This window comes from Homo sapiens, chromosome 11 (genome assembly GCF_000001405.40).
Source record: "Homo sapiens chromosome 11, GRCh38.p14 Primary Assembly".
NCBI lineage: Eukaryota > Metazoa > Chordata > Mammalia > Primates > Hominidae > Homo > Homo sapiens.
This window is the reverse complement of record NC_000011.10, coordinates 117,116,649-118,226,996: the sequence shown is the minus strand read 5'-3', so window position 1 is coordinate 118,226,996 and position 1,110,348 is coordinate 117,116,649. Positions and strand designations below refer to the sequence as shown.

The 1,110,348-nt window shown below is 48.6% G+C and overlaps 19 protein-coding genes, 4 long non-coding RNA genes, 2 other non-coding genes and 5 pseudogenes across 181 annotated transcripts in view, besides 127 other annotated features; 17 read left to right on the top strand and 13 right to left on the bottom strand.

Moving 5' to 3' along the window:
* Positions 1-307, top strand: part of MPZL3 (myelin protein zero like 3) — a 25,676-nt gene extending 25,369 nt beyond the window's left edge. For all 5 annotated transcript variants that reach the window (NR_104404.2, NR_104405.2, NM_001286152.2 and 2 more), the window contains one exon: positions 1-307. This exon is cut by the window's left edge and continues 2,924 nt beyond it. The gene's annotated coding sequence lies outside the window, so the exon portion shown is untranslated.
* A 1,678-nt stretch (positions 308-1,985) lies between these two features.
* On the top strand, positions 1,986-33,272 carry JAML (junction adhesion molecule like). Of its 5 annotated transcripts, NM_001098526.2 has the most exons (10): positions 1,986-2,056; positions 12,111-12,173; positions 14,436-14,590; positions 16,285-16,510; positions 21,006-21,115; positions 23,332-23,569; positions 26,385-26,523; positions 28,906-28,999; positions 30,176-30,262; positions 32,580-33,272. In NM_001098526.2, exons 2-10 carry the CDS (start codon positions 12,131-12,133, stop codon positions 32,670-32,672), a joined length of 1,185 nt encoding a protein of 394 aa, NP_001091996.1. In that variant the 5' UTR covers positions 1,986-2,056; positions 12,111-12,130; the 3' UTR covers positions 32,673-33,272. The 5 variants fall into 5 exon arrangements, 4 of the variants coding, with proteins under 4 accessions (NP_001091996.1, NP_001273499.1, NP_001273500.1 ...); NM_001286570.2 differs by lacking the exon at positions 12,111-12,173; NR_104479.2 differs by lacking the exons at positions 1,986-2,056; positions 12,111-12,173 and adding an exon at positions 14,051-14,082 and having other exon boundaries at positions 28,906-29,029.
* Positions 14,429-14,723: a silencer, noted in NCBI's record as "tiled region #10108; K562 Repressive non-DNase unmatched - State 20:ReprD". NCBI's record gives its function as "represses a minimal TATA promoter and a strong SV40 promoter by Sharpr-MPRA in K562 cells {active_cell/tissue: K562}" and the evidence as "EXISTENCE:reporter gene assay evidence [ECO:0000049][PMID:27701403]".
* On the top strand, positions 17,770-18,261 carry HSPE1P18 (heat shock protein family E (Hsp10) member 1 pseudogene 18; annotated as a pseudogene).
* Positions 32,544-32,733: an enhancer, noted in NCBI's record as "active region_5584". NCBI's record gives its function as "activates an Ori minimal core promoter by ATAC-STARR-seq in GM12878 lymphoblastoid cells {active_cell/tissue: GM12878}" and the evidence as "EXISTENCE:reporter gene assay evidence [ECO:0000049][PMID:35858748]".
* SCN2B (sodium voltage-gated channel beta subunit 2) lies at positions 50,358-64,191 on the top strand. Its single transcript, NM_004588.5, has 4 exons — positions 50,358-50,635; positions 58,246-58,412; positions 58,702-58,912; positions 59,911-64,191. Exons 1-4 carry the CDS (start codon positions 50,566-50,568, stop codon positions 60,108-60,110), a joined length of 648 nt encoding a protein of 215 aa, NP_004579.1. The 5' UTR covers positions 50,358-50,565; the 3' UTR covers positions 60,111-64,191.
* Positions 73,056-73,556: an enhancer, noted in NCBI's record as "H3K4me1 hESC enhancer chr11:118024156-118024656 (GRCh37/hg19 assembly coordinates)". NCBI's record gives its function as "activates a minimal SCP1, AML or CMV promoter by ChIP-STARR-seq in naive H9 embryonic stem cells {active_cell/tissue: H9 hESC(naive)}" and the evidence as "EXISTENCE:reporter gene assay evidence [ECO:0000049][PMID:30033119]".
* Positions 74,174-93,620, top strand: SCN4B (sodium voltage-gated channel beta subunit 4). 4 transcript variants are annotated; one of them, NM_174934.4, is made up of 5 exons: positions 74,174-74,384; positions 81,768-81,940; positions 82,936-83,164; positions 85,661-85,790; positions 89,877-93,620. In NM_174934.4, exons 1-5 carry the CDS (start codon positions 74,324-74,326, stop codon positions 89,968-89,970), a joined length of 687 nt encoding a protein of 228 aa, NP_777594.1. In that variant the 5' UTR covers positions 74,174-74,323; the 3' UTR covers positions 89,971-93,620. The 4 variants fall into 4 exon arrangements, 3 of the variants coding, with proteins under 3 accessions (NP_777594.1, NP_001135820.1, NP_001135821.1); NR_024527.2 differs by lacking the exon at positions 74,174-74,384 and having other exon boundaries at positions 81,564-81,940; positions 82,936-83,010; NM_001142349.2 differs by lacking the exon at positions 74,174-74,384 and having other exon boundaries at positions 81,564-81,940.
* Positions 81,088-81,157: a silencer, noted in NCBI's record as "silent region_3943". NCBI's record gives its function as "represses an Ori minimal core promoter by ATAC-STARR-seq in GM12878 lymphoblastoid cells {active_cell/tissue: GM12878}" and the evidence as "EXISTENCE:reporter gene assay evidence [ECO:0000049][PMID:35858748]".
* Positions 81,578-81,777: an enhancer, noted in NCBI's record as "active region_5583". NCBI's record gives its function as "activates an Ori minimal core promoter by ATAC-STARR-seq in GM12878 lymphoblastoid cells {active_cell/tissue: GM12878}" and the evidence as "EXISTENCE:reporter gene assay evidence [ECO:0000049][PMID:35858748]".
* Positions 81,994-83,193: an enhancer, noted in NCBI's record as "BRD4-independent group 4 enhancer chr11:118014519-118015718 (GRCh37/hg19 assembly coordinates)". NCBI's record gives its function as "activates an origin of replication core promoter dependent on BRD2, P300/CBP, MED14 and CDK7 cofactors, and independent of BRD4, by STARR-seq in HCT116 cells {active_cell/tissue: HCT116}" and the evidence as "EXISTENCE:reporter gene assay evidence [ECO:0000049][PMID:35650434]".
* Positions 96,114-96,613: an enhancer, noted in NCBI's record as "H3K4me1 hESC enhancer chr11:118001099-118001598 (GRCh37/hg19 assembly coordinates)". NCBI's record gives its function as "activates a minimal SCP1, AML or CMV promoter by ChIP-STARR-seq in primed H9 embryonic stem cells {active_cell/tissue: H9 hESC(primed)}" and the evidence as "EXISTENCE:reporter gene assay evidence [ECO:0000049][PMID:30033119]".
* Positions 96,614-97,115: an enhancer, noted in NCBI's record as "H3K4me1 hESC enhancer chr11:118000597-118001098 (GRCh37/hg19 assembly coordinates)". NCBI's record gives its function as "activates a minimal SCP1, AML or CMV promoter by ChIP-STARR-seq in primed H9 embryonic stem cells {active_cell/tissue: H9 hESC(primed)}" and the evidence as "EXISTENCE:reporter gene assay evidence [ECO:0000049][PMID:30033119]".
* Positions 100,254-100,423: an enhancer, noted in NCBI's record as "experimental_19222 CRE fragment used in MPRA reporter constructs". NCBI's record gives its function as "activates a minimal promoter by MPRAs in K562 erythroleukemia cells, with activity observed for both the introgressed and non-introgressed 11:117997374 variant alleles {active_cell/tissue: K562}" and the evidence as "EXISTENCE:reporter gene assay evidence [ECO:0000049][PMID:34662402]".
* TMPRSS4 (transmembrane serine protease 4) lies at positions 101,492-149,919 on the bottom strand. Of its 16 annotated transcripts, none has more exons than XM_005271613.5 (13): positions 149,692-149,919; positions 132,142-132,181; positions 127,899-128,012; positions 123,744-123,896; positions 122,177-122,306; positions 119,122-119,223; positions 118,101-118,141; positions 115,097-115,256; positions 113,562-113,728; positions 112,070-112,168; positions 111,717-111,859; positions 109,543-109,692; positions 101,492-101,702 (listed from the first exon to the last, which is right to left on the bottom strand). In XM_005271613.5, the coding sequence occupies exons 1-13, from the start codon at positions 149,692-149,694 to the stop codon at positions 101,520-101,522; spliced, it is 1,485 nt and encodes a 494-aa protein (XP_005271670.1). In that variant the 5' UTR covers positions 149,695-149,919; the 3' UTR covers positions 101,492-101,519. The 16 variants fall into 16 exon arrangements, 15 of the variants coding, with proteins under 15 accessions (XP_005271670.1, XP_011541203.1, XP_005271671.1 ...); XM_011542901.3 differs by having other exon boundaries at positions 119,122-119,208; XM_005271614.4 differs by having other exon boundaries at positions 132,142-132,175.
* LOC105369517 (uncharacterized) lies at positions 128,019-134,710 on the top strand. Of its 5 annotated transcripts, none has more exons than XR_007062904.1 (4): positions 128,019-128,110; positions 128,551-128,638; positions 131,726-131,848; positions 134,463-134,710. It is a non-coding gene; the product is annotated as an uncharacterized LOC105369517 (long non-coding RNA). The 5 variants fall into 5 exon arrangements; XR_007062901.1 differs by having other exon boundaries at positions 134,439-134,710; XR_007062903.1 differs by having other exon boundaries at positions 128,520-128,638; positions 134,439-134,710.
* On the top strand, positions 140,034-223,363 carry SMIM35 (small integral membrane protein 35). Of its 5 annotated transcripts, XM_024448283.2 has the most exons (7): positions 140,034-140,246; positions 167,729-167,880; positions 195,028-195,176; positions 211,188-211,304; positions 212,256-212,289; positions 213,117-213,249; positions 220,621-223,363. In XM_024448283.2, the coding sequence occupies exons 2-6, from the start codon at positions 167,759-167,761 to the stop codon at positions 213,214-213,216; spliced, it is 522 nt and encodes a 173-aa protein (XP_024304051.1). In that variant the 5' UTR covers positions 140,034-140,246; positions 167,729-167,758; the 3' UTR covers positions 213,217-213,249; positions 220,621-223,363. The 5 variants fall into 5 exon arrangements, with proteins under 5 accessions (XP_024304051.1, NP_001381093.1, NP_001341363.1 ...); NM_001394164.1 differs by lacking the exon at positions 167,729-167,880; NM_001354434.2 differs by lacking the exon at positions 220,621-223,363.
* Positions 143,509-143,803: a silencer, noted in NCBI's record as "tiled region #13014; HepG2 Repressive non-DNase unmatched - State 4:PromP, and K562 Repressive DNase matched - State 8:EnhW". NCBI's record gives its function as "represses a minimal TATA promoter and a strong SV40 promoter by Sharpr-MPRA in HepG2 and K562 cells {active_cell/tissue: HepG2 | K562}" and the evidence as "EXISTENCE:reporter gene assay evidence [ECO:0000049][PMID:27701403]".
* Positions 149,469-150,064: an enhancer, noted in NCBI's record as "H3K4me1 hESC enhancer chr11:117947648-117948243 (GRCh37/hg19 assembly coordinates)". NCBI's record gives its function as "activates a minimal SCP1, AML or CMV promoter by ChIP-STARR-seq in naive H9 embryonic stem cells {active_cell/tissue: H9 hESC(naive)}" and the evidence as "EXISTENCE:reporter gene assay evidence [ECO:0000049][PMID:30033119]".
* On the bottom strand, positions 159,458-159,759 carry RN7SL828P (RNA, 7SL, cytoplasmic 828, pseudogene; annotated as a pseudogene).
* Positions 161,904-162,405: an enhancer, noted in NCBI's record as "H3K4me1 hESC enhancer chr11:117935307-117935808 (GRCh37/hg19 assembly coordinates)". NCBI's record gives its function as "activates a minimal SCP1, AML or CMV promoter by ChIP-STARR-seq in naive H9 embryonic stem cells {active_cell/tissue: H9 hESC(naive)}" and the evidence as "EXISTENCE:reporter gene assay evidence [ECO:0000049][PMID:30033119]".
* Positions 193,412-193,491: an enhancer, noted in NCBI's record as "active region_5582". NCBI's record gives its function as "activates an Ori minimal core promoter by ATAC-STARR-seq in GM12878 lymphoblastoid cells {active_cell/tissue: GM12878}" and the evidence as "EXISTENCE:reporter gene assay evidence [ECO:0000049][PMID:35858748]".
* Positions 208,943-209,112: an enhancer, noted in NCBI's record as "experimental_19207 CRE fragment used in MPRA reporter constructs". NCBI's record gives its function as "activates a minimal promoter by MPRAs in K562 erythroleukemia cells, with activity observed for both the introgressed and non-introgressed 11:117888685 variant alleles {active_cell/tissue: K562}" and the evidence as "EXISTENCE:reporter gene assay evidence [ECO:0000049][PMID:34662402]".
* Positions 215,762-216,262: an enhancer, noted in NCBI's record as "H3K4me1 hESC enhancer chr11:117881450-117881950 (GRCh37/hg19 assembly coordinates)". NCBI's record gives its function as "activates a minimal SCP1, AML or CMV promoter by ChIP-STARR-seq in primed H9 embryonic stem cells {active_cell/tissue: H9 hESC(primed)}" and the evidence as "EXISTENCE:reporter gene assay evidence [ECO:0000049][PMID:30033119]".
* Positions 216,408-216,507: an enhancer, noted in NCBI's record as "active region_5581". NCBI's record gives its function as "activates an Ori minimal core promoter by ATAC-STARR-seq in GM12878 lymphoblastoid cells {active_cell/tissue: GM12878}" and the evidence as "EXISTENCE:reporter gene assay evidence [ECO:0000049][PMID:35858748]".
* Positions 217,032-217,081: a silencer, noted in NCBI's record as "silent region_3942". NCBI's record gives its function as "represses an Ori minimal core promoter by ATAC-STARR-seq in GM12878 lymphoblastoid cells {active_cell/tissue: GM12878}" and the evidence as "EXISTENCE:reporter gene assay evidence [ECO:0000049][PMID:35858748]".
* On the bottom strand, positions 223,960-240,603 carry IL10RA (interleukin 10 receptor subunit alpha). 5 transcript variants are annotated; one of them, NR_026691.2, is made up of 8 exons: positions 240,463-240,603; positions 240,184-240,313; positions 238,495-238,615; positions 237,377-237,555; positions 233,587-233,756; positions 232,848-232,998; positions 231,287-231,408; positions 223,960-228,282 (listed from the first exon to the last, which is right to left on the bottom strand). NR_026691.2 is itself a non-coding variant. In XM_047426882.1 (7 exons), exons 1-7 carry the CDS (start codon positions 240,188-240,190, stop codon positions 227,356-227,358), a joined length of 1,677 nt encoding a protein of 558 aa, XP_047282838.1. In that variant the 5' UTR covers positions 240,191-240,603; the 3' UTR covers positions 223,960-227,355. The 5 variants fall into 5 exon arrangements, 4 of the variants coding, with proteins under 4 accessions (XP_047282838.1, XP_047282840.1, NP_001549.2 ...); XM_047426882.1 differs by having other exon boundaries at positions 240,184-240,603; NM_001558.4 differs by lacking the exon at positions 240,184-240,313 and having other exon boundaries at positions 225,514-228,282.
* Positions 227,614-228,115: an enhancer, noted in NCBI's record as "H3K4me1 hESC enhancer chr11:117869597-117870098 (GRCh37/hg19 assembly coordinates)". NCBI's record gives its function as "activates a minimal SCP1, AML or CMV promoter by ChIP-STARR-seq in naive H9 embryonic stem cells {active_cell/tissue: H9 hESC(naive)}" and the evidence as "EXISTENCE:reporter gene assay evidence [ECO:0000049][PMID:30033119]".
* Positions 232,247-232,416: an enhancer, noted in NCBI's record as "experimental_19171 CRE fragment used in MPRA reporter constructs". NCBI's record gives its function as "activates a minimal promoter by MPRAs in K562 erythroleukemia cells, with activity observed for both the introgressed and non-introgressed 11:117865381 variant alleles {active_cell/tissue: K562}" and the evidence as "EXISTENCE:reporter gene assay evidence [ECO:0000049][PMID:34662402]".
* Positions 239,426-239,725: an enhancer, noted in NCBI's record as "active region_5580". NCBI's record gives its function as "activates an Ori minimal core promoter by ATAC-STARR-seq in GM12878 lymphoblastoid cells {active_cell/tissue: GM12878}" and the evidence as "EXISTENCE:reporter gene assay evidence [ECO:0000049][PMID:35858748]".
* Positions 240,526-240,805: a silencer, noted in NCBI's record as "silent region_3941". NCBI's record gives its function as "represses an Ori minimal core promoter by ATAC-STARR-seq in GM12878 lymphoblastoid cells {active_cell/tissue: GM12878}" and the evidence as "EXISTENCE:reporter gene assay evidence [ECO:0000049][PMID:35858748]".
* Positions 240,826-240,925: a silencer, noted in NCBI's record as "silent region_3940". NCBI's record gives its function as "represses an Ori minimal core promoter by ATAC-STARR-seq in GM12878 lymphoblastoid cells {active_cell/tissue: GM12878}" and the evidence as "EXISTENCE:reporter gene assay evidence [ECO:0000049][PMID:35858748]".
* Positions 241,116-241,175: an enhancer, noted in NCBI's record as "active region_5579". NCBI's record gives its function as "activates an Ori minimal core promoter by ATAC-STARR-seq in GM12878 lymphoblastoid cells {active_cell/tissue: GM12878}" and the evidence as "EXISTENCE:reporter gene assay evidence [ECO:0000049][PMID:35858748]".
* Positions 249,499-249,668: an enhancer, noted in NCBI's record as "experimental_19132 CRE fragment used in MPRA reporter constructs". NCBI's record gives its function as "activates a minimal promoter by MPRAs in K562 erythroleukemia cells, with activity observed for the non-introgressed 11:117848129 variant allele {active_cell/tissue: K562}" and the evidence as "EXISTENCE:reporter gene assay evidence [ECO:0000049][PMID:34662402]".
* Positions 253,765-254,179: a silencer, noted in NCBI's record as "fragment chr11:117843533-117843947 (GRCh37/hg19 assembly coordinates)". NCBI's record gives its function as "represses an EF-1alpha promoter that drives an FKBP-Casp9 reporter gene in an ReSE screen in HepG2 liver carcinoma cells {active_cell/tissue: HepG2}" and the evidence as "EXISTENCE:reporter gene assay evidence [ECO:0000049][PMID:32094911]".
* Positions 291,345-291,514: an enhancer, noted in NCBI's record as "experimental_19102 CRE fragment used in MPRA reporter constructs". NCBI's record gives its function as "activates a minimal promoter by MPRAs in K562 erythroleukemia cells, with activity observed for the introgressed 11:117806283 variant allele {active_cell/tissue: K562}" and the evidence as "EXISTENCE:reporter gene assay evidence [ECO:0000049][PMID:34662402]".
* Positions 293,834-294,372: an enhancer, noted in NCBI's record as "H3K4me1 hESC enhancer chr11:117803340-117803878 (GRCh37/hg19 assembly coordinates)". NCBI's record gives its function as "activates a minimal SCP1, AML or CMV promoter by ChIP-STARR-seq in naive H9 embryonic stem cells {active_cell/tissue: H9 hESC(naive)}" and the evidence as "EXISTENCE:reporter gene assay evidence [ECO:0000049][PMID:30033119]".
* Positions 294,373-294,912: an enhancer, noted in NCBI's record as "H3K27ac-H3K4me1 hESC enhancer chr11:117802800-117803339 (GRCh37/hg19 assembly coordinates)". NCBI's record gives its function as "activates a minimal SCP1, AML or CMV promoter by ChIP-STARR-seq in naive H9 embryonic stem cells {active_cell/tissue: H9 hESC(naive)}" and the evidence as "EXISTENCE:reporter gene assay evidence [ECO:0000049][PMID:30033119]".
* Positions 294,605-294,734: an enhancer, noted in NCBI's record as "active region_5578". NCBI's record gives its function as "activates an Ori minimal core promoter by ATAC-STARR-seq in GM12878 lymphoblastoid cells {active_cell/tissue: GM12878}" and the evidence as "EXISTENCE:reporter gene assay evidence [ECO:0000049][PMID:35858748]".
* On the top strand, positions 297,595-326,356 carry TMPRSS13 (transmembrane serine protease 13). Of its 4 annotated transcripts, none has more exons than NM_001077263.3 (13): positions 297,595-297,710; positions 308,159-308,588; positions 309,723-309,827; positions 312,483-312,605; positions 313,091-313,220; positions 315,137-315,229; positions 316,247-316,290; positions 317,029-317,191; positions 318,213-318,385; positions 321,261-321,359; positions 322,896-323,038; positions 323,190-323,342; positions 324,732-326,356. In NM_001077263.3, the coding sequence occupies exons 1-13, from the start codon at positions 297,690-297,692 to the stop codon at positions 324,756-324,758; spliced, it is 1,704 nt and encodes a 567-aa protein (NP_001070731.1). In that variant the 5' UTR covers positions 297,595-297,689; the 3' UTR covers positions 324,759-326,356. The 4 variants fall into 4 exon arrangements, with proteins under 4 accessions (NP_001070731.1, NP_001231924.1, NP_001193718.1 ...); NM_001244995.2 differs by lacking the exon at positions 324,732-326,356 and adding an exon at positions 323,546-323,955; NM_001206789.2 differs by lacking the exon at positions 309,723-309,827.
* Positions 307,073-307,152: an enhancer, noted in NCBI's record as "active region_5577". NCBI's record gives its function as "activates an Ori minimal core promoter by ATAC-STARR-seq in GM12878 lymphoblastoid cells {active_cell/tissue: GM12878}" and the evidence as "EXISTENCE:reporter gene assay evidence [ECO:0000049][PMID:35858748]".
* Positions 307,353-307,452: a silencer, noted in NCBI's record as "silent region_3939". NCBI's record gives its function as "represses an Ori minimal core promoter by ATAC-STARR-seq in GM12878 lymphoblastoid cells {active_cell/tissue: GM12878}" and the evidence as "EXISTENCE:reporter gene assay evidence [ECO:0000049][PMID:35858748]".
* Positions 312,065-313,057: an enhancer, noted in NCBI's record as "H3K4me1 hESC enhancer chr11:117784655-117785647 (GRCh37/hg19 assembly coordinates)". NCBI's record gives its function as "activates a minimal SCP1, AML or CMV promoter by ChIP-STARR-seq in naive and primed H9 embryonic stem cells {active_cell/tissue: H9 hESC(naive and primed)}" and the evidence as "EXISTENCE:reporter gene assay evidence [ECO:0000049][PMID:30033119]".
* Positions 319,183-319,683: an enhancer, noted in NCBI's record as "H3K4me1 hESC enhancer chr11:117778029-117778529 (GRCh37/hg19 assembly coordinates)". NCBI's record gives its function as "activates a minimal SCP1, AML or CMV promoter by ChIP-STARR-seq in primed H9 embryonic stem cells {active_cell/tissue: H9 hESC(primed)}" and the evidence as "EXISTENCE:reporter gene assay evidence [ECO:0000049][PMID:30033119]".
* On the top strand, positions 349,567-390,016 carry FXYD6 (FXYD domain containing ion transport regulator 6). Of its 5 annotated transcripts, NM_001164836.3 has the most exons (10): positions 350,339-350,405; positions 368,711-368,786; positions 382,791-382,887; positions 384,216-384,278; positions 384,969-385,007; positions 385,132-385,206; positions 385,813-385,849; positions 386,629-386,678; positions 387,167-387,216; positions 388,720-390,016. In NM_001164836.3, the coding sequence occupies exons 4-9, from the start codon at positions 384,221-384,223 to the stop codon at positions 387,193-387,195; spliced, it is 288 nt and encodes a 95-aa protein (NP_001158308.1). In that variant the 5' UTR covers positions 350,339-350,405; positions 368,711-368,786; positions 382,791-382,887; positions 384,216-384,220; the 3' UTR covers positions 387,196-387,216; positions 388,720-390,016. The 5 variants fall into 5 exon arrangements, with proteins under 5 accessions (NP_001158303.1, NP_001158308.1, NP_001158304.1 ...); NM_001164832.3 differs by lacking the exon at positions 368,711-368,786; NM_001164837.3 differs by lacking the exon at positions 382,791-382,887.
* FXYD6-FXYD2 (FXYD6-FXYD2 readthrough) lies at positions 350,339-406,940 on the top strand. Of its 2 annotated transcripts, NM_001204268.3 has the most exons (11): positions 350,339-350,405; positions 384,216-384,278; positions 384,969-385,007; positions 385,132-385,206; positions 385,813-385,849; positions 387,167-387,216; positions 404,280-404,318; positions 404,517-404,591; positions 406,102-406,138; positions 406,301-406,331; positions 406,625-406,940. In NM_001204268.3, the coding sequence occupies exons 2-10, from the start codon at positions 384,221-384,223 to the stop codon at positions 406,323-406,325; spliced, it is 435 nt and encodes a 144-aa protein (NP_001191197.1). In that variant the 5' UTR covers positions 350,339-350,405; positions 384,216-384,220; the 3' UTR covers positions 406,326-406,331; positions 406,625-406,940. The 2 variants fall into 2 exon arrangements, with proteins under 2 accessions (NP_001191197.1, NP_001230527.1); NM_001243598.4 differs by lacking the exons at positions 385,813-385,849; positions 404,517-404,591 and adding an exon at positions 386,629-386,678.
* Positions 356,449-356,743: a silencer, noted in NCBI's record as "tiled region #1172; K562 Repressive non-DNase unmatched - State 20:ReprD". NCBI's record gives its function as "represses a minimal TATA promoter and a strong SV40 promoter by Sharpr-MPRA in K562 cells {active_cell/tissue: K562}" and the evidence as "EXISTENCE:reporter gene assay evidence [ECO:0000049][PMID:27701403]".
* Positions 356,449-357,185: a biological region, named in NCBI's record as "Sharpr-MPRA regulatory region 1172".
* Positions 356,666-357,185: an enhancer, noted in NCBI's record as "H3K4me1 hESC enhancer chr11:117740527-117741046 (GRCh37/hg19 assembly coordinates)". NCBI's record gives its function as "activates a minimal SCP1, AML or CMV promoter by ChIP-STARR-seq in naive H9 embryonic stem cells {active_cell/tissue: H9 hESC(naive)}" and the evidence as "EXISTENCE:reporter gene assay evidence [ECO:0000049][PMID:30033119]".
* Positions 356,708-356,757: an enhancer, noted in NCBI's record as "active region_5576". NCBI's record gives its function as "activates an Ori minimal core promoter by ATAC-STARR-seq in GM12878 lymphoblastoid cells {active_cell/tissue: GM12878}" and the evidence as "EXISTENCE:reporter gene assay evidence [ECO:0000049][PMID:35858748]".
* Positions 357,186-357,705: an enhancer, noted in NCBI's record as "NANOG-H3K4me1 hESC enhancer chr11:117740007-117740526 (GRCh37/hg19 assembly coordinates)". NCBI's record gives its function as "activates a minimal SCP1, AML or CMV promoter by ChIP-STARR-seq in primed H9 embryonic stem cells {active_cell/tissue: H9 hESC(primed)}" and the evidence as "EXISTENCE:reporter gene assay evidence [ECO:0000049][PMID:30033119]".
* Positions 357,706-358,226: an enhancer, noted in NCBI's record as "NANOG-H3K4me1 hESC enhancer chr11:117739486-117740006 (GRCh37/hg19 assembly coordinates)". NCBI's record gives its function as "activates a minimal SCP1, AML or CMV promoter by ChIP-STARR-seq in naive H9 embryonic stem cells {active_cell/tissue: H9 hESC(naive)}" and the evidence as "EXISTENCE:reporter gene assay evidence [ECO:0000049][PMID:30033119]".
* Positions 357,706-359,214: a biological region, named in NCBI's record as "BRD4-independent group 4 enhancer GRCh37_chr11:117738498-117739697".
* Positions 358,015-359,214: an enhancer, noted in NCBI's record as "BRD4-independent group 4 enhancer chr11:117738498-117739697 (GRCh37/hg19 assembly coordinates)". NCBI's record gives its function as "activates an origin of replication core promoter dependent on BRD2, P300/CBP, MED14 and CDK7 cofactors, and independent of BRD4, by STARR-seq in HCT116 cells {active_cell/tissue: HCT116}" and the evidence as "EXISTENCE:reporter gene assay evidence [ECO:0000049][PMID:35650434]".
* Positions 370,755-371,255: an enhancer, noted in NCBI's record as "H3K4me1 hESC enhancer chr11:117726457-117726957 (GRCh37/hg19 assembly coordinates)". NCBI's record gives its function as "activates a minimal SCP1, AML or CMV promoter by ChIP-STARR-seq in primed H9 embryonic stem cells {active_cell/tissue: H9 hESC(primed)}" and the evidence as "EXISTENCE:reporter gene assay evidence [ECO:0000049][PMID:30033119]".
* Positions 384,086-385,285: an enhancer, noted in NCBI's record as "MED14-independent group 3 enhancer chr11:117712427-117713626 (GRCh37/hg19 assembly coordinates)". NCBI's record gives its function as "activates an origin of replication core promoter dependent on BRD2, BRD4, P300/CBP and CDK7 cofactors, and independent of MED14, by STARR-seq in HCT116 cells {active_cell/tissue: HCT116}" and the evidence as "EXISTENCE:reporter gene assay evidence [ECO:0000049][PMID:35650434]".
* Positions 388,678-393,279, bottom strand: FXYD6-AS1 (FXYD6 antisense RNA 1). The gene is made up of 3 exons (NR_186291.1): positions 392,936-393,279; positions 390,495-390,728; positions 388,678-389,829 (listed from the first exon to the last, which is right to left on the bottom strand). It is a non-coding gene; the product is annotated as an FXYD6 antisense RNA 1 (long non-coding RNA).
* Positions 398,908-406,940, top strand: FXYD2 (FXYD domain containing ion transport regulator 2). 2 transcript variants are annotated; one of them, NM_021603.4, is made up of 6 exons: positions 398,908-399,002; positions 404,280-404,318; positions 404,517-404,591; positions 406,102-406,138; positions 406,301-406,331; positions 406,625-406,940. In NM_021603.4, exons 1-5 carry the CDS (start codon positions 398,984-398,986, stop codon positions 406,323-406,325), a joined length of 195 nt encoding a protein of 64 aa, NP_067614.1. In that variant the 5' UTR covers positions 398,908-398,983; the 3' UTR covers positions 406,326-406,331; positions 406,625-406,940. The 2 variants fall into 2 exon arrangements, with proteins under 2 accessions (NP_067614.1, NP_001671.2); NM_001680.5 differs by lacking the exon at positions 398,908-399,002 and adding an exon at positions 402,253-402,343.
* Positions 401,407-401,959: an enhancer, noted in NCBI's record as "H3K4me1 hESC enhancer chr11:117695753-117696305 (GRCh37/hg19 assembly coordinates)". NCBI's record gives its function as "activates a minimal SCP1, AML or CMV promoter by ChIP-STARR-seq in primed H9 embryonic stem cells {active_cell/tissue: H9 hESC(primed)}" and the evidence as "EXISTENCE:reporter gene assay evidence [ECO:0000049][PMID:30033119]".
* Positions 401,960-402,513: an enhancer, noted in NCBI's record as "H3K4me1 hESC enhancer chr11:117695199-117695752 (GRCh37/hg19 assembly coordinates)". NCBI's record gives its function as "activates a minimal SCP1, AML or CMV promoter by ChIP-STARR-seq in primed H9 embryonic stem cells {active_cell/tissue: H9 hESC(primed)}" and the evidence as "EXISTENCE:reporter gene assay evidence [ECO:0000049][PMID:30033119]".
* Positions 404,176-404,729: an enhancer, noted in NCBI's record as "H3K4me1 hESC enhancer chr11:117692983-117693536 (GRCh37/hg19 assembly coordinates)". NCBI's record gives its function as "activates a minimal SCP1, AML or CMV promoter by ChIP-STARR-seq in primed H9 embryonic stem cells {active_cell/tissue: H9 hESC(primed)}" and the evidence as "EXISTENCE:reporter gene assay evidence [ECO:0000049][PMID:30033119]".
* Positions 406,411-407,145: an enhancer, noted in NCBI's record as "H3K4me1 hESC enhancer chr11:117690567-117691301 (GRCh37/hg19 assembly coordinates)". NCBI's record gives its function as "activates a minimal SCP1, AML or CMV promoter by ChIP-STARR-seq in naive H9 embryonic stem cells {active_cell/tissue: H9 hESC(naive)}" and the evidence as "EXISTENCE:reporter gene assay evidence [ECO:0000049][PMID:30033119]".
* Positions 407,146-407,880: an enhancer, noted in NCBI's record as "H3K4me1 hESC enhancer chr11:117689832-117690566 (GRCh37/hg19 assembly coordinates)". NCBI's record gives its function as "activates a minimal SCP1, AML or CMV promoter by ChIP-STARR-seq in naive and primed H9 embryonic stem cells {active_cell/tissue: H9 hESC(naive and primed)}" and the evidence as "EXISTENCE:reporter gene assay evidence [ECO:0000049][PMID:30033119]".
* DSCAML1 (DS cell adhesion molecule like 1) lies at positions 409,483-799,225 on the top strand. Of its 9 annotated transcripts, XM_011542918.2 has the most exons (34): positions 429,781-429,963; positions 446,187-446,242; positions 446,422-446,504; positions 450,060-450,206; positions 694,475-694,621; positions 701,878-702,192; positions 705,592-705,867; positions 708,235-708,531; positions 710,258-710,530; positions 721,265-721,543; positions 721,954-722,073; positions 722,976-723,152; positions 744,835-745,034; positions 745,727-745,823; positions 746,426-746,554; positions 754,961-755,128; positions 757,017-757,087; positions 761,815-762,055; positions 765,401-765,547; positions 768,088-768,243; positions 776,309-776,448; positions 782,958-783,111; positions 787,061-787,178; positions 787,568-787,731; positions 788,014-788,112; positions 788,914-789,102; positions 789,588-789,875; positions 791,198-791,353; positions 793,526-793,556; positions 793,741-793,859; positions 794,493-794,645; positions 795,269-795,463; positions 795,964-796,275; positions 798,194-799,225. In XM_011542918.2, the coding sequence occupies exons 2-34, from the start codon at positions 446,226-446,228 to the stop codon at positions 798,667-798,669; spliced, it is 5,934 nt and encodes a 1,977-aa protein (XP_011541220.1). In that variant the 5' UTR covers positions 429,781-429,963; positions 446,187-446,225; the 3' UTR covers positions 798,670-799,225. The 9 variants fall into 9 exon arrangements, with proteins under 9 accessions (NP_001354834.1, XP_011541220.1, NP_065744.3 ...); NM_020693.4 differs by having other exon boundaries at positions 446,187-446,504; positions 701,914-702,192; XM_011542917.3 differs by having other exon boundaries at positions 446,187-446,504.
* Positions 411,741-411,820: an enhancer, noted in NCBI's record as "active region_5575". NCBI's record gives its function as "activates an Ori minimal core promoter by ATAC-STARR-seq in GM12878 lymphoblastoid cells {active_cell/tissue: GM12878}" and the evidence as "EXISTENCE:reporter gene assay evidence [ECO:0000049][PMID:35858748]".
* Positions 412,610-413,187: an enhancer, noted in NCBI's record as "H3K27ac-H3K4me1 hESC enhancer chr11:117684525-117685102 (GRCh37/hg19 assembly coordinates)". NCBI's record gives its function as "activates a minimal SCP1, AML or CMV promoter by ChIP-STARR-seq in naive H9 embryonic stem cells {active_cell/tissue: H9 hESC(naive)}" and the evidence as "EXISTENCE:reporter gene assay evidence [ECO:0000049][PMID:30033119]".
* Positions 417,422-417,471: an enhancer, noted in NCBI's record as "active region_5574". NCBI's record gives its function as "activates an Ori minimal core promoter by ATAC-STARR-seq in GM12878 lymphoblastoid cells {active_cell/tissue: GM12878}" and the evidence as "EXISTENCE:reporter gene assay evidence [ECO:0000049][PMID:35858748]".
* Positions 417,522-417,591: an enhancer, noted in NCBI's record as "active region_5573". NCBI's record gives its function as "activates an Ori minimal core promoter by ATAC-STARR-seq in GM12878 lymphoblastoid cells {active_cell/tissue: GM12878}" and the evidence as "EXISTENCE:reporter gene assay evidence [ECO:0000049][PMID:35858748]".
* Positions 445,810-446,309: an enhancer, noted in NCBI's record as "H3K4me1 hESC enhancer chr11:117651403-117651902 (GRCh37/hg19 assembly coordinates)". NCBI's record gives its function as "activates a minimal SCP1, AML or CMV promoter by ChIP-STARR-seq in primed H9 embryonic stem cells {active_cell/tissue: H9 hESC(primed)}" and the evidence as "EXISTENCE:reporter gene assay evidence [ECO:0000049][PMID:30033119]".
* Positions 466,862-467,361: an enhancer, noted in NCBI's record as "H3K4me1 hESC enhancer chr11:117630351-117630850 (GRCh37/hg19 assembly coordinates)". NCBI's record gives its function as "activates a minimal SCP1, AML or CMV promoter by ChIP-STARR-seq in naive H9 embryonic stem cells {active_cell/tissue: H9 hESC(naive)}" and the evidence as "EXISTENCE:reporter gene assay evidence [ECO:0000049][PMID:30033119]".
* Positions 467,362-467,863: an enhancer, noted in NCBI's record as "H3K4me1 hESC enhancer chr11:117629849-117630350 (GRCh37/hg19 assembly coordinates)". NCBI's record gives its function as "activates a minimal SCP1, AML or CMV promoter by ChIP-STARR-seq in naive H9 embryonic stem cells {active_cell/tissue: H9 hESC(naive)}" and the evidence as "EXISTENCE:reporter gene assay evidence [ECO:0000049][PMID:30033119]".
* Positions 502,673-503,201: an enhancer, noted in NCBI's record as "NANOG hESC enhancer chr11:117594511-117595039 (GRCh37/hg19 assembly coordinates)". NCBI's record gives its function as "activates a minimal SCP1, AML or CMV promoter by ChIP-STARR-seq in primed H9 embryonic stem cells {active_cell/tissue: H9 hESC(primed)}" and the evidence as "EXISTENCE:reporter gene assay evidence [ECO:0000049][PMID:30033119]".
* Positions 546,316-547,023: an enhancer, noted in NCBI's record as "NANOG-H3K27ac-H3K4me1 hESC enhancer chr11:117550689-117551396 (GRCh37/hg19 assembly coordinates)". NCBI's record gives its function as "activates a minimal SCP1, AML or CMV promoter by ChIP-STARR-seq in naive H9 embryonic stem cells {active_cell/tissue: H9 hESC(naive)}" and the evidence as "EXISTENCE:reporter gene assay evidence [ECO:0000049][PMID:30033119]".
* Positions 547,024-547,730: an enhancer, noted in NCBI's record as "NANOG-H3K27ac-H3K4me1 hESC enhancer chr11:117549982-117550688 (GRCh37/hg19 assembly coordinates)". NCBI's record gives its function as "activates a minimal SCP1, AML or CMV promoter by ChIP-STARR-seq in naive H9 embryonic stem cells {active_cell/tissue: H9 hESC(naive)}" and the evidence as "EXISTENCE:reporter gene assay evidence [ECO:0000049][PMID:30033119]".
* Positions 557,185-558,021: an enhancer, noted in NCBI's record as "H3K4me1 hESC enhancer chr11:117539691-117540527 (GRCh37/hg19 assembly coordinates)". NCBI's record gives its function as "activates a minimal SCP1, AML or CMV promoter by ChIP-STARR-seq in primed H9 embryonic stem cells {active_cell/tissue: H9 hESC(primed)}" and the evidence as "EXISTENCE:reporter gene assay evidence [ECO:0000049][PMID:30033119]".
* On the bottom strand, positions 558,143-567,941 carry LOC105369515 (uncharacterized). Its single transcript, XR_948060.3, has 3 exons — positions 567,871-567,941; positions 560,091-560,172; positions 558,143-558,677 (listed from the first exon to the last, which is right to left on the bottom strand). It is a non-coding gene; the product is annotated as an uncharacterized LOC105369515 (long non-coding RNA).
* Positions 563,530-564,215: an enhancer, noted in NCBI's record as "H3K4me1 hESC enhancer chr11:117533497-117534182 (GRCh37/hg19 assembly coordinates)". NCBI's record gives its function as "activates a minimal SCP1, AML or CMV promoter by ChIP-STARR-seq in naive H9 embryonic stem cells {active_cell/tissue: H9 hESC(naive)}" and the evidence as "EXISTENCE:reporter gene assay evidence [ECO:0000049][PMID:30033119]".
* Positions 609,184-609,683: an enhancer, noted in NCBI's record as "H3K4me1 hESC enhancer chr11:117488029-117488528 (GRCh37/hg19 assembly coordinates)". NCBI's record gives its function as "activates a minimal SCP1, AML or CMV promoter by ChIP-STARR-seq in naive and primed H9 embryonic stem cells {active_cell/tissue: H9 hESC(naive and primed)}" and the evidence as "EXISTENCE:reporter gene assay evidence [ECO:0000049][PMID:30033119]".
* Positions 614,284-614,817: an enhancer, noted in NCBI's record as "H3K4me1 hESC enhancer chr11:117482895-117483428 (GRCh37/hg19 assembly coordinates)". NCBI's record gives its function as "activates a minimal SCP1, AML or CMV promoter by ChIP-STARR-seq in primed H9 embryonic stem cells {active_cell/tissue: H9 hESC(primed)}" and the evidence as "EXISTENCE:reporter gene assay evidence [ECO:0000049][PMID:30033119]".
* Positions 616,598-616,697: an enhancer, noted in NCBI's record as "active region_5572". NCBI's record gives its function as "activates an Ori minimal core promoter by ATAC-STARR-seq in GM12878 lymphoblastoid cells {active_cell/tissue: GM12878}" and the evidence as "EXISTENCE:reporter gene assay evidence [ECO:0000049][PMID:35858748]".
* Positions 625,601-626,349: an enhancer, noted in NCBI's record as "H3K4me1 hESC enhancer chr11:117471363-117472111 (GRCh37/hg19 assembly coordinates)". NCBI's record gives its function as "activates a minimal SCP1, AML or CMV promoter by ChIP-STARR-seq in naive H9 embryonic stem cells {active_cell/tissue: H9 hESC(naive)}" and the evidence as "EXISTENCE:reporter gene assay evidence [ECO:0000049][PMID:30033119]".
* Positions 629,676-629,876: a silencer, noted in NCBI's record as "peak1488 fragment used in MPRA reporter construct". NCBI's record gives its function as "represses an SCP1 promoter by STARR-seq MPRAs in K562 erythroleukemia cells {active_cell/tissue: K562}" and the evidence as "EXISTENCE:reporter gene assay evidence [ECO:0000049][PMID:32103011]".
* Positions 633,052-633,843: an enhancer, noted in NCBI's record as "H3K4me1 hESC enhancer chr11:117463869-117464660 (GRCh37/hg19 assembly coordinates)". NCBI's record gives its function as "activates a minimal SCP1, AML or CMV promoter by ChIP-STARR-seq in naive H9 embryonic stem cells {active_cell/tissue: H9 hESC(naive)}" and the evidence as "EXISTENCE:reporter gene assay evidence [ECO:0000049][PMID:30033119]".
* Positions 666,639-667,139: an enhancer, noted in NCBI's record as "H3K4me1 hESC enhancer chr11:117430573-117431073 (GRCh37/hg19 assembly coordinates)". NCBI's record gives its function as "activates a minimal SCP1, AML or CMV promoter by ChIP-STARR-seq in naive H9 embryonic stem cells {active_cell/tissue: H9 hESC(naive)}" and the evidence as "EXISTENCE:reporter gene assay evidence [ECO:0000049][PMID:30033119]".
* Positions 667,140-667,640: an enhancer, noted in NCBI's record as "H3K4me1 hESC enhancer chr11:117430072-117430572 (GRCh37/hg19 assembly coordinates)". NCBI's record gives its function as "activates a minimal SCP1, AML or CMV promoter by ChIP-STARR-seq in naive H9 embryonic stem cells {active_cell/tissue: H9 hESC(naive)}" and the evidence as "EXISTENCE:reporter gene assay evidence [ECO:0000049][PMID:30033119]".
* Positions 668,265-669,136: an enhancer, noted in NCBI's record as "H3K4me1 hESC enhancer chr11:117428576-117429447 (GRCh37/hg19 assembly coordinates)". NCBI's record gives its function as "activates a minimal SCP1, AML or CMV promoter by ChIP-STARR-seq in primed H9 embryonic stem cells {active_cell/tissue: H9 hESC(primed)}" and the evidence as "EXISTENCE:reporter gene assay evidence [ECO:0000049][PMID:30033119]".
* Positions 669,137-670,009: an enhancer, noted in NCBI's record as "H3K4me1 hESC enhancer chr11:117427703-117428575 (GRCh37/hg19 assembly coordinates)". NCBI's record gives its function as "activates a minimal SCP1, AML or CMV promoter by ChIP-STARR-seq in naive H9 embryonic stem cells {active_cell/tissue: H9 hESC(naive)}" and the evidence as "EXISTENCE:reporter gene assay evidence [ECO:0000049][PMID:30033119]".
* Positions 679,061-679,581: an enhancer, noted in NCBI's record as "H3K4me1 hESC enhancer chr11:117418131-117418651 (GRCh37/hg19 assembly coordinates)". NCBI's record gives its function as "activates a minimal SCP1, AML or CMV promoter by ChIP-STARR-seq in naive and primed H9 embryonic stem cells {active_cell/tissue: H9 hESC(naive and primed)}" and the evidence as "EXISTENCE:reporter gene assay evidence [ECO:0000049][PMID:30033119]".
* Positions 679,582-680,102: an enhancer, noted in NCBI's record as "H3K4me1 hESC enhancer chr11:117417610-117418130 (GRCh37/hg19 assembly coordinates)". NCBI's record gives its function as "activates a minimal SCP1, AML or CMV promoter by ChIP-STARR-seq in naive H9 embryonic stem cells {active_cell/tissue: H9 hESC(naive)}" and the evidence as "EXISTENCE:reporter gene assay evidence [ECO:0000049][PMID:30033119]".
* Positions 704,658-705,479: an enhancer, noted in NCBI's record as "H3K4me1 hESC enhancer chr11:117392233-117393054 (GRCh37/hg19 assembly coordinates)". NCBI's record gives its function as "activates a minimal SCP1, AML or CMV promoter by ChIP-STARR-seq in primed H9 embryonic stem cells {active_cell/tissue: H9 hESC(primed)}" and the evidence as "EXISTENCE:reporter gene assay evidence [ECO:0000049][PMID:30033119]".
* Positions 711,242-711,841: an enhancer, noted in NCBI's record as "H3K4me1 hESC enhancer chr11:117385871-117386470 (GRCh37/hg19 assembly coordinates)". NCBI's record gives its function as "activates a minimal SCP1, AML or CMV promoter by ChIP-STARR-seq in naive H9 embryonic stem cells {active_cell/tissue: H9 hESC(naive)}" and the evidence as "EXISTENCE:reporter gene assay evidence [ECO:0000049][PMID:30033119]".
* Positions 714,594-715,577: an enhancer, noted in NCBI's record as "H3K4me1 hESC enhancer chr11:117382135-117383118 (GRCh37/hg19 assembly coordinates)". NCBI's record gives its function as "activates a minimal SCP1, AML or CMV promoter by ChIP-STARR-seq in naive H9 embryonic stem cells {active_cell/tissue: H9 hESC(naive)}" and the evidence as "EXISTENCE:reporter gene assay evidence [ECO:0000049][PMID:30033119]".
* Positions 731,542-732,043: an enhancer, noted in NCBI's record as "H3K4me1 hESC enhancer chr11:117365669-117366170 (GRCh37/hg19 assembly coordinates)". NCBI's record gives its function as "activates a minimal SCP1, AML or CMV promoter by ChIP-STARR-seq in naive H9 embryonic stem cells {active_cell/tissue: H9 hESC(naive)}" and the evidence as "EXISTENCE:reporter gene assay evidence [ECO:0000049][PMID:30033119]".
* Positions 736,551-737,051: an enhancer, noted in NCBI's record as "H3K4me1 hESC enhancer chr11:117360661-117361161 (GRCh37/hg19 assembly coordinates)". NCBI's record gives its function as "activates a minimal SCP1, AML or CMV promoter by ChIP-STARR-seq in naive H9 embryonic stem cells {active_cell/tissue: H9 hESC(naive)}" and the evidence as "EXISTENCE:reporter gene assay evidence [ECO:0000049][PMID:30033119]".
* Positions 743,369-743,871: an enhancer, noted in NCBI's record as "H3K4me1 hESC enhancer chr11:117353841-117354343 (GRCh37/hg19 assembly coordinates)". NCBI's record gives its function as "activates a minimal SCP1, AML or CMV promoter by ChIP-STARR-seq in naive and primed H9 embryonic stem cells {active_cell/tissue: H9 hESC(naive and primed)}" and the evidence as "EXISTENCE:reporter gene assay evidence [ECO:0000049][PMID:30033119]".
* Positions 743,872-744,375: an enhancer, noted in NCBI's record as "H3K4me1 hESC enhancer chr11:117353337-117353840 (GRCh37/hg19 assembly coordinates)". NCBI's record gives its function as "activates a minimal SCP1, AML or CMV promoter by ChIP-STARR-seq in primed H9 embryonic stem cells {active_cell/tissue: H9 hESC(primed)}" and the evidence as "EXISTENCE:reporter gene assay evidence [ECO:0000049][PMID:30033119]".
* Positions 762,017-762,518: an enhancer, noted in NCBI's record as "H3K4me1 hESC enhancer chr11:117335195-117335696 (GRCh37/hg19 assembly coordinates)". NCBI's record gives its function as "activates a minimal SCP1, AML or CMV promoter by ChIP-STARR-seq in primed H9 embryonic stem cells {active_cell/tissue: H9 hESC(primed)}" and the evidence as "EXISTENCE:reporter gene assay evidence [ECO:0000049][PMID:30033119]".
* Positions 783,461-784,441: an enhancer, noted in NCBI's record as "H3K27ac-H3K4me1 hESC enhancer chr11:117313272-117314252 (GRCh37/hg19 assembly coordinates)". NCBI's record gives its function as "activates a minimal SCP1, AML or CMV promoter by ChIP-STARR-seq in naive and primed H9 embryonic stem cells {active_cell/tissue: H9 hESC(naive and primed)}" and the evidence as "EXISTENCE:reporter gene assay evidence [ECO:0000049][PMID:30033119]".
* Positions 788,314-789,288: an enhancer, noted in NCBI's record as "H3K4me1 hESC enhancer chr11:117308425-117309399 (GRCh37/hg19 assembly coordinates)". NCBI's record gives its function as "activates a minimal SCP1, AML or CMV promoter by ChIP-STARR-seq in primed H9 embryonic stem cells {active_cell/tissue: H9 hESC(primed)}" and the evidence as "EXISTENCE:reporter gene assay evidence [ECO:0000049][PMID:30033119]".
* Positions 791,573-791,622: an enhancer, noted in NCBI's record as "active region_5571". NCBI's record gives its function as "activates an Ori minimal core promoter by ATAC-STARR-seq in GM12878 lymphoblastoid cells {active_cell/tissue: GM12878}" and the evidence as "EXISTENCE:reporter gene assay evidence [ECO:0000049][PMID:35858748]".
* Positions 795,555-796,232: an enhancer, noted in NCBI's record as "H3K4me1 hESC enhancer chr11:117301481-117302158 (GRCh37/hg19 assembly coordinates)". NCBI's record gives its function as "activates a minimal SCP1, AML or CMV promoter by ChIP-STARR-seq in naive H9 embryonic stem cells {active_cell/tissue: H9 hESC(naive)}" and the evidence as "EXISTENCE:reporter gene assay evidence [ECO:0000049][PMID:30033119]".
* Positions 796,233-796,910: an enhancer, noted in NCBI's record as "H3K4me1 hESC enhancer chr11:117300803-117301480 (GRCh37/hg19 assembly coordinates)". NCBI's record gives its function as "activates a minimal SCP1, AML or CMV promoter by ChIP-STARR-seq in naive H9 embryonic stem cells {active_cell/tissue: H9 hESC(naive)}" and the evidence as "EXISTENCE:reporter gene assay evidence [ECO:0000049][PMID:30033119]".
* Positions 796,911-797,589: an enhancer, noted in NCBI's record as "H3K4me1 hESC enhancer chr11:117300124-117300802 (GRCh37/hg19 assembly coordinates)". NCBI's record gives its function as "activates a minimal SCP1, AML or CMV promoter by ChIP-STARR-seq in naive H9 embryonic stem cells {active_cell/tissue: H9 hESC(naive)}" and the evidence as "EXISTENCE:reporter gene assay evidence [ECO:0000049][PMID:30033119]".
* Positions 806,236-806,736: an enhancer, noted in NCBI's record as "H3K4me1 hESC enhancer chr11:117290977-117291477 (GRCh37/hg19 assembly coordinates)". NCBI's record gives its function as "activates a minimal SCP1, AML or CMV promoter by ChIP-STARR-seq in naive H9 embryonic stem cells {active_cell/tissue: H9 hESC(naive)}" and the evidence as "EXISTENCE:reporter gene assay evidence [ECO:0000049][PMID:30033119]".
* CEP164 (centrosomal protein 164) lies at positions 813,731-905,219 on the bottom strand. 73 transcript variants are annotated; one of them, XM_006718788.2, is made up of 34 exons: positions 898,789-899,143; positions 891,317-891,392; positions 888,329-888,431; positions 882,720-882,831; positions 875,009-875,207; positions 870,380-872,065; positions 865,004-865,162; positions 864,459-864,593; positions 863,491-863,568; positions 855,531-855,917; positions 853,166-853,246; positions 851,206-851,289; positions 846,283-846,383; positions 845,129-845,296; positions 844,055-844,201; positions 839,585-839,794; positions 836,089-836,220; positions 835,782-835,998; positions 834,694-834,771; positions 834,370-834,501; positions 833,871-833,993; positions 832,504-832,647; positions 831,994-832,077; positions 831,806-831,874; positions 831,275-831,450; positions 830,817-830,943; positions 830,386-830,447; positions 829,684-829,906; positions 818,965-819,072; positions 817,969-818,107; positions 817,032-817,379; positions 816,103-816,169; positions 815,080-815,202; positions 813,731-814,925 (listed from the first exon to the last, which is right to left on the bottom strand). In XM_006718788.2, exons 3-34 carry the CDS (start codon positions 888,408-888,410, stop codon positions 814,829-814,831), a joined length of 6,078 nt encoding a protein of 2,025 aa, XP_006718851.1. In that variant the 5' UTR covers positions 888,411-888,431; positions 891,317-891,392; positions 898,789-899,143; the 3' UTR covers positions 813,731-814,828. The 73 variants fall into 73 exon arrangements, with proteins under 73 accessions (XP_006718851.1, XP_047282526.1, XP_011540976.1 ...); XM_047426570.1 differs by having other exon boundaries at positions 817,993-818,107; XM_011542674.2 differs by having other exon boundaries at positions 845,129-845,356; positions 846,292-846,383.
* Positions 814,500-815,012: an enhancer, noted in NCBI's record as "H3K4me1 hESC enhancer chr11:117282701-117283213 (GRCh37/hg19 assembly coordinates)". NCBI's record gives its function as "activates a minimal SCP1, AML or CMV promoter by ChIP-STARR-seq in naive H9 embryonic stem cells {active_cell/tissue: H9 hESC(naive)}" and the evidence as "EXISTENCE:reporter gene assay evidence [ECO:0000049][PMID:30033119]".
* Positions 844,089-844,590: an enhancer, noted in NCBI's record as "H3K4me1 hESC enhancer chr11:117253123-117253624 (GRCh37/hg19 assembly coordinates)". NCBI's record gives its function as "activates a minimal SCP1, AML or CMV promoter by ChIP-STARR-seq in primed H9 embryonic stem cells {active_cell/tissue: H9 hESC(primed)}" and the evidence as "EXISTENCE:reporter gene assay evidence [ECO:0000049][PMID:30033119]".
* Positions 844,758-845,283: an enhancer, noted in NCBI's record as "H3K4me1 hESC enhancer chr11:117252430-117252955 (GRCh37/hg19 assembly coordinates)". NCBI's record gives its function as "activates a minimal SCP1, AML or CMV promoter by ChIP-STARR-seq in naive H9 embryonic stem cells {active_cell/tissue: H9 hESC(naive)}" and the evidence as "EXISTENCE:reporter gene assay evidence [ECO:0000049][PMID:30033119]".
* Positions 845,284-845,810: an enhancer, noted in NCBI's record as "H3K4me1 hESC enhancer chr11:117251903-117252429 (GRCh37/hg19 assembly coordinates)". NCBI's record gives its function as "activates a minimal SCP1, AML or CMV promoter by ChIP-STARR-seq in naive H9 embryonic stem cells {active_cell/tissue: H9 hESC(naive)}" and the evidence as "EXISTENCE:reporter gene assay evidence [ECO:0000049][PMID:30033119]".
* PRR13P3 (proline rich 13 pseudogene 3) lies at positions 890,314-891,397 on the top strand (annotated as a pseudogene).
* Positions 898,826-899,075: a silencer, noted in NCBI's record as "silent region_3938". NCBI's record gives its function as "represses an Ori minimal core promoter by ATAC-STARR-seq in GM12878 lymphoblastoid cells {active_cell/tissue: GM12878}" and the evidence as "EXISTENCE:reporter gene assay evidence [ECO:0000049][PMID:35858748]".
* BACE1 (beta-secretase 1) lies at positions 910,741-941,299 on the top strand. Of its 7 annotated transcripts, none has more exons than NM_138973.4 (9): positions 910,741-911,462; positions 930,036-930,124; positions 931,650-931,734; positions 933,064-933,126; positions 933,809-933,943; positions 935,184-935,285; positions 935,948-936,097; positions 936,338-936,509; positions 937,190-941,299. In NM_138973.4, exons 1-9 carry the CDS (start codon positions 911,202-911,204, stop codon positions 937,429-937,431), a joined length of 1,299 nt encoding a protein of 432 aa, NP_620429.1. In that variant the 5' UTR covers positions 910,741-911,201; the 3' UTR covers positions 937,432-941,299. The 7 variants fall into 7 exon arrangements, with proteins under 7 accessions (NP_620429.1, NP_620427.1, NP_620428.1 ...); NM_138971.4 differs by having other exon boundaries at positions 932,989-933,126; NM_138972.4 differs by having other exon boundaries at positions 931,650-931,866.
* Positions 911,013-911,102: a silencer, noted in NCBI's record as "silent region_3937". NCBI's record gives its function as "represses an Ori minimal core promoter by ATAC-STARR-seq in GM12878 lymphoblastoid cells {active_cell/tissue: GM12878}" and the evidence as "EXISTENCE:reporter gene assay evidence [ECO:0000049][PMID:35858748]".
* Positions 911,193-911,302: a silencer, noted in NCBI's record as "silent region_3936". NCBI's record gives its function as "represses an Ori minimal core promoter by ATAC-STARR-seq in GM12878 lymphoblastoid cells {active_cell/tissue: GM12878}" and the evidence as "EXISTENCE:reporter gene assay evidence [ECO:0000049][PMID:35858748]".
* Positions 911,831-912,352: an enhancer, noted in NCBI's record as "H3K4me1 hESC enhancer chr11:117185361-117185882 (GRCh37/hg19 assembly coordinates)". NCBI's record gives its function as "activates a minimal SCP1, AML or CMV promoter by ChIP-STARR-seq in naive H9 embryonic stem cells {active_cell/tissue: H9 hESC(naive)}" and the evidence as "EXISTENCE:reporter gene assay evidence [ECO:0000049][PMID:30033119]".
* Positions 912,353-912,875: an enhancer, noted in NCBI's record as "H3K4me1 hESC enhancer chr11:117184838-117185360 (GRCh37/hg19 assembly coordinates)". NCBI's record gives its function as "activates a minimal SCP1, AML or CMV promoter by ChIP-STARR-seq in naive H9 embryonic stem cells {active_cell/tissue: H9 hESC(naive)}" and the evidence as "EXISTENCE:reporter gene assay evidence [ECO:0000049][PMID:30033119]".
* Positions 926,245-926,806: an enhancer, noted in NCBI's record as "H3K27ac-H3K4me1 hESC enhancer chr11:117170907-117171468 (GRCh37/hg19 assembly coordinates)". NCBI's record gives its function as "activates a minimal SCP1, AML or CMV promoter by ChIP-STARR-seq in naive H9 embryonic stem cells {active_cell/tissue: H9 hESC(naive)}" and the evidence as "EXISTENCE:reporter gene assay evidence [ECO:0000049][PMID:30033119]".
* Positions 926,807-927,368: an enhancer, noted in NCBI's record as "H3K27ac-H3K4me1 hESC enhancer chr11:117170345-117170906 (GRCh37/hg19 assembly coordinates)". NCBI's record gives its function as "activates a minimal SCP1, AML or CMV promoter by ChIP-STARR-seq in naive H9 embryonic stem cells {active_cell/tissue: H9 hESC(naive)}" and the evidence as "EXISTENCE:reporter gene assay evidence [ECO:0000049][PMID:30033119]".
* On the bottom strand, positions 934,827-935,651 carry BACE1-AS (BACE1 antisense RNA). The gene has a single exon (NR_037803.3).
* Positions 936,654-937,853: an enhancer, noted in NCBI's record as "BRD4-independent group 4 enhancer chr11:117159860-117161059 (GRCh37/hg19 assembly coordinates)". NCBI's record gives its function as "activates an origin of replication core promoter dependent on BRD2, P300/CBP, MED14 and CDK7 cofactors, and independent of BRD4, by STARR-seq in HCT116 cells {active_cell/tissue: HCT116}" and the evidence as "EXISTENCE:reporter gene assay evidence [ECO:0000049][PMID:35650434]".
* Positions 940,543-994,326, bottom strand: RNF214 (ring finger protein 214). 3 transcript variants are annotated; one of them, NM_207343.4, is made up of 15 exons: positions 994,271-994,326; positions 992,618-992,730; positions 987,886-988,396; positions 987,137-987,196; positions 982,412-982,552; positions 980,049-980,188; positions 946,993-947,089; positions 946,738-946,826; positions 945,593-945,683; positions 945,299-945,397; positions 944,727-945,103; positions 944,461-944,593; positions 944,147-944,251; positions 943,787-943,882; positions 940,543-941,911 (listed from the first exon to the last, which is right to left on the bottom strand). In NM_207343.4, the coding sequence occupies exons 2-15, from the start codon at positions 992,722-992,724 to the stop codon at positions 941,846-941,848; spliced, it is 2,112 nt and encodes a 703-aa protein (NP_997226.2). In that variant the 5' UTR covers positions 992,725-992,730; positions 994,271-994,326; the 3' UTR covers positions 940,543-941,845. The 3 variants fall into 3 exon arrangements, with proteins under 3 accessions (NP_997226.2, NP_001070707.1, NP_001265178.1); NM_001077239.2 differs by lacking the exon at positions 994,271-994,326 and adding an exon at positions 994,222-994,261; NM_001278249.2 differs by lacking the exon at positions 994,271-994,326 and adding an exon at positions 994,222-994,261 and having other exon boundaries at positions 988,351-988,396.
* Positions 957,474-958,020: an enhancer, noted in NCBI's record as "H3K27ac-H3K4me1 hESC enhancer chr11:117139693-117140239 (GRCh37/hg19 assembly coordinates)". NCBI's record gives its function as "activates a minimal SCP1, AML or CMV promoter by ChIP-STARR-seq in primed H9 embryonic stem cells {active_cell/tissue: H9 hESC(primed)}" and the evidence as "EXISTENCE:reporter gene assay evidence [ECO:0000049][PMID:30033119]".
* Positions 963,045-963,198, bottom strand: LOC124900313 (small Cajal body-specific RNA 11). Its single transcript, XR_007063007.1, has one exon.
* Positions 988,090-988,384: a silencer, noted in NCBI's record as "tiled region #1788; HepG2 Repressive non-DNase unmatched - State 15:Elon, and K562 Repressive non-DNase unmatched - State 15:Elon". NCBI's record gives its function as "represses a minimal TATA promoter and a strong SV40 promoter by Sharpr-MPRA in HepG2 and K562 cells {active_cell/tissue: HepG2 | K562}" and the evidence as "EXISTENCE:reporter gene assay evidence [ECO:0000049][PMID:27701403]".
* Positions 990,701-991,202: an enhancer, noted in NCBI's record as "H3K4me1 hESC enhancer chr11:117106511-117107012 (GRCh37/hg19 assembly coordinates)". NCBI's record gives its function as "activates a minimal SCP1, AML or CMV promoter by ChIP-STARR-seq in primed H9 embryonic stem cells {active_cell/tissue: H9 hESC(primed)}" and the evidence as "EXISTENCE:reporter gene assay evidence [ECO:0000049][PMID:30033119]".
* Positions 994,187-994,526: a silencer, noted in NCBI's record as "silent region_3935". NCBI's record gives its function as "represses an Ori minimal core promoter by ATAC-STARR-seq in GM12878 lymphoblastoid cells {active_cell/tissue: GM12878}" and the evidence as "EXISTENCE:reporter gene assay evidence [ECO:0000049][PMID:35858748]".
* Positions 994,737-994,886: a silencer, noted in NCBI's record as "silent region_3934". NCBI's record gives its function as "represses an Ori minimal core promoter by ATAC-STARR-seq in GM12878 lymphoblastoid cells {active_cell/tissue: GM12878}" and the evidence as "EXISTENCE:reporter gene assay evidence [ECO:0000049][PMID:35858748]".
* On the top strand, positions 994,924-1,022,660 carry PCSK7 (proprotein convertase subtilisin/kexin type 7). 9 transcript variants are annotated; one of them, NM_004716.4, is made up of 17 exons: positions 994,924-994,970; positions 996,529-996,648; positions 997,141-997,620; positions 998,647-998,781; positions 999,675-999,840; positions 1,000,976-1,001,066; positions 1,002,242-1,002,296; positions 1,002,781-1,002,919; positions 1,003,689-1,003,789; positions 1,007,239-1,007,406; positions 1,007,833-1,007,940; positions 1,008,429-1,008,531; positions 1,017,944-1,018,100; positions 1,018,933-1,019,027; positions 1,019,837-1,019,930; positions 1,020,199-1,020,316; positions 1,020,641-1,022,660. In NM_004716.4, the coding sequence occupies exons 3-17, from the start codon at positions 997,153-997,155 to the stop codon at positions 1,020,998-1,021,000; spliced, it is 2,358 nt and encodes a 785-aa protein (NP_004707.2). In that variant the 5' UTR covers positions 994,924-994,970; positions 996,529-996,648; positions 997,141-997,152; the 3' UTR covers positions 1,021,001-1,022,660. The 9 variants fall into 9 exon arrangements, 8 of the variants coding, with proteins under 8 accessions (NP_004707.2, XP_047283817.1, XP_047283821.1 ...); XM_047427861.1 differs by lacking the exon at positions 1,019,837-1,019,930 and having other exon boundaries at positions 1,020,199-1,021,925; XM_047427865.1 differs by lacking the exons at positions 1,017,944-1,018,100; positions 1,020,641-1,022,660 and having other exon boundaries at positions 1,020,199-1,020,301.
* Positions 995,077-995,126: an enhancer, noted in NCBI's record as "active region_5570". NCBI's record gives its function as "activates an Ori minimal core promoter by ATAC-STARR-seq in GM12878 lymphoblastoid cells {active_cell/tissue: GM12878}" and the evidence as "EXISTENCE:reporter gene assay evidence [ECO:0000049][PMID:35858748]".
* Positions 995,996-996,235: an enhancer, noted in NCBI's record as "active region_5569". NCBI's record gives its function as "activates an Ori minimal core promoter by ATAC-STARR-seq in GM12878 lymphoblastoid cells {active_cell/tissue: GM12878}" and the evidence as "EXISTENCE:reporter gene assay evidence [ECO:0000049][PMID:35858748]".
* Positions 1,007,335-1,007,835: an enhancer, noted in NCBI's record as "H3K4me1 hESC enhancer chr11:117089878-117090378 (GRCh37/hg19 assembly coordinates)". NCBI's record gives its function as "activates a minimal SCP1, AML or CMV promoter by ChIP-STARR-seq in primed H9 embryonic stem cells {active_cell/tissue: H9 hESC(primed)}" and the evidence as "EXISTENCE:reporter gene assay evidence [ECO:0000049][PMID:30033119]".
* Positions 1,008,290-1,009,489: an enhancer, noted in NCBI's record as "BRD4-independent group 4 enhancer chr11:117088224-117089423 (GRCh37/hg19 assembly coordinates)". NCBI's record gives its function as "activates an origin of replication core promoter dependent on BRD2, P300/CBP, MED14 and CDK7 cofactors, and independent of BRD4, by STARR-seq in HCT116 cells {active_cell/tissue: HCT116}" and the evidence as "EXISTENCE:reporter gene assay evidence [ECO:0000049][PMID:35650434]".
* Positions 1,017,506-1,018,006: an enhancer, noted in NCBI's record as "H3K4me1 hESC enhancer chr11:117079707-117080207 (GRCh37/hg19 assembly coordinates)". NCBI's record gives its function as "activates a minimal SCP1, AML or CMV promoter by ChIP-STARR-seq in primed H9 embryonic stem cells {active_cell/tissue: H9 hESC(primed)}" and the evidence as "EXISTENCE:reporter gene assay evidence [ECO:0000049][PMID:30033119]".
* Positions 1,018,007-1,018,507: an enhancer, noted in NCBI's record as "H3K4me1 hESC enhancer chr11:117079206-117079706 (GRCh37/hg19 assembly coordinates)". NCBI's record gives its function as "activates a minimal SCP1, AML or CMV promoter by ChIP-STARR-seq in primed H9 embryonic stem cells {active_cell/tissue: H9 hESC(primed)}" and the evidence as "EXISTENCE:reporter gene assay evidence [ECO:0000049][PMID:30033119]".
* Positions 1,019,348-1,019,978: an enhancer, noted in NCBI's record as "H3K27ac-H3K4me1 hESC enhancer chr11:117077735-117078365 (GRCh37/hg19 assembly coordinates)". NCBI's record gives its function as "activates a minimal SCP1, AML or CMV promoter by ChIP-STARR-seq in primed H9 embryonic stem cells {active_cell/tissue: H9 hESC(primed)}" and the evidence as "EXISTENCE:reporter gene assay evidence [ECO:0000049][PMID:30033119]".
* Positions 1,019,532-1,027,703, bottom strand: TAGLN (transgelin). 2 transcript variants are annotated; one of them, NM_001001522.2, is made up of 5 exons: positions 1,027,168-1,027,703; positions 1,023,804-1,023,995; positions 1,023,513-1,023,690; positions 1,023,113-1,023,215; positions 1,019,532-1,022,782 (listed from the first exon to the last, which is right to left on the bottom strand). In NM_001001522.2, the coding sequence occupies exons 2-5, from the start codon at positions 1,023,981-1,023,983 to the stop codon at positions 1,022,638-1,022,640; spliced, it is 606 nt and encodes a 201-aa protein (NP_001001522.1). In that variant the 5' UTR covers positions 1,023,984-1,023,995; positions 1,027,168-1,027,703; the 3' UTR covers positions 1,019,532-1,022,637. The 2 variants fall into 2 exon arrangements, with proteins under 2 accessions (NP_001001522.1, NP_003177.2); NM_003186.5 differs by having other exon boundaries at positions 1,019,533-1,022,782; positions 1,027,565-1,027,627.
* Positions 1,019,979-1,020,609: an enhancer, noted in NCBI's record as "H3K27ac-H3K4me1 hESC enhancer chr11:117077104-117077734 (GRCh37/hg19 assembly coordinates)". NCBI's record gives its function as "activates a minimal SCP1, AML or CMV promoter by ChIP-STARR-seq in primed H9 embryonic stem cells {active_cell/tissue: H9 hESC(primed)}" and the evidence as "EXISTENCE:reporter gene assay evidence [ECO:0000049][PMID:30033119]".
* Positions 1,020,610-1,021,240: an enhancer, noted in NCBI's record as "H3K27ac-H3K4me1 hESC enhancer chr11:117076473-117077103 (GRCh37/hg19 assembly coordinates)". NCBI's record gives its function as "activates a minimal SCP1, AML or CMV promoter by ChIP-STARR-seq in primed H9 embryonic stem cells {active_cell/tissue: H9 hESC(primed)}" and the evidence as "EXISTENCE:reporter gene assay evidence [ECO:0000049][PMID:30033119]".
* Positions 1,024,419-1,025,082: an enhancer, noted in NCBI's record as "H3K4me1 hESC enhancer chr11:117072631-117073294 (GRCh37/hg19 assembly coordinates)". NCBI's record gives its function as "activates a minimal SCP1, AML or CMV promoter by ChIP-STARR-seq in primed H9 embryonic stem cells {active_cell/tissue: H9 hESC(primed)}" and the evidence as "EXISTENCE:reporter gene assay evidence [ECO:0000049][PMID:30033119]".
* On the top strand, positions 1,025,083-1,031,384 carry LOC100652768 (uncharacterized). Its single transcript, NR_045215.1, has 8 exons — positions 1,025,083-1,025,236; positions 1,027,085-1,027,146; positions 1,028,209-1,028,260; positions 1,028,561-1,028,678; positions 1,029,090-1,029,211; positions 1,029,593-1,029,767; positions 1,029,851-1,029,989; positions 1,030,963-1,031,384. It is a non-coding gene; the product is annotated as an uncharacterized LOC100652768 (long non-coding RNA).
* Positions 1,028,407-1,029,070: an enhancer, noted in NCBI's record as "H3K27ac-H3K4me1 hESC enhancer chr11:117068643-117069306 (GRCh37/hg19 assembly coordinates)". NCBI's record gives its function as "activates a minimal SCP1, AML or CMV promoter by ChIP-STARR-seq in primed H9 embryonic stem cells {active_cell/tissue: H9 hESC(primed)}" and the evidence as "EXISTENCE:reporter gene assay evidence [ECO:0000049][PMID:30033119]".
* Positions 1,028,710-1,029,004: a silencer, noted in NCBI's record as "tiled region #8526; K562 Repressive non-DNase unmatched - State 12:CtcfO". NCBI's record gives its function as "represses a minimal TATA promoter and a strong SV40 promoter by Sharpr-MPRA in K562 cells {active_cell/tissue: K562}" and the evidence as "EXISTENCE:reporter gene assay evidence [ECO:0000049][PMID:27701403]".
* SIDT2 (SID1 transmembrane family member 2) lies at positions 1,029,555-1,048,254 on the bottom strand. Its single transcript, NM_001040455.2, has 26 exons — positions 1,047,551-1,048,254; positions 1,045,460-1,045,581; positions 1,045,026-1,045,190; positions 1,044,892-1,044,937; positions 1,044,377-1,044,478; positions 1,044,191-1,044,274; positions 1,043,119-1,043,218; positions 1,042,858-1,042,923; positions 1,040,774-1,040,867; positions 1,040,361-1,040,413; positions 1,039,548-1,039,619; positions 1,039,298-1,039,369; positions 1,038,171-1,038,289; positions 1,037,755-1,037,828; positions 1,037,596-1,037,662; positions 1,036,972-1,037,045; positions 1,036,708-1,036,831; positions 1,036,257-1,036,374; positions 1,034,983-1,035,119; positions 1,034,635-1,034,743; positions 1,034,347-1,034,423; positions 1,034,131-1,034,177; positions 1,033,739-1,033,844; positions 1,033,034-1,033,144; positions 1,031,082-1,031,195; positions 1,029,555-1,030,993 (listed from the first exon to the last, which is right to left on the bottom strand). Exons 1-26 carry the CDS (start codon positions 1,047,731-1,047,733, stop codon positions 1,030,931-1,030,933), a joined length of 2,499 nt encoding a protein of 832 aa, NP_001035545.1. The 5' UTR covers positions 1,047,734-1,048,254; the 3' UTR covers positions 1,029,555-1,030,930.
* Positions 1,030,403-1,030,902: an enhancer, noted in NCBI's record as "H3K4me1 hESC enhancer chr11:117066811-117067310 (GRCh37/hg19 assembly coordinates)". NCBI's record gives its function as "activates a minimal SCP1, AML or CMV promoter by ChIP-STARR-seq in naive H9 embryonic stem cells {active_cell/tissue: H9 hESC(naive)}" and the evidence as "EXISTENCE:reporter gene assay evidence [ECO:0000049][PMID:30033119]".
* Positions 1,037,740-1,037,789: an enhancer, noted in NCBI's record as "active region_5568". NCBI's record gives its function as "activates an Ori minimal core promoter by ATAC-STARR-seq in GM12878 lymphoblastoid cells {active_cell/tissue: GM12878}" and the evidence as "EXISTENCE:reporter gene assay evidence [ECO:0000049][PMID:35858748]".
* Positions 1,038,776-1,039,276: an enhancer, noted in NCBI's record as "H3K4me1 hESC enhancer chr11:117058437-117058937 (GRCh37/hg19 assembly coordinates)". NCBI's record gives its function as "activates a minimal SCP1, AML or CMV promoter by ChIP-STARR-seq in primed H9 embryonic stem cells {active_cell/tissue: H9 hESC(primed)}" and the evidence as "EXISTENCE:reporter gene assay evidence [ECO:0000049][PMID:30033119]".
* Positions 1,044,777-1,045,572: an enhancer, noted in NCBI's record as "H3K27ac-H3K4me1 hESC enhancer chr11:117052141-117052936 (GRCh37/hg19 assembly coordinates)". NCBI's record gives its function as "activates a minimal SCP1, AML or CMV promoter by ChIP-STARR-seq in naive H9 embryonic stem cells {active_cell/tissue: H9 hESC(naive)}" and the evidence as "EXISTENCE:reporter gene assay evidence [ECO:0000049][PMID:30033119]".
* Positions 1,045,279-1,045,338: a silencer, noted in NCBI's record as "silent region_3933". NCBI's record gives its function as "represses an Ori minimal core promoter by ATAC-STARR-seq in GM12878 lymphoblastoid cells {active_cell/tissue: GM12878}" and the evidence as "EXISTENCE:reporter gene assay evidence [ECO:0000049][PMID:35858748]".
* Positions 1,045,809-1,045,868: an enhancer, noted in NCBI's record as "active region_5567". NCBI's record gives its function as "activates an Ori minimal core promoter by ATAC-STARR-seq in GM12878 lymphoblastoid cells {active_cell/tissue: GM12878}" and the evidence as "EXISTENCE:reporter gene assay evidence [ECO:0000049][PMID:35858748]".
* Positions 1,046,896-1,046,965: an enhancer, noted in NCBI's record as "active region_5566". NCBI's record gives its function as "activates an Ori minimal core promoter by ATAC-STARR-seq in GM12878 lymphoblastoid cells {active_cell/tissue: GM12878}" and the evidence as "EXISTENCE:reporter gene assay evidence [ECO:0000049][PMID:35858748]".
* Positions 1,047,946-1,048,155: a silencer, noted in NCBI's record as "silent region_3932". NCBI's record gives its function as "represses an Ori minimal core promoter by ATAC-STARR-seq in GM12878 lymphoblastoid cells {active_cell/tissue: GM12878}" and the evidence as "EXISTENCE:reporter gene assay evidence [ECO:0000049][PMID:35858748]".
* Positions 1,048,824-1,082,710, bottom strand: PAFAH1B2 (platelet activating factor acetylhydrolase 1b catalytic subunit 2). Of its 13 annotated transcripts, none has more exons than NR_110269.2 (8): positions 1,082,579-1,082,710; positions 1,074,469-1,074,556; positions 1,066,974-1,067,063; positions 1,065,736-1,065,852; positions 1,063,105-1,063,227; positions 1,055,251-1,055,375; positions 1,050,878-1,051,091; positions 1,048,824-1,048,948 (listed from the first exon to the last, which is right to left on the bottom strand). NR_110269.2 is itself a non-coding variant. In XM_047427042.1 (8 exons), exons 2-6 carry the CDS (start codon positions 1,074,547-1,074,549, stop codon positions 1,059,298-1,059,300), a joined length of 690 nt encoding a protein of 229 aa, XP_047282998.1. In that variant the 5' UTR covers positions 1,074,550-1,074,556; positions 1,082,579-1,082,710; the 3' UTR covers positions 1,048,824-1,048,948; positions 1,050,878-1,051,091; positions 1,055,251-1,059,297. The 13 variants fall into 13 exon arrangements, 10 of the variants coding, with proteins under 10 accessions (XP_047282998.1, XP_016873329.1, XP_047283001.1 ...); XM_047427042.1 differs by having other exon boundaries at positions 1,055,251-1,059,576; XM_017017840.2 differs by lacking the exon at positions 1,082,579-1,082,710 and adding an exon at positions 1,081,859-1,082,417 and having other exon boundaries at positions 1,055,251-1,059,576.
* Positions 1,081,451-1,081,630: an enhancer, noted in NCBI's record as "active region_5565". NCBI's record gives its function as "activates an Ori minimal core promoter by ATAC-STARR-seq in GM12878 lymphoblastoid cells {active_cell/tissue: GM12878}" and the evidence as "EXISTENCE:reporter gene assay evidence [ECO:0000049][PMID:35858748]".
* Positions 1,082,181-1,082,500: a silencer, noted in NCBI's record as "silent region_3931". NCBI's record gives its function as "represses an Ori minimal core promoter by ATAC-STARR-seq in GM12878 lymphoblastoid cells {active_cell/tissue: GM12878}" and the evidence as "EXISTENCE:reporter gene assay evidence [ECO:0000049][PMID:35858748]".
* On the bottom strand, positions 1,088,130-1,091,468 carry LOC653303 (proprotein convertase subtilisin/kexin type 7 pseudogene; annotated as a pseudogene).
* Positions 1,088,383-1,089,268: an enhancer, noted in NCBI's record as "H3K27ac-H3K4me1 hESC enhancer chr11:117008445-117009330 (GRCh37/hg19 assembly coordinates)". NCBI's record gives its function as "activates a minimal SCP1, AML or CMV promoter by ChIP-STARR-seq in primed H9 embryonic stem cells {active_cell/tissue: H9 hESC(primed)}" and the evidence as "EXISTENCE:reporter gene assay evidence [ECO:0000049][PMID:30033119]".
* On the top strand, positions 1,100,613-1,109,266 carry LOC101060089 (cleavage and polyadenylation specificity factor subunit 5-like; annotated as a pseudogene).
* The last annotated feature ends 1,082 nt before the right edge of the window (positions 1,109,267-1,110,348 follow it).

Here is a 1,110,348-nt window from a genome sequence, read left to right as displayed (position 1 = left end):
ATCCTGAATATGAATGTTCTACTAAGTCACTCAGTTATGGTTCTAAAGGGAAACTGTAAGAAGACCCACAAGGAGTGGACCAAGACTATTATTTAATTGCACAACTTGAAACTTTGCTGCCAGAAGAGGCAGCTCCATTCCTTTGACTCCAGTGTTGGGCTGTTAACTGCTGCACCTCATTGCCTTTTTTTGTTTTTGTTTTTGTTTTGTAGGAGGGTAGGCACTGTTGGGCCATATGCACAAATATTGTAACTCTTGGTATCTTTACTGCATCATAGTCAATAAACTTCTTTGTACCCTTTGGCTACCTTTTGGTGTGTGCATATCTACATAAAAGGTGGGAATTGTCATGTGAAAAAGATGGGGGTTTGTGGTATTAAAAGCTGAATTAAATTTAAAAGAGTTTAATTGAGCACAGAATGATTCATGAATCAGGCAGTCTCCTGAGCCAGAGTGGACTCAGAGACTCCAGCGCAGCCACGTGGTGGAAGATTTATGGACAGCAAAAGGAAAGTCATGTACAGGAAACAGAAGTGAGGTACAGAAATAGCCGGATTGGTTACAGCTCGGTGTTTGCCTTATTTGAATAGTTTGAATCATTGGCCATCTTCGATTGGCCAAACTCAGTGACTGGCACAAGAGTAGACTAGAGTCCGTATACTATTCCATTTACGTTATAGTTCATGATGTACAGAGAAACCTTTAGGCCAAACTTAAAATATGTAAGGAGGCAGCTTTAGGCTAAACTTGATTTAACAGTGGTTTTCAGCATCGTGCAACCAGTCATGTCGGAGCTGTACCCCCGCAAGAACCTGCAGAGGTTCCGTGGTGTGCTGGAACCAGCTTACATAGCAAGAGCTGATTACAGGCTGAGTACCCCTAATCTGAAAATACAAAAGAGTGGTTGCTATTTCAACTCCAAAATCTGTAACTTTGAGTGCCAACATGATGCTCCAAAGAAATGCTTATTGGAGCATTTTGGATTTTCAGACTAGGGACGTTCAACTTGTATGTATTCGGCAAATATTCTAAAATCTGAAAAAAATATGAAATCTGAAACATTTCTGGTCCCAAGCATATTGGATAAGGGATACTCAACCTGTATTAAGTTTTTTAGGAATTTTGCAAGCCAGTTGTTAAACTGTTGGTAGCTTGAAATAGGTTATGATGGGAATATTTATGCTGTGGAGATTGCTGGCTCTCTAGCACATCACTTCTCAAGGACCATGCAGCGTAGTGCTTGGGAGCAAACGTTCAACAGCTTTTCAGATGATACAGGACAAGTTCCATGAGTCTGCCCATGCCTAGGTCAAGCCAATCTAGCCGAGGTTGAAGGTGCGTACATTGAGAACACCTATTTTGAAGTGGTGACTAAGACTGAGAGGTATCTTGAAGTGAAGAAACCTTGAGTTCTAATCTAGGATGTCCAAGTCACCCAAGAGGTTCTCTATGGGAATCAATGGCTGCCTGTATTCTGGAAATGCTGATATCACATGGCCAGAGGAAACTTTCATGTCTACATGGTGAGTTGGAGGACTGGGCAGGCGTATCTTTGGAAGCAGGGATTGGGTGATTGCCTGGCGAGGTTGCACCTCTGTTTTGAGAGGAAAAATAAAAGAGGTTGCTGTATCTTTAACACAGAAGGTTTTGTGTTAATATTACGTTTATTGTATTTTGTTTGCATGAAATGGATTTCTTTCTCAGCACCTATTTGCCTGGTGCCATTCAAGCTCCTACCCTCAGAGGGCTTGTCATCTAAAAGGGGAGATGGCACCTGAAGAGGTCTGAGTGTGAGGTTCACCTCAGTAGGTTGAATTTGTCACCTCTTTTTAGAATGAAAGTATACATAACAATTGGGTAATGGGCCAGATGACTGAAATGAGAACCTTGATTTAGAGGTTCCTGTTTGCATCTCTGCAACCACTTCAGAAGGCACGTGTTTGGTTTGCTCTGAGCCTAACCTAGAGTGCTCGCAGCAGTCTTTCAGTTGAGCTTGGGGACTGCAGCTGTGGGGAGATTTCAGTGCATTGCCTCCCCTGGGTGCTCTTCATCTTGGGTAAGCAGTTGCTTTGAATTTCTTAAGCCATTTTTTGAACTTTTCTCACACAGAAGTGTGCCAGTCCTGAAGGCTGGTTGAATTGGTAGTCTCTCAGGATTGTGAAGCTGCGATTGCAGAACTCTTGATCTCTGCAGGGGGATGTCATAAAGTAGTCTAATGGGTGCTGTTTCAGTTACTGTCGTGTAGAGTAACTTAGGTGAATCTCCTCAGCAAAAAGAGGAGCAAAGTTTCATCATAATAAGAGTACGTGACAATGATTATGACAAGGCTTCAGCTTTTAAGTCACCCGTGGGTTTAGGTGGAGCTGTGACTGGCTGTTCTTGAGCTCACAGCAGAGCTCTTTCTTCACTGTTTTTCTTTTTAGAAGACAGTTTTTAATTTTATTTTTAAACAAATTTTATTGTGTGTATTTAAGGTATACAACATGATGTTGTGGGATGCATGTAGATAGTAAAAAGTTTACTATGGTGAAGCAGATTAATATATCCATCATTTTACATAGTTATACCACTGTTTTTCTTCTCCCCATTATAGACAAACCAATATTTAACCTTTAGAAGCCCGAGACTTAAATCTCCCAAGAAAGCTAGGCTACTGTCCATGCTTGTTACACCCTCAGCACAGCCCTGACCTTGGGAAAGGCTGATGCAGGATGGTTTAGGTATAACCTACTCTGGAGAAGAGAGCAGGAGTAAGGACCTCCAGGGTCCCATTCGCGTAGAGCATTAACCGATGTGACCTAGACTGTGTTACAGAAGCCACGTGACCTACCAGTCTGTATTCAATGGCTTAACAATGGAAAATGAGGGCATATTTTAAGACGCATGGCTTAGAGTGGTTATATGGACTTGTAGACCTAAAAACATCTGAGAGCCTAGAAGTGCACAGCAGTGTGCAGATAGATTGAGAGGACTTGGCTCTGCAGGTGGACAACACTCTGTGAGTAAAAGAAGGCTGTGCAGTTGTCCGTTTGCTCAGTGGTTAGTTGTCCTTACTAGGGACAAACACTGAGAGACAGCAGCTCTCCCTTATTTTGTCTCATGATATTGTAATTTGGGGGGTAACTTTCACATCTTGTATGGTAGTCTCATTGTAGCATGTCTCTTTTCTGAAGATTTCTTTTCTGTAATATAAAGGGGTATGGATTTTTTGGAGGGAGGGGGTGCCACTTGTTCTCATTACCCAACAGGATATGGAGGAGAGTTGCTCAGAGAAGATTAGTATAGAGTCACTACAAGTCATTTAGGTAGCCAAAATGATAACTCCAAAATTTCTAAAAGGCAAAAATCTTTACTTGCTGATAGAGGGGAGAGTCAACTTTCCAAGCAGGTCGCAATAAAGACAGCATGATGCCAACCGAATCTATTTCCTCTCTCCTCCTTTTTCTGTTGTTTATTAAAAGGTAAACAAAAATCTCATTATTTTAAAATATTATGCAAAAATCTTGTTTATGAGAGAAAGCAAAATTTCACCTTTGCATTAGTATATTATTAATGTTAGATCCAATTCTTAATAAAACCTTATAAACAAATCTATACAATCATAGTTTGACCATAAGGTAAAACGTCCACAAACCTCTCATAATTCTTTACAATTTTCTGTTAAACAAATAAATTCTCTAGAAAACCATTATTCAGACACATGGGCCCGGATTCTGGCCCTACATCAGTGTGCTTTTATTTCAGTGTTCGACCTATGGAAAAACTAAGTAATCCCCTTTAAATCTTAGCCAACCTGCTTATACCCACAGAACTTTTCATGAGATTAACCCTTCACAAACCCTTTTCAACTTGCTTAAACCATCAGTTTTGTCACATTACTCTTTTTTTTTTTTTTTTTTTTTGAGACAGAGTCTCACTCTGTCACCTAGGCTGGCATGCAGTGGCACAATCTCGACTCTCTGCAACCTCCGCCTCCCGAGTTCAAGTGATTCTCCTGCCTCAGCCTCCCAAGTAGCTGGGATTACAGGCGCTCACCACCACACCTGATTAATTTTTGTATTTTTAGTAGAGACGGGGTTTTGCCATGTTGGCCAGGCTGGTCTGGAACTCCTAACCTCAAGTGATCTCCCCACCTCAGCCTCCCAAAGTTCTGGGATGACAGGCGTGAGCCACCATGCCCAGCTGTCCCATTACTCTTTTAGGTGAGGCCAATAGTTAAAACCCTCTGAGCTAGACAAAATTACGTTCTCTTTAACAGAAACCATATTCACACGCCTTCTTATAACCTCCCACCAAAACACATTCTTTACTTACACTGTCTTTATTTTTTATGTTATTTACACTGTCTTTATGTTTAAAAATCATTAGAGTCACGTGACCTAAAAGAGATTAAAGTTTCAATTTTTTCTGATAAAATGTTTGATTTTAGTTTCTTTAAGCCAATTAATTAGAGCTCTTTTATATAAATACTATACATACAACACATATAAATACACAGACAGACAGAAATGGAAAATCAAGACAAAATTCCATTGACTGAGAAGTTCTTAGAGGGAAAGCAGGGGCTTTTTGTTTGTTTAGATGGAGTCTCGCTCTGTCGCCAGGTTGGAATGCAGTGGTGCGATCACAACTCGCTGCAGCCTCAGCCTCCTGGGCTCAAGTGATCCTCCCACTTCAGCCTCCTGAGTAGCTAGGACTACAGGTGCCTGCCACTACATCCAGCTAATTTTTGTATTTTTTTTTTGTTCAGATGGTGTTTCACCAAGTTGCTCAGGCTGGTCTCAAACTCCTGGGCTCAAGCGATCTGTCCACCTTGGCCTCTCAAAGTGCTAGGATTATAGGCATAAGCCACTGTGCCTGGCCAGCAGGGGCTTTTAAAACAATATCTGTATACATACAGCCCAAATATCGTCTTTAATTAAGTTGATTTCTGACTATGGAGTTCTCAAAATAAAAATCCTATAAAAATCTTTTATTACCAGATTTTAGCCAGGACAAATGGCCAATATTTCTGGCTTTTGAATCTTTACCTAAAGGTAACCTCCTATGTGAAATTAATAAACCTTAAGTAAGGGGATAACTTAAACAGGGACACACAAGGTGTCTCCAAAGAGATGGTAAGCAATTTACAAGATCTAGAATTGCCCCAAAGGTAACTCAGAGAAAAGAAAATTTCAAGACAGGAAATTAGGAGCTCTCCATGGAGGGGAAAAGAATCAATAAATGATTAAACCACAAAAGACTCACTTTTGGAGCCAGGAATTGAACCCAGGGCACCACTGTGAGAGGGCAAAGCTTTAGCAGTTGAGCTACAGCAGGGGTCCCCAACCCCTGGGCAGTAGACTGGCACTGGTCCATGGCCTGTTGGGAACCGAACCGCTCAGCAGGAGGTAAGTCGGGGGCAGACAAGCAAGCATTACTGCCTGAGCTCTGCCTCCTTTCAGATCAGCGAGGGTATTAGATTCTCACGGGAGCATGAACCCTATGGTGAACTGCACATGCAAGGGATCTAGGTTTCATGCTTCTTAGGAGAATCTAATTCCTGGTGATCTGAGGTGGAACAGTTTCATCCCCAAATCATCACCCACCCTCCCTGGTCTGTGGAAAAATTGTCTTCCATGAAAAAATTGTTTTCCATGGGGAAAAATTGTCCCCGGTGCCAAAAAGATTGGGGACCAGTGAACTATAGTGCAAGATAACTGCTGTTGTTTTTTTCCGGGAGGAGTTTAGAGCATTTCAAGCTTGCAAAGGATTTTAACTGCTCAAGAGAACTTTCTAGGACTAGCCATGTAATTATTACGCATGCTTCTTTTAATTTTGCCTTTTCCTTTTAATGGTGTACTCAGTTCCAATGGTGACTGAATCTAAAAGCCTGTTAAACTCCAGATAGTGATTTTCCAGATTTTTACCATATAAGCAAAAGGTATTTCCAGAAAGGGGTAGAGGAGGCATCTCTATGACAGGGAGCTCTTGAACTCAAGGGGAAATTGATAATTTTACTTGCCACCTCCAGAGTCACCCTTGGCTTTGTTTTGCTGTGATTTGGAATTCAGCGGGGGCAGAGAGCCCACTTCATTTTAAGGCCATCAGGGGCTAGAATTCTGTCCTCAGGGTCTTTCAGCCCTCAGGACAGTCCCATTTTCAGCAGCTGAGCTTGTGGCAGAGGGTACAAGCTGTGCGGGGCTTTTTCCCATGTATCCCATTGGGGCAGTTTGCCTTCCAGTGGCCTGGCCATCTGCACTGAGGGCACTTACCTGGAGGAGTGTCCTTAGGGCAACCTGGAGGGAGCTGAGGGCTTCTAAATCAGCCAACAATTGAGCCTGCCTTTCTTCCCTGCATTTTTCTTTCTCCTTAGCCCTGGCCTCCTTATTCTGCTCTTGGTTATAAAAGATCGAGGAGGCCAAGTTGAGGATTCTTTGCATAGGGACCACGCTGTATTACACAAGAAAAGTAGATGTTTCTTTTTGAGAGTCTGAGGGTTAAATTTGTCTCAATGTTTTAGGATGCAATGCAGAGGTGAGTCTGAAGGAACAGATGGGATTTGTCCCATGGTGGGACTGGAAAATGATGAGCCAACCTCTGGGGGCTAATGTCCGCTGGGGACACAAACTGCTTTCTCTTGAGGCTTCTCGCTGAGGAAAAGCGTTCCACTCTCATCCACTGATGGACTTGGGTGCACTTTCTAAAGGGCATCCCAGCTATCAGAAAGACTTCTCTGCACTGGGGCCTTGCACCGGATAATCGGTTCAGGTATGAGGAGAGGGGAGGTGAATGGGGAGACTCACTGCTCTGAGGTTGCTTGAGCTCACCTAGTTTGGGAACATCCAGAGCAGGAGGTTTGCCTGTCTTCATGGGGAGAATTTAGAGTGAGAAAGAGGTGGGTCTGAGTTCCCCAAACCATGTGTGCCAATTGTGACACATAGAGGGACTTTTGACCAGAAAAGGTAGGAGAGGGTTTTCCTCTCTCCCGGGCAAGGCAGACAAAACTCTTCAGCCCCTGGCCTTCAGGCCACACCAGGAAGTGGCCCTGGTCAGTTGTCATAAGTCACCAGAGGGATACTAGAGTTTGTTTCAGTTGAAAACTGAAAAGGAAAGCAAACTCTGATTGGGTGGTGACTTCTCACCAGGACCTTCTGGTCCACAGGGAGCAGCCCTGGCCAGGACCTTCAGCTGTCTCCAAACTTGGATGCTGTTCACTGAGATAGTGGAGTTGGAGAGGCAAGGGACAGAGTAGGGGAGAGGTCCCCAAGCAATCCCCTTTTGGATCACCAAAATGTTGCGGGTAGTGACTAGCTAGGGCCGATGTCACCGGCAGCAAATGTATTTACCAAGACAGTCATAGGAAAGAAAGGCAGATTTATTAGAGAAGGTATGAAAACATGTTGCAAGGTTGTAATGGGCAGCACAGCAGAGAAGGCACTGTCTGCAAAGAGGCAGGGGCTGAAGGGAAGTTTTATAGGGTGGTGCTGGAGGGGGCTACCTGTGAAAGAAGTCATTGTGCCCATAGAAGTCATTGTGCCCTCAGGTTGTTTGATTAGCTATGTCTCAGAACAGTTGTTCATTGTTCTTCCTCACCTGGGTCCTCCCCAGCTGGGACCCCTCCTCATTGTTGCTTACTTAACAGGACTACACACATACTGTTCTCCATAGTGGCTGTACTAGTTTGCATTCCTACCAATAATGTATAAGAGTCCCCTTTTCTCTGCATCCTCACCAGCATTTGTTGTTTTTTTGTCTTTTTGATAATAACCACCCTAACTGGTATGAGATGATAACTCATTGTGGGTTTGATTTGCATTTCCATGATTACTGATATTGAACATTTTTTTCCATATATGTGTTGGCCATTTGTATGTCTTCTCTTGAGAAATGTCTGTTCAGACCATTTGCCCATTTTTAACCCCCCATACACTATTAGTAATAGAAAAGAAGATCCTGATAGTTATAACCCCCTAGAAGGACAGAAGGTATTTGCCAGAATTTATACTGTGAAAGAACCATGAGCTCAGGTCAAAATATTTGGCCAACAGATGAGATAACTTACTATGGAGAATTATCTCCAAACATCTGCTGAGGAGATAAATCAGTATCTGGAAAGAGAAGGAAGCAGTGTAGAAGTTGTGAATGTCAATGGTGTCTATTATCAAGGTGCTTAAGGTGCTTCTGAATGCTTTTGCTGGATTTTTTTTAAAACTGAAATTCATTTTATTCATCTACATATGCAACCAGAATTTTGTTATTCAGCTAAATATGTATATATAAAATTCAGAATTTGTGGGTGTTGGTGAATATATAGATAGGAATTTGCAAATATCTGTCAACTCACTAGGAAATTCAAACTTGAATAGTGTTCTTGGTAAATGTCCAAGGTGTTATGAACTCATTTGACAAGTAGTTACTGAGGATGTCCCCGTACCTCACACCATGCTGGCACTGGAAGTGTGGTGGCTCATGGGCATGGCTCTTGGCTTCATGGAGCTTATAGTCTTGGGGGTGGAGGTAGAGAGCAGGGTCTTAATTAAATGAGCACACAAATAAATAGATAATTAGACATAGTGGCCCATGCCCTAAAGGAAAGGTAGAGGTACTATTAAGACATGTGGCTGCCGGGCATAGCAGCTCACGCCTGTAGTCCCAGCCCTTTGGTAGGCTGAAGTGGGTGGATCACCTGAGGTGGGGAGTTTGAGACCAGCCTGGCCAACATGGTGAAACCCTGTCTCTACTAAAAGTACAAAATTAGCCAGGCATGGTGGCTCATGCCTGTAATCCCAGCTACTCAGGAGGCCGAGGCAGGAGAATCACTTGAACCCGAGAGGCGGAGGTTGCGGTGAGCTGAGATCGTGCCATTGCACTCCAGCCTGGGCAACAAGACTGAAACTCCATCTCAAAATAAAAAAAAAGACATGTGGCTTGGGGACCTGTCCTGGGATGAGTGGTTGAAGAGAGGTTTCCCGAGGAAATGATATTTAACTTGAGATGTGAGCGAGGAGCAGGTGTTAACTGGGTGAAGGCCTGAGCAAGGTGGATTGGTAGACCATTCAGTCAGGAGGAACAGATTAATCTTGTTTAGACAAATAAACTTCAGAAAAGCTTTGCTCTAAAATATTGATTACTTTCTCAAATGTGGAGGAAGAGCATAGTGTGGCAAAGACACAGGCTCGGATCCAGGATGGCTGGGTTTGAATCCTCGCTCTGCCACTTGCTCTGTGTTCTTAGGCAAGTCACATTGTCATTCTCTGCCTCATTTCCTCATCTGTAAAACCTCATGGGGTTGTTGTGAGGATTAAATGAGTTACTGTGTAAAGCACCCAGGGCCTGGCATTAACCTTCTCTGCTTTATTACACATCAACTACTGATTTCTAGTGTGCTGCTATATTAAGAAAAAGGTCTGATCTTTTAATATTGAAAACAAGGCCCGGTGATTTTCCCAAAGATCAAAGAGTTGGTTAAAGGAAGATCTGAGCCCAGAAGAGCATTTAAAAAAAACTTTTAGTAATTTTTCCGCTAAAATCATTGCTTCTGTCTTCACGGAGTTCTAGAGGTGCATCCGAGTATGTAGGACTGACAATGAGCGTTTTCCATTCATGATACTCATGTTTCTTAGCATTTGTTTGAAGATGGTTTGGATGTGGCTCTGAGTTACTCGGCTTTAGTGCCAAGATTCAGAATCTTTTTAGAGTCGCTGGCTTCCTCTTAGAATAGAGTGGAGCGGGGACTGCTGCAAGATGCCTTTAAGTTGATTTCAACTTAATGGTCACATTGTCAGCTATGAGCATTTATCCAGTATATGCCAGGCATTTTGCCGGTGCTGCCCCACGGTAACAGGACACACATCTAAATAAGGCACGTATGGTGCTGCCTTTTAGAGTCTGCAGACTTGAGTTGGTGGCAGACATATAAATTAGTCATTACTCCTCCATGCGGTTGGTGAGCTGCAGGGGGAATGTCCCACTGCTAAGTGCTGTTTTCTGGGCAGAGGAGGGAGCACAACCAACTCCCTGGGGAAGGCAACAGATGTCCCAGATGTGATGAACTTATGTTAGGACACACCATAAAGGAAGCCCCTTATGACCTTCATCCATGTATGTATGGGGCAAGGTGGGTGGCACGGAGCAGGAATGGGGTTTTGCTTATGTTGAGAGAGGTCTGTGTTTTCACTAGAGGTTCTTTTGTTTAGGGGAATCTATGTGACTCCTGATATATCTGGCTCAGTGTAATTATTATCCCCATTGTTACAACAAGGTTCAAAAATGGAAACTTAAGTTTCCTGTTCATTCTGATTCATCATTTGCCATTCTTAGAAAGGTAGAAGCTCAGAACCTGAAATCTCCCCTAAAGCTACAAACTCTGTTTCTGACTCTTATCTATATAAAGAATCTTCCATGGTAATGCTTCCTATTTTCAAAGCACTGTTATCTACGTTATACTATTAGATCCTTTCATTATCAATCCCTTTTAAAGGCAAGGAAACAGGTTCAGCAAGATCAGCTGACTTCTCTGTGTAAGTGGGACCTGAGGTAGGAACCTCCTTGAATAGCTTGACTCTGATTTTCCAGGTAGAGGATTTTGTTGATTGGAGAATACGATTAAGGAATGTCTTAAGTAATCAATTTTTTTTTTTTTTTTTGAGACAGAGTCTCGCTCTGTCGCCCAGGCTGGAGTGCAGTGGCGTGATCTCGGCTCACTGCAAGCTCCGCCTACCAGGTTCACGCCATTCTCCTGTCTCAGCCTCCCGTAGCTGGGATTACAGGCGGCCGCCACCATGCCCGGCTAATTTTTTGTATTTTTAGTAGAGATGGGGTTTCACCGTGTTAGCCAGGATGGTCTCGATCTCCTGACCTCGTTATCCGCCCGCCTTGGTCTCCCAAAGTGCTGGGATTACAGGTGTGAGCCACCAGGCCCGGCCAAGTAATCAATGTTTATTAATTAAAATGGCTACCGTATGTGCCAGATGTCCTAGCAGAGCTGGGTGGGGTACCTTGCTGTTAATGCAAAAAACATATCTTTCCTCTTAGCAGATTCTGAGGTGGAATCTCCCCAGCGGCAGGGTGGCCAGGGGTAAAGACCACGGCTGAGGCCAGGAGCAGTAGCAGGTGGGAACTCAAGACTGGTTGCACTGTAACTCCTGAGAGTCAGGGTTCTTCTGTTTAGCTAAGAAAATTTGGGGGTGTTTGGTAGAACAGTGAATCCTTTTCCAGGGGCTGGTAAATGCAATGAAATGAATACTACAGAGATAACATGCATATCAAACACATACTTTTGTCCAATGCACAGCCCAACTCTCATTCTAGCCACACTGCCCTGCCTTTAAAAAGTTAAAAAGAAAAATAAGATAAAAAGTGCACCATGGGCCAGGTGCAGTGGCCCACGCCTGTAATCCCAACACTTTGAGAGGCTGAGGTGGAGGATCACTGGAGCCCAGGAGTTTGAGACCAGCTTGGGCAACACAGTGAGACCTCTCTACTACTTAAAAAAAAAAAATAGCAAGTGTGGTGTAGCATGCCTGTAGTCTCGGCTACTCAGGAGGCTGAGACAGGAAGGTTGCTTGAGCCCTGGAGATCACGTCACTGCACCCCAGCCTGGGCAACAGAGTGAGAATCTGTTCCCTCCCCCAACCTCTTCCTCCCAAAAAAGTAGTAATTCTAATTTAGGTGGAGAGATGGGGAAAAATTTCAGGCTGGATATCCTATAATTTTTTGTTTGTGTGAAACATACAGGTAGTGGAAAATCTAGGGTTGTCATCTCAAGGGCATCCTGCAATCATTTGCTTTTTTTCTCTTGAAAAGCAACTTTCATCTAATCTTCCCTTATGGCCAATCTAAAGCAGCCCCCAAGTGACTCTTCAAACACTACTCTGTTTTGTTTCATCATAGCACTTATTGACATCTGGTATTTTCTTATTCATTCATTCATTTATTTGCTTCTTTTTTCTCCACCTCCCGCTGCATACAAACTGCAAATGAGCTGGGACCTCGTCTGTTTTTCTTGTTCAATGCTGCATACCAGTGTCTCAAACAGAGGCTGCTCCGTATAGTCCTTCACTATTGGTTTTTTAAATTAATGAGCTTCTCTTGACATGATTTTGTGATTTTTGTTCTTTTATCTTAAGATTTGAAAGTTGAGAGCAGCATGTTTTGCCCACTGAAACTCATCCTGCTGCCAGTGTTACTGGGTAAGTAGAAGCTAAGGGACTCCGTGGGGTATTTGATTTCTCCTGAGTTCTGTGCATTATTAAAAGCCAATTTTACATATTTTCGATTCCCTTGGGTTTGTTGAAGATGGAAACCCTAATGTGGAACTTCACAGTTTTGTTGAAGCAGCTGTTGTTGAAGCCAACTAGCTTATGGTTTCTTGGGAAGCTGAAGCTTCCTGTTTCCATTAGAAACAGAATGCATTTGGGTCCTAAAGGGTGTTCTGGGACCCTCTTACGTGACAAAGGGAAAGTTTCTCTGTGGCATTCCTGCACTTTAAATTGTTATCTTTAAAACCACAGTTCGCCTTGAATCAGGAACTGAAATTACCAAAGAGAGACCCAGAGCTGTTTTTCATACTGTGGCCATGTCAGCCTTCTTGTGGTTCCTCAAATGGACTGAGCTCTTTCCCAATTTATGGTGGTTTCCTTTGCCTGGAACCTTCCTCCCAGCACTTCAACCTAGCAAGCCCGCCCGATGCTTCCTTACCCTTCAGGTTTCCCCTTATGCTCCACTTCCTTCTGAGGAGCCTGACCTGGCCATCTCCTCAGACCAGATTGGTCTCCTGTTTATGCCTCCACCTAAGTGCTGAGCTTCTCGTTGCTCATCTCCACTGGTTTCTAGGTTTTCATCCTTTTCCCCCATGCCTTTTTCTTTATCCCATGGATGTAGTTCTGGAAGGAGAAGAAATTAATCAGGTGCTTTGCTCTCATAGCCTTTTCTTTTTCTCTTTATTATTATTTTTTGAACTTTGGACAGTAATTTAAACCCTGACTCAGCAAAGTATACAACAGGATTGCCTTTGCTCCTATTCCAGGCAATCCAGAGTGTGTACAAACATGCACACAGGCACGCACACCAAAATGGTGTTCATTAGATAATTTTTCTCAAAGAAGCAGGGTTATAATGATCTCAGAAGGTATTTAGACATTTTCCTAGAGGTCTGTGGAGCAGCCTGCAGGTTTTTGCCCTCCGATCCAGAGAGCTACCAGTCCAACCCCTGTATGTGGTGACTTGGTGGCACTGGGGGTTTTGTAGTTTTTTGTGGAGAGGTTTTCCTTTCTTGCAGAAAATCTCATCTTCTTCAGCTGTTTCTCTACCAAGATTGCCCTTCAAACATCAGTTTCTCTTTGCTTTGGTTGCTGTTGTTGCTTCCTAGCAGTCCTTCATTTAATTCTACACACAGTGTTCTTAATATTAAATTCGCTTATTACACTTTCAATCACACATGGAGCTGCTCAATTCTTCCTTACAGGAAAATTCCAAATATTTGTTGGAGCTAATTTTGATTTCTTTCAAAATAATTCCCTCTGAAGGGTTTAGAGTCGATGTTTTCTTTTGTGTCCTCCCTGCTGTGTGAGCCTACTGTTGGGGCAGGAAGTTAACTGTCTTCTCTCAGGGAAACAGCTTGGATGAAAAGACTGGCACATTTTCTGTTCATTCCCATCACTTGGCTCTTCTCTGATATGAACTGGGCAGCATCTAAATGTATCTTTCTTGATTTTGTTGTCTCTTTGCATAGAGCATATCTTGTGAAAACAGAAATATCCATGTAATGGTTTTTTCTTGTAGTGACCGCTCGAAATTGCTTGAGCAACATAGAGATAATGGGCAGGGGTCCCTGTGTGAAGCACCTAGAGGCTGGAAAGCTGATGGCAAAGCTGGAGGGGTGAGGCAGGGAGAGGATAAACACAGTGGAAATGCAGGAGGAAAGCTGTGCTCTGTGGTGGCCTAATTACAAGGACCTGCCCTACAGCCAGAATCAGCCAGCAAATGCTTTTGTAAAGGAACTAAAAGAAAGGGAAAAGAGGAAGTAAACAAAAGGTCCCTTTTCAGAGAGGGAACCAGTGGGAGATTTAAGAGCAAGGAACAACCCATTTCGTCGTTATGGTAAGTGGAGGTGAGTTTCTAAATTGATGATCAGAAAGGAGAGACTTCTGGGGTTTCCCTTATTTCTTTAGAAAGGTTGGGAGGAAGAATTCCAGAAAAGTGTAAGGGGCTGGATAGGAGGAGGGAGCCAGATAGCATTTATTGTAGTATGAAGATTGCAGAATCCTTCTGATGAGCCATATAGGTAACTAGAGGACAGGGATGCCATGCTGCCTTTGAACATGCCTCCGAGGACTTTGTCTATGTTGGATCATCCAGGGAGAGGGGTGTTTAGTACTCCATGATTGGAATTGATTTTTGTTGTTGAGAGTATTTGTCTAAATGATGTGTCCTCTTGCCTTTGACTTCTATAGATTATTCCTTGGGCCTGAATGACTTGAATGTTTCCCCGCCTGAGCTAACAGTCCATGTGGGTGATTCAGCTCTGATGGGATGTGTTTTCCAGAGCACAGAAGACAAATGTATATTCAAGATAGACTGGACTCTGTCACCAGGAGAGCACGCCAAGGTAACGCGGGGGAAACATCACTATGTAATAGAAGCCCCTGACTGCTGGTGTCAGGACAGAGTGGTGTAAGAGTCAGGCATCAGGTGCCACCAGGAGGTGTTGCAAGAGCCGGGGCTTTGGAGATTATCAGAACTGGGCCTCGTCCTAGCTCAGGAATTTGGTTATGTTATCAGCTGGGTAAGTAAGTTACTCAACCTTGCTGATCTTAGCTTCCTGAGCTGTGAAGAGGAAGGCAATTACAATAATGGTAATGCTTACCTTTCAAGTAGTTAAGGGGCTGATGGGAGACACAAACTTGAAATGAGAGGTTCCTTGTTCTTGCACATGAAATTCTTTGAGTTTCCTTCCTTTATCTCTACCCTTTGTTAAGTAGCAGAAGCAGGTGAGAGGGGTAAATTCCGAGGTTCTAGAAAGGAGAGCTCTGACCTAGGCATAAGAACTATACCACAATGATCTTTTTTGGGGTGGGGAGGAGGACAGATTCTTTCAGTGTTTCACTGCTCCATGTATGTGCTGGGGAATCATCATTTTCTCCTTTGTGGCTGCTTAAAGTGTTGGGATTAGCAGATGCAGCATGGTGGGCGAGGTTCTTTCATGGAGCTCTTTGGAGTGAGGAACAGTGTATTAAGCCTCATCAGACAGTCTGTATAGATACTCGTATATCAGGATCATTTGTGAAAAACATCCCAAGTAGTTTGTTACTAACAATAAAGTCCTAATGTTTGCAAACAAAATATTGTTTTTGTAGCTCAGAGCACATTCCCTGTTGTCCCTATAATGCTACTCTCATTCAAATTTTTATTGGCCTTTATTTTTATACGAGGGATAAACCCATAGTGTAAGTAGAAATAAGAATTTCTGCTGGGTGTGGTAACTCATGCCTGTAATCCCAGCACTTTGGGAGGCTGAGGCGGGGTGATCACTTGAGCTCAAGAGTTTGAGACCAGCATGGGCAACATGGCAAAACCCCATCTCTATAAAAAAACAAACACAAAAATTAGCTGGCTGCAGTGGCATGTACCTGTAGTCCCAGCTACTTGGGAGACTGAGGTGGGAGGATCACCTGAGCCTAGGAGGTTAAGGCTGCAGTGAGCTGTGATTGTGCCACTGCACTCCAGCCCGGGTGACAGAAGAAAACAATACAAAACCAAAACCAAAAACAAAAGAATTCCCCAGGGCCCAGCCTGGAACCATTCCCTGTGGATGACTCCTTTTGTGTTACGATACTGCTGCCGGGAGGAGGGTAGAAATGAGAAAAGTGGCAGCCAGCCGGCCATGCCTGGAATTCTTACGCCAACACCACCCACAGCACTAGTGAAAATAGATCATGCATTTGAATGCCATCTAATCCGGGGCTGTGGCAGAAAATAGGGTGAAAATGAGAGATGGTTTTCAAAAGTTGTAAGTTAAAAACCGTAGAGTGATCTTCAGAGTGGGTGCTATATTTTACCTTAAACTGTAAGAAATAAAATGTGGACTGCATTTCTCCATTTGTCTTTGTAGAAAGGGAGTTGCAGAGCTTGTGCAAGTTAGACTGTTGCCTGGCACATTATTTTTATTAACTGGGTACCAAATGCTTTTGGATCATGATCATGATGATAGCTCTGCTGCCCCCACATAACAGAGTCTTTGGGATCCAGGCTCCTCGGTCTGGCACCTCTTTTGATTGTCTCCAACACTGTTTTGCCCTTCAGGACGAATATGTGCTATACTATTACTCCAATCTCAGTGTGCCTATTGGGCGCTTCCAGAACCGCGTACACTTGATGGGGGACATCTTATGCAATGATGGCTCTCTCCTGCTCCAAGATGTGCAAGAGGCTGACCAGGGAACCTATATCTGTGAAATCCGCCTCAAAGGGGAGAGCCAGGTGTTCAAGAAGGCGGTGGTACTGCATGTGCTTCCAGAGGAGCCCAAAGGTACGCAAATGCTTACTTAAAGAGGGGCCAAGGGGCAAGAGCTTTCATGTGCAAGAGGCAAGGAAACTGATTATCTTGAGTAAATGCCAGCCTTTGGGCTAAGTACTTACCACAGAGTGAATCTTCAAAAAATGATCATAATTATTTCAGTCAATAAAAATAGAGTTATTTTATTAAATAAAATATTGATAATTATTGTATTATTACTTTAAACACACTTCCCCCTCACAAAAGCCCTGTGAAGGATGTTTTGTTCACATATATGTCCAAATATGTTTTGGACACATATTTATTAAATGGAATAAATAGTACTTGAACCCTGGCACCTCTGACAACAAAGTCCATGTTCTTTTTACTATGCCCTAATACCTTTCATCAGTTATCCACATTGATGCTACATCTGTATTTTATAGGTACCCTATGTTAGGTGATCTGGGGGATAGAAAAGAAATAAGCAGGCCAGGCTCAGTGGCTCATGCCTGTAATCCTAGCATTTTGGGAGGCTGAGGCAGCAGAACTGCCTGAGCCCCAGGGTTCAAGACTGCAGTGAGCTATGATGGCACCACTGCATTCTAGCCTGGGTGACAGAGCAAGACTCTGTCTAAAATAAAAAAAGAGAAAAGAAAAGAAAAGAAAAAAAAAGAAAAAGTCTGGGTGTGATGGCTCATGCCTGTAATCCTAGCACTTTGGGAGCCCGAGGTGGGAGGATCACTTGAAGCCAGTTTGAGACTAGCTTGGGCAACATGGTGAGACCCTATGTCTAAAAAAAATAAAAAATAAAAAAAAAATAATAATAATAGCTGGGCATGATGGCACATGACTGTGGTGGTCTCAGGTACTGGGGAGACTGAGGTGAGAGGATCACTTGAGCCCAGGAGGTGGAGGTTGCAGTGAGCTGTGATCACACCACTGCCCTCCAGCCTGGGTGACAGAGCTGAGACCCTGTCTCTTAAAATAGAAAAAAGAAGAAAGGAGCAGATCTTTCTAACTCTTCTTTGCACTTTATTTTTCCATTTATAAGTGGAAGGAGTGGGTGGTTTTAAAATTTGTGCTCTGTAGAACCTTAAGCTCCAAAGAACATGAAGGGTAAGAGCGGGGCAGGGGTAGGACCCTAGGCTCCCACCTGCATTGCAACCAAAGTCCTTTTCCTTTTTCCTGTTGTATTCATTGGGCTGCCAGGTAAGATTTGGTCTGAATAAGGATTCTGCTGCTTGCAAGCAGTTTGAAAGGGAGAGTATAAGCTGTGGTGGCCCGAGTCATTTAGAAAGTTTTTTTCGCCTCTTTGACTGGGTATTAGTTGAAAGGAATGCAGCTGAGACTGTAACCAAAGGAGGCATTATGCTTCCAGAAAAATCTCAAAAGTATTGCAAGCAACTGTAGAAGCTGTTGTATTGGGCTCTAAAGGAAAGGGTGGAGAGATTCAACCAGTTAGCCCAAAAGCTGGAGATAAAATTCTTCCCCCAGAATCTAGAATATGGAGGCACCAAAGTAGTTCTGGACGACAGGGATAATTTCTTATTTAGAAATGGTGGCATTCTTGGAAAGTATATATACCGAAATAAATCACTATTGAAAAAGCCTCATGTGAAGACACTGATTCCACTGGAGTTCTGAAATCTTTCATTGTGTAAATAATTTCCATGTCTCTCTTTTATAATAAACTAATGATATCCAAACTAACGTTAGCCAGTGTCTCTAAAATTTAGTTTTGCTTATTGATATAAAACTTACAAATAAAAATACATAAATGAAAGTAAAAGTTTGCAAGCCACAGAACTAGATGCATTCTTTAAGAGTGTGGAATAGAAGGAACAGTCTGTGACCCCAGGAGAGCTTGCAATGTAGTTAGGGAACTAGAATCTGGGGCCATTTCCCGCCTGCAGCTAGCTTAGGTCCTTAGCCTCCCAGCTTTATTAATGAGCTCCTCTGGTGCACCCTGCCTTCCTCTCTTATGACACTCATCACACCTATTCACTTGTGTCTTCCCTGCTTGCCTGGGCGTAGCCCCTGGCACAGAGTAAGCAATTAATAAGCATTTGTGGAATGAATGAAATTATTGAGTTAGCATCCCTTGCTTGAATCTGATTTCTAAAAAATGGAGTTGTAGTAGGTGGCCTCTGGCCCCTCTCCTAATTATCCTACTTTTTTTTCATTGTCATTTTTCTCTTAATTCCAAAGCTCTTGTTCTCCAGGAAGAAGAAGCAAATCAGATGCCTGTGCCCAAGGATTCTCTCTCTCTCTCTCTTTTTTTTTTAGGTGGGGTCTTGCTCTGTCACCCAGGCTCTGGAGTTGCAGTGGTATGATCACGGCTCACTGTAGCCTTGAACTCCTGGGCTCAAGTGATCCTTCTGCCTCAACTTCCCGAGTAGCTAGGTCCATAGGTGTGCATCACCATGCCTGGCTTTGTTTGTTTGTTTAAGTAGAGATGGGGTTTCCCTACGTTGCCCAGGCTGGTCTCAAACCCCTGGGCTCAAGTGATCCTCCTGTCTCAGCCTCTCCAAATTGCTGGTATTACAAAGGATTCTCTTTTTGCTTCCTTTTTCTGCCTTTGGTCTCTAATGCCATGCCTGAACACTTGTCCATGCAAGCATAGCCTTTTCCTGCTTAGAAGAGACACAGAGGGAACCACAAGGAGTCAATTTCAAGAGCTGAGGAATCCATGGAAACAGGCTAGGGCAATGTTAGAGATAGTCAGATATTCCCCCAGTGGCTAGTGGAGCAAGCTGTATTTTTTTTTTCTTCCAGCTAGAATGGGAATAGATCCAACCCCTAACAATTTTGCCTAGTGGACCGTGCTCCAACTTGCTTTATGTAAGTTGCCTCCACCAACATGGCAACTCCATTTTTTGTAGTCATCTATAATTTTCTCTACAAAGTTTACCCTTCAGTTGATAGTCTCTCTATGATTCTACCACTTCAATTCTTTTTTTCATAGTTCTTAATTTAAATACTATAGATGAAAATAATAATTAGATTAATGTCCTCTACTTTTGCTCTAGAATCAGCCATCCTTCTACTTATGTGGGGTGCCACAGTAGAGTGAGTGAGAAAACTCGGGCTTTCCTTTCACTCAGACCTGGGCTTAAATGTTGGCTTTACCTTTCCTGGCCATGTGGCATTGGGTTCCTTTACTTTCCTTCTCTGTAAAATGGGAGAGTAGTCATACAAACCTCAAAATATTGTAATGACTAACTAATCTACTGTGTATAGGGTGTCTAGCACATGGTGGTGCATTGAAAGGACTCAGAATGTTCAGTTGTTATTATTGCATTTTAAAAATAGAGTTTAATTCTTAATGTGCTGATAGATTTAAAGGGAGTTTGCTTCCTTACTGGTATTCTTTGGAGTAACTTTTTTATCGCTTTCAAAATAATTCCTTCCATAGATTTTAGAGTTCATAATATTTTCTTTTGCTTTCCTCCTATTGTGCATTTCTCCTGCTGGGCAGGAAGTTACTCTTCTCCCAGGGAAATAATTTGGATGAAAGGGTGGCTTATGCACTCTGTTCCCTTGTGATCTTTGCTTAACACTCTTTGGAAGGAACTCTGTGCACTTAAGACCTAGACTTGTGTCTTCCTTATACACCACCCTGCCTTTCATTGCTTAATCAACTTTGTGGTTGATTTGTACAGAGCATTACTGAAAAATCAGAAATGTCTTTCTACTTCTTTTCTTTTTCATGGGCCACTTAAAATGACTTATGTAATAAACATATGGTGGGTCAGCTGCTTGTACAATAGTCAGAAGGAAGAGCCTAGGAGGTGGAAAGCCAGAAGCAGGGGAAGTCGGGAGGGTGGGGGCAGGAGAGAGCAGGATTAAAACAGAAAGAAAAGTCAAGGAGAAAGCTGTCTTTTGTCTTGGCCTAATTAGCAAGGAGTCCTGTGACTTGTACCAAGGCCAGAACTAGGTCCTAGAATAAAAGAAAAACAATAAAAGAAGTTGAAGAAAGTTACCCCTGGTTCATTTTTTTAGTTGGGAGAGTCAGTGGGTTAAATATAAGAATGAGAGTTCTATAACTTTCCACTTCCTGTTTATGCTAAGCAGATGTTGGTGTCTAAGATGATGAACATAAAGTAGGGACTTTGAGATTTTCCATACTTCCTTTAGTACAAACTTGATGTGAAATTAGAGTTCATGGGAGGAATTCTGGAAAAGGGGAAAGAGAAAGGAATTAAAGAGGACCAGAAAGTGTTTATGGTGATATGGAGACAGCAGAAACCCTCAGGCTTGGTACATGTGGGCAGCTAGAGGGTATTCTCATCTTGGGGATGATGCTGTGCTGGTCTGAGGGAGGAGGCTCTGAGTACTTTGCCCACGTGGAATCATCTGGATCACCCACAGAGGGAATTCGTACAGAGGGAATACGTACAGTGTTTGGTGGTGACAGCGATTTTTGCTGCTGAGGGTCTTTGGCTAAACATGATCTCTTCTAGAAATTCTTTGACTTCTATAGATTATAACTTGAGTCTGACTTGATTTACTGTTTTATCCTCAGAGCTCATGGTCCATGTGGGTGGATTGATTCAGATGGGATGTGTTTTCCAGAGCACAGAAGTGAAACACGTGACCAAGGTAGAATGGATATTTTCAGGACGGCGCGCAAAGGTAACAAGGAGGAAACATCACTGTGTTAGAGAAGGCTCTGGCTGATGGTATCAGGACAAAGGTAGAATCAGGCACATGAGGAGGTGTTGCAAGAGCCTGGGCTTTGGTGCTTATCAGAACTGGACCTTCTCCTAGCAATTTCAGCTTTCTGGTGGGAAAGATAACTCCAATGAAGAACAAGAACAAGAAGATGATGATGATGCTTAACTTTTTGGATGCCGATATGAGATTGTACATGTAAAGCATTTTGTATAAGACTTGGCCCCTGCATTTTAGTTTCCTTCTTTCTCCCTTTTCCTTCGTATAGAGTCCATGGGAGAATGAGGGAGATGATTTTTGTGGCCCAGCCAAGAAAGCAATGGGCTAGACATTAAAGTGATTACACTTTTATTCTTACTGGGGTTAGTTCTGTGAGTTTTCATCTGTGCCCCATTGCCCCATTTATGTGATGGAGGGAATTTTCATGGGTACTTCACGTGTTGGGATTGATTGATCCTGGGGGCCAGGGTGAAGGGTATTTTACGGGAACTCTATAAAGCAGGAAGAAGCAAGTTTATTCTTTAGACCAGTAGCTCTCAACCATGATGTGGTCGTATATTTATGGGTCAACATGTGTTGTGGGGATATCCCAAGTAACTTGTTATTAATAAAAGTTAAGTTGCAAAATTTAGTAAAGACTAACTTTTATAAATTAAAACATATTCCAGGTCATCTCTCTAACAAAGTCATTTGCACTTGATTCCTCTATGCTATCTGAGTGGGTCACAGTGGGTGACATCATGATGGAGTATGGGGAATTACATCTGGTCCCAGGTTCACCTCTGAGAGCTTGCCATACATTTAAATGTCATCCATTGAGTGATTCACAGGAGAAAATAGGATGAGAATTGACATTTTGAGGTTGTGAATTTGAATCACGAGAGACAAAATGTTAGGGGCCAGGTCACTTCATTCATGTTTGTGTCTACACACCCATTAACTTTTCTTAAAAGCTTTAAAAAAGCAATCTACATGGCTTTTTTTAATGCCAATATTCATTTAACAAGTTATTTTTAAAGAATCTGCTATATGAAGAATACTTAAAGCCCCAGTCCTGATGGGAAACTTACAACCAAGATGGAGGAGATACATGTAAAATAATAAAGACGTATATAATACATCAGGCAATAGTAAGAGCCTACGGGGAACAATAAAGCAGGACTTTGTGGTTTTTGTTATGTGGGTGCTTGGGGAGCCCTCACTGAGATGACATTTGAGGAGAGGGAGTGAACCCTGCATATGTGTAGGGGGAAGAGTGTTCTTGCAGTCATAGACAGTAGCAAGTGCAAAGGCCTTGCAGCCAGTATGCAAGGAGCAGCCAAGAGGTCCATGTGGCTGGAGCGCAGTGACCCAAGTAGGTGAGGGAAGAGCAAGTAGAAGTTGAAGTCAGAGGTAAAGGGAGATGGGCTGGGTCATGCAGGGCCTTGCATTTTAGTAGAAATGGGAGTGGGGGCCATGAAGGGTTTTGAGCACAGGAGTAACATGATTTAACTTACATTTTTAAAGGCTCATCTGCTGAAAATAGATTGTCATAGAGAATAAGCAGGGAGACAAGTAAGAAAGCTGTTGCAGGAATCTAGGTGAGAGATGAGCTGGACCAGAATGGTATCAGTGGAGGAGGTGAGGACTGGCTGGATTGGGGATATATTTTGAAGGTAGAGGTGATAGGATTTGCTGAGGGATTCAATGTGATTTGTTCCAGAAAGACAGAAATTAAGGATGACTCCAGGATTTTTAGCCTGAGTATCTGGAGGAAAGCATTGCCATGTACCAAAATGGGATGGACTGGAAAGAACTGGTTTGGGGGAAAGATGAAGAGTTCAGTTTTAGACATGTTTCAGGTTCCTATTGGAAATCCAACTAGAAATGTCATCAAGAATAAAAGTATACTTTTGCTTTTTTTTTATTGGAAAGGTGCACAAAATGAAAGTCCTCCTTTTCTTATCCCTCCATTCAGATGGAAAAACTGTTCATGGTTTTGTGATGTCCTTCACAAGTACACACGCATGCACATGTGTGTGTACATGACTTTGTGTTATTTAATGCTTTCTGATAATACCCTTACTGCCTTCACCTAGCAGGGCCTTGGAGTCCTGAGATCTTCCCTCCCCCATTTTCTCTGCTCCCCGCTCCACTCCAGTCCTCACAATATCATACTTTTTGTCTTTCACTTCTAGGAGGAGATTGTATTTCGTTACTACCACAAACTCAGGATGTCTGTGGAGTACTCCCAGAGCTGGGGCCACTTCCAGAATCGTGTGAACCTGGTGGGGGACATTTTCCGCAATGACGGTTCCATCATGCTTCAAGGAGTGAGGGAGTCAGATGGAGGAAACTACACCTGCAGTATCCACCTAGGGAACCTGGTGTTCAAGAAAACCATTGTGCTGCATGTCAGCCCGGAAGAGCCTCGAAGTATCTAACATTTGGCTGGGGAGCATTGAGGGACCTCCTGGCTGGTGCATGGCGCCAGGACTAGAGTGAGGCCGGAGAGGTTCCTAGGATGCAAAATTGAAGGAGGCATCCCTCTCAGGTGCTGACTCTGGCCTTGCACAACCCTGAGAATGATGCCTCCTTAGAGGTGGCTCCTCAGGTGCCTGGCTTGCCTCACCCTAGTTCTGGCCCTGCTGCTAGGCCAAGGGGAGGGGAGCTAATTTAGTGAATACCAATCCTCTGCCAGACCCCACTCATTGCCAGGGTCATCTACTGATGTAAAGATACAGAAGCTCAGGGAAGGATCGGAGTTGATGTCCAAAGTCAGCATACTTGGTTTCAAGGGAGGTGCTGTATGTGTTAGAGTGGAGCGGGAAATGATCCTAAGCTAGTGAGAGACAGCCAGGAACAGAGAGGAACATGCAGGCACCAGAACCAAAAATGGAGGGTTTTCTGATCAGAGGTTCTGGATTCTGGCAAACAGTGTGCATCAAGGCCAGTGCTGTGTAGGAGAGGAAAGACTTGATTGTGTTGACAGAGAGAGGTTGATAAGTGAGGGGTTAAAGTTAAACCATAACCCAGTTAGCAATCAGGATGTGGCCTGTGGACTTTGCCTGTCGCTAGGGCCTTCAGGAGTTGGCTGTGGTTGGCTGGGGGTGGGGAAGATGGGGTGAGGATGGAACATACCTCATACCTCAGGCCAGAGACCTAAGTCTGTGGAGGCACCTTGTCTCCAGCTGGAGAGGGGAGCACGGCAGGTCTGTGTGCTTCCTTCTCAGAAGTCCAATTCACAGAGAAAATCGAGCCATTATGGGGGCTCATGCAGCTTCTCCACCCACAAACATATCTATGTCTCCCCCATTCTTATCTCTGCCCTGCCATCCTGAGGCAGAGGAAGGTCCCTTCTGCTCTGGGCTTATCTGGCCCCCTGTGCCCAGGTGGTATCCTTCTCAGGAACCTTACAACATGGCTCTTTGAGCTCACTTTCTGTTGGTTTCTACCATTCAATGGATACGTTTGCTCAATTCTACTACTTAATTACTCCAGCTCCATTCTATGTCTTTTTTTCTTCAGCTCCATTCTGTGTCTTTCTTTTTCTTAAGATTGTTTTCCTGAGATACAATTCACATACCATACAATTTGCCCATTTAAAGCGTTCAGCTCAATGGTTTTAGTACATTCAGAGTTGAACAACCACCACCACAATCACGTGTTTCTTTCTCAACATAGCCAAATAGCTTGCTAAAGGTCTGTGTTTGGTATCTTACTGTCTCATCTCCCATTAACTCCTCAGTGCACTGCATTCTGGCTTATTCTACCTCTACTCCAGCTTAGATCACCAATGGCACTGCAATTATCCATCCTCAGCCTTCTCTCCTTCAGTAGCATTTATATGCACTCTATGTTGGACACAGTTCCACACACACCCATGGATATACTTAGTCAACTCTACACAAGTTTTCCACAAATCCTTCATATGCAACATGTCTAACCTACCCCTGCACACCCCTCCTCAGCCCATCTCCCCAACCTCAGTTGTCTAACTAGATGCCTGGGGGTGTGCTTGATTCTTTCCCTTTCCTAGACCCCTAATCTAACAGGTCAGGTCAACAAGTCCTTGACTCCTACTACAGACTCTTGAAGTTGTCTTCCTTCCAGTCTGTCACTGCCGCCTTAGTTCTGGCTGTCTTCATCTCTGTCTTGAACTGTAGGCCTCTAACCAGTCTCTGCTTTCTCTCTCAGCCACTGCTCCTCATTCTTCACGCGGCTCTTGGTGCCATCTTTCTAAATCACATTAAGAACTTTCTCTTCCACTGCTAATAATCTTTCAATGTTGTTTTCATTGCCTGCAGAAAAATGCCAGATTCTTGGTTGAGATAGTCAAGGTCCTTCCTGACTTGGACCCTGTCATCTCTCCAGCGAAATTCTCCAGCACACCCACAAATGCCACTTTTGTGCCAGACCCGTTGAACTCTTTCTAGTTTCTAAAATCATCATCCTGTCAGGCCTCCAGATCTCATGCAGAACATCCCCTCTGTCCTTCTCCATATTGTCTTCCCAACAAACTGGATGTTTCCTGTAAGTCTTAGGTTAAACTTTAGAACTTTTGCTGGCAAATTCTCACTTGCTGCATATAGAATTGGACACCCTTTTTTCTGTGCCCCTCTGTTCCCCATACAGACTTCTGTTGTAGCGCCTACAGCAGCCTGTGGTTTTCTGTTGACGTGTTTGTCTTCTTCCTTGGAAGCAGGGACCACACATCATCATTCATCTCTGAATCCCCTGTACCTAGTGCTGTCTGGCCCTGAGGAGGTGTTTGCTTTATGTATTTAGAAAGAACCATGCAGATGAGTAGAAGGTTCCATATGGGCAGAAGTACCTCCGGAGGCTTTACTTGGTATCGTCACTGTGGGGCTGAGTCTTGCGGCATGAGTTCTTTTGAAGACAACCACTTGCCCTAAGGAAGATCAGCAGCCTCTCAAATGCCTGTTATTTCTGGGTCCTTGTTAAGCCAAATTTTAGAATAGAATTGTTGATGTGAAAGGAAACTTTACTAGAGGTGAACTGCTAGCCTCTTCTCCCACCCACCTTAATCTACATTTTAGGGTAAACGAGGGGGTTAGACTTTGGTTCTCAATCTCATGGAGACAGTGTCCCTAGTGTCCAGATATGGGGTGGAGTCTGGCCTTCCCCTCCGCTTCGTGGCCTGGCTGGTGCTACTTGGTATAGGGCTGTGGGGCTCTCAGCTCTTTGCTAAAGTATTGAGACCCTCTCCTTGCTTTTCTACTTTCCCAAGCACTGGTGACCCCGGCAGCCCTGAGGCCTCTGGTCTTGGGTGGTAATCAGTTGGTGATCATTGTGGGAATTGTCTGTGCCACAATCCTGCTGCTCCCTGTTCTGATATTGATCGTGAAGAAGACCTGTGGAAATAAGAGGTACAGGGCTACCCCCACCCCTTGGATTGGGAGGCTGGGGGTGCAAGGCTGCCTCTACCCCAAAGTAGAACAGGGTGATAGGGCCCTACTTATGCCATTCTCACAGAAGGGGGTATTTTTAAATGGAATCATCTGTGGTAACCCTGCCCACTTTGCTTACTGTGCCCGGGAAAAGAATTTAATATTCCTACGCTCTCCTCATTCACTTTGTTATTATGTAAAGACTACAAACTCCCTTAGAAATGGGGGCCTCAGTAGGGCATAATTCAGAGCATAAATCTTACACAAGAACTATCATGGTACCATTCACTGCCTAAAAGATGATTTTTAAATTATCCATACTGTACGTTCCGCATAGAAGCTAAGATCTTAAGGGTTGCCAGTGGTTTTATCTAAAAGACCACATTCTAATTATGAGATACGATCTTTGAATGGGTGCCCTCAGGTTCTAAATGAATTATTATTAAAAGATGCTTTTGGCCAGGCGCAGTGTCTCATGCCTGTAATCCCAGCACTTTGAGAGGCCAAGGCGGGCGGATCACGAGGTCAGGAGATCGAGACCATCCTTGCTAACACGGTGAAAAGCTGTCTTTACTAAAAATGCAAAAAATTAGCTGGACGTGGTGGCATGTGCTTGTACTCCCAGCTACTTGGGAGGCTGAGGCAGGAGAATGGCGTGAACCTGGGAGGTGGAGCTTGCAGTGAGCCGAGATCACGCCACTGCACTCCAGCCTGGGTGACAGAGCGAGACTCTGTCTCAAAAAAAAAAAAAAAAAAAAATAATAATAATAATAATGTGCTTTTAAAGGCCTGAATTTCATCGGTAGTTCTCCCAGGGTCTCAGAAGTGCCCAGATGCTCCAACAGGGACACTTGTGTTTCACTGGCTGTTGGCAGATCCATGTCCCTCAGTTTATCCAACTATCGATGGAGTATGCTTGTAGTGCAGATCGACTCCCTTGTTGAAATAGTGTCAGTGGGAAAGGGCCTCATGAATAGTCCTGACTTTTGAGTGTTCTTTCCCAGTGGGTCTTGGATCCTGCAGAAAACACTTGTGCCTGCTAAGTTTTCACTTGCACTCCCTAGGGCTTCCTGATTTGGTTTTGAACTTGGCTGGCCTCTCTAAAGGTCTTTGCTCTGGGCATGCTCGGAGCACTGAGCTAGACAACCTGGATTCCACTCTCAGCTTACTTCCCCTGTCGGGACCTCAGTTTCCCGCCAAAGGAAAGGTAGCACTTCCATGTCTAGTCGTTTATTCTAAAGAAATAATTAAATGGATATGCTGAGATTTGTGCAAAACTGCCGTCTTGCTTATAATTAAAAATAGGGATAATTGCCAGTGTCTGTCAGAAAGGCAACGATTCAGTGAACCAGTCAATGAAACACTCCAGATCCCTCTACATAATGACATGGAAAGATATCCAAGGAGTAAAAATACAGAATTTATGGTATGACCTCATTTTTATAAAAGAGAAAATAATATGATGCTCACTCCAGCAGCATATGTACTAAATACATTTTATGTGAGCTTATGCTTACACTGAGAGAGGCTTGGAAGGACAGTTGTAAAATGTGGGTAATTGTGTGGAATTTGAAGTGAAGGAGAAGGTGGATCCCATGGGGTGACGGGTTGCAGGGAACTTCCACTTCCAACTGTCTACATTTCTGTATTATCTGAATTATTTGACAGTGAGAAGATACAACTTTAAAAGCAGAAAATACAAGGAAAATATTTCCACTGAGACCAAAACATATGGTTTCTTTTCTAGCTTAAACCTTGAATTTTTTTTTTTTTTTTTTAGTTCTGACTTAGGCCAAAATAGAAAAAAAGAAAGTATGTTCAGAAGGCAAATGGTCATGAGATCAAAGGCCAAGGGACCCCGACAGGGCAGGCGCAGAGCTCCTGCTTGGGGCTTGGGTCGGGTGTTTGTGGGGGTTATTCTGCTCCGCCCCCCGGAAAGGCCAGGAGCCCTTCGGATTGGCGTCTTGCTGAGCTCCTGCTGCCCCCTGCTGGTTTCGCGGCACTCCCTGGTCCTCAGAAATGTAGACAGGATGGTCAAATGGAATCCCATCTCCCCTCTCTCTCTTCATTCACTTAAAATTACCTCTCCCATACGGACTGAAAGTGGCTTGAGTGATAATAGAGAAGTTGAAGCTGCTTTTCAGCCTAAATTATCTCCAGAACGGCTTCTTGTTCTTCATTAGAAGAGATGCGCTTCTCAGGTTTCCAGGTGAGCCGGGTAGCCCTGGCTGTAGGAGTCCAGAGAGAATAGTTCCTTCTCTGGTGTCTCTCTCTTCACGAAGCCAAGAGGGGATCTCATGTAGGGACCCTTGAATAAACCATGCCCGCTGGTTAATTCCACATGCTTTTCATGTCTTGCAGTTCAGTGAATTCTACAGTCTTGGTGAAGAACACGAAGAAGACTAATCCAGAGATAAAAGAAAAACCCTGCCATTTTGAAAGATGTGAAGGGGAGGTGAACACACGCTTCAGCCTAAAACACTAAGTAGATGCAGGCCTGGGCCGTTCTCATACCCCCGGGAACCATATCTTACCCATTGTATGTCGCAGCTTGCAGGCCAGTGCTTGGCACAGAGCAGGGACTCAGGAAGCCTTTGTCACTAAAGTAAGAGCCTCTGCGGAGTACAGTGCATGGGGTCGGCTGGGACAGCCCCAGGCAGCAGATCCTGGTATTGGGCTGAGGAAAGAGCACTGCGCTTGGAGTCAGTAAGATCTGCCACCTCCCTGAGTCTCATCAGCAAAATGAGGATAAAGATAAAGATACTATAGTTGCCCAGCCTGCTTGACAGGGTTGTTGTAAGGTTCACATAAGATGATGATATGCAAATGCTTTGTAATCTAGGAGGTGCTATTTGTCTAAAGTCTAATGGAGAATTATAATACATCCAGGAGTTAAGGAGTTCTAATGCTTAAAATGAAATAGTCTAAGATCTTAGCAAGAAAGGATTAAGAAGGACTTTTCTCTCCATATTGATTTTGTAATGGAGTTATAAATAATTGCTTCTAGAGACTGAGAAATTGATTGGTTTTCTTTAACTCCTATTCTTTCTTTTCTTTCTTTAATTTTAAAAAAACTCTTTGAATAGTTACCTTTCTCTATTTTGGGCTGTTTTTGTCCCAAGAGTAGGATTTTTTCCCAGTAGAGTGCAGTGGTCCAAGAATGGGCCACTGGATGATACTGCTTTACCAACGAGTGACAGGACCATGAACCTCACAGTTGTGAGGTTCAATGAGGGCTGGCCCTGCCACATAAATCCTCTGAGGGAGATGATGACAATTCACTGCTGATTAATGCCATTCTGCCTTTACTGTAATTAGAAGGAAATAACCCCAGAATACAAGGAATTTAGCAAGATAAGGAACCCCTGCTGCTACCTAAACATCCATCTAAACAAAGATGTTTGGCTTTTGAAGCAAAGAGTTTGGTTCTTAAGACTGTGTTCTTTGACAGTTAATTTTCAAGAAGACTGAAGACTGAATTATCATTGTTGAGAATTCTCTAGGTCTCAGTAACCCTCTGAACCAGCAGTTTGGGTGGTCGATGCCTAGCAAATAGGAGTGGGTGGCCTTTTCTCTGGTGTATAAGATTCATCTAATTTTTAGGAATTTTTGTACCATTTTCCCCCTCTAGAAACACATTTACTCCCCAATAATTGTACGGGAGGTGATCGAGGAAGAAGAACCAAGTGAAAAATCAGAGGCCACCTACATGACCATGGTGAGAATGATTCTGGCCTCAGCTGAGCCAGGTGTCAGAGGCTCAGGTGGTGGTGGTGGTGGGCGTGGCTGGGTTGCCCAAGGGAGGCTGCTGAGGGCGGTGATTTTTCTAAGTAGCAGAAAAGTCTGAGAAACTGAAGTTCTGCTGGATAGAAGAGTGATATCAAACTTTCTTACCCAAGCTCAAGGATTAAAGGTTATCACCAGAGATTATTTATATTAGTGGTGAAAAGAAGTGAAGAGTGGCTTTTACTGAGGGCAGGGAGGACGTCTTTTGCCTCATCAGTTCAATCTAATAAAGAAAACACGGCCGGGTGTGGTGGCTCATGCCTGAAATCCCAGCACTTTGGGAGGCCGAGGTGGGCGGATTGCTTGAGGCCAGGAGTTCAAGACCAGCCTGGCCAATGTGGCAAAACTCCCTCTCTACTAAAAATACAAAAATTGGCCAGGTGTGGAGATGCGTGCCTATAATCCCAGCTACTTGGGAGGCTGAGGCACGAGAATTGCTTGGACCTGGAAGGCGTTGGTTACATGAGCCGAGATCCACCACTACACTCCAGCCTGGGAGACAGAGTAAGACTCTGTTTCAAAAAAAAAAAAAAAGGCCGAGCATGGTGGCTCACACCTGTAAACCTAGCACTTTGGGAGGCTGAGGCAGGTGGATCACTTGAGGTCAGGAGTTTGAGACCAGCCTGGCCAACATGGTGAAACACTGTCTTACTAAAAATACAAAAAAATTAGCCAGGCATGGTGGCGGGCACCTGTAATCCCAGCTACTTGGGAGGCTGAGGCAGGAGAATTGCTTGAACCTGGGAGGTGGAGGTTGCAGTGAGCTAAGATCGCGCCACTGCACTCCAGCCTGGGAAACAGAGCGAGACTCCTGTCTCAAAACAACAACAACAACAAAGAAAATAGGATAAATAGGATAAGATCCTTGGGCAAGTATTGTGTTGCTGTGAGTCGTTTTCCTTGCTATCAAAAGGTCAAAGTAGGGTTCCTTCCAATGCTTAGATTTTGTTTCTTAACTTTGTGACTTATTATACCTTCTCATAACCTAACTGCCAGGCAGGCTGCATGCTGGATCTCATACAATATTTTGGAGTCTGATTCCTAATTTCCCTTTGCTTAGACTTCTGTAGCCCCTTAGAGAACTGCAGTGCCTGGAAAAGGCACCTCGGGGCGTGCAGTGAGTGGGGGTAGGGACAAAAGGAGTGAGCTGGCGATGAGCACGGTGCTATTTGTAGACTAATTATAGGCACCCAGCCTATTAAGGAGCAGTGTTCTGTGGGTTTGGGAAGGCTGGCCTCCTCTGCTTGTGGAATGATGGGCTTTGTTTGTTCCTATCGTACCAGCCCTGAGGACACATGACTCCCAGCTGATTGCAGCAGAGAGAGGTCTGCCAGGGAAGTGTGAGATCAGAGGCCTGGCCTGGATCCACCGAGTGAAACATTAACTCCACCCTGAAGTTGCAGCTGAATGGAATCATTTTCCCTCTGTATCTTTCTCCCATACTGTTATGTGATGCTGCAGTAACTTGCGAGGCCTCATCCTGGCTCCTGGAGACCTGCTGATACAGCTGCCTTGTGGCTACTGCTGAGTGGGTCACCAGCCAGGGTGGCACTGTTTGCAGAACGTCTCCGAGGTGGAGATGATGCAGGAGGAACAATTGTCTTCACAGCTAACTTCCCCAGGTTTAATGCTAGGCGATTATGGTTTTGATTCTGTTGAAAACACCATTCCTGTCCTCTTGATCTAGATCCAATAGAGTAAGAGAAGAGGCCTGGGCTGCAAACTCAAAGGCTGGCAGGGGCCAGTCAAGTTATTTTAAAATATGATGTGCCAAGTTAAATAAGGCTGTTGGTGAATTTGGGACTGCAGGCCACTTGTTTGAGACTGCATTTATAAAGGTGTTCTCTGATAGGGAGCAGGGGTAACAAAGAGCCTTTGTTTTTTGTTGTTGAATTGATGAAATTCATGTAAATGTAGTGGCACCTTGCTGTTTTCCCTTTCTGAGGCTGTACACACAGAGGTTAAGATCACAAGCTGTGGAGTTAGACAGACCTGGGTCCAAATTCTAACTCTGTGTTGCAGCCAGATGGTCTTGGGCAGTAACTTGGCCTGTCTGAGCCTCAGTTTCCTTATCCTTAGAAAGGCAATAATAATACCTACCTCCTGGTGGTAAGGATCACATGAGATAATGCATATGAAATTCAGTACTGGGCCGGGCTCATGAGAAGAGCTCAATGAACAGCAGCTGCTATGATTATGGAACTACTTCTTACAAGCATGTTTTGTTTCTTTCTGCCCTTCCCCCACAGCACCCAGTTTGGCCTTCTCTGAGGTCAGATCGGAACAACTCACTTGAAAAAAAGTCAGGTGGGGGAATGCCAAAAACACAGCAAGCCTTTTGAGAAGAATGGAGAGTCCCTTCATCTCAGCAGCGGTGGAGACTCTCTCCTGTGTGTGTCCTGGGCCACTCTACCAGTGATTTCAGACTCCCGCTCTCCCAGCTGTCCTCCTGTCTCATTGTTTGGTCAATACACTGAAGATGGAGAATTTGGAGCCTGGCAGAGAGACTGGACAGCTCTGGAGGAACAGGCCTGCTGAGGGGAGGGGAGCATGGACTTGGCCTCTGGAGTGGGACACTGGCCCTGGGAACCAGGCTGAGCTGAGTGGCCTCAAACCCCCCGTTGGATCAGACCCTCCTGTGGGCAGGGTTCTTAGTGGATGAGTTACTGGGAAGAATCAGAGATAAAAACCAACCCAAATCATTCCTCTGGCACATTATTTCTAAATAAGTGTTGTTTGTGGAAATCGTCCTATTTTTATGCCTCGGTTGAGGGGGCAAGTAAAGTCCTGGTGAGGAATTTACAGTTAGAAACTTTTGGAAAAACTGAAGTTCCTGGAGGAAAGCCAAACCGTGCTAACACACTAGAGGCTGGTTTTGGTCCTGGGAAAGGTTTGGGGTGAATGGGTTGGAAGTAGGGTATGAATACAGTTTTGGGATTTAACTCAGTGGTTCTTCATTCCTGCTGGTGGCTCCTTGCGGGGCCTCACCACATGCCTCCTAATTTGAAATTTCTGGGTGAAGTTTAGGCATTTGTCTTTCCTGATACTCATGGGTTGCCACAGTGGACAGCCACTGATTTAATTCTTGGTCTGAAATGTGCGGTTCCTATACTTTTAGTTGCTATTGTAAGATTTGATAAGGTTAGTCTTAAAAATCCTTTGGCGGGGGGCATCCAAATTGGTAATGAGGAAGTCAAACTGTCTCTGTTTGCTGATGACATAATCATAAACCTTGAAAACCCTAAAGACTCATCCAAAAAGCTCCTAGAACTGGTAAATGAATTCAGCAAAGTTTCAGGATACATAATTAATGTATACAAATCAGTAGCTTTGCTGTACACCAATAGCAACCAAGCTGAGAATCAAATCAATAACTTAATCTCTTTTATAATAGCTGCAAAAAAAATTAAAATACTTAGGAATATACTTAACCAAGGAGGTGAAAGACCTCTACAATGAAAACTACAAAATACTGCTGAAAGGAATCATAGACAGCACAAATGGAAACACATCCCATGCTCACGCATGGGTAGAATCAATATTGTGAAAATGACCATACTGCCTGTATTTAGTTTGTTTTCATGCTCCTGATAAAGACATACCCGAGACTGGGAAGAAAAAGAGGTTTAATTGGACTTACAGTTCCACATGGCTGCAGAGGTCTCAGAATCATGGCGGGAAGTGAAAGGCACTTCTTATACGGCGGTGGCAAGAGAAAATGAGGAAGATGCAAAAGTAGAAACCCCTGATAAAACCATCAAATCTCATGAGACTTATTCACTACCATGAGAACAGTATGGGGGAAACCACCTCAATGATTCAAATTATCTCCCACTAGGCCCCTCCCACAATATGTGGGAATTATGGGAGTATAATTTAAGATGGGCTGGGTGCGGTGGCTCTCGCCTGTAATCCCAGCACTTTGGGAGGCCAAGGCAGGCAGATCACAAGGTCAGGAGATCGAGACTATGGTGAAACCCCATCTCTACTAAAAAAAATACAAAAAATTAGCCGGGCATGGTGGCGGGCGCCTGTAGTCCCAGCTACTCGGGAGGGTGAGGCAGGAGAATGGCATGAACCCGGAAGGCAGAGCTTGCAGTGAGCTGAGATTGCACCACTGCACTCCACACTGGGCAACAGAGCGAGACTCCATCTCAAAATAATAATAATAATAATACTTTAAGATGATATTTGGGTGGGTACACAGAACCAAACCATATCATTCCACCTCTGGCCCTTCCAAATCTCATGTCCTCACATTTCAAAACAAATCATGCCTTCCCAACAGCCCCCAAAAGTCTTAACTCATTTCAGCATTAACCCAAAGTCTACAGTCCAAAGTCTCATCTGAAATAAGGCAAGTCCCTTCCACCTATGAGCCTGTGAAATCAAAAGCAAGCTGGTTACTTCCAACATACAATGGGGGTAAAAGGTATTGGGTAAATACAGCCATTCCAAATGGGAGAAATTGGCCAAAACAAAGTGGTTACAGGGCCCATGCAAGTCTGAAATCCAGCAAGGCAGTCAAAATTTAGAGCTTCAAAAATGATCTCCTTTGACTCCAGGTCTCACATCCAGGTCACACTGATGCAAGAAGTGGGTTCCCATGGTCTTCGGCAGCTCTGCCCTGTGGCTTTGCAGGGTACAGCCTCCTTCCTGGCTGTTTTCATGGGCTGGCAGTGAGTGTCTGCAGCTTTTCCAGGTGAACGGTGCAAGCTGTTGGTGGATCTACCATTCTGGGGTCTGGAGGATGGTAGCCCTCTTCTCACAGCTCCACTAGGCAGTGCCCCAGTAGGGACTCTGTATGGGGGCTCTGATCTCACATTTCCCTTCTGCACTGCCCTAGCAGAGGTTCTCCATGAGGGCCCCGCCCCTGTAGCAAACTTTTGCCTGGGCATCCAGGCATTTCCACACATCTTCTAAAATCTAGGCAGAGGTTCCCAAACCCCAGTTCTTGACTTCTGCGCACTCGCAGGCTCAACACCACATGGAAGCTGCCAAAGCTTGGGACTTGCACCCTCTGAAGTCATGGCCTGAGCTCTATGGTGGCCCCTTTCAGCCATGGCTGGAGTGGCTGGGATGCAGGGCACCAAGTCCCTAGGCTGCACACAGCGCGGGGACACTGGGCCTGGCCCATGAAACCATTTTCTCCTAGGCCTTCTGGCCTGTGATGGGAGGGGCTGCTGTGAAGACCTCTGACATGCCCTGGAGACATTTTCCCCATTGTCTTAGGGATTAACACTCAGCAACTTGTTACTTATGCAAATTTCTGCAGCCAGCTTAAATTTCTTCTCAGAAAATGGGTTTTTCTTTTCTATCACATTATCAGGCTGCAAATTTTCTGAACTTTTATGCTCTGCTTCCCTTATAAAACTGAATGCCTTTAGCAGCACCCAAGTCACCTCTTGAATGCTTTGCTGCTTAGAAATTTCTTCTGCCAGATACCCTAAATCACCTCTCTTCAGTTCAAAGTTCCACAAATCTCTAGGGCAGGGGCAAAATGCCACCAGTCTGTTTGCTAAAACATAACAAGAGTCACCTTTGCTCCGGTTCCCAACAAGTTCCTCATCTCCATCTGAGACCGCCTCAGCCTGGACCTTATTGTCTATATTGTCATCAGGCTTTTGCTCAAAGCCATTCAGCAAGTCTCTAGGAAGTCCCAAACTTACCCACATTTTCCTGTCTTCTTCTGAGCCCTCCAAACTGTTGCCACCTCTGCCTGTTACCCAGTTCCAAAGTACCTTCCGCATTTTCAGGTATCTTTTCAGCAGTGCCCCACTCAATGGGTACCAGTTTACTGTATTAGTTGGTTTTCTTTTTTTTTTTTTTTTTTGAGACGGAGTCTTGCTCTGTCACCCAGGCTGGAGTGCAGTAGCGTGATCTCGGCTCACTGCAAACTCCGCCTCCTGGGTTCATGTCATTCTCCTGCCTCAGCCTCCCGAGTAGGTGGGACTACAGGTGTGCGCCACCATGCCTGGCTAATTTTTTGTATTTTTAGTAGAGACGGGCTTTCACCACGTAAGCCGGGTTGGACTTGATCTCCTGACCTTGTGATCCACTCTCCTTGGCCTCCCAAAGTACTGGGATTACAGGCGTGAGCCACCGTGCCCGGCCATTAGTTCGTTTTCACACTGCTGATAAAGACATACCCGAGACTGGGAAGAAAAATTGGACCTACAGTTCCACATGGCTGGGGAGGCCTCTGAATCATGATGGGAGGCAAAAGGCACTTCTTACATGGGGGCAGCAAGAGAAAATGAGGAAGATGCAAGAGCAGAAACCCCTGATAAAACCATCAGATCTCATGAAACTTATTCACTACCATGAGAAGAGTATGAGGGAAACTGCCCCCACGATTCAAATCGTCTTTCACTGGGTCCCTCATACAACATGTGGGAATTATGGGAGTACAATTCAAGATGAGATTTGGATGGGACACAGAGTCAAACAATACCACTGCCAAAAGCAATCTACAAATTCAATGCAACTCCCATCAAAATACCTCCACCATTCTTCACAGAAATAGAAAAAACTATCCCAAAATTCAAATGGAACCAAAAAACAGCTTGCATAGCCAAAGCAAGATTAAGCAAAAAGAGCAAATCTGGAGGCATTACATTCCCCAACTTCAAACTATACTATAAAGCCAGTCATCAAAACAGCATGGTACTGGTATAAAAATAGGCATATAGACCAATGGAACAGAATAGAGAACCCAGAAATATAGCCAAATACTTACAAGTCAACTGATGTGTGATAAAGCAAACAAAAATATGAAGTGGGGAAAGGACACCCTATTCAACAAATGGTGCCGGGATAAATGGCAAGCCACATGTAGAAGAATGAAGCTGGATCCTCATCTCTCTCCTATACAAAAATCAACTTCAGATAGATCAAAGACTTAAATCTAAGACCTGGCTCCATAAAAATTCTAGGAGATAACATTAGAAAAACCCTTCTAGACATTGGGTTAGGCAAAGACTTCATGACCAAGAACCCAAAAGCAAATGCAACAAAAACAAAGATAAATAGATGGGATTTAATTAAACTAAAAAGCTTTTGCACAGCAAAAGAAATAATCAGCAGAGTAAACAGACAACCCACAGAGTGGGAGAAAATCTTTGCAATCTGTATATCCAACAAAGGACTATTATAATATCCAGAATCTACAAGGAACTCAAATAAATCAGCAAGAATAAAACAAACAAACCCATAAATTAGTGGGCTAAGGACATGAATAGACAATTCTCAAAAGAAGATATACAAATGGCCAAGAAACATACGAAAAAATGCTCAACATCACTAATTATCAGGAAATGCAAATCAAAACCACTATGCCATACCACCTCACTCCTGCAAGAACAGTCATAATAAAAAAAAATTTTTTTTAATTTTAAATTTTAGATGTTGGCATGGATGTGGTGAAAAGGGAACACTTTTACAAGGTTGGTGGGAATGTCAACTAGTACAACCATGATGGAAAACAGTGTGGAGATTCCTTAAAGAACTAAAAATAGATCTACCATTTGATCCAGCAATCCCACTACTGGGTATTTGCCCAGAGGAAAAGAAGTCATTATATGAAAAAGATAGGCTGGGCATGGTGGCTCACGTCTGTAATCTCAGCATTTTGGGAGGCCAAGGCAGGTGGATCACGAGGTCAGGAGTTCAAGACCAGCCTTGCCAACATGGTGAAACCCTGTCTCTACCAAAAATACAAAAATTAGCTGGGTGTAGTGGCACATGTCTGTAATCCCAGCTGCTTGAGAGGCTGAGGCAGGAGAATTGCTTGAACCTGGGAGATGGAGGTTGTGATCTGAGATCACACCACTGCACTCCAGCCTGGGTGACAGAGCAAGACTCTGTCTTGAAAAAAGAAGAAAAAAGATGCCTCCCCATGCATGTTTATAGCAGCACAATTCGCAATTGCAAAAATATGGAATCAGCCCAATTGCCCATCAATCAATGAGTGGTTAAAGAAAATAAATATGGTATATATATATATATATATACACATCATGGAATACTACTCAGCCATAAAAAGGAATGAAATAATGCCATTTGCAGCAACCTGGATGGAACTGGAGAACATTATTCTAAGTCAAGTAACTCAGGAATGGAAAACCAAACCTCATATGTTTGGGAATGGGAGCTAAGTGGGAGCTAAGCTATGAGGATGCAAAGAAGAAAATAAATATGGTATATATATATACCATGGAATACTACTCAGCCATAAAAAGGAATGAAATAATGCCATTTGCAGCAATCTGGATGGAACTGGAGAACATTATTCTAAGTCAAGTAACTCACGAATGGAAAATCAAACATCGTATGTTCTCACCTATAAGTGGGAGCTAAGCTATGAGGATGCAAAGGCATAAGAATGATACAATAAACTCTGAGGACTCAGAAAGGGTGGGGAGGTAAGGGATAAAAGACTACACACTGGGTACAGTGTACACTGCTCAGGTGATGGGTGCATCAATATCTCAGAAATCACCACTGAAGAACTTACTCATGTAACCAAACACCACCTGTTCCCCAAAAACCTATTGAAAAAAAAATCCTTTGGGGTTGGGTGCAGTGTCTCATGCTTGTAATCCCAGCACTTTGGGAGGCTGAAGGGGAGGATCACTTGAGGCCAGGAGTTCAAGACCAGTCTGGGCAACATGGTGAGACCCTCATCTCAATAAAATAAAGTAAAATAAAATAAAATAAAATAAATAAAATTGATTAGCTAGGTGTGGAGGTGCATGCCTTTGGTCCCAGCTACTCAGGAGGCTAAGGTAGGAAGATCACTCAAGCCCAGGAGTTAGAAGCTGCAGTGAGATATGATTGCGCCACTGCACTCCACTCCAGCCTGGGCAACAGGCTAAGATCCTGTCTCAAAATAAGAAAGAGGAAAGGAAGGGAAAGGGAAGAGGAAGGAAAAGAAGAAACTAAAGAATATCCTTTGGTTCTGAACAACTTCCAGCCTCTGCGGACCAGCCTGGGTTCAGCTCTGGTCTCCTTTCCTTGACTGCTACAGACTCTTTCTTATTCTCTGCAACCCTTTCTTCATATTTAGCCATGCAGGGCCAGATAAAGAGGAGGTCTTTTCTGTTTTTCTGATTTCTGATCCAGTCTTAAATGGGGCTACATTTTTTTTTTCCTTTTTTGAGACGGAGTCTCGCTCTGTCACCCAGGCTGGAGTGCAATGGTGCTATTACGGCTCACTGCAACCTCTGCCTCCCAGGTTCAAGTGATTCTCTTGTCTCAGCCTCCCAAGTATTACAGGCGATTACAGGGATTACAGGCACACACTGCCATGCCCGGCTAATTTTTTGTATTTTTAGTAGAGACGGGGTTTCACCATGCTTCCCAGGCTGGTCTTGAACTCCCAAGCTCAGGCAATCCACCTGCCTCGGCCTCCCAAAGTGCTAGGATTACAGGTATGAACCACTGCGGCTGGTGGGGCTACATTTTTAATGATTTCCCCCAACTCTCCAAACATTAGGATCCTCTCATAACACACAGGTTATGTTCTAGTTTAGACATGGATAAGCATCATTAAATTCTTCCTTCCTATCTGCCAGCTCTTGATGAGGAGTTATGTCAGGGTTTTCCATATGGGTATTGAAGGCAGTATCCTGTCCCAGACATACCAGGGACACATATTGGTGAGACAAGTAGAGGGGGAAGAGGACTTTATTATATCTGGAGTGTTCATGGAGAGGAAGTGGTTTCATTTCTGGGCTATTAAGTAACTTCTCTCCTGGAATAAGGGACCCTTTTCCACTTCCTCAAATATTGTGTGCATTGGAAGATGGCCTTCAGGATACAGAGTTAGGTGGGTGGATGGTGATTTTACATCTGTTGCTCAGGGTCTAAGAAAATAATTAGGGTAAGAGCAGGAGGATGGGCTGGACAGGTTAGCCACATGATCCTCAGCAGGCACTTGGACCGTGAAAGTGTAGGTGTGCCCAAATTCAAATTTGATTCATTCAGAGATTGGCTTCCATTCTGGGTTCGGCAGTTGTGACTGAGGGGGAGGAAGAGGAAGCCCACATCTCTGCTCCAAGTCTTCTTCCCTACAAACCTTCTTATCCACAGGCATGGAGCCAAGGTTGAGGGTGGAAGTCCACAGTTGTCAAACACGAATTTCGCCTAAAGCCGAAGCAGCCCTACAGGGGACTGGGAAAGAGACCGGCTTCTCTCTCAGCCCTTCTGCTAGAGGTGGTTTGTCCATTACACCCAGGAACATGAAGGGAAATTGTGTAGGGAATGGGCTTCAAGATCAAATAGTCCTGGTTCAAATCCTGGCTGCCTCTTCCTCTTCAATATTGCAAAGTGTGTTTAAATCCTTTGAGGCTGTTTTCCTTATATGTAAAATGGAGACTCACAGAAGTTTGTTAGTTTGTTTGTTTTGCAAGGACTGAATGAGGTAGTATAGGGGATAGTGCCTGGCCTGAGCCCTCCCTTTCCTTCAAATGTGTTTTTCCAGGTAGATGTATCTTCTTAACGTCACTCAGAAATGAAGAACCCACTCAGAAATAGGTTATTTTATCTTCTATTTAATGCTAGTCAATCTTTGCTATTCAATCTTAATAACACAATTAACAATAGGGATGGACAATATCTTCTGGTGATTCAGTCCCCATCTCTTAATTTTGATTTCTACGGACAAAAAGCGCTTTACCAAAATCCGTAAATCCCTCTTCCTATCCGAAGAAAGACTGAGTTAGGAAGCTGAGCTTAGGCCAAGGCTTTGTATAGCTCTGAGGAGACAGATTTTGAAGGACTGGAAAGCTACTGAAGATCCCTGTAGTAGAGCCTTTGGAAAGCAGTTTTGTTACCTGAATTTGCAGTATTTTAGATCCCTGGAACATCAGATGCTCTCATATTTTAAGGTTTGCAGAAGTACACAGGCCTTTGCCAACAGAAAGCAGCCCCAAGGCTGGAGGGAGCGGAGCTACTCATGAATAATGGAGAACCTAGCAGCTTCAGAATTTGGCTATCGCAACTGAAAACAGTTCTGCTTGTCCACTGGGGATCGGTAGAAGATGAGCTGAGTCTCCTTCAAAAGGCTGCAGCCTTTTGTCGGCCAGGCGTGGTGGCTCACGCCTGTAATCCCAGCATTTTGGGAGGCCAAGTTGGGCGGATCACCTGAGGTTGGGAGTTTGAGACCAGCCTGACCAACATGGAGAAACCCTGTCTCTACTAAAAATACAAAATTAGCTGGGTGTGGTGGCGCATGCCTGTAATCCCAGCTACTCAGGAGGCTGAGGCAGAAGAATTGCTTTAACTCGGAAGGTGGAGGTTGCGGTGAGCCGAGATTGCGCCATTGCACTCCAGTCTGGGCAACAAGAGCGAAACTCAGTCACACACACACACACACACAAAAGGCTGCAGCCTTCTACCAGCCCTTTAGTTGTCTCTTCCTGGTTGCCCCCAACCAGTGTCCTTTTCTCCCTTTTGACTAGTCGGTATGCTCACCTGTCTGTTGGTAATTGGCCATTTTCCTTCATAAAACACTAGCTCTGTTTGTGTGTGGTTGGAGGGAGCCACTGAGTTAGCTCAGTTATTTAGAGCTGCAGAGCCCTAGGTTGCAGTTATCCTCTTAATTCAGCATAAACAAAGTTTCCCAGGACCACTGACCTTCTGTCCTGGCCAGCTAGTTTGCAGATGTGGTCTAGGGAGGTCAGGCAATCCGTGACCACTTCTGTAAAACCCAACTACCAGAACATCTCTTCTTCAAAAAATAAGGGAACTTAAAGTTTTCTCAGAAAGCTGAGAACTTTCTCATTTCGTAGATGGTGCAAGCCATAGTGATTTACCTGTCTGAGATCTTTCAAAGCTGTGTGAACTCTGTCTTGTATGTTCATGGCCTTCTGTGTGCTGGTGCCATCTTGTCTGCCCATCTATACTTCATTAAAAAAAAATAGTTTTAGGCCAGGTGCGGTGGCTCATGCCTGTAATCCCAGCACTTTGGGAAGTCCAGGCTGGTGGATCACCTGAGGTCAGGAGTTCGAGACCAGCCTGGCCAACATGGAGAAACCCCCCCATCTCTACTAAAAATACAACAAATTAGCCGGGCATGGTGGTGAGCCTCTGTAATCCCAGCTACTCGGGAGGCTGAGGCAGGAGAGTTGCTTGAACCTGGGAGGCAGAGGTTGCAGTGAGCCAAGGTCATGCCATTGCACTCCAGCCTGGGCAACAAGAGCGAAACTCCATCTCAAAAAAAAAAAAAAGTTTTAATGTTTTTTTTTTATTTCAATAGTTTTTGTAGAACCGGTGGTTTTTGGTTACATGGATAAGTTCTTTAGTGGTGATTTCTGAGATTTTAGGGCACCCATCACCTGAGCAGTGTACACTGTACTCAATATGTAGTCTTTTATCCTCAGCCTCCTCACAGCCTCCCTCCAGAGTGCCCAAAGTCCATTACATCACTCTTACACCTTTGAGTTCTCATAGCTTAGCTCACACTTATAAGTGAGAGCATACCATATTTGGTTTTCCATTCCTGAGTTACTTCACTTAGAATAACGGCCTCCAGCTCCATCCAAGTTGCTGCAAAAGACATTACTTCATCCCTTTCTATGGCCAAGTAGTATTCCATGGTGTGTATATACACCACATTTTCTTTATCCACTCATTGGTGGATGGGCACTTCTGTTGGTTCCATATCTTTGCAGTTGTGAATTGTGCTACTATAAACATGCACGTGCATGTGTCTTTTCCATATAATGACTTCCTTTCCTTTGGGTAGATACCCAGTAGTGGGATTGCTGGATTGAATGGTAGTTCTACTTTTAGTTCTCTTTTTTTTTTGAGATGGAGTTTCACTCTTGTCACCCAGACTGAAGTGCAGCGGCGTGATCTTGACTCACTGTAACCTCTGCCTCCCAGGTTCAAGCAATTCTCCTGCCTCACCCTCCTGAGTAGCTGGGATTACAGGTGCCTGCCACCACGCTCGGCTAATTTTTTGTATTTTTAGTAGAAACGGGATTTTGCCATGTTGGGCAGGCTGGTCTTGAACTCTTGACCCCAGGTGATCCGCATGCCTCGGCCTCCCAAAATGCTGGGATTACAGGTGTGAGCCACCACACCCGGCCTACTTTTAGTTCTTTAAGGAATCTCCACACTGTTTTCTATAGTGGTTGTACTAATTTACATTCCCATCAGCAGTGTAAAAGTGTTCCCTTTTCACTGCATCCACACCAATATCTACTGTTTTTTAAGTATTTAATTATGGCCATTCTTGCGGGAGTAAGATGGTATCTCATTGTGGTTTTAATTTGCATTTCCCTGGTGATTAGTGATGTTGCATGCCTCATTTTTTTTTCACAACAGGAACCCTCTGCTCCATGCATTGTTGTCTTTCCTGCTATTGGTGTACTCTTGCCTGGGATGACACTTTCCTTTCCTTCTTGCCTCCCCACATCAACATTCCTTCAATGCCCTGCTTTAGATCACCCGCCTGGGTGATCTCCTGCTTCTCACCTCTTCCTAGATGTCTCTGCACTTGATCTACTTTTGTCTTTCCTTGTCTTCTAATTGTTTCATGGGTGTGATACTTTATTTTCTCTTAGAGATCTCAAACTCTTAGAAATTCTGCTTTAGGCCAGGCACGGTGGCACATGCCTGTAATCCCAACACTTTGGGAGGCCGAGGCGGGTGGATCACTTGAGGTCAGGAGATTGAGAACAGCCTGGCCAACATGGTGAAACCCTGTCTCCACTAAAAATACAAAAATTAGCCAGGTGTGGTGGCACAGAGCTATAGTCTCAGCTACCCTGGAGGCTGAGGCACAAGAATCGCTTGAGCCTGGGAGGTGAAGGTTGCAGTGAACCCTGATCTTGCCACTGCACCCCAGCCTGGGCGAAGTTTGAGGACAAAAAAAAAATCTGCTTTAGGTCTTTTCTGTGACCCTTGTAGCATTTGACCCCAAGGGGGACAATCCCTTGTCGAGTAAAATTCCTAGGGAGTGGAGGGGAACAGCATGCACAGATTGCGGCTGGACCTGGCTCCCATTCCCAATTCTACCACATCTTGACTGGGGAAGTCAGGCTGATGGAATTTCTGCCCCTTCTCCAGATGCAAAGTAGATATTCACTCATTTTCATCTGCTCAAGGACCAGTAGAGGCCCAGTGCATGCTCAGAAGAATAAGACGCAATCTCAGTACTTAAAGAACTACAGTCTAGCTGGGGAGGTCAGATGGGTAAGTAACCAATAAAAATACTCGTTGACTCCTGTTAGTTCAATATAAGGTGTCCCTGGGTTCCTATGTCTCCAGTAGATGGGACTGCACTCACCGTGCTGTATTGTGAGTGTATGCATTTATCTCCCTCTCTAGAATGTGAGCTCTCCAAGGGTGAGCTGTATCTCATTCATTTCTTGGTCTCTAGCTCCTAGCTGACTGTCTAGCACATAGGGGCTGTTCCATAGATATTTGAGTTTGTTCTATGAGAGATCTGATTGATAAATGAGTGAATGTACCCAGGGTCACAGGAGCAGAGAGAAGAGGTATTTAGAGCAGAAGTAGGTGACTTTGGAGCACATTTTTGAAGAAAGACCATGAGCTTGATGAGCAGGCAAGAGACAAAGGGCATTCCTACAGGGAAAACGGCGAAGGCAAAGACAGAGATGTGAAGCTGCATGCGGGGTTAGAGAAACCTTGCCTGGTAAGGAAGGGCTTCAGAAGCGTGTGGGGCAGAGAAGAGAGGCATCCCTACCTCGCAGCTCATGAACAGACTGCTATGTGCTCTGCAGATCACCAGAGGCCAGCATTTCATCCGAGGTTTGTTCCTGCTTCCTACTCCCCTCTCCCTGAACCCCCAAACCTGGCTTCTAATGGCCCCTTGCTCAGGGTATGCAAACCTTTTGATATTGGCTGAAGGCAGTGCTTCTCAAGCTTTAATATGCTCAAGAATCACCTGGAGATCTTGTTAAAAATGCAGATTCGGGCCAGGCATAGTGGCTCACACCTGTAATCCCAGCACTTTGGGAGGCCGAGGCGGGTGGATCACAAGGTCAGGAGATCGAGACCATCCTGGTAACATGGTGAAACCCCGTCTCTACTAAAAATACAAAAAAATTAGCCGGGTGTGGTGGTGGGCGCCTGTAGTCCCAGCTACCCAGGAGGCTGAGGCAAGAGAATGGCATGAACCCAGAAGCCGGAGCTTGCAGTGAGCCAAGATTGCGCCACTGTGCTCCAGCCTGGGCGACAGAGTGAGACTCCGTCTCAAACAAAAACCAAAAAGAAAAAAAAAAAAAATGCAGATTTGGATTCCTTGGGACTGGGGTGGGGCCTGTAGCACTGCCTTTCTCACAGACTCCCAGGTGACACCCATGATGCTGGCCTGGGGACCACACTTTGAAAAGTGAGGCTGTAAGGTAAATAACTAGGGAGGCTCTCTATAGCCTCAACGAGGCATTCCAAAGGTAAAAGGAAACTACCTTCCTTTGAATTATCTGTAACACTGCTTCTCCCAGCAGGGTAGGTAATTGAGAGCTGTCTAATAAAACCTTCACTGATAAATAACCCTGGGCACAAATGCCAAAACCACAGGGCTTCACTCCTAAAAAAGCACATCTTTGACACTGGTGTCTTCATTCGGCAAAACACCTCTTAGAGCTGCTGCTTCCCAGACTTTCACTGGCTCCTGGGGAAGGCTTACTCTTTCGGAGCAGATGGGTGTCTGGAGGCCCAAGTGGGTTGTGGGGAAGTTCCGGGGTAGCTCTCCCCCTCTCTTGCCTTGGCTCTGCCTGCTACTGCCCCTCACCCTTGATCTAGCTCCTCCTGACCCTTGGTCCTGGGGGGCTGAGTTGGATGAAGACTGTTCTAAGTCTGGATACGTAGTTTCTCTTTGCTGAATTCTGGATAGAAACAGATCTTCTGGATCCACTTCTTGCCTCAGATGCCCCCAAAATAGGAGCTTCTGGACCTAATGTGAGACCAAGTGAGACAGGCAAGCAGCTTCCTTCAGTTTCTGGGCCTCACGGGCACCCTCTGCTGCATTAAGAAAAAAAGAGGAGGCCGGCTACGTCAAACCAAAAATCTCTGGCAACGGGGCAGAGCTGACATGTGTCTGCGGCAGCATGGATGGCTGTGCTGCAGAGTGGGACTTGGCAGTGCACGCCTAAGCGGGAGCTGAGGCCCGGCTTGTGCCAGTCCACCCCTCCGGGCACAGCTGTGAGCTGCTGACAGCGGGGTAGACCTCAGGGCCGGAGGGCACTGGGGATGGGGCCAGGCATGGCCACTGAAGGAGACTTTTCTTCCAGGCTGCCCCACCTCTCCTTCCCTGCAATTCTGCCCTGTGGGCCCTGTGTTTTGTGAATGGGCCAGCCAGAGCCAGACCCTAGGGATGGGACAGAGGCACTTGGGGACAGAATCTGTGTGTGATCTGGGCAGGGACAACCACAAAGGGCTCTTAGACTACCCACCCTTCTGCCTTCTGGCAACTCTGCCTCAAATCCCTGGCCCCCTTGCTCCTCCCCAGCCCAGAACAGCTTGAGAGGCCTTGGAAGGATTTCATTTCCTCCGCAGTGTCTACTTTCCTCCCTTAGCTCTCCAGATTCATTAATTCACTCAGGTGTGCCCCTGTACAGTCATTCACCGTCTGCTGACGAAGTTTCTGCCCTGAGCCAGGCACTGTGCTGGATTCTCACTGTTTCTCCATAGCCTGCCTCTTAGCCCTTGCTTTTATGTCACCTGCAGGGGCTAATTGCTTCATGTGTCTTGTTGGTCTTCTCTTCCCTGTGCCTTTCTAGACAACCTGGAGGTAGCTCCATTTATCCTTCCCTTGGTGCTAAGCAATGTGGAATGCTGGAGACACCCAGAGTTTCACGAAGACCTTGGTTTGAATCCTGACTCTGCCCTTAAACTCTCATATGTAAACTTGGGTGGGTTGAGCCCCATGAACCTCTGTTTCCTCATTTGCCACTAGAAAAAGAATAGGCCGGGCGCAGTGGCATATGCCTGTAATCCTAGCACCTTCGGAGGCCAAGGTGGGCAGAGCACCTGAGGTCAGGAGTTCGAGACCAGCCTGGACAACATGGTGAAACCCCGTCTCTACTAAAAATACAAAACTTAGCCAGGCATGATGATGGGTGCCTGTAATCCCAGCTACTTAAGAGGCTGAGAAGGGAAAATTGCTTGAACCTGGGAGACGCTGGTTGCAGTGAGCCGAGATCACACCACTGCACCTCAGCCTAAGCAGCTGAGTGAGACTCCGTCTTAAAAAAAAAAAAAAAAAAAAAAAAAAAAAAAAAAAAGAATAAAGGCCAGGTGCAGCGACTCATGCCTATAATCCCAGCACTTTGGGAGGCCAACGCGGGAAGATCACTTGAATCCAGGAGTTCGAGACCAGCTTGGCCAACATAGTGAAACCCTGTCTGCACTAAAAATACAAAAATTAGCTGGGCGTGGTGGCAGGAGCCTGTAATCCCAGCTACTTAGGAGGCTGAGGCAGGAGAATCACGTGAACTTGGGAGGTGGAGGTTGCAGTGAGCCAAGATTGTGCCACTGCACTCCAGCCTGGGCCACAGAGTAAGCCTCTGTCTGAACAACAACAACAAAAGAATAAAGAGAAAAAGAAAAAGAAAAAAGAAATTATGGTGGCGGGAACCTGTAAACCCAACTACTCAGGAGGCTGAGGCAGGAGAATCACTTGAACCCGGGAAGCGGAGGTTGCAGTGAGCCAAGATCATGCCACTGCACTTCAGCCTGGGCCACAGAGTGAGATTCCATCGCAAAAAAAAAAAAAAAAAAAAAAAAAAAAAAATAATAATAATAATAATAATAATAAAATAAATAAATTAAAAAAAAAGAAAAAGGAAAAAGAAATCACCTATCCCAGGGTTAAGATTAAACTGACAGGGTGGGGGCGCGGTGGCTCACACCTGTAATCCCAGCACTTTGGGAGGCTAAGGTCGGTGGATCACGAGGTCAGGAGTTCAAGACTAGCATGGACAAGATGGTGAAACTCTGTCTGTACTAAAAATACAAAAATTAGCCAAGCATGGTGGCAGGCATCTGTAATCCCAGCTACTTGGGAGGCTGAGGCAGGAGAATTGCTTGAACCTGGGAGGTGGAGGTTGCAGTGAGCCAAGATCGCGCCACTGCACTCCAGCCTGGGAGAGAGAGCGGGACTCCATCTCACACACAAAAAAAGAAAAGATTAAACTGAGATACCACAGGCTGAGCATGGTGGCTCACGCTTGTACTCCCAGCACTTTGGGAGGCTGATGCAGGTGGAACACTTGAGGTCAGGAGTTCGAGACCAGCCTGGCCAACATGGTGAAACCCTGCCTCTACTAAAAATACAAAAAAATTAGCTGGGGGTGGTGGCACGTGCATGTAGTTCCAGCTACTCTTGAGGCTGAGACACAGGAATTGCTTGAACCCAGAAGGCAGAGATTGCAGTGAGCTGAGATTGCACCACTGCACTGCAGCCTGGGTGACAGAGCGAGACCCTGTCTAAAAAAAAATAATAAAATAAAAAAATAAAAAATTGAGATATCACATGTAAAGTGCTTGGCACAGAGTTTATGCTCAAAAATATTAGTTGCTCCCTGTTTGGTACACAAAGGGCCCATCACAAATGCAGGTGACTGCTGCATGCGAATCTCTGCCCTACTTAACCATCTCCCCAGGAGTATGGGGGTCACCTCTGCTTAGGACCACCTTGGACTCCACCCACCAAGTTCTCCTACTTATGACGTTAGCTTATTTTTTCTTCCTTCTTCAAAAGAAAAGTTTTAAACATACACAAAAGAAGAGAGAACTATATGACAAACCCTTTACACCCATCACCAGCTAGTTTCAATTATCAAGCAAAACAACTAGTCTCGTGTCACCTATTCTCCCATCTCTTTTTTTCGTTGAATATATATATATGTATTTTTGAGATGGAGTCTCACTCTGTGGCCCAGGCTGGGATGTAGCGGAGTGATCTCGACTCACTGCAACCTCCGCCTCCCAGGTTCAAGCAATTCTCCTGCCTCAGTCCCCCCAAGTAGCTGGGATTACAGGCACACGCCACCACACCCGGCTAACTTTTGTATTTTTAGTAGAGACAGGGTTTCACCATGTTAGGGAGGCTGGTCTCGAACTCCTGACCTCAGGTGATCTGCCTGCCTCGGCCTCCCAAAGTGCTGGGATTACAGGTGTGAGCCACCCCGCCCGGCCACCCATGTGTGTCTTTAACAGATAGAGATGTTAAAGGACAAAACCACATTTTATCAGACCCAACAAAATTAAGAATGATTCATTAATACAATCTACTATGTAGTTCATATTTAACTTTTCCCAATTGTCTCAAAAACTTTTCTTTCCTGTTGATTTGTTTGAATCAGGTTTATCCAAAGGCCTGTGTTACATTCAATTGTAAGATCTCTTGGGTATTTTTCTATCAGCCTGCTTCAACATGTTCTGTTTTCAGAGGAAACGCTAGAATGAGGAAAGCATTACCCCTTGAAAGTCTCTCCAACTCACTTTCCTGAACCCTTTTCAATAACACAAAAACAAGCATCTCCTTTTTTTTTTTAGGTTTTTTTTTTTTTTTTCCCTCTGGAGGCAGGGCCCAGGCTGGAGTGCGGTGCAGTAGCTGGGACAAGAGGCATGCGACATTATGCCTGGCTAAATTTTGTATTTTTAGTAGAGATGGGTTTTGCCATGTTGCCCAGGCTGGTCTTGAACTCCTGGACTCAAGCAATCCATCCGGCCTCCCAAAGTGCTGGAATTACAGGTGTGAGCCACTGCGTCAGCCTGGGGGTGTTTTTAAATGATAAAAGGTGTTTCCCTTTCCAGAATCTTTAAAATAAATGGATTCCTCTAATAGCTTTCAAAATCCAACAATCATCCCAGTGAAGTCAAAAAGCAGGGTTTGTATTATTTCTTGTTTTAGAGGGTAAAAATTTCTGGGATTTTGTTCTTTTCAAAATGACTTTTTTATGCCCTCCCACCTGCTTTTTGAAATCCACCAACCACAATATTTACCCCATCCCCCTTTTCTCTCCCCCCCATCTCTCTCTCTCTCCTTTACACACTCCCTCTCTCTCTCTTTTTAGCAGCAACATACAAGCCGGCCATATTAGAGAGATGGAAATAAAGCTTCCTTAATGTTGTATATGTCTTTGAAGTACATCCGTGCATTTTTTTTTAGCATCCAACCATTCCTCCCTTGTAGTTCTCGCCCCCTCAAATCACCCTCTCCCGTAGCCCACCCGACTAACATCTCAGTCTCTGAAAATGCACAGAGATGCCTGGCTACCTCGCCCTGCCTTCAGCCTCACGGGGCTCAGTCTCTTTTTCTCTTTGGGTAAGTTAGACACATCTGCATGCTCCCGAGGGTTCAGAAGTGTAGCCGCAATGTGAAGAGGATGGGGGCAGGGGATAGGAAAGAAGACATTGCTAGCGCTTTCCCTCTGTGTCCTTGGGAGGGGAGGTGCTGGGGACTGGAAGGGACGTTGCTGGGGAGTGCAGAACCCTGGGACTACTTAGTCACAGAAATGTTGGGTCAGGGGATCTGAGTGTTGCTGGGGGCTGACAATTGTCAAGGGAGGTGAATCTTCTCTGGATTTCCCCTAAGTGGACCTACGTGGCGGTGGGGCAGAGAGTGGATTGACCTGCAGTCTCTTCAGGGATTATTTTTTGGAGTTGCTGCAAATGCGGGGTCCTGGGACTTAATGCTCCCTTAAGGGGCTTCTTTTCAGAAGCTTGATCCTGGTGGATTTAGGGTATTAGGAGAGTGTGCAGGGGAGCTGGTGGCAGAAAGTTGAGTCTGGGTCTGGCTTCTTGGCACTCGGTCTCACTGATCTGTTGGAACGTGTGTGGGAGTAGGTGGGAAGCGGGCTTGGGGAATGATGTCTGGGTTGGGAGGAGACCTGCTGAGGCACGCACTGATGGAGAAGGCACCTTTGGCTTGGGCCGGATGGAATGGAGGAAGGGCCAGGTGTAGAGATTCAGGAAAAAAATGGAACCCACAGGCTGAGCGAGGTTGCAGCCCTTTAAATCCAGCCTCAGAACTGCCCAGCCCAGTCTTGCAGACTGTCCTGTCAAGTGTTTGTATTTGACCACTCAGAGACTTCCTGGTGGGGAAGTGGGCTAGAAAGTTATTTGCAAGCCTGCTTTGTAGAGTTTCATTCTTGCTCCTAAACTTACTTATTGCTGGAGCAGCAACTGAGAGTCAAGTCCAAGGACTGTTGATGGAACTATTCCCCACCACAAAGGCTCTCTCTCTTTCTGTGGTGTGATGTGCTGGGTTTGGAGTAGGAGTGCTAAACACAGACAGTGCAGAGGCCCTGCCAGCCTGCTTTGCTGAGTTACTTGGCATATTAACATCAGAGCAGGAATGCTATGGAATCTCTGGCAGGACCTGGGTTTCAAGCCACCTTTGTCATTTACGTAATGATCACAGGCAAGTTACTCAACCCCTCTGAGCTTCAGTTCCCTCCCGGGTAAACTAAAGAATGCCTACTGCCTGACGTGTTTGTGATTTGGTGCATGGCAGGAACTCAACGATGGCTAACATAAGAATGCTTTTCGTGAGCCCAGGCACTGTGTATCTTGTTTAGCCCTCACAGCAATCGGAGGTAGATTCTATTATACTCAGGTTACAGGGAGGAAACAGATGACTATGGTAACGGGAGCTGAAATTTGAACTCCCTGTGTCTGACTTCAGCACATTCTCTTAAACGTTGGATTCCACTCCCCAATGTTCAAGAAATGGCACTGCTATATTAACAGTACCTAATTGATCAGAGTCTCAGGACAGGCTGAAAGAAGGGGAGTTGGGTGAGTGGCCTGTTGTAAGGAGGCCCAGCTGGAGGACAGGACCCTTTCCTCAGGAGTTAGGAAGCACTTCGTGCAGGAGAGAAGCCGCCTGGTGAGAGCCATGGCTAAGTAAAGATAGAAAGGGGGCTCAGTGACCAGGACCCAGAGCTCTGGGCTAGGGTGAGGAAGAGGGAGTCTGCGATGAAGAGGTCTGAGTGTTTGGGGTGGGGAGATGGTAGTGGGAGGAAGCTAAAGCTTCTGCAAAGCTGAGTGGGAGAGGATGCAGGAATGGGGACCTTGAACTTGAACTTGATTGGTGCTGTAATGAGGCATGTCCCTGGCACTCCAATGCTGAGGGCCGAGTTGACAGTGGAACTTTGGTGGTGTTGCAGTAGCATCGATCCCCAGGATGGAGGATGCCACAAGTGACGAGGGAGGGGACTCTGTCGGGGCTGGGCTTGTGGGGATGACTATGGAGGTGGCAAAGAGAAAGGGCAGGTGGGCAACCAGCTCTACCCACGGCAGAAGCATATGAGGCTAGTTTTAGCCAGAAACAATTCAAATGACTGGGCTTCCCTCAAGTTTTTCTTGAGACCGTTGACTCCACAGTCACTGGCCTGCTTACCAATGTATGGATTATGTTAGTGGAGGCATAGAAAGTGGAGTCTGGGCTGAGCATGGTGGCTCACGCCTGTATCCCAGTGCTTTGGGAGGCCGAGGTGGGAGGATCGCTTGAGGCCAGGAATTGGAGACCAGCCTGGACAACATAGCAAGACCCTGTCTCTACAAAAAAAAAAAAAAAAAAAAAAAAAAAAAGAAAAGAAAAATAAGCCAGGCATGGTGGCATGTACCTGTAGTCCTAACTGTTCCAGGAGGCTGAAGAAGGAGTATCAAGAGTTCCAGGCTGCAGTGAGCCGTGATCATGCCTCTGCACTCCAGCGTGGGCAGCAGAACCAAACCCTGTCTCTTAAAAAAAGAAAGAAAGAAAGAAAGAAAGAAAGTGAAGTCTAGTCCTCACTCTAGCCCACTGCACATATCTGCTGCTTGTGGTGGTGGGGACCCAGACATGGAGAGAAAGCTGTCTCTTCTTCCTTTAGTAGACTTTATTGAGTCCCCACTCTGCCACACACTGTCCTGGGTGCCAGGGATACCAAGATGAATAGGAGTCAGTTCCCCGGAGCCTCTAGAGGGAAACAGGCCCATGAACAAATAATAACAAGACAACATTGTATGTATGGCAACAATAATAGCAATAATGCTCATCATAGTCGCAGCTGACTTTTGTCCAGGCCATGTGCTAGGCACTGTGCTGAGCTTCATACAGGTAGTAAGTCATTTAATCCTTCGACAGCCCTATGAAGTTGGGCTTATTGTCCCCTATATTACAGATGAGGAAACTGAGGCACTGGGAGGTTAACTATCCTGCCATTCTGCCCTCAAGTCATGTGGAAGAGATAGGAACAGGGCTGGGGTGAGGACAAGGACAATGGGGAAACAGTCACCGAGGCTAATGCCCTGTAAGCTGGGACCTGAAGAATAAGTAGGAGGGGCCCAGGGGCAGGAGGGCAAATGAGCTTCTCAACCTGAAGCAAAAATACGTGCAAAGGCATGGAGAAGGGAAGGAAGGTGGTGTTTTCAGAAAAAATCAGAACTGGGGTCACTGGAGTGAAGGAGACCTGGGGGGATGGGGGCTGGCAGGGGATGAGGCTAGGGTATAGGTTGGTCCCAGATGCCAAAGGGCTTGGAAGCTGTGCCCAGGAGCCTGGACTTGATCCTGAAAGCAGTGGGTAGCCGTTGGAGGTCTGGAGGTGAGGAGTGATGAGGGTGGGTTGCTCCTGGCTGCACGGGGATGGACTGGAGTGGCCGGGGTTGGGGAGGCCCTTGAGCAGGAAGGGTCTGGATGGTAAGGCAGTGCAGGTGCGGAGATACGGGCTGGATGCCACACTCACCTGGGAGGCAGGGGCTGCCCCGGGAGACAGTTCATCTGTTTAGACACTTAAAAAAAAAAAAAAAAACCAAGAAGAAAATAATTACCTCATAGGTTGCTGTAGGGTGGAAAGAGGAGTGAAGAGATTAACTTCCAGTCTCTGCAAGAGACAGCATTTGGCAGATGAGCAAATTTTTATAGTCTCTGCAAGATGGGCTAGTTAGAACAGTGGATGACACGAGGCCTGAGGGCCCAGATGTGCCTTGGAGACAGCGGGTGGCCCGCCACTGCTGAGGTTTTGGATCTAAGATCAGAAGCCTCATCCCGTTGATGATCTTTTCCCTTCTGTGAGTTGAAAATCAGGAGACACAGGCCCCAGACCTGGTCTCAAATGGGACAACCAGGAAGATTGTGGGCCCCCCTTGTATGGAGGTTCCTTTAAATGGTACAATTCCCTGCTGGCGGGCCTGCCTGGAGTTGGACCTGCCATATAGTCGGCAAGAGATCGGATGCCTTGGAATGGGGCTCACTTCACCACTCAGCTTCAATGCCTCAACCCAGTCTGGAGCCAGGCAGGCTGGCTTCAGATTCTAGCTTCGCCTCTTACTAGCCGTGAACTTGGGCTCGTCTCTTAACTTCTTTGTGCTCCATCTTCCTCATCCGGAATGTGGGAGCGATAACAGGTTTTGTTAGTATTAAATGAGGTGATGTATGTAGAGTATGTAGACAGTGCCTGGCTCGTTGTAAGCATTTTGTAAGGGTTTGTGGCTGTGATGAAGTCCTTTCTGTGGCCTTGGCCATGCATTCGGGTGCTTTCCCGAAGCAGGAGAGTTAATCAAGAGACCAGAGTTTTGCTCACAGCTCTGACCTTGTTGAGCCATGGTCCCCTCGTCTTTAATGAGGGCCCGGACTGGCGGGAGGTCTGAGGCCAGCACCCTAGAGCTGCTGGGATTCTGGTGAGGCCACAGGCTTACGTGGAGATATTGGATTAGGGGCTAGGAACCATGATTCTGGCCTCAGCTTGTCCCTATTCTCTGTGTGTGGCTCTCATGGCCTTTCCTCACCGGTAAAACAATGGGGCTAGATCTACGGTTTCTGATCTCAGCTCCAGCTGTGGCTCCGGATCCCATGCTCGCTCCGCAGGATGGAACTTGACGTTTGACTCTGTGACCACTAGAGGGCACGCGTGTTCCGCCCGGTACCTTCTGCAGGGCCCCGCTGCAGGGTGGGGAGGGGGAGCCCGCATTGCACCTCTCCGGCTGCCCCCGTCCTGCCGGCCAGAAAAGGCGCCCCCGCACTCCTCTCTACCCTGCCCTCCCCCACGGCAGGGTGCTAGCTCCTTCGAGATGGTGAGGTTCAAGTTCTAATCTGGAGCACTGCCTTGGGCTTGGTGGGGGGCAGAGGCCCGCACAGAGTCCGCCGGGCTTCGCAGAACGCAGACTTTTTGGTCTGGGGAGCCCCTGGGAAGATGATCGACCTTCCAAGGGAAGAGCTAGAGGGATAGGACATTCCTGGGATGGGAGGTAAGCTCAGGACAAGCACTGTCAGTGCCTTCCCTCAGAGCTCTGGGCCTCTGCAGATGAAGATGCTGTTGGCATTTTCTGCACACCTCCTCCTTGGCTGGTGCGCTGCCAGATGCTTTCAGAACGGCGATGAAAGTACAGGAGATGGAATTGGGCTTTGTTCTTCCTGACAGGGGCCCACTCAGCCTCCCCAGTCCTTATTCCCCTAATGAGCACTTAAGCTCACACCTGGAATCCTCGGCCCTGGACTCCTCCTCTAGAAAACGCAGATGGTGACAGCTGTCTCCCAGCTTGGAGAACAGATGAGGTCCCCATGCCTACCCCTCCATCCAGGGCTGCTGCCAGTTCAGAGAATCTCTGGTTCTTAAGTCCTGCCATTTGCCCTGGTCACTCGGGCCAGGGGCGGGGCTGGCAGAAGGGTGCTCCAGGCAGATGTTGATTTCCCTGCAGGCTGCAGGGCGGCTGCTTCTACGGCTTTGTGAAGAAAAAAAAAAAGTTTGAAAAATAGGAGCCCTGCAGGCCTGGGCTGTTCGCCAATTCCTACGGACTGGTTGGAGTGGGGCAGTCTCCAAGGTGCCCTCAGGCCAGGCCAGAGGCTCCCCTAGAAGCCCTTCCTGTTTGCAAGGCAGAACTTGGGGAGAATTGAGGATAATAGCAGCTACCATTTGCTGAATACTTACTGCTTCTTTTCATTATCGAAACAACCCTGGGAGATCGGTGTCACCAACTGCGTTTTACAAAGGAGTAGCCCCCACTCTTCCAGCTTCTGATGCTGGAGCTGGGATTGAACCCAAGTCTAGTCTCATCCCCTTGTCTATGCGATTCCCACATCAGCCTCTATCGGGCTCATCTGGACAGCCTCCCAGCAGCCCCCATACTCCCCAACCCTGCAGGGACCTCCTATCACACTCCAAAGAGGAAACTCCTAATTCCATATCCTAGCCCACAAAGCCTTTGTGAGCTGGTCCCTGCCTAACTCTTGGACCTCAGGTCTCACCATGCACCCCCTCGGTCATTCTGCTCCCTCTGCCTCAGGCACACGAAACTCCTTCCAGCCACTGGGACTTGGCCCCTGGGAGTACACTTGCCTGGGAACTCGACTCGCTCAAAACTTCAACGGGCTCACTCTCTCACTTCAGGTGGGCGCTGCCTGTGTGTCCCCCTCAGAGCAGTCTTCCCTGCCCACCCGACATCAGACAATGCCCCTCTACCTTGCCGAGTGTCTCTACCTACAACTCCATGATTTTTTTCCTTGTTGATGTCTATCCTTCTCCCCAGAATATAAGCTTCATGATGCAGTGACTCTGCCTGTCCTGTTCACAGCAGTAACCCCCAGGGCCTAGACTAAGTGCCTGGCACACAGTAGGTGATTTATAAATATTTGGTAAATGAGTGAATGAATGATGCTGAACACTGCTGTTTATCCTCCATAAAGAAAAGGAATCTTCTGAGATAAGGTTCTTGAGGATACGGGCAGAGCATCTTGGAATGAAGGCCAGGGCTCAGGTGAGTCCAGTGAGGTGCCTAGGGCGTGACATTTAAGGAGGTATTTCCATGACCAGGCAGTGGATGCCCCTTAAGTGTCTTGCCCCAGGCCCCTCGCTCGCCTCCCTGTAGGCTCTGTCCTGCTTAGAATGTCGGAGTGGGACAGGCCTTTCTCAGCCCCAGCACCAAAGTCTCCTGGCCTCAGTCTGGTGTTCCTAATAGGACTCTGCAGAACCAGCAGCTCCCACCCTGCCTGCCTGTAGCAGCTCCTTGCTGTGGTGTCTCCAGGTTGACATCTTCAAGAGGGACTCCTGTCCCTGCAGACCCATCAGCTGGTCCTTGGAATGGTGCCTCACCTTCTGGGGCACCTCTTCCCTCCCACAGCTTGTCTGCCCTCTTTCTTGTCTGTTGCAAGCCTGAGGAAGGTAGGGGGCTGGGCTGGGCTGGGACACAGCTTTGCTCTGTCCCTGGGGTATGGAGAGCGAGGCCTTCCAAATCTCCAGCTGTTCTCAGTCTGCTGTCCTGAGAACAGAACGGCAGGGGAGCCCTGCAGTTTCAGCTGGAAGGGTTTTGGCCCAGCAAAGATGGTTAGAAGTGGTGAGAATAAGGGGGAAACTGAGGCAAGCATAGTGAAGCCCCTTGTCTGTGGTCTTCTGCTGGCATGTGACAGAACTGGGGCAAGTGTGGTGGGGGCAGGGGTGCCTAACAGTGGTTCTAGAAAAGGCTTGAGGCCGTTTGGCTGCCCCTGGCTTGACAGATATAGATGATGTGACGATTTGGTTTCTCTCCTCCCCTACCTGCTCTGTGGCCCCGCTTTGCCCCAAAGACCACATCTGGTGCCCCATATGTGCCTGCCCACTCCAGGAGTATGGACTGGGGAGGCTGAGTGGGCCCCTGCCAGGAAGAACGAAGTCCAATTCCATGCGGCTTGCACCTGTACTCCCAGCTACTTGGGAGGCTGAGGTGAGAGGATCACCTGAGCCCAGCAGGTCTAGGCTGCAGTGAGTCATGATTGCGCCACTGCACTCCAGCTTGGGCAACAGAGACCCTGTTGCAAATAACAGTAACTCCCACCTCCTGATTAACTGGAGCTGTCAGGGACCCAGTCCCCTCCCTGTGGCTCTGCTCTGCCTCATCCCCCAACACTCCCAGGCACAGAGGGCTTGCCCCTCCCCAGCCCTTTCAGCCAGACTCCTCACCAGCTTGTGGCTTCATCTGCAGTGCCACCAGGACGGAGCATGGAGGTCACAGTACCTGCCACCCTCAACGTCCTCAATGGCTCTGACGCCCGCCTGCCCTGCACCTTCAACTCCTGCTACACAGTGAACCACAAACAGTTCTCCCTGAACTGGACTTACCAGGAGTGCAACAACTGCTCTGAGGAGATGGTGAGTCCTGGGCTGAAGGCAGGGGCAGGGGAGGAGGTAGGAGCCCCATGGCATGAAGCCCCTGGTCCCACCACCGGCCCCGGCACTGCGCTAGGGCCCCAGAGGACCCTGGGTGGGCTGCGTGCTCTGGAGGCTCTTGAAACAAGGTGTGCTGCGCATCCAGGTGCCTCACAGAGGTAACTGCCTCTCTTCCCCAGGAAAAGGGTGGATGGGAAGAGGGGGCATCCTCACTGTCCTTGTAGTTCCTTGCTCATCCAGCCACCCATCCTGTCCCTTGCTCCAACCCCAGTTCCTCCAGTTCCGCATGAAGATCATTAACCTGAAGCTGGAGCGGTTTCAAGACCGCGTGGAGTTCTCAGGGAACCCCAGCAAGTACGATGTGTCGGTGATGCTGAGAAACGTGCAGCCGGAGGATGAGGGGATTTACAACTGCTACATCATGAACCCCCCTGACCGCCACCGTGGCCATGGCAAGATCCATCTGCAGGTCCTCATGGAAGGTGAAGGCTGGGGTGCCAGCTGCGGGGCCCTGACCTTTCCCACCCACCTACTCTCTGCGGCATTTGCTCAGGGCACTTTGGGGAGGCCAGGCCCTCCTGAGGATGGGAGCAACCATTTGTGCTGCATAGAAGGAATCCATTTTCTTCCCTCTAGTCCTCAAGAACCTGGGAACATGTCCCAGAGAGTCCTGGTAATGATACAGAATATAATCCCAGTCTTAATAATGGGGCTTGGTGTGATGGCTCACACCTGTAATCACAGCGCTTTGGGAGGCTGAGGCAGGCAGATAGCTTGAGCTCAGGAGCTCGAGACCAGCCTGGGCAACATGGCAAAACTCCATCTCTACAGAAAATGCAAAAATTAGCTGGGCATGGTGGCTTGCACCTATACTCCCAGCTACTTGGGAGGCTGAGGTGAGAGGATCATCTGAGCCCAGCAGGTAGAGGCTGCAGTGAATCATGATTGTGCCACTGCACTCCAGCTTGGGCAACAGAGCAAGACCCTGTTTCAAATGACAACAACAGCAATAATAATGATGGTGATGATGGCAGCTTTCATTTATTGGGCACCTCTATGTCTCAGTCATAGGGCTAAGCTCTGTTTATGCATTATCTCATCCTCATGAAAACCTTTGAGGGAGGTACTATTATTAAGCCCATTTTACATGTTAGAAAACTGAGGTTAGAGAGGATAAGTTACTTAAGGTCACGCAATTCGTAAGTTGTACAATTAGGACTCAAATTTGGGTCTGTTTGATCTTAAAGTTCATGCTCTTAAATACTTCATCACACTAGCTCCTCTGGGGGCTTTGGGTGTCCTGGGATTTGGAGGTGGCGGCGCTTCAGGGTCAGTCACTGGATTGCTTTTCGGCTTTGCTAAAGTCCTGTCTGTGGAGGAGAGTAAAGTCAGGATGGTTCCACGCATGCCACGGGTAGTGGGGTGATGGGGGAGGCCCCTTTCCCAGCCCTGGTGCTCAGTGGCTCTGCTTCCTTTCCAGAGCCCCCTGAGCGGGACTCCACGGTGGCCGTGATTGTGGGTGCCTCCGTCGGGGGCTTCCTGGCTGTGGTCATCTTGGTGCTGATGGTGGTCAAGTGTGTGAGGAGAAAAAAAGAGCAGAAGCTGAGCACAGATGACCTGAAGACCGAGGAGGAGGGCAAGACGGACGGTGAAGGCAACCCGGATGATGGCGCCAAGTAGTGGGTGGCCGGCCCTGCAGCCTCCCGTGTCCCGTCTCCTCCCCTCTCCGCCCTGTACAGTGACCCTGCCTGCTCGCTCTTGGTGTGCTTCCCGTGACCTAGGACCCCAGGGCCCACCTGGGGCCTCCTGAACCCCCGACTTCGTATCTCCCACCCTGCACCAAGAGTGACCCACTCTCTTCCATCCGAGAAACCTGCCATGCTCTGGGACGTGTGGGCCCTGGGGAGAGGAGAGAAAGGGCTCCCACCTGCCAGTCCCTGGGGGGAGGCAGGAGGCACATGTGAGGGTCCCCAGAGAGAAGGGAGTGGGTGGGCAGGGGTAGAGGAGGGGGCCGCTGTCCACCTGCCCAGTGCTTGGCCTGGCAGTGGCTTCAGAGAGGACCTGGTGGGGAGGGAGGGCTTTCCTGTGCTGACAGCGCTCCCTCAGGAGGGCCTTGGCCTGGCACGGCTGTGCTCCTCCCCTGCTCCCAGCCCAGAGCAGCCATCAGGCTGGAGGTGACGATGAGTTCCTGAAACTTGGAGGGGCATGTTAAAGGGATGACTGTGCATTCCAGGGCACTGACGGAAAGCCAGGGCTGCAGGCAAAGCTGGACATGTGCCCTGGCCCAGGAGGCCATGTTGGGCCCTCGTTTCCATTGCTAGTGGCCTCCTTGGGGCTCCCGTTGGCTCCTAATCCCTTAGGACTGTGGATGAGGCCAGACTGGAAGAGCAGCTCCAGGTAGGGGGCCATGTTTCCCAGCGGGGACCCACCAACAGAGGCCAGTTTCAAAGTCAGCTGAGGGGCTGAGGGGTGGGGCTCCATGGTGAATGCAGGTTGCTGCAGGCTCTGCCTTCTCCATGGGGTAACCACCCTCGCCTGGGCAGGGGCAGCCAAGGCTGGGAAATGAGGAGGCCATGCACAGGGTGGGGCAGCTTTCTTTGGGGCTTCAGTGAGAACTCTCCCAGTTGCCCTTGGTGGGGTTTCCACCTGGCTTTTGGCTACAGAGAGGGAAGGGAAAGCCTGAGGCCGGCATAAGGGGAGGCCTTGGAACCTGAGCTGCCAATGCCAGCCCTGTCCCATCTGCAGCCACACTACTCGCTCCTCTCCCAACAACTCCCTTCGTGGGGACAAAAGTGACAATTGTAGGCCAGGCACAGTGGCTCACGCCTGTAATCCCAGCACTTTGGGAGGCCAAGGCGGGTGGATTACCTCCATCTGTTTAGTAGAAATGGGCAAAACCCCATCTCTACTAAAAATACAAGAATTAGCTGGGCGTGGTGGCGTGTGCCTGTAATCCCAGCTATTTGGGAGGCTGAGGCAGGAGAATCGCTTGAGCCCGGGAAGCAGAGGTTGCAGTGAACTGAGATAGTGATAGTGCCACTGCAATTCAGCCTGGGTGACATAGAGAGACTCCATCTCAAAAAAAAAAAAAAAAAAAAAAAAAGGCAATTGTGCGGAGCCAACCATCACTGCCATTACACTCACATTCAATGGAAATTGATTAGGCCTGAGAGAAGGAGCAAGAGGCAGAAACACTGACTCTGAGACCATGACCTTGGAAGATCCTCAGAGATCAACTAGCCAAGTCACTCACTTAAAATGGGGAAACTGAGGTTCCAACTGACAGAAACTGAGGGTCCTGCCCTCTTCTCTGGCTCCTCAGTCTCCAGTTTGAAGCAACAGAGCCATCATTTTCCCAGTGGGAGGGGCCTCTGTGTCCTGGTCTATGATGGGGCGAGTTGGAGGGGTGGGCTTCTCTAGCCCTGCCCCCTCCCAGGAGCCCAGCCCCTCTGGCCAGGACTGAGGAGGAGTGGAGGGAAGCAGGGAGGGAGGGAGCAAGTGTGAAGGGCACAGCTGCTGGCAAATGCCCCATTCCCTGCCCCAGCACTTCCCAGCCTTTCCAGGAGCTCTGCCCCACCCCTACTCAAGGAGTCAGGTGCCCAGGGTAGGGAATAAGTCTAGGAAAGGGGGTGGAGACAGGACCGTGACAGTCTCAGGGACCAATCCCTGCCTCTGCCCATCAGATTGCCAATTTGGGGAGACAGCAATATCATCTGGGAGATTCAGCTTAATTTGCTTCAATTCAGCAACCATTTATTGAGCATCTATTATGTGCCAGGCACTGTGCCGGGCACTGGGGATATACACAAAGCCATAAGCACTGGGGACTGCCAGGTTGGCACTGTAGGGACCAAGATTAACTTTTTGGTGCATCTAATTCCACCTCTGCAAGACACTGCTTCCAAGGCTACAGTTGGGGAAGATGAAGAGATTCTAGAATCTGTGCCCTGGGAAGGGAGAAACAGCAGGGAAGAGGGGCAATACAACAGGGTCAAGGGTGCAGAGGCCAGGCAGAGTGGGTGCAGAGTGGGGGATGGGCAACCAGCCTGGTAACACCTGGGTGAGGTGAGCGAGTCAAGCCCATCTGGAAATGCTAAACTCATCAGCTCAGTACCTAACTGCCAATCAACACACTGCCAATGCGGGTGGGCTAAGCCGCCAGGATGCCTGCAGCAGATGGACGCTGCCCATCCTTGAGCCAGCCAGCTGGGGGCAGAGAGGTGGGTGGCGGGCACCTCATGCCAGCTGAGACCAAGAGTGGTTGTATACATTTCTGCAGCTTGCAGATTTCATTTTTTTGGTCACCCTTTAAGTGTCCTTCTCTCCCAGGATGAGTGAGGAGCTGTGCTGATGTTGGGAACTTATCTTTTTCCAGGATCCATAACATTTAGGGGAATTATTTGCGGGCTTTCCTAGTGTATTCTAAGAAGTTCTAACTCTCCATCAAGAAGCCCAAGATTCCTGGAGTCTTTTTTTCCTCTGCCCTGATCAACTGGGGCCCAGGAAAAGCAATGTCTCTTCACGGGCCTCAGGGCCCCAGCAGATGGGGCTGGGTCAGGAACCATCTCTGTCCCAGGTGCTCAGCCCTCATATGCATTTTCTTCTGGAGCCTCTTAGAATCTCCTCCAGAGGACTCATAGAGCTGCCTCCCCCAGGATGGTGAAGTTGGGAGCAAAATGGGGCTTCTGTAAGTAGAGGTGGAAAACCAGAGAGATGTTTCCACAGCAGCCATTTCCCTACCCTGTTTCCTAACTTATGCTGACAAGTTCTTCCTCTTCCTACCGTGGGGTTCGAGCCCCACTTCTGGTTGCATGTTCCCACCACCACGCTCTGCTGGTTTTAGTCGGCTGACTTTCTCAACTGCCCCAGCCTCTCCTGCTCTCTCAGAACCTCCCTCTGCCCCCACCCCCCATCTGTCTCTTCCTCCTAATTAAGGGCCACTGCAAAGAGAGACGGGCTGGCTAACCCATGGGATTTAGCTTATAAGAACAAAGCACAATTATTCAGGACTGAACTGCTTTGAGGTGCCTTGGAACTGGCTTTGGAAATAGCTATCTGCCCCCTAGCTATGGACTCTTCACAGTTATTTCCAGTTTATAAAAAGGAAAAGCTGATCGGATCCATGTTTCTCTCTGCGAGTCTCCTTGGGGAGGTTGGGCTGGTAAATATTTGCAAGGTCAGGTTAAGCAGACAGACAATTGAAAATACTGGGCAGGTCCAAAAGGATAGTTCCAGGCCATAGGAATGGCTTGGTGCAGTTAACGGGTGATGAAGCAAGAAATCTTCCTTCCTACTTATGTCTTAAAGATGGACAGCCTGTGTCTCTTGCTGTGCCTCTTGCTGGCGTCTTCCTTTATTGAAGCTTGCTGATGCACTGTACATAGTCTCTCTCTCTAGGTATAGATATATTATATATACAAATATCAAACATCTCACCACACCCACCCCAAAAGTTACACTGTGTGTGTGTGGGGAGGTGTAATAACTTCTCAGTGTTTTGAGTTGATTCACCAAAGGCAAATTTTGGAATGTTCTTGCGCTTTGTGCACTTGGAGGGGAAAACCCAACTACATATGCACTTTCTTGGTTGTGTGTGCTATAGAGAGGTTGGAAGGGGTGGTTGGAAGGGGAGAGAAACTGAGATGGCCCTCTGTGACTCGACTGCTGGGATGTATCTGCTTTTGGGAGCAGACTGAGTTTCTTTTGCAATTTGTCTTATTGTTTGGGTCTACTGGCAACAATAAACTATCTCCCCTGAAAATCCCTCGAGTGTGGCTTTATTCAGGGGTTCAGGGCAGGGTAGGCTGATGCTTCACCAGGATCTTAACTGGAACCCTAGGTGCTCCTTTCCTGGTAATCCCATTGGCGCTGCCAGATCTCCAGCATCTGAGGGCCTCAATGCCCCTGCCTCACAAGGGGAAGGTTGTCTACCCCACACTTGTGCCCCCACAGATGTTTCATCCCTTTGCCTTCCCCAACCCCCTGGGGACTCCGCTCACCCTGGAACAGAGTGGCTGAACACCTACTTCTTGGAGGGCTCTCGATTATTTTGGGGATGAAGACAACCCCGGAAGCTCCCAAGGCTGACTGTCATGCGGATGTTGCCTGTCCTTTGCATGGGCAGACAGGCCATCCTTCCTGCTCTGTTCCCCAAAGGTGTTGGATTAGACATTTCTTTTGCCTCCTCTGGACTCAGAAAGAATAGATGACAGCTGGTCAGAGTCTGCCCTCATGCAGTTCATGGAGAAGGGTGGCTGTGGGAAGGTTCAGGTGGCTCATGTCCCATCTACATACTGCTGGATCCTATATATATGTGCCAAAGCAGCCCTAAGAAGTTTAGGACCAAGGGCAACCTCCTGGCTAGGGGCTCCACTGTCCCAGACAGGCCTTTTTTTCTCCCTTGCTCTTCATTCTTCCGTCTCTTTGCATTTCTCCCTCTCTCCCTTGCACCGCTCTCTCTCTCTCTCTCTCTCTCTCTCTGTCTGTCTGTCTCTCTCTCTCTTGCCTAGGAGGCTTACCAGGCTTACCTTCCTCTTCCTACTCTGGGGTTCGAGCCCCACTTCTGGCTGCATGCTCCGGCCACCACGCTCTGGTGGTTTCAGTCTGCTGACTTTCTCAACTGCTCCAGCCTCTCCTGCTCTCTCAGAACCTCACCCTGCCACCACCCCCATCTGTGTCTTCCTCCTAACTAAGGACCACTGCAAAGAGAGACGGGCTGGCTAACCCTTTTCAGCAAGAAAAACCTCAACTTGCTGAATGGCAAGGACATACTTAGGTAGTTGGTTCCTACTTTTCTCTTGGTTTCTGTCTCATTCCTGTCTGCTCCCTGGAGACCCAGAGACCCTCACCAGTGGTTAGTAGTTAGGAATACGCCAAGAGGACCTTGATATTTGTGGTTCTAATGGCTTAAAGGATGACAGCTGCCACTTGGGAGAGAAGTCAGACTGGAGGTGGCAGTGTTAAACAAAGGTGGCTGGTATTCAACAGAGCCAAAGTTCCCTTGGTTTAAAAGGATGTCTATCCCTGGAGCCTGAGTCCTGCCAAGAATGGGGTATTGCGGGGGGATGCTTCTCTACTTAACAGATAGGAACATTTGGGCGAGGGACACGGACTGAGCAGCAGAAGGCACCAGGGATTCTGGCTGGTTCCTTCCAGGATGGACACAGGCCCCTGATATTCAGCCAGGCCAGCAGCATCTTCCTCACTGGGCTTCTCCCCCAAACACTTGGTTTTGGGGACCAGGTGGCAAAGGGATTAAGGAACAGTTTGCCCCAACAGATTGAGAGTTCTTCCTACGGTCAAAGAAAAGGGAGCAAGGCCCTGGGGAAGAGGGTCTTGGTAGTCACGAACTGGGCCTGGTTTCTGGGAAGGCTGGATTTGGTTCAGGCATCTCCCCTAAATTTGGGTTCTATGGCCCAGCCTGCCTGGGGCGGGGTGGATGAATTTCGATTGCAGAACAAGCTGCCTTGGTGGGGGAAGGGATAGTTGCCACCCTGGTGCTCAAAATTATTGGTCTCCTGTGCCCCTCAATTGAGGTGGAGGTACCTGTACAAGAGCTTCCCAGTTCCCACTGGACACCCCATGCATGGGGTATCCCAGTGGGATAGCCATCGGCCTGCCCATGGATGGTTGCTAGGGAATAGGAATCTGGGCCAAAAGGATTAGGGGTGACGGAGTAGACCTTTACAACAGCAGAGATGGGAGGGCCCCCAGGAATACCTGTCAAGGCCCCTCGTTGTTCTAAAGGGGAAACTGAAGACCAGAACAGAGAAGTGACATGCTTAAGGCGACATGATGAGTCAAGTACAGACAGAGTCTGGCAGGCTCCAAGTCCGCTATTCTTCCTGCAGTCCACAGGTGCTGGGTCTAGTGCTTGACACAGCAGCATGCACCAGCCCAGACCCCTCCCCTTCCCTCCCCAGCTTGGCCTGAGTTGGTGCAGAAGAGGCACTCATGCTTCCTTAAGGGCCCAGTTTTCAAAGCTGAGGTTCAGAGAGGGAACGTGATTTGCCCAAAGTCATACAGTTGGCTAATGACAGAGCCTGGGATAGAACCCAAGTCTCTCTTCCCCCAGTCAAGGCCTTCCCTAGGCTGAGCTGATGTCCCTGGGCAAATAGGCTCATGTCCTTTGGCACTAGTTCCCAGAGTCCTGTTCCCACCCCCCATCAGCATGATGTGACTCATGTCAGTTTGCATATGGGCCCCTCTTAGGCTACTTATCTCCCTCCCATCTTGCAAGGGTGGAACGTAGTATCAAATCATCTTCAGGTGACAGCAGCCTGGGATAGTGTCTGATGGGTGCAGGCTGGGCAACTGGACACAGAACTGGACACAGAACAACTGGCAGGTCCCTACTAGGTCTCCTGGCCTTCTTCATTGGTTCTTTGGGGGCTCAGAAGGTCCGCACGGGAAGGGCTCTGCAGGAACTCTTCTCAGAAAGTCCTGGTAGCACTGCTGCCCCCGACTCTTCCTACAGAATCACACCCCAAAACCCACCATGTTTTAGTCACTCCTGGCTGCCTGCTACCAAGCTGATGTCCAGAGTGCCAGCTACTCCTTAGGACAGGCTCCAGCAGCCCAGTGGATGAGGGCTCCGGAGGGCCTGGGGAAGGAAGCCCCGCTGAGAACCACATCCTGGCATCCTGACACGGCACATGGATGTCGTGGGGGGCGGTCAGTGGAGCCTAGCCTAGGAGAAAAGGGAGCAAGGCCCTGGGGAAGAGGTGATGGGAATAGATGAGTTGGGATGGGGGAGTCGGTGGCCTGGTATGGCAACTTTGTCTTTTCTCTGGCAATAATGACCTTCAGGTCTAGGAGGTGCTGGGGAAGGAAGGGCAAGTGGGTGCCAGGCATTCAGCTTGGCTACTTTGGATCCCATGGGAGGGGCTTTCCCCTATGGCCCTGGCAAAGTCACCTCTATCCCAACCACAGTTGCCTCTGCTTCTCAAGTGGGACACATTCCCAGTAAACACGTGGCAAAGGGACTAGGAACGGTTAGCCCCAACAGATTCAGAGTTCTTCCTGTGGGCAAATGGGCAGAAGAGTAGGGTGTGTTCAGCCAGGAGGGGAAGTTGACCGATAGCGTGGCTGTTGACCGATAGAGTGGCCCAGGCTGTAGCCTCAGGGACAGGGATTAGACTTGTCCCATTCTGTCCCAAGGCAAGACATTAGGACTGGCAGGGAGAGACAGATATTCATCCAGTGTAAATCAGAGCTGTGCAGAGGGTCGAGTTTTTGAGGTAATGAAATCCCCATCCCAGAAGGTATTTAAGCATAACTTAGGGGTGTTGTTGAGAAAGTTCCTATATCAGGGCATACTTTTAGATAGCCTTTAAGTCTACTGATAATGGCCCTCTGCAGTCTTCTTTTTAGGACTCAAATCATAGAAGTGGGATAAAAGTCTTGCTTGCCTGAAGATAAGTATAACACATACACCGGCAAACATGCACACGTGTCTGGCCCTCTGCTTTCTTACTCAGTTGTGGTCTTCCCCAGGTCCCCTCTATACCCCTGTACCGCTTTACCTGGTTCTTCTGTATCTGATCTATCAGTGGTGGGGACGTGGGGGGTGTGGGTGAACCTCTATGTACAGTGAGAAATACGCTGGGAGAGGGTGGGAAATTTGAAGACAGGTGACCTTGGGGAGCTTCTTTCCAAAGATGAGGCCAAGTCTAGCTTGCCTTCCTAGGCCCACCAGCCAGGTCAGAAACTCCTGTCTTTCCAGTCAAGACTGTAGATGGAAGATACAAGTCCTCCCTGCCTCCCTATCCCTGAGTGCTCCCAGCTTTGCCAAATCTGTCAACATCTCCCTCAACTCCCCCCATAGCTTGCTCATACCCGTGCAGGCTGTCCACTGGAGCTGAGCCTGCTGGAAGGGCTAAGGGGTGGATTTCATGGCCATCTTGAACTTGAAGGGCATTGAAGGAGGAAGGTATGGGACTCTTGGCTAGATCAATAAGAAGAGCCACTGTTTACTGAGTACCTACTCTGTGCCTGGTGCTGATCTAGGTATTTGATGTATATCAGCTTACTTCATCCTTAGGGCAAGGCCCCGTCCAAATGCATTCTTTTCTCATTTTTACACATGAGGAAACAAAGTTCTGCAGTATTATAAGTATGTGTACAAACAAGGTGGCACAGCTAGGAAACAGCAGAGCCAAATTCACACTCAAGGCCTGATGAACCAAAGCCATTACATGACACCAGGAGAAAGGACAGTGAACTGGGCTCTCGCAGACCGAACACTTGTGGGTGAGGGAAGGGTGGCTTGGAACCAACCCTAAAATGACCATGGACAACAGCATAAGGGCAAAAGTGTGAGCAGAGGCCACGCTTTCCCGGCGGGCCCCTCCTGCCCACCCCTACATGGCCTGGCCCTTGGCCCCACAGCTCTGTGCAAACAGCTGCAGCATCTGCTGGCCACCTTCTCCTCCCCTGGCTTCTCGCTCCACTCCCTTCCTGCCAAAAGCCTGTGTATCCTCTGCTTCACCTACTAAACAATTGTCTCCCTGTCCCCACCCGTCCCCTTCAGCCTGAGCCACATTCCAACTTTAAGTTGCCCTCGACTCAGGAAGACTCTCCTCTGCTCCCAGGCCTCCTCTCTTCCTCTCCTCTGCCCCCCACCTTCTCTGCCGCATTTCCTCTCCAGGTCCACATCCTCCCTCTCCCCTCACTTTGCAAGACCCACTGCTCCCACATTAAAATGCTCCTAATGCATGAAACCAGAGCATCTGGGGAGTCCTGCCGGGTACTCCGCGCTGTGCTGTGCTTCTGGCTTGGCCAGTCTGTCTCAGGTGCCCATTTCAAAGCCAGGCCAGGAGGGCATCTGACTATTCAGCTGACAAGGCAGTCCTGTGAGCGGCAGGCTGCAATGAATGACAAACCTTCCCAAAGCCTCCAGTTCCCAGCCCTCCTGAGCCACCATCCTCCCTTGATGGGCAGGCAGGGGGCCATGGTGATCCATGAAGCAGAGAGAGAAATATAGCTCTGGGGTGCTGGGTAGGGTGGTTGACACCCTGTCCGGGGGCTTCAAACCCCACCCCAATGTGGCCTATAGTAAAGAGATGTCCAGGACTCACCCCATCTCGGAGCTACTGCAAGGGCAGCACATACCTTCTCCCGGAAGTGGGCACACACCCTCTCCAGCTCGGGACTGGCCGGTGAGCATCCCTCTGGTCAGGATATTTCGGCTCCCTCCTCCCTCTGCCCTCCTCCTTCCAATGAGCTCATCTGTCTGGGGCTCCCTACCCATCTCAGCCTGAAAGGATGTTTGGACAGAACCTGGCAGAAAACAGAAACAGAGGAAGGGAGGGATTGAGGAGGTGGCTGCCTACCTGCCTCTGCCCAGAGCCCCTAGAAAGCAGAGAGGAGTGAGAAGAAGCGATCGACTCTCCTTGGGAGAAGGATTCAGAAAGAGTTTATCTTTACTCCAACTCGCTGGTGTGAGGTGGACTCTGTGCGGTGTTCCTTGCTGGACCGCTAAGCCGCGTGCCTGCGGGTTGGTTTGGTACATGCTGTCCTGTTAACCCCCTCGGCACCTGCCAAACTTCAGTGGACGCTGAGACTCTGGCTAGGGGCAAGCCAGTGCTCTGAGCTGGAGGAAGGGAGTGGTGAGTAGGGAGGGGTAGAGAGAAGACCTCAGTGCAGCAGGAGGAAGCTCCTAAAAGTTTGTCCAGGTAGCGTCCACTCAATCCCTACCCAAGTGGCAGAAGGGTTTGTGGACATTTAACTTTAAGTTAGTGCAAGTAGAGAATCTCCTGCCTGCAGTTTCCCCATCCTGAGACCGGGGCTCTGGTTACCACCAGGGGGTAGCTCGGGGAAGGCGAGATGCACCTCTTGGTGTTGTTCTGGGGAGGAGCTGTGAGGTGGGTGTGTGTGGGGGGAGGCGGGCTCCCTGCAGAGCCCGTTGTCCTCCAGCTCCAAGAGCCGAGTCAGCGCTGCGCTGAGCTCCCTCTGTTACCTGCAGTGCCCCAGCAGGAGCGCGAGGGTTTATGGGGGAAGAGGAGGGAGAGGGAGGCAGGCGGGGAAGGGCAACAGGGGAGCCAGAGTGGGAGGAGGCTCCCTGCCAGGCTCTTGTTACTTAGGAGGAACTCCTCTCAAAATAGCGCTGGAGACCTCCTTGGAGCTCTCTATTGCCCTTCCTCCTCTGCACAGGGTCTCGATGCCTTCCTGAGAACTGACAGGGGAGGAAGCATTCCATGTACCCACTCTGATCATCTGTACAAGGTGATCCTGCTCCAGGGGGTGAATGCCTTCCAGTGTAAGAGCGGCTCTGGAGGCTGGCAGCTGGAGCTCAGCCCATTCCTGCCCATCCGACTTCCCCTGGGGCATGCTGATTCCTCTCTAGGCTGGCCCCTGCTGGAAAGCAGGCACCCACCCTCCTTCCTAGCTCAGATCCAGCTCCCTAGGAGGGCAGGGGAGAAGGAGACCAACTGAGTCAGTTGCTTGGTCCCTGGGGATTTTTGTTGGGCTGACTGCTTCAAAGAACCCTACACGAATCCCCAAGGAAACAATCTCCTTCCCCTTAAATCTAGGCCTTGTCTCCTGCAGCCTGAGAGCGGGCAGTTCTCTGACAACTCTGTGGCACAGGGCCCAATCGGCCTCTGCATCTTTGAAAACTGGCTCTTCAATGTATTTCTGAGCTAGGCCACCCAAGAGCTGCGTGTGCATTACCCCATCACCAGGAATCGGGCTTGTCCGACCGTGGCTGGGGACTGTGTACCCAGATACCACCCCTGCCCTCCCCCAAGGGACTTCCAGCAGAAGGGACAGGAGCCAAGGTGTGGTGTCTGTTTCTTCCTGTCCCTATCCAGTGTGACTGGGGACTCTTGAGCTGGGTGAAGAGGTGCTAAATCAGGGAGGGCCCCTGGAAAAGATAGTTTTGAAAAGGTAAGAGAGAAGGAGCTCTGACCTTTTGACACCCTCTCCCCTGGCATCCTCAGTAGCAGCCTCTGAGTTAGATCGATGGGCTAGGGTTTTGAGAATTTTTGAGGAAAGTGCTCTATAAATGTAAAATCCTCTAGCCCTTAAGCTAATGCATTTCCCAAGCACTCTTTCTGCCCAGCTGCGGAGCCCTCCTGGAGTTCTTTAGAGGAAAGCTGGGGGTGTGGATTGGGGAAATCAAGTAATGGGGGAGGTTCTAACGCTGACTTTAACAGTAACTGTGTAGCTGACCTCGGGTTACACATTCTACCTCTCTGAGCCTCTTTCTTCATCCCTAAGGCATGAGGGTTTCCTATGGACCCTTCAAACTCTATGAACTGGTGAGGTAGCAGTGAGGTAGCAGGGAAGGTGGGGAGAGGACACTGAGGACGTTGGCCATCTTTTCCTGTCACCAGGATCTAAAGATATCCCTGCAGCTCTGTCCCTCTCCTCCCCCTGCTCTGGGCAGGGGTCACTTTCCTTCCCTTTGGCTCACCTCCTCTCTCACCTCAGTCTAGGGTTCTGAGAAACATGACCCCTGCTGTAAAAATAAAGTGGTCAGTTTGTATGCCTGGCCCTGCGGATCTAGTGCAAGGACCTCCTGGGGAAGGACAGGGTAAGCCTGCGGACCTGGAGACAGATGGGGAGGCTTAGCCTCAGGGCCCACAGACCTCTTTAAGTTCAAATGTACTGAGTGTTTATCCTGTGCCTAGCTGTCTGCTGAGCACTTTTACATGCAATAATATCTCATTCCCTCTTTACAGCTAGGTCCACTTTTGATGTTGCAAGTCCTGGAGCAAAGGTACAAATGGAAATTATACATATGTCTAAATATTAATCAGGATAACAAAGTGTTAAGATTGATGTTTTATCCTCTGCCTTTAATTACTTTTCCTTCATGATAACCTGGAAAACCATGTCCAAAATGAAATTTTCAGGCCATTCTCTGGTACACACTCTTCTCTGGTCCTGTAGTGAGAGGGGCTCTTGTGCATGCCTAGGGTGTGTGTCAAGTTACATGCACTCCCCATCACCTGCATACAGCTGTCCCTTGCCCACTGCTCTAGCCCTTGAGTGCACACCTGATATGGCCAGCCCTTGAAAGGACAGATCTGGGGAATAGGGAATTCCAGAGTTCCTGATACCTGGAGTACAGTCTAGAAGGGGAGGAGGTGCATGCCCCCACCTGCCCTGCCCCCTTGGTCCCATGGACTCATTCTCCAGTGAGGGGCATGGCCAGAGGAGGGCCAGAATGAGGGCCTTTAAAACCAGAAATCAGGGCTGAGGCTTCTGTTGCCCAGGTCCAGGGGTAACATCGCTCTTAATAAGCCTAGGAGGCAAATATCATTGCATTCACCATTTTATAGGTGAGGAGCAGAGGCTCCCCCAGAAGACCATGTAACTTGCTCAAAGCCATACAGTCATAAATGGTGGCGCTGCCAGAGCCTCTGTGCCACTATAGGGAAGGCAGCGACCCTCTCTCCTGAAAAAGCAAACAGACATTCAGCACTTTGCCTGCAACCTCAAGGGGTCCGTGATCACGCCGAAGTCCACCCAGAGACCCCTCGTTAAGAAGGCGGTGCGTTGGTGTGCCTGCAGCAGAAGTCAGACCATGAAGTGGGAGCGGGCTTCCCAGTCCGGACCAGTCCTAGACAGTAAAGAGGGCCTGTGATGCAGGGAGGGTCTTGGATGGTTGGAAAGGTGCTGAGGAGGAGATCGACTCATTTACAGAACCACCAGCCCAAGTAGCACCGCTCAGGTGAAACTCTTTCACTTGGGCCTGTCTGGGAAAAGGCTTACTCGTTCACAGCCTCGCCTCAGCCCTCTGACCTGGTTGTCACCCTGGACTCCTCCACCCCTACCCCAAAAGGGAGGCCGAGGGAGTCTGCCGTTCCGAAGAAAACAGGAGAGTTGGAGGAGGGCGAAAAGGCAGCATCTGAGGGGGACGGCCTAGGTAGGAAAAATGAGAAGCAGGGGTGCAGCGGGAGGGTGAAATGGGGCGCAGGACACAGACCAGGCGCGGACCAACCTGCTCCCTAACCTGGAGCGTGGTGATTTCCAAGGGGTCCATGGAGAAATGTGGGGCGGGGTGGCGTGGGGGTGGGGGAAGGGAGGGCCGGGGCAGTTTGCAATGGGAAAGCTCTGTTCCGGGCTTCCTAAAACAACCGCCGGAGTTGCTGAGCGATGGGGCAGAAGGTGGCGGGAGCGGGTCCCGAGGCTGCACGCGCGCCATGTCGCACGCCACCGAGGAGGCGCAAGCTGCAGTGGGCAAGCCCGCACACGCCCACCCGTTGCGGCAGCGTCCGCTGCGGACTTTAAAGCGGTCCCTTGGCGGTCCTGGGAGAGGGAGCCGCTAACCTTCCCGTGTTCCCCCAAGCAAAGCAAAACAGTCTTCCAGCAACCGAAAAGCTCCACCTCTACTCCCCCCGAACTATGCTCCTAATTGGCAGCTCAGCGCATGGGATGATGCGGGTGGCTGCAGGCCGGCCCTGCAGTGCCAGCCGCAGCAGCCCAGCCCCACTGGAGAGGGAGTTGGGGGCACGGCGTGGTCCCGGGGCTCCGGGACCGCGAGGCGGGGTGCGGCAGGCAGGGTGCGCAGCGGGCGGGGGCTCCCCGGCCTACGCGGCGGCCACCGCCCCTCCTGCGGCTGGAGCGCTTCCAGAGCAGAGGCGCAGCCTCGCTCGCCGCTGCGCTCGCTCCGTCTTCCTCCCGCTCCTGCTCCGGCTCCTCCTACTCCTTCCCTCCCGCCGTTGCTCCAGCAGCCGGCTCCCAGCAGCGGGCGAGCGCGCCTCCCCCTCCGCTCCCTCCCTCCCCCTCCTCTCGCTCTCTGCCCGCTAACTTTCCCGAGCCCCGACCGGCGGCGCAGAGCTCCGGGGTAGCTTTGTGGCCGAACGCCGACCTCGGGCGGAGAGCGCGGCTGTGCCCAGTATCCCATCCCCGCGACCCCCGCGCGCTCCGGAGAGAACAGGACTATGCCCGGGGCTGGGGACGGAGGCAAAGCCCCGGCGAGATGGCTGGGCACTGGGCTTTTGGGTAAGGCAGCCCCAGCTTGGTCTCTTCTCTTGCCTCCCCCCACCCCCAAAGAAGGGGACACTCGAGAAGGAAGATGCCTTGGATGGGGTGGGCTTTGGAGTGCGGCACGGAATGAGGATGGTGGCCGCCGGCTTCCTGCCTGGTTCCTGCCTGGTTCATAGGCTGTGCTCCCTGGGGACCGTGTGCGTCCCTCTCTACCCCATCAGCCCGCCAGTCTCAGGATTAGTTTTTTTGCTGTCCTTGGCACCTTCGGCTCCAGGTATTTGGAGCTGGATCTTGGGGCTGCAGCGCGGGTCTCCAGAGTTCAGAGGTTCAGGATGCTGGAGGAGGGGGGTCCGTGCCTTGAGTGCAGGGGATACCAGGTGGGTTGCACGTGTGACTGTTGGAATGGTGGTTTCCATCCCGGCCCAGAGCCGTTTGCTTGTTTCCCAGGCACCAGGCATGCACCAGTTGGGGGTGGGGGAGTCCCCTTCTTCCTGGGCCCTTTTCCTGCTTTGCTCCTCTGCCCTGTACCTCCCTCAGGAGCCACTGCCTTCCCTACAGCAGCACCTGAAAGCTGGAAGGGGCTGGAGGGGCTTGCGGGATCATTCAAGGCCCTTTAGGAACGGCCTTGTCTCTCTTCCTACAAAGAGATTCCGTAGGGAAGACCTGTTTGACCTGCTCCTGGCTCTTCATTTTTGAAGTGAATATGGAGACAGAGAAGACATGTCCAGAGGACACGGAGGAAGAAGCATTATTAATATCTATTAATATGCACATGAGAGTTTTGAGTGTCAAACTCCAAGAGATTAGGGAATGATATTTATTCATCCAGGATGTAATCTCCTCATAAATCATAGCCAGACTTTAATGTAAGCCGACTCCATCTCTGGCAACGGCATCTCTTCCTGTTTATATTGGTCAGATTTGGCTTTTGGCAGCTCCCTGCATTGGGTAAGACACACGGTGTAGGTATTTCTGCTGAAAACAGGGAGACAGAACCCTATAAGGGAAGTGGCTACTGTTTCTGCGAATGTAAACTGTGTGCAGATCTAGCAGGTTGGTGCCTGGTGGTGAAGAGGGGAGAGAGTATTTCTTGTACTTGGGATGTTTATTTACCTCTGTACCGCTAGATGGAAGACACCCTTGTTTTCTCCTGTACCTTGGCACAGATGTCATGCTGGTTTCACAGTGACCTTAATGAAGTGGGCCTTAGTGACGCCTGAGGCTCCTTTTCACAGGGTGGGCACAGCGCCATTCCATGCTACTTCCCCTCATCCCATCTCAGATCAGCCCAGGTCCCCATGGTGGCAATGGCAGGGGTAAAGGATCACTGAGGAATTCAAACTCAGCCAGTCATTAAACTACCCCACTTCACACCTCTGGCTTACCTTCCTGGGTGGTGGGATGCCAGTCCCTTGTTTGTTAGAATACTCATAGAACCAGGCCTCTGTGGGCAACCAAGAGGGCCCTGAAAATGATGTGTGTGTGTGTGTGTGTGTGTGTGTGTGCACGTGTGTAAGGGGGATTGTAGGCACAGTCTTGGTACATTGCTCCAGGTGGAAGCCCCACCTTCTCCAAGGACTGTTCAGCTGTATAGACCAGGTAGGGGCTAAGGCCTATTGATATAGGTTTAGATGAATTTCTGAGCTACCCTTTGGGAGCCCAGGAGAAAGCAGAGTGACTTGTAGGTGGGAGACCTGCAGGCCCCAGGACTGGCCTCATCTGCTCTGTCCCCTGCCCCTCTGGTCTGCAGAGGGACTCCAACCAAAGTCCCTTTGGCCCTTGACCAGGTAATACTGACTGAGCCCTCACAGGGGCATTGGTCTGAGCTTGGGACATAGATGACATCCTTGCTTCTCAGTCCAGTGGGGGAGATACAGAGACGACTGGACAGCCAACTGGAGGTGTTCCCTGGGAACATCAGAGTTGGCAGCAACTCTGGGAAGCAGAGCACAGAACTCTCCTAGGGATGAGGAAGTCATGGTCCAGAGAGGGATGGTGACTTGTCTAGGGGCTCATGGCCAATTGATGGCCAAGTGGGACAGAATCTAAGTTTCTTGGGCTCTGTCACACCACGCTGCTTCCCACTTAACTCAAGTCTGGTGAGGGGGAAGGTAAATAGTGATTGTGCTTAGGGCTGAAGAATAAGTGAGGCTCTGGGGCATGAGTGTGGAAGGATAAAGACTTGAGGGGCCTAGAGCGGCTCTTTTCACAGCTTCGGAGACTGGGTACAGAGCAGTGAACTCCCAGGAGTCCTCTTCCCCTCTCCCCGTATCAAACCCAGTCTCACAGACTGAGACCAAAGTGATTTTTGATAACCTAACAAAATACCCTTTTCTTAAACTGAGAAGCAGTTTCCAAGGCTATATTATTGCCATTGAGGTTTATGTGCTTTCCAATCTCTTCCTAAGCATGTAACTGGTAATATCTCTGTCCTGCCCACTCCTTCCTTGTTCCCCCATTTACTTAATTGCTGTGATCTGTGTTTAATTATCACTTGTGAGGGTGCTCTATTGCACAACCCTGTTTCCCCTGGTGTGTATTTATTAAGGGCTTGTTTAATGAGAATGCAATTAAGGAGAGGGTGCTCAGTCCCACTCAGAGGAAGAAAAAGGAAAGAAGAAGCAAGGAGACTGTGGAGAAGAGAGGAAAGGGGAGAAGTGGAGGGAGTTTGAATCTGGAATCCTGGGTTTGAATCTGGAAAACATGCTTAGTTCTCCTTCTGAACCTGCTGGAGGTGCAAGCCTGTGGGGGCACCTGAGAGAGAAGGCTGGAGTTCCAAAGCTCTTATGACTGGCCCCCTTCTGGTGGGATCAGCATGAGAGGGAGACTGGGCACAGCAGACCACCTTGCCCTGCTGCCAGTCCTCAAGGAGGTGTAGGGATCTCTGCATAAGCCAGGGGTGGGCCGTGCCAACACAACCTGCTCTCTGGCCTGTAAGAGGAGGGACAGGCATGCTGCTGGGACTTGTTTGCAAAGCTGGTTTCACTGAGCATCCCATGCTGTCTCAGGGGCATGCTTTCATACCAGCAAAGCTCCTGGGGATGGGCAGGAAGCAGGTAGGTTGCCTAGGGAGAGAAAGCTGAAATCTTTCCTTTGTCTCTGGGCCCAGGGGCCTTACCTGGCCCATCCCTGCCTCCCAAAGCCCCCAGGGCCTGCACCCCAGGAGGGGTCCTGTCCTGCTGGCCTCAGCCCACTTTCTGCCCCCCAGCTCTAACTTTGAGCCTTTCTAACTCTCCCTGGGCCAGAGTGTATCAGCCTCCCTATTAAAGTCAGCCGTGTGTCCACTTGCCATGCCAGCAAGCCCTCAGAGCTATATTTAGAGTGGGTACCAGCCTGCCCCTCTTTCCTCCCCGCATCCTGGGGTGGCTGTGAGTGATCCCTGGATGTGGGAAAAGGTGGTGGAAAGTTTTCTGCCTCCACATTTGCCTTGGGATATATGGTAGCTGCCATAAGATTCCTGCTGGTGTGAATATTTAATAATATGATTTGCATGTGCTGAATACTTTTCCACTTTAACAAAAGTGATCCTGAGTCAGTCCTCAGACAAAACCCCAGATGAGGATGGCAGGGGGCCAGGACTTCAGAGAAGGCAAAGAAAATGGCTGCTCTGAGAGTGGCTTTTTAGTGAGGAAAAGCAAGATTTTGGGGTTCAGGATGGAATTCCACAGGATCAGGACTGGGAAGAGTTGTTCCTCAATTCCACAATGCCGGAAAGAGGCCCCCCACTCTCACACACACACACACGTACACTTTAACATTCTAGAATTAACTTTAGAAAACAGCAAAGCAAGGCTTTCTTTACTCCGGGGAAATGGCCACATGGAAATAAGCCAAGAAGTGGTAGAGGGTGAAAATACAGATCAATGTGGGAATGGCCTGGAGACATTCTTGGCTGACACTGGTTATTCAGGGAAGCTAGGGGTGCCCTGGTTACCTGTGATGAGGGACACCCTTGTCCCCTGCTCCCCTTTCAAATACCACCCTCCTCTACCTGCAGGGTGCCCACTCACGGCGGCCCCTCTTGTGTTTTATAATCTCCTGTTCTGGCTTCACACCAAGCTTGAGAAGTAGGAAAGAGGCATCCCTGCCCTGGCTTGGGGATATGCACACCGGATGTGGCACCTCTGACTTTCTCAAGGTCAGCTGGCAGAGTGGGGCCTGCCTTGCGCATGCTCACCAGTCCTCTCTGGACTTGGTCATCCTGAAGCAGCCCTCCGGCGGCCTTTGTGGACCAACACCTGCCCCTGGTTCCCCCCTCTCCCCCAGAGCAGCCTCATAGGAGACACTGAGTTCAATGGGAGGCAGGCCCCTCGGCTTTCTTGTGCATGACCCTCCCAGACATAACTGGCAGGACTGCATGACTCCCGACTGGGAGGGCTGTGCACTGAAGAAGCCAGGCTTGCCCACCCTCTCTGATGCTTTCACTCGGGCAGGGCTCTGGACTCTGTGAAACCATTTCTGCCGGTTTTCATTTTCCCCTCCCAGCTACTGAGGAAATGGCAATGCTTCACTTGCAGAGTCCTGAGTGTATTGGACTTAAGTCATCCACATAGGTGCACACAAACCAGGCAGAAACGTGTACTGTGTCATGAGCCAGACCTTAAAGATACAGTGTTCCCCTCTCTTCTGGACCCATCTTTTGCTCGTTTTTGCTTCTATTTAAAGCAATCAATAAGATTTCCTTTTCGCACGCATCTTTTGTGCTCTTGAATATCTCTTTCTGGCTAGGGTTGAGGTGGGGAGATTTGGGCACGGATTTGAGTTCCCCCATCTCCTCCAGGACCCTGATTCCTGGACCGGTATGCTGATGAGGAGGAGCTGCCACACTCCTTGGTGCCCTGAGGGAGGCCATTAGCTATCAGGAAGCTGCCTTGTCTGACAGCTTCCCTGTCCACTGCTCTGCATTCACTTCCTGTTTGTGGGGGCTGTGGAGGGTGGGAAGCAGAGTTGGTATCTCCCACCAAAAGGTTCTAGTGCTGGCTGCAGACTGGAGAGTGGGATCTTGTGTCTGGCTTCTGTCCCTAGACCTCTGGGGGAGATGGGGCGGAGGAGGGCAGAGGTAAACAGAAAGGCAGGAGTTCTATGGAGTGCTAAGCCCTGATAGCAGTGTTTTTCTTGGAGAGTGTGGTTGGTCACAGAGTGGTGGAAAGGGGCTAATATCTGAACGCTGCTTATTCCACTCACTGGGTGTGTGGCCATGAGCAAGGTAATCTTTTTAAGCCTGTTTCCTCATTTGTTTATTGGGAATAAAAATAGTAACTTATAGGATTATGATGAGGGTTAAATGAGACAGTGTATATAAAATACCTCTCCTATCCTATAGTAACTGCTCAGTCTCAAATTCACCATTTACTCTGTGGCCCTGGGCAAGTCAACTCTCTGAGCCTCAGTTTCATCATATATAAAATGGGAACATTATACCTGCCTTTGAGCATTCTAATAAAAGTCGTAGTTAGTATGCACAAATCCTCTCGCACCGTGGTTCTCAAAGTGTGGTCCCTGCGCACAGCATTCCCTGGGAACTTTCTCGAAATGTAAAAGCTCAGGCTCCACTCCAGACCTGAATCAGAACTCCAGGGGCTGGGCGGAGCCAGCCGTAACTGTTCTCCAGGGGATTCTGATGCGCTCTCAAGTTTGAAAACCATGGCTCTAGAACAAATCCTGGTTGGCCACAAATCCTAGGAGCTGGCCAAAAATAAAGGCTAATTGAAATAACTTCCCAGCACTAATTGGAGCCCTGGTGGGTAGATCTGGGTCTCTTAGGCAAGTTACATAACCTCTCTAGGCTCAGTTGTCTCACCTACAATGTGGACCTATAATAGTACGTGACTCATAGGACAGGCCGTGAGGATGAAATGTGCCTGGCACATAGTAGATGCTCAGTTAATATCAGCTAGTACTATTGTTAGCGACAATGGCCGAATCACGATGGGGTTACTGGACCACGGGGTGTGATTTTAGGGCTGGGGGATATAAGCACTTCACTTTGTCATCAGAAGCTAAGGGCACAGGAAGAAGCTGAGCAAGCAGGGCTGCCTGCTGTCCTTGGAGATCCTTTTCTGTCATTTGAAAAGCATTGCTCAGACGCATTATCATCCGGTGGGGGCAAAACAAGAGGTTTATGATGCAGAACAGGGAATTAAGTTAGACAACAGAGGGCCTTCCTGAGAGTGGGGTTGGAAGGTGCCAGTGTCCTCTAGGGAGGAGGTGAGGCAGGCATCCACTTCCAGACACCCTCCCCGCCCCCGCCTCCACCGACCTTGAGGCGAGTGGGGTTTCCTTGGGGCATCTGCAGGACTGGGGGTGGGTGTGTGTGTGGGGCGGGGTGGCGGGGAACCAGGCCCCCTTACAAGGACTCCGGAGCGGGAGTTTGGAGGCCGTGAGTGGAGAGGCCTAGTCCCAGCGGAGGGGGCCGCATCGGAGTGCTGGGGCGGAGGTTCGAAGCGTGAGAAAGAAGCCTGGGGGCGCTCGGGGACGAGGGGGCGGAGTGTGGCGAGAAGGCCGGGCTGCAGGGCTCAGGAGGGGACCGCGGGTCCAGCGCCCTCCCCGTCCCGCCCCCGCGCGCGTGCACTCGGGCTGGCCCGGAATCCCTCCCCAGGGTGTCTTCTGCCACTGACTTTCCCACCCTGGCTGCGCCCGCGCGCCCCCGCGGCTGCCAAGCTCCAAGCCCCGCGTCGGTCCCCACCCCCGCCGTGTTCCCCCCTGCCAGGCCGTCTTCCTGCGGTTCCCAGGGTCCCGTTTGGCGGCCAGAGGGCGTCGGACTCGGCTGGCCCAGCGAGGTCCAGCCCGAACGTGTCCTTCTGCCTCTCTGCCCCTGGGGACCAGGGAGGAGCCTCCAGGGCGGGGGAACGAGAGGCTACTGGACGGCGGCCCGGGACTGCGGCGGCCGCGTTTCTCTTCTTCACCTTACGGGACCCGGCTCTTCCCCCTCCTCGACCGCCCCGCCCGTCAGTCCTGAAAACCTGGCGAGAGGCGCGTACTGTCCTAGGGGAATTCCCCTGCAAACAGAAGGGAGCCCGCCCTGCGCGTCCTGGAGTGGGTGCGGCAGGAGCGCTTCCAGGCACTGCGTCCCCAGGTGAGGGGCGGAGCCGGGGCGCGGTTCGCGGCAGTGGCCAGGCCTTTGTTTCCTTGGGTTGGGGTGACCCCTGGTGGTCATCCAGAGCGCAACAAGGGCTACTCCCTGGTCCAGAATTCAGTCCTTTCCAGGGGAGAAATGGAGAATGATGGAGGGTGGCCCAGGCGGTGCTGATTGGAGTAGACAGCCATCCTCCCGAGGTTGGCACTGAGGGTGATAGAGACCTACCTGCCTGGCCAAGCTACTCCGCCCTGCCTAAGCATCCCCTTCCAGAGCTCCAGGCTGGTGGGGTTTTATTAAGGGAGGCGGTGCTCCTTACACAGGCCTCTTCCTGCTCCCCGTAACCCTGTCGCTGGAGGTGTCTGTGGGAAAGGCCACCGACATCTACGCTGTCAATGGCACGGAGATCCTGCTGCCCTGCACCTTCTCCAGCTGCTTTGGCTTCGAGGACCTCCACTTCCGGTGGACCTACAACAGCAGTGACGCATTCAAGATTGTAAGTATTTGGAGGAAGAACAGTACAGCCCAGCCTCCCTCACCCATGCCTCGCCTCCTACGCTCTGGTCCCTTCTGGACTGAGACCCACTGCGATGGTCCCCAGAACCCACCTTTTGCCACCCTTTCTCCCAGTATTCTTTTCAGAGCCTGCCAGGAAGGATGTAACTGGGAGAGATGCTTAGATCGTGTTGCCAGAATTCGGGGACTGTTGGAATTCTTGGCTAGAGTCCTCTGTCTGGTCTTAAGAAACACCCGGAGCTTGGATTGCTTGTCTAAAAATCAATAGTTTAGTCTAAGAAACAGGAGAGAGAAAGGCCTTGGAAAGCTTGGAGAGAAGGAATGAGAAGAGTCTGAATGAGGGAAGGGCTGAGAAGCTGGACTGGCAGGGAAAAGAGAGAGGAAGAGAGGGAGAGCTGCAGGAGCATTGGCGCGGCTGCGGTGGGGGTGGGAGTGAACTCACTAGATTGTACTCACTCTACAATCTAGTGGGGGATCCAACCTGAGACTTTCACAGGGAAGCCACAAGAGACCAACTCTGGTTATAATTAAATGCTGACCTCAGAGGGTGCTGACGGGCAGAGCTGTGGGATTGATCCAGGTCTTGACAGGGGGCCAAAATTCAGTTGGGCAGGTGACATGGTGTCAGCAAAGGCTGGGTGGGAGGTGACAGAGGGAGATGAGTGCGGTGCTTGCAGGAGTCATTAGGTAAAAGGCTTTTATGAAGAGAGCAGTAAGAGCTGTGCTGCATTCCAGGGAGACCTTAATAAAAGGAAATGGGTTTAGCCTGAAACAAGTAAAATTCAGGTTAGACAGGCAGAGCTATTGACGCTGGAAGAGGAAACCATGGGGGGAAGGAGCAGGGCGTGACTACAGGCTCTTCCTGGTCCTGGACAGGGGAGGCATCCAAGGAGTGGGCTGGTGTGATGTCATGACCCTTGAGGACCCCGATTCTTTCTCGGCTACTTTCTCACCCCAACTCCCTTCCTCCACCAGCTCATAGAGGGGACTGTGAAGAATGAGAAGTCTGACCCCAAGGTGACGTTGAAAGACGATGACCGCATCACTCTGGTAGGCTCTACTAAGGAGAAGATGAACAACATTTCCATTGTGCTGAGGGACCTGGAGTTCAGCGACACGGGCAAATACACCTGCCATGTGAAGAACCCCAAGGAGAATAATCTCCAGCACCACGCCACCATCTTCCTCCAAGTCGTTGATAGACGTATGCAGTAGGGGCTGGCACAGGGCAGTGGCGTGGGAAGGACTTGGGAGGCACCCAACTCAGCATCACAGTGAAATGGCAAAATGGACCGTGTTGGTGTTTTCTTTTGCTTTACACTTTCCAGAGCTGCTGGAGTTACATCTAAAAGCTAGAAGAGCTCAGCTTGAACACTTATTCTGCTACCAAATAGCTTATGAAATACTCTCTAAGCCTCGTTTTCCTCATCTGTAAAATGGGAATATGGCTTCATTTTCCTAGAGTTGTGGTTAGAGAAGCTACCTGGTAGTGTTTTGTGGCTAGTAGGGTTTTCTCCGTATATACTGATTATTAATACCATTGGGTATTCCATTAGCAAAAATTGATTGAATGTCAGGCATTGGACTAAAAAGTGCTATGAGTGATACATTACATTCTTCCTTGAGGAATTCACAGTACAAGGTAGGACAGAAGATAAATAAATAGCTAGAATGGGCAGAACATGATGCATACATCTGTCAGTAGAGGTGAAAACAACAGAGATGGAGTAAGACATGGCCCTTGTCCTCTGGGGGCTTACATCCTACCTAGGATTCCAGTCTGACACAGGAGGACCAATCATACAAGGAGGGTGCATATGAAAAGGAGCCAGGTGGTCCCTGACCAGACCTGGTGTGGTTAGAGAAGGAGGATATGATAACCAGGGCTGGAGAAGTGAGGCATGGCCCCACTGAGGGGAGGGGCCTGGAAGACTAGGGAAGTGCAGAAGCAGAGAGAAAAAGGGAAGGGGACTTGCGCAAGGATCCTGACTCTGCTGCATTTTGTGTGTACCGGGAGTTTGCTGCTCTCCTGGATGACACTGAGTCCCTGGAGAGGGAGACACCCGTGAGTTCAATCTCGAGTATGCAAGGGCGGAGCCAGAGGTTATCCAATCAGCTTTTCTGAGCCTGGAGTCATAGGTCTGCCTATGGTGTCACCTCTTCCTTTCTGTCTGGGCTTCTGTCACCCAGCTTGTACTCAGCCTTTTCAGAAGGAAGAGAACGGGCATTTGTGGAGCGTTTTCTGGGTGCCAGATCCCGAGTTAGTTGCTGTCATTGATTTTAGCTCCTTTGCTCCTCACCAGCTCCCTTGAGGTGGATCGTCTCTCCATCTGTATGGATTCATTCATCCATCTGTTCAACAAATATTTACTGAGCACCTTGTATGGGGCAGACGTTATTCTAGATTCCGAGGATGTGATATGAACAAGATAGACAAATTCCTGCCTTTATGGAGATTACCTTCCTCCTCTTCTGTGTATGGAGATACCAATAGAAAATAAAGAAGAAAAATGATATTGTAAAAGAGAACATGGCTAGTGTTAAGAAGAAAAAATAAAGCAGGAAAGAAAGATGGGGTGCCAGCAGGGTGAATAGGGAAGGGCTCTCTGGAAAAGGCGATAGAGTGGGGATATTTGAAGGAGGTGAGAGAGGAGCCATGAGGGCATCTTTGGGAAGATAGGGAGGGAACAGTGAGTGCAAAGGCCTTGAGGCAGATGCGTGAAGAATCACAGCAGGCTAGTGCTGGAGCAGGGCAAGGAGTGAGAGATGAGTCAGGTCAAGCCAGATTGTGTAATCACCCTGCTGGAAGGGTGAGTGAGGTGGGAGCCACTGGGAGCAGAGGAGTTAGGGCCTGAACAGGTTCACTCAGGCCCCTATGCCAAGAATAGATGATAGAGGGAGGAGATCAGTTAGGAAGCTATTGCAGACATCCATGCAAGAGGTGGCTTGGGCCAGGGCCAGGGAGATTGTGAGCCATCAGATTCTGGAATATTTTAAAGTTAGAGCTGTCAGGATTCTCAGGTAGCTTGGATAAAGCGTTTGAATAAAAGGCATCAAAGAAGACTCCAAGGATTGTGGTTATAGCAATTGGGAGGATAAAGTTGTTCTCAGTGGAGAGGAGGAAGACTGTGGGTGGAGCAGGTTCCGGAAGCAGTCAGGAGTTCAGTTTTCAGATGAAGAAACTGAGGCTAGGAGGGTTCAATGACCTGCCCAACATTGCCAGCTAGTTAGTGACAGTTAAATCCCATGCTTAAAATTCAGACTATCTGACTCCAAAATCTTCTCACCATCTAAGAGGTATCATAGGGAGGTTCTTAATTTTTTCTGTGTGAGCAAAGGGGTCTAGAAAGAGGCAATGAAATTTTCGCCTGGCAATTTGGGGATCAAGTCACCACTCAAACTTGAGTGTTATAGGCTCCAATTCTGATTTATTCCAGAACTCGTGTGAGTGCATCTGTGGGAGGGCATGTGCAGGGTGGGGGAGAGGGCCCCTTATGTGTGCCCTAGCCTGATAGATGCCATGCTCTGCCTCTCCAGCTTCCTGCTGCAGGCCTGGGGAGGGCTGGGGGTCTGGGAGTGGATGTGCCCCGGATGCCAGGGGGTGGAGGCTACATGGCCCTTGCACTGCCACAGTTCTCGGCTCCAGGTTGACTCTTGCTCCCTTTGTGCCTTCCCTTTCCTCCCTACTCGGGCCACACAGTGGAAGAAGTGGACAACACAGTGACACTCATCATCCTGGCTGTCGTGGGCGGGGTCATCGGGCTCCTCATCCTCATCCTGCTGATCAAGAAACTCATCATCTTCATCCTGAAGAAGACTCGGGAGAAGAAGTGAGTTGATCTGGAGCACACTCCTGTCCTCCCAGCAGCCCACCACCCTCTCATCTACCCCCACCAGCTTTCAGCCTTCCACCTGCCTCCTCCTTCCCCCCATTCCCATTCCTACCGCTCTCTGTTCTATCCCTGCCACCCCCTCCCCATCTCTCAGCCCCTTCCTCATCGCTTTCCCTCTTCCTCATCCTCCCAATATGTATTTATTGAATACGTTCATTGAATACACAAACGCCAGCCACTTGCTCTTCCTCAGCCCACTGTCTTCCTTCCCGTCCCATTAGCCTCTCTTTCCATTTGTACCACCCAACCGAGAGCCTTACCAAAGGACTTAAGGAGCCTTTGAAAAAATCAGTGAAAATGTAAGATTCCATGTACAGAGACTCTAAAATGAGAAAACTCTTCTAGGGAGATGGGAACAAAATTCTTCTGTTAGGAATTTCTGAAAATTCAGATGGAGGTGATGTTTTAAAAGTTTGAAAAGGCAGATATGGCCTCCCAGGGAGCCCTAGGATAAGTTCAGGTATAAAAATAGACATCTATAAGGGGAAGGGGAGGGAAGATGGGGGAGGTACGGAGGGTGCAACCCTCAGGCCCCAAATTTTTGGAACAGTATCAGACAGGCTCCAGAGCAGCATGTGGTGAATCTTGCAAAACTAGAGCAGGGAAAAGGCATTTGAAAGTTGTGTTCTGAGCAAGACAGATGCGACGAGATGGCTTCCCATTGGAACAGAGAGGGTGATGGTAACCACGAGATGCAGAGAATGGAGAACTCCTCTGCCCCTATTTGCTGAAACATTCTGCTCTGCTGAGAAGAGGGAATTCTGCTGTAAAGGGCAGAACTTACTCTAGAAAGAGGGGATGGAAGTTGGAGGTAGGGAGGGGCCATACAGGTAGCAGCGCTGGGGCTGGGGAGCAGGGGAGGACCCCAGAACTGGGTTGTCGATGAAGAGCTCAAGGGTTGTCTGCCTGCCTTGTGGCCAGAGGCTGTGAGGGTTTTGGTGATCGTGAGAGGGGCTAAAAGCGTGGAGCTTAATTAGGTTCTGTTTTTCATAACCAGTCTTACTATCAATGGATGGAGAACAAATTTGTCAATATATGGTTTAAAAGCACTTAGAAAAGACAACGGTGGTCCTTCAGAGCCACAGTGGGTTCATCAAAAACAAGACATGCTAAGCTGGATGTGTGTGCCTGAAGTCCCAGCTCCCTGGGGGGCTGAGGCAGGAGGATGCTTTGAGCCCAGGAGTTTGAGTCCAGCCTGGGCAACTTAGCAAGAGCTCGTCTCTTAAAAAAAAAAAGAAAAAAGAAAAAAAAAAAAGGAATGCTAGATGTCTCCTGATAAGGCACTGGCAGAACAGGAGATTGCTCTGGAAAATACCACTTCCTGTCATTCATCAAATGCCTACCATATGTTAGGAATTCCACCAGGCAATTTTATACACTACCCATAATTATTATTTTACAATTGAGCAAAGTGAGGCTCAGAGTAGTGAAGTGACTTGCCCAAGGCCACACAGCTAGTAAGTGATAGAGCTGGGATTTGAACTGTGACTAATTTGGCTTCAAAGCTTAAACCATTGCCAGGATGTTCTACTGACTCACTGGGCATATCTAGAGTTCATTCATTTATCTGTTCATTTTGTGGCTGTTTTTGAGGCACTGTGCCAGATGCTATAGGAAATTATGGAAGGAATGAGATTCTGCCTTTAACTAAAGAAGACAAGATACAAATAAATGTGTATACAAATAAATGTAATACAAGGTAGAGGGGATCAGTGCCAGCAAAGAGGTTTGATACGATGCTGCTGTGGGGGTTCAGGGCAGGGTGAAATTCTGGGAAGGATTTCTGGCTGAATGGGTGTTTGTGGCAGGCCTTGCAAGATTAATATAACTTAAGCCCTGGGGAGAGTAAAGGGAAGATTCTTCCAGATGGAGGCACCACTGAGAGCCAAGGCAGAGAGTCTGGGAAGTGGGCTTGTCTGGAGAACAAGCCTTTTGTTTGTTGAGAGAGCTGTATGGTGAGGTGGTGGGGAGGAGAATAAAAGCCTGCAGAAGGGGTTGGGGACAGACACTTGGGGACCTGGGAGTCGAGGCTGTGATTGACTTCCGACGGCAGGGGAGCTGGCGAGGGCTTGCAGGGCCCTGGCACGATCAGAGAGCACAGAAGAAAGGATCTGGCCATGGTGGGCGGAGGGATTGGGTGGAAGAGCCTGGGGGCAGGGGACAGACCGTAGGGAAGCCTGAGGGAGGTCCTTGGAGTGGCGGGGAATGCCTGCATTACAGCAGAGACAGTGGCTTCTCAAGAACAGGGAGGTACTGGACAACATCTCACCATTGATTCTGAAACGTGGGTGCTGTTTCCTCTGTCTGGAATTTACCCTCTCTCTTTTCCTGCTCATCTTTCTTGGTTTCAAAGAAGCTTGGAAGTTTAAGGTATACTTCCAAAAAGCTTCCCTGACTCCTATGAGGAGGCTTCCTAGGTTGGGTCCCTCCTTCCTACATCCCCCATCCTGTTATTTACCACAGTGTGTCACAATCACTTGTTTAATGTCACATGCCCTAGGAGAGTGCACGTTTCCGACACAGTGCCTGGTACCCAGTAGGTTCTCAGTAGAGAATTATGGACTGCGTGGAATACAGTTCGGTGGGTCGTAATTGGCTGGGTTAACTATGCCTTAGGTACAGAGACAGAAAGAAAGAAAGAGAGAGAGACAGAGAGAGAGAGATGGATCCATCCGAATAGAGGTCTTTAGTGTATTCCACAGGGCTCCACCTGTTCATTGTTATTACTAACATTTGAAGTACACTAGGGATGTCACATTTATCAACTTCCAGAAGCCTAGTAACTATGTTGGAAGAAAAAGGGATCTAGGAAGATCTTGATAGGCTGGAGCTAGGAACTAGGTATTGCAAGATGAAATTAATGAGGACAAAATATTCAGTCCTTCCCAAAGGCCTCAAACCCAGCTGCCCAAGCCCAGGGTGAGGGTAGGATGTAGTTTGGCTGTAGCAGCTGTGAAAAACTTGGCCATTTTCATGAGCAGAAAGCTCAGAGGGATGCAGGTGCTCCCTGGGGAGTTCTGTGTGCCCAGCCTGGGCGCTGCTGTGGAGGAGGGACACACTGAAGTTGGAGCATGTCCAGCTCAGAGCGGTCAGGGTGGAACGCCTCCCGGGAGGTGTCTTCCCATCTCACCATCTCTCCTTCCTCCTGTCTTCTGCTCCGTCCCACCAAACTCTGCCTAGACCTGTCACCCTTGAAGCCAAACCCACTGCCTGCTCTGCCCCTTCCATGGACTCTGTTCTTCCCTTAATACCTCTAGTCACGGAGAGCTCAGGGAGGAAGGCCTGGGGGGCCCTGGGGAGAGGGACTCTGTGTCCTCAGCATACTCCTTGCTGGCCTGGACCCCTCCCCCTGGCGTGGCACAGCCTGGGAACTGACCCCTGAGAACAGCACCTGGTGCCCTTTGCTTCCTGCCATGTTGAGACAACTAGGTGACAGCTAAGCTTTATTGAGAACTTTCTTTTTTTCTTTGTTTGAGACAGAGTCTCGCTCTGTTGCCCAGGCTGGAGTGCAGTGGCACGATCTCAGCTCACTGCAACCTCCGCCTCCCAGGTTCAAGCGATTCTCCTGCCTCAGCCTCCCTAGTAGCTGGGACTATAGGCGCCTGCCACCACGCCTGGCTAATTTTTGTATTTTTAGTAGAGATGGGGTTTTGCCATGTTGGCCAGGCTGGTCTCGAACTCCTGACCTCAAGTGATCTGCCTGCCTCGGCCTCCCAAAGTGCTGGGATTACAGGTGTGAGCCACCGCACCTGGCCAGTTGAGAACTTTCTACATGGCAGGCACTGTTCTAAGTGCTCATTTCTCCTTCCAGCAACCCCACGCAGAAGGTCATCCCTACCTCTATTTCACAAATGAGGGGACTGAGGTACAGAGAGGTTAGGTGACATGGCCTCTGGCTACCTTAGCTCTGTAGAAGGCCAGGGAGAGGCACAGGGCTGGGTGCAGGGCCCACGGCTCCTGCCACAATTCTCCCCCTACTCTTGCTCCTCTCCTCACCACTGTCCCTTCTCTCTCCCTCTCCAGGAAGGAGTGTCTCGTGAGCTCCTCGGGGAATGACAACACGGAGAACGGCTTGCCTGGCTCCAAGGCAGAGGAGAAACCACCTTCAAAAGTGTGAGCCCTGCTTCGGGCTGAGCAGCTGCAGGGAGCCCCCTTTCTGATGATGAAACTGATGCTTGAGCCCCGACCGTAGAACCCACGTGCCTGAGACATCTGCTGCTTGGCTCAAACTGTAGTCTTTCCGGGCACAAGAAACCAGAGTCCTGCCCAGCCTGCCCATCCCCTTCCCAGTCAGGGCTCCCCAGGGACAAGGGATGGCCAGGGGAGGGGGTCTGTGGAAGATTCAGGAGAAAGAAAGGAGAGGCTAGGGTGGTGTGGAGGGGCTGGTCCCCTGACACCTGGGCAGATGGGGTCTCCTTCAGTCTCCCTACCCTGCACAAGCAGGGCCTTGATTTTCCTCCAGGCTTCTCTTCACAAGAGACTGGGAGGATCCGTAAGGGATGTCCTAAGAGCTGCACCCTGGAGATGGGGTGTAGGAAGAAGTGGCTTCCTTTGGAGGTGGGAGTGGGCTGGAGGCCTCTGGAGAAGACCTGGGGTGGGGGCTGATGGGGGCAGGCCCACAGTGAGAGACTGCCTCTGCTTCATAGGATACCAGATCCCCCACAGTCTTCCAAGTAGGAAACTTCCTTTCCCCTGCCCCGGGACCCTATCTGCCTATCCCCTCCCCTGCTCAGAGTTTTTAAGCCCTCTCAACCAGGGCTGGCCACCCTGGTCTTGAGGGTTCCTGGCCACCTAGCCTGCTCCTCTGCTCTCTGGGTTACTGAGGGGCTCAGGAAGGGGCCCCTCGAGCCTTCCTGGAGTACCCGAGTGCTCCCTATGCCTTTCCAAGCATTTCTACTTGGGGAATTGGGCCACAGAGGTAGTGAGCCAGTGTCCTGGGCCTCTGGGATGCCCGCCCCATTGCTGCCAATGCTGGCAGCCCCTCCCCTGGCATGGCAGGACCATCGCCACTCTGGGCACTCCTGAGCCCAGCTCTCCCCTGCTTCTCCCCCTCCTACCTGAGAGGCTGCACCCTCCAACCTCCCATTGGCTCGCTCCCCCCCCCCCACCGTGCCCTCCATCACGCCCTGCCCCCAGGGTGGTTCATTTCCCAGCCCTGGGTCAAGGGCCTGCCTTCGCCTCAGGGACTCTCTTCCTTTGGATGAGGGGGTCCTTGGGTTTCCCAGCTGCTTCCTGCTCAGCTGGGCCACCCCCTCCCACCCTGGGGTTGGGGAGGAGCAGGGAGTGGGTGCCCACAGTTTTCCTTTGCTTCTCCCAGAGCTGGTTTGCACAGCCCTTGTGTGTGGGGCTAGAATGTGCCTTAGTCCTGAATCCTAGCCCTTACCCCCATCCTCTCTAGACGGTATGTCCTGACATAACAGCAGAGTCTGGTGTGGTGCTGGTGAGGGTTCGCCAGCCCTCCCCTCCCCAGGGTCATAGAGGGGGCCATGAGGCTGGAATTGGCCAGTGACTGAATCTTGGAGATGTCGGCCAGGTGCTCCCATTGGGGTTTCTAGCCTGCCCTAGGGGGAGGTGGTGATGTTGGGAGTGGGATCTCCTGAGTCCTTGTTGGGCAGAATTGGTGAGGCCAGGGATGGCAGGGAAAAGTGGTAACAAGCCTCTCTGCCCATCTACTTCCAATCCCTCTCTCCCTTACTGATTTTTTGATGCCCTGTCTTCTGGGCCCCTAGGAGGGATGAGAGAGGAGTAGCCCCCTTTTTCAGAGAGTTTGGGGTCTACCTCAGAGCTCTCCCTGTCAAAAAGCAGCTGCAAGCCTCGCAAGGGTGGAGTGGGGGGAGACTGAGGACCAGTAGTACCTGCAGGGTGCCCGTGGCTGTGGCCAGTGTCCCTTAGCCAACCTGCTGGGCTCACCAGTTCCCCGTCTGATCTGCCTGTGCGCCTCCCATTCTTCTCTACCCAGAACCTGTCATGGGCTGGGGCTCAGATTTTCCTGGCTTTGGGAGCAGACAGACCAGAGCCACCAGCCATTCAGAAAACTTCTTATAGCTACCTTCATGCAAAACTGTTTTCTTCTTCCTTCTCAATGGTGACATTTGAAGAGGCAGAGCACCTTGGGGCTCCTCCTTCTGTCTTAAGAGAAAGCCAAGGCACGTAGAGTAGGGAGAAGAAGGGCACCATCCTCTCTTTCCTCCCCAGGGTCTACTGCTGATTTCTAGATGGATCATGCAGCTTCTCTCAGCTCAGCTCTTTCCATCTACCAAATGGGTGTAATAATACTTACCTACCTCACAGGACTGTTGTGAGGCTTGGCAAGTTTTGTCTAAAAACATCTTTTTGGCTTGGAAAGGGATCTGGGAAGCCAGGTATTAATTGCAGGGATAGTTCCAAGTCTGTCCTGTCTTCATCTCTGTGTCCCATCTCTACAACCCACATACAGACACACACACTCTCTCTCTCTTTCTTTCCATCCCACCCCCCTTGGAATTATTTAGTCTTTGCAATATTAGAAACCTTGACTCTGATGCTTAAAGCTTCTTGTCCATGGCTTTTGTTTGATGGTTTTCAATAGAGGTGACTGAGATTGTAGGGGGGGCATTTTTGGTTGCCCCCATGCGTGGGGGCACTACTAAGAATGCTAAACTTAGTCCCCACAACAAAGAATCATCCTGTCCCATGTCAACATTATACCCATGGAGAAACACTGGCATGGATTTGCACTAGGATGTATATGGGCAAAGCTATCTTCCCCAAGTGGAACCTCAGTGCATGCAAATCTCTGATGGTGGCTTCCAGGGCTTGTGGGCTAGAGAGAGCCACTTACAAAGTCGATCTTGAGAGACCTGGCCACATGCAGCTGGGCTGAGTGATGTCAGCGAGACTAAAGACAAAGTTCTGAGCTCCTCATCAACTACAAAATATGAAATCAGCATTCCAGGTTCTGGGCTTCTCCCCATGTCGTAATTGAACAGAAGGCAGCCCGAATAAACCCCTGATGTTAGAGAGGCCTGGGGAGAGCAGCCGATGGGGCTCAGACTACATATGGCAGGCCGATCAGAGCTCTTGTGGAGCGAGGGCTTGAGAGCATGCTTGTGAGATGGCAGGAGGTGGGGTGTGCTTGTGTGGAGTGTGCGTGTGCAGGCAGTGTGGGTGCATGGCAGCGTAACTGTGGAGTGGATGGGCTCTGCATGTAAGGGGTGATGCATGATGGGCAGATGCTGGACATTTGAGGAGCCGTCTTTCTTGGCCTGAGCTATGCCTGTTGAGGCATCTGGAGACTGAGAAAGAATCAAAGGCAGAGAAGACCAGCCGTGCTCCTGCATTCCGTCACTCCATGACTTCATCTCAGTGTCACAGACAGCTGCCATCAGAGGGCTGGCAGTAGGGAGTTCCAGGAGCGGGGACTTCTCGGGAAAATCCTATAACTTGCTTTACTTTACTTTGTCCCAGGTTGGAGTCCCTACCCTCCCACCTCCCACCTGATATGCAGTGCTTTTGACTATCTTATGCATGGTTTATTCCTCTGGCTTGGATGACAACAATACCCATAGTCAATTTTCCTATGTAACTATAGATCAAATGATGCAACAACAGGCCTTGGGAGGCCTCAGGTGTGCGAGTGCCTCTGGGAGGCGCAGATGCCCACACAGCCAGCACTGACTTGTGTTCGAGCACAGAACGGATATAATCAGTCTGGCCTCTACAACAAGTTTTGCATTGTAGAATTGTATTTAGCTTTGCCTTGGATGAAATAAAAATTATGTTTAATAATTTGGGATTTGGGGGCTTCCATTTTTGACTGGTTGGGAGTTGGGTTCCAGTTTTATTTCTTGCCAGCTGTGCTTAGGACAAGTTTCTTTACCTTCTCTGAGCCTCAATCTGTTTGTGTCTAAAATGTTACCTGCCTAGGTGAAATAACACAGGCAAACTGCCTAAGAACATCTGGCACATTCACAGGTGTTTGGGTCGTTTTCATTCCTATACCTTCTCTGGAGAAGTTGGCAACGTGGCTCTTTAATACTGGAATCATTGCCAGGGCCCTCCTGGTATGGATGACCTTGGTCGTGACCCTGGCACCACAAATATCACAACAGCTCCTCCCCCAGGCTCACTCTCTCCTTCCCTTCCCCGGGTTAGTTAGGTCCAGGTAAAATCCGCTTCACATGAACGCCTACCTTCCAAAGAGTTTCCGGGTGCTGGGCATAAGGCCAGTGCCTGGGAAGGAACTGGGGATATGTACCAACGTGTAGGTGTTTGCTTATATTCTTGGACTTTCTCATACCACAATTTCTTACCATACCGTATTCCTCTCTTCAATGGATTCACCTCACACTGCATTTCAGTGTGAGGTACTCAGTACTTCAGTGTGAGGTACTCAGTATTTCAGTGTGAGGTACTCAGTACCTCAGTACTCAGAAGAGCTTGTTGAAAGACCCTCTCTTCTCCGTCAAGGACTCCAGGTACGCAGAATCAGTTTCGGCAGATGTCCCTGCCAGCTCTGCTTCCTCCAGCCCTCAGCTATAGAGACTGTGCGCTGCACTTCTGCCCTGAATGGATTCACCACCCGGGTTCCCCACGCAGCCACTTTCCTGTCTTCAGGTACTTCCTGTTGCCTGGGACCTCCTGCTACCTTCCCATCTGCAATACACCGGTTGGATATTGGGGTTTCCTGGGGCAAGCCTGGGTTTAGAACACTTGGGATGCTATGCATTGAACTTGCAGTTACCCCTGTAAGGATCAGTCCCCAGGTCTGATTAGGTCTCTGTCATTGCTCTGTTTCATCCCTACTTCCTTTCCCCACCCAATAGCCATTATAACTGACAGATGGCCCAATGTCTCAAAACCACATTAGGAACTGGGACTGTCCTGGGCAAACCTGGATATAGGGTCACTCCCTGTTAAGCTCCATGCCAGCCCCATGCTGACTCAATGGGGACTAACATACACACAAATTAAGGGTCCTTAATTTGGGCTGGTGGCAGGTACGCAGATCAGATTGACTTTAGGAGGTCTGTACACCTAAAAATAAAGGTGAAAGTGAACACATGTGCTTAGGGAACCTTTCAGAAGGGCCTTGGTACAAAAGCTGGGAATTACCTTCTACTCCCCCGCATTGGTGTTAGGAAAGAAGCTGGTTGCACTTTCCTCCCCTTCCTCTCCAAGCATGTCGTCTTCTCTGTTGCTTTCATAAGAGAGAGGGGAGCTTTGCTGACCCCAAGGGCTAGGCCTTTGCATTAAAGGAACAGAAAAGATTTCTTTTGATAGACCCTTTGGTCTTTTGGCCTTTGGGCCTTTGGGCCTAATTTCCTTCTAAATCCTGTCTTTGGCCAACTCTCCTCCCTCCCTTGCATTCTGCAACCCCCAGATTGGGTCGATTGACTCCCGGTGGAGAACAACCCTTTAACTCCCTATGTTCAGCTTTCCAGGAGGCTGGGGGGTATCCATGCCTCCTAACAGAGGAGGCAATAGCACAGGTGCATCTGCTCCAAAGTGGTAGACAGTTACCAAAAAGAAGTCTGGACCTTAGGAGTAAGAAATCTCTCAGATTGTGGGGAAGGTGGCTCATCTAGATCACGGGAAGGGGGAATGCTGGTCTCTGACATTCAGGGGCTAATTGGAGGAAAAGGAGGCCAAGAAGGGGACTGACGAGGAAGCACCCAAGGGCAAGGCAGAGTGATGTCTTTGAGGCCAATATAGAAACAGTGTTAAGAACAGGGTGACCATTGCTAAGTTAAGGATCAATCCTTGCCCCTTGGTCATTGGTGACCTCAGTGAACCCAGCGAAGTGAAATGGGTCAGCCAGATAGGGGGAGATGGCAGAAGCTTGATTCCAGTATGTGGAAGAGTCAGTGGGAGGCGGAAAATGGCCCTGGTGCATAGGTTACAATTTCAGTTAACTTAGCTGTGACAGGCATTGGCCCTGGTAAGGAAGGAGGGTAGATGGTTTTCTTTTAAAGATGGAAGAAATAAAAACAAGTTAAATGCACCTGAGGAAGAGACAGTGGAGCCAGACAGCCTGCAGTAGTTGAGAGAGAGGAAAGAAAGTGTCATTTGGGTGGACCCAAGGGGATAGGATCCAGTGGCCAGATAGAATGATTGGCCTTAAGACAGGTCAGGTCACACCTCTGGCACCAAGACAGGGGAAAGGGTGCCAAGGGGAAATGAATGCAGGAAAATCTGCAGAGGGGGCAGAGCAAGACATGGAGAGACTTTGCTTTACAATCTTTGGTTCCTATGGTGTTATCAAGTCATTTGGAGAGCAGACTTAAGGTTGAAGCCGGAGAAAGATGAAGACCCTCCCAATTCAGGAGCTCCAGGGCTCCCACTCCCTCAGGCAGATGGCCAGCCCTTCCACTGGCATTCTAATTGGACCTGTGCACACTGTAGCAGTAGAGCGCACACAGCAGGAGGGGAGATGTTCTCTCATAGCTCATTGCTTAAACAAAGCCACCCGCAGTGCTAACAGGAAAGATGTAGGGTCCCCTTCCATGGCCTGCAAGCAGATATAGAAAAGAACAATCCTGGACTTAGAATCCAGGAATCTGGGTTCAAGTTCTCACTCTGTTACCTACCAGTGAAACGGCCTTGGGAAAGCCACTTCATCTCTCCAAGCCTTAGTTCCCTAACCTGCAAAATGGGGATGATGACATCTACTGCATGGTACTCTTGTAAGATTAAATGAATCAACAGGTGTGAATTTTTTTTTTTTTTTTGAGACAGAGTCTGGCTCTGTTGCCCAGGCTGGAGTACAGTGGCACGATCTCAGCTCACTGCAACCTCCACCTCCTGGGTTCAAGCAATTCTCCTGCCTCAGCCTCCCAAGTAGCTGGGATTACAGGCATGTGCCACCATGCCCAGCTAATTTTTTGTATTTTTAGTAAGACGGGGTTTTGCCACGTTGGCCAGGCTGGTCTTGAACTCCTGACCTCAGGTGATCTGCTCGCTTTGGCCTCCCAAACTGCTGGGATTACAGGCATGAGCCACCATGCTTGGACTGAAATACTTAAAAACTACAAAGTGCAGGCCATGTAAATGTTAAGTAGTTTGTAAGCTGAGCCAGCATTACGGGAGGAAAACCCAGGTGTGGCCAGCACTGAGCTCACACCCTCCTGTTCCTGGTCAGGAGGGGCTGTCAGCTGAGTGGGTGAGGGCTGGGAGGCGAGTGACCAGCCCTTCCTGACTTCCTGGCAGACTTGGTTATGTCAACTGCCCAAAACCAAACTCATGATTTCACCTCAATCTGACCCCAAATCTGCTCCTCCCCACGTTTCCTCATTCATCCAGTCATCAGGCCAAAAATTTTGGAGTCTACCATGACTCCTTATTTTGTCTCCGACCTGAAACCTTTTTGTCAGCAAATCCCATTAACTCTTATGTTCAAAATATATCATCACCTCAACTACCTCTCGCTACCACCATCCCTACAGTCCTTGCCCAGGCCGCCCTGGCTCTCCCCTGGATTATTGCAGTAGCTTTCTCACTGGTCTTCCTGCTTTTACCCTTGGTCCTCTTTAATCTAATTTCCAGGGTGGTTCTTTTAAAACAGGATTAGATGATGTCATCTCTAGCTCTGGCCAAGGTGGAGGCATAGGGACCATTTACCCTTGCACCTCAAACAACTAAAAAAATTGGAAAGCACCTATGATACAATGGTTTTCAGACCCTGGACAATAGGCAGCAGAGAATTGTCATTCCTGAGAGGGAGAAACGCAGGAGATGAGCTTTACTGTTGCTCCAGTTTACTGCCTGGAGATCGTTTGTAGGCTGTAGTGCCTGGAAGGCTGGGGAGAGGGCCCCAGGCTAAGCCTAGCATTCTCTCTGAGTTGTGGAGAGGTGCCAAGAATCTGGGGGGAGGTTAGGATAGTAAGAGTTTGCAGGACCAGAGAACCTTGGAGGGTCCTCCCAAGTTTTCAGCTGAGCGCTGATAGTGCAGTTGTGTGAGGAAACTACCTAAGGCAAGGGAAGGAGCCTCTAGAAAGGATGAGGAAGGAAAATCCCTGGAGCTCACATAGGGCAGCCTTTAATCCAGGGCTGACCTCACCCCACTACTGAGGCAATGCCCTTTGAATACTCTTCCTCATCTCTCATGAATTAGGAAGTTTTGCCATTTTAGTTGGCTGTAATGTGAACTACTCTTCGCCCTGCATGAGCTCCGGGGATTGCTTCCTCTAATCTTTTCTGGTGGTTCTTTCTCAGCCTCGGGTGTGCCTGGATCAGCAGCTGAAGGCTCACGGGGACCGTTTGCAGATCTCTGGAGCGCTGTCTCTGTGAAGCTGTCTCTTCTCTGAGATACTGCCCAGTGAGCCCTATCCACAGGACTCCTGACTCCATCTCCTTGATTCTGAGAGGTTGCCAGACTCTGCCCGAGTCCCCTTTCCTGGTGCTGTAGCAATTGGAGGGCTCCCTCATTTGGTTCTCCGCTCTCAGGAATCACTGACCTGTGCTGCCTGATGCCCTGTGTCTGAAAGCCATTTCGTGCATTTTCCCCCCAGCGTTTTAGTTGTTTCAGATGGGAAAGTAATTGCATTTTTTGTTACTGCATTCTTGTCAGAAGAAATTCATGAAAATTTATGTTCACTGAAAAACCCGTACAGAGTTGCTTCTAGAGGTTTTGCCATTGCCAAAACAAATAAATAACCTAAATCTCTGACTGGTGAGTAGATAAAACAAACTGTGTCTAGCCATACAATACAATGGAATATTCCACAAAATCCCATGCACTATGGGATTCTCAAATGCAGTATGCTAAGTGAAAGCACTGGATGAATCTCAAATGCAGTATGCTAGGTGAAATAATTCAGACTCAGAAAGGTACCTGCGTTATCATCTGTGACCCATGTACCACTCTGGTGGGGGTGTTGATGATAATGAGGGACACTCCTGCATGTGTGGAGGCAGGGAGTATATATGAAATCTCTTTACCTTCTGCTCAGTTTTGCTGTGAAACTAAAACTGCTCTAAAAAAAATATTAAGTGTTGGGTTGGTTGCGGTGGCTCATGCCTGTAATTTCAGCTTTGGGAGGCTGAGTTGTAAGGATCCCTTGAGGCCAGGAGTTCAAGACCAGCCTGGGCAACATAGCGAGACCTTGTCTCTCCCAAAACATAAATAAATAAATAAAATAAAAATTAACAATAAAATAAAAAGTGAAGTATTAAGAAAGCCTAAGTCCAGGCGTGGTGGCTTACGCCTGTAATCCCAGCATTTTGGGAGGCTGAGGATGGTGGATCACTTGAGGTCAGGAGTTTGAGACCAGCCTGGCCAACATGGTGAAACCCCGTCTCTACTAAAAATACAAAAATTATCCGGGCATGGTGGCAGGTGCCTGTAATCCCAGCTACTCGGGAGGCTGAGATGCGAGAATTGCTTGAAATCAGGAAGCAGAGGGTATAGTAAGCCAAGATCGTACCACTGCACTCCAGCCTGGGCTGGACTCAGTCTCAAAAAAAAAAAAAAAAAAGAAAGCCTAAAGCCTCAAAAACAAACAAAAAGATACTTACTATATGGTTCCATTTATATTACATTCTGGAAAAAGCAAACTATAGGGACAGCAAACAATAGGGACAGCAAACAAAACAGTGGTTGTAAGGCGCTATAGGTTGGGGACGGGTTGGCTATAAAGGGCAAGCGAGGCTTTTTGTGGGTGATGGAGCTATGGTGGTAGTTGCTTACTTGTGTACATTTGTCAAAATTGGCAGAATTCTACACTAAAAATGAATTTTACTGTATGTAAATTACACTTTAAAAAAATTACAATGAGATGATGTCACTCTTTCTTGCTCAGAACGAGTGTCTATCTTATTCAGTCCTCATAGCAGCCCAGAAGGCCCTATTGTTCCGGCCCCCATGGACTCTTGGATATCTTCTTTTTTTTTTTTTTTTTGATACGAGGTCTTGCTCTGTTGCCCAGGTTGGACTGCAGTGGTGCAAGCTTGGCTCATTGCAGCCTTGATCTCCTGGGTCCAAGCGATCCTTCTACCTCAGCCTCTTGAGTAGTTGGGACTACAGGTACATGCCACCACACCAGGCTAATTTTCATATTTTTAGTAGAGATGGGGTTTCACCACGTCGCTTAGGCTGGTCTCAAACTCCCGCGCTTAGGCCATCCGCCTGCCTCAGCCTCCCAAAGTGCCACCATGCCCAGTCTAACTTTTTAAACCTTTAGTATTGTTTGAATTTTTATAACTATGCAATACATTTGTAATCAACACACACACACACACACACACACACACACGGGCCCACCATTTTGAGTCAGTCTCCCTGCCTCTAATGCCCAGATTTTTTTCTCTTCTCTACAGCGTGCTCCCACATCGCTCCTTTCAAATTCCCTTTCTGTTTTTCTCTCCCACACTAAACTCTCCCTGTTCTCTGGACATAGGGCTTCTTGGTACTTGTTCCTTTGTACGTGCCGAACCCAGCTTCTTGGTACTTGTTCCTTTGTATGTGCTGAGCCCTCTAGCTGGAAACACCTCCCTGGAATGGGTATGCGCCTGTTTGCTGCAGTGACACATGCCTCTATTGCAGTTCTTTCCCACTTTGTATGAAAAGTCTTTGCTCTGCTTGCCCCTAAACACTAACGGGCTGGGGCTGGAGTTTTCTTTACTTCCTGCTCCAGCACCTGGCCAAGGTTTGCACTCACCCTCCATCATGGTCCTGTAATGGCTTGCAGGTGAGGGTGGGGGCACCTTCTTGTGGAGGCAGCTCTGGGCCACAGTTGGGAGAACCAGGCCCATGCTCTGTTTTCGGGCCTCACCTCTCTAGGATTTAGTCTTCTTCCTTCCTTGTGAAAAAGGGGAGGATCTTCTCTACCCATCATCCTCCTCTCCACATCCTCCCTTCCAAAGACAGTGAGGATTTGCCATGTTAGTCAAGTCATAACTTCCTGGTTCCCTCTTGACCTCCCCAGCAGAATCACTTGTGCTCTGAGTGTAACGTGCAAAGGTAGGTGCATCTCAGTCCAAGTCCAGATCAGGAAAGAGCACAAGCATTTCAAGGTTAGCTGCTAAATGTCACACTGAGACATTCCATGAATGTACATATGTGTGTGTGTGTGTGTGTGTGTGTGTGTGTGTGTGTGTGTGTGTGTCTGCATATGTATATAATATATATTTTTTTCATTATCATTCTAGTTAGGTACATTTTTGTTTATGATTTCTCCTTTGACCTATGAATAATTTAGAAGTTTTTTTTTAAAGCATGTATGTATTTTATATTTTAAAAATTATTGTTTGCGGGCTGGGTGTGGTGGCTCACTCGAACTGGAGTTGGAGAACAGCCTGGGCCACATAGTGAGACCTCATCTCTACAAAAAGTAAAAAAAAAATTAGCTGGGCATAGTGGTGTGTGCTTGTAGTGCCAGCTACTTGGGAGGCTGAGGGAGGAGGATTGCTTGAGCCTGGGAGGTTGAGACTACAGTGAACCGAGATTGTGCCACTGCACTCCAGCCAGGGTGACGGAGTGAGATCCTGTGTCTAAAAACAACAACAACAACAACAACAACAACACAATTAAAAAACAAGCAAACAAACAAAATTATTGTTTGCTATTGCCTTAGAACTTAATAACGTTATAATCAAAGAGCTACATCTGTTTGATAGTCTTAGCCCAGGTTTCTCAGAAAACTTAAGTTTTCTACATTAAATTCATATCTTAACACTTTATTTGGGGGTTCAATCCCAGGGAAATGGGCATAAGGGGGACAGGGGCTGTAAGGCAGGGAATGAGAGAAAGCAAACACAGGTGGTCAGGCGATGTGTGTGCCGAGCTGACCGTAGCTCCATCAGCGGTACAGCTGGTTGCTGAATCACAAGACCTGTCCCTGGGGAGTTACAGCTTCTCTGAATAGTTCTATCCTAGGGAAGAAGGAGAAGCCATTTATCTGCTGGCTCCTTCCTGTCTCCCATCTTCCATTATTCAACATTTACCCCACAGACAATCATTTCCATGTTTTGTTACTCAGCCTTTCCCGGAAGCCCTGGGGAAGTCAGAGCTCTCTGGGTGCAGTCAGCCAGTCTGAGAGCTGGGGCTGCTGTGGCTGTCACCGTGGTGCATGCAACGAAGGCCACCCAACCCAAAGCCCAGCTCTGGTCCTGGCCCAGGGCAGGGGAAGACCAGTGGTAGTGTTAGGAGAGGAGGTGGTGGCAGTGGCCAGAGCTTTACAACTGTGGGAATGGAAGGGGCCAGAGCTGGGCCCATTCAAAGAAGTAAGCGGGCAAGTGACTAAAGCCTAGAGGCGGGAAGATGGGGGATGCTGGGGAGGCTGAGCGGAAATTGAAGGGAGCAAAGCTAGGCCTGGTGCTCACGTTACTTTTGAAATTTGTTGATATTACTTCTTGGACTAGTATGTAGTCAATTTTCACAAAAGTGCTTGAGAAGAATGCTTTTTTGCTAAGTATGGATAGTATATGTCTATTTATCAGGCATGTAAATGGTATTGTTTAATCTTCCATTCTTTACTATTCACCTGCTCGACATATCAATAATTGAGAGAAGTGTGCTTAATCTTCCACTTCATAAGATGGTGGATTTGTCAATTTCTCCTTATAGTTCTATCAGCTTTCGAGTCTATTTTATATTGTGTTTATATAAGTTTTAAAAAAATTGAGAAAATTTTCAAATATACAGAAAAGTAAAAAGAATAATAAAAATCTATTCCCTAGATTTCACACTCATTGACATTTTACCATATCTGCTTTAACAGTTTTTTTTCCTCCTGAAGTGTTTTTGTTTGTTTGTTTTGTTTTGTTTTGTTTTGTTTTTTGTTGAGATGGAGTCTCGCTCTGTTGCCAGGCTGGAGTGCAGCGGCGCCATCTCAGCTCACTGCAACCTCCGCCTCCCGGGTTCAAGCAATTCTCCTGCCTCAGCCTCCCAAGTAGGTGGGACTACAGGCACGCACCACCACACCCAGCTAATATTTGTATTTTTAGTAGAGACAGGGTTTCAACATGTTGGCCAGGATGGTCTTGATTTCTTGACCTGGTGATCTGCCCCACTCGGCCTCCCAAAGTGCTGGGATTACAGGCATGAGCCACCATGCCTGGCCCCTCCTGAAGTATTTTTAATTACAACTTTGCATCATTTTACCCCAAATACTTCTGTATGCATCTCTAAAAGTTAAGAATATCTTTCTTACTTAACTATATCATTGTCACACATAATGAAATTAACAATTCCTTATTATCATCTAATACTGAGATCATATTCACATTTCCCAATTACCCCTTTGCCCAAATGCCTTTTGTTGCTAACTTGTTCAACTCAGGATCTGGTCAAAGCCCATGCCTTACATTTGATTGTTATGCCTCTTAAGACATAACAGTAATTGGCCGGGCACGGTGGCTCACCCCTGTAATCCCAGCACTTTGGGAGGCTGAGGCGGGCGGATCACGAGGTCAGGAGATCAAGACCATCCTGGCTAACAAGGTGAAACCCCGTCTCTACTAAAAACACACAAAAAATTAGCCAGGCGTAGTGGCGGGCGCCTGTAGTCCCAGCTACTTGGGAGGCTAAGGCAAGAGAATGGCATGAACCCAGGAGACGGAGCTCGCAGTGAGCCGAGATGGTGCCACTGCACTGCACTCCAGCCTGGGTGACAGTGCAAGACTCCGTCTCAAAAAAAAAGACATAACAGTAATTACATGACATTGATTTGTTGAAGAGATGGGAATGTCCTGTGGTGGAATGTCCCACCTTCTGGATTTGTCTTTTAGTGGTGTCATTTAATTTGTTCCTCTAATTCTTATGTTTTGTTCCTCTAATTCTTGTATTTCCTGTACACTGGAAATTAGATCTAAAAGATTTATGTTAAACATTTTTGGGAAGATGCCTTTAGATGATGCAACATGAAGGTGTACTTCATATTCACGTTGGGAGGAACATAGTATCTGCTGATTCCACTGTTAGTGGGTAAGGTGATGATAGCCTGATCCCTTCATTTTGAAGTTAGGTTTCTTATTGAGATTAGCAAGGGATCCGTGGGATGATATGAGGGTATTATGTGACTGTGCAGTTCTCTGTGGTCTTAGTCCATTCATGCTGCTCTAAATACCTTAGACTGGGTAATTTATAAACAACAGAAATTTATTGCTCACAGTTCTGGAGACTGGGAGGTCCAAGATCAAGGTTGCCAGCAGATTCGGTGTCTGGTGAGGGCTCATTCTCTGCTTCCATAGATAGTATCTTGTTGCTATGTCCTCACATGGCAGAAGGGGCAAAGAGGCTCCTTCAAGCCTCTTTTGTAAGGGGCACTAATCCCATTCATGAACAGGGAGCTCTCCTGACCTAATCAGCCCCCAAAGTCCCACCTCTTACTACCATCACCTTGGGGGTTAGGATTTAACATACAAATTTTGGGGGACACAAGCATTCAGACAATAGCATCCATTGATGATCCTTGCCTGAATCAATGATTTCATTAGAAATTGCCAATGATGGCTTCCTGTCATTCATCTATATTGATTAGCTATACTTTCCCTCACCACCTGGAGCCACCCTGTTACCTGGAAGTAGATTTCTATGGCAAAGCAGAATAGTGCTAACTTTTCCTCTTTAAATATTATTTCAGAGTAAGAGCCTGGTGTGATTGCCAACTCCAGTGGTGACAAAGGATGATTTTTTTAATTTTCTATTTTCTTCTCTTTGTTTGCAAGTTTTCACTTATTATAGCTTACTGGTGAATTGAAACTTTCGTGATTATGTAGTGACCCTCTTTATCCTAAAGTCAGTTTTGTCTTTTTGTCCTAAATCCTTATTTAGAAAAATATTATATAGCTACCCCAGCTTAAATTTGATTAAATGCTTGCTGTCTGTACCTTTCTCCACTTTTTCAGTTTTAATGGTTCTGTAACCTGGTGTTTTGTGTATGTCTGTTACAAATAACATATAGCTTGATCTTACATTTTTATCCAATTTGCCTATCTCTGTATATTATTTGGTGAGTTTAATATTTATTGCGATTATTAGTACTTTTTTCACTATCCTACTTTGTATATTCTATTTGTTCCATTTTTCTGTGCTTTTCCCTCCTTAGTGCTCTTCCTTTCCCTCCTTTCTCTTTTGTACTTGCTTGATGTATTTGTTTTTTATTCATCAATTGCTACTTTCAATTGTTTTGGAAGTGACACACTTTTATTTCCATTCTTTTGGTGATTACTCTTTTAACTAACCATCTAGAACATAGTACAAACATTTTATGTAACATAACATTAATATTTAACCCTCCTTTTGGACAATTTAAGAACTTCAGAATATTTTAACTCCAGCTATCCCCTTTAATTTACATGCTGCATGCTGTGGTTACTCCATATTTCAGTTAGGCCTTTAAAAATTAACCCACAATGGAAACTTCTTGGTCAAATTTTAACTAGCTAGTATTATATTTATATACAGGGTCTTTTTTCTTTACTGATGTATTTTTCTACTCATAGCCAACCAATAAATTCAATATCTGTTTCAAAAAAAATTAACCCACAAAATAAATATTATTGTTATTTTAATAATATGTAGACACGCCTGTAATCCCAGCACTTTGGGAGGCCGAGGCGGGGGGATCACTTGAGGTCGGGAGTTTGAGACCGGCCTGGCCAACACAGTGAAACCCCATCTCTACTAAAAATTCAAAAATTAGCCGGATATGGTGGCATGTGCATGTAATCCCAGCTACTCGGGAGGCTGAGGCAGAAGAATCACTTGAACCTGGGAGGTGGAGATAGCAGTGAGCCAAGATCCTGCCACTGCACTCCAGTCTGGGTGACAGGGCAAGACTCAGTCTCAAAATAAGAAGAAGAAGAAGAAGAAGAAGAAGAAGAAGTAGACAGAGTGTGTTTAGACTTACCTACATTTTCACAATTGCCTCACTATTGCTACTTGCTTCTTGGTTCTTCCTTTTAGGATCATTTTCCTTCTTCCTAAAGTAAATGCTTTATATATTCTTTTAGAGAAGGTTTGTTGATGGTAAAGTCTGTTTTTGTTTTCTTGAAAATGCCTTTATTCTTGAAAGATAGTTTTGTAGGGTTCACAATCCCTGATTGATTGTTATCTTTTGGCATGCTGGAGATATACTTCCACTGACTTCTAGCTCCTTTATTGCTGTGGGAAAGCCTGTTGTCAGTCTAATTGTGGTAGATTTGTGGTACTGTGGGTGGTCTGGGTTTTCTCTCTGCTGCTATAAGGAGTTTCTTTTTGTCTTTGGTGTTCTGCAGTTTCATTATAATGTACATAGGTGTGGATTTATTCTAATTTTTCCACCTTGGTTGTATGCGTGTACACTATGGTGGTGTATGTTCTGTGGATTCACACCTTTTATCAATTCTGGAACATTCTCAGCTCTTATCTCTTTGGTACTGTCTCTCTCTCATTGTCTTGATTCTCTCTTTCTGGGATTCTGGATATGTTAGAATTTACCATTCTAGGCTTCATTGCTCCTGGCCTTGTTTTCATATTTTTAATCTCCTTATCTCTCTCTGCTGTTAAGCCTAGTCACTTCTTCAATTTATCTTCCAGTTCATTTGTTCTCTCTTAATTGGTGTTTTAATTGTTATTTACCCCATCCACTTAGTTTTTTATTTTTATAATTATAGTTTTTATTTCTAAAAGCTGTATTCAGTTCTTTTTCAAATCTGCCTGTTATTTTTGCTTGATTATTAAGATATCCATTTTTAACAGAAAATAGCAAGTGTTAGGGGGGATATGGAGAAATAGTAACTCCTGCAAACTGTTGATGGGAATGTAAAATGGTGCAGTCTCTATGGAAAGCAATATATCAGTTCCTCAAAAAATTCAAAATAGAATTACCATATGATCCAGCAATTCCACTTCTGGGAATATACCCAAGAGAATTGAAAGCAGGGCCTCAAAGAGATACTTGTACACCCATGTTCACAGCAGCATAATTCACAATAGCCAAAAGATAGAAGTAACCTGAATGTTCGTATAAACAATAGAATATTATTTAGTCTAAAAAGGGAAGAAATTCTGACACATGCTACAACATGGGTGAAACTTGAAGACACAATGTGAAGTGAAATAAAACAAGTACAAAAAGACCAATACTGCATGACTTCACTTAAATGAGGTACCCAGAGTAATCCAGTTCACAGAGACTGAAAGCACAATGGTGGTTGCCAGAGATTGGGAGGAGGGGGAAATGGAGAGTTGTTTGATGGGTACTGAGTTTCTGTTCTGGAGATGGATGGTGGTGATGACTGCACAATAGTGTGAATGTACATAACACCACTGAACTATACACCTAAAAATGGTGAAGATGGCAACTTGTGTTATGTGCATTTGACCACAGTTAAACATGATTTTAAAATGTGGAACTAGTATTCATTTTTTATTCAAATATTTTATAAATTATCATATTGGAGGCCCTATAGTGTGGTAGTTTACAGCATGAACTCTGTATTCCAAGTGCTCACGTTCAACTTACAGTCTATAATCTCAGGCAAGGAGCTTAACCACTTTGTGCCTTAGTTTTTTTAATCCATAGAGTGAGGATAAGAATAATACCCATCTCACAGATTTCTGTGAGTATTAAATGAATCAGTACATGATGAAGCACTTACAATAGTGTCTGGCACATACAAATACTCTGCAAATATTGCTTATTATCATAAGTCTCTAATATTCTGACATCTGAAGCCTTTGGGGTTCTAAATTAGCTGTTTTTTATGCTGCCCACTTAAGGTGTTTTTTATTTTTCAACGTCTCTGATCTTTGATTGTGAGCTCATATTTGGAGGATCTTTGGGAATCCTGAGGCTCTAAATTTGGGAAATTTTCCTCCAGACCATCTGCAATTTGAGACCACATTTACTGCCATCAGTTATCCCTGCTTCATGTAGGAGCCCTGGTTCAGCTCCCTTGTCTTCAGTGTGTCCAGGTTTAGCTCCACTGCCAGCCTTCATATAGGTCTCGACCCAAGATTTTAGTGTATTGCTCCCAGATCATCACCTTAGTTTCCACTCACAGTTCTGATGGTTTTGTTTTATTTTGTTTTGTTTTCTGGGTTTCTATTTTCTTTGTTTTTGGCATTTGAGGAATTCTGTTGTTTCCTAAGAACCTAGTACAGTATGAACAAGTATATTTCATCTAGGATCTGACTTAACTATAGCAAGACAGTCCTCAGAAAACCCAAGCTTTCATACAGATGCCAAAAAAGTCCATGGGGTTTAATTCTTTGACCATTTTGAGTGCAGGGACTTATTCATGCTTACATCCTCACAACTCAGCTTGGGGACTGCCTCACACCTGGCAGCTGATCCTTTTTGTTTTTTAAATGTAAGAAGCCACACTGAGGGCTCTCCAGGCGGAAAAAGTTAGGACACAGGACCAGCATTTCTTTCCAGCCACTTGTGGATCCCTGATTGAATGTCACCCTTGACTGCCTAACTCATCTCTTTCCCAAGTCATAGGTTATCCCTGGCTCCTGGCTGATTATCACAGGCAGGGAGGGAGGGAAAGAGGCAAAGGGAGAAGGCCCTGTGTGGGACTCAAACTTGCTCACCCTGGTTTCTGTAATCTGCAGCTCACTCTTGCTGCCACTCAGCAGATCTGGTCTCCCTAACTCTTTTTTCCCCTGCCTCTACTTTGAGACTCAATTGCTTCCCCAGGACTTCTTTTCTCCCCAAGCCAAAGAATGAAAGTTCAATCATCCCAGCTCAGTTCTTATCAAGCATTCCAGCTAGCCTATGCCAGAGATGTTACACAGCTCTTTAATAATAGTGGCCATAGCTGTAATAACAATGACAACAGTAGGTAACGGTAGTCATACCAACAGTAGGGCAGTGCATTTTATATTACAACTGGTTTCTTGCTCTAGTAGGCTTGGGGATGGGTGAAGACGGACAGGGCTGGCGCAGACCCTTTCCTTCTCCTCTCCAGCCCACAGTGATCTGGGCTTTTACAAGACAGCCTGCTTCCATTCAGTAGTGTGGGAAAGTTCCTTCTTGGCTTAGCAATACCCCTGAGACCTTGTTCAGTGGGCTGTGTCTCTCCCTGGGATGCTGGGAGCACCAAGTGTGGCCGAGCTAGGGCTGCTGACTTCCTCTGGGCGCCTCTGGGCTGCGAGGGTCTCTTATAGGAATTGAGGCCCTTTGCTGCTCCAAGAAATGCTGAGGCTGTGGGCAGAGGGGTGTACCCAAGGGGACTCTTGCTCTGTGTCTGACTTTGGGGGATCCCCAGGTGGGCAGGGCAGGAAGGAAGCGGCTCCCAGCACTGCAAAGGGGCAGCAGCATTACAGCTCAGCCTAGAATAAGAGAGACCGATGAAGAGAAAGTCAGATTATCTGAAACTGGACAAAGTGGTGACATGTGTAACGTGAGTCTTCCTTTTCTGAAACACTTTGCTTCTCTCCCTACCCTGCAGAGGGCCAGGAGGTCTCATGAGCCTTTCCACTCTCTTCCTTATCAGAATCTTCTCTCTAGAAAGGATCTGATAGTCTCATTCTGTCAGAAAAGAGAAAGAAAGGCTTGGTGTGTTCTATTCCCTAAGGTATTTGCATTTATCAGAAATCTCTGACCTAAGGAATTTCAGCCTTAATAGTGCAATCTCAGGCTGTCCCTTGCTTGGAGGGAAAGTTATTTGGGATGTAAAGAGTTGTCAGAACCATTTAAATCAAACCTGAGGATGGATTGGCACCCCCCAGGTAGAGGACTGGAGGGAAGGCACAGTGGGTAGGGCAAAGGTACCTTACCTTCCAGACATTGTAGATCCAGTTGAGATAGGCTGAGACCTTGGTGTATACTCCTGGGGTGCTCGGGCCCCCGCAGCCATAGCCCCAACTAACGATGCCCACCACATGCCACTGGTCAGATTGGTACATCAGGGGCCCACCACTGTCACCCTGTGAGAGACCAGAACAGAGACTGCTGGGGAGGGCAGGTGAGGTGGGGGGGCTTCTCCTTCTCTGCTCCCTGAACTGGCCTATCTGTTCCCCTGCACTCCCTGCTGCTCTCCGATATTCCACCCTCACCCTCTTTGCTCATTAGCACCCTAGAATGGTCTTCTCTTCTGGGGCAGAAAGGCTTGTCTGTGGACAAGTAAGTTGCAAGCATGCCGTTAGCCTTCTCTCAGAGATTCACAACTCACATTAGCAAATTAAAGGCTCTGAGTGATGTCTTAAAAAAGCCTGGTTGTTGGCCAGGAGCGGTGGCTCACACCTGTAATCCCAGCACCTTGGGAGGCTGAGGCGGGTGAATCACTTGAGGTCAGGAGTTCAAGACCAGCCTGGCCAACATGGTGAAACCCGTCTCTACTACAAATACAAAAATTAGCTGGGCATAGTGGCAGGCACCTGTAATCCCAGCTACTCAGGAGGCTGAGGTGGAGAATCATTCGAACCCAGAGGCGGAGGCTGCAGTGAGCCGAGATCAAACCACTTCACTCTAGCCTGGGCAACAGAGTGAGACTCAGTCTCAAAAAAAAAAAAAAAAGCCTGGTTATCATTGTTTAACCTAGTCGTTCCAAAATTTGTGTAATCACTTATAGAGTGCCTATTTTGTGCCAGGTAGTGTTCTAAGCAATTGGGATCCAACTGATGAAAAAAAACAAAGATCCCTGCCCTCAGAAAGCTTAGGATCAAATGGGGTGAGAGACAGTGAACAAGCAAATAACAAAACAAGAAAATGCCAGATAGTGAAAAGTGCACTTATCTGGGAGTCCTTATCAGCTGTTTTAGCCCCTGGGGCTTCCTCCCTCTGAACCCAAAACTATAGCTTAAATGTCTGTTTAATGCCCCCCTTTCCCCCAACCACTGTGAGCTCCCTGAGGGGTCTCCAAAGACTACCATGTTCATGGCACACATGCGATGACTAAGAGATGCCTCTTAAATGAAGGAATTTAATGACTGGAAATGGAGGTGAGAGTAGGGTAGGGGTTTTAATGAAAATGGTTCAGGCCAAGCACGATGGCTCATGCCTGTAATCCCAGCATTTTGGAAAGCTGAGGTGGGAGAATCCCTTGAACCCAGGAGTTTGAGACCAGACTGGGCAACATAGTGACCCTGTCTCTGTTAAAAAACATAAAAGAAAAAATAAAAAAAGAAAATAGTTCAGAAGATCCTCTGGAAGTATGGGGGAGGAAGAAGGTCTACAGGGATTGCTAAGCAGTCCTGATGGCCAATGAGGCCGGGGTGAGGGCACACACAGATGTGCTTCCAGCATTCTGCAGGCGGTAATTCTTTCCTAGTGTAGTTCAGCAGCTTGGGGAGAGTCACAGAGAAAATAGACCTGGGATTCCTGACCTCAAGGGGCTAATCATTCTGTAGCTAGTGAGAAGGGTGGGTGGGGTGGATGAGTAATGTCATCTTTGTTGTTGTTGTTGTTTTCAGATGGAGTCTTGCTGGGTCACCCAGGCTGGAGTGCAGTGGCGCAATCTCAGCTTACTGCAACCTCTGCCTCCTGGGTTCAAGCAATTCTCCTGCCTCAGCCTCCCAAGTAGCTGGGATTACAGGCACGTGCCACCACGCCCAGCTAATTTTTGTATTCTTTTTAGTAGAGATGGGATTTCACCATGTTGGCCAGGCTGGTCTTGAATTCCTGACCTCAAATCACCTGCCCGCCTCAGCCTCCCAAAGTGCTGGGATTACAAGCGTGAGCCACCATGCCAGGCCAGTAACATCATCTTCGAATGTGAAAGAGACATTTGAAATCTCTCTGCTTGTCTGCATCCATCCATCCACCCACTCATCTATTGGTACACTTTTATCTGACTATCCTTTCCTTCCCTCCCTCTCTTCCTCCCATCATCACACATTGAGTGCCCATGATATGCAAGGCTTCCTGTAGGGCATGCAGCCTCTGGGTTTTCTCATCTCTCTAGGACCTAAACCCTATTCTTAGAACTCCCCATGATTCTTGGAGGCCCCACCTGGCAGGTGTCCACACCCCCTTCCGGGATGCCTGCACACATCATCTTCTCGGTGACTTCCCCCTGGTACGCATCGTCTGCATTGCACCGTGTGCTGTCAATGACCTGGACTGACGCCTGCAGCAGTATGTCAGACATCTTCCCTGGGAGGGTAAAAACACTCACATTCCCATCCTTGCCTTCTATCCCCCAGCCCTGGATTGCCAAACCACTTTGCTTTCTGCCTGGCGCCTTGGTGCTTGGTCCTCCAGGATGGGTTTCTCTGAAGGGTGGTCCTCCTTCCCATTACTTCTGGAAGCTGCTCCCTCATACAAGGGCATCTCCTGCCCTGTGGTCCTGCACCCAGGACTTACCTCCATTCTGCTTCGTAAAGCCCCATCCAATGATCCAGAGTGGGGTGGCTGGAGTGAGCTCCTCATCAAAGAAGGGCAGACAGATGGGCCTGACTGTGCCTGCCAGGAGCACAGAGGAAGAAGGAGATCTTTTATTCATCATAAGTGTTAATTTTCTGTAAATTATGATGCTTTATGATTATGGGGATCTTGCTGGTCTGGGAGAGACTGGGTTAGCTAATTCCTGCAGATAGTAAACAACTTGGCTTTGGGCACGCCTTTAATAGGCAAACCAGCCAACCCAAAGCCCATATCCCCAACCACTTCCTTTATCTGACTCTCAGACACCAAGCCAATATTTTCCCTGCCCTAAATCACCCCAGGGACAGATACTAGACAACCAGAGGCTGACATCTATAGCCTAGAGAATTGTCCACACTATCCAATCCTGAGCATGCTCAATCTTGCCTACCCTACCTTGGCCAGACCTGCCCATGGAAGCCACAGGTGGCTCTGGGCCATGCCTTCCCCTCACTCCTGCCTCCTGGTGGACCCAGCTGCTTCCCCGGGTGTCCCTGTGTTGGGGGGTGGGGTATGTCCCTTTCTCTCAGGAATTATAAATAATAAACTCTTCTTTCAAAGATAGCTGTGTCTGTATCTGTCACCTTGCCATACCTGATTAAAACAATTCCCAGGCACAAATCTTGAAACACACACCAGGGCTCAGGAGAGCCTGGCAGTTAAGCTCTCTGAAAGGGGTCACACCAGGGTCTCTAGAACACTTGTTCTATGGGATGCTAATAGAAGTAGCATGAAAAAAGGATTCTGTGGTCAAATAAATTTAAAAAATGTAGGTTAAACGCAATAAAACAGATTATTTTAAAAACTTCTCCTACCTTTAATAAACTAATGTGTTCCAAGAAGGGAGCTGTAGTATGAAAATGTTCCCCAAACTTATTTGACAATGGAATCCTCTCTTCTCCAAGGGGCCAGTGTCTTGTGGACCCCACAGTTGGGAATCCTGATCTAAATACATTTCAGTATAAGCACAAGGCATCCAACAGAGCTGTTCAAAGACTCTGTGGGCTGCCTCACAGGTAATGGGTTCCCTGCCCCTGGAGGAGAGCAAACAGGGGCACAATGACTCCTTGGCAGGGATACTGAGCAGGCTCTTGCGTGTTGGTCAGTGGTGGGGAATTAGCTCGATAATCTTTTTAAAAGGTCTCCTAAAACTCCAAGATTGGATGAAACTCCAGTTCTCACTCGAGGGGCTCCACATAGGGAAGACAGGCCTTGGAAGAATCTCTGGCAGGGAATGGAGTGGAGGTGTTAGCTGACAGCTTGAGGAGGCCTCATGGCATCAGTGATGTTAGGCTGACGTATTAGAGACAAATGGGCAAGCTGAGGACTTGAGAGGAGACATTATGTGCCAAGGGCGGTCAGTGAGCTAATAGCAGAGTGGGCGTGAAAACTGATGTAAGAGGCTTGAGTGGCCTTGGGCCCTGCTTCTCACCTGAGAAAGTGAGTGGGAACTGCAGCTTCATGAGGGCGATGTCATTGTCTTTGGGGTACATGGGGTTGAATTCAATGATGATGATCTTGGCCACAGCCAGGGATGGGAAGCTGCCCAGTTTGTCTGAGCCTGCCCGCACCTTCCAGTTGAACACATCGGTATGTTTCCTGGGGGTAGAGACAGCTGGGTTCAGGCCTGATCCAAGCCTGAGGAGACTTTGCCAAAGGCTGGGTCCCCAGGGCCCTAGGGATCGGGGTGCTGGATGTCACTGCCTTGGGAGGAAAGATGATGGTGAGGCAGGGATGGTGGAGAAGGGGCAGTCTTCTGGCACTTACAAGAAGTCAAATTCGAAAAAGGGATTTGACCCTTTTTCCTCAGTGAAACCTGCCCAACGAAACCTCAAGGAGGGCTGGGGAAGGGGCTCCTCTAATGCCTGAGTTCTGAGGTCCTGGCGCTCTCTCCTCCAACCTTTCTCACTGTGTTACTCATGCTGTCAGTTACATTACGTGCTTTCTTTTTCCCAATGCCAGGCACAGCTTAGTGTGCAGAGATGTTTTTCCAGGAAAGAATTTATAGCTCTCACCAGAATCTCAAAAAAAAAAAAAAAAAAAGTGGTTAAAAAACGCTGGCCTAGATCATGAGTGCCTTGAAGACAGCGGTGGGGTCTAATGAACTTGGGCGCATCATCTGGTGTTTGGTACCTGGTAGGTGCTCATTAGATATTGAATGAATGAATAAATAAAAGCCGGATGCCCTGGCTCATGCCTGTAATCCCAGCAGTTTGGGAGGCTGAGGTGGGCAGATCACTTGAGGTCAGGAGTTAGAGATCAGCCTGGCCAACATGGTGAAACCCTGTCTCTACCAAAAATACAAAAATTAGCCGGGCATGGTGGCCCATGCCTATAGTCCCAGCTACTTGGGAAGCTGAGGCAGGAGAATTGCTTGAACTCAGGAGGCGGAGGTTGCAGTGAGCCAAGATCATGCTGCTGCGCTCCAGCCTAAGCAACAGAGCAAGACTCTGTCTCAAAAAAAAAAAAAAAAAAAAAAAAAAAAAAAGTGAAGGGGGTCTGGGAGTAGCCCTTCCCTGAGGTAAGGCCAGGCTTCTCTGTGGACTGAAAGGAACCTATGCTCTTTAATTTTTTTAAAGTTTCCAGACATAATGAGGACGTGGCTATGACTCTAGACCCTGGAACAACTTCCTGGAAACAAGCAAAAAGAGAGTGAGTTCTTGGAAGTTGAGGCAGGTGGGAAGAGCTTTTGTAGCTTGAACGATATGGGGGTGGGGTGAGGACTCTGGGTATCTGCTGGTGTCCCACCAGGAAGAGGCCATGCTTGGTGACCAGCACCCTCTGCTCAGACACCCAAAAGCCTAACAAAGGGCATCATGGCCATTGTCTCATTGGGGCCACCACAACCTGGAAAACGTCTCTAGTGGGAGAGTGAAGAGAAGGACGGTGCCAGGAGACAGGACCCCAAGCTCTCTGGTCCCTGACTGGCCTTGGTCCCCAGAGACCTCCTTACAGCTGGGGTCTTACCTGAAGCAGTGGGCTGCCGTGAGGACCCAGTGGGGGTCCAGGATGCTCCCTCCACAGACGTGCTGTTTGTCGTACTGGATGCTGACCTGCCAAGGCCAAGAATCCACAGAGGCCTCCTCCACACCCACCACACGGGGGGTCTTCAGGCTCTTCCCACAGGCTGGACACAGGCAGAGGCAGGGAGGAGGCAGGAAGTCAGGCTGTTGGGGATGAGGCTGCCTCCACTCAGCACCCAAAATCTGCTCTAAGCAGGGCCCTTATGGCTGGGGCCAGAGTGGAGAGAGGACCAGCCCAATATGAGATATTCATGGGAGGTATTGAGTGTCCCAGACCATAGGCTTTCCTCAAACCTCCCTCTCCTTTTTCTTTCTTTCTTTCTTTTTTTTTTATTTTGGTTTAAGATGTGTTTAGGAGTTCAGACTATGAACATGGGTGTGTCCGTTGTGCTGGGAATCTGTGACCTTCACAAGTGATGCAGAATTACGAAAGCCCTGCCCAGGTGGCGTGTCCCCAGCCACTCCCACTGAGTAACAGTAAACAGACACCCACAAGCTATTTTGTGACTCGGAAGTGGACTGTCTCATCCAAAACTCCCCCTTCTCCAAGTCTGTTTCCCCGGCCAGGGGAGTCTCTCAATCTGACATCCTGTCTTCCTACTGACTGACCTGGCTTTCACACCCTCACCACCCCCGGAACTCCTGTAAAGCCCTCAGGTCCCCCCTCTCCACCCATGCTCTGCCTTTCCAATTCTTCTGGCAGCCACCACCACGGTTGTGGAGCCATGCACAGATGGTAGAAGGGCCATTCTAAGGGGAAGGGCTGGGCTTTTCAAATACCACCTGATTTCAAACACTGCTTTCTTCATGCCACCTTGCCCGCTCCTGCAAAGCCCTTCGGGATCTCCCTTGAGGGCAAAGTAGAGTTTCCACTCCTCCTAGCAGCCTCCTGCTGTTTCATATAAAGTCTCTGTCTAGCCAAATTGATCTGCTTGTAGTTCTCTAAAAAGTAATTCTGTTTTTGATCCAAAAAGATGCCCTTCCCACTGGTTCGTGGCCTGTTAGGAACCTGGCTGTACATTAGGAAGTGAGTGGCAGGGACAAGCGAGCATGACCACCTGAGCTTCACCTCCTGTCAGATCAGAGGTGGCGTTAGATTCTTGTAGGAGCACAACCTTATTGTGAACTGCACATGTGAGGGATCTATGCTGTACGTTCCTTATGAGACTTTAGGCTGGGTGAGGCAGCTCATGCCTGTAATCCCAGCACTTTGGGAGGCTCAGGCGGGCAGATCACCTGAGGTCAGGAGTTCGAGACTAGCCTGGCCAACATGGTGAAACGCCGTCTCTACTAAAAATACAAAAATTAGCCGGGCATGGTGGCACATGCCTATAGTCCCAGCTGGGCTGGTGACGGGTGCCTGTAATCCCAGCTATTTAGGGGGCTGAGGCAGGAGAATCGCTTGAATCCAGGAGGCGGAGGTTGCAGTGAGCCGAGATCGCAACACTTTACTCCAGGCTGAGTGACAAGAGCCAGACTTGGTCTCAAAAAAAAAAAAAAGAGAGAATCTAATGCTCTCTATCCCCCTCTTGGTTTGCGGAAAAATTGTCTTCCATGCAACCAGTCTCTTGTGCCAAAAAGGTTGGGGACCACTGAACTCTAAATCATTCATTAATCTAACCAACTTGTGTCAAGTGCTCTCTGTCCTGGGGCAGTGCTGGGTGCTGGGAGAGAGTGGTGGGCAAGACAGACAGACATGGGCTTTTCCTCCTTGAGCCTACAGATGCATTTTTCAGTGTTTAGCCTGGGCCCCCAGTCCCTGGGAATCTCCCTTTCTCTGGAATTCCCACAGGCTGTCCTGGGTATTGGCCACCCTTTCAGTGTTGTTGAGCTTAGGTCTTGGCTTATTGGTAAAACAGAGGCCCCTCAAGGGAGGACCTGTCACTTATGCTGCTTCAAGCCTTCAGGGCTACTCAGTGCAGAACCTCAGATGGTGTGACCATTCATTCATTCATTCATTGACCAGCCACCACGTGTCAGATCCCACGCACTAGGTATTGTGGGGCCGGGGTAGGGGGCATACGATAATGAATGAAACTCTCAACATCCTGCAGGAAAGCATATACACTCCTAAATTGCAGAGGCAGCGTTGTGACCTTCTTCCCTTAGGCGTTCTAATTTCTGGCTATGCTTCCAGGCCAGTCTCAGTTCTCTATGAAGCTTGTAGGATGAGCTGAGCCACATTGCTTGTTTTCTTTTCTGATCTCCTCTGTTAGAGCTAGAAGGGTCCCTAAAGATCCTTGATGGGCAGTTGGACTAAACAACTTCTTGGGAAAATGAACTTCAGGGAGGTCAGGTGAATGACTCGAGGCCACACTGGAAATGAACAGGACTGGTGCCCAGGTCTTCTGACCCCCGGCCAGCTCTCTCTGCAGCATGTCAACTGTGACTGCTACTCAGTTTGGCATTTTCCACATGTTGTCTTGCATCTCTCTCTTACTTAGTCATCAGCTACCAAGGATAGTGGCCAATTATTTCACTCATCTGGTACTTTCTACTTCTAGCCAGCAACTGACAGAGTGAGACATATTCTAACTGTTCAATGAATAGTTGCTCAAATAATGAATGTGGGTAATCTGATCTTGGATACCTGAGCTGATTGTGACAAAGAAGGCTATGTGGGCCCGGACCAGGGATGGGAGGCAGTGGAGGCCCCGTCCTGCCCTTTTCGGTCTTCCTAACACTCTCTCCCAGGTCTCCACTTAGGTCATGGAGCCATGCACAGATGGTAGAAGGGGGAAACTGGGGCTTGGAAAGACCCAGAAAAAGAATGTGACCTGCCCAAGGCCACCAACAACTCGAGGGGGCATTGACCGACAAGCCCAAGGGCTGTAGACCAAGGCAGAATGAAACTTGGAGTCCCAGAAATTTAGGAGTGAAGATGAAGGTCTTCCTCCCTGCTCATTGCTGGCCCAGGCCCCAAACCCTCAGAGATTGGGGGTACTCACCAAGACAGTGCAGGGAGACCAGGGAGCCTGAGAGACAGGGCCTGGAAGACAGACACAGCGCCCTGTGATTTAAGCTTCTTCCTCAGCTGGGAGGCAGGGACTCAGGCCTCCCGAAGCTGTTAATTCAAGTCCCCTCCCAATACCTCGGGAATGTGGAAGCTGCACAGTGGGGAACATTTGGAGACTGCATTGACATCCATTGCATTTCCTGCATTGACACTTCCGTTTGATTGGATTCAACACCCCCACTGCTGAGTACCTACTGTGTGCTGGGCCCTGCCTGCTTCAAAGCCCAGCCTGGGCTCCTGGGACCCAAGAGGGAAGAGGACAGAGCCCGGAACAGAGTCTGTGACACTGTGGGCTTTCCAAATGGAAGAATGGGATTTTGATAGAATTTTAGGTAAAGGATCATTCTGCTACCAGCCCTGTCCTTTTCAAGATTTATTTTCGGTGAATAAGCGGCCCTCAGCAACGTCCCTGAATGCTAGGAAGCCAGCCTCCTCTCTGAGCCACTTTGCCACAGTGTGACAGATTTCATCTGGATGCTCTGCTCTAACACAGGGTGGCGAGGCTCAGGAACAGGCCACCCACAAGGGCCATGGAGCCTCTTCCCTGGAGCATCAAGAAGGTGGGGAGCTCTGGCTGGGTAAGTGGTAGGGAAGGACAAAGTGACTTTGGAATCTTGCCTATTGGGCAATTTATTAGAAAACCTACAGCAGTAGCAAAAACTATTTACTATCCAGATTGATGGAAAGGTCACATTATCCATCCCTCTGGCTCTGAGTAGGACAACACACTTTGTCCAGCTGTCCATTGTATTAAAAACAAGTCAACACAGAAAACCTCTCCAAAATGTGAGTCTATAGCTCTTGGCATTGAATGATCCATCTGGCTAGGAGTTCTTCCTGATGTCTGCTTACATTCCCCTGGCTGCTTGGGGTTCCAGGTGAGCTGGTTGCAACCTGAAGAGCAGCGTCCATGTGGGGGCCTTCTGTAGGCCAGAAGGTGTCCCCTCACTTACCCACTTGAGTTCCGCATGCGAAGCTCCTGGCTGTTTTCTGTGATTTCAACAACATCCAGATCCTGGTCTGGGCCAATCTCCACAGCTCTGAAAGTGGGTTTGCTGCTCACATCAAGAGGGAGAGAGAGTTGTGAGCTGGGGCAGGGGGTTAGAACAAGATGGTAGAGTTGGCCCCCACTTTCAGGAGAAAGAGTGGCAGAGAATGCTTGGTGGGGAGTGGCCAGGGAGTGGAGATGGTCTTAGTCAGTGAAGATGGGGCCTGCTTTGCTATACAATAAAGAACCGACCCTTGGCATCCCAGGACTCAACCCTCAGTGCATTGCTGATGTAACTTGCTTTCTTGGGTGGGGAATCCAAATCCAGAACCCAGAGCCCTGGAGAAATGTTAGGGGTCTCCTTTCCATATTCCCAGCTCTGTCCCTATTTCAAATATCCCAGCAATGTCTTCTGGTTCACAGCAGGGAAACAAAGAGGCATAGGGGCTCAGGTTAGCTCCCTTCTCACCTGGGAGGGAGTTGGAATGTGGATATTTCGTTCTCCAAACAAAGCATCTGGTCTGACTTTGATAGCGGGGGTATGTTTTTGGCCCCCTTAGAGATATTTAATAGAACAGGACTAGATCTGTCTTCATATGAATCCAGACAAACGTTTCTCTCAACTGGACCACTCTCCCTCTTTCTCCCTGCTAATCCATGCTTGCTACTTTCAAACCTTGGGTTGAAGTTTTTCCTCCTCCAGGAAGCCTTCCTTGATTAATTCCATCTCTCTGATTGTTCCTTTACTGAATCTGCCTCTTCTAAATCTTTTCCTTCCATCCCTAACTATGCTAGTAATGTTAGTAGAAGCTCTCCATGGAGGGCTGAGTCATTGGCAATACTGGTGGATTGGCACATTCTCAGGCAGGAATGCTGGCACTTCCTGGAAGGACCCAAGTCTCAGACCTGGGAGGACTAGAGTGCATTTTAAGAGTCCTCATGATCTAGGTTCTGTCCCTGGCTCTGGCACTAGTTTGATGTGTGGCCTTGGGCAGGTCATATTCTTTTTCTGGGTCTCTCCAAGCCTCAGTTTCCCCCTCTATAAAAAGATGCACGGGGCTGGGTGCAGTGGCTCACGCCTGTAATCCCAGCACTTTGGGAGGCCGAGGTGGGTGGATCACCTGAGGTCAGGAGTTCAAGACCAGCCTGGCCAACATGGTGAAACTCGGTCTCTACAAAAATATAAAAATTAGCTGGGCATGATGGTGCGTGCCTGTAATCCCAGCTACTTGGGAGGCTGAGGCGAAAGAATCACTTGAACCTGGGAGGTGGAGGTTGCAGTAAGCAGAGATGGTGCCATTGCACTCCAGCCTGGGTGACAGAGTGAGACTCTGTCAAAAAAAAAAAAAAAAGATGCGTGGACTAGATGATCCCTAGGGTCTCCCACATCTTGAAATGCCTATGGTTCTAGGACAAGAAGGGCCTCCGATCTAGAGAGAGGAAAGAAAGTAGAGAAGTCTGAGACCTAGAAGGACGGAATATGGTGGAAATGGACATTCCCAGGAAAGTTAACTTCTGTTCACCAATTCCATCCCAATGAATGATTCTGATGAACTTTGATTTTGTGAAGCACAAGACTCAGGTGGTTTGGTGCCTTACTGAGCTCCAAAAGGACAGAAATTCCAGGAGCCTATCATCTTAAGAACCCCTGGAGACACCCAGGTTTCATAATCAAGGCTCAGCCTGCTGTGCCAGGAACGGCTGATGCAGCAGTTGACTGGACTACAGTGGGGAGGCAGGGCTGGCTGCAGCGAGGCTGGGCTCCGTGGCTGCAGGAAGAGGGGAGAATAGCAGGTGCTGGGCATGAGTTCCTCACTCTCCTTGAAATGAAGGTGGTGGGGTGTGCTTTCTAGAGGGTAATGGAAGTTGCCCCCTATGGAAAGTAGAGAGCAGCAGAAGCCCGTTGAGCAGAGAAGAGAAAGGCAAATAATTCTGATTGATTTGTAATGGCTGCCTGGAGCATTTACTGAAAAGGACTTTGAGGCTGTATTAGGGATCCATGGGAGAGAGTTCTGTGATTGGTTGGTGATGTCTGCCTAGTAGAGTTTTTGTTTGTTTGTTTGTTTGGCCTAGTCTCTGGGTCCAGTCTGTTAGAATCCTGAAGAAATCTGAGGCCTGCCAGAGATAGGCTATCTCAATCTGCAACTGAATGTATGGGTTCTTTTCCATCCTCTCCAGCTAAACTCTCTGAGTGATCAACCATCTCATTAGCCCCTTCCCTTAGAGATGATGTCCTACATGAGAATAAAGAATTACTCAGTCTAGAAACAGAAACAATGTGGGAACTCCTAATGCGCAAGAATTAGGGGTCTTGGGCTCAAATTCTAGCCCTCTACCTCCCAGCTAGTACCCTAGCAAGTTACTTACTTTGTTTGAGCCTATTTATGAAATAGATATAATATATATCTATATATAAGATATAATAACTATCTTTTTGGTTTTCTGCCAAAATCAAGTGAATATAAATATATAGAATGCAAATTACTCTTACTATCATCTTACACCTTTTCATCCACTCCAGATTTGGAACTGCTTTTGAAATTTGCAGAGAGAGCTGGGATTGCTGAAGATGGGGCCCCACTGAAACTAGGCTCACTTAAGCTAAATCTTAACTAACGAAACTTTGAATAAGTTAACTTAGCTTTTGTATTACTGGGCAGGAACAGTTTCTTGCAAAGCCAGCACAAAGGAGTGAAGGTTGAGGAGTAAAGGAAAGGAGAGGACTGCATAGACGCTAGAAGTGTGTGTGTGTGTGTTGGAGGGCAGCACACATTCTCTCACTGGCATTGCAAAACTATCCTATGAGGTTGGCATTAGTTCCCCCAATTAACTCCTGAGGAACCTGAGGCTTAGGAAATTTAACTTCATGTTGCTTATAAGTGAAATGCTGGGATTCAAAAGCCATTCTGCCTGGCTCCAATGCCCGTAATTTTTAGGAAAGAGAGAAGAAGGGAGGAAGGAAAGGAGGAAGAGGAGGAAGGAGGAAGGAGGGAAAAAGGAGAGAGGCCCAGGTTGGTTACCTGCTGTAGCCCATCTGCCTACAGGCTGTCTCAGCGAGAGCTTCTGTGAAGTTGTCGAAACAGGCAGAGAACCAGTTCCCTGTGGCCGAGTCCAGCACCTGCAGTGTGGATCGGTCCTTGGAGAGGCGGACTGGGAGGAAAGGAACCTGAGTTAGATGGAACGGGGGGCCCAACTGGCCCATCCCCCTCAGAACTCATCATGAGACCAGCCCAAGCTCCCCCAACCTAGAACTGGGGGTGCCACAGAGCCCCAACACTTTCAATGTCAAGGGAATTTCTTCCATTTGGCTTTGTCTATTTGGGCCCCATTTTGACAGTAGCTAGTGTGACCAGAAGTCCCAGGGTAGGTCTCCATTTTGACCTGTTGCCCTGACCCAATGGTTAATAGTGCCCCCTTTTGCTCTTACAGGTATCAGTTTTGATGATCAATTATGTGGTCACTCTACCCAGCGACCATATACAGCTTGTTTAAATTGTATGGACCACATACCCATCCATGGTCCACACAACTTGCCCAGCCTGGGGAAATGTCTGAGAGAGGGACCTAAGTCCTTCTCCAAGTAAGGTCAGAGGGGAAGGTTGAGTGAGAAGTCCTACTGGCAGTAGGATGACAGGTGCCTGTGGGCATTTGACTTCTGATAAAGAAAGAGCAAATACACAGAAAGTCACTCAGCCCTGCCCTCAGAAGCCCCATCACTCATCTCCTACCTATCTTTTTTTCTTCAGAGCCCAAGCACCAGGGGGAAGAAGGTAGAAGAGCCCAGCCCAAGAGAGAACGTGGATTTTATGCTCAAAACATCTCCTATCCATTGAAAGGACCTGGCTCAGTCCTGTCACATAGCATGTCTCAGCAAACACTAATGAATAGAAGGACCAATAGCTGGCGAAGTGGCTGAGAAGTCTCTTTTCTAGTCTCCTTGAAATAACAAATTTCATAGAAAGGAGGAATGCCCCAAGGTCACCCAGTCTAGCCCTCTGCCTGAAATCCACCAGGCGCAGCACGCATGGGGCAGCCTCAGTTACAATTTCCTGTCCTTTCTGGCTCACATTTGGTCATCAAATAGTTACTGTTTGCTGTGTGTTAAGTACTAGGATTTAAAGGTAGACAAGACAGGGTCCTGCTCTCAAGAAACTTACACAGCTGGGCACGGTGGCTCACGCCTGTAATCCCAGCACTTTGGGAGGCTGAGGCGGGCAGATCACCTGAGGTCAGGAGTTCAAGATCAGCCTGACCAATGTGGCAAAACCCCGTCTCTACTAAAAATATAAAAATTAGCCAGGCGTGGTGGCTGGCACCTGTAATCCCAGCTACTCATGAGGCTGAGGCAGAAGAATCACTTGAAACTGGGAGGCAGAGGTTGCAGTGAGCCGAGACCAAGACACTGCACTCCATCTTGGGCCACAGAGCACTCTGCCTCAAAACAACAACAAACAAACAAACAAAGAACCTTATACAACAAGGATGAAAAGTGACAAGTAGGGGGCAGATACTATGCAGTGGGCCGTGGGGGCCTGAGCAGACCTCCTGCTGGGCCCACTTCTCTTGTGCCTCAGACCCTGCACTCACCTGCCACTGCAGGCCCTTCGGGGAAGCTCTTGACACAGTGCTCCTCGTCCTCCCCCAAGGGACAGTCCAGCTCTCCGTCACACAGCTGCTTCCTCGGGATGAAGTGGAGAGGCTGCCCGCAGAGGAAGTAGTATTTATCCAGAATCACCTTGACTGGAAGGCAAGTGCAGGGAGAGGCAGAGAGGGCTGAGGGTCAGGCTTGAGCAGGGAGACGCTGGGTTTTCCTGGCGATAGTGCTGGGCTCTCAGACACGCATGTGTGAGTTCCAGGCTCAGTTTTGCTACTTGGTAGCACACAGACTTGGGCCTGAGCCTCAGCTTCCTTGTCTGTAAAGTGGAGATAGTAACACCGGCCCCACCCCCACAAGATGTCTGCGGAGTCAAGAGAGGTCACGTGTGTGGGAGAAACAGGCTGGTAACTGCCTCTTACCCTCCAGTGCTCGCTCAGTATGTACTGGTAAAAGAGGAGGAACCCGGAGTCTGAAGACCCAGTTCTGAGTCCTAGCCCTGCCACCCACTGTGGAACTTAACTTTTTTCTTTTTTTTGAGACCGAGTCTCACTCTGTCATCCAGGCTGGAGTGCAGTGGCGGGATCTTGGCTCACTGTAGCCTCTGCCTCCCAAGTTTAAGTGAGTCTCCTGCCTCAGCCTCCTGAGTAGCTGGGATTACAGGCACATGCCACCACACTTGGCTAATTTTTTGTATTTTTAGTAGTGACGGGGTTTCACCATGTTGGCTGGGCTGCTCTCGACCTCCTGACCTCAGGTGATCCACCCGCCTCGGCCTCCCAAAGTGCTGGGATTACAGGCGTGAGCCACCGCACTCGGCCTTACTGTGCAACTTTATATGGATCGCTTTCCCTTCTTAGTTCTCAGTTTCCTCATCTGTACAATGGGATGATGATATCTATAATATCTGCCTCGCAGGGCTGTTGAGAGCATGTGGTATGATGGTAGTCATGAAAATGTCTCGTAACTATCAAGTATAGTTCTAGAATTGGGTGCTTTTACCTGGGTGAAAGAACTGTTAAATGGTAAGAACACATGGACACGTGCAGGGGGATCAACACACACTGGGGCCTGTCGGGGGGAGGCGGGAGGAGGGAGAGCATCAGGAAATATAGCTAATGGTTGCTGGGCTTTATACCTCAGTGAAGGGTTGATCAGTGCAGCAAACCGCCATGGCACACGCTTACCTACGTAACAAACCTGCACATCCTGCACGTGTACCCCAGAACTTGGAATAAAATTTGAAGAAAAAAATAATTAAAATATATAAGTAAAAAGAACTAAAATTAAGAAAAAAAGAGAAAGATCTGTGAAGGGGTTGGTCCTCGGTTTTGTTTTGTTTCTGCTCGCCGTCTTTAGATTCTGCCAGCTGCTTTCAAATTCTGTTGCTCTTTTGCCATTTTGGGATGATGGAAAGATGTTGAGTGTGTTTAATCCTTCAGGGAACTGATATTTTAACACTTTTTCTGGCCATGCATGGTAGTTCACACCTGTAATCCCAGCACTTTGGGATGCCAAGGCAGGAGGATTGTTTGAGCCCAGGAATTCAAGATCAGTCTCGGCAACATAGTGAGACCCTCGTCTATACGAAAAATTAAAAAAAGAATTAGCCAGGCATGGTGGTGTGCCCCTGTGGTCCTAGCTACTTGGGAGGCTGAGGCAGGAGGATTGCTTGAGCCTAGAAGTTTGAGGCTGCAGTGAGGTGATCACACGATTACACTCTAGCCTGGGAAAGAGAGCAAGACCTTGTCTCAAACAAACAAGCAGACAGACATACAAACAAACTTTTCCTTAGTGAAGACCCACAGCCAAACACCCTGGCAGGAGGGAACTCCTCCTTCCTAACTGAATTCTGTCTTGGCCTGATGGGACCCTCTCCAGTCCAGTATCACCCTGGGCTGGTCTTAAGAGTAGTGGCGTTAAATCTAATAATGGTCCCTGCTTGTCACCGTGTCAGGAGCTTTCCATACATTTCCTCACGTAATCCTGACAACAGTCTTGGGAGGGAAGTGTTATTACTAACTCACATTACAAACAGGGACGTGGAGAATTGAAGGTCAGGCTTTATTTTCCCAGGGCACACAGTGCTTCCAGTGTAGAGCCAGGGCCCATCTAATTCTCTGGGGAAGCTTGAGATGTGATCTGCTGGCCCTGACACTCCTGGCTTGAGTGAAGCAAGGGAGAAGGAGGAGCTAGATATTACTTAGCTCTTTGGAGTTTGGTTTATAATCAGGAGCCAGGGTAAGGCAGAGTCACTCCAGCCTCCTGGGACAAATCCAGGAGACAGCATTGCCAGTTGAGACTCCAGAAGCCATAAGGTTGAGGGAACCCGGCCCAGGATGGAGGACTGGGTAACAACCTCTGATTGCAGAATCTGGGGGCCCAGGATATGGAAGCCACATAGGACCTTCTGGGACAGGGAGTGTCCAGCTCTGAATTATGCTTTAGTGCCTGCTTGGCTTTCGCTGGATAACTTTGGTCCCCTTTATCTCCACTGTGGCAGGGTGTATGCTTATGGAAAGCAAGCTCACTTTAACATTAGCCTGAATAGAACAGGATGGCAAGTCTGCTGATGTCACTGCAAACCTCCATCATGTGGGCAACCAAGGTCAAGGAGAGAGGGTTTGGGGTCATCTGCATCTCACACCATCCAGGGCTCCCAGGGCTTTTAGTGGGGTTTATGTTGTGGCTCTGCATTTCCACCGCCACGAGATGGAAATGGACCTGTTCAATCAGGGGACCGGGGTTCTGTCGCAGCTTTGTCCCTGACTGCCACTCCTCCTCTCCGAGCCTCAGTGCTCATGTAGAATGAGGACCAGAGTCTCTCTCAGTGTCCTCTAACCAGGCAGTTGGCTGCTACTGCTGGAAATGTCACCACAGTTACAAGTACAAATTCCTGAAAGGCCAGCTATTCCCTGGCTGCACAGGCAGTCCTGCCCCAATTAGCAAATGCATGTCCTGGGTCACATTTTGTCTGCTGCTGTGTGATGACACACTCTTTTGCAAAACTTGGTTTTTAGCTTGGTCCTTTACATGTGTTATCTCACTGGTGCTCATGATATCGCTCTGAGGGAGGAAGGACATTTTACAGGTGCGGAGACTGAGGGTATGAGGCAGTGAAGGACTTACTCAAGGTCACGCAGCAGCAAGAGGCAGAGCCAGAATCCCTGTCTCGGGTGTCCTGATTCCTAGTCTGGTCCCCAGTGCCCTACTTCTTGCTGTGAAAAGTTGTGGTCAGTAACCTGCTGTGCTCATGTGGATAACAAAGGCAACGACTCCATCATAGGATGTGGGAGCCAAAAAGGACCCACATCCCTGCTCCTTCAGTTGAATCTTCTTTATCACAGATAAGGGCCTGAGGCAGAGAGGCCTGCTCAAGACCACACTGGGCCTCAGGTACTGGCCATGGTGAAGGCCAAGCTGAAGGGGGCCAGGTGCCAACTGCCTGGGGGGTCTTCCCTGCTGCCTCCTCTTTCTCCCCTCCTCACAAGCAGAAACTCGCCCTGTTCTTCCAGCCGCTGCTCAGAGCCACTCAGCTTGCAATCTGCAGAAGATGGGAAGGAGGGGGCAGGGGGCGTGGCAGCCCTGCAAATTGCATGTGTGGGTTAGGAACATATGCCACTGTGCTCTCCCTCTAGAAGAAGTCACCTGGGATAGAAGCCGTCTGGAACAGATGGGGGCTGAGTTCATCTCCCCTTTCACTTTTAGAAGAAGGCTCTCTTCAAAGCAGGGGGTGGATACATGTCTTTCTTTCTTTCTTTCTTTTTCTTTCTTTCTTTCTTTCTTTCTCTCTTTCTCTCTTCTTTCTTTTTCTCTCTCTGTTTTTTTCTCCTCAAATTCCTTTTATTATACCAATGATTTTTTCTGCAAAGCTTTATGCAGATCACCTGCCCCTGACTGTGGGGGTGGGGGCTGCCACTTACTGAGGGGGTGAAGGACAAGTAGGGGCTGCCACTTACTGAGGTGATAATGGGAGGGGCGGGGCTGCCACTTACTGAGTGGGTGAGGGCAGGGGTGGGACTGCCTCTTACTGAGGGGGTGAGGGCAGGGGTGGGGGACTGTCACTTATTCAGGGGTGAGTGCGGGGGTGGGGGTTGGGCCCTGTCATTTACTTAGAGGGTGAAAGTCGGGTACGGGCTGTCACTTACTGAGGACAACCACAATGATGATACTCGCCAGGCTCAGTAGTGCTATGATGATGGGGATCCCCACCTTTCTGAAGGTCTCCATGGGGATACGGGGTTTGCGCAGGGGTTTGACATCTGCAAGAAAATGGGAGGCAGAGGGGAAGAGCATGCAGTCAGCACTTGGTGATCCCTGAGCCAAACTCCACAGCCTCCTGCCTTCTGGCCGGTGACAGGTATGCCTTGAGCACAGTTTTGGTTAATGCTGGGGGGTTATTCCTGCAGACTAGGCTTAGCTTCAACAGCACGTGGTTACCCTGCCTCTTCTTACTTATCCAGGCTCACCTATCTTTCCTGAGTGCCGCTCAAAGGAGCCCCCAGGTCAGGCCACCTCCCCCGTGTCTTGCCTGAGCCTGTCCTAGGACATTTCTGGGTTTTGTCTGACCCTCGCCTGCCCGAGAGAGGCCTGAGCCCCTGGGGCACGTACCCATTCACTGTGCCACCATTTATCCTTTTCCTGACCTCCTGACTTAGCTTTTGATTAAACATTAAGCATCAGGGAGGCAGGGGCCTCCAGCACAGTGTGTGCTTAGTAGAGGCTTAATAAATACTTGTGAATCAATGCATCCTCAATCCCACAAACAGCAAGTCCCTAGCCTGGTCCTTGTCTTTAAAGAGATTACCATCTGGGGGAAGAGGCAGACACAGATGCCAGCCCAGCCAGGTGGAAGATAATATATGTTATAATAGAGACATCTTCAAAGGTAAGCTGGTGAAAGCCTCCCTCAGCAGGTGGCACTTAAATGCAGTTTGGGAGGGAGGCACTGGCTCAGCTCTGTCGGAGGCACGGAGGGTGCCTGTAGGCTGCCTGGTGTGCCTGGGGTACCAGGGGAATAAAGGCAAGTTGGAAGGCAGGATGGGTGAAGGCAGCTGTGGAGACTCTTGAACATTATGCTAAGGAGCCTGGGTTTTATCCTGAAGGCAGTGAGGAGCCATTGAAAGTTTTTGAACAGTGGAGAGACAGGATCAAATTAATTTTAGGAAGATGGATCTGGTCCAGTGCGGTGGCTCACGCCTGTAATCCCAGCACTTTGGGAGGCCGAGGTGGGTGGATCACCTGAGGTCAGGAGTTCAAGACCAGCCTGGCCAACATGGTGAAACCCTGTCTCTACTAAACATACAAAAATTAGCCAGCATGGTGGTGCATGCCTGTAATCCCAGCTACTTGGAAGACGGAGGCAGGAGAATCACTTGAACCCAGGAGACGGAGGTTGCAGTGAGCTGAGATTGTGCCATTGTACTACAGCCTGGGCGACAAGAGCAAGACTCCACCTCAAAAAACAAAAAGAAAGATGGATCTTTCATCAGGGAGGAGGTGGATTGGAACAAAAGAGTCTGGGGTTAGGGAGACCAGGTAGGAGCTTATCACTGCCTAGAACAGAGGTGATAATAACTACATTGTCAATTGCACATGGTTATCCAAGGAGAAGGAACCTGGGAAAGGGAAAACATAGGCAAAGTTAATATCAGTAAGTATCAGAGATACATTCTTTTAAGTCCCCCACTCCTTGTGGGAAATAAGCTGGGGAGGTGCCATGGGGACTTCTGCCCTGGGGGAGATGGGGCAAGAATTCTGGAAACCCTGGAAAGCAACGGACCGGCTCTCCTACCCTCACCTCCACATGACTGGCTCCCTGTCCTCCTCCCAGTCTTTCTTCACTGTCACCTTCACAGTGAGGCCTTCCTGGATCTCCCTATTTAAAATGCAGCCTTCCAACCTTTCCTATCCTCCTTTCTTGCTTTTTTTTTCTTCCAAAGCACGCATCACCTCTAACAAACTCTATATTTGACTTATTTTGTATATTTTCTGTCTCCTCCCGCCCCTCCATGAAATGAAGACTCGTTGAAGACAGAACTTGTCTGTTTTGTTCACTGCTAAGTCCCTGGTGCCTAGAACAGTGCTTGGTCCACAGCAATTGCTCAACAAATATTTGTCACCTGAACAGATGAATTGTTCTTGGCTCTGCTCTCTTAAGTACGTCCCTTCTACTACCTCCTTTCCTTTCCTTTCCTTTCCTTTCTTTCCTTTTCTTTCTTTCTTTCTTTCTTTCTTTCTTTCTTTCTTTCTTTCTTTCTTTCTTTCTTTCTTTCTTTCCTTTCTTTCTTTCCTTCCTTTCTTTCTTTCTCTTTCTTTCTTTCCTTTCTCTCTCCCTTTCTTTCTTTCTTTCTTTCTTTCTTTCTTTCTTTCTTTCTTTCTTTCTTTCTTTCTTTCTTTCCTTCTTTCCTTCTTTCTTTCTCTCTTTCTTTCTTTTTTCTCTCCTCTCTCTCTCCCTTTCATTCATGGAATCTGCTGCCCAGGCTGGAGTGCAGTGGCAGTGGCATGATCTTGGTTCACTGCAACTTCCACCTCCTGGGCTCAAGCCATCCTTTTACCTTATCCTCCCAAGTAGCTGGGACTACAGGCATGTGCCACAACACCCAGTTAACGTTGGTATTTTTTGTAGAGATGGGGTTTTGCCATGTTACCCAGACAGGTCTCAAACTCCTGGGCTCAAGTGATCCACCCCCACCTTGGCCTCCCAAAGTTCTAGGATTACTGGCATAAGCCACCATGCCCGGCCCCTTCTACCTTTCTTACAGGTCACATTTTATTCTGCCTTGAATGATGGCTAATCATATGTCTGACTCTATTTCTTTCCTCAGCTCTTCCAAAGTGGAGAATGGCATCCTGCTAGAGATTGGCGCCCAATGAATGCTAGTATTAATGAATCTGTTAACAAAGGAAAGCTTAGGACACTTTGTGTTTCCCCAAAAGAATGTTTTAACTTCAGACACAGAGGCCACGCAGTGGGGATGTGGACTGGAATGGTATTGCCTGTGAACTATGACCTGGCACAAAGTAGCTTATCAGTAATGTTTGCCAATACTGTTTTTAAAGTTCCAGCAGCCAGTCTTCAGAATTGTCCTCTTTCCTGTGGCCATGGCCATGATGACATTTTGTTCATGAATTCATGCATGATTTATTTATTGAGCATCTACCTCTGGGAACATGAGATTTGTTTGTTTTCTCCAAGAGTGAGTGACCCATGGGGAGCCATGGGTTCCTGTGTCCAAGACCAGACATTCTCAGGGAGCATCTGCTTCCCCCATCAGGAAGGAACGAGCTTTCATACCTAGTTTAAGTTAACGAACCCAGTGAGCTATGAACAGCCTCCTTGCCGGCTGTTGTTCCTCCCTCCAGCCTGTCCTGCCCACTGCAGCTAGACAGAGCTTCCTAAAAGCTTGCTTTCATCCTGTCACTTCTTACTCGAGGGCCTACAAGAGACTTCCACATCTGGATTATATCTTTCAAAGCCAGTGTAATTTGGCCTCTTTCTCTGAGCCAAATGGACTTCCACTGCTAGTCTTCACCAACCCCAGTTCTGCATAGTCACGTTCACTCCCTGGTCCTCGAGCAAATTCAGCTTGTTTTCTGGTTTGAGAGTTCTCAGGCTTGCTCAGGTGGCGGAGCAGTTGGCACCCTGGTGTTCCTTGGGGACACCATGGCCTACTCTTATATTGAATTCCAAAGTATAAACTAGGCACCATTTTACTTGCTAAAGATTACTTCATTTGTGGTCATTATTAACTCATGACCCAGAACTGAGAAATACATAGCCCGTCAAGCAGGATTGGCCATTTTCTTACTGATCTGTTCATATTAACGTGTTCCTTGCTCATTTGTTTTGCTGATCCAGTAGGCTATCAGGAGTAGATATTAATGGTTTAAGAAAATGTAATGGAAGAAAAATACCTCCTTAAATTTGGGATCATTCTATTTATTAACTTAGTTTTCTTCCCTTGGAAATCAGGCAAGCACTGCCATTTTTCATGAAAATGCCTCTGGCCAATGTGAACTCCATGACACCAGGGACTTCAGCTGTCTTAATTAGTGTTATAGCCCAGCATCCAGCCTAGGGCCTGGCACATGGCAGGTACGTACAGTTTTACTGAAAGGATAAGAGTGACTGAATGAATGAATTGGAGAATCATTGCTTTGGGGATTTTAGGTTTGTTGGTCCTGTTTCCCCAGAGTCCAGGCCTCCTACTTCTGGAATGAATCCTGGAATGTTTGCTGAGTGATGGATGGACGGGTGACTGGATGTCACTCATGGCACTTAGCACTTTGGTGGTGGTGGTGAGGGCCAGGCGCGAGTGGCTTAGGATCTACTTGGTAGCTGAAACTCAGAGGCTAAGGTGGACGAATGAAAGCCGGACCTGAACTTACCGAGGCTGTTCAGAGGTTGATCACTGTCAGGATCCTGTAATTGAAGGAAAAACAGTCAGTGAGTTGAGGCAGGGAGCCTCTCAGGCTGGGGCTAGCAGCCTACGGGAGGTTCTTGGGTCTTGTCTACATTCCCTTCTCCCTGAGTCTACGTTGGGGGTCTCTGTGTTATCCAAATACCTGGTTCAACAGGAAACATTCAGTCATGCACCTGTTTGATCTGTTTCAATTAGTTTACTTATTAGTTTACTTAACTAGTAGCAACTGGTTAGCAATTGTAGAAGCAACTGGCTGCTGGTTTTTGTGTAAATTGCTGAATTCCTCAAGATGATTCTGCTCTACTATCTGTTTTTGTCAATAATTTGTCTATGTTTACAGATACTATATTTCTGTAAAAACTCTGAATAGACATCTTACAAAAAGGAATACTCAACTGGCCAATAAGTACCAAACAATGCTTAATATCATTACTTATCAGGCAAATGCAAATTCAAACCACAATAAAATTTCTCTACATAAATACTAAATGGCTAAAATTTAAAAGACTAATAATACTGTGTTGATGATGATGTGGAGCAACAAGACCTCTCAGACCTTGTTGGTGGGAGTGTAAAGTGGTACAAATACTTTGGAAAATGGTTTGGCTGAATCCACTAATGCTAAACGTACAAGTATTTTATGATTCTCTGACCCAGCAATTGTGCTCCAGGATAGAGCCAAGAGAAATGAGTACAAATGTCCAGCAAAAAACCTGTGTGTGAAAGTTTATAGTCGCTTCATTAGTAATAGCTAAACATTGGAAAAACCCAAACGTCAGTCACTGGTAGAGTGGATAAACTGGTATTTTCATATAATAGAATATAATTCAGCAATAGACAAGAATAAACATTCTCAGTGCAATGACATGGATGAATTCCATGGACATAATGATGAAGGGAAGAAAATAGTCACAAAAAGTACGATTTCACTTATATAAAGTTTAAAAGGCAAGGTTAATCTATAGTGATAGAAGTCAGAATAGTGGTTACCATTGGGGGGGGCAGTTAGTTATTGGAAGGAACACAGTGGAGTCTTCTGGAACATAGGAAAACTTCTGGATCTTGTTTTCAACATTGGTTACATAGGTGTTTATATGTGCAAAAATTCACTGGGTGGTAGACTTTAGACTTGAGTACTTTACTACATATGTGCTATCAACATTATGATATTTCTGAGAGAGTGGTCTTAGGCTGCCGTCGACGCATGTGCACAAATACACGCAAAGGCATTTCTATTTACACCACTTCATGTGTGCACTCAGCACGCACACAGCCACAGAGTCACATGGAGGAGCCACTGACACAAAGGCTCACATACAAAAAAATGCAGGCCCTTTCTGCCAGGCAAAGGTTAAAAGGAGCATGCTGTCTGGGTTTATGCCCTCTGAACCCTGTGGTCTAGGTCTCCACCCAGGGACTCGCCTGCCCTATTGTGCTGAGGTCATGACCCACCTTGGTGGTGGTTGAAGGAGTCACAGGACCTTGTACATTTCTGGCTGGAAATTTTTTCTGTTCCTCTTGGGAGTGAGAGGGCCTCTTTTAATCCCTGAGTGGGTGACCCAGATTAGATATGGAGGGAGGGTCCCTGGGTGTTGCTTGCTCCACGGCTAAGCACGGTGGACACAGCAATAGGAAGGAGCTCTTTCGTTCCCTCCCAAACGAGCCTGTAGTCTGATGGAGGGACATGCCTGGCCTTGCCCTTGGGTAACACTAGGCCATGGGTGGCCTTGTGATGTAGCACACAGCCTGGTTCTGCAGTCTGCAGGGGTCGAGTCAGAATACAAGACCGGCCTCCTATTAACTGTGTGCTTTCAGGAAAGATCCTTCACCTCTCTGAGCTCCAGGCTTACCCTCTGTAGAGTGGGGACAATAAAACCTGCTTCAAAAGACTACTGTGAGGTTTACATGAGTTGTCTGGTGGGAAATGCTGGGCTCTCACATGGGAACTCTCTTTCCTCTGCCCTCCCATTGAAACTGCCTTGGCAAAATGATGACTGAGACAGTGAAAGAGATCTAACTTAGCGACTCCATCTTGCTTCTAACCTCCAAACTGTCCTTGTTCATTCCTAGGGGTAGGCAGAACTAACTTTGGGAGAAACTTAGTTTATAGTTTAAACAAAGTTGGTAACAGCTCTTTCCCAGAGCAGACTGCCTTCTTGTCTGGGGACTAGACTAACGTTAGCCCCAAGATTAGAAATTATGGTTTAGGAGTCATGCAGCTGGAGGTTACAAGATTCTGACCCTCCCCAAACTGCTTCTAAGATCAGGGCTTGAGATATTTTGCAGACCCTGCACCTGACGGATCAGCTGGCACCACCCAGATCAATAAACTGCCTCATCTGATCTGGCGGCCCCCGCCCAGGAACTGACTGAGCGCAAGAAGACAGCTCCAACTCTATATGATTTCATCCCTGACCAATCAGCATTCCTGGCTCACTGGCTTCCCCCCACCCACCAAGTTATCCTTAAAAACTCTGCTCCCTGAATGCTTGGGGAGATTGATTTGAGTACTAATAAAACTCCAGTCTCCCACACAGCTGGCTCTGCGTGAATTACTCTTTCTCTATTTCAATTCCCCTGTCTTGATGAATTGGTTTTGTCTAGGCAGCGGGCAAGGTGAACCCCTTGGGCGGTTACACCATCCTCTGCACTTCTGTAGCATTTGGTACAGGTGTTTATCACAGGGCTTCTCTCATAGGGTGGTCAGCGTTTCCTTTCCTTTTTTCTTTCTTTTTGGTTGCTTTTTTAAATTTAACATTTTATTTTTAATTAGCCACTCTTTCTCATTGCCTTTGTACCCTTGCTGTTTAGCACCAGGCTAGTACCTAGTAAAAACTTAATAAATGACTGTGAACTGGACTGAACTTTGAGCTCTGCATTGTAGTTCATTCCCGGCCGTCTCTCCTCCACCATCACCAGGGCTGGATAGAGCAGACTCTTTCCAGGCTGAAGATGAGACCCAATCGGACGACTCTGCATTGTTGCAGCTAGAGTCAAGTTAGGATAACGTCAACAGTAATTCACACCCAACTGGCATGTAACAGTTTACAAAGTCCTTTCATCTAACTCTTGTCTAGTCAAGTCGATATCAATTGTCTGCCAACCAGGATGGGCAGCATTAAAGAATTAATTATTAAACTAAACAAATGCTTGTAAAGCATCTACATTGTACCAGGCACTACTCCAGGAGGATTCAAAGACAGATCAAGAAATCATCCCAGCAAGATGGGGAAAATAGTGCCCAAAGAAGACAGCCGAGGGTCTGTCCCCAAGAAGCTTGTTTCTTGGTGGAGAGGAGGGCTAGGGGAAGGGGGAGGACAGGCCATAAACAGATAAACCAGAAAAGATCAGAGAGGGGTAGGTGCTATGCAGGGAGTAATCCAGGGTGAGAGGAGACAGCGCCTGGATGCAGACTGAGAATGGGAGCTCTAGGGAGGGGCTCAGGATGGTTACGGAGGATCTTGCTGGTCTCCCTAGAGGAGGTGACAAGAAGGAGCCAAGTGGGAAGGAACAAGCTTGGGGGGTTGGAGGAACTGAATAGAGATGGGCATGGCTGGAGCAAGGCAAGGGCATAAGGAGAGAGGAGGTTGGTGGTAAAAAGACGCCAAATGTGTTTGGAAGATACAAACAATAGGCCTCGCCGATGGATTGGGTGTGCTTGGGTTTTAGTTACGTGGGTGAGAGGGTGCTTGCTGAGCTGTGGGAGGCTATAAGAGTGGTTGGTGGAGCAGGGAAGTGGGCCCTTTCCTGTCAATTCATTCTTTTCCACTGAGTCTACCTGTGCATGCATGCCTGCATTCATTGAGGTAGGTAGGGCAAGTTTCTTTTGTTTATTGTTAATTTAACAAATATTGACTATACAACTTTGATGGACCCGGAATAGTGCTAGAAGCTGAGGCACAAAGGAGGCTTATATTCTGCACTTTCTGGGGCCTTGGATTCCTCATCACTGAACTGAACAGTGGCTAATTTTGTGTGTGTGTGTGTGTGTGTGTGTGTTTGTGTGTGTGTGTGTGACAGAGTGAGAGAGAAAGAAAGAGAGAGAGACAGAGTCTCATTCTGTCGCCCAGGCTGAAGTGCAATGTTGTGATTTCAGCTCACTGCAGCCTCCACCTCCTGCGCTCAAGGGCTCCTCCCACCTCAGTCTCCTGAGTAGCTGGGACTACAGGCATGCACCATCACGCCCAGCTATTTTTTTTTTTTTTTCGTAGAGATGAGGTATCACTGTATTGCCCAGGCTGGTCTCGAACTCCTGGACTCAAATGATCTGCCCACCGCAGCCTCCCAAAGTTCTGGGATTACAGGTGTGAGCCACAATGCCTGGCTCTTAATATGTTTTCAATTGCTATTCACTGAGTAGTAGTTGTGGAAAAAAATTCTATCCCTGTTTGAAACCAAAAGAGAGAAAGAAAAAATAAACTAAAGCAAAACCGTAAGCTAGAATGACAGGGACTGTGACTATCTTGTTAACTGTGATATCCCTGATGTCTCCTACAATGCACAGTACATAATGAGTATTGAAAAAATATTTGTTGAATGAAAGAATTAATGAAAATATCTCAGTTTGAGGACTCAGCCTCAGCTCAGTCTTTACGAACCTGACTGGTATATTCACACAGTGACATATTAGGCTGCAGTCAAAACAAATGAACTGTAGTGACACAAAATAATATGGATGGGGCCAGGTACGGTGGCTTACACCTGTAATCCCAGCACTTTGGGAGGCTGAGGCGGGTGGATCTGACGTCAGGAGTTCGAGACCAGCCTGGCCAACATGGTGAAACCCTGTCTCTACTAAAAATACAAAGATTAGCCAGGTGTGGTGGCACGCGCCTGTAATCCCAGCTACTCAGAAGGCTGAGGCAGGAGAATCCCTTGAACCCGGGAGGGGAGGTTGCAGTGAGTGAGATGGTGCCACAGCACTCCAGCCTGGGGGACAGAGCAACACTCCATCTCAAAATAATAATAAGGATGATATTAGAATGTAATATTAAGGGAAAAACTTAGTCCCAAAAGATTACATATAGCACAGAATCTTTTCTATAGAGAAGCAAGGGAATGATGAATATGGGGTTTGGGAAGAACTTACTTGGGCAGGGAGCTTGTAGTACAGTCCCTGCCTATCAAATATGTATAGCCAATATTTGTCGAATTAATAAACGAAAGACACTTGCTCTACCCACCTCAGGAGAGGGATGGATATGTGTGTGCAGGAGTGGGAACCTCATGGTTAGATGTAGGTTACTATTAAGTCCAGCTTTTGTTGGGGATGATGGGTTTATGGAGGCTTATTACATTGTTAAATCCAACTAACTAGCAAGTTACAAATGGGCCCTGCATGGACCAATAGTGAAAAAAGTCATGAAGCAAGGATTCTAGTTCCCCCAATGCTATGCACCCAAGGCTCAAGGAAAACATAAAAAAGCCATCACCTGGCTATGCTGAGTGGCTTGAGGAGGTCAAACTCATGTCCTCACCATGCTCTGCCCTTACTGTTGTGCTGCCTGAGTTTCCCCATGAGTAGCTCATTCTTTGGCTTTTCTTGAAGCTCTTTGGCAAATATCTGTGACACAGACAGGTCAGAGCTGATGGACAGATACACCTTTGGAAGAGGAGCTGCAGAAGGTCACGAGTACTGGGGCTCATGGGCAGGGAGGTAGGTGCATTTTAGGCCTGTGAGTGTCAACTGGGGGCCATCAATGTCGATGACATCCCTGAGCAGGATAGAAATAGGGACTTATGGCCAGCTGCATCTCCTCTGAGCCCAGAAGCAACAATCCTGAGCTAAGGAAAGGAGAGAATGGGTCTGAGAGATGTGGGTACCAGGTAAAATTCAGAGATCCAGCCAGACCCCATCACCATGGTGGGTCCCCGCCATGATCAGAAGATGCAAAGCTGAAACAAGGCAACTTCCTTATTTTCAGATGAGAAAACAGAGGTCGGATAGAATTGTCTTAACCTGGAGTTAATAGAGGGAAGGAGGAAGTTGAGAGGTCACCAAACAACACATGTGCTTCCTTCTGCTTTGCTGGAGATGTATTTATTTACCCCCAGCTTGAACTCAGCTTCTGCCTACAACTGTTACAGCCCCGGCCCAGCCCAGACCAAGCAAAGGCATTGGCCTTTCCCTTTCTGTTTGGGCCACTGGCTGGGCCAGGCCTGTCTTCTCTGTTGATTCAGTCTGCCGCAGAGCCCTGACTCATGGGTCCAGCCCAGCCAGTGTCTGACCTGGGGCTCATCCGGGAATGAAGCTCCTGCTGTGTGCAGTACAGTGGAAGGGCAAGAATGCCCAGGCCCCCAGGGCCCAGGTAGCGGGTGAGGTGGGGAGGTGGAAGTGGGTGGGTGTTCAATCACTGGAAAACCTGCCATTGCCTGATCAACTCAGAGAATCTTCTTTTCCTGCTTCTCGGTTTGTCACCGGCAGAGGAAGACATTAATCCAAGACCCAAATATGGAGGCAGAACCATTAGTTATTGCAGTTGAGTATTATTATATAATTTACGATGTCTTTCTTTCATAAATGCTGTCCTATATAATCCATGGAACAACCCTGAGAAATTGTCCCCATTTTACAGAAAAGGCAGCTGCTATGGCTTCGGAGCAAGTAAGGAACAGATCTAGCCCTTTGGGCCGGGTTTCTGGACTTGGTGGACTGTTGATTTCATTTCCCCATGGTTTCAGGAACTCATTTCGGTAACAGTCATTAGCTGGTGCTGGGTCCTTTTGAATCACTCCTCCCTTGCAATGCAGCCTTGTTGGATATAACCAGCATGCAGTCATCATGCAGAGATTGCCCCCAGCATCTCTCCAGCTCTTCCTCGGTGTGAAGGTAGAGTGACTTTGCTCAGTTCTGGGCTCTGCCATATCATCCATGAATGCGGTCAAGAGACCTCAAAGAGCATGTTGGGAAAGGGGCCTATTGCAGGGCTTGGTTCCCAGGAGGGGCTTTATTGATATTAGCATTTGTTCTTCCCTTTCTTCCATAAGTTCCCACCTTTCTCACCTGCCTCTTCTTCCTTTATTCCTATTCCCCACCCCTACCACTGTTTTAGATCATGGGGAACCTCCTGGTTGGGCTTAGCTCAGCTCCAAAAAGCAAACAGACATCTTAAGGTCAACTTCCTTTCCAGCTCAGAGAGAATGAACCCAGATACAAGGCAGCTCTTGTTTTTAAATGGAGTGAAGCTTAAGTGGCTGCAGAGAAGCCACAAAGTGTGCTGCAGAGAAGCCACCAGCCTGGAGAGTATGAGTTCTCATCTTGCCTTGTCTTCTGACTTGCTGTGTGGCTTTGGGCACACTCCTCAATGTCTCTGAACCTCAAGATCCCTTTGGGTAATTGGGAACTGCCCTTCAGAGATGGGATGAAAGAGTTAATAACCTCATAATGAAACAGGCAAGTCCACCAGGCTAATAAGGAGAGGAAGAAGAGGCGGCAGCTCAAGGAGGCCAAAGGAACAGAAAGCTCGGCCAGCTCCTGTCTGCCTCCCTTGCCAAGCATCCTGTCCCTGGGGCCTGATTTCTCTCTTCCTCTCTGCAATGCTGACTTGGCATTGACTTGCTCTGGAAAGAAGTCAGTAAGGGCAGAGCTGGAATGACTGGAGTGTGGACAAAGAGAGAAAAGCAGGGGCACACAAAAGAGGGTGACAGCTTCAGTCTTCCCTGGAGTCCAAGGCCCTGGCTTCCCATGGTCTCATAGGAAAACCTAGAGCCAGAGATGGTGCTGTTGCTAGGTGATGGGATAAACAGGTCCTTTGAGGCTTGGGCAGGTGGCAGTTAGGTTGCTGAGGCCAGTAATAAGCAGTGGGGAAAACCCAAGGGAGGGGGTGGGGAAAGTTCTTCGGGTAAGCCAAGAGACCCAGAGGTGCTTGCCGTCAGCTTGCAGAGTGGGGCCCGGCCACAGTGCTCCTCTGAGGGAGCCTCACTCTGCTCTCTGACCCCAGAACCTGCATCCCTCCCCAAAACCAACGGCAAGCAGCTGTGTCCTCTCCACTTGCAGCTGGAATAGGCAGTTTGATGCCTTTGCTGCGCTGGCAACAGGGCTCTCTCTCTTGGATGTCTCAGCCATGACAGGTAAGGAGAGGGTCACTGAGGGCTGGAAGATCATGGGGCAGGAGAGGAGGGAGTGAGTTTCCTGAGATGAGCCTGGTGGTGATGCAGCAGCCCAGAGTGCATGGGAGGTCCTCAGAGATGACTGATCATGCCGACTTCCAAGTATCCTGGGATCGCACCTGTTACTCTGTCTCTAGGCAGGTCGGCCACCAGCCCAGGCCATATGCCGCTGGGCATCTAAGCTCTCACGCAGAAATTCAGGGAGCATCCTCACAAACACTGCCTTGCGTTGAGTCATTATTAGAGCAGCACTTTTTCCTTTGGGTCTAACCTCAGCCTTGGCTGCTACATTAGAAACCATTTTGCCTTGTTCTAAACCACATAGGTGCTGACCTATTGGCAATTTGAGCCGAGCACCTCATCCCCCATCTCAGCACATAATGGCTCCAGGGCAGGGCCTGGGGCAGAAGGGAGGAGTCAGGCAGCCTGCCATTATCCCCTGCCAGCCTGCTGTTCAGCTCCCATCATTTAAGAATCAGCTTTTGTGTTCGGGCATAGCTCTTAGGTTCAGATAGGGCTGGGGAGGCAGGGAAGATGTAACTATTCCTATTTCACAAATGGAGAAACTGAGGCACAGCGCTTATGCTTTTTCCCCAGAGACAATGTGAAGGGCAGGAGTGAGGTATTTGTACATGCCCCTTGGGCTAAATTAAACTGAAGACAGACCTGGTTCCCACTGGAGGGCCCTGCTTCCAGGTGATGCTGCTGTTTACTGCAGTGCTTAGGAATCCCTCTGCGATCCTTCTCTTTGTCCTAGGGGAAGCAGCCCATTCTCTCCCACCTTTCTGAACTCTCAACAGCTCTACTTTGCTCAGCTTTCCCTCTGTTCCAGAGTGGTGGGTCCATCTGAGCCCACCTTCCCCTCCTGGAAGGGTCTGATAGGAAGGAAGGTGCCACCATCTTTGCACACCTGAGGACAATGCCTGGACAATGGCTGGAGGGGACTCGAGAGGGCCAGAAGGGGTCCCGCCACACAGTTCAGCCTTTCAGCCTGGCAGGGACCCTCATGGGTTTGCCATTGGGAAGGGCTGATGGATTTTAAAGCTTAGAGGGGTTCTCTCAACCTTGCAATTTACCTGAACTGAGGACCTGCCATCCATGGAGCAGTCTGACGTTAATTTAAAAAGGTTCAAAGACAGAGTTTATACCATCTTTCAAGAATCGTACTCACTTTTGCTTGTCCTGAGTTGTCCTTTAAACTTTAAGAGGGAGGGAAATGGCAGGGAGGGAAAAGGAACTGATTGGGACTGACTCCAGCCAGGAGTTTGAGACCAGCCTGGCCAACATAGTGAAACCCCATCTCTACTAAAAATACAAAAAATTAGCTGGGCGTGGTGGCAGGTGCCTGTAATCCCAGCTACTCGGGAGGCTGAGGCAGGAGAATCGCTTGAACCTGGGAGGCGGAGGTTGCAGTGAGCCAAGATCCTGCCACTGTACTCCAGCCAGGGCAACAGTGTTAGACTCTGTCTCAAAAAAAAAAAAAAAGAAGAAGAAGATCTGACTCCTCCATCTGTAGAACAACTTTTGAGCAAGTCACTAAACAGCTCCTGGACCCAGTTTCCTTCTTTGGAATGTGGGTACAATAAAAGCGACTTCACAAGATGATGGGGAGAAAGATTCTGTAAGGTGCGCCACCTGCTCAGCACCGTGCACATTTTCAGCACCTTTGCAAGCCCCCAGGAGCCCCATCTGGTCTTTGCATGATTTTACAGACTTGCTCATAGTCCCCTAGGTTGGTCTTTGCAGTTTGAGGGGTCTCAGCTGCCTTGATCAGAAGGGGGTTGTCCCTTGATCCTGCTCCTCCTGAACTCTGAGGCAGGGACACTGGCCTGAATCCAGCTCTGCCTCTTCCCAGCCATGAAGTCTTGAGCAAGTTAATAAATTTTTCTGAGTCTCAGTTTTCTCATCTGTAAAATGGGGAGAATATGACTTAATTCACAGGGTTGTTGGTGAGAATTATTGATGACACATGTGATGTGCCTGGCTTGGTGCTTGAAACATAGAGGAGTTTAGTAAGTGAAAATTAGTGCTCTCTGCCCCAATTACCCTACAGGCATGGAGAGCAGAACTCCACACATGTTCAAGGAGGGTCTGTGCTGTGGTTCTGTACAGGGGCAGGGTTGAGGATTCTCGTTTGTTCTGGAGGCCCCAGTGATAACCAGCCTTGCTGGGCTGGTGTGGCTGCTGCAGCCAATCTCCTGGCACAGGTTTCAGTGACTCCTAGATCTGTTTCCTGTGAACTCTGAGCTCAGGATCCTATAAATAGTGCTTTAATAGTGCTTCAGTGTCTTCTCTGCCTCTCTGACTTTGCAGTTGCATAACCTGAAGTTCCTTTACTGCTTTCCTGCCCACTCACATAACTCGTCGAGTGCTTCATGAAGTTTTTCCTTGCTGAAATTACATTTGCTAGGAGAGGTTGTGTTTTACAGTGCACAGAGCACAGGCCGTGGAATCCTGCAGCCTAGGTCTGAATCCTGTTTGCTCATTGGCCTGAGGCTTTAGCAAGTTATTGAACCACCAAGAAACTCAGTTTCATGTGTGTGTGAAAAAGAGGGAGAGAGAGAAAGAGAGATGCAGTAAGTCTCCCTCCTAAGGAGCCCCAGATATGCATAGCATATAGTACATTGCCTGGTGCACGGTAAGAGTACGATAATTGTTTTTTTGTTTTGTTTTTGAGATGGAGTCTCGCTCTGTTGCCCAGGCTGGAGTGCAGTGGCGCTGTCTCGGCTCACTGCAACCACCACCTCCCAGGTAAAAGCGATTCTCCTGGCTCAGCCTCCAGAGTAGCTGGGATTACAGGCGTCTGCCACCACCGCCCAGCTAATTTTTTGTACTTTCACCATGTTGGCCAGGCTGGTCTTGAACTCCTGACCTCATGTGATCTGCCCTTTTCGGCCTCCCAAAGCGGGATTACAGGTGTGAGCCACTGCACCCAGCCAAGAGTACAGTAATTGTTAACTGTAATAATAATAACAACAACAATAATAGTTTACTCATTTAGTAAGGCAACTTTCTGGGCCCTGGAGACCTAGCAGTGAACCAGAGGTAAAGCTCTTTTGCCCATGGAGTATATTCTATTATTTTTATTAGTTATTAATAACAATATTAAAATAGAACTTGGGAAGTTCATGACATAGTAGATACTCATAGTCAAAAATTATTTATTGTTAATGGGAAGGAGCTTCATAGAGGGCCTGTCATGTATGTAATAGGAACTGAGCAAAGAGCGACTTTTATGATTTCATGGGCCCCGGGGCTTGGCTTCAGCAGGGGACTCTGTGGACTAAGCGCATCTGGGGACAGTGACCAGGGCAGTTGGGACCGGAGGTGATGTCGTGTGACCTGTGTGAACTCTCTCGGAAGAGAGGGTGGAACACGCAGTTCAGAGAAGCAAGGACCAGTGGAAGCATGAAAGCTTCAAGTGTGTGTGGCCGTCTGAGAAAGGCAAAAGACAGTTCTAGGAGGAACGGGGGAAGTTACAGAAAGTCTTTTCTCCTGGCAAAGGAAAGATTGTTTTCAGCAACCGTAGCTTCTAGAAACAGATGTGTGAGCAAAAGCTGGATTGTGAAGGTTTCTGTGGCAGACGAGGGCCAGGGTCAGATAAGGGCTCTGAGCACCCCTGGGGGATTCGACCGAGCCCCGCAGCGGCGCAGCAGAGGAGAGGGAGGCAGGGCAGAAGTGGCGGGGGTGGGGGACAGTCCTTTCAAACACTGCAGCTCTGTTTTTCTCTCTGTGTCCCATACGAGGATTCTGCATTTGATTTCAGTGGAGCTAAAGGCTCTGAGGTCAAAGTACGCTTGGGGAACCCACTCGCCGAGAAGACCTCTAAGGTTTTTCCTTAGGGTCTGTGATTCTGAAGAGCTCACTCTCAGCCTGAAATTTCTCTTGTCTCCTCCCACAGATAGGATTAGTCCTAGGCCTGATCCACTTATAATATTCTCTCTTTAAATCAATTTTCTATCGTTAATGGTCTCCTGGTAATTTGGGTTTTTTTTTCCCTGAGCAGCATTGGGTATGAAACTTTAGTTTAGTCTTCTTGAAAGTCTAAGTTAATTATAGCTACTGGTTTTCCCTTTGCCCTTGGCTGAATGACCCTTTTCAAGTCATGAACCTCTTTGAGCCTCAATTTCTTTCTTTCTTTCTTTTTTTTTGAGACCGAGTCTCACTCTATTGCCCAGGCTGGAGTGCAGTGGTGTGATCTCGGCTTACTGCAACCTCTGCCTCCTGGGTTCAAGCGATTCTCATGCCTCAGCTTCCCGAGTCGCTGGGATTACAGGCGTGAGCTACTGCGCTCGGCTAATGTTTATATCTTTAGTAGAGATGGGGTTTCACCATGTTGGCCAGGCTGGTCTTGAACTTCTGACCTCAGGTGATCCGCCCACCTAGGCCTCCCAAAGTGCTGGGATTACAGGCATGAGCCACCACACCCGGCTGAGCCTCAATTTCTTCATCTGTAGAATGAGGATTACAATGTCTCAGAGAGTTGTATTAGACTGAAGGGAGATTTTGGATGTGAAAGTGCTTCTCAAAGCACAACATGGGGCCCTTGTTGCATTTGGATAGAGATGTGATACTGCCGCTGTAGCTATTATTCTCTTTAAGACCACCAGTGACTCCTACGTGTCCGGACAGGTTCTCCCAGCAGCCTGGCAAGACCCTCCTCTCTGGAGACTGGAGATGTGATCGTGAGTGATGTCAGGGTGGAGATGGGATGAAGGTGAGGGGGCTGACCTTGGCTCTATGTTTAGCCCCTTCTTGTGGACATCAGTGAGTGAGTGAGTGTCAGGCTTTGTCTGGAGTGTGGGAAAGCAGTCTCCCCTGCTCCTGTTCCATCTATGGAGTGCACAAAACTGAAGGCCTAGATTTTACATATTCTCTGAATCTTCCATGGTATCTTGCCAGTACCTAGCACATAGTAGATGCTCAGGGAACACATGCTGAATGAATGAATGAATGAATGCATACAGATTTAGAGGAAGAAACTGAGACAGCAGGATATGCTGAAAGCATTGGTTGGCTCAACCGCACCAGCGGGCGACGCCCAGCCAGACTGATGTGCAGGACATTTTGTGACAGGAGACGCGACTGCCACCCCTGGACAGGTGCGCACGCCTGGACAGGGGCCATCATGTCTCTCACCCTCTTCCTCAAGTGTTCCTTTCATCTGCTACCCTTCGAGAGTTTCTGGTTGCACGTGGATTATGCGAGGAAGCTGGAGGGTGCTCTGGGGGCCACGGGCAGGGGAGGACTGTTGCGGTTTTCCATCTTGTTTACACATTTCTCAGCTGCCGACGTGCTGGTTAGTCAGAGTGGCAGGCTGGGAGGTGGCGTTAGACGTGTCACAGGGGGATTGCCACATTGGCTCTGCCCCACTCTTCCCCTTCCCTATCACCAGGGTTTCCGGGCAGGCTCAGACCTGTGCCTCCCTCATGCCCATCCCCCTCTGGGATAAAAACACTTTAGTAACCCCTCAGATAGATCTGGTATGTTTTCCAATTGGACTTCGGGTGAGCCTTGTTTTCAGTGTCAGATAAATCAGAAATTGGTTATAGGGGATTCTGTCTTTGATTATTTACCTGTCATCCATCAATCCACTCATTCATTCATTCACATTTACTAAGTGCCTAGTCCATGCCATGGATGCCATGCCCTGTGCTAGGTTTGCGGCTAAAAGCAGAAAAGACACAGACCCTGTCCTCAAGAAGCTCCCATTCTGGTGGCAACAGGTTTAAAAGAAAATGTGGTAGATGATTGCACTTTAGGTTTGGAGGAGTTCACTGTCCCAGGGAATCCTTGCTTGGGAACTTGAAGCGTTTTACTGAGGCTGATGTTTTCACCTGAGCAGGAAGGAAGACTGAGGGCAGAAGAGGCACCTGGGAAGTCTGAGGCCGTGGAGATTTTCAGGCCTGAAAGCATTTGTCTCCTGCTGCCCTGGGGCGTTTCTGGGGCTTTGGGAAGCTTGTCGGCAGTTCCCCAGCTCTGTTTTGGGTCTGTTTTTCTCATCTCTCCCTCTACCCATGACCCCCTTGAGCTGGTCTCTCCTCATTTCTTACATTCAGCTCCTCAGATCTCTTGGGCTTTGGCATGGGTCTGGGCTAGGGAGGTGGCTGCTGGGTTCTCAGCTGCACTGAGGGAAGACTGAGAGGAGGAGAGAGGCCTGGGGTCACGCAGGAGCCCTGACATCTGAACCCCTTCTCCAGGGAAGCACCCAGGCACAGAGCTTGACCCCCAGGGTCAGGCTGGAAGCGCCCTGGGAGATGGACAGGGCCTGGGGATGCAGCTTCCACCTCGGCAGGTGCAGCTCCCATGACCTGGAGTGCCGGAGTCTTTGCTCCAGCCACAGCGAGAGCCTGTTGTCCCTATACTACCACTCTTTCTTGCTGTTCACACATGCAGTCCCCTGTGTCTGGAGCTCCTTCCTGCTTTCCCTGCCTGGAGAGAGCCTGCCCATCCTTCAGAGTCCAATGCAAATAGTTTCTCTTCCAGGACAATTTCCCGACTTCCCTAGAGAGAATCTATTGCTTTTTCAGCTCCAGGGGTACCTTGTAACCACTGCTGGTGTTATACTTGTCACACTCTGTGTTGAGCACCTGCAGGGTGAAACCTAGGTATTGGGTCCTCCCAATCCCCAGCCCCATTTAGAGGCTGGCCAATGAAAGGGGCTGATTAAATGGTGTCTGGCTGGAGCTTCTTTTGGTGGGGGGGGAGTGGTTACAGTGACACCAGGCCCTGTCACCCAGGTGGCAAAGGATCCAGGAGAGCAGGCAAAGCAAGCAGCCCCTCCTTGCCTGTCTTGCCCTTTAGGACCTTCCCACTGCCCAGCTCAGTTTACCACCTCAGAGCCTAGGATGGCACTGCCAGGGCCGAGTGGGCTTCTGGATTCTGTGCCCCAGTCAGGGTGGACCCTGCAGTGCTCCCAGCACCCCGCTGCCCGCAGGCTGGCTCCTGACTGCCACGTTTCTGAGCCCAGCCAAGCCCAGCCAAGCCCCTTGACTCTGTACCAGGCTGGCACGGAAAACAGGAGGTGGGAGGGAGGACCAGCTTCCTCCAGAGCAGCCGGAAGCGTCAGGGGGTTGACCTCAGGTGTTAACACCCACGTCTGGTGGCTCAGGGTGCGTTTAGGTCTCCGGAACAGTAATGAGTCAAGGCCAGGATAACCAGTCCCAGGGTCCCTGACTTCCCTCCAGGCCTCAGCTATGGAGTAGTTAGCATGGGACACATTTCCTTCGGGGACAGGGCTTGGGCTCTGACCTCTGCCTGGGCCTGAGTCCCTGCTCCAGCTCTCCCTAGGAATACCCAGCTTAATGGGTTCTTGGGAGAGCTGTCATTAAGACGCAGCAGCTCAAAGGACCCTGACTGTCACAGAAAGGGGCCTGTGGGGATGGAAGGAGGTAGGGAATGGAAGGGAAGGGAAGGGAGGGCTGAGCCTGGGTGTGGAGATCCCATCCTCCCCTCAGGGCTGGGAGCTATGGCTGTCAAGGGTTATTAAGCACAGGCTTAATGACAGGGTTATTCAGCACAGGCAGTATAATGGCTAGCTCCGGGGCTAGAAACTTCCTTGACCACACCGTGGAGATTGGCCATGCTGCTGCCTTGCCTTTGGGGCCCCAGGCCTGACCTGACCCCTCCACCAGTGTTCCCACCTGCCCTCCCCCGCTCCTCCAGCAATGCCCAGCTCCTTCCCTGGTGGCAAAGGGTCTGTGTTGGGTGTACTACCCAGCTGTCATTTCCTAGCACAGACTCCTCTTTAGTCCTAAGTCCTTACATCTGTGCGGGGCTTCATGGTTTCCAGAACCTACTCACATGTATTAGCTGTGTAATCTCTGCGAACCCGGTGCATGTGCGTGGGGCTGTTGTGGGTCATATCGTTTCCGTGGGCAGGGGAGAAGGTGAGTCTCGGGAAGATGAATGCCTCAAGACAGCACAGCTAATCAGGGAGCTGGCCTCAGCCTTCTGATTCTGCAGTTAGTGACCTGCCCTAGAAATGATTCCCTTCTCTGTTGCTCCCCCAAGAGACACCCCAGGTCTCCTCAGTGCCTGCCACCCAGAAGCAGCTCACAGCTAGGTAGACTCCACAGCTGCTCTCCTCTCCTGGGAGCCCCAGGGGATACAGCGTCTCTGCACACAGGCCAAACTTTGGGGCGCCTCCTTGGATGGGAAAGCAGGAAGCTTGTGCTTTGATCCTGGCTCAAAGGGAAGCCCCTTCCCCTTTCTGATCATCAGCTACAACCGCACTAAGAATTGTTCTTGCCAGAATTTTCAGAAGAGTGTCGTGGGAAGTGCTCAGGTTGGGAATAGGAGACAATCACTCGAGGGGCCCCTGCAGGTCACACCCTTCCCCCTTGGACAGTGGCTTCTCCTTTCCTCTCTTCCCTTCCCTTTCACTTTGGTGGCTGGGCAATTGCTGCCTCTTGGCCAAGGACTGGAGAAGGAAGACCCCTGGGTTCCTCCTCAGACCCAGTTATTATCTCTTCCCCTCCCTGGCCCTCAGCTGTCCTCCTTGAAAGATAGGGTTGATTCTCTTTGCCCCAAGACAGCGAAGACGCTCCAGGTATTCAGAGGAGGAGGAGAGAGGGTGAGGGCATGAAAAGAGACCAAGTAAAAGATGACCACAAACACCCTAGATTGTTTGGAGGCATCTCTGCACTGTTTTCTTTTCCTTCTTTCTTTTTTTTTTTTTTTTTTTTTTTTTTTTTTTGAGACGGAGTTTCACTCTTGTTGCCCAGGTTGGAGTGCAATGGCACAATCTTGGCTCACCACAACCTCCGCCTCCCAAGTTCAAGCGATTCTCCTGCCTCAGCCTCCCAAGTAGCTGGGATTACAGGCACCTGCCACCACGCCTGGCTAATTTTTTGTATTTTTAGTACGGATGGGGTTTCACCATACTGGCCAGGCTGGTCTCAAACTCCTGACCTCGAGAGATCTGTCTGCCTCAGCCTCGCAAAGTGCTGGGACTACAGGCGTGAGCCACTGCACCCAGTCTACACTTTTCTTTAAAAAGAAAAGGAATCAGTTTCCCCAGGGAGTGGCAGAGGGCAACCGTGGCATCAGAACAGCCCCCTGCCTTGGAAAAATAGTGCCAACCTCTAACCAACAGACCTGGAGACATTGGGCAAAAGAACATGCAGGATTCAGGAAAGAATAGTCGGGAAGGACAGCCCTGGCTCTGTGCTCAGCTTCTTAGGTGAGCTGGTCCAAGGACCATGGCAATGGAGGAAGAGAGGAAGGCAGGTGGGTATGAGACGTGTACCGGGCTGGGGTGTGAGGGGATTTGGGTGTGGCCTCTTTTTTTAACCTAGAAGGTGTCACAGAATTCTCAGCTGATGGATGCTCAGGCTGCTTGAAGGGCCTTACATGGGGAGACCCACCCTTCCTGTGTCTTGGGAGCAGAGGGCCCCACACTCACCATGCTGGCTCTGTGATCCTCCCGGTCTCCCTGTAGCCTGGAGCTGAGATTGTCACCCCAAGGCAGCAGGAGGGCCTCCCCACACAGGTCCTGGCTGGCCAGCAGGTCAGAAGTCCCTGGTCAGCACTGGCTGGAGGAGGCCCGAGTGCAGGGCAGGCCTTGGTCCCTCACGCCCAGCATCCTTGTCCGCTGAGCAAGCTGCTGCCTCTCTCTGTGTATTCCAGGAGTGATTGGGGGACTTTGGGCAGCTTGATTAAAACAGCCCTACAAGTGAAGTTGCCAAACTGGAATGATTATGTGTCTTGTAACCTGACACCTATCTTAGGGGCTGGAACAACACCTGAAGTCATTCATGGGACCTTCGGCCTCAGAACAGGTGACACACCTAAGGCGTAACAAAAGCCTTCCCGCCTGAATGACTTCCACCCAACTGGGTGTTGGCTGAGGGTGATGCCAGAAGTTTCCGCCCCCCCTCCCCCTACCTTCTAGGTGCATGACTTCTCACTGTGTGGGTGCTTTGGTTTGGGGTTGTGGGAAGTTGGAGTGGTCTGGGGGTTGGGCGACAGGGTTTGCAGCTCAGTACAAAGAGATCATTGCCAGGTGTGGAGCAATAGGATTGGAAAGTCCACAGAGAAGGAGGGAGTTTCTTCTCTTAGGGAGGTAAGATGTACCCCCTTTCCCTGGATCCCAGAAGTGAAGCTGTCCTGCACAGAGCCAATGTACTAGTGCTTCCTGCCCCTGCCTCAGCAGCCGTTCAATATTCTGAAAATCACTATTGGTGCTCTGGCTAGAGCCCACGTCTCCTCGTCCACGGAGTCATTTCCTTCTTTCTTTCTTTCTTTTTTTCTTTTCTTTTTTTAAGACAGGGTCTCTCTCTGTCCCCCAGGCTGGAGTGCAGGGGCGCAATCTCAGCTCACTGCAACCTCCGCCTCCTAGGTTCAAGCAATTCTCGTGCTCCAGCCTCTCGAGTAGCTGGGACTACAGCCACCTGCCACCACACCCAGCTAAGTTTTGTGTTTTTGTATTTTATTTTATTTTGAGACAGAGTCTCTGTTGCCCAGGCTGGAGTGCAGTGGCGCGATCTTGGCTCACTGCAACCTCCACCTCCCAGGTTCAAGTGATTCTCCTGCCTCAGCCTCCCAAGTAGCTGCTGGGATTACAGGTGTTGTGCGCCACCATGCCTGGCTAATTTGTATTTTTAGTAGAGATGGGGTTTTGCCATGTTGGCCAGGCTGGTCTCAAACACCTGGCTTCAACTGATCCACCTGCCTCAGCCTCCCAAAGTGCTGTGATTATGGCGTGAGCCACCGCACCCAGCCCCACAGGATCATTTCTGATTCACGTTCTGCCACATCCTGATAGCTGGAGCTGCCCCCTGGCCAGGGGATGTGCAAGGTGAAACCTTACAGCCACAGATATTTTGCTGGGAGAGACTTGGATAATTGTCCACATTGTTCCCCCATTCTGTGGGCGACAAAACTAAATTCCAGAGAGGCAAAGTCAATGACCCAAAGTCACATAATGAATTAGTGTCTGGTTCCATATGAATCCAGATCTCCTTCCATTTCTCAGACCTGACCCTCCCAGGAGACCAGCCTGGGTTAGACGTGTGTATTTGTCCTTCTGTTGATAACGTGCTTCTGTGTATCAGCCCTTTAATTCTCCAACAACAACCCCAATATTTTGTTCCCATTTGTCAGCTGAGGAAACTATAGCCTATGGACATGAAGTAGTTTCGGGCAGAGTTGGGGCTGGAACCTGGTTCTCTTACTGGTTCACACTGCCAGGCTTGTGAACAGGCTGAATGGAACACAAGTGTTTGAAAGCCCCAGGTTCATGGTTTGGGATAATATGGCCCATGGAGGACCCCAGTGATGTCTGAGCAGGAGGAATACCGGATCTGTGTAATGGATTATTGGCCAAATCTCAGCTGATGAATGCAGTGTGGCCTTGGACTTGTCTCTGAGCAGCAGAGATCTGAAGCTGGCCTGCAGGGCTCTGGAGCCAGCACAGCCCCAGCCCTTCCTTACTGATGGCTGGTGGCCTTGAGAGTTGGAAGTCTTGGGCAGAGGCAAGAGCCTGTGATCTCAGGTGACCTCAGGGTCAGGGCCGTGATGGTCCAGGCAGGCACCTCCCCAGCAGCAGGGCAGTGAGAAGCCAGTGGGCCACTGGGAGCCACGTTTTCAGTTGTCTTGGTTCCTCTATGTGCCAGGCTAAACATCTGGCCCACAGGTTTGCATTGCTTTACCTGGTGCTCAGGTGATGAACCAGGAAAGAGGCAGCTGTCTGGGCATGAAGGCTGCTGGGCATGGCTGGTTGGAGGGATGATGACTCAGCCCTCCTGGCTTCTGCTCCCATTTGGGTCTGGGAGTTTGTGGAGAGGTCCGGGAAGAAGGCACATAAGCAGGACTGGGCAGGGTGGCTGTGATGCCTGCAGGTGGGGGTGAAGGTTTACAGAGGGAGGCACAGTGGCCTGGAGACAACAGAGGCCCACCTCTCCCAGGTGCCAGGGAAAACCAGCTGGACCAGAACCCACATTCTTTTTTTTTTTTTTTTTCTGAGACAGGGTCCCCCTCTGTTGCCCAGGCTGGAGTGCAGTGGTGCAGCCTCAGCTCACTGTAACCTCCACCTCCTGAGCTCAAGGGATTCCCCCGCCTCAGTCCCCCAAGTAGCTGGGATTACAGGTGTGAGCCACTATGCCTGGCTTATTTTTGTATTTTTTGTAGATACAGGGTTTCACCATGTTGACAAGGCTGGTCTCAAACCCCTGAGCTCAAGCGATCCACTCGCTCTGGTTTCCCAAAGTGCTGGGACTACAAGTGTGAGCCACCGCACCCGGCCCAGAACCCCCATTCTCCCGGAGGAAGCCTCAGCTCTCCCTCAGCCCTGTCCTGCCTGCTTCTTTCTCTTGCCCATCCATCTCTTTAGATCCTCCTCCTGTTTTTCCTCTCTTCTTTCCCTCCCATTACTTCTCTTTTATCTCTTCCTCTTTATTTTTGACATTTTTTTCTCTTCCTTCTTCCCTTTCCTTATCTGTTTCCAGCATGTGTGTCAAGATCCGAGGCAGAGTTATCATGAAACTCCTGAAGCTGAAGCTTCAGAGCCCCTCACTTGCACGGTTCCTTCCAGGGCCCTGGGAAAGGGCCCGGCAATATGTTCACACAATCATACGTTTTTGTAAATTTTGCTGAATATTTCTTTGACGTGCTTTTTCTTCAAGAAAGCCCCTCAAGAAGTGGCCTATCCCTGTGAGTGAAGGCCAGAGCCTTCCTCACCCAGGCTGGTCCCATACAGGTGACCTCAGTTTAAGGACCAACAGGTCTCGTCCAGCTGAGAGCTCTATGCACACCAGATTCTGAGAGGTGTCAGCAGCACTTTAAAAAACTTTGTTGTTTGTTTTCTATGAGGTTTCTGGACAATGGTCTGAGCTCAGACACGTTCTGCAGGAGAATATTATTTCTGTAAAGATGGTTATTTAACCCTCCTCCACCCCATCATGGCGGCGCTGCTGAGGGCTGACCCAGAGGCCAGGGGAACTCGCTGGTGTCCATGGGGGAGGTCCAAGGCCTATTGCCACAGCCCTCCCGCCTTGCACAGCACAGAGGCGGTCACCCCAGGGACAGGCAGGCACCCGGCTGCTCCTGTTGCCCTTCCTGGAGGAGGGGGCTGCCTCCTGTCCCTGCAACTGCTTTCCTTATGGGCCAGCCTGACGCTCAGACTTGTTTGAAGCTGCACCGGCAGCTTTTTTGTCTCTTTTCGGCATTCACAACAGCCGGGGACTTGATCTGGATGTATTTTAAACCACATTAAAGAGTCTGTTGCTTTTTGAAAAAAACCAAGCCCCTCAAAATGCATAAGCTTCAGGCCTCTCAAAACCTGAATCCTCCCTGGTCAAGAGCTTGAGCTCTAGTGGCCTGGGGTCCTGCCTCCTAATCTCAGCCACTAATGATTTGCGTAACCATGGGCATCTTATTTAATCCTCTTGCACGCCATCTTCTTCATCTGTAAAGTGGGGATAACAATACTTCTGACCTCATAGGGTTGTTATGAAGATTAAGAGATAATCCTGGCTGGGCGCAGTGGCTCATGCCTGTATTCCCAGCACTTTGGGAGGTCAAGGCAGGTGGATCACTTGAGGTCAGGAGTTTGAGACCAGCCTGGCCAACATGGCAAAACCTCTATTAAAAATACCAAACTACTCTACTAAAAATACCAAAAAAATTAGCCGGGCGTGGTGGAGGGTGCCTGTAATCCCAGCTACTCAGGAGGTTGAGGCAGGAGAATCGCTTGAACCCAGGTGGAGGTTGCAGTGACCCAAGATCTTGCCACTGCACTCCAGCCTGGGTGACAGAGCGAGACTCCGTCTCAAAAACAACAACGACAACACAAGACCTTCACTTCCATGTGAAGTGTTTGGTGCCTAAGAGAGATGTTGTAAATGGCACTGTTATCCCCATTCATTTCACAAAATGTGTGTTTATGGAGCTCATGCTAGGCCTACCTCTTGTGTTAGGCACTGTGGATTAGGAGATAAAACACAGGCTCTGAATACAAACACCCTACAGTCTACTGAAGGAGACAGGAGACATCCACACATCACAGTAAGCTTAAAAAGATGTTCTAGTAGAGATAAAAAGAGAACACTTGGGGGTTTGGAAACCTTTTTTCATTTTTACAGCTCTCTCTGCTCCCTTCCTCCTTCCTCTCCTCCCTGCCTGATTTCCTTCTTTCTTCCTGCCTTCATTTTTCCCCTAGATATTTTTGCTTAGCTACAGTAATTTGTAGGATGATATATCAATTGCCAGTTGTTTCTTTTTGAGGACGGAGTCTAGCTCTGTCACCCAGGTTGGAGTGCAATGTCACGATCTCCGCTCACTGCAACCTCTGCCTCCCAGGCTCAAGCAATTCTCCTGCCTCAGCCTCCGGAGTAGCTGGGATTACAGGTCTCTGCCATCACACCCAGCTAACTTTTTTCTTTTAGTAGAGACGGGTTTTGCCGTGTTGGCCAGGCTGATCTCGAACTGCTGACCTCAGGTGCTCCACCCACCTTGGCCTCCCAAAGTGCTGGGATTACAGGTGTGAGCCACGGTGCCTGGCTGCCAGTTGTTTCTGATTGTGCATTTGATCTCAGTATCAGCAGTCACCCACTCATCTGTCTATATGTGCCTGGCCATCCATCCACCCATCCATCCAGCCAGCCAGCAAGTATTTTCTATGATGATATCAGACAATGTGGTTAGACACTGTGGTTGGGAAAAATAAAATATCTCCTGCCTTGAAGAGCTCAGTCTGCCCATATACTGCCCTTCCCTTCTAGGAGCTTCTGAGGGCAGCAAGCCCTGTAGATCCTTCCTGCTCAAGGTATGTGTGCCCATGGACCCAGCAATGCCACCAGTGCTGGAAGCTGGTTAGAAGTGCAGAATCTCAGCACGCCCCACTCTTATTCAGTCAGAGTCTGCATTCCAAGATCCCCAGGTGATTTGAATTCACCTTAAAGTTTGAGCAATGCTGTTCTAGGTCTCTTCCCACACTCAGGAGTGGGTAGAGGCTATTATTTCTGAAGTGAGCTGAATTCAGAGACTGGAGCTTGACATAGATGAACCCCTGAGGTTCCTTCCAGCCAGCAGAGCCTATGGTTCTTCCCTTTGAACCCAAGTAAATTGAGATCAGTTTCAGTGACTGGCTCATTTGTTCACATCTCTTCCAAGAAATTAGGTAGAGAAGGGCGCAGTGGGTGGGCATGAGCTGGCAACAGCCCAGGCTCACTCATACCAAGCAGCTCTGGAATGCAGCGTGGAGGGAACCCAGTGTCTTTTTTACAGGGGCCAACAGGAGGCACCTTGGCTCACTGTGAGGGGATGCAAAGCAGGCTCCCTGTTGATTCACTAGCTTTCTGGAAAGGATTTCTACTGCTTAGCAGTCCTTCTCCTAAGACATCATTTAGTCTCAGAGGCGGTTGAATTGAGCCTCAATTATCTGTACCAAAGAATCGAGGCAATTGAAAATCCCAAACCTGGATCCCAACCCTGAGCCCTAGTCACCTCTGTTCAGTGGGAGCTGACCTTCCTCTGGCCCCTGCCAGGATGAACAGGTGTTCCCTTCCACATGCCTGACTTGAGGGTAGGGGTGAGGGGAAGACAGGCATGAGTCTGACAGAATGGCAGGACGCATTTTCTTCAAATAAGCCACACACGGTAAGGAAATAGCTACCATATAATGTGCGCTCCCATGTGCCAGGCTCTTTTGCCTGTGGAAAGAAGTCTCATTGTCTCATTTTGTCTTTGCAGCCACCCTATAACGTGGGTGCTGCTATTACCTCCATTTCACAAGGGAGTAAACTGAGGCTCAGGCAGGGTTGAGATCCAGGTCGGTGTAACCCAGGATGCCTAGGCCTTTTGCCCTAGACCATGCATGGTGGGCCCTGCGTAGATCCTGGAGGGGGCCTACACTGGCTTCTGCAGCCCACTGGGGACCTCTGGGAAGGACTCAGGTTCCTGTAGCACCAGAGTCCTGCCTGGGTTTGCCTCGGTTCCGGTTTCCATATTGTCCGTGTAATTTGCCGGCAGTCTCAGTGAACATCCTGTTCACTCAGTCCTCTCCCCTTTAATTAGGCAATGAACTAATTTCAGATTATTTGTGAGTCCATCCCGTTTCTTTTCATCTGTCTCTCCAGGATACTCTTAATTTCACCCTGGGGCAGCCCAAGGGTTAGAAGACACAGGAAGGACAGTGGAGCTGGGACATACTGCTTTCCATCCTACATGCACTATAAACTCCAGACCATGAACATACAGTGTTTGACAGTGTTTTTAATAAGAATCTGTCTAGAGGCTGGGCACGGTGGCTCACGGCTGTAATCCGGGCACTTTGGGAGGCCGAGGCAGATGGATCACCTGAGGTCAGGAGTTCGAGACCAGCCTGGCCAACAGGGTGAAACCCCGTCTCTACTAAAAATACAAAAATTAGCTGGGCGTGGTGGTAGGTGCCTGTAATCCCAGTTACTGGGGAGCCCGAGGCAGGAGAATCACTTGAACCCGGGAGGCGGAGGCTGCAGTGAGCCGAGGTCGCACCATTGCACTCCAGCCTGGGCAATGAGTGAAACTCCACCTCAAAAAAAAGAAAAGGAAAAAAAAGAATCTGGCTAGAAAGTAAATGGTATAGATTTACTTTATCCCATTTGTTTTTCTCAGTATCCGGATAATGAACAACATATACTTGGAATGACCTCCGTGCATAGCTTTAAATCTTAGCTCTGTTGCCTCCCAGCTGTATTGCCTTGGTGAATGGCATGATCTCGACTCACTGCAACCTCCGCCTTCCTGGTTTGTGTGATTCTCCTGCCTCAACCTCCCGAGTGGCTGGGATTACAGGTGCCTGCCACCACCCCTGGCTAATTTTGTATTTTTAGCAGAGACGGGGTTTTGCCATGTTGACCAGGCTAGTCTCGAACTCCTGACCTCAGGTGATCCACCCGCCTCGGCTTTCCAAAGTGTTGGGATTACAGGCACGAGCCACCGCGCCTGGCCTTGTATGAACTTCTTTCTATCCTTTTATAGGGAACCAGCTCCCAAGATAACAGAATAATACATTCACTGTGCCCTCGTGGCCTAATACCCTCTCCTTAGGCCCTACCTCCCAACACTATTCATTGGAGATTAAGTTTCCGACACATGCTTTTGGGGACACACGCTGAAGCCATGGCAGTATTCTAACTAAAACAGTCTCTAAAGCATATATGAAGCCCCTGTACTGAGCTCCCTGGGAGATCTCTCCTTTATTTATATCTGTGGCACCAGCACAGTGACTGGCAAACGAAAGGTGTGTAAATGTTGGTAGAGTGACTTTGGTTTAAAACATAACTCCTGCCACAGAGGAAGATAATTCTGGCAGTAGTGTGGGGGCGAGGCAGGGAGAGGGGGTTAGAGACAGTGCCAATAGTTCAGGCAAGAGATGGAGAAGATCTTAATTAAGGCCTGGTCTACCGGCATGAAGACGAAGAAAAGGAAGACGAATATTATTTACTGACATTCTACTCTGTGTTGTGCATATATAAGATATCTAATAACCTTGCAAACAAAGTGTTGATGTTCCCATCTTACAGATGAGGGAACTGAGGGGGTGGCCCGATACCTCACAGCCTGTACTTGGCAGGCAGACCCAGAGCACAGGTGCAGTGTGGGATGCTGGGGTGCTGGCATTCACAGATGCTGCTGATGCAGAATAGAGAGGACTGACGGGGGGAAGACCTGGGGATGATTCAGTTTTCCATTAGGGTGATGAGTCAATGGTGGTCCGTTAACAAATGAGTTCTTTGGGTTGAACCTGTTGGAAGAGAGAATGCTTTTAGATCGTCGTGGTTAGGCCTTGCCAAATCCCACGGATGATAATGTATTGATAATGCTGGTGGCTCTGGCTTGACTGAGTGCTTCTGGCCACGGAGTGATGCGTGGGGAGAGACCACGGCTCCTGGATGCCGCTGGGCCTCTGTGGGGTGGCCGAGAATGCAGACACAGTGCCGCCAGGTGGTGGAAGGTCACTCCGCTACCCCGGGTTTCTCGCTTTTCCCAGTAGATTTCATCTGCAGCCTGAAAGGCCAGCAGGAAACAGCGCTGTGAGGTTCCACATGCAGGTACCATCCTGGCTCACCCTCCCTCAGCCTCCCTCCTTCATCCTTGCCCCAGCTCATTCCCCAGGCTGCCTGCAGAGGGGTGGGTTCAGGCTGAGAATGAAAGTTCTTGAAACTGAAATCTTTGGGCCCAGACTGTCTCTTGGCCTCACCCCCGTCTCTGTAAAAGCCTCTCCTTCATCCAACGTTTACGAGCGCCTCTAGTGTGCTGGACACTGAGGACACAAAGATGAATAAGGCGCTGTCCGCAGCTCTTTCACAGGCCGGGAGGGAGACTCGACACAGAGATCGTGCTGTCATCCTGTTGGCAAACTCTAAGAGGAAAGAGCACACAGAGCCGGAGGGCTCCCTCCCCGAGGAGGGAGCATTTGGATTGAGCTTACGGGGAGGAGCAGGACTTTGTCAGGTGGAAAACCAGGGGTGCAATGGGAGGAAGAGCATCCAGTCCAGAGAGGAGGCTGTGTGCGCTGGGGAAATGGTGACTGACCCACAGATACTGAGCATCCTTTCTGTGGCAGCTTGGTGCTGGGACCGGGGAGATGAATCATACATGGCTCCAGTTATGAGAAACTCTTGCAATAGACATTTTCTTTTGAAGGATCTGTACACAGGTAAGGAATTTGGACACAGACCTTATGTACTGGAAGCCCCTAAACTAGAGTTCTTGTACCCAGAAATTATGCAAGACAAACCATTGGGATAGCGAAAAAATAGAGAAACTTCTATTTCTGTGTATTTCTTAACTAAAAACAAAGAAAACAACTAAACTTTTCATATATATATATATATATATATATATATATATATATATATATATATGTTTGTTGTTGTTTTGTGGTTGTTTTTTGAGATGGAGTTTCACTCCTGTTGCCCAAGCTGGAGTGCAATGGCGTGATCTCGGCTCACTGCAACCTCCATCTCCCGGGTTCAAGCGATTCTCCCACCTCAGCCTCCCGAGAAGTTGAACTATAGGCGCACCACCACACCTGGCTAATTTTTTGTATTTTTAGTAGAGACGGGGTTTCACCATCTTGGCCAGGCTGGTCTTGAACTCCTGACCTCAGGTGATCCGCCTGCCTTGGTCTCCCAAAGTGCTGGGATTACAGGCATGAGTCACTGCACCCAGCCAATTTTTTTTTAAGAGACAGGGTATCGCTATGCTGCCCAGGCTGGAGTGCAGTGGCTATTCACAGGCATGATCCTACTACTGATCAGCACGGGAGTTTTGAGGTGCTCCATTTCCCACCTGGGCCAGTTCACCCTACCTTAGGCAACCAGGTGGCCCCCTGCTCCTAAGAGGTCACCATATTGATGCTGAACTTAGTGTGGACACCTGATGAGCATAGCAAACCGAGGCCCAGAACTCAAGTGAGGACTCAAATGATCTTCCTGCCTCAGCCTCCCGAGTAGCTGTGACTACAGGCACGTGCCACCGCACCTGGTGCATTTGTAATATTTAATGTACAGGTTGGCCTCGTGTCTGCACTTGGACCCTGTGTCAATGGCCCACATGTTGTGCGCATCTGCGAGGGTCTGAGGGGGTTAGCATATTGTGACATGTTTACACATGGTCTGTGAAGTGGATTTCTCGGTGATCTCATCTGGTTTTAACTAAATTAATCCTCACACAATGGACAAGGTATTTAGGAAATTTCCTGAAAAGATATCAGGGATTAAGAGAAGGATGCAGGCAAGCACAAGCAAATGGCCAGGCTCTTGCTCCCCTATTCGGAAGGGGCTCCCATTATCTTTCTATCTTGAGTGTAAAATTGTAACAATCTCATTTTACTTGATAGAAACTGGCAAAAAAAAAAATCCAGAATTATCAAGATAATGTTTTGATTTTTTTTTTTTTAAGTCAAGGTCTCACTCTGTCACCCAGGCTGGAGTGCAGTGGCAGGATCACGACTCACTGCAGTCTTGATCTCCTCAGTTCAAGTGATCCTTTTGCCTCCTGAGTAGCTGGGACTCAGGCATGCCACCATGCCCGGCTAAGATAATTTGAAGTATAGTCTCAAGTCTCCTGATGTTAGTACTACTCTGTCTTTCAGGGTGTATTATGCCTTCAGATATTGGCTAGTGATGGTAATGTATGTAAATATAATTTATACATAAATACATATATTAGAGATGTGTGCTAAAATTCTTTTGTTACTGACAGAGATCAAAGAACTTTGGAGACCACAGCTCTAGGTAATAAGGAGCCAGTAGGAGTTTAAGCAGGAGGATGACTTGTTTGTTTTTGTTTTATTTTGAAAGATCATTCTGGTAGCTGTGTGGATGGAGAGCCTGGGGTAGAGAGAATAGTAGGGAACTCATGCAGCGGTCCAGGTGAGAGATGAGATCCCAAACCCAGGGTAGGGCAGCCAGGAGGGCAGAGCAATTTCACATGCACGTTGGACTTGGTGACTGACTAGATTTGGAAAACAAGGGCGAAGAGATCCAATCCCGGGGTATTTCCAGGTGTCTGGGGGATTAGGCAAATAATAGTACCACCTACCAAGGTGGCAAACAGAGGTGGGTTTGGGGAGAAAGGTGAAGAGTCTGGGACTGAACAGTTTGAGTCAGAGGTGCCAGGGAGAGCCCTGGGTGGAGGTCGTACGTCCGGGGGGTCCTGTGGCTGGTTTGGGGCTGCAGCCCCCTCTTCCCCAGCAGGGCCCAGGTGAGCGAGCGGGCTGGGTCATGGTCATGATGAGTAAATCAGGCAGTAATGGTGTCCTCTGTCCAGACCTCCTGATTCTAGCCTGGTCACTGGGTGCTGCATCCCAGGTATCAGACCCTGATTGTTACCAGTGGAGGGTGTCCTGATTCTTTGTGCTTCGAACAAAGAATTGGACAAAACGCACAAAGCAAGAAAATAATGAAGCAACAAAAGCAGAGATTTAATGAAAACAAAAGCACACTCCACAGGGTGGGAGTGGGCTGAACAAGAAGCTCAAGGGACTGGGTACAGAATTTTCTGGGGCTTAAATACCCTCTAGAGGTTTCCCATTGATTACTTAGTGTACACCCTATGTAAATGAAGTAGAGGACCACAATCAGTCTGATTGGTTGTGGAGAGAGACCAACCAGAGATTGAAGTGAAGTTACAAAGTTACACCCTATGCAAATGTCTGATTCGCCTGTGGAAAGTGACCAGAGGCTAAAGTGAAGTTACAAAGTTATACTCCTATGCAAAAGAAAAGTTGGCCAGCGACGGAAGGTGTGAAAGTTGGGGTTTTCCTTTTGATTTAGTTCTAGGAAGTCAGTATGAATTGGCCTTAGGTTCCCTGCCTCCAGGCCCTATTCTCCTGCCTCATGATCACTCTCTATATTTCACTTTTGCAAAACCACTCAAAATGCAGGTACCCTGTCTTCCTCCTCCTGTGAGCCATCATGGACGTGACAAGGCTACCTCTTCACGGTGCTCTAGGCCAAAGCTTTGGGAAAGCCAGATTAGGCTGGGAGTGTCCTTGCTGTAATCGGATGCTGAGATAAGCAAAGTGAAATGCAGTGGAGAAGCAGGTGGGGCAGGGCAGGTTTGGGCGCTGTGCAGCTGCCTAGGCTGGGGAGGGACGGGTGTTTGACCACGCAGAAGGGCTCTACAGGGCCACGCTTTAGGACAGGAATATGCATTCTGGCCTTATCTGGTCATTTCTGAGTTGGGATATCTGGATCACTCCAGGGCAGGGTGTGCTTGACTCAGAGCCCACTCGGGGCTTGACCCAGAGAAGGCTAGCGTTTAATATTAGTGATGAAGGCTGGGCATGGTGGCTCACGCCTGTAATCCCAGCACAATTCCGCCAGGCGGGTATATCGCTTGAGTCTAGAAATATGAGACCAGCTTGGGTGATATAGCGAAACCCTATCTCTACTAAAAATTACAAAAAGTAGCCAGGCGTGGTGGCACATGCCTGTAGTCCCAGCTACTTGGGAGGCTGAGGTAGGAGGATGGCTCGGACCCGGGAAGTAGAGGTTGCAGTGAGCCAAGATCTTGCCACTGCACTCCAGCCTAGGCAACAAAGCGAGAACCTGTCTCAATAATAATAATAATAGTGATGAAAAAAACAACAAAAAATCTCCACCCCTGAAAAAACAGACAAATAACAATAACAAAAGCCAGGCACGATGGCACATGCCTGTAGTCCCAGCTACTCAGGAGGCTGAGGGAAGAGGATATCCTGAGCCCAGGAATTTGAAGCCAGCCTGGGCAACATAGGGAGATTTCTTCTCTTAAAAAGAAAACAAACAAAACCCTTTAGTATTAGTGATGACTCTGAGGATGACACCCAGAACCGCCAACCTGAACCTCCGGTGGGACCTTGGGGTCCATGTGGATGGGGAACACAGTGTATGAAATCAATGGCAGATTGGTGCCTATCTGATCTCCCATTTAAAATTTTTTCTTTGCAAGAGAAAAGAAGAGTGATATAGATTGGTGTGTTAGGAAAAAACTCAAACTCAATTTTCCCCTTGGTTCTCACGCCACAATCATCAACGCAATAGACTTCTGTGACCAAATGCCTGGGGGTTCTCCCCACACACCAGTAAGCAATCATTTCTGCAGCAGACACTGGCTGACACTTCGAGTCAACTCAATTCCCACACTATCTACCAGATAGCAACAGATCCTATGGTTGATGAGGGCTCAGTGCCACAAGACCGCAACTCCCTTCCCACCAGTTACAAATCTAGGCCTCTGGACCTTCTAGCCAATTGTTCTTCATTTGGGGTTCCCACAACTCCCTCATTTGCTGGAGTGACTCAGAGAACTTAGGAGAACACTTACCTTTACAGGTTTACTATAAAGGATATTACGAATGATACAGAAGAAGAGATACGTAGGGTGAGATATGGGGTAAGGGACACGGGGCTTTCATGCCCTCCCGAGTCGGGTCCCCTTCTGGAAACCTCCACCTGTTCAGCTACCTGTCCTTTTTTAGGCTTTTATGGAGACTTCGTTACATAAGCATGATTAATTAAGCCACGGGCCATTGGTGATCAACTTACCCTCCAGCCCCTCTCCCCTCCCCTAAGTTTAGGGGTGGGGCTTAAAACCCAACCTTCTAATCCTGCCTTGGGCTTTCTGGTGATCAGCCCCTGATCTACCTGAAGCCACCTAGGCCCTTCCAGGCCTCAGTCAGCTCATTAGCACACAAAAAGACAACCTTTGGAGTTTCTAAGGACTTTAGGAGTTGTATGCCAGGAAATGGGGCTGAGGACCAAATATATTTACCACAATAGGCAAAAAGATTCAACATGAAGAGGGTAAAGAAGATTTAGAAATAAAGACAGAAAAATGCAGACGAGAGAGACAGTAAACAGAAAGAGTAGAAAGGTAAGCAGAAAATCATCAACTGAAAGAAACAGAAAGAAGAGTAGAAGTGTTATAGGAAAGGGGTCCCCATCCAGACCCCAAGAGGGGGTTCTTGGATCTCACCCAAGAAAGAATTCAGGGCAAGTCTGCGGTGCAAAGGGAAAGCAAGTTTATTAAGAAACTAAAGGAATAAAAGAATGGCTACTCCATAGACAGAGCAGCCCCGAGGGCTGCTGGTTGCCTATTTTTATGGTTATTTCTTGATGATATGCTAAACAAGGGGTGGATTATTCATGCCTCTTCTTTTTAGACCAAATAGGATACCTTCCTGACTTTGCCATGGCATTTGTAAACCGTCTTGGCGCTGGTGGGAGTGCAGCAGTGAGGACGACCAGAGGTCACTCTTGTCGCCATCTTGGTCTTGGTGGGTTTTGGCCAGCTCCTTTACTGCAACCTGTTTTATCAGCAAGGTCTTTATGACCTGTATCATGTGTTGACCTCCTATCTCTTCCTGTGACTTAGAATACCTTAACTGTCTGGGAATGCAGCCCAGTAGGTTTCAGCCTTATTTTACCCAGCTCCTATTCAAGCTGGAATTGCTGTGATTCACATGCCTCTGACAGAATTAAGAGAGAGAGAAAATAAAAGAGGCAACAGAAAAACAGATGGAAGTCAACGAAGAGGCAGAAACTCAGAGACACAAAGAAGGCAAGGGTGCAGGGGTGTGGAGGGAGGGCCAGGAGAGGGTTGGGAGGGATGAAGCCCTTGTCCTGGGTTCCTTCTTTCCCCATCCACATGCCCTGTTCTCCGTTGCAAATGGAAGAAGCCAGAGCCCAAGTGAACCACCTGTCTCCATTGTTGACTCCCAGCTGGTCTTTGAGAAGCATCAGAGGCAGTTGTCACCTTTGCTTTGGCCGGGAAGGAGCCTTCCAGCAGGGCCTGGAGAGGAGCTGGGCTGGCCTGTGGTCTTGGCCCCTGTGAACTGAAGGGAAGCCTGACTTGATGTATTAGCTCAGGGGTGCCTCTCTTGACCCACTTTTGTTTGTTTGTTTTTGAGATGGAGTCTCGCTCTGTTGCCCAGGCTGGGGTGCAATGGCACAGTCTTGGCTCACTGCAACCTCCACCACCAGGGTTCAAGTGATTCTCCTGCCTCGGCCTCCCAAGTAGCTGGGATTACAGGCACTCACCACCACGCCCAGCTAATTTTTGTATTTTTGGTAGAGATGGGATTTCGCCATGTTGGCCAAGCTGGTCTTGAACTCCTGACCTCAGGTGATCCACCTGCCTTGGCCTCCTAAAGGGATGGGATTACAAGGATGAGCCACTGCACCTGGCCCCACTTTCATTTTTGATGAAACAAAATTGGAAGCTTAGTTGGTGGGAGGTCAAGGACCTTCCAATTCCAAGGGGAGACTGAGTTGTAATGAACTTGGACCGAGGCAGTTGGTGGGGTTCTGCCCCATGTGGTAGGTGGCATTGTTACTTACACGCCAATGCTTTTGCTGTGGGCTGCAAAAGTGGGAATCCCTTGAGCAGGGAGGGTTGGTTTTGTGAAGTCAACTCATAATGGGGACAGAGGCTTGATGCTGGCTCTGTCTAGCATCATATCTAGTGAAAGAGTCACCAAAGAGCGGTCCTGGGTGCAGAGGAAATGGGCCCCGTAGATCCAAGCTAATCGGTGTCCAGCAGCCCAGGTCGCAGGAAGGGCTGTGGGGAACATAAGCAGGTTCTGCTTAACAGAGGTTGCCTCTGTGGAGGCCAGCAGGATCTGTGAGGTTTTCCCAGGGCTCAGGTGAAGTATCCCCCACCCCTCCCACTTCCTTTGATCCGACGGTGTTCGTCTGGTAACTTAGTTACTGATTCTGCTTCCCTGGAGCACTAATGCCAAGAAGAAGGTAGCTCCAGCTGGGGACCTGCCACTCTAGTCCCTGAAATAATTTACTACTTAAAAAATGTAATACATTGGCATAAAAGTAGCTAGAAATGCCACTTATTGAGGGAGAACTTGCTAAATGCCTTCTGTGAATCGATCATCCAATCTTTTCAATCTTGTGAGGTGGGCATTATTTTCTCCATTTCACCTACAGGGAAACACTCTCAGAACTGGGGTTTGAAGCTGGGTCTCTCTGCAGCTGAAGCTTGGAGTCTTAATCACCTCCCTTCTTGGAAGAGGCGGGGTTGAAAATGATGCTGGGCTTGCGCCTTGGCCTGTCTATAGCCTCTCAATCACTCCCACTGTGGGTGTCATGTGTCTGTCACGAGTGGCAGTGCAAGGTGTCCCGTTTTGGAACAAGCAGGGCCACGACCATATGCTAGAATGGGTGACTCAGCAGAAGCGGTGCCTCTGGGAGCCTCTGCTGGCCTGGACGCCTCCCACTGGAGTTCCTCAACCTGCAACCAGGACACTGTGATGTGAGGTCACAGGGCTGGAGAGGGGCAGCCTGGAAGTGCTTTCTCTGTCCCTCTCTTACTTATAGATCAAAAAAGGAAAATTAAAAGGGGGCCAGGGTGGGTGTCTGCCTGGGGATCCAAAGGATGAGGGCAGCCATGTGGGAGGGATGATGGGAGTACCCATGTCTGGCTGGTAAGAGAGACTTGGAAGCCAGATTAGAACCAGCATTCCAGGGAACCTGGAGCTGGCAGGGAATTAGAGGAAGGGGTGGCGAGGGGAACAGCCAGAGGGACACCCTGGACTCTGTAGAAGGGGGTCCCAGACAGCCATTTGCAGTTGCTCTCCCAGACCCCCGGGGGTCCAGAGGAACACAGGATGCTAAGCCTAGAAGAAAGGCGGCCAAGGACAGTCTCCCAGGTGAGCATGGCAGCTGTCCCTGGGTTTCCACCACTAAGGCTTCCCAGGGCTGCCTGGCCCCTGTCCTGCCCTCGCTGCCGGCCTGGGAAGAAAAGGCTGAATCGAAACAGACTGCAGCAAAACCCTGACTCATGCCTTCCGATGCCAGTAGACCTGATTTTGTATTTCCCAGCACTTTCATTAGCACCAAGAGCTATTATAATTGCAAGAGGTGTGTGGGGAGGTGGGAGTGGGTGCTCACACTCACAGCATGGGAAGTGGGGCTGAGACTCTTGTCAGGGGAGAAAGACCACAGCCTCCTACCCCATCCCCGTTCACCTGAGAGGTGGTGGGATGGGGAGTGGTCTGGGCTCTGGGCAGAGACTCTAGGCAGGCCACATGGGTGGGGGACCTGGAGGAGAGGCATGTGAGTAGATACGGCTTGAGGGAGCCCCTAGAGCGCGGGAATTGGGTTTTGATAAAGGGACTGGGCTTGGGCACAGCCCTGGCTGCCTCCTGGCACCCCACTCAGACTCCTCTCCTCCTGGGCCCTCACAGGTGGGTCTGCAGGTGTGTCTGCCAGGGCAGTACAGCCTCCACTCACTCCCAGGCTCAAGGCTATGAGATAAAATGCTAATCATTCCCTGCCTCTAGGTTCCTAGCTTGCTTTGGTACTTATCTTCCCTGTCACGGAGGGAGTGGGAGGCCTCTGATCCCTAGGCCGGCGTGGGAGCCGGAATTCTAGACAAGTTTATCCAGTAGGATTGAGCACCTCACCCTGTGTCTCAGATATGGTGGTTTGGAATAGCAGTTTGGGGTTTCATCTGGGCTCAGAGTGAGGCAGGGCTCTGGGATTCCAGGCTGCTTTTCCAGGTAAGGCGGCAAATGAATGGAGGTAGAGCTATGTGGGAAGACCTGCTGAAACTGAAGGATCCTGACGGACCCCAGGGCACCCCAAGGCCTATCAGTTAGTTGCTTGCCTGGGCCCCAGAGCCCCTGTTGCGTGTTGCGTGCTCTTGGGTTTTTAACAACAGCAGCCAACTTGTGTGTCATGCTTCACAGTTGGCAGAGACCTTCCACACATTCTGCACTCTGAGATGTGTCTATGAGGCTGCTCATGTTCCAAGTAAGAGGTGAGCCCTCGGTGAGTGGCAGAGCCCAGACCCCTGCAGGGCTGTGGGCTCCATGCTGGGTGCTCTTCCCTCCTCTCAGCACCTGTGTGAGGAGTGAGGGGCACCACTTCCCCTCCCAGACTGAGAACTGCCCCCACCCCCATGCCTGGGCATCACAGGTGACAGCGTTCTTCATGTGACCTTCCCTCTTCTAGAGACTTCTCACATCGGAGCAGTGTCATGGGATGATATTTACTGTGAATAGGAAGTCCCACGCCCCCCAGGTTATAACTCCTCTACAGGATGGCCGGGAGCTTGAAGATGTTCTCAATCACACACTCTGGCCTCTGCAGAACCTAATGTTGGGGTAGGTGCCGGCAGTGCCTGGTGACTCACACTGAGGCTGTGTGCAGACGCCAGTGTGGGACAAACCCAAGTGTGGAGGAACTGGGATGGTCCCTGTCTCTGGACAAGACCCTGGCCTGGTGGGAGGCCTCCCCCAGCTCTGTCACCACGCTCTGGGGACGTTTCTGATGCATTTGTCGCTTGCCCCTCTTGCCCTTTTTGACCTCTCTCCTGCTTCTCTGTAGTTACCAGCAAAGCCTCAGAAGCACTTGCTGCTTTAGGGATAGGAAGGTGGGGAGAGGCTCTGAAGCTGTGGCTTCCTGTTCTGCAGAAGGACAGCTCCCACCCCATTCCTTCCCCAGGCCCCCCGAGCTGGGCTCTTGGTCATCTCCCAGAGCAGTTTGGCCTGGAGGCAGGACGTGCTCTGCGCCGCAGCCCTCGGGTCCAGATGGGTGCCCTGGGTTTTTGGTTCCCAGTCTGCACTGCCCCTCCTTTGATAGAGAGGCACCTGCCCTGAGTTCCCTGAGGTTCTGATTTTTCTCTTGTGCTTACAACTGGATTTCTGGTTTCGCTTCTACTCCAAGCCTGGTCCCAGGCACGTGCCTCTCACCCTGTGGTTTCGCACCCCATTCCTCGCCCCGTCATTTCTTCTTGTGCCCAGGCTGCAGCTGCTTGCTGGTCCCTCGTCCAAAGCTGCCCACCTGCCCAGGCCTGCGCCCCTCCCGCCTTGGGTCCATGTGCAGCTCTAGCCCCTTCCCCACACTCCTGGCCCTGGGGTGAATACTGAACCTGAGACTGGGATAGGAGGAGAGAAAGCTCAGTGCAAGGAGGGGTGAGCCCAGGAAGAGGAGACAGCCAATTACCGTGGGGGCTGCAGGGAAGTCCTGAGAGGTGTGTGGCAGCCAATGCATGCTCCGCTTCAGGGACCCTGCTCTCCTGGCCCAGCAGAACAGTCCCACAACAGGGTGACCAGCCCCCAGGCCACGGGGACCTGAGACAAATTTTTAAAACAATTACAAAACTTGCTCTAATTAGGCAGGACAATTAATTAGCTGTCAGTATGACCCTATGTCAACTAGGTCACAGGGTCAACAGAGTTTAATCCCCTGCCTGCGGTTACCCTACCCTGCAGCCAGGTATCAAATTATAGGCTTGGATGAACTGGAGATGAATATCATCGTTTACTTTGAACGATAATGTCTGTTTGTGTTTCATTCCACAAAAATTGCCTCTTGGCATCATCAAGCTCAGTCTCTGGTCAGTCATCCTCCAGTCCTGCGCTGCCATCCTTCCAGCCTTTCCACCCTCGTGCCTGCATTCCGCCTGCTGTCTGCCTCATAAAGAATCCCAGCTCCCGACACCTCCAATTTCTCTCATCACACCTCCGATTTCTCTCATTTCATCAGCTCCTTCCTGGCTTTGCTTTCAGCCTCCGAGGCGAATCCCCTCAACATACCACTCACTTGCAAATATAATACCTTCATCCTTGTTCTTCTCCCACACCTGGCCAGCAACACTGCAGCCCTGGGGCAGGCCAGCCATCCACCCACATCACCCCTGCACCTGGGTGCTGAAAAGTCCTTTGGCCACAGAGCAGTGACCACAGCAACGGCACTGCCTCCAGCGCCCAGCGGAGTCTCCCACCCCCAGCAGTGTGTCATCTAGATGCCCACGGTCAGTTCTTTCCCCACAGTGGCTCTGTTCATGTTTCAGAGTCCTCTTCAAGGTCCCCATCAGGACTCCCCTCCCCCAATGCTCTCATCAGATGCTCTGACCTCCTACTGCACAGAGGAAGCAGAGATCCTCAGATAGGAATGCCTCATGTCTTGCCTCTCCTTATCCTTCCCACTCCCATACACATAACTACACCCAGACCCTTCCTGAGTGCACTTTGGTTTCCAGGAAGGTTTGTCTCTATCCCTTCAAAGCCTTCTGAACTCTATTCCTCCTTCTTAAGAGAGCACCAGTTGGCAGTTCCTTCTGCGCCTTCAGTGTCGCCCTTTCTCCAGCAGGTAGCTATGCCCACATCTCCCTTCTTCCAATGCACCGCTTTCCCTTGAGGCTTCCGGCTGCTCTCGCCCTGTGGCCAGACCTTCTTCCTTCCCCTCACCACTCAGCTTGGGGAGTGAGCGGCCAACCTTTGTCACCTCCAGTTCTCATGGAAATGTGTGGCCTGGCTATTTTTCTCCTTTCTTCACCACCTCCTTGCACCTCCATCCACTCTACACCCCTCGGTGGTCTGGCCTCTGCTCCCTTCATTTCACTGGAACTGTGTTTGCAGAGGCCACTGATGACCTCCGTTGCTACTTCTGCAAATGGTGTTAAATGATCTCGCTTGCCTTCTCTGCAGAATTGGCCTGTCTTCCTGGAGCCTTTCTCACACCGTGATTGTCCTTCCCTGTCTGGATCTTCTCCGTCATCTCCACTTTGTATGTTGGTGTTCCCGAGGGGTTCCTCTGTGGCCCTCTCTTTTTCTTGCTTTTATTCTCCTCCTGGGGATTTCATCCCCTTCTGCGATTACACCTATCACCTGGGTGCTGATATCTCCCAAATTCAGCTTTCTGGTCCAGGGGACCCTCCTGAGCTCTAAACCTACATCTCTATTGCCCCATGGACATCTCCTCGTGGGGTCTGGCAGGTACCTTGAGCTCAACAGGACGATGGAACTGCCTTCCTGCATGTCCCCATTTTGATCAGTGGCATTGCCATCCACCCTGTTGCCTAATCAACACCCAGGAGTCACCAGGCCTCCCCTCTCTCCCTAACTTACTACCTCCAATTGATCCCCAGTTCTGCTGACCCTCCCTTCCTGATGTCCTATCCACCTCTCCCCTGTCCCTTGCCCTGGGTCAGGCTCCCATCATCTCTCCAGGATGACCCTTCTGGCTGCCTGGAGGGCCGCCTTAGCCTGGGCTCGCTACTCCCAGCATGTCCCAACCCTGGCCCAAGTGAGCCTCTCAGGGGCCAATAGAATCCCGCCTCTCCTTGAGAAGCGGCAAGACCTCCATGACCTGCCCCATCCACCACTTGATCGTCGGCCACTACCTGGCCACATGGAACCTTAAGGGAACCGTGATCTCTCCTACCTGTCCACCTTCAGCCTAGAGCCTCTTCTTCCTTCACCACCTCCTCTGCTTGGCAACTGACTACTGACCATCCTTCACAATTCATCACAGACCTCACATAGTCCAGGGATGCTTCCTTGGCATCACCCTCAAATCTGGGTTTTGGGATCTCCCCTAGTGCTCTCCAAGCCCCCATGTTTACCTCTTATAGCACAGATTACCTGTCACTGTGTGCTATCTCAGCTCCTCTTTCTCTCCACCAGAGGTCTGCAGCTCTTTCTCCCATTTCCAGATGCCTGGCCTATGTAGGAAAAGAATAGTATATGATTATCGAATCAATAACCAAGGAGGACTTCCTAGAAGAAGCAGCTATTGGGTGGTGTTTTGTAGGCAGACATGAGCTGGTGTGAAGAGGAGGATGAGAATGAATTGCATAGAGTAGAGTCTCCGACTCAGAGTCCTTCAAGAGCCAGGGGAAACTAAGGGAAATGACTAGACATATTTAACAAGTAGTGGGGGACCCCAGGAGAAGACATGCCCCACCAAAAGACATCACATTCAGGTATGAATTCAGCACTGCAGAGGCCAAAAAAGCACAAACAAAGCATGTCTTGGTAGGAGGTGGCAGGGCCGGGGTGGTGGTGGCAGGTGTGGCATAGAGTGAGTAAGGCTGTTGAAATGGAACAGCTGGTGGGGTCCTTAGGAAACCAGGAATAGCGCATGACTTCCTGCAAGATGGGGTCTCTATAGTTCATCCTGACCCTGGCAGAAAATCCGCATATCTTGGAGGCCCTGGAATTTGAGGGATCCACTCAGAGGCTGCCAAACTGGCCTTGGCAGCCACAAACAGGAATGTCATACCAGAGACATGGGAGGCAGGGACGGCCTTCCCTTTTTGGAGCTGATCATAATTCCAAAAGACACAATCCTGAATGTTGAAATCCTGAAAGTTCAAAATCCCAAAAATTAGGCCAGGCGCAGTGGCTCACGCCTGTAACCCCAGCACTTTGGGAGGCTGAGGCAGATGTATCATTTGAGGTCAGGAATTTGAGTCCAGCCCGATCAACTTGGTGAAATCCTGCCTCTACCAAAAAATACAAAAATTAGCCAGGCATGGTGGCGCGCACCTGTAATCCCAGCTTCTCAGGAGGCTGAGGTAGGAGAATCGCTTGAACCTGGGAGGTGGAGGTTGTAGTGAGCAGAGATCGGGCCACTGCACTCCAGCCTGGGTAACAGAACAAAGCTCTGTCTCAAAAAAAAAAAAAAAATCCTGAAAATATAATTCTGGAAAAAATAATGAAAACATTCATTAAAACATATTTATTTACATTTCAAAGGGGATTTATATTGGAAACATATAAAAACACAACAGGACACTTTATAGTGTACATTACACAATAAAATAGGCAGTGATAACATACATATTTTTGCACGCATAAACACTCAGGTAATGACGGTTGCATGGGTATAAGAGTTATGAGCAGATGAACCATGTTCATAAAGAAATAGGTCAAAAAGGGCAAGATGTAAATCCATGGCACCGTGGTTGTTACTTGTGTGCACCCAGCTTTATAACTGGTCATCTGAAACAACAGCATGAGCAACCAAAGTCTCTGGATGAGTTTGATCAAAAACTTCAATGGATCATCACCAAAAATGCAGCTGTCTATCCATGGAGCTGCATTCCAAGCTGCAAGGAGCTGAGATTCCAAGAAAATTTAACTTCACAAAGGCAGATGTACAGAAAGGACATCTCTTTATCTAATGAGAAAATGTCAATGTTTTTCTGTACATGCACAATGCGTCCACACAAAGTTGACATGGTGATAATGCACTTTCAGGGAGCCAAATTTGAAAACAAACAAGCAAACAAACAAACAAAAAAACAAGAACAAACAAAAAAACAAAACAAAAAAATCCCAAAAACCCCCAAAACCCTGCATAAAACAAATTCGAACTCTCTAAAAGTCTATATAACTTATACCTCCAGTCTTGCAAATGATGCAAAGATGAAATACCTAGCATAGGGAATTGTAAAAAATCATGCTGAAAATTTAAAATAGTGAAAAAGGAAGGAAAAAAACAACAAAAAACGATCCTGTGATTGTGATTTTTGGGATTTTAGATGTTAGGGGTTTAGACTTTAGAGATTACAATCTTTCAGGATTTTAACATTTGAGGTTACAGTGTTTGCGATTGTGTCTTGGTCCAACTCCTCTTTTTCCTCTCTGAGACCTTGCAGGCAGATGTGGAGACCACATCACTGTCAGAGGAACAGGGGCTGGGGTGGGGGTCTTTGGGACCTTGAATGAGATGAGTTCTCAAAGCTTCCAGGCTAAAGAATAACATAAATGGTAGGACTTGAGCCTCCAAGTGAATAAGAGCCTTGTAAACACATTGCTTTAGGGAATTAAAGAGCTATGCTGGATGTCCAAGGAAGGCCCCACCCGTTGCCTCTAGTTCTTGGGGGAAGGCAACATTTCAGCCACCAGAGGGCGCTCAGGTTGCAGGAATGGTTTCTCAGGACTGCTGTTTGGAGGAGTTGAATAAGGAATCCAAGGAAGGGTTGCCAGAGCATGGGAGCCATGCAGGTGGGACTCCAGGACTGAAGTCCGACCTTTTCAGTCACTCTGCCATTGTCCCTGGCTGAGGCCATCAGTTAATTCATTTATTCAAGGAACATTTGCCCTGTACCTGGGAGCCCTGAGCTAGTAAGCTTTGTGTGTGTGTGTGTGTGTGTGTGTGTGTGTGTGTGTGTGTGTGTGTTTTAGAGAGTCTTGCTCTGTCACCCAGGCTGGAGTGCAACGGCATGATCTCGGCTCACTGCAACCTCTGCCTCCTGGGTTCAAGCGATTCTCTGGCCTCAGCCTCCCAAGTAGCTGGGATTATAGGCGCCCTGCCAACACGCCTGGCTAAATTTTGTATTTTTAGTCGAGATGGGGGTTTCACCATGTTGGCCAGGCTGGTCTTGAACTCCTGACCTCAGGTAATCCACCCGTCATGGCCTCCCTAAGTGCTGGGATTCCGGGTGTGAGCCACCGGACCCGGCTGTGAGCTAGTAGGCTTTGGAGACACAGAATCAGATAAGCCTGTCTGGACCCTGGAGGAACCACAGCCTAGGCTGGGAGGTGGACCTTCAACAGTGCAGTCCCCTGTGGGGTATTTGTGCTATGACAGAGGGACATGCTGAGCGTGGTGGCAGCACCCAGGATGAAGTGTTGATTCTGTCTGGGACCTGGGAGAAGGCTTCCTATTGTTGGAAGTATTTGCTGTGGGTCTCGGAGGGTGAGCAGGAGTGCCCCAGGCTGAGAGGTTCCAGGAGAGGCAGGCAGGGGCACATTATAAGCCAATGCCTATGTTTGGCTGGACAGAGAAATGCCCAGGTGGGGGTCGTGGGATGTGGCTGGAAGGAAGGGGGCGTAGGCGATCACGTTAGGGAAGAGCTAGGGGCTTATCTCAGAGGAGAGAAGCATTCTATGTGGGAGCCAGGGCAGACTCAGGTTCTGTGGGGGCCTGAGGCTTACATAGTTTTGAGGCTTTCTTAGATGAAGAATACAAAATTATAAATACAAACTTAGGAAGAGGGACTTGGAAGGGTCCGTACAAGTGAGCGGCTTGAAGCTTAGCTTGTTGGCCTCCTGGCAAATCCTCCTCTGCGTGGGAGACACATCTTCCACAATCTCCCTGCTTCCCTGCAGGGCCCCAGCCTGCCCTCAGCAGCTCCCCGCTTGCAGCAAACCACCCACTTCCCTCTCACTCCTGCCTCTCGCCCTTCTTTTGTCCCCTGGAGTCCTGAGCAGCCGTAGAAGGCCGGACGCGGGAAACTGGAGTCTGAGTTTTCCTCTGGGGAAAGGGAGGCAGAGCTGCACAGCTGTTGGGGGACGTGGGTGGGGATGACCTTTTCTATGGTGTTTATGCAAAGAGCACCCGCTACCCGCATTGTTCCAAGAGTTGCCTTTGAACCTGGACAGCAACTCTTATTCCCGCTTTAAACAATGTACAGTGTGGAAGAGTTCCCGCTCTTTGCCAGGCACTTTCACACCTCTCATGTCATCAGCGCCATGTTCTAGGGAGGCAGGCAGTACTGTTCCCTCTGCAGAAGGTTCATGATTCAGACACCTGGCAGGTGGGACCTCACACCTAGCACTCTCCCTGCGTCACCCGTGTCTCTTGTTCACAATCAACCCAAGAGTATTAGTATTAGTATAGTATTAGTATTAGTATTAGTATTAGTATTAGTATTAGTATCAACCTAAACTAAGATTGCCCTGCTGGGGCACCAGTACAGGAAAATGTGTCACTGTAGAGGTGAAACCACAGATGACATGGCTGGCTTTGTTATTCTCCCCTTCCTGTGGTGTGTTTTGATGGTAAGGGTGTGCACAGGTGGGGTGGAGCTGGCAGCCCTTGTTACACTGTCTGCACTGTAGTGAGAGTTCTCACCGTTACCCCCTTCTTGGGCTGTTGGGAGAGCTCTCGCCTGGGTTTAACCTCAATTTCAGGCTATCACCAGTGCAATGGATCGCTGAGACTCAGCCCTGATTTGCAAGATCTGCTGGGTGTTCAATATGAGGGTCTCATCCAGGGCATGGGGAGGAGAGAAGTGGCCGCTAATTTAAGTTGCCTTTAATCAAATAAAGAAAACCGAGCATCCAGCTGTGTTAGACTGTGCTAGGATAGTGCCGAATCAGGCATGGCCTTGTCCTCATGGCTCACTTCAGCATCCACGAATGGCTCCTGTGTGCCAGGCAGTGAGCTGGCTTGTGGGAGACCCAGGGGTGGGTGAGCAAGCTGTGTGCCTGAGTGTGAGAAACTCCCATCTGTTTCAGGATGTCAGCCTTTGTTATAAATCCACAGAGAACAATACAAGGCATAGCATCGTCTGTACAAAACTGGATAGGATAGTTTCTCTGCTTCTTGTGCCACCAGTTAGAATAAAAGACAATGCCTCCGATATCCACTGGTCCTTTCTTGGCTCTGCATACAGGCAAACATGAGCCTGCCTCTACCTCCCTCACACATCTTCACAAAAGCCCAGAGCAATCCCTTCTGTCTCTCCTGCTTTACTAAAGGATGAGAATCAGAAATAGGGGAATGGAATGAATCAAAGCATCTTCCCTGCCCCCAGATAAGCTCTTCTGCAGATAGGGTGGGGATGGATTGGGGGAGGTCACTGGAGCCATTTTCTACAAAGGATGCTCAAAGGTTTGGAAGTCCTGGGTCTGGGATTCAAGATGCATCCCTGTGGCAGAGGTGACAAAGGAGAGAGGAATCATCCAAGTATTTAGGTGTTTCAATGCTTCGGGCAGATCTACAAAACCCCAAAGCCTCTGAACTTGCAACCAATCAAAGCAACCCTGATTTATCCTATTTTCTGCAACATGCATGCATCGGCCGGCACTTATGATGAGGAAGCAAGGGTGGGGGCTAGAAGAGTGAGTGAAATGGAGGCTTTGAGGCAGGAGGACTGCGGGGGTGCTCAGGATGGGTGACCGCCACTTTGTATGTGTCAGTTGTTTCTGCTCCCCACCTTCTTGCCCAAGGTCTGGTGGGGATAAACGGAGAACCAAAGCTGCCTTGGGTCTCCAGATGGCAGGGGCAGCTGATGGTTGGTGTCAGTGGCTGGGTGCTAGTGCCCAGCTCACCTGGGCTGTGCATGACTCTGGCCCACTTGAGCCAGACTTGGCTTTGTCTGGGCAGGGGCCTTGGCCTAGGTTCCCCCAGCTGGCACCCCGTCTTTACAGACCTAGGAGCCCAGGAGGCCTGTGGGGCAACCTGTGCCTGGGATGCTGCCTGGGTGAAGGAAGATGTTCTGTGATTCCCCAAGGCCCTTTTCCTCTTCCATTACTTCATGTGACTCTCACAGCAATAGCACGAGGTATACATCACTCACCAGCCTCTTCATTTTATGGAAGACAACCTGGAAGGTCAGAGTGGCTCACCTGAGATTGTGCAACTGGTGTGTCCCAGGGCTGGGGCTCCAGCACACACTCCTCTGAAGGCAAGCCCTGTGCTCATTCCAGTACTGAGAGACTTCAAAGACCCTCTCTATATCCGCTCCCCACAAGGATCCTGGGCCCCTTGGTACCTTCTAGGCCCCAGTGACTCCACTTCAGCATGAGGTGGTTTGAACTCAGTGGCACAGGTCTCCACAACACCTCCCTGACTATCCTCCCTCAGCATCTAGTGTGGGAGGCACAGTTTGCACGGCGGACACATTGACGGCAATCCAAGGCAGGAGTAGTTAGTGAGGAACGTGGACTTACCCTTGCCAGACTCTTTAGATCACGCCTCCCATCAATAAACAATTTTGCGCATGCACTCTGATATTTATGTATTTATAAAGTATATTTGTATTTATACTCAAACATATATGACCATTAAAAAGCACACACGCAAAAATTAAATTAAAAGCATTAAGGATGGGCCAGGTGCGGTGGCTCATGCCTGTAATCCCAGCACTTTGGGAGGCCGAGGTGGGTGGGTCACCTGAGGTCAGGAGTTCGAGACCAGCCTGGCCAACATGGCAAAACCCCGTCTCTACTAAAAATACAAAAATTAGCCGGGCGTGGTGGTGTGTGCCTGTAATCCCAGCTACTCAGGAGGCTGAGGCAGGAGAATTGCTTGAACCCAGGAGGTGGAGGTTGCAGTGAGCAGAGATCGCGCCACTGCACTCCAGCCTGGGTGACAGAGCAAGGCTCTGTCTCAAAAAAAAAAAAAAAAAAAAAAAAAAATTAAGGGTGGAACAAACATGCGAGAATTGCAGCTTCCCTTCAAATCACTCACAGACGGTTCTGGGGTCCCCAGCCAGTGTCTCAAATTCAATGTTTGGACCAGTCTCCCGGCCACTCTTGGCAGGGGCCATTGCCCCTCTCTGGCTCTGTGTGGCATTGTCTCCTGTGGTCCCTGGTGCCAGGGCAGTGGCTACCCTGTGGAGGCCTGGAAAAGATCCCTGACCCCTGCCCACCCCTGACGTTGCTGCTAAAGCTCACGCTGGCAATGTCCCTGGGAAGTTTAGTGAAATAGCGCTCTTACTTAAAAAAATATATTTTTGGTTGCAAAAGTAGTACATTATGATTATTGGCAAAATCATCATCGTTTTCACTTGCTTTTTTTTTTTTTTTTTTGCAGCTCTTCAGCCTAGGCGATAGGCATGAGGCTGCAGGAGGAAGGAAAGCTGAAGGGCAGGTTTTCCCCTTCCCCATCCTGGCCCAGGACCTGTGACACTTCACTCCTTTAGGTCATGTCCTTTCTAGAAAGCACCTCCATCTCTTCCGGGATGGCCTGCTGTTTGGCTATTACTCATGTGTTTAATCTAGGGCCGTGTTTTTTGTTTTTTGTTTTCTGTTGTTTTTTTCCCCCATACTTTATGACTTTTGCATCATTCCTGAGCCAGCTGTATCATTATTTACTTAATTTCTTTCTTTCTTTCTCTCTTTCTCTCTCTCTCTCCTTCCTTGCTTCCTTGCTTCCTTGCTTCCTTCCTTCCTTCCTTCCTTCCTTCCTTCCTTCCTTCCTTCCTTCCTTCCTTCCTTCTTTCTTTCTTCCTTTCTTTCTTATTGAGATGGAGTCTCGCTCTGTCATCCAGGCTGGAGTGCAGTGGCGCAATCTAGGCTCGCTGCAACTTCCACTGCCCAGCTTCAGGTGATTCTCGTGTCTCAGCCTCCTGAGTAGCTGGGACTACAGGAGCACGCCAGCAGGTCCAGCTAATTTTTTTTGTATTTTTAATAGAGACTGGGTTTCGCCATATTGGCCAGGCTGGACTCAAACTCCTGACCTCAGGTGATCTGACCGCCTCAGCGGGATTACAACTGTGAGCCACCGTGCCCGGCCTAATATTTTTCTTAAATCTGACTCACTTTTTTAAATTAATTACTTCCTTTAACCTTGTTCTAAGACATAAAATCCACAAAATCAGGATTTGATATGCTAGTTAAGTCTCTTCTTAAAAACGTGAAAATAAATGCATAGCTATTAAAACAATAAATGGCTCCTGGGTACCACTATGATCACCTCCCATGTTACCAACGGATGCACCCCCACTCTGGGGGCAGTGATGGGGAGGCATGCAGAGAGAGGGCTTGGCGAGGTTCCATCTGAGCCCCAGAGACACCTCCTAAGAGACTGTCAACAAGCCCCTTGAAACGCTCTGGGCTGCTGTCTGCATCTCCTTCTTCCCAAGACACAGACCTTGCCTAGCAAAGCTTAGGCACTCAAGCCAGTACCCTGGGACAAATGTGGAGGGTCACAGAGATCCCCAGCCCACAGAAGGCATTTGCTTAGGCTGCTGTAAAGGAAGCTTTGCCTTGACTGCCCCCAAGGTGAGTGGCCATAGCTCATACTCAAAGTCTCAGTTTGGCTGCTGAAATAACTTATTTGCTTCTCTGTCCATGGGGCTTCTCCGTCCACTAAATCCTTCAAACAGAAGCACTGTTTTCTCCATCTCTCCCAGCCCTCAGTCTCTGGACAGGACAGTCTAAGGTCTGGGATCCTCTGAGATGGCTGTGGCCGGCTGTGGGTGTATTGCCCATGCCTGCTCCTAGATGACATCTTGGCTGTCCTGAGCCACCACCAAGATTCTGTTGAGGAAGAGTCAGGGCAGAAGAGCTGAGCTTCAGGGTGTCATCTGTCAAGAATGCCCCAGAATGCCAACCTCCAAAGCCCCGACTGGGGCCAGGGCTCATTCTTTGGATATTTTCTCTGTCTCCATCTCTCTCCCTTTCTCTCTGTTTTCAGACACACAACAAGTGTATGTATTCTAGAATGCTTGTTAATTGGTTAATTTAGTTAAAAACAGATGAGATCGCCAATAAATCCATGTCACAGACCACGTGTAAACATGTCACAATATGCTAACCCCCTTAGACCCTCGCAGATGCACACAACATGTGGGCCACTGACACAAGGACAAAGTGTGTGTCATTTCTCCCAAGGTCACCGCATTGGGGTGGTGGCTGACTCTCAGCAGCCGGTTTACTCCTAAAACTCATTCAGTGGTAGGGAAGCTCACTTCTATTCCTTGACTTTATCTTGCTTAGGGAAGTAATAAAACTATTCTTGGGACTGGCTTCTACAAAGAAATTTAAAATGTTTATTTATCTTAAACTCCTTTACTCAAAACAATACATTTTCAAATCTAAACATCCTTCTCTCTAAACTTAAGTATGTTCAGTATGACTCTCACTTTCTTCCTCCTCAAAGTGAGATAACCAGAACTAATTACTTTGGGAAACTCCCTATACCGACTCTCATATGAATAGACTTTGATGGACCTGTTCCTCTGTCCTCCAGACTCAAACGGTGTCAGTCTGGCTGTGAAAGAATCCCCTGGGGAGCTTATTGAAAATTACAAATTCCTGGGCCCACCTCTGGAGAGTTTCCTTGGATAGGTCTGGAGTGGGTCCCAGGTACTCCATTCTTTGAAAGATCCGTAGGGAACTCTGAAGAATTTGGGAACAGCTGCTCTATACCTGCCCTGACTTGCCTTAATTGGAGGGACAACTTGGCTCAGACTTAAGGCAAGGTTCTTGATATCCAGGCGTCTGTTGAGGTTGAGGGCTAAGCAGGCAGGAAACTACCTGATGTTAAGACTGCATTTCTGACACAGCCAGGCACCAGGACTTACAGTTTTTTGGGGCCTCCTGGTTCTTCATAAACCCTATCATCAGTGCAAAGGTTGATGCCAATCTTCCTGTGTGCTTGGTAGGAGATCACACATCCATCTAATCTAATGTGGTATCAGACCAAAGTGGCATCATCACTTAAAGATAAAGGGGCCCGACTCTGAGCCTTGTTTTATGTCATAGGAAATTGTGATCTGTCAGGGGCTGTTTCTGCCCACCTTATTGTTGCATTAGAGATCAAAGGCAGACTTTTGGTCATCAGTAGGTGGAGATCTCTATGGGTACTTGGTGCCTAACTGGTCTCTGTCCAGAGGAGGACAAAGGCTACTGATAAATTATTGAAGAGCTGCCAACACTCTATGCTGTTCTAGAAAATTTCACTCTAAGTGAAGGAAAATAACTTATTGAATATCTACCATGTGTCAGGAGCCATATAACTCTCCTTTCACATACACGTCTCACTTAATCTTCACGTTAACCTTGTGAAGTTAATATTTTAATCCCCATTTCAACATAAGAGAGGATTAAAACTCAATCTTGCCCAGAGTAATGATATTTTAGCTTCCAGATGGCCTGGCTCCAAGTCTTTTTCCGTCATCACACACTGCTAAAGCAAATATCCCGATGGTCAAGAGTTAAAAAGATCTGCCTGAAATCTGCTGTCTGTTCATTCATTATACTGGGTTGAAAGATTCAGAGCTGTACATTATCAGAGAGAGAGTGAAGGTAAAGTTTAGAGAGCAGTAAACAAACCAATGGGTCTAGTTTCAAACAGGAGATACTTGATTTTTTATTGTTATGTGATTGGTTTGTTTTCTTCAGCAATATTATTCATCACACAAATATTTCTATTGCAAAAGATGAAAATCATGTGAAATTGATGATACCTGTTTTTGACCTTTAAAAATGACAATTTTATATGGTTCAAGCTAATACTAAGGCAAAACTTGAAAGGCTCTTTTTACTTCTACTCCCTACCCCACTCCCCTGGTTCTTCATAAACCCTATCATCACCTGCTTTACACCTGCCCTGACTTGCCTTAATCATAGGGAGAACCGCAACTTGGTGACAGCCTTTCTCTCTCTCTAGTGTGTGTGTGTGTGTGTGTGTGTGTGTGTGCATGTGTGTATACCATAACTAGAATTATGTGATATCTATTCTTCTGCAACTTGAACTGATCTTTAAAACGTGGAATTGATGAGCAACAGATGAGCAACAAAGGAGGAATTCTTGATTCCAGCTGGAGAAAAGTGTAGGCTCCATAAAACCTGATGTATTGAGGGTGAGGGGGCCTAGAAGCCAATGGAGATGAAAATGTTCCATTTTTCTTGCCAAACCTGGACCTTGGGCAATATCATCTCCACATCTGCCTCCACCATTGATCCTAATAGTAAAGCCTAGGGCCTCCCACTAGGGTCTGTTGTACTTAGGTTTTGAGTTTTAGAACTTCCTTCTGATTTTGTTTGATGTGTTGCTAATCTTCCAGGGGGTTGTGCTGCTTGCTTCTTCATTTTTTGTTTTGTTTTGTTTTAAAGTTCCTTGTCAGTATAATCTAAAAGCTAGAGATGTCCAATCACCTGCTGGAGGTTTCTTCTAAGTGATCAAACTAGGAGGTTTTTTGTTTGTTTGTTTGTTTTGTTTTTTTTTTAGTAGAATGAACTTTTTTTTTTTTTTTTTGGAGATGGAGTCTCACTCTTGCCCAGGCTAAAGTACAGTGGTGCAGTCTCGGCTCACTGCAACCTCTGCCTCATGGGTTCAAGCAACTCTCCTGCCTCAGCCTCCGGAGTAGCTGGAATTACAGGTGCCCGCCACCACGCCTGGCTAATTTTTGTATTTTTAGTAAAGACAGGGTTTCACTGACCTCAAGTGATCTGCCCACCCTCAGCCTCCCAAAATGCTGGGATTACAGGCATGAATCACCGCACCCATCCTAGAAGGAACTTTAAATGGGAGTTGGAGGGGCATCTGGAGAGAAATCATGATTTAGATGGGCGGTGGGATGACCATTTGCAAGATCTCCTGGCTTTAGGTCAGTTCATCCAAATGGCTTGGTAAATAGTAAGGTGCATAATGCCACCATTACCTTCATGCTGCTTGGCACGTACTCACGGCTGCATTTTTTTTTTTTTTTTTTCAATTCTGCCAGACTTCTCAGTGACTAAGATTTGGTTTCTGGAATATGAGTAGATGGATAGATAAGTACAATTAGGGTAGATTCTTACCTAAGTGTAAGGATCTTGATACCTCTGCTTTTTGCATGGGTTTTGAGTGTTACATATCTGCAGGAAACCTGGATTATAGAAAATGCATTTCAATGCACTTCTTCAAGTTTAAGGATTTAGGAACTCCTTCTCTCCAGGGGATAATTTAGACAGAGATAAATATAGGTTGGCATTTTATCGCTTTTTTAACAGCTTTGTTTAGATATAATTCACATAACATACAATTCTCCCATTAGAAGTATATAATTTAATGTTTTTAATATATTCATGCATATCTGCAGCCACCATTACAGTCAATTTTAGAACATTTTCATCGCCTAAAAAAAAAACCCATACCCTTTAGCTAAGATAACCCCCTCCTTTTCTCCCCACTTCCCCTGGCCCCCCCATAACCTACTTTCTTTTTCTTTTCCTTTTTTTTTTTTGAGATGGAGTTTCTCTCTGTCGCCCAGGCTGGAATGCAGTGGTGCGATCTTGGCTCACTCCACCTCCCGGGTTCAAGCGATTCTCCTGCCTCAGCCTCCCGAGTAGCTGGGACTACAGGCGCCCACCACCACGCCCAGTTAATTTTTTGTATTTTTAGTAGAGACAGGGTGTCACTGTGTTAGCCAGGGTGGTCTTGAAATCCTGACCTCGTGTTCGGCCCGCCTCAGCCTCCCAAAGTGCTGGAATTACAGGTGTGAGTCACTGCGCCCAGCCTCTACTTTCTTTCTCTATAGATTTTCCTCTATAGATTTTCTGGATATTTTGTATAAATAGAATCATATAATATGTGGACTTCTGTGACTGGCTTTTTTCACTTAGCATAATGTTTTTGAGGTTCATTCAAGTGGCATGTATCAATACTTCATTTCTTTATATGACCGAATATTCTGTTATATGGATATACCACATTCTGTTTATACATTTGTCTGTGGATTCCTTAAGATTTTCTTTAAAAAAAAAAAAATGTTTTACCAAATACCCAGACTTCAAGGAGGAGGATTTTCCATATGTAAGACTGTGTTATCTGTGAACAGAGATATTTTCATTTCTTCCTTTCCAATCTGGATACCTTCTATTGCTTTTTCTTGACTATTTCCCTGGCTAGAACCTCCAGTACAATGTTGAACAGAAGTGGTGAGACCAGACATCTTCGTCGTGTTACTGATCCTAGGAAGAAAACATCTGCCTTTTACCATTTAGCATGATTGCTGTGGGTTTCTCATAAAGGCTCTTTGTCAGGTTGAGGAAGTTCTCTTCTGTTCCTAGTTTGTTGAGTGTTTTTATCATGAAAGAGTGTTTGATTTTGTCAAATGCTTTTTTTGCATCTATTGAGATCATCATGTGATTTAAAAAATTCTACTGGTACGATGTGTTACAAGAATTGATTTTCAGATGCTGAACTAATCTTGCTCTCGAGGGAGAAATCCAGCTTGGTTATGATGTATACTTATTTTTAGATACTGCTGGAATTGGTTTGCTAGTATTTTGTTGAGGATTCTTTATTCTTTTTCCACATACAATCATTCCTAATTGTTGAGGATTTTTGCGTCCATATTCATAAGAGATATTTTTTCTCTGGTTTTCTTTTCTTGTGATGTCCTTGTCTGGTTTTGACATCAGGGTAATATTTGCCTTATAAAATGAGTTGGGAAGTGTTTAGCCTCTTCTATTTTTTGGAAGAGTTTGTGAATAACTGATATTAATTCTTCTTTAAATGTTTGGCAGAATCAGTGGGAAAGCTAATTAGGCTTGGGTTTTTCTTGTGGGTATTATTTTTTATTGCTAGTTCAGCCTCTTTATTTGTTATACTTATTCAGATCATCTGTTTCTTCTTGAGTCAGTTTTGGTGGTTTGTGTATTTCTAGGAATCTGTCTATTTCATCTAAGTTATCTATTTTGTTGGTGTACAACTGTTCATTGTATTTCTTATTATGTTTGTTTCTGTAACGTTGACAACAATGTCCCCTCTTTCATTTCTGATTCTAGTAATTTGAGTCTTTTTTTTTCTTGGTTAACTTAGCTAAAGGTTTGTCAGTTTTGTTGATCTTATGCCAATTTTTTGTTTGTTAGTGTTCTCTATTGTTTATTTTCTATTTTATTAGTTTCCACTCTAAGCTTTATTTCCTTTCTTCTGCTTGCTGTAGTTGAGTTTGTCTTTCTTTCTCTCTCTCTCTTTTTTTTTTTTTTCATTTGTGACAGAGTCTCACTCTGTTGCCCAGGCTGGAGAGCAGTGGTGCAATCTTGGCTCACTGCAACCTCCACCTCCCAGGTTCAAGCTATTCTCCTGCTTCAGCCTCCCGAGTAGCTAGGATTACAGGCATCTGCCACCATGCCCAGCTAATTTTTGTATTTTTAGTAGGGACAGGGTTTCACCATGTTGGCCAGGCTGGTCTTGAACTCCCAACCTCAAGTGATCCACCGACTTCGGCCTCCCAAAGTGCTGGGGTTACAGGCATGATCCACTGTGCCCGGCCTGTGTTTCTTTCTCTAGCGTCTTAGAAGATTAACTGGAAGATTAGGCCATTGATGTGAGATCTTCCTTCATTCCTAAAGTAGGCATTTACAAATATAAATTTTTCTCTGATCATTGCATCCCACAAGTTTTGGTGTACCGGGTCTTTATTTTCATTCATCTCCAAGTTTTTTAAATTTCCCTTTTGATTTATTCCTTGATCCATTGGTTATAGGTCGTATTTAGGAGTGTGTTGTTTAATTTCCACATATTTGTAGAATTATTCCCATTTATTTTGCTATTGATTTCTAATTTTATTTCATTGTGGTCAGAGAATATACTTTGTATTATTTTTATTCTTTAAATTTTATTGAGGTTTGTTTTACGGCTTGGCATATGGTCTATCCAGGGGATGTTTTATGTACACTTGAATGCATATTTTGTTGTTGAGTGGAGTGTTTTACAGATGTCTGTTAGGTGTAGTTGGTCCGTAGTGTTGTTCAAATCTTCTATTTCCTTGATCTTCTATTGAGTTATTCTATCCAATATTAAAAGTGGAATTTTGAAGCTTTCACTTATTATTGTTGAGTTTTCTATTTCTCCCTTCATTTCTGCCAGTTTTTGCTTCATGTATTTTGATGCTTAATGTTTTAATTATTTTTTCACTATTTTTAAGTGGTTACTCTAGGATTTACCATGTACATCTTAGCTTACCAGAGGTCACTTCAGATAGCTTAATACCAGTGATGTATAGAAATATTACTCCTATGTAGCTCTAGTCTCTTCTCCTCTTTTGTGTATTATTGTTATATATGGTATACATTATATATTATTATATTATGCAATATATTTTTGTTATACATATGTCACATCTATTAATGTTACAAACTCAGCAATATATTGTTATAATTATTAGTTTATCAACTACAGTCATGTCCTTTGCTTATACTGCTTTGCTCCCATCCACCCCTTAGTGCTATTATTAACAAAAATATTACATTTGTATATGTTATAGGCCTAACCTTACATTATGTATTTTACATATATATAATTTTGTATGATTGCTTTTTAAATCAGTTATGAGGACAGAAATATGCACTTATACATTAAAAAAATTGTTACTAGTCACCTTTTTTTTGTGTGTGTACGTATTCAAATTAGCATGAGATCATTTGCTTTTAGCCTGATGGATGTCCTTTGGTATTTCTTGTAAGGTGAGTCTGCTAGCAACAAATTCCATCAGCATTTGTTTATCTGGGAAAGTCTTTAGTTTGCTTTCATTTTTGAAAGATAGCTTTGCTAAACGTAGGACTTTTGGTTGACAGTTCTTTTTCTTTGCGCATCACTCTCTGTGACCTATATGTTTTTGCTGAAAAGCCAAGTGCTAATCTTATGAAGGTCCTCTTACAAGTTCCCAATGCATTGTTTTTCTCTTGCTGCCTTCAAGGTATTCTCCTTGTCTTTTACTTTCAGCATTTTTTACTATTAAGTGTCTGTTTGCAAATCTCTTTTAGTTTTTCTTACTTGGAGATCATTTAGCTTCTGGATGTGGAGGTTATTTACTTATTTTTTTCTAAGACAGAGTCTTGCCCTGTTGCCCAGGCTGCAGTGCAGTGGCATGATCTCGGCTCACTGCAACCTCTGCCTCCTGGGTTTAAGCGATTCTCGTGCCTCAGCTTTCCAAGTAAGTGGGATTACAGGTGTGCACCATCATGCCCGGCTGATTTTTTTTTTTTTTTTTTTTTTGAGATAAGGTCTTGCTTTGTTACCCAGGCTAGAGTACAGTGGTGCAATCTCAGCTCACTGCAACCTCCATCTCCCTGGTTCAAGCGATCCTACCACCTCAGCCTCACTAGTAGCTGGGACTACAGGCCTGTGCCACCACACCCGGCTAATTTTTGTATTTTTAGTAGAGACGGGGCTTCACCATGTTGGCCAGGCTGGTCTCAAACTCCTTTTCTCGAGTCCCGCCTCGGCCTCCCAAATTGCTGGGATTACAGATGTGAGCCACTGCGCCTGGCCAGGTTATTGTTTCTCAATAAATTTGATAAGTTTTCTGCCATTATTATTATTATTATTTTGAGACAGGGTCTCGCTCTGTCACCCAGGCTGGAGTGCAGTGGTGTGGTCATGGCTCACTGCATCCTTGACCTCCTGGGCTCAAGTAATCCTCCCGCCTCAGCTTCCCAAGTAGCTGGGGCCACATGTGTGCACCACCACACCCGGCTAATTTTTGTATTTTTTGTAGAGATGGAGTTTTGCCATGTTTCCCAGGCTGGTCTTGAACTCCTGGGCTCAAATGATCTACCCACCTCAGCCTTCCAAAGTGCTGGGATTACAGGAGTGAGCCACCGTGCCAGGCCACTAGCTCCTCTATTCTTGTACAGCCCTAAAGAGGCCATTACAGAACTCCTGGGCCAGGGAAATAAAAATCTGTGTTGGTCTGATCCAGTTTCCTAATTAACTGAATATAAGCCTTAATGTTATACGTCTCCCACCAAAGCTACCTGTTGAGATAACTGGGTATTTGGTACTTATTCCATGTATTCCATGGCAGAGACAGTAATTCCTCAAGGTTAAGTCACCACCTTCTCTTGCCTCCCAGTTGGTCTTTCTCCCTTCATTTTTGCTCTGCTCTAATTTATTCTACACATGGCAGCCAGAGTTGTTTTAGAAAGGGCACATTTGGTCATGACGTTATACTGCTTCAATACTTGAGTGGTCTTCCATTTTTCTTATTATAAAGCCCCAAATCCCTAAAATGGATGATAAGACCCTGTTTATCTCTCCTGCTTCTTCTCATGCCCCTTTCTCTCTGTGCCCCACTCTCTGCTCCACCCCCTCTCCTCACTTCACACCTTCCATCCTTGCATGTAATCCAGCCACACATGAATCTTTCACATTTTTATTGTCTAAGTATCATGCTCTACCCTGTTTTGAGCCCTTTGCACATGTTGTTTGCTTTGCCTAAAATGTTATTATTGTTTTCTTTTCTGATTCCTATCATCTTTCAGGTCTTGCTTAAATGTCAGATTCAGGAAAGGCTTTCCTAACCTCTCAGAGTAGTTCAGGTCCCCTGTTTTTTTTTTTGTTTTTTTGCTTTCTGTTATGAAAACAAAACAAATGCCCCAGGAGAAGGGTCCATGATTACCAGAAACATCAAAGAGTGTTTTCTACCATTTTTATTCTGTTGTGTTGAGGCCAACATTGCAATAAACAAGCTAATACTACTTAAATTGGACTCATTTGCAGTAGCTGACATTTACAGGAATATACTAGAAATGGCACTAAAAAGTTTAAGAAAAGTTATGGCAAACTTGCTTGCACATCATATAGAAAAGTAACATTTTAAATATAAAAAAGAAAAACTTCCTGGAATTGTTATGCCAGTATTAAAGAACAGCGCTACACTGGATGTGACAAATTCTTTACGTGGGTGTTATTCTTTCCCAAAGACTGTCAAAGGTGTGAGTGCTGCAAAAGAACAAAAATGAAAACAAACACAAAAGAAAATGTGTCTTATAGTTTATAAGCAGGACGACACTGCCCAACACAAAGAGGGGTCTGGAGTTCAGTTCACGCCCGAAGCCTGCCCCCTCGGCCTCCAGGGGTCATTCAGAACATTCTCAAATCCATTTCTGACACACGACTTTTCACTGCTCCTCTCCCCTTGAAAAAAGCATGCTAGAAGCTGCCCTACAGGTCTGAGCAGTGGGACAATCTAATTGAATCACTGAGGGCTTTTAATACATAAGAAATGGACATGACCATCACCCTCAGCCCCACAGCAAGGGTTTGAGGAAGTCATCAGTCCTCCACAACTCTGAAAAGAAACCAGAGTTGAAGTCTGGACAGAAAGCTTTAAAAAAGTGACAGCACCAATGCAGCCACTCGGTGTGCCCTAGGTGTGCTGTCAGGGTCAGCAGCTTCTTTCTAGATGAAAGGAGCAGAGGCAACAATGAAAGAGTACCCATTCTTCCTTTTGTTATTGGAGCAGGAGTACTAGGCGGACTAGGTACTGGCATTGGCGGTATTACAACCTCTACTCAGTTCTACCACAAACTATCTCAAGAACTAAATGGTGACATGGAACAGGTCGCCGACTCCCTGGTCACCTTGCAAGATCAACTTAACTCCTTAGCAGCAGTAGTCCTTCAAAATCGAAGAGCTTTAAACTTGCTAACCGCCGAAAGAGGGGGAACTTGTTTATCTTTAGGGGAAAGATGCTGTTATTATGTTAATCAATCCAGAATCGTCACTGAGAAGAAATTTAAAAAAATTCGAGATCGCATACAACGTAGAGCAGGGGAGCTTCAAAACACCGGACCCTGGGGCCCCCTCAGCCAATGGATGCCCTGGATTCTCCCCTTCTTAGGACCTCTAGCAGCTATAATATTGTTACTCCTCTTTGGACCCTGTATCTTAACCTCCTTGTTAAGTTTGTCTCTTCCAGAATCAAAGCTGTAAAGCTACAAATGGTTCTTCAAATGGAGCCCCAGATGCAGTCCATGGACCCCTGGACCGGCCTGCTAGCCTATGCTCTGATGTTAATGACATCGAAGGCATCCTCCTGAGAAAATCTCAACTGCACAACCGCTACTACACCCCAGTTCAGCAGGAAGCAGTTAGAGTGGTCGCTGGCCAACCTCCCCAACAGCACTTGGGTTTTCCTGTTGAGAGGGGGGACTGAGAGACAGGACTAGCTGGATTTCCTAAGCCAACTAAGAATCCCTAAGCCTACCTGGGAAGGTGACCACATCCACCTTTAAACATGGGGCTTGCAACTTAGCTCACACCCAACCAGTAAGGAGAGCTCACTAAAATGCTAATTAGGCAAAAACAGGAGGTAAAGAAATAGCCAATCATCTATTGCCTGAGAGCACAGCAGAAGAGACAATGATCGAGATATAAACCCAAGCATTCGAGCCAGCAATGGCTACCTTCTTTGGGTCCCCTCCCTTTGTATGGGAGCTCTGTTTTCACTCTATTAAATCTTGCAATTGCAAAAAGAAAAAAAAGAAAAAAAGGAGCAGAGGCAAGCATGACACCACCATCGCAGAGAACCAGCCCAGATGGAAAGGCCCCATGATGCTCCTGCTACCCTCTGCCCCCATGGCCAGCTGCCTCCCTGATGGCTCACACAAGTGGCACCTCACTGCCCTGCAGCTGGAGGGGCACTCCAAGGAGCGCCCTTCTCCCCAGGCACCCCCAGCTTAGGGTGTATGCATCACCCAGCCCTGTGCTGGCAGCACGTTACCAATCAGCCTGCATGAAGACCTGTCAGCTGTCATGTGTGAATTCCTTAAATTCAGTTAAATAGTCCATTAAAGATGTGTTTAGAAAATACCTTTGTAAAACAAAGGTAACTTAAAAAAATGGAAACTTTCAAATCCATTTATATTTTTATTATAAACAAAACTTAATTAAAAGTTTAACAAACTGGCTGAAAACTCACCAAGTGTCAGACTCACCAGCAATTAGAAAAATGGTAATTTACCAGCATTTCCTCATCAGAGTTCTCTCTCTGGTAAGGGTATATCTAGATCTGTAAGGGTCAGTGGACTGTGAATCAATTTTATGGTTTTTTAAAAATCACCACGTATTGGCCAGGCATGGTGGCTCATGCCTGTAATCCCAGCACTTTGGGAGGCCGAGGCGGGTGGATCACTTGAGGTCAGGAGTTTGAGACCAGCCAGGCCAACATGGTGAAACCCCATCTCTACTAAAATACAAAAATTAGCCAGGCATGGTGGCAGGTGCCTGTAATCCCAGCAACTTGGGAGGCTGAGACAGAAGAATCGCTGGAACCCAGGAGGCGAAGGTTGTAGTGAGCCGAGACTGTGCCACTGCACTCCAGCCTGGGCGATAGAGCGAGACTCGACTCTGTCAAACAAACAAACAAACAAACACCACATATTAGGATACTAATGATAGTCCCTATATCCATCCAGAAGTTCCAGAAGTGCTGGCATAAAGCACTGACCACCCCACGGCTGCACACTTAGCACCTGCCTGGAGGATCCCCCATGCTGAGGTCCAGGAGAATGCTTTGTTTCAGTCATTTCTGGGCTGTGACAACACGTGAGCAGGGAGCACTGTGTGAGTCTCCAGGAGGGAATCCTCCTGGGGCCCAGAGACTCCTCCACACCTGAGGAGGGCAGACTGGCTGGGGAGAGCCTGGCCAGGCCCCTAGAGACTGGCAGGGGCAGGCATGCCCCACCCACGCAGGTCCTTCTGTTCTGATGGCACCTGGACCCCCTGTACTTTTTCATAGAACATACGTTTTTGAGCAACCGATTATTAGGGTGCTGATCTGTTGAACATACCTCCTCATAGAACATGAGCTCCATGAAGGCAGCGCTCCTATGTGCCTTGACCACTCTATGCCCAGTGTCTAGTACAGGGCCTGGCACACAGTAAGAACTCCATAAATCCTTGTTGAGTATGGAAATTAATGCTCTTTGGGGCACAGAATTCAAGGGCTGGCATGAGAGGTGGGCAGGGAGAAAGTCCTGGGGCTCTACTTAGAGCTAATGTGGAACTGGTGGAAAAGTTGTTTAAATTTCAGACGGGCACTTTGGGAGGCTGAGGCGGGTGGATCACTTGTGGTCAGGAGTTCAAAAACAGCCTGGTCAACATGGTGAAACTCCGTCTCTACTAAAAATACAAAAATTAGCTGGGCACAATGGCGGATGCCTACGGTCCCAGCTACTCAGGAGGCGGAGGCACCAGAATCGCTTGAACCCAGGAGTTGGAGGTTGCAGTGAGCTGAGATTGTGCCACTGCACTCCAGCCTGGGCGACAGAGTGAAACTCTGTCAAAAAAAAAAAAAAATTCAGAAGGAAACTCCTCACCACTTATATTCATAACCGCAATTTGGACTTACTAACTGGCAAGTCTAATGGACACATATTCCAAGGGGAGCTTCCCTGAGAGTTCCATCCTGGGCTGGTGTTATAATAAGGTGGTTGGCTCCTCGTCCCCCTTGTCATTCTTTGGGTGAATAGCTTGGTGCATATAGAAAGCAGCCATTTCCCTCCTACTTTCACCCTTCACATTGTGGACACTGAGCCTGTTTGTTTGTTTTGAGACAGGATCTCGCTCTGTCACCCATGCTGGAGTGCAGTGGCACAATCTTAGCTCACTGCAACCTCTGCCTCCCAGGCGATTCTCCAAGTAGCTGGGACTACAGATGTGAACCACCACGCCCAGCTAATTTTTGTATTTTTTGTAGAGATGGGGGTCTTGCCATGTTGCCCAGGCTGGTCTTGAACTCCTGAGCTCAAGCTATCTGCCTGCCTCGGCCTCCCAAAGTGCTGGGATTACAGGCATGAGCCACTGGGCTGAGCCCCCTAAGCCTATTGTAACCCATAATTGGAATGGTGAGTTTTTGGAATATAAATTGAGACAGTGACAATTTTTTAAAAAAGTAATCAACAACTAATATTTATTAAGTGCTTTATTTGTAGTAGACATGTATTATTTTATTTTATTTCTTTTTTTGTGTGTGTGTGAGATGGAGTCTCACTGTTATTGCCCAGCCTGGAGTGCAATGAATGGCACGATCTCAGATCACTGCAACCTCCATCCATCTACTGGTTTCAAGCGATTCTCCTACCCCAGCCTCCTGAATAGCTGGGATTACAGGTGCTTGTCATCATGCCTGGGCTAATTTTTGTATTTTTAGGAGAGATGGGGTTTCACCATGTTGGTCAGGCTGGTCTTGAACTCCTGACCTCAGGTCATCTGCCCGCCTCGGCCTCCCAAAGTGTAGGGATTACAGGAGTGAGACACTGCGCCTGGCCTATTTTAAATAAATCTATGGTAATTCCAGGCGTTAGGGTACTTTTATTATTTCCATTTCATAGACAAATGAACTGGGTTTCGGAGAAATTAAGTATCTTGCTCATGGACACATTGTAAGTAACTGGTAAAACTGAGATTCAAGTTCACATCTGTTTGGCACAAGCACCCAAACACTTAACTTTTGTTCTATATTGCCAAAGGATTGTAGAATTCTATGAATGATTTCTTACTGACTGATGGTCTTTTGAAATTTCATTTACACTTTCACCTGAAGTGCCTTTTGAAACTGTCATCTTGAAGTGCCCCCGAGGGAGGGAGGCACTTTTCTTTCGGTATCAGGAGATCACTGAAACCCAAAATCTGCGTTCACCCTTCCATGTTTGAGTAAGTGCAGGCCTTGCCCTAAACTTTCTTGATTTTACAGGGACATTTTCTGGAAGCCAAAGCAACAACAACAACAACAAAACAGAAAAAACCCCTTGACTATACAGAGAAGGCAGTTTGTAAAGAAATAGGAAAAAAAATACACAGGAATTTATCGAATTTAAATTCTATTTAAACTGTGTTGAAAGCCTCTAAGTCTGATGCTTGTCAAAGGACTTTGACCAAAACAGAAGGGTAGATTTTAAAAAGTATTCCACAGGGTAAGGTTTGGGTGAGAAAAAAGTCATCGAAACGTAGACCTAAATTAATAAACAAGAGGCTTTTCTCAGCTACATGGTCCTGACAAAACTGTTTTGAAGTCTGTCTATGTGTTCTAGAATCCTTGTTAATCGCTAATCAAGAACAATCCCTCATACAGATCTTTAAATTAAAAAGCCTGAATTAAATAAAACACCAGGTAAAGACTTTCTGCTACCAAAATTGTTCAAAGCCTGACTTAATTGATGAGAGCTGATCCTTATTCACTTTTTGCCTTAACTGTAGAGAGAAAAATAAAAATTTCCATGCGTGTGCATGCAAATGTCTAACATTATTATGTATTAGTTTTTTGAATGTAAAAAAATAAGAAAAACAGAAATGACACATAATCTCACTCTCCAGAAAACTCCTTTTTTTGTTGTTGTTTTTTGTTTTGAGACAGAGTCTCATTCTGTTGCCCAGGCTGAAGTGCAGTGGCATGGTATCGGCTCACTGCAACCTCCACCTCCTGAGTTCAAGTGATTCTCGTGCCTCAGCCTCCTGAGTAGGTGGGACTATAGGCGCCTGCCACCACGCCTGGATAATTTTTGTATTTTTTGGTAGAGACGGGGTTTCACCATGTTGACCAGGCTGGTCTCAAACTCCTGACCGCAAGTGATCCCCACATCTCGGCCTCTCAAAGGCTGGGATTACAGGTGTGAGCCACAATGCCCAGCCTCCTGTATTTGTTTTTATTAGAGTAATACATGTACCTGGCAAAAAAAAATAAACTATGCAGGAAGATATAAAATGAAAAACAAAAGCTCTTTCCTACCACCACCCAGTTCCTCTCCCAGATCATCACATTACTTTTCTTCTGCATCTGTCCAGAAGAATAAGGTGTATATATACATTAAAATGCATATCATGAAATATATAGTCTTTTAAAAGAATTTTACTATATCCACTTAAACTTTGCTTTTTCATATATAATTATTCGTATTACTCTAGAATGTATTTCCTACAGACATTTCCCTACATAACCATGACACAGTGATCAAAATCAGAAAATTAATAACAATACACTACTCCCATCTAATTCTCACATTACTCAAGTTTTGTCAGTTGCCCCGATAGTGGCTTTTACAGCAAAAGGATACAATTCAGAATCACAAGTTGCATTTAGTTGTCATGTCTTTTTATTCTGCTTCAGTCTGGAGCATTTTCTCAATCTTCTCTTGAATGATCTTTATACTCAGGCTGGAGTACAGTGGTGTGATCTTGGCTCACTGTAATCTCTGTCTCCTGGGCTCAAACCATCCTCCCACGTAGCTGGGACCACAGGCACGCACCACCACACCCAGCTAATTTTTTTTTTTGTATTTTTTTGTTAGAGACGGGGTGTCGCCATTTGCCCAGGCTGGTCTCGGACTCCTGGCCTCAAGAGATCCTCCTGTCTCAGCCTCCCAAAGCACTAGGATTACTGGCATGGGCCACCATGCCTGGCCGATGCTGGTTTCTTCTCCTCGCCTCCCCTCAGGTGGTATGCCATTTCTGTTTGTCTCATTACTGATGAAGCTCACTCTGGTCACTTGATTAAGGTGGTGTTTGCCAAGCTTCCCATCTGTAAAGTTATTATTTTTTTCTCTTTGTAATTAATAAGTACTTTGTGGAGAGGAATTTGAAACTAAGTATGCCATTGTGCAGTAAACTTTTAATTAATTAATTAATTAATGTCTTTTGGACTCATGGTTTCTATTTTATTCAGTGGGTTGTTCCCGCCATCACTTATTTTGATACTCAAATATCAAATCAAATTTTGATACTCTCGCCTTCCCTTGAAAACTTAACAGCCATTGCTTTGTCCAATAGAAGCTAGCTTATATGTCATTTGACATGCTCCTATTGTATTTTAGGACCTTCCTTATTGTTGCTGTGGCACAGAAAGATGATTCAAATTCATCTTTTACTTTCCCTGCTGGTACTGAAATCAGCCATTTCTCCAAGGGACCCTGGTTCCTTTGAGTGGAAAATGGCATTCAGAAGCCAAGATCTTAGTGGTAGATGTGTCTGTTGATATTGGGACATTGCTGCCTCAAGCCCTCCTAGTGGACAAAGCTACATACATCCATACAGGTCTATGTCCGTTTCTATATCTATTTATATGTGTATTAAACTGTAGTTCACACCAATAACTTCAATTCCAATCTAACACCACGAAATTTATTCTAGGTGTCTCTCTTTTTGTATTTGTAACTCTTTTTTCCAACAGTGTGAAGTCTGGCGTCCATTAGTCTTAACATACTACTTAATTAATCCTTTGTATGTAATCAACATCGATATTGATATTGATTGATCAGTATCAATCAATATCCAATCTCTGCTGCCATGTCCTCTCTAGCACTAATGTCTGTCTTCTTCTACTTGGGCTCTGATACTTCATGCTGGGCTGCACCATCATGGCCTTTCTTTTTGCCCTGTTGGGCTCTGACTCCACTTGGTGGGCCATAACCCCTAACACTGCCATGGATGCCCTCCTAATCCCATTCAGGCTTTGACTCCACATACCAGGCTATCCTCCACCTAGAACCCTCCTCATCCTGCTTTGGCTCTGATGCTCCAGGTTAGACTACCTCATTCCCTATGCCTTCCTCTTCCTGCTCAGCCCTGACTCCCCACACCAGGCTTCCCATCTTTATGGATACCCTCCTCCCCCAGCTTGGGATCAGGCATCTCGTGCTAAGCAGCCCTTCTCCATGGACCCCGCTTCACGCTGCTCAGGACCACCATAGTGCCACTCCACCACCAATGGCGGCTGGGCCCAAGAAAGAACATGCAGATATTCTATTCTTTAAGTTCTTTTATATTTGAAAATGTCTGTCTTTTATCTTTATATTTGAACATCTTGGGTTGTTAAAATATTTTTGGTTTTCACTTTCTTTCTCTTAGAACCTTGTAGATTGTGCTCTATTGTCTCCCAGCATTACGTTTCTGTGAAGAAGCCTGAGCCCAACATAAATTATGTTGCAAGTTGGGTGCGATGGCTCACACCTGTAATCCCAACACTTTAGGTGGCTGAGGCGGGTGGATCACTTGAGGTCAGGGGTTCAAAACCAGCCTGGCCAACATGGCGAAACCCCATCTCTACTAAAAATACAAAAATTAGCTGGGTGTGGTGATGCATGCCTGTAATCCCAGCTACTCGGGAGGCTGAGGTGGAAGAATCACTTGAACCTGGGAGACAGAGTTTGCAGTGAGCCGAGATCACGCCACTGCACTCCAGCCTGGGCGACAGAGTGAGACATTGTCTCAAAAAAAAAAAAGTTATATCCCCCTGCCCATTCCCCAAGATATTTTCATATTTCTGCATGGATAACCAGGCTCTAGTTAGGAAACATAAGCCACAACAATCATTTTACCAGAGAGAATTTATTCTAGAGAGCTGTTAACTAGGTAACTGAAAAGACAGATAAAGAACACTTGGTGATGTGGAGGTAGCAATGCAGGAGGCAGATGCTAGCATTAAGACTGCGGAAACAAAGGGAAGAACTTGGAAGTATCAAAACATAGAGCCTGGGGGAGGACCTCAGACCTCTGGGAAAGGGGGCTTTGGCAGTCTGGTGCTGGTGTTTCTGGGGCAGAGGGTAGGGTGTAACGAGACTGGTTCCATGAATTTGGAAAAACTGCAAACTAGACCCAACTGATGCTAGAAGAAACTGCTGGGGTGAAAAAGAAACACTGGGTGATGCTGACAGTGATATGACAATAAGAAGCAGACAGGGGGTAAGTCCCCTCTTCATCCTCCAGCCTTGTAGCCTCTCTCTATTGCCTCCTATTGGCAGAACTTCCCCCAGCTGGCAAGAAGAAACTTTTGCAGAGTCCTCATTGTAACATCACAAAGCCAAATAGAGAGAGTGGGTTTGAAACTGAGAAACAACAGCTTAACTGGAACAACACTTTAACTAAACTATATCTTGGTCTTGAGTATTAAGCTAACCTCCCACCTCAGTCTCCTGAGTAGCTGGGGCTACATGCGTGTGCCACCATGCCTAGCTACTTTTTGTATTTTTGTAGAGACGGCGTTTCGTTGGCCAGGCTGGTCTTGAATTCCTGACCTCAAGTAATCCGCCTGCCTCGGCCTCCCAAAGTGCTGGGATTATAGGTGTAAGCCACTGCCCTGGCCTCTTGAGTAACATTTTATTGTAGGTCAGAATCTTTGTCCCTCTTTTGCATTCGGTTTTATTTATTTATGCTATACTTCAAGCGTGTGATTGCCATGTCCTTTATTTGAGTGACTCAGTGCAGACATTCTATTTGTCTGACATTGATGACAGACTATTCTCCTGTATCTTGATTCTATTTTCAAAAAGTGAAATGACTATTTTTACCCGAAACAACATAGCCACGAATTTCTCCTCCTCCTCCTCTTCCTCTTATTTTTCCCCTCCTCCTCCTCCTGTCCTCCTTCCCCTCCTCCTTCTTCTCCCCCAACTTTTTTCTTCTTCTTCCTCCTCCTTTTTCTTCTCCTTTTCCCCTTCTACTTCTCCTCTTGTTTCTCCTTGTTTTTTCTCTTCCTCCTCCTCCTTTTGCTTCTCAGTTTCTCTTCTTCCATCTTCTTCCCCAACCTCCTAATTTACCCCTTGACCTTACTTTGTTTTTAGACTTTTTTCCTCTCCACCTTCTCCTCTTTCTTCCTCATCATTCTAAGTAAATTTTATGCCAATTTTCTTCTTTACGAACTGAAAACCCAAGTTTCCCATGTCAACATTTTATATACGAATAAGCATAGTTTTATTTGTAAAATCAATTTGTAATTTTTTTAAAAGGGGTTTTTATAGAATTAAGATAGTATTTTGGCCAGACCCAGGACTACTGGAATCCTGTCATCAACTACACAAAATCTCTAAGGGAGAGACACATAAAGAAACAGGAGATAAATGTCAAAGAAAAAATAACATATCATAGGACTTATATCCCAAGTCCCCACAGGCCTGTCTTGTAAACTTGACTGGAGCAATGACCAAGGCTAAAGAGCCTTAGGGCATGTTTTTCTCCTCCTTAGCCCAACACCAAATCCTGGGTCTCACCACGCTTTGGTCCACAGGAGCAGGAAACTGTCATAATGAGCATGCCTGTGTGTAAATGCGGGGAGACGATGTTGTCTACACTGACTCCCTACTGCTCCAGTCATATGGAAGGAAGCAATGGAATAGAAGGGCCATAGTTACGACCTCTGAATATATGTTGATCCTGCCCATCAGTAAACTTGGCCCAATTGGCATGACTCCAGAGGGACAGCGAAGCAGGGAGGAAAAGGGGATGTAAAGGATTGTCTTGAATGCATATCTTGCCCTAGAGCCCCATGCTGCTTTCTGGGATCAGGACTAATAGAAGATCACAATTATATTGACTCTTCATGAGCCTTTGACTACATGGTTACGGATCCACATGCAACACTTGCATCTTAATGGTAAGAGTGGAGGCTGGGAGAAATGGCTCCCCCTAGGCCAAATACTACTGTGAGTGACACAAAACAGGACTCCGTTTTGAAGAGCCTCATTCTCTCAAACACCTTTGTGGTCTGAAACTGCTTTTGGATAATGTGGATGTGTGCCTCCCTGCCACAGGTGTTGGAAGTGTGAGTACTTACGTAGGCTGATGGCAATGGGTGGATTGGATGAGGGGCGTCTTCAGGAATCAGTTGATATGGTTATCTAACTGCTAACATAAAGAAGCTCCACATAGCCTGCTCTAAAAGTTATAGCATAGTTCTGGAGATGCCTTTTAAAATTTGTTTATTTCTGTATAATTGTTTTATAGAACAAGTAATTTTAAGCAATAAAGAATAATGGAAAGGACATGGGTTTTGGTGCCAGAAAGAACTGAGTTCTCACTGTGGCTTTGGCATATACAGCTCTGTGAACTGGGTGATTACTTAACTATTAGGAGCTCTAATTACAGTTTCTTTAACTGCAAAATGATGGGCAATAATAATGTAGTCTAAAAAACTAAAATCTACCACGCAAAAAAAAAAGTGGGCCGGGCGCGGTGGCTCACGCCTGTAATCCCAGCACTTTGGGAGGCCGAGGCGGGTGGATCATGAGGTCAGGAGATCGAGACCATCCTGGCTAACAAGGTGAAACCCCGTCTCTACTGAAAATACAAAAAATTAGCCGGGCGCAGTGGCGGGCGCCTGTAGTCCCAGCTACTCGGGAGGCTGAGGCAGGAGAATGGCGTGAACCCGGGAAGCGGAGCTTGCAGTGAGCCGAGATTGCGCCACTGCAGTCCGCAGTCCGGCCTGGGCGACAGAGCGAGACTCCGTCTCAAAAAAAAAAAAAAAAAAAAAAGTGGTGGTGGTGGATTTTTAAAAAATTCACATAGCTGACAGCCTGTTGGAGAAACATCTGAGAATTTTCACCTGTAGCAACATATGTGGGGCAAAAGTTGTATTGACCTTTTCTTAAATTTGGATTTTGTGAAGAGGCATATCAGTTTACCATAGATTCTTGGCTACCGAGACTTATATAAGACCTGCATTTTATATTTTTATTTTTTAAAAAAAGAAACAGGGTCTCACTGTGTTGCTCAGGCTGGTCTCAAATTCCTGGGCTCAAGCAATTCTCCTGCCTCAGTCTCCCAAAGTGCTGAGGATTACAGGCATGAGCCACCACGCCCAGCCTAAGACCTGCATCTTAATGAATGCAGAGTTGGTAGATACATTATTTCCCTCTGTAAAATCCTAGGTAAGGGTTCATGTGCCCATCTGATGTCCCAATTATTTTGGCCAGTAATTAGAATATATTAATTAATCAAGCAAGAAATTTATTCTGGCAAGATCACCAAGAGTGATTTTTCTAAAGCCAGATGTTCTAGTGGGAGCCCCAAGATAATATATCTGTTTGGAATATATTAGCCACAGAGAAATCACCTTTAATTATTCATATAGTAGAGATATCCTAGACCTATTTCTGAGAAAAACTGTGGCTGTGCCTGAAGATTGGCCCACCTCAGTATAGGCATTGACCAGGAGAGAAAAAGGGTCAGGCTTCTCCATTTCTATTGAGGAAATACTCCCTCATCCCCAGCTTTTTCATTTTCTATGTTTAGTTCTAAAATATGTGGCTTTACCACAGGCATCACATTACCCAACTTCAAACTATACTACAAGGCTACAGTAACCAAAACAGCATGGTACTGATACAAGGAGACACATTAGACCAATGGAACAGAATAGAGAACCCAGAAATAAAGCTGCACACCTACAACCATTGGATCTTTGACAAAGGCTACAATAATAAGAAATGGGGAAAGGAGTCCCTATTCAAAAAATGGTGCTGGGATAGCTGGCTAACCCTATGCAGAAGATTGAAACTGGACCCCTAACTTTCACCATATACAAAAGTTAACTCAAGATAAATTAAAGACTTAAATGTAAGACCTAAAACTGTAAAAATCCTAGAAGAAAAGCTAGAAAATACCATTCTGGACATTGGCCTTGGCAAAGAATTTATGACTAAGTTTCCAAAAGCAGTTACGACAAAAATAAAAACTGACAAAAGGGACCTGATTAAACTAAAGGGCTTCTGCACAGCAAAAGAAACTATCAACAGAACAAACAGACAACCTATAGAATGGGAGAAAATATTCACAAACTATGCATCCAACAAGGGTCTAATATCTAGAATCTATAAGGAACTTGGGCAATCTGACAAGCAAAGACCAAATAACCCCATTAAAAAGTGGGCAAAGGACATGAACAGACACTTCTCAAAAGAAGACATACAAGTGGCCAACAAACACGAAAAAATGCTCTCAACATCACTAATCATTGGAAAAATGCAAATCAAAACCACAGTGAGATACCATCTCATGCCAGCAAGGAAAGCTACTATTAAGAAGTCAGAAAATAACAGATGTTGGCAAGGCTGCAGAGGAAAGGGAACGTTTACACACTGTTGGTCGAAATGTAAATTAAAATGTAAATGTAAAATGTAAAGTTCAGTCACTGTGGAAAGCAGTTTGGAGATTTTTCAAGGAACTCAAAACACAACTACCATTTGACTGCACAATCTTATTACTGGGTATATACCCAAAAGAAAATAAGCAGTTCTACCAAAAAGTCACATGCACTCATATGTTCATTGCAGCACTATTCACAACAGCAAAGACTTAGAATCAACCTAGGTGCCCATCAACAGTGGAGTGGATGAAGAAAATGTGGTACATATACACCATGAAATACTACACAGCCATAAGAAAGAACAAAATCTTCTCCTTTGCAGCAAAATTGATGAAGCTAGAGGTCATTATCCTACGTAGATTAACACCAGAACAGAAAACCAAATACCACATGTTTTCCGTTACAAGTGAAAGCTTAACACTGGGTACATATGGACAGGGAAAAATAGACACTGGGGACCACTAGATCGGGGAGAGAGGGAGAGGAGCAAGGGTTGAAGAACTAACTATTGGTAATAGTAATGCTCACTACCCGGGTAATGGGATCATTTGTATCCCAAACCTCAGCATCATTCAATATACTCATTTAACAAACCTGTACATCTACTTCCTGAATCTAAAATAAAAGTTGAGGCTGGGCACGGTGGCTCATGTCTGTAATCCCAGCACTTTGAGAGGCTGAGGTGGGCAGATCACCTGAGGTCAGGAGTTCGACACCAGCCTGGTCAACATGGTGAAACCCCACCTCTACCAAAAATACAAAAATTAGCCAGGCATGGTGGCGGGCAGCTGTAATCCCAGCTACTTGGGAGGCTGAGACAGAAGAATTGCTTAAACCTGGGAGGTCGAGGTTGCAGTGAGCCGAGATCACACCATTGCACTCCAGCCTGGATAACAGAGCGAGACTCTGCCAAAAACAAAACAAAACAAAACAGAACAAAACAAAACTGGCCTCACCCTTTATAAGCAATACAGTGAACATGTAGCTCAGGACCTTACTAGACACCATACCCTTGACCTGTATATTTTCCAACCTATACATATGGTTTAGTTAAAAAGAATGATTCTTACGGAGGGTCGGTTGAAAGGAAATGTAGTCTATTTCTTCCTAAGGATAGTTTAGGCCTTCCTTGATGTAATAAAAAAAGAGTTATGATATCAACCATGGGCACCAGAATTCCTCATAGGAAAAGAAATGTCTTGTTTGAACAAATAACTTGACAGGTTCTTCAAAATTGGAAAATTGTTGGCCATATCTCATCAAAATTTTTTTTTCTGTTTTCCCTCGTTTTCTCCTTCAGGGAATCTAATTACACATATATTAGGTGGCTTGAAGTTGTCCTGCACCTCACTAATACTCTTTTCTTTCTTTCTTTCTTTTTTTTTTTTGGAGAAGGCATCTCACTCTATCACCCAGGCTGAAGTGCAGTGCAACCTCCACCACCCAGGTTCAAGCATTCTCCTTCCTCAGCCTCCCGAGTTGCTGGTATTACAGGCACACGCCACCACACCTGGCTAATTTTTTTATATTTTTGGTAGAGATGGTGTTTCACTATTTTGGCCAGGCTCGTCTGGAACTCCTGACCTCAAGTGATCCATCCACCTTGGCCTCCCAAAGTGCTGGGATTACAGGCGTGAGCCACCACGCCCAGCTTTTTCATTTGTTTTATTACTTTTTTTCCCCTCTATGTCTCACCTTGGATAGTTCCTATTGCTATGCCTTCAAGTGCACTACTTTTTTCTTCTGTGATGCCTAGTGTGCTGTTAATTCCATTCAATGTAATTTTCATCTCAGATGTTGTAGTTTTCATCCCTGGAAATAATTTGGGTCTTAAAAAATGGGGTCTTTTACACAAGAAGGGGAACATCACACTCTGGGGACTGTTGTGGGGTGGGGGGAGGGTGGAGGGATAGCATTAGGAGATATACCTAATGCTAACTGACGAGTTAATGGGTGCAGCACACCAGTATGGCACATGTATACATATGTAACTAATCTGCACATTGTGCACATGTACCCTAAAACTTAAAGTATAATAATAATAAAATAGAAAAAAAGGGTCTTTTATAATTTGAGACTTATTGAATCTCTCTTTCTCCCTCTCCCTCTTTTTCACACACACATGAAATTGAGGCTTTTGGTGGTTAAATAACTTGCTGAAGGCCTCAGACTGATGAGTGAATAGGATTCAGACCCAGGCTGCAGGATTCCAAGGCCTGTGCTCTGTTGGTTGTTCTGTTCATTATGGGTCATTTTGCTCTGCCTCTCTGAGTGCCTGGTAATATTTGACTGAATGAGGATATTGTGAATTTTACTTTGCTGAGTGGTAGATATTTTTGTTTGCCTATAAATATATTGGGAAGCAGTTAAGTTAGTTGGAAGCAGTTTGACCTTTTTGGGTCTTGGTTTTATGATTTGTTAGATGGGTTCGGAGCAGTAGACAAATCATAAAACCAAGACCCAGTGTAGTGGAAATAATTAGCCTTAGGCTGAACAGTCTAAGGCTAATTATTCTCACCACTAAGGCAAGAACTTCCTGAGTTCCCTATCCAATACCCTGTGAATTACGAGTTTTTCTAGTCTGGTTTATGGGAATAGGCCCTGCTTCTAGCCCTATTTGAATGCTAGACACTGTTTCCCACGAATGCTTTCAGATGATTCTCTGGCCTCAGGTAGCTCCTTTATACACAGGCACTCATTACTTATTGAATACTTGAGGGGGTCCCTCTGCACATAGCTGGATTCTTTACCTGATGTAGCTCTTTCCTCTGTCTTGTGAACTTTAGCTGCCTTGGACTGTCTCCTCAACTTACATTTTTGCTATGTTGTGTTTTCAATATCATTCAGATCTAAGTATTTTCTAATTTCCCTTGTGATATCTTCTTTTACCCAGGATGTTTTTAGAAGTGTGTTGTTTAATTTCCAAATATTGGGATGTTTTCCAGATATCTTTTTGTCTTTATTTTCCAATATAATTCTGTGGTCAGGGAACATATTGTATATTATTTTAACTTTTAAAAATTTATTGAGATTTACTTACTAAGACTTATTGTTGGGCCAGGGGCGGTGGCTCACGCCTGTAATCCCAGCACTTTGGGAGGCCAAGGCAGGCGGATCATGAGGTCAAGAGATCAAGACCATCCTGGCCAACATGGTGAAACCCTGTCTCTACTAAAATTACAAAAATTATCTGGGCATGGTGGCAGGCACCTGTAGTCCCAGCTACTCGGGAGGCTGAGGCAGGAGAATCACTTGAACCTCACTTGAACCAGGGAGGTGGAGGTTGTTGTGAGCTGAGATTGCACCACTGCACTCCAGCCTGGTGACAGAGCAAAACTCCATCTCCATCTCAAAAAAAAAAAAAAAAAAAAGACTTATTGTTTTATGGTTTAGCATATGATCTGTCTTGATGAATGCTCCATATATACTTGAGAACAATGTGTATTCCCCAGATGTTGGATGTAGTGTTCTGTAAATGTCTACAAGGTCAAGTTAGCTGGCAGTGTTGTTTGTGTCCTCTATATCCTTAGCTGATTTCCTGTTCTATCAATTGCTGAGAGAGAAGAGTTGAATTCTCTAATAATAATTATGAATTTTTAAAGTTTGTCTTTCAGTTCTACTCATTTTTTCTTTTTATATTTTAAAGCTATATAATGAAATGTCCTCTTGATGAGTTGTCCCTCTTATCATTATGAAATGTCCTTCTTCATCCTTGGTAATATTTCTTGTTTTAAAATCGTTTTTGTCTGATATCCACAGAGCCACTTCAGCTTTCCTTTGATTAGTTTTTATATGGTATATCTTTATTTTCCCTTTTATATGTGACTGTGATAAGTTAAAGATACATTTTATAAACCCTAGAATAATGAATAAAAACTATAGGAAAGATGTATAGCAAATGATATAAAATTAGACATAACGGAAAAATTTAATAAATAATTGGAAATTATAAAAAGAATTAAGTTAAAATTATGGAAATGAAAAACACCATAACAAATTAAAACACTAAGGATGATTAATAGCAGATTAGACACAGCTGAAGAAAGAATTAGTCAGCTAGAAGATAGGCCCAGAAAAAAATATCTAAGACTGAAGTTTAGAGTGACAAAAGTAAGTAAAAAGAAAAAACAATTTTATTGTTAATGTCAAACTTTTAAACTGAATTTTCAGTAACATTCACAATAATTTCCAATGTTTTACCTCCTACAGAGTAAGCTTCTAAAAGCTTTACTTTGACTTCATGAGTTAGATGAAAACATTGAGCTAGTATTAAAATTAAATTAACTGTTACTCTTTTCTTATACCAGCCATAATTCTATAACTCATGTCCATCTTAATAAATAGTAAAAAAAAAAACCTTACCCTGTGAATTTGGAAACTAAAAACGCACTGCCAAATACCTCAAGGGTTAAAGAAGATATCCCAGTGGAAATTAAAAAACATTTAGATCAGACAAAGGTAAAAATATTACGTATCAAGTCTTATAAAATGAAGCTAAAGTGATGCTTAGGGGTAAATTTAGAGCATCAAATACATATATCAAGGTACATTATACTGGAAGTTCTAACCAATACAATTAGACAAGAAAAATAAACTGAGACATATAAGAACAGAAAGTAAGAAAGCAAATGGCCTTTATTTGCGGACAATATAATAGTCTACATATCCAAGGAAGACCAGAAGAAAATGATTAGAATGAGAGAATTCAGCAACACTATTACATGGAAAACCAATATACACAAAACAAGCTCCTGTTCACACTTACAACAACATTATAAAGTACTGAGGAATAAATCTAGCAAGAAGAGTACCAAACCTTTAAGGGACAAATTATAAAACATATGACAGTCTATAAAAGATGACCCAAAATAAATGAAAACATTTGCCATACTTGTAAGTTTGTAGACTCAGTATCTCAAATATATAAGTTTTATCCAAATAAACCTATACATTTACTGTTATCTCAATCAAATTCTAATAGAGATTTTCACTGACCTTGAAAAACGAATTCCCAAATTCACAAGAAAGAGAAAAGTACTCAGAATAACTAACATGCTTATGAGGGAGGATAGAGTGGAGCGTTTATTTTACCAGCTATCAAGATTTATTTATATATTTATTTATTTAGTCAGTTAGTTATGATGGAGTCTCGCTCTCTCACCCAGGCTGGAGTGCACTAGTGCGATCTTGGCTCACTGCAACCTCTGCTGCCTGGGTTCAAGTAATTCTCCTGCCTTAGCCTCCTGAGTAGCTGGGATTACCTTTGCCCGCTACCACACCTGGCTAATTTTTGTATTTTTAGTAGAGATGGGGTTTCACCATGTTGACCAGGCTGGTCGTCTTGAACTCCTGACCTCAGTTGATCCGACAACCTTGGCCTCCCAAATGCTGGGATTACAGGCGTGAGACACCATGCCCAGCCGAGATTTATTATGAGACCATAGTAATTAAGATAATGTAGCAGTGTTTGTCATTACATGTCTAGTGTCCAGTGACAGACACGTAGACCAATAGAATACAGTTGAAAGCCCAGAAAAAGAAGCAGGCACATCTGTTTAACTTGATATATGAAAGCAGCAGCAATGAAGGGGAAAAGGATGGAAAATTAATTTCCATACAAAAATTATGGAGATAATGTATACAAAAATGAATTCCAGGTTGATTAAAGTCCGAAACTGTAAAAAACAAAACGTTAAAACTTCTAGAAAAAAAATAAGGAGTATGTCTCGGAGGAGAGATGGATGTCTTAAATAAGATTTTTAAAAAGCACAAATAGATAAATTTGATTAAAATATTAGTTAAAATTCTGCTCAAAAAAGACACTATAGGCAAACTTAAGAGGCAAACCACAGCCAAAGACTTTGGGGGACCCCTTTGCAGATCTCTGAGAGTCCTTGTCTCTGTCCAGCTCCCTTCTCTCTGGTATTTTGTCCGTAAATTCTAGCTTCCTGGGCTTCCCTGAACTTAAATTCTGACTCCTCAATTTGACTGCTGGGCTCTTTCTGGGTTTTCCCTCCTGTGCTGGAACTCGGGGAACTCACCCAGGCAATAAGCCAGGCAATCCTAGAGAGCTCTTCATTTTACTTCCTTCCTTCAGGGATCACTATTCTGTACTACCTTTGCCCATTGTTTTAGATGGTTTGTTGGTTTTCTAGTTATGAAAGTAGGAAAGTAAACCTGGTCCCTATTATTCCACCATGGCCAGAAGTGGAAGTGGTCCTAACATAATTTTCATAAAGTTTGAAAACATGTAAAACAATGCTATATATCTCTATATCTACATAGATATATAGAATTTGTTAAAAATATGAAGTAATGGTATAAAAAAGGTGTACAGCAGAGATAAACACCAAATTTGGGAGGGTATTTACTTGGAGGGAGAGATAGGAGAGGACTACTCTGAAATTGAGCTACTTTATAAGTAAGAAAGGCAGCATTTTAGAATTCTTTGAAAAATTACTAGTAGGCACATGGCTGTTCTTCATGCTATTTTATGTACTTCTTGTATGCATGAAATATTTTATAATAAAAATTTAAAAGTATTAAAAAAAAGACTAAAGAATATTAGGTAAAGGAGCATCCCAGAAAGATCAAAAGGTAAAATAGAGTAATTGTTTCTGCAACCTGCCTAAGTCAGAAGGCACTGTGTAGAAGACACAAAAAAGTAACAGTGGAGACATAACATCTCCTTCCCTCACCTCAGGGTCTCTGGAAGGCCTGTGATTTCCCTGCTGGTGCTTTCCTACTGGTATTTCCTACTTTTGGACAGACTTTTCTTTGATGAAACCCTTCAAACCCCAGCTTCCACAAACACCACCAGTATCACTATGACGCTGTGTTGACATCTGTCCGTCCACCTGTGAGTCACTAACCCTTAGTTCTTGAAGATTTGAGTCCTTGGGTCACTGTCCCTCTCTCTGTCATCCACAGAGATGATCTTCTTTGACCTTGGCCTCTTAGTTCCTTGCACTCCTTTCCTCTAATTACTGTCTCTTGCTTGGATATTGCAGTAGCCTCCTGACTGGTCCCCCTTCTCCAGCATCATTCCCTACTTCGTCAATTCTTAACACAGTAGCCAGCCAGAGACATCCTTTTAAAACATTGGGTCATGCCCTTTATCTGCTCCAAGTCCTCAAGTGACTCCCCATCTCACTCAGAGGAAAAGCCAAGCTCCCCTCATTGTCTTCAGAGCACTACATTATTTGGCTCCTGGTACCTCCTCTCCTGCTGCCTTCCTGCTCATGACCCAGGGCTCCTGGATGCTTCTGGAACCTGCTAGGCATGCTCCTGCCTCATTTGTACCTACTGCTCCCTCTGCCTAGACATTTTCACTCTAGATACCTCTAAGGCTTGTTTCTTCTCTCACCTCCTGGTATGGTTTGGCTGTGTCTTCACCCAGATCTCATCTTGAATTGTAGTTCCCATAATCCCCATGTGTTGTGGGAAGGACCTGGTGGGAGGTGATTTAATCATGGGGGTGGGTACCCTCTTGCTGTTCTCCTGATAGTTAGTAAGTTCTCATGAGATTTGATGGTTTAATAAGGGACTTTCCCCGCTTTTGCTTGGCACTCTTCTCCTTCCTGCCGTCATGTGAAGAAGGACGTGTTTGTTTCCCCTTCCACCCTGACTGTAAGTTTCCTGAGGCCTCCCCAGCCATGCTGAACTGTGAGTCAATTAAACCTCTTTCCTTTATAAATTACCCAGTCTCAGGTACGTTTTTATTAGTAGTGTGAGAATAAACTAATACACCTCCTTTAGGTCTTCTCAATTGTCACATTTGTCATAAGACCTTCCTTGACCACTTTATTTAAAACTGCTCTCTCCCTTCACAATGCTTTCTTTCTGCTTAATTTTTTTCTCTAGCATTTACCACCCTCTAATATGGTATATAATTAATTTCTTTATTTAGTTTATTGCCTGTCTCCCTTCACTGGAGGGGCTCTCTATGACTTCCCTGTCTCTCTTGTGGATACAGGAATCATTTGGTTACTCTCATGCCATGACAGCAACTCTTCAAGGTTGTGTGAGGCTCCATGTGGCAAGGCATCCATATGCAATTATTCTTATCTGGGCTCTTGCTGTCTTGGAGCTCAGCCCAGCTCTTGGATCCCACAACTCCATCTGGGAATTCTATTGCCTTCCCGGGGCTCGACTTTGGAGCAGGGAACAAGGTTGCTCTCTCTGGGACCCATCGGCATCTTTGTAACCTGGCCTTTTTCTTTATCTCTTTCATCTCTCTGGGCTGGAGATTTTTTCCTAGTATGATGAGGAGGGTAATTCTTGTTCTGGCTCACTTCTTGTCTATGCTGTGAATTCTTTCCCTTTCTCTAAGGGCCTGGGTTTTTGTAACTTAAAACTGAAGGGAGAGACCCCTTCCCTCTGCATTTGGCTGTCACATTCTGTTCACTGAGTAAATAACCTGGTTGCTAGTGAGAGGAAGGACCAAGAGGCATAGCATGGGCATACCGTTTTTAATGGGAGAATTGTGAAATACTTAAAAAATACAGTTGCACCATTTGATAATACTAATGACAACAACAACAATAATGATATAATTTACATCTATTGAGCATTTAGTGTATGTCAGATCCTCTCCTAAGTGCTCTCTACATGTGGTATCTCTTTTAATTGTCACAACAATCTATGTGTATTTAATATTAGTCTTATTTTCCATCAGAGCAGTTGAAGTTCAGCAAGGTAAAGGGACTTGTGTGTGTCAGGGTCTCACAGCTTGCAAATAGTGGATCTAGGCTTCAGATGCTAGCCTGCACCTAAAGTCTGAGTTCAACCACTGCACCTCCTGGCCTCTTGGCAGTATCCCTGGAGCCTCAGGACACCAAATGGGGAATCACTCCATTCTTCCACACTCCTGGTACCTCATCGGGCAGGAGTGGGGCTGGCCTTCCTGATTCCCTGCCCCGGCAGAGGTGGGTTGTCCGTAGGGTGCCCCCACTGTCAGCCTCTTCCTCAGAACCTGGTTGTCCTTTCTGCTTCTACCATGGCCTATCTCATCTCCTGCAGGTTTCCAACCTCTCTCTCTCTCTCTTTCTTGGTTTGACTTTACAAATAAAATATAAATTTAGCTAAGAGCTCATACCACAAAAAGGGAAGAAGTGGTAAGTACAGGCAGCAAACAGAGCCCAAGGGTTAACACCCTGCTGCCACTGGGTGCATGAGCTTTGCAAAGGGGTGGGGGGACTGAGGGTCCCCGGTCTGTGTTCTTGGACCCTCCAGGTGGCCCCTGACCACCTGGCTCATGCTGAGGCTGGACCTCCCAGGCTCACCCCGACACAGGTAGAGCTTTTTCCAGGTAGAATATGCCTGTGGCTTCAAAAAGACCTCAAACAATCTCTACTATCAGAGGACTATTCCTTTGGATTAACAAGCTCCAAATACCGATAGGCTCACTCTAAAAATTCAGGTGTCAGACATTTTCATCTTAGTATAGCTGGGCTGAATCACTGGGCTCAGAGCAAGGCTCCCAGGGGACAGTTATGTTGGTAGGCAGTGGGAAGGGAGGAGAACTTTGGAACGTGGTGCAGGTGGGTTGATGCAGGGGGCTGTGGGAGGGTGCACAGCTGCATGTCTCTGCAGGTGAGGACTCCATCAGCACCTTGGGCCTGATCCTTGGCGTGGGGCTCTTGCTGCTGCTCGTGTCCATCCTCGGCTACAGCCTGGCCAAGTGGTACCAGCGCGGGTACTGCTGGGAGGGTGAGTGTGCACTGGGCCCTGTAGCCCCGGTTCTGCGCAGCTCCTCCTCTCCCATAGCAGTTGGCAATGCCCGGCAGGGCTGCAAACTCTTCAGCATGGTGGGATGAAAAATATTTCCTGTGGTGGTTGCAGTGGTTGAAGACTTGAGTGGGTGGCTGAGCAGTTGAGGTGGTGAGGTGGGGCAATGGTACTTTTATCGAGGGAATGGGGGCTCCTCCCACCCCAGCAAGCAGCCAGCTTCCTCCTCCCTCAGAGCCCATAGACGTCCATGCCAGCGGTCTCTGTGGGCCCCCAAGGCCAAGATCAATGGGCTAGACAGGCCAAGCTCCAACAGGCTCCTTGTGTGTCTCTGCCCCTGCCTGTGGGTCTTAGGGCCCTCTCCTAAGCTTGTGGAGGTATCAGCTTCACTGGGAGTCTCCTGGAATTTGCTGTGGTGTTCTCAACTCTGAGACATAGCTGCACTTTTCACTGGTATCTGGGAAAACTGGAAGGGTGTGCTGGAATGCCAAGGGGTAGAAACTATTTCCTAGATCTGCACTTAACTTTAACAGAGTCCATGGATATTTGTTGAGCACCTACTATGTGCCAATGCACTTTTGTCTAATATGATTTTCTTTAAAATTCCACATGAGGAAGACATTATTATAGCCTTCATTTTTATAGATGGAGACATGAGGCTAAAGTCGTGGAGTTAGAATGAGGTGGAGTCTGAATCCAAGCTGAGGTCTGGTTCTTTTGGGCTCCAGGCTAGGACTGCCTTCATCCCAGGATAATCAGGACCGTTAATGGGGGGCCCTGAAGGAGGCTGGAATGCTCCCACACCATCCTGAGGTCCAGCCCAGCCACCCTACTCCTCCAGACAGGGGTGAGGGAGCACCAGACGTTCTTAGAAGGGTGGCGGACTGCTTCCCCTGGAGGTGCTAACCCTCTCTTTTTGGATTGTCTTCCTAGGGCCTAATTTTGTCTTCAACTTATATCAAATCCGGTGAGTAAATTCAGGGAATATCTGGGTGAGGTGGGGGTTGGGGGTAGATATAATGGAAAAAGAATCAAAGATAGATTAAGAACTGACTGGTTCCCTTTCCTGTCTTCTGTTCATGCCCCTAAGAAAATAAAAGAAGGGCACGAGAATCCATTTAGAAAAGTCCCATGAATTAAAATTTGAACACAGACAGGACTATGTGAAACCCTGATGACAATGATCTCCTTAACACTCACCCTTAGGCAGGGAACATCCATCCACCCATCCATCCATCCATTCATCCATCCATCCATCCATCCATCCATCCATCCATCCATCCATCCATCTCTCCCCCAAGCAGACAGAGCTGCCTTCCTTTCTTCCTTCCTTTCCTTTCCTTCCCTTCCCTTCCTTCCTTCCTTCTTTCCTTCCTTATCATTTATTCAGAAAGATGCTATCATAACCACCACTACTGCCGTATTAGTTTCAAAGAGTACAAAGATGACTGGGCATAGTCTCTGTCTTCAAGCATTTCATGTCTCTGCTGGAGACAGGTCTGATTACAAATAATGTAATCTCAGGCACAAGATGGTATCAGAAAGAAGAGCATATCAGAAAATCAGGGATTCAGGGAGTGCGAGCTGGAAGTCCTCTTGGCGTTGGTCATCTCATCTACTTGCCACAGGCAGGGCTGTACCTCCTTTGGCCCTGAGAGATGATTATGGTAAGTGGCCCACTTCCTTTTCTGGAAGACAAGTCAGTGAGTTGGTGCCCTGGAGTCAAGGGAGATGGGGACCCAGGGAGAGGCTAGGTTATCAGCTCCAGTAGCCTGATTGGATCATCTTTTTCAGGAACCTGAAGGATCTGGAGATGGGTCCACCCTTCACCATCAGTGGTCACATCAGCAGCACAGATGGTGGCTACATGAAGTTCTCCAACGGGCTAGTCTGATGCAGAGACAGCAACTTGTGAAGCCCTGGGGAGGTGAGTTGGAGTTGGGAGAGCTGCCGAGTGAGCCTGATGTCCAAGTAAGGTCCTAAGAGGGTCCAGTCACCCAAGCCTCGCACCAAGGACCACTTGGAACCCAAAGAGATTATTTGGTTCATCCCCTGTCTTCTGGTGCCGATCTCAGGCTTGGGTCATGTTTTCCCCCACCCGCTTCTGGCACTGGGCCTGCCCTGTTTCCTCCTGTCCACCCAATCCATGCCCGGCCTTTCCTTCCTGGGAAGGTTCTGTTTGCATTCAAGGTGGAAGCTTCTAGAGCACAGCTTTTTATCTTAACTCTTGCTCTGAGATAAAATTTCCAGATGGCCAATATCTCCAAGAAGCATCACTCTAGCACTTCAGTTCTGAGCTTTCTGAGCCCAGGAGCCTCCCCTGCTTCATGGCCCGCCAACTCTGGCCACACGTTCCCTTGCCTGCCTTTAAGCCCATCCCTTCCCCACATCTCAGTTGCTTTTTCCCATTCAAACCATTTCTCTCTTGGGCAGTTCTTGCCCCTCCCAGGCTCCCCTGGACTGCCCTCATCCCCTCGGATCTTCAAGGCCTGGCCTGGCCCCTCATTGTGGAGAATGAGGGGGTCTCCTCTGGATACGCCACCAGCCTATGGTATGGGAGTCCTGGGGAGTCAGGCCTCTGGGAATGGAGTCTGGCTGGGCAGCAGCGGCTTTCTCTCAGAACTAAAAGAGGCCACCATTCCTCAGGAGGAATCTAGATCCCAGGAAGCCCCTGAGCCTGTAGGAGGGGTCACAGATGTCCTGGAGAACCAGCCCTGCCCAGTGCAGTCCAGTGTGGGCAAGGCCTCCAGACACCAGCAGGGAGCTTCTTTATGTAGTATCTCCAGTTACCTGCCCTTGTAGGGTTGACCAGGGGCCAGAAAGCCACTCATAGCTTCAATAAGCAAAGTTATACAGAGGTGATTCCAGACATGGTTTTAACATTCCCACCTGAGGCCAACTTCCCTGAAGACTGAGCTGGGCCTCGACTCTGCCCTGCCCCCTCTGTACTTGATTCCAGCACTTTCAACCCTCCCCCTGCCCCATCCCCAATCTGGGCCTGTTCTCTTACTGCTCAAGGCCTCAGTGCCTCCCAAACATGGCCAACTCCCAATTTTGATGTGCAGTGCTGAGAACAGTCTAGAAACATGTTCTTGTCGCCTAGGCTCCTGCAATGGGCTGGGCACGGGGGAGTGGGTGAGTTCTACATTACAGTGTTCTGCATTTCTTGTGCAAAGCCTGTCCTGTGGCAAAAGTGGGCCAGAAATGGTGGGAGTGTGAAGAGGAACCCAGGCGAGGCTGAACAAACCAGATAATGCACCAGGGAAACCAGGAATCCACTGTAGTTTGGTAGACAGCAGGGCAGTTCCCCTCGTGAGTCATCACTCCTTTCTCCGGTCTGTGCCCTGCTGGACTGGAGGCAGAGTGTGCACAGGACGTCAGCTTAGAAGGTGCTTAGTGCAGACTTGTTCAAACCAGAGAGGCAGAGTCCTCGGGGCTCCTGTGGATGGAGTAGGGCAAGAGAAGGGAGCCTGTCACTGCTGAAACCTGCAGTTAGAACAGCCAGCTGCCAGCCTCTCTGCTAGCAGCCCAGCAACAGATGCAGGAGCCCAATAGAGCAAGTGGGAGGAGGAGGGAAGCTGTGTGATTTCTCTTCCTGTGCTCCCTTTCCCAAAGCCTCATTTCTCGTTTTGGGTTCTAGCAGATTGTAGAGGAAGGAAGGTGGGGAGCCTCACCAGCCCTTACCCCATTTTCTGCCAGGGTCTGGAGGCCATTCTCCCAGCATAGCCAGGCTTTGACTTAATTACCAAGTCTCTGGATTTGGAGGTCTTCAACTGAGTCTTCTGCCCCTGAGTAAGTGGGAGTGAGGAAGGCCCCTTAGTGGTTCTGAGACCCCTCCCTTCCTTGAAGGCCTCTTGGAATAGCAGGGAGGGGAGATGAGTTGTCTTCGGCTTCCTTCCTTGGATTTCAATTCTGAGGACTGGGGCCTCTTTCCTAACCCCTGAGGTTTGGGCCCCAGTAAAACTTTCTTTCTTTCTTTTTTTGAGATGGAGTCTTGCCCTGTTGCCCAGGCTGGAGTGCAGTGGCGGGATCTTGGCTCACTGCAACCTCCGTCTCCCAGGTTCAAAGGATCCTCCTGCCTCAGCCTCCCAAGTAGCTGGGGTTACAGGTGTGCGCCATCATGCCCGACTAACTTTTATATTTTTAGTACAGATGGGGTTTCACTATGTTGGCCAGGCTGGTCCCGAACTCCTAACCTCAAGTGAGCCACCCGCCTCGGCCTCCCAAAGTGCTGGGATTATAGGTGTCAGCTGCTGCACCTGGCCCGGCCCCAATAAAACTCTGTACCCGCACCCTGCCTAGCAGGGATCCTGGGTCTGCAGTCCATGCCCGGCCACCCTAGGCCCCCGGAAGTGCTCAGAACTCAGTAGCCTTGGGGAATCTTGAAAGGGAGGATGGGACCCAGGACCCAGGTGGCCCTGGCCCCAGGTCTGTGGCTTCAGGTGAGGAGACGGGGACAGCTGCCCGGGGCTGGGAGCACGGAGGGTATTTCCCATCCTCGGGAGCAGAACTGATACTGGGCGACTTCCTCTTTTAGGGCCCTCTGACGCACCCTCTGTCCCCTCAGCCTCCCCCTCTTTTCCTTACTTCCGCAGGCTACTGGCGAGCACAGCTTTCTTCACCCTTGGGGCCTGGGCCTTACCCCTGGACTTTGCGTGTTTCTGTTGAGGGCTCTAAAGGGCAGATTCCAGCTTGTTTAGAAACGATTCGGGAGCAGATGCCTGGAAACCCAGCCACAGGTTTGGCTGAGCCAGGCACTGGCTGGGACCCAGATCATAGCAGTGCCAGAGCCTCTCCCAACACCTTCCCGCTACCTTTTTACGGTTCTTCTTTCCACTGGCCCTAAGAGCCCAGAGGCAGTCACGGGGGCTGGGGGTCCAAGGGCTGGCTGGTCCGGGTTCCCCTGCCACGCTTTGGTGCCTTCTCTGGGGCTATTCTCCAGCCTGGGTGGCCTCTTGTCCCTGCAGCCCCTCCCCTCCTGGCCATATCTAGTCTCTGTGAGATGGCCCAAGTCCGTCTTTGCTGTGACTTCGCTCAGGGCTTGAGACTTGACACCAACCATTTTGATCTGAATTGCAGGTGGCCACATTTCCTCCATTTGTGCTGTTCCTCAACCAGGCTGAACCCTCTGCCAACAAAGTTATGTTCCATAGGTCTTTAGTAACTCCTAAAACTGGAGCGTGCTGGAGGAGGTCAGTGACTACTTGCCGAGTAGAGAAGAGACACCCAATGTAGCCACAGAAGGCTGCTTTGTCCTAGAAAATTGATCAAAATCATGATGAGGCTGGGAGGCGAAGAGGGAGCTTTTCTCTCCTCTAAGTTCTCCTTGAAGTCTTAATGATCTCGTCCCATGCCAGTGGCATTGGAGGGGGCCAGGTGCCAGGAGCCAGGAGGGCAGTGTCTCTGGTGCCCCTCTCTCTGCTTCAGGAGTCTGAGAAACTCAAAGTAGGAGCAGATGGGAGGATCATTATTATCTTTTTAAAAACTGCTTAGTGATCAAAAGGAGGAGCAGAGACTGTTTGCACAGTTCACAGTCCACAGAACACAAAGCCTTTTCTTGCATGGTACTGCATTTTGAGCCTTATGTCAAGCTTGAGACACAGGGATTATTCTTGGTCCCGTTTTACATATGGGGGCACTTGGGTCAGAAAAGCAGCATGCTTTACCCAAGTTCCACAACTGGCTACTGGCTGCACCAGAGCTGAGCAGAGTCTGCACCCTCACGGATGTAGCTGACATCAGGGCGTAAGGATGAGAACTGAATGTAGTATAAGGTCTGGTTCTGACCCTGCCCTGATGTGCTGTGTGGTCATGGGCTACTTACTCCACCTCTTTGGACATCTATTTCAGCATCTGGAATCAAAAGATTGGACTATTTTTCCAAGGCTTCTCCTGGTTCTTACCTGTAGGAGAGCAAAGACCTCATCTACTTTTTTTTTTTTTTTTTTTAAAGCGTCTGCATTCTCAGTTCTTAGCGTATAGCCTGGTCCATAGTAGGTGCTCAGTAAACAATTAAAAGATGCAAGTACAAAGTGTCAATATATCTTTCTAATTTAGGAGATGGCAGTTGAAAGGTGATGGCTGCAGTTCCCTAGTGGTCTAGGATTCTAAGCATTACTTAGCCTTTCCTTGACTCTGCGTGTGTCTGACCAGGTTCCAAGTCTGGCCCATTCCCAACCAACTTTACCTGTAGGGTGAAACGCTAACATTTGCTGAGCACATATCAGTGCAGGGCAGAGGCTTATGATGCGCGTCTTCATCCTCACAGCCTCACAGGTGAGGGAACAGAGGCCCAGAGTGCCGTGAAGTGATTTGTTCAAGGCCAAGCAAGAATCTATTTTCTTTATAGTCCTTTGTCACCCACTTCTAGCCTCAGTCCAAACTGGCAGCTATCCTAACATCCTTGGCCCCCAAGAACATACTCCTCCCTCCAGATGGTCTCTAATCTCTTTTTGGGGTCTCCTTGTGTGGTGAGAAGGGCGCTCAGGAGCCCAGTCCTCCCCAGGCCCCATCCTCAGCTCTGAGCTTCCCACTGACCCACTCCTCTTTCTTCCTTTTGTTTTTTTAGAACTTCCTTGACCTCCAAATCACCAAATTCTGCCCATTCTTCATGCCAGCTCAAATTTCCCTTCTCCAGGGAGACTTCTGTAAGACCCATGGATCTTGTGCTCTGCTGATTTTAAATACAGATAGTCTCAGGCCCCCATAACTTTATTATTGATTATTTCTTTGCATTCATTTATTCACGCTGCTTCCATAACATGCCAGGAACTATGCTAGGCACCATGGGGGCATCCAGTCTCCCTGAAATTAACCTTGCTTTCTCCTATTTGATGGGCATTTCTTGCAGGCAGAATCAGGTTTTAAACCTCTTCTGAGTTCTCCACGGTACTTTGCATGGCTCTGGCCATAGCCAGGAACTTCTCAGGAAATTGTGTTGAAATCTCTCTTCAGAACATCTTGGGCATTGCTTCATCCCTGGTGCAATCCTAGGTGCTCTGAAAACCAAAACTTTTGATCTCTCCCCATCCTTGACTACATTCAACCTTGTGCTCATGATCAGTTACATTTCTGAGAGAGAGCACACAGATGACGATTTTTCTATCTTAAAGGATAACCTAAGGAATGATCAAAACCGTGACAAGGCTGGCAGGTGAAGAGGGAGCTTTTCTCTCCTCTAGGTTCTTCTTCAAATCTTAATGGTCTTGTCCCATGCCAGTGGCATTGGAGGGGGCCTGGTGCCAGGAGCCAGGAGGCCAGAGTCTCTGGTGCTCCACTCTCTGCTCCAGGGGTCTGAGAAACTCAAAGTGGGAGCAGATGGGAGGATCATTATTATATTTCTAAAAACTGCTTAGTGATCTAAAACCATCTAGAAGCCGTGATATTTAAACAGATCTGGTACAAAACAGGAAGCCAGTGGCCTGGTGAATTCTCACACTTGGAGACCAGAAGTGAAAATGTTCTGCCTGCCCAGAGTAGCAGCAGGCCAGCAAAACAACAGGTGTGGCCGGGCACGGTGGCTCACGCCTGTAATCCTAGCACTTTGGGAAGCCAAGGCGGGTGGATCACTTGAGGTCAGGAGTTCAAGATCAGCCTGGCCAACATAGTGAAAACCCATCTCTGCTAAAACTACAAAAATTAGCCGAGCGTGGTGGCTCGTGCCTATAATCCTAGCTACTAGGGAGGCTGAGGCAAGGGAATTGCTTGAATCTGGGAGGCAGATGTTGCAGAGAGCTGAGATTGTGCCACTGGACTCCAGCCTGGAGACAGAGCAAGACTGTCAAAAGAAAAAAAAAAAAAGAAAGCAAGAAGTTGAAAAACAAATCAAGAAAAAACAGGTTGGGCAGTGCTGGAAGTGAGTTTTTATCTGCAGAGCTATTGGGTTGGTCTACTCCTCCCTAATCAGGAGGATGCGGTTTCTCATGATAAGCAGAGAACCACTGGGGGGATGATGGTGAGCAGTATAAGAAGTCACATCTTCGGCCGGGCACAGTGGCTCACACCTATAATCCCAGCACTTTGGGAGGCCAAGGCGGGTGGATCACAAGGTCAAGAGTTTGAGACCATCCTGGCCAACATGGTGAAACCCTGTCTCTACTAAAAATACAAAAGTTAGCTGGGCATGGTGGTGCCTGACTGTAGCCCCCACTATTTGGGAGGCTGAGGCAGGGGAATCTCTTGAACCCAGGAGGCAGAGGTTGCAGTGAGCCAAGATTGCACCACTGCACTCCAGCCTGGCAACAGAGCGAGTCTCAGTCTCAAAAAAAAAAAGAAGTTACATCTTCTATTCTAGTCCCATTTCCTCCCCTTGTAGCTGGTGAGCGCAAGCTCTCTGAGCCCCTGATGCTGTGTTTGTTTGTATAAGGCTGCCATTGGACCTGAGGACTCTGAGGTCCCTTCCAGCTGGGAGGCTATTTCAGAGCTCAGGTAACTCGGAATAATCCTTTTTCACCCACTTCTAGCCTCAGTCCAAACTGGCAGCTACTCTGACATCTTTGGCCCCCAAGAACCTACTTCTCCCTCCAGATGGACTCTAATCAGTTCCACAGTGCTGGGTGGGGGTGGGGAGTGGAGAAGGAGGTGGGTGGAGACACCCCTGTGTGTGTGTGCGTGTGCGTGTGTGTGTGTATGTACTACACAACTGAGCCAAGAAGGAGAAGGATCATGTCTGATGCCTTTTGTATTTCCAGAGGGCCTGCCCATGACAGAGGCTCAATGAATGTTTGCCCAAAGAGTGAATGCATGTTGAATGTTTTCATGGTCCTTTGCCTTGTCTCTTGACCACATCCCCTTGCCTTCCCATTTGGTCTATAGCCCTGAGTTCCTACAACACCCAAGAGTTGTAGGGTGAAAATTGCAGGGAAGGGATCCAGCATGATATGACTCAGCTAGGAAGATGACAAGCCTGAAGATAAAATTTAAAATAATAGATATATACAGGCTGCTTTTCTTTAGGCTCAGTCTAAATGCCTCCCAAGTATCTGTTCAGCCACAAGCTACCATCACCACTGTTGCCTTCTCATGTTTGGATACTATGCTTCTTCAAGTTCCTTACCACGAATGGAAGAAATTCATTCATCCATGCACTCATTTATTCATCAAAATTTATTGAGTATTGAGCACCCATTGCGATGTGTTAGGCATTGATTGGGTGCAAAGGACACAGAGAGAAATCAGAGGGGTTTTTGCTGCCCAGGAGCCTACAGTCAGTACTGCATGTAGCACACTCAGGGGTAGCAATGTGCCCAGGGCACTAATTAAAGAAGTCAACTTGAAGACTACTGTGTCCATTTCACAGATGAGAAGACTGAGGCCCAGAACTGACATGACAGTTTCATGTGGAGAGAACAGAAAGTGGCTGAGCATTCTTTCTACTCCCTGGGGCTGTTGCCTCTTCCTCTTTGCCTTTGGAGCATTTCCAGACCAACAAGCTTGCTGCGGCAGTCCATCCGGCCATTCGCATATTATAGCATACCATGTGCGGGGTGTCCCTGGAGCTGTCAGTGCTGCAGAAGCAGTTGGAAGTGGAGTCAGTGAGTCTTTCAATTCTTTCAAAAAGTTGATTGTGAAGGATGGGAGAGAAGGTGGTGCTGGCCAGTAAGTTTTCAGAACCTTTGTCTTGTCTTCCCCAAGGAGGCCTCCCAGAAAGCGCCAGCTGGGCCAAATGCCCGCTCTCCACACGCCATCGACCCCTGTGCACATCCCCATGACAGCCCATACAGTCGGTGCCTCCCGTCCTCCTGGCCTGACAAAGTCTCGTCTGCAGTGCCCACTGCCTGCCATCTGCTTACTGCCCAGCTCCTCCAGTTCTGGGGGAGCCCATGCAGCTCTGTGCACTGCATCAGGAGGACTGCGGTATGGAGATTAGACTGAGGGAGCAGGAGTGGATGCAGAGGAGCAGGACAGAGCCTCATGGTGGTCCAGGGGAGAGGTGAAGATGAATTTGACCAGATGACAGTGGGAGGTGGTGACAAGTGATTGGATTCACCATCTATCTGGAAGGTAGAGCTGATAGGACTTACTAAGGAGTTTGATGGGGCAGAAAGGGCTGACTCCTGGATTTTTGGCCTGAACTAGGGGAAAGGTGGTGCCATTTATCAGGTGGGGAAGACTAGGGGAGGAAGGAGTGTCAGGGGAATCATGAGCTCTGTTGTAGACACTATAATTTTGAGATGTATGCTGGACGGAGCTGCTGATGAGGCAGCTGGATAGAGTTCTGGAGAGAAACCCTGTTTGGACATTTGGAAGCCACCAGCATCCAGATAACACTTAAAGGTGTGGACTGGGTGATAACAAGTAGGGGGCAGTGAGGAGAAAAAGGACTGATTTTAATAGAACAAGCAGCGAATCAACAAGTTGTTCCTTAAAGAGGTGACTCAGTGTGTGCTGGAATCACCTGCAATGTGGTCGCTATAAGTTGTTTCCCTAGCAGGTCCTTGGGAACCGGTATTCAGAAATTCTGGGCCTTGGGGAGCAGCTTAGGAAGACAAATACTCCCATGTAATTCTGATAGAGGCAATCTTCTGAGAAACTCTGCCTTAGGGGACAGGTAGAGGGGATGTGGGGAGGTGGAGGGCAAGGGTCACTTCCAGGGCTGGGGTGACCAGATAGTAGGATTCTGAAGAATGTTCCTGTTCTCTCCAGGGTCACTGTGAGGTCTTAATCTCCACCACGCCCTTCTGCCCCATGTGGGTAGAGGTAGACAGGTGTGGCACCCTACACCCAGGCCTTTGCAGATCATGTACTAGTCTGTACCCCTCCCTGAGCCTCTCAGCTCTACAGATTAGACAACTTACTAAAGGGAGCCCTCAGCTGCACCCTTGATGATGGGCTGTGATTGACCAAGGAGCCCCAGTGAGGCTCCTGGCTGGGCTCTGCAAGACAGATGCCAAACACAGCCGTGGCTCCTGTGACTCGATGAGTTGAAGGGATGGCAGCCTGCTTTTCCTCAAGGCAGGAAGTCATCGCGTGAATATTCTAACTGTATTGGCTGCAGGGGTTTGGGGATCTTCTCCAAGCCGGCGTCCTTACCTTCACACTAAGGGCTATGAGCTCATTCACTCTCACATGGGAATCCCTAACCCTGAGCCTCACAGATCCAGGCCAGCCTTGCCAATTGCTGAAAGACCTTTTCTTGGATGACTTGTCATTATTAAGCCAGAACTCATCATCTCCCCTCTCCCTCCACACCTCTGTCTCCCTTCCATGTCCATATTTCGCTTTTCTCATCATCGGGTTCAAGTGTGACTAGCACTTCTGAGACCTCCTTCTTTCACTCCAGCCTGTTGCCCCATCTTGATAATGCTTCCTTTAAAATGTCTTTGAGTCTGTCCCTTTCTCTCTGTTCCCACTGCCCCTGCTCAATACTGTCATTTGATTAGACTATTGTATAAGCCTCTCTTATGAACTGAATATTTTTGTCTTCCCCAAATTCATGTTGAAGCTGTCACTCCCAATGTGACGGTATTTGGAGGTAAAGCCTCTGGGAGGTAATTGGTTTAGATGAGGTCATGAGGATGGGGCCTCCATGATGGGATTAGTGCCCTTGTAAGAAAGTGGAAGAGAGACCAGAGTTCTTTATCTCCACCGTGTAAGGCCACAGCAAGAAGGAGGCCGTCTCCAAGCCAGGAAGAGAGCCCTCCCAGGGAACTCACTCAGCTGGCACCTTGATCCTGCACTTCCCCACCTCCAGAACTGTGAGAGATAAATGTCTGTTGTTTAAGCCACCCAGTCCATGGTGTTTTGTTATAGTAGCCCAGCCTAAGACAGCCTCCTACCCTGTTTCTCTGCCTCCTGCCTCATCCTTCATGTGGAATACTAGTTTCTTTCACATCACTTATCACTGATTGTAGTAATACGTTTGTTGTGTTTATTTGCTTGGTGTTTATCTTCATAACCAGATGACAGGCTCCATGAAGCCACACTTGTTTGGTTCACCACTCTGTACCCAGGGCTGCACACCATGTCCAACACATAACAAGTGCTTCGTAATGTTTTTTGACAAAATGAAATGCTGACTACAATAAAAGTCTCCAGCCAGGTCTCTTTGCCTCCTGCCCCATCCTTTCTGATTCATGTCTGATGCTTTGGATAGAGCCATATTCTTAAAACACAAGTTTTATCCTACCCAGTCCTTCTTCGGCAGAGTGTTTATTGGGTCCCACAACCCTTTTTGGAGGTTTATGGGAAATTAAGTGAAGTTAGGATCGAGATGATAGTGGGAAAATGTGCTGTGTGTCATTAATAACAATGCATTTAATTTTAAATTGGGGTTTACTTCAAACCCAAAACTGTGGGTTTGCTTTTTTAACCCATGAGCACAACAGGAAATGAATGAGTCAAGCTTCCTAGTATCTAGGGTCCTCTAGGTTGAGGCTTGATCAAATCAGCCCTGACTGCCCAGACCTGCCACTTAGGCAGCAGACCTGTCAGTGGTCCCAGGTGGTCACAGCCTACAGCTTCCCTTGCTGTGCTGTTCCCATGTGGGGCTCAGAGACCTTCCACCCAGCAGAGCAGCATGGGCTCTGGGGGTGGGACCCAGCTTCCTAGGGACTGTGTGTCTTCTGTGAAAGTGTGAACACTGAGGCCGGGGGATGAATATATGCTGGGTAGACAAGGCACACCCTGACTATAGCTATTTACAAAGTTGGGAAAACACAGTTTATTGAATTTCCTCTTCACTCAATGGTGGCCCATTTACCCCCTCTCTGTACTAAGAGGAAGTTCCATTAGCTCACACAAAGACAGCATTACGCATTCCTCAGCTTGGAAAAGCCCTTGAAGGAGATTGCTCAGTTGAAGAACAGCTGGGGCCTTCTGTTGGGGGCTGTAATCCAAATTCCCAAGAAATCTGCAAGTGTCTCATCAGCCCCGGCTGCTTGGAAGGACTCGCTCAGTTTCTCCCAAGGGCCTGTCTGTGGTGAGTGGTTACAGAGCAGCCTCAAAGCAGAGATGAACCAGCGCAAACTCCTACTCATTCCACAGAAACGGAGCAGGCAGGGCCTGCACCAAGGGCTGTGTCTTCTGACTTCCTTCTGTCCTGCAAGCTGCTCTTTGATCTGTCGTATCCAACCAAACTGGCTGCAGTTCCTTGAATGTAATTCCTTTTACTCTCTGAATCTTTATATTTAGACCTTAGGGGCCTTTTCCATGGGGAATAAGCCATCGCTAACACCTCATTTCCAGGAGAAAGTGACCAACACTACTTTTCTTTCCAATATTGACAAGGAGGGCTCTAGGGCAAAAGCCTGAGCAGGTCTGAAATGGCGTGATATTAGTCAAGTTCTCTGAAGATGATAGGATCAGCACTTCCTCAGAACTAGTTATTTTCTCAGAATGAACTGGGTGAGGCAAGATTGGAGATGACACAGGGGAAAAGAGGTGAGGTGTCCCCAGTCACCTTCTAGGGGATTCAGGTAGGACGAAGAGAAAAGCACACCCAGGAAGCTCAGGCCGCGGGCCTGGGTTTGTTCTACCCACTGGGCTGAGCATGGGGAGAAATTCAAACCCACATGGGGTTTTTCATGGAGGGAGCAGGCTGCTTCTAGAATAGAGTGCAGATGGCTTCCGCACTTAGGAGAACCACCACTGGGACATGCCTCCTGGGCAAGGGGAGCCAGGGACAGGGCTCTGGGAACAGAGCTCCAGGGAGGCCCAGTTTGCTGTCTTCCTGGAAAGGAGGGGTTTCCAGGTTCTTCTCTCCACATTGTCAGAACTCACATCCAAAACGTTGCATTGTGCTTTCCACCTCTTCCTTTTCTGTCTTCTGAAAGAGTCCCGCTGCACACTCCTTATCGCTTTCATTTTCACTTGTTTCCAAGAAAAGCTGTCCATTTTTCTTTACAGACTCAACAGCCAATGACAGCTAGTGGCACATAGTACCACATGCCTGGCACCATGTTAAACTTTTTATGTGCAATTTCATTTACACCTCACAACATCCTCATGGGGAGTTGTCAACTCCACGTGACAGGTGGGGAAATTAAAACTTGGAGAGGATAAGTAATGGGCCCAAGGTCACAATACAGGTAGCATGAGGACTCCCTGGGTCTGTCAGATTTAAGCCTGAGTCCTCAGCCCTGTTTCCTTAAAGTGACATCACACATCCCACACATTATTACCCTCCTCATTATCAACAACCGAGTCCTCCATGAGCCAATGTGCCATCAGCAATCTGACTAGTTTCACACGATTCCTGTGGTCTTGACAATTTATTGGAATAAAAAACATGTATCACTTATTGACAGAGCTTTGTGTTCAAGGCACATTCATACCCATTTCCTCAGCAGAACCTCACATCCCTACGAATTAGACAAGTCAGTCATTATTCTGCAGATGAGGAAACTGAGGCTCCAAGAGGATAAGTGACTTCTCCAAGGTCATACCACTGGAAACAGCAAAGTCAGAGCTAGAATTTCGGGGCTCCTGAGATATCCAGAATTCTTTCACTGTGCAATGCTGCCTCTCCAATAAATAAATGAACAAAATAAATAAATAAAGCTTTCAAGGGAACCCTGAGGAATCCTCCCTCAAGCCTGCCTCCAGAGGGAGTTCAGTTACCAGACTGGCACCTAAGAGTACTTTGGCAGAGGGGTGGGGGTCATGGCTGGATTCCCTGGGCCAGAATATCTGTTTTCAGAATGCTCCAGAGAAAGGCAGGGCTGAGATGACTCTGGATGGCACGCACAGGCCTGTCCCCTCACAGCTTCCATGCCTGTGGACTGAACTGCCTTTGTTTGAAGGCAGAGTCCAAATGGCCTATGGGGAGGCAGGGCCCATAATGCCCCCTTCTGGGGCTGTGTCTGATACTGTCTTGGCATGACACCATGGACTCCCATTGGATCTGTTAGCCTCTGGCATAAGAAACAAGCCAGCTTGGTAGTCCACGGACAGTATCTGCATTCTCCCAGGACCAGCTTGGCTAATACCCAGCAAACATGGAGGGTCCCCTAAAGGTGGAGTCCTTATTTCACAGATGGGAGATTGAGGCCCTCTGACAAGTGGCTAGTCCAAAATCACACAGCTGAACACCAACAAGGCAGGGACCCCAGCCCAGTGCCCAGTGGCTTATCCTCTGGGTCTGTAGCTGGACATTAGCAGCAAACACAAGCACAGGCCTCCAACCCTGACCCTCTGGGGCTGGCATGAGCTGGTGCCCAAGCCCAGAGGCCGCCCAAAGGGCTGAGTTATGACCAATACAAAAAACCATGGCTTCTCTGGAAGTTGTCAGCAAGATGGTGGGGCAGCAAAGTGAGGATGTGAGTGGCTTGGCCTCAGCAAGTGCCCCAGGGGGATGCTACTCCATTTGTTGGAGAGAGGGAGATATTTGCAGATGGGTGCCAGAGGTACCCACCAGAGGGATGGGTTCTGAGCTGGAAGCCCCATCCAGGGTCTCGGCTCCCTTTGTCTCCCCTCAGTGAATCCATTATGATGTGTTTGAGTGTCCAGAAAATATATACCTTAAGATCTTCCAGTGACAAGCTTCCTGCCCCAGAGGCCCGATGAGGGGAGGTTCCCCATGTGACCATCATATCCTCCTTTTTCCCCTAAAAATGACCCCAGCAGCAAGGCCCTGAAGCTTCCATTCCTACAGCCCTTCCTCCTGCTGGAAGCTCTGATGCTCGAGTGGCCTAAGCAGGGAGGTCTGGGTCTGAGCTGACTTCAGCCTGGTGGCCTCACCACAACTCCAGAAAGCCCCATGGTTCCCCTGAGCAAATAATCCTTTATGATACAGGAAAGAGTTCCTAGGAGGGAGAAGGTCCCTGCCCTTCTCAGCTCTGCCAGAGTCTGCAGGGCCCCAGTCAACAGAACAGGTCAGTGCCACCCACATACCCTGCACTAGTTCAGTGAGTTGGCCTCCTCCTGCCCCAGACACCCTGACCAGCCCTGCAGGGCCTGGCTGGGGCCAGCCCCAGTGGACTTGCAGAAAAGTGCCCAGACTGCCTCGTGCCTAACTTCTGCCCCAGGGGCCCTCCTCCTGGTCCAGGCAGAGGAGCAGGCATGGCTAAAATCAAAAGCAGCCTCTCAGCCCGAGTCACTCACTTGACTGCAGGCTAGAGATGAGGGGCAGGGTGACCAGGTCTGAGTTAAAGCTGCCCAGGAGACCACCTGGGGCTGCCACACAGCCTAGAGGGGCAAGGTCATGGGCAAAGCTCCAGTCAGATATTCCCAGGTCACTGCAGCTGCTCAAGGCCAGGAGTGACCATTCCTCAGTGGGCTGGTTCCACTGTCCCGTTGGGGCCCCTGAGGAAGCCAGAGTCATTTCTAGAGGATCCTGTTTCAAATAGCCCTTGGCCAGGGCTGGTGGATGCAAGCCTGCCTCATCAACCAGGCATCTCCCGAATTTGGGGCCAAGGCCATCTGTCAAGGGCGATTCTTCCTCCAGGCAGCCTGTCTTGGTTGCCTTCTCTTCAGCACATCTGGTCTGCCTCAGGTAACCCTGGAATGCCACAGCAGCTGGGTCTTCTTCCCCAGGCACCTCAGGCTCCGGGGGACTGTGGTGGCCCAAGGCCGAGCCACCCTGTGTGTCCCCAGCCCGGCCCTCAGAGTTTTGAACTAAGTCAATGCCACTGTCATCCTGGCCCCTGCTGTTGCTCCCCACCTGTTGCTCCCAGGTGGGCCCTGTGCTGGGGCTCAGGCTGGGCTCCTGCAGGCAGATCCCGCTGTCTGTGCTATTGCTGCTGCCACTACTGCAGCTGTCCCCCAGCACAGGGGGCTCCCTGTTTCCCAGCGTTCTGTCAGCCTGGGGGTGAGGGTCAGGGAGGAGGAACTGGGGCTCTTCAGTCTGCAGGGATGGCTTGGTGCTGCCAAAGCCACTGTCTGTGCTGCCGTGCAGGTCCAAGTTCTTCAGCTCTGGGGACACCTTCAAAAAGGCCTCCTCATCAAGCGGGTGGATGGTGTCTTGGGTCTCTGGGGAGGGACGCTGGCTGATGAAGATGAAGGGGCTGGGCTTCTTGAAGAGCTGGGGAAGAGAGGGCAGAGTGAGAGAAGCAGGAGTCACCTTCCAGCACCCATCCCAGTGCTGCCGGGGAAGGCCAGGCCCAGGAGGAGAGCTCGATGGAGGAGACTACAGTCTAAATTACACTGGAATGTATTCTGTTTTGTTTTCGAATCCAGCTTTCCTCCTAATGCAATTCCCAGTTTGGCTCAGGCCAGATACACAAGAAACTTGTATTCTCAGGCCCAGATGGAGTAACAGGCAGAACCAAGGTCTGCTGAGCATGGTGAAAACTCTCAGGTGGCTCCATCCACAGTGCTTTTCAAACCTGAAAGCAGGCTAGACCCATCTAGAAGCATGTTTCAAACTTTTTTGACTATGACTCAAAATCAGAAATAAGTTGCATAATGACTTGTATATATAACCCGTATGTAAATAACTGAAACCAGTTTCACAAAATAATACTCATCATTATGAGCTGTGCCACGATATTTCTGCAGTTCTTATTCTATTGTATCCCAGTCTATGCCCTCCTGCCTACTTCATTTTCTAAAATTCTGGATGTAAGACACCAAATTAAGTTTTCTATTCCCCGAGTAGTGACTCACGCGAACATGGTGGCTGCAGCGTGGGGCAGTGGCACAAGTGTGGAACTCACAGTGAAGGGGCTGCTCTCTGTTAATTGCCAAGGGTTTCAAGGAAGCCACATAACCCCTCTGCCCTAGCCACACTGGTGTTCTTTCTGTCCCAGAACACATCAAGCACCGTGCTGCCTCAGGGCCTTTGCACACACTCTCCCTCCTGCTTGAAATGCTCTCGGCACTTTATATGGCTGTGTCCTGTACATGGCTTAGGTCTCAGCTCAGATGTCACTTCTTCAGCAAAGCCTTCCTGAATACCTTGCCTAAAGCAGTACTCCTGCCACTCTCTCCACATTAACCCTGTTACTTCTTCCTAGCACTTTGTTCCTAGAATTATTTTACTTGTTTGTTTTCGTCTCTCACCATACACACACTCACTTACTCCACATTCCCAAAAGAACACAAACTCCTTGAGGGCAGGAACTGTCTAGTGTTGTTTACTACCCTGTCTCCAGAGTCTAAACTGAGCTGGCACACAGTAGGCCCTCCTAAGGTCTGCCGACTGACTCACTGACTCACTGTTGCACATCTGCCCTCATTTCCTTGGTACATGATGATTCAAATGCAGCTCTTATTGGTTGAGTCCCTATTCCTATCACATTGCTTGGTGATTTAGGATGTGTCCTCTAGAGCCAGACTTCCTGGGTTCAAATCCCAGCTCTGACTCTTATCAGCTTTGTCACCCTGACCAAATTACTTACCCTCTCTGTGCTTTAGTTCCTCATCTGTAACATGGAAATAATGACAGTACCTGCCTCCTTATGTTGTAATGTGTCTACAGTGCTTAGAACAAAGTGTGGTACATAGAAGGTGCTCAATAAATATATGTTGAATTGAACTTTACCCTCCAATAATTCTGTAAGAGAAGTATTATTACCTCTATTTCCTAGAGGAGAAAACTGAAGCTCAGAGAAGTTAAATGACTTGCACAAAGTGGCACAACAGTAAAGAACACATCTGGAATTCATCCTCAACTGTCCTGATTTGAAATCCCTTCCTTGTCCAATAATACTTACCTTGATGAACTGTTGAAAGATCAAATCAAACAAGCTAATGAATGAGAACAAACTAATGAATGTGTCAGTGCTCTGTGCATTATAATTTATTCATGTGGTAATGACTACGATCATCAGATGAAGGGATTGAGCTATATTTATCCTGAAGAGAAAAAACCCTCAAGGACAAGTCAGTTCTGTGATCCAAAAGTACAGAAGGGGCAGGGTGCGGTGGCTCATGCCTATAATCCTAGCACTTTGGGAGGCCGAGGTGGGCATATCACCGGAGGTCAGGAGTTCGAGACCAGCCTGGTCAACACCCCGTCTCTACTAAAAATACAAAAATTAGCCAGGCATGGTGGCAGATGCCTGTAATCCCAGCTACTCGGGAGGCTAAGGCAGGAGAATCACTGGAACCTGAGAGGGTGAGGCTGCAAGTGAGCTGAGATTGTGCCACTGCACTTGTCTCTCGTCTTGTTTTCCCTAGAGATCCCAGGATCGCTCTGGAGATTCCCCTTCCAGTTGTGGGGCCCCTGCCTTGCAGACGGAGCTGGTTCCTTCCCAGCTGATCCCTCAGCCATCATGCAATAGTGCCAGCTATGGAGGCTATGGTGGGCAATCTTCAATGCGGCCTGAACTCCAGGCCAGAGACCAGGCCGAGGTTTGGAAAATGCTGCCCAATCTTTGCAAGCTGAGTTTTGGAGACTGGCTTGCCACAAATGTATCATTTGTCAGTACAATGTAGCAAGAGGACACACCCTGGGAGGGGAGGAGGGCTTGGCCTCCTCCATGAGCCCCTCCCTGTCCCCTGCCAGCATCCCCTCTCCAGTGGCGCAGCATCCCCACCGCCCCCCAGTGTCCTCTCTCCTCTGGCCCACTCTGGCAGCAGCCCGAGGACCAGCACTTCTGGCCTTTCCTTCTTTCTCTCTTGTGGAACACCCATGGCTAATAGCAGTAGGAAAGTGGGTTCCCTCCCTGACTCTTCCTGGCTGTGTGGCCCTCTGTGTGTAACAATCTCTCTGTGCCTCAGTTTCCTCACTTATGAAATGGGGATAATAACTGTGCCTCATAATCAGAGATGCAATGCACAGGGGCTAGTCCATGGCCAACTACTAGTAGATCATATCAAAATGGCTCGTGGTCATTGAGATTTGTGATTCCATGTGTCTCATCTGAGCTACTGGATGGCAACATTCTCGGTACTGGGCTTCATGCTCACTTCCTCCCTCTGTCCCCACAGCGCTTGATGAAGGTATCTCCCAATCACATCAGGGCTGAGAGCAGAGGCAAGCTAAGGCAATGGACTGGCTGGGAGGAAAAGAGCTCCCTGCCCTCCTGGAAGCTCGGGTGTGGCTGGGAAGGACGGGGCAGTGACCTCCTTGCAAGACTCACCAGGACACTGGGTAGCTTCTTTCGGCGCCGCACATACAGCTGGAGGGCCAGGCAGTAGGCGAGGGCTCCGGAGAGCAGCAGGACAAAGGCAAAGAAGATGATGACGTTGGTCACGGTGAAATCTGCAGGCCCAGAGAGATGTGTTTGTGGCCTGTCACCATGGGGCACGGTGATTCTGGACATAGGACTCTGGTCCCATGAAATCCATTGCCCACTGTCAGGAACCATTCAGTGAGTGGCCCAAGGCAAACTACAGGCCACAACTCTAGATGTGTCTAGGTTTCTGCGAATCCCTACCTGGCCTTCCAAACCATGCCCTGAAGGATTCCCTCAGGAGATGCGCTAACTGCTTCCAGCTCTCTGCACATGACTCCCATCACAGCAAACAGAACAGTGAGGCAGGATGGTACAGCAGGTAAGAATCGAGGCTCCGGGGGCTGCTAGATCTGGGTTCAAGTCCCAGCTTCACCACTTACTAGCTGTGCAATTGTGGACAAATTAATTACTCTGTCAGAGCCACTGACCTCATAAGGTAGTTGTGAAGTACACAGCACTGACCATGTACCAATACCATCAGATTCTTTTAACTTTTATACTTATAGGAGGTAAATACTATCATCAGCCCCATTTTTACATATTAGGATCCTGAAGCACATAGAAGTTAAGTAATTTGCCCAAAGTCATATACCTCAAAAGTTGTAAAGCTGAGATTTGGAACTATTTCATGTATCAGTGAATGAATGTATGAAAAACTCTTAAGACTGCCTGATACCCACTTAGTGCCTTCCTCTGCATTGAGACTTAAATGACACTGAGCTGTTGAGTGTCCTTCACAAACTGAAATTTGTTGCAGATCTAGCAGGAGTCACTTTCACCTTTGCCAGACTCTGCCCACACTGGACTGGGCCCTCCCAGAGCACTTACTGTTGGCATGTTTCATTGGGCACTGGACATCTCATCTGCTGTCCAATAAGAGTTGCTTGTTACAGTCTCCTCTGTGCACACTCTATCTCCCCAGCCAGGATGCAAGATCCTCCTAGGCAAGACCGTGGCCTCCATGTCCTCTATTATCTCCCTCCCCCTACAGCCCCGGCACCTGACTGACAGCCTGGAGCAGTATTTGCTGACTTTAGCAGCTCTGGCGAGGAGCAGAGCAGAGTAGGGGAAGTAAGGAGAAGCCCTTTGTATCCCTGGCTCTGAGGAAGAACAGCAGAAGACTGTAACAACAGGAACTAGCACAGCTCACTGAAGATGGCCCCGGGGGAGGGGGATGTTGTTGGGAAACACCGCTGTGCTCCAGTGGGAGGACCCTAGATCCAAGAGACCTGGTTCTGCCACCAAGTCCTAGCTGTGCAACCCTAGGAAGTTGCTAATACTGAGCCTCAGTTCCCTCATCTCTAAAATGAGGACAGTAGGACCTCTCTCCTATTAAGGATGCAGAGCTATGTGAAGCAGCACCTAACACAGTGGCTGGCACCAGCATCCCAGGTGCACGCGTTTTGGATTGCACCAGGCCCTCCCAGTCTCCCTCCCCATGCTGAGAGCAGCCCAGCTGACTCACACTGCCTGGTGAGGGAGATGCACTCCTCTTTAGACCACATCCCCTTGTTACTTCGGGAAGCGACAGATGGTTTCACCTGGACACAGAACTCTCCCACTTCTCCAGAGGTTAGGAGGCTGAAGTTTTCATGTTTTACTTTCTTGTGTGTGAACTGAAACAAAAATGATAGCAATTAACAAAATCCTTTTATTTCATGGCACACGGACACTGAGAGCTGGTGGGCCTTTAGAGGTGATTTCAGCCAACCCCCTTCAGTATCCTTTGTCTAAGATGACAAACCCCACAATTACCAATGCAGCACATGATCTCTGTAATGACCACAATTTTATTTTGTATTTTAAAAGAAAAAGCGGTGTTTTATAGATGCTGAAGATCTTCCCAGAAGGGGCTGGAATCAACAGTGGTGGAGAGGAGAGAGGGTGGATTTTGCAGATGCCAGCTCTCCCATAACAGGGGCGCCCTCTGGTAGGTTACACAGCCTCTCAGAGCCTTATTGCTTCATCTACAAGGGCTCTGGGGTGCCCAATTGCCCTAGTAGGCAATTCCTTTGAGGAGCATCTCACAAGAGCATAGCTCTGAGGGCTGAGGTGGTTTCTACTCCCTCCTCTGCCCACCCACCATCCCAGACCCTCCCTTTAGTCCATAAGCAAAGTTCCCAATGGCACACAAGGGTGCTTCCAGCCCAGGGGACAGGGAAGCCAAGGGAGTTCTGGCCCTGGGGCCTTGGGGAACCCCATACCGTGAAGTTTCCCGGCACCTTGCGAATGGCAATCTCATACTCTCGGAAGTGACTGAAGATGCTTTCATATGTGTCATTTGCGGGGGCCATCTTGGGCCTGGGTAGCTGAATCTTCCCGAGGATGAAGCCATTGTGGATCTCTAGGTTCACACTGCCAACTGTCAGAGTCACTAAATGGAGTTGGGGTGGGGGGGAATACCATGAGACTTGAGGGCTGAGGAGGGCCTGGGTGTCCCCGCCGAGACTTTGCCTCCAGAATTAAGCTTAATTAGAACCTAGGCCTAAAACTTGGCCACAGGTTTGTCAATGCAGCAGAATGTAAGGACTTCTTGGGGAGCACATTAAAAATACATATACCCTAAAATCAGATGCATCAACCAATGGAATATGATGGACAGCCCAGAAATAAACCCACAATTGATTTTCAACAAAGGGGCCAAGAACACACAATGGGAAAAGAACAGTCTCTTCAACAAATGGTGTTGGGAAAACTGGATATTCACAAACAGAACAATGAAAATAGATCTTTGTCTCACCTCTTACGCAACAATCAACACAAAATGGATTAAAGACAAATGTAACACCTGAAACTATAAAAACCACCAGAAGAAAACCTGGGGCAAAGTTCTAAGACTTTGGTCTGGGCAAAGATTTCTTGGATACGATCCCTAAAGCACAGGCAACAAAAGCAAAAATAGACAAATGGGATTGCATCACACTAAAGAGCTTCTGCACAGCAAAAGAAACAACCACTAGAGTGAAGACACAATCTATGAATGGGTGGAAAATATTTACAAATGTTCATTGAATAAGGGGTTCATATCCAAAATATACAAGGAACTCATACTACTTAATAACAAGAAAACAAATAAACCTGTTTTTAAAATGGGTAAAGGACTTGAATAGACAGTTAAAAGAAGACATACAAATGACCAACAGATACATGAAAAAATGGTCAACATCTCTAATCATCAGAGAAATGCAAATTAAAACCACAATGAGATACCACTCCACACCTGTTAGATTGGCTATTATCCAAAAGATGGAAGTAACAAGCATTGGCAAGGATGTGGTGAAAAGGGAAACCCTTGCATGTCGCTGGTGGTGAATTTCTCAGCCATTATGGAAAACAGTATGGATGTTCCTCGAAAATCTAAAAATAGAGCTACCATGTGATCCAGCAATTCCCACTACTGGGTATATATCGAAAGATATTGAAATTAGTGTATTGAAGAGATACCTGTATCCCCCGTTCATTGCAGTATTATTCATAACAGCCAAGATATGGAAATGCCCACCAATGGATGAATGGGTTTTTTAAATGTGGTATGTATATACAACAGAATCCTATTCAGCCTTGAAAAATAGGAAACTGAGGCCCGGCCCAGTGGCTCACGCCTGTAATCCTAGCACTTTGGGAGGCTTAGGCGGGTGGATCATTTGAGGTCAGGAGTCCGAGACCAGCCTGGCCAACATGGTGAAACCCCATCTCTATTAAAAATACAAAAATTAGCCGGGCATGGTGGCACGTGCCTGTAATCCCAGCTACTAAGGAGGCTGAAGCAAGAGAATCTCTTGAACTCGGGAGGCGGAGGTTGAAGTGAGATGAGATCAAGACATTGCACTGCAGCCTGGGTGACAGAGCAAGACTTTGTCTCAAATTGAAAAAAAAGGAAACTCTCATTTGGGACAACACAGATGGACCTAGAGGACATCATGAGCGAAATAAGCCAGGTGCAAAGAGATAAATGCCATAAGATCTCACTTATGTATAGAATCTAAGTAGAATTCTTTTAGAATTCAATTCATAGAAGTAGAGAGTAGAAGTGGTTACCAGAAGCTGGAAGGAGGCAGGTGGGAGAAGTGGATAGGGAACAAGGAGAGGGGTACCAAGTTACAGTGAGACAGGAGGAATAAGTTCTGGTGCCTATTGCACGGCAAGGTGACTGTAGTAATAATAATGGACTGTATATTTCAAAATAGCTGAAAGATAATATTTTAAATGTTTTTGGCACAAAGAAATGCTAAATATTTGAGGTGATAGATATTCTAATTACCTTGATTTGATCATTCCACAAGGTATACATGTATTATGTATACATAACACTGTACCTCATAAACATGTAGAATTATTACTTGTCAATTAAAAGAAAAACTTTTTTATAAAACGTTTTCAACACTTTACTGTTTTTTGTTTATTTGTTTGTTTTTTTGAGACAGAGTCTCGCTCTGTCACCCAGACTGGAGTGCAATGGCTTGATCTTGGCTCACTGCAACCTCTGCCTCCTGAGTTCAAGTGATTCTCCTGCCTCAGCCTCCCTGAGTAGCTGAGACTACAGGTGCACGCCACCACGCCCGGCTAATTTTTGTATTTTTAGAAGAGATGGGGTTTCACCTTGTCAGCCAGGCTGGTCTCAAACTCCTGACCTCAGGTGATCCACCCACCTTGGCCTCCCAAAGTGCTGGGATTACAGCCGTGAGCCACCGAGCCCAGCCCAACACTTTACTGTTAAGCATAATATTTATGGTAGATATGTGTAGATAGATACCTTTCTACAGGTTAGGACATTTTCTTTCTACTTTAACTTTGCTTAGTTTCTTTTTAAATGTTGTTTTCTTTTTTAAATGGTTAATGTGATAAATTGCATTGATTATATTTTTATGTAGAAATTTCCAATAGACAGAAAAGTAGAAGAGAATATAATGATTTCCAAAGTCCCAGCTTTAGTAATTGCAAACACTAGGCCAATTTTGAAGTAATTGGTGGCAGGGGAGGGTCATCAATATCCCCCCATGAAATTTACTTTAGCATTTTAAAGAAAAATCCCAAGCACTGTATTACTTAATTCCTAATTACGTAAGTATGTATCTCTCACATATCACACCTTTGTAAATATAACTACCATGCTGTTATCACATGTAACAAACAAATACCTAGTAATATGCCCTAAAAACCATTTCATATACAAATATGGTGATTTCCTCAAAAATGTCTTTTTATAATTGCCTTGCTCAAATCAAAATACAAAGAAGAACAAAATGTTAAAAAAAAAAAAAATACAGATGCCCTGGGCCCATTCAAGACACAGTTGGTCTGAATTTCTGAGGCTGGGCCCTGGAAATAGATATTTTAAACACACTTGCTGGGAAACGTTTCTGCACCAGCTGAGCAGTGGCCTGTGGGCAGGCATTTGGAAGCCAATGACCTCCTAGACCATCGGCTCTAACTCTGAATCCTACAGAGCGAGGTCTCCATGCACACAAAACTTTCTCAATCCCAACTGGTGGGATGAAAAATCCCACTGAGTTGGGGGCTTATCCTTTCCTCTTACCTCTCCAGAGAGGGATCCATAACTTCTCTTTAGTAGCACTTCCCATTTCAAAGGGATGACCCCTGGGTGTTCACCCCTAAAGAAGCGGGGCGTTCACCCAAATTCTGCCTACTGCTTGCTGCCCTATGCTGAGTGTTCATGGATTCGCTTCCTCTCCCTGAACCCTCCCTGAAAAAACAAGTTCACAGGCCTGGACCTGGTGACTCAGCTGTCCCAACCCACCCCAAGACCTCTCTTCTGTAGGATAAACAACTCCAGTTCCCTTTTAAATCTCAAACAACTTGGGCTATTTTTATCTAACATTCTCCAAAGTCCTGCCCTGTTTGGGCAACTAGTTCTCCGGCCAGGGAGGCTGGCAGACATGGTGAGCTATGGTAATAGACAGAAAAGCTCTAGACTAGAGTTCCTGGCTGGAAGGGACTTCAGAGCCATGTTCTAAGTCAAGGGAGGAAAAGCACCTTCATCCACAGAGAAGCGGGTGTTGGTGACGGTCCAGTTGGAGTGCCGGCTGCCGTCCACAGCCCGCACTCTGGCCCGGTAGCCATTGCTGTGGTACAGGTCCAAGGTCACTGCGGTAAGGTCATAGGACAGGGTCTGGCTACAGTTGGAGATGGAGTTCCAGGACTCTATTCCATACCTGAGGAGATACCAGGTTAGGCACTGGAAACGAGCTTGTGCTCAATCCTACCTCCTTTAAGGGAGACGCAAGAGGCCAGGAAGAGAGCTCCCACATTGGGAGAAACTGGGACAGCCCTCAGGCTATATCCTCTAGTCCACGGCAGCTCATTGTGAGGGGTCTCCCTTGGTCTTGGGACCCCGTACCAATTTCCATGTGGTCTAGCAGATTTTTAGATAGGAATACGAGTAGGCCCAGCTCTTCCAGAAATTCTTTCTGGCTCCTACAGCACAGCCTGGTCTCTCCCTTCTCCCCACTGCCTTTACAGTCATTAGTGTTCCCCTGTTGTCTGGCTGTACTGTGGATGCTTCTCCTTTTCCAGTAAGATAGAAAAGCCTTGGAGGCCGGAGGTGGTGGCTCACGCCAGTAATCCCAGCCCTTTGGGAGGCTGAGGCGGGTGGATCACCTGAAGTCAGGAGTTCGAGACCAGCCTGGCCAACATGGTGAAAACCCGTCTCTACTAAAAATGCAAACATTAGCCAGGCATGGTGGTGGACCCCTGTAATCCCAGCTACTTGGGAGGCTGAGATGGGAGAATTGCTTGAACCCAGGAGGCAGAGGCTGCAGTGAGCTGAGATTGCGCCACTGCACTCCAGCCTGGGTGACAGAGCGAGAAGCTGTCTCAACGAAACAAAACAAAACAAAACAAAAAAGAGAAAAGCCTTGGCACAAGGCTTTTCTTACTCTGGAGTGAGCAAAGGCTCTGGCCTTTTCACCCAGAGCTCCCGGCACATTGCTCAGCAAGGGAGTCTCAGTCAGTACTTGTCAACTGCTGGCTATGTGTTAGGGGCCCTCAGGCACTCACTTCATTAACAAGGCAGGTATCTTCCCATGCTAGGAGAGTAGAGGACAAGGCGGGGATTCACTCCTCCCTCCCCCTCCCTCTTCCCTTTTCCTCACCTCAGGAGCGCCACTTCATAGCAGGTACTTTCAGACTGATTTGGGATGGGTGTCCAGTGGAGGATGTGGTGGAAAAATTCTGCTTCAAACCACACAGACGGAGGGCTGGGCAGCTCTGTCCCTGGGGAGAAGAGTGTCAGTACCACAGCTGGGAGGGGGGGCAGGCATTGATGACCCCAATTTTACCAAAGAAGAAAGGGAGGTTCAGAGAGGCTATGACTCGCCCGAGGCCAGCGGAGCCCGTAAGGGGCAGAGTGGGCACATGAATCCACATGTGTCTGATTCTAGAGCTAGTGTGTCTCCCTAAATCACTGCCCTGTGCTCTCTGTGATCAGAAGCTGCAGTGGGGGCTGAGAAGAGCCAAGCTGAGTCTGATGCCTACCAGGGAAGAAGGCAGGGGCCGAGGGCTAAGCAAGTTGGCAATGAGCTCTCAGATGTGTTAGTCCCTGGCTCTGCCCAATCCCTGTCCCTGCTCTAGCACTATTCCTAGGCTTGGCCCCATCCACACACCTGATCCCCACCCTGGCTTGGCCCAGGCTCCAGCTCAAAGCCACCTCACTAAGTACACAGACAGCCTGCTTGCTGACATCTGCCTCCTTCTCTTCATAGGTCTCCTGGGCTCCCCAAGCTAAGTGCTTGCCTCATTCCCTAGTTTCTGGGAGGGCTTTGCCTATAGCCAGATGTCCAACCTCTGGCTGGGCAAGGACAGATGGAATAAATCAGCTCTGGCTCTACACATGGCTGAGGACATCCCCACAAGAGCTGGCACCTGTAGCTCCGAGGAGAGATACTCAATACCAATTCCTAGCTCTACTCTCCCTTTACCCCCAGTACACACCATTCACCATGGGAAACACTGCTGAAGGCATTGTCTTCTTTGTAAGAATGCAACAAACATTTCTACTTTAAGAGTCTTGTTGATCAAGCAGACTGAAGTATGTGCAAGGCCAACGGCTGGTTGGTTCCCTTTCTCTCCTCCTTGATCCTCTAAGTTCTCTCCATTTGACAGCGACTCTGCTCCCGCTCCCTAGTGTTCTAACTTCTCTACATCTCTCTAATCATGCACCTGTTTTTTATTTATTTTTTGGGGGGGAGGACTCTGTCATCTGTCTCTTGCTTTCTTTCTTATACCGTCTTTGATCTTCACGTCAGTGCCTTGATTTCGAAACATTAGACGGAAAGTGAAAAATGCAGCGAGTCGTTGTGGTATTTGGGCTGCACATCTCCGACTCAGCTCTCGATCACGTGAATGGCTGACTGCATGTTTTACTTTGTATTTTGGTGTCATGAAGAAGCAGTTTCGGTCCTTGCTCTCTGTCTCTGCTCTTGGTCCTTCCAACTCCCGGCTCTTTCATTCTGTCTCTGGGGTTTACTTTTCTTAGTTGCAGAAACCTTGCCGGAGAACTGTCTGGGTTAGGAGCCTGAACTGGGTTAGAAGCCTGAACTGGCTGGGTTAGGAGGAGAGAGGCAGGGGGCAGTGGGAGTGAGTTGGGGGCTACAGGTGGAGCAAGGGGGATCAGATCGGGGTGATCAGTGAGGGATGAAGGTGAGATGGGAGAAGGACAGACAGAGGTTAGTTGAAGAGTCGACTAAGAGAAGGGAGAGTCAGGAGATCAAAATTATTCCCCAAGGGGACAAGAAGTCCCATCATTTGAACCTAAACAGCAAAAAACCTAGAGCTAAACTTACGGCTCATCTAGAAGTGGGTGGATGATGAGGTTTGCGGGTTGGGGGTTTGGCCTTGCGCATACTTCTCTATCCTTCCCAATCCGTCAGTTCCTGTCAATTTCAGCCTCTTCCACTTCCACAACAGGTGAGCCTGAGATCCAGGTTTGCCAGAGTAAGGGAGCACCCGGGCACCGCTCTGCCAGAGGGCCAGCCAGCCAGGGCTCTCCACTGGATGGAGAACTTTAATGGAGCGGGCGCGGAGAGGGCAGGGCAGGGAAGGGCCGCGTCCCGGAGCCTTACCATGAGCGTCTGAGCCAAGACGGAGGCTGAGGAGCGCCGCCAGCAGCACTACGAGGCACGGCAGCATCCTGGGCGCGCCGCATCGTCCGGGGCCGGAGCGGAGCCGGCCTGCGCGCCTCCAGCTACCCTTGGGCTGGGACTGACAGCTCCGCCGCCCGCTCCGCCAGCGCCCCGCAGGGCTGACGTCAGCGGGGCGAGGCCTACAGACGCCCCGCCCCCGAGGCCGCGGACGGGGAACCACTGTCCCACAGGGCTACCGCCTGGGGCAACCCGAGGCTGTCCTGGGGCGCTAGCGGGCTCCGGCCACCCCTCCCTTTCCTTCCCTCTGGGCCTCCAGTGCCTTCGGATCAAAGTGGTCCGGGTAGCCCGGCCGGCCGTGGGTACGTGTGTGTGGGTGTGTGCGCGCGCGCGTGTGTGCATGTGCTGGGAAGCAGGTGGCCAGGCACAGCCTCGGCCCTGAGTGCGGAAGGTGGGGTGAGGGCGTCCGAGCCGCTTTTGCCTGGCGTGCCGGCTTGGCGTTAAGGATGTGGCCGCGGCCGCTCCGAATGGGGAGGAGGTAGTTGCAGGCCCTTGAGGGCAAAGGCGCCAGGACGCCGGTGTGAGTCTTGGCGTTGCCCCAGGGCCTCCCCGTCTGGGGGTCTGAGGACACCGATGGATGAATACTGAGTAGTCCCCTACCTAATTGTTGGAGGGGGGTCCACAACTAAGCAGTTTATGCAGACCTGCCCCCAAAGTCCCAGGAAGCTGAGAGACCCAAGAAAGAGGCTTTTAACCAGCAGCTCAGCAGCTGAGCCTCAAACCGCGATTTTTAAAATTTTTTTATCTATTTTTTTTTTTTACAGTCTCGCTCTGTCGCCCAAGCTGGAATGCAGTGGCGTGATCTCGGATCACTGCAACCTTCGTCTCCCAGGTTCAAGCGATTCTCCTGCCTCAGCCTTCCGAGTAGCTGGCATTACAGGCATGTGCCACCACGCCTGGGCTAATTTTTGTATTTTTAGTAGAGACGGGGTTTCACCATGTTGGCCAGGCTGGTCTCGAACTCCTGACCTCAGGTGATCCACCCGCCTCAGCCTCCCAAAGTGCTGGGATTACAGGGGTGAGCCACCGCGCCCAGCCTTAAACCGTGTTTTAAACTTAGTTTCTCTTCTTTCCTTTTTTCTCTTCCTCCTCTGGGCCTCAAGATATAATTTTGAGACAAACTGCATGTATGTTACCTCTCATCTTAAAACACAGCCTCAGGACGTGCTGTGACCTCCACTCCCTTTCCTGTCCCATACTGTACTCCCATGCCTTACGCACGTTTATTTACCTACGTGCTTGTTAAGCACACGCTATGCTCTTACCTGGTCATATATTTCCTTAGATGCCTCAGGAGCTGCGTCCTGATAGGGACCAGGCACCTCCGGAATTCTCTCTCCAACAAAAGCTTACTTCAGGAGTTGAACATATACCCTGCTGAAGAGTAACTAATTTATAACCTGGCAGGATCCACGATTGCACCAGCCCCTCCACCAAATAAGACGATAATTAAAGAGGACCACTGGAGCAAGTCACACCACCTGGTACCTCCTAACCTCCCCCTTGCCTTTTCTGCATTTCAGATCCTTTCTTAAAAAACCCCTGCGTTCCCCCCATGAATTGAAGAGTGGAATTGTTTGCTGCTCTTCCCCTGCTAGCATGGCAGCTAGCAGATTTTCCTTTATTATCCATTCTTTCTACAAGCAGAGAGCAGCCAGATCCTTTTGCAGGTTACAGGCTGACACATCCAGTTTCTTCGAAAAAAACATTTAATAAGGACTTATAAACAGAAGCTACGTTTGTGTCTCCATGATTCACCCCCAGGACCAGGGCTTATAGACCACAGGGGAAGGGTGATTCAGAAAAGATGTGTAGGACAGTTGAAGTATGATAACATCAAGGTTGTTTGACCTAAGGGCCGGATTTACAGTAAGTGTTTGCACTTACACAAGGAGCAATTGATAAATTGGGAATCTCAGAGGTCTTCTGGGAGGCTCCAAAGCCAACACGGCCAAAACTGTGGATTAGCATCCAACATGGAGTTGCTTTAGCCTCCATAAGGACTTCTCCCAGTCTCTTCTGGGTTTCCCTTGCTTGCTTGAAATCTGATATTCAGACCAATTTTTGTGTTGGGTAATAGCACTACTGGAGTGCTGGGTAACACCTCAGCACATCCTCAGTCTCTCGCACCTCTGTGTCACTTGGCTCATCTGAGGCCATCTCCAGGTGAACCAAATATGTGAGGATATGAGAGACAGACTGTCCATCACTTTTTCTTGGAGGCTGACACCTGCTTCAAAGTGTGTGTGTGTGTGTGTGTGTGTGTGTGTGTGTGTGTGTGCACTTGCAGTCATATATGATTTGCAGTGGCCAGTCTGTGGATTTGGATTTCATTGTGGTGTGGAGAACGTTGTCTGTTTGCCAAGTGCATATGTGTGTTTGGGACTGTGTGTGCATCCCTCAAGCCCTGCCCTTGTTCTCAGACAAACCAAAGAAGAGGGGCTCAGGACATTTCTGGCCAGCAAGGCCCCACTCCAGGCCTGCTGCCCCACCCACCCGGCCATACCCCGCCCTGCCTGTATTGTAGTTTGTACCTTCATTTGTTCCTGAGCTCTTGTCCTGTGTTCAAGAAGAATGAGAATTCGCTGACAGTTGAAGGGTGAGGATGGGCAGAGAATAATTTTATTGAGTGATGGACCAGCTCTCAGCAGAGAGGGGATGGGGAGGGGGGTGGTTCCCCGCTCCCACAGTTGGGTGTTTTTTTTTCTCAGTGTGGCTGGATCCAGGGCTTTTTCTGGACTCAGAATAGGGAGTGCATGCCGATTGGTTTGTGAGTATGCAAAAAAGGTTAAAGTGAAAATACCACTCAAAGGTGGGTACGACAGTGTAGAAAACCAATTAGGAAAGGGTAGGTGTATGTAAAGTAGGTGAAGGGTGGGGATCAATCAGAGGAAAGCGTGCCAAATGGGAAGACAGGTTCTCAATCTGGTCTGAAGATTTAACTTGCAGCTTGGCTTTCAGGTTTTAAGTTGTCTTCAACTTGGAGGTGGGGTTTCACCAGGGACCCGCCCTATCTGCCTAGGCATTTGACTGCCTCCTGTAACTATCACCTGCTCCTGGGAGGTTTCCCTGGCAGTGCCCAATGCCCACATGGAGGGCCTTATTTACTGCAGCTTTTGAGAAAGGGCCCCTAACTTAGGTGTGTGACACCAGCACTGTGCGTGGTCTAGGAGTTAGTGAGGCATTATCCCCATGGTTTGTGGAGATATAAACCCTATTTCAATATTTTCAGAGCGGAAATCTCTCTGCCCAGTGGCCTGGACTGAAAGTGTGCCAGGTTGGCTGGGGGTGGGAGTTGGGAGATCCCATCCTGTATCTAAGAGTCTACATTGGGACTAGAAAGACCTCACTCTTGACGATAGTCAGCGAAGGCAGGGGTGCCTCAGCTACATGGATGGGGGAGAGTGATATCTGCAGGCCTACCAGGACACATCATCAGCCTGGGCCACCCTCAGGAGACAGCTCTTGTTGCCACACCCCCAGATGAGTGGAGAGGGCAAGCCCCAGGCTTTTTTAATGTGTGAAGATTTTTTTTATACTCTCTGTTGCTCAAGTGAGGAATTAAGATGGTAAATTGCTCAGGAGTACCCTGTCATGACCCAAGGGGTGTAGCTGCCTTCTGAAACAACTACTTAGTTACCCCGACCTTTTAAAAGAGAAAGACACTGTGATGTTTCTTCCAGAACTTTTTTTTTTTTTTTTTGAGACAGAGTCTTGCTCTGTCACCCAGGCTGGAGTGCAGTGGCCCGATCTTGGCTCACTGCAAGCTCTGCCTTCCGGGTTCATGCCATTCTGCTGCCTCACCTCCCGAGTAGCTGGGACTACAGGCATCCGCCACCACGCCCGGCTAATTTTTTGTATTTTTTTAGTAGAGACGGGGTTTTACCGTGTTAGCCAGGATGGTCTCAATCTCCTGACCTCGTGATATGGCCGCATCGGCCTCCCAAAGTGCTGGGATTACAGGGGTGAGCCACCGCGCCCGGCAATTTTTTTTTTTTTTTTTTTTTTTTAAGACAGCGTCTCTCTCTGTTGCCCAGGCTGGAGTGCAGCGGCACAATCTCGGCTCACTGCAACCTCCATCTCTCAGGTTCAAGTGATTCTCATGTCTTAGCCTTCCAAGTAGCTGGGATTACAGGCACCCACCACCACGCCTGGCGAAATTTTTGTATTTTTAGGTAGATACGGGGTTTCACCATGTTGGCCAGGCTGGTCTCAAACTCCTGACTTCAAGTGATCCATCTGCCTCAGCCTCCCAAAGTGCTGGGATTACAGGCGTGAGCCAACGCACCTGGCCAGTTCCTGACCTTGTCTTTACTTTTATTTTTTGTTGACGTATAAGAGTCTTACGCGTTACCATTTTGAAGGAGGATCAAAATTTTTAATTCGTTCATATGACAATATTTACTGCACACTCGTTGTGGGCCAGATGCTATAATGATGCTAGGAATAAAATGGTGATCAAAACTAAGTCCCTTTCCCCAAGAAGCAATCTGGGCAGAGGCAGAAAGTGAACAGAGATTTTAATACACAGTGGTAAGTGCTCTGGGAAGGCAAGTACAGGCTGACTGGACAAAAGACAGAGGCACTAAACCACACTTGGGATAGAAGATAAGGAAAACTTCCTGAAGGAGGTGACATCTAAGTTGAGACTTGAGGGAGGAATAGGAGGTAGCTAATGAAGAGTGGATAGGGAGGGTATTCCAGACAGAAGGAAGTGTTTACTTGGAGATTAGGGAATATGGCATTTTTTAAGAACCCTGGAAAGTGGGTAAACTGGCACTCTTGTTTTAAGATGAGAAAACCACAGTGGCTAACATAGGTTAATACCTAGCTCAGGGCAGAGCCAGGATTTGAATGCAGGCTATTCCAATGTATCCTGCTGCCTCATGGAGAGCACCCAGAATAGGAGTTACGTCAGGCATGTGATTACTATACTTGAAAAGGAAGAAAAAGAAACACGGAATCCACATGTTTATTTTGTTTTGTTTTCAGTGTTCTGAAAAGTCCACCCTAAAGTTCTGTGTATTCTGGTATTCACACCAGTAGAGAGACATATGATAGGAGGCAATCATTAAAGGATCTTCTCTTTTTAAATTTTTTCTTAATTTTTATTTATTTATTTATTTATTGAGACAAGGTTTCACTCTGTCACCCAGGCTGGAGTGCAGTGGCTTGATCTTGGCTCACTGCAGCCTCTACTTCCCAGGCTCAAGTGATCCTCCCACCTCAGCCTCCTGAGTAGCTGGGACTACAGGTGCAGGCCACCATGCCCAGGTAATTTATTTTATTTTATTTTTTTTGGTAGAGATGACATTTCACCATGTTGCCCAGGCTGGTTTGGAACTCCTAGGCTCAAACGATCCTCCTGCCTTAGCCTCCCAAAGTGCTAGGATTACAGGCGTGAGCCACCACACCTGGCCATATCTTCTATTAATATTTATTGAGTTTTTATGACCTATCGGGCACTATGTGAAATACTTCACATGTTGTGGCAGAGAATGGCCAGATGCTTAGTAATACCAGTTCCTCTTCCTGGGCACATGGGGCAACTATATTTCCCAGTCCCCCTTGCAGTTAAGTAGAATATGTGGCTGGCTTTTAAGCACTGTAAAGTTGAGTTGATGGGTGCCACTTCCAGGCCTGGCTGCTAACTCTGTCTTTGCTATTCTGCCAGCCATCTGGAGGTGTCCAGTGGAGGACTCCAAGGGAATAGAGGGAGCTTGGGCCCCTGAATCACCTCTTGGAGGGCAGCTGTGCAGAAAAGACACCCAGTTTGCATCAGCCTATTGATTGGGTGAGGAGTAAACCCTCTCAAGCCACTGAGATTTTGTGAAGTTTTTTTCATAGCAGCTAGTGTTAACTACCCTGAATAATCTGCAAACCTTATTTCATTTAATCCTTATAAACACTCAGTGAGATAAGCATCATTATCAGTGTTTTACAGATGGGAAAATGAGGTGAGAGACTGAGTCACTTGCCCATGTCATTCACTCAGTACGTAGCAGAGCTAGAAGCCTGTTCAACTGGTCTGTTTGACTCCAGAGCTCATGCTTTTACTACCATGTGAACAGTGCCCTTCTGAATCTTGGAAGAATTCTTGCAAGAGACAAATGTCAAGTGATTGAGAGAAAGAGAGAACGGGGTTGGAGAAAAAGACAAGGGGGAGGGCAAGAGAGGAGGAACAGCTGAGGGCTGAGAGTCTTGTAGATGGTAGAGGGACGTGGCTAGCCCAGGGAACCAGGGAACCTGCTGCGTGAACATCTGGCCCCTAGGGTTACCCTGGGAAATTTTGAGGGCAGATTTTGGGCTCTGGGTGGTTCCATTGTCTCATTTTCATTTGACTTTATCTTGGTGCTCAGGATGATGCTGTTAAATGGGCATGCCTGGGGAGTCGGATGGGCATCTGAGTTGGCAGGAAGTCTGTGCTTGAGTGTGCTAACAAGCGTAACTTGCAGTTTCTGTCCCTCAACTGGTGAGTAGGGAAGTTCCAGGACTTGTGATCACTGTGTCAGAGCTGCACATAACAAGGAGAGAGACACAGAGGGAACTGACCGTAAGAAGGAGACACAGAGAAGGAAACTGTGTGGGTAGGAAACTTGGTAGTTGTTGGGTCCAGGAGAATTGCAGATGCACAGTGAGGGGCTCGCCCAGCCCCAGCAACGGCCCTGGGAGAAGTCTCCAGTTGCCAAACCTAATGAGTGTCCACATCCCTTCACCTTCTCCCTGGCTCCCCCCTGGAGGAGCACCAAAGAGCTCAGAAGGGACAAAACCCCATTCTCAACATTCCTCTCGACTCTGTGTGGTGGCTCAGGCTTGAATGGGGAGTTCCTAGAACTTTAGCTGGGTGGGTGAAAGGCATCAGTGAAGGGTTTTAGGCAGGAGAGGGATATGGCAGATTTGCATTTTAAATAGAAGAGGAAATCTAGAGCATGAAGGTGAGTAGCCAGGGTAACTCACTAGTTAGTGACAGAATTAAAACTTTGGTCTCCAGATCGAAGCTCAACTCTCTGGCTCTCAAACCATAGCAGCTAAGTTTGTGGAACTGTGAAGACTGCGTGAGGTTGTCATGCCCATCAGTTTAGGGGGAAGGGGAAGAAGTACTGATCTCCCAGGTGAAGGAATGCCCATGCTAATTACTTTAAATCAGCAGAGCTGGGGCTAAGAGCCTTCTCATTCCTATAATCTGCCTGGGACACTGTTCTTGGTCATTGCCTTAGGTGGGAGGAGCCTGGTTACCTCAAAACCAACAGACCTACTTCTAGCCCCAGCTTGGTCACTACCAGTCGTGCACCCTGGAACCGGTCCCTTTGGCTCTATTAGCTGTTGGCAAGATTGGAATCTGGGCTGTTGTAAAGCCAGACACAAAGTGTTCTGGTAACTGATAATGGCTTCTCAAGTGAGAGTGAGAGGTGACAGCCTGCTGGCAGTCCTCAGAGCCCTCGCTTGCTCTCGGCACCTCCCCTGCCTGGGCTCCCACTTTGGCGGCATTTGAGGAGCCCTTCAGCCCCCCCACTGCACTGTGGGAGCCCCTTTCTGGGTTGGCCAAGGCTGGAGCCCACTCCCTCAGCTTGCAGGGAGGTGTGGAGGGAGAGGCTCCAGCGGCAACCGGGGCTGCGTGCGGCGCTTGCGGGCCAGCTGGAGTTCCGGGTGGGCGTGGGCTTGGCGGGCCCCGCACTCGGAACAGCCAGCCAGCCCTGCTGGCCCCGGGCAATGAGGGACTTAGCACCCGGGCCAGTGGCTGCGGAGGGTGTACTGGGTCCCCCAGCAGTGCCGGCCCACCGGCGCTGTGCTCGATTTCTTGCCGGGCCTTAGCTGCCTTCCCGCGGGGCAGGGCTCGGGACCTGCAGCCCGCCATGCCTGAGCCACCCACCCACTCCATGGGCTCCTCTGAGGCCCGAGCCTCCCCGTGGAGCACCACCCCCTGCTCCAAGGCGCCCAGTCCCATCGACCACCCAAGGGCTGAGGAATGCGAGCGCACGGCGCAGGACTGGCAGGCAGCTCCACCTGAAGCCCCGGTGCGGGATCCATTAGGTGAAGCCAGCTGGGCTCCTGAGTCTGGTGGGGACGCGGAGAGTCTTTATGTTTAGCTCAAGGTTTGTAAACACACCAATCAGCACCCCTGTGTTTAGCTCAAGGTTTGTGAGTGCACCAATCGACACTCTGTATCTAGCTGCTCTGGTGGGGCCTTGGAGAACCTTTGTGTCCATACTCTGTATCTAACTAATCTGATGGGGACGTGAAGAACATTTGTATCTAGCTCAGGGATTGTAAATTTACCAATCAGCACCCTGTCAAAACAGGCCACTTGGCTCTACCCATCAGCAGGATGTGGGTGGGGCCAGATAAGAGAATAAAAGCAGGCTGCCCGAGCCAGCGTTGGCAACCCGCTCGGGTCCCCTTCCACCCTGTGGAAGCTTTGTTCTTTCGCTCTTTGCAATAAGTCTTGCTACTGCTGACTCTTTGGGTCCGCGCTGCTTTTATGAGCTGTAACACCGCGAAGATCTGCAGCTTCACTCCTGAGCCCAGTGAGACCACAAGCCCACCAGGAGGAACGAACAACTCCAGATGCGCTGCCTTAAGAGCTGTAACACTCTCCGCAAAGCTCTGCAGCTTCACTCCTGAGCCAGCGAGACCACGAACCCATCAGAAGGAAGAAACTCCGAACACATCTGAGCATCAAAAGGGACAGACTCCAGACGCGCCACCTTAAAAGCTGTAACACTCACCGCGAGGGTCCGCAGCTTCATTCTTGAAGTCAGTGAGACCAAGAACCCACCAATTCCGGACACAAGAGGGAGTGAGGTCTGTAGAAACATTCAGCAAAAAGCACGCTGACTAGAGGGATCTAGCCCCTTTCTTTCATGGCCTGGATGTGTTTGGCCTCACTCTGGGTTGTATGTTGTGCTGAGGCCCACCACACCATCTTGGGACAACTGGGCCTTTGGTTGTACTTGGGACACCTCCCTCCCCCAGAATTATTTTAAGAAAATCACCTCGTCAGGAAGGCTGTGGACCTGGTCCATGAACTTAGTCCATTGTCATTGCTTTGTGAACTTGGGATGCAAGAAGTGAAGAACAGAACATTGACAGAAATATCTCGTGTCATTTCAAGACACAGTCGTGTCTTCCTTCTGCAGCCCAGATGGCCTTGACTTCTCCAGTTTTTAAGGGTGTCATTTCCCCTTAATTCTAAAATAACAACAGTTTGAACTCCCATCCCACAAATGCAGGAAGTCCATCTGCTCTTGGGTTTCCAATCCCAGAGCCATCCTAGAGGGCTTGCACCTCACCTCTGAGCGTCTCACGGTGGTGGCCTCTGAGCTGCAGCTGTTTGTTTGAAGTACGGACACAGGCCCAGCATCTTTGAAAAAATGCTATTGGAAGCTCTCAAATAACAAAAGTACCAAAGAGATAGTCTGTTACAACTGCTCAAAGCAGTAGTTTCAGAGCACCCACCAGTTCAGCTGCATTTTGCAAACCCTCCTTAAGCTTCTGGCAATGTTGGTGGCAGGGAGAGGCCAGTGAACTTCTTGCCTTTGGAAGTCTCTAGGCCTCTCTGAACACCCTCCTTGCCCATAAAGAGAGCAGAGGCCTTCCTCTTCCTGCCCAAAGACCACCTTGTTTTGTTTTGTTTTTAACTTTTTGCCTCAAGATGATTCACAGCAAGAACATCAATATCTTTCAAGAGAAATTCCTAGACCTATCCTGAAGGTACAACCTGGCTCCAATGGCTCACATAGGGCTAGTTGCCTTAAGCCTGCCTTGGCCTTAAATAACCCTGCAGGTGGGCCAGCAGCCGTGTGGCCCAGATAATGACAAATCAGGCCCAATCCAGGGCCTTACCTCGGTCATTCCTGCCCGGAAGGGAAGAGACTTGGTCTGCCTGCTCTTCCTGCGGTTGTCTGGGCTCCTGCCCTGCAGTGAACAATGACTGGACAAAGGATAATGATTTTCAGCCATGGGACAGCCTAAATTGAGACTTTGGGAAACAAATTCTGTAATTCCTCAGGGGCATGGTTCTGCTAAGGAGATACTCCACTGACATTGCTAAATGAAACCAGTAACACTTCAGTCTGAGGACTCTGTCTCGGACCCATCACAGATGTCTAGGATGTCTTCCAGAACAATGGGTATGCATGTACTTTATATTGACAAGACTAAGAAGGTTCACCCAATACAGGGAGACTCCCATGTGAAGACAAATCCTAATCACTCCTCTGTCATGCAGAAATGTCTTGTAAATCCTTGAATTACAGCTCCTTTGCTTCAAGGATTTAAAGCTCTATATTCTCCCCTGTCTCTGGCAGCAGCCCGAGTGCTCAATGGGAAGACCTAAGCCTGAGGTTCAAGCCCCAGGTCTGTCAGTTGCCATCCGTGACTTTGGGTAAGTCATGAATTCCCCAGGTCTCGGATTTCTTAGCTAAAAAACGAGGATAATACCACTTCTTCCAACCTGTCAGGGTTGTTGAGAGGATGAATGCAAGCAAACATTTGTTAAGTACACTTGCCTAGGCATGGTAGGATCCAAAAATTAGTAAGACACTGGCCTTATCAGACTCATGCGCTTTTAGGGTGTTTAGACTTCAATAGGTAACTTCATTATGATATGAGAAGAAACAGCTTAGATCTAAAGTGTTCTGTAAACTCTAAAGTGTTATATACTTGTGGATATTAGTACTGCTGTCATTTTTCCTATAAATTGGGTTTCCTTTCTGTTCACTGCTGGGCCAAACATGTCTTGAGCAGCTCACAGTGGGAAGCCTCTTCTCCCTGTCCCCCAGGCTCCAGGGGGTCTCCCTGCCCCCCATGGAACCCTAGAATCCTTTCAGGGGGCTCCTGTCATCTACCTACATGTTTCCATTCCACCACTCTTCCCAGGACACACTGGAAGTACAGTCTTTCCTCTTTCACATAATTAATGACAAATGTAAGAAATGGTGGGCTGGGCGTGGTGGCTCACGCCTGTAACCCCAGCACTTTGGGAGACCGAGGCAGGCAAATCACGAGGTCAGGAGATGGAGACCATCCTGGCTAATATAGTGAAATCCCATCTCTACCAAAAATACAAAAAAAAATAATTAGCTAGGCGTGGTGGCGTGCACCTGTAGTCTCAGCTATTTGGGAGGCTGAGGCAGGAGAATGGCGTGAACCCGGGAGGCGGAGCTTGCAGTGAGCTGAGATCGCGCCACTGCACTCCAGCCTGGGCGACAGAGCGAGACTCTCTGTCTCAAAAAAAAAAAAAAAAAAAATAGAAATGGTGGCCAGGTGCCTGGCTCACGCCTGTAATCCCAGCACTTTGGGAGGCTGAGGCAGGTGGAGCACGAGGTCAGGAGATCAAGACCATCCTGGCTAACACAATGAAACCCCGTCTCTACTAAAAATACAAAAAATTAGCCGGGCGTGGTGGTGGGCACCTGTAGTCCCAGTTATTCGGGAGGCTGAGGAAGGAGAATGGTGTGAACCCGGGAGGCAGAGCTTGCAGTGAGCGGAGATCGCTCCACTGCACTCCAGCCTGGGTGACAGAGCGAGACTCCGTCTCAAAAAAAAAAAAAAGAAAAGAAAAGAAATGGTAACTGGAGGCCAGCCAGGGATGACAAATGGTGAGCATGTACAAGTGCCCAGCAGAGGATGTGTGGGAGTGGGGCATGAAAAGAGAAGCTCTGCAGTCCTAAGGAGTTGTGAAGTTTTATAATTTATAAGAAAACGAAAGTCAGAGAGGAAGAGCTATCTCAAGAGCATAGCGGGTTCATACCTCGCCCCCACATTCATTCTGTGGCGATCTGACCTTTTGGGACAGAAGAACAAGACAGGTGATGTTCTTCTCACCTCCTTTTCCAAACTCTTTTAAACAGGCCAACATTTGGGTGATATTGGTGGGGGAGGTCCTGCTGGTATCTCTGATAGTCCGCAGCCAACCCCCTTTCTGTCTTCACTAACCTGTCCCTCTGTCCTACCCCAGCCTCTCTTTTCAGGACACCCCAAAATTCCAGTGGAAAATTACCAGGACCATGAAAAAAATTAGCATTTCTTCTGAGCATTCTTTGAGTTCTTGTATATGGTGAGGTCATCTTCACATTTTTAAAAATTTTAAACTAGCCAGGTGCGGTGGCTCACACCTGTGATCCCACTTTGGGAGGCCAAGGCGGGTGGATCATATGAGGTCAGGAGTTCAAGACCAGCCTGACCAACATCGTGAAACCCCGTATCTACTAATTACAAAAAAAAAAAAAATTAGCTGGGCATGGTGGCACATGCCTGTAATCGCAGCTACTTAAGAGGCTGAGGCAGGAGAATTGCTTGAACCCAGGAGGCGGAGATTGTAGTGAGCTGAGATTGCGCCATTGCACTCCAGCCTGGGCAACGAGTGAAACTCTGTCTCAAAAAAAATTTTTTTTAACTTTAATTAATAAATGTGTTCAAAACCCATACAAGTTATTTAAGTAAATACGTATTCAGAAATATACACAGTTTTGATCAACACTTGGTGCACAGTATGAAGTTTCAAAGAGGTGACTCATGTTTATTGTTGCACATTGTAGAAATAAATTCTCAGCCTAATGTTGGAAAGCTGAAGTAAATAGATGCTGAGATTCATGAAATTCTGGTAAGCAGTCACTACGTGTGTCTATACGTATACATTAACAGAAGGGTTTCCTTGTGATTACTGGGTGCTCACCCATCCACTGGTCCCAGGAGAGGCCTCCTGTCCACCCACAAAGCGAGATACTTATGGCGGTTGGTCACAGCCTCTTGCTATTACACCACTTTCTTAAGCCCCAGACTCAAGATTACTTCCCCCTCTCCACTCAATTCTTCTCCCTAGGCCAACTGTGGTCACCACATACTAAAGCATAAGTCAGTTGCACAGTTCTTCTGAGATCCCAATTTGGTGACAAAGTTCATAACTGCCACACCTTCTTCTTGGGTCAGTAGCTCAAATCTGCAAACATTCATTGAGTAGTCCCTGTGTCAGGCACTGTGCTAAGCACCTGGGGACAAAAACAGAAAGGATACTATGTTTGTCTTGGAGGATGTTTAGTTAGAAAGAGTGGGGGAAAGGAAATCTAAGGTTTATTGTTGTGCTGGGCAATTTGCTACTATGTACTTCCTCTGATTCTATGTGAGATAGGTCTTCTCTTCCCACTTTACAGAGGAGGAAACTGAGTCTTAGAAAGGTTATATGCTTTTCCCAAGGTAACTCCATAAGTGGTACAGCTGGCTTGTAAGCCCAGGTCTGACTCTAACTATTCCTGTTGACTGCTCCTGCCAGCCCCACGCACACCAGCCACAGACAAAAAGCAGTAAGTGGGACAATTCCAGCAGTAGGTCCAGTTGGAAGGCTGCCAGGGAAAGAACCAACTTTGGGGACTACTGGCAGGTGTTTGGGTGCTGCCAATTCCCCCTGTGGGAGGCTCACAGCCCAAGGCAGCCAGGGGTGGGGTCTGTGGGAATGAAAATTACTAGAAAGTGTAAGAAATGCCTTGACAGGGTTTGCATTTGGCACAGAGGATCTGCAGAAGACGTGGCTGGGCTGGTGGCTTCTGAAGCAGAGACTTTATCATCCCGCTCCCATCTGCTCACCCCAGCGCCTCCATCTTCCTGGAGAAATGCCCTCTGAGAGTGTTTATTCTTCAATAGCTGTTGATTTCCTGCCACATACCAGGCTTCATTCGAGGCAGACAAAGCAAACAAAACTCCTGCCACATGGAGTGTTCATTGCAGCAGGAGGAGACGGACACCAAGAGTCAATACATGAGAGAAATGTGTAGCATGTCAGACAGTGATACGCGCCACCGAGAACAATAAAGTAAGAAAGGGGTTTAGGGAGTAGGGAGGGAGGGCTGCCTTTTTGTTTTCCTTTTTTCCTTTTCCCTCCCCCACCTCCATTTTTTTTCCTTTTTTTCTTTAGGTTTTTATAGAGACAGGGTCTCCCTATGTTGCCCGAACTGGTCTTGAACTCCTGAGCTCAAGCGATCCACCTGCCTCAGCCTCCCAAAATGTTGAGATTACAGGCGTGAGCCACTGCGCCTGGCCTCCACCTCCATTTTAAATAGAGTGGGCAGCAGGCCTCCCCCAGTAGGTGACATTAGAATGAGGACCCAAGGGATGTGAGGAATGAACCGTGTGGATATCTGAACGAAGGGTGTTGTGGGCAAAGGGAACAGCAAGTGCCAGGCCTCCAGGTAAGGGCGTGCCCGGCCGGTGTGGGAGGGGTTGGCGCCCAGTGAGTGAGGCCCACCTAAGTGAGGGATGGCTCCTTCATGGGGCTCATGGCTACTGGCTGACAGACAGAGAGACAGACAGGGAACTCGAGAACTCTCAGCCTCCCCCACTTGTGGAGAACATTCCCTGGAGGAGAGTCGAGAGAGGCATGGACATAGGGCTCTTCTTCCTGCAGCTTCTGAGTAAATTATGATCCCCCTGCACACTCGGGCTTTAGCCCTCCTTACACTCACCCTCTCCTCTCTTTCTTCTTGATCCCCTTTTCTTTTTTCCTTTTAAAATTATTTCAGATTATTCTAGATTATTCCATCCCCCATAAATCTGACGTGCTTAGACACGGAGAAGGCAGGAGGGTTTTGGGGGTCAGGGTGAGGAGGGTTTTGGAGGTCAGGTGTATTTGTTTCCCAAGGCTATATCAAATTATCACACACTGGGTGGCTTAAGATGACGGAATGAATTCTCTCCTGGTTCTGGAGGGTCTGAAATCAGTTTCATTGGGCTGCAATCAAGGTACTGGCAGGGCTGGAATTTTCTAGGAAGGAATGTGTTCCTTGCCTCTTTTGGCTCCTGGTGGCTAGCCTTCGTGTGTGCGTGTGTGTGTGTGTGAGAGTGAAATCTTTCCCTGCCTCTTTTTTATACCAAAAATTTCTTAAGAGCTCCAATGCAATTGCATTTAGGGCTCACTTTGATCATCTAGGATAACCTCCCCATCTCAAGACCCAATATACAAAGACACTGTTCCCATATAAAGTAACACTCACAGGTTCAAGGGATTAGGTCTGGATATCTTTTGGGGGCCATTTTCATCCTACCACAGAGAGTGTTCCAGTTTCAACATTCATCTCTATATTCATTCAGTCATTCCCTATTCGACACAGGGTCACTGGCTATTTCCTCAGTGCAAGGCAGTGTGCAGGATGCTGGGAATACACGGTGAGCAAAGGAGAGCCCCCCAGGAGCTTGCGGTTTAGAAGGAGAGATGGATGTGAATCAAATAGTCACTCAAATAAAACGCAGAGTTGCGACTGTGGTAAGTGCCATGAGAGCCTGTATTTGGGGTTTTACCTGGTAAGGAGGCCAAGAAAGCTTCCAGGAGGAAGTACCCTTAAATCTGCATGAGTTGGGGTAACCTTCCCTTCAAAGAGGGAAGGAAGAGACTTCCAGGTGGAGGGGACAGATGGCAGAACGGAGGTATGGCTGGCTCTGGCAGGTTGTGCAGGGCTTGGGGTGGCCTGGGGTGGCGGGTGGGGTTTCAAAGATTGTGTGGAGACTATTGTGGTGTGCCTCCTCCCCACCCTCTACCCCAGTCCTCACCCTTGGCTACTGCTCTGTATCCAGGGCCTCTTCCTCCTATTCCTGACTCAGGCCCATCCCTCCACTTCCTGCTCAGTGTGGCTTGTGGTTTAATAAGGAAACTCCCCAGGCTCAGTGTTGGGGCAGACCGCTAAGCTTCAGTCAACAAAAACTTCTTATGAGCCTACCGTGTGGCACACATTGTGTTGGGAATGAGAAGGAATAGGATGAGGAAACAACATTATTCTGGTCCTTGGGGCAAGAGGCTGTATGGTGGAGGGGAAAACAGAGAGGGTTAAGTGCTGAATAGTCTGTTGACTTGGGTTGAATCTCACTTCTGCTACTTACTGGCTGTGTAATATTGGAAGAGTGACTTCACCTGTCTGTGCCTCAGTCAGCAAACATTTATCAGCTAATTCCAGTCAACAGACATTTAGTGTGCACCCACTGTGTGCTAGGCAGTGGGCCATATGCTGGCAACCCGCAGAGACATGTCTGAGTGGGAATAGAACTCTGAGGTTGGCTGTTTCCTTGCACAGGCCACCAGATGATTTCTGTATGGGGACCCCAGCCAGGCAAGCTCTCTAGGAGATGGCAGTCAGAGAGTGGGGACACAGTCCTGGGAGTGTGCAGCTATTTGGCCTTCTTTGTGCCTTCTCTTCCCCCCTTCTGCAGAATACTCAACACTGCTTATGGAGAACCTTCCTTGGTTAACACTAGACATTCTCATCTTCCTAAGTGCTCCAGCTTTGGGAAGAATGTGCTGTTTTGACCAACAGTTTCATGTGCATCTTTGTTGATCGGCCACTATTATTAGGTGCCTCTACTTGATGTTTTTTAATGGGAATGGCTCCAGTCTTTTCCACTGAGCCATTCCATATAAAGTCCAAGATGGAGTTGGACAGCATGTTCACTTACTGGACCATGCTTGGCAAATCACTTGACCTCTCTAAGCCTCCATTTCTATGATAAAGTGAGGGTATGAATCCCTGCCCTGCATCCTCCTAAGGCTTTTGTAAAAATCAAATGAGATTCTGCACCCAAGCTGTCTTTTCACCTCATTGTGGTGCCCAGCACAAAGCACTAGGGGTGGTAGTAAGGAGGGGTGAAAGCTTGAGCGTTAAATGGTTCATACTTGTGAAAATTGGCTGAGCCCCACCATACCTCATGGGTCCTTCTTTAAGGGTTGTTTTGTGGGCAGGTGGGTTAACCGTCCACAAATTGTTTGGTTTGGTTTTCTTTTCCAACCATAGTGGCTTTTGAGTCTTCAACTCCCTGCCTGCCCTCTTGCCTTTTTAACATCTGGGTGGGGGATTTTGCTCAGAGTGTGAAACAGACTTCTAGATCTCTCAGGTCCTCATAGGTGTGAGGTGCTGTTTTTGCCCTTGGGTGGCAAGGGTACTTTATGTGTGAGTGGAGGTGTCAGGCTATGGCCCCTCATTCCCTGGGACTGTTATGGTGGCCAGGGTCTCATAGTCTGTGTCTGAGAGTTCAGGCACCTATCAGAAATCACGGAACTGAATTCTGGGGTTGGCTCTGGAGCATGCTGAGTTGGGCACCCAGTTACTACACAACCAGGCCCAGCAGGGAAGGAAGGGGGGGGAACCAGAAATGCATGAACAAGACCAGTGAGAGCAGGGCTCACCTAGCAGCACAAAACCCTCATGGACAAATACGGCAAGGAAATTCACTGAAATTTTAAAAGTATGGTGTGCAAGGCACACACGGGAATGCAGTGGGGCTCACCAGTAGGGCTCTGATTCTTTATGCATAAAATGGGCATAATAATACTATGTAGAGTTATCGCAAAGGTTAAATGAAATAAGATATGTGAATGATGTTTAGGACAGTGCATGGTACCAAGTAAGTGTCCAACAAATGTTAGATATGAGAGATCCCGCTCAGAGTCTATAAACTGTTATCAGCCAAAGGGTTATTCCAGTACAAGCTATTTCCAAACACCCTTTGGCTGATAACAGTTATAAATTCTGAATAAAATATTTAAAACTTCAGCTATTAGAAGAGACAGATCTCCCGTGTACAAGAATTTCGTATCACTTACATAGATAATCTGCCATCAATGGTGGTGGAGGAAGAAAACCTTCTCACTCTTTAAGTGCAGGCTGCACATAGTGACTTCCTAAGTGCAGGCTGTACAGTGACTTCCTTCCAGAGAATACAGCATAGAAAGTGGAGAATGAATAACTTTATAGTGGAGAAGCCAACAAACAACGTCAGCCTGCTGAATAAGATGAAAATCAATAGCAGTAAGTTACGTTGATAGTATACACCCTTCATGTGATGTGACAAGAACGGCATTTAACCTCTGTAGTCTTCCTTCCCAGAACGCACAGCCCCAGATAACCATGAGGAAACCATAAAATGAACTCCAATAGTGGGAACTCCTACACTGCACTTGACCAGTATGCACCAGAACTGTCAAGGGCACCAAAACCCAGAGACTCACATCCAAAAGCATTCTATGGAGACATGGCAACTAATTATGACACCCTGGATCAGATGCTGGAGTAGAAAAAGGACATTAGGGCTGGGCGTGGTGGCCCATGACTGTAATCCCAGCACTATGGGAGGCCGAGGAGGGTGGATCACCTGAGGTCAGGAGTTCGAGGCCAGCCTGGCCGACATGGCGAAACCCCGTCTCTACTGAAAAATACAAAAATTAGCTGGGTGTGGTTGTGGGCGCCTGTAATCCCAGCTACTCAGGAGGCTGAGGCAGCAGAATAGCTTGAATCTGGGAGGCAGAGGTTGCAGTGAGCCAAGATCATGCTACTGCTCTCCAGACTGGGCGACAGAGCGAGACTCCATCTCAAAAAAAAAAAAAAAGGAAAAGAACGTTAGGTGAAAACTAAGGAAATGTGACTACAGTATGGACTTTATAGTCAGTGATGATATATCAATATTAAGTTCATTAATTGTAACAAAAGTACCACACTAATGTAAGATGTTAATAATGGATGTGGGGTATATGAGAACCCTCTGTAGTATGTTCTCTCTCTCTTTTTTTTTTTTTTGAGATGGAGTCTCACTCTGTCGCCCAGGCTGGAGGGCACTGGCGCAATCTCAGCTCACTGCAACCTCTGCCTCCCAGGTTCAAGCAATTCTCCTGCCTCAGCCTCCCCAGTAGCTGGGATTACAGGCATGCATCACCATGGCCAGCTAATTTTTGTATTTTCAGTAGAGACGGGGTTTCGCCATGTTGGCCAGGCTGGTCTCGAACTCCTGACCTCAAGTGATCCACCCACCTCGGCCTCCCAAAGTGCTGGGTTTACAGTCATGAGCCACTGCGCCCGGCCCACCTCATTTTTTTTTGAGACAGGGTCTCATTATGTTGCCCAGACTGGACTCAAACTCCTAGGCTCAAGCAATCCTCCTGCTTCGGTCTCCCAAGTAGCTGGAACTACAGAGGTGCACCACCACACCCAGCTGTTTTTGTTTTTGTAAACGTAAAACTGTTCTAAAAAAAAAAGTCTATTTAAAAATACGTATATACATGCATAGACGCATACCTCTATTTCTATCTATCATCTACCAATAAGGAACAGTAGTCATGGAAATGTGCTAACAATTGATGAATCTGTGTAAAGTGTATACAGGAGTTCTTTGTATTATTCTTGCAACCCCTTTGAAAGTTTGAAAATGTTTCAAAAAATATATAATCTGCAAAAACAAACAAATCCAACTATTTTGAAGGCACTAGAGCACAAGCAAGAGCCAACAGCGTTGAGAGGGTCGTGTTAAGTAGAAGGAGTAGAGCAAACTAGGTGAGGTCCCTGAGAGCTCACTCTGGTTCCGAGTGGCACTTAGGAGACCAGATTCCGCATGAGGGTGAGTGCTGCTGGGCTGAGAACTCAGTTGCAGGTCAGGGTTCCGAGCTGCCAGAGCAGCCGGAAATGGAGAAGGAAAGATCTCAGGAAGAAGGGAGTGGCAGATTAGGGAGCCCTAAAACTGCCTGCAGATTCCCTTTAAATCTTTTAACTGACTCTAATACCGTGCATTCGCCCACAGAGGATGAGCCTCCAAGGAAGCCAGCACAGAGCTGGGAGGCAAAGATTCAGTTTCCTTAATGGATGTCAGAATATCCCAGTACTCTTCTATTTCTTCTTTTATCTTTGTGAACTTGGCTTTTGGAAGAATTTGTCCATTTCATCCAAATTGGAATAATGTTCAAAATATATTGTCTAGGATCTGGAGTAATGTTGCCTTTTTTATTCATTCCCAATATTAGTAATTCACATTTTCTTTCTTTCTTTCTTTTCCTTCCTTCCTTCCTTCCCTTCTTTCCTTTTCTTTTCTTTTTTTTTTTTTTTTTCTTGAGAGGGAGTCTCTTGCTCTGTTGCTGAGGTTGGAGTGCAGTGGTGTAGTCTCAGGCTCACTGCAACCTCCGACTCGGGGTTCAAGCGATTCTCCCACCTCAGCCTCCTGAGTAGCTGGAATTACAGGCGCCTGCCAACATGTCCGGCTAATTTTTGTATTTTTAGTGGACACTGGGTTTCACCATGTTGGCCAGGCTGGTCTTGAACTCCTGACCTCAGGTGATCCGCCTGCCTCGGCCTCCCAAAGTGCTGGGATTATAGGTGTGAGCCACCATGCCTGGCCTCTTTCTTTTTCAAAATCAGTCTTGCTAATTTTTTTTTCAAATGTATTAATCTTTTTTAAAAAAACAAATTTTGGCTTTTTAAATTTTTAAATTCTGTTTTCTATTCTTAAACTTCTGCTCTTATCTTTGTCATATCCTTCTACTTTTTTTAGGTTTCAGGTGCTTTTTTTTAATCATCTTGAGATGGCAACTGAGATCACTGATTTTCAGCTTTTGTTCATCTCTAATTTATTATTTAAAGTTATAACTTTCCCTTTGGGCACTGTTTTAGTCACATCTCAGCAATTTTGTTAATGCTATATTTAAAATTGTGCCAGGCGAGGTGGCTCAGGCCTGTAATCCTGGCACTTTGGGAGCCTGAGGCAGGAAGATCACTTGAGCCAAGGAGTTTGAGACCAGCCTGGGAGAGATCCTGTCCCTACCAAAAAATTAAAAGTTAGCTGGGCATTGTGGCTTGGGCCTGTAGTCCCACCTACTCGGGGAGCTAAGGTGAGAGGATTGCTTGAGTCTAGAAGTTCGAGGTTACAGTGAGCTGTGATTGTGCCATTGTACTCCAGCCTTGGTGACAGAGGGAGACCTTGTCTCAAAAATAAATAAATAAAATATTTTAAAATTTCATTATGATTACTTGTGGCCTTTGGATTATTTAGAAGTACATTATTTGCTTCCCAGTCAGTTGAGGATTTTCCAATTATCTCTTTTTTATTAATTCATAGAATATGCTCTAAATGATCTAACTTTTGAAAGCCATTGAGGCTCAATTTATGTCCCGACATATGGTTCATTTTCGTCTTCGATATTTTTTGATGCTATTATAAATGGCATTGTTTTATACATTTCAATTTCCAATTATTTGTTGTTAGTATATAAAAATACAATTGTTTTTAAATATGGATCCTGCAACCTGTTACCTTGTCTGTTATCAGTTACAAGTTCCAGTAGCTTTTTTGGTAGATTCCATCAGGTTTCCTACCTAGATAATCATGTTACCTGAAAATAAAGTCAGTTTTACTTCTTCCTACCCAGCCTAGATGTTTTCTATTTCTTCTTCTGGCCTGATTGTTCTGGCTAGCACCTCTGGTAAAATGTTGAATAGAATTGGTGGGAGAGGACAACCTGTCCTGCTCCTGATCTTAGGGGGAAACATTCAGTCTTTTGCCATTAAGAATGATCATAGCTGGCCGGGCGCAGTGGCTCACGCCTGTAATCCCAGCACTTTGGGAGGCCGAGGCGGGTGGATCACGAGGTCAGGAGTTCAAGACCAGCCTGGCCAAGATGGTGAAACCCCATCTCTACTAAAAATACAAAAAGTAGCCAGGCATCGTGGCAGGCACCTGTAATCCCAGCTACTCAGGAGGCCGAGGCAGAGAATTGCTTGAACCTGGGAGGCATAGGCAGAGAATTGCTTGAACCCGGGAAGCAGAGGTTGCAGTGAGCCGAGATCGCACCACTGCACTCCAGCCTGGGCAACAAAGCGAGACTCTGTCCAAAAAAAAAAAAAAAAGAAGATTGATCATAGCTATAGGCTTTTTGTGGATTTTTAAAAATCAGATTGAAGTTGTTCCCTTCTATTTCTAGTTTGCCGAGAGATTTTAAAATCAGGAATGGGCCGGGCACGGTAGCTCACGCCTGTAATCCCAGCACTTTGGGAGGCTGAGGCGGGTGAATCACAATGTCAGGAGATCGAGACCATCCTGGCTAACACAGTGAAACCCTGTCTCTACTAAAAATACAAAAAATTAGCTGGGCATGGTGGTGGGCACCTGTAATTCCAGCTACTTGGGAGGCTGGGGCAGGAGAATCTCTTGAACCCGGGAGGCGGAGGTTGCAGTGAGCCCAGATCGTGCCATTGCACTCCAACCTGAGTGACAGAGCGAGACTCTGTCTCAAAAAAAAAAAAAAAAAAAAAAATCAGGAATGGATAAAATATATGTTAAATTTTGTCAAGTGCTTTTTCTGCATCCATTGAAATGATTACATGGTTTTCCTTTTTTAGTTAATTTTTTTTATTGTCTTGAGATGGCAACTGAGATCATTGATTTTCAGCTTGAATTTCAGGTGAATTATGCTGAGGGATTTTCCAATGTTCATTCAACCCTGAAGTCATGAGATAAACTTCGTTAGGTCATGATGTATTATCCTTTTAATATATTGCTAGATTCAATGCCCCAAAGTACTGTTTAAAATTTTTGCTCGTGATCATAAGCGATTTTGGCCTTTAGTTTAGTTTTGTTTTTTTTCTGTAAATGTCTTTGTCTGGTTTTAGCATCAGGGTAATGCTGGCCTCATAAAATGAGTTGAGATGTATTCCCTTTGCTTCAATTTTTTGAAAACGTTTGTGTAGACTTAGTATTATTTCTTTCTTAAATGTTTGGTGAAATTCACCAGTGAAGCCACTGGGGCCTGAAGTTTTCTTTGTGGGAAGGTTTTTAACTACAATAGGGCTGTTTAGGTTATCTTTCTTTTTGAACCAGCCATGGTAATTTGTGTTTTTCAGGAGAATTAATCTATTTCATGCAAGTTTTCAATTTTTTTTGACATAAAGTTGCTCATAATATTGCTTTATTATCCTTTCAATATCTGTAAAATCTGTTGAACGAGGTCACCTCACTCATTTCCAATACTGGAAATTTGTGGTATCTCTCTTTTTACCCTAATCCTTATAGCTACAGGTTTATCCATTTTATTAATCACACAGAACCAGCTCTTGATTGGCTTTCTGTATTTGTTTTATTTTGTTTTCTGTTTTATTAATATTAATTTCCCCATTGATCTTTGTTATTTTCTTTTTCTGCTTCTTTGGGGTTTAATTTTCTCTTAATTTTCTTAGTTTCTTTAGATGCAATATGAGCATATTTACTTAATACTTCTTTTTTTTTTTTTTTTGAGATGGAGTTTTGCTCTTGTTGCCCAGGCTGGAGTGCAGTGGTGCAATCTCAGCTCACCGCAATCTCCACCTCCCAGGTTCAAGTGATTTCTGCTGCCTCAGCCTCCCGAGTAGCTGGGATTACAGGCATGCGCCACCACGCCTGGCTAATTTTTGTATTTTTAGTAGAGATGGGATTTCTCCTTGTTGGTCAGGCTGGTCTCAAACTCCTGACCTCAGGTGATCTGCCTGTCTTGGCCTCCCAAAGTGCTGGAATTACAGGTGTGAGCCACCACGCCCAGTTGATACTTCTTTACTAGTATGGGCATTTAGCACTATGAATTTCCTCATAAATACTGCTTAACAGCATCCCACAAATTCTATGTTGTGTTTTCGTTTTAATTTATTTCAAAATACTTTGTAATTTCCCTTTCAATTTCTTATTGGGTCATGATCATGGGTCATTTAGAAGTATGGGACTCAGTTACCAGAACTTTGGGGATTTTCCAGGTACCTTTCTGGTATTAATTTCTAATTTAATTCCACTGTGGTCAGAGAACATATTTTGTATGACTTAAATCCTTCGGAACTTATTTAGATTTATTTTATGACCCAGAATATGGTCAGTCTTGGTAAATGCTTTGTGTATACTTGAAAAGATGGTGTATTCTGCCGTTGTTAGATGGAATGTTCTATAAATGTCAATCCAGTCAAATTGATTGATAGTACTATTCAAATGTACTATGTTCTCATTTATTTTCTACTTATTCTACCACTTATTGAGAGAAGTATATTGAAATCTCTGACAGTAATTGTCAATTTGTCTGTTTGTCCTTGCAACTCTAGCAACTTTTACTGTCTATATTTTAAAGGTGCATAAACACTTTAGAATTGTGTCCTCTTGATTAATTGATCCCTTTATAACTATAAAATGACCTTCTCTAGCTCTGATAATATCCTTTGCTCTAAAACCTACCTTGTCTGATAGTAACACAGTAACTCCAGTTTTCTCTTGACTAGTGTTAGTGTGGTTTACACTATCCTATCCTTTTACTTTTAACATGTAGTACCTTTATATTTAAAATAAATATTTTCCTTCCTTCCTTCCTTCTTTCCTTCCTTCCTTCCTTCCTTCCACCCTTCCTTCCTTTCTCTCTCTCTCTCTTTCTCTCTTTCTTTCGGTGGAGTCTCACTCTGTCGCCCAGGCTGGAGCACAGTGGCGCCATCTTGGCTCACTACAACCTCCGCCTTCTGGATTCAAGTGATTCTCCCGCCTCAACCTCCCAAGAAGCTGGTACTATAGGCGCAGGCCAGGGCCACCAAGCCTGGCTAATTTTTGTGTATTTAGTAGAGACAGGGTTTCACCATGTTGGCCAGGCTGCTCTCAAACTCCTGACCTCAGAAGACCCGCCCACCTCGGCCCCCCAAAGTGCTGGAATTACAGGCATGAGCCACGGTGTCCTTGTTGCTAATTTCCTGTTGGCAGCATAGAGTTGCATCTTGCTTTTTGGGTTGGGTTTAGGTCTATCGTCTTGCTATTTCTTTTCTCTTTGTCTCATCTGTTCTGTCTTCCTTTCCCATTTTTTCTGCCTTCTTTGGAGTATTTTAAAATCTCTTTTGTTGGCTTATTAGCTATAACTCTTGGCTGTTGGGGATCTTTTTTAATGGTTGCTTTTGGGTTTATGGCATACATCTTTAAGTTATCACAGCCTACTTCAACTGATATTATAGTCCTTTATGCCTAGTAGAAGAATTCTACAATAGCATACTTTCATTTTTATCCTTTTTAGCCTTTGTGCTGTTTTTATCATGCATTTTGCTATTACAAATATTCTAAACCCCACAATACGTTGTAACTGTTTTTGGTTTAACAGTCCCTTATCTTTGAAAGAGATTTAAATAATTTTTAAAAATTCATATATTTACCTATGTAGTCACTACCATTTCCAGTATTCTTTATTTATTTGTGTCACCCCAGGTTTCCATCTGGTATTCTTTTCCTTCTGCCTGAAGAATTTCCTTTTACTTTTTTTATGGTGTGGTTCCGCTGGTGGAAATTCTCTCAGCCTTTTTTTTTTTTTTTTTTTTTTTTGAGACGGAGTCTGGCTCTGCCACCCAGGCTGGAGTGCAGTGGTGCGATCTCGGCTCACTGCAAGCTCCGCCTCCCGGGTTCACGCCATTCTCCTGCCTCAGCCTCCTGAGTAGCTGGGACTACAGGCACCCGCCACCACGCCCGGCTAATTTTTTGTATTTTCAGTAGAGACGGGGTTTCACCGTGTTAGCCAGGATGGTCTGGATCTCCTGACCTCATGATCCGCCCGCCTCGGCCTTCTCTCAGCTTTTTTATGTCTGAAGATGTCTTTATTTTTGAGAGATGTTTTTGACGGGCATGGAATTCTAGATGGACTGTTTTCTCCTTCAAGTGCTTTGAAGATGTTGTTCCAGTCTTCTTGCTTCCATTGTTTCTGATGAGAAATCCGTATCTTAATTCTTCCTCTGTATGTAACATGTCTTTCTCTAGCTGCTTTTAAGATTTTCTCTTTAACATTGGTTTTTAGTAAATTGATTATAATCTGCCTCACTATAGTTTTCTGCATATTTTTGTGCTTTGGGGTTTGTTTTATTGTTTGCTTATTTGTTTGTTTGTTTGGTTGGTTTCTTGGACCTGTGGGTTTACAGTTTTCATTAAGTTTGAAAACTTTTTGGCTCTTATCCTTTCATATTTTTCTGTTTCCTCTCTCATTTGCTTTAGGGACTCTTTTAGGGAATCCAATATTAGGCTACTCGAAGTTGACTCACAGCTCACTGACACTATTTTCTTTTTCCTTTTCATTTTTGATGATTTTTTCCCCTGTGTTTCATTTTCTGAACTGCTGAGCAGTTTCTATTGCTAAGATTTCAAGCTCACTTAACTTCTGCAATGTCTACTCTGCTCTTAATCCAATCTGGTATATTTTTCATTTCTGGCATTGTAGTTTTCATCTGTAAATTAGAATTACATCTTTAAAAATATTCTTCCATGTCTGTACTTAGCTTTTTGAACATATGAAATACAGTTATAATAGCTGTTTTAACATCCTTCTCTGCTAATTCTAATATCTGTGTCAGTTCTGGGTTGGTTTCAATTGATTGATTATTTTGTCATTATGGGTCTTGTTTTCCTCTTTCTTTGTATGCCTGGTAATCTGTGGATATATGTTAAACATTGTAAATTTTACCTTGTTGGGTACTTGATATTGTGGTATTCCTGTAATTATTCTTGAACTATGTTTTGGGATGCAGCTAAGTATCTTGGAAACAGTTTGATCCTTTATGTCTTGCTTTTGTGATTTGTTAGGTAAATTTAAAGTACTGTTTAGCCTAGGGCTAGTTACTTCCCCCTACTGAGGCAAGATCATCCTGAATCCTCCACCTAATTCCCTGTGAATTGTAAGTTTCTCTAGTCTGTACAGTGGGAACAGGCACTATTCTCAATTCTGTTTGCATACCAGGTACTGTTCTCTCTCATTCTTTCAGAAGCTTCTTTGCCTGGCCTCAGATAGTTTTTTCTTATGAGTACAATCATCAGTATTCTGCTGAACACTTGAAGGAAACCCTCTTTAGATATCTGAAGTTCCCTTTCTGTTCATCTCTCTCCTCTGGTATTCTGTCCTATTAACCCCACCCACATAGGGGTTGAGTTCCCCCACTGACCTCCACCCCCACCCATGCTATGGCCTGGAAATTCTCTCAAGGCAATTCGTTGGGGGCAATCATATGGCTCTACTTATTTGTTTTCTGTCTCTAAGGGTCCCTGACTTTTTTTTGCCTGATGTTCAAAGTCTCAAAAACTATTGTTTCATACATTTTGTCCATTTGGGGAGGGCATGTTTCTGGTGGGAGGATAAATGCAGTTCCTGTAACTTCATCTTGGCCAGAAGAGGAAGTCCTTACTTTCATTTTTGAAATATATTTTTGCTGATTATAGACTTCTAGGTTGGAAGTTATTTTCCATTAGCACTTTATTTATTTTTATTTTTATTTTTTATGGGTACATAATAGGTGCATATATTTATGGGGTCTGAGATATTTTGATATAGCATGCAATGTGTAATAATCACATCGGGGTAAATGGTGTATTCATCACCTCGAGCATTATCCTTTGTGTTACAAAAAATCCAATCATACACTTTTAGTTATTTTAAAATGTACAATTAAATTATTATTGACTATAGTCACCCTGTTGTGATAGCAAATACTAGGTCTTATTCATTCTCTCTAACTATTTTTTTGTACCCATTAACCATCTGCACTCCTTCCCAACTCCACCCTTACTATCTTTCCCAGCCTCTGGTAAACATCCTTCTACTCTTATCTTCATGAGTTCAATTGTTTTAATTTTTGGCTCCCACAAGTAAGTGAAAACATGCAAAGTTTGTCTTTTTTGTGCATGGCTTATTTCACTTAATGACCTCTAGTCCTATCTATGTTGTTGTAGATAATAGGATCACATTCTTTTTTATGGCTGAATAGGACCCCGTTGTGTATATGCACCATATTTTCTTTACCCATTCATCTGCTGGTGAACACTCAGGTTGCCTCCAAATCTTGACTATTGTGAATAGTGCTACAGTAAACATGGGACTGCAGATATCTCTTTAAAATACTGATTTCCCTTCGGTTGAGTATGTACCCAGCAGTGAGATTGCTGAATTGCATGGCAACTCTATTTTTAGTTTTTTGAGGCACCTCTAAACTGTTTTCCAACACCAACAGTGTTGTCCAATATCAACAGTGCACAAAGGTTTCCTTTCTCCACACCCTTGCCAGCATTTGTTGTTGCCTGTCTTTTGGATAAAAGTCATTTTAACTGGAGTGAGATGATATCCCACTGTAGTTCTGATTTGCATTTCTCTGATGAACAATGATGTTGAGCACCTTCTCATATACCTGTTTTCCATTTGTATGTCTTCTTTTGAGAAATGTCTATTCAGAACTTTTGCCCGTTGTTACATTGGATTATTAGATTTTTTCTTACAGAGTTGTTTGAGCTCCTGATGTATTCTGGTTATTAATCCCTTATCAGATGGGTACTTTGCAAACATTTTCTTCCATGCTATTGGTTGTCACTTCACTTTGTTGATTGTTTTCTTTGCTGTGCAGAAGCTTTCTAACTTGATTTGATCCCATTTGTCCAATTTTGCTTTGGTTGTCTGTGCTTGCAGGGTATTACTCAAGATACCTTTGCCTACTCGAATGTCCTGGAGAGTTTCCCCAATGTTTTCTTGTAGTAGTGTCATAGTTTGAGGTCTTAGATTTAAGTTTTTAATCCATTTTGATTTGATGTTTGTGTATGGCAAGAGATAGGCATCTAGTTTCATTCTTCTGCATATGAATATCCAGTTTTTCCAGCACCATTTATTGAAGAGACTGTCCATTCCCCAATATATATTGTGATGGTTAATACTGAGTATCCACTTCATTGGATTGAAGGATGTGAAGTATTGTTCCTGGGTGTGTCTGTGAGCATGTTGCCAAAGGAGGTTAACATTTGAGTTAGTGGACTGGGAGAGGCAGACCCACCCTCAGTCTGGGTGGGTACCGTCTAATCAACAGCCAGTGTGGCTGGAATAAAGCAGGCAGGAGAAGATGCAAGAGCAGACTTGCTGAGTCTTCCAGTTTCCATCTTTCTCCCTTGCTGGATGCTTCCTGCCCTCGACCATCAGACTTCAGGTTATTCAGATTTTGGACTCTTGGACTCACACCATTGGTTTGCCAGGGGCTCTCGGACCTTTGGCCACAGACTAGACTGCACCATTGGCTTCCCTACTTTTGAGGTTTTGGGACTCAGACTGTCTTTCTTGCTCCTCAGCTTGCAGACGGCCTACTGTGGGACTTCACCTTGTGATCATGTGTGTCTATGCTCCTTAATCAACTCCCCTTCATATATACATCTATCCTGTTAGTTCTGTTCCTCTAGAGAACCCTGGCTAATACATACATTCTTGACATCTTCTTTGAAAATGAGTTCTCTATATGTATTGATTCTTTTTTCTGTCTTCTCTATTCTGTTCCATTGGTTTATGTGTCTGCTTTTATGCCAGTACCATGCTGTTTTGGTTATTATAGTTCTGTAGTATAACTTGAAGTCTGGTAATGTGATTCCTCCAGTTTTATTCTTTTTGCTCAGGATAGCTTTCGCTATTCCAGGTCTTTTGTGGTTCCATATAAATTTTAGGATTATTTTTTCCATTTCTGTGAAGAATGTCATAGGTATTTTGATAGAGATTGCATTTAATCTGTAGATTGCTTTGGGTACTATGGACATTTTAACAATACTGATGTTTCCAATCCATGAACATACACTATCTTTCCCCCCCGCTTTTTTTTGGTGTCCTCTTCAATTTTTTGCATCAGTGTTTTATAGTTTTCATTATAGAGAACTTTCACTTCTTTAAGTTAATTCCTAGGTATTTTATTTTATTTGTAGCTATTGTAAATGGGATTACTTTCTTGGTTTCTTTTTCAGGTTGCTTACCTTTGGCATATAGAAATGCTACTGATTTTTGTATGTTGATTTTGTATCCTGCAACTTTACTGAATTTATTTATCCATTCTAATAGTTTTGGTGGAGTCTTTAGGTTTTTCCAAATAAAAGATCATATTATCTGAAAACAAGGATAATTTGACTTCATTCTTTCCAATTTGGATGCCCTTTGTTTCTTTCTCTTGTCTTATTGCTCTAGCTAGGACTTCCAGTAGTATGTTAAATAATAGTGGTAAAAGTGGGCTTCCTTGTCATGTTCCAGATCTTAGAAGAAAGGCTTTCACTTGTTTCCCATTCAGTATGATATTGGCTGTGGATCTGTTACATATGTCTGTCAGCACTTTAAAGATATCATTCCACTGTCTGCTGGCTCCTATTGTTTCTGTTAAAACGTATATTAAGTTTCTAGGGCTTCTGTAACAAAGTGCCACTTGGGCCTCTCTAGAGGAACAGTCTTGGGCCTTTGGCTTAAACAACAGAAATTTATTTTCTCATAGTTCTAAAGTCCAAGGTCAAGGTGTTGGCAGGGTTGGTTTCTTCTGTGACTTCTCTCTTTGGCTATAGATGACCATCTTCTCCCTCCGTCTTCACACGATCTTCCCTCTGTGCAAGTTTGGGTCCAAATCTCCTCTTCTTATAGGGACACTAGTCATACTGAATTAGGGCCCACTTTAATGACCTCATTTTAACTTAATTACCTCTGACAAGACACAGTCTCCAAATATAGCCACATTCTGAGGTACGGGGGTTAGGATTTCAACATATGAATTTGGTAGGGGGTGGGAGATACACAGTTCAACCCATAACAAAAAGTCAGTCATCTTATTTTTGTTCTTTTAAGATTATTTATCTTTTTCTTCCTGGCTTTTTTTTAAAGATTTTATATTTGACTTTATCTTCAGCAGTTTTACTGTGATGTGCCAAGGGGTGTTTCTCTTTGCATTTTTCCCACTTGGAGTTTGTTAAGCTTCGTACAAATTGCACTCAGTCACTCATCGATTATTTGGAATTCTCTTGTGTTCAATGGCAGCTTTGTCTGTGCCCCATTCCTTGGATTTTGCACACTCTGGTTCCCTACAGCTGGCTCCTTGACTCTCCCACTTTGAAGGTTCATCCCCTTTTAAGTACTCTAGGGATAGGCAACACTAACAAACCCTAGCATTTGGAAGCACTCCCATCTTCTAAACAATGGGATTTTGCAATGATTTCTTATTTAAAATAAAATACGCTTTTCTTCATTTAAAAAGGGTGCACTTTATTAAATAAAATTTGGAAGTGCAGAGAGTTTACAAGAAGGAAAAATAAATCATTCATAGTCCCATGACATAACCACTGCTGCTAGTTTTTGTTTGTTGTTTTTTGAGATAGGGTCTCTCTATGTTTCCCAGGCTGGACTTGAACTCCTGAGCTCAAGTGATCCTCCTGCCTCAGCCTCCCAAGTAGCTGAAATTATAGACATGTTCTGCTGCTAGTATATTGATGTATTTTCTCCTTGTCTTTGTTTTAGACATAGATTAAGCTGTTTTTTAAAAATACAGTTTTATTCATGCCAGAAGTATAATTTTGAATTTGCCTTTTATATTTTATATTCTGTCATTGTATTTTTCTATATTATCAAAGGGTGGCTCGTATTTATTGAAAACTAAAAGTTGAACATTGTATTAATGTATTTTTTAGTAATTATCTTACTTAATCCTCACAAGTATAATATGAAGTAGATACTATCATTATCCTTACTTTACAGGCAGAAAGTTGAGGCTTAGACAGGTTAAACAATTTGTTTAGGAATTGGTAGAGCTGGTATTTCCAACCCAGATCCATTTGAGTTCAAAATACAGGCTTTTGACCACATTCTATACCACAGTAATTAAAAAAATTGTGACACAATTACATACAGTAAAATCCACAGATCCTAAATGTATAATTTGGTGACTCCTGACAAATGTATGTACCACACAACCACTTTTACTGTCTGCATAATTCTTCTCTGGGTCTTATTTGTGTTTTAATTTTGTTTTGACAGAGTCTTACTCCATTAGTCAGGCTGGAGTGCAGTGGCGCTATCTCAGCTCACTGCAAGCTCCACCTCCCAAGTTCAAGCGATTTTTGTGCCTCAGCCTCCTGAGAAGCTGGAATTATAGGCGCATGCCACCACACCTGGCTAATTTTTGTATTTTTAGTAGAGACGGGGTTTTGCCATGTTGGCCAGGATGGTCTTGAACTCCTGACCTCAAGCAATCCAACCGCCTCAGCCTCCCAAAGTGTTGGGATCATAGGCACGAGCCACAGTGCCAGGCCATTACTTGGATTTTCAGCTTAGTAAATAAGAGCAGAACCATCCGTGCAGCACCCAATCTGTCCTCCACTCCAGGCTGCCCTGAACATTGCTCCCTAACCTTTCCACAATTTGGCAACTAAAAGGTAAACACTTGTATGGGGAAAAGAGAGTCATGTTTCTGGGAAGCCAACCCTGACTGCTTGGCTTTCCTTCTATCTCATAATGGAGACATTGGATGCCTCCTCCAGCACACAGGGAACACCTTACAGATCAGCAGTGCTTCCCATTCATCTTTGCATCTTAAAAGCTAGCACAGCCTCGCACATACTGGAACCTAATAAGTAGTTGTTGAATAAATAAAATGAGTATCTCCTGTCTACTCTGCAGAAGGCACTGCTCTAAGTTTGTTCATATACGGTACCTTATTTAATGGCCATAGCAATCACTAGAGGCTGGCTTCATTATCTCCATTTTCACAGATGAGTAAATTAAGACTCAAAGAGGGAAGAAATTTGCCTGAAGCCACACCACTAATAAGCTGCAAAGTCAAGATTTGACTCCAGATACAATATTTCTTTCCATTATCATTGGAATGCTTAATACCATAGTGTCATGTGGCATGAAATTCAGACCATTTTCAAAACCAATGACGGGGGCTGTCCATGCTAGGGTTGAAAGCAGACATTGAGTTTCCAAGGCAAGGACTATGGGTCTGACATCCAGGGAGGGGAGACAAGGCTCTCCCCCTTTTTGCTCTGGTGCTATTGCTATCTCTGTCTTAGTCTTTGTAGAAGCCAGTGAGGTACAAAGAGAATTACAGCCTTTACATTCTAGGGCTTCTCGGAGAATGGGCCTGAGACCACCTGCATCGGAATCCCATGTATAAAAAATGCACATTCCTGAGCGTCCCTAGAGCTATTAAATGATATTTTCTAAGCATTGAACTCAGAATCTGCATTTTAACAATTTCACTAAGTGACTCTCATGAACACACACTCAAGTTTGAGAACCGTTTCCTTAGAAGAAAGGGTCCCTGATCAGAGCTGAAGGCCCAGTAGAAGCCCTTGTAATCAGGGACAGGTGTTCCCTGCTCGTATTTGGGTCGCCAAGGCATACAAGAACTGCCCAGCATGACTGAGAGAGGGCCCTGGGCCTATCACATGTAATGTGTCACATCTCTGACATTTAGAGCTGCTCCATGCTGTGATATCACCAAATCAACAGTCCCATCTCAATTGACATTTGTTGGAAGCAAGATGTCATATACTAATTACCAATGACACTGTCACTGGAAAACAGACCAGAGAAGTGGTGCTGGGTTCAAAGCACCAAGTTCATCTGTTTGCTTTTCCTTCATGCTCATAGAAATATTTTTTCATCTCCACCTGGCTTCTGGGTTGTGTCCTGGGGCCAGAGATTGATTGCAAGGGCAGAAAAGCTGGGTGGGGTGGGAAGTAAAGGAGGGAGGGAGAGACACTTAATAGCTTTTCAAGAGAGGAAGTAGGTGGGGCCTCATGTTTTATCAAAAAAACCACCAGAGAAAAATGTCAGCTGTGGTTGTTTTGGGTAGAAAAGACTCTGAGGTTAAACAATTAATGTTTCTTCTAACTTTTCTATATTTTCAGAATTTCTTCAGCAAACTTGAAACAATAGTACCTAACATTTATTGTGCATTTACTGTGTGTCAGACACTGTTCTAAGCACTTTATATAAATTAACTCATTTCATCCTCACAACCACACTATTTTAACTCCTTCTTACAGATGAGTACACTGAGGCACGGGGATGTTAAGTCATTTGCCCCGGCTACATAGCTAGTAAGCGGCAGAGGTAGGATCGAACAGTTTGGATCAGAGCCTGTGTGCTTAGCCTCTATACACTACTACATACCATCTGTATAATGTGAAAACATGAATGAAAAGAAAACCTTGTTATGTAACTACTCAGTCACCTGCGCACTGTCCGTTTGAAGTGGGGAGGTAATAACGCCAACATTCGCCATGTACCTACTTGGGTCCAGCTAATTTACCTCCATGCGCTCATTTGGAGCTACAGTCCTGAGTGGTAGCTACTCCCCACGTGGCTGCTGGGGACCCGAAAGCTGGCTAGTGTGACCTGAGATGTGCGCCTGTAGTCCCAGCTACTCGGGAGGCTGAGGCAGGAGAATGGCGTGAACCTGGGAGGCGGAGCTTGCAGTGAGCCGAGATCGCTCCACTGCACTCCAGCGTGGGCGACAGAGCAAGACTCCATCTCAAAAAAAAAACCACTGGATATCAAAGAGTTCATATTTATATATATATCCCATTCATTCTTTAATTGATTACATATCTAAATGACAATATTTTGGGTATTCCGGGTTAGAAAAAAGATATGACTAAGGCCAATTTCATTTAAAAAAATGTTTGTGACATGTAGGTACTACATTTTAAAAAATCACATATGCGGCTTGTGTTTGTGACTTGTGTTCCATTTCTAATGGGCAGTGTTGGCCTAGAAGGGAAGGGTTGCCCTCTGCCCCGCTTTTCATTGAGGACACTGAGTAGTTAAGTAACCTGCCAGGGTCCCACAGCCGCAAAGGGTGGAGGCAGGGCTGGCATCAAGCCTGTGACCCCACCTGGCCACACTGCTGTTCTTTCTGTCCTACTAAAGTCTTGAATCTGCACTGGTCAGACGAGCATATGTGCTTGAAACAAGTCATGAACAAGGAGTTTGCACCGATTCCCTGAATCAGACATGCATGGCACCTGCTGCTGTGAGGCACCAGCTCCCACTCGCAGGCTCTGTGCAGGGCATCCGCTGCGACGATGAGAGCCCACACACACTGAGTGCTCACCACCCACCAGGCATGGTGTGGGGCACTGCGTGTGTCTATCCTGATCTGATCCTCACACCGACCCGATCCAGCTGCAGTCAGGAGTTCTGGCTTATAGATGAGGCAACTGAGACTTGGAGAGATGAAATCCATTGCCCAGGGTTACACAGCCAGTGTTCAGTACAGCTGGGTTGCAATTCTGACTTTGCCTGAGCTGTCTTGCCAACCCTAGACTTAGTGGGGAGGGTGACATACATGCTCAGGTGACGCTAACACAGTGTAGAAAGTGACTGGTGATCTAGCACAGGGCCAGAGTGAAGCAGACAGGTGCCCCCTGAACTAGTAGTACTGATAAACAAGGGACACAAGAGAGCTAAACTAGAAAGTCAACGCATCCCAGATCAAATCTAGATACCAGCTGACTTTAGGCTGCAGAGAGACTCAACCACAACTTGGTCTACGTGCCAACAAGAGGAAGAAAGCCTCCGTGAGAGGGAGGGCCTCCAGTGCACAGTACAGGTCTCCCTAGGACTGAGAGGCAGAGCTTGAAGGTAGAGTGCATTTGGTGCTAGAATCCTTCTAGCAGGGTCTGGCCTGGTCAATCCTGGGATGAGGAAGGTCCTCTGGAAGGCTGAAGAGCCTACGAAGTTCGCACACCTCTCTTGTGAGGGTTTGTTGCACACTGGATGAGCAGCTGGCTTCCTGAGGGTTTGCTTCAGTGGCTGAGTCTGTCTGTAGCCTGAAGTGAGCTTCTCTCTGGGGACAGAATTTATTGCTCTGCTGACAAGAGCATTCTGGACTCTGTGGCCACCAGGTTTCTTGTGGCAAATGCATGCACGTCACTTTGGAGAATTCACTGGCCTTTGTCCTGGGCTCTCTCCCTTTGGCTTTGTCTCTGCAAATCTCAGACTATCTCCAGGTCTGGATCTTTCTAGAAAGGTTGCTTCTGTTTACCTGTTCCCCAGGTGCCACCACAGTAGCTCTGGACAGGTGGAGTCAAAAGTGGTGCTGAGCTGCAGGTGACCACCCAGGGTTTACTGCCCAGTTCCCTGGATGGATTCCAGTGGGTATTTGTGTGTATGTGTTGGTGGGGGCAGTGGAAGGGTTAATAATAGGAAGAATTCTTGCTTGTTTTGGGTTGGAGGAGGATAACTGTGTTTTTCTAAAAAGTTAAAAATCACTTTCTTATGCTTTTTGGTTTGATGTGAATCATTTCTTCAGGACCTTTTCATCTCAGAGAATTCACAAACTCAAGGTTCTGGGCTTGACAAGTGAGAAACAAACCCCAGGTTGAGGTTAAACTATCAAGATAACATCACTCCAGCCAGCCAGCTGCTTTCCTTGACGACACCCTCTACCGGAGGGTTTCTCAGCCTCAACATTTGTGACATTTTTGTCTGGGTAATTCTCGTGGAGGGCTGTCTTGTGCATTTTGGGGTTGTTAGCAGTGTCCTGGCCTCGATCCAATTGATGCCAGCGGCATTCCTCACCACTAGTTGTGACAACCAAAAATGTCTAGAGATTGCCAATGTGCCTTGATTGAGAACTGCTGCCCTATGTATTCAAAGGTTCTTTCCAATTTCAACCCAGAGCAACTGCTATGGAAGTTCAAAAGAGAGAAAGTGCTTTTATCTGAATGTTGGGGGCAGGGGGGCAAAAGAAGCATTCTTTCTTTTTTTTTTTTTTTTTGAGACGGAGTCTCACTCTGTCACCCAGGCTGGAGTGCAGTGGTGCAATCTTGGCTCACTGAAACCTCCGCCTTCCAGGTTTAAGCAATTCTCTGCCTCAGCCTTCCGAATAGCTGGGATTACAAGTGCACGCCACCACGCCCGGCTGATTTTTGTATTTTTAGTAGAGACGGGGTTTCACCATCTTGGCCAGCCTGGTCTTAAACTCCTGACCTCGTGATCCACCCATCTCAGCCTCCCAAAGTGCTGGGATTACAGGCGTGAGCCACCGCACCTGGCCAAAAAGCATTCATTTTAAAATTCATTTATATATTTCATACGTAGGGTGTGCGTGGTTCAGGGCACAGGGATGGAGTCAGACCTGAATTTAAATCCTGCTTCTCCCACTTATTAGTTATGCCATCTTCAACAAGTTACTTAACATCTCCTGGCCTTAGTTTCCTCATCTATAAAGTGGGAATAACAGCGGTACCTGGATGCAAAGATGAAAAGAGAGATTGAAAGGAAAGAGCTTGTAAGTGCTCAATACACATTGGGGATTATATCCTAAAAATCAGCCAAGGCCTCCCTGCTCCTCAAGATTTAGATAAGACAAGCTTGAATCTCAAGCCCCAGGCCTGATGTGGTCTGGAGCCCTGCTTGAGAGGAATTTCCAGGGGGATGTGTGGGCCACCCTGCCTTTACCTCTGGGCTTCTGTTTTCAAACGTGTGTTTTCTGTTCTGCTCCATGGGTAGCAATCTCAGTTCTTCCCTTGATTTCCACCAAAACCAAGACAGAAACCAAATTAAGAAGTAAAAATCCCCTTGCATAAAACATCCATGACTATGATCGATTTTGTGAAAATGAAGGGCTCAGAGGAGAGACCACATTGTGCCCTGATTGGACACACGATTGAATGCACACATTGATCTTCCTGGCTTGAGAATCACATCGGGCGCCTTGCCATGGGAGTCTCTTATTGAGGCATCATCCTAAGTGCCGTTTCTTCTTTATCTCTGTCTTCCTTCCTCACTGTTCAATCTTCTCCTCCATCTCTCTCTGTCTCCTTCTCACCATTCAGGTGTCATCTTACATCACCTTCTTAGATAGATCCCTGACCTCATTTTTAGAGGTGCCTCCCTTCTTTCCCATTAGCCACTTCCTTTTTATTTTTATTTTTTATTTTTTGAGACAAAAATAATTTTTTTGGTGGGGGGACAGAGCAAGACTGTCCCCCAGGCTGGAGTGCAGTGGCATGACCTCTGCTCACTGCAACCTCCACCTCCCAGGTTCAAGCAATTCTCCTGCCTCAGCCTCCCCAGTAGATGGGACTACAGGCATGCACCACCACGCCCAGCTAATATTTTTGTGTTTTTGGTAGAGAAGGGGTTTTGCCATGTTGGCCAGGCTGCTCTCGAACTCCTGACCTCAGGTGATCCGCCCACCTCAGCCTCCCAAACTGCTGGGATTACAGGCGTGAGCCACTGCGCCCGGCCCTAACATCCTTCTTCTATTCCAGCATCTGATCCAGGGTGTCATAATTAGTTGCCATGTCTCCATAGGCTCCTCTTGGCTGTGACAGTCTCTGGGTAGAGGTGAGCCACCGCGTCCGGCCAAAAATATTTTTAATTAATTAATTAATTTTTTTTGGCGGGGCGGGGGGTGTCTCTCTCTGTTGCCTAGGCTGGAGTGCAGTGGTGTGATCTCCGCTCACTGCAGCCTCAATCTCCTGGGCTCAAGTGATCCTCCCCCCTCAGCCTTCCAAGTACCTGAGACTACAGGCATACTCCACCACGCCTGGCTAGTTTTTGTATTTTTTGTAAAGACAGGGTTTTACCATCCTGAGCTCAAGGGATCCACCCGCCTCGACCTCCCAAAGTGCTGGGATTACAGGAAGCCACCACACCCAGCCCCACCAGCCACTTCCTATCATTTCATATCATTTTCTTTTCTTTCTTTCTTTCTTTCTTTTTTTTTTTTTTTTGAGGTGGAGTTTTGTTCTTGTTGCCTAGGCTGGAGTGATGCCACAATCTCGGCTCACTGCAACCTCCACCTCCCGGGTTCAAGCAATTCTCCTGCCTCAACCTCCCGAGTAGCTAGGATTACAGGCATGTGCTACCACACCTGGCTAATTTTTGTATTTTTTGTAGAGACAGGGTTTCTCCATGTTGGTCGGGCTGGTCTCGAACTCCTGGCCTCAGGTGATCCGCCTGCCCCGGCCTCCCAAAGTGCTGGTGTTACAGGCTTGAGCCACCGCACCCGGCCGTCATTTTATTTTCTTTATGACACTTAATACTACAGAAATCATCAGTTTACTTACTTGTTCAGTTGTCTGTTGCCTGTCTCCCATTCCTTACTAGAATGTAAGCTTCTTGAGAGCAGGGCTCTTGTCTATGTGCACAGCACAGCACTCTTGTATCCAGAACCCCAGCTGCCTTGGAGCCAGTCTTCCTACTATAAGGTTAGGTCTGCAAATGGCGTCATGTTGACCTGATCCCTGTACCTTCATATATCCTGCACAGGATTGAACAGGGATGTCTAACGCTCAGCTTTAAATGATTTGCCAACATTGCCACCCCCTACCTGCCCCTTCACCCCCCGACCACTTGATCCCTGCCTTCTGACTCTAGATGTTCAGTAAAGTGTGCTCTTCACTCTGGCGTGTGGAGGCTGGGGTGTTGTCTAATGGGGTACATGGTGTACAGAAGGAGCGGCATGAATAGGATGCAGATATAGAGGTAAAACTGGGAAACTTTAAGACCCCTCCGGAATCCTTAAGGTTTGGAGAGTGCCCCTAGCTCTGCCCATACATGGGCTGGATCGCTCTGAGAGCAGGATGCCCTAAGGACATCTAAGAAGCTGACATATGGTGACATCTTTCCTCAAGAGGATGCTCAGGGCCAAAGCCACACAGTGGGAATATAGTCATGGGGGACGAGGACTTGCAGGAGGGTTGACTTAGCTGTCATGGGGCCCTGGTTTGCGGTTGTTCTAGCCTGGGGGATTCAGGCTGGCCAGCATGGTGGAGTGGGTGGAGTGAGTGGAGTGAGCAGGAGAGCCTTTCCTAGGTCTGCCACTAGGTGGCGCCCTAAGCCAAGTCCTGGAAGGCTAAGCAAGCCAAAGGGAGCTTGTTCTCCAAGCCACTTCCCAGGAAATGACTCAGGGGGGATGACTTCATCAGTGGGATGTTCTTCACTGGGATCAGTGGGGTGAGACCCAGGAGCACTGCATCACCCCATTAAAGCTGAGCTGTTCTCAGGGTGATGAGTGCCATTGGGGGTGGTCTTTTGACTCATTCATTCTTTCTCTCATTCTACATTCATCAGCATTCTAATGAGGTACTGCAAGGTACAAGGCATTGCACCTGTTCTAGAGCGACAAGGCAAGCATTTCCTCAAAGAGACTCCTGTCCTGCTCCCTCTTGAGTTTGGGCAGTGTAGTGGGAGGATGGGAGTGAGGTCCAAAAACTGGTGTCTGAGCATGGAAAATGGGGGTGTGGATGATGCAATGGGGAACACCCTGGCTCAGCCCAAACCCACAGCTCTATCTCAAACTCACTCCCAGAGTGCTGGGATTACAGGTGTGAGCCACTGCACTCGGCATAAGCTTTTTTAAGCGCATATCTTATCTCCCCCACTAGCTGAATGGTAAAACAGGCCAGGTCATATCACATTCACCACTATCTCACCAGCTCCCACCCAGCCGTGCTTCCCCAGGATTTAGCACAGTACCTTGGACATTAGGATGTTCAGTGAAGATCTGATCATGATGATGATGATGATGATGATGATGATGATGATGATGATGAATCCGTGGGCCATCTGCAAGGAGGTAGTAGGAATGTGACAGAGGCCCTGCCTGGCAAGGGCTGAATATCACAGATATTACTAAAGATGTCAAAGGTCACTGAGGCAGGGAGGTGCATGACACTGAACATGAGAGTAGCCAGCAGCTTTTTGGAAGCAGCCATGTCTCAGGCAGCTGGCACAGAGAGGCCTCCCAGCAAAGCCATCACCACCCTCATTTTTATTCTTGTGCCTCTATATTGCAGATGAACATGGATTACATTTATTGTAACACTATGGGTCCCACTAGACAAAGACTTCACACTCATCTCCTACTGGTTTGAAATCTCCTGGTGATAGAAGGATACAAGACAATATTATTCCCTGAGCACAAGAATAGGTAATGATCTTCATTGCTTATTCCCTCATGTATTCATTCATTTACTGAGTGTCTACTACACGTCCTCCACTGTGATAGGTAGATACTTAGATGCCATAATGAGCAGAAACAGATATGGCCTGTCTTCACTGAGTTTAAAATCTTGACAGACATCAACCAAATTATCATACAAATATAAAATGATGGCTGTGATTAGTGCTACAGATAGGCACATGGCGCAGGAAAGCATGTCACAGGAGGATTTAGCCAGGAAACAAGCCCCTCCTTCACCAATATGGAAGGAAACCAGGAAACCAGTATAGAAACAGATATCCAAGCAGATGTCCAAGCAGAGCTGAGACCCCCTGCTTCCACGCTGACTTCTGTCCCCCTAGAGGTTAATTGACTGCTTTGCATTTGGATTTGGGAGCTGTCATGACCTGAGGGGCAGCTAGAAACACAAGCTCTATCACATTATGGATTTGATCAAATAGCAAGATACCCAATGGCCCAATGGACTGTCCAGGATTCACTAATCACCTATTCTATCATTTCAAGTGGAAAGAAATTCGCCCTAATTTCAGGGAGATGAGAAAATAGGGAGTTAGAGTTTTAGGATGGCCAGCGCATCCAGGTTTGCCCGGGGCTTTCCCAGTTTTAGCACTAAAAGTCCCACATTCTGGGACTGTTCTGGTTTTAGAACTGAAAGTTCTGCATCCTGGAAACTCCCTCAGTTCTGGGCAAACCAGGACATCAGTCATCTTAACGCTAATCTCTGCCCAACACTGCTTCTCAGTTTCCTCTTCTGTAAGATGAAGAAGTTTGATTAGAACAAGCGTTCTTGGTCCTGGCTGCTAATTAGAATAGGCAAGGAGTCTCTTTTAACAATACCAATACTCAGGCTTTCCTGCCAGAGATTTGGTTGGTATGAGACCCAGGTGTCAGTGATTTGTAAAACTTCCCATTGATGGTTTTGATATGAGGCCAGGAATGAAAACCATTGCTCTAGCTAATCTAAAGTTTTTTTGTGGCACTCTGATTCTCATCTAGGGTGAGTTAGTTATATGTGCATCCATTAATTCATTTTTCCCCAAGCTCCCAGGGCTGGCTGGAGTTGCCATTGTTGTTCCTATTGATGACATAATATACTTCTTTCTCTCCTTCATTCTCTCCTTTGCTGCTGTCTCCTCCCTACCTCTTATTGGCCTGAGCTTCTAAGGCTGCTTGTCTCCGACCGTGATCACGAGGTCAGGATCACTTGGTGATGTCATTTCCTCTGTCTCACCTCTGTCCTGGCTTTCCCCTTCCCCAGTCTCTCTGACCTCCACTAGAGAAGCTAAAAGAGATCTCTGGGGAAAGAGCCAGGTGCTGTCCCAGAGAGTCCCTTCCTCGTCCTTCTTTCCGTGAAGGCCATATCCAGTGTATGCCTTTCCTAGGTGGGTTGTATTTGGGGGTCAGAGGCTGACCCTCCTTCACACACTGTTAGGGACTGGCACAGTCCATGCGAGGACCCAAGTCTGCCTAATATTCTGGGATCCAGCCTTGAAATCTCCACAGTGCTGATGGCAAAGGGGCTTGGTATGTGGAAGAAAGTTCCAAGAACTACAGTGCTCCAAGACCTCCACCAAAAACAGACCTCTTCCTTTACATGAGATAGAAATGGCATTTTCATCCTCTCAGTTATCTAGTAAAACCTTTTGGAGTCATCTTAACATCATTTCCCTCATGTGATCTTGCAGCAAGTCAGGTCTACTTCTAAAACAGATCCATGGCTACCAGCCTGGCCAAAGTCCCCATCATCTCTCACCTAGATAATAACAGGGACCTCTAAACTGCTCTCCCTGCCTTTCTCTGGTTTACCTCTGAGATATCTTTTAAAAATGTAAATCAGGTAGTGCCATCAATGTAATTCACCATATCAATATACTAAAAAAAATGATCATCTCAATAGGTGCAGAGAAAGCATTTGACATATTTTAACTTCTATTTATGGTTTAAAACTCTTGGGAAACTATGAACTTCCTCAACTTGATAAGGGACATTGATATCTATAGCTAACATATCTCTTAATGGTGAAAGACTAACGATTTCTCCCAAAAATCAAGAGCAAGGCAAAGATGCCTGTTTTCATCATTTTATTCAACATTGTACTAAAACCCTAGCAAGAAATAATTACATTTCAACTCAATATTGTACTAGAACAGCAAAGTACTAAAAACAAATAAAAGGTATATATATTGGAAAGAAACAGATAAAACTGCTTTCACAAACAACATCTGCATTAAAAAAAAAACTCAAGGAATTGAACAAAATATCTCATAAGTAATTTTAGCAAGGCCGAAGTGTCCAAAGTCAATACGCAAAAATCAATTGCATTTCTAGCAATGAACAATTGGAAATAGATATTTTTAAAAATACTATATATAGTCACATTGACAAACATGACATCTTTAGGGATAAATTTAACAGAATGTATGTAAGAGCTATACACTGCAAACTACAAAATGTTTCTGAGAGAAATTAAAGAACACCTAAAAAAAATAGAGAGATATACTATGTTCATGGATCATAAGACTCAATATTGTTTATTTCTCCCCATATTGATCTACAGAGTTTTGCAATCCTAATCAAAATTCTATTTGGCCTTTTTTTGTAGACATTAACAAGCTTCATTCCAGGTTGGTGGCTCATTCCTGTAATCCTTAGCACTTACTAAAATGTGGATTCCTTATTAGAATCCTCATGTATTATTCACCAGAATTTGTTCCTAACTTTTCACAAGATTTGTTTGGAACCCCCAGCACCTAGCCCAGACCTTGCATATAGGAGGCTCTCAAAATTATTTGTGGAAAATTTCCCCAGAAGGTTAACAGAGTTACCATATGACCCAGCAATTCCACTCCTATGGATATCCCCAAAAGAACTGAAAATATAAGCTCATGCAAAAACTTGCACATCAGTTGATAGCACCATTATTCATGATAGCCCAAAAGGGGAAACAATTCAAACGGCTATCACCTGATGAATAGATAAATAAAATGTGGCATATCCACACAATGGAGTGTTATCCACAGTTATTCACAATACAAAGAAATGAAGTACTGATACAAGCGTCAAGTCCAAGGGAAAAATTCTGCTTCACCCTCTGAAGTTTTGTTGAAAATCACTCACATAAGGCAGATTAATAGGAGAAAAGGTACATAAATTTATTTGACCATAGTTTTAGGTGACACAGGAGCTTTCAGAATGAAGACCCAAAGATACAGGGGAAGTTGTCCATTTTTATGCTTAGGTTCAACAAAGTATAGACAGCTGTGTGGAGAAATACGATTGGACAAAAAGGGTCTGATCTAATGCTAACAGAGTGAGTATGGAAATCCAGCAAGGCTGTCCATCTAGATTTTTGTTGACCCCTTTGAGCATGTGTTCCTTCCTTCTGGGTATGAGGGTCTAATGAACTACAGTCAGGTAAGGTAGGTCACATCATGTTTTATGGCCAGTTTTTACACTGGCGGTGTGGAGTTGGGGAGAGAGATTGATACTTTTAGGTTTTATGGCTGGCTTTGGAGAAAAGGAGTTTGGGTTTCTATGACCCACCTTGGAAAAGAGGGATTCCAGTCTCAACGGCTGGCCTCGGGGGAGAATGGGACTGAGAAACAGGAGGGCAGGAGCAGGTCAGAGAAAAACTTTTGTTTCTGAGGTCTTCATTTTGAGGTGTTGTTTTCTGAGTCCCAACATAAGCCACAGCGCAGATGGACCTTGAAAATATGATGATGAATGAAAGGAGCCAGCCACAGAAGACCACACACTGCATGAGTCCACTTACAGGAAATGACCAGAATAGACACATCTACAGGCACAGAAAGTAGATTCGTGGTTGCCTTAGGGCTTGGGGGAGGGAAGCTGGGGAAGTAAGTGCTAAAGAGTAGGGTATTTCTTTTGGGAATGATGAAAATGTTCTAACGTTTATTGTGATGGTCAATCTTACACAACCCTGAATATACCAAAAACCATCTAATTGTATACTTTAAATGGGTGAACAGTATGGTATGTAAATTCTATCTCAATACAGCTGTTAAAATTTTATGGTGAAATGAATGAATGGATCTGCCCCTTCCGATAGCCTCCTGGCTCTAGAGGAGACACAGCAGGTGGCCCTTGTCCCATGAGCTGGTCTCTGGACCTAGAAATGCACAATTGACAGGTGGCAACTCATACTATTTGTGAACATGCACCCTCCCCGTCTAGGACCTCAGCTCCCTGGCCTTTGGAAGTGCTGGGAGATGGTGGGAAGGGGTCTTGGAGGGCCAGACAAGGTCCAGGCTCAGGAAGCACTTCTGGCAATGTTCTCCCAGCTCTCTGCATCTAGAACAAAGCATTCTTAGTCAGCTGGGCTCACCCCACCCGGAGTAATTACCCTCGTTAGCCCCTCTGTGTGTGTCATCTGCACACATAGGTAATTAAACTGAACGAGGGGCCGTGACTCAGCTGCTCTGCCTCACACCAGCCCTGGCCCAGTGCAGACTGGGAGAACTGGCTCTGCCAGGCACTGGGGGTGAGTGGACAGCCAGGGCACCTGGTGCTGAGCAGAGGATCAGGTGGTGGCACAGGAGGACTCTCTGGTCTTCCTTACTCCTCATCCCAAAACTGGAACCTAGAGCAAGTGGGCCCCAGGTGGGTCCAGGCAGGGCTGAAGATGGTTGGCTGGTTAAACTTGGGGTTAGCCTTGAGGCTCTGAACTCACTCCTATGCCACAGCCTGTGGTTCAGTGTTGAACCAAAGGAGCCTGGGGCAGCCTCAGACTCTGAGGCATGGGCTGAGGCCTAGGAGGACAGACCAAGCACAGGAAGTGGGTCTTTAGAATCCTGGCCTCTCAAATACCCTGCCGCAAGATGTCAGAGGGCTGCTCTGGAATCAGAAGTTTAAGGGAACAACTGCTCAGAAGAGAGGATCTCTGAAATTCCTTCCAGTTCCCATGTTCTGCGCGTCCGATTGTTAATATCCGCTGCACACTTACTCTGTGTGACGGCTCTACCCACACGATCTCATTTCATACCCACATCCCTATACGGCAGATCCTGTTCTCCTGCCTGGATTACAGAGGAGGACATGGAGGATTGAGAAGTCAATTATTTGCTCCAAGTCACAGGCCTTCCATGTAGTGGAGCCTGTATTCAAATCCAGGTCTGCCTGACTCAGAGACCAAGGTCTCAACCATCCATTGCCCATACTCCTTAAATCTATAATTCTAGAAATCCAGGCTCTCCTTCTAGTTAACTTTGAAGAATGTATGTGTGATGTAAGAACCATCTCATGAGAGTAGAGCTGTGATTAATTCAATTAGGGTTATTTTATAGGACACAGTAATTTTTCTTTGTGATGAGAAGACCACAAGAAGCAATTAAGTTATTAAGCAACTATTGTTTGGTACATAGTAGAGATTCAATAAAGGCTTATTTATTGAATAACTGATTGCCTAGATTTGTGCTAGATCTTCTGAGGGGATGCAAAAGAATTCTATCAATCAATTAGTAAGTATTTATTGAGTGCATGGTATAGGCAAAGTACTGGTCAATGTTAGCAGGCAGACCAGACTTCTTTGGATTTTTAAATTTTGGCAATTAATTCAGATAATAATACTGTCCAAATGGAATGAAATACATCTGTTAATCCAGCTTGACAGCAGCGAGTTTGCAACATTTGTTTTAGACTTTCTTAATATGTTAAAAAAGTCCAACACCCAAGGCTATTGAAAAAATTACGATTAAGAGAAAAATTGTATAATAAAGTCGTATAATGCCATACACTATCATTTTCATTGATGTTATCTCATTTAATCTTTACAACCTGAGATAGATGTCATTCTCCCTGTTTTGTGGATAAAGAGACTGAGATTCAGATAGTAAGCTTGTCAGGAATGTAATCAGAATTCCAACAGAAAGTAGAGGAACCTGTACACTCTACAGCTTTTAAAAAAGCCGTAATCTGGTCTACACTCTGAACTATGATGTTATATTGCCTTAAAGAAAGGGAGCTGTTTCTAACAGAAAACCAACCATAGAGAAAATTGGAAGCTTGTCTACACAAAGCATCGTCCAGTAACCCTCTCCAAGAATCTCTGTGTGGATAGACCTTATTGAAAGCTTCATGAATTCTCTGGAGGACAGAATAACAAAAACATTTCCACATCTGAAGGTGATGTTGAGTTGGGAGATTGGATAGAGAGCACAGAGCAACATTAAAAGCAGTTTCAGAAGTCAGACGGATTTGGGATGCTAACCCCATTTCCAGCACTTGTCAGCTATGTGGTCTTGGGCAAATTACTTACCCCATGTTTTTTCTTTTTTCTTTCTTTCTTTCTTTCTTTCTTTTTTTTTTTTTTTTTTGAGGTGAAGTCTCACTTTGTCACCCAGGCTGGAGTGCAGTGGGCACCATCTTGGCTCACTACAACCTTCACCTCCTGGGTTCAAGTGATTCTCATGCCTCAACCTCCCGAGTAGTGGAATTACAGGCGTATGCCGCCAGGCCTGTCTAATTTTTGTTTTTTTAGTAGAGACGGGGTTTTGCCATGTTGGCCAGGCTGGTCTCGAGCTCTTGACTTCAGGTGATCCACCCGCCTCGGCCTCCAAAATGCTGGGATTACAGGTGTGAGCTACTTACCCTTTTTGAGCCTTGGTTTCTTCTTCATCTGTAAAATGGGAATAAAAATATCTATGCATGAGGTTGCTATGAAGACACTGCACATAAAGAGGCTCCAATAAACATTGGCAATCATTTTTCTAGCAGCAAGGCCCCAAGGTGAGGAGGGCAAGCATAAAGGGGCATGAGGTTCCTCACTGAAGACGAAGGTCATGAGGACACGCACAGAGTCAGGCTGTTCCTGCTCTGTTTTAGTGGCCTGAGCAGTATTTGGAACATGACAGTTACACTGTAAGTAATTGTTTATGGAATGTGTAAAAACTAAGCAGGATTCAGGGGCTGAGGGAGTGGGTTTTGATTTGCTAAAATGGAAGGGAGAACATCTCTGCAAAATGCTTCATGACTCTCTTTAGGGCCACAGGTCCTGAGCCAGACATTCTGACTCAAGGAAGGGGTCCTGGCATTATGATAGACAATTTTGAATGCAGCCTACTCGTGGGCGGTCCAAGGTGGCCATAGCCCAAAAGACCAATGGAATCTGGATGTTTTCAGGGAGAATTTCGGAATTCAGCTGGAAACCTTTTCCTCTCTTTGTGTTATGCCCCTCACTCAGTGCTTTTATGGTTACAGGGGCTCTGTCAGGAGCTGCCAGAAATATCATAACGCCTCAGTTTGGGAGAACTAAGGCTGAGAAGGAAAACAATAGAAATCTGTAAATCCTCCAAGGCCGAACTGAATTCTGACAGGTTAGAAGAGGAGCGTCTTAGAACTCACAAGTATTGTGTGAAGACAAAGGTAGGGAGATCTGTTTGCAGAGAGTTTTAAACTTACAGTAAGAATGTCCAATGTCATTATAGTACTTCAGAGTTCCCCAAGATCCATCTCACATATCACTTGATCTTTAAGGGACAGGCAGAGCAGACACATCTTTGCTGGATCACAGTTGAGAGAACTAAAGTGAAGTGACTGACCAAGGTTCCACTTCTGGGGAGTAGCCAACCCAGGGCTGGGCGTAGGCCATGACGTGTTGCCTCGAAGAAGTGCTACAGGTTGGGAATAAAGACAGGTTCAAGGGAAGTGTTCGTATCTTTTTTTTTTTTGAGACGGAGTTTCACTCTTGTTGCCCAGGCTGGAGTGCAATAGCGCCATCTCGGCCCACTGCAACCTCTGCCTCCCGGGTTCAAGGGATTCTGCTGCCTCACCCTCCCAAGTAGCTGGGATTACAGGCACGTGCCAGCATGCCTGACTAACATTTTTGCATTTTTTAGTAGAGACGGGGTTCCACCATGTTGGCCAGGCTGATCTCGAACTCCTGACTTCAAGTGATCCACCTGCCTCGGCCTCCCAAAGTGCTGGGATTATAGGCGTGAGCCACAGCGCCCAGCCCCAGTGTTCATATCTTCACGAATGTTGTATCTATCATAGCTATGAAGGGACCCTGAGGCTGTCTGGAATGTACCATTAATGTTGCAAAGGGCATAGCTTTGGAGGTACTTTGCTGCGAGGCTCAGCCAAGCCACCAGCCTTGTGGCTTTGAGCAGGTTGTCCAGCCTCTCTGGGCTTTAGCAAGAATGTTACTTGTCCTATGTACCTTGGAGGATTGTCCTGAGGACCAGATGAGATAAAGGAAGGGAATGTGATATTACAAGTCTTAATATCACACTGGAAGATATCACTAAATGTCGTCTGCTGGAGACAGCCTCCTGGTCCTGTTTGCCTGTGGGTCTGACTCAGTGTGTATAAGCTTCTCTACTCAGGGCCAAGTCAGATTAAGTGAGGTCAAAGGATGCAGAGTGGCATAGTCTCCTCCCGAGAGCTACAGCAGGAGTGTAACACTTGGGTTAGGAAATGACCTTGGAGTTTGTTCCACTTTTCTATGTGCACAGAAAAAAAAAAAGATCATATTCCTTTAGATGAATTTGTTCTAAGCAGAAAAGTCTTTTGAAAGCTGAAAAAGCAGAAAGGCTCTGTTTTCTTTCCAAACTCTAAAATACTATAAAAGAAATGAAATCGTGTAGCTGCATGCTCAAAGATCTGAAATTTATTACGTTAACTAGGCTTGAAGTCTGGGTAACTTTGTATGCTTCTTAAATGATTCACATTCGAAAAGCAAAAAAAATCAAAATGCATAAAATTTCCTTTTCACTGAGCAAACAATATAAGTGTCTGTCTTTGGGTGACAGTTGACAAAACACAGCATGATTAATCTGGGGACCTGCAGGAGTTCACCTTCGGTGACTTCACACTCATCACCTGCTCGGATAAAAACACATCTGTCTGAAGCAGCTGAGAAATGAAACTGGGAAAAGAAAGGCATCAAAATCAAGTATTTCTTTTCAAATACTGTGAGTTGTAAAGAGAATAGATAAAGGTTCTAACAAGAATGTACCGATTTAACATTTTAAATTTTATTATCAAAACAGTAGACTGACATTAAGAACATTTTAAAATACAATGACTCATTATACCTCTCTGTGCCAGCTGACACTGTTATGGTAAGAACATAGATGTGGAGACAGAAAACATAGCTTTAGAACAAATCAATGTAATGAATGTGAGAATTAGCTCCATCCTTCATGAATTGTTGACGCTGGGAAGTGTATTTCTTTGTGTCTTTGCTTCCTTGTTGGAAGATGAAGAGGGTAATAAGAACTATATTTGAGTGTGCTCAGAGGACAAAATGAAATAATATATATGGGCTAGCACTTTGCAAATATGAGTTATTATTTCCTGGTGTTCTTTTTATTTTTATCCATGAAAAAAAATGTCGTTTCTCCTTATAGTTTTTATTGATTGCATCTTGCACCTGTTTTTGCCTTCCCTCTGGTTTTGACCATTCTTCTGTTCCTATCTTTCTGGGCCGTGCTGAGGGGCATTTTCTTCTTTCTCAAACTGTGACTCTGTGTCTCCCCCTCAGATTTTCTGTTTCACAGTTCTTTGACAAGGAGCTCCAGATCACCTGATTACCTTTGTTGACTTCCTTCTTTTGTGCCAAATCGTCCTACTTGGAGACCTCTAGTCTCTCCAGGGTTGAAAAGGACCTCACTTTTTAAGATGAGAAAGCTGTGGTCCAGGGGTCAGCTGGGAGGAAGTAACAATCTCAACAAAAGCCCAGGTCTGAAGTCTTAGGCCAGATCTTATTCCACCAAATCTCTAGCAAAGGACACTTCTCTTTGGACTTCAGATCCAAAGCACAGATCTTGGCCAGACACGGTGGCTCACACCTGTAATCCCAGCACTTTTGGAGGCCAAGGTGGGAGGATCATTTGAGGCCAGGAGTTTGAGACCAGACTGGGTAACAAGGTCAGACCCTATCTCTACAAAAAATAAATAAATAAATAAATAAATAAATTAGCTGGACATGGTGGCCCACACCTGTAGTCACAGCTACTTGGGAGGCTGAGGTAGGAGGATGGCTTGAGCCCAGGAGGTTGAGGTTGTAGTGAGCCGTGATTGTGCCACTGCACTCCAGCCTGGGTGACAGAGTGAGACTGTCTCAAAAAAAAAAAAAAAAAAGCACATATTTTGCTCAGAGTCCTATTTGTTGTTGAAACCATGACCACGTATAGTCTATACGTGTATGTGTGTGTGTGTGTGTGTGTGTGTGTGTGTGTGTAGTGGTGTGTGTGTGTGTGTATAATCATATGTGGGCACTAGGGACCAGGTCCTGTGCCAAATGTGTTATACAAATGATTTCACTGAATGGACAGAAATACTCTACGAGGAATCATTATCTCCATTTGGTGGATGAGGAAACTGAGGTTCTGAGATGGCCATTAGCTTGCTCAAGGAACATAGAGGCGGTACACGGCAGAGCTGTGATTCCACAGCTGTCTGACCGTAAAGTCCCTTCTACAAACCACTCCACACTCACCGCTCTGAATGTCCCCTTCCCGGGCCTGTCAAGTGCCTCCTGGCAGCCTAGAACACCAGGCTGTCTCTCTGTCATTTGTGTAGCCTCTGGAATCTCACCTCCTACTCGAGAAAGCCTTCTCAGATGGTTCGAGGGGAGTTAAGGATGGTCCCGTCTGAAGGTGGGATTCTTGCGGTCACAGTAGTCAGCAACTCTCACCCTCACCCGCTCTGTGAATGTTCAGCTCCAATGTGTGCGGGTGGGACCCATGCTTGTCCCTGCCAGGCTTAAGCCCTGTCTGTCAGCATCACGGGTCTGTCTGCAGCTGCCTCATTTCTGTGGAAAAATGAGCAGCAGCCCACTGGGTATTTCCAGTGAGCAACGGTGGGTTTTATGTAAAGAGTCAGAATAAGCACGTGTAAACACGGCTGTGGCCGGCACTTCAAGAGGGCTGTGGCCCGTGGGCCTTGTTTTGGAGAAATTCGCTGAGGGAGGGGTTGGAACCACCTCACAGCAGGAGCAAGCGAAGGAACAGGTGGGAAAAGTGCAGACGCAGAGGATCACCGAGCTGTCGCCCTCGAGTGTGAAAAGGGCTGTCTTGGGGAAGTGGGATTTGACTTCTGCTGTGGGTCCCCACAGAGGGGAACAAGGAGCTACAGACACACGGTTGGGGTGAATTACAAGGAAAAGCAGCTATGTCAAATCCTTCTTTGGAAACAGGTGGTGCCTAGTCAGTCAGAACTATCCCCAGATGGAGCGATCTGGGCACGGGCCGGGCAGCCACCAGGCAGGGGTGTTGCAGAGGGTCCACCTGAGAGGGCTCGGCTGCTCTTGCCTGGGAGGTCCTGGAGGGCAGGGGCAGCCTCCTCCACTGCCCACTGCCCATTCTTCAAGGGGGTAGGGGCCAACTTGACTGAGACTACCAGGGTCCTGCCAGAGGCTTCTTACCTACTTTATCCCATCTAATCATGGATTTATTTCATTTTATTTTATTTTATTTTTAGAGACAGGGTCTGGCTCTGTTGCCGAGGCTGGAGTGCAGTGGTGTAATAGCTCATTGCAGCCTCAAACTCCTGGGCTCAAGGGATCCTCCCACTTTAGCCTCCTGAGCAGCTGGGACTACAGGCATGCACCACTGCCCTCAGCTAATTGGACTGATTGATTGATTGACTGATTGATTGTAGAGAGTGTCTCACTTTGTCCAGGCTGGTCTCAAACTCCTGGCTTCAAGCGATCCTCCTAGTTCAACTTCCCAAAGTAATGGGATTATAGCCGTGAGCCACTGCACCCAGCCTTTAATCATGGGGTGTGGATCATGCAATGACAGGAATGCCGATTATCAGAAGAAGAGCAGGGATTTGTCCCACTCTGCCCCCTGTTGCCCTGAACAAGACACAAAGGGGCAGTAAACTCCATGACTAAGAGAAACCCTGGGGCCCCTGCGTTTAAGATCCTAGACTGTCTGAACCACAGGCCTACTGGGGAGTCATCAGGTGGTCTTTTGGTTTCCTGCCCACACTTATCTTCTGGCCTCCCCTTCGGGTGTCCCAGTCCTTTCTCCCTCCTCTTTCCTCTTTATCCAGGGGAGAAGCCCAGTATCTGCTGGAAATAGGGAACCTTAGAGTTGCCCCACCAGCAGAGTCCCCTGAGAGCCTCCCTTAGAGCTGCTGAGAGGCTAGCTGGGGACCAGGGACTCGGTATGGACTCATGGGCTGTTTTCTCTTGGCTTGAAAAAAAAATCTCTCCACATGATCTGGCCTCCTCTTATCATATCTGGATGACCTAGCACCTGATGTGAGTCCTGAGGCAGTGGCGCGGCTGGGCTGCGCTCAGGGTTCAGCATTAAATCTTAGGGGAGATTTAGATGAGATTCCAGAAAAGGGAAAATTAACCTCTAGTGACAGGAAGCAGATCAGTGATTGTCTGGGGCTGGGATGGGGTGGAGAATTGACTGCAAGAGGTGGGAGGAAACTTTTTGGGGTGATGGGGATGTTCTAGATTTTGATTGTCATAATGGTTACACAGGTGTGCACATTTGTCAGCCTTCATTTAATTGTTAACTTATTATTGATGCATTGTTAATTTAAAAAAACAAATCTTAGAACAGATTGGTAGCAAGTGCCATGTTCAACAAATGGTCAGGCAGGCACCAGTTTGCTTAATTCTGAGGACTCCTGTTCAGCCACAACAAAGAACATGTAAGCCATGCAGATTCATGGAAGACCAAAAATGAAGTAATACGGCACAAAAAAGAAGGAACTCAGGGTGGAAATTCACAGTGAAGACAACAGCTCTCTAGGGCTCAGGTCTGCTCTGTGCAGAGAGGGAGCTCACCCCCTGGGAAGAGGCCTTCCTTGCTCTTGGTTGGCCTGGATGTTTTGAGCAGCTGGGACAATATCCTGCAGAAAGTAGAAGGAATAATCACGAGGGGAAATGGGGCCCTGCTAACATGTGAGTAATAAAAGGGGGAGACAAAATCCAGATGGAAAGCTGATCCTGTCTTTACTTAAAATTCTGATATTTTATTCACCTTGGACTTTTCCCGTTAATGCAGATTTTAAAAATATTTCATTAAAACATGATTTATCTTGATTATTTGGGCACGCTCTTAAATTGTGCAGCCTGGGCAAGTGCCTCACTTGATCACTGATGTCCAGCCCCAAGGGAAAAGCAGGAAGAGAGAACCAGCCTCTAGTCCACAGAACTCAATGGCGATCAACCTCTGCAGGCCTGGAGTGGGGAGAGGCACGGCTAGGACCACAGCCTGGAGGGACCCAGGACGGCCCTGGAAGGCTAAGTGGGGGCGGAAGAGACCTGCCTGGGGCTGCAGCTGGGAAGACTGCTGGGCTTGGGGGGTGGGGCAGTACAGACCATAGGAGCGTTAGGTGTGCTGGGCCCAGGGGTGGCTCCTGGTGACTCACCCCCTTGAGGGTGGACCCAGTGTCTCCCCTCTGCCACACTGAGTCTTTAAGTATGTAGTTGGTTTCCTGGCTGCCCTCAGGCCTGGAGGGAAACCCACCTATTGTGCCAAGAGTGGTGGAGAAGCTCAGAAGCGGGGTGCAAAGTGGGGAAGGGTAGGCAAGGGCTCCAAGCAGGGAGTTGGGAGGTGATTCAGGGGTGAAGCTGCTGATAGGCTCAGGAGGGAGGAACATGGGCCCGAGGTGGGAACTCCAAGGAAGATAACAAGGCTGGGAATAGAAGGCCCAGAGCTCTGTTTCCCAGGCTGGAGCCTCAGGAAGGAGTTCCCAAGGCACTGGGGTAGTGGTAGCTAGAACAGCCATGGAAGCAGAGAGCTAGGAGTTTAGTCTCAAAACAGTAGTGAGATTTTCTCACACCTCACTCTCCTGGACAGCTGCCAGGAGATGTGTGCTTGTTTGCATGGCTGACATTTTTCTGTAAAACTCCCTTCACTCCACATGGAAATGACCCAGGTAGGAAATGACCAGGGTACAAATGGGCCTGATGGCTGGCCTACACTCTCCCTGGGGCGTTGAGGGAGCAGAAGGTGGGTCCCAGGTGCTGCCAATAGCCTCTGGGTGTGGAGTAGCCAGAGGTGGGCAGGTGTCTTTCCAGAAGGCAACCAGGGAGCTGAAGGGAGAAAGCCAGGGACCAAGGCCAGAGAGAAGGAGGCAAAGGAAAGGGTGGGAGTCAGAGAGAGCCTGGGATTGTACAGTCAGGAGGACAGCAAAGGAGGCCGGGAGGAGGGGGAAGGAAAGGGCCAGGCCAGGGTCAGTGGGGAAGTCAAAAGCGGTGCAGGCCTCTAAGTCCAGCTCTGTGGGGGAAGCATCCAGGTCTTGTGCTGCCGCAGCGCCTTCACTCTGAAAATAGGAAAACCACCAGCTAGGAATTTCATTCCTCAGTGTCCCCCCGCCACCCGCCCCAACACATCAACTGTGTGTTCTCCCAGGGCAGGGCCCCTGCCTTTCTGTTCTTTGCCCACCACTCTCACTCCCCAGCAGCCACCGTGGGCCTGGTGCTGAGCAGTCAATCCTTGCTGAACTGAACTGCCCTTGGTGGGGATGTCACACGGGTCAGACTGCTTTGTCAGCGAGGACTCTGGGACAGGCCAACTTGTGTCTCTGATGCAAACCAAGGAAAAGAGCAAGAGGTGAAACTGATGTTCCTTCCCAGCCTTCCCAGTGCCCTGTGCCCCGTGCCAGGCACTTCCTCTGGTTCTATGTGTTCTCATTTTCCCGATGGTGAACCTGTCAGGCCTTGCGAGTTCCCCTCAGAGTTAGGGTTCTCATTCCCCCGAACTCGCCCAGACCCCCAAGCCTGAGCTCTTTCCCTAGGTTGGTGGGACCTTCAGGGAAGGAGGCTGAGGGTGCCCTTCGGAGACCAGTGGCCTGCCTGGGGGATGAAGTGGAGGCCCTCGGATCTGGCCTGGGCGTGCCAGGGCTCAGTGGCAGCCAGAGAGGGGCTGGGCTCCTCCCTGGGAGAGAGGGAAGAGGAGCAGCTGAGGACAGGAGGTGGGTATCTTCTCAGGAGGATGGATGGGAGGGGCCCCTTTGTCATGGTGGGCTGGTGGATGGGGCAGGAAGGGGATGTGGCCTGTGGCTGAATTCTGCTCTCTTTGAAAGCCAGGGAAGTGGCTCCCACAATAAGCCAAGATGAGAGAACTCTAGGGTCCCTGCCTGGGCCCTCCAGAGTTCTCTCCTCCAGCCTCTTGCCTCTGGGTTAGATTTCCCTCAAGACACCCTAAGCTGGGGCACAGTTTCCACTGTGAGCTAGAAGTTTCCGTTTTCTTGAATGTAAATGGGGGGCGATAGTAGTCACTTCCTTTCAGTTTTTGCTCAAATATGTCACCACAGAGAGCCCTCTCTGACCATCCTGTTCCCAACTGCCAGGACTCTGCCTCCCCTACCTTCTGGATCCTTTCGCTGCTTTGTTTTTGTGAACGGCACTTTTCACTTTCTAGGAGGCTGTGTAACTGATTTATTGATTTTTGTCTGCTTTTTCCCCCCAACCCGCAAATACTAGAGCCACAGGGCAGGAGGCTTTGCCTATTTTGTTCCTGTGTCCCCAGCACCTAAAGCAATGCCAGGCACTCAATACATATTTGTTGAATGAACACGTGAAGGATGCGTGTGAAGTGTTTCGCAGGATTCTTGGCATCTTAAGATTATTGCTGCTGCTGTTGTTTGCTGTGTGACTTGAGCACATTCCTTAGCCTCTCTGGCCCTCTGTCTCGCAGTCTGTAAAATGAAAAGAGTGAACCACTAAAGATCCATGAGCTTCTTTCAAACTCTAAAAATCTTGGTGCCTCTGAATGCTCAAGAAAGTTCTTCCCAAACCTCAACAGGAACTCCTTTTTCTTTTTTTTTTTTTTGCAGTTCTCAGCAGCAGCTCAGCTGGAACTTAGCCGGAGGTGCTAAGGACTCCTTTTGCAATAGCCCTTCCTTTACTTCTTTTGACTCTGAGGATCAGAATAGGGTATAGGTTTGGGATCACGAGTCAGCCCAATGTTTCTTGGAACAGTTTCCATTCAGATAGTTATGTTTTATTTCATTGACTTTGATGTGTTGCTTCTGGCACTTTATTGTTTTCAATAGAGGGCAATTCATGATGTGCATAATTAAAGGTCATTTGATTTTCATTTCTTTGTTAAGAGTTTCATAAAAACAAACAGAGTTCAGGAGAAAGCAATTGCCAGACCATGCGCCCAGAGACCATGTGCCCTGATTTGGGATTTGGACACCTGGTCCTTGGAGATGAAGGTTCCCACTGTCCTGCCATAGGTGGGGCTCTGCCCCTGGCCTGGAACGTCCCCTGTGGGGATAGGGTCATCCCTCAGAAGGCTCTGGAGCATCTGTTTCAGGGGCTCAGGTCAACAGGACCAAGACCATCCTCTCAAGGCTCTGCCCTTTCTCTCAGGGCCCCTCTGAAGAAGTAGCTCAGAACACTCCTCTGCTTCTGTGGGGGCAGTTTCATGAGTAAAGGCAGCTTCAGGTTCCCGGTATTTGGAATTTGGTATTCGCTGAGTAACTGGGATGGCCTCGATGAGGGGCAGAGGAACAGGTCTGGCTAGTTCTGTGTTGTTTATACTGGGGATTACTTCACACGTCCCAACCGGCTTCCCCGCCCCATTTGGTGGGGGCTGGCCCTTGGCCCTCCAACTCCTTTACCCTACATGCCTGAGAAGCCAGGGACCAAGATGGATCTTCTCCTCGACATCAGCTAAGCCTGGAGGACTCTTCCCCTCAGAGACCATGGAGAGGGACAGCCACGGGGTGAGTGTGACCTCAGGCCTCGGGCCAGATTCTCCCAGCGCTGAGGAAGCAGGGCTGAGGCTGGGAGACAGGTGGGACAGCTACCTCTGTGTTTCAGGTTTGGGGGAAACTGGCTGTGCCTCTTCTAGTTTGAAGCTACTTACGATCAAGATCTCTTGGTCTCCTTTTAACGTGGTTCTAGAAAAAGCCCCTGGGAGGAGAAGCTGCTGGGATTTGGGGTCTGGCTGGTGAGCACCCCAGGGCTATGTGGCTGAGTCGTGGGTTTCCTGCTCTGTGGTCTGTGAGCACTCCTGCCGGGCATCCATAGTGTTACAGCACCAACTTTGCCGATTGGGAATCCAGGCTAATCTACTTTAATCTCATTTTTGCTGGTTGGAAAATCAAAAGCATTCTAACTGCAATTCAGGGGCATCTTGTCTAAACCCCTCACTACACTCCTAAACCTTCCCAGAAAACTGTGACTTTCTGGGTGCATTCAAGATTTTCAAGGGGATGTTTCAACCTCCGTTGGTCACTTCTTTTTGGACTTAATAACTTTCATGCTTGGGAAGTGCTTCTTGATGTTTAACCACAAGTCCTGCTACCACTCAACTTCCTTTCTTCTGCTGCTCTTGGGGTAGGAGAAAGCAGCTGGCCTGTCCTCTGTGGGAAAGCCAGTCATACACACATGAAGGCTTCCAAAGATCTTGTTCTGCTGTGCCTCCACTTTCTTTTCCTCCAGGAAATCCCTTTTGTGCTCTCATTTCTCCTTTAGGTCTTGTTTTCTGCCCCCTCCAAATTCTCTGTACCTTACCGACATGGTAGAGCCTGGGACTCTGGGAAGAATGGGCTAGCACTGGGTTTGGGAAAGATCAGCTCATCCTATGTTTTGGCTTATAGTTGGCTTGTGGTCCATTCTGCACCCCCAATGTGTTTCTGCAAACTTTACCATCATTTTTTTCCCACCATTCTTCCAGCCCCCTCTTGACTTTTCTTTCCCAGGCTGCCTCCCTTGCCCTCTGCTCTGGGCTCCTTCGTTCATGTCTCTACCTCACCAAAGTCACTTGGCCCTAGGCCTTGGGGGGTTATCAGAGCCTCTTACTGTTGAGCAGTAAGGGGGGTACACAAGGGCATGCAGAAGGTGAACCCTTAGTCACAGCCATGGGGCATCCTCCTTGGCAATATGCTGGGAGCCTAAACTAGATGGTCCCTAAACCCAAGAGTGAGAAGGGCTGAGCTATCCGGAGGGTGGCCATGCTCCCACTGGAGATGGATAGTCCATCCCTGAGACAGGGTGATGGGGCGATATCTTCCCAGGAAGCTCATCTCTTCAGAGTCAGGGATCAACATGAAGGCTGCTGGAGGGATACAGGACAGAGAACAGACTTCTTTGAGGAACTCCCAATTAATCTATGAATTAAGTGTCAAATATTATGATAGGTGCCATATTCATTCTGAAAAAAAGATTGTCCAAACTTACCTTGGAATGGAAGAATGGAATCATTACATTCTTATTTAAGGTTCTTAACTTCACTCCCCTATTTAAGATGGAACTCTGAGAGAGTGAGCCTATAGTTGGGGCTCGTATTCCCATCTGCAGCAGGTTTCTTAACCTTGATTAAATAGGAGTGGTCTGGGAGAAGCTGGTCACCTGAGCTTGTGCCTTCTCCTTGAGGGCTTTATTGCAGAGAGATGCATTGTGATTTCTGTCCCTCAACTCCAAAATGTCGTGAGGAAGATGGTGGCCAGTGGGCTTGAGCCTGATGGCACTCCTCTGTCAGCTGCTGGATCTTCAGAGGGATCTTGGAAAAGAGGTGGAGAAGGGTCTCAGTTTCTCATATTCAAAAGAAAGTTGCATGTCGTGGTGGACAGAGAACTGACCATGTTCCCCGTCAGCTTTGGGCAAGCCACTTCACCTTTCTGTACCTTAGTTTCTTCATCTGTAAAATGGAATAATAATACTACTCTCAAAAGAAGAATGTTGGACAAACTAAATTTAACAGAGTTTAATTGAGCAAAGAACAATTCTCAAATGGAGCAGTCCCCCGAAGGAGAATAGATTCAGAGAGATTCCCACACAGCTGCGTGGTCGGAGAGGATTTATGGACAGAAAAAGGCAAGCAGTGTATGGAAAAAGGAAGTGAGGTACAGAAATAGCCTTATTTGAACACTGTTTGAACAGTTGGCTGCCTTTGATTGTGCAAAATTGGTGATTGTTAACAAGAGTAGTTTACAGTCTGTTTACACGTCCAGTTGAGTTATAGTTCATTATGTACAGAGAAACCTTTTGATCCGAACTTAAAATATGTAAGGAGGCAGCTTTAGGCTAAGCTTAATTTAATAATACCTACCTCAAGGAGTCTCAAAATAGTGTCCTTCCCATAGTAAGGCTCATTTAGAATAGCATCTGGCATAGAGAGATAGAGATAGATAGATAGAGATGGAGTCAGAGAATGTTGAAATTTATCATCACTGCCTAGAATTTGGGGTGGGCTCCTATAAATTTGGACAAACATCTTCTTCTACCTGTGCCTCAGCTTCCCCACCAAAGAAGAGGGTTGGACACATTCCCCCCTGAGGCTCCTTTCTGGCTCCCTGACAGTCTGGAATTACATAGAACGGGGATGACAGGTGCGCCACACCAGATTTGTTCTTGACAATGCGTATTTTGTGCTTTTTCAATTCTCATTTTTAATTCTCAGAGCAGTGCAATGCTTATTAAAGAAAGACTGAATTAGACCCATTGATGAAGCAACATTCCTTTGTGGAGTGGATTTTCTTATACTGGGCCTTCTTCAAGTGGAACAGGTTCCAAATTAGCCCAAGGCCACAGGTGCTAGGGATTGGTGAGAACCGTCTGGGGGCCCACCGCTGGTCCAGGATAAGGCACCCTTTCCAGAGGAGCTGGGCAGTTCCTGAGATGGCTCACCCGCGGGTCAAGTCACTCTGCCATGCCGTGTCCCAGCCCCATCCCAGCCCCAGGCACCCCAAGGACCCTGGCACCTGCCCTATGCCCCTGCAGGTGTGTAGCCCTCACCTCGTCCTCCAAGGACCCTGGCACCTGCCCTATGCCTCTGCAGGTGTGCATCCCTCACCTCGTCCTCCAAGGACCCTGGCACCTGCCCTATGCCCCTGCAGGTGTGTAGCCCTCACCTCGTCCTCCAAGGACCCTGGCACCTGCCCTATGCCTCTGCAGGTGTGCATCCCTCACCTCGTCCTCCAAGGACCCTGGCACCTGCCCTATGCCCCTGCAGGTGTGCAGCCTTCACCTCGTCCTCCAAGGACCCTGGTACCTGCCCTGTGCCCCTGCAGGTGTGCAGCCCTCACCTTGTCCTCTGTTTCATGTTGTCATTGGTGAGGAGCAGACTTCCTTTGGCACAGCCACCTCGATTTCCCCTGCATTGTCCCCTGAGACTTGGCAGATGTGAGCGTAAGCGTGCGGGAGTGTGTGTATTGGGCCCTGGGCTGGGGAGCTGGGTGGGAAGGACAACTGATGTAACAATGGCCACTTAGCTTAAGTGTCTTGTTTTGGCAGAACAGATTCCTCTTGGTATAGCAACAACAAGGGTGGATGTGCCTGGCCAAGTGGGCAGGGCACTGGTGGTGCAGGCATGAGGGAAGCCACCACAGGGAACCCTGGCTTTAGCCGTCAAGTGGAGGCCTTGACAGCACCAGATGGGGGTTGGTTTCCCTAGGAGGGAAGCAATACCCAAAACTTTAGAGGGGCCCCCATTATGTACCAGCCCTGAGTGTGTCACTACCCTAGGACTGGCAGCAAGAGAAGGCACAGACACAGGGAAACATTGAGGCAGCAAGTTCCTGGGCAATCAAACATTATTTGCTGGGCAATAGTGGGCACTCCATGTTCTTTACAGCATTTGATAAATGAATGAATGAATGAGTGAATGAACGAATGAATGAACAAGGAGGCGTCTTGATTCTGGTCTAACAGGGATTCCTTGAGCTTTTTCATGTGCACAGGAGGCATCGGAAACTAGAAGGGACTTCAGCACTTACTCTGGCCAGTCCCTTTCAAGTTCGTTGTAGCAGCTGCCTCTTTTGTTCAAATGAATGTTATGTTGACTCCGCTGTATGAAACTGAAAGGTCGGTCTTCTCTGTTGAGGTGGGGTAAGGGCTCAGAGCCCACCACAGTCCCCACCAGCTGGTCTGCAAGGCACCTCCACGGAAACTGAAATGCTCTGTGGAACCCTGTTTGAAAACTGCTGATTGTCCAACACCCTTAATTTATTGAAGAGGGAGCTGAGGCCCAGAGAAGGATGTGACTGTCCCCAAGGTCACACGGCGGCCTAGGAGCAGAAGCGAGGCTCCCCGTGCCCCCCACCCCCAGGGCGAGGCAGACCCTGCAGCTCTGGCCCCTTCCAGAGTTCAGTCTGCCTCAAGGGCTGACCCAAGTCCCTGAGCTGTATACTGCGTGTGTGCTGGAGATGCTGGTGCTGGGTGAGGAGGTGGTGGGGAAGATGCCTGTGTGCTGAGGAGAGCCTGTATTTGTGGGGTTTCTCTGGGTTCGGGGAGGGGGAGAGTAGGAAAGGGCCTTGGGAACCTGGAGGTACAGTGAAGCCTGGGTCTAGCCGTGAGAAAGGGAAAAAAGTCACCCAGTCCAGCCGGGCCCTCGCTGGGAAGGGTTCAGGCCTCCCCTGCCACAACCCCAGGGCTCCCCAGGTTCCCAACAGGCAAGGAGGGTTTTTAGGCTCTGTCAAAGGGAGATCCTGATCTTTCTCAGTGCCGCCAGTGCTTCCAGAAGGGTTTAGTGAGGGGTTTTTCTTCCTGCCTAGCCCAGAGTGCTGGGTTGTTGGCCCATGGTCTGCCCGTGCCCACCCTATGGGCGCCCTTGATGCCCAGGGTCACTGGAAAAGGGACGCTGCCACGGGGGCCTCTGTCTGGGAAGGGTCCTTTCTCATGGAGGCTGGTAAGGGACAGAGAGGGGAAGAGCAGAGTGTTGTGTAACAGCCCAAGGATGGGGGCCAGAAGATCATGGTTCTAGAATTGGCACCGTCCCCACCTGGCTGTGTGTCCGTGAGCAAGTCACACAGCCTTTCTGGGCCTTCATCGCCTCAACAATAGTATAAAGGGCTTGGGTAGGTTTTCTTTTCTTTTCTTTTCTTTTCTTTGAGATGGGGTCTTGCTATGTTGCCTAGGTTGGTCTTCAGCTTCTGGCCTCAAGCCATTTTCCCACCTCAGCCTCCCAAGTAGCTGGGACTACAGGCCGGCGCCACCACGCCCAGCTTAGAGGGTTTTCAGAATCTTTGCAACTCTGACAGCCTGTGATATGCCCAACCCTGGGTGGTAGCTTTACGAAGGGATGGCCCAGGGCTGAGGAGGGAGGCCCAATTGGCTTAAACTGGACTGAAACGGGCCCTGATGCACCCGCCCTCAGGCCATGAAGCAGCTACTGCTCCCTGCTGGACATTCTTCAGGACTAGAAGGAGAGCTTTTTTTTTTTTTTTTTTAATTATTATACTTTAAGTTCTAGGGTACATGTGCACAACGTGCAGGTTTGTTACATATGTATACATGTGCCGTGTTGGTGTGCTGCACCCATTAACTCGTCCTTTACATTAGGTATTTCTCCTAATGCTATCCCTCCCCCGTCTCCCCACTCCCCGACAGGCCCTGGTGTGTGATGTTCCCCATCCTGTGTCCAAGTGTTCTCATTGTTCAATTGCGGGAGAGCTTTTTATAGGGTGGTTCACACTGCAAGCCCAGGCTCTGGGGGACCTGAAGTGCATATTTCCCAAGTTCAGGCTGCTGCTTATGGCTGAAGAACTCTCATTATGCAGAGCCTGGGGCTCGATCCACAGCAGCAGCTCCATAACCACTGAGATGAAGCAACCATGAGCCCACATCACTCAGGCCCCCTCTCTCACTGGCTGGGCCCCCAGAAGGTCCAGGAGAGGACAAGAGCTGGACATACTCAGGGGCTGGCTAACTTACTACCATCCCCACCAGGTAACGGCCCAAGGGGCAGAGTCTGCAACTGGAAACCAGAAAAACATCCCATTCGCCTCAGGGGGGATCTAACCCTGGGAGCTGTGGTGTCGAGACCCCTGGGCTGGAAGTGGGGGGCCTTGGGTTTAGTCCCTCCTCTGCTGTGAGATGGGCCTGAACAACTTTGGGCAAAGCACACAAATGTTTTGGGCCTCTACCTCTCAGTCTGTAAAGTGGGAGTAAAAATGCTTATAGACTTCTGTCCAGGGACAGGCTTTGGAAAGACTCCCAGAGCCAGGGGCTGCTCCTTTTAGCCCTCCCTGGCTTGTCCCTTACCGCTTTCCTGCGGACCCCTGCCCTGCCTTCCTGCCCCAACACGTCTGGAGGGCCCTGAACAAGCCTTGGGTGAGGACCCTTGGGAGCTGCAGAGGCATAGCCAGGTGGTAGCAGTGACAGCCTGGGGTGTGGGCCTGTTCCATGTCATGGTAAGGGCTTACAATTGTGTTACTGCAGGGGGTAACCTCAGAGACTACCCCACGGGTAGGTGGGGAGGAGAGGCATGGTCAGGAAAGAATGGTTGGCAAGGTTAGGCCAGGGATGTGGCTCAGAGTTGACCACACTCCCCTGCTCCACCCTGTGCACCTGCCCCTGAGCAGGCTGAGAAGCCTTTGGTCTGCAGGCAGGTTGTGGAGACACCAGGACACATCAAGGAGTTGGTCATTTCACTTCCACTTCTGAGTCTTCGGCTCACTGCCAAAGGCCAGGATTTGGGAAGCTTGGGTTCTGGTCCTGGTTCTGCCCCTTGTAGCTTGGGACCTTGGATAAGAAGTCTCGGCTGGGCGCGGTGGCTCACGCCTGTAATCCCAGCACTTTGGGAGGCTGAGGCGGGCGCAAGATCAAGAGATCGAGACCATCCTGGCCAACATGGTGAAACCCCATCTCTATTAAAAATACAAAAATTAGCTGGGCACAGTGGCGCGTGCCTGTAGTCCCAGGTACTCAGGAGGCTGAGGAAGGAGAATCACTTGAACCCGGGAGGTGGAGGTTGCAGTGAGCCGAGATCACGCCACTGTACTCCAGCCTGGCGACAGAGTGAGACTCTGTCTCAAAGCAAACAAACAACAAACAAACAAGTAGTCTCCTCCCCTTCCTATTCCCCAGCTGCTGAAGGCCTCTACTCTGAGGGTGAGATCAGGCCAGCGGTGGGAGGCTAGAGTCTCAGCAGTTGTTCTCCAAGAATTGGGGAAAAGAAATGAGTTAGTGCTATAACAGGTTAGGTATCCAGAAGAACTTCCAGCAGCGTGGGGCAGCAGGCCGTGAAGTGCCTAAAGAAGGTTGGTGTGGAATCTCTTACTCAGATGATCCCTGAAGATGAGAACTCTTCTTGATGTCTGGGAGGGTTTGGGTTGAGGGTCAGAGTCAGGGGGTGGAGCGGGGACCTCACTCTGGATGCTGCTCTCCTCTGGTCTGGGGGCTGCCCTTCCATCCTGATGTCCCTGTTGGGACTTGTAGTTCTCTTCATGGGCAGTTCTTCTTCAGGTCTTGAGGCTCCAGAACTCTCCTCTTGCCCTGGTCTTGGGGTCCAGCCACTTTCCACCTGCCTCCCAGGCTCTGACAGCAGAGCACTTGCTCTACCCAGACCAGAGCTAGATACCCCCAGACCCAGGGCCTGCAGAGACTCCATCCCACTTTCGGATGTGTCGCCCTTTCTGCAGTTCTTGGCTTTCCACCAATGCCCCCTCCCCACCAGTTCCCTGTCTGGTCTGACTCCCTTCTCCTGTTCCAGCTTTACAGCTTTCCCCAGCTCCCTCCCCCCACCTGCCCACCCATTTTCCTCTGGGCCTCTTCAAGATGGGGCAGCTGGGGCTGGATGGGAGGGTTCTGTTCAGGTAGAGACAGCCTGAGCTGCCTGGGAATGAGACGACTGTGCTAGAGTTCCTAAAGACCACCAGCTCATTCAGGGGGTGAGGTGGGCTGTTTCGTCTCTCTGAGCCCCGGGTCCTTGTGTACAAACTGGGGATAGTAATTCCTGCCCAGCTTGCTAACTGAGAGACTTGTGAGAATCAAATCACATAATGGTGCAAAACTGCACATACGAGCCCTGAAGAGACGAAGGTAGGTCCTGTGGATGTTTGTGACACTGTAGGTCAAGGCCCTCCTTGCTCCAAGCAGGCCTGGTTAGAATCTGAGCTGTCACTTACCTGGTGTGTGAATTTGGGCATGTTCTTAACCTGCCTGGACCTCTGTTTCAATATCTATAAAATGAGGCTAACCATACCAACTGCAAAGAGCTGTCAAGAGGTTGGAATGGGGTCCCGTAAAGTGCTCGTGGGCTGTTATCTTTGTCATGGTTTGACACACATTTATAGACCAGGCTCTTTCATGTGTATCACCCATTTATCTGGGGGAAGGAGGTAAGGTCTGCCCATTTTACACATGTGGAATCAGGCACTGAAGGGTTATGTCGCTTGCCCAGGAAACGCAGTTGGGAATGGAGGCAATCAGATTCAGATTTTTCCATAGCAAGCCCAGCATTCCCACAAACAAACAAACAAAACCCCACTATCGGCTGGGTGTGGTCTGGTGGCTCACGCCTGTAACCCCAGCACTTTGGGAGGCTGAGGCGGGTGGATCATTTGAGGTCAGGAGTTTGAGACCAGCCTGGCCAACATGGTGAAACTCCATCTCTACTAAAAATACAAAAATTAACCGGGTGTGGTGGCGGGTGCATATAATCCCAGCTTCTCGGGAGGCTGAGGCAGGAGAATCCCTTAAACCCAGCAGAGGTCGCAGTGAGCCAAGATCGCGGCACTGCACTCCAGCCTGGGCAACAGGGCAAGATTCCAATACAAAAATTAGCCAGGCACGGTGGTGCACACCTGTAGTCCCAGCTACATGGGAGGCTGAGGCAGGAGAATAGCTTGAACCTGGGAGGCGGAGGTTTCAGTGAGCCAAGATCATGCCACTGCACTGCAGCCTGGGGGACAGAGCAAGACTCAAAAAAACAAACGAGCAAACAAACAAACAAACAAAACCCCTCCATCACAGACACGGCTCACCACACCCTCACTGTGTATTGGGCGTTTTACAGGCATGATCTGTGACCTCAGTACCACGAAGCAAGGTGCTTCGCTCTAGCTTACAGATAGGAGACTGAGATGTAAAGAGGTGAAGTCACTTGCCTGGGGCGCCCAGCTGCCTTAGAGGCAGGCCAAATTCCAGCCTGGTCTCTCTAACCCAGAGCACCTGAAAACTCACCTGACCCCGATGCCCCAGGCCACCAGGCACCTCCTGGTCTTGGCAGGTCACAGGGCCCCACTATGGGTCACACTGGAAAGTATCACAAGACCAAGATCCCTGTGGTAACCCCCAGCCCTATCCCCAGGTTCCCAAGGTGTTCCTGGCCCTGCAGGGCCAGGGGGCCCCATTCTTAACCAATCTCACAAAGGCAAAATGAGCACTCTGTACACGTGGTTCACGAAGACTGTGCAGGAAGCTCTTCTGACTCAAGAAGGGCAGGTGACTCAGAGACAAATAGGCATGGGGTAGAACCCTGACTCTGTGATTCTGCAAGATGAGCTCTGAGCCTTGGCTTTCCTATCTGTAAAATGGCCTTCCAAAATACCAACCTCCCAGGGGTGTGGTGAGGCCCTTGTGAGGCCACAGATGTGAACGTTTATTATCAACTCTAAAGTGCCAGTACACACACGAGTGATTAGTATTTTATTGTCCCGGCTTATGGGAATTCCCCCTGAAGTTGGGGAAGACTTAGAGTGTGCACAAAAGAGGAAGGAGATCAGGCAGGCTGGTGAAGGTGCCACAGTGCCAGGATCCCTGGCAGGAGCCGAGGCCCAGGCCACCCCAGGAGGGAAGGGCAGGGCCTTCTGCAGCTGGGGCTTGTCCATGTTATGGAAAGACCTTAGTCTGGCCTTTGTCCAGCATTCTTTTTCTCCTCAGATGAGCTCACAATGGCACTCAGCCCCTTCAGTTGGCAGGTCAGGGCTTTTCTTAACTAGTGCTTAACTAGCGATTACAGCTCATAGTAAGAACAATATTTTATAATCTAACACACATACATGAAAGAAAAGGATGCGGATGTAGGAGGTGGAAGGGAAGAGGGCAGAAGGGGTCTTTGCTTTCCCCATGGGGGACCACATTCCCTTGATACGAGGTCTCAGAGTGAGTGACCAACCCAGCAGCCTCTTCCTTTAACCCCTCCTAGACATGCGTAGCCTAAGCAGGTGACCCCCAACCCCCGGGCACTTGGCCCATTGCCCTCTACCCATCTCTGCAGGTCCTATGTGGCAGGGGAGCCCCTAGGGGAGCTGGGGGACAGCAGGTTCTTTGAGCTTTCATTCTATCCTTGGACACAGTCCTCCTCTCAGATGCTTCCTTGTCCGGGGGGCTTTGCTCAACCCCTAGCTGCTGCCCCAGAGCATTCATCTCCTAGTGCAGCACAGCTGACAGCTGGGGTGGGTTGGCAGGGGAGCAGCCTGTGGGATACTCTTCGATCTGCTTTCAGAATGCATCTCCAGCAAGAACACCTTCAGCTGGAGCATCTCCAGCCCAGGCATCTCCAGCTGGGACACCTCCAGGCCGGGCATCTCCAGCCCAGGCATCTCCAGCCCAGGCATCTCCAGCTGGGACACCTCCGGGCCGGGCATCTCCAGCCCAGGCATCTCCAGCTGGTACACCTCCAGGCCGGGCATCTCCAGGCCGGGCATCTCCAGCCCAGGCATCTCCAGCCCAGGCATCTCCAGCCCGGGCATCTCCGGCTCTGGCATCACTTTCCAGGTCCTCATCCGGCAGGTCATCATCCGCCAGGTCAGCCTCGGTGACAACCTCCCCAACCAGAGTGTACCTTGTTAGAGCAACACCAGTGGGGGCTGTACCCATCCGATCATCTCCTGCCAGGTCAGCACCAGCAACCAGGGCCACCAGGGAGAGCCCAGGTAAGGGGGATGCTGTAGGGAAGCCACGAGAGATGGGAAGCAGCCCATGGGCAGGGAGGAAATCTCAGAGCCAGTGTGCTCTGCTCTCATAGCAGACAACGATGCGGGGAAGGGGAGGTAGGGGGGTGGGAAGTGAGGGACCTGAGGGTGGAGGCAAAAAGGAAACATTACATGAAAACCTGAGACAGTGGAAAATGAGGGGCAAAGGGGGTAGGTGATAAGAAGCCAGGACTAACAAAGCAGCTTGTCACCCTGGAGTCTGCACAACCCAGGTCAGAGCACCGGTTTCAATAGCAAGGTCTCCCAGTTAGTCACAGGGTTCTCTCCTTGTGCTGTCCTGTGGGTCTGCCTAAGAAGCTGGGGTCTGCAGTGGAGCAAGGTCATGATCAGTGGGCCCATCTGTGGGTGGGGGAGGAAAAGGAGAGATTCTGACCAGGTGTGCAAGTCCATCCCCAGCCTTCCAAATTGTGGGTTGTGTGGTTTAGCTACTAGGGAGTCAGAGAGGTTGAATAGGCCTTGGGGACTGGGTCTTCCCTTAAGGAATCAGTGTTCCTGCCCACTCCGATGCTGCCCTCCTCCCATCCCAGAATTCAGACTGTCCCCACCACCACAATACACACAGGCCTGGATGATACGTGGCTTTGGAGGATCACTCGAAGTTTGGGGCCCATCCCACAGCCTTGCCCTCTCCAGGGTGGGTGAAGTGCTTTGGTATCAGACCCACTGCACTGGAATCCCTACTCTGCCACTAACTCACCAAGTAACCCTGGGCAAGTGATTTCACTTCCACGAACCTCAGTTTCCCCATCTATAGAAAGGGGCCTAATAAGACTCTGCTCATGAGGTTGCTGTGAGAATTAACACAGGCAAAGTGCCTGGCTGGCCCAGAGGAGAGCACAGTAAAAGATCGCTGCTGGTGCCAGGCAGGGGGAGCTCAGTTTTTGCATTTTCAGATGGGACAAAATTCATTCATTCATTCAATTGACTTTGAGCCCCATAAAATCTCATTCCAACTTCTGGGGTGGAGTGGTCCTCACGGGGCCCTCCTGGGCCACAGTCTTGTTTCCCCCACCCTCTCCATCTCGTCGGACTCCTCTCCAGCCTCATATTCCCCTGCTGCCGCCCTGCTCCTAGGTACGAGCCTGCCCAAGTTCACCTGGCGGGAGGGCCAGAAGCAGCTACCGCTCATCGGGTGCGTGCTCCTCCTCATTGCCCTGGTGGTTTCGCTCATCATCCTCTGTGAGTTGAATGGAGGGTGCAGGGGTGGGTTCTGGGCACTGCTGGGCAGAGTGGGACCCAGGGATGGGGGCAGGCAGGGGAGACAGGTGTGGGGAGCACCCACTCACCCGGCTACTGTGTCCAGAGAGGGACACTCCTGCAAATGGCCTTGGACTGTGCTGCCCCCGGGGCCCCTGTGGGGTATCCAGGTTAACAGTGTGGAAGTCAGAGGAACCTGAGCTTGGCTCTCATCTGTGCCACTTACTATGCAGCTTACTTGGGCAAGTTAGTTAACCACCCTGAGCTCAGTTTCTGCATCTTCAGATGGGACAAAATTCATTCACCCATTTCATTACTATGTGTCCCGTAAGTTCTCATTCCAACTTCATTAGATTATGAGGAATAAATAAGACAACAGCACAATTCCTGGAACAAAATCTACAAATACTAGCTATTAAAAAAACACACATGAAAACACTGATTGGAAAAAGTCTGTCAAGGATATTCAGTCAATGGGATGACGTGTTCAGCATTCAGGGGTTCAGGCCCATTCTCTTCAGCAAAGATACCCAGGCATGCCCCAGGGCTCTCTGCTCAGAGGTCCACTATGAGCCCAGCACAGTGGGAAACTTTAGGCAGCGCAAATGTGCATGTACATTATTCTGTCCTGTCCTCAGAGAGATTACAGTCTCCTGGGGGAATAGCTGGAAATTTTGAAGGGCAAATGCATTTGAGTGTGACTATGAGGAGGGGATGACAGCTGTGTGGGTTGGATGCAGGGGATAGCTTCTTACAGCTGTGGGGCCAGATGAAGACCTGGAAGGTGGGACAGCAATTATGCCCAGCAGGGCATCTGAGCGAATGAGCAGCCACAGAAAATGTGGGAAACCAGGTGGCAAGGACAGCATGGGGGAGAGGAAGGGACCCGCCTAACCAAAGTGGAGAAGGAACTATCAGGGACCTGGGGCCGTCTGTTTGGTTCAGCAAGGCTGGGCCATGCTGTAGAGAGCTTTAAACCCCAGGCCAAAGAGTAAGGATTCTGTTAAAGAGGCAGCACCAGTGGTGAAGGGTGGAGTGGACCAGCGTGTGGAAACGTCTGCTGGCAGGGCTGCTGAAGGGGATTCTGAGGGAGGGGCAGTGTGCTGGCAGAGCAGGCTTTAGTGCCACACAGACCCTGGCTCTGCCACCGACAGGCTGTGTGAATTCGACAAGTCCATTAACATTCTGAGCCTCAGTTTCCCCACCAGTCTGACTGGGTGGGGTGGTCTTTGTCATAATGCACATAAAGGCCTCGGCATGGTGCCTGCTGTGACTTGCTGCCCTGCCCTCCCTCCCTTTCCCACTACAGGGCACCCTGCTCCATGAAAGCCACAGGACTAACCCATGGAGGGGCGAGATGGCACCCACGGGTGGGCTCACAGAATAGAACTAAAGCTCTCAGCGTGGTTTCACAGCATTTCCTGAAGTTCCCAAAAGCTCTGCCAGGGAGGCCTCTAGACCTCCAGGGCTAAGGAGGTGGCTTGACTTGTGCAGGTCACCAAGCAGCTACCTGGTGGGGTCAGGACTAGAGCCCAGGCCTCCTGACTCCCAACCCGGCCCAGTACCCTCTCCACTACACATCCACGTGGGGCTCCATGAGCACTCCAGGGGAGACTGCCCAGGGTTCCCCGGGGGTTGAGTGCCCAGGATATGGGAGGAAGACCAGGGCACAGAGAGGAGGGGCCAGCCCAAGAGATTAGGAGGGATTTGTGTCTGGACCTGGAAGGAGCAGTCACACCCGGGCGGCCTTTACCCTGGGTGATGGAGAGCACAGTGGGCCCCGGAGGAGAAGCAAGGGGTGGGGCTGAGGAGCTGGTGGAGGAGGAGCGGCAGGGTGAGAAGTTAGAACCCGGGTCTGTGAGGCAGCCAAGGGGAGGTGCCTCCAGGCAGGAGGGCCCACAGCCCCTGGTTTGGAAAGAGATTGCTGTTAGAGAGGGAGGAAGTCGTGAAGCAGATTTGCACATATGGCTTGTAAAGCTGTTTTCTTTTAGCCCCAACTTGTATATGTGGGAATCAGCCACCTAGAATTGCTGGTTGATTGAAAAGACATTTAAAGGCATAAAGACAAGTCATGGGGAAAGAACTGAGCATAGAGGTGTCCCTTGCGCAGGGGAGAGGGAGAAGCAAAAAACCTAGGAGCTTTTGAGGCTGGAAGGATGGTCGCCTTTGAGAACAGACAGACGGTGGTTGCCTGTGTGACTGTGAGGACAGAAATTTATCTGCTGTGACCCTGCGGAGCACAGAGAAGATGGGATGGCAGAGGGGTTCTGAGAGGGAAGCTCTGGGATACTGGAGGAGGTGGTTTCTCTGGCCACTATGTTGGCCAGCATGTAGGGAGGGGAGTTCCCAAGGTGGTCCCCATCTCCACAGCACTCTCTGTCTCTCTCTCTCTTTCTCTCTCTTTCTGGGTGGCTGGCTGCTTGAATCTGCCTGGTGCTGCCCTGCTTGCAGGAGCTTTCTGGAGCATTCTGGAGCATTCCTGAGCAGCCTTTCTCTCCATACAGATGGGGGATGAGAGCCCCAGAGTTCAAGAGGGATTGCAGGTCGGTGTCTCAGAACCCCCAGGTCCTTGGGCTGCTCAGTGTCTCATCTCAGTGGGGCTGGCCATGACCCAGCTGTCTGCTTCTTTTTCTCTAGTCCAGTTCTGGCAGGGCCACACAGGGATCAGGTACAAGGAGCAGAGGGAGAGCTGTCCCAAGCACGCTGTTCGCTGTGACGGGGTGGTGGACTGCAAGCTGAAGAGTGACGAGCTGGGCTGCGGTAAGGAGGCTGGGTGCGGGGGAGCGCGTGCGTGTGCATGTGCATGTGTTTGTGTGCCTGTTTGTATATGTGTGTGTGTATGCATGCCTGTGTGTGTATATGTGTGCGTGCATGTGTGTGTATGTGCATGTTTGTGTGTATGCATGTATGTGTGTGTGCACGTATGTGTGTGTGCATGTGTGCATGTATGTAATCCAGACCCAATGATTCCCTGTCCATTGCCTCCCATTTGAGCTGATACACAGTTTGCATCAGTCTGTAGCACTCTAGTGACTTTGCATTGGCTCTGTCCATGCTAGGCATCCTGGGCTTCTGAGTACTGGTTAACCCCCATGACCCAGGCCATGTTCCTGGACTTTTCCCAGGCCTCAGCAAGGAGTGCTGTCAGGACAAGCGCTTTCTCAAAGCCTCACTCAGCTCATCCCCCAAGAGCTTGATGCTTCCTAGGTGCTGAGGACCTGCTCTGCCTTTTTCTTGCCCTGCAGTGAGGTTTGACTGGGACAAGTCTCTGCTTAAAATCTACTCTGGGTCCTCCCATCAGTGGCTTCCCATCTGTAGCAGCAACTGGAATGACTCCTACTCAGAGAAGACCTGCCAGCAGCTGGGTTTCGAGAGGTAACCCCCAACCTGGCCCCAGAGTCCAGGCTTCAGGGATGTCTCAGGCTCTTCATAGGGTGTCTCAAGCATGTTGCAGAAACATTATATTAAAAAGACCCTTGGGGACCGGGGCTGATCTCACTAGCTCTGGACACCCTCGAGGTGTTCAGAGTCAGAGGCCCTGAGATCCTATGAGTCTGGAGCAGATTGTTTTCATGAGGCCAACATAATGATGTATAGATCTGCAATAGTATCAGACTCCTAGATGGTTCTTTGCATCAAAGCACGCTCACATCCATTATCACATTCACTGATCGTGGTGGTGGCCCTACGACTTGGGCAGGCATTTGGGCAGATCTTTTCTTCTTATATCTGGGAACTAGAAGCTCAGGTTGTGCAAAGCCTTTCAATGGACTTTGAGCTATAGCTACTGTGTCTTGAGCCAGACCTCATCAAATGGAGAATGAAATGGGGCAGGTGAGGCTAGGCAGAATCATAAGGGTCTTTGGCTCTAAAGATTTTAAACAAATCAGGCAGTGCTAACAGGTAGAGGAGGAAGTAGGTGAGCAATGACCTTCCACTTGAAGAAGTGTCTGATTTTCAGCCCAGACACGCATCTCCATCCTCCCTCTTGGACTGAGTTTTCCAGATGGGTAGTCTTGGGTTTATCAGTGTGTGTGAGGTTGTGGGGAGAGGAGTTTAAGATCTCACTGTGGGTTCTCTACAGAAGAAGCACCAAAAACACCTGGGGTGGGGTGTTAGGATTTAGAACATGTTCTCCACCCCACCTCAGCCTGTCCAGATCCATGAAAGGGGGATGGTAGTAATGCAGATGGAAGACCATGGGCATCTTTTATGAGTTGTGTGGCCTTATGCAAGCCTGAACCTCCTTTAGGTATTCAGGTCTTTGAATGTCACTTATTCAAAGAATATTCATTGAGCTTTTATCGTGTGCTAGATACTGTGTAGTACCTGGACACAAAGGAATAAGACAGGAGCCCAGCCTTGAAGGACCTCTAGTGTGGCTCAGTGAGAGAGACTTAAACCAATAACCACAGCACGATGTGACATGTAATGATGAGGATGTGGGTGAAGCACTAAGGGCATACAGTGGAGAGGGTGCCTAACTGCACTGGTGGAGAGAGCAGAGAATGGGCCCTCTGAGTAGAGGAGCAGCGTGTGCTAAGTGTCATGCCAGGGCGTCACGCAGGGGTGTACCATGTTCTAGAAATATACATATGTTCCATGCAGAGAGTAGAACACATTAGAATCACCCGCCGTGCTTGTGAAAATGCATCTTGGAATCAGAATCTCTGGGATTAGGACTTAGAACCTGCTCAGCAAACATCCCAAGGTGATTCTTAGGCACGCTGTGTTCTAAGATCCAGTGGGCTTGCCCAGAGCTTCTCACGCTTTAATGTACAGATCAGTAACCTGGGATTCTTTAAAATGCAGATTCTTATTCAGTAGGTCTGGGGGGGTTGCTGCTGCTGCTTATTCACAGATGACAGTTTGGGTAGAAAAGGGCAAGATTGGTGTTTCTCAAACTTGAGTGTGCATCAGCATCACTAGAGAACCTGTTAAAATGGTGATCGCTGGGCCCACACCCAGAGCTTCTGATTCAGAAGCATTGCTAATATTAATAACTTCCCAGGCAATGCTAATGCTACCAGTCTCCACCATGAGAAATGCTGGGTAGTGCATAGGGCTGGGGATCTTGGAGGGGAGTTGGGGGAGATAAGGGGCAGTGGTGGAGCATGTGGGTGGGGCTGCACTTTATTGGGGCTTAGCTGCTGCTTGGAGGAGTTGGCCACCATTCAGACCATCACAGTCTGGCCTCTGTCGGCAGGGCTGGTGGGGCTCTAGCCTGCTGGAGGACTTGGGATGACTCTGTCTCCAGGGGGCTCATTCTTCTCCCCTCTGCTCCCTTGTAGTGCTCACCGGACAACCGAGGTTGCCCACAGGGATTTTGCCAACAGCTTCTCAATCTTGAGATACAACTCCACCATCCAGGAAAGCCTCCACAGGTATGGTGGGGCAGGCAGGCTGCCTGTTTGTGAGCAGGGGAAGGAGTGGGTAGGAGAGGGTCTTTGAGTCAGGGAGCCCCCTTCACTGGCTTTTCTAGTATCCAGCCTCCAGGAGTCCACCATGAGTGTTCAGGGGCATCTTGGAAATAGTCCTTATTCACCAAACTGCCTTCTGACTTAAGAATTCTTATCTGAGGCTCGGTGCTGAGGACAACTGGAGACCAGGGGTGCCCCTGAGAGTTTATCAGGTCGTCAGAGGCAATTCATGAACCTTGGGACCACCAGTCGGCCAGGTGTTTGGACTGAGAGCTGCTGCAGGGAGTGGACCTGGATTGGTGGGGGAGAAGCACCACTGACACCCTGGCATGACACTTTGCACATGCCGCTCCTCTACTCGGCCCATTCTCTGCTCTCTCCACCAGTGCAGTTAGGGGACAGGGTAGACAGGCAGCAGTAGGGGACCGCCAGGTGCAGGCATCAGGGACAGGGAGGGCCACGTTGGAAGCATCAGAGGTTTGGGGTCTCTGCCAGCTAGCATTGTTTGCCCTACGGAGGGGAGAGAAGAAGCCAGGCTCCAAGAGAAGTAATGGTGAGGGAAGGGATGTGAATTTGCTGCAGCTGGATGCCAGCTCTGTGCTGCGTGGTTTCTGCATCTGCGTTGAGGAACTGTGTCAGAGGAGCACCAGACCACCTGTTTAGTTGTGAAAAGATGCTGCGACAATGAAGTCCTAAGTTCGAAGAACATGGATCTGGGCCAATGTCTGCAATGTGCCACAAGGAAACTAGTTGAGGGGATGAGAGTGGAGATGGTTTGCACTGAGCCACTCCGATTCTGGACAAAGCACTGGAAGGGACAATGTCACATGGGGAAAGGGGAAGCTCAGAATCTCCTGCTTCCTGTACAAAGGGTAGCTTCCTTGGAAACAGGATAGGAACTGAGCAGGAGTCAATCAGGAAGGCTTCCTGGAGGAGGTAGCTAATGTGCCCTTTTCCCACTTTCTGTGTCTCCCCCTGCAGGTCTGAATGCCCTTCCCAGCGGTATATCTCTCTCCAGTGTTCCCGTAAGATGTTCTTCTTCTTGGATTGTGGCCAGTGTCGTGTGGGAGTAAAGGGCAGAGGGGCAGCACTCCTCCAAGGGAGGTGTTTGGCACAGGGGTTCAAGTCAGGAACAGTGTCTTAGCCAGCAGGCCTGCTTCAGGGCTGGAGTCCCTGTAAGGCACCGGTACACCCAGGGTAACATTTCCCCTTCTCCTGACTCTGGTAGGGGCTCAGCCCAGCAACCTTTTATTCCAAGGAAGCTGTCTGAGTCTTCTGTGCATCAGGGGAAGTGTATTCTTCCTATGTTTAGAAACAATAGAGACCCTCATTATAATGCTTGTCAATTCAGGGTCACATTAGAACTGGTCTGCATTCCTGTGCACCTAATGGCAGTCCTGGGACTTACCATCATGACCCCAATGCCCAACACAGTGCCCAAAGCTTGGGACACTCCAAAAGGATTTGTCAAGTCAATGAAAGAATGAGTGAAGGAGAAGAAAGAGGAACCTGCCTGGGGTCAAACTTTCCGCGGAATGATCCCAGAAAGCCACCCCACCATGTGGTGGCTCTGCTCTCACAGAAACTGCTGTGTGTAGCAGATAAGGGAGCAAAGCCCGTCCATGGAAGGGTGGGTGCCCTTCAGGATGGGGCTGCCTGAGCCTGTCCTGGCCCTGGGAGCACAGCAGAGGCATCCTGATCAGGAGCTCGGAAAGAACCCTGGGAGAAACAGGGTTCACAGTACGTCTACTCCTTCCCTCCAGACTGCGGACTGAGGGCCATGACCGGGCGGATCGTGGGAGGGGCGCTGGCCTCGGATAGCAAGTGGCCTTGGCAAGTGAGTCTGCACTTCGGCACCACCCACATCTGTGGAGGCACGCTCATTGACGCCCAGTGGGTGCTCACTGCCGCCCACTGCTTCTTCGTGTAAGTGCCTGAGAGGCAGGTGATTTGACACTGCCCAGGGTCGGGAACCACCAGGAAGGGCTGGCTGCAGACTGACTTCTTCGTGGAGGAGGATTCTGGGTGTGAGTCCAGCCCCCATGGGCCAGTTGGCACTGGTGTAGCTTGGGTGTTCACCTGGTCCTGAGAGTGTGGGTCGGGGGTGTTTGTTCCGAGCTAGGCCCAAGGATGAGAAAGTCCCATTGACGGCCCCAAGGGGGAGAGAGGCAGGCAGGAAGAGGGACTGGGAGCCTGCCCCTGAAGAACAGGGTGAAATGAAAAAGGCGTTGGGTTTGTTGCTGCTTCCTGCAAATGGAACTCATAGCAGAGGAGCCCCTAGTTATCCCAGAAATTGAGGGTTAGGGATTGCAGGCAGGGCACTGTATCAGCTGCTAACGGTCACCAGCTGGTCTATTGTCTTTGGGGGCCCACAGCCCAGGCTGGTGGGCAGGAAAGAGCTCTGGGACCAGGCCTCAGGGGCACTGGCCTCCCTAGTAATGAGTTCAGTGTGTTACTTTGTCCTGTCTGAATTTGCTGAGGGTAATAATACTGAGATCTTATCAGTACAAGCCCTTGACCCTGTCTGGTGAGTGAATCTGTGTCCCCATCCCTAGTCCCAGCACCTTCTGCAGCCCTGTGACTTGTCAGCATCTGTCAGTTCATATCGAGGCCCCAGAGTTTCAGCATGGCAGAAGTCAAAGTCTCCTATTTGATCCTTGGTGACTTGCAGAGGAGATAGTGGGGGGGGAGTGCCACACAGAGGTCTTACTCATCCTTCCCTCTTTATTACTGTAAGGTGCAGAGCTGCAAGCTCATAATTTTTGAGGGGCTGTGGGGGATTGCTTTGGACTCCAGGGATAAGATAGAGGGTTCCCTCCAGAGGTCATTTTATCCATCCTCCTGCCTCCAAGCTGGTGCTCTGACTGTGGCTCCCTGTAGGTAGCAGGGGCTGCCAGTGAACGCTGCCAGGCAGGTACTGGACCACGCTCCTTTGTGGCTCTTGCAGGACCCGGGAGAAGGTCCTGGAGGGCTGGAAGGTGTACGCGGGCACCAGCAACCTGCACCAGTTGCCTGAGGCAGCCTCCATTGCCGAGATCATCATCAACAGCAATTACACCGATGAGGAGGACGACTATGACATCGCCCTCATGCGGCTGTCCAAGCCCCTGACCCTGTCCGGTGAGGGAATCTGCACTCCCCGCTCTCCTGCCCCCCAGCCCCAGCACCCTCTGCAGCCCTCGCACTTGTCAGCATCTGTCAACTCATATCCGGGCCCCAAAGCTTCTGCAGGGCAGAAGTCAAAGACTCTTAAAGATCCTTACATGGAACACTTCTGTTTTATAATTAGGGAAACTGAAGCCCAAGGGTTATAAATAAGTTTGCTCCAAATGACACATCTCACATTACAAATTGATGACGGAGTCAGGGCTTGGGTACTGATCTTAATCAATAGATTGAATTCTTTCACTGGTATTAACTGAGCACCTAGGGGCCAAACGCTATGGTAGGCATTTCACACATATGATTTCATTTACTCTTCACAACCAACCCTGTGGAGCAGGCACTATTATTAACTTCATTTGACATATGAGGAAATGGAGCTTTACAGAGAGATAATTACCTGAGGCCACAAGTAATAGGTGGTAGCTCTGGGATTGGAACCAGGTCGATCTGATTCCCAAGCAGTGCTCTCCCCACCTGGCTCTAGACTGGCAAATTGCTTACCCTGCAGTCGAGAACTTAAGCTGAGTACACATTCAAACAACTAATTGCTACAACGTTGTTGCTAAGGACCAAAGGAGGCTACACAAAGGAAATGCTGCAGAGGTTCTCAGAAGATCACTGTGGACAGGGGACGTCAAAGAAGACTTCATTCATTCATTCATTCATTCACTCATCATTCATCCATTCACTCATTTGTTCACTTATCAAATACTATATGGCCAGCCCTATAGTACAGTTGCAAATAGAAATAAAATACACCAAGACGACCAGTAGAGGCCAATTATACGATGTTTTCGGGGAGCAGGGAGCTATGGTGGCATAGGCGGGAGCAACTAATCATCCTGGCAGGCTAGGGGAAGCTCAGCAGAGGAAGGATAGCCAAGGTGGGTCCCGAAAAGATTGGAGAAGACAGGTAATGGGGGCTCAGGGAGGACCCTGAAGAATGGAGCCAGAGCCCTCTGGCATAAGCATCTGTAAAGGTGGGAGAGGGAGGAGGAGTACCGGGATTTCTGGAAGCCTCGGAGGACTCTCTGGTTAGTCCAGCCATTCTCGTGCTCTGAGCCTGTGAGCTGGTGTTTCCTCGCACATTAATTATGGAGGCGGTGTCTATCATGAGTCAGAGCAGTTAGATCATCAGAGTGGGGTGAGGAGGAGGATCCCTGGGTAGAGCTCGGTTGGGCAGCGCTAGCCCAGAACCACGCCCACGCAGCGTCACACCCACTCGTAGCCACGCCCCGACACGACACGACACGCCCACCAGCCTTTCTGAAACTCCATCCTTGTCTGTGGAGTCCAGGGCTGAGGTGAGGGATGCCCGCTACCTCCTGCCCTGCCGCTCAGCACACAAGAAGGGCACAGACTGCAGGACCAGAGCAGGCCTTCTCACCTTGTCAAACCCAGGCTGTATTTGGCTAAACATCCAAATCTTACCTCCCACCCACCCTCCACCCCTTAATATTATTTGGAATTCCAAAACTAAATAATTTCTAAAAGCGAATGAAAGCTATTCTCACATTGCGTATGCTTTTCAAACGTAATAGTCTCCCTCCAGGCTCCAATAGGCTTTTGGGCAGGAAGCAGACCCTTAGTCTGAGAATCACAGCTCAGATGTATGTAGTCCTGTGGCCAGAACATGTGCCCTGATTTTTGGTTTAGAAATCAGGACTGATTTTCTTAAACTCATTTGGCAGGTGGAGCACTAGAAGTCACAGTACTTTTGCTTGTGAAAGTTCACTGGTAAATTTAATTCCCCCATAAAAAACAGTGAAATATCTAACGATGGATCATGTAACAGTGTTACATGTTTTTAAAACTTTACATCTCAAAAAGGGGCATAGAAAAAAAATCCTATGCTGCATTTTTGTTAATAATGCATGCTATTCCTTCATCTATTTTTTGTTTACTCTCTAGCAGACAAAAGTGAGGTAGACACCAATGTTTAAAGCCTAATTCCAATTTATGGGAGAAGAATTTAAAATCATCCTTCCCATCTACGCTTCCTGCCTTGTCTCTATCTTTTTAAACATTTATTGAGCACTTAATATGTGACAGGCATTATCTTAGGTGCAGAATACTGCAGTGAATATAACAAAGGGTTGAGAATACTGCAAACATTCTATTAACTAATATTTTCCTCCTGCAAACTCAGATGTGTTGGTCAATGCCCTGGTCCCCCTAGGGACACCAGTCCTCAGAGCTTATGAAGTGATATATAACAGTGACTTCTAAATATAATATTTCTGAATGTGGGATCAAGTTAGCAGGAATTCTGTGGTCTGTGTCTCTAGGAATGTGTTTCCTGTTTGGAGAGATTTCTTACCTTGTGCTGGGAAAACATTTAAAAGGAGAGCCACAGGCTCTGGACAACCAGTGGGTACCCTCGCCAGACCAGGCTGGACATACCGCTGAGATGCCATGGTCATAATATCTGGGTCTTAGCCTGCTGCTGTTCCTTGTTCTAATGGAAAGACATGGAAGAGGCTCCACCAGGAGAGACCCTCTCAGTAGGGAGAGACCCTCAGCTGCCCAGTATCGGCTTGTACAAGGGAGCTTCCAAGGCTTACGCATCTGACCACAGGGCAACCACTGAAATCAGAACGGCTTTGAGGACTCTGGTAGCCCCCAAATGCTGGTGGGTTATGATAAAGTGATCGAGTTTCATGTCTGGTCAGTCCAAGGCTCTGGAGGATTCAGATCCAGGACTCTAGAGTCAAGGATTAATGTTCTAGGAGACCCCTCCTTGCCCCCAGAGTGGTTGTGCTCCTTCTCCCTCCCCCTACTGAAAGTCTCAGCCTTGTTCCTTCACTGACGTCTGGAGGTCTTGTTGCAGCTCACATCCACCCTGCTTGCCTCCCCATGCATGGACAGACCTTTAGCCTCAATGAGACCTGCTGGATCACAGGCTTTGGCAAGACCAGGGAGACAGATGGTAAGAGGCAAAGATGCTTGGTTGTGTGTATGTATTCATGTGCATGTGTGTGTATACATGTGCGTGTGTAAGCAATGTGTCTGGGTATACAGATGAAGGCCTATGTCGATGAGCGTTTGGGTATACGGATTCATGGGCCTGGGTGTGATTATGTGTGTATAGACACCTGAGTATATGCCGGTGCAGTCACTGTGACAATGCCCTCCAATCAAGACCACCTGGAAAACTGCTGTGGTTGAACTAGTTGAGTTCATTGCTCATTGCAATGAGAGAGAGAACACACCATGAAGAACCATGGAGCATCTCAGCAAGAGGGTGTCAGAGAGGGAATGCTCGTAGGATTTAGGTGGCTTGGGGAGGGTTCAAAGACGCAGGACTTTTCTCTAAATTGTGGTGTCAGGAAGCAGGGGTTATGATTGGGAACCTTAATAATCTTATCTAGAGGCCGGGCACCGTAGCTTACACCTGTAGTCCCAGCACTTTGGGAGGCCAAGGTGGGAGAATCTCTTGAGCCCAGGAGTTCAAGACCAGCCTGGGCATCATGGCAAAACCCCATCTCTACAAAAAATAGAAAAATTAGCTGGGCATGGTGATGTGTGCCTGTAGTCCCAGCTATGAGAGGGGCTGAGGCAGGAGGATCACTTGATCCCAGGGAGGTTGAGGCTACAGTGAGCCATGATCATGCCACTGCACTCTAGCCTGGGTGACAGAGTGAAACCCGTCTCAATTAAGAATATATATATATATATATATATATATATATATATATATATATAATCTTATCTAGGAGCTCTAAGTGGTAAGGAAGCAGCAGTCACTCATATTGGCCAGGAGAGGGGGATGTCTGGTACTGTTGTGGTTTGCACAGTGACCTTGTTTTTGTCTGGCCTTAAACAAGATGATGAAGTGGTCTTGTTTTCATGTCATCCCAATCACAGAGTGCCTTGTCCTGTGAGATTGCTTACTTTGAGCAGGATGACCCCATGGTTAGACTCAGGCCACTTCCATGCATCAGGACCGCTTTTCCCTCCCTCCGTGAGGCAGAGCAATGACTGATGTGGGTGCAGCCTACTTCTCCTCTTGTCTCCATACCTGACTAGCTGTGTGACTGTGGGCAGGTCACTTCTCCAGCACCAGGCCTCCCCACCGGTAAATGGATTAATGCCACCTGCTCTCTTTAGGGCACATAGCTTCCAAAAACAAACAAAGCCATGTATCTGAGGGTGCTTTGAACGTAGGCAAGTGCTGTGCAACATGTCGGGTAGCCTGATAGGCTTGTGAGTGTGTCTGTGTGCATGGATGTCTCTGTCTCACGTGCAGTGAGCTGTGTCTTGTGTGAGGGCGTGTGTGCCCATATGTCCTGGGTGTCCAACCACAGAGGGCCTCCCTTGGGTGGGAGCCAGGCACGGGCATGGCACCCTCCATTCCCAGGAGGCTGTGATTCTGGGTCTTGGGGTGGCAGCTGGACGGCCAGGAAGCTATCTAGAATCTCACTGGCTTCCCATCCTCTGTCTCCTCCACCCCACTTCACTGAAGACAAGACATCCCCCTTCCTCCGGGAGGTGCAGGTCAATCTCATCGACTTCAAGAAATGCAATGACTACTTGGTCTATGACAGTTACCTTACCCCAAGGATGATGTGTGCTGGGGACCTTCGTGGGGGCAGAGACTCCTGCCAGGTGAGGGTACCTGTGGGTGGGGCTCAGGTCCCAGCACCCTGGGGATGGGGGAGGCAGGGGTGTTGGGGCTGATGTGGGAATTGGGACCCCACCCTTTCCCGCTCATGGACCACCTGTCCCATCCTGCGAATGTGCCCCCTCTCCCCTGCAGGGAGACAGCGGGGGGCCTCTTGTCTGTGAGCAGAACAACCGCTGGTACCTGGCAGGTGTCACCAGCTGGGGCACAGGCTGTGGCCAGAGAAACAAACCTGGTGTGTACACCAAAGTGACAGAAGTTCTTCCCTGGATTTACAGCAAGATGGAGGTAAGATCCCTGCAGCAGGACACTGCACCCAGCAGGCTGGGAACTTCCTCAGGTGGGGACCCTGGAGGAGCACCCAGGTTGTAGGCAGAGGTCCCCTCAGCGTCCCCATATTCGGGGGGTGTTCTGGACAGGGTCAAATGTGATGCCTGGGGTCAATCCCAGCTGTCTGTGTTTCTTTCCCTGCTTTTCTTCCCTCAGAACAGAGCTCAGCGGGTTGAAAAAGGGTGGACCTACAGGCCAGGCAGGCAGTTGCTGGGCAGATGTTCTCCCAGAAGTATTTTTTTGTGTAAGGTTGCAATGGACTTTGAAAACGTTTCAGTTTCTGCAGAGGATTTTGTGATAGTTTTTGTTATCAAGCATTTATGCATGGGAATCCGCTCTTCATGGCCTTTCCCAGCTCTGTTTGTTTTAGTCTTTTTGATTTTCTTTTTGTTGTTGTTGTTGTCTTTTTTTAAAAACACAAGTGACTCCATTTTAACTCTGACAACTTTCACAGCTGTCACCAGAATGCTCCCTGAGAACTACCATTCTTTCCCTTTCCCACTTAAAATATTTCATCAGAACCTCACTACTATCATAAAAGAGTATAAAGTAATAAAATAATAAAAAGTTATTTTATGTTTTTTGACTTGCTTTAACCTATATCCAACCTCAGAAGTCATTGCTCAGGTCAAACTGAACCACAGACCCTTCAGTGTGTGCCTTACCTTGCCCTTGGCCTTTGGAATACTTGATCCACCCTAGAGAGTCCCCTCTCCCACTTCCACCCTCTCATCTTCCATTTTTCTTACTGAAGAACTCTGACTAATCTATCAAAATCAGCCATTTACAATGCCTGGAATATCCTCGGTATTTACTATTTATTGTTATAAATTAAGGATGAATGAATAAACAAATAAATGAAAAGAATAAAAGGTGGGCCTCACCTCGGTGCCAGCCCCAGTGCCACTCTCCTCTCCCAGGGATGACCGAGATGTGAGTTCACACAGGCCGCTGGCAGTGGAGTGATGGGAGGCCTCCCTCCACGGCAGGAATTTCGGTGTCAGGAAACAGGGATCTGCCTGCAACTCTGCTGACCTAGTTGAGACCCTGCCTTCTCTGGGCCTTCAGCCTTTAGCTGTAAAGCAGGGGGTGCTCTGCCAGCCCTCCCCTTCTCTGCCTGGGGAACAGGGGAGGGCTCAGATAGGGGGAGCAGAAAAGGCTCCAGAAATCTAGTGCAGAGAGGCCCTCCAATCCTGCATCCATCCTTTCCCTTTGCTCTCCCTCCTTGGAGAGGCAGTGCTAGGTGACAGCGAGGCTAAATTATAGGTTCTGAACCCCAACCTTGGGCTTCTGTGCTCCTCGCCCACCTGGCCCACCCTCACCCTCTTCTCCCATTCTCTTCCTCAGAGCGAGGTGCGATTCAGAAAATCCTAACCAGCTGGCCTGCTGCTCTGCACAGCACCGGCTGCTGTGAAGACTCTGGCCATGGTGACTGGCCATGTGTGGCATCATCTGGGCTAATGGCCACCGGGCACCATCGGACTCCCACCTCCACTGTCTGCTGCCTCTGTGTGTGTGTGTGTGTGTGTGTGTGTGTGTGCATATGTGTGCATTGCCACTCTCCCAAGTTTTTCAGAAACCAGCAGAGCTGTCAACTCTTCTCAAAATCCCAGGCTGGAAATTACCTGGAGACAAGAGTTGAGTACCGTGGATGTTCCTACAGGAGTGTCCATAGATGGATGGAGGAGGTGGAGCCCAGAGCCCAAGGAAGAGCTGGGAATTCTTGCTTCTCTGACCCTCACTTACAGACTAGCCCAGTGTGGGCAGATGCCAGCGGCCCAGGTGGCGCCATTGCTGTCCTGGGATGGATCGTGGGTTTTGGTGGATGCAGCTTCCCAGGGCCTGGACCGTCTTCGGTGAAAAGCTGCTCCCGTTGGCTTTATGAGCATCAAGTCCTCACCCAGACCCCCTGCTGGTGCCGTGGATGTCACCAGTCGGACTGTGCTGTGGCTAACCAGGCTGACAACTGAGATGAGGATTCACTGTACTCATTTGGTCACAAGCTGCTGGGGCGGGTTTTATTTTATTTTATTTTTATATTTAAGAAATGAAAATACGGGTATTTTTAAAGATTCTCCAAAAAGTCCAGAAGCCTTGACAGCTGGCATCAATCAGCCCAAGACCCCCAGGGGATTCATGGGAAATGTCGTATTTTAGAGTCCTACAGAATATTTCTGGCCTCAAGGAACTGGATGAAGAGACTGGACAAAGTCCCCAGGATGGGCATCCCCCAAGTCACTACAGCATCTGGAGCCCCTAGGAGATACTCAGGGAAGCAAATCCTTGTTTGGGCTGGCAAGCAAATCCGACACGACGAGGTCCACAAACTGTTTCTGCATCCCAGGGCTCTGACGAAGGCGTTAAGAAACAGATGCTGTTCCCGCGTAGGCTCCCAGGGGCCCCAGGGAGGTCCAGGTGGACTGCCTCTCTCATTCCCAGTAGCTGTCCTGGGACTTTGGGATTTCTTCTCAGCTTTCTCCACCTTTCAGTTTCTCAGTTGTTTCAGAAACATAGCAATGACATAAAAACTGCTATGGAGAGAAAGCTAACATGGTCCCATGCCTTCCAGGCAGCCCTGCTGAAGGATCTAAGTTGGCCCTGTTCCTGCAAATCATCAACGTGCCTGGACTCGCCAGCTAAAAGCCTGGGCCTTCCCCAGCCTTTTTTCTGGGGCACCTATTCCTCTGCCAGTCCTGCTCCCCTCACCTTCCTTGGGCCCGTCAGAGTCTTTTGTGGTGCTGTGCTTCTCAGAGGCAGGATCCAAGCAGATCAGCCCAGCCTAGCCCAGCTCAGGCAGGCCATGGCCGCTCAAGGGAAAGACTGCCCCAGAAGAGCAAGCTGGAGAGGCTGGGCAGGGGCTGATGGGGCTGGGTACACTGGGGAATGTTAGCAAGACTGGGAAGGAGGCCACATTCCTGTCTGCAGCAGCCGCCAGCGATGGTCTTCAGCAATAAAAGTTGTGTGACCTGAGACATCTGTCTTTGGATGTTTTACTGGTACCCTAGGTAACAAATTGAGGTTGCCCACCCTAGTGCCCAGACACTCTTGGTTTTGGTTCTTAGTTTTGGTTCCTCATCTTTGGGTTCTGCTCATTTAGCCATACATTCATGTATTCATTCCATTCACCAGCTGCATCCGTGCCTACTCTGTGCCCGGTACACATGCTAGGCCCAGAAGATACAAAGGGCATGACAGCATCCTCAAGGAACTGGGTCATGACCCAATGTGATAGAAGCTGTGATTGAGTGTGGACACCACGCATGGAACATGCACAGAGCAACCACCAGCCACACCTAGAGATGTCAAGGAAGCTTCACAGAGGAGGTCAGGTTTGGAATGAACCTTCACAAAGCAGGTGGGGGCAGGGGAAGGGCACTCCAGGGCATGTTCTTACCCTCTTCCTCTTCCTCTACTTCTGCCTTTGCTGGCTCAACAACAGACATGTTGACAAGGAAACCCCAAAGCTTACTCAGCTATTTCCAAGGGAATCGGATGGGTGGTCCCACTGGCCTCTTCTGAACGATCTACCTCTTCTTGCTTTGCACTTTTCCTGTGTTTACCATATTGACCTCAAACATTATGAGCCCACTGGTGAATCCCCAGCTCCACCTCTGTACCCCCATTCACCAGTGGGCTGATAGTCCCCAGGGGCACACCAGCCACAAGCACAGAATTCTTCAGGTTTCCCCACAAGCATCCAGCCTCTGGATACCCTGAACTTGATTGCTTTAGTCTTTCATATCAATGCCAGGGAAAGTCCTTCTTTTGATTCCTTTCTTGCTCTATCTGCACAAGAAGGTACAGGGGAGGTGGCAGGTGCCACGCTTACTATATTCCTAGGAGGGGTGACACTGACTGTAATAGATCCTACAGTTTCTGACAATTTCAATGGTTTAACCTAATTGAAGTTTATTTTGCATCCATGCAACAATCCTGTAAGGGTGTTCTGATCAGAGGGAGACTTTCTTCCACAAGCTTTTTCCATCTTGGGAGTTTGTCATCCACATTGTTGTCTACTTCTAGCCAGAAAGAAAATATAAAAAAGACTCATTCACTCCTTAAGTGCTCTAGCCCGGAAGTCATTTCCACTGACATTTTATGGGTACAGACATGTCATATGTGACATGTGGCACCACCTAGACAAAATTGGGCTGGGAAAGGCAGTCCTTGGCAGATCCCCCTGCAGGAGCCAGCACTCATTTCAGAGGACAACCAGCCATCTCCACTCACCATAGGAAGGTGGCTGCATCCTCAGAAGCCCAGCCTGGGCAGAAACTTAGAGCTTAGGCCATTTCTGTTTCTTTCCCCTTAGAAAGCAGACACTTTCCTTTCTCTCTCAGGGCATTCCTAGGACATAAATTGACTGGCAGGGATGTAAGGGTATGGGAGGGGGGCAGGGAAATAAGTTAGAGAAAAAGCAGGATCTGGATGGGAAAAGAAAAATACATTCCTTTGGCCCAGGATATCTATAGAGGCTACCAAAATTAGGGATGGCGGGGGGTGATAGGGCATTCTAAACTGGCGCAGAATCTCCAGGGAACTGTGTGTGTGTTTTGGGCAGGGAGGTGGTTGCAGTGACATTGTCCTATGTCCCTGGAGCCTAGGCTCCTCCAAGTACCAGCCAAGCCTTCTGGCTTTGTCAACTCTATTGACTGCTGAATTTCCATAGAATTTATCTGGGAAAGGAGTGCCAAGTGAGTGTGCTGGGCAGGAGAAGGGGGAGGCTATTGCAGGGAGAGATGATGGCTCTTTACAGAAGGAGCCACTTACAGCCTAGCAGGTGCTCCAGCTGCCTCTGGGCTTTGGTTAGATTCCCAGGGATCATTGTTCCCCATAATCACTTAGCTGTGGTCCTGATGCAATTGGGTGGACATGGGGACACACATGTGAAGTCCCCGTGATGGCCATGATGAGGATAATGATAATAATAGCCAGCATTTGCTAAACGTTTGCTATGTGCCACATGCTGTGCTGGACACCTGATGTATATTATCTCCTGTGAGCACAAGAATCCCGTGAAGTGGACATTGTCTTCATTCCTAATTTACAGATGAGGAAACAAAGGCCAAGCAAAGTGAAATAAGCCTCCCAAACTACATGACTGCTGCATGGCAGAGGTGGATTTGAATCCAGGCTCTGACATGCAGCTGCTTTTTTACACTCTGCATTCAGCTGCTCTTTTACACTCTGCACCAGAGTCAGGTGGAATCCTCCCAAGTGGGACCTCATAGGCTCTGCTCTCTGGCTCTGCGTATCTTTCCAAGAGTGTCAGGGTGAGACAACTCCCCAGAGAAGGCTAGGCGCACCCATCAGAGTGTCACATGACCAGAGGCTTAGACCATGTGGTTTCTGGTAACTTGGACAAGTACATCATGAGTGGGAGGAGGCCCTCCTCCACCCCGGTCCCAAGTGGATGGTTTCTGGGATGCCCTGTCAAGTCACAACAAGCTGTCACCCAGGACACCTCCAAGTCTCCTTGATGTAGGTGGATGGCTCTGAAAGGAACATGCCATTCATTCCCCGTCTCCTGTGCACTGGCCCAGGCTTCCTGTCCCTAGGAAGGCTGCCACCCAGTCCAGTAAGTAAGCGTGCTGTACCGATCTTACAATGGGTCCTCCCAGAGAACAGGGAGGACTGTGCTCAGGAGATAAACAGCCCTGGACCTTCTGGGACAGGAGGTCTTGAGACCTCTGAGAAAGGTGAGGGCATAGCCTGGTCTATGGTCCTCCACGGCTCACTCCTGCCAATGGGACATGGGAGGTGGACATAATAGGAGGCCTTCTCTGTCCAAGCCCTGAGTCCCAGAAAAGGTTGTCTACTTTTCATAGAAGGAAGGAGCTGGGAATCTGCTTTGAATAATTCCTTCTAATTACGCTGTGTTGTAGCAGAGAGAGCTCTGGAGTTGGAATCAAAGTACCTGGAGGTACAAATTCCAACTCTACTACTTACTCAGCTATGTGGTCTTAGACAAACCATCCTCTCTGTTTCTTCATATGTAAAATGGGTGTATCTGGCCTACATTCGTTGTGAGATTAAATGGTACGATCCATATAAACATGCAGGGCAAAGTGATTAGCATATCATGACCTCTCTGCATATGTTGAATTCGCAGCGAAAGGGTCAGATCCTTCACCCTCAGGCGCTTCATCAAACACATGACATAGGAGAGAGAATTTTGGATAAAGCTTCGAGTCCTAGGAAATTTGCCATGTCTCTCCATAAACTTTGTTCCTAGGCTTTTAGCAATGACCTGATCCTCCATGGAGGTGATGCTACCACCTAGGCCAGGTGGATATTCCCAGCTGGTGGTCCCTCTAAGTCGTGGAGCTCCATGACTTAGAGGAGCTCACCCCGCTCTCTCTTATCACTGACAGGGCCAGGAAAGCTGCCTGTCCCTGGAAGAATTCTCCTCTGGGAGATGTTAATGTCCTGCCCTGGCAGACTCTGACTGCTCAGCCAATGGAGTTGGCCAACTCAGGTCTGTGAGGGGCATTCATCTTCAGCCCCCACAACTCCTCAATCCACAGCCATCTCCTGCCCCACCATACCAGTGTCTGGGAGACACTTCTTAGTCTTCATCTTCCTGGAATTCTTGCAGCTTCTAACCATCGAGTGCCTCCTACTTTATGACATTGCCATGACCTCTGGGACATGGACTTTCCCAGGTCCCCTTCCTGCCCTCTGGCTGCTCTTTCTCAGTCTTCCACAGATTCTGAAATTGTGTTCCCAGGAGACGTCCCCAGCTCTCTTCTTTTCTCTTGGTAAATGGTAAATGCTCACCCTGGGCCATCTCATCTATTTCCAGGGTTTCCAACATACACCTGTGGAGCCAGCAGGAATTTGCTCCATGTCACTAAAGCATAAAAAATCTCACCTTTCTTTTTAAAATCAGATGAATCTGACTTTGAACTGCTGCAGCCTAGCTGAAAAACATCCCTTGTCACCTTCCTCCCCAGAAGAACTTATTGCCCATTGTTCTCCAGGTTGGGTACTCCATCTGCAGCCCTTGTGGGTACCCCTCCGAGTACTGTACAGGTAAAGGGCATAGTTTCCAAACCTCTGTTCTCCATGCCCTCACACTGAGGGACCTCACTGTTCCTGGGTCAGACTGAGGCTGCTCCCCTATCTTCAACCCTCAAATCTTCTTCCCCTAGCAGGTAGTTCAGGCCTGTCTCTTTTATGAACAGTGCACAAAGGCTTGTAAATTCTCTATGGGATCAAAGCCATTCTTTCCTGATAAGATCATGACAGAAATCAGGATGAGTATAGAATTCAGTAATTGTGTACATGTTTTCATGTGAACGTAAGTTTTCATTCCTCTAGGATAAATTACTATCAGTGGAATTATTGTATCCTCTGGTAATTGTGTGTTTAACTTCGTAAAAAACTGCCAGGCTTTTTCTAGAGTGGCTATACAATTTTTCATTCCTACCAACAATATAAGCATTTCGTTTGTTCCGCATCCTCACCGGTATTGTCAGTATCTTTTTTTGTAGCCATTCCAATAGATGCAACAAGATACAATGCTATCTCCTTGTGGTTTTAATTTGCATTTCCCTAATAACTAATAATGTTGAGAACCTTTTTTATGTGTTTATTTTCCATCTGCATATCCTCTCTGGTGATGTGTCTGTTCAAATATTTTACCCATTTCTTTATTGGGTTGCTTCTTATTGCTCAGTTTTGAGAGTTCTTTATATATTCTGGATACAGTCTATGTTGGACATGTGATTTACAAATATTTTCTCACTTTGTGGCTTGAATTTTCATTCTCTTAATTGTGTCCTTAACAGACCAAACATTTTTAATTTGGTAAAATTCAACTTATCAATTTTTTTCTTTTTAGATTGTGCTTTTGCTGTTGTATCTAAGAACCCTTTGCCAAATCCAAGCTCAGGAAAATTTTCTCTGATATTTTCCCTTAAGAATTTTATTGTTTTATGTTTTACATTTGGGCCTGTGATCCATTTTGAATTAATTTTTGAATACTCTCGAGGCCTAGATTGAGGTTCATTTTTATTTGTTTGCAAAAGGATGTTTAGTTGTTCCAGCACCATTTGTTGAAAAGACAGTATTTTTTCCATCCAATTGCCTTTGCATTTGTCAAAAATCAATTGAACGTGTTTGTGTGGGTGTATTTCTTGACTATCTATTCTATTCCATTGATCTATATGTCTGTTCTCACAATTATGCCATGCTGTTTTAATCACTGTAGCTTTATAGTATGATAGAATTGAATAGAGTGAATCCTCCAAATTCATCCTTGTCCAAAACTGCTTTAGCCATTCTGGTTCTTTTACATTTTCATGTAAGTTTCAGAACAACTTGCCTATATTTACAAAGAAACCTGTTGCAGTTTTTTATTGGGATTGTGTTAAATCTATAGGTCAGTTTGGAGAGAATGAACATGTTAATTATATTGAGCATGTTGCTCCATTTATATAGAGCTTTGATTTCTTTCATCTAGGTTTTGTAGTTTTCAGCCTACAAATCCTGTACCTATTTTGTGAGACTTACAGTTAAGTATTTACAGGTTAACATAACATTTTTATTAAAATAACTATGTTTTTCAAATCAAAGCAAATAAAGAATTTTACATTGTTTACACTGCTTTACATTTTTGCAAATCTCTTTAATGTCTGGCTTAATAAAAGATAATTGGATTCTCATACTTGGTTCTATATTCAATCTGTTGTTTATGTTGTTTTTGTTGAAATAAATGAAGAAAATCCAATCTCACATAGATATAGAGTTGGAAAGTGGAAGGGTATTTAAACGGCCTTTTCAGATAATTCTGGATCCTTTTTTAAATATTATGCTTAATCTTGAGAAGTGGCAGCTTATTGAAGGTTAGTCGCAATGTGGAATCAGAAACCATATTCATTAATTTTTTTGTATTGTGTTAATTTAAAATCTAATTAGACATTGGTCTATCTTGCACTCCGAAATGGGTCTTTTACACATGCCTAATTTTATACTATCATTCATCGATCATTTGGAAAATGTTGGCTCTCTAAGTTATAAATGACTTCCAAATGTTAACACATTTCATTATACAATACCAAAAACTACGTGTATTAATATCACCACTGGAAGTTCTAGCCAGAGCAAACAGGCAAGAGAAAGAAATAAAAGATATTCAAATAGGAAAAGAAGAAGTCAAACTATCTCTCTTCCCTAATGATATGATTCTATACCTAGAAGACCCTGAAAACTCTGCCAAAAGGCTCCTAGAATTGATAAACAACTCCAGTAAAGTTTCAGGATACAAAATCAATGTACAAAAATCAGTAGAAATCTATATGCCAATAACCTTCAAGCTGAGAGCAAAATCAGGAATGCAATCCCATCTACAATAACCACACATACACACAAAATCTAGGAATACATCTACCAAGGAGGTGAAAGATCTCTACAAGGAGTACAAAACACTTCTGAATGAAATCATAGATGACACAAACAAATGAAAAAACATTTCGTGCTCATGAATTAGAAGAATCAATATTGTTAAAATGGCCATATCACCCAAACTAATCTACAGATTCAATGCTATTCCTATCAAACTACCAATGCCATTTTTCACAGAACTAGAAAAAAGTATTATAAAATTCATATGGAACCAAAGAAGCGTCCAAACAGCCAAAGTAATCCTAAGCAAAAACAACAAAGCCACAGGCATCGTATTACTGGACTTCAAACTCCACTATAAGGCTATCGTAACCAAAACAGCATGGTACTTGTACAAGAAAAGTCACACAGATCAATGAAACAGAATAGAAAACCCAGAAATAAAGCCACACGCCTACTGGTATCTGATCTCTGACAAAGTCAACAAAAATAAGCAATGGGGAAAAGACTCCCTATTCAATAAATGGTTCTGGGATAGCTGGCTAGCCATATACAGAAGAATGAAACTGGACACGTACCTTTCACCATAGACAAAAATTAACTCAAGATAGAGTAAAGATTTAAATGTAAGACCTCAAACTGCAAAAATCCTACAAGAAAACCTAGGAAACACGATTCGGGACATCAGCCCTGGGAAAGAATTTATGACTAAGTCCTCAAAAGCAATTGCAACAAAAGCAAAAATTGACAAGTGGGACCTACCTAACTAAAGAGCTTCTGTACAGCAAAAGAAACTATCAAGAGAGTAAACAGACAACCTACAGAATGCGAGAAAACATTCACAGACTATACATCTGACAAAGGTCTAATATCCAGAATCAATAAGGGACTTAAACAATTGAACGAACAAAAAACAAATACCCCTATTAAAAAATGGACAAAAGACATGAGCAGACACATCTCAAAACAAGACATACAAGCAGCCAACAAACATGAAAAAGCGCTCCACGTCACTAATCACCAGAGAAATGCGAATCAAAACCACAATGAGACACCATCTCACACCAGTCAGAATGGCTACTATTAAAAAGTCAAAAAACAGCAAATGCTGGGGAGGCTGTGGAGAAAAGGGAACACTTATACACTGTTAGTGGGAAGGTAAATTAGTTCAGCTACTATGGAAAGAAGTTTAGCGATTTCTCAAAGAACTTAAAAACAGAACTACCATCACTGGGCATATATCCAAAAGAAACTAAACAGTTCTACCAAAAAGACACATGCACTTATATGTTCATTGCAGCACTATTCACAACAGCAAAGACATAAACTCAACCTAGGTGCCCCAAAACTTGGATTGGATAAAGAAAATGTGGTATATACGCACCATGGAATACTACACAGCCATGAAAAAGAACAAAAGTATGTCCTCTGCAGCAACATGGATGCAGCTGGAGGCCATTATCCTTAGCAAATTAATGCGGGAACAGAAAACCAAATACAGCATGTTCTCACTTATAAGGGGGAGCTAAACATTGGGTACTCACGAACATAAACAGGGCAACAGTAGACACTGGGGACTACTAAAGAGTGGGGGTGGAGTGGGGCAAGGCTTGAAAAACTAAGCATTGAGCACTATGCTCAGTACCTGGGTGGCGGGATCAATTGTACCCCAAACCTCAGCATTACACAACATATGCCTATAACAAACCTGTACATGTACCCCCTGAATCTAAAATAAAAGTTGAAATTATGAAAATATTTAATATAAAAAATAAATAAAATGTTCATCATGCTTAACCAAAAAAAAAATCACCACTGATCTCATCAGAAAAGTTTTTACAAATTGGGAAGCTGTCAAGCTCTTGATAAAGGATGTAGATTCTCTAAAATTCTAATTTTTATTTATTATTTATTTATTTATTTTTTGAGATGGAATCTCTCTCTTGTCGCCCAGGCTGGAGTACAATGATGCGATCTTGGCTCACTGCAACCTCTGCCTCCTGGGTTCAAGTGATTCTTGTGCCTCAGCCTCCCAAGTAGCTGGGATTACAGACATGCGCCACCACATCCGGCTGATTTTTGTATTTTTAGTAGAGATGGGGTTTCACCATGTTGGCCAGGCTGGTCTCAAACTCCTAATCTCAGGTGATCCACCCACCTCAGCCTCCCAAAGTGCTGGGATTACAGGCATGGGACCCCGCGTCCAGCCTGAAGATTCTAATTTTTAATTGAAAGCTTAAACTATATCATTAGTAACAAATATTGTTGTTTGTTTTCCCTGAGGCGATAAGCTCATTTTACTAATTTCTGAAAAATAATTGCCAGTTCTCAAGTCTGCATAATTATAATTTGTCTGTTGATCTTTATTCAAGTAAAAGTGGTGTTTCGTGAAAAAAGCAGTTAGCTTAGCATGCAGCTCAAAAATACGAGTCTTTTTCCTTGAGAGAAACTTGGCACTTTGGTATGTAGCAGAGATCCTCTATGCATGCTTCCCATTTTGTCACACTAAATATTAAAAAGACATGTGCTCAGGGTTGAAATTTAACCATATTAATAATTTTTAATAATAATTTTTGTGGCTTCTTCAAGGATGTTCTTAAGTGAAACTGGCAAGTATGTGGAGGTGAAGAACAGTCACTACAAGTACTGTGCAGGTTGGTGCCACTGTCTGATTCCTGCTGAGGAGACTCCGCCTTGCTCCTGTGCCATTGGTGCAGATGTCAACACAGTGAAAAAGACAAATGACATCATAGCATCATTATGAAAATAGTTTTGACCCTGCTGACTCCCTGAAAATGTCTCTGGCTCCCCGAGGAGTTCTCAGACCCTACTTTGAGGACTGCTACATTAGACCATACAAGACAAAAAAGCAAAATCCAGAGATATTGATTTGAACTCTACTTCCTGGAAATTCTACTGGAATCATATCTTTATCTCATCCTCACTACTTTTTCCGACTCTCAGGGAAAAGTGAACAATCTGTCATCTGAAGAGGCCTAAGTCTAGTCAGCTTTATGCTGTGATGTTGGGTCTTGTTGAAGAAGATGGATGAAAATCTAACTGCAGTTTAATAAAGAGCACAGTGGGTGGGAGAAAGAAGAGTGGTTGGGAATTTGGATTTTCTTAACTTCCTGGGTTTGATGCATCCCAGGTGAGCACTCAAATTCTAGTTAGAAACACTTCAATAATTCTCTCTGGGTTTCAGGAAGCATATCTGATATAGTCAATATCAGCGATGATGTCTGGATGGGTTCAGTTTTGTGGTTGGGAGTAGAGATCAGAATCCATCAGTTCCTCTCTGATAATCCCTCTAACTGGACTAATAGATGACCCAAATTCAATTGAATTCAACAAATTGTCACAGGCACTTATTAGTACCAAGAATTGTCTGAAACGCTGGGAACAGAGGCTGAGGTTGGGTTAGAGGACACACACCTATCGGTAATTCATCACAGTATTCACCTAGCTGGCCATTCCTACTCCGGTCTTTTTTTTTTTTTTTCTTGATTGTGTTTGTAATTTTGTAATTTAGTTCTCATTTTACGAGCATTTAAAAATAATCCAAACTGGCTAAGCACAGTGGCTCACACCTGTAATCTCAACACTTTGGAAGGCCAAGGTGGGAGAATCACTTTAGGTCAGAAGTTTGAGGCCAGCCTGGACATATTGAGACCTCATATCTACAAAAAAATTAAAAAATAGCCAGACATGGTGGTGCCTCCCAGCTACTTGGGAGGGTGAGGCAGGAAGATCTCTTGAGTCCTGGAATTCAAGATTGCAATGAGCTGTGATCCAACCACGGCCCTCCAGTCTCAGTGATAGAGGTCCTGTCTCTAAACCAAAACCAAAACCAAAAAAAAAAAAAAAAAGTCCTGAAAATTAAGAAAATAATATAAAATGTGCCATTTATGTATGCCAAGCATTGTACTATAAACTCATCACATTGTCACATACCTTATCTCAATCTCTCCAAACATTATGAGGTAGGTACTGTTACAAAAAAGAAAGTAATCAATCCCACCATCTAGAGGTAAATACAGTTAGCATTTTGATAAAATCTTTCTGGAACTTTTTCCATACATCCATAGATAGATGTCTACAGTTTTGTATTAATGGGATCATATTATACAGGTTGTTTTGTATCTTGATTTTTTTTCTCAGCTATATGAGATGAATACCTTCCCCATGAGGTTAGATATTACAAGTAGTCCTCCTTCATCTGAGAGGAATATGTTTAAAGCTCCCAGTAGATGCCTGAAACTGTGGCTAATACCAAACCCTATCTCTCTCTACCTCCATCTATCTATCGTCTATCTATCTATCTACCTATCTATCTACACACACTCTCTCTATATATATATATACACACACACACTCTCTCTCTCTCTCTCTATATATATATATATATATGTGTGTGTGTGTGTATACACATATATTTTTTTTTCCATACATATATACCTATGAAAAAGTTTAATTTATAAATTAGGCACAGTAAGAAATTAACAGCAATAACTAATAATAACATAGAAGAATTTAATAACATACTGCAATAAAAGTTATGTGAATGTGGTCTCTCTCTCTCAGAATATCTTATTGAACTGCTCTTACCCTTCTTGCTGTGATGAAGAAGGGACAGAGCCTGGTGGCACAAGGTTTCATCACACTACTCAGGATAGTGTACCATTTATAACTAAGGAATTGTTTATTTCTGGAATTTTTCATTTAGTATTTTCAGATCTTGGTTGAACACAGATAACTGAAACCATGAAAAATGAAATCATGGGCCAGTTACAGTGGCTCATGGCTATAATCCTAGCACTTTTGGAGGTGGAGGTGGAAGGAACACTTGAGCCTAGGAGTTCGAGACCAGGAGACCAGTCTAGGCAACACAGTGAGATCCTGTTTCTAAAAAAAAAAAAAAAAAAATTAAATTGTGGATTGGGGGGACTCCTGTACTTTCCTTTGTAATGGTTTCAGAATATTCCACGGTATGGATCTATCAGTTTACTTAATCCATAAGTGGACATCTAAGTAGGGTAGTTTCCTACATCTAAGTAGGGTAGTTTGCTAATAGTATTAATATAAACAATACTGCAATAAATTTCTTCGTGCATTCTCAAGCAATGATCTCCAGAAGGTAAATTCCTATAAATAGGATTGTTTACATTTCTATCCTAAATGCAAAACTGTTTTTTAGAAGAGTTGAATTCACTTCTATTCCTCCAATGATGTCTACTGTAGCTTCAAAGAACGCAAAAGGCTGACAGAAAAGTGCATGTGAATGTGTTCTTATATGGATACCTGTGTGTATATGTCAGCTTTCCACATGTGTGAGGGTTCATTTATTCATTTAACATTTTTGAGCATCTACCACATCTACCATGAGGCAGAGAGTCAGGGATTCAACTGTAACAAACTCAACATGACTCCAGCTCTGATGGAGTCAAACATATATCTTTTTAAAATAAAACAACTGCCATCAGTGCATGAAGAAAAATTATGTAAAGATATGACTGCCTGTACCAAGGGTCTGCCCTGGTCTGGTGATGATGTAGGGGAGATCAAGGAAGGCTTCTTTGAAATGGGAATATTAGAGCTAAGCTCTGAAGCACGAGAAGGCATTCACTAGATGAAGAGTAGGAGGAACCGTGTTCCAAGCAGAGAGAAAATTTTTATCTCTTGTTCCACCCTCAGCAGGAATATCTTGCCAAGCAAATCTACTGCCATTCCACACACACGAGCAGTCCTGCCTCTCCGCCTTTGTTCGCTCTTCTCCCAACTCTTTTTCCTCCCAAGGCAGGAGGCCTATGACTCAAAAAATGCAAAGAAGCCTGGAGAGGCTGGAGCCCAAAGAGAGAGTGGGAGAGTGAGGCCAGCAGGTACTGAAGATGTGCCTGATCTTGCGTGTCTGAGTGTGTACATGCAACGGTGCATGTGTGCACCTCTAAGCGCTGTTGGTAGGTGTACTGGTCACTGGCTATCAAGATACATTCCCCTGACCAGAAGTATAAACATTCCTTTGGGCTGGGCCCAGAGATCTGTGTTTTCACAAGCCTCTCAAGGTCTGTGAAGCATGCCCAAGTTTGAGAACCACTGGCCTGGAGGGCGTGTTTGTCTGATCGCACCTGTGTGCACGAGGCTTGGGGATATTTGACTTGCAGGTGGAGATTTGCATCTAGGCATCCTTGCGGCAGACAGCCCACTCTATCTCACTTGATTTTGTCCTCTCAGAGCACTCCTGAGGTTAGGGCAGGCACTCTGGGGCACTTAGCACATATTAAATGTTGATGGTAATGACAGCAGCCAGACGTGTCTCCAGCTGAGCCTCCGTTTCTTACCAGTCCCTGGGTAGAGCAGACACAAGTTGCCCTCCTTTTATCACCATAGAAATCTAATCTCAACTGTGCGGAAAGCAGGAGGTTCACACTGGGAGAGCAGGAGAAATGGCCGATTAGGAGTGGGAAAACATCCCGTACTTCTCTTAAGCAGATTGCAGGGACAAAGGAAACCATTTCTGCCCACCCCTGGCTGATGTCCCTGGGTGTGCAAAGAGAGACAGAGAGGGCAGGGGTAGGCGTCCAGATCTCAGCCCCACATGGGGCAGGGGTCAGAGATGGCCGGTGACTGAGAGAGGGAGTCCTTGTGTCACAGGATCAGGCATGGTGGACCCCCTGTGGAGCAGGATCTCCTCATGGGAAGAAGGCACCAGGAGTGCAGAATGCCTGAAGGCTGTGAGCCAAAGTCACATCTCCCCCAAACCAAATCCCAAGCAAGTACCTGCTTTGCAACCAGATTCCAGTCCTGGCTCTGCCACTTACCAACTGAGTGACTTTGGGAAAGTTGCTTCAACTCTGTCAGGCTCAGTCTCCTTGTCTCTGAAATGGGGATAACAATAAAATCTACATCCCAGGGCTGTTGTACAGATTAAATGAGATGACAAGTGTGAACTGATCAGTACCATGCCAGGCATATAGTAAATGCTCAGTTAAAGTTGGCTGCTGTGTTTGCGTTGCTTTCTTGAGGCCTCTCCTGCCCAGAGAGTTACATTTGGTCTTCTTGCTCCACTCCCTGAACCAACTCCATGATTTAAATTGGTATGGCCAGGGTCCTACAGACATGGGGATGGACCAATGGCTCTTTCTTTCCTCCTGGATCACTTAGTTTCTGGGCACCCTGTAAAGGCCTGAAGTAGTAGGCATATTCTCTGCCCCACAGTTTCTGATGGCTTGCATCTCTGCACCCACTATGACTTTACATCATAATGGTCTGCTGTGGGGTGAAGTTCGCCATAAAGAGAGTCATGGGTGAAATGGGGATAAGTAATGCCCAGCCTGCTACGTTGTCTAGGGATAAGGTGTGGGACATGCCCGGCTCCAGGCCTGGCACATAGTAGGTACATAATAGGTTGTTAAAGATTAAGTAGATTAAGTTCGATCTTGAGATGAATCAAAGTGGTGTGAGTTAGTATAAGAAAGTCAAGAGATGAATAGTTATTGAGCTATTATAGTTATAGTTATTATAATTATCAGCCTGCAGGTCCCACCCAAGTCATTCCTACCTCTGTGCCTCAGCTTGCCTGCCCCCACCCCAAACCCTCCTCCTCCTCCTTCACGGGTGGCTCTTCAGGGAGATGGCCTTGACCGGCCCCATCTCCGTTCTGATCCGTCTCTTACTCTGGATACCTTTGGTAGTAAATATAGTTATTATAATTATCATTGCCAGGCACCGCGGCAGGTATTTTACCTGTGTTATCTTCACGAATCTTCCTAATTACCCTATGAAAGAGGTGGTGAGTATCACTGATATAATCTTAACAGATGAGGAAACTGATGCTCAGAGAAGTTAAGTAACTTGTCCAAGACCAAAAGTAATTAAGTGGCAAGTCCTGGAATTCAATTAATGATTATTTGCGCTCATTCTGCTACCGCCCTACTGCCTTCCAAAAGACCCTCATTCTTTGGCATGGAAACTGCAGACAGCATTGTTGATCTCTCTGTTGAGCAAGAATTATTTGCCAAAGAAATAAATGTACCAACCTGGCTCATTTTGCCCACTCTGACCACAGGGTGAATTCTTCCTGCTACCTGACCTTGACCCTTCCTACAACAAGCAAAATCCCTTTTCTCTTGTTCAGTCCTCAGCAGGACAGCTGGGAAGATTTAAACAGCTTGCTCCATGACCAGTGGTTCTTCCGAGAATGGAAAACTAAAAATAAACTCTGTTGGGTGGCGTCTCCGAGGCCTCTTCCAATGACAAAGAGAGGCTGGACTTGGAGGGGAGGGGAAGGCAGAGAGCAGAATCTGGACAGCGGGTTCGGAAGCCCTCCGCCTCGCTGATTTAGTGCCTGGATCTGGTCCTCTTCAAGGCCCTGGTGAGATTTCTTATCAGCACAGTGGGGCCCAGGACGGCTGTGTTAAAGGCCCTCCCACTTGGGCGCCAGCCAGTCCTCTCCCCTCTCTGCTGGTGGACGAACCAAATAAGACAAACGGACTTCGTCTTATTTGGATGGAAACTTTGAAACCCCTGTTCCTTCCCAGTAGAACTTTCTGAACCTGCCAAGTAAGCAGCCTGCAGGTCCCACGCAAGTCCTTCCTACCTCTGTGCCTCAGCTTACCTGCCCCCACCCTAAACCCTCCTCTCCTCCTTCACGGGTGGCTCTTCAGGCAGACGGCCCTGACCGGTCCCATCCCCATTCTGATCCCTCTCTTACTCTGGATACCTTTGGTAGTTTCACCTTATTGGGGACATTAATAATCAGCACTCACAAATACATAGGTTAGCTAATATTTTTTAATGTTTTAAACATTTAGGAAATTCCGTGTTTTCTCACTCCTCGGTTAGGATGCAGAAATCACAAGGGATGGATGGGGCAAGGGAAGGGGGACTGAACCGATACTCAGGAGATCTTGCTCTGGTCCTGACTCAGCCACTGACAAGCTCTGTGTGACTCTGAGCAAGTCAGTTCCCCTCTGTGGGCCCTGGTCTCCCAGTTTGTAAAACATTCTCAAAGGTCTCATCCAGCTCATATATTCCATGGCTCGGTTTCCTTTGACTCACCTCGCCGTGTCTGGTTCAGGGCTTTGCACACAGAAATCTCTTATGCCCCACGTCTTCCAAGCTCTGCTTTTCTGAGGCTGCCTGGTCTCTCTTACCACGTGTCCCTGGCCCAGGCTGCTGTGGCTCAAGCTCACTGCATGTTCTAAGACTAATGCTCACTGTGTTGTCTGCGAGTCATGCATGAAGCAGCCCAGGGAAGAATTCAGTGGGAGCCTCAACTCATGGTCCCAGGGAGGACCTGCTAAAATACAGATGCTCAGGTCCCATCCCTGAAGAATCATGGGCTTGAGCTGGGGCCTTATCACCTTGCTTTAGTCATCTGCTGCTGCACAACAAAATGCCTCCCGATTTTGCATTTAAAAAAACAACCAACGAACTCGCTGATTTCTGAGGGTTAGGAATTAGGCAAGGCCCGGCTGTGTAGTCTCTGGTCAAGGTAGCTGGAGAGGCTGCCTTCAGCTGAGAGCTGGGTTGGGAATGTCCCAGAAGACTTCAGGTCTCTCCCCACATGGTCTCTCTCTCCCCAGTATGGTAGTCTGACTTCTTGTTTGTTTGTTTGTTTGTTTGTTTTTTGCTGGAGATGGAGTCTCATTCTGTCACCCAGGCTGGAGTACAGTGGCACAATCTTGGCTCACTGTAACCTCTGCCTCCCAGGTTCAAGCAATTCTGCTGCCTCAGCCTTCTGAGTACCTGGGACAACAGGAGCATGCGCCACACCCAGCTAATTTTTTTTCTATTTAAGTAGAGATGGGGTTTCACCGTGTTGCCCAGGCTGGTCTGGAACTCCTGAGCTCAGACAATCCGCCCGCCTTGGCCTCCCAAAGTGCTAGGATTACAGGCGTGAGCCACCGCGCCAGGCTAGTCTGACTTAAGAGGCAGCATTCAAACAGTGAAGGCAGAAGTTGCAGGTTTCTTAAGGCCCAGTTAAAAGTTATACAATGATAGGCCTGCCTCTTTCTGTTGCTCAGAACAAGTCACAGAGCCAGCCCAGATTGAAAGAGAGAGGAAACAGACCCCTCTCTCAGTGGAAGCAGTGGCAAAGCTTCATTGCAGAAGAGCACAAGGGAGGAGGACCTATTGCTGAGGCCATCTTTGGAAATATAACTGATCACAACTTTAAAAACACTTTCCAGATTAGTCTGATGTGCTCAAGGTCTGTGAACCACGTCCCGGGAAGTCTGGTCCCACCACCCCCTTTCTCCTTGCTGTCAGATGATGAGCAGCACCAGGCTGCCCCCAAGGCTGATGGGGGACTAATTATTGATGCATCTTGGTTTTCTCTGTCTATATCATTCCTATCTTTTGCATTCAACAAATATTCATCATACACCCATTATATTGACATGGGGGGAGGGGAGGGAGAGGGTTAAAAACACCAGCCAGACAGCTTTCCCATCCTCAGGTTACTTGCCATCTAAAAGTAAACAACTTAGCCAACTCTTGGGGCTGAGTCATTACATCCCTTCTCCTGATTCCTAATTAGAAAGTTCCAAGCTAAACTTAAGAAGATAACTGCGCATTCTCTTTTTAATAATGTGCCGGGAAGATGTGGAAGATGTGTTTTAGGGCTCTATAAATGTTTAATAATAAATAATAAGTGGCTGGAATAGTCAGTGTTTTACAGCCAGCACCTCCCACCGGCCATATCTAAGGTCCTTACAAGGTAAGAAAAGTAAAAATCAATAGAGGTAACATTTCAAATGGTGGACATCAAACATGCTTCTGGTCTGAGGAGCAATTACACTAACAGTATCATCAAAGAGATCATTAAATTACAGGAGGGTTGGGAGCGTGGAGAAGTCAATGGACCTAGGAGTCCATTAGAAACAGACAAGAGAGACAGTGCCTCTATGGCCACAGTGTTCTGCTGACCTGCCCAGCGCTCCACTTGGGCACCCAATGTCATCAGAAATGAGCTGCTTCCCCAAGAAAGGCCAGGCACAGCCCTGGGACGCCAGGCCTCTGGCCACTGTTATACCTTCCTTGGAAGAAATCCAAGTTTGTCTATAGGCACTGAATTTTCCCTACAGGGAAGGTCCTTTCTACCCTCCTGGCAGTTAGACTGCAGGCTTCATGTGACTTTTTCTCTTATAAACAAGTTCAATGATCTACCAGCCCCAAATCATTTTCATTGTTTGTCTAAACTCCAGTTCAGGCTTTGGGGTGGAGGTGGGAGTGGGAGGTTCCAAAGAGAATAAGTGGATTCAAATCAGTCTTATTTGCCCAGTAGACATGATTGGGCTAGTGGGTTATTGTCTAGTTGCAAAGCTGTTCTCCAGACTGAATGGAGGTGGCTACTGGGTCCCTACAATTCCTCCTTGCTTAAAAACTCAGCTACAGCCTCTGTTCTGAGCCTGGAGCCAGTGGGCTGGAAGAAAGTATATGATAAACAGGTGCCTCTCCCCACGAACGCTGGCTCCAAGCACTCAGGGAGGGGCGGGGAGTTCAGGCGCCTGCTTATGCTAACAGGCTGTCAGCTTCTCGGTGCAACAGGAAAGCAGAAATATGAAGCTATTCTGGTCTTGTCTAGGGAGCCATTATGTCTTGAATTTCCAATGTCATTATCTCCAAAGGGCAACATTGCTCCGTTTTTCTCCCATTTGCATTCACTGGGAAAAGACAAATGGGTGCATATTTGCAGAGAGGAGGGGCTTGGGGGAGGAGTGGTCATGTGCTCCGATTTGGATCACCAACAGCTTCTGGAAGATGCGTGTTCATAATTAGAGATCCGCACCTCGAGGTGACATTTCACACTTAACAGACAAGTTTAAGTTAATCAGGCAGCAATTGGTTCTCTAGACTAATGGGATTGGGGTGGATTTTTCACTTAGAAACAAATCTCATTCGTGTCTTGGCATGCCTAGAATAATGCTTTTTCCTTACATATGTTATGGTTTTCCTGCGGGAAGACAGAGTGAAATTTTATTTCAGACTTCCCTCACTCTGACTGCCTTTGCTTTCTCCCTTTCCCCAAAATCAAGATCCTGATATAAAGGTATCTAAGTAAGGAAACGGACTGTGCAGGACCCATTCTATGAAGAGGGATGCCGGTGTTTATTCTTCTGATGTGTGGGTACGTGTCAGGTGTGTGTTACTGGGCTGCAAGTGGCAGGTCAAGCACTTTTAGAGGAGAAGGACTTGTGCTGAATTTCTGCTTTCTCAGGATGAAAGCCTGTCCTCCCCAGCTGTTCCAACCCACGTACATCAGTTAGGCTTGTATTGGCTGTATGGAACAGAAAACCAGCTACAGTCACTTTATGTAATAGGAGTTGAATTTGCTCACATAACAAGGAATCTGGGATGAAGCCATTCAGATGTTGTTGACGGCTCTTACAGCTTCTTGTCCTGCCATCCTTACTCAAATACTTATTTTCTTCATGGTTGCAAAATGGCTGCTTCATCTCCAGGCATCACATCCATGTTTCTGACAAAGAAGAAGAATGAGGAGGAGGAAGACAGGAAAGAACAAAGGGCGGAGGGCAAAAGAAACATACCACTGTATTTTTCTTGGAGCAATGCTGTTCTAATCTCCTTGGCCAGAACTGGGTCATATGGACACCCAGAGTTGCAAAGGAGTCTGAGAAAATGAGTAGTTTGAGCATACTGCTGCTCAGTTAGAAAAAATGTTCTGACAGAAAGGAAAAAGAAGAGAACCGAAGTTGGCTAGGGACCGAGCAGTGTCTGCCACCCTATCCCGACAGCTCTGTGAGTAGTCAGGGAATACCTGCTTTTCATCCCCCAGGTCAGTGCGATGGTTACCTGCTCCTCCTCTGGAGGCAGTCTGGCCTGGGAGGTCCCCAGGACTCACCATTCAGGAGAAGGCCTTCATTTGAAATGATCACAGCCCTGTGAGGCTCACTATCCATCTCTCCTCTGGCTGTGGCCTCGAGCACCAACTACTTCCTCTCTTCATCTTGGCAAGAGAAAGCAAAGCTAATGAATTTCACAAGTGTGGTCTAGGCACAGGGTATCAGCACTCAGGGAACCAATTCTGAAGACTCTCTGAAGACTTACGGCTAAGACCTTTGGTTAAGGCAGGAGGTTGCTGGCTGGAGATCAAAATGAATGTGGAGAAGTTGGTTGGAGCAAGACCAGGCAGAGTCCTTCAAGTCAACAACTACAATTCACTTAAATTCAACAAGTTATAAGTGGGTCACCACACATGATAGTGGGGTCTATAAGTGGAGTGAGAGGCCAGGTCTGACCTTAAGGAGTTCTCATTCTATTAGGGCAGCAGACACATGCAAGTAAACATAGCAAAGTTCAGGCTATGATAAGTGCAATTATAGACGTAGAGACACAATGCTGTTAATTACAGCATGGATAAGACAGCTTTCATTTTTAATAAGGTAATATTTGAATTTAACTTTGCAGCATAGGTAGAATTCTTGTAAGTAGAGAAAATAGGCAGAGGATGTAGAGGCAGAGGATGTTTCAAGCAGAGAAAACTATGTAAACAAAGATTTGGGGGTAGGAATCAGGCAGCGTATGTGGATAACTGTGCACGGCTCTTTTGGTCTGGGACACGACATTTACAAGGATTGGAGTGATGAGGGTGATGGGGGGAAATAGGGCAGGGAATGGGTCACGAGATGAAGCAGGAGAGGCAGGTGGGTGTCAGGTTGTAAAGGCTGAATGTCGTGTTAAGAATTTTGACTTTAACTCGTAGAAAATACGGAGCCATTGAAGTTTTGAATCGCATTTGTATTGGGGAAGATAACTCTACCTAGAGGTAGGGGGACTGTGGCAGAGTCACCAGTGAGAATCTGATGCCAGAGACCTGACCTAGAACAGGAGTGGTGGGCAGGAAAGGAGGCACTGGGGGAGAGGTCTGAGCGTGGCATGTGTTCTGCAGGGTAACTGGATTGGGGGCAGTGCCATTCATGAATTCAAAGAAGACATGAGAGGGAACGGCTTCAAGCCGTGAGAGGATGGATAGGGAGTGGACTGGGAGGATGGATTGGGAGTGGGCGGTGCTGACTCCCTGGGATTACTTGCCTGGGTCTCCTGGGGAGAGGACCGGGCTGGATATTGTGGACTCATCAAGCCTAAGCGGGTGGTAAAACCCTGGTTGTGGATTTAGATTGTCTAGCAACTGCATAAGATGACCAAGGACTCAACACAGCTGCTTGAGGGAGAAGTTGGAGGAGTTTGACAAAGAAAGGTTGGAGAGAGAGGAAGGGACCCAGGATCAAGGAGTGGTTTGGAAGTGAGCAGAGCTGTTTCAGCCAAGGAGCTAGGAAACGATTCTGTCCTAGGGGTTGGGGGTTTGGCATTTGGCTGAGTGGGGAGGACACACATTCACACCTGTGCAAAGCCAAGTGGGTATGCATGGACACAAAGTAGCAGTCAGTGGGCAAGATCGGCTCCCTTCTGCAGCCCCACCCCAGGATGAAGTGGCACCCCACTAGAAGGGATGCCTGCTAGGAGGGGTGAGGGTCTCTTCTAAGACTCCTGGTCTCTCCCCTTTAACTTCCCCTTTAGGCCCTCCATGTCCGGTGTGACCAGGACACAGGAGGTCACTCTGTGACCTGTCCGTGGCTGTGTGACCAGGGCACTGACATGCGGAAGGGCTATTTTGCTGCAATACAAGGGGACCAGGGCAAGTCCTCTCCAGATGGGATTTTAGCTGCACATTTGTGAGTTACTTAGCCCAGAGCAAGCTTCAAAGCATAGAGCAGTCCCTGATGCTCCCAGCAGTTATGCTGTCCTCTCCAGCTCCAGGTCTTCCCATGGTTCCAGTTCTGGCGGGTGGGGAGTATTTCAGGAATGGTTTCCACCCTTTCTTACCCTACTTTCTCCATGGCTGCGCAGCCCTGCCCTGGATCTTTTTTTGTTCTTTGGGCTTGTAAAGAAGCAGGATTCTTTAGTGGGGATCAGGCTTATTTCTCAGCTTCATGTTAGTGCTGCCCCCACACAGCCCCCTGAACCCTGACTTGCAGGGTCCACCAGGAACATCCCAACCCAACCTCTCACCAATTCTTGCTCAGAACAGTTTTCATGATGCCCATCAGTGCTTCCCAGGATAAAAGCTGGAATCACCAGGAATTGTTGGGCCAGTCCCACCCTGGCTCCTTTCACACCATGCCCCTTCTGCCTCAGGGCCTTTGCACATACTGCTTCTGTTCCAGAGGCAGAATCATCTTCCCACCCTGACATCCCAATTCTTGGCTCCTTTACCTCATCTTCTTAACATCTCCTGACCTTTCTCAAATGCTATATCTTCAGGGCTCTGAACTGTGTTTTAATTACACGTTTATTCATGGGAACATTTGCTAAATCTCTATCTCACCCAGGGACCACATCTTTCCTCTCCACAGTATATCCTCAGATCTTGGCCCAGGTCTCAGTGAAGAGTAGCTCCTCCTGTCCATACGTGGTTGAAAGAATGGAACAGCTGGCGACCTCTTTTTATGAATGCCCACATTTTTCACAGGGGGTAGATGTGTTTATTTTCCTGCTAGAAGGGAGATGTGACTCACCCCAGAACAAGCTTGCGTGCTGCTTTGTAGCTGTAACACCCCAAATTCTTCCAGCAGTACCCTTGGATGGAACGTGATGAAGCACTATTTGAGAGTTAAGCCATGGCGGTTTCTCATGCACATTTAGTTCCTGTTATCCCTCTGCAGCCTGGGCTGGTCAGCATTAGGTAGGGGGACCTGGGAAGTCACTGGGCCAAACACTTCAGAACTCTCTGGCTGGAAATGGGGTTGAACCAGAAGGTGGCTTGGCTTTGGAGTTCTGAACTATCCTTTCCCAAATAGGCTTGCAAAGCCTGGGCTTGACGTGTCATCACTAGTAGGTGCTCTAAAAAGCACAGAGAGATGGCCAAAAGGCAGGATTCAAGGGCATTTGGAGGGATGAATGTACCTGCCTAAGGACATGGGCCTAGAAAGGGATGTGGTTTTAAATCTGCCACCTAGAATACATGAAAAGGGAAAACGACAGTTGGAATGCTGTCCTCAGTTTATAGAGGAAAAGACAGGAACGGCAAAGGGTTAGGCACGCAAATAGGCAAGATTTGAGTCTGGCTTTGGAGAAGGAGCTTTAGCATTCACAGGAACCCCAGGGAGTTCAGGACTGGGCCAGAGTGGCATCCATTCAGCCAGGTCCCATGATTAAGGGGCCAGAACTATCCCCTGAGGGGAGGCTTTTTGGGTGCTCTTTCTCAGTAGCTATTTATGGTTCCCCTACTGGTTCCAAAGTCTTCTTGAGTTCATGTATATTTCCTGCCTTGGGGTTTTGAGACCTGACCTTTTATTAAAATAATTAGATCATCTAGGGCAGAGCTGGAAGAGACCTCAGGATCATCTAGTCCATCTCCCTATTTTCCCAAATGAGAAAACAGGCCCAGAACTGAGGGCAGCAGAGGCAGGGCTAGGTTTCTTCCTAGCAGTACCCATCATCCCCGGCTTGGGGTTTGTAAGGAACTCTCCGTGGCCCTACCTAGGCTTGGACAATCACAGCCTTTCTCAGTAGCTCCTCCCTCCACCCGGCTCGGCCATACACACACCTTGACTGAGGCTGGACAGCCTCCATCTCAGCATGGCTCCTGGCTACTGACACTTGTGCCTGGCCTCTGCCCCTTCCTACAAGCTCTGCCCCTAATAGTAAGAGCCAATTTCTTGAGCACTCACTATGAGCTAAGCCTCCCATGGGGTCAGTCTCTAATCACCATTTTCCCACGTGAGGAAATAGACTCAGGAGCTGAGTGCAGAGATATGCTCCAAGTCGCGTCACAGGCAGGGTTGCCGAGCCAGGATTTATTTACATCTTCACATTCAAAGTTCGTCATCATGAATTTTGACTCTTGGGGACTGGGCTGAGGACGGGGTGGTACTGCTCCTGGCAGGGCCAGAGGTGGATGGGGCTTGAAAAGGGGGTTCAAGGCAGCAGATCTATGGTTCAGGTAAGGACCATCCCCCCAGCTCCCCACCTGGCTCTAGCTGAAAATGACAACTACAACTGGAGCTGGCTCCTGCGCCCACGACACAGCCATTCATGCTTTTGGTGCACATTCCCCTTAATTACCAAGGCTCCCAATTAACGTGGGCTGCTGTGTCTGGTGCTGGGTTATTTTCTCCTATTTTTCCGTTCCTCGGGGTTTACTATTGCAGAGAGACACCAGGTCTGTCATTGTGCCTGTCTTGCTCCCTTCCCACCCTAACCAGAGGGAAACCGAAAAGCAACAGCTGATGGCAAATCCGCTCCGGCGCTTGCACGCCTCCTCGGCGGCAGTCTCCTGTTGCTTCTCGGAGCTTGACTGCCCTTTGGAAAAATCTCTCCGCCCCTCGAGAGGAGAGAGGAGCAGAGGACGCGCGCGAGCACAGAGCGGGAGGACGGACAGGGAGAGGAGGAGAGGGGGTCTGCGCGCGGCCGCTACCCAGAAGCCAGCGGACGGCAGCACGGAGTGGGCTGTCCCCGAGCCCAGCCCCGAGCGAGCCCCCCCCCCGCCCCCGCAGGACGCGCCTCCCAGCCAGCCCGACTCCTAGGAGGAGGGGAGGCGGGAAAGCAGCTCAAGCCTCACCCACCGCCCTGCCCCCAGCCCCGCCACTCCCAGGCTCCTCGGGACTCGGCGGGTCCTCCTGGGAGTCTCGGAGGGGACCGGCTGTGCAGGTAGGCGGCTGGGGAGGTGGGCAAAGTTGGCTCCTTTTTCCGAGGAGGGGCGAGGCTCGGTGGGGACCGATCTCTGGAGCGCCGGGAGCGCCGGGTTTTGTGTGTTCAGTGGGTGTGTGCGGTCCTCCGCGGTCAGCTGCGCCGCGGTCCCCGCCTGGGCAGCGGGAAACCGGGCTGGGGATGTAAACAAGGAGATCGGCGTCGGAAGAGAGAGGAGCCTCTAGGGGAGGCAGGCTGTGGCGCTGGGGGTGACGCTGGTGGCTGGGAATTGCTCTCGGTGCTGCCTTGAGCTTGGGGTCAGGGTTTTCAGGAGAAGGGGAAAGGGCTGCGCCCACCCTTTATCCATGAGGAGTTTTCCCTTTGTTACTTGGAAGCTGTGGACACTTGGTGGAGCGTGGGGAATTACGGACGAGGGCGTGTGGCTGGGTGTGAGTGTGGACTTATGAGCGACACAAAATGGAACTTGCTGGTTTGGTGCTTGGGGAAGGTGGGGCTGGGCAGTGGGCACAGGATGGGGGCGCAGGGAAAGAAGGATTCTAGCGCTCGGGGATTCATGAGAGTGCATCATTTTTTCCCTCCTTCTTGTCTTATCCATCCAATCCTGTTTCCTTTCCGGGGGGCCCTGGGGTCCGCCATTGCCCCCTTTCCCCAGCAGGGCTGGCCCTGGCAGAGCCTCCCCTATTGTGTCTCCCGGGCTTCCGTGGAGAGTTGGGTGTGCAGCCTGGAGCTCCCAGCGCTGGCTTCTGGCTCTTACAAGTGGTGGCTGGTAGAGGAGGCACCCGAGGGTGGGAGCTGGGAGCAGCCTCGCTGGAAACATGGGTCTGCCGCGTCACCTGCTGCAAGCCTGCACGCTCGCGGGACCGTGGCTACTGGAGGCTTCTCCCCACCAGTGTGCTCTCTGCCACTACTTCCTTTGTCTCTGTGGCTTCGTGCTGTCTGGCTGGGCTAAGATTTCCAGCTTTGAAGATGGATCAGTGGGCATCTCAGGCCCTCTCTGAAAGGAGCCCCCTTTGGGGATCCAGCCACCCTCATATTATGGATGTGTATGTCTACGTCCGCAACTTAGCCTTTTGCACGTGACTTGCCTGGTCGTTGCCATGGAAACTCCTCCATTTCTCAGCCTCCCTCTTTCTCCTGCCCATTCCTCACCTCCATATCTCCTCCCCTCCCCCCAGTATGGTTGCCTAGATACTGGTTATCCCTGGCTAGGAGACCTAGATATCTGGCTCCTACACCCAATTGCAGTGGCCCCTTACTCACACCACCCACTTCACACACACTGCACATCACCAACACCACAAACACATACAGACATATACCACACTACGCAATCAACACACCCTCACACTCACACCACACATACATATACATCATACCTATACACACATACACACCAAACACACCGCATATATACCGCACCACCACACACCAGCTACAATGCTACACTGACACCCTACATGCGCACTGTGCATGCACACACACACACACAGTACATCTAAATAAGTCTCAGGCTGGGCTGAGGCAGGGGAGAGAGAGGGCAGTTTCCTTCCTTATCCAGCCACCTCCCTAGGGGTGTGGAGGGGAAGAGATGGAGGCTCAGGAAGCCCAGAAGGAAAACCCTAACATCTCCCTGGGAACCCTGCAGAGGAAGGTGGAGGGAAAGGCACTGCCAGATTCCCTCAAAAGAGGAGCCCCTTCCCTAAACCTGGAAGGGAAGGTTGGATAAAGAGTGGGCGCAGCCCTTTTCCCTCCTCCTCAAAGCCCCAGTCCGGAGCTCCAGGTGTTAACGAGAGCCATTCCCAGGTGCTGGGCTCCAGAAGCTGGGCACTGACCAGAATTTCAATCTCTCCACTGCCGCTGCTCTTTTCCCTGACCCAGAGAAAGCCTGAGGCTCTGGGAGTCATCCTCACCAGCAGAGGATCAGGCCAGCTCTGGGACCATCGGAGGCTCTGAGCCCTAACAAAGGAGAGAAGGAAAAGTGGTTACTGTCCCAGGAAAGCCAAGGAGGCCAGGCCAGGGAGGCAGGAAGGGGAGGGAAACCAGAAAGAGGGAAGGAGAGGGGCCACAGGAGTCAAGAAAGCGAAAGTTAGGGCTACCCGCCGTTGCCTGGGGTTCAGGCCACCCTCTCTTCCTGGCACGTTTTCCTGCTTCCCCCCTGGCTCCTCCAAACAGATCTGTGCATCTAGGAGAGGAAGCGGGTGTGCAAAGGGCTCTAGGCTTGCCAGGGTTCTCCCAAGACGTGTGGCTTCTATGGTTGACAGACGGTAGGCGCCTGGGGGAAGCGTTTCCTTCCTGGCTTCCATCGGATCTTCAGACTGACCTGAGGACCGATTTCATTCAATCATTCAAAGAACTGTTTTAAGTGTCTACTGTGTATTAATTGCTGGGGACATGAAGGTGAGGAGGGAGACACAATCCCTGACATCGGAATCCTAGGTTTCTCAGAGCCGGAAGAGGCCTTGAGGGAGCATCCAGTGGGAACACAGTGGGGGAAACTGAGGCTCAGCAGTCACGTGGCCAGTAGTCGCTGAGGCCTTCTAACTCCTCGGCCAGGATTTTGGCCTTCACACTGCCTGTCCTGCAACCCTTGCTTTCTTTTCTCAGTCACCATCAGAGATGGTGGGTTGATGGAAACCTATGGAGGGAGAGCCTTTGGTCGGCTGGTGACTGGGACGCCCTTCCAAAGTGAGGGTCCCTTAGTGGGCGGGTACAACCGAGGAGCCTGCTTCACTATGTTTTCTTGGAAGGCGAGGCTGGAAGCTGTGGCAAGGAGATGGGGGAGAAAGGGCAGTTTCCTAGACCCTGGAAATTTCCCGACAGCCTCGGGGGAGTCCACCCACCGAAATCTCCCCTAAATAAGAGCACCTCCTCTCTTCCTCCCAACCTTGTTGGACTTAGTCGGCCGCCATCTGGATGGCAGACTGTGCCAGGCAGCCCCCCAATATTCACCTTCGAACAAATCACCTTCTGAGCACCCTAAGGGAAGCAAACCAGTCAAGAAAGGCACAGCCCCAAGGAGGCAGGGAGCCTGCTGTGGAAAGGCCGGGTTCTAGCCCCAGCTCTCCCCCTGAGCTTCCGTGCTACCGAAAGGCAAATGCGTTCATTGCACAAATATCCCTTTGGATGCAAACTGGGCTTCTGGTGAAATCCAGAAATGGCTTGGACTGCTCTTCAGCAACTGAAAGCCTTTCGGATTTTAGACCTTTGTTTCCGCATCTGTCAATAGTGGGGTTTAGACTCATGATTTCCAAGGCATGTCTTCCTCTAAATTTGTGTGGATTATACAATCTTGAAAGAGATCCCTTTTCTCTCCAGGTACCAAATAGTACTCATTATTTCATAATACAGGGCTGCAGCTGAGCTGAGCTGAGCAGGAAGGGGCTGGGCTCTGGTTACCCTGGAGAAAGTTTCCTTTTCACCCAGTGTGGCAGAAGGTGCCCTAGAAGCTGAAACCAAGTTTTTTTCTTTAGGGCTGAGGGAGCCACCTCCTCCTGGATGCTGTGGTCTACCTGGCCTTTTCTACCAGGCTGCACACTGGAGGCGGGCGGCGGTTGGGGGGGGTTCTTTAAAGAGTTGTTCTCTGGAAGAGACAACTGGAGAGGACTGGGCTGTCATTTTGGAGGTCCATGAAATCTTCTGCAGGGAGAACCCCTGGCCAGCTGGAGAGTTGCAACGAGAGGGGCCGGTCGGGAACACAGTGCTCTGACACCGTCCCTGATGAGAGGCAGGACATCTCCGGCCGAAACAAAAGCATGGAACCAATTTGGCAGCATCATCTCTGCTCCAGAATCCGGGGAGGGAGAGGTCCCGACCTGGGAAGGGATGAAGCCAGCTTGTAGGCTGCGCAGGAACATGTTTGTTACAAAGATGTGGGAGGGAGCACACAGCCTGGGAAAGGGGCTGGGCCCCCACGGACCAGGCTGGGGCCATGGGAATGGGGCTGCCCCAGCTCAGAATATCTGATGTGGGCAGAGAGGGCCAAGGATGAAGGGGTGTAGTTAGAATAACAGTGACCCCCACGCAGCTGGAGGACAAAGCCAGGCCCACACTGAGAGACCAGAGGCTAAGGTTTCAAACTCCCTCGTTCATCCTTTTAATAAATGTTCCCCTCATATGTCAGGCAGGCCCTGTGGGCTTCTGAGGTTTCTCCTTTGCTGGAGCCCTCCTGCTCAGGTAGATCAATGGGCTTGTCCTGTTCCTTCCTCTCCCCTACTGTCCACCTCATGTCCACATCCTACCAGGAGGCCCTGCGACTTTCTTCCTCCATAGGAAGAGCCCCTCCATGCAATCACGGGTGCACTTACACTCTCACACACGTTCCCTTCCTCACACATATATAATCTCCCACACCCGACAGGGAGGCAGTGGCTCACACATTCTCACACGCCCTGTCACCTCTCCCGAAGAGCTGCAGTCTCTCAGACCATGGTGATGGCCTGTGAACGTCCACCCTCTCAGCCCATTCCATTTTACCCACTGATGTTACAGCTCAGGTCCAGGTTTGCCACTCCTCTGCTCAAAAACCTCCCCAGGCTCACCAGTGCCTATTAATAAGCACAGGTACATGGTGTAGGCACTCCAGGCTCAGCGTGACCTGGCTGCAGCCACCTCTGCAGGCACCTTCTCCAGATGGTCATCCGAAGCCTGGTACTGTCTCACCCTCTGCCTGAGCTCAAGCCGTTGCTGGAATGTGCCGAGTAGAGGGTGGCAGTCTTTGTAGACACACAAACTTGGATTCTAAACTGCATTCTGATGCTTCCTGGATTTCTTCACTTTGCTAAACCTCAGTTTCCTTACCTGTCAAATGAGTGTGAGGACAGTATGAGGCGAGCTGTGTAAAGGGCTCAGCATGCTGCCTAGCATGGAGTAAACACTCAGGAGATATCAGCTGCTGTAATAATGATAGTAATGACACATTATTAGGATTATTAGAATGGCATTATTATTGTTATATCATCCTTCGTGGCTCCTCCCAAGTGTTTATTCTTTCAAGTAATTATTCCATATTCCCAATAAACAGGCATTAAAATTCCCAATAAACATACTCATATACCGTGAATGTCCTGTCAGTTCTTCCTTGAGAGCACACACCTGCATTTTAGCTGCAGAGGGACACGCCCCGCCTCCCACCCCGCCCGCTCCACTGCACCGCCTCTCAATGGCAGGTCTGTTCTCCCCACGGTGCCTGGCACAGTGTCAGACACGTGGAGAAAGCCCAGTGAACAGCGTGTGTGCTGTGACACGCATGGGGAAGAGTCCTCATCACCAGGAGGTGTAGACACCTAGTCGCCCTTCCCGGCTGTCTCCCATACGCCGGTGCACACCACGCGTTCCCAAGATGCACATCCCTTTATTACCGTGCGTCACCTCAGTCTCCCACTTGCTTTGGTAGAGTCTAGAAACTAAGAATTTGACCCCATCTGAGGTCTGAGAGATGCTTAAAAGCTGAAGTCAAAGGAGAGAGGCTGATTCCTCACAGCATTTTGGTAGTTGGGATTTGACAGAGACACAGAGATTAGAAATGAGGCAATGGAGGAAGGAGGATACCGAGAAAGTTTTAAATGCCTGAAAAATTCCCTACAGATCCTTTGGTTGTTCTGAGCTTAGAATGGATTTGATGTAAAGGGATAATGATGCTGAAGCGTCCTTTCATTCACACATCAACATTTATTGAGCAGCTGCTGTGCTCAGTGCCAGGGATCCAGAGATGGCCAGAGTGTGCCTGTGCTCCCAGGGAGCTATGGTGTGATGGGGGCATACACTGGTGACAGCCCTACATGGGAAGGGGTGTAGGCCTTGGCTCTGTGGGTATGAGGATGCATTGAGGGGAGGGAGGGGATAATGTGTTTCCTGAAACAGAGACAGAGTCAGGTCAACAGCCCCCTCCTCTAAAGGCAGGGCACATTTCTGGGTATCCAGGCCCGTGGGTCAGGGTTCATCTTCATGCCACTTCTACCCCTAAAAGGGAGACAATATGAAATTGTGCAAAGTGCCCTGTAGGCTGAAACATGCAGGCCAGAGCTGTCCTTCTAAAGAGGTAGGCAGAGAGAGCAAAGGGGGCTGCCTGGTGCTGTGGCCTGGCTGTGGGCAGGGTGGCGTGGGCCTGGCTTCTGGGTTCCTGGCCCTGGCAGCTGCTCTGGGTTTCTGTGTCTGCTGCTGGGACTGCTGTCTGTCCTGTCTTGAATGGGCCTTTGTCAGCAGGTGTGTGGGGGAGGTGATCCCATCCTGGCCTGACTCCATCACGCCCTGCTGGGGCGTGCAGCCTGCTGGGGCCCCAGCCTGTGGCTTCTGTGCAATACCACTCACCATTCAGACTCTCTGGAGCCAGACCGAGATCTCCTGGGGAACCAGAGGGGCCTCAGCCCCTGTGCTGGCAGGCAGGAGGCCTGAATCCCACTCTGACTCCCTCTGGGCAAGGCGCGGCATTGGCCTGTGCCTGAGTTGGCCTCGCAGTACTGTTCTGTGTTTCTGCTTCTGAGGGCTGTTGTGAGAAGTCCATGGGTGATGGCTGGGATGCCACAGTGTCACGGTTGTCAGTGATGGTGAGGTGACAGCAAGACCTGGGAAGGGGGCTGGGGCCCCACGGACCAGGCTGGGGCCCAGAGAATGGGGCTGCCCCAGTTCAGAATATCTGATGTGGGCAGAGAGGGCCAAGGATGAGGGGATGTGATTGGAATGACAGTGACCCGCATGCAGCTGGAGGACAAAGCCAGGCCGGCACGCACTGAAAGACCAGAGGCTAAGATCTCTCCACCATGCCTCCGCTTATGGTCCAGCTTGGGATCTTTCCAGGGAGACTTCCAGAAAACAGGCCTGGATTTGTGATTTGTGAATTCTGTTTCTGTTTCTAAGGAAGAGGCCTTATTTCTTTTCACAGTCAGTTATTTTCTGTCTCTCTCTCTTCTTCTTCTTCTTCTTCTTTTTCCTCTGTCCAAGTTTCTCTTCCCTAGAAAGAACTTCATGTTTTCATGTTAAAGATAAAGGTGCCTCCAGGTTAAAAATAAGTCCCCTGCTATATGACAAGAGAGTTTTGCCTCTCCCGCTCCACCCTGTGCAGCCGGGCTGGGTTGGGTCTGGGCCGGTTGAGTCCAGGGTACCTGACGACTCAGCCTCCAGCACCCTCGCAGTGGGAGTGCCCCTCTTCCATGAATGAGGGTTGGAGGGGCAGCATTCGAGCCGTTGGGCTACTGAAGGCGCCTGACAGGAGAGGGAAAGGCCACCCTGGGAGGTGTCAGCCACAGTGATGCGCTGGGCGGAGGTGCCCTGTCCTGCTCCTAGACTGTCCAGCTGCCTTCCTGGCAGCTTGGGAAATTCAGCAGTGTCTGCAGCCTCCTTGAGCCATGGACTGCTGGAATTTCACCACCCTCTGCTCTGTCCTTTCCCTTGCCAGTCTCTGAGTCCAGTCTCCTCCTCGACTCCTCTCTGGAACATTGCTGGCTGGGCGGGGCGGGCAATCATTTCAAGTTAGGTGATTTAACAATAATTGATGCTTAATTGTTTATTTGATGGGCATTTAAAATGCAAATTGAGGGAACTGGTTGCATTTTCCACTGATGGATCTGTGGCCTCTGGTCGACCCAAAGCACTTGTTTTAAAAGGCAGCTTTAAAAGCCCTTGATGGTTGTTTGTTTGCTCTGAGGCTCTGAACCAGAGAAGCCCAGCTCCTGTTACAGATTCATCAAATGCCGGAAAGGTGAGCAGGAGCCGGAGTGCTGGGATGGGGTTGAGGATTGCTTTTAACTGAATTTTTGAATTTTTATTATTTTTCTACGAATAGACTATCTTTTTAGAACAGTTAGATTTACAGAAAACTTGGGCAGATTGTATGAGTTCCAATTTTCTCCCCTGGCATGCAGTTTCTGCTATTATTACGATCTTACATTAGGGTGGTACATTTGTTACAATTAATGAACAAATATTGGTACAATAATATTGACTAACATTGACACTTTATTAAAATGTCGTTCGTTTGTACCTTATGTCCTTTTTCTGTTCTAGGATCCCATCCAGGATACCACACTCCATTGAGTCGTGCCTCTTTTGGTGCCTCTGGGTGGTGACCTTTTCTCAGGCTTCCCAGGACTTTGACAGTTCTGAGGGTCACTGGTCAGGTGTATTGTAGGATGTGGCCCTGTTGGGATTTGTTCGATGTTCTCCTCATGATTAGACTGGAGTGATGGGTTTTAGGGAGGAAGATCACAGAGGGAAAGTGCCATTTTCATCACATCACACCAAGACGATACAATCAGGATGATTCATTGCTGTTGACGTTGATGGGACTGGGTTTTCCATCCCTTTCATGCCCCCCACGCAGCACAGTTTCAAGGCCTGGTGATTGGAGCTGTGTTCTCTCCGCTCCTCGAGACAAACATACCAAACCATCAGCCAGCACTTTCGGCCGTCCTCACCATCCCAGGTGAGGACAGATCATGGGGTAGCACAGAGACTTTTCCGATAGGAGAATCTTAATGAAGCGAGCATGAAACAGAATGTGCTATGCGCCAAATTAGTGCCAACGACAGGCGACAGGCGCTCTTGGAGTCTGGAGAAAGGGGTCTACGTGGAGTGGCAGCTGGACAAAGATAGCATTTATTAACCTTGGCTGCACATCAGAATGAGTGGGGGAGATTCTCAAAATTACCGATACCTTGGCTACACTGCCCTTGGCTACACTGCCCGGGTTTAGAGCTGAATGTGGCTGAGTTGATTTCCAGGCATCTTTTTTCTTTTCTTTCTTTCTTTCTTTTTTTTTTCTGAAGCTCTTCATGTGATCCTAAGGTACAACCAGGGTTGAGAACTGGAATAAACAAAGAAGGGAAGGGCATTGTAAGTAGAAGGAACAGAATATACAAAGGCACGCAGTTAGAGACACATGTGGCAGAAGATGGAACGTAGACCATCTTAGCTGAAAGTAATGAGAAGATACTGGAGGGGTAGAAGAGAGGTACACTTAGAGATTTTCATATGCCAGAAAGAAGTTTGGATTTTAAAAAACTAAATAGGACGTAGAGGCACCACCGAATGCCTTTGAGTTTGGGAGGGAGGTATTCAGAATACACTTTAGAAAGGTTAGTCCTGCAGTAATCAGTGTCCAGCACAGAGGGGAAGGAGGAGGTTAAAGATGGGTCCAGCTACTGCACTATTAGGTAAGTTACCCAGAGGAGTGACGGAAAGGAAGTTCCAATTAGAGAGATACTGCAAGTGCGAGCATGGCTAGGACTTTGCCACAGATGCAGTGTGGAGATGGGGAAGGAGAGAGGAAGCCCCGGAAACTTGGTGAGGCCGTAACCTCCGTCAGGCAGGGAGGCAGGGATTGTGTCTGTCTTGCTCACTGCAGTGTCCTCAGTGATGAGTGAAGTGCTGGAAAGCATTAGGCCATCAATAAATATTTGTTAACTTGGTTACTGGAAGGATAAGGGTGCCATTGTTTCCAAAATTACACCTTGTTCCAAAAGTACGCTCTTTCTCCCCCAATTTCTCCACCTAAATGCAGGCAAATTTCTCTGCTGTGGAAAGCAATCTGATTAAATAACTCAGGCCAAGATATAAATGACTGTTAGGATTGGGAGTATTTCTCTTGTAGTGATGCCGTGACATTTAAACGTCTCTCCTTGGGAAGAATTGTTGTGGAGGCAGATACATTTTTGAGTAGGGGTGGCCTTTATTTCGATTCTACACCCTCATCTAATTCTGAGCCATACCAGAAAAAAAGGTGATCTGCAGCTCTGCAGCCCACGGTGAAAGGCTGCCGGCTAGTAGTTCTGTTGGCACCCACCCTGAGCTGAGCTCCAGTGGACAGGATAGCCTACAACTGGTCTGGGACTCCATCCAGTACTCAGCATAAATGCACTGGTATTCTGCTAGGCAAAGTGCAGCGGGGCACTCAGCAGCTGTGAGATGGACAGAGGCTGAGAGGGACACAGGAGTGCCTGTGCTGATGCCAAAGCTCAGCTGGGACTGATGGGGCATCGCTGGGAACAGCTGGGATCTGACAATGGGTAACAGACATGCCACAACCTCTCCTATTAACAGGCCCCAGGGTCCCAGCTTTACCCCAACCTCAGTCATAGTCAGCAGAACAGAGTTGGGCAAGAAAATGTGAAAGGCGGAAAAAGGGGATAATGCATGCCAAAGTCTGAAAAGCTGTATTTTGGGTTATTCTTCCTTGGCCTGGGTAAGAACACCCTCATCAGGTGAGCCCAGCTTGGTCAGGAGTTAGGGTCAACATGTTTTTTCCCGTCACCTATACCCATTTCCCCCCCAGTTTTTTTTTAGTATGGTAAAATACACATACCATAAAATGTACTATGATTTTTAAGTGTACATTTCAGCAGCGAGGTAAGTATATCCATATTGTTGTGGAACGATCACCACCATCCATCTCAAGAACTCCCATCGTCTTGTGAAACTGAAACTCCATACCCATTAAACACTCACTCCCCATTTCCCCCCTTCCCGGTGCCCCTGGCAACCACCATTCTCCTTTTTGTCTCTGATTTTGACTACTCTACGTGCCTCATATGAGTGGAATCATACAGTACTTGTCCTTCTGTGACTGGCTTATTTCACTTGGCCTCACGTCCTCAAGGTTCATCCATGTTGTAGCTGGAACAAGTAAGGACATGGAAAGATGCTCAGCCTCACCACAGGCACTCTTTTTTGTTTTTTTTGAGATGGAATCTTGTTCTGTCGCCCAGGCTGGAGTGCAATGGCACGATCTCACTGCAACCTCCACCACCCGGGTTCAAGCAATTCTCCTGCCTCAGCCTCCCGGGTAGCTGGAACTACAGGCGCGCACCACCACGCCCGGCTAATTTTTTTGTATTTTAGTAGAGATGGAGTTTCGCCGTGTTGGCCAGACTGGTCTCGAACTCTTGACCTCAGGTGATCCACCCGCTTTGGTCTCCCAAAGTGCTGGGATTACAGGCATGACCCACCGTGCCTGGCCAGGATGCTCAACCTCACCACAGTCACTCTTATGTTCCTCCTCAGCCTCTGTCCATCTCACAGCTGCTGGGCACAAGATTCATGCATGTGTTGGAATTTCCTTCCTTTTTAAGGTTGAATAATATTCCTTTATGTGTATATACCACATTTTGCTTATCCATTAATCCACTGATGAACACCTGGGTTGCTTCTGTGTTTTAGCTATTGTGAATAATGCTGCTATGAACATGGGTTTACAAATATCTCCTCAAGGTTCTATTTCCAATTCTTTTGGGTATATATCCAGAGGTGGAATTGCTGGATCATATGGGAATTCTATTTTTAATATTTTAAGGAACCACTGTACTGTTTTCCATGGCAGCTGTGCATTTTACATTCCTAGCAACAGTGCACAGTGGTTCCAATTTCTCCACATCCTCACCAACACTTGTTATTTTCTTTCTTTTTTTTATAGCAGCTATCCTAAAGGATATGAGGTGGTACGCATTGTAGTTTTGATTTGCATTTTCCTAATTATTATTGAGGTTGAGCATCTTTCCATGTGCTTATTGGCCATTTGTATATCTTCTTTGGAGAAATGTTAGTTCAAGTTATTTGCTCATTTTTGAATTGAATTGTTTGCTTTTTTTGTTGTTGAGTTTTAGGAGGTCTCTAGCAGATGTATGATTTGAAAATATTTCCTTCCACTCTGTGGTATTTTTGATCTGTTGATTGTGTCTTTTGATGCACATTTTTACATTTTTATAAAGTCCAATTTTTCGGCCAGACGCGGTGACCCATGTCTGTAATCCCAGCACTTTGGGAGGCCGAGGCCTGCGGATCACGAGGTCAGGAGTTCGAGACCAGCCTGACCCACATGGAGAAACCCTGTCTCTACTAAAAATACAAAAATGAGCTGGGTGTGGTAGCAGGTGCCTGTAATCCCAGCTACTCGGGAAGCAGAGGCAGGAGAATTGCTTGAACCCCGGAGGTGGAGGTTGCAGTCAGCCGAGATTGAGCCGTTGCACTCCAGCCTGGGCAACAGGGTGAGACTCCGTCTCAAAAAAAAAACGTGCAATTTGTCTATTTTTTTCTTTTGTTGCCTGTGCCTTTGTTGTCCTATTCAAGAAACCATTGCCATATCCAACGTCATAAAGCTTTTGCTGTGTTTTTTTCTAAGAGTTTTAAGTTTTAGGTTTTACGTGTAGCTCATGGATCCAGTTAGGTTAAATTTTGTGTGTGGTGTTAAGTAAGGGTCTACCTTTATTCTTTTGCATGTGTACATCTGGTTTTCCTGGCACTTACTTGTTGAAAAGACTGTCTTTTCCCCATTGAATGGTCTTGGCACCCAAGTCAAAAATCTTTTGACCACATATGTGAGGGTTATTTCTGGACTTTATCCTACTCTATTGGTGTATATATGTCTGTTCTTATGTCACACACTGTTTTGATACTGTAGCCTTGTAGTAGAATTTGAAATCAGGAAGCTTGAGTCCTTCAGCTTTGTTCTTTTTCAGGATTTTTTTGGCTACCCAGGGTCCCTTGAGATTCCATATGAATTTTAGCATAGATTTTTTTATTTCTACAAAAACATGTCATTGGGATTTTGATAGGGATTGCATTAAATCTATAGATCATTTTGGATAGTATTAATATCTTAAAAATATTAGGTCTTTCAATCTACAAACATGGACTATTTTTTCCGTTTATTTACATCTTCTTTAATTTCTTTGAGAAATGTTTCTATTGCATGAGTTTCTCATCTTCTTGGTTAATTTCTAAATATTTTATTCTTTTTGATATTATGATATGGAGTTGTTTTTTAGTTTCCTCTTCAGATTTTTTATTGTTAATGTATAGAAATGCAATTGTTTTTTGTGTGTTGACCTTGTGTCCTGCTACATTGCAGAATTTATTAGTTCTTACAGTTTTTATGTGTGATCTTTAGGGTTTTCTATGTATAAGATGATACCATCTGTGAACAGAGATCATTTTACTTCTTCCTTTCCAATTTGGATGCCTTTTACTTATTTGTTTATTTTGCATAGTTGCTCTGGCTAGGACTTCCAATACTGTGTTAAACAGAAATGGTGAAAGTGGATATCCTTGCCTTGTTCCTGATGTTAGAGGAAAAGCGTTAAGTCTTTGACCATTGAGTGTGATGTTTGCTGTGGGTTTTTTTTTTTTTTAAACTTATGGCTTGTATTATGTTGAGGTAGTTTCCTTCTATTCCTAATTTGTTGAATGTTTTCCTCATGGGAGGATGTTGATGTCAAATGCTTTTTCTGCATCAATTGAGATGATCGTGTGGTTTTTTTTCCCTCCGTTTTGCTAATGTGGTATATTATATTGCTTGATTTTCATATGTTGAAACATTTTTGCATTCCAGGAATAAATTGGGGCCTCCAATTTTATTTCCCTTAGTTCCTGCCCATTTCCACATGTGCCAGGGAGGCAGCAAGAAAGAGTGGAAGGTGCATGGCACCAGCAGAATTAGTGACAGTTCCAGGTATGCTTTTGTTAGCTGTTGGGCCTTGGGCAATAGCATAAGCCTGAGCCTCTCCTTTTCTAATCTGTAAAATAGCAGTAATAACCAACATCCCATGGAGTTGTGATGTTTCTTTGAGCTAATGCTTGTAATGTTATCTGGTGAATAAGGTGTCTTATAAATGACTGGTGTATAACATCATCACATCATCATCATCATCATCATCATCATCCCCTTTGACCAATGTGGGCAGGGAACAGGAATATGCAACATGTAAGACACAGCAGCTCCCCTTTCTCTTTTGACAGTCACAGATACACTGAAGGGCCCAGGCCTGAGGGACAAGAGTTCCTATCTTGATACATCTTGCCGTGACCTCCTCAACCCAAGGAGGAGGGAGGAACAGGGCCATCTTAGGAACAGCACCTTGGTTTTGCAGAAGTCCATTTGGCCCTGCCTGTGTGTCTCAGGGCCCAACCCTTCTAGAGAGATACCCTGAAGGGGCCCTTTGTGGGAGGCAGTGGCTTCTCCTTGAATGACCTTGGTGAAGGAAGAAGATTGGGCATGGTGACCAGAGGAGGTGGCTGAGGACCTTGTGGGCTGGGCCTCGGTCTGGGATAGCCGCAGCTCCTGGTCTCTTTCCAGCAGAGACACTGTGTCTTCTGGGCAGCGGCCCTGTAGCCAGGGAAGGGCGTGAGTTGTTTTCTCCCAGGAACAGCAGCTGTCTGTTGACTTTTCCTTCTCATACCCTGCCCTGGTGCATTTTCCTGTCTCTGCTTTTAGGTGCATCTGTGTGAGTGGGGCACGCAGGGCATGGTGGAGGCACCTAGGGCATGGTGGAGGCACCCAGGGCAGCCGAGGCCTCAGAAGGAGGAGGATGACGTGAGGGCTTGCTTGATGCTTCCTCTAAAGCCAATTCTCTTCTCTCAGCAGCCTCCACCTCTCCTGGCTTCACCACCTGTGTCCCTCCTTCCCATTTTCCAGCTCAGTTTCTGCGGGGACTTGGCCCCTGGGCCAGCCTCTCCCGTCTCGAAGCCTCTTTCTTTCTCTTTCCTTTGCCTGCCTCTCCCACTTCCTCTGGGGCATCGCCTTTTCAGTTTCTCCTCCTCCGGGTTTTCTCTCCTCTCCTGCTGCCTCATGTCCTCTGTCTGTCTTGCTTCTGTGTCTCTCGTGGGGGTGCCCTCAGTTTGGGCCTGGGAAGATGTGTCCCTTGCTTTAGCTGTCCCAGCCAGATGTGTCCTCCCTGGGCCACATATCTGCAGCTCTGGATGACATAGGATGTTTGTCTTGAGGCAGGAAAAGGCAGTGGCCGGGAGCCAGTGTCAGCTGTGGGCCGAGGCCCCTCCACATCCTGTGACCTCACGAGGACCCTCCACGTCCTGTGACCACACGAGGACCCTGGAGCCTTCCAGTGGTTGGAGGACAATGTTAAAAGGAAGGGAAGGGGGAGGAAGTAACTGGGCCCTCTCCCTAGCCCCTATCTCTGTTTATCTTTCCATTTTCCTGGAAAAGGTAGAAATGAAGGAGGAAGCCAAGGACAGAGTTGGGCAGTGATACAGTAATGATACTAACAGGTGATGCTTCACCAGCAGTTACTATTCGCCAGGCTGCACTCAGCTCCGTCCACAGGCCGTCTCTTTTCATTGCAAATGACAGCAACAGAACTCCATCTAATTTAGTTGAAGCAGGGGTATCAGTTTACAGAGCCAGACTCGGGAAGGGTGGGGCCCTCTGGTGTGGGAACACAGGAGCCTGAGGCACAGCTAGGAAGCTCTCTGGGCCCCTCCTCCCTGCCTCTCTCCCCTGCCAGCTCTGTACCTGTCAGCTATTGGCCGACTTCTCCCCCAACAGACTCCTCCTCCTTTCATCCGGCAGGATGCTGAGGTCTTTCCTACCATGTCTTTTAGCTACAGGGAAGGAGCTGAGATTGGCAGGCTCCCATAGACCAGCAGGGTTCGAGTGGGGACAGAGCAGGCTCCCTTCCAAAAGGGGATGTCATTCACAGAAGAGGGGACTGATGTGGGCACAAAGACCACCTCATCTGACCCTCACTGATCCCGAGATGCATGCTGTTAGGCCCATCTTGCAGTTGCAGAAGCCAAGACTCTGAGAAGCCAAGTAACGCTCCCGAGGCCACAGAGCCACTGAGTGGCAGAGAGGAGGGAGAGCTGAGTGCTCAGAGCAAGGACCCTGGAGCCAGGTTGCTTGGGATTGAATCTAGGCTCTGCTACTTTCTAGCTCTGGAATTTGGGGCAGCTTACTTAATCTTTCTCACCTCAGTCTGCCCGTCTGTGTAAAGGGAATGATCGTAATAATAGTTGCTTCTTAGGACTATTGTAAGGGTAGAATGAGTTATATAACTATTTAGAACAACACTTGGTATGGCATGAGCACCTTACGAATGTTACATGTTGTTATCAGGGTGTTTTACAGTTTACAAAGAACCTTCACACCTATTATCTCACTTGACCTTGATCATAGCCTTGGAAAGTGGACAAGGGAACGGACTGGCAGATTCTGCACTGATTCTGCGCTGCCCGCACCCCATGCTCTCACCCTCGGCCTAATCAGCTTCAGGGTTCCGTAGCCTGTTTTTAAAAATCCCCCACCCGAGTAAACAGCTCTCTGTTCAACAAGTGAGTATCAATGCTTTCTCAGGGGTGAGCTGGCAGGATTGTACATTCTGCTGTCTCTCTAGCGCACGAATATGTATGAAGCTAGAGATGCTGGAAGCTTGGTAAATGTTCATCCAGATGCGGGAGCCCCTGCATTGTGGCTCTCTGCGCAGAGCTCTCTCAGGTACCTGTATCTCGCTGCCTCAGCCTGCTGGACTGGGATGGGAATGAGAAAACAGGGTGGCAGCTACCTAGAAAAGGTGGGCCCTTCAAAGAGCCACAGTGCAGGTGGCCCCTCATGGCTCTTTGCCCCCAAATGGATGTGATCCCTCCCTGTGAGGTGGGGCCCAAGGGCTGGAGTTTGGGGCTGGCTCTGGGATCGAAGGAAACCTACTCATAGCAGGAAGACTCCCTGCCCTCCACCAACAGCCAGGCAGACAGAGCAGGGCTGAAGTCCAGAATCCTGCACTTATTCTCCAGGGCACCTCTCTTTCCCTACCTCAGTTTCTTTCCCTGTAAAATGCTTTTGACGATAACAAAAGGCCTTCGGCAGACATGGAGCCCAACTCCTCACTCTCTCACACAGGGGAGCAAGCAGGTGATGAGAATAGGCCTCTCCCATGACCCCAGCTGTGCGGTAAGGTGAGCTTGGTGCAGGTGGCTATTGCTGTAGCGTGGATCTGAGTAGCGTACGACCAGACTAAGGATGAAAACAGGGAAGCTCCGGACTAAAAATTATCACAGACAGACTGGTCAGATGTACTGGGAGAGAGGTGGGATCTTTATATTCCTAAGACCTTAGCAAGTCTTACTGTTTGGAAGGAAAATAGGGGGAGGACAGTTTGATTTATTTGTGCTAAGCAAGAGCTTTTGGAGACAAGGGACTGGCTCTGAAGGCTTTTTAAGGCCTCCTTAGTTCTTGGATTTCATGAAAGGGCCACAGGTGCACATTATCAGTGTTAGCATCGGGTTATGTTTAAGGATTAAGTGAGAATAAGCATTTAAAGCACTAAGAATAGTGCCTGGCCTGTATCATTTGTCGTGATTATAATTATTACCTCTTGTATCCAATACAGACCCCCAGACTGGGCCTCAAGTGTGGGTTTTCATCTCAGAATTTTTAATTCCTCTTAGTTTCTTCTGTGGCATCCATAGAAGGGCTCCTATGATGCAGGCTGACCTCTGTGTCCAGCCTTCTGGTTCAAGGCCGCTGTCTGGGAAGTGTGCAGTGTGAGTCAGGGGTGTGCTTTGTAAAGGCACAAAGATCTCCAACCCCGGACCTCCCTCCTCAGGGGATTCACATTTGCCCGCCAGTGGCTCCACAGTGTCCTGCCGAACTGGGTGTGGCTGGACCTGCGGTCGGGACACACTGGCTTGGGGCGGGGGTCTTGCACAGTGTCTAGGAGGCAGGAGATGTATCTCATAGCCACATAAGCAAATGGACTTTCGAGCAGCCTCCCAGAAGGGGTTGAAAATGACACAGAATCGGCCGGGAGTGGTGGCTCACATCTGTAATCCCAGCACTTTGGGAGGCTGAGTTGGGCAGATCACCGGAGGTCAGGAGTTGGAGACCACCCTGGCCAATATGGCGAAACCCCGTCTCTACTAAAAATACAAAACTTAGCTGGGTGTGGTGGTTCGCACCTGTAGTCCCAGCTACTCGGGAGGCTGAGGCAGGAGAATCGCTTGAGCCTGGGAGGAGGAGGTTGCAGTGAGCCAAGATCGCACCACTGCACACTCCAGCCTGGTGACAGAGCGAGACTGTCTAAAAAAGAAAAGAAAGAAGGAAGGAAGGAAGGAAGGAAGGAAGGAAGGAAGGAAGGAAGGAAGGAAGGAAGGGAAGGAAGGAGAGAGAGAGAGAAAGAAAGAAAGAAAGAAAGAAAGAAAGAAAGAAAGAAAGAAAGAAAGAAAGAAAGAAAGAAAGAAAGAAAAAAGAAAATGAAGCAGAATCGACTCTCCGTTTTACAAAAACAGAGGATGAACCTGGGCCATGACTCTGGGTCCCTGTGGCTTGGGAACTTTGACAGGAGAGTGTTTAGGGCACAAAGTTGGGGGTGTGAGGCTGAGTGTGGTCCTTACCCCTGTTTCCAAGCTGGTGGTTACATGGGACCCAAGGTGAGAGGAGAAAGCAGCCCTGACATGGAGAGGGAGTGAGGGGTGCCGGGCTCAGCCAGGAGGGACCCTGGGAAAGCCCCCCTGGAGCTCTGCTCGACATACGTCCCCCAAGTGGATGACGACTGTCCTTTTGTCCTTCATTTTCCTTTTAATCCTGCAAGAGAACTTCAGCCAAAGCATCTGAGACGGGAAGCAGAAAAAGGAGGGACAGTTTGGAGAAGAAAAACGCAGCTGTGTGTGAGTGGGGAGGTACTTTGGTTGGATGCCAAGGGCACCAGGATGCTCCAGCATGGATGGGAAGCAGGGGGACGCTGGAGTGGGGCTGGGGTGGGGTGCCAAGGAAGATCGAGGAGAAGAACATCCAGCCTCTCCAGTACTGAGGCCTCTCTGGGATTCTTTATCTTTTGTCTGAAAGCATTATGAGGCTTAATTCCCATAAAAATAAAACACATTCCAAAGCCAAGGCCAGGGTTTGGGCATTCTCTGCTGGTTTATACTGACCACTCCCCCAGGTCCCGTTCATGAGCATGGAGAATAGAGAACTGATGGTAAGGCTGATATTGTGCAGGCATGGCCCTTTCATGGAAACAGAGGGCTAAGGAGGCCTTAAAAAGCCTTCGGGGCCAGTCCTTTGTCTCCAAGAGGTCTTGCTTAGCACGAATAGATCAGACCACTCTCCCCCTATTTTCCTCCCAGACAGTAAGACTTGCTAAGGTCTTAGGAATATAAATATTCCACCTGGGCCGGGTGTGGTGGCTCATGCCTGTAATTCCAGCACTTTGGGAAGTTGAGGTGGGCGGCTCACGAGGTCAAGAGATCGAGACCATCTTGGCCAACATGGTGAAACTCCGTCTCTACTAAAAATACAAAAATTAGCTGGGCATGGTGGCGCGTGCCTGTAATCCCAGCTACTCAGGAGGCTGAGACAGGAGAATCGCTTGAACCCGGCAGCAGAGGTTGCAGTGAGCCAAGATTGCGCCACTGCACTCCAGCCTGGGCTACAGAGCGAGACTCCTTCTCAAAAAAAAAAAAAAAAATCCACTTCTTTCCCAATACATCTGACCAGTTTGTCTGTGACTTCCCTGTTTTCATTCTTAGTCTAACCTTACACAACACAGATCCATGCTGCAGCAATAGCCACCTGCACTAAACTCACCACATCACCTGGGGATCATGGGAAAGACCTGTTCTCATCACGTATTTACTCCCCTGTGTGAGAGAGTGAGCATTTGGGCCCCATGCCTCCAGAAGACCCATTCTAGACATGATTCCATCCCTCACCTTCCCTGAAGCCAGCACTGTCACCTCCCATCTCCAATCCAAGGAGGCTATCAGTGGCAGTGGCTTCCCTCCTGCCCTCTCATGTCCCTGGCCACCCCATTCCTGCAGGGCCTCGCCCTCTTCCCTGGCTCCAGCCAGGCTACCCCCCTTCCCTTTGGCATTGGGGTGGGCTCAGCCTTCCTTCCCTCTGTTCCTCCTGGCCACTGCTCTGCCAGCCCTGTTCTGCCCACCTCCCAATCCCAGCACATCAAAACAGCAGTCAAGAGTGGGAAATGCATGTTCTGAGCCCTGCCCTGCCCCTAAATAACTGGATGAATCAGGTACCTCATCTCTCTTTGGGCCCCAATTTTCACAAATAAAAAGCAGGAGCCCAATCACTGTAACCAACTGTGATGAATTCTGTGATGCTAACTCCATCTGGTAGACCTCACATCTTGGTTATACTCAATATATACACAGTCGAATCTTTTTTTAATAGACTTCTTGGTTGCAAAGATCTAGATACGTCATAGGCTAAATCATATCCCTTTGCATATAATAATAGTCTAGGGTAACCATTTAGACTAAACTGTGGGGCCCAGGCATTCTGCGGCCTCATAAAAGGCCCCATTCCGGGACGTTCTGTATGAAGTGAGACCTCATCTTTCTTAGCAGGGCATCCTGCTAAGACCCAGGCCCGGTGACCCCTCAGAGCTTGTCATCCGTGGGCTGAGCCTGCAGGAAGGCAAGCAGGTGGGATGCCAGGGGAGGCGAGTGAAGCTTCGGGAGCAGGGGGAGGGAGGGATGAGGATGAGATAATGAAGTTTCACTGTAATTTGGAGCCTCTGCATTTTCAAGGGAGGTTGTTTCTGAGTTATTTTCACAATGGAACTGGGTATTCTGATCTACCTCACTGCTGCGTGGAATCAAAAATAATAGAGCATGTTGCTATATCATCAACTAGTGGCTTCTCTTTCTGAGCAGTTTTTACCCAGCAATTAAGTGAAATTATGTGACTCAGTATGGGAAGATAATTGCCGGAGAAACTCTTCTGATTGCTTTCTCCCGCACATGCAGCCAGCAACCAAGCAGGAGGATCAGAGAGGAAAATTAACATGGAAGTGCTGCTTCCACCCAGAACCTCAGCTGCTTGCCAATATGGAGATAAACAAGAGCACAGAAAGGAGAGGAAAAATGAGCGGAAACAGAATTCGTTCTCATAATACACCCTAGAGGAGGCAGCAACGTGTGATTGGTTCCATTCTCCAGATGGGGAGAGTGGTCCAAATGGTCTAGAGGGGAAGAGTTGGGGAGCAAGAGAGTGAAGCAGCCAGGGAGTCCCCCACTCCAGCAGTGATGATTTCTCAGGCCCCCTGTGCTGGCGAGCCAGGTCCTCAGGCCCCCAGGCAAAGGTCCAGGGCCCAGTGCGCAGGTGGCGGTGCATGCCCTGTTCCTGTGCCCTCTCCGCTCACTTCAGCCTTGGATCTCCTTCCCCCAGTGACTCCTCCTTCCTGTCTTCCATCTACTCCTTAGAATCTCTCGCCCGGAACTGAGATTTTTCACCACCCAGCCTCTTACCCTCCCCACCCCAGCCAGCCTCCAGCAGCCCAGCTTCCTCTCTGGAAGGAGGGAGAAAGGAATGTGTGGTCACTGGGAGGGTGGGAGGTGCAGAGGGGTGGTATATGAGATGGAAGGGAAGCCAAGCTGGGTGCAGCAGTGAGACAAAGGCATTCTGTGGCCCTTCAAAAGTTCTGTGTATGTACTTGGCCACTCGACTCAGGGGCAGTGCCAACGTACCACCGATGAGATTTTTAAAAATGGGTTTAGGCCCCCCTCCTCCCCGCTCCCGCCACCCCGAGGGGCCCATGCTGAGGTGTGGTTGATGTAGCCCAGGCTGGGACAGCAGCTTGCAGGAGTAGAGAATGGGTCACTTTTCAAATTTGTGACAGTATTTCTTTTCACACTGTCACTTGATCAGAAATGTTTTCTTTAGAATACAAAGGCAGGTCTTAACTCTTTAGCTTGGCACTCAAGAGCCTCTGCAATCTGATTCCAACCATCTTATCTGAGTTCTCACCACCCACCCCATCATGCTTTAGTCCAACTGGGTTGTTCACTGTTTTGGAAGATATCTTACACTAGAAATGGCAGCTATTTGGTAGGTTGCTGTCACAGCCCCCTCCTAGGCTAAGCAGACATTACTGGTGGATGAAGGCCGTCTCCTGTTGGACCTCATTTGGGGAAGCCACTTTGGACAGTTACTACTGCATGAAATGCGTTAAGGCTCATCTTGAACTGATCTTGAACTTGAGCTGAATCCCATTTGTTGTTCCTACTCTCTGTTTCCCCTCTCACTGCTTTTGCTCATGCTGTCTTCTCTACCGGAATGCCTTTCCTCTGCTCTTTCCTTCCCCCTGTCTATCAAAATCCTACCCTGCTCTTAAGGTTCCGCTGGAATGTCAGCTCCTCCACGGAAACTTCCCTAGCTCCCTGTTGAGCTCTCTGCTCCCCTTCTCTCTGTCTTTCTGGACTATTGTTGCATGGCGTCTGTACCTGTTGGGAAGTTCTCGTCATATTTGCTGATGGATCAGAGCCCTTTGCCACCAAATCCTACTTCTCCTTGGTAGCTAAGGCTGTATCTTGTTCACCTACTTATCCTTTGCAGAACCCAGAATAGTATGGCCCTTTCTAGGAGTTCAGTGTTGGCTTGTGTAATGGATTTGAACCTGAGCATCAATGGAGGTGATTGTTGGGGTTTGAAGGGAAGGCACAGCAGCAACCTGAACTGCTGCCCATTGTCCCTGGTGGCCCAGAGCCATTGACATGTGCTTTCCCTATTCCCAGGGGGCAGGAAGAGCCCTATTGCCAACACTGCACTCCCTCTTCCGGCTAGAGCTGGTCAAGAGGCCACTGTGGGAAGCCTGGTCCATTTGTCCTTCCCTCTCTCACCTCACATCCAATATTCACACCATGGCCCCTAAGATTTGAAGGCCTTAATGTGTTGTTTCATCTACCTTCCACATCTTGACTCCAGTCTCCCTCCTCACTGGCTAAGCAAGGAGCAGGTGTAATTTGGAGATGGGACTTGGGCTAGGAAGCAGCAGTAAACTGGAGAAAGAAAGAGAAGGAGAGAGGGAGGGAGGGAGGTGTTTTACAGATAGCAGATGCTCAAAACTTACCTTATTTCATACTTTGATTGAAGATATTTTAGGACTGTATGACTGCCTGAATCATAAGGGGACTTTCCACTTTAAAATAATTAATCCCAGGTTTACTATTACACAGCTTGGTTTAAAGAAGGAATGAAAATCATCCAATCTTAAGTCACCGTTACTCTCCCCACACCAAACACTACCAAAAAGACAAAACAAAACAAAAACCCCATGAGATAACTGGGCCAGGCATGGTGGCTCATGCCTGAAATCCCAACACTTAAGGAGGCCGAGCCAGAAGGATCACTTGAGGTCAGGATTTCGAGACCCAGCCTGGCCAACATGGTGAAACCCTGTCTCTACTAAAAATACAAAAATTAGCTGGGCATGGTGGTGCATGCTTGTAGTTCCAGCTACTAGGGAGGCTGAGGCAGGAGGATCACTCAGGAGGCAGAGGTTGCAATGAGCCGAGATTGTGCCACTATACTCCAGCCTGAGTGACACAGTGAGACTCTATCTCAAACAAAACAAAACAAAACAAAAACTAGCACTGGAGTATGTGAAGCTTAGCCAGAACTTAAGCCATAGTTACTCTTAGAATGCACCCTCATTGACATTACTGCATTCTGTAGGCTAATCAGCATTGAGTCCAGCAAGGTTGGGAAGCCAAACCTGAGACTACCTGCATGAAGCCAAGAACCCTTGAGAGGGGCTAAAGTGATCTCAGGTTGGTATCTGCTGCCCCCAGCCTCCATGAAAAAGCAAAGCAAATGCTCTCTGAAAGAAAGTGTCCCATTTTAGGACTACCAATTTCCCACAGATTAAAATCTAGCAAATATGAGCTCACAATCGAATATATTACCAAACACAGGAAAAAACAAGTCACTGTGATTGAAAGGCACAGAAACAAAAAGTAGATTTTGACCCCCAAGGATTTAAGAGTTTGGAATTATCAGATACAGAATATAAAATAACTGTAAGAAATGTTGAAAGAATAAGAGATGAGAACACAAAATGAGTGAACAACAAAGACTAACACAAATGCCCAGGCAATTTCAAAAAGAACCAGATAGAACCTTTAGAAATTAATAATATGACCATTGAAACACAAAAGTAAATGAGTGGGTTAAGCAGCAAATAAAAACAGTTAAAAAGGAAGTCAGAAAATGGAAAACAAATATGAAATAATTACCTGGAATGTAGCATAGAGAAGGAAGTGGAAAATATGAAAGAGCAGTTAAGCGATATGGAGAATAGAATGAGGATGTCTAACCTGCTTCTAGTCACAGTCTCAGAAAGAGAAAGTGGGGAGAATGGAGGAGAGGCCATATTTGAAGAGATAAGAATTTTTCATAACGATGAAAAGGATGAACCTATAGGTAAAGGACTTTCAAGTCTGATGAAACTCACGACAATCAGTTCTATGTTGTGTTTCAGACTTGTGATGAAACCCACAACAGCAAACACAAAAAGAAGAAAATAAAAGGAGGCAGAGAAGAAAGATAGGACATCTATAAAGGAATGATGATATAAGCAGCAGACTTCTCAACAGCAATCATGGAAGCCAGATAGCAGTGGAATAACATCTTAAAAGTGCAGAGCAAAAATAATTATCAGCCTAGAATTGTGTACATAGCCAAACTACCTTTCAAGGTTAGGATTGTATTAGTTTTCTATTGCTGCATAACAAACGATCACAGACCCAGCAGCTTAAAGCAACACATGTTTATTATGTAATGGTTTCTTTAGGTCAGAGGTCTGGCACAGCTTAGCTGAATTTTCTGCTTCAGCATCATACCGAACTACAGTCTAGGTGCTGGCTAAGGTTGTGGTCTGATAAGAGAATTGACTGGGGAAAGATCTGCCTCCAGACTCCCTCAGGTTGCTGGCAGTATTCATCTCCTTGTGGTAGAAGAACTGAGGTTCCCATCTTCTTGCTGGCTTCTGGCCAGGGGCAGCTGTCAGCTGCTAGAGGCTTCCCACAATTCCTTATCCTGTGCTTCTCTCCGTAGCCTGTCTCATGACATAGCAGCTTGCTTTTTCAAGCCAGCAAGGGAGAAAATTCTCGAGCTCCAGCCTGCAAGATTGAGTCTTATATGATATAACACCATCATCTGAGAGCTGTCCTTTTGCCACTTTTGCCACATTCTGTTGGTTAAAAGTGTGTTGCAGCTCCTGCCAGTATTCAAAGGAAAGAGATTACTCAAAGCATTGAACACTAGAAGGCTGGAATGACTGGGGATCGCCGTAGGGTCTCTTGCCATAAAGGTGAAATGAAAACATTTCCAAATAAACAGAAACAGAGTTTCTAACGAACAGATCTTCATTAAAGAAAATTTTGAAAGATGTTCTTTAGGAATAAAGAAAATGGCATGAAGGATGACTAACGTTCAAAAACAATGGTGAACAAATCAGTACATATGTTGTAAATTCATTATCTATTGCTGCATAGCAAATTACTTCCAAACTCAGCAGCCTAAAACAGCAAACGTTTGATATTTCACACAGTTTCTGAGGGTATGGAATCAGGGAGAATCTTCAGTGGGTGGTTCTGGCTCAAGGTCTTTCATGAAGCCGGAAGATCTGTTTCCAAGCTCACTTATGTGGTTCATGGCAGGCTGTATTTCTTAGCAGGCTTTTGGAGTGAGGCCACCACATGGGCCTCTCCACAGGGGTGCCTGAATATCCTTAAGACATGGCAGCTAGCTTGACTCAGAACAAGCAATCCGAGAGGGAGGGAGAGAGAGAGAGAGCACACAAGAGGCTGTGTTGCTTTTTATAACCTCATATCGAAAGTGACATACCATTACTTCTGCCATATTTTCCTGGTCATACAGACCAACCCTGGTGCAGTGTGGGAGGGGACTGTACAAGGATCTGAATACTAGGAGATACTGGGAGCTGTCTTGCAGGCTGGCTACTACACACATGGGTGAATCCAAACAAACATAGTTTTCATGAAGTACGAATATTAGTATCTATTTTATAGAATTTTAAAAAGAACTGAAATATTCTCCAATAATAGCATATGTATCAGGAAGGGGATGATTTGTATTTTTGTATTTTCAAGGAGGGTATTCTGCCTAATAACTATTATAAGTATTAACTCTGAATTTTTTTGGTCTTTTTTACATTGAATACACATGGAAAAATTACAAAGATGACCACTAAAAGATTAAAATAGTTTCTATAATTTCTAAACCAGTAGAGGGAGAAAAGGAATAAGAAAAAAAAAAATCACTAAGCTAGGGGCAGTGGCTCATGCCTATAATCCCAGCACTTTGGGAGGCCAAGGCAGGCAGATCACCTGAGCCCAGGAGTTCGAGACCAGCCTACGTAACATAGTGAGACCGCCCCCCAAAAAAATAAAAATAAAAATAACTAATCCAGAAAAAAGAAAGGGCAAGGAAAGAAAAAGAAACAAGCACATTCCCATAGGGAAAAAACAGATGGCAGAAAGCAGACCAACTACATCAATAGTCACAATAAGTAAATTAAATGGGGTAAATTTGACAATTAATACAGAAAGCCTGACAATACAGAATTTTTCAAAAATCCATCTCTTTGCTGTTTATAAGATGCACACACAACACATAAGGACACAGAAAGGTAGAGAGTAACATAGAATTTAAGACAGGGAGGATCACTACATAATTCTAAAAGACCCAACTCAGAGGACAGTAACAGTTTTAAACTATCTGTTAGAATATTCTAAGAGACATGTTATCGGCCAGCTTCAGGTCTGTTCTGCCCACACTCAGTAAATCTCAGTAAATCAATCACTGTGACACAGATTTTGCAAAAGAGAAAAGATTTATTCAGAAGACCACCAAGCAAGGAGGCCGGAGAACGGCTCTCAAATCCGCCTCCCCAAAGATAAGGCTTAGGGATATTTACTGTTAAGGGAAGTGGGGTGGTCTGAGGCATAGGGAAAGGTGATTGGCAGTGGGGAGAAATGAAATGGCAGATTCATTCTGAGCAAGCGTAGTCAGGGTTTGTGGCATTCCACAGGACATATGTACAGGAAATGGTGGCATTAGTGTGACCTGAGGGTGGAGTTTTTAGCCCTCTGATGTCAAAGGCTACCCTTCGGAGCACTTGCACATGCCCAGTTGAAGGGTGGGTGGTCTCATCCTGTTTGAACTGGACAGGAGCTAGCCCAAATTCCTGAAAAACAACTGAAGTAACCATTACCAGGGTGACCTATGAATGTTATCTGTAAAGTAACCAGTGAAGGTTAAGTTTCAGCATGCAGTGGCGAGGCCTTCAGCTACCGAGGCCTTCAGCTACCACGGCCTTCAGCTTCATGGAAAAAGGAAAAAAAATAAAATATAATAACAAAAAGCAAGCGACCAAAAGCAAGCAGTGCAGGCAGACCTGATCAGATTAACCCCTCTGTTTCAAATATGGGGATACATTTATAAATCCTTCCACTTAGTGGTAGATTTTAAAGTGCTGATCTTGATTTTTGGTAGGATAAACAGTCAAAAAAAAAAAAAGAAATTTAAACACAGTTGATAATGTTAATTTATAGGCATATAGAACTTTCTTCCCAACCATGAAGGAATTCACAATTTTCCAAGCACATATGAAATATAATTCTTTTAATAACTGACCATGTACTAGGTCATAAAGCAAGTCTCAACACGTTTCAAGGCATCTGTACATCATACAGACCATGTTTTGTGACCTTGGTGCACTTAAGTTAGAAGTCAATAACAAAAGCAAATAAAAATCACTATATATTTGGATATTTAAAACACACACTTCTTAATGCATAGGTAAAGCAAGAAATTGTAAGGAGGTTTAAAGTATACTGAGAACTAAACAACAATCCAACTATGATGGAGTACTTTCACCCCCTTACAGAAGCTTTGAAGTGTGGTTATTGATTATTGTTTAGTTCTTAGTATTATACTTTAAAAGCACTTAGAGGGAACATTGCAGTCTTAAATGCTTATATTGGAAAATAAGAAAAGCTAAATATTAATGAACTAGGTATCCAACATAACAAGATAAACATAAAAAAGAACAATAGAAGAAACCCAGAGATTGTTTAAGGGCAGAATTAAGAAAATTTTAAAACATACAATAAAAAGGATTAATGAAACCAAGAGTTGGTTTCTTCAAAAAAACTATAAGCATCGTTAAACCTCTGGTGAAACTGACCAAGAAGAAAGGGAGTTGTCACAAGTAACATTAGGAATGAAAAAAACAGGCATAACTTTATGGCAAAACATTTGAAAGCAGAAAAGGGAAAATTCCTTTAAAAATTATAACTCACTAAATTTATTAAAGAAGAAATAGATATCTGGAGAGTGCCATAACCATTAATTAATTGAATGGGCCATTTAAGATCTTCCCACAAAGAAAGTCCCAAGCCCGGATGATTTTACAGGTTAGTTCCACCAAACACTCAAAGAACAGATAATTCGAATCTTCTGCAAACTCTTCCAGGGAGCTAGCAGGAGAGTGGACACTTGTTCTGTGAGGCCAGTACTGCCATCCCCAAACCAGGCAAGGTTAATACAATAAAATAAAAACTGCAGACCAATCTCACTCATGCACATAGATGCAAAAATCCTAAACAAAATGTCAGTAAGCCAAATCCATCTGTTTATTAAAAAAAAAAAAAAAATTGGTTTCATTTCAGAAATGCAGGGATGATTTAACACTTGATAATCCATACATACAATTTACTTCATTGGTAGATTTAAGGACAAAAACCATAGAAATAGAACACTCGTTCATAATTAACATAAAACAGAAACAGCTTGGAAACCAGGATTAGAGGGGAACTTTCAAAGCATTAGAAAAACTCTATTTAAAATCAGTAGTAAGACTGTGTGTGAGTGTGCACGTGTTGTGTGCGTGTGTGTTTGCTATTGTTTTTATTCTGCATTTCACTGGAATTCCTACCCAGTACACTAGGACAAGAAATATAAATAACCACAATGAGATACCATCTCACACCAGTTAGAATGGCGATCATTAAAAAGTCAGGAAACAACAGGTGCTGGAGAGGATATGGAGAAATAGGAACATTTTACACTGTTGGTGGGACTGTAAACTAGTTCAACCTTTGTGGAAGTCAGTGTGGCAATTCCTCAGGAATCTAGAACTAGAAATACCATTTGACCCAGCCATCCCATTACTGGGTATATACCCAAAGTATTAGAAGTCATGCTGCTACAAAGACACATGCACACGTATGTTTATTGCCGCACTATTCACAATAGCAAAGTCTTGGAACCAACCCAAATATCCAACAATGATAGACTGGATTAAGAAAATGTGGCACATATATGCCATGGAATACTATGCAGCCATAAAAAATGACGAGTCCATGTCCTTTGTAGGGACATGGATGAAGCTGGAAACCATCATTCTCAGAAAACTATCATAAGGACAAAAAAACCAAACACCGCATGTTCTCACTCATAGGTGGGAATTGAACAATGAGAACACATGGACACAGGAAGGGGAACATCACACACCGGGGCCTGTTGTGGGGTGGGGGGAGGGGGAGGGATAGCATTAGGAGATATACCTAATGTTAAATGACGAGTTAATGGGTGCAGCACACCAACATGGCACATGTATACATATGTAACAAACCTGCACGTTGTGCACATGTACCCTAAAACTTAAAGAATAATAAAATAAAATAAAAACTATAATTTTCTAAAAAAAAATAGAAATAAACAGCGTGAGAATTAGAAAGAAGGAACAATATCATTTGAAGATGATATATCTACAGAGAAAACCCAAAGGCATTTCTAGGTAAGTTATTACAAATAATTCGGGAGTTTAACAAGATTATTGGATTTAAGATCAATATGTAAAGATCAGTTGCTTTTCTCTCTACCAGCAAAAATTAGAAAACACATACAAGGTGACATTGAAAGCAGCAATAAAAATGATAAGGCACTTAGGAATGAATCTAACAGAACATGTGCAACACCTGTATGAAAGCATTTATGGAACTTTATTGAAAAGGACCTAAACAAATCAAAAGATGTATTTATAGACAGGGGACTCAAGATCAGAAATATGTCATTTCTCCCCAGGTTGTTCTATAGATAGGTCCATTGCAGTTCCCATGAAAATCCTAACAGTTTTAGATGAATTTGAAAAGCTAATTCTGAAATTTGAGAGCAGAAAACCAAGAATAATGAAGACATTCCTGAAGAAAGAGGAGGAGAGGGAAGAGGAGAAAAAAAGATGGGAGCTTCTCTTACCATGTGGCAAGATTACTATGAAGCTATCATAATTGAAACACAGTAATTTTAATGCAGTACAGACAAATTGACCAAGAGACCCAAAGAGATAGCCCAGAAACTGATGCACACCAAATAGAAATCAGATATGTGACAAAGGTGGCATAGCCCATCATGAGGAAAAGGGGAGGCAGTCTGCCCCTGGAACCAGGTTACAGTACAAGTTATCATTACGGGAAAAAGTAAAACTAGACTCCTACCTCACACCATACACAAACATCAGTTTCAGATGTCAAATAGATTTAAATGTAAAAGACAAAACCTTGGGGTTTTTAGATGAAAACTCTGACCTCAGGGTGACAAAGGATGTCTTAAGACACAAAAATCACAGCATTCAAGTATGTTAGGATTAAGAAATTCTGTTCAACAGAAGACAATTTTTAAAAGTGAAAAAATAAGCCACAAACTGGAAGGAGATATTTGCTATACTTAATGACAAAGGTTTAGTATTCAGAATAAGAAATTAACAACAATAATAATGTCAACTCACTTGGAAAACGGGCAAACGGCATGAAAAACATATCACTGATGAAGAAACAGGAATGACAAATAAACACAGAGAAAAAAGTCCAGCTCTATTACAGTGTAATCACATTAAAGCCATCTTTTACCTCTAGATTGGCAAAAATGAAAATATCTGACAACAGAAAATATCCACAACAGGTTGTAGAGTAATGGGGACAGTGATATGCAGCTGGTGGGATATTATCATGGAGATGACCACTGTGGAAACAATTTTAAATCATTGTGTGAAGTGGACAGTTTGCATACTATACAACCCAATGAATGACTTCAGTCCTAGGCTCATGTCTAGAACATAACTGTTCAAACTGCCGAGTGTGACCCATTAAGGAGCCTGGAAATGTTTTTTGTAAAGAAACAGAATAAAATAGAAAAGAAACTATCTCATTCATAGTAAGTATTATTTTGTGATAATTGCTTCTGGTTACATGAATCTGTGTTATGCTGGGTTGCAATGTAAAATGTATTTCTTATGGGAGTGGTGATCAAAGAATCAAAAAACTGTTTCCTCAAAATTCTTGCATGTGTGCCCTGAGCAGTATGCACAAAAATGTCCACAACTCTATTTGTAATAGCATAAAATTGAGGGGGAAAAAGAAACAGACATCCATTGGCAGGAGACTAGAGCACTACATGATCATTTACCTGCACAATGGAATATTACACCACACTGAAAATGAATGCACTATAGCTAAATGTAGTAAGTCAGTGAACCACAGAAGCATAATGTCGGACAGAAAAAGCAAGTTTCAAAAGACTATAAACATGATATCATAATTATAAAGTTCAAAAAAGCTACACTAAGCAACATAATATTTAGATATATGTACGTGTTAAATATATTTTTAAGACAAAGAGCAAGGTGAATATCCATACAGTGGAATATTATTCAGCCATAAAGAGAAATAAAATATGCATACATGCTACAAGGTAGATGAACCCTGAAAACATTATGCTAACTTGAAAGCCAGACACAGAAGTCCATGTATTTTATTATTTCATTTATGTGAAATGTCCAGAGTGGGCAAACCCATTGAGACAAAAAGTAGATGAATGGTTTCAGGGTTGAAGGGAAGGGGAGTCGGGGGTGACTGCCGATGGATACAAGTTTCTTCTTGGGAGGATGAAATGTCTTGGAACCCGAGATTGGTGACGAATGCATAAGTTTGTAAATGTTCTAAAAATCACTGAATTGTACAGTTTAAGATGGCAAACTTCCTGATGTGTGAATTGTATATTTTAAATTGTGGAAAGAACACTTACTATGAGATCTACCCTCTTAACATATCTTGAAGTGTGCAATTCAATATTGTTAATTATGCTGTACAGTGTTATACAGCAGATCTCTAGCACTTACTCATTTTGCATAACTGAAATTTTATATCTGTTGATTGGCAGCTTTTTAGAAGAAGAGCAAGGGAATGATTAAAAATATGTATTTTCAGCCAGGCGCGGTGGCTCACGCCTGTAATTCCAGCGCTCTGGGAGGCCGAGGTGGGTGGATCACCTGAGGTCAGAAGTTTGAGCCTGACCAACATGGTGAAACCCTGTCTCTACTAAAAATACAAAAAATTAGCTGGGTGTGGTGGTGCATGCCTGTAATCCAAACTCCTTGGGAGGCAGAAGCAGGAGAATCGTTTGAACCCGGGAGGTGGAAGTTGCAGTGAGCCGAGATCGCACCATTGCATTCTAGCCTGGGCGACACAGGGAGACTCAGTCTCAAAATAAATAAATAAATAAATAAAAATAAAAATATATATTTTTGGGATACTGGCCACCTCTGGGAGAGAGGCAGGGGGATGGGGTGGAGGGAAATAGAGGTCACTGCAGCAGTCTTTGTAAAGCTCCATTTCCTAAGCTGCTGGTTTATGGGTGTTTCTATTATTACTATGCCTCATTATATGTGTATGTTACATATATTTTTATACATATAAGATACAGTGTAGCATTCAAAGGAAATACAAGTGTGAAATGAGACAGCATTGAAAGCAAATTACCACCTTTTGATAAAGGCTTTTTGAATCAAGGTTTGGGCCTTGACGTGGCTGTGGATGCAGTCGTTCTGACCCCTGGTGGCCGAGAGGTGAAGTGCAGTGGCGGCTGCTTGCTCAAGGCCGGAGGAAGGTAGTGACCGTGCTGGGGGCAATCAGGGTCTTGGACTGGACGGATGTCCAGGGGTTCAGGCCACTGCCAGTTTCACCCCACATGGAAAACAGCACCCAGCCTTGGGCTTTCCTGGTTCAGGAAAAGCCTCTCTGTCTCCTCTCTGGCTCTTAACCATGCTCCTTTAAGCCCAGGAGTGAGATGTGTGTCCTGCCATTGAAATCTATCCCTGGGTGCCACCTCTTGGCCCTGCCTCCTGCTTCCACCAGGATAGCCCACCTGGGGCCATCCACCCAGAGACCAGGACTGATGAGCTCCTGAGCAGAGACCTCCGCATCCTCTGGGGAAGCAGAGGCTGGGGTGCTGAGGCTCGTGGAACCAGCCTTCAAACTCCTTTTGTAGAATCAAACCACCTTTCTGGAGGATTCTGAACCAAAGCCTGTGGGAAGAGCTGACTTGGGGACTTTTGAGGTGGGACGTAAAGGGTACCTGAAGGAGGGCTGTCAGCGCTTCAGGGCCCAGGAAACCACAAGTCTCCTCTCCACCCAGCTGGCTAGACTAGAGGGACACTGGTTTACTGGCCCCATTTAGTCTGATATTAAGAGACATTTCTGATGGGGTATTGGCTGTCAGAATGAACTAGGGATGGCCACAGAAGGGTGGCCTGGAGAGAAGGACACAGTTGAGATCTTCAAAGTCACGTCCCAGAGGCAACGTGGTGGAGGAGTTACCATGCTGGGTTAGGATCTAGGCCCTGCTACTCACTCTGGTGCATGTCAGCCTCATTAAGCTTCAGGTTCTCGGCCTGCGTTAGTTGTAGTGCTTGCTAATTGTACTAACTCAATTGTGCCAATTGAATTAATACATGCAGAGCATTCTCTAAGAGTCCAAGAAATGTCAACTGGTGGTGGCTCACGCCTATAATCCCAGCCCTTTGGGAGGCTGAGGCAGATGGACCACTTGAGGTCAAGAGTTCGAGACCAGCCTGGCCAACATGATGAAACCCTGTCTCTACTAAAAATACAAAAAATTAGCCGGGCATGATGGCACACGCCTCTAATGCCAGCTACTCAGGAGGCTGAGGCAGAAGAATCACTTGAACCTGGGAGGCGGAGGTTGCAGTGAGCCGAGATCATGCCACTACGCTCTAGCCTGGGCAAGATAGCGAGACTCTGTCTCAAAAAAAAAAAAAGTCAACTGCTTGTGCTTAGGTTGTTTGAACCCTCACCAAGTCATGAGTGCAGAGCAAAGCTGGGGATTTGGCTTGGCCCCTGGTCAGGCTGACGCTTGGAGCTGACGGATGGAGGCTTCTTAGCCAGAGAATCATTTTTTCCTCCCTCTGTCCCCAGACGCCATGGAGTTGGTGCTGGTCTTCCTCTGCAGCCTGCTGGCCCCCATGGTCCTGGCCAGTGGTAAGTACCCCTCTGGGACCTGGCTGTGACAAGATGACAACCCTGTCCAGCCCTCTCTGCTGGAAGGTTCTGGGCCCCTTGGGACATTAGGGCTGGGGGACTCTCACGTTCTTCATGTCTAGTCAGGGGCCTCTCCCTTCAGTCAGCAGAGAAAGTCGTGGAGGTGGCAGCTATTTATTCACAGACCTCAGCACAGCCTGCCCCCTCGCCCCCTAAGGGTCCGGCAGGGAGTAGTTTTTAAGCCCCGCAAGCTCACTGCGCCTCTGTGGATTTGTGGCCTGAACCCTGGGATTCAGACCTGCACATCAGTCTCTAGACCATATTAGCAAGTGCTGGCCTCGTGCAAGTCATATGTCCTTCCTTGGTCTCGGTTTCTCCGTGTGTCACAAGAGGAAAACTGACCCTGCCTTCTGGGGATGATGTAAGAATACAAAGGGGCAATGAATGTGGGTGTTGCATGACTCAGAGCCTCACTGAGTTTCGATGCCTTCACTGACCTCGGCCCTTAGGGTTCCCCTAACCCCCTAACTGGCAGGCCCGCCCTACCGTGCACCTCTAGGCATCTCTGTTTAATGGGCCCTGCTCCTCTGGAATTCCTTTGTGGAGACTGAGGTCTGTGAGGCAAGGTTAGATATTTGGGAACCAGTTTGTGTAGCTTTCTTTCTCTTGACCAACTGTTTGTTTTTGCAGCAGCTGAAAAGGAGAAGGAAATGGACCCTTTTCATTATGGTGAGCGATGGCAACCCTGGGTGCAGGGGTCAGGGGGAATGCAGCCCTGCCTGGCAGGAGGGGTAGGGGGAACAGACACCCTCTCCCTGGCCCCTTCCTCTCTCACCCTTGGTTCCTTTGGCAGATTACCAGACCCTGAGGATTGGGGGACTGGTGTTCGCTGTGGTCCTCTTCTCGGTTGGGATCCTCCTTATCCTAAGTAAGTTTGTTCTTTTGCTCACTCTGTTAAGAGCAATGACTGAGGCTGCTAAGCAGGTGGGGACAGTGTGAGAGCCTGGTTGGTCCCTCTCCTGGAGAGGAAAGGAGGCTGCCTGCCCTCCGTGTTATCTTCACGACCCAGTAGAGTGCTGGGCACATAGTAAGTGCTCAGTAAAACAGTGACACGGGAACAAAGAAAATGTCATATGACAATGAGCATAGATAGGAACGAGCAGGGTGGCTTCCCAGTGCTGTGTCTATAGGGCATGAATGGGGCAGTCACGGAGGAAGGAGACAGGTGCTGCCCTAGTGTGCGAGGGATGTGCCTCCGAGTTTGTTGTTCCCACATGAGCCTGATCTGCACAGATCCCTCTTTACTCACATGATCAAGAGGGCTGTGGGGGTGTAGCCATTCCAGCTATAGAATGTATTTCCTTTGCCCCAGAAGAAGCTACCCCATCCGAGGGCCACTGTGTGCAGCTGTGCAAACTGTGCACTGCCCAGGTCTAGGGGGTGCCATTTACATAGTCCCACAACCTGCACAGACCCTTGGCCCTGCTGTGGCCAAGCCAGCAGCATGACCTTGGATGGTTTCTTTGCTTTTCAGGTCGCAGGTGCAAGTGCAGTTTCAATCAGAAGCCCCGGTAAGGATGCCGTGGCAGTGGCCTTGGGGGGGTGATACTAGGTGGGACAGGAAGGGACCCCTGGTGTGTGACCCCCAAATGGGCATTCTCTTGGATTCTTGTCTCGGAGGCAGAACGTGTGTGTTGGGACGTAGGGCTGGAAGTTTGAGGACTGCCAGGTAGACTCTGGGGCAAAGGAGAGGTCAAAACATTGAAGGTCAGCCCATCCTGTCTCTTCTGATCTATGTGGGGGACGGGGAGTGGACAAGAAAGTACTGGAACCTTTTCTGGAGGCCCTTGGGACAGTTGAGCTTGGGAGAAGGGAAGCAGAGGGCTTCCTGGCCTCTCTAGATGCCCAGGTCCTCTCTACAGGACCTGCGACACAGTCCCCACTTGTCACCTGTTCATGAGGCTCTTTGAGCTGAATAGACACTTGGACCTTCTTTCTACTCCCACATAGAGGTCATACCCCATTAGTTTACTATAATAGCCAAGGGTAGCTTGGACCCCAGAAGTCCAAAGCGTGTGGCAGGACACACCCAAGCCCCCATGTGGCCCTAGCCTCCCCTTCCCATGAGGGCTGACATTGAAGGGTGCCTGTAAGTTCCCTCTGAGTCTGACCCTTCAGTCCAGACCTTTCCCTCTGTCCCATGCATCCCACAGCAGAGTGAGCTCCAGCCCCTCAGGGCACTGGGAGGAGCCTGACTGCAGGCAGCTGTGCCCCAGTGAGGAGCAGAACGATGCTCTCTGGGTCTGCCCTGGAGATCTCTGATGGGGCTGTGTGTCTCTTTCTCCTGCAGGGCCCCAGGAGATGAGGAAGCCCAGGTGGAGAACCTCATCACCGCCAATGGTAACTGTCCGTGACCACCTGCCCAGGTGGAAAAGAGGGAACAGAGAGACCCCTCTGTGGCTCAGGAAGGGACTGTTGCCAGGTGCATGGCCAGCCAGACATGCTCCCGCAGTGCCAGGAGAGTGGGTCTCCAGGGCCTCTGCAGCATTGCCCCCTCACTCCACCAAACAGGCTACTACTAGTGTCACCTGCTATTTACAGAGCATCTGCTTGTGCCAGGCACAGACCCCATATCATTTAATGGGCACACAGCCCTGAAATAGGCATCATTGTCCCCATTTTGTAACCGAGGGACTGAGAGAGGTTACCAGGTTCCTGTAAGCAGCAAGTAGCAGGGCCAGGATTGAACCCAGATCGTTCTGACTCGAAATCCCATGCCCGTCACCTCTTTGCTCCCCCAGAGTCAGGCAGAGACACGGCTGCTGTTGGGGGTGGCCCACGGGGGTGAGGAGTCTATACACTATAATCCATTCTGGTTTTCTTTCCAGCAACAGAGCCCCAGAAAGCAGAGAACTGAAGTGCAGCCATCAGGTGGAAGGTGAGATGCTCAGTGCCTGGATTGGCCCCTGTTGCCATCACCGTCTGCATCAGGGCCTGGACAGGGGTTCAGGCGGGAAGGATGGGGCTAGCTTTTGCAGTGGGCACAGCTTTTATTATGGGCCCTGCCCTGAGGAGCCTTCAGGAGTCTGAAAGGGGCTGTGAGAGAGACCAGGACTAGAAACACCCGAAGTGTCCCACACACATGCATGCCAACACCAGGAAATGGGGCTTCCACACAGCCCACTGGCCGAGTGCATAGGGCGTCATCCCAAGTGCAACATGGGAGAATTAGAGTTAGTGAAATGCTCCTAATCTCAAAGTAGCATAAAGATAATGGCTTTCCGTGGTGACTCAGAAAGTACTTTAGGGCCACTTGTTTTTTTAAACACCTTATTATGAAACTTCCCAACCCTAACCAAAAGTAGAGCAAATAGTATATGATCCTTCCCTCTCCACATTTAAGGGCACTGATTTTAGTATCTATTTCCATTGTTCATCGTAGGGGGCACAGGAGAGTAGTAACTGGCAAATGCTGTACAGTTTTCAGAGTGCCACCACACACACAGACTCACTCGAGTCTGCCAGAAAAAGAGGATGGGACAGGTGGGGTTTAGCCCATTTTATAGGTGAAACCAAGATGAGAGGGAATAGCCCCGTGGAGAGTGACAGCCCGGACTGTGAACTCAGGCCTTTGCGGCTGTGGTTCAGCGCCACTGCTCCCCTCTGTCCTGTGCGTCTCGCTTTATGACATGCCCTGGAATATCCTAAGGGAAAAGGTTTGTGTTTTGTCAGCTCACTTCTGCCTTTTTTTCCCCCCATACAAGTAAGGCATTATAGAAAGGTATATAAGTTTATCTCACATTGTAAGGTAAAAGAGGTTTCTGGATGATGAAGTGCCCGATGCACCAGCTTTGACTGTGCGTAACAATATCGTGTGCCTGTGTAGCATTTAAATTCTTTCCTAAGTGCTTTTGCATCCTCATAGCGGCCCGTGATGGGCAGAGCAGGGCTCATTACTCCCGTCTTCTGGATGGGGCTCTCGAAGGCAAGTGATCACCTAAGTGCGAATGGACGAAGATTCCGATCTAGGAGGCAGGTGCCCTTCCTGGTAGCTTGGTGTTCTGTCTATTTCATCACAGACTGAGAATCTGGGAAGGCTCAGAGGAGGCAGCCTGGAAATGAAATGTCTTTTCATTTTTTTTTTCCCAAACTAGTTCTTTCTCAGAAACCTTTTATCCTAAGGCTCAGGACTGTGAGCAACCACTGGGGAGGTCCTGGGTTTAACAATTTCCTTTCCATGTCTGCCAGGCTCCAGCCCACCTGGGAGAGGCTTCTTCTGAGGTTCACCCCTCCCCTGTGTCTTTGTCTCCTTTCTCTGCGTCTCAGACGAGGCTGTCATACCGGGAATTTCAGTGGGCAGGTGCTCAAGGAAGGGAGAGAAGCAGATAAGGATACCAGAGGCAGCCGAAGTGTTTTTAATTTAAATTATCCTCCTCCTCAGCCTCTGGAACCTGAGGCGGCTGCTTGAACCTTTGGATGCAAATGTCGATGCTTAAGAAAACCGGCCACTTCAGCAACAGCCCTTTCCCCAGGAGAAGCCAAGAACTTGTGTGTCCCCCACCCTATCCCCTCTAACACCATTCCTCCACCTGATGATGCAACTAACACTTGCCTCCCCACTGCAGCCTGCGGTCCTGCCCACCTCCCGTGATGTGTGTGTGTGTGTGTGTGTGTGTGACTGTGTGTGTTTGCTAACTGTGGTCTTTGTGGCTACTTGTTTGTGGATGGTATTGTGTTTGTTAGTGAACTGTGGACTCGCTTTCCCAGGCAGGGGCTGAGCCACATGGCCATCTGCTCCTCCCTGCCCCCGTGGCCCTCCATCACCTTCTGCTCCTAGGAGGCTGCTTGTTGCCCGAGACCAGCCCCCTCCCCTGATTTAGGGATGCGTAGGGTAAGAGCACGGGCAGTGGTCTTCAGTCGTCTTGGGACCTGGGAAGGTTTGCAGCACTTTGTCATCATTCTTCATGGACTCCTTTCACTCCTTTAACAAAAACCTTGCTTCCTTATCCCACCTGATCCCAGTCTGAAGGTCTCTTAGCAACTGGAGATACAAAGCAAGGAGCTGGTGAGCCCAGCGTTGACGTCAGGCAGGCTATGCCCTTCCGTGGTTAATTTCTTCCCAGGGGCTTCCACGAGGAGTCCCCATCTGCCCCGCCCCTTCACAGAGCGCCCGGGGATTCCAGGCCCAGGGCTTCTACTCTGCCCCTGGGGAATGTGTCCCCTGCATATCTTCTCAGCAATAACTCCATGGGCTCTGGGACCCTACCCCTTCCAACCTTCCCTGCTTCTGAGACTTCAATCTACAGCCCAGCTCATCCAGATGCAGACTACAGTCCCTGCAATTGGGTCTCTGGCAGGCAATAGTTGAAGGACTCCTGTTCCGTTGGGGCCAGCACACCGGGATGGATGGAGGGAGAGCAGAGGCCTTTGCTTCTCTGCCTACGTCCCCTTAGATGGGCAGCAGAGGCAACTCCCGCATCCTTTGCTCTGCCTGTCAGTGGTCAGAGCGGTGAGCGAGGTGGGTTGGAGACTCAGCAGGCTCCGTGCAGCCCTTGGGAACAGTGAGAGGTTGAAGGTCATAACGAGAGTGGGAACTCAACCCAGATCCCGCCCCTCCTGTCCTCTGTGTTCCCGCGGAAACCAACCAAACCGTGCGCTGTGACCCATTGCTGTTCTCTGTATCGTGATCTATCCTCAACAACAACAGAAAAAAGGAATAAAATATCCTTTGTTTCCTAGTGGCTCGGAGGTGCTTTCCTTTCTGTGAAAGAACTTGAGTGTTTGTAGGGTCTGTGGAACTTAAAGGGCTAGAGGGAGTCCGTCCATGGTCAGAGGGAAGAGGAAGGACTGGATAGCCACCCAGGCAGGCACAGAGCCCCGTCAGCTGCTGTCACTGTTGCCTCCTCCCCGCTTCTCTTCCCTCCTTTCCTTTTCTTCCTTCACTTTCCTCTCCTCCTGCTCAGCCCTTCGTCCCGCACCTTCCCGCCATTTCTATTCCTCCCTCCCTCTCTCCCGCCTTCCCAGGCCACTGGGCTCAAGCCACATCCCATAGCAGGACCTGTACATTGCACACTGTCTTGGAGCAAAAAAGGGAGTCACAATGGCTTCTCCAAGTACTCAGTGGCCTGGAGTAAAACATCCTAACATTTCTCTTTGGTCAGTTCTGGGGCCACTACCTAAGGACTTGTAAAGAGAGCCAGGGGTGGTGACTCATACCTGTAATTCCAGCAACTTGGGAGCCTAAAGCAGGAGAATTGCTTGAGGCCAGGAGTTCAAGACCAGCTGGGCAACATGGTGAAATCTTAGCTGGGCATGGTGGCTCGCACCTGTTGTCACAGCTACTCGGCAGGCTGAGGCAGGAGGATTGCTTGAACCCTGGAGTTCCAGGTTGCAGTGAACCGTGATTGCACCACTGCACTCCAGCCTGGGCAACAGAATGAGACCTTGTCTCTAAAAAGAAAAAAGGAAGGAAGGGATCAAGGGAGTGACAGGGTGGGTGACGTGGATTGTGAAATACCCCTCCTCTGTGGAGCCTCCCTGGGCATTAGGTAGAATCGAATCCCTTTTTTTTTTTTTTTTTTTTTTTGAGATGGAGTTTTGCTCTTGTCGCCCAGGCTGGAGTGCAGTGGCGTTATCTTGGCCCACTGCAACCTCTGCCTTCTGAGTTCAAGCGATTCTCCTGCCTCAGCCTCCTGAGCAGCTGAGATTACAGGTGCCTTCCACCATACCCGGCTAATTTTTATATTTTTAGTAGAGACGGGATTTCTTCATGTTGTCCAAGCTGGTCTCGAACTTTTGGCCTCAAGTGATCTGCCTGCCTCAGCCTCCCAAATTGTTGGGATTAGAGGCGTGAGCCACAGCGCCCAGCCGAATCCCTTTCTTGTGCCCCAATCACACTTGTTTGCTGCCTTTATATTCACACTTCATACTTGGCATCCAGACTGTAGAGACCAGGCAGGTAATGCCAATATGTGAATCTGCTGGAGTGACGATGGGGCATGGCACCTGCAGTCACCTACGGTGTCCTCCCAAAGACACTCTGACTCAACTTTCTAAAAACCACTGTTGGCCAAACCAACACAGATGTGGGCAGATTCTGCGTGGAGGTTGCCTGTGTGCAGCTTCTGCCTCTAGTGTTTTGTGTCTTTATTGATACAATTCCTGGAGGGCAAGGACTGTGCCTGCTCTACAGAAGCCTGGAACATCTTAGGGTCTTGAAAAAAGAATCGACCCCTGGAACGTCTTAATATCTTCCATCTTGAAGCCAGCACTTAAGGAGCGGGACCCTCTGGGCCCACCTCCTTCCAGCCCCAACTTCTAAGACCCCAGTGAACCTGGCACCTGAAGCTATAGCAGGAGACAGAAGTCAGTGCTCCTTGTGGTTTCGATGGGCCTGGGAACCACCACCTTCCCTGCCCAGTGGCCACACAGGCCCTGAGTCCGCCTGGATTCCGCAAGTTGTTTAGAACCGAAGAACCGCACAGATCCGCTTGCTCGGTGCCTTCTCTACGTGTGCTCTTGCTTCTGCCTTCGGTCCCCCAGGCCTTTGGAAAGACACAGGCTTATGGTAGAGCTCAAGCTCAACCTGTCAACCCAGTGATCATGGCGATTAAAAACTATCTGGTCACAGCAAGACCTGGTAAATGAGCTTATTGTTCGGGAACACTCGTGATACATCAGGGAATTGACAGGCCTTGCAGAAATTTCATAGCGAGGCCAGGCTGAGATCCCTAGAGGCCCTAGACATGCAAAGCTTTGTGTGTGCCGCCCCCCATACGTTAGTAAAAACAGAACATTATACTTCGACATAGGAATAAGGAAGTCCAATGAGGAGGTTCTAATTTTTCTCATAATAATTATGTTAAGAGTAAGGAATGATGGTCAGCATCTCTAGCACATCATCTACAAATGGTTATCCTTACTTTGCCCGCCTCTAAGCACTCACTTAGTTTTCCTCCTAGTAATCCAGCTATATTCTGAGATTGGTCAGAGATACAATCGTCCTGGTCCAGGTTACACAGCTGGGGGATGGAGGAGCTAGGACTTGACCCCGGGCTGTCTGTCCATAGTGCTTGTCAGCACATGGCCTAGCCTCCTTCAGCAGGCAGATGCTCAGAAGAAGGGACAGTGATCAGATGGCTCCCAAGACTGCACCTGGAGCATGGCTGCCCCTTCAAGACATAAACTAGCTGGACCATGCTCCAAGGAGCCTCCTGTGGGAGTCTAATGGTCTGGAAACAAGACACATGAAGAACAATCGAAGAAATGATGGTCAAAATGGTAATAATTAAAAAAAATGAGCAGCTGAAGTTTATGGAGCACTTACTATGTGCTTGTTTGAGGACTTCACACAGATGAGCTGGATCAGAACTCAGAGTGCTATATATCTCCATGAGGAGGACCAGGAGTGTCCACTCAGCCTCCAGGCATGTGGCACTGGTTTGTAGCTGTGATTTGGTTTAATGAGGCAATGTAGCTTGACTGAATAAGAAGGACAGCTGCCATGCTGTGTCATTTCCCAGAAGGGAATCCCAAGTTCCCTGTCTCAGTAACCTCAGGTGTCCCACACCTTTTGCCTCCCAGTGACTCCCTCCACCCCCCATTCCATTTCGAAGATCTCCATGTCTCTTTGCCTGGAGGTTTTCTGCGTTACTTACCCCTGCTGTAGGAATAGGTCAGTCTGCCTTCTGGGACCCCAGGTGCTGTGGCCCTCCTACCTCTCTGTTTTTTGTTTTTTGTTTTTTTTTTGCAAGATGTAGATTAGAACTTGCCAAATTGTTCTTGGAAGAGAGTCAGAGGCAGAGTACAAGCTGTAGGGAGCGGTGTGAGGGGAGTGCCAGGCGAAGCACACTCCAAGGTCACCGGGCTGTTGGCCCCTTCCTCTGGGAGGAGGGCCTTACCTTGCTTGGAATCATGGGCTTGGCGGGGAGGCTGGGCAAAGCAGGGGTGGGAGAGCACTCCAGCTCTGTCTGGTTCACCCCACCTTGTTCCTGGCTGCTCTGCCTCACCCTGGGCCCAGCGAGAGAAAGGTCAGGTGTGTTTGCCTGAGCCAGGGGAGGAGCTTTGGAAAAACCTGTCTCCAGGCCACAGAGAAGGAATGGCCACCTCTCTCCATTAGTGTGATTTATTGCTGTCACAGCTGAGCTCCAGGGGGGCAGACTCAGCCGGCTCAAGCCAACCAGCTGTTGATCTGATGGGGCCAGCCCAGCCCCGGGCCTGGTTGCACAACAGTGGGGCACCTGCCAAGGCAATGATGGCAGAGCAGGTGATGCTGTGATCGCATGTCCTGAAGGACCTGGATGGCAGGGACTGGAGGGGGTGGGCCCCCCTGCACTATCCAGAAGAACGGTTTCCTACCTCTGAGCTGGGCTTGGAGGCAGTCTGGTAGAGCCTGAGGCTCAGAACATCCCCGAGGTCCCTTCTGCTCTAACAGTGTGAGCTTGGAAAGACCCCAGCCTCTCTGTCAGTTTCCTTTTCTGAATAATCAAGTCCTTCCTAGCTTTGGGGTAAGCTGGGCCTCCTGCTCACTGTGTAACCCTGGAAAAGCCACTTAAGCCTCAGTTTCATCACCTATAAAATAAATGCATCAAGATGTTTTCTGTTATCTCACAGGGTCAAAGTGATACAATGGACATCGAAGCACCGTGACAATTCTCCATGTAGCCATTATGCTATAAATGTTGGCATCACTATCCATTTCCTTGTCTCCTCATTCTCTGATGGCCGGGTTCCTCTTGTCTCTGTTAGACTTGGGTTCATGTTCTGACCTGTTTGCAGACCACCTGCAGTGTCCTCTGTAAAATGGGCATCTCACAGCCTGCCTGGCTGAATTGTTGGGAGGCTCTAAGCAGCTCTTTGGAACCACTGAGACCCTGGAATAGGGTGGAATTGCTGCCAAGTGTGGAGAGTGGGCACCAGGCTCAGTGCAGGTACAAACGTTTAACAGCTTACCCGACCTGAGGCCTCAAGGAGGCCAGGGACTTGGCAATCTGTGCTATAAATGAAGAGAATGGTGACACGGCCACATGCTGGCCATTCAAGCCATGTCAGTGGCATCCGGAAGGTGGTGGAGGGAAGGTAAGAGTAACCAGGGGTGGGCTTGCTCCGCGAGGTCTTCCCGGAGGTGGCGAGCCTCTCCCAGAGGTGAGAGGGAGTTTGGTTACTGGGAGGAGAAAACCAAGAAAAGCTGGAGAGGAATGGGCTCTGTTGTGGTTCAAGCCTGGATGTGAGTTCTGAGAACAGTCAAGAATGCATTTCTCTCCAAGGCATTCACTGTGGGGGAGGTGGGTCAAATGGGTTTGCCCTTGTCACCAGCTGGTGACCTTGACTCTCAGAGTACATTGCCCTTTGGCAGTTCTCAGAACCTCTGTGCACCATGGCTCAGGCCTTCTTGAAGCCAACACTTAAGGAATGGACCCTCTGGGGCCCACCTCCTTCCAGCCCTGCCTTATAAGACCCCAGGGACCTGGCACCTGCAACCATAGCAGGAGGCAGGAGCCAGCGTTCCTCAGGATTCAGGACCTCTGAGTGGGACAAATGGGGCTTGGGAACTGCCACTTTCCCTGCCCAGTGGCCATACGGGTTATGCAGCTGAGGACTGACTTGGGCCTGGGGTCATGGCTTTCTAGGTGCTTCTGGCTTCTGCTTCATTGGAGCCCCTTTCCAGCTGCAAGCCAACACCAGGAGGAACTGATCTGGGGACCTGGAGTTCAAGGCTGTAAACTCCCACAAAGGCCAGAGCTGGCGGAGCTGGAGAACCCCATTCTGGGAAGCTGGTGGTGAGGGCCTCTGCCTTTGATCACCAGGAAAACAGAGGTCAGCTGGATTCCAGCCTATTTCCTCCCTGCCCCACCAACCCAGCAACGACCACCCCAAATGACTGCCCTGAGACTTAGGAGTCAGGAGACAAAAGGGAGGCCTGCCTAGGGGAGACAGGGGAGATGGAGGCCTCGCCACTGAGGGCACGGTCCCATCAGCTGTGACAGTGCTGACGCATCCAGGAGTGGGCACTGCCTCTACCTCCCAACATCTCCCAGAGCTCTGGGTCTTGCAGAGAACAGGAGAGCACAGCTGGATGCTCCTTTGTCTCCATCCTGGAACCATTAGACAAAGGAGGTTTCTTGGTTTTGTGTGGAGAAGAAAGGGAGGCTGGAGATGCAGGGTGAGTTGTGGCCAGCAGGATCATACCAGGGCAGGGTGCTCCCAGAGGCCTGCTTTAGAGATCACCGCAACTGGGGACTGAGCCAAGGGAAGGGATTGCTGTGAGTGTTCTTGTCTCCTGGGGGGCTCAGTTCGGAGTAAGGAAAACACAGCCATCAGTTTTTAGGACCTTCTCTGGCCAAACGCTTGACCTACCTTGCCTCTGTTCCCACAACAATACTGCAAGGTAGGTGTTATTACCCTATTTTACAGGTGGGAGGAGACCCAGAGGGGTGCCCTTGCCCAGGGTCAGGCAGTCCTCAGCAAAGTCTCAGGATGAAAGGGGATTTATGCATGGGTGTGTCTGGCCCTCAGGGTGCCTTGCGTGGTGTCTAGGAGGAGAGACCCTCCTGAACTGAGCTGCTCTCAGGAACATGGGCCACAGGTGGAAGGGCCGCAACCTCTCTGCAGGAGAGCAGGTGTCTCAGAGAGGGGTTCCCTGTCCCCAGTGCTAGCTAGGACCCATGACCTGAGCTAGCTGGGGGAGGACAGGAAGGAAGTCTGAGAAGGACTTAAACATGAGTGAAGCGAGAGGGGTGGGACCTGCTTGACTTAACAAATGCCTGGGCTTCCCCCAAAGAACAAACAGGACAATTTCTGAAAATTGCTGCTGGGCTGGAGAAGGAAGGGGAGGTTAGGGGAGTGGGGGGATGGGGTGCAAGAGGAGGGAGAGAGAACCCCGAGAGGGACTCTGGGGGAGCTGTCAGCAAGGTGAGGGTTGCTGCCTCTGTGAGGGCAAATCGGGTCTTGTGACTCCTCACAGGGCAGGCGACAGCATGGAAGGAGGCTGCCTGAGGCAAGTCCTAGGTCTGCCTGCAGCATGGGAGAAGTGATTTCCCCTCTATCCTGTCCCCATCTTTGCCTGATTTTTGCCTGGGACTGATTCATTCATTTAATAAAACTGGGTCCCACGATGCACTGTTCCAGGCATGGGGGAATGAACAAACAAACAAAAATCCTTGCTCTCCTGGTGCTTACATTTTAGTTGGGAGAGGGACAAACAAGATAAGGGAAATACATACCTTAGTTAAGAACAAGTGCCACAGAGGAAAAGCCAGGCTGAGGCAGTGGGTGTGAACATTTTATACAGGGATGTCCAGAATCAGGGCTTTGAAGAAAGCCCTGAAGGCAGCGTGTACCGAGCAGGAAGCCCTGTGGAGGCTGAGCATTTAGGAAGCGGGAACAGCCGGTGCGGAGGTCCTGGAGGGTGAGGGGTGTCAAGAAGGCCAGCATGGCTGGAGCAGAAAGCAGGGCGGGGAGGTGGGGGACCAGCTCACAGGTGCCTAGAGCCAGAATGAGAAGGGCTTCTTGGCTGGGTGCGGTGGCTCGCGCCTGTAATCCCAGCAGTTCGGGAGGCCAAGGCGGGCGGATCACCTAAGGTCAGGAGTTTGAGACCAGCCAACATGGCGAAACCCGGTCTCTACTAAAAATACAAAAATACAAAAATTACTGGGTGTGGTGGCGGCTCCTGTAATCCCAGCTGCTTGGGAGGCTTAGTCAGAATAATCGCTTGAACCCAGGAGGCAGAGGTTGCAGTGAACTGAGATCGCGCCATTGCACTCCAGCCTGGGCAACAAGAGCAAAACTCCATCTCAAAAAAAAAAAGGGGCTTCTTTTTTGGACACACAAAGATTTTGCGTATCATCCGAGCCCTCTCTGAGGATTTTGAGCAGGAGAGGGAGCAACTTTTAAAGGGAGGGGTTGGGATGGGATGGCTTTGGTGTCCTTTCTGGTTGGACCATCAATCACACCGGGCTCTGAGATAGAGATGCCTTCCTTCACAACACTGGTGGCGGGCAGGGAACAGAGTGTGTATACTGGCGGTGTGGGTGGGGGGGATTTGGCTGAGAGCTCCACTTTTCTGGACCACTTAGAATATGTTTGGACCAGGTACCTCTAAGTCTCACCCAGTCCCGAGGTTTGTAAACTTCTCTAACCCCAGCTTGGGGAATTTCCACTCAGCCGCTCTGGGCTGAGTGGGCAGGTTTCCACTTGGGAGCATGGGACAGGCCCGCCTGCCAGCCGAGCTGTTATCCACCCCAGGACAGGTCTGGCCCTGCCTCCAGGGTGGTCTGGAGGGAAAGGTGCAGAGAGCCTGGAGTCAGGGCTGTGCTCAGGGGCCCCAGCGCCGATCTCAGCCCATCCTGATAACAAATAGCACCTCTTAGACCTCCTGGTCTCTATTTCAGCCCTGAGAGGGCTCCCTGGGACGTCATGAGTCCTCCCCTCAGGACAGGGAGTGTTGCAAAGGAGGGACAGAGAGGCGGGAGTCAGAGTGACCAGAGCCCGGGTCAGAGGCTGGGGCCAGAGCCAGCCCCTCCTAACTCTGCTTCTCAGTGTCCACGTTGGGGTGGCCGTGCCAGGGCGGCTACAGGAACCTGACGGAGACCCTGTGGTCCCAAGTCAGCCACACAGAGACTGCTCACTGTGGCTTTGCTGTGGGCAAGGCCTTGGTGGCCGAGGAACAGAGACTGCCTGGGCAGTGTAGTGGGCTGCCCTGCATGGTAGGACACCCTGCCTAGTGGCCTGCCCCGCCTGGTGGGGCTCCCTGTGGCTCCCTGCTGGCTTCTGGCTCTGACCATGCCCTGGGCCTAGCAGTGTTGTCTTCTGGCCATTCCCCTCTGATACCAACCAGCAGCCCCCAGAGGACTCATTAGGCTGCTGGTGTCTCCAGCTGAGCCCTCTGAGGTGTGGCAGGCAGGCCTGACATCACAGCCTGGGTGAGTCACTGTGGGCTGGGTGAGTCACTGCGGGCTGAGTGAGGGGTCCCAGCTGAGGAAAGGGCAGGCCACAGGAGCGGCCCCCATCACAGCTCCGGCTCCCAGCCCCGCAGCTGCTCCCCATCTCTCTGCCAACTGCCAGAACGACACAGGAAGCTGGGGCCGGTGCCTCAGGTGCCACGACAGGGTCCTGGAAACCATTCCCACCCCTCTGAGAGGCTGCAGCTGTGCCTCCCAGTCTCAGGGGATGCCTAGCTACAGACCGGGGTCTTGGGCAGGATACCTCCGGCCAACGGCCCAGCTGGACTGGAGGGCAGAGGTGCAGCGGAGTAAAGCTCAGGGGACCCACACATGCCCCTAAAGGTCTCCCTCACATGCCACCAGCCCAGGGGCCTGGGGAAGAGTGGGCTCCTTGATTCCTCCCGGCTCCTGTACCCTTTTCGGGCACCCTGGGCTGGCTGCAGTGTGGAGCCCCTCGAGGGAGAGGGCCAGGGCGGGGGCTGTGGTTGGCTCTGCTGCATCTGACAGCTTGCCCATCCTCAAGTGCCAGGTGGAGGTCAGAAAATCTCCCCTGGCTTTCACGTGCATCCCTTGCCCCAACCCGCCCCAGCAAGTGGGCACGAGGTAAGGGCTCCTTTGCCAGCCCCTCCTCCCTCCCTGTGTCTCTTCCTGTTTGTGGGCTCACCTGAAGTGTGAAGAGGGGGAGTGCCACTCTCCATCCAGGCCCCAGGCAAGCAGCACCTCCCTGCTCTCCTGCACTCCTGGACACAACCAGCAGCTCCTGCCATGGACAGGTGGTACCTGGGTGAGTCCTCTGAGCCCCATTCCTCCTCCCTGCTCAGGCTCTAACACAGGTGCCAGCCCCGTCCCTTTCAAGTGCACCCACAAGCTCCCCAGAAGTGCAGGAAAAGCAGAAAGGAAGAGAGGCAGAATTTCCAAAAAAGAGCATCTCCATACGGAGTCACTGGCCTGCTGTAACGTGTGTGCAGAGCATATCTGAGCTGCGAGGGCTGGGAAGGCAGCTGTCCAACTGCCTCATTTACTTGTCTGTCCATCCGTCCCTTAGAGATGCAGGAACTCAGAAGCCAGGCTGCTGGCTTGAAATCTTGGTTCCCCTACCCTCTGGCCATCTGACCTCTGGCAAGTTATTTAACTTATCTGGGCCTCAGTTTCTTCCTCTATGAAATGGGGTGATAATAATGCCTTCTTTACCTTCTAAAACTCATTGTGATGACTAAAGAATTAATTTCTGGCCAGGCATGGTGGCTCACGCCTGTAATTCCAGCACTTTGGGAGGCCAAGGCGGGCGGATTATCTGAGGTCAGGAGTTCGAGACCAGCCTGACCAACATGGTGAAACCCCGTCTCTACTAAAAATACAAAACTAGCCAGGCTTGGTGGCACATGCCTTTAATCCCAGCTACTCAGGAGGCTGAGACAGGAGAGTCACTTGAACCCGGGAGGCGGAGGTTGCAGTGAGTCGAGATCGCACCATTGCACTCCAGCCTGGGTGACAAGAGCGAAACTCCGTCTTAAAAAAAAGAATTAATTTCTGTAAAGTGCTTGAAACGGTGCCTTGCACACAGAGTTTAAAAATGTAGCCATCAACTAGCTTTCCCTATTGCTTCCTATTCATCTATCTATTGATCGATCTATCATCCATATCTATCTATCTATCTATCTATCTATCTATCTATCTATCTATCTATCTATCTCTCTATTTATCTATCTATCCATCCATCTGTTGGTGCCTCCCCATGCACCTCCTCCCCCCCGCAGTGGGAGCCCTTCCATCCACACTGCAGCTTTGTTTGTGACCAGGGTAAATATTACCTGGCACTGTTAATGTTTAATGCCCCCACCTCATCCCCAGCCACCCCACCAAGGAGCAAAGACAGCAGGAAGAGGCAAGTGGAGACAGTCCATTTGGGTGGGGAAATGACTGGGTTGTCAATGGATAGATAGATAGATAGACAGATAGATAGATAGATAGATAGATAGATAGATAGATAGATAGATAGACAGACAGACAGACAGACAGACAGATGAATTTATTTAACTTCCCACTTATTTTTACATCTCTTATTATTCCCGAAAGACTCCATGGAGGCTTACAAATACAGACCAAATGCAATAAGATAACACAATCCTGTATAATAAAGGGAGCACCCTTGTCTTGTGTGGAGATGGCAGTAGCTTTGGTAGCACATCTTGGAGGATCTGGGCTTTCTACCTCCAGTTTGCCATTAACTGTGTGTTTCAGGCAAGTCCCTTCACCTTCCTGCCCTCGTTTTTTCTGGTGTACCCAGTGCCCTGGCCACGTCCAGGGGCTATTGTGGAAAGCAAATGAGCAGCCTCAAGTTTCTTTATCTGTAAAACGCCATTAGTAGGAATTAAGTGATGCAGTGCATTCCAAGAGCCTGGCACGTGGTCCATCTTCACCAAACGCTGGCTCTGCTGTGATGTTTGCACGAATATATATTTCTTGGCTCCAGAAGCAGAAGGGAGCTGAACGGGTATTGCAGCGCCTGATCTGCAGGGCCATGCCATTCTCTCCGTCTCACTCATTCGTGCCCATTTTCATTGGAGGGTGGCTGGCTTTTCCATGTCCAACAGCAAACATTTGCCAAAGGCTAATGCTTGTCATTTCTTCAATCAACACACATATAACAGTAAAAATGATGCCACTCACCGTGTGCCAGGCCCTGGGATATGCTCTTTGCATGCATTATCTCACTTCCCCTCACCACCACCCTAGGAGCTGGGTACTGCGCCCATTTTACAGATGAGGAGACTGAGGCACAGAGAGGTGAAGTCATTGACTGAGACCACACCATTAGCAAGTGAGAGGGCCAGGGTGTGAACTCAAGTGCCAAGCCCTGCCCCTGCTTGGGGAGGATTCATGGATACAGTGGCTCCCTTCAGAAGGGCTCAAGCTCCCCTGCTGTCCGCTGGCCACTGACCTTGGCTGTTTTGTGGCCATTGGGCTTCAGCCTTTTCTGGAGGCCAATTCAATGGACTAGAACTCAACGAGGATTCTACAGTACCTGTGACTACCCGGCACAGGAGTCCTGGGGCGAAGGAGGTCACAGCGGAGTGGGGAGGCTGCCTGCGAGGTGTGGAAAGCATCTGCCTCCTGCAGCAGGAGGCCTGATTGTCAGTCTCCACTTCCCCCACACTGGCTGTGTGACCCTGGGCAAGGCCCCTACCTCTCTGTGCCTTAGACACCTGCCTCATCAGTAAAATGGGAAACATAAAGCTTGAGGAGAAAAAACAGTGAGGAAAGTGCTTGGTAAACCATAAACGCAGGGGGTTTTCCCCACGATGAAAGTCTTGCCCTGTCCTTAAGGATCCTGCATGCTCCATGGTAAACTGGCAAGGACACAATCCGAGAGCCAGGCCAAATGGTGGTAGGAGGAAGTGCCAGGGCGGCAGGGAAGGAGAAATTAGTTGGGGATGACTGAAGCCCTTCTGAATGAGGTGTAACCTGCAGGGTGCACGTTGATGGGTGAATAGGATGACAGATGAAGGGCCCTTCTGGAGGATCTACTGCTGGTCAGCTTTGGCGGTGCTCCAGGGATGTGGTGGGGGAGCAGTGGGCCAGGCTCCTAGGGACCACTGCAGGAAAGCCTCCAGTACCACATAAGGAACACCAGCTGCAGCGGCGGCATCCATGGTGGCTGGTGCGGTGGGCCCTGCCTGGGCTGGGGGCCACTGTGGGCCACTGCCCCCAGAAACTCCCAAGTACAGTGTACACTGAAGAGATTGTGCAACTTCCACTTTCCTGTTCCCACCGCCCCAGCTGTAGCTTCCCCAGCTGGCAGAACAGCACGACTGCTGACCCATCCCAACCCTTCTCTTTGGAAATTTCCTTTGGGAAGGTTTGGAAACTCAGCCAGCTCCTCCCTGCCCCTGCCTCCCCACGCACGTCCTCACCCTGCAGAAGGAGCCCCTCCATCCACACTGCAGCTTTTCTTGTGACCAGGGTAAATATTACCTGGCACTGTTAATGTTTAATGCCCGCACCTCGTCCCCGGCCACCCCGTGGAGGCAGCCAGACACTCTCCAAAAAGCAGAGACAGCAGGAAGAGGGGAGTGGAGGCAGCCCATTCACCTGGGGAAATGACTGGGTTGTCGATGGACGGTGGTGAGTGTGCTGGTGTGCGTGCCCGGGCGTGTGCAATGCTGGGTGGCTCTGATTGGCCTGCCTTTGTGGGGTCAGCTGGACCCTACTCTTCCCTCTCCTGCCACCTCAGCCTTCCAGAGTACCCAGCCCCTCTTCCTGTCGGCCTCCTCTCTAAGAAAATTTGCAACTTAAAGGAGGACCCTGCTTTAACCCCAAAGAAAGATAGCTTGAGTGGCAGAAAGGCAGCAGATAGAAGCTGGAGAGCTGAGCGTTCCTCCTCGGCCTCCTGGCACACACCCGCCCTGAGTTCAATGCATCTTGCTAGACCGTCTGAACTTGGGCGGGAGGCAGACGGCGTCCATCTGGCTGGGGAAGGAGCAGGCCCCTCTGGTCAGCCTTCCTAGGCTGGATTTGGGGTGAGAGCCCGCCAAGTTCAAGTCACACTCTCCAAAGGCTTCCTGTCACAGGAACTGACTCAGGCCTGGAAACCAAGAGGGGCACTTGCTGACAGAGGTGGGTTTTGAGCCAGATGCAGAAAGGGGAGGGTGCTGGGCAGGGAGGGTCTCAGCAAGCGGCTCAGGGCCAGGTGGCCACGGAGGAGGAGGTTTCCTGGGGCGTGTGGGGAAGCCTCAGCTGGCGTCTAGCTGTTGCTCTGACACTTAAATCCCCATATGACCTTAAACAAGGCCTGAACCAAATCTGGGAAGACAGCCCTGACGGCCTTCTGTGTGGGACCTGGGTCCTTCATGGCCTCCCTGAGCACCCAGCACCTCAGGCCCGTCAGGATGGGCACTGACTCTTCCTGGCCTGTCCTTTCCTGGCCCAGGGACTGGCCGCTGGGGACAGCTGGGCTTGACAGACCCTAAGTCTCACTGCTGCTCAGGGGCACAGTTTGGCACAGCCCGGAAAGTGCTAACTTGCGCGTTCCTTCCTCCTCGGGCTCCACTTCCCTCGTGCGAGAAGGGGCTCCGGCAGGGCAGGAAAGAGTAGCGGCCCTTAGCTGTGGCAGAAGCGTCCTGGCCAGGCCACCGTCTGGCTGTCCGGGGCAAGTGTACTCAGTTGCAGGGCACCACTGTGAGACCTGCCTGCTGAGCGGCTCCAAATCCGGGGGAGGCCACCAGAGGCAGGGGCAGGACCTTACCTCTAACGGGCTCCTTCCCTCCCGCCATTGAGAGGTGGCAGATCAAAGGGCTTATGCACCTCCATTCTCAGCCCCCTGCTTCCTGGGTTCAAACACCAGCTCTACCCCTGACTTGCTGTATAACTGTGGGGGAATTTCTTCTCTGCACTTCCACCCTCTTGTGGATTACACCAGAATGACATTGACGCCTCATAAGGTTGCCATAATGGTTAGATGAGTTAGGGTTTGTTAGTTTTTGCCCGGTGCCTGACCAGCACTATATATTAATGTTTCTTAACTAGATCTGCTTCCCCTGAGGATGGTAACGCAGGAAAGGAGGTCTGTCTCAGCTTTCATTAGGACTTTGAACAAGTCTACACATTGGGCTCGGCTTCCTCCTTCTGTCTGATAAACTTTAAGGTTCTGTTTTATTTATTCATGCATTTCCCAAATAGCTGCTAAGCACCTGATAGCCAAATGGTCCTGTGGAGAGAGGCCGCTGGGAGTCTAATGGGAGAGGCTTCTCCTGGCCTTTTCTACCATGGTAGGAATCAAGGAGCAGGAGAGAGCCACCCTTCCGGAGTGGTCAGAGGCCCCCCAGACAGCACGGATCCCCCTCGGACACTCGGTATTTGGTCCCCAGTTGAGCGTGTCTGAAGCCGCCTGGAGCAGAAGCCTGCTGGCAATGGTTTTAGCAACACCCCTGCTCCCAGCCTCCCCTCGCCTGCTTGGACCCTCGAGGGTCCTCTGGGAAGGGAAGGACAGGGAATTCCAGCTGTTCCTGTGGCTGGCTCACCATCGGTGACTCCTCTCATCCCACCTCTGGCTCTCTCCTAGGCGGCAGCCCCAAGGGGGACGTGGACCCGTTCTACTATGGTAAGCCTGGGCCCCTGCGCACCCTTCCTGAGCCCTCAGGACCCCTTCCACCAAGCAGCGGCCTCTCCCAGCCCCAGGTCCATGCTCTGTGCCCCTTATCTCCCCTGGTTACCACGGGCTGCTGCGGGCAGGCTGCGGAGAGAGACAGCTGCTGGGAGAGACCACCCATCCCGCTCCTCTTGCCCTCTCTTTCCGGAGACTATGAGACCGTTCGCAATGGGGGCCTGATCTTCGCTGGACTGGCCTTCATCGTGGGGCTCCTCATCCTCCTCAGTAAGTGGGGTGGCCTCCAGGGAAGGGGTGCTGACCAGGGCACCTCTCTTCTCAAGGCCGCTGAGCAGGCTGGCTTTCGGGAGTTGCCAAGGGAGGGGTGAGCCTCCCCACCACGCCCCCCACTGCAGGATGTGGGAATGGGTGCCCGGTGGGGTGCCAGGCTCGCTGGGAGCACAGTGTGAGGTTCCTGCTTGCTCAAGTGCACCCTCCAGTGGGCCCGGGAGGAGCCGCAGAAGTGAGAGCAAACCCACGGGGTAACTGGGTAACCGGAGGGCCAGACAGGGGGACTAGGCCCCCCGCTGCTAACCATGGTCCCAAACTCATTTGTTAAATAGGGATGATCCCACCTGCCTCACAAGATTAGGGCTAGCATCCAAAGACATGGCAGTCAGGACAGCGCTCTGAGAACGGTCCAGTGCAGACTCGGAGTGTTCTGGGGGAGACAAAGAGAGTTATGTATCCTCAAGCCCCGAGGGGCACACAGCAGGAGCTTAATAACTGCACATTGACTTGTTTTGGTCCAACCCAAAGAAAAATACACAGAAAACACAACCCATGGAAAGAAGATACAGCAAGCACACCTGTGGGCTCTGGACTTCTAATGCACGTGTGCCACTGCCACCCCACCCCAAGGCTCGGGCCACAGTCCTGCGGGTCTCCCCATTTTCCCGTGTTGCCCATGGCAGCTCTCTCTACGTGTGCCACTGCCAGCCCACCCCAAGGCTCGGGCCACAGTCCTGCAGGTCTCCCCATTTTCACATGTTGCCCGTGGCAGCTCCCGGAGGGCAGTGCCGGGTGGCAGCTGATCACATAGGCACAGGAGGCAGGTGGCCTAAGCAAGGGGCTCCACTTTGGAGTTGCTGCCATCCTTCTCCAGGTGTTCATCGGGCAGCTGTGCTGGGGGCACCATGATGGCCCAGTCTCTGCTGCTACTCTCGATATGCCAACAGACCACCGTGGATCTGCTCCAGTAAATATTTGCTGACTGACTGACTGACTTAGGTTCTTAAATGCCTATGGTCCAGCCTTATATAAAGAGAGAGAAGGCTGGGCGTGGTGGCTCATGCCTGTAATGCCGGCATATTAGGAGGCCAAGGCAGGAGGATCTCTTGAGACCAGGAGTTTAAGACCAGCCTGGTCAATACAGTGAGACCCGATCTATACAAAAAAAAATTTTTTTAATTAGCTGGGCATGGTGACATGTACCTATAGTCCCAGCTACTTGGGAGGCTGAGGCAGGAGGATTACTTGAGCCCAGGAGTTTGAGGCTGCAGTGAGCTACGATCCCACCACTGCACTCCAGCCTGGGTGACAGAGTAAGACCCCGTCTCAAAAAATAAAATAAAATAAAATATAAAATAAAATAGAGACAGTCAAACGTGGCCTCCAAGCCTGACCCTGCGATGATACTGGCAGGAGGGAGGTAGGAGAGACTGGAAGAATTTTGAGTCTTCCAGGGTCTCCTTGGAAAATTAGTCCATGGAAACAAATCTCCTTTTCTCTTTTCAAGGCAGAAGATTCCGCTGTGGGGGCAATAAGAAGCGCAGGTGAGCGCTGCCTGGGGTGACCGATGAGGGGGTTGGGGCTGGAGAAGGAGGGGCGGGCTGAGGATTTTGTCTCTGACACAGTGGAGGATCCCCAGCCTCAGAGATCCCTAGACCCACCCCTCCCCCTGCCCTCTCACCTGTTGCTTTTCCTTCCCCCACCAGGCAAATCAATGAAGATGAGCCGTAACAGCAGGTATGCTAGGAGGGCCTGGGGAAGGTGCGGGGAGGGCAGGGCAGGCTTGGGAGCAACAGGGAAGAATTCTGGCTCCTGGACTCGGTAAATAAGAATTTTAGGGTCGTCCACACATCAGCCAGGTGGTCTGTCACCCATCGTGTGTTTAAAATGATGGCCAAGGGCCTGGCGTGGAGTGTGTGCCGCAGGAGATCACAGAGGAGCCCTGGAGAAAAGTGAGATGGACAAGGGGGAAGTAAAACCCCAACCTCTGCTGCCTCCCACCCAACCCCATCCTGCCTTTGTCTTCTCAGCCTCGGCGGTGCCACCCACTGCACTGGGGCCAGCTGGGAAGCCAAGCATGGCCCTGCCTCTGGCGCCTCCCCTTCTTCCCTGGGCTTTAGACCTTTGTCCCCGTCACTGCCAGCGCTTGGGCTGAAGGAAGCTCCAGACTCAATGTGACCCCCAGGTGGCATCGCCAACTCCTGCCTCGTGCCACCTCATGCTTATAATAAAGCCGGCGTCAGAGACCGCTGCTTCCCTCACCTGCCTGCCTGTCTCCCTCCTCTGTCACCACCAGCCTCTCCAAGCTCAAGTACAAATACAGCCGGGTCTCATTTGTTTTTTCAATTAATTGCTCAGGCACCTGTCTGCCTGTAAAAGCAAGAAGTTCAGTGTTGTCATCTGTAGGCCACTCCTCACACCCCTTGAACTGGCAGAAGCCCTGGGGACAGAGGCCTCAGCCTGGCTTTTATACACCTGGGAAGTCTGAAAGGCCCAGAGGTCAAAACCACAGCCCATTGGATACCCATGAGGCCTCTGCCCCAGGCACCACTGTTGGGTTCCTGGAAGCGACCCTGCTTAGCAGTTGCTGTGGAGAGGCCCCAGGCTACCAAGATGGGCCTCTGTGTGGTCACATTCCTGTGCTCTGCCGTTTTCCATATGTACCCCCCTGGGCCAAGGTGGGTGGGTCCGGGGAGCCTGGTGCTGGGCCTCTGCACATGTCCTGAAGGAGCCAGCCCTCTTCCCAGCCCCCTCCTGGTACTAAGCTCGGGCCACCTCTTTCCACTCTTGGGGCCACCTATTTGGAGGGTTGGTTAATTCCAGGGCCTGGGGCCAGGGAACAGATGGTGAGAGTGAGACCACTGTCACACTTGCTCCAGCCCCCGTCCATGCAGGCAGGGACCCACCCAGGGCAGCCTCAGCCTGAGATGCTTCCAGGTCGCTCCACCTAGTGCGGACTCCTAATGTGCCCGACTCCTAATGCCCATGCCCCCTTTGCTGTGAGTCCAAGGCCATGGCCATGCAGGGAGGCCTCTGGGACCTTCTGCACTCAGGAAGGAGCCCAACTTTCCTCTCCCTCCCTTCACTCAGAGGCCTCGAAGGCTGGAGGGATTGTGGGATTCTGGCACCACCTAGCGTCTGGCTTCCTCATCTGGGCCTGCAAGCTTTTGAGGGAGGAGAGGGGAGAACTGGCAGGAGAACCAAGCTACAGGACCAGGAAATGAACAGGGTGTGTTTGGGGGCCAGAGGCAGGATAGACCTCACTCCACTTGGGAATTAAGCTCTTTGTCTTAATCCACTGCCCCCAGTCCCTGATAACCACCAACTCTCCTAGAAACACAGAAGGCTTGAGCAGGGAAGGGTCCTTAGAGAGCAAAACAGACCGTCTTCAATTTACAGAAGGGGAAACCGAGGCTCTAAGAGAGGCCGTGGCTTATCCAGAGTGACATGGCCAGCCTGAGTCGGAGCCAGAGGTAAACTGCAGGTCTCTGGCTCCCCTTCCAGAGCTCTTCCCACCACACGAACATCCAAAGGACGGGAAGCGGTTGGTGGGGCAGGGAGGTGGACTACCCACTGACTGCCTGTGGGTTTGGAGAGTGAAGGGGAAACAGAGAAGGCCTGGGGTTGTGGGGAGAAACTCCAGAGGAGACCAGGAGCCAGGCAGGGGAAGGCCAGGTGACTTACAACTCAGCACCAAGTCCTTGTGACACCCCACTCCAAATGTGGACTCATTGGTGTAGGCCAAACCCTTAAATGGAATTCAGTTTTCTTTGCAGGAGATAGAGGCACACACTTGAGCTCTCCCTCGAGGGTGGGAGAAATGAACTTGAATGGGGCAGGTCTAGCCAGGGGGGCTTTCAGGAGGAGGGAGGCTCCCAAAGCCTCTTGGATGCAGCAGCAAGGCAAACAGGAAGAGGGGGTATTCAGACCTGTGGCCCACCCCAGGAGAAGTAAGAGCACTGGAGAAGAATCACGTTTCTAGAATGTTCTAGAATGTTCCATACAGAGGACAATCCAGCCTGCCACCCTCAGAGGGAAATTCCACCTGCTCTGGATGAGTCACTTCCCTTCGCTGACCCTGCCTCAAGGCCTCCCTCCTTGTGAAATGTGAGGCTTTATCAGGTCTGAACCTGAGGGGCTTTTCAAACCACCACGTACCCAGATTTCCCCAGCCCGGTTGAATATGAGGTTTGGGGGGTGGCCTCTGCAGGCGGAGGCTTAACGAGCCCCATGGCCCCAGGTGGTGTTCAGAGGCCTGGGACCTGCTTCCTAACCAGGACTCTTGTGAACATTTCCCTTCTCTCTCCAGAAAGGTCACATGGGCTGGCAGTTACTGAACTTTCACTTCACTTTGGGATTTTCCACAATTCAGACCTGCATTGAGTCACAAAGATCTACCAAGCCTAGGAAATTATTGGGTGAATTACTCTTAATCAGACAACTCCGACCATGACAGTCTTCGTCTGAGGCCGCAATTCCCTTTCTGACCACCAGAGGGAGCACGTGGCTTGCGCCGAATCCCCTCCAGCTGTGTGTTTTCAACTCAATCTTTCCAAGGGCCTTTGCCGGGAGGAGGGGCTCCTGGCTCCTGAATGGTCCGCCCGGTGCCGTGATTTCCTAGGAAAGCCCTCAGCTCTTCTCATTCCGCTTGTTCACCCCCCAGGTACAGCACTTGCCCCACTCTGGGGTAATTCTTGGCTGTGGGGTCTTAAGTGCTCATTCCTTCCCAGAGGCAGAGACCCCACGTGATCTACACATCTTCCCCAACTCCTGGGGAACGGCGACGCCTCTAACCCTGTAGTCTGAGTAAATCAACAACAGCAGGACATGGGGAGGGGCAGAGAAGTCAAGCAGGGACGTTTGTAGGGTGGGAGGGGAAAGAGGCTTTGCCTCAGTAGCTCTTCTCAACCCCAGCTGCCGTGAGTCTGATTCAACTGATGGGGCATCGGTGGTTGTTCAGCCTCCCCAGGTGAACTCGAAGTGGAGCAAAAGGTGACAGTCACAGCTTAGTAGGTGAGCATGTCCAGGTGAGGGTGAGGGGAACGCAGCCAGGCGGAGCAGGTGAGGGCCCAAGGGAAACTGGACTTGTTTCACCATCTGGGGAGAGGGCAGGTAGCTCTGCCCTGCCAGCCCCTGGGAGAGCACTTCCAGAGCCCCCAGGCCCAGAAGTGCTGGCCTTGGGCAATGGGGTTGCAGGGTCTCTGCTAAGTCCGCTGAGTCCTGGCCTTCCTCACAGCACCCATGAACAGGAAGAGCTGGGTAGGAAGCCCAGGGAGGGCCAGGAGAATTAGCCTGTGAGCCAGCAGCCAGTCCCACACCTATCCCTTGCTAAAGGGTCCACCATCCAAACCCATCCAGCCTCTGAGCAGCTCCAGAGAAAGAGCCCTGTGGGCATGGGGGCAGGAGGGCTTCTGCTGGGTTCTGGCAGGCACTTCCTGGCTGGGTGGCCTGGACTTCCCCATCAGAGGAAGAAGAGCCTCAGACAGGCCGATCGCTAGCTCCTACAGGCTGATCTCCTGTCCAGGGTGAGGGTGCCCCTGGCATGGGCCTCCAGTTTTTCTAAATGCTTTGGGGCATCAGGAGAAATCTCCACCCCACCCCCCCAGCAATTCCGAACTCTCTCTCTTGTACAGGGAGCAAGGAAGGGGTGCCCCCAAAGAACTGAGCGTCTCCACTGGCGCTGCGTCTAGTGAAGGAAGTGGGCTCCCTGGACAGACGGGTGGGAGTGGAGGGCGTGAGGGGTGTTGTGCTGAAGAAAGGCCCAGGGCAGGGGGTGGTGTAGCGTCTCCTCCCAGACTCTCCAGGCTTCCACCCTCCCTCCGCTCTGCTCGGCAGGGCTGCTGTGGGGGAGATTAGTCGCCTCCCTGTTGATCCATGGCCCCAGGCAGCTGAGCTCTGAACTGCAATTCATCAGGGGCCTCTGGGGCGGGTAATCTGTGCCTCACCAAGCGCCCATTCTTCATTCCTAGCAGGCTGCCTGACAAATGCCTGGCCAGCGGAGATCAGAGGCAAATGCCACGGCAGCTCGGCCCTGTTGTCAGAGCGAGTCACTGGCTGGGAAGATGGATTGGGCCTGGGCCTCGGAGCCAGGGCCACAGCGGCCTCCTTCCGGGACATTGGGAGGGCAGTGCTGAGCCCAGGGCTGCACTGGGAGAGCCACGGAAGGGCCCGAGTGTCCTAGCCTTGGAAGAAAGCCTGGGCCCAGACTCAGTGCCCCCTCCCAGTTTTGGCTGCAGGAGGAGCCTCACAGGCTGGGGACACTTCATAGTTTGCCGTTGAGTGACTGAGGACTTGGGAAGAAATCCTGTTTAGAACTTCAAACGTTCATTCCCAGAGCTTCAACCTGACACTGGAGGGGCAAAGAAGGTGGCATTGGGAGATTGGGGGAGGGTCTCCCCCAGGTGTGGAGGGACCTCATGCCTAGAAGGGACTGGGACGAGCTATGTTCAGGAGTGGCAGCTCCCCAACCCGTTTTGGCAGATTTCATTTTCAGTTTGTAGGCAGTGGGGCCTCAGATGTGAAGGCAAGCTCAGAATTTAGGGAGACTTAGGGTCCCCTGGCAGGGCGGGAGACCAGGGCAGAGCACCTGCCAGGGGACCCTGAGTCTCCCTGAATTCTGAGCTTCCCTTCACAGGGTGCAGGTGACACCAGGTCAGGAACAGTCCTGGAACAGTGGAGGCCCAGCCTGGCCTGTCCTGCTCCTATGGGCTTGCTGGGCTACCTGCTGTCACCCTGAGTGACACCCCGAAGTTCCTCAGCCCCAGGAGGCCGCCAGTCACCGCGGCTGCTACTGTCTCTAGATGTCTAAACTTGGTTCCCTTTTCAAGAAATGCTCACTGTCACTTCCCCAAAGGGCTTCTTTGGTGTCACTGAGAGGAATTCCCCCTGGTGAGCAGGGCAGCAGGGAGGGGAGAAGAGGGCAATGTTCTGAGCTGGGGAAGCAATTTGTGGCCCCGGAAGCCCTGCCTGCAGCTCAGTGCAGACCACACCGTGGAAGGTGGAAAATTGGTTTCACTGCCAGCTCTGCCCTTGGCTTGCTGTGTGACCTTGGGAAGGCCCTGGTCTGTCTCTGGACTTGGCTTTGGAAAAAACAGACACAAGACAAAAGTCCCAAGCTTCAGCTCACACGTCAAGGAGCTGTGACTTTTCAGGGGAAGGGGTAAGGGGAGAGCTGTGGCTGACCCCCTTGTTCCCTCCCGCCCCTTGGATAGCTGTTCTTAGAGAAAAGCTGGATACACCCCCACAGCCCCTGCAAATACACACTTGGCTTCCTCCCGGCAGTGAACACAGAGGCGCCCAGCAAGTGATGAAGGCAGACAAAAAGACACACTTGACAAAGCAAAGGAGATGAGGCTGGCTTGGCCCCGAGCCAGGAGCATGCTGAATTCTCTTGTGGTCTTTGTTTCCTGAATGGCCTATCAATCAGTAACCGAGTGCGTGCCAAACCCAGCCCACACGGGAACCCGGTGTCCTCGGCTCTCCAGTAAATACTACTTCAGGTCTCATGTCCGAGGACCATATGCTCCCAACACAGCTAATAAAATCATCCAGGAGTAGCCTGGAGGCCGCAGACACCCGCCCCAGGGGGCAGGAGGGGGACGAGCCAGGCTGGGCCTCCGCTGTTCAAGAGTGTTCCTGACCTGCTCTCTCTAGCACCCTGGGCACCTGCCAGGGGACCCTGAATCCCCTGAATTCTGAGCTTTGCCTTCACATCTGAGGCCCCACTGCTTATAAGCTACATGAGGGAGGGATTGCATCTGAAAGTTCACCCACCGATCCCAGTGCCTCACCCCCCTTTGGGCACTTAGTGCACCCTCCATACATGTTTACTGAGTGCACACGTGACTGGTTGAGTAGAGGAATGAATGAGTGATTGATTACCAACCAGGTGGACCACCCCTGTCCCTGCTCCATGCCTCCAGGAGCAAGGAAGTTGTGGGGTCAGGGTAGGCAGCTGGGGTGGTCAGAGGTGTGCGTGATCCCTTCTTCCTTGGCCTCACAGCTAAGGTCACAGGCTTTGGAATCAGCAGACCTGGATTTGAGCCCTGGCTTAGCCAATTATGAACTAAGTTTCATGCGCATCCGTGTGAAGAGAACCACCAAACAGGCTTTGTGTGAGCAACATGGCTGTTTATTTCACCTGGGTGCAGGCGGGCTGAGTCCAAAAAGAGAGTCAGCGAAGGGAGATAGGGGTGGGGCCGTTTTATAGGATTTGGGAAGATAATGGAAAATTACAGTCAAAGGGGGTTGTTCTCTGGTGGGCAGGGAAGGGGGGTCACAAGGTGCTCAGTGGGGGAGCTTCTGAGCCAGGAGAAGGAAATTCACAGGGTTAATCACTCAGTTAAGGTGGGGCAGAAACAAATCACAATGGTGGAATGTCATCAGTTAAGGCGGGGCAGGGCCTTTTCACTTCTTTTGTGATTCTTCAGTTACTTCAAGCCATCTGGGCGTATAGGTGCAAGTCACAGGGGATGCGATGGCTTGGCTTGGGCTCAGAGGCCTGACATTCCTGCCTTCATATATTAATAAGAAAAATAAAACAAAATAGTGTTGAAGTGTTGGGGCGGTGAAAATTTTGGGGGAGTGGTATGGAGACAGAATGGACGATGTTTCTCCGGGCTGCTTCAAGCGGGATTAGGGGTGGCGTGGGAACCTAGAGTGGGAGAGATTAAGCTGAAGGGAGGTCTTGTGGTAAGGGGTGATATTGTGGGGTTGTTAGAAGAAACATTTGTCATGTAGAATGATTGGTGATGGCCTGGATACGGTTTTGTATGAATTGAAAAACTAAATGGAATAAGAGAAGGAGAAAAACAGGTATAAAAGGTCTAAGAATTGGGAGGACCTAGGACATTTAATTAGAGAGTGCCTATGGAGATTCAGCATAGTCCTGCCAGCAAAGATTATTTATTTACTTCAAGAGTTAAGAGTGGCAATTTGGAGATAGCACGAGGAGATATCAGCTGTGATGGCTTGGAGAAACAGTATAAACCGGCAGTGTAAACAAGAGCAGGGCATGTATGAGTAGTTGAGAACGGTGAATAGGAGTATGACTAGACAGAAGATAGTAGGGATGACAAGTTTTTTGGGGCACAGTCGAAGTTGGTCTGGTGTCTGGAATGAGACTGGGGCCTAATAAAAAGGAGCATCTATACAGGAGGTTAAATGGGCTGTACCTTGTAGCATTCTGAGGACATGTCTGACTTCTGAGAAGGGAAAGTGGTAAAAGTATTGTCCAGTCCTTTTTAAGTTGGTGGCTGAGCTTGGTGAGGTGTGTTTTTAATAGACCATTAGTCTGTCACTGAATACTAAGAGCCTGAAAAAATGCTTGGCTGATTTGACTAATAAAGGCTGGTCTGTTATCAGACTGTATAGAGGTGGGAAGGCTAAACTGAGGAATTATGTCTGACAGAAGGGAAGAAATGACTGTGGTGGCCTTCTCAGACCTTGTAGGAAAGGCCTCTAAAAGTATTAAAGCAGTGGCAGCCGCTGCACGCAGACATGAGGGCTAGGCTAAAACAGTAAGGTCAAGTTGTTTGCACAGAAAGGCTACAGTGTGCGGTCCTGGCTCTTGTGTAAGAATTTTGACTGCACTAACCATGCCTAGGAAGGAAAGGAGTTGTTGTTTTGTAAAGGATTGAGGTTTGGGAGATTAGTCGGACACGATCAGCAGGAAGAGCACGTGTGTTTTTACGAGAATTATGCCGAGATAGGTAACAGATGAGGATGAAATTTGGGCTTGACTGAAGTAATGGGGGCTGTCTGTGAAGCCTTGTGGCAGTACAGCCCAGGTAATTTGCTGAGCCTGATGGGTGTCAGGGTCAGTCCAAGTGAAGCGAAGAGAGGCTGGGATGACGGGTGCAAAGGAATAGTAAAGAAAGCACGTTTGAGATCCAGAACAGAATAATGGATTGTGGAGGGAGGTATTGCGGATAGGAGAGTATATGGGTTTGGCACCATGGGGTGGATAGGCAAAACAATTTGGTTGATAAGGCATAGATCCTGAACTAACTTGTAAGGCTTGTCTGGTTTTAGGACAGGTAAAATGGGGGAATTGTAAGGAGAGTTTATAGGCTTTAAAAGGCCATGCTGTAGCAGGCGAGTGATAACAGGCATTAATCCTTTCAAAGCTTGCTGTGGGATGGGATATTGGCATTGAGTGGGGTAAGGGTGATTAGGTTTTAATGAGATGGTAAGGGGTGCATGATTGGTCGCCAAGGAGGGAGTAGAGGTCTCTTGTGGGTTAAGGTGGGGGAATACAAGAGGAGGACGCAAAGGAGGCTTTGGATTGGGAAGAAGGGCAGCAATGAGATGCAGCTGTAATCCAGGAATAGTCAGGGAAGCAGATAATTTGGTTAAAATATCTCGGCCTAATAAGGGAACTGGGCAGGTGGAGATAACTAAAAAAGAGTGCATAAAAGAGTGTTGTCTAAGTTGGCACCAGAGTTGGGGAGTTTTAAGAGGTTTAGAAGTCTGGCTGTCAATACGCACAGCAGTTATGGAGGCAAGGGAAACAGGCCTTTGAAAAGAAGGTAATGTGGAGTGGGTAGCCTCCGTATTGATTAAGAAGGGGATGGACTTACACTCCACTGTGAGAGTTACTTAAAGCTCGGCATCCGCGATGGTCTACGGGGCTTCCAAGGCAATCAGGCAGCCTCAGTCTTCAGCTGCTAAGCCGAGAAGGAGTCAGTCAGGGAGCCTTGGGCCAGAGTTCCAGGGGCTCTGGGAGTGGCTGCCAGGTGAGTTGAACAGTCCGATTTCCAGTGGGGTCCCGCGCAGATGGGACACGGCTTAGGAGGAATCCTGGGCTGCAGGCATTCCTTGGCCTGGTGTCCAGATTTCTAGCACTTGTAGTAAGCTCCTGGGGGAGGAGGTTCTGGAGGAACGCCTGGCCGCTGCAGTTCAGGCGTTTGGAAGTTCTTGTGTGCTGGAGATGTAGCTGGGGTTTGTCTCACAGTGGAGGTAAGGAATTGCAACTTTTTTTATTATTGTACACCTTGAAGGTGAGGTTAATTAAGTCCTGTTGTGGGGTTTGAGGGCCAGATTCTAATTTTTGGAGTTTTATTTAATGTCGGGAGCAGATTGGGTAATAAAATGTATATTGAGAATAAGATGGCCTTTTGACCTTTTAGGGTCTAGGGCTGTAAAGCTTCTCAGGGTTGCTGCCGAACGAGCCATGAACTCGGCTGGGGTTTTATATTTGATGAAAAAGAGCCTAAACGCTATCTGATTTGGGATAAAGAAAAAGGAGCATTAACCTTGACTATGCCTTTAGCTCCAGCCACCTTTTTAAGAGTAAATTGCTGGGCAGGTGGGGGAGGGCTAGTCACAGAACGAAACTGTAAGTCAGACCGGGTGTGAGGAGGAGAGGCGATAAAAAGATTACAGGGTGGAGGAGCGGAGGCTGAGGAAGAAATGGGACCTAGCTTGGTCTGGCGAGGAGGGGAGAGGTCAGATGGGTCTGTAGAAAAGGAAGATTAGAAAGACTCAGCGACGCTTGGGGTTGGGACTGAGGGGACAGGCGGGAGGGAAAGAAGGAAGATTTGGGACGAGTTGCACTGGGCACAGAGACTAGGAAGGGACTGATGTGTAAAAGAATGCGTGGACGTCAGGCACCTCAGATCATTTGCCCATTTTACGACAAGAATTATTTAGCTCTTGTAGGATGGAAAAATTGAAAGAGCTGTTTTCCGGCTATTTGGAACTACTGTCGAGTTTGTATTGGGGTCAAGCGGCATTGCAGAAGAAAATAAGACACTTTGATTTTAGGTCAGGTGAGAGTTGAAGAGGTTTTAAGTTCTTAAGGATACAGGCTAAGGGAGAAGAAGGAGGAATGGAAGGTGGAAGCTTGCCCATAGTGAAGGAGGCAAGCCTAGAGAAAAGAGTAGAGATACGGAGAAGGGGGTGGGGGTTTCTTGCCCTCCAGAAAAGCAGAGAAAGGGTTGGGGCACGGAAATAAGGGATTGGGGCACAGAGATAAGAGGTCGGGGTGCGGAAATAAGGGATTGGGACACAGAGATAAGAGGTCGGGGTGCGGAAATAAGGGATTGGGGGTTCTTGCCCCCTAGAAAAGCGGGACTTGCCACTAAGGGTGAAGGAGAAGGGGTTGAGGGGTACTTGCCCCTCCCCCAGAGGGCGCTGGAGTTTTGAGTCCACGGAGTTTTGGGTCCACGGAGTTTGGGTCCACGGAGTTTTGGGTCCACGTGTCTCCTTTGTCTCTATCAGAAAATGAAAGGAATTGAAATTAAGAGAAGGGAGAGATTGAAGTGTGGCGCCAAGATTGAAATGTGAATATGTATGTATGTGAATGTGTGTATGTGTGTGCGAATGTGTAAGTGAGTGTGTGAATGTGTGTGAGTGTGAATGTGTGTGAAAATATTTGAATATGTGTGAGTGTGGGAATGTGTGTATGTGAATGTGTGTATGAGTGTGTGTGAATGTGTGAGTGTGTGAATGTGTGTATGTGAATATGCGTGTGTGTGAATGTGTGAATGTGTGTGTGAGTGTGTGGGTGTGTGTGTGTAAGAGTATGTGAATGTGTAAGTGAGTGTGAGTGTGTATGTGACTGTGTGAGTTTGTGTGTGTTGTGCGTTGCTAGTTGAGCTGGAACTGGGGAGGAGCAGAGCAACCCAGGAGGGTTGCGTGGGTGGACCTAGCATCTGGAGCGCTGCGCGGCGATTCAGCCTCCTCAGCTGAGAATCAGAGGTCTGTTTTGGAGGACACCATTGGTCCCCTCCAGTAGTTCTTAGAGGCTGGCAAGGACACAGGCTGGGGCAGGGAGTGAGCCCAGCCTCCGGCTTCACTGCGAGACATGACTGGGGTGAAGGGCAGGACCTGTGTAGTGGAGAATTTGAGTGGCCGCCGTCTATGTTGTACTGCACAGCAGCCTGCGGCGCCACCATCCTGTCCTGTGGCACTAGGGGGAGGCAGACACCAGGTTCCCAGTGCGGAGGCCTGGAGCTTCCTTCCGCGGAGGACCGCAGAGACACATCCAGTAGTGGGCCAGGGAGGCGGGTTGTCCTCTCCAGCCATCAGAGCCACGCCCAAGGAGTCAGGCACAGCGGGGAGGAGGGCTCCCCTCCCTTCCCACAGCTCCCACCCTTCCCACACTGCACTTTCCAGGAGTGCAGACGCGGCAGCTGGCCTCCCAGGACCTGCCCCACCCTGGAGGTCTGCACTGAGCCCCTTCGCCAAATGAGGCAAGACTTCTCCTGAGCCTGGGGTCTCAGGGCAAACTCCTGAGGTCGCCTCTCCTAAATCTGAGGCATTCCCAACGGATCTGGAAGATTCATTCTCTCTGGATGGATTTTTCCTCCTCTCAAGCTTCGCAGTGGAAATGATATGAAGCAGGGGCGGGGCAGTGACGGAGCTGCTAGAGCAGGGTAGACAGGCGTGGGCGTGAGCTTGGCTCGGTCACTGACCACCTGGGCAGCCCTGGGGAAGTCCTTTAGTGTCTCGGAGCCTCAGTTTTCTCATCTGTGAGATGGGGTTTGTGATATCCAACTCATTAAAGAGATTGAACGAGATCATGTGTGTAAATGAGATATGTACGCCACAAAGTGCTGCGAACATGTAAAGTGGGTGAGGGATGAAGCAGTGTTCACCAAGGCTTCTGCTGGGCTGGGTGATTGCGTGTTTTTCAGCCATTTATTATTCAGCAAATTTTTGTTGACTATCAAGTATGTGCCAGACACTGTATTAGTGTTTTTGACAAGCTTAAGTGGATAGTGTTTATGAAACTACAGAACATAAACCTTCTAGTTTATCTTCTAGTTCAGGATTTCCCAAATGCCAGCCCCAAGACCTATGCTAAGCTTCTTACATCCAAATACTGGGAAACAGAAAATACAGATCCCGGATTCTGTAGTCTGGGATCTCTCTCTCCTTCACCTCACCTGTGCCTGTGTGCATGTGTAGTTGTGTGGTTTCGGAGCCACTGAGACCCAGAGATGGCAAATGCTCTCAGGGGATAGCATGTCGCATGCCAGGGGCTTCGGGCATGCGCCTATTATCTTTTCCAGAGGGGCAGGGACAGCCCAGCCATGGTCTCAGGACTCCTCCTAAAGGTTTGACCCATAGGAATGTGTCGGCAGATTGCCCAGAATATAGAGTCCGAAGGCCTTCTAATTCTATATTTTGTCACTTAATGGCTCTGTCATTTAGTGCCTGCATAATTTTTAGCAAGTCACTCTCTTTCTGAAGCCTCAATTTCCTCATCTGTAACATGCGGATATTGATGTCTGTCTTGCTGTGGTATCTTCATGTGAGCATACTTTGAAAACTGCAGGCCGGGCGCGGTAGCTCACGCCTGTAATCGCACCACTTTGGGAAGCCTAGGCGGGCGGATCACGAGGTCAGGAGTTCAGGACCAGCCTGGCCTACAAAGTGAAACCCCATCTCTACTAAAAATGCAAAAATTAGCTGGGTGTGGTGGCATGCACCTGTAGTCCCAGCTACTCGGGAGGCTGAGGTGGGAGAATCATTTGAACCCAGGAGGTGGAGGTTGCAGTGAGCCGAGACCACGCCTTTGCACTCTAGCCTGGGTGAAAACTGCAAAGCTCCAATTTTTAACTCCGACGAAAGCCAGAACCAGACTGAGTTTTCAAAGGAGAAACCCTTCAGGCTGAATTTTCTTCCACTTCTTCCAAGTCCAGCTGTATCTAATATTGAAAGATAATCTCCATGGAGGAGCCCCCATCCCGCCCAAAGGTTTCTCATACTCAGTCTTTGGGCGACACCTGCTGGCCATGGCAGGTACTGTGACCTTCTCTAGCTAAACAACTCTGCGGAGAAAACTTGCCCATCTCCTTAGACATTCACAGCCACGCTGCAGGGTCGGTGTTCTGTTCCCACTTCCACAGACCAAAAAGGTGAGACTTGGTCCTCCCAGCTCATGAGAAGTGCGGTGAATCTCTGACTCCAGGTTCTTGGCTCCATCTCATCCCTTCTTGCTCTTAGGCTGGGCGGAGTGGGGAGTCATTTCCTCCCAGGCAGAGGAGATCTCCCACCCCCCAAATCATTCTGAAGTAGGTACTGGGATTTGGGGCAAGGCCAGGGTTGGAGCCTAGGACAGGCCTGGTCAAGAAAGACTCATCCTTGTGTCAACAACCCCACCAGGCAGACCACCACATCCAGTTCCCCATCTGCAGAGCAACTAGACTGATGGCAGGGGCTTCAGCGATAAAAATTCACTCTGAGGAGGCAGAGAGATGCCATTTGGTCAGGCTGTGTGGTGAGGAGCTGGGGACAGGCTACCCGCTGAGCCTGTTGCCTCTGTGCCCACTGTGTGGGGAAGTGGCTAGCCTGAAATCTGGCGTGTGGCTTGGGGGAAGCGGGTGCCCCGGCCAAGGAACTTCTCAGTCAGGAGGCAAAAAGTATTGTGATTGAGAAAGAGGATTTGGCCTCATCCTTGAGAGATGCACACAAAATGATCAATGGATGAAATTATGTAACACAAGAAATTTGCTTCAGAAAAATTCATGGTGATGGGAGGGGAGCATAGATGAAACAAAAAACTGGCCATGAGTCAACTCTTGTAGCATCTGGGAAATGAGTGCATAATAATTCGTTATACTGTTCTCCCCACTTTTGTATATTCTTGAAATTTTCCATGTTCAAACTTTAAAAAATGTAACAGCAGTAACACTACCACCACCACCAAAGTCAATACATAGAATGATGAGTTTGAAATTAGACTGCCTTGAGCATCTGACGCTGCGTGAATTGGACAACTTAGTTAATTTCTCTATGTCTCAGTTTCACTGTCTGTAAAATGGGGATGATAATAATCATACCAGTCTTATAGGGTTGTTTGGAGATTATGCATCTGGAGTAATTAGCATAGTGCTGGGCCCACAGCAAGTGCTCAATTATAATCATTGTTATTAGTAGGAGTCCAGGACTCTGATTATGATTTGCCAAAAGAAGAAGCTACTTTGGCTGATGCAGACAAACAATTAGCCCGCCAGTTCAGCTCAGAGTTTGGACCGATGAGTCTTTGAGGACACAGCTCTGAACTGCCATGTGCCAGATGTGTGGGTGTCTCAGATGGGTAGACACACCATAGAGTCAGGCTTTCCTGAGCCCCTGCAGGGAGGCCTTTTCCCTGCCTCTCTGCATATCCTTCCCATTGCTCAAGCCCAACTCACATCCTACCTTGGTTTTTACTGACCACTCCTTTCTCTGAGCTTAAGCAGCTCTCTTCACAGACTTATCGAACCCCTTGCCCTAGGTGAGACTGTAAAGATCATCCAACCCAGCCACATCATCATAGCTTCATTCGACAAACAGTCATCAAAGACCTGCCTTGGGTACTGAGGATGGAGTGGTGAACAAGGTGGGCAAGAGTCTGAAGGCAACAGGGCCTAGGAGGGAGGTAAACACCACTTAGCTGAGCGCAGGCCAGGCGGTCAGGAGCCCTGGACCTAAGCCCTGACTCTGCCATGTGACCTGGGACGCCCTTCACCTGCCAGCCACTGTTTCCTAGGCACTTGCAGGAGATGCTCCCCAGGTCCCTTCACACTCTGACCTGCTGACTCTGAGCATGTAGGCTTCCCTGTGTTGCTCTTTAAACATCTTCTACTCCACTGGAATGCAAGCTTCCTGAGGGCAGGGACTCTGTGCTAGACTTTCCAGGGATCGGGGAACTCCTTGCACAGGGGCTGGGCACAGAGTTGCCAAAAGAATGAGTAAACCAACAAAATGTACTTCCTTTAGGCCAGGTGTGGACCAGAAACAGTGAAAGAACAGAGTTTTTAACCAGGAGAAGTGGGAAATGGATCCCCCAAAACCTCATACTGTAGCACTTGGAGATTGACAATGCCCACCAGCGTGTTAAAGCCTGCAGTAAAAAACAAAAACAAAAACAACTCCCACAAAAACCTATTTACCTTTGATTATTCCACTGTTTTCCAAACCTATTTGACCATAGATCAGTTTTTGCACCTTACCTATTACCTTCTCATGAAACACTTGTGAAATGCTATGTTAGATCTTTTTCTGTTTTCTGCTGGATTTATCAAAAATAAGGTCAAGTTTGGTAAAGATGCTGGGTTTCAATGTCATTGTGGCCTGAAATGGGAACCTTATTGCTGCATTCTTAGCTGAGCTCTGCCACCCTCACTGGGGCTGGGCTAGGACCTTAGATGACATTCTGAGTCACCCATTGTGTAAGTAAGTGCCATTTGACCCAGGCAACACCCCATTTCCCAACTTTCACCAAATGATGAATGGGATCATGTTTTCTCTCAAATAATCCACATCAGGATTACAGGCCAAGGAGGCCAGTTCAGTAGAAGTTCGTGGGATAGTGGTCCAGAGTGATTGGCATGTCAGCCCAGGAAATCCAACAAAACATTGGACAACAGTAAGAGAAGATCAGCTACCTACTGAGGGGGTGATGGCGCTGGACTGGAGCTGCTCAGACCTCATCCGGATTCATGAGTCTATTCTGTTTTAAGAGAGATTTTTTTTTTCTTTTATGAGACAGAGTCTGTCACCCAGTCTGGAGCACAGTGGTACAATCACAGCTCACTAACATCCTCAGCCTCCCAGGCTCAGAAGATCCTCCCACCTCAACCTCCCGAGTAGCTGGGACTACAGGCATGCACCACCGTGCCTGGCTACTTTTAAATGTTTTTGTAGAGATGGGTCTCCATGTGTTGTCCAGGCTGGTCTTGAATTCCTGGGCTCAAGTGACCCTCTCACCTCAGCCTCTCGAAGTGCTGGGATTACAGGCGTGAGCCACCATGCCCGGACGAGATATTGCTAAAGTTGAATATAAGCAAAGAGGGAAACCAGAATAGGGAAAGGTCTAGAAATTATGTCAGAAAAGAAAAAAGATACGTAGCCTGGCAAAAGGAAGGTGTGGGGGCCTGCGGTAGCAGTTCTTGAATATTTGAATAGCTGTCATTTTGTCCAGATTGGGCACATCTTTTGAACTCCAGAAAGCTAAGGCAGATTTGGGCTTGATAAAGAAAAGCATGTGTACATGACTGTGGACAGTGAAATTAGATAAACTTCTGTGTGGGGAGCAAGCCCCTTTTCCCTGGCAGCATTTGAGAGACTGAGTTGACACCTGTTGGGTCGGTGTAGAAAGCCAGTGGGTATGAGATGGGGCCAGGTGAGCTGAGCTCTAAGGCACTGCCCCCTCTCAGATTCTGTAACTGAGGGGCCAACATTCCCCGTGGTCTCCAGGCAATGTCTTTGTTCAGCCTCACTGTCCCAAATTGCAGCCCACTCACCACTGGGGCACCCCAGGAGCCGTGGCTTTGGCCTCCAGCAGGTGGAATTTCTGGGCCGCACATTTCTCCTGCTCAGAGTGGCTGGAGGACTTGCTAGTGTTTTGTAGCAACTCCTGGACTTTGAGGAGGGTCTCGGTCCACAATGCTGGTGGCCAGTCACAGTGACAGGAGGGATGCTGCCCTGCAGAGAGACCGTGGAAGGCGTTACGGCAGCACCAAGTTGTCTCCCATCCTGAGATCCTCCAGCGCATGGACTGGCAAGTCCAGCCTGTGGTGAAATGGGCAGACTTTCTAGGAAGAGAACTTTCATCATCTAAGTCAAGGTCACCACCATGGGCCTGGGCCTTGACTTTCTCTTCTCTGGGGAGGAAAATCTCTCCAAGGGGGCTTCTGTGTGAACAGCACTGTACAAATACATGATTGACATACAGACTTAAGACCTCTGAGGCAAGCGGGGAGCCCTGACCAGAATCCAGAGAACCTGGTCCCCAGCCACAGTGTAACCCAAGGAAAGTTCCTGGGACGGATTCAGGTTTTGCAGGGCTGGAAGCTTAGACCATTGAGGGCTGGAAGCTTAGGCCTCACTAAGGAAAACAATACACAATTATGAATACAAAATTAGATACAAATATGATCATTAATATATTAATAATCAAATGTGATTATTAATTTAGAAAGATAAAAAGAAATTGCAACAAGTTACAAATCTTGAAAAAACTGACAAATGCCATCATGAAATCCAGACAGATAACATAATATTTGTATTAACTGACACACCTCAAAAATGCTTTCTAAATTAAAAAAAATTTTTTTACGTTACTTCTGCTCACAGCTTTACATAAGCTGGCTTTTGGCTCCATGCATTTCAAACCTTGTCTTTCCTATGCTACACACACACCCCTGGTGCAGGCACCTGAGGCCACAGTTATACTGTGATACAACTTCTGGTTCTGCAACTTCATGTCACAAAGCGCAGTGAGCTGGCCCAGTCGGTGATAGGAGTGTTCCTGCAAGCCATTCCCTATCCTGGAAGTACGTGCATGGCCTGTGAACCATATAAATACATTCCACCAATCCCAAGCCAGAGTCAGATCCCCCCAAAATGTTCACCAGACCCACCGAGAAGCCAGAGCAGAAAAGGGTAGCAGCTGTGATTGACAGTAGTTAAACTCTATTATTCTACAGTGTTTTCATATCTGACCATGTGAACACATTACTAGGGCCCTAAAGGAATCTGAAGCTTGAGCTGTGTAAGTGTCATGGTATTAAACATCCCAAATATGCCTCTGGGACTCCTCTGACTTTGTGTCTTCATCTATATAATGATCAAAACAATTCTGGCATATGTATCCAGATCCTTTTAGGTGAGAATCAGAAATGGACGAAAACATAAAGCCTCTGGAACCTAGAGGCGCTGCCTACAAGGTCAAGATGACAACTGTGAAGACCACAGTGATGCGGGCTCAGCAGGAACTGCTGAGACTTCTTTGGTTTTAGGGGTCAGCACTCCTGCGGGGTCTAATGTCCTGCCAAATGCTCACTCTTAGAGACGAGAAACTCCAATACGAGAACTTTCAAGCTTAAGGCTTTGATCCTAGTTAAGGGACATCTCTCTGGAAGGCATGGCACGTGAGGCTGTAATCAGATATCTGCTACCTTATAAGAATGAGCCCATCTGGTCATTAAATCAACACTTACTGAGTGTACCCCTAGAGCCAGGAGGCACCAGGCTAGGGCCTGCAGGTACAAATCGAAAGGGTCGGAGCCCAGTGTCTAGAAGAGGAGACAAGTCAGACACATGCCTAAATAGCCACAATTCTAGACAAAGGGATGAGACCCATGGGCCAAGTAGATGTCTGAGGCAGTGGGAGACCAGAGGAGGCCTGGTCAGGGAAAACTGGGGGTGCCTGACCAGGCCCTGCTGAATGGGAAGCCTTAAACAGGTGAAAAAGGGGGGCACTGGGTACTTGAGAAAGGTGAAGGTTTTCCAGTGTAGAAGACACTTTCATAAAATTTGATAAGCACATTTGTGAGTGACACATGGGCCAGAAGAAATGCCGGAAGACTTGGGAAGCCAGCAAGTTTAGCTCTGCTCATTGCACTTTCTTTTTTTTCCTATCTCTCTTAGTTTCCATACCTTCCACCCCACTGCTCCCCAGAGAGAAATGTGACAATGAGCTTCAGCTCTGTCGAATCCGGACTACATGGAACCTCTCTGGGTTGGCTTCTCAACCGATTTCAGAGTTGTGAGCTGAGAAAGAACAGCAGGAGAGAGGCCACAGTTATTCAGGGGACTCCTGCCTTGCTGGGGGCTTCCGCAGCCCCTGACCAACCATCCTGGTGTCACTGCTGAGACAGCAGCCTGAACAAGGGCAATGGGACCCCAGAGACTGCATCTGTACAGGCGGAGCCCCAGGGCTTTAGACCCTTTGCTCCAGTGATCTTAGAGCCATAATATTATCATCCAAAATGATGAGAGAGTAAGTGGCAAGCATACCTAGACATCTTCTGAGCCCAGCAGACAGAATTTTGGTTTAAGGAGAACCTGGGTAGTATAATGACACATAATATTTTTTTATATATAGGCATCACAGTCTATGAATTGTACTGATTCATCTCATCTCAAGAAGATGGTATTTTAGATGTATGTGTATATATTTGAAGCCAAAACTGTTTATTTTGTGTAATTTTTTGTGCCTATTAGTTTCTGAATATCTGTGCATAAAAGCTTCTGTTTCTCTGCCTGCACACATTTGTGGGTACACACTATACACCTATGTGGGGTAGGAGGGGGGAATGGGCATATTTGTTTGCATTTACCTTGTGTTTGGTCCTAGGAAGGGATCTTGGTGATCATTCCAGCCCAGCTCTTTCACCTCAATGGTGAAGAAACTGAGGTCCAGAAAGGCAAGGTGACTTGTCACAGGTAACACAGCTGGCTATGGAGACAGAGGTGACACAAGAACCTAGGATTTCTGATTTGTAGATGAGAACTCTTTCTATAATATTAAAATCAATTATAAATTTTGGGGAGGGAAGCAGGGAGATCCTTGTTTTTTCCTCCCCCAACTGATAAGTAAGTACTAAGAAGGTCAATCTTGAATTAGCTATATAATACCAAAAGTTAAGTTTTTCACACAGACCTGGTTCAGTATTGATTCCTTTTATGAAAACCCTGTTTATACTCAAGTTGTCAAAGAATTCCAGAGGGCATATGAAGCCATTGTTAAAATAATTTTATGCCTTTGTTTTTGAAGAAAAGTATCCAAAATATATAAGCTTATTGTTTGAGTTAAACAATAAAAACATCTGCTGTTTCTCAGGATGGCTCTAGTCTTAATATAACATGGCAAAATAATACCCCCTAAATATCCATGATTAACCTGAATTGGAGAGGGCTCAGCTCCCAGTGACTTCATATAGCTGCTTCAACTGGCATTGTTTAAAAAAAACAAAAACAAAAGCACAAAAGCCAAAATACAGACAGATCATCACCCAGCATTCTGATGCAAGAAAATATTAAAACTGATCACTGCTTTTAAATGGGTAGTGTGTCCCTACTAGAAAGGAATCCCACAAATTTGAGGCTTAAAAAAATGGAGCATATGCATAGGTGCCAATGCAGAATTTCTGGATTGGGTTCAAATCACATTGAAGCACAGGTGTGCCTGTCATTAGGTGTTTATGTTTACCTGTACACATGAATGTTTGCCTGGGCAACTGTGTTTGTTCTCACTCTGGCATGAATATATTTGTGTGTGGGTGTGAAGTTTTCCATATAATTTTGGGAACTGTCCCTTCTATCAAAATATAGCCCCTCTAAAATGTCAGCTGGGGAGGGGACTGTCAGGGTTTAAGGTGGGCGTGGGGTAGAACACGCCGCCTGACTCTCTTCCCCGGCGTTTCATTTTTCCCTTGGGATTTCCTGGCATGCTGGCTTGCCCACCCCAATACAACTCCTGTCGAAGAGGAGACTTCTAAATACATCTGAGCCAACCTGTCATTTTCAAAGACATTTCCCTAGATACTAAGGAAGAACAAAATCAATGGGAAACACAAAAAGCATGAGGCCTGACCTGCCTGTTTTTCAGGTCCTTCTTTTGTTAGCCATCTCTCCAGGCTCTTCCGCCTCAGTGTGCACCTTCCGTGTTTCTGCAGCCCCTTTCCTGGATTCCCAGCTCCTTGGCTCTGGCTTTGTCACAGCATGGAAGGCACAATATCGTCCCAGCATTCCCCCAGTGGAGCTGTTCCCTCCTCCCAGTTCCCACAGGTCAAGGTCCTTGTGAGCAAAGCTGTTCCCATTCATGGTAGTTACCTGTGCTCACTATGCGTCAGCCATGGGGCTTGTCTTATTTAATCCTCGCTACGACTTTCCAAGGCAGATGCTGGGGATGTCCCCATTCCACTGGTAAGGAAACTGCAGCTTGGCACACATACATTTCCCAGGCACACAGCTGGCAAGTGGCAGAGCTGGGCTGAGGACTCATCTCCTGCTGTTTCCAAAGCCAGGCTCTTAACCATGACATTAGAAAGCTTCCTTTTGCCAGAGGGGGTCCCCAGGTCTGCTCTCCCCAACTGACCACCCGTTTATTTCCACGTATATGTCTCCTCCCGGGACAGCCAGACTGCAGTCACCGGCACAATGAATGACCTCGCCCTTCGGGTAACACACATGTTGTGGTTCTTTAAAGCCCCCTGTGTATAACTAGCATAAAGCCTCCTACACTCAGGTTGTAGGAGGTACTTGGGGTGGATGCAAAGAAGAGGGTCCACCGCTACTTCCAGCGTGTGAGGCACGGAGCAGCTGTGCCGCTACCCCAGGCCCACTCAGATCCCCTCCCAGCAGACAGCAGCCCCTTTCATCCTGTCTGCCTTAGCGGTTTATTTTAGGCATGACCTGACCAGGTGCTCTGGGTCAATAGGCTTAGTTTTAAATAACTGGATTCCTCTCAATGACCGTTCCCTTTAGAAGGGAGGGGGCATGGTAGAAGAATAAGCCAGCAGGCTGAGGGCGGTGAGAGATGGGAGCTAAGACAGAAGACTGGAAACGTGAGGGCTCTGTCACTCCCTGCGTGACCTCGGGGAAGGCTCATGGCTTCCCCACTCTGGGCCTCAGTTTCCTTATCTGTAAAGCAAAAGATCGGTCTGGGTCATCTCAAACACCCCCTGCAGTCTGTCCCCCCGTCTCTGTTCTATGCCTGTGTTTCCAGATGACAAAACACCTCCTGCAAATTGTTTCAGGGTGGTGATTTTGCATGAAGAGCTGAGCCACCGAGGGATGCTGCAGCTTATAGAGCAAGCTCTGCTCTGGAGTCGGGAGGCCTGGGTTCTAGTCTTGCTTCTGATACAACCTTGGTGGCCTTGAACAAGTTAAGCCCCGATTTTCTCACCCGTTTAAAGGACGAACCTTGAAAACATTATGCTGAGTGAAGTAAGCCAAGCACAAAAGGATACATACTTTATGATCTCACTTATGAGGTACCTAGAATAAGCAACTTCATAGAGACAAAGTAGAATAGTGGTTGCCAGGAGCTGGGGGAGGGGAGGGGAAGGGGGAGTTATTATTTAATGGGTGCAGGATTCTGTTTGGGATGATGAAAAAGTTTTGGAAATGGTAAGTGATGATGGTTGCACATCGTGAATGTATTTAATGCCACAGAATAGTACACTTCAAATGGTTGAAATGGTAAATTTTATGTTATGTACATTTTAACATATTAAAAAACACACTTTTCAAAATTTAGTTAAAATTTCTAGGGATATTTTGGCAAAACCTGGGAGTGAGGAGTCCCAATTCTCCCATGTGAACTTAGGCCGCACATTTCGAGGAAGTAAATTTTCTTCCTCTGGCAAATGCAGCTAGCCAGTGGACCCCTTCTCTCCCTCCAAACTTCGCACTCCACACCTTAGAGTCTGCCCAGGTACAGCCCAATTGTCAGGGCATACTCAAAGCAGCTTCCATGACCCTGCAAAGGGAGCTACAGTCCTGGCTCATAGGCCATTCTCAGGGATACCTGGATCCCTTCTCTGGGTTCTATGTATCCTCTTATTTTGGAATTAAGACGAAAGGAGGGCTTTCCAACCATATTGACCTTTTACAGCAGACCTGGCTCAGCCATGCCTGAGTCCCCAGTGCCTGAGCCAGTGCCTGACACAGCAGGTGCTCAACATTCATTTGGTCACTGAGAAGACGCCCTCACTCCAGTCCTATTCTATGCCAACTTCATAAAGATGAGTGTAAGGAATAAGCCAATTTCTGTCAGGCAGGAAAGCTATAGGGGTGGGTAGGTGAAGACAAAGGAGGAAGATAACACAGGTAGCGTAGACATTAAACTGCTCATTGTGAATAACCGTTTAAATAGTCACAATGTGCCAAGTGCTGAGGAAAATTCGAACAGCGTGCCAGGGGGTGGCTGGACTCATCTGGGGTTCTCCGGAGGGCAGGCTTGCGGAAGTCACGAGGGGTTGGAAGGGCAGCTATGAACTTTGGGGTGGGGAGTAGCACCAGACAGCACTGAAAAGCCTGGGATTCTACCCAGAGCGTCCATGCTCCTCCTGGGGAGGGTGGGGGGGCCGGGTAAGCTGAGTCCGAAAGAGGCAGGAAGCTCGTGTCCCAGGTGACTTAGGCCAGTAGAAACCGGGCGTCCTTGGCTGAAGCATGGCAGGCTGTTGGCACATGGATGACACATGCCTGTCTGCGACCACAGGCTCCAAGCCGGTGGGTGACAGGGACCCCTCGCCTCTCAGACAGCGGAGCCGGGTCGGGGCGGTCTGGCCCGGGCCGCCGCTCCTGTTCCTGGGCTTGTGGGGCTGGGGTCCGTCTGGGCTCCGGGCTCGCGCGGCGCTCACCACCCGGGGTGCCGCGGGGGGGCGGGGAGAGCGGCCGCCTAGCCCAGCCCCGCGGATGACAGGAGCCGGGGAGCCGAGGAGGGAGGAGCCGCCGCCGCAGCCGAGCGCTGGGCTGAGGAGCAGAGAGAGCGGGGCGCCGAGTGCGGGCGGCTGGGAGCGCGCTGAGCGGGGGAGAGGCGCTGCCGCACGGCCGGCCACAGGACCACCTCCCCGGAGAATAGGGCCTCTTTATGGCATGTGGCTGGTAACTTTCCTCCTGCTCCTGGACTCTTTACACAAAGGTGAGACCTGCGCGGGCGGCTGGGCGGCGGAGGCGGCGGGGCCAGGGTGGCGCGGCTGGCGGCGAGGCGGGGTGCCCGGCGGGCTCCAGGTGCGTGGGGGAACCGACCGGGGTGCAAGGCCCCGGGTGGGGCGCAGCGGGGAGGGGCAGGCACCCTGACAGGGGCCGAGTGAGAGTCAGCCCCCGACCGCTCCGCCAGCCACCCGCGTCTGCCGTTTTGGGGCGCGCCCGTAGGGGTGGTGGCAAAGGAGCCCCTCATCTCCCTGCTCCCTGCACGGCGGCAGTTCTGCCCTGGACCCCTCCCCCAGCCCCTTGCCCTCTTCCTGCGGCTTGGTGGCACTGGGACCCCGGAGTGCCCTCCGAGTCGAGGGGTCCTCAGGCCGTGACTCTTGACCTAGGAGTCCTTGCTTATTCAGGCCTCGGACTCGGCGGCTGATTCCTCCGCTATGTCCGTGCGTCCCTCTCCCGCCGCGGACCCCAGCCCTGGCGCGAATGTTGGCGCACCGCATGGCGCTTATCCGCGCATTGGCTGGAGGCAGGGTGGGGATAGTGAGAGTCCCGAGAGCTGGAGGTCCCTCGGATAGCAAGTTTGTTCTCCAAACCCAGAGGTCACCCTCCCCCGGCCCTACCCCACCCCTCTGCCCCGGCTTTAGCCCCGGCTTGGTGCGCCACCGTGGCCACCTCGGGCAGCGCGCCCCAAGATGCGAGATTCTCCGCTTCCGCGCCTGGCCAGTTGGACCTGGGGACAAGTCTTCAGGCTGGGGGGCGTGTCCCTCTTCCCGGAGAGAGGGGGTTGCTAGGGGTGGGTCCAGGTGTCCGGCATGTCCAGACCTGCGGCTGGGGCGCTGCGTACCTGATCCGCGAGGCAGCCGGGATCGGGAGGTTGGAAGAGGGCAGACATTTCCGACTGAAGCCACCTGGGCACTGAGTCGGGACCAGGCAGGCGCAGGTAGTCTGGGTTCCAGGCTATCGCAGAGGACGTGCCCCCGGGCGCGCAGATGGCGGGAGATGAGGCGGCCGAACTCCGCGCCCTTGCGTGGTGGAGCACACACGCTCCAACAAGCTCAGCGTCACCTGTTCAGCCCTCTAACTTTTCTCCTTCTCGCCCCGGGGCGGCTTCTCTCTCCCTTTGCCCTGGCTGTTGCCCTGGCCGGGCGGCAACTCTTAACCCCAAGACGATGAGGAAGGGCACTCCAGTGGAGGGTTGCCACCCGGGGAGGGGTCCAACCCTGCCCTGCCGGTGCTCCAGGGGTCTGGAGTCTGCAGCCTGCCGGAGCCCACTGCGATACATCGTGGGTTGGGGGAAAGAGGATAACCCTTATTTGTAGATACTGCCGGGTCAAAGCCAGACTCAAGGCCCAGATACTGCTGGCATTTACTAGGCGATCGGATTGCGGGACAAGGAAGGGTGGCCTCAAAAATCGTCGACAAAGTAGTTGAGTTTCTCAGGCCCAGTGGGGTCCCCCGGGTTACACACCAAGGCTGGTCTCTGCTGTTTAACCCCTTGCCCCCCGCATCGCACTCCTTCATCCTACCTTAGCAGAGCAAGAAGCCTGCCTCCTGTTCAAGCCCCACCCCCGAACCCCAGTCTCCCTCTCCCCAGGTTCTTCCTGCCTCCCTCCGCCCCCGCAGGCTGGCTCGGCTCGCAGCTTTAATTACATTAATATTAAAAATACATAAGGTGAGGAGCGGCTTTCTCTCTCGATAGTTCTCTCTCCAACCCCCATCCCCTTTCGCAATTTGTCAGGCGAGAAAGCACAGGCCGAAGCCGCTGCCACACTCTAGCCCGGCTTTGTCCCCAACTCCCCCATGCCTCCACAACACTCTCTGGAGACATCTTCCAGGACAGCCCATTCCCGGGGAGTGCAGGAGGCCCCTCAGCAAATACCTGAAGGACACTCCCCTCCCCCTTCCAGGAGCCTGGCATTAATAAATGAAGCCGAGCTATTTGATAGGGCGGGAGCAGATGGGGTTGGGGGTGGAGAAAGGCCCAGAAGGCAACAGGACAGCCAAGGGGCAAAATCTTGTCCAACTCGAGATGGAAGTTGCCAGTGGCCTTGGACCTGTAGGCGGGCTGGAGATGCCAGTTGTGGCGGCTCCTCGGTGGCCTTTGGGTCTGCAGAGCCCGGTGCCCCTGCGATTCAGAGGCTCCAGCGTCTGTCTGTTGGGCGCCAGGGTGCCTCGCCAGACAGGCTTTTCTTTTCCTTGGTGCCTTAATTGGGTCTTAGGTGCCAGGCTGGTCCCTGGGGCCTGTTCTGCTTGGGGTGGCGTGGTAGGGGGTGGCAGAGGCGGCTTGGGGGAAGATGTGATGCGGAGACAGCAAGAAAGATGGGGTTTGGAGTATTTTCTCTCCCGTTGCCAGTCACCCCCGCGGCACCAAGGAAAATGTAAATGTGAATGTTCGAGCCTGTTACAGAAAACAATATCCTCTTGCAATAATTTGTACGTCCATCTGTGAGGAGCGGGAGGAGGCAGGGAGAGAGAGAAGAAAACAGGATGAGATGGAGCATCCTTTGGATGGAATTAAGCAGTTATTGAATGTGTTTTAAGCTTCTGTTATTTCCATTCCTCTCAAAATACCTTTTTTTTATGATGCCTGAGCTCAGACTGATTCCCCAGAACTAAACTGGGAAGGTGTTTTAATCATCGGTTATCGAGTCTCCAATAACTGCCTTATTATTGCCAAAACAAATCCAGGTTTAGGCAGCCGGATGAACCCCGGCGAGGCGCTCTCCGTTGTTCCATCCAGCGTGCCAGCATCTGTGTTGCCTGCATTTGCATTTTTACTGTGTAAAAGAACAAGCTTCCCCGGCACTAAAATTCCTGTTTTCTAAAAGCCAAAATAATGGATTGCATTGATTTTTTCATTTCCCACCCCAACTTCTCCGATGGGGACTCATGGTTCTTCTCTCTTGGGAAGACCAAATTAAAAGCCTTCGTCAGGGCATTAAGAAAATCTCCAACATTCTGTTCAGTGTCTAATTAAAAAAAGGGGGGGGGGGCAATGGGGAAATGTGTTTTTAAAATCTTGAAATGGCAAACGCAACTTAGGGGAGGCAGGCGAAGGGCCAGTGAATACTGGGGAGGGGCTGAGTGGCAGAGAGACCCCGGTTGCTAGAATAACATGAGGGAGATTGGCAGGGCCATGATGCCCGACAAGCCTTTCCGACGCTTCGTTTTTCTGGGCATCAAAGCCAGCTGCCTTTAATATATTTCTGCAGTAGAATGGGGGAGCTAATTAGAAACAAAAAACAAGTAAGCAGTAGACCCAAAGGCGGCGCTTAAGTTGAACAGATCCCGGGGGACTGGACAGAGAGGCTTAGTTTTCTTAGGATGAGGATCAGAGAGGATGTGAGCAAGCAGACAGGGCTTTGGCCCAGGGAGAGCTTGGTAGGGAAGCAGGCCCCAAACAGGCTGGCTAGGAGCCCCCAGACACAGGGTCAAGGTCTGTCCAGAGCACCCCATGGACTGTTAGCCTATGACAGAGGGATGCAGACCTCAAGCCTTCCTGACCTTCTCTGTGTCTTAGAGAAGACACATCCTTGCCACTTGCCACTTGCTTGGTACCCTGCTCTGGCTGGTGAAGGATGATTTAATTGTAGATGAAGAGAGGGGAGGGCAGATGCTCAGAGAGTTTTTCTGCAGGGATACGAGTTCCAGGCTGCGAGCTTCTTCCCTCCTCCGTGATCTTGGAGGAGTTGTTTTCTGGGGGACCTCTGAAGTAGTCAAGAGAAGATCCCCTAGTTCCTGAAGCACTTTCTCAGCTCCCAGCCCAGTCGATTCTAGCGGGTACCCAGGTGCATGAATAGGGTGAGCTACAGGCAGCAGCGATGGCAGGGTGCCAGGAACCCAAGGGCACACCCCAGATTTGCATATAATCTGCATATGGATTTGCATGCTCACCTAGCCAGGCCAAAAGCTGTGCCCTCTGTGAGTAGCATCTTGACCTCAACCTCAGTAGCAGCCAGTCATTGGCTTCCTCCTTGCATGGAAGGGGGTGGGGAAGGAGCTGGGAGAAGGACTGCTGTTGGTAATGCTTCTGTCTCCTACATTTTGTTGCCTCCATATGTGCCTCCAGTGCTCAGCACTGGCTTCACCATCTGGCAAGGCAGCCCCAGAGCTCCCACCACCCCTATCCAAGGACAGACAGTGGCACTGGGGATATTGGGGTAGGATGGGTAGCAATGGGCCAAGACACCGTAAGGTAGACCAAACTTGGGATGTGGGTTGCTCCTCTCATGGTGCAGGAAGAAGAGGGTGAAGAGAGGGGCAAACTAGCTATAGAAATCCAGGGCCCGCATTAGATTCCTGGTGGGTGCACCCCTAGAATGCAGGGAGCTGGGTGCCTAGGGCTGCCATCAGCAGGTAGTGAGGTAGTTGCTGATGGCATGGGGGTGTGAAGTGAGGCAGAATGCTCTTTCACCCTCCTGGTTTGTCACCACCTAGCCTGGGAGGTGGTCGTGGCTTCAGAGAGATGAAAGATATAGCACCAGCTTCTCATTCCACCTCCCCTAGGGCAGCTTCAGGTATGTGGGTTGGTTATGGCGGGGCAGAGGGAGGACAGGCACTACAGTCACTGAGGGAAGGGCGTGTCAAGAGCCTGGAGTGATGCTTGAGGAGTGAGCACTTCAGGAGAGCTGAGTGGCCCCTCCCAGCGAGCCAGCTGGGATGCTGCAGTGGGAGTGTGGCCTCGGGAATGGTTTTGTCTGCATTTCCAGGGCCCTGAGAGGATACTACTATGGCAGGTGCAGCTCCAAAGCCTTCCCAGATTATTTTTCTGCATATCCACTGATCCAGAAGGGGCCTGGCCCACCAGAGCCCACAGAGGTTTCCAAGAGATGTGGTATGGAGGCCTAAGGGGTGAGGTGGAGCCTCAGGGGATGGACAGAGGTAGAGAGGGGGAGGGCCAGAGGGCAGAGCTTCAACCAGAGCTTTTATTCATTATCCAATTTCATATATTGGAGTAGAATGAAAAATAAGAAAGGTTGCAACCCACTGGTGTGGTAGAAATTTGGAGTCAAGGCAAATCTTTCATTCACATCCTGGCTCTGCACTTACTGGCCATGTGACTTTGGGCCTCTCTGAGCCCCACTTTCTCCAGCTATGAAATGAGATTAAAGAAGATAATGCATATCAAGTAGCCAGAACATAGTTAGTGCTCAATAAACATTAGACCTCTACTTTTTCCTCTGCATTGCCTCTACCTTCCTCTCCCTGCCCCCTCTCCAGAATGCATCATCAGATCCTTCCCTAAGCAGTTGAATTAATCAGCCACATTTTTGGCCAAGCCAGTTGGCTTAGACTTTATAACAATAAGAAAGACAGAGTAGTGGCCAGGACAGGGGACGTCAACTCCTTCCATCCGTCACCTAGCTGGATAGCATGTAGGACTCCACATGGCTGAGGCCATGTGGTCACCTGAGTGTCCCTGGGGTGCCCAGCACACTTCCTTCCCCTGGCCATCAGTGGAAATGAAGAGGGCTGAAGTTGGCTCCAGACTTGGATTTGAGGTGAGGCAAAGGTTGGTCTCATATCTGCCAAAGGAAGGCTGGGGTTGGTTGTTAAATCTCTACCACGGTTGGCCAGAGTAAGAACTATTCTGGAGTTCATGCCATAAAGCCTGCGTAAGCACTCCTCACAAAGCGAGGGAGCCCTCATAACTGTTGCTGGATGTATTTCTGTGTCTCTCCCTGCTGAGATGAACCTCTATTTTTCAGGCAGTTTTGCATATAGAGAACACTCTTGGCAGCCTGTGACCTTGGGACTGCTCTTCCTTCCATGACCTAGTCTGTCACAGGGAAGCAGCATGTAACCCAGAGGTCAAGTGCTGCCTATGGCAGGCCATGGCCTGTGGGATCCTACATGTTGGGGAGGCTGTGGGCTCCACAGCCTGTGTGCCTTGTTAAACAGATGTTTGTCCTGTGCTGCTTTAGAGTGAACAGCATTAGCCTTGGGGACCACCCATGCCACTCCAGCTGCTACTCCCCTCATTCGTTCAGCTGCCCTGCCCCACTCCCTGTGCCCTGTCTCTACATGATGCTTGCACTAACAGTTTCCAAGGTCACCATCTTCATTAACAACAATTATTCAAATGCTAGTTAGTTGCATATCCATTAAACTGATTCTAAAGAGATGCATGTGTGTTTGCACGTGCATGTGTGTATGTGTGTCTGTGTGTTGGAAAGAACATTATCCATGGACCTAAAAAACAAAGCTCAGCCTGTCTTACCTGGGCAAGTTGCCTAATGGTTCATGTGCCTTTATTTCGTAATCTGTAAAATGGGCAAAATTACCCCCGTCCTGGCTATCCTACAGAGCAGTTGTTACTGTATATGTGCATAAATAAGAATAAGAGGCATAAAAATGTACATCATGTGACAGTGCTTTGTATACAGAATGAGGCAACATATGAACACACACATGTAAAAACCACAGCAAACCCGTTTTAGCCTTATAAATGCTCTGCTGAAATGTGAGGCATAATTACTGTCATTTCATCATACAGGAACGATGAAGGTCTCACAGCTGTTTGTGGCTGTCTCCCCCTCCGTGGGCCCCAACATATGGAGAATTTTCCTAGCTTTGCTTTTCAGCATCATGGGGAACAGCTGATGAGGCACAGCCAGGCTGGCAATAGTCTTCCTGGAGCAAACTTGGCAGATCCCTTGAGGCCCCAGTGGTAGTGGGAGTGGGAGGAAGCCTACCTCTTCTCCCTCCTCCCATTCCCCTCCAAGGTTCTTAGATGCAAGTGTAGTCCATAGTCCTCTGGACCAACTCCCCCAAAGGGACATTCTCCCTGCAGGGAATCCACAGTCTTTTGTGGGAAGAGCAGTAGGCACAGTCCCATCTTATGTGACCTCATTTAAGGTCACAGTATTCACTGGAATCTCTGAAAACTCTGCCGAGTCGAGACTGGTGGACACCCTGCTACTAGGGTGACCCTCCCGCAGTCGTGGGGTATGAGAGAGGATAGGACCCCTGCGTTGGGGGTGGGAGAGGGAGATTCAGGTGATCACCTTGGGTAAAAGTCTTGCAGGGTTGGAAGGCATCTTTAAGGCTGTGGAATCTGTCCCCTAATCAGAGGCTGACTCCCTCTGCAGCTTTCCCACCCAGTGTCTTTTTCTGTCTTCACTAGCACTTCCTGCAACAGGGACTCCTTCCTTGCAAGGCAGCCCATTCCTGGCCACACAGCTCTGACTATTACAGAGCTCATCCTTAGAATGAGTCAAACCCTGTTGTGGTCTTGGACCTTCTACTCACTGGTCCTGATGTCACCGCTTGGACCACATAGAGCAAGGCAAAGCCCTCTTCCACTTGACAGCCCTGCGACTGTGATAGGCAGATGTCCTGCCCATCTGAGGCCCCTGCTCTGGACACGCAGCATCCCTAGTTGCTCTGATACACCCTCGAATGACATCGTTTCGGTGCTTCATGGTGCTCCTGAGTTCCACAATGGCTAGTTTTCTGACAGCAGGGTGGCCAGAACTGAGAGAACACTGGAGACAGCACTGTAGCCCCAGCTGGGATGCTGGTGAGCTGTGTCCCTGGGGTAGATGACTCCACCTCTCTAGGCCTTGTGAATGGAGGAGATTGGAAAAAATAATCTCTTAAGTCCCTCAAGCATTAACAATCTAAATCTAGGATTCTCTGGGGACAACTGTGCTGTCTGAGCTGACTCCCTGGAAAGAAATTTTGGCCATAAGGGACCTTCCTTTGACAGGCCCTGTCTAGAAAGGGCTGGAAGATTAAAGAGTCTGTCCGACAGTCAGCTGTTGCTCATAACTTCTCCTGGAGCTGATGGCACAGGGCCTTGGAGGTTGAAGGATAGCTGCGTCTCCACTGGACCTCGCAGGTTTCTGGTTGCTGGTCACAGAAACCATGTTTGTGCTAAGAATCTTAAAAACAAACAGCAAAACCACCCATGTTTCTGATGGACACAGGGAGGACACTTGAGCTGTGCTTTGCATGGGGATTGGAAATGGGGAGCGTTTTTTGGTCATCTCAATGACTAGGGTGGGGAGCTGCTGGCGTTTAGTTGGGGGAGGGATGGAATGTCTAATGACAGGGAGATTCCCAGGTAATTCTGAATTATCATACCCCAATTGATCTCTTTTGTCAGAAAATCCCCCCACAGTGTGCTCACACCATGGGGATGGTCTGAATCTAGCCTGTCATGTGCCTGCTGAGCCACACATCCTGGCATAAAGATGTGAAATGCAGCTCTGCCACTGCGAACTGTGCAACACCAAGAAATTATTTGACCTAAGAGCCTGTCTTCTTATCTGTAAAATGGAGTCTTGAGTAGTAGCTACATCCAAGGGCTGTTGTAAGAATTACATGTGCAATAATGCAAGAAAAAGGCTTCCCACCATGCCTGGCACAAAACAAATGCTACAAAGAAATGATGGGGCTGGGCATGGTGGCTCATGCCTGTAATCCCAGCAGTTTGGGAGGCCGAGGCAGGCGGATCACTTGAGGTCAGGAGTTCGAGACCAGCTTGGCCAACATGGCGAAACCCCATCTCTACTAAAAATACAAAAATTAGCCAGGCGTGGTGGTGCACGCCTGTAATCCCAGCTACTCAGGAGACTGAGGCAGGAGAATCGCTCAAACCTGGGAGGTGGAGGTTGCAGTGAGCCAAGATGGTGCCACTGCACTCCAGCCTGGGTGACAGAGCCAGACTCCGTCTCAAAACAACAACAACAACAACAAAAACAAAAACAAAACAACAACAACAAAACAAACCAAAAAAACCAAAAGATGGCACTGTGATGGGGAAGGTAGTGGTGGAGCAGGTGTGCCAGATTGGGTGGACATCACAGGCAGAGAGCATGGGACTTGGCCCGCTGCTTCCTCTTGTCCAAGGACCATACCAGCTCAGGCTGCCTGGTACATGCTCTGATGCTGTCTGGGAAACTCAACCCTCTCCTTGCCAGTGTCTGGGCTCAGACAGTTTCCAAGATGCAACATAAAGGGTTTTTAGTGAAGCAGCAAGACACCGTCTGGCTGGTCCTCCTCTGGGTTTTGAATGGACTTGGTGGGTGAGCCGGTGGGAGGATCACCCTACTGGTTGATCCTCTCTAGAACCAATTTTTCCAACTCTGGGATGAGAACAATCAGAGTGAGGGCACATAACACATCTCCCATGAAAACCTTTGTGTGGAAATACAGTGAAGTAATCAACCTTGCAAATCAATCCAAGAAACCTCTCCAGCTCACATCTGCATGAAGAACTCTGCGTAAGGCCTGGGAATTAGCAAAAGCTGTGTGGCTACTGCAATGCTCTGTTGCTATTGATTCTACCACTGTTGTTTTCTTATCTTGATCTCCAAATTAAGTTAATTAATGTGGTGGTAGGGTCTTGTCAGCCAAGCAGATGACAATTGTCTGTCGTTGGGAAAGGAAGTATAGAAGTCCAGGATGGCAAATCTACTTTTCCAAAGGACTGTTACTCTCAGTATAGACAGAGGACACCAGTCTCAGAAATAGAATTTCTGGCCCTATGACAGACTTGGTGAATCTGTTATCTAAGGCTCTGCATTTTTAACAAGCTCTCCAGGTGATTCTTATGCATACTGATGTTTGAGAACCACGGTTTTAGGTTATTATTATTATCATCAGAGGTGAGCAGTAAATATTTGTTGCACAAGGATTCACTTTTCCCACAAATACTTACTGCTTGCCTGCTATAATGATAATGCTTGTAACAACAGCCACAAATACTTAGGTGGTGCCAGGCACTTACATAAAGCAGAAACTGTCCCAAGCTCTTCATATATATTAACTCGTCCAACCATAACAACCCTTGAGGTAGACATTGTCACCACCTTTGTATAGATGGGGAAACTGAGGCACAGAAAGGTGAGGCAGTCTTGCCTGGGGTTACACACACTGCTTGTAAGTGACAGAGTAGGGATTCAAACCCAGGGAGCCTGGTACCAGAGGGTGGGCTTTTCACTACTGTACTGTGTGCCTAGTATGTGCCCAGGAGACAGAGTGGTGACTAGACAGTCACTGCCCTCGGGGAGCTAATGGCCTTGCAAGGGAGAGAATACCTACTGGCCGGTTGGTCCTGACCATTCCTCCTGTCCCCTGCCCCCTGCTCCCCTGAAGACCCATGACCTCTCCTACGAATGGTTGCCATGCCTGGGTGAGGCTGCCCTTGAAGGATCTTGCCTGTCTCTGAGGGGGTGTGGCAGGGGCCCCAGTGCTGGCAGATACTCCTGGATGAAAAGTCCAGTGAATGAGATGAGTAAATATTGTAAGGGAAGAGAACAAAATGACTCATCTCCCAGTGGAGGTGGCGAGGTGTTAATATTTCAGTCCCCTCGGGTTGTCCTTTACGATGATTACAGATGATGACATGGGGGTAATTCAGTGTACACCTCAGAGCAACCTCAGTCAGCCAGCTCCTCCCACTGCAGACAGACACTTCCATCCCACACAGGCAGGTGGGGTGGGAGCCCTGGGGGTCACATACACGGGGCTCGAGTTCCCTTTGCAAAACTAATCCTGATGCCCAAGCAAGCGGTGGAGGGCGAGCGAGTGAGTTGATGCAATGGATACTTAGGTTTCAGCGGTGACCCTGGGGGCAGGCAGCCCAAATGCCTGGGGGCGATTTCTGGTTTAAAAATATTGCTGTGCTATTTCCACACTTCTAATCTCCTAGCAATTTGGAGCCTGTTTTATGAAACACAGCATCGGGGTGGTGCTCAATGTTAAACGGCAGAGAAGATTAAATGGGTTTAAGTCTGGGCGTCTGTCACATGACAACCAAGCCCATAACTTCCATTTTCTATTAAAAATCCATTTCCCCCTTTGACCAGAAGAAGCCTTGCTGTTGATCTGAGTGTCTCTGTCTTTATTTATGAAGTGTTCCCCCTCCTCTTCTTTCTTTCGGTAAATATGCCTGGTTCTGTCTGCAGAGGGAAGAAAGAGCTGCGGGGAGTGGCTGGGATTGGAGGGGAAGGGAGGAATCTCTGTCAGGGGATTTGCTTTCCAAATTGGGACCAGCTTGGAGAGAAGGCATGAGGGGAAACTTCTTCAGAGCCCAAACTTTGAACTCAACAACATGATGGAAAAAGCTCGGGTTTGGAGCTGGTTGAATTTTGACTCCATCTCTTCCTGGCTGTAGGATCTTGGAGAAGATGTCGACTCCTTCAGCCTCCTTTTCCTCACCCTTAAAATGAGACTAATGGGCCCTCCACCTCATACCTTTGTGTGAGGATTAAATGGTCAAACCTGGTGCCTGGCACAAGAAGGTGCTGCAAAATGTGAGTCTCCTTTCTTTTGGGGACTCCACAACATTAGGCCAATAAGACTTTAGGGAAATAGATGTCCAGCCAAAATGCCACAGAAGTTAGACATAAGGACTACAAGAACTTGGATAACCTCAGGCACCACTGTCGGGGACTGCTGGACCCTCAAACCTTGCTTTCCTAAGCTTGCAAACCTCCACATATCCCCCACTGCCTTCGACCCCCAACTGTCTTCCACCGCTGAGGCCCAAACTCCTCAATCCAGCTGGTTTCAGCTCTTCTCCCCAAACCCACCCAGTGCTCCAGCCTGCAAGGTTTCCACAGCATCCCCCAACATGCATGCCTCACCCACTGTTGTTGGGCTGTCTTCTCTGGGAGTGCCCCCCCTTGTCACCCCACCTATCCAGGTCTTCCAGCTCAGCTCAGCTCCTACCTCTTCCCAACGCTTTTTCTCTGGCTGCTGAATAACTTTCCCCTTCCCTCCCCATGGCTCCTGGCTAAATCAGTGCTTTCAGCCCCCGGGTCACATATGGCCTGGTGCTATTGTTTAACCCCCTTTCCTGCTCCCCCTGTCCTTTACAAGCTCCTGGAAGGTGGAGCCATTCTCCTTGTCTTTGATGCCTCCCACCATACCTGGGATACTGTGGTGCAGCGCGTGGCTGGTGCTTGGTAAATATCTCCTGAGGCAATGAATGTCTTCTCTGGTCCCTGGATCAGAAATGACTGGGGAAGGAGGACACTGAAGGGTGCAGGAGTCAGCCGAGAGGAAGTAGGGTTTGGAGAGGGCTTGGAATTCTGCAGAGCTGCAGGGTGGAGCTGTGCCCTTCCATCCCTGCAGTAACCTTAGGCACCCTCGACCCCTCAGGGAGAGTGAACAATCCCTATCTCGCATATTATAACATCCTCATGGGGAATCAAGAACTGCCCCATTCCATTCCACCATCTTGGCAGCTCTGGGAGGCAGCTAAGATGGTGCAATCACATCCTGCCCTTTTGTAAAGGAGGCTCAGGAGGGCTAAGCGGCTTGCCTGAGGTCACACAGCAGGTGAGGGGTGAGCACCCAGAGGGGAGGTAGTTCTGTCAGACTTCAAGGCAGGGGTCTGGGGCTCCTCTGGGAGCTTGCTAGGGCTTTGTCACCGCTCTGAAGATTCAAATGAGTCTGAGAAGGTGGGGAAACCCCTGCTGTAGAGGCAGCACCAGACTCTGTGAGGCCAGAGTTAGGACACCAGGCTCCTACTACTCCCCCTTCTGTCCCTGGAGTTCTGAACACACCCATTGCTTCTGTGGCCACTTAACCTGCTGCCCATGTGCCCAGTCTTCAGCGTGGCACATAGCAGAGATTTGAGGTATTTGCTGGTCTGTGCCTCAGTTTCCTCTTTATGTATTTGCTTACTCCCTTGGCAGGCAGGGCGAGGCTAAATTAATGGTGATTTAAGGGTTTCTGCATTCTGAGCTGACAGGTGCCTTGTGATGGTAAAATATGAACCCAATGTAAGTGCAAAATGCTATTGTTTTACACCTGAGGGTGATGTTTCATGATGGCAATGCACTGTCAGAGCCATACGCAGAAATGAATGGTGTGTCTAATCCTCCCCTGCTCCCCCAGACTCAGAAGACAGAAGCTCACATCCCAGGGTGGGAGAACTATGAGGCTTCTTGCCTTTTGCTATAAATCTGCCTTTTCATCAGCCCTGACAGGTGGCTGGACAATCCCAGTCAATTCATCAATTAAATCTACCCATTTGTAGTTGCTGGGAACCTTGTGTCCTTGGCTCCAGCAAGATCCGAGGCCCAGGAGTGCAGGAAGGCTGCTGTCATTGTGGCTGTTGCTCCTGGAGGGAGTAGAGGGGGCCTGGGGAAGTGGCCATCTCAGGAGGCAGGGAGAGTGGAATGGATTTCCATCCAGGAGAGAAGGAGAGTGGGAATGTGTGTTTGGAATGCGGTTGGGGTGGAGGAAGGGTTGGGAAAAGTACCCAGCCTGAAAAACCATATTCTGTGGTTTTATTTGTCTTCCATGGGGTTTCTGCAGTAGAGTAGGAGGTGCATCCCCCAGCTCTGAGGCGAGGCAAAGCTGGGTTCTAGCCCCAGCTCTGGCATTTGCACATTGTATCACTTTGGGGAAGTTAGTGAACTTCTCAGAGTCATAATTTCCTTATCAGTAAAATGGAAATAATAATAATAACACCCCCGAGGGAGTTATGAAGATTAAATATAATATCTGTATAATATAAATACGGTATCTAGAATGGATCTGGCACAGAGCCTGGCCTGTAGTTAACAATGAAGTCAGTGGTGGCTATTACTATTGCTGGAGTTCTGGCTATTGCTATTACTATTATCATTACAGAGGGCTACATCATACTTAGCCTTGAGAACTTACTTACCTTCTCCCATGAATCAATTCCTGAATTCCTCCTTGTCGGGGATTCTCTTGGCTTCCTAAGTCCATTTACAGGCACAATGTAGAGTCTTTCTGTACTGTGATGGATTTTGGCTCCCAAATCCATGAAGCTGCCAAGGTGAGAGTGCCTGATTACCTAGGTTTCTCAGGAGGCACCCAGGACCCCGGAGCAATGTCCCTGTTCCCAAAAGCAAAGTATTGTCTGAAATGCCCAGAATCCAACAGAAACCGCTCCCAGGAAGGAGTGTGTGTGTCGTGTATGTGCATGTATGTGTGTGTGCACCTGTGTGTTCTTGGCCAGCTGAAAATGGAAGTTGGTGGCCAGGTTATGTCTGAGGAAGGTGAAGGTCCCTCTTTATTATTGCAGTGGTTACACTGTGGTCATACATCACAGAATGGTTAAGACAGTGACTGTAGGGCCAGATTGCCAAAGTCTGAGTCCCAGTGCCCTCACTTACTGGTTTTGTGGTCTTGGGTAAGTTGCATTGATCTCTCGGTGCCTTAGTATCCTCATCTGTACACTGGGATACTAATAGTACCTGTCTCTTAGTGTTGTCTCTTAGTGTTATATTAAAAGAAGTCATATAAGTAAAGTCCCTAACAACAGTGCCTGGCACATTGAAGATGCTTAACAAATATTTGCTGCATGGATGTCAGTAAGGAAGGCTTTCAGAAAGTGAGAAGAGTCTTGGAAGTGGGACCTGCTAAGTGTATATTCTAAGAGAAACCTCCCGAGCCTCGGTTTGCTGCCTGGTGAAATGGCATGATTTCATGTTCTTGGGGAACACTCCAGCCACAGCAAGTTGGGCATGCTTCCAGAGCTTCTGAGGGTCCCGTGCAGAGCAGACTTGCTTGGCCACCAACTTTATGACTGTCACAAGAGTAGGCAGCATGAAGAGGAGAATGGCGAGGCCATGTGGCTCCCCTCTCCAAGAAAGTGCCTTTAGCTGCTATGAGTGCAGTGCCTGGTGGGGACAGCAAATGCACTTGCTGCTAAGAGGATGCTCCTGACACCGCAGCAAGAAGCCCACGAATGTGTTTTCCAGCACGTCTGCTAATGGCTCCATCACGGCTTTTATGAGACGATGTGAATTGCTCTGACCAATGAGGCTTAATGGCCTTCCTCAACGAGCTGCCTGGTATATTCTCCCCAGAGGCTCGGTTCAGAGTTAAGCCAAGAATATTAATACGGCCGGATGTGGGCCCTCCCCCATCCTATAAAGTTGTGGACATTGAGGTCAAGTTGGGTCCCCTGCAACGTTCTTTAAACAAGCAGCAGAGTGGTTTGTTTGCTCCTTGACCTTCCTGGTGGAGAGAGAGTGGCTTCCGGCTAGAGACCTGGGACCCTGCCGTCTCTTCCTCTGGGTTGGTGTCCACTTGCTAGGCAATGGATTTCTTAAAGGGGCAGGCTCCTCAAGAGGAAGGGGGACACCCCTTGATTCCAACATTCAGGGTTGCTGGGATAAGAGCAGGAAATATCTAGGCCTGATGCTGGGATAAGAGGAACAGATGGCCAGTCCTCCGAGTCAGGTGGCCCTGCCACTGCCAGCTGTAATCATAAGAACATTCTCCCATGTGGTTGAGGGTTGGAATGGCACCATGTCAGAGATGGAAGCGGTCTTTGCAGTCTTGCCCATCCTCTCCCTCCATTTTCCAAGTGAAGGAGCAGACGATCCAAGTGAGGAAGGGAATTGCACAGTCACATGGTGTGAGGACTGGGTTTAGAAGCTGGGTCTTTTGCCCTAAGTCTAGATCTTATCCACCCACTCTTCTGCTGGTCCTCATTCAGTCCTCTGTGGCAACGCATTTCCCAAATCAGCTGTCAAGGTCTCCTGCACTCTTCCGTCTTCCATTCCAGGCGAGCATCCCAGCTCCTGTAGCCATTCATCTCAGAGCATGGTTTTGAGACCTTTTACAACTTTCGTCTGTGGGATGATAGAAAGAGCACTATAATCCTCTTTAGGAGCAATGGGTTCACATTTTAGTTCTGTACCTTAGCTGTGTGATTCTGAACAAATTCCAAAAATCCTGGGATTTTCTTTTTTTCTCTTTTCTTTTTTTCTTTCTTTCTTTTTTTTTTTTTTCGAGACAGAGTCTTGCTCTGTTGCCCAGGCTGGAGTGCAGTGGCATGATCTCTGCTCACTGCAACCTCTGACTCCCAGGTTCAAGCGATTCTCCTGCCTCATCCTCTCGAGCAGCTGAAACTACAGACGCGTGTGCACGGCTAATTTTTGTATTTTTAGTAGAAACGGGGTTTCATCATGTTGGCCAGGCTGTTCATGAACTCCTGACCTCAGGTGATCCGCCCGCCTCGGCCTCCCAAAGTGCTGGAATTACAGGCATGAGCCGCCGCACCCGAAGGCTGTGGTTTTCTATAGATCAGGAACTGTCTCTGATTCACCTTTGCCAGTGCCTGGTGTATAGTCAGTGCTCAATAAGTGCATACTGAATGACTGATGCTTGAAGGTCAGGTGAATGAGTGCAGCCTGTCGCAAGCCTCCGTGGCTTATATGGGTATTGTTAGAGCCCATGCTAACCAAGTCTCTCCCCTTGCCTCTCCTGCAGCCCGCCCTGAAGATGTTGGCACCAGCCTCTACTTTGTAAATGACTCCTTGCAGCAGGTGACCTTTTCCAGCTCCGTGGGGGTGGTGGTGCCCTGCCCGGCCGCGGGCTCCCCCAGCGCGGCCCTTCGATGGTACCTGGCCACAGGGGACGACATCTACGACGTGCCGCACATCCGGCACGTCCACGCCAACGGGACGCTGCAGCTCTACCCCTTCTCCCCCTCCGCCTTCAATAGCTTTATCCACGACAATGACTACTTCTGCACCGCGGAGAACGCTGCCGGCAAGATCCGGAGCCCCAACATCCGCGTCAAAGCAGGTAAGGGACAAGACACTGGCTGCCCCAGTGGCACAGGAGGAGGCTGCGCCGTCATTCTGAGGATATTCGGAGGGGCTTGCAAGAAGTCGTTCACTCAAGAACAGTTTTGTTGTTCTCTTTTGAATCTTTGTTGTACCACTTGCTGTGTGTCCATAGGCATAAGAGACACCTTTCTTTCTCCTTTCTCTCTTTCTTTCTTTCTTTCTTTCTTTCTTTCTTTCTTTCTTTCTTTCTTTCTTTCTTTCTTTCTTTCTTTCTTTCCTTTCTTTCTTTCTCTCTCTCTCTTTCTTTCTCTTTCTTTCTTTCTTTTTTTCTTTTTTTCTTTCTTTCTTTCTCTCTCTCTCTCTCTCTTTCTTTTTGCTTTTTGAGACAGAGCCTCACTCTGTCGCCCAGACTGGAGTGCAGTGGTGAGAAGACACCTTCCTAAGCCTCAGTTTTCCCATCTGCAAAGTGGATGCAAGTACCTACCTCTGTATCACTACGTGTGATGGTTAAATGAGTTGGTGCTCATTTAAATGAGGTGCTCACTTCAGCCCCCTTGACTTATAGAAAACCCGCAGTGAGGTTTCCTTGAAGCCTTTTATTGAAAAATAATATATAAAGGAAAGTGCACACATTACAAGTATGTAGCTTGATGAAATTTTACAAACTTCAACTAACACTGAGATTGAGAAATACAACATCAGCACCTTAGAAGCGTTCCTCAAGCTTCTTTTGTGACACTATTCCCCTAAGAGCCACCACTATTCTGATTTCTAACAATGTAGATATTTTGCTTATTTATGAACTTTATACAAATGGTGTCCAACGGTGTATATTGTCTAGACCTTTTGCTCACCATTCTGCTTATGGGATTTACCCCTGCTGCTGTGTGTGGTGGGAGGTTGGTTGTTCTCACTGCTGCCTAGTGTTCTATCATGCAACTAGACCACACTTTCTTTGTCCATTCTACTGCTGAGGGGATGTCTGAGGATGACATATCTCATGAGAAAAGGCAATTTGGTAAAATTCACGATGAAAGACTTTTAGCAGTGAAGGATTTTGGTCTTTGGAAGAGTAGGTGGAGGCAAGGAGGTAGGGTTTCTCAGGTGGTCTATTTTAAGAAAAAAGAAAGTCTTATTTCTCTGGATTATGTCGGGAGGCCAAGGGGACAGCTAAGATCAGCCATTCTTCACTAGGACACCAGGGTACACTGGTGTCTCACAATCAATGGTAAGGTGGGTCTCGGATCATTATAAAGCACTGACGTTTTGGGAATGGTTTTCAACTTAGAAGAGCTTTTCAACTTAAAGACCCAGCCCACTGCAATGGTGCCAGGCCTAGGTCACACCATCTTTTCCAGGGACTGTGTTGGGCCAACCAGGGAGAGTGGTTCTGGGAAAGGCCTCCCAACCAGCATGTGGTGACAGACCCTCTCTGACTTCTTGGGGTCCTTTTCCCTTAGGTACACCTCTCATAAGAGCAAGGTTTAAAGTAGCTGGGAACGGGAGTGTGTAGGGGTGAGGTGGGGTGAGAGCTGTCCTTCATTCCATTGGTTGGTTTGGGGCTAGACCATGAGCTCTTAGAACACAGAGATATGCTCAGGGTTTCTCCCTGGGCTCCCCATGGACTCTTTTTAGGAGCAAGTGCTTTGCACGGCTCAACCCCTAATGCAGCACCAAGTGCTGGGCTGGGAGCCCTGAGGCCTGGGTTTGGAGCCCAGCTCTGGCCTCCACAGCGTGGAGGATTGGGCTAAGGGGAAGGGACCATGTTTCCTGTCACCTCCCCCTCATTGGGTTAGGATGCAGTTTTCACAGTAAGTCTATACATGTGTTTTCACAAATGAAGAGATTAAAACAAAGAGAGTTAAGTCACTTGCCCAAGGGCACATAGCCAGTTAATCGCAGAGGTGCAGCTATCATGAAAAGTGACATTGCCAAAGTGCTTTCCTTGGGCTGGGCCTTTTATACGCTGCTCTTATGGTGATTTCCTTTCATAAATGAAGAAACTGGGGCTCCAGAAGGTTAACCAACCCTTGTCCAGGATCACACAGTGGGCCAGTGGAGGAGGCAGGGCCCGCTTGTTAGATGCCGTTAGCCATTAACCTCTGCTGACTCCCTGGGACATCACAGGTGGCGTGCACCCCAGCCCGCTCTTTCCACTCCACCACCTTGCCTCCCTCCAGGGTCCATTCCCCTTGTTCTCCTCTGTGCTCTCCCATATCTGGAGGCAGGGCTCTGCCCAAACCTTTGGAAGGGCTGGACCACAGATCCACAGAGCCACCAGTGCCTCTCCTCTCTTCTCTTTCTTCCACCTCAACCACATCTTCTCCTCATCACAGCCACAGCTTGGAGAAGGGGAAAGAATAAAGGCCGAGGGAGGGCCGGGAAGAGCCAGGCTGACTGGAAACACAGTCAATTAAGAGACTCTTGATGATGCCAGAGGGGCTGCAGGTGCACAGTCAGGGGGTGGGGATGGGCTGCCAGGGCCCTAAGTGTCACCCTGGCAACCATGGCAGGGAGAGGAGGAGGGCACGCTGCCCAGGTGCCTGCTGAGGGACAAGGTCGGGAGGCAGCAGGGCTCTGGATGTTCCAGCTTTGCTTGGCAGATAAGGGGGTGGAAGGATCAAGCGAGGCCTGGGAGAGGCCAAACAGAGGAGGACAAGGCAGAGGCAGAAGCCTTGGTCCCATTCCTAGGGCTGGGTCTGCCTGCCTGTAGGGCCAGACACATACAGCGGCTGCAGTTGGCAATGCCCTAGAAGCCAGCTGAGGCAGGAGGTGGGCACGGTGGGGGAAGGGATGGTTCTGAAAGCAGGGGCAAGTCTGGGGGTCAGGGAGGGGTGCTGTAGAGGCTGCAGCCAGGGTCAGAAGCAGGAAGAAAGCAGCAAGAATGCTCTGTTTTGGAGAATCTTGGAGACTGTGTCCATGTCTCTAGGATTCTGTGTGCTCAGAGACAATCGTAGTCCCAAACATTCTCTCCCTTTGTCCTTGTAAGCTCAGGATCTGAACTACATTTCCCAGGCTGCCTTTCATGTTGAAGGAGCCCAAAACTCAATTGTTAGAGCATGTGTCACAGGTTTTGTTTGGGTGCATTATGGTCACTGTGTCCAAAATAATTGCCACCCTGGGTCCAGCAATAATGCAGGAAATCCGGTTTGGTTTTCTTAGGGGAATTCTAGCATATTTCCTTATTACCTGCACATCCCCTTGGTGAATATAACATTGCAGGGCTTAGTGCTGCCCTCAAGGCTTTTACAATCTAATATGACTTGCTAATACCGAAATGGGAAAGGTAGGAATTTGGATGGATGGTCTTGCAGAGGGAGGCCAGATATTTTTGAGGGAGAAAAGGCTGCCCAGTAGGATGGGGAGGAGGTTGATGGAGAAGGAGTTGCCCAGACAAGAACAAGATCATGGCAGGGGCTTCTAGGCTGGCTAAGCAGGATGGGGGAAGGAAGAAGTGGGAAGGTGAGGCTGAAGGAGCAGAGGGAGTTGAGCTGACTCCCTGTTCCTTTCTGGGGACCCTCACCACATCCTTGTGACACTCTTCTCTTCCCCACTGCCAATCTCTCTGCAGTTTTCAGGGAACCCTACACCGTCCGGGTGGAGGATCAAAGGTCAATGCGTGGCAACGTGGCCGTCTTCAAGTGCCTCATCCCCTCTTCAGTGCAGGAATATGTTAGCGTTGTATCTTGGGAGAAAGACACAGTCTCCATCATCCCAGGTAAGAAGCGTCCCGGGGCTGCGGCAGACAGAGGTGCTCCCTCTGTGGGGACTGGATAAAGTAGAGATGCCTGAGCTGGTTGTTGAGCTCAATAAGATCTTGAGGTTGGCTCTGGGGAGTGACTTGTTATTGTTCTGGTGAAGCTTTGGCCAAAAAAAAAAAGTCTTTGGTCTTGGTCTGGCACGTCTCTCTGTGGGGTGTTGAAGACTCACACACTGGTGGTCTTGACTGGGTCTGTGAGGGTCCCATCAGACACCAAGTGCAGTGGAAGCCCCATCCTTTCTGACTGCTGGGGCTTTGCTTGACCCAGCCCTGAGGGACGGGAGGCAAGGCTGGAAGCACCTTACCTGCGAAAGGTGGCAAGGGGAGGAGGAATGAGAGGCGGGTTTGTGGTCTGTGTTCCTGCGTCGTGTGACTAAAACAGTGAGCACTGCCTCCTTGGAGGACCTGACTTCAGGAAGCATGTGTATGGGGACTTTCCTTCTTCCCTTCTTGAATGAGTTGGCTAAAGACTCCATTGGAATTCTAGCTGGCCTCGCATTGAGGCTGATGTTGGGAAATTGGGTTCATACCATGTTGTGGGTTCATCTCATCACAGCTGCCGTGATTGTGAGTCCCTCATTATTGGCTCCTTTTACCTCTCTGGGGTTGTGTCAGCCACAGGAAAACAGGTATAGAAGCCCCAAGAGAGGACCTTGGGTCTTTAAAATACCTCTAGGCCTCCATTTACAAAACTGCGGGATTTTTCCACCACCCATTTCTTCATCTCCGCACATTGCAGGGGTTCTGCTGCGTTTTCTTCCTTTCTCTACCCAGGACCTTTGTTTCCCATGCTGTAAATTGGAGCAGCTTGACCAGGTGATCTCTGAGTGCCCTTTCAGCATTAAGGTCTCATAACTGATTGTTTGAAATGATTCTTGTTCCTCAAGGTTGATGATTTAGTTGGGGAAGATAAGACTTCTATTCATGGAACCTGTAAAGCAGGGGTTCTTAAGCCTGCTACCCATTTAAATCCCCGAGGAGCTCCTTTAGAAACACCAATGCTTAGCCCCAAATCAACTGAATTAGACTCTCCCAGGAGTAGAGCCTGGGCATCAGCCTTTTCAATGCTCGCTAGGTGGTTCTGATGTGTACCTAGGACAAGAACCATGCTCTGGCGTGTTGACAGCTAATGCAGCAGGAGACTTTCTTTGAGACATTAATTTGCCTTTTACACTCAGTACTTTTTCCTTCTCTCAGTTCCAAGCAGATGGCCAGGCCATTATATCTCCTGACTTCAGAGCTTGTAGCAGGATGGGAATTCGAAGCTCCTGGAAGACAGCTGCTCCTCCTGTCTTTTGTAAAACCATAGGCTAATAGCAAAGGTTAGGAAGGGTGTTTTGTCTGGGGAGGAGAGCCTCTGAGGGCAAGGAACAAAGAGGAGATGAAAGGATGCCAGGGATGAGGATGGTGCTGAAGGCTGCTCCATGGACGCAGCCAGAAGAAGCGGTTGGACCCCGCAGGGGTGGCTGTGTGGGGTCCTGCAGGGTCTGAGGCTGAGTCCAGGGTTCTTGGGTTCAAATGAGTCATGAGGTGCACAGCCCAAGAGCCAAAGCAATCATTCAGGCAGGGACCATGGGCTGGTGAGGAGCAGAGGTACCTCGGACCTTGGCATACCCTGGGAGAAGCCCCAATAATGTTGGGGACAATCTCCTGCCTATCTAGCAGAGTCAGATTTAAGGTGATTTAAAGAACATAAAGAAATGTGGTATTTCTTATATACTTAAGTTTATAGACTAAGCATTACATCCATTAAATAATGATAATTATTGCATTAAAATTTGGGGGGTGCTTACTATATCCCAGGTACAGGGCTCAGAAACTTCCATACAGGATCTCTTTGTATCATCACAAAAAGTCCGTAAATGTGTTTTCCCCTCTCCACTTTACAGAAGAGGAAACTGAGGCTCAAAGAAGTAAAGTACCTTCTGAATCACACTGAGCAGAGGGTGGGGCTGGAACCAGAGTCTGTTTTTTCAACCTGTGTGCTTAACCCCACACAGACGTGCCTCACCCACCGTATAAATGTATCCAATAAAGTGTTACTCTGGCTACAGTGGAGGCTTTAAATGTGTACTGTAGGCAGTGAGGCCTTTGGCTTTAGGAAGGGGAACAAATTGATGTGGGGATGGCTTCATGGAACCAAGTGCAGTGTGGTGATTAAGAGCCTAGAATCTAGGACCAGACTACCTGCATTTAAGACTCACTCCATTGCTTACTAGCTGGGTGAGTCATTTACCCCCTCCATTTCCCCACCTGTAAAATGGACTCATAGGGTTCGAGTAAGAATGAAATGAATCAATATATGAACAATGTCTAGAACACTGCCCGACAGTTGCTGAGCACAGGTTATTGCGATTATTAGGTGGAAGAGAGCATTTGCGCTTGCGGTTTGCTGCAGTGGTGTGTGTTTCTGGTATGGAATGGTGTCTGTGTTCCCCACACGACTGCAGTTCCCACGGGCCGGAACTGGATTGTTCTCATCCACACATCTCCACTTTCTGCACTCAGGGTAAATAAAAGCTCACTAAATGATCAGTGAGTATATGAATGGATGGCTGGAAGAATTCCAGAGGAATCTGGGGAATGGCATGGACAGAGACATGGAATAAGACAGCAGGCTGGGCATGGGATGGGGAGAAGACCAGATCAGATAGGAGAGAAGGAAGGTTAACTGGTTCCTGTGCTTAGGAGCTGGAGGCAGGGAGCTTCCCCCAGGCGGCCCCTGTAGTTGGTGCTTCAGGGCTGTCTTTGATGTCAAGACTGGGCTGGTGGCCCCATAGGGCATAATTATCAGGAAAGTGGCCTCGATGCTAATCTGCAGGGCTGTGTTAAACTTCGGTTTTGCAGAACCCCTTTCTTTAGTTTGGCATTGGAGAATTTTCCTCTCCTGGCCCAGCCCTCCAGCCCCATCTATAATCATTCTAGATCATTCTACAGCTACATGTTAGATCCGGGGCCAGTCTTCTCCAAGTGCAGAAATCCAACTAGCATGATCATGGAGGACTCCATGAGAGCCAGAGAGAGTGGAGTTTTGTCTTGTCCAGGCTCTGTAGGTGCAGGACCAGAACTTGGGCCCACATGCCACATGCTTTAATTTTGGCAAATGAAAGTAGTTCGATTTTTTATAAAAATAGGATTTTTTTCCACTAACCATATTCACACTATGCCCAGTGTGTGTGCTGTGCTGTGTGTGTGTGTGTGTGTGTGTGTGTGTGTGTGCATTTTGAGGTGAGGAGGCTGGATGGCACTTCTCATGGTAGGGGAAGATTACATGGCAAGTTGCCCTGAAGGTTAATGGAGGATGGAAGAGCCAGGGATACTTCCCTCTGACACTTCAGGATCAGCTTCCGGAGCCAGAGGAACTGTGTTGACTTTGATTTCTGGATCTGCAGGGCTGGGCTCAGCTTCACAAACCACAAGTCCAGCAGGAGCTGGAACACAGAAGGAGCAGGGAGACTGGTGTGGGCCCATCAGAGCCCCAGGAGGCATCCCCTTGGGGATGCAGGTGCCCTGGGAGGAGGGGGCCCTCATGTGGGTGCAGCCCCTGTGGATGGGAGCTGGCTCTCCCACGCCTCTTTCTGAAGGAGTCTGGGAAGAATTGAAGGCTTGGGACCAAAAACAATCTCCATGAATTGGGTGCTTACTCACAGGTTAGCCTTCCCGGCTATCCCTGGCTATCCTGAAGCTGGCCAAGGAAACTCTCACCAGCTTTTTGGCTGTGCTTTGCCCAGGGCAGGGAGAGTCTGGAGAAACAGCCCAAAGTGCTACCCTTTAGCCACCTACTATACCCGCCTCCACTCCCTCAAGTGGGTCATCTTTCCATCCGCTGTTTAAAGATGTGTGTAAAGCATAGAGCCTCTCACTTTGTATCTGGCAGACTCCCACCCTTGCTTCTCTCTCCAGGGAACTGATCCTGGTGTGAACTGGCTCTCCAAGGCTGGCAGGGTTGGGGTAAGAGGGCCAAAGGCTGTGCACAAACATAAATTAAAATTAACGCCTCCAGTGAAGCTGAGATGTGGTTTAATTTCCCATCTGCATGATCACCATTACAATACATGTTATTGGATATAAAGATAAATCTGGCCCTGTTCCTAATAGCTTTTAATTTCCACCAGACCTGATTATATCAATGTGGGCCCCTTGTGGGAGTCTCCCAGCATGCTCTTCCCCAGCATCCTGACTGGCTATCTTGGCCCCAGCGGGGAGTTTGGGACACTGCTCAGATGTGGGCCAGATGTGTCTGCTGCTGCTCAGGAAGACAAGCCTGCATCAGCTCCTTTGTCCATGCAAATGGGGATACTGAGTTGTCACCGTGCCTTGCCAGGCTGAAAGTGCGCTGAGGACACTGTTTATTGTGGGTAGGGAGACACGGGCAAGGACGCCTCTGGCCAGAGGGGTCCTGTGACATGAGAAAATGTCTCTTAGTGTCATATAAGGATTCCTATCAGGCAGTGCTTCCTCCCTGCAGCCCACCTTTGGCCAAGAGAGCAAAGTAAACTACCAGCCTCCCTAGAATAATGAACTCCAGAGTTCCAGGGTGCCAAATGGGTTTTCATAGCTCTCATTCAATTCAGCGATCTCTTCTGCCTGGGGTACAGTGGCCCCCTCCTCTCTCTGTTGACACCCTGCCCCTCTTTTGTCCCTTACACTTCGTCCACATGCCCTCTTCCACGAGGCCAGACATAGGCCTGCCGGGCAGACAGTACTACCCTGGTTTCATTCCTGGAGCCCTGCCTTCATTCTGTCTTGCGTCCTAGTCCGTTATTTCTATCTGTCTGCCGCAGGAGGGTGTACAACTGTATCTTTCATCTTTTTATCCCCAGAACCAGCATAGGACTGTCACAGAGGAATAATAATAATAATAACAAGATTAATGATAATACCTATGCTGTATGGAGACCTCTTTTGGGTTAGGCATTTTATATATATTATCTCTAATCCTCACAATAACACTTTAAGAGAGATAATGTTTTTATGTTCTGTTTTTGTTTTTATTTTCTCATTTTATAAATGAGGATGTTGAGGCCCAGAGCAGTTAAGCACGTTACCCAAGGCCACACAGCTAATAAGAGATGTGGCCCGGATGTGAGCCGGTCTTCCGGTTCCTCTACTTCCCGCCGCCTCTCTGGAGCAGACTGGGAATCATTAGGAATCGGGTGTCCTTAGGTTTCCACATAGGAGGAGGGCCCATCTCTGTCTCCTGCACTTGCCTGGGAACAGAAATCTGCCACCAACCCTTGTGCTGACCTCTGGCTGTGTGTGCAGTGACCAGAGGCTTGGGCTCCTCTGAAGGGCAACAGATCTCCAGCTTAAAGACCAGTGAACGAAACAGCCATCCTAACAAGAAGGCTTTGTTGGGCGCTGGCTCTGTTTTTGGCCCCATGGGAGACACAAAGACTGTCCTAAACTGGGAATTTAGGATTCAGCTCATGTTGTCGGCTCTGATGGACGGGGATGGATAATCTCAATACAACAAACAAATGTGATCTTGGTTTGGCTTTGGAATGCAAATTCAATTTATTAATTACATTTCGTTCAGGCTGACATGAAGGTCACTTCTTTGGCTCCCACGAATCTACACCAACTCGAATGGGAGATGGGCACAGAGAGGGGAGGTGGTGCCGGTGCTGGAAACCAGTTTGGGCCACATGTAGGCTATGAACATGTGGAATCACAGACTGAGAGCTGGAGAGTGCCCTGGAGACTGTGTCATTCAGCCTCTGCATTTATGGATAAAGAAACTGAGGCCTAGACCAATGCTGTCTCCTGCCATCTTCTCTCCTCTCCTGCTCACTCTCAGGGCACATGATTTTAACTACTCATGGGGCACCTTTGTATTTCACTACAGATACCAGTTATTTTTCCTCCTTTGTCTGTCTGAAGCCTATGCATCTTTCAAAGTCTGGTTCAAATACTACTTTTTCCATGATGTCTTTCCTCGATTTCTGCTAAGAATGGATTTAAAAGTCACCCAGATTAACCCACTCCAAGGGGCTCCTTTTCTGAACTCCCTCCAAACTTTATCGGTTCCTTGCTCAAGACGCTAATCGTACTTTGTCCTGTATTTTTTTTTTTTTAGGTCTGTGTTATCCCCATTACAGGAATGTATAATCATCAGGGGCAGGATTCATATTTTATTCAGACCTCTCTTCTCTCCAGTGATTAATGGTGATGACAAAATGACAGTCTCTCCCCTACTGAACCGTCCTGTGGAATGGAGGACACTGGGAGACCTGCCTAATGTCCCGTGGCAAATCGGTGGCATTACCAGTGTCTAATCTTGGTGGTCCTTCACCTCCATAATGCCGAGTTGCTTCTGTGTGTTCCTCTTGTGATTCTCTGCTGTTCAGATGTAGAACTGGGGACCTAAGCTCTTAACTACTTATGAGTCTGGAGAAAAGTGGCTGGGATTGTCACCCTGCACTAGTGGGAAATAGATGATAGATCCGAGGCAATTCAACAAAAGGAGCTTGGACCCCTGCTGGGTGCCAGGCACAGTGCCAGGCCTTGCAGAGGAGTCCAGGTTGGCCATGATCTGTTCCTTTCCTGGCTTCTGTCTTGGGACTATAGTGTCTTCCCACAAAGAGGAGGATACCGCAGGACCACTCTTTCTGCTGATGGCCACACAGTAAGGCATGCTGAAGGAGACGGGCCCTCAAGTCAGGCCCTGGAGTCTGTGACCAGGTCAGAAGGGCAGAGAGAGCACTTTAGGTGGAGGTGACAGTGCAGGCACAGGCAAATGGGCAATGAAAGGCTGGGGTGATCTGGGAACATGGCTGGAGGGTTAAGAAGAAGTGGTGAGAGACCTGAGAGGTCACTGGGCCATTTAACTCATGAAGGTACTGCCTAGATCTAGGGAAAAAGAATAAGGGACAACATGATAATAATGACTAATATTTATTGAGCACTTACTAAGTTGCCAGGCTCTGTTCTAAGCGTTTGACATATTTAGCTTGTTTCACCTTCTCAGCAATCTGAAGACAAGGGGACTTTTATTCCCCCATTTTACAGATGGGCAAGCTGAGGCACAAAGACGCTAAGTAAATTGCTTAAAGTTAGTAGGTGGTGGAGCCACAACTTAAACTTATGCATTCAGACTCCATCATCTGTGCTCCTAAGTGCTGGACTATATTATCTCCCAAAGAATTAACATACTATATATATATAAAAAATATATAATATATATAAAATATATATATAAAATATATAATATATATAAAATATATATAATATATATAAAATATATATTATATATATAAAATATATATTATATATATAAAATATATATTATATATATAAAATATATATTATATAAAAATATATATAATATATATAAAATATATATTATATAAAAATATATATAATATATAAAATATATATTATATAAAATATATAATATATATAAAATATATATTATATATATAAAATATATATTATATAAAAATATATATAAATATATAAAATATATAATATATAAATATATAAAATATATAATATATACATATATAAAATATATAATATATACAATATATATAAAATATATAATATATATAAAATATATATGTATAATATATATAAAATATATAATATATATAAAATATATATAATATATAATATACATAATATATATAAAATATCTATTATATATATAAAATATATATTATATATAGATTATATATATATTTTTTTGAGATGGAATCTTGCTCTGTCACCCAGGTGATCTTGGTTCACTGCAACCTCCACCCCCCAGGTTCAAGTGATTCTCTTGTCTCAGCCTCCTGACTATCTGGGATTACAGGCACACACCACCACGCCTGGCTAATTTTTGTATTTTTAGTAGAGACGGGGTTTCACCATATTTTAAAACTCCTGCAAATCAACAAGAAAAAGACAATCCACAGAAAGTTGGGTAACAGTTATGAGCAAACAATTCACAGGAGATATAGTGGGATGTGTTGGAAAGAAGACAGGCTGTGGAGTCTGCTAGTCTTAATTGGTGACCTTGAGCAAGTTACTTCCAAAGCCTCAGTTTAATCATCTATAAAATGGGAATGATAAAACCTATTGCACATAGAATCCTTGAAATAAAAATTGGGCCTCTGAGGAGACTCAAATTCTTAGATGGGAAAGGAGTCACCTAAATGCATCAGAGAAATTGCCCATCTAGCTTCATGCAGTTGTCCAACCTTAGACCTCACCTCCCTCGCCCTGTCTTCTCCATCATCTGGCATCATTACTCACCACCTGTGCTCCCCTTTCTGGGTGCTGGGCTAGAGGTGGTAAGCTAGGGGCTGCAGCCACCCAAAGAGGTGGTGGTCCTGGAGTCACAGATGGAGAGTGAATCCACCTAACTATGATCTTGAGAAAGCTACAAAGGACTGTGCAAGATGGATCACCACCATCATGTTTTTATCTCAAATATTCCATGATAATAACTGAATAGAATGACAGAAACAAAGTGCCTAGGATGTAGTATTAATCTCTAGATTCACTAGTACCTTGCAGGGTACCTGATAAACATTTTCTGTTGAGGGAAGGAATGGAGGTGCGGTTTTGTACCAACATAGTAAATAACTCCACAAACTGCGGGGTGTCTAATTTGCTCCAAGTGCTTAAGCCCTGGTTCAATAATAACTATTGTCTCTCAAATGATACAGTTTATAAAGTGCTTTCAGATGATGTCACTGGCTCCTCAAAACAGCCCCCGTTACCTTGCCCATTTTACAGGTGAGGACACAGAGGCAGTGTGGCTTAGTGACTTGTGCAGGCAGAAGAGGAGTGAGAGGGGAGGCAATAGACATGTATGAGTCCATAAGTGTATGTAGGGTCCCGCGGCAGGCACCTGCATGTCATCTCATTTAATCATGCTTGGAACCCTCGGAGGGAAACATGCTACCCCCATTCTTAGATGTAAAGAAAATGAGATTCAGAGAGGCTGAGCAATTTGCTCCAGGTCACACAGATTCCAAGTGGCAAGGCTTGGGCATGGACCAGAGCTTCTGTACCCAAAGTGCAACCTTCTTCCTTGTAACAGTGACTCCAGGCAGAGCGCTGTCCTAGGAACTCCCAGCAATTACTGTTTCCCTCATCAAGGCAGTCAGAGAGTGGAAAAGGCAGCTGGTCCTTAATTTGGCTGTTGTTTGTTTGTTGTTTGCTTTGGTGAGAAAGGAAGCCTCGGACTCAGACATCTTGTATTCTTCCTTGAAGTGTGGAGAAAATCCTACCTTCCAAAGCTGTTAAGCGTACGTTGCAGGTTAGTGATTACAAGAAAGCACTCGGAGGCAGCAATGGGATTCTCTCCCTAAACTGAGATGATACTCATAGTGGCAAGAATGGTTTGTAGGAAAATAAGTGATCAGTTATTGAGCTCGTCCGTGATAAGTGCTTTTCTCCATCATTTTATTTAAGCTTCACAGGTGCCCTATGTAGTCCGTATTATTATTATTCCCATTTTGCAGATGTGGGGCCTGAGGCACAGAGAGGTCAGCCTTCCCAAGGCCATACCCTGAGGAAATGACGAGGCAGAATCTGAGCCCAGGGCAGTTTGACTTCAGCTCTTGGAGATAACTTGGGCCACTTCTCCATCTGTGCCCTGCGGCCGGCATCACCTTCGGTTTGTATGGTGCTCTCCGGTTTATAAAGCCCGTTCACCGGCATCATCTTACTGAATCCTCCCAAACACATCTGCGGGAGACACAGGTTTAACAGACAAGGAAATCAAGGCTTGGGGGCACTGAGGGACCTGCTCAAGGTCACACAGCCAGGGAGGGGTACACCAGAGCTCTGGTTTTGATGCCTATGCCCTAGGAGCTCTCAAAGCACCCCCTCCCAGAGAACATGCCCGCAGCTCCCTAGAACTTCTTCCAATATCCCAGCAGGCGGGCTGCTCTGCACTTGCACGCCAGTTGGTTGGTTCCAGAACCATCAGCCACACTCCTCAGTCAAGCAGAAATGTCTCGTGTTCACAGGTGCCTCTGGCGGCGTGTGCATGTGTCATGTTTTGCTTTTCCATTTAGTTCATGGCAGGCGCTGCATTTCCAGAGCACCCCCTGGGTGAATTTCAGCAGATTTAAGACAATTGCAGGCAAACGCTCTGCCCCGGGATCACACCCTGGCGGTGGACACAGAGCAAGCAGCATTGTTTGGTTAAGTTGGCACCTCTGAAAGTTACCCTGAAATCAGAGCGGAATTCTTTATAGAAGGTTATCCTACACATAAATCATCATTAGACTACCTCATTTTTGTTTAATGCCTACCTAACTGTGCTGTAGTCTAAAAATGTGTGTTTAGTGAAGTCAAGGGTTGCAGGGAAATTATAGGGTTTTCAAAAACCCATTTGCTTTGCTGGTGTTCACATCAAAATCAATCTTGCTTTAGTTCTCAATCTCATCGCAAACATGCAGTATTGCTTGCCGAATTCTGGCATTTAATGTAGGGTAGCATTTATTCAGAAGAAGCCAACGGTGCTTACAGAATGGTAGAGCTATGTATAGATGGCACTTCCTGCCAAGCCTGTGATTTTGAACTCTGTTGTGTATCAATGAGAGCCAGAGCTGGTGGAGACGGTGCTGCGGTTCTGTGCGGAGGCCTGTGCTGGGTAACATAACTGCGTCCGCAATGCCACAAGGCTCACTGCATATGAGCACATAGTAGGCACCCAGGCAATGTTTGTCGAATGCCTAGAGGAAGGTTTAGCTGGGAAGGTGACTGATCCTTTAGATTAAGTTGTAAATGGGATGGATGAGAATGAAGGGGCAGGTGCGGTTGTACCTGTTTCCGTGGTTGCTGGAAAAAAGCCACCATCTGCTCCTGTTTTGCTCTGAAGAAGTGGGGCTTGCTTGGAGTCTCTTTTGTGATGAAGTGAAGCTGTTTAGAGAAGCAAAATCCTGTGGGCTCTGGCCTCAGAGGGAACTGGGTTCCAACCCTGACTCCGCACCTAACTTGCCTTCTGACCCTGGCCAAGGTCTTAACCTTTCTGAGCTGCACTTTTTTCAGTTGTGAGGATTCAAAATCAGGTACTTTCATTTTCTGTATAGAGAAAATACATTTTCCATGTATATAATGTATTTTTCTGTATAGATCTGTTTTCTACATGCAGTTTCTCTATGCGTAGGTTTTCAATTTTTCCTAGGGCTAGACAGACGCATGTCCACAAGCTGCCCCAGCATTAGTAGTCTTTGCTGTGCGGCCTGGGAGGTCTCTGTGAGGAATGAGAACATAGGTGTGATCGTAGGTGTGAGCATTTAGGAGGGCAGACACTGCTGCTCTTACACAGAGGGTCACAGGCTCATGGGACCTTCAGGGCTAAAGGCCTGAGGGCTAGATGGGGAGGATCCAGACCCTCATGGTGGGACAGAGAGGCAGGGACGCCCTTAATGTTACCCCCTAAGGCCAAAGCCCAAGCCTCCCATTACGCTCTTGGCTTTTGTGGTCCTGGCATCTTGCTGTGTGCAGAAGCCTCTGGAACTTAAATACGGGTCTCTGTAGCTGCCAAGCTCGACTTTCACAGTGGAATAGCAAGCCGGTTGGAGCCAGGCACAGAGCTTCTGCATCCCAGTATGGAGGGCAGGAGGGGCCCTGGGCCTGGACAAAGGCCTCTAAGGTTGAGGTGTTTCCTCTCACACTTAGTGACTCCTCCTCTTCACCTTTGGCTCAGAGCAGTTTGGGGCTCAAAGTATGTCTGAATACCCAAGCCTTTAGGGTCACAGGATCTGCCAGAATCCTGAAGAGACCGCTGAGAAGCAGACAACGGAATGGGAGAAGGGCCTGTCGAAGTGGGTGGCCATGAAGGCGGCCGTGCATGTGGGTGGAGTCTGGGGCTCTGCCAGGTGTGGAGTGAGCTTCATTCTATGTGAGAGTCTGGGGGCTTCTCTGAGACTTTGTAACAAAGGAATCCCTTCTAAGAGCGTGTGGCTGGGGTCCCTCTTCACCACCCCTCATAGTGGGACACAGGGAAAAGACTTGCACTGAGAATGTTCCAGATCCTGCTGCTACTGCCCAGGCCTAGGAAAGCCATTTTGCAAAGCCTGATGGAGCATGGTTGTACCCCAGGGCCTGCGCCCAGGAAGGGACACAAAACCACAGCTTCTGGTTCCGTCAGCCTGTAGCTGTGCCAGCCATGTCTGACATCGATGTCATCCCCTAAATCTATCTAAATGCCTAGGTTGGCATAAGCAACAATCCGTTGATTGGATTTTTAGTTCATTATTTAATTTAGCAAATGTTTTCTGAGTGCTTCCTGTGTGCGTGATGGGTGCTGTGTTATGTAGACAGTGATTCCCAAGGGTCTCTGCTTGAGGATCTCAAGGGATTTGGAGAAATTCCTCTTCCCACGCACCAAAGAAACTGATTTTAATTAAAATATATATGCGTGCATGTGTATAAATAGCATGCATGCATGATGTAATTTGTACATATTGAATAGGTACATAGATGTGTTCACACACTCATGCACACACTAATCTTTTTTTACCCTTGGAAAGGGGAAAGAGACTTACCTGTGTAGACCCCAGCAGTGCCCCAGAGCAGGGACCTAAGAAAGACGCCTTGGTGTTTTGAATTTTAGGGACAGCCTTGGATGAACCACTGTTTCATGAGCCCTGTTAGGGGTAAGAAGGGTGGGCAGAGGTATGGAAACATTTGGAGGCACCGTGCCAGCCTTCAGGGTCTAATAGGCAAGATGAGTATGGGACACAGGTGACCCCAACACAAGGAAACAACACAACACACAAGAGTGTGATGAGGGTGCAGGAAAGGAATCAAGTTCTTGGGGGACTGAGAGGTGGGGGACACCCATCTTTTGTGATTAGAGAAGATGCCCTGTAGGAAATGGCACCTCCCCCTGGGTCCTGGAGAAGGGGTCTGTTTTGGCAGGCTGAGCTCCTGCAGGGGAGAGTGTTCTAGATCTGCCAGCTCTCAAATTTAGAGTCCCCTGGGGAGCTTTCGAAAACCACCAGTGTCCAACCCTGACCCCAGAACAATTAGATCAGGATCCTTGGCAGTGAAACCCAGGCATCTGCAGTCGTTAAAGCTCCCTGTGTGATCCCAGTGGGCAGCTGGGGTCCGGGCAAGGGAGGCTGTGTCAGTGAACTCCTGGAGAGCTGAGAACAATGGGCTGCTCTTGGGGAAAAGCAGCCTGGCTGGGCTCAGGATGCATCACAGGTGGGATATAAGTGATGCTGCGTGAGTTGTATGTATCGAAGGGCAATGGGGAGCCAGTGAAGATTTTGGGTGGGGCATGGTTTGGAAGGAATTTTAGGGGTTGCTCTTCAGTAATCAAGGATGTTTCCAGAAAAGTGGAGGTCATCCCTGGCTTCAGCCTCCTGGAGTCCACGTCTCCCGTTGTTCTCAGCTCTCCAGGAGTTCACTGACACAGCCTCCCTTGCCCGGACCCCAGCTGCCCACTGGGATCACACAGGGAGCTTTAACGACTGCAGATGCCTGGGTTTCACTGCCAAGGATCCTGATCTACTTGTTCTGGGGTCAGGGTTGGACACTGGGGGTTTTCGAAAGCTCCCCAGGGGACTCTAAATTTGAGAATTTCCCAGGATTTATCACTGGGCATCCTTCAGGTGGGTGGGACCAGAGCTGCCTCCGTCACATACCCCACACTCCTGTCTTACTCCTGTGCCCCTCCTCGGGCTGCTGGCCCTAACCCCAGGAACCGGCAAGGGGAATGTGGGAGCTCACCAGAGTGGTCTGTGGGAGGAAGGACCCCACATGGCATACCCAGAGTTTAAGCAACGTGGGGATCTAAGGCAAACTAAATAGTCTCTCACTTTTTATAAAATAATAGTCAAATTTGTATTGTGCTTTTCTGTTTACAGCACAGTTTCATATATATTAAATTATTATTATTATTATTATTATTATTATTATTACTATTTGAGACAGAGTCTCACTCTGTTGCCCAGGCTGAAGTGCAGTGGCACGATCTTGGCTCACTGCAACCTCCACCTCATGGGTTCAAGTGATTCTCCTGTCTCAGCCTCCACAGCATCTGGGGTTACAGGCACCTGCCACCACACCTGACTAATTTTTGTAATTTTAGTAGAGATGGGGTTTCACCATGTTGGCCAGTCTGGTCTCAAACTCCTGACCTCAAGTGATCCACCCGCCTCCACCTCCCAAAGTGCTGGGATTACAGGCGTAAGCCACTGTGTCCGGCCCATATATATATAAAATTTGATTCTCATCATGATTCCATGTAGCATGGAAACAATTACCCCCATTTACAGATGAGCAAACAAAGGCCAGAGGCAATGGCTTTACCTCTGCAATTATTTCCAGACTCAGGAAAGGAAAAAAAAACTTATTGACAGCAGGAAGCAGGCACCAGGGGCAGAATTTATTCAGCTTCTGGACTGTGGACCAGACACTATGCCAGGCACTGTCACAGACACAACCTCATATTTTAAAGACAGAGTGTTTTATCTGTTTCCTCATGGTCTATAGCCCATGATGAATGGGAAAACACTTGGCCCGACCGGCAGACCAGAACGAGATAAATAAAACAATCACTCCATGTCTGCTTTATGAACTTATCTTGTCAGAGCCCTTTGAGTTGTTTGATCTCATTTTATACTTGTGACAGGTGGTGTCATCACTATGTTCAGATGAGGAAACTAGGGGTCAGAGAAATGTCTTGCCCAAGGCTAAGTAGCAGAGTGCGACTGGGAGATGAGATCCTGCCGCGTGGAGTGAGTCGATGCTGTACTGGTTGTTGTGTGGAATGTGCAGGGAGAATAAAGCACAGCACTTGCCATGTGCCAGGCACTGTGTGAATAGCTTGATATAACTGACTCTTTTAGTCTACCCAGTATCATTATAAGGTGGGTGGAACTGTTATCATCCCCACTTTTTTGTGTTTTCTCTTTTATAGACAAGGTCTGGCTCCAGCACCCAGGCTGAAGTGCAGGGGCATAGTCTCAGCTCACTGCAGCCTCCATCTGCCATGCTCAAGGGATCCTCCTGCCTCAGCATCCCAAGTAGCTGGGACTACAGGCACACGCCACCACACTCAGCTAATTTTTTAATTTTTTGTAGAGACAGGATCTCACTATGTTGCCCAGGCTGGTCTTGAACTCCTCGACTACAGTGATCCTCCCACCTCAGCCTTCCAAAGTGCTGAGATTATTGGCATGAGCCACCGTGCCCAGCCATCATTCCCATTGTACAGATGAAAAAAAATGAAGCACAGAGAGGTGCAGTAACTTGCCCAAGGTCACATAGCAGTAAGAATAAAGTTGGGACTCAATCCAAGCCATGTGGTATCAGAGCCCACTATCTGTCTCTAGGCCATCACATCTGGGGCTCCTGGTTCTTGGTTCCAGGGTCTTCCACTGGACTGAACTCTCTGTAGGAGGAGGAAGGGAGGAACACAAAAGGCAGGCCTCAGTCTGGGGGCTGGGTGTCCAGAGCTGAGGCCCTGGTCTGAGCATGTCCAGGTGTGAGGCCTCCTATGGCGGCCAGGTGTCCATGTGTGAGGCCTCATCTGGAAGGTGAGTCCAGGTTTGACGCCTTCTCCGGGGGCTGGGTGTCCAAGTGTGAGACCTCGTCTGGAAGGTGAGTCTAGGTGTGAGACCTCCTCTGGAGGCTGGGTGTTCAGATGTGAGTACTCCTCGGTGGGCTGTGTGTCCAAGTGTGGCTTCATTTTATCGGATGAGTATCCAGATATGAGACCCCCTTGTAGAGGCCAAGTATCCAGATGTGACCTCTTTATGCCCCTCTCTCCTTTGGATCATTTTTCTAACAGTCTTTGGCTATCCTAGAGTGTGGTAGGGATAGGGCTAGAAAAATGGAAAAGGGCATGGGGTTTCTACTTCCGGCTCTGTCTCTAAATAGTGTTATGACCTCTTTCTGGATGTCAGTTTCCTCATCTGTAAGTGAAGGGGCTGGAATAGATGATCCCTTAGGTCCCTTCCAGATTGGTCCAGTTTGACAAACTGTGCCCATGTGCCTGCATTACTCTGGGAACTTGGCTATGGTGACAGGTCTGTGCCCTTCAGGGGAGAGAGATAAGAAAGAGCTCAAAAATTTAAATTCCTTAAAGAAACTCACACATGTGCACAAAAAGACATGGACAGGATTAGTCATCGTAGCCATGTTTGTGATAGCAAAAAATCAGAAGCCAATATTGGCACATTAAATATGTTATACTCACACAATGAAATACTATGCTGCAGGGGAAATGCGTGAACCAGAGCTTTACAAATCAGTGTGGACGTGTCGATTGAAGAGAAAAAAGCAAATTGTAGAAGGATGCCATACATTATGGTGCCATTTGTACAAAGTTTGAAAACATGCAAAACAGTCCTCTGTATTGTTTCTGGATGCATACATATGTAGCAAAAGTATAAAAACATGCATGGAAATGATAAACACCATATTCAGGGTAGCGCTTACCTCTGAGGAGGAGGCGATGGGCTGGTGGAGGGAAATACAACTGTTTTCAGAATGTCTTCTTTCTTAAAATGTTCCTTCTAAAAACGATCTGAAGAAAATATGCCAAAAGAAACATGGGTCTCTTTCCATTATTTTTATGCTTTTCTGTATGCATGATATGTTATCATTAGAAAACAAACCATTTCAACACCATGTGCAAAGTTCTAGGATGGTGGAGGTGGACTTCGCATCCCACTATGATAATCTAGGGCTGGGGGAATGGGAGTGCGGAGATAGGAGGTTGTTGGTGAAAGCGAGGTCTGGGGGCTGATTCTGGAGGGCTATTGTTGATGGAGATGGGAGGGGTCAGGTGCTCAGCAGTGCCCTCTTTGCCCTATTTATTTCCTGCCCCCTCTTCCAGGGCCACCTTGAGCAGGGCTTGGTGCTCTCAACTGTTGTAAAATAACAATTAAAAGTGGTATAAATACAGGAGGGGAAGAAATGTGTCTGCCTCGGGATCCTGTTGTAATCTGTTTCCCAGTTTAATGAGGGCCTGGAGACTCAGCATGAGGCCACTGAAAATTAAGAATACTGGGAGTATTTATGGGGCTGCGAGGCCTTCTTTTTTCACTGCTCCCTGTAGCTGGGGGTGCAGGAGTGACCCAGCAGCCCTCTGTCCTCCCGTCCAGAGAGGGAGTCAGTCAGTATCTGCAGCCTGTAGACAAGAGAGTGGGCCTGCGGGGCAGGGATGGGTGGCCTCAAGAGGCCCGGATGATCGCCCTCATGGAGAAGCCTACTCCCAACTCCAGCTCACATTACAAGAGAAAGTTGGGAGTCGAGGTCATAGCCAATAGGGAAACTTGAGAGAGAAATGTGATCCCCTGCTTGCCTTCCAGCCCTGGGGACGAGGCCCCCCTCAGGGTCGGAGAACAGAGGGTGTCCTGGGCAGAGGGCGGGGCAGGGTCAACAGCTGCTGCCTTCTTGCTTTAGCTCTTAAAAGCACCTAGGTTTGTTCCAATGTATCCTGAAACAATGATCTCCCCTGTCCTGCCCCTCCTCTATTTCCCCCTCCCTCTTACACACCCAAGTTCACAGGTGGCACATGCAGGTGGTAGAATTGGTTTGTCAGGGCTATAGGGGGCCTTGGAAATCACAAAGCCTAATGCCCTGGGTATTTCTTATAGACGCCACTCACAGCCTTGATGGGACCGGGGACCCGGGTCTCAAGAAGCATCCTGCTACAGGGTGAGGGAGTCTGTCTCATTCTCAACAGGGTGGATTTGTATTGGGGTCCTCTAAGGTCTAGAAGTATCGCCAGAGTTTACAAAGAGGACAGAATTAGTTAATGTGCATATCAGCGTGTGTGTTTGCAAGATGGAGTTGCTACCTTGTTTATCATGGGTAGGCATGTAACAGACGATCTCCTGAAAAGCGATATATCAAGTCTCCTCCTCGATGGAGGAGTACTGTTTGTAGGGAACCCTTGAGGTGATTTTGGCAAGCAAACGCATAGTTGGGGACGCTCACATGCTGCTCGTGCAGGTAGGCCCCAGCATACCTTTTCTGGAAAGCATTTGGCAATATGTATCTGAAGTCTCAGATGTCCGTGTCTGTAAGGCTCTATCCTTAAGAGATAACCAAAGATGGCAATAAAGAGTTCTGCCGGCCGGGCGCTTTGGCTCACACCTGTAATCCCAGCACTTTGGGAGGCCGAGGTGGGCGGATCACGAGGTCAGGAGATCGAGACCATCCTGGCTAACACGGTGAAACCCCATCTCTACTAAAAATACAAAAAAATTACCCGGACGTGGTGGTAGGCGCCTGTAGTCCCAGCTACTCGGGAGGCTGAGGCAGGAGAATGGCGTGAACCCGGGAGGCAGAGCTTGCAGTGAGCCGAGATCGCGCCACTGCACTCCAGCCTGGGCAACAGAGCGAGACTCCGTCTCAAAAAACAAAACAAAACAAAACAAAACAGTTCTGCCAACTGCAATGTTATTTACAACCCTGAAAATTCAAATAAACAGAGGAATGATTAAATAACTTACGGTAGAATTTTTTTTTTTTTTGAGATGGAGTCTCACTCTGTCGCCCAGGCTGGAGTGCAGTGGCGTGATCTTGGCTCACCACAGCCTCCGCCTCCCACGTTCAAGCAATTATTTGCCTCAGCCTCCCGACTAGCTGGGATTATAGGCACCTGCCACCATGCCCAGCTAATTTTTGTATTTTGAGTAGAGACGGGGTTTCACCATCTTGGCCAGGCTGGTCTTGAATTCCTGACCTTGTGATCCACCTGCCTCAGCCTCCCAAAGTGCTGGAATTACAGGTGTGAGCCACCATGCCTGACCATTTTTGTTTGTTTGTTTGTTTTTGCTTTTTGAGGTGAAGTTTCGCTCTTGTTATCCCCGCTGGATGCAATGGCGCCATCTCGGCTCACTGCAATCTCCACCTCCTGGGTTCAAGCGATTCTCCTGACTCAGCCTCCTGAGTAGCTGAGATTACAGGCATTCACCACCACACCTGGCTAATTTTGTATTTTTGGTAGAGACAGGGTTTGTCCATGTTGGTCAGACTGGTCTTGAACTCCTGACCTCAGGTGATCCGCCCGCCTCAGCCTCTCAAAATGCTTGAGGTGATTTTGAGGATTACAGGTGTGAGCCATCATGCCCGGCCACAAGGAAATATTTTTAATGCATTTTTAACTTACAGAGAAAAAGATCCTAATATGATGTTAGGTGGAAAAATAATTGTGTGTGTGTGTGTGTGTGTGTGTGTGTGTGTGTGTGTGTGTGTGTATAGGCTCCTAATTGGTTAAAAATGCGTATGCTCTATACATCTTGTAGATGGATATCTTTTGTATTAGTACATAATATTTTACATATGTGTGGGGTACATGTGGTATTATGTTGCATGCATAGAATGTGTCCTGGTCAATGCAGGGTCTTTGGGATATCCAGCACCCCTTGAGTGTTTATCATTTCTATTGTGTTGGGATCCTAGATGGATATCTTGAAAGAAATACTTGAAGGCTATTAGTGATTGTCATGATTATTTCTAGATAGTGAGATTAGAGATGATTTCTGGCTTCTTTTCCATCATTTTCTAAATTGTCAAATATGTGTTAAGAAGATTAGATATGAAGTAGTTTTGAACACCAAAAAGTCATATTGAAGTGTAGGTACCTTGGCAAAGTAGCTACTACTTTTTCTTTTTTGCTTTTTCAGGGAGTCCTCTGAAGTTCCTTCTTAGATGGGGGGACTAAAATCTGCTTTTGTGAGATTCCACCCGTAGGTCCTCCTCCTGCCAACTCCCCACCCTGAGCTTCCACAGATGTTTCCTTCTGTCTCTCTGCACCTTCATTTCTTGAGGACAGTGCCCATCCTCTTCTATCTCCCACACCTCACCCTGGTGTCCCATCCTCCAGGTCAAAGCAACCCCAATTCTACAGCAATCCCACCTAGGATTCATTGGATCTGAGTTCATCCAGGGAGCCACCGCTGAGCGTGCCCTGTTGTGTCAAAGTCTTTCCCAAAGTGAGTGCCCCACACCACAAAAGGTGTGAGCAGAGGGCAGAGTGAGGCCATCACCCCCTCCTTGGTCTGAACGTGCTGTTTCCACCAGCACCATCTGGAACCGGGTTTTTCACCAGCTACCTCTCGGTGTTGGCTCTTTCTGATCACTGGCTTTTAGTAGCCCTTGGCCCTTTACCTAAATTTCTCAACTTTCTCATGTCTAAAATAAGAATAATAATAGTTTTCTACAACCCAGATAGCAATAGGATAGCCTCTGCCTCTGAGGAGCTACAAAAATTGTCTCTAGTCTTAGTTAAGCCCTGGAAATGTCCCATGTCCTTCCCAGGATGTCTGCAAGCTCGCAGGAAGATTTGTATTCTCATCGTGGTCGCTGGCTCTGGCTCCCAACTCTGCCGAATTCTGCTTCCTTGCTCTGAGTTTCACGGATGCTTCTCTATCTCTGCTCTGGTGCTGACCAAATGTTTCCTCAGCCTTCTTCCTGGTTTTCCCAAAAATCCCACCCTCACAAAGACCCACACATATCGTGCAGACCTTCCTGAAGGTTTTTTGGGAGGCCAGATAATGTGGAACACAGAAAGGCATCCCTGCCCCTAAGAGTCCACTGGGCACCTGCCATGTTGAGTGACCTTCCTTCCTGTCCCCAGCTCTGAACTGGGGCTGCCAGGCAGCCTCTGTGCCCCACAGAAAAGGGCCCTGAGCCACTTTTCTTTTTTCCACTTCCTAAATTAATCTTCCTAACTAGGGAGAATTCAGAGGGTCTTTCAGATCTTTCACACAATTTCAGGGAGTGTGTTGATGTGTGTTTCACATTTAATCATAAGAAAACTCATGGCAGTAAGCTTCCGCCTCTTTTCCTCTGTTGGTATTACCCGACAGCAGAACCGTCCTTCTCCCAGGACAAAGGACCTCTGCTGCTGATGGTAGTGGGTATGGCAGGAACTCCAGAGGAGCCGGTGGCTGTAGTCTTGGTGGGAGGGGTACAGGTGCAATGTCTCATCTCAATGACAGGGTGGGACACACCTTCCTCAGTCCACAGCCAGGTGCTCCTTTGTTTCCATGGTGTCAGCCCCAACACTCAGAGATCTCCTGTGGGTGGGGAAAACTGATCATCTGATTTTGTGACTCCATCAAAAGGAAAGGTCAGACTTTCTTACGAAGGTTAAAAAACAAAACCAAGAATCCTTTAAAATGGTTCCTTTTTGCATTTCTGACTTGACTCTGTAATTTGATTGTAGTCAAGAGGAGATGTTGTCTGCATAGAATTCCTGAGCAAGTGGGAATCTTCCCAGGGAAGGAAGCTCTGGGGTAGGAAAGGGATGACAATCCGAGGAGACGGGGGGCAGGGATGGATTCTTGGCTGGGTCTCTCCTTGCACAGGTTACTTACCTCTCAGAACTCCATCTAGAAAATGGGGATGCTGATAGAAAATTATTTCACAAGCGTTATCTCTTTGGCCTCACCTCAACCAGGAGCCTGGATTAGCTTCTAACATTTCCCTGACAGAGCCATGGCCTTCCTTGGGGGAAGTTCCTTAAACAACTGTCTTCCCATCATAAATTAGCGTTCACATAATTCAGGTTCCCTGTCCCTGGTCTTTTGAGTGTTTCTGTTTTCTTGCAAGTCCTGGACAAATCTTTAGGGGATCCATAGAGAAGGAAGAATTAAACCCAAGCGCTACCCAGTGACTTCCAATAGACATCATTGAAAGGTGTAGCACAATTTCCTCAGACTACAGATGTCAGAGCTGGGGGCCTTGGGGGCAGTTCTTCCAACTGTTTTCACCTCTCAGCACAAGCAGAACAAAAATAATACTGATTCATAGCATTAGGGCAACAGGAGAAGGTTGTCTGTGGCCGGGGTAACCAGTTCCCCATGGATTGGGAGGGATTTACCTGCTCCAAGTTCTGCCCTGGCTCCTCCCACGCTGGGGATCTCAGCACATGGATGGAGTTAGGAGAAAACTGTGGGTCACACAGAAGGCAGGTAGGCAGGTAGGGAGGGAGGCACCCGTAAGTAGGTGAGGGGATCATTTGGAAGCTGTGATTTTCTATGGCCAAAGAGGCAGCACGGCACTGAAGAAGGTCCCAGCAACTTCCCTCCAGCCCCTTCTCTGTTTCCCCCTCCTCCTTCCCCATATGACTCCCTCCTGAAGGGATTTTAATTATAAAGTCGCTGTTTCAAGAATAGCTAAAATGGGGTGAGCCAGTTAGCTGTCACCATTAGCTTTCAAATCCTTGCTTCTTCTGCTGGTGGTGGAGAAGGATCCCTCATGGCCTGTGGTCCTTCCCTCACCTTCTCTCTATGAGAGTGCGTCCATTCTCACACCCCCCGCTCCCCCATCACCCCTGTGCTTCCCCACTGCACCCTCCCGAGCTGAGCCCTGAGTCCTGGCCCACGATATAGTCATAGCTCAGGTGACAGTCAGGAGAAGCTTCCTCTCTCAAGGAGAACTTTCGACATAAAGGTGTGGAAGATCAAAGAGCAATGGCTGTTGAGGGAAAGGGTGAGGGAGACAGAGTGACAGCAGTGAGTTGAATTAATTCCCTGGTGTCGGATTTAATGAAGGGCTGCCTTCTGTGCTGCCTCAGAAAGGCACATCATGGAGTGATTGGTGCTGGATGCACGCACAGCTCCAATTAAGAGTTTCTGCATCTCACAGGGGCAGGGTGTCTTTGAATCTCTAGGCTCTGGGGGCTTTCTACCCCCCTCCCCATTCCAGGCTTGCTCAACCCTGATCCAAAAGTCGGGAATCTCTGCTCCTCTTAAAGGGAAAGGACCCCAGGATCTTTTCTTGCTGCCTCTCCACATCCTGGGTGGCCCTATTTGCTCCCTTCTCCCTTACTTGTCCTCAGGTAAGGCCCAAGACTCTCCTTTGCAAGCAATGCCTGCTTCACCTTGTCCCCAGGAATGAATCCTAGAATCACAGAGGCTTAGAATTGGGAGAGGACCTTAGTGACAACCTAGTCCAGAGTCACATAGAGTAACAGCATGAGAACTAGAACCAGGGCCTCTAGAACAATCTCTCTGGCCTCCTTTCTAGGTTCTGGCAACATGCAGCGTGAGTGACAGCCATGTCTAACTAAGGGCCTGCAGTCTGGATACTGGGGGCAAGCCCTTCTAAGTCACAGGTCTCAGCTGCCAATTCAAGGTGATTCTCATTACCATGACTGAATCGTGGCAACTTAGCCACGCATCACACTTGACAATCAACAAAAGTGTGCCTACATCAGCTCATGTTATGCTCAGTGTTTGAAGGCCACAGAGGTATTATTACCCTGAGGTTGCTATCCCTGCTCAGACACTAATACGTGGCCTTGTGAAACTTTGGGTGCTTAACTTCTCCTTTTCTCATTTGAAAATTGAGAATAACAACACTTATAGCACAGGTTGACAACGGAGCAGACTCTCATTTTACAAGTGAAGAATAAGGCTCTGAGATTAAGTGACATGCCCCAAACATAGCAGCAACAAAGGGCAAAGGGAGGAGAAGAATGCGGGACCACTCAGCCCCAGGCCTCTGCTGTTTTCACACCACCTCTTTCTAAAATGATGCCGCCCATATTCCTCTCCTTCGTCACCATCATCATTTATTGAGGCTTTACTCAATGCACTTTCTTTATGCACTGTGCTAAGTGCTCTGTAGATCATTTAATCCCAACAACAACCCTGGGAGGTGCATTTTAAATGTATTTTCATTTCCCTTTCAAGGAAACAGAGGCTTAGAGAGGTTACATTGTCTGAAGTTGAGAGCTAATAAGCGGCTTAGGCAGGACTCAGCCAGGTCTGTCTACCCTCCAAGTCCGTGCAGTTACTTGCTGTGTCCCCACCACTCCCGTGCTCCCACCCCTGCCACCATCCTGGGGCCACAGCTCCCCTGGGACAGCCATGGGCAAAGTGACAGGGCAGACCTAGAGACTCGTTTTTGCTGGCTCACTGGGCACCCCTGTGCGCAGGCTCTGTGCTGGGCCCTGGGAGAGCCTGCTCAGTGGTCCTGGGTGTCCTCGCCGCACCACAGGGCCCTCGTGCTGCAGCCTCATCCCTGACACTAGAATTTGCAAGGTTTCCCAACGGTGACAGAAATAGGCTTCTTCTCCCTCATTTTCAGACTGGGAAACTGAAGTCCAGAGAAGAAACAGTTCTTAGCAGAATCTCACAGATCCTTTAGCAAACCTCAGCATCCTGACTCCAGACCCATTGTTTCCCCGGGGCACCCTGCTGAATAGGCCCAAGTTCCAACCAACCACCAAAGAAGACATTCTCGGGCTGCCTCAAAGATGTCTTCTTTATCCAGTGACCTGCTAGTGCCCCTTTCTGCAAAGTGCACTGGCCTGGAGGAGTTCTGGATTAAGCTTCTTAGGGGATCTAGCATCCTCTCCTGACCTCCAGGGCTCTCTCTTAACTCACCTTTGAGTAAAATGATGTGCTGTGAGATACACTTAAAATTGTGTGTTCCCCAGCCCCTCCCTCTCTATTGGTGGGATTATTAATGAGACCCTAACATGAGTCACCTGAGTAAATAAACATAAATTGTCGTTCCACCCCTAGGCTTTGGCTGACAAAGCTCTCCCCTCCTTGTTCAGCTATGGCTTTAATAATGAGCCACTTTCAGCTTTCACAGGCATTGAGTTCAGTTCCCTGAGGCTTCCGTGCAAGAGGCCTCCTGGAATCAGGGCTCCTATCTCCCATACCTGGGAATTGGGACTTTTGACAGAAATGAGAAGGCTTGTTCTAGGGAGAGAGACCCTGCCTTCTGCAGTATACTCTGAAACATTGAAGTGACACACACACACACACACAGAGCTGAGGTTTGTGAATTGGTGGTGTTAAATAACAATTAGGTCAATAATTCCCTTTATGAAAATCCTTTTAACAAATTACATCCATTGGTAATTAGCGCCTATGAGAATCTCGGCCTAGGGAAGCCCTGATGAAAAGTGGATCCAGACATAGACCTGGTGTGGGGAGCTGAGTCTCTCACTTTTCAAGGAAAACCTCTTTCCCTGCTCAACTCCACTTGGGAGAGGGTAAAGCCAAGGCCCTGGGTCAATATCTGCAACTCCTGTTGCCTTGACCTTGACCAAGGGCACTTTGCCTTTCACCCCCTGAGCCTCCATTTTTTCCCCCAGGTGGCTTTCTGGGTTACTGAGGAGGCTGTGGGTTTTCAGGATGTGTTGCTGGCTCGGCAGCTTCAGGCATACTTGGCACTAAGAGCATCACTGAAAGATGAGCGCTTTCCTCTGCTCGCCCAAGGCTTCCCAAAGAGCTGGTGCCTTCTTCTCTTGCCTGTCTTCCTGTCCAAGCCCCGAGATGGTGCCCAGGCATGTTACAGAGAGAAGTAGCTTGAGAGGGGTGAGAAACTGTCTGAAATAATTCCATCCTTCCCTGGAGACTTGGCGTGAATTTTATCTAATCACCATGGCAACAGAGAAAAAAAAAAAAAGAAAAAAGGTGTGAGCGTATCGCCTTTGCTGTGATAATTCAGATTTATATATTCAGATCAGATTGGAGTTGGAGATTTTTTTTTAAGGGAGCATATGCAGCAGAAGGTGTGACTGCAAATAATGTAGCACAAATGTTTGATGATCCTGCCCTTTAAGAAGTGGAACACAGTTTCCTGCAGTTTTTCCAGAATATAATTATTCCATCAAACCCATTGCAATGAGGACTCATTACGGGCCCGGATAATGCAGAGTCACGTCCGTGCCAACAACACGCCTGCGCACACACAAACACACACAAACATGCATGCATAGGCAGTCCCAGCCCCTGCCCTCTGCCTCTGGCTGCCCCCCAATGGAAACCTCAGAAAGCCACCCCCAAAAGCACGAGGCCTGGGTAAGGAGCCTGGGAAGACTGTGACCTGGGGGCAAGATGGAGACAGCTCAGACTTCACAGCTGGGGCAGGGTGGCAGGACTCCCTCCCTTTGCCATCCTGCCCATGGAAACCTACTGCCATTTGTAGAGCATAAGCCCCTGGAGGGCAGGGGCTGGGGCTGGGGCTGGATGGTCCTGGTGTATAGTCTCTGTCCAACCTGAGTGATTAATTCAGGTATTTTCTTGAACTATGTGGCTCTGCTTATTTGCTCAAGGTCACACAGCAGTTAGTGGTGGCACCTTCTGATCTGAACCAGTCTTCTGACTCCCAAGCCAGGGGTTGTTCCACTAGAACCTTCATTTTGGGATTAGGATAAGCACAGAGGCCTACACTCTGTTTCTTATGTCCCCGCCTTGGGCACCCAGGGAAGGCTGGCATGAGTGCAGCAGCCCGTGTGCTTGTCAGGGAGTAGACACGCCCGGGAGACATTTCATCCACGTTCACTGGGTGTTGTTTATCCTTCTCTGCCCAACACATGTGCCTGCAGGTACAGCCTTTGAGGAGCTGATGGGTTCTCCAGGTCCCTTGCTCTCAAGCCTTTGCAAGTTCTTCCAAATGTGATCACCTTCACAACTGATTGTCCCTGGGGTGTGCTCCTTATTCCTCCCATTCTGCTAAAGGGGCAACAGTCTCCCTAACCTGGGTCCGACAAAGACACAGATATCTTTACCTGCATATCCCCGCTCGGTCAGGAGTAGGGGCAGTGCCAGGGTGTGCAGCGTGCAGGCTGGGGACAGAGTCCCTGGGCACAAGGCCCTCAGTGCTGCCCTTAACTCCTTGCTGGAGGCTGAGACATCCCTTGTTCTCTCTCTTCCAGCCAGATGCCCCTTTACCCAACATTTCCCGAGTGAGAACTGCAACCCAGAAAGGCTACACAACCCTATAGGACAAATCGAGAACAAGAACGTGGATCATCCAATTTCTAGGGTACCCTTCTCAGTGCCTTTCATCACCCAGATCAAATCCTAATATGTCGAACAGTGCTCGAACCAAGGCTTGTCACCCTTACGTTTCCATGTTCCCTGCTTACAGTCTCCACTGGCAGATTGGGCTTCCACTATTATTAAGAACCAGAGCTCAAGTCTGCACAGGCTGGAGGTTGTCTGTTCTAACACAGGTCCCGCTCCCAGCTCTCCCCGCTGTAAGGGGAGGCCCTGCCCTCCTGTGCTTTGGATCTCATGCGTGGATGCCCAGGCAGAGCTTCTGCCAACCTGCACTGCCTGCGATTCAGCTCAGCCCGACCGTGCTGGTTCTGACCCATTAGGAAACCTCCACTGCCCTTGCCTGCCAGGCTGGGTTCATCTGTGTTCTGGGCCTCAGCATCTTGCCAAGAATCCAGATCACCCACTGCCTCCTTCCCAGCAGATGGGCTGGTTCCGAAGGCTCAGGTCTGCTGGTCGCCTGGTGCTGTTGTCTGCTGCCTTCTCAGCAGAGGGCTTATAAAGCTGTTTTTGCAATCATTTACCTGAGATCTCTGTGCTAACAGACAGGGAGTGTTAGAGGCACAGGGCAGTTCGTGGCCTCTCACCCTAGCCCTGGCCCTGCCTTCTGTGTCAATAGCGTTGGCCTTCACCCCACCATGAGGAAAGAAAGCTGCTTCTGGGAGGAAGGCTCGTTCTCTGTACATGCCGCTCTCTGAATGGGGAGAGGCAGGCAGCAGATTGTTTGTGTATGGTGTGTAATTTATTTACCTGGGAAGGCACAGCTCCGCCACAGCATCTGGTTTCCAGCATGTTTCCAAACCCTCGTCCCGGCTCAAGCCCCGTCTGGCCTGGTTGGGACCAGGGAACCAGGGCAGAGGGGGCTGGAGGAGGAGCTGGTAGTTCTGGGCCTCATCCTTTCGTCCTCTGCATCCTCTCTGGGAATGAAGATGTTCTACCTGCACAAGAGAAAGTCAAGGAAGACCTCAGAACCTCTCCCTGGAAGCCCACAAAGCCAGGCAAGGCACGTGTGTCAAGGGTGAGCTGTGGGCCATGGGGCCGCAGAGCCAACTAGAGCCTTACCCGCCAAGCTCTGCACTGGAGAGCTGCTCAGCCAGCTCAGACCAACAACTGGGCCTGGGCAGTGGGACCCTCCATCTTGCTGCTCATAGCAGCCCTGCCTCTCCTGCTCCCTCCCTGGGAGTCAGCCACTCCTGTTGGACGTGGGCAGAGGAGGGGTAGATAACACAGGTCTTTCTCGGCCTCCCTAGATGGTCAGGTCTCCCTGAGCAGGGGTCAGTAGGGCATGCAGTACCCAGGCTCCTGCACACATTAGCTGGGCTGGGCAACATGCAACACTACCAGCCTGGAGTCCCAGCCCTCCCCTCCTTAATCCTCATCTCCAAAGTGGATTGCAGGCGAAAGAGGACTGAGCCCCCGCATTCCACACCTGCTGGAACTTGTGGTCCATGTGTGATGGGCCCTCATGATGGTGCATTCACAGTACACCACCCAGGAGAGCCAGGGCTGACACAAAAGCTGAGGGAACTGGGCTGTGTGGCTGAAGGTGGGAAGATGTGGGGAGACATGACTCCTGCCTTCTCCCAATGTCTAAAGTGCCATCAGAAGGGAGAGGGAGCAGGCTTATTGTATGAGACTCCAAGAGGCAAGACAAGGACCAGTGGGTAAAAATGACGGGGAGTACAACTGGCTCAGGGTCAGTGTGACGTTTCTAATGGTCAGCAGCAGCTTGGATTCCCTCATGAGGTAGTGAGCTCACCATTACGGAGTGTGTCCAGGGCAGGGAGAGAGAATATTTAGTTACCATTTGTTGAGTGCCTGCTAAGTACCAGGTGTTCTTGCTCTGTCTTCACTTTCTCACAATAGTCTACAATTTTGGTATCATTGCCGCCATATTGTGTAGGAGGCAATAAGCTCAGAGAGGTTAAGTAATTAGCCCAAGGCCACACAGCTTGTAAATAGCAGAGCAGGTCTGTGTTTCCAAGAAAGCCTGTGCCCTTCTTGGCATTTTATGGGACTTGCGGAAGGGAAACCTGTTGTGTTGGGGAGAACCCAGATGATCTCCAAGACTCTTCTCCTTACTAAAGATTAGAGGGCTCCTTTCCTGGTAAAGTCATCCTAGCTTAACCTGCCTCTGAGCACCTTGCATTTCAGTCTGACCCCAGCATTTAGGTTCCCCTGGACCCTCAGGGCAAGGTTCCTGCGGTTTATAAAACTCTGCCCCACACAGCACTGCATCCCACATGCAGCACGATTGTGAGATTGGGTATTGTCCTTCTCCTGTTACCTGAGGGACCGGAGATCAGAGGACACAGGCGGTCTCTCTGAGGTTGAGAAGCTGCAAGGTCCCTGACTCAGGTAGCCCCTTCCTCCTGAAGCCAGCTCATTCTTCTGGCTGCCATGGTGTGCCAGACCCTCTCTCCTTTGTGTCACTCAGGAGGACTTGCTGTCTTTACGCATTCCTGCATTTATTTGTAAATAGGAGGCATTTTCATGGAGTCATGTGTAACTCCCTACCTTGCGTTCAGTATTGTGCTGGTGGTGCGTGATTGAGGAGGGATGGGGAAAGGACAGTGAGAGCTCATTGACTGACTGGTCACTGGTCACCCAGGCCATGGAAATAACAAGGATGCTGTGCATCGGGACCTTCAGCAACCCCAGCCCAGGACTACATCAATATAGTACCTTGAATTTGAAGAAACCCGCTCCCAAGGCTTAGGGTTTGGGGCTGCTAAAAAGAAAAGAAAATTTTTAAAAATCTGCGGTGCTTGATTTGTTATGGAGAGAACACCGGTTAGGGGAAAGGTCAAGGTCAGCAGGCAGAGGCCGCAAGAGGAAGCATCAGTAGAAGCAATAAAGGCTGGGGTGGTGAAGACTCAGGAAGGGCAAGGGAGGGAGAGGGCGGTGAAGGCCAGAGGGTGGCAAGGAGTCTGGCTGCTGGGCTCAGGGGTGGCAGTTAGATGGCAAGCTCTTGGTAGACTGGATTCATTCTTCATTCATTCATCTACCACTTATGGAGGGCTCTCGGGGAGCCGCTGTCCAGAGGCAGGACAAATCTCGCTGACCCATACTTTCTAACCCAGTGTTATTTTGTGCTGTGTTGGAGGCATGTCCAAAGCTCTAAGGGAGCCCAGGCTTCCCAGGGAGGTTCCATGGAAGACCTGAGATTTCAGCCGAGTCCTGAAGCCTGAGCAGGAGTTTCTCAGGCGAAGAGTGGGACTGGAGAGCCATTCTAAGCCATGGGAACAGTGTGTTGCAAAGGCCTGGAGGAGTAACAGAGCCCTGTGTGTTTGGGGAGCACCCTAGGGTCCCTGGGTCAGGGCATGGCAGGAAAGGTTGTCGTCCCAGGTTGCCAGTAGCACACTGGAAGCTGGGAGTGTCAGCAGCTGCTAGGGGTCTGAGGAGGAGGCCACGTTGGCAGGTGTGTACACCAGAAAGATGCCCCCAATGGCAGCGCGGAGGGAGGCTTGGATCTGAGGAGACTGGCCCCTCTCCTGAGGGCTTCAAGCACTTCCCCAGGTACCACTGGACTTCTCTTGGCCTCCTGGGTCCAAGAGAAGACGAGAGGCAGAGAGGAAGCCACAGAGCAGCGTGCCAAGGCACTGCACCTCAACCACACTACCAGCTGGGGACAGCTCTACCATCAGGTCTCAGGTCCCAATCTCCTAACCCTGGTCTGCTTCCAAATGCCCATATCCAAGGCACCTAACACATTTGCAAAATGCTGGATTATAATAATAAAAATTCACTTATATAGCACTATGTGCCAGGCACTTTTTTTTTTTTTTTTTTTTTTTTGAGACAGAGTCTCGCTCTGATGCCCAGGCTGGAGTGCAGCTGCATGATCTGGGCTCACTGTAAGCTCCGCCTCCCGGGTTCACGCCATTCTCCTGCCTCAGCCTCCCAGGTAACTGGGACTACAGGCTCCCGCCACCACACCTGGCTAATTTTTGGTATTTTTTTTTTTTTAGTAGAGACAGGGTTTTACTTTGTTATCCAGGGTGTTCTCGATCTCCTGACCTCATGATCCACCTGCCTCCGCCTCCCAAAGTGCTGGGATTACAGGCGTGAGCCACCGCGCCTGGCCTGTGCAGGAACTGTTCTAAGCACCTTACCTAAGTTAATTAATTCACTTAATCCTCAAACTAATCCTATGAGGAAGATGCTATTATTATCTCCATGTTACAGACGAAGACATTGAGGCACGGAGATGTCAAGGAACTTGCTTACAGTCACCTACCAGGAAGTGATGCAGCTGGGATTTGAACCCAGGCAGAGTAGCTCAGATGCTCCATGCTGAGCTGACGTAGCATAACGAGGCAGGCAGATAAGCTGTTCAAGAACTGGCCTGTGAAGGGAGGGAGCCATTCCGGAGGAGGATGGACATGCCAGGACACCTGTCTCACATGGAGTGACATGAGTCTGTCTGGGTGCTGACATCCCATAGCCCCCAGCCCCAGTGAACAGGGCATGCTGTAGGTCGGTGAGACTAGGAGGGCCGGGAAGACCCCAGTGCTGACCACCTGCATGGGAAGGGCAGAGGGCCAGAGGGTTATGTGCTGCCCATCCCTGTCCCCCGCCCCACCCTGTCTTGGCCTCAAGGGGAGAAAAGCTCCCTTGGGGTGGAACAGCTTCAGCTCCCTCGGTAGCCTGCCCTGGTTTTGTTTTTGTTTTGCAGTCAGGTGTTGTTTTTTCTTAATTGACTTTTTAATGAAGTTTAACACACATACAGGAAAGTACACTGACCTTAAGTGAATGTTTATGAAATGAACATGCTCACGCAGCCACCCCCGCCCCAGGTAGCCTCACCAGCCCTCCGTGAGCCTCCCACGTGCCCCTCCCAGCTGTCATCCCCCCCACCCAGATGACCACCCTCCTGAGGCCTGTCACCATGGATTAGTGTTGCCTGGCTTTGAACTTCATACAAAATGGAAGCGTTCTCTTATGCCTGGCTTCCCCCACTCAATGTTGCATCTGTGCGGTTCGCTCAGGAGGTGTGCTGGTTGTCTTGGTAATCACTGCGGCTGTCAGGTAGCCCCTTGTCCTGGCCACCTACCCTCTGGGCAGCACGTCCTCTGGGTTGGCCCGCCCTCCCTGCTGGGGTGAGACAGGCCCTGGCATGCAGGGGAAGGTTGGGGCCCCTGTACATCTCAGAGCTGACATGCTTCTTTTTGTGACTTCCTTCCCCTTTGCCTGTAGTTTTGGGAACCTTCTGTGCCCCCTGTGGTCTCCCGTGGGTCTCCAGGTCTAGAATCAAAGCCAGGCATGCTGGATGGAGAGTCCCCTTCCTGCCCTCTGGCTCAGGCCAGAATAGGTTGCACAGACCCAGGCCAAAGGCAAGGTTGGTGTGGACTTTGCCCCCCGGGGCTCTGGCTACTGGGGTGGCCAGTGGCTGGGGCTAGTTGGAGAGTAGAGGGAACACCCCCCAGCCACAGACCTGGCAGGACGCAGAGGAGGAAGCTAGGGACCGCTAAAGTCCCTTCCGATGGGGAAGCTCCAGGAATCCAGGCTTCTTGTAAAGGTCTCACTCACTGTAAGAAGTGAAAGGGAGAGAGACTGATGCGTATCCATGAGGCCTCACCTGGCATCAACTGGGGCTTGTTAGCAATGCAGGGTCTCAGGCCCCACCCTGCCCTGCAGGACTGGAATCTGCATTTAACAAGTGTCGTGGAGGCACTAAGGTTTTAGAGGCCCCGCTTTAGGGAGTACACTGAGGTGGTCAAGAGCTGGACGCAGGCCACACTGCCCAGGTTTGCATCCTGGCTCAGCCACTTGATGTGTGACCTTAAGCAAGTTACTTAACCTCTCTGAGCGTCATCTCAAAAATAAGGATAATAACAGTACTTACCTTGCAGGGTTGTTGTGAGATTTAAATGAGATAACCCATGTGAAATGCTTTGAGCAGTACCTAGCACATGGCAAACAATCATTATCGATTATGATTTATTACTCAGTGCCAGGCACTGTGGGCACAGTGCTGTTCTCGCATCACCCCATCCAGCTCTGCAATAATCCGGAGCTGAGTGGTGGTATTTAGACGTGTTGTCCAGATCAAGGAAGTCACTTTTCAGCTGAGGCCAACGAGTGAACATGTTCCTGGAGACAAAGGAGGCAGAGTTTATAGACGAGTTTTCCTCGGTGTGGGGTGGAGAGCACCACCTTCTCCCCATGGCGGCGGGAATGTGATGCCTGCAGGTCACAGGCAGGCTGCGGGTGTGTTTGTGGGTATTGAATTCTGTCTGTTAATCGCTAAGGATTAATTGTTAGGGATAAACACAAGGTGTTTGTCTGGCTCCCAGCAAGCTCTAAATTAAATGAGAGAGCGTTTGAAGCAGGGGTGGCAGTGGCCTGAGAGACTGAGTGAGAGTCTTCAGAAGGATCTGGGCTTGGGGAGGACCTGCTGCCCTGGGGAACTGGGCCTGGAGCCCAGAGGGTGGTTACGCCAGACAGCGGGAGCTGAGGTGGCCCCAAGGTGTCAGACGCTGCTCAGCATCCTGTATGTTGGGGAACTGGTGGGCAGATGGCTCCCTGTGGAGCTTGGGGGGACAGAGGGCCTGTGCACACAGGCATGGGCAGGACAGTGAGGTCCAGAACTGAGGGATGTCAGGAAGCCTGGAGTTTATGTCGGTCACAACTGGGATATGTGACTACTATTGCTCATGTGTGTGCAGCCATGTGGATACTGTAACCCTCTGGGGACTGGCCCCAATCCAGGAACCTGGTTTCCTGCAGGGCACCCTTGCTCCTCCTCCTCCCTGGGCCTCCACTCCTCTCTCTCACCACTTTCTCCCTGGCTTGTGCTCCTCGTCTGTGCTATGTAAGACCATGCTGTCACTGCTTATTGACTTCTCTGTCTCCCCTATGGACTAGAAGTGCCTCGAGGGCAAGAAAGCATGTCTTATTTTCTCTGTATTCTCTCTCCTAGCACAGAGGTTGGCTCAAAGCAGATTCTCTGTACCTGCTGAATGGATTGATGGATGGACGGATGGGTGGATGGATGGATGGATGGATGGATGAAAGTGGAGTGAGCATCTCCATAGCTATACTCCCAGAAGGGACACATGGGAGACAGGGAGAGGCCACCTGAGGCCACAACATCACAAGTAACCCAGCGACCTCATGTTAATCGCCATTTCCTGACATAGGTCTCTGGGTATGTCAAGGCTGGATTCTCCATAGCCCATTCTCAGAGACAAGACCACACCCTCCCCAAACCCTCAGCAGCCTTCTCCTCCAAATATTTTTCTCTGATTCGAGTATGTTGACTCTCTGAAGACAGAATAGGATCTGAGGAGAGTAAACTGGTCCAAATGCTGTGTGCGTTTGTTGATAAACCAATTACCTGGAACTCAGTGTGTGCACAGTCCAAGGACCCTGGATGCTGACCCGGCTCTCCAAGTCCCCAGCTTGACTCCCTGTATGGAGCTGCCCTGCTTTGTCTCTGCCCTGGGCATGCTCCTCACCGCCCAGTCACCTCCACCTCCTCCAAGCTCAGAGTGTTACCAGATGGACTTGATCCTATTATTTTTTAGAGCATTTGAGATTCCTGCATTAGTGAATAGGAGGGTCCCACAGCCAGCCATGGGGTGGGGCCCCAGGACAGACCCAGTACCACCAGCGTCCCAAAATGGGCCTCTGGCTCAACCTAGGGATTTAGCTCTGTCTGTAAATTGCACCATGTTTGTCCTGTCATCACTAGATTGGGAGTTAGGAGCTCTGGGTTTGACCTCAGGCTTCCTCTCTAAGGTAGCACCGTCTACAGTCTTGGGTTAAGTCATTTCACCACTATGGGCCTCCTCAGTGTCTCAGTCTGTGAAGTGAGGGCCTGAACTCAGGATTGGGTTTCGCAATTCCTCCTCCATGCATCCCTGAGACTTTCCTAGACCCAGTTTCTATAGGTGAGTCCCTATGAGATGATGTGCCATCTGTCATCTAGCAATGGGCCAGCCATCGTCCAAAGACCCAAGGTCAGGTGTTGGAGCTGAGGAGAGGAGATGTCTCATTCTGTTTCCTCCCTGAGAGCATTTGCCCAGGGTAACCTTTCTCAGGGGTCATGACTACCCAGTAGGCACAAAACCTGCTGGCCACCAGGGTCCAATTTTCCTTTCCCCTCTTGTCCTGCATTCCCACCATGATACTAAGCCAACTTGGACTTTGCCTGTGGTATGGAGCTTGTGGGCTCCATGCAGCATCCCTCAGGATGCAAGAGTCACTTAAGGCCTCCTAGTGATGCTGAGGGATGCAGTGGCAGAGGCCCAGAACCAGAGTCCAGAGGCCTGCAGCTTCATGGGGAGGGAAGCTGGACATGCTTTAACACAAAGAGCACTGTGTTGTGTGGAGCAGCCTGGAAAAGGGGAAAGAACAGGAGCATTGGTGGTTCCACCTTCCCTAATTACTATGTGTTCTTAAGGGAAGTTCCCACACATCTTTGAGCCTTAGTTTCCTCATTTGTCAATGGGAATAACACTGCATTCCCACTTTGGTGATGCAAGCTGTTGTAATAGAAAAACCCTAAATCTCAATGGCTTAACACAATAAATTATATTTCTTGCTCATGTAGAATCCAATAGGCAGTGGGCATCTGCTCCATGCAGTCATCCAGGGATCCAGGCTAACTAACAATCCATTGTCTTTAACCTCTGGCTCTCAAGATTGCACTTATCATCACCATTCAGAGAGAGATGGCAGAAGAGATCGAATGTGGAGAATGAAGTGGGAGGTTTTTGTAGACCAGACCCAGGCATGGCATTTGTCGCTTCCACCCACATCCCACTGGCCAGGAATCAGTAGGTGCCCCACCTAGATGTAAGGAGTTCTGGGAAAGCAGAGTCCCTGGCTGGGCGGCTGCTTTACAGCAACAACTCCATACTATGGAAGGAGAGGCACAAATCTCTGGTGGAGACCATCTCTGTCAAAAGCACCTACCTCCAGGATTGCTAGGGATATTTATAAATAAGAAAACAAAGAAAATGTACCCCACATTGGTAGTTGCCAGGTAATGTCCAGTTCACCTTTTCTTCTCAAACAAGGAATCCCTCCCCTCCAGCTTGCCTGACATCTGCATTTGGATCTGATGGCCTGGCTGGCTGGGAGCTGCTGTTCTCATGCACTTGTTTCAGGTGCACACTCTGTCTTGGTCTGGCTTAGCCAACCCCTGCTTCTGGTCAAGCCCAGCTGTACTCCTTCTGGAGATGCGAGTGTGCAGCAACAAATCTGTGGCCATAGTTATTGGCAGTCCTCATTTCTTGAACAATAAATATGTAACCTTGGAGTTAGGATGGCCATGGCTGGGGCTTGCCCCTTGCTAAGACGAGGCTTGTCCCTTCTCAACATTTGCTAGGTGGCTGGAGTCAACGGTGTGGCAGGAGTGAGCTTTTGCATGATACCTGGGCAGTGGGGTGCTTGCCAGGGGGTTGACAGCATCAGTAATGAGGTCTGCTGACGGGGGCCAGGGTTGGAGAATAGGAAGGGACTGGAAATGGAGTCTTGTAAGCCCTAAAGATGAAGACTTTCAGTGTGAGACAGGGTGACCAGCTTGTCCTGGTTCTCCCAGGACTCAGGTTTTAGCACTGAAAGTCCCATCTCCTAAGAACCTCCTCTCCACCTCAGTCCTGGGCATACTGGGATCATTGGTCACCTTAATGTTAGATGTAGATAGAACACTAATGGGGAAAGAGTATGAACTTTGAAGTCAGAGTCAGACCAAGGTCCAAATTACCAGCTGCATAACCTGTGGCAAGTGCTGCATCCTCTCTAAGCCTGTTTTCTCATCAGTAAAATGGGCTTAATAGAGTACTTTTTTTCCCACAGAACCATTGCCATGATTAGGTAAAATAATATATGTAAGGGCCCTGGTCCTCCCTTCCTGTGGGTAGTTGTCCAGCCCCTGCCTGGCTCTTCCCTGTAACCAAGGAGCCCCTCTCTCTTGAAGGTGCCCATTCTCTTGCCTACATCTGGTTGTTGGAAACATCCCTTTTGGGAATCTCTACCCATTGGTTCCTCTTCTGGACTTGCACACGTCACAGCCCCTGAATGCTAAAAAATGTTGGTCATGTGCCCAAGTGTCTGAGCAGATGGATCTGAGCAGAGGTGGAGATATTTTATGTCAAAGGGGCTGCAGCTGAGTCTGTGGTGAGACCAGGGGCTCTAGAATTAGAACCAAATGGCAGTAAATATATGACAATGCCTCCTCCTCCTGTTTCTGATCAATCTCAGATTTGCCCATTGCAGCTACCATGTGAGACCTTGGGTGTTGGGGTGATCAACTCATCCTGGTTTGCCCAGGACTTTCCCAGCCACCACTAATGGCCATGCAGCCCATCTTCAGGGGCACTGTTGCCTTTGAGTCGTACAGTGCACACCCTGAATAACCATGCACAGAGTCCAGTATCCACTGTGGGGTTCTAGTGGGTAAATAGCTTGACTTCGGTTTGAGGGCACTGCGTGGCTCACGCTGTCTACAGATGAAATAAGCAGCCACCAGCTGCTCCCAGGCATTCTCTGTTGATATGTAGGCTTTGTGGGATTAAAGTCCTTTTATCTGTTTTATCTCATTATCCATTCCCATGTCCCAGGTCAGTGTTCTCGAACTTGTGTGCACAACAGTATCGGCTGGGGGGCTTAGTGAAGCACAAATTGCAGGGCCCCAACCCCAGAGTTTCCGATTGAGTAGGTTTGAGATGGAGTCCAAGAATTTGCATTTCTAACAGTCTCTCAGGTGATGCTACTGGGCCAGGCCCTCCTTCAAGAACCACCATCCTAGGAAATCTTTCATGGTAGCCTGTGCAGTGGGAGTCAGGAGACCAGGAGTCAAGTCCCTTCCCTGCCTGTTATTAGTGACATTAATATAGGCATATCTTCTCACCTCTCTGAGGCTTAGTTTTCTTTCTTTATCAATTGGCAATGGAAACCTTTGCTTTTATTACCCTGAGGTATTATTTGGAGGATCAGATTAGACAATATGTGTTCAAGCCCTACAAGTGTTGTTCAAACCCTACAAACTACATGTGTTGTTTGAAGCTGGTAATTTCTTCTCTGGGGTAGAGGTGTTTTCCCTCTGTCTTCTGGTGGACTGTTCTAGTCTTCTCCTTTTAGGATGTGACAATACATCTCTTCATCTCTTACCATGAAAAGTACCCAGATGCAGGGAAAGGGACTGCTGCAGAGAGACTTGGAGTTGCATCCAGTAGACTGTCAAAGTCAGCACTTCCAAAATAGAGATACAGTTATACCGGTGCAAACCTGCACTGTGGCTCCAGACCACAGAGGGGTGGGGCTGCCAGCAGACGGTCATGAAAGTTACTCTCGGAGAGGCTCATGCTAAACCTCTTCCCTGGGCATCATGGAAATCCTTTCAGACCAAGGAAGAAATGCCTGGGCAAGCCAAAGCTTTGAGCCTGGAGACCCAGTGGAATGGGCATGAGTCCAGTCATCCATGTTTTTATGATTACACTTGTAGGTACATTTCATATGGACACACAAGCAGTCTGCATGGGAACAAATGTGCATTACCTGTGTGCGCAGACACATGATAGCTGGTGAGGAGGAAGCATGGTTGACATTGACGTTGTATGAGTAATGCTGACGTCAGCCAGAGGGGTCTGGCTGACGTCAGCATCTAGGGGAAGACTTGAGAAACACAGAGCTAATTACTGCTAGACCCACAAAATTCTTCTTAGGGAGGGAATGACCTAGAATGCAAAATAGGTTTCATTTTGTGTGGAAAACTGGGTGGATTCTAGCAAGAAAAGTACTAAGAAGGTTGGAATCGCTGGAGTGCTGGCAGAAGGTGAGAAAAGAGTTCAGAGTATGTGGGTGGAGAAGAAATGAATTGGTGCCATTTGAAACTGTCCCCTTCTAGAACAATGCAGAATATGTATCTGTATATAGATGTACACACACACACAATCATTCAGCAGTAAGCATCTATTGAGTAACCTACATTCTGCCTGTTTCAGGCAGTCATCATCTTTCACCCATGCAGCCTGCAATTGCTTCCTAACTGATTTCAGTGCCTCCAATTTCTTTCCACCTCTATCTAAAATAGAGATCTGATCATATCACTGCCTGACTTTAAACCTTTCATGACTCCTCACTGTGTGTGTAATAAGTATCTACACTCGCTGTCACAACCACACTGGACTGCTCCCAGTCCCCAGAGCCTGCCATGCCATCTCATGCTTCTCTGGCTTCCCTCTGGTTGCTCCCATTGCTGGGACTGCCCTTCTTGACATGGAAGCCTGCAACTCTTCATAAACCCCTCCGCGAATGTATCTCCTCAGTGAAGGCTTCCCAAGGCCCAGCAAGTGAACCCTTTACAGTTGCTGGATTATAGGATGTCATTGATTCTGAGCTAGACTATGGATGGATGATGTACCATCATTTTAGCAATCATAAACACCACCTTAAACATATACATCAGCGGTACGGTGTGTTCCATATTCAGGAACATGGCCACCTGGGGCAGCATGTTGGTGCTCTGTAGGCCCCCAGCCTGCCCCGCTGTCCTGCTGTCCCGGTCTTGGACAGCATTATGCCACGATCCCCTTTGGGTGCACTGGTCGCTGAGCTCTGAGGTGTGCTCCCTGGGAGCAGGCGGCACCTGGCATTCCCCCATGCACTGTATGCTTGCTGATCTAGCGACTGCCTGCCTGAAGTCCACTGGGAACATCAGATGGACCAGATGCGGAACCTGGCCCTTGTTCACAACACTCAGACTTTAAATCCTGAAAAGCCTTTTACAGCTGTTCTTCCTTTTTCATCATAGAATAACTGGAAAGGATGAAAGAAGTGAAAATTATCTTTTCTAACTTATAACTAGGGGAGCTGAAACCCAGGAAGGTTTAAAGCACCTTGAATGGAGTTCAAGCTTCCCGATTCATAGGACCGTGTTCTTTCAGCTGGACAGCGTTGCCTTCTTAAATAGTGGACCTCAAAGGAACAGCAGATCTCTCACCTGGAGCCTGATACCCACACTGTGTATAGCAGCTTGTTGAGCTCTTGCTGTGTGCCGGTGCTTGACAATGTGGTCTCGTTTGCCCCCTGTAATGCCTCTGCAATCTAGGTCTCATTACCCCCACTTCACAGAGCAGAAACTGGGAGCCGAAGGATGAGAAAGAACTTGCCCACATTGCAACAGCTAGTGAGAAATGGGCTGTGAATCCCACACGGAGGGACCTACAATTCACAGTTGTTCTGTTCCACTGTGTGAACGATGTCTTCCGTGTTATTGCCAAAACCATTTGCTTGTCAATAAAATGAGGAGATGGGGCCAATGGTTCTGTGATAAGAAGCAACCCTAAGAAGCTTTTGGAAATGTGTGTGTGTCAGGGAAAGGGGATCAGGGAGGAGCTGTTAGCTGTAGAATGACTGGTGGGAGCTACTGGCATTCAGAGGGCAAGACCAAGGATGCCAAACACAGAGAAGAATTTTCCCACCCAAATTGTACCCCCATGGCAGCCAGCCTTCAGCATGACCCTAACCATCCTCCCTCTTGGGTCCACACCTCTTGTAGTTCTCTCTCATTTTGCACCAGGGTTGGTTTGTGTGACCAGTAGCATGTGATGGAGGTGATGATGTCATTTCTGAGATTTGGTTGTAAAGGACTATGGCTTCCATCTTGGGCTCTCACCCCTGGGTGGCTGGCTTTTGGGGAAGCTGCCATCAGGTTGCAAACAGCCATATTGAGATGCCCACATGGTGAGGAACTGAAGCCTCCAGCCAACGGCCAGAAGAGATCAAGGCCCGACGCAGACACCTGAGTAAGCTGGACGCAAATTCTCCAGCACCAGCCAAGCCTCGTGGTGACTGCAGCCTGGCTTATAGCTGCACAGTCTCATGAGAGACCCTAAACCAGAGTCACCTAACTCAGCCACTTCAGGATTCCAGACCCTCAGAAACTGTGGGGTTATAACATCACTTTAAGCTGCTGAGTCTTGGGGTGATTTGTTTTGCAGCAGTAGATAATGAATACAGCCCCAGTAAGAGACACTGCCAGTCTGTGATTTCTGGGAGCTCTCTGGGGAGCCCTATAGATAGGGGTTGGGTTCTGAGAAGCAGTGCTGAGATCACTATAGGAGTGTGCACTAGGAACTGTGGCTCTGCATGGTTGCCCCTTAGCTGGGTGCTGGGTCTCCTGGCTCCTCCCTCAGCCCTGATGCAAATGTATCTGTTGGTCTGCCCCTTTCCAGGAGCCCTGGGGCTTGGGGGAAGCCAGGGTGCAGGAACAGCTAGGCTGCTGTCTCCTGGTCGTGACAGTGACAGGACCCGCTGGACGCAGCTCCGGGCCCAGCATAGTCTATGCTTTATTATGGTCTCTCTTGTTTTTCAAAACCTCTTTCATTTTGTATGAGCAGACAGATGTGAGGTCCTCGCAGGCTCACACAGGCTGCCATTCTGGGAAAGAAAAAGATATTCTGGGTTTCCCTCTCTTTCTATGGAGGGCCAGCCTTCTTCTTGCTTTATTTTTTCATGTGCTTTTGAAAGGCGTTATTGTCCTCCTCTTGTAGACAGCCCCGCCCACCCCTGCCCCGCCCAGCCTCTCCTCTCTTCAGGGGCAGGTGTCTTGGACCTGTTCTTTTTAACCTGTGTGACCTTGAGCCAATGCTGCATCTTCTCCACGCTTTAGTTTTCTCATCTGTAAAATGAGGATAGTAATACATGCCCTGTGAGATTTGGAATAAGATCATGAACATGAAAGTCCCTTGTAAACCAGCCCCATGGCTCTGCTGCCAGGATTCTCTGTGGCCGTAGACACACTCTTTGGCGTTCCTGGGCTTCAAATTCTTCCTGTCTTCTTTCCTTCCTCCACCTAATGAAAGCCCATCTGACCTTCCAGTGGGGACTTGGGGCCAGCTGTGAGCTTTTGGGAAGGGGGATGCTACGGGGTAAGACAGTCCATCTGCCCTTTCCACCCTGCAAGGCCAAAGATGTGGTCTGGTCCCCCGAGGGAAGGCTGGCTGTGTGGAGTAAGCAAGGGCTGTGAGGGACTCTCCACAGCCTGACCTGAATCCCCATTAAACGCCCCCCTCCCCAAGTCCCAAGCTTTCTTGCAGGAAAGATGACTTCAGCCACCCACAGGCCCAACCAGCAGCCAGAGGCAAACAGCAGCAGCTCCGCCCCTGGCTTTCCCTGGGCCCACTCTTTTGCTGTGATGCATGTCCGTCCTTATCCTCTGAATCCCAGCCCCAGCCTCAGTCCTCCTAAACCACCTTTCTCACCTGTCTCGTCTTTCCTCCCACTCATCATGTACTCTGCAAATACTTATGAAGCACCAGCTATGCACCAGGCCCTGCAGATATGGCTGGGGAACAAAACAGGCATAGTCCCTGCCCCCTCTGGAGCTTACAAAAGAGAACAGGAAACAGATGCCAAGCAATCACCAAGCAATCACAAAAGCTACGGAAGAGATCAGGAGAGAATGGGGGTGCAGGGATGGGGCTCTGAGAAGGGTTTTCAGAGGAGGTAACAATTCAAGGTTTAAAATAAGAGCAGGCACTGACCCAGCAGAGCTGGGGGAGAGCCCGAGGTGGCCCAAGTCTACTGAGAGTTGGTGCTTTCTAGGAATGGGGAAGCCAGTGTTGGGGAAGTTGAGAATGTGGGGACCCGAGGGGCCAGCAGGGATTTTCTAGTCTCCCAGCAAGGTTTTCCGGAGACTGAAGATGGCTCTATTGGACCCATCTCTCCCCACCTTTTCCATCACTGGGTTCCCCCACCCCGTAAGTGCTCTTGCTTCCTAGAGAAAGATCTCCCTAGGGCCAGGTAAATCAGGGTGAAAGGCCATGCCTTTGGAAGTGTCCCAGCAGTGAGGTCACTGGGCAGTAACTTGGAGAGGTGAGAAAAGAGGAGTGACCAAAGAGGTGACTTCCCCGGACAGTCCCCCAAAAGACAAGATGCATGCTTACATGCATGCAATTGGTCCCTGAGATTCGAGGCCCAGAGGAGGATGACTTATCCAGATGCTCCCCCAAAAGACAAGATGCATGCTTACATGCATGCAATTGGTCCCTGAGATTTGAGGCCCAGAGGAAGATGACTTATCCAGATGGTCCCCCAAAAGACAATATGCCTGCTTTCATGCATGCAATTGGTCCCTGAGATTGGAGGCCCAGAGGGAGATGAATTCTCCAGACGGTACCCCAGAAGACAAGATGCATGCTTACATGCATGCAATTGGTCCCTGAGATTTGAGGCCCAGAGGAAGATGACTTCTCCAGACAGTCCCCCAAAAGACAAGATGCATGTTTTACATGCATGCAATCGGTTCCTGAGATTCGAGGCCCAGAGGAAGATGACTTATCCAGATGGTCCCCCAAAAGACAAGATGTGCACATATATGCATGCAGTTGGTCCCTGAGACCTGAGGTCTAGAAGGGCTCTCTTCCAATACCCTCAAATATTTCCCCACCCCAACTAATGCTTCCTTCCTTGCCGTGTCGAGGGACCGCAGGCCTGACTGCACTCTCTTGCAGGAGGGTGTGACTGTGGCTTTGGGCAATAGCCACAGGCAGGTTTCATCTGTAATCCTTTCGTAGTCAGCAGACTGGCCTGCCACCACCTTGAGTCTACCACTTCCAAGAGTGTAGGGACAAAGCAGCTGTTCACAGGGCCAAAAATCCATGCAGATAGAGGCACATCATTCACCCCCACTCACTGAGCCCCACTCTGCACCAGGGATTCTTCGGGAGGCAGTGCGCTACCAGACCATGCTTCCTTAGCATTCATTCTGGATTTGTAGGGAGGCTACTACGTGCTAAGCACTGCACAGGGCCTAAATGGGGAGAGCAACAGGAGGTTCACAAAACAGAGCAGATCAGGGATGGCTGCTCTGGTCTTCCGGGATGTGCAGGGCCACCAACCCTTTCTGGCCCCTTCCCCCGCATGTCCTCCTGATGCTCCTCCCTGCCTCTGCCCCGAGCTCTGGGCCCTCTCTGTCCTCCTCTCCTGCCAGTTCACCCCTGATGATATTCCTATTTAAAAATAAATCACTGCAGTCTTTAATTGCAGACTAAATAATTGCTTCATTTTATTTAAATGTGGCTCTTGGAGGCTCTGGAAACAATTAGAAGAAAACATAGGGCAGTGCTGGGTGCATGTTTTCAAGCATATAATTTTTTTTTGTTATTATCATACCGACGTTCGTAGGATCTGGAAAAAGAAAGTGTGGCCCTCCTCCCGAGTTAGTCATGCATAATTTACATGCAATAATAATAATAATAATGATAATAATAATAATTCCTGGCTTTTCCCATATTTCATGCTTGGCTCCCAAGGAAGCTGGGCAGTCGTCACTGTGCTCTTTCCGGAAGGAGAGAGGTAAGAGCAGGCCCAGCTATCCCTCTGCAGACCTTTCAGAAGTGACAGCAGCCTGGTCCTTCTGTCCGGAGGCTGGGTTTGAGGTGGGCCCAGAGCTGGCCTGCATGTGTGTGGTCTAAGTCCTAAGAGGTTCCCCGGTCGGACCTCTCACCATGTCTACAATTCCAGCCTTCATCCAGATACAGTGTGAGAGCCAGATAGGGCCTTGGAACTCGTCTTTTTATAATAGAGGCAGCCAGGCCCCCAAGAAGTAATCTTACCCTCAGGTTACAAAGCTTGTTAGTAGCAGAACAAGAAAGAAGACTCGGTGTGTGAAATAGGTGAGCAGGGTCCTTAGAACCAGGAAGACCTAGGTCTGGGTGCCTCTGCTGCCACATCACTGTTGGTGCAATCCTGGGCCCATTTCTTGGTCTCTTTGTGCCTGTGTCTTATTTTGGAAAATAAACTGGAAAATAATAATACTTGTTTATCATGAGGAATCAAGAATGGAATATATGCAAAAGCTTCCAGCACAGCACCTGTGCACCATGGAGGCTCATCAGCATTCACCTGTTCTTCCCAAAGCTCTGCAGTCTTCAGGAGTCTGCTGTTTACATGCAAATGTCCCTGGGAGGGGCAGTGCCTTTGACTCCTGGAGGACAGTAAGGGCTATGTGACTCCTGGAGGACAGTAGGGCCCTTGAGCCTGGAAGGTAGCTATGGAGAGGGAGGAGAAGGAAGAGGAAGATGACATCACCCCGGCCCTCTGTCCAGCCTGATCTTGCGTGGACCATGCTGAGACACCCATGCTGAGACACCTGCTGCTTTTTCTTTCTCTTTACTGTGGGTCCCAGCTGTGTCTGCCCAGGTTCAGCCTGGAAAAAATAGCCTGTTGTGCCATTTCATCCACATTTATTGAGCACCTGCTATGTGCCAGACAATGCTAGATAGTGAAACTGCAAAGACAAATAAGAGGTGTTTTCTGCTCTAAAGGAACTTAAAAGCTATGGTGAAAGAGACATGTAACAGCTACATGTATTGTGGTATTAAACGACAGGGAAGAGCTACCTGTAAGGATCTATGTGCTATGTGACCCCGAGGAAGTATGGAGGAGGGCAGATTGCCCAGCTTCTGGGGGGATCCAGGGGGCCACCTGGGGAAGCCACAGGGGTCTTAAAAGATGTGTAGGAGTTGGGCCAAGGGAGTTTACAGGGAAAAGAGGCAGTGTGATCTATGGCTGGCAGGTGGCAGCTGCATGTGAGGATGACTTCAGTGGTTCAGAATTATAGCTTATGCACTGTGAGGCTGGAACAGTGACATACAAGGCCAGAGAGGTGGGCAGGAGTCTTTGTGGATGGCTTTCCAACACCCATGTTGAGGACCTTGGGGTGTGGGAAAGCAGTATCTCCCCTGTTCTGGCGTCATAACTTCTCAGGTGAACCAGAGGGCTGCGGTTCTTTCTATTGCACTTGGCTTGCTAAGACAGAGCTGAGGCGCCCCTGTTAATCTGTGATTGACCACCTTCTCTGGGCACAATAGGGCAGGCAATTTTTTTTTTAGTAGCAGCTTTATTGAGATTCACATACCATACAATATACCCATTTAATGTGTATGATTGAATTGTTTTTAGTATATTCACAGAGCTGTATAGCCATCACCACAATCAATTTTACAACATCCTCATCACCCTTAAAGGAAACCCCACAACCATTAACAGTCATTTCCCCCATCCCTTTCCCTGACCGAGGCAAACACTAATCTGTGTCTGTATAGTTTTACCTATTCTGGAATTCACATAAATTGAATCATACAATATGTGGCCTTTTGTGTCCGGCTTTTTTCACTTAGAAGAATGTTTTTGAGGTTCATCTGTGTTGCAGGATGAATCCACATTTGATTTATCAATTCGCCCATTGATGGATATGAGGTGTATTTCCACTTTTGGGCTATAATGAAAAATGCTGCTGTGAACATTTGTTTACAAATGTTGGTGCGGGTGTATGTTTTAATTTCTCTTGGTAGATACCTGCGAGGGGAATTGCTGGATCATATGGGAATGCTGTTTAACCTCTTAAGGAACTAGCAGACTGTTTTCCAAAGTGGCTGCACACTTTACATTCCCACCAGCAGGGTATAAGGGTCCCAGTTTCGTCACATCCTCTCCAAATCCTGTTGGTATCTTTCCTTCTGATTGCTGCTGTGTTGGTTGCCTCTTGCTACTCTAACAAATTACCACAAATGTAGTGGCTTAAACAGCATGCATTGATTGTCACACAGTTCCGGAGGTCAGAAGTCTGGAATGAGTCTCACGGGACTAAAATCAGTGTGTCATCAGGGCTGCATTCTTTCTGGAGGCTGTAGGGGAGGTTCTGTTTCTTTGCCTTTTCCAACTTGGAGAAGCTACCCACTGTCCTTGACTCCTGGCCCCCTCCAGCTTTAAAGCTAGCAATTGTATCACTCTGACCTCTGCTTTCTTGTCACAGCTCCTTCTCGATTTTGATTCCGGATTCCACTGCCTCCCTCTTTTTTTTTAGATGGAATCTCACTCTGTCGCCAGGCTGGAGTGCGGTGGCATGGTCTCAGCTCACTGCAACCTCTGCCTCCTGGGTTCAAACGATTCTCCTGCCTCCACCTCCCAAGTAGCAGGGGCTACAGGCGCACACCACCACGCCCAGCTTATTTTTGTATTTTTAGTAGAGATAGAGTTTCACCATGTTGGCCAGGATGGTCTCAATCTCTTGACCTCATGATCCACCCGCCCTGGCCTCCCAAAGTGCTGGGATTACAGGCGTGAGCCACTGCGCCCGGCCTGACTCCCTTTTTCAAAGGACCTTTGCAATTACATTGGGCCCACTTGGATAATCTCCCCATCTCAGATTCCTTGATTTAATCATACCAGCAGCATTCCTTTTGCCAGATAAGCTAACATATTCACCTGTTCTAGGGGATTAGGATGCTGGGCATCTTTGGAAGGTCATTATCCTGTCTATCACAACAGCCACCCAAGGGGTGTGAAGTGGTATCTCATGGCTTTAATTGTATTTTCCTGTAGCTAATGTTGTTGAGCATCTTTTCAGGTGTTTATTGGCCATTCATATATTTTCTTAGATATAAAGACATAATTTTCATTTTAAAATTGAGTTGTCCTTTTATTATTGAGTTGTAGGAATTCTTTATGTATTCTACACACAAGTCCTTTATCAGATATATGCTCTACAAATATTTTCTTCTATAGTCTTTTCACTTTCTTGATGGTGTCTTTTGCACTTTCTCGAAGTGCAAAACATTTTATTATGATGGAATCCAATGTACCCATTTTTTTTCTTTTGTTGCTTGTGCTTTGGTATCATATCTAAAGAAACCATTATCTAATCTGAGGGCATGAAGATTTATCCCTATGTTTTCTTCTAACAGTTTTATATTTTTAGCTTTTACATTTAAGTCTTTGATACATATTGAGTTAATTTTTGTACATGGTATGAGGTAGTGGGTCCAGCTCCGTTCTTTTGCATGTGGATATCCAGTTGCTATAGCACCACTTGTTGAAAACATTGTCCTTTCCCCTCTCCTGAGTGGTCTTGGCACCATTGTCAAAAATCAGTTGACCCTATTTGTGAGGGTTTATGGACTCTCATTTCTATTCCATTAATCTAAATGTCTGTTCTTACACCAGTACCACACTATCTTGATTACCGTAGCTTTGTAGTGAGTTTTAAAATTGGGAAATGTAAATCCTCCAGTTTTTTCTTCTTTTTCAAGATTGTTTTGGCTATTCTGAGCCCATTGCAATTCTTTACACACTTTTTTAAAGATCAGCTTATGGAAACCAGCTGGAATTCTGCTAGGGACTGTGTAGGCCAATTTGGGGAGTACTGCCATCTTACAGTATTAAGACTTTTTGCCTATGAACATGGGATATCCTTCCATTTATTTATGTCTTCTTTAATTACTTTCAATAATGTTTTATGGTTTTCAGAGCATTCTTTGGACACATTTTTCTTAAAATTATTCCTAAGTAATGTATTCTTTTTGGATGCTATTGTAAATAGAATTATTTCTTAATTTCACTTTTGGATTGTTCATTGCTAGTATATAGAAATGCAATAGATTTTTGAGTATCAATATTGTATTCTGAAACCTTGCTGAACTCACTTATTTGTTATAATAATTATTAATGAATTCCTAAGGGTTTTTTATATACAGGATTACATCATCTACAAATAGAGAAAAGATAGTTTTACTTCTTCCTTTTCAATCTGGATACCTTTTATTTCTTTGTCTTGCCTAATTGCCCCGGTGAGAACCTCCAGTACAATGTTGACAGAAGTGGTGTGGTGAGGATGGACATCCTCGTTTTGTTCCTGATTTTAGGGAGGATGTATCCACTCTTTCATCATTACATATGATGTTAGCTAGAGGTTTATCACAGAGTCCCTTTATGAGATTAAGGAAGTTTCCTTCTATTCCTAATTATGTTGAGTGTTTTTGTCATGAAGGAGAGTTGAATTTTGTCAAATGCTTTTTTGTGTGTCTATTGAATGATCATGTGGGTTTTGTCCTTTATTCTATGGATGTGTTGTATTACATTAATGGATTTTCTGATGTTAAACCAGCTTTGCATTCCTGGGATAAATCCCACTTGGTCATAGTACACAATCTTTTTTATATGCTTCTGGATTCAGTTTGCTAGTATTAAGCAACCATTCTGATGTCAGGATTTCTTAGGGACAGCAAATCACTGCTCCCTCCTCCTAAAACATTCTATAAATTCATCTATAAGAATCTTTCTTACTTCCCTTGGCTCCATCTTTCCCATATTACCCCAAGAACTGTGAGCTGATGACAATTAGAATGATCACTTCTGAGCCCCTTGTCTTTTACGCTTGGCTCAGATATCATCATGGGTAGTAAGCTCTACTCAACAGCTCCCCAGTAGCTCCCTCACCCAGGAGCACTGACAGCCCCTTCACCTCGCCTGTGCTCCCATTCTTGGCCTATAACTTCTTGTAACACTAGCTGTATTCTCCTGTGGTTGGTTATTTAACTGTTTGTCTTCCCTGCTAAAATGTCGGCTTCTCAAAGACATTCATGTGGGGACTCCTGATCCCTGCCGACATTCACCTGGATACAGTCCCTTGCATTGCTGGGCTCTGGTGTTTTACGATTGGAATTTCATTCCTTTGACCTCAGAATTTGTGCCAAGTTAAAAAGCAATACATCAAGAGAGGTAATATGCTATACTCAGCAGTCACACCCAACTTAGGGTGAGTGAGTGAATCCATCCTTTCTGGAGAGAAAGTTTTGCTTAGGAAGGTGGAAAGTGTGGATGCTGAAGACGGATGGAGAGAGAGAAGATTCTGGGGTCACTGTCAGCCCCTGGGCAGTACCTACTGTTTTCCTGAGGTTTGTCTATAATCTGTGGATCCTCTTAATCCCACAGTGATTCACGGGACTAATTAACATGGTCTTGTTGGTTAGACCTATTGGAAGAGAGGCAGAACTTTTATCATCAACCTCAAACCAGGATTCAAATCCCAGCTTCTCTACTTATCAGCTGGTGACCTTGAGTAAATTATTTAACCTCTCCCTACCTCCATCCTTCATTTATAAATGTGGGGTAAGAACAGTACCTACTTAATAAAGTTTTGCTAGAATTAAATCAGTCAATGAATGTACAAGGTGTGGATAGTACAGTGTACTATCTGGCACACAGTACACACTTAAGAGTGTCAGCTGTCACCATTATTCATAGGAGCCAACATTTGTAGCATGCTATGGCCCCAGTAGGCTACGTGCTGCCTGGGGTACAATATGTCATGCTGTTGCTTTGGCTGCTACCCTAAAGTCTCCTGTCCCTATAGAGCTGCTTATGCTCCCCTGCAGTTCCCAGAGACCTCCACATCACAATCCAAGCTCATTCTCCCGCGATCACTACCAAAGCACCTCTCCATGCTGGGGGTTTAGCAGGTCACCAGCTCTCACTCTGAGCCCCTCTTTGGGGATCATGGGGTCCTTTCCCACCCTCAAATCTGCTGCAGTGCCACCCTGGCTTACTCAGCAGATGGCTTGAACACTAGATCTTGCGAAGAAAGAGTGGAGGTCTTGCTTGGTCTTCTTCCTTCCGGAAGCCTCTTGAGTTTCTCAAATGCATGGCTCTACCTCCCTCATGGTCACATACACCTGGGGTAGGGCAGCCTTTCCAAACAGAGACAGCATCCTGAAGGGCCCTTTGCTTAGGTCAGGAGTTACCCACTGACCTTATATTTATATAAACATTAAAGTATACTATGAAATAAATATAAATGTTACCTAAGGGATTTTTTCCTATACTAACAACAACAAATTGCCCCAAGGTGATGTCCCTCCTCTCCCTTCCCCCACACAGAATATCTGGCTTAATGGTTTAAATGCCACTTCCTAAAGCATCCAGTCACATACACACACACACACACACACACACACGCACACACACACACAGAGATACACACACAACCTCATTCAATCTTTACAAAGTAGCGATTATTACCCTTTTTCTAGATGAGGAAACTGAGGCTCAAAGAAGCTGAGCAATCTGCCCAAGCATTTCAGGCCCAGAACTAGTACTCTTGATTCCCACTTCGTCCTGCTTCTCGTGGGTGGTGTCCTATGGCTGCGGTGCCCTCTGGGGATGATCCATCAGGGAGGATGGCCAGCCTGGCTGCCTGACCTGGGCTGAGGATGTCAGGCACTGGTGAACTTCTTCTGTCACTCAATATGGTGGGGAGTGCATGGGACCTGTGGGTAGGGCCCAGCTGGAGAGGCTGCAGGGGCTCAACTGGAACAGGTGGGGAATGTGGCTGCCTCTGCTGGGACCTGCTGCCTGCTGCCTCCCTACCTTTTTGTTTTGTTTTGTTTTGTTTTGTTTTGTTTTGTTTTGTTTTGTTTTGTGTAGCATAACCATGGCCTGTTTCCTCTGCAGGGGCTCCCAAAGCCTCCGGACAATTCCCCCAACCCCTGGAAGATGGGGTTCAGGGGCCAGCCCTGTGTCTAGGCCCTGGGAGGCCCGGCCTCCCTCCTCCTGCAGACCTCTCTGCCAGTAAGGCAGCAAGAGGGGTGTACTTTTGGGCTGAGCAGCAGCTGATCGGAACGGATGATATGTTTTCACTCTGGTGTGCTCAACAGTGCGGATCGGACAGGGAGCGGAAATGGGAAAGATAAGTGGGAAATAAATCACCCAACTTGATTTAGTCATAATAGTAAGGAGAGGGGGATTGCAGAGCTGTGATCAGAGCCTCAATCAGAGTCTGGGCAGGAGGGTCGGAGGGCAGAAGTTGAAGCTCCCTCTGCCCTGCACCAGCCTTCTGAAACCTCCTGTGGATGGAGTCACTCTGGATAAGGGATGGACGGCAGGTGAACATAAGTCGTGCACTCTGAGCTTCTGGGAGTCCCAAGGCACAGAGGCCTGTACTGCCTGGCAAGCCTCTGCCCTCTAAGGGCAGCAGACAGGGAAGACAGTGGTGTGGAGGGCCCAGATCCAACTTGCCTCCCGTCCACGGAGACCGGCCCAGCTATGCCTGGGGAAGGGGCTCTGCTGATTGAGTTTCTCAGAGGCAGTCAGGATTGGTGGGGAGGCAAGGGAAGTGCTTGGGGAAGCAAATCCCTCCTATTTTTAGTGCTTTCCAGAAAGCATCTTAGCCATTTCCTTTTTCCAGTTAGTACTGGGCCCACCTCTGCCAGTCTAGCCTTTGGGGGTGTCCAGAGAATTTATGCATTCCCTCTGCCCTCCCATTTCCTTCCAGTGTCTTGCCCCTTGGAATGAGTTCAGGTCTAACCTGGGGTCCTCCTGCTGCACTTCTAGGCCTTTCCCCCATGCCTCTTGTGGAGTAGTGGATGATGGTTGACATATTCCAGGCTCCTTGTTTCCTGAGCAGGGCTCAAGTGCAGAGAGTGTCAGGGGGGTGTGGAGAAGGGCAATGATTCTCAGAGGCCTGGCATTCAGGAGAAGACAGCTTAGGTGATGCAGGAATATCTATTCCAATTCACTAAGGGTTATCTGCTCTGGCAAGTTATAAAATACCATTTCCACTGAGGCTGTAGAATTACTTACAGGAGCCACAATGCAACCAGACAACCTTTCAATCAAGCTGCCTGTTGTTCCCGCTTCAAGGCTGGTGAAATAAATACTGAGCAAATAAAGTTAGCCGGCATCTGAGCATTTTAATGAATAAAGAGTAGCAAGAGGGCTGGGGATCTGGGAGCTTCTGTACATCCCAGTGGACAGACCACAGGAGACTGGTGTGCTAGCTCCAGGCAGGGTGCCTCCTACCTCCCACCCTCACCTTCCACAGCCCAGCCCCCTCTTCCTGGCGGGTCTTCCTCATTCTTCTTTCCCGCTCCAGTCCATAATTCCATCCCTTGTCTCATGTGGTGCCTGGCGGTGCTGCCTATGGACGAGGACCCAATCAGACCAGGGGACCCAGTGACTTCTCCTATGGCCTCAGCGAAGTGCATGCTGCCCCTGAGTGATTGACATTCTCAACACACTGGAAGGCCTTTGGGGTCAGCTTATTGCTCTCTATAAGGCCAGGGTCAGAAAGGCTAAACTCCAGATGAGGTGAGACAGGAGGGGGAAAAATGTTGTGATGGCCTTTAAACAAAGCTTTTAAAGTTGCTTTTGTAGCCAGAAGAAGAGAGTGCAGGGTTGCTTCTAAGTGCAGCTAGTGTAATGTTAATTGGAGATAAAGGACCAGCCGTAGCCAAGCTCTCTTTTGCTCCCTTCCTCTCTGTCTGCGAGCAGGGTAGTTAGTCTAGGAAAGGTAATAAAAACCTGGGCAAATGCCCTGAGCCCAAGATGGTACAGAGGTGGGAGGAGACGACGTGGTTGAGCCACATAGGTGTGTCTTCTGGCCCCATCATTCCCTCCCTCCCAGGGTGTTGGGAGGAGACGCTGCAGATGAGGTTGCTAAATCACCAGCGATCTCTCTGGGGAACTGCACAGAACTGGAGAGAGGGCTCTAAGTGGGGAGAAAGGCAAATGTCATTTTACTTTTCAAGGGGGAAAAACAGGGGACTGCTGCAGTCAATCCACAGATGAACTCAACGCCAACCCCGGGCAGGCTTCTAAAACAGCCGCGGAATGGGTCATTTTGAACACAAAGGGAAGTAAGGGGCAATCACCAGAAATCAGGGTGGGTTCACTGTAAACTAGTCATGCCAGATGAGCAAACCTCTCTTTTTTTGTAAAATACTGGAAGGTTAAAATAATGTTCTGGATATAGGAGGAGGATTTTAGCACGGCATTTGTTGTAATCTCTCATGGCAATCCTTGTACACAAGCTGGATATTTGTAACCTGGATGGTATCCAATAAGGAGTATTTGGAACAGGTCAAGGGAATGAATGCCTAATGGACCGAGATCAAAACTGGAAGAACATATCTGGAAATATGGGGATCCCCTATTTTTTCCAAAATGTGTTATCAGTGACTTTGGTGCAGATATAGAGGATATACTAATAAAATCTGTGAATGACCTAAAGCTACAAGGGGTAATAAATACCAGTATAGTAGTAATACTTTTTAAAAAATAGCTAACAGCTAACATACTACAGCACTTACCACATGCTTGGCACTTTTCTTAAACACATCACGTGTTGGCATTTAATTTTTGTAGCAGCCCAATGAGGTACTTCACATTGTTATTCTCATCTTACAGATGAGGAAACTGAGATAACCAGTTGCAGAACTAAGATTCAACCTCAGGCCATCTGGCTCCAGAACCTATACTCGTAACCCCTTGCTATGAAATAAACATGATACAAAGCTATTTCAATAGACTGGAGTTATGGGTAGGACATGAGATGAAACTGAATAGGAATATGTGGGAACTACTGTTTCTAGAATCAGAAGGCATTGAGACAGGATGGGGGATGAGATTTGTCAGCAACATATCTGAAACACCCAGAGGAGTTTGGTTGTCTACACCTCAGCCTGAATCCACAGGGTGGCAAGGCGGGCCAGTCCACAGCCTGAACTCCAGGCTCCATGCTTCTATCTGTTTATTTATTGTTTCGTTTTTCTTTTTAGTTGCCATACAATTGTATATGTTTATGAGATACAGAGTGACATTGTGATACCTGTAACAATGTGTAATGATCAAATCAGGGTAATTAGCATATCCATCACCTCAAACATTTATCATTTCTTTGTGTTGGGAACATTCAGAATCCTCTCTTCTAGCTTCTATAAAACATACAATAAATTGCTGTTAAATATATTCACCTTACAGAGCTTTAGCGCACTAGAACTCTTTCCTCCTATCTAGCAGTAACTTTGGATCTGTTAATCAACCTCTCCCTGGCTCCCCTCCCCCTTATCTTTCCCAGCCTCTAATAACCACAGTTTCACTCTCTACTTCTGTGAGCTCAACTTTTTTTTTTTTTTTTTAGCTCCCCCATATGAGTGAGAGCATGTGGTATTTATCTTTCTGTGCCTGACTTAGAGAAATACATTTCAGCTGGAGCCCTGGACATAAGCCTTCTGGCTTCCACCCTCAAGTTTTTCCTGTAGAGCCATGATCCTTCCCAGGAGCTGGGGCTGGTTAGCAGAATCTAGGAGGAAGGATGTCACGAATTACAAAGCAGAGAAGAAGCTGATGTTGAAAGTAACCCATTGTGCTATTCTCCACTTGCAAGGAGAATTAATGGTCACCCTGAGAATACCGCAAAAACAATACCAAACCAAAAACAGTGGCCTTTTCAAGATCAAAACAAAATTTTCTTTGGAAATTACTTGGTAAAGAACAAATGACTTACATTTTAAACATCATGATTAGTGTGAGTTTAAAAAATATGTAATATACGGAGCCTTCAGTGAGCCGAGATCGCGCCACTGCACTCCAGCCTGGGCGACAGCGAGACTCTGTCTCAAAAAAAAAAAAAATATATATATATGTACATATCATATATATCATATATTTATATATTTTCTATATGATGTATTTATATATGATATATATTTATATATGATATATGATATATTTTATATAAACATTTTTATATATAAATATATGCTTATATATTTATATATTACATATATTTAAATATATGTTTACATATTTATATATTACATATATTTATATATACATATAAGAGGAACATGACGAGTTTTAAACAATTTAGGAACACAGGTTTAGATACTCAAGTCAGAAAATATATGGACAAATGGAGCAGGCCCAGGCCAAAGAACAGGGCCAGGAGGGTGAGGTCAGGAACCCCTGACTGTAATAACTAACTAATATGTCAGCTGTTGAGGGATGGTTGGAATACCCAGAGTAATTCCAGGTTGGGGGAGGGGGTGACTATTACCCTTGGCACCTGGAGAGTGACATATGAACAGGGTTGGACTTAAACTACGGATCTCCGAAAGGAAGACTCAGGACACGTGGGCAGACATTGTAGCACATTTTGGTTCAGTTGAGAAGAAGTTCTTTCTAGCTATCCAGGCTGTTTAAAACTGGGCCAGTAACTGGAGGAAATAGCACATGACTTGTTTAGCATAGTGCTTGGTGCAGTCCAAGTGTGCAGAACATGGTAGCTGTTATTGTGATTATGATGATTAACTTCAGCATCTGAATCCGGAATCTGCCACTTGTTAAGTATGAGGTTCTGAGCAAGTCAGTTCACCTCTCCGCATCTTGGTTTTCTCATCTGTACAATGGGGATTGCCACATCTGCCTTGGACAAACGTTGAGGATGAAAATGTAACAAGATTGCTTATGAGAGGGCCAGTAAATGTTTCCTCAGGACACTTCTTAGAGGACAAAGTCTGTGCCTGTCCCTCATGTAGGACTCAGCGTAACCTCAGGTTAATGATGGTTAACTAGTAATGGTAATGAAAACCATAAAAGCTGCCATTTATTAAGCACTTATTATGTGTCAGGTACTGTGCTAAGCACTTTGCAGGAATTCTCTCATTTAATCCTCACACACCCTGCTCAAGCCAAGCACCACTATTGCTGTGCACCATTTTACAGATGAGGAAACTGGAATTCAAATGGCAAGAGAGCCAGAGTTTGAATCCAGGTCTGGCTGACTCAAGTCCAAGACTTAGACACCGTCCCAGTACCTCTCTGAGACTCAGCAAATTCTTTGGGAAGTGAGAAGGAGGAGGAAGCATGGAGTTTGCAAGTGCAAGGGATGTGGTTCAGTTTTTACCCCCTTCATTCGCGTGTTCTCTTGGAGCCCTGGGAGAGGGGACAAGCTCTTGGAGCCAGCTCCAAAGGCCGGGAGGCTGGGGCTCGCCTCTCATGATTCAGCCCTCGGCTCCCTCCCCTCCCAGCCCCACTTCAGGCTTTTCTCTTTCAGCCTGTCTGACTCCATCTCGGTACTTTGTCCTGCTAATTCTGAGGCTGGGAGGGCGTGTGCACTCTTTATGCCATTCAGCCTTAATTAGAAGTTCCTGACAGCTTGTTTGGGGCCCTGTCAGGCTCTCTGACTTGCCTTGCACCAATAAGTAAAAAGGAAAATTGCTATCTGCTCCATACCTGGCTGCCTGGGTGTCATTATGAGTGGGCTGTGCGGGCGGGGGGCGCTGGGCTGAGTGCTCCTATTCTGGGCATGCCAGTGCTGACTCGGCACAGGGTGGGGGTTCTGTCCTTCCAGCTTCCACGGAGAGATCCAGTGCCTGGGCCGGGAGGGACTAATTGATTGAGACTTGATCAGGGCAGCTGGCTGGGGCTTTCATGTCCAGATTTCAAGTCCTTTTGCCTTTGAAACCCCACATATGTTCAGGGTTAGGGGGCCACAAAGCACAGTCAGCTCTTTTTCCTGTGACCTATTGTGGGGACAGGTGGGCACAGTCAGAGTAGGGATTGGATCTCATATTTTTCCAGTGATGAAGGAATGATTTGGCAGAGCTCTGCCCGCCTGGACCTTCTGCCCAGTGACCTACCTCCAAAGAAAGTCCTGAGCGTTAAGCAGTTAAGACACGAGATTGTGGAATTAGAGACCACTCAGGTTCAGACTTCTGCTCTGCCACTTTTGAGCTGTGTACCCTTGGGCCAGTCAGTTCACCTATCTGGACTTAGTTTTGTCATCTATAAAATGGGTATAATAATTGAGTTGTAAAGACAACAGTACCTGATCCCCAGTAACAGTACCTGACTCCATAAATCTCATCTACAAACTCTTAACTAGAGAATTAGAGTTAAGTGTTTGAATTGCAACTGGACTGCATATTAACTTTGTGATCTTGGTCAACGTACCTAACCCTGACTCTGAGCTTGCTTTCTTTCCTTCCTTTCCTTCCTTTGACAGAGTCTTGCTCTGTTGTCCAGGCTGGAGTACAGTGGCGCAATCTCGGCTCACTGCCACCTTCGCCGCCCGGGTTCAAGTGATTCTCCTGCCTCAGCCTCCTGAGTAGGCTTGCACCATCACCTCCGGCTTATATTTTATTTTTTAGTTTTATTTTTTGGATTTTTAGCAGAGATGGGGTTTCACCATGCTGGCCAGGCTGATCTCGAACTCCTGACCTCCAGCGATCCGCCTGTCTCAGCCTCCCAAAGTGCTGGTATTACAGGCATGAGCCACTGTGCCTGGCCAGTTTCTTTATTTCTAAAAATGAATATATAACAGCACCCTCCCCCTAGGTTACTATGAGGATTCAAGGAGATTATGCACTAAAACACTTAGCACACCGCCTAGAACAGAACTGACAAACTATAGCCCATGGGCCAAATCAGGCCCATGGCCTCTTTTTGCAAACTTGGATTTGAACACAGCTTCTCTCTTCCCTTTAAGTTTTGTCTGTGCTGCTTTCTAGCCACAGCAGCAGAGTTGAGGATGGCCCACAAAGCCAAAAACATTTGCTGCCTGGTCCTTTGCAGAAAAAGTTTGCTGACCCCAACTGAACATGGTTATGTGCTCGTTAAACACTAGTTGTTATTAACAAGTAATCATCATTGTAATTTCCACACTGCTTCACTGAGGTGTTTGGAGGCCAAGTGCGCAGTAACGAGTAGCTTCTAAGACACACTAGCCAGAGAGGATTTTTTAAAGGTCTCATATGATGGGGGGGGGGGGGGGTTTTGAGTATTCATCTTGTGTGTGTGTATTTTTAGAAAGAAAAACTGGGAGCGATATTTGGTCATACACCTTCCTGAATCACATATTTTCTGTCTTAAGGGATATCAGGAATCTCCTAATTCCATTGATTAATTCTACCAAGGAGGAAACTTTCATTGTCTACTGCTGCACAGCCCCCTCACCCTCAGAATACTCTTGCTGGATTTCAAATATCCAAAGCTTGCTGAATTCCTGGCCAAAGATACTGCACCTATGCTGGAACTGAGTTTGTTCCCGGCACACATCACCCATAACCCCTTTCACCCCCAACTTGGGGGCTTATGAAGGGTCCTGGGAGCTGCCTGGAGTCACTGAGGCCAGGAGAGCCCTGCCGGTTCCCAGCACTTTGGCAGACAGCCCTGCCATCCTCAGGCTGTGTCAGCCTCGGGAAGGGGGGTGGGGGATGGCGGGGTGCGTGAGTGGCTTCTAGAGAGGCTGGAGCCGGCGCGGCAATGCCCCACTGACCTCGCATACAGGCAGGCTATTATCACTCAATTTTTACGCTGTGTTCCGGATGCTGCTCCGCCTGCCACGGACGTGCAGCCGTTAAAATATTAATGTCTGGCATGTGGCAAACATTTAAAATATGCTGAGACTTGGGAGCTGTTGAGCTGGGCCTTGTTGACACACCGCCTCACCTGGGTGTTGTTTGCTATGTAAATGCCAAGGATTCCTCCCTGAAGCTGGAACCTGCACTCCTCTTCTCACCCCTCATTTCCTCCTGGGACTAGGTTGGTAAAGCAGTTTGTGCCCATCCCAGCATTGCCTCGCTGGGCCAAAGGGGTGTGTTTTAGTGCCAGTTGCTAGGGGGCATTTCAAAGGGGCTGGTTTCAGGGCATCATCAATTACAGCAACCCCCCAGATGTGCCTCGAGGACAGCTGTGTGCCAGGCACTGGGCTTGGCATTGTGGGAGCGTGAGTATGGGGTGAATGTGGCCACTACCTACCAGAAGCTTACAGCTCACCAGGGCGTCATTACTGTTCACCAGCCTAGAACACGGCATGGCGCCAGGAAGTCAGGATGCCCAGGACGGGCCTTTACCCTGTCCCACGCCCAGTACAGCCACTGCTGGTTGATCGTCAGGGTCTTTTATTTCTGAGCTCCCAAAGAGCCTCACAATCCTTATCCACACAGGAAGCCACCGCCAGTCAGTTGGAACCTGCCTGAGATGAAACCAATTTGTTGTCCCTGGTGGAGGAAATGATGAGTGATACAGGAGGAGTTCTGATGAAGAGTTGAGGGAGCGTCAAGGGGAGTGGGCACCCTTTGAGGCAGGGGCGGGGAGAGGTGAGGCTCCATGAAGGAGGTGGCCTTCGAGGGTGGGTAGGATGGAATACTTGAGGGGGGCAGGGCAGTGCAGGTGCAGGGAGGGGACCGGTAGGGTGGGCACAGGAGCCCCAGGCGGTGTCCTTGGCCGCTCTCGGGCCCTACCAAGTGACCGGAGGCAGCCTGATCGACCATCTTCGGCGTGGCACTGGATTCTGCCTCTTTGGCTTTGTCCCAGGGTGGTTTCTATAGCTGATGAAAACCTCAGATCTTTCTTCCCCCTAGAAGTCTCTAGAAAGGCCTGCGCCCTCCCAAACAAAACAGAAAGCAGATGACACAGCCTGGTGCTGGGGTGCATCTGGGGTGCATCTGGGATGGGAATTTCTGGCAACACCAACCATCTAGCCTAAGGGTCGCCAGACTTTCTGTAAGAGACCAGAGAGTAAATATTTCAGGCCGTGCAAGCCACAAGGTCTCTGTGGCAACCACCTCAGCTCTGCCGTGGCAGCGCACAAGCAGCTGTGGACAATACATGGGTGAGCGGGCATGGCTGTGTTCCAAAAACACTCTATTTATGGGCACCGAAATTTGAATTTCATGTAATTTTAATGTGTCATGAAATAATCTCCTTTTGGTGTTTTCTTTTTCCCCCCAACCATTTCAACCATATAAAAGCCATTCTTAGCTCTCAGGTTGTAACAAACAGGAAGGGGGCTGGATCTGGATTCTTACTCTGGCTGAATCATGAGGTCTTAGAGTTGGTTGGCATTTTTGACTTCTTCGAGCTCCCCTGGACTACCCTCCCCTCTCTGGCTAGGCACGCCCACCTGTTCTGATGGGGTGAGCTGGTTTTGCAGCGCTCATGGCTACAGTGTGTCTCAGGGACAGTACCGCTGGGGGTAAAGTTGGTCAGGTTAAGCTTTTAAAGAGCAAAACCCAAAGCTCTTGTTTGGTGACCCGCTTCAAGCTGCCTTTAATCTCTCCTGCAGACCTCCTGGGAATCAGTGGTCAGAAAGGGTCAAATATGAGGAAATCAAGACCCAGAGAGGGAACGTAACTTGCTCAAGCTTGTTCAGCTGGTTAACAACACGGCTGGGACCAGAACCCCGGCCATCCAGGGACAGATCCTTTCACTTTATCATAAAATAAAAGGGCCTCCAGGTTAAGCACCTTCTTGGCTCCTCGCTCCGGGCTGTTGGAAGCAACCCTGGCCTTTGCTACCATTACTGCTTGTGCCTACCTGTTACTGCATTTTCCTGAGAAGAGAAGGACACAACCAACAGGCGTCAGCCTGGGTTAGTACAGGCAGAAGTAAAACATGATAAATCGCTGCTAATGCTGCTGGGTGACTGAGATAAAGGCTTGATTGTTTGGGCAGCGTAAATCAACACCCTGAGCTGGGTGGGAAATAAAGCAATAATTTAAATCTATTTTCAGGGTCTTGTGGGCCAAGTGACCAACTAGGAATTGGTATCTGAGGACGGAATAATGGATAGAGGAGGGTTATATATGGTTAAACCACACCGACTGGATAGTTCTGCACTCGTCTGGGATGGTTACAAGCCCTGTGAGTGAGCTCCAGCCAGAACTGTGACTCCTGCCCCTGCTGTGTGAAGAGGGCCCAATAATTCACTTACCTGCTTCCCCAGCCAACCCACCCTCGGACAGCCTCTGCCTCTCCTCCAGGCATCCCAGTCCCGTACTCATCACACTTTGTGGAGGGGCTGTTTCTGCGAGGCCCTGTGCCAGGCACAGGGGATTCAAACGTTCACAAGACAAAATCGGCATCACCAGACTGTAAATTCCATGCAGGCAAGAGCTATCGCTGTCTAGTTCACCACCACATCCCCAGTGCCGAGCACAGTTCCTGGCACATAGTAGGCATTTGATATACTTTCTGTTGTAAAAGAGAATGGTCAAACCAAAAAAAAGAGTCCCATTGAAGTGCATTAACTTCTATACAGAGACTGGGCTACGGCTGGGGGTACAAAGGGAGTCGAGGAGAAGCCAGGAGGCTCCGTTTTTCCTGCAAGATCTCAGGACAGGCAAGGAGAGCTGAAGGAGAGGTGAAACCTGGGCTGAGTCTTTAGATAGGCGTAGTGTTGGCCAAGGGAACAAGGAGGGAAGGAGGGAGCAGTGCATGCTGAGGCCGGGAGAAGGCAGTGCTTCTGCTTCTGAAACCAAAAAGCCCTGAAGAAAAGTGATGGAAGCCAAGCCCGTGGGTTATAGTTTCCATTTTCTTTTTTTTTAATGACTTATTTTTAACTGACGAAATTGTATAAACTTAGCCATCTACATGTTATAGTTTCCATCTTCAATTTGTATTTGCCTGCACTGTACTTCCTCTTCCTCCTGGCATGGTTGGTTTGGGTCTGATGGCCCATGTGGATGGCAGAGTAGGCACCAAGTCAGGCACAGAATGGTGGAATAGAAGGACACTTGGACGGCTGGGGCCTGGGGCCTCCTTCCAGCTGCGTCATCGTGTGTCTCCATGGCTTTGGGCAAGTGTGGCACCTTCCTTTTTTTTTTTTTTTTTCCTCAAGATGAAGTTTCACTCTTGTCTCCAATACTGGAGTGCAATGGCGTGATCTCGGTTCACTGCGACCTCCACCTCCCAGGTTCAAGCAATTCTCCTGCCTCAGCCTAGCCTCCCGAGTACCTGGGATTATAGGTGTCCACCACCACGCCCAGCTAATTTTTGTATTTTCAGTAGAGATGGGGTTTCACCATGTTGGCCAGGCTGCTCCCGACCTCCTGACCTCAGGTGTATCACCTGCCTCGGCCTCCCAAAGTGCTGGGATTATAGGCTGTGAGTCACTGCACCAGCCAGCGGAAACTTTCTTGTTCTTCTTTTCTTCATGTGGGTAATGGCAAGATGGGATGTGTTGAACTCGATGACCTCTGGAGCCCTTCAATTCCTTCTAGGCTCTTGTTGCTGCTTTAAATCATTTCTGAGCAGGCACCACCTGCAGATGCTGAGCTGCTCTTTCAGCCCCTGATTAAGAGTTAGGCACTTAGAGGGCTCTAATAAATATTTGGTGATGGGTTCCTTTAGGGCAGATTTCCCTGTCTTTCAGAAAAGGGACAAAGAAAAGTTCCCCAAGAAATACTGAAGCTATAGATAGTCTCTTGTTTTCATCCAAACCATAATAACAGTAAGGCCAAAATAAACACAGGTAACAGCACACTTACTATGCCCCAGGTACTAGTCTAAGCAACTTAGATGCATTAACTCAGTTAATCTTGACAACAACCCTAGGATTAGGATTAACTAATTATTATCCCCATTGCACAGATGCAGAAACGCGGACTCAGGAAGATTGACTAATTTGCCCAGTGCCACACACAAAGCCAGTATTTGGACCAGGTAGTCAGGCCCCGGGGTTTCTGCTTTAACCACAGTGCTCTAACCATGGTGCTAACCAGTGCCGTGCTGCTCTGTGGACTGCTGGAGAGACAGGTGCAAAGATGAGTGGCTGGCAGGTGGTTCCAGGGACTTCCCTCAGTAGTAGTGTCTGGGGTGCTGGGGTAATTCCACCACCACTGCCCACCACCCACCACCACCTCCACACAGCCACAGGCTGCTGATCCCACAAAGTGTCAAGATGGATGGACTCCGCAGAATCTGTCAAGGCCCGACAAGGGGACACATCTGAACTGGTGACGGAGGTCATAAATTTTTATGTTCATTATGTTTGTTTTGTTTGGTATAATTAATGAATCTATTAAGCTCAGTCAAGCTCTGACCTCTTTTATAACCATTATAAATCAGCTCAAATGGCTCTGGGAGGGGGACGGTGAGTGTCATTTTGCAGGCCTCCCTGGGAAATTGTGGTCATTCCACAGAGTAAGGCTTTGGAAAGGGGTAGAGGGTAGGGAAAAGGCCAACGTGGGTTCCATGGTGACTGATTAGGGATGGGATGGGAAGCTATCAAGAGGGCATTGGTGGCCGGACGTGGTGGCTCATGCCTGTAATCCTAGCACCTTGGGAGGTCAAGGCGGGTGGATTACCTGAGGTCAAGCATTCAAGACCAGCCTGGCCAACATGATGAAACCTTGTCTCTACTGAAAATACAAAAATTAGCTGGGTGTGGTGGCGTGCGCCTGTAATTCCAGCTACTTGGGAGGCTGAGGCAGGAGAATTGCTTGAAGGCAGGAGAAATGCTTGAACCCAGAAGGTGGAGGTCGCAGTGAGCCGAGGTCATGCCGTTACATTCTAGCCTGGGAGACAGAGTCTCCCAAAAAACGGCATTGGGAATGGAGGAGAAAGAGCCGTGGGGAAACTGAGGAAGGGAGCCTTTTGTGTGACTCTGACTCTAGTGACAATTATTCATGTTTTTATAGGTCCTGGGTGTTGGGGGGTTACGGGTTGCTGCAAAAGGGGAGTTGGGAAGGAGAAAACAGCAGAATCTTTCATACCTCAATCTCTTTCCCTAAAAATGGCTTCCTGAGGAATGAGCACACTCACTCAGCCCCAGAAAGGGAGTCAGTCACAGGGTGGGGAGAGAGGCGGGGGGAAGACATAAGGTACCCAAGGAGGAGCGGAAGACACAAAGCCGCAGGCCCAGAGTGTGGAGCTGGCGAGAACGGTCGTCACTTTTCCATCTCTGCTGTCTCTGGTTTGGTGAGCAGAGTGATTGAGCGTGATTGAGCAGGGTTGCAGCCGCTCATTCTCAGCTGTTAGGATGAATGGATCCCTGGGACACCAGCGAGGATGCTGTCGGCGTGCGCGTGCTTTAATAATAATAAAAAAGAAACTAACAAAATACCATTCCCCATCATTAAAATGCAGAAGCAGATAAAGACCAGCTCCTGTGTAATTACCAAAAATTCTTATTTCCATAAGAAACCAGCACTTCATAAATTTTCCAGCCCTAACCTTTCTCTCCAGGGAAACCGGATTTCTATGAATATAGAAATTTGGTAATTGCCCCTGAAACTGTGCTTTTCTGTATTAATGAATAGCAGGAGCTTGCTTTTGCTTACAGCCCCAAATGGTACAGATTCCTTCCCCATCACTGTGTCAAAGAGAACCCTCCCCAACCCCCACTGTCCACACCCATTAGACCCATTTAGGACCTCCAGGTTTGGGTTTCAGGAAGAGTGATTTCTTCTTCAGGGGATGAAGGGAGTGGAGAGGGCCTGCCAGTCAGGAGCCTAGTTCTGCATTTTCCCAGTTGCATTCGTATTCTTCTTTACTACAGGCATGCATTTTTTATTTCAGTGCAACGTGTTTAAAAAAAATAAAATAAATGCACTGTTAGATTTAAAAATGTACGGCATTATATAGCTCATAATGCCATGGTAGATTTTAAACCTCTAAAAGCATATGCATTAAAGCAATTTTCTAAACGAATATAGCAAGAGGTCCACAAACGCACTGCAACATTTGATAATAGTTGCCATCTTCAGCTGAGGATAATGATGTTAACAAATGTAATGGGAGTAATAAGTGGAGATTCAAAAAGCTGCTTTTGTTTAATTTTTTTGTAATGCAAATTCAGTTTAGGAATAAAAGAAGTGGGGAATGGGGGGAAAACCCTCTTATTTGAAATGAATCTTAATCCTAGCTGATGATAGGCCAGTTGTAAGGAGAAGTGGCTTCATTGTGGAATTAAACAATCCAGAGATGCAGTGATTAAGGTGGTCAGGACAAAATTGGAGGAAAAAAAAGGACCGGCAGAATTGAATCTTCTTTCTTGAGCCTGGAATTGCAGATATTTGAGTAAAGAAGTTTCAGCACACCATGAGTGTTGTCCCTGGGGTTATCTGTGTCAGGAATTGGAGACGCGTCCCTCACACCAACTGCCAGACATGTCCCCGGTGCCAACTCCTAAGCCTGGTTCTAGGAGCAGCTGGTGTCAGAAGACAGGGAACGTGAGGGAGGAAACTGCCCTGAACCTTCACCTAAGCCAAGTTGCTCTATGGACCCCTGAGTTAGTTTATCAAGCCACGCAGCTGGCTCCCTTCAGGGACTTCTGCAAGCTATTCTGCCCCTCAGTTTTCTCTTCTGTAAAACGGGAGCAGCAGGGAGTTCTCACAGTCAGCACATTTTTGAGAGTTTGAGAGTGGTGGTGCTCACATCTTAACTCCTCAAAAGAATGGAAGGTGGAAAAAAGCTGGGCCACAACAACCTCCATCAACCTCATTTGCTTTGCCCTGGGCTGAGCTCAGCCTGCCCCATGAGGCAGAAATCATAACCATGACCCTGAGGCATAAAGGAAAAAGCCTGTTCAAGAATGCCGTCCTGGGAGGCTCCTCTGGGGTCATTCAGGAGTAGGCTTTATTTTCTTGGTTTTCTCTAGCGAAGACAGGAGCAGCAAAGCCTGAGTTACTGGCACTGCTTCTCCAAGAATCTGCCCATATGGGAGCTAGGATGGGCATAGAGGTAGAACAACCCTCACTGGATATAGTTTGTGACCTTGAAGTGATCCAACTCTAATTGTATTGATAACAGGTACTATGTGGCTTAGGGCTCGATGTGCTCTTTCTTTTCGAGTATGTTCTGTCTCCCCAGTTAGATTGTCAACTTGTAGAGAGCAGAGACATTGCTATATTTATGGTATTGTCCACAGGGCCCATCCAAGTGCTGGGCTCAGCCGACATTGCCTAACAGCTACCATTCATCAAGCTTTGCTCATTTGCAAACACTTGTCCAAGTGCTTTACATAGCTCATTTCATTTAACACTAATGACCTCACAGGTAGGCACTGTAATTATCCTAATTTTACAGATGGGGAAACTGAGTCACGGGGCGGTTAAGTCACACAGAAACACAGGTTGTAAGGTGCAGAGCTGAGCTTGAAACCAGAAAACTACTCTGCTTCTCCAGTGCTAGTCCCTAAGGATAAAGCTGTATACATGTGTGGGTTGCTAACGTTGCAGAGAGGGACTCTTTCTCCAGAACACATGTCAGCTCCTTCCCACTGTCCATAGCCAGGATGCCATGCCTGGAGGACAGCCCAGCCCAAGGAAGGCTGCCGGCTGGCAAAAGGAGGGTTTTGGGTGGTAAAAATACTCTGAGGAATAGAGTATTGTAAAATAATATGATTTTGAGATGGTGCAGAGAAGTGAGAAATATGAGTTACAGTCACTAACTTCCCCAATTTACAGCTTTAATTAATCTGAAATTACTACGTAGATTTTTATGATTAGCAGGGACATCTCAGTGAGCAGAGAAGGAATCTTTAACGATGATCTCAAGATGAATCTAGGAGATGAAATATCCACCCCATAAACAAAGTGGTGTTAGAGGAAGCAAAGTAAAATGAAAATCCCAGACCATCAGAACAGTCATCTGTCAGCAGGACAAGGTCTTCCAAGACTGTCCCTTGCAGAGGGGACAGCCATCCTTGCCCCAACAGCAGGACTGCACTGAGGCCAGGCAAAGTCCAGGGATTCATTCTTTTTGTGTGTGTGTCTCCAAGGAGGTCCTGGCTGGAGGCAGGGGCTCTGAGCCAGGCCCCTGCTCCTTCTGTCTGGACCTGTCTCATGGCCAGTCTTATCTTCAGGGGTCATTGGTTGCCCTCGGTCCCAGGCTGGGACCAGCTCCCTAGGGTCCATTCTTTTTCACAGCCGCTCCTTAGGGTGATGGGTCAGGAGACTTTCCAGTGCCCTGAAGATGTTGCCTTATTGGCTTCCCCTGATGAAGCCTTAGCCCAAAGCCAGTGAAACCAGAAAGAAGAGGCTGGAGGTGGGAGTTGGGGTGGGATTATGGTTCTGTAACCCTCTCCTGCACCTCCCCATGCAATGGGGGAAATAAATAGCCATTTAAAAATCCTTTTTGGCTGCCGTTATGGACTGAATGTTTGTGCACTCCCCCCAACCCCCGCAATTCATATGTTAAAGCCCAAAAGCCCCATGTGACTATATTTGGGGCTTCTAAGGAAGTACTTAAGGTTAAATGAGGTCATAAGTGTGGGGCCCTAATCCGATAGGATTAGTGTTCTTACGGGAAGAGATACCATAGAGCTCACTCGCTCTCCATCTGCCATGTGAGGACACAGCAAGAAGGCAGCCATCTGCAACCCAAGGGGAGAGCCCTCCCCAGTCTCTGACCCCATTGGCACCTTGACCTTAGACTTGCAGTCTCCAGAACTGTGAGGAAATGGATTCCTGTTGCTTAAGCCACCAAGCCTGTGGTATTTTGTCATGGCAGCCCATGCACACTTGTTTCATGATAGCTAATGGCCAACAGGGTCACACATTGAAACTAGGCAGTATCTGAGGTCCTTTAGTTTCATACCAAGTTTGGCAGGAGTCAGTCACCTTATTTAGGTTTATCCCAGAATGAAAAGTCCATGAGGTGAATATTATCGATATCCCCACTTCACAGATGAGGAAACTGAAGCTCAGAGTTTAAACTTCTTGCCCAAGTTAAAGAGCCAGTGTGTGCACTTGGAGGCACGTTCTCAGCTCTGACAGGCTCTGACTCTGGGGCAGGACCCAGCCTTAAATGAACTTGAGATGATTTAATGGGCAGCATGTAATGGGAGCCTACATCTGACATCCCACCCCCCACTTTGTACTCTGCCATGTGTCTGGCTCTCTGGAGTGAGAAGGAGAGAACGTTTGGCCATAGGTCCACGCAATGGTATCGCTTCACTTGTGTGTAATGTACCACCTCTTACACAAAAGCCCTGCCTGTGTCTCCAGAGCTCTTGGGGAACACCCTTTCTCAGGACAGTTTGAGTCCCGAAAATGAACATACCAGGAATGCCTTAGGTGTGAAGGAAGTTATCTGTTCCTCAAAACACAAAATATTAGCCACTAACATTTCTTGAGGGCTTGCTGTGTGCCAAGTACTGTGTGTTTAATGTTTCCTGTGATCCTCACAACAGACTTTGAGATGGGTATTATTGTTGTTATTTCCACTTTACAGGAGAGAAAATTGAGGCTTAGGTTAAGAAACTTACCCAAAGTCAAACAATTTAATTGGTTTGGGAAGACCAGGAAGACTTTAAGTTCCTAAGATCGTTTGAGATTCTGCATCAGGGAACACTTGACAGCAGGTTTATACAAAGACAGATTTGGTATCTTTGGAGGGAATGAGTTTCCAGTCATTGCAGGTGGTCCAGCAGAGAGGGCCACTCTCCTAATGGGGATGAGGATGCTGTGACAGAGCTGTAGCTTCGGATGGCAGGGTTCAACTAGACAGGTTTAAAGTCCCTTCAGCCCGAGTCTCCTTGACTCCACAGAATTAATGTGAGAAGACAGAGGGTCATACTGTCCTATGGTGTGTGGGGGGTACAGGAAGTATAGGGCACAGAGAGGGAGGCAGGAGGTGTTGAAGACATGGTGTTGTCCTGAGCAGCTGGTTGAAGCTAGTTGCAGCTAGCTTCACTTTGCCATTGCCCTAATGCAGTCTTCATGTCTTGGTAAGTCTAGAATGGGCATCCAGTCTCTGCTTCAACCTCTGAGGGATAGAGAGGACACTCACTTCTCCAAGATAAGAACAAGGACCTTATGAGATTGCTTCAGAAGGCTTCAGAATGCCATCAGGCAGCTGGACTGTTGAAAAGCTTCCTTGGGGCCAGGCACGGTGGCTCGCGCCTGTAATCCCAGCACTTTGGGAGGCTGAGGCCGGTGGATCACGAGGTGAGGAGATTGAGACCATCCTGGTCAACATGGTGAAACCCCGTCTCTACTAAAAATACAAAAAATTAGCTGGGCATGGTGGCACACGCCTGTAGTCCCAGCTACTCGGGAGGCTGAGGCAGGAGAATCGCTTGAACCCGGAAGGCAGAGGTTGCAGTGAGTCGAGGTCACGCCACCGCACTCCAGCCTGGAGACAAAGCGAGACTCCATCTCAAAAAATAAAAAAAAAAGAATAAAAAGAAAAACTTCCTTGGGTTAAGCAGGGGTCTGCCTCCAGCAGCATTTTGGAGTGCCTGGTGGGCTAAATGGGCTGACCTGGGAGATGTTCAGACTGCCAAAGCAGCCCCTGTGGGAGGAGGATGGAGGAGCAGAGAGGAGAGGTACCTGAAGGGACCTTCGCGACCATTCACTCTGTCCTTTTTTCCTTATCTTTGGGAGCCAGGAAACTGATTCTATTTGTTGCCACCATATTTCTGGCTTCCAGAAGGTGGTACTTATTTAATCACTTGAAGTTTAAGCTGATTCTCAGGGCAGGCAGTGGTCGTTCCTAAATAGCATGCTCCCCTACAGGTGTCCACTGGCCACCACCACCCACCTTCTGGGCTGAGGGCATTCATGTCAGGAACTTGAGGCACTGACACCCACAAAGGACAGGCTTTGTAGGTACTTAAAACCCACTCCTTTGCCATCGGAAGCTCAGCCAAAGCCAAGTAAGACCGTATCCCAGAGTACGAAGGGAACTAGATTCTGCTGCTCCTGGGTGCTTGTGTGTCTGGGCACAGAGGCATGCATCTTCAGAGCTAGAACGCTGGCCACATGATGCTGCTTAGGAAGGTGTGTGGTCGCCTCCCTTCATTTTGCGGAGGAGTAGACAAAGGTCTAAAGCCAGGGCTGTTAACCTGTGGTTCGTGAACTCCTTAAGATTATATATGATTTAACCCTTCAGGTCAGTGGTTCTGTGGAAGACTTCTGAGAGTCTGCACTTTAAAAGAAAGGCCCAAGGTGGTTTTGATAATTGAGCAAGTTCAGGAGCGATGATCTAAAGGACTTGCACAAGATATCAATGGCAGAAGAAGGGCTAGACGCTAGGCCTCCTTCCTCCCCAATGCTGCACACCTGTGTGCAGGTGAGGGCGTTGGCTGCGACACACGGCATTTGCACGGCTGTGTCTCCCTCTGCAAAGGGCTTGCAGAGCACCAGGAAAAGTCAATCCGGCCCAGAACGCCTGTGATAAAGGGATTCACTGTACAGAGGGCCTTCCCATTTACACCTCTTCCTTCTCAGCCCTTAATCCTGCAGGATTATCTAAACTAAACACTGAATTCTGATTGCTTTTCTCCCTGGGAATAGACCGGCACCGAGTCATGGGAAAGTTAGAAGTGATCTGAACTACGATCTCTGTACGCCTGTAGGCTTCTGTTTCTCTCAGCATAGAACAGGAGAGGCCGATTGGAAACAATCGAACAAACAAATAAAAACCTGGGGAAAATAAAAACAAAAACTAACTAGGACAGACCTTGCACTAGCAGACACAGCTCATGTAAATTGGAAGGGAAAAGAGGCACCTACTGGAGAGGAGAGGGCTCCTGCGAGAGGTGATTTTGGTGCTGGGCAGAAATCCGGATTGGTGTGAGGAGATGAGCTGCTCAGTGGTGAATTGAGGGCCCTTTATTCCCTGTGCTCCTTCAAAACAAAGCTCATTAGGCCAAGCCACCTGCACCTTTTCAGCTGTCTCGGACAGAGGAATGGAATGGGCTTATATTCTGAAGTCCCTCTGCCTACTCATGTTCACTACCAAAAGCTGACGCCAAGTCCTACTAATAAGTGCTATTCTACCCAGGGCGCTGGACAAGGCACTTCTTGCAAGGCACGTATTTGACCCCCATTTTATAAATGAGAAAATTGAGGCTCCAAGATTAAGTACCAGCCCAAGGTCACACTTCCCAGCCTAGCACACTTCTGGCCTTCCCCACTATGGAACACTTGGGAATTTAGAATCCCAAACTTCAGTGCTACAGAGATCAAGCATTATGAGGCTCTGGGAGGTGGGTGGCAGTAAGGAGAAAATCTTCACCTGTTTGAGATTATTTAGAGCTCTGCTTAGAGGCAAGACGTTAGACAGGACACATGGGTGAGGTGACAGAGACCCGTACTGGTCTCTCTTTCTGAGCCTCAATTTTCCCACTCATAGCCAGAGGTAATTCCAGGCCACTCCCACAGTGGTTTTGAACCTCGAAGAAATCTCCTTGTTTATCACAGAGATTATCTACTGTACAGAATGTGTTAATCATGGGAGATGATGGAGGTGAGAAGAAGGATTTTTAGCAAGAAACAAAATCTTTCTTCTCTGTGTTGCTGGGGAGTAGAAAGTACCTTGCTTCACAAAAGCAAAAAAATAAAATGTAATATTAACTTAAAAGAAAAACAACATTCATGCTTAGAGTACATCGGCTTTCAGTTAGGCTTGTCCAAGACAAATTTAGACCCTCAGTCTGGCTTTACTTGCCACCAAGCACTACCCGGCCTCTGTAACCATCAGAGGGTTCTCTGGGATTGCAAACTCATTTTAATAACAGCCGAAGCAAAATAAAATTAGCAAGGTGAGTCTGCTGGGGGGAAAATCATATAATGCAAGTCAAAGGCAAATGCACACACTATTTTTAGATTCTGCATTGTAGGGGCTTATCTGCATTCCCCGCCCCTCTCCAGCCCGCAGACGTCCCCCCCTCGGCGTGGGTACGCAGAGTCTTTGCACCACACACACATCCGGGGCGCACACTCGTACCTTGACAGCACTCCACTTAGCTCACTGCCTTCGCCACCCACCTAATGCGCACAAGGGAAATGGAAATGCTTTTCCAGTGTTCCTCTGAATGAAGAGTTCTCTATTAGTCACCACCAGCCTGGCTGGGCCTCTGGTGGATAGTACCATCCCTGCTATGAGGTACCAAAATAAATGGCTTTTGAGGTACCACGGGGAAATATACCGAGACTCGCATACAATTAAAACAGTTATTAATACTTGCATTGTTCCTGGCTGTGGGTGTGCATGACACCTACCTTTTCCCTTTGGCTGGAGCGAAACAAGAGAACATATGTTCTCATTGCCGAGGCTACCAGCCGAGTCACCGAGTCACTGGGAGGAATGCTAAGTGCGAGGCCATACACCCCCTCCTCCCCGCAGCTCCTGCTCCTCCCTGCCAATCAGCCAGGCTTGGCCCATGATGGTCCGGGTTGGGAAACTGCAAGTCTGAGTTTCAACTACAAGATTTTCCAGACTTCAATTTTGCCATCTGTCTAAAATAATTTTTTTTAATTTGTGTGTGTGCGCGCGTGCACACAACATATGGGAAGGGGTAAATGTGGGGTGCAGCCAGGGGAGGGTGAGAAGCACAAAGAGAGCAGCAGATACTTTGACTCACCTTGTTGGGTAGAAGGAAGAAAAAAGAACAGATGTGAGGACACTGAGCTTTTCAAGGAATAAGTCTGAGGAATGATAATTAAGTTTTTATCATTTTTTGGGTGGTGGCAGGGGGATTTTTATTATTATTATTATTATCTTGCCTGGTTGGCTTCAGGTCATTCTGTCCTTCCCTCCTTCCTTCCCGCCCTTCCTCCTTCCCTCCCTCCCTCCCTCCTCCCTTCCTTCTTCCTTCCTTCTTTGTCTCATACTTTCTCCTTCTTCCTCTCATTTTCTCCTTTCTTCGTTGGGATTAGAAGCATGAACTTTAGAGTCTCATGGGTGATCCTAGACAAGTTGCTTAATCTCCAAACTCTCATTTTCCTCATCTGTAAAATGGGGATAATGTTACTTGTGGGTATTAATACAAGAGAAGAGTTGGCACAGAGCCTGGCACATAGCCCGTGCTCTGTGATGGGGAGTGTTGGTAATGGTTGTTATGATGCTGATCATCATCACCGTCATTATTCTTCTTTCCTCTCAATGTTTCTTGGGCCACCTCTAGGTATCAGGTTCTGGTCCAGGCTCTAGAGATAGACATTTTGGTCAAAGTCCCTGCCCTTGGGGCACCCACAGTCTTGTGGGGTAACCGTCTTGCTTCCACATTCACTCGGCTGCCTTTTAAAGGATGTAAGATTGTGAGTGAGCAGGACTAAGTGAAGGGGATACCTTGATTGCCAGGTGCTGGGGATGGTCGGGAGTGGGCAGAGTTTTGTATTTTGAGTTTTGATAATAGGATGGGCTAATGGGCCTAAAATTCATTTGTCACTTGGGAACCAAGGTTTCCTGGGACCAGGAAACTAGCAACGGCAGAAGCACAGTTGGTTTCAGTGTCAATATTTGCCACATGTGGTGAGTAAACAAAGTCTCCTAGGTCAGAAGCCAGCTGTCTGGGAAGGGGAGATGGTGTCCAGCAGGGGCCCTGGTAGAGACCAGACAGCTCTCTGCAGAGCAGACAAAAGAATTCCAGAGGGAGGAAGAATAAGAACTATCTTTCCAGCTCCCCGTTGGAGTGTTAGGCGGGTGGTGAAGGCAGCCCAGATAATCTCAAGATGAAATAGCCCTGGGGTAATTGAGATTTGGAGACTGGAGCTCCGAGCAATATTCCTTCAAAATCACTGGTTTGCATAATGGAGTTGCTGGGCAGCCCTGAAATTCTCGGCAGGCTCTGGCTTCTGCTCCCCTACTGCTCACACGTTCACCACTGGCTGTTGCACCAGGTCCTAAGCCCTTTTATGTGCATCTTTACGGCATGACCCACAACTGCAGTCACATTTTCAGAGAAACTGCAAGTTTGCTCTGCTAATTTAAGAAACCTCCAAATTCAAACTTACCAAGTAGATAAATTAGGAGGTGGTTATTTGCATCCCAGAAAGTCTTCTATTTTACAATAGGATTCAGCCACAAGAATCCTTTAACTATCAGCTTCTTCTAGATCATTTTGGGGTTCATTTATACCTCACAGAGGCTTTGGGGGAAGACATAAAATTAAAGAATTAGAACTACTGTTGATGTTGATGTCTCAACAGTTGGAAATGAAGCTAAAACACCTAGTATTATGATGAAACTCAGTGGCAAATACTGTTTGATTCACAAAACCTTGATTGTTATACCATTATTTAAAAGTTGTATTAAATATGTTTTCATTCATTCATGCAACAAACGTGTACTGAATACCTACTATGCGCCAGGCAATGTGATCTAAGACATAGTCCTCATTTTCAGGGAGCAATAAATCAACAGTGACAGTGTGGAATGGGAATTGCTGTGAAGGAGGGTAAGCAGCAAATGCACTGGACTCATCAAGGAGGGTCTAGATCAAACTGAAAGAGGAGCAGTCAGGGAAAGGCTTCCTGGAGGAGGTGAAGCTTAAGGTAGGTTCTGGAAAAAGAGTAGGTATGTGCTAGCTAAAGAAGAAGGCAAGGGCTATCCAAGCAGAAGCAACATGCCATAGGAAGGCATCATGTTCTAGGGCCCCCAGGGGCAGTGGATGGAGGTGTGGGAGTGACAAGGATAAGAAGGAGGACAGAGGCCAGCCAGGGTAACAAAGGATTTTCTGCGCCTCATCAGATCGATTGAACTTTTCCTAAAAGCAATGTGGGCCGTTGAATTGTGTTCATCAGGGAGACCAACATGATCCTATTTGCATTTGAGAGAGATCATTCTGGAAGGAGGAAGGAGGGTGGACTGGGGAGCCACGCAGGGAAGAGGCAGCCACACAGGAAGTGGCCAGGGCCTGACTGAGGTGTTGGGAGGAGGGGTGGAGAAGCCAGTTTTGGTACCAGGTCAGGGGGTTGGATCCACGGGACTGTGTAACTGGAGGGATGTGGAGTGTGGAGCACTGCAGTAACCACAGCTGCCACGCGCTGTCTGTTTACCCTGCACCTGGCACCGGCACTGTGTGCCCCACGTACATCTGCCATGGGCATGAGGTCTGGGGGTTATGAGGCTGAGCGCGGGGATGACATCCCCAGGACGTCCAGGTCACCAGGCCTGAGGGTAGTAGGATGAGTACTTAGAACCAGGCACCATCAGCAGCGCCACAAAGGGTCTGTAGGTGACAGACAAGAAGGAGTGGGCTAGGAAGCCTATGCCCAGCAGCAGGATTGAGGTCCTGACACGGCATTTTTGTTTGAAGATGCAGGAATAACCACATGGAAGTGAGAATGGGATGGAAACACAGGCCTCCCCCACCCCGCGCTGGCTTTCTGAAGGGGATCTTTGCACAGCCCTCGTGGCTCTTCCCCAGCCGGCAGCCAGCTCTTCCTCCTCCAAAGAGGCCTGCCTGTGTACCTCCAGATGCATCTCATCCTGAGCTCAGTGGCAAATATTGAACTATTTTTCAGAAGTGTTAATTGGGATTTTTAATTGACCATAAGCGGGTTCTCAAAGGCTGTTTTTCTCTGGCGGTTGTTTATTCTCTGGGGGACGATCCTGCCCAGGGTGGTATCATCGTTCAGCAAAGCGCGAGCCTCCCTGCCCCCCAGTTGCCTCTCCTTCAGTTTTGCCTTATTTATTTATTTATTTATTTATTTATTTTGAGATGGAGTCTTGCTCTGTTGCCCAGGCTGGAGTGCAGTGGCACAATCTTGGCTCACTGCAGCCTCTGCCTTCCGGGTTCCAGCAATTCTCCTGCCTCAGCCTCCTGGGTAGCTGGGATTACAGGTGCACGCCACCATGCCCGGCTAATTTTTGTATTTTTAGTGGAGACAGGGTTTCACCATGTTGGCCAGGCTGGTCTCAAACTCCTGACCTCAGGTGATCCACACGCCTCAGCCTCCCAAAGTGCTGGGATTACAGGCGTGAGCCACCGCACCTGGCCCAGTTTTGCCTAATTTAAAAATAAGAGAAAGTAAAGCAAAGTCTGTGCTGTCTTAGGAGGAAGGACCTGAAATGCTTTGTTTAAGGGTAGGCGGTGAACCCTGACTGGCTCCATCTCTGATAGTGGTCCTGTGGCTTGCAGCATTGTTAAAATATTATAGAAGGTCCTGCTCTGCTTCTGGCTGGGCGGAGGGGAAGCCCCCAGTTCACATTACAGCTTCTACCCCTGGCACTGGTCCAGTGTGTGGGGGCGAGAATCTGGCACAGACATGTTTCTATCACAGTTGCCACTCCAGCCAGGGAGCTGACTCCTTGCTTCCCCATATTGATCAGTGCTCCTTAGAGCCATCCTAGGAACCCAGCTTGTCACGATCAAGGTGTTAGTTATCGATAGTGCAAAGCAGGTCAGTCACTAGCTAGCTGGCCTCACGTGTGCTACATCTGGCCCAATACTGGCCTTTGGCTGGCTGGGAGCTCCTGCTTCTCAGGATGTGGGTTCGAACTGGCTGGGCTTCCCTAGTGGTCACAAGAGTGCTGGGGAGCAAAGGCCGTTTCCCAGGGACTCTGGGTGAAAGGGCTTTCTTGGCATGAAGGAGGATAGGATAGGATGTGATGTGGTGTGGTCTGACCTTCTCTGGAAGGAGACCCGGGGCTGCAGTGGACTCCCGTAGTAGACTTCTCTGAACCTCAGTTTAGCATCTTTGAGACCATCTCTGCCCATCCTACTTCATGGGGCTGCAGATAGACTTGAAAAGATTTAGGAACATTGTAGAGCACTGTTATGATGAATAAACTCATTCATTCTTCAAACATCTACTGGGCAGTCGCCAGGCACCATCCAAGGCCCCGTGAATTCAGAATTGAATCTGGCCAGGCTTCTGAACCATCTTCCAAACTTGTGAGCTCCCAAAAGATGAAGGACGCCACACAAGCACGAGGTCTCTTTATTAAGTGACCTCCTGCCCACCCAAAACTGAATACTGGTCACTGCCCACCCTTGTGCCATGCTTTTTGTTACTAACTCTCGACCCTCTGTCAGCTTAGGCTGCCCCTGTTTTGATGATCATTCAGCCTCTGGAGTGATGGTAAGGACAAGCCCAGGAGGGAAGTGGGCTGGGTGGAGTGTATGTGTATGTCCAGCATGTCTTTGGATATCTTCTGTGTCAGTTTGGGTCCTCTAAGAAGCAGATGTCTGATGCAATCAAATGTGCAGCTGACTTACTGGGAGAAAGTTCTGTGGAACATAAAGTGGGGATGGAGCAGAAGTAGTTGGGGGAGCCTTCAGAGCCACTGTGGGTACTGGGCGGGGATGGCCCGGCTCTGTGCCTCTGGGCACTCACTAGTCAGTGGGGAGCAACCTGAGAGCTCCGGGTCTTGGTGTGAAACTGCGGTGCATGTGGATGTGGAAGGTGGTCCACCTACCAAACTCCTCCCAGCTCTTCTCCCTGGCAGGGAGGTCTGTGCAGCACTCTCCTGTGACTGCCACCGTCTGTTTTCCTGCGTCACCTCCCTTCGGACTTTGCCGTCTCTCCGTTCCTTGCAACACCAACCCCTCTGCTCTGGGGTGACATCGTTAAGCCCAAAGTTCCTATTCACATTCTCATTTCTGAGCCACTCGCCTGGACCTAACTCCTCTTCACATTCGAGACCCAGCCGTGTGCTACAGCCCCGTCCCTGTGTAATAATTCCTCCCGGGGGCAGCCACCAAGGCCAGAGCTCCCCACCACAGGCTCTGCTTCCCTGCCACCTTGGGTAGCTCCTGCCTTTGTCTGCTCAAACCCTGTTGGCCAAATCCATATGCTTGCTGTCTGGTCCCTTCTCCTCCCTTCATTGCTGGGTGTCACCAGGGCCAGCCTCTCTCTCATCAGGACCTGCCTGTCCTGTGCCTCTTTTCTGGAGGGATGTAACCCAGGCAGCTACACAGATTTAGGAATTCAAGCTAAAGTTCTGTGAGTCATACTGACTTGATGAATTACCTCTTCCGGGTAATATTACAGGTTCACAGAGGTTTGCAGTGCCGTAGCCCTAGAGTACGGTGTTGTGCGTAAGTGTCATGTGCGTTGGCAAAACTAGTTGGATGGGGCAGAGCAATGGAATACCTTCTTCTCCCTCAGAGCATCCCGCTGTCTGGGCTGCCAGTGAACTCTCCTGGGAATATGTGTGGGGCTGTGGTATACAGGGCAGAGGGTCAGGGTTTCTAAAAACATCATGGTTTAAAACAACCAGATTCCGAAATGGATGGAATAGACATTTCTCCAAAGAAGATATACATGTAGCCGATAAGCACATGAAAAGATGCTCAGCATCGGTCATTAGGTGATGATTACATTCAAATTAAAATCACGATGAGATGCCACTTCACACCCATTAAAATGACTACTATTTAAAGAAAAAAAAATAATAATAACAAGAGATCAAACCCCCAGGTGGATGTGGAGAAATTGGGACCCTTGTGCACTATTGATGGGAATGTAAAATTGTGTAGCCATTCTGGAAAACAGTATGATAGTTCCCAAAAAGTTTTGTTTAATATTTATAGATTGAGGATGTACAAGTGCAGTGCAGTTCTTTTTTACATGTATCTGTTGCATGGCAGTGAAGTCTGGGCCTTTAGTGGAGCTGCTAAAGGCCCAGACATCATAGGCTCAGACATTGTTACCCGTTAGGTAATTTGTCATTCCTCATCAAAATATTAAACATAAAATTCCCATATGACCCAGCAATTCCAGTTCTGGGTAGATTCCCAAAAGAATTGAACACAGGGTCAGTTTCCACACCCATGCCCACAGCAGCAGCCTTCACAATAGTTAAAGGTGGAAACAACCCAAGGGTCCATTGACGTGTGAATAGCTAAACAAAATGTGGTACAGCCACACAATGGAATATGATTCAGCCTCTAAAAAGAAGGAAATTCTGGCTGGGTGCAGTGGCTCACGCCTGAAATCCCAGCACTTTGGGAGGCCGAGGCAGGTGGATCACGAAGTCAAGAGATCGAGACCATCCTGGGCAACATGGTGAAACCCCGTATCTACTAAAAATACAAAAATTACCTGGGTGTGGTGGCGTGCACCTGTAGTCCCAGCTACTCAGGAGGCTGAGGCAGGAGAATTGTTTGAACCTGGGAGGTGGAGGTTGCAGTGAGCCAAGATCACGCCACTGCACTCCAGCCTCGGCGACAGAGCGAGACTCCGTCTAAAAAAAAAAAAAAAAAGGAAATTTTGACACATCCTACAACATGGATAAAACTTGAGGACATTATGCTAAGTGAAATGAGCCAGTCACAAAAGGACCAATACTGTATGATTCCACTTATACGAGGTACCTAGAGTACTCAAATTCCTAGAGACAGAAAATAGAAGGGTGGTTGCCAAGGGCTGGGGCAGGAAGGAATGGGGGGTTAGTGTTTAATGGGTACAGAGTTTCATCTGCAAGATGAAGAGTTCTGGAAATGGATAACGATGGTTATTGCACAACAATATAAATGTACTTAACACTGCTGAATGGTACACTTAAAAACGGGTTGGTAAATTTTATATTATGCATATTTTGCCATAATAAAAAAAATGTGGAAAAAAAGTCAAGGACTACCATAAGAGAAGAAAGAGACAAATAGATCCATTCCAGGTTTGCCTGAGAATCTTTATGTTGGATCTTCCCATCAGTGTATGCGACAGGGCAGGACCAATATCCTGAACACAGAGGTTAGAAACCAGAAAACTGTCAAAGGGAACCCTTACAAAAGAAGGAGCTATGTGAGGCAGGTGGCCTTGTGCAGGAGTCTGAGCACAAGAGTCAGCCAAATTTAAGTTTGATCCTAGTGCTGCTGACTCAATGCTGTGTGATGTTGGACAGGTGATCTAACCCCTCTGAGCCATGGTTCCCTTATTGATAAAACGAGATGACAATACTAACACTACCAGAGCCGTTACAAAGCTAAAAGCAATCTGTGATGTGCCAAAGGAAGTTCCTAGCAAATAGAAGGTCCTTGTTAAATGTTAGCTCCCATATTAGTCCCTGAAGAGTCTGTGGAGGAGGTGGGGTTTTCAGGCTGCTTAAATGCCAGCAGCTGCCTCAGATGACAAGGGAGGTTGTACTATTAATGGGCGAGCATGGGAGATGTCCTTTTCCAAGGTGTTGGGCAGGGATTGAACATGTTGGAAGTGAGCTGAATAGTGAGCACTAAGCTCGTGGTTGTAACTATGGGAGATTAGCATTTCCAGCCCCCATGTGAAGCCAGATAATGGAAGGGAGAGCAATTAAATAGACGCTTGGGAAACTCTCCACTGTATCAGGCACCCTGCTAAGCACTGGGGAAGCACAGACAAGGGGAGACGGGTCCTGACCAGCTGCTGCTCCCAGGCCAGGCAGCAAGATGAGTGTCCCTGGGATCTACACCCACCCTGGGGGGCCTGCAGGGAAGAGAAGTGCGGCCTCCCCAGGAAGATGGTTTCACATTAACCAATGACCAAACTGAAACAGGGAAAACACTAACTCCTGTTTTTCTTTAGTAAATAATCTTCAAAGAGCACATTATACATTTATGATTTCTACCCTGAGAGGTACCCCTAGTTCTCCTTGCAAATGCTTTTCTTCAATCCCCACTTCATTTTCCTTAAGAGCCATTCCAAGTCTCTTCCTTTCTCGATACCCCAAACCAGCTCACATCCCACTCAGGGGTGAGATGCCCTCCTCACCATTGAAGAGATCAAGCCCCCAGGGGGGAACCAGCTCAACTTCCCCCTCTGTCTCTCCGAAGTAGCCTCCTGTTTGAAAACTCGAGGCAGCTGTACCCCGTGCGAAGCTTCTTGCTCCCGTCTCCCCATGTCTTCCAGGATTTTCCTTCATAGTTGGGGATTACTCGCTAACCTTTCCTTCCTCACCTACTTCCCCTTTTCCTTCAGCTTTCACCGTGTTTAAATCTTCTAATAATTCTTTTTATGACATCTTGTTTTTCAAGCTCTTCTCCAGTGATCCCTCCACTTCTCCAATGGCCCTTTTCACTAAACCTCCAAATTTGTCTTTGCTGACATTTATTGAGCTGCTATTACATGTTCTAAATGCTTTACTTGTCGTATTTAATCCTAACAACAACCTACAAGGTAGGCCTTGCTATTATCTCCATTTTATAGTTGAAGAAACTGAGGCTGCTTGAATTAATAACTCACCCAGCATCACATGGCTGTAAGTGTTGGCACCAGGATTTAAATCGAGGCTCATGGCAAGCACCCGGTTTTCCAACCAGGAAAGAAGTCTCTCCATCGTCCCCACTGACTCCCTCAATGCCGCTTCTTGGAGTGCTCATCCTTTGGATCTCTCTGTACACCCTCAAAACTGTAGCATTTGGAATTCACGTTTTGGGGTTCCATGATACCACTCCGCCAGCTCTCCTCTAACCCCTCCTCAGGTTGTCTTAGTGAGCTCTTCCCTGCATCTACCTGCTGCATGTTGGCTTCTCACTTGCTCTGGCCTGAGCTCTCTTGTCTTGTTCTACGTGTGCTCTCTGGACAAGCTTACCTGCTCTGATTCTAACCACCCCCGGAACACTGGTGACCCAACATACACATCTGCAGTTCCTACCATGCTCAGCATGTCTTGAAATGAGCTCATGGCCACCTTTTTCATTTCAAATCTATTCTGCAGGTTGGTTAGCAAAAAAAAAAAAAAAAAAAGAAAAAGAAAGAAAGAAAAGAAAAAAAAGATCTGCCCTGTTATTTAGGACAGAGATCATGGAAAACATCATCTGTGATGTCTTTGCCTTTCTCGCATCCCTAATTCTCATAGATAACCAAGTCCTCTTGAGTCTACCTTCTCAGTAGCTGTGGACTCTCTTTCTCTCCCTTTTTTCCTACTGTCACTGCTTTTCTTTAGGACCTTGTAATATCTCCCTTGAGCACTTATTGTGTTGCTTCTGTTGTCTTCCCTCTAATCCATCCACCATACGGCTGCCAAGCATCTTTCTAAAGTCCTTTCTGTCATGCTGTGTACATCCCCTGTCTTCCAGTCACCTAAAGGCTGAAGGTCAAGTCCTTAGCAGGCATCCAAAGCCAGCACAGCCTGGCTCCAGTGCACTTCCGGCCTCATCTTTGATTACATACTTCACTTGCCACCCACCTGCACCCTGGGCTTTATTCATATTAACTATTCACAAGTCCCTGGAAGGAAATCATACATTCATATCTGCACCAAAGAGCAGGCAGTTCAAGATCTGTCTGTTCCACGATGCTTTCCTTAACCCCCAACCAGGATGGCTCCTTCCCCTGGGTTCTCATCTAAGTTAGTTCAAGCCACCAACGTGCCACTTAGCACACCATATTATGGCTTAATGTTTAAGTGTACACCTCCTTGGCTAGATGGTCCAGAGACCTAGCTTTTCTCACCTCCTTGGCTAGATGGGGCAGAGACCTAGCTTTTCTCAGCTGTGGCTCTCCAGAGCCCAGCATTCATTTGAAAGGAGATGGTCTGGGGGCATAGCACATTGTAGGCGCTCTATAAACCTTAGTTTCTCTCTATTTTGAGACACGAACAGAACAGGTTTCAAGAGAGTATATATGGACACATATCTTTTTTTTTTTTTCTTTTGAGATGGAGTCTAGCTCTGTTGCCCAGGCTAGAGTGGAGTGGTGCTATCTCAGCTCACTGCAACCTCTGCCTCCCAGGTTCAGGTAATTCTCCTACTGCCTCAGCCTCCCAAGTAGCTGGGATTACAGGCACCTGCCACCACGCCCAGCTAATTTTTGTATTTTTAGTAGAGACAGGGTTCCGCCATGTTGGCCAGGCTGGTCTCGAACTCCTGACCTCAAGTGATCCATCCACCTCAGCCTCTCAAAGTGCTGGGATTATATGCATGAGCCACCGTGCCCAGCCTATGGACACATATCTCAATTTAAAAAATATATATATATGTGTATATATATATATATATATATAAAGATAGAACCTAAAAATGACAGAGGGAGGGAAACCCTTATCCGCTACACAAAGCCACACTTCACTGAGAAAAGAACCTGCTTGTACATTCAAAATAAGTCATCTCAAAAATGGCATCTCATGTTTGCATAAAGACACTAGACTGGACAAGAAGAGAACATGATGGCCACAGGACATCTTGATTTGAATGACGCTTTTAACAAAGTCTCTGACTATGTCCTTGTGGGCTAGGCTGAGAAATATACTTGGAAAATAGTCAAACAAGACTTTGGGGTCTCAGTTTCTTCACCTGTAATATGAGAGGCTTAGATTGGACAGCCCCTAAGTTTCTTCAGAGAGGAGAGGTAAGAAACTGAGACCCCAAAAGCCTGTTTTTCTTTTTTTAAAATGCAGCTTATTAGTAGCATCACGGGGCCCAGAATTTATTTCTCCCAGCTCTGGAGCCCATGCTGACACAGGCTTTTCCCAGCATCCTTTGGTTTGTCAATGGCTGAACAATCATGTCCAAAGAATGTAGTTTAACAAGCTGATGTGTACCTGGAGGGAGATGTCAAATGGGGGGGTGCAGGGCTTGATCCTTGACCCTGCCCATTCAGTCATTTATAAAGCTTTGGAGTAAAACCCAGAAGGCATGTTTTTCAAATAGATGAATGACACAGAATGCAGAAGGGAGAGCTGATACGTGGGACTCCAGAATCAAGATCCGAAACACCTTTCAGATTGGAATGATGGGATGAAAGTAAGGAGATGGATCTTAACAGAAACAAATGGAAAGTCTTGCACTGAGGTTCCAAAAAATCGATTCTGTAAGTACAGGCTGGGGAACACTTGACTTGATGTAGGTTCAGATAGTAACGGTTAGAGTTGATAACAAGAGGATCTTAGGGTGTCTTGGCTGGCTGCTGAAATGCCACGGCAAGATGCTGAAGATCTTTCTTGAGCTGAATTAAAGTTAGATTCCAAAGCAGAGGACGGAATGCTTCCCGTACTCTGTGCTGTTCAGACCACATCAGAGCCCAGGCTCCAGTTCTAAGCATCACACTTTTGGAGGGACTTTGAGAAACTGAACATGTTGGAAGTGGGCACTCAAGATGGCGAGGGGTCTGGAAATGCTGTCTAATGAGAAACACAGGAAAATGAAAGGATGGTCTTCCTGTGCATAGGGGAAGTAGACCAGTTTCATGGGCTCCAGAGGGCAGAACTTGGGAGCTGTAGAACAACCGGTTTCAGTTCCATTCCATGCAGGGGAGTCATTTCAACGGAGTCTCCCCATCCAGCAATAAATACCTCCGTGCAGGTCATGAGCTTCCTACCGCTAAAGGTGTGCGAGCAGGGCCTGGATGCCCCTTGGTCAGGGAAGCAGAGGGGAAAAGATTGATTGAGGTGCTCTTGAAGGTCTCTTCTAGTGATCAGCTTCTGATTTTTATTATGATTATGATATTACTCTAATTATAGAACCATAGCGGCTATGACTCTACGTGTCTGCATACATTTTTAAAACCAGACCTCCCCTTTCTCAGCCCATGATTCAAGCTAAGTGATAGTTGTAGTTTAAAATCCTGACCAACATCTAGTTATCGAGTACCTACAATGGACAGAGCCCTATCCTGAGTGTGTTTGGGGGAGGGATGGGAGAGAGAGAGAAGTACAACAGAAAAGGCCTTTACCTTTTGGTATCTCAGACAAAACCCACTCAGAACGGCTCCGAGTGAGACTGTGGGGGTGGAGAAAGTGACAGGCAAAAGGTGGGGGTCTCCCCTGCTCTCAGTCACAGTAAGCAAGAAGGAGACAAAAGGGGCTGATTTAGCAAAGAGCAAAGAAGCCTGGAAAAGCAGAGGAGGAGGCGGCCAAGCAGCAGGGAGGCAAGGAGAGGAGAATGGTACTGTGCCCAAGGACTGCATCATTAGGAACCTTGCCTTAGGAAAAGGACACCTTGCATCACCTCTGCACCAAGGTGTGAAGACTTCACACCCCCGCTAGGCCCAGCTCTCCAGTGAAATGGACATATTTATTTTTAATAGAGCCCATTTCAGGTAGTTGTGTTTTCAAAGGCTGATGTACTCCTAAGGTACTTCTCATGCTCACAGCTTAAAAAAAAAGTCATTTCAGAGTGGAAATGTTGAACTAGGGCTGGGTGGAGGACAGTGCCCTCCTGCAGTAAGGCCCCCTGCAGCCCCACCCACCCTCGGGTGGGATTCCACTCCCATCTCTGAAAGCCAGAGCTTGTGGAAATGAAAGTTGTGAGCAAAACCCCCCTGGGGAGAGAAGGTAGAGCAGAAGAGAGGAGAAAAAGCCTCTCCCAGCCCCTCCCCTGTTCCTTTTTCTGAACATGTAGTGTCGATGTAGTCATGGCTTTTAAACAACATTACACACACTTGTCGTCCAAGATAAAATGTTATTAAGATTAAACGCCGAGCAGGGAACGAATCCGACTTCCCACTGTCATATTTCAGCTATGGTGAGTGATTGCCTTTCGGTAGCCCCGGCTCCTAAGCAGGGAAACGGCATTATTATCATTAATAAGCCCATAATGGGGAAGAGAAATTATAAACATTTCTGCAACAAGCGGTCCTCCAATGTTAACATTTTATGAGCACACAGAGAAGCCTGCAACTGAATGTAAATGGCAGAATTATACATAACCATAATGTAAACATGCAAAATTGGGTTGAGTCAGTGGGAGTGGGGAGGCCGTTGGCAGAGGGCTAGGTAGCACTTACAGACTGGGCGGGTCCCCAAAGGCAGAAAGTGGAAAGCTCCAGGGTCCCTGTTACTCAGACTCACCCCTCCCTGCCCCTTGTGTTTTCAGGGAGGTCCATCTCCCTAGGATCCCCGTGTGCAGAGAAGCTGCCCACCTGCTTCCTCACGTAACACGTCATCCTTGGCACTGGTCACTTTAGACTTACTCCTGAGACAGCCCACTCATTATCACCCTAAATGCTGTTTCCTGGGGATTTTCAAGTCTATTCACATGTGTGTGTTTCCTCCCTCATAAAATGTAGTATACACATCTGGGGGACAGAGATCCTGTCCTTTGTAATCTCGAAGGGCCAAACGCATGTGTCACGGGAGCCCTAGGGAGGTTTTCTGGCTAGTTGTTTTGGTTTGAGGTTTTAGCTGTGGAACCCTTGCTTCAAACCAACAGTCTCATGGGAGCCCAGTGAACAAGGCAGCTGCTCTGATGGAAGCAGGGTGAGCCCAGAGCCCCTCTACTCTCCCACACCCTCTTTCTTCCCAGGGTTCCCTGTGGTAGCTTCATGAAGCACAGAGTGAGAACTACTGAAAGGTTCCCTTTTTCTGTTTCCAGATGATAAAACAAGAATAAGTGTGACCTGCCTGGCCTACGCACAAGATCCCAGGTCCCCTGCCTTCCAGGGAGGGGTGAGCATGGTCCAGAGGTGGCTGGGCTCCTCCTCCAGCTCTGTCATGAACTGGCTGGTAGCCTTGGACATGTCTCACTACCTCTCTGAACCTCATGTCCTGTCTGTAAAATAAATGCAGATAGCTTGGTGATCCCTAATCCTTCCAGCTCGGAAATCTCAGAGGCGTACAGGCCTCAAGGAAATCACAGTGGCCACTGCTGTATCCAATGCGACTGATGTTGAAAGGCCCGTGAGGGCAGCTTGGAGACCCGTGGGTGCCTCCATCCCTTGGGAGGTCTGTGGTCACTTACCAAGCCAGCCTGGGTGCTGTTTTGGGGCTTTAAGCTTCCTGGGGCAGGAACTTTGTGAGACTCCCCCATGCTGGGATTGGACATACTGGGCTCAGAGCCCAGGACTGGAACTGGCCATGAGGGCAGGGATCACAGTGCCCCAGCACAGTGCCCAGCTCTTAATAGGTACTCAGTAGAATCTGTTGAACAAATAAATGGTTGGATTAATGAATTGCTTTATAGTTTTGTTAGTTAATGAAGTGAAGCAGCTCTGTCTTCAGCTTTACTTCATTGTGTTCTTTGGTTTTGTTTTTTTCAGTATAGTCTCTGGCTTTTGGAAACTATTTCTGGAGTGCCTACTAGGTGCTGGGAGCATGCTGGCGGCTTGATGAGAGGACAAGAACACCTCCGGCTAGAAGCCTGTCTCTTTTCCCTTCCCCCATCCCCACCTCCTTGACTTTCCCTTTCCCCCTGCTCCTATTCATTATTTCTCTCTGCAGTTATGTTATTATTGGCCTTGGCAAAGAGTTTCAGGGGTGTCGTTTGTCTGAGCAACATTATGCAGAATTAAGTTCCAGGGTAATTTCTGATGCAAATACCTATCCTCCAGGAGAATGTGAATTAAGCCTGCTGGTCTCAGCTCGACAGAGGCAGCTGCATTTGAATCCAGGTCTCCAGCAGTCAGGGAAGCTCCAGGAGGGTGTGGGACCCCCTTGGGTTCCTCCTTGGGAGGCTCCTGAGTAGCCCATGATGTGGGTCCCAGGGCAGGAGGGAGCCTTGAGTGATCATCTCCTTCACCCCCACTCTATGTCCCATCTAAGCACCCCAGAAGCTGAGGATCTCTGCCCTGACCTCATCCCTGCCTTCCACAGGGAAGGAGTTTCCAGAAACACGTTTCATACCCTGCTGGCAGGAAGTTTGTCTTTATAGCTAACCCAGTCTTTCTTGCTATGTATTACTATCCTTTCACATTTCAGCGTGCCTACAAATCCCCGAAGGTTTGTGTTATCAGACAGGCTCTGATTTCTCAGGGCAGGGCCTGAAATTTTGCATTTCTGACCTGACCAGCTCTCGGGTGATGCTGTCCTGCACAGCACACTTCAAGTAGCTTAGAAAACACAAAGAAGGTAAAGCAAACATAAAAGCAACACGCAAACAGCTCTGCTTATTGCAGCTTCTTTGTATGCGTCCCTTAAACGTTTCTGTCTAGAACCACTTTGTCTCTGTCTACAAATTCCTTAGCCTCTGTGAGTCTCGGTTTCCTCATCAGTAAAACTGGGGTGATGATGCCTCTGTCCTGCAGCTGTTGTGAGGTTACCTGCCGGAAACAGAAGCCCCTGGGAAGATGAGGGGAGGAGGATGGTGGTTGTGCTGCTTCCCTGGAGCTATGAGGCATGGAAGGGGTCTCTGTTGCTCCGAGACCTGCCTTTTGCATAGGGCTGGTGTCCTCAATGATAGCCAGTAGGCGAGAGCTGAAAGGGTTACTCACTTTCCATGGAGAGTATGGAGGTTGCCAGCAGGGCAGAGCCAATCCGTGCCCTGGTTAGGACGACCTTGGTTAAAAAGGGAAAAGAAGACTATTTGTGTAACTCGGGATAGCATTTAGCACTTAGTGGAAGCATTTTGAAGATGCTGGTGATTAGATTGTACATTCATTTAGGGCCTTCAGCCTCTTCGAAGTATCTTCCCACAGCCTCTCTTCATGGCCCTTTAAGGCAGGTAAGGTGGGCATGCATCATTCCCATCAGATACAAGGCACAGAGAGGCTGGGGGACCTGCCCAAGGTCACACAGCATGTCCTTGGTGGAGCCCAGCCCAAAATCCCATTCCCTGCCTCCTGGTCCTGTGTTCTTCCTGCCTCCCTTAAAGATAGGAGCTGCAAGTCTGTGTGGGGAGGAGGCGGGAATGGGTGGCTCTTCTCCCTGCCTGGATGATGTTGGGCTGAGGAGGTGAGAAGCAGGCTGCTTCTCTCCCCTATCCTTCCCAACTCTTGTCCTGCTGGGACTGAGACCATTGTCAGGAAATAGCAGGCCTGGCCTGGGCCCATCCCCGAGAACACAGCCCTCCCTCTCCCCACTGCTTGGAGATGGGAGGGCATTGGTGAGCTGCCAGGCCTGCCCAGGTGCCACCCTTGATGGTTCATGGGCACAGCCAGCCCTGTCCCTGCCTTCTCTGCCCCTCGGGGTTGGCACCTCTGTAGCAGTTTTACGCTCCAAATTTTCTAAGTCATTATCTTCCCAGACACCATTCTTTTTCCTGTATTGCTGCTGCTATTGAGAATTCCATTCTTCCCTCCCCTTCTGCCAGTACTGGCATTCTCTCCTCACCCATCATCTGAATGAGCGCTTCTTCCTCCCTCCTTCCTCCAACAGCTGTCGCCGACCACGGGGAATGGCTTGGCCATGCTTGTCCTGGGTCTGCAGGAGAAGCTGCCTGGGTTCCTCGCAGGACTCCCCATAGACATCCTTGTTACTTGGACCACGTGGCCCATCTGGCCATGAGGACAAATGTGGTCAGATCCAAGGTCCAGACCATCCAGCCCTCTTTCCCCTAAGCTCCCTGGGACCTTTGCATGGGAGTGCAGGACATGTGCCATCTATTAAGCTGCCCTTACCAGTTTTGTTAATTATTCAGAATCTTGATGTCTTCTCTTAAAGCCTAGAGAGACTACACTTCTAAGCTCTGATTTCCTCACTTTTCAAACAGAATGCTAATATTAACCTTCCAGGGTTTAGAGGAGTGTTCAGTGTGCCATACACTGTTGGGTACATAGTAGATGCTCAAAAAATAATTATTGAAACAAAACATTGCAAAGAATTAGAGGGTTTAAATGCAGATTAGGCCAGTCATGGTGGCTCACACCTGTAATCCCAGAACTTTCAGAGGCTGAGGCAGGAGAATTGCTTGAGCCCAGGAGTTTGAGACCAGCCTGGGCAAAATAGCGAGACCCCATCTCTAAAAAAAAAAAAAAAAAAAAAATAGCCAGGCATGGTGGAGCACACCTGTAGTCCTAATTACTTGCGAGGCTGAGGTAGGAGGATTACTTGAGCTCAGGAGTTCGAAGCTGCAGTCAGCCATGATTGCATCACTGCACTCCAGCCTGGGTTACAGAGCGAGATCTTGTCTCTAAAAAAATTAAAAAATAAAAAATAAACGCAGAGTGGCTCCAAATCCAAATAGCCCTTGACTTCTCCCTCCTCCTTGAACTTCTTTACCTGTGATCTCTTTGGCTTGCCTCCTCCCGCTCTGGCCTCTCCTCCTTTTCTTCCTGTCTCTCCTATAAATCCTCCCAGAGTCCTTGGCCTTCTGCCTGCCCCCATCCACATTCTGCATGTAGACATCTGGGGTACCCCTGTGTCTGCAGCTCTGCAGAGATGGGGTTAATAAGAGCCTACCCACAGCCAGCAAATTCTCACAGTCACAGACTCATAATCCTAAAGAGGAAAGACATTCAATGTGTCATAATCCACTTTCCCACTTAGTGCCTGAGTCACCGGTTCTTGGATCCAAAGTGTAAAGATCAAGCTAAATAAATGTGAGTTACCATCATCATCATCATCGTCATCATCAGGCTTGTAGATGGTATGGCAGATGAGCTTCACCTGGTGGCCTGGGTGGTCCTTGCCTCTGTGGTCAGATCTCTGAGGCCCTGAGGGTCCTGAGAACCCCTCTGCCTCTTTCTCCCGCTCCCAGGCATGTGCCTGCCTCTTCCTTAAAATTCTGGATTCCCTTTATATGCAGGTGCCCACCGGAAAGGACTCTTGAAGGTGCCGTAGTCATTTACACCTGAGTATGACCAAATTGGCCACAAGCAGGCCAAGAGAACTTTGCAAGGAGAGGAGGCTCCAGGTGCCGGGGGGCATGTGCCCAGGACTCTGCAGTGTAGGGCAGGGACCAGGGCTGGGGAGGCTGATGGAGCAATGGCAGCTGTGGACCCGCAGTGCGAAGGCTCCTGCTCTTGGCTCTGCCACTGGTGGGATCAGGCCCAGTGCCTGCTTCTTTCTGAGGCCCAGTTACCACTTGTGCAGAAGGAAGGGTCAGACCCAATCATGCATTGTGCTGTCCTCTGGGAACTAATCCCACCTGAGACTCAACAGAGGGCGGTATGAGCACTTGACCGCACCTCTGCCCATATGCTGAGAGCAGGTCAGTACTGGGACACCCTGGAGTTACTAAACTCTAAGCTAAGGGTGATCCACCCAGCCCTATCACTCCTTCCCAGCTCCATCTCTCCACATAGTTCAAGGTCAGGCTCAACCATGTCAGCCCATGGAGGTCTTTGGCAGGAGCTGGGGCTCCTGTAGTGGGGAGGGAACCTGGTACCTCAATTCTGGATCTCACCTTCTCTTCCCTGCAGCCTTGTCCCAACATTTACTGGCTTTGGGTCCAGTGGCACAGATGCAGCATCAGAACCCTCCCTCCCATCCTCAAGGCTGTAGATCATAGCAGTCTTCAGGGGCCCAAGCTCTTTCCAGGTCCTGCTTTCCAAAAATGAGCCTCAAATGCAGCAGGTGCTAAGTGTCTGTTCTCATGGCCCCCTAGACAGTCATCATACCACTGCTAGCAGTCATCCTCTCCCTTCACGAATGACAGGACTGTACAACTTCCCAGACATTTTTCAACCTGCAGCTTACCTAGCCACACCCCTGGGACCAGGCAGGGTAAGTATGCAGATAAGGAAAGGCTCAGAGAGTTTGAGCTACCACTGGAAGTCACCCAGAGGTACGCGTGCTTTCCGTCTCCTCCCGGGGAGCTCAGAGCTCACAACAGCTCCAGGGGTAGAAAGCAAACCTTTGAGTTCTTCTGGAATATTTGTAGGCACCCGTGCTGGAACCCCATCCCCTCTGAATCCCACCACAGACCCTCTTACCTAGGGGTGCTGGGACCCCAGGTCTGCCCCTGGGGGCATATGTGCCCCATCACTCTACCTGGGCCCAACTGTGCATGCCCTGCCCATGACCCTGCCTGGGCCTCCACCCTGACCCTGTTTTCTGCTAACCTGACTAGGGGAGGTAGGGAGAGGAGGTAAGGAATTAAGCGGAAGGGTGGAGACATGAAGATAGCCGCTTTCTGGGAATCAGGAGGCCTGGATTCCAGCTCTGACCGTTAATTTTCTGTGTGACCTTGGATAAATCACACAGCCTGTCTGAGCTTCATCTTAGGAAAGAGCCTGATGAAATGATCTTTGAGATTCCTTCCAGCTCTGAAATCCTGACTCCTACAGCTTCCCTCACAAGTCTATCGCCCACTGTGTGATCCAATGCCAGTGAATGTTGAGAGGCCTGAAGGAAGCCCTGGGGAGATCCCTAGGTGCCTCGATGTCACGGAAGGCCTTGGTTACTCTCCAGGCCTGGTCCAGCTCTGCCCTTGGGCCTCAGGCCTCCTGGGACAGGGGCCTCAACAGGAGACCTCCTCTATTGCCAAGTTTTCCCATGACAGGCTCAGAGCACCGGCTGGACCGGCCCTGGCATCTCCACTGGGGCCCACTTTGGCTACTTGAAGAAGGGACTTTGGAACCTTCCTCCCTCTGTGGAGCAATTAGTCAGGCAAACTCCAGTCTCTCCCTTTGGCTAAAGATCTGAGCACTGGGCAAAGCCCCAGCAATATATGAAGAAAGGGGTCAGACTCCACTCAACACCTCATGTTCTATTTGTTCTCAAGCACACACAAACACCTTTCAATTTTACATTCTTGGCTTAAAAGTGTTTAACATTCAGCAATACATTTTACATTAGACAGACACATCAGAACAGAAGAACTAGCACAAAGACAGGAGGGGCCACCTCCATCCATATCTGTCTTTTCTTTTTTTAATGAAACTCCGTCATCTCCTTCTCTCTCTCTCTCTCTGCTCTTTGCTAACTCTGCATCTCTGTATATAATTGAGTTAAATGGTTTTGATATCCTAGCGTCTTCACCCCACACACCCTCTTCCTCTTTTTTTCTTTTTTTTTTTTTTTTTTTTTTTTTAGTTAATGAAATGTGTGAACAGTTTGTTCCCAGCTAAAAACAAGCGCTGATGGGTTTCATACCTTTCTGTGTAGGAGGAAGAGGTAGGTTCTGAGCAAGGCACTGGCTGGCAGTGGGAGAGGCCACTGGTGGGAGGTGAGGTGGGGAGAAAGAAGGAGAAGGGAAAGATCCATACAAAACATCACGTGTGATCTGTCCCTCTTTTGCTCTCCCTGTGCACAAACCCTGCTGGGGTCCCTGTGATTGGCACATGGGCACAGGGACTTGGGAAGGCTCCACCCTTTGGGAAGTGAGTCAGTACATCCATGGGTCAGGAGAAAGGGACTGATGCTTGGAATGGCAGTAGTGGGAGGTAGAATCCTCCTAAGAGTTTATTCCTTGTTATCCATCTCCAGGGAGAAAGAAAGGCAAGGTATTGATAAGAAAATCACTACTTCCTGGCTTGAGGATGACAACAGCACACATATATCTGCCTGCATTTGTGCACATACGTGTCTATGTGTACCACCCTTCTGTGTCCTTGAAAGAAGGTATTGGGACCCTGGGTGGGGGTGATGACAGGAGACAGCCAGCTGTGTGATAAAATTATGACAGCTAACATTTATTCCATACTGCCTATGAGCCAGGAGTTTTAAGGACACTGCTCACTTATAAAAATGTGTACTGTATTTCTCCCACATTGTATATGAGGAAACTGAGGCTTAGAGAGGTTGAGTCACTTGCCCAAAGTCACACATCCTTCAAGTAGTAGTGAATCCATTATATGAGCCCAGGCATTTGGCCCGAGAGGCTACAAGCTCGACCCCTCTGCTCTACAGGAAAAAGCCTGGAAGCAGAAGGCCTCTTTTATCCACCAGCTGTGTGACCTTGGGTTGGTCACTCACCTCTCTGAGCTTCCATCTCCTACAGGGTTATAAGGAGACTCGAATATGGAGCTGCATGTCGTTGAGCTTTGCAAACTTTGAAGTGATGTCGAGAAACTCGCAGATGACTGAACTCGGCTCTCCTCTGCATGTTCCAGAGAGACTAGCAGATCACTTTACACGCAGTAGGTCTTGTGCTCTTAGCCTTTTCAACTTAGAGGCGTGCAGTCCAGTTTACCACTGACCTAGAGAAAAGATGCAGGCTGGGACGTCCTGGGACCAACCGTGCTCTGTCTTCTGTGCTATTTTCCTTATCGCTCAGTTGTTGGCACTCCCTCTTTTCAGACCTCATCCCTCATCCCATCACATTTTATGACACTGCAGGTGTCTTTATAAGCTGCCTCTAATTCCTATTGGAGCAGGGTAAGATACAAATTAGTCAAACAAATAAATAACAGTGGTTGTTCAATAAATACTTCCTGGTTGGTGGAATGAAGGTATAACTAAAGGTGAATGAATGAATGAATGGATGAATGAGTGAAACTGGCCAGGAAAGGGGCAAGTCCTCTGTGGAGGAGCAGAGGGACATTATGGTGTAAAGTGGGACAGATCTGGGTCTGATTTCTCTTTCAGCTGTTTAATAACAATGTGATCTTGGACAAGTCACCTGGTCTCTTCGGGCCTCAGTTTCCTCATCAGTAGAATGGGAGCCAGGAGACAGCAGGCTCAGGGCAGTTCTCTCCCTTCCTTCCTCCCTCCAGCCAGCCTCTGGCCTTCACAGTTTTTCCTGAGAGAGTCATGTACCTGTCTCTGTCACCTCCAGACTTGGGGACATGGAACATATTCTCTCCAGGCTTGGCTGGGAGCGAGGGGTAAGTTTCACCTACCAGCTGTCCCTCCCTTGGAAGAATCCTTTTCCAGCCTTTATGCATGGGCTGGAGGGGGTGTCAAGTCAGGGTGCAGGATGTCCAGGTGTAGCAGGAGCCAGCACCTCTCAGTAGAATGTAGGAGTTCTTTTCACCTATTGTCCTCAAGAATTTGGCTTCAACTGAAATTCAGAGACATACAGAAAAGCCTCATTTACCTCTCTCCTGGATGGGCCATGGGAGAGGTGGCATCTGGAAGAAGGATGGGCAGGAACTCTTCTAGGTGAGGTAGGGGAAGAAGCACAGAGGCACGGTCAGGCAGAGGGGAATGAGTGGCTCATGGGAGGGTGTCTTCAGGTTCAAGTTCATGGCTGGAGCAGGTGGGAAGGAGGGAAGGCAGCAGTGATGAAGAGGTTTCTGGACAGGGCTGGACAGGCAGCGGAGGCCAGACGGGTGGCCTCATTCACCTCCCCAAGGAAGATGAGCTGCATCTCACGTGTGGCTGAACAGAGCGCTGCTGCCATTGGAGGAGGACAATTCCTTGTCCTCCTGGGCCATCCTGTACACAGCAGGGTGCTGAGGAGGACCGCTGGCACCCAGGCATCTTTGTGACAACCATAAACAGCCCCCAACTTCCTAAAGGGGGTAGGGTCTTACTGTCATCGAGAACCACTCTGTAGGTGATAAGAGGACACTAAAGAATGAAGCGGGAGTGACAAGATCAAATGTGTGTTTTAGAAAGTTCACTGTGGTTCCCAAGCGGGGATGTGGAGAGAGAGACTGGGACAGGGCAACCAGTTAGGAGCTTAAATAATTCTATCAGTCTGTAGTGGTATTAACGGAAGAGACTCCCGGGGGCTGGAGGATTTGATGTGGGTGTTTGTGATTCTGCCCAGTGCCTTAGGAGGGACTTCCAAGGAGACAGTGAAGAAAAAAGTCCAAGGATTAATTTATTAAATTAATTAAAGAAGCAGTATCCACTAATGCCATTCCCATGTGGGTTTTCTGTTTCCTTTTTAAGTGGGGAGAGAGGAGGATGCTGGAACTGGGAAGAGAGGCAGGGTAGCCATGGAGGAGAACGCAGTCTCCAAGCAGCCATCTCTACTCTGCAAATTAAAAATGGAAATTCAATAAAGCCCTGGAGTGTCAAGAGACTGTTTTTCCAACTTGAAATCCTGCAGCTTGTCCAGAGGGGCCTGCCTTGGAATAGCCTGCAAAAGGGAAGCATTTCCCAGTTGCACAGGACTTCACTGCCCTGTGGTCAAGCCAGAGGGCCTTCAAGGAGGGGGCAGGCCATGTCCCCAAAGCACATAGGAATGCTTATGAATGCACGTAAGAATCACCCAGAGCGCTTGTTAAAATGCAGATTTTTTTGAGTTTGTGGGCCCAGGAGGGGCTGGAGATTCTGCATTTCTAAAGAGGGTTCAGGTGATGCCGATGCTGCTGGCTCAGGGACCACACTAGGTGAGTGGCAAGCCCCAAAAGCCTTGTTGGACCCTACCAGGTCCATGTGTTCACAAAGGGGTTTGCTGGGAGTCAACAGAGCTTGGAGGGCGTGGGTGGGAGAGAGAAGGGTGGGTTTGCAGATGCGTGTTTTGTGTCCCTGGGACCCAGACAGCTGGCGGATATTTAGCCTGGAAAATGCAAGATGAGAATCCAGGGTCCGAATGAGGGAGGATGAGGGAATGTGGGGAGCAGAGGCCCCTCTTCAGTGGTCAGCTCTGGGACAGTCCCCCTTCCCCATGCTCTTTGAGTAACTTGCCACCCTTGGGCTTCACCTCGTCAGGCTCTGTGCTTCAAGAGCTGGCCAGATCTTCTTCCCCTGGGTTGTCACCGCAGCTGTCACTGCTGTTCTCACTGCTGCAGGTCCAGCCCCTTTGTAGGGGAGGGGAACGGACCCTGCCTGGCAGGGGGCGTGAGCCTGCTTGACCCATCAGAGCCTCCCAAGGTACCCTGTTTGATCTTTCCTTGGCAAAGCGGAAGGATTTGGGAAGCCTGGCCCTGGAGAGGCTGTCCTTACAAGCCCTGGTGATCCCACTGAGGAATGGGAGCAGACAACCACCATGGCAGCCTGGCCAGCACAGGCCACAGCGATGATGGGAAGGCTGCTCTGCTGGCTGCCTTATCATGGACCCCAGCCTGAGTCAGTTCTCCCCCACAGAAGTCCCTCCCAGCCCTGGAGCTGCACCTCCATGCCTTCCTTTGGAGAGCTTTCCAGATCCCTGAGAAGCTCTCACAGCTGGCATGCCCCACTCTGGGAAGACCCCTACACTTTCTGCTCTGTGGCCTAGCCAGGATCTGAGGGGACCTTGTGCAGGGGAGTGGGACTCCCTGTGCCATGTCCCTCAGGGCTACAGGGGCTCTGCACCCACAGGAGGGTCAGGGGCCACAGCAGGACCACCAGGCTTGGGGGCTGGAAGGCATGGGTTCTGCTTCCTACTGCCAGTGTGGACTGGGACAAGTCACTTGGGTTTTCCTGGTTGGGGGTCCCATTTGCATGATGGAAAAAAATCTGCCACATTCTAGCTCAGGAGGACAGCAAGAGAAAGGAACCTGGATGGCAGAGCTAGGCTGGAACTCTAGAGATCTCATGGTCGGGCTGTCTCTTCAGCTTAGAGAAGGCATTATCTTCACTGATGGACAAGCAACTGAGGAAAGCCCAGAGAGGTGACAAAAGGTGCTGAGAGTGGAAGGAAATGGGAATCCAAACAGCTAGGACTCAGGCCAGGCAAAGACCCAGCAAAGTCCAGGGCATCACAGAACATGACCCAAGAGTCTTGCTGCTCCCTGGACATCTGTGTCATGGAGAGGAGGGTCTCATATCTGACATCTGAATTCTTTATAATCATTGTGGAGGGACTGCTCTTCCTGGTGGGCACATGATGTACATTCTAACGGGAAAAGTTTGCTAAGCTTAGTTTCCCCTCTTTGAAACAAATCGGCCTGCTGGGTTTGTAGGCTGCTGCTGTTGTTCTGGCCTCCCCAGGAATCCAAGGGAACTCAGGCAGGCTTTTTGTGGATTACATTAGAATAGACTTTGAGCCTAGACAGCAGGGAAGGTGAAGGTGAGGTAGGGCAGAGGCCCAGGGCCCCCAGGAGGAGAGCTAGAAACCACCTGAGAAAGGGTGGAGCAGCTGGCAGCTTTAGGAATATGAGCAGGCTATGCTGGGGTACCGGGTATGGCCAAGGTTGTCAGAGAAATTACTGCTCACCAAGGGCTGGAAAAAGCACCCATCACCCAGCAATCACAGCCAAGTTTCAAAATAGCCCTTGGTGGAGCCTCCTTTGAATGCAACCCAGTCTGTCAGGCCTTCTGAGTGCCTCTCCTCCTGGAAGTTCCCCTGACCCTCTCTGGGGAGGAAGGGCTGCTGACTGCACAGCCGCAGCTCCGACCGCCGCACCAGCTGCCTGGTTCATGAATCCTGGTGTCTGCTAGGTCTCTGCCTGGGCCTCTAGGGCAGAGAGGCTCTATGGTTAAGCCACAAGCCTGCTGGGCCCAGGGGATCTAAGACCACTTTCAGCTCTCCCTCTGCTCCGTGCCTAACACGCATCGTCCCACAGTGGCCAGACCCAAAGTCAGCCTCTGGAGTGGCAGTGAGCCCTGGCCTCTGCTCTGGCCCAGGCCGACCTGAAGTGGCCTTCCATTCAGCGGAAGGCAATGAGGCCGCTGAGCCTGGGAGGAGCCCCTCCCCCATATGTGTGCCATCACTTTGGCTGCAGATGTTCTCCGCTTGAACCTGCCTCTGGCACTCATTTGCAGACAATCCAGTAGCATTTCTGCTCTCTCACTCTGTAGTATTGAAAACTCTTTACAATCCTATTCAAAACCCTCTCTTGGCTGTTGCCCCATTCCGAGTAGAAGCCAAAGTCCTCGCCTACAAGGCCCTGCTCAGCCTGGCCCTACGCCCTGCTCCTCTTTGTCCTCATCTCCTGCCACTTCTCCCCATCCGCCTTCTGGCGCATGCCATTGTCCTGAAAGACGCCAACCTGTGCTGGCCCCTGGCCTTGGAACTTGCTATCCCCCGTTCTGCTTCCTGGAGTGTTCTTCCACTAGGTACCCATGTGGCACACTCACTCACTACCTTCAGGACTCTCAGGAATGTCACCTTTTCGGAAATGCTTTCCCTGACCCTCTCTCAAATACAGCTGCCCCCCAACCTTCCCTGCTCAACGCCCCTTCCATGGTACCTAACTACTTAACACCATTTGACCTACAAGGTATTTTCTTGTTTGTTTAGTTTACCCCTCCACTGTAAACTCCAAGAGGGCAAAGATTTTGTCCATTTTATTCTTTGCCATATCCTCATGTCCTAAAACAGTTTCTGCACATAGTAGACACTCAGTAAATACTTGTTCACAAATCTAAATCAAAACTGCAAACCCTCATCTATCAAGGCTTCTCCTCCCGCCCGCCACCCCACCCTGTAGCCTGGGGCTCACTTAGGCTGGGTAACCCACCAGGAGAAAAATGGGGGCTATCTCTCCTGGCTTCACCATTCCCCAGCTGACTCCAGGCTGGGAGGAGGGATGAGAGGAAGAGGGTGAAAGGGTCATTGTACTTAGCGGCTGCAGCTGGTAGAGCGAGCTTGTCAGCCGCCCTCTCTCTCATGGAAGATATTGTGAGTTATTTGGAGGAAGCTCTCTGGGCCTTTAACACTGCACTGCTCCCCATGCAGGCAATGACCTTTTTGGTTGGTCTCCGGAGTCCCCCTTAGCTCTGTTCTAGGACACACCGCACAGCCTCTTTCTTCGGCAGGCAGTCCTCGTGAGTGGAGTCCTTTGAGACAGCTCTGTCAGAGGCGCGGTGCAGCACAGGGGTGAAGATCAGGGCTCTGGAGCAAGGCTGCCTGGGGTTGTGTCCCTCCTCTAATGCTCAGTAGCTCGGCAGCCTTGGGCAAGTCCCTTCACCTGTCTGTGCCTCAGTTACCTTAGCTGTAAAATGGGGTTAATAAATGTGTTTTGTTAGCATATCTGTCCTTCAAACAGAGCCTGGTGCGTAGAAAGTGCTCAGTAGAAGTTAGCCATGGTTATTGTCCCTTCTGCCCTGCATGATGTCTACTTGCCCCTTGGTAAGCAGAAGCTCCCCATGGTCCTGCAGCCCTCCAGAACCTTCTCTGCTCCCTCTGCCCACAAGCCAGGGTCCTCACCAGCCCCTGCCCCGCAGCCACAGAACCCATGCCTCATTCTCCCGCCCCAGGACTTCCTCAGCACCCTCCCCTCTCCCTGCCCCCTGCTCCCTCCCTGGCTTTCCTGGGCTCACAGGACCACAGATGGGACCCATTCTTCTGACACACACAGGGAACCCACAGAATGCCCTACTCTGTTCAAAAAGAGCCTCATTCCACCATCTCATTCGATGCCCATTCTATTTATTTTACCCAGACTGGAGCTGTGATGGGCTCAGGGGCTCAGAACCAGCCCCCGACCCCAGCCCTTGGCAAGCCCTTCTTAGAAGTCTAGCACCTCTTCTTAGAATCTAGAGGTCCTTGTCGCCTATGATTCTCAGCTTTAGGCTCCTGAAGAAATTCTGAGACCATGAGAAATGTCCTCTTTTACATGCCATCATCACAAATTGAGGATATCAGAGCCAAAAGGAGACTTGGAGATTCAAACCTAAGACTTGGACTTACTCAAACCTTTGTGGGAGATGTGAAGAAACCACCACCCAGCAAGATGAAATGATTGAGCCAAGTCCATCACTGATCAGGGGTCTCCGGGCCTCCTGGCTCCCCTCCCAGTGCTCTCTACCCGGCCTCCCCTGTCCCGGTGGGACCCTCCTTCACTTAGCCTTCTCGTGGCTCGGCCACACCCCTTTGAGATGGACATCTGGTGGGGATATTGACAGCAGCTTGGGTGGCACTCCTAGCCCACCTACAAGCCCGTTTCCCAAAGGCATAACACTGGGCCCTCTGGGAGCCCGCAGCTCCCAGTGCCGTCCCATCGGGTAGCAGAGTGCGGCCCTGCCACCTGGCCCTGTAAAGTGAAGCTCCCACCCACACTGCTTGCTGGGGGAGACATCTGCTGAGCAGCTGCTGGTCCATCCAGACAGCTCTAGGCCCTCCCTGGCCACCTGTGATGGAGGCTGATTGGGCTGGAGGTGCGACAGCTTCTGAGGGGTTAGGAAGGACTGGTCCCAGGAGCACCCCGTCTGTGCAGTTGTGGCAATGGAACCCCCCTGGACCCTTTGGGAAAAAGAGGGCTGGAGAGGCAGGTTTGGGACCTGCTATGGTAACAAGGGAAAGGCGACTGGAGGAGAAACCAGATATCTCCCAGACCTCACTCGCATGCCCCACAGGTGTCCAGAGCCACTTGCATTGAAGTACAGTTGAGATGTTGAATGGCAGAAGAATCTCCCTAGCCCTGGTCCAAACGCTTTCCTTACCCCTTTTGTAAAGATAAAGGAGAGGTCTGGAACATGTCAGAACCATGTCTAATATCTCTGCCTCATTCCCTGCCTTCGAATTGTAAAAACTCTGCTATCTGATGCTGTGGCTTTCTTCTTCCTTCCTCTCTTATGATTGCTTTTTTTTTTTGTAATCAAAACTAGCAATGATTTTTTTTCTGCCAATTTGTGATAATATTGCCAGTCCTTTCATTGGCTCTCTGCTCTATTTTACTGTTTCAATCATGATAAACTTTTTATGAGAGAATCTGGTGGGTTTGGAACCCATTAGCAGAACTGCAGCTCGAAAGTGCTATTTCCTCCTCTACTTCCCAGTTCCCCTTCACATCCCCAGCCCCCAACTCATAAAAAGCCAGCCCTGGAGTGGGGACCACTCAGTATGGAGAGAGAATCCTAATCAGGAGTGGGAGCCATTCGATGCAGTTTGCATTTCACCAGGAGGAATTATTGATAAGACCGAGGCTGAAGTGGCCAGCTGAGAGTCTGTGGGTTACTTTCAGAGCCGCTGGTGGATGAGGGATGAGAGCAGGTGTCAATAGCCGGCCTTTACGCCAACAAGAAACGATGCCCGAGGTGCTCCAGTTTTGGCCTTTGCTGGGGGGAAAGGGGGGACCTGCACTTAGAAAACCAACCACGCAGCCGGGCCTGTCTTTACAGTGATTTCAGGTTTCTTCTCACATGCCTAATTGTAGACTGGGACCCAGGTCTGGAGGAAAGGAAGCCCCCAGGTCCCCAGAGGTGGGAGTATTGCTTGAGGCCAGAAGTTTAAGATCAACCTGGGAAACATGGTGAGACCCTGTCTCTAAAAAAAAAAAAAAAAAAAAAAAAAAAAATTTCAATCAGCCAGGCATAGGGGCACACGCCTGTTGTCCCAGCTACTTGGGAAGCTGAGGCGGGAAGATCGCTTGAGCCCAGGAGTTTGAGGCTGCAGTGAGCCATGATCACACCACAGCATTCCAGCCTGAGCAACAGAGCGAGATCCTGGCTGGCAGGCTTGGAAGCATAACCCTGATATTTTGTGGTATGTTTGAAAATGTTCCGAGCCATGGTATTGTCTGTGTGTGTGTGTTTAAAACAACACATTAATGAAATAGACTATCCCTGAGTAGAATTATAAACGCTAACACACAGTGTTCTAAGTTCTTCACATATGTTAACTCATACATCTTCATCACATGCTTGTGGAGGAGTTGCTATTACTATCTTCTTTTTACAAATGGGAAACAGAATGGGCGATAACTTGCCCAAGGTCACACAGCTAGGCAGCAGCACAGCCAGGATTTGAGCCCAGGCAGCGGGTTCTGGCATCTGCTCTCTTAAGCACGCCACTCTCTGCCTGATAAGATATTTTACCTTGCACAAATCTATACCCCACCCAGATCATTCCATGTGGTTCTTAGGATCCCTATAGGACAAGCATCCAGGGAGGATTTGCCCCATTCTACAAATGCAGAAATACAGACTCAGAGAGGTCATCTGATTTGCCCAAAGTCACCCAGCTGGTAGCAGCAGAGAGACTCTGAACACACAAGCAGAGATTTAAAGGGCCATCTCTCTGAGGGCTTTGTGAGGATATTCTTCCGCTTGGACCACTCGGCCCTCCCACGATGGAATTGCCTCTCTGCAAGTCCATACAGAAGAAAGGGGTGCTTAGTCGGGTGCCTCATGGAAGATTGGGATCCTGAATCTGCAGCGGGATATCTGGGTGGGGTACCTTGCGGGGATACTACCTTGACAAATATCCCATCAATATCCAGTGAGAGGGCTTGGCACCTGGTATGCATGGCCCCAATCATGAGGACGTGGTACCCATGCCATTTGGGATGACCCCATCCACTGAGAGGATCATGGCAGTTCCTTCTGGCCCTTCAGAAATGCCTCTACCTAGAACTCCCTTACCTTGCTGTAGAACGTGGGTACTGCTTCAGCTTCCCCCGTCCAAAGAACCCAAAACTTCCTACCTTCAGTAGTGACTCCACCCCAGTGTCCACCTAGGATCCCCCAGTCTGGAGACAGGCCTGGCTGGAAAGCCAGAAAGGAGCACCAGCTATGTCCCAGGTGCTATCCACAGCACCTGCCAGGCACACACCAGGGCTCAGGTCATGAGAAAATAGGACAGAACCAGCATTCTTATGAAAATATGCTAAATACAGCCGAGAGGATCTAAACTAGTACCGGCAACGTAAGTTGCTTTGGATATAAGTGCTGCACTTGCTTCCTCCAGTGGAGAATCTACCGAAGGCATGCAAGGTGCGGGGATCGAGGGAAACCCACCACAGGAATGAGCCTCGAGAAAAGGTGGACGTCTGAGGAAAGAATGTGGGACATGCGCTTCTAATTGAATCCATTTCTTAGCACCATCTTCCCAGGCCAGCTCCAGCCTGCACGTGTGCACAGAAATAAGGAGATAAATAAATGGAAACGCTGAGTTCCAGGGCAGCCTAAAAGGTTGGGGAATGAATCAATGTTCTCCCCAGGCAGCTGTCCGGAATGAAGTGTAATAGTTAATAAAGGCTGATTGTGCACACGCACAGCTGGGGCCAACCAACAGCGTGAGCCCAGGCCTGGGAGCCTCATCCTCTTCCTGAGCCACCCCCACCTCCTCAACCCAGTGGTGATCACAGGCTGATTAAATCGGACTTCCAGGCAGCAGGTCCAATTAGACAGGGAGCAGGAGGTTTGGGCATTACCTGTGACTGCACAGGACATGTCAAGTAAACCTTCATCTCTCTGATTTGCTTCCCTGGGCATGGGGAGTTTGGTGGGGGGCAGAGGATGGGAAAATGGGGATGGGGCCAGACTCTTGAGGAAAGCAGAGCATCAGACCATCTGCACTTGGGATAAACCCCCATGAAAAGCACTCTCTCAAGCATGATGGGAAGAAATGGGCAGGAGACAGGATTCCCTGCTTGGGGAGCTGACTGTCTTCTGGTTGGAGAAGTCCACCCAGGAGCTGGCTCAGGAAGATGCTTAACGTAAACAGAAACACCAGCACAGATCTTAGAAAAGCAGAGGATAATTCAGAAATCATTGATATTCGGCTTTGGAATGTATTGATTTTCCTCCCAGAAGATTTACCTACCTAATTCCACTTGGCTTAAGCAAGTAATAAAAACGTGTTTGCCTTTCTTGATCACAGTTAGACTGGCAGCAAGGGCCAAGGGCGTCATGCTGACCGGCTGGAAGAAGGTACTCTGGGTTTACAGCTTGTCCACAGAGAGCCACAAAAACAGGCGATGAAAACCGATTGCCCGAGGAGATGAGCAAGCACAGGGGAGCACAGACGTCTTAGAGCCCAGATCCAGGCAGGTGGTCTGGGGAGGCTTCCTGGAGGAGTTTCCACTTGACTTTGGGAACAAGTGCAGAAATGTATTAGTACAGCACACCCAAATGTTTTACTTCCTCCACTTCCTACTTCCAGACATAGGTAAATCAATTGGCATTTGTCTCCTTACTTGGCATAAAAGGCACTCATCCTGCATGAACTGTTGTTAAGTGTGTTGTATGATACCCCGAGTCTTTGAATCAGTTTAACAAGTATGCTGGGCTCATGGTGATACCCAGTTTAAGCACTAGAGGAGACGAATCAAACAGAACCCAGAATGATAGTGATGTGTATTGAATAAAAAAATGGGACACCTTGGACAAACAGCGGAACACGTATGCCATGTGTGTTGCCCACTCATAGGCTCGCCCTGGATGCCCATGGGCTTATTCTGAAGTTGCTGTGATTGCGTCGCTGGGAACTGTTTCGTGTACAGGTGCTCTTGTTGAATTCCCTGAGTGATGGCAAATCCTTATCCTTGGAGCACTTTTCGACTTTGCCAGAAGAAGGGCACTGATCTATAAAGCCATCAGCATTTTTGTGAATCTTTGCTAATAGGAAAGCCATGTGTTTGGGGAGTGGGGGGAAAATGGCCAGTTAGAGATCTAGAGGGTGCCCCTAAAGAAAAAGCCACTAGCAAAGCACCGATGATGTCAAATACCAACCCCAAATTATACAACAGGGACTGCCTGCCCCTCTGTTCAAGGGCACTGGGCTGGGAGGCAGGAGGCCTGAGTGTAATCCTTGCTTCCACAGTAACCTGCTGGCTCCATTGGAAGAATCCAACCTCCCGAGCTCTGGTTTCCTCATCTCCAAAATGAGGGGGTCAGCCTGGATGAGGCCCAAGGTTTCTTCTTTTTTTTTTTTTTTTTTTTTCTGAGCTGGAGTCTCGCTCTGTCGCCCAGGCTGGAGTGCAGTGGCGCGATCTCGGCTCACTGTAAGCTCCGCCTCCCGGGTTCACGCCATTCTCCTGCCTCACCCTCCCGAGTAGCTGGGACTACAGGCACCTGCCACCGCGCCCGGCTAATTTTTTGTATTTTTAGTAGAGATGGGGTTTCACTGTGGTCTTGATCTCCTGACCTCAGGTAATCCGCCCGCCTCGGCCTCCCAAAGTGCTGGGATTACAGGCGTGAGCCACCGCGCCGGCCCCAAGGTTTCTTTTACCCTAAACACCTGCAATGCTATGAGATAAAGTCTCCTTCTCCCCCGCCCACTCTGCCTTTCTAATACTGTGGCCATGCGGTTTCTATTTTTATTTGCTTCCATGTCCCAGGATCTGAGCATTGCTTTTGACTGACTGTAGGTGTGATAGAATTTGTACCTTCTCAGAATTTAATTACTAGCAGTAAATGATCAATCAATCCATTGATTAACTACTTATTGATACCCCCTGATGTGACTCTGAGACAGTTAGGCTGCATTTGGAACACAATCCTTTGGTAATTGGCTTATCCTGCCGGGCACACAGCCTCTGTTAAGAGGCATTGGGGTCTTGGTAAATGGCTTTTTATCTAAGTATTTCTCAGATCCCAGACTGCTGTTGGGAGACATTTTATGTGTGTGCTGGGTTTAGCAGGTAAGCCCCGAGATGTAAACATGGACTCCACGTGGCCACTGAAATCCATGGAAGAGACTGAGGCCCTTTAACTGAGGGTACCAGAATAAGTTATTTCACCTGAGTGTGGCCTCTGGAAGCTGCTCTATGAAGCGAGGGTTTGGGGCTCCATGATTTCTAAAAGCTCAAATTCCTTAATTCTGATTCTAACTCTCCATTTCACAAACAGTCTAGCTTAAACAGGCAGGACATTTGCATATCAAACACTGCTGCAGGCGCAGGTTGCCCAGGCTGTGTCCCTCTCGGGGAGCTGTGGACTGGGCTGGTGCTTTGAAATGTTAACGTCAAGTGCATTCCTTATGCTAGGCACAGGCCAGAGGGAATTGGCCTCTTGGTTTCCAAATGTGCACCTCTTTCAACGGGCAGCCAGCTCTCAGTTATCCACGTGAATAGGTAGGTGCATGGAGAAAGGAATTCCGGTCCAACTTCCTCTGTCACCCAGGCCCTCTGGGTGCCTTCCCTTCTGTCAAGTTATTGCGTGCCCAGGAAGACAAATTCATTTCACTGTCAACATCAGCAAAATGACCCTCGGGGACAGGTTTGCTCCTGCCTTCCCCATGCCTTTGCCCAAAGTCTTAATGGATTCTCCAGTCAAGGGTGTATAGAAACCGGACTACAATAGAAGTAAGGATGAAACGTTACCCAAGCACAGAGGCACAGCCCTTTCATTCTGTCCTGGGGAGTGGCCAGATGCCTCCAGGAGGAGTTATGCTGCTTAGTGAACAATCACAGTGGCCTCTGACAATAGCCTCAGCTGACCCCTCCCGTCAGCCTTCACGCAGCAGCTGGAACCTCCTTGGGCAGTTTGAATCTGAGTCTGTCATTCCCTTGTTTCAAAACCTTCCAAGGGTCTCCATTCTCCCAAATCAAGTCTGACCTCCCCATTATGTCACACCTGGCCCACCCTGGTCCAGCCTAACTTGCTGCTCGCCTCCTGCCTGCTTGCCTGTCTGCCTTGCACATAATAAGTATTCGATATTTACTGGAGTGAATCAATGAATGAGTGGATTTCGTTCTGAATGATAACTCATTTGGCAGGGAGCTTGGAGTCGGTCTGGGGGGCGGCAGTGGTGGGGGAAACAGGTCTTCTGCGCAGACTGGTAAGCCTGGCAATTGGATTTGTTTTCTCCCTCCCTTTCCAGCCACCGCTCCTCTCCAGATCCCACTCCTATGCATATATTTGTTTGTTTATTCCTATTGATTTCCAAAGGCCTAGGTGCCCCCACAGTATACTGTGAGGTATACACAGTGTACTTAAAATTAGGAGGAAGAGCCAAGCATCACAGCGCTTAACCTCTTTCCTTTCCTTACTTAAAGGCAGACAAAGGTCGCTGAAAACTTAGGAGCCAGAAAGTTTCCTTCCTTTAAAAAGGATCTAGAATCACAGGCTTGGCCAGGCCATCAGCTCTTGCTTGACATTTTCATGGGCCGCTGAGGCCCCTGTGGTCTTGTCCTTGCCACTCTTTGAGCCCATCTCATGCCACAGGCCCCGTTGCTCATTGAGCTATAGCCACAAGGATCTCAGTTTCTCAGACGAACCAGGATGTTCCATCCGCCCCTGCCCCAGGGCCTTTGCACATGTTCCTTCAGCTGGAAAGCCCTTCCCCCATGCTTCACATTTGGCTCCATCTCATCCTTCAGGTCTCAGTGTAAATGTCATGTTTCTCAGGAAATGTCTGTTTCCTGACCTACCTAAAGCACCCCTTGTCCATCTCACTTTCTTCCTGGTTTCTACCTGAACACTCCCATCTTTGTTGTTTTTAATCTGGTCTTCCTAACTACATTGTCAGCCCCATCAGCACTAGGGCCATGTCTGTCTTGTTCACTTGTATATGCCCAGGGCCCAGCACAGAGCTTGGCTCTAAGAAGGTCCACTAGATAGCTGTTGAATGGTTGAAGGATCCAGCATGGGAGGCTTGGGCTGGAGAAGAGTTGCCATCTCTCACCACTCACCCAGCTCAGGCAGATGGGGACCTTGAAGGTCTCCCAAGGCAAGGTGCCACCACTGGCAACGTGAGGCAGAGCTTTCTCAGAGCCAGCCCGAGGGCCCGTCCCCCAGACCATCTGCCCACCCTGGTGCCTGCCTGTGCCAGTGCTGCCAGGCCCATTGAAGCTGCCCTTCAATGGAGGACTTGTCTTTGAGGGCTGCACTCCCCAGCAGGAAGCCCTTTGGCTTTCTCCTTTTATGGGGAATTTTTGCTGCTGGATTGACTGTAATTGTCGGATTTGCATTTGGTACACCTGCAGCAAGAGGCCCTGGGGGCACCTAGGCCTTAGAAATCAATAGGAATAAACAAACAAATATATTCATAGGAGTGGGATCTGGAGAGGAGAGGTGGCTGGAAAGGGAGGGAGAAAACAAATCCAATTGCCAGGCTTACCAGTCTGCGCAGAAGACCTGTTTCCCCCACTACTGCCACCCCCCAGACCGACTCCAAGCTCCCTGCCAAAGTACCCGCCTTCTATCACTACAGTGAAACTGAGACTGTAATTTGGGTGCTAGCCTGAATGGGTTCATTTCTTTTTATTAACTCCAGCATCAGAGTTTTAGGCAAGTTGGCTATTGTTCGCACCTCGCTTCTCTTCTCTCTACTCCCCACTCTTTGAAGCAGCAGGAACAGCCGGAAGGAGATGGCATTGAGCAGCAGAAGTGGCTGGTGTGAGACCAGGTTGCTTTGCAGTCAGATGGAAGCTAGAGCTGGAGCATTGGTAGGAGAGTCAGGGAGGGCAAGCTCTCTCTGCCTGGAACCCAGTGCCGTTCAGGGACTGGCACAGGTGCCTGCCTGGGCTCACTTGCCAGCATCCTGCAATTAGAGAGGGACCTGGCCAGCCTCCCAGGTACCCGCTGGGCTATAGCATAATGAGGCACAAAAACAACCAATGGGCACACTGTGCTTTGCAGATTACAAGGTGCCTTTACATATCCTCATGCCGAAGCCAGTTTTTGCTGAGAGCTTGCACCAGACTCCCGAGACACTCAGCAGCTGGCTGGGGGCCGCTCTGGAATGAACTGATCCTGTGGGATCTGTAGACTGCAAAGCACCCTGCAGAGAGATAGGAGGCATGACATCACTATCTAGGGCAGATATTCTGTGGCCTTAGCCAACCTTTCTGAGTCTCAGTTTCCTCATCTGGATCGTAAGCTCCTATGAGGACAGAGACCACATCTGTCTCATTCCTCACTGTATTCCTGCTGCCTTACTTGGCATATAGTAGACATTTCAGAATATTTTTAAAAGAGTGAATCAATGAAAAATGAAAGAAAATGGGAATAATAGTACCCACCTCCCAGGGTTGTTGTAGGAATAAAGGGGACCATGTGTATAAAACCCTCAGTGCATAATAATGCGAATGGTGTTTGGCTGTTATATTGTTCTCAGAGTCAGGTCAACTTGCTTTCTCTGACATCGGGCACCTAATGAGCAGTAGTAGATCATCTGGCACTAGATTCCATATCCCTCCCTTCTTCTCCACTGCAAGAATTACAAACACAAATCTGCCTTCGATGTGTTCGGATACAGGGTGGCTCATGGGACAGGAAAAAGTACTGGATACTGAATGGGAAGCAGCATTTCCTCTTGGGAGTAAGGATGCTGCCAAGCCTCCAACCACCTTTTTCTGGGTGCTATAATCAACGATCAACTCTGAAGGTTGGATTCTGTTTCAGGTCAGGAGGTGGCTTTTGAGGCACTTAAAACAGAGGAGGAAGTCAGGCTGAGGGGCTAGTGGGAAACTGAGTCCTGGATGCAAAGAGGAAGGAAGAGTTGGGAAGAAGCAGAAAGGAGTTAACTATCTGGAACCAGTCTCAGTGTCTGGGCTGGCTCTTCAGTGCCCAAGGAGATGAGCACCGCCCCCAGCCCCGGCCACCCTGGCAAGCTGGCCCATTAGAGAGTGAGGGGCTAGTCAGACCCCGGGCAGAACCATTACCAATGTTGACTTATTTATTTACTTTTTATGAGACGGAGTCTCTGTCACCCAGGCTGGAGTGCAGTGGTGCCATCTTGGCTCACTACAACCTCTGCCTCCCGGGTTCAAGCAATTATCGTGCCTCAACCTCCCGAGTAGCTAGGATTATAGGCATGCACCACCACGCCCAGCTGATTTTTGTATTTTTAGTAGAGACAGGGTTTCACCATGTTGGCCAGGCTGGTCTCGAACTCCTGACCTCAAGTGATCCACCCACCTTGGCCTCCCGAAGTGCTGGGATTACAGGCGTGAGCCATCGTGCCCAACCACCAACATTGACTTTGTCAGGAGAGCAGGCTCCTTGTCCCACCTGAGCCTGCCAGCCATCTCGGGAAAGCTGGGTGTTGCTCCTTGGACCCCCCAGCTGCTGTCCAGACTCCTGGATGAACCAACCACCCAGACCAGGCCACTAACACCTGCTGACTGCCCACCTGACAGCCCTACCCCCAAAACTGCATGATGGTGAATACATGGATTCGGACAGTAATTACCTGCATTATGGAGAGCTTACCACGTGCCACGCATCTGCTAGGCACTCCAGATCCATCACTGCATTTCATCCTTCCAGCCACCCTGAGAGAGGCAGAGGCATTGAAATCACCACTTTACAGAAGAAGAGATCAAGGCTTATAGCCCTCTGAGGTAGCCACATCTAAAACCAAGCCTGAATTTGCGACCTTCCTTTAGACAATGCACTCCTGCCGGGGCCAGCCCTTCAGAGGGGTCTTTTGCCCGTAGCTCAGGCCTCATACTCCCCACCACCTGAGGCTGAGGCTGTTCTGCAGAACTGGGGGTGGGACACAGGCTCAGTGAGGGAGAGAGAGGAGTGGGAAGTTGGGATAGTACCCAGAGAGAGAGGCCCGGCAGCAGCTTTGTCCTCAGGGGCATTTGGCAGCAGCTGAGAGGCCAGATCAGGAAACAGGCAGAAAGTCAAACCAGGGATAAGACAAGAACAAAGGCCTGAAGTCCTAGGGGTACTCTGTTATAATGTAGGCGTCTGACTATTAGACAGAGGCAGGGGCACTAACATTGATTACACAACTTCTAAAATCCACTATGGAAAATGCTAGCTACTGGGTGGGTTCTTTGCATGTGTGATCTTGTTTGATCCCCAGCACGCTTACAGCAGGTATTAACACTCCCAATTTACAGATGTGGAAATTGATGCTGAAGAGGCTGGCTCGAGGGTCCACTGGTAGGAAGCACCGGAGGCTGGATGTGACCTCAGGGCCTTCTGAGATCCATGCCCCTCTCACCATACTATTCTGCTTCCTGGGGCCCAAGGAGGCCAACAAACAGCCCCTCGGAGCATTACAGGGTTCTCAGCAGCAGCCCTGAGCTCTGACCGCAGTGATGGAGGAGAACCAGCCACTGACCAACTGCCCAAAAGTCCTTCCTCAATCCTCACGCAGGCAATAGAGAGAGAGGGTCCTGGACTGTGTTTGGTGTTGTGTGTGCCTTTGCAAAAGTCTCTGACTTCCCAGAGCAATGGATTCCTCATCTGGGAAATGAGGAGGTTGGGCTGACTATAGATCCCTGTTTCTTTCCTTTTTTGACTCTTTGCCAACCTATACGTTGGCAGTGTCTTAGGGCTGTGTGGCATTGCCTCACACCTTACTAGCCCCGTGTCCTGGGCAGGGACTGAGGCCGTTGGGATTATGGGCTCAGGTACCATGCTGCCTGGTGTGAATCCCAGTTCCACGCATGCTGCCTGTGTGATGGTGGGCGAGTTACTATCTCTGGGCCCAGTCTCCTCATCTGTAAAATAGGGACAATGACAATACCTGGCTGCAGAGATAGATTTTCCAGGAAGCCATTGCAGCTTAAGCTTCAGAGCCCCTTATTTGCACAGACCCAATCTGAGGCCCTATTTTATAAGTAGACTGCCAAAATCATATGCACTTCACATCCAAAAACCCGGAGCCACTCCTGCCTGAGTGTTCCTGAGTACGCACTCGGCTCTTAGACCACAGCTCGCGTACTCTGTGCCCACAGGAAGGGTTAGCTGTGCTTGTGGCTGTCATTGCTGTTATTCCATTGAGGTAGCCTCATTTTACAGAAAAGAAACCAAATCTTAGATATGTCCTTTGACTTGTTTATAACTGCCCAGCTCGTACGAGCCGACTTCCAGTCCCCTTGGGGACACCAGAGAAGAAAATGAGCTAGTCCTGGACTTCAAGGGGCCGATTGTGTGGTCAGGGAGACTGGGCCCACATGAACAAGGCATCACAACTGTGAAAAGCCATAGGTCAGAGGCCAGCCTGGGAGCAGCTCGAGGGCTCAGGGAGGGTCATAAGGGCAGGAGTTGTCAGCACAGACTTCGGCAGGAAATAGGACTTCCACTGAGATGGGCGGGGCTTGGCCTGGCTACCAACAAGCATGGCAAAGTGAGAGAAACAAGAAGGAAAGGCAGAAAGGGTGCTGGGTCTGGGGGTGCCCAGATCAGCAGGCAGACCACAGTGTTTGTTGATAGACGTGGTTCTGAAGGTGCCCAGCAGACACGCGGCCGTGAAAGGGACAAGGTAGCTGCTTGTTCAGCTAAGGCAAAGCCAGGAGGAGTAGGGGTGTGGAACTCCACCATCATGGGTCTGTGGGTGTATTCTTTTAAAGACAGCTAGAGGCTCTGAGAATGCTAGGCCTCCCCATGTATTGTCATTAGTTTGTAAACCAGGCCATCAGGAAACAGTTCCGCAAAAATCCATGAATACTCATAACACTCGTCAACCAAAAATGCGAGGAGCTCCCTTTGTGGAGTGTCCATTACGGGGTAGACATTGTGCTAAGTGCCCCCTACCCTTTTTTAAATTGAGGTGAAATTCACATACAGCGCTAGGTACTTTTCATATACAAGCGTAACACCTCAAAACAGCAATGTAAGGTAGGAGCTGTCATCCCTATTTTTGCAGAAAGGGGAACTGAGCCTCCTTGAGATGATGTGACTTGATCTCTGTCACATGGCAGGGAGGTGTCAGAGGGGCCCTGGGAAGTAGATCTGAGTGGATTCAAAGTCCCCACCCTCTCTATCCCACTGCAATTCATAAATGTACTTATTCATATAAATTGTTGAATAAATAAAAATACCTGCTCAGAAAGCCTGTCAGCAGCCACCGCTCCTTAGAGTGTCATTGTTGTAGATTTGGCTAATTGCCTACCACGGCCCCTCGCCGGTCTAGGCCTCGGGTTCTCTGCAAGTCTGGCTGAATGTGGGCCCCTGAGCTGTTTGTCTGAAACGCTGCCACCATTCCTCTCTGGACTGAGAGTCCTGATCCCCTCCCCTGGCCTCCTCTCCCAGCATCCTGGAACTACGCCCTCTCTCTTCCCAGGCCCGGCCCCTCCTCCCGGCTGCTGGGAGCCACGGCATTTTCTGGGGTGCACTGTTGTGTCTCCAATGTTTGGTGATGGCGCTGAGCAATACAGCCTTGCAGCCGGCCTTGCTGTACTTGTTACAGCTCAGCGGAAACACTGGTGCTCTTTGGAAGAGCAGGGGAGGAATAAATGTTTCAGTCACGCTATAAATAATGTAGCGGGGAAAGATGTTGTGTAAGTGGTGCTCTGGGTTTTGCCAGGAGGTATGTTTTCCTTCCTTCTTTCTTTTTTCTCTTTTACCTTCCTCCCCCAGCCCCCCTGTACTCAGTCCGATACAGAATGCCTCCCACCAGGGATCAGAGGGAAACAGCTCTGCTCCAAGGGAAGGAGAAGATTAAACTGTTGAAACTAAACAAATCAATCCCTGTAGGGAAAGGGCAGGGGGAGGGGAAGTTCTGGCCTGGCCGGGCACTTGGCGGCGATGTGGGCACAGTGAGAGAGAGCCTCCTGGAAGAGACTGGGTTCACTCCTTCCAGTGGCAGTGGGAGAGGGGCAGGAAGTACCATGGAGAGCCTCCTGTATCTCCATGGTACTTCCTGCCATGGATTCTAGCCCTTCCACTTTCTCAGTCCAGCACGTGGAAGAGCTCCCAGAGGGATGCTGGCTGGCTTCTGCTTACAGGACTGACACCACTGGTGGGGGATGGCCTCAGAGTCCTGGGCGCCAGGCTGGGAAACCAAAGGTAGAGGAAGCAGAAGCAGAGCCCAGTTTGGGGGAAAGGTGGGAGCAAAGACTGAACCCAGGTAGGAGGGCCAGGTGGAGCCATGACAGCAAGGTAAGCCGTGAGATCAGAAGCACTGTGGGAGGTGGGCAGGCTGTCAGGGCTGACTCTGCGATATAGCAAGGATATCGAAGGCTGGCTTTTCGGTAGCGTGCAATGCCATGGGTCTGAGAGTGGGTCTCATGCTGAAAGATGCCTTTGCCTTCTTCCTGCTGCTCTGGGCCTCAGCGTTGCCTGGGGTTCAGCCAGCATCGGATGGAGTCCTTCCCCATCTCCGGGGGGCAAGTGGATGTGGTAAGGCAAAGGCAATGACAACTCCGGTAGGGCTTATATCCGGGAACCAGAAGAACCCGTGATGTTTTTCTGAGTCTACATTTATTTAAATGCCGCCTGGCAATCACATGCTTGGGAATCATCTGGGGAGCTTGTTAAAAATTGCAGATTTCTTGTCCCCATTCCAGGCCTACTGAATTCAAATTTTGAGTGGGGCCCAAGAATCTGCATTTTAAGTAAGCACGCTGGGTGACTCTAATTTGCAAGAATTTTGTTAACCCCTATTTAAGAGCTGCATTCCACATCTTCGGTTTGAAAGGATTTGCTGGAGAAAGCCTCTACACCTACCTGAAAACCAATGTCCCTGTGTAATTGAATACTGTCCATTTCACAATCTAGAAACATTGACTAAGCACCTACTATGTGCAGGGTGTTGTGCTAGGCTGTTGCCTGGAGCCAAAGACACAGTCTTAGGATGGAAGGGATCTCAGAGAGCATCTGCCACCCATGAGAGAGCCTTTTCTCTGGCATTCTCGACGAGTGGTCATCCGTGAACTCACGACTCTGTGAGACAGCCAAGTCTGCAGTTGGCTGGATTGCAGGTCCTGATTCTGCCTCCGGGCATTTGGGCCAATTGTGCTCCCTCTCATACATGACAGCCCTTCACATTTCGAAGCCGTCTGTCATGCTACCTTGAAATCTCTTTTCCAGACTGAAAACTACTGGTTCCATGAAAGGGAGCGTTTGCCTAGACTTCTCAGTTTCCTCCTCACCTGCTTCAGCCTTCTCTTCTCTGAATACTTGGGTTAGTGACCATCCTTTTTTAAAAAAACATGGCACTTGCCCCTGGGGTGTGACCAACAGAAGTGAAGGACTGAGACAAACCCTCTCTTCCCTTTTTCTGGATACAGACCAGCCTTTGTCCTGGGATGCTGCCTTTAGAGGAGAGAGGCTGCTCCTCCAGGACAGCATTTAGTGGCAGAAGCACTTCTGAGAAAGGCAAGAAACAAGTTGCATCCAGGCCACTCCAAGCCCTCATGGTCCTTAGTGCTGAAGTCTCGCTGACCCAGAGTTTGGGTACTGGTGTCTGGCCTTCAAGGAACTGTTTGGTGGGCAACAGCCAGCAGGCAGGCCTCAACCCTAGACTATGCTAGAAGGTGCCAACTCTGCCTTCCATCCAGCCACTCTTTTTCATAGGCCCAGTCCCTATGACTCTATTAGTCACCATCTGACATCCTCAGCTCTTCCCCTCCATCCAGGCAGTGCCAGGAAAAAGCTGCTCATTAGCAAGGAAAGAAAATGAGAGAGAGGTGCCCTTTGATGGGGACAGGCCACCAAGGGGACTGTGCCCTGAGTCATGCTTTGTCACACTGGCCTTAGGGAGGGATGCAGGAGAGGAGACCTAGGAGGACCAGGTGGCAGACAAGGAAGACGATTTAAGCAGTGGCATTTGGGACTGATTGGAGGGGAGAGAATCTGGGGCTGGGGAGGCTTCATTATAATAATTGTATCCTTCCCCTCTAGTTACGACCTTGCAAATGTAACTTGATGTTTGTAATGAGCCATAATTAGACAATCACCAAAAGTTACAGTGAGTAGAGTGAATGCAAAACCCAGCCAGTAACGGTACACTGTGTATTCACTATTCGGTGCACCTGTTATATTCCCATTTTCCTCCTCCCTTGCGGCAGAAGCCCCAGGGAAGGCCTTGCATTGCCATGGCTACCTCTTTGGCTGCTCTGTTGTTTCTTGGCCGAGGTCTGTAGTCCTCTGAGGTGCCTCTGTCTGGTTACCAGGCCTTGAGTTTCTTCCTGCTGTTTGGGGGAATCATCCTCCAAATTTGAGTCCCTGGATCATCAACCCGGAGAAGGCTGAGCCCAACCCTAGGATTCTGGGTTTTCCAAGAAAAGAGTCCTTGGACCAGGCAGGACCCCTCACCTTGGGAACAGTGGCCTAGGCATTTTTGTCACTATTTCTAAGAAAGCAAAGGACTGGTGCTCAAGATTGCATAGCTAGGAAGTGACCAATAATGAAACAAAATTACCTCTTCTGCACTATTTGTCTACCAATAGAAGCACAATCCCCAACTCAAAGGAACCCTTAATGATGGGATTTTAGGCATCAGCAGTGTATATAATGTGATAGGAAGATATTGAGGGGCAGAGGATCTTTCTCAAATTCAGAACACAAAATCACCTGTAGATGCAGCTCACTCTGTGCCTGAGCTAAGCTAGAGGACACCCATTCCTGCATCGATGTTCCATGTGAATGAGCTCCCCTAGTAGAATTTTGCATTGGTAACATATACAGGGCACCTGTTAATGCTAATAATGGTGAATGGTGCCCTGACCCCTCTCGGCAGCTGGGTCCCGGCTCCCAGGATGGAGGGACTTACGTTGTTTACAACATTTACATTTTAATTAAAATCCTTTTTGGACTCTCCAGAGTTTCCATGGATCTATTAGCCCCGGCTACAGCCTCCCCTCTTATGGCAAAGTCATTTTGGAGGATGAGATCTACACGAAGACTTTGCCCTTGCTGCCTACCAAATGAGTCCTCATGGAGAACCGGAGAGCAGGGAAGGAACTCAGAGATTACAGAATCCAGCCTGTCATTTTTCGGCTGAGGAACCTGGGGCCCAGATGGGGAAAGCCATTTGCCCAAAGACATATGGACTATGGCAGAACCAAGCCCTCAATTTAGGTCTGGCTCCTCAACGGTGCTTTCAACCTTAGACACAATACCAGCACCTTCCCAAAAGGGAGGAACTGGGAAGGGGCGGGCCTTTGGTGGTTTTCTTCTCCCCACCTGGAGCTCGGCATTCTGAGCTTGTTCTATGGGACTCAGGCCCTAGGAGGGGACTGGGAAGCAGGAGCCCCTGCTTATGTATTGGGGCTGTTTCCTATGGCCTGTGTTGGGGAGAAGAGACAGGAGAGAGAGGAAGAAATGGAAAGGATGATATGAAAAGAGAGAACTGGCCCTAGGTAAGCTTAGGGATAAAAGTGTGAGGCAGAGGCCGGGTGTAGTGGCTCATGCCTGTAATCCCGGCACTTTGGGAGGCTAAGGCGGGCCAATCACTTGAGGTCAGGAGTTCAAGACCAGCCTGGCCAACATGGTAAAACCCAGTCTCTACTAAAAATACAAAAAAAAATTTAGCTAGGCCTGGTAGCGCATACCTGTAATCCCAGCTACTCGGGAGGCTGAGGTGGGAGAATCGCTTGAACCCAGGAGATGGAGGTTGCAGTGAGCTGAGACTGCACCACTGCACTCCAGCCTGGGCGACAGAGCGAGACTCCATCTCAAAAGAAAAAAAAAAAATGTGTGAGGCAGAAGACATGTGCCGGGCAAGTCAGGGAGCTTAGATGCTGATACTGGCCCAGAGCAGTCAGTCCTGAATCGTACCACAGAGCCAAGCCCAGTGGCTTCCTCCACCTCCCCTAGGGGTGCTAACTCATTGCACAAACTCTTGCCCTTTGGACCTCAATAAGACCCGTGCTTAAACAATAAAAATGTCTTGGCAAGGTCTAGATCAGCCAAGCTGTTTTGAAAGATAGTCTCACTTCACTAAAGAGGCAGAGAATACAATTGCTGTCCTGACTTTACTGTTAACTATACGCCCTTGATCAGGGCACTTAACCTCTTTTGGCCCCAGTTTCCAGTTGTTAAACAAGAACATTGTTAGTGGCTTCATAGTCTGTGGTTAGATTTATATTAGCTATATGTGAAAATATTCCATCAACTAAAACCCCTGTAATAATATCCAAGCTCTAAGCGTGATTGTCACAGCCAGGGAGCTTCTTCTGTTCCATTGACCACTGGGTGCAAGGGGAAAATAAATTAAGCACAAAAGAAACACCGTCTTCCAAAAACTAGCCCCTTCTTACTACAGAACCATGCTGAACTTGGCTTACCTTAAATCCCATTCTTGCTCCCAGGAACTCTGAAATAGCAGCAGTGCTCACCCAGAGCTGGAAGGCAGACTACCTAGGAACCAGGAAGGAATCGTGGGTCAGAGGAGAGGGAGGTGTCTCTGTTACAAGTCCAATAATAATAGGCTGGTGCACCTGAAAGTCAGAACTACACCCAGGCTGAGGGTAGGCACAGGCAGGCTGACTAGAAGCTAAGGTCCAGTCTTCACCACATGACCTGGGGGCACCCAGTTAACCAACATTTGCTCAAGCAACGTAAGTAAGGAGTATCTGGATGTTGGGATGCTGGGGAAAGGTGTGGTTTGTTTCATTGACACTTTTGTTTGTAGGGTTAGTTCATGGCTAAGTTTTTACCTAAGGAGAATCTTCGCCACTCAAAAATGTGCTTATCCTAATTCCCAGCTGTTAATTGCCTCTTCCTAATGCTTATATTACACTCTTCTGAGATGTTAACCTTTTGTTGGTCCAGGTCAGCTGTTGACTTGGGCCTTTGGATGGAGTCCAGCCTCTCCTGACCCATGGATCCACATACTGTGGCGTAAACTATGCCTTCTTCTTAAATATAATGCCCTGACGTGTCAGATCTCAGCCAATCTCAGGTCTCTCTCTCTGAAGACACTGGTTTTAGTTCTTGCTCTGCTGGTAACTGGACTCTGACTTTGGGCAAGCCACAGCTTTCCGGGGCTTCAGTTTCCCAATCTATAAATTATGAAGGAGTTGAACTCCATCGTCCCAAAGAAGTGGATCAGGAAAGTCTCCTCACATCAGACTGTGAGCTAGAAGGGGCAACCCACAACTTGGGCATAGCGCTGGCAAACTGTTCAAGCTCAGATAATCTGATACTGTGCCTCTGATGAATGTGTAGCATGAGCTCCAGAGACTCTAGGGCTGCAGAAGGGACCTCACGGTGGCTCCTGTTTATGCTTAAAAATGGGTCCTAAAAGAGGCTTGCATTCCGTCCTGTGCTTGTAAAGACAGCCTTGTGACTCCAGTCACCACGAAGCCTTTGTTGTCAATTAGCAGGCAGTTGCACGGTGGAAAAGCCATTGTTCTCAAGTAGTCATCTCATTGTGCCTTGGTGCCAGCTGGCATCCAGTGACCAAGCCCCGCTCCAGTGCCGTAAGGTGATGCTGGCAAGAAGCAGCAAGCAGTCTGTGCTCATTGTGCTGGGCCAGCGTATGCACCAGAGTCAATCCCTCCTTGACATTCCAGGAGCAGAACATCCTTTTCCCTCGGGCCATGGAGAGGCTCTGCTTCATTGTGGAAGAAGAGCATAGCAGACTATTCACTGATCACAGTTCAGAATCTCAGGGCTAAAAGGGGGCCTTCAAAGGTCACTAATCCAAGTCTCTCTTAATGCTATAATAAAATCTCCCTCTGTAATCCAGCATCCATCTCTAATGTGTGTCCTACCAGCTTCCAAAAGGGAGAATTTGGGCTGTTGATCATTTTAAATAAAGTCAGAAAAGCAGATCCCCATGTAGATGAAAGCATGGGGGTGAGGAGGAGATGGTTTGGCCAGGGACCTAGGATTAGATAGTCACTGACACGGAGCATTAAATTCAACTCTGAGCTTTTTGACAGCAAAAGCAAAAATGGAAATATGATTGTTACATGAGTGTCTGACAAAAGGACTTGTGGCAGGAGAGACACGCTTTTTCCTGATTCTGAATTTTGAAGCAAGCCACATTCATTTACTGGCCAGGGAAGGTGGCTCTGGAGGCTGTGGATTTGTTTCTGTTTCCCTGTTCTTACTCTGATGCTCTTCTGTTCCAAGAGTCTGTCTTGTGGACTCAAGGCTCTCTCTGGCTGGCTCATTTTTCTTTGTTTCTTTCTCAGGAGCCCATTGGGTTATGGTTTTGGCCTCAAGTCCTAGGGAGATGGGGCCCTTTTGCAAATTTCAAGGGCTTTGCGAATCTGGAAGGAAGTTACCTGATGGGATGTGGATGTTGATGGACAGGGCAGAGGTGTCACCTTCCAGGACTAGCTGCTGTTGGCCTGGGAGTGTGCCATCTCTGTCACCTGTGGAGCGCCCTGCAGCCCACATAGACCACCTTAGAGCCGATGGGTTTTACTAGCCTTCAGTAACCAGTGTGAAGACCCCTTATATAACTCAACATGTAAGCTCCTTATTTTTATTTCTCTTAGAGCAATAGGTCCATTTCTAGTTTTCCATTTAAGCAGTCAATGACATAGCCAGATGACATAGCACTGCCACCTCTTAGTAAGCTTCCAGTTCCTCAGGGGTGCCTGGGCATTTGAGGGCTACAGCTACCAAGTATGTGTCCCTACCTTCCACAGGCCCTGGCCTGGGCATGGACTGGACACTGTTGCTAAACCCTTCATGTGTGTTCTTCAGGGGCTGCACAGTGTGTTGATTAAGACCAAAGGTCTGGAGTCTATCTTCAAATCCCAGCACCCCTACTAACTCAGTTTTGTGTCCTGGAGCCAATTTCTTAACCCTACTAAGCCTCAATTTTTTTCATCTGTAAAAGAAAATTGTAGTAATGTCTACCTTACTAGGCAGTTGAGAATACTAAATTTGGATGGGTGGATGGATGGATAGATAGATAGATAGATAGATAGATAGATAGATAGATAGATAGATAGATGATTTAGGTAAATGTTTAGAACAGTCATCCTTAGTGCATAGTAAATGTTCTACAAGTCTTTCCATCATCACCCTTATCCTGAGAACCTTCCCGTGGTGTAGGTATTATTATCTCTATTTTGCAGCTGATGAAACTGAGGCTCAGAGGAGCTCAGTTCCTAGTCGAACGTGACAGCAGGGTTACCTGGTGGAGCCAGGATTTGGAGCTGGCTTGTCTGACTCCAGATCCGGTGCTCTCCTCTGCCCCGCTGCCCCCACCCAAGACGGAGTCTTGCTCTGTCGCCCAGGCTGGAGTGCAGTGGCGTGATCTTGGCTCATTGCAAACTCTGCCTTCTGGGTTAAAGTAATTCTCCTGCCTCAGCTTCCCGAGTGGCTGAGATTACAGGCGTACGCCACCACGCCCAGCTAATTTTTGTATTTTTAGTAGATGGGATTTCACCATGTTGGCCAGGCTAGTCTTGAATTCCTGACCTCGTGATCTGCCCGCCTCGGCCTCCCAAAGTGCCAGTGCTCTCTTTACAACATCTTGCTGCCTTAAACACCAGTTCTGAAGAATATGAGCCTTCACCTCCCCTCGTCCCTCACGCTGCACACTCCCAGCTCAGCACTAGCGGTGCTTTCTGTGGCTTTCTGTAGGTGGGGAAAAGGCAAGCCAGTTTTGGCAGCTGTGGCCAGGCTTCTCCAGCAACCAGGCTTGCCTTCGAGTCCAAGTCCTCAAATATGCCTTTTCTCCCCAGCATCTCCATCCTGAGATTAAACAAAATCCTCATGGCACCTGACATAAACGTGGCTTGGAGCTGGCCCCAACTTCCACGGACACTAGGGCAGTTGCCCTAGATTGCCCTTCCACAAAGCAATGGTTTTCAGGATGGCCAGGTGTCCCTGGGATTTCTGGCACTGGGGAGCTCCTGATGGAAGGCCTGAAGGGGCTGAAATATGGATTGCACTTTTGCACTGACTTTACACCAGACAGGCCTCATTTTAAATCCTGTCTCTACCGTTTACTAGCTGTGTGATCTTGGGCAAGATACTTAACCTCTCTGAGTTTCTGTTTCCTCATCTATCAATGAAGATGATACTATGAACCCAATAAGGCTGTTGTAAGTACCTGTAAAGTCTATGTCTGATGCAAAGGAAGGTGGAAGTTATTTATTATTGTTGCTTTTATTGTGATGACCATTGTCATTATTATAGCCTGCTGCCTCAGAATTCAAAGGCCCAAATAGCCAGCCCTCTTCTGCCTGCACATTGAGCCCTCCCCTGTCCTGAACTGGGGCACACCCAGACCCCTCTGCCTGCTGGTGTGGTTCCCCCTGCAGAAAGCCCCCAATATCAGGGCATGGAGATGGCAGCTGGGGCTGCAGACCTGCGTGTGAGCTGGCCCCATGCCCAGGGGCGGCTGCAAGGCTCACGCCATGGCTCAGCTTTGGGCTGTGCACTTAGGGTTTGGAGAGAGGGGATGTGCTGGCAGCTGCCACAACATCTGGACATCTGGCATCAGGGCTGGGAGACAAGCGTGGGCAGAGGGTTTTCTGTTTCGGGAGACTGTTGTGTCTGATTCTATATTTTACATCCTGGGGTAGAGATGAAGAGAAAGGCCATTGCAGGTGGCCCCACCAGGGTACCCGGAATAAAGCATTGCCGTTCCTACCCGCCGTTTCCTCCACCCGCTCAGTGCCCTCCACGCCGCAGATAAATGGTTCTCGATGGGGAGGACAGGGGTGGGTGTGCATGTGCCTGGGTGAGAACAAGGCCGTCCTAGCTGTGTTCTGGATTGATCTCTTAGGTCTCTTCCAATTTAACATTCTGCAGGACTCTGAGCCCATAACTCAAGTAAGCCGCAGCTTCCCAGAGCAGTGACATCTCGGCAGTAAATCTTGCCCATTTAAATAATGCCTCTGTTCCGATTCCATGTGCTCATGTACCTTCTGGCTCCTGGTTTCTTGCAGCGCTCCTCTGAGCCAGGAATTATTTGTGCCCTATCTCATGGATGGGCCAACAGGGGCCCAGAGAAGTAAGTGACTTTTCCAGGGTCATAGAGCAGACCGATAGTGTGCCCAGAATGTGAGTGCATAGCTCCCAATTCCAGGAATAGTCAGATGTTCTCTCTCTTCACTTTTTCCGACAGTTTAATTGAGATAGAATTCTTATACCATACAATACACCCATTTAAAAGGCACAGTTCGGTGATCTTTAGTATACTCACAGATATGTGCAACCATCACTACAGTCAATGTTAGAAAACTTTTATCACCTCAGAAATAAACCTCCCACCCTCTGGCCAACATCCCCCTATTTCCCCACCCCACCTCTGTCCCTAAGCAACCACCAATCTGTCTCTATAGATTTGCCTATTTTGGATATTTCATATCTGCATAGAAGAATAGATTAGAAATGTGGTCTTCCACGTCTGACTTCTTTCACTTAGCATAATGTTTTGAAGGCTTATCTATATCAGTACTTTTTTTTAAGAAACAAAGGTCTCATTCTCTCACCCAGGCTGGAGTGCAGTGGCATAATCGTAGCTCACTGCAGCCTCAAACTCGTGGGCTCAAGTGATCCTCCCACCTCAGCCTCCTGAGTAGCCAGGACTATAGGCTCAAGCCACCGCACCTGGCTTTCTCAGTACTTTATTCCTTCTTATGGCCAAATAATATTCCAGCTGCACCACATTCACCAGTTGATGGACATTTTGGTTGTTTCTCCCTTTTGCCTATTGTGAGTAATGCTGCTATAAACATTCTTGTGCACGCTTTTTCTTGGATGTATGTTTTCATTTCTCTTGGATATATGCCTAGGAGTAGAATGGCTGGGTCGTATGGTGATTCCACGTTGAACCTTTCGAGGAGCTGCCAGACAGTTTTCCAAAGCGGCTGCACCGTTTTACACTCCCACCAGCAGGGTGTGAGGGGTCCAGATTCTCGATGTCCTCTCCCACATTGGTCCTCTCTTAAATCCTCACCTAGCTCATGGGCTAGCCCGGGGGTCTACAAGCAGGGGAGGATGAAGACAGACAGGGCTTAATGGAGGCCAAGTGATGAATGAGCTGGGGGAAGGGGGAATCCTTCTGGGACCACTGTCCCCAGGCTTCTGGGATGCCCCAGGATTCCCCTCCAGGATGCTCATCCTGGTACCAAACTTGACTAAAGACCAGTGCTGGCCTCCACGGGAGATCATCTGAAGTGTTGGAACCAGAATACTGGATCCACTTCATGGCTGGGGAAAATCATGAGAAAGGGGACTGTGGCTCATGGCGACCAGGATTATAAACCTTGTTTGTGTGCTGGCCATTTCCCCTACACACACACCCCACCCCGAGACAAGCCTGGCTGAGGACTCTCCTTGTTGTTTTGGGTAACTCAAAACTACTCGGCAAAGCCAGGGAATGTGCTGCTTGTCCTAAGTTGGGGAGGGGCCTGTAGCAACAATTCCATTCACAGCTTCTTCTGTCACCATTTGGATGCCAGGATCGTAGTTCATCTCCCAAAGTTAAGTAAGACTGGATCTTAGACCCTAAGAAAACCTAGGAATAGCATTGGAGAGAGAAGGCAAAGCTAACATTGGAGAGAAGAAGGCAAAACCATCCCCTATTGAGAAAATTGAGAAAGAAGGAGAAGTCCCATGGAGGGAGAAGCTGACCCCAAGCTTTCTGTGCCTGTGAAAGACCATGCCAAGCCAGGGAATGCCTTTTATGGGGCTGAGGGGGTGGCAATGGGGAGACACCTTGCCTCCCACAGCCCTTACCAATGCACGCACGGTTATCATCGTGACTGGGCACTTTATGACCAGTCCCAGCATTCCTTCTGCTCATCCAGTTGCTTCGGGGGCCCAGGCAAGAATCTTGAGGCATTTTGAAGCTAAGTGTCTCTAGGGTTTAGATTTCCATGGATCACCATCTCTCCTCTACCTCTTCTTCCCAGCCTGGGTAAGACTAGAGCTGTGGCTGCCTCAGGTGTGAGTATGTCACCTTTTAAATGGTGGTGTATTGGAGGTGGAGCAGGTCTTGCATCCATCTCTGCAGTCCCAGATGGGGAGGTGACTGGGAACGGTAAGTGACTTCCCCAATTCAAGGGCATGGCGTGGTGGGACAGGGGCTACGCCGCCCTCTAGTCTTGGAGGTCTGGGCAGTGTCATCTGCTCCATCTCCTGGTTCTTTCCCATGGGGATAATATGCATGGCAGCATCACATGCGTAGCCCAGGTGACCTCTCTCGTCATGGAGACTAAGAGCTGGGGACTAGAGCAGGCAACACGCTGGAGACTAATTCTACCAACGCCTTGTCTCCAGAAAAGAAAAGATATTGGGAGTCTGAGAAGCAATTTTGAAGTTGGGGCTTCCCCTACTAGAAGGCATCCAGGACAGCTGGATCTCGATAAGTCCAGTGTGGCCCAAGGGTTTGCTGTCAGCCTTGCGATCTCCGAACCCTGAGAAGGAAGATGGTGCAAGGAGGAGGCAAGGCCAAGAGCACCAGGCCTTGCTGGCTTAGAGGAAACAGTGGCTCAGAAGCCAGAGGTGAGCCTGGGCTGCCCTAGGAGGCTGGACCAATACCCGTAATCAGAGAGAATAGTTGACAGATGACCACTTGCAGAGTAGGCATTGTCATCCCCGCTGTTTCCCTGAACCTATTTCTGCAGAGGCTCGGGGAGACATCGGGGATGACATCTGTCTTGAAGGGCTGCAGTGACTATAAAACCAGATAATGTCAAGAAAGTACTTTGAAACTCTGAAGGACAACAAATTTTTAGGGATGCAATCATTCTTTTTTTTTTTTTTTTTTTTTTTTTTTGAGACAGAGTCTTGCTCTGTCGCCCAGGCTGGAGTACGCTGGCAAGATCTCGGCTCACTGCAAGCTCCACCTCCTGGGTTCACGCCATCCTCCTGCCTCAGCCTCCCGAGTAGCTGGGACTACAGGTGCCCGCCACCACGGCCGGCTAATTTTTTTTTTTTTGTATTTTTAGTAGAGACAGGATTTCACCGTGTTAGCCAGGATGGTCTCGATCTCCTGACCTCGTGATCTGCCCGCCTCGGCCTCCCAAAGTGCTGGGATTACAGGCGTGAGCCACCGCACCCGGCCTAGGGGTGCAATCATTCTTATATTTGCTGGAGATGTAGCCAGGGCTCAGGAGCTGAGCAGAGCCCATCAGTGCACTGTGGAGCACAGCCTGTTGGAGTCCTTGGGCTGGGGCCACTGGACAAAGTGCTGCCACTGCAGCCCCTGCCAGGGTGGCATTTCTGTGGCCTTATCATCTGTTTCTGTTTCTTGTCCCATCCCTGAGCTGAGGCTGGAGCTGCAGACCCTGGTCCAGTAGCCATGGACAGAGGCAGCAGCTGTTTCAGGCTGTAAGAGCAAAGCGCCCTGGATTGAGGCTTCGGTCAAAATGTGGGCCTTAGTCTGTGCCCACAAATCAGGCCATGTCCATGTCCCCCATGGTCACAGGCATGACCTCCAAGGTCCCACCCAGGGTTGCTTTCCAGGCTACAAAGGCACGGAAGACAAATTAGGCACACAGGAGACATCCCTGTCCTCTCCCTGGAGGTTGCCCTGGAAACTCTTACTACCTGTACTCTCCCAGGTTGATCAACTGGCAGAGGCCTGGGGCCTGTTTGGGTGATTCTGAACCAACTCAGGCCCAGGCACCACAGGGTTCCCTTTGGGCTCAGCACCAGATCTCACCACAGTGGAAAGCTGGGCAATTAGCTGCCGAGTCCTGAGCAGCCCTCAACCACCCCTGACCATCTGAATCATCCTAGCAAGCCACCCACTGGGAACCCCAATCCCCACCACACACACACACGCACACACACACACACACACACACACACACACACAGATAGACACACACACTTTAAACAGAATGACTCAGATGGACTCCAAGGGCAGCCTCAGATCACCAGCTCGGTACTGTGACCTTCCACCAAGTGTGTGTTCAGACTGGCAGAGGCTCTGACAGCCTCTTTGCACGAGGCTGCGTGTGATCTCTTCTGACTTTCTACCTAATTGTCCTGGAAAAGAGCTGGAGAGGACAGTTTCTCAGAGAACCGCAGCTGCATCTCTTCAGGGCATTCATTCATTCATTCATTCATTTCTTCAACTAACATCTGTGGAGTATCTTCTGAATCCCATAACTGGATCCTGGCAACATGCAGAAGAAACCCGGGCCCTATCCTCTTCAGCCTGAGGGCCTGCAAAGCCTTTGACACGAGGCAGTCCATACGTGAAGCATCTCTAGCTGAGGTCCTGCCAAACCTGGCAGCACCTCAGAATCATGTGGGGAGTGGGCAGACACAAATTCCTGGGCCGCACCCTGGAGATCCAGACTGAGAAGGCACAGGGCGGGGCCTGGGAACCCGTGTTTTTTGGAAGTTCACAGATAATGCCAGTGAGGAGCCGTATCTGGGGACCACAGCTCTAGTCCCTTGCCTGGTTCCTAAAAAGAGGAAACTGAAACCCAGTTAGTGGCCTAGCCTGTGCCAACCGCTGCTCAGTGCCCCAGAATGCCCTGCCAGCCAAAGGGAGGACAGGTTGAGCCAAGCAAGGGGTTCCAATGAGGAAGGGTCAAGGCAGCACATCAAGAGGCAACTCCTGGGGAGGCCATGGTTCCGATGAGCAGAGGAAGGAGGAAGCACTTGGCAGGCTGGGGCGGAGGCACGGAAGGAGCACAAATCTCCCTGTGAGAACTGCCTGGACCTGTTCAGGGAGAGGGAACCTACGGATAGGTCCAGAAAGGTAGGTTGAGAACAGGTTTAGGACCAAGGAATTCCTGCATTATTCAATAGCCATTGTGGAAATTTTCTCAACCCGTGCTATTTTAAGACAATAACTCTTACAATAAAGTGGGCCATTAGTTCACAGGGGTTTGGTAGGGACGAGCCCAGAGCAGGGAGATCAATGAAGAAGAGTGGTGGGGTCACAGTGGGGCCCAGAAGGAGAGGAGAGATGCAGAGCCAAGCCCTGGTGACCACGGGAAGCTGCCAGGGAGATGGGAGAGTCAAAGATATTAACATTTTGAACTTTGGCACCTGCAAGAACAGGCATATGGCTAGTGGAGACGGGGAACTTATCAGGGCTGGAGAGACCAATTTTAAGGGAAAGGCTTTCTCTTTGGGCCTGCAAAAATAGTGATAAGTTGGCGGGGCATGGTGGCTTATGCCAGCACTTTGGGAGGCCAAGGCGGGCAGATCACCTGAGGTCAGGAGTTCGAGACCAGCCTGGCCAATGTGGTGAAACCTCGTCTCTACTAAAAATACAAAAATTAGCCTGGTGTGGGGGTGCACGCCTGTAATCCTAGCTGCTGGGGTGGCTGAGGCAGGAGGCTTGCTTTAACCCTGGGAGGCGGAGGTTGCAGTGAGCCGAGATCATGCCATTGCACTCAAGCCTGGGTGACAAGAGCGAAATTCTGTCTAAAAATACACACACACACACACACACACACACACACACACACACACACACACATATATATGGAGAGAGAGAGAGCGAGAGGGAGAGAGAGATAAGTAAAGCATTCAGAACAATCCTGGCCAGAGTAGATGCTTAAGATTTAGTTGTTATTTGCTGTTCTACATTAGGCCTGAGCTGGTGGGAATGTCACATTCCTCATCTTTGGTCTGATTCTCTGTGGCAGGCACTTGCCTTCCCAGGAAGCACTAAGCATTTGGCTTTGCAGAGATTTTACCTCCTATCTCTGGAGAAGGCGCCGCCTTGGATTCTGGGCCACCTGGATTGCTAAAGCCTGGGGTTAGGTGCTGGAGAGGAGAATAAACATTTATGGAGCAGCTACCAGGAGGCAGAGTGTGCACCAGGTGTCTGGCTGTGTGTTCTTTCCAACTCTGCACAACCAAGGGGTGAGGTATTACCGCTGTTCCCATCTTGCAGAGGAAGTGAATTGCTCTGTGACCCATGATGAAAGGGCTGAGACAGCCACACACACAGGTCAGTCTGACCCCAAAGCCTGTGCTCTTCCCCTTATAGGGCCCACTGCTTCCACGTTCTAGAATCCTTTCTCCTTTTCTTTGATCACGTTTTATTTCTTCTGACACACAAGGAATTGAACTTGGCTGCTGCGTGATCCAAGGGGGGCAGAGGTGAACTGCGTGGAAGCGGGTCCTGCGTTGCTTTCATTCACCTTCATAAAGGGCTTTGGCGCTCAGGAAATTGTTACAACTCAACCTTGAGCCGGCCCCTGCTGGGGAGACCCAGGAGCACCCTGGACACCACCCTCACCCCTTCCCCTGGGTTTCCAGAGTGGAAGTAATTCACCCCATGGACACACAGCTGGGCAGAAAAACCAGGTCTGCTTTCCAGGTCACTGAGGCCCCCCTCTGAGATGGGGGAATGAGTGCGTAAAGACGGGCACAGATGGTGCTGGTGGAGAAAGGGAGATCAAGGGGATTTGGGAGAGGGCGGTGCTGGTCACTTGTGGGTGTGGCTGGGCAGAGCCCCCATGCAGGGCTGACTGGCACGACCACCCACCAGGGCTGCTTCTGAGCTGGGTGTCTGTTGTGGGACACTGCTCTGAGTTTGCTTCTTTACTGATGGACCAGAAGCCCCATCGTGCCGGCGGGACGTGACATGGCCACAAGGGCACAGGGTCACTTGTGCTGCTGGGGGTTGGTGGGGCACAAAGGGGAGGAGGTCTGAGAAAAGGCCAAGGCAAGAAGGGTTCCCTGGGGACAAGTCTCCTTGCTCCCCATCCTTCTCTTTCCTGAACTCCCTCTTGGTCTTTCTTGCTCTCTCTCCCTCCACTGTATCTTCTCTTTGTGTTGTTCCCTTTAGATATCCTGCTTCCCTTTTGCTTTCTGCTAATCAGAGTGAGTCTCCCTCCTCATCCCCCTTCCCTTTCTCCATTTGTCTCCTGCCTTCTTTCATCCCTACTCCCCAAGTCCTCTCTCCCCAGCCCTTTGCTTTCCTGTAAGTTTCTTCCTCACTATCAGGCCTCAGCCTGGAGTGGCACCAGTTTGCTTGTTCTTTATGCCCGTTGACCTGTGGCTCACACCTAGGTCTTGGAGCCTTGGCTGCCCTCTGACTCTGAGAAATACGCTCCTGGGAAGGGCTGGCTAAGTGACAACCTGAGCAGCTGGCTGTCCCTGTGGCCCAGCCCTCTGTTTGCCATCACTCATGCTTGCTGGGAGTGGACTCCTGCACAGACCACCCCAACACTGCCCACCTGGCTCATTAGCCTGACTCAATTCAAGGCTTTGCTAAGCACCTGCTAGATGCCCAGCCTTTCCTGGGGGAGCAGCGTAAGGGCAAGGGAATGGGAAGGGCTCCATGCACCTTCTTTCCCATGTCTATGTCTTTGCTGAGAGGTCACTTGGACTCTTGCCTCATGTGAGCCCCTCTCCACCTCCAGCTCTGGTGAGCAGGCTCAGGAGTAGGCGTAGGAAAGGAAGATGGGAGTTATAAACCCACCTGTGTCCTTAACAAGCTGTGTCATCTTTCTGGACATCATTTTGCTTTCAAACATGAGAGGATTGGACAAGATCCCTTCTAGGAACCTATGCAGCCACAGAAATGCTAAGTAGTGGCTGCTTACTGAGATCAAACTCACGTCACGATCAGTCTGGGACCTGAAATTTGATAATTTGTGATGAATTCCTTTGGTTCCTCCATGTTGGTTTCTGGATTTGTTTTTTTTTTTTTCCTCTCTCTCTCTAGGAGACCTCTTTTGAACTCATATATTCTTGGGACGTTAATACCCGTGGCCTGCTGGTGAAGGTTTAACAGCTAGCTCTTGGGGAGTTGGGGAAAGCCCTGATTGACTGGTAGTGTTTGCGGACTGATTTCCGTGGTGTAATTACTTCTACCATGGCCAATTGCAAGCTACCAACACGATGTCACTAACCATGGGATTGGGAAGAAATGCACAGTTGGCTGTCTGAGCTGGTCTGAGGGACTCCCACACACTCATTAATCTGTTAACACTTTGGCAGGTGCACATAGTAGATGCTAAATAAAGCTAAGAGGTAAGAAACAGCTGACAGTATCAGGAGACAGAAATGTTCTGGGAGGTGAGGTTGGTAAGGGGAAGGAAGCGAGGGACTCTGAGTAGGACTTGGGGGGGATCCCAGCAGAGACCCCTTCCAAGATCAGACTTCCCACCCATGCCTCCCTTCCCATCAGGCACTTCTGGCCTCATCAAACATTCTGGGTGAGGGCTCCATCTCGAGAGCTTGACAGAAAACCTTTCCCTGGGATTCCACACCTCTCCAGGGAGTCCCGGGACTCTGCAGCCACCTCCCTCCCTTCCCATCTGGCCAGGCCACGGCTGCAGACTATATTTTTGCAATAAAAAAAAAAATCAGGACTTGTGGTCTGACAGAGGACTTTTTTTCTGACTTTGAATGTATTTAAATGGAGTCTTCCAAGGTCTAAAAATTAAATCCTGGTTATACATTTAATGAAATGCCTTTATTGAAAAGAATAAAATTATTTTACATTTGAAAAGAGCTGTAAAAATTCAGCTAACCATATCGCAGCTAATACCACATTTGAAAATAGAAATCACTCAAGTTATTAGGATTTGTTAATACTGTATATTGGGTACACAGATGTTGGGTATATAATTCTTTTTTTTCTTTTATTTATTTATTTATTATTATACTTTAAGTTTTAGGGTACATGTGCACAATGTACAGGTTAGTTACATATGTATACATGTGCCATGCTGGTGCACTGCACCCACTAACTCGTCATCTAGCATTAGGTATATCTCCCAATGCTATCCCTCCCCCCTCCCCCCACCCCACCACAGTCCCCAGAGTGTGATGTTCCCCTTCCTGTGTCCATGTGTTCTCATTGTTCAATTCCCACCTATGAGTGAGAATATGCGGTGTTTGGTTTTTTGTTCTTGCGATAGTTTGCTGAGAATGATGATTTCCAATTTCATCCATGTCCCTACAAAAGACATGAACTCGTCATTTTTTATGGCTGCATAGTATTCCATGGTGTATATGTGCCACATTTTCTTAATCCAGAACCCCATCAAAAAGTGGGCAAAGGGTATATAATTCTTTATGCTGGTCCGCAGATTTGAAATATTTCATAATAAAGAAAAAATGTCTCACAAAATCAGGAAGTTGGGCTCTCATGGTTCCAGTCCCAACCTTCCCTGGAATTTCTCTCCTCACCCCTTTTAATTCCAGGGAGGAGAGAAAATCAGCCTCAGTTGTCCTAGATCCTCAGATAAAGGGATGCTGAGGAGAAGCTGGGGTGGGAGACCCCAAGAAACCCCCTTTCTCTCTCTGGAACTCGTTCTTATCCATCAAACTGGGAGGGAGTTTCTAGGGCCCCTGAGATCCTTTGGGGCTGTGACCATCTACAGATATCCTTGCCTGGGCCAGGGAAGCCCTGCAGGTCTCATGGAAAGCATTTTCCTTCCATGCTGAGACATGAACCACCACTGTGGGGGCTCTCTCAAGCCGTGTTCCTGCAGGTGAAGCCGAGGCTTTACTGAGCCTGGTCATCCCACCTCGGGGAGCGTGGGCCCCACACCGGGGGTTCCCAGGCCCTGTCTGTGACTCTGAGGCGGCCTGCGGGGTCTGGGACAGAGCGTGAGTGTGCTTTTTCTTTCCTGAGCTGTTTGAGGTGAGGTCAGCGTGGGTGAGGTGCAGAGGACGCTGCCCCGGCGGGTTCAGTCCTTGGCCAGCCAGCCCTGCTGAGATCCCTTGACCACACCAACCATAGTCCCTGGTAGCTATTTGAGAGTGGAGTCTACCGCACAGGGGCTGGGGGTGCCCCTTCAGCTCCACCTGGTGCAGAGGAACATTGCCAGAGGGGGGGTCCCCTGCCCTAGAGGTTGAGAGGGAGGCTGCACGGCTGAGCGGACTCCGCGGCTCCCCCTCGGCTTCTCCCTGACAGCTACAAATAGGCTCTTGAACGTATTTAATAAACCCTAGGAAGGCGTTGTGGCCGCCTCGCCTCTGCTGGGGAAAGTGATGGATGTCGTCTGTGGGAGGGAGGAAGGAAAGAAAACTTTCTAATTGGGCTCAATTTAGGGCAAGAGAGCAGTGTGGAGGGCGTGCTTGGGGTGCCAGCTCACATGCGTGGATGTGCATGGGCACACTAGCATCTTTTGGGGCCTGGGAGCAGGTCGGATACATTGCCCACCTCGGCTCTCAGGAAAAGTGAGCACAGCTCGGAAAACCAGGTGCCGTGCGCAGAAATCCCCTTTGCACTCCCGCCTTTAAAATGAGGGCTGGAGTCGGGGACTTCTTGCACTTTGGGATTCTAAAATATCCGCTTGTTTCCTCGGAGGAGGCTTTGGATCTTGTTCCTGGAGCCTTTCGAGACTTGGTGGGGGTGGCTGTGAAGTGGGTTTTTCTGGAGAGAGAGGAAGCGCCCGAGTCAAGGGGCAGGCCGACCGGGCGGCCCTGAGCCCAGGACTTCATCACGGGCCCCTTCCTGCAAGGAGTCTGCCCCAGAAAGAAGGCGGGCTCTTGGGATAGGAACTGGGGAAGGCAGGCAGGAGACCTGCCAGCCTCTTCCCCGACAGTAGTTTTATGGACTGAGGGGGCCTCTCCATGCCCCCTACCTCAAATGGGCTTGGGCTGAACGTTCCAGCTCTGCCACCTGCCACCTTCTGTCTGAGAATGGGGCATGGTCTTTTTTCAACTCTCCTTCTTCCCCTGTGGAATGCAAGTAATGCTTGGCCAGCTCACCCCAGAGGGTGACAGGGGTCATGTGAGAGGATGTGTGAGGACACTGGAGCCTGATGGTGATGACGGCGGTATAAGTGCTGGTGGCGAGAGGGATGGTGCCTGGGTGATCACCCGAGCATTGTTTCTGGGGAGTGAGGGCACCCCCCACTCCTCCCCTGCAGGAGATGAGGGTCTGGGCTGGTGCGTGAGGCTCAGAGTGGACCGCCCCACTCACCCAAGACGGCACAGCCTTAAATTGGGTAGGATCTGTCTTTTAAAAACGATGTGGCAGCTCACCTTCGATGAGCTGGGGAAATGAATGAAAGGCATTCAGAAAAAATCTCTCACCCTCCAGAAAAATTAAAATAAAAGGTACATTTGCAGAATTCTTTGAAGGGTCAGCCTCACAGGGAGGGGTTGTGTTTTCCTCCTCCATGCTAACCTCCAAGGGGAGGGAGATGGTACAAAAGACAGGAATGTTTACAGGGGGATAGTACGTCCTCCCCACATACACACACAAACACACAATCAGACATGCACACACAGTCACTTTGGTTTTCTTCAGTTCTCCATCCCAGTCCTGACACCCATGAATTGAGTCGAACCCTTTCAGAAGCTATTTATATTTTCTGCTTGTCCCACCTCTTGAGGTTAGATGGTCCATAAGTTTACAAGCTTCTGTGTGAAGTTGCACTTCTTTCTCTGGATCTTAAACTAGCCCCATAAAAGCTTCAAAGAGAACTACATGGAAACAAGGAGACATAAAGAGAACACAAGGTAGATAAATTCAGACTCAGAACTAGGTAACAAGTACACCAGAGGCAAAGTCTGAAATCCCTGCAGGCGGAGGGTTAAAGGTTTCAGTGAAGATTGCAATACAGGCAAATCAAAGGAGTTTTGCGTTTCTGGTGAGGAAGGTTGGGGAAAACTGTCCTGGCGTCTCTTCCTTTTACTCCCTGAGGGCTTCCTGGGGTAAGCAATATCTCCCAAGCTGCCTGAACACAAGACAGCTTTGGCAGTGTGGGCCAGGAAGGGTGCTCTGGACAAAGGGTTGGAGGTGGAAAGGGGATGAAGGAATCCAAGAGTGAGATGGGAATCACCAGGGGTGTTTCTCAGCCCCGCCAGTCTGACGTCTTCATCTGAGCCAGGATCGTGACAATCCACTGGCCCAAGAAGCAGCCAGGAGCCACAGATCCCACTCTGGGCCACTGCAACTATGGGCAGGGATGGAAGGGCTCCCTCAGGCACTGCTGTCCATCCACAGGGATACAGCCCCACTGTGTCTCACCATTGCTCCTTCCAGCCCCTCGCCAGGCACCTGGTGCCCCTGCTCTCCCAGCAGCCACCTTTGTGGCTTTGCTGGTCTAGTGTCCTACTGAGCATGTTGGCAGTGGGGCCTGACAGTTCCCCTTATTTGTCTTCCAGACTGTGCCTCCAGACTGTGACCTGTGGGTGTCAGACTTATACACAGACCCACCTAGAAGGGCAAATTTTTGCACATAGGACCAGAGCTCAAGCAAGAAAAAAAAAGAGGATGGCAGGTGTGAGATAGGAAGAAGAGTGGTTCAGAGCCTCAGAGGGGCACTGTGGGGATGAAAGCACTCCTTGCAGTGGCTAGCACTATGGTGTCCAAAAGTGGGCTAGAGACTCAGATACCGCAGGAGCCTAAGTCATGCCGTCTGCTCTTTAGGCTTTATGATCCAGTGTGGTTGGGGTTGGGGATTACAAACCAGAAATAATTCGAGGGCAATGGTAAGGGCAGGTGAGGTAGAGATGACTGCCATCGATGTTCAGAAAAGGGAGCTGTCACCAGGGGCTGTTGGAGTGGGGAGAGGCAGGGTGGGGTAGCAGGAGACTGCTAGCTTGGTGGCAGAAGACATAGCTTGGGATCCCAGCCCAACCACTTACCAGGTGTGTACCATGAGGTCCCTGAGTCTCAGTTTCCCTCGTGGGTAAGACGGACTCAATAGTACCTCTTCTCAGCACCATGAAGGGCCTGGCTGGGTACGATATGCAGTAGGTGCACCATAGATGCGTGTTTCCTCCCTTCATTCCATGAGGGAGGCAAGCCCTGAGATGGGACCTAGAATGGGGCATAGAGCCGGTCGCAGGCCTCAGTTCCTCTGCATCATGGGGCAGGAATTGGAGTTGGTGGGGGTGCAGTTGTGAGTGCTCCCCAGCCCGAGTCTGTCTCCCTCTTCTGAGTCGGGGCCCTCTAGTATTGGAGGTTAAGAAGGTTCTGATCTATCACTCCACAGCCCATGCTGCCCGAGTCCCTCCATTCCCTTCCCAGACAATTACAAAGCCTCCACAGTCAGTACCCACTGGCCAGGTCACATGGGAGGGCTGCTACAGTCACATGGCAGCTCTGTGTGCAGGCAGTGTGCGCATCTGTTCGGTGGGGCTGGGTGTGAGACACAGGGGAAGTCATTATATCCTCATCTTGGATGCAGGCAACTAACCATAAGAGACATCCTTGCACTAATGTGATCGCAGAGGATGCTGAAATCAGACTTGAAAGATAAAGAGCTAAGACTGGGGTTGCCCCCTCCCCAGCAATGCCTGCAGCCTTGTGAGTGATGAGGCTCCATCATTAAGGGTGGGGAGAAGGTGGCACCCAGCGATCTGTGTCATGAGTGATCTTTCTCCAGGACCCTGGGGTCAACTAGTCCCCAGTCCTGGCATCTGATCAGACCCAGCGTACTTGGCTGGATGGCTGGGGAATTGAGATGTGGCCTACCCCTATTGGAAACAGGCAAACTTGCCCTGCCAGATGGAGTGGTTCTCAACCTGATTTGCTGCAAAATGCAATGTGTGTATTCCCCTCTATCAAAATAAAATAGTACAGACCAAATAAGCTTTTTTCAAGAGTTACGGCTATGTGTCTGGCCTTTGTATTATTTTGGTTGAGCACAGACATATGTGCTCATGGACATATATGTACACACATGCACACAAACACACACACAGCAGGGAACAAATCTCATCTCAGTTCTGTGACATGACACATCTCAGTGAGTTGCAAGTCTGTGCCCCACGCTGTGCCAGGGGAAACTGAGGATGGAGAAAGAACCTCAGGCACAACAAAGGAAACGCCTGGAGAGTGACCTGTGTGTGGAGGTCAGTGAGGGGCTGGGATTGACATGGGGAAGAGGCGTTTGCAAGCACCACGTGAAAGAAAATGGTGATTTGGACCATGGTGGCGGGGACAAGAAGGCGTGAGGTTAAAGGCATGTTTTGAAGAAAGAATCAATGGGATTTTCTGACAGTTTACTTGGGGCTGTGAGAGAGAGGAGTCAGGGATGATGTTCAAGTTTTTGGCCTGAGCACCTGGATAGTGGATGACTGGACCAGAACCCAGAGGCTGGCTTTCAGTCCTGACTATGACACTTGCCTCTGTATGACGTAGCACAAGTCATCCGAATAAACTTTACCCCATCTCTAAAGTAAGAGCAACAATCTCCCCACTCCTACCTTCCTTAGATTTTCCTAAGGATGAAAGCAGGTCACATAGGTCAGGGTGTCAGGGTTCTCCCAGCACGTCATGAGGATTACCACAGAGGGCTGGCTCAGCGATGGAACGGGCTGCCTTGGCAGACACAGAGCCCTTGGTCCATGAGAGGGCTGTGGGGCGGGTTTGCCAGGTGGGAGTGGCAAGTGGGATGAGGAAGAACGGAGGAAGGAGGAAGGAGAGTGCTGCTTCCACAGCCCAAGCACTGAGACCTGAGCTGGGGCTTTGCTGTGTATTTGGGAACTGTCACTGCAGAACAAGACGGGGCTGCTGCATCTGAGGAAGCTTCAGTTGCAGCTCCCAAGCTCCAGAGGACCATTCCACGAGCCCACCCACCCAAGTCACAGCACCCACACAAGTCTGCTCACTTCTCCTCCATGAGAGAACATTCCTGGGGAGTTGAAAAGTCCCTCCTGTGGGGCTTGGATGGCAAGACAGAAACATAAAGGCCAGGCATTGGCGTCATGGGGAGGAAGAACAGATGGGCGGTGAGCCTTGCAGGAAGGGAGCGGGAGGCATGGGGTGGGCAGGGCAGGGAGGCCACCAGAGTTCCCGGGGCCTCTGCAGCCACTACCAGTTCTCTCATACTGGGCAGCAGCGTGGGCCCAGCCAAAGCACCTGAGTCCACTCTGCTGCCCACACAAGCCCGTGGCAGAATGGCAACGAAGACAAGCCTACCGTCTGCATCCTCCTTCCCTCCTCCCCTCAGTTCCTCTTCACTCCAAGGATGGGGGACCTCTTCAGGATGTCCCCCCACCCTCAAGCCTTCCCCCAATCCACCCAGCCCCAAGATTAGGAAGGCAGAGCCAAAGACTTTTAGATCTCTTTTCATCCAGCCTCCTACCCATCCAGCCTCCCACCCATCCAGCTTCCCATCCATTCAGCCTCCCACCCATCCAGCCTCCCACCCATCCAGCTTCCCATCCATTCAGCCTCCTACCCATCCAGCCTCCCATCCATCCAGCCTCCTACCCATCCGGCCTCCCATCCATCCAACCTCCCACCCACCCAGCCTCCCATCCATCCAGCCTCCTACCCATCCAGCCTCCCATCCATCCAGCCTCCCACCCATCCAGCTCCCAGCCAGCCTCCCACCCAGCCTCCCATCCATCCAGCCTCCCACCCATGCAGCTTCCCAGCCAGGGGCCCCTAGGTAGCCTTTCTCCAAGTGTATCCAGCTTTGTTTGCACACTTGGGATGACAAGAGTCTTATCATTATGCAAACATCTCTTTTCATTTCCTCTGGACCCTAGTTGTTAAAACACACCTACCACACCCACTAGGATGGCTATCATTAAAAAGACAGATAATGAATAGTGCTGTCCAGGATGTAGAAATCGACTCTCATTCATTGCTGCTGGGAAAATATAAAATGGGGCAGCCACTTTGGAAAACAGCATATAGCAGTTCCTCAAAAGGTTAAACAGAGAATTACCAGCAATTTCATGCCTGGGTATCTACTCAAGAAAAAGGAAAACATACATCCACGCAAAAACTTATGCATGGATGTTCACAGCAGCATTATTTTTAATAGCCAAAAAGCAGAAACAACACAAATGTCCATTAATGAACAAAACGAATGGATAAATAATGTGATATTTCCAGACAATGGAATATTATTTGGCCATGAAAAGGGATGAAGTACAGATTCATGTTGTGACGTGGATGTGCCTTGAAAATATTACTAAGTGAAGGAAGCCAGTCAAAAAAACTACATATTGTATGATTCCCTTTATATAAAGTATCCAGAATTGGTAAATCCATTGAGACAGAAAATAGATTAGTGCCGGGGGAATGGGGTAGGCTGTTGGAGTGATAGCTAAAGGGTGTGGGATTTCTTTTGGGGATGATGAAAACTGTTTTAAAATCAACTGTGGTGATGGCTGCACAACTTTGTGAATATACTAAAAACCACTGAACTGTACATTTTGTATGGGTGAATTGTATGCTCTGTGAATGATATCTCAACAGAGCGGTTGCAAACACACACACACACACACACACACACACACACACACACACACACACACACTTGCTATCTTGTGTGGAACTAGGATGACCAGCTGTCCTAGTTTGCTAAGACTAAGGGGTTTCCCAGGGCATGGGACTTTCAGTGCTAAAACAGAGACAGTCCTGAGAAACTGGGATGGTTGGTCACACTCTGTGGAACCCAAATCTGCCTCTTCATAATGTTTACTGACTGGTTTGAGGTCTCCCCCTGGAGCCACCCAGAACACATCCAGGCCCTACCCCTGCCCCAGGAGAGCCCAGCTTGAAGAAAGCCACAGGGAAAAGCCTAAACCACCTCCACAGAGCTAATGTCCTCTGCCCCTCACCATGTCTGCATATGTGAGGAGTGGGGTCCCCTCACCATTCTGGGGGCCTCTACAGAATGGGCTGTGCTTTGTAGATAGGTGTTTGAAGGAGGGAACCTGAAACAGAATCCAGCACCCAGCGGTGTTTACCCATGCAAGGGGAGCAGAGTCATTACCCTTTGAATGGAGATTATTTCTCCGCTAATGTAATCACAGTGCATTGGCTTTTGGGGGGAAGCCATATCTTGACATGTAGTCCTAGTAAGACCTCTAAATTGTTTGTATGTGGACTTCTCATTTCCTTTGCCACTTTTCCCTACTGATTTTGATCTGATTCTATTTCATTTTCTCTCTGATTCATTCATTTCTTTTTAATCTACTTATTGAGGGCGGGGAGCAGTGGCTCATGCCTGTAATCCCACCACTTTGGGAGGCCGAGATGGGCGGATCACCAGGTCAGGAGTTTGAGACCAGACTGACCAACATGGTGAAACCCCGTCTCTACTAAAATACAAAACAATTAGCTGGGCATGGTGGTGGGTGCCTGTAATCCCAGCTACTCGGGAGGCTGAGGCAGGAGAATCACTTGAACCCAGGAGGCTGAGGTTGCAGTGAGCCGAGATTGCACCACTGCACTCCAGCCTGGGTGACAGAGCAAGACTCCGTCTCAAAAAAAAAAAAAAAAAAATTATTGAGCACCTACTATGCACAATAACACTGGGATACCACCATGGACAGGGCCTGGTCTCTGCTGTTAAGAAACTCATAGTCTCACTGAGGATTCTAGACCCTTACACAGGTAATTAGGATGCTCTGAGAGAGATGTTGGGATTGCAGTGAGCATAGGGAATAGCCTTCAACCCCAGTCTTGGGTGTCGGGAAGGCTCCTTGGAGGCAAGGGCCCAAGGACTGATGGATGAGCAGGCAAAGTGGGGAGGGATGTAGGGCTGGAAAGGGGGCTCCTGCTCAGGGAACAGCATGTGCAAAGGCCAGGAGCAAGAGAAAGCATGACCCCACCAGCTGTGACACGGCTAATGGAAAAACCAGCATAGAGTAAGGTGTTCATGAACAGGGTGTATTTTATCTGGAGCTTCTGGAAGTAGTTCCTCTATCTTGTCTACTAAATAATAATATTAATAATAACAATAATAGCTCCCATTTATTTACTGACTACTACTTAGGCACTGTACCAGGCTCTTTTCATGTATAAGTTTTAAACCTTACAACGACCCTACAAAGTAGATGTAAAATTCACAGTTTACAAAGTAGGAAATGGAAGCTCAGAAAAATCAAGAATTGCCTAGGGTTACACAGTTAGTAATTGGTGAAACTGAGTTTTAAGCCCAGGACCTGATTCTAAAGCCAGGTTTCTTGCCAGCAGTGCTTTGAGTTAAGGGGTTGGGGGTTTCAGTGAGGCAGGGGGAAGTGTGGCTCCCTGCTCCGTCCCTCCCTTCCCCCTCTCCTTCGTGGAGTGAGGCAGGTGGTGTCTGTGGGGCATGGGCCTCCTATTCTGGCCTGCCTAGGATAGAGCCCATAGGAAGCCATTTACTTAGCTGGAGTGGAGGGGCAGGTGTAGGGATAATTTCTAAGGAATATACGTCTTGTTCATGTGTTCATACGTGCTGAGTTACTGGGTCCCAGGTGTTGGGTTTTGCTAATCCCAATACATTGGGAATTGTTTAATAGGATTTTTTCCTTTTAATTAAAATATGATAATGAAACTTGCCGCTCCACTCTTAAAAAGGAATGCTTGAAATACTCACCTATTCCCCAAATGTTCTGGCCAGGAGACATATGGATGTAATTCGATGCAATGTAGCCATCATGCAGATGAAAGGCTCGGTTTTTCCTCATTCAGATAAGAACTCCCATCATTTATCTTACGAACCTTCCCTATTTCTAACCCCCGCCTCACCAGCCAGGGCAAGGTCCCTGGCTTCAAGGAGCACAGCAGGATGGTCGGGGGACCAGTTGTGATCCGCACATATGCAGAAGGGAAATTACTAAAACCTCTGCCTCTGAACACAGCTCAGTTGCATGTTCTTTGTAGGAATGGGGTAGGGATGAAAGAAATGAAGGGCTGAGGGGTGTGGGAATGGGACTCACCCCTGGACAAGTCCTTTATATGACCTGGACCTCAGAGACTCCCCCTGAACCCCAGCTGTAGATATCCACGATTGTAACCTGATTTTGACTAAAGCAGCGTTTCCCACCCAGCGTTATGACTTCACTACATCACCACCTCCTCCTTTGCATGCCATCAAGGGTGATGTCCTCTTTTCCCTCATTTCTTCTCCTTTCTCATAAACTCTGCCCTTTTTTTGCCTTCTCCCTCTTCAACTTTGATCGATCTCCTTTGCCCTTTCTCTTTTCCTTCCCATCTCTTCTGTTTTGATCCCTCTGATCTCCCTTTTTCCTTTCTCTTTCTTCATTTCCTTTTTCTTCTCTCCCCTCCTCAACGAATATTATTCTGAGCCTCGTCCCCTCCTTCCCCTGACCCCTGCTGCACCCTGGGAAATGGAGAATTCACCAGTGAGTCACAGAATTAAACACACACGCACACACACACACACACACACACACACCACACACACTAGGACGTTCTGCACTTAAAGCCATAAAACTCAACCACTGGCACCACATCCCTTGGATATCCGGGACTCTGGCGCTGTGAAAAGACAACCCACAGCTCACTAAATTCCTGACCAGCCAGGGATGAAATGGTAAAACTGAATTTGCCTGGAAAGAATGGGCGAGTAGAGCTGGGGCTTTCTGTCTCCCTCCCCATCCGCTCCTCCTCCCACTTCTGTGCATCAAACTGAATTTGATTGTGTGCCGCTGCAGAACATCAAAGAGCAAGAGAATTGCTTAAGAAGAAAATATTGGGGTTATGCATTTGAGAGCAGCCTGTGCTTCCAGCCACCTCAGGGGCTGCGCATCCATCTTTAATCAGCCCCCGAAAGGGCGATTTGCTGACTGTTGTGCGACCTATCATGGGTTTGGTGGGCAGCAGACATGATGGTGCCAGCTGAGGGAGGAGAGGACTTATGGCGTGGCCACACTCGTGCCCTGTGCCTTGCCACAGCACTGCGCCAGAGACAAGATCTGATGTCAAGGCCCATTTACTGCCAGAGGCTTTGGCTCTTGAAAGCCACCAGACTTCAACTCCTTCTGGGACCAGGAAAAGAAAGACAAGTCCTGAAACGAGATGAAGCTCAGGATGTCCAAGCTCCAACCTGCGACCCACCACCACGACCGCAGCCTCGAGGAGTAGGGGACCACCTTGCAGCTGGGGACCTAGAGGGACAGTTGTGTTGGCACCGCTGAAGGGGATGGGAGGAGTTGGCAGGAGGGAAGAGGATTTGCAAGTGGATGTGGCTTTGGGAGCCTGTGGATCAGCTACTGTCACCAGAGTATTAAGGCAAAATCACTAATGCAAATTCCAGGCAGCACAGACTCAGGCTTACTCCAGGGCCCTGAGCAACTGGAATTAAATCCCCAGGCCCGCCACATCTTGCAGCATGTGTTACCTTTGCCTGGCCCCCTAAAGCTTCATCTAGGAGCTGGACGGGCCTTCGGCAGGGCTGTCTTGCCAAGCCAGACAGAAGGGGGAACACAGTCACAGTTTAATGCCACCATATGAAGCGGAGGCTGGAAAGGGTATATCATTGTGACTAGAGGTCACACAGCCAGTGACAGTGACAGCCAGGCCAGAACTCGAGTCTTCCTGATGCCCACTGGCCCTCTTTCTGCTCAGAGCAGGATAACCTTTAAGGTATCCAAGATTCCAGCCCACAAGAAGCACAGCTCCCGTCCACACTCTCCTACACCTCCAGGAAGCTGCATGAGGGAACTGAATCATCCCTCTCCCTGTCCTTGATGCTCCGTGACAGTCCGGTCCCCCTCTGCCCTGGGTCGGGAGCCTCTGGATACTTGCCGCTTGCCTGCTAGACTGTGATTTCCTCAAGGCAAGTGTAAAACTGGATTCATCATTGTGTCCTCCACAATCTCCAGCACGGTGCAGGGCATGTGATAGGTTATTAATACACAGTTGTTGAAATTGAACTTGAATCTGGCCCCTCAGGCATGCACATGGTACCATTCAGAGAACAGGGTCCCATTCAGTGACCACACATGCCAAAGCGCCTGCCCTGCCCTCCCCTCGCAGACCCCACTTAGCAGGCATCAAAGTCTGGAGGACACGAAGGGCCACTAATCAACCAGGTGGGCCTGCACCTCTGCCTCGCCCTCCAAAAGGATGACATTCTGCCTGCCGTGCTGCGTTTCGAACAGACAAGTGTCTTCCCCCTACCCTTCAATCCCAAGGAGGGATTTGCACTTTGATTATTTTTGAAAACAGGTTTGTGAAAAATTTGATTTGAGAAAACATTCTTCTCCCACATGCTGAAGGATTGAGGGTCTGTAATCCCTTTCAAATCGCCCAGACGAGGTTGGTATTGCAATGTCAGTATCAGAGCTAACAAAGGGGATTAGCAAGGAAAATTCTGCGTGAAAACCTGCCACGCGCTGAAGGCTTTCAGTGTAAAGCAGATAAGATAGGTACAGCCAAGCCATTTTTAACCCAGTTTTCAGAGCACTCAGAGCCCTCTTTCTGTGTTGACAGGGAGCAAAGGCTGGATTTAGCCGTGTCTGTCCCCTCCCTACCCCTCCAGCTCTTGCAGTTGGGAGGAGGAATCTCTTTCACTGAAGGGTGGCCAGACCCAGGCTGGCCAAGGTGTGGCGAGGCAGGAAGGCCTGACTTCTCAGGCAAAGGTTGCCCAGGTTCCCACAGAGAGACAGGCCACAGAGAGACACACACTGTCCCCAGACAACCACCCTTCTCAGGCCACAGAGAGACACACACTGTCCCCAGACAACCACCCTTCTCAGTGGAGTTGTCACCCCCAAATTCCAGATGACAGAGAAAGAGACCTGGCTTTGTGCTATCTTTCCTGACCAGAAGGCTGAAGGGCAGGTGACAGTGTCCCAGGGTTGAAAGGATACTTACAGCCTGCCAGGCCCGTCCTTTCCCAAGCAGCTGTATGACCTAATGGTTGGGAACTCCAGCTTTGAACTTACTACTCACTATTTGTGTAAACTTAGGCTTAAGGTAACTCCTGGAAGCCTCAGTTTCCTTTTCTTAAATAATGTCCTCCTCTTAGTTTTATTGAGAGAATTAAATGATACATATAGGGCCCTTTTCATGATGCCTGGCACATAATAAATGGTAGTTACTATTATTATGAATTAATTAGTATTACTGTTAGATACGGAGAAATCAAAGCCCTTCCAGGGCAACTGACCCACGCAAACCTGAACTTTTTGAATGGGGAAAATTCTTGCATTCATTCCCCTCAACAAAACCCCATTTCAGACCTGACCAAATATCAGGGCCATGCCATAAAACTCAAAGCAAGTCTACTACGGCTCCTACTTACAAGCACTTGTGTTTTTGACCACATTGGCTGGTGGCATATCGGCTCCCAGGAGCAATCCCTTTTATGGCCTGCTGCACCCTAGGATGAGCGGGGGGCCAGGCTGGTGGGAGGGGCAGGAAACTCATCATATGAGCAAAGTTTAAACAAGAAGGCTTCAAGAAAGCCTCATAGTTCCTGTCTTCAGGTGCCTACAGGCTTAGGGGAAAGCTGAGCTAGTGTCAAGGTAAGGGTCAGAGGGAGCTGATTCTTGCTCACCAAAACCAGCAGCAAGAGCAGCCTGAAAATGAACTGGCCTCTCTCGAGAAGTGGTGAGCTTCCTGGCCCCAGGAGCATCCAAGACCGCATGTGGCTATCCTCTGATAAGGAGGCTTTAGGAGACATTTCCTTATGAGGAAAAGGCTACAACAAGTTTACTGCTGATGTCTCTCCTAACTCTAATAGTCCGTGATGACCTGGGGCCAGTGACTGAGAAAAGCCTCCGGTCGTGTCTGCTGAGCAGGGATAGGACTGTCGACATCGGGCAGAGTTCCTAACCATTAGGCTATATGGCCACTGGGGAGAGGGCTGGGCCAGGTGAGCTGTACGTGTCCTTCCAAACCTGGGCTGCAACATTCTTATCTGCAAGAGAGAGGCTTTGCCGCTCCTCTAAGACCTCCTCCTTCTCTGGCCTGCTAGGGGCCTGTGACTCAGCCAGGGACCTCCTGTCTATAGACCTTCTCTCCTTAGCTTAGGGGCCTTCTCCTCAAGGACAGGCACCAGGTCACCAGCCTCTGTCGCTCCAGAGCATAGCTCAGGGCCTGGCCCAGGAAGAAGCCTCGAAAGTAGGAGTGGCTGGATGGTTAGATGAGTGGATGATTGATTGAAGGAGTAATGGGACATGCATACACACACACACACACACACAGGCACAATCACATGTGTGTGCACATGCACAAGCTCACAGAAATATCTGCCTGCTCCCTATGTCTGATATTCTAATGTATTCTGTTGTTCTCTCCCTTTGGGCTTCTTTCAAAATGTAACTGTCCCTGAAGACACTGGCCTTTAGGTGGAGCTGAACTAATTCTTCTGATCTCCCCGGAGAGCTAGGCCCCAGAAAGTTCTAGGATCCCATGGAGGGGGACACTAAGAAGACTGTTTGGGGTGTGCCAGGTGAACATTGGCTGGAGCCTGCAGCCCGCAGCTCTCCTCTTGGGCTTCCTGGGGAATAGTGGATGTAGCCAGGAACCCTGGTGGGCCTCCCTCTCTCCCTCTGCCCGGGTCCAACAGGCCCTGTGTCTGTGGGAGAGCCTGTCTGGAGTGCTAGAAAAACTCTCATCGTATCTGCTGAGCAGGGACAGTACCACCAGCAGTAAGCAGCAGCAGGAGGCCCCCAGGTAGCTCAGATTTGGGGCTCCCCCAGACTCTTGTGTCCTCAGGCTATAGGGCTATGAGTCCAGCAGAGCTATTTCTCCAGAGGCCCCTTTCTATTTCCTGAGGGTGACTTTCTTCCCTTTCACCCAGCCCTCCCCCGACCTTTGTCACTGCCATTCTCCCTCCTATAAAATATTAGAATTTCATGTTTATGTTTATTGAGTGCCCACTATGTGCCAGGCAACATTCTGAGCACTTATGTGTCCAATTCATTTTGTCTTCATAACCCTTTGACCTAAATGCTGTGATCCCAGTTTTACAGATGAGGAAACGAAGGCACAGAGAGTTCATGCGACCTGCTGAGGTCACACATTTAGGAAGGGTATCGGAGCCGGGCTTTGAACCCAGGCACTCTTCCTCCTGCTGGGCTCTTGCCACCATCTAAAATGGTCCAATGGGGATGCTTTTCAGGAAAGGCTCATTCTCACTCCTGGATCTGGAGTCACTTGGCTTCCTGTTTTCAGACACCGGCCCTGCCTTCTACCACCCTATGCCTCTTTTTTTTTTTTTTTTTTTTTTTTTTGGCCACTTTATGCCTCAGTTTCCAAATCTGTAAGACGGGACTACACCTGTTCTGACTTCACAGGGCCATCATGATCCTCAAGGCTGTGGGGCCACAGAGCTCCGGCAAGACCTGGTGGAGCAAGTGCTTGGTACAAGGCAGGGGCAATAGAGAGACAGGCCCGCCAGGTCCTCCCTCAGCAGGGTGGGCTGTCTCCCTCTGCTGCCTCTCTCCCATGCCTTTCCCTGGAATGGCAGAACTCACTGCCAGGTTTGGGAGTGGAGATCTGTGTGTCTGCAAGGCCACTGAGCTGAGCAGATGTGTGTTGTGTGTGTTGGGCCCACTAGCAGCAAGCAGGCATGTGACGTGCATTCGACGCCTGTTCAGGCAGTGCAGTCGGGCTCACTTGTGTCTGTCTTCCTGCCTCTTCCCCTCTCCCCACTCCTCCCTCCAGCAGGTGAGGGAACTGTACGAAAGAAGAAGAAGGGGCACTGGAATGGGAGATGTCATTCCTGTGCCCTGTGGGGGACAGAAGGGCAGGAGGGGTGACATCTCGCGCTTTCTCCATGGGGACACTGCAGGTCTGTCTGCAGTCTGCTGCTCCCTTGCCTCACTGTGCTGTCTCTCAGTTCCTGTCGGGCTTAAAGAGGCAATCTTCTCCCCATCTCTCTCTTTTTTGGAGACAGTGTCACCCAGGCTAGAGTGCAGTGGTGCAATCCTAGTTCACAGTAACCCTGAACTCCAGGGCTCAAGCAGTCTCAACCCTGAACTCCTGCCTCAGTCTCCTGAATAGCTGGGGCTACAGGCATATGCCACCATGCCCGGCTAATTTTATTTTTATTTTTTGTAGCGATGGGGTCTTGATCTATTGCCCAGCCTGGTCTCAAACCCCTGGCCTTACACACTCCTTCCACCTTGGCCTCTTAAAGCTCTGGGATTACAGGAGCGAGCCACCATGGCTTCTCCCTGCTCTCTTTTTTCAGTGTCTTTCTCTCTCACTTCCTCCCTCCCACCTTTTCCAAGCCTTGCCTGAGTCTCCCTGACTGTCTCTGAGTCTCCCTGTCTCTGTCCATCTCTCCCGTTGTGTGGGTCTGCCACTTGCAGTTTCTGTTGCTCTCTCTGCCCGGTTGTCTTAGTAATTTCTCATCACCCCTGCCCAGTCTGTCCAGGCCCCCTTGTCTGCTGCTTCTTGGGGTGGGAGAGCACTGTCCTTTGTCCCCAGGGCTCCCCATGTGCACCCATCCCCCAGTACTCTGAGCCCTACAGCACTCAGCGTGGGCAGCCATCAGCTTCCGTGGCCTCCCAGCTTGGGGAGCAGCAACTTGGAGCTTTCCTGTCCCCGGGAGGTAATGGCGGACACTCAGGTCTCAGCACCAGGGATGCCACCTTGCCAAAGCCAAATCTCACACCCCACATGTACCTCCCCGCTTCAGCCTCCAGACAGTGACATATCATAGAGAGCGTAACCAGGTCTCCTTTCTGTTGAGCAGATTTATGCTTGAAGTAGAGCTTCTTCATCTTTTTTTTTAATCCCTGGATGTTTTAAGCTCATTAGCACTGATCAATATGCCATTTCTAACTTCCACCCGAGTTTAGGAAGTTCATGTTCCACTTGGGTTAGCCGTGCTCAGGGCCTGCTGGCTCTGATGCCCATCCTGACCACTGCATCCCTGACTTCCCACCAGAGAGTCTGGGCCAGGTTGGGTGGATTCTGTCTAGCCAGCAGCTGGCTGGGGTGGGATGAGCCCTGAACTAGGAGCCAGGCAGCCTAGAGTCTAGGTCTGGCTCTGTGACCTTGGACAAGATGCTTTATCTCTCTGGGACCTCACTGCCTTCACCTGTAAAATGGGCAGATTGAGCCATCTGGTTTCTAAAAGAAACAACTCCTGCTTCTGGATAGATGGTTCTAGATGAGAGTGTAGGAGGATATAAGTCCACGTATAACTTCCCCTTCCCATGGAAGTGTCCATCCCAGAAGACTGTGCCCCGGGTATACCCTTCACCACAATGCAAGTCAGAGTGACTCCCATTTAAGAATAAACAAGTGCTATGGGACCAGATAGTGCAAGTCCAAGGAGGAGATGCTTCACAGAGGAGCCGGTATGGAGATGGGTCTCAGAGGATGAACAGGAATTCTATACAAGGGGCCAGAATATCGGAATTGACTGGGCTGGAAGTCACTTTTGAGATTCTAGATTTGGGGTTTAGTAAAGGATTTTACATTTTGCACGTGACTGAAACTGGTGCTTCTCCCTGCACGAGGAGGTCGGGCAGGGAAGGTAGAGTGGCCTGTGGCCTCAGGTTCCTGCTATTCCCTCCTCAGCTCAGAGGTCATGAGGATCAGCCGCTCCCCACCCTGGGAAGCGCTTCCTGAACAGAGGCTGCCTTGGTTGTGTTGGAGGGAGCAAGTGGGAGGATTCACTCCATCCTTGCCTAAGTTCCATAAGCTGGTGTGCTGGCAGGGAAACTCTTGGATGGGGGCAACAGATTTGATTCTAGTTCCCTCTTCACATCGACCCAGCAGTATCACCTTGAGCACCTCGGTCTCTCATCTTTGAAGTTGGAATAATGACATGCTGATGTGTCCCTTACAGAAATACTATAAGGTTGAAATGCAATGTGTGATGAAAGGGCTTTATGCAACATAAACCCTTTAAAACATACAGGTATTACTGAGAAGTGCTCAGGACCATGATGGGCTCTGTGGGAAATACAGGGAAATGGAGGGTGCATAGGGGCCCATGGTCCCCATGGGGAAGAAGAGTCATCTTGATTAGAGCTCCAGGGATCTGGAAAATGCAACACTCATGAAGTCTGAGGGGAACATGAGGAGCCTAATGGCTGATAAAAATAGAGGCATGTGGGCAGCGGGGCCTGAGGGGTCCTGCTTTGAGCTAGATGCCCATCCCAGCTCAGCCGCATTCAGCCTCAGTCTCCCCAACTCCAAAATGAAGGTGTTGGAACCGCCTTCAAAACTTCTGTGAGATCATATATACAAAGTGCCTGGCGCAGGAGTTCCCGAAGCTCCCTCCTGGACACTGTGAGGATGAGCTCAGTTACGGAGGAGCTGAACCAAGCCACGGGCAGCAGACGGGCTTTACATAGAGAGCAGGGGCCCAGGCACTGGGCCGTAGGGAATGGTGGGTGCAGCGGCTCAGGGGAAGGCACGAGTGTGGTGATGTGGGGCTGCGAGCAGTGCGACTGGGCACCTCTCCCGGCATTGTACTCAGGCTGGGGACGACATAGAGGCCTTCAGTCAAAGCCCTGGAAATCAGCACCAGCCCCTGTGCCCAAGACCCATGGGAAACAGGGCAGGGCGAATGAAAACCCACCTCAGATGGTGGTGAGGAAGGAGCTTTTGAAGGAGAATAACGTCTAGGAGGGAGAAGAAGAGGCGGGGTTACTTGTAACCTCTAACAGTGTCTTAGCAGACCGGGGGCGGAAGGGAAAACTCCCGCCATCTCCGTTCTGATGGGCAGGACAACGGGATAAGCACGGTCACATCCGCAAGAGAAGAAAAAGAATAAATTATATTTCTCTTGTAATATGTGGCCAGCTTAAAAAAGAGTTAGAAAATTAATTATCTGCTGTTATTAGTCTAATGACCTATACCATTCGAGGTTATTTACCACAGAAATAAAACTTCCCGCCATAAATGTCAGCTAAGCTTCCTGAATGTAAAGTCTCGCAGGCACCACTGCCTGGAGAACTCAGGCCTGGCTGATTTCTTTTGCGGGTTTCCACCCTCTCTCTTCCTTCCTGGAGGATCAGGGTGCTGGTGGTCAGCAAGTGGCAGGCACCGTGGAGCATAGGATGAGATTTTGCCCCTACTCTGCACCTGCCGCTCATGGCCAGGCCCTCTGAGTCTTGTCCCAGGTGGTCACAATGTCAGGGCGGTCCCTGGGGCCAGTAGTCCAGGGATGTGGGGTGGTCCAAGGTGTGGGGCTCTGGAGACATAGGGACAGTGGGTGCCTGCAATGATGATGGGAAAATAAGCGCCTCCTGCATAGAGAGCGCTTGTTTGGGTACAGCTCGAGAATCCGCCACATGCTTTGATGTGCTATGCCCGTTCCATGAGAAGGCAGGCAGCATGACCAGCACCCTTTATGAATAAGGAAACAGAGGCCCAGAGAGGAGACATGACTGCCCCAGTGAAGCGAACAGCCTGGACTCTTTAACTACCTGATAATGGCCCACTCATCTAACTTTGCCCCACTATCAAATCAAGAAAGTATAAATCTTTGGATTAAGAGGAGTGGAGCACCCCTGAAAGCAATCAGGCAGCAGCATGAAATGCCTACATTTGCTACTCAGGGCCCTGGCAACATGGCACAGGGTCCTTTCTGCTTAAGGAGTAGCTTTCTAGGCAAGCCCTTTACTTTGTGTAGCATCCCCAGGGGACCAAGGTTGAGCAGGGGCAGGTGATAACTTGGGCTGATTCTTTGACCAGGTCTCATGCCAGAAGAAGGAGGGGGGGGGGTCTCAGCAAGAGTGGGCTGTGCTAAACACCGCCCACTAGGCATTTTTAATCTCTGGCCTGGAGCTCTGGTATGAGGGTATTCAGCATCCCTGTACCCAGAGCTCAGCTCCAGATAATGGGGCAATGTCCCAGAGGCCTGTGGGAAACCCAGCTGCACAGGCACTAGCCTCAAAGTGTCCATAGAACCTACCTGGAGACAAATGCCTCCTCCACCGATGTCCAGACCATGCCCACAGGCATGGGACCAGCGCTTCTGTCATGGGTTTTAGGGGAAGATGCGCCTCATAGACTGCCACAGCCCCAGGATTAATAGTGTTTCTGATAGGGGACATTGATGGCATTTGGATCTGCACCGTACTTCCTTGGGCAGGATTGCCCCACACATTACAGGCTATTTTGTGTCCCTGGACCCTGCCCACTAAATGCCAGTAGCACCCACAGGCATTGTTAGTAAGAAAATGCCTGACACATTTTCCAACAGCATTTTGGGGCAATGCAAAGTCTGATACAGAGATCTACCATGGAGACGCCTGCAGGAGGCATCTTCATTTTCGACAGTCAAGGCCAGCCCTACCTCAAGCTGTGCCAAGTATGAAGAGCATCCTCTCTGCCCTGGACGCTAGGGCTGACCTGCTGAACAGATGGCCTTGACCATGTTGGGTCACACCACTGGGACCCAGTTTCCTCCTTTCTAAAATGAGGGGGCCCCTCTAGCTTGAATATGTTCACACTTCTCCCCTGCGTCAGGCTGTCAACATGGCTCAGTGTTCTCTCCCCTGCTCATCAGTCATTTATAGCTTAGCATGAATGTGAGTCACTCTCCTTCTTCTCCCAAGGGCATTGCTGTTTTAAGCCTTATCTCTCATTGTGGAATAAAGAGCTTTGTCCCTGCGAAGGAGCTGCAGGTGTTAGGAAGTAGGTGGGAGAGGTGTTTTGAAAGCCAGAGGGTACTTTCCCCGGGCCTGAAATCCCTTTACTCGGTGGTTGTGCTCAACTGGACTCCTCACTCCAGCAACCCATGAGGCCCCCACAGAGAATACATGTGTCTGGGGTGGGAGAGGTAGAGACTAGGGGTGAAGCAGAACTCCCTCTCTGTAGGAGTCCCAGACCAGTGATTCCCAGACCTGACCACACGTTGGAATCACCTGGGGGTCTCTTAAACCATCCAAAGCCCCGGCCACACTCCAGACCAATTAAATTACAGTATGTTGCGGGAGACCAGGCATGGGTGGGTTTTGAAGCTCCTTGGGTGATTCCAATGTGCACACAAGTTCAAACATCACCAATCTAGACCCAAAATCCAACCCTGCCTCCCCAACTCTTGTTCTGTCTCTCCTCTGCCAAGCCACAAATTAATCTGTGCCCCTGCCAGAGAAATCTTTGCTAGATGTCTTCTCTTCCCAATGGGCTGGCTCCTGAAGCAATGATTCTAGCTGGGGGTTGCATTTGACCCCAGGGCTTACCAGGTCTCTCCGTGGGAGTGAGGAAGGAGCTTTTGAAGGAGAATAACATCTAGGAGGGAGAAGAGTGCTCCTGGGGCCAGGCTTAGGAGTGAACAAGTTAAAGGGCCAGGTGATGACTTCCAGGCTCTCATCTGGGGCCACGAGTGCGCATGTGAGTGCCTATCATAATAAAGGACTATCTCACCCATACTCAAGCCATAAAAAAAGGCCAAAACACAAAACCCAAAAGGGCCAAATCCAAGTGCACCTGATGCTTTAAACTTGTAATGCACTGACTTTCCAACCTTCGCCCCCTCAAAGCTTATTTACAGACAGGTTTTGAGCTCCCAAGTCCCCTTCTATTTGCAGATTAATAGTGCCTTTCCATTCACTACTCTATCAAGAGCCACAAGGTCAGGAATGACTCCAGTCATTCTTAGGGGCCTAAAGAATAAACACCTCCTGTTGCAGGCCTCGCTGAGGTGGCCCCTCCTGGCTCTGCTCCCCATCCTTCCCCCTGATCTCTGTGAACGCCTGTGATGCTGTCATTCCGATTCAGCTGATTTCAATCAAGTTGAAGCTGGTGGGTGGCTTTGCAAGTTGGCTAGACTTATTTTAATTTGAAACCAACAAATGGTAAAAAGAAAGTTAATCATTTAGTGAAGGTAACCTGTTCTATTTTTTCACTGCTCCTCCTGCACAGAGAGCTCTCCCTCCCACCTGTCCTTTATGGTACCTGGGTGCCCATTATTATTCTCTTTGCACTAAAGGCTTGACAGCTCCTGTGAAATTGTAACTATGTTTTTATGCAGGGGAACAGCAAGCCATTATCCTCCAATAGTGTCTTAACACATGTTATTCAGATGAGTCAGCATTCTGTGATGGAAGTACCTAACTGGTCTCAGTGTCAGAAGACTTGGGTTCAAGTCTCAGGTGTGTGATCTTGGGCTACCTCGTCTATTGGGAGATGAGGTTAACAATAATAACCAAAAATTATTGAACATTTGCTATATAGCAGGGGCCAGGCTAAGTCTTTTAGAGGCATTGATTAATTTAATCTTTATAACCATATGATGAGGTGTAGGTGTTACTATTATCCCCACTTTAGAGCTTTAGAGGCAAGGAAACTGGCTCTGTTTATTTCACTTTCCCAAGGTTCCACAACGGGTGAGTGACAGAGCTAAGACTATCTAACCCTAGATCCCATGCTAAGGGGCCTTCCACTGCAAGTTTAGCATGTTAGGCCAGGAGCAGTGGCTCACACCTGTATTCCCAGCAATTTGGGCAGCCGAGGCGGATGGATCACTTAAGGTCAGGAGTTCGAGACCTGCCTGGCCAACATGGCAAAACCCTGTCTCTACTAAAAATACAAAAATTAGCTGGTGTCATGGCGCACTCCTGTAATCCCAGCTACTCAGGAGGCTGAGACAGGAGAATCACTTGAACCTGAGATGTGGAGGTTGCAGTGAACTGAGATCACGCCACTGCACTCCCAGCCTGAGTGACAGAGCAAAACTCTGTCTCAAAAAAAAAAAAAAAAAGAAAAGAAAAGAAAAAAGAAAAAAAAGAGTTTAGCATGTTAGACACAGATGCCCTTAAACATGGCAGGAGATTTCAGTTGATGCTAGTTGACGAGAAGCCAGGGTTCTCATGTCTCATAGGAGAGAGAAGGCATAGGCATAGGACTTTGAGATATTAAATAACCTGCCTGAGACCGTAGAGCTAATAAGTGCTAGAAGCAGGATTTGGGCTGAGACCTGCCTAGTGTAAGGTCAGCACTCATAATGGCTACCCTAGCCTGCCCAGTAGAAGAGCATTTATATGTGTACACCTTGCAGCATTTAATACATAGTATGGACTCAGTAAACATAATTATTTATATATAATCTGTATTACTTATTGAATCTGTTACCCGTAGGATCCTTTAGAAGTGCAGCATGGGAAATGTCCGCATGCCAGGTGCCTTGAGGGTGGGGGAGAACGAGGAGCACCAAAATGTAGGTAGTTGAGATGAACTTGAACTTGACCTGCTTCAGTTTTGCTAAAGAGTCTGGGTCTTTGGCTCCCGTCATCCCCAGTGGATCAGGGCTCTGGTCCTTCAGAACTGAATATGCCAGGAGAAACCAGACATAAACTAGAAACAACAGCCCCCTTCCTCCAGGACTCTGGAGTGGAGTGAGAGCCCCAGAATGCACGTGTGAAGGATGGTCCATGTGAGCCTGCGGAGAACAGTCAGGCTCATCGGTGAGGTCAATGTTTTCAGAGGCCCATGTGCAGGATCTGCACATGAGCTGTTAGCTTTATAGGCTCACCACCATTGCCAGCCAGCTCCAGCCTAACTCTGTGCCATCAATCACAGGGGGAAGCAAGGGAGGGCAACTTGGTACAACCTGCCCCTGCTCCTGGAAGACAAATAAAAATTTACATCTTACAGATGGCGGCTTCTCAGCTTCTTCATCTTACACCACAGCAGGTGTGTGTCTCCATGGTGAAGCAGGGTACAGCACAAAGCCGCCTCATTCATGTCTGCAGAGCTTCCAGGCCACCAGCCCTTTGGGATGGACAAAGCTAAATATGGATCTGCTGGGAAAAAAAATCTGGTATTAATATCATCAGTCCTCTTCTCCTTTTAAAGGGGTCCTCATTTTGGCAAACATCCAAGCCTGGACTAGGCAAATGGTCTCTCATTCCACCATTTATTCATCCAGCAAACATGGACTGAGGGTCATCTAAGTTTCAGACCTTGTAGTGTGCTTGCTATAGTAATAAGTAAATATTAAAATAATATTTCAATGTATAGAAAACTTTTTATGAAACACGTCCTTTCATTGATCCTCATGGTAACCTCTTGACAATCCCACTTTTCAATCAGAAAACTGAGGCCCAAGGAGGCTACATACCTTACCCACAACACCTAGCTAATACATGGCAGATTCTTCCACACGTTGTCTTGTTTCACCTTTAAAATAGTCCTGTGAGGTAAATATTGCCTCCTGCATATAGATAAGATCATGAGGTTTTGTGATGTTGTACAACTTGCATAAAACAGCACAGCCAATTCATGAGAGAACCCAGCTTCTAATTCCATAGCTAAGTTCTTTTCCCCAAAAAAATATATATAGCCATATTCTTGGAATGTTAGAGTCCAGTTGAATAACAAGATGCAAGTACATTAACATTTTTTAAAGAAAATGGACCTGCTTTTCCTTTTCCTGAGACTCAGAATCCCCTGGCTTCACTCTTAAAGCACCACTTATCCTCCCTGCCTTCCCCTTTGGTTAAAATGTTCCATGTCTGATAGAGCTGATCTGCTGCACCAGACTTCACAGATAGGTGTCACCACTGAGCCACCTGAAAATTACTTAACTCTAGGGTTTCAAACATTAGCAAATAAATTTATTTCTAGCAGTATATAAATTAAGCATCCACCTGTCATATTTACTTAGAATTGAGCTTTCTGTATGGTCTCAAATGTGTTCATAAGTGCTAAAGGACAACCAATAAAAAGAGTAATAAAACTTGTTAAAATATTTTAAGTAACATGCCTGACAATGCACAGCTAGTAAGTGGTAGAAGCCTTCTTTCAGCAAAGACTTCTAAATGGAGGCAAATTTGGAGCTGGGCTTTGAATGGAGCACAGGTATTTCCCATCTTCAGCTTAATCATCCCAGATGCCATGTCCATAGACAGTAAACCATTTAGCTGAAATGAAGACATTTCTTGCAACCTGGGAGATTTTTGTATCTCTGCTCAAAGCTGAAGTTTGGACTTTAAGTGAACTGTCGTGTATTAAGTATCTACTATGTATGCCTGGTACTACATGAAGCACTTTTACATGCATTACCTTCCTTAATTCTCACAATTTTTCTACACAGTAGTTATTATTGTACCCATTTTGCACCTGTGGAAACTGAGACCCAGAGAGGTTTAGTAACTTGCCCAAGGTCACACAGCTAATAAGTGATGAAAAGGGAATTGGAATTCATCTGTCTGACTCCAAGTCCACTCTTTCTAGTATTTCACACAGACTCTTCATCCTGTGTTTGATCTCCACTTGCCCCCATGGGGAGGGCATCCCATGCTGCCTGTTCAGGCCTAAAACAGGTTTATAGGAGCAAGGATATTTTCTCTGTGACATGCGGGAGGAGAGGACAGCCGCAGGAGAAGGTGCAGCAAAGTAGGGGGCCCCAGTCCAAACGGGTGGCAAACAGACAAGCCTGTCTGAGCAATGGCTTGGAAATCTCCCCTCTGGAGTTAATTTCAGTCACAGTGTCGTTCCTATTAAGTGGAGCAGTTGGTTGGCTGTAGGTGTCAGAATGGCCTTATAAAACTGGAATCCAATCTAATCTTAGGGGAGGTGTGGAGGACAGAGAAAGAGAGGAGAGGGGAGGAGGAGGAGGGAGAGAGAGCTGGCAGTGTTTACAGGTACTGGTAGGGTAAAGAGAACAATTTGTTAGCTCTCCACTGTCGGTGGCTGATGAAATTCAGACCTGGTTCTCTTTTGTATGGGGAAGCTGGATCATGGCCGGCTGGAGCTGCTTCCTCATCTACTTTAAGAGTTTTAGCCAGGGCTTTATCTGCCATTCTGGAAAGGGTGGCACAGTTTAGGAATCGTTCACATATGGGACCTCAAAGTCACTGGGCTGTAATCCACCAGGCTGTTTTTACTCAGCAATGTTTATTGTCTCCAGTGTACCAAGCACCGTACTAAAGATGTTTCACGAAATTTGCTAATTTTTCTTAAATTAGCTAATTTTTCTCACCAATTTATGGAATTGAAATTATTATTCCCACGTAGGCTCAATAAAGCTCCCTGGGGTCTCAAAGCTAATACATAGAAGAGTCAGAATTTGAACTTAGGTATTTTGCTCCGAAGTCCACATGATTGCCCCTGCATCATGCCTCTTAGTGACCTGCCACAAGAATTTGTTGTAGAAAGGGGCCATAAACAAGGTGCCCTGTGACCTGCTATAAATGTGTGAAAGCATAGAAAGATGTATCTATAATCTACTACTCCATCAACTAAAAAGGATGAGATAAAACAAGAAAAACCTTACTTTCCCAAAATGTAACCATTTTTTTTTCAAATCTTCATTTATACCCCTTTAAGTGTACCAACATGAACATTTTGGAATCAAAATATGTTATCCATAATTCACTTTTAAGTTCTTTAGCTGAAAAGGGAACTACAGATTTGCAAAGAGTACAAAAAGAGATTAAACATATTTTCCATTTTCCTCCAAATCTTAATTTTTCTGAAATATTTCTCCACTCTGTGGTCTATAGGGTTACCAAGTATAGACCCTCCAGCCTGGGAGGGTCTTATTCACCAGCACCTTTCCAGGGATGTGGGCCCTGAGGGCAAACCTCCTGAGGCCAGGCCCTCCTGACCCAGGGGCACTCCCTGAGGAAGGTTGGTCTTGGGTGCCCATCGGGTGCCCCAGGCCAATAGCCACGCCTCTGCTGTACCATGACAGCATCCAGGTCTGGCCTTGATGCAGTAGCAAGGCTGTTTCCTAGCGACCAGGTTGGATAGAGAAAGCCTGAGACCAGCCACCAGGGGCTGGAGTAGAGTCACTGAGCACTGGGCCGACTTGGCAGCCCTTACGGGAAGCATATGGGACTGAACAGATGGGCTGGGCACAGGCGCCCCGAGCTAGAACCATAAAGGCAAAAGTGGAGCTGGGGAGGGAACAGAGAGAAAGGCAAAGAAGCCAGGTCAGGAATTGGCTCACTGAGCTGGGCTGGGGCTGGGTGCGTTGGGGAAGGCTTGATCCTGGGATTGTGCAGACAAAGGAGCTCGCCTTCTGCAGTATTCAGCAACCCTATCTGGAAGGTCCCTGTCTCCTGAGAACACCCCCAGTGAGCGGTAGTGGCACTTAAGGCTGTCCTAAGGGGCATTGAGTGACAAGCCCACAAGTGCTGGTCTTGGGCCGCTTAACACAGCCTCCGTAGCAAGAGATCCCATTCCTCAACCCTGTGCTCTCCTTGGCCCACTGAAATGCATCCCCCTCCCTCCCTGCTCCTTGTTTCCCCAGCTCAAATAGAAGCATCTATTTTCCTGCAAAGACAGATTTTTTTTTTTTAAACCAAACCTAAAGGCACTATAAAGAGATGATGAAAGTCACATGGACACTTTAGGGATATTTTATTGTAGGGCTAGAATTTTTTTGCAGCACTATTCTGATGGATGGGTTTCTGAAGCTGGCTTGGAATGGTAGAAAAGGTTATAGGAAGTGGGCATTGTCAGCCTGCGGAAGAGAAGACTCAGGGTGGCTGGGGAGAGTGTGAGTCATAGACAGGTGTTGAAAACTGAAGAGCTGTTATATGAAAGAAGGAATTCACTTATTCTCCAAAGGGTAGAACCAGCAGGTGGAAGTTCCAGGGAAATAAATTTAAGCTCTATTATATGGAAGACTTTTCTTATAATTAAAGCTATCTTAAAATGGAATGGATGCCTTTAGATGGTAGCGAGCTCCCCATCAATGGAGGTGTTCCAGCAAAGACTCAACAACCATCTGGCAGAATGTTGGAGAAGCCATTCAACCATTGAATGAGGTTAGGCCCTTTCCAACCCTGCATGTCTATAACTTTATGAAAGGAGCTGTATTGAATAGCTTAAAAATTTCATTCAAGTAACTCTGAATTTCATGTCCCTAGGCAATTGTCCTTTTTGAATGAGAAGTCATCCTGAAATAGGTATTGTTGAGATCAAAGGTAGCATAGATGAGAGAGAGGGAGAGGGAGAGAGAGACATTATTATAGATCTAGTTTATTACGAGTCTTTGCCAAGTGCTCAGGTGGTGTTGTCCTGCATGGTTACCTGGGCATGGACAGACAGTGTGTCCTTCAACAAGTAGTGGCAGGACCTGGCCCTGCCGACCCCTCCTCCTACCTGGTAGGGGGTAGCGAGGGGAGGCACAGAGTGTAGTGAAGTGTGACACGAGGCATTTCTTTTCTAGCTCCACCATCCTGTGGCCTGGAAACAAAGACTCATTCTGGGTCACGGTGCTTCAGGGAGCTCTGCAGTGAGAGTGTGTGTGTGTGTGTGTGTGTGTGTGTGTGTGTGTGTGTGTGCGTGTACCTGTGTGTTGTCTTGTGGCAGTGTGTTGTGGGTTGTTGTTTTTTTCCTAAATGGCTTAATGCGCCAATGTTTGTGGAGCATCCTTGGAATCAAAGTGTCTTTGGCGTAATTATTGTTAATTGCGCAGACTATTCTATAAACTCATCCAATTAAGAGAAAGTTATTAACTTTATAAAATATCGCAGGCATCCCACAGTGCCGTGTGTAGATGGAATAACAGTTTGAGAGACCGAGTCAGCGTGAAATATCATGCAAATGAGGAGACTTATTTACCTCTTTTTAAAAATACCACAACATGCATACTGAGCGGGGCTGGGTTTTCTCTCAGTTGGCCAGAAACTCCTGGGCCAGTGGCCGAGCCTGGAGGGCTTCCCAGCCCGGCCCAGCTTCCCTCAGAATGGGCCCAGAGGTGCCTCTAGTTGAGTCATCCCAGGAGCTCAGAAGGTGTCCCCAGTTCCTTAGGACAGTCTGAAACACCAGCTCCCCAACCCCTTACCAGCTGTGTGACTTTTCAGTGCCTACCTAACCTCTCTGGGCCCCCATCTTCTTCTCTGCAAACATCAAAATACTGACCTCCTACTGTTGTGAGAATTCAATGAATTGATACACAGAAAACACTGGGAACAGTGTCTGATGTGTAGTGATAGTCAACAAATTTAGTTGAATGATCTTTATTATTGCAAGACTTTTGACTGTAACTCCATGAAAATGTCAGTATATCCCCTGAAGTTTCCTCTTATCTGTTACACGTCTGTAAGAAATTAGAAAGTTCCATAACATAAGTCATTGACAGTATTACTATTTTAAAGTCAATCACGGTTGGGCCATAATTTCTTAAGTAAACATTTTTAATGTTTATTTTAATAAATGTTTTAATATACATGTCAAAGGACACAGATCTTATACAGCTTATTGACTTTTCATAAAGTAAACACATCTGCATAATTGTCACTTAGCTCAAGAAATAGAATATCACCAGCACCCCAGGAGTCCCCTTGTGTTACCCTTCCAGTCACTAACTCCCTCCTCCCCAACCAAAAAAAGCATAAAATCTAATTATGCAAAGTATACTTTTTTGGGAGTCTGGCTTCTTTTGCTCAACCTTATGTTCATGAGATTCATTCATGGGAGATTCATTCATTCAAAACTGGAACAAACTCAAGTGTCCACCAGCAGTAGAAAAACACACTGTGCTATATTCATGTGATGAAATACTATACAACAATGGAAAGGAACAACCTGTATACATCAGTAGCAGTACAGTCTTCCCATTGAGAGCTTAAGGACTGTTTTTCAGGTCTTAGACCAGAGATTACTATAATTCTTGAACCACACACTATGGCTACCCTCCTAATCCCCTGTGTCAGCTCCAGCAGTGGGATCATTTTCTCCAGCTCTGACTCTCCCATAAGTGGTCCACAGCCCAATCCATCCAAATAGTGCCTTTGAGTGAAAACCTTGGGAGGTGGTGAGAACCCCATCACTGGAGGCATCACTAGAAGACACTGGAATCCTGCCTAGAAAGAAGACTCAGGCATCAAATGGCCAATCGGACTGATGATGACCCCAAGATCTCCTTCTTTGTGACTCTGTCAATTACAGGATTACTGTGTCTGATACCCTGAGTGGCTGCAACCACAAAGCCTGGCAGTGGGACAGTCTCAGGGCTGCCTACATTAGAAAAACAATGGTGGTTGTGAGCTGGCTGCCAATCCCAGCTCTGTCCAAGCAAGCAAAAGTTTTCTAGCAAGAAGCCTCATGTCCCTGTTCTGCTGGGGCTCCCTGTGCTACTCCCATCCCTAGTCATAGAAGTGACACTCAACAACTGAACACTCTTCAAAGACCCAAGGGCCACTGATGGGAACCCTAGCCAACAGCTACTTGCTAACCTGGCCCCATCACATGTGGGAAAGTGCATTTGTGAGGATTTCCTTCCCAGGGTAAGGGTGATTTTTTTTTCCCCACCCAAAATACCTGCTTGGGCTTAATTAGCTCCACTCTCCAGACACACTTCCTTCTACAATCTGGTACAACCGGCCATGTTGTTTCACTGGGAATGAGGAACAGCTGGCGACCACCAACACCTGGGGGGTGAGAGACCTGCCTGTACCTCTCCCTAAAACTGCCCCTGAAGACCAACAGGCTAAGAGGCTAGGGTCAGTGGGACTCCCTCCCTGCACTTGCTTCTTATAGTCATGTCTGCTTCCATGAAATCTTCCCCAACTTCAAGAAAATAAACTGGTTCTGGTCAGAAGTTCATGCAGTGAGGGTCACAAGTAGGATTTGCAGCCAAAAGCTACTTCCTCTAGCAGGCCCAGCATCCAGGACCTCAGGATGTGATAGAGGCTCAGGAGTGCAAAAGAAGACAGCTCAGGCCAACCCCTCTTCCTCAGGTAGGAGGGCACACAAAGAGTGTTTTCTTTTATTTTCAACATTATTGTCACCTCCGTTTTCTCATTTCACCTTCGCAGCAGCCAGCGAGTAGGGTACTATTATCTTCATTCTCCAGATGGGAAAACTGAGCCACCAGGGACTCAACTGGCCCTCCCAGGGTCAACAGCTCTTCAATTCCAAGTCTATTGTTTTTAGAAGGACATGTGGTCCAGAGGCAGCCTAAGATGGACTATTCCACTGTTAGATTCTTTACCGGCTTTTTTTCTGTGCAAAATTATCTGGTGCCAAACTGTGCCCTCTGATTATCTATTGGCATCAGAGGTCCCCGCCCTGCCCTGGGCTTGTCTGCAGCCTAACTCAGCCTCAGGTCAGGCTGCCTGCAGGGGCAGTGTTGGCCACACTGTGAGGGGGCAGATGCTGGATCTTGCATAGTGACCATTACTTCTCCTCCCTCCATTCAAGAAATGAGCTGCATTGTTGCAGGTCAACTTCCCTACATGTCAAGACCCTGCTCCAGGCTTCCCACTGAAGCAGGGAAGTCAGACTGCGTTGGGCACTGTGAGGACTGGACCGTTCCAATTTAACTGCTGATTGGCTGCATGACCTTGGGCAAGTCGTTTAACCACATTAAGCCTTGGTTTCTTAAGTCCCACAGGGGACCACAGGGGATAATGACCCCTGCCATACTTTTCTCATAAGGTTGTTTTAAAGAATCAACAACAGGGGATTCAAGGAGGAAGAACAGGAGGAGGTAGAGGAAGAGAAAAGAGAATCAATGGAGACAACTGAAAGCTTTTTGATTAGATAATGTGGCTTTACGTTAGAATCACCACCTGGGAGCTCTTAAAAATCCAAATGGCCACACTGCGCCCCAGTACAATGAAATCAGAATCCAGGCGGTCAGAGGGTTCCACTGGGCAGCCAAGTTAAGAACCAGTGGTGTATATAGCACTCTACCTACATAGGGCTGTTGCACGATTGTCATTTCATTCACTCCCGAGGACACTGGGCTGGTGGACACTGGGGATAGCGATGTGAGCAGATGCAAAGCCCATGTTCTCAAGGAGCTTAGTTGATGGGGAAGACAGGCGTGAGTGCAGAACTGTAAACTGAGAGCCTGCACTGAAGGAAAGAAATGCAGAGAGAGAGAGATAAGGGAGATGCATATATATCTCTCTCCAGGGCAGCTTAGTGGCTTTTCTTCCCTGTAGCCCCTTTCCTCCCACCTTTCCAGGAAAGGAAAAGTAACTATAAATATTTAAAAGTAGCCCCTCCTTCACCCAGAGAGCCCCCAAATTTCCCCACACCCCTGCCCCACCCCAGCAGCCAGATCAGGATACAGCCGCTAGGCTTCAGTGGCCCTCCTTCCAGACCCCTACATTTAGGCAAGGGGAGGGGTGGCTGGGAGGCTGCTTGCAGCCAAGACCTCTGAGCTCTGCAGGGGTCTGCTCCCACACCCCCAACCCTGCATACCCTCCCTGGGCTCTGGCAGGAGGTAGCTGGGAAGAGCAGCCTCAGTCTCCGACCCCCTGGGGCCAGTTATATTTGGATGTTAAAAGTAATGACACATCTCCTCAAAGTCCTGCCTCCCCGCCTGCCTAACGCGGTAAAGTCTCCTGGCAGGGAGGGGGCTGGCTTATATTTAGGTCTGGCATTCCCTGGTAGGCATCCTGTTCTGAAATGGAAATTCTTTTAATAGCTAGCCAGCCCCGAGTATTTAATGAGCTGGTGTTGACTTTTTGATTTCTTGTTCTCGGTAGAGGACTGTGAGCAGCTTCAGCTAGTTAGGGGGTCTCCTCTCACAAAGTGTATTGTTTTTTGAGCATGGAGAAGAGGAGAGCGCACCCTATTATTCCTCAAGGCCCCCCTTCACCTTTCCCCTTTAAGCTTCTGCCTCACCTTTGTTGTCATAATTCACCTCTTCCAGGGAGTCTTCCCAGATTTATCCCACCTGCTTCCTACCATGTCTTTACTATTACTCCAAGAGCACCCTTGTGTCTTTTTCTGGGGTGCCTGGTGTGCGTCCCCAGCAACATCAGCAGTCCTGCAAGAACACTTGTCTCCTGTTTGTTTGGAGTCACAGAATGCTCGGTCTGAGTTGACCATGGTGGGGGATGGACATCAAGGGTCCCTTTAAGAATCTGATATTAAGAAGGTGGGGTGGGGGGAGCATGGACCCTCTACCCCAGAAAAAAATATACATATACACAAAATTGGAAGAAATTTCAGAGGTACATGGACACTCATAAGCCCATCCATGGACCCTAGGTTATCCAGTCTAACCTCCGTGGCTTTCAGGTGCAGAATCAGTGGCCCAATCAGGGATGGAAAGTGACTTGCCCAAGGTCACAAAGCCAGTGAGTGGCAGGACTGGAACTCAAACCCTGGCCTGCTCTCTGCCTCCCTCAACCCACCCAGGTGTCTTCCATCAGCACCATCTGTTCATAGGCTCCTCAGCTACCATCTGGGCCACCAAGCCACAGGATCCAGAGCAGGGTGCTCTGCACCCAAAGGATGCTCACCCCTTGACGATGCCCATCCCACCAGGAGAGATAGGCTGGTTTGGCCCTGGGCACACCAGGCTTCTGCAGGTGCAAGGGTGTGGAAGGAAGGGGACAGGGCTCACTGGCTGGGGAGGGCTGCTCAGCATGGCGCTGGCAGTGGGATTCAGGGATATCACCATCCCACCTGCTCCTGAGCACTTCCGTATAACCAGTATTGATCTCTTTATTGCCTCCTGGAAGGGCAGCTTCATTTGTCAAGCAAAACTACCTTTGTATCTGCAACACAGGAATTGATCCACAGCAGGGACTAGTGGTGTGTTAGGGGCGGGGGTAGGGGGAGGCAGGAGAAGGAAGCAGGCTGGGGAATAGATTGATAGCATAACGCTGATGTGGAAAATGAAAATGGAAACCTTCCAGACTGATGGGAAACATCTGACTTGTCTGATGATGTTGCCTGGGTTCCGGCGTGGGAATAATGCAGTCTGAAGGTTGGCAGGCTACAGGGAGGCGGTGGGGAAGAAAGAGGCTCTCTCAACTTTGCCTGCCCAGTGGAGCTCTTTCTGGAAAGCGTCTCTAAAAGTCTAATAAGCCAAGTGGGCCTTTTTAACTTGAGCATCATTTGGTTTGATCTTATTCAGAGTTTATTGAACACTTACTGTATACAGAGCACTGTTCTCAGGGCTGAGGGGCATGCAGAGATGAACAAGGTAGGCTTCCTGCTCTCCAACACGTCACACCCTGTGTGTGTGTGTGTGTGTCTCTGTGTGTGTCTGTGTCTGTTTGTGTGTTGGGGGGATGGTAGGACAGAAAACTCCATAGACAACTCCGATATTCAGCCAAGGAAAGGGCTCTCTGGAGATACAGCCTATGGGACAGTGAACAAGGTTAAATTCGACTTAGAGAGCTGGATAGTTTCTTAGAAAAGATACAGTGTATCTTAAAGGAAGAATAGACATCATCAGGCAAGGTAAGGAGGGAAAGGGCACTGAAGGTAAGGGAATGACTTAAAGACCTAGAGAGGGCAGAGGAATTTCTCCTGTAGTGTAAAGTGATTTGACAACCCCGCTGGATGTGCAGAGAGAAGAGAAAGGAGTTTAAGAGAAGAGCTGGGTTTCCTGCTAAGATACTGGAAGGGCACTGATGGCGTTCACCCAGATAATGAGCACAGGGCAAGAAGTTTGGAGGAGGAAAAGGGTGAGCTTGTGTTACTTTTGTTCAGTCATTCAATAAAAAGGTTGAGTGCCTTCTGTAGGCCAGATACTGTGACCTGCTCTTGGGAAGACCACAGTGATCAGAAACAGACATGGTTCTCATGTCTCATGCAGAGCTCATGAGCATCATGGAGCTTAAGAGTCCAGTGGAGAGACAGATATTTATCAGATGACCCCACAAGCCACTGTAAAGATGCTCCTGTGGCAAGAATAATACTCACCATACTCCAAGACCTTGGCCAAGGGGCTGAGAGCGGCCTGGGAGTTCAGACATGGCTTCCCTTCCCCAAAGTAGCTGCGCATGGGCTGGGATCTGCAGGATAAGCGAGACAGAAAGGGGAGAAGAACATCCTGAGTAAGGGAATGGCCCATGCAAAGCCTGGGGCCAGCAAGTGAGGAGGGCGGGTAGAATGAGCTCCCTGAGGAGGCTGACATGAGGTAGGCTGGGCCAGAACACACAGAGCTTTGTTGGCCATGCAGGGAGTTCTGTCTTTTCTAATTGTGCTGGCCACATTGTGGGAAGAAGCACCCTCCTGTGCTGCTGGTGGGGATGTAAACAGGTCCATGCTTAGCAGAGGGAAAATTGGCAGGATATAGAAACGCTGGGAATGTACATACCCTTTGACTCAGCAATGCTACTTCTAGGAATTTACCCTACAGGGATGGAAGTAACCTCTTCATACAAGTGTGAAGAAGTCTACGAACACATTGTGGGGGGGGGGGGTTGTTTTGGTTTGGTTTAGGGGTTTGGGCAGTGTTACTTGTAACAGCTGAAACCTAGAAGCAACTTAAATGCTCAGGAGTAGTTAAATAAATGAATATGACTGTGTGTAATTGAATACAGGGCAATCATTATAAAGGATGGGGCGGCTTTATGTGAACAAATAAGAAATAACCTCCATGATATTTTAAGTAGAAAAGGACAAGCAGAAAAGAAGGGATAAAAGTGCAGGGTGTCTGGCTGTGGGAGGTCCATGCTGAAGATCCCATACCTCCATTACCTCTTCCTCCCCACCGTCTGTTCTCACCACTCCATGAGCCCTTGCTACATTTGGGGGCAAGGGGAGGTTGCTCCTGGAGACTAACTAGATTCCATTTGTAAAGAGGCACCCTTGTCAAGGTCTCTGTTTGACTTAGCAACTCATTTGTCAGAAGACCAGCTAAGAATCTGCACCACCCTTCTACCTGTTCGTAGGACTGGAGGTGTGAGTGTAATGTGGAGTTGCAATGGGGCAGTGGGGGTAGTTTTGGAAGAATGTGTGACCAGAAAATATAGTTGTAGCCGCAAAAGGGGGCGGGAGGAACTGGTCTCTGGAATTCCCCATTGACTCAACAGGAAAAGAGCAGAGCAGTCAAGAGTGTCTTGTTGGCATTAAGAATGTACATAAACAATCCATTGGAAGCAGTCACAATTTCTCTCCCCAACAAGCCTTTGGTTGAGAACAGCTTGAAAGTCCAGATGCAGAGAGTACTGGTGCCTCCTCGAGGGGGCAGGTTGCTTTTTTGGGTTTGTCTGAGGGGAGGTGGGAATAGAAAGGTTGTCAGTTAAAGAGTGATCACTGGGACAGCCTCATCAGTCCTTGTGAAACATCAGTGTAGGTTCTGAGGAGCACAGGGGCAAGGCCAGTTCTGCAGACCCTCTCGGTTTCTACCATGATGGCCATGGGAGAAGGCCAGAGTGCAAAGCCAGTCTTCCAGACTGTTCCACACTCCATTCACCACTCTATACTATCAAACAAACACTGCATTTAAAGCTAAAAGGCAAACTACAAACCAAGAAAAAAATCATTTGAAACAAATATGGCAATAGATAAAAATAAAAATCCTTAAAATATAATGTTCTTCTAGATCATTAAGAAAATACTAACACCCAAAACAAAAATGGGCAAGGAACATGACAGAGAATTCGGAGAACAAATAAAAAGAGTTGATAAGAATATAGAGGAAAAAATCAGCATGGTTGGGCATGGTGGCTCATGCCTATAATCTCAGCACTTTGGGAGGCCGACGCAAGAGGATTGCTTGAGCCCAGGAGCTTGAGACCAGCCTGGGCAACACAGGGAGACCTGGTCTCTACAATGTTTTTTTAATTAGCCAGGTCTGGTGGTGCACGCCTGTGGTCCCAACTACTTAGAAGGGTGAGAGGGGAGAACTGCATGAGCCCAGGAGGTCAAGTCTGCAGTGAGCTGTGATCGCACATCTGCACTCCAGCCTGGGTAACAAAGTGAGACCCTGTCTCAAAAAAAAAAAAAAGAAAGAAAGAAAGAAAGAAAAGAAAATCAACGTCTCTAGTAATCAAAAATGCAAATTAAAGCAGGCTGCTATTTTTGCTCTTTCAATTTGGCACTTTTTTTTTTTTTTAAATTGAGATAGGGTCTGGCTCTGTCGCCCAGCCTGGAGTGCAGTGGCACGATCTCGGCTCACTGCAACATCTGCCTCCTAGGTTCAAGCGATTGTCCTGCCTTAGCCTCACAAGTAGCTGGGATTACAGGCACACAACACCATGCCCAGACAATTTTTGTTTTTTTTGTTTGTTTGTTTGTTTGTTTGTTTGTTTGTTTGCAGAAATGGGGTTTCACCATGTTGGCCAGGCTGGTGTCAAACTCCTGACCTCAAGTGATCCGCCCACCTCAGCCTCCCAAGTGCTGGGATTACAAGTGTAAGCCACCATGCCCGGCCAATTTGGCAGATATAATGCTCAATGTCAGCAAAGGTGAGAAGGACACTTCAGTACACTGCTGGTGATAGTAAAGAGTGGTACCGATTTATGGTGATGTGTGTCAACAAAGAGCCTGAAGAATATTATTTCCTGTAGACCTGATAACTTTATTTCTATGAATGTATCCTAAGAAAATAATCAGAAATACAGATGAAGACTTATGCTAGTGAAAAAATCAGACATAGTCAAAATACCCAACAATGGGGAATTATTTAAATACATTTCAGTACATCCACACAATGGACTATCTCATGGGCACCCTACATGCTGGTTTATGAAGAATGCTCAAAGATGTTAAAATGTTCTCGTATAATGTTAAGTGAAGTAAGCAGGAAATATAACCATGTACAAGATAGTCTCAACCATATTAAATGTGTGTGTGTTTATATATACACATATAAAAAGAGAAAATGGTATTAAGAAAAGACACCAAAATGTTAATAGAGAGGGTTGGATTGTGGGTTTCAATTCTTTCTTTTATAATTTTCAATATGTTTCCATTTTTAATAAGCGTGCTTCATTTTTATGATCAGAAAAAAATATTCAATAAAAGTTACATTTATTTGCAAGGCTGTGTTCACCATATCAGATCATTAAGTACTGGCACCATCTCTCCATTGTGCAATTGTTCTATTCTGCAGTTGTATTGCTGCTACACTTTACATTTGTTCATCTCTATATCCCCCCGTAGATTTACCCGCTAGGTGCTATCATCCTGCTGTCTCCACAGTGCTTGGCCCAGTGTCCTTACACAATGGGTCTCAAGACACATGTCATGGGTCAGAATTTACCCACTACAATGTAGATGAAACGTCTTTTAGCCCCCATTCCCTCTGATGCAGGTGGAGAGAGGAGGTCTCAAGCTCATCACGTAAAGAAAGACAATTTAAACCATCTTCCAGTTTAAACGCTCTGGTGGGATTTCATGCATACATGCTCTTGTGAGGTTCACATTCTTTATTAAGACTCTTTTTCCCTATTGACAAGGACGCTTGATTCTCCCTAACCAAAAGGGCTACTGAGTGCAGGGAAACTCATCCATCCCCGTGGCGTTGGGAACAGGCCCCTCTGGTTCCTATGCTGCCCTCCTGTTGTGGGGTCCTGCCCTCACCATCTGTACTGCTAAGGTCTGGTGTGACTCAAAGTCTCAGCACAGATAAGGTGTGGGGGCTGCTCTCTGAGAGCCAGGCCCTTCCACCTAATGCGTAGGCCCCTGCCTCAGCCTTCACTGGGGAGCTGTGGATCCGCCTGCGACTGGCTACTGGTCTCTGGGTGCCTCCACAGCCCTGCCTGCACCTCTGTAGCTAGTCCCTTCACCAGAGCTCTGCTTTTGAACCATCTGAGTTGAATTCTCTTCCCTGCTGAGCCCCTGGCTGATACAACAGTGCATGGCAGTCTCTGCTGTGGATGGTGGCTCCCTGGTGGGCAGCATCTGTTAGGGGTGTCAGTGGCAGAAACCCAGGCCAGAACACTAGACCTACACATAGTACTTTTCTCTGAGACTGGCAAGCCTGACCTCCCACTCTAGGTCGGTGAGCTGCTACCCCATTTGCCTCTCTCCTCCCGCTTCCTGTCAAGCATGTCCAGCCCAATCTCCAAGGTGGATAGACTCAGCCACAGAGCACGAAAAGGCCGTGTTGGTGTCAGGAGACAAGGCCACAGGGACTTACCACCGCTGGGGTCGAGGATAGCCGCATGCAGGTCCCGGAAGAGAGTCAGTCCCCTGCCCTGCTGCCCTCCCCCAGCTGCTGTGCCTCTTTACGAAGGAGACCTTCTCTGCTGGGCATTTTGCTAGTGCCTAGAACACTGTCTGGTCCCAGTAGATGGTGAGTCTCCCAAGGGCAGGGCTGTGATTTTGTCAGTTCCTCATTCTCACTGCTTAGCACTCTGCCTGGCTAAGTATTGGCTGACTCAACCAGTCAACACTCCCCCTTGTCTAGTTTCCTATCCAAATGTCACCCTCCTTCTGTGGCCTACTGAACAGGCACCATCCACAGAAAGCCAAGGAATTTTTTGAAGAAAACAGACATCAGCATCAGAATCCAAATTTGTCTCCTCAAGATGCAGGGATGGGCTAACATTTGCAAGATTTGCGGTGCAACAGAGGTAATTGGGATCCCTGAAATCTCCTGCCCAAGAGAGAAGTGGGGGCCTCTGACTTACTGATCATCCATGGAACCAGAGCAGAGTCTGGGTGCCGGGGTGGAAGGACGGATGGAACCCATGTCAAATGAAGGATGCCTTTTTGAAAAATGGATGTATCTAAGAGAAGAGAGAATATTCTGGAGAGTTTTATAACTACCTCAAATACTTGAAGTAGCATTGTATGAAAAACAGAGTGCATTTATTTAAGGGTATAACTACAATCAGTGGGTGAAAGTGAAAGAAGTGGGGTTTAACTCATCGATCAAAGTGTTTTAACCCTCAGAGCTATTCACAAGCGGAGCAGGAAGTTTGCACAGCTATGCACTCTCACAGCGGGGGAGTTTACACTGAGGCCGCGAGAACTTCTCCAGGGGGGCAGTGAAGGTAAATTTCTCCAGGGCCATGGAAGCCATGGAAGGAAGAGAATGCATTCCTAATCCCTAATTTTCTGTCTGGTCCTCAGGGGGAAAATATTACTTACAGGGAAATCTCAGGAGGGAAAGAAAGAACCCTGTAAGAGTGGGAGCCCTCAACCCATAGCTCACCTGAGAACTCAGCAGAGGAGTCGCCACGGCTCTATGGGGTCTCCTGGGACCACTGCAAAGAATAATTTCCCACATACCCAAAAGTGAAGCTCAGCCCCCTGCTCCATGCCCCCTGTTATTATACAGAATGGAAGCCTGAGAGTAGACAGTGGAAAGGACAATAATGACACTGTTGCTGTGTTTTCAGCACTTCCAGGCCCTGGACTAGGTGGTGTACACCCCATCTCCAACCCATCCAGGGGGTTAGGGTTGGCCTCCGTTGACAGATAAGGAAATTGAGGCTCAGGGAGATTAAGTGACTCTGCCCACCCACACCCCCACACCCAAAATGGCATGGCTGTAAAGATCCCAAGCCAGGTTTCAAGTCCAGGTCACCTGGCTCCAGCGAGTTCTCTACAACTCCCCTGGGGCAGGAGGTGTTCACCCAGACAGCATAAACTCAAGTCAGAATCCCTTTCCCCATGTTCTCGCCTCTTCCCTTCACCCTGAACCTCCTTGTCACTGGTTCATCCACCCATCCCGCCTCAGACACCTCTTCCTCCCATCACAGGCTCTCCTGACCTAAATGGAGAAATCTAGTCCAACAACGACAGACTCCACGTGCCCAGGACTAAAAGAAGCCAGGTGGCAGAGTAAATGAAAGTTGGCCAAAGGCCTCCACTTAAGCGCTTTCCATTCTGTCTGCCTTTGCATTCTGGGCTGTGCTGGGTTTGTGTGTGACTCTGTGCGTGGGGAGAGGGCTCTGTGCTTGCGGCAGAGGGCGGCTCCCAGAGCTTGGGGTAGAGGATTGATTTTAGGATGGGGAGGCTGGAGCCAAGCTCAGGAGGTGCGGGCATGGTCAACCCCATCTTTCCAGTCTCATCGGTGACTCTGGGAAATGTGTGTCAGACCAGCCGTGCTTTGGGGTGGGGGTAGTGGGGAGAATCAAGGAGAAGAGTGGTGCTGATCTAAAACCCGGGAGCAGCCGGGCATGGTGGCGTGCACCTGTAGTCTCAGCTACTCCAGAGAATGAGGTGGGAGGATTGCGTGAGCCCAGGAGTTTGAGGCTGCAGTGAGCTATGATTGTGCCACTGCACTCCAGCCTGGGAGACAGAACCAGACCAGGGAGCAGGGAGAGGCAGGGTAGAAAAAAGAACCATATTATTCTTTGGCTGCCATGGGCCCCATCAAGAAAAGCCCCTCTGGTCAGGTTCCTCCCGAAACCCACAGCCAACAGACAGCCTGTGTGCCACAGGCCAGGCAGTGGCCATCCCCAGAGCACCTGTCTCACATCCCCATGGCAGGGAGCCCTGGATCCCAGACAGGCCCCGTTGCCAAGGAGCCACGGGCAGACAGAGCGGCATGGGAGAGATCTTTTTCCATTGCTAGTCTCTGGCTCCCTCATCCCGGGCTCCTGGGACAATCAAGCCACTTGGTTTCCTATCTCATCTGCCACTGGAGCCCTCACAGAGAAGCTAGAACTAGTAGGAAAGGCAGGCAGAGAGCAAGATTCAACGAGGGGAAAGATGTCTGTGAACAAACGGGCTTGGACCGCCCCATCTGAGCATGAATAAATAAACAACAGCAATGATGAGCTGGCCGCCTTGCCACACAGCTCTGCCGGCCGAGAGAGAATTCCTTCAAAAGAATGGAGCCTCGTGCCAGTTCATTATTTATGAGCAGGGCCCACCAAGGTGGGGCCTCTGTTGTTTGTTGCAATTTAACACAGGCCTCGGTGGAGAGGGAGGGAGGGGCAGGCGCTGGGAGGGAGGGAGATCTCTGTGCAGCAGCCAAAAGCAGTAAGAGGTCAAATTCATGGCAATCATCTCAGAAAACATGATCACCCTTTCTCGGTGACAAAGGTCTGGGTGCAGCAGCCGTGTTGGGCCACTTCTCATAAATGGCACCTCTCTACCCCCTGGTCCATCAAATAGATGAATGCCACCAAATGCTCAATTCAGTGAGCATATACAGAACACCTGCCATGGGTCAGATGCCGTGCAAGTGTGCTAGGGCTCATGAAGATGAATGAGATGCCTGCATTGTCGGTAATGAGCTCAGGCTCCAGAATATCTGGGTGCAAGAGGCAATCTGCCTGGGAGAAAGACCACTTTGAGTCAGACAGGCTGGGGTTTGAATATCAGATCTGCCAGTGCCCAGCCACAGGGCCCTGGCCAAGTCGTCTGCCCAGCTGAGCTCCCATCAATTAAATGGAACCAATAATGCCTTCCTTGAGGTGTCATTTTAGCGATTACAAATAAGATATCTGGCCCAGTTCCTGGCACACGGTAGCTGCTCAATGAATTCAAGCGGCTGGTGGTAGTGATAGTATTTGACCCTCATACAAATATCTTGATCTTCAAGATCATTCAGGAAATTTCCCTTTTTCTTTCTGCTTTTATCCAAAATTTTGGCATCTCTTAGTAACTCTCAGAGTAGTCTTCATTACCCAGAATGATTCCACTATTGGCCTTACTGGAAGAGAGGAATTGATCTCCCCTTTTTGAATTTAAACATCTTCCTTCAGAATGAATTCTGCTATATTACCTTTATGACATTAGCCTTATGCTTTAGGAAATAATAATATCAAATATTTATTCACTGAGTGTTTGCTGTGTGTCAGGCAAGTGCCCTATATCCACTATCTCATTTGATCTTCACAGCAAACTTTGGCATAGGTAGTTCACTATCACCATTTTACAGATGAAGAAGCTGAGGCCTAGAGAGGTTAACTTGCCCACAATCACAGAGCAGATGACGGAGCAAAGATCCAAATAAGCCTGACCCAGAGCTCTTCGCCACCATGTGATTTACACGTGGGGTTTCCTTACCTTGGAAGTCATGCCCGCTGCCATTTGATTCAGGATAGCAAGGCCATAGATGGGCAAAACTGGGACCAAGGTCACTACCAGTTTTAGGATGAGGATTGCAGCACACTGAGAATTTCGAGGCCAGGAACCGGCAGATTCTAATTTCCCACCATAGCCAGGTTGGGAGACTCTGTGTCAGTTCCTCATATGGGACCTTGCACTGGTCTCTGATTGGTTTGGGTTTTTTTGTTGTTGTTGTTGTTTGTTTTGTTGGGACAGGGTCTCACTTTGTCCTCGAGCTGAAGTGCAGCGATGCAATCATGGCTCACTGCAACCTCTGCCCTCTGGGCTCAAACGATTCTCCCACCTCAGCCTCCCAAGTGGCTGGGATTACAGGTTCACGCCACCACACCTGGTTGTACTTTTTTTTTGTAGAGACGGGGTTTCGCCATGTTGCCCAGACTGGTCTTGAACTCCTGAGCTCAAACGGTCCACCTGTCTCGGCTTCCCAAAGTGCTGGGCTTACAGGCGTGAGCCACCCCACATGGCCTCTGATTGTTACTTGTGTGTGAATTCCTATCATCCCAACTAGACTGTGAGTGATTCAACGGGAGGGGCTGGCAACCAATCAACAGTACATATTGGGCACCTGCTGTATACCTCACCTTGTGCTGAGTGTTGCAGAGTCGAAAGAGAGGGACCCTTGGGCCTACTACGGTGGCTCTCACCTGTAATCCCAGCACTTCGGGAGGCTGAGGCAGGCAGATCACTTGAGCTTAGGAGTTCAAGACCAGCCTGGGCAACATGGTGAAACTCCATCTCTACCAAAAATACAAAAATTAGCTGAGCATGGTGGTGCATGCCTGTGGTCCCAGCTACTCCGGAGGCTGAGGTGGGAGGATTGCTTGAACCTAGGAGGCGGAGGTTGCAGTGAACTGAGATTGCACCTTTGCACTGCAGCGTGGGTGACACAGTGAGACCCAGTCTCTAAATAAATAAATAGAGGGACCCCCCTGCCTGCCAGGAGTCACAGGCAGCTGGAGGGCAGAAACACACACTCATGCCAAGACAACCGGCCACTCCAGGCCACGTGTGCCCAGGGCCCGTCGTGGAGCAAAGGGAGCATTCTTGGCTGGCACCAAGTCAGACACCTTCCATATCTGGGAGCATAAAGCAGGTGCTCAAACCTACTTGATAAATTAAACTTCTGTTTTTAGAGGTCGTGAGAAGGCAGCACCTCTGGGCCATGCCCAGCTGAGGCTGCTGATTCTGAGGTAGGAACAGAGATAGAGTCGGGAGACATGCAATGCCAAGAGAAACAAGCTTGGGCTTTGCAGGTTCATGGCCTCATTACAGCAGCAGGGAATGTAGTGAGAGTAAAAGGTAATTCTTCCAGCCCCCATTTGGGGATTGGACACAGGGCCTTGCTGTCACAATAGACCTAAACCCAGGAGAGATGATACTCAGCTGAGTTGGCCTAGACCCCTCGGGTCCCAACATGGCTCTATCCCAGAAACCAATGAATCAAAACCAGCCCTGGGGAAAATATGAGGAAGGCCAGGCTCCTGAATGCAGATTCCTCACCCTGTATTTTCCCTCCTGCTGGAGAAGCCAGGTCCCATGTGTTCAAGGGCGTGACATTCTCATGTTTCTCTCGTTCACTTCCTTTATAATCAGCACTTATTCTCAGAAAAGGCTGCAGAAATGTATTCTTATTAAGGGGTAGATAACTGACCACATTCTATAGTGTTGCCTCTCTCAGGGGTATTTGCATTTAAACCAGAATCCATGGTTTAAGTGAAAGGAATAAAACACGGATAGTGGAATTTCAGATCCTGGCAAATACAGGACGGTGTTTTGGATGGCGTAGTGTTTCTGGAGCTTCCACAATTAACACCACCTATTCTCACTAAATGTAGGCTGGTCCTGATCTTGGACATCTCAGCTGGGCCCTCTTGACCTCAGAAGGTGAAGGTCGGTCTCCCTGCTGAAGAGTCTTTGTCCCCTCCTCAACACACCCTGGTGGTCTTCAAACCCTGGTTTTGTGATAGGCCCGCAAAGGATTCATGATCCAGGGTTGAGGAGTTGCCTCTGGGTCTTTTTGTCTCTCTGTTTCTGAGGACAGAAATGCTGAACCAGCTCAACACAGGCGTGGTAGTGTTTGTAGCTCACTGTAGTTTATTTGGAGCTAGAGGTGGGGGTGGGGACAGAGGAGCAGTAGTTGGTGCGGGTGGGGGCTGGGAACAGCTGGAGTGCATTTGAGGGAGCAGCTGCCATAGAGGCTGCTCTGTGGGTGTACGGCAAAATGGTGGCTTTTAATACTTTTCAAGGGATAATCTTGTTCGATAAATCCAGCTGAGGAGGTGGGAACTACTCTCGGATGATTCCTGCCCTCCCTCCCGTCCTCCTGCAGGGCCCTCCCAAGACTCTTCCCAGTGCCCAAGCACAGTTGGGTCTGTGGGATCCCTATGCTTCCTCCCTACCCCTCCTTCTCCTCCAGCTCTGGCCTCCTGGCCTCCTCCAGTGGCCAGCCAGGGCAGAAGGAAAGGTTCTGGGCCCTTCATAAATCACCTTCTCCCTGCCTGGAAACACCCAGAGAAAGGAAGCTGCCATCTCCACAGCCACGTGGCACGGCTACCAGCAATGCCAAGAGATAATGACAGGTTGAGTGTTCTCTGCCTAGTGAGGACTTGCATGCAAATGACTCCACTCTGAATGGGCCTAATTGTCACTGCCTAATGTGGTGGCTCAGACCACCTCCTCCTCCCTCCTCTGGTGGGGAGGAAATGGAGCAGGGAGCAAAGGGGATCCTGTGGTGTGGGCGGAGGGATGGACTCAAATGGCCCCTGGGACCTGGAGCCCCAGGGAGAGGGAAGCTGGCATTTCCCCTCTGTGGGCTGGGCCTGCTAGTGCACAGCTGTGGCGAGAGTGGGGATTTGCTCCCCGACATGATCCAGAGTGAGATTCGGCTCTACAACCGTAAATCCCTTTATGCATCCCAGCTCAGCCGGGAGAGGCGGTCACGTGCCTGCAAGATGTTACCACTTGGCCAGCCAGGCCCAGGCAGAGAAAGGAGGTGTTGCAGAGAGCAAGGCAATGAAGATCCTCCCTGTGTGCTACAGGAAGCCCTGCCCCAGCCCGTCCCCAGGAACTCCCGCCGGCAACGGAAGATGTGAGGGTGGTCAGGAGTAGAGAGAGCCAACACCTACGGAATGTTTGCTTCATTTCGGAAGCTTTTCTACATGTGTTTACATGACATATATGAAGACTCATTCCCTTCTCGCCATACCTCTACCATGTGGGCTCTATGGCTGTTATCCCCAGTGTTTGCACAAAAGGAAAGGGAGGCACAGAGAAGTGAAGGAATTTGCTCCAGATGACACTTTTTGGCAGAGCCCAGATTCAAATACAGAGCCTGGCCCTAGACCTTCCACTGTGCTCTTCCACCTCCCTCTGGGAATGCACCGTTTACCCAGTGCACTCCTGGAGTCAGGGCAGCCAGATGAGTCCCGGATGCTAAACTGGGCTTTAGTGTCTGTCTCTGAGTGAGTAAGCGTGCGTCGCTATTGATGTGGTGTTTATACATCTCTGTGCACTGTATGCCCATTTTCTGACCCAGCTGGACATCCTCTGGTCTAACCAGAACCAGGGTCCTGCAGCCCTTACTGAGTTGAATCCTGGAGTGGAGTCCATGTTAATGAAGAAAGCACAGAGCGGTGGCAGATGTCTTGTGTTGAGGAAGAGAAGGCTAAGGAAGAGCTCAGTGAATATGTTCACATGGTATAGAGAGGGGCTACGGTGCTGCTGAGCAGAGAGGGCTCAGAACCCATCCCAAACATCACCTTTTCACCCATTTACAATTCTGGGGCTCATATGTGATTTCGTTTGGAGAAAGGCATTCATACTCAAAAGAAAAGTGTCCAACATTAGAAGATTTCGAAGTGTCTATTCCATAATGCTATGAGAATGAGTAATAAGGAGCCACTGAAAACTATGATTAGGAGAAGCCATTTGGAAATCCTCTTCCAGTCACAAGTATCCCAGTGAATAAGAAGGTATATGGACCAGAACTAAATGTGGCCATCCAGTAGCTGAGAGGGCTGGCTAGTGAAGAGGAAGCAGCCGCACATTCCCCTGGTAGCAACCAAAATACAGGGCTGGATCCAGGGTCCCCTCCTCAGGGTCATCCTGAGAAATCAAGGAACAAGAGGTGAAATTCACCTGTGAGGTGGTTTTGCGGCTACTGCCCTGAAATTTAACCCAAGCTGCAACGGAATGTTTCATTGTTAATTGGTCAGGAATTCTCTAATCATTGATAGGAAACTGGTGTTGAGATCCGTATTACTGTGATAATTCTGTAATTCCGCTGCATTAGTGTTATTAAATGTCACTGAGTGATTGCTTTCCCAATGTTTAAATTTTTAGTGCATTTATCCTTTCAAAACTTTAGGCATCAACCCCAAAAAAATATACCACTAAAAATCCTGCTCCAGAATGGGATAGTCAGAATGCTTCTCAAAACTCCCAGAGCTCCTAATCAGTTTAAACCAAAGCCATTCAGCCCTGATTTTGAGATCATGACAAACTCGCTTTGTGCCCAGGAAAGTTGGCGCTGCCCCTCCTTGCCACACAGACTGCCTCCCTGCTCCCTTTTTCCCCTCCTTCAACCCCTTCTCCACCCAGCCCAAACCCTGAAATTATACAGACAAGAGCAAAGACATGTTTGGACTTTATGTTTGGGGAATAAAAGAGATCAGTTAGATCAGTCTCTGAATGAAGGCAAAGATGAAGATTCCCAGTGGGGCATGGGGGCCCATAATAGACCCCAGACCAATTTCAACCCAGCTTCCGTGGCTGCATGTTGGACAGCTGCAATCTCCTAAGTCACCCTAGATGCCCATGTTATAGCTGGGCGTAGCTTGGATTGGGATGTCAGAAAAACCTGAGTTCTAATGCTTCCTTTGCTCTTCAACCTTGGGCAAGTTAATGAACGAATTCCTGCTCTTTAGTTAAGTGGGGTAATAAGTTATACTCCATAAAATAGGGGAAAACATCAAGGTTCTATGAAAACTACTATCTTTTTAATTTTTATCTTGTACAAATTCATTATAACAAAAAGTAATCCCCTTGGAAAATTTCAGGAAATGACCAAGGTAGGGAGATCTGTTACACTGGCATTCCAAGTCTCTTATTCTTGGACAGTGGAGGAGAAGGGAGGGAGGAGAGCTGGAGAGAATGTTTGAAGGTTTCATGTTCTGCTTTCTTTTGTAAGCTGTGACCACCCACATGTTGGAGGAAAATGTTAAACAATTAAATGACCAATAAATATTTACTTCTTTAATATATATATTGTATCAGGACTGGCCTGTGTCTAGGGTTTGGGCCAGGCATATTTCTATACGCTCAGTATGCCCAGGCTGAATATGTCTTTGGTTGCTTTTTTTTTTCTTTTTTTCTTTAAGTAAAGACAATATTCCTAGAGGTGTAAAAAAGCACTTGAGTTCTGGATGATTCTGAAGTTGACAATTTTCTTTCCAAGTTAGGGAAGGAGAATTAAGGGGCAAAAATAGGAGGTCAGGAGAAGACAGCACCCAAATGAAAAATCAGAATTAGCCAGGTGTGGTGGTTCACGCCTGTAATACCAGCACTTTGGGAGGCCGAAGCGGGTGGATCACTTGAGGTCAGGAGTTGGAGACCAGCCTGGCCAACATGATGAAACCCCATCTCTACTAAAAACAACAACAACAACAAATAGCTGGATGTGGTGATGCACGCCTGTAGTTCCAGCTACTCAGGAGGCTGAGGTAGGAGAATTGCTTGAACCTGGGGGGTGGAGGTTGCAGTGAGCTCAGATCGTGCCATTGCACTCCAGCCTGGGTGAGAGAGTGAGACTCCGTCTCGAAAAAGACAAAAGAAATAATTCCTAGGTCCTCCTTCTTGCAGGCTGGCAAGGACCTTGGTCTCTAACTCAGGTTGAGTCTTAGCTGCTCATGGCCCTGCTCCCACACACCTGCCCCCCAGTTTGCTTCTTGCAGAGGTGTTTCTAGCAAGTAAGGTGACTGAGGCCGTTCTGGCGCTGTCCCCGGTCCTGAAATGCCACCAGTTCCTGTCTTAGTGATTAAAGTGGCTCTCGAGTGCTCCCCTCTAGTCAGCTGTTGTGTGGAAACTAATTTCCATATAATAACATTTTGTTATTTGTAATAAATCATACCCACAGTAAGGTGACTGGGTTATGTCATTATTTGCAAACCTACAGAATGTAATTATCATATGTCGGAAAACCTCCATGCAGAACGGTGCTGTTCCAGCCGCAGCACCATCCAATAATAATAAAAATTTATATTGTGCTTTATGGGACTGCTCATCACAGTCACTGTTCTATGCCAAGGGAAAAGAAAGCCCACCGCAGGGACAAATTCAGGAACGGACAAACCTTGTAAATGCCAAACTAGTTGATCCCAAAGCTAGCTACTAGGTTTCCTCCTCTTTTTTCCTATGAGACCTTTATATAAGAGACTGGGGGTCCAGGTTTGCCTCTGCATTCAAAACAATGAAAACAATTAAAAGGAGTTTCCCTTTTATGCATTAATTACATGTGCATCAGCCTTGACTGATATTTGTTCACAAAGACTAGATTTTTGAACAAAATACCTGCATTGCTCCTTTTCACTACTTTTTCCCTGTATCCCTGTCTTCACCTCCCACACCTCATCTTCTTTTCCCCTAGAATAGGTGCTTCCATTGCTTTCTGTGAACATAGTAATGCAGGTTCCATGAGCAGTAAATGAGGGACGTGCTGATTATCCATCATCTTGCATCTGTTTCCAAAATGTCCTCTCTGGTTGAATTTCACCCAAACATAGAAATATGTGATTGCCATTAGCAATGGGCTCCCCTCTTCTCTCTCTCTCCTCCTCAACCGGACACATATGTGTCTACCCCTTTTGGCATGTCCTACTGAGATTTTTTTTTTTTTTTTCCTGAGAAGAATGGCATGTTCTGGCTGATCAGAAAATGCTCTGAACTCCCAGGGAGGTTGTGTTTCCTGGTAGAAATCCCAGTAAGAACAGAGTCTTGTAGTTTCAAAAGATCTGGACTTAAGAGTAGCAATTCTCCACCATCCAGTGCCTTGCGATCTTTTATGACTCTGGGGAGTCATTCTCCCACTTTAACCACAATGGTCTTGCTTTTATTACATGTGTGGTTGTGGCAGCAGCTCTCACAGATAATTTTGTTTAGGGCTGTGAAATTTGCCTTCAGACTCAAAATTGAATTCAACCCACTGCTTTCTGCAGGAGCGATGGGCTTGCATGTATATCTCTTTCCCAGGAATGTTTGCAGTTATTGATGCTGAATGTGGTCATTCATCATGGACAATAGAGAACAAAAAAGAATTTATTAATACATTTCCTGCTCCCACACGATTTTGTCTTGGAGCTTAAGACATGACATTTTGTTCCTTCACCACTTCTATCTGCATATTTCCACACCTGCCTCCTATCCCTCTACTTTGGGAGGTTTGTTGAAGGAAGACAGTCTTACGTTGGTTGCAAGGGAATGAGAACCTGAAAGGTCACTTTTTTTTTTTTAGCCATACATGGAGCTCACAAAAATCCAACTCAGGGTGACCCACACAAAGGTGGAGATAGAGATGGGCGACATTGATAAACTCTTCCTGACTGTGATGTAAGTTACTGAAATGCATCACCAGGGAGAGGCGCTCATCCTCTGCCTCAGATTTCAACGGAAATTGGGCGGGGCCGGCCCTGGCACCTTCCTGTTCTGTTATCCCTGCCATTTTTATCACAGCCTATCCACAGAGGGGAATGCTATGTAGTCCTTAAAATGATGTTTTTGAAGATGATTTGAGGATGCAAAATAAAAGCCCTCATTGGAATATAAAATGAAAAAAGCATATAAAACTGCATACGCAACCTGATCTCCATCACCCTTCCAAAAAAAGACTAAAAGGAAATATACCAAGTCTATCTCTTGTTGGTGGGGTTGCAGGTCATTTTTATTGTCTTACTTTGGTTTTTCTGTATTTTCCAAATTTCTTACAACAAATTGGTATTCTATTTTAATCAGGAAAAAGTAGACATTTTTTAAAAGCCCCCCAGAGACAGTGGCTCCACTGACTTTCTTGATCCCTATTCTAATGACTGACTTTCCAACCCTCCCCCTCTGCTATGAAGAAAGCCTTCCTCATTAAAGTGCTTCTGTAGCCTTCCCTCACCCTCATCTCTTCAGAGAAGTGTCTTAAGGAAATATCAAAGGGTGTGTGTGTGTGTGTGTGTGTGTGTGTGTAAGAGAAAGACAGAGTAATCATTATATCAGGAGGGAGGAAACCCACCAACCCACCATAGAAATGCAAAACAGAACAGTTAGTTAGAGAACGGCAATGGTGAACTATTGAGGAGTCCCTTCTTGACAGAGGTAACAATGAGGAATGAAAATCCCACCACAGAAACTGCCAAAGGGCAAAGGATGACAGGAGAAGTGAATAATAAAGTCTCTATGGGGCAGGATGGGGTAGAGGGGAGGAACACATCTTTCATCCCTCCCTGGCCTCCTGTCTTCCTTAGGCTCCAACCACATAGGACTAAAGATGAGAGTCACAGTAGGGAAATGAGGCTGCCCCACACCAGGGAGGAGCCTGAGTAGCCTGGCCACGGAGAGAAGACCAGATAGCCAAAGCCAGAGGAGGAGCAGGGGCTGCTGCAGGTCTGCGGGATGTCAGGTGGAGGTGATCTAACCCAGCCCGCTGGGGACACCCAGAACACAGATGTCAGAGCCAGAACACCATCTCCAAATTCACAGAAGCTGACACCCAGAGGGCAGACCTGACTGTTCCTGGAGTTTTAGGAAGGGAGACTCACACAGGTGTGCGTGCATTGCTGAGAGCATCAGCGGATCTGATGAGCTTCTCACCTGGGGCAGTGTCATCTTCTCAAGGGTGTTTGTTTGAAAACGCAAGAGGGGAGAATACTTGGGTGTCAGAGTGACTGAGGGATCTACTGGCATTTCATGCACAAAACCCAAGGATACTAAATGTCCTTCTTTGCCTAGGATAGACCCACAGGTATGTGCCTCCCCAAAATGTCAAAGTATCCCCACTGAGAAACAACAGGAGACTTTTTTCTAGGATAAACTCTCTCTGAAATGGAGCCTGATCCAGGACCCAATATCTGTGCACCTCCCTTGGAATTCCTTGAGGTTTATACTGAGTGCCCCTCTTTCCTTTTTCTGTCCTTTGTCAAGACTGAGAAAGGCTGGTGTTTACTTCCCTAGATAACCATGCCAGGTGAGACCCCACTCCCTTTTAGAAGGGCCACTTAGAAATGCAGTGAGTTCAGCCCAGTGTGGTGGCTCACACCTGTAATCCCAGCACTTTGGAAGGCTGAGGCGGGCGGATCACGAGGTCAGGAGATCGAGACCATCCTGGCTAACACGGTGAAACACCGTCTCTACTAAAAATACAAAAAAAATTAGCCAGGTGTGGTGGCGGGCGCCTGTAGTCCCATCTACTTGGGAAGCTGAGGCAGGAGACTGGCATGAACCCAGGAGGCAGAGCTTGCAGTGAGCCGAGATCACGCCACTGCACTCTAGCCTGGGAAACAGAGCAAGACTCCATCTCAAAAAAAAAAAAAAAAAACAAGAAATATAGTGAGTTCAATACTATGGTTCAAGGAAAGAGGGAGCTCCACATCCCTGTGCCAGGCAGAAACAGGCGGCTCTGTTCCTTGGCTTGTGCCAGGGCCCCAAGCCCTGCCCAGCCCAGTCTTTCCTGATAAATGAAGTTGCAGTGCTGTCCCGGCCTCTGGGCCTGGGATTTGTAGAACCCTATACACAGGCCCCGGTGGCAGACAGGCAGCCTGTCATCTCTTCTTTCCAGGTGACATGGGAGCGGCTTTGGTTCTCACATTTCATTTGTCAGGCTTTAATGAGGGAGGCCGCACAGCAGCCCTGAGGTACCACCTGAGTGACCCAGGCCCCCAGGCCCCAGCGAGGTGCACGGGGAGGCAGCTCTGTGGCTGCTTTGGGGAATCTGCCATTTTGCAAGAGGTCAGGGTGGGCGGGAGCAGGGGAGAAAGCAGAGATTTTGCTGCAGGGCAGAAGGCATCCATTTTCTTCTGCACTGAGCCTGTGAGTCTGTGACCCTGAAGCATCGCTGTGTGTGGGCACCGCCGAGGGCAGGACACGTGGGCCCAGGGGATGGAGGAGCTGGGCCTATGCCCCTCACTGCCCCCTTTCTTCAGTAGTGAGGAACAGGGACAGCCTCTTGTTTAGTGCCCCGTAAGTGCCAGGAACTGTGCCAGATGCTTGAGATGTCTTTTGCTTAATCTTCACAGCCACCCTCTGGGGTAAGTATCATTAGCCCCATTTGTGGGAGAGGATACTGAGCCTGGGGGAGGTGACTTACACATGGCAGTGGTGTTGGGGTTCACACCCCGTGCTGCCTGAGGTCAAAGCCCTTCCTCCTGAGCCCCACTGGGGCAGCGTTCAGTGCAGCAGCACGGAGCCTGGTCTCTGGAAGCAGACTGCCCGGGTGCCAGGTCTGCACCCATCATGTATGGGCTGGGTGACCTTGCAGCATGGAATCACCTCTGTATGCCTCAGCTTTCCCCCATCTGAAAAATGAGGCCAATGATGGTACTTACTGCATGGGTTATTTAAGGGATTATGTTATTGAATATGTGTAAATCGCTTAGAACATTGCCCAGCATGTAACGAAGGGTGTGTAACTATTAGCTCAATACAATGACTATGGACCATCGGTGAGCCTAGCGCTGCCTCAGCTTCCAGAGTGAGAGGTCTTCACATTAGATATCAGGGGTTATGGGGCCTTTAGCAGCCCTGTGTCAGACCCCACAGGAGACACCAAAGAAAGAAAAGAAACAGAGCCAGCCCTCAGGGGGCTTCCAGGCAAATGGAAGAGCCTGGACATGCATGCACACATACACACACACACGGACACAGATGTGGAGAATGCTTAAGACGCTGAGTGAAGACAGTGTGAGCTCAATGGGAGGCAGACTGGCGACACTGCAATGGCTCCATCCAAGCTCCTAGGCAGTCCTTGCCGAGCCGGCCTCCAGGAGGAGGTGCACTGTGAGTTACGGAGTGGAGGGATGATGGGCTAGGATGAGCAGAGGGGTGTAAGATGACAAAACCAGGAGCCCAGAGCTGCGGAGAATCCAGACTCTGACTACTGCGGGCCCCATTGACAAGTGTCCTAGGGCCCCTGCCCTACCTGATGAGCACAGCTTTCCACCCTAGCCCCAGGATTCTCCTGCTCCTCACCCTCCTCCCCATAGACATGATTGACTCAGATCAGGGGCCTGTCACCCAACCTGGCCCAGGTTGTCCCTGCCAAGGCCTGTGGTCCTTTCAAGATGCCCCCTTTTCCCAGCCCTGCCTCCCTTTGTTTAGAACTTGCAGGAAACCCACTTGGCACCAAGCACAGAACCCCACATGCCTGTAGAGCCTGGGCTGACCTGGTGAGGGGCCGGGATGCACCTGGGGACAGAGAGTCCCAAGCAAAGAAGGGATCCCTGAAGCTGCATCCCTGGCAAGTGCTCCTCCCTCGTTCCAGAATGGGCAGTGCACGGGGACCCTGGGGCATCTGTGACAGAAGCATGGGAAAGAGGGACGTAGATGCTGGCACCTGAGCCCGTTAAAACCCCATCAGAGCGCCGGGATAATTTATGAAGAGGACTCCGAAGGAATGCAAAGTGAGGGAGATGCAGAGAATGCCACCCAGGTGCATAAATCTCTGAGGCAGAAGCACTGGTTCCTACTTCTCCACGTCCCCAGACAGAGAATATTACAAATCGCGGCTCGCATAGCACTCGCAGATTCCTGCAGCTCTGATACAATACAGTAAATGCATTGTGACAGTAGCTGAGTGGATTCTATGTGCTGAACAGATGTCTCCTAGCAGACGAGGTTTCTGTGACTATATCACATTGTGCTTTCATCAATTATACATCACTCCTCATTACAGAGGCAGGCGCTCAGGACGGGATGCAGGGGCTAAGTGAGAAACCCGGCCAGACCAAGAAGCAGAAGGCAAACTTTGGGGGTGCTAGGGTGCCCACTGGGTTATGGGGGTGTTGGAACCTGCTCCTCGCCCCAGAGACCCCATATTACCCCCCTCACCCTGCCACTTCCTAACTGTGCTGCTCTCTGTATGTGAATAAATACATAAATGAATTTTTAAAAGTTCTAAATACCCCCTCTTCTACACTAGCTGAACTAGGATCATTGATTTCCATTCTCAAAATAATTATTACAAATTATTTCAAATTGTGTAGAACAATGAACCTCATATACCCATCACTCATATTTCACAACTATCAAGATGTGTCTACACCAGCTTCATCACTCCCCCTGTTTTGTGCTGAAGTGTTTAAAGTGAATCCTAGGCCTCTGGTGATTTCTCTCCTACATACACTCAGTACGAATCTTTAGGAGCAGTATGCCCATTTTCCGATATAACTGCATGATTATTGTCACTGCTTACAAAATTGACAATACTTCCTTGTCATCATCCCATTCTCAGTCTGCATTTGAGGGTCTCTGTGGCTGATGACCCCTTCCTAGCCATCACCCTGGGACATACCCCACTGCACAGTGGGTCCCAGCAGAGCCTGACCAGCAGTCCTTTCTGCTGCAGTTCTTTAGTCCTGGTCCCCAGACGCCATCCAGAACTCAGGTAATATTCTGGCCTCAGTCCTGTGCTCCATCTCGAGATGACAGCAGGGACCTGGCTCTGAGCAGGAATGTATTGCAGACCCCTGGAAGGACGGTGTGGGAGGAACAGGCAGTTCTGGCAGGCACTGGGCGTGGGGCAGTCAGTAATGACAAAAATAACTTACAGGTGTCTGGCTGCTGCTTTCTGGTGCAGACCAGTGTGTCCTAAAATGTGGCATGCATCCCTCATGGTGTGCCAGGCAATTCTAGGTGGTGCATGGACAAGTTTTTTTTTTTTTTTTTAAGTTATGTATTTAAGCCAGGCATAGTGGCACACATCTGTAGTCCTAGCTACTTGGGAGGCTGAGGTGGGAGGATTGTTTGAGCCCAGGAAGTCAAGGCCGCAGTGAGTCTTGATCACACCACTGCATTCCAGCCTGGGCAACAGAGCAAGGCTCTTTTAAAAAATCAAATAACATAATGCATTAAATCTTCATTTTTAAAAAAAGTGATCTAGCCTCTCAAGCCCATGGGTTCATGGATATCATTGCTGCAGGTGAGGACAGCCAAAAAAGTTTGGTGATTTAAGGTAGATTTTGAAAAACATATTAAATAAATAACAATGCAGATAGTATTTGGATAAGGCAAAAAATACCTAGTGAGACCCCAAACCCTGAAGTTTAGGAGCTCTGATGTGATAGAGGGAATAGAAGATTTGAAACAAGGTCATCTGAATTTCAACCCAAGCTCTGTTCATTAGCAGCTGGGTAATCACTTAACCTCTTAGGGCCTCACTTTTTCTCCTGTACCATGGGGCTATCTATGCCTGTCCACCTTGCCTACCGCACCTCATTGATGTCAAACTCAAAGGAGCAAGAAAGTGTTTCTAAACTGAGAAACCTTCCAGAATGACAAGTTTTAAGGTACACTAAGAACTTCCCCGTTTGAAAGCTTTCCGTACCTCATGTTCTTTGCCCAATCCCAGGGGCTCTTTGCAACTCACAACCTGGATTCAGTCGCTCTGGTTAGTTCTTAATGCTGCAGGTTGTTAAGCCTGGCCATTGTAATAAGCATCGATTATCATTATCAACATTATTATATTTACCTAAGATCCCTGGTGCATACGAAGACGCAGAGAGCTCTCCTGCATCATTTCCTTTACAAGAACCATTTGCCGTGTCTAAGAACCATTTCTAGAATTAATTTGCCTACTGCAAACAATTTATATTAATGAAAACACATTGAGTTGGGGGAGGTGGGAGGGGGGTGTTCCGCCTGCAGAGTGTGTTTGCTTTGTTCACCTAGAATAAAAAGAGAGTTTGAGCATGTGTTTGTTTTGAATAAATAAATAGCTGCGTGACAGGAGGACGGGCTGCCCGTGCATCGAATCCAACCGGGTCTAGCAGCCATCTCCAAGGCGCACTGCAGAGTCGGCAGGAGCCCGCTCCGGTCGCTTGCATTTTAATATGTGGTGATGTCTGTCATCTGCTTCTCTCTATTTACAGGCCCCCTCTTAGGCTTGCATTTGACCATGGTGGAGGAAGAGGCCACCAGTCCCATCTGAGGCTTGGAGTAAGCTAACATAGGGGCCTCTGTGCCTCCTGACCCCAATGCTTCCCTGCAACAGCCTCCGAAACCCACGCCTTGTTTTTCTTTGTAGCAGCCTCTCCCCCTGTGTGTCCTTATTTTATTTGGGTCGATGAGGCTCATTTTCCCCTCTGCAAATGGCAGCAGGGTCCCCTGGTCTCAGGCGCTGAATCAGACTGATGCTCCTTCTTGTCAGAGGGAAAGGGAAAGGGGAAGAAGAGGAAGAGAAAAGGGCAGGAAGGCAGGGAGGGGTGGCTTAGAGGAGGGGGACAGGATCCCCACACCCGCCCCTGGCCATGCCTCAGCCTCCCCTCCTAGTTGTTGACATCAGTGTTTGGAACTCAGTCTGCCCCACTGGCCCCACTGAATCCCTCTTGCTTGTTTGGATACAAGCATCTCACATGTTTAGTGCTTCACAGTCCCTGATGACAGCACACTCGAGAGCTCTCCTCAGCAGCAGAGTGTGGTGGCCCGGCAAGGCTACGGGCCATGAAGGCTCAGGCTGGGCTCGCTTGTATCCGGGATGCCTGTGTGTTTGCATGATAACCTACAAAACGCTTCACACCCCTCAATGCACCGGCTCAGGGGACTGCAGGGGAGGGGACTTTGTCAACATGGCTTTGTTTGGGAGCTGCTACCCGTGTTATCCCTGGTTAATTTGCCCCTACAAGGTGCACAGGCTACCTAAGGCCAGATGGGAAATCAAAAGTGATTGGAATGGGCACTGGGTGCTCAAGGAGCAGGGGGACTCCTCTGTCCCAGAGCGAAAGGCCAGGCTGCAGCACTAGCGAGTGATGGAGGAGTCATGGGCACGGCTGGCAGACAGGCAGCCCCCGACCCCCGAGCTAGGGTGGTTAAAAAAAAATGGACCCTGGTGCCAGATGCCTGGGCCTCCTTCAGGCTCTGTCCTCTATTAGCTATATGACCTCAGTGCCTCCCTCACTGTAAAATCGGGGTGACAGTGGAACCTAACCCAGGGAATTGTCAGAGGATTCCATGAACTGATATCACCAACATGCTTAGAATGGTACCTGGCACATTGAAATGCCACATCAGTCTTTGTCAAAGAAACACCATGTACCATTTGCTGCCAGTGGTCGTGGGTTATGCTGAGGTTTAAAGTGATGGCATCACCAAATCCCTGGATGTTAGACCTGGAGATCCTCCAGTGCCGAGCAGAGAGGGGCTGTGATTTCACTCAGGACCACAGGAAAGCTCAGAACACAGCTCTCCCCACACCCCTGGGAGGGAGCTCACTCTGCAGCTGATGTTCTCTCAGGGTGGAGATAAGGGACAAAGAGGAGGCATGGAGAACAGAGAATAGCTTGGATCCCAAAAACCAAGGGATTTGTAAGTATTTCTAAGTCACACTTTCCATCCCTTTCCTTTTCCACTCGCAGAGGGTAACAGCTCTGAGCCCATCCCCTGCTCCTCAGTTTATCATCTCAGTGATGGCTATGCAAGGCAGCGGGGGCTCCAGGCAGCAGAGGAGTCATGAACAACATCGGCCCGACTCATCTCTTCTGGGCAGTCCCCGCGTCTGGAGTCTTGGGCTCCCTAGAGGAGATAGGGGAGAGGGAAATGTCACCTGCTTTCACAGCCTGGACCAGGATGACAGAGAACACTGGTGTCCCCAGACCCACCATGGGGGTCAGGGGGCCAGGGACAGCGTGATGGGGAGGGTAGGAGGAGGGCAGACTGCAGCATCCGAGCCCTGCGGCTGCCACCTTCTAACTGGTTGACCTTGTGCAGGTCACTCACCTTTTCCCACCCTCTGTGTCTTCCACTACAATATAGGAATCATAATAGTATCTAAATCGTGGGGGGGGGTTGGAAAGAATCGAATGAGCTCATAATCACAACACCCTGTTCGTTGTCCATGTATCAGCTATTTCAGTTACTAGGAGGAGTGAGGGTGGTGGTCAAAAGTCTTGACCTAAGCAGCCATCTCTGAGGGGGCAGCAGCAATAAGAGTGACCCCTGGCAAAAGTGGAGAGCCTTCTCCCTGGGGTCCTGCGTGATGTGGCCACCTGCCTAAAGAACTCCAGAGAAGAGCTGACGTGTTGGTATGTCTGTCCTTGAGGACAGGATCAGATGGGACTGTGGGAGGTGATGGAGGAGCATCCTGGGGGGCCTCACCCTCTGGGCATCACTCCACTCCAGAAAAGCCAACTTGGCCTCAGCGCTGTGCAGAGCAAGCCAGATCTAGGCTTAGTCTTTGAAAACTAACATGCTGGACTCAGCAATCACTAACACCCTGGGAGAGAAGTGGTTCTTCCTCCAGGGATCTGCCTCAGGCAATGTCCCCAGAGCTTAAGGAATCTTTGTATTGCCCAGTTCGTGGAAGGGCTGAGTCCTGAAGGCTCTCCCTGCCCTTATAAACCCATCATGGAAGCAGGCATGAATTCTCCAAGCCTTCCTTGAACTTCCCCAGCCCCTCACTACTGGGCCCGCTGTCATCCTCCTGCTTCCCGCCTCCTGTCTAGATCTGATCCTGCCAGCCGAGTCGAACAGGAGGAACTGGATAACTTGAGAACTGAGAACAGAGAGAGCTGGGTCAAGGTCTCAGCTCTGTGACCTTGGGCAGCTTCTTGGTGTCAAAGAACAGGCTGTCCTAAACCTAGGAAGGGGAAGTTAAGAAGCAGATTGGTCTCTCCAGTGGGAAACTGCAAAGGGGTAGGGGTCCTCCTACACCAAGATGGCTTCCTTGTGGCACACTTCAAAATGCAGAAGGATCAGCTGTTACATGCGCCTTGGAGGCGGTGCCCCCAGCCTCCCCTCCCACCCTCCCATAGAGTGCAAGCCATGTTCTATTGCTCACGGCTGGAGGAGGGGGTTAAGATGGAAAGCAGATGTAGAGAATACAGCCCTAGGACCAGAGTCAAGAGACCTGCATTCTAGTCCCAGCTCTGCCCCCAGCTGTGTGATCTTGGAAAGTCACTTCTGCTCCCTGGCCTATTTCCTAGATCTGCAAAAGGAGGGATTGGTCCAGGGTATCCTCGGATTCCCTCATTCTAGGGTCCTGGAAGTGGCAGATCCCATCAAGGGCCCTCATGCCTTTAGCAGCAAACATTTATGGAGGGCCCCCTGCAACAGGCATGGTGCTGGATGCTGCAGATCCCGGGTGAATCAGAGACCATGCTGCCCTCAGGGTCCTCAGCAGGACAGTCAGTGCAAGGCGCATGGTATCAACAAAAATACTGTGAGAGCATGGAAAGGTGCGATTCATTCTGACAGGAAAATGGCCAAGAAGTTCTCCACGACATTTCAGCGGCGCCTCCAGGAGTGAGTGGGTCCCTGGCCCTGGCGACTCCTCCTCTCTGTGCTCCCAGACAGAGGCACCAGTTCTCCCACCCTCCTCAGCCAGCTACATCCTGCATTGCAGTGAGTGAGGATCAACAGGGGTTCCATTAGCAAGCAATTGGGTCACACCCCCATCGTCCTGATGGCATCCCTTAAATACCAGTGCTGTTCTGATTTATACATGCTTACAGATATATTTGTAGGAACTGAAACTGCTCATTTAAAATAGCAGATAAGCCAGGTGTGGTGGCTCACACCTGTAATCCCAGCACTTCGGAGGCCGAGGTGGGCGGATCACAAGGTCAGGAGAGGGAGACCACCCAGGCCAACATGTGAAAGCCTATCTCTATTAAATATACAAAAGTTAGCTGGGCGTGGTGGTGGGCGCCTGTAGTCCCAGCTACTCAGGAGGCTGAGGCAAGAGAATTGCTTGAACCCGGGAGGCTGGGGTTGCAGTGAGCTGAGATCATGCCACTGCACTCCAGCCTGGTGACAGAGCAAGACTCCATCTCAAAAAAAAAGAAAAAAAATAGCAGAAAACCCCCCAAATCCTTTCCATTTGATTTGAAGTGCACTTTGGGGGACAGAAAGTATGAATTCCTAATTCCATTTTGCTGAGTATCAAAATGAGGCGAGTCACGTGGAAGGATTGAATGACTATGAAGAGAGGAGGCCCTGAATAATCCTGGGAGATAATATTTACAAGGATAATCTGGACAGAGATCGTCAAAATCAGACTGTAGCAAAGACTCAGGCCATTCACTACTAACTGGGAATATTTTCGATGCCTTCAAGTCATGTTATAATCATAAGAGCTAATATGTATTGGACACTTGTCCTGTGCCAAGTATCATTCTGAGTACTTTCCTTGTATGATCCTATTGATCTCCCCAACAACTCTGTGAACTAGGTGGGTACTCCTGTTAAGCCATTTTACAGAAAAGGAGACTGAGTCACTTGCCCAGAGCCCATGCTCTATGCCACTATATTGCAGTTGAATATGCCACATCCTCTCTGTTCAAATGTAGCAAGCAACGTTCACAGCCGTTCAAAACCAACCCAAGTGTCCACTTCAACTTGGCACCTTAAAAAACAAAACCAACCAAAGTGGCTGAACACTTCAGGTGATGCACATGCCTGATTTTTCCTGACTTGGAACACAGAACAATTAGCAAAGCTGCCGGCAGCTACCCAGGCGCTGAGAACTTTGCTCTGAGGACTCAAAGGTCAAGACAGTAGTGATCTAGTTTTGTGCCGAGCAAGTGTTGATGCCAGACATCCTTGAAGGACTCTGGATTTGGGCAAACCTGGTGCCATGCAACTCCTTGATACAGGCCTGAATGCAGACAAACAAGCTTGCTTTGAGTTTTGCTTTGGGATTGGTTTTTTCCTCCTAAACATCCCATCTTGGGTAGACACTGGCTCCTGAGAAGCTGATAGGAAGGACTGTATCCCGGTGGTGGGGCTGGGTGGAGGCAGATGGGGAATCAGACCAAGAATCCCAGTGTCTGAGGATCTGGCACAAAAATGGAGCTAGAACAAAGACATCGTCCCTGCCCCTTGGGGCTAGAGCCCAAAGTTAGAGACCGGGAGATGAGGCAAGCATGAGTCAGTCATCTGAATGCAAGGGGACAGAAGCAGAAAAGAATTTAAATGTGTTTCTATTTTCTTAGTTCCCCGAGGATCCCTTAATATTGCACAGGGGGGTAGGAGAGGAGGGGGTGGGGAGTAGGAAAATCTCCACAAAGCAGACTTGGCCTTTGGCCGTGAGGAGATGACCCCCTGCAGGCCGTGTACAGGGGTACCAGGAAGCCTGCCCCCACAACTCCAAATGTCAGAGCTTCTTTTCTTTGGCCGAAAGCATTGTGCCTGTTAAAATGCAAATTTCTGGAGAAGAGCAACGCTAAAGTGAATCAGTCTTTCACACCAGGGTCTGATGGGGTCCATGATCACAAGGAATGTGGGAGTTGGAAAGGACTTCTGACATTCGTGGATTCAGCCTCCTCCCATTCTGTGGATGAAGATGCAGAGAGGGCAGGACAATGACCCAGGTCACAAAGCTAGGCGGGGATGGAGCCAGGCTCTCTCCAGGCCTAATCTGGTCAAGCGTGTCAGATGCTTCTGCTCCCCAAGGGCTCCGGGGCTGATGGGGGGAGGGCAGACCTGCACAGGGAGAGGGGTGGCTAGCAATGCAGAACGGAGGGTAATGGCGCTTGTGGCAGGGACTGGAGAAGAGAGAGCCGCGTAGGCCGGGCTAATCAGGGAAGGCATCCCCAAGGAGGTGGGGCTGCAGCTGAGCCTAGAAGGCTGGCAGGCGTTCAGATTTGGATGGGCAGGGGATTCTTGCGGAGCGAGATGAGGTCAGACCACGAAGCCTAAACTGTCAGATTTAGACATTGGCTAGTGTTCTATAGGTGAAGGGGAGCTGAGGAAGGATCTTGAGCAGAGGGGTACAAGCCATGTTTAAGACCTGCCTGGCAGAGGAGTGTGCAGGGAGGACTTGGAAGGGGGAACACCAGAGGCAAGGGGTCTTCAGTGCAAGTGGCTGGTAAGGGAAGCTGCACTGACAATGGGTAGGGAAGAAGAGGCCAGGGGAGAGGGTCCCAGACCTGTCCAGGCCCCGCCCATCAGCATGCGGAGGGGAAAGGCCATGGTTTCTTGAACTAGATAACCACCTGGTTACTGGGTGACCTTGCATAAATGTCTTCACCTCTCTGGGCCTCAATGTTCTCATCTCTAAAATGGGAATGCTAGTGCTACAATAATAATAATAATAATAATAATAATATCCCTGTCTCCTATGCCACATTGTGAGAATAAAATGGGATCATGTTATGAAAACACTTTGAAAGCATGAAGTGCTGTTAGCATTCTTTTGTCCTCTTTCCCTCTTGGAAATCAATACTGAAATCATTCCATGTTTCTCCCACTCAGGCTTCTTGTGCTTCAACTTTATTTACTTCAGGGCACAGCCTGAGAACTGAGGGGTCAATATCCCTACGCAGACACCACAGCCCGTGGACTGGGGCACACAGTAGGAGCACTCAGGCCCAGCCTTCCCCGGAGCTGGAGGGGCCCGGCTTCCTGGCAGGGCCCTGCGGATATTCCCCTCTCCCTTACAGCCTGGCACTCTCTGGTTTGCACTTGGCAGGCCTGAGGGTCCCCTTCACTGTCCATCCAAGCATGAGTAACTCTCTCTCTTTCTCCCCCATGCTTACCCAGGCATCCTTAGGCATAAGCATTTAATTTATTTATATTTATGAAACCTCCAACTAGGTCAATGCACTTTTATGCACATCTTGACAATTATTGATACTGTGAGCGGAAGAAGAGGACCATGTGGGCTGGAGGAACCGGCTTATCCCTCTCTCAACCAGCCAAGATCCTTGGAGACCCAGTAAGGGGAAAGTGCCTTTTTGGTGTGCTAGTTGCTGAGTTGGTATCCAAGCCTGCCTTCCCCAGCCACAGCTCAGCACTTCTCCAAAGGAATAGAGAACAGTTTTGTGGGTTCAAACCATACCACATCCCAGGTCCCTCTGGACTTGTAAATGGCTACAGAGCCCAACATCCACAAAGCAGCAGCTGAAATAAAATTAGACACCAGGTCCAGAAGAAACCAGGCTGATTCTGACAATAAATGAAACTTAACATTTCTTTTCTGCGAGTCCCAGATACCCTTCTTGTCCCCTGAACTCATTCCTGTGTCCTCAAATGCATGTCCCTTACTTTCAGAGAATGCGCATCCGATGATCATGGGATCTCTGGCCCTGTGAGAACTGTGGTGTGCTCCTTACAGGAAGCTGTGCCTAGGGATCTGGTATGGGTCTTTAAATATAGGCAGAAGTGAATTTTGAGGAGATAGGATGAGATCAGGGACAAGAAGCATTTCTGGAAATGAAGGTAGAATCTGTGTAAACAATTGAGTAAATTTGCTGATATTGGTTTCTAGAAGGGCGTGCATGGACTTTGGGTTAGAAACTCTGAGCTTAAATCGTGGCTTCATCACTTACCAGCTGCATGACCTTAATCAAGTTAACATTTCTAAGCCTCAGTTGCTTCATCTATAAAACGGGGATAATAATAGTCCCTGACTCAGAGGTGTCTTGAGAATGAGAAGAGATAACATATGCATGTAAAAGTAACGCATGGATCTTACCTGTGTTCATCACAATGCTTAATGTTCAGATGCATTGTACTAAGTGAAAGAAGCCAGACTTGAATGGCTACTCACTGTATCATTTCATAAATATAGTGTTCTAGAAAAGCCAAAACTGAAGGTAAAGGAAACAGATCAGTGGTTGCCAGGAGCTGGGGTTGGGGAGAGGGGCCGACAACAGGGACACGAAGGGGTTTGGCAGGGGATGGAACTGTTCTGTATCTTGATTGCGGTGGTGGTATGTCAGACCTTTCAGAATTGTACACTAAAATGGGTGAGATTTACTATATGCAAATTCTATCTCAATAAATCTGACCCCTCCATAAAAAAGACATAATACATTCATGTAAAAGCCTTAATGCATGGTGTTTACTAGATAATTACACTTTGATAGTGAGCAGGTGATCCATGGTAACTTATATTATTATCATTACCGTGGGGAGACCCTTCCTGCCTCAAAGTGCACAGGCACGGCAATTTTTCACAGGGGCAAAAGGGCCACAGTGCTCCTCAAAGGAGGAGGCTTCGGCTCAGTGACCTGCAGCGGTCCCTTCCAGCCTATGACATTTGTTGAAAACATTCTACCTCGTTGGCTCACCAAGTCATTTTTGCATAAGAATGACTGCGAGGTTTTGTTCTGGCTTGAACACCTTGGCAGGCTGGCAGACCTGGGTCCCATCCTCAGAGCTTAATAGCCACTTTCTCACCTGTCCTCATTGTTCTTTAATCTGTGTAATTTTAGGACCCTGTTCAGCACCTTCTCCATGTTCAAGGTTCCCATTAATAATCATGATCAGCACTTAGCTAGGTGCTTTTCATTTTCAAAGCCCATTAATTAACACTAATTAATCCACACAGCAGTGCTAGAAGGAAGGGGAGCTATCATTATCCTGGTTGCAAAAAAGCAGGAAAGAAGAAGGCTCCAGGTGATTTGCCCATGGCTTCAAAGAAGAGAGAGAGAGAAGGAAATCCTAAGCAGGGAACCCTGGTACCTCAGATCCCAGCTCAAGGCCAGAACTATTAACGATCATTAAAATGGCCAACATTTATTTAGCAATTACTGGGTGCAAGGCATCACAAAGAGCCTCTCATGCATTTTCTCATTTACATATCACAAAATTCCTGAAAGTACCTATGTGCCATGATTCTCTGTCTTTTACCAATACAGAAAGGGAGGCACAGAGAGATTAAGTACCTACCAGAGGTCACACAGCCAACACACAGTCCAGAGTAAACCTCTTCCAAACCTCGCTCTACCAGATTGCCCCTTAGAGCTAAAGCTTGCCCTGAGTCCCTTGAGCCAGCACCTAGGTGAGAAAGCTGCTGGTAACTTTGCCTTGTCCTCACCATGTGCAAAGAAGGAATGAAAGGGTCTTTGGAGGCAGCCAGCCCAGGAAGTATGAGTCACAGAACCAACCATGTAGCCACAGAAAACATGATCTCCTGAGTACATTTCCTCCCTACTCTCTGCCTCAGTTTCCATCCTTGTTCCATGAGAAGACCATCTATTCATTTTCTATACGAACACTTAAGGAGCTCAGCACAACCTTGAGCTCTGAGACACTTGAAGATGGGTAAGGCATAATCCCTGTCTTTGTGGAATTTACCGTGTCTCCAGGAAGCAAAGCTCTGATGACGGAAACAGCTAGACTGCTAAATAGCTATAAAAAACTGACACTCTTCCCAATTATTCTACATTCTAAATCACACTTTTGGACTCCACAAAACCTTTACATGGGATAACAAAATTAATTATTAAAGATTCTAAATATATCATATACCTCTAGAACTAGAAGGGAACTTACATTTACTTATTTATTTGATAAATATTTATTAAGCATCTACAATGTGCCAAGCAGTGTTCTAGGCACCAGGAATACAGTGGCAAACAAAACAAATGAAGTCACTGACTGCATAGATTTTATATTCTAGAGGAGAGAGACGGTCAACCCACAAGCCAGAAAAATATCGTCACGAACTAGAAAATATCAAACAGTGCCACATACTGTGCAGAGAATGAAAACAGAAGAAACTGAAAGAGAGTGCTCAATATCTACTTTGAATCGGGTGGTCAGGGAAGGCCTGTCTGCAGAGGGGACATTTAGCTGAGACATAAGTGGCAGGAAGGAGCCAACTGTGTGGAGATCAGGGAAGAGCTTCTAAGCAGAAGGAGCAGCTGGTGCAAAACCTTAAAGTGAAAATGATCCAGTTGTGCCCAAGGAGTGGGCAGAGAGCTGGAGTACCCAGAGTGGCATCAACAAGGATAGGGGAGCCATAAAGAGGAAGTCCAAGAAGTGGGCAGGGCCAGATTGCAGAAGGCTCTAGGTCACCGTAAAGAGTTTGAATTTGCTTGTAAGTGTTATGGCAAGCTCTGGAGGGGATGACATGCTTTTCAAAGGAGGACTTGAGCTGTCAAGTGGAGAATGGATTACAAGAGGACAAGAGTGGAAGCAGAGAGAACATTGGGCTGCAGAGCCTCGGTGGGGGAGGAGGGAGATGTTGACCCGGCCATGGCAATGTACTTAGAGAGGAATTAGATGAGTCTGGGATATATTTGGAGATAGAGCCAACAAGACTTGCTGATAATTGGGTGAAGGCAGAAAGGAAAACAGAAGAATCAAGGATAACTGCTGTATTTTTGGATGAAGTGTCTGGATGGGTTGGGATGCCCTTCATGGGGAATGGGAAGACTGGGGAGCAATAGGCTGGAGGGCTGAGGTAAGGCTAAGTTTTCTGTGCTGAACATGATCACTTTGCAATGACTATTAGACATTCAGGTGGAGGTAAAGAGTAGGCAGTTCTGGGGAAAGATCAGGGCTACAGATTCATACCTGGGAAGCCATTGGCATATGGGAGGGACTTCCAGCCATAGGAGAGAGTCTAGATAGTAGAGGGAGCTTAGGACCTTGGGGCACACCAACATTTATTTTATATTTATATTTTTTATTGATTTTTGAGACCACATCTTGCTCTGTTTCCCAGACAGGAGTGCAGTGGTGCCATCATAGCTCACTGTAGCCTTGAACTCCTGGACTCAGGCTATCCTCCCACCTCAGCCTCCCGAGTAGCTAGGACTACAGGGACATACCACTGAGCCTGGCTAATTTTTAAAAATTTTTAGAGATGGGGTCTTGCTCTGTTGGCGAGACTGGTCTTGAACTTCTGGCCTCAAGTGATCCTCCTGCCTTCGACCCCCAAAGTGGTAGAATTACAGGCATGCGCCTCTGCACCCAGCCCACACCAATATTTAGATGTGGAACAGAAGGGAGGAAGCAGGAAAGGAGACTGAGAAGGTGTGGCAGTGAGGGAGAAGGGGGATTGGGATAGACTGGTGTCATGGAAGCCAAGAGAAGTTCAGATTTTTCTTCTTTTTTTTTTTTTTTTTTTTCGAGACAGAGTTTCGCTCTTGTTGCCCAGGCTGGAATACAATGGCACAATCTCGGCTCACTGCAACCTCAGCCTCATGGCTTCAGGCAATTCTCCTGCCTCAGCCTCCCGAGTAGCTGGGATTACAGTCATGCACCACCACACCCAGCTAATATTTGCATTTTTAGTAAAGACAGGGTTTCACCATGCTGGTCAGGCTGGTCTCGGACTCCTGACCTCAGGTGATCCACCCATCCCAGCCTCCCAAAGTGCTGGGATTACAGGCATGAGCCACCATGCCAGGCTGAGAAGTTCAGATTTTTAATAGGCAAGAGGGGTCAACTGGGTGAATGCCTCTGGTGGACCAGGTAGGATAACAAAATCTTGCTTAGGGCCGGGAGTGGTGGCTCACACCTGTAATCCCAGCACTTTGGTAGACCGAGGCGGGTGGATCACTTGAGGTCAGTAGTTCAACACTAGCCTGACCAACATGGTGAAACCCTGTCTCTACTAAAAATACAAAAATTAGCCGGGCTTGGTGGCTCACGCCTGTAATCCCAGCTACTTGGGAGGCTGAGGCAGGAGAATTGCTTGAACCCGGGAGGCAGAGGTTGCAGTGAAACGAGATTGCACCACTGCACTCCAGCCTGGGCGACAGAGCGAGGCTCCGTCAAAAAAAAAAAGAAAGGAAAGAAGGAAGGAGGGAGGGAGGGAAGGAAGGAAAGGAAGGAAGGAAGGAAGGAAGGAAGGAGGGAAGGAAGGAAGGAAGGAAGGAAGGAAGGAAGGAAGGAAGGAAGGAAAGGAAGGAAGGAAGGAAGGAAAGAAGGAAGGAAGGAAAGGAGGAAAGGAGGGAGGGAGGGAGGGAGGGAGGAAGGAAGGAAATCTTACTTGGCTACATAGTTCCTAAATGTGGCCATGCAGTAAAATCACTGTAGAGCTTTTTAAAAATGTAGATGCCCATGTTGTGTTGAATTGAACACTGAGAGCAGGGCCAGGGCATCCATACTTTCTAAGATATGTTCCAGGTGATTCTGGTACAGCTAGGCCATGGACAGGGATCTGAGAACCAATAATCTTGTCCAGCCCCTGGGCCAGAGACCAGAGAGATTCAGTAACCTCGGGTGGTGACACCAGTACCAGGGACCTATGGGTTAGACCACAGGCTCCTGTTACCTAATGTGGGGCTCCGTCCATCACACTCCATTGCCATTCTGGTTGGGGCATTGGGGTGGGTATGATTTGCCATATAGAAGAAGAAATTAAATTCTCAATCAAGGATTCAAATTTCAAAGTAAGCCCAAGTCATGTGAAAAGTGGACGCCCTCGTAAGACGCCTAGAATATGCAGATCAATGGTAATAAGCCTTCGAAGGCCACCAGGTCTGTGACTCCTGCCTGGTTCTCAATTATCTGCATTTGGATTATCCACTTTCGTTGATGAAAATGTTGACTCTCTAGCTGATTGTTCCCTGACACTCGGGGCACAGCTGGGCCACATTGCTCCGGCAGCAACACATGCTCAGGAGGCAAAAGCTAGAAGGGTTTTGGGTACAAAAAGAAAAGAGTCCCTTGTGGAAACAGTCAGCCTTGACTCTGTTGTATGAGGCATTCAGGAAGGGGTGGCAGGGCCAGGGACATGTCCATTTCTTGAGCTGGTATTGTGTGCCAGGCACGGTGCTAGGAGCTCCCTTAACAAGCTCAGTATCTTCATTCTTGTCTTCATTTCTGTGGACTGAAATCCATACTGAAAGCTGGAAGGCAATGAAGATGTTGGTAAAGTGAAGGGAACTGGGAGTAGAAAGCAATCAAACAAATGTTGGGAGAGTCCACTGTTGGGAAAGCGGCCTTGTGCTCCATGGAATGGGGAGGAGCAAGACTGGACCCAAGAGCACGAGCCAGATTGGTCCTCGTGCCCTGTGGAGAACCCCTCACCTCTGGGAAGGGGAGTTGCTCTTCCTCCTCGCTGGACAAAAACCCCCTCATCCATCCACATGGAGTCAGTGAAACCCAGAATGAGACCCCAAACCCAATCACCCCTCTCAAGGCAACTTCTTCACAGACCCTGATTGTAAAGGGGTCAGTTGGTCCTAGAAGGTCCGGGTAAGGGTACAGCAGCCTCAGCACACACCCATCACAGGGAGCTGATGGGATTCTTCAGAGCCCAGGCTCTGCAGATATAGGGCAGGAGCCTCGCTGGTGGAAAAAGTGCCCTTTGTGTAGGTGGAAGGGCTGGGCACTCGGGCTCTGGCATCCTATTCAGAGCCCAGACAAGCATCCAGGACCCTCTGCATCCTCTCTATTCTGTAGCGCAGACAAGGGTGTCATTCCAGCAGTGTGGGCCCAAGCCTTTGCTTGCTTGCTTGTTCTTTTTTTGTTTGTTTTGTTTTGTTTTGTTTTGTTTTGTTTTGTTTTGGGTTGTTTTTGTTTTTGGACAGGATCTGGCTCTGTCACCCAAACTGGAGTGCAGTGGCATGATCATGGCTCACTGCAGCCTCCAGCTCCCGGGTTTGAGTGATCCTCCCACCTCAGCCTCCTGAGCAGCTGGGACCACAGGTGTGCACCACCCTGCCCAAGCCTTTGGGTTTTTTTTATTGTTCTCAACTACTATGTGTAGAGAGCAAAGCTCTGCCTATTTGAAAGACCCTGACTTACAACATCTTAGTTGGAGGTCAAGCTTTGAGCTCTTCTCATGCAGGAGTCTCAACCCCAGCCATACAGCAAATCACCACAAGAAGCTTTATCAAACCAGATGCCAGGACTTCACCTTGGCCTACTGAATCAGAAGCCTCAAGGGTAGAGCTTGGGCCTGTAACTTTGAAAAGTGATCCTAATATGCATCAGAGGCTGAGAACCACCAGTTGGAACTTATCAGGTCCCCTGTAAGCCTTTCCTCTTCTAAGCAACTCCCTACCTCACCCCATTTCTTCTAGTGCTTGTGGTGGGTCTCAAACCATGCGTCATCCCGGGTGCTTTGCTCTGGTTTCTACCAACAGAGCCCAGTCCTCCAGATGTGGTCCCAGAGCGTCTTGTTCTCAGGACACAGGACTTCTGTTCTGTTTTTTATTTTTGAAATGGAGTTTCACTCTTGTTGCCCAGGCTGGAATGTAATGGCACTATCTTAGCTCATTGCAACCTCCGCCTCCTGGGTTCAAGTGATTCTCCTTCCTCAACCTCCCGAGTAGCTGGGATTACAGGCGCCTATGACCATGCCCAGTTAATTTTTGTATCTTTAGTAGAGACGGGGTTTCACCATGTTAGCCAGGCTGGTCTCGAACTCCTGACCTCAGGAGATCCACCCTCCTCGGCCTCCCAAAGTGCTGGGATTACAGGTGTGAGCCACCACACCCGGCAGGATTTCTGTTCTAGTAACTGTGCCTGCTCACCCCTGGGACTGTAGCTTGTGGCCAGGCCTCCCCTTCCCAGGCCAGGCAGTGGACTCTTTTCCTCTAAGTACTGCTCTTTGCACATGCTGCTTTCTGTAGTCTGGCTGGTGCTGGTGCCCAGGGAGGTTCCGTGGCAGGCCCCACAGTAGGGCTGGGGCAGAGCCCAGAGGACCCAATGCCAGTCCTCATTGAGTCCAGGCCTGCACTTCTGCCCTTGAGAGGTAGGGAGTGCCAGGCTCAGGGGCCCACACACTTGGAGCTGCTCTCAGAGGGAAGATGATAAGGGGAGGCACCACAGAGACAGTGCAGGGTCACCAAGTTCGTGTCCACTGGTGAATGCTAAAGGGCCCCTGCATCTGGAGAAAAGGCCAACCCATGGCTCTCTGGCAGAGGCCTAAGAGCAGAGAGTAGGTGATTTGCAGAAAGGATGTGGGCCTCAGAGACAGTCCAAACCATGACAGCTCAGCTCCCCATTAATACCAGCAGAGGCAACCTCCTTCGGAGCCTGCCCCAAGGAACCCTCCACCTAATCTCCCCACAGTGGTAGAGACTAGGGCCTCTTTCAAGAGCAGGGAAGACACCCTGAGTACCAGGCCTCTCTAGGACCACCCAGGGATTCAGAACTCTGCTGCTCCTTCCCCTGCCTCTAAATGGGTAGGTTTTGCCCAAAAATGTGGCACCCATTTGTTCTTCTGGAGAATTGGATCCCCCAGGGGAGAAAGTGAGACCAAGAGCTAGAATGTGCAGCTGCCAGAGTGGCCCAGGAGTCGAGGTGGAAGGGTGGGTGGACACACTGGCCCCCCTTCCCTCCCATCCAGCTCCTAGAATGAGGGATCCAGCACTTCCTCCTTCCCAGCTCCAGAAAGCTATGGAATGGTAGAGCTGGAGGGAGCTCAGGGGGAAGCAGAGAACAGCCTTGGCCTCGTGAACATCCTGCCGAGCATGAGGGACTCACAGCAGCAGAGGGAGGAGGCAGTAGCTGGCAGATGCTGGGCATTCTCCTTCAGCTGTGCCAGGGGCCCTGAAGGATTTGGTGGAACAGGGCAGGAGGCAGCAAGGTTCTCCTTCACCAGGAAAAGGTGCCTGCATCCTCCTTCAATGCTCTTCTTGAGATACCACCCTTTGGCTGTCTTCTGGAAGCGTAAGGGAGAACTTAGCATTTGGGGCTTACTGTTCCACGGGGGGCTGAAGCATATTTGCTTTGCTGCATGGCACTGAAGTGGTCGGCGACAGGAGGCTGCAGGGCAGAGGACGCTGATGGCCTCACTGGAGAGCTGTCTTCACTGCAGGATCCCACCTACCTCTGGATGTTGTGACTGAGGGATGCCCACCCAGGGGATTACCTGGCTGGGGCTGAAGCAGAGGGTGGGGCGGAGCACCCGAGGTACCACCGGCTAGGCCTGGGGCAGAGTGATCCAGTGGAAGGTTCTGAATGGAAGAGAGATGGGCTCCTCTGCCTCCTGTAGCTGTCAGGGGCTGTCACAGGCAGCCCTGCCCAGCCGGCCCCAGCAGCCCAGCTGAGAGGGGATTGAAAGATTCTTCCAGACTGGAATCTAATTGATAACCACCCGTGTCTAGGCACCAATACCCATAAATGCAAACTGCTCTAGTCTCTAGAAAGCTGGACCTGAGCTTGCAGAGAGCGTACGGCCAGCGTACTCTGCGTATGATCTGCAGCAGTAGCAGATCGGGGTTGGAGTGTTCAGATCACCTTCTGAATGCACGACAGGACACGTGTGAGCTTCGAGTGCTAGCTGGTGCCACGTAGAAGCAGTGTAAACTTGAGCTCCATTTTCCCCATTTGGAGAAGGGGAAGGTAAAACAATAGCTCTCTCACAGGGCCATTATGAAGAACAGCTAAGATAACAACTGTGAAAGTGCTGTTATCACCATTATCACCATTAGGGCCATTATGAACATTAAGGTTGATGGGGCTCAATCTACAGGTCACTTCTCCTCTCCCTCTGCCCCCGGGCGATGCCTGATTGACCCCACATTCTGAGAGAGCAGGGCTCTCTGGCCTTGTGAGGTCTCCAGGGCAGGAGGGTGGGCCAGAGCCTGAGAGAAGCATGTCTAGTTATACCTGCACTTGAACGGGCAGAGGAGAACCTGATCAACCACCACTTATCTAATGAAGGGCAGGGACTCATTTGCCTTCACTCAACTGATTTGCGGGAACCAGATCTTTGCATAGCATATCCCCGCCTCCCCCCAATCCCCTACCGGATGTTGGACTCCCTAATAATTCCCCTGTAAGTACTTATTGAGCACTATTTGCCCACCATGGGTTCTAGCTTACAAACAGAGCTGGTGTGACCGGAGGATACACTCCTTCACTAAAGGGGATGGGGCAAGGAGTCCCTACGGCAGAAGAATGAGATAGGGAGGGGAGGCTAATGCCACAAGCCAGTTTCACAAGGAGTAATCCACATTCATTATCATGGTGGTGAAATGCCAGGTTGAACATCAGGAACCCTGACTTCCTCCAGGCTTCCTCACCAGCCAGCTGGGTGACATTTCCTCACCTCCCAGGCCTAGGCTGGAAACTCGGAGAGGCCACAGCTGAGCAAACCCTTGTGAAAACCACAAAGGCTTTCTGCCCTGTGAGAAATGTTTACTCATTAGAAGAGGAAGGCAAGAATGTTACAGGGAAGGGGTCCCGATCCAGATCCCAAGAGAGGGTTCTTGGATCTCGTGCAAGAAAGAATTCAGGGCGAGTCCATAAAGTGAAAGCAACTTTGTTAGGAAAGTAAAGAAATAAAAGAATGGCTATTCCATAAACAGAGCAGCCCCAAGGGCTGCTGGTTGCCCATTTTTCTGGTTATTTCTTGATGATTTGCTAAACAAGGGGTGGATTATTCATGCCTCCCCTTTTTAGACCATATAGGATACCTTCCTGACGTTGCCATGGCATTGGAAACTGTATTGGCGCTGGTGGGAGTGTAGCAATGAGGACGACCAGAGGTCACTGTCATCACCATCTTGGTTTTGGTGGGTTTTGGCCAGCTCCTTTACTGCAACCTGTTTTATCAGCAAGGTCTTTATGACCTTCATCTTGTGCTGACCTATCTTATCCTGTGACTTAGAATTCCTTAGCCGTCTGGGAATGCAGCCCAGTAGGTATCAGCCTCATTTTACCCAGCCCCTATTCAAGATGGAGTTGCTCTGGTTCAAATGCCTCTGAAAGGAGAACACCTGTAGGTGGGGGGAGGACGGGCTGAGGACCCAGACCCAGGGCCTTCATCTGCATCCACTCTTCCTTGTTCACCTTCCTCTCAAATAGCTGGTCCCAGCAGGCTAGCACAGAGCTCACCTGGGCTCCAGGGCAGGTTCTTCCCCTGGGAATACCGGAAATCTCAGCAAAACAGTGTGATGAAGGCTAGTGCTCCAGGAGGCCAGAGAGACCAGATCAGAGTGCTGGACAGAGTCCAGAGAGTGGGCTCCTCCTTCCAGCGTGGCCCCTCACTCACTCAGTCCACGATCTCAGGAGCATCATTCCCTCTCTCTGCACTGCAGTGTCCTCCTCTGTGAAATGGGCACAGTAATACCTACCTCTAGGATGGGTAAGAGTGACAGCTGCTCAGTAAATTGTAGCAATAACTGCAATGATAAGGATGATCTCCAAAGCCCTTTGCTGCTCTCAAATCCTCTGCTCCCAGGCCAGGGATATTTCTCAAGCCCCCACAACCATTTGTTCTAGAGGCAGAGGGCCCTGGGCACAGGCGTGATCCCTCTGGAGCACTGGTCTCCCGACATCGTCCCCACCAGGGCTCTGCTCGTCTCCATAATGAGGTTTGAGTTTCATTATATCATTTCTCTGGTGCCCAGCAAAACATCATCATAGGCACAGGTTCTGCAAGAGGCCAAGAGTAATCTATAAAGCTTAGCATCTACCCTCAGCTGCCATGTGTGGGAAGCTGGCCTTGTAGCTGGCGTGGGGCCAGGCTGGCAGAGAGCTGGATCCTGATTCGTCTTTGAGCTCCTCAAAGGAACAAGGCTTCAGCCTCAGCACCAGGTTCCAGCTGCCGTGGCCAGTGTCTTCTTAGTGTCTTAGCTGGACCTCCCACTCCCACCCCTGTGAAGGGTCATGACCCTCAGTGGCCCCTGAGTGGTAGACATAATTAGCAGAGGCCCACGCCATCTGCCACTGGCCACTAGGGCAGCATGCACAAAGTGTGGTAGTCAAGGGAAATATTAACAGGTCTTGCATACACACACAATAGATATTGTAAAGGGATTGGTATTCCTTTGCTGCAGGACTTCTCAGTCACCTTAAACTGCTCAGTCACCAAAAATGTATTCAGCACCTACTAGGTGCCAAGTACTCATCTAGCTGCTTGGAATAAGTGGTGAATAAGACACACAAGTTTTATGCTCTCATGACACTTATATTTCAGTGCAGAGGGAGGTATAAAATAAATTTGCAAGTAAATAAGAGAACTTCAAATGGTGAGTGCTGTGAAGAAAGCAAACCAGTAAAGGGACAGAGGGGGACTGATGTGTTAATATGCATTGTGACTGTCTAAGGAGAAGCAGAACGGCATGTTCTATGAGCAAGTCTCAGAACTGCAATTCCTTGGAAAGGTATTGAGGAATGCTCTAGAATGGTCCTAACACTCAAATCTAAAGCGTTCATCCTTGGCATGAGATACCCCGAAAACTACCCCATCATCTCCAGGATAGCATCTGAGACGCGCCAGCCGACCCCGCCATTCTAGCTCACATCCCCCCACCCCTCTAGAAAGCTGAGCCAGCTTGAACATCCCCCAACACATTCCCGCATTCCCACATGCTCAACACGTTCCTGCTTCCCAGAAAGGCTCCCGTGCCTTCTTTGCCTGGCAAACATGTCCTCATCCTTCAAGGTTGTATTAGACAGGGTAGGTGATCCAAGATCTCAATGACTTAATCTTATACAAGTTTATTTCTCATTCACATCCCATGCCAGAGAGTCAGGAACAGCTCTGTTCTTCACAGTTCGTTCTTTCTCCTAGGGGCCCAGAGCCCTCCACTGGGATTGCCTGTATGTGGCCAGCAAGGGGAGAAGAGAGTAAGTGTGGAGGAACATGCAGGAGACCTTGGGAGCCAGGCCTGGAGTGAGTTCATCATTTCAACTGCATCTGTTGGTCAGACTGAGCTGCATTCACAAGCCTACCTGGCTGCAGAGGGTCTGGGAAACGGAATGTCACTCAGCCTACAGGAAGAGGAAAGGTGGCCAGTAGCATTATCTCAGTTCAAGTGTCACCACCTTAGCCAAGGTAGTACAGAATGAGGGAAGTGGCTTGGTGTAATAGAAAGGAAGTAGGCAGGGCTTGGCAGGGTGGCTCATGCCTCTAACCCCAGCACTTTGGGAGGCCAAGGTGGGAGGATCAAGAGTTTGAGACCTGGGCAACAAGACGAAATCCCACCTCTACACAAAATACAAAAATCCCATCTCTATGAAATACAAAAATCCCATCTCTACAAAAACAAGGCTGTGCAGAAGCTCTTTAGTTTAATTAGATCCCATTTGTCAATTTTGGCTTTGGTTGCCATTGCTTTCGGTGTTTTAGACATGAAGTCCTTGCCCATGCCTATGTCCTGAATGGTAATGCCTAGGTTTTCTTCTAGGGTTTTTATGGTTTTAGGTCTAACGTTTAAGTCTGTAATCCATCTTGAATTGATTTTTGTATAAGGTGTAAGGAAGGGATCCAGTTTCAGCTTTCTACATATGGCTAGCCAGTTTTCCCAGCACCATTTATTAAATAGGGAATCCTTTCCCCATTGCTTATTTTTCTCAGGTTTGTCAAAGATCAGATAGTTGTAGATATGCGGCGTTATTTCTGAGGGCTCTGTTCTGTTCCATTGATCTATATCTCTGTTTTGGTACCAGTACCATGCTGTTTTGCTTACTGTAGCCTTGTAGTATAGTTTGAAGTCAGGTAGTGTGATGCCTCCAGCTTTGTTCTTTTGGCTTAGGATTGACTTGGTGATGCGGGCTCTTTTTTGGTTCCACATGAACTTTAAAGTAGTTTTTTCCAATTCTTGAAGAAAGTCATTGGTAGCCTGATGGTGATGGCATTGAATCTGTAAATTACCTTGGGCAGTATGGCCATTTTCAGGATATTGATTCTTCCTACCCGTGAGCATGGAATGTTCTTCCATTTGTTTGTATCCTCTTTTATTTCCTTGAGCAGTGGTTTGTAGTTCTCCTTGAAGAGGTCGTTCATGTCCCTTGTAAGTTGGATTCCTAGGTATTTTATTCTCTTTGAAGCAATTGTGAATGGGAGTTCACTCATGATTTGGCTCTCTGTCTGTTGTTGGTGTATAAGAATGCTTGTGATTTTTGTACATTGATTTTGTATCCTGAGACTTTGCTGAAGTTGCTTATCAGCTTAAGGAGATTTTGGGCTGAGACAGTGAGGTTTTCTAGATATACAATCATGTCATCTGCAAACAGGGACAATTTGACTTCCTCTTTTCCTAACTGAATACCCTTTATTTCCTTCTCCTGCCTGATTGCCCTGGCCAGAACTTCCAACACTATGTTGAATAGGAGTGGTGAGAGAGGGCATCCCTGTCTTGTGCCCGTTTTCAAAGGGAATGCTTCCAGTTTTTGCCCATTCAGTATGATATTGGCTGTGGGTTTGTCATAGATAGCTGTTATTATTTTGAGATACATCCCATCAATACCTAATTTATTGAGAGTTTTTAGCAGGAAGGGTTGTTGAATTTTGTCAAAGGCCTTTTCTGCATTTATTGAGATAATCATTTGGTTTTTGTCTTTGGTTCTGTTTATATGCTAGATTACATTTATTGATTTGTGTATATTGAACCAGCCTTGCATCCCAGGGATGAAGCCCACTTGATCATGGTGGATAAGCTTTTTGATGTGCTGCTGGATTCGGTTTGCCAGTATTTTATTGAGGATTTTTGCATCAATGTTCATCAAGGCTATTGGTCTAAAATTCTCTTTTTTGGTTGTGTCTCTGCCCGGCTTTGGTATCAGGATGATGCTGGCCTCATAAAATGAGTTAGGGAGGATTCCCTCTTTTTCTATTGATTGGAATAGTTTCAGAAGGAATGGTACCAGTTCCTCCTTGTACCTCTGATAGAATTCGGCTGTGAATCCATCTGGTCCTGGACTCTTTTTGGTTGGTAAGCTATTGATTATTGCCACAATTTCAGCTCCTGTTATTGGTCTATTCACAGATTCAGCTTCTTCCTGGTTTAGTCTTGGGAGAGTGTATGTGTCGAGGAATTTATCCATTTCTTCTAGATTTTCTAGTTTATTTGCATAGAGGTGTTTATAGTATTCTCTAAAGAGCTTCTGCACAGCAAAAGAAACTACCATCAGAGTGAACAGGCAACCTACAAAATGGGAGAAAATTTTCACAACCTACTCATCTGACAAAGGGCTAGTGTCCAGAATCTACAATGAACTCAAACAAATTTACAAGAAAAAAACAAACCACCCCATCAAAAAGTGGGTGAAGGACATGAACAGACACTTCTCAAAAGAAGACATTTATGCAGCCAAAAAACACATGAAAAAATGCTCACCATCACTGGCCATCAGAGAAATGCAAATCAAAACCACAATGAGATACCATCTCACACCAGTTAGAATGGCAATCATTAAAAAGTCAGGAAACAACAGGTGCTGGAGAGGATGTGGAGAAATAAGAACACTTTTACACTGTTAGTGGGACCGTAAACTAGTTCAACCATTGTGGAAGTCAGTGTGGCGATTCCTCAGGGATCTAGAACTAGAAATACCATTTGACCCAGCCATCCCATTACTGGGTATATACCCAAAGGACTATAAATCCTGCTGCTATAAAGATACATGCACATGTATGTTTATTGCAGCATTATTCACAATAGCAAAGACTTGGAACCAACCCAAATGTCCAACAATGATAGACTGGATTAAGAAAATGTGGCACATATACACCATGGAATACTGTGCAGCCGTAAAAAATGATGAGTTCATGTCCTTTGTAGGGACATGGATGAAATTGGAAATCATCATTCTCAGTAAACTATCGCAAGAACAAAAAACCAAACACCGCATATTCTCACTCATAGGTGGGAATTGAACAATGAAAACACATGGACACAGGAAGGGGAACATCACACTCTGGGGACTGTTGTGGGGTAGGGGGAGTGGGGAGGGATAGCATTGGGAGATATACCTAATGCTAGATGATGAGTTAGTGGGTGCAGCACACCAGCATGGCACATGTATACATATGTAACTAACCTGCACATGGTGCACATGTACCCTAAAACTTAAAGTATAATAATAATAAATAAATAAATAAAACAAACAAAAAAAAAACCAAGGCAAAAATCACATCACTACAAAAAAATACAAAAGTTAGCTGGGCATGGTGGGTGTCACCTGTGGTCTCAGCTAATCACAAAGCTGAGGTGGGAGGATCGCCTGAGCCCAGGAAGCAGAGGTTGCAGTGAGCGGTGATTGCACCACTGCACTCCAGCCTGGGTAACAGAGCAAGGCCCTAGAAAAAAAAAAAAGAGAGAGAGAGAGAGAAAGAAAAGAAAGGGAGAAAGAGAGACAGAAAGAAAAGAAAGGATGTAGGGTTTGAAATCAACAGACCTGAGCTTCTGTTTTGTCTGTACAATTTATGCAGAGGGTGGAGGGTAGCCTGACTTCTGTCACAGGACCAGCTCTCTAATTTTGTACAAGTCACTCTATAGGTCTCCGTCCCCTCATCTATTAAACAGAGATGATGATGGTGATAATGATAACAATTAACTGGGAGGATTGCAGGAGGATAAAATGGCATAGTCTGCATGAAGTGCCCAACCCATGGCCAGTGCTTACAAATGTTATCTAAGATCAGCATGAGCTCTGAGAACCTGGCTTAGGCTACCAGTCCTCAGGCCCCACTTTGTCACGGAGATGACAGTGAGGGAGGGGGGAGACAGTTGTCCAAGAGATATCTGCCCATCTCAGAATGAGCCTGCTGTGTGGCTTTGAGCTTTGGCATGCAGAGGACAGGGTCTGCACCGTCCCTGATCTGGTCACACCCCCTACTCAGTCTTCCGCCGCCATCAAGCTCTGAGTGAGCCTGGCCATGCATCTGTCACACCTAGAGGGCAGCCTGGGCCAGAGACACAAACAGCCTGTAGCCAGCTGAGTGCTGAGGGAGAGGGGGAAAAAAACACCAAAAAGGTGAGACAGTGGGCCTAAGCACAGGGGATGGGGGCATGGTGAAGCCATTTCCTGCCACCCACATGGAGCCCCTTCTGTGTGGCAGACACTCATCCAGGATCTTAGGATAGAGCAGTGGAATAACAAAGATCCCTGCCCTCATGGGGCTTATGATCCAGCAGGAAGAGACAGACAATGAGTCATAATAAACAAGTAAATTAGATACTGTGTTTGTGTATCAATGCCACGTCAGAAATGCTAAGGGGCATAGGTACAAATACACGGTTTGAGAGAAGAAATAAGACCTAGTGTTAGATATAGATCAATAGGGTCACTGGAGTTTACAGTAATCCATTGTATATTTCAGAATAGCTAGAAGAGAAACATTCAACTGTTTCTGACATAAAGAAAAGACAAATATTCAAGGTGATGAATATCCTCAATTCACTGATCTGATCTTTACAAATTTTATGAATGTATTAAATTATCACATGTACCCCCAAAACGATGTACCTTTAGTACACATTGATTTTTAAAACAGAAGAAATACTAAGGAGAAAGCAGAGCAGAAAAAAGCAGGTGAGAAGGGCAGGGGAGGGGCGGGATGCAGCACTGAACAGGTGGTCAGGTCGTCATTGAAAGTGAGGTTTGGCCGGGCACAGTGGCTCATGCCTGTTAATCCCAACACTTTGGGAGGCCGAGGTGGGCAGATCACCTGAGGTCAGGAGTTCAAGACCAGCCTGACCAACATGGTGAAACCCCGTCTCTACTAAAAATACAAAAATTAGCTGGGTATGGTGGCAGACACCTATAATCTCAGCTACTTGGGAGGCTGAGGCAGTGGAATCGCTTGAACCCAGGAGGTGGAGGTTGCAGTGAGCCGAGATCGCACCACTGCACTCCAACCTGGGTGACAGAGCGAGACTCCATCAAAAAGAAAGAAGAAAGAAAGAAAGAAAGAGAGAGAGAGAAGAAAGAGAAGGAAAGAAGGAAGGAAAGGAAAGAAGGAAGAAAGGAAGGAAGGATAGGAAGGAAGGAAGGAAGGAGGAAGGAAAGAAAAAGAAAGAAAGAAAGAGAGAGAGAGAGGTTTGAGCAGAGCCTTGAGGGAGGCAAGGAGTGAGCAGCAGAGACCCAGGCAGAGCCTCCCAGCAGAGGGACCAGCAAGAGCAGAGGTCTGAGGCAGGAGGGTGCTTTGCATGTTCAGGGGCAGCAAAGAAGCCAGAGCAGCTGCAGCAGGAGAATCGCCGGGACCTGCAAGGCCTATTGATTGCGGATGATTGTTCCAGAGCAGAGCAATGTCCCTTTGGCCTCTTGAGAGCTGTGTGTTCTCTGGTGAATAAAAACAATAACAAAGGCTAGGGAGTGCTTCTCAACGTGTTCAAAGAAGAGTGTCTCTGCACAAGGTAGAGAAATGGATTCCATCTCGGAAGGCAATGAGTTGGCCCAGATACTACTCATCAGTCCAAAGAGACCAGCAGAGGTTTAAGTTGCCATACCCTGGTACATTTCTATGAAACAGGAGTGTGAGTCAGTCCTCTGAAGCTTTAAACCAAGCTTACACTTTTCCCTCTTGCGGATACAGTGTTAAACAGACATCTTTTCCCAAAAATAGAACTGCTTGGTGACATGGAAAACTATGTGGCAGGGAACCCTCCACCTCGGTGAACTCCACTAGTGGGCCCCTGGGAACTCCTGGGCCACTACGCCCTTGGCACTTGCAGCCTTCTTGGCACTTTCACCACCTCTCCTTGCTCAGGCTTTGATCTCCTAGTTAGACTGGCACCCGTCACAGATGCAGAGAAGCCCACAGAGTGCATCATCCATTTCATCCATCATTTCTCCTCATGTCTTCCTTCCATTGCCAGGGTGCACAGGCCTAGCCCAGCCCTTTTCACATGTCGTATGTTGTGCAAATCTGCCCTCAGAATGGTCCTCGCTGTCACACGGCTCGTCCCATAGAGAAGCAGTACAACACTGGTCTATTTTCTCAATCAATTCCGCTTTGAGGTCCATTATAATAGTTCTCGTCTTCTCCCCACCACTTACAACACTGAATGCTTTTACATTTTCCAAACAAGAGAAAGTGAATGCAATGGTCACAAAGTAGGCACAAACTCAGCAAACACATGATAGACACACCACATGGGGAACAAGGCCTAATGACAGGTGAACGTGTGATTCCCTCTGGCACGGAGCTTCCTTTACATCTATGAAAGCGTGGAAGTAGAACCTTCACAAGCAGAGGGGCTTTTGTCAGCTTTTTAAAAATGCAGCTGGCCCCTGACTTCTCCATCCCAGTTCTTCCTAGCCTCTGCCCAGGTTCCATATTTAAGCAAGCCTGGAGAGCTGGGGAACTGGAGGGCCAAGCTGAGCTGACCCAGCACCATGCGTGCTGCCGTGTCATCCATTTCATCTGGTTCTCAGCTGTTCTTTGGGATTTATTTCCCCTCTCTCTTTCCTTTATCCCGTCTTTGCTGAATATCCCAACTTTCTTCCTATATGCAAGAAATAAACACATTAAATAAAAGACAACCTGCCCCAGAGTCAGCTACAAGCACCCTCCACTCCAGGACCAGCTATTGGGTGGGTGAGACACCACTAGGAAATGGCCTTGGTGCTGCAGTGACTGCTCTTGGCGTTCACTTCATTTCAGCAAGCAGTTGGCTAGGATGGGAGGCTGGAACGGGGGCACGTCAATGAGTGATTGTAATAATAACCTTGAATTTTCTGCATCAGATCCTTCCAGACAGTGTCAGCAAGCCTTCCAACATCCTTATAAAATAGATATGATTGCCTCCACTTTAGAAAGAAGGAACTGATAGCAGGGTGTGGTGTAGCACACCTGTAATCCCAGCTACTCAGGAGGCTGAGGCAGGAGAACCACTTGAACCCGGGAGATGGAGGTTGCAGTGAGCCAAGATGGCACCACTGCATTCCAGCCTGGGCAACAGAGTCTGTCTCAAAACAGAAAAAGAAAAACAAGGAAAGAAAGAAGGAACTGAGGAGAAAAGTTAAGCACCTTCATTCGTTCATTCATTTGTTCATTCATTCATTCACAAGGTGCCTACTCTGTGAGCTACTGGCCAAGAACTAGTGTTCAAGCCCAAGTCTGTTAGATCCCACCAGTTTCTGGTGACTCATGCTTCTTTAACCTTGGGCCTCAGAAAACTTGCCCTGCAGCCAAGGAGACCCACATGTCGTTTCGGTGCCACTCACAAAGTGGGGTTAAACACATCTGATGCGAGTCACATGTCACATGCTGTGGGAGCTGGAAGCAAGAAATGATTCCAAGGGGATCTGGAAAGGCACACAGAAGACGTGGCACTTGCATGGGGCTGGCACACACACCCTGGCGAGGAGCCCTGGAGTCCAGTCCCTAGAGAGAGGGGGTGTTGTTGTGTGTATGGGAGCAGCCCATCCTAGGAGGCAGGCATATGAGAGGCTTGGGGGGCTCCCTTGGGACCCACAGTGCGTCAGTAACTGGAGCTTGAGCTCCTCAGACTCCACATGGCAGGACAGAATCTTAGAGGGCCACTTCCATGCCCCTAGCAGCTGGCCCTCAGTGCTGGGTCAGACCCAGAGCCCCAGAAAGCCTGCCCCTCTGAACCAAGGGGCATCAGGAGTCTGTGACACCCTATTCCCTCTCAACACTGTCTCTGCAGCAGAGGCTGTGAGTCTACGCCTCCTCCCTGCCCCTGCTTCCCACTGTCCCCACTCCTCCAACATGTTCCTCCTGGACTTCTATGCTCATAGAATTGCTGTATGCAATCATTTATTCATGCCACATCTACCAGTTGACTATTGGTGCCAGGCATTGTGGAAGGTGCTGAGGAAACAGCTGGAGTCAAAGCAGACCTGACGCTGTACTCTGGGAGCATGTGCCTTAATGGGGAGATGAATACATAAGTGGCAGTTGCAATGCCGTTCATGCAGTAAGCCCAGGGCATTCTGGGGCTAGTACGAGGGGCATCCTGCCCTTCCTGAGTGACCTCCAAGGGCTTTTCAGTAGAAGTAAAGCTGAGCTAGAACGTGAAGATAAGTTGTTAACCTAGGGGCTGGGTAGAGTAGGAAACAGACCCAGACCATCACAGGCAGAGGGACCTGCACATGCAAAGGCCCAGAGGAGAGGAGAGGAGAGGAGAACAAGGGGCGCTATAGGAAGAGGTTCTGGGTGGATGGAGCAAGGCAAGGGGCAGGAGGATGCTTGGAGACATGACTGGAGCAGCCCCACAGAACTGTAGCATGTGCAGATTTCATCCCCATAGCCGCACAGAGCTGCTGCAGGATTTTAAGTGCAGGAGTGGCAGAATCACAGAGCGAGGTCTGAAGAGTCATCTGGCACAACTTCTCATTTTGGACAAAGAGGCCAAAACTCAGAGACAGGAAGCAGCTTGTGCGGTGTCACTGTGGAACTGGTTAGAACTCAGGTCTCCAGACTCATTGTCCAGTGCTCACTGCCCTGGGCTGCAGCCTCACCTCCCATTAGGGAGGGATCTGAAGATGCAAGAGGGAGAAGACACAGGTCCTCCTCCCACTGCCCTGCTGAGAAGAGGAGAGCCTGCCTTCCTCACCAGGTGCTCCAGTGCTGCCCAGAGGCACAGACATGTTCACCAATAAACTCTGTGTCCACAACAGCCTGGGGAGGGGTCTGCCCCTGCAGCCTGAGCTCTCCTGCTCACCTGCCAATAATGGCTGTGCCCAGGGGCCCCAGCACCCGCCCTCCATCTCTATCCCTGAAACCCATCTGGCAGCCCTGGAGCCCCGCCCTCAGGAGAGCTCTTGGTCCAGGCCCCACCAGGGTGGGGAGTTAAGCTTGGTTAGACATTTCCTGTTACTGCCTCATTAATTATGCAATACAATGATGATTAATTTTACAGTAAGAAGTAAAGCTGTTGGAGGGAATGGGCAGTGGGGGAGAAGGGGTGTGGGGGGCACAGGATGAAAACCATTGCCCCTAAAACAGGGATGGGCAGGCAGGATGTTATGCCAATTTTTCTCTGACACTCTGAGTCTCAGGGGCATCTCCCAGGGACTCAGGAAACTTGCACAGGAGCTAGATTTCTGCCACCCTGGCAAGAGGCAGGTACAGAAGCAAAGCCATGAGGTTTGCCTGCCCCAGGTCCTAACAAGGTCCCAGAGAGAGCCTTGGCTAGGAGTCAAAAGGCTGGGTTCTGAGTCTGGCTTTCCCGTGAGTTAACTGTCTGTCCTCAGTTTCTTACATGTAAAATAGGATTATCAACTCTCACCTGGTCTACTTGAATGGAGCAATACGCAAATCAAATGAGAAGGGTTTGAAAGCACCAGTGTAAAATACAATGAGGATATGACAGTAGAGAAGGGGACTGCAGTGGCTACAGGGCTGTTTCTGGACAGCTTGAGACATCAACTCATCCCTCTGGGCTTAGTGGCGCACCTCCTGAAGTTGCTGTGCTGATTAAATAAGATACTGTATCCAAAACCGTAGCATAGTACCTGGACAAAGTAGGCACTCAACAAATGGTGGCTGGATTTAGAGCTATTATTATTTCCATCATCACCATCACTAATAAAATGCAGACCTTTCCAGCCCTTAAATTCTTCACTGTGTCCCTGGTCAAAGTGGCCCCCCCTTTCTTTCAAGGGAGAAGCCCACTTCAATGCCCCATCACACCCTCATCCTGCCCCCACCCCTCCCAGCAGCCGGGCCTGTCTAAATTCACTTGGGGAACTCACCCAAGGAGCTCTGGGCAGGGGGCTGGAGCTTCTCTGGGTTTGGGGCAGGACTTTCCCCCTTTGGCTTCTTCCTACCTAGCCCTTTGCCCCTCCCCCCAACTCTAGGCCCTTCCTTCCTGTATCCCACCCTCCCTCTCACCCCAGCCAGCCTGACATCCCGACACCTGAGTGGTGAGCCCTGCTGTGGCTTCCGTGCCCTGGGCGAGGGTCTCTCTGTAGACATTCTCCCCTCCTTCTCCAGTGGGAGCTCTCTGCCCCTTCTTCAGCCCAGGGACACCTGTGGTCTGAAGAGCGCCTCTTCATGCCACCAAGCCAAACTTGGGTCTGCCTGCCTGGCTCAGCAAAGCCAAACACTGATGCTGAGATTTGCAACGAGAGGGGGGATAAAAGGCACGTATTGCGGGGCACCAAACAAGAATCAGACAAACTCCCTGATGGCTTACAAGCAAGGGCTTATAAAGGAAGGGTACATTTCAGAAAAGCAGGAGTTACAGGCAAAAATCATAAATCCATACATAGTGCAAGGTCATACATGGGTTTGGCACAAAAAGGTGAGATATATTGAAGTGCAGGGCTTAGAGGTCACAGGTGGATTTAGAGATTTTTAAATTTGCAGTTGGTTACGAAAGTGAGGCTTTGTCTAAAAACTCGGGGTCAGTGACAAGGAATGTGAAGATTTGGCCTGAGGGCATGACTCTCCCCAGTCCCCTCAGGAAGGGACTCAGAAAGACCGGCTGGAGTTCAGTCCTCAGTGTCCCCTTACCTGAGCTGTACATGATGGCGGTCGGCATTTTCCATTGGGTTTGGGTCTGGGTTTCTGAATATTAAGATGTTATCTCTGGTGTCTTTCTTTTCTTTCTTTCTTTGTGTCTGTTTTTCTGTCTTTCTTTTTCTTTTTTTCCCCATATATGGAAGGAGACCACCACGTCTGTTGTCCTTCCCAACTTCTCCCCAACCTCCCCTTTTCCCTAGTTTATAAGACAGGAGAAAAGGGAGAAAGCCAAAAGTTGGAAAGAGACAGAAGTAAGATAAATAGCTAGACGACCTTGGCACCACCACCTGGCCCTGGTGATTAAAATAATAATAATAAAATTAACCCCTGACCAAAACTACTGGTGTTATCTGTAAATTCCAGACATTGTATGAGAAAGCACTGTAAAATTTTTGTTCTGTTAGCTGATGTATGTAGCCCCCAGTCACCTTCCTCACGCTTACTTGATCTATTATGACCCTTTCACGTGGACCCCTTAGAGTTGTAAGCCCTTAAAAGGGCTAGGAATTTCTTTTTCGGGGAGCTTGGCTCTTAAGACGCGAGTCTGCCGATGCTCCCAGCCAAATAAAAACCTCTTCCTTCTTTAATCCAGTGTCTGAGGAGTTTTGTCTGTGACTCGTCCTGCTACACATAGAGACGGGGTTTTTCCATGTTGCCCAGGCTGGTGTTGAGCTCCTGGGCTCATGCAATCCACCCTCCTCAGCTTCCCAAAGTGTTGGAATTACAGGCGTGAGCCACCGTGCCCAGCCATTATCTTTGGTTTCTATAGGTAACTGAACATCTCGTGGCTCCAACTTCCTTGGGTGGCTATTGTTTTATTATCTTCTTGCTTCTCTGGTTGCTCATTTACTTCTCAGGGCTAGTAAGGTGCCTGGAATTTCCCTGGAAGGGACTCAAGATTTTCCTTTATTTCCATGTTTTGGGGGACCCTGGCAGGCCCTTAAGGGTCCCCGCTCCACCTCACTTGCTCACGTTTCGTGAAATTTCATGGATCTGTGGTGCCTGTAGGTGCTGGCAGCAGCTTCTCAGTTTGCCCACAGCTACATGCCCACTGCTTCTTTTGTTGCCTCTATGGCACCCGGCACTGCCCTGTGCCTGGGAGACACTGGCTAAACCTCATCGCCCATCCCCGTCTTTTCTGCTTTTTGTCCCTCTCCTCTGATCCTGCCACCAGGGTTCCCAGTCCTGGTGGGAAATGTCCATCATTGACATTTTGGACCTGATCATTCTCTGTTGTGGTTGCTATCCCGGGCTTGTAGGATATTTAGCAGTGTCCCTGGCCTTTACCCACTAGATGCTAGAAGCAACTGCTCTCTCCTCACACCCAGTCATGACAACCAAAAATGCCTCCACACATTGCCATATGTCTCCTAAGGGGCGAAAATCACCCCTCGTTGAGAACCATGGCCCTAGATCTACACCCTAGATAGATCTAGGCCCCTAAAGCCTCAGCCCGCTTTTTCCCCACCCCATCCCTGCTCCCTTGCTTTGTTCCTTCTCACTGCCTCCCTCCTGATCACCCCACAGCCAAGTGGCACTTTATAGCCCACACTGGACTAAGCACCTTCTGCAGCTGGAACAGCTGCTCTTTCTTCCGGCTACCCAAAGCCAGAGCTGCTCAAGATGGAGACAGAAAATGCAAATTGCACACAGTGAAATGCTTTGCTGACGCCTGGGGCCTCTCCCTTGTTTTCTGCTCAGATGAAAGGCAGGAAGAGGGGCTCGAGTGAGGCGGGCAGGGACTCCTGGGAAGCTGCGGCTCGCTTTCTACCCAGCTCCCACTGTACCCAACCCCCTCCAGGGACGGTGGTCAGGAGGGGGGCTGGGGAAACTCCATGCTCTTCAAAGGCACAGAAGAAGGTGGAGAGCAGGGTGGAGCCTTCTTTCCTGCACCTTAGGGCTTCAGAGCCCCACGTCTCTTCCAGGGAAGCAGCCCAGACTGGTATTAAGTGTTTTCAGCCTAATCCTGAGAGGTCACCTTCTTTCTCTAAGTCAGAGCCTCCCCTGCCACACTGCCTCTGCACCTTCTTCCTGCAAGTCCCCCACCTGCTTAACCTCCCACTCATGACACCTGACTCTCATAGACTAACTACGGGCATCTTAAATTCCTTCAGCATCACCATGAAGTGCTCAGAAGAATCCCTTTATGGCTATTGGAAAGATCCCTCACCCAAGATCTAGCCCAACGTGCATCCTGCCTGGTCCTGTGTGGACTGTCCCTTCCCTGCATCCATCTCCAGGAGAGGGCATTGCTCCCCTCTCACTGGTGAGATGCTAATGTGCCACCGCTTTACTAGCATCCTCCACCCCACCAGACCAATTTAATCCAACAAAAAGGGATTCATACTGCAGCTAAGAAGATGTGGGCATGTCGGCGGTGAAGCTTCTAGAATCTAGATGGATGGCTACATAAGGTCGCCAGCCCTTCCCTAGTGCCCTTGAAGTCCCACTGGACAAGCTGACTTCTCTGGGCCTTTGACCCTCACTGGGAGGCCAAGGACATGGTTACACCCATCTCTTCAGTGGTCAGCAATGATGAGGCCATACTGGGGCATAGCTGTACCATCAGACCGAGTCCCCACTTCCAGGGCCCTGGGGTCAGGTGGTATCTCACGTAGGGTAGGTCCATGGGATGCATCTTTGTCTTCACCTTTTTCCACCACCCCTCTGCCTGCTTCCTTCAGGCCCACTAGCAGGGTGAGAGAAATTAACTGGAAAAGATTTAGATTAACTGGACAAGATTTAGATTGACACCTGTGAGTCGAGAAAGGAAAGGGTCTCCAGTTTCTTTCTCTCTGTCTCTGTAAATATAACCTAGTTCATCCTTGTAACACCCTTCTCCCCTCCAGAAACCTTCTGTGGCCCTCTGTGGCCCATCAGATGAGCTAGAGCCCCTTGCCCCGGCATTCAAAGCCTGCACCATGCAGCCCACAGTCTGTACCTGCTGGACCTCCTGTAGCCCCCAACTGACCCCTCAGCTCCAGCCAGAACTGAGGATGTCCCTTCTCCCCATCTCCCTGCAGGGTCACTGAGCTCTTTCTGTGTGCCAGGCCCCATGCTGATCACTTCATAATGCTTCATCTCCTGTAATTCTCATAACGCGCCTCTGAGATTGGTGCTGGGATTAACCTCCTTTTACAAATGTGGAAACTGGGGCACAGAGGAATTGGAAACTGACATCAATAAGTGGCAGAGCCAGACCTTGGCCCCAGACAGTGCAACTGCAGAATCTGCTGCACATCCTACCCTCCTCCTCCACCTTCTCTTCCCCCTCCTCCCCCGCCCCTCCTCAAGGACCCTTGGAATAAGCTCCCCCCTGGCTTCCTGCTGCCAACCTCACTCCATTCAGAGCCCCCTCCATACTCTGCAGGAGAGGGCTTTCCATGAATCAGAGCTGATCACCATAGTTAAGCTGCCATGTCTGTAGGGCCCAGCATGACCCTCTCTCCCTCTGCTGAAAGCCCTCAGCCACCACCTATGCACAGGCTAAAAGGCAGGCTCCTCTCTGGTCACTCAAGTCTTCACACTCAGGCCCTGTGGTGTCTAATTCATCACCCGCCAAACCCCTGCTCTCCCTGCCCCGTGCATCCCTGCTTCCCAGATGCTCCCTGCCCTTTCCTGCCTTAACACCTTTGCATATGATGTGGCCTTCACTTCCAATACATCACCTCACTCCCAAACTGGGAGAGAAGACACACGTGTCCTTCAGGACCCAGCTCAACTGCAACCTCCTCTGTGACACCTTCCCTGACTCTCCCAGAGACAGCGGTCACTTCATCCTCTGGGCTCCCTGCGCACCTTGAGCTCCTCCTGTCAGGGAGTTTGTTTCTGGGTCTGTATCCACCTCCGCAGATCCTGAGCCCCTGGAGGTCAGAAGAGTTCTAGTCAACCCATCATTACTGAGCACTTGCCATCTGCCTGATACACAGGCACCAGGGGTCCAGATCTGAACAAGATCTTGACCTTCAAGGAGCTTCTGTCTAGCAGAGAGCTGGCATGAAATACCCAATCTTAAGAAAGGTGATAAATAGTATGAGAGAGGTGGCCATGGGTTGCTACGGGAGCCCAGACATGGGGTAACACACCCATCCAGGGCAATGCCCCACCTGAGTGCAAAGGCCATGGAAGAAGCTGTCTGGCCAAAAAAAGGAAGCAGCTCAGAAGGAAGAGGGGCCATGCAGGGGGCCCAGCATGAGCAGAGGCACAGAGTGTGGGGTCTACAGGAGATGCAAGGTGCCATCATGTGAGAAGATGGTAGAGAAGAGGCAGGGGACGTGGAAGCAGTCAGAGGGGATGAGTTTGGGTACTGTCTCCATTAGAACTGCATTTGGCTGTATGTAACGAAAACCCTCCACAACAGCGTGGCCAAATTAGAGACCTGTTTTTCTTGTCTAACAAGGAGTCTGGGGACTGGCAGTTCAGGGCTGACCCAGGAGATCAGGCTCCTGTTCCCTTCCTGCTCTGCCATCCTCATGATTGCAACACAGCTGCACTTCTGAGCCTCACTTTCCAGCAGGAAAAAAGGAGGCAGGACAATGTTTAAAATGTTTGTGCCAGGCCGGGCGCGGTGGCTCACACCTATAATCCCAGCACTTTGGTAGGCCAAGGCAGGTGGTTCACTTGAGGTCAGGAGTTCGAGACCAGCCTGGTCAACATGGTGAAACTCCGTCTCTACTAAAAATACAAAAATTAGCCAGGTGTGGTTGTTCCCACCTGTAGTCCCAGCTACTTGGATGAGGCAGGAGAATCCCTTGAACCCAGGAGGCGGAGGTTTCAGTGAGCCGAGATCGCACCACCGCACTCCAGCCTGGGTGACAGAGCAAGACTTCATCTCAAAAAATAAAAATAATAAATAATAAATAATAGAATAAAATGTTTTTGTCCATGGTATCTGTCTTTTACTATTTTTTGAAATTGTGGTAGAATATACATGACAACATTTCCCATCTTAACCATTTTAAGTGTCCAGTTCAGTGGCATGAAGTATATTCACATTGTGGTACAGCCATCGCCACTATTTCCAAAACTTTGTCATCAGAAACTCTGGACCCACTATGAGCAATAGCTCCCCATTCCCCCTCCCCTCAGCCCCTGGAAACCACCATTCTTCTTTCTGTCTCTATGAAATGGACTACTCTAGGGACCTCACATAAGTAGAATCATACAGTATTTGTCCCTTTGTGTCTGCCTTATTTTACTAAGGATAATGTCCTCAAAGTTCATCCATGTTGTAGCATATGTCAGAATTTCCTTCCTTTTAAAGGCTGAATAATATTCCATTGTATGTGTATGCAATGTTCTATTTATCTATTCATCTGTCAGTGGACATTTGAGTTGCTTCCACCTTTTGGCTATTGTGAATAATGCTGCTCCGAGCATGGGTGTACAAATACCTCTTCCAGTCCCGGCTTCAGTTCTTGTGGGTGTATACCCAGACACTTCTGGATACATACCCAAATTGCTGGATCACATGGTGATTCTAGGTTTCATTTTTTTTGAGGAGCCATCCACTGTTTTGCTAGCTGCTGTGCCATTTTATATTCCCACCATCAGTGCACGAGGATTTCAATTTTGCCACATCCTTGCCAACACTTGTTATTTTCTGAGTTTTGGGTTTGTTTTTTAATAATAGCTATCCTCATGGGAATGAGGTAGTATCTCAATGCGGTTTTGATTTTTCATTTCCCTAGTGTTGAGCATCTTTTCCTGTACTTATTAGCCATCTGTATCTCTTCTTTGGGGAACTGTCTATTCAAGTCGTTTGACCATGTTTAAACTGGGTTGTTTGGTTTTGTTGTTGAATTGTAAGCATTCTTTATATATTCTGGATATTAACCCCTTATCAGAGATATGATTTGCAAATATTTTCTCCCATTCCATGGGTTGCCTTTTCACTCTGATGGTTGAGTCCTCTGATGCATAGAAGTTTTACATGTTGATGATGTCCAATTTATCTATTGTTTTCTTTTGTTAGCTGTGCTTTTGGTGTCATATCCAAGAAATTGTTGCCAGATCCAGTGTAATGAAGGTTTTCCCTTATCTGTTCTTCTAAGAGTTTTATCATTTTAGGCTCTTGCACTCAGGCCTTCGATCCATTGTGAATGTCTGTCCTTTCTGTTTGAAGAAGAAATGCTTTCTCGGAAGCCCTTCCCTATCCCTCAACCCTCAAGAAACTTGATCTCATCACCCAGAACAGGCGGTGATGGACAACTTTGCCAACCCAAAAACATTTGTAAGAAAGGGAAAATAGATATTGTATAGACAGCAAGCAGTGTCTTCCCAACCACGCACTTCCCCGGGCCAGCCTGGGACAATACTGAGCACATCGCGCACTTGTAGTAAGCAGACACTCGGGTCTGTGCCTGTTGAATTCCCTGGTGAATGGTCAACTGGGAACAGGCCAGTGGAGTGACTTCATGGAGGCAGAAATGACCCTGGATTTGACACTAAAGGTGCAAGCCCTGGCCCGCCACTTCCAGCCTTGTTGCCTCCAGCAAGACACTTCACCTAGCTGAACCTGTTGTCTCGACCTCAAAACGATGATAGCAATCACTTTCCTTTACGTCAGTGTTTCACAGATTACAGGACCCTCTTGCATATATTATCCTTTTCATCCCCACAAGGACCCTGTGAAGTAGATAGGGTAGGATTTCGTTAATCTCTGTTTTCAAGGTGAGGAAATGATTGCCCAGAGAGATTAAGTGATTTACCCAAGGAGGCTCAGCTGAGTGCCAAAAAGGGCCCTCTAACTTCCCAGGCAGTGTGGTCCCCTTCCTGCTCATCTCGGGGGCAGGGGAGAGGGGGGTGGATTGTGAGTGTCAAATGAGGGCCTGGACAGGAAAGTGCTTTGCAGAAAAATGGGTGTGTTTGGTTTTTCAGTGTCTGTGTAGATTGGGGATGGTTCTATTTGCTCCATAGGAGATGCAACAAGATGAGATTAGGTCAAAGCAGGAGAGTCAAGGCACCTGCTTTCCTCCCAGGCACCTGTTGAGACAATTGTCAAGGCGGGAGGGCTGCTCCACTGACTGACATTCCCCACAGCCCAGTAGGGACGTAGCTCCCAGAGAGGGTTTTTACTCTACGGGTCAGACACCTTCCAGGTGCATGCCCACCCCGATGGACCTGCAGGCTCTGTTACCGCAGCTCCTCGCCTCTCTCCCTTCCCCGCAGCTGCCCCCACCCCATCACACTCTGTCCCCCACCTTCTCTTCCCCCTCCATACTCCCTCCTTTCAAAAGTATAATGAGTCTGATAAGACATTGTCTCCTTAACAGGATTAGCCACGGAGATCTCTTGTCCCCTCCCACTCATTCTGTAATACTCCTCATCTCGTGTCCTGTAATTTTCTGCTGGTATCAGAAGCTCTGGACCACCTCGGTGATATTAATTTCTCCTCGCTCTTTAATGGTGTGACTGCTGATATGCTGAGATGCCCCCCACAGCCGCCAGGCCACCAAGGCCCTGTGGGTAAATTACACGAAGCCCTCAGAGGCTCTCTCCCTCCAAAGTCAGCTGCTGTCCCCTCCAGACCCCCTTTCCCCAACTGCCCCATCTCCCAGTTCTGGGGGCAGCAACTACCTCTATCTTATAGGCCAAGGAGGCAGGTCTAAACATGGCACTCAGGTGGCAGAAGGATGACAAATGCATGCCCCCAATCCAGTTCTTCCCTTCCCTTTCTACCCTGCACCCAACACGCGTCCCTCAGAAGACTCTAAGCAGGGTGCAGGCAGGGAGAGTCAGGCACGGTGGGGGAGAGGGCTGAGCTCTGGACCTGAGTTCTCCTCCTAGGTCTGTGACATAGACAACCTAATGACTTATACAACCTTTCTGAGCCTCAGTTTTCTCATCTGTACATTGGGGATGACCATATACATCTGGCAGGATTGTGGGAAAAGCCCAGAGTTCAGGACCTGACACACAGCAGGTGCCTGGCTGGAGTTTAGTGGGATTGGAGAATGCAGCTTTTGGAATTTTACCCAGAAATGCTTTCTCAACCCTGAGGTATATCCCCAAACTTTTTGTTTGCACCAATTCTCTCTGACCTTTGTCCTTCCAGATATCTTTTTCTTTACACGTTTTTAGGGACTAATGCAGAGGAAACTTTATGGCCCTTCAACCCAAAATGTTAATTAGAGGATAACGCAACGTGTAGGGTGAATCCTGAGAAGAGGGGGCAGGAAAAGAAGAGAATTGCCTGACCCCTGCCCCCAGCCCATGGCTGAGGACAGAGAAAAGGGGCATCCTGAGAAAGGCCATGTCCCGCATAATCTGGGGCCAAGGGCAAGAAGAAACCCTGACTTGGGGTCAGCTGGGCATTTTCAGGAAGAGAGAGAGATACAGGCAGGCCAGTGCCCGGAGGAGTTAACAGAGGTAGAGAGGAAATTGCCAGAGTCAGAAGAGGTGAGGCTGGAGCTAAATCTAAGTTAATTTGGAAACAGTTTTGTGATCGATTGTGCAGAGAGTGTCAGCGAGTGAGAGGTGGGAAATTGCACCTGTCTGGTGAATGAGCTCAGAATTCCAAGTGTGCTGGGGAGGCTGGTGCCACGCTGGCCAATGCCAAGGTGGGGAGGCAGTGCGTGTCCAGGGAGCTGGCGGGGCCCGTCTCCTTGCTCAGAAGATAAATGCACAAAAAGCATAGCAGAAATCATCTATTATACCTTTACTGTATGCCCAGCCCAGTGTGAAACCGTTACCTAAATTTCTCAGATAATGTTTGTAACACCCTGAAAGCTGGCCATGGGCAGCAGCTAATGTCAATAAACAGACACTGGGCTTTCAGGCCAGACACTGGGCTTTCAGGCCAGACACTGGGGCCAGGGAGGTGGGATTTGAGGCCTCTGTCCTGAAGGAATGTGGAGTCACACAATCTAGGTTCGAATCCCAAATGTGTTGTTCTCTAACTCTGTGACTTTAGGCAAGCTTCTGAATCTCTATGAGCCCAGTTCCCTTGTCTATAAAATGAGGATCATATTGCCCTCCTCTCAGGATGAAATTGAGGCAATGCATGTAAAGTATCTAGCACTAAGCCTAGAACATAGTGGAAATTATCAATTAAGAGGTACGTCCTCTTAATTGGCAAGCTATCAGTGAATTTTACAAATTAATAGTAAAAGGCCAGTATATGATGAAAGCTGGATAAGGGGTATAGATACTGTGAGCTAGGGGTAGCAAGAAATGACTAACTAAGGGCTGTCAGGAGACAAGGGAGAAGAGGTGCTGAGATGACCCAGTGTGGAAAGGTTGGTGCATGGACCAGTAGAGTTGGGGCAGAGCACTCATATACTCATATGTTCACATGTTCACAACACAAATGTTGATGGGACTTGGAACATTTCTACCTTTACTGATAAGCTCCCTGGCTGGCATGGCTGATGTACATACAGTCACGCCGATTAGCCTGTAAGCTTAAAAAGCAGAGGTTCAAAATAGCTGAATTGCCTCTGCTATTTGAGCAGCAGCAGAGGATTTTTAACAGTTCTAAGAAGAGGAAAATGGGAGTCAAGCATGATCTAGAATCACTGGCCCAGCAGTCACTCCAAGCTCCGGAGTGTACCGATGTAGACGTTGGATGGGAAGCTGTAAGTCATAATCATGAGAGCAATCGTTTATCACGCAATCACTGTGCAGGCGCTGGGCCTGGCACTTTAATTCACGTGACCACTACAACTCTGTGTGATTGGTACTGTTATTAGCACAATTTTATAGATGAGAAAACTGAGTTAGAGAGGCTAAGTAACCTGTGCAAGGTCACACTGATAGAACGGAAGTCTATCTGACTTCAGAGCCACGTACTTGCCACTGAGGCAGAGTAGCCAAGATTCATGCGCTCATTCAATCATCCATTCATTCATTTAAGGAATATTTTTTGAGCACCATCTCGAAGGTGTTGTAACTGAAACTGAGCCCAGAGCAGTGACCAACATGCGCCGGGCCTTTACCAAGTGCCAGGCTAGGGCTGTGCTAAGGACTGGGAGGCAGGGGAATGAGCCCACCTGCTGCTCCTGGCCTTTGGAGGCTGCAGCCACTCATTGTGGGGCTTCTGTGTGCAGGAGGAGGCCATTGGAGGCCTCTGAGGCAGGTAGACCCCCGGAGTGGGAAGGTGGTGATGGGGAAACACATGTAGGAAGGACAGAGGGATGGTCTCCACTGCCACCCAGTGCCCTTGGAGCCACACAGGGACACAGGGGCAGACACCAGATGGCTGCAAGAGGTCACAGTGCCATGTCCCTTTTAGCCACATCCCCTTATGAGAACCAGTAAGACCCGTTTTCTCCTTGTCTGTGTATAAGCACCCCATTATTACCAAGGCATGAAAAAGCAGAGACAGAAATGAGCCCATGTGAGGCACAGTTCCACGGCAGCCCAGCGACTCCTCCCGGTAACTCTCTAGAGGGTGTGATCAAAACCACCTTGTAGATTTCAAGACTGCGGGGTTTCTTCTCTGGGACTTGCATCCAGGTCACACAGCTGTAAAGCTGGCCCAATCTTCCAGCTCTACATCCAATGCTCCATCTCCAATGTGATCCAACCAGAACTAACGGTGCACTCGGGAATTCCCAGCCTTGGCCCAGCTGTTATGGGGAGGTTCAGAGGAGTGATACTGATATATCACTCTTTAAGAAGCCTGCATCCCACCTAGGAATACAAAGATGACCCCGTCCAAATGTGGAACTTGAGGCCCTCCTGGGTCCCAGGCTGTGGCCCAACGGTGGGAGCCGTGAACTGTCTGGAAAGGGAGAGAAGGTTCTGGTTAGCTGGACTTTAAGAGAGGGTCTAAGAGGGGCCTTGCTGGGGTGCAGGGAAGGGTGTACCCCTATGGGAAGGAGCTGGCAGGACTCCCCATGGCCAAGTAGTGTACTTGGAAATACCTACCAAAAGTCTGGCTCTGGATTTGGACAGCCCCAGCTTTGAGATTTGGGGCAAGTTGCTGTGACCTCTCTGATCCTCAGCTTCCTTGACTGTTAGAGGGGAAGAAGAAAACCCTTAGCCCAAGAAGGCTGTTGCAAGAATTAAAGCAGATGGTGGGAAGAGGGCTGGCTTAGAGCCTGGAATCCATTCCACGGTATTGAGCCTTTGCCACTGAGACAAGGCTGGGGCGACAGCGGCCGCTGGGATCCACACCTGCCCTCAAGGGCTTACTCTCTAGGGACAGTACCAGGCCTTGCATGTCTCAGTCCACACCTTGTCCCAGTAGAGACGAGTATGCAGTGAAGCGGCACATAAGGCAGAAAGACCCGTGGTGGGGGTCTTCTCCAGGAAGGGGATGTGAGCTGACTCTAAGGGGTGGGTCAGGATGAACCCTGGGAAGGGGTGGGAGAGTGTCATGAGCAGCAGCAAGGCTTGGGAGCGGAGGACCAGCGTGGCTGGAGGTCAGGGGCATGACTGTGGGCTTGGGCTGCCCTGCTAAGGATTTTGGTCTTCATCCTGAGAAAAATAGGAAGCCACGAGATGTTTTCAGCATGATCAGATGTCTATTTCAAGTGAGTCTGTCTGGCTATAGTGAGAATGAATTAGATAAGACCACAAGTCTTACAGACACACAGTAGCTGCTTGCTAAACGGCAGCAGAGCGGCCTTTATAGCACGCGGGGTGTTGGGGGAGGGAAGGTTGAGCAGGGAGCAGGGCTCCATGAGGGCCAGGCCCTGGGGTCAGAAAGCATATCCCTGCTATTCCTACCACCTCCTAGCTGCAGAGCCACCCAGGGTAAAAGAACAATCCCAACTGCTCAGTGGCTAATGGCGGTGTAGGGTGTAGGGCGGTCCTTCAGGGCAGGAGCAGAAGGGTGGGGCCGCGCCTTAGAAGCGAGCCAAGGGCGGGCAGCTGCCATCCTCCTCCCCAAGGCCCAGGCACACAAGGGTCCCCTTCCCTGCCGCCGTGCAGCTACTGGGGTTCTGTTGCAAGGAGGTAGCTTTCCCGAATTGTAATAACAGTGATTTCTATTATACCGTGAGCATCTGACACATGGAGTGAGAGCTACAAAGCACCCCCAGCGGGAAACATAAAAGTGGGGGTGGGGGCTCTGGGGAGGGTTGGAGGCTGTCGCCCCCGGCTGGGCTCTGCCATGTGCAGCGGACGAGGGCCGGGAATAAAGAGGCTTATTTCAGCACCCTGTTATTATGGCATCTTGTTTTCATAGTTTGTTCAACAAACCTCTCTCCCTCTCCCTCTCCCCACTCCTCGCCTCTCTTTTTTTCATCTTCCTCTCTCAGCAAATCCATTTAAATGCAATTCTATTCTTAAAGCGCCCCTCTCATGCATGTCTAATGAATGTCAGGGAAATGCTATTACAATGGGGCTGAGGAGGGCCCAATCTGCAGTGTGTGTACAAGTCATTTGAAAGGAAGCCTGGGAGCGCTCCAGTTTTATTACAGCATAATTAGAAATAAAATCTTGTTGCAATATGAGGATGAGAGATGTGTGCTAATCCTGGGGTAGAGAAAGATAGAGCTGTATTTAGAGGAAAGGATTCGGGGAGAGAGAGAACTAGCCACCGTGCCTCTGCACCCCCTCCCCCAGATTTGTCTGCTGCTCCCCACCCTCTGCACCCCTAAGACCTCTAGGAGCTGCTCCGGAGACAGTGAGGGACCCTTCTAGATCTCAGTTGCCCCAAGTGGTCACTCTGTCAGGGCTCCCGGGAAGCTGAGTAGGGTCCTTTCTGGTAACTCCACACCCCTCCCACCTACTTAAAAGACCAGTCTGTGGGCAGTTAGGAGTTGGTGGGAATGGCTGGCAGAGCCCTGGACTTGGAGACTGAGATCCAGGTCAAGTTCTGAGTCCCCCACTTAGAAGAGCTATGCATTCATTTATTCATTCAGTTGTTCAACACTTGCTGATCACCTGTTATGTACCAGGCACTGCGCTGGGTGCACTCGTTAACTGGTAATTGTCACAGGAAACAGGTTCAGAGAGATTCAGTGGCTCACGTGGCGTCATCCAGCTAGACAGGAGAACCCAAGTCCAATCCAAGCCTTCTGACTGCAGAGCTGGGTTCTCTCTGCTCTACCATGCTGTTAACTTCCTGTGTCCTCCTGAGTGCTTCTGACACCTGTCTCTCCAGTAATGCCATCTCCTATAGAGCCCAAAGGCAGAGATAAAGATGGTGGGACCTGACTGTTCCCCTTTACAGTGCAGAAAGGGGGACTTGGGGGTGGTGACACCACTTCAGCACTGACGGGCAGGCCAAAGCTTCTGGCTCTGCGTGCCTCGCACAAGTTCGCATAGCCGAGGTCCCGCCTCCCATCCATCCATTCTTCTCCTGACCCAGGCGTGTCCACCCTGCCTGACCCCAGTTGCACAAGCAAACAGCAATGGGCCAGGAGACAGGAGGCTGCTCTTGACATCTGCGCTCTGACCACACAGATGAGTTGTGTGACGCTGTGCTTCGGTTTCCTCCACGGGGGATGAGATCTGAGTCTTTGATTGAGGGTGCAGATGAGGCCCAGCCTGTGTTAACGACCCATTCCCAGGGCTAGTTCCCTGCCCACCTCATCCCTGGATGATGCCTTCAGCTTCCTCCCTGCCTCCCCTCAGCTCCTGGCCCCTGATGCCCACCGGATGGTCTTAGACTCAGTCTTTCTTCCCCATCACATTCTCTGAACCCAGCCTGTACAGTACAGCCTGAAGCCTGGTGACCTTCAGAATTGGCTCCCCTCTGCCTTTCTCCCCTCCCCATCTTCATGTCTTTGCAGAGCAGGACCCGGTTCTAGAATGTCTGTTAGTGCTGGAAGAGTCCTAGGGAAGAGCATGTCCAGATGAGGAGTGTATTCATTTTCTCTGGCTGCCATAACACAATACCACAGACTGGGTGGCCTAAACAAATTTCTTTCTTACAGTTCTGGAGGCTGGAAGTCTAAGGTCAAGGTCATGGCAGGTGTGGTTTCTGGTGAGGCCTCTCTCCCTGGCTTGCAGATGGCCACCTTCTCGCTGTGTCCTCACATGGCCTTTTCTCTGTGTGTGCACATCCTTGTGTTTTGTGTGTGTGTGTGTGTGTGTGTGTGTTTTTTTTTACGGAATCTTGCTCTGTCGCCCAGGCTAGAGTGTGGTGGCACGATCTCAGCTCACCACAACCTCCACCTCCTGGGTTCAAGCAATTCTCCTGCCTCGGCCTCCCGAGTATCTGGGATTACAGGCGCCCGCCACCACGCCCAGCTAGTTTTTGTATTTTTAGTAGAGACCGGGTTTTTTCATCTTGGCCAGGCTGGTCTCAAACTCCCGACATCGTGATCCACCCATCTCAGCCTCCCAAAGTGCTGGGATTACAGGCATGAGCCACCACACCCAGCCTCTTCCTCTTGTTATAAGGGCATCATCAGTCAGGACCCCACCCTCATGACTTCATTTAACCTTAACCACCTCTTTAAAGGCTCTATCTCCAGATACAGTTGCATTGGGAGTTAAGGCTTCAACATAACATGTTGGGGGAAACAATTCAGTCCAAAACAAGGAGGATCTAAAACCTAGAGCCAGCCTGGCCTGAGCTGGGACTTGAATCCCTGTTCCCGACTCACATCTCATGTGCTTTTCACTCTGCTACAAATCTCCCTCTGGGGTACTGAGTTGAGGGTTTACAATCCTAGGAGTTCAGAGTCCAAGGAAAGGAGAGGAAGAAGGATGGGCCTGGCTTCCCTTGGTTTTTTCAAACCCAGGCTGGCAGGGACTCCCAGGTTATTCACCATCAGCAGGTGGAACCAAAAGGAAAGAAAGGAAGGTGCCCTGCAGAGTCCGCCTTGACTTGCTCCCCGCAGGCTGCCCTGGTGCCAGGGCCCCCAGGCAGGAGCTAATTCCCGCCAGCCAGGAAGTATCCATCACCCTCAACTGCCCTGCCCCACAGCACAAATAGCTTGGGAGGAAAGGACAGCCCTGATTGTGGGGCAAGTTATCTCATTAGTCCTATGAACTATCTGCAGGCTCCACACTGCAGGCTGACGACACTGTTTTTATAAATCTGTATTGCATGGAGCAGCAACTGGTAACCTGTATTGATTGCAATTTCTCTTTTTGAATTGGGAGGTCCCTGGGGGCCAGTTGAGGTACTTCGAGGCCCTGGCATCCTGAAGCTACCCCAGGAAACAGACTTGAGCTGTGACAGACTAAGTAGCTCTTCTCTTCCAAGAGAGACAACGATTTTTTTCTGACCCTGTGGCCAAAGCCTGGTCTCAATGCAAAGCCTCACCCTATTCGCTTCCTCCTCCCTCTGACTCCATATCCCCCATTGCCTACTGGGACCTTCCTTGCAGAGGAAATGGGGGAGGCAAAGCAGGAAACCCCTTCCTCAGCTTCTGGTTTTCCTGCTTCAGGAAGGCATCTGACTCCAATAGTGGAAAAGCAGCTCCCAACCCCATGTGAATACCTATGCACTACATACGCATCATAGACCTGCCTCCCATTTAGTATTAAGATCTTTAAAAAAAACAAAACAAACAAAAAAAAAACTGCCCTATAAGCATGCAGTGCATATACATCACAACAGCCTTTCATAAGTATTGTTGCATGGACACCACAGAAGAACTCCACGAACAGAGAAAATCGGGGTTTAGAATCCCTAATTTGGGGGTGAGCAAACGCCCAGAAAGGTTAACAGGTGTTCCTAAAGCCACACAGCTGGTAGGTGGCAGGTCTCAAACCTCCAAATACAGAGCTCTGTATAGTACCCATTGGGACCTATGCCTCCCTAAGCTGCCAGCCCCTTTCTTGTCCCCTACAATGCCCCATCAGCCTGTGCAAGTGTACCCAACAGGTACATGCACCAGCACAGGGTCACACACCAGCGCAGGTACACATGCCAGTGCAGGTACACACACCAGCACAGGGTCACACACCAGCACAGGTACACAACATGCCAGCACAGATACACAACATGCCAGTGCAGGTACACACACCAGTGCAGGTACACACACGAGCACAGGTTCACAAGCCAGTGCAGGTACACAACATGCCAGCGCATGCACCATGCTCCCTTGCAGGCACATTCAGCCACCTGCCCAAGATCACACTTCCCACTAACACATGGCAACTGATCATGGCAGGATTTTTTTTCTCCCTAAGCCTCAGCTTCTGAGTCCCCCTAACCTCTTACTTCACTCTGCACTAGCCTGTGAGATCATTCATCCACTCTTTCATTCAGTAACTGTAATGTCTTCCAAAACTGGTCTCATCTCACCATTTGCCCACCCACCTACTGTGGCCCTGGCTAGTGAGAGGGAAGCCTCCATCGGAAGAATGAAGAGGCCAGGGGACCAACCTCTGCCCAGAAAGGAGAGAGAAGTCCACCTCACGGGGAAGGGGTTAGCCAAAGCACCCCCAGCATGCAGCACACACTTTCCTGGCAGCAGGGTTGGAGGAAACAGCTCTGAATTTGTGTTCAGGAGCCCCAGGTGTGAGTCCAGGCTCTTCCACTCACTAGATGTGTGGCTTGAACAAGTCTCTTAGCCCAAGCCATAATTTCCTCATCTGTAAAGGAAGAGAAGGATGGTCTTCCTAGGTGTGTACCAATGGTCAAGAGAGGGAAGATGTGCCTGGCACAGTGCCTAGTATTTGATAGGCATTTCAGCACATGGGTGCCCACTGATTCATGCACCTCGGGGTGCTTTTCTCGCAGTTTTTATAACAATTTAAGATATTTCACCTGGATCTCTCTCCAAATCCAAAGTACAGTGCTTGGAGAGAGGTACCTAAAAGAGTTGGGGAGGGGAAGTTTATAGCTGCTGGTGCCTGGACACAGGGCTTCTTCCACAAGGGCCCGAGCTGTGGAAACCTTTCATGTGTAAGAGATTGAGCTCCCCTTAAGACAGGCAGAGATGGAACCACCCAAGGCAGCTTGAGTCCAGGGCTTCTCTTTCCTCAGAGCACAGCACTACATCGCCTGCACTGTTTTTTTTTTGTTGTTGTTGTTGTTGTTGTTTTTGTGTTTTGTTTTGTTTTGTTTTGTTTTGTTTTTTTGATAGGGAGTCTCACTCTGTCTCCCAGCTGAAATGCAGTCATGCGATCTCGGCTCACTGCTGGATTCAAGCGATTCTCCTGTCTCAGCCTTCTGAGTAGCTGAAATTACAGGAGCCTGACACCATACCCAGCTAATTTTTGTATTTTAGTAGAGACGGGGTTTCACCATGTTGCCCAGGCTGGTCTCAAACTCCAGACCTCAAGTGATCCACCCTACTTGGCCTCCCAAAGTGCTGGGATTACAGGCATGAGCCACAGTGCCCGGCCTCATTGCATCTTCTATTTCACATACCTCTGATCTGAATGTTGGGTCCTGGACTTGAATGTGGTTCCATCCTGAAACCAGCAGCCCTGTGTTGCTAGTAGTCCCTCTTCGGGCTGGGGGTAGCATTTCCAATCTAATCACCTAACGAAGAAGAGGTACATCTTTAGTCGGAGAGGGACACAGAAGCCGGGATGCTACTGAGGGAGTGTCTGTTCCCACCTTCCCCCTGGGCCCTGCCATGGGAAGTGTGAGGTCCCACTGCCCACATGGGCTCAGCTGGGAGGCCTTGCAGGGGCCTCACTAAGATAAGACCACCATGGCTTACAGTCCAGACAACCTGGGCTGTGTTCTTGTCTGTACTTTTTCTCTTCTGTTAGCTCCAAACCATCCATCTTGCTTTATGTCCCAAGCTGGGGAAACAAGGAAAGGATCAAAGTGGCCCAAAGAGGAAATAGTGGCCCAAACCATTGCAATGTGGCAGCAGTGGCTAGAGGGGGAGAGACAACCAGGGCACAGGGCACATTGGGAACAGGAGTCCAGGTTGGAAGTTCAGCTGCCTCACCCCATGTGGAGATGCCTCCTCCACTGCCAGGATTCATTGATTCAACACATCAGATGTTCACTGAGCATCTGCTGTGTGCAAGATGTCTTCTGGAGCTGGCATACAGGGTGAACCAAAATAACTTCTTGCTCTCAAACAGAAGCAGCGTGTGCTCCAAGGACAAATAAAGCAGAGTAAAGAGTTGGGCAGGGACGAGGGACACAGTCTAATTTTTAGAGAGTGGTCAGACAAGACTTCTCCAAGGAGCTGTCTACTAAGCAGAGACCTGAATGAGGCCAGAAGTAAGTCAAGGAAAAAGCATTTCAGGCCAAAAGGAATTTGTGACAGCAAAGGCCTTGGGGTGGAAGTGTGCAAATGCACGTGCAGACACACGCATTTTAAAATCCCCGTAGTAGATGATCCTCAAGGGTTATTGCAGCTCCAACATTCCTTAAGCCGTGAACTTCTAAATCGCTGGGGGAGAAAGGTTCTTAAGGATGGTCTGGTTTATTTCTTCTATTCAAGACTGAAATCCCCTACGCAATATCTCAGCCAAGGGTTTCTTCAGCATCAACTTAAATACCCCCCAGTGACAGGAGACTCACTACCTGACAAAGACACTCATTCCAACTTTTTTTATTATTATTACTGTACTTTAAGTTCCAGGGTACATGTGCACAACATGCAGGTTTGTTACAGAGGCATACATGTGCCATGTTGGTTTGCTGCACCCATCAACTCGTCATTTACATGAGGTATTTCTCCTAATGCTATCCCTCCCCCCAGCCCCTCATCCCCCGACAGGCCCTAGTGTGTGATGTTCCCCGCCCTGTGTCCAAGTGATTTCATTGTTCAAATCCCACCTATCACTCATTCCAACTTTTTATAGCCTTGACTTAAATTTTTTTTCAACTTTAATTGTGGTAAAATATACATAACATAAAATTTACCATCTTAATCATTTTTAAGGGTTAAGTTCAGTCATGTTTAAGTTCAGTTGCCTTTTGTAAAACTGAAACTCCATTCCCTTTAAACCAGCAGTCCCCCACTGGTTTCATGGAAGACGATATTTCCACGGGACAGGGGTAGGGGGATACGGGTGAAACTGTTTCATTTCAGATCATGAGGCATTAGATTCTCATAAGGAGCGTGCAACCTAGATCCCTCGCAGGCACAGTTCACAATAGGGTTCGCACTCCTGTGAGAATCTAATGCTGCTGCTGATCTGACAGGAGGAAATGCTCGCTCGCCTGCCACTCACCTCCAGCTCTGAGGCCCAGTTACTAACAGGCCACGAACAGGTACTGGTCCACGGCCCCAAGGTTGGGAACCCCTGCATTAAACAACTCCCCCTTTTCCCTCCCTCTAGCCCCTAGCAACCACCATTCTACTTTCTGTCTCTATGAGCTTGACAACTCCAATACTTCCTATAAGTAAAGTAGAATCATGCCATATTTGCCTTTTTGCAGTTGGCTTATTTCACTTAGGATAATGTCCTCAAGACGCATCCATGTTGAAGCACGTGCCCAAATTTCCATCTTTTTCAAGACTGAATAATATTCCATTGTATGTATATATCACATGTCGTTTATCCATTTGTCTGTTGATGGACAGTTTGGTTTCTTCCACCTTTTTGGCTATTGTGAATAACGCTGCTATGAACTTGGGTGTGCAAATATCTCTCTCCCTGCTTTCAGTTCTTTTGGATATATACCCATAAGTAGAATCACTGGATCGTATAGTAATTCTATTTTTTATTTTGGGGGGAACCATCACACTACTTAATCTTGACTTTTGAATGCTCACTTTTGTGTGCATCTGGCAAACCTCTTGCCACTGCTAATTAGACCTTTATTCCTTTTTTTTTTTTTTTTTTTTTTTTGACAGAGTTTTACTCTTGTTGCCCAGGCTGGAGTGCAATGGCGTGATCTCAGCTCTCTGCAACATCCACCTCCCGGGTTCAAGCGATTCTCCTGCCTCAGCTTCCTGAGTAGCTGGGATTACAGGCACCCACCACCAGGCCCGGCTAGTTTTTGTATTTTTAGCAGAGATGGGGTTTCACCACATTGGCCAGGCTGGTCTCGAACTCCTGACCTCAGGTGATCCACCCTCCTTGGCCTCCCAAAGTACTGGGATTATAGGTGTGAGCCACTGCGCCCAGCCTAGACCATTTTTCTTAAAGGTCTAACTGGTTGTAGTAGAAATAGTGATTAGCAGGACAAGAGGTTTGCCAGGTGCAGAAACACTCAGAAATGGGAGTGGGTTTAATCTGGGAAGGCTTCCTGAAGAAGGTGAATTTCCAGCTGGGATCAGACTTTTCTGGGTTGCAGTTTCCTCGTGAGTGAAATGGGGACAAAACTGCCGTAGAGTTTTGGGAAATTTCTTCGTGCATTCATTCTGGAAACACGTACTGAGTGCCTGTTTTATGACCGGATTGAGATGGGAATGCACTGGAGGATTCTGAACAGAGGAGCCGCAGGATCTGACGTGGATTGAAAGCATTGCTCTGGCTGTGTGCTGGGGACAGAAGGAGGAGGGGCAGTGGTGGATTCAGGGTGGCCAGTCAGGAGGCTGCTGGCCCCTGCCTCCTTCAATCCTTTCCTTTCCTTTGCTCTAGAGACTGCAGTGGGATCTGTCCAGTTCAGATCCTCCCCCAAACCCCCAGTTTCCCCCTCCTCCCCTGTCTATCACCTTCTCCCCACCACACTCCCCCTCACCCCTCCCTGAGAGCAGAGCAGCCAGGGCCCCACCTTTGCAGAGGGTGGCTTCTCTCTGTCCAGCCCTCTGGGGCTGCCAGAAACCCAGAGGTTTCTATCAATTATCTCTCCATGGCTCCTGCAGCTCCAGGGAGTCTCGAAAGCCCAGCTCTCTGACCTTTTAGAAAAAGACAGAAAAGATGCTGTCAGCTCACTTAACACCTGTGTGCAGGGCCTCAGAATTGCCAAGGAGGCTTCTTCATCTCCAAGCTCCCTGCTCTCCAACCCAGCTCCTGAGGAGGAAGGAGGGAGTCCACCTGCAGGAGGCCTGACCGCAGGAGGCGCTGGGGGCCCGGCAGCCCCAACCTCAGCTACTCCGGCCCTTCATCTTCCTGAGATGACATGGAGCCAGCCACCCACGTGCTGGGGACTTTCATACTCAGTATTTAATTTAATCCTCCCAACAGCCCTGTGACATCAGTTCTATTTCTTTTCTCCATTTTCCTGAAGAAGAAATGGGGCTTGCGCTAGTATAGTGGGATCATGGAGACATCAAATTGTCAATGAGTGTGAAGAGTCTTTGCAAATTGATCTCATCCAGGGGTTCTCTGCCCTGCACATAAGACACTCCCTACAGCTCTTTAAAAAATCCATTCCCAGACCACCACACCCTCAGAGATTCAGAGTTCCATTTGAAAAGATCCTTTGATGATTCTCATCTACAAACATGGTTGAAAACACTCACCAAATCCAAATTCCCCTCTTTTTACGGATGGGAAACTGAGGGTCTGAGAGAAGACTGGCCCTCTCTAAAGGCACCCTGGGTGAGCTGCCCAGAGCTGCCATGAGAAATCACTGCAAACTGGGTGGCTTTAAACAACAGAGTTCTGGAGACTGGAAGTCCAAAATGGAGGTGCTGGCAGGGCCAGCGTCTCTCTACAGGCTCCAGAGGAGGGTTCTTCCTGGCCTCTCCTAGCTTCTGGTGGCTGCTGGCAATCCTTGCGTTTCGTTGCTGTTACGTGCATCCTCCTGCCTCTGCTTCCGCCTCTGCACAGCACTTTCCCTGGGTGCGTGTCTGTGTCCAGATCGCCCTCTTCTTAGACGAACACTAGTCTTATTAGAACTCAGGGCTCAATCTAACCCAGGAGGACCCCATTTAAACTTGATTACATTTGCAAAGACCGTATTTCCAGTAAGGTCACATTCACAGATCCTAGGAGGCACTAATTTGTTGGGGGGATGCTATTCAACCCAGGATACACCCCAACATGAGTGGCAGAGCCTGGACTCCAACCTGGCCTCCTATATCCCCACCCTGGGCTTTCCCCGCCACCCCTGGTGGCCCAGCCCCCCTTTGTACAGCTCCTTTTACTCATAGCTTCCACAAGACCTTCCACAGCCTTCCCCAGTACCCCAGCACTGACGGCCACGCCTTCCATGGTGGAAGGATATTGTCTCCTAACTGTGGGATCCCAGAGGGCAGAGACCAAGTCCAGGACTTCTCCCATGGTGCCCAGACCAAGACCTGGAGACACTCCAGAAAGACGTGATAGATTCAGCCAAACTGAGCTGGATGGATGAATGCTCCTCCAGGAGGCAGTGAGGACCTCATTGACAGAAGCGACCAGGCAGAGGCTGGCTGACCATATGTCCCTATGAGTGGTGCTGTCATTCTAGGAGAGTCAGTCCAGCACAGAGCTTTGGAAGAGCATAGGAAGTCGACTAATGGTCCAGGCTCTACCACCTTCTAGCTGTGTGACCTTGGATGGATTATGTAACTTCTCTGTGCTTCAGTTAATAATAATTGTATCCATTTCAAAGGGTTGTGGGGATTAAATGAGATAATGTACGTAAAGTCATTGGCCTAATTTGTAATAGCTACTCAATAAATACTTAGCTTTAAAAAAAGTAGAGTCCTGCTCGAGATCACAGAGAAAAGGGGATGGCAAAACAGGTCAGGGTCTTTGTAGTAATAATAAAAGGAAGAAAAGCAGAAACCAACCACTCCCCTAGTCATAAGCATGTAGATAGATGATACCACAGCCTTTGAAATATGTCAATCAATCAAGCAATGTCAAGGGCACAGTCAGCATTTAAACGTAGCTCTGTGTCTTGGTCTTACAGCCTAAAGGAATGGCACCCTCCAGCCTAAACCCACAGGGACACTGTTGGCATTTGGGGTGGAACAGTTCTTTGTGACTCAAGCCCCTAACCACTAAATGCCCTTAGCAACCCCAAATTATGCTGTCAACCCCAAATGTCCCACCTCCCCCAACCTGTCCAAGTGGCTTCAGGATTGGTGCTGGACCCGGAGGTACTGGCTGCCATTTTTTCCTTCTCCCGTGGGACCCAGCCTGCCTCAAAGCAGAGAACGTGGGCCAGCTACTCTTCTCCCTTCCCAGGGATGGCTAGTTGCCTCTGGGGTGCAGAGCATGGGCTGCCAGCCCGGGAGGCCAGCCATGTTGTCCAACCCTGGCCCGTCTCCATCCCCAAACAGCGGGCCGGGCCTCCCTCCGCTCTCCACACTGTATGAGGCTCACTCCACATGCCTCTTGCTCCTTCCTTCCCCAGCAGGGTCCACCGTCCGATGCTCATCAAACATGCAGAACTGATGTTGCACAAGCCCCCCCAAGGGGACTAACATCATACCCCTGATTTCTCCTTCCCCTCTCGCGCTGTGCATCCCCCTGGCTGCAGCCTGCCTTTGTTTCAGGAGGAGCAAAACACTGTGTCTGAAAACGTTACTGCAATTAAATATGCACAAGAAGGGGGGGAGGGAGGGGAAAATGAGGACAATGAAGGATGTGAAACATCAGATGCAGCAGCTGCTTGTTGCTATAGAAACCCTAGCTCCCCACAACCATCAAGGCAGCATCAGCCCCCCACCCCCCACCCCTAGTTTAAAATCCTCGTAGGGCCAAGTGCTCTGTTTGTCTTGAGGTGCCGGGAGATGCAAGATCACAGGGTCCTAGCTGTCCAGGGCTGGAGCACCTGTCGGCTGTGAGCATTGATTTCTGTGTCTTTCCTGCTTTTCCTCACCCCACCATCACTACCTCCCGACACTGGCACTTCTGATTGGCAGCAACGCCCTCCAGTAGTTCTGCATTCCAGTCCCAGTTACATAATAAATTACAAGAGAGCTTCCGCGTTTGACTTTGGGATGTCACAACATGGAGACAAAACGGCACATGCAGAGTCCACTGGGGAGCTGGCTTTCTCCGTGCTTCCTCGGTTCCTCTGACAGCCAGCTGCAGGGCTTGGCGCCCTCCACCTTCCTTCTCGTCCTCACCCACAGCCCCGAGTGGGGGTCTGCCTAGTTGCGGGGTCTGCCCGGCTGTGGTCTGTGTGCTGGAGCCGGGCAGAGCGGGGTGTCCACAAACTCTAGGTTCCAGAAGACGGGCAGGCTGCCAGATGGCCGAGTGCCCATCTGGGAGGATCCCCAACAAGATGTAGCTCAACCGGGATCAATGGGAAGTTCCAGACTCTGGCCCACATAACCACTGTCCAAGGACAGAGAGAGGGAAAGTGGCATGGCAGCAGCTCACAGAGACAGGGCCAGGGTCTTTAGTTGACTGCAAGGAGAGTAGTATAACGGGGGTGCCTCCCTCCTCCCACACCATCCCCATGACAAGGTGATGCAGGCTGAGGCTGGGTGTTGGTAGTCTTGCTCTACTCTGCTCTGATGGGCTAAGTCTAATCTTAGAGGCTCTCAAAGTGGGGCACAGTGTCTGGCACATGGTAGGTCCAGTCCTATACAGAGATGTGCGGGAGGGAGGAAAGAAAGGAGGGAGGGAGGGGCAATTGGAATTGTAGATAAACCAAAGTTCATTCAGAAGCAAGAGACCAGACTGATGAAGTTATTTGAAACTATATTAAATAAATAACTATTAAAAAATAAAATCCCTGGCATCCCAGCTCTTTGGAGGGCCAAGGCAGAAGGATCCTTTGCATCCAGGAGTTTGAGACCAGCCTGGGCAACATAGCGAGACCTCATCTCTACAAAAATTTTTTTTTAGCTAGCCAGTTGTGGTGGTGCATGACTGTGGTCCCAGCTACTGGGGAGGCTGGGGTGCGAGGATCGCTTGAGCCCAGGATGTCAAGGCTGCAATGAGCTGTGATCACACCACTGCACTCAGTCTGGGTGGCAGAGTGACAGTCTGTCTCAAAAAATATATAAAATGAAAATAAAATCCTAAGGCTGTTAACCCTGAAGAAAATTCAAAGGGCATCACAGCTGCCTTCCAGTGTATGAGGGAGTATGTCAGGAACACGGGTTTCGGCTGGTTCAGCGGGGCACCAGTGAGTCAAAGCAGGACACACAGAGGGAGCGCCAAGAAGATCAGTGGTCACCAAGGAAGACTGATCTAAAAGTCAACTTTGGAATGGGCTGCTGAGTGAGGGAGGGAGTTCCCCAGCCCCAGAGATATTCAAACGAAGGCTGATGAACCTTTGTCAAAGATATCGTCGTGCACTCAGCTTTTCAGCCCTGCAGTTCTACGGCCTCCAGTGGCAGAAGGTGCCCTACGGTGAGGTCCCCACCTCCAGGTGCTGAGAATCTTGGACTTGTGCTTGGGATGGTGGAGGGAGATGGGTGGGATACCACAGAATATTCCTCACAAGAGCAGAGCTCTCATCTTGGCTGAGGGGATGTCACTTAGGCCTCAGGTAGCAGACCTCTAAATAATAGGGCTAGAAGGGCATGGAACTGCCCAAAATGTTTCCCTCTGCCAGCCTGACATGTGGTGCTATCGGGTTCTTCCTGTGGGTTCAGCATGACCCTCTCCCCTGCAGCTTTGAAGTCACTATCAGTATCCTGATTCCAAGGCCCCCTCCCATGGAAATGGCAGCCTGGGCCCTCCGGGTCTGCCTGGGAAATCCCCAAAGAGGAGGCAGAGGACCCCAGTGTTCTCCTCTCCATCTCAGTCTGGCCTCAGTGGGAGGACACATCCATGAGCTTAGGGAGTCTAGTGCAAACCCCGCCCCCCAACCCTCAAGTCCAGTTTTCTCCTTTAAATCAGCCTTTATCAGCTCAAGGTCAGGGTGAGCCTTAGGACCTTAGACAAGGAAATCCACTTCCCCTCTGGGATGGAGTGGGGGGTCTTGTGTGGCAATCTGCAAAGTGGGCACGCTGCCACCTGTGCTTCCTGCTCTCCTGCTAGGTCCCAACAGTCGGGGCAGAGATGGCTGTGGCAGTGGCAGGAGACATAGAGCACCGTGCCTGTCCTCTTCACTGCCTTGCACACAACGGGTGTTTGAGAACTGTTTGAATGATTTTTGTGTATCTGCCCCTCCTTGTCCCCATCCTGGTATAGCTTTGCCTCAATAATCATTTGTTGAGTGAATAAAGGATTTAAATTGAGAGAAGGGGATGGAGGCTTATGTATAATTCCATGCAGAAGGACAACTGGGAGTCAGAAGTTCCAGTCCACTTCCTGGCTGTGCGACCTGGGCCAGTTACTTTACTACAAGCCTCAGTTTCCTTCTTTGTAAAATAGAGTTAGCATCTCGAACAGTTGTAAAAGCCAATGAGCAAGGAATATGAAAGAGTTTTGCAAACTCTTGCAAAGAGGTAGGAAAGATGAGAACTAATATTCACTTAGTGAGGGCTTATTCTGCACCAGACACCTTATTATTTTTATTTTTACTTTTTTAGAGACAAGAGTCTCACACTGTCACCCAGGCTGGAGTACAGTGGTGTGATCATGGCTCACTGCAGCCTTGACCTCCTGGGCTCAGGCAATCCTCCTGCCTCAGCCTCCCAAGTATCTGGGACTACCGGCGTGCCCTACCAAACCCAGCTAATTGTTTAATTTTTTTTTTTTTTAATAGACAGGGTCTCCCCCTATATTGCCCAGGCTAGTCTCCAACTCCAATTCCTGGTCTCAAGTGATCCTCCTGCCTCAGCCTCCCAAAGCATTGGGATTACAGGTGCGAGCCACCACACCTGGCCCCATTTTTTAAATCTGTACACCCACCCAATTATTTGTATCCTATTGTACAGATAAGGCTCAGAGAGGTTAAGTAACTTTCCCAAGGTCACACAGCCCATAAGTAGAAAAGCCAGATCGGGACCCAGATCTCAGTCTAACTCTAAAGCCCAGCTTCTTTCTGTTAAACCCTGGAGCATCTACACTGAAAGGAACAATTACTACCATTTCTATTTGTCATTTTGTTTGTGTGTGAAAATCCTCATCTGTCAGAGACGCTACCCTGCCTCTGAGGCTGTACGAAACCGGGAAGTAACGAACTATGTCCTGATTGTGTCTCCAGAACACAGGTTTTTTATTACCTACCACGGCGGGCTGTACATCTCTGACGTACAGAAGGAGGACGCCCTCTCCACCTATCGCTGCATCACCAAGCACAAGTATAGCGGGGAGACCCGGCAGAGCAATGGGGCACGCCTCTCTGTGACAGGTAGGGGAGAGGGCCTGGGGAGAACGGGGCAGGCTGGGAAGGGAGGACACCAGGCCATCCCTGGAACTTGGCACGCCCCACCGCAGATGGAGGAGCCCCCTGTGTACTCAGGGAAATCAGAGAAAGAGATTAAAGAAATCAGGTACTGAAACCACCAAGGAAGACCTCTTTGCTATGTTTTCATTTTCAAATAATGAGGCTACGAGACTCACCCTCTTTTTCCCTTTTTTTTCCTTTTTTTTTTGTCTTTCCTGTCAGGAAGCTGATAGATAAAATCTGATACTCAAACATAGTAACTATTAGTGTTGCTTTTGCTGGGGGTGGGGGGATTGCATTTCCATGCCTCTAGGTGCTTGTGAGTATTCTATCCTTTCTTTCTTTTCTTTTCCTTTCTTTCTTTATTTCGTCCCTCCCTCCCTCCCTCCCTCCCTCCCTCCTCCCTCCTCCCTTCCCTTCCCTTTCCTTCCCTTCCCTTTCTTTCTTTTTCCTGAGACGGAGTTTCTCTCTTGTTGCCCAGGCTGGAGTGCAATGGCATGATCTTGGCTAACTGTAACTTCCGCCCCCTGGGTTCAAGCAATTCTCCTGCCTCAACCTCCTGAGCAGCTGGGATTATAGGCATGCGCCACCACGCCCGGCTAATTTTTGTGTTTTTTTAGTAGAGACAGGGTTTCACCATGTTGGCTAGGCCGGTCTTGAACTCCTGACCTCAGGTGAGCTGCCCGCCTCAGCCTCCCAAAGTGCTGGGATTGCAGGTATGTGCCACTGCGCCCGGCCTGAGGATTCTATCTGATCAATGAGTACATATGTATCTTTTGTCATAGGCCACCTCGCAACATTTGAAAGCAGGCAGAACATAATTTATAAACAAAATATTTCTAAACAGAATAGAGGATTCTTCTTTTGGGGTGATTATAGCTTCTCGGGAGGGATAGAAACTGGTGTTTATTGAATCCTCCTGTGTATCTGGGATTCCCTCATTTGTTTCTGTCAGGGACCGTCATAGCCCTGTGAGGTGTGTGCTGTTTCCCCTATTTTTACAGGCGAGAAAACCAAATCTTAGGGAAGCCAAGCGACTTGCCAGAGCTATTTAACCAGTGGGAGGCACAGCCAGAATTCAAACTCTGAACCCCTGGCCTCGGTGTCCTTCCAGCTACAGGACCCCATAGAAGGGGTCAGTTGAATGCCCATACCCATGCTGAGGTCACAGAGAGGCGCTCCTCGAGGTAGGCTTTCTGAACAGTGGTTTCCAAACTCTTTGACCACAATGCCCAGACAGACGTTCTTATCACAGCCTGCGCGATGCACACTGGCATTTTCTACCATGCTCGTTGCAAGGCGCTCTGGAATTTTCTATTCTATTCTATCTAATTCTGATTTCTCTAAATGCTGGCCACAACTCACCAAATGGATTTCACAACCTCCTAAAAGTTTGCGGGTTGCGAGTTGAAAATCTCTGTCTTGAGATTGGAGTTTTTGGAACGGGGATGAACGCTAAGTCAGAACACCCGGCTTTTGGGATTAGACTCATGAAATCTCGCAGCCTCTCTAGGCCTCTGGAAAAGGAACCAGTCTAGGTGGCTGCTCTGATTCTGTGTGCCTCTGCCGCTCAGAGCTCTGCCCTGAGTTTGGTGGTTTGGTGATGAGCTCTGCCCTGACCCACAGAGACTCTCTCCAGGACCACTTCCACTTGTCTGTCACATGTGGGGCAAGGCCAGGAGATCAGGAGCTGGGAGGGCAACAACCCGGCTCCCGATTCACCCCTGTGTCTTCAGCGCCTGGCCCTGTGCCTAACACACACGAGGTGCCGAGTAAATATTTATGGCATTAATCAATGCCGAGGGAAACCGTGCTGTCATAAGAGTAGGGGACGGGGCTGCTCCGTGCAGCCCCATCTTTGTGGCTTGACTTTGGAATCTGCAGCCCAATTTCCAAAGGGCTCGCCTCAAAATGACGGGGACTTGTGTGTATGGTGTTTTGCATCTCATTTGCATGCTTATCCTGCAATGTGGGAAAGACACAGAAATCCCCTTCCTGCAGGCCTGCTCCCTTCTCCTCCGTGAATATTTGGCCCCTTCATCCTCTAGTCTCCTGGGTGGACCTCTAGCTTTTGGGGGCACTAGGCAAGAGTCCCTCAAAAAGAGACATTCTTTGAACTGGAGGCCATGCCAGCCCTTCTTCCCCTCCTCTTTCACCACCAGCTTCCGGGAGAAGGGGCGAGGGGGAGGAGACTCACAGATAAAGCCCAAATAGAAAAGCGGGCATGAAGATGGGACGGTACCGACAGACAAGAGAGAGGCCCCGGCACAAAGAGAGATTGGCATGGGGCACAGGAAAGGCAGAACGGAGGGACATGCACAGAGACAAAGGAAGCGAGCGACGGGGCTCCAGGGAGGGGGCACATGCAGCGACGCGGGGCCCTGATGTGATGGGATGTGACAAGGCGATCTGCAAGCTGCTTGTCTCGGCAAAAATGCAACTGATACTGGAGCAAGCAGTGCCGAGGGGGTTGGCACTGTGTGGAGCCCAGAGCCCGTCTCAGGCTCACCCGCCCCTCCCCATTGCACTTGGGTTCCACTCCCCAGAGCTGAGGGTGGAGATCAGTCCCCACAGAGAGGCAGGCACGAGTGTCCGCTGAGATGTTTCAGTCTCTAGAGGCCAGGACCCCCGAGAGCTCCTGGGGCTTGTTGCGGATGAGAATGGCACAAATGGCAGTGCATTGGAGGTGGTCAGTTCATGAGAACAGGAAGCACATTTGTGGTCTCTTCAGCACTCAGGGCTAAAGTTGCTGGGGGTGGGGAGAGATAACGAGGTGTATTATTAAGATGGCAGTTATGAATTAGGCCAAACTTTCCATCTCCGCCTCAACACTCACTAGTTGTGCAGCCTGGCATAAAATAATGTTCCAAACCTCAGCTGCCTCATCCGGAAAATGGGAGTAACAAAATGTACTCCTGCTGGGTTGCCATGAGAATGAAACAGAATATCTCCTATTAAGAAAGGCCAGGCGTGGTGATTCAGGCCTGTAATCCTAGCACTTTGGGAGGCCAAAGCAGGTGGCTCACTTGAGGACAGGAGTTCAAGACCAGCCTGGCCAACATGGCAAAACCCCATCTTTACTAAAAATACAAACGTTAGCCGAGTGTGGTGGCACATACCTGTAATCCCAGCTACTCGGGAGGCGGAGGCAAAGAATCGCTTGAACCAGGGAGGCAGAGGTTGCAGTGAACCGAGAACGCGAGATCATGCCACTGCACTCCAGCCTGGGTGACAGAGTGAGACTCTGTCTCCAAAATAAATAAATAAATAAATACCGCCTATAAAAAGCTTAGCTAGTGCCTGACACAGGAAGCTCTGGACAGACAGTAGCTGCTACTATTATTGTCAGTGGTGGTTGTTCTGCTGTTGCTACATTGTTATTCCTACTACATTCCCAAGGGGGGGGGCGGGGGGCGGCAACTTTCATTTTTCTGTATTTTCCAAGTTGCAGAGGCAGTTGCAAGAATAGTCTGTGCCTCCACAAAATACAACCTAATCATAATCATTCCAGACATCTAGGTGCTTTTTTAGAGCTTACCAAGTGCTTTCAGGTGTATTAACTCACTCTGTCCCCACCATAACTCAGTGGGATGGGCATTGTCACCTGCAGTTATAAAGGAGGAGACTAGTGGTCAGAGAGGCTGAGGGACTGGAATCGGATCCCCAGCTCACAAAGGACAGAGCCAGGTGCAGAAGCCATGCTCCTGGTGGTGCCCTAACCACCTAACCACAGCAATGCTGTTCAGCTGGCTATGGGGGCAGGGTTCCCAGCAGCCTCCCCAGGGCATCTCAGATCCCCAGCCAGCCTAGCCTAGCTCCAGTGCACCCCCAGCAGTTTCTCAAGCCTGACCATCTGTCTCCCCCAGCCCTGCTTCAGTGCTAGGAGCACCCAGTCCCCCCGGGCTGTCGCCATGTACACGCCGCAGCATTTTACTTCTGCTCTGGAGTAATGGAAGAGGTTTCTTTCCCTCAGAATTTAATTTCACGCCTGAGCCTCGGTGATTAATTCCCTCCCTCCGCCCCTTCCTCCACCACCCTGATGGCCCCTCCGCTTGTAAATTCTGCAGTGTGCCACGGAATTTGTGTATTTTGCATCAATTAAGTGTCACATTGAGTAATTCTTCCTTGGCACTGGGTTTGTTTATCCCAGCCATTCCCACCGGGTTGGGGGTGGGAGAAGAGGCCACAGAATCTGGCAGGCAGGGCACATGAGCTCTAGATAGTAATTGTCCCACGCATCTGCAGCTGGATTGAGCGTCTAAAGCGCTTCCACACACCTATACTACTGGTTGCCTGCAACGGCCTTGTGAAGTCTGGAGGCAATGTTATCACCTCCACCAGGGCAGGTGGGGAAACTCGGGCTCTAGGAGATCACAAAACTTGCCCAAGGTCACAGGGCTTCTCAGTGACCCAGGCAGAACTTGCCCCTGGAGAGCCTGATTCCCAACCCGGGCTCCTTCTGTGGCCCACAGGCAGCCCCTGACGAGCACTGGAAGGTGGGAAGAGAACAGAGATTCTTTCCCCTAGAGAGGAGAATTCTCACCCCAACCCCTCTCCAGGGCAATTGCTGAGGGCAGAGGAAAGCTTCCATTAGTGAAGGGACCACTATCCACTCCTAAGCAAAATTTAGGATTTTAGATTACTCCATCTCAGACGCCATTTACTGAACAAGGGTGGGGGAGACCTGGCTTCTGATCTTAGCTCCATGTTGTGATCCCAGGCAGGTCCCTGTACGTCGCTGGTCTCAGCATCCTCATCTCTTTGTGCCTCAAGCTCCCTAAGCCAGCTCTATAATTCCACAAGTCTATACAGTTCTGCAATGTGGATTTCTATCCAGAAAAATCAGACTACTCGCCTGCCCATGCCTGAGTGCCCCATTCATCCTCCCTAGACATTTATGGTTCAGCAGCCTGGGGAGATACAGCAGCGGTTTAACGCTGCCTTGAGGAGCTCGGTCTTCCAGGTGCTGACTGCCCTTGGAAGGGGCAGTGCTGATGGGGGCTGCCTCTGGAGAGTCACGTGGGGTGGCAGAGGGCAGGAGGGTGGGGAGATGGGGAGACTCCCTTTATGACATGCTCTTCTATACTTTCTGAAGTTTTGCCAAGTCCATATGTTATCTATTTTATCTGTTAAAACACTTTTAAAGCTTGTATTAGTATTAGTATCATCATTATTTTTGAGACAAGATCTTGCTCTGTTGCCCAGGATGGAGTACAGTAGCACAATCATAGCTCACTGCAGCCTCACATCTCTGGCTCAATTGATCCTCCCACCTCAGCCTCCTGAGTAGCCAGGACCACAGGCTTGTGCCACCACACCTGGCACTATAGTCATGTGTGTGTGTATGGTTTTGTTTGTTTGCTTGGTAGACATGGGATCTCACTGTGTTGCCCGGGCTGGTCTCCAACTCCTGGGCTCAAGTGATCTTCCCACCTCAGCCTCCCAAAGTGCTGAGATTACAGGCATGAGCTACTATGCCTGACCTATTATTAAAACATTTATTTTAAAAGAAGGGGAAGTTCTGAGCTGGGCACGGTGGCTCATGCCTGTAATCTCAGCACTTTGGGAAGCCGAGGCGGGTGGATCACAAGGTCAGGAGTTCAAGACCAGCCTGGCCAAGATGGTGAAACTCCGTCTCCACTAAAAATACAAAAATTAGCTGGGCATGGTGGCGGGCACCTGTAATCCCAGCTTCTTGGGAGGCTGAGACAGAGAATTGCTTGAACCCGGGAGGCGGAGGTTGCAGTGAGCCAAGATCACACCACTGCACTCCAGCCTGGGTGACAGAGTGAGACTCTGTCTCAAAAAAATAAAAATAAAAATAAATAGCAGGGAGTTCTTTGAAAATAAAATGAAAGAAAAAGAAAAATCTGTGGGAGTCATTGAGAGTGGCCTGGAGAAGGCATCCAGAAGAGGTGACATTTAAGCTGGTTTGTGAAAGATGAGTAGGAGCTGGCCAGGCAGAGCAGGCTGGCTGGGCATCCAGGTGACCCAGGTGACCCAGCACACCACCGCAGGCTTCCATGGAGACAGGGGACAGTGTAGGCAGGCCAGGCCGACTCACTGGCCCAGATCATAGAAGGCCTTGGCATTGAGGATAAGCAGCGGAGGTGTGTTGTGTAGGTGAGGGGCATCCTGGGGAGGTTTAAAACAGGAGGAGGTCCCCCAGGGGCAGGAAACCCAGAGAGGCCTTGGAGGGTGGGAACGAGCCTGAGAGGGCCGACAGGACACCACTCAGAAATTCCTGGGCATTGCACACAGAATCCTGCCCGCAGGCGCTATGGTTTTCTGCAGCTTCAGGCCACAGGTCTCGTAGTTGCTGGTTTCTCTTGGTTTTGGAATGCGAAATAGAGGATTGTCACAGGTGACTGTGGTGGGGCTTCTGAATCCTTCTAGGCTCTGATGGAAATGCACTGGTCATTTCTGAATCTGTCCAGAGTTTAGGCAGAAGACAGAGCAGGAACAGATAGATCGTCCTCCCATCTCCCAGTAGGCCTAGAGAGATACTTACCATGAATTGCAAACTTGAGACGTCATGACACATCACTGCTCTACAGCCTGGGCCAGAATCCAGGGACAGAGCTAGGTATGGTGGCTCAGGCCTGTAATCTCAGCATTTTCAGAGGCCAAGGCAGGCGGATCACCCGAGGTCAGGAGTTCGAGACCAGCCTGGCCAACATGGTGAAATCCTGTCTCTACTAAAAGTACAAAAAATAGCTGGGTGTGGTGGTGCGTGCCTGTAGGCCCAGCTACTTGGGAGGCTGAGACAGGAGAATTGCTTGAACCTGGGAGGTGGAGGTTGCAGTGAGCCAAGATCACCCACTGCCCTCCAGGCTGGGTGACAGAGTGATTGAGACTCCATTTCAAAAAAAAAAAAAGAAGCCAGGGACTCTCCGTGGGAAAGGAGTTCTCATGCACACCCTCTCCCTCCCTGCACGTCTTGCTCTCTTCCGCCTTCTTCCCTTCTTCCATCTGTCTCTCTGTCTGTCACTCTAGTCCCGAACTCCATCATATCCTCTCCTCCTCCCAGCCCCTGCTGGGAATCCCAGTCAAAGTTGTCTGGGGCTTGGTCTGGCCTGAGCACAGAAGACACAGTGCACCCTCCCTGAAATGTTCCTCTGGAGCCGCCCTGGAAACTGCTCGCTGTGGGCGCCAGTGGGCAGCAGGCTCCTGTCTGGGTGCTTGCCTTCCCTCCCCCAGCGCCACTTCATCCCACCCAGGGCTGGCCAGGGCTGCCGACCCTCTCTGCCTTCCAGACCCTGCTGAGTCGATCCCCACCATCCTGGATGGCTTCCACTCCCAGGAAGTGTGGGCCGGCCACACCGTGGAGCTGCCCTGCACCGCCTCGGGCTACCCTATCCCCGCCATCCGCTGGCTCAAGGATGGCCGGCCCCTCCCGGCTGACAGCCGCTGGACCAAGCGCATCACAGGGCTGACCATCAGCGACTTGCGGACCGAGGACAGCGGCACCTACATTTGTGAGGTCACCAACACCTTCGGTTCGGCAGAGGCCACAGGCATCCTCATGGTCATTGGTGAGTCGGGGAAGCCCCTTCTGCAGCCCCAGTAACCTCTGAGGGCGCCTCAGGGGTCGGGGGAGGAGTGTGGCCGACAGCTGGACCTGTCTCTGACCAGGCCCTGGGAATAACCCTGGCTGACTGGGGAAGGCAGTCTGGTATCCTGGAAAAGCCCTTGGCTTGAAATCAGGAGGCCTGCCTTTTGTTTCTGGCATTAGCAGATAGTAACTGACTTTGGGCAAATCACATAACCATGACCATCAGCTCAGTGCCGTTCTCTGTAAAATGGGAAAGTGGTCCCAGCCTTCCTACCTCCCAGAGGTCATGAGGCTCCAGTGGGATGAGGAGGGTGATGGTGATGTGCTCGCCATGAGGGCAGGGCTTCCGGGCTTGTAGGGAGGTAGTGTCCGAACTAAGGGAAGCAAGGCAGCTGTCAATCCACTAGAGAGGACATACATCCCAATCCTAGGGTGACATTCAGGATGTTTCACAATCATTGATAGGGGCACTGATTAATCAGATCAGAAACTGGCCATAAACAAGCAAATCATCTCTGCCAGGACCTTCCAGCTGGATGTCAACCCTGGTTCCTTCCTATTCCTCCTCCTGCCCCTTCTAGGGGTCCAAGGAGCTGGTGTGGAGAGCAGGTGGCCTTAGCATACCCCTGCTGCTGAGGAGCCCCCAAGGCAGGCAGAGAGGGTAGAAGCAGATGGGCGAATGCCCTGGAAAGCACTCTGGATGCGGATTTGTGAGGCCCAGCTCACCCCTTTCCCCCTACCCCACCTCTCTCCACTCCTGTGTGACCCAGCCTCAAGGTTCCCATCTGTGAAATGAAGAAGTTCCTTCTAGCTCCGGCATCAAGAGTCTGACTCTCTGAGTTCCCTGCTCTCTAGGCTGCAGTGGGGCTGGGATCTGGACACCCTTGAGGAAATGCCATGCCTCATGAGACAGGAATGAGGCTGTCATTACTAACAGCATCCTGAGGGTTATTCAACGTGGGCAGTGGAAAGAGAACGTCCAGAGGTGATCCCACCTCTCATCCTGGTTGACCAAAGAAACTCTCTTCCCACCTCCCATTCATTGTGAGCATAGGGCAGTAGGGCTGCAGACCCTCAGGCTGACCAGAGAACCACAGCAGAGCCCACTTCTGGGCCTAGTGTCTGACTCCCACAGCCCAGATAAGGGCTGAGTCTCCTTCCTCACAGTCAAGAGAGTCTTGAGAGTTGGAGTGTGTTTATCTACAGTGCCTGGAAGAGCGCCCCAACACAAATTCACTGTCAAGGTGGAAGAACAGAAAGAGCCCCAAGAAATGCTCTGGGATGGCAGTGCACGGTGCAAATGCTTAGGTTAAAACGCTGAAAGCCCTACTTCAGGGGCCTGGGGGTTCCTCTCGTACAAACAAGCCCTGGACAGCAGAGCAGACAGAGGATCAGGATTGGCACCTCCCTTCCTGCCCTAAGCACTGTCTGAAAAAGTTTATTCCAGTATTACCTTCACCTCCTTCCCACCCTCCTGCTCTACACTCTCTCTCTTTCTCTCTCTTTCTCTCCAAATAGGTCAGAAGGGCAACACACCCTCAAATCCTTGGAAAATTAGCAAACCTTCCTGTAGGTAAATGCAGTGTTCACAGCTCCTGCACCAGTGTATGCAGGCAAGCGGAGACACACAGACACAGGCACACATGTTGAAAATGCACCTGCCCGCCTCCCCAAGTACGCATGCACACGTATATGGTGCCTGTACCCATGCACAGCTACATAATCCCTTCACAGGAACATGCCCATATCCAAGTACACTCTCACAGATGTACAGCAAGTCACCACTTCCAGATGTGTACACTCCCACACTGACCCTGAATGCATCTTCTCTGATCCCCAGCCCCCTACCCCTCCCCACAGCAGGCTTGTTTGGACCACCAAGGTTCAAGGGGAATCAATGTGACTTTTCTCCATCTGCCAGCCTCTCTACAGCCTCTCCCTGCCAGGTTCATGGAGAGGAAAGCAATGCTTTCCATACCCCCTACTCCTCCACGAAGCCCCCCACCTAACCTGTGCCAAGCCCACACAGGAGCAGTGAGGAGACGGTGGCTAGCAGAGCACTGGGAGCTCCGGCTGGCGACTGGGATGAGCAGGAGGCCACCTGACTCAATGTGCACTGACATTTCCTGGAGAGCAGGCAGAGGCTCTGGGAAACGAGTAGGGAGAAGCAAGCATGCGGTCATTTATGCTTTGGCTGCACTCGGCCCACATGAGCTTGCAATCTTCCTCTCTCCTGCAGGCTTCCTCACTTGGGGTACCAAGCTATACAGGGAGCCTGAGCCCCCATACAGAGCCCCTAGCCCATAGAGATCAAGGAGAGGTCAGTTTGGAGCCTGTAAATGGCTTGCTAAGCCAGTTAGACCATCAGTAATGACTCCGGTCATGGTAGGCCTATGAGGCTGAGAGACGTCACCCTGCTCTCAAGTGGCCCACAGTCCAGAGGGAAAGGGAGACAGACACAAAAGAGGTGATGAAGAGACAGGGTGCTCAGTGTGGTGTGAGTTATACACAGCGGGGCTAGAGGAGGGATCCTTAGCCCAACCTGGGAGGGAGAGTGATGTCCAGGAAGGCTTCCTGGAAGAGGTGACACCATGCGAAGGATGAGCAAGAATTAGGCACAGAATGCTCTAGGTGAGGCCCTGGGGCCAGAAACAGCCCAGGGTATGCAGAAATCGCAGGCAGGTTGCTGGTGCTCTAAAGACCTATGGCTTTGGTGACAACGGAACCCCTTTGAACCCCTACAGTCAGGCCCTTAGGGCCTTGAGGGCCTCAAATGCCATGCTGAATTGGAGTCATGGAAGTTCTGAGCAGCGAGTGGCTGGCTGCAGCATGGAGGACAGCTGGGGGGAGGCAGGGAGGTGCTGCCACGTGGATCCAGGTTGGGAGCTCCAGGCCTGCAGTGGGGCAATGCCAAGCAGGGGGTCCACAGATCCAACTAGAGGAAATCAGACCAGCAGCACATAGCAATGTGTTATCTCCGCAAGTATGGGAGACAGCCTGCTGGGCCAAGGGTGCCCCCCCCGGTTTCTGAGGTGGGTGGCGGGGAGAATAAAGAGCCAGTCAAGTCTCCGCCCTCCTCAGTGAGCCAGAGGGAGCCTCACACTCTCACCAGGCACAGGGACACGTTTTAGGGGAGCACAGGCCATCAGAACAACAAATACCCAGAGATCCCTCAGTCTGAGCCTGCCATTTCACAAATGAGTAAACTGAGGACTAGAGTAAGGAATTCCCCAGTCCCAGTCCACACAAGGGGTCTGGAGGCAGAACCTGGGCCTTTTGTGACCCCTAACTACCCCCAGCTACACTCCACTCACAGTAAGCCCTTTTTCTGTTCTTTCCTCCCTCCCATTTCCCCTCACGTCTCCCTGGCCCGGCCCAGATCCCCTTCATGTGACCCTGACACCAAAGAAGCTGAAGACCGGCATTGGCAGCACGGTCATCCTCTCCTGTGCCCTGACGGGCTCCCCAGAGTTCACCATCCGCTGGTATCGCAACACGGAGCTGGTGCTGCCTGACGAGGCCATCTCCATCCGCGGGCTCAGCAACGAGACGCTGCTCATCACCTCGGCCCAGAAGAGCCATTCCGGGGCCTACCAGTGCTTCGCTACCCGCAAGGCCCAGACCGCCCAGGACTTTGCCATCATTGCACTTGAGGGTGAGCTGGGGCGCCAGGACACAGGGGGCGGGTTCAGGGCTGCCGAGCTCATTCCCTCCCTTCTGCTGAGGTGGGAGCAATGCCAGGAGGCATTAAACCAGCGCTCACTACACACCAGGCCGGTGCACCATCTCACCCTAAGGGCCCTGTGTGGAAGCCCTTTTTTATATTTAAATCTTTTTAATCTTTTTTCCTTTTTTGAGGCAGAGTCCCACTCTGTCTCTCAGGCTGGAGAACAGTAGTGCGATCACAGCTCACTGCAGCCTCAACCTCCCTGGCTCAAGCAATCCTCCCACCTCAGCCTCCCAAGTAGCTGTGACTACGGGCAGGGACCATCTTGCACCATGCTAATGTCCAAGGTTATTCTGTTCACCTGGCTAATTTTTTATGGTTTGTTTTGTTTTGTTTTCAGAGACAGAGTCTCACTATGTTGCTCAGGCTGGTCTTGAACTGGGGTGAAGCGATCCTCCCGCCTGGGCTGAGGCCTTTACTTTTTTTTTTTTAATGATGTTACCCATTTTGCTGTTGAGGAAACTGCAGCTTTGGTCACTTGTCCGAGTTCACACAGCTCTGCCCAAGGGACAGAGCAGAGATTTGAGCTCAGGTCTCTTAACCATCATACTCTACTGTCTCTGCCCTTGGAAATTACTAGAATTTCAGTATTAGAGGAGTCTTCAGAGGCTGGAAGAGTGCCAGTGACCTCTAGACTTGCAATTCCTCTCCCTGCCTGAGACCTCTTCAAGGCAGGCTCTGTGTCTCACCAGCATCCTGGGTTTTTACCTGTTTGTTTGTTTCTCTATCTCCTCCTTTAAAGCTGCCAGCACCCGGAGTTCCTTACCCAGCACCTCTGTGTATGGTTGTTCAGGTTGTTCACTGCACACGTTGCCCAGCCAAGAGGGTAGGTGAGGACTGAAATCCAGCCTGCACCTCATTTGCCAACCCATCAGCCCTGGCACTGGGCTGTGCCCACACAGAGGAGGCACCACTTTCTCATTTGTACAAAGGAGCAGTGGGGGCTGGCAGAAACCCTGTCCTTACAAACAAGTTTAATGGTTCCCCACCTCCTCCTTCATTGCCACCAAAACAAACACAACACAATTCTGTTCCTTCTAAGGATTTGTCGTAACAAAGATACCAGCCAAACCCAAGCAAGCCCCACAGGTATGGGATCCTCCCCAGGTGTCCTCGTCACAGCCTGTGGGTCTGCACTCCTTGAAGGTGTGAGGCACCCAGGAACCTAAGCCCTCATTCCTCACCCCGACCAGACAAACATTTGTCTTCCTTTTTGTTTCTTGTTTCTGTTTCTTAGAGACGGGTCTCATTGCTCTGTTGCCCAGGCTGGAGTGCAGTGATGCAATCATAGCTCACTGCGGCCTCAAACTCCTGAGTTCAAGCAATCCTCCTGCCTCAGCTCCTGAGTAGCTGGGACTACAGGCATGTGCCACCACACCTGGCTATTTTTTTACATTTTTTCTAAAGACATGGTCTCCCTACATTGCCCAGACTGGTCTCAAACTCCTGGGTTCAAGCAGTCCTCCCATCTCAGCCTCCCAGAGTGCTGAGATTACAAGCATAAGCAACCGTGGCTGGCCTACTTTTAAAGTACTTAATGCCTATTTTAATCCTTTTCAACAATCCTGTGCGGAAGGATGGCCAGGGTTAATAATTACATCCCCGTGTTCCACGTGAGGAAGCCAGGGCACAGAGGTTAATTGTCTTGTCCAAGGTTATTCTGTTAGCCAAGACTTAAGCCCCGGCCAAGACTCCTCACTGCCACCGCCTCTGTGCACTTTCAGCCTCAGACTTAAGGCCTTGTGCTAACAGGGTTGCAGCGCCACCACCCCCTCCTGAGGCCCCACGCAGAGGGAACTGGAATCAGACTCCACAGGGCCAGGCGGTTCCATATGTAGTTCTAAGCAGTTAACTTCTGAGCTTGTGTCTTTATTAATAGAGGAAGAGTTGAGAGGAAGCAGCATTTATCAAGAAATTACAAAGCGCTGTGTGAAGCCTCTGAAATGTATTAATTCATTTTATCCTCAGACTATCCATGAGGTGGGTATAATCATGATTGCTATTATCCCCATCCTCCGTCCATGAGACAAAAGACTCAGAGAGGTTAAGCAACTTGACCAAAGACCCAGAGCTAATAAGTGATTGAGGGAGGATGCAAACCCTACAGCCTGAATCCATGTACAGCAGTAACTGGCACCACTTGGGGTTGCGGATAGCAGAAGAATTGATGTACACAAAAGTTCTTGTTTGCTCTTATGGCTGCTTTTTGCCTCCTCCCCTGCTGAGGTGGGGTGGCTGGGGGGACCGTCTCTCCATGGCTTGGTGACCCTGAAGGGGGCTTCTCGCTCCCTGCAGATGGCACGCCCCGCATCGTCTCGTCCTTCAGCGAGAAGGTGGTCAACCCCGGGGAGCAGTTCTCACTGATGTGTGCGGCCAAGGGCGCCCCGCCCCCCACGGTCACCTGGGCCCTCGACGATGAGCCCATCGTGCGGGATGGCAGCCACCGCACCAACCAGTACACCATGTCGGACGGCACCACCATCAGCCACATGAACGTCACAGGCCCCCAGATCCGCGACGGGGGCGTGTACCGGTGCACAGCGCGGAACTTGGTGGGCAGTGCTGAATATCAGGCGCGAATAAACGTAAGAGGTGCCTGTCTACATTTAAATATCAGAATAGGTTTTTGAGTTCCTTTGCCATCTCTGTGGTTACCATTATTCTTGTGCTGATTAGTACTTATTATTAATCGTCATTTTGATTTTAGTAGAGGTCTCTCTCCCCTCTCTCGTCCCCTTTTCCTGCCCTCCTCAAGCGCCATCATCCATTCTTGTGTGCGTGTGTGTGTCTGGTACAGTTCACCCTCATTCACCTCCCCATTCCCCCTCCTCCTTCCTCCTGTCCAGAAATCCAGCCAGCCCAGCCCCTTCTCTTACCCTCTAGCCCATTCCTCCCCATCAAATCTCTCTGGGGCCCAAGTATGCTAAACACCTGCTGGTATCTGCCAGCCCCACCAGGGCCTTGTAAGGGCAAGACAGTGCAGGGGCTGGGGACCAGGCTTGGTCTTTAACATGGTTGCCCACCCAAGCTGTGCTCCCTCTGTCCTCCCACTGAGCCAGCCCCCAAAATGCTCCAGGAGGTATAAGCAACCAGGAGCCAGGGCACCATCTTCTCCCGCAAGGCTCACACCATCAAGAGTAAGAGGCTGAGGCTGGGTGGGGGTGTCCCAAGGAAGGCAGCCTCCAAGAGTGGGGAAAGGAGTCCTCAAGGGCATCATCCCCACATCTCAGTTCTTCAAGTCACTGTGGTGAGAACACAGTCTCCTCTGAAGCTCTTTGTAGCCCGATGGGGTCTGACTGGTCTTCATCTGACCCTACTGCTGACCCCTGACCCAAGGGCAGAGGAGCAGGGGGACAGCAGGAAGGGAAGGGGCACTGATCCAGGGGCACCCCTGGTTGCCGTGGGGGTAGGAAAAGGAGCAAAGGTGGAGTTTCATGTTGAATTTGCCTGTGCCAAGCCTTGGACTCCTGACAGAAGTGTGGGTTTCCCATCTGGCCACCCTCCTGCCCTCTCCTCTGTATTGGAAGGGGGACAGAGATGCAGGGCCCTGGAAGATTTCCCAGTCGGGCCCTGGAAGATTTCCCAGTTGGGCCCCTCATGTTCTGGATGGGGACCTGAGGCCCAGAGAGTACCTTGTACCCTGTGGAGCACTGTCTTGCTTGGTAGCCTCTGAACTCCCTTTCCATCCCCTAGATTGCCATCTGCCCAGCAAGCCTAGCCCAGGACACTCTCTCTCCCCAGCCAGCACTATCAGAGCCCCTTTCACAGCTCCTTCCCAGGGGCCTACAATACACATTTACTTGTTGAACGAAAGTCATCAGCTCACCTGGCGAAGACCTTCCTGTTGTTTTTAAGTAATTAACTTAAATTCCTTTTGGGTACGAGATCAAAATAAGCAAGTAGAATGGAAACAACAAAATCTCTACCTTTCCACTTTAATCCCAAAATCTTAATCTCCCCATAAATGAGGACTTGCCCTCCCAAATCCCAGTCACTTCTTGGTGGGGCTGCAGTTTGGTCCTATCCCTGTCCCACGAGGGGAATGGCTCTTGGCCAAGGCATGTATATACTGCGTCCGTTTGCAACTCTTTGAAGCTAGTAACAGTGAGTCCTGGAGAGACTGTGGGCACCCCCCAATTCCAGCCCCTGTCTGTAGCTTTGTAAAAAGGCATCCCTGTGCCCCCACCAAATGTCCGCCCCCGAAAGTCTCAGGGGCCGAGTGCCTGAGAAGAGCACCGCAGGGTGGTGCCTGGCTGTCCCTGGCTGACAGCAGCACATGCCCTTCTCCTCCTCCTCCTCTCTTCTGACTCCTGCCCAGGCCCACCCAGCATCCGGGCTATGCGGAACATCACAGCAGTCGCCGGGCGGGACACCCTTATCAACTGCAGGGTCATCGGCTATCCCTACTACTCCATCAAGTGGTACAAGGATGCCCTGCTGCTGCCAGACAACCACCGCCAGGTGGTGTTTGAGAATGGGACCCTCAAGCTGACTGACGTGCAGAAGGGCATGGATGAGGGGGAGTACCTGTGCAGTGTCCTCATCCAGCCCCAGCTCTCCATCAGCCAGAGCGTTCACGTAGCCGTCAAAGGTAGGCCTCCCTCACCAGCCAGGGCCCCTGCCCGCCTGACCACCCAGGATGCGTGGGCCTTTCCCCAGCTGGGACTCAGACAACAATAGGCAATCCTGGGTGAACGGAAGGCTGAGCAAGAGAGGCCCCAGCTTGGCATTCAGAAAAAAGGGAGCAGGGCAGAAGACTGTGGGTGGACGCAGGCCATGAGCTCCTCTACATCCGGGGTCCTCCTCGGGCTGCAGAATAAGACAGCACACACCCCAGGTGCATGAGAGGGTGAGTTACAGATAAAGGAGGCAGGCTGCCTTCTGGGAGAGAGGCCAGGTCAGAGATGGGCTGCATGGGGCCTCTGCTGTTGGGATGGAGCCCCCAGGAGCTCAGCGGGCCCACACAAGGAGGCCACAAGCAACAGGAGGCCAGGGTTGACAGAGCACGCTGGGAGCCCTGACCCCCTGTGGGATACACAGTACCCAGGCTGCTTCTACAGGACTGGGAACACCCTTCCACCTGCTAGTACTGCTTGAGGCCTGGAAAGTGCTGTGTGGTGCTTAAAAGCCTCCTCCCTCAGGCCGGGCACAGTGGCTCACGTTGTAATCCCAGCACTTTGGGAGGCCGAGGCGGGTGGATCATGAGGTCAGGAGTTTGAGACCAGCCTGGCCCAAATGATGAAACCCCGTCTCTACTAAAAATTCAAAAATTAGCCGGGCGTGGTGGTAGGTGCCTGTAATCCCAGCTACTTGGGAGGCTGAGGCAGGATAATTGCTTGAACCTGGGAGGCAGAGGTTGCAGTGAGCCGAGATTGAGCCATTGCACTCCAGCCTGGGCAACAAGAGTTGAAACTCTGTCTCAAAAAAAAAAAAAAAAAAAAAAAAAAGCTTCGTCCCTCCTGGGCCCTTGACATCCACCTGGGTGAGGTCTTTGTTTCATGCCTGGTCCTGGGTAGCCGCTCACTAAGTCTGTGGATCAAATGAATGAGTGAATATAAATGTTCAAATACATGAGCATGTGAGTCAATGACAATGTCTCCTTGGTTCTGGGGCTGCGAAGGTCTTCGAAACCCCCAAATACATTCTTTGGGACTGACAGACCTGGAGACTGTCTGGATGGTGTGTGACAGGAGGGTGGCCTGGTTTCTCTGGGGCCAGGCTGGGGAGGTGGATACCCCCAGGCTTGACTAAGGAGAAGCCTGTGAAAACCAGGCTACAGGGGTTGGGTACTGAGTCAGCCACGGCTGTGATGGCTGAAGAGCTTATGTCTCTTCGTGAAGAGCCAGGATGGGCTCAGGCCTGGGGAGGATAAGTGGACAGGCTGTCCTCTGCAGCCTGAGGCTACAGAAGCATGAAGACCTCAGCCTGGGGCTCCGCCTGGGAGGAAGGGAGGTCTGGGGGTCTCCAGCCACCATCCTGGGCTATCGCAGCAGGCTGCGATGGTTATAATGATCTGCCACTGTCACTGCGGCAGGCGCACTGTGTGCCTCTCACATTGCTCCATGCTCCACGTGCAGTGCCATCTTCGACCCCACAGCTGCCCACTCAGCTAAGGCAGGTAACATTTCCTCCCCAGTTTTCGGGGCAGAAAGTGGAGGCATAGAAAAGTTAAGAAAGGCCGGGTGCAGTGGCCCACGCCTGTAATCCCAGCACTTTGGGAAGCCGAGGTAGGCGGATCACCTGAGGTCAGGAGTTTGAGACCAGCCTGACCAATGTGGAGAAACCCTGTCTCTAGTAAAAATACAAAATTAGCAGAGCGTGGTGGCACATGCCTGTAATACCAGCTACTTGGGAGGCAGAAGCAGGAGAATAACTTGAACCTGGGAGGTGGAGGTTGCAGTGAGCTTAGATCGTGCCATTGCACTCCAGCCTAGGCAACAAGAGTGAAACTCCATCTCAAAAAAAAAAAAAAAAAAAAAAAAAAAGAAAAAGAAAAGAAAAGTTAAGTAAATTGCCATCTGGTGTCAGAATCTTTCCCAGGTCTGCATAACTCCAGAACCTGGGCTCCAACCGAGAATGGCCCCGAGCCAGGGAAAGGACAGGCTGGAGGGAGGACCGTTTGCTCCATGCTCTGCCTTAGGAATAAAGACATAGAGCTTCTGGGACTGCCAGGGAGGGTGTGGAAGAGACAAGAGTCCTTGAGAACTCTGAGGGCCCTGTCACCTGGGGGCTTCCCTCTCCTGAGCATCTGTGTCACAACCCAGGGCAGTGGGGAGGGGAAGCTGGGGAGAACCCCCTTTGTATCCCCAAGGGAAGAGAGGGAGGAATAGCGTTGACCAGGGGAGGAGAGCTAGCAGGAGGCCCATGGAAGGAAGAAAAAGAGAAGAGGGGTCCAGGCCTGGGAAGGGGCTCTGGCATGGGGGGAAGGCCCTGGGGACCCCCTGGCTGCTGCTTTGCCCAAGACTGGAAGCAACATGGAACACACACACTATCGGCAGCAAGAGGGACATATGGGAAGAGGAAGGGTTTGTGGAGGACCCTCAAGCATGTGATATCACTGGACATCCGGTGGAAGGGCCTGGTGGCCAGCTGGAAGGACTGAACGTGGCAGTGGAAGGCTGGGTGGAGACTTCTCCCCCAGCTCCTGCCATCAGTGCACAGGAGCCGAGTCACAAGCCTGTGTGCCCAACACCCATCACAGTGCCAGACAGTGTGTGCTTTGAACTGAAACTGAGACATTAGGCTGAGTTGGAGTGACTTACTAGGAAACCTCACTTTGAGCCCAGGAAAATGGACTTTTTTTTTTTTTTTTTTTTTGAGATAGAGTCTTGCTCTGTCACCCAGGTTGCAGTGCAGTGGCGTGATCTCAGCTCACTACAACCTCCTCCTCCTGGTTTCAAGCAATTCTCCTGTCTCAGCCTCCTGAGTAGCTGGGACTACAGGCGCACGCCACCACGCCCAGCTAATTTTTGTATTTTTAGTAGAGATGGGATTTCACCATATTGGTCAGGCTGGTCTCGGACTCCTGACCTCAGGTGATCCACACACCTTGGCCTCCCAAAGTGCTGGGATTACAGGCATGAGCCACCGCTCCCGGATGAAAGTGGACTGTCAAAGTCTACTTTGAGAACTTACTAGGAAACCTCACCGTGGCCATCTGAGGTCTGGGAGGAGAGAGGAGACCCTCACAGCCAAACACCCATTTCCCTGCTGTTGCGAGGGAGCCATGTGGAAGGGCATCCTGGCCACTTTCTCTGCCCAGCCCAGGGGCCTTGCCGTACCACCAGGGACCTAACAACCCCCAGCCCACATCCCCGCCCCTGTCATCTGGGACAAATCAGCTTGGTGGCTGTGTACACAGCTCAACCTGCCTCCTTTAAGCAGCATCACGGGCCGGGCCGCCTGTATCCATTTCCCTTACAAGCAGTGGACCGAGAGTTTAAGTGTAAACATCACATATTAAAACATCTAACCTTTGCTCCACTCCCTGCGCCAGCCCTCACTGGCAAGCATTTGGTCGGGTTTGTTGGCTTAAAAAAAATAATAACGGGTGCAGCGGGCCTCAGAGGACTCGGAACGTCCTGAAAGCTGCTTCTGCTCATCAATTATTCAGCCCCATTCAGGGAGTGATCAGTCCTAATGAATTGAATCTGATGCATTCCGTCTCGGCGACTCGCTGGGCCTGTTGTGATGGTGCTGAGCGACAGTGTCTCTGCAGCCCAGGGAGAGGGAGGGAAGTGGGGGGAAGGGGAGGGGTGTGTGTGTGTGTGTGTGTGTGTGTGTGTGTGTGTGTGTGATCCTAGAGGACAGAGCCCATGCCTTGGCCACGTGTGAGTCCCCAGCACCCAGCATAAGCTGTGCATAGCAGGCATGTGTGTGTGTGTGTGTGTGTGTGTGTGTGTGTGTGTGTGTGTACACACGCTTGCATGCACACCTTCCCCCTTCCCCACCCTCAGGGTCTGAAAAAATCCCAGAAATCCAGCCCTGAGGCGGGTGTAGTCACCTGTTTTCTCTCTGGACCAAGAAGCAGCATGGGTGTGAGGGGCTCTGGGACGTGCCCCCACCACTCCAAAAGCTCAGGCCCCCTCATCCCCATTTTTTCCCTGACTCCCTCTCCCACCTCATTAGAATGCGCTTTTGCAGAAGAACCATCAGAGCTGATTATGATCACGCTGCTTGATTAGCGGATGCGCTGTTCCAAGAACTACCCAAGGAGGGGGGTGGAGGAGGTGCCCGTGGGCATGGCGGGGGCCCTGACTTGGAGGGGGAGAAGGGTGTGGGCCTGGGGGCAGCTCTCCAGACCCCACTGCTGCTGCCCGACTAGGAAGTGCATCCCACTCAAGGTTCAGAGCAGAGAGCTAGAAAGTAGAAAAGGGCAAGTTGCGGGGGCAGGGATGGTGGGGACAGAGCACCGGAAGTGTGAGATAAAACTGGAAGTCTCCCACCCCAGCTCTCTGTGGGGCCAAGGGTCAGTGGGCAGGGTGGGGCTGAAACCCATGCTGCTCCATGAGCCGGAAAAACAACTGCTGACTCCATTCCTTCTGGGACTGCTTGTCTTCTAACGAATTTTTCTAACACTAAGCTGCGAACAGCAGCACACGCCCAACATGCCTGCACATGTGTGCAGAGACCTGTGTGTGAGCACTCGTGCGTGTGCACCCTGGTACGTATTGCATGCACGTGCAGCCAATTAACACATTAGCCCATTCACACTTGAGCACACATACGTAAACATGCATGCCAGCAGTTACACATACGCAAGTGTGTTGTCCACCAGGGCCCTCCCGTAAGGCAACATTCCTGAGCCCAAAAAGTGGCTGCAGGTGGGACCATATGAAATATTGCCCAAGGGAGCCTGCTGTGTTCCAGTAAAGTGGGAGGAGCAGAGAGGAGAGAGGGTGGAGGGTGCTTTGAAGGCTGTGTGTGCCTTGGCATATGTGACACTGGCTGGCAGTGGAGAGCCAGGCTGCAGGGATGGCTGGTATTTGTCTCTGGTCATCCGGAGAAATCCTTGGCAGGATGCTAAGAGGAGAGCACACAGATCAAACCTAGATTTGGTGACTTTAGGGCCACCTGTAGCTGAAAAATAATGTAGCACAAAAGCATCTCTGGGCATGCAGGCTGAATGTTTAATTAACTAGGAAGGCAGGGCTGCAACTGGGGCCCCTTTGCATTGGCTCCGTGAAGAAACATCTCCATTCCTACATCTGAGCTTCCGAGGGCTTCTTGAGCCAAAACAAGGCCAAGAGGTGCTTTCTGCCCATGCTCAGCAGGACCAGGACAGGGAGGTGGTGCCAGGCTTCTGTGGAGGACAAGTGGAAGAGGGACATACTCACCCACACACAAACACCCTCTCTCCCAAATGCCCATGTTCCCTCCTCCCTCCCTAATTTTTCCCTAGCTGTTCAATGCTGAGCTTCAGCACTGCTCCACCCAGCCTCTGCCGTATGCCTGGGAGCATGTGCCAGAGACCCTCTCCCACCCTAACGAGTAGGTTGGGGGTTTCTATGATGATAAGCTTAAGGGAGAGTCAGCCACCTGGCCAAGTGCCTGCTACTGGTGAAGGTGGAGATTTGGGAGGAACCTCACTGGGATCCACAGGAAAGGGGCACAGCAGGCTCCCTAGGAGGAGATGGCCTGCATGCCATTTGGGGGAGGAACACCAAGGAAGCCACTGCCAACAACCTTACTTCCTCAGCCAAGGGAGCCAGTAACAAAGGAGGAAGCAAACTCCCGTGGGACAGACAGGGCTCATGACGATGGTAGTGGTGATGAGGATAATGACCACGAATGTCATTCATTCAGTGACATCTACTGTGCCTCCACTAGATTCCAGGCACTATTTTAGGTTCTATGAATACAGCTATGCTCAAAATAGACAAAAATCCCTGCCATCAGGGAGTTTACATTTTAGTGAGGAAAGGGATCCTACGGTAAATACCCCAGAGATGTCTCCTGTCAAACAGGAGAGAGGCTGAGAGTGCCAAGGAGACGGGGTTTGCAATTTCAAATAAGGCGATCTGGGATGGGCTTCCTGAGAAGAGAGGGTTGTGTAAAAACTTAAGTCAGCTGTCATTATTCCCAAAATATGGGACTTGTTTTAACTAGAAAATCAGTGTCTGACTTTAGTGATTAGTTGGTTCAACCGCTCCATTTTGCAGATGAGAAAACTGAGGTTAGACTGGATGGTGATGAGGAGGTGCCTTGCCCACAGTCACTTAAATGGGTAGCAGAGTCTGGAACCGGGTGTTTTGGGTTCCAGGCATGGCTAGTGCCCCATCTCCGTGCTGCAAGGGCAAAGAAGCCCAGACTTCCCACGGCGCACACTCTGCTAGCAGGTGCAGTAAATAAAAGGCTCCATCTCAAAGAGAGATGATGAGAGACACCATTAAATGTTTCTGAGCTGGGCTGGTGGTCAGCACGCCTTCCTCTGTGCAGCACTCCCAAACAAGTGGCCATAAAAGCTTTATGGTGACTGGACACTGAATGGCCTGCCTCGACCACTGTGTCTTCTCAGCCACTCAGGCCTCTGCCTCTTCACCATTGCAGCACCTTGCTAAAGATGACTGTGGCCAGAGCAGGGCTTCTGGGGAGAAAGCCCTGGGTTGTGAGGCATTCATGCCCCCTACATCCAGCTGCCTGCTAGGGACACGCTGGGACTCGGGGGCAGATCTGTAGGCTGGACTCCACAGTAAAGAGGGCCCAGGTCATCACCAGGGTGCAGGGGGTCAGACCCCACCTCCGGGAGGATGGCTTTCCCAGAAATGGAAATGGCCAGGCACACATGCAGCTACTAGCCCTGAGCACTGGAGAGGGCGCCGCTGACTCACAGGTCAGAAGGCAAGCCCCATTTGGACAGCCATGTACATATATGGAGGAGTCCCCACCCTGCTTTGGAGACCCCACTCACAGCACTCCTAGTACCGAATGAGCTGGTGGAGGAGCCATGATCCCTGGGCTCTCTTCCCCCTCCAGGCTGCCCGGTGTGTGTATTGACCGGATGTGAGTGGCTAGCCTGGAGTACCAGCCATGCATCGCACCTGCCCATCCCCCAGAAGCAGGGTTGGAGAGGAGCGAGGAGCCTGCCTTGGGCCTCTGGGAGGTCATCTGGTCATCTGCCTCCCAACAGCCCTCTGGGAGCGCGGGACCAGCCCAGCTGCATGTTTAACTCCCCAGGATGGATGTTGGCTACTTCTTCTTCAGTGGCCTCTCGGAGCTGTTGATGTTATTCAGAAGACCAGAAGGAATGACAGCCCCTTGGCTCAGCCTCCTCCGTCTCCTTCACCCCATGTATTGTTTGAAAGCATGTGTGTCCTTTAACTCTCAGCTCAAATTCCACTCCTCCATGAAGCTGCAGTCACCCCCAGCCGATGGCATCGCCCTCTGCTTGAGCTCAGCATCTGTATATCCAGGCGGTCCTTGTCTAATCATCTTTGGGGAAGTATCTTGCCTTCCCTAGTAAACGAGAAGCTCCCCGAGGCTCCGTCTGTAGCTGAAGTGTGTTTCTACTTTCCCCAGCCCACACGGAGCATAATGCCTTCACAGAGGAGCATTTCATAAATATTAGATGAATTAGTTAATTAATGAATTAACCTGCCTTAGTAACTTGCTCCATTATCTAAATTCCTCCTTACTGAGAGAGACAGTCTTCTTGCCTGAACTAAACCTTCCTGCCTGATTTCACTATGTCTCTATCCACTGGCTCTGGCCTCAATGGAAACATGGTGTTCTGGCCGTCTGTGCCCGGGCTTGGCCCTCCAGACTCCACAGCCCCTTAGCTTTCTCTCGGCTCTGCAGAACCTTCTACCTCCTTGCTTTGCCCATACATCCTGTTCTCCAGCTCCTCATCACTGCCTCCACCCTCCCCTTGCTCGTGTTCAAGCGTACACAGGGCTCTCAAATCACAGCAGCTTGTTCGGTGCTGTGACAGCAAGGGCTTGGCCCCTAGGAGGGACCAAGGGACCAAGGTTCCAGAACCCCAAAGCATCTCGAGGAGCAGCACAGACCCCCCCTCTTATTCTAGCTGAGCCCCCATCCTGTGCTTGCCGTACCCCCTGCCCTCTCGCAGGTGAACTTCTGAGGTCACCCTAGGAAATGATATTGAGACGTATGTTTGTGCATTTCCTCACCCGACAAGCACTCATCGGGCACCTACAGTTTGCTGGGTGAATAAGTCCTAGTTATATAAGGACTTATATAGGGAGTTACCCCAGGGAGGGGGTAATGCAGTTACCCCGACAGCCATGTGATACGTGCCCTAATCCAGGTGTGGACCGAAGGCTTCAGGGCTGTGTGGAAGGAAGGTGGGCTTCACAGAAGAGGTAGCATTTGAGCAGGATCTGAAAGGATATAGGGGAGTTTCCCAGGGGAGTTTTCCAGGAGGCCTTTGTGAGCAGGAGAAGGACTTGGCCAGAACTGGTTCTTCTAGGCCTAAGGAAACAAACTGGGCGGCACATCTGGGTCTCTGCTACAATCCATCAGAAAGCCCAAGGGAGCTGGGAGGCCTAGATCTGACCTAGGGATACACACCAACTAGGAGGGGGGTCAGCAGGGGCCCAACAAGAGAGATCTCGGGGAGGTCTCAGGAATGGGCATTGAGCCATTGCTAGAGTCAGGGCTCCAGAGAAATCTATCTGAAGATGTCTAAGGCCCGATAAACCACTCAGAATACTGGGGGCAGAGTCCCAACCCAGGAAAAGAGGCCGCCAGAGACTGGGATGAGGTGGTCCAGGCCATGACCAGAACCCCGGAAAAGCTGGCTGGGATTTAGGTTCCAGGTGGATCTGGAATAAGGTGGATCAAAGCCAGCTGGTAGGTGAGGAGCCCATGTGCTTGGGGATGAGAAGGACAGATGCCCAGTGGTGTTCACTCGGGCAGGCTGAGGTGTGGGGCTGTGGCATTCACGGCATGCTGGTGGGAGCACAGGCTGGAGTGAGCGCGAGGTGGAAGATGACATTGGAAGGGTCACCTGAGGGCCCTACTGACGGTCACAGAGGCCACATCCCTCCTAAATATCACTTCCTCTGGACCTAGAGCTCCTGATCAAGAACTCTCCCAGGATCCAAAGGGCTGCCTGGGTTTTTCTGTGTCCACACCTGGCTGCTCCCTGCAGGCAGCTCCCTTTTGAGCCCTGAAAGTGCAGGGGTGCCCTGAGGGCGGAGGGCCATGCATCTGATGCCATCCGTCTTTGCCCCCAGAGCCCATCCCCCACTGTGGCCACTCTGGATGGGCCCAGGGTAGAGAGTAGCAGGCTTCCAGGGAGGGGTGCGGCTGGTGCCTGGGAGAAGGCTAGAGGACTGTGCATGGCCTTGTAATTTAATTATTCGACTGCAGAAAGGAGATCTCATCTATTGGGTGCTCATCCTTGTTAAGCTAATTGTCTATCTCCTTCTCTCTTCTGCCCCACTTGCTGGGGAAGTCGCTGCAGCCTAATTGAGTTATCATAAAGATAATGGCTGATGCTCTAGCCAGAGCCGAGAAAGGAGGATCCATCTCACATCGACTCAGGCTCCAGACAGGCCATCCAGGGGCTGAGACATAGGCAGTGTTGGCAGGGGGGTGCAGGCTGCATTTCTAGCGGGAGGAAGGCTGGGTGGATGGTGCTTTGCCCAGAGGCATCTAACCAACTGGTTGTCCTGCAGAAGACAGGGCTTCCTCTCTGCTCTTTCCTGCCACCCAAGGAAGCTCACCTACAAGACAAAAAGATCTCTGGACCTGGTGTGGTGGCTCTTGCCTGTCAACCCAGAACTTTCCGATGTTGAGGTGGGAGGATCACTTGAGACCAGAAGTTTGAGGCCAGCCTGGCCAACATAATGACACCTGTCTCTTAAAAAAAATTAAAAATTAGCCAGGCACAGTGGTGTATACCTGCATTCCCAGCTACTTGGGAGGCTGAGATGGGAGGATCACTCGAGCCCAGGCTGCAGTCAGCCATGTTCACGCCACTGTACTCCCGCCTGGGTGACAGAGCAAAACCTTGTCTCAAAAAAAAAAAAAAAAAAAAAAAAAAAGTTATCTCTTGTCTCTTGTCTGGGCATGTCTGGGGCTTTCTTGGAGAGGCAACCAAGCCACACGGTGATGACACTTGGACTTGAGGAGCAGACCATGGGTTTCAAATCCCATGGTCATATCTTATGAACTGGGCAACCTAGGGCAATTTCTTTTCTGCTCTGAACCTGAGTTTTCTCATCTGTAAAATGGGGACATTATTGGTAGGAGGATCTGGTGAGATCATGTGTATAAAGCAACTGAACAGTGATGTGAGCTTCCACTCGCCTGTCCTGACACTCAATGACAATAAAGAGGGGTGAGGTGGCTGAGGGCCCTGTGGGAGACCCAGAGTTCAGTGCTCTGGTTTCAGATGAGCAGCCGTAGGACATGCATGGGGGACAGTCCCAGCACCACGCTTCCCCTCTTGCCACCGGGCACCTCACCTCTATCCCAGGCCCCCAGAGAGCTGTGAGCTGCATCACTGGGATGAGAAGGTGGGTACAGGGGTGCCGAGGAGCAGCAGGGAAGCTGGAGGGAAAGGTGAGCAGAGATCAGCAGGCATGAATCAAATTCCAGGACACATCAAAAGGTCAGAGTTAATCCAGGCCAGTCAAGGCCCTGAACAGAGACAGTGGGTCCCAGCCTGGGCGGGCAGAGGGACAGGAGCCAGGCATCATTAGGAGACCCTGCATGCATAGGAGAACAAGGCTGCAGTGCCCCAGGGGATCTTTGTTCAAGGCCCAACCCAGAGCCCCAGGTAAGGCAGGTGAGGCGGCGTTGGCGGCCAGGTGAGAATGCACAGGGTCCTGACGGCAGCACCCGCTTGCCTTCCCAGTGCCCCCTCTGATCCAGCCCTTCGAATTCCCACCCGCCTCCATCGGCCAGCTGCTCTACATTCCCTGTGTGGTGTCCTCGGGGGACATGCCCATCCGTATCACCTGGAGGAAGGACGGACAGGTGATCATCTCAGGCTCGGGCGTGACCATCGAGAGCAAGGAATTCATGAGCTCCCTGCAGATCTCTAGCGTCTCCCTCAAGCACAACGGCAACTATACATGCATCGCCAGCAACGCAGCCGCCACCGTGAGCCGGGAGCGCCAGCTCATCGTGCGTGGTGAGCAGGGACAGGCCAGCCTCAGGGGAGGGAGGAGCCCATTCTGCCTGCTGCTACTGCAGTCTCTAGATTTCCAGTTCCAATCACGGGCTCATGGAAGGTGGGCTCCAGCATCTTGAAGGGCCTGTTGGAGCCTAAACCTCTTATTTTCCAGGGCAGGAAACCGAAGCCCTGAGCAGAGAGACACTTGCTCAGTTAGTCAGTGGCAAAGGCAGGACTGGAACTCAGAGCTCCCAAGTCCCTACCCAGTACTCAACAAAAGTTCTCAGCATCTTGGGTTTCAGAAACTGCCCGCTTCCAACTTTATAATGGCCCGGGCAGGGCTGACCTCAAACAGAAGGTGCTCGAAGCCCTAGGAGACCCATCAGAGACTAAAATGGTCTGTTTCCCTACCTTCCCTCTTTCTGCAGTGCCCCCTCGATTTGTGGTGCAACCCAACAACCAGGATGGCATCTACGGCAAAGCTGGTGTGCTCAACTGCTCGGTGGACGGCTACCCCCCACCCAAGGTCATGTGGAAGCATGCCAAGGGTAAGCCCCTGGCCCAGCCAGAATCTCCAAGAAGGGCAGGGACGGGGAACGGAGGATGCTCTGTGGGATTTGAACCTGTTCCATGCAGGCAACTCCTATCCCTGGATGGGAGTCCTCTGGTCTGCACCCCAGTGGACCCCAGGCTACACCTCACCTGGAGTCATCCTCAGCCACCCCCGGGGGTCTGTGGACCAGGAACAGCCATCATGCTGACTCCGTATTTCCTCTTGTCCCCCCAGACGCGACCTCTCCTCTCCCATCTCCGCCCCAGAACTCAGTGTATGCCTGCTTTCCCTACCGCACCCTCCCCTGGGGCCCCAGAGCCTCAAAGCCCCCTGCTTCTCACCAGTCAACCTTTTCTGGGGTCAGGGTCCTTCTTGGAGCCCAATTTCATCCCAGGGATGCCTTTGCTTTCTGACTGAGGCCCAATCCTAGACTGTATTCGTGACTGACACTGGGGAATGGAGGGACAGGGGGTGCCCACAAGGCCCCCTTGGAGGATGCTGGCCTCTCTCCCAGGCCTGGTTGCCTGAGACCAGACAACTGCCATTTGAAGGCTCAATCTTCTCTCCACCTGCAGCCAACTGGCCAAACACAGCTCTTTCTTCCTCTCCAAGGAATTTACCCCAAAGAAGCTCCATGCCAGTGTCAAAGTGGGCATTGAGCTGAGACTCCCAACCCCATCTCCTTGCATCAGAGCTGGGGCAAGGCCAGTCCTCTGGTGGGGGGGTCTTTCCTGTTGCCCACCAGGAGCCATGTGGCCTCAGCACTTTGGGGATGGTGCAGCTCTGCTACAAAATGGCCCTAGATCTGCAAGAGCGAGGTGTCAGGGCCACTCCTGGGGCACTCTCAGCTTATGCCCCAGTGCAGACTCAGCCCTCCTAACAGCTGCCTCCTTCCAGGGAGCGGGAACCCCCAGCAGTACCACCCTGTGCCCCTCACTGGCCGCATCCAGATCCTGCCCAACAGCTCGCTGCTGATCCGCCACGTCCTAGAAGAGGACATCGGCTACTACCTCTGCCAGGCCAGCAACGGCGTAGGCACCGACATCAGCAAGTCCATGTTCCTCACAGTCAAGAGTGAGTCCTGTCCCCACACGCCCCCTAGCACCCCCAAATCACAGCCAAGCCCCGGCTCTGCACTCTCCCTGCCTACTCTCTTAGTCTCCGTCGTTTCATCTATGAAGGGGAGGCAGGAAGGCTTCCTAGTGAGAGGTGGCCTTGGGACCCTTGGATGGGGCATTCAAAAGCACTGTCATCTAAAACAGCGGCCTCACCCTGAGAGGCCCCAACTCACCCCACCCTGGTCACAATAAGCTCATGATTTGCTCTGCTGCAATATCACGTAGCATCCTGTTTACTTTGGTCTGTAGATTGGCGATTCGATCTGAATAATCCTATCAAACCATTTATTTTTGCTACTTAATATACACTTGCTTGTGTACAACCTGCTTGTGGCTTAGAAAGGAAAATAGCATATACACAATGTAGAAGAAGGGGCTATAGGTCAGAAAACCTGGGTTCCAATTCCAGATCAGCCTGATGAGCTGAGTGACCTTGGGCGAGTCACTCCCCCTCCCTGTGCTCCAGTTTCCTCACCTGTACGAGGGTTCCCTTCCCAGCCCACTGATCTCACAAAATTGTTGTGAGTCCTGCAGGAACTGATCTTGGAAAGAGGAGGATGCTTCAGAAAAGCCCAAGGACCAATGCAGCTCATTACAACTCGGTGCTGCCCCCACGGCTTCTAAATCCCCCTGCCCAGAGCCAGCCTCAACGGCCCTAGAAGCACACTGCCTATTTGCTATCCCAGGATTTTCTTAAGTCTCATACAGATATCCCTACTGGGTGAGCCTCTCCCTTTACGCTGCAGGTGTCTGTATAATGGATTCCTGGGAATCACATCAGAAGGGCCACGTCCATCTGGCCCCATGTCAAGACATGGCTATAAGGGCCTGAGTGTTAGCGTCTGACCCGGCCAAGTATGAATCTGGGAGCCAGGACTTACTGTCGTGGGACCTTGATGAGCATACTTGGCCTCGTGCTACTTCATTTTCCTGATCTACACTATGAGCGGGGGGTTGGGCTCGTAATAGGGCCTTACCCGTTACATTTCATGTCAAGAGCGAGTCAGATGGTGTAAGTGAAGCAACCGGTATGGTAAGTGGCCAGCAAAGATTTCATGACCTGGCCAGCTTTGTTATGTGTAGTGGCAGTCCCTCCAGGGTGCAGGTGGGAAAGCCTGCTGATAGCATAGCCCCGTGTGTGGTCTGCCCAGCCTCTCCCCAGAGTTCCCACCTTTAAGAATCATAGCTTCTTTATCACTTGCCAAAGCCCGCGTTCAGCTCAGCATAAGACAGGGAAGCCCCAGCGATCGATGCTCAGGGAGCTCCGAGCCGGAATCCCCGCCCTGGGGAGCCACTTCCCTCACACTATCAAAAAGCACTTTGTCCTTAATAAAACCAGGCAATCAATCTACATCCCTCAGCTTGGGAGAGCTTGGCTAATTCTGGCTGCGCGAGGCGGGGGAAGAGCAGGCACCTCTGCAACCCTCCTCATCTCCCAAACTCGTAGATGCTTTTTCGCTGTTGTTGTTCTTTGCCTTTTCCTTTAAGTTGGGGGATTCCGCTGAGCTGCCGGCTCTGTGGCAAGTAGTTGTTCCATGGAGATGCAGGGGTCGCGGGTGCCGGAGGACACAGCGGTCAGGAGCTGGGCTGTGTGTGAGGGGACCCCACGTGCCTCAGGCTGTCACTGATGCCCTGGGCCCTGGAGCAAACCACTTCCCCTGGCGGGCCTGTACTTTTCCTATGCCATCCTCACTTGGCAACCCAGCAGCAACTGCAAAGTGCTCTGAGGGGTTCAGAAGGAGCATATTTGGTAAATCCAGGGCCACCTCCTGAACACATGCTGCACAAAACCTCACGCACCACACACACGCTGGGGCTCACCTATGGGGCCCCATCTTCCCAAGGGAATGGCAGGAGTTTCCCACTATGCCAGTCACTGCTGGGCAGAACCTGGACCTGGCTTCCTCCTTCCTTTCCTCCCCCATGTCCTCATCTGCAGGCCTCGGTGTCTTACTTCAGTTCTCTCCTGGTAGGGCTAGCGACACACCTTTCTTACACAGCTGCTGTCTCTCCACACCTCGGGGTCACGTCATCCCGCTCAGGGCACCTCTGATCACCCTCAGAACCTCTCAACACCCACTCATGGCTCCTGCGTGGCTCTCAGATGGGCTGCTCTCCAGCCTTGCCACACACACACTCCCTCTCACACATCCTCCGTTTCTCACACCCCTCCTGTCACAAATGTCCCCTCCCATTCCGGCCCCACTCTCCCCAGTGACCTGCCCCAGCCATCCCAGAGGCCCTCATGCCACCCAGAATCCAGCAGGAGGGGAAGAGGCAGGGCCAAGGACATCGAAGGCTCCAGGGCAGCAGTCATGGAGGCTGGCAGGGGCAGGGCCTCTGTCTGGGGTTGGAGGAGCTGACTGTCTTTGTGTAGCAGCCTGCGTGAATCTGCACTGTATCTGGCTGCCAGAGGACACTGCTGTGACAAGGCAACACTGTCGGGGGGCGGGGTGGAAGTGGGCACTGGGTGGACTGCTGGTGCACCTGGCCTTCTTTGGAATATTTGTTCTGCCTCCTGCTGCTTCGAGGCAGGTGCCTGTTCCAAGTAACCCCCCGCCCCAGCTACTGCCCTGCACAGCCTCTCTCCTTGCCTGCTCTTTTCTTTCCCTCCTTTGCTTTTCCTCAACCTGATAGCAATTCTCCCACTCCCCCATTCTGATTTCAGTTTAAAGGGCACAGGTAGGTAGAACCTTCGGGACCTGGTTACCCATGCCCTCAGCAGGAGAAACCATTCCTCGTCATCCCTCAGTCCATCTCAAACGCCCACATCATCGCCCACTTGCAGAGCCAGCCACAGAAAGATCTACCATTTGCAAAGCCAATTCAAGGTTTGCCTCAATGCCCCTAATACACTCGGGAAAGTTTTGACCCAAAATAACTTTACCTTTCCAGAACTCACACTTTCATGAACTCTCAGAAAGCAAACTGATCTTAATCCCCACTTTGCCCAAGCAGAAGAAAGAAAATAAATCTATCAAAGGGAATATAATAGCAGAGAAAGCCTCCAAGTGTCAGATTGGACGTTTGTGGTTGGCTTCTAATGGGGAGTGTCTATACCATTGATCCCTGCAGCTTCCAGTGATAACTCAGCACTCACTTAATGGTGCTCCCTGAGCACTCACTAAATAGGTCAATAAAGTGTGGTGATTAAAAGCACAGACTTTAGAGCCAGGCAGCCCTGGGTTCAAAGCCCAGCTCTGCCACTGGATAGCTGTGAGGTCCAGGACAACAATCTCTGTCACCCCAATGTCCTCCCCGGTAAGTTTGGAATTACTGTGTAGTACTTTGTGCGTTGGTAAGGTCTAAAGGAGACCATGCACTTACAGCAATTAATACAGTATTTGGCACAAAATACACATTCGATAACTAGCAGTCATTAGTTTTAGGTGCTAGAAACCTGGTGATGAGTCAGACAGAGCTGCCGTTCTCAGGGAATTTAGAATCTTGAAGAGGAAATAGACAGACACCCAAAACAACTATGATACACAAAATGATAAATGCCTTAAAAAGCTACAAACAAGGTGATACAGAAAGAATCTGAGATAGAGTCATCAATTTTAACTCTGGGGGTGAAGAAGCACGTGTCAAGAAAAGCTTCACAAAAGCAATAGTCTCTAATTAGGGCTTGAAGGATGAGAAGTATTTGGACAAGGGCCAGCAGGGATGAAGTTCACGCCCTTCCAGGGATGCAGAAACAGCACAGTGTGGAGACAGGAAGGCCTGTGACTGTCCTATGTTGAGGAAACTCAGGGTGTCTGGCAGAGAGTGACAGGGAGAATGAAATGTGAGATGCTATGGCCTTTGGAAGCTAAATGTTTTCTTTCTATGTAGAGTTGACTCTTGACACTAAGCTTCAAACAAGAGTTCCAGGAGTCCGAGGGTCTGGATGGGAGTCGGAATTCCCAAGCTAGTTCTTGGAGAACTGCTATGCGGAACCCTTTTCAGGACCACAGGGAGCTAAGGGCTTATTAGAGCAGGCAAGTGGTTTTCCAAGTCCTTGGACATCTTTGATGGCAACCAACCAGGCCCAAGTGGTCCCCACTCCTCCCTGAGTCTTGGTGTGGGTTGAACTCACGAGTGCCTAAGCACACAGTCCAGCATCGCCGCCTGCATGTACAGCATTTTACAGTTTACAAAGCCGTTCCCATACCTTGCTTGTGAGGTTGGTAGGCAATAGCTCCCTCTCAGAACGTCAGAGATTAGATCAAGGTCATTGGTTTAAGTATAGTCCCAGCTGAGGCCAGAACCTGCTTCTACGGACTGATGGTTTGGTAGAAGGATCACAGAGTAAAAAGGCTGGGTGCTAGTCCTGGCTCAGACCCAGTGGCTCTGCATCCGTGAGTTGTCCCTTCCTTTCTCTGGGCCTGTTTCCTCATCCATACAGTGAGAGGCCTGAACTAAGATCTAGTCACTAGATGACCCCAGTTCCCTTCCAGCTCAGACTAGCTGTGACTGTAGCAGCACGGGTAGTCTTTTCAAGACACCAGACCACCTCCCAGAACTTGGTTGAAAATAAATTTAGTTAACAGAAGAAAATACCACGTCCACAGAGCTGCCTTTTATTTCCCTTTTAAAATGTATTTTTAAAAAAAGGAAGGGAGATAATGACCAAAAGGAGGAGGAGGTCATTCCCCCTTCAACTGACACATGGGGAAAAAATAAAGCATCTTCAAAGAGAATTCTTCAACGAGAGGCAGGTACAAAGCCAAGCTGCCTAGTCCCAGGCATAAGAAGGCTGGCTGTGTTTTGAGGCAGCCATCGAATGGCAGTGCCCTCCTGGGACTCGGCCATCCTCTTATCCAGCAGGTGACCTTATTAGACAGGTCTCGTTGGACCTCCCAGACTCTCTTCCACTCTGCGAAGGCACCAGTGATTGGGTTCTAGACAAAGCCCATGGCCAATTAAACCCATAAGGGCTCTTTGTTTGGTCTGAGTTTTGATTTATTTGTTTAGCAAAATGTCAGACCAATTAAAATAAGGTCCCAGTGCCCTCAGCGAGCACACACCCAGCTGCGCAGCCACAACATCAGGAGCGGGGAGCTTGGGGCCAAACTCTCGTGGGGACTTGAGAAATGGAGGGGGCGGGCCTAGCAAAGGAAGCCCTCGGGCCTCCGTGGACCAGGTCACCCACCATGATTGGCCACTGGGACTGAGGTCAGGATGCAAAACTTTGGAAAAGTGCGTCTGGAGATCCAAGATGGTCCTCATTTCAAATTTGCCCAAAGGAAACTCCTTCTTGTCAAACAGAAGCAGCACCTCCCTGAGACCTGGGGGACTGGGGCCCCCACCCCTTCCACAGGGCAAGGAGTCTATGAGCCTGAGAAAATGGCTGCTCAGAGCCCACAAATCCCTTTCTAGACCACAGTCCAGGTACCCAGGGAATTCCCTGCTTCCAGGACCTCCCGAGGGCTCCTCCACAGACTGTCCTCCCACGGATGGGCCCTGCCACCGCCGTGACCCCTAGAGCTGAGGGACGGCTGTTGGCAGAGCATGTAAGTGGAGCCTGGGCACATGGATTGGGTGTCCACACACTATACTCACAAGGCCCCTCTCAGCACAGGTGACAAACTGAGGCCCCAGAGAGGGCAAACAACTGGCCCAAGATATTCCTGTGTGTTCCCCGGTGGTGGGTCCTATCTCGTCACAGACTGAAGCTCCTTGGGGGCTGGGGCTGGTCTTCGCCTCCCTGGGTGGGAACTCTCACTTCTGGCACCCAGCTCAGCACAGGCCTTTGCCCACTCTGGAATCTGGACTGGCTGACGGACCTCTAGTCCACAGGTCTGGTCCAATCCCATCCGGGCTCACAGGTCACCCCCTCTGCTCTTCCCTTCTCCCCTTGTGAGTCCCCCTGATTGGGCGAGTGGGGGACGGGATGGACTCTCTGCTGCATCTGCAAGCAGCAGGGGGAGGAGGCGGGGCAGCACTCAAGGGCTGAGGCCTGGGTGCTGAGTTACGCTGGCCTGGGCCTGGTGCTTGGCCCTGCCACAGCTGTGGGATTTGGGAGCCATCACCTGCTCTCTCCAGCCAGGTAATGATCATAGTCGGCCTCACCTGCCCAGCCTCCAGGTGGCAGAAAGGGCCCCACCCTGGCCCATGCCAAGCTAGGGAGTCCCCTCTGGAAACCTGGGGCCCAGTGCCCACCCCCACCTCCACCGCTGCTGGAGGGAAGGAGGGAGGGAAGGGAAGAGAGAATGAGCCATTGTGATGATTTCCATGGCAATGATCATCCGGCTGTCTCTTTGGCCTCATTGATTTTGAGACTTCACAGAATAAGGAGCAACACTCTGACTCCTGCTTCATCAAACAGAGGTGAGGAGAAAGGCTGGACACTTCCTCTCATCAGGCCAGGCTCCCCGCCGCAGCCCCCATTCTCAGAGGAGCAAGGAGTCAGTAAACCTCCTTGGGCCCTCGCCAGGAGGTCTGCAGCCCTGAGCCAGCTGCAGGCTCTCCCCACCCTCTGCAGAGCCCAGGGAGGCCAAAACAAGTGGTTCATTTAGGGGACAGAAAGGTTCTGATCCTTGTTCATGTCCCAGTGCTCCTCGCTATGCCCTGGGTAAACTGGGCATAGTCCTTCTCCCAGGGACTCAGTTTGCTCCTCTATTCAGAGGGGTCACCATCCTCCTGTCCCTTTCCCTCACCCACTAAGGCATGACTAGAGCTCAACAAGTGGGTTGCGTTCTGTTGTGCCAGTGGAGACTCGAGGGCATGTGTCGCCAGTTCCAGGCCCCAGCATTCAGAAGCTGTAGGCTTTTGTGCTTCAGGGAGCTATAGGAAAGATGAAGATAAGCCTGAACCAACGAAACATGGGAGATCTTACTGACCTCCCAATGCCAACAGTATCACTGGAGCAATCACATCGCATCCCAAACCTAACCCCAAAGTGGACGTTTGTACAAAAGTTTCAAGGTCGAATAGAACAGTCTCCATGTGGAACAATCTCCATCCTCGCCCTGGTCCCCTGACAAGCAGGGAGGTTTTATTAAAGGGATAGGAGGGATGAACCTGCCCATGCATCCTCCGGTTCCAGTTTAAAAGTGCTTGTCCCTAAGGGTCTCATCTGGGCTCTTACCTCCTTCTTAGAGGCCTTAGCCAGTGGTGGCAAAAAGCACATCACCACCACTTCACTCTCATCCCTGCAGTCCCCATGACCACAGCACTGAAGAGTTTCCAGATGGATCTGAGCTCCAAGGTACCATAAAGGGCAGAGACCAGATGAATCACAAAATTGTGTGTATCCTGTATGTCAGTTAAGGTGAAGGTGCCAGGAAATGCTCCGAGACAAAAGAGAGTCAAGGTTATCATGGGGCAGCTCTACTTAATAGATAAGAAAATGCAGGCAGGCACAGAGCTTAGCAGTGCCTCCAAGCCCTGCCCTAAGTGGGCAGCCCAGAATTGCTCCCCCAATGACAGTTGAAGCCCCTCTGAATGGTGGGGCCAGAATAAATTGTTGGATGAGCCAAGTAATAACCAGGTGCTTCCTGAGCAGCCCCCGGGTGTCCAGCCTGGTGACAAAGACTAACAGAGAGAAAGGCAAGATTGAAGCACCCTCCCTGCCCTCCAGGAACATACAGACTCGTTAGGAAGCTGGAACTGACCTTCAGGAAACAAGACAAGATCACGTGCTAAAATGTTTGGCACTGGAAGTGTGATGTGAGGTTAGAGAAGGAAAAACCCAAGGTGGACAGACGTGGTCAGATGGAGCTTCCCGGAGGGATGGGCTTGATTGGGTTTGGAAGGGCAAAGGAAGAAAGGAGGCATCCAGGTGGAAGGAGGAGCATGAGCAAAGACCCTGGGGGCAGGAAGCCCAGGCAGGCAATGAGGCGCTCACCTGACCAGACGGAGGCTGCTGGAGACTAGAGGAATGGGAAGTATGGTTCTGAAGTCTGGACATGATGCACTAGATGATAGGAATGATATTAAGATCTTGAGCATGGAATGGAGAGAAAACGGAACTCTAAGAGTCATTCTGAAGGAACAAATACCAGGCTTTGATGAATGGGACAGAGGAGCTGGGAGAATCTAGGGCTCCAGGCTGAGAGATGAGGATGATGGTCCCACCAATAGAAATGGAGTAGATGGGAACGGAGGGGTGGCATGTTCACTGTGACTGTGTCAAAGTGGAGGTGACAGGGGGTGCCCTGAGCAGCCGGATGCTGGCTGACACTCTGCCAGGATCCTCCCTAGAGCTGTGTGCTAGACCAGGCAAGCCTAAGGCTCCCACCCCCTGCCCCCCGCTAAAGTGACTCATGACTCGTGTGATTGGCAGGTGTCCTGTCCTGAGCCAGAAAGCAATGAGACTGGGGGCTGAGTGCAGATTCGCCTAGAAGCCTGAGCCTCCACCCACCCCTCCCTGCCTAGTCCTCTGGGCCTCTCAAGTCCACAGAGACTCTAGACGTGGCAGGATTCAGTTCTAAAGAGCATCTTCTCCTGTCTGTGTTTGCTTGCATTCAGCCCTGGCACTGTTCATCCATTACACAGCAAAGAGCTTGAGCCAGGTGCTGGGGAGGATATCAGGGGCAAGATGGGCTTGGTCTTTGCACACTCCTGCACCTGCCTGCCTACCGCCAGCTGGGGCCTTTGGGGCTGGGAGCATAACAGGGGGTGCACTCCCCATAAAGCAGGGAATGTGAAGCCAACCTGGCACCTAGGAAGCCCCCCTACCCTGGCCCAGCTCCATGGGGCAGAGGCTTGGCTACCATCCCTGGGCACTCTGCACTGAGAAGGTCTTATCACACACTGGATCCCTGCGTTAGTTTCCAGTGGCTGCTGTCACAAAGTACCATAAGCTGCATGGCCTGAAACAACAGGAACTTATTCTGTCACAGTTCTGGGAGGCTGGGAGTCTGACATCAAGGTATTGGCAGGCCCATGTGCGCTTGAAAGGCAAGAAGGCTTCTTTGCCTCTTCTGGTGGTTGCCAGCAGTCCTTGATGTTGCTCGCACTGTAGACACATCACTCCAGTCTCTGCCTCCATCACCACATGGCCTTCTCTTCCTGTGGCTTCACATCCTCTTCCCTCTATGTGGGTCTCTTCTCGTCTTATGAGGACACAAGTCCTATTGGATTAAGGGCTCACCTTACTCTGGTATGACCTCATCTTAACTTACATCTTGATTACATCTGCAAAGACCTTATTTCCAAGTAAGTCCCCGTTCACAGGTACCAGGGGTGAGGACTTCAACATATCTTTTGGGGACACAATTCAACCCACAACAATCCCATGCCCAGCCGGTGATCTGTTATTGACAACTCCATGCTTTCCAGCATCTGAAACTGACATGCTCTCCCTCCCTGCATCCTATAACTGCTGCTATCTGAATGCAAAATAGTTTCCTAGCCAAAAAATCCCTCTAGGTCAAGTCTAAAAGCCCAACACTCCTGTGCACAAAATCTCAGGGCAGGGTTCAGTAACCGGGTCTCATATCTGGCCAGTGGTCTATGTAACTGGAAGCCAGCCACACCCGTTCTGTATGTTGTGTTGTCTGTGGCTGCTTCCAGGTACAACAGCAGAGTGGAGTCCTTGCAACGGAGACCTATGGCCCACAAAGCCTAAAATATTTACTTCAGGCCCTTTACAGCTCTAGGGTATTCACAGCAATGACCTGGAAGTACCTTCCAAGTGATCAAAGGAAGATGGCATCTCCTTCTGTTTCTGAAAGGATTCTGATGTTCAGAGTCATTTTTCTCATGTCTAAAATGGAAATAAAAAATACTACCCACATCTTAGGGCTGTGTTTGGAGAAGTGAGGGTTAATGAGATAATTCATGTACAGCATTAGCCATGGTGCGTGCACATAATAAGCTTTCAATAAATGTTAGCTATTATTATTACTATCATTTTTCCAACATTCTTGGGAAAGTAGAAGACCAGGCCAGGCACAGTGGCTCACACCTGTAATCCCACCATTCTGGGAGGGAGAGGGGGGCGAATTGCTTGAGCCCAGGAGTTCAAGACTAGCCTGGGCAATCGGGCGAAATCCCATCTCTACAAAAAATACAAAAATTAACCGGGCATGGTGGCACACACCTATAGTCCCAGCTACTGAGGAGGCTGAGGCAGGAGGATCACTTGAACCTGGGAGATTGAGGCTGCAGTGAGCCATCATCATGCCACTGCACTCCAGCCTGGGTAACAGAGTGAGACCTTGTCTCAAAAAAATAAATAAATAAAAAGTAGAGGACCAGGCCTGGTGCGGTGGCTCATGCCTGTAATCCCAGCACTTTGGGAGGCCAAGGTGGGCAGATCACGAGGTCAGGAGATGGAGACCACCCTGGCCAACATGGTGAAACCCCATCTCTACTAAATACAAAAAATTAGCTGGGCATGATGGCGCACCCCTGTAGTCCCAGCTACTAAGGAGGCTGAGGCAGGGAAATCACTTGAACCCGGGAGGGGGAGGTTGCAGTGAGCTAAGATCGTGCCACTGCACTCCAGCCTGGTGACAGAGCGAGACTCTGTCTCAAAAAAAAAAAAAAGAAGAGGACCAGAGGCAGGGGGAAAACTGGGTCCCCATCTTCATTTGAGAACACTCCCCGTCCTGCGCGTCTACTCTTTAGCAAGGAGCCAAGAGAAGAGGTGACTGGCCCCATTTTAAAGCTGGACAAAGTAAGGCCTGGCGAGTTTGAGGGCCTCAACTGGACCCCCAGTGCAGCAGAAACAGCTCTGCAGTCCAAGTCCCCAACCATTCTCTGTGACCCTCACCCCTACCCCTTGCACACATACTGTTCGGCCCAGTTCTGCTCCCTGTGTACTGGAGCAGTGGACAGCCAGGGTCCCATGGGCCCCAGCTCCCCTGGCACCTCCCCACTGGCTCTTGGCGCTGAAGCTGATTGCTTCCATGCAATCTGAATTAATCTCATGCTTCAGGTGGAGCTTGGCTAATCAGGAGAGACAAGAAGCCGAAGTGGGTGCAATCAAATTAACAACGCCATGGCCCTGGCTCTTTAAGAAGGGAAAAACAAAACAGGCACCAGAAGGCACCCCCTCCCCACTCCGCCCCCAGCCTTTCCCAGGGGAGGCCTGGAGATGCCGCTGCCGTCGAAGGCTGAGTGAAGCGCTGCTCCCACCCGCCCCGCCGACCACCCGGCGCGCCAACAATGCCCCTTTGTGGCGGCTTATCTCACACCGCCAAACAGCACTGCAGCTCTTGTCGGGAACTTGTTAACAAGGAGCAGCGACACAAGGCTTTTGGGGGAGAAGGGGAGTGGGGTGGGTTGGGGAAAAGGAGGGGCCCCCTCACCTCTCAGGGGTGCATGTAATCCTTTCAGAAACAAAAGGCGATCCGAGCCTTGAACACACGGGCTCCCTGCTCCCTGACAAGGTGGGTTCACAGAGCCCTTGAGAGGCTTCAGGGTACCTGCTGTCCCTTGGAAAAGCCTCTCCCAGAAGGCAAAGAAGAGGACATCCAAGAAGGCATTTTATCGTCCCCAAAGCATCTTTTTTGGCGAAAAGCACTATGAGAGTCCCGGAGAGATTTCAGTTAGACTTTCAGGAGGACTTTCTGACAAAGTCAAGTCCCTTCCTGATGAAGGACACCCTAAGTTTGCTGCCCTTCTTCCAATCCCGTTGCCTCTGGGGTTGTCCTGCCAGAGGCAGCTGCTGTCATAGGAGGTAGAGGAGGGCTCATCCAGCCCTGGGGTTCTTCTCCAAACCACGTGAGAATTACCTCGGGGTAGGGATGGGGAATGCAGGCGGCCAGGCCCACCATGGAACAATAAGTCAGAGCCTGGGGGGCAGGGTAGGATCTGTGTAATATTTTTTAAAAGCTTCCAAGGTGATTCTCAGGTGTAGCCAGGCCTGAGAACCTCCTCCAGACCCTCCCCCAGACCACCCACCTGGCAGTGCAGACTAGCCTAACCCCTTGGTCCCCTGGCTCCCAGACCAATCTTCTTTCCCCCAAATTCACGTGCATTTTTCTTCAGAGAAGCTCAGCTTGGCACCCCTATTCTTGGGCCCCTGATTCTACTTCGATGTCTACTGGCCTTCTCTGATATTCATGGGGTTTTTTGTTTTTTGTTTTTATTGACACAGAGTCTCACTCTGTTGTACAGGCTGGAGTGCAGTGGTGCAACCTCAGCTCACTGCAGCCTCCACCTCCTGGGTGCAAGCAATCCTCCCACCTCAGCCTCCCGAGGAGCTGGGATTCCAGGCACACGCCACCATGCCCAGCTAATTTTTGTATTTTTAGTAGAGACGGGCCATGTTGGCCATGGCTGGTCTCAAACTCAAGTCAAACTCAGGTCAGCTCAAGTGATCCACCTGCCTTGGCCTCCCAAAGTGCTGGGATTACAAGCGTGAGCCACCACACCTGGCCAACATTCACATTCTTACGTCATGGATGAGACCACGAATGACCTGGGCCATGGCCTGACTCTGCCAGTTACTAGCCATGTGACCAGGGGCAATTTATTTATCTCAGCCTCAGTTTCCCCATCTGTGAAGTGAAAATAAAAATAGGGTTGTGTGAGGATTCCATGAGTTAATGCAGGTAACAGAACTCAGAACAGTACCTGGCACATAGTAAGCTCTCAGTATAACAGACTGTGATGATTATTATCGTAGTCATGCCCATGAATGGGGTGAAGATGTACCCAGGCTTCCTTTTGGAGTTCAACATTCCATGCCTCTGTTGCATTTTAGCAGCCTCTCCCGGCAGCCCGTGGCATTCTCATCCTGTTCCTTCAACATCCTCCTTCCCACACACACTGCTCGCTCGCTCCTCTCCTTTGGGTATTCACAACTGAATCTTCACTCCCTGGTGACTTGGGGACTTGTCAGAAACACCAGCTGAGCTCCAATCACCAGAGGAAAAGAGGCCAGGAGACAAAGACAGGGAAGGCCAGACTCACCGTTCTCCCCAGATCCTGCCTCCAGCCCCAGCCTGCCCTGGACTGGCCTCCTGGCCCTGCTAGCCCGGACCTCCTCCAGTGTTCAGCCTCTTTCAAAATCCCCCACTCACCTTCACTCTCCCCAGAATCTCTCCATGTGAGGAAGAAAAACCTACACAGGAGAAGGCTAGGATAAACCGAAAGAAAGGAGCTGGCCAGTTGTCAGAGGACTTGGGGTTCAGTCTCCTTCCTGCCACTCACCAGCTGTGTGACCTTACATAAATCACTGAACCTCTCTGGGCTTCCATTTCCTCACTGGTTCTGTAGGGGATAATAGAGCCAGGCCACCTCCTTAGTAAGAATGAAGCTGGAGGCAAAGGATGCAGCACTGCTTTGTAAACTGCAAGGAGCGGGCCTGCCCCAGCTTATTAAGTTGGACCCCAGTGGAAGCGGGGATCTGGGGGTGCTAAGTAGGGGCCAAGTAGGAGCAGAGTTTGCAATCCCCGTGGCAGGGTCTGGGGACCCCTAGAACTCTACCTCCACGCCTGGGGGTTGGTCAGAAAGTGTGTGGATGCCGGGAGTGAGTGAGGCAGCAGAGCTGTCTTGTGGTGTTTTAAAAATCTATCAGCCTCTCACATCAAATTAAAATGTAAATAGCAGCTGGTCCAAGCAGGACCTCAGGGGTGACAGGAGCCGGCCTGCGAGTAATTTCACAGACGGGAACCGGTTACATCAGATTCTGACAACTGTCTTGTTTCTGAAATTGATTTCCTCCCACCTCGGCTTGCTGCCCTGAAAGAGCCCTGGAGCAAGGGGAGGGGGTGATTCCTCTACGGCTCTGGTGCCTTTCTCCTCTCCGTGGTGCTTCCTCTTTGAGGGGTGCCTGCCCATCTCAACGAGCAGAAGGAAATCTGGAGTTTCCGCATGGTTATAAGGCAGCTTCCTGAGCCCCAGTGGCCCAGCAAGGCTCCCCGCTCCCCTGAGTGAGCCTAAGTGTGGACTGGGGCAGGCTGCCCTGGGGCACTGGAGGAGGACGGCAAAGATACCCAGTAAAGCTCTCCTTTCCACAAACACGAGCTAAGCCCTGGAATAGAGATGCTTCTGCCCTGGAGAGTCTCACAGTCACACACAAGGAGGCAAGGACGCTGCCGGAGGACACGTGCCATGCAGGGGATGCCCCGCAGGAGAGGCCTGCATGCAATGTGGGGTGTCAGGGAAGAGCCCTGGAAGTCATCAGGAAGCCTCCTTGGCCTCCACCAGAGTATGCCCCAATTTGGTCATCACAGTGCCAGGCACTGTAGCAGGTGCTGGGGACTGTAACTGAGGCTTGAATGAAATGGGCCGTCTTCACACCAGGGTCTTCACTCCCCCAGGGTCTCAGAGAGAAGACCCTACCCCACCTAAAGCTGCTGTATAGGAAGGAGCTGTGTATTGAGAAGGAGCTCACCCACACCACTGTGCCTAGCCCTAGCCCTTCCCTTCTCTCAAGTCCCCAGAAAGTCTCCCCTGCACCCGTTTGTAAAGAGAAATCAGATTTCCCTGGCTGTTAATTGAATTAGATTGCAGGAAAGCAGAGAAGTTGTATTTCATTAAAGCCTCCTGTGCCCTACAGAGCAGTGAGGTGCTTTTGTGGCTGTCATTAGCATTTGTCACGCAGGACCCAGCCCTGTGCATATACCCCACCCCGGCTCTCCCGCCTGCACCCCTAAAGCAGCAGTCCCCACTGCCTGCCCCAGGAGTACCTGCTGCAGCTGCCCCGCCGCAGAGGCCACAGCTTTTTGGTGACAGCCAAATTCCATTTCCAAAAGCCAGGGACTGTATGCAAGGGTGGCAGACAAACAGATGGCTAGAGGTGGCCAGCCCCCTTAGAGGTGGAAGAAACACTTTCTGGAAGCCTCAGTTTCCTCATTTGAAAAGTGGAGATGATAAGACTTGCTTTCGTGGTTGCTGTTGGGAGGAACCACTGAACAACAGGCCAAAAGGCAGAGGCATCCAGCTCAGGGCCTGCTTTGTCAGGGGAACCTGGGCATGCGGGAGGCCATGGAGCTTCGTCAAGAAATACACTGAGACACAGGCTTTGGAACCGGGGCATAATAACAGTGCCTACCTCAGATGAGTTCATTCATGCAAAGTACTTAGAATCCTGCCAGGACATGGTAAGCACCCAATAAAAGGGAACTATACAAGTGTGTGTGTGGAGAGAGCCTGTGCTTATGGACTACAGCAGTGTGGGGAGATGTGTGTTAAACAAGCACATCAGGGTATTGACATGCAATTGATCATTGCATCGGGTTATGTGTGTGTAATGCCGTCCATGGGTTTATGGTAAGGGTGTCAGAGCATAGGCTGTGAGGGTGACTGTGTTTGTGACTGTCTGTTGAGGTGTGTTTCTGACACTGCCCCTCTGTGTGTGGTGTGTGTGTGTGTGTCTGTGTCTGTGCATGTCAGGATTTGTACTCCTGGTGAGTGCATATGACCATCTCCCCAGGGAATTCGTGGTGGCCGCCTTCACCCAAAAAGCCCTGTGAGGTACAGCTGGTCTCCATATAGAGAGAGTTCAATCTTGTTTATTACTGCGACTCAATGAAGCAGAGAGATCTTGTAGTCCAGAGCAAGAAGTAAGGGGGAGGTGGAAGAAGGTGAAGGATCAATGGGGCAGGCACCTATGCCCTGAACTTCCCCCTATTAAGGGGCTGCCTTGTTAAGCCCAGCAGTACAGCAGCCAGGAGGGCCAAAGCTCCTATTTGTGGGCACAGGAGGACACCGTGGTCCTTGGAGGCTGGGTGCAGGGCCGGATGGAGGGGCACAGTGGCAGAGTTCTCTGTTCTGGTTAGTTGGCAGAAGAAGAGGGGAAGAGGATTCCCTGCCTCTTACTGAGGACAAGGGGCTGAAAGCGCCCATCTGCAAGGACACGAGTACTCTGATTCATAGAACCACTTCATCAGACAGTGAGCCACATTCCCAGACCGTCTTTCCCTCTCCTGAGACCCGGGCACCCCCAAGGGCCCAAAGACAAGGGGCCCAGATCCAGGCCTTAATTGACTCCTTTCTGTGAGGCCACAGGTTGTCTACTTCCAATGCAGGGAGCTTGCCACTTCCCACTGTGGCCCTTTCCCCAAACAGCAGAAAATACTAGAACATTCCTTCTTAGGCCAAGTAGGAGGTCTTCCCTTCCCCCCTTGCAGTGTCTCTCCCTTGCTCCCTGGGTTACTAATTCCCAGTTCTCAGCATGCTTTGAAATCGGCCCATCTTACTGGTCACACTCCAGCCTGTCAATGTCCTTCGTCAAATAGGGTCCCCAGAACAAGACCTGATATTTCTTGGTTAATGTTAGGAACAGATAACCTGAGCTTGTAATTATGAGTCCTAGAGAGCTGAGAAATCGCATTCCCAGTGATACCGGGCCGCCCACCCTTCACAGCATCGCTGTGTGTTCAGTACTGCCCTCTGCAACCCATCCTCTTTTAAGATGCTCTTCTGCTTACCAGCAACGTGACCTTGGGCAAATTGCTTCCTTGCATCACCTCAGTTTCTCCATTTGCCAAAGGAAGGGTCTGTGTCACTGATCTATACCAGTTCCATTCAGTAGAACCATAACGTGAGCCAAATAATATGTAATTTGAAATCCCCTCTCTGTCACATGTTCAAAAAAATAAAAAACAGGTGAGATTAATTATAATAGTATATTCTATTTAACTCCATACATCTAAAATATTAACAGATAGTCAATATAAAACTTAATGACAGCCAGGTGCAGTGGCTCACACCTGTAATCCCAGCACTTTGGGAGGCTGAGGCGGGTGGATCACCTGAGATCAGGAGTTCAAGACCAGCCTGACCAATATGGTGAAACCCCGTCTCTACTAAAAATGCAAAAATTAGCCAGGCGTAGTGGTACGCGCTTGTAATCCCAGCTGCTTGTGAGACTGAGGCAGGAGAATCACTTGAATCCAGGAGGCGGAGGTTGCAGTGAGCCAAAATTGTACCACTGCACTCTAGCCTGGGCAACAAGAGCAAGACTCTGTCTCAAAAAAAAAAAAAAAAAAAAAAAAAAAAAAGGTATTTTACATTCTTTTTTTTTTTCTTCCTACATTTTTGAAATCCACTATGTATTTTATACTTATCACACATCCCAATTTGGGCTGGCTGTATTTCAAGTGCCCATTAGCCCCATGTGGCCAGCAGCTGCTACAAATTCAGTAGAACAGGTCTTCATCTGGGCTCTGCAATGCTAGGATGCTAGGATTCTGTGGAATCACCTGGCAAGTAACACCTGAAGCCAGTAACTTGTACACGTGTATTTTCTGAACTTGTAGGAGTAACAGACATGGGTCTTATACAGTCTTGCACTTCCCAGATTAACTTTTAGGGGCAAGGCCTGGAAGGAAGCTGGCAGTATTCCCATGGAAGGATATACATCCATCTTACTGCACCAGGTCTCTGCTTTCCTTCTTGCCTGAGACATGCGCCTTTCACATCCACCATTTTCACATCCACCATTTTCACATCCGCTACTTTCATATCTGCCACTTTCACATCCGCCATTTTCACATCCGCCACTTTCCCATCCGCCACTTTCACATCCGCCATTTTCACATCAGCCACTTTCACATCCGCCATTATCACATCCGCCATTTTCACATCCGCTACTTTCACATCCACTACTTTCACATCTGCCATTTTCACATCCGCCACTTTCCCATCCACCACTTTCCCATCCGCCACTTTCCCATCCGCCACTTTCCCATCCGCCATTTTGGGAGTTCAGCAGACCCAGTTTAGCTAATTGGCTGATTGCATTCACTTGCGCTGGCGAGGATGGAAAAGAAAATGACTTCTGACCTAGTTTTTTCTTTGAGCCTTTTCCATGGAGTCTGGTAATGCATGTCAAGCCACACACCCTTTTCCCTGCCACTTGTACATGTGAGGTAGTCCTTATTACCTGGCACCCAGTTGTTTTGAATTCAGGGGCTAATTATACCAGCCCAGTGGGGTTCTGGTTATCAAGCTAGGACCGGCCAGCGCTGGCTGACACCAGTAGGTGTAGCCTATGACACAAGGAACCATTGGCCAGGCCAAGAAGAGCCACTTTTGACACTTCAATGGAGGTTGACTCTGGCCAGGTCCTCTTTTGCCTAGGACCACATTCTCTGACATTTGCTTTCAGTACCACAGTCTGTCTTCAGGCCACAGACCTAGGCTTTTTTCCTCTACCCAAAAAGACCCTTGTCCTGACACACAAAATGAAAGGCAATAATCTATGTTGCACGTCACACGTTTCTATAAAAAAGAGCTCCTGTCTTGATGGAACCCCTTGGGGATAGGACTAGAATCCAGGTTTCTTAAGCAAGTGCTGTGTGGCAGGCAGTTTACATATGTGGGTTCACTTTGTCCTCACAATGCTCCGTGGGGCTCACAGAAGTTAGCTTTAAGGGGTGGAAGGCCACATAGCTCGCAGCCACAGAAGCAGATCCCAGGCTGGCCTGGCCCCAAGCCCCTCAAGCTTCTCTCCTCTTCCTCATGAACGGGCTCCCCTGAACTAGCCCTGAGCTAGGGGACTGTAAGAGTTGTGGTGTGTGATGCTCATTGCCATCCTAAGCTGGTGGAAGGGTGAAGGGACCCTGTCTCAGGCTCCAGGTATGGTTGTTACCACACACAGAAGGGCTGAGGGGCCAAGGATCCCTGGGGACCCTGCTGTCCCTGGCTGCCCACAGGGCTGAACAAAGCTGACTAGAAAGGCAGGTTCCCTGAAGTGGGAATGGCATGTATGGATACACAGGTTGTGCACTGCTCAAAAGTACATAGCCTCAGGGGTGAATGGGGTCTGAAACATGGTCCCTGCTTCATTGGCCAAGCTGTGGCTCCCGGCACCAGGCAGCACCCAGCCAGAGGCATGGTGGGGTTGCCTTTGTAATTCACACACAGGTCCTGGAAGGGTTAGTGCAGGCCTGCCTGGAGAACAGAACAGAGGTGTGCTGCAGAACTGTGAAGTCCTCCTACCAAAGAAAGACCCTCCCAGCCCCACTTACACACACACACACACACACACACACACACACACACACACACACACACACACACACTGTTCCTCTGCTTCTCTGTGGCTTCAGCAGCAACCTCTCAGGAACAGGATTCCTCCCCAGGAAGGAGGCCTCAGGGCCCGACCCATGGGGGTCCCAGTCCCCAGTCCGCTTACGAGCCTCCCCGACACCCGAGCTCAATTCTCCAGTAAAAAATGGAGGCATCTGCAATGCAAGTCCTGACTTGTTGGTGTAAAATCTTACTCTATATTCCACCCAGGTTTATACGAGTGAATTATGCAAATCTTTGATGGAAAAATATTCCTCCGCACATCCTTGAGAGTGTAAAACCTTAGTCAATAATTCATACTCGGATGTCTCTGACTGCAGGCTTTTTCTTCATTATAACTTGCACCTCGTTATTTGTCTTTTGCATTTTATTGTATATCCTAGTGTAATGCCGTGCATTATAAAATTTATCTGCTTCATTATTTGATGAGCTGGGGCTGGGGAATGTGCTGAGAGGCTGGTGCGGGGGCCTGGAGGCCAGGGCTGTCGTCAGCATCAAGTCCTGCATGACAAGGCAGCAGAGGAGGTGGCTTGCTGTGTGGTGTGACTTCGGGGAGCCTGAAACCTCCCTTCATCCACCCTACTCCTGTCCCAGACGCCTCCTCACCCACGGACTGGTGTCAGATGGCACCGTGGCAGCTCTGTGGCTCCCCTCATTTCTTCAAAGGCTTATTTGTCCATAAAAGTCAGACGTCCCTGGAGAGTTTGCTGGGAACAACTTTGCCTGAGCAGGCCTTTAAAACTAGGAGAGAGAAAAACCCTGAGAATACCCGGAAGGAAGGAGGAGAAAGGGCCAGCTGTTGAAATGGAGCAGAGACACGGTGCCGGGGCAGGGGCGGGGGGCAGGGGCGGGGGGCGGGCAGGGAACTGGGTTTTGAGGACAGAGAAGACAAAGCCCCTTTTTGCACGATTGCCCAAAGCAGGCCAGTGACCAGGATAGGGTGAGCTGGTCTCTGCTGTGACAAGAGGTATTCCCCTGAATGGGGGTGGGGGGTTTCCGATTCTTGCAGCCAATGACAGCCCCTCCCCATTTATATACTCCAGGATGGCTCCTGGGCATCCCTCCTGAGACAAGAGCCACTGGAAGGCAAATTTTCCCAGAGAAGAAAAGGACAAGGGTAGTCTCCAGCAGCACCAAATCACTGACCTTCCTGGGACCTGCCCCGCCTATGTCTGCCTTGGAGCCTTGGCTCAAGCAGATTCTCCTGCCTGGGCGCCCTTCCCTCTGCTCTCCCCATTTAAGTCTTGCTGGGTCAGGGGCCGTGCATTTCTCCCAGCATAGGACTCACCACTCTTCACTGAAATTGCTAGTCTTGTCTGTTCTCACCACTAGAGTGAAACTCCCTGAGATCATAGGAGTTTCAAACATGAGATCACGCCATGTTTGTCCTATTCACTGTCAGCTCCAGAACCCGGGACAAGACCTGGCACATAGAAGGTCTCAATGAATCCTTGCTGAATGGATGGACTATGCTTTCCCTGATGCCCCTCAGTCAAAGTTAATGTCTCCTAACCCTTTGATGAAACACTCATCAGATTTTCCTCCAGTTCATGTTGCCGGTGCAGGTATCTGTCTTCCCCTCCCTCCAGAGGCAAGGACCCTGTCTCATTGTCATGCGTACCCCCCAGCCTGGCACGAGGTCTCATGATGGCATAAGTGCCCCATGTGTGTTCATTGAGTTGGGCGGAGGAGAAAGGGGACAGGGTTTCGCTGCAGCTGAGACCATTTTTCCCCTGCCCCTTGCCTCCTGCTGCTGCCGCAGGTGCTCAGGCCCAGAGGAGGGGCCGGTGATTGACAGGCTTCTTGTCTGAGCAGTAGGGACGGGGGCTTCCGATGACCAGCCTGGGCCCTGGTTGTTTGGTGGTGATTTTCTCAGTCCTGTTAGCACTGCTTGTGGATCTTACTTCTTGTAGTGGTGTCCAGGGTTTTCCTTTGTATCTTGTTTGAAGGAACAGGAGGGAGATAAACAAGCCTTAGCTATAGAGAAAAAGCAGAGCCTTGGTGCTTTCAAGAAGGGTTCTTAACCTGGGGTCCAGAGGCCGCTAGAAGCTCTATAGATCTGATTCAGGGGGATCCATGAATGTGGGAGGAGGGAAAATCACATTTTTTCACTAACTTCTAACTGAAATTTAGTATTCCTTCCATTTTGAACATAAGCGACAGAATGCAGCAATAGCAGCCCCGTGACTGTCACCAGCAGAAATCCTCGGATATGCTCCCATCACATCACAGTGATTGCAAATATCTCAAAATATCACTTATACGCAGCACTATTACAGGATCATGGTAATATAAGACAGCAATTATACGAGCTACCACTGGATCTTATTTTGTAAAGAGTAGTAAAGAACACATACTGATAGGTGATATACGATATCGAAGGTTTGCTTGTTCATGTTTTTAATATTTGCATAACCATATTTCAATACAAGTGGTTTCCTTTATAGTTCTATGTATGGCATACCTGTAAAAGCATTCTGAGCACAGGCCACTCCCTCCCCAGAAGAGGAATGTGGGACCCCCGGTGAAGAGGGAGGCTGCCCCAGTCATGGATGGATGTGGGAGAAGGGACAGGCCAGTGGGGTTCCCTGTACTCCTTTATTGGAGCCTCTCCTGGGGGAGGAGGGCTGGGGCGGGGGCTTCTGCGCAGGGCACGCGTGCCTCCTCCAGGCTGGTCTCCCGACCTTCACTGGGCCTTCTCTGCCTCCGCCCCCCAGTCCCGGCCATGATCACTTCCCACCCCAACACCACCATCGCCATCAAGGGCCATGCGAAGGAGCTAAACTGCACGGCACGGGGTGAGCGGCCCATCATCATCCGCTGGGAGAAGGGGGACACAGTCATCGACCCTGACCGCGTCATGCGGTATGCCATCGCCACCAAGGACAACGGCGACGAGGTCGTCTCCACACTGAAGGTGAGCACCCCCACCTCAGTGCTGGGGGACCCCAACTCTCAGAGAGTGGGGAGCCCGCAGCTATCACATCTGCATCCAGGAGGCAAATGGGGAGCCTGGGAGCCCCTCCCCACACCCCAAAAATGTACCTCCCCTTTCCCACCTATTTCCCCTCTCCATCCAGGAATCTGTGTCTCAGAACTTCACTGTATCTCCTTTCTGACAACCCCACAGCAATCAAATGTGGTTTCTTCAGTCCCACCTTCTTTTCTGGAACCCCCAGGGCTCCATTCTCCCTTTTGGGACCCCTCAGCCCCTCCCTCTCTCCTGGATCCCTCAGCCCTTCCCACTCTCCTGGACTCCCCCCTCAGCCCCTCCCACTCTCCTGGACCCCCCCCTCAGCCCCTCCTACTCCCCTGGGACCCCCTCAGCCCCTCCCACTCCCCTGGGACCCCCTCAGCCCCTCCCACTCCCCTAGGACTCCTCAGCCCCTCTCTCCCTCTGGTGTCCCCCAGCCCCTCCCTGTATGAAGCCCTCCATACTTCCATCTTTGGAAGTCCCTGGGAAGAGAAGCCCTTGACAAAGCCCCTGTGGGTCCCCCTCCCAGAACAAGAGGGCCTTGCTGAGAGCCCTGGAGTGACCCCTTCAGCTGACCAGCTCTAAAAGACTCTCCCTGTTTACTCCCTCTCCTGCCCCTGCTGGTGGTCTCCCAGCTCAAGCCCGCTGACCGTGGGGACTCTGTGTTCTTCAGCTGCCATGCCATCAACTCGTATGGGGAGGACCGGGGCTTGATCCAACTCACTGTGCAAGGTACCTTCACCTGCCCCACCCTTCCCATCCCACCTCCCCAGGGCCCAGGGGCCCACCGCTAACTCCACCTCAAAGAGCAGGGGCCACAGCCTACGCCATGGTGGAGGATGACAGGAAACTGCCTTCTGGGGAAAAGCCTCCCTCCACCTGCCCTCCTGCCCAGAGTAGGGAAATAAGACCTTTCCAGGAACTTAAACAGCAAAAGTTTGCAATGGCTACAGCCGCTATAGATTCCACTGACCCTTCTGGGGAGGGGTGGGGGAGTCAGGTTCCTGGGTCCAGGCCCCTGCAGCAGGTGTGGGAAGGGAAAGTCAAGCTGGGGAAGTTGGAAGGGGAAAAATGCCGTCAGCTAACAGGAATCCCTGCAGAAGAGTCAGCCCTCTCCCAGGCCAAGAACAAGATGGCAGCAAGACAGGAGAGCAAGCCAGGCCTCCTCAGCCTCCAAGCCTGGCTGCTGGCCTCCTCCAGCCCCCACCCTGCTCAAACCCTAGGGTGCCAGAGTCCTTGGCTAGACCCAGGTGATGCCAATCCTCAGGGCCAAGCAGGAGGCCAAGCTCCCTGCTGCCCTCCTCACTTCCCTCCCCTCCACTGCCGCACCCTAGAGCCCCCCGACCCCCCAGAGCTGGAGATCCGGGAGGTGAAGGCCCGGAGCATGAACCTGCGCTGGACCCAGCGATTCGACGGGAACAGCATCATCACGGGCTTCGACATTGAATACAAGAACAAATCAGGTAGGCGCTGGGCCAGGAGGGTGACAGCGTGGCCTGCCATGGCCCCTTGTGCCACGTGTCCTGCCTGTGCCCTCTGGGAGGAGAGCCCCTGAGCCTTAGGGCTGCCCATCCAAGCTAGACACACAAGCACCCACCAGTGCACAAGCAGCTGTGGCTTCTGAAGGGAGGGACACTGGCCGGGCTAGGAGTCCGGGTGGAAGATGGAGACCCCCAGTTGATGGGTAGTGATGTCAGCTCCTTTCCAGGACTGTCCCTGGGCCAGGGTCCCCAAGGGTGGTCTGATTTGAAGCCATGTAAGGGCACTGAACCCAGGGCTGTGGGCTGTCTCTGGCATCAGAAGCATCACGGGTTTGGCCAGGTCATATGGGTGCTCCTGGTCTGGGATGAGGAGGATGATTGGAGATCAGAGAGCTGGTCCTAAGAATGGTCCCCATGAGTGGGGGATAGGAGGCCCTGGAAAAGCTTGGACCTATATTTCCTCTAAGAGCCCTTCCCAGCTGGGCGCAGTGGCTCATACCTGTAATCCCAACACTTTGGCAGGCTGACGCGAGTGGATCACCTGAGGTCAGGAGTTCGAGACCAGTCTGGTCAACATGGCGAACCCCATCTCTACTAAAAATACAAAAATTAGCCAGGCGTGGTGGCACACCCCAGTAATCCCAGCTACTCAGAAGGCTGAGGCAGGAGAATTGTTTGAACCCATGAGGCGGAGGTTGCAGTGAACCAAGATCGTGCCATTGCACTCCAGCCTGGGCAACAGAGTGAGACTCTGTCTCAAAAAAAAACAAAAAAAGCCCTTCCCAGAGCCCTCCTCTCAGGTGCCAACTGGCTGCTGTGCGGCCGCCCCGCCACTGTGAGGCACTGTGGGGCGCCATGGGCACCCCGCATCTGGGGAGACTGTGGTAAGTCCCATGGTCAGGTGGCAGGAATGGCAAGGAGGGGCCTCAGAGGGGAACAGAGTGCACCTGGGTGGCTTCACAGCAGGGTGAGAAGAAAACAGCTGTCTCACTCTGGATCCTTCGTACCTTTTGAATTTGATACCATAAGCCTGTATTCACTCCTCAAAATAATTACAAATTAAACTATAAATAAAGCATAGAAAACAGTAGAATCTAGATTACTCAATCTTCCTCAGTCTCCTTCCCTCACCAGCTCAACTCCTCTTGTGGGTCCTTACTTAGATGGAAGGTTTCGTTTTCTCCTGAAGCTTCCAGACCCTTCTTCTCCCACTTAGCACGGCAGTGGCCATTGGCCGGCCGGCTGTCCTCTCCTCTTGATTGGCCAAGTCCTGTTCCCTTTGCATTTCCAGCACCTGGCACAGGGCCCAGCCACATGGTAGATGCTCAGCAAGTGTTGGTGAGTGAGTTGAAGTGGGACATGTGAAAGCAAATCTCTGAGCTGCATTCACCCCTTGAGAAGCCACTCTGTCCAGGGACCTGGGTCAGTCATCTTTGATACACATGTCTACAGAGACAAACCGTATTCTCAGACACTTCCGGTTGAGTTGCGGTAAGCCACCCAGGAGTTCAATCTGAGTGCAGGAGGGCTACAGATCCAAGGAGGGGCGTCAGCCAACAGGGGTTGTCCAGGAAGGCATGTGTCTGGTCCCCTGTAGATGCTGCACTGAGATGGGTCTTGGGTACTGAAAGGCAACAGGCCAAGATCTTGAGAAAGCGAAGGACAGAGACCAAGTGAGGGTGCAATGCACACCAGGAAGTGGCCTATGATCTAGCACAGGGCTCATAGATGCAATTCATGGGCAATAAATCTACAAAGGTGCTTTGGGACCAGGTTGGGAGGGAGGCGTCCGGGCTGAGCTTTCACTTTGCTGGGGAAGGTCACTGAGAGCCGCTAACAATGTCTGAGCTCCCGGGGGAGACTTGAGCAAACATGGTGCCTTAGAAGAATGAATGTGAGTGGAAGAAATTGGTATCCAGGAGAAAAGAAAAGAGGCCATTGCAGCCCTGCAGCTGGGGATATGTGATGAGGCAAAGGGGACAAAAGGGCTGACTGTGTCCATGTCACATCTCAGGGCTCCCTGAGGTTGGGCACAGGCCACCCAGGAGTAAACAGGAAGGGCTGGGTCCAGAGGGTGACATCCCTCATGGCACTGCACACACCGCCTCCCTGCCGGCGCACATCTGGGATGGGAGGTGGATGCCTGGGCTGTCGCTCGTGCCCCTCCCCCCGTTCCTCCTCCCCCATGCTGCCCTGATGCCCACAGCCCCTCCACTGACCAGTCTCTAATGCGTGGGAGCCTCTCCTGGGGCACCCCTCAGCAGGGGCAATGTGGAGAACATCACACGTCTGGAGAGCAAGGCAGAAGGCAAGGTGGAAAGGGAAGATGCTATTCTTACAGCACATCCACGTCTTGCCCTTCTGGCTCCCTGCAGAATGAGGAACTGCGGTAGACCACCCCAGCTAGGAATGCCAGGATGGGTGGGGAAGGTGGAGGGAGAGATAATGAAAGCTCAGCTTCAGTCTCTGCCTACCACAAGGGCTTTGCACTCTTAAAGAACTAAGTCACAGGACCCAGAGCACTGAGAAGGCAGCCGGTCCTTTCCACACCTTTGGGTGGGATGGCTCCAGCACAGCCCACCCAGGCAGGCATCTGTCACATCCTGGCATTTAGGAACAGGAGTGCCATGAGAACTGCAGTGTGCTATCACTGGAGGCCAGCAGAGACCCTGGGCATGGCACGGCTTCCCCATCTGTGAAGTAGGGGTGGTGATGCCTACCTCATGGGATTGTTTAGAGGATTAGAGAGAAAGCATCTATGATAGCACGGGGCTAGAGCAAACTTTTAATAAATATAACTTCTTCTGTCTCTTCTAACTCAAATACCTCGTGCAGCAATTTATAGTCCTGTGGGACTTGCAGGCTGAAATATATGTGTCTGTCAGTCAGCCACATGTACTGAGTGCCAATTTTTTTTTTGCAGAATCATGCACCAGCCATGTGGTAGAGGAAGAAAAAGAAATAGGAGACAGAATGTTGCCCTTGGAGCTTACAATGCAGTTGGAGTGAGAATATACACATACACACACACATACACACACACACACACACACACACACACACACACACACACACTTTCAGAACCATTACAAAGCACTATCCAATCAAGTATAATATGCCACAAACTGTATTAGGTGAGAACTGAAAAAGGTATCCAAGGGAACAGAGGATGACTCAAAGAAAGGAGAGAGTGTGCACGTGTGTGTGTGTGTGTGTGTGTGTGTGTCTAAGGACAGCTTCCTGCACCTGTGGACTAGTGGAACAAGAACCACTGGCAAAGCTGAAGACTTGGGCTGACCAAGTGTCACAGCTGCATGATCTTTAGCGAGTACTTAACATCTTTGGGCATCTCCTTATGTATAAAATGGAGACAGTAACATTTCATTCTCAGGGTGGCCATGAGGATTTGGGGAGTGTGATGACATACATGGAGGTGCCTAGCACCCAGCCTGGCACATGATAACCTCCCACAGATTCCTGTCCTGTGTCTCTGCTTCCCTTCTCCACTTCCCGCTGCCCCAGGCCACACCCATCCTGGGTCCTGACCATCGGCTCCCGACCTTCTTTGCCCCAAATGTGCCTTTGCCAGGATTTCTGCCATGTTGCTCATCATGCTAATTTTCCAAGAGAAATTACTGAGTCTGCCCTTTCTAAGCCATCCCACTCATGCTGACTTCTCCTGGCCCCAGGCAGCAGAGTAATAATACATGAATGCCGAATGATAAATAGCACCATCCACGCAAATCTATCAGATGGCGCTGTGCAGATTTAAAAATGCAGACACCACATTTCGCCCCTGTTCACCAAGCACAGAGCAAGGATGGGTTCTTTGAGGATGGCCCTCCCCTACACCAGCCTCATAGCGCAAGCTGGTGTAGGGGCTGTGCCGGCCACCATGGGGTGAGCTGGCCTGGCATGGCATGGTGTTCTGTGGGAGCTGGAGTGTGGCTGTCAGAGGGACTGGTGTTGAGATGTCGTGAGCTGTCGTTGTGACGCAGGAGGCCTCTTCTCCGTGCTGTGAAGAGATTGTCATGGGGGTCTCAAAGGTGTGATCCAAGGAGAAAATTAGAGATGCAGAATGAATGTGCTTCCTGAGCCCAGGCAGCTAAACGCTCCAGATGTGGCTTTTCTCCAAGCTGCGTCCCCTCTACAGTGAATGTATCTCCTGAAAAACCAAAGATTCCCAGTCCCCTCTCAGCAAGCAGCCCACAGAGCAGAAGGCACTGACATCTCCCCAGCCGCTTCCTTATTTTTAAGAAGAATATTTTGCATCATAAACCCTTTGATGAAGAAAGGGAGAGAGAGCCCTTAATGAAATATGTTAATCTGGGTAAGCCAGGCTCATATGAAAGGGAATATTAAAAGAGACAATATTCACCAAAGCCAGCTCAGTACTCTGAGAACTGAAAAGGAAAAGGAAGAAAATAGGGCCCCTGGTCTCAGCCATTCAGGGTCAGGGAGATGACAGTGATCAAGTTTGGCAGATCAGCCAGAGACTTCCAGATCTGACTCTGATGCATTAGCCTGGAAAGGTTATGGAGAGGGAGCTATTTTGTGCTAACACCAAAGATGGTTTGGGAACACAAGGTCAAATCCACCTGCAAACCACGGGAGGCAAACGCAGAAGAAAAAAAGGAGTTGTTCTCCGGGACACTCCCCCGCCCAACCTTCCTGTGATTTGCAGCTGAGCAAGGCAAGGAGGGGAATGGCAAAGAGTACACTGTGGCCACAGAGTGCAGAGGAACTTCAAGTCCCAAGTAAAGGGGAAAAACAGTGGCTCTGGTTTAAAATCAACAGCACATTTTAAGTGCCCAACACATGTGAAACTGGGGAGAGGACCAAAGGTTTAGACATGGCTCCTGACTTCAGGGAGCTTAGCATCTCCTTGGGCAGTTACCACCAAACAGTGAACCCTTGAAAGAAGATACTGTGGACTGAGGAGGGGCTCTAAATGCTGGAAGAGTTCAGAGGAGGAGAAGAATAGAGAAAGATAAGGCTGGGGAGGTGAGCAGGAGCCAGATGTTGCAGGGCCTGGGTCAGGTTGTGAAATTTTACCTTTATCCTGAGAACAAGGAACAACTATTGAAGAATTTTATGTTAGGAATGGCAGTATCAGATTTGTGTTTTGAGAAGACTACTCTCAGACTCTCAGGGCCAAGATGGAATGCTCACCTGTAAGAGGAGCTCGATTGTATTTGTAGAGTGGACAATGGCCGCAGTGTAGAGAACAGATGAAAGAAACAGGGTATGCTGAGCACGTGGAGAGCTAGGGAAGAGGCCATTTCCCTGGTCTAAGGAGGGATGACAGTGGCTAAGCCTGAGGTAGAGATGGGGATGGAGGGAAGCGGAAGGATTCAAGAATGACACAGAGGCCAGGCGCGGTGACTCACGCCTGTAATCCCAGCACTTTGGGAGGCCAAGGTGGGCAGATCACGAGGTCAGGAGATCGAGACCATCCTGGCTAACACGGTGAAACCCCATCTCTACTAAAAATACAAAAAAATTATCTGGGTGTGGTGGCATGCGCCTGTAGTCCCAGCTACTCCGGAGGCTGAGGCAGGAGAATGGCACGAACCCGGGAGGCGGAGCTTGCAGTAAGCCGAGATCGCGCCACTGCACTCCAGCCTGGGCGACAGAGCGAGACTCCATCTCAAAAAAAAAAAAAAAGGAAAAAAGGAATGACACAGAACACAAAAGCTATCCCACTTGATAAGGAGAAAGGGAGAAGGAAGAGTCAAGAAATTGATAATGGTGGTGCCATTCAAGATAGAACCCAGGAAGTTGCTGGGTAAGCAGGGTGTATGGTCAAGAGTTCTGTCTTGGACAGGTTGAGTTTGAAGTGTCCATGAAACATCCAAGATGAGCCGTCAACTAAAAACTTGGCTATAAGGTCTGGAGTCGGAAGGAGAGGCCCAGGCTGGATATTAATCTGGGAGGTATCTGCGCAGAGATGAAAATAGAATGCATGGTTGGGGAAAGTGCATGGCAAGAGAGAAGGAAGCCTCGGGTGGAGGCTTGAAGAACTCGAACCATTCCTGGTAGGGTAGAGGGGGATGCACCTGCACAGAGACAGAGAGAAGCTGGCCCAAGAGATAAGCAAAAGGCCAGAGAGTGTTTTATTATGGAGCTGAGTAGGGGGATGTTTCCTGAAGAAGGGAGAGAGGTCCAAGTGTTGAATACACCCAAAAAGCCAGGAGAGAAATTGGGTTTGGTGCCGCGAAGGTCACCTCTGCTGTGGAGATGGAGCACTGATGTCGCAGGAGGATGTGAGGAGTAAATGGTGAGCATTTAAATTGCCCAACGCTGCACCTGGCACACTGCAGGTGCTTGGTAAATATTAGTGCCTCTTCTCCAGACACACCGCCCCAGTCTCCTCCCTCTGCGTGCACTCATCAAAAATGAATGCACTGACTTGTGCTCCCTCTCCCTCTCCTATAAACATGGGCACATCAGATGTGACTTATGAGCTGGCGCCAGCTCCCAGGATGCCACAGAGAGAAGGGAGCACCTGCCTCCACATGACTAGCCTGTTCTGTCCCAAACCCACAAGCAAGTGCCCACAGCAGGTAGGAGCCTGCATATTTGCAATTCCAACTTAACCTGCCAACCACAAAGTGACCCTCCCGTGGTTAGGGTGTTTTAAAATACAAAGAGAAAATAATGTGTTTTTGAGCACCAACAGCCTGCCATTTTGTTTCTCTGGCTCGTGAAACCAAAGAATTAAATGCAAAACTACAGATGGGGAGCTGGGCCGGTGCCCTTCACAGATGCTAAGCCTGAGCAGCTATAAGTGGTGTTTTGCAAACCATCAAGATCTCAACTAACCAGAAATTGGAGGCCTGGGACATTGTCTTCTGGTGAACCAATTCTCCTGATTTATCAGGCATTACGTTTTTCTGTTTTGTTTTGTTTTGTTTTTTTCATTTTTGAGATGGAGTCTCGTTCTGTTGCCCAGGCTGGAGTGCAGTGGCATGATCTTGGTTCACTGCAACCTCCACCTCCCGGGTTCAAGCAATTCTCCTGTCTCAGCCTCCCAAGTAGCTGGGACTACAGGCACCCACCACCACGCCCGGCTAATTTTTGTATTTTTAGTACAGACAGAGTTTCACCATATTGTCCCAGCTGGTCTCAAACTCCTGACCTCAAATGATCCACCCGCCTTGGCCTCCCAAAGTGCTGGGATTACAGGCATGAGCCACTGTGCCTGGCCTATCAGGCATTAGTTTTAACCAAAAAAAAATTTTTTTAGTCTTTCTAGAATGTGCTAGCCTCCTTTCCTGATTTAGGATTTAAACTGTGGTGAATACAACTTAATCTTTTCTATGGAGAATTTTTCACGATACTCTACTGTGGGTTTAAAGGCATAGAAAATTAGACGGAATAGTGACATCTGGACTTGCCCTGGGAACATTTTTCAGCCCTACTATCAGCTTGTTTCCTTGTGATTTGCCTTTTTTTCTTTTCCAAGTAAGGTGCCAAAACAGTTATTTGGTTAAGAATCCCGGGTGTGGAAGGTCCTAGCTGAGGCATTTTTAATTGCAACTCCTTCCCGTTTCCTCTGGAGACCCCTAATAGGTGCGCAGCCAAAACATATTTAACAAATGACTGGATTCCTCTGGAGATGCAGGGTGTTCACCATCACGATATGTTCAGTCACACCTGAATGGTATTTATCTGGTATTTTCCACCTCCTACAATTTTGCTAAACATCAGCCGTGAGATAGACTACCAGTCTCCCTGGATAAATCGTGAACATGTTAATCTCTTTGGTGGCCCCTAACCCTAATGACTCTGAAACCATCCTCCTGTCGATGAAGGAAAGAGGGTAGGGTTTGGACTGGGGACTCTGGTACTTGGCCTGTCCCCCTCAACCCTGACATATAACACTCAAGTTCATCACCTCACAAGTGCACAAGGAAAAGAAAGACAGAAGCACACACAAAAGGAGGAGAAAAGGAGAGGAGACTTAGCCTCCTGCTTTGCATGGGGGCCACTGGGTAAATGGGGTGTCTCACTGTTAGACCAGGTCACTGATGTGAGGGGAGACCCAGGAAGAAGGGCACTGGCCAGTCAGACCCTCAGGGATAGCAAACAGATGGTGATCTTGGCAGGGACCTTGGGGAACGTCTCGTCCGACCTCTGCCTGAAGTTTGAGCTTACAGGCTGGCCAGTGGCAGAGGAGAGTCAGGCTTCTCCCAAGCTGGAGCTGCATGGGACAGACCCCTTGCACCGTCTGTGAAGTTGTTCAGGCCTGTGCCCTCTCTGCAGTCTGTGTGAGCTGGACCCCTCGGGCATCCAACTTAATATTGGGTTGTACTGGTACTTCAGGCTGGGAAGGGGTCCTGGAGTTTGCCTGGCCATGCTTTGACATAGGTGTCTTCTCTCCAGATTCCTGGGACTTCAAGCAGTCCACACGCAACATCTCCCCCACCATCAACCAGGCCAACATTGTGGACTTGCACCCGGCATCTGTGTACAGCATCCGCATGTACTCTTTCAACAAGATTGGCCGCAGTGAACCAAGCAAGGAGCTCACCATCAGCACTGAGGAGGCCGGTGAGCACCTCACCCAGCCTGCCCTGCCCATGGCCTCAGGGATCAGGACCACCAGGGGCCTACAGCGATCCTGTTCACTGGCAATGAGCTTGCAGTTAAAGGGGGTGGCGTGGGGAAAAGCATCCTAACAGATGTTTGTGTCCACCTCTGGATCACTGCAGGCTCCTATTTGACCCTTTTCCAAGCGGGGTTCTAGATACTGGGTTTGGGGGAACTATCTGTGGTTCTGCCCCACTCCCCTGGCCCCAGCATCTGGAAAGATCTATCTGCAAGATAGGGTACTAGGGCCTGGATCATTTTCTATGACCCTCATCATAGAGTTTTCTTGAAAGTTTAAACAAGGTTTATCTTGCTATGTTTTCTTTTGTTATCATGTAATACAAAATAATGCAGAAGAGGCCGAGAGTGGTGGCTTATGCCTGTAATCACAGCACTTTGGGAGGCCAAGGAGGGTGGATCACCTGAGGTCAGGAGTACGAGACCAGCCTGGCCAACTTGGTGAAACCCTGTCTCTACTAAAAATACAAAAATTAGCTGGGCGTGGTGGCGCATGCCTGTAGTTCCAGCTAATCAGGAGGCTGAGGCAGGAGAATCGCTTGAACCTGGGAGGCAGAGCTTGCTGTGAGCCAAGATCGCACCACTGCACTCCAGCCTGGGCGACAGAGGAAGACTCCATCTCAAAAAAAAAAAAAATGCAGAAAAATACACATGACATATATGTGCAGTTTTATAAACAAGCATAAGGTAAACAATGAGTATAACCAACACTCATCATCCATTAGCCAGCATGGCAGAAGTCCCCCATGTACCCCTTTCTGGTCATAACACCACCCCTCCTCTTGAAGTAATCAATATCCTGATTTTTGTGATACTAATTTTCATTCTTTTTTGTACTGTCACCACAGTGTATATGCAATAAAATGTATAATTTAGTTTTCCCTATTTTCCAGTAGAATGTATTCATGACATCATACTTCATCTATTCTTCCGTGTCTTGCTTGTTTTAATCAATATTACTTTTGCAAGTTTCATTCATGTCATTAGCATAGCTATATCATTTATGCTTTTTCAGTGCTGTATAGTATCCATTATATGACTATACCACAGGGGATTTGTCCATTCTACTGTAGATGGACATTTAGATTGTTTGTAGCTTGGAGCTATTACAAAAATACTGCTATAAGCATTCCTGTATGCTAGTGTACCGGTTCATGAGTTTCTCTAGGGGATATAAGCAGTTGTAGAATTACAGAGTCATCAAACAGGCAAATACTTCTACCTTTAACAAAAAATGCTAGAATGTTTTCTGAAGTGTTGTGCCAATTTTCTCTCCCATGATCAGAGGATAAGAGTTCAGGCTCCACCCCCTGGGTTCATGCCATTCTCCTGCCTCAGCCTCCCGAGCAGCTGGGACTACAGGCGCCCGCCACCTCGCCCGGCTAATTTTTTGTATTTTTAGTAGAGACAGGGTTTCACCCTGTTAGCCAGGATGGTCTCGATCTCCTGACCTCGTGATCCGCCCGCCTTGGCCTCCCAAAGTGCTGGGATTACAGGTGTGAGCCACCGCGCCCGGCCTAGACATTCTTTTATGAAGCAGACACTTCATACTCTTCAACTTTTAAAAACTTTTGCCATCCTACTGAATGTACAGTAGTACCTTATTATCATTGTTTGCTATATTTTCAGCAAATTATAGAGAATGAAGAGGAAATTGAAACCCTATGTTACTTTCAGGGGAACTCAAACAAAAGTTCTCTGCTATCTGCATCTGAGCTTAGTCTTCTCCCCAGGAGCCCTCCAGCTCAGGAGGGTGGGAGTGGGAACATAGAACCCCTTCCTCTTCCAAGTCTTGACTTGTAATGTTTCTCCTCCCCGCTACCCTGCTCAGCTCCCGATGGGCCCCCCATGGATGTTACCTTGCAGCCAGTGACCTCACAGAGCATCCAGGTGACCTGGAAGGTAAGTGTGTCTAAGGCATCTCCCCTGGAATGTCTGCTTGCCTCCTCTCTCCTCAATCCAGGACGAAAGCTCCCAGCAGGCTTGCTAGTCTCTAGTCTTATATGATGCCCATGTCTGTTTTGTCACTAAACCTAGTGAGATTTGAGAGATGGAAGGAGAGGGAGGCAAAGGCAGGTCCCTCCAGCACAATAATCCCCACTTCCCTCTCCTCCCTGGTTCTCTGATGGAGGCTCTGCCTGGGGTGGAACGAAAAACTTGCAGTGCCAAGGAGGGAAGATGGTTCCTCGGTGGTGCTGGCCCGTCGTCCAAACCCCACATGTTGTAATAAGGTTGGAAGTAGGTTTGATTTTGTGCCAAGTTCCTCCTTTCTAACATCAGCATGAAAACAACTGCCCTCCCTACCTCTGAGGGTGGAGAAACTGTAGAGAAAAGAGACCACTATGTGCTATAGCCATTTCTAAGGGCAAAGACCTGTAAAATATAGGGGGTGACTGAAGCATCTGTCACTTAAGGAAAATCTTAGGGGAGATTCCACAGCTGGGCAGGGAAACAGAACAGAATGACCTTGAGCAGGACTCAGAAATGGGCATCTTCTGGCCCTACCACCAAACCCCTCCATGGGCATAGAAGGGCTGGCAATCCAGGGGCTTCCTGTCTCACTGCATCCTCCAGTCTCCAAGTGCTTTCTCTTTACCAACTCATCTGACCCTCTCCTCATTCCTGGGGAGCAGCGAGAGAAGGCACTTTTATCCCCTTCCACCAGAGGAGGCCATGGAGACAAGATGTGAGGTGGCCTGGCTAGCAGAGACAGAGCTCAGACTGCAACACAGAGTCTGCAGCCCCAGCCACTCTTCCCTCCACAGCCACTGCACAGGGCTCTGGATCAGAGAGCATTCTCAGGGCCTTCTGTGTTCTTCCTGGAGCTTTCCCATCTCAACAGTGGGGCTCGGGGGTTGCCTGTCTTAATCAGGGACCAATTGTCCACGGTGACTTTCTGACTCTCCGCCTGACAGGAAAAGCCCAGGTGCTTGAGTCCTTCTTCTGGGCTCTTTAGAAAGGTAGACTTGAGAGTGAGAGAGATTCAGAAGGACCTAGTGATATTTTTCCTAAGACCATGTGCACGCACACTCACACTCACACTCACACACATAGCAGCAGCCTGGTTCCTTCCCTCCCAGAGGCATGACCAAGAGGAAAGCGAGGTAGGGCTGGGCAGCTGGTCCTTCCTGGGGGCAGCCCACCTAGTGGATACCTGGAGCCAGGGTTCCTCTCCAGATTCAGATCTGGGTTCCAGGGCTCTCCTCAGAAAGTGGGGTGAGGCCGGGCATCCAATCCCAAACTCTTGGCTGCGTCCTGGCTGTGGACCTGTATCCTAGAAACACTCCAAGGCAGCCAGGAGGTGGGGGCAGGGATGAATAAATATGTAAAGTACTGAAACATTGGGCTACAAAGCTCTGACCCACAGGTCGATAAAAATTTAGAATCAGATTTATTTCTCCAAAGTCTCATAATGAAAAATAAAATTGATTAGAAAGTTAGAACTTCAGAATGAACCAGGTGGTCAATAAATTTTGGGCTGACTTCTCAGGGGATTTTTTTTTTTAACATTGAGAAACAGATTAATGAAAAATAAAGATTCACTTGAAGATAAGTCACTTCATTTTAAGACCCTTTCCACGAGATGGATCGCCCCTGCTTTATGACATAAATTTGCAATCAGCCCTATTGATTTCTTAATGCTTCAGAGAAATATTGTTAAGATTGATTTAAATCCTGACTGTGGCTGTTTGGAGAGGCGGGGGACAGAGAAGGAGAGAAAAAAAGAGAGAGGAAGGAGGCAGGAAGGATCTGTGAAGATTTGTATAAATATGTGAATCTATCTGGATGGATAGATTGGGGTGTGCCTGCATGCCTGTCTGAGACCTGTCAGTATATGTGGATGTGGTCACGTGTGCAGGTATATATCATGGTATACATAGCTCTGGGCATGTAGGCAATCTGTGGCATAGTATAATGATGTTCAATGTGTGTCAGTATAGATACACGTACATGAAGCGTGAGAATGGGGGTCGATGTGAAGAGGAAGGTCTCAGGCTCTTGAAGATACATTTGTATCTATAATGATGTCTGTGTGTATGTGTGTGTGCATAGACATACATGTGTAGATACAAGACCCAAATGTAAAAATGTGTCCACTTACAGAGCAGCAAGCAGAACTGCCCAAGTGCAGAGAGAAACATTCAAGCAGCAACAAAGAGTAAAGTCAATTAAACACACACACACAGACACACACCTATTTAGTGAGTCCAAAACAATTATGTTAAATTAAAAACTTCATTTTATTAACAGTGAGCTTAAAAATGCAGTTCATTTAAAACATTCATTGACTAGAAAAAAAAACAGTAGTGCTGTTTTACTAACTTAATTGTTTTTATCTCACTATTTTTTAGTACAATAAAAGGTGGGCTTTTAAATTAACTTCATTGTCTTTAAAACCCCGATTCAAGCTGTTTTTAAATGCGCTGGGGTGGGTGTTCTGTCTCAATTTATAGATGGGCAGGCCCGGGCATTAAAGGAGCCAGTTTCTATTTGCGGATCTAAATGTATCTGGTTGGGAGTAGGGGTGTGGATTAAGATGTTTGCTTTGATGGGTCTGGATACGTGTTCCTGGTTCTGGGTGTGAATGGATATATTGGCGGCGGGGGGAGGGGGGAGGTGTGTGTGCACGCGCATGCGTGCGCGCACCTGGCTGGGTGTCTATCAGGGTTCGAGCCTGGGATGAGAGTTTTCCAGCCCCAGACCGATGCCAGTGGAGTTTCTCCATTCGCCTGGCTGACTGGGCTCAGTCTTCATTCCCACCAGCCCCCTTCTAACCTCCAAGTCCTTGCCATCTCTGTGCCTCCATCCAGGGCTCATTCGGGCCTCAGCCTTCACCATTCCCCAATCCCTGGCCTTGGCGTCTGGGGCACTGCAGCCTTAGAGTTCCCAGAGGGGCTGCACCCAGGTGAAAGTCAGGGATCTTTTTTTCTCTAGTTTTAACAAAATACATATAACTTAAAATCTACCATTTGAACCATGTTTAAGCGTGCAGCTCAATAGCAGTAAGCACATTCACAATGTTGTACAACCATCACCACTAGCACTTCCAGAGCTTTTTCATCCTCTCAAACTGAAATTCTGTACCCATGAACCATGAGCTCCCCGTGAAAGCTCTATTCCACCCTCCTTTTGTTGAGACAGAGTCTCACTCTGTCGATCTTGGCTCACTCCAACCTCCGCCTCCCGGGTTCAAGCGATTCTCCTGCCTCAGCCTCCTGAGTAGGTGGAACTACAGGTGTGTGCTACCACACCCAGCTAATTTTTTGTATTTTTAGTAGAGATGGGGTTTCACCATGTTGGCCAGACTGGTCTCGAACTCCTGACTCAACTGATCCACCCACCTCAGCCTCCCAAAGTGCTGAGATTACAGGCATGAGCCACCGCACCTGGCCTTTCTATTTTCTTCTGATTTTGACTATTCTAAGTACCACCTAAGTGGAATCGGACAAATAGCTTTTGTCCTTTTTTGTCTGGCCTATTTCTCTTAGTGCAGTGTCTTCAAGGTTCATCCGCGCTGTGACGGATGTCAGTGTTTTCTCCCTTTCATGGCTGCATACTATCCCATTGTATTGCACTATCGTATTCTGCTTCTCCACTCATCTCCTGGTGAACACTTGAGTTGCTTCCACCTTCTGGCTATTCTGAATAATGCTGCTTTGAACATGAGTGTACAAGTATCTCTCTGAATCCCTGTTTTCAATTATTTTGGGCATAAACCCTAGGAATGGAATTGCTGGATGGTATGGTTATTCTATGTTTAGCTTTTTAAGGAACTGCCAAACTCTTTTCCATGGTAGCGGTGCCTCTTTCCATTCCCACCAGCAATGTACAGGGTCCCATTTCTCCATCCTCACTACCACTTATTTTCCATTATTGTTATAAGAGCCGTCCTAATGGATGTGAAGTGGTATCTTGGGACTCTTTCTTTTTATTCAAACTAATTGCTCACCTCCCTCTCCATCTTATTACTTTTTGTCTGCTGTTCTATTTTCCCCAGGCCCCTGAACCCATGCCAAATGATATCCCTATTCATTCATTCATTCATTCATTCATTCATTCATTCATTCAATATGTATTGAGGGCCCATAGTATGCCAGGCACCATTCTAGACACGGAGAGTGCGACAGTAACAAAGCGTCCTCACAGTGCTTCCGTTCTAATGCAGGCAGACAGGCAAATTTCACTAATGCATAAGTGAAATTTATAGACTGTCAGATGATGCTAAGTGCTGTGGAGGAAAATAAACCGGGAAGAAAAATAAGGAGTGCCAGAGAGAGGCAGGGAGCTGTCTTACATAAGGAGTTAAGGAAGGCCTCGTTCAGAAGAGGCATTTCGGCAAGGACGCGGCAGAGGGGAGGAGTGTTTCCCCTGAGATGGGGATGCGGCCAAAGAGGCCAGAGTGCTGGGGCGCAGGAAGCGAGGGGCACAGGAGAGGATCTGAGAGGTAATGGGAGGTCGGGTCACACAGGGTAGAGTAGCCATTGTAAGGACTTTGGCTTTCATTCTGAGTGAGATGGGAGCCTTTGAAGGGCTGGGGCAGAGGAGTGACATGATCTGACTTTGGTTTTAAGAGCATCATCTCAGCGTGTTGCCATTTCTTTGTGCCCACCCCCACCCCATGCTCACAGGCACCCAAGAAGGAGCTGCAGAACGGTGTCATCCGGGGCTACCAGATTGGCTACAGAGAGAACAGCCCCGGCAGCAACGGGCAGTACAGCATCGTGGAGATGAAGGCCACGGGGGACAGCGAGGTCTACACCCTGGACAACCTCAAGAAGTTCGCCCAGTATGGGGTGGTGGTCCAAGCCTTCAATCGGGCTGGCACGGGGCCCTCTTCCAGCGAGATCAATGCCACCACTCTGGAGGATGGTGAGGGCCCCAGCAGAAGGGAGTGGGCACAGATTCCTGCCATGGGCAGAGCCAGGGCTGCCAGAGAGGGTTTGTGGGTCCCTCTGTTTGCCCCTGGGCCCCATTTTGGTCCTGTGGTCCACGCAGGCTCCCTGCATCCCCGCCATCTCCTCTTGTCCATTAGCTCCTCCAGAGATGTATGGGCCATTCAGCATATCGGGCCTCTCCTTCCTTTTGACCGATGCTGTGCTCATCCGGTCTCTGTTGACCTGTTGGCCTGTCTGAGCACTTGTCTGTCCACCTGTCTCCCCATCCACGCTTCTCCCTTGGCCTTCCTCCTTCTTCCTGGCACGCTAACCCCTCTCTCTTCCCTCTACACCTGGGTCCTATTTGCCTTTGTGTTCTAGTCTGGAACCTGTCCACCATCTACCTGAGATGAGGCTGAGGAGTTAAGAAATCCTAACGTGCATGCGGCAGAGGATTTAGAGGATTTTTAAGTCTTCATTCTTCCATGACTGGAGAGAACCCCACACTCTGATTAGCACATCAAAGGGCCCAGTCTCTCCAGGAGGAGAGGGTTAGGAGGAAGCAGGAATATGCCTGCACTCCAAGCACAGAGAAGATGCCAGCTGGTACCTGAGCCCGCACCAGGTTGAGAAAAAGGACATGGCCCCTGATGCTCCCAGAGAAGGGGCCAGGCTGACCTCTGTCCCCTAAAGAGCAGAATAAAGAAGCAGCAGAGCATTCTTCCAAGCTTCCTTCTTGATGCCCCAACCCAAAGCTAGGGTCTGAGGCCAAAGCCCCCCGAGTCAGAGCCTACCCACCCCGCCCCAACAGAGCGAAACCAACAGTCCGGAGGGCAGAATGATATTTCCCTATTCCCATCAGGAGACCAAGCGTTTCACCATCAGAAAGCTATTCCTTTAGAGGAAGCAATGTCCTCCTCCTAGCTCATCCTCTCTGAAAATGCAGCACCCTGGGGATGGTGGACACATTAGGTCAGAAACACCTGAAAGTAGATTCGCTCATACCAATGGTTCCTAACGCTGGCCACCAGTTGGCATTATCTGGGGAACTTTCAAAATACTGATGCCAGGCTTCAACACCAGAGATTCTCATTTCATGATTCTGGGGCAAAAGCTGGGCTTTAAGATGGGGCCGACTTCAATAGCCCCAGAGCACTGAGCACCTGAGAAGAGGGGAGAACTGAAAGAAGGAAAGAGGCACGTGGCAGAGAAGTCCAGGGGGAGGGAGGAGAGCCGCACCACAACCAAGCCCTCAGCCCATGGCCCTCGCTATCCCTCTCCATCCCTCCCACCCTGAGATGCTGGCCTCGGGCCTGGCTGGATTGAGGAAGATCAGCTTGTCTCCTCTTAGTGCCAGGAGTGTTCATTTGAGCAGTGCCCTAACACCTGGTTCCCAGCCCTGAGCACAAAGCAGACCTCCTGGAGGTCTAGGAAATGTAGGTTGCTGGGCTCCAACCCCCAGAGCTTCTGCTTCAAGCAGGTCTGAGGTGGGGGCCAAGAATGTTCATTTCTAATCCGGGTGTCCAGCATGGACAATACAGCAAGACCCCATCTCTAAAAAAAAAAAAAAAAGGATGTATTATTTCTAATAAGTTCCCAGGTAATGCTGCTTGTCCAGGGAGCACCTTTGGGAATCATAGCACCAAGAGTCGCACAATTATCCATGAAGGGAGGCCAAGGCTCAAGGAGATTAAACCATCTAGAACCATCTATCCAGAAAACAACAGAGTCTGGATCAAAATCTCTGATTCCCATAGCCTTCCTGCTTCACCTTGTGCCTCCCTTTTGCTTGGGAGCAAGGCTGGATGCACGAACAAGTGACGCAGATGCAGGAGGCTTTAGGAAGGTGTGTCCAGGGAACAGTCGTGCTGAGCCGAGGCCAGCCTGCCCCACCTAACGCTAAGCTCCCATGCACCACCCGGGCCACGCCAGGCCCACCTCTGGCCTCTGTCCAAACATCACCTCCCTTGCCTCGTGGGGGGCCCCTGGAATTTCCAACAGGGAGAGATCAGCACAGGCTATGGAGTCATTTTCAAAACAGAGGAGAGGGGAGAAGAAAGTTTCCAGCAGCATTTGCTCAGCAGTTTTTCATACTTAATTAAGGCCCTCGTTAGCCTGTCAGATCCTGATCGTTTCCTGGCAATATTAGCACTCCTCCTGGGGTATTCAAGGGCCCCTGCTTTAGCAATAGTGTCTTTTCCATAATTATATTACCTTCATTTTGTTCGAATGGGCGATCTGTATTAGTTTATTACACTGGGTCCCTAATTACATGGTGCTTATATTTTTACACCTAAGTAATATGAAACAATAATCATTCTCAAAGAGGATCGTTAGGATGATGTATTATCATTTAAATGCTCATAAAAATTAGAGTTGCCTCTTGTGGGGCAACGGGATCTAATTTCCTTCCAGCCAGCCTGTGCATCCTTTCTTCCACTCGGAGCGAAGCAGACTCCGTCTTGCGCTTTGTCCCTGGCCCTCGGATGCCAGCAGGAAGTGCCACCAAAGCTCCCCCGAGCTGAGGTGGATCCTGGGGCGTGGGGTTTCGGAGGCCTGTCATCTCAGGAGGGGCAGGCTGCACTGCGCCCCAGGGTGAACCTCAGCTTAAACTCAAAGGTGGCTCTCAGAGGGAGAGTGTGACTGGCGGGAGAAGCACCTAAGCTGGTCTCAGAGAGGGTTTTCCCATCACACCAAGCCTTTTGGTGTGTTTGAATACAAGGGCACGAGCGAAGCTTTAATGGTCCCAGAGGTCCCAAGGTCCGGGTAGAAACTCCTCTCCTGCACCAGGGTTAGCTGAAGTCCTTTTCCCTTCTTTGCCTTCCCTTTAGCTTGGAACAAGGACACAGGAGTCCCTAGAACCAGGCCTTGGCCCAGACCCCTGGTCAGACGACACAGAGGGGCTGGCAGCCATCAGATGAGGTGATGCATTGCAGACACCTCCAGGGCTGGCTTGGTGGCCTTCCAGGTCTGTCATGTTCATCACAGCAGGATTTGCCTGGGTCGTGGTGGCCTGTTGGGGAATTCCTAGGGGCTCGTGCCCAGAGTTCCTCACCTTCTTCCCCAGGATTTAACCACAACCAGGAATGTGCTACCCAGAGAGCAAGGAACCAAGTCTGTAAAGATTTCTGTCTGCCCCAATCTCCAGGAAAGGAAACTCGGTTCACTTCCCAGCCTCCCTGCCCCAACAATCAGGATGCTCAAGTCAGGAGGTCCCCCCACTTGTCTAACTGGACGCTCCTCTGGTTGGACTGCGGGACCCAGCCTGGGACACAATTGCTGTACTGTCACTCACATCCATGACTGACTGGACCCTTGGTTCTCCCCCTACCCCCTGCAGTGCCCAGCCAGCCCCCTGAGAACGTCCGGGCCCTGTCCATCACTTCTGACGTGGCCGTCATCTCCTGGTCAGAGCCCCCGCGCAGCACCCTCAATGGCGTCCTCAAAGGCTATCGGGTCATCTTCTGGTCCCTCTATGTTGATGGGGGTGAGTCTGCTGGGACTGATGGCTGGGACTCAGGGGAGAGGCGCAGGTCAGTGGAGTCTGCTTCCAGGCGTAGTTAGAGCTGAGCATCCTCCCACAGCTTGGCAAGAGGAAGTGCAGCCCCCTCTTCTCCACACGGGGAGACCACGGGGGGCGATAATGGCTATAGGGGCCGGGGGAGAGTGAGGAAGGGGCTCGGGATTCACTTGAACACCTCCGTGTTCAACTGGGGTCAGAGCCAGGAGCAAGGTGGGGGGGTGGTACCTAGGGTGGCATCTCTGGTGAGGGGTGGGAAGGAGACACCTAGCTACTCCTGGACAACAGTGTGTGTTTGGGGAAGTGTTGGGGGCATGATAGGGGCAGATTGGCTTTTCTAGTTTCAGTGTTGATATTAGGCCTTTATGGCTATGTGAGCCAGGGACCGGTGGGGAATAGTCGGTACACTCAAATGGGGCGATCAAAGAGTTTAATGAAGGGACTGAGGAGGGAGGTGGGCACCTGGGACCAGCATCAGCAGGAAGCCATCAACACCTAAGGCCAAGGGGGAGAGGGAGGAAGCAGGGCTACCAGAACCCAGGGAGAGCCTCCCTTGGCCAAACCCAGCTGGAGCCAGGCACGCAGCAAGGCGTGTTTTCTGTGCAGACAAGCCGCCCGGGATCCAGAGAAGGGCAGAGAGGTGCGCACAGTGGAGCAGGGGGGTAGAGAAATGGCAAATGGAGAGAAACCAGTAAGATGGCCCAAACTTTTGAATGTCTTCCTCGCCCTGGAATGTGCAAACAGGTTTGAGTAGCTTCCCGCAGGCACACCAAGCTCCTGCCCACTGGTGTACACAGACCTTCACGTGACCTGGAGACTTGTAGCTCACACAGGTCAGAGGACAGGCATCCCATACTGTGGAAATGCTCCATTAAAGGCCTTAGTCATCTCAATAGACCACAAAGGACTAAAATGAGTTTGCCCCCCACCCAGCTCCTGCACTTTCTGCCTCCCAGCCCCCTGGGCCCTCTCTTCTTTCCTGGAGGACCTTGGAATCCAGCTCACAGTCATTTGTCCAGCGCTACTACGGTCCCCTCTCCCATCCAGATTCTGCTCTGCCCAGACACACTGCCAGTAGGAAGTGTCTTTCCCCACCACCACTTCCACTCTCTCCCACAAAAAGCAGAGGGCTCTAGCTCAGATTGAGCTCTCTGAAGGTCTCCCCAGTTCTTTTGCTGTGCAGTGTCAGGCCACGCTGCTCACAATGTGACCTCACTACATTCATATTTGTGTGGAACCAAGTAAAGGGTGGTTCCCTGTTTTCCAGAACTCGCTTCCTCTTTTCGAAGCCTGCGGGCTTCTCCAGCTTAGCCCCTAAGGAATGTATTAGCCTCAGTAATCCCCAAAGACAAGCTGGACTCCTGACCACGCTGCCCTCTTCCTGCCCTTTCTCTGGCTCCAGTCCTGGACAGGCCAGCCTGGTTTCTGACTCCAGGAGAGGAAGGCCCTGCTGCTCTGACCTCCGAGGGTCCTCCTTCACTGACCTGGAGTCTTCTCACGCTGGGCACAGCCTTCTTGCCCTCTGGATCCCAGCAGCTGCTGCTTTCCCTGGCTAGGCCCTCTGCCTTGGCCTTTTGCCTGCCCTGGACCATCCGCGAGGTGCTGGGAGGGGGGTCTCCAGGAACTCATGTCTACGAGGCTGGTCCTCAGCCCGTTGCTGGACCTGTCTTTCTGAAAGCCCAGCAGTCCTAGTGGGAGGCTCCAGAGTCTGTCCCTTTTCCTCCTCTTACAACTCTGGCCCCCATGGGACTCTCTCCCTAAGCTCCTCTTTAGAGTCTATGAGAAGGTCCTTGCAGGGCTGGGACGTTGGGTCCTCCCTGAGCCTCAGGAGTGTCCCAGCCCTTCCTGGCTAAGGCTATCGGCTCCACCAGACTCACCCAGGCTTTCTGTGCAGGGAATGGCTGGGTGTCTCCAACAGTGGGGAGAAGGCAGATGAGTCACTCAGCCCCTTACCCCAACTGGGAGTCCAGGGCACTGGCCCAGGAGTGGTCAGAGGCAGGGGAGGCAGCCTCAGCCTGTCACACACCATCCCCAGGTTGATAACTGCCCAGGGAGGTCTGGCGGCCCAAGGCGGGCTGGCCAGCAGGAAGAGTGGCTGCTGAGCTGTGCCTCCTGCACGGGACCTCCTCCATCCAGGTCCAAGCCACTCTGGGCTCTCCCATGGGAAGGGAGTTGGGTAGCGGGAGGGAGAAATGTTGCCTGGAGAGATGGAGAGAGGCGTTTTAAAGAGCGTGTCAAGGTGAAGTTGGTGCAAGGTCAATTGAGGCCGGGCCCAGGCCAGCATCTGTGGCTCGCCCTCACTGGCCCCTTAGAGAGACGTGGCCTGGGGGCAGTGGCCCGCATCTGCTCCTGGGTACCTTGAGGTGAAAGACCCTCTAGTCCTCGCCACCATGGAGTCGAGGGCTGAGCCTGTGCAGTAGGTGTGGGCAGAGCCCAGGCAGCAGGGGTAGCAGCAGGGGCCACAGCCCGATGGAGCTGGGTCCTCAGAGTTTGCTGGTCTCTGGCAGAGTGGGGCGAGATGCAGAACATCACCACCACGCGGGAGCGGGTGGAGCTGCGGGGCATGGAGAAGTTCACCAACTACAGCGTCCAGGTGCTGGCCTACACCCAGGCTGGGGACGGCGTACGCAGCAGTGTGCTCTACATCCAGACCAAGGAGGACGGTGAGTCCAGGCCTCTCCTTGGGACAGGCTGGCCCTGCCACCCACTGCTAACCCCCAGCCCCACCCCAGGAGGCAGGGTGAGAGCAGGGTACTGTCCTTTCTCCTGGCCTTCAAACTGTGGGAGAGTAGCCTTGAGGACTCTTGAGGGAAATGCTCTAGGATTCATGCGTGAGCAGATAAGCAACTGTGAACCTCCCTGCACCTCCCCCCGCACCCCCTACATACACACCTGCTCTCTGCAGCATTGAGTCAGAGGCCGGAAAAACCCTCTCCTCCCACACCATGGGCATTCTTTCTGTGGCATCTGCTCCCCTGCAAGATTCAGCCTGCTTTCCTCTGGATACACGCTGGGGCTAGGGGAAGCAGGAGCATCGCTCAGTACATCACGGGTTAGGGACTTTGTGGTCACCCCACAGAGGCCGCAGCATGGTCCTGGCCCTGGACTGTCAAGGCAGGGATGGGGGTGTGCCTCCATTTGGAGCTGGGTGATCTCAAAGCCCTTCCTCATGGGGCAGAACTGGAGGAAAGCCAGAGACAGAGGGCCAGACTCAAGGACAGAGTGACACGGTAAGGGCAGGGGAAAAGGGGAGGCTGGGATGAAGTCAGCCCAGGAGGAACAGGCCAGGAGAAGGACCAGGCTTCCACCCAGGCCTGGAGCTGCACTACCCCAGGGCCGCCAGGGAGGCACAGTGCATGAACAGCACACAGCTCTGGGCTTCCGCCTCCAGCCCCGCCACTTTCTTCCCCTCCCAGTACCAGCTCCATCATTTAGTTGTTTCACAGGTGAGTGCTCTGGGCCGGGTGCCCCGTTACTAGAAGAGGTGTGACAAACGACTGGCACACAGCAGGCACAGAAGCGGGAGACATCCTTGGCATGGTGGCTTCCTTTCCACTCACCCTTAGTTTTTTCGAGGGATATGGAGACCCAGAGTCTAGATCCTACCCAAACAATTTGGCTGAAGGCACTGGAAGGGTTTGACATGTTGAAAAGGAACGACTCGGCTGGGAGTGGTGGGGGAGAAGCTGCCATTGTCGCCCAGTGCCCGGGGACTGGACCAGCTCCCAGCTCAGCTTAATCTCCCGGCTCTCCCTCCCTCTCCACCTCCAGCAGGCCCCCTCTCCCTTTAAGCTCTGAGCAATTCAATATTTACCAACCTGCCTGCCCTACTTTTCCTGTCATTAATCCTCCCATCAAGGCCTCCTGGGACAGCTCCGGGCAGAGCCACCTGCTCCAGCGTGGAGACTGTGCTGAGATGGCATCTAGAGCCTGGTCCCATCTGAGGCCTCAGGGCCACACTCAGGCACCTTTTGGCCTCCAGAAATGAGCCCCTGGGGCCCCCAGCCTTCTTCTTGCCTCCTATTCTGATGCAAGGCCTGAGCTATAAGCACCTCCACCTGTTTAACTGAACAAGGCAAGGCCCTGTGAGGAACCCAGAGGTCTAGGGGCATCACCCCTCCCTGCAAGGAGCCTTCAGCCCTCTGCCCCAGAGCCACTCATGGTTATACACAGCAGGAGCCCGGGCCCAAAGCAGCACTGCCCCTCACCTTCGGGAGGCGGCGCCGCAGCATGGAAAAGGCGCTGGTAAATACAGCGGAAGTGCATGCCCCCAGCCTGGCATTCATGGGGAAGTCACTTAGCCTTCCTGAACCCCAGTTTCCTCATAACATGGGGAGAGTGGTACCTCATCAAGTACTAATACCACGTCTAAAATGTCAAGTACTAGCAAATAGCAGGTGCTTTATGGCTACCAAGGTGCTGGCAATGAAATGATTGCTTCAGGCCGGATGCAGTGGCTCACACCTGTAATCCCAGCACTTTGGGATGCCGAGGTGGGTGGATCACCTAAGGTCAGGAGTGCGAGACCAGCCTGGACAACATGGGGAAACCCCGTCATTACTAAAAATACAAAAATTAGCCGGATGTGGTGGTGGGCACCTGTAGTCCCAGCTACTCAGGAGGCTGAAACACGAGAATCGCTTGAACCTGGGAGGTGGAAGTTGCAGTGAGCCGACATCATACCACTACACTCTAGCCTGGGTGACAGAGCGAGACTCCATCTCAAAAAGAAAAAAAAAAAAAAAGAAATGACTGCTTCAGATAGCGGCATCAGGGCCTCCAAGGGGAAGCCCAGGCCACAAAGAACCCAGTGTCAGATGACGTCTCATCCAGAATAGCAGTCATAATATGACTTAACCTGCCCAAGAGCCCTGTGAGGGAGGCATTATTTCCATGTTACAGGGGAGAAAACTGAGGCCTTCAGAGTGAAAGCTACTTTCCAAATGCCGCTCAACTAACAGGTGACAAATCCAGGCTTTCTTGTCTCCGTATACTTTATCCTTTCCATCAAACTACTTGTGTCTGTTAGGAAGCTTTTTGTTGTGAAAGCCAGCAAAAACATTTCAGCAATAAGCACATTTATTATCACACATAGCAAGAAGTCCTGAGTAGGACAGCTCCAGGGTTGGTTAAGTCAGTGGTTCCCAGCCTTCTGCTCTGCCATCCTCTGAATATCAGCTGCCCCTGCTATGATTTCAAGATGGCTGCAGCCCTAGGCATCACACCAGGCAAGACAGAGTTCAGAGTGAGAAGAGGGAGTCTCTTCCTGCGGGCATGCCTCTCTTGGGAGTCAAAGTAACTTTCCCAGAAACCCCCTCAACAGACTTATCCTCATTTCCCATTGGTCAGAGTGGGGCCACATGCCTCTTGCTAAGACAGTCACCAAACGGGAAATGGAATTATCAGGACCGATTTACCCCAAGCACGACATACCCTCTACTGTAGGCAGTAGAGACAGCTGTCTCTGAAGTGTGGAGGAACACAGATACCTAAGCAAAAGTTAGGTTCTAATTGCAAGGACTAGGAGGGAATGGCAGAGGGTAGCAGTCAACTCTGCCTGTCCTCCACAACCACCCCAGCTCCACCAGGCTCTCCCATTCATAGGTGGAAGTTTTTACAGTTATTACTCAGTTGGCATGGAAAGCAGACAGATCTGTGGTCCAAGTCCAGCCCTGGTATGGGAGCTTTTGCAAATATCCTCATCTGAAGACACCGTGATCCCACCCTCAGGATTTTGCATTTTTCTAAAGGAAAAACAATATCAGGAAATTTAGAAAAAAGCAAAATAAATTTAAAAGAACAAAATGCAAACATAAATTCAGGTTTATTTACTGAGTCCAGATCTCAGTCTGAGCGTGGTTTCAGGCTGGCTTGGCTGGACCCAATTCATGAGTTCCAGTGCTAACTCCTCAACCTCCCCCTGTGAATACCAAACCTAGCAATATGACCTCCACATGCAAAGCTGACTTGGATTTTAAACCACTTTAAAGACCTTTAACTGAGGAAGAGGCATGACTAGACCCATGTTTTAGGAAGGTAATTCTTGTTGATGGCAGGCAAAGGGTGGGTAATGAGGACTAGTGTCAGAGAGACTGGTTAGAACCTGTTAAGGCAGAGACGAGGAAGTTATGTACTAGGGCAGCAGCACTGAGGATGAACGGCAGTGACAAGTTCAGAGAAACATACCAGAGGAGTTCTATCTCCAGCAAGGGTGGATTGGGTGACTGAAACTCACTCTTCTTGCGGAGGACAGCTAGGAAATATGGACAAACTACTTTTTAGAACACCTGTTGAAGGCATCATAAAGCTAGCAGGAGAGTGAAGAATCATTAGGCCGGGATCCAGGGGAAAATAGAGGCCCTGGAGGTGAGCCTGACATTTGGAACAGCTCCTCCCCTAGGGGACATTTGCTGAATCTGGAGGAAGTGGCCAAGAAGCTGAACAGCACTAGAAAGACATGAGCTAGAGGTCAGGGCCTGCCAGGATGTGGGGGTCTGTCTGGTGAATCCCCCTCACTTAGAGGTGAGACCATGAAGGACAGCACTCTAAGGGTAAAAGTGGACCAAAAGCAGACAGTTCACCTTCAAATCATCCCAATACTGGAAATTGAATTTAAGTTACCCCAGATTGCTCATGCCCAGATTGCAGGTGCCTATCAGAAGCAAACATGAATCCTCTCTTTAGGAAGATAACATCAGCAGATGCCACAAATTATTTCTACAAACTATTTTGCAAATGCCGTGTCTGGCATACAATAAAAAATAATGGGACAACATGAACAAAAGCCAGCAGGGAAAAAAAGACAGATAAGAGCAACAGACCCACAAAGGTTTCCAACTTGGGTTTTATCAAACATGGACTTTAAGATAATTTTGCTTGACCAGATTGAAAACTTCAGAGAATTGGAAACTATCAAATGGAAAATCTAGGGGAAAAAAACCCTAATACTTGAAATTAAGAACTCAGTTGATGGGTTTAATAACACATTAAACACAGTTGAAGATATAACTTGTGAATTGGAATATAGGCAGAAGAAAATATCCAGATGTAGCACAGAAAGACAAATAGATGGAAAATTAAAAGAGCAGGTAAGAAACATTAAACTTCAGTGTGTATACAGATCAGTTGGGGATCATGTTAAAATTCAGATCCTGATTTGGCAGGTCTCAGGTGGAATCTCGGATTTTGCACTTCTAACGTGCTCCCGGGTGATGCTGGTAATGATCCACAGACCACATTCCAAGTATCAAGGACATAGAGGATGCAGTGAGAAGAAATCCCAAAGAAGAAGAGACAGAGAATGGAGCGGAAGATAAAATGTCTGAAAATGTTTCAAAACTGATGAAAGATATCAAGCCACAAATTCAAGAAGCTCTACAAACTCTATTGTCACACATTTAAAAAATCTGCACTTTGGGAGGCTGAGGCGGGTCGATCATGAGGTCAGGAGTTCAAGACCAGCCTGGCCAACATGGTGAAACCCCATCTCTACTAAAAATACAAAAAATTAGCCAGGTGCAGTGGCAGGTGCCTGTAATCCCAGCTACTCAGGAGGCTGAGGCAGAGAATTGCTTAAACCCAGGAGGCGGAGGTTGCAGTCAGCCAAGATCGCACTACTGCACTCTAGCCTAGGGACAGAGCGAGACTCTATCTCAAAAAAAAAAAAAAAAGAAAGAAAGAAAGAAAGAAATCCACACCTAAGCATATCATATTAAAGCTGATAAAGAAAAGAGAGAGAGATCTTAAAAGCAACCAGAGGAGAAAAGACGGATTACCTCCAAAGAAGAAGCAATAAGATTGTGGCTAACTTGTCAGAGACAATGGAAACCAGAAAAAAGGACAATGATGTATTTGTATATATATAAAATATGTAAGGGAAACAGTTACCAACCTATGATATTATACCTAACAAAACTATTCTTCATGATTAAGATGAAATAAAGACATTTTCAGACAAATAAAAACTGAGAGAATGTATCACCAACATACCTGCCCTAGAGAAATACCAGAGGATATTCTTTAACTAGAAGGAAAATGATTGTAGGAGGAAGCTCAATGATGCAACGAGTAAAGGCAGAGCAATTAAATGCTGAATGTATGGGTAAATCTAAATTAATGTTGGCCGCATAAAACAGCAGTGATGATGATGATGTATATACAGAATTAAAATAAACGACAATGGGGTTGGACATGGTGGCTCAAGCCTGTAGTCCCAGCACTTTGGGAGGCCGAGGCCGGTGGATCACTTGAGGTCAAGAGTTTGAGACCAGCCTGGCCAACATGGTGAAACCCCGTCTCTACTAAAAATACAAAAATTAACCTGGCATCATGGTGGGCGCCCATAGTCCCAGTTACTTAGGAGGCTGAGGCAGGAGAATTGCTGGAACCCGGGAGGTGGAGGTTGCAGTGAGTGAGCCGAGACCACACCACTGCACTTCAGCCTGAGCAACAGAGTGAGAGTCTGTCTCAAAAAAAATGAAAATAAAGTGAAATAAGATACACAACAATGGCAAGGTTGGGACAGGGTAAATGGAAGCTCTAAGGTCATTGCATTGTCTGAGAAGAAAAGTGCCCATTGATATTAGACTTTGGTAAACTAAAGATTCATGTTGTAATCTATTATGGAACCACTAAAAGTAGTGAAAGACTGTGTAACAGTCAAGCTAATAGAGGGAGGAAAATAGAATATTTTTTATTTGACTTAATTAAAGAAGCCACAAAAGAAAAGAAAAAGAAAAATGGGGATAGGATAGATGAGACAAATAGAAAGTATTTAATAAGATGGTATATTTAAACCTGAATATAACAATAATTGCATTAAAGATAAATTAACTAAATCCTCCAATTAAAAGATAAAGACTGTCAGAATGGTAGGTGAAAAACAATACCCAAATATGTACTGTTTACAGGAGATGTCTAAAACATAAGGGTATAGAAAGGTTCAACATGAATGGAAAAAATAAGACATATCATTCAAACTGTCTAATAGAAAACTGGAATATTAGTGTCAGACATACTATAAGGCAAAAAGAATTTGTAGAGATAAAGAGGAACCCTTTGTTCTGATAAAAGACTCAATTTACTAGGCAAATAAAACAATTCTAAATTTGAATGTACTCAATAATATCGCCTCAAAATATAAAAAACAAAAACTGATGAATTACATGGAGAAAGAGACAAATTCACAACCACAGTGGAAGACTTTGACACACCTCGTTCAATAACTGATAGGAAAAAAGTATGCAAGGATAGAGATTTGAACACTCCAATTAGTGCACTTACCCCAGTGGCCATCCATGGACTCGTTTACCCCACAGCTGCAGAGACATCCAGCAGAAGTGACACACAGGACTGTGTAGCAGGGAGGACAGGTGGAGTCAAGAACAATTCCCAGGTTCTGGACTCAGGCCCCCAGAAGGATGATGACGCTGTATCTAGTTATTTTATTTAGCCCCAAATGATTGACTAGGAAAGAAAACATTGAGGTAGGTGCCATCAGCTGAGAGTTAGAGACAGAATGCAAAAATAATAATCGTTACAATTTATTGAGTGTCTTATGCAATAGGCACTGTGCTAGGTGCTTTATTATTTTTTTTTTTTTTGAGACGGAGTCTTGCTCTGTTGCCCTGGCTGGAGTGCAATGGCGTGATCTCAGCTCACTGCAACCTCCGCCTCCTGTGTTCAAGTGATTCTCCTGCCTCAGCCTCCCTAGTAGCTGGGAAAACAAGCACACACCACCATGCCTGGCTAATTTTTGTATTTTTTATAGAGACAGGGTTTCACCAGGCTGGTCTCAAACTCCTGACCTCGGGGGATCCGCCCGCCTTGGCTTCCCAAAGTGCTGGGATTACAGGCATGAGCCACCGCACCTGCCCAGTACTTTAATTAGCACTAATTCTCAATACAACCTTTTAATAGAGTTCTTATCTCCATTGTATAGATAGGGAAACGGAGGCTCAGAGAGGTAAAATAAATTGAATGGGATGCTATCACTGTCCTCAAAAGATCATAAAAGTTTCTAGAAAGGAAACAAGTACACAACCATACAATGGAGAGATGAGGATAGGGAGTGTGAGCTGAGAGCAGGAAGCTTCCAGTCTCCCAGGCAGAGTCCTGGGGTCCCAGTTAGGAGAGACAGGCCCAGAGAGGAGGGCAAGGGGACATCAGAGTCCATAAGAGTTGGAATCCACTTAGGATGGATTTCCTAGTGACTTCTAAGGTAGACTTTCTTCCAGAAAGGGCCCAGCCAGCACTCCAAGGGCAATGCCCTGGGCTCATGCCAGAAAACAGGTTGTGGTCCCAGCTTCAAGAAACTCACAGGCCAAAAAGGAAAGTGACAGGTGCCGGGTATTTTCCCCCTAAATACATGCTTACAGTTAGTAAGGGGGTGAGGGTCAGGGGTTAAGGTCAGAGGGATCAAGATGAATTCCTCATAGGTTCTGTTTCTCTTTTGCCTATCCTAAGTCCTTGGTTCTGGCCAAACAGTTCTGAAGCTGGCACTCCAAGGGCCTCCATTTCAGAGACTTCGTTACAATTCCAAAATGATCATTTTCTCCTCCCACCTGTTTACCATGCTGGATGGACCCTCCCCTTCTAAACCACAGCTCAAGGATGCCACCTCCAAGAAGCTCTCCCAGATTGATCTGCCTCCCTCTCCCAACTCTGTCATTTTCCCCAAAGGCTGTGCTCCTGCTTTCTCTCAACTGACCAGGCCTTCTCCCTGCTCAGTTCCAGGTCCCCCTGCTGGCATCAAAGCTGTCCCTTCATCAGCTAGCAGTGTGGTTGTGTCTTGGCTCCCCCCTACCAAGCCCAACGGGGTGATCCGCAAGTACACCATCTTCTGTTCCAGCCCCGGGTCTGGCCAGCCGGTAAGTGAGTTCAGGGCCAGATGATGAAGGGGATGGAAGAAAAGAAAAGGGACCTTGTACATCAGCCGGCTTCCAGGCCAAACCCTGAGGCTGCCTGTATCTGAGCTTCTGCCTGGATTCATAGATAAGAATGGGGACTGGCCACCCAGAGTGGCCGAAGCCTTACTCAGTGTCCATCTTGGGTCAGTCCTCTGTTCCAGAGGCCACAAGATTGTCACAAACACTGGGGGCTCTTTTGAGTCAGGTGGGCCATGCCCAACCAGGCAGGGTGGAAGGGAGGTCAGCCTCGGCTCTTCTGCTCTGGCTCAGAGGAAGCTCCCAGCAGGTCCCCAGGCTGGTCTGTGCCCTCTGGGAATGAACCATCTTTCAACATGGTTGGTCTGGGCTTGGAGGTGCTGTTGGAGCTCTGCCCTGCATAAGCGCCTCCACATGGAGCAAGCTGAGGGAGGAGGAAAGACGGGGGAAAGCCGAGAGAAGGCACAGGCGTCTCTCGACCAGGGCCTGGGCTCAGGCGAGAGGAGAGGATTGAGAGGCTGCGATATCTGCCCTAACCCTGGGAGCAGAGGGGGCAGCCCCCAGGCAGGACATAGGGCAAGGGGCTAGCCGCCCTTCCACTGATGCTCTGAGGGGCCCCACAGAGAGGGAAGGGAGGATGGGGATGGGTGCAGTGGGATATGCACCTATATCCCATCATATGTATTTTCCCCTCTGCCTCTTTCATCATCTCCAGCCAGTCAACCACCAAGTCCTGCTGAGTGACTACTATAGAGAATGCCTGTTCTAGGTACGGGAGCAGGAGCAGATACCTGCCCTCAAGGGGCTTCCAGTCTAGTGGAGGTGGATGGCAGAGGGGAGCACACTAGAGGGGCAGGAGTACTGTCAGGAAGATGTGCCCAGGGCTGGAAGCAAGGAACGGAAGCAAGGAGCAGAAGCAGGAGCAGGAGGCCTGCTCCTCCCTCCATCAACAACTGGGCATCAGCCTGAGATCTGCAGATAAGCTTATGGCCACCAGGAAAGCTGCCCTGAAATTGCTCAGTAATTGTGTCATCATCTCCTCCTATACTCTCTGCTTTCCTGTGGTCTTTCTGAATTACCCTCTGAGTGGTAGGTGGCCCAGCTCCCCGCCAGTGAGACCAGAGTTCTATTACCAGAGGGGAAGCCCACTGACTGCGGCCCCCCACTCCATCCTCACGGCCACTACCTCACATGCAGCAAAGTGCACAAACGTCATCACTGTAGACCTCCGCGAATTTTCACAACCCACCCAAGCAGCAGCGCCCAGAGCACAGAACAGGACATTACAACACCCTGAATCCCCATGCCCCCTTCCAGCTCCCGCCTGCCCCTCCTCCCAGGTAACCATCATCCTGACCTCAATAGCATAGATTAGTGCTGCTTCTTTTTGTACTTTGTGTAAATGGAATCATACCATTTGTCCAGCTTCTTTTACCCAACATTATTTTGAATTCCTGAATTTCATTCGCGTTGTTGTATGTGGTTATAGCTCATTCATTCTTCTGTATAGCTTTTGTGTGCATATGTTATGATTATTAATCCATTGGGCTAGCCGTTAGTATCCATTGATGGAAGGCTTTGGGGCAGTTTTCAGTTTGGAACTCTTCAAATGGTGCTGCTGTGAACATTCCTGTATGTGTCTCTGGGTGCTCATGGGCATGGATCTCTGCCAGGTGTACGCCTAGGAGAGGAAGCGCTAGGTCACAGAGTTTGCAGGTGTTCACTGAGAACAGCCTGCCATTGTTGGGTGCTCATGCCAATCACACCCCCACTCACAGGGGATAAGAGTTCCAGTGACTCCACATCAGCACAGACACTTGGTGTGTTTTGGGCAATGCTTTCAGCCATGTGTCCTGCTCTGTTTTCCCGTCTCCCCCCAACTCTACCCACCCCCCACACACACACACACATTCTAGGCTCTCAGGACACTAAGCTGTTCACAATTCTGGACAATACTGTGCCTCTTCACACCTCCACACCTTTGCCCCGCGGCTTCTTCCCGTGGCACGTTCCTCACTCCCGTCAGACACTGAATGCATTTGAAGGCAGTCACTGTTCACATATCTGTCTCCCACCCTGGTTTCTGAGGCCCCCACGAGGACAGGGGCAGCATCTTTTCATCTTTGGGTCCCCAGAGGCTGAACACTGTGCCTGGAACATCCTGGTCATGGAATACACATTCGAAGAATGAATCGGTAGCAGCCTAGCAATTCTATAGCCTCAGATATTGGGCAAGCTTCTGTTCCTTAATTGGTGGGAGAGGGTAGTCATTCTCTAGCCTGGACTTTTGCAGTCATTTCCTCCTCTGATAATGAAGTCTTTCCAAGGTTGGTGTCCGGGAGCCACGCCTCCTCACTAACTCAGGCTTCAGGCTCCTCTCCCGGGCTCCGGAACAGAGCTCCTGGTCCCCGTCCCCTCCTCCTGCTGATGGAGACATTGGGACCCTCCCTCCATCTTCTTCATGTCTTGCGATTTGCCATCAGACAGTATCACACAAGTCCTGCTGATGTGATGAGAACTTCAGTTCAGCCCTGTAGGGGGACTGGGGTCAAAGGTTGGGGGGAAACTGAACTTAGTGAGGGACCTGGGGACCTAACCACTGTGTGTGACGTGATCACTTTGCACAAATATATTCCAAATTCCAAACAATTTCAACACAAACTCATTTATGAAAGACAGCTCTGGGAGAGGGTGCTAGGGGTGAGGGCACACGCGCGTATCAGTGACAGTGCAAAACTGTGGCATGAGCCTGGAATTATAGGCAGATACCTGAGACTGTGTGTGCTCACACATGCTGGCGGGAGCGGATGAACCATACCTGTGGCATCCTCAGAAAAGACTGTGTATGGCCTTGGCTCTAGGGAAGCTACCCCTGGGGATGGCCACAGCTACACTGAATCCTGGTAGACATTTTACTAATAATATAATACATTTTTCACTGATTATAAAAATAATGCAATTTTATTATAGAAAATCTGTAAAACATATAAAAGAATAGAGAGGAAAGTAAAAATTACTTGTACTTCCTACAGATAAACACTGGTGATGTACTTCCTACAGATAAACACTGGTATATAGTCTTCCAGTCTTTGATCTGTACACATAGTACAGGTTTTGAGGTGTTTCATTAAACCAAATTAAAATAATATTATACATAACGTAATGCAATCTGCTTTTTTCATGGAATACCTGTTGGTGCTTTCCTACACCATCAGATATTCTTCTAAAACATTTTTTCGTGTGTATGTGACGGAGCCCTGCTCTGTCACCCAGGCTGGAGTGCAGTGGCACCATCTCAGCTCGCTGTATCCTCCACCTCCCGGGTTCAAGTGATTCTCCTGCCTCAGCCTCCCAAGGAGCTGAGATTACAGGCACACATCACCACGCCTGGCTAATATTTGTATTTTTGTAGAGGCAGGGTTTCACCATGTTGGCCAGGCTGGTCTCGAACTCCTGACCTCAGTGATCCGCCCTCCTCAGCCTCCCAAAGTGCTGGGATTATAGGCATGAGCCACCACCGCACCTGACCTAAAACATGATCTTGAGTGGCTGTTTATACAGAATCTACTTAACCAGTCTCCCATTGTTCTGTATTTAATGTGTCTTTGAAATTTTCACCATTATAAATTACGTCTCAATGAACATCCTTCACAGAAATCTTTATGCACATATTTTAATATTTTCTTAGGGTAAATTTCTATAGGAATTCCTGGGTCACAAAGAATAAGTATTCTTAAAGTTCTGCATACAGACTTACAAATTGCCCTTCGGAGCATTTGCACCCATGTATGTTTCTACCAGCAGGGTGAGTGGCCAACAGTATTGTCCTTTGCACCTATGCTGATCCCACATTTGTTTTCTGATTTGTTCTGCTTTATTTTTGTTAGATGGATTTTTTATAAATGTGCCTTATTTTAAAGTACCTTTCTTTGGTTACTAGTTAGGTTGTATATGTTTATTGGCTATATTTTTCTTCTTTGGGTAATTGTCAATTTACGTCCTTTGTCCAGGTTTCTGTTTGGGTTTCTCATATTTTTCTTATTGATTTATAAGTGTTCTTTACATATTAAGGATAATAGCCATTTTCTGTCATATAAGTTGCAAGTATCTGCCAATTCATTGCTTTCCTATTGATTCTGGTTTTTTGTTTTTGTTTTTGTTTTTGTTTTGAGACAGAGTTTCACTCTTATTGCCCAGGCTGGAGTGCAATGGCACAATCTCAGCTCACTGCAGCCTCCACCTCCCAGGTTCAAGCGATTCTCCTGCCTCAGCCTCCCAAGTAACTGGGATTATAGGCATGCGCCACCACGCCTGGCTAATTTTGTATTTTTTAGTAGAGAGGGGATTTCACCATGTTAGTCAGGCTGGTCTCAAACTCCTGATCTCAGGTGATCCACCTGCCTTGGCCTCCCACAGTGCTGGGATTACAGATGTGAGCCAGTATGCCCAGCCTTTGATTCTGTTTTTGATGTATCATAGTTTTTCTTTTTACAGAAGCTGAATTTATCAATCATTTCCATTTATGATTTTGCCTTGATTTTTATGATTAGAAAAATGGGTAAATATTTACCTATAGTTTCTTCTTTCATAGCTTGCCTTTTTTCAAAAACCTTTGATCCACTGGAACTTTATTTGGGGCTATGTCTGTGTGCTTTTGAACATGATTTCAGGAGACTCACGGGGTGTCCAGGTTAAAAGGAAAGCGCCCAGTATCTGGGTTGGATGCTAATACCTACAAGAAGAGGCCAAACTTTCTTGCCCTGCCTGTGTAGGCACAAATATACACTCAGGTATACACTGATGCACACAAGCACATACACTCAGCTGTTCTCCACACATGCACATGTACATAGAAACACATACGTTCCTGTACTGTCACCAAAAACAAGCCCGGAGAAGAATATGTCCTAGTTTACAAAGGACGTGCACACCCCTGCCTCCTTGTGCCTCAGTCACACACAGGTTGGGCAGAGCTGTATTGCTTCCCTAGTTTGCAAGAGAGAAAACAGCGTCCAGAAACTATGGGCAACCTTACGGGCTGTATGCCCAGGAGGAAGGGCAGGAGGGTGTTGAAGCCACTACACTACCCCACACTTCAAGCACATATCAACGACAGATACGCACACCAGTCCCAGGGTGCTGTGGCCTGAAAGGGCTTCCCAACCACCAGGGCTCAAGGGTGGCTCTGCACCTGCCCCCCCGGACCTCCTGGATTCAAGGCCAGACCCCCACGAGGGAGGCAGGAGGAATATGCCAGGGAGCTGTGTGTGTGTGTTGCAGAGATGCCTGTGCCTTTTCCCCTAACATTTCCCTGCAGATGGCCTGGGGCCAAAAAGGATGTCTCCTCCTGTTATAAGTTATTGGGCCTCTCAGCCCCACTATGGGGCATGAAGAATGTCCCTCTGTGCCCATACATGCCTGGAGGTCTGTTCCTCAGCATGTGTGCATGCGTCTACATGTGTGTGTGCTTGTGAGCGTGTGTGTGCAAGATCCTGTGACTGCAGAGATAACTAATTATTAGCTCCCTCTGGCCTCGGGCCCCCATCTGTTCTGGGGCTGCTCTCCCTCCCTGGACTTCCGCTCTGTTTTCAAAGGGGCCCTGGTGCTGTCCTCCTCTCCCTTCCCTGCGGCTGACCAAAAAATAAAATAAAATGAAAGTCAGCCCCATCCCGCCCGTGCCAGGGAAGAGGCTGACAGGAGGTCTGCAAACTAGCGCTTATCAAAAGCTCCTTCTCAAATTCATTTCAATATCTGAGCCTCTGGTTTCCAAGGCAACATAATCTTTTCATCAAAGCAACTGGTAAAACCACTGGGATCCGATATTGTTTTGTTGGCAACTTGTCAAAACTGTCATTTTGTTAAAAAAAATTTTATAGATTTGTATAACCTACAAATATATATGGTGATCTATACCACTAATAATCATTAATAAAGTGCTACCCAGTAAAGCTTTCATAGTTCCTTCTCCCGCCCCCTCCTCCCTGGACGGGCGGGCGTGCTGCCTGCAAAATGCAGGAGTGGTAATTAGACGGCAGGGCTAGGAGGTGACGGGAGCCAGAGCAGGCTGCAGGAGCCTGTCTCCAACCCTCATCAGGCAGAGGCAGTCATTTGCCTTCTTCCTGAAGACTCTTTCCTCAGGGCTTTCCTGGGACCCCCTGTCCCCCATTCTCCCTTCTCCTGGCTACCCCGTCCCTCACCTAAAGTACTCACATCCCCTGGCCTGAGCCACAGCTGCCAGAGCGTGGATCAGTTAAAGAGGTAAACTGAGGCTGACCCAGCAACACCGCGAGGCAGGCCCATCAGCTCCCAGGGACCAAACCCAGGGCACACTCTGTCCGCTGCATCTCTAAAACTTGGAAAGGGCAAATAGGACAGAATCCTGCCTCGCATCCGACCCCGCCATCCTCTCCTCTGAGCCCCGGGCACTGAGGAAGATTTGGACGCTGGAGGGCCCCAGTTCTGCTTCTTAGAGCCTCTTTGCCTCTGCCCCGCAGGCTCCCAGCGAGTACGAGACGAGTCCAGAGCAGCTCTTCTACCGGATCGCCCACCTAAACCGCGGTCAGCAGTATCTGCTGTGGGTGGCCGCCGTCACCTCTGCCGGCCGGGGCAACAGCAGCGAGAAGGTGACCATCGAGCCTGCTGGCAAGGGTGAGAAGCCTGAGGCTGTGGCAGAGGGGCAAACACTTCCAAAAGCTCCCTTACAGAATCCTGGTTCTCCCCAGACAGGGTCTCTGCCTGCTCCGCTTTATCTGCCACCCAGCTGTGAGGAACTGGCCACCCGCCTGCCTCCCGCACACACCAAGACTGGGCCTCTGCTGCCCCCTGACTCCAGCAAAGCCTCACAACAGGCTGCCTCCGGCTCTTGCCTGGGGCGGGTGGACAGGGTGCACTCAGTTCCCGAGTCCAAACCCTACTCCCAGCTTGAAAAAGGGGGAGTCGCCTCTACCCCCAATTCAAAGCCGGGCCTTTGTCCCAATGCTCAGCTCCTCCAGAGGTGGCTACAGCCGGGTGTGCTGCTTCCACAGAGCAGCTGAGGCTCAAAGGAGAGCCCCCGTGCTGAACTGGACACCGGGCAGGGGTGATTCCAGCGATGGCGGATTCCTGCGATCCGCAGACCTTTACGGAGCGCGTGCTGTGAAGGAAGGCTCTGGGCTAGAATCAGACCCTCTTAGGGAGTGCCCCACTGAATCTCTGACCGGGACATGGGTGTGCCATGGGGGCTGCACCCCCACTTTTCAGAGGAATGACACTTCCAAGGCCTCATCCCAAGGGCAAGCTGTAGCAGCCGCGCAGGTAGAGCTGCAAGGCTGAGCGTCTGCCTCTCCCTGGGGCGTAGGAACTGGCCACAACTAGCCCAGGACCGCAGGTCCTCTACTTGCCGTTGGGCCTCCCTGGGCCCCTCCTCACTCCCCCACTCTCTTATCCACCGCAGCCCAGACGAGAGGAGGTGGTGCCTGCGCAGCCTGGCCAGCCTACCGGGGCCACTCAAGCTTCTCTTGGCCCAAACACAAGAGCCCCAAGCCCTACCCTGCCGCGGGCTCAGAGCCAGCCAGCATCTGATCGAGGGCCTACGGTGGGCCAGGGGCTTCCACCTGCCCTGCCAGCAGGGCTTGTTGACCCATTCCACAGCTGAGCAACCTGAGGCAGGAGTGGCATGGGCTGCAAAGACAACCGGGAAGGAGTGAGCTAGCTCTCCCAGCGCCAAGTCAGGGCTCTTTCCACACAGCCTCAGCACCTCCTACCACCCCCTAACCCCTACCACCAACCTCTTCTTCAGGAAGGGAAGGGGCCTAAAGCCTATCACCCTTCCAGAACAGCTAGCACTGGCCCAGAGGCAGGAGTGTGAGGGCTGGGCATCTTTGCAGAAGGCTGGCCTCTTCTCCTGGGGGCATTAAATAAACACGGTCCTAGAGAGCTGTGGACTTCCTAGAACACATTCACACAGCGTCACCTCACAGCCGCCCTGTGAGGTGGGAAAGACAACCACTCCTGCCCCCTTCCCCCATACACACACACGCACACACACACTGCACACTCATACATGTGCACACGCACAAACACATGCATATGCACGCGCACACACTTATACACACAGACCCACACATACATTTACGCACATACACATACTAATGTGCACACACATGCATACACACACTATACACACTAATATATGCATACACACATGCACACACATACACACTATACACACTAATACATGCATACACATATGCACACATATACACACATACACACTATACACACTAATACATGCACACACATATGCACATGCATACACACGCACACACACACTAGACACACTAATACATGCACACATGCACACACATACACACTATACACACTACATGCATATACGCATATACACACGCATACACACATGCATACACGTGCACACTCACATATGCACATACACAACATGCACTCACATGCATGTGCACAAACACGCATCTGCGCACACACATACACTAACACACACACACACATACACACACTCACATGCAGATGCACATACACACCCACACATACACACACATATGCACACACACCCTGAGACACAGATTCAGGGAGCCAACCCCAGCCTGTGGCAAAACCAGGTCTGGAACCTGATCTCTGGAGAAACTCTGAGAACACCCACAAAGCCCCCAGGCTTCTCACCGCCCCCGCATGGAGGCCGTCTTCATGTGGACCCCTCTGCCGGGCCTGTCTGGTGCCCCCACTGCTCCAAGCAGACCCCAGAACTCCCCTGCTCTGAGAGCCCCTTGGCACCTGGCACGACCAGCACAGGAGCCCACCCCCACGCCATGCACCTGAACCTCTCAGCTGCTCCCTCACTCTCACTCTCCCTCCACCCCAAGAAGGGCCCCAGCTCCATGGGCCTCCTCTACTCTCTGAGGCACTTGGGCACTTGGTTCCTTTAAATCTGGGCCTGGCGATCTCCCAGGCACTAGATGCATTTACCCACCCACCACACTCTGGGCACCTGTGGCCCCGCACCTTCTGTGATGCTGCTGACCCAGTCCTCCGCCACCACCCTTGGGACACTCCCGTCCTCTCTTCTGTGCCTGTGCATGCTGATCCTAGAGTTGGTCACTTCCCTGTCAGTCTGCATCCCCTCCTGTGGCCTCATCATGCCTGCTGACTCTCAGATCAGCGTCTTTGGTCCAGGCATCTCTCTGGTGCTCCAGAACACGCACCCACCTGTGGTCTAGCTACAGCTGTGGCTGCACTGTGGACTCAGTATGAGATGAAGCCATCCGGTCCTTCCTGCCAAGCCTGCCCCTCCTTCAGTGTGCCCTGTTCCCATGAGGGTGCCATCACTCACCTTGGTGGCCCAGCCAGAATCCTGGGAGCCATCCTTCCCTCCCCGCTCTCTTCCCCCAAACCAGCCAGACCCTAAGTTTTGTCAGCTCTTGCTCTGAGCCCCTCATCTCCCCACTGCTACGCATCACCTCCAGCCTGCATTCTGGCCACCATCCTGTCACGTTCTGTGTCCTCCAGGACCCCCTCCACCAAACTATCCTCTGCAAGCAGCCAGGATGCATCTGAAATCGGCTGAGGACACCACTCCTTTTTTTTTTTTTTTTTTTTTTTTTTTGAGACAGAGTCTTGCTCTGTCACCCAGCGTGGAGTGCAGTGGCATGATCTCGGCTCACTGCAACCTCCACCTCCCAGGTTCAAGCGATTCTCTCGCCTCAGCCTCCCGAGTAGCTGGGGTTACAGGCACCTGCCATCGTGCCCGGCTAATTTTTTGTATTTCTAGTAGAGAGACAGGGTTCTGCCATGTTGGCCAGGCTGGTCTTGAACTTCTGACTTCAACCTCAGGTGATCCGCCTGCCACAGCCTCCCAAAGTGCTGGGATTACAGGCGTGAGCCACCAGGCCTGTCCAACACCACTTCTTATAACCCTCTGGTGGCGGCTTTCTAAGAGGGAGTCCAGTCTCCTGGCCCTGCCAACAAAGCCCCCAAGATTCTACTTCTGCCCGTCCCCTTGGACTCAAGCTTTGGTTACCCCAGAGTATTTGCAAACCCTCACAGCTGCCGTGAGCTTCAGGTCTCCATGTCTGTGCTTAGTGCTATTCCCTCTTCTTGACATGTGTCTCCTTCCCTGCTTATAAAGTCTTTCTTAACCTTCAAGTCAGAGCTTCCAATTCCAGATGCTATTCCCGGCCGTTGCCTCCACTGCCCACTTATGGGCAGCATTCATTCCCCCTGCCTCGCACCCCTAGGCTTCCTCGTGCCTGCACCTACCATAGCATTTTGCCCCGTTATAATTTTTCCTTAAGTATCTGTCTCCCTCTTGGATGGTGATCAACGTGAGGACAGGGAATAAATCATACTCATTTTTTGAATCCTCAGAGCCTCTTGTGATCCTGACCATAACTGGTATTTCATCAATGTTTCTTGAGTCAATGTCTCCCAGCCAATATTCCCTGACACCTACCCCTCACCAAAAGCCCAAGGTGGAGGTCAGATCGGGGAGGGAGGATTTGAACTGTAAATCCAGGGGGCCCTAAGGAAGGAGGCCAGGATATTGTGCAGGGGTAGAAGTGGAGTGGCCCTCATCCTCTCCTCCCTGTAGCCCCAGCAAAGATCATCTCCTTTGGGGGCACCGTGACAACACCTTGGATGAAAGATGTTCGGCTGCCTTGCAATTCAGTGGGAGATCCAGCCCCTGCTGTGAAGTGGACCAAGGACAGGTGTGTGTCGGGACAGTGGAGGGATGGGGTGGCCCCAAAGAGGGATATAGTAGAAGAGCGGTGTGGAGAAGAGTCTGGGGCCCTCCTGCCTGGTGACCCGGTTGCCTCCAGGCCTGCAGAGGCCCTGCAGGGTGTGCTGCTACTGCTCTCTCAAGCAGGCCTGGCCTCCTGGCTCCCCTCTTGGGAGCCAAGGACCTCCCTTCCCCGGATGGTTAAAGAGGCTGGGTTACCTCATACCCCCAGGGAGTGCTGAGCAAAGCCCCAAGAACCCGGCGTTCCCTGGCGAGCCTCCTTCCACCCCCAGCTCTCTTTGTCACACACCGGGGGGAGGGCCTCAGGAGGAAGGGGTGCTTGACATGACCCACCCGCCCCATCCTCGCCCCTGGCAGTGAAGACTCGGCCATTCCAGTGTCCATGGATGGGCACCGGCTCATCCACACCAATGGCACACTGCTGCTGCGTGCAGTGAAGGCTGAGGACTCTGGCTACTACACGTGCACGGCCACCAACACTGGTGGCTTTGACACCATCATCGTCAACCTTCTGGTGCAAGGTGAGGCTCTGTGAGGCAGGTGACCCCAGGTGGGGACAGGGATGGAGAAAGGGTAGGGATTCCATCATGCGAGAGGGTCATCGAATGGAAGAAGCCAAACCAAGGGAGAGACAGACCTCTGGAGAAACAGAGGTGCACATGGAAGGGGAGGCAGGAGAGCTGGGGAGTGGGAGTGGGAGTGAGGGTGTGGGAGAGCCAGCACCTTCCCGTCACGGGGGGACTCCCCACACCCCATCACAGGGTCCGCCCTTGTGCTAAGGGGTGGTGGCTTTCCCCTCACAGTTCCCCCGGACCAGCCCCGCCTCACTGTCTCCAAAACCTCAGCTTCGTCCATCACCCTGACCTGGATTCCAGGTGACAATGGGGGCAGCTCCATCCGAGGTGAGGAGGGGTCTGGATGCGGGGGAAGATAGGGGAAGGAATTCTGGGCCCGGGGCAGGGAAGGGGCTTCACCCACTTCTGCCATTTGTCTCCAAATGACAGAAACGATCTGGGGGCCAAGTGACCCACAAGGAAGTCACTCAAGTGCCAAGGGAACTGCAATGGCCCAGGCACCTGGGATTTAGTACGCCCGCCCCTCCAATGCCACTTGTGAGCTGTGTGACCCTGGAGTAGGCTGTTTCCCTCTCTGAGTCTGGGTTTCCCAATCTGTCGAAGTAGACAAATGGACTACTAGATCAGTGCTTTCCAAGTGTGGGCGTGCGTCTGCGTCACCAAGGGGCCTTGTAACAATGCAGTTCTGACTCAGCGCTCTGGGCTGGGGCTGAGGACCTGCCTTTCTAACACGCCCCAGGTGCTTCTGAGCCTGCTGCTCAGGGGGCCGTGTCTAGATCCTAGTGAAGATCTAGACAGGACCCCTTGTGAGCCTCACAACTCTGGTTTTCTCCCCTCCCGAACCTGCCGCTAACCCCTAACACTAGAACCAAAGTGACAGCGTCAGACCCGCCGGGGGCTGGACCCCAGGCCCTCACAGTGTTTTGTTGATTGGTTGGTTTAACATAGAGAGTTGACTGGGGCTGATCCTTCCAATTTTGCTTCTAAGGAGCATATGCCCGTTCCAATGACCAAAAGCCTGACTCTGCCCCCTGCCTGGAGCCCAGCCCCCTGTTGGGGTACCTGAGGCTGGGCTTCTGCTGCCTTGCCCTGCCCTGCCCCCACCTGAATCAGGCCTACCCTCCGCAGGCTTCGTGCTACAGTACTCGGTGGACAACAGCGAGGAGTGGAAGGATGTGTTCATCAGCTCCAGCGAGCGCTCCTTCAAGCTGGACAGCCTCAAGTGTGGCACGTGGTACAAGGTGAAGCTGGCAGCCAAGAACAGCGTGGGCTCTGGGCGCATCAGCGAGATCATCGAGGCCAAGACCCACGGGCGGGGTGAGGCCCAGGCCACTGGGGCAGGGAAGGAGCGATGGGCCCAGGGAGGGTGGGCTAGAGGGGCCAGGTATGGGGTGTAAGGTGGCTGGGGTGGGGAAGGAGGGGTCCAGGGATGCAGGGAGACTGAAGGGAGGAGCCTCAGCCTCCTTCCCGTCACCACAGTGTCCCGATGGATCCCATTAGGAAAAACTAGTTCCACTTCCCCACCGGGTGGCCGAAGGTGGCATTCCTTTGCCTCTTCCCAGCTCCCTTCCTCCTCTACTGAGGCCCCTCTCCAGGCCCTGCCCTTTTCTTCCCTCTCCTCCCTCCCCTCCTCTTCCTCCTCTGCGCCCTGGGGCTTCCCCACCCCATCTGTGCCAAACATGTATTCTCCTGGAGCCACTGCCATCCCAGCTGCCCCAGGGAAATCCTTTCCAGCCCAGCCCAGTCCAGTCCTGCCTCCCACCAAATCTCTCTAACCTCTCTCTCTCCCTCCGGCCTGCCAGAGCCCTCCTTCAGCAAAGACCAACACCTCTTCACCCACATCAACTCCACGCATGCTCGGCTTAACCTGCAGGGCTGGAACAATGGGGGCTGCCCTATCACAGCCATCGTTCTGGAGTACCGGCCCAAGGGGACCTGGGCCTGGCAGGGCCTCCGGGCCAACAGCTCCGGGGAGGTGTTTCTGACGGAACTGCGAGAGGCCACGTGGTACGAGCTGCGCATGAGGGCTTGCAACAGTGCGGGCTGCGGCAATGAAACAGCCCAGTTCGCCACCCTGGACTACGATGGCAGTGAGTCGCAAGGGTGGAAGGGATGGTACAGAGGCTGGAGCAGGGTGGTGCGAAGGAAGTGGGCAGAGTGGCAGATACATAAAGAGACAGACTAATAGAAAAACAGGCAGGAATGCAGGTGGGGGAAATGCTGGCCTGCAGGTGAAGGGGCTGACAAAGGGGACATCAGGTTTGTTGCAGCCAGGTAAGCGGGCAGATGCACCAATGGCCACTACAGATGGACAGACACATAGGTCAGTAATACCAAAGATGGAGAGTCTTTGAAGCTGCAGTCCTCAATCACTGTGCATTGTTTCAGGGAGGTGACAAGGGAGGTAGAGGTGTGGTTGAGGTCCTGACCTCTAAGAACTTTCTGCTGATATGGAATATTAGCCAGGAGGGGACAGCCTATGCTGCAGTCGCAAATACCAAAACCTGGTGGCTTAACCCTGTACTGATTTGTTTCTTGCTCTCTTGGAGTCCTGCGAGGGTTGAGTGGCCACCATCTTTTTGAACATGGAGACTCCAGGATCCACAGAAAAGGCATACTACCAGTTCCTAACTGCATCTGCCACATGGGGATACATACACACGTGCACACATACACACACATACACACACACACACATCCATTGAAGGGACATGGAAGGCTGAATTCATAGAAGCCCATTGTCACAAGTCTACCTATGTGTTAAGGAAACAGAATAAAAGCAGTATTAAAAGGGGATGGACTCAAGCAAGGAAGGCTTCATGAAGGAGGTGACTCTTAAGCAAAGCTCTGAAACAGGCAAGGGTCAGGGCTTGGCAGAGGGTTATGTCAGCAGGAGAACTTGCCATGCTTCCCCACAGGAGCCCCAGGTTAACAGATATGGCCCCCAGGAGGGGTGAGCAGGGAGAGAATGTAGGGTTTGTAGTGGTTTTTGTCTCCATCTGGGGAAGAGAACCCAGGGTCCACTGCCCAGACTTCTCCCTACCATGCTTCACCCTTTGTTCTCCCCACCCCAGCTGGATATCAGAATTTAAGCCCATCAATCCACTCTCTGGGAATGAGCACTGAACTTCAACAGGCGAGAGACTAACTCCAGGAGACTTTAGGCTAATTCTACAACAGTACCAGGACTTTGTTAATAAAATGCAATATTAAAACTACACAACTGTTCATGGCTGTCCTGATAGGACCAGAATTTGGGGAGCAGAGGGGAAGTCCAGGGTTCTGTGCCAGGAGGTGGAGGTCAGAGCCCAAGGGCAGCAAGAGAGGTCAGAGGACTGCCCCACCCATGAGATGTTCTGCACAGCACCTGGCTCATAAGGGACATCTAATTCTATTCTTTGCCCTCATTCAGGCACCATTCCACCCATCAAGTCTGCTCAAGGTGAAGGGGATGATGTGAAGAAGCTGTTCACCATCGGCTGCCCTGTCATCCTGGCCACACTGGGGGTGGCACTGCTCTTCATCGTACGCAAGAAGAGGAAGGAGAAACGGCTGAAGCGACTCCGAGGTGGGGGAGCTTCCTATGGGCCTTCCAGGAGGGGGTGTTGGCTCTCAGCCACATTGTCCCCCCCCTTCCCTGGCTCACAGCACCATCTGGATGATACAGAGTGCCTGTGTCCCCTTGAAGGAGGAGCAGCCACTCAGACTTTCTGAAACCTCCTTAGTTCAGAAGGTTTCGTTCACCACTTCCTCCTCTATGCCCCCAAGACTTTGTGCCTGCCCCAGTCAGGGCTAATATTTAGAGGTACACACTGGTAAAGCCATGTTGATTGTTAAATATTTAAACATTTCCATGTTGGTTGGTAAACAGATGTTGCTCCTTTCCACACTGGATGCTTCATCCCCTCTCACGGGATCCCTGCAACTTTCCTAGGACCCATTCACTAAAGAATAGACCTGCAGGTAGTCTCTAGGACAATGCTCAGTTCTAACTGGGCAGTTTCTGCACCATGTCAGGTGTTAAATATTTTGAATATTATCCCCTTTTTCCATTACCTGATGCCACAGTCTACTGTGAATGGGTCTGATTTACCTCAGTTTTCCCACAGCCTAACACAGTGTCTGGCACCTACTAGTTGCTTCATAAATATACTTTCACTTATTTGGAAAACTTTTATTGGGTCTGCTTCATCATAGATACTGCAAGACTATAGAGATCAATAAAGAACGGCCAAGCCATACTCTTACAGAGTTTATCATCTAATGTGAGGAGCCAGGAGACAATAGTAGCACAGAAGAGGGAATGACTAATGCTCCCTATTGTGTTCAGGAATTGGGTAAATGGATGAATAGATGGTTCAATGGATGGTTGATGATTGGATGGATGAATGGATGGAAGGATGGATGGATGGATGGATGATTGGGTGGATAATTGAATGACTAGATGGGTGGTGAGTAGTTACATGGTTGGATGGTTGAATGGATCACTGAATAAATGGTTGAATGGAAGGATGTATAGATAGAAGGATGGCTGGATGGCTGAATAGATGGCTGGGTGTAAGGATGGTTGAATAAAAGGCTGAATGAATAGATGGGTGGATGGATGGATAAATTGATGGATTGTTGAATGGCCAGATAATGATTATATGAATAGTTGAACAGATAGGTAGATGATTGAACAAATGCTTGGATGGATGGATGACTATTCTGATAGATCGATGGATGACAAGATGGATGGATGGCTGGATGGAAAAACTATTGGAATTGTGGAATGATTGGGTGAATGGTTAAAGGAGTGGTTGGATGTAAGGTTTAACATATAAATATAAGAATGATTGAATGGATGTTGAATTCATGAGTGAATGGTTGAATGGATTACTGGTTGAATCAATGGGTGGATGGATAGACAGATGGATGGTTGAATAGGTGGATGATGAATTAATGGTTGGTTGGATGGATGAATGGATAATTGGATGGTAGGTGGTTAGATGGATGGATGGCTAGATCAGTGAATGGATGGATGGATGGATCAATGGATGGGTGAATGGATAGCCAGACAATTGGATGGTTAGATGCATGCATACAGCTATTTGGGATTCATTCTGACAGCTCATTCTCAGGTATCAGGGGTCTAATAAATTAACTAGGCCCTTTAATTCTCCTCTCTTCCAAATTCCTAACCTGAGAGTCCTGATCTTATTCAAGGCTCCTCTGAGACAAAGCAGGGGCCACAAAATCCATCCATGGACTTTTTGGGGACAGAGGCCCCAGAGGAGGAAGTGAAGCCTCTTGGTTGATATGAGAGTTTAATCATCTGGGGCTTCCCATTGACCACCTCTACTACATCCTCCACTCTCTCCTCTCCACAAGATATAACTGAAGATAAATCTTCCACTGATATCCATTTCCAGCCTGTTATGGTGTTGTGTTTAAGCAGAGTCAATTCATGAAGCAGATGAGGCACTTGCTATGCCCCCAGTGCTTTGGGAAGGTTCTCTCAATTAGATAAAATTTGAAGAAAGGAAAACAGACTTGAGCCAAATCCTGAATTTGGAGCAGTGAAACCGCGTCATGTTTTGGGCTGTTTTGTAGGTCCTTACATTTCTCCTTCTGCTTCTTAGGAGACCAGCCCTGGCCCCATTTTAAGGAATTCTCCACCTTGTTTCCCATGCCTCTCCCATTGTCATCCTGTTCAAACTTCATTCTCACCCAGCCCTCCTCTCCCTCTACTGTTTTGCAGATGCAAAGAGTTTGGCAGAAATGTTGATAAGGTGGGTATCACCAAGCTGCTTCCTTTCTCCTCCCTTCTCCCCTCTGTCCTGAGGAGGACCCAGGAGCCTCGCTCTGAACTCCCAGAATAGGAGGCAGGCTTCTAAAATCCCACTGTCCTGCAGAGCCCCCTTCCCCAACCCCTTATGGCTGCTGAGCCACCACCTCCAGTCTTTCTCCCCACAGCAAGAACAATAGAAGCTTTGACACCCCTGTGAAAGGGCCACCCCAGGGCCCACGGCTACACATTGACATCCCCAGGGTCCAGCTGCTCATCGAGGACAAAGAAGGCATCAAGCAACTGGGTGAGTGACAGGTGCCACAAGTTCCCTGTCCTGCTGGGTGTGCTTCCCCAGGCTACAACCCATGGAAGTCAAACACCAACCCTCATGGCAGTGCCCAGGGTTCTGGCAGTAGCCCCATCAACCACTCAACAACCTTAGAACTCACTGTGGCTTCTCTCAAGGGCTAATTTTCCTCCTCTGTCCAACGGAGGGAATTGCTGGCCTTTCTGTGACTCAACATTGGATAAAGTCTGGGTTGGTGGGTCATGCCTGTTATCCCAGCACTTCGGGAGGCCAAGGAGGGAGGATCACTTGAGGCCAGAAGTTCGAGACAAGCCTGGGCAACATAGTGAGATCCCATTTCTACCACAAAAAAAAAAAAAAATAGCCAGGCATGACACATCCTGTAGTCTCAACTACTCAGAAGGTTGAGGTAGGAGGATAGCTTGAGCCCAGGAGATTGAGGCGGCTGCAGTGAGCAGTGATCACAATTAAGCCTGGGCAACAGAGTGAGACCCTGTCTCAAAAAAACAAACAAACAAATCCACAAACAAAAAACACATTGGATAAAGACAAAGAGAAATTCAGTCACATCCAAAAGAGCTTTAAAAAACAATTGTAAAGGACTCCCAGTAATTGTCCTTCTTTCCCCAGGAGATGACAAGGCCACCATCCCTGTGACAGATGCTGAGTTCAGCCAAGCTGTCAACCCACAGAGCTTCTGTACTGGCGTCTCCTTGCACCACCCAACCCTCATCCAGAGCACAGGACCCCTCATCGACATGTCTGACATCCGGCCAGGAACCAGTACGCATTATCCCCAGGGAGACAGCCCTTTTCCCAACCGGGGTGGCTTGGGCATAGCATGACACAGAGGTGGTGTTTTTTTTTAAAGGGAGGAGGGAGCTTAATGGAATAGAATGCAAAAATGGAAAGCACTGGAATGAGCGTCTGGAGACCTCAACTGCAGATTTACTAACTGTGACCTTGGGCGTATCACTAACTTTATCTCTCTGGGCCTGTTTCCTTACCTAGAAATTTTGAGAGTATTGGGTATTCGTGTTCTCCAAGGGTCTTTCTATCTCTAGCACCGTGTATCTGGACATAGGATAGAACACATCAAGGACTGTAGGGAATGAATGGACAGTCAGGAGGCAGCAGGAAAGGACATCACATTCTCCCCCAGGTGGAAGGAAAAGATGGGGTGGGCGGGGAGAATGCCCTCCACTGCCCCCTCCCCAACCTTGACTCGATTGCTCTTCTCCTCTGGGGACAGCGATGTGGTTAGGAAAGGCAGCATTCCCAAGGGCGCTTCTGTGGCTGCATCTGCCTCTTCCCTTGCTCCCCCCTGCCCTTTCTGGTAAGTGCCAGCTGCCCAAGCCTGGGTGCCTTTGGTTGGAGGATGCAATTTCTTGCTTCTGTCTGTGCAGATCCAGTGTCCAGGAAGAATGTGAAGTCAGCCCACAGCACCCGGAACCGGTACTCAAGCCAGTGGACCCTGACCAAGTGCCAGGCCTCCACACCTGCCCGCACCCTCACCTCCGACTGGCGCACCGTGGGCTCCCAGCATGGTGTCACGGTCACTGAGAGTGACAGCTACAGTGCCAGCCTGTCCCAGGACACAGGTGTGCCTAAGGCCCTGCTGGCATCCTGAACACCTCCCCCCAGTTCCCCATCATTCACCTTCACCTTCTATTCTTCCCAGCTTCTACCCACCAGCTCATGGGGCCCAAGGCACAAGTCAGTTTCATGTCTAGCTGGTCACTGACCCACTGTGCAGCTGGGACAAAAACACTTGACCTCACTGAGCTCTACTTAGTCAGGGAGTTAATTTTGCTTTCCCAAAAACTGTCAGAGAAAATGGTACACATGATGTTCATTGGAGAAAGGGCTGAATGTTCCAGGGGATGGTTGCTTATTTTCAAGAATGAAAGGTGTTCTGCCCTTCATGAGCCAAAGATCCTACTTCTGCCACCACTGCCACCTTCACGGGATCTTCTCAGCCTGGTGCCCTCCATGGCCAGACTTACAGATGGCTGCTGGGGTTACGGGCAGGGGAAGTGCTCAGTCAGTCTCACTTATACCCTCCTCCCCGTAACCCACCCCTTTCCTCTTAACTCCCCAGACAAAGGAAGGAACAGCATGGTGTCCACTGAGAGTGCCTCTTCCACCTACGAGGAGCTGGCCCGGGCCTATGAGCATGCCAAGCTGGAGGAGCAGCTGCAGCACGCCAAGTTTGAGATCACCGAGTGCTTCATCTCTGACAGTTCCTCTGACCAGATGACCACAGGCACCAACGAGAACGCCGACAGCATGACATCCATGAGCACACCCTCAGAGCCTGGCATCTGCCGCTTTACCGCCTCACCACCCAAGCCCCAGGATGCGGACCGGGGCAAAAACGTGGCTGTGCCCATCCCTCACCGGGCCAACAAGAGTGAGTGCTCAGACCACCTCCCAGGCAGTGCCCCCCCGCCCCCTGGCCCCAGCCCCATGAGCCCTGGCTAGATCTAGTTCTGCCAGCACCAGGATCATGCCAGCCCAGCTTGGCTCCTTGGCAGTGCAGGGTGGTACCAACAGCAAGGACTTAGGAGCAGGCAGATCAGGGCCCACATCCTGGCTTAACCTCTTCCTATGTCTGTGGCCTTGGGCAAGTCATTTAACCTCTGTGGCCTTAAGTTTCTCATTTGTAAAATGCCAACGATAGTATCTACTTTGCATTGTCATAATGGGCATTAGAAATGATATACATCCCCAGCGTGTTGTAAGGCCTCATTCATTCGGTAGTGAGCATCCCCTTAATCTGAAGCTGTGCCAGGATGGAAACAGATCCCTTCAGGGTCAGCTGCCCAAGGGCCTCTGGTCTCAATGCTGTTTGAATTTAATCCAGACCCAAACAAACAATCCTGGCAGCTCCACCCACCATGGTCATACCTCTCAGTAGGCAGTGACCTGGCCTGGCTGGGAACCATCTGACCCCACGGGCCTGGCCGGAGCATATGCCCTTAGAGGCTGGCAGGGCAGGGCTAGGATCAGCAGGGGGAGTCTATCAGCAGATGCTGGGGTCACAGCGTGCAAAGCCCAGACTATCAAACAATGCAGTCTGGTCTGCTTAGCACTGGCCATGCTAATTGAGGCAGGGGGCGGGGCTTTCTGGGTCATGGAAAGAAGAGCCTGGAACAATGGAAAGACTGTGGAGACTGTGACCCTGAATGACACCCCCACCCCTTTTAGCTGTGCAAATTTAGGCAAATGATTTAATCTCTCTGAACCTCAGTTTCCTCACTTGTAAAGTGCAGACAGGTATTAACCAATCCTAGGGGCTGTCGTGAGGATTCAATAAGAAAATCTAAGGAAAATGCCTGGCCCAGCTCCCCGGGGGAAGAGGCCCATTTGCAGGCAGGGTGCCCATGGAGCACGGGGGGTCAGGCGGTGGAGGTCTTAGAAGCAAGTCACATGGAGGCAGTTTAAGAAATAAGGAACTAGGTTGGGTGCGGCGGCTCATGCCTGTAATCCCAGCACTTTGGGAGGCCAAGGCAGGCGGATCACCTGAGATCAGGAGTTCCAGAGCAGCCTGGCCAACATGGCAAAACCCCATCTCTACTAAAAAAATACAGAAATTAGCTGGGCATGGTGGCACGTGCCTGTAATCCCAGCTACTCGGGAAGCGGAGGTTGCAGTGAGCCGAGATCATGCCACTGCACTCCAGCCTGGATGACAGAGCGAGACTCCGTCTCAAAAAAAAAGAAATTAGGAACTTTCCACCTGGAGAAGAGGGGACCGAGGGGGAGGAGAGGGGACATGTAGCTGACTTCAAACATCTGGAAGGCTGCCATGGGAAAGAGGGGAACGCCTTACTCTGTGAGACCTCAGAGAACAGAACCAGGCTCCATGGTGGGGAGGCGACAGGGAATGATATTCCTTTCCTCCTCAGGGTAAAGAAAAGCTTTCCACCAGCCAGAGCCATTAGGACATCCTCGTCCTTAGCAGTAGTGAGCTCTCCACTACCGGAAGCTGACCAGCCTCTAGTGACCATTGAACAACAAGCATCCATGTACTGGGCAGCTGTTATCTGCACCAGCCACTGTAGCAAAGCACTTTACCTCCCTCACCTCATTCGCTCCTCACAATAATCCTGTGGGGAAGTAAGATCATCCCCACTTCACAGATAAGGAAACGAAGGCTCAGAAGGGCCAAGTACCCGACCTTTCCGCTACTCTTTATTGCCCCCCAGTGGAGGGGCCCCTATGCCAAATCAGAGAGAAGACTGGGGGCAGGGGATGGGGTGGGGGCTGAACGAGCTGCTTCCAGAGGGCTATGACTCTCTGTAACATCCTCTGCCTCTGTGATTCCAGGTGACTACTGCAACCTGCCCCTGTATGCCAAGTCAGAGGCCTTCTTTCGAAAGGCAGATGGACGTGAGCCCTGCCCCGTGGTCCCACCCCGTGAGGCCTCCATCCGGAACCTGGCTCGAACCTACCACACCCAGGCTCGCCACCTGACCCTGGACCCTGCCAGCAAGTCCTTGGGCCTTCCCCACCCAGGGGCCCCCGCTGCCGCCTCCACAGCCACCTTACCTCAGAGGACTCTGGCCATGCCAGCCCCCCCAGCCGGCACAGCCCCCCCAGCCCCCGGCCCCACCCCTGCTGAGCCACCCACCGCCCCCAGCGCTGCCCCTCCGGCCCCCAGCACCGAGCCTCCACGAGCCGGGGGCCCACACACCAAAATGGGGGGCTCCAGGGACTCGCTTCTCGAGATGAGCACATCGGGGGTAGGGAGGTCTCAGAAGCAGGGGGCCGGGGCCTACTCCAAATCCTACACCCTGGTGTAGGGCCCGCAGGAAGAGCAGCCACGCCTGGACCGCGCCGCGCCGCAGCCCCACACGCCAGCTCGGCTGTTTTTCTGCATTATTTATATTCAACTGACAGACAAAAACCAACCAACGACAAAACAAAAACCCCCAATCATGAACGCCTGTACATAGAACTCTTTTGTACAAATGAAACTATTTTCTTCTTCTCCATGAAGCCAGGGCACAAAGAATTTGACAGTACAAGTCAAATCCCCCACCCCACAAAATATGTGTGGAGATATATATACATATATAGACAGACAGGAACGCGTCCACGAGCTATATATCTATATATTTCTCTCACCCTATTTTGAGACAGAGGCACAAAGACTCAGCAATTTTTTTCCCTCCTCCTCACCTTCCCCCCAGTCTAGGTGGTTTTGACAAAGACCAAAATCCCAACTCAGAGACACTGCATGCGATTTTACTGTTCCAAGAAAACCAGGAGTTGCTTCAATTTGCAGATGCTTATGTGTTAATACCTTTTTCTATGAAAAAAGACCCAGCGCCGTGTGCAATAAAGGTTATGTTTCTATGTGGTGGCTTTTTTCCCATCTGGCGAAGGCCAGCGGGGAGGGAGGAGAGAGCCCGACCCCAGGCCGTCTGTCTCTCATAAAGAGACTTTGTGAGAAGCCTGGGCTTTGGCTCAGTGCTCTAAGACTTTTAAAGGCTTGCAATTAGCCAAGGTGCCTCCTCTTCTGTTCTCAGAGCTGTGCTGGGCCCGCAAGGGGAACTAGGTCGGTGGCTTCGTGCAAACTCCTAAACCCCTCTGACCCACAGTGTCCTTACCTGTAAACGGAGGGAAGCTTGTAGCAGATGGAATGAGGCAACCTTGGCTCACCAAGCGCTGGGGAGCCTGGGATAGGGGAGGGGTTGCCTACTGGCTTCTTTCCTCCAAGAGAGTGCAGGGTAGCCAGGGGGCCAGGACTATACAAGACCAATAGCCCACAGTTGTGAAAGAGGTGCCTATCGGGAGCGGGGAAGAAGAGATTATCTATAGCTGGGGCACCAGGCCAAGGCCTAAAGTTCTGGGCTGACTCTTAGGACCAGATGAGGCCAGAGGGAGAAGAAGAGAAGTCGTCGGAGGTGAGAGGAGTGAGAGAAGCTCATGAAGGAGAGGGAATGGAGCTCAGCCAAAGAGAACCAGGTCAGCACATCAGGTACCTCACCTGGCTTCCAAGGAGTCAGCCAAGTGGAAGAAAAGGCGTCCACACGGAGGAGCAGGCAAGGTGCCGTGGGTGTCCAGAGGCCTGGTTTCTGATGAGAGGGTCCAGAGGGCATCACAGGAGGTGACAGGTGAGATGGACCTCCAGGGACTTGAAGGTTTGGAGAGGCAGAAGCAGGTGACTGGCCCCTGGGTGAAAAGGAAGTGCACCTAAGAAGTGCACAGGGGGCTCTTGAGCACTGCAATTGAGGCTGAGCTGTGGATCAGGAACCTGGAAGGAAGGTGAGTCTGGGACCCACCGCTCCCTAGGAGCTGAGAGGAGGAACTGGGAAGGGCTGGAGAAGGAGGGAGGAGTTTGTGCATGCAGGCAGCTGATACCTATCAGCCTGGGCCCCGGTGAGGCCGCACCTGGGATGCATGACCTTTCATAGAAGCATCTTCCGAATAGCAACTCATCCCACAAATTCTCTCTGAGCACCTAGAGTGTGTGGGATGCAGAGGAGTCCCTCGCATGAATAACTAGATTCCCGGGTCGGCACGGTGAGAGGGGAGGGGCAGAGATTCCGTACGCCTCGGTATTCCTAGGCTCATGAAGAAATGCTCATCTCAGCCCCCACACCCAGGACCCAGCCAAGAGAAGCAGCTAACGGCATCAGTTGAAAACCAAAGCTCTGCATTCCAGACACCTGGTGACAGCCCAGCTTCGTTCCATCTCTGGGAGGACGGAACGCCTCCCAAGGACGCGCACGCCATCTGCAGGTCGCCTCCAGAACTGCAGGCACAACGATCAAACCTGAGCTGTCCGCATAGAAGACCCCCAACCCCACCTCCCCTGCACACCAGATATTGGGCAAACAAACACGAATCAGAGCCACCTCCAACCAGCAAGAGGGAATGAAAAACTCCTCAGAGGCTAGAGGCGCAGAAGATAGAAGCAGCCTAAGGGCTCCGAAGGGGAACGCTGTCATGAAAATACATGACGGATCCCGATACTACGTGCCAGGTGCTGCTTGTAACCTCATTGCAGACTTGGGAGAAAGGTATCACGATTACCACGTGACAGGTGAGAAGGTTAGAGGAGCTAGAAGAGATGGGAATGAGATTTAAACTCATGAGCGTCCAATTCCTTAACTACTGAGCCATACTACCTGCTGTTCCACTGTTCAAAGATTAGAGTTTCAGTTCTTCCCCCAGGATGTTGCCAGGGGAAGAGTCCGCCAGGTCCAGGGAGCAAGCTGGACGCATGGGCAGAAAAACAGTTGAGGCAGGTGACCCAATATGCAGCACAGGATGGATCAAGGGCTCCAAAGTACTTTACCCTGGTGAGGGGCGGTGGTAGAAAAGGTGGAATTCAGCTCTGGGGAGCTGTTGGAGGTCTGGGACCTGAGGTGGACTCTGTAGGATGAGAAGGATTTGGAAAGGCAACAGAAAAGTAAGATGTGGGCCAGTCTAGCTTGTATTCCACTGGGCTAGGCCCCTTATTATAAAGCACAAAGTCTAGAAATTCAGGCATACTTGAGCAAAATCCACACGATTTTATTTGCTAATAATCTCTAACTTCAGTACGCTTTGCAGGGTTGTTTGAGACAGCATCTCACTCTGTCACCCAGGCTGGAGTGCAATGGTGTGATCACGGCTCACTGCAGCCTCGACCTTTCTGGCTCAAGTGATCTTCCTGCCTCAGCCCCTTGAGTAGCTGGGACTACAGGCACATGCCACCATGCTCGGCTAATTTTTGTACTTTTTTTTTTCCGTAGAGACAGGGTTTCACCATGTTGCCCAGGCTGGTCTCGAACTCCTGGACTCAAGCAATCCTCCCGCCTCAGCCTCCCAAAGTGCTGGGATTACAGGTGTGAGCCACTGCGCCAGGCCCTTAATATGTTTGTTAGCTAAACCACAAGCCTGCCTGTTTGATCCACACCCAGAAGCTAATTCACAAATCAGTGGCACTCCTGCTCCTCATTCATCCCCAGCTCATCCTCATTGAACTCTATGTATCTGGAACAGTCATCTTACACATTCACTTGCTCCTTTCCAAAACTCCACTTTGTCTACCATGGATAAGATGACCATCTGCCCTTGAGAGCCTTGATACTCTACATGTGGGTCACAGGCCAGTGGCACCAGCACCACCGTCACCTAGGAGCTTGTTGCAAATGCAAAAAAAATACCAGGCCTCACGCCAGAACCACTGAATCAGACTCTGCACTTCAGCAAAATCCCCAGGGGACCCATATGCACATCAACGTTTGAGAAACCCTCCTCTAGAAGACCTTCAGAGAGATTACCCCTTGTTCCCCCATTCTACCAACAACCAGAGCTAGACTAGTGGGTCTCAAACGTAGATGCACATCAGATTCACCTGAGGAGCTCGTTAAACAATACAGAAGCCCAGCTCTCACCAATCCTAACAGAATAGGAATTTGCTGGTATGCGGCCTAGGCTTTTTTTTTTTTTTTTTTTTGAGACAGGGACTTGCCCTGTAGCCCAGGCTGGAGTGCAGTGATGCTATCACGGCTCACTGCAGCCTCAATCTCCCCGACTCAGGTGATCCTCCTTCCTCAGCCTCTCGAGTAACTGGGACTATAGGCACTTGCCACCACACCTGGCTAGTTTTTGTATTTTTAGTAGAGAGGGGGTTTCATCATGTTGCCTAGGCTGGTATTGAACTCCTGAGCTTAAGCAATCGCCCACCTCGGCCTCCCAAAGTGCTGGGATTACAGGCATGAGCCACTGCACCTGACCAACATTTCTATTTTTATGGTGGTAAAAGATACATAAAATTCGCCATTTTAACCATTTTAAAATGTACAATTCAGCAGCATTAAGTATATTCACCTTGTTGTAAATCACTATCCATTTCCAGAACTTTCTCATCATTCCAGAAAGAAACTTTGTACCCATTAATCAATAACTCCCCATCTTCCTCTCTCTCAGCACCTGGCAACCACCATTCTACTTTCTGTCTGTATGAACCTGCCTATTCTGGGTACCTTGTATAAGTGGAATCATACAATATGTGTCCTTTTGGTTCTGGCTTATTTCACTTAGCATCATGTCTTCAAGCTGCATCCATGTTGCAGCATGTGTCAGAATTCCACTCCTGTTTGAGGATATTCCATTATTTACGACATGTTGCTTCTCCATTCATTTCCTCTCCTGGTGGACACGTGGGTTGCTTCTGCCTCTCAGCTATTGTGAATAATGCTGCTATGAACACAGGTGTACAAGGATCTGTTTGAGCCCCTCTTTTCAATTCTTTTGGGAATATAGCCAGGACTGGAACTGCTGAATCACATGCTCATTCTATGTCTTACTTTTTGAGGAACGAACAAACTGTTTTCCCCCAGGCATCTGTATTTTTTGTTTGTTTGTTTGTTTGTTTTTGAGACGGAGTCTCAATCTGTAGCCCAGGCTGGAGTGCAGTGGCACCATCTCGGCTCACTGCAACCTCCACCTCCCGGGTTCAAGCAATTATCCTGCCTCAGCCTCCTGAGTAGCTGGGATTACAGGCATGCGCCACCACACCCAGCTAATTTTTGTATCTTTGGTAGAGACAGGGTTTCACCATGTTGGCCAGGCTGATCTTGAACTCCTGACCTTGTGGCATCTGTATTTTTAACAAGCGAAATGATACCCAAGTATTTGTTCATTCACCAAATACCCAGAAGCACTTCCAATGATCTGGCACTGAGCTGGGCACTGGAGATGCAAAGGCCCTGTGGGTCTCTTCCTGCGCTCAAAGGCTCACTCCCCGGAGTGTGCGCAAACTGGCGGAGGCGGAAGGAGGGAAGCCTGGGTCAGGGAACAGCAGGGAGGGTTTGCTGTCTGCCAAAGCCTCATGATCCTCCACAGTGCACAGTTGTTGCGGGGAAGTCGCTACGCATCCCGTGACTACAGTTCCAGGCCCCCGATTCTCAGAGAAGGCGATGAGACTGAGCTTTGACCAGCGGAATGTGGCATAAGTGATACACGCTACTTTCAGGTCCAGCTCATAAAAACTTCCCTGGCCACCCTCTGCTCTCTCCAACTGTAAGTCAATGCCCAAGGTGAACTTGGAAGCCACTTATTGAAGATGGCAGATCCTCTATCACCCTGGCTTATACATCGATGTAGCGCAGAGGCCCCTCTATCCCCTTCAATGCCAGCTGGACTTTATGTGAGCAAGAAATAAACTTGCAGTAAGCACCGATACTTTGGAGTTTATTTTACAACAATTAGCATCATCTTAATTTATGCAGGAGATGAAGGGGAACTTGGCTCCCCATAGAAATTCTCCCTTGATAGATCAGGCCCAGGGCATCCTCCCCCGCACCGCCTGCCATACCATGTCACCCACCATACCATGTCACCTCCTCTTACCCTACATATTGGATTCCTATACAGGTAAAGGGTGGGAAAGGCAAAGGGAGACGCTGGTGAGCTTAGAGAGGAGGAGGGCATCTGTGTGTCTGTAGGAGAAGGGTGGGAGAACCAGGCTGAGCATGAACCCTGAGTCAGGGCTCTGTCCTTCCTCCCAGAATCCATGTCCTCTTCTGGGCAATGACAACAATACTCTAGGCCGAAGGAGGAATAGATGCCAGCTGGATTACCCTGGAGGTGATCCATACTTGGTTTTAGTGTCTCTAAGAATCGCACAATCTCAGGACTCAAAGAGACCTTCAACGCCACCTGGTCCACGCTTCCACCCAAATTGGGAATTCCATCTGCAATCAGCAAGAGTGGTCTGGCCTTCCCGTGCACACCTCCTGATGGAGAACTCATCACTTCCCCAGCCAGCACATCTCACCTGTGACAGCTCTAACAGCAAAACCTCCCTCACACTAAGCTTGGGTGGCCCCTCCAACTTCTACTCACAAGGCTCGGTACTGCCACTCCTGGGGGGCACCACAAAACAAGTCTCATCCCTTCCCAACTCAGAAGCCCTCCACAGATGGTATTTGAACATCGTCCTCAGCAGACAGGCTCCCCAAGGGCAGAGAAGGGTTCCACTGTCTCTTCCAGAGAAGGGACAGTGCCTGACTTAATAGGAGCACAACATATGTTAGACATAGATGAACAAAGGGTAAACAGTGGGAGAAACGGGCAAGGAGTAGACCAGTGAAGGCCGAGATCTCCTGAAACATTGGTTCTCTCCGCATAGTGTCCCCAAGTTACAAGAAAACAACACAACAGAATACCATCATGCCTGCTGCCGTTTGCTGAGAGTCTACTTGAGTCAAGCACCCTGATAACCACTTAGCACGGATACTCTCCTAGTTTTACCACTACCCTGTAAAAAAGAGTAACTCCTATAAGCACAAAACCCAAGTGGTGGTGTCTCAGGGCCGTAGTGCCAGTCAAAGAACCTCAATCCACTCAGCCACCAAAACGAAAGTTTTAAATAACTCAAGTTATCTGCTTTTGTTTTTGTGATCCTGAAGGGGTCCGAAGAGCAGATGTAAGTGACACCCGCTGACACCCTACGGAGCCTGTGCCTCCCACATCCCCCCACACACTGCCTGCTCTTCTCCAGCCCTGCTCAGCTCCGCCCTCCTCTCCTCTGGGGAATGTTCTCTCACATTCATTTCCCCCCATTTTCCATTAGGAAACAGCAACAGTTGGGCATAGGGGAGGCAGAGGAGGTGGGAGAAACCGCAGGCAAGGCAGGCCTCCTCTTTGGTGATTCGTGGGAAGGATCTATGGATGGGAAATTAATGTGTTTGTAATTTCTGCCCTGAAGATGTGTGATCTCCATTTTATTGGCTAAGAAAGAAGTCAAAGAGGTCAGGTGACTTGTACAAGGCCACTCAGCCGGCAAGAGGCATCAGCCAGGGTTTGAATTCCAAAGCCGGTGCTCACCAAACCACTTCGGATCCTTTCCAGAAAGCCAGGCGGCCCCCAGAAGGCGCCATGTGTAGAGTTCCTACTATGTGGCGGGCACTGCGATGGAAACGCAGGGGCTGCGGAGTCAATCCTGCTGCTCCCTTGCCAGCTCTGTGACCTCGGGAAAGCACCTTCGCCCTCATGGGCCTCAATTTCCGCTTCTATGAAATGCGAGAATAACTCCCATGCTGCCAGGTTGATAAGACTGAAAGGAAATAATGAGGTTAAAAAGCTTTTAACTATGAAATGGGGATTAGACAAGATACAAACCAGCAGACCAGAGGGTCAGATTCCAGAGAAGCCAGGATTTGCCTCATCTGCCCAGGTTTTGTTGTTGCTGTTGTTGTTTCTTCTTTTCTTTCTTTCTTTTTTTTTTTTTTTTTGGTCAGGGTTTTGCTGTTGCCCAGGCTGGAGTACAGTGGCGCAATCATGGTGCGCTCAACCTGGAATTCCCGGCCTCAAGCGATCCTCCCACCTCAGCCTCCCGAGTTGCTGGGACTACAGGCGAGGAACACCATGCCCAGCTTTTGTTTGTTTGTTTGTTTTCCTGCCCAGATTTGTGTCCAGGGAAGCAGGTGGGATATGAAGGTCCCTTGCTGCCCTAGAGAACCTACTGAAGCTCACCAAGAGGATTCACAGCCTGTGCAGAAAGGGAAGCTCTGAAGGCCTCTGATGTCCTCAAATTCACTGTCATCAGTCCCAACCAGGAGCTAGCACTGGGCCCCCAACTCCTGGGAGTCACCAGAAAGGGTGGACGGCGCAGTAAAATGCCACCCCATCCATGCTGGGCCAATGCCTCACCTCCCCCAGGAGGCATCACCCAGATGGTGAGCTCTGCCCTAAGACGTCCTGCCTCTGTGGGTGCCATTCTTTCTCTCTTGAGCTCCACCCTTCCTGGGCCCAGTGGAGGTGGATGGCACCATTCCAGGCATGGCCCTGCGTGTCCCCAGCTGAGCCCCGCCAGGGCCTTTGTGACAAGTGGCATCTCCAGTACGCGCTGACTGGACACATCCGGGCTCAGCACCCGGGCAGCCACCACCAGCCACCACTGCGGCCAGCCGCCTCAGACCAATGCCCCGCACGAAAGCCAGGCCTCCAGCCACCATGGGGCTCTGTCGGCAACACCAAGGGAGAGGGGACTTGGCAGGTCCTGCAAGCTTAGACTACAAGTCTCCCATCCCCACCCTCCCCCAGGCATTTCTACAGTGTCTGACTCTGCCTGACACCCTGGGTCCTGCCCACCTCAGCCTCCTTCCCCAGGAGGCACAGGTCCCACGCCTGCCAGGCTCTGACACCCCTCCATGGGGATTCAGAGACTAGAGGAGTGCACGGTGGATTTTGGGGCACCAGGGGTGTCACCGCAGCCCAGCCCAGACTCCAAGGAACCGCCTGGGTCAGATCGCCCTTGAGCCAAGCAGGGATTCCTTTTAGGAGTTAGGGCCGTTGTAGGGCTTCAGGGTGTCCCTGGGCAGAGCTTAAGAAAAGGGTAGGGTCTGCAATGCCAGGGAGTGGGAGGGAATTCATCACGGGCCTTGGGTGCAGGAATACCTACTGCTTAGGGAGGTCTCCTGTGTGCTTGGCACTTCCCAGGCGCTGGGGGCATGGGGTGAGGAGAACAGGCAGCCCAGCAGATGTTCCAGGGTGCATGGAATGAGCTCATTCTCAGATGAAGACACCGACGCTGAGTCGCTGGACAGTCACTTGTCCAGAGCACAGAGGTGGTCAATGGCAGAGCCACAGATCTGTCTGACTGCTCCCAGGAGGAGGTTTCTGAGGAGGGGAGCACCCGGGCACTACCCTTACCATCTTCTCTTTGTAGCTACAACAGAGTGGATGCTGTTGTGGCCCCAGGGCCTGCCAACTTTCTCCAAGAGGAAATGGGGCTGAGGATGAGACAACAGCTATTTATTTGAAGGCACCACCGCTGTCTTGCCTTTAGTCAGACTCTGCCGGCCTCTGAAGCCGAAGAGAGCACGTAGGAGGAGGAGAAAGGGTAGGTAGAGCAGAAGGCCTTCCCTGGGGAGACCTTCCCTCTTCACACAAAGAAAGAGGCTGCCCCGGACCTCCTTCTCAGCCCCCAACCTCGCCCTCCAATCCCTGTGCCGGGAGGGAGGGCGCATACTCATGAGGGTGTGCAGTGTCCACACAAGTGCCTACGTGAACAACTGCACTACAGGCCATTGGTTTGCACTCTCATTCTGCAACCTAATAGCTTAACCTTCCAAGGCTCTCTCGCTTTCTTTTTTCATCTTGTAAAATGGAGATCATTGTCTACCTCATAAGATTGCTATGAGGATCTTTGAGAGCTGTAGATAGGTAAAGGCCTTTGCACTGGCTGGTAGTAAGCAAACAGAGGCTACTTTATTAGTAAGAGGCCCTGTGAGAATCCAAATGTGCATGCACTACACTTTAACCCCTGCATGTGCATACACTCATGTATGTTCATAAGGGGGACAAGCAGCGGACGGGAGAGGGTTCTGTGACCCTATTTCATTCTATCATGTGGAAGAAGTAAAGGGACATTTTTTTCTGTGTGAGTCCACAGCAGAACTGTAAGAGAAGACTCCCCCTCAGCCAGTTCAGAACTGCTCAACAGCAGGACTGGCTACCTCAGGGGTGATGAGCACCTTGTCCTTGGAGGCATTCAAGCAGAGGTTCAACAAACACTTGCATTTCCACAACACTCTGTAGTTTACAAGGTGCTTCACCCAAAGTACTTGTCCTAGGTTATTTCATTCACCCTGTGTGTGTGTGGTATCTTCTGCTCCATTATACAAATAAGGAAACTGAGGCTTAGGCAGAGGATCATTTCCCAAAGATACTCCACTAGTGCCTGGGCGTCAGAATTTGAGCCCAGGTCTTTTGGAGGCATGAGATAGAGCCTTGAAGCCAGCCTAACATAATAGGTAATCCAAGAGAGTCCCAGCTCCATTCCCTACCTTTGCCCCTTTCCAGGCCTAGTGCCTAAGCTGCCCCAGCAGTGGCCCTACAGGGGGACGGGTCACTAGGAGAGCGGTGGAGCCTATTTTCTCAGTCTCCAAGGTCCATGCAGCGGGTAGGCGTCGGCTCCTCGTGGGGAACCCCAGGAGACCGTCCTGTACTCCAACCTAGGGCACCGTCTCAAGCCTGACAGGCTCTGTTCTGCCTCCTGCCTGCTGGCCCCAGGTCCTAAACTTTCCACTTCCCTCTCTCTCTCCCTCTCACATACAACTGGCCATGAAGAGGAACACAATCCCCCAGCAAGCGTTTTCTTTGCCACCTGTCTTGTCCTCTGTGTCCAAGACTTTTGCGGTTACTCATGGGAAGTCACACAGGTTGCAGTCTCCGTCATGGTTCCCGACTTCCCTGGCCAGGGCAACGGCAATACCAACAGCTCACATTTATTGAGGCCTTACTATGTGCCGAACACTGTTCTAAGGACTTCTTGCATCCTCACAACCTCTTTATAAAGGATAATGTGGAAATCCTTGTTCGATTCATAGCCTCCCTGCTTTTAACCCTGAGAGTGAGACTCACCCAACTGTCCCTCTGCTTCTTACCTCCCAAGAACGGGTATCCTTCTCTTCAGCAGGGGCAATCGGAAATGTCTCCAATGCCCTCTGCTCTACCCCACAGAGCAAAAGCCATGAGGCAGACTGACGTCTCCTATCCTAGAATTTTTAAAACTAGGAGAGCACTACCTGCACCCCATCCTGCCCGAGCCGGGAGAGGAACTGTGCTTCCTGGAGATGGAGGCAGCCCCTCCCAGGCGTGCTGCCCACCCACAAACCATTTCATCACAGACCAAAGGGCCCTCCCTGTAGAGTTAGAAGGCTGCTGGAGAGAGAGTAAGGTTTCCAGGGTGGGGGCTATGGCTGAGCTGACTTAATGAAACAGCAGCTGTCTCTCACCTCCAGATCAATCATCCCAATGATCCAGATCCAGTCCCCCTATCTGATCAGAGGTCAGGGCCAGGGGGAAACAACTGACATATGGATTTGGATGAAAGTGATATGGGTCTTTCAAGAAAAAACAAAAGGGAGAGGACATTAACCAGCTGATTTGACCCAACCAAGGAAGATGGGAGGCAATCCTTCCTTCAGGGCCATCTTGTCCTAACCCTCGCCTCCAAACTGGGGTCATGGGTCCATCCCAAAGGTTATGTGCAGGAGCCTGTTCTATTGTTATGCTCTCAGGCACCAGCACCTCCACAGACACTATGCAACCCATCACCTTTTGCTCTATTTCAAGGAGCGCTGGGATCCCAACCCAAGCCTGAGGGTCACAGAGAGCATGGCTGGGAGCCTCTCAACAGTCACACTAGCCTCAGAGACCCTGGAAAGGGAGAGAAGAAACTATTGAACTCTCCAGGGAGTGTGCCTTCATAGGGCCCCATAGGGAAGGGGGATCAGGACTTTGAGGGCTGCTGGGCAAGGAGACTCCTACACCCTCTCTAGAAGAAATGCTACTACATCTTCTAAAAGCACTGACAACAATCAGGGTGATAAGTTTGATGGGGACAGTGTAATATGACCCCAAAACCAAGAGCTGGGGTTCTACTCAATGTAAGACATGGACTTTCTAACCCACAATGGAGCTAAGCGTGCTATGGGGTGTGTGCGTGTGTGTTCGCCTGTGGCCATTTCCTCTCCTCCCACCTGATAAAAAATGTTGGCAGATTCTAAATTACAAAGACTCATATTTACAAACGTCTGCCGTCTCCTCAACCCTACTGTGATGTGAGGAGTGCTTATCACTGCAGGGCACCAGCACCTCTCTCCTTCTTTCAGGGTAGCTGTGATATGTCTCAAATAAATTAAGCCTCCCATTTCATTTATTTTCTTTCTTTTCTTTTCTTTTTTGGAGAGACAGTCTCACTCTGTCGCCCAGGCTGGAGTGCAGTGGCGCAATCTCGGCTCACTGTTACCTCCGCCTCCCAGGTTCAAGCGATTCTCCTGCCTCAGCCTCCTGAGTAGCTGGGACTACAGGTGTGTGTCACCACGCCCAGCTAATTTTTGTATTTTTAGTAGAGACAGGGTTTCACCATGTTGACCAGGATGGTCTCGATCTCAATCCACCCATCTCGGCCTCCCAAAGTGCTGGGATTACAGGTGTGAGCCACCTTGCCCGGCCAAGGCTCCCACTTCAATGGACTCATTTACTAGAAACAAACTAGGTCTTTGATAATGTGTGTGCTGGCCCGTGTGAACCACCAGCTTCTTGGAAGGGGAAAATAAGAGTGCCTTGTTTTCAAACCAAAAAGAACTAGAAAAGAAGGGAAGGCCTGTCTTCCTCTGGCTGTGGTAGTCCATCATGGAAAAGAGCGTTACACTGCCCTTCCCTTGGGGTGCTGTGTGACATACCTGCTGGAGAGGGCACATGTCACAGGAGGGCAGGCAGGGGAAGCAGGCAGGAGATGCAAGAGGAAAGGAGAAAGAAGGGGACTTTCCAATTCATCAGGACATGGCTGATAGCAGGAACTCCATTTTTTAACCATCACTTCCCCACCTCCCCCAGAAAAGCTGGTGGTGGGATAAGCAATCCCCTCTCAGCACACCTCCCCACCAGAGCCTTGTCTTGGCCCTCCAGCAGCCCTCTGGATGAGGCCAACTCCCCACCCAAGGTAGACCCCTCAGAGTTGCTGAAGCAGAGGCCGCTACCCTGCTTCATTCCCAGAGTGTGGGTTCAGGCTTAGAGCTTGTGACCAGGGAAGACACAGGAACGGAAAGGACTTGTTCAGGTGACAGCTTGTAGGTGGCAGAGTCAAAAGTAAACCCAGGACGGAGGCCAAGATTATTTCCCTACACCTCATACTGCTATTTTGTGTGGGAGTTTACTGGAGGGGCAGGGAGGCGGGAGGGGTCAGTGGCGGGCGCCTATCATCTTTCCCAGCATTGTTCCCTTAAGAAAACCGTCAATCAACCACTCACGACAGAGCTTGGGGCAATCGTCCCATCCTACATTAGGAGTGACCCATACTCCACCAGTAATAGGGAAGAGAATCATAAGTGTCCCTTCTTTTTATTTGCATAAAATCTCCAGAAAGAACTGGTAGTATTTTTTACCTTCAATGGGGAGCACTAGATAACTCATGGAGTGACTTTTGTACCATTTGAATATCGAGTCATGTGAACATATAGTCTACTAAGAATATCCTTTAAAAAAAAAAACTATTTTCTGAAGCCCCAGGCCAGGAAGTTAGGACACTGGTTCTATTCCCACCTCTGCCACTGTGGCTGCAACTTGGGGCACCTCATGTAGCCTCTCTAGGCCGTCTCCTCTACTGCAAAACCTGAAGTAATCCATAAGGCCCCACTATGGACCCCAATTCCTATGATGAAACCCAATCCCCAGTGTGATGATATGAGGAGGCGGGGCCTTTGGGGAGGCAATTCGGATGTGAAGGCGCAGCCCTCATGACTGGGATTAGTGCCCTCAGAAGGGGCTGAAGGAGCCAAGAGTCCTACACTTCTACTAGGTGAGGACGCAGAAGGTGCCCTCTAGGAACCAGAAACCACTCACCATACACCGAATTTGTCAACACCTTGATCTTGGATTTTCAGCCTCCAAAACTGTGAGAAATAAATTGTTGTTGTTTAAAAGCTACCTGGTTGATGGTATTTTGTCACAGCAGTCCAAACGGACTCAATGGCTCCTTTCAGCTCCAAACGTCTATGATTCTAGTCTCCCCAGCTAGATGCTAAAACCCATGAAGAGGAGGGATGGGACAATTTTGGAATCTTCTGAAAAAGTCCCTTTGTAAACCCTAACCCAAGAAGGTTTTCCGCCAGCTAGAAGCTATCCCCTTCCTGCAACCCAGGTCTTCAGACCAAGCTGGACAGGACTGTTCTGTGTGCCAGGAGGAGGATAGGAGATGCTAACACAGCAGAGCCTGGTTCACAGATCTTGACTTTCAGAGATCTGGGTTCAAACACTGGGTCATTCGCTGTATGACATTGGGCTATAGTGATTTCACCTCTCTGAGCCTAAGTGACCTCATGGATGAAATAAGAACACTAACATCATAAGATTAAGATTATAAACAATAACATATGAAAAGCACCTGGCACAAAGAAAGCACTCAACAAATGTTAGCTTGCTTCTCCTTCCCTCCCTTCTTTCCTTTCTTCCTTCCCCCCAGAAAGTGGCTAGGACACAGAACTGGGTTATTTTGCATGCTTTGTCCTTAGGCTGGTTTTCTTACACAAATCCATGTCATGTGGCCATCTTGGTTTGCTCTCCTAGAAATTCTGTTGCTACAAATCCAAGACTGTATTTAGGCTGTTCACACCGCTGGAGCAGAAAAACCCAGCTAACTGCCAGCTTAGGGACTTTGGGGGACTCATCTTGCATTTGTCTGCATGGGGAAAACACCAATCAGCCTTTGGGAAATGGCACCATGGGTCTCCGGCTGGTAGGAGGGAGAGCTGTGAAGGAGCAAAGGGAGAGATGGCGAATTCAGCACTTCCCAAGGACTGGTAGTAGGGAAGACGGCGCTCTGGGGGTGCAGGGATGGAGTGTGGGGACACTGCACATGTAGGGAGCTCAGCTACTTTACTGGGGACCCCAGGCATGTAAAGGTTCTCTAAGCCTTGGTTTCCTCGTCCATAAAAACAGAGGAGAAAATATCTACATCAATATCTACATTGTTGCGATGATTAAATCAGATACTACATAGGGCAGTGTTCTATGAATATTCATTTTTCCTTCCTCCCTTCTCAGGAAGGAGGCAAAGGCCTCCCAAAAGAAGGAGACACATTTACATGACTGCCTTGTAGAAAATGGACCTGCAGAGATTTAAATGATGCAGAAAATACCCAGGATTATCACTAGAGTTGGTGCACCACATAAGCTATTCCCAAAGCACACATGATGAAACGGAGTTTTCTATGTAGTGGGCTGATGCTTAAAAGGCATCTGAGGAGATCAACAGCCAGTTGGATCTTAGTTTCTTATTCCATGACCACGAAATGAGTTGGAGGACGGAAGGAGTTAATTTGTGTGTCAGAGAAGCAAGGGCAACCCCACAGCTTGCAAAAAAAAAAACAAAAATAAGTGCATTTTATTTAAACAACGGAACAAACATCAGAGAGCATCCCCTGCAAAGCCCCCACCCCAGAGCCTGCTGATGGAAGCGGGGCTGCAGGACGCTCTGCCACAACGGCAGCATCTCCAACTGCACAAAGACCCCTTGCTGCCAGGGCCGGGCACCGGCCTAGCTCCTTGCCTGCCTGCCTGAGGCAGCCGTGGAATCAGGGCAGGGGTGGCACAGGTAGAAAAGACAGATGGAAACAATGCCCATGAATATACCCAAAGTGTCCCAGGAGGATAAAAGCCATCATGAGGACCAGAAGCCAACCCAGTCTTTTTTTGGCCTCCTGGAGAAGTTGTTTTTGAGACCTGAGACTCCAGCTGAAATGGCTCCCTGAGGAGCCCCAGGGAGCAGGAGGGGTGTTCTGAGGACAGCCCCTGAGGAAAACACAGTGCCTGCAGAGGGACAGCCCCCAGCACCCTCCGGCAGGGCTCTGGACAGCTAAGCCCAGTCCTGAGAGGGTCAAAAAGAGAGATGGAATGCTCAAGAAAAGAGGCATTTAAAAATTAAGAGAAGAAAGACAAAAAAGAAAGGGTCTGATCTGAGGCTGAGGTATTGGAGATAGATGTGGGCCCAGAGAAATCGGGTCCCAGGGTACACACATGCTGGGGGTCTTTGTCCTGATGAATTAAGAACCATACACACAACCTCCTTGGGAGCCCCGAGCAGTGCGCTGCAGGGCCAAGGAAACAACCAGCTCCAAAGGGACTCCCTGAGCCTCCGAAGGCAGCTCCTCTAACGCCTCCCTTCCTCCCAAAGGGCTCCCGGCCCTGATACCCCGCAGCCACCGCACGCCATCAGCTTGCCATGTCAATGACAAGAGCTCGTACGAGTCCACACATTTTAGCCTGAGATAGGTTATATAGTCACAGAATGTGTGGCTTTACTGTTCCACTCAACCCCCTGGTCCCTGGTGGCTCCTGCAAGTCAAAGGGGGAAGGAGGGTGCTTTCTCAGATGGAAGAAGGCAGGCAGCTCCTCAGGCACTTGGTCTGGGTGGAGGAGAGGCTGGGCTGCCCCAAGCCCCTGCTCAGGGCCTCAGAAGCGATACACCTTCACTCTGTTGTGCTCATCAAGGCCCAGCTGCAGGAGGCTCAAAGTAGCTTTTGGCTTGGGTGTTGACGAGAAGAGAGGTCTGGCCACAAGGTGAAGGAAAACTGCAGTCGCTGGGCATAGCCAGGCAGGGGCCATGAAAGGGTCAAAGGCTGAACAGGATCCTCCTCAGCCCCTCAGGGCACAAGCACAGTCCCCACAGCCCAGCCCAGTTTGGGAACCAGGTAAAAGGATACAACCTGGGGTCATTCTTGACACGTTCCAGCCACCTCCGGTTGGCCTCAATTATGCCCTGAAAGGTGGTGCTGCCCGCCTCAGGGACTTGCGAATGGGAGTGCTGTAGGAGCCGGAGCTGCTCACTGGGAAGGAAGAGGAGAGCATGGCGAGGGGAGAGAGGAGGCGCGGAAGTGACAGAGGATGCACAGAGGCCATCACATCTGTCACCTCCTCCCTCTTTCTCTCAGCTACCAGAGCAGCTTCTCCGAGGTCCCTAGCAATTCAAAGCTTCAAAACATCTGCCCCTCCAGAACAGTTCCCAAACGGGAAAGTGGTGGAGGCCCTCTGCCCCCTTGCTGGGTGCTACTGATACAAGGCTCTGGGCTCCCACATCCGCCTGCTCCCGCCAATCTCATCAGCAAAGCGCTCCCCTCTGTCAACTCAATCCTTGGCCAGCATCAGCTCTCAAGTTGGCCAAAGGGTTAGTGGGGGGTACTCACTGTTAGCTGCCTAAGGGAGGGAGAGGGGAAAACATTTGGCAAGGAATGAGATGAATGGAAAATTAATAACAGGTTTAAATAATTGCCCGTCTGTCTCCTCCACAGGGTGTCCCTCTCACTCCAGATGTTGCTCAGCAGGACTGGGGGAATAAGGGAGCCACAGGAAGCAAACAAGAGCTCAAGGGCAAAGACAAAGGCCAGACTCCGGGGCTGGAGGGGCTAGAGGGAGGGGCGGGGGCAGGGTCCCACCAGGGGCTGACTCCTCCCCACAGGGGCCAGAGGGCAGCTTCCTCAGGGGGTTGGCAGGGTAAGCCCAGCCCTTCCCCACTGGGACCTTGGCGGTGTGAACTTGACTTTCCCCTGGTCATGGAGGGGCGCCTCAGACCCAGGCAAGCGGGGACAGCTCTGTGGACTAGAGGCCTGCCTGATTTCTTGGGGTAAGACCAGGAGGTCTGCTCCCCTCAGAGGTCCACCTGCCCAGGGAGGCACAGTGAGCAGCTCGACTATGACGTTCCACCCCAACCAGCCCCCAGGGAGGCTCACCTGGCAGACATGTAACCCAGCCTGCTCTCCAGCGGGGTGGGGCTGTTGCTGAGCAGCGGGATGCCAGCTGGAAGAGCATGGGGACAGGACTCAGAAATGGGCAGTGGTCACCACCCTGCCCACCAGCACCTCTTGCCTCCCCAGAATAAACAATAAAAGGAAAAGCTTCAGTGGCTGGAGGCCAGAGACAGGTGAGAGACAGGAATGGTCCTATTTATTTTATTTTTAAAACTTAATCTACTTTTCAATTTGGGTTAGGGCAAAAAGAAGATATTTTGTTTCCCCTCAAATGCCTTGTTTTATGGCTTTTCATAATCCTCAGCAGGGCTGAGACCTGGGGAGGCCACCTGGCTCAGAAGCAAGAATTAGCCACACAGCCAAGAGGTTCCAAGCAGAATCCTGGAGTCACAGAGACATGGGGTCACAACTGAGTTTGTTACTCACTCACTGGGTACCCTGGAGCATACTACTTAAACTCTCTGAAACTCAGTTTCCTCATCTGTAAAATGGGGATAAATAATTACTACCTCAGAGAATTAAGAACTAAATGAAAAAATATATATAAACTGCTTGGCCCATCATGTATTGCACAAGATGGTAGCTATTAAGATAATGACGACAATGACCTTTTAGGTTCTACTGAGCTCCAGAATCCACAATAAAGGCCCCAGTCAGCCAGGCTCCATCTAAACCGTCCCAACCCATAGAACTCCTGGCTGCAGGGCCACCTGCAATGTCTCCTTCCCCAGGGACCCACAGGTAGAGTCAATGGACCAATGGACTATGGTAACGTTGGGGGAGGAGAGGTGTGGCAAAGGGATGCAAAAGAGGAAGAGGAGAAAAGGAGCAGGAGAAAGAGGGTAGAAGAAAAGGAAGGAAGAGGAGGAGGAGGAGGCAGGTGGGAAGGCTCCGCCCAGAGTGGGGCTTACATGGAAAATACTTGCGCCACTTCTCCAACAGGAAGTCGTCCACCGTTTGAGCCACAGAGGAGGGGAGCCTGGGCCCCTGCCCTGAATCCCAGGCCCATTGGGTGGACGTGGGTGTAGCAGATGATAAGGCTGAGAACCTGGCCAGGGAGCCATAGTAGGTGGGGGTGGGGGTGCTCTTAGGGTCCCGGGGAGGGAGCTGGGCTGGCATGGAGGCGAGGAGCGGCGGCGGCGACTGAGGGTTGAGGCTGTCCAGGATGCTGAGGACACTGCTCAGCTGGCTGCTGATCTGCCGGAGGGAGTGGCTAAGCCCGTGGATCTTGCGGGAGGTGAGACTCGGGGTTGAGTCGACTGAAAGAAAAGAGGTGGATGGTGGGAAGGGACTCAAGCTCAGGACCCTGGACCATTCCCAGACACAGCTGTCATGGAGGACCCTACTGGCCACCCCTCCCTGCTTCTCCAGACAACAGCCCCTCAACCTTATGAGGGGGTCAGGGATGGCAGGGCTTCTGTGTTCCAGACAGTGCAAGTGAGAAGCTGGCCATGAGAAACAGGTTTCCAGGGCAAGGTGCTGGGTGAAGGGCCCAGGACCCCAGAGAGAAGGAAGGGGAGAGGGCCCTTCTGTCACATACAGGCCAGGGCAGCTGAGAGAGAAAAGCCTCCTCAAGGAGGCCCTGGAAGAGAAGAGGCCAGCAAGGCCAGTGGTCACACCGTAGAGTGCTCTGCAGCATTCAGAGGGCTTCCCTGACCTTTCAGCCCCACGTGCTGGCAAACCTAGATGGTGTGATTCCTTCCCAGCACTGACCGAGCACCTAGTCCAGACACCGGCTCACAGAGGCCTCCCTCTGCAGGGCTGAGGGAAGAGAGCTCTTCTTCTATTCCCCAAGTTCCTCCCATTCCATGGATACCATGGTCCTCACCCCGCATCTCCCCCACTCACTCCTCTGCTGCCGCCACCACTCACGGTGAGGCGGGGAAAAAGATTCAGAACTTTCACTGCTCAGGCTGTCCATGTCACTGAGGTCGAAGGTTACTGCCTTCTTGGTGGGGGATCCTCCCAGAGTGCCCTCATCTGAGGCCTGTGGGGTAAAGTCAGCAGTTATGACCCACCTCTCCCACGTGCTTTCTACCCTTCCTTTTTCCTTCCTAGGAAGTGGCTGGGACACTGAGCTAGGTTCTTCTTTATGTTTTGTCTTTAAGCTGGTTTTCTTACGCAAATCCATGAAATATGGCCATCTCCATTTGTTCTCCTAGCAATTTTGTTGCTACAAATTCAAGGTGGTATGTAGGCTGTCGCCCTTGTGATGTGTGGGAACTGAGGACTTGGTGAGTAGACTCCTCTGGGGCCCAGAGTTCCACCAGGTACCCTGGGCGAAGCAAATCACACAGGCTGCCTCACAGCAGGGTGGGAGGGAGGCAAGGCTCAGCATATGTCCCAAATGCCTGAGACAGAGACAACAGTGCCATCAGGTCCACACAGACCCCCACCACCCTTCCCAGTAAGCTCTCCCTGCAGTGTTACTCCACCTAAGCCTCCCCCGCTACACCTAAGCCTCAGACATCTAGGAGAAAGTCCACAAGGTCCCAAGGCAGGTAGGAAAATCTATCATGTGTGTCCATTCCTGACACCCTGGTCACACCTGTCCTTAGGGACCAGGGCAGGGTAAAGGCTTGGCCCTCTTCTCAGGCACCTTTAGCAAGAGGTTCCAGGTATATTCCGGACCATTCAGCACAGGTATCCAAACCCACAGGTGTCTTCAACAAACTCAGAATTGAAGCCACTGCCACCTTCATCAGCCAGTAGACAAGCCTACTGCCCAATCCTGGGCCCTAGAGGCCCAACTCCCCCGGATGCAGGACCAAAGAACTCAACCCAATCCCAAGAACAGAAGAGGAAGGCCAGGGCCCACTGGACTATGTGGACATGGGGCTGCACCTCTTCCCAAAGAGAGGACTCCAACTGATTCAGCTTCTCCTCTTTCTTCTTCAGCAGGTTGTGGCCTTTCCGCATGGCCGACTTCATCTCATCCAGGTGCCTGGTCTCCTGCAGCCAAGGAGAAAACAGAGGAGAAATGACTACCCACACAGACGCTGGAGTCCCAACCCTGCCATTTGCTGACTGGGTGATCTTGAACAAATTACTATAGTCTGCTTTCTCATCTGGAACAGAGAACTATGACTTTTCACAGGGTCGTAAGAATTACAAGAGAAAGAGTATGTTACTATGTTACATGCTTAACACCATGCCTACACCTTAAAAACTCTCAGATGGTTACTGTTAACCAAATGGTTATTATTTATTATGATTATTGTTTTTAGAGATGAGGTCTCACCATCACCCAGGCTGGAGTGCAGTGGCCTGATTACAACTCATTGTAGCCTCAACTTCCTGGGCTCAGGCAATCCTCCCACCTCAGCCTCCCAAGTAGCTGGTACTACAGATGTGTGCCACCACACCTGGCTTTTTTTTTTCTTTTTTCTTTTTCTCTTTTTTTTTTTTTTTTTTTTTTTGTAGAGACAGAGTTTTGCAATGTTGGCCAGGCTGGTCTCAAAATCAAGTGATCCTCCAGCCTCAGCCTCCCAAAGCACTGGGATTACAGGCATGAGCCACCACATCAGCCGCAAATGGTTATTATTATCACTGCTCCAATTATGATTACTCTCATCACCACCACCACCATGGTTGAGAGGGGTTAAGCAGAGCAATGACAGGGTCGTGGGCAGCATGTATATAACCCTGGGAAGCTGCCCCTCTGTCTGTTCCAGCCCCTTGCTCTCTGCTGACCCCAAGCCAGTCCTAGGGGCCATCGGGGCCTGAGCCCCTTACCAGTTCTGAACACCATCAGAAACACCATTTCTTTTCTCTTTTTTTGAAATAGAGTCTCGCTCTGTCACCCATGCTGGAGTCCAGTGGTGCGATCTCGGCTCACTGCAACCTCCACCTCCTCCTGGGTTCAAGCAATTCTCCTGCCTCAGCCTCCTGGGTAGCTGGGATTACAGGCGTGCACCACCACACCCAGCTAATTTTTTAATTTTTAGTAGAGACGGGGTTTCACCATGTTGGTCAGTCTGGTCTTGAACTCCTGACCTCGTGATCCACCCGCCCCGGCCTCCCAAAGTGCTGGCATTACAGGCATGAACCACTGCGCCTGGCTGAGCACCATCAGATTTCTAAGGGCCCAGGTGATCCAAGAGAGCTCACCCTGCCAGGACCCTCAACTGGTCAAAGATCTGTGATCCCAACTAATAATAATGAAGTATCTGCCTTTTCATTGCAAATTAGGCTATCAGAGAAGCAGGGTGGGTAAGTAACTCAAAGCCTTTTGCTAAGTGTGTTCAAAAGACTTTCATGTACGAACAAAGTCTTTAGTGTGACAGAATGGAAAGGCAAAGCACTGGGTTTGAAAGGTTTGAAAGTACTAAACATTAGTCGTACTCTTCACCAGGAAAATGGGACTATTACTACTGCCTTGCACATTATAAATGGTTATTGATATAGTTTGGCTCTGTGTCTCCACACAAATCTCATCTTGAACTGTACTCCCACAATTCCCATGTGTTGTGGGAGGGACCTGAAGGGAAATAATCTGAATCATGAGGGCCATTTCCCCCATACTGTTCTTGTGATAGTGAATAAGTCTCACGAGATCTGATGGGCTTATCAGGGGTTTCTGCTTTTGCTTCTTCCTCATTTTTACTTGCCACCACCATGTGAGAAGTGCCTTTTGCCTCCCGCCATGATTCTGAGGCTTCCCCAGAATCATTTCCCCAGTGGAACTGTAAGTTCAATTAAACCTCTTTTTCTTCCCAGTTTTAGGTACGTCTTTATCCACAGCATGAAAACAGACTAATACAGTAAGTTGGTACCAGGAGTGGGGTGTTGCTGAAAAGATACCCAAAAATGTGGAAGCAACTTTGGAAATGGGTAACAGGCAGAGGCTGGAACAGTTTGGAGGGCTCAGAAGAAGACAGGAAAATGTGGGAAAGTTTGGAACCTCCTAGAGACTTGTTGAATGGCTTTGACAAAAATGCTGATAGTGATATGAACAATAAGGTCCAGGCTGAGGTGGTCTCAGATGGAGATGAGGAACTTGTTGGGAACTGGAGCAAAGGTGACTCTTGTTATGTTTTAGCAAAGGGACTGGAAGCATTTTGCTCCAGCCCTAGAGATTTGTGGAACTTTGAACTTGAGAGAGATGATTTAGTGTCTCTGGCAGAAGAAATTTCTAAGCAGCAAAGCATTCAAAAGGTGACTTGGGTGCTGTTAAAAGCATTTCATTTTAAAAGAGAAACAGAATATAAAAGTTCAGAAAATTTGCAGCCTGATGATGCAGTAGAAAAGAAAAACCCTGGAGTGGCTGGCAAGATGGCTGAATAGGAACAGCTCCAGTCTGCAGCTCCCAGCAAGATTAACGCAGAAGGCAGGTGATTTCTGCATTTCTAACTGAGGTACCCAGCTCATCTCATTGGGGCTGGTTAGACAGTGGGTGCAGCCGATGGAGGGCGAGCCAAAACAAGGTGGGTGTCGCCTCACCCACGAAGCACAAGGGGTCAGGGAACTCCCTCCCCTAGCCAAGGGAAGACACGAGGGACTGTGACTTGGGGGACAGTGCATTCCGGCCCAGATACTACGCTTTTCCCACAATCTTTGCAACCCGCAGACCAGGAGATTCCCTCGGGTGCCTACACCACCAGGGCCCTGGGTTTCAAGCACAAAACTGGGCAGTCATTTGGGCAGACACTGAGCTAGCTGCAGGAGTTTTTTTCATACCCCAGTGGCACCTGGAGCACCAGTGACACAGAACCATTCACTCCTCTGGAAACGGGGCTGAAGCCAGGGAGCTAAGTGGTCTAGTTCCAGATCCCACCCCAACAGAGCCCAGCAAGCTAAGATCCACTGGCTTGAAATTCATGCTGCTAGCACAGCAGTCTGAAGTAGACCTGGGATGCCCGAGCTTGGTGGGGGCGGGGCATCTGCCATTACTAAGGCTTGCCATTACTGAGGTTTTCCCCTCACAGTGTAAACAAAGTCACCAGGAAGTTCAAACTGGACGGAGCCCACCACAGCTCCACAAAGCCACTGTAGCCAGACTGCCTCTCTAGATTCCTCCTCAGTGGTCAGGCCATCTCTGAAAGAAAGGCAGCAGCCCCAGTCAGGGGTTTATAGATAAAACTCACATCTCCCTGGGACAGAGCACCTGGGGGAAGGGGCAGCTGTGGGCGCACCTTCAGCAGATTTAAATATTCCTGCCTGCTGGCTCTGAAGAGAGCAGCAGATCTCCCAGCACAGCACTTGGGCTCTGCTAAGAGACAGACTGCCTCCTCAAGTGGGTCCTTGACCCCCATGCCTCCTGACTGGGAGACACCGCCTAGCAGGGGTCGACAGACACCTCATACAGGAGAGCTCCAGCTGGCATCTGGTGGGTGCCCCTCTGGGACAAAGCTTCCAGAGGAAGGAAAAGGCAGCAATCTTTGCTGTTCTGCAGCCTCCGCTGGTGATATCCAAGCAAATAGGGTCTAGAGTGGACCTCCAGCAAACTCCAGCAGACCTGCAGCAAAGTGGCCTGTTAGAAGGAAAACTAACAAACAGAAAGGAATAGCATCAACGTCAACAAAAAGAACATCCACACAAAAACCCCATCTGAAGGTCACCAACATCAAAGACCAAAGGTAGATAAATCCATGAAGATGAGGAAAAACCAGCACAAAAATGCTGAAAATTCCAAAAACAAGAATGTCTGTTCTCCTCCAAAGGATCACAACTCCTCGCCAGCAAGGGAACAAAACTGGATGGAGAATGAGTTTGACGAACTGACAGAAATAGGCTTCAGAGGGTGGGTAATAACAAACTCCTCTGAACTAAAGGTGCATGTTCTAACCCAATGCAAGGAAGCTAAGAATCTTGTAAAAAGGTTAGAGGAATTGCTAACTAGAATAACCAGTTTAGAGAAGAACATAAATGACCTGATGGAGCTGAAAAACAAGCACGAGAACTTTGTGAAGCATATACAAGTATAAATAGCTGCATCAATCAAGCAGAAGAAAGGATATCAGAGATTGAAGATTAACAATGAAATAAAGCGTGAAGACAAGATTAGAGAAAAAAGAATGAAAAGGAACAAGCAAAGCCTCCAAGAAATATGGGACTATGTGAAAAGACCAAATCTACGTTTGATTGGTGTACCTAAAAGTGATGGGGAGAATGGAATCAAGTTGGAAAACGCTCTTCAGGATATTATCTGGGAGAACTTCCCCAACCTAGCAGGACAGGCCAACATTCAAATTCAGGAAATACAGAGAACACCACAAAGATACTCCTCGAGAAGAGCAACCCCAAGACACATTATCATCAGATTCACCAAGGTAGAAATGAAGGAAAAAATGTTAAGGGCAGCCAGAGAGAAAGGTCGGGTTACCCACAAAGGGAAGCCCATCAGACTAACAGCAGATCTCTCTGCAGAAACCCTACAAGCTAGAAGAGAGTGGGGGCCAATATTCAACATTCTTAAAGAAAAGAATTTCATATCCAGCCAAACTAAGCTTCATAAGTGAAGCAGAAATAAAATCCATACAGACAAGCAAATGCTGAGAGATTTTGTCACCACCAGGCCTGCCTTACAAGAGCTCCTGAAGGAAGCACTAAATGTGGAAAGGAACAACCGCTACCAGCCACTGCAAAAACATGCCAAATTGTAAAGACCATCGATGCTATGAAGAAACTGCATCAACTAATGGGCAAAATAACCAGCTAGCATCATAATGACAGGATCAAATTCACACATAACAATATTAGCCTTGAATGTAAACAGGCTAAACGCCCCAATTAAAAGACACAGACTGGCAAACTGCATAAACAGTCAAGACCCACCAGTGTGCTGTATTCAGGAGACCCACCTCGTGTGCAAAGACACACATAGGCTCAAAATAAAGGGATGGAGGAATAGCTACCAAGTAAATGGAAAGCAAAAAGAGGCAGGGGTTGCAATCCTAGTCTCTGATAAAACAGACTTTAAACCAACAAAGATTAAAAAAGACAAAGAAGGGCATTACATAACGGTAAAGGGAGAAGAGCTAACTATCCAAAATATATATGCACCCAGGAGCACCCAGATGCATAAAGCAAGTTGTTAGAGACCTACAAAGAGACTTAGACTCCCACACCCCACTGCCAATATTAGACAGATCAACGAGACAGAAAATTGACAAGGATATTCAGGACTTGAACTCAGCTCTGGACCAAGTGGACCTAACAGATGTCCACAGAACTCTCCACTCCAAATCAATGGAATATACATTCTTCTTAGCACCACATAGTGCTTATTCTAAAACTGACCACATAATTGGAAGTAAAACACTCTTCAGTAAATGCAAAAGAACGGAAATCATAACAAACAGTCTCTCAGACCACAGTGCAATCAAATTGGAACTCAAGATTAAGAAACTCACTCAAGGCTGGGTGTGGTGGCTCAGGGCTGTAATCCCAACACTTTGGGAGGCCGAGCCAGGAGGATCATGAGGTCAGGAGCTCGAGACCAGCCTGAAAAACATGGTGAAACCCCGCCTCTACTAAAAATACAAAAATTAACCAGGCATGGTGGCACACACCTGTAATCCCAGCTACTCAGGAGGCTGAAGCAGGAGAATCGCTTGAATCTGGGAGGCAGAGTTTGCGTGAGCCAAGATCATGCCACTGCACTCCAGCCTGGGTGACAGAGCAAGACTCTGTCTCAAAAAAAAAAAAAAGACAAGAAAAGAAAAGAAACAAGTAAGTTCTTTGAAACCAATGAGAACAAAGACACAATGTACCAGAATCTCTGGGACACAGCTAAAGCAGGGTTTAGAGGGAAACTTACAGCACTAAATGCCCACAGGAGAAAGCAGGAAAGATCTAAAATCGACACCCTAACACCACAATTAAAAGAAGTAGAGAAGCAAGAAGAAACAAATTCAAAAGTTAGCAGAAGACAAGAAATAACTAAGATCAGAGCAGAATTAAAGGAGATAGAGACACAAAAAACCCTTTAAAAAAATCAATCAATCCAGGAGCTGGTTCTTTGAAAAGATTAGCAAAATAGATAGACTGCTATCCAGACTAATAAAGAAGAAAAAATAATCAAATAGACACAATAAAAAATAATAAATGGAATATTACCACTGATCCCACAGAAATACAAACTACCATCAGAGAATACTATACACACTTGTATGCAAATAAACTAGAAAATCTAGAAGAAATGGATAAATTCCTGGACACATATACCCTCCCAAGACTAAACCAGAAAGAAGTTGAATCCCTGAATTGACCAATAACAAGTTCTGAAATTGAGGCAGTAATTAAAAGCCTACAAATCAAAAAAAGCCCAGGACCAGACAGATTTAAAGCCGAATTCTACCAGAGGTACAAAGAGGAGTTGGTACCATTCCTTCTGAAACTACTCCAAACAATAGAAAAAGGACTCCTCCCTAACTCATTTTATGAAGCCAGCATCATCCTGATACCAAAACCTGGCAGAGACACAACAAAAAAAGAAAATTTCAGGCCAATATCCCTGATGAACATCAATGTGAAAATTCTCAATAAAATACTGAATCTAGCAGCACATCAAAAAGCTTATCCACCACAATCAAGTCGGCTTCATCCCTGGGATGCAAGGCTGGTTCAACATACGTAAATCAATAAACACAATCCATCACATAAACAGAACTAATGACAAAAATCACATGATTATCTCAACAGATGCAGAAAAGGCCTTCGATAAAATTTGACACCCCTTCATGCTAAAAACTTTGAATAAACTAGGTATTGAGGGAACGTATCTCAAAATAATAAGAGCTATTTATGACAAACCCACAGCCAATATCATACTGAATGGACAAAAACTGGAAGCATTCCCTTTGAAAACCGGCACAAGACAAGGATATCCTCTCTCACCACTCCTATTCAACACAGTATTGGAAGTTCTGGCCAGGGCAATCAGGCAAGAGAAAGAAACAAAGGGTATTCAAATAGGAAGAGAGGAAGTCAAATGGTTTCTGTTTGCAGATGACATGACTATATATTTAGAAAACCCCATCATCTCAACCCCAAATCTCCTTAAGCTGATCAGCAACTTCAGCAAAGTCTCAGGATACAAAATCAATGTGCAAAAATTATAAGCATTCCTATACACCAATAATAGGCAAACGGAGAGCCAAAGCATGAGTGAACTCCCATTCACAGTTGCTACAAAGAGAATAAAATACCTAGGAATCCAACTTACAAGGGATGTGAAGGACCTCTTCAAGGGGAACTACAAACCACTGCTCAAGGAAGTAAGAGAGGACAAAAACAAATGGAAAAACATTCCATGCTCATGGATACGAAGAATCAATATTGTGAAAATGACCATACTGCCCAAAGTAATTTACAGATTCAATGCTATCCCCATCAAGCTACCATTGACTTTCTTCACAGAATTAGAAAAAACTACTTCAACTTTCATATGGAACCAAAAAAGAGCCTGTATAGCCAAGACAATCCTAAGCAAAAAGAACAAAGCTGGAGGCATCATACTACCTGACTTCAAATGATACTACAAGGCTACAGTAACCAAAACAGCATGGTACTGGTACCAAAACAGATATATAAGCCAATAGAACAGAACAGAGGCCTCAGAAATAGCGCCACACATCTACAACCATTTGATCTTTGACAAACCTGACAAAAACAAGAAATGGGGAAAGGATTCCCTATTTAATAAATGATGTTGTGAAAACTGACTAGCCATATGCAGAAAACTGAAACTGGACCCCTTCCTTACACCTTATACAAAAATTAATTCGAGATGGATTAAAGACTTAAATGTAAGACCTAAAACCATAAAAACTCTAGAAGGAAACCTAGGCAATACCATTCAGGATATAGGCATGGACAAAGACTTCATGACTACACACCAAAAGCAATGGCAACAAAAGCCAAAATTGACAAATGAGATCTAATTAAACTAAAGAGCTTCTGCACAGCAAAAGAAACTACCATCAGAGTGAACAGGCAACCTACAGAATGGGAGAAAATTTTTGCAATCTACCCATCTGACAAAGGGCTAATATCCAGAATCTACAAAGAACTTAAACAAATTTACAAGAAAAAAACAAACAACCTCATCAAAAAGTGGGCAAAGGATATGAACAGACACTTCTCAAAAGAAGACATTTACGCAGCCAACAAACACATAAAAAAAAAGCTCATCATCACTGGTCATTAGAGAACTGCAAATCAAAACCACAATGAGATACCATCTCACATTGGTTAGAATGGCAATCATTAAATAGTCAGGAAACAACAGGTGCTGGGAGAGGATGTGGAGAAATAGGAATGCTTTTGCACTGTTGGTGTAAGCATAAATTAGTTCAACCACTGTGGAAGACAGTGTGGTGATGCCTCAAGGATCTAGAACCAGAAATACCATTTGACCCAGCAATTCCATTACTGGGTATATACCCAAAGGATTATAAACCATTCTATTATAAAGACACATGCACACATATGTTTATTGCAGCACTGTTCACAATAGCAAAGACTTGGAACCAACCCAAATGCCCATCAATGATAGACTGGATAAAGAAAATGTGGCACATATACACCATGGAATACTATGCAGCCATAAAAAAGGATGAGTTCATGTCCTTTGTAGGGACATGGATGAAGCTGGAAACTATCATTCTCAGCAAACTAACACAGGAACAGAAAATCAAACACTGCATGTTCTCACTCATAAGTGGGAGTTGAACAATGAGAACACATGGAAACAGGGAAGGAAACATCACACACCGGGGCCTGTCAGGGTTGGGGGCTAGGGGAGGGATAGCATTAGGAGAAATACCTAATGCAGATGACCGGTTGTTGGGTGCAGCAAACCACCATGACACGTATATACCTATGTAACAAACCTGCATGGTCTGCACATGTATCCCAGAACTTAAAGTATAATTAAAAAATAAAAAGAAAGAAAAGAAAAACCCATTTTTTGAGGAGAAATTCAAGCTAGCTGCAAAAATTTTCATATGTAACAAGGAGCAGAATCTCCAAGACAATGGGGAAAATATCTCCAGGACATGTCATAGGTCTTCATGGGCAGCCCCTCCCATCACAGACCCAGAGGCCTAGGAGGAAAAAATGGTTTCGTGGGCCAGGCCCAGGGTCCCCATGCTGTGTGCAGCCTAGGGACTTGGTGCCCTGCATCCCAGCCACTCCAGCCATTGCTAAAAGGGGGCAAGGTACAGCTTGGCCCATGGTTTCAGAGGATGCAAGCCCCATACCTTGGCAACTTCCATGTGGTGTTGAGCCTGCGGCTGCACAGAAGTCAAGAACTAAGGTCTGGGAACCTCCGCCTAGATTTCAGAAGATGTATGGAAACACCTAGATGCCCAGAAAAAAGTCTGCTACAGGGGTGGGGCCCTCATGGAGAACTTCTGCTAGGGCAGTTCAGAAGGGACATGTGGGGTCAGAGCCCCCACACAAAGTCCCTACTGGGGCACTGCCTAATAGAGCTGTGAGAAGAGGGCCACCGTCCTCCAGACCCCCAGAATGGTAGATCCGTCAATAGCTTGCACTATGCACCTCAAAAAGCCGCAGATACTCAATGCCAGCCTCGGAAGGCAGCTGGGAAGGGTTTGCCTTCTGGCTGCATTGCTGTACCCTGCAAAGCCACAGGGGCGGAGCTGCCCAAGACAATGAGAACCTACCTCTTGCATCAGCGTAACCTGGATGTGAGACATGGAGTCAAAGGAGATCATTTTGGAGCTTTAAAATTTGACTGCCCCACTGGATTTCAGACTTGCATGGGCCCTGTAACCCCTTTGTTTTGGCCAATTTCTCCCATTTGGAATGGCTGTATTTACCCAATGCCTGTATCCCCACTGTATCTAGAAAGTCAGTAGCTTGTTTTTTATTTTACAGGCTCATAGGCAGAAGGGACTTGCCTTGTCTCAGATGAGACTCTGGACTGTGGACTTTTGGGTTAATGCTGAAATGAGTTAAGACTTTGAGGACTGTTGGGAAGGCATGATTGGTTTTGAAATGTGAGGACATGAGATATGGAGGGGCAAGGGGTGGAATGATATGGTTTGGCTCTGTGTCCCCACCAAAATCTCATCTTGAATTGTACTCCCATAATTTCCACGTGTTGTGGGAGGGACCTGGTGGGAGATAATTTGAATCACAGGGGCCATTTCCCCCATACTGTTCTCGTGATAGTGAATAAGTCTCCCGAGATCCTGATGGGTTTATGATGGGTTTCTGCTTTTGCTTGTTCCTCATTTTCTCTTGCTGCCACCATGTAAGAAGTGCCTTTCGCCTCCTGCCATGATTCTGAGGCCTCCCCAGCCATGTGGAACTGTAAGTTCAATTTTCTTTTTCTTCCCAGTTTCAGGTATGTCTTTATCAGCAGCATGAAAATGGACTAATAGTGTTATCATGAGGTTTAAATTATTTACTACTAGAAAAGGTGTTTGCATACTATGCATTGCCAAGTAAATATAAGTGACCCAGGGCCAAGGTGGCCACTCTCATGGAGTCCCGAGAATGACCAACTGAGGGGGAGCCCAAAGGACTGTTTTGCTGACTCCCCCCGCCTCCCCCACACAGGGCTGGCAGGCCCTTCCCAAAGCTCCTGACCTTCTCCAGGTTCTTGCGCATATCTTCCAGGGCCTTGATGCCTGGTGGGTCTTTGGCCACCTCCTGCGCACTGGCCAGCTCATGGCGCCAATGCTGCTGGGCAGCTTTCAGAGCTGTCTGCCGCCTCCGCATGGAGCGTGTCTGCTGCACAAGGAACTCCTTGGCACTACGGAGGGCTACCCCCTCAGCAGAGAGGAGGTGCCAGACATTGTGGGAGGACAGGCTGGAGCAGGAGAGTTGAAGAAGGAAAACAGAAGCCTCTAAGAACTCTGCTCTGGGTCACACAGCCCCTTCCCCAGCAGATGCCAACCCTGAGCACAGACCAGAGCTGCTGGGCTAGGGCTGGGCACTGTGAGTGCAGGGATGCCACTGTTCAATACCCACAGTGCGCAGTGCCTGGGACTGACAGTGCCCCCACCCTGACTCTGAGAGGGATCAGGCCTGGGGCCTCCAGATAGATGACCAAACACTTCCAGCAATCTGCTTCTCCACTAGAGGAGAATGCCATGTCAAAGGTCACAGTGGGCAGTTTCTTGGCTTGCCAGAGAAGATTCCTTAATCCTCCGGAGCCTTCCCCATGAACTAAGCCCCACTGGTGATCACCGTCTCCTCACTTCAGCTCACCCCAGCTCTATGATGCAGGTACTCACTTACCCCTTCATGGTACCCTAACCTCAAATAAGACAGGCTATGGGAACTCACCTGTCCAAGTATAAGTCCTCCTTGCTCTGGGAGAGAGAAGAAGACACCTCTTTGGTCTGGTTCTAGGGACACATGGTAGAAAAGTCCACTGAGTGTAGCAAAAGCAGACACCCTGCAGGTTCAAGACCCCAAAGCCCCTCCCAGTGGTCTAGACAAGGAAATGGCTCTCTAGCTGCCAGGCACTGTTTACTTATAGATATCATCTGACTGGTGGAGACGACTGGTAGCTGGGAATAAGAACAGACCAGGTCCCATAGAGAACAGAGCCAGCCCTTCCTGATGCCTTGGCCCACCTTATACTCCTCCCCTCCTGAGGCTCCACCCCTCCTGATGAGCTGTCCCCTCTGGAAGTACTCCCCTGATGCCCAGCCCCTCCCAATGCCCCACACCATCCTGGTGCCCCAGCCCCCAGGCCCCAGCCCCCAGCTCACTGTTCCAAGGGATTTCCTCAGGTCCTCAATATGGAGATCTGGCTCAAAATGTGGGGAAGCATTATTTTCCTCAACTGTCACTTCTCTCAACAGGTGCTGCTTCTTTTGAGCTTCAGCCTCCAGGCTGCTGTGGAAGGAAAGATGAGTGAGAGGCAGGGCAGCGGCTGGCGATGGGGGGGAGGGGTGAAGTGGGTCAGAACCATCTCCACCCCCTCACTCCCATCCGTCAAAGTCCCTGAGGAAGGGCTCAGGCACGAACAATAGCACCAGAGATCCCCTGCTTTTCACAGAATCTTAACAACCCCAACTCCCTACAAAATGTAGCCACAGGCTCTTCTGCCTAGCTCCCAAGCTGGGACTCCACCTCTCCCTATTAACTGGGCCATGACACAAGCAGCAGAGGTCAGAGGGCAGGCAGGAGGCAGCCAGCAGGGCTAAGTGCAGGGTGCCCACGCCACCTGAAGTGTTTCTGCAGTTGCTGGCTCTGAGCCTGCAGCAGATCCACTTGGGACTCCAGCTTCAGCTTGCGGGCCTGCAGCTCATCAAGAATTTCTCGGAGCTGCTGGTTTGACTGCAACAGGTGGGTGTGCTCCTTCTGTGCCTCCTCCAGCTGCTGATGGGTGGCTGTGGCTTCCTAGGGGCAAAAGGAAAGATAGAAGCACCCAGAGACAGCACAGAGAGAAGCCAGGGAGCAGACAGCACGAGAGGGTAGGGAAGCCAAAGGAGGACAGGCTGGGAATGAATTCAGAGCCACTGAAGTCACCACCTCTGAGGTCAAGAGGTCTGCAGGCTCCTGTCCTACCACAGTCCCACTCCCTTGAGGTTCCCAAGTGGGGTCCACAGAGTGGCACTATTTGTGGAATACTGGCCAACAGAGTTTGGAACCCCAGTGCCCTGGACAGATCAGATGAACAAAATGTGGGGAACAGGGAGAAGAAAGACAGGAAATGGAGGAAGAACAGGAGGGAGGACAAAACAGGGAGACAAACCTCACTCTTCAGAGCAACCTGCCTCTGCACATCAAGCAGCTGCTGCTTCTCCCTCCGGGCGGTCTCCTCCTTGCAGGGAAGAGACAGGATTTTCTGGCTGACTGCAGACCCCAGGTCTGAGGGGCAGAGCCTGCCCTCTGCTAGAGAAGCTATGACTCTGAGGTCAAGGACTCCTGCAGATCCCTCACCTGGACCTCCAGCAGAGCCAATCTGGCCTTGACATCTTTAGCTCTGGTTTCAAGGTCCAACTCTAAATCCTGGAGCTTCCTTTCCTGCCCAGAAAGGGAAACACATAAGCATAGAAAGAGTGTAAGGCATTAGCTGAGGGGCAGGAGGGGGTTCCAGAACCCACCATGCCACACCACAACCTCCACTCTGGGCTCAGGCTTCCTCGCTGTGTGCCCCTGCAGCCTCCCAGGAAGGCTCCACACCTTGTTTACTTCCTGCTGGGGCAAGGAGACGCAAAGGTGCCAACCCCAATGCCTTACAGGGGCTGACCTCTAGTTCTAATCCTGAGTGTGTTCCCTGGCCCAGAAAACAAAGTAACAAGGATGCCCCAGCTTGGAGATGGCCAGTGAGAGACTCTCACTCCAGAAGCTGTCAGGCTGCATCCTGCTGGGGCCATGCGTCTGCTCCCAGCACCTTCCTACTGTGCATGGAGGGGTCACAGTGGGCTCACCCTGCCCCAGGCCCCTCACCTGCTCCCTGTGCCGGCGCCGCAAGTCCTCAAGACGCTTGTGTTGCTCCTGCCTCACAGTCTCCAGTTCTCGTTCATGGGCCCTCTGCAGGCGCTCCAGCTCTCCGGTCAGGTGCCCCAGAAGCTCAGCCCGCTGCTTCCTCTCCTGCAAGGAGGGTGGGCCCACCGGTGGGAAGCTGCGGCAGCCCCTTCTACCACAAAAATCACAGCTCCCCTAGCCCTGCAGCCTTGCATCAGTAAGATCAGGGACACCATCGGCTCCCTAAAGCCAGCTCTTGGAGAAGAGGAGGGTTACAAGCACAGCACCGGCCCTGGCCCCAGCAAGCCTGCAGCCCTCTAGAGCTGAAGCAGAGGCTGGTCAGACACCACGACAGATTCCCTTTCTGGCTCTCCCTATGGCTCCACCATATACAACTTTTCCTCTGTAAGGAATGAGAGGTCACTGATAAATTATCACTATTCTTCAGCAAGGTCATAATTGGTTGGGGGAAGGGATATGGCAAATTTCATCATGGGACTGCTATTTCTGCCCTGGGAAAGATCCTAGAAAGAGTCTGGGATACTGGTTCCAGTTACTGGAGCAGTAGTCTTAACACCCTGCAGGGTCCCAGCTGTGGGCTATAGTCAGCCACCCTCTACCCACCCATTGTTCACCCTCAATGTGAGCAAGGCAGGCCAGCTTGGGTAAACTCAAGTCGCTGAACTTTCCTACCTTAAGACCAAAGGCTTAAAATGGGGAGAATATCAGTATTACTTGGCTCTTGCCAGTCTATTTCTTGGTGTCCCAAGATGTTGAGGAACCCTGGTGACACAGCATTGCAGTGAGGAAACTGAAGGCTTTGGAGTCAGATGGCCTGGGCTTGAATCCTAGCTCTTCTACTTATTGGCTGGGTGTGATCTTGGGAAGCTACTTAAACTCTCCAAGTCTCAGTGCCCTCATCTTTAAAATGGAGACAATGATAGTAGATCCTTCCTAAGGCTGGTGTGAGGACTAAATGAGTTAAAATAGATAAAGAGCTCAGAACAGTTCTTGGCACACAGTACAAGCTCAATGTATGGGGGTTCTTTTTACTATCAGAAGAAAGTACAGCCTGCCTGATAAAAGAGGAATTGCCCCCCATTAGGTGGAGGTTTTTCTCATGTTTTAATAAAAAAGGCAAAAAACATCATCGTGGCAGGGTACCAGGAAGGAAAACCTCCCACAATCCCTGACCACAGTTTATCCCCTTCCTCTGCCCCACAGCCAGGTGGGAAGGACCCCGGGGTGTGTGTGCATGTGCGTGCATGTGTGTGTGCATGTGTGTGTGCATGTGCGTGCATGTGTGTGTGCATGTGTGTGCATGCGCGCAGGGGATGTGGCTGAGCTACCTCAGCTTCATACTGCTCTCTGGCCTTAGCCATCACTTGCTGGTGCTCCTCCTTCATCTTGTCCAACCTCCTCTCATGCTCCCCTTCCACTTCCTGGCGCTTCTCTCGCAGGAGACTGCTGAGCTGCAGGGGAGATGGCAGGGATGTGGCATGAAGAACCGAGGCGGACCAGCACTCAGGGCCTGCTGCACCTGAAGGTCTTACACACATTTCCCCAATCTCCCCCAACACACACAACACATGCACATCACACAGCCATGACACCATGGTCAGCACACAGCCATACCCCAACACCCCCTCCCCACATGCATACAGGGGCATCAGATTGGAGGAGTACCTGGCTTCAAGGGAACTAAGGCATAAAAAGGGAACTAGAAATGCTAACCCCAGCTGAGCCATCCAAAGCAAACTGGAGGCCGCTGAGGCTAGGCCGGCTCAGCTGACTGTAAGAGAGTCCACAACAGGCGCACACGACTGTGGAAGACAGAGCAGCACTCACCTCGTGCTCATACCCAGCCACGTGATAAGACTTCTGGTGAACTCTGTGCTCCACTTGCCCAAGGCACTTCTGCAGCTGGGCCTCCTCTTTCTGTTGAGCTTCCTGTATCTTCTTCTGGAGGCTGGAGACCACCTGAGGAGGCCCCCGCACACACAGGGGAGTGTGACCCTCAGACAGACTGTACAGCTGCTGTGTGGGGATGTGTTCTGAGGACCTGGCATCCATCCCCCAGGGCTGGAGAGAGAGGCTCGCTGCCTAGTAGCCAGGGATGGGGCTGAATTCTGCTAATCAGCCATGAAGGGGGCCCAGGATGCTGCATCTTACCTCCCGGTGCTTGGCCTCCAATGAGGAGCAGAGCCGCTCCAGCTCAGCACTGTGCTCCTTCTCCAGCGTTGCCACAGCCTGGGGAGGAGCAAAGGGACTGTGAGTGAAGCTGGCCAGGTACTGATCATGGTGGGAGGCGGAGCCAGGAAGACTACCGACCCCCAAGCCCTCGAGATCAGGGTCAAGGGAAGCATGGGGAAGCACAGCACATCTTTGTTCCTCTGAAATAACTCAGCCCCTGAAGTCTACAACTGGCAAATGAACAGGAACATGAAGGTCAGAGGAGAGGGGCATTTCAGTAAGTTTCGGCTCTCTGCTCCCACCCCCTGCCTTTAGACTAGGCCACAGATCCACAGATGGTGCTCATGCTGGTAAATAAGATCCAAGCCAGGGGGGCCAGGTTGGATGCTGTCATTAAGTCGGGCCATGTAGAATTTTCTTTTTATTTTGGTGAGGTGCAAAGCTGCAGCTATTAGACAAGGAAAACACTACAGCAGGAGTAGGGAAGTGCACTGTACTACAAGTGCTCAGAGAGACTGTGCTAAAACCTTCAGAAGCCCACCATCTGACTGGAGTAGAAGAGGGAGTATGGACAAAGAGAAAATCCTTGCTATATTGCTAGCCTCTCATCCTAAGAAAGGAGAGAAAAGTGGGGAGTGAGGCCCTTGCAGCTGTCCCTCAGAGACAGTGAGGGACAGAGCGCCTTTGTCTCAAAACCTCTGGTCTGGCTAAATCTCTTTCAGTCACGAACTTTCTCAAATCCACAGGACGCTCTCCCTCAAGCCTCTGAGGGTTCTCTGCTTGACAACCTCCAGCCGCCACTGCCATCCAGCCTGACCCTGGAGGAGCCTTGTGATGCCTGCTGCATCCTCTGCCCTGTCATGAGCCGATTCGGTCCATATGGAGTAATGGGCCCAGGTGGTCATCTCGCTGTCTCCCATGCCTGTGTGTGTGAGACCTACTCTCCACCTGGCTCCCCAGCCTGCACGCCCACCCGAGACTTGCCCTTCTTCTCCTTGTGCACTCAGTCCCTCCCCAGGCAGCCCAGACACAGGTCAGAGGGTGAGGTCCCCACTTGACTAGCTCACTTCTTTCCTCTCCCCTTCCAGCTGCTCCCTCAGCTGCTGCAGAGCCTTCTCCTTTGCAGCATTCAGGGCAGCCTGCTCGCTCTTCTCCGAAGCCTCTATCTCTTCCTTGAGCTGCTCCAGCATTTGCCTATTTTTCTGTTCCAAGCTGGCCCTCTCAGCCTTCTGTTGAGACTCCAACTCTTCTCTCAGTTTCTGCAGGGAAGCCTCTTGCTCAGCCCTGGGTGGACACAGTGGAATGGTAACGGGCCTGTGCACCCTGGGGTCGCCTCCGCAGGGCTGGGCAGCTCACAGGTAAGCACACACTTACCTGATTTGGTCCTCATCTGCTTGTGTGCTGGACTGGACCTGAGCTCGGAGCCAGGATAGCCTCTGGCTTTCCTCCTCTCTCATCCGGGCCTCCTCCTCCTCAATGGCTTTCTGCAGCCGCTCCCTCAAGGAACTGAGATGGAAAGGAAAGGCTAGGTTGTCAGAGAAACCACAAAGGTCTTTCTTCTATTCATAAGCTATGGCTCTCAGCCTCCAATAGCCCTGTTGCCTGCCTAAGAAACTTCCTAAATCTTTTTTTTTTTTTTTCTTTTTGGAGACAGGTTCTTGCTCTGTTGTCCAGGCTGGAATGCAGTGGTGTGATCATGGCTTACTGCAGCCTTAAACTCCTGGGCTTAAGCAATCCTCTCGCCTCAGCATCCCATGTAGTTGGGACCACAGGCATGCACCATCAAACCCAGCTAATTGTTGAGATGGAGTCTCGCTATGTTGCCCAGGCTGGTCTTGAACTCCTAGGCTCAAGTGATCCTTCAGCCTCAGCCTCCCAAAGCACTGAGATTACAGGTGTGAGCCACTGCGCCCAGTCAAAGCTTCCTAAATCTTAAAGATGAGTCTAACCTTAGCCTCTAGGTCCACTGCTGCCTCCCTAATACCTCCCAGGATTACGAAGGGACCATGAACTCCCCTTTGCTTCAAGAAGCAAACTAATGGCCGGGCGTGGTGGCTCACACCCGTAATCCCAGCACTTTGGGAGGCCGAGGTAGGTGGATCACTTGAGGTCAGGAGTTCGAGACCAGCCTGGCCATAATGGCGAAACCCCGTCTCTACTAAAAATACAAAAATTAGCCGGGCATGGTGGCGCACACCTGTAATCCCAGCTACTTGGGAGGCTGAGACAGGAGAATTGCTGGAACCTGGGAGGCAGAGGTTGCAGTGAGCTGAGATCACACCACAGCACTCCAACCTGGGCAACAGAGCAAGACTCTATCTCCAAAAAAAAAAAAAAAAAAAAAGCAAACTACTGGCTTCTGGGTTTTGGTAGTACAGCACTTCTTCCAAAGGCTCCCCTCTGTCAACAGCTTCACCTCAGCATGGCACTCACTCAAGGATAGCTATAGCCACCCAACCAGATTCCACATTCTTTCACTCCGACAGACTCTGTTCTAGCCACATCAGCTGAGTCACCATCCCTCCATTCTACCACACTCTTCCTTCCTAGGTTCTCTGCCAAGAATTCCCTTTTCTATCTGGCAAACCCATATTCATTCCTCAACACTCAGCTCCCTCTCTGGGAAGTCTTTCCAACTCCCTACAAGCTCATCAATTCATCTTTCTGTTCCCATCACTTTACATGTGGACCTTTCTTATCCCATGCTACTCTGCACCATGCGTCACATGGCATCATAATTCATCTTCTGTATCTCTGTTTTCCTTGCAAGTCTGGGAGCTTCTCAAGAGAAAGAATCTTGTCTTAAAATCTGTTATATCCCAGGTACCACACATAGTAGCTGACATAAAGTAGGTGCTTAATAAATTAATTGAATTTGAACAGCATCATCCAGCCCCAAACTATAAGCAAGCCGTGATATCTATGAAAGGTTATCTTATTTACACACCAACAACAGTGGCCATTTCATCCTAAGCAGACATCCCCCTGCTTACACAAACCACATCCTTTTTGGGTAACTCCTCACACAGCCCCACACGACCAGGGGATGTGTGCTGTGCGCTCAGGGAATTCAAACCTAGGAAAAACGTGATTCGGAAGACAATTCCTTTGAAAAGCTTCTGTAGCAAATCCTAAAGCCAAAAAAAGACTTAGGATTCTTTCCTATTTCAAGATACTAACATCATTACTTTTTTCCATTAAGAGAGAAAATTTGGCCGGGCACAGTGGCTCACGCCTGTAATCCCAGCACTTTGGGAGGCCGAGGCAGGCGGATCATCAGGTCAGGAGATCGAGACCATCCTGGCTAACCCAGTGAAACCCCGTCTCTACTAAAAATAAAAAAAAAAAAATTAGCCAGGCATGGTGGCAGGCGCCTGTAGTCCCAGCTACTTGGGAGGCTGAGGCAGGAGAATGGCGTGAACCTGGGAGGCGGAGCTTGCAGTGAGCCGAGTAAGCCACTGTACTCCAGCCTGGGCGACAGAGCAAGACTCTGTCTCAAAAAAAAAAAAAAGAGAGAAAATTTGAATTAAGTAAAAATCCTTCCTTCTAGATTCCCCAGAAACCTTTTCTCTTTGTCCTATGGCTAAATTTTACACACAGCAACACAGTGTTAGAGCTGGCAGGGACTTTAGAAGTTTTAAGTCCAATCCCTTCATTTTACAGTGAAAGAAGCTAAGGGCCAGCCTGCCTGCCTTCTCATTCCAGAAATATTTGTTACAAGATCAGCTGTGGCTTCCAGAAATTTCTACCACATGGAAGTTCCCAGCAGACGGAAGGAGAGCCCATTCCTCAGAAAGGCTTGGGCATAAACAGAAACAGGTTCTGGTGATGAACTAGTTTGAAGAAAGCCAGGCCTTGAAGGCAGTGTCCACAGAGAAATCACTTAGTCAAGAATGCCTGAATATGCATTGATTTCCATTGAAAAGTAATTGCTACCATTTGTTCAGCAACTGCTATGTTCCAGGCCATGAATCAAGACACTTCTAGCATGCCAGTCTTCCCCACAACCTAAGAGGGCCTCTGGAGTCAGGGGCCTCGGGAGAGAGATGGAAAGCACAGTCAGCCAAGCTCAGGGTGGCCAGCAAGAGGGGAGGAGACTGGTGGGCTGGCAGGGACACAGCGCCAGGATTTCCTCCAAGGTGCTGCACCTTAAGGTGAGTCACATCCTGCTTGGGTGGGCCCCTGCCCCAATTCTCAGTTGGCTGGAAGAGGAGGATGCTAGGGGGTTGGAGGATGCTAGGGGGTTGGAGGTGTCTGTTCTTTGGGATGCTCCCTGGTGGAGGACCCACAAGGATGTGATATAAGGACAGACCCTATGTCAGTGCTTCCTGCGCTGGACTCATGAGAGATTGCTCCAACCTTCCCAGTACTTGTATGTTGGTTTTCTGTTTTATATTCTCTAAATTAAGCATAAATGTTTTATATATACTTTGCTAGGTATCATCTAAAAATAATAATTTTCTACCACTCTTGGATGTTCTGTACAAGAGGACAAGACTTAGCCTTTAGTTAAATTGCCAAGTAAATGAAATATGTTAACACCTTTTTGTAGTACCTTTCCCAACCTGGGACTGTGACAGATGGCTCATTAACAGCTCAATATCCATTCTCCCTTTCTTCCTTACCAACAGAACCCTGCTTTTATTCTACGGGGTAAAGAGGTCAGCTAAAGGACTACATTTCCGAGTGTTCTCTGCAACTAGGTGTAACCAATGAGATATAAGCAGAAATTGTTGGGTCAAGTTTCCCAACTTTAGTTGGTCTTAGTAGAACCATGGGCATCCCAGTGGTCCCCAGGCTAAGAGGGTGTCCCTGGCTCCTCACATCCCTGAAAGGCCCCAGGAAGCATGCCTAAGGGGAAGGGCAGGACCTGAGAGATTGCTCTTTCTGCTGGTGAAGCCGGAGGATCTCCTCTTCCTCCTCTTGGCACAGCTTCTCCCGCAGTTGCTGCATCTTCTCTTGCTTGGATTCCAGCAGGTGCCTCTGGTCTTGCTCGAGTACTTGGGCCACTGCCTCTTCCATGGCCTTTAGTGCAGCCTCTGAGAGCTGCTCTGGGGGAGCCACAGGCTCTGTGGATCGCCTACCATGGGTGGGGAATGGCATATCATCACAGGGTTAATGTCCACCCACCTCTGCATCCAGGTTAGAATGGATACGGAACATCACAGATGGAATCCTAATGGAGGGCCCACAATCAGGAGTCAAAGAGGTCACCCAAGGGCAGGCCAAGAGATACAGTCAATGCTTGTTCCATAGGACAAGCCCCATTGTGGCTGTTTAAGGCCCCAAGAGCCTAGGGAGAAGGGTAGCCCATAGCAGGCTCTCAGCAGACTTACGAGGTTATGGCCCAAGATCAAAATCTGAAGCTGCGGCTCAAGAGCTGGCAGCAGCAGGGAGAGAGTGAAGCTCTGTCCCTAATGGATTCCTTCCTAGAATGGCTCACAGCCCCGTTACCACCTCCCCGCTAGAGCTCTGCCTGCTACTTAAGGCTCATGCCAGCAATTTGTGAACAGTCCCCAGAGATTGCTTTCTGCCTCCCAAACTGAGTAGTGGCCAATGTATATGGGCCCATGAAAGAAGCAGCAGCAGGTATCCCAGCTCTGAGAACTACAACAGTCCAGGAAGGCCCAGGAATAGGAAGCTCCCCTATCACACCACCAAGGGGGCCAGGAGGAGATGCTCCCCTAAGCCAAAAAATGTAGCAAGCATGCACATGAGTGCCATGTTCCCCGTCTACCCATGGGGGCACGTTTTCGTCTGCTTAGAGTTAATTAAATGTTTAGAAATGAATAAAAGGAATTCAGAGCTGACCTGGATACATAGGAGGGTGGTGAGATCAGGAATAATGGTATCCATTAAAAAGATGTGTATAAAGTAATAAGGACTGTTATTTTGCTTGTTTTCTGGTTCTTCAACGAAATGCCCAAAGAGGAATCCTGAGAACATTCTGAGCAGGATAAAGCATGAGCAGGATAAAGCATGAGGAAACCATGAGCAGGATAAAGCATTTTGTCTCCCAGAGTGACTTTCCTAAAGGCCAGAATGTGTCTCCACGTCCAGGTCCCTCAATCTTACGGTGGAAAGTGGCCTCACCACACACCCTCCTCGCACAGCACTCAGGCTGTTGCAGGCCTGGCATGGTGGCTCAGTCAACCTAAGCGGAAAGTGTGGGCATGATCCAAAACAAAGAGGGCTGGGCAAGAGTCAAACAGGGGAGCTGGTCCTCCCTGCTGTGGACTCAGAATCCCTTCTCCCTCCAGCTCGAGCCCCGCTGCAGATGGAAAGCAGCGGGCAGGACCGGATTAGAACAGTAGAGGAAAACAAGGGCTTACGAATCCCATTGCAGCACCTTGAGACTATAGAGAGAGGAAGACAGGACAGGCTACTGTCATCTCTGAATTACCATAAAGACCTTTCGTTTCCCCTTTCCTAAAATCATAACTCGGACCAGAAATGATCTTCAGCCTATGCCTTCAATTCTCTTCTGCTCCCAACTCCATCTTCTCCTTCCTTCCAAAGCCTGGCTTCCTCTCAGTCCCCTGACACAGCCCAATTAATGCATATATAAGACATGTGGCTGCCACCTCCTCTGAGAATCCTGCCCTCAGAAAGAGGCTTCCCCCACAGCTCTCCGCCTCATCAACCCTCCAACTCATTTCCAACCTTGGCTGAAAACATCTTTTTTCCCTGAGATGGTACCTTTTAATGTCTCTCTCTCCTGCAGGCTGCAAGCTATGTGGAGCCCTAGGGATAATGCTGTGGAAAGATGGGGCATCAGACCATGTGGGGCATGTGCCCAGGCTATGAGCACCAGTGAACTTGCACAGAGGCAACCTGGGCTGTCTGTCAGTGGACCTCTTCTCCCTCGCACTGTTTTAAAGGTCTAGTAGCCCAAACTGCTAGCTCAGTTCCAAGGCAGTAAACAATGCCTGAAAGGTCCATGACATGATTGGGAAGTTGAGGACTCCAGGGGAAGAAACAGCTCTGATTTCTAGGCCAACTCCTCAGGTATCAGAATCAGTGGGACCCAGTTTCCTACAGTGAGTGACAAAGGGGAGGCTCTGCAGGAGCATAATCATTTCAGGCTGGCCACCAAGTAGCTCAAAGATACGGGAGAGAAAGCAAGAAGGGAAAGCAGGGAGAGACAGGGAAGAAAGAGAGCGGAGGGCGGGGAAATGGCACCTAGAAACACTGTGAAATGGTTTTCATGGTACTACCACAAAAGTTATGTCTCCTCTCATACTCAACTTGGTGGTTTGGATTCTTTTACCCTCTTCTCTGGAAATCCTCACGAAAGATGCTGGCATGACACGGGGAGGACCTTCCTGTTTCCTAGCCCTGGCCTTGGCCAGAAAGCATTCGGTGAGTGGCACATGTTGCCTCCTGGACCTACCTGCTCCCTCTAGCTTGCCCTCTGCTCCTAACCCTTCAGATCCAGCTTGACTACACCTTTGGAAGCTGACAGACACAGAGCTACTCCCACAAAACCTAGACAACCCATCCATTCCTGATGCCGCTGTAAAGATTAATAACACGGAAGCGATGGGGCCTGAAGAGACTCAGGAAAGGAAGAGAAGGCATTTCCTAAGGGGATGGTATAAACTGAAACTGCGTGGTCAGGTATTTCTCAGACCCTAGCAGGGGCAGCCTCGCTGGGATGGCGGGAGAAACACAAGACAAAGGAATGAATCGGCCAAGGCAACTGGGGAGGAGCTGGGGAAGCCAAGGCCCCAACTGAGCCCGGCTGCCCAGGCTTCCCTCTAGAGGTCCTGGGAAGACATCCCTCTGACCTCTGCCCAATCTTCCTCTCTCTGAACTACATCCACCTCCTGTCCTCACAGAAAGCATCCTGAACTGGCTAACCACAGCCACCAAGGTGACAGGAAAGCCATATAATTCCTCCAGGTCACAGTTTTCACTGTAGGATGTATCACCATCTGAAAGACATGACCACCCCTTCCATACACCACTCCTGCAATGTTATGGTGACAACATGAGATCCTGAGCTCACGTGCCCTGCCAGCTCTCAGTGAGTAATGTGTGCATGAACTTGCTGTGAGTAATGTGTGCATAAACCTGTCTCTGCTCATGAGTCAGTCCCAAATCCTTTAGACCTGCTCAGTTCACAGAAGGGAAAATGTTAAGTCCTGATCCTTCTCTTTCTCTATGCAGAGAAAAGGAACAGTGGCTGCAGACTAAAGTCAGAAGTCTAGGGCTCTAGTGACTATAAACTAGTGTTTTTATTTGAGACAGAGTTTCGCTCTTGTTGCCCAGGCTGGAATACAGTGGCACGATCTCGGCTCACTGCAACCTCCACCTCCCAGGTTCAAGCAATTCTCCTGCCTCTGTCTTCCAAGTAGCTGGGATTATAGGCACCTGCCACCACGCCCAGCTAATTTTTGTATTTTTAGTAGAGACGGGGTTTCGCCATGTTGGCCAGCTGGTCTCAAACTCCTGACCTCAGGTGATCCACCTGCCTCGGCCTCCCAGAGTGCTGGGATTACAGGTGTGAGCCACCGCGCCCGGCCTATAATCTAGTTCTAATTCTGCCACTGACTAGCGATGTTACCTTAGATGAATCCCTTCACTTCTCTGAGCCTCAGTTTCCTCGTCTGAAAACTGAGTAGGAAGGGGAAGGGTAAGAATGGAAGGAGAAAAGCTAAATGATTTCTAAATTTTAGAAGTACTTGGTTCAACAACATAGGTGAATCAGAAAAACACACTGAGCTTTGAACACAAGCACAAAAGATCAATCCTGTATACTGTATAATTCCATGTATGTGAAGTAGAGAACTGGAAAAATGACCCTTTGGCCAGAACTTGGAGCTCACAGGCCAGAACAGTGAAGATCTGGGGTGAGTGGTTTGAGAGGGGCACGAGGAAACTTCCTCGAGGGATGGAGACATTCCCTGTTTGAGTGGCCATTATACAGTGTGCACAGATGCAAACTTTCACTGAACTGTACACTTTAGGCCTATGTACTGCAGTGTACATACATACCTCAACAACATTTTTGAAGAGAAAAACAGTGCTTGGTAGACAGGAAACATGATTTAGCAAGTTTAGCAAATGAGCCAGGAGGTACCCCCTCATCTGCCCTTGTACCTCAAGTCCTGACCAGGAGCCCCAGAGACCAAAGCTAACCCCAGGTAAGGATCAGTCATGCCTGTGTGGGGCTCTCAAGGCTGCACACAGAGCACCAAGGATATGCTTAATCTCCCTACACTCTAACCCTTGGCCAGAGCCTGAGCCCCACCTCCCACCACCCAAGAGTGAATAGGCACTGAAGCAGCCCACACGCAGTGGAGGTCAGGGACAGACACACAAAACTGGCCCTTACACCTCTGGAGAGACTGGCGGGGTGGGGCTGACCGCCACCTTCTCCTCAGGATCCTCTGCCTCTTCCTGCCCAGGGCCCAGCTCCTCGGCCTGGGAATGCTGCTCCTTGCCCTTCTCACAGGCAGCAGGTGGGCTTGGGGCCTGCTCCCTTGATAGCAGTAAGGAAACAACTGTGTTAAAGCCAGTAAGAAAGCAAGAGGCTTAAGATGTACGCCATTTGGGGTCAAAGAGCTATGACAGAGACAAGAGAGACAGCCCAACAATTTCCCTACCTCGGGTCTTAGACCTCCCTCTCCCCGCCCTTCCTCTCCCTGAATTATTTGCATCAAAGACTAGAGACTCCTGCCTCACAATGGAAGCAAGATGGTTATGGTACCCCAGGAGCTCCGTACACAGCAGGTGTTCAGTGGATGCTGTTGATTGCACATCGATGCTGCTCAGGTTCCCTAGTGACTCATTCCAACCCAATGAATTCTAAGACCAGCATGTTTCTCTTGCTAGGGGGACAGACAACTAGCAAATGTCCACCACGCTCTTGACTAGGCTAAGAAAAAAGGTCCTCTCAGCTGGACCCAGAGTTATCTGGGCTTCCCTCTCCCTGGGCCGAGCACATAACAGGGCTCCAGCTGGGGTTGCTGAATGACAAGAAGTAGGATGACTATTGGAAACAGGGGTGCTGGTAGGGAGGGGACTAGAGAAAGGGCTTCCCTGACAGGAATGGAGCAGCCAGGGTGATACCAGTCTCTGCTCCAGCCCCTTGCAGGGAGGCAGCTGTGACAAAAGAGACACCTCCTTATTCAAGAGTTTCTAAGTTCCTCTAATCAGACCACATACCCTGATTTCAGCTGTAGACTGAGGACTAGGAAGAGGCACATTTCCTCATATCCAGATCCCATGGGACACTAAGCAGAGCCTCTGCTGCTGCTGCTGCTGAGGCTACAAACCCGCCCCAGCTCCCCACTCCCTCCCCAAGCCAACCCCACCCCCATCTCTCTCAGCACTAGCACACATACCCACTACACACAGAGCAGCCACCAGCCCTCATCCTCATGAGGATGCTTCCCCTCATCCTTACCTCTGGAGGGACAGCTGCAGGCTGAGGCTGGCTGCAGAGTCCTCCCCAAGCTCCTCTGCCTCCTTCCACTCGGGCTGCCCCTCGGGGCCCTGGGGAGGCTCTTCTTCAGTGGCCAGGCTGCGAGGGGGACTCTGGGCCCGCTCCTCGTGTGGAAGTGGAGGAGATAACCTGGTCAGGCCGGGCAGAGCAGCAGAGTCAGGCCCCTCCATTTGGAGAGCGGGAAGAGAACTGGGGAGTACAGTGTGTGGACCTAGGTCATTGCCTCCTCCTGGGTTATGCTCCAGCCCCACCCCCACATCCATCCATGGAGAGCCATAGCAGGGCAAGGCAGCCACACATGTGGGAAGGATAGACTCCCTCCTGAGCCCTCCTTTTACCTAGACTGGAGTCAGGCTCCACAGGGGTCCCTATACTGCCTCTGCTTGGTTCAGGAGTAAGAGCAGGACACACTCACAAGTATACCCATCCCCAGAGCTCACCAGCACTGGGGCCAGGGAGGGGTGGAAGAACTAAGTGGGGAGAAAAAGAGAAGCCAGACTCAAGAGGTCAAACTAGAAAAATGCATGAAGCTGTCATGGATAGTTTTTGCAGGTCCAAAAGTGAAATGACCATTCTCCTTCCCCTTCTAGGGTGGCAGCCCTTGTCATGGGGCTCAGGCCGGAGAAGCTGAGAGCCCCTGTCACATCACACACAGTTGCACTCTCACAGATAGCTACAGCCATTTCTGATGTGGCAGGGCCCTGGCTCAGAACTCTTGAGCTGCAGTACCAACCCTCCAATGCGACTCCTCCAGACCTCCACAAGGTTTCTTCAGCCCTGGCCCATAACCAGGCACACACACAGCTTCATCAGCCCTGGCCCCACAATGGTGCCCAGAGTCCTGCCAATTGTACCCAGTGGCACTTCACATTCCCATCTTGGTGAAGAAACAAAGGGTCTGCTCATGCATGCAAACATATACACACATTGCCAGTACACACACGTGCACACACATATACACACGCATGTGCACACACAGACCCTGCAAGGCCATCCAGCCAGTTCATCACCTGCTGCCAAGCAACTGTACACTGAGCCAGGCCGGCCACCAAAGCCAAGAATTCTGCCCAAGTCCACACCACCCTGAAGGCACAGCGCTGGGGATAGCCTCCCACCTATGGTACCTCTCCTCCAGGCCTTTGGACTGCTTGCTCTGCAGCTCATCTTGGCTGGACTGGCTGTCATCCTTGTCTTCTATTCCCAGTGGTTGCTGGGCCTGTAGGAGAGAAGCAATAAAAAGTTTGTGTTGGAGGGACTGCATTTGGGTCCCTCCATCCTCCTGCTGGCTCTCAAGCTTAGACGAAAGCACTGAGAAGTTGCTCTCCAGAAGATGGGACCATACGGGACGTAGAACAGAAGGTTGATCTACTGCACAGTGAAGCTTCCCCAAGCTTTGGCTAGGTTCACAGCTGCTCCCTGGGTCAGCCTTGAGGCCTGGGGAAGATGTGGCAGAAGACCACAGCCACTACACAGAGAGTCAGGAGCCAGAGGCTGAAGGAGAACACACAAGAAAAAGAAAATCCTGCCTCCTGCTGCTGGAAGCCTGCACTGTGAGCTGTGCAGAGAAAGCAGAGAAATCCATGAGTACCCCAAATCCACAGAGGCCCAGATTAGCAGTGCCAGTGAATGACAAGCGTGCTGAAATTACGAGGGCAGAATCGGGGGCCACAGGCAAGCACATGAGAAAGGATAAGTCCTGGAGAGATGGAGTCCTGGTAGAATGAGAGAGACAGCTGTGCCAGAGACAAAAAGGGCACCACCTGGCACCTGGAGGAAGGAAGACAAAGTGCTCCTTCGCTACATTCAGGGTCCCCGCAAGCACCCTGGCCCCATCAGCAGACAATGATGCCCCCTTCCCAGTCAGCAATTACATCATCCATCAAAAACAAAACAAAACAGAACAAAAATCTCATTTTAAAGCTTGGGTGACTAGTGACATTTAGCAAGTTGGTTTAAAAAAAAAAAAAAAAAAAAAAAGGAAGAACTATTCTTTGAGGCAAGGTCTCACTTTGTCACCCAGCCTGGAGGGGAGAAATATTCATGATCATTTCAAATATTTTCCACAGAGGTACAGTAGTGTAGTCGGCCTGGGGTCAACCCTTTGTTCTAGCTCTTCCTGCCTAGGAAGTCTGTCTCCTCCACTGTATAAAATGGGATAGCAAACTGCAACTCACAGGGCTTCTGGTGAGGATTAAATCAGCTCATATACGTAAGGCCCAGCTCGTGACCCAAAGAAGGCACGCCATCAATGTTAGCTCCTCTTCCCACATTCCTCTCCCTCTCCCCCAGCCTAAGGTAAAAAACAAAAAGAAAAGACTCTGCCAGTGCCAGTCCCCATCCTAGGACCTGCACTCCTTCTGTCACACCGACAGGAGCCCCGTCTGTTCTGGGACACAGGGTCAACAGGAGAGGTGGGGCGGGAGACAGCTCACTCCATCTTTCCCAGTAGGGTCCCCAGCCCTGTGCCCACAGCCCCCATACCTCTCCACTGGCAGCCTAAGCCCCAGCAGCTGTGGCTAACCCTGCCATCTGGATGGGTGAGGAAGGGCAGGGCTTGAACTAAAACCCAGCTCCCCCAAATTACATTAAAAATAGAAATGCTGCCTGTGAGTACCTCCCGGTGCCTGTAGCAGAAGGGCTCCCTGCCAGGGCTGCCACTCCTCATCACATCAGCACGGGCAGAGCCTGCAGACAATGGCAGGGCACGCAGCCTTTCCTGCCCCACCTCTTTCCCCTTCGAGGGTGCAACTCACAACTTGTCTTCCCCCACAGACCACACCATGCTCATCAAATATCTCCCTCTCTCACCTGTCGAGGTGACAGGCCCACTCCATTTAACAAACTAAAATATAAGATGAGTAATGAAGTGGGGGTGATAGTAATAAAAATAGGGGGACTGAGCCCTGAGTCAGAAAGGACTCCGGGGCTATCAGCCATACACCATAAGAAAAAAGGCAGCAGACAGGAGGGCTGGCTGCAGACCATGGCTTTCTGGCCTCTGCCTTCTTGTTTCACCTATATTTCTGTGAGAAACTGAACTATCCCCCACTGACAGAGAAAAGGGGATCCTCGGGGAAATACCCAGATGGACGGTCCTCTTGATAGAGAGGGTCCTCTTCCTTAACTTTTTTGCTCCAGAAAAGGAAGCAAAGGATCCAGATGAGGAAAGCAGCCAAGGTCAGCATTCTTCAGAAAGGGGAGACAATCGCACATCCTAAGCCTCTGGCCTAAAATACCATTTCCCTCTCCTTAACTTGGCTCTAGGGTCTTGTTTTCATTTAAGATGCAGTCCTCAGTTAAATAAACCATGGTGTATTCATACAGCAGAAGACTGTGCAGCCAACAAAAAGAATATGGTAGATCTAAATGAAATAACTCAGAAATAAGTCAAGTGCCTATTCTCAAATTTAAAGAGCACATCACCATGCAGTTTAGGTAGCACAATCCCAATTTTTATGGGAAGAAAAAAGATAAGAGAAAATAGATATATGCTTATATGTACACAGAAAATTTTCTGGAAAGGTACATGAAAAATGTGAATGGGAACTATCCATAGTCCCTGCCTGTGTAAGGCTACAGGAAGCTGAGAACTTGGATCTTCTGTATTACTTGAAACAATTTTATAATCACTTTTCTAATTCATTATGAAATGTATTATGTTTGCCGAGCACGGTGGCTCATGCCTGTAATCCCAGCACTTTGGGGGGCCAAGGCGGGCAGATCACCTGAGGTCAAGAGTTCGAGACCAGCCTGGCCAACATGGGGAAACCTCATCTCTACTAAAAATACAAAAAAAAAAAAATTAGCCGGGCATGGTGGTGGATGCCTGTAGTCCCAGCTACTTGGGGAGGCTGAGACAGGAGAATCGCTTGAACCCAGGAGATGGAGGTTGCAGTGAGCCAAGATCATGACACTGCACTCCAGCCTAGGTAACAGAGGGAAACTCCATCTCAAAAAAAGAAAGAAAAGAAAAGAAAGAAAGAAAGAAATGTATTATGTCTAATTCATTATAATCGTTTTTTGTGGTGATGGTTGTGAAGGTATATAATACGGTAAAACTTATCAAATAAATGTGCAGTTTATTGTATGTCAATTTTATCTCAATAAAGCTGCATTGCAAATATTTTAAATGAACAAAAACTAGTATAGCTCAGTTATAAGCCTTCTGCCCTGGTCCTGCCCTTGAGAGAGACATGGAAAATACGGCAAAATGGGCAAGAGCGCACAGGAAGAACAGAAGATGGCATCTACAGTTCTGTCCCATGAAGGGGCTGCTGCTCTCTCCTCCAGCTCCACCTCCCCATCTCGACCCCTCCACCCCCAGAGATGGCAGACAGCTGGAAGCTGAGCCTGCAAAGGCTTGGCTACTTGGTCAGCCACACTGAGCACTGTTACCCACATCACAACAGGCAGGTCACAAGGTATAGCTTAGGGGAGGGGTCCCCAACCCCCAGGCCACAGAGCAGGGGGTGAACAGTGGGCAGGCAAGCAAACATTATCACCTGAGCTCCACCTCCTGTCAGATCAGCAGTGGCACTGGGTTCTGACAGGAGCATGAACCCTATCGTGATCTGTGCATGCAAGGGATCTAGGTTGCGCACTCCTCATGAGAATCTAATGCCCCCACCCCTGGCCCCATCTGGAAAAACTGTCTTCCAAGAAACTGGTCCCTGATGCCAAAAAGGTTGGGGACCGCTGGCTTAGGGCTTCCTCTGCCAGGGATGGCCACCTCAGGAGGCTGCACTTCGTGAGAACCAAAACCAAGTCAGGTCCTGCTACTGCGTTACAGCAAGTGGCATAGCCCAAAAAGAGGCTGCTGGCCACATCAGGTCTTAGGTAGACCCAGAAATCTGTCTTTTTTTCAAGCTCCCAAGTAATTCTGATACTGGCCAGGTGTTGGACCCCAAACAATGGAATCCACCTCCACTGCACTGACTCAGTAACTTTCCCACTCACCTACTGCCAAAGGAGCCTCACAATTCGCCTGCTCCAAACCTTTCCTGACTAATCCCACCTTCCTTTGACTGTGCCTTCACATCTCTTTAGCACTGCAAACAGGATGACCAAGATCCAACAAGGACCTGGTAGCTGGACAGTGGCCCAGAAAGGTTTTATCAGCCAGAGCTGAGAGGAACATGTTGGGCTCAAATGCAACTGGCCTGCCTCTAGCACACATTTCACTAAAGGCTCCAAGGCTGCCTCTAGCACACATTTCACTAAAGGCTCCAAGGCTGGGTTCGTATTAAACATCTTGTTTGTTTCACCCAACAAATTTCCATTTTGCCCAAACCAAATGTTCCCTTACACTTGCAGAGATCATGTGCCAGAACTGCTCTTCTAACCAATCCACAAAGAAAAAGAAAAGTCTTCTTGGCTTGAAGCTCCTTAAGGACAGGATCTCTGTTTGAGCCATCTTTGTACCACACATGGGTCAATCATCATCCATGCCCACACAGAGCTAACATCTGGCAGGGGAGACAGACAAACAACCATCAAACAAAACAAGAGTGACTAAACGGAGCAAAGAAAGGGAACAATTCATCCCATTTGAGGAGGAGGTGTCAGAGGTGAACCTCCAGGACCAAAAAAGAGCTTGCTGGGAAAAATGGGAAAGCAGAGTGGCAGGCAGAGGCGTGGCGGAGGTGGAGTGTGCCCCAGCAATAGCGAGCAGCAGATCCAGCTGGTGAGCAGCAGGTGGGCTGGGCATGTAAAGAGGATGAATGGGCCAGGATGGGAAGTGCCTTGAAATCTACAATCTACACAGCGCTTTGCACATGAGCAGACAGTCCACTCTTCAGCTGCTGAATGAGTGGATAAATGGATAAATACATGGTGGAAGAGGGCTTTAATTTATAGCAACAATGCAGGAATGGTCAGAAGCCCCGTGAAAGGCAGTCAGGACCATGCCTTAATGAATTAGAAGGGAGAGGACTTACAGAAATGCACCCTGTGATGGGCAGGGCTCAGTTCTGGGTCATCCGAAAAAGTTGTGAGGGAAAATGAGGCCCCAGCTCAGCCCACCACCCACAGAAACTCACCTGCCGACAAGCTCCACCCAGGACTGGGGAAAGCACATCAACATCCAGCAGGTGCTCCGAGATCCGGCTGCGAAAACCGAAGTCCTGGAGACAGTGGAGATGCAAAGGTCAACTCTGCCTCTGTCACAGTCAACACCCACCAGGCCTCTTCACTACCCCAACTCCACTTTCCAGAAAGATGTCTATTATGTGCCCAGCTCTGTGCCAAACATTTCAACATCTACTAATTTCATCTTCAAAATGACACTGTGACTCAATGGAAAGATATGTCAAGCAAGTATGGTAAAATGTTAATTGTGGCCTATAGATGGTGAGTATGTGGGTATTCACTGTACAATTTTTTTAATTGTTCCATATATTTGAAACTTTTCATAAGAAAATTATGGGGAAAAAATAACCCTGTGAGACTAAAACTCTTTCCCTCATCCCACAGATAAGGAAGCAGGTTGGAGAGCACATATAACTCGCCCAGGGTCACACAGCTGATAAGCAAGGGGCCTGGGGGTCAGATGGGGCCCCGCACTGACTCCAAAGCCCAAGCTCTTTCCATGACACATGCTGCGAAGGATGTCACTTTCCAGCTGTCTCTCCCTCTCCGTGGTGCCCAACCAGGCATGAGAAGAGATGCCAACATCCCCAGAAAACCTGTGGGCAGTTTGGAAATGAGCCTTGGTGGGCTCTTTCCAGCTCGTTCCATCCCCTTTCCATACAGGTTCCCCTCTGGACAATGAGAGTTAATTAGTGATGATTCCTGCACTGGCTTCTCTTTGGGACAGGCAGCAAGTGCCCACACTGGTGCCAGTTTGTTGCTGTCCTTTGGCTGCCACAGGCCCACGATCCCACCCTCTCTGAGCCTAAGATCCCTGCTGGGCTAAGTGAAGGACTGCTACCCAACAGCATGTTAATGGGGAGAGTTCTGTCACATCAGCCCTGATTAATGGTGGGACGCCCAGACAAAGTCTGGTCCTGCTGTCCACAGCCTCCTCCATCTACTTCCATAGAGAAGAAAAACGCTGATGGGCACGTTTCTCCACATGGGTGACTGCTTTAGAAGAGCCAGCCCCCTTGCTTCCGAGAGAGCTGTGACATGGCGATTCTTCATGGACAGTTTTTGCCAACAACGACTTTTTGCCTTCCCTTTCTAGCTTGTGGGTTTTTCTTCTTTTTTGGTGACATTTTCCTTTCAGTTTGAGTTCTACTTCACTTAATGCAGCTGCCATCTGCCTTCTAAGCCCATGGCTCAGTGAGAGGCGAGCACACACAGCTTCCTAATTCTTCTGCACCCCCTCATATCATTACTGTTCATCCCTGACCCTCTCCCACTAATCCCTTCCCTTTGATCTGCCTCCTCCAAACAGATGGAGGATGGCTTCTGGAGGTAATGCTCTGCCAAAAAGCACCCTGAACTATTCCCCTTAGGTACAGACCTGGCAAATGAAACCAGGATACAGCAGGCTGGGTAGAAGGTCTGGGACAAAGAAACCATGGATGCCGGCATTCCAAGACAAAGCCTTAACTTTAGAAATGAAGCCATGGCATCCCTCCTGGCCTGAGCCTGGGGACTGTCCTCGCCACAGCTCAGTGATCCCATAAACACAAACACACCAGTCTCTAACCTCCTAGGCTCATGGTAACTCACATGATCACACAGGCAACTCACACAATAGTGAGAGTAATAATAGCTAACATTTTAATGTTATTATATATATAATTATATTATTAATGTTTATATGCTAACATTTTACATTCTCTGCCTCACTTTCTTCTCACAACAAACCTATAAAATAGGAAGTATTACCCTTAGTTAATGGGTTGAGAAACTGGAGCTAGACAAGACTCAAGCATGAGTTCGAAATTCTCCCACTTATAAGCTGCGTGATGCTAGGCAAATTACTTAACCCTGGAGGCTCACAAATCTATGCTCTTCACCACCACTCTACTGCCCTCATCTCAAACTCACCAGGCCATGGAAGGACTTGGGGTCAGAAGCTATGGAGTCTGAGAGCTGTGGTTCCTTCATGTGTTCACTAATTTCCAGTTCCTGGAGAGACAGACCCACAGAGAAATCCCTCAGAGCAGAGCACAAAGAGTCATGGTCCCTACCCAGGGAATTCTGTTCAGGCCATGGGGCCAATATAGGGCTCAGGTCAAACTGAAATCCACTCTTCTTGAAAACCTAAACGAGGCCTGTGGACCCCGCCATTCTCTCTGGACATGTGCACAGCCTCCGCCCCACTGGGGCTGGGCAGCCCGCTGAGTAGAGACAACCACACTCTGAATCAGATCAGCAAGGACTTGCATGAGTAAGGGGAGCCAAGAGTAGCAGAGACGGTTAGAAAGGTGGCAGTACCGAAGTCTGATGCTATCCTAAAAAACAGAAGGAGAACATCTTTCCCAGGAAATAGATAAAAGCTCTTTTTTTTTTTTTCCGAGATGGAGTCTCGCTCTGTCCCCCAGGCTGGAGTGGCGCCATCTCCACTCACTGCAGCCTCCACCTCCCGGGTCCCAGCAATTCTCCTGCCTCAGCCTCCCGAGTAGCTGGGATTACAGGTGCGCATCACCATGTCCAGCTAATTTTTGTATTTTTAGTAAAGATGAGGTTTCACCATGTTGGCCAGTGATCTCGAACTCCTGACCTCAAGTGATCCACCCGCCTTGGCCTCCCAAAGTGCTGGGATTACAGGCATGAGCCACCGTGCCCGGCCGATAAAAGCTCTTTAAATGAATTCCCTCATCATCTACCTGGAGGAGGAATAGGACTAAGGGTTGAAAAATCTAAAAGGCCAAAGGATCTCCCCATTCAGGCTTACTTCTGTCCATTTTGGTCACTGACCTGATCTTGCCAAAGCAACCACTCCCATGTCTTGGGATCATTCAGAAAAAGCCACAAAAATGGACGAGAAGGGTCTTCTTGTCACCTAATCTACCTACGCTGGGGCAGAACACAGCCAAATGTGGTACCTACTGCCCCGACCACCCCCATCTCGTCACGACACACAATGTTCTCTCTCTATAGAAACTCAGACTGCTGCAACCACGACTGCCCCCAAACTGATGTCAAGAAGTACAAGGGAAGGCTGGGCACAGTGGCTCACGCCTGTAATCCCAGCACTTTAGGAGGCCAAGGCGGGCAGATCACCTGAGGTCGGGAGTTCAAGACCAGCCTGACCAACATGGAGAAACCCCGTCTCTACTAAAAATACAAAAAATTAGCTGGGTGTGGTGGCGCATGCCTGTAATCCCAGCTACTCAGGAGGCTGAGGCAGGAGAATCACTTGAACCCGGGAGGCGGAGGTTGTGGTGAGCTGATCGCACCACTGCACTCCAGCCTGGGCAACAAGAGTGAAAATCCATCTCAAAAAAAAAAAGAAGTACAAGGGGAGCCAGATGCAGTGGTTCACGCCGATAATCCCAGCACTTGGGGAGGCCGAGGCGGGCAGATCGAGGTTGAGCTCAGGAGTTCAAGATCAGCCTGGGCAACATGGCGAAACCGCATCTCTACTAAAAAATGCAAAAATTAGCCAGGAATGGTGGTGCATGCTTGTGGTCTCAGCTACTCAGGAGGCTGAGGCACGAGAATCGCTTGAACCTGGGAGGCACAGGTTGCAGTGAGCCAAGATTGCACCACTGCACTCTAGCTGGGGTGAAGGAGTGAGACTCTGTCTTAAAAAAAAAAAAAAAAATACCCTGAACTATGATGAGGTGGGCAGATCACTTGAGCTCAGGAGTTAGAGACCAGCCTGGGCAACACGGTGAAACCCTATCTCTACAAAAAATACCAAAATTAGTTGGGCATGGTGACATATGCCTGTGGTCTCAACTACTCAAGAGGCTGAGGTAATGCTCTGCCAAAAAGCACCCTGAACTATGATGAGGTAGGAGGACTGCTTGAGCCCTGGAGGTCAAGGCTGCAGTGAGCCAAGGTCACGCCACTGCACTCCAACCTGGGCTACAGAGCAAGACCCTGTCTCAAAACAACAGAAAAAAAAAAAAAAAGTACAAGAGGGAGGTAGGAAGCAGGAGAGGATGTAAGCAGGAGAAAAGAAAATGAACATTCCAGGAGGGTGCCAATGGAAAAGCAAATTTCTTCTCTCAATTTCGAGTGCCAGCAGGTCTGCAGCTTCATTCCGGATTTTACTGCCTGCTGGGTCTGGGCATATTTGTCACAATTAAGGGCTCTGGCTGATGCTGACAGCCCAGTGCAGGGACACGCAAATGAAGCTCCTGACTCAGTAATAAAGATGTGGGGATAGGACCCTGCCCAGGGCTGAACAGAGCAGCAGAGGGCTACAGCCAACCCCTGCCTATGGGATACAGTGACTTACTTGGCTGGCGTCTGAACTGCCCTCTTCCAGAGCAGAAGCCTTCTTCTTTGGCTCCTTGGCTGCCTCTTCCCTCCTGGAACCCTCCTCTCCTGCATCTACTGTGTCCTCTGGTGCTTCCTTTTCAGAGGCTTTGGCAGGCTCACTGCCTGTAGGGTCTGCCTTGGGGGTCACCAGATTCCTGCAAATCTTAGGTTCACTCTTCTCATTTTCCTCTTTTTCTGGAAGACCAGGTCTTGCTCCACTTCCCTGTCGCCCTTTGCCAACAGCACTGCTCAGACTGCTGTCTGCACCTGGGCTGGAGGGCTTGCAGGGAGTAGGGGGACCGGCAGCATCTGAATCCAGAGAAACATCCTTCTTCTCCTCTGGCTGGCTTGTTCTCAGAGACTCCTAGGGAGCAACAGACCATGTTAGAAAGGAAGACAAAAGGAATGTGCAAAAGGAGTTGAGACATGCTACAAGATGGAAATGCTATTCCCTGACTCCCACAGGCCAGTGCCTGAGTTCTGCCCCAATGGTTATCAATCACCCAGTTGTTAATTTTTTTTTTTATTTTTTTGAGACAGAGTCTTACTCTGTCGCCCAGGCTGGGGTGCAGTGGTGTGATCTCAGCTCACTGCAACCTCTGCCTCCTGGGTTCAAGCGATTCTCGTCCCTCAGCCTCCCCAGTAGCTGGGACTACAGGTGTGTGCCACCACAGCTGACTATTTTTTGTATTTTTAGTAGAGATGGGGTTTTGCCATGTTGGCCAGGCTGGTCTCAAACTCCTGGCCTCAAGCAATCCACCCGCCTCAGCCTCCCAAAGTGCTGGGATTACAGGCGTGAGCCACCACACCCAGCCCACCCAGCTTTTTAAAACACAGATTCCTGACTCCACCCCAGATCTACAGAATCAGAATTTCTATAGTGATTTGGATATACCCAAGCTGATCCCCATCCACTGGTGGGCCTGGAAGTCACTACACTGGACGATACAACTCTGTCACCACCTGTCATGTCCTCAAGTAATAAATCTGTCTTGCTCCAGCCCCATTGGCCACATCAGAAGACTGCAGACTCCAAAGCCAGTGTTTATTCAAGATGATGATGGAACATCATGTGACAGAAAGGCAGCAAAGTCTCAATTTTCTATTTTTCATGTTTAATAGGCAACAGGGGAAAAACTATCAGGAGAGTCCTCTTCGCCCCTAAAGCCTCCTGGGTACATGCTGATCAGCAGCAGCCTCGGAGACAGCATCCTCACCGAGCACTGCCGACTTGGGTCCCTCTGAGAAGCAGATGCCAAGTTAGGGTTAGATGTACAAGAGATTTAAGGGAGATGTCTATAAAGGATAAAGGAAGTGAGCAGAGCCTCCAGACTTTCTCTAGTTCTGGGAAAGTCTTGGTCAGCCCAGCAGAGTCGCCTAGTAGGCTGCCATTAGAGGAGTCCCATATCTGCAGAAATGGCTCTGCTTTCAGACCCCTGTTGTGCCCATCACCAGTAGGAAACACTTCCATGAAGCAGGGTGGATAGAAAGGTCAGTGCTGGAGGCTGTCAATCTGCTAAGCTCCCCTTGGCAGGGTCTGAGCAGTGCGTCTCTACAGTGGCCAAGCCCTGCTCCTCACATACAAACCTCACTTTAAAGACTAGTAAAAACCCAAGGCTGCTTCCACTAAATTCCTTAGAGTCAGTCAAAAGAGAAAAATAAAACCCTCCCTTGGAAATACAGCCAATAATCTCTGCTGGGCTTGGGCTGAGAAGCCTTCCTCCTAGAAAACATCTGTGCTAACACTTGGGCTGCCAGACTGAATAACTTCCAATGAGGGATTTTTAAGACTTCCTGATTCCCTGTTCTGAAGACTCAAGGACCATGATGACTAGAGAGTGGAGAGGTCCAAGAAGAAGCCCTAAGCATGGCATTTATTGATGCTCTGTTAAAGTGTCTGCTGTGCCCAAAGAAATGACCCTCTCCCTGCAAGCCTGAGAGCCCACTGACAAGCTAACCCAGGCTTCCTAGGGATGATTACACAGGTCAGTAAAGCAGAGTCATTCAGAGCTCAGCTTTGGAGACAGAGGCTGCCCAGGCTCAAATTTTGGCTCCACACTTACAGATGTGTGACCTTAGGCAAATTATTTACTTCTATGTGCCTCAGTTTCTTTCACTAAAATACTGGGATGTAGTAGTGCTTACCCCATAAGGAGCGTTGTTGGGAAGAATAAACGAATTAGCACTCATCAAGTGAGTTAAGGAACTCAGAGTTGTGACTGGCACACTGTCAGTGTCCCACGAATGTTAACTTACGTTATGTAATGAGACTTACACATTCATTCACTGAGCACATTCTATGTGCCAAACACTGCCTTGGGAATCCAAATATGGCCAAACCATAGATCCTGCCCTCAAGGAATTGAGCTAATATTGAGAAAAGTGAAATGTTCCCAATGGCTTTGGTTATGAGCCTTGACTGCCCAAAGCAAAGAGGCCACTAGACACAGTGGTGATACTGTCATCAGGCCCAACCCTGTCCCAGAAAGAAGTGCAGAAGGGAAAGTAGAGAAGGCACGAAGGAAGCTCACGCCTTGGCAGCATGCATGCAGGTACCCGCCAGTGCTACCCCTCCCAGCATCCCTAACCTCCAGCATGGAATAAATCTGCCAGGACCACTGGGCTAAGAGAAGGGAGACAAACTTCTCCTCTTCAAGTGAAGCAGCTTCAGGCTGAGCCTAATGGCCTTCTCATCTCTATACAACCAAAGGCCAATTCTCAGCAGAAGCTCATATCCAGTCTGTGGGGTTCTAAGGACTCCAAGAAGGAGGTGGGAGTTGCCTGGGGTGGGCAAAGGGTGCCGGGCCAACCACACCCCCTCACTCGGCAAGCAGGGCCAACCCACCCTGGCCAGGCTCATCCCAAGATTAAAGAAAGGCTCCCCCCGGCTTGAAGTTGGGAGTGAAACCTGGTCCTAAGAGGGCTGCCTACCAATACACCTTAGATGCGAGGGCAAAGGAGGTATCAGACCATAAATAGTCCCTACTGCCTTCAGGATAAAATTTAAACTCCTACTTGGCCCACAGCCCTTAAGGCCCAGCTCCTGCCTGCCTCTCATGGCTCACCTCCAGGCAAACCCTCAGACACCCTCTCCTCCCACCTGTGGATAAACATCACACTAACTCAGTACTTTGCCATGCAATTCCTAAAATACACATACACACATACTACCCCGACACACTCCCCCTGGTCCTCACCACATCACCTCTTCCAGGATGCCTTTCTTGATCCCTGGGTCAGCTGACCTGAAATGAGCCTTCCCCATCATATACTTTAATAGCTATTGTATTTGCTAATTTCCTTATCTGTTTCTGTCACCAAATTAGCTCCCTATTGTCCTCAGTACTTAGTTTCTAGCACATAACAAGTGCTTAGTAAAGGTTTGTTGACCAAACTGTTAAATATGAATAAGTGTGTCATAAAAAGATCGGAGCTGAGGCTTCCCTTCCTAGCCTGCAAAAAGGAGATGTAATATTTACTTTACACGGTTATATAGGGATTAGACTATATTTATTACAGTGCTTATTAAATGAAAAATAGCTAAGCAAATGTTAGCTATTAATTAACTATTCAAGATGATGGAAAAACAAGTAACCTATCAAAAATCAGAGAATACAGGACACAGGTAGAGATTCCCATCTTTGAGAGGATCAGGAAAAATAACTAACGGGTACTAGGCTTCATGCCTGGGTGATGAAATAATCTGTACAACAAACCCCTATGACACAAGTTTACCTATGTAACAAACCTGCACAGGTACCCCTGAACTTAAAATAAAAATTAAAAGGAGAGGATACCTAATGCTAAATGATGAGTTAATGGGTGCAGCACACCAACATGGCACATGTATACATATGTAACAAACCTGCACGTTGTGCACATGTACCCTAAAACTTAAAGTATAATAAAAAAAAATTAAAAAGAGAGAGATTCCCATTCTTACACGTGAGAGAATATAGCCAAATTGCAATAATCTTAGGCCCAGCTCAATTCTTATGCTTAAATTCTTCAAAAGAAAATTTTCACATGATGGGCTCATGCTAGTCTGCCTTACCTAAAACAGTAAAACGTGGGTAGTATTAAAATGAATGACCTTGCATTCTCTGCACCATGTTGACTAACTGCAACCACAGGACAGCACCTCAAGGGTGGGGAAAGCAGAAGGAGGTGAAGCATTTGTTGTAGATTATCCACAAATGGATGTACATGAGCTGAGTGTCTGGAGAAGCCATCCAACTCCATGAGCATCTCCCTTCACCTGGCCCCTGCCCCCTTGTCTCCTGGCCCAAGGCCTGAAGCTCCAACCAGGTATACACTCTGGGCACCCAAGTCCAGTCTCCTGCCCTGGGCTCTGTGGGAAATGCAGGCAAAGGCGGGGCCTCAGTCTCAACACAGCGTTGCCCTCAGCTCATCCCTGCTCACATTCCTTCTGTCTCCTCCTTTCACAGCCCCAGGTCCTTGAGCATCTCAAGGCACATTTCTGCTGCTTTTTCAAAAAAGACTTTACCATCTGCAGGAGGAGAGAGCAGGAGAGAGCTTATAAGAATCATTTCATGAATATTTAACATGCCCCCCAAAAGCCATGAGGTTCTTCTGCCCAGAGCACAAAGACAAGGACCCCTGTAATCCACACAGCACAGGGGACAGGGCATGAAGGATAAGGAGCTGAACCTATGTCTGTGCACTGACCGTGTTCTGCAGAGACCCCCATCAAGCTGATCATCAGTCCAATTTATTTTTCAGATTTATTCCTGCCCAGTTGGTCTCAATTCTTTGCACAGCTCCCCAGTGTTGTTAGCACTTTCCAATCGCACTGACATCATCCTGTTATTTCTAAGCCCAGGCTCCCTCCTGCTCCTTTGATCCACTGATGGGCTTTTCACCAGCACCACATGGCCACATAAAGTCTGCTCGCCTACCCTTCAGCCTCCTGGATTTGCTCGCCCTGTTCAGTGTCGGTTCCATGAACCTCTCTCTCTTCAGTCTGTAATAGACTTGAAGTGGGTTTAAGTTGGAAAGCAGGAGAGGAGGGAGGAGACGAGAAGAGATGCATTCTTGCCATCCTACTGCCCTCTCATGGAATCATGAGCAAAGTGACTGCTCAGTGAGACAGGCTAGAACTAACCTCAGAAGTCCATCTCCATCGTAAGCTGTCTGGGACACTCAGGAGTGGGGAAAGGTGGGCAGTTCAGAGAATCCAAAGACTGTAAACTGAGACAAAAGCCATTTTCAAAGAGCAGGGACCAAGCAGAGGCAGCACTGGCTATCCTGAAACCCCCCATTTACCCCCACCACTAACACTCCCAACAGGAAAAGCCCTGATTCCTGCCTTAAGTTAGAACATAGGAATCCAACACTCCATGTGACAAAAAGAACTAAATCTGCGGGGATGCTAGAGACAGGGGTAGGAGGTGTATTTAACACCACCCACTCCAGACATTTCCCCTCATCACACTGGGGTGCCTATTTATATTAAAGAGGTTATAAAAATGTTTAAAAGTCCCCACTCCCCCCAAAGAAGCACATAGTCATCAGAAGGAAAGCTTTTAGAAATCCACCCTTCAGGCTGGGCACGATGGCTCACACCTGTAATCCCAGCACCTTGGGAAGCCGTGGCGTGCAGATCACCTGAGGTCAGGAGTTCGAGACCAGCCTGGCCAACATGGTGAAACCCCGTATCTACTAAAAATACAAAAATTAGCCAGGCATGGTGGCGGGCGCCTGTAATCCCAGCTACTCAGGAGGCTAAGGCAGGAGAATCCCTTGAGCCCAGGAGGTGGAGGCTGCAGTGAGCCAAGATCATGCCATTGCACTACAGCCTGGGGGACAAGAGTGAGAGACTTCATCTAAAAAAAAGAAAGAAAGAAAGAAAGAAATCCACCTTTCAAAGAAGAAAAAGCCTTTTTTGTTGACATTTACAATCCATTATGAAGTAAATGTTAACAAGCCCAAGGTCAAAGTAAATCATGATCAATCCACATCAGGATCTTCCATCCACCAGCTGACAGCAGGGACCAAGTACCCACTCTATCCAGAAACTGGAAAAGCCAAGTGAAGAAAAAAATATGACACAACCTGCCTGGACACTCTCTCTGTCCCGAGGTGGCTCATTCACTCATTCACAAGTTCACTCTCTCGATTGTTGAACAAAACATACCCAAGCACTTCCTATGTTTCAGAGGCAGCAGGCTAGTTGCTTCCTGGCCATACAGAAATGAATAGGGCAGAATCTCCAGCCTCAACTTGCTCATTCTCATAGAGATTGTCTTCTTCCTCCACAAGCAAATAAGTCCTCTGACACCCCTAGTCCTATACATGGTCAACCTTCTAGGCACAAAGCCTGAGCATCTCCTTTGATCAATATAGGTCTTACTGGTGGTGGAGAAGAAAATAAAGTTGTCATTTCAGGGAACTAAACAGATTGAAGGCTTTAGATTTAATCCTTCCAGACTAGGCCCCACTCAGAAGGAACAGTTTCAAAGCAGACCTATATCAGCTTGATAATAAAAACGGGACACTTAGAAAAAAGTGTCACATTTGGCAAGAAATTGTAAAGTCATAATCAAAAGGTATCTGACTGTGCAGAGCCAAAATGCTGAACAGTTTCTGAGGTTACAGGCAAAGTCTAACTACAAAAAGAGTCCTAGGCTGGGCACAGTGGCTCACGCCTGTAATCCCAGCACTTCGGGAGCCCAAGGTAGGTGGATCACTTAAGCCCAGGAGTTCAAGACCAGCCTGGGAAACATAGCAAAACCCCATCTCTACAAAAAATAGCCGGGTGTGGTGGCGGGCGCCTGTGGTCCCAGCTACTTGGGAGGCTGACGTGTACTCCAGCCTGGGCAACAGAGTGACACCCAGTCTCAAAAAAAAAAAAAAAAGCCCTGTCCAATGGCTAGACTTGGGTCACCCACAACTCAGGTCTCAAGTACCAAATCAGGGGCTATCAGCCAGCACATCTGAAACTTCAAGTGGCCTGAGACACCAATCCTGGCTCTTAAGGTAAAGTGATTTCCAAGAAACAAGTCAGAAATAATAAGGGATAATGAGAAAACAAATTTAAATTCAGGATATAAGCACTTCTAAAGTTTTACAGGCCAGTTTTGTGATCTTTCTAATAAAGTGTGAGTGACTTGTTTGATGTTAAGGTATTGAAAGTATTTAAAAGAACTTGATATATTAGACTTGTGAAAAGTTTAACTGATTGAGCCTGCAACAAATATTTAAATATTTGGGGAAATCTAATTGTTGAGTTCATGATTCATTGGTTGTATAAATACTTAGGGAATATTTAGAGAAATGTTATATTTAAATGAATACACTGGACACTAAACAAAGGATACATGGTAGGGAAAGCTCCTTTCTAAGTACAAAAACACATAGCTGGGCACAATGGCTCACACCTGTAATTCCAGCACTTTGGGAGACCAAGATGGAAGGACTGCTTGAGACCGGGAGTTTGAAACCAGTCTGGTCAACAGAGAGACCTCATCTCTGCAAAAAATGTAAAAAGTAGACAGGCATGGGTGCGTATGCCTGTAGTCCTAACTACTCAGGAGGCTGAGGCAGAGGATCACTTGAACCCAGGAATTCAAAGCAGTGAGCTCTGTTCACACCACTGTACTCCAAGCTGGGCAAAAGAGTGAGGCTCTGTCTCTTAAAAAAAAAAAAAAAAAAAAAAAAAAAAGCATTGGAGGTTTTAGGTATTACAATAACATAATGAGTGTTGATGTTTGTTTGTTTAGAGGCAGGGTCTGGAAGGGACAGGAATCCATTCATTTATTCTTGTCCTTCCCCAAACCCCAGAAATCTCATCTGGAAGGACTGGGACAAAATGGTTCTTTTTCCAAATATGCATTACAACAAAGTAGCAGGGCTTAATAAAAACAGGAGGGATATGCCAGGCTGACACATGTGCCTGTAGGGATTAGGGCTCTTACCTCATACTCAAAGTCACCCCCCAGTGCCCCAATGTCCAGGTGTAGGTTCCTAAGAGGCTCACTTGAGCTGTGGACACTCTAGAAACAAAAATGATGACAAGTGGTAACTCTGAAGAAACTGGTCAACCCAGGGTGAGGGGTGTGCAGAGGGAAAAGTGGGGCACTGCTGAGCTGACAGGCGGGCCCAGGCAGGGCTTCAGAGGACTCAGAGCAGGACCACCACTGAGGCAGCCTCACTAAACGGCTCTCCATCCAGCGCAAACTATGCTGTGCAACAAGCAAGTGGCCAAGGTGCTTTCTGCTGGCTGTACTTTCTGGATCAGATCTAGAAGACATAATAGACTGCTCAAGAAATGAAGCTGTAGGCCAAAAAAACTTCTTGCTTTTTTAAAAAGTAGCACAGAGATCAGCCAAAGGTGGAAACAACCCATATATATTCATCGACAGATGAGTAGATAAACAAAATGTGGCATATCCATACCATGGAATATTATTCAGCCTTAAAAAGGACCAAAGTTCTAATACATGCTACAACATAGATGAAGCTTGAAACATTATGCTAAGTGAAATAAGCCAGACACAAAAGGACAAACATTGTATAATTCCACTTATATGAAGTACCTAGAATAGGTAAATTCATAGACACAGTAAGCAGATTAGGTTTCCAGGGATGGAGGGAGAGGGAATAGGAAGTTATCATTCAATAGGTACACAGTTTCTATTTGGGATGATGAACAAGTTCTAGAAATGAATAGTGGCGGCGGGGGAGTGCAGAAAAAAAAAGAAATGGATAGTGGTGTTGGGTGCACACATTGTGAAGGTAATTAATACCACTGAATTTTAACTTTAAAATGGTTAAAAGGGCAAATTTTATGTTACATATTTTTTCTATCACAGCAAAAACATTTTCAAAAGGAAAAAATATGGCACAGAGGGTTTCCAGGCCAGGGAGAGGACTTCATCATTACCTGGTTGTCACTTTCCTCCTCATCCTCCTCATTGGTTTCTTCTCCTAAACCCAAGAGGCTGAGAGCAGTCTTGTCCTCATATATGGAGCCCAAGAGACCCTTTGTATAAGCAGAGGTCTTGAGACCCTGTGAAGGCTTCAAAATAGAGAAGGACAGTCAAAGGACTCACTTGGAAGACCTTTGGAATGACCTTTAGAATGCTCCTCCCCACTCTCTATGTCAATGTCTCCCAGATCAAGTGCCACCATGTCCATGAAGCTGACCTGGCGACTGCAGCTCACATCAATGACTCCCTTTGCCTACTCCTACTGCCTTGGCTGCAGAGACTTGGAAATCAGCACTGATGTCCCTACAGCATGGGTCTATCCTCCACAGCCCAGAGTCCACATTCATACAGGTGCGAATTACATTTTCCCAACTGGATTACGAACTCTGAGGACTCCACCGATTCTGTCTATTTCTCACCCCTAGGCCATAGTTCCTGGTATGGCACACGGGAGGCCCCACAGGAACTACAGACACTGAACGCAAGAGAACGTACTTACCAGCATGAGTTCTCCAAGCTGACGTCCAGACTCCACTGAGCTCCCCAGGCTCACGCTTTGAGATCCACGAAGAGCAGAGGGTGGGGTATCCACAAGACCTCGTAAAGGAGCCAGGCCCCCAAGAGGAACATGAACTGGGGCTAATGAGGAACCCAAGGCCTGTGCAACAGAAAACATCTTGTTACAACTCAAGAAACCAGGTGGCTCTGGGAGTGTCGGAGACAGATATAAAAATAAAACATCTAAATCCTGCACGCTCAAATTTAAACCACCTCCGCTCAGAGGCTGCTAATGAAACACAACATCCAGAAATTACCATTGTGCCAACTGTGTGAGAAATCACAGGCTGGTTTCCTGATTCTCATAAGTCTCATGCTGTCTCACAGTAAACAGTTCTTTTACATCTGGCAGATGCTGCGTGGGGTTCTGCTCTCCTTTCAGAAGCCATATAGGAGGCCGGGCTCGGTGGCTCAGTCCTGTAATCCTACCACTTTGGGAGGCAGAGCCGGGTGAATCACGAGGTCAGGAGTCTGAGACCAGCCTGGCCAATATGGTGAAACCCTGTCTCTACTAAAAAATACAAAAATTAGCCGGGCGTGGTGGCGGGTGCCTATAGTCCCAGCTACTCGGGAGGCTGAAGCAGGAGAATCACTTGAAACCGGGAGGCAGAGGTTGCAGTCAGCCGAGATCACGCCACCGCCCTTCAGCCAGGTGACAGAGCAAGACTCTGTCTCAAAAAAAAAAAAAAAAAAAAAAAAAAGCCAGGCGCAGTGGCTCACGCCTGTAATTCCAGCACTTTGGGAGGCTGAGGTGAGTGGATCACCTGAGATCAGGAGTTCAAGACCAGCCTGGCCAACATGGTGAAACCCTGTCTCTACTAAAAATACAAAAATTAGCTGGGCGTGGTGGTACATGCCTGTAATCCCAGATACTCAGGAGGCTGAGGCAGGAGAATCACTTGAACCCGGGAGGCGGAGGTTGCAGTGACCCGAGATCACACCACTGCACTCCAGCCTGAGCGACAGAGCGAGACTCTGTCTCAAAAAAAAAAAAAAAAGCCATATAAGAAGGATGCGGGAGGGGAAAGCAGAGACAAATCCTCATCTACCAGAAGAATTCTCAGTTGATAAAGTTTAAAACTGATGAGTCAAGAAAAAGCAGTCTAAGTGTATTATTTACAAAGATGGATGTAAACACCACAACAGAATGGTTGCCTTTGAGGAGAGCTCTGTACAGTGAAGTGCTATACTTTCTTATATGCCTTTTAGTACTATTTGACTTTTTTAACTACGGACATGCACTACTCTGATTAAAATCTAAGGCCAAGGCATAGTGGCTCACATCTGTAATCCCAGCACTTTGGGAGCCCAAGGTAGGAAGATCACTTAAGGCCAGGAGTTCAAGACCAGCCTGGGCAACATAGCAAGACCCCATTTCTACAGAAATATTTTAAAGATTAGCCAGATGGGGTAGCATGCACCTGTAGTCGCACCTACTCAGGAGGCTGAGGAGGATGGACTGCTTGAGCCCAGGAGCTGGAGGCTACAGTGAGCTATGATGGCACCACTGTACTCCAGTCTGGACAACAGAACAAGACCCTATCTCAGACCAGCCTAGGCAACACAGTGAGACACTGTCTCTACAAAAAAATTAAAAAAATTTGCTGGACATGGTGACACACGCCTGTGGTCCTAGCTACCTGGGAGGCTGAGGCGGCAAGATCAATTAAGCCCAGGAGTTCAAGGTTATAGTGAGATAGAACCACTGTGAGATATAACCACTGCACTCCAGGCTGGGAGACAGAGCAAGACCCTGCCTCTAAAAAATAAAAATGACCCTGTCTGGAAAAAAAATCAACACTAACTACAAAAAAAATACACATGAGCAACAAAAGAAGGACTCTCTCCCCTCTCCACTGATGAGGAAGGTGGCTGAAAGGAGCCTTGCCGAAGGGCAGTAGTGGGGCTGACCAGGTCCCTTCTTTTCCCTGTTCTCCTTCCTGCAAGCAAGGGCTGGGGAAAGAAATCAGGCTACGAGTCAGAATTCGTGAGACCTCCCGCTACTCACAGACTCTCCAATTCTCAGTTTACTCATCCGCAAGATGGAGATGATGTGTGCCTTGCCACCTGACTAGGTGTGCAGAGAAGCTCAAGGAGATGAGTGCTAGGGGCCTTTGTGAGTGGCCCAGGGCTACACCAGCATTATAAAATTGCCACCATCACAGGGATTCACATTACAATAATTTAGGCTTATCAGAAGCAAGGATGGCAATCTGGTGACAATTTACAAAGACCCCTTCAAAATTCATTTCTCAAACTTAAAATGTCTAAGATGACACAAAAATTCCAATCCTCCCTAATCCCACAAAGACTGAAGAGAGAAAAGGAAACCCAGAGGCGGTCAGGCTGAGGTTCAGAAGATCCATCTTCTCACCTGTAGCCTCAGCCTAGGGGCCAGACCGGTGGGTGGGTTCCCAGCAGGGCCCATTTCTGCATCAGATGCTCATCAGGAAAGTAAGGTGAGAGACACTCCTGAGCTTCTGCAGGTCCACAATCATCTGGCCTGTTGTAGAACATGTTTGTGAAGGAGAAAACGAGCTGATAATCGTAACACCAGCCAGCAGTGCACTGGCTAAACACCTTCCGTACAATGTCTTATTTTACTCTCACAACCACCTGAGACTGGCTCTGCCATTATCCACAGTCCCCATACGAGCAAACGGAGGTTGGTGAGGTCAAGAACCCTGCCCAGGCTGGGCGTGGTGGCTCACGCCTGTAATCCCAGCACTTTGAGAGGCTGAGGCAGGCGGATTACCTAAGGTCAGGAATTCAAGACCAGCCTGACCAATATGGTAAAACCCTGTCTCTACTAAAATACAAAAATTAGCCGGGCATGGTGGCAGGTGCCTGTAATCCCAGCTACTGAGGAGGCTAAGGCAGGAGAATCACTTGAACCTGGGAGATAGAGGTTGCAGTGAGGTGACATCATGCCATTTCACTCCAGCCTGGGTTACAGAGTGAGACCCTGTCTCAAAAAAAAAAAAAAGAACCCTGCCCAAAGTCACAGAGCCAGTGAGGGGCAGAGATGGGATTGGAACCCAAGGCTATCTCTAAGACAGTACTTTATACCAGCTCTGGCTGTGGCAGAAAGAAGAGCCTAGGACATACATGGTCCCTGACACCTATAACCCCAGTACTTTCGGAAGCCAAGGCAGGAGGATCACTTTTAGGCCAGGGGTACAAGACCAGTCTGGGCAACACAGTAAGACCCCATGTCTACAAAAAAATAATTTTTAATTAGCTGGGTATAGTGGTACACATCTGTAGTCCCAGCTACTCGGGAGGATTGCTTAAGCCCAGGAGCTCAAGGCTGCAATGAGCTACGATCACACCATTGAACTCCAGCATGGACAACAGAGCAAAACTCTGGTCTCTTAAAAAAAAAAAAAAAAAAGGCCGGGGGAGGGGAAGAGCCCAAGAAAGCTTCTTCAAGGTTAACTAGGCAAACCAGGCATGCCCCTCCTGGTTTCAGCCCTTCAAACCAGCCTATGTATCAGCAAGCAAAATTATCCCCACACTGTATTTATGGAAATACAGACTCCTAACATGGCTGGCTAATTTGCTAACATGCTGGGGGCTTGAGGGAGGGAGACAAGCATGCTGAGGGCTTTGTTCTCCCAGGCCTTGACCAAATCAGCGATTAGTGGAGAAATTATACATTCCTGGCTCCTAGCTGATCATCTTCTATAGATGGCCATTAACTCTGAGTATGGGGCTATGCGTGGAGTTGTCCTTCAGAGCAGATAGACTTACTGCCACTGGGCTAATTAAAACTTTCAGGATAATCTGCAGCTTATCCGATATTTATAGTGCTACAGTAGTTATTAAAGCTAACAGAGAACCAGTGCAAGCCAGCAATTAGGAAGCAGAGGGAACAACTGGATAAAGCCACAGCTGGGCAACAACAAAAGAATAGCTGGAGAAATTCAGATTGATCCCCATGGTCTCTGATCCAACTTGACTTCTGAATGAAGAATATAGTGACTCTTTAAAGGGACAAAGGTAGAATGATAGGGCAAGGTCAGCCATTTGATAAATCCCAGTAGAGGAGGAAGTGAACTCAAGAGTGACGTCACAAATATGGTCTACACAAGCCTGACACAGGTTATCCATGTGGTTTTCTGGGGACCCTAGGAGGCAAAGAGCAGAAGCAGCTCACTGGATGGCAGAGAAAGGTTCTGGCCTCCGTCTCTCATAAGAATATTAGCTCTCAGCCCAGGCACGGCAGTTCACACCTGTAATCCCAGGACTTTGGGAGACTGAAGCAGGCAGATCACTTGAGGTCAGGAGTTTGATACCAGCCTGGCCAACATGACAAAACTCCGTCTCTGCTAAAAATACAAAAATTAGCCAGGTGTGTTAGCACACGCCTGTAGTCCCAGCTACTCAGGAGGCTGAGGCACAAGAATAGCTTGAACCCAGGAGGTGGAGGTTGCAATGACCTGAGATGGCACCATTGCACTCCAGCCTGGGCAACAGAGCAAGACTGTCAAAAAAAAAAAAAAAAAAAAGAATATTAACTCTCTAATCAGGTGCAGTGGCTCATGTCTATAATCCCAGCACTTGGGGAGGCCAAGGCAGGTGGATCACTTGAGACCAGGAGTTCGAGACCAGCCTGGCCAACATGGCAAAACTCCATTTCTACTAAAAACACAAAAAAATTGGCTGGGAGTGGTGGTGAGCACCTGTAATCCCAGCTATTTGAGGGGCTGAGGCACGAAAATCACTTGAACCTGGGATTCAAGCGATGGAGGTGCAGATTGCAGTGAGCCAAGATCCACTGCACTCCAGCCTGGGCAACAGAACAAAACCCTGTCTAAAAAATAAAATAAAAATAAAAAATAATATTAACTTTCTAGTTCTGTCTGATTTCGAGAAGAAATAAAGTTCAGAGCTTTGGGGTAGGCTGCCTATTTCCAAATAGGAAGGACCTCTCTCTAGAATCAGCTGATAGGAAAAACTTCCCAAATCCCAGGAAGGTGTTTATATCCTGCACGAATGCCAGGATTAGCGACGTTCTGCTCACCCGCAAAACTGATCATGTTCAAAGCACATGAACCACCCATGAATTACAATTACAGCCAGGGAAGGGAAATCAGAGATACCCTCAGCCCTATCTTGCAGGTGATGGAGTAGAAGAAACTTCAAGTATGTGTCATTCCATAAAATGGCCATTTGGGTAGTTAAAGGGCCAATAGTTACCACGGTAGGGTGGGTAACAGGAATGCAGGCCTGATGGCTGTGGTAAGACATCAACTCCACCTGCTCCCTCCCTGCCAAGTTTAGGCCTTTAGGCCATGCTCACTAAGAAGCCTACCTGGTTGAGATGCTGCATCTTGCCTGGCTCTGTAGTAAGCCCTCTGCTGGAGCTCTGCTGGACTAGCCCCTGCCTGAGGGTGCTGCTGCTTGGCTGGAAATGGGCTTGCTGAGAGGCCTCTTGCCAAGCAGGGGCGAGGGCCACCTCCTGAGGATGTTCCAGCAGCTCTGGCTCCCATGACAGAAACCTCGAGTCCCTCTCCATGACTCTGATGGCCTCGTGCTCACCCTCACTAGACATCCTAGAAGACTCAGCTGCCATGCAACAGACTGTGCTGGCGCTGTGTCTGCACGGCATGTCCTGCATGCTCTCAGGCAGCCCCAGGCCCTCCGGCCACCTGGAGATCTTGACCATCTGCAGGATGTGCTGGTAGAACCTCTGGTCCTCAGAGTAGTCTTCACTTTCTGACTGCTCCTCGTCAGGGCTCTGCATGTGGGACATGTGAGGATCTAAGAAGGGGCTGAAGTGTTGATCTCTGAGACCCGAGTCTGACTGAGCCATACCCTCCTCAGATCCCCGTGAGCTCTGCAGGTTCCAAGGGAAGTTGTTCACCTCATCCAGGACAGGAGAGCCCAGGTGTGAGGCCAGGTTGCTGTTGCTGCTGCTGCTGCTGCTGCTCTCCAAGTCAGGCCCAGACAAGCTAGGCTTCTGATCTTTATAAGGGAGCTCTGCAGACCCTAGGGCCTGTCTCTTCTCACTGGCAGGAGGCTCCTCGGGAGCCCTCCCTAAAAGGGGATTCTGAGCTGGTTCTGATGCCAGGGTTTCAGGTGGTATTAGCAAGAGACCCTGAGGTAGATCTTCAGCTGAGGCCCCTAGAGCCTCAGGGTCACTGGGCTCTGTTTCCTTGCAGCTTCCTGGGATATCCTTATTGACAAGCTTGGAGACCTGTTCCATCCACAGTCCAGGAGGTTCTCTCCTCCTCCTCCCGCTGCCTATGCTCCCACCTTCCCCAGGAACTCCCTGCCAGCTCAGGTCTTCAGTAGGGCTGCTATCTAACAACAACTTGCTCTTCCTGGCAGGCAACATGTGGCCGGAAGAACAAGAGGACAGGGAGGGCTCCTCCTCAGGGGATGACATGGGAATGGGGCTTTGGCCCTTGTCCCCTCCAGGGCCAGTGGGGCTCAGTTTGGCTAAGCTGTGGCTGTGCTGCTCCCCTTTCAGTGGCAGGCCTTTGATGGCTTCAGAAAGCTTTGAGTGGACAGAGGCCTGGTTCCTGCTTTCTACCACATCCTGCATATTTTGGAGAAGCCCAGTGTTCTGAGGGGCTGGAGTGCCCAGTTTCTGCTGCCTGCTTCTCATTTCCAGCTCTTCTGTTTCAGGATCTGAAAACCCCAGGTAGATTTTCTCTGTCGCCTTCTGGAGTTTCTCCAGACCCTGCTGATCACCTAATTCTCTCCTGCATTGGGCTGGGGCCCTGCCTAAGATTTTCTCCATGTCAGCAAAGACCTGGTGGATTTGGGAAGGTTGGCCTTTGGAGAGTGGCTGCAGCTTTCTGGGAAGGGCACCCATGAAACGCCAGGGAGTGTCACCCAGCATGCCTGGGCTCTTTCCTTTGTTATAGGATCCCTCACTTATAGCCTGCATCTCTTGATCTAGGTCCAGATCAGCAAGCCCAGGTGCTGACGGAGGAGACAAGCTGCAGAGAAAGGATGAAGGAGGCAGAAGTCCCTCCTCAGGCTGCGTTTCCTAGATGGGTATATAAACATGCAGAGAAAACGAAGACAAAGCACTTCTGATTTACACTTGCTACCTCAGCCCTGGGCAAGCCCTCAGCAAAAACCCACCCTCTATTTAAACCCTAAAACTTAAAGTATAATAAATAATAAATAAATAAATAAATAAATAAATAAAATCAATAGCAAAAAAAAATAATAATTTAAAAAATTAAAAAACTAAAAAATGAAGTAAAACACAAACTGAAGAGGGAAGAAAAGATAAAAACTCCCTTGGGCTGAAAATATGTTGTTTTCTAGGCTCCAGTTTCCTTATCTACAAAGAGGAGGTTCGACTAGATCAATGGTTTGCAAACCTTGCTCCATGGAACCTGGGAAGTTCAGTACCTCGGGGTACTATATTGTGCATGTGACAGAGAAGAGGCGTCACAAAGACCCACACTGCCAAGTTCAACCAAAGAAGCTCCATTTCTTTTTTTATAAGCTGGACCTCTATAGAGGAACTGACTTGAAAACAGGGCTCTACCACAAACTACAGTCTGAAACTCGCCAACCAGATTATCCCTAAGATACTATCCAGCTCTCAGATTCTGTGATTGATTAGTTTTATAAAATGCACCAACCTTGAGCCGTGTGTGGTGGCTCACACCTGTAATCCCAGCACTTTAGGAGGCTGCGGCGGGCGGATCACTTGAGGTCAGGAGTTCGAGACCAGCCTGGCCATCATGGTGAAACCCCATGTCTACTAAAAATACAAAAAATTAGCCGGGCACGGTGGTGGGCGCCTGTAGTCCCTGCTCCTCGGAAGGCTGAGGGACGAGAATTGCTTGAACCCAGGGGGCGGAGGTTGCAGTGATCCAAGATCGTGCCACTGCACTCCAGCCTGGGCAACAAAGCAAGATGCTGTCTCAAAAAAAAAAAAGAAGAAGAAGAAGAAGAAGGAGAAGAAGAAAAGTCCACCAACCTTACCAAGGACACCCGGAAATTTTTTAACAGGGCGCGAAGAGAAGCATAACAAATGACCCGAGACTTGAAAACTCAGTCTAGCATTGTCTACCAAAGGAACCAGTTGGTATTGCTTGAGAGACCGCCACATGGTCACAGACCCTCTGAGCTAGAAAAACTTCTAAAAAATCAACCACTCCTCTACAAACATTCACACTGAACCCCACCTGACTGTGAGTGCACACCTCCAGACAGTCCAAACCACTTGCATCCAGGCTGCCTGCCTGGCTCAGAGCTGTCCCCTGGACAAACTCACATTTGAGGCACCTGTCCTGAGCCCTAAGAACCAGACTGACAGCCCAGGGCTGTCCCATTTTCTTCATTTCCTGAAACCACGGAGGGAACTCTTTTTAACAGAGGGCTCTAAGAATCCAATCACACATCTACATCTCGGTCCTTTACCCAGCTCTCCACCCCAGAACCCTCACTTCATTCCGTCTCCTGCCTTTCGTCAAGCCACAGCCTGCCCAGATGCCTGACTACCACTTCAAATAATCCTGGGTCCATGAAAAGCCCTGTGGCCACCTTTTGCCATTCAAACACATGACATTGGAAAATCCAGCCTAGCTGGAAATTATCTGCCCTCTTTTCTCCATCTGGAGGAATGGGCTTGTTACCATGTTTCTCAGAACCGTGAGTAACATGTCAGGGAGGGGAGGGAAAAAAGAAGTGTCTGTGGAGCTTGGACAAGAGGAAGCACAAGGCTCTGGAGGGAAACAAAAACTATAAACAAAAGAGCAAAACAACTGGACAACTGAAGAGGGTTGAAACGATGTTCCCAGTGCTCCCCACTGGCTGAGCTGAGTTCCTATGTCCCTCCCTCTCTTCAGCATGCCCCACCTGCCCCAGGCCTGGGGAAAGGGACCACCACAGCGTTCTGGGAGAGCCTGGGCCTCACTTTGGTATGGCTCCAGGTCTTAGTTGCTCCACCTAAATCATGTGGGCAATAACTCCACCTCCTAGACTCAGTTGTACTAAAGGGACAAATAAAACAATAATTAATATGAACACTTTGAACTGAAATACAAAAGCTACTTATAACCAAGGAAATCAGGCTGGGCGTGGTAGCTCATACCAGTAATCCCAGCACTTTGGGAGGCTGAGGCGGGTGGATCACTTGAGGTCAGGAGTTTGAGACCAGCCTGGCCAACATGGTGAAACCCCAACTCTACTAAAAATACAAAAATTAGCCAGGCGTGGTGGCGGATGCCTGTAATCCCAACTACTCAGGAGGCTGAGGCAGGAGAATTGCTTGAGCCTGAAAGGCAGTGGTTGCAGTGAGCTGAGATCACGCCACTGTACTCCAGCCTGGGTGACAGAGTGAGACTCTGTCTCAAAAAAAACAACAACAAGGAAATCACATTGCAGTTAAACTTCAGTTACCCACCACTCACTGAAGACACTGGCAACAATCTAGATGAGTAGATAAAGCCCAAGGCTTTTCTTTCAAATCTTGAACGCACTGGTGTTTTGACAACTAAATTATGGCTACATCTGACATCTAGGAATTCACACCACTTTAAGACAAAAAAGGAACCCACACTAGGGAGGCCTGACTCTGAATAAAGAGAAAGGACACTTCACTCAGCTCACTGGCCTCTGCCAACTGCTTTCAGTCCCCACTCTCCAGAGCAGCAGATGCCATTACTGCTACTACTACTGCAAAAAACCATTCTCAGAAGAGCACTCTCTCTCATCAATCCTATTAGGTAACATGCACTTCCCAAGTGGGGAGAAAGGAAATGTGTAGACATGGCAACAACTTCCAGAATACCAGAAGCTGAAAGAAAAATCAACCAGAAGACAGGCAAAGTTTAGATGATATACTATCAAGAATTTACCATATTCTGACTGTTGTCTTCAACCTCCCAGCTGCAGACACCTAGAGGTTCCCAACATCCCTCCAGATTTCAGCCCTGGCCTCTCTGGGAGGAGGCATCCACTGACTCACCAGCGAACTTTTGGGGGGGTCTCTGTCCTTCTTGTCTTTCTTTTCCTTTTTTTTTTTCTTCTTCTTAATGGCCCCAGAAGTTGACAGCTTTGCCCGCTCTTGGATCACCAAGCTCCGATAGTGTTCGTCACATGGATGGTCCCACATAGACTGCCCGTTGGCGAAGTTGAAATAGTAAATGTCACCTGTGATGTCCTGGCTGGGGATGGGCAGAGTTCAGAAGTTAGTCCCTGCTCAGATACAAAAGAAGAAAAAAAAAAGAGGGGAAAAAAAGAAAAAGGGAGAGGAGGTGAAAGAGGAGGAAGAGAGTGGGGTGGAAAAGGGAGGGAGAAGATGGAATGAGAGGGGTTAAGAGTGGAGGGAAGGAAAGGATTAACACAAAATCAAAGGGTACCATTTGGCTAAGAAGGAGTTAGCTTAGATATAGGAAGAAAGGATTGGGATACCTAATCTCTAGATGTTGATGTATAATCACTGGAGTTCTTGAGAATGCAGGCTGGACTAGTGTAGGAACAAACTTGGTTTTATTTAGATGGAGAAGTATAAAAACTATGGTATGTTGAACGTAAGTGCTAGGATAAATCTTAATATTTTAATAAACAGTCTAAGGAAGAATAATGCATTGTGAGAGCTCTGGTTTTACAGAAGACTCTAAACTCATAAGAAGTAATAATCCTGCCGGGAGCAGTGGCTCACACCTGTAATCCCAGCACTTTGGGAGGCCGAGGTCGGGAGTTCAAGGCCAGCCTGACCAACATGGAGAAACCCTGTCTCTACTAAAAATACAAAATTAGCCGGGGTGGTGGTGCATGCCTGTAATCCCAGCTACTCAGGAGGCTGAGGCAGGAGAATCGCTTGAACCTGGGAGTCGGAGGTTGCAGTGAGCCAAGATTGTGCCATTGCACTCCAGCCTGGGCAATAAGAGCGAAACTCCATCTCAAAAAAACAAACAAAAAAAAGAAGTAATAATCCAAGCTAGTGTGGATGATGGTAGAAGAAAATAATGCAGGAGGTATATTTCAAGAATCTGTTTTTCAACATGGACAAGTCCAAAATAAACCACTCATCTCATCCACCATTAACAACAATCTATTAGGACAGCTAACAGGAAAAGAGTAATGCAAAATATTTTATATTCACACATAAACCTAAAATGTGCAAAATCTTTATAGAGTTTTACTGAAAAGTCAGAAAAAAAAAGAAAAAGAAAAAAACCCACTGGAGAGGCATTCAGTATTCCAGAATAGAAAGACTCAAGTCTGTAAAGATGCCAATAATCCCAAAATTAATATATAAATCCAATACAATTTCAATCAAGCTCCTTATGAAATCTGACAAGCTGAATCTCAATTCAAACAAAAGAGAAAATGAAAAATAGATAAATGAGAAAATGAGCAGAAATAAAAAAATATCGGGGTAAAAAAGGACAGTGATAGAAGATATGCAAATGACCCATAAGCACATGAAAAGATGTCCCACATCACTAAACACTGGGAAAATGCAAATCAAAACTATTATGAAATGCTACTTCACAACATAAGCATGGCTATTATCAAAAATCCAAAAAATAAGCCTGGGCAACACAGTGAGACTCTGTTTCTACAAGAAATAAAAAAAATTAGCCAGGCACAGTGACACACGTCTGTAGTCCCAGTTACTCAGGAGACTTGAGGTGGGAGGATTGTTTGAGCCCAGGAGTTCAAGGCTACAGTGGGCTATGATCACACCACTGCACTCCAGCCTGGGTGACAGGGCAAGACCCTGTTTCAAAAAAAAAAAAGGCTGGGTGCGGTGGCTCACACCTATAATCCCAGCACTTTGGGAGGCCAAGGCAGGTGGATCACCTGACGTCAGGAGTTCAAGACCAGCCTGATCAACATGGTGAAATCCCATCTCTACTAAAAAATACAAAAATTGGCCGGGCATGGTGGCTCATGCCTGTAATCCCAGCACTTTGCGAGGCCAAGGCAGGCAGATCACGAGGTCAGGAGTTTGAGACCAGCCTGACCAACATGGTGAAACTCCGTCTCTACTAAAAATACAAAAATTAGCCAGGCATGGTGGCGTGTGCCTGTAATCCCAGCTACTCAGGAGGCTAAGGCAGGAGAATCACTTGAACCCAGGAGGTGAAGGTTGCAGTGAGCCGAGATTGTGTCATTGACCTTGAGCCTGGTAGACAGAAGAACCCTTGTACACTGCTGGTAGGAATGTAAAATGGTGCTGCCACTTTGGTAAATAGCATGGGGGTTCCTCAAAAAAATTAAATCAAATTTAATATAAGATAAAATTTAACTTAAATATAAAATAGATTTCACAATGGATTAAGTAATTTTAAAATAGCTGGGCACCATGGTGCACACCTGTAGTCCCAGCCACTTAGGAAGCTGAGGCAGGAGGATCCCTTGAGCCCAGCTGTTCGAGGCTGCAGTGAGCTATGGTTACACCACTGCACAGCCTGGGTAACAGAGCAATACCCTATCTCTAAGAAAAAAATTAATTTAATTTAATTTAAAATAGAATTACCATGTGACCCAGCAATTCCATTTCTGGGCATATACCCAAATGAATTGAAAGCAGGGATTCAAACAGCTATTTGTATACCAATAATCACAGCAGCATTATTCACAATAGCCAAAAGACAGAAAGAAGACCAAATGTCCATTGATAGATAAATTGATAAACAGGGCTGGGCACAGTGGTTCACACCTGTAATCCCAATACTTTGGGAGGCAGAGGTCGGGAGTTCGAGACCAGCCTGGCCAACATGGTGAAACCTCGTCTCTACTAAAAATACAAAAATTACCCGGGCATGGTGGCACGTGCCTGTAATCCCAGCTACTCGGGAGGTACAGGCAGGAAAATCACTTGAACCCAGGAAGCAGAGGTTGCAGTGAGCCAAGATCGCACCACTGCACTCCAGCCTGGGTGACAGAGCGAGACTCTGTCTCAAAAAAAAAAAATTGATAAATAGAATGTTGTATATACATGCAATGGAATATTATTCAGCCTTAAGAAAGAATTCTCACGCATGCTACAACATAGATGCACCTTGAGGATGTTATGCTAAGTGAAAGAAGTCAGACACAAAAGGACAAATATTGCATAATTCCACTTATATGAAGTACCTAGAATAGGCAAATTCATTGAGCCAGAAAGCTGAATGGTGACTGCCAGAGATTAAGGAGAGGGGAAAATGGGGAATTAATATTTAATGGCTATAGAGTTTCAGTTTGGGGATGAAAACATTCTGGAGATGGATGGTAGTGATAGCCATGCAACATTGTGAATGTACTTAATGCTGCTGAAATGTCCACTCAAAAATGCTTAAAATGGTAAATTTCATGTTATATATATTTTACCACAATTAAGAAAAATACAAATTTATTGACTTCAGTATGACAAAAGAAAGTATAAACCAAATTAAAAGACATGTGACTGGGATAAAATAGTGGAAATAGTGGTAAGATACCACTACTATTACCCAGAATACCCAGAATAATCAAAGAGTTCTGCCACCTTAACAAAAATAAAAGATAAGCAGTCTACTAGACAAAAAGGCAAGAGATATAAACAGGTAAATCACAAAAGATCAACAGATGGCCAATTCAACTCTACAAACAACTTGGGAAATGCAATTTAAAATGATCCGTTGTTATTTTTTGCCCTTGGATTGACGATTTTTTTTAATTGACAATTTTTTAATTGATAATATTTCTAGGCTGGGCGCTGTGGCTCATGCCTGTAACCCCAACACTCTAGGAGATCAAGGCAGGCAAATTGCTTGAGCTTAGGAGTTCAAGACCACCCTGAGCAACATGGCATAACCCCATCTCTACAAAAAAAATACAAAAATTAGCCAGGCATGGTGACATACACCTGTAGTCCCAGCTACTCGGGAAGCTGAGGTGGGAGGATCGCTTGAACCCGGGAGGTAGAGGGTGCCGTGAGTCATGATCATACCACTGTACTCCAGCCTGGGCGACAGAGCAAGACTCTATCTCAAAAACAACAACAACAACAACAACAACAACAAACCAACTTCAGTACAGAAAATTGAATAAAAAATTGTCCTTATTTGCAGATTACATTTTTCTACAGGGTAAATATGTCCTAGAGACATTTAAAAAAACCTAAATACTGCAAATGAAAACAGACCATGTTCATGGGTTGAAAGTATTGTTTAAGATGTCAATTTTCCCCAAATTGATTTACAGAGTCAATTCAAGCACAATAAAAATCCTAATAGGAAACTGACAAGCTATTCTTTTTTTTTTTTTTGAGATGGAGTTTCGCTCTTGCTGCCCAGGCTGGAGTGCAATGGCACGATCTCGGCTCACTGCAACCTCCACCTCCCGTGTTCAAGCAATTCTCCTGCCTCAGCCTCCCGAGTAGCTGGGATTACAGGCATGTGCCACCACGCCTGGCTAATTTTGCATTTTTAGTAGAGACAGGGTTTCTCCACATTGGTCAGGCTGGTCTCGAACTCCCAACCTCAAGTGATCCGCCCACCTCGACCTCCCAAAGTGCTGGGATTCCAGGCATGAGCCACCGTGCCCAGCCTTGGAAACTGACAAGCTATTCTAAAATTCATATGGAAATACAAAAGACCTAGAATATGACTTTGAAAATGGAGAACAAATTTGGAGGATTTACCTTTAAATGATTTCAAGATTTATTATAAAACTACAGTAATCAAGACAGAATGGTACTGGTGTGAAGACAGACAAAGAGCTCACTGGAAGAGAGCAGAGGATCCAGAAACAGCCCTCACTTCATGGCCAATTAGGAAAATATCTAAATGTCCTTCAATATAAGACTAGTCAAATAAATCAAGATTTTTGAAAATTGTGCTACATCTCTACACGGGAAAGTATGCAGCTGATACAAGAATGAGTAGGCCTACACAAACAGACAAAGAAGAACAGTGTATATAATAAAGTGCTTATGTTTAAAACCAAACCATTGTTGGGGAGGGGGTGCATACATGTATATTAAAAGAGTCTAGAGAGAATTTACCAATTAATAGTAATTACCCTTAGGAAAAGAAGAAGGTTAAAGGTGGGTAAAGAAGAAGAAGGGTAAAATATATATATACCTACATTTTAATGACTCATTTTATTTGTTTTTGAGACAGGTTCTCTCTGTCCCCCAGGCTGAAGAGCAGTGATGCAGTCTCGGCTCACTGCAGCCTCAACCTCCCAGGCTAAAGCGATCCTCCTAACTCAACTTCGGAAGTAGCTGGGACTAAAGGTGCATGTCATCACCCCCAGCTAATTTTTGAATTTTCTACAGAGACAGAGTTTCGCCACATTGCCCAGACTGATCTCAAACTCCTGAGCTCAAGCAATCCTCCAAACTCGGCCTCCCAAAGTGCTGGGATTACAGGTGTGAGCCACCATGCCTGGCCAACTTATTTTAAAAAGTGAAAAATAGGCCGGGCGTGGTGGCTCACGCCTGTAATCCCAGCACTTTGGGAGGACAAGGCGGGCAGATCATGAGATCAGGAGTTCAAGACCAGCCTGATCAACATGGCGAAACCCCGTCCCTACTAAAAATAAAAAAATTAGCCCGGCGTGGTGGCACACACACGTAATCCCAGCTACTCAGGAGGCTGAGGCAGAGGCTGCAGTGAGCCGAGGTTGCAGTGAGCCAAGATTGCGCCATTGCACTCCAGCCTGGGCGACAGAGCAAGACTCCATCTCAAAAAAAAAAAAGTGAAAAATAATTCACACTCTCCTTACAGGATAAAAAAGGGTGTTAGCCACCACTAGCAGGTATATAAAGGCAGCTGGCATAAAAGCTGGTATGCAGCTGGCCCATAACCAATGACAGTTTCCTTCCATCCATCAAGCTAGGTACTGGAAACAGAAGCCACTCCTATAAATTCATCCTACAAACATGACCAGAAGCCCTCAGCACCTCAAACATTGTGTGAAGTCCTGACAAATTTACTTCAATAGAGGTGGGAGAAGGTTAAAGGAAAGGCGGCTAAAAAGATCAAGAGAACAGGCCGGGCTCTCACGCCTGTAATGCCAGAACTTTGGGAGGCCGAGGCAGGTGGACAACCTGAGGTCAGGAGTTTGAGGCCAGCCTGGCCAACATGGCGAAACCCCGTCTCTACTAAAAATACAAAATTAGCCAGGTGTGGTGGTGCATGCCTGTAATCCCAGCTACTTGGGAGGCTGAGGCAGGAGAATCGCTCCACCTCCGGGAGGTGGAGGTTGCAGTGAGCCGAGATCGTGCCATTGCACTCCAGTCTGGGCAACAAGAGCAAAACTCCATCTCAAAAAAAAAAAGATCAAGAAACAAAAAGCCTGCCACATGAGGAAAAGCTAGAAGGACTGTGATTCTTCAGCTGACAGTAAGGCGACAACTGTAATCACTTTGAGCTATGGCCAACACAGTGAATGGTATGAACAAGAACAGGATGATTACGCCTTGTCTACAAAATTGCACAAAACCAGCAGAAGAGGGGACCCCTAAGATACCTGAGGACCAGTTTGGGATAAGCATAGGGAAATACCAATCTAAGGTAGGAAGTAAATTCATGGCACTCACTTTAGGGAGACAAGCTGGAGAGAGCTCTATGCATGTGATTAGGAAGAGCAATGCAAGACAGGAGGACAGAGTAGACATGGAGAACACGGAGAGCAGTGTCACCACGAGCAGGGAGCACTGCAGTCCTCAGGAGGAGGAGGAAGACAGAGGCAGTGACATGGCTCCTTCTAGCTCCCCAACCTTGGCCACTCTGTCTTTCCTCTCCATAAACCTCTGTTTCCCTGAGACAACCACTGAGTGAATCACTGAGTGAATCACTGCTCCTTCCAACCCAAAGAGCTCTAGCCAAAATTGAAAATATCAATGAATCCATGAATGTGAACCTATTCATGAATAGGTTACATCAATTCAGATATGGCAGAGCCAAGTGTTCCCAAGGGACACAGAAACCCTTTGCTGGTCTGCATGGCCTCACTGCAAACCTCTTTAACATCAACATCCATTTTATTTTATTTTATCTTTTTAAGTAGTAGTTTTATTTATTTACTTTGGTTTTTTTTTTTGAGATGGAGTCTCGCTCTGTCGCCCATGCTGGAGTGCTGTGCCGCAATCTCGGCTCACTGCAACCTCCGCCTCCCAGGTTCAAGTTATTCTCCTGCCTCAGCCTCCTAAGTAGCTAGGACTGCAGGTGTGCACTACCACACCCAGCTAATTTTTTGTATTTTTAGTAGAGACGCGGTTTCACCATCTTGGCCAGGCTGGTCTCGAATTCCTGACCTCAAGCAATCCACCCACCTCGGCCTCCCAAAGCACTGGGATTACAGGCGTGGGCCACCGTACCCGGCAAGACCAGCATCCAACTTAGACATGCTAAGGAGGTAAAGTTGTCACTTACAATATCAGTCTGCAAGGAGTAACAACAACCCCTCAGCACATCCTAAACAGATGCTTGTGCTAGAGAACCAGACCCAGGGCAGTAGCTCCTGTGGCCTTGGATATAAGCATTGAACCCCATCCTAGGGACCAGGGACCATTCAGTCAGCCTACACTGAAGCCTGAAATAGCAGGCAGCATAGCAGAGGGGTGGCACAGTACTGTCCCTGACTGTACAGGATAGGCTTGGAAAAGCTGGCCAGTTCAAACCGATCTCCAGTATTAGCTTCCCTCTGCCTCTGCTAGGCCAAGTCAGTGGCCGCACCCCCTGCTGACTTACCATGGTTTCCACTCTCCAGGCAGTGGGGCCACGATGCCCTCTCGCGCCAGCCACATCAGTTCTGGTTCCTTGATGGGATCAATACCAATCTCCCGGGCAAATTCAAGAATTTCTGCAAGGAGAGGCAGAGGTGGGAAAGTAAGAGAGATGAAAAGAAGAAAAAAACTCACAATCTTTTTTCTACTTTGTCTTTTCTCTCCATCAATGAGAAAATCGTATTCTTTAAATTATAAACAATAAACATATATAATTGTTTCCTTACAATTTACAAATAGTACACTTGAATCCAAGCATGCTATCTCCACACAATGATATAATCCGAAGCCAAGCATTAAAAAAGCAAAAAATAGGCCAGGTGCCATGGCTCATGCCTGTAATCTCAGCACTTTGGGAGGCCAAGGCAGGTAGATCATCAGGTCAGGAGTTCAAAACCAGCCTGGCCAACATGGTGAAACCCCATCTCTACTAAAAACACAAAAATTAGCCCAGCGTGGTGGCGCACATCTGTAATCCCAGCTACTCGGGAGGCTGAGGCAGGAGAACTGCTTGAACCTGGGAGGAAGAGGTTGCAGTGAGCCGAGATCACGCCACTGCACTCCAGCCTGGGCAATGAGAGCAAGACTTCGTCTCAAAAAAAAAAAAAAAAAAGGCAAAAAATAAAATAAAACCAAGACTTCATTCCAGCAGGGGCCTCAGAGGGAAGAACCCCCAAACCATAGGCAGAACCATCCAGGATGAGCACAGCCTTACCAGAAGGTAGTAAGCTCTCCCAAGATTTGCAAAAGCTTGGTGCAAAAGCACTCATCATTCAATCAACAAGCATGTACTGAAAAACTACAAGTGACTAAGCTCCTTGAGGACATTACAAACACACAATTAGAGTACAACCCAGGTGACACGTGCTGTAATGAAGACATGTCCTGTATGCTATGGGAGCAGAGAGAAGGCAGTGATTGATTCTGCCTAGGGGCAGGGAACTATCTGAGCTGAGAAAGTGGATGATACTCAAGCAGGCTGAACTCCCACTCACTGAACCCTCCCTTCCATTAAGGGAGTTGCCTCTTTTTCAATTTTACAATATATTATGGACCCTAATACTTTTGTTGTGGCTGGGTGCAGTGGCACATGCCTGTAATCCCAGCACTTTGGGAAGCCGAGGTGGGAGGATTGCCTGAGTCCAGGAGATCAAGACCAGCCTGGGCAACATGGTGAGAACCCATCTCTACAAAAAATATGAAAATTAGCATGGTGGCATGTGCCTATAGATGCAGCTACCCAGGAAGCTGAGGTGGGAGCTTACATTCTAGTAGAAGAGACAGCCAGCAATGAGCCTGAGAAGGTCAAGGCTATACTCCAGCCTGGGGGACAAAGCAAGACTTCATCTCAAACAAACAAACAAACAAAAATTTTGTTGTACTCTGGAAATCAAGAATTTCAAAAAGCTCTTTTGCCACAGAACTGAAGGACAGTGGAGATATATGTACTGACTTAAGAGCTATCTCAGCCAGGCATGGTGGTTCATGCCTGTAATCCCAGCACTTTGGGAGGCCAAGGTGGGCAGATCACTTGAGCTCAGGACTTTGAGACCAGCTTGGGCAACATGGAGAAACCTCGTCTATATAAAAAATACAAAAAGTAGCCGGGCATGGTGGCATGTGCCTATAGTCCCAGCCACTTAGGAAGCTGAGGCAGGAGAATCGCTTGAGACAGGAGGCAGTGGTTGCAGTGAGCTGAGATCCCACCATTGCACTCCAGCCTGGGCAACAAGAGTGAAATCCTGTCCAAAAAAAAAAGAGCTATCTCACGTACAGGAAAAAAGATAAATGACATAACCGTTGGAACATGTCACCAGAACCCCCAGAAATGATTAAATAAATATTCAAATGACATCAATGCTTAAGCTGGTAATAGCCCAGGCCAGAAGGGCATCACCAATGAGCCATCTCAGTGGAAAATCTGGAGGTTGACATACCCGGGAACTAGGAAAGAAAAAATATTTTTTCAAAGGACTGCCTGGAACTTGATTGGCCAGAGACTAATTTATTCATTTTTCACAAATATTTTTGAGTGCCTCCTATGTACCAGTCACTATGAGCCATGAGTAAGAAAAAAACTAGTCACTGCCATTATGGAGCTTACATTCTAGTAAAAGAGACAGCCAGCAATGAAGTAAACAGATAAATATACAAAAAATTAAAGCTTCTGATAAATGCAAGAAGGAAGTAAATGAGGTAGGAGCTAGAGAACATCAGGGTGGAAGAGCATTCCTCTAGAAATGATGGTCAAGGAATCGAGCTATTGCACTCCAGCCTGGGCAACAAGAGTGAAACTCCATCTCAAAATAATAATAACAATAATAAAAATTATGGCCAAGGAATGCCTCTCAGCAATGTTGACAGTTAACTGAAACCTGCATAAGTGAAAGGAGGCAGCCATGCAGAGCACTGGAGAAAGAGCATTCAGGCAGAAGAAGCACAGGTGCAAAGGACCTGTGACAACCAGTAGCTCTGGGGACTGTCAGAAAGCCAGTATAGCCAGGTATGGTGATGCACACCTGTAATCCCAGCACGTTGGGAGACTGAGGTGGGTGGATTGCTTGAGCCCAGGAGTTCAAGACCAGCCTGGGCAACACGGCAAGACCCCATCTCTACCAACACAATACAAAAATTAGCCAGGCCTGATGGTATGCACTTGTGGTCCCAGCTACTTGGGAGGCTGAGGTGGGAGAATCACTTGAGCCCAAGGGGTCAAGGCTTCAATAAGCCAAGTTCACACCACTGCACTCCAGTCTGAGTGACAGAGTGAAACTCGGTCTCAAAAAAAAAACAAACAAACAACAAAAAAAGGCCAATGTGACTGGTAGAAAGAGCCAGGTCACAGAGCCCTGCAATCCCATCAAGGGTGTTATGTTGAGTATACTGGGGATGCGGGGGGACTAAAAGCACAGCCCTGACATGATCTGCTTTATAAACAGTAAGGCTAATTAGGAAGCTACTGAGATAGCCCAGGAAGAGAAAATGGTGGCTTGAGGTTAGAATGCCTACACCTGGACTGGGCCGAAGAAAGTTTTTATAAACATCCTTAGAAAAACCTTTGACTCCATTTACAACAGCAACCAAATGTATACAAATTTAAGAAACAGGCCATTCATGGCTAGGTGCAGTGACTCACACCTGTAATCCCAGCACTTTGGGAGGCCGAGGCAGGTAGATCACCTGAAGTCAAGAGTTCAAGACCAGCCTGACCAATATGGTGAAACCCTGTCTCTGCTAAAAATACAAAAATTAGCTGGGTGTGGTGGCGTGCACCTGTAGTCCCAGCTACTTGGGAGTCTGAGACAGAAGAATCACTTGAACCTGGAGGTTGCAGCGAGCCGAGCTCACGCCATTGCAGTCCAGCCTGGGCGACAAAGTGAGACTCCGTCTCTAAAGAGAAAGTAGGAAAGAAAGAAAGAGGCCAGTCGTAGTGGCTTATGTCTGTAATCCCTGCACTTTGGGAAGCCCAGACAGGAGGATCACTTGAACCCAGGAGTTCAAGACTAGCCTGGGCAACACAGTGAGAGCCTATCCCTACAAAAAAATTTATTTTAATTAGCCAGACACATGACATGCACCTGTAGTTCTAGCTACATGGGAGGATCACCTGAGCCCACGAGTTCAAGGCTGCAGTGAGCTATGATGGAGCCACTGCATACTAGCCTGGGTGACAGAGTAAGACTGTCTCTAAAAACAAAAATATGGAAAACAAAAAAAACACCCTATGCTATAAGCAAAGTCCAGCATTTAACATGAGATCCATGTATTCCTAGAGATGCAAGAATTGTGAACCCTGCTCTCAAGTCCATGAACCACCTGAATTATAAGCAAACTTTGTATGCCTAGATCATAACTCGTCAGAATTTCAAAGAAACTTTCACTCCAAATAATTGCATAGTGCTTCAAAGTGCAGGCCCTATGGCCAGGCACAAGTGGCTCATGCCTGTAATCCCAATCCTCTGGGAGGCCAAGACGGGGAGATCACTTGTCAGTTTGAGACCAGCCTCGCCAACATGGCAAAACCCCGTCTCTGTTAAAAATACAAAAAAATTACCCAAGCACAGTGGCACGCATCTGTAGTCCCAGCTACTAGGGAGGCTAAGGCAGGAGATTCACTTGAACCTGGGAGGCGGAGGTTGCAGTGAGCAGAGATCCCGCCACTGCCCTCCAGCCTGGGCGACAGAGTGAAACTCCATCTCAAAAAAAACAAACTAACAAAAAAAAACAAAGAACAAAGTACAGGCCCTAGAGCTTGAATACCTGGAGGTGGATTCTAGCAACACCACTTAGAATAGAACTGTATATCCACAGGAAGTTAATCTTTCTGTGCCTTGATTTCCTCATCTGTAAAATGGGGATAATAATAGTACCTAACTCATGGAGTTGCAGTGAGGGTTGAAAAGGTAATACATGGGCCAGGCATGGTGTCTCCCGCCTGTAATCCCAGCACTCTGGGAAGTGGAGGTGGGAAGATCACTTGAGGTCAGTTTGAGACCAGCCTGGCCAACACTGCAAAACCCCTTCTCTACTAAAAATACAAAAATTAGTTCCCCAGGTGTGGTGGTGGGCACCTGTAGTTCTAGCTACTCAGGAGGCTGAGGCATGAGATTCGCTTGAACCCGGGAGAGAGAGGTTGCAGTGAGCCAAGATCATACCACTGCATTCCAGCCTGGGTGACAGAGTGAGACTCTGTCTCAAAAAAAAAAAAAAAAAAAAAAAACAAAAAACAAAGGAAAAGGTAATAAGGTAATACATGCAAAGTGCTTAAAACAGACGCTGGCACATAATAAGTTATGTTGTTATTGTTACTAATAATGTTATTGTTGTTTAAAAAAACACTGCTCTAAGTTCGTGCTTAGGAAATTGGGTTTCCCCTGGTCTCAGAACACACTGTATTTAGATACCCCCTACTATGTTTCCATTTAAATCTAATCACTGCTCTAACCCAAAGACAGCAAACTTTTTCTGTAAACAACCGGAGAGTAACTATCTTACCCTTTGTGGGTCATATACCTCTCTTAACAGCCACATATCTCTGCAGCTGTAGCATAGAAGCAGCCACACACAATACATAAACCATTGTGGCTGTTTTCCAATGAAGGTGTATTTACAAAAATAGGCAAGTAGCCAGGCAAGGTGGCTCACGCCTGTAATCCCAGCACTTTGGGAGCCGGAGGCAGGCAAACCGCTTGAGGTCGGGAGTTCGAGACCAGCTTGTCCAACATGGTGAAACCCGTCTCTACTAAAAGTACAAAAAATTAGCCAGGTGTGGTGGTGCACGCCTGTAATCCCAGCTTCTCGGGAGGCTGAGGTGGGAGAATCACTTGAACCTGGGAGGCAGAGGTTGCAGTGAGCTGAGATCACGCCACTGCACTCCAGCCTGGGCAACAGAAAGAAACTTAAAAAAAAACAGGCAAGAGGCCAAGGTAGGCTCACATTTGATCTAACCCGAATATACTAAGCAACTCTGTACATGTACCATACTTTGCACTGAAAGAATAAAAATAAACCAGACAATCCCTGTCCTCAAAAAACAAACACAATACACCACAGGCCTCTTCACAGACTTGTTACCTTGCTCACTAGGAATGTAGGTCTCATCATAATCTTCTTCCAGAACCAGCTGATCTCCTATGCGGAGGGGTCGTCCAGCCATGACTCATCTGGGCTCAAACACCTAGATCCCAGAGGCCCCCACCAAAAGAGAAAAATCAGTGACCAAGCTTAACAGGGGAAAAGTTGGCACTGGGTCATGGAGCATCTGGGTCAAACCAGACCCTGCAGAGCAATTTGGCCAGGGCCTTCCCAGGCGCCAGGTATAGTGGAGGGTGAAACCAACAACTCAAGGCTCACAGGCTCTGCACCTGGCAAAGGTCTCCCAAAGGCTTGATGAACACCTGGTGAACCACAAAACATCTTCAAGCCTGGCTCTGTCAAGAGTTTGACTTTGTGCCTCCCCCAGATAGAAGAAACAATTATAATACAGAACCACCAAGTAAAAATCCTAGTGACACCAAAATAACCAGCAGCACAGACCCCCATACACCAGCACATCTCCGTGGCACACCCCCATCTCAACACATATGCCCATCTGGATGTCCCGATTCATATCCAAAATGCCCTCAGGAAGCTTACAATCCAGTGGCGGGAACGACCTCAAGAGCAGCAGAAGGCAGAAGGGAAAAAAACTTCCTGTTCTGAGAGTGCTAAGATAAGGGCAAAAAATTTCCCCAAAAAAAGGAAGGAAGGAAGGAAGGCTGGCAAGAATTCTGATGGGGGAGAAAGGCATTCTAAACAGAGGGAGCATCTTGCACAGACAGGTGTTCCAGAGTGGGGATACCAACATGTGTGACCGGCTGGTCACAGTGAGCCTTGCAGACCGTGCTAAAGAGCCTCCACCCTGTCCTACACCAGAGGGGAGTCACTGAGGGCTCTGGTGAAACAAAGTATCACAGGGTGGCCTTTTTTTAGGACAAGAATTCTGGCAAGACTGGCATGGCTGGATTGGAGAAATGAGAGACTGGTGTCAGGAAAACCACCTGAGGAGGCTGCTGCCCAGGGGCGAGATGATAAGGACTTTAACTAGGGCAGAAGCAGGGGAATGAAGAAGAGACAGTCAGAACAGACCCAGTGATGTTAAGCTTAATAGGACCAGGATATGGGGGAAAAGTGGAAAGGAGCTACATCCCTTCAAAATTCACATATGTATATATTTTACTTTTTTTTTTTTTTACAGAGATGGTGTCTCACTATGTTGCCCTGGCTGGTCTTGAACTCCTGGGTGCAAGCAATGCTCCCGCCTCAGCCTCTCAAAGTAAGAAAAATACACATATTGAAGCCCTAATCCACAATGTGACTGGTTCTTTAGGAGGTAATTAAAGTTAAATGAGGTCATTAAGGTTAAATGGCCTGATAGGATTAAAAGGAGAGGAAGAAAGGACCAGGAACCAGGGCAGCAGATGGGGCCCACTGTCTAGTGGCTTAGAGGTCTCTCTCTACCATCTGAGGACACAGCAAGAAGGCAGCTGTCTGCAAGACAGGAACCAGCAACAGACTTTGATATGGGCCTTCTAGCTTCCAGAACTATGAGAAAAGAGATTTCTGTTGTTGGAGCCCCCCAGTCTACGGTATTGTGTTACGGCAGCCCAAGCGAAGACAGAAGTCCAGCTTGAATCCAAGGTTTCTAGCTCCAGGGATGGGGCGGTGCCAAATTCTTCAACTGAGAAGCTGGTGCACTTCTAGAATTGCTCCTCTCTTCCCACCCCTACCTCAGGACCCCAGTTCCCACCAACTCTCCCCATGGCAGCTCCCATGCTGCAGCCTGATGAAGGAAGTCGCCTGGGAAACTGCTGCCACACACAGACCTGCTCAGAGCACCTCCCCAACCTGCAGAGCAGTTGGCCACACCAAATGTGACCAACAGGAGTCTGGAGCCACAAGTCCTGACCTCTCCAGTCCCCACTTCCTCAGAAGCTGCCACTGTTCCTCCTGGAGCAGCAAGGATGAAACGGCCCTCTTCAAGCAGAAAGGCCCAGCCATTAAAAACATCAGGATCTGGTAGAACGCATCAAGCCCAGGCAGCCGTGGAAAGGCTGGAGGACACACCTAAACATGTGGAATCCCAATGCCAGACAGCCAGGGCCAAATCCATATCCCCCAACACTGGGTGCCCTGGAGGTTCCAATCCTGCCCACCCACCACCTATCAATCCACCCTTTCCCCCAGGCCCCTGTCCTCCTCCCCTAGGAGTTCCCCAGGGCAATCCAGCTTTCCTCCCAGGTGGGGCCCCTCATCCTGTACCACAGCCAGGGTATCCAGGATGCCAATCCTCGGGTCCCCACCTTCCTCCATACCCACCGCCTGCCCCTGGAATCCCTCCTGTGAATCTCTTGGCTCCTGGCATGGTCAGACCAGCAGTGACAGCGGACAAGAAGATGCAGAATAAAATGAAGAAAGCTCATAAAAAGATGCACAAGCACCAAAAGCATGGCAAGCATTCCTCCTCCTCTTTCTCCTCCTCTTCCAGCAGCGATTCTGACTGAATACAGGCCCTGGACCCTTCCCTCAAGTCTCACCAGTTCTGCTCTCCCATCAAGCTTCAGAAGCCATGTTGTACTGGGGGAAAGTAGCCCTTGTGCTCCCCCCACCCCACCCCCAACCTGAGCCTCACCCTGCTGTTGAGCCCTGAATGGATAGGGAAAATGGGAAGAGGATTGCCATGGCCTGGCCATCTTCTTGCTGCTTGGATAGATCAGATAGCTAATGAGTTTAGCAGGGGAGCTATTTTTTTGAAGATGATGAACTAAATATTGAAGACAAGTTTGAGATCTGTAAAATGTGATTTTTTTTTACTTCTGCTTATAATACTTGTGATTGGGGAGGTTTGTGGAAATTTAATTATGATTAGAAACCTCTATCTTTTTTGTAATGTTGGCATACTTGGGGAATTTAGTGGCAAATACATTCCCCAGCAGGCCTTTTGTTGGTTGCACTAACTGCAAGTTTGGTGGGAAGTAGAGTCCGTTTAGTCGATGAGCTTTGACCGCCGTTTTGGAACCTTACCTCTCCTCCTTAGCCCAATATACTCTCAGGTCCTATTCTCATTCTCCAGCTCTCAGTCCAAATAAAGTTATTTCTCCTGGTTGAAAAAAAAAAAAAAAAAAGTCAAGATCTGGCCTAGAAAGGAAATGGCTGGATCTGGAGACTCTGAACCTATTCCAAGGTTCCTAGAGACCCCTGACAAGCAACAAAGGATCCATCAGGGATTGTTTACTATGGCCCCCCTCTGTACCATGACAGCTAACGGGTGGGCAACAGAGGAGTCCTGCCTTAGGACTCACAAGACATGGTTCCCTTTGTCAGTGCACTGAACCTGAAGGGAGCCAGCTTCTGCCCCTCATTCCCACCATGCCACCTCCAAGCAGGAAGAAAACACCAAAGGAAAAGGGCTTCTTTCAACAGTACATAAGCTGAAGTGGGAATGTGCTCCCAACCCTCAGAAGAACCCGTAACATCCTGCAGACATGATGCCCCACTGTGCTACACACACAGTCAGAGGCGACGCAGGCCTGACCACTGCTGACTAAAAAGCTGAGCAGAAAAGGACCAGGAACCCGGGTGGCAGATGGGGCCCACTGCCTGGTGGCTTACAGAGTCACCTGAATCTTTAATCCTCTTAGGGAGAGGAGAAGAAAAAAGGAAAGGATCCACGGGCAGGGAGGGCCCAATGGTGGCCTGAACATTAGGGTGAATAAGCACTTCCCAAGCATGTGCTCTATACGAGGTACTATCTTAACTACCTCAGAGAATTTGAGAAATTCTGCATTTGAGAAATGTCATCCCCTAGATGCATCCCATCTCCAGCAAGCACAGGACAGGTAGTCTCTGTCCACATGGCAACAAGACTAATTTGCTATATACATAATGATCTATATTTACCTTTTTTTTTTTTTTTTTTTGAAACGAAGTCTCAGTCTGTCACCCAGGCTGGAGTGCAGTGGCACGATCTTGGTTCACTGCAACCTCTGTCTCCCAGGTTCAAGCTAGTCTCTTGCCTCAGCTGCCCGAGTAGCTGGGATTACAGGCACCCCCACCATGCCTGGCTAATCTCTGGATTTTTAGTAGAGATTAGATTTCACCACATTGGCCAGGCTGGTCTCAAACTCCTGATCTCAGGTGATCCACCGGCCCTGGCCTCCCAAAGTGCTGGAATTACAGGCAGGAGCCACCGCACCTGGCGATATATTTAACTACTTAAAGATCAGGAAAACTCTGGGAAATCTGAATTCATGGATCATCCAAATTCAAATAAATGTTCTGCCAGAAAAAAATTAAAATATGGGTGGGTTGTATTCTACCTTCTTTCCTTACCTTATCAGGCTCTAGAAAAGATGTGGGCAAGGACAGGTCCAAAAGGCCAATGAGTTAAAGAAAAAAGGAACGTGGGAACAGAAGTCATATCTATTTGTCTGTATGTAGTAGCAGGATGGCTACTAAAGATCATCTACTCACTCGAGGAATATTTATTGGGCACCTACCACGTGCATTTATTTCTAGGCGCTAGAGATGCAATCGTGATTAAAAACAGATTCAGCTGCTGCTACTCTTGAGCTCGTCTGGGAAGGGAGGGAGACAAACCAATCAGTCACAGAGAAATGTATAATTAGAACCGAGGGAAGTGCTCTGAAGGAAATAAGCCTGATTTAGATGATGCCTACACTGAGAACTGAATGATGAGTAGGTATTCACTAGACAAAGAAAAAAAGGAAAGCGTGTTCTAACAGATGCATGCAAAAGTCCTTCAGCAGAAGGCAACACGAGGCAAGAAGCAGCACAGTTGGATAGGATGCTGGGGAGGCCAGTGGGAGCCAGGCCATGCAGACTTGCCCTTTATCATAACAGAACTAGGGCTGGGCACAGTGGCTCACACCTGCAATCTCAGCACTTTGGGAGGCCAAAGCAGGAGGATCGCTTGAGCCCAGGAGTTCAAGACCACCGTGAGCAACATAAGACGACCCTGTCTTACCCTGTACAAAAAAAATTAAAAATTAGCCAGGTATGGTGGTGTATACCTGTAGTCCCAGCTACAGGGGAGACTGAGGCGGGAGGATCACTTGAGCCCAGGTGGTCAAGGCTGCAGTGAGCCTTGATTGTGCCACCACACTCCAGGCTCAGTGACAGAGCAAGACCCTGTCTCAAAAAAGAGAGAGGAATGGAAGCCAGGAAATAGTTTTTCCAGATACACATTTTGAAAAACTACTCCAGAAGCTACTAGGAGTACACCCTAAAGCGGAGGCCAGATTGGAAAGAAGAAAATCAGGGCTGATGCAGAGAAATAAGGTAGAAAACCATGAGCTAGGCTAGGTAAGAGGCAATGGTAACCTGAGTTGGAGTGGTAACAGAGGATGAGAAGTCTAAGAATGCAGCCCTTGGGCCAAGCACTGTGGCTCACACCTGTAATAACAGGGCTTTGGGAGGCTAAAGCAGGAGGATCACTTGAAGCCAGGAGTTTGAGACTAGCTGGGTCAACATAGTGAGACCGTCTCTACAAAAAATTAAAAATATCAGCCATGCATGGTGACACACACCTGTAGTCCCAGCTACTTGGGGGGCTCAGGTGGGAGGATCCCTTGAGCCCAGGAGTTCAAGGCTACAGTGAGCTATGATAACACCACTGCACTCCAGCCTGGGTGACAGGGCAAGACCTGTCTCTAAAATAAATCAATAAATGAGAATGCAGCCCTTAGATCTGCCATGGCAAACAAATAGGACATGTCCTACTATTTTCCTCCAGGCCTAAAACTGTGAAGGACATCACTAGTCAATTATGGCACCCTAGACATGGCCTCAGAACCCTCAACATTGTTCACTACGTAGCAGTTACCAATAGATGAGATGAAATCCAGTGAGATCTACTTGCTGCCTAGCCTGAGACCTTCTGTGAGCCAGAGTTAGGAGGGGTCACCCAACTGCACTCATGCATCTCCTACCAATCTCAGAATCAGGCAAAAAAGGAGTGGCTCACACGTTTCCTCCAGGAAGCCTTCCCAGCCAATTTTATCCTCTCCTGTCAACCCAGAACCACCTTAGCACTGAGCTCATAATTTTCATGTGTTCCCAGACAGATTTCTCTCAATATTATTATTTTTTCTTTCTTTCTTTTTGAGACAGAGGAGTTTCGCTCTTGTTGCCCAGGCTGGAGTGCAATGGTGCGATCTCGGCTCACTGCAACCTCCGCCTCCTGGGTTCAAGCGATTCTCCTGCCTCAGCCTCCTGAGTAGCTGGGATTACAGGTATGTGCCACCACGCCTGGCTAATTCTGTATTTTTTTAGTGGAGATGCAGTTTCTCCATGTTGGTCAGGCTGGTCTCGACCTCCTATCCTCAGGTGATCCACCCGCCTCGGCCTCCCAAAGTGCTGGGATTACAGGCGTGAGCCACCGTGCCTGGCCAATATTACTTTTTTTATGAAAATGTGTCTTCTTACCTCTCCTGTTAAACCACAAACTTCTGAGGGCCATGTCTCCTCCTCTGGAATTTTCCAACAAAGCCTAAAATAAGCCTATGTAAGCTGTCGGAGCTCAGTTACTGCTGTAACTGCTAATATAAAACCAAGGAATAGGCCGGGTGTTGTGGCTCACACCGGTAATCCCAATACTATGGGGGACCAAGGCCTAGGATCACTTGAGCCTAGAAGCTCAAGACCAGCCTGAGCAATATAGTAAGACCCTGTCTCCACAAATATATATATATATATATATATTAGCCAGGCATGGTGGCGTGCACCTGTGGTCCCAGCTACTCGGAAGGCTGAGGCAGGAGCTATGTGATCAGATGGAAAGGAAGACAGAGTTACATAAAGAGTGTAAAGTGGGGAGGCAGAGGTGGGAGGATCACTTGAGACCAGGAGTTCGAGGCTGCAGTGAGCTATGATTGTACCACCATACTCCAGCCTGGGCAACAGAGTGAGACCCTATCTGAAAAAAAAAAAAAATACACCAGCAATCTCAGAAGCTAGGAAGACCCGCAGTAGTTTTGGTCCACCTTCCTTCCCATGCCAAAATTTTCCTCTCTGTGCTTCCAGTGACAGGCGGCATAGTGGTCAAAGTACCAGCTTTGGAGACAGAAGACCTGGATTCAAATCCCAGCTCTCTCACTTAGCAGCTGTATGACCTTAGGCAAGGTGCTTCACCTCTCTCAGCCTCAATAACTGCATGTGTATAATTAAAACAATCTTAACAAAAATCAAAAAGCCTGAAAGTAAAATGAAACAACACTTATAAAGTGCCTAGCACAGTCCCTGTATACAGAAAAGTTACACAAATTTAGCTAGTATTACAGATTCTATTTTCAATTCCATAGTTAGATAATTCTTAACTATTAGAAGGTCTAATAGTAAGCCAATAATCAGGTTCTAAAAAAATGTTCCCTGGTATCTCAAGTCTGCCTTCTGCTCATCTGGGGACACCCTAGGATTCTCTAGCTAAGGTAGGCTAAGTATTCCCAGTTCTCTTCCATTCAGTACATATCGTTTCCCAGTCCTTCAATATTGTGGCTACCTTGCCCTGTACTTTGTCAGCATAGCTAGAGTTTTGCACATCTGCACACTAACAGAGAATATACACTCACAGACATAATGAGGGTTCTCTGTATATTTATTTCTTCCACCCTGCTCCAACAATTACAAAGAAGGTTGACCACAGAAAAGATTGACTGGAGAAGGTAAAGGGGAGAAGGTGGAAGATGTCAGAGTTGATTACGCAGTGGTAATGAGCAAAAGCTTTGGAACATTCTTGGCTTTCAATCCCAGCTCTGCCTCTTACTAGCTGGACAGCCTCAGTTTTCTCATCTATAAAATGAGAGTACTAACAATATCCATCACAATGTGTTGTGAGGCTTATATGATTCAATACATGTAAAGTGCTTAAAATATACTAAGGTCTCAATAAATGTTAGACATTACATTATTATGACTGCTATTCACCTATTTAAAAGGGTTTATTCTACCTTGCTCCAAAGGACATATCCAGCACCAGGCAATATAAGTTAAGGCCATTCAGACATTAAGTAATCACTTTTTCTTTGCTTTTTTTTTGAGACAGAGTATCATTCTTGTCACCCAGGCTGGGGTGCAATGGCACGATCTCTGCTCACTGCAGCCTCTGCCTCCCAGGTTCAAATGATGCTCCTGCCTCAGCCTCACGAGTAGCTAGGATTACAGGCGCCTGCCACCACGCCCGGCTAATTTTTGTATTTTTAGTAGAGATGGGGTTTCACCATGTTGGCCAAGTCTCGAACTCCTGACCTCAGGTGATCCGCCCGCCTTGGCCTCCCAAAGTGCTGAGATTACAGGCGTGAGTCACCGCGCCAAGTAATCACTTACTGAACACCCACCATGGGCCAGACATTGTGCGACGTGTTAGGGCTACAAACCTGATTACACATGGCCCTGAACTTGAGCTCAGCCTACCTGGAAAGCCAAACACGTAAACACATGACTACAAAATGTGTTACATGAATTAAAGGAAGTAACATAATATATAACAGAACACAAAGGTAAGGGCAAATAATCTTAGGAAGATCAGGGAAAGCCTCACAGAGGACAATTGAGATAGTTCTTGAAGGATAAGCAGGTGATCCCCAGGATAAGCGGAGTAAGGGAATTCACGGCAGAGGAACAACATGCACAAAGGCAAAAAAGAAGAAAATCATAAGGTGGGTGCAAAGAATTAATTATGACAACAAAAGCTTATAGCCACTGAACACTTCCTATGTTACAGGAACTGTACTGAGTGCTCTATATACATCATCTCACTTCATCCACTCAGCAAAATAGAATTATCTTCACTTTTCAAATAAGGAAACTGAGGCTTAGCAAAGTTAAAAAAAAAAAAAAAAAAAAAAAGGCCAGGCGCAGTGGCTCACGCCTGTAATCCCAGCACTTTGGGAGGCGGAGGTGGGCGGATAATGAGGTCAGGAGATCCTGACCAGCCTGGCCAACATGGTGAAACCCCGTCTCTACCAAAATACAAAAAATTAGCCAGGAGTTGTGGTGCCCACCTGTAGTCCCAGCTACTCGGGAAGCTGAGGCAGGAGAATCGCTTGAACCCAGGAGACTGAGACTGCAGTGAGCCAAGATCGCACCACTGCACTCCAGCCTGGGCGACAGAGCAAGACTCTATTTCAAAACAAACAAACAAACAAACAAACTTGCCCAAGGTGTCACAGCTAATAAACGGTAGAGCAGAATATGTAAGTATCCATGTCTGACTCCAAAGCCCAAACTCTTAACCATTCTGACATGACCAGAGTGCAAGGGACAGTGGGAGGAGTGGCAAGACAGAGCTCTAGAATGAAAGGCAAGAGCATATTATAAAGGGCCTGGAAGAACAGAGGCTCTATCCTGTAAATGATGAGGGGCCATCACAGGATTTCACAAAGGAGACTGGCATGACCAGATCTGTAGGTCAGATAGACGATTCTAGCCAAGAATAGTGGTGCATGCCTGTAGTCCCGTCTACTAAGGAGACTGAGGTGGGAGGATGGCTTGAGGGCAAGAGTTCGAGGCTGCAGTGTACTAGGGTCACACCGGTGAATACCAACTGCACTCCAGCCTGGGCAACATACCAAGACCCTGTCTCTAAAATAAATAAATGATTCTGACAGCTGCATAAGAACTAATTACAGGAGGACAAGAACTGAGGCAGAGAGACCACTTAGGAAGTTATCCTGAAAGCACAAGCAAGAAATTATGAACTAAGTCAGTGTCTGTGAGGATGGAAAGGAAGCGCCAGATTCTAGGGGAATTAAGAGGCAGAATACAGGACTTGAACTTCGGGAGAGAGGAGGGAAATCAGAGCACTAAAGCCAGAACACTGTGACTATCATTTCTAGATGTGTTCATTTCTATGCCTCGTCCAATAGGCAGCCCCACCTACTACACTGCCTAGAAGACAGGGCATGTCCGACAAATGTTTGCTGTATTTATTAGATGAATAAATTAAAGGGACAGACTTGGCTGAGTGAATGGTGAAGCCCTTCATTGAGATAAAAAAATACAAGAGGAGAAACAGATCGGAGGGACCGGGGAAGGCTGACGATGACAGTAAGCAGGTCTGAGCTCAGGAAAGAGGTCTGGCTGGAGTAGTTTGGCGAGTCAACGCTGAAAAGCTGATAACGCAAGAGATGGAGTGCGCCGAGTAGAAGGGAGCTTTCTACTGCCAAGGACTGAGTTAGGAGAACGGACAGGGAGTCGCTGAAGCCAAGTGAGGAGAGCGGTGCCAGAGGTAGAGGGACATTTTTAAATCCAATGCAAGAAAAGGAAAAAACAAAAAAGCTTTCCAACTTTCCCAGCTGGCCAAAGATGGCATAAGATTGGGCTAGCCCCGGATTTGGACCCGGGGGGAAGCCTGCCACAGAAGTATCCCAGCAAGCTTCGGAAGGCCTGGCCTCACTCGCCAACGATGAACAGAGCAAGCAAACCAGGGCCCCGTGCCCAGTGCCCCTCTCCCGCGTCCCGACCCGCTGCTCACTCACCCGCCAGACCCCCAGCCCGGGCCCGGTGGCCCGCTCAGGAGCCGGCGAGATTTCAAACGGAGGAACTGTCGCCTGGCAGTCCGATTTTCACTTCTTCCCTCAGTCCCCGCCCACACTCGAGCGCATCACGCTCGTTGGCTCGAGAGCGTGCCTCGGGTCCCCCGCCACGCTCGCTCCCTTCCCCGCCGCCCAACCCCTCCCTCGATGAGGTCCTCAACTATCCCCCACCCCGGAAGGCTCCGGGCGAGGCTCCGGGCGAGGCTCTGGGCGAGGCGCAGCTCCCCCAACGCCACCCAACACCCACCCGCTCCCCCAGCTTCCAGGGACGCCGGGGTGTTGCCCTGCAGCGCGCAACAAACACTTCCGGAAAAGGTACCGCCTAGCAACCGGGAGTCCCGCCTCCAGCAGGAGCCAATAGGTCGCCGGCTGAGAGCTGTGACAATGGATTGGCTCGAAGTCCCTTCGGTGCACGCAGGAGCTCTGTCCGTTTTCCGTTGCACGATGGGAGTGTAGTTTAAGATAGATAATGGGAATCCGCAAGAGGTTGAAAGAGTGTAGTTTAAGATAGATAATGGGAATCCGCAAGAGGTTGAAAGAGAACCTCATCGGCTGGGCGCGGTGGCTCACGCCTGTAATTCCAGCAATTTGGGAGGCCGAGGCGGGTGGGTCACCTGAGGTCAGGAGTTCGAGACCAGCCTGACCAACATGGTGAAACCCCTTCTCTACTAAAAAAAAAAAAAAAAAAAAAAGAGGACCCCGAGTTTAGACGTGAGGATTTCTGCCAGGACAGAGAAGGACTATTTAGAGTATTTATACTAATGTGAATTATCTAATTATCTAATTGATCATTTGTTAGGAGTATGATTAACATCAGGTGAATAATACAGTGGTCATCAATAATCAACCCATTGTTACTTTAATCAACAAAACAAATGTGAATGTAAGGTAATGGAGACGCGTCCACTCCCCATCTCTCCCCGCAAAAAAACTGGCTCTCCTGTGCTCCTATTAAACCAGTGAGCACCTGACCAGGAGTTAAACCTATTTTCTACTATCCATCTTTTCACCAAAGCCCAGGGTTCAGTTTGTATGTCTGCAAGATGGGGATAGTAATGTCTGTCATAACTATTTCAAAGAGTCTATTGAAGAAGAAAAAAAGTGACACAATGTGTAGCTCCTCCACACACCCTGTCGGGCAGAAAGGTTGCTACTAATATAATTCCGAAGAGTTTTAGTTTTGCTTGCACGGAGGGCAAATCTTCCTTTCTCTCATATGTCTCCAACCTCCTAGAGAAGTTAAGAGGGGCAAAGAAAGTTCTGGCCATTACATCAATAGGAAAACTGAGAAACAGACAAATACAGATGCTGCTAGTTGAGGAGGAAAATGATGAGGCCAAGCTCATAGAGCCGCTCCTGATAGGTTCTAGAGATGTAGCTGACTCAGGATAGTCCCAGTGCCACTCAGAGGCTGATTCCAGGATGAGAAACTCAGATTGTTGGAATATACAGAGCATATTCCTTGTGAAAATTATCAAAATCAAAATAGAGTCATTTGTTTTAAAACCCTGACAAATGGAGCCAGGGAAGACCATGAAGAGAGGGTTCTCACGCATGAATACCTGATAACAAAAACTATCGACCGGGCCTGGTGGCTCATATCTGTAATCCTAGCACTTTGCCAGGCACAGTGGCTCACACCTGTAATCCCAGCACTTTGGGAGGCCAAGGCGGGTGGATCACCTAAGGTCAGGAGTTCGAGACCAGCCTGGCCAATATGATGAAACCCCGTCTCTACTAAAAATACAAAAATTAGCTGGGCATGGTGGCACACGCCTGTAGTCCCAGCTGCTCAGGAGGCTGAGGCAGGAGGCTGAGGCACTTAAACCCGGGAGGTGGAGGTTGCAATGAGCCCAGATCAAGCCACTGCACTCCAGTCCAGCCTGGGTGACAGAGCAAGACTCCGTCTAAAAAAATAAATAAAATAAAAATTCCTACTTGAGCCAGGCACAGTGGCTCATGCCTGGAATCCCAGAACTTTGGGAGGCCAAGGCAGGTGGATCACCTGAGGTCAGGAGTTAAAGACCAACCTGATCAACATGGAGAAACCCCATCTCTACTAAAAAATACAAAATTAGCCAGGCATGGTGGTGCATGCCTGTAATCCCAGCTACTCGGGAGGCTGAGAGAGGAGAATCGCTTGAACCCAGGAGGCGGAGTCTGTGGTAAGCCAAGGTCTCGACATTGCACTCCAGCCTGGGCAACAAGAGCGACACTCCGTCTCAAAAAAAAAAAAAAAAAAAAAAGGTCCTACTTGCCCAGCCTCTATGGCATGTGTATACCTATTGCAATGCTACTTCTAAATAAATATCATTTTCTTTTGGAGTTTCCCTCTCTGTTATTTAGATTGACGTCATCATGTTTAAATTTAAATCCTTCTGCAGCAGTTATGCCTATACTTCCTTTATTCTTACTGTAAATGACAAATCATCGTCCCCTTTCCTCTCCATCTTCTTTAAAAGTCTTGGCCGGTCACAGTGGCTCACACCTGTAATCCCAGCATTTTGGGAGGCCGAGGCAGGCAGATCGCCTGAGGTCAGGAGTTTGAGACCAGCCTGGCTAACATGGTGAAACCCCATCTCCACTAAAAATACAAAAGTTAGCTGGTTGTGGTGGCAGGCACCTGTAATCCCAGCTACTCGGGAGGCCGAGGCAGGAGAATCGCTTGAACCCAGGAGGTGGAGGTTGCAGTGAGCCGAGATCTCGCCATTGCACTCCACCCTGTTTGACAAGAGCGAAGCTCTGTCTCAAAAAAAGAAAAAAGTAGGCCAGGCTGTGGTGGCTCACACCTGTAATCCCAGCACTTCGGGAGGGTGAGGCAGGTGGATCACCTGAGATGAGGAGCTCAAGACCAGCCTGGCCAACATGGCAAAACCCTGTCTCTACTACAAACACAAAAATTCACTGGGCGTGGTGGCACACACCTGTAGTCCCAGCTACTTGGGAGGCTGAGGCAGGAGAATCGCTTGAACCCGAGAGGCAGGGGTTGCAGTGAGCCAAGATCACGCCACCGCACTCCAGCCTGGGTGACAAAGTGAGACTCTGTCTCAAAAATAAATAAATAAATAAATAAATAAAGGTCTCACTGAGGGGCCAAAGGGACCAGACTGGGAAGGAATTCTGGGCTCACCAGCTCATCTACCACAAACCTGCACAAAACAGGGATTCAAAAAACCATTTGTAGACTTGGTCCCTATATCTAAGAATTTGCAATCTTTGCAATCAATCTGGTTTTTTGTTTGTTTGTTTGTTTGCTTTTTGAGATACAGTCTTACTCTGTCACCACCATGCCAGGCTAATTTTTGTATTTTTAGTAGAGACAGGGTTTCACCATGTTGGCCAGGCTGGTCTTGAAATCCTGACCTCAGGTGATCCACCCACCTCGGCCTTCCAAAGTGCTGGGATTACAGGCATGAGCCACCACGCCCAGCCCTGTTGATTTTAATTGCCATCCAAATGCTTAACTCTTGTGCCTTAGCATGGGTTCCTTGCTCTCTCATGGGAAGAGCTAATAAAATAAGAGATACTGTGGGATTAACAGGATTACCTTCACACAAATCAACAATTTGCATTTTATCAGGTTTCCCCATAGGTTTGTACTCAGAAATGCAAGCCAATTTATAAAATGCCCCCAAGGCAAACATAATTTAAAAAGTAAGACTTTGGGGGGAAAATAACAAAAATGACACACAAATTTTTTTTTTTTTTTTTGAGAGGGAGTTTGTTGCCCAGGCTGGAGTGCAGTGGTGCAATCTCAGCTCACTGCAATCTCTGCCTCCTGGGTTCAAGCGATTCTCCTGCCCCAGCCTCCCAAGTAGCTGGGACTACAAGCATGTGCCACCACACCGGGCTATGTTTTGTAGTTTTAGTAGAAATGGGCTTTCATCATGTTGGCCAGGCTGGTCTTGAACTCCTGACCTCAGGTGATCTGCCTGCCTTGGCCTCCCAAAATGCTGGGATTACAAGCATGAGCCACTGTGCCCATCCTGACACACTAAATGATATACCAGTAATATACCCAATGAGTGAAGAAGAGAGAGAGGACTTCACTCATAGGTTGTCTTCTACAGTAAGGATGAACATTTAGGGGTCATATTTCAAAGATGGGAAAGAATTGATGACAAATTTTTTCCCTACTCCTAGGTCAGAAACCACTATTAGAACTTTTTCTTACAACTCAACAGCCAAAACAAGAGAAAAAAAACCAAATAACCGGATTTTTAAAATGGGCAAACTGCCTTAAAAGACATTTCTCAAAAGAAGATATACAAATGGCCAACAGGTACGTGAAAAAATGTTCAACGTTACTAACCATGAGGGAAATGCAAACCAAAACCACAATGAGATACCACCTTATTCCAGTTAAAATGGCTACAATAAAACAGACAAAGGAAAACAAAAGCTGGTGAGGATATGGAGAAGAGGGAATACTTAAAATGTTGGTGGGACTGTAAATTAGTACAATCACCATGGAAACTGTATGGTGGTTCCTCAAAAAATTAAAAATAGAACTACCACACAATCCAGCAATCCCACTACTCAGTATATATCCAAAGGAAATGAAATTAGTATGTTAAAAAGATTTCAGCACCCCCATGTTAACTGCAGCATTATTTACATTACCCAAGATATGCAATGAACCCAGCTGTCCAACAACAGATGAATGGAAAAAGAAAATGTGGTATATATACACAATGATATAACATTCAGCCATAAAAAAAAATGGAATCCTACCATTTGCAACAACATGAATGAACCTGGAGGACATGGTGTTAAGTGAAATAAGCTAGGCACAGAAAGACAAATACCGCATGATCTCAGTCATGTGGAATTAAAAAAAAAAAAAGTTGATCTCATAGAGAGTAGAACAGTGGTTACCAGATTGAGGAAAAGAGAGCAGAAGATGGGAAAAGGTTGGTCAATGAGTATAAAGTTACTATTAGAAGGAATAGGCTGGGCACGGTGGCTCATACCTGTAATCCCAGCACTTTGGGAGGTGGAGGTGAGTGGATCACTTGAGGTCAGGAGTTCAAGACCAGCCTGGCCAACGTGGAGAAACCCCGTCTCTACTAAAAATACAAAATTAGGCCAGATGCGGTGGCTCACACCTGTAATCCTAGCACTTCGGGAGGCTGAGGTAGGCAGATTGCCTGAGCTCAGGAGTTCGAGACCAGCCTGGGCAACACAGTGAAACCCCGTCTCTACTAAAATACAAATAATTAGCTGGGCATGGTGGCGTGAGCCTGTAGTCCCAGCTACTTAGGAGGCTGAAGCAGGAGAATTGCTTGAACCTGGGAGGTGCAGGTTGCAGTGAGCCGAGATCACGCCACTGCACTCCAGCCTGGGTGACAGAAAAGACTCCATCTCCAAAAAAAAAAAAAAAAAAAAAAAAAATCTATCTATATACATATATATATATAAACACAAAATATGCCAGGCGTGGTGACACATGCCTATAATCTCAGCTACTTGGGAGGCTGAAGCAGGAGAATCACTTGCACCCGGGAGGCAGAGGTTTCAGTGAGCCAAGATCGTGCCATGCACTCCAGCTTGGGCAACAAGAGTAAAACTCTGTCTCAAAAAAAAAGAAAAAGGAAAAGGAGGAATAAATTCTGGTATCCTATTGCACAGTAGGGTGACAATGGTTAACAGTAACACTGATACGGTATATTTCAAAATAGCTAGAAGAGAGACTTTTGAATGTCCTTACCACAAAGAAATTATAAATGCATAATGTGGGCCGGGCGCGGTGGCTCACGCCTATAAATCCAGCATTTGGGAGGTCGAGGCGGGCGGATCATGAGGTCAGGAGATCGAGACCATCCTGGCTAACATGGTGAAACCCCATCTCTACTAAAAATACAAAAAATTAGCCGGGCATGGTGGTACACGCCTGTAGTCCCAGCTACTCAGGAGGCTGAGGCCGGAGAATCCCTTGAACCTGGGAGGTGGAGGTTGTAGTGAGCCAAGATCACGCCACTGTACTCCAACCTGGGCAACAGAGCGAGACTCCACCTCAAAAATAAATAAATAAATAAAGTGGTGGTCATGCTAAATATCCTGATGTGATCATTATGCAACATATATATGTATCAAAATATCAAATTGTACTCCATAAACATGTACAATTAAATGTTAATCAAAAAACAGTAACAGCCGAGAGCAATGGCTCACATCTGTAATCCCAACACTTTGAGAGGCCGGGGCAGGAAGATCCTTTGAGGCCTGGAGTTCAAGACCAGCCTGGGCAATATAGTGAGACCCAATCTCTTAAAAAAAAACCCAAAAATTTAACCAGGCTTGATGGTGTGTACCTGTAGTCTCATCTACAGAGGCTGATGTGGAAGGGTCACTTGAGCACAGGAGGTCAAGGCTGTAGTGAGCCATGATCATGCCACTGCACTGCAGCCTGAGTGACAGAGCAAGACCCCATCTCTAAATACAAATAAATAAACAAGCATTTTAATTCTGGGAAAAAAATAACTTTTTATTCTCTTTTTTATACTGTTTATTTGGGCTATACAGAAAACTACTCACATGATAAGAAAGGAAAACACTTGATAATCCTACCAATTATTTAAGGATACAAAGATATAAAATGTTCCCTCTACACTTTCAATCCACTTTATTTGAAACTGCAAACCGCCCTCCCATCTCCTTTCTCTATTTTATTTTTCTCTATAGCACATATCACCATCCAAGATACTATAATTTTATTTCTTTACTGTCTGTCTTCCTGCATTAGAGTGTAAGCTCCATGAGGACAGGGATTTTACATATCATTGTATCCTCAGTGCCTAAAATAGTGCTTAGCGTGTAGTAGGCACTCAGTGTACATTTACTGAATGAATGAATGAGCAAACTAAGGAAGAAATTAAACCCTACACTTCAAAGGAAACCACTGTTGACACTGTGGGTGCTATCTTCCATATTTTTTTATGCTTATGCAGATGTAAATGTATATACCTACATATTTATGCATATATGCACAGCCCATTCTTTTTAATTTTTACAGAAATGAGATCATAATGTTATTGTTCTAACATGTGCTTTTTTTTTTTTTTTGATACGTAGTCTCACTCTGTCACCCAGGCTACAGTGCATTGGCATGATCTTGGCTCACTGCAACCTCCGCCTCCCGGGTTCAAACAATTCTCTGCCTCAGCCTCCCGAGTAACTGGGATTCCAGGCATCCGCCACCACGCCCAGCTAATTTTTGTATTTTTAGTAGAGACAGGGTTTCACCATCTTGGCCAGGTTGGCCCTGAACTCCTGATTCACGCGCCTTGGCCTCCCAAAGTGCTGGGATTCCAGGTGTGAGCCACCACGTCAGGCCCCTGACATGCTTTCTTTAACTTGTCATAAACAGGCCGGGCGCGGTGGCTCACACCTGTAATCCCAGCACTTTGGGAGGCCGAGGCAGGTGGATCACGAGGTCAGGAGTTCGAGACCAGTCTGGCCAACGTGGTGAAACCCCATCTCTACTAAAAACACAAAAATTAGCCAGGCTGGCCAACATGGCAAAACCCCATCTCTACTAAAAATACAAAAATTAGCCAGACATGGTGGCACACGCCTGTAATCCCAGCTACTCAGGAGGCTGAGGCAGAGAATTGCCCAACGTGGTGAAACCCCATCTCTACTAAAAACACAAAAATTAGCCAGGCTGGCCAACATGGCAAAACCCCATCTCTACTAAAAATACAAAAATTAGCCAGACATGGTGGCACACGCCTGTAATCCCAGCTACTCAGGAGGCTGAGGCAGAGAATTGCTTGAACCTGGGAGGTGGAGGTTTTAGTGAGCCAAGACTGTGCCACTGCACTCCAGCCTGGAAGGCCAGTTTATAAGAAGCTATCCCATTGTTTTTAATGGTTACTTAGGATTTCATTGAACAAATGTCTTGTTCCCTATTTAATTTTTTTTTTTTTTTTGAGACCGATTCTCACTGTCACCCGACTGGAGGGCAGTGGCGCAATCTCGGCTCACTGCAACCTCTATCTCCCAGGTTCAAGCGATTCTCCTGCCTCAACCTCCCAAGTAGCTGGGATTACAGGCATGTGCCATCACACCTAGCTAAATTTTTTTTTTTGAGACAGTCTTGCTCTGTCACCCAGGCTGGAGTGCAGTGGTGCAATCTCGGCTCACTGCAACCTCCACCTCCCGGGTTCAAGCGATTCTCCTGCCTCAGCCTCCCAAGTAGCTGTGATTATGGGCACCCACCACCATGCCTGGCTAATTTTTTTGTATTTTTAGTAGAGACAGGATTTCACCATGTTGGCCAGGCTGGTCTCAAACTCCTGACCTCAGGTGATCCACCCACCTCGGCCTCCCAAAGTGCTAGGATTACAGGCTTGATGATTATTTTTGGTTTTGCTTAAAGAGATGGGGTCTTGCTCTGTCTCCAGGCTGGTCTTGAACTCCTGGCCACAAGCGATCCTCCCACCTCAGACTCCCAAGTGGCTTGGATTACAGGCGTGAACTATCACACCCAGCTTCATTTGTTTTGAATCCAAGGTTTTGCCATAGTACACACTGCTGAAATATTGTTGTTTTTGTTGGAAAGGGTCCTAGAAATGCCATTGCCCAAAGAGTTTGCATTTTTAACATATTAATAGGCATTGCAAATTACTCTCCAAAAATGGAATAATTTACAGTCCAAACAATACCTTCACCAATACCAAATGTTACCAATCTGAGAGGAGACGAAAGAAAGAAAAAGGAACAAAGAATCTACTGTTTTACTTTGTGTTCTTTCAACTATTAACGAAGTTAAGCTTTTTTCAAGGTTTTTTATGTTTATCATCCATTTGAATTTCCTCTGTGAATTAACTGTTCACATTCTTTGTTCATTTTTCTTTTTCTTTTCTTTTTTGTGTTTTGTTGTTGTTTTTCCTCACTCTTTCCCCTTACCCTTTGTTCATTTTTCTATCAGGTTGTTTGGGATTTATATTGATTTGTAGAAGCTCTTTGCACATTATAAACATTAGCCCTTTGTCTCTATTGTGTGATAAATGTTGTTTCTTAATCTGTGACTGATCTTTTAACTTTGTAAATGTCAGTTTTCTCAGTAGTTGCAACAGTAATAATCCTAATAGCTGACCTTTATTGAGCACTTACAATATGCTGGACACCATTCTAAATGCTTTACATGGATTGTCTCATCGAATTCTTACCTTTTGAGGTTTGAACTATTAATATCATTATCTCCATTTTACAAATGATAAAATCAAGTCTCAAAAAGGGGCCAGGCAAGTTGGCTCACGCCTGTAATCTCATCACTTTGGGAGGCTGAGGCAGGCAGATAACTTGAGGTAAGGAGTTAGAGACCAGCCTGGCTAACATGGTGAATTCCCGTCTCCACTAAAAATACAAAAATTAGCTGGGCGTGCTGGCGCGTGCCCGTAGTCCCAGCTACTTGGGAGGCTGAGGCAGGAGAATCGCTTGAGGAGGCAGAGGTTTCAGTGAGCTGAGATCATGCCACTGCATTCCAGCCTGGGTGACAGAGGGAGACTCCGTCTCAAAAAAAAAAAAAATTAGCCAGGCATGGTGGTGTGCGCTTGTAATCCCAGCTACTCAGGAGGCTGAGGCACAAGAATCGCTTGAACCCAGGAGGAGGAGGTTGCAGTGAGCTGAGATGAAGCCACTGCACTCCAGCCTGGGTGATAAAGTGAGACTGTTTCAAAAAAAAAAAAAAGGACTCAAAAAGTAAGTAACCAGAGTGGGCTCTCCCAGTTACTAATTGAACCAGAATTAGAACACTGGTGGTATTGGAATACTTCTGATTCTACAGAAGTTTTAAATATTTAAGTCATCAAATCCATCCAGTTTTTGGGTTTGTTTACCTTCTAGGGTTTGTTAGGGAGGTCTTCTTCAATATAAGATCATGAAAATATTCTATTTTTCCTGTAGTTTTATTTTAATGTTAAATTCTTTAATCTATCTGGAGTTTATTTTCAGAGGAATGAAATTGGATTTGGTTTTTTTTCCTTCCAAATGGGCTGCCAGACGTCCCAACAACAGTTTTTGAATAATGCGTCCATTTTCCTCTAATACGAATGCCATCTCTATCATATCTACAATTCCCATAGATACATTTCTCTATTTTGATTTCGATTTTTTTAACTTGTGTCTAATCATCTTATTGATTAGGGTTTTCTATCCATATCATATAATCTGCAACTAATGATTCCTTTGCTTTCCAACATATATAACACTTTTTCCATTTTCTTGTCTTTTGAGTCAATCAGACCGGTCTGAACCGTGTAGGATAAGAGTAGAGATAATGATCGGCCGGGCGCGGTGGCTCACGCCTGTAATCCCAGCACTTTGGGAGGCCGAGGCGGGAGGATCACGAGGTCAGGAGATCGAGACCATCTTGGCTAACACGGTGAAACCCCGTCTCTACTAAAAATACAAAAAATTAGCGGGGCGTGGTTGCAGGCGCCTGTAGTCCCAGCTATTCGGGAGGCTGAGGCAGGAGAATAGCCTGAACCCGGGAGGCAGAGCTTGCAGTGAGCTGAGATCCCACCACTGCACTCCAGCCTGGGCGACAAAGCGAGACGCCTTCTCAAAAAAAAAAAAAAAAAGAGTAGAGATAATGATCTTTCCTTTCCAAAGCCTGCCTTTAATGGGAGTAACGTAGCCTGTTATTACTACATTTGTTGTTGTTGTCGTTATCTTGTTTAAAAAGTTTCCTGGCTGGGTACAGTGGTCCATGCCTATAATCCCAGCATTTTGGGAGGCCGACGTGGGCGGATCACTTGAGGCCAGGAGTTCGAGACCAGCCTGGCCAACATGGTGAAATCCCATCTCTACTAAAAATACAAAAATTAGCTGGGTATGGTGGCGCATGCTTGTAATCCCAGCTACTCAGAGGCTGAGGCATGAGAACTGCTTGAACCCGGGAGGCGGAGGTTGCAGACTTGAGACCATGCCACTGCACTCCAGCCTGGGTGACAGAGCAAGTCTCCTTTTCAAAAGAAAAATGAAGATTCCCTTTCATTTTTTAAAAAAATTAAATCAGAGTAACTGCTGAATTTTATCAATGGCTTTCCACATTTGATAAACAATATATTGTTAAAACCATACCGGCTTTTCTCCTTTAAGCTATTAGAACTCTAACGCTTTTGGTTCAAGGCTTTAAGCTCTTACCAGTTAATATAGAGATACTTTTCGGAGTGTTAACACTTTAAAGCTATCAACAGCCATTTCTCCTCAGTCTGGCTGATGGTGCAGAAAATCAGAGGAGCCATAAGGATTCAAGTAGAGCCTCAAGGGCACAAACAGGTTCAGATGGGAGAAGACCCACTGGCTCTTACCTGCCCGCAGATCGCAGGCGCAGGAGAAAATAAGACAACTGCACTTTCCCCTTTTGGACCCTGCTCCGCTGGTTTGCAGCCTGGAAAAACTCTTCCTCCCCTTTCATCCTGCTCCCTCAATCTCTGCTCGTGAAAATCCTACCCATTTTTAAACGCTCAAATTAAATACCACCTTCTCCCACTGAGTCTTCCCAGATCCCCTAGATGTCCCTCCAAATCCCTACTCCTTAATGCCACATCGTATAGTGTGAAACCCCACCGCGGCAGGAATCACTTAACTGTCCCGTGTAGAATCACCGTTTATTTCTCTCTGTATCTCCAGCGCCTGGCAGTGTGCCTGGCATACAGTGGGTGCTCCTTCCATGCTGAAAGAAAGACTGACAGACGGGAGGTGTGCCCCTCTCCATCCGTCTGGCCCTTCCCGCCAGGGCCTTGCAGGGCGGACTCCACCTCGGCAGAGGGCATCCCAGACCCCTCTCCAGCCCCGGAAGCCGGATTGCCTGCCATGGGAAGACTACACTTCCCAGCGATCCCAGGGAAAAGCGAAAACCTTTTGGCTTTGACAGCCGCCGCCACAAGTCTTTCCGCCTCCCCAGCCCGCCCGGGAGCTGCGAGCCGCGAGCTGGATTATGGTGGCCTGAGCAGCCAACGCAGCCGCAGGAGCCCGGAGCCCTTGCCCCTGCCCGCGCCGCCGCCCGCCGGGGGGACCAGGGAAGCCGCCACCGGCCCGCCATGCCCGCCCCTCCCAGCCCCGCCGGGAGCCCGCGCCCGCTGCCCAGGCTGGCCGCCGCCGTGCCGATGTAGCGGGCTCCGGATCCCAGCCTCTCCCCTGCTCCCGTGCTCTGCGGATCTCCCCTGACCGCTCTCCACAGCCCGGACCCGGGGGCTGGCCCAGGGCCCTGCAGGCCCTGGCGTCCTGATGCCCCCAAGCTCCCTCTCCTGAGAAGCCACCAGCACCACCCAGACTTGGGGGCAGGCGCCAGGGACGGACGTGGGCCAGTGCGAGCCCAGAGGGCCCGAAGGCCGGGGCCCACCATGGCCCAAGCCCTGCCCTGGCTCCTGCTGTGGATGGGCGCGGGAGTGCTGCCTGCCCACGGCACCCAGCACGGCATCCGGCTGCCCCTGCGCAGCGGCCTGGGGGGCGCCCCCCTGGGGCTGCGGCTGCCCCGGGAGACCGACGAAGAGCCCGAGGAGCCCGGCCGGAGGGGCAGCTTTGTGGAGATGGTGGACAACCTGAGGGGCAAGTCGGGGCAGGGCTACTACGTGGAGATGACCGTGGGCAGCCCCCCGCAGACGGTAAGGTGGTCAGGCCAGCCCTTAGCCCTCCGCCTGCATGAGCAGAGGGGAGACAGGATGGGGATGCCTCAAGCTAGCCCCTGCTCAAATGGGCTGGTGGGGACAGCAGGAGGGACCCCTCCCCAGCCATTCCCCGGGGGTCACGTGGTTGTTGGCAGAAGTGTTCCCAAGCTCCCCATTCCCTCCTCGTCTCCCCTGGCTGCCTAGTTCCCCTTGCTCCTCATCTGACACATACGCCGTCTGGAAGGATTTGAGGCAAGACAGACACATCAGCTGGGGACCCTGACCTGGAGGAAGGGTCCGCCACAGGGGCACTATAACAGGTGTCAGCCCCCTCTGACAGTGGCCCAGTCCGAGTCTCCCAAATCCCACCACTCTAGAGGTTGGCCACCCAACCTTGTCCCCTCCTCTGATTCCCACCATTGTTCCCAGTACCTCCAGGACCAAGGAATCCTGGCAGCAGTTGAATAAGCACCTTGCTCCCACCATCTGGGCTGCCACTGGTACGGCAAAGTGAGGTTGTCGAGGCCCCCCTGACTGCACTCCGCCCGGAAGCCCTGGACAGGCTCCTGCCGTCCCCTCCTCCTCCCCTTCTCCCTCTCGCGGTCTACACTCCGGCCCCTCCCCCACCCCACACCTCCCCAGGCCAGAGGGGAACTGAACTGAGCCTGGTGAAAGAACAAATGGTAGGAAAGGAGCCAGAGCTCCCTTTTAAGAGTGGGACTCCTTCCATGGCGGGGGAGAGGGGAGTTACAGAGAAAACACTGTTATGCCCTCCCCATCCTTCCTGACAATCTCCAAGGTACCTTCAAGGTGGCTGGTGGAGGTGGCACCCTCTGCACCTCTGTGGGTGAGCAGCCCTCCATGTGGGGTGCTGTGGCTGACCTCTGTGTGCATCTGCCGCCTCTGTGGGGCAGTCCGGGCCCGGGCAGCCCTGTGGTTCTGTGTATGCTGGTGCGTGTCACCTTGAATCTGATCCTGCACATCTGTGAGCCACCTCCGGATCTGTGTCTGGGAAGTCTGTCCTTGGGAGGGTCTGTGAAGGTGGGAGTGTGTTTGGGGTGGGCGGAGGGGACAGCCACACTTTCCTGAACTTCTCAGACAGCTGGATCTGGGAGAAACACAAACCCCCACCTCCCAATTACTTTACAGAAGCCAGCCTTCCTAGGTGCGTGCTCCCCAGCCCTACCTCTCAGCTAGTCGAAAGCCTGGTCTTCCCCACTTTCTCATCCTCTTTCCTGTGCACCATAACTTCCCCAGCAGTAGTCTCCAGTGGGAATTTGGGAGGGCAGGACAGAAGCCAAATCCAGGCCCTGAGCAAACAGAACGCTAGATGATATCGTCAGGGAGCAGCAGGTATGCAGAGACCTGGGACCTACTCCTGTTTCTGCGACTGACATGCTGTGCACACTGTGCATGGACCCCATGGCACGATGCAGGACGGGGCTGCAGAACCCACACAAGCTTTGAGGTCAGACAGTCCACGAATCCCAGCTCTACCACCCACAGCTTTTCCTCTTCTCAGCTGTGTGGCCTTGGGCAAATTGCATAACCTCTCTGAAACTACTGTCATATCTTTAAAATGAGTAGGAAATGAGACCTCCTTTGCAAGGTAATTGTGAGGATTAAGTTGTGAGGGTTAATTGTTCTAGGTGCTTTCACCCAGAACAATACACCAGCATATAAAACTGACCTCCAACAAATATGAAGTCACTTTATCCTTGTCTGGCCTGTTCTGCCTCTTCAATTCTATGCAATGAGGCATAAAAACTCGGATGTCCTGGGCCTCCACGTTTTACATGTATAAAACTGGGGTATCCTGTAATCCCAGCACTTTGGGGGGCCAAGGTGGGCAGATCACCTGAGGTCAGGAGTTCGAGACCAGCTTGGCTAACATAGCAAAACCCTGTTTCTACTAAAAATACAAAAATAATTCGCCGGGCCTGGTGGCATGCACCTGTAATCCCAGCTACTCAGGAGGCTGAGGCAGGAGAATCGCTTGAACCTGGGAGGCGGAGGTTGCAGTGAGACAAGATCGCACCATTGCCCTCCAGCCTGGGCAACAAGAGCAAAACTCTGTCTCAGAAAAAATAAAAACAAAAACAAAAACGGGGTATCCATTGCTGTACTTCCCTGATCCCCTGAAATAATGCATACATCCTGCAGCCCAGTACTTAGCAGAGAGTAATTGCTCAATAAATGTCAGTTCCTTCCTCGTTCCTTTCTAGAAGAGGAAAGTGGGCTTAAAGTTCAACACCAGTCCAGGAAGCTAGTGCCAGGGAGCCCACAACTAAAGCAACTGTGTGGCTTGCACTATGATTTCTAACTAAGCCTGCATCAGCCAGTCTCTGCTCTCTGGTGGCTTGGACTCTCTCCCCATCTGTCTGTAAGAAGGACGCCCTTTCTTCCTACCTGGCGCGGCTGTTGTAAGTGCCAAATGAGAACTTGGATGGCATTGTATTCTGAACAAGAAAAAGTAAAATTTGGGGAGCACTTTCTCTGTGCTAGGCAATTAATTGGTGGTGCCTGGGGGCTGATCCACAAAGAGACAAGAAGACATGTTTTCTGCCCACATAGAGTTACAGTGGAAGTGAAAGGGCGGAAGTGACGAGTACAAGGTCATCCATGCAGATATACTCAAAGCGAGGTCGGCAAACCCTCATTGGAGTCAGCTAAAAATGTAAATTCCCTGGCCCCATCCCTGACCTCTAGAGACAGGATCTCTGACAGTGGGGCCCCGTAGTTTGTGCCTCAAATTTGAGAACCATTTATGGCTGGACGCGGTGGCTCACGCCTGTAATCCCAACACTTTGGGAGGCTGAGGCCGGCGGATCACCTGAGGTCAGGAGTTCGCGACCAGCCTGGCCAACGTGGTGAAACCCCATCTCTACGAAAAATGCAAAAATTATCTGGGCATGGTGGCAGGCGCCTATAATCCCAGCTACTCGGGAGGCTGAGGTAGGAGAATTGCTTGAACCCAGGAGACAGAGGTTGCAGTGAGCCGAGATCACGCCATTGCACTCCAGCCTGGGTGACAGAGCGAGACTCCGTCTCAAAAAAAAAAAGAAAAGAGAATAATGTATTTATAGGAGTGCAGAGAGTGAGTGCCACAGGTGTTCAGAAAGTGATAAACTCATCCAGGAAAGCCGCACCAGGGACATGTGCTCTGAGCATGGTCTTGAAGGATGGACAGGAGTGGCAGGCTATTCCCAGGGGGCAGATGGCACCATACTATCCCACTGTACTGTAATTGCACGTTACACGTATGTCCATGTCTGCTCCTTCCCACCCTACCCCCTTAAAATTGGGAGAGTCCACAGTGAATGAGAGGATGAGTTATGGATGTTAGGGCTTAAGCATGGTTGTTTAGGAGACAATAGAGAGCCAGTCCTGTTAATATTACAGGTTTAGGCTAAGACCAGATAAGTTTGGGTAAATAAAATAGAGCCAAATAGCCATAAAGCTTAAATGTGAGACTATAAGGTTTGGACTTTGGCCTTCAGATATAAGGGAAAATCTGAATTTATTGGGGCAGGGGAATGACATGAAGAAAGCAATCTTTCAGGAAGAGACATCTGAATTTTAAAAAGAGTGGGGGCTGTGTGTGGTGGCTCACGCCTGTAATCCCAGCACTTTGGGAGGCCAAGGCAGGTGGATCACAAGGTCAGGAGTTCGAGACCAACCTGGCCAATATGGTGAAACCCCGTCTCTACTAAAAATACAAAAATTAGCTGGGTGTGGTGGCGCGTGCCTGTAGTTCCAGCTACTCGGGAGGCAGAGGCAGAAGAATCTCTTGAACCCGGGAGGCAGAGGTTGCAGTGAGCTGAGATTGCGCCACTGCACTCCAGCCTGGGTGACAGAGCAAGACTCCGTCTCAAAAAATAAATAAAAATAAAAAGAGTAGGACTGAAAGACACAGGCACAGGGGGCTGTCACAACAGTCCAGGTGTGAGGCCCTCTATGACAAGGAGGGCATGAGGCTGCAATAAGATGGAAAGAGAAAGGAAGGGCAGGATGCAGAGAACGTGCCAGGGCAGGTGGGAAGGATTTGGTGACATTGGTGTGAAGGGAAAGGAAGAGGGCATCAAAGATGGTTTTGAGATTCTGATCTGGGGTGAACTGGAGGATAACAAGACTGTGGGAATAGGAAAGGTGGCAGGAGGGGATGGCTTATAGTACTTGTATACAAATTTATTTGCTTGTTTATTAATTACAGGGTCTCTCTCTGTTGCCCAGGCTGGAGTACAGGGGCACAATCGTAACTCCTGGGCTCAAGTGATCCTCCTGCCTCAGGCTCCTGAGTAACTTGGATTACAGGCACATGCCACCAGCCCCAGCTGATTTTTTCAAATTGTCTCACTATGTTGCCCAGGCTGGTCTCCAACTTCTGGGCTCAAGTGATACTTCCACCTTAGCCTCCTATTAGTTTTTCCCTTACAGCAATTCCTGCAATATATAAAAGGTCTTTACTTCAGTGAGCTGTGATTGCACCACTGCAATCTCCAGCTTGTCAGAGGATGACAGAGACCCTGTCTCCAAAAAAGAAAAAAAAAAAAAAAGGTCTTTATCACTCACAGTGTCTAGCAGAAGAAATGGGGTTGAAAGGTTAAACCACTGGCCAGGTAGAAGGCCAGTAAGTTAAGACCTGTTTCATCCTTGTTCTTCCTACTGTGCCATTTGTCTTGGGGAAGAAGAAGTTATCACAAGCATCCCTCTTCCATTCTCCCATTACACCTGCTTATATCTCCATTACTACACTTGTAATGTATTACAACTGTTTTTGTGTTTGTTTCTCTCATAAAACTTCAAGCTCTGGCCAGGCGCAGTGGCTCACGCCTGTAATCCCAGCACTTTGGGAGGCTGAGGCAGGAGGATCATCTGAGGCCAGGAGTTCAAGACCAGCCTGACCAATATGGTGAAACCCTGTCTCTACTAAAAATACAAAAATTAGCCAGGCGTGGTGGCAGGCGCTTGTAATCCCAGCTGCTCGGGAGGCTGAGACAGGAGAATTGCTTGAACCCAGGAGGCAGAGGTTGCAGTGAGCTGAGATTGCACCACTGCACTCCAGAGCGAGACTCTGTCTCAAACAAACAAAACTTCAAGCTCTTAAGGACAATGTCTTTTTAATTTTATTTATTTATTTTGCAGTATCCTCTCTTTGTGTTATAATAATCTATAACAATACCAAGCTCAGAACATACACCTAAAAAACATTGAGTGAATGAATACATAAGCTGCAAGCCTCTAAACAGAACTGTTGACAGGCAGTTGTAAATGCAGAACTGTAGCTCTTAGAGAAAGTATTTTTATTCTTTTAAACGAAAGGGCCAGGTTCAGCAGCTCACGCCTGTAATCCCAGCACTCAGGTGAGGCCGAGGCGGGTGGATCACCTGAGGCTGGGAATTGGAGACCAGCCTGCCCAACATGGTGAAACCCCATCTCTACTAAAAATTCAAAAATTAGCCAGGTGTGGTGCTGCATGCCTGTAAACCCAGCTACTCAGGAGGCTGAGGCAGGAGAATCGCTTGAGCCCGTGAGGTGGAGGTTGCAGTGAGCCGAGATTGCGCCACTGCACTCCAGCCTGGGTGACAGAGTGAGACCCTGTCTCTAAATAAATAATAAATAAATAAAAGGATGTTATCTCATTTTGATATTATGAGCATCACTGACCAAACATAGGATAATAAGGTAACTGTTAGGAGTGAAATTTGGTGATAGTCAATTCAGTTTAACAGATATTTGTTGAGTACTTGCCTACTGTGTGTAGAAGAGAAAAATAATGCCATAGTCTTAGCCCTTGGACAGCTCACAATCTGATGTGAGACATAGACATAATACCTAAATATTACACAAAACCAAATGCATTTGGTACAAATAGTGAAACAGTGGATCTTGGAAGTGCACAGAGAGAAGCAGCTACTTCTGACATGGTATTAGGCACAGCTTGCTGGAAAAGGAGGGTTTTGTTTTGTTTTTGTTTTTGAGAGGGAGTCTCGCCCAGGGATCCACCCGCCTCAGCCTCCCAAAGTGCTGGGATTATAGGCGTGAGCCACCGCGCCCAGCCAAAACGGAGGTATTTGAAAGAGGAGAAAGCTTTGCAATATGGAGAGTGGTGAGGAGGAGCACTTCATGAAGAAAAGCGTGAACTGTGGTGAGAAGCCAGAAGGCATGGTGGGGATGCCATGGGGCTGACAGGACTTTGGGTTTTATTCTGCAAACAGTAAGGAATCCTTGTAGGTATACGAGAAGAGGGATGATATCGTCTAATTTTAGTTCCAGGAAAACAGCTTCAGTGTGCAGAATAACTTGGAGAGTCTAGCATCATGACTCTAGACATGCAAACAAGGATCTCAGGATACGGGGGCCTGAAAGAGGATGGTGGCAGTGAGGGTAGAAAGGAGGAATCAGCATTCATCCATCGTTTAACCAGTTATTCTCTGCGCTTGATGAGATGTATGGGGTGAGAGAGAGGGAAGAGGAGATGATGGCTTTATTTAACCTCTCTGACTTTTTGTCAGGGAACAAAGCAACAGGGGAAAGCTTTTGAAGCACAATATAGTTTTTTTGTTTGTTTGTTTGTTTTGAGATGGAGTTTCGCTGTGTCACCCAGGCTGGAGTGCAGTGGCGCGATCTCAGCTCACTGCAACCTCCACCTCCTGGTTCAAGTGATTCTCCTGCCTCAGCTTCTCAAGTAGCTGGGATTACAGGTGCCCGCCACCACCCCCAGCTATTTTTTTTGGTATTTTTAGTAGAGATGGGGGTTTCACCATGTTGGCCAGGCTGGTTTCAAACTCCTGACCTCAAGTGACCGCCCGCCTCAGCCTCCCAAAGTCTTAGGATTACAGGTATGAGCCACCGCACCCAGCCAGGAAGTACAATATAGTTTACCAAAGTTTATGTTTATTATTCTGCTTTAATTATAAGGGATAGGTATTAGCATATCTATTTCAGGGATAAGGAAACTGAGACCCAGAGAGACTAAGTGTCTTGTCCAAAGTGATTCTGTTAAGAAGAACAGAGTAGGGGTTCAAATACCGGGGCCTTTCCTTCCTGTGTTCTACGATCTGGGACATGCCTTTGAGATGCTAGTGGGTCATCCTCGTGGAAGTATTCAGCCACCAGCTGACAGTGGGAATCTGGAGAGAAGTTAGAACTGGACAGGCAGACAGGACTCATCCACAGAGAGGCCAAGTTAAAAAATAGACTTGTTCTTTGAGGGAACAGAGAGGGAAAGGAGAAAAATGATTAGGAAAAGAATATTAGGTATAGACAAGGGAGCAAGAGAAAATGATCAGAGCAGTAGAAAACTATGAGGGCTCAGAGTCTCAGAAACCAAGAAGGACCAGGTGGTTTTTCTTTTTTTCCTCTCCTTCCCTGCTTGGCAGGGTTCTGTAAAGGGACCTCAGCGGTGAGGGAGAAGGCTGGGAGCAGTCAACACTCTAGATCCCCGCCCTTCCTGTCACCAAGCCATCCCCATCCCCCCGCCCCAAATCTCCTGAGCATCCCAGGATAACTTTGCTTTTATTGTTTTTATACAGTGGACTTCTGGGTTATATTTTTTTAAAAAAGAGTTTTTGCAATAAAAAGGTTGAAAACCATCGAGCTCAAAGAACCACCCTCCAAATTAGACAAAGCCAGCAAGACCCCGGCTCCATAAGTTGCCTACCCAGTCCCTGCCACCACAACTGGCTTTCCTGGATTGGGCCTCGGGTTGCACACAAGCCCTTGCTGGAGCACTCATCCTGTCATTCCAAACCTCTCCTCTACTCCCCAGACCAGTAAAGAAGAGTTTAGCTGGGAGTGAGGGGGCATTGAGAAAGACTGTGCTCTCTCTAAAAGCACTAAGGTGGAAGGTCAGGAACCCTTCTTGGGCCTCTCCAATAAAGGGCTGGGCAGAAAATTCCAGTTGAAAATCCAGAAAGAGGCCAGGCACAGTGGCTCACACCTGTAATCCCAGCACTTTGGGAGGCCGAGGCAGGCAGATCACCTGAGGTCAGGAGTTCAAGACCAGCATGGCCAACGTGGTGAAACCCTGTCTCTACCAAAAATACAAAAATTAGCTGGGCATGGTGGCACGTGCCTGTAATCCCAGCTAATCAGGAGGCTGAGGCAGGAGAATCGCTTGAACCCAGGAGGCGGAGGTTGCAGTGAGCCAACATCATGCCACTGCACTCCAGCCTGGGCGACAGGGGGAAGACTCCATCTCAAAAAAAGAAAATCCAGGAAGAGAAACACCTCCCAGGGAAGCCCCCATACCTAATGACTAACTTCTGTCTCTCCTGGGAGCCTTCTCTTTCAGGTGCCTGGGCAGGGGAGAGTTCTGGGAAGGAACCAGAACATTTTCTGAGTTCTGGAGCTGCCCTGAGATTCTCCTGGCAGGATGCGACAGCACCTGAGTACATCCTTAGTACCGCAGCCTTGGGTACTATAGCCAGGTGTTTCCCAAAATAGGAGAGCTGGGCTGTGCTGGGGAGAATGAGGAAATCAGCAGAACTGGGGGGATTCTGACGTGGGGGAGCTGGGACTCCTAGGTCCTTTTCCTCAAAGCAAACTGGCCAAGCTCTGCCTCCTCCCATGCCAACTTATCCTCTGTCACCATATTTCCTGAGCTGCTGTCACTCTGGGGCCACCCTCTCTGCTGCGCACTGTAGGCTGGGTGTCCTCTTGCTTGGTCTTTCAAGGTCAGTGAATCTCATCACTTAGCCTTTTTTCTTTTTTTTTCTTGAGACAGGGTCTCACTCTGTTGCCCAGGCTGGAGTGCGGTGGCGCGATCTCGGCTCCCTGCAACCTCCACCTCCTGGGTTCAAGCAATTCTCCAGCGTCGGCCTGCCAAGTAGCTAGGACTACGGGCACGCACAACCACACCCGGCTAATTTATATATATATTTTGGTAGAGACGGGGTTTCACTATGTGGCCAGAATGGTCTCAAACTCCTTGACCTCAAGTGATCCGCCCACCTCAGCCTCCCAAAGTGCTGGGACTACAGGCGTGAGTCACTGTGCCTGGCCCTACCACTTACTCTTTTCCAAGGCCTGTGGAGGTTTTGACAGGTAGGACAAGGAGTGAGTTCTAGCATCTCCCAATGGCTTGAATAAACAAGCCCATGTGCTGAGCGTGACACAGGTGCCATGGTCAGCTTCATTTTCAACTGAGGACAGAGCAAGAGAAGATTCAAGCCACTGTAACCTGTGGGTGGGACAAGGTTAAATAACAGGAAGGACTTACTGTCTGACCATGAAAAACAGGTGGCGAATAGCTGCTGTGATACCTTGTGGAGCATGGGTTTTCCAGGTGGGTTCCGCAGAGGCTAAAGGTGCTGAAGAGATGCCTCAAGAGCCAGCACAGGCAGGGGAGGGAAGCAGAGGAAATCAAACCTCCCCTTCAAACAGAACACCTCTGTCTTTTTCTCTCTTGTACACTAGGATCCTGCATACAATTGGAAAAGGGGAAAAGGATTCCGCTGCTTTATTTTTTATTTTTATTTATTTATTTATTTTTGAGACGGAGTCTCACTCTGTCGCCCAGGCTGGAGTGCAGTGGTGCGATCTGGGCTCACTGCAAGCTCCGCCTCCTGGGTTCACGCCATTCTCCTGCTTCAGCCTCCCAAGTAGCTGGGACTACAGGCGCCTGCCATCACGCCCGGCTAATTTTTTGTATTTTTTAGTGGAGACGGGGTTTCACCGTGTTAGCCAGGATGGTCTCGATCTCCTGACTTTGTGATCCGTCCGCCTCGGCCTCCCAAAGTGCTGGGATTACAGGCGTGAGCCACTGCGCGCGGCTGATTCTGCTGCTTTAGAAAAAAAAAAGTTTGAAAATTACTGTCATAAACTCTTGGACCATCGACATCCATCATTCTATTGGAGTAGGAGGCACTGGCAAATATTAGTTGAGCCGGGTTACAGGCTGCGGAGAAATGGGGCATCCCATCCAAAGGGGGAAAGGTATACTAGATAAGGTTTGGGGCGACCCAGCCACATTGGGACTCCTTGAAAAACCAGCCAGAGGTGGGGTAAGTGGCGCCAGGGAGCCTGCTTGCTCCCAGGTACCAATGGCCAGCTACAGCCAGGAGAGGCAAGTGGAAGGCAGAGGAACTAGCTGGGAAAAGGAGTCCATTTGCACAGGGCTGGCTGATTTGTTCAAGGTGGGAGGAACCTGGACAGGACCCAGTCGCTGGACTCTGAGACAGGAGCTGTGTGCTCTGTTGGCCATAAGCCCCTCCCCGCTGCTGACTTTAGGCTCCTCTTGTCCTTCCTTGCCCCCTTTTCTCAGCCTTGGGTAAGCTCAGGTCTGGAAATCACTTAGGAAAAGCAGATGAAGCTGACTCACAAGGTTCTGGGACTAAGGAGGCCTGGAGTCACTATAACTGCTCTAAGAACCACAGGACCCTGGGTGGATATTCACCAACATGGTGAAACCCCGTCTGTACTAAAAATGCAAAAATTAGCTGGGCGTAGTGGCGGGTGCCTGTAATCCCAGCTACTCGGGAGGCTGAGGCAGGAGCCAAGATTGCACCACTGCACTACAGCCTGGGTGACAGAGTGAGAACCCACCTCAAAAAAAAAAAAAAAAGAATAGGAAGAGTCCATAGGGTCATAGGAATTAACTGCAGGGAATGAGGCAGTTGCTGTCAATTAAAAAAAAAATCATTACGGAGCATCTACTCAGGGCTAGGTAACAATTAGGTAATAAGCAATACAAATGCTCCCTACCCTTGGTGGAGCTCATAGTCTGTGGGACAGGCAGACATTAAATACATGATTAAAAGTGTGAGTGGTAGACAAAGAAGCACAGGTGCTACTGAGGATTTGCAAGAGGAAGAACCTAATCTTATCTGGGCGTCAGGACAAGACCTTTGAAGAAAGGATATTTAAAGTGTAATGTGAACATGAGAACAGGGAAAGAATGCTGCAGACAAATATATGCAAAGATGCACAAGTGAGAGATCATCGTGCTTTCGGGAAACTTCACAAGAAGCCTGGTGAGGAAAGGGAACTGGCAAGAGATGTTCACGGGGTTGACCTATGGTTGGTGCCTTCAGGGTCAAGGACCCCAGGATTTAATTCAGATAGTTTGTGTCAGTTATCTGATGCTGGGTAACAGACTACTCCAAAATTTAGTGGCCCAAACAAGAATCATTTTTTCAGGATTCCGTGTGTTGGCTTGTAATTTTTCTACAGATCTTACCTGGGCTCACCCATGTGGCTGCATTCAGCTGGTACGTCAGCTGGGGGCTGGACTAACCCAGGCCTGTTGGGCCTCTGGTTCTGTGAAGTCTTTCATTTGGAAGGAGGCAAGACTGAGCTACTTCACACAGAATCTGAGGACAGCGTTCCAAGAGGGCAATTCCCAATGCACAAGTGCTTATCAAGCCTCTCCTTGCATCATTTGCTGATATCCTGTTGCCCACAGCCAGTCACATGGCTAAGCCCAGAATCACTGTCAGAGGGGATCCCACAAGGGCATGTATGGGGGGCAGGGTGGTTCATTAGTATAACAATCTATCACATACTTCCTCTCCAAATGGGAGAGACGGGAAGGTCAAGGAGATGAAAGACCACACTTAAGGCTTGGTCAGAACCAACGGATTCTTGTCCTAGCTTTGTGGCATGTGTAAGATGGGTGAAGTTGCTTACTCACTCTAGGTCTCACTTTCCTTCTCTGTAAAATGGAAGGCTTCTAAATCTCAACTTTAGCTGAAAGCCTTGTTATGCAAGAATATAGGCGTCTTCCCTCTTTAGCCATGAGGCCCACACAGAAGAAAATAGACTTCCTATTGAATAGGAAGAAGAATTGGAGCTAGAGCCCCCACTCCAGAGGCTTTTGCAAAAGTGCTATGACCTTGGGGTAGTACCAATAAAGGGTGTGGATTCTTAATAATGAGAGATGGTTCAGAATTGGAAAGAGTCTCCATCTCTCCAGGCCACTAAACAGATGCCCCTTGAAGGCGTTTTTCATCCAGAAGAATCTGAGCTATCGCTGTCTGCTGGTGAGAGCTGAGGCCAAGAAAGGTGGGATTTGGGGAACAAAGAGCTTACCCTAAGCTTGCCAGCTCCATACCTGCCTCATCACCCAAGATCTACTGCTGAGAACTGCAGGGGAACATGCAGAGTGAAACCTGGGCAGGTGTGCCTTTCCCTGTGGGGCTTGTTAGCACTTCCCATGAAGCTGCCTTCCCTCTGAGGCCCCCAGGGACACGTTTGTTTGTTAAATGATTGACATTGACCTAGTTCTGACCCCAGGCTGCAGCTCCCTGGGCATCTGTCTCCTGGGTCTGCCTGACCCCAGGGGACAAAGACGATGACTCCCGGATCACAGGCTGCGTAAATACAGGCAGGTGTCATGCCAGGGGCCAGGTGAGAGGAAGGCAGGTCTAAGCTAGAGCCACACCTATAACCTAAAACACCCATGGTTTGGGAGCCACTGAGAGATCCCTCCATCCCCCACCACCCAAAAAACAGGGTAGATTAGCTCTTTCACCTTTTCTTTCCTTCAACCATTCATTCATTCAAGAAACATTATTGCTAGGCACCGTGATACCTTAGTAGAACACTAAAGACATTTTAATAGTTTTAAATTCGATATGAGGGGAGGTGAGATTCAGTGTATAATTACAGAGTGACAAGTTCTATGGAAGATTTTATTTTATTTTGAGACAAGGTATCACTCTGTCACCCAGGCTGGAGTGCAATGGCACGATCTCAGCTCACTGCAACCTCCGCCTTCTGGGTTCAAGTGATTCTCGTGCTTCAGCCTCCCAAGTAGCTGGGATTACAGGTGTGCGCCACCATGCCTGGCTCATTTTTTCGTGTTTTTAATAGAGACAGAGTTTCACCATGTTGGCCAGGCTGGTCTTGAACTCTTGACTTCAAATGATCTGCCCGCCTTGGCCTCCCAAATTGTTGGGATTACAGGCGTGAGCCACCGCGCCTGGCCTGGAAGCATTTAAGTAAGAAAATATAACCTGGTCTCTCTCCCTAAGGAAGTCCCTTGAGCTCAGATGGCAGGATGTGTAGGGGATAAGTAGATAAACCTGCAAGTGGAGAGGAGGATGGTCCAGGCAGAGTGAAGCTGATACAACAGCCTTTGCGAGAGGGACCATGGCTGGTGTGGGGAACTGAGATATCTGAGGTCAGTGTGGCTGGCAGCAGAGCTTTATGGGTTTTTTGGTTGGTTTTGTTTTGTTTTGTTTTGTTTTGTTTTTGAGACAGAATCTTGCTCTGTTGCCCAGACGGGAGTGCAGTGGCGCCATCTCATCTCACTGCAATCTCCACCTTCCAGGTTCAAACGATTCTCCTGCCTCAGCCTTCCGAGTCGCTGGGATTACAGGTGCCTGCCACCACACCCAGCTAATTTTTGTATTTTTGTAGAGATGGGGTTTCACCATGTTGCCCAGGCTGGTCTGGAACTCCTGACCTCAGGTGATCCAACCACCTCAGCCTCCCAAAGTGCTGGGATTACAGGCGTGAGCCACCGCACCCGGCCAGCTTTACGTTTTTAATAGCAAAGGAAAACTGTTTACATAGGAGGGTTAACAGTCAAATTTGCACTTTGAAAAGATCACTCTGGCTGCAGTGCACAAAACAGATTGGACAGGTCAAGAGAAGATGTGCCAAAAGCAGCTGGGAAACTACTGTGATATTCCAGGGTGAGCTGATGATAGCTTGGCCTAGGGACAGCAAAAGAAATAAGGAATGAATACATTCAAGAGACTTGTAAGGAGCTTAATTGGACAGGACTTGTTGATGCACTGGATAGAGAGGTGAAGAAGAGGAAGGTGTTAGGATATGTCTGATACTGCTGACCTACAGAACAGATGGGTGATGCTGCCATCCACTAGTATAAGGAACACTGGAAGGCAGCCACCAGATGGAAAGGACTGCGTTGGGTCAGCTTGGGACATCCTGAATTTGACCTTTTTTTTTTTTTTGAGACGGTCTTGTTCTGTCACCCAGGCTGGAGTGCAGTGGCACAATCATGGTTCACTGCAACCTCAAACTCCTGGGCTCAAGCGATCCTTTCACCTCAGCCTCCTGAGTAGCAGGGACCACTGGTGCCCATCACCATGCCTGGCTAATTTTAAAAATTTTGTTTGTAGACATGGAGGTGTGTGGGAGGGGGTCTCACTATGTTGTCCAGGCTGGTCTCGAACTCCTGGCCTCAAGTGATCCTCTCGCCTTGGCCTCCCAAAGTGCTGGGATTACAGGTGTCAGCCCCTGCACCCAGCCCTTGAGGTATCTTTGAGGCACTTGGGTGCGTGCGTCGGGAGCTCAAAGGAGAGGAAAAAGCTGGAGTTAGGAGCTTAGACATCACCAGGATCTAGGTAGATGGCTTAGTGGGAGAGGGTCGTTAGAGAGGAAGAGGGCCAAAGCTCAAGCCTTGAGAAAGGAGCCTGCCAAGGAGACAGAGAACACAGGACCTGAGAAGATGAAGGCTGACTTGAAAAACACCTTCAGTGTTTGGTGACATGAAGTCACCGGTAACTGTAGTAAGGGCTGTTTTATAGTGGAGGAATGGAGGCGAAACCCAGTTTTAGAATGGGTTGAGGAATGCGTGGGAGGTGAAGAAATGGAGACAGCCTGGCTGAGCGCTTTGGTTGTGAAGGGAGAGGAGAGAGGGGACTGGAGGCGGATGTGAGATTAAGGAAGTTTTTTGTTTTGTTTTTGTTTTAATGAAGAGATGAGCATCTGTAAATGTCAACAGGAAGAATTCAGATTTGGTGGAGATGGGGCCAGGGTGGGGTGGCTGTATCTATGTGAGGGAAAAGGGCCAAGGAAGAGGTGGGTGCCTGGGAAGGGAGGAGGGACTTGACTCCCCAGCACAGGTGGCAGCTCATGAGGAGCCTGGAAGGGGCAGCCGCAGGCAGGTTGGTGTGGTTGGCTGTGGGAGATGAGGGCAGTCTCATCCCCTGGCCCAGTTCAGTGACCCGAGAGGGGAACCCAGCTGCTGGGGTTCGGCGGCTGCAGCCCCTCCACCGCTGCCTCTGCCCAGGCCGCCCTGAACTGCCCTGTTTCATAATGAGCAAGCAGTGCCTCAGCCTTGCCTCGGGCCCGTCCTGTTAAGAGCCCCCCCCATCCCCCCGCTTGGAATGGAGCAGGGGTGGGGAAAAGGCTGCCGGGACTGGCCAGGGCTCCCATTCGAAGCGCTGAAGGACAGGACCAGAATTACTTCTCTCGGGCGGGAGCACACCGCAGAGGGCAGACGGGTCGACATTTGCTCGGGAGAGAAGCCCAACTGTTTATTCTGGTTTTCTTTTGTGTGTGTGTGTAAGGTGGAGAGGGGAGGCAGAGAGCAGTGGGGACCTGAAATCGTAGTATTGGGGTGGGTGAGAGGGATGGGAGTGGAGGGGGACGTTCCTTCCTGGGCTCGGCCTGGCCCCCTTTGGGGTGGCAGGGGGAAAGGCTGGGGCTGGAAGGACAGCAAGAGCGCCCAGGGCCTCAGGGCTGGGGTGGGAGTACCCTGCAGAGAGCTCCCTCCTGCCTCGCAGGAGAGGAAGGGGGAGGCAGGGAGGGGCAGGGACAGCAGGAGCCCCCAGGTCAAAGCTCCACTCCAGTGTAAAGCAGTAGCCATATTTGCTTAGAACTTGCCGGATGTTCCCTCCCTTGCACAGGCCACAGAGACTTGTTGTGGAGGAGATCCTCTTTCTTTGGGGTCCAGTGATAGCAGGGAGCCCTGTAATATGAGGCCAGCCCCCCATGCTGGGAGCTGAGTCCTGAGAATGGGGAAGAGGGTTCGTGGGGAGAGGGTGGGTGAAGAAGCCTTCTTAATCATTAACCTGGTTGATTTCATCTGAACTGCTGAGCCTCCCAGCTCTATTGATTTTCTCTGAAAGCACAGCATCTGGAGCTGGTGGCTGCCCAGAGACCGGGGAGAGAGACCACGGGTAGAGGTAGGGGAAGAGGGGCAGGGAGGGGAATGGAAACCAGGCCAGGAGTGGGGGGCTGGGAAGGAGGGAGGAGACAAGGTCTGAGGGCCGGGAGATTGTCAGAGGAGTCTTTGGGGATGTGAGGAGGCCAGGAGGTCTAAGCAGGCACTGGGGGAGGGCACAGTCAGCACAGCCACAGAGGCACCACGGAGAGCAGGAAGGAGCCAGAGAGGATCTGGCAGAGAGGACGAAACTGAAGTCCAGAGAAGCACAGTGATCTGCTCAAGGTGACAGGGTCAGGGCCTGCACCAAAACTGAGGTCAGTTGATTTCACTGGACTGAGGAGAGAAGATACAGAAATGAAGGCCCCTGGGGCAGAGGAGAACCTGAGGTGATGGAAAGTCGGCAAGAGGCGAGATGCAACTTACAAATTACCATTTTTCTGAGGGTGGGGCCTTTCCTTTTTTTGCCTGTGAGGATATAGTAGACTTTCAAAAAATGGCTCTGGTCTGACTGAAGGTGGGGTCAGGCCATCAAAGGAGGAAGAAAGGGCCAAGGAGAAGTGATGCTAGAGGCCGGGCATGGTAGCTCACGCCTCAGCACTTTGGGAGGCCGAGGCAGGTGGATCACCTGAGGTCAGGAGTTCGAGACCAGCCTGGCCAACGTGGTGAAACCTCGTCTCTACTAAAAATACAAAAATTAGCCCTGCGTGGTAGCGCACACTTGTAATCCCAGCTACTCAGGAGACTGAGACAGGAGAATCACTTGAACCCAGGAGGCGGAGATGGCAGTGAGCCGAGATCGCGCCATTGCACTCCAGCCTGGGTAACAAGAGCGAAACTCCATCTCAAAAAAAAGAAGTGATGCTAGAAAGAGCTGGACAGAAGGGAACACCAAGACACCTGTCCATCTTCACTTAGCCAAATCCAGGGCCCTGACAAGATGGGTTTTCACCAGGACATTTTATGGGGCTCCTGGCTCCCCACTATTTCTGACAGTAGGATTCCTAGGTCTGTGTCACCTGTGAGACAGAAGGGGAGCCACATTCTGGTGGCAGGGACAGAACCACACGCATGGACACTGATGTGCCATCCTGGTCCCCACAGGTCCCCTGACCAGTACAGCTCCTAGAATAGGTCTTCTCTGAGCTGGAGGGGATAAGCCAGACTGCTTCCTGGGAGAATTGAAAAGGAGCAGGGGGCCCTGAAGACAGAATCAGTCAGGTACACAGTGAGCAGGGGTGATGTGACGGTAGAGAGACATGGGAACAGAGACAGCACACACACCACATAGCTCTGAGATGACGCACAAAATGTTATGACTCCATAGACTGAAGCAGACACAGCGTTTCTTTTCTTTTCTTTTTTTTTTTGAGACGGAGTGTTGCTCTCGTCCAGGCCGGAGTGCAGTGGTGTAATTTCGGCTCACTGCAACCTCCGCCTCCTGGGTTCAAGTGATTCTCCTGCCTCAGCCTCCCAAGTAGCTGGGATTATAGGCGTGCGTCACCACACCCGGCTAATCTTTGTATTTTTAGTAGAGATGGGATTTTACTACATTCACCAGGCTGGTCTTGAACTCCTGACCTCAAGTGATCCACCCGCCTTAGCCTCTCAAAGTGTTGGGATTACAGTTGTGAGCCACTGTGCTGGCCTCAGACACAGCATTTCTAAGGCCATGTTGAGGGTGCCAAAGGAAACCAAGATATTTTACCCCAGAATATACTACTTTGACGTATTTTGAGTCGGCTGTCAGAGGGCCAGCACACAGAAGTGGCCCTGCAAATCTGGCTTTTGAGGGAGATTTGCATCTGCAGAGAATCTGCATTGATGCAACCTGGCTTTCTCTGAGGCCCTCCCTGGTCCAAATCTAGGAAAGATTAACTGAAAGTCTGACATGTTTAAAGGTCTGAAAGACACATACATCACCTGTTTTCTCTGAGGGGTGTTACCTATGAGGTTTCATTCATATAAAAAGACCACTTTTACTGGCCTGGCCTCCGTTTATCCCTCCCATAACTATTTTTGCCAAAGTCCAAGTCCCTTTTTTTTTTGTTGTTGAGACAGGGTCTCTGTCGCCCAGGCTGGAGTGCAGTGGCATGGTCTCAGTTCACTGCAACCTCCACCTCCCAGGGTCAAGTGAGTCTCATGCCTCAGCCTCCTGAGTAGCTGGGACTACAGGCATGTGCCACCATGTCCAGCTAATTTTTGTATTTTTAGTAGAGACAGAGTTTCGTCCTGTTGGCCAGGCTGGTCTCAAACTCCTCACCTCAGGTGATCCACCTGCCTCAGCCTCCCATAGTGCTGGGATTACAGGGGTAAGCCACTGCACCTTGCCCAAGCTCCCATTCTTTCTGTAACCTCAAGATGGTATAAAATCATCAACCATCTGGCTATCTCTTTGACTTCCTATATTTTTTTGACTCCCTTGCATATTAGTTCTTCTACTAATCTGCCTTTTTTCAGTTGGTTTTTCAGCAGACCTGCAGAGGGCACAGGGGAAGTGTTCCTTTGGCCCCTGCAGCACCACAGGACCCCAGGTCCTGTCTGTGGTCGTGGTGGTAACGGGTGCCAGCCTGGACCAGTCCTGCATCGTGGAGCTTCACTCTGGACATTCTAAGGGGCAGACTGTGGCTGGGGCGTGAGGGATAATAAAGGTGGTGTGACCGAAGCCTCCTGTCTATACTGTCTTTTCTCTCCCCTTTCTCTGACAGCTCAACATCCTGGTGGATACAGGCAGCAGTAACTTTGCAGTGGGTGCTGCCCCCCACCCCTTCCTGCATCGCTACTACCAGAGGCAGCTGTGAGTCCTGGGGAGAGCCCGGGGGAAGTACCTTTTCCAAGGATCCAGGGCTAAGAAGGGTCAGGGGAGGGGTACAGAGAGAAAGAGTTGATCCTCAGATTTTCTTCTTGCCAGGGAAGGGGAAGGGCGAAAAAAAGACAGTGACCAGGAGAGACAGGGTGAAGTGGGTGGTGAGAGGAGCTATACCATGGGAAAGGGTGAATTGAGAGGTAGCCAGGAAGTGCTTCAGTGCTGAGACAGGGCAGCCTCCTGTGGGAGGGAAAGGAAGAAGAGCCCATAGCTCACAGAACAATCTTAGGGGGCCCATTTTCTCTGCCTGAATGGGGAGACGAAAACCCCACATCCCCTCGGTGTCTCTCAGTTCTCTAACACCAGCTAAGTCTAAGCTGAACAGGCCTCAGTGACGGCTCCCCTTGCTGTGTTCTTACCCAGGGGCCACTCTAGGTGGCTTTGCATAGTCCAAGGACATGAAGGAAAGGGTCTTTCATAAACCCCTCTGCCTAGACCAGTATCAGAACTGAAAGCTGAAATATCTCCTCCATGCACCACCCAGGGTGCCACCAGTTGGATTCAGCTTACTGGTGAAAGGGGGGTTGAAGAGGACTGGTGAAAGTGGGGGACTGGTGAAAGGGGGGTTGAAGTGGGCTTTAAGATAAGAGGCAGTGAGGGGTAATCTGGAAGCCCCCTTAGCATAAAAGCAGGAAGAAGAAGGGATGAGAGGACACCAATATCTGAGACATCAGTGTGTGCAAACGTGAGTAGAGGCTTAAATCCTATCCTTGGACTTGTAGGCAGCTGCAAAACGCACCTTCCCTGTTTCCTCTAATGTCCCAATCTAAAAGAAGCAGTCAGGGAGGAGGGTGCAGGTAGGATCGATGAAAGGGCATTCACTCCAGTTCCTCGTTCCAGTTCCATCACTGCCCCCACCACACACAGAAGCCCTGGTTAGTGGTGTGATTAAACACAGGTGGGGCTGCCACATGTTGAGCACGTTTCACAGAAGTGGTGTGTAATACCAACCTGCTTTTCTGAGATGCTTGAACAAACCCCTTCTCTAGAACTTGCTGTAGAGGTTCCACATTCACCCTGCCTGGCACTTTCTCTACCACTCGGATGGTACCACTAGGTTCCAAGGCAGTAAGAGAGTCAATGGTTCCTTTTCTCGGGGAGCTTGACGGAGCCAGAGGGCGGAAGAGATGCCCACTAGCTGTCCCTGCAGCAGCAGCAGCAGCAGGCACAATGCACAAAGCCCAGGCTTGTTCTTCACAGGGCCTGAGCTCAAGATCTAGGAATATGAGCAATAGATAGGAGAGCAAGCCTCACCAATGGTTCCCTTCATCTATCTGCAAGCCCACTTTACACTCTGTTCTGGGTGGTGAGTCTAGGGATGTTTTGCTGAGCAGCCTGAAAGCAGACTCTAGGATTCCCCTGAGATGAGATAAGGTGGTGTTTGGGAGTAAGTTTAACTTAGATCCTTATACCAGTTGTGGTTATGCATCCACAGATCTCTGCCTTCTTTCCACAGGTCCAGCACATACCGGGACCTCCGGAAGGGTGTGTATGTGCCCTACACCCAGGGCAAGTGGGAAGGGGAGCTGGGCACCGACCTGGTAAGCATCCCCCATGGCCCCAACGTCACTGTGCGTGCCAACATTGCTGCCATCACTGAATCAGACAAGTTCTTCATCAACGGCTCCAACTGGGAAGGCATCCTGGGGCTGGCCTATGCTGAGATTGCCAGGGTGAGAGGAACAGGGCTTGGCCCTACACACTCTATGCACACTGCACTATACAGAGAAGGAATTAGGAGAGAGAAGGGGAATTAGCAGAAGGAGGGCAACAATCAGTTTAAAGGATTATTTAACAGGGGTATAGGGTGGCAGTCTAAATTTTAGCCCTATAGAGGGCAGAACCATAGTGACAGAAGCTGTGATAGGTACAAGAATAGGCTGTGCTTTCTATGTACTCTTAAGATCTTTTTTTTTTTGAGACGGAGTTTCACTCTTGTTGCCCAAGCTGGAGTGCAATGGTGCAATCTTGGCTCACTGCAACCTCCACCTCCTCGGTTCAAGCGATTTTCCTGCCTCAGCCTCCCGAGTAGCTGGGATTATAGGCGCCCACCATGACGCCCGGCTAATTTTTTCTATTTTTAGTAGAAATGGGGTTTCATCATGTTAGCCAGGCTGGTCTCGAACTCCTGACCGCAGGTGATCCGCTCACCTCGGCCTTCCTAAGTGCTGGGATTACAGGCATGAACCACCGCGACCAGCCACTCTAAGATCTTTAATAAAGGCCCCCATAAATTTGAAGCAGGTTAGGCATAGGGGGATCAAAGATATATGAACCTGGCCAGGCGTGGTGGCTCACACCTGTAATCCCAGCACTTTGGGAGGCCAAGGCGAGCGGATGACCTGAGGTCAGAAGTTCAAGACCAGCCTGACCAACATGGTGAAACCCCATCTACCCCATCTCTACTGAAAACACAGAAATTAGCCGGGCATGTTGGCGCATGCCTATAATCCCAGCTACTCAGGAGGCTGAGGCACGAGAATCACTTGAACCCAGGAGGTGAAGGTTGCAGTGAGCCGAGATCGTAACATTGCACTCCAGCTTGGGCAACAAGAGCAAAACTCTGTCTCAAAAAAAAAAAAAAGATCTATGAATCTGTGAACCTATCAATACTGTCCTGTTTGCATTGCCAGGGCTCCTGCTAACCCTTCCTCTGCCAAATCTCAGTGCCTTAAGATGGTCTTTCCCAAGGAGCATCCCCCAAGCCTTCAAATTTGCCTTCCAGTTTAGACAGGAAGCTGGCCTCTGCCTTTAGGGCCGTATGAGGACTCACTCCTTGTCTCTTTCTGCCAAAGCCTGACGACTCCCTGGAGCCTTTCTTTGACTCTCTGGTAAAGCAGACCCACGTTCCCAACCTCTTCTCCCTGCAGCTTTGTGGTGCTGGCTTCCCCCTCAACCAGTCTGAAGTGCTGGCCTCTGTCGGAGGGAGCATGGTGAGTAGGTCCTCAGAGAGGGGAGGTCCTGGCATTGAGGGAGAGATGGGTGCCATCCTCTCCCCTTCCTGAAAGCTACACCACAGTTTTGGCTCCGATACTTAGAATCAGGAGGAACCTCTTTATATTCCCTACCCTTACTTTATTTTTCCATTCTTTTCTTTTTTGCGTTATTCCAGAAAGGAATCAAGGCACCTATGGTAAACTTGGAAAGGAAGGCAATTAGGAAAATTTCAAAGGAAATGAAAATAAGACCTGTTGAATTAAAATTATTCAGTTTGATGGTCAGAAGGCAGAGATATAAGAAGTTTGTCTATTTATTAATTAATTAGAACAATGGTGAATGGTTCTCCAATAAGCAGAGAAAATAAAACTTATAATATAAACAAATAACCATTCATTCAACATTTATTGTGGCAGTTTAGATTTAAATAACTTTATATCAAGGGCTGTATGATTCTGAAACAAATAATTAAAAATCCCGGAAAGTCTTTTCTCCTGAACACATTTAAGAAACTAGAAATCACTTTGGGTATGATTTGTTTAGAAGCAGGAAGATGAAAAGGGTAGCCTGTAGAAGACCTTGCCACCCCAAGAAATCACTGATCTTATTGCTTGGTCCTTGGGGGACTCACTCTCCTTCTGTGCCAGGACACGGGTACCTGCCTCTTTTTTTCCCTAGATCATTGGAGGTATCGACCACTCGCTGTACACAGGCAGTCTCTGGTATACACCCATCCGGCGGGAGTGGTATTATGAGGTGATCATTGTGCGGGTGGAGATCAATGGACAGGATCTGAAAATGGACTGCAAGGAGGTAAGAAAACCAAGGGAGAGCCTGGGAACATAAGGGGGTAGGCAGTACAATGTGAAGGAAGACTCTGGTTATCATGTTGGGAGGATGAGGCAGAGGTAATAGGACCTGCAGAAAGGGTTGGAAGTTGAGCCTAGAACAGTCAGGGGCTTAATGGTCACACAGCAGGATCTGCGGTTTGGGGCCTAGGGACTGGTAGTGAAAAAAAAAACATGGAACTAGTTCTGATGTCTGGACTCTAGTCACTGCCTTGCTTCGTAGCCTTGGGCAAGTCTTTTGTGAGACAGGGTGATAGAATGAAGAGTCTTGTCTTTGGAGTCAGGAAGACCCAGATCTGAATCTAGCTCTGATTTGTACTAGCTATGTACCCTTAGGCCAGTTACTATTCTGTGTCTCAGTTTCCTTATCTGCAAAACAGGTAAAAACAACTTTCTCAGAATATCAGAGATAATGTGTAAAGTGTTTATCTCTGTGGTTGGCAGTACTCAATAAAAGGTAACTAAATCATTTATGTCTTCCTTCCCTAGATTCTTATGTATGTTAAATTAGAATAGATATAAATGTACTAAGAAAAGTTAAAAGCGGCCGGGCGTGGCTGTAATCCCAGCACTCTGGGAGGCCAAGGCGGGGGCAGATCATTTGAGGTCAGAAATTCGAGACCAGCCTGGTCAACATGGTGAAACCCCATCTCTACTAAAAATAGCCAGGCGTGGTGGCAGGCACCTGTAGTCCCAGCTACTTGGGAGGCTGAGGCAAAAGAATGGTTTGAATCCAGGAGGCAGAGGTTAGAGTGAGCCGAGATCACGCCACTGTACTCCAGCCTGGGTGACAGAGCTAATACTCCATCTCAAAAAAAAAAAAAAAAAAAAAAAAAAGAAAAGAAAAGTTAAAAGCACTAAACAAGGTATTTTTATTTTCAAGTTTGGAGACTACCTGCCCACCCAAGATTAACAAGAATAAACATTTACCAAGTGCCTTCTCTCTGCTGGGCACGATTCTAAGTGCTTTACATTGCTGATTTATTTAATCCTTACAATAACCCTTTGAGGTAGGTGCTATTTTTATCCTCACTTTAGAGATGAAGGAACTGAGGCACAGAGGTTAACTTGTCCAAGCAGGTACACTTAGGAGGTGCCAAAGCCAAGATGCCAACCCAGCTGGGGCCCCAGCAGTAACCCCCTACTGCCCAGAGCCCAGCATCAAAAACCTTTTGACTCTTTTAACTCTCTCTTTTCCCTCTTAGTACAACTATGACAAGAGCATTGTGGACAGTGGCACCACCAACCTTCGTTTGCCCAAGAAAGTGTTTGAAGCTGCAGTCAAATCCATCAAGGCAGCCTCCTCCGTGAGTGGACTAAGGATGGGGGTAAAAGAGATGGTACAGTGTCAGAGGGAGGCGGTGAGAGTCACATTCTTCAGCAACAGCCAAGATGTCTGCACTTAGACCCTTCTACTCAGAGCTCTTAAAACACTCTTCCCCTAGCCAGGCGTGGTGGCTCACGCCTGTAATCCCAGCACTTTGGGAGGCCAAGGTGGGCAGATCACTAGGTCAGGAGTTCAAGACCAGCCTGACCAACAGGGTGAAATCCCATCTCTACTAAAAGTACAAAAATTAGCTGGGTGTGGTGGCGCACGCCTGTAATCCTAGCTACTCAGGGGGCTGAGACAGGAGAATCACTTTAACTCAGGACGGTGGAGGTTGCGGTGAGCCATGATTGCGCCACTGCACTCCAGCCTGGGCAACAGAGTGAGACACTGTTTCAAAAAAAAAAAAAAAACTCTTCCCCTTTATGGCTGTCACTTTGCTCATCACACAATCCCCCGGTACAAAAGTTTGACATCACACTCCCTCTCTCTTCCTGTAATCCTCTGGTTGGTTTACCCCTCCCCACTTTAGATATTTCACTGGAAAAGCAAATGAAGGGCCCAGTTAATGTATCTGAACATGGGAGGGGCGAGATGATAAAGAGGCTTTTCCTCATTGTTATCCCCTTCTTGCCAACACAGACGGAGAAGTTCCCTGATGGTTTCTGGCTAGGAGAGCAGCTGGTGTGCTGGCAAGCAGGCACCACCCCTTGGAACATTTTCCCAGTCATCTCACTCTACCTAATGGGTGAGGTTACCAACCAGTCCTTCCGCATCACCATCCTTCCGCAGGTATGTCCCAGCCTGAGTCAGGGGGATCTCTCTTAAAAGTACACACTGGGAGACAGTGAGCAGGTATGGCTTGCCAGAACTTGGAAGACAAAACAGATGAGTAGTGTCCAGCAGTAAAGGGGTCTCAGAAAACCCGTTAGAGCTCAGGGATGGTAAAGGGAAGGGCATAGATGCCTACAAGGCAGAGATGGGGTGAAGGAGAGTGAGGAAGACACTCACCCTGTGATTGCTTACCCCTAGCAATACCTGCGGCCAGTGGAAGATGTGGCCACGTCCCAAGACGACTGTTACAAGTTTGCCATCTCACAGTCATCCACGGGCACTGTTATGGGAGCTGTTATCATGGAGGGCTTCTACGTTGTCTTTGATCGGGCCCGAAAACGAATTGGCTTTGCTGTCAGCGCTTGCCATGGTGAGAGTGCCAGGGCTGAGGGTTTGGGGTCAGTCTCTCCATATTTTCCTTGTCAAACAACAGTTAGTATACCTGGGTCCCTGTCAGTTTAGGGGAGGGTAGTAACAGTTGCCTCAAACCCAAGTCAACAGTTGTGCAAAAGCTAGTGTCAATGCTCGTCCTTTTTTTGTACTGCCTGCCATAATGACCACTGCCTGGATTGGTAACCTCTGTTGGAAACCCAGAGCAGCAAGAGTTACCTGGGTACCTTGGGAAGCTCTTGATGCAAGGGTAGCAGACTGAGTCTATAGTGACCCTGTCAGCTGCCACATGGTGAGGCTGAATGCTACTTCAGAAAGGTGGCAGGGTTTTGCAGTTGGATTTCAGCAGCAGAAAGTTAAGTTTACTAGATTTGGCTTTTGGTCAAGGGGGTGGCTTTTGGTCAACTCAGAACTACTGACTTTTAGTTATCACTCCTACCAGCTGGGTATACAAGGAAGGGCTGCTGCTCCCAGTGACTTGGGAAGGGAGACAGGCCTCTACCTGGTGCTGGCTTCCCAGCCTGCTCCTAAATATCTCCTGGGAAGGAGATTAGATAACTTCTGCATGGGCTAATTTCAAGGCCTCACTATCAGGAAGTTCTTTTTGTTAACTCCTCTATGACAATGAGAGCTGTCCATTCACATTTGCCCTCTCCCCAGTGCACGATGAGTTCAGGACGGCAGCGGTGGAAGGCCCTTTTGTCACCTTGGACATGGAAGACTGTGGCTACAACATTCCACAGACAGATGAGTCAACCCTCATGACCATAGCCTATGTCATGGCTGCCATCTGCGCCCTCTTCATGCTGCCACTCTGCCTCATGGTGTGTCAGTGGCGCTGCCTCCGCTGCCTGCGCCAGCAGCATGATGACTTTGCTGATGACATCTCCCTGCTGAAGTGAGGAGGCCCATGGGCAGAAGATAGAGATTCCCCTGGACCACACCTCCGTGGTTCACTTTGGTCACAAGTAGGAGACACAGATGGCACCTGTGGCCAGAGCACCTCAGGACCCTCCCCACCCACCAAATGCCTCTGCCTTGATGGAGAAGGAAAAGGCTGGCAAGGTGGGTTCCAGGGACTGTACCTGTAGGAAACAGAAAAGAGAAGAAAGAAGCACTCTGCTGGCGGGAATACTCTTGGTCACCTCAAATTTAAGTCGGGAAATTCTGCTGCTTGAAACTTCAGCCCTGAACCTTTGTCCACCATTCCTTTAAATTCTCCAACCCAAAGTATTCTTCTTTTCTTAGTTTCAGAAGTACTGGCATCACACGCAGGTTACCTTGGCGTGTGTCCCTGTGGTACCCTGGCAGAGAAGAGACCAAGCTTGTTTCCCTGCTGGCCAAAGTCAGTAGGAGAGGATGCACAGTTTGCTATTTGCTTTAGAGACAGGGACTGTATAAACAAGCCTAACATTGGTGCAAAGATTGCCTCTTGAATTAAAAAAAAAAACTAGATTGACTATTTATACAAATGGGGGCGGCTGGAAAGAGGAGAAGGAGAGGGAGTACAAAGACAGGGAATAGTGGGATCAAAGCTAGGAAAGGCAGAAACACAACCACTCACCAGTCCTAGTTTTAGACCTCATCTCCAAGATAGCATCCCATCTCAGAAGATGGGTGTTGTTTTCAATGTTTTCTTTTCTGTGGTTGCAGCCTGACCAAAAGTGAGATGGGAAGGGCTTATCTAGCCAAAGAGCTCTTTTTTAGCTCTCTTAAATGAAGTGCCCACTAAGAAGTTCCACTTAACACATGAATTTCTGCCATATTAATTTCATTGTCTCTATCTGAACCACCCTTTATTCTACATATGATAGGCAGCACTGAAATATCCTAACCCCCTAAGCTCCAGGTGCCCTGTGGGAGAGCAACTGGACTATAGCAGGGCTGGGCTCTGTCTTCCTGGTCATAGGCTCACTCTTTCCCCCAAATCTTCCTCTGGAGCTTTGCAGCCAAGGTGCTAAAAGGAATAGGTAGGAGACCTCTTCTATCTAATCCTTAAAAGCATAATGTTGAACATTCATTCAACAGCTGATGCCCTATAACCCCTGCCTGGATTTCTTCCTATTAGGCTATAAGAAGTAGCAAGATCTTTACATAATTCAGAGTGGTTTCATTGCCTTCCTACCCTCTCTAATGGCCCCTCCATTTATTTGACTAAAGCATCACACAGTGGCACTAGCATTATACCAAGAGTATGAGAAATACAGTGCTTTATGGCTCTAACATTACTGCCTTCAGTATCAAGGCTGCCTGGAGAAAGGATGGCAGCCTCAGGGCTTCCTTATGTCCTCCACCACAAGAGCTCCTTGATGAAGGTCATCTTTTTCCCCTATCCTGTTCTTCCCCTCCCCGCTCCTAATGGTACGTGGGTACCCAGGCTGGTTCTTGGGCTAGGTAGTGGGGACCAAGTTCATTACCTCCCTATCAGTTCTAGCATAGTAAACTACGGTACCAGTGTTAGTGGGAAGAGCTGGGTTTTCCTAGTATACCCACTGCATCCTACTCCTACCTGGTCAACCCGCTGCTTCCAGGTATGGGACCTGCTAAGTGTGGAATTACCTGATAAGGGAGAGGGAAATACAAGGAGGGCCTCTGGTGTTCCTGGCCTCAGCCAGCTGCCCACAAGCCATAAACCAATAAAACAAGAATACTGAGTCAGTTTTTTATCTGGGTTCTCTTCATTCCCACTGCACTTGGTGCTGCTTTGGCTGACTGGGAACACCCCATAACTACAGAGTCTGACAGGAAGACTGGAGACTGTCCACTTCTAGCTCGGAACTTACTGTGTAAATAAACTTTCAGAACTGCTACCATGAAGTGAAAATGCCACATTTTGCTTTATAATTTCTACCCATGTTGGGAAAAACTGGCTTTTTCCCAGCCCTTTCCAGGGCATAAAACTCAACCCCTTCGATAGCAAGTCCCATCAGCCTATTATTTTTTTAAAGAAAACTTGCACTTGTTTTTCTTTTTACAGTTACTTCCTTCCTGCCCCAAAATTATAAACTCTAAGTGTAAAAAAAAGTCTTAACAACAGCTTCTTGCTTGTAAAAATATGTATTATACATCTGTATTTTTAAATTCTGCTCCTGAAAAATGACTGTCCCATTCTCCACTCACTGCATTTGGGGCCTTTCCCATTGGTCTGCATGTCTTTTATCATTGCAGGCCAGTGGACAGAGGGAGAAGGGAGAACAGGGGTCGCCAACACTTGTGTTGCTTTCTGACTGATCCTGAACAAGAAAGAGTAACACTGAGGCGCTCGCTCCCATGCACAACTCTCCAAAACACTTATCCTCCTGCAAGAGTGGGCTTTCCAGGGTCTTTACTGGGAAGCAGTTAAGCCCCCTCCTCACCCCTTCCTTTTTTCTTTCTTTACTCCTTTGGCTTCAAAGGATTTTGGAAAAGAAACAATATGCTTTACACTCATTTTCAATTTCTAAATTTGCAGGGGATACTGAAAAATACGGCAGGTGGCCTAAGGCTGCTGTAAAGTTGAGGGGAGAGGAAATCTTAAGATTACAAGATAAAAAACGAATCCCCTAAACAAAAAGAACAATAGAACTGGTCTTCCATTTTGCCACCTTTCCTGTTCATGACAGCTACTAACCTGGAGACAGTAACATTTCATTAACCAAAGAAAGTGGGTCACCTGACCTCTGAAGAGCTGAGTACTCAGGCCACTCCAATCACCCTACAAGATGCCAAGGAGGTCCCAGGAAGTCCAGCTCCTTAAACTGACGCTAGTCAATAAACCTGGGCAAGTGAGGCAAGAGAAATGAGGAAGAATCCATCTGTGAGGTGATAGGCAAGGATGAAAGACAAAGAAGGAAAAGAGTATCAAAGGCAGAAAGGAGATCATTTAGTTGGGTCTGAAAGGAAAAGTCTTTGCTATCCGACATGTACTGCTAGTACCTGTAAGCATTTTAGGTCCCAGAATGGAAAAAAAAATCAGCTATTGGTAATATAATAATGTCCTTTCCCTGGAGTCAGTTTTTTTAAAAAGTTAACTCTTAGTTTTTACTTGTTTAATTCTAAAAGAGAAGGGAGCTGAGGCCATTCCCTGTAGGAGTAAAGATAAAAGGATAGGAAAAGATTCAAAGCTCTAATAGAGTCACAGCTTTCCCAGGTATAAAACCTAAAATTAAGAAGTACAATAAGCAGAGGTGGAAAATGATCTAGTTCCTGATAGCTACCCACAGAGCAAGTGATTTATAAATTTGAAATCCAAACTACTTTCTTAATATCACTTTGGTCTCCATTTTTCCCAGGACAGGAAATATGTCCCCCCCTAACTTTCTTGCTTCAAAAATTAAAATCCAGCATCCCAAGATCATTCTACAAGTAATTTTGCACAGACATCTCCTCACCCCAGTGCCTGTCTGGAGCTCACCCAAGGTCACCAAACAACTTGGTTGTGAACCAACTGCCTTAACCTTCTGGGGGAGGGGGATTAGCTAGACTAGGAGACCAGAAGTGAATGGGAAAGGGTGAGGACTTCACAATGTTGGCCTGTCAGAGCTTGATTAGAAGCCAAGACAGTGGCAGCAAAGGAAGACTTGGCCCAGGAAAAACCTGTGGGTTGTGCTAATTTCTGTCCAGAAAATAGGGTGGACAGAAGCTTGTGGGGTACATGGAGGAATTGGGACCTGGTTATGTTGTTATTCTCGGACTGTGAATTTTGGTGATGTAAAACAGAATATTCTGTAAACCTAATGTCTGTATAAATAATGAGCGTTAACACAGTAAAATATTCAATAAGAAGTCAAACTACTAGGGTTACTTTTTTTTCCTCAATCAGAGTCTCATTTTATCCATTTGGAGTAGAGTGGCTAAAACAATACTGAGGCTTCTGGAGGCTTTCGGTAAGCAAGGCATCTGGTTGGACAGTGGGTGAGCACCAGGCTTTAAATCTGCATACATGAGCCTTAAGGAAATGGACTAGAGGCTGAGCCAAACCAAAGCAGAATGGCCTTAGAGCAACAGCAGGTTCCTAGGTGGTTTTTATATTGTATTTGAAAACAGCCCTGGGCAGGGATATCATAATTTCAAGGCCAAACTAAACATCATCTTCCCTACAATCTGCATCCCCCAAAGGAATTGCAAGATGAGGGGGAACAGACTGTTTCTGCATAATATACATAGTTTCATTTACGAACATTGGAATACAGACTTTCTATACACACATTACCTATATAATAAAAATGTACATGGCATGAGTATATGTCACTGTATAAATATAGAGTTTTAGAAATCTTGAACCCGCGCTTCCTGTTCACATCAGTTTCTCTTCTTCTTCCTCCCCAGTCAGGTCCGTCATTTAAGAGTTGGACAAAAGGGACAAGTGTCATTTGTGTTGGTCTGGGCCCAGAATTTGATACACTGGAAAGAAAGAAAGACACACCTCAGGTTTATCTGGAAAAACAAAGGGAAGGAAGGAGAGAATGCCAATAAGGTTCAACAAGGCCTAAGTCAGAAAAGTTCTTACACTGAGGTACAAGAGGGGCTTTTTTTGTTGCTGTTCTTTTTTCTTTTTTTGAGACCCAGTCTCACTCTATTGCCCAGGCTGGCGTGCAGTGGTGTGATCTCAGCTCACTGGAACCTCTGCTTCCTGGGTTCAAGCTATTCTCCTGCCTCAGCCTCCCGAGTAGCTGGGATTACAGGCGTTCACCACCGTTCCTGGCTAATTTTTGTATTTTTAGTAGGGATGGGGTTTCACTTTGTTGGCCAGGCTGGTCTCGAACTCCTGGCCTCAAGTGATCTGCCTGCCTCAGCCTCCCAAAGTGCTGGGATTACAGGTGTGAGCCACCGCGCCTGGCCCCAAGAAGGGCTATTCAATGGCTCTTACCCTAAAAGAATCCTCAGTGCAAGTGAACCTGTCCTTTTTATGAGGAACATTAACAATGAGCTGTTGAAAATGTTCATGATGCTGCTTTTTGTTGAATGTCTAGTGTGGCTTGCTCCCCCTTAGGATCCATTTTGCCTGAGATGAGCATCTCTGTTCTAAGACCTGACACCCTCAAATCTTATTCAGGAATTTTTCTTACCAAGAATTTAGATGTAAATTCAGTTTCTACCTCTTGGAAAAGCAAAATGAACAAAACAAAATGTTGTTAAGAGGGAATCATCCCTGCTACTAAGAGACTTAACTCTGCTGGCAACATAAAAAAATAGGAATGACTTGTCAGTCTGTGAAGATAATCTCTAACCGGCAAGCCCTCCAAGCTGTTCTGTTAATGGAGTTACTAATCTCATACTCAGGTCCTCCATTCCATTCCTCTCATCTAGGCAAAGTCTTCTGACAATGCTACATTTTGAACAATAGTTAGATATGTGGGATTATCACTCATTGTCAATTTTCCAAGAAAGTTATTTAGTGCGCAGTATGAATTGCTTATCCAGTCCCCTGAAGGGAATGGGGTAAAAAGCTGAGAGATCCTAACTGCAGTATTCTGAATTCTGCTAATGTTTAAGCCACAATTTACTGAAAACCTTATGATTAGACATTAGAGACCAGGTGCACTGGCTCACGCATGTAATCCCAGCACTTTGGGAGGCTGAGGCAGGAGGATCACCTGAGCCCAGGAGTTTGGGACCAGCCTGGGCAACATAACAAGACCTTCTCTCTACTAAAAAAGAAAAAAAAAATTAGCTGGGCATGATGGCATGTGCCTGTAATCTCAGCTACTCAAGAGACTGAAGCACCTTGAGCCTAGGGGATTGAGGCTATAGTGAGCTATAATCGTGCCACTGCATTCCAGTCTGGGCAACAGAAAGAAACCCTATCTCAAAAAACAAAACAAAAAAAAGGCTGGGCACGGTGGCTCACGCCTGTACTCCCAACACTTTGGGAGGCTGAGATGGGCGGATCACAAGGTCAGGAGTTCGAGACCAGCCTGGCCAATATGGTGAAACCCTGTCTCTACTAAAAATACAAAAATTAGCCAGGCATGTTGGCAGGCGCCTGTAGTCCCAGCTACTCAGGAGGCTGAGGCAGGAGAATCACTTGAACCTGAGAGGTGGAGGTTGCGGTGAGCTGAGATCACACCACTGCACTCCAGCCTGGGCAACAGAGCGAGACTCTGTCTAAAACAAAACAAAACAAAACAAAAAAGATATTAATGATGAGCACCAACACAGTAAAAGAAAAGTTATTTTAGCTGTCAGGGAAAAAAAAGAGTAGAAAATGAGAAAGAAAAATTATTTTAGCTGTCAGAAGAAAAAGTGTAGAAAATGAGGAAGGTCTGTAACACCTACCTCCTTGTGCAATACATGGGTACACGCCATTGGATGCAGCTCACTGGGCTGGACGAGTTTCTGGCACATTAGACATAGCTTACAGGTGGCTGGAGCCTGTAGAACAGAGGCGGCATGATCAAAAGGTAAGGAACCTCTGGGTCTCCTTGCCTTTTATGCCCATAATTCCATGCAGCAAAAAGATTTATATCAAAAGAAACAAAAATCCAAATATAGATTCTTGCCTAAAATATTTGCATTTTCCCAGTAGGGCTGCAAATAACCCAACTGATGGTTTCTTCCTGCACTCCACCTGTAAACCCACTCCTTCCTCACCTCCAGCTTCTCCATATCACAGTGTTCAAAGAAAAAGAGTCTTACATGTGAAGACCTTCCAGGATATGAAACTTGGGCAGAAGGCAAGAACATTGGGGTACTGATTTGGGCCAGTGGAGCAGGGAACAAGGCCCGGATGCGACCAAGTGGCTGTAGGTAGAAACATTGTCAGAGTAAGGGAAGAGAGTCTGAGTAACAGAGCATATCACAAAAATCACTTATTTCCCAGTCCAGGAAAGGAAAAAAGCAGACTAGCTACCTCTGACTGGAATGCTTCTTCCCACCCCACATTTTTCTGAAATCTACCTCTTCCCCAGCCCTCAACATGCCTAAGTTCTCTCCCAAGTGGCTTTTCTCACCTGAGTACTTGCTGCCACCCGCTCATGTTCTGCCAGTCGTGCAGCAACCAACTGGATAAGTTCCTCCATGGTCAGGCCTGCCATGGTGGTACGTGCTGTCTTGATCTGCTGAAGAATGTTGGTCATCTGGGCCCTGAGGAAAAAAAATGTTGAGGGAGAGAAAGCCTATGCTATACCCACGGGGAACACCCATGTAACCTCCTCTGTTTTAACCCATAAGCATTTCTCTGATAGAGACATCTGAATCAGTCCTTGAAGGTACTTACTTATTGCACTGTGGGAACCGGGTCAGCAGCTTCTCCAGGATCTTCTCCAGTTTGTCTACTGGTTGGGGCCGGGGAGTTTCAGCAGAAGCCTTAACACCGCCCAAGCCTGGGGGAGGTGGGATGGAGGCGGCAGGGGGCATGTGTGGACCGTGGGGGCTGACAAGGGAACCCAAGCCAGGGCTATTTCTGCCATGGGAGCCAGGAAGGGGTGAGGAAGGCTGGCTGGGCTGGGAAAGGGCAGGGTTCAGGATTGGGAAAGACAAGGAGCGGGGATCTGCACTGGGCATAACCATGGGCATTGTGACCTGCCCAATGGAGAAGGGCATCCGAGGAGCCAGAGAGGGACTGGGTTGAAACACCTGAAGCATGAAGTCTGTCTGCAGAGGAGAAGAGGTAGAGGACGAGAGAGAAAGGAAGAAAAAGAAAGTTTAGGAAACTGGAGAAGACATCAATGAACAACTCTTGCACTGAATAGGGATGGTCCCAATATCTTCATAAAAAGAACACGCAGAAGACTCTGCTGCTGCTACCAACACAGAAAGGTGAACTTCCCCCCAAAGCCACTCTCTTACCTCTGATGGGGGTGGAGGTAAAGTGGGAGTAGGGATTTGAGGAAGGCTGCTCAGCTTGGCTCCGTTCCTCACTAACTGGATATGACTATTAAATTGGTCCTAAAAAAAAAAAGGATTATTTTTACTGCTGAACTGACTCAGGCTCTCTAGAAAGACAGCACCATCCATTATCAGGAAAACAAAAGGAATAGTAGGATAGGCCCCAAATGGCAATGCAAAAGGCTACCTCCCAATTGCTGGAAGTGTTAAGCACAGACTAACACTGACTGAATGATGACTCATAGATACACTTACACGAACATTCTTTTTCATTATCCGAACTCCATTCAGTCTCGTCTCCCACTCCTGTTTGGAACGAACTGTCTCCAGTGTTGGGGGAGTTGACCTTTCAAGAAACCAACAGGAATTTACAGATTTAAAGAAAGCCCTGCTAGGAACAGTGACTCACGCCTGTAATCCCAGCACAAGAGGCCAAGGCGGGCAGATCACTTGAGCTCAGGAGTTCTAGACCAGCCTGGGCAATGTGGCTAAACCCTGTCTCTTAAAAAAATGCAAAATTAGCCAGGTGTGGTGGCTCACGCCTATAGTCCCAGCTACTTGGCAGGCTGAGGTAGGAGGATGGCTTGTGCTCAGGAGATGGAGGTTGCAGTGAGCCAAGATGGCACCACTGCACAACAGAGGGAGACCCTGTCATTAAAAAAAAAAAAAAAAAAAAAGCCCTATTCCTAATTCTCTGAGATAGCAAAAGCAAAATAGTAGCTGGCTAATTGCCGTTGAGAAGAGGTGGGAGCAGGTGCAGGAGAAGCCCAAGATTCGAATTCCTTTGCCTCACTTTAACTCCAGTATCTTTTAAGTAATTGAGAAAGAGAACCAACAACAGAGAGAGGGTTCTTGTCTGCCTGAAAATGCCACAAGGGTCCTCCAAGTTCCATGGCAGAAAGAAAATAAATGACTACATAGGAAATGAATCTCCAAAGATCATTGTTATGCTTTATAGGTTAACAGATGCTGGTTATTTTTTATTTTTTAGAGACAGGGTCTCACTGTCACCTAGGCTGGAGTGCAGTGATGCCATCAAAGCTCACTGCAGCCTCGGCCTCCTGGGCACAAGTGATCCTCCTGCCTCGACCTCCCAAAGTGCTGGGATTACAGGAGCATGCTATTACGTCTGGCTTTAACAGATAGTGTTTATCCAAATGGAAACAAAACATTAAAAAATGCAAAACTATAAAACTGTAGCAGGGAAGAGTTACAGTACAGAACTTTAGAATGTGAGAGGAAAAACCACTGAGCAATTGCTACTGCAGACAGAGATAGCCTTACAATTCCTGTGCAGATAGAATAAGTGCCAGACTAGCTGGCCTAGGAATGAAAAAACCTAAACAAACAAACAAACAAACTGCAAAACAATTAAAGCTCTAGAACGGAAAGGTACTTACTTGAGGTAAGTAAGGTGCAATTCTGCCTCTTTTTCTGCTTCTTCTAGTTTCAGTACCAGTAACTCTTTCCGGCTCTCTAGTGATAAGATCTAAGGAAGCCACACACATATAAATACTTTATTAATTTTACATACACAAAGGTACCTCTAGGTAGTGAAAACAAATGCTTACTGGCTCTCCTATTACAATGCCAAAAGTAGATACCATCTGGAAGCCTGAAACTAAGACTTTCAAGATATCAGCTCCTCTTCTCACCTCTGCCTTCCAGGCCCGTTCAGTCTCTTCCATAATGTTCCTATTTATTTCGCCATCCTGATTCTTGAGTCTATCCAGTTCCATTTCCCACACCTCTCTGTAAGATAAGAAACCAAGAACAAGACTAAGGAAGAAAGATAAGCTTGTTGAGAGATACCAGGGCAAAAGTACAACCCAAAATTGGTCAGCCAAGTATGTTACAGGAAGTCTTACTCTAAGTATTAACTATACTTATTTTTCTTTCTTCTTTATTCTTTGCTAATCAAAAGAGAGCTGGAGTATAAGTATCAAATATAGATACAGACAAATAATGTTTACAGTGGTCTGCAGTTGCATAATGGCCCTATATTTGAAAGTAAAAACGTTGTGACCGGGCGTGGTGGCTGACGCCTGTAATCCCAGCACTTTGGAAGTCCAAGATGGGCAGATCACTTGAAATCAGGAGTTTGAGACCAGTCTGGCCAGCGTGGTGAAACCCCATCTCTACTAAAAATACAAAAATTAGCTGGGCGTGATGGCGCACGCCTGTCGCCTAGTCCCAGCTACTCAGAAGGGTGAGGCAAGATAATTGCTTGAACCTGGGAGGCGCAGGTTGCAGTGAGCCGAGATTGCACCACTGCACTCCAGCCTAGGCTACAAAGCGAGACTCTGTCTCAAAAAAAAAAAAAAAAAAAAAAAAAAGTTTGTATCTCCACTTGCTAAAATAAAGTTACCTACAGCAGGAAAAAGACTGCATCTTAGAACAAAAGCCCTCCATTGAAGGCAGAACATTCTTCTACGTTCAAGAGGATTCAAAACCATTATGGCATTCTGCATTCTTATTTCCCAACATGTCTTTTAGTATGGGTCCTGAAGAATGAATGCAGGACCAAACACAGGGGTCCACTTTTTTGTTTGTTTGTTTTTTATAGACAGGGTCTTACTCTGTTGCCCAGACCAGAGTACAGTGCTATGACCTTGGTTCACTGCAGCCTCAACCCCCTGGGCTCAAGCAATCTTCTTGCCTTAGCCTCCCAAGTTGCTGGGACTACGGACACAAGCCAGCACGCCTGGCTGATGCTTACTTATTATTTTTTGTAGAGACAGGGGTCTCACTTTGTTCTACAGGCTGTTCTCAAACTCCTGGGATCAAGTGATCCTGCCACCTCGGCCTCCCACAGTGCTGGGATTACAGGCTACTGTGCCTGGCCAGAGGCCTACTTAATATTCATCCTTAATGCAGCAAATCACTAATTCGCTACTAAGCACAGTGATACAAGTTTATTAATTTTCAAGTTTTCCTAGCTATAGTAAATATGCTTCAAAAGGAAAAAAATGTTCTCTTCATACCTCAGGACTTCTCATTTTCTTTGGTTTCCTCCCTCCTTACATGTTTTCCCCCCACTCAGCATGACAGTGACCAACTCTCCTGGTTTGCCCAGTACTGAGGGATTTCCCAGGATGGATGACTTTCAGTGCTAAAACTGGGATGGGTGATCACCCTACTCAGAACTATAGAGGCCGTTAAGCAACACAGCCAGCAAAGGAATTTCCTTATATTACATTTGATTGTGGTAAAGTTTTATAGCTGGAAGCCTGGATTACCAAGATCAGTGGACAGAATAGGATGAAAATACTTAAATTATCTCCCCGACATTTTAGAAAAGTAAAAATAAAATAAGAAGAAAAGCTTGGGAAGAGTTACATGTTTTGTTTTGTTTTGAGACAGAGTCTCACTCTGTCACCCAGGCTAGAGTGCAATGGCGTGATCTTGGCTCATGGCATCCTCCGCCTCCTGGGTTCAAGCGATTCTCCTGCCTCAGCCTCCCGAGTAGGTGGTACTACAGGCACGTGCCACCACACCCACCTAATTTTTTGTATTTTTAGTAGAGACAGGGTTTCACCATGTTAGCCAGGATGGTCTCGATCTCCTGACCTCGTGATCCACCCGCCTCGGCCTCCCAAAGTGCTGGGATTACAGGTGTGAGCCTCTGCGCCCGGCCAAGAGTTACATCTTAAGAGAAATGTTCCCACTTTTCTTTTTTTTTTTTTGAGAGGGAGTCTCTATCTGTTGCCCAGTCTGGAGTGCAGTGACACAATCTTGGCTCACTGCAGCCTCCACCTCTCAGGTTCAAATGATTCTCCTGCCTCAGCCTCCCGAGTAGCTGGATTACAGGCACCCACCACCATGCGCAGCTAATTTTTTTTGTATTTTTAGTAGAGATGGGGTTTTGCCATGTTGGCCAGGCTGGTCTCGAACTCCTAACCTCAGGTGATCCACCCACCTCAGCCTCCCAAAGTGCTGGGATTATAGGCGTGAGCCACCACGCCTGGCCCCCACTTTTCTTCAGTGAGAGAAACTTTTATTCCCCTTCTGTTTTTGTAGTAACCTTACATATACAAAAGAGAGCAATCTACTTAACAGAAGTTTATGAGGCCCTTTCCTCTCACATATTCTTGCTTTTGACCCAATTCTCCACATATCCCTGGTTCTCTATTTCATGTATAGGTAGAGAGGGTGTGTGTGTGTGTGTGTTACACACTTATTCAATCTCTGACATCAGCCCTCTACTGACAAGGTATATTCATCTATTAGAAATGAGAAGTAGGTGGGCATTTTCTGCCTTAATCTCCAGGTATTGCTTCCCCAAATTAACTTCCTAGCAGAGAACACATTATCTAACAATTTTTTTTTAAGGCTGTCACCCAAGCTGGGGTACACAGGCGGGATCTCGGCTCACTGCAACCTCCACCCCCCAGGTTCAGGCAATTCTCCTGCCTTAGCCTCCCAAGTAGCTGGGACTACAGATGCGTACCACCACATCTGGCTAATTTTTGTATTTTTAGTAGAAACAGGGTTTTGCCATGTTGGTCAGGGTGGTCTTGAACTCCTGACCTCAGGTGATCCACCAGCCTCAGCCTCCCAAAGTGCTGGAATTACAAGTGTGAGCCACTATACCCAGCCTAATAATTCTTTAGACAAAGATTTTATAGGCAGCTGTGTTTTCTTGCTACAACACATATTCCCTCAGTTCCAAAATATACAAAATATATGAAGAGTCAGAATGCTCTTACCATAAAAATATGTGAAATACATTACAGAGTCAATCCATCTAGCCTACTATTCACTCTGACAATCGGATAATTGTAAGAAAACATGACAGTTGCCTTCTGTGACTGATGTTATCCTTGAAGATTATAGATGCTCACTGAACATCTCTTTCATTAAACACATTGTCAACTACAAATATAAACTTATATTAGAAAAATCCTCTTATGTCAATGGAAACATTCCACATATTCACAAACAAAAAATCTTTTCCTTTGGGTTTTTTGCCACATTCACCTCACTGGGATCTAACAAAAGGAACTACATGCAACAATAGCAAAAATGGTTAAGAAATTATTTTCTTATTTTCTTTTTTTTAGAGAGAGGGTTTCACTGTATTGTCCAGGCTGGAGTACACTGGCATGATCATAACTCACTGTAACCTTGAACTCCTGAACTCCCACCTCAAATTCCTGAGTAACTAGGACTATAAGCATGTATCATCATGCCCAGCAAATTTTTTAATTTTTTGAGAGAAAGAGTCCCACTATATTGCCCAAGCTGGTCTGGAACTCCTGGACTCAAGTGATCTTCCTGAACTGGCCTCCCAAAGCTCTGGGATTACAAGCATGAGCCACTGTGCCCGGCCTTGTTCCAGTTCTGAGGGGGAATGCTTTCAGCTTTTCTCTCTTCAGTATGATGGTGGCTGTGAGTTTGTCATATATGGCTTTTATTATTTTGAGGTATGTTCCTTCTGTGCCTAATTTGTTGAGGGTTTTTTTTACCACAAAGGGATACAGGATTTTATCAAATGCTTTTTCTAAATCTATTGAAATGATCATATGGTTTTTAATTCGGTTTATGTGGTGAATCACATTTATTGACTTGTGTATGCTGAGCCATCCTTGCCTCACTGGGATGAAGCCCACTCGATTGTGCTGAATTATCTTTTTGATATGCTGTTCAATTTGGTTTTGCTAGTACTTTGTTGAGGACTTTTGCATCTATGTTCATCAGGGATACTGGTCTGCAGTTTTCTTTTTTTGTTGTGTCCTTTCCTGGCTTTGGTATCAGGGTGAGACTGGCTTTGTAGAATGAGTTAGAGAGGATTCCTTCCTTCTTGATCTTCTGGAATAGTTCCAGTAGGATTGGTATCAGTTCTTTGAATGTCTGGTAGAATTTGGCTGTGAATCCATCTGGACCTGGGATGTCTTGGTTGGGAGATTTTTTAAATTACTGATTCAATCAAACTACTTGCTATTGGTCTGTTCAAGATTTCTATTTCTTCCTGGTTCAAGCTTGGGGGGTTGTGTGTTTCCAGGAATTTATCCAGTTCATCTAGGTTTTCTGGTTTGTATACATATATGTGTTCACAGCAGTCTCAGATGATCTTTTCTATTTCCGTGGTATCAGTTATGGTATCTCTATTTTCATTTTTGACTAAGTTTATTTGAATCCTCTCACAGCTAATCTACCTAATGGTCTATTATTTTTGCTTATCGTTTCAAAGAAACAACTTTTAATTTTATTGATCCTTTGTATTTTTTGGTTTCAATTTTGTTTAGTTCTGTTCTTTGTTATTTCTTTTCTTCTGCTAGCTTTGGGTTTGGTTTCTTCCTGTTTTTTTAGTTCCTTGAGGTGTGATATTATTAGACTGTCAATTTGTGACCTGTCTTTTTGATGAAGGCATTTGGCACTATAAACTTCCCTCTTAGTATTGCTTTTGCTGTATCTGAGATTTTGATAACTTCTGTCACCGTTATCAATCATTTTTAAAAAATTTTAATTTCTATCTTGATTTCATTGTTAACTCAAAGATCATTCAGGACAGGTTGTTTAATTTCTAATTTCTATAGGTTTGAGAGTTCCTCTTCAAACTGATTTCTAGTTTTATACTGCTAGGGTCTGAGAAAACACTTAATATTATTTCTATTTTAAAAAATATTAAGACTTGTTTTGTAGCCTATCATATGGCCTATCTTGAAAAATGTGCCACTAGGCCAGGTGCAGTGGCTCACACCTGTAATCTCAGTTGTTTCTGGAGGCTGAGGTGGGTGGATCACTTGAGGTCAGGAGTTCAAGACCAGCCTGGCCAACATGGCAAAACCCCGTCTCTACAAAAAAAAAAAATTTACAAAAATTAGCCAGACATCATGGCGCCCATCTGTGTTCTACTTGGGAGGCTAAGGCAGAAGAACTGCTTGAACCCGGGAAGCGGAGGTTGCAGTGAGCTGAGATTGTGCCATTGCACTCTGGCCTGGGCAACAAGAGTAAAACTCTGTCTCAAAAAAAAAAAAAAAAGAGCCATGGCTGGGCACGGTCGCTCACGCCTGTAATCCCAGAACTTTGGGAGGCCAAGGTGGGCAGATAACCTAAGGTCAGGAGTTCGAGACTAGCCTGGCCCAACAGGGTGAAACCTCGTCTCTACTAAAAATACAAAAAAAAAATTAGCCGAGTGTGGTAGTGGGCACCTGTAATCCCAGCTACTCAGGAGGCTGAGGCAGGAGAACTTCTTGAACCCAGGAGGCGGAGGTTACAGTGAGCCAAGATTGTGCCATTGCACTCCAGCCTGGGCAACAAGAGCAAGTCTCCATCTCAAAAAAAAAAAAAAAAAAAAAAAGAAGTCATTTGTTTTCCCAGTACTAGGGGCTTTCTCCTCTCTCCCCTTCATCTAGTAAGATAGCATATTGGCCCCAAATTCTAACTAACTACTCCTTTGAGTTACCCACCACTGAGTTCTTCCATGTGTATGCACATTGCACATGTAAATAAACTGTTTTTCCCTCCTGTTAATCTGTTATTTTGAAACTGTCCCTATAAACTGTATGAAATTCATCGGGGAAGAAGAGGGGGGAGAAACGAAAATAAACGAGGCTTGCAGCACATGCAGTGTTTATCATGAGGTCAGCTTGCTCTCTGACTAGCTACTTCACCAGTGTTTTGCGCCTGCTGCCTCAGAATCACATAGACCCTGCTACGAGATTAAAGTTCCCCTTAAGTGTTCTATAGACAACATGAACATTATAAAACATTAAGTTTTCCCTTTAAGATATTCTTTCAGATCCTGCATAGCAGTGAAATTATTGACATCAGCCTGTCTGAAGGACCCCACTGACGCCAGTTGGTCTGAAGGATCCCAGAGGAGCTGACTCACCAAAGAATGCAGTTTCCACATCTTGATGATTTCATCCCCCGTATCCCAACCAATCAACGACCTCAATTTTCCCGCCCCTTACCTTCCACAATCCCCTTAAAACTTAAAATACCAGCCCATAACTCCTCAGGGGAAATGGATTTGAGGGTCTCCTCCCATGTCCTCACTCAATGCTCTGCAATCATTAAACTCTTTCTCTGCTGCAAACCCTGCTGTTTCAATGTAACTGATCTACTACTGCACAGTGGTCATATAAACTTGTTGGTTGTATAACATTTTGTCAGTTTAATTTTCGGGCCCTAATCTCTGAACATAAGAAGGTAGAGAAAAGGTTTCTCTTCCCCATACAACATACAAAATATCCATTCAAAATTCAAGGTAAACAAATAGATTTTAATGTACTAGTATAAAAAACTTCACAGCTTGCCAGGAATAAAACTAAAATAATAATAATAATAATAAAACAAATTTGAAAATAAAAGCAAAATGTTTATTGATGTGGTTTCAGATCCCACAATGCAACTTAACTTTAAGACACCAACACACCAAGTTTTGGCATAGTATCAAAGATGAATATCCACAATTATCTTTAAAAGCTATTAAAATACTCTTTGCTTTCCAACTACTTATCTGCATATCATCAGATTTTCTTTATATATTTCAACCAAAACAATATATTGCAATCAATTAAATATAGCAGATAAGTAAGCTTCTTCCATGAAAGAGATTTACAAAATGTAAACAATATTATTATTCTAACTAAACTGATCTTTATCTGAAAAATATTTTTCATAGAAAATATGCTATTTAACACATAGGTTTATTATTTTAAAATAAATTAATGCATAAATATTAAATTTTTTCTCAGTTTTAATTTCTGGTTCAGTATATACTGATAGATAAAATCCATATAAACAAAACCTCTTTGGGGTCCTTGTTAATTACTAAGAGTTTAAAAGGGTCCTTAGACTAAAATGTTTCAGCACCTCTAATCTACTATACTCCCATCTCATCTCTACCCACATGGATAATTTTTAGCATCTAGTCATATTCCTTATTTTCTACCCTTTACAACAACCTTTGTGAACTCAATATCCATATTCATGATCCATATGAGACTAAGACCTTGGAGTTCTTCCTCCTCCTAAACTTCATTCCTTGACAATTGCCTACCAGGAAAGCCATTTCTTTCTTTTTAAAAAAAAAAAAAAAATTTTAATTTTACTTTAAGTTCCGGAATACTAGTGCAGAATATGTAGGTTTGTTACATAGGTATACATGTGCCATGGTGGTTTGCTCCACCTATCAACCCGTCATCTAGGTTTTAAGCCCCGCATACATTAGCTATTTGTCCTAATGCTCTCCCTCCTCTTCCTCCCTACCCCCCCAACTGACCCTGGTGTGTGTTGTTCCCCTTTCTGTGGCCATGTGTTCTCACTGTTCAACTCCCACTTATGAGTAAGAACATGCGGTGTTTGGTTTTCTGGCAGCAAAGCCACCCCTTAAACCATATTAACACACGGAAAGTCTACACTGAAAACCTCAAACTTTGGTCCAGGCAAGGTGGCTCAAGGTGGTGGTTGGTGGTTGTTTTTAGAGACAGGGTTTCACTGTGTTACCCAGGCTGGAGTACAGTGGCACAATCGTAAGCTCACTGGAACCTCAAACTCATGGGCTCTAGTGATTCTCCTGCCTCAGCCTCCCAAGTAGCTACAGGCATATACCACCATGCCTGGCTACCAGCACTTTGGAAGGCCAAAGTAGGAGGATCACTTGAGCCCAGGAGTTCAAGACTAGCCTGGGCAACATGGCAAGACCCTCGCCTCTAAGAAAAATAAAAAGATTAACTGGGCACGGTGGTGTGCTCCTGCAGTCCTAGCTACTTGGGAGGCTGAGGTGGGAGGACTGCTTAAGCCCAGGAGGTAGAGGCTACAGTGAGCTATCATCACACTACAGCCTGTATGATGCAGCGAGACCCTGTCTCAAAACAAAATACAACAACAACAAAAAAACACCTCAAACTTTGTTCTGTCATTTTGTGACCACGACCTCCTTTCTAATCACCATTCCAACCCTTCACAAGGAATTAATGAGAACTGATCAACTCCTAGTACACTATCCAGGCCATTAGCTTCATTTCTAGCTCCTTTTCCACTAATGTTTACTACACATACTAGCATGGATATCCTGCAAATACTTCAAATTTAACCTGTCCAGAAGATAATTTAGGACTCTGCTTCTGCCTGAAATGGAGTACCAGGGACAGATTTATCCTGTGGCCCTAAAGAACTAAACAACTGGACAAAACATATGAAACAATGTTTTCAAACACTGGACAATAGGCAGCACAGGACTATGATCATTGAGAAAGGAATACACATGAAAGCAGCCCTACAATTGCTCCAGCTCACTGCCTGGAGGCAGTTTCCAGTCTGCAGCACAGGGACGGCAAATGCAAACAGAGCTGGCATTGTTGCTAAATAAGAGACAAAAACGGGTTCACAGAGGCCAAGGTGGCTAGAATTTTGAGGGCATAATACAAAGAGTAGGAGCTGTCTTCTTGGCCTTGTTAGGGTACAGAAAACGATACCCCAAAATACGATGCTTTGAATTAAAGAAAACTGGCTGGGCGAAGTGACTCACACCTGTAATCCCAGCACTTTGGGAGGCTGAGGCAGGCGGATCACTTGAACACAGGAGTTTGAGACCAGACTGGGCAACATGGCAAAAACCTGTCTCTACTAAAAATACAAAAATTAGCCAAGCGTGGTGGCACATACCTGTAATCCCATCTACTTGGGTGGCTGAGACAGGAGAATCACTTGAGCCCAAAAGGCAGGGGCTGCTACAGTGAGCCAAGATCATGCCACTGCACTCTAGCCTGGGGGACAGAGCCACATTCTGTCTCAAAAAAAAGAAAAAAGAAAACTGAGGCAAGATGTGGTGGCTCACACCTGTAATCCCAACACTTTGTGAGGCACAGGCAGGAGGACTGCTTGAGTCCAGGCATTTGAGTTGAGACCAGCCTGCACAACACAGTGAGACCCTGTCTCTACAAAAAATAAAAATAAATTAGGCTGGGTGAGGTGGCTCATGCCTGTAATCCCAGCACTTTGGGAGGCCAAGGCGGGTGGATCACCTGAGGTCAGGAGTTCAAGACCAGCCTGACCAACATGGCAAAACCCTGTCTGTACTAAAAATACAAAAATTAGCCGGGTGTGGTAGTAGGCACCTGTAGTCCCAGCTACCGGGGGGGTGGGGGAGTGGGGGGCTAAGGCAGACAGAACTGCTTGAACCCGGGAGGTGGAGGTTGCAGTGAGCCCACATCGTGCCACTGCACTCCAGCCTGGGTGACAGACAGAGACTCCATCTCAAAAAAATTAAAATAAGTAAATAAATTAGAGTGGTGTGGTGGCACATGCTTGTAGGCCCAGCTACTTGGGAGGCAAAGGTGGAAGGATCATCGCAGCCCAGGAGGTCAAGGCTGCAGTCAGCCGTGATCGTGCTACTATACTGCAGCCTGGACAACAGAGCAACTGAGTAAGACCCTGACTCAAAAAAAAAAAAAAAAAAAAAAAAAAGAAAAGAAAAGAAAAGAAAATTGAAAAGCCTCAGAAATAAGCCTCAGAACCAAGGTCTATCTCCAACCTTCCCCCAAGCCCATCTCTCTGGTCCTCTTTCCAGAAGCACCAAGAGGGATTATCTTTGGAATTTCCTTATCTAAGAAAATTCTTATCTCTGCAAAAGAAATGCAACTGTCTTAAGATCCCCCACCTAGGAATCTCACCAAACAACAATGAAAGATTCACTACCAGAGAAGAGAAGAGACTGGAAGTCATCAACACGTCCAGGTAAGACTTTTCATTTATAGATGGTCCCTGACTTATGATGAGGTTACATCCGAATAAACCCATTGTAAATTGATTGGGTAAGTTGATTTTTGACTCATGATAGTTTCAACTTATGATGACATTTTCTGGACATAGCCCCATAGTAAGTCAAGGAGTACACAAAATGTGTATTGTTTTCCTAGTATCATAAAGTGGAAAAATCGTAAGTCAAACCATTGTAAGTTAGGGACATCTGTATGCTTCTGAGGACAGTTCAGACAGATTACCTGGGAAACAACAGGCATAAGACAACCTTTGTTAGGCCAAGCACAGTGGCTCCAGTGGCTCACGCCTGTAATCCCAGTACTTTGGGAGGCCGAGACGGGTGGATTGCTTGAGCTCAGGTGTTCGAGACCAGCCCGGGCAACATGGCAAAATCCCATCTCTACCCAAAACACAAAAATTAGCAGGGCATGGTGGCACACACCTATTGTCCCAGCTACTCAGGAAGCTAAGGTGGGAGGATCACCTGAGCCTGGGGAGGTCGAGGCTGTGGTGAGCCATGATCATGCCACTGCACTCCAGGCTGGGTGACAGAGTGAGACCTTGTCTCAAAAAAAGAAAGACAACTTTTGTTCACAGTGAAGTTCTGCCCCTCATCTTCCTGCCACCTCCCCCAAAGTTCAAAAGAACCTTGTCCCAGGCCATTGTTGTTTAGGTTCATTCTTTTTTTTATTTTTCATTTTTTATTTTTAGAGATGAATTCTAGCTACATTGCCTAGGCTGGTCTCAAACTCCTGGCCTCAAGCAATCCTCCTCCCTCAGACTCCCAGCTGCTGGGATTACAGGCATGAGCAACTGCACCCAGCATTTGGGCTCATTCTTTTCCCCTGAAAATAATTTACTCTTATAACCTTCATCTCCCCTTCCCTGTTAAAGAAGGGTAGGTATATAAGCATCTGGACTTTATTGGGTTATCATTCTCCTGCAATTCCCCTGTGCTTACTATGCACATGAAATAAATTTTATATGCTTTTTTATCCTATTAATCTACCTTCTGTCAGTTAATTTTTAGTGAACTTTTAGAGGGCAAAGAGAACGCTTTCCCTCTTTAACCCTATAGCCTCTCAAACTTATGAATCATTGCCAAGAAGAAAAAGAGCGCTCTTCCATGTTCATGAATCAGAAGACTCAATATTGTTAAGATGTCAATTGTTCCCAAACTGATCTACAGATTCTATACAAACCCAATCAAATTCCAAGCAAGCTGTTTGTAAAAGCTGATAATTTGATTTCAAAATGTATATGAAAATAAAAAGTCTCTAGAATATTCAAAACAATTTTGGAAAAAACACCAAAGCTGGAAGATGCACTGATTTCAACATTTACTACACAGTTACAAGGAAAGACAAACAGATCGATGTAATGGAATAGACAGTAAAGAAACAGAGCCACACTTATGTGGTATAAGGGAAAATACAATTAAAAATAAGAGATTTAATTCTCCCTGTTGAAAATAATAAAAAAGACTCCCCCCGACCCCAATCTTGTCTTTCAAATTTTCTTTCACTCTCCTTTTCAAATATACGTAAATCTTTCTAAAGGCCAAAAATAGTCACACAAATCAGGAATGTTTCAAGGACCTGGGAGCCATCTTTTTGAAATGCAAACATCAAAGGAGACAGCTTCCCTATCTCCCAGTTCCCAGTAGGAAGGTAAGAGCCTAACTCTGAAGAGCACCTTGCTCCAATTTACAGAACCACCTCCTGTCAGAACAATATGACTAAGAACAGTTTGTTTCTCCTCCAGATAAAGCCAGTACAGGTGGTCTCCCCAATTACCATAATAAAGTTAGGACAAACTATGTGTGACAAATGGTGCTGTCAAGTCCTCTTACTTGAGGACTAACAATTGTTTATCTTAAAAGTGTGTATTGTAAAGGGTTACCTTGGCTTGGCTACCTACATAAGGGAGTAAGATTCTATCAGTCTTTGCAATATCTCAGTGGATTTGTGATGTGCATCACATCTGATTTAATGTTTATTCAATAATAAAACTGTTGTCTTTCTCTACCGCCTTAGTGAGAGGTTTTCTGGGATGCAAGAAGATTTTCATTTTTTAAATTGTATTTCCCCAACAGTGGTCATTTTAGGTTCTACAGAAGTGCCAAGGTACCTCAATGGGGAAAGGATAATCTTTTCAACAAATGGTGCTGGAACATGTATGTATATTTATAACCAAAAAAATAAGCCTTTTTTTTTTTTCAGACATGATCTTGCTCTGTCGCCCAGGCTGGAATGCAGTGGTGCAATTTCAGCTCACTGCAACCTCCACCTCCTGGGCACAAGCAATCCTCCCACCTCAGCCTCCCAAGTAGCTGGGACCACAGGCATGCACTACCACTCTCGGCTAATTTTCTTTTTTTCTTTTTTTTGTATTTTTTGTAGAGACGGGGGTTTCATTATGTTGCCCAAACTGGTCTCCAACTCCTCAGCTCAAGCAATCCACCCACCTCGGCCTCCCAAACTGCTGAAATTACAGGTGTGAGCCATTGCACCTGACCAAGAAAATGAACCCTGACCCTTACTTCATACCAGATTGAAAAATTAACTCAAAATAGATCATAGGTCTAAATGTAAAAGTTAAAACTATTAACCTCCAAGAAGAAGGTGATCTTGGGTTGGGCAAAGATTTCTTGGGCCACAAAATACATGAACCACAACAAAAACTGGCAAGCGAGACTTCATCAAAATTTTGCCTTTTGTGCTTCAAAAGACACTGTTACAAAAATGCAAGGGCAAGCCACAAACCAGAAAAAAATACTGGTGAAATACATATCTGATAAAATCACTTATAGAGAATGTATAAAGAACGCCTATAATTCAATACTCTGGAGGCTGATATGAGAGCACTGTCTGAGCCCAAGAGTTTGAGATCAGCCTGGGCACCACAGCGAGTGCTGGGTTTACACGCATGAGCCACCATGTCTGGCCCCCAACCTTTTTTTTTTTTTTTTTTTGTGAGGCAGGAGAATTGCTTGAACCCAGGAGGCAGAGATTGCCGTGAGCCGAGATCGTGCCATTGCATTCCAGCCTGGGTGAAGAAGTGAGACTCTGTCTCAAAAAAAAAAAAAGAAAAAGAAGAAAGAAAATAAATAAATTATCCAATATGAGAAATAGAACAAAAAAATTGCAAAGAAATGAAGAGAGCCTCAGTGAGCTGTCGGACAATATCAAAAGGTCTAACTCACCTGACAGTGGAGTCCCAGGAGGAAAAAGGGGAATAGGGCAGAAAAAAATATTTGAAAATTATGTCAGAAAATTTCATAAATTTGGCCAGGTGTGGTGACTCACACCTGTAATCCCAGCGCTTTGGGAGGCCAACAAAGGCAAATCACTTGAGCCCAGGAATTCGAGACCAGCCTGGGCGACATGGCAAACCCCTGTCTCTGAACAAAATACAAAAATTAGCCAGACATGGTGGTGCACGCCTGTGGTCCTAGCTACTTGGGAGGCTGAGGCGGGAAGATCGCTTAAGCCTGGAAGGCAGAGGTTGCAGTGAGCCAAGATTGCACCACTGCACTCCAGCCTGGGTGACAGAGTGAGACCCTGTCTCAAATTTAAAAAAAAAGAAAGAAAGAAAATTTCATAAGTTTGGTGAAGGACGTAACTTTACAGATCAAGAAACTCAGAAAACTCCAAACAGGAAAAGTACAAAGAAAACAGCATGTGGGCAAATCAAAGTCAAACTGCTGAAAACTAAAGATAAGTGGAAAATCTTGAAATAAACTACAGAAAAAAAATGACACAATACACAGAGGGAAAGAGAATGTGAATTGTCCATGACTTCTCATTACAAACAGGAGCCATAATTATAATACCTTTAACTGGGTAAATGAATTGTGAAATATTCATACAATAGACTACTGCTCAGCATTAAAAAGGAATAAACTATTGATATCTACCACCTCATGGATGAATCTCAAAAATATACTGAGTAAAAGAAGCCAGATACAAATCTTTAGAAAAGATAAGTGTAATCTATAGTGGCAGACACAGCTCAGTGTTTACTTAGGAACGGCAGAATGAGAGAGCAGTGACTGAAAATGAATACAGGGAGCATTGTAGAGCAATAGGTATGTGCTATACCTTGATTGTGTTGGCGTTTACATGCATAATTAATATGTCAAAACTCATCAAAATGTACACTTAAAATAAGTATGTTTTTGTATACAAATTATATCTCAAATAAGTTGATTTTTTAAAAAAACTAAGAGATGGCCAGGCGCGGTGGCTCACGTCTGTAATCCCAACACTTTGGGAGGCCAAGGCGAGCGGATCACCTGAGGTCAGGAGTTTGAGACCAGCCTGGCCAACATGGTGAAACCCTATTTCTACTAAAAATACCAAAAATCAGCTGGGCATAGTAGTGGGGGCCTGTAATCCCAGCTACTCAGGAGACTGAGACAGGAGAATCGCTTGAACCCTGGAGGCAGAGGTTGCAGTGAGCCCAGATCACGCCATTGCACTCCAGCCTGGGCAACAAGAATGAAACTCTGTCTCAAAAAAAGAAAAAAAAACCAAAACAACTAAGAGATAATTCTAAGTTTCTACAATTATGACTCTAAAAAATTTCCAGATACTTTATCCAAGAAAATTATAAATCTTTCTGAATCCACTGGCACGTAGTCTTTTTTTATGATGTCCATTGCCAGTGAATTAGAGAAGCAGATGGGGAAGGAAGAAGACGACCAAATTAAAATGGAATTCTAAAGAACATCCAATTAATTTTCAATTTACATAGTAAAAGTATAGACTTAATCCAATCAAATCAATAATTACATTAAATATAAATGAACTAAAGGCTCTAATTAAAAGGCAGCTTATCAGGCTAGATTAAGAGAACCAATTTTTTTTTTTTTTTTTGAGATAGAGTCTCACTCTGTTGCCCAAGCTGGAGTGCAGTGGCGTGATCTAGGCTCACTGCAACCTCCGCCTCCTGGGTTTAAGCAATTCTCCTGCCTCAGCCTCCCCAAGTAGCTGGGAGTACAGACACATGCCACCACGCCCAGCTAATTTTTTTTTTATTTTTAGTAGAGACGAGGTTTCACCATGTTGGCCAGGCTGGTCTTGAACTCTTGACCTCAGGTGATCCGCCCACCTTGGCTTCCCAAAGTGCTGAGATTACAGTCATGAATCACCTAAGAGGACCCAATTATAGGCTGTCTACAAAGCATACAGAAACATAGAAAGGCTGAAGGGGAAAGGATTGAAAAACATATACCATGTAAAAAGTAAGTATAAGACAAATGCAGTGTCTATAGCAATATCACATAAAGTAAACTGTAATATAAAGAGTATGACTAAGATAAAGAGGGACATTTCATAATGACAAAATAGCCAACTTATCAATGTTGGGGCTCAGGGCACTCCACCCCAAAATACAACTTAAAACAATTTTTTTAATTTTTAATTTTTGTGGGTACATAGTAGGTGTATCCAAAATACAACTTTAGGTGACCAGAATATGTCATTCCAAAATATACCCCTTTGACATACTAATTATTTCAAGATGAGTATATTGAGAAACTGCAGATATAGGAATAGCTCTGAAAACTTTCCCTTCTGTAAAGAAAACCTGCCATCTCTAAAACAATTTTCTTTTTTTTTTGAGATGGAGTCTCGCTCTGTCACCCAGGCTGGAGTGCAGTGGTGCGATCTCGGCTCACTGCAAGCTCCGCCTCCCGGGTTCACGCCATTCTCCTGCCTCAGCCTCCCAAATAGCTGGGACCACAGGCGCCCGCCACCACGACCGGCTAATTTTTTTGTATTTTTAGTAGAGACGGGGTTTCACCGTGTTAGCCAGGATGGTCTCGATCTCCTGACCGCGTGATCCGCCCGCCTCGGCCTCCCAAAGTGCTGGGATTACAGGCGTGAGCCACCGCGCCCGGCCCCAAAACAATTTTCATCAGTAAAAGTAAGTCTACCAAGAAGAGAGCTGCTCCAATACCACTTATCACCTGAAAAACATTTTTTTAAAAATTGTAATCTTGTGCCTTGGGACAGCTCTATTCTAAAGACAGTCCTCCTAAACTGAAGGAGACTGCTGTGTGTCCTGCCAGACTACCTTGTTAGAACTGAGCACAGGGGGACCAAAAAAGCAGAGGGGAGTAGAAAAAGCATAGGCCAGGACAATTACAGAGATTTTTACCTACATAACAAGGCAATTTGTATTCACCATATGTTTCTTCCCCTCGCTTGCCCATAATTTGTTTCTGCCACCCCCTAGAAGTCCCAAGCCTCTCTTCCTTTCTATAGCTCAAGCTGCTACGTAAGTGTCAATCATCTGGCCCTTTAATCTGATATTTTTGTGGGACTCCTACGTATGCACGCATGCACACATAATTAAAATTTTTTTTCTGCTGGGTGCGGTGGCTCACGCCTGTAATCCCAGCACTTTGGGAGGCCGAGGCGGGTGGATCATGAGGTCAGGAGTTCAAGACCAGCCTGGCCAACATGGTGAAACCCCATCTCTACTAAAAATACAAAAATTAGCCGGGCATGGTGGCGTGTGCCTGTAATCCCAGCCACTTGCGGGGCTGAGGCAGGAGAATCGCTTGCACCCAGTAGGCGGAGGTTGCAGTGAGCCGAGACTGCACCACTGCACTCCAGCCAACACAGCGAGACTCCATCTCAAAAAAAAAAAAGTTTTTTTTTCTCCTGTTAATCTGTCTCATGTAAACTAAATTAATGACCCAGCTAAAGAACTTAGGGAAACCATTTTTCCCTCCCCTATAATAACAATCATAAATGTATGTGTATCTAACAATACAGTTTCAAAATATAAGAAACAAAAACTGACTGAATAAAAAGGAAAAAAAAAAAGTGGCTGGGCGTAGTGGCTCACGCCTGTAATCTCAACACTTTGGGAGGCTGAGGCAAGTGGAGTGCTTGAGCCCAGGAGTTCAAGACCAGCCTGGGCCACATGGTGAAACTCCGTCTCTATGAAAAATACAAAAATTAGCCAGGTGTGGTAGTGCACAGCTGTAGTCACAGCTTCTCACGAGGCTGAGGTGGGAGAATTGTGTGAACCCGGGTTGAAGCTGCAGTGAGCCATGATTGTGCCACTGCACTTCAACCTGGGTGGCAGAGCAACACCCTGTCTCAAAAACAAAAAAGAAAAGAAAAGAGCTATAATCATAGAGATTTTAACATCCCTCTGGCCTAAGTAACTGATATAACTAAATTTTAAAAATTAAACACACACACACACACACACACACACAACGTTCCTCAATAAACACAGACAAAGGGCCAGGCATGGTAGCTCACGCTTGTAATCTCAGCACTTAGGGAGGCCAAGGCAGGAGGATCACTTGCGGCCAGGAGTTCAAGATCAACCTAGACAATATAGCGAGACCCTGTATTTACAAAAAATTTTTAAAAATTAGCCAGGCATGGTGGCACATGCCTGTAGTCCCAGTTACTTGGGAGGCTGAGGTGAGAGGATCACTTGAGCCCATGAGTTTGAGGCTCCAGTGAGCTATGACATATCACTGCATCCCAGCCTGGGCAACAAAGCAAGACCCCAACTCAAAAACCAAACAGGCCAGGTGCGGTGGCTCAAGCCTGTAATCCCAGCACTTCGGGAGGCCGAGGCAGGCAGATCACCAAGTCAGGAGTTTGAGACCATCCTGGCCAACATGGTGAAACCCTGTCACTACTAAAAATACAAAAAAATTAGCCGGGCGTGGTGGCGGGTGCCTGTAGTCCCAGCTACTCAGGAGGCTGAGGCAGGAGAATGGTGTGAACCCGGGAGGCGGAGCTTGCAGGGAGGCAGAGCTTGCAGTGAGCCGAGATTGCACCACTGCACTCCAGCCTGGGGGACGGAGCCAGACTCGTATCTCAAAAAAAAAAAGAAAAACCAAACAAACTGAAAAAAAAAAACAGACACAAATTTGGCAACATATAAAAACAATGTCTTGTCCATGTAGGGTTTATCTCACAAATGGAAGGTTGGTTTAACATTTGAAAAAAATAAATCAATGGGCCAGGTGTGGTGGCTCACACCTGTAATCCCAGCACTTTGGGAGGCTGAGCCAGGCAGACGGCTTGAGGTCAGGAGATCGAGACCAGCCTGGCCAACATGGTGAAACCTCGTCTCTACTAAAAATACAAAAATTAGCTGGGCATGGTGGCAGGCACCAGTAATCCCAGCTACTCGGGAGTCTGAGGCAGGAAAATTGCTTGAACCCAGGAGGCGGAGGCTGCAGTGAGCCGAGACTATGCCACGGCACTCCATCCTGGGCGACAGAGGGAGACTCTGTCACACTCACACAAAAATTAATTAAATAAAATAAAGTAATACACTGTATTGACATAATAAAGGAAAAAAATCATTTGATAATTTTTTTGAGATAGAGTCTTGCTCTGTTGCCCAAGCTGAAGTGCAGTGGCGTGATCTCAGCTCACTGCAACCTTCGCCTTCCAGGTTCAAGAGATTCTCCAGGCTCAGCCTCCTGAGTAGCTGGGTTTACAGGCGCCTGCCACCATGCCTGGCTAATTTTTATATTTTTGGTAGAGATGGGATTTCACCATGTTGGCCAGGTTGGTCTCCAACTCCTGACCTCAGGTAATCCACCCGCCTCGGCCTCCCAAAGTGCTGGGATTACAGGCATGAGCCACTGAGCCCAGCCAATAATTTATAAATATGCAGAAAAAGCATTTGACAAAATGAAGTACCCATTCATTTTAATAAGTCTCAGATAATTAGAAATAGAATGTAACTTCTTCTATTTGACAAAAGGCATACACAAAAAACCTATAGTCAGCATCAAACTTAATGGTAAAATATTAAAGACTTATCTTCTAAGAGCAGGAACAAGGCAAAGATATCTACTTTACCACTTCTATTCAATATTGTACTGGAGGTCCTAGCCAGTGCAATAATATTTATAAGAAATAAAAGGTTTAAGGGTTTGAAAGGAAGATAAAACTGTGTGTACTCAGAGATACCATGACTGTTTATGTAGAAAATCTTGGCCGGGCGAGGTGGCTCACGCCTGTAATCCCAGCACTTTGGGACGCCAAGGCGGGCGGATCATCTGAGGTCGGGAGTTCGAGACCAGCTTGACCAACATGGAGAAACCCCGTCTCTACAAAAAATACAAAATTAGCCGAGCGTGGTGGCGCATGCCTGTAATCCCAGCTACTCGGGAGGCTAAGGAAGGAGAACCGCTTGAACCTGGGAGGCGGAGGTTGCAGTGAGCCAAGATCGCGCCATTATTGCACTCCAGCCTGGGCAACAAGAGTGAAACTCCGTCTCAAATAAAAAAGGAAAAAGAAAAAAAAAAAAGAAATAGAGACTAGGTCTCACTGTGTCACCCAGGCTGGTCTCAAACTCTTGATTTCAAGTGATTTGACCTCCCAAAGTGCTGGGATTACAGGCATGAGCCACCATGCCCAGCAGACAGTGTAATGTAGTATATAGACAAGTATATCAACACAATAGAATAGTATTCAGAATTACACCTACTATTCATACAAGTGACTCATACCGTCATTTGGTTTTTGGCAAAAGTGCCAAGCAATCAAATAGGGAAAGGAAAGTCTTTTCGATAAATGGTGCTGGAACAACTGGATATCTACATGGAAAAAATGAACCTCAACCTTTACTTCTCACCATACACAAAAATTAATTTGAAGAGTGTGGTGGTACATGGCTGTAGTCCCAGCTACTTGGGAGGCTGAGACAGAAGGATTGCTTGAGGCCAGGAGTTCAAGGCTACAGTGAGCTATGACTGCACCTGTGAATAGCCACTGCACTCCAACCTGGGCATCATAGTGAGACCTCGTCTATAAAAAAACAAACACACATTCCAATGTTGTGCCTCCCAGGGGGAGAAAAAAAAAAAAATCAAAGAATTTGAGATGGATCAGAGACATGAATATAAAAGTTAAAATGATAAAGCGTCCATAACAAAATACAGGAGAACATCTTTGCTACTTCAGGGTGGGCAAAGGTAACTTAGAGGAGACAGAGAAAGCACTAACTATAAAAGAAAAGTTTTAATGAATTAGACATTATTTCACCAAAAATGCAATTAAAAAGTAAACAGTCATGTAAGAGGGCAGAAGAAAATTTTTACATAACATATATCTGACAAAGGACTTATATTCAAAATACAAAAAGAACTTCTACTACACAACAATAAAAACTCAAAAACTCAACCCCCCAAGAAAAGGAATAAAAAAGTTAGACACTTCCCAAAATAAAATATACAAACGGCCAATAAGCAAGTAGAAAAAGAGATACCATCATTAGTCATTAGGGATATTAAAACCACAATGATTCAAACCATCTGCAATCTCTAAAAAATAAAAAACACACACAATGAAATACCACTATGCAAGCCCTTGAATAGCAAAGATGTGAAGCAACCAGAACTCTCATATATGGTTGACAGAGTGTAAAATGGTATATGCAATTTGGAAGCATATCTGGCCATTTCTTATAAAACTGTTCATACATCTACCCTACAACCCAGCAGATTATGCTAGGAATCTACCTAAGAGAAATAAAAGAATATGTTTGAAGTCTTTATGACTTGCACTTGAGTGTTCATAGCAGCTTTATTCATTAACAGTCAAAATCTGGAAACTACTACATGATCATCAACAGCAGAATGAATAAACAAACTCCAATACATTAGTAAGAGGAACACTATTCAACAATAAAGCCGGGCACGGTAGCTCACGCCTATAATCCCAGCACTTTGGGAGGCCGAGGCAGGCAGCTCACTTGAGGTCAGGAGTTTGAGACCAGTCTGGGCAACATGGCAAAACCCTGTCTCTACTAAGAATACAAAAATTAGCTGGGCGTGATCGTGCACATCTGTAATCCCAGCTATTCGAAAGGCTGAGGTGGAAAAATTGCTCAAACCCGGCAGGCGGAGGTTGCAGTGAACCAAGATCATGTCACTGCACTCCAGCTTGGACGACAGAGTGAAACTCATTCTCAAAAATAAATAAATAAAATAAAATAGAATAAACACAGTAAAAACGGACAACATGAATATTAAAAGCATTCTGCCGAAAGAAATAATTCTGATACAAAAGAGTACACTGTATAAGATTGATTCCATTTATGTGAAGCACTGGAACATGCAGAACTAAACTATGGTAAAAAACCACAACAATGGTTGGTTTGGGGAGAGTGGGGGCAGGGACTGACTGAGAAGGCACAAGAGTGAACTTTCAGGTTTAACAGTAATGTATTTTATATATCTTGATGGGGTCTGAATTACTCAAGTGCATACATTTGTCAAAACTCACTGAATGGTTCCCTTAAGATTTATGTATTTTTCAACCAGTGGACTTGCTAAGTGAAAAAAGAAAAAAAAAAGATTTGTATATTTAACTGCATATACATTTTATTACCCAAAAATGCAAATAAATAATATTAAACTCTAATTAATTATGTACATGTATATATGTTCAGGGGCAAAGTTACTGATGACTGCAACTTATTCTGATATGCAATGAAAAAATAAGACCTCAGATAAAAAAAAAGAAAGAAAAAATAAGACCTCGTGTGGTGTCTCCTCTCAACGAAAAAGAAAAGACGGGGCTGGGCGTGGTGGCTCACGCCTGTAAATCCCAGCACTTTGGGAGGCCGAGTGGGTGGATCATGACATCAAGAGATTGAGACCATCCTGGCCAACATGGTGAAACCCCATTTCTACTAAAAATACAAAAATCAGCTGGGTGTGGTGGCATGCACCTGTAGTCCCTGCTACTAGGGAGGCTGAGGCAGGAGAATTGCTTGAACCTGGAAGGCAAAGGTTGCAGTGAGCGCTCCAGCCTGGCGACAGAGCGAGACTCTGTCTCAAAAAAAGAAAAAAAAAAAGAAAAAGAAAAGACAGATTGATGAATAGATAGAGGCATGACAGATGGAAAGGCTGACAAAAACAACTGTAGTAGAATATTAATTGTTGAATCCAGGTGGTCAGTGTTAATGTACAATACTTTCAGCTTCTCTCAATGTTTGAAAATTTTCATAACAAAATATTAGGGGAGAAGTAAATCCAGTAATTTAATTCCTTTGCCTAAAAATCCCAGTTGATTACTGAATAGCATCACAACACTCAACAATTACCAATTAGTATTATTCAGACTTGGTTCTCATTTATTTCCCTGCAGATTCTAATACTATTAAGCATCCTCTTCCTTTGGAAAATGCATACTACTATTCTAAACTATTTCCCTTTCTTTCTCTCATTATTCTTTTTGTCTTTCCTACTTACTTCTACTCCCAAACTGTAAGTATAACTCAGAGTGTAGTACTAAGCCCTTCTCTATTTTCCCACCAAAAATTCCCTTCCATTGTAACTATCGTCTCTATGTTGTCAACTCTCAATCAAGACAGAGCATCTCTTCTACATTCAAGTCTCTCATTTCCAATGACCTACTGAGTACTTGAATGTCCCATATCATCAAATGTATGACTTCACCCTCAAAATTGAGAACAAGAATTCCAACGGTGATGTTATTTTTTACTTTTTCTGTTTTGTTTCTCAAAATAATCAGACAATTCTTCCTGAATCCATTTCTTTTCCATTTCATTTCATTCCACCACTAGTCTGATAATGATTTTTTTGAGACAGGATCTCACTCTGTTGCCCAGGCTGGAGTGCAGTGGCACAGTCATGGCTCATTACAACCTTGACCTTCTGAGCTCAAGCAATCCTCCCACCTCTGCCCCCCAAGTAGTGGGACTACAGGCACACACCAACATGCCCAGCTAATTTCTGTATTTTTTGTAGAGATGGGATTTCGCCATGTTGCCCAGGCTGGTCTCGAACTCCTGCGCTCAAGTAATCCTCCTACTTTGGCCTCCCAAAGAGCTGGGATTATAGGCATGTGAGCCACTGCGGCAGGCCATAATGATTCTTATAATTATACTCACTTTATTGCAAAGAGTGTACTGGCTGATGTCCCAGTCTCTGTCTCTCCCTACAACTCATCCTAAATATTTCTAAAAGATCTTTAATTATGTATCTCTTATTTGTGTAACTTTTATTATTTCCCGTATCTAGAAGATATTACTATATACTAAGCAGAAAAAGTGAAATGTGCTACTTGCTGTAGTAGCAAGTCTCCAAAGATGAGCCCCTCCCAATGAACCAAGCCTCCTAGTGATCACATTCTGTGTAGTCCTTTCCCACACAAATCTGGGTTAGTCCTGTGACTCATATTGACCAACAGAATGTCACAGAACTAGCACTGTACTGGTTCAAAATCTAAGCCTTAAGAGAGCCTGGCAGCTTCTGCTTTGGAACTCAGAGCTCTGGGCTACCATGTAAGAAATCTGGCTCATCTGCTGGAAAGACCACCTGGAGAGGGAAAAGCCCCGAGACTATATGGCAAGAGTGAGAATGAGAAAAGCATGGCATCCCAATGTTCCAGCTGAGCTCAGCTTTCCAGGAGTCCCCCACAATGTGCCAGGGATATGAATGAAGCCATGTTGGATATCCTAGCCCCAGCCACAACCTGACCGGAGCCACATGAATGACTCCAAACAAGGCCAACAGAACCATCCATCTGAGAAGCAATCCACCCAAAGAATTGTGAGAAATAATAAAATACTATTGTTTCAAGATATTAACTTTTACAGTGGTATTTTTACACAGTGACAGCTAATCAAAACAGTTGTCCTCAAGAAGCTAACTATATAATGGTGAAAGCAGTTAAGTAAACAAAAAAGGCCACGAAGAAGTGTTATGATAGCAGTATACACAACATGCTAGGTGAGTGAAGAGGAGGATTAGCTATATTAGTCAGTCAGGGTGTGTAAAGGGGAGGGAGGGAGAGTGTCTGGGAAAGCTTTCTAGAGCAGGTGGCACAGGCTGAGTTTTAAGTACGTTCAGAATACTGCATATAGTAGTTAGGTATAAACCAGCACGGTTGTGTGGGCAAGTAATAAGGTCATACCTAGAGATATAAATGTGAAAGAGGTAACTGAAGGCCTCTTATACTAAGTAAAGGGTTAAAACTTTACCCTAAATACTATACAGAACTATGAAAAAATTTAAGCAGGGAAATGACATTATCAGATTTGTATCTTGGAATGATTTCAATGGTAGCAGTGAATTAGACAATGAGAAAGGAGGCAGGCAGGAAGCAAAGAAAGTTTAGGAGCCCACCTTGGTACTCTACGAAAACTAAAGAGAACTTGACAGTGACAGAGAGAAAGAATAATTAATACTAAGAATATACAAGAGGCTGGGTGTAGTGGCCAGTGACAGAGAGAAAGAATAATTAATACTAAGAATACACAAGAGGCTGGGTGTAGTGGCTCATTCCTATAATCCCAGCACTTTGGGAGGCTGAGGTGGGAGGATCACTTGAGCCCAGGGGGTCAAGACCAGCCTGGGCAACAGAGTTGAGACCCTGTCTCTACGAAGAAAAAAAAATTAAAGAATAAAAACAAGAAATTATATTGAATATTGACAATGAAATTGTAAAAAGAACAAAAATAAGGGCACCTACAAGACATAGTAAAGTGCATGTGATGGAAAGGGCTAAGAGGGGAATTTAGGATGGCCCCAGTATTCAGCTTACACACTAGAGGAAAAAGTGGAGTCATCTATGGAGAAATAGCAGAAGCAAAAGGGAGTGGGATGCACACACAGGTAGAATTATAGACTCAGATACAAGGACAGGAAGAAAGGAAGAATGCCTCTGCTGATGGTTAGAAAACTGAGGGAAGTTTCCATTGATGACACCTTGTTTCTGAGAAATAAAAGACAAGATCATCTGCTAAGGGTAAGAAGAGAAATGGTGGAGACAGGAAGTTTAGAAAGAGAGATTTAAATTTGGGATAGACCTCTGAGGAAGAGGAGTTCAAGACTAGCCTGGCCAACATGGTGAAACCTTGTCTCTACTAAAAATACATCTGAGGATCCAGGTGATGTTGTAAGTCATAAATGTATTCTGGCCCCAAGACACACAGTTGTGTGATTTTCTCCAGCAGCACTCAGCAGCCCAGGTGTAAGAATGAAGAGGTGGGCTAGGCGCAGTGGCTCAAGCCTATAATCTGAGCACTTTGGGAGGCCGAGGCAGGTGGATCACTTGAGGTCAGAAGTTCAAAACCATCCTGGCCAACAATGATGAAACCCCGTCTCTAATAAAAATATAAAAAATTAGCCGGGCATGGTGGTGGGTGCCTGTAATCCCAGCTACTCAGGAGGCTGAGGCAGGAGAATCACTTGAACCCAGGAGGCGGAGGTTGCAGTGAGCTGAGATCGTGCCACTGGACTCCAGCCTGGGTGACAGAGCGAGACTCTGTCTCAAAAAAAAAAAAGAAGAAGAACGAAGAGGTCAGGTGGCTGACTTGACTCAGGACTGGAGTAATACAGGAAAATAAAATGAAAAGAACAAGGCACCAAGAGAATTGATGGTAATGGTAAGCAAGTAAATCCAGTAACAGACCATAAGTCTAGGCTGGCTATGGAAAGAAATACTTCCAGGGAGTTGACAGACTCAAAGGAAATGGAGTGAGGGGTCACTGAACAAGAAAGAGATCTTGATACGGTCAAAGTGTAAATTTATTGGGAATAAGACAAAGTCAGAAGGACACTTGAGTGGGACATTCAAGTACATTCAAGGGCTAGGATTACATGTGTGAACTACCTTGCCTGGCCTCAATTTTAATTTAGCATGCACTTTGTTTTTTTTTTTCTTTGAGATGGAGTCTTGCTCTGTCACCCAAGCTGGAGTTCAGTGGCGCGATCTCAGCTCACTGCAACCTCCACCTCCCGGGTTTAAGCAATTCTTGTGTCTCAGCCTCCCAAGTAGTTGGGACTACAGGCGGCCACTACCACACCTGGCTAATTTTTTTAAGTACAGATGGGGTTTCGCCATGTTGGCCAGGCTGGTCTCCAACTCCTGACCTCAGGTGATCTGCCCCACTCGGCCTCCCAAAGTGCTGGGATTACAGGCACAAGCTACTGCGCCCAGCCAACATAGACTCTTATATTACACCCAGAGTGATGCTTCCAATGAATAACTCCCTTAATCTGCTACTTACCTATCCTATGAATTGATCAGGCAAGTTCAGAGAATTTTTTTTAAAGAAGAAAAATATTGCTTGATATTGCAGTTTTTATGCTCCTTGTCCAAAGCTACATCCATGAAAATATAAATCAATTATGTCTTTTAAAACACAGGGTCACCACGAGCCTTACTTACTGCCATTCTCAATGAGTCACCGTTGTCTTGTTGTTGTTGTCGTTTATTTATTTATTTATTTTTTATAGAGATAAGGTCTCACTATATTGCCCAGGCTGGTCTCAAACTCCTGGGCTCAAGCAATCCTCCCGCCTTGGCCTCCCAAAGTGCTGGGATTACAGGCATAAGCCATCGCACCTGCACACAATAAGTCACTGTTAAAGGTAGGGAGCTTAAAAGAGGTTCTGCACTGGAAGAGCACTAACAGGGAAACCTCACCTTTCTAATGCCAGCAATAACCTGAAGGATAAAAGCTGAGAACTAGAAATTATCCCTGCAAAAGCAAGACAATTTCCAGGACAAAGCAGCCAGGTGTCCAGGAGAAAAAAAATCAAATACATGACTAAACTAAATATTTGATCTTTTACACTTTGGTAAATTCAGTTTGTCTCCTTTAAAAATTATAATTAGACCAGGCACAGTGGTTCACGCCTGTAATCCTAAAATTTTGAGAGGTCAAGGGCAGGAGTTTGAGATCAGCCTGGCCAACAAACTGAGATCCAGTCTCTACAAAACAGAAAAACTTAGATGGGCATGGTGGTGCACACCTGTAGTCCCAGCTACTTGGGAAGCTGAGGCAGGAGGATGGCTTGAGCTCAGGAGTTCAAGGCTTTAGTGAGCCATGACTGTACCACTACACTCTAGCTGGGCCAACAGAGTGAGATCCTGTTTCTAAAAATAAAAAAATTATAATTACATTGAAATACATAGTGACTACCTTCAAATAGTACAAAGCACTTAGCAGATTTCTATTAAGTAAATTCATCTTTAATTAATATTAATGTGAAATTCCCTTAATTTCCAATCCAGTGATAGAATAAACACTTATCAAATAATTACCAGATATATGGCACTAAAAGAATAAAACATTAAAAAAAATTTCAGGCCAGGTGAGGCGGCTCATGCCTGTAATCCCAGCACTTTGGGAGGCCAAGGCGGGCGGAACAGGAGGTCAGGAGAGCGAGACCATCCTGGCTAACACAGTGAAACCCCGTCTCTACTAAAAATACAAAAAATGAGCTGGGCGTGGTGGCAGGCACATGTAGTCCCAGCTACTCGGGAGGCTGAGGCAGGAGAATCGCTTGAATCCGGGAGGTGGAGACTGCAGTGAACCAAGATCACGCCACTGCGCTCCAGCCTGGGCGACAAAGCAAGACTCCGTCTCAAAAAAAAAAAATTCAGATTCAGTTCATAAAGAAATGGCACAGGCAATTTTGCAAAGAAGGCAGAATTTAAGTTAAAACGTATAAGACAGATAAGACATCTTATCAAAGAATCCCATTATTTCCCTAATTTTCCAAGCCAGAAATATGGGAGTTATCCCTAACTCAACCCTGTCTACCCACATTGATCAGTGCTGCCCCTAAATGTCTTACAAATGTGTTCACTTCTCTCATTCCCACTGGCACTACTTTAGTTTCAGCCATAATTATGCTAACCTAGGCTCTGACAAGATAAGTCTCCTAACTGGTCAAATACACTAATCCAATCCATTTTCCAACTGCCCAAGTAATCTACTGAAAATGCAAATCATAGGCCAGGCAGGATGGCTCACACCTGTAATCCCAGAACTTTGGGAGGCCAAGGCGGGCACATCACTTGAGGTCAGGTGTTCAAGACTAGCCTGGCCAACATGGTGAAACCTCGTCTCTACTAAAAATACAAAAATTAGTCGGGCGTGGTGGCACAGGCCTGTAGTTCCAGCTACTCAGGAGGCTGAGGCAGGAGAATCACTTGAACACAGGAAGTGGAGGTTGCAGTGAGCCAAGATCGTGCCACTGCACTCCTGCCTGGGCAACAGAGTGAGACTCTGTCTCAAAAAATGAAAAAGTAAAATAAAATAAAAATAAAATGCAAATTGTATCATTTGATACTCTCCTCCCTTAAAATCCTTCAATATCTCTATCATGGAAAAACCCAAACTCCTTAACACAGTATAAAAGCCTTTCTGATCTGGCCTCACTCCCCCACTTCACGTCTTGCTTGCTTTTCTCTCACATCTCTGAGCCCCCTGCCGGCAGTGTCTTTTCCTTCATTTGTTGCCTGGCTAATTCTTCCCTATACCTACCCTGACCCCTGCTACTTTTTCTTCGAAAATTTCAAACCAAGAAAAAGTTAATAAAATAATAAAATGACCCGGCCAGCCGCCCCGTCCGGGAGGGAGGTGGGGGGGTCAGCCCCCCGCCCGGCCAGCCGCCCCGTCCGGGAGGGAGGTGGGGGGGTCAGCCCCCCGCCCGGCCAGCCGCCCCGTCCGGGAGGGAGGTGGGGGGGTCAGCCCCCCGCCAGGCCAGCCGCCCCGTCCGGGAGGGAGGTGGGGGGGTCAGCCCCCCGCCCGGCCAGCCGCCCCGTCCGGGAGGTGAGGGGCGCCTCTGCCCGGCCGCCCCTACTGGGAAGTGAGGAGCCCCTCTGCCCGGCCAGCCGCCCCGTCCCGGAGGGAGGTGGGGGGGTCAGCGGGGTCAGCCCCCCGCCCGGCCAGCCGCCCCGTCCGGGAGGTGCGGGGCGCCTCTGCCCGGCCGCCCCTACTGGGAAGTGAGGAGCCCCTCTGCCAGGCCACCACCCCGTCTGGGAGGTGTACCCAACAGCTCGTTGAGAACGGGCCATGATGACAATGGCGGTTTTGTGGAATAGAAAGGGGGGAAAGGTGGGGAAAAGATTGAGAAATTGGATGGTTGCCGTGTCTGTGTAGAAAGAGGTAGACATGGGAGACTTTTCATTTTGTTCTGTACTAAGAAAAATTCTTCTGCCTTGGGATCCTGTTGATCTGTGACCTTACCCCCAACCCTGTGCTCTCTGAAACATGTGCTGTATCCACTCAGGGTTGAATGGATTAAGGGCGGTGCAAGATGTGCTTTGTTAAACAGATGCTTGAAGGCAGCATGCTCGTTAAGAGTCATCACCACTCCCTAATCTCAAGTACCCAGGGACACAAACACTGCGGAAGGCCGCAGGGTCCTCTGCCTAGGAAAACCAGAGACCTTTGTTCACTTGTTTATCTGCTGACCTTCCCTCCACTATTGTCCTGTGACCCTGCCAAATCCCCCTCTGCGAGAAACACCCAAGAATGATCAATAAAAAAAAAAAATTAAAAAAAAAATAAATAAATAAATAAATAAAAATAATAAAATGAATGTCTACCTGTCATCTAAATTTACCAGTTGTTGCATTTTTTTTGCCACATTTACATCATGACACTTAACTCCTAAAACTTCAGCAAGTATCTCTTATGAACAAGAACATCCTTCTACATAATGAAACAATGTCATAATCACATGTAAAATATTTTTTTAATTTCTTAAACTTTTTTCAACAACATGGGTTTATACACCCAAAATACATAACACTGACACAGTATTACTTAACACGTAGTCACTATTGAAATTTTCCCAATTATTCCAAAATGTCCTATAATTATACTTTGTTTAATTCAGGATCAAACCAAGGATCATGCATTTCATTTGGTGGTTATCTTCTGCCCCTTATTTTTCAGGACTCAGTTCTGGAATGATATTCCCTGGGAAGCCCTCTGTGACTCCCCCTACCCAGTATGGGTTATATGCCTCTTTCAGATGCTTTCATACCACCACTGTCATGGTATCATTACACTATTTTGCAATCATCTGTTTATCTATGTCTCTCACAATAAACAGTAATCTCTTTGAAGACTTTTTACTCTCCAGGCCCTACTGTCTGGCTCATAGTAGATACTCAATAAATGCTGGCTGAACAAATGAATGAAAACACTATAAACAGGAAATACAATTGTTATGGACTGAATTGTGCCCCTTAAAACTCGTATCTTGAAGCCCTAACCCCAGTGTAATTGTATTTGGATACAGGGCCTTGAAGGAGGCAATTATGGTTAAATGAAGTCATAAAGTGGGAACCTAATCCAATAGAATTGGTGTCCTTATAAGAGGAAGAGACACCAGGAATGTGCATGCATAGCACAAAAGCCATGTGAGACCAGAAGAAGGCAGCTGTCGGCAAACCAGGAAAAGATTCTCACCAGAAACCAAACCTGCCAGCATCTTTATGTCGGATTTCCAGCCTCCAAGAACTGTAAAATATTCTGCTGTTTAAGCCACGTAGTCAGTGGTATTCTGTTATGGCAGGCCAAGGTGAATAATATAATGACCAAAATCTATGTGTCCCGGTTCCTATGAATGATGGAATGCTAAGCAGAACCTACACCACTGCTAGAACAAAGATACCTACAAGAGACATTCCCCCTGCTTCCGGAAAACTGAACCCCACATTTAACAGAAAGAATGGCAGAAAACATTATTCTCACACCGTGACATATACATTTAAAGAAAAAAAATGGATCTTCAAGAACACAAACACCAAAATTATTAGTATCAATCACCATCTGTAGCAATTCAATCAGATGGAAAAGGTAGTAGAGTTACATAAAGAATGTAAAGAGTAAAAGTGAGTTTGTTGAAGGTAAAAAACAATAAAAATTAAAAATTAAAAAAAGGCTGGGCACGGTAGCTCACACCTGTAATCCCAGCACTTTGGGAGGCCAAGGCAGGTGGATCGCTTGAAGCCAGAAGTTTGAGATTAGCCTGGTCAACGAGTGAGATTCTCATCTCTATAAAAAAATTTAAAAAATTATCTGGGCATGATGGCACTCGCCTGTAATCCCAGATACTCAGGTGACTGAGGCAAAAGAATCACTTGAACCCGGGAGGTGGAGCTTGCATGAGCCGAGATTGCGCCACTGCACTCCAGCCTGGGCAACAGAGCAAGACTGTCTCAAAAAAAAAAAGAATGTAAAGAACACACATCAAAAGGAAATTTTCTGCGGGGCTTAGAATAACATTATAGACTCATCTTCCCAGTTTCTGCACTTTAATATCTCCTGTTAAGTTGCTACATGCCTATGGTCATCTTCCTCACACAGATTGTGAAGACAATGGCAGAGACCATGTCATGGGGTGGGAGCAACTGCTTTGATCACTAACAGTGGCTGGGATAATGTTCTATTCCAGGTACACTCCTCATAATTTCTGGAAAATTATCATTATAGACAACTGACCCACCTTCTAATCATTCAGTATCACTAGATTCTCAACAGAACAACTGATTGGTCTACAAGCCCTCTCTCAAACACAATTCCTCATGTTGAGCTTCACAATTATTATCTTGGAGACTCAGAAAATGATTCAGCACATGAGCTTGCTAACTCAGCAGTCTGACGCATTAGCAAAAGCCAAAATTTTTTTGATAAACAAAAAACATTTTGGTAGAATTTAAATAAAATCAACCGAGTATTCACAGCTATTATGATTTCCAAACAGGTCATTTTAAGAAACTTAGAAAATTGGCTGGGCGCGGTGGCTCATGCCTGTAATCCCAGCACTTTGGGAGGCCGAGGCAGGCGGATCATGAGGTCAGGAGATCGAGACCATCCTGGCTAACACGGTGAAACCCCGTCTCTCCTAAAAATACAAAAATGTTAGCCAGGCATGGTGGCGGGCGCCTGTAGTCCCAGCTACTCAGGAGGCTGAGGCAGGAGAATGGCGTGAACCCGGGAGGTGGAGCTTGCAGTGAGCTGAGATCGTGCCACTGCACTCCAGCCTGGGGAACAGAGCAAGACTCCGTCTCAAAAAAAGAAAAAAAAGAAACTTAGAAAATTGAGAAGCTGACCAAATTCTATGCCCACTTTGCTTTTTCTGCAGTACCCAGAAAAGGACACAAATCCTCTAAATAATTCTTTCACAAACAGCTTACAATGTTACTGTTTGAAATTTACTTTGGATGCTGAATAACACAAATGTAATCATTCAAAATATGCTCATGGTCTGAACTTTGTTTTTTTTTGTTTTGTTTTTTTTTTTTTTTGAGACAGGGTCTCACTCTGTTGCCAGGCTGAAGTCCAGTGGCACGATCTCAGCTCACTGCAACCTCCGCCTCCTGCCTCCTGGATTCAAGCGATTCCCCTGCCTCAGCTTCCCGAGTAGCTGAGACTACAGGTGCACGCCGCCACGCCTGGCTAATTTTGTGTATTTTAGTAGAGATGGGGTTTCACCATATTGGCCAGGATGGTCTCGATCTCCTGACCTCGTGATCCACCTGCCTCGGCCTCCCAAGGTGCTGGGATTACAGGCGTGAGCCACTGTGCCTGTCCCATGGTCTGAACTTGTAAATATCAGGTTATAAAGTGAGATCGGTGTTAGATTCATATAAAAAAAATTTTTTTTTAAGAGACAAGGTCTTGCTCTGTCACCCAAGCTGGAGTGCAGTGGCGTAATCACAGCTGACTGCAGCCTGGAACTCCTGGGCTCAAGTGATTCTTCCACCTCAGCCTCCCAAGTAGCTAGGACTACAGCCACGTGCCACCACAACCAGCTAATTTTTTTTTAATATTTTTTGTAGAGAGGGGGTCTTGCTAGGTTGCTCAGGCTGGTCTCAAACTCCTGGCCTCAAGCAATCTTCCCACCTTGGTGTCCCAAAGCGCTGGGATTATAGGTGTGAGCCGCTACGTCCAGCCCGTATCGAACTCTTGACCACACTTGGGACTCAACAATTAACTGTTATTATTTCAAAGTATTTAATAAATCTCTGAACTTTTTTCTATTAAGTCTAATGTTTGATACTGAAAAAGCTAAAGTCATTGGAGAGTTTTTACTTGTACACTTGTTTTTCAAATAAAAATTAAACCGAAGGGAAAGAAACTACAAATACAAACGGGTCTGGCCCCTCATGCATATATACATACACACAGGGTTTTTATTCTTAACATCAGTTACCTTCTGCCCTTCTCACAAAGCTTCTCAATTTCAGCTTTCAGATCCTGCTCCTTCTGCAAAAACTCCTTCTTCTCTTTCTCTATCTTCTTCTTTGTTTCTTCCCGCTTTATTGTCACATCCTGAATAGCCTTTAATATCTCCTGAGTTCCACACAATTACAGTCGCACACAAATAAAAAAGAAAATAAGTTAGTTCTTTTGATGCAAAGGTTATTTTCAACTATCACAAATTCACGTATTGACTTTAGTGAATTCAAATTGAATTGAAAGAATGTGGTTGATGAGTAGCTCCAAAAGCCAGTATTCAGACCTAAAGGAGAAAGTTATAGTAATGCAGATTTCAACTCAACAGGAAAAATAATTTCTAGCAATCGCAATTGTTCAAAAATGAAATATACTGCCTTGTGAAGCAGTAAGCTCTTCATTACTGGTGTTCAAATAAAGGCTGAATGAACACCTGTCAAGAATGCTGAGAAAGGTGTTCTTGTACCAGGGAGGGTCTGTTACATCCAACAAATATTGTCTTGTTTCATTTTGTTGTGATTCTACTTTATTATGTATGGGTTTTGTTTGTTTTACTCTTTAACAACAACAAATACATACATATATACACACACACATATACACACAGATATACATATGTACAAACGCACACTTTTTTTTTTTTTTAAATAAGAAGTCAAACAGGCCAGGCACAGTAGCTCATGCCTATAATCCTTGTACTTTGGGAACCCAAGGCAGGAGGATCACTGTGTCCGGGAGTTCGAGTCCAGCCTAGGCAACATACAGAGATCTTGTCTCACAAAAAATAAAAAAAATTAGCCAGGTGTGGTGGCACATGCCTGTAGTCCAGATACTCGAGAGGCTGAGGTGGAAGGATAGCTCGAGCCCAGAAAGTCAAAGATACGGTGAGCCTTGATTGTACCCACTACACTCCAGTCTGGGCAACAAAACAAGATCCAGTATCAAAAAAAAAGTAAAATAATACAAAGGTGATAAAGAGTCACTCCCCCACTTCATACCACTTCCACCCATAAGAGTAATCAATGTGTTAACTGCTTTGTATTATGCTTTCACATCTTTCTCTATGCTCACACAAAGACATGTATACTTAGGTATGCATTTCTTTGTTGTTGTTGTTGTTGTTATTTTTAAATGGGGTCATTTTACATACATTATTTTGCATTCTGATTTCTTTTACTTGACATGAATGTATTGTCAATAAGTATCGATCTAATTCAAAAATAGCTGCATAACATATGGATGTATCTAATTTATCCGAACATTCTTTATTAAAAGTCTATGAGTGGTCTGGCGCAGTGGCTCACGCCTGTAATCCCAGCACTTTGGGGGGCCGAGGCAGGTGGATCATGAGGTCAGGAGATCGAGACCATCCTGGCTAACATGGTGAAACCCCGTCTCTATTAAAAAAAATACAAAAAATTAGCCGGGCGTAGTGGCGGGCGCCTGTAGTCCCAGCTACTTGGGAGGCTGAGGCAGGAGAATGGCGTGAATCCAGGAGGCGGAGCTTGCAGTGAGCCGAGATTGTGCCATTGCACTCCAGCCTGGGTGACAGAGCGAGACTCCGTCTCAAAAAAAAAAAAAAGTCTATGAGTATTAATACTTTTTTTGAGACAGGGTATCGTTCTGTCACTCAGGCTGGAGTGCAGTGGCACAATTTCGGCTCACTGCAACCTCTGCCTCCTGGGTTTAAGCGATCCTCCCACCTCAGCCTCCCATGTAGCTGGGACCACAGGTGCACACCACCACGCCCGGCTCATTTTTTGTATTTTTGGTAAAGATGGGATTTTGCCATGTTGCCCAGGCTGGTTCGAACTCCTGGACCCAACTGATCCACCCGCCTCAACCTCTCAAAGTGTTGGGATTACAGGTGTGAGCCACCACACCCCGCCTTGCCTTTTTATTTCAATTAACTCAAAAATAAAATTAAAGTTTGAGCCGGGCATGGATGGCTCAAACTTTAATTTTATTTTTGAGTTAACTGAAATAAAAAGGCCTCCTTTCGGAGGCCAAGGCGGGTGGATTTCTTGAGTCTGGAGTTCAAGACCAGCCTGGGCAACATGACAAAACCCCGTCTCTACCAAAAATACAAAAAATGAGCCAGGCATAGTGGCACACACCTGTGTTCCCAGCTACTTGGGAGGCTGAGGTGGGAAGATCACTTAAGCCCAGGAGACAGAGGCTGCAGTGAGCCAAGATTATGCTACCACATTCCAGCCTGAGTGACAGAGTGAGACTCTGTCTCAAAAATAAATAAATAAATAAATAAAGTTTTTTAAAAAATTAAAGTTTGATCAGAGACTGTTGCTTAACTCATTGACAATTTCAATATAAGCAAAATACCTGGTGATTCTTCATTTCCTCTTCTCTCCTTTGCTGAAGCTGCTTTAATTGCACTTGGAGCTGATTCTCCACTTGCCTCTGTTTGTCCAGGACCTCCTGGTAACGCTCTTTCAACAGGGTTCTCTCTGTCATCATTTTATCCTATTATGAACAAGACAAGAAAAGCTTATTTCCTAATTTAATCACAAGAAACATTCACCAGTGCCTGTCCAAGGCATTGTATAGAGCTCTATGACCGCACTATCCAATAATGAAGCTACTCTACTAGCCATATGTGGCTATATTCAGTAAAATATGATGAGATTGGCTGGGGATGGTGGCTCACACCTATAACTGTAGTACTTTGGGAGGCTGAGGCGGGCGGATCACTTGCATTCAGGGATTCGAGACCAGCTTGGGCAACATGGCAAAACCTGGACTCTAAAAAAATACAAAAATTAGCTGGGCATGCCAGTACTCCACTGTAGTCCCAGCTACTTGGGAGGCTGAGGTGGGATGATCGCTTGAGCCTGGGAGGCAGAGGTTACAGTGAGCTGAGATCGTGCCACTGCACTTTAGCCTAGGCGACAGAGCAAGACTCTGTCTCAAAAAAGCGTCCGGGAACATGATTCCTTACTGGTTAACAACACTGAAAACTGATGGATCCACTAAAGAGGCCTGGGAACCTGGTATTCAGACTGAACAACTCAGCAAGCTTTCATATAAAGTCGGGATTAGAAGAGAGACTCCTAGGCAAGGCACGGTGGCTCCAGCCTATAATCTCAGCTTTGAGGGGCCAAGGCAGGAAGACTGCTTGAGGCCAGAAGCTGAAGACCAGCCTGGGCAACATAGTAATACCTGGTCTCTACCAAAAAATAACAATAATAAATAAATAAATAGAAGTGCTTCTGAAAACAGTTTAGCTCTGCCACCCCCATGTCAGTAAATCAAGAAAATCAATGGTTACCTTTCAAAGGGACACTAAAATTTGAAGAGGGTCAACTTAAAACACATTTAGTATGAAGTAGCCCATATAATATTTAAACTGAGAGCACTAAACTGAATTTTTTCATTAAATAATAACCATTTTCAAAGAAAAAAAATTTTTAAAACAAATGAGGAAAATATCCTATTATAATCATTTTAACAAAAGGCTCTCAAGGCTGGGCGCAGTGGCTCACGCCTGTAATCCCAGCACTTTGGGAAGCTGAGGCGGGTGGATCACTTGAGGTCAGCAGTTCGAGACCAGCCTGGCCAACACAGTGCAATCCCATCTCTACTAAAAATACAAAATTAGCCAGGCATGGTGGCACATGCCTGTAATCCCAGCTACTTGGGAGGCTGAGGCAGGAGAATCACTTGAACCTGGTAGGCAGAGGTTGCAGTGAGCAGAGACTGTGCCCCTGCAGTCCAGACTGGGTGACAGAGCGAGACTCCGTCTCAAAATAAATAAATAAATTAATTAATTAATTAATAAAAAAGGCTCTCAAGATAGGACCTTGGCTTTGGGACAAGCTAATCTTTAGTCCATGTACTGAAATGTGACTAATGTGTCCCAAACAGCTGATTACTCAGCATCACACCTTTCCAGGGATTCTGAACCTGGCTTCTACAGGTGGACCCCGGAATCTTTGAACTCTCTGCAACTGATGAATGTATATATTTTTCTGAGATAAGAATTCAAAGTTTCCAAAAGATTCTGAAAGAGGATCTTAACCAAAGAAAAGTTGAAACCAGTAGATTATTCTTTTCTGAGACAGAGTCTCACTCTGTCGCCCAGGCTAGAGTGCAGTGGTGCAATCTCGGCTTACGGCAACCTCCGCCTCCCGAGTTCAAGCAATTCTCTCTGCCTCAGCCTCCAGAGTAGTTGGGATTACAGGCACCCGCCACCACGTTCGGCTAATTTTTGTATTTTTAGGAGAGATGGGGTTTTGCCATGTTGGCCAGGCTGGTCTTGAACTCCTGACTTCAGGTGATACCCCTGCCTTGGCCTCTCAAAGTGCTGAGATTACAGGTGTGAGCCACTGCACCCGGCCTCACTGCCTTTTTAAAAGCATGTGGACCTCACTACCACCCAAAAGATAGAGCCAAACAAAACTCAACCCTGGGCCTCTTCTGGCCCAGTAACTTGCTGGGTTTCCATTCGTTCCTGTTTCATCTACTTGACTGTTACAATTAAGTCCCAAGTTGCTAGTCTCTATTTTAAAACTTTTCTTGGCTTCATCTGGTTAATGTACACCAGTAACTTTTTTCCGTATGCCCTTCAATTTCTTCAACTTGCACCAAATATCCACTCTCTTATCTGGTTGCTACAAGCACTTTCCCTTTTTATACCACTCTTTATAAATTAACATATCTTACCCTAAAGACCTCTTCCTGGGGTGCCTTTCCCAGCATTACCTTCCCTTTAAAAAGTGTACATTTAGATATCCATATACTTAAAGGTGGAAGTTTTAGCCACAAAAGGCCAGGGATGGATCAAAGGGAGCATTTTAACAAAGGTAAGTGTGACGTTCTCTTCAAAAGCCAACTATCTGGGGATAAAATTAAAAAGACACAAGTAAATAATACATGAAAAAAAGACTGGATGGAATTTGACTAAAAGCTTAACAGTATGAAAAAACTGCCAAAATAAGTCAATGTAAGCTTAAGAAATAGTGTCTAGAATGAGAGATACTGAGAGATCCCACTGTATTATAAAGTAATTATACTGTATCTGTACTATTATATATGGTTCTCAAGATCACTTTTTAAAACAAATATTGATAAAATAGAACATGTCTAAGTGAAAGTAACCAGAATGATGATAAAGAAATGGAAAATAGTATCAAAATAGTATCAAAAAGAATACTAAAAACATCTGAGGATGTTTCACCTGGAAAGGTTTGAACTTGGGGAGTAAGAGAATAAGAGCAGGAGGCATAAAAAAACTTCAAATATACACATGGCTAACAAGCAGGAAAGGAACTGGATTTATTCCATAAAGCTCAAGAGAAAGCTACAATAAGAACTTTTTTTTTTTTTTTTTGAGACAGATTCTCACTCTGTCACCAGGCTGGAGTGCAGTGGTGCAATCTCAGCTTACTGCAACCTCTACCTCCCGGGTTCAAGCAATTCTCCTGCCTCACCCTCCTGAGTAGCTAGGACTAGAGGCATGCGCCACCACACCCAGCTAATTTTTGTATTTTTAGTAGAGATGGGGTTTCACCATATTGGCCAGGATGGGCTCAATCTCTTGACCTCGTGATCTACCCGCCTCGGCCTCCCAAAGTGCTAGGATTACAAGCATGAGCCACTGTGCCCGGCCTAAAGCAAGAAGCTCACTGCCACCTCAGCCTCCTGGGTTCAAGCAATTCTTCTACCTCAACCTCCCAAGTAGCTGGGATTACAGGCTAATTTTTGTTTTTTTGTTGTTGTTTGTTTGTTTTTGAGAGAGTCTCACTCTGTCACCCAGGCTGGAGTGCAGTGGTACGATCTCGGGTCACTGCAATCTCTGCCTCCCAGGTTCAAGCTAATCTCATGCCTCAGCCACCCAAGTAGCTGGGATTACAGGCACACGCCACCACACCTGGCTAATTTTTTGTATTTTTAGTAGAGATGGGGTTTCGCCATGTTGCCCAGGCTGGTCTCGAACTCCTGCGCTCAGGCAATCTGCCTGCCTCAGCCTCCCAAAGCGCTAGGATTACAGACGTGAGCCACCGTGGCTGGTCTAAATTTTTGTATTTTTAGTAGGGACGAGGTTTCACCATGTTAGTCAGGCTGGTCTCAAACTCCTGACCTCAGGTGATCCACCCGCCTCAGCCTCTGAAAGTGCTAGGATTACAGGCGTGAGTCACCGCGCCCGGCCTGAAGCAAGAAGTTATAAGGTTTTTATCTTCATCTCAGAACAAAATCTAATAAGAGGTTTCATTTTTGTTTTTTGAGATGGAGCTTCTCTGTTGTCCAGGCTGGGGTGCAGTGGTGCAATCTTGGCTCACTGCAACCTCTGCCTCCTGGGTTCAAGCCATTCTCCTGCCTCAGCCTCCCGAGTAGCTGGGATTACAGGCACACACCACCACGCCCGGCTAATTTTTGTATTTTTAGTAGAGATGGGGTTTCACCACGTTGGCCAGCTTGGTCTCAAACTCTCAACCTCAGGTGATCCACCTGCCTTGGCCTCCCAAAGTGCTGGGATTACAGGCGTGAGCCACTGTGCCCGGCCTTTTTTTTTTTTTTTTTTTTTAATTTTTTTTGAGACAGGGTCTCACTCTGTCACCCAGGCTGCAGTACAATCGCACAATCACGGCTCACACAGCCTCGACCTCCTTGGCTCAGGTGAACAGGTGATCCTCCCACCTGTCTCCTGAGTAGCTAGGACTCCTGAGTAGCTAGGACTATAGGCATGCACCACCACACCTGGCTAATTTTTGTATTTTTTGTAGACATGGTGTTTCACTGTGTTGCCCAGGCTGGTCTCAAACTCCAGGGCTCAAGCGATCCACCCACTTCGGCTTCCCAAAATGTTAGGATTATGGGTGTGAGCCACTGTGCCTGGCCAATAAGAGCTATTTTTTTTTTTAAACGTAACTGGTTGCTTTGTGAGGTAGTAAGCTTCCCATCTTTGGAAGTGATCAAGGAAAAGTCACCTGACCATCTGTCAGGAATTTTATGAAAGGGACTCCTGCACCTTTTCCAACTGAGATGATATGCCTCTAGATCTTCTATTTGATAATGGCTTCATATAACAAGGACAGTTTAAATACTTACCAAATTCTTTTCAATATCTTGATCTGTGTTTACCTCTGAATCAGCTGTCTTAAAGTCAGTCTATAAAGGAAAAAAGTTATATTTAGAATCGTTCAGAGACACTTTAAAAGAGGCAGAATCACTAACACCTAGAATTCCGCCACAGGTAACTAACTTTTTACTCTTTCCCCTTACCAGCTTCCAAGCAAGCTAAGCAATGTAGTTCTGGCAAACGGACACCAACATCCACGCTGCATTAATCATCGGTCCCACAAAATAACCCAAACAAGACCCAATGACTGACTGAGAGAAAGCCTCAAGTCTGAGATGAGACGTCTGCCCTCTACAGTCTGTTGTGCCCATACTTTCTCCTACAACAAAGCACACCCGTCACTAGAAGGCAGGATACACTGTACTTCTTAAGATGTGACTCAGAGAATTAACAAGGATTCTTCCTGCAAGGTCAAAGATGATAAATATGAATGCTAATGTCCTGCACTCATCAGTTACTCAGTGAAAGAGACTACACGTAGGTCATAAAGTTCCTACTTGCCATAAGATTAGACAATGGCTACTGGCTTTCTTATTTACTGAACATCAGAATGAAGTCATTGTATGGCACTGTATGAGAGTAGTATGATGGTTGCTAGCAAAAAAAACAAAAAACAAAACAAGCCAGCAAGTTCTCCACCAAATATGAAGAAATATCTCCCACCCTGAACCCCACCACCCCCCAATTACATTTTAGTAGTAGAAACTTGACACTTGACCTGTACAGCAATGTTCTGAGAAAGCTTCAGGGAAGAGCTATCTTGATCATCATCCTGATCCACTCGGACTCCTTCAACCCCATTTGCTGGAGACACTACAGGTCGGAAATCCAAGCTTGTGTCCCTGTTACCTTCCTTTAGGATGGAGGTTTGTGGGGATTTCTCTTCAGAGCAATTCCTGGAGGCAAGCTGCTTAGTATGGCACCCTGCCTTAAGAGACCGAGTGACTGGATGGAGGCTCTCCCGAAGGCTTGTGTCCCCCTCCTCTCCTGCTGTGCTGGCCACATCCTTCAAATCAGACTGAGACCCACTGCCAGAAAGACAAAGGGCTGTGGCTATCAAGTTTTCTCCTAAAACCACCTGGTGCGCTGCTGAGGTGTCACCTGCTGATGAACCAGGATTCTGCTCTGAGTGCTCCAAATGGACATTTCTGTTATTCTCCTTGGTTATTGTTTGGCTACTTACACTCAACAGAGGCGAGTTCTTCTGCTTCTGTGCAGAGTCTTTGGTGCTATCAAACACACAAGATAAAAAGAAAAGTATATAATACTTTCAACCTAACTACTAGAAGAACAAAACTAGACTACGTAAACCCTCCCGACTATCATAATGAAAGAACTTAGTTTCAATCCAATGATTTCTATCCTGTATGCAGGTAGTATAGCCTGGTGGTTAAGACCTAGTTTTTTGTTTTTGGTTTTGTTTTTAGAGAGGTTCTAAACTCTGTCACCCAAGCTAGAGTGCAGTGCCGCCATCAAGGCTCACTACAGTCTCAACATCCTTGGCTCAAGCAATCCTCCACCTCAGACTTGTGAGTAACTAGGACTACAGGCACATGCCACTACGCCCAGCTAATTTTTTGTATTTTTTGCACGGTTTTGCCATGTTGCCCAGGCTGGTCTCGAACTCCTGTACTCAAGGGATCCATCTGCCTGCCTCAGCCTCCCAAAGTGTTGGAATTATAGGCGTGAGCTGGCCAAAAACCTGGGTTCTACAGTAAATGGCCAAACATAAATGATTCTGAAGATCCAAATAATTTTTGAGTGCCAATTTTAATAACTTTTGGGGATACCGATGAATTAGCCTAATACTAGTTAGAATATTTAATTTAGTTACATGTATTAATTTAGTTATACATAATATTATAATCAAATATTAACTTAGAAGTATTGTTTTTATTCCTCTCTCACCTTTCACAGGAATAATTTTCATTCAAACTCATTATACAGATCTTTGACCAGAACCACTTTTTAGGTTCTTCAACAGTTTTCCAGAGTATAGAACCTACACTTTAAGTTGTCTAAAGTACAATTTTGAATCCAAAATTGAAGCTGTCAATAGAAATTTTATCCCACACAGTAAGTATACATATGCTTAACATTAGGATATTCTGTCACTTGTCACAGCCATTCAAGGTATTGCTTTTATTTTTTATTTATTTATTTATTTTTTGAGACAGGGTTTCACTTTGTCACCCAGGCTGAAGTGAGGTACTGCTTTTTAAAGGGGACTTTAAAACATATTTACAATGACATCCAACATTCACAATTGCACATCTTTCACCCAGGAATTACGCCTATGTTTAATTTCTTTGACCCCACCCTCTTTTTTTAAACTAATTCTATAACTGACACTCTTAACCATACCCAACTAGCAATGGGGATTCAAGTTGATGCGTCTTTGTTTCCTCAGTCGTACTAGTTCAAAATAAAACAACTGAAAGAATATCTCGCTGGGGAGCAATGGCTCATGCCTGTAATCCCAACACTTTGGGAGGTCAAGGCAGGAGGATCATTTGAGGTCAGGAGTTCAAGACTAGCCTGGGAAACATAGCAAGACCCTCTCTCTACATAAAAATTTAAAAATTAGCCAAGTGTAGTGGCGTGCACCTGTAGCTTCAGTTACTTGGGAGGCTGAAGTGAGAGGACTGCTTAAGCCCAGGAGGTGGAGGCTGCAGTAGGCCATGATCGCACCACTGTACTCCAGCCTGGATGACAGATGGAGACCCTGTCTCAATAATATTAATAAAAACACTCGAAGCTGATTCCTTCCTGCTGGGAGTTAACTGTGAGCGGGTGCTTAATTAAAAATTCAGGCATATACAGTACCTGAGTTTGAATCCTGACTCCGCCCACCATTTACAAGCTGTTTGACTCTCGGCAAGTTACCTCATTTGTAAAACAGAAATAATACTATCCACCTAACAAGACTGTTGTGAGGATTACATGAGATAATGCACATAAAGTACTCAGTACAGTGCCTGGCACATAGTAAACATTCAATAAACCTTAGCTGCCATTATTACTAGTGTATGAAGTTGATTTTATTTATCAAAACTCTGACTCCAACATAGCTTGGAAACCTTGGGCAAATTACTAACCTCTCTGTGTCTCAGTTTCCTCACCGGTAAATGCGAATAATATTATCACTACCTCCTGGGACTGTTGTGAAGATTAAATGTGTTACCACGTATGGAACTGTAGTTAAGTGTTAGCTACTGTATTAGGGGACCCAGGTACACTGGAAAAGAGTTGAGGGACGGCCAGGTGCGGTGGCTCATGCCTGTAATCCCAACACTTTGGGAGGCTGAGGCGGGCGGATCACAAGGTCGGAAGATCGAGACCATCCTGGACAACATGGTGAAACTCTGCCTCTACTAAAATACAAAAAATTAGCCGGGTGTGGTGGCGGGCGCCTGTTGTCCCAGCTACTCAGGAGGCTTAGGCAGGAGAATCGCTTGAACTCGGGAGGCAGAGGTTGCAGTGAGCGGAAATCGCGCCACTGCACTCCAGCCTGGGTGACGGAGCAAGATGCCATCTCAAGAACAAAAAAAAAACAAAAAAATTGACGGAGCTAGGTGCAGTGGCTCATCCCTGTAATTCCAGCACTTTGGGAGGCCAAGACGGACAGATCACTTGAGGTCAGGAGTTCAAGACCAGTCTGGTCAACATGGTGAAACCCGGTCTCCACTAAAAATACAAAAATTAGCCGGGCTACCAAGCAGGTGCCTATAATCCCAGCTACTAGGGAGGCTGAGGCAGGAGAATCACTTGAACCCGGGAGGCAGAGGTCGCAGTGAGCCAAGATCGCACCACTGCACTCCAGTCTGGGGGACAGGGCAAGAGTCTCTCTCAAAAAAAAAACAGAGTTGAGGAAGAATACACAGTCAGCCTCTTTATGTAGAATGTGGTCCACATTCATGGACTCAACCAACCATGGACTGAAAATATTCAAAAGGATAAACGTTTGTGATGATGGACATGCTAATTACCCTGATCTGATCACTATACATCACATACACCACAACATCACTATGTACCCCCATGAATACGTACAATTATCGTGTCCATTTTTTAAAATATAAAAATAAATCACTGAAAAGTAAAATACCCAGTCTGGCCAACGTGGCAAAACCCCGTTTCTACTCAAATACAAAAATTAGCCAGGCGTGGTGCTGGGCGGCTGTAATCCTAGCTACTTGGGAGGCTGAGGTAAGGGAATCCAGGAGACGTTTGAACCCAGGAGACGGAGGTTGCAGTGAGCTGGGTTCACGCCATTGCACTCCAGTCTGGGCGACAGAGCGAGACTCCATCTCAAAAAAAAAAAAAAAAAAAAAGGCTGGGCGTGGTGACTCACGCCTGTAATCCCAGCACTTTGGGAGGCCGAGGCAGGCGGATCACGAGGTCAGGAGATCGAGACCATCCTGGCTAACACAGTGAAACCCCGTTTCTACTAAAAATACAAAAAATTAGCCGGGCGTAGTGGCGGGCGCCTGTAGTCCCAGCTACTGGGGAGGCTGAGGCAGGAGAACGGCATAAACCCGGGAGGCAGAGCTTGCAGTGAGCCGAGATCGCGCCACTGCACTCCAGCCTGGGCCAACAGAGTGAGACTCCATCTCAAAAAAAGAAAAGTGAAATAGATTTGAAACCATTAAAAAAATTTTCAGAAAAAAATTGGATGGTTGCATCTGTACTGAACATGTACAAACTTTTTTACCTGTCATTATTCCTTAAACAACACAACTATTTACATAACATTTACATTGTATTAGTTGTTGTAAATAACCTATTGTTTAAAGTATATGGGAGGACATGCATAGGTTATATGCAAATACTACACCACTTTATTTATTTTTTATCTTTTTAATAGCTTTAAGTAGGGTGGGCATATGCCTATCCCAGATAAAATACTACACCATTTTATGTAAGGGACTTGAGCATTTATAGATTTTGGTATCCTCAGTAGGGGTCCTGGAACCAATCTCCAGCATATACTGTGGGATGACTATATAGCTAATTTAGTTCAACACTGTACATAACAATGTATCATATTAGCTACTATGAGATATAAGTTTGGGTAATTGTGTATCTGTATGTATACATATTTAGATATCCATGTACACATACTGATATAACATTTCTCATATATAACATATAAACATATGGTTAAATGAACATACAGTCCACGTAGGAAAGGGCTGGAAAATGTTTGCATTTTTTAATGAGTTTGACCCCATGTATTCTATTCTATTTATTCCCCAAACATTTAGCATGCCTGCTGAGTATCAGGTGCTGTGTTGGATACCAGAAATACAAAGATAGATCAGACAGTCCTGTACCTTTAAAAAGCTAGTGCAGTGCCATCAGAGCCAAAAAGAAAGACCAGCTACACAAGACCATCTCAAAAACCCTTTACCCAAATGAATCTTCCCAGTCAGGAGTCCACACATTACCTTAGACCATCTGGGAGACCTTCGTCTGATTTGGAAGCACATAAACTAGAAGATTCCGGAGGACTGGGGGCATTGGCCACAACACCAGCAACCTCAGACGCTGCCATTATGCTCTGTACATTCAGAAACAAATTACAGGCTACAAGTTTCCAAAGTTTAAAACAAATGTATCTCTCCCCCCTCAGAATGTCCACACAACAGAGCTGTCGCAGTAAAGAAACACAAAAACCTGGGCTCCGGGAGAAAATACTTAAGAGTACTAAAAGAGACATTGTATGCAAAGTCCTAGTGTCCTAGTGGGCAGCAATCCTCAGGAGTCACTGTATTTACATAAATATCTAGGAGTCTGTGCAAAGATCTTATTTTCACTTTTGGCAGAAATGTAGTCATTTCAAACAATACATCTTAGTCTGCCAGGATCTTCCAAGTGGTCCCAGGCCTACCTTGTCTGCTATCATTTTTAATAAAAGACGTACTTTTCGGCCTAGTATCAATCAGATCTCATGTTTTTAAATCACTTTATGGCTGTTACATTCAAAGCATTCTCCATTAATTTAAGGGAAGTTTTTGGAGGTGTCTGCCTGTAAGTCAACAAGTAATGCAATACTGGGCAATCCAGGGTGCATATTTTACTGTCAGCGTGCTCCCCACAGATGGGAAAGGCCTGATACCCACTAACTGAGCAAAGAACAGACTCTTCAGAGTGACTAGTGGTGCAAAAAAGAATCCTGGGTTCTCTAGCGTGAAAAAGTCAAGGTAAAAAACATGGTAACACAAGTAAGGGAACTGGGACGGACGCCTTTTTTAAAAATCAAAAGGTCATCTTTTATGCCGCAGAGCAAACTTATGACCTTATGAGGAGAAAAGAAAATCAAAATACTTGGGAGGTGGGGATGAACATCGGGTTAGTTTGCATTCTTGCTTTTATTTTAACAGCATCACACGTATTCCCCCCCGGAACACTGAAGAGCGCATAGGGCAGATAGGTAGATGGGGCTGTGTCAACACCTCAGTCACAGCCCACAGACCCTCTGTGCCTCAGTTTCCCTCATTATACAAAGCTCCTGGGAGAAAATGGGCCCAAACCGCCATTGCTGCTCCCTCAGGTGCAAACATCCCGTCTCCAACATAGCCCAGGGCTGGGGGGTCCTCTGCGCCCGGTGAACGAAACCCCAGGACAAGGGCCATGCATGCAACTCCGTGGCTAGAGAGCCCGTGGCGCGGGTAGGAACAGCTGGCTGGAGGGTCGAGTGTACCAAAAAGAACTCCGCAACCCGGGGCGACCACCAGCGAAGCAGGGGCGCCGGAGCCACGGGTCCTCGGGCGAGAACAGGGGACAGACGGGAAGGGGACAATGGGGGGAAGCGGCGCTGGGTGGCCTTGGCCACCCCCCACAGGGGACTGCTAGGCTGGCCGCTGGCTCGGACCAGACCCCCCTCCACCCCTTCCCCTCGGTCCCCCCACCCCGCTGCCAGCCACCCCCCCGTCCCACTTCTAGGCCGGGACCCCCGCCTCGGTTCTCACAGCACCCTCCACGCCCCCCACCCGACCCCCATGCCCGGCCCTCGCCCCGCAACCCCCACCCACGCTCGCCCCGCACACACCTCCCGCGCCGCGCCCCCGGGAGGAAAGTGGGGGAGGGACGGGACGCACCTGAGCGGGCGGAGCGGGGGGAGGGGGCGGCCGAGCCACGGGGGGAGGGGTCGAGCGCCGGCCCGCGCGCGGCACCTCCCACTTCCGGCGGCACGAGCGGAGGGGGCGAGGCTCCGGCCGCGAGAGGAGAGGCCGCGGTGGCGCCGCGCCGCCCCCGACGGCGCCCTCTGGCGGCGACAGCTGGCGCCGCCGGGGCACGGGGATGCTGCGGGAGACCCCTGAGATACAAGTGGACTCTCCCGGGGCGCGGGGAAGAAGGGAGAGCCGACTGCGAGAAGGAAGGCGACCTGGGTGGGCAGGATCCCCTCTGGGAAGATTACAGGGACAGTCGGGGCCATGGCGGTCAGAAGGAGAAGAGCAACGAGTGGCTTTTAAAGGTCGGAACCGAAATGCCCTTTACAGAGGACGCCATGAAGGAGAGCCTTCTGAAGAGGGACCATGTGGAAGATGCCCCGAGGACTCGGGGAGGCGGAGCCCGCGGGTTCAGCCCCCAGCGCCCGCACGGCCCCTGCCTGCGTAGGCCGCCCGCGGGAGCCGGACCCCGGGCGCCGGTTGCTGTGGCCCGCGGGGGTCGCCGGGCCGCAGGCGCCGCGCTGATTGGCTGCGCCGCGGGCGGAAGTGATGCTGCTGTCACTGCTCCTCCGGCTCCCGGGAAGCCGCGAGTTTCCGCAGGGAGGCGGCGGCAGCTGCGGCGGGGCCGGTGAGTTGGGAACTAGGTGTGGGGCTGGACCTGGGTGGTCAGGGGGCCCCAGAAGTGGGGGAAGCCGGCGTCTGAGGATGAGGGAGCTGCACAGAGGGTGCCTGAGGTCCTGGCGTGGGGGACCAAGGAGATGGGGCCCCAGGGCCCAGAATTCCTGGATAATGTGGGTGCTAATGAGGAGAGGGGCACATTGCACGGAGCGATCGAGGCCGACGGAGGGAGAATCGGGAAACTGACCCGGTACCCAAGCTGGCTTCTAGGAGCCGGGTGTGGAACAGCGAGGACAGTAGCTTGGGAGCAGGATCTTGGACTCCAGGCTGCCCATTCTCTTCTTCCTTGTCAATTAAGAGCTGTAAAGGGAGGCCTAGCCGTTGGGAGAGGTTGAGACCTGCTTTCAGAAGGCATTTAAGGTTCCTTTCCCAGAAGCCTGGGGGATAAAAATGCTGCTTTGCCACTAGTAGACAGAAGGAGCTCCTGCTTCTCTTTCTTCCTGACATCTGTGGTGGGATCTACTGAGTCTGAAGGAGTCTGCCTAGCGGGGCCACTGTCTGGCTAACAAGGGTTTTGTTTGTTAGTTTGTTTACTTAGTAGAGTATGCAGACTGGGGAAGACACCTAAATATCTTGGGAGAATTGAGGCTCCCGGGGGCAGGGAGGGATTGAGAGGGAATATGCCTGGAAACCTAAGAGAAAACGAGAGGAAGAAATGTAGTATGAAGATTTTTAGAGGTAAAGGAGAGGTGGCATAAGTTCTCCTTTCCAGGAAGCCTTTCAGTAAAATTCCCATTTTTCTGGAATGCTTTGAGGTAGAGCCGCTTGGGTGTGTATCTGAGTACTAAGCCCTGCCCCAGGGTGGACCCAGTGGAGAGCAAAGGCTTTTAAAGGAGCCCAGCCACCATAGGTACACACATGTCCTGCCACCCCATTTGTCTGTCCCCCAGTTCTAACTTGGCTCTTTTTTTTTTTTTTTGAGGGCTCCTGAGACCAATTCCCTGGTTCTGTCAAACCCAGGCAATTGGAGTCCCAGTCTGGAGTCTGAGTCCTCACCTTGAAGCCAGCCTCCTGAGCTCAGTACAGGAGTAGCTGCTTAGTGAGGTTCTCTCATCATTCGTTCTCTCCTGGTTGCCCGCTTGTCCTTGGTGCCTGTTCTGTTTTGTTTGCACTCTCTGGCTTTCCCCGTTTCGCCCCCGCCGCCTCCCTCCTTTCACTTTCCCTGGTATCCTTCTGGGATATACAAATCAAGAAGTTAGCTACCACCTGGACTTCTAGGACGTTATTACCTACTCTTTCAAGAGGCATTTTGGTAACTGTTTTTTGCTAGGCCTCTGGGGAACAAAATGAAAAGAGGGTGGCACGATAGCACAGGAAGTGGGTTTTTTGGGTGTTATACTGATTTGGCCTCACCGTACCAGTTCTGCTCCAGTCTATGACCGATTTTAGATCTTTGGAAATGACAATTAATGAAGTTTCTTTGGTCCCTGGTCCTGGAGTTTATCTAACCTCAGCTTGTTGCCCTGGGATTGGTGGGACATTATTTCTTCTGTTCTTGGATCCCACAGGTCTGTAGCCTTTGCTGAGTCAACACTACTCACAGTGAAAGTGATGCCTTTTCTCCATTTGCACAACATGAGTGTGACGTGGTTAGCCAGACCAGGAGCTCAACCTCATGTAGAATCCAGGTGGGCACGGGGCCCTGTTATGGGGAATTAGCCTTGAGGACAACTGGACTGAGGAGTCAGCTAGGGAAAGATTTATGTCCCCTCTAAATGTAGGGGTGAAGGGGTTGTCTCTGCTAAAGAACAGTCACGATGCAGCCAGTAGTTTGTGGAAGCGATGTGTGCTTTGAGCCCTGTGGGTGGCAACAGGGGTTGCTCGCAGTGCCTGTGAGCAACTGGACCTCCTGCTGGATTAGCTGGTGTCGTGAGGATTGGCTGTCTTGCTGTGGGAGGCCATCCGCTGGTGTTAGTGCTGGCCCACACTCCACCTGGGGGCTTATCCCTGTTGGTCAGGGATAAATGTGAACAAAAAGAGAAGATCAAATGTTTCACAATTTAAAAGGCATGGCTTAGGGACTTCCAGGGGGAACACATGGATGGCTCAGCATCTCCCTCTCAGATTCCTGCAGTTACCAGCTCTTTGATCTCTTCCATATCCTTTTTCTTTGTCTGCAGTCCACTGCTCTGATGCCGAAGGGGAGGCAGAAAGTGCCACACTTGGATGCCCCCCTGGGCCTGCCCACCTGCCTCTGGCTGGAATTAGCCGGGCTCTTCTTACTGGTTCCCTGGGTCATGGGCCTGGCAGGGACAGGTGGGCCTGATGGCCAGGGCACAGGGGGGCCGAGCTGGGCTGTGCACCTGGAAAGCCTGGAAGGTGACGGGGAGGAAGAGACTCTGGAGCAGCAGGCGGATGCCTTGGCCCAGGCAGCAGGGCTGGTGAATGCTGGACGCATCGGAGAGCTTCAGGGGCACTACCTCTTTGTCCAGCCTGCTGGGCACAGGCCGGCCCTGGAGGTGGAGGCCATCCGGCAGCAGGTGGAGGCTGTGTTGGCTGGGCATGAAGCTGTGCGCTGGCACTCAGAGCAGAGGCTGCTAAGGCGGGCCAAGCGCAGCGTCCACTTCAACGACCCCAAGTACCCGCAGCAATGGCACCTGGTGAGTCCAGTCCTGCAGTTTGCAGTTTCAGGTGGGTAGGTTCCAGTCCAGTTCTTTAATGGGCTTTTGACTATATCACTCTTCAGTCACCTCCATCCTTTGCCTGAGGGACCATTTCCCGGTTCTGTGGTGTTTCCCTAGGCTCTCCCTCCCTTCTACTGTCTTCTAGAGGCCGGTGTTCTACAGTGCTCAGGGCACAGATGGTGCAGCCAGGCTGCCTGGGCTCATGGTCCAGCTCTGCCACTTACTAGCATGTGCATTTGGGCAAGCTGCTTAAACTCTGTGCCTCAGCTTCTCCATCTGTAAAGTGGAGATTGTAATAGTGCCTACCTCATAGAGTTATGGTTAGGGTAAGTGAATGTATACATGTGTAGCACTTAGAACCATGCCTGACACATGGTAAACACTATGACATAAGTGATACGATACTACCATTGGCATAAGAGGTGTATCATCTGGCCCGGTGCGGTGGCTCACGCCTGTAATCCCAGCACTTTGGGAGGCCGAGATGGGCAGATCACGAGGTCAGGAGATCAAGACCATCCTGGCTAACACAGTGAAACCCTGTCTCTACTAAAAATACAAAAAATTAGCCAGGCGTGGTGGCAGGCGCCTGTAGTCGCAGCTACTCGGAAGCCTGAGGCAGGAGAATGGCGTGAATCCGGGAGGCGGAGCTTGCAGTGAGCCGAGATCCTGCCACTGCACTCCACACTCCAGCCTGGGTGACAGAGCAAGACTCCGTCTCAAAAAAAAAAAAAAAAAAAGAAGTGTATCATCCAACCCTTCACCCTAGCTACCATTTTATCCCGAATCCCCCATGACTGATGACAAACTTTCCTAGAATCCAAGGCTGTGGCAGAGCTCTCACCTGCTCCTCCTTGACTCTGTTCCCACCTGACCTATTGGTCTGCAATCTGTCTGGCTCTTTGGTGGAGGCCAAGGGTGAAAAGGGGCTGCTAGCTATAACTTCATCTCCCTCTGGGCTGTGCTATGTGTCACTGTATTCCCATCCTGTCTCTCTTACAGAATAACCGACGGAGCCCGGGCAGGGACATCAACGTGACGGGTGTGTGGGAACGCAATGTGACTGGGCGAGGGGTGACGGTGGTGGTAGTGGATGACGGAGTGGAACACACCATCCAGGACATTGCACCCAACTATGTGAGTGGCCCTGGAACGACACCCCTCACTCCCCACGTCTTACCTCCTTCTTGATGTTGCCTCAGTCTTGTCCCCTTTTCTAGAGGTCTTTGGGCCAAATAAAAGAGCCTGGGAGGTGGGATGGGGTTCATCCTCTTCTTTTCCCTAGCTAGCCAGTCAAGGCACAGCAGGTGGCTCTAACTCTAAGAACAATCCTGCTCTCAGTTCTAGTCCTTTTCTGAGGAGTAAGGAGTGGCCCCTGCAGGCAACTTCCCTCTTGTTGGAAATCCGAGTGCCTTCCTCTCTCTAAAGCGTGGCCTCTAGGGAGCCCTACCTGCCTTTTTTCCAGGTTTCCCAAGCCGTGGAGCTGTAGGCACATTCGCATAATGGGCAAGAGAAGTTTGCTGGGAGCTGTGGCACTTCTCAGTTTTGCCCCAGTGTCCTTTGCTCATATCTTTTAGCCAGTGTGGTTTGCAGATAGAAATGGGCTTATTGGGTCCGGGCGCGGTGGCTCACGCCTGTAATCCCAGCACTTTGGGAAGCCAAGGCGGGCGGATCAGGAGGTCAGGAGTTTGAGACCAGCCTGGCCAAGATGGTGAAACCCCGTCTCTACTAAAAATACAAAAATTAGCCAAGTGTGGTGGCGCTCACCTATAGTCCCAGCCACTCGGGAGGCTGAGGCAGAAGAATCGCTTGAACCTGGGAGGCAGTTGTTGCAGTGAGCTGAGATTGTGGCACTGCACTCCAGCCTGGGCAACAGAGTGAGACTCCATCTCAAAAACAGAAACGATGAGAAATGAGCTTATCGCCCTAGCTTCGATTCCCAAACTCCCATTTCCTTTCTGTCCCTGAACCCCAGGACCTGATCCCCTCTAACCAGTGAATGACCACATGTCACCTCCAAAATATTTCAGAGCCCTGAGGGTAGCTATGACCTCAACTCTAATGACCCTGACCCCATGCCCCACCCGGATGTGGAGAATGGCAACCACCATGGCACGCGATGTGCAGGAGAGATCGCGGCTGTGCCCAACAACAGCTTCTGTGCCGTGGGCGTGGCCTACGGGAGCCGCATCGCAGGTAACTTGTGCCTCCAGCCTAGCCTTGGTAGGCTGCTCCTGTGACCACAGTCTTCATTTCCTGCACCCCTCCCTACTCTGAAACATCTTTATCCCATAGCCCAGCTGACACACATAGCATAGAGCAAGGGTGAGTTTATAATAGGTGTCTGTAGGACATATCAGCTCATTGATTTTTCAGTGCAGTGGTGTTTCAAACATGTTTTTCTATTTATAGTTCCATAAATTACAAAGTGCCTTCTTGTCGGTTTTTCCTCTATGATCCGATACGTCTATGGTGGCAGCCTTTGCATTTCCCAGCTCCCCAGCTCCCCAGCTCCCAGTCCCACTGATGGTCACGGGCTGCTCTCCATCCTTTTGGGGGAGCTGAGCAGCCCTATTCCTCCCTGGAGGTGGTTCTGTGGTTCTTTCACACTCAACGTCTGTCCATCAAGGCAAAAGGTGAAGGGAATGAATGGGGAAGCCCTCACCATAACTCCTTATGTGCTTGGGAACCTACAGACTGAACAGACTATTCCTCTTATACTCCAGCAGAGGGCAGTAGCTCTCCATAAATGAGACCGGAGGAGCCAGAAACCCTGTCCAAGTCCCTTCTCTGAAAGTGCCACAGCACTGCAGCCTGGGCGACAGAGCCAGACTTTGTCTCTCTCTATATATATATTTTTTTGGTGGGGGGACAAGTAATACGTATACATGGTGTAAAAATGCAAAATGGGCTGGGCGTGGGGGCTATGGGGATCACACCTGTAATCCCAGCACTTTGGGAGGCCAAGGCAGGCAGATCACTTGAGGTCAGGAGTTCGAGACCAGCCTGACCAATATGGTGAAACCCCATCTCTACTAAAAATACAAAAATTAGCCGGGTGTGGTGGCATGCGCCTGTAGTCCCAGCTACTTCGAGGCTGAGGCAAGACAATCGCTTGAACCCAGGAGGTGGAGGCTGCAGTGAGCCGAGATCATGCCACTGCACTCCAGTCTGGGTGACAAGTAAGACTTTATCTCAAAAAAAAAAAAAAGCAAAATGTACAAAGAGCATGTAGGGAAAAATAAGTCTCCCACATATGGCTCCCCACCTCCCAGTTCCCCGGCTAGGAGACCAGCATTAGTGAGGAGCTGCTGTGGCCTTCATTGCCTAGGTATCCGGGTACTGGATGGACCTCTCACAGACAGCATGGAGGCAGTGGCGTTCAACAAGCACTATCAGATCAATGACATCTACAGCTGCAGGTGAGGCAGAGCTGCAGATGAGAGGGCAAGAGCCTGGAGCACCTGGGACAAATCCGCCAACAAAATCCCAACCAGTGGGCTGACTTAGGCCGGAGCAGGGGTCTCCTCATTGGGTTCAGCTAATAAGTCCATTGCCTTCATTTCTCTAGATTCCCAGCCACTGGGCACTCAACCTTAAGCCCCCGTCACCCCCGTAATCAGATTGCCACATGAGAAGCCCTGGCCTGTGCACATTTATTTGTTTTCTAAACTCCTAAGGCCTCTGCAAGAAAGCGGGCTTTCTTCTCCATCCACAGGCCAGCTGAATGCCCAACACCAATCCCCCACCCCACGCCAATGCACTGCACCTTCAGGGCATGGCTGTGCTGGACTGGACAAGAAGGAAATGGGGTTGGGGGCCCACATGGCATTGATGGCACCTGTTCCTCCCCCGACATACCTCCCTTAAATCCATGACATCATCCACAGGGTACACTTCCCGATAGAGACAGAATAGAGAACTCCTCAACCTGAGAACCAAGAGCTTCCACAGAAGTTCATGGGCGCTCTGCCTTCTACCCTACGAGTTGGGCCAGGTGCGGTGGCTCACGCCTGTAATCCCAGCACTTTGGGAGGCTGAGGCATGTGGATTGCTTGAGGTCAGGAGTTCAAGACCTGCCTGACCAACATGGTGAAACCCCATCTCTACTAAAAATACAAAAATTAGCCAGGCTTGGTGGTGGGCACCTGTAATCCCAGCTACTCCAGAGGCTGAGGCAGGAGAATCGCTTGAACCTGGGAGGTGGAGGTGGCAGTGAGCCAAAATCGCGCCATTGCACTTCAGCCTGGGCAACAGAGGAAGACGCCGTTTCAGGAGAAAAAAAAAAAAAAAAAAAGGTCTACATGTCTCTGATCCCTAGATCAGGAGATGAGTGACCTCTGTCCCTCTCTGCCACTATGGGCTATGGGGACATTCACAAGGAAAAGAAGAGCCTTAGCACACTTCTGTTTTCCACTTTGGAGAGGGGATGGACCTTTGAACCCTGTGCCTTTTAATCACGGAAGCCTTTAAGTGGAACCCTTGGGAGGAGTTAAGAGCTGCAGGTCAAAGGGCAGCCAGCTGAGACTGGGAGGCGCTGGGTGGGTAGCCGCAGCCTGGCTCTGGCTGTCCCCTCTAGGTATTTATTTCTCAACAGCTGGGGACCAGATGACGATGGGAAGACAGTGGATGGCCCCCATCAGCTTGGAAAGGTAACTGGCCTGCACAAAGACTCTGAGAAACGGGATGCCCTCTTCATACAGTCCCGGGAGAACTGCTGCAAGTTGACCCATCTTCCCACTCCACCTCCACGCTCAGTCTCCTTTCAGGAAGAGAACACCTAACGTCGGGGCAGGAAGCCTAGGGGACGTTTGTTCCTAGAGAGGGAAATGGAACAGTGCTTTGAGATTGTTTCCCTTTCATCTTATCCTCAGCTCCCATGCCTGGCCCCACCCTGTCCTCTGATAAGCAGAGGGTGTCCATCAGTCATCATTCAACTCACAGCTGCCCCACATCCTGGGTCAACTCACAGCTCCCTCACATGCGGGGTCCATCTTCCAATCTTTCCCCCATGCCCAGTGCCCTTTGAACTTTTTTCCCTTTGTTTCTAGAAGGGGTGGAGAGGGTGACTGATGTGGTAGGCGGAGGTCTTTCTGTGGGTTCCTCAACTGACACCCTGATGTTTTGGCTCCTCAGGCTGCCTTACAACATGGGGTGATTGCTGGTCGCCAGGGCTTTGGGAGCATCTTTGTGGTAGCCAGTGGCAACGGAGGCCAACACAACGACAACTGCAACTACGATGGCTACGCCAACTCCATCTACACCGTCACCATAGGTAGTCACCCAATGTTTCTGTGCTCCTGTGTGTGTGTCACCGAAGGGTTAGGGCATCACACGTCTTGTCCTAGCTTCTGTGTGTGTCTAAATGTGTGAGCACAATAATCTCTTTGGGCTCAGATAGGACTAGCCCTGCTTGCAGAGGACCTTGGGACTTCTTAGATGTCAGCATACCCTGGGAACACCTTCAAGCCATCATCTGGAGATCACCGAGCTGCCTCCACCCCACCACAGCTGGTTAGGCCTCTGCTCTGGCCTGTCTTTCTGTGGGCCACCTTCTGCCTGCTGGAAGCCTCCCCTGACTCCCCACAGGCCTAAATTAAGTGCCCTTTGCCTGTGCTCCCAGTTAGCATGTGTTTATTTACTTACCTGACTTCTACCTGACTCTAGGCTCCTCGAGACTAGGACTGCGGCCTTTTCCATATGGCCCTGATGCCTGGCACGGGTGTGACCCACAGTAGATGGGTAATGAATGTTGAAAACAGTAAGCATGTGAATGAATAAGTGGGTATGAAGGTAGAAGGCTGCCAGTTGTACCCCAGAGCCTACTGAAAGAATGGTATTGCGGCACAGAATGCCCTCTGCCACTTGAGACTGCCTGTTCAGAAGAGGATCAGGACTGCTCTGAGGGACGTGGGCCGCTCAGATCATGTTTCAAACTCAGGACAGCCCCCCAGGATGGTAACTCCAAGATAACTGACATTAGCAAGCCCCTGCCACAGGACCCCCTCTGCATCTCAGCTCTAATCTCCCTCCTCTGTCCCTAGGAGCTGTGGATGAGGAGGGACGCATGCCTTTCTATGCAGAAGAATGTGCCTCCATGCTGGCAGTCACCTTCAGTGGTGGGGACAAGATGCTTCGGAGCATTGTGAGTGCCTCCCGGGCCCTCCACGGCCTGCCCCTTTCCCACAAGACTTCACGTCTCAGACATCACAGCGCTTCTCACTGTTCCCTGCTTCCCCGCCCCAACACTCAGGCTCCTCTTCCCCCACAGAGCTGGATGTCTTAAGGCATGCCACCCTTGGAGTAGTAGACTCGGGGACTCTGAATACATCTTGGGAATGCTTTTATCTTAGAAATTTGGATTTAGGACGAATATACATATTTTTAGAAACTAAGTGTCACATGGGGCCAAACATGGTGGCTCACTCCTGTAATCCCAGCACTTTGGGAGGCCAAGGCGGATGGATCACTTGAGGTCAGGAGTTCAAGACCAGCCTGGCCAACATGGTGAAACCCTGTCTCTACTAAAAATACAAAAATTAGCCTGGTGTGGTGGCGGGCATCTGTAATCCCAGCTACTTGGGAGGCTGAGGCAGGAGAATCGCTTGAAACAAGGAGGCGGAGGTTACAGTGAGCCAAGATTGCACCACTGTACTCCAGCCTGGGTGACAGAACAAGACTCCTTCTCAAAAAAAAAAAAGAAACTAAGTGTCACATGGATTAAACAACTTTTTCACACTCAAGGAAATGCACAAACAACTTCTTTGCAGTGTCTTCCTTTGGTAAAATTTGGGCTTTTGCTAATTTCTGTGGACTTAAAAAAAACTCCTAATTCCATTGCCCTTCAGCTCTTAGGTAAATACTGTGAGTTCTGGTCATGTGCATCTTCAGGAGGAAAGCTAGTCTGGTTGTCGTTTTTATGGGATGAGTGGGAAGAGGAGTGGGGGAATGTCTCATGTCAACACCAGAGAGAGCTCTTTCTCTGGAGCTATAATTGGAGCCATAGCAAATGAAATTCGAGCAGGGTCATGGAGCTTCTCTAACCTGTGGAACCCATTTAAAGAATTTGAAGACGATCGCCTACACCCAGCTGGGCTTAGCGCCATCCCAGCAGGTTTAAGGCAGGCCTCTAGACCATCTTCCTAGAGCTCCCTGCCTGTCCCTGTTGCCCGCAACCATATAGTGTGGGCATAGGAGGCTCTAGGCAGGAGCTGGGCTGGAGCCAGGTGGTATCAAATTTCTCCAGTGGCTGAGTCGGGAGATCTCTCTGGGGCCATTGGGAATTAGGCTGCTTTGTCTTCCTGCTGGGTCAAATTTATTTTCCAAAACTAAAATTTTGTTATGCCAATAAATGACTTCTGGTCAACACAATGTTCCAAGGCTCTGTGCCAGTTGACCCCTACTACCCCCTCCTCCCAGCCCCAGGGAGAAGAGAAAAGGGAGTGGACTAAAGTAGAGAGGGAAGAGAGGCTGGGCTGTGTGCACAGAGGGCACCCACTGCAGGCCAGGCTGGGTTAGGAGGAAGAACAGGAACATACCAAACTCCACCCTCTAGCAGAACTCTAGGGAACCCAGCTCGCCCTGCCCAGGCCAGGGACCTAAGAAGGTTCTACAACATAATTGTCACTCTTGCTCTGCTGTACCTGGCCTTTCTCATTTTAACTCACCTCAGCTTCTCACCCTCACCACCCTCTTCCATCTGAACTGTAATTTGCCCAGAAATGAAGAGAGAGTGTGTTTAGCAGAGTTCCCATCTTTGGAATGTCCTTGCTATGGAAACTTCTTGTTGCCAGTTTCTAGTCAATGACCAGGGCAGCTGGGTAGAGCTGTCTTTCTGAGGGCAGAGGCTGGGGGCATATGCTTCCCACCATTTGGCTCCCTGGGGAAGCAAAGCTTCTCTGGACTTTTCAATGCCTGCCTGTGGCTCCTGCCACCATAGACAAGTTCGTGGGCTTCACAGCCACACTTCAGACTATCACTGCAAGGCTGTTTCCTTAACAGGAAAAAAAATCAACCCGCTCCCTTGCATAAACCAGGCTCCCACTCTCATTGAGACAACCACTTGGAGAGTGCTTTTCCCTTTTTTTTCTGGGAGTGCGCCATGGCTGGGTGAAAATTACATCTCTTGGCAGCTGCTCTAACAGCTGGGAGGGAAGCAGTGAGTACAGTGGAGAAAGGGCAGCTCTTGGCAGAAGTCGCCACCCTGGTATCTGACCCAGAAGAGAAGTTTGGAAGAAAGAAATTCTCCGGTGTTAGCACTGACACCATGGGCCAACGATCCAAGTGCCATAGAGTGGAGCAGATTTAGGCAGGGCCCGCCTCAGCTAAACCCTCTGAGTCTCCAGGGGTGATGACAGCCCCAAAAGAGCTCGATGCCAGGCAGTCACTGCCTCCCCTTGCCCCATTCTCGCTCCCCACCTCAGAACCACACAGAGAGAAGGGGTTTCATGGCATCTGGCCCAGAGCAGTGAGGCAGCTTGTCCTGTTGAGAGCTGTAGAGCCGGGCAGGCGGGCCTTATAGACACTGAGTCCATGCAGGGCTCGGGGGTGGGCAAGGACACAGTCCTCTCTTGCTGGAACACACTCCCTGTGTTCACGCCGACATCATTCCAGCCCCTGTCGCGGAGCTGCCAAATTGGATTTCCTTGAATAGTGCCGTCAGTGTTGTCCCAGCTCCAGCTGGGCCCAGTAGCTCCCCTGGCCACTTCCTCTGTCTAGCTTGGTTGTGGGGGTTGAAGGGTTTGGAGTTGGGAGTTGGGATAGAGAATTTAGGAATGGGAGCAAGAATATTAGGAGCAAAAATCGGGAGGCCCCCCCATGGTGGCTCATGCCTGTTAATCCCGACACTTTGGGAGGCCAAGGCAGGAAGATTGCTTGAGGCCAAGAGTTCGAGACCAGCCTGGGCAACATAGTGAGATGCTGTCTCTACAAAAAATAAGAATATTAGTGTGGTGCAGTGGTACACGCCTGTAGTCCCAGCTACATGGGAAGCTGAAGCAGGAGGATCGCTGGAACCCAGGAGTTCGAGGCTGTGGTGAGCTATGATCTTACCACTGCACTCCAGCCTAGGCGACAAGGAAAAATAAGAAAAAAGAAAAGAGTTGGGAAACCCTTATCTGCACTGGATGGGAGCCCTTTCCTATCTCTGCCTCCTTTTGCCAACAACCACACCCTCAAAAGTAACTTTTATTATCTTTGTCTCTGTTCTCCAGATATTCTGTTAGGAGGCCAGGAGGGTTAGGGTTTCCTTTGCCCTGCCCTGCTATTGGGTCCTTCTCTGGTCAAAGATTCAGCTCTAACAAAGGAAGGGTCCACCTGTGAGACCTGTTCTGAGGACCAGCCCTGTACCTTTCCCCCATAACAACTTTGAACTCAGTCTCTAGCTTCTTTTTTAAAAAATATTCTTTTTTTATTTTTTAAAGATGGGTTCTCACTCAGCCACCTAGGCTGGAGTGCAGTGGCACAGTCATAACTCCTGTGCTCAAGCAATCCTCCTGCCTGGGCCTCCCAGGTAGCCGGGACTATAGGTGCACACCACTGTCCCCAGCTTGAACTCAGTCTCTAACCTACTTCCTTTTCCTGTTTCACTTCCAGGTGACCACTGACTGGGACCTTCAGAAGGGCACTGGCTGCACTGAGGGCCACACAGGGACCTCAGCTGCAGCGCCTCTGGCAGCTGGCATGATAGCCTTAATGCTGCAGGTGCGGCCCTGCCTCACGTGGCGTGACGTCCAGCACATCATTGTCTTCACAGCCACCCGGGTGAGATACCAGCAGGTAGACAAGTGGCCTGGCCCAGCCTGCTCCAGAGTTCGGGTATCAGGTGGCCTTAGATTCTCAATGTCCCAAATGTTAGATACTAAGTCTCTTTCAGAGTCCCTTTCAGAGTTGCATATGTAAAGAACAGGTGTGGGGACCCCACAAAGACCACAGGCCTAAACTCATTTTATCTGCAAAGGGGAGCTCTGGCTGTGCCTCCTGGCCCCTTCTCTAGAAGCAAGCCAGTGGGGTGGTGACATCATGGGCTTTGACCTTTTGTCCCAGCTTGCCTTGGGGAATCCATTCCCAGTAGCCATAGTGGGAGAGCGTGGACTGGATCAGCCAGCAGGGCAAGCAGGGAAACCAGAGTCAGATTGTTGAGACTACACTGGCAATGCAAGAGACTAACCAGGACCTCTGTCCTTTCAGTATGAGGATCGCCGTGCAGAGTGGGTCACCAACGAGGCAGGCTTCAGCCATAGCCACCAGCACGGTTTCGGCCTCCTCAACGCCTGGAGGCTCGTGAATGCAGCCAAGGTGAACAGGTGTTGGCAGGGCAGGGTGCCCTGTGTGGAGTGACCAAGGGTCGGAGCTGAATGCCCCAAACTGCCTGGGATATCATAGGTGCCTAGTAAATGTTCATTCAGTTCATTGATTTAACAACTTCAACCTTCATCCCAGCTGATATCCATTTTACAAATGAGAAAGCAGGCTCAATGCTATCACTGAAGTTTCCAAACTACTAATAGAGTAAATGGGACCTGAGTATGTGTGGGACTCAGGATGCTCTGGTTCCCCTCCTCCACCCTGGACACAGCTGTTTCCTCTGGTTCCTTAGCTGGGGGCTGTACGGAGCATTCCAGCGAGCAAGCAGGAGCTGAGGGCTGAAGGAAGATGATGAGGAGTGGAAAAATAAAGACAGCTAAACCTTCAAGATCGTATTGACAAGGGCGTGTGTGTTTGTGAGAATGTGGGTGTGATCATTCTTGTTTGTTGATTTGCCATCCCCTCCTTTCCTTTCATAGATCTGGACATCTGTCCCTTACTTAGCATCCTACGTCAGTCCCGTGTTAAAAGAAAACAAGGCGATTCCGCAGTCCCCCCGTTCCCTGGAGGTCCTGTGGAATGGTAAGTAATCAGCACAAAGGGGGTTAATCTTAGGCCTGAGGTTTGGGGCCGGGTGACAAGGAAGTTAAACTCGTCCTCCCTGCCAGATTCTACCCCCTTTCGGAGCTGAGCTCCAGCCAAACCTGTGGAGTTTTCTTTGACCATTTTAGGACATGTTACTGCTTCTGAGTTGGCTCCCCCAGCTGCTTAAACAAGACCTTTCTCCTGGGTTCCTAGTAGTGAAAAGGAGCAGCAGAGCAACTGAGGAGGAGGGCGGGTGGGAGGCATGGGACTGGGGCTTGGGGAGGTCAGGCGAGACCGGGGTGAGAGCTCAGAGAAGCTCCTGTGACTTCCATGCTAAGATCTTGCCAGAGAACTCTGGTCAGTCCTCGGGTGTCTGGATGAAGTAAAGGAGTTAGGCATTTCTTCCTTTGATTCTCTGGCTTACCTAATAGAGAGAGTCAGATGTGGTCTGCTGGGGATGGACAGAGGGTTTGTAGAAGTCTCCTAGGCTTTAGTGACCCATCCTCTGCCTCCGCCTCCATGGTGGCCAGCATGAACCAGGATTGTCTGAAGGGGTTGTATCCTCTAAGCCAGCGACCTGGTTTTATGTTGAGCGAAGAGGCGGACGCCCTCCCTAGAGGAGAGTGCAGCTGGATCAGGATGCTTGTGCAGAGGATGCCCTGTCTGCACATTTACCAGCGTTTTCCCTACCCCCAGCTCCTTGGGGGATTCTTTTTCCTGGAGTCATTTACTACTTTTTGCAAAGGAAGTATGCTATGCTTAGTGCCCAAACCAAAACTGTCTTCACTTTTTCTGTCCTCCTAGAAAGTGATCAATTGAGAGCCATGGCAGGAGAAGGAATGGCCAGAGAAGGTTACTCAGAAGGGAGGATGAGGGGTGGCTTCCCTCAGGTGAAGGTTTCACAGAGAAGAATTGAGTTTTCTCCTCCTAACCACATCCAGCACTTGCCCAATTTCCCTCAATGTGGAATGAAACCCCTGGGCCAGTCACTGCATTTCCCATAAAAGGAATGTTATCTTGGAAAGGGCATAAAGCGTCAGCCAAGTCAGAGAAGTTCAGAAACATTTCCAGGAATGCAGTTCATTTGGAAGCCCCTGGCTTTGCACTTGCGTGTCTTAGAGATAGTGTGCCTTCAACTTTACCTTCTATCCAGGGCTATTTCCTGTTGCATCTGTCAAATGAGGGCAGTGACTTAAAAGAGTAATATGGTCTTCCCAGCTTCGTCATCCTCTGCTTCCTGCTGACCAGGGGACGTTGCCACGGAATGTCTACCCTAGGCATTGAGGCATCTGGCAACTGCTTGCTTGTCACTAAAAAGTAAGAGAAAGAAGGACAGATTGCCTGGGTGGAGAAGAGTGGGAGGTGGCCTAGTGGAGAAAGCAGGATTAAGAGAAGGGAGGGAAAGATTTAGGGAGTTTGGCTAATGGAGCCCTTTACCTGTTGGAAGGGCAGCAAGCAAAAGTTTTACCAGAGTTTTCCCTACCCCCAGCTCCTTGGGGGATTTTTTGTTTTGTTTCATTTTTGTTTTTGTTTTTTTGCCTTGAGTAATTTTGACATGCAGAGTTATTCACAACTTTTTGCAAAGTACTATTTTCATTGGCTTTTCAGAGCCAGTGAAGTTGCCTTCTCCTCCAACATGACCACATTTTCCTCTGAGCAGACAAAAACAGAACAAATAAGTTTGTGGGCTTGCTTGGAGGTTGAAAGAAATAAGTCCAGTTAAAATGAGAGTTGAGCCAGGTGCCCTGGCTCATGCCTGTAATCCCAGCACTTTGGGAACTTTGGGAGGCAGATAACCTGAGGTCAGGAGTTTGAGACCAACCTGACCAACATGGTGATACCCCATCTCCACTAAAAATACAAAATTAGCTGGGTGTGGTGGCTCATGCCTGTAGTCCCAGCTACTTGGGAGGCTGAGGCAGGAGAACCCGGGAGGCAGAGGTTGCAGTGAGCTGAGATCGCACCATTGCACTCCAGCCTGGGCAAGAAGAGGGAAACTCCATCTCAAAAAAAAAAAAAAAAAAAAAAATTGAGAGTTGAGCAGCTCAGTCCCAGGAAGTCAAGAAACCCCTTCTACAGCCAAGTTATGGTTGTTTTCCACCAGGACCTGGTTGATTCAGTGTCTGGGGGCTGGAAAGTGAACTTTTTATAAAGCAGAGGGAGCTGAACATCCCTGAGATAGAAGAGGAGGCTAAATACCTCTAAGACTCTAGAGTAGCATTGTCCCAAAGAATTTTCTGCAATGATGGAACTGTTCCATGTCCATGCTGCTCAGTTCAGTGGTCACTAGTCATCTGAGTCTATTGAACATTTAAAACATGACCAGTTGGCCGGGCATGGTGGCTCACACCTGTAATCCCTTTGGGAAGCTGAGGCAGGAGCATTGTTTACGCTCATGAGTTCAAGACCAGCCTGAACAACATAGTGAGACCCTATTTCTACAAAAAATAAAATTAGCCAGGTGTGGTGGTGCATGCCTCCTGGGAGGCTGAGACAGGAGGATTCCTTGAGCCCAGGATGCCAAGGCTGCAGTAAGCCATGGTTGCACTACTGCACTCTCCATCCTGGGTGACAGAGCGAGACCTTGTCTCAAAAATAATAATAGGCTAGGCGTGGTAGCTCATACCTAGCCTATAATCCCAGCACTTTGGGAGGCCAAGGGCAGGGGCGGATCACTTGAGGTCAGGAGTTCAAGACCAGCCTGGCCAACAGAGTGAAACCTCGACTCTACTAAAAAAAAAAAAAAAAACGATACAAAAATTGGCTGGGCACGGTGGCTCACGCCTGTAATCCCAGCACTTTGGGAGGCTGAGGCGGGTGGATCACAAGGTCAGGAGATCGAGACCATCCTGGCTAACACGGTGAAACCCCATCTCTACTACAAATACAAAAAAATTAGCCAGGCGTGGTGGTGGGTGCCTGTAGTCCCAGCTACTCGGGAGGCTGAGGCAGGAGAATGGCGTGAACCAGGGAGGCGGAGCTTGCAGTGAGCCAAGATCGTGCCACTGCACTCCAGCCTAGACAACAGAGCGAGACTCCATCTCAAAAAAAAAAAGTATATATATATATATATATATATATACACACACACACACACAAATTAGCCAGGCATGGTGGCACGTGCCTGTAGTCCCAGCTATTCAAGAGGTTGAGGCAGGGAAATTGCTTGAACCTGGGAGGCAGAAGTTGCAGTGAGCCAAGATTGTGCCATTGCACTCCAGCCTGGATGACAGAGCAAGACTCCATCTCAAATAATAATAATAAGGCTAGTATGACTAAGGAGCTAAATTTTAATTTTGTTATACTTCATTTTAATTTAGATAGCCATGTGTGGCTAAGGGCTACCATATTGAGAAGTGCTGCTAAAGAGCAAGACTGATTTTTCTCTCTCCCCGCTGACAGGAGGTTATGAGGGAGAGGGGATTGGGGCCTCTTGGGGTTTTTAGATCTGACGCTGGTCTGAAATCTCTACCTGAGGGTAGGAGGGAGAGTGGGGCTCTGGAGGAGTGTGTTATTCACACTCAGAGAGTCTGTGATTGGAAGGTGCCTGAACACCCACTTGCACCTCTCCTTTTGTTGTCGTTTGCAGTCTTGAGGATACTGGCTAAGCCTCTGCCTACGCAGTGAGTCCTGTTCCTTCTCCTCTCCAGGTCTTCCCTCTTTAACCAACATTTCCCTCTCTGCTGATTCTTCCTTTCTGCCTTCAAATGCAAGTCCCTGCTACCTCCAACCAGGCAACTTTTCAAATGAATGAACTGAAGCAATTTCTCCCCTTTGTCACACACTCCCTCTGCCACAGAAGACTTGCTTTCTTACTCATAGTGCCCCTTTCCTGACCGGTTCAGGGGCTGGTTCAGAGTTCATCCTTTTTAACATTCTTGTCACTCTGACCCTATTAATGAGGTCTTTGTTGCAACGTCTCTCCTCCTGTAGCTTCTGTGGCGGCCTTCTTGGCTCCATAGCCCTCCTCTGCCTTCTCTGCCTGAGGTACTTGTTTCATACTCCTGAACTGTGAGTGTCTTCTAAGGCTTGTTTCCTGACTTTTTCCTCACTCTACATCATCCTCCTTGACAGTACAGCTATGTTTATGACCTTAGCTACCACCTCTCCACAAATGAGTCCTCGACCTAAATCTCTTATTCTGATCCTTCACCAGTGGAAAGGATAGAAACTAGAGCATAGCTTCCATAAGATTATGGGCAAATAGTCCAGGCACGGTGGCTCACGCCTGTAATCACAGCACTTTGGGAGGCCGAGGTGGGCAGATCACGAGGTCAGGAGATCGAGACCATCCTGGCCAACATGGTGAAACCCCGTCTCTACTAAAAATACAAAAAAATCAGCTGGGCATGGTGGCGGGCTCCTGTAGTCCCAGCTACTCGGGAGGCTGAGGCAGGAGAATTGCTTGAACCTGGGAGGTGGAGGTTGCAGTGAGCAGAGATCATGCCACTGCACTGCAGCCTGGTGACCGAGCAAGACTCCGTCTAAAAAAAAAAAAAAAAAAAAGAAAAAGAAAAGAAAAGAAAAAGATTATGGGCAAATAGAACCCTGGCGTCTTCTGGGACAGAGAGTGACTGTTGAAAAAATTCCAATTTACCAAAGGCCACATAATAAGATGCTTTTTATGTGCCAATCACTGTTCGCAGCGTTAGCTCATTTAATGCATTAACTCATTTAGTTCTGGTAGAGAGAGTTCTAGTGTACTCATTTGCACTGCCACCCAAGTCCGCATCCACACCAAGAAGTAAATGGATGTAGCATGCCACTGCGTACACTGCGAACGCAGACAAGCACTCCTTTTGGGATTCTTTTCCTTTTGGGATTCTATTCTGTTCCATAACGTCATTTCTCTCCTGTAAGCCCCTTCTCTGCCACATCAATGCTGTCCTCTAACTATGCCATAAATATTTTCCATCATCTTTCTGTTCCTAAATCACTGTGTGCTGTTGATATTCCACCAATACAGTACACTTAACATGTACAAAATTTTAGATTTCACTATCACCTCTCAAAAGCTGGCTTGCTTTCTAAGATTTTCCCATTCGTGTCAGTGCCGTCACCGTTCCCTAGGCCCCCAAACTTGAAACGCGCGAGTGTTTCATCCCTCTAATATCCCTCGCCTCTTCCCAGGTCTTCCCCAGCCCTTTCCCTTGCAATTTAATCTTTTTGTTGTTTTCTGTGAAATATCTCTCAATCGACTTATTCATTCTACAAATATTCGAGGCCTACTTCATCCCAGGCACTGTATTAGTTCTAGAGACTCGGGGATAAGACACTATTCCTGCCTTCAACGAGCTTACAACCTGGTAGGGAAGACAGTGAGGTTTATAGGCATAGTGCAGTGTTATAGGCACTGCAACAGGGACAACACAGGTGCTTTGAGAGCACAGCAGAGAGATGTCTCCTGCCACTAAGGAAGAAAGGGAAGGTTTCTCAAAGAAACTGGTGGCCAGGCACAGTGGCTCATGCCTCTAATCCCAGCACTTTGGGAGGCTGGAGCAGGCAGATTGCTTGAGCTCATGAGTTCGAGACCAGCCTCGCCAACATGGCAAAACCTTGTCTCTACAAAAAAATACAGAAATTAGCTGGGCATGGTGGTGCACACTTACAGTTCCCAGCTACTAGGGAGGCTGAGGTGGGAAGATGGCTTGAGCCTGGGAGGCGGAGGTTGCAGTGAGCTGAGATCATGCCACTGTGCTCCAGTCTGGCGACAAAGCAAGACTCTGTCTCAAAAAAAAAAAAAAAAAGAAAAGGCCGGGCACGGTGGCTCATGCCTGTAATCCCAGCACGTTGGGAGGCCAAGGCAGGTGGATCACAAGGTCAGAAGTTCGAGACCAGCCTGACCAACATGGTGAAACCCCGTCTCTACTAAAAATACAAAAATTAGCTGGGTATGGTGGCACATGCCTGTAATCCCAGCTACTTGGGAGGTGGGAGGCTGAGGCAAGAGAATCGCTGGAACCCAGGAGGCGGAGGTTGCAGTGAGCCGAGATCGTGCCACTGCACTCCAGCCTAGGCAACAGAGCAAGACTTCGTCTCAAAAAAAAAAAAAAAAAAAGAAAAGAAAAAAAACTGTGATGTAATTATTTTGTAAATGTGGAGGGGACGACAACTGGGGAAAAGGTGTGGGCATGATTTGTTAGATTCTCATCTGCCATAAATGAAAGTCAATGCATAATGTCTCAAATTGATAAGCCATGAAATATCCATAACGCTTACTGTTTAGAAACACGAAAGTAGATCCCAGAAGAAAACAATTAAAAACAATAAAAAAAAAGTTTGCTTCTGGGGAGTAGATCTCAAAGGTGGTAGGGAATTTTTTTTTTCATTATAAGCACTGTAGCACCAACTTACATTTAAATTCATGCATACTATTTTAATAGAAAAAAATGTCAAGGACAATTGGGAAGGTAAGAAGTAGCCATCGTGAATCTAAACAGCTTTCTCAAGAATTTTGACAATACAGGAAAAGAAATAATATCTGATACATATGTAGCCTTAACATTAGCTAGGTACCATTCTGAACGCTTTAGGTATATTAACTGTTTAATCCTCGTCTCAAACCTATGAAGTAGGTACTGTTACTGGCCCCATTTTACAGATGAGGAAACAGTTCTCACAGCTAGTAAGTGGCAGAGCTGGGATTAGAACCCAAGCTTAGTGGCTCCAGAGCCCATGCTCTTAACACTGGTAGGTGGCAGGAAGTGAAGAACTGAGAAAGGGTTTATTTGTTTTTGTTTTTCATTTGTAGTAGGAAAGGTGCTAGCAAAAAGGTCTAGCCAAGAAGATGGATAATCAGGCTGAGCCATTGTTTGACTTTTGCCAAGTATTGCTGTGAAAGGACAAGAAAGTGAAGGGAGCTTGAGAATGTAAACACACATGTTGGATGAGCCATGGAATCTCAGCCAGTTAGGAGAAAGGAGCTTGAGGGGTTGTGGGAAAATGAGGGGGTCAAGAAGAGAGTGGGGAAAGTGGAAGGAGAGAGGTTGTTTTCAAAGAAATGGGACATTGGCTTTGAAGAGGTGACAGATGGAATTATAGAAAATGAGGCTGGGTGTGGTGGCTCGTGCCTGTAATCCCAGCACTTTGGGAGGCCAAGGCAGGCAGGTGGATCACCTGAGGTCAGGAGTTCGAGACCAGCCTGGCCAACACGGTGAAACCCCGTCTCTACTAAAACTACAAAAATTAGCTGGGCGTGGTGGCATGCGCCTGTAATCCCAGCTACTTGGGAGGCTGAGGCAGGAGAATTGCTTGAACCCAGGAGGTAGAGGTGGCAGTGAGCCAAGCATCTAGCCGCTGCACTCCAGCCTGGGTGACAGAGCTAGACTCCGTCTCAAACAAACAAACACCCCTGTCCTTGCTCAGTCATCTATAATAGCTCTTAGTTGCTTATTTAAAACAAAAATCTTTAAAGCGCATCCCACCCTAGGTTACCCAGCCCCTACTTTCAGTGCCTCTCTGAGCTACTGTGTCTGTAAAATCAAGGTATTGTACTCTGCCTTGCATATTGGAATAATTTTTTTTTTTGAGACAGGCTCTCACTCTATTGCCCAGGCTAGAGTGCAGAGGCACAGTCATGGTTCACTGCAGCCTCAACCTCCTGGGCTCAAGCCATCCTCCCACCCTCAACCTCCTGAGTAGCTGGGACCACAGGTGCTTACCACTATATCCAGCTAATTTTTTATTTTTTTGTAAAGATGATGTCTCCCAGGCTGAAGTTATCCTCCACCATGCCTGGAGTGAGCCACCATGCCTGGCCTGGAATAAATTAATGGAAGAAAGGGTGCTTTAAAAAGAATTGTATTCGGCCGGGTGCAGTGGCTCACGCCTGTAATCCCAGCACTTTCGGAGGCTGAGGCGGGTGGATCATAAGGTCAAGAGATTGAGACCATCCTGGCCAACATGGTGAAACCCCATCTCTACTAAAAATACAAAAATTAGGTGGCCATGGTGGCGTGCACCTGTAGTCCTAGCTACTTGGGAAGCTGAGGCAGGAGAATCGCTTGAACCCAGAAGGCAGAGGTTGCAGTGAGCCAAGATCATGCCACTGCACTCCAGCCTGGCAACAGAGAGAGACTCTGTCTCAAAAAAAAAAAAAAAAAGAATCGTTCTCATTACAGCCTAATTTCTTAATAGTCCCCAGTTGAGTCTTCCTCTTCAGTAGTTTTTTGTTTTTGTTTTTGTTTTAATAATTGTAGATTTACAGGAGGTTTCAAAGAAATGTACAAGAGAAGTCCCGTGCACCCTTCTCCCAATCTTAATGTTTCACACAATTAAAGTATAATATCAAAACCAAGAAATTGACATTGGTACAATCCATAGAGCTTATTTGGAGTTCACCAGATACACATGCTGTCAATATTTGTGTATGCGCGTGTGTAGCTGTATGCAATTGTATCACATGTAGCCTTGCATAACTACCACCACAACCAAGATCCAGAACAATTCCATTATCACAAGACTCCTTTGTGTTACCCCTTTCTGGCCACACCCATCCCCTCCCCTGTCCCTGGCCCCTGGCACCCATTTATCTGTTATGTATCACTGCAGGTACTTCAATTAACATCACCTAAATGGAATTGTGTGCTACGCATCCTTTTTCTTTTTTTTTTTTTCTTTGAGACAGGGTCTTGTTCTGTTGCCCAGGCTGGAGTGTGGTAGCATGAGCATGGCTCACTGCAATCTCCACCTCCCAGGCTCAAGCGATCCTCCCACCTCACCCTCCCCGGTAGTGGGACCACAGGTGCACACCACCACACCTGGCTATATGCTTCTTTTGAGATTGCTTTTTTCACTCACATAATTTGCTTGAAATTTATCCACCAGCATTTTTTAAAAATTAACTGTGCATCATCTTCAGTGAGATGTGTGCATTTCGTCTTTGTTCATGCCTTTTCCACTGCCTAGAATGCCCTCTACCAACCCTGTCTACCGATCTGTATTCATTTCCTTCAGTGTGTCTCACTGCTGTGTGCCTAAACCCATCTGACTTATTTCTCTTCCCTTATCAATTATGTATATTTCCCATACCATATCATTTTCCACTTGCAGGTAGGAGGCAGGGACCACGCCCATCTTATCTTTATATTCCCAGCATCTAGTACAGTGCCTGAAATGGAGGAGGTACCCAGTAAATAATGTTTTGGATGAATGAATGATTGAAGTTGCTCTGCTGGATTCTTATATTGTGTCTTGGGTATGTGTCGTCTTCCCAACTGCACTCGAAGCTACGTTGTAAACTTGAGAGCAGCAGCTCCATTCCATTTACTAGTATAGGCGAGGTCCCAGTTAGGGTTGCCGTAGATGTTTGTATGTGGCTTCAGTGAGCGTGTGTCTTTGTGTACGTGGGGGTGAAGTGAAGGCGTGTTTGTGGGCTGGTTTCCCAGCTGCCCAGCCTGACTTTCTACAGTCAGCAGGATGGACCTGGAGATGTCAGGGCTGAAGACCCTGGAGCATGTGGCAGTGACAGTCTCCATCACTCACCCACGGCGCGGCAGCTTGGAGCTGAAGCTGTTCTGCCCCAGTGGCATGATGTCCCTCATCGGCGCCCCCCGCAGCATGGACTCGTATGTACACCCGCCCGAGGCCTGAGCAACCTTTTCAGCAAGGGCCTTTCCAGGGAAAAGAAATGGAAGAAGTGGATCCTGGCACTGTCCTAAACTACTGTGGCACTGGCTATCCCTGGCGGCTGGAAGCCTTTCGTCACATACCTTCTTCAAGCGCTAGGCCCTGCACCTCACATACATGTTCTCTAATCCTTCTAAGAACCCCCTAGATTAGACTTTGTAACCTCCTTTTACAAATGAGGAAACTGGCTGGGTGTGGTGGCTCACACCTGTAATCCCAGCACTTTGGGAGGTCAAGGCAGGAGAATCACTTGAACTCAGGAGTTCAAGACCAGCCTGGGCAACAAAGTGAGACCCTGTCTCTACAAAAAATTTAAAGATTAGCTGAGCATGGTGGTACATGCCTGTAGTCCCAGCTACTCAGGAGACTGAGGTGGGAGGATCACTTGAACCCAGGAAGTCAAGGCTGCAGTGAGCTGTGATCATGCCACTGCACTCCAGCTTGGATAACAGAGTGAGACCCTGTCTCCAAAAAAAAAAAGAAAGAAAAAGAAAACAAGTCATGGAGCTAGTAAGTGCCCAAGAGAACAAGAATAAACCTAGATCCGTGGGACTCCAAGCCTGTGCGCGCTCCATGCTTGCTTTTTCCACCACACCACGTTAACACAATTTCCTCCTTCCATGAGACCCCAGGGGAAAGGGGCACCTGAGAAGCCCTCGTGGCACCCTCCCAGGTTGTTTCCACGGCTACTACAGTAAGAAAGTGTTGCTGGGGGAAGGTCAGCTCTCTGGCCCACGCCTTCCACCTGTTTCTGCTGTGTTCTTTCCTCAGGGATCCCAACGGCTTCAATGACTGGACCTTCTCCACTGTGCGATGCTGGGGGGAGAGAGCCCGAGGGACCTACAGGCTTGTCATCAGGGATGTCGGTGAGTCTCGTGCCCTCACACCAGGCCCTACCTTTCCTGCTTGTTATCTGGTCCCTCTGCATCTCAGAGTCCCCACAGAAAGTGTCCCGTGTGCAATATATAGGGTTGCCATTGGACCAAGAGAGTTGATGCCAAGAGTGTGCCCATCCGTGAAATGGGCATTGCTCTCTGCAACTGTTCATTTATACTACCTCTCATATTCCCTGGAGGAGTGACCCATCCATCTTTCCTCAGGATAGCAACAAAAAGTCCTTGTCGAAACCACATTTCAAGTCCTTTTACGTATAACCATCCTTCGGCCAGCCCCGGTAGGCAGGTAAGGGCAGGACTCATTTCACCATTTTTTTTAAACTGGCCCAGAGGTTTGAGGTGACTTGTGGAAGGTCACCATATCAGTGAAGGCCACAATATCCATGAATTGTGAATATCTTTAGTATCAGCCTATAGACTGGAAATTGAGCTCCACCCTCCCATCCTCCAGTCAGTTAGGTATTCTCTAGGCCAGTGGTTTTCAAAGCTTTCTTTAATTTGGTGGAAAGACATTTTTTTCTAATCCCAGCTGAACCCCCAAAATACGGGAGAGAAAAGCAAGACTCTGCTTTGGAGTACAGCCTTTCAACCCTTTCCATCCCTAAGGGCACCCAGTGAGGCCCTTCTGCAGAACCTGGGGTCAGTGGGACACAGTGAGGCAGCTCCTGGAGCAGACCATGTGGCCTGAGCCCCTTTGGGTGGCAGGGCGGGCAGGGCCTCTGCTGTCTGGCATGGCTGACAGAGGGGCGTGGCTCACGAGCTGCCCCTTGCTGCCCTAGGGGATGAGTCATTCCAGGTCGGCATCCTCCGGCAATGGCAGCTGACCCTATATGGCTCTGTGTGGAGTGCAGTAGACATCAGGGACAGACAAAGGTGGGTAAAGCCGCATGTGTCAGAGGGAAGGCCAGTCACAGGGGAAGGGCCGCCTAGGGAGCCCATCGCCCTCTGAACCCCAGCTGTGCTTCCCAGTTCCAGCGTCAAGCCGGTAGATGGAGCCCCGGGCTGGGAACTCACAGTCTGGGCCTCTCCTTTTTGCTGTGGGGCTTCCCTGTCTTCACCTGTAAGGCAGGAAAATGGGTGAGGGCAGATGGTATAGGAACCATAGTCAGTGGGGCATCCTCACCTCTTTTCTTCTCCACAGGCTGTTAGAGAGTGCCATGAGTGGAAAATACCTGCACGATGACTTCGCCCTGCCCTGCCCACCGGGGCTGAAAATTCCTGAGGAAGATGGTTACACCATCACCCCCAACACCCTCAAGGTACTAGGGCCAAGACTCAAGCTGCGGGTAGATGGGACTGTCCTGTCTGGGGGATGGAGTTCTTAGTGTGTTTCTCAGGGTGACCTGCGGGGTGAAGGACTGGGAAGACCTGGGTCCCAGCAGTGGTTTCATAGCATTGCTCCTACCCTGCTAGCCTAACTCTTACAGGACAGGCCTTGTCGGGGGAGGGGGCAGAGGGAACAGTTTGGGTGAAAAAGGCAGTCCCTAGAAGGAAAAAGACTTTCTGAGCTCATTGTCCTGGGCTGAGAAAGGCTGTAGGCTTCGGGAAACAGTGCCTCACGTAGGTGCTTGCCTCGGCCCCAGACCCTGGTGCTGGTAGGCTGTTTCACCGTCTTCTGGACTGTTTACTACATGCTGGAAGTATATTTGAGCCAGAGGAATGTGGCTTCCAATCAAGTTTGTAGGAGTGGACCCTGCCACTGGCCCCATCGGAGCCGGAAAGCCAAGGAGGAAGGGACAGAGCTAGAATCAGTGCCACTTTGCAGCAGCAAGGATCCAGACGAAGTGGAAACAGAGAGCAGGGGCCCTCCCACCACCTCTGACCTCCTTGCCCCAGACCTGCTGGAGCAAGGGGACTGGAGCCTGTCCCAGAACAAGAGCGCCCTGGACTGCCCTCATCAGCACCTAGACGTACCGCACGGGAAGGAGGAGCAGATCTGCTGACCTCAGGGCCTGACAGTGTGGGACAGGCTCTTCTTTCCCAAAATTAGGGAGCTCTTGACAGAAAGCAGTTCTGATGCTTACATCTGGAATCTGAGGCATCCTCTGACTCCACTCAAAGAGGGTGAGGGCCTTCTTAAGATACAAATGGTGGAGGATTGCTGCCAGAGAAGTCTGGTCAGAGCCACAGGGTCTGCCTCCAGCCAAACGGGAGCTTTTGGTGAGAAGGTGTTGGACAGGGGATTGGCGCCCCCCTTTGGTTTGGCCTCCATCCTCATCTCTCTTGGGCCAAGCCAGCTGCCTAGGTCCCCCAAGCATGGGGGACCCCTTCCCACATATAAGTTGAGAAGGTGCCTGCCATAGCCAGGAGCGCATCTCAATGGAAACATCACTGGGGTCACTTGGGAAGAGGACTTCGGGGTAGAGGCTGGGAGGAGCCCCTGGACATGCCTGTCCTGAAAGCGGCTGCCTCCATTATCCATTCCCAAGATGCCTGATCAGAAACCAACCATGAATGAACCCCTGGCTCCTTCACCACCCCCACGATTGGTATGATGCTGCCGGCACAGCTGGGATACACACGGCTCCCCCAGGCCTGAGCTGCTTCACTAGGGAATCCTGCGGCAGGACTGCAGAGCAGATGGCAGATGCACATGTTGGAGGAGAGAGCCTTGGGAGCCACTGCCACTCCAGTCCTGCCACCACCCTGTCTTCCTCTGCAAGTGCTCAGGGAAATGGCCTTCCCGCCGGAGGCCAGCTATCTGCCTGACAGGCTGTGACTCTTCTCTCAACCTTGGCCTTCTCCCCTCTTCTGAGCTAGTTGGTTGAATTTTTTTTAATGCTTAAGATTTGTTTTTCTCTTTTCACAGCAACATTTTCTTGAATTTTTTTCTGCACAGCTTTTCCAAAATAAAAACCTTCCAAACAATTCTGCCACTCGCAATCTCTCCTTTCCTCTGTCTCCCCAAAGCCACTGCATGCTGCTGAGTGGCTCCTTTTTCCCTTCGGTCCCCAAGATTCACTCTCCTGTTCTATGGCCTGTTTCCTCTGAAAGAATCTGACTGTCCTGGAATCTTGGCACATGAAGGGTCCTTCAGAGGACGGCAGCCAGGAACACATACAAGCCCGAGATGCCTGCCTGTCCCCTGCGCAGATCTGAAACCATAACAAAAGTGACCAGGGCAAATCAAACTCTGCCAGCCAGGCCTGAGAAAAGATTGATTTTTTTTTTTTTTTTTTGAGTTCCAACCCCAAAAATATTCCAGGACAAGATAGGGGGCAGGCTGGGCTGGTTCTTCTTCAATGGGCTTTTGCCGCCAAGGAGGACAGTGGACTTGGCCCACATCCAGGCTACCCCCAGCCCGCTTCTCCCCTGCTTAGCCCAGGGAGGAGACAGTAGAGGTGATGGGGGCAGCCGGGAGGGAGGGGCCAAGGCAGTGATGCTTTCGGGTAAGAAGTTGGGCTGAGGCTGGGGGCACAGGGAGGAGCTGCCCAGGTGCAGTTACCATTGCTCAGTGACAGAGCCTCAAAGCTTGGCCAGGGCTGAAGGTACCACACGGGTGTGGGTGAGGCAGGCTAAGCGGGATGGCTGCAGCCAAGGAGCTGGGGGAGGGCCGGGCTCAGGGCTAGCCCTCTCCGCTCTAACTGATGATCTGCCGAGGTCGTCCGTAGCCTGTCATGCCGGCCTGGGAGGCCCCTCTGTTGCTGCCCATCTGAAGGCCAATGACATGCTTTCCCTCCTGCAGCTGGCTCTCTGTGAATTCCCTCTTATGCTCCTGCGCTTTCCTAGAAGAGGAGGAACCAGGATAAAGACTTGGTAGAACTGTGTGTTTTCCACCCGTTTTCTGATCCCTCTGTTACGTCCTAGCCCAATCCCATTGCCTTCCTGTTGCACTTTTTTTCCCTAATCTAGCTTGCCTCATAGGCTAGGGAGACTGAGCGCAGGAGGGTGGAAAGGGAGGGGTCAAGGAGTATTAAGGACCCATTATTCCCCATCCCAGACCCTCACTTTATCCTTTCTTGGCTATCTGCTTCCCCTAATCCTTCCCGCAAGCTCCTTAGAACAAGCCACCTCCCACCCCATGCGGAGACCCAAGCTCCCTGGGGGCCACATACTTCATAAACCAGTTGGGATCTCCACGGTAGTGCCCATCATTCTTGGTCACTGCCAAGCTGCCCAAAGCCATCAGGGTCCTCTGCACTGCTGCCATGTCTTTGCCTGTGAGAAGACAGGAGAGAGGAGATGAACATCAAGAACGTATAAACAAGACTCCAAGCCAGGGCCTGCCCCCGTCTCTCACAAAAAAATGGCCAAACCAGGGCCAAGAGTTGTCCCCAATTCAAGGGAGGCCTCTCAGTGGGCCCTGTGAGCGTGGCGTGTTATTCTCGGCATATCCCATCCCTGCTGTGTGCGGGCAAGCACACCCCTAGTTGTGGCATATTCTGGTCATTCCCTCTCCCTGTCCCAGCACCCTGTCCTCCTGCCCACCTCCTCCCCCAGCCTCTTCCTCTCTACCTTCAAAGAGGTCAACAGTCTGGAACATGTCAGTCTTGATGACCCCATAGTCCTCAGCCGCCTTCAGGAACTGAGCCACCTGCTCCATCTGCTTGAAGACCATGGAGGGTGGGTTCTCGGGCACCTTCACCGGCTTGGAGCCATCAGGGTACAGGCTGTTCACCAGCTTGCTCAGAATCTACCAGGCATAGGGCATAGGACGCAGCTTAGCAGTCAGCTCAGGGATTGGCCCAGGACTCACAGGGTGGCACACCCCAGCCCCCCAGCGCCCTAGCCCAGGGTGCCACTCACCACGCCATTCTTCAGCCAGACCTGGAAGCCCAAGCGCCCACGGTCTGGGCGGCCCACATCAGGGCCACACTGCACTATGATCCACTCCACCAGCCGCTCCTCCAGCTCCTCGTCATACTTCTTCTCGATTTTGGACTGCACTTCGCGGCTCATGCCATAGGAAGGACCCTTGTTGGCCATGTCTGGGGAAAGCTAAAGCAGGCCAGGGTGGAGGAGGGAGGGGCAGAGGGTCAGGGAGCAGCTCTGCTTTCACCCGTGCCAGGCAGCCTTCTAGCTCTGTGCAGGATACCCGGCCATCCTAGACACTTGTCACAGCACTGCCCATCCAGGCCAGGCTCAGCCCCTACTCCAGACACCTCTCTGAACTTGAACACCAGGAAAGAGGATACCAGGTCTTTGGAGGTCTAGAGCAGGGGTCAGTAAACTGTTTTTGTAAAGGATAAGACAGAACATATTTTAGGCTTTGCAGGACACATGGTCTCTGCTGTTGCAGTGTGAAAGCAGCCATAGACAATATGTAACAAATGAACATGGCTTTGTTCCAATAAAACTTTACTTACAAAAGCAGACAGCAGGCTGGATTTGGCCCATGAGCTGTAGTTTGACAACCCTTGGTCTAGAACATTCTTTGCCAAGACCAGCTACAGAGCCACTGGAGAGACCTTCCAGAAGCCACATTGCCCCCACAGAATACAGCCAGCTGGTGCCTTTGTCCAGCTGCGGGTGTGAGGGTTTACTGCCTCTGCCTCAAGCAACCATTACCTCCCACTCTCACCCAGAAGCAGGCCCTGGCCTGGAAGCCCGAACTCCAGAACTCCAGCTCTTTTCAGGTCAGCTCAGCTTCTGGTCTGCAGCTGAAGAGACTAAAACTCGCCCACCCCAGGCAAGGGCGACGAAGCCACCAAAGCCCAAGAGTTCTTGGCAAAGAAGCTGCATTTCCTCAGAGAAATCAGAGACACCTGGTCTACCCATCGACTTCCCCTCATGCCCTTACGCTCTCGTAAGGCTACCCTTACGGAGTAGCCTGAGTAACCAAGAAGTCAGAGTCCCCCAGGGATCTTCCAGAGCCAAGAGTCTGCCTGCCAGGGAATGGGAAGCCTGGCCCCATCCAGCAACTGCCACCCTGAGGGCCTGGGCCTGGCACTGCTCAGGAGTCCCACTCATGGAGAGGGGTGGCAGCAGGAGTGGGCCAGGCAGGTAGGTCCCTGGGCAGACAGACAGGGGTGGCTGGGAACAGGAACAGGAAACTGACCTGTCCACTGATGTCACCCTAGGGTGCTGTGCCTTCTCTCCAGTGTTTGTCTGAAGAGACTTCCAAAAGAGGTACCAAAGGAAGCCGAACCCATCCCCTGGCCTCAGAGGGGTCAGAGGTTGGGAGGGACACGCTGGTCTGAGGATGGACGCAGGAGCGCACTCCCCCGGCTCCCTCTCTGGTGAGACCCCTCCCCACTGGCACCCCACCCGCGGGAAGCAGAGCCAACACTATCACACCCCACTGGTCCCAGGCCAGCTGCCCAGCCCGATGCCCTGCCCTTCCTTTCTCAGGGCTGACAGGCTTTCTGGGCTGGAGTTCCTCATCTGTGAAGTGGGGGTTATGTTACCAACCTCAGAGGGCTGTGAAAATGGGACGGTGTCTGTGAACTCCCTCACATACTGCCTGGCCCTTAGCAGAGCTCCTCGAAATGTCAGTTCTTTGCTGCCCGGAGCCAGGCTCCTGGTAATGACCAGGGAGAGAGCCTGCCCTTGACCAAGGAGTGAAAAACTGACCTCAAAATGTCAGTTCTTTGCTGCCCACTCCAGCCTCCACCCGCTTCTCACAATCATTCCCTGAGCGCGCAGCAGCTCACACGGAACAGAGTTCACACGGACTCATCGAAGTGCCCGTCATTGGGCATCCCTCTCCTCCTTGCGTCTGTTTCCTTATGTGTAAAGTGGGGGCAGGACCACTTCTGAGGACCCAGTTCTCTGAGCACTGGGGATGAGGTGGGCTCCTGGCCCAGCCACCCCTCTCCCTGCCAGTGATGCCAGAGACCCCAAAGGCAGAGTGCTCTGTTCTGCTGTTCAGCTACAAACAGCCAATCCCTCCCTTCACCCTGTGTGTCCCACCCCCGCTCCCCAACCACCCAAGGACTCCTGCACAAAGAACTGTGGTCCAAACCCCCAAGTCAGCTGGGACCAGGTGATTTTGGTAGCCCTGCATCCTGGCTTCCATCCACCCCAGCCTCTGTCTCAGCCTTTGCACCACCATCCCAGACAGGCATCCACCTTCTGTCTCTGGCCCTGCTTCTACCCCCACTCCACCTGCCCTCATGTCTGCCTTCCCCTTCTGCACCCCTGCTGGGCTCCTGAGGAACAGGATGGAAGGAGAGTGTGTCCCCTACCCCCAGCTTCCAGTCTCAGGAGGGTCAGAACAGACAATACAGGTCAAAGCAGCAAGGCTAAGGGTGACAGGTACACAACGCTGCAGCCCCCAGATCTAGAGACAAGATTAGGATTTCGGTCAGAGGGGGATGAAGCACACACCATCCCCACTCCCACCCAGCACCACCATCCTTCCCCTTCCTCCTCCTGGGTCAGGGTCGAAAAGTGGAGAATCCCCAGAAATCCTTTAGAGTCCTCTGATGAAGCCTCCCGAGTCCTGCCTTCGAGCCAGTGGGGAGGGGGAGAGGAGGATGATTACAGGGCGGCCCCCCCAGGGGCATCTCAAGACACTCCCAGGACAGCATGGACAGGCATGGACCCTCCTGCCCTGTGGCTCCTGCCAGGACCCCTCCCCTGAGCTGCCCAGTGGGTGAAAGTGGGCAGTGGAGAAAGAAAGTCCAGGGTCAAACGGGAAGGTGGCACCCCCTACCAGCAGAAGCCCAGAAACACGAGCAGAGCCAGGGGCCCCTGCAGGGCTGCTGTGCCCCTTCTCTCTTCCCAAATAGGAGTGAGCACACCTGGACCTCTGAGAGGGCAGGAGGGTGGCTCCTCTCCACTCCACGGACAAACAGGAGTGGCCTGGCTACATAAATGTGTGCCATCCTCACTGCTACCTTTGGAATAGCAACTTCGAAAGGGAACCACCCTTTGGGAAAGACCAAGGGTCCCAGGCCTGCCCCGCCTATCACTCCAAAGCTCCTCCTTGGCAGTACCCGCCCCCCACCCCTCTGCTACAGTGGGGGTGACCTCCCACTGTCAGACAGTGGAAGGGGCTGCTTGTCAGAAGGACAGGCCTTCCGTCTCCACTCTTTGCCCCTGACTGGAATACAAGAGTTCTGTGGCCCTTCACATTGTCACAGGGCTATCGCTGCTGCTCAGGCCCTGGGGACCCGCCAGAGTGGGACACCGTGCTCCAACACAGGTGCGTTCACACACTCCTCACCTCCTTGGAAGTTCTCCTGGAGGGGCAACAGACAGTAGAGCCTTGGCCTAACCGGCCGGCGCCTGCACCCTTACACACACCTTGTGGATGTGGCTGGCTGAGATGGGGAGCCTCCCTCTCACCCCGGTGGTTTCCATCAATTCCTCTGCACTAGCCAAGTCATCCGGGGCATTTCAATGAGCCCGGGGCTGCCCAGTCTGAGAGAGATCCAGGACGCTAGTGATCCAGCCCACCCTGCCTGGAGCTTGGGCCCCCATGCTGACTGAGAGGGTGGGTTTCCCTAGCCAGGGAGCTGGAGCTGGCGCCTGGGACCTCAGGAGAGCCTGCCTGAAATGCACCCACTGCTCCTGTCCAGCTCCAGCCCAACTTCCCTCCAAGCCCCAGCCAATGCACTCACAAGGCTTCCTCAGGGCTCGCAGGAAGGAGTGAAGACTTGTGTCTGGGTTCGGACAGACAGGATGGGGCGCTGGCTGGGTGAGGGGTTTAAAGGGCTGCCGCCGTGGTGATGTCAGCCTCCCCCACTGGCTCGCTCCTCGGCCCCCTCCCTGCTAGAGGAAGCCGGCTCCGCTCCCCACCCCCGGCTCCCCCAGTGACTCCACACAGGCTCCATATTTGGGGAAAGACACCAAGTTGGAGCAGTCTACCGGGGCTGCCGAGACATTCTCTGCATGCTTTGGAGATGGAGCGGGCCGGGGCGGGGCACGCTGCCGGCGGGGAGCCGGCCCGGGAAAAGCCTTTTATGGACAGGACCCTGCCCGGACTTACGGCTGCTCCTACTTCACTGTTCTCTGGCCCCGAGTTTGAGAAGAGGGGGAGTTCAATAGAGTCTGGCTGGAGAGAGGGGCAAGGGGCTGGGGAGCCGGGAATCCCAGGGGTTTGTGGGGACAAACCAGCCACCCTCTCCTCCTGGGGCTTTTAGCTCTGATGGGACATGGGATCCAACCTTTCCTGAGGACCTACTCCACACCAGGCCCTTTGCAGTGCTCTCATTGAATACTCACAGCTACAGTGTGAGGGTGTAATTACATCCCCATTTTATAGATGAGGAAACTGAGGCCCCGAGTGCGTCTTCCTCAAGGCCACATGGTGAATGGTAAGTGGCAGATCCTGCACACCTCTGCCAACCCGCATGGGTGCAGGAGAGGTGGTCAGACCCACCCTTTCAATTGGACCACCCTGCTCAGGTTGAGAAGAGCTTTCAGTGCAGGTAGGTCTTGAGTTATATGCTTTAGTTGGGGCTGGGATTTGAGGGTTCGGCAGAAGCTGAGTCCAACTCCGGTCCCCATCCAGTGGGCAGTGTCAATAAGAGGGTCTATAAGGCCTGGCAGGGCCTGAGACACTAACGCAGGAGAAGGAGGCTCAGGAGGCTGGTATCATCCCTTCCTCCCTTTAGGAACAGTCCCTACCAGCCTGGAAAACAGACCAGCCTCTGTCACTCCAGAGATAACCCACTCTCATCTTGCTCGTACCTGGCTTCAGGGATCTTGGGGAGAGATAAGAGGTTAAAAAAGGTGAGACTAACAGTGGGATCCCTGGACTGACTGCTGTGGCACTCCCCTGCAAGGGCATCTGGTAGGGAAGACCTAACACTCTCCACTACACACACACTGCCACACCCGGCACCACCCCTAGCCAAACAAGGCCCTAGGAGGGGGCTGCCAGGCCTGGCAGAGGAGGGGCCCGCCTCCGCAGTTCTGCCCACTGCAACTGGACATGCTCCAGAGCCCAGGGGAGGCACAGCCATAGCACCTCCCAGTGGCGCCTGCAGGAAAAGCAGGAAGAGGAGTGGGCCCTGGCGAGGGGAAAGCCCACTCCTCCATCCCTGACCCTGCAGACCTCTGGTTGTGTTCTGAATTCAACAGATTCCTTGGCCCCCAAATCATGTCCTCCTTAGCCGACTGAAGTCTAAATGAATCTTTCAGGGACATATCAAAACTCCCTCCTCTTGGAGCCTGCCCAGCTTTCATCACCCTCCTGCCTCGGCCTGCACGCTGAGCGGATTATAAACGCCGCATCAGGGAGCACTGCTTGGGCCTGTGGCTTGGTGAGCTGGGGGCCGCTCAGGTCAGAGGTGAAGTGAGCCTCAGTCTGGTGGGCGGGGCCAGGTGGGCAGAGACTGCTGTTCCTGGGGAGGTAAGGAGGGATGTCTGCAGTGGGATGGCGTGGGAAAGGCTTTTCCAGGAACTGGCCTCTGTCCAGCACAGTGCCCCGGTAAATGTTTACTGAATTAATGCTGTTGCTGGAGGGACAGGAAAAACGGGAGAATCAAGGAATTGCAGTTCCCAGTAGGGCCATGGCTTGAAGAATGGGGAAATGGAAGACCTCCGCCTCTCCCCTCATCCTCAACAGCTCCACCCAGAGGGAGTGCAAACAAGGGCCCCAAGAACTGAGTCTGGTTGTTTATTGAATGCAAATTCATTCATAGAAAACGGAAATGCAACCATAGCATGGAGACGCTCTGAGAAAAGATCCAGACCCACCTCATCTCCCAGCCCTTCAAGCAGAGCTATAAAAACAAGTTTGGGAGAAAAACACATTCCCATCCCCAAAGCAGAGGCCCCGCCTGAGCTCCCCCATCCTCAGCATCTGGGGTGGACCAGGTGGGACGAAGGGGATCCAAGGACCAGGGTGGCCAGGGTGCCCAGAGCTGGGGCAATTCTTTGTAAACTCCAAGGTTTCATAGGTATGTGTGTGCATGACTAACACAGAACTTGCCTGAAGACTGGACGGAAACTTAGAAGCCAGCCCTGGGTCCTAGAGCGAGGCTAGGACTGGGCACGTAGAGGGAAACAGCACATCCCTTCCTGAAGCCCCTTTCTAAGGTAGGCACTGGGGTGCCCACAGCTGTGGAGGCAGAACGGGCTGAACTCTGTATCATCCCTCCTTTGCCCCTGGACATTCTTGGGCAGTGTCAATGGCACTGAAAGGCCACCAGCTGGGGTTTGGCAAGACTAAGGGCCTGGAAAGAAGGAAGGGAAGGGGTGAGGCGCTTCTCCCTCCAGTCCTGGTGCTGGCATCAGTCTGGGAGCTGATGGGATGAAGAGGTGACCTCTGAATTCAGCCTCTTGAATCAGAAGGCGGTTCTCAAATTGGGCTGAGCGCATTGCTAAAGAGCCAGCCCTGAGCACAGGTCAGAGGGAAGAGAATACGCACTGCCCCAGGCCCCTTGCAGGCCTTAGCACCAAAAGTCTGGCACCAGCTGGCCAACCCCCAAAATCTCATACCCCCATCCATCCTGGCTGACTGGAATGGGCAGTGATGGCAGCCAGGGACAGCCCAAAGAGAACTGGGGCCCTGATACAGGACAGAGATTCAGGCCCCAGACTAGGCCCTGGAGTGGGAGTATGGGAGGAAAAAGAGGCCTTAGGTCCCAGGCTGGGGCATTGTGGGGAGGAGGACGGGCAAAATGCAAGGCATGAAATGGGGAGGGTGTCCCTTCCATCCTTCCTCTTGCAAAGGGACAAATGGAGAGCCAAAGGACAGGGGCCCATGGAAGGCCCCAACACTGAGAAGAAAGCAGCAATTTGGCCAACATCTGGGGGTTCCAGGGGAGCAGGCCTGCTCCTCGGCAGAGGGCAGCTGCAAGGTTCCATGCCACCCCATGGCTGTCCCAGGCCAAGCCTAAGCTAGACCTGGCTGTCCTGCTGCCATCCAGTGCTGGGCAGCGGTGCTGGGACTCATCCCCACAGCACGACAGAGTGACCGGTCTATGACACAAAGGAGCTCAGGGCCCCTTGAGGTGAAGCGAAGGGCCCAGCTCCTGCTAGAAGACATAGATCTTGTCCCGCTGCACAGTATCCAGGTCGTCATCCAGTGTCAGCAACACCTGGGGTGTGGACGCCAGATCAGCCACAGAGAAGGAGGCAGCTGCTACCTTCACGTACCCACCCGGCTCGGCCGGGAGGCCCGCTTACCAGGAAGGACCCGAACATGGCGATGGAGGAGAGGAAGTGCCAGATGTCGTGGTCGTCAAAGAAGTCGAGGAGGATGCAGTCCCGGTTGTGCTCCCTCGACTCTGCAGGGGTTTTCTTGGGGAGCAACAAGAAAAACTGCCGAATGACCCTGCTCTGGCAGGGCAAGGGCCAGACCCATCTGCCATCTTGCTCCTGGGCACCCCTCTCTCCAGCCCCAGGCAGGACAGCAGCAATTCTGACCTGTCCCTTGTCCTTGTCCCTACCCCTTCCCGATCTAACAAATGGCCTTTGGTTACAAACTTCTCCCTGAGTTCACTGGCTTCTCTTCCCTTTTCTTTCACTCTTACCCTCCTCCTTCCTTCTGATTCTCTTCCCTTGACCTAAGAGCACAGGGTTGCAACAACCTTGAAGGCCTTCAGCTCAGAGATGGCAGAAGGCCTTCTCACCCACTTCCCGGCCTTGGACTCCGCCCTTGCTCTAATCTTTCTGCAGGCTCATTGTTTTTTCCAAAGCACTACTGTCAGGTTACACACCTGCTCCGGGACAGTAGCCATAACCTGTGGCACTCAAGGTCCTCCCTGCTCTACTCATAAGCTCTATCCCATAAGCTCATCCAGGCTGTGTCTGTCTGTGCTACATGCTGAGGCCACAGACATAACCAAGACCTGCCCCACCCTCAGGGAGCTCACAGTCTGCCTGGCTCCCAAATGAGTGCATTCACTGACCTCCAAATCTGCCCCTGTATCATTACTAAGGTCACAGTAGGTCTGGGCCATGGGGCTCTTCTCCATTACCCAAGACTTTTTTTTTTTTTTTTTTTTTTTTTTTTTGAGACAGAGTCTTGCTCTGTTGACAGGCTGGAGTGCAGTGGAGAGATCTCAGCTCACTGCAACCTCCACCTCCCGGGTCCAAGCCGTTCTCCTGCCTCTGCCTCCCGAGTAGCTGGGACTACAGGCGCCCACCATCACGCCCAGCTAACTTTTGTATTTTTACTAGAGATGGGGTTTCACCATGTTGGCCAGGATGGTCTCAATCTCTTGACCTCGTGATCCACCCGCTTCGGCCTCCCAAAGTGCTGGGATTACAGGCGTGAGCCACCGTGCCCAGCCCTCCTCACCCAAGACTTTTATAGCCCAGAACAAGGCGCACTTTTTCCAGGAAGCTTTCCTGGACTCCTAACTCGGAGAGACCCGTTAGTCCTCTGTCCTCCTGCCCCGTCTTGCCTGTGCCCTTCATTTCATGTATCACATCGTAAACAGCACTAACAGTCATGCACCAACAGTCCTTCTAGCCCTCTTCGGCTAGTTTATGAGTCCCTCAGAGACCATGTCAGACTTAGTTCTATTCCCAGAATTAAAGCCTGACATGTGGTAGGTGTCCTGCAAGGCAGAGAAGAGAGCCAAGCCTTGCTGGCTTCAAATGCCAGCTGTGCCACTCACTGGCTATGTGCCCTGGGGAAGTCACTTGGCCTCTCTGAGCCTCATCTGTCTCGTAAGTAAACTGGAGCTATCTCCAGGCTGGAATGCTAGGAGGATTAACTGGGGAAGCCGCTATGAAAGTGCTGGCCTATGGTAGGTGTTCCCAAATGATGTTTAAAATTTTTTTTTTAGAGACATGGCCTATCGTCCAGGCTAGAGTGCAATGGTGCAATCTTGGCTCACTGCAGCCTGGAACTCCTGCACAGGCTATCTTCTTGCCTCCGCTTCCGAGGTAGCTAGGACTACTGGTGAATACCACCACGCCAGGCTAATTTTTTTATTTTTATTTTTTTATTTTTTGTAGAGACGGGTTCTTACTATATTGCCCAGGCTGGTCTTGAACGCCTCAAGTGATCCTCCTGCCTCAGCTTCCCAAAGTGCTGGGATTACAGGTAATCCCAGGCTCAGCCCCAATGTTTAAAAAGAGGACTGGCCACTTGTTGGCTCACAAGGAGCCTGAGGGTGAGTGCTCACCTGCCAGGTGCTGAGTCCCTGGAAGAAGAAGAAGAGCGCGAAGCCCCAGACCACGGAGGTGCAAACGATGCAGAGCAGGGGGATGAGCTTGATCCTCTCCCCACTCCGGAGCTGGGAGGGGCCAGGCAGGGACAGCAGTCTGAGGGCTTACCCCTGTCCCACCCCGCTGTCCCACCCAGCCTTTCCCAGATTCCCTTTCCTCATGGCCTCCCAGGCCTTCAGGACTGCTCCTTGGATTCATACCATTCCGCACAACCACAGAGCTCAACCTGCCCCCACCCCGATGTCCACCCCACCCAGCCTCCATGTATCCAGAACCCTGTGTCGGGACAGTGCACTGGCCTCAAGGCGCTCCCTATGCAGGGGGCTCCAATCAGAGTGGAAGGCAGGATGGTTTCTGGGGAAGCACCTGATCCTGAGAGGCCCACACCCTACCTCCCCTCAGCCCCTTCTGCATGGAAAGGGGCACTTACAACTGCAGCCTAAAATGCCACCTGTTTCAAGGGCCCTTGGAAGGGGCTCAGTAAATGGTCTTTGGGCTGCAGTTGGCTCCCAGGGGCCCATGCAAGAGGCTTTAGCCTCTCCCCTCCGCAACCAGCAAAGATGGGACAGAAAACTTCTCACTGCCCCTCAATGCTGCCGGGCCCATCTCTCTCCCCAGATAGCAGAGCAGCTGACAGAGGGGGCTTGGCCAGCCCCACTCACCTTCATGATGATGTAGAAGGCGAAGTAAAGGAGCAGGTTGCAGATGCCAATGGCCAACAAGTAGGAAGCGAAATCATTGGGGCGCATGATAAGCCCATAGGCAGCCCTGGCAAGAGGGATGAAGGGTGGTGAAGCAGGAAGCCCAAGGGCAAGGAAGTGCTCTTCCTGCCCTGCCTAGGCATGTTTTATTATGATGTTGGGCTGTGTTCAGAAGCCCACAGAAGATTCTAGAAGCCCAGATGCCAAGAGAGAGAAGAGAGGCCAAGATCTCTCTTAGCCCCCATGTCTTATGCCCAACATTTGGAAGTTGTCCTTAGCCCCCAAGGCAGCCAGTGGCTGACCGAGTCCCCAGCTGTCCACCCAACCAGGCCACTACTGCTGACCATACTCACAGCGACCAGTTGATGACGTTGCCCATGACCAGCAGCACCATGCGGTCCTGGAGGGAAGCAGGGACACAGGGACTGAGGGCAGGGGCAGGGAGGGTGGTGGAAGAAGGCCCAGCCAGCTGGTCCCCACTCTCCCCTGGGTCCTCAGCCCAGCCCCACTCCCCCATCAGAGGGAAGAAAGGAGATGTGGAGAATGGAGCAGGGGAACCAGGCAGGTACCACGTAGAGCGGCCCGCTGCACTGCCGGATGCAGTCTGTGTAGAGCACGTGGAGGATGCGGCGGAAGATCCCCGAGTCTGCGAAGAGAAGGGAGTGGTGCTGACAGGCACGGGGCACCCTCCTTTGCTGGACCCCTGGGATGTGCCAGCTGAGGAGCCCAGGCCTGATCTAATTCCTCACCCAGTGACTCCAGGGCCCCCAAGACAGAACCTGAGCGTCTCCCGTGCGTCCGGGTTCCCAAGGCCCCCCAGACCCCTCCCCCAGGCCCTGCCCCGGGCGTGCCCTTACCCAGTTTCCACCGGCCCATGTAATAGAGCTGCGTGCTGAGGAGCAGGGTGGCGATGATGTGAATGATGGAGAAGACGATCCAGAACGCCGTGTTCCCTTTGCCAAAGACCTGTCGGGAGGCCACCAAGGGCAGCGGTGAGGGTGGAGAGGGAAGTGGCTCGGATGGCCCACCCTTCCTGGGGCTGGCTGCTCAGCCAGGCTGGGACTCTGAGAGGGGCCCAGGAAGGCATCTCAGGGAAGGAGCAGGAATCTCTCATGCAGGAGGTGGCGGAGGGTGTGCACTACGTGTCTGAACGCACGTGCACCTTTCCTATCATACAGGCTGAGCAGAGCAGGTCAGGCCCTCACCACGCCCAGCACAGAGAAGAAGATGACAATGGCCAGGCAGGCGTAGGCACTGTAGGCGCTGGCGTTGATGTCCGGGTGCCGCTTCTGGTAGAGCTTCAGCATGCAGAGTCCGGCGATCATGTACATGAACGATGTGTCTAGGATGAGGGACACGGAAGGGAGCTGCAGAAATGGCCACCAAGCCCCAGCAGAGAACTCCTGGCCCCAACAATCCCAGAGGAAGAGAGAGCCCTGGTGCCCCACCACGGCCATGGTGTGAGCTGGTGGCAGGGTGGCACTTGAACTTCAGTTCCTTAGTTGTACCTGCCACACCACACTGCCACCCCACTGGCTGTCACCCAGAGTCTGACATCTCCTGAAAACAGGGACAACTTGGTCTGTGTCTTAGTCTGTGAGCACCCTGAGATCAGGGACTCCCTTTTATTTTTTTGGAGACGGAGTCTCACTCTGTCGCCCAGGCTGGCGTGCAATGGTGGGATCTCGGCTCACTGCAACCTCCGCTTCCTGGGCTCAAGCAATTCTCCTGCCTCAGCCCCCTGAGTAGCTGAGATTACAGGCATGCACCACCACACCCAGCTAATCTTTGCATTTTTAGTAGAGATGGGGTTTCACCATGTTGGCCCGGCTGATCTCAAACTCCCCACCTTGGGCGATCCCCCCGCCTCAGCCTCCCAAAGTGCTAGGATTACAGGCATGAGCCACAGTGCCCAGCCAGGGCCCCCTTCTTTTTTTTTTTTTTGAGACGGAGTCTCGCTCTGTTGCCCAGGCTAGAGCGCAGGGCGTGATCTTGGCTCATTGCAAACTCTGCCTCCCGGATTCATGCCATTCTCCTGCCTCAGCCTCCCGAGCAGCTGGGACTACAGGCGCCTGCCACTGTGCCCGGCTAATTTTTTGTATTTTTAGTAGAGACGGGGTTTCACCATGTTAGCCAGGATGGTCTGGAGCTCCTGACCTCGTGATCCATCTGCCTCGGCCTCCCAAAGTGCTGGGATTACAGGCGTGAGCCACTGCACCCGGCCAGGGACCCCTTCTTAATTATACTGTTTTCTTCACTGCGGCACATGCCTTTACATAGGAATAGCTTGACAGATGAATGAAGCAGCATCTAGGTGCCCATGTTCCATAGGCTAGGATGTGTGCACACCCAGGCACGCCAGCCTTGGAGTTTCCTACAGGGGTGTCTTAGCGATCCCTGTGGGTGACTTGGGGATAGTGAAGGACTCAGGCAGGTCCCTGCTGTAGGTTGAGCCAGAAAAGAAGGACGCCCCACTCACCAAACTGGAAATTGGTATAGTTGGGGCACACATGATAGCAAGCACTGAGCAGCCCCTCCATCATCAGGGCTGTGCCCATGGCGTAGAAAAGCCCAAAGTGTTTGGGGATCCCACATTCCTGTTGGGGAGAGAGAGAAGGGAAGGGAGGGAGGAAGTGAGGCAGGAAGGGAAGAAGGGACCCAAAAGAGGGACCCTAAGAGGAGTGGAAGAGGAAAAGGGGTGGGGTATGTGTCGAGTGTGGGTGTGCAGGGGTGGGCTGGCCTGGGCAGGCTGGCAAGGGAGGGCAGGGCAGGGTGGGGCAGGCTGGGCTGGATAGGGTGGGCCAGACAGAACTGGGGAGGGGAGAGCTGGGGAAGGCAGGGCCAGGCCTGCCCAAAAGGGTGTCCTGGAGCCAAGGCTTGAGGTCTGTGCTGGAGCTGAGGCTGCGGCAGGCAGGCAGGTGCTCCCTTACCAGGGCACAGAGGTCATTGCGCAGCAGGGCCCGGTTGTGGTTGATCTCCCGTTGCAGGATGATGAGCAGGAAAAGCAGCCCCAGCAGGATGTACCCCAGGTTGCTGAGGATGTTGTTGAAGGCGCTAGAAGGGGCAACACAAGGCAGACTGCTTGGGACTCACACCCAGGCCTCTTCCCTAGCCCACGTGGGCATTGCAAAGCCCCAGGCCCTGCCCCATTTCACCCTTGGCCTGGACAAGGGGCCTCCCAGCATGACCCCCACCTGAGATTGCCCAGTGGGTGGGCGCAGAGGAAGTTGTAGTAGCAGATGTCCTGATTCCCTGTGACATTCACCACCTGTAGCAGGAGCAGGGACAGGGAGTGGGTCTGTCGTCACGCCCAACTCAGCCCACGCCCCGCCATCCGGGCCCCTTTGGCAAAAAACAGCAAGTGCCACCACAGCTAGCAGGTGGGAATACACAGCACCGCAGGCACGTGTTCCTTCTGAGAACATGGATGCCATGCAGCACAGTCGCTGTCCCCTCTCATTAGGCGTGGCTGAAAACCCTGAGGCATGACCGTGATGGAAGTTCTTGCCCCACGGGACAGAGAAAAGGGAAGGGAAACTGATGCTTACAAAGCCCCAGGACTTTGGTTTCATAATCCGCACAAGAAACCAGGGAGGGGCTATCTTTAGTGCGGGCTGCTCCCATTTTGCAGATGAAGAAACTGACACTCAGGGTTGGGGGGGTTATGTGATTTGCCCTGGGTCACTCGGCTGGGAAGGCAGAGCTGGGATCTGAACCCAGGTCCTGTGATGGAACACCAGGGCCCCAGGCTGGGAGGCTCTGCACTTTGGGGCGGTGTCCTAGGCTGTCGGAAAGGTGAACCTGCCCTGCCCTCTCACCGTCTGGTAGGTGATCACCAGCTGCACCACAGGAAGGGCATAGAAGACAGCAATGGTGGCAATGTTCCTGCGGAGCAGGAGGGCGGCAGTGAGGTGGGTGGCACCCAAGGCTGCCACACACCCACCAACAGCAGAGCCCCAGACACTCAGCCCACTCACCAGAAGTAGATCTGGTACTTTTTCCGCAGAACACGCTTGTCCTTCCGTGCCAGGTCAGCCACATAGAGGTATTGCTGGGGAGAAGCTGGAATCAGCCCCACTTACTGCTACTTGGGAGAAGCCCCCTCCCCCAGGTTAGAGGTGGACAAGAGGGGCCTCCCTCACACAGGGCCGAATTCAGGGGGGCAGGGTTCAAGGACATCCCACTGCTGCGGCCGCTTAGACCAAGAGGGTTTGGCCAATCAGGCCGGAAGGGGTTGGAGGTCAGGTTAGTTTCCCCGGCATCTGCCCTGCCCCAGCTGAGCCCCTTCCTTCTGCTTCCCTAAATGCCACGTCAGTGGGAACATGCTGGGGCGGGAACGCAGAATGTCCCTTTCTCAGGAAACGCCTGACCAGGCCAGGCCCACGGGTCAGACCTTGGTGCGAATGACATTCTTGTCGGAATCGATGTCGGTCAATGTGTCGTAGTCATCCTCCTCCACAGAGCTCATGGAGTCCACTCGGGGCCGAGTACCTACAGGTTCAAAGGAGCGGCCTGGAAAGGGCAGGGAGGGAGGGGTTGCACCGGTGGACACAAAACCCACAGTGGCCCTCGCCCATCTGAGGCAATTGTAACAATTATTAGGCAGTAGGGAAGAGGCAAATTGTGGGCTGGGCCTCAGAGTTGGGGTGGAAGTGGGCTCAGGAGCTGGGAGGAGACATCAGGTGCTCCTAAGTCCTGGGGGATGATGGTAGACTCTAGAAGAGGCCACCACACAGGGGCCGCTCTAGCTTTGCTCTGTTCCTGGCACCCCTCATGGGCTAGGGCTTCCCAGGCCAGGACACAAGGCAGACCCCAGGCAGCAGACACAAACAACAGGATTGAACTCGGCAAGTCATGCTGATTCAAGGGTGCCCAGCCCTGTGGGTTCTGAGAAGACACTGCCTTGGCTGCCACTGGGTTAAAGACCCAGTGGGCCTGGGGTGCAGAAAGAGCATTTCTCCTTTATCCAGAGGCCAGAATGTGACCCCCATGCCTGTGAGCCCTCCCCAAGCAGGCCAGGGAGTGAGGGCGCTGGCAACGCAGACGATAAACTAGATTGTCCAGCCTGGAGAGAGCGGAGGCGCCAGCCCGCCAGCCAAAGGAGCCTGTGCTCTGCTGCTATCTCAGAAGACACAAGAGCGGGCAATTACTGGAATTACATGGGGAAGCCATGCACATAGAATCTTTCTGGCCCCACAGCCGGCAGTCAACCGGAGCCGGCAGGCACTGATTGGCAAAACAGCCCTACCCCCACCCCAGGTCTACCCATGGCAATGCACAGCTGCCGCATCTGGCCAGAGGGGAGGCGCCGCTTGAACTGGTCGTGCCCTTCAAAGGAAAGGGAAAGTTACCAGGGAACTGGGGCCAAGGAGGAGGGGATGAGGGAAGAGAGGGGTTAGGAAGACAGCAGGCCCTTCCCAGGTTCCAGCATCTGGCAGAAGAGGCAACCGCCCACCGTGACATTTTACCCAGACAACACCGTCCTGCACCACACCGCCCCTCCCAGCCTGGCCCACTCACCCTGGTAACCGTAAGAGAGGTCCCCAGTGCCAGCGCTGTCAACCAGACCATCGGTAGATCCAGAAACATTCTCTGTGGGGAACGATCAGTGGTGAGGCAGGAAGGAGAGGCCGCAGGGAAAGGGGCTCTGAGCATCTGCAGAGGGTGTGGGGGCTGGAGGAGGTGGCTCCCACTTTACCGCCTCGGAGGTGGTGGCCTAAGGAGACAAGGTCATGTCCCCAGCAAGCACGGTGCTGGCTTTGACACGTACCAAAGGAGCCATAGTTGTAACCCTCATAAGGGGAACTGCCAGGAAAAGAATCAGCCAGGACTCGAGGGTGACCTGCAATGAGAAGTCAAGGTCTGTTAGCACTGGACGAAGAGAGAGGCCTAGAGCCAGGGAGAAGAACAAAGAAAGGTCCAGAGAAGACAGCCACAGGGAGGCCATGCCAGCAGACGAGAAGCAGCACCTATCCAGGCAAACACACCCCACTGCTGCCACCACCACCCGCCCCAGCCCCCTGCCTGCCTCTCCCATGGAAACAGCACCACCCTTTGTCTTCCCTAAGGAGAGAGAAAGTTCAAGAACAGGCACATCTAAGTTACCAGCAACAAAGACAACACTGGCCCGCCCACGAGCCCTCCAGACAGCCCTGTGCTGCACCCTCCCTCCCCTACTCTGGACTCCAGCTCCTCTGCCCACAGCACCTGGAGCTTACCAAGGAGAGAAGCTAAGAGAGAAGGTCCCACGCAGGAGGGAGGACAGAAAGAGAGGGAGGGGTGGAAGAGAGAGAGAAGGAAAGGTTAATAATCCCAGAGACCGTGGGCCACACTGCCCAAGGCAGGCAGACACCATCGCTAGACATGGAATAAACCAAGCAACACCTCAGCCTCTGAGGTGTGCATGTTAGGGATGCATGGACATCATATCCCAGCCTCATTCCCATCTGTGGAGTGTTACCCCCATCTGAACATCCAGAAACCCCCAGCCCTTCCTCCTCCAACCCCCTAGGGAACCATCCACCACCACCCCCCAAAACACAAAGCACACTGTGCCCGCCCCACCCAGGCCCCCTGGAGGTACCGCTTTCTGGGCAGGCTCGGTCAATGGCCACCAGCAGGGTCTTCTTCTTCTGCCTGCATGGACAGAACCCACAGGCCACCCAGATGGGACAGGACAAGGATCACTCTGTATGGGGCTGACTTTCCTTCTACCTCTCTGCTCCACTCTCATCGCTATGACCCTGTCCTCCACCCTTTGTCCCAGGGTTCCTCACAGGCTGGGGAGCAACATGGGATCTCCCTGCTTGGGAAGAAGGTTGAGGGGAGGGGATGGTTTCTAGAGAGGCTCATGGGCCACAGACTCTAACAGCCCCACCATCATCTGCTATGGATGGTGTAGATTACCCTAGGCTGGCTCAGATCCTGCCAGGTGATCTGCCCCACACACCTGCCCAAACCACCCAGACCAGGGGAGGCCCAGCAGTTCCACTTTACCTCCAGTTCTCCCAGCAGGCCAGGAGGACGGTCAGCAGGTAAAAGGAGAGAAATATACCCAGGCAAAAGAGCATCCCACTGACGTATGCCTCAGCTTCAAGGAGGAAACAGGAAGGTGGACAGGTCAAAACCTTCCACCACCTCCCATCATGGCACCCAAAGGCCTTCATGTCCTCCTCCACCCAGCTCAATCTCTCACCCTTCTCCCCTCAAATGTAAGGCCCTGCCTAGCCAGTATGAACAACTGGCAGTTCCTCTAATACACCAAACTCTGACACACTCCTATTTTTGCTCATGTTGCTCCCTGGGCTAGAACTTTCTCTTCTACTTTTTTTTTTTTTTTTTTTTTTTTGAGACGGGCTCACTCTGTTACCCATGCTGGAGTGCAGTGGCACGATCATAGCTCACTGCAGCCTCCAACTCCTAGGCTCCATCCTTCCACCTCAGCCTCCTGAGTAGCTGGGACTACAGATGTGTGCCACCACGCCTGGCTCATTTTTTTATTTTTTATAGAGATTGGGTCTCGCTATGTTGCTCAGGCTGGTCTTGAATTCCTGGCTTCAAGCAATTTCCCTGCCTCAGCCTCCCAAAGTTCTGGGATTATAGGCGTGAGCCACCGTGCCTGGCCTCTCAAAAATTCCACCTTGACTTAACCCTCAAACCACAGCTCAGGGACTGTGTCCTCTAGGAAGCTTTCTCTGTCCTGTATTTCCACAGTGACCTGTTCCTTGCTCACCACAGCTCTTAACTGCCTCCTGTTCCTCTAGACAGGACCCCGCCCCCACCAAGGACTGCTGCCTTAGCATACCACCTGGCATATAGGAGGTGCTCCATAAATATTTGCTGAATAAATAATCCATGTAAGAGAGGCACCCTGGCCGGGCGCGGTGGCTCACGCCTGTAATCTCAGCACTTTGGGAGCCGGGGCAGGTGGATCACGAGGTCAGGAGATTGAGACCATCCTGGCTAACACGGTGAAACTCCTTCTCTACTAAAAATACAAAAAATTAGCCGGGCGTGGTGGCGGGCACCTGTAGTCCCAGCTACTCGGTAGGCTGAGGCAGGAGAATGGCGTGAACCTGGGAGGTGGAGCTTGCAGTAAGCCGAGATTGCGCCACTGCACTCCAGCCTGGGCAACAGAGCAAGACTCCATCTCGGAAAAAAAAAAAAAAAAGAGAGAGAGAGAGAGGCACCCTCTGGCTGGGCACGGTGGCTCATGCCTGTAATCCCACACTCTGGGAGGCCAAGGTGGGCGGATCACCTGAGGTCAAGAGTTCAAGACCAGCCTGGCCAACATGGTGAAACCCCCGTCTCTACTAAAAATACAAAAATTAGCTGGGCATGGCGGCAGGTGCCTGTAATCCCAGCAACTCAGGAGGCTGAGGCAGGAGAATCATTTGAACCCGGGAGGCGGAGATTGCAGTGAGTAGAGATCTTGCCACTGCATTACAGCCTGGGTGACAGAGCAAGAGTCCATCTCAAAAAAAGAAAGAGAGGCACCTTCTTTCCCCTCCTATCACAGTCCCTTAGGGCCCCATTTAATCATTCAGTAAATATTTATTGAGCACTGAGTAGGGGCCTGGTACTTTCCTGCTAATTTTATCTGCTAATTTTGTGCTAGCCCTCATAACTTAGTGAGATTAACTGGACAAATTTTACTCCCTCTGTTATAGAGACAGGGAAACTGAGACTCAATCTTATAGCAGTGTTTCAATGACAAATTAGGGTATGTTTCTGAATATGAGATTAAGAAACATCCTTCAGAATAAATAAGATTATAACTATGCTAACAAAGCAAAATTAAAGCTCTTTCTTACAATCAGGTTACACTGCTGATAAGTGGCAGAAAGTGAACTGGACCTCAGTTCTTCCATCTTTAGTCATGAACTCTCTGTACCACATCACACTGGAACTCACCTCCCGGCCCTCCCCATCTAGAAGCCTGCCAAGAACACTCCCCGTTCCTACCCCACCAGCATATCTGCATCCTCATCACCCACTTCAGGGCACACCCTATATCCCAGGTCTGAAAGCAGGAGCCAGAGAGGCTTGTCCATCCCCTCTCAGCCACCTGCAGCACTCACACGTGACTGCTTGAGACACCAGCACTGACAGGGTTTTCTGGCGGTGCCCTTGATCGACCGGTTCATCTGGAAGTAAAATGTCAAAGTGGTAAACTAGTTGCCTGGAGCTTGGCTAGAGTCAGTGGGATCAGGCCTTTGAGAGACTGGAGCCAAAAACCCATGTCCTATCAGGTCCACCAATCAGCCACGCAGGCTCTTCTTGCTCCCAGAAAGTGACCAAGACCTCCCCATCCCTAGCCAGGCCCAGGGCACAAAATGTACCTTCTGCGAAGGGGTAGAAAGGCAGGGAGCCCCCGCAGGCTTGGTCTTCGGTCTTCACCACCACCACCACATAAAAGCTGTTGCTGGGGAAGTCTTTGCGCTGCAGGATGATGATGATAAATATCTTCTTCATCATCATCATCATCATTCTTTTCTAAATACTTGTTCTGGGGCCAGACATTATGCTAAATTCTTCATAGATATATTTTACTTAATCCTCACAAGATTTTTTTTTTTTTTGAGACGGAGTTTCACTCCTATTGCCTAGGCTGGAGTGCCATGGCATGATCTCAGCTCACTGCAACCTCCGCCTCCCGGGTTCAAACAATTCTCCTGCTTCAACCTCCCAAGTAGCTGGGATTACAGGCGTCCATCACCACGCCCAGCTAATTTTTATGTTTTTAGTAGAGATGGGGTTTCACCATGTTGGCCAGGCTGGTCTTGAACGCCTGATCTCAGGTGATCTGCCCGCCTCAGCCTCCCGAAGTGTGGGATTACAGGCGTGAGCCACTGCGCCTGACCTTTTTTTTCTTGAGACAGAGTTTCACTCCTTTTGCCCAGGCTGGAGTGCAGTGGTGTGATCTCGGCTCACTGCAACCTCTGTCTCCCAGGTTCAAGTGATTCTCCTGACTCAGCCTCCCGAGTAGCTGGGATTACAGGCATGCGCCACCATGCCCAGCTAATTTTTCGTATTTTTAGTAGAGACGGGGTTTCAGCCTGTTGGCCAGGCTGGTCTTGAACTCCTGATCTCAGGTGATCCGCCCACCTCGGCCTCCCAAAGTGCTGGGATTACAGGAATGAGCCACCGCGCTCAGCCCTCTTATTGTTACAATGAATGAAGTAGGTATGACAGCCAGAAGGGGGTACTCTACTCTTTCCCATCCCCAAGAGCAACTGGGATTATGGTACAACTCTCATATATATCAGGGGACTCAAAGTCACAGGGACTGGAAGGCCAAAGACTCAGTCGTGTGTAGGATAGGAATGGGCAGAGGAAGAAGAGCTCAAGTTTGGAAAGCTACACAGCTTATCGCCCAGCCACACCTCCCACGTGGCCACATGCATTTCCTACCTGTACGGTGATGGCCGCCTTCTTGGTCATCGTCTGGTACATGCCGATGAAGGCTACGTTGTTGTCCAGGTCATAGACAGGACACTGCAGAGGGGCGGGAGAGGCAGATGGATGGGAACCTGGCCTGCCCCTCTCTTTAGCAGCCCTGCTGCCTGCTGGGGAAGAGCAAAAGGGCAGGCAACTCACCAGCACATCCTGAATGGAGATGACTGAGCAGGGGAAGGCCTTGTTGGAGGTCACCTTGACAATTACCGAGTCCACGCCTTCAGGGAACTCATACTTGAAGTACTGAGGGTGCAGGAAGGAAGGGAGAGCCCCATCTCATGAGGATGCTCTCTTGGCCCCTCTAGAAGGGAATAGTCCCCTATAAGCGAGGACCCAGAATCCTCTGAGGGGTGGGCAGTGGAGGCTCTCCGAGGAGACAGGCCTTGATCACAGCAGCCCCTTTCTCTGTATACCATTCCCTTCAACCTCAGCAGGGCACTCAGCAGAATGCCAGAGAGGCAACCAGACTCCATGTCTCTGTACAGTCCCATGCTGTCTGTCCCTCACCATGTCAGGGCCAGAGCTCCTGTTTCCAGAGAGCCCTCCATGGAGAAAACAGCCAATTCAAAAGGCCAAGCAAAGACCGCTGGCCACTCCCATTCTCATATTCAAGCTCCCCCATTTCTCCTCTCGAGCAATCAACAGGGAGATGTTACCTGGGGCTGTGCTGCTGTGGTATTGAAGCTGAACTGCTCCCCAGTCCTGCAGGGCAGAGAAGAGCCCCCACCAGTCACCCCCGGAGCCTGGGGAAGAACCAGCCCCCGTGGTCCCCTCACTCTACCCTGCAGACCTGAGCACAAAATCGTCCATGCGGCTGACCCGGAGCTGGTATGTGGTGTTGACTGGTGACAGGGTGGACACATCCACGTAGAAGAACTGAATCTCCGACTCATTCTTGGTGGGGGGCTGACACAGGGTTCGTTCCACTTTTTGGTAGAGGTACTTGCGCTGAAACCTATGGCCCGAAGCAGGGAGATAGGATGTGAGCACTGTCCCAGCCGGCCTGCCCCTCCAGAGGAGCGAGGCCCCACCTCGCCCCGTCTGGTCTCCACCACCTCCCTGCGAGGTGCACAAGCTCCCGGCTGGTGGGACTCGGCCCTTGTGCTGTTGACCAGCCTCCCAGCCCAGGGAAAGGGGAGGAGAAATGGGGGGGCTCCTGGTTGAGGCTCCAGCCAAGGACTGGCCTAGGCTGCCCCGCTTCCCTGATGCCCAGATCCTACTCACATCCCTCGCAGGATTAGGGGCACCTGGAAGGACACCACAGCCTCCTTCTGGCGGACCACAAACAGCAACGGCGCCCCCTTCTGCTTGTTCAGGACGTTCACAGACACACGCACGCCCTCTGTCTGCAGAACGACATGGAAATGCCTCTCAAGCCTCTGCCACCAGGGACACGTGGCTCCAGAGACTATGAGCCCTGCCCTCCTTCATGCCAGCTACTTTGGTCTTTCTCCATCTTGGTCGGGCCAGGGAGTCATCTCTGCCTCTTCTTCTGCCAGAACAACCCCCAGACTCCAGGAAAGACCTGTGCTGAGTGCAGCTCCTGGCCGGCAGACATGTGCAGGGCAGCAGGACCCAAGCAACCGCAGGGTCTCACCCTCTGCCAGGAAACACGGTGGAGGCCTTGCGAGTCTCCAGGATACCCCATTCCTATCCATGTGCACAGGATGCACAGGCCTGCACACACAAACGTGTACACACGCCCCCACACACGAAGACACAGGAGAACAAGAAGTGCTCCTCAACCTTCCTGTGAGCCAGGAAGCCAGCAGGAAGCTCTAGTTAACAGCTAACCTGGGGCCAGAGCCCAGAGGAGTTGAGGAGGGGTAGGTATTGAAGGCCATGTTGTATCCTTAGCTCCCACCAAGGGACAGGGCTGTGGAGAAGTCACTTTACTTCTCTAAGCCTCAACTTCTCCCTCTATAAAATGACAGCCGGGTGCGGTGACTCACGCTTGTAGCACTTTGGGAGGCCAAGGCAGGAGGATCATCTGAGGTCAGGAGTTTGAGACCAGCCTGGCCAACATGGTGAAGCCCCATCTCTACTAAAAATACAAAAATTAGCTGGGTATGGTGGCAGGCGCCTGTAATCTCAACTACTTGGGAGGCTGAGGCAGGAGAATCGCTTGAACCGGGAAGGCGGAGGTTGCAGTGAGCTGAGATCACAAAACTGCACTTCAGCCTGGGCAACAGAGTGAGACTGGTCTCAAAAAAAAAAAAAAAAAAAAAAAGATAAAGTGATCTTCACCCTTGGAGCTATGAAGGAACATATATAAACAATGGGAGCTTAAAGGAAAAATAAAACCAAATCGATCTTGGAATGCTTGTTATTGGGCTGCTGAAACCCAAGCCCTAGGGCAGCATTTCCCAAAAGAGTAAAAACCACAGCTCTCCAGTGCCTTTAGATATGGGAAAAAAGGAAGAAAGGACTCTAAGCAGAAAGAGATCAAACTTCAGAGAACCAGGCACTGGGGGCAGATCCTGGCCTGCCACAGAAACCAAACCACTCCCCGTTCTGAAAAAAAATCAGATTCCCCATTCTCAACTCCATTGCTTCTCAGTAAACGGCAGTCATGGAGAGAGAGCAAGAGACCCGGGCACGAGACCACACAGCCAGGTTGCAAGAATTCTCCCAATCTCAGCTCTGCCTGGGGTCTAGACTTCCCACACTAGCTGTGTCTATTTCAACTCAGGGACTCACAGCTGGTGAAGAAACCAAAGAGAAGTCAGGGTGAAGTGGATTTTTCACAGTGGACAAATTCCCCTTCTCTTCCCACCCAACTTGCAGTTGGCCTTATAAAACCTCTGTCACCCTCAATTTACAAGGCCAGCTGGCTCTCCCAGGCAGGAAGAGGGCTGGGAAGCCCTGCATTCATCTCCCTGGGGAGTCTGAGATGTAACTTGCCTGCACAGAGCTTTTCAGTTCTGGGCCAGTCTCATTCCCCTGAGGTTTTCTGGGCAAGCCCAGTAATAAGCCTGTTTCCTCTCCCACCGAGACCCCACAGAGCTGTCAGATTCTGGGGTTTAGGGTAGAGAGCAAGCCATGTGTGCTCAGACCACAACTGATGGAAGAATGGGGGCGGAAGAGAAGATGGGAATGAGCCAACTTCAAAAACTGCCCAGCTGGAGCTTCAGAGAAACATTGGTGGCAAAGGAAGGAGGACTGGTCAAGAGGCTCCAGTGTGGTTCTGGGAACTGGGAACCTAGCAGGACAGCTCGTTCCTGGGGCCTCCCAAAAGGGTAGCGGGGCGGCAGAATCGCCTAGCCCTCGTCGGCTTCCCCACTCGCCTCTGGCCCCTAAGCCCCCAGCCCTCACCCTGTTGCGGGTCACAGTATGGTTGAAGGTGTAGATGTTGACCAGCTCGCTGTTGACCTCGTCCACGTAGGTGCGCTCAAACTCGGCGTCTTTCTGCGAGACGTTCTTGGGCCCCAGAACCCCCAGATGGCTCTCGACCGAGGCCACCAAGAGCACCAAGAAGGGCAAGCCCAGAGCGAACATGGCCCCGGCAGGGCGGCAGTGGCAGCGGTGGTGGCGGCGGCGGCGGCGACAGGAGACAGGACACCTCCGGGACGGGTTGCGGCTGCGGCCGCAGCTTCCAGCATCTCACCAGGACCAGAACTTTAACCCCGGCCTGAGATTAGGAAATGTCCCCTCCCAAGAGCCCCGAAGAGGCTCCCAGGGTCCCCGCAGGGGAGGGGGCGGCCGGGAGGGGGCGGGGAGGGAGGGGATGCTGGCTACGGGAAGGGGTCCCAGCTCGCGAGGGGCTGAGTACGACCTGAGACCCTGGAGCCCCGGGCCAGGGCCGTGAGAAGGAGGGCGGCTGGTTGCCGGGAGCCTGGAGACGCCGGGAAAGGGGAGGGAGGAAGAGCCGGCGGCGGGGGCTGGCCGCGGAGGAAGGCGAGTCGCAGAGTGAGGGGCGTGATAGGTGGTAGCTACCCGACGCCGTGCTGGGCTGCGAGTTTTCCGAGGTGCGGGCCCTTTAAGGGCGGGCGGACGCGCCGTCCCGACGCACGAACACTGAAAAGTGAGCTGCGCCGCTGGGCGATAAACAGCAGGGCTGCTGGCCCGCCCGCTGACGTCAGGGGAAACTGACACAGATTTAAAGGACCAGGTCCCGCATTTGCCCTTAAAGGGGCTGCAGCTGTCTAGCTGAAGGGGAAAGCTTGCAATGCCTTCTCCAACTCCTACCCAACTCTCTCCCGTGATTTTCACCATCTCTGAAACTCACGTTGGAATAGGCAGATGTTTCTGTTAACAATCTCCAAGTGTTGGGTTCTTGCTGAACAACTCTTACATTTGCTCAAACATAAGGATTCCCCCACCCCCACCACCACCTTTACAACTAACATCGTCCAACCCTGGGCCACTTTTTCTCCGGGGATCTTAAAAAATGAAAAACTCGAAGGATTAGGAAACAGGACGGTGGCCCTACCGGCGGAGGGGAAACGGAGGCAGCACTGCAGGAGGAATCCCCATGCCTTTCCCACCTCCCTCTAGAGGGGCCACACAACTGCAGGGACGGCCTTCCGAGCTTTCCAAGCTTGCCGGGCTGTTTCCCCTCTTCTCTCAGAGACAGTTACAAAACTCATTGAAAGATACTGACCTTCAGTGTAAATTGGTGAAAACTTTTCTACAAAATATTTTGGCACTGTTTCAAGAAACTTAGAGAGCTTTATACCCTTTGATCCAGTAATTCCACTTCTGGACTCTATCCTAAGGAAATAGGAAGCACAGATAAAAATACCTGGGCAGCTACGCTTATCACTGTGATATTTATAATATAAAGCAAAAAGGAAATGACTTGGATATCCATAATGAGGGATTGGTTAAATGCACTATCATGAAGGCATCAAAAATGATGCTTAAGACTTCACAGGACACGTAAGCAGAGAATTCAGGATATGACACTAAATAAACAGTATATAGAGCCAGGTGCCGTGGCTCACACGTGTAATCCCAACACTTTGGGAGGCCAAGACAGGTAGATCACTTGAGGTCAGGAGTTCGAGACCAGCCATGGCCAACATGGTGAACCCCATCTCTACTATAAAAATACAAAATTAGTGGGGCGTGGTGACGCGTGCCTGTAATCCCAGCTACTGGGGAGGCTGAAGCAGGAGAATCGCTTAACTCTACCAGGCGGAGGTTGCAGTGAGCTGAGATCATGCTCCTGCACTCCAGCCTGGGCTGCAACAGAGCAAGACTCTGTCTCAAAAATAAATAAGTAAATAAAACCGTATATATTCCAAATGCATATAGACATGCATAGAAAAATAGAAAAAAATTGTACTAAACATTTAGCAATGTCTCCAGAAAGCAGGGCAAATTTTAAAAATAAAATTTAGCAGTAGTTATCTTTGAATTACAATTTTAAAAATAACACATATTGTATATCATTTTCCTTTAATTCTAAAAATATAGAGTAGTACCAAAAAATAAAAAATAATGGATTGTGAGTGGTTCTTAAATTTTATTTTTTATATTTAAAAAGATTTACAAATGTTCTACAATGTATATATATTTATATATTGCTTTTTTATCTGCCGGGGGGTGGAGACAGGGTCTCGCTCTGTTGCCCAGGTTGGAGTGCAGTGGCACAATCTCAGCTCATTGCAACCTCTGCCTCCTGGGTTCAAGCAATTCTCCTGCCTCAGTCTCCCGAGTAGCTGGGATTACAGGCCATGTGCCACCACGCCCAGCTAATTTTTGTATTTTTGGTAGAGACGGGGTTTCACCATATTGGTCAGGCTGGTCTCGAACTCCTGACCTCAGGTGATCCACCCACCTCAGTCTCCCAAAGTGCTGGGATTATAGGCATGAGCCACCATGCCTGGCCACATATATTGCATTTATAAGACAAATTAGACTTTTTTTTTTTTTTTTTTTTGAGATGGAGTCTCACTGTCACCCATGCTGGAGTACAGTGGTGTGATCTCAGCTCACTGCAATCTCCGCCTCCTGAGTTCAGGCGATGCTCCTGCCTCAGCCTCCCAAGTAGCTGGGACTACAGGCACCCGCCACCACACCCTGCTAATTTCTTGTATTTTTAGTAAAGCGGGGTTTCACCATATTGGTCAGGCTGATCTCGAACTCCTGACCTCGAGTGATCCACCCACCTAGGCTTCCCAAAGTGTTGGGATTACAGGCGTGAGCCACTGCGCCCGGCCAAATTAGACATGTTTAAAGGAAAAGAAATGTGGCCACCTCTGAAGCTGTCAGACATCCTAATAAAGCCACCCAGATCAGTGCCTTGTCAGAGTTCTCTCAGCTGGCAGGATTGCAGCAGTCTCAGCTCCCAGCCCTGCCCAACTATCTGGAGCCTTGTTCCAATGAAGACTATTTTACCTTATGATCAGTTAGTTATATTTACTCATTCCTGCAATAAATATTTAATAAGCATCCACGATGTGCCAGGTACTGTTGTAGTTATGCTGGGCAAATGGTGAGTGGAGGAATTAGTTTTGGCCCCTGTCCAAGCACAGCATACTTGAGGATGAAGACCAGAAGCAAGCTGCACCCCTTTTCCAAAGGGTTCACCAATTAGAAAGTCAGCTGGAAGATAACCTTATGGGTTTCCTTGGCCAACCCCTCATTATACAGATGAGGAAAGTGACGCTCAGAAAAACTTCAGCCCATTAGTACCTCACTAGACTCAAGTTTGCACCTTGGTCCAGTACTGTTTCCAGCACATCTAGGCGAATATGAATCAGAGAATCCTCAGGATGGCAAAAGAGGTTTCTTCATCATGAGCCCTCCATGCAGTCAGCTGCCAAGTTTGGAGAATCAGTGTAGGATTTCCTCAGTCCATCTGGACTTTTCTTTCATGGTAATCCTGCTCATCTTGCCAGTAAATAATCTGAAACATTAAGAAACACTCGTGATACATTGCCCAGGCTGGTCTTGAACTCCTGGCTTCAAGCGATCTGCCACAGCCTCTCGAGTAGCTGGATTACAGGCAAGCACCACTACTCTAAGTTGGCCTCATAACTTTGGGGCAAGATGTGACCCTACGCCTGTTTTAAACGCACATCCAGAGTCCTACTTCACACTTAATTCATCTTGGGAGGTGGAGCCCAGAAAACTGCAATTTAACGGGGCACTCCAGAAGCTTGCTATGCACAATGAAGTTTGAGAACCACTGCTCTGGAACCAAACAACTGTGGACTATCACTATTTCTGTTTGCTCCCTTTCCGCTGGCAATATCTGGAGAGAAATCCATCCAAGCAAACTCTGAAGGGATCCTTCCCTTTTGCAAGGTCTCAAGACTTAACTTTTGAATCGTCAGGACCCTGCGTCTACAGAGTGGGAGGGCAGCAACTGCACATTTTCTTGCTGTTCCCAGGTCTGCAGAACTTTCCTCAGTCCCTCTGCCCTACCCCGCACTTATGAATAGGTCCTTTCTGAGGTCTGTCCACTGGGAGAGAATGCCTTTTTGTTGGCTGCAGCAGTCAGCAAAAAAAGGCAGTGGTGTGTCTCAAAGCCAGACTTGTGAGCACACAGGGGAGATGTCGGGGCCTCAGGGATGTGATCCTGGCCTTGTGCACAGGTCCAGCTACCGCATTCCCTGGCATAATATACAAAGAGCTCAACCCTAACCGTGGCCCTCAAGCGGTCAGGGTGGGGCCATAAGGCTTATTTGACTTATATTTCCCTGTGGACCACCCTTCCTGAGCCTGAGTGTTGAATGGACCAAAGAAATGGGACCATTCAACACACAGCTGAGGAGCTTGCTGGACCCATGAGTCCAGCTCCATTTTAAGTCACAGGGGATTTATGAAGTTTGGGGTGAGAGGACAGGGAGGAAGCTTCAGGTGGCTCAGGGGTATTGTTAAAATGACCTGAAGATGGCCTGGTGCGGTGACTCACGCCTGTAATCCCAGCACTTTGGGAGGCCAAGGCGGTTGGATCATCTGAAGTCAGGAGTTTGAGACCAGCCTGGCCAACATGGTAAAAGCCCGTCTCTACTAAAAATACAGAAAATTAGGTCAGGTGCAGTGGCTCACGCCTGTAATCCCAGCACTTTGGGAGGCCAAGGTGGACGGATCACCTGAGATCAGGAATTCGAGCCCAGCCTGACAGACATGGAGAAACCCTGTCTCTACTAAAAATACAAAATTAGCCGGGCGTGGTGGCACATGCTTATGATCCCGGCTACTTCGGAGGCTGAGGCAGGAGAATCGCTTGAACCTGGGAGGCAGAGGTTGCGGTGAGCTGAGATCACGCCATTGCATGCCTGGGCAACGAGTGAAACACCACTAAAAAAAAAGAAAAAAAAATGGCCAGGGGCGGTGACTCACGCCTGTAATTCCAGTACTTTGGGAGGCTGAGGTGGGTGGATCACCTGAGGTCAGGAGTTTGAGACCAGCCTGGCCAACATGGTGAAACCCCGTCTCTGATAAAAACACAAAAATTAGCTGGGTGTGGTGGCAGGCGCCTGTAATCCCAGCTACTCGGGAGGCTGAGGCAGGAGAATCACTTGAACCTGGGAGGCAGAGGTTGCAGTGTGCGACCACAGGCCATTGTGCTCCAGCCTGGGCAACAAGAGTGAAACTGCCACACACACACACACACACACACACACACACACACACACACAAAAGACATGAAGACTGCACTCGAGCAGGATTTTGTAAGAATCACAGTAAATGGATTAGCTGAATCCAATCAAATTATTTAGGAACCTGGGAGGTAGGGAGTAGCCATGCCTATGGGTGGGAGACAGAATCAAAACAGATTTTAGTATCATGTAATGGTATAACTTTAACCCAGAAAAAAAAGATTCAAAACCAACCCCTCTGAAGGAAATGAACCTGAAGCTTTCTGTTTTCACTGTGATTATAAAAAGGGCTGTTTTTTCATTTGGTGCTTAGAAAGAATTGTCCCAGACATAAGCAGCTCCAGCAAGAGTTCAGCACTTCTTTCCATCATACAAGTTCTGTTCTTTCCCAGGGCTGCCCTTGTGTCTGGTTATCTCTCTTCCTGCAAGGACTGCAAAGACTGGATGCATGTTAGATTGGGAATCAGTTAAAGACACAGGATTTAATCTGCCATACTGGGGAAGGTCTCAAACCTGTCACATGGCTTCATGGTATTACGGAAAAAGGACGGACTTTGATGTCAAAAAGTTCTACAGTCACTGGGAGCTGCGGTGGCTCAGGCCTGTTGCCCTGGCACATAAGGAGGCGAGGCTACGTGTTTGAGGCCAACCTGGGCAACATAAAAACCTCTCATCCATTCAAAGAAAAAGAAAAAAGAAAAAAAAAGTTCTACAGTGAAATCCCTGCATTGTGTGCTTTAGGCAAACCACTTGAGCTTTCTGAGCCTTTTGGGAGCCTTGTCTGGACTTGGTCTCTACTGTCCTAAGTACTCACAGTGGAGCTAGGCTTCCCTGCATTCACCATCCTACTGTCTAAAGAACAGGAAGAGAGACAAACGAGATAAGCTCTGACCAAGTGGGCAGTACTTTCTCCTAGAGATAGGTCAGTCACTTTCCATTTCCTAAAACTGGGCTTTCACCATTCACACTGGGAAATATCTGTGATATACTCAGGCCCTGCATCTGGTTCCCTCTGGCCACGTGATGAAACCAACATCAGAGCTTTCCAGGAAACAAGGCTGGTCATCAGGTTGCAGAAAACAAGCAGATAAATACTTGACCGTCTCAAATCTCTGCCTCCAAAGATCACCGATAAAAATGAGCCAGCTCTCTTATTTCAAGAAAGCTTGGGTCTTTGGCTTAGAAATCAGAAGACAGGCGGCTGGGTCCGCGGTGGCTCATGCCTGTTATCCCAGAACTTTGGGAGGCTAAGGCGGGCCGATTGCCTGAGGCCAGGAATTCGAGACCAGCCTGGTAAACATGGCGAACCCTGTCTCTACTAAAAACACAAAAACTAGCCAGGCGTGGTGGTACACGCCTGTAATTCCAGCTACTCAGTAGGCTGAGGCACATGAACTACATGAATCCAGGAGGCAGAGATTGCAGTAAACCAAGATTGCACCACTGCACTCCAGCCTGGGCAACAAAGCGAGACTGTTTCCAAAAAATAAAAATAGAGTAGGAGCTAGACCAGCAAAGGGGTAAGAGCATATTCCAGATAGGGGGCTCCCAACTATGGGCAAAAACATAAAGGAAGCTCAGTGCTCTTGGCAGAAAAGTTCAAAGTAAAGGGTGGAAGGTTACAAATTAAAGAGGCCAGGTCATGGAGACTGTTAGATGTTACATTTAATGGCTTGGACTTGATCTTTTAACTCAGTGGCTGACAAGCAAGCTGCAGTATACTGATGTGTTATGAATCCACTATAAGCATACTGCCAAAGCTTGACCAGAATGTAAAAAAAAAAAAAAAAAAAAAAAAATATATATATATATATATATATATATATATATATATATATATATATATATATATATAAAGCTAGAATGAACCAGCAAGTAGGCAAAAGGCATAGCATAATATCAGGCCACAAATATTATATGTTTAGCAAAACATTGAAGATCTTTGCTTTATAGCTATGTAAAAACATGTCATTGGGTTAAGATTTCATCTCTGCCATGGCTGGAAAATAAATTAGGGGACAGATTCTCATGTTGGTTTGTCCAGTTTTCCCCTCAAGTACAGATGCTGGTGAGGGAGCTTTTTCTTTCTTCCACATTACTACCACTTCCACTTGTTCTGGGCCATTTAAGAGGTTCACATGGGGTAATCCACATACAGTAAAGCAAAGCTTCAAGATCCAGGCTGCTTTCACTGCTGCTGTGTGGCCTGCAAGCAGCTGACAAAGGCCTCCAGGAGTGTGGGTGGAGAGGAACTTGGTGTGATGAGATACTGGGGAGGGGGGAAGGGCAGCTAGAAAAACAAAATGTCTCAATTTACCTCCAAATTTTTCCTCCTAAAGCAGCAAATCATTTTAATCCAACAGTATACCACTGAGGTGAACAGTGATAAAGCAAATGATACAAAGATCACAGAAACTTTTAGCTGCCAAGGAACATCATACCGGCATACCAACTCACTGTAATATTGCTGGCCTGGTAGTTGCTGGTGTGTCATCAGGATAGGTCCCGATCGACCAGTTAACCGACCCTTGTTCTAGTCTCACTATCTCTGAGATAGAGTATTTGGAGGCGGCTGCTTTACCCTGGGGACGTAAGGGTGATAAATGAGTCCGTGCTCAAGGTTCATGTCCTCTATGCTGTAGTAACACTGTATTTTTTTTTTTTTCCGAGACAAGAGTCTCGCTCTGTTGCCCAGGCTGGAGTGCAATGGCGCAATCTCGTCTCACGGTAACCTCCGCCTCCTGGGTTCAAGCAATTCTCCCACCTCAGCCTCCTGAGTAGCTGGGATTACAGGCGTGAGCCCGGCCAATAACACTGTATTATACTGACTGATGACATTCACCCAGTTCAGATGAGGTGGTCCACAGCCTATAATCCAGACTAACCTATCTGCAAAACTATTCCAATCTAATGGAAAAGAGTAGACTTCAAGGATGGCAGTTGTGCTTTCTGAGGGGTCCTTATACCTACTCATCCCACCCTACCAATCTACATGCCCGAGAAGGTAAGTGATGAGTCAGCCTGGTGCATTCAGTTCCACAGTAAAGAAGCAGGATCATCTAAGTATCCAATTTCCTTATGATAAGGCAGGGAAAAACCATCCCTTTTTTTCATTAGAATCCAAACTATGATAAAGGAGACAGAAAGACACCAGCAAATTGAGCAAAATGTTTACATTTATATTGAAATATACACTAAAACAGAATGAGTTCTACTAGTCAATGAAACTTTGCCAAAGCAAAATCACAAACTTCCAATGGGGAGGTCCAGTCAGCTAGCAGCAGTGATCCCCAAGCAGGAACACCAAGAAACCTGGGGGACCCCTCTCCAAAAAGCCTCCTTTCAAGAGGCCCTAACTCACTTCTCCCACATGCACCCACACGGATTTAGGAGCTTGGACATGCTCCTCATTTCCATATATTTTTAGTTTCTTCTTCACTGCAATAAATATAAAGTTGGCAATGCTCATACACCACAGCACAGACAATATTTCAGGCTTTAGCATACAATTGTAAACAGTGACTAGGTTAAAAAAATAAAATAAAGTAAGTTGGACTTTTTTTTTTTTTTTTTTTTTAAACAGACAAAATTCCTAAGAGCCGGGCATGAGCTACTCAAGATTTGTTTTGTTGGGTTAAGGTTTCTGACAAAAGATTCTGGTTTAGGCAGATGCCCCTGACAGTTCAAGTAGCCTCACGGTGGTAGCCAGAGCGCTGTCTACGGCGACCGAGAACACATGGACTGGAAGACAGCCTGCCCTAGATCACCCGTGGCAGTACATCTTCAAGCTGCCACATTCAACATATGACCACAGACATCTTTATAGTTCCATCACTGGCTGCCATCTAGTATAGCAGGAATGCGTGGGCGAAGGAATACAAATTTGCTGGGAGAGGAAGAGAATAGTATCTCTGCTAGCTGCCTGGAAAGTTGGCCCCTTAATCACAATGACAACTAGGACATTTCACTTGGACAGTGCATTAAATTTATAGATTTTTTAAAAAGTACAAAGACTAAGCAGTAAGTTCTGTCACTGACGCAAACTAGGATGTCAAAGAAAAATAGATTAACTATTTTTACCTAAAGTAGTGCAAAGAAATCTGGCAAAAAATGAAAGTGAACTCAATATCTGCACATCAGTAATGGGGCAGAATTTTATTTAAAAGGCTAGTGGTTCAAATACTATTGCTTGAATAGCTCTGGTAGATATAAAATGTAGTAACATCTGAGGTTTGTACACATGAGCAAAGGAGCTGAGGGCCAGCTCACAAAGGGATATTTGATCCTCAGTCAAGAGAGAAGCTAAAAGCGCATGCTGCAGGAGTAACCTAATGGATTTATTTGGACCATACTCCCACCTTCTGACAAACAGAAAAAGACGTGGATAGAAAACTGTCTTTCCACACACAAAAATCTGGCTTAATTCTTCTTGCTATACAACTATACCTCAGCTAAGAAAAAAATCTCTTGTGAAAAACTCAACCTGGGCTACTAAAAATAAAAAGGAAATTTTTAATGTCGTAAACAAGTTTAGTAAACACCATGTGGATTTTCTGTTGTTAATGAAGACATGATACATTCAAAAAAGTATGTATTTTTTAAAAAGAACAAAACCAAAAAATTTTCTAGAAAGAGACTTCACAAGAAAAAAATGAGCCCAAGGTTCATCCCTCAATCAGAAATCGGTCTTAGCACGCATCAGTAAGCCCTCCTCCAACATACAAAAGCACTGAAATTTGCCTTTCAAGTACGTTACTGAATTTAAACATTAAGCGGAATCACTGCAGAGCATATTTTGATGGGTTACTTCAATACCCACCTGGTCCAGTTCAAAATATCTATAGATCCAGTTTGTACATATTCCACAGGTATACTGATAAAATCATCTATTATCCCATTTTTTTTAATGGCAGTTCTTATATAGCTCGAACATTAAGATCAACAAATTCTCAGATGAAGTACATTAATAAGACACCTCAGAAGTGAAACAAACCTAGTTTTTACTAAAATGATGGGATAAAGGTAGTGTCTATGCTGAAGAGCAGCTTCACTTGTTTCCCCACAGAAAAAGGCCCAAAATTTTTGGAGGATAATTTAAAAACTAAGCCAATAAGGCCAGGCACGGTGGCTCATGCCTGTAATCCCAGCACTTTGGGAGGCCAAGGCGGGCAGATCACCTGAGGTCAGGAGTTCGAGACCAGCCTGGTTAACATGGCGAAATCCCGTCTCTAATAAAAATATAAAAATTAGCCGGGCATGGTGGCATGCACCTGTAATCCCAGCTACTCAGGAAGCTGAGGCAGGAGAATCATTTGAACTCGGGAGGTGGAGGCTGCAGTGAGCCAAGATCACACCATTGCACCCCAGCCTGGGCAACAGTGAAACTCCATCTCAAACAAAACAAAACAAAAAACAACTAAGCCAATAAAAAAAATAAAATATACACCTTAAGATATTATAAAACTTGAAATAATGTCAGGTGCTATGGAATGGGAAACAAGAGTTCTGAATCCCCCCACCCCCAAAAAAAACTGTTAACAGGTTTTAAGGGAAAAACAAAACCAGAACTCCGAATATGAACAGCAATACACAGAATCTATAGCACAGAACACCACACAAGAATGAGTTTTATAGCAGTACTATCATGAGAGTAACTGGCTGGAGACTATACTTCCAGCAACAGGGCTCCTAGGTCAAAAATGTGTTAAAAGCTTGTAATGTCAACAAGAACCAAAAAAAAAAAAAAAAAAAAAAAAACGGGGTGGCGGGGGGAATGAAGGGGAAAGGGGGGCATGAAGGGGAATAAGGAGGAAAGGCTGCATGCACGGGTCTATTATAGACATGATATTCAGCAGCATAAAAAATAATACCCTCCAAAGAATCCCTCTACTGGGGCAAAACCTGTTTTTCACTGCTAAGCATGGAAAAGATTAAGAAAGCAGAACAAATTCACTTCTAACTATAGCATCTTCCATATATCAATGACAAGCATGTTCAACCTGATGCTACATGTTAATAAAATATTCAGTATACATAAGAATCTAAGCAACATAAAAACAAAAGGCTAAATTATGAACCTTAAAAAAATTGGAGAAAACATGTTTTAAAGCCAAGTAGAATGATTCTGATAATTATTATATATGACATAATCCACAGAAAGGCCAAGAAAAGAATCTTCATATTGTTCAGTATTTAGGCTTGATGTTGTCCCAAGAAAACAGTGATAATAATTCAATGAATGTGTTACACATACAACTAAAAAGTCCCCTTCTGGTTTCAAATGAATTTAAACAACAATCTTCCTTGGCTAATTTTTCTCCTCTGTCAAACAAACCTTCTATGTACAGGACCAGTTTAAATCCCTCCTCCCCTTCAAACACTAGATATGAACATCCAGGAACATTCTACAATGCAAAGTGCCTTAAGAAAGAGAAGGATTCTGTAGTGCCAGTGATAGAACTGATCTGAGGAAGCTGAGATGCTATTAACACTGATAAGAGCCAGTCAGGCAATGGTGGTTTGTTTCTCCTCAGGTGTTTCCTCCAACAACTGCATGATCAGTTCATGCAGGGGTTTGCAGATCTTTGCATAGCCCCCTCCTGTCAGATGCAGAAAATCAAACATGTCGTGGCAGGAGATGGCACCGTCCGAGTGCACAAAACCCCCGTCGGTATCCAGGAGCTGCACGTTGGCAAGCTTCGGCAGCGAAACCTTGAGGAGTTGGTTCACCTTGGCGTTCTTTTGCCTCAAAGGATTGGGTTTCTCACCTCGAGGTAACAAACCCTGGGGCACAGTGGAAAACATTAAATTAGAAGATTCACTTATTTTTCTCTACTTATTATTTATAACTTCAGATATTCCTGGAACATCTCCATTTGGCACTTTCTACACCTTTGAGTTGTGAAACATTGGAAAATACTGTTTTGAATGAAAGCTAACCATTTCTTCTTAGTTTTTTCATGGGTTCCCTTCCTCCTGTCCCTTAACTGTTGGTATTCTTCAAGGACCTGTCCTCTGGCCCACTACTCTAAATACTTTAGCCAGATCTCTTCCTAGAGCTTCAGAATTACATATGAAACTTCTAAGCTACAGAAAGAAATTTAAATGTTCCCAAGGCACTCCCAACTGATCCAAAAGCAATTCATTAAACTATGCTCTTCCTCTTTATCAACTGGTCATTCCAACATCTGCAAGTCTCACATCCCATATATCTTATCTATTTATCATTAAATTATTCAACTTTTGCATCCTAAATGTCATTTTCTTGTCTCCATCCTGATTATATACACTGCTATAGCTCAGGAACTTATCTCCAATCATCTTAATTACTATAAAACCTCCTGATTGGTCTTCCCACCTCCAACGTTGTCTACCCTTCAATCCATTCTCCATTTGGCTGTCAGAATAATCAAGCTCATAGATACACATCATCTATTAATGCCACATGGAACCCACACCATAATATACTATGAGAAAAAGAGGTGGAATGAATGCTGTCTTGATGAATCAGAGCTATTCACCCTGGAATAACCCTGGAATAACTGTTTTAATTTTGTCTTCTTGTAGCCCTTTTCCAATTGCATAGATACTAGGATTAGGCATGAGCTACCATGCCCAGCAAAGCAATTCAAAAACATTTTCACTTAAATACACCATAAAGTCTGTTTGCACACAGCCCTCATAATTGTAATGTGATTACTGCTATCATATTCAATGACTTATACAATCATTTCCATGATACTACTATTTAGGTTATTTCCAAAGTTTTAGTATTATGGACAACACCATAATTAACACTTTTGTATATCCAATTTAAAAACAAAGAATATGGAAGGCTTATTGAGCAACATTCATACAACAAATATTTCCTAAGCAAATACTATGTACTAGTCACTGTACTTAACAGGTGGACTCTTAACACAATCCTTTCTGGAATAAGGCAGGTATAAATAAGTACCTCAACAAGTAAATGAAATGCCTTGTAATAAAAAAGATCTGGCCCCCCAGCAACTGTGGATAAAATCCAAACATCCCAACAGCATATGAATTCCTACATGACCTGGTCTGGCGCAGTGGCTCACGCCTGTAATCCCAGCACTTTGGGAGGATGAGGCGGGCAGATCACGAACGAGGTCAGGAGTTCGAGACCAGCCTGGCCAATATGGTGAAACCCCGTTTCTACTAAAAACAAACAAAAATTAGCCGGGCATGGTGGCATGCACCTGTAGTTCCAGCTACTTGGGATTTGAGGCAGAAGAATCACTTGAACCCGGGAGGCGGAGGTTGCAGTGAGCTAAGATCACGCCACTGCACTCCAGCCTGGGCAGTAGAGCGAGACTCCATCTCAAATTAAAAAAAAAAAAAAAAAATCCTACATGACCTGGTTGTGGCCTCCTTCTCCTAACCATCCCAGGCTCAAACTTTATGCAGCCTCCTCTGCTCACCCAACAAACACATACATGTACAAGCCTTTGCTCAATTCTCTTTATTTTTCTATAATACCTTCCTTCTTTCCCTATTTGTCTGGAAACCAATGAAGTCTTTGAATGCAGATGTCAACTTTTGTTAAACACGTTTTCACCTTACTCTAAACAGCACACAGTATAATAATTCTGTGTTGCTGTCTCCATACACTAGACTGTGAGCTCCTTGAGACCGAAACTATGTCTTACTCATTTTTGTATGCTCAAGAACTAGGATAGTGCCTTGTACACAGTGATCCTCAGGTTTTTTGAGTAAATGACTATCTTCCTAACACCATCTCACTAAAGAACTAAATTTGTATCAGATTTTGCTAAAACATGTTTCAAACTGACTAAGAATATCTACAGCTAGACATTTTTTTTTTTTTTTTGAGACCGAGTTTTGCTCTGTTGCCCAGGCTGGAGTGCAGTGGCACGATCTCGGCTCACTGCAACCTCCACCTCCCAGGTTTAAGAAATTCTCTGCTTCAGCCAGGCGTGATGGCTCACGTCTGTAATCGCAGCACTTTGGGAGGCCAAGGCAGGCAGATCACGAGGTCAGGAGATCGAGACCATGGCTAACACGGTGAAACCCCATCTCTACTAAAAATACAAAAAATTAGCCGGGTGTGGTGGCGGGCGCCTGTAGTCCCAGCTACTCGGGAGGCTGAGGCAGGAGAATGGTGTGAACCTGGGAGGCCGAGCTTGCAGTGAGCCGAGATCATGCCACTGCACTCCAGCCTAGGCGACAGAGCGAGACTCTGTCTCAAAAAAAAAAAAAAAGAAAAAAGAAATTATCTGTTTCAGCCTCCCGAATAGCTGGGATTACAGGCACGTGCCACCACGCCCAGCTAATTTTTTTGTATTTTTAGTAGAGACGAAGTTTCACCATCTTGGCCAGGCTGGTCTTGAAATCCTGACCTTGTGATCCACCCGCCTCGGCCTCCCAAAGTGCTGGGATTACAGACGTGAGCCACCACACCCGGCCTACAGCTAGACTTTTATACTGAAACAGACAGCTGTTCACCTTTGAGACCATGAAGAGTTAATGCTTTAATTCTACAAAAGGGTAGCACCTTTCTGTTCAGGGTACAACTATAAAGTATCCATTTTCTTGCTGATGAAATTTTTTATGTTTTAGAGAAGATTAGAATGTCTAATATACCACCTTTAACATATTAGCAGTAAAACAGGACACTTACAAAGTAATCCAAATATAGGTCTAATAAAAAGACTCAGGATTCAGACAAATCTCATGTGCCATTGTGCAAAAAATTATGGAGGCCAAAAAAAGGAGTACTGAGGCACCAAACGGCTTCCATACTTTTTTTTTTTGAGACGGAGTCTCGCTCTGTCACCCAGGCTGGAGTGCAGTGGCACAATCTCTGCTCACTGTAAGCTCTGCCTCCCAAGTTCACGCCATTCTCCTGCCTCGGCCTCCCGAGTAGCTGGGACTACAGGCGCCTGCCACCACACCCGGCTAATTTTTTGTATTTTTATTAGAGACAGGGTTTCACCGTGTTAGCCAGGATGGACTTGATCTCCTGACCTCGTGATCCGCCCACCTTGGCCTCCCAAAGTGCTGGGATTACAGGCGTGAGCCACAGCGCCTGGCCACGGCTTCCATACTTCTAAACAAGGATGCGTGGATAAAAGATGGCCCCACAGCTGGTATGGGGAATGATGAAACCAGTAAGACAGTAAAATACATTAAAGAAGAGGTCAACGAAAGTATGATAAACTGCTTCCACCTCAAGGTTCTCTAATATTCATGAGCAATCACATTTCTAAAAAGATTCCTCAGCTGACCTAAAGATAACAAACTCTCTACCCACCAACGACTACATACCAATACAATGATTTTGGCCTGTGGCTGCCTTGTGTTGATAAGTTGTACAATGGCCTCGATCCCACCTGCTACTTCTTCTGCTGTATTTTCGTGGTTATTTGTTCCTACCCAGACAACAATGACCTGCAATTGAAGAAAAAAGGGGGGAAGGAGAAGATAAATACCCAGGAACAAAGGAACGTCCAACATTTAGATGAAAATCTTTTTTTTTTTTTTTTTTGAGATGGGGTCTCGCTCTATCACCCAGACTGGAGTGCAGTGGCACCATTTCGGCTCACTGCAACCTCCGCCTCCCAGGTTCAAGTGATTCTCCTGCCTCAGCCTCCCGAGTAGCTGGGACTACAGGCATGTGCCGCCACGCCCAGCTAATTTTTGTATTTTTAGTAGAGACCAGGGTTTCACCACGTTGCCCAGGCTGGTCTCAAACTCCTGACCTCAGGTAATCCACCCACCTTGGCATCCCAAAGTGCTGGGATTACAGGTGTGAGCCACCACGCCCGGCCGAAAATCTTATTTCAAAAAGCAAAGAAGGAAAGATAAACTTTTCAAATGGTGTTGGCTAACTTCAACTGGGCAGCTATCCTATTAAATTTTCTTTTAAGAGATAGAGGGTCATGCTATATTGCCCAGGCTGGTCTTAAACTCCTGGGCTCAATCCATCTTTCTTTGGCCTCCCAAAATGCTGGGACTACAAATGTTGAGCCAGGGCAGAAATCTTAATGCATCGATTTATGCCTCCTATCATATATCAGGATAAATTCCAAGGGGAATAATATTTAAGTGGTAAAATTGTACTAGGAGGAAACAAGAGAGAATTATATCATCATGCAGCAGGAAGCTGATTTCTCAAAATCCAAAAATTATACAAAAAAGATTAATAAACTGTATAAAAATAAAACCTGGCCAGGCACAGTGGGTCACATCTATAATCTCAATGCTTTGGGACACTGAGGTGGGAAGATTGATTCAGCCCAGGAGTTCAAGACTGCAAGTAAGCCATGATCATGCCACTGCACTCCAGCCTGGGTGACACAGCAAGAACCTGTCACGGTATAAATACACAGGTACACTCAAGGAAAAGAGTCACAGAGGTGGAGGCTGGATGCAACTTTAACAAATTTTTCTATTTATTTATTTTTGAAACGGAGTCTTCCTCTGTCACCCAGGCTGGAGTGCAGTGGTGTGATCCTGGCTCACTGCAACCTCCATCTCATGGGTTCAAGTGATTCTCCTGCCTCAGCTTCCTAAGGTGTGTGACACCATGCCTGGCTTTTTTTTTTTTTTTTTAAATCTAGAGACAGGGTTTCACCATGCTGGCCAGGGTGGTCGTGAACTCCTAGCCTCAAGTGATCTGCGTGCCTCAGCCTCCCAAAGTGCTAGGATTACAGGCATAACCCACCACGCTGATCCATCAAGTTTTTCTCTTTAGAGAAAAAAAAAAAAAATCACAGTCTCGCATGGTAGCTCAAGCCTATAATCCCAGTATTTTAGGAGGCCGGGGCGGGAGGATCATCATCTGAGGCCAGGAGTTTGACACCAGCCTAGGCAACATAACAAGACCAAGACCCTGTCTACAAAAAGAAATTTAAAAATTAGCTAAGCATGGTGGCACATGCCTGCAGTCCTAGCTATTTGGGAGGCTGAGGCCATAGGATCATCCGAGTCCAACAGTTTGAGGTTACAGTGAGCTATAATCATGCCACTGCATTCTAGTTTGGGCAACAGAGAGAACCTGTCTTAAAACAAACAACTTTCAATGAAAGCACGTTTTGTCAGGGCTCAGTTTTTGTTCTTTTTTGGGAGCTGAAACAATTATATACAGTGTGCCAACTCAGAGTATTTATGATATAAGATACTGGGTAGAAATGTTCATTTGTTCACATCTGCTTCTAATTTTCTTCAGATGAACTTGCAGGCCTCGATTACTGACCTGTTTATATGGTTAAACAGATCCAAAATTACTTCCTAAAGTTAATCATGGCCCTGCTCCCATGGCCCACCTCTGAGCAGTTTTCCCTCATACTGCCCGAGATCTATGCATTCCACAGAATAGCATACCTCGTTAGCATCAAATCTCTTCCTTCAGCCAGGCGCGGTGGCTCATGCTTGTAATTCTCCAGCACTTTTGGGAGGCCGAAGCGGGTGGATCACAAGGTCATGAGTTCAAGACCAGCCTGGCCAAGATGGTGAAACCCCATCTCTACCAAAAATACAAAAATTAGCTGGGCACAGTGGCGGCGCCTGTAATCCCAGCTACTCGGGAGGCTGAGGCAGGAGAATCGCTTGAACCCAGGAGGCGGAGGTTGCAGTGAGCTGAGATCACACCACTGCACTCTAGCCTGGGTGACAAAGCAAGACTCCATCTCAAAAAAAAAAAAAACTCTTCCTTCAACTTAAGAAAGTAATTATAACAACTATAAATACAACCCAATAGGCAAACAATTCACTAGTTTCTTAATTATATATTTTGGCATATTCTCAAGCAATGACAGTATCATTTACCTTAAAGAGGCACGAAAAAAATAGTGAAATAGGTCTTTAAAGAAGCAATTTTTTTTTACAGTTTCAGACAATTTAACTATCCAAAACAGACTTAAGATTAATGACATTGACAAGTAACTTTCATTTCACCTTAGGCTTAATATTCTCCAGTTCTCCATTCTTTAGTCTCCACAAAACATGTCTTGTTGTATCTCCCCCAATTCCAAAATTCAGTGCATGAAGTGGGGAAAAAAGCTCTCGCCATATCTAAAAAAAGAAAAACTTGATTTAGTGTACCTAAAACTAGGGGAAAGTTTAATCTTTCGACTGCAATGTGTTGCAAGGCATTAATTTCCTTTTTCTGTATTCAAAGATAACACTGTAATGGTGTGACACTGTTTAAGGGCTTTTAAGATACCATTGTGTAACTCAGTTCTTAATGCAGCCTTAGGTCTCAGCTCAAGAAATGAGTCACAACTCAATCTGATGCCCCCTAAAAGGTATCAACATTAATAATTAAGCTGTCAACTCAACAAACCCTCCTTTCCACTTATTGAACTACAGAAACAGGGTGAAGTAGAAACAAGAGATGAAGAAATTTAGAGTGCTAGAGCTTAAAAAAAAAAAAAAAAGCTATCTTTTAAATTTCCCTTGGGGCTGGGCACAGTGGCCCATGCCTATAATCCCAGCACTCTGTGAGGCCAAGGCACGTGGATCATTTGAGGCCAAGAGTTCGAGACCAGCCTGGCCAACATAGTGAAACCCCGTCTCCACTAAAAATACAAAAATCAGTCAGGCATGGTGGCACATGCCTATAATCCCAACTACTCAGGGGCTGAGGTATGAGAATCTCTTGAGCCTGAGATTGTGCCACTGCACTCCAGCCTCGACGATGGAGCGGGACTGTCTCAAAAAAATAAATTAAAAAATAAAAAAACTAATAAATTTCCCATGGAAGAATGCCTAAACCCTAAAAGAAGATTGGCAATAGCTTACTACAAAAATATATGAAATAGGAAAATGGCAAAATATAAGTAAGAATCATGACTAGGATAAATGTTATTAGCAAATACAAATAGGAAATACTAAGATACAAATAATAACTTGACAATCTGAGTAGAGCAAATATAAACAAATATAACATCAAGCCTCTTGGAAACCAGAGTAGAAGAGGAAGTTTCATTATAAACAATGCTTCAGATCAGAACATGGCCAAGTTAAAAGAAAGAAAAGAAAATCCCTTTAGGTAGCTTTGATTCTCTTATAACCTCAATTAGGGCTTCTCTAAGAGTCACAAATAAGTAAGTTCAGCTCAGAATGAAAGTCTGTTAGTAATGAATGGATATACATGAGTAGCCAAGAACCACGCTCATCCCTTCCACCTTTACCTCATATTGCTGCATTAACTGCACCATGGAGTCTCCCACGAACAGTACATCAGGCTCTTTGTCTTTACAGTCCAAAACAAATCTGTTGTGCTGGTTTGAAGAAGAAAAAAAAAAATTATTAACTGGCACTTCTGGCTGGGTGTGGTGGCCCATGCTTGAACTCTCAACATTTTGGGAGGCCAGGACAGGAGAATAACTTGAGGTCAGGAGTTTGAGATCAGCCTGGGTAATATATCAAGATCCCATCTCTACAAAAACAACTTTTTTCTTTCTTTTTTTTTTTTTTTCTAAGACAGCGTCTGGCTCTCTCACCCAGGCTGGAGTACAGTGGCGTGATCTTGGCTCACTGCAACTTCTGCTTCAGGGGCTCAAGTCATCTTCCCACCTCAGTCACCTGAATAGCTGGGATTATAGGCTCATGCCACCATGCCTGGCTAATTTTTTCTATTTTTTTGTAGAGACGAGGTTTTACCATGTTGCCCAGGCTGGTCTTGAACTCCTGAGCTCAAGCAATCTGCCCACCTTAGCCTTCCAAAGTGCTGGGATTACAGGTGTGAGCCACACATCTAGCCAAAAAAAAATTTTTTTAATAAAAAAAGAAACTGATATTTCTTTCCCTGTGAGACTTCTTGGCCTAGAAAGAACAGCTGTTCAACCAGTTACTGTTGTTGAACATTTTTTTTAGTCTATCCCCAAAGCTTATTCCTCTCATTCTATAAATTACTGTTTGAACTTTCTTCTCACCCTTACCATACAGAGCATTCTAGTACTCTCAAGAAACCCAGAATTCTACTGAAACCAGAATAGAAAAATACATGTAACATGCTGTTTAGAAGTTTATCTTTTCCTCAAACTTTTATTAAGAAAATTGTAGATACACAGAAAGTTGACATATTACAATGAACACATATACATCTGCCTCTTGTATTCAACAACTAATAGTATTTTCCCATGTTTGCTTTGTTTCTATGTATGTGTGCATGTTTGCTGGACCACTTGTGAAGTAGAATGCAAACATTATGATTCTTCACCCTAATCAGCAAGCATCTCCTAAGAGTAAGAACATCCTCTTATAAAACCAAATGGTGCGGTGGCTCACGCCGGTAATCCCAGCACTTTGGGAGGCCAGGGTGGGCAGATCACCTGAGGTTGGGAGTTCGAGACCAGCCCAGCCAACATGGTGAAACCCCGCCTCTAATAATAATACAAAAATTAGCCAGGTGTGGTGGCGGGTGCCTGTAGTCCCAGCTACTCAGGAGGCTAAGGGAGGAGAATCGCCTGAACCTGGGAGACGGAGGTTGCAGTGAGCCGGGATCATGCCATTACACTCCAGCCTAGGCGACAAGAGCGAAACTCCATCTTAAAAAAAAAAAAAAAAAAAAAGCCCACAAACTATTATCATAACTAGGAAAAGAAACAATCCCATAACATTCAATTTTTCAAATGGCTCCAAGAGTTCAATAAAGTATTATATCATTTTCTCAACTATGATCCAATGAGGATCCATGTATTTTATTTGAATGCAGACTTTGAAAATATCTGTTAACTTCCAAATGTGAGACACCGGCAAACTAGGACTCAATCCTTTTCAGTCAAATCCAAGTTTATAAACAGTGGTAATCTCCGCCCAGAGTGCCTCTTTCTGTTATAAAGGCACAAGACACTCTCTAAAATAGATTTTGGCCAGGTGTGGTGGCTCATGTCCATAATCTTAGCACTTTAGGAGGCCAAGGTGTGAAGGATAGCTTGAGCCCAGGCATTCGAGACCAGCCTGGGCAACATCATGAGACCCCTTCACTATGAAGAAAAGAAAGAAAGAAAAAAGAAAACAAATTTTACCCATCAATGCTAAAGAACATAGTTTAAACTTTTTATTTTACTTTTTGGAGATGGAATCTCACTTTATCACTCAGGCTGGAGTGTAGTGGCGCGATCTTAGCTCACTGCAACCTCCACCTCCCGGGTTCAACCAATTTTTGTGCCTCAGCCTCCCGAGTAGCTGGGATTACAGGCGCCCACCACCATGCCCAGCTAATTTTTGTATTTTTAGTAGAGATGGGGTTTCACCATGTTGGTCAGGCTGGTCTCGAACTCCTGACCTCAGGTGATCCACCCGCCTCAGCCTCCAAAAGTGCTGGGATTACAGGCGTGAACTACCGTGCCAGACCAGTTTAAACTTTTATATTCATCCCTTAAACAAATTTATACAGTGCTCTAGGTCTGTAATGTAGGTCTAGGAAAAGGCCTACTCTCTTTTTTTCCCAAAGATGGGGTCTCACTATGTTGCCCAGACTGGACTGAATTCCTGGGCTCAAGTGACCCTCCTGCCTTAGCCTCCCAACTAGCTAGGACTACAGGAATGCTCTATCATGCCTAGGTTTCCAATGCTGTTTCCTTTTCTCAAACTCTGCATTCAACTTTGTTTCCCTTAGGAATTAAGGAAGAGTTACTATTTAAGTATTTCTGTTGACAATACCAATGCAGATGAGGCTGTGGTAAAACTCAGATATTCATCCACAGGTGAAGTGTAAAGTGACAAAAATACTTCTGGAAATAATTTTACAGATTATGAAAACACCTCTGGTCAGGTGTGGCAGCTCACGCCTGTAATCCTAGGCCTCTGTGAAGCCAAAGTGAGCAGATCACATGAGCTCAGGAGTTCAAGACCAGCCTGGGCAACATGGCAAAACCCCATCTCTAATTAAACAAACAAACAAACTATATATATATATATATTCATTTATTTATTTAAAAAAGAAAACAAAACACTTCCTCTCTTAGGGTGACAGGATTAGGGACAGCTTTTTCCTTGCTTCCATATTTTGTGCAAACACGTATTTTAAAAATTACTATTGTTTCAGTAAATATTTTTAAACTGAGGAGATATGAGAAAGAATAAAAGTTTAGTGAATAGGTGCTTTTTCCTATCATGTCAACTCCCTATTGCAGGTACTGTAGTACCAACTACCTTTCTTTTTTTTTTTCTTTTTTGAGATTTTGAGACAGGGTTTCACTCTGTCACCCAGACTACTGGAGTACAGTGGCAGCTATGAGGGGCAGCTCACTGCAGCCCCAACCTCCCAGGCTCAGGCTGGGGAGGGCTTACGTGATCCTCCCTGCCTCAGCCTCAGGCGCATTTCACCATATCCGGCTTTTATTTTTGGCATTTTTTGTAAAGATGGGGTTTTGCTATGTTTCCCAGGCTGGTCTGGAACTCAAGCGATCCACTCACCTCTGCCTCCCAAGGTGCTGAGAGATCACAGGCCTGAGCCACCGTGCCCGGCCCCAACTACCTTTCAACACCAATAAAATAGCTTGCATTTGTAGAGTCGTGGAATTTAAGACTGCTATGCTAAAGGTTCTAGTACTTTTCTCCTAAAGTGTAATAGTTGTAATAAATTTGGAAAAATAGAAAGGACCAAAACAACACATCTATAATCCTACCACCTTAACCTAGTAACTATGACCATGCTTGAGTGTTTTCTCCTCATCTTTTTTCATGTCCTCTGTTACCCCTTTTACATAGTTTAAGCATCATGGACACCTCTTTCTGGCACTATATGTCTGGGGCCAGAAAAACCAACATTCAAATTCTAGCTTACCTACTTTCCAGTCCAGTGATCTTAAGAAAGTACATAATTTGTGTCTTGGTTTTAACATCTGCTGGCAACTCCATTTTAGAGTTGTTAAAGAGTCCCAGCTATTGACTGGCACCCACTAGGTACTTGATAAATGGTAGCCGTTATAGTTGCACTTAACATCATACTAGAACCATTTTTCTATGTAGCAATGCAGTTTTTATAATCATAACTTTTAATGGCCATATATTCTTTTCTAGAGACAGGGTCTTGCTCCGTCACCGAGGGTGGAGTGCAGTGCATGATCACAGCTTACTACAGTCTCAAACTCCCAGACTCAAGCAATCCTCCTGCCTTGGCCCCCCAGTAGCTGGGACTACAGGCACACACCACCATGCCCAGTGAATTTTTTTTTCTATTTTTTGTTGAATCAGGGTCTTGGTGTGTTTCCTAGGCTGCACTTCTGGCCTCAAACAATCTACTGGCCTCAGCCTCCCAAAGTGCTGGGACTACAGGTATGAGCCACTACACATAATATACTCTACTGAATGCACTCAACGACACATTTTTGTTTGCTATTTTGGGGGGTGAGGGGAATGAGGGTCTATGTTGCCGAGGCTGGTCTTGAACTCCTGTGCTTAAGCAATCCTCTTGCCTCAGCCTCCCAGGTCACACTCTTCTTCCTGTGGACAGACTTGCCAGTGGCCTCTTTTTGTGAATCTAGTAAGTGTGATAAAGGGATATATATATATATAATTTTTCCTACACTGGAAATTCTTAGTCAAAATAAATCAGTATTTTTATGGATTTTGGACATATTTCCAAATTCTCAACAAAAGGGCTATATGCTAATCTGTAAGGACTCCAGCAATATATTAGAACTGGTTTTACTGTACTTGAACCTGAATTAGATATTAACGTTTCTCTTTCTTTCTCTTCCTAATGTTTTAATTTACACTTTTTGGAAACAAAGTTACACTTCCTATCATGTCTACTGAAATACTTATATATTAGTTCCTTTAGGATATTTTTATTGATAATATAAGGTATCTATGCTTCATCTATAATATTTACTGCGTTTATTTTCCTTAGTCTGCTGCTGAGCCTTATTTTTCTGGTTAATATGTTTTGATACGATTTCTATTCTATTTGGCAAGTCTTTCAACACTACCCTTAAGAAAACCTTTTAGGCCAGGGATGTGGTGGCTCACGCCTGTAATCCCAGCATTTTGGGAGGCTAAGGTGCGTGGATCACCTGAGGTCAGGAGTTCAAGACCGGCTTGACCAACACGGGGAAACCTCGTCTCTACTAAAAAAACACAAAAATTAGCCGGGCATGGAGGTGGGTGCCTGTAATCCCAGCTATTCAGGAGGTAGAAGTTGCAGCGAGCCAAGATCACACCACTGCACTTCAGCCTGGGTAACACAGTGAGACTCCATCTCAAAAACAAAAACAAAACAAAACCTTTTTATTACGCAAAATATCAAATGTATACAAAAGCCGAGAGAATAACATCTCCATTCAGAGAGAATAAACCTCCATGTATCAATTACCAGCTACAGCAATCATTTATGGCCTGCATTATTTCAGTCATACTCCCAACTACTGCCCCACTCCATCCCCAGACTATTTTGAAGCAAACTGAGGATATATCATTCCAAGTATAAATATTTCAGTATGCAATGCTTAAAAGATTTTTAAAGTCAGGCACGGTGGCTCATGCCTGTAATCCCAACACTTTGGGAGGCTGAGGCAGGAGGATCACTTGAGGCCGAGAGTTCAAGATCATCAGCCTGGGCAATATAGTGAGACCCTATCTCCACAAAAAATAATAAAAAAAATTAGCCCGGCATGGTGGCATGCACCTGTGGTCCCAGCTACTTGAGAAGCGGTGGTGGATCACTTAAGCCCGGGAAGCCAAGGCTGCAGTAATGGTGCAAGCTGTAATGGTGCAAGCTGTAATGGTGCCACTGCACTCCAGCATGCTTGACAGAGCAAGATTCTGTCTCCAAAAAAATTTTTAAAATATTTGTGTTTTTCTTCCATTTGACTGATTTTTCTACAGCCAGAGCTCATTGAAGCCTATTAACTTAAGACAAGAATAATGAAGATATCTAGTTTAGTTACTACTTTTCTTTTCTTTTCCTTTCCTTCGTCTTGAACTCCTGGGCTCAAGCGATTCACCTGCCTCAGCTTCCCAAAGTGCTGAGATTACAGGTGTGAGTCACTACTCCTGGCCTAGTTACTATTCATAAAGGTATAAATGATCCAGATGTCCATGAAAGAAAAAATGGGCAAATCAACTGTGGTATACTTCTTTTTTTTCTTTTTGAGATAAGGTCTCAATCTGTCACCCAGGCTGGAGTGCAGTGGCACAATTATAGTTCATTGTAGCCTTAATATCCTGGGCTCAAGTGATCCTCCCGCCTTGACTTCCCAACCTGCCCTGGCCTCCTAACGTGCTGGGATTACAGGCATGAGCCACTGTATACTGCCCTGTCTTAAAAAAAAAAAAAGAAAAGAAAAAAATATTGGGACAACTGGAGAAATCTGAATATGGTCTTTGGATTAAGTAATAATAGTATTATATCAATATTACATCTCATGATTTTAATAACTATCCTATAGTTATTTAAGAAAAGTCCTTGTTTTTAAGAAAACATGCTGAAATATTCAGGGATAAGGGAAATGAGTGCAAATGCTTCAGAAAAACCCACTACGTTAGTATATACATATAGAAATAGATATAGACACAGCAGGGCATGGTGGCTCACGCCTGTAATCCCAGCACTTTGGGAGGCCTAGACAGGCAGATCACTTGAGGTCAGGAGTTTGAAACCAGCCTGGCCAACATGGCAGAACCCTGTCTCTACTAAAAATACAAAAATTAGCTGAGCGTGGTGGCGGGCGCCTGTAATCCCAGCTACTTGGGAGGCTAAGACACAAGAATATCTTGAACCCAGGGTGGCAGGGGGGTGGAGGCTGCAGTGAGCCAAGATTGCACCACTGCACTCCAGCCTGGGCAAGAGTGAGACTCCATCTCAAAAAACCAACAACAACAACAAAAAAAAAACTAAAACAAAATAGATACAGACACAATAATTAGGCAGATACGGTAAAATGTTAACAATTGGTGAGTCTAGATGAAGATACTTCTTTCTAAATTTCTGTAACATTTGTGTAGTTTTGAAATTACTGCAAAATAAAAAAACTTAAAATATTTCCCAGTTCCAACATCAGAATGGTGAAGAGGCAGGACATTTGTAACATTACATTTTTACTTACAGTAACAAATTCTTGTTGACTATTAAAATCCCCCTTTGTACAACCTGTCACGGGTCACAAGGTTACAGTTTTTTTGTTTGTTTTTTGTTTGTTTTGAGATGCAGTCTTGCTCTGTTGCCAGGCTGGAGTGCAGTGGCACAATCTCGGCTCACTGCAACCTCCGCCTCCTGGGTTCAAGCGATTCTCCTGCCTCAGCCTCCTCAGTAACTGGGACTATAGGCGCCTGCCACCACAACCGGCTAACTTATTTTTAGTAGAGACGGGTTTCACCATATTGGCCAGTCTGGTCTCAAACTCCTGACCTTGTGATCCGCCCACCTCGGCCTCCCCAAGTGTTGGGATTATAGGCGTGAGCCACCATGCCCAGCCTAGAGTTTTGTTTTGTTTTTTTTTTAATTGCCCCTTTGCAGTTTTGGTCAAAAGACCTTAAAATAATTGAAGAAGCCAGGCATACTGATATGTGCCACTAGTCCCAGCTATATGGGAGGCTGAAGTGGGAGGATCACTTGAGCCCTGCAGTTTGAGATCAGCCTGGGCAACACAGTGAGACCTTGTCTCAAAAACTAAAACAAAACAGACAAAAAACTGGAGACTCAACTCATGTGAATGATACACATGCACTTCCTTTTACCTGAGACATCCATCGGTCATCTCCTTGAATATCTTCTGCTGCATGCGGAATAGCTGCTGGGTTTGAGTCTCCTTGGCTCATTCTACACCTGAGAAAAAACGTCTATGTCATGTTTCATTTGTTAACAGGAAGGTTTGTTACCACTTAAATATTATACACATCAGGCTTTAAATAATAATTAAAGTTTTATGTGGTTTGCCTAGAAACAATTGGGAAACTAAACAGAAACAATTACTTTCTGTAGAGATGAATTGCAGAACATGACTAAGTCCCATAAAGATAGCACCACTAAACCGCCAGATAGCTTTGAATATGACTTAGTTGCAGTGCAGTACATTTAAAAAATCTCCTCCAAGTATATACTTTATACCTATATTAGTTTTTTGTGATTATATGTTACTGTAAGTACCAAGTGACACAAGGAGTTATTAGACACTTACAGTACAATTAAATCTACATCAGAGGCTTTTCAGCTGTTAAGAGTTACACACTTACTACTGTTAAGAGTTACAGAATTACTGGCCCTGCACAGTGGCTCACACCTGTAATCCCAGCACTTTGGGAGGCTAGGCGGCAGGTGGATCACGAGGTCAGGAGATCAAGACCATCCTGGCTAACATGGTGAAACCCTGCCTCTACTAAAAATACAAAAAAATTAGCCGGGTGAGGTGGCGGGCGCCTGTAGTCCCAGCTACTTGGGAGGCTGAGGCAGAAGAATGGCGTGAACCCAGGAGGTGCAGGTGGAGCTTGCAGTGAGCCGAGACTGTGCCAATGCACTCCAGCCTGGGCGACTGAGCAAGACTCTGTCTCAAAAAAAAAACACTTACAGAATTACTACTGCAATGATTATAATCCACTGGTTACTAAATAAACATCACACAAATAACTGTAGTACAGATTATGACAAAAGTAGTCATAGGCCTTGGCACTGGTTTTCGACAAATGTTTACTAGGTATTTTTATTTTTGTAAGTTTCCACTAAGAAAATTTTAGAAATGATGGCTGGGTGTGGTGGCTCACGCCTGTAATCCCAGCACTTTGGGAGGCCAAGGCAGGCAGGTCACAAGGTCAGGAGATTGAGACCATCCTGGCCAACATAGTGAAACCCCGTCTCTACTAAAAATACAAAAAATTAGCTGGGCATGGTGGCATGCACCTGTAGTCCCAGCTACTCAGGAGACTGAGGTAGGAGAATCACTTGAACCCGGGAGGCGGAGGTTGCAGTGAGCCGAAATCACACCACTGCACTCCAGCCTGGGTGACAGAGCCAGACTCCATCTCAAAAAAAAAAAAAAGAAAAAGAAAAAATTTTAGTAATGATGAGTCCAAATATGTCATCTAGCAAGTAAAATTCCGCAAAATTAGAACTGCTAATCTTCTATAAATAGAAAGACAAATAAGAAACCAGATTACTTTCAATCAATTCTGCAGAATATACAATAGAAACATTAAACTCCAAATGCAAAGGACTATGAAAAGGAAAAAAATCTGGGGTTTTGCGGTTTATAGAAAAGAAGGTCATCTTTTTTTTTTTTTTTTCTGAGATGGAGTCTTGCTCTGTCACCGAGGCTGGAGTGCAGTGGCGCAATCTCGGGTCACTGCAAGCTCCGCCTCCCGGGTTCACGCCATTCTCCTGCCTCAGCCTCCCAAGTAGCTGGGACTACAAGCGCCCGCCACCACGCCCAGCTAATTTTTTTGTATTTTTAGTAGAGACGGGGTTTCACCGTGTTAGCCAGGACGGTCTCGATCTCCTGAAGAAAAGGAGGTCATCTTCTATATAAGCAATCTTTTTCTTTCCCTTGCCATCCTCAAATACAGCTAAGCTTTCTCAGAAAGAAGATCGAGTTATATTCATTCAATATACATATTTACTGAGTACACAAAACACACTACATTGCCAAAGCAGTAGTTTTTTAGAATCACCAAGTACCAAGCCCCAAACGTGAAAGCATACCTTCACTCAAGAAAAATAAATTACAGAAGCAAATAATACTAACACTAATTATGCAAACAAATTAGCTCAGTTCTAAATGATACTAGAATATCATCATGATTTCAAAAAAAAAAAACAACATCATCGGCTGGGTGCAGTGGCTCATGCCTGTAATCCTAGCACTTTGGGAAGCCAAAGCAGGTGGATCGCTTGAGGTCAGGAGTTCAAGACCAGCCTGGCCAACATGGTGAAACCCCCGTCTCTACAAAAAATACAAAAATTAGCCGGGCATGGTGGAACACGCCTGTAAGCTGCAGCTACTCAGGAGACTGGGGCAGGAGAATCGCTGGAACCTGGCAGGCGGAAGTTGCAGCAACAGAGCAAGACTTCATCTCAAACAAACAACAACCAAAAAATTATTAATTTAAACAATGTGGGAGGTTTTGCTTTATTTTTAAACCAGTAAAACATTCTATACTTTCTACATAAAAGTTTATTTGGGTCTAAGTTCAATTCTAGGCTTAAATCAAATTAAAACTTACATGTTAGTTAATAAAAATTTTTTGAGACAAGGTCTTTTTTTTGTTTTTGAGGTGAAGTCCTGGCCTGTAGCCAGGACTACAGGCATGCACCGCCACACCCAGCTAACTTTTCTATTTTTCTTTTATACAGACAAGGTTTCTCCATGTTGCCCAGACTGGTCTCGAACTCCTGAGCTCGGCCTAGAATCCTGCCCAGCCTAGGGTATTTTTGAAATGCACCCCACTACCTACACATTTGTATATAAACATGCCAATTACTGTTCATGTGAATCTTAAATTATAGTGAAGCCTATTTTTTCTTTTTATAGATTAGAAAACTTTTGGCCGGGCACGGTGGCTCACACCTGTAATCCCAGCACTTTGGGAGGCCGAGGCAGGCAGATCACGAGGTCAGGAGATCGAGACCATCCTGGCTAACATGGTGAAACCCCGTATCTACTAAAAATACAAAAAAAAAAAATTAGCTGGGCGTGGTGGCGGGCACCTGTAGTCCCAGCTACTTGGGAGGCTGAGGCAGGAGAATGGCGTGAACCTGGGAGGCCGAGCTTGCAGTAAGCCGAGATCGTGCCACTGCACTCCAGCCTGGGGGACAGAGCGAGACTCCATCTCAAAAAAAAAAAAAACGATTAGAAAACTTTTTTTAAATTAAATTCTTTAAAAAGTTAGATTTTAGCCAGGTGTGGCGGCTCACACTTATAATCTCAGCACTTTGGGAGGCCGAGGCAGGAAGATGACTTGAATCCAGGAGTTTGAGACTATCCTGGGCAACATAATGAGACCCCGTCTCTACAAAAAAATTGAAGAAATTAGCCTGGCATGGTAGTGCCTGCAGTCTCAGCTACTCAGCAAGCTGAGTCAGGAGGATTGCTTGGGCTGGGCGCAGTGGCTCACGCCTGTAATCCTAACACTTTGGGAGCCCGAGGCAGGTAGATTACCTGAGGTCAGAAGTTCAAGACCAGCCTGACCAAAAAGGCGAAATCCATCTCTACTAAAAATACAAAAAAAAAAAAAAAAAAAAAATTGGCAGGTGTTGTGGTGCGTGCCTGTAATCCCAGCTACTTGGGAGGCTGAGGGAGGAGAATCGCTCGAGCCCAGGAGGTGGAGGCTGCAGTGAGCTGTGATCATGCTACTGCACTCCCGCCTGAGTGACAGTGAGACCTTGTCTCTAAGTAAATAAATGTTCTGAGATTTTTTTCCTATATTCCAATGGATCATCTTATGCATCCCCAGAGGTGCATACACACACTCTTTCAAGACCAATGATCTATATAAATTATACGATCTCTTTATTATTATAAGAGAAGGGTCTCACTATGTTGTCCAGGCTGGATTCAAACTCCTAGGCTTAAGTGATCCTCCTGCCTCAGCTTCCCAAGTAGCTGGGACTACAGGCACACACTACCACTCCCAGCTTAGAGCTACAATTCAATAAACAGGCATGGATTTTCAGAGTTCATCCAACAGACAAACAACTGATCTAAAATAACATTTATTAAGAACTTACTATTTACCAGACCCTGTGCTAGGAGCTTTGTTATTTAAATAAACATGATGCTCAAAGAGACCTAAGGAAACTTCTCCATGACAGCAGAGCTGGTAAACAACACAGGACAGGTGGGATTTGAAACCAGAGTGACAGACTTCCAAAGCCTACTCTTGAGCAAATGATATTATGTTCTGATTAGAAAAGACTACATAGAGGCCGGGCATGGTGGCTCACACCTGTAATCCCAGCATTTTGGGGGGGCCGAGGCAGGAGGATCACCTGAGGTCAGGAGTTCGAGACCAGCCTGGCCAACATGGTGAAATCCTGTCTCCACTAAAAATACAAAAGATTAGCCAGGTTGGGTGGCACATACTTGTAATCCCAGCTACTCAGGAGGCTGAGGCATGAGAATCTCTTGAACCCAGGAGGTGGAGGTTGCAGTGAGCAGAGATCACACCACTGCACCCCACTCTGGGTGACAGAGCAAGACTCCATCTAAAAAAAAAAAAAAGAAAAAAAAAAGAAAAAAGATAAATTCTAATTCTAATTTACTAAGTTGTTTCACTTATACTTTCTACTACCCAAATTTAATGGCATTCTGATACCCTGAGCAAAACACTTCCATCTCAACCCTAAATTTCTTCATGGGAAAATAAAAAAAGCATACACATAGAGAAACCGAGGAACAAAATGTCACTTATCTGAAGCTACAAGGCAGGAAGAACTGGGAGGTCACAAAATATTCCTAATTACACAGTCTTTTTGTCTATAGCTATGAATACAAGGTGATCCTTCTTCCCCTACAATGGCAAAGTATCTGAGCAGAAATGTGTTTCTTTGTGTCTTCTGACTCTGATTTTGTATTATTTTGTCAATCAAAATCTTATTACAAAGCAGCTTTCAGTTTTACTGATGCCCATGGCTTGGTAACATTTTTAAACACCAGGAAAAGAAAAACTGAGCCACAAACTCACACAATCTCCTCTTTAAGAACAAAGCTGGAAATGCACAACCTAGAAGACTATGCATATAGAGGATTAAAACAATTTGGAAATCAGAGAAACTGTTGTGGCTGGGTACAGTGTCTCATGCCTGTAATCCCAGCACTTTGGGACACTAAGGCAGGTGGACTGCTTGAGCCCAGGAGTTTGAGACCAGCCTGGGTAACATGGTGAAACTGTGTCTCTACAAAAACCACAACAATTAGCTGGGGGTGGTGGTGCGCCACTGCACTCCAGCCTCAGGGACAGAGCAAGACCCTGTCTCAAAAATAAAAATTAAACTGGCTTTTCTTTTTTTGAGACAGAGTTTCGCTCCCGTTGCCCAGACTGGAGTACAACGGCGCGACCTTGGCTCACTGCAACCTCCGCCTCTCGGGTTCAAGCAATTCTCCCGTCTCAGCATCCCGAGTACTGGGATTACAGGTGCCTGCCACCATGCCCAGCTAATTTTTGTATTTTTAGTGAAGACGGGGTTTCATCATATTGGTCAGGGTGGTCTCGAACTCCTGACATCAGGTGATCCGCCCACCTTGGCTTCCCAAAGTGCTGGGATTACAGGCGTGAGCCACCACGCCCGGCCGGCTTTTTTTTTGTTTTTTTTGAGATAGGGCTTCACTCTGATGCCCAGACTGAAGCACAGTGGAGAAATCATGGCTCACTGCAGTTTCCGCCTCCTGCACTCAAGCGATCCTCCCGAATAGCTGCCTGACCTTTTTTTTTTTTTTTTCCAATAGATGGGGATCTCACCATATTGTTCAGGCTGATCTTGAACTCCTAGGCTCAAGTGATCCTGCTGCCTTGGCCTCCCAAAGTGCTGGAATTACAGGAATGAGTCACAGCACCCAGCCGGCTGTGTTTTGTTTTTTGTTTTTTACCCCGACAGGGTCTCAGTCAGTCGTTAGCTGGAGTGAAGTGGCGTAACACAGCTCACTGCAGCCTTGATCTCCTGGGCTCAAGTGATCCTCCCATTTCTTCCTTCCAGAGTAACTGGTACTGCAGGCCCACGCCACCACACATGGCTAATTTTTAAATTTCGTAGAGACGAGGTCTTGCCATGTTGCTCAGGCTCCAGCTGTTGTATTCTTTCCAATTGAAACGAAGAATTATCTGCTCTTATGGACACATAAAATAAGAACGAACTAAGAGCTACCCAGTGGTAAGACGCAAACTTCTGAGTGACTTTGGGTTTCCTGCGCCTGTTATCCCAGCACTTTGGGAGGCCGAGGCGGGTGGATCACTTGAGGTCGGGAGTTCAAGACCTGCCTGGCCAACGTGGCGAAACCCCGTCTCTACTAAAAAAAAAAAATACAAAATTAGCTGGGTGTGGTGGCACATGCCTATAAGCTTGAACCGGGAGGCAGAGGTTGTAGTGAGTAGAGATCGCGCCACTGCACTCCAGCCTGGGCGACAGACTGAGACTCCGTCACACACACAAAAAAAAAAAAAAAAAAAGAAAGAAAGACCAAGCAGAATGCAAATAAAAGGTCTGAAGAACAAGTTTTGTTAATTTGCCACAACAGACTGTACTCCAGGGGAAGCTTTGTTGTCCATTAAAGTGAGTTCTCTGGGAAGACGAGGAGTAACCGACTTGCACGATTTTCCTGCCTTTTCTATATTCTCTACTTACTATGACAATACAGCACTAGAATTTCCAAGTGCTTATACCAGCATAGTGCAATGTATTTAATGAGAAACCACGTCCAACAACAAAGCGTTATAACTTCTCCAGCTGAGTTAGATGTTTTAGTCTGAACCAGGAAAACAGATGAAGAAAGTTGAACCAAGAATTAAAAGATTTAGAGTTTCCACTCAGACCTAAGACTCTCCACTTTGTTTCAGAGGGAGTGGGTATGGTTATTCTGAAGAAGAAGGCGGCCCTTATCCTGAATGCCCGGTAGCCTCCGTGGGCTGGTGGGTGGTTCCTCCGGTCCAGCACCTCCATAATTTATGATCAAATGCCCAAGCCAACAAACTAATCCTCCCCTTCTCCCCCACAAGGAGGCAACCTTTATGTCAGAACAATGTGCCCAGAAGAAGCCAAAGACACAAGGCACATCCAAGGCAAAGACAATCTTAATTAAGCACTTTCTCCTTCCACTTTCTCCACACCTTTACCCCCGGCCCAACCCCTTCCCATAATTTCAAGCTGTACAAAATGAGGTCCTAGGGTGGATCCGGGTGGTCTTTCCTTTCTCTACGGGTAAGCTCTACAAAGAGGCGAAAGCTCCGAGTGTTAGTTCTTGTTTGTGTATAAATTCTGAAAAGCAACGCTGGCCTGCGAGCTATGAAAAGCAGAAGCATGAGTCACCACGCAACGGGTCAATCAAACCTGTAGACCAGAAGGCACGGATCTGGCAAACGGACGGTGAGCCAGGAAAAAAACATCCCCCCAAACCTCTCCGCTGACAGGTTTATCTAGCTGGCTGACCTTGGGCAGGTCACCAGCCGCTCCGAGCACATTCATGTCTAAGATGAGATGGGGGCTGGAAAGCCTTCCAAGAAATAATCCCTTCCGAGTGGTGACGGTCTATGCAACTTTTGAATAAACACATCCTAAGAGGCAACGGAGAAGTTTCTAAAGAGTTGAAATTTTTCAACAAAAGGAGGAGGGAAAAGTGCTCGGTAAAAACACAACGGAGTAACTGGTTTTGGCCTCCGACCAGACGCGAGGGGAGAGAAGAGTGAGAAGTTAGACCCCTGTGATAAAGGGAAAAGGCAGCAGCGGAGACCCGGGCAGGAGCTGCAGCGCCCAGCCGGGGCGAGCTGGGGTGCGCAAGGCCTACCGCGGGTGGGCCCGGCAGGGCAGGGCAGGGCAGGGCGGGGCGGGGCGCCCGCCGCGCTACCCTCCTGGGAAAGGCCGTGGAGGCGCCGGCCGGCGGCTGAGGAGAAACGCCAGCTTTCGGTATGGAATATCGGGAAAGGGCTCTCAGAGCGAAAACTAGCTGCGCCGGCTGCTGGGAAGCCGACGCTGGGCCCGCAGAGAAGGCGCGCGCTCGCGAGGCCCCCCCCAAGTGGATGGGGCGGCGTGGGGGGAGGGGCCGCAAGGGTGGGGGAGGGGAGGTCGCGGGCCTCTCACAATAACACCTCGCAGCCCCTTCCGACCCCCGCCTCTAAGCCACCGGTTCCCTGCGACCCTGGATGCACTCACTGAAGTAGAGGGTCCGTGCGGGCCCCAAGCGGCTGAGGCGTCGGCGGGTGGCGCGTCGGTCGCTCGCTCGGTCCCGTCGGTCCCGCTCCGGCGCGTCCCTCCTCCGGCCCCAGCACCAGCAGCAGCTCCTCCACTTCCGGTTCCCCTGCCACTCAGCCAAATGGCTTCCGGAAGTCCCGCCCCCATCCTGCCACGCCTCAGCGTGGTTCCTCTCTCCCCGCCTTCGCTCTCCCGGGCGCTGGCGGCGTGCGCCCAGGTGTCCCGCCACACCCCGTTGGGTACCCTGCTTTGTTCTCGCGGTTACCCCCATTTTGTGTGGCGTCTGAGGGACATGGGCTTCTCTCTTTACTCCAGCTGCATCTCTCAATCCTGCGTTCGTGCCACCGCAGTGTGGAGCTGGCATTCGGGACGATGTGGCGTGAAGTCACACTGACGCCATTCCCTTCACACTCAGCCAACTTGGCTTCCTCTTCCACCCATGGAATAAACCAGACTGCTGAAAGTGGGAGGGAAATAGCGGACCAAGGTTAAGGAGGCAGTACCTGACATTTATTAGTGGAATTTCTGTTTCTATGATGAATGTGGAGATTTTGGGTGACCGCCTGTAAAGGTGATACATAGGGGGATGACGAACCCCAGGCTTTTCCTTAAAAGATACATCCAGTTTAGGGGAAGACATACATATACAAAGTCAATATTGAAAAGATTATATGCTAAATAAATGCAGGATCTATAAAAGTAGAGAGGAGGGGCAAGAGATGTGCTCAAGCTTATAGCAGCGCAACGGTTGCTGGAGCAGTGCCCTGAACTGGCCCTTTAAGGATCTCAGCTCTATGCTGGTGAATAGGCAGAGCCTTCCAGGGCTCTTAAACTGATGCGGGGGTGGGGGTTGATTTTGCTGACAAAACCTGTTAAGAATACTGTAAAATCCTGGGAGCCTAAAATGTCAAGATATGTCAAGTAATTTTTCTTTTTTTTTTTTTTTTTTATTCAAGTTCTAGGGTACATGTGCACAACGTGCAGGTTTGTTACATAGGTATACGTGTGCCATGTTGGTTTGCTGCACCCATCAACTCGTCATTTACATTCCGTATTTCTCCTAATGCTATCCCTCCCCCAGCCCCGCAGTCCCCGACAGGCCCCCGTGTGTGATGTTCCCCGCCCTTTGTCCAAGTGTTCTCAGTGTTCAATTCCCACCTATGAGAACATGCGGTGTTTGGTTTTCTGTCCTTGTGATAGTTTGCTGAGAATGATGGTTTCCAGTTTCGTCCATGTCCCTGCAAAGGATATGAACTCATCCTTTTTACAGCTGCATAGTATTTCGTGGTGTATATGTGCCACATTTTCTTAATCCAGTCTATCATTGATGGACATTTGGGTTGGTTCCAAGTCTTTGCTATTGTGAATAGTGCCACAATAAACATACGTGTGCATGTATCTTTATAGCAGCATGATTTATAATCCTTTGGGTATATACCCAGTAATGGGATGGCTGGGTCAAATGGTATTTCTAGTTCTAGATCCTTGAGGAATCGCCACACTGTCTTTCACAATGGTTGAATTAATTTACACTCCCTCCAACAGTGTAAAAGTGTTCCTCTTTCTCCACATCCTCTCCAGCATCTGTTGTTTCCTGACTTTTTAATGATCGCCATTCTAACTGGCATGAGATGGTATCTCATTGTGGTTTTGATTTGCATTTCTCTGATGACCAGTGATGATGAGCATTTTTTCATGTGTCTGTTGGTTGCATAAATGTCTTCTTTTGAGAAGTGTCTGTTCATATCCTTTGCCCACTTTTTGATGGGGTTGTTTGTTTTTTTTCTTGTAAATTTGTTTAAGTTCTTTGTAGATTCTGGATATTAGCCCTTTGTCAGATGGGTAGATTGCAAAAATTTTCTCCCATTCTGTAGGTTGCCTGTTCGCTCTGATGGTAGTTTCTTTTGCCATGCAGAAGCTCTTTAGTTTAATTATATCCCATTTGTCTATTCTGGCTTTTGTTGCCATTGCTTGTGGTGTTTTAGTCAGGAAGTCTTTGCCCATGCCTATGTCCTGAATGGTATTGCCTATGTTTTCTTCTAGGGTTTTTATGGTTTTAGGTCTAACATTTAAGTCTTTACTCCATCTTGAATTAATTTTTGTATAAGGTGTAAGGAAGGGATCCAGTTTCAGCTTTCTACATATGGCTAGCCAGTTTTCCTGGCACCATTTATTAAATAGGGAATCCTTTCCCCATTTCTTGTTTTTGTCAATTTGTCAAAGAGCAGATGGTTGTAGATGTGTGGTGTTATTTCTGAGGCCTCTGTTCTGTTCTGTTGGTCTATATATCTGTTTTGGTGCTAGTACCATGCCGTTTTGGTTACTGTAGCCTTGTAGTATAGTTTGAAGTCAGGTAGCGTGGTGCCTCCAGCTTTGTTCTTTTTGCTTAGGATTGTCTTGGCAATGCGGGCTCTTTTTTGGTTCCATATGAAGTTTAAAGTAGTTTTTTCCAATTCTGTGAAGAAAGTCTTTGGTAGCTTGATGGGGATGGCATTGAATCTATAAATTACCTTGGGCAGTATGGCCATTTTCACAATACTGATTCTTCCTATCCATGAGCATGGAATGTTCTTCCATTTGTTTGTGTCCTCTTTTATTTCACTGAGCAGTGGTTTGTAGTTCTCCTTGACGAGGTCCTTCACATCCCTTGTAAGTTGGATTCCTAGGTATTTTATTCTCTTTGTAGCAATTGTGAATGGGAGTTCACTCATGATTTGGCTCTCTGTTATTGTCTGTTATTGGTGTATAGGAGTGCTTGTGATTTTTGCACATTGATTTTGTATCCTGAGACTTTGCTGAAGTTGCTTATCAGCTTAAGGAGATCTTGGGCTGAGACAATGGGGTTTTCTAAATATACAATCATGTCATCTGCAAACAGGGAAAATTTGACTTCCTCTTTTCCTAATTGAATACCCTTTATTTCTTTCTCTTGCCTGATTGCCCTGGCCAGAACCTCCAACACTATGTTGAATAGGAGTGGTGAGAGAGGGCATCCTTGTCTTGTGCTGGTTTTCAAAGGGAATGCTTCCCGTTTTTGCCCATTCAGTATGATATTGGCTGTGGGTTTGTCATAAATAGCTCTTACTATTTTGAGATACGTTCCATCAATACCTAGTTTATTGCGAGCTTTTAGCATGAAGGGCTGCTGAATTTTGTCGAAGGCCTTTTCTGCATTGATATAATCATGTGGTTTTTGTCATTGGTTTTGTTTATGTGATGGATTACGTTTATCAATTTGTGTATGTTGAACCAGCCTTGCATCCCAGGGATGAACCCAACTTGATTGTGGTGGATAAGCTTTTTGATGTGCCACTGGATTCGGTTTGCCAGTATTTTATTGAGAATTTTCACATCAATGTTCATCAGGCGTATTGGCCTAAAATTCTCTTTTTTGTTATGTCTCTGCCGGGCATTAGTATCAGGATGATGCTGGCCTCATAAAATGAGTTAGGGAGTCTCTTTTTTTCTATTGATTGGAATAGTTTCAGAAGGAATGGTACCAGCTCCTCTTTGTAGCTCTAATAGAATTCGGCTGTGAATCTGTCTGGTCCTGGATTTTTTTTTGGTTGGTAGGCTATTAATTATTGTCTCAATTTCAGAGCCTGTTATTGGTCTATTCAGAGATTCAACTTCTTCCTGGTTTAGTCTTGGGAAGGTGTATGTGTCCAGGAATTTATCCATTTCTTCTAGATTTTCTAGTTTATTTGCGTAGAGGTGTTTATATCATTCTCTGGCGGTAGTTTGTATTTTTGTGGGATTGGTGGTGATATCCCCTTTATCATCTTTTATTGCATCTATTTGATTATTCTCTCTTTTCTTCTTTATTAGTCTTGCCAGCGGTCTATCAATTTTGTTGATCTTTTCAAAACACCAGCTCCTGGATTCATTGATTTTTTGAAGGGTTTTTTGTGTCTCTATCTCCTTCAGTTCTGCTCTGATCTTAGTTATTTCTTGCCTTCTGCTAGCTTTTGAATGTATTTGCTCTTGCTTCTCTAGTTCTTTTAATTGTGATGTTAGGGTGTTGATTTTAGATCTTTCCTGCCTTCTCTTGTGGGCATTTAGTGCTGTAAATTTCCCTCTATGCACTGCTTTAAATATGTCCCAGAGATTCTGGTACGTTGTGTCTTTGTTCTCATTGCTTTCAAAGAACATCATTATTTCTGCCTTCATTTTATTATTTACCCAGTAGTCATTCAGGAGCAGGTTGTTCAGTTTCCATGTAATTGTGCGGTTTTGAGTGAGTTTCTTAATCCTGAGTTCTAATTTGATTGCACTGTGGTCTGAGAGACAGTTTGTTGTGATTTATGTTATTTTACATTTGCTGAAGAGTGCTTTACTTCCAATTATGTGGTCCATTTTAGAATAAGTGTGATGTGGTGCTGAGAAGAGTGTATATTCTGTTGATTTGGGGTGGAGAGTTCTGTAGATGTCTATTAGGTCTGCTTGGTGCAGAGCTGAGTTCAAGTCCTGGATATCCTTGTTAACCTTCTGTCTTGTTGATCTGTTTAATATTGTATGTCAAGTAATTTTTCAAGTAACTTGTGCTGTCAAGTGGCACTAAGTGTGTATTACTTTAGGCATATATAATCCAAGATAATTTTGTCCTCATATAAAATGATGTTTACATTGCGAATTTACCTTGGAATTCTCTTGGAGCTGCTCACACAGTATACGGCATACCTGTAGGTGCTCAGTAAATATTTGTTGTTCTGAGGGTTTTCTTAGAAAGAATTCACGTTTAGAGAACTCAAATGATGGTATTAAAGAGGCAGCCCAGCCAGGAGCGGTGGCTCACACCTGTAATCCCAGCACTTTGGGAGGCCAAGGCTGGCGGATCACCTGAGGTCCAGAGTTTGAGACCAGCCTGACCAACATGGAGAAACTACGTCTGTTCTAAAAATACAACATTAGCTGGGCGTGGTGGCACATGCCTGTAATCCCAGCTACTTCGGAGGTTGAGGCAGGAGAATCGTTTGAACCTGGAAGGCAAAAGTTGCAGTGAGCCGAGATCCACCATTGCTCTCCAGCCTAAGCAAGAAGAGCGAAACTTCACCTCAAAAAAAAAGAGGCGCCCGGGCGCAGTGGCTCACGCAAGTAATTCCAGCACTTTGGGAGGCCAAGGTGGGCAGATCAAGAGGTCAGATCAAGAGGAGATTGAGACTGTCCTGGCTAACACGGTGAAACCCCGTCTCTACTAAAAAATACAAAAAATTAGCCAGGCGTTGTGGCGGGTGCCTGTAGTCCCAGCTACTCTGGAGGCTGAGGCAGGAGAATGGCACGAACCCGGGAGGCGGAGCTTGCAGTAAGCCGAGATCACGCCACTGCACTCCAGCCTGGGCGACAGAGTGAGACTCCATCTCAAAAAAAAAAAAAAAAATGACACAGAACACAAAAGCTTGCCCAAGATCACGCCACTGCACTCCAGCCTGGGGGACAGATCGAGACTATGTCTCAAAAAAAAAAAAAAAAAAAAAGAGAGGCAGCCCATTTCCAGGCGGATAGTGTTAAGGGGAAAAAAAAAGAGGATGGAGGCCAACCCAAAGGGGGCGCCAATCCCCTGTCCAACACCTTCTCACCAAAAGCTCCCGTTTGGCTGGAGGCAGACCCTGTGGCTCTGACCAGACTTCTCTGGCAGCAATCCTCCGCCATTTGTATCTTAAGAAGGCCCTCACCCTCTTTGAGTGGAGTCAGAGGATGCCTCAGATTCCAGATGTAAGCATCAGAACTGCTTTCTGTCAAGAGCTCCCTAATTTTGGGAAAGAAGAGCCTGTCCCACACTGTCAGGCCCTGAGGTCAGCAGATCTGCTCCTCCTTCCCGTGCGGTACGTCTAGGTGCTGATGAGGGCAGTCCAGGGCGCTCTTGTTCTGGGACAGGCTCCAGTCCCCTTGCTCCAGCAGGTCTGGGGCAAGGAGGTCAGAGGTGGTGGGAGGGCCCCTGCTCTCTGTTTCCACTTCGTCTGGATCCTTGCTGCTGCAAAGTGGCACTGATTCTAGCTCTGTCCCTTCCTCCTTGGCTTTCTGGCTTCGATAGGGCCAGTGGCAGGGTCCACTCATACAAACTTGATTGGAAGCCACATTCCTCTGGTTCACATATACTTCCAGCATGTAGTAAACGGTCCAGAAGACGGTGAAACAGCCTACCAGCACCAAGGTCTGGGGCCGAGGCAAGCACCTACGTGAGGCACTGTTTCCCGAAGCCTACAGCCTTTCTCAGTCCAGGACAATGAGCTCAGAAAGTCTTTTTCCTTCTAGGGACTGCCTTTTTCACCCAAACTGTTCCCTCTGCCCCCTCCCCCGACAAGGCCTGTCCTGTAAGAGTTAGGCTAGCAGGGTAGGAGCAATGCTATGAAACCACTGCTGGGACCCAGGTCTTCCCAGTCCTTCACCCCGCAGGTCACCCTGAGAAACACACTAAGAACTCCATCCCCCAGACAGGACAGTCCCATCTACCCGCAGCTTGAGTCTTGGCCCTAGTACCTTGAGGGTGTTGGGGGTGATGGTGTAACCATCTTCCTCAGGAATTTTCAGCCCCGGTGGGCAGGGCAGGGCGAAGTCATCGTGCAGGTATTTTCCACTCATGGCACTCTCTAACAGCCTGTGGAGAAGAAAAGAGGTGAGGATGCCCCACTGACTATGGTTCCTATACCATCTGCCCTCACCCATTTTCCTGCCTTACAGGTGAAGACAGGGAAGCCCCACAGCAAAAAGGAGAGGCCCAGACTGTGAGTTCCCAGCCCGGGGCTCCATCTACCAGCTTGACGCTGGAACTGGGAAGCACAGCTGGGGTTCAGAGGGCGATGGGCTCCCTAGGCAGCCCTTCCCCTGTGACTGGCCTTCCCTCTGACACATGCGGCTTTACCCACCTTTGTCTGTCCCTGATGTCTACTGCACTCCACACAGAGCCATATAGGGTCAGCTGCCATTGCCGGAGGATGCCGACCTGGAATGACTCATCCCCTAGGGCAGCAAGGGGCAGCTCGTGAGCCACGCCCCTCTGTCAGCCATGCCAGACAGCAGAGGCCCTGCCCGCCCTGCCACCCAAAGGGGCTCAGGCCACATGGTCTGCTCCAGGAGCTGCCTCACTGTGTCCCACTGACCCCAGGTTCTGCAGAAGGGCCTCACTGGGTGCCCTTAGGGATGGAAAGGGTTGAAAGGCTGTACTCCAAAGCAGAGTCTTGCTTTTCTCTCCCGTATTTTGGGGGTTCAGCTGGGATTAGAAAAAAATGTCTTTCCACCAAATTAAAGAAAGCTTTGAAAACCACTGGCCTAGAGAATACCTAACTGACTGGAGGATGGGAGGGTGGAGCTCAATTTCCAGTCTATAGGCTGATACTAAAGATATTCACAATTCATGGATATTGTGGCCTTCACTGATATGGTGACCTTCCACAAGTCACCTCAAACCTCTGGGCCAGTTTAAAAAAAATGGTGAAATGAGTCCTGCCCTTACCTGCCTACCGGGGCTTGCCGAAGGATGGTTATACGTAAAAGGACTTGAAATGTGGTTTCGACAAGGACTTTTTGTTGCTATCCTGAGGAAAGATGGATGGGTCACTCCTCCAGGGAATATGAGAGGTAGTATAAATGAACAGTTTCAGAGAGCAATGCCCATTTCACGGATGGGCACACTCTTGGCATCAACTCTCTTGGTCCAATGGCAACCCTATATATTGCACACGGGACACTTTCTGTGGGGACTCTGAGATGCAGAGGGACCAGATAACAAGCAGGAAAGGTAGGGCCTGGTGTGAGGGCACGAGACTCACCGACATCCCTGATGACAAGCCTGTAGGTCCCTCGGGCTCTCTCCCCCCAGCATCGCACAGTGGAGAAGGTCCAGTCATTGAAGCCGTTGGGATCCCTGAGGAAAGAACACAGCAGAAACAGGTGGAAGGCGTGGGCCAGAGAGCTGACCTTCCCCCAGCAACACTTTCTTACTGTAGTAGCCGTGGAAACAACCTGGGAGGGTGCCACGAGGGCTTCTCAGGTGCCCCTTTCCCCTGGGGTCTCATGGAAGGAGGAAATTGTGTTAACGTGGTGTGGTGGAAAAAGCAAGCATGGAGCGCGCACAGGCTTGGAGTCCCACGGATCTAGGTTTATTCTTGTTCTCTTGGGCACTTACTAGCTCCATGACTTGTTTTCTTTTTCTTTCTTTTTTTTTTTGGAGACAGGGTCTCACTCTGTTATCCAAGCTGGAGTGCAGTGGCATGATCACAGCTCACTGCAGCCTTGACTTCCTGGGTTCAAGTGATCCTCCCACCTCAGTCTCCTGAGTAGCTGGGACTACAGGCATGTACCACCATGCTCGGCTAATCTTTAAATTTTTTGTAGAGACAGGGTCTCACTTTGTTGCCCAGGCTGGTCTTGAACTCCTGAGTTCAAGTGATTCTCCTGCCTTGACCTCCCAAAGTGCTGGGATTACAGGTGTGAGCCACCACACCCAGCCAGTTTCCTCATTTGTAAAAGGAGGTTACAAAGTCTAATCTAGGGGGTTCTTAGAAGGATTAGAGAACATGTATGTGAGGTGCAGGGCCTAGCGCTTGAAGAAGGTATGTGACGAAAGGCTTCCAGCCGCCAGGGATAGCCAGTGCCACAGTAGTTTAGGACAGTGCCAGGATCCACTTCTTCCATTTCTTTTCCCTGGAAAGGCCCTTGCTGAAAAGGTTGCTCAGGCCTCGGGCAGGTGTACATACGAGTCCATGCTGCCGGGGGTGCCGATGAGGGACATCATGCCTCTGGGGCAGAACAGCTTCAGCTCCAAGCTGCCGCGCCGTGGGTGAGTGATGGAGACTGTCACTGCCACATGCTCCAGGGTCTTCAGCCCTGACATCTCCAGGTCCATCCTGCTGACTGTAGAAAGTCAGGCTGGGCAGCTGGGAAACCAGCCCACAAACACGCCTTCACTTCACCCCCACGTACACAAAGACACACGCTCACTGAAGCCACATACAAACATCTACGGCAACCCTAACTGGGACCTCGCCTATACTAGTAAATGGAATGGAGCTGCTGCTCTCAAGTTTACAACGTAGCTTCGAGTGCAGTTGGGAAGACGACACATACCCAAGACACAATATAAGAATCCAGCAGAGCAACTTCAATCATTCATTCATCCAAAACATTATTTACTGGGTACCTCCTCCATTTCAGGCACTGTACTAGATGCTGGGAATATAAAGATAAGATGGGCGTGGTCCCTGTCTCCTACCTGCAAGTGGAAAATGATATGGTATGGGAAATATACATAATTGATAAGGGAAGAGAAATAAGTCAGATGGGTTTAGGCACACAGCAGTGAGACACACTGAAGGAAATGAATACAGATTGGTAGAGAGGGTTGGTAGAGGGCATTCTAGGCAGTGGAAAAGGCATGAACAAAGACAAAATGCACACATCTCACTGAAGATGATGCACAATTAATTTTTTTTTAATGCTGGTGGATAAATTTCAAGCAAATTATGTGAGTGAAAAAAGCAATCTCAAAAGAAGCATATAGCCAGGCGAGATGGTGTGCACCTGTGGTCCCAGGTACCCAGGAGGGTGAGGTGGGAGGATTGCTTGTGCCTGGGAGGTGGAGATTGCAGTGAGCCATGCTCATGCCTCTACACTCCAGCCTGGGTGACAGAACAAGACTCTGTCTCAAAAAAAAAAAAGAAAGAAAGAAAAAGAAAAAGAATGTATAGTGCACAATTCCATTTACATGACGTTCATTGAAATAACATACCTGCAGAGATGCATAAAAGATAAATGGGTGCCAAGGGCCAGGGACACAGGGAGGGGATGGGTGTGGCCAGACAGGGGTAACACAAAGGAGTCTTGTGATAATGGAATTGTTCTGGATCTTGGTTGTGGTGGTCGTTATGCAAGGCTACATGTGGTACAATTGCATACAGCTACACACACGCAAACAAAAATATTGACAGCATGTATATCTGGTGAACTCTGAATAAGCTCTATGGATTGGACCAATGTCAATTTCTTGTTTTTTATATTATACTTTAATTGTGTGAAACATTAAGATTGGGAGAAGGGTGCATGGGACTTCCCTTGTACATTTCTTTGCAATGTCCTGTAAATCTACAATTATTAAAAAAAAAAATACTGAAGTGGAAGACTCAACTGGGGACTACTAAGAAATTAGGTTGCAATGAGAACAATTCTTTTTAAAGCACCCTTTCTTCCATTAATTTATTCCAGTCCAGGCATGGTGGCTCACTCCTGTAATCCCAGCACTTTGGGAGGCTGAGGCAGGAGGATAACTTCAGCCTGGGAGACATCATCTTTACAAAAAATTTAAAAATTAGCTGGATATAGTGGTAAGTACCTGTGGTCCCAGCTACTCAGGAGGTTGAGGGTTGGAGGATGGTTTGATCCCAGGAAGTTGAGGCTGCAGTGAACCATGATTGTGCCTCTGCACTCTAGCCTGGGCAACAGAGTGAAATCCTGTCTCAAAAAAAAAAATTATTCCAGTATACAAGGCAGAGTACAATATGTTCATTTTACAGATGCAGCAGCTCAGAGAGGTACTGAAAGTAGGAGCTGGGTAACCCAGGATGGGATGGGAAGGGCTTTAAAGATTTTTATTTTAAATAAGCAGCTGAGACCTATTATAGATGACTGAGCAAGGACAGAGTTGTTTTTTTTTTTTTTTTTGGTTGCTCTTTTTTTTTTTTTCTTTTTTTTTGATACAGAGTCTAGCTCTGTCACCCAGGCTGGAGTGCAGTGGTGCGATCTCGGCCCACTGCGACCTCTGTCTCCTGGGTTCAAGCAATTCTCCTGCCTCAGCCTCCTGAGTAGCTGGGATTACAGGTGCCTGCCACCACACCCAGCTAATTTTTGCATTTTTAGTAGAGACGGGGTTTCACTGTGTTGGCCAGGCTGGTCTTCAACTCTACCCTTGTGATCCGCAGCCACCCCTCGGCCTCCCAAAGTGCTGAGATTACATGCTGGAGCCATGCAACCAGCCAGGACAGAGTTTTTTTTTAAAAGTGCTGAAAGGGCCAGGAGCCGTGGCTCACGCCTGTAATCCCAGCACTTTGGGAGGCTGAGGCGGGCAGATCACGAGGTCAGGCGATCGAGACCATCCTGGTTAACACGGTGAAACCCCGTCTCTCCTAAAAATACAAAAAAATTAGCCGGGCGTGGTGGCGGGTGCCTGTAGTCCCAGCTACTCGGGAGGCTGAGGCAGGAGAATGGTGTGAACCCAGGAGGCGGAGCTTGCAGTGAGCCAAGGTCGCGCCACTGCACTCCAGCCTGGGCGACAGAACGAGACTCCGTCTCAAAAAAAAAAAAAAAAAGTGCTGAAAGAAGGCTACTCTAACAGCTGTGGGTAGGATGAACTAGAGACAGGAAGAGACAGGTGACAGAAGACCAGCTAAGATGCCACCGCCTCCTTCTAGGGAGGTGGCTTGTGTGTGGGTAACAGAGACTGAGGAGGAGGAAAGGAAAGGCTCCAGGCTTTCTATGACACCACTTTCTGTCCTCCCTAGTCCCTGTCCTTACTGACCTTCTGCTCAGTCCCCTCTCACTGCACTCACTGAAGAGTGCCACCTCCCATTATCCACCACCACACCATTGTCAGAACTTCACAGTGCTTTACCTCCTTAACTCTAGACCTTTCTCCACGCTATGCCGGCTACCCACATCCTGGCCATACTCTGGACTTGTCTTTATTGGGGGTTGCTTTGCTTTTGAATGGTTTAGTTACATTCCTTGTGGGTTTTCTTATTAGATAAACAATACAAATTAACTGAAGGTAAACTGGAAAAGCAGATGAATGAAAATGAAAACAAAAAAGCACCCAGATGTTATGTTGTTCCATAACACGTTGGTAAATATCCACCCAGACCCTTTCTGTGTTTGTGTGGATGTGTGCATCTGTACATTTTCTTTTTCTTTTTTTTTTGGGACAGAATTTTACTCTTGTTACACAGGCTGGAGTGCAGTGGTGCGATCTTGGCTCACCGCAACCTCCGCCTCCTGGGTTCAAGCGATTCTCCTGCCTCAGCCTCCTGAGTAGCGGGGATTATAGGCGCGTGCCACCGCGCCTGACTGATTTTTGTATTTTTAGAAGAGATGGGTTTTCACCATGTTGGCCAGGCTGGTCTCGAACTCCTGACCTCATGTGATCCACCCCCCTCGGCCTCCCAAAGTGCTGGGATTACAGGCGTGAGCCACCACGTCCAGCCAAGAAAATTTTCTTGAGATCTTTGAGAACTTCTCATTTTTGAGAACCCCACTATACCACGTAATTTTCCAATGAAACGTGCCTGAATATTTTAAGTCATCACTTCAGATATGTAATAAGTGTAAAAGTGTGCTTCAGAAAGAGTAAAGAATTAATTCCATGCCAGGCCAAAATATACACCCTTTTCCTGGGCATGGTGGCTCGTTCCTGTAATCCCAGCACTTTGACAGAGTTTGAGACCAGCCTGGCCAACTTGGTGAGACCCCATCTCTACTAAAAATACGAAAAATTAGCCAGGTGTGGTGGCACGCACCTATAATCCCAGCTACTCAGGAGGCTAAGGCAGCAGAATCTCTAGAACCTGGGAGGCGAGGTTGCAGTGAGCCGAGATCACCCCACTGTACTCCAGCCTGGGCAACAGAGCAAGACTCTGTCTCAAAAATAAAAACAAAAACAAAACATACAACCGTTGTAGTTATCTGGGTCTCTCTTACTGGTTAAGTGCTTTGCTTTTGTTGTACAACAACCTTGAAGATAGTTTCATTCAAATTTGTGCCTCATTAAACAAACAAATCCTGTCTGGGTGCGGTGGCTCATGCCTGTAATCCCAGCACTTTGGGAGGCTGAGGCGGGTGGATCACAAGGTCAGGAGTTCGAGACCAGCCTGGCCAACATAGTGAAACCCCCGTCTCTACTAAAAAAAAAAAAAAAAATTAGCTGGGCATGGTGGCGGGTGCCTGTAATCCCAGCCACTCAGGAGGCTGAGGCAGGAGAATCGCTTGAACCCTGGAGGCAGAGATTGCAGGGAGCCAAGATTGCGCCACTGCACTCCAGCCCAGGTGACAGTGCGAGACTCCGTCTCAAAAAAAAAAAAATCATACAAATCCATTTAATAAGCCTTTTCAGGGTCTTTCTCAAGATAAAAATCCTGATTTCTGAATTCCAAGAGTCCACTGGTGTTTCTATTATAATGTCCATCTCTCTCTTTGAATTAATTACAAGTCTCTTTCCCTGACTAAATATGAATTATTCTATGGCAAGCGTCTTATACCTCTTCGTAGCCTCAGTGCCAGGGAATGCCTGGCACAACAAATATTTCTTGGTAAATGTTTAATGGATGAGTAAAGTCAAGGTTAATTTTTTTTTTTTTGAGACAGAATTTTGCTTTTGTCGCCCAGGCTGGAGGACAATGACGCCATCTCAGCTCCCCGCAACCTCTCCCTCCCGGGTTCAAGCAATTCTCCTGCTTCAGCCTCCTGAATAGCTGGGGTTACAGGCGCCTGCCACCACACCCAGCTAATTTTTGTATTTTTAGTAGAGACGGGGTTTCACTATGTTGGCCAGGCTGGTCTCCAACTCCTGACCTCAGGTGATCCACCCGCCTCGGCCTCCCAAAGTGCTAGGATAACAGGTGTGAGCCACTGCGCCCGGCTTTTTTTTTTTTTTTTTTTTTTTGAGACAGAGTCATGCTCTGTCACTCAGGCTGGAGTGTAGTGGTGTGATCTCAGCTCACTGCAACCTCTGCCTCCCAGTCTCAAGCGATTCTCCTGCCTCAGCATCCGAGTAGCTGGGATTACAGGTGTGTGCCACTACGCCTGGCTGATTTTGGTATTTTTAATAGAGACAGCATTTCACTGTGTTGGCCAGGCTGGTCTCGAACTCCTGACCTCAAGTGGTCTACTCACCTCAGCCTCTTAAAGTGCTGGGATTGCAGGCCTGAGCCATTATGCCCTGCCTAGCCGTCTTCTTTCAGAAGAGATTTGCTCACATTGGCATTTCTTTTTTTTCTTTTTCTTTTTCTTTTTTTTTTGAGACAGAGTTTCAGCTTTGTCACCCAGGCTGGAGCGCAGTGCCACGATCTAGGCTCACTGCAACCTCCACCTCCCGGGTTCAAGTGATTCTCCTGCCTCAGCCTCCCGAGTAGCTGGGACTACAGGTGCCTGCCACCACGCCCGGCTAATTTTTTGTATTTTTAGTAGAGAGAGAGTTTCACCATGTTAGCCAGGGTGGTCTCGATCTCCTGACCTCGTGATCCACCTGCCTCGGCCCCCCAAAGTGCTGGGATTACAGGCATGAGCCACCACGCCCAGCCAGGAGGATCTCTTAAGGCCAAGAGTTTGAGACCATCCTGGGCAACATAGAAAGACCCTATCTCTACAAAAAAACAAACAAATAAAAATTATCCAGGCATAGTGGTGCAGGCTTGTCATCGCAACTAATGGAGAGGCTGAAGCAGGAGAGTTGCTTGAGCCCAGGAGTTCGAGGTTACAAATAATCTTGCCACCACACTCCAGTTTGGGCGAAAGAGCAGGACCTTGTCTCTGAAAAATAATAATAAAAAGAATAAGAAAAAAAAGAGATGTTGGTTAATGGATACAAAAATACAGTAAAATACAGTTAGAATAAGTTCTAGTGTTTGATAGCAAAGTAGGGTGACTATAGTAAACAATAACTTATTGCATATTTCAAAATAGCTGGAAGATTTGGAATATTCCCAACACAAAGAAATGATAAGTATTTGTGGTGATGGATACCCGAATTACCCTGATTTGATTATTACATATTGTATGCATGTATCAAAATGTCAGATGTATCCCATAAATATGTGCAATTGTTATGTGCCAATAAAACAAGAATTGGCCGCTGGGCACCATGACTCACACCTGTAATCCCAGCACACTGGGAGGCCGAGGCAGGCGGATCACGAGGTCAGGAGTTCGAGACCAGCATGGCCAATATGGTGAAACTCTGTCTCTACTAAAAATACAAAAATTAGCCGGGCATGGTGGTGCATGCCTGTAGTCCCAGCTACTCAGGAGGCTGAGGCAGAAGAATCGCTCCAACCCATGAGGCGGAGGTTGCAGTGAGTTGATATCGTGCCGCTGCACTCCAGCCTGGGTGACGGAGCGAGACTCCATCTCAAAAAAAAAAAAAAAAAAAGAATTGGCCTTATAATTAGATCAAAGCCTTTATGATTTGAAGGGCATTAAGGCAGTATCTACAGCACTCAGAAGCCTGCCATTCACCTTTATAGGTGTAGAGGAGGGTTGGTACTTGAAGCCCAGGTGGGACTCTGATTTTTCCTTCTTCACTGTTTCTAGAGTCTCTAGCCCAGAGTGTAGCTAAATCATAGCAACAGATAGAATGCACTAACATCCTGCCAATAACTGCTTTTTTTTTTTTTTTAAGACGGAGTTTCACTCTTGTTACCCAGGCTGGAGTGTATTGGTACTATCTTGGCTCACTGCAACCTCTGCCTCCCAGGTTCAAGTGATTCTCCTGCCTCAGCCTCCCAAGCAGCTGGGATTGCAGGCACCCGCTGCCATGCCTGGCTAATTTTTGTATTTTTGGTAGAGATGGGGTTTCGCCATGTTGGCCAGGCTGGTCTTGAACTCCTGACTCAGGTGATCCACCCACCTCAGCCTCCCAAAGTACTGGGGGTGTGAGCCACCACACCTGGCCGATGCTGCTTTTTCACTCTTGCTCTAGCTATAGTCAAATCTTCCCCCAATCTTAGAAGTGGTGGATGGGAATGACACGTTGGGAATAGGAAAGGAGTTTATCAGTGAAAGGACTGGCATTCCAGGGGACAGTCACATCTTCAGGCTCCTTCTTTTTATGAATTTCCAAGCTTTCTTTCAATCATTTCAGTCAGGGTGACATAGGCTCTAAAGGTGAGGTTGAATAAGTTGCTTGCAGACTCTTGATAGTAGTGGAAAGAAGAGTAAATAAGGCTGCTGTTGCCCATGCCTCAACTCAGGCGTATTGAATTAGAATGCCTCAGGCAATGTCTCCAGATGATGACTATGGCCACTAAAGATTAAGAACTGGGCCAGGCACGGTGGCTCATGCCTGTAATCTCAGCACCTTGGGAGGCCAAGGTAGGCGGATCACAAGGTCAGGAGATCGAGACCATCCTGGACAAGAAGGTGAAACCCTGTCTCTGTTAAAAATACAAAAATTAGCTGAGCGTGGCAGCGCATGCCTGTAATCCCATCTACTCTAGAGGCTGAGGCAGGAGAATCGCTTAAACCCAGGAGGCGGAGGTTGCAGTGAGCCGAGATCATGCCACTGCACTCCAGCCTGGCTACAGAGCGAGACTCCGTCTCAAAAAAAAAAAAAAAAAAAAAAATTAAGAACTGATTTATACCAACTCTCTTTGCTTACATTCATGGAGCAAGCTTATAGACCTGGCAACTTTTGCCTTCGTTAAATTTCATTTGATTTATTTATCACTTAGCTAGATTGCTGATGATGTTTCTCTCTCAAAACAGGAGCGTGAAATGCTTTACACCTTAGGAAATATTAAGGGACATTCCGTTTACAGTTCATTGAGTAGTCATCTTTAAAATGAATTCAGAATAAGGAACAGTCAGTCTTTCTCCCTACCCCCTACCTTCATCCCCAATATATTAAAGAGGCAAAAAGCACACCTGTCCCTTGTTTTCAGGGAAGCTAGAGTGTTGCCAATGGCAACCACCAGACCACTTGAGATTTACTGCTGCAGATTCCCTAAGCAACTTTGGAAACCATCTTTGCAGGTAATCTTCAGTGAGAAAAGGCTATGGATAAACTAGTTCTCTTGCATCCCCAGCTACCACCCGTTTCTGACTTTTCCTGTGTGGCATAGGAGACTCTGAACAGCCTGTTCACCAGGGGAAGAGTTAAGGATTCTGTCTCCACTGTGTCTCTGGGGAAAGGCAGAATATAGAGAAAGCTTTCTTTGGGAAAAGCAGAAGCAGCATCTGCTCTGGGTATAGGCAAATTGCAAGAACTACTTGCCAGGAAGAATTGCTGCCCAGCTCGTAGCCTGGCACGCTGGTGTTAAAAAGACTCTTTTCAAGCTCCATTGGCACTTCTGGGTATTACAGAATTCATAGTTGAATGTTCTCTGAGATCTGTGGAATAAGAAGCACCTTTCGACATTCAGACACACATGGCAAACGTATTAGGGTTCTCCAGAAAAACAGAACCAATAGGATATATGTAGATATATAGAAAGAATTTTATTGTGAGGCATTGGCTCATAAGATTATGAAGGCTGAGAAATCGACCATCTGCTATCTGCAAGTTGGAGGCCTAGGAAAGACAATGATGTAGCTCCACTCTAGGCCTGAAGGTCTGAGAACCAGGAGCATTGATGTCTGAGGGCAGGAGAAGATGAATGTCCTTGCTCAAGCAGAGAGAGCAAATTTGCCCTTCCTCTGCTTTTTTGGTTCTATTTGCCCCCTCGACCGGTTGGATGATGCCTGCCCACATTGGTGAAGATGGATTTTCTTTGTTCGGTCTACTGATTCCATTGCTAATCTCATCTGTAAACACCCTCACAGACACACCCAGAAGTCACATTTTACCAGCTATCTGGACATCCCTTAGCCCAATCAAGGTGACACATAAAATTAACCATCACAGAAAGCAACAAGAAATCAACTCCATGGTCCAGTTACCACTTCCTCTGTGACGTCAGTGATTTCAGTCTGCTGATATTTTTGTTATCTGAAATAACTCTGTCTTACATGAATATTTGCTGGCTTTTTAGGGTCCATCTTCTAATAGGAGCCTCCTTCCTCAATGTTCCTATCAAGTCCATGGGATATCCAACATCCTTCAGTCCCAAAATATCCACAGTGCTCTATCAAGAGCTGTGGATGCTCTGAGCTGTTAACACCGCCTCCCACCATACTAGCTGGCGTGGCAGTTTCTGCTGGGGATTGTCACAGCTCTGATGGGGACAATGCACACTGCTGTATTCGGTTATTGTGCTGTTGTCCTTGCTGGATACTGACAACTCTGTAGGCTGGCACTGCCATGACTCTGTTCCCTCTTGTGGGCACTCTGAGTCTTTTCAACTGCTCCATTGAGAGCCTTCTGGGTATTAAAGGAGTACCTGGGCTGTAGCATAAAATAATTTCCCTTGCTCTTTTGGATATACACTCAGAGAGAGGTCCCAAAACATGTTATTTGAGCCCTAGTGTGTTACAGAGACAGAGAAACAGCTCTTTCTGTTTTTGTTTTGAGACAGCGTCTCAATCTGTTGCCCAGGCTGGAGTGCAGTGGCGTGATCTCTGCTCACTGCAACCTCCACCTCCCGGGTTCAAGTGATTCTCGTGCCTCAGCGTCCCAAGTAGCTGGGACTACAGGCGCATGCCACCATGCCCAGCTAATTTTTGTATTTTTAGTAGAGATGATGTTTCACCGTGTTGGCCAGGCTGGTCTTGAACTACTGATATCAAGAGATCCGCCTGCCTTGGCCTCCCAAAGTGCTGGGATTACAGGCGTGAGCCACAGCACCTGATCCAAGAAACAGCTCTTTCAATGTCTAGACGAGACTTGTCTTTTCCACGTGCCCTGGATTTTCAGCTAAGGGGTCGAACTAGAGTTGCGTTTGAGTAACAATGACCACACCTCATTCTGATGACCAAGGCACTGGCTCTTGAAAAAGGCTATCATGCTTGGCTCCTTATTTCTCTAGAAGGAAGACTCTCAAATGAAGTGCCCAGCCTTCCTGCCAATAAACTTCCTTAGACCCATCCCACCAGCTAGCCAGACACACCTAGCCATACCTGAGTCATCTTCAACAGACAAGATGAGAGCTCTGATCCAACCCTGTGCAGCCATGTGCTATCTTAAAGGTTTTTCATGTTTGTAAACTTTATTTATCCTATAGGATCATAAGACACTTGAGATCCGAGGCCATGTTTTCCACTTCTTTTATATCTGTAACATTAGTGTAGCCCCAGAACTATCCTACCGTGAAGCAAAACAAACCTAAGTAACCCTTTATAATTTAAAAAGTACTTTTGTAAGTATTGTCTCATTTAGTTTTTATAACAACTTTATTAGTTAGGTTATTATTATCTTCACCTTGCAGATGAGATCATTCAAGCTGTCCAAGGTCACCAACCACTTGGTTGCGGAGCTGAGCCTTGAATCACCATTAACTCACTCAATGTTCAGGTCTCTTTCCATTACTCCACTGCTGTCAGCTTCAGGAACCAGCTATAATGCTTATACTCTAAAGCTAGCTGCTACCTTCCCTCTCTTCCCTCCTCATCTCCCAGATCTCAGCAGGAAATGTGAAAGACGACTGAGAACAATTCATTTTTATTTCTTTTCTTTTTTTTTTTTTTAAGACGGAGTCTCACTCTGCTGCCCAGGCTGGAGAGCAATGGCATGATCTCTGCTCATTGCAACCTCTACCTCCTGGGTTCAACAATTCTCCTGCCTCAGCCTCCCCAGTAGCTGGGATTATAGGTGCCCACCACCATGCCCAGCCAATTTTTATATTTTTAGTGGAGACGGGGTTTTGCCATTTTGGCCAGGCTGCTCTCGAACTCCTGACCTCAGGTGATCCACCTGCCGTGGCCTCCCAAAGTGCTGGGATTACAGGCATAAGCCACTGCGCCCAGCCAATTCATTTTTATTTCATCCTCATTCTTTCCTTTTTCAACTTGCCCTCTTGTATGTGGTGCCTTTTCCTGCTTGTACCTGAGATTGTCTTATGGTCTAAATATTTGTGACATCCCATGCCACCCAAAATTCATATATTGAAGCCTTAACCCTCAATGTAATGGTATAAGGAGATGGGGCTTTTCTTGGAGAGGTACTTAGGTTTAGATGAGGTCTTGAGAGTGGGGCCTTTATGATGTGATTAGTGTCCTTATAAGAAGAAGAGGAGAAACAAGAGCTCTTTTTCTCTGCCATGTGAAGATACAGCAAGATGCCTGTTGAGGGCCATCTGCAAGTCAGCAAGAAGGCCCTCACCAGGTAACTGAATTGGCCAGAACCATGACCTTGGACATCCCAGCTTCCAGAACTGTGAGAAATAAATTCCTGTTGTTTAAGTCCCCCCGTCTGTTGTATTTTGTTTTGGCCACCTCAGCTGACTAAGGCCTTGTTGCCCCTTCTTTTTTTTGCCTTGACTCCCAGATCTTTAGCCTGTCATAGTCAAAAAAAGGAGAGGATTCCTTGTTGCTGCTTTGATCATCTGGTTTCTAGGCATTTTTTTCCCACTTCCTTCTGGAAGGAAACAGTATAAAGGTAAGAGTGCTGAATTCATAAAGAGAAAGTTAGCTGATATAACTTCAGATTCCAACTCTGCTCTTTTTTGTGTGAGCTCAGAGAAGTCCTTTAATATCTGCAGCCTTCAGACTGGTAGTTTCATCTCTCTGAGGCTGTTTTCTCATCTGCAACGTAAAGGGATTGCAAAACATGATCCAGAACCTTTTCAGGTATAAAATGTTCTGGTTTTATTATTTTTATTTATTATCATCCTCATTATTATTATTATTATTTGAGATGGAGTCTCACTGTGTCACCAGGCTGCAGTGCAGTGCTGCCATCTCGGCTCACTGCAACCTCCACCTCTTGGGTTCAGGCAATTCTCCTGCCTCAGCCTCTCAAGTAGCTGGGATTACAGACACACCACCACACCCAGCTAATTTTTTTTGTATTTTTTAGTAGAGACAGGATTTCACCATGTTGGCCAGGCTGGTCTTGAACTCCTGACCTCAGGTGATCCACCTGCCTCTGCCCCCCAAACTGCTGGGGTTACAAGTGTGAGCTACCGCGCCCGGCCATGATTTTATTGTTTTTAATTGACATCCTGGGTTCCTCCTCTCTTGCTTTCAGTCTCTTAGCTACCTAACATCCCTCCTTATCAGCCACCAATTCATGTATTCAGTCTGTCTGTCTTCCTAAGTTTTGGTCGTATATTTCATATTCTCAGATACTAAAGCTAGGCACCCTAAAATACACAAAGCCTCCCTGGGAAAGGAAATTTTTGCTACAGAATCAGCTACAGCACAATATTGTCTTGGTAAGGTTTTTCTTTGGTGGTGGTTGTTTTTTAAGACTAACTTCTCAAAGACAGGGAGTTTATTTCAGTGACTCTAGTTCATTTACACAGTGTAGGAGGTACTTATGGCTTGTTGGTCTATGTAACTTGAAGTCAAGCAGTCTGTTTTGTTTTGTTTTAGGTCTTTCCTTTATTCCACTATTTTTGGTGCACTGTGCACAGCCATGCTGTACTGTCTTCTATGGAAACCCTACTAACCATTTGCCGTTATTATTTTAGCTTGGCTCCACCAGGGGTGGGAAGGTAAGGACAAACATATCATTCTAGGTTCTTCCCCAACTCATACTTCAAACCCCATTCTAGAAGAGATGTAATTAATCACCTCCCCTTAGGTCTGTCAGATACTCTGAACAGGTGATCTTGTAGCTGCATCTCTGAAGCTGTGAAACAGAGGCTTTAGCTGTATACATATTCAACTCTCCCTCTCCAAGTCAACAGAGTACGAAGTAAACACACAGTTGCTGAAAATAACTCAGCCCATGAGACCAGCTCCAAAATGCAACTGCAATTGACAAGCCTTGAGGTCTATCAACAAGGGATAGACAAGGAATAAACATACATGGCTACTGCCACAGAACCAGCTGGGCTGTTTATAACCACGAGGGATTCTTCAGGGACTCCAGGCTAGGACTGCAAGTGTTTTCAGGAATAAGTGGGATCAGCTGTATGGGCTATTTAAAGTATTGGATATGGGCTGGGCACATTGGCTCACTCCCGTAATCCCAGCACTTTGGGAGGCCGGGGTTGGGGCAGTGGGATGAAGGGTGGGGGGCGAGTGTGGATCACCTGAGGTCAGGAGTTTGAGACCAGCCTGGCCAACATGGCAAAACCCTGTCTCTACTAAAAATACAAAAAAAATTAGCTGGGTGTAGTGGTGCGCTCCTGTAGTCCCAGTGACTCAGGAGGCTGAGGCGGGAGAATCGCTTGAACCCGGGAGTCGGACATTGCAGTGAGCCAAGATTGCACCACTACACTCCAGCCTGGGTGACACAGTGAGGCTCCATCTCAAAAAATAAAAATAAAAATAAAATAAAATAAAATATTGAATATGGAGTGAGGCATGTATCTTTGAGTGCTCTTGCTCAGTAAAATTGCTAAATGGGGAGGAATTTTCTTTCTTTCTCCTGGAAAACCAACCTCGGATGGTTTCTAATACACTCCTCCATCCCTGTATTCTATGCTCTGTAAATGAAACTGATTCTACATGTCAGACAGTAGTGCAGATTTTAATTCTCCTCACTGGCTTCCCTTGGTGCTAGGATGAAACACTTGATTATATATATACATATATGTTGCCTAGGCTGGAGTGTGGTGACTGTTCACAGATGCTATTGTAGTGCACTGTGGCTTCAAGTGATCCGCCTGCCTCAGCATTTTGCGTAGCTGGGACTATAGGTGCACCACCATGCCTGGCTTTTTGCTCCCGCTTTATTGAACTCCCTTTAGCTGGGTTTCCATAGGTAAGGCAGAGAATTTCTTTTCTTTTTTTTTTTTTTTTAAAGAGCGTCTCGCTCTGTCACCAGGCTGGAGTGCAGTGGCGTGATCTCGGATCACTGCAACCTCTGCCTCCCGGGTTCAAACGATTCTCCTACCTCAGTCTCCTGAGTAGCTGGGACTACAGGTGCGTGCCACCACACCTGGCTAATTTTTTTTTTGTATTTTTAGTAGAGACTGGGTTTCACCATCTTGGCCAGGCTGGTCTCGAACTCCTGGCCTCAAGCAATTCACCCACCTCAGCCTTTCAAAGTGCTGGGATCACAGGCATTAAGCCATGGTGCCTGGCCTAAAGGAGAGAATTTCTTCCTGATGAATTTTTTAAATAAAAAATGTTAATACCTTTATTGAGATAGAATTCACATACCATAAAATTCATCCACTTAAGTGTACAATGTAATGGTTTTAGTATATTCCCAAACTGTGTAGTCATCACTATGTTCTAAATTTCCAACATTTTCATCACCCTAAATGAAATGCTATATCCATTAGTAATCATTCCCCATCCTCCCCTAGCCTTCAATCCTTCCAGCCCTAGGCAAACCCTAATCTACTTTCTGTTTTTATAGATTTGCCTATTCTGAACATGTCATATAAATAAAATCATACAAAATATGACTTTTGCATCAGGTTTCAGTCAACTGCAGTAACATTTTTAAGGTTCAGCCACATTATAGCATCAGTATTCATTTCTTTTTTCTTTTCTTTTTTTTTTTGGGACAGAGTCTCACTCTGTCACCCAGGCTGGAGTGCAGCAGCACGATCTCAGCTCACTGCAACCTCCACCTCCAGAGTTCAGGCGATTCTCCTGCCTCAGCCTCCCGAGTAGCTGGGATTACAGGTGTGCACCACCACACCCGGCTAATTTTTGCATTTTTGGTAGAGACAGGGTTTCACCATGTTGGCCAGGCTGGTCTCCAACTCCTGATCCACCTGCCTCGGCCTCTCAAAGTGCTGGGATTGCAGGCATGAGCCACTGCACCCAGCCCCCAGCATCGGTAATCATTTCTTTATTTTTTTTATTTATTATTTTTTTTTGGAAACAGAGTCTTGCTCTGTTGCCCAGGCTGGAGTGCAATGGCATGACCTCGGCTCAGTGCAACCTCTGCCTCCCATGTTCAAGCAATTCTCGTGCCTCAGCCTCCCAAGTAGCTGGGACTACAGGCACATGCCGCCTTGCCCAGATACTTTTTTGTGTTTTAGTAGAGACAGGGTTTCACCGTGTTGCCCAGGCTGGTTTTGAACTTTTGACCTCAGGTGATCCACCCGCCTTGGCCTCCCAAAGTGCTGGGATTACAGGCATGAGCCACGGCGCCTGGCCTTTTAAATTTTTTTGTTAGAGATAGTCTTACTTTGTTGTCCAGGTTGGTCTCAAACTCCTGGCCTCAAGCAATCCTCCGCCTTGGCCTCCCAAAATGCTAGGATTATAGGAGTAAGCCACCACACCTGGCCTTTGTTCTTCTTTTTTTTTTAATCTTTGTTTTATTTATTTATTTTTTTTAGATGGAGTTTCACTCTTGTTGCCCAGACTGGAATGCAATAGTGTGATCTTGGCTCACTGCAACCTCCATCTCCCAGGTTCAAGCGATTCTCCTGCCTCAGGCTCCTGAGTAGCTGGGATAACAGGCATGTGCCACCACACCAAGCCAATTTTTTGTTTAGTAGAGACAGAATTTCACCAGGTTGGCCAGGCTGGTCTCGAACTCTTGACCTCAGGTGATCCACCTGCCTCGGCCTCCCAAAGTGCTGGGATTACAGGTGTGAGCCACCGTGCCTGGCCTAATTTTTTGTTTGTTTCTTTTTTAAAGATTGTTTGAGCTAGTGTGGGTCCTTTATGTTTTCATATGATTTTTAGGATCAACTGGTCAATTTCTGCAAAAAAAGCCAATTAGAATTTTGCTAGGGATTGCATTGAATTTGTAGATCTATTTGAGGAGTACTGCCATATTAATATTATGTCTTTCAACCATGAACACAGGGTGTTTTTCCATTTATCTCGATCTTCTTTATTTAACAATGGTTTGTTCTGTTCAGTGTACAAGTTTTTTTTGTTTGTTTGTTTGTTTGTTTTGTTTTTGAGAGAGTCTCGCTCTTATTGTCCAGGCTGGAGTGCAATGGTGTGATCTCACTGTAACCTCCACCTCCCGGGTTCAAGTGATTCTCCCACCTCAGCCTCCCGAGTAGCTGGGATTACAGGCACACATCACCATGCCCAGCTAATTTTTGTATTTTTGGTAGAGACAGGGTTTCACCATGTTGGCCAGGATGGTCTCAATCTCTTGACCTCATGATCCTCCCGCCTCAGCCTCCCAAAGTGCTGGGATTACAGGCATGAGCCATTGTACCCAGCTGGACTTGTTTTCTTAATTTCATTCTCAGAATTTTCATTGCTTGCATATAGAAATTTTCATTGCTTGTATATAAAAATATAATTAATTTTTGTTACATTGGTCTTATAGCTTACAACTCTGCTGAACTTACTTATTAGTTCAAGTGGGTTTTTTTAGTGTATTCCTTAGGGTTTTTCACATATCAGATCACACAGGTTAAGGACGTGCATTGGCTGTGGCTGAGCGGGTTGCAGAAAACTGCTGCCTGCATGAAGAAAGTCTCCTCTGCCTTCCCTTTTCAGCTCATCACCAGCCCTGGAGCTCACCAGCATGTCTGTGGTACCTACCACCTAATCACTCGCAGACTAGCTGACCGCAGAGGGAGAGCCCGATCAGTTCAGCAACAAGTACAACCAGCAGACCAAGCCCCTCATCCTGGAGCACACCATCAAATTGTATCCTATTATCAATTATAGTTTTTTTGTTTTGTTTTGTTTTTTTGTTTTTTTTTTTTTTTGAGATAAAGTCTTGCTCTGTTGCCCAGGCTGGAATGCAGCGGCACAATTTCGGCTCACTACAACCTCCGCCTCCTGGGTTCAAGCGATTGTCCTGCCTCAGCCTTCCACCTAGCTGGAACTACAGGTGTGTGCCACCACACTCAGCTAATTTTTGTATTTTAGTAGAGATGGGGTTTCACCATGTTGACCAGGCTGGTCTTAAACTCCTGACCTCAAGTGGCCTCCCCACCTCCGCCTCCCAAAGTGCTGGGATTACAGGCGTGTGCCACTGTGCCTGGCCATCAATTATACTTTTGGTACAAAAGAGCCCCTCTATGAGAAAGACAGCTCTGTCTCATCCAGATTTCAGCAAATGAGGGAAGAATTGGATAAAATTGGAATGAGGAGTAACATAGCAGGGGATTCTGATTGTTTACAAGCACTGGTGTGGCTACTCTATGTATTACTGCTACTGCTGGGAGCAACTTTCTTCAAGTTGGTGAAGGCCAGGCGGTAGGTGAAGGCCAGGTTGGTGAAGGCCCTGGTGGTAGGCCAGGCACCGTGGCTCACATCTGTAATCCCAGCACTTTGGGAGGCCGGGGCAGGTGGATAGCTTGAGGTCAAGAGTTCGAGACCAGCCTGGCCAACATGGTGAAATCCCATCTCTAGTAAAAATACAAAATTAGCCGGGCGTGGTGGCATGTCCCTGTAATTCCAGCTACTCGGGAGGCTGAGGCAGCAGAATCGCTTGAACCTGGGAGGCAGAGGTTGCAGTGGCGGAGATTGCACAAATGCACTCCCTGGGTGACAGAGCGAGACTCTGTCTCAAAAAAAAAAGAAAAGAAAAAAAAAAAATATATATATATATATAACCTGATGGTGAACTTAGCCCAGGAAAAGGTGAAGTTGAAGGACTAAAATGCTTAATGACTGGGATACTGAGTCATCAAGATGGAGTTCTGAAAGATGCAAGACTGGGTCATACTGCATTGGTAACTGGTGGAGACCAAATATCCATATATTCCTGCATATATTACAAAGCCTAAGGAACATAAGAAGTTGTTTCTGGCTCAACTTCAAGAAAAAGCCTTGTTTGCAATCTCTAAAAATTACAAGCTCATAGCTACACCATTGTTTGAATTGTATAACAATGCACTAGGGTATGGACCTATTGTTTGCAGTCTCCCTCAGCTGTTGAGCAGTTTCAAATTTATATACAATGGAATTCCTGTGCAGTGGAGAAGTAAAAGAAGCCATTTCTGTGAACATAGCTATACAGTGTAGAAGAATAAATGTGATAGAAAAGATTTTTGGGCTGGGATCACACCTGTAGTCCCAGCACTTTGGGAGGCTGGGGCAGGATAACTGCTTGAGCCCAGGAGTTCTAGACCAGCCTGGGCAACAAAGTGAGACTCTGTCTCTACACACACCACACACACACACATTAGCCAAGTGTGGTGGTATGCACCTGTGGTCCCAGCTATTCAGGAGGCTGAGGCAGGAGAATTGATTGAACCCAGGTAGTTGAGGTTACAGTGAGCCATGTTCGTGCCACTGCACTCTAGCCTGGGTGACAGAGAGAGATGGTGTCTCAAAATAAGGTTTTTTGTTTTATTTCTTTCCTGATCCCTAAATTGACACCTATTTCCCTCCCTCCCTTCCTCCCTCTCTCTCTTTCTTTCTTTCCTTCTTTTTTTTTTAGACGGGGTCTTGCTCTGTCACCTAGGCTGGAGTGCAGTGGCACGATCTCAGCTCACTGCAACCCCCGCCTCCCGGGTTCAAGCGATTCTCGTGTCTCAGCCTCCCGAGTAGCTGGGACTACAGGCATCTGCCACCACACCCGGCCTGCCACCTATTCTCTATTGTTTAAATAGTAAAATTAATATAAAGAACTAGATAGTGGGGTAAAGAAATATGATAATGCTTATGTACTTTTGGTTCTACTTATACTTTTTTTGTACAACATTCAAGAAAATGGACTTCAATAATAATAGAAAGATCATGTCATATACAAATAGAGATAGTTTTATTTTTTTAGCTCCCATTTTGAATGCTTTTTTTTTTTTTTTGAGAGGTGGCTCACTGCCACCTCTGCTTCCTGGGCTCAAGGGATCCTCCCACCTCAGTTTCCCAAGTAGCTGGGACAACAGGCACATGCCACCATGCCTGGCTAATTTTTTGCATTTTTGGTGGAGACGGGGTTTCTCCATGTTGCCCAGGCTGGTCTTAAACTCCTGGGCTCAAGCTATCCACCCGCCTTGGCCTCCTGAAGTACTGGGATTACAGGCAAGAGCCACTGCGCCCGGCCAACTTCATCTATTTTTCTTGCCTAATTGCCCTTTCTAAAACCTCCAGGACCATGTTGA

What these genes read in the sequence shown, in the direction of transcription:
- JAML (NM_001098526.2), top strand. Translation starts at nt 12,131, where the DNA reads ATGTTTTGCCCACTGAAACTCATCCTGCTGCCAGTGTTACTGG. An exon ending in CAGCCCGGAAGAGCCTCGAA is followed by an intron (nt 23,570 to 26,384) that starts GTATCTAACATT and finishes TACTTTCCCAAG; the next exon opens with CACTGGTGACCCCGGCAGCC. An exon ending in AAGACCTGTGGAAATAAGAG is followed by an intron (nt 26,524 to 28,905) that starts GTACAGGGCTAC and finishes CATGTCTTGCAG; the next exon opens with TTCAGTGAATTCTACAGTCT.
- SCN2B (NM_004588.5), top strand. Translation starts at nt 50,566, where the DNA reads ATGCACAGAGATGCCTGGCTACCTCGCCCTGCCTTCAGCCTCACGGGG. An exon ending in CAGTCTCTTTTTCTCTTTGG is followed by an intron (nt 50,636 to 58,245) that starts GTAAGTTAGACA and finishes CTTCATCTGCAG; the next exon opens with TGCCACCAGGACGGAGCATG. An exon ending in ACAACTGCTCTGAGGAGATG is followed by an intron (nt 58,413 to 58,701) that starts GTGAGTCCTGGG and finishes CTCCAACCCCAG; the next exon opens with TTCCTCCAGTTCCGCATGAA.
- SCN4B (NM_174934.4), top strand. Translation starts at nt 74,324, where the DNA reads ATGCCCGGGGCTGGGGACGGAGGCAAAGCCCCGGCGAGATGGCTGGGC. An exon ending in CCTCCAAGTCGTTGATAGAC is followed by an intron (nt 83,165 to 85,660) that starts GTATGCAGTAGG and finishes CGGGCCACACAG; the next exon opens with TGGAAGAAGTGGACAACACA. An exon ending in AAGAAGACTCGGGAGAAGAA is followed by an intron (nt 85,791 to 89,876) that starts GTGAGTTGATCT and finishes CTCCCTCTCCAG; the next exon opens with GAAGGAGTGTCTCGTGAGCT.
- TMPRSS4 (XM_005271613.5), bottom strand. An exon ending in AGGCAGATGGGCTACAGCAG is followed by an intron (nt 119,224 to 122,176) that starts GTAACCAACCTG and finishes TGATGTGAGCAG; the next exon opens with CAAACCCACTTTCAGAGCTG. An exon ending in GTTCCCACTCACTTTCTCAG is followed by an intron (nt 112,169 to 113,561) that starts GTGAGAAGCAGG and finishes TGCTCCTGGCAG; the next exon opens with GCACAGTCAGGCCCATCTGT.
- SMIM35 (XM_024448283.2), top strand. Translation starts at nt 167,759, where the DNA reads ATGATATTTACTGTGAATAGGAAGTCCCACGCCCCCCAGGTTATAACT. An exon ending in CTGCAGAACCTAATGTTGGG is followed by an intron (nt 167,881 to 195,027) that starts GTAGGTGCCGGC and finishes TTTTTTTGTTAG; the next exon opens with AGACGGGGTGTCGCCATTTG. An exon ending in TCCTCGCCTCCCCTCAGGTG is followed by an intron (nt 195,177 to 211,187) that starts GTATGCCATTTC and finishes ATGTCTCTGCAG; the next exon opens with GTGAGGACTCCATCAGCACC.
- IL10RA (NM_001558.4), bottom strand. Translation starts at nt 240,529, where the DNA reads ATGCTGCCGTGCCTCGTAGTGCTGCTGGCGGCGCTCCTCAGCCTCCGT. An exon ending in TATGAAGTGGCGCTCCTGAG is followed by an intron (nt 237,556 to 238,494) that starts GTGAGGAAAAGG and finishes GTATCTCCTCAG; the next exon opens with GTATGGAATAGAGTCCTGGA. An exon ending in CATCTCCCTCACCAGGCAGT is followed by an intron (nt 231,409 to 232,847) that starts GTGAGTCAGCTG and finishes CTGGGCCTGCAG; the next exon opens with ATTTCACCGTGACCAACGTC.
- TMPRSS13 (NM_001077263.3), top strand. Translation starts at nt 297,690, where the DNA reads ATGGAGAGGGACAGCCACGGG. An exon ending in CAAGCCCCTGACCCTGTCCG is followed by an intron (nt 318,386 to 321,260) that starts GTGAGGGAATCT and finishes GTCTTGTTGCAG; the next exon opens with CTCACATCCACCCTGCTTGC. An exon ending in GGGGCAGAGACTCCTGCCAG is followed by an intron (nt 323,039 to 323,189) that starts GTGAGGGTACCT and finishes TCTCCCCTGCAG; the next exon opens with GGAGACAGCGGGGGGCCTCT.
- FXYD6 (NM_001164831.3), top strand. Translation starts at nt 384,221, where the DNA reads ATGGAGTTGGTGCTGGTCTTCCTCTGCAGCCTGCTGGCCCCCATGGTC. An exon ending in AATGGACCCTTTTCATTATG is followed by an intron (nt 385,008 to 385,131) that starts GTGAGCGATGGC and finishes TTCCTTTGGCAG; the next exon opens with ATTACCAGACCCTGAGGATT. An exon ending in GAACCTCATCACCGCCAATG is followed by an intron (nt 386,679 to 387,166) that starts GTAACTGTCCGT and finishes TTTTCTTTCCAG; the next exon opens with CAACAGAGCCCCAGAAAGCA.
- FXYD6-FXYD2 (NM_001204268.3), top strand. Translation starts at nt 384,221, where the DNA reads ATGGAGTTGGTGCTGGTCTTCCTCTGCAGCCTGCTGGCCCCCATGGTC. An exon ending in AGTTTCAATCAGAAGCCCCG is followed by an intron (nt 385,850 to 387,166) that starts GTAAGGATGCCG and finishes TTTTCTTTCCAG; the next exon opens with CAACAGAGCCCCAGAAAGCA. An exon ending in GGGGGCAATAAGAAGCGCAG is followed by an intron (nt 406,139 to 406,300) that starts GTGAGCGCTGCC and finishes TTCCCCCACCAG; the next exon opens with GCAAATCAATGAAGATGAGC.
- FXYD2 (NM_001680.5), top strand. Translation starts at nt 402,319, where the DNA reads ATGACTGGGTTGTCGATGGACGGTG. An exon ending in CGTGGACCCGTTCTACTATG is followed by an intron (nt 404,319 to 404,516) that starts GTAAGCCTGGGC and finishes CTCTTTCCGGAG; the next exon opens with ACTATGAGACCGTTCGCAAT. An exon ending in GGGGGCAATAAGAAGCGCAG is followed by an intron (nt 406,139 to 406,300) that starts GTGAGCGCTGCC and finishes TTCCCCCACCAG; the next exon opens with GCAAATCAATGAAGATGAGC.
- DSCAML1 (XM_011542917.3), top strand. Translation starts at nt 429,918, where the DNA reads ATGTGGCTGGTAACTTTCCTCCTGCTCCTGGACTCTTTACACAAAG. An exon ending in CATCAGCACTGAGGAGGCCG is followed by an intron (nt 755,129 to 757,016) that starts GTGAGCACCTCA and finishes TACCCTGCTCAG; the next exon opens with CTCCCGATGGGCCCCCCATG. An exon ending in TGACATCCGGCCAGGAACCA is followed by an intron (nt 794,646 to 795,268) that starts GTACGCATTATC and finishes CTGTCTGTGCAG; the next exon opens with ATCCAGTGTCCAGGAAGAAT.
- CEP164 (XM_011542674.2), bottom strand. Translation starts at nt 888,410, where the DNA reads ATGGCTGGACGACCCCTCCGCATAGGAGATCAGCTGGTTCTGGAAGAA. An exon ending in CCTGGAGAGTGGAAACCATG is followed by an intron (nt 875,208 to 882,719) that starts GTAAGTCAGCAG and finishes GCCCATCCCCAG; the next exon opens with CCAGGACATCACAGGTGACA. An exon ending in CTGGGTTACATGTCTGCCAG is followed by an intron (nt 815,203 to 816,102) that starts GTGAGCCTCCCT and finishes CTTCCTTCCCAG; the next exon opens with TGAGCAGCTCCGGCTCCTAC.
- BACE1 (NM_012104.6), top strand. Translation starts at nt 911,202, where the DNA reads ATGGCCCAAGCCCTGCCCTGGCTCCTGCTGTGGATGGGCGCGGGAGTG. An exon ending in CCATCAAGGCAGCCTCCTCC is followed by an intron (nt 935,286 to 935,947) that starts GTGAGTGGACTA and finishes TTGCCAACACAG; the next exon opens with ACGGAGAAGTTCCCTGATGG. An exon ending in TGCTGTCAGCGCTTGCCATG is followed by an intron (nt 936,510 to 937,189) that starts GTGAGAGTGCCA and finishes CCCTCTCCCCAG; the next exon opens with TGCACGATGAGTTCAGGACG.
- RNF214 (NM_207343.4), bottom strand. Translation starts at nt 992,724, where the DNA reads ATGGCAGCGTCTGAGGTTGCTGGTGTTGTGGCCAATGCCCCCAGTCCT. An exon ending in GGTCTCCCAGATGGTCTAAG is followed by an intron (nt 988,397 to 992,617) that starts GTAATGTGTGGA and finishes TGTGTTTGATAG; the next exon opens with CACCAAAGACTCTGCACAGA. An exon ending in TACCTCCACCCCCATCAGAG is followed by an intron (nt 945,104 to 945,298) that starts GTAAGAGAGTGG and finishes TCTCCTCTGCAG; the next exon opens with ACAGACTTCATGCTTCAGGT.
- PCSK7 (NM_004716.4), top strand. Translation starts at nt 997,153, where the DNA reads ATGCCGAAGGGGAGGCAGAAAGTGCCACACTTGGATGCCCCCCTGGGC. An exon ending in AGGACATTGCACCCAACTAT is followed by an intron (nt 998,782 to 999,674) that starts GTGAGTGGCCCT and finishes AAAATATTTCAG; the next exon opens with AGCCCTGAGGGTAGCTATGA. An exon ending in GCCCCCATCAGCTTGGAAAG is followed by an intron (nt 1,002,297 to 1,002,780) that starts GTAACTGGCCTG and finishes TTGGCTCCTCAG; the next exon opens with GCTGCCTTACAACATGGGGT.
- TAGLN (NM_001001522.2), bottom strand. Translation starts at nt 1,023,983, where the DNA reads ATGGCCAACAAGGGTCCTTCCTATGGCATGAGCCGCGAAGTGCAGTCC. An exon ending in TCTGGCTGAAGAATGGCGTG is followed by an intron (nt 1,023,691 to 1,023,803) that starts GTGAGTGGCACC and finishes TATGCCTGGTAG; the next exon opens with ATTCTGAGCAAGCTGGTGAA. An exon ending in GACTGTTGACCTCTTTGAAG is followed by an intron (nt 1,023,216 to 1,023,512) that starts GTAGAGAGGAAG and finishes GTCTTCTCACAG; the next exon opens with GCAAAGACATGGCAGCAGTG.
- SIDT2 (NM_001040455.2), bottom strand. Translation starts at nt 1,047,733, where the DNA reads ATGTTCGCTCTGGGCTTGCCCTTCTTGGTGCTCTTGGTGGCCTCGGTC. An exon ending in GGTGTCTCAAGCAGTCACGT is followed by an intron (nt 1,040,868 to 1,042,857) that starts GTGAGTGCTGCA and finishes TCCTCCTTGAAG; the next exon opens with CTGAGGCATACGTCAGTGGG. An exon ending in AGGGACTCAGCACCTGGCAG is followed by an intron (nt 1,031,196 to 1,033,033) that starts GTGAGCACTCAC and finishes TTGCTCCCCAAG; the next exon opens with AAAACCCCTGCAGAGTCGAG.
- PAFAH1B2 (XM_017017840.2), bottom strand. Translation starts at nt 1,081,890, where the DNA reads ATGTGCTCGGAGCGGCTGGTGACCTGCCCAAG. An exon ending in TGGAGAATATTAAGCCTAAG is followed by an intron (nt 1,063,228 to 1,065,735) that starts GTGAAATGAAAG and finishes CTTCAATTGCAG; the next exon opens with GTCATTGTTGTCTGGGTAGG. An exon ending in AGGCCAAAATCATTGTATTG is followed by an intron (nt 1,059,577 to 1,063,104) that starts GTATGTAGTCGT and finishes ACTGTGCCCCAG; the next exon opens with GGTTTGTTACCTCGAGGTGA.